Source organism: Lynx rufus, unplaced genomic scaffold, assembly GCF_022079265.1.
Source record: "Lynx rufus isolate CCGP_SWC_20201006 ecotype Redwood Valley unplaced genomic scaffold, mLynRuf1.p SCAF_29, whole genome shotgun sequence".
Lineage (NCBI taxonomy): Eukaryota > Metazoa > Chordata > Mammalia > Carnivora > Felidae > Lynx > Lynx rufus.
Window position 1 is genome coordinate 6,630,987 of NW_025814844.1, and position 1,153,433 is coordinate 7,784,419.

Sequence of the window (1,153,433 nt, forward strand, 5' to 3'; positions counted from 1 at the left end):
GACGATTAAATCAGCAGATGTGAGAAACGCTGTGCAAACTGTAAAGTGCTTTTCAAATATCCTTGAGTCCCGTTTTTGTCCCAGGCGTTGGGTATTGACTGCTACTCAAAGGAGTAAGGCCCAACCCGTTGTCTAGACTTGGCTTTGCCAGGAGGCAAAGGAATAGTCAAGAATTACAAGTTGCTGTGGAGAGCATTTGCCCCCACCCCTTCCACCCGAACCCTGCCTGGGAAGATTGGAGTTTTCCCACAAGGATGGGCTGTCGTTGGGTGGGTGCCGGGGATTTGCAGAGCAGGGGCTGTAGGTGAGCTATCACTGGAGGGCTGGTGGGACCATATACCCTGTGGATAATATCCTAAAGGCTGGGGCAGCCTTTGGAGGATGGTGAATATCGCTGATCTTATTTGCCTGGAAAGATCCCAGCGATGGCAGCAGGGAGGAGACGGAGAGCCGTGAGCGGGAACAGTCAGTGGCTGTGGCAACAAACACAGTAGTGGTAGGGGTAGAGAAACGGGGATAGACTTATGAGGATACAAGGAAAACTAGGCTCCAAAGTCTACGATCTTAACCACAAATTACCCTACTTAGCCGCCTCCTTCAAAAAAGGCAGGAGAAAGTGCTTTTTTAAAAAATCACGGTAAGTCAGGAGAGTCATACGCCCAGAAGACAGCCCGTCGGCTTCTCCTTAGGTGCCGGCAGTGATGCTGGGCCACGTTCTGTGGCCGAGCTCTGAGGGCACCGAAATGCTGACCTCTCTGCTGCTGTTCATGTTTTTTGAGCCATTTACCTGGCAAGTCCTCTGAATGTGTGACAGCACACACAGAGTATAATCTGTACTGAATCTCCTTTGACGCAATGTCTGCTAAGACCACAGCCGTATTTCATGGAGTATTTGAAGAAAAAAAGAGACTGCAGAAAGCCTCGGGAGGTGCCCAGGCCCGGCACCCAGGGATAGCCAGCTCTCCCCTAGAGGGCGCTCCAACTCTCCCCTTCGGGTGACTGGCCGTTCATCAGAAACTGGCTGTCAGTCCGGGAGCACAACCTACTGTGTAATTCAGGGGCCAGGACCTTCACTTAGAACTTCCTCCAGAGACCCAGAAGTCTCCAATACCCTACATTTCCGAAGAATTGTGCCCGGGACTCCTAGCCCAAGCTCCTCATACCGTATGTAATCACGCAAAAGGCCACCGTAAAATGTTCCAGTAAGTTAGTGTTCCAAAAGTTTTAGCCAGATGACCGTACTATTCGTACCAGCTTCCCTTTGCCTCAGATAAGAAGTCAAGCAAAATTCATACCCTGAATTATTAGCCTGGCAATTGTTTCTGCTGGCCCTTGGCAAGAAGGCATTCAATAATGCTTTCTTTTGCCAATATTCAGTACGTTACAGGTATAAAAAAGATATCCTCTTGCATGAATAGATGTTTTTAAAGTCATGTGATTTAAAAAGAAAATTTTTTTGTTCCATCAAGTAAGTCTAAAGGTGTTAGGGGGTTACTATTTAAAGAAGCCATAGGTGCTGTATTCTGGAAAACAACAACAAAATCCCACGTGGGGATGTCTGTTTGGATCCGTCAGCTCTCAGACCCAGTCCTGGCCTTTCCCTGCCTGCTCTGTACAGGGGAGGGAACAACTGATGAGGCTGGTTTTCCAGGTTCCTGGGGTGGCCGACTGGGCGAGGCCCGCAGAGACTGGAGTGTAACAGCAAGGGAGAAACCAGGGTTATCGCCTTCTCTCTCTGCCTCCAGTGGCTTCTTCAGAGTGGCCTGGTCTCCTTCGTGCCCTGGCTGACTGGGTTTCTCTCAGCTTTCACTGGATGCCCCATGGCTTCTGGTAACTTCGCCACCGCCTGTTGCCTCTCAGTCAAGGGTGCTGGTGGTTTCCTGTGGTTGCAGATCTCTGGGTTCCTTCACTGTTCCCGGTTGGGCTCTCGACTCCTCCCCCTTTCTGTAATCAGTTCCCTGCATTATAAACCCTGTGTTATAAATACTTGCACTCTCTAGATACTTGCACTCTCTACCAAGGTTCTGATTTTCTCATTCTTTTGCAGAGGCCTACTGCATGCAGCATCGTTGGTGTGGTACGTAATTTGGTATGACTGTATCCATTGTCAAGGAGCAGTGTGGGATAGTGACAAGAGCTGAAGCTTCCACACCAGGGAAATCTGGGTCCAGATGCTGCCTAAGGCATTAGCACTCTCTGTGCCCTTGGGTAAGGAAGGTATTATTATCACTCTCATCATCACCATTATCATTTAATACCAGTGGAATAATCAATACTCTTTAAAATGTGAGCAAACCAAACTTGGAGCAAAACTTAGAAAATCTAGTATCGCCACAGTTATATAAAGAGATACGAATATTTTTAAACCTTGTTTGACTCATAGTGGGAATAATATGACGTGGGACTACGCTTCCTTTACTGCTCTGGATGCACAGGCAGAATTATATGCAGAATTTCTGTACCCTCAAAACCTTGTCCAAACCTAGGGACATCCTTTTCCAGTGTTTTCCCTTATTTTAATACAAAAGTGCATTTAGAATACGAAATCATTCTTTGCTTAAATCATCAGAAACAATCCTCTTTGAAAACAGTGGAAAAGCCGACTCTTGATTTCAGCTCAGGTCATGATCTCGCGCTTTGTGAATTCGAGCCCTATGTCAGCCTCTGACAGCACAGACACAGCTTGGGATTCTCTCTCTCCCTCACTCTCTCTCTCTCTGCCCCTCTCTCACTCATGTGTGAGCTCTCTCTCTCTCTCTCTCTTAAAATAAATAAATAGACATTTTTAAAAATGCAGATTCTATGGCCACATGCTCCGGAGATGTGATTTCAAAGGTGTGGAGTGGAGCCCTGGAATCTGTATGTTTAACAAATACATTTGATGCAGGTAACTGTCTGACCACATCCTAGAAACCCTGTGTTGGTATTTCTACCACAGCTCTGGGTGTCATATGCTCATCATTTGCATTTCCTCCTGTTCCTTTTTGAAACTCCTTCCAATGCTGAGTGTGAAGTTCCAGATGACAGACGTGGAAAGACCAAGATAGAGGTGTACTCTAAATCTGAACTGGAGACAACGTCCCACCAAAGTGCTGTCCAGGGGCCAGTCTTGTGGGGAAGGAGGCAAATCTCCCTCTCCTCTGAGAGCTAGAGGAAGGACATACATGAGGTTAGAAGGGAGGGCCTTTTGCCTTTGACCAGTGGTTCTCAATGAGTGTAGAAGCACCTTTAGGGGCATTCTGGCGTACTTTTTCTTATCTTGACAGTTGGGTTGCGGGGCACTTGTGGAATTTAGGGGAGGGGTCAGGGATGCTGAATGTCACAGTATGCCCTTGAGAAGAATTGTTCCACATACTGTCCAACTTCCAAAAGCCCTTTTGAAACATTCACATCGGTTAAAAAAACAAAAAACAAACCTGTCACTATCTGAGCCTAGAATGTGACTGTCCTGGTCCATTTGGGCAGCTATCACAGAATACCATTGATTGGGTGGCTTGTAAACAACAGAAATTTATTTCTCACAGTCCTGGAGGCTGGAAGACTGAGCTCAGGGTGCCTGTGTGGCCAAGTTCGGGTGAAAGCTGTCCCTGACTGCAGACGGCCATCTTCTCGTGTCCTCACATGGGGTCATGTGTCTGGTGTTCTCACAAGGCCAACCCGTCTGGGGTCTCTTTTGTAATAGTACTAATTCCATTCATGAAGCCTCTACCGAACCGAGCTAATCACTTCCTGAATGTCCCACCTCCTGAGACCTTCACATGAATTTGGGGCTGAGAGAGACACAAACATTGGACGATAGCACAGTTTTACACATAAATGCAACGCTTCTACATATAAAGCAGAATTTTTAGCATTCCCATATGTACTGGATTTTTTTTAAAAATTTTAAATGTTTATTATTTATTTTTGAGAGAGAGACAGAGCACAAGCAGGGGAGGGTTAGAGAAAGAGAGGGAGACACAGAATCAGAAGCAGGCTCCAGGCTCCAAGCTCTCAGCACAGAGCCCAACACAAGGCTTGAACTCACAAACTGGGAGATTGTGACCTGAGCCAAAGTCGGATGCCCAACCAACTGAGCCACCCAGGCACCCCTATACTGGATTTTTCAAAAAGGAATGAAGCTACAATAGAAGTCATGACTGACTTAACTTTTAGATTTACAATGACTTCTTCGTCTTCAGTCATTCTGTCATTGATGGTAGCACCAATCAAAGTACATGAGTCATCACCATAACCCACCTGTATTTGTGTTTTAGCAAATTGCTTCTACGTGTAGAATCTAACTACCTCATTATATGTATTTTCTAGTATTTGTACCTAAGCCTTATATATGTTGAAATACCTATTATTTTGTGGAGCCTGCTTGGAGTTCTGTCTCCCTCTCTCTGCCTCTCTCTCTCTCTCTCTCTCTCAAAAACAAATAAACATTTAAAATTAAAATATGTTTAGTGGAGTGATACGCATATAATGATTCTCATTGGGGGGGGTTGTGCACTGACAGAGTTGAGATCCCCTGTTCCTGTACGGAAACAGGTAAGATGTGTTGGGGGGTGCCCCCTAGTGGTCGATGTTGTGACGGCATCCCTCCCCCAGCAAGGAGAAAATGAGAGTCTGGAAACGTTGGTAATTCTAAGACTTCCTTTCATTAAATGAGGCAGTGTTCCCTTATAAAAGCTTTTGACATGTTTGCTAACCTTACAATTAGAAATTTGGGCTTCCTTTTTCTGGCAACATAACTGCTAAAATATTTTTTTAAAAATTTTTAATGCTTATTTATTTTTGAGAGAGAGAGAGAGAGAGAGAGAGAGAGATGCTGGTGGGGGTGGGGCAGAGAGAGACAGAGACACAGAATCCGAAGCAGGCTCCAGGCTCTGAGCTGTCAACACAGAGCCTGACGCGGGACTCGAACTCACAAGCAGTGAGATCATGACCTGAGCCAAAGTGGGATGCTCAACCGACTGAGCCACCCAGACGCCCCCAAAATATTTTTAATTATTGTTTAAAATTATTTTGAGATTCTAAGCTTCACGCACATGGAAAATACACTGTTAAATAAGGGAAACTAATCAAAATTCTCTACCTCTCCTCATTAGCAGCATGTATACTCTGAAAAAATCAGGGAAATTAATATGTTATGTTTGTCTCCCTTGATTTAGAACATTCCAGATTTCACTATGCAGCTTCTGAAATGTACAGCATGTGTGTGTTTGCTTTTATAGTAATTCACTATTATTTACATCTCTACTTACACAGTTACTACCTTTCAAAACAGAAATGGGGATGTGAAATAGAAGATGCCAGAAGCCACTTTATCTTACTGATTGGCTTTCCCAACCACAGTGCTCTTCTTTCCATATAAAATAAGAGTTGTTTACATGGAAAGCAAAAATAGCACAATGGATTTATAGAGGGCTCCACAGCACATCGTACTTAGAAGTTTCCTGATTAATTCAGGAAATACAACACTACGAAAGTTCACACGTATGAATACATTTTGATTACTATTTCTATGTAAACTTACTGTCAAGAGAATTTTACCCATGAGGCGATATAACAATGTAAGCTCTGTACCTGATCACAATGATTTGTTCTTTTATCTTGGACAAAATAGTTCAGTCTTCCTGGACCTTTGAGGCCTTATCTGTAAAATTAGAGAGTTGAACTTAAATAAGCTTTAATGAATGTCCCAGCTTCATGAATCTGGAGGTTGAGGTGAATTTGCCCATGCTATTTTAATTATCAACATGGGATTACCTATAGCAAATTGTAGGCCACCTCTGTTCATTCTCAGACAAAATGTACCACCCAATATAAACCAATTTTAATAGGAGAACAGTATAATGAAAAAGGTTCATATGATGGAATAAATATGACAAATGTTAGTCATGCATATTCTTGATTACCCTATCGGGGCAGACTATTGAGAGTTAATCATGTTTTTTAAGTGGCCTTCGGTATTGCTTAGAGTAAGTCCGTTTCACATTTGCCTCTTTAAATACTGCCCACGGGATCTGGGAATTTGAAAAGCAGGTAAGAGGCATTGGAGAGAATCGTCATCCTGTCCTTTTGTTAGTCCCTAGTTAGGAACCCCCAGGACAGGGACCACTGGTTGTTATTCTAAAGCAGTCTTCCAGTCCATAATTAGGAAGATCGTAATCAAACCATAGAATATTTGAGAATGAAGGGACACCGTTAATAATTACATGAGACAACAAGCATGCACTGGACCTGAACAGGCGGCTCAGGCCATAAGGTCACTCTATGACTAATGCACATTCCTCAAGGTAAGACTGTCTCCTGATTGGAGCAGACTGACTCATTCATGTCCACCTACGCTAAGAAGACATGAACTCTTTTTGTTTTGTTTAACTCTTTTAAATATAATCTGCTAGAAGACTGTTGAAGAATCTCCATAGCCTGCTCATACACTCAGTCATTTATACACACATCCATTCAAAGATTATTCATTGAACACCTTCGAAAATGCCAGGCTATATATAGGTATTGGGAATAGCAGTGATGAAAAGAATGGCATCTGCCATGATGGGGCTCATAATCTCATATGGAGATTATTATAAGAGAAAAGCTGACATCTGGACCTGGCCTCCACTATCACCCAGGCCTCCCTGTTCCCTGGGATCTGGCCCAGATCTCAAAACCAGGCCATGGTATTCTCCCATTAAACATAAACAGTGTCACAGAGGCTCAGCATCAGACAAGGCCACTCTGGGATCGTGATGGGTCAAGACCAAAACAAGAGCACTCCCCCAGTAGTCCCGTGTGAACAAAGACAAAACACGACCACTTTCTAAACCACTCAAATGCTCAAATATCCCTCTCTGATCCCTAATTTGAATGACTGCTGCTTCTTACTAATTATAGCTTCAGCCTTGCTCCATCGTCCCTCCTTCTATAAGATTCATTAAGATACCCATTCAGAAATAGCCCACTTCCTGACATCATCCAATCAACAGCAAAGTCCCACTTCACTACACCCTCCCCCAAATCACCCGAGACCAAATCTGGGTTTTCTTTCACACCCTCCTACTGAAGGCTCCTGGGTTGTCCTTTCTCCCTCACTGCCATGAGCAATAAACCGGACTTAGCCACAGGGTGTTGCCCCTGGTGAACGGATAATTATGACGGCCAGCATAAGGCAAAGAATCAAGCTGAAATGGTATATGGTATTCACTCTGTGTTTCACAAATCTATGACTATGTGAAACATAACCTTCGTGCTTTAATGTGTCTTGTTTGTCCTTGAAAAGGACTATATAAATATTGAAAAATCATTAACTATTTAAAGACGACAAGTCTCTGAGCACCTCAACCTCCTTAATAGCTGCCCAGATCAAAACCTACGGTGGAGATGATGCTGAATAGACAATCTTTAACTCCAAAAATTGCCTTTGTTCTTTTTTTTTTAATGTGTATTTATTTTGAGAGAGACAGAGTGCAAGCAGAGGAGGGGCAGAGAGAGAGGGAGACACACAGTCTGAAGCAGGATTCAGGCTCTGAACTGTCAGCACAGAGCCTGATGCGGGGCTCAAACCCACATGCCATCATATCATGACCTGGGCTGAAGCTGGATGCTTAACCAACTGAACCACCCAGGGAACCCCCCCTTTTTTTTTGAAAGAGAGAGAGGATGCAAGTGAGCAAGGGGCAGAGACAGAGACAGAGAGAGAGAAAGAAGCAGGGCTTACCAGAAACGGGGCTCGAGCTCACCTGATGTGGGACTCAAATTCACAAACTGTGAGATCATGACCTGAGCCAAAGTCAGAGGCTTAACAACTGAGCCACCCAGGCACCCAAATTGCTTTTGTTCTACAGTGACATGAGTATCTTAATTTTTCCACCAACATAATGCCATTTCATAATCTACGATGCAGCATTCAGTGATTTCATGAACCCGCAATTCTTTTCTGCCATGCAGCTTAATTTGTTTACTTATTTCTGTTTTCTCTGTGGGGTGCTTCTCAAGTATAATCAAGGAGTTTGGAAATTTACCAAGTAATGAAAAATGAAATAATCATAGAAGCATAGAATGAGGAGATAAATAAAATAAAAATTCATTGCCTAGTCAGTATTTCAAAGGAATGAAACACAGTATTTGAAGGTTTTCATTGTCTTCGTCCTGAAAAAGATAAGCGAGATAGAATGGAATGGGCTATCTTTAAAAGTACAACGGCAAGTTCTCTGGGAGAGCGTTGCCTATGCTGAAGGCCGTGTATCCAAAAATGCCACAGAACAGATTCTGGTCTGGGCAAAGGGTTCTCTTTCAGCTCTATAGATGTATTCTTGGCTGTCGTCCACGGAGTGTAACCTTCTCAAGTACAGAGCCATAGGGCAATACAGAAATCCACACACAGTGGGTATGTAGTGTATCTCTGCCTATTACCTAACTAATAGAACTCACCACTGGAGCAAGTAGGTGTCAAGAAGGAAGACAGCAGGGGCGCCTGGGTGGCGCAGTCGGTTAAGCGTCCGACTTCAGCCAGGTCATGATCTCGCGGTCCGTGGGTTCGAGCCCCGCGTCGGGCTCTGGGCTGATGGCTCAGAGCCTGGAGCCTGTTTCCGATTCTGTGTCTCCCTCTCTCTCTGCCCCTCGCCCGTTCATGCTCTGTCTCTCTCTGTCCCAAAAATAAATAAACGTTGAAAAAAAAAATTTAAAAAAAAAAAAAAAAAAGAAGGAAGACAGCTAAGAACTTACAGAACTGGAGAAGTGCAGGAGCTCCCATCATTACTATGGCTTTCCTTCTGGTCTTTATTCTTCAAGAAGACAAAAATAGCATCTTTGTTGTTGTCTGGTATCATGAATATTCCACATGCTGAGAAACATTCTGCACGGGTCATGATTTTATTTAATCATAAAAGTTGCCTTTCTTTTTCTTTCCTTGCTCCCACTCTTCAAAGGCTCTACAGATGCATCATCAAGGTCAAGGGAGTTGCCACTTGTAATTTAGAACAACATAGCATTGTCGTCTGTTTAAATCCCTCTTCAGGGATGATACCCTCCCATCTATTCATTCTGCAAGATTCTAGAATCTTAGACAACATTCTATCAAGTAGAACCTTCTGGATTTCATTTTGGCCTTATTCACTGAAAATTATGGAGTCCAAAGCTTTCGTTTATACTGCTTCTATATATACCTCCAGGGCAAGAAAATGGATGAGAAGAATGGTTATCTTATAGCTTTTCAAACAGAAACTCATTACAATCTCAGTTAATGAAGCATGGAAAATCAAAATCAAAGCATCAGCATTTACTACCTCCTAGATGCCTGGAACTTTTCAAAGTGAATTACAGAGCAGATTCACACCCTTTAAAGATTTGTAAATTCAGAAACGGCTGGGAGCAGGTGAGTATTTCTGCAAAATTTGAGAGGTGTGGATCTATGACCAAGGAAGCAAGGACTGTGGCATCCCCAGAAGCTTTCCTTTTGAATCAGGAGCTGCTTTGACCAGGACTTGCGTGGTATAGTGTTCGCAGAAGCACGGATGGCCAAGGACCTCTATCCTATTATTTACCCTTATTACTTCCTGGTGTTGGCACTTCCGCAGAAAATGTTGACGCGTGACATCAAACGCAAAGAGGAGATCCGCAATCCCTAGTTCCTTCCCTGCTCCTCCTAAACTGAGGGAAGCGAGCGTGGGGAAAACGTGCAAATATCAAGGAACAAAATCAAAACAGCCAAGTTCATTTGGGGTGGCGTACGTGATTCAAAGCGCGGTGAACATCCGCGGCGACGTCTTGCCGAATCACTTCTATGAGAAGGCACGATGCAGTAGCTGGGAGCTGGGGCTCTGGTGCTAGACCCCAGCGTGGCCAACTTGTATCCTTGGGTAAGTTACCCGTTCTCTCCATGCCCCTGTTTTCTTATAAAATGGTGGTAATAATGGTGCCTAACTCATAGGGCTGTTGGGAGGATTACAACCAGTAACAAAACAAGTAGTACTGCGAGTATTAAATACTGTTAATACATACAGACAGAATCATATTATTCAGCACCCCGCAAGACCTGAATCAAAATTAGCTATTGCTGGGGCGGGGCGGGGGGGGGGGGGGATGAAGGTTTGAAGCAATGTATCATGAATTCAAGATACCAGCACCTCTGAGTGCATGCCCTCCAACCAGCTTTGTGTTGGTAATTTGGCTTCCTGTATAAATCCGCTAAGAATGTGCTTGAAAAATATAAACAGGTATTCCAGTTTGCAAATTAAAAAAAAAAAAATATATATATATATATACACACACACACACACACACACACACACACACACAAGAAAGAAAACATGCAGAGGGAAGTAATTACGTCCGGCAAGGCTTGATGGTGGAGGTAGAAAATGAGGCTTCTCGCATGGATCAATGGGCCCTAGGTATGCGTGTTCTCTCGGTTTTACAGATGGAGAAACCGAGCAGCAAGGGAAAGGGGTACTTCAGCAAATGCCACCACACTGTTTAGGGGCAGAGGCAGGCTTTGCACTCAGAAGTGCTCTGTCAGGGCACAGCCACGGCCACGCCTTGAGCTCCCTCGCAGCATAAACAGCTGCCTTCCCTGCAGGTGGGGTGACCCAGGCGTGTCAGGCACCCATCGGAGCTGCTGTGGACCTTTCCGAGGGGTGACAGGGAGCTGACTTTGCAAGATGCACAGAGGACAGATCTGCTAGAGAGACAACTGGAAGGGAAGAACTAAGGGTCGTCAGGCCGATGATACGATATCGCGTCTGCTTTCTGGGTTTAGAAAGCCAGGAGCATTTCTGGAATTTCCATTCATGAGTGAGATGATGGTGGAGGGAGAGTTTTATATGTAGCAGGAATCAGAGGCCTTTGGGAGCGCGTGAAGTGCATACAGGAGAGATGAGTTCTGCTCAAATGAATTCTATAGAAGTTAGAAATTGAAAAGGTGGGGAAACAGCCTGTCCCTGTATGGTGATCTAAGGAAGGGCTGACCTTAAGAACCTGAAAAAAAATTGGCTCTTTTTCTTCTTTTATGTTGATTTACTTTTGAGACACAGAGAGGGAGAGAGAGAGAGGGAGCGGGGGAGGAGCAGAGAGAGAGGGAGACACAGAATCCGAAGCAGGCTGCAGGCTCCAGGCTCTGAGCTATCAGCAAAGAGCCCAATGTGGGGCTTGAACCCACGAACCACAAGATCATGACCTGAGCCGAGGTTGGACGCTTAACCGACTGAGCCAACGAGGCGCCCCCCACCCCCAAATTGGCTGTCTTTAGGTCCCTTCAGAAACTTAAATGTGGCCCCGTGAGAATGTCATTTGAGAGGAGCAAAGGAAGAAGCAATTAGATTCTTTGAGACTTGGGAAAACAGAGCCCATTAAGGCACAAGGGAAACGACTTGTGATTTTCCAGTATCCATTTGACAACACTGCTGGGTTTGGAGTTGTTTCCCGTCGTGCTACGTGGTGAAAGAAACAACGGAGAGGCACCAGCCCACCAAGAATGCTCTTGGGTTGCATGTGCTTGCTATAGGATGAATAAGAAGCATGCATTTGGTCCATGCCTTCAAAACCTGTAAATATCTCAGTCTCAAACGTTTATTTGAGCACAGAGACAATGTGGTCAGATCCAATCCTGACTTAACAAAATGCCTTGCGAGAGCCCTTAATACTAGTAATAGCATCCGAGATGTGAAAATCACATCTTCAGGGTGCATGAGGTTTTCGATGATTTTCCATGCGTGTGTGGAATTGACTTAGCTTCTTGGGTCACAGATTTGGATATTTTTAGCTCCTTGTCTCCCATAGCATTTTTCCTACATTAATGAGTAGGGAGACAGTTGCCACAATCCCATCCCCCTGTTTGTCTGCTTTGGAGGACATTGATTTTCACTGGAAAATAAAATGAATGAAAAAGAATGGCCAGGAGCGTGTCCCTGAAACTCTGCTTGGAAGGCACCTTCAGAGGACAGAGGAGCGAGCAGATGCTTGCAAGAGGAGAAGCCCCTCGTCCGTGCCGCTTTCCTGATCCTTTAAACTGGTTCTGGGCTCCAGAATGTTTGTTGTCTTCTTCTCTTTCTGCTTCCCCAAAGATCCATAAGCCAATCAATTCAGAGTATGTGCTCCTTGAACAAGTTCAATATGCCAGGCACAGCCGCCACCCATCTCCTTCATGGTGCCACTAGTTCAGCCCTGACCTCCACCCTGCACACTGTCCAAGCTGTCTGAGGTCCTCTAGGTCATGACGATCCCCATTTCCTGTCATTGCAGGCTCGGCCGGCTTCAGGACACAGCACAGGAGCGGAATGCTGAACCAGGGCTTATGGCCTATGAATTGCAACATTTCCATATTTTTCCTACACAAACAGCCGGGACCAGATTGTATACACATTTCAGGGTAAGTCTGAGAGATGCCCTGCTAATCACTAAGAAATTTCTTGAATAAAGGAGGAATGATAATCCATTCATTCATTCATTCATTCATCCAATACTTTTGCTGTACTAAAGTATAAGTACTCCTCTCCAAATATGTAAACGTGAATGTTTCCTTTTTTGATTTTGGAAAAGTAAGGACGGAGAATATCCCACATCGATTGCTGCTAGATACGCTGCAAATCTCCCATGGGGGGGGGGGGAACATGGAAAAGAAAATCGTAAAAATTTTTGCTCCTGATTCACAATGTTAATAAAAGCTTTGTTGCTATTTAGACAGCCTGGGAATGGAATGAAATATAAAAATCTTGATAAGAGTGAATTTGGTTGGGAACTAAATAGAAGACTTTATCTATCTATCTATCTATCTATCTATTTATTTATTTATTCATTTATTCAGTAGGCTAAACACCCAATGCTGGGCTTGAACTTACAACCCTCAGATTAAGAGTCACATGTACCAGTGACTGAGCCAGCCAGGCGCCCTGAAGGCTAATTTAAATTGTAGAGAACTTAACAGTTATTTTTACTGAAAGAATCGGGACACCCAACCTTGCTCTGCCCCTGGTAAGCAAAGAATGACCTGCAAATGTCCCGCTTTGGGACCAGACTGACCTCGGGGCTGAGATCTCAGCAGACCACAGGGGATCTTGCTAGCTGAGCGAATCCGGGCAAATTGTGACTGAACTTCTCTCTATGTAGTTTCCATTGTCCGCCAACAGCAGGACAATCATAGCGATAAAATACTCCCCCAAGGGCTGTTGGGAGGGTTAAATGAGATATCGTACGCCAAACCTTTTGTACATTCCAAACACACAGACAAGTTCCAATTAATTAGCCGTGTGACCTTCTGGGAAGTCACTTAACCTCGCCGGTTTCAGTTCTCTCCAATCCTAAATTCTCTTTCCAAACAGCCTCCTTGGATTGTAGAGAATTGTAATTAGCATATCCGGCACCCGCCTAATTTGTGCCAGCTCCCGCTATCACTGCAATTATACAGTTTATATGTAAATGGCACCTCAAGTCCCTGAATGGTGCCAGTGCACTTAGCTAAGAAAACAGTGTCTAATCTTATTGACACGCCTCCTTTCCTTAGCAAATCTTTGTTCGCTGGGAACTCAAAGGTACACTTCTGAGCAGCCCCAAGGAACTGACAAGGTTGAAAAAACTGCAGTATGAATTCTCAAGATTTTTCTTTGGTTGAGTGTTGGGAACAGAAATGACCCTACACATGCATAGTACCCACCTTCCTTTAAAAGTGTTATCTCGACGCTAATTCTGTTTGGATGGACTGTTGCAATTAGCTCTGACTGCCACTTGAGGCATTTTTTTTTTTAATTTTTTAAATTTTTTTTAAAATTTCTTTTGAAGCATTTTTAAACTGAGAGGAAATTTTAACTGCCCGAAATCACATCAAGATGTGTGTTTATGTGTGTGTGGGGTGGGGCGGGGGGGTAGGATGGAGAACACGAGCATGCGTCCAACAGAAATCTGTATAGTCGGAAGGTTTGACTGAATGAGTCTTAGAATCTGCTGGTTGACTCCATTTCCCACCCAAACATCTGAGTCAGCCCTAGTTAAGGCTCATTCATTTAGCACATAAATTTTGCCAAACACAGAGAACACAAAAATGACTAATCATTGCTTTGGGCCTCAAAGAGTCTCATTAAGGAGCCAATATACAAGCAAGGATGATGTATTAGGATGTGTTAGAGAAGATGGGTGCTGCCATGGGGCGCAAAGGAAAGAATAAACAACTTCCCACTGATGAAGGTGGGAGGGGGCTGGTGAGGAATAGTCTAGAGAGGAGGCGACCATTTTTGTCTTTTCCAACTTTGTGTTCCCCCAATTATTAAGGTTTCTTCTCTGCTCCTCATTCTAGCTCTTGCCATCTGTCAAGTCTAAGGCCTCCTGTTTGGGGACATGACATTGTCCCCAAACTAAATGTGTCAGTGGGAGAGCCACATGGCTAATAACTACAAGCAAAGCAGAGTTTTGCTGACTTGTTTGGGCATGTTCCCTGGAAGGGGAGACTCAGCAGGGCCTATTTGTCAACCTCCTCCTGAGTGGGGAAGCCAGGGCTCACCAGCAGCTTGGGGTTCCTATGGGTCATATTCCCGAAGGCCCCCCCCCCCGCCCAGTTTATGGTATAAACAGTGGGTGGACTTTTCACAGGGTCCACCCAGTAAAATTTCAAAGCCCTTGTCTTTAGGATAATTTATTCATTGGAATGAGGCCACTGTGTGCCAAGAAGAATATGGAAAGGTGGTTTCTGCTTAGAGTCTCTCCACTCCCATACAACCCAACCCAGAGGTGGTTCTTGAAAGTATCCAACAACCATCTTTATGAGCTTCAGAGTCCCCGGGGCAGTCGTTCTTCAATTTCCCATGTGTCAGCATCACCTGGCCCCCACCCCCAAGAGTTTCCTATTCAGTAGGTCTGGGTTGAACTTGAGAACTTGAATTTCTAGCAAGTTCCCAGGTGAGACCACATTTTGACCACCACTGCCTCAGAACAATGATTGACTGCTTCCTGCTAAAGCAAGCTTTTCAGACAATTTAAGTATAAGATTTAGTGCAATCTTGCATGGTTAGATGATTAGACCAGATGTCATAAGAAAAGGGTGTTTGTTGAGGCGCCTGGGTGGCTCAGTCAGTTGAGCATTTGACTTCGGCTCAGGTCATGATCTCACAGTTTGTGGGTTTGAGCCCCGCATCAGGCTCTGTGCTGACAGCTCAGAGCCTGGAGCCTGCTTTGGATTCTGTGTCCCCCTCTCTCTTTGCCTTTCCCCTGCTTACGTTCTGTCTCACTCCCAAAAATAAACATTTTTAAAGATTCAAAAAAAAAGAAAAAGATGTTTGATTAAAGATCACCTTTGTCTTGGGGCGTCTGGGTGGCCCAGTCAGTTAAGCAACCGTCTTTGGTTCTGGTCATGAGCTCGTGGTTCGTGAGTTCAAACCCGGAATCAGGCTCTGCTCTGACAGTGTAGAGCCTGCTTGGGCTTCTCTGTCTGCCTCTCCCCTTCTCTCTCTCTCTCTCTCTCTCAAAATAAATAACTAAACTTAAAAAAAAGAAAAAAGATCACCTTTGTCTCACTTGGCTGAGTGGGTGGGTGACAGGTTTCCCAGAAGCATTCTTCATTAAAGTTTATCATGAAATTGTTTTATTTTTTTAAATGTTTATTTATTTATTTTGAGAGAAAGAGTGCACAAGCAGGGAAGGGACAGAGAGAGAGGGAGAGAGAGAATCCCAAGTAGGCTCCATGCTGTCGGCACAGAGCCAATGTAGGGCTTGATCCCCTGGACCATGAGATCATGACCTTAGCCTAAATCAAGGGTCGGATGCTTAACCAGCTAAACCACCCAGGGGCCCTTAATTTTTTTTTTTTAATCAAGAATGCTAATTTCTTTCCAGAAGAAGATTGGGAATTATATCATACAGACTTAGATTCCCAGACTGGGTTAAGCCCATATATTCTTTTATACCAGGAACACAAGGCAAAACCTCCTCACATAAATAGAAGGTAGCTTTACTGAGGATTCAATCTCCTCCCTCAGGTCTCTAAGAAAGGAAATGGCATCACACCACATTGCACTAGAAAATCAGAGTTCCTGCCATCTACACAGCAGTAGAGTTCCTTGTCTGCCCTTCTCTCTGCAAGCCATCTGTCTTGGCTCACTTGTAGTTTTCTCTGCGTCTGGCTTTAGTCTGTCATAGCTTGAACTACGACCACATATGGCATTGCAGCTCTGTTCCCATAGCTAACCGACTCCTTTTGCTCCTCCTTGTGTTCCAGAACTCCCCTGAGAGAAAGAACTGAGTAACCCAGCTTGAGCCAGGGATCTGACCAGACCCAGTGGGGGTTGGGGAAATGCTGCCAGCTCCAGGGCCAATGGCCCAGCGTCCTTGACGGGAAGGGGAGTCTGGGTAGGGAGGCAACGATGGGTGCGTGCAAGTGAGCCATATACATCCTACCTCGAAGCTTTGCATACGTGGCACTCCACGCATAAAGCATCCGGCTAGACACTCAGTAAAGATTAGTTTCTTTTCTACCTCATTGTTCTTCTGGAAAATTCATCAGGAATTCAGGGAATGAGGTAGAAGATTCTGGTTAGCTGTACCATGTCTAGCAGGAAAGCATAGGGGGGATGGTCTTCTGAACCCTTGCTCCCACCACCCCCCCCCCCTTACTGGCTGCACAACTAGTCTTATCTCAGGGCTCAGTCATGTTCTCAGTCCCGAGGCTCCACAGGAGAGGCAAAATCTTCAGGTCTGCTAGCTCAGGACACCAGGGAATAGTCACACACCTCTCTTTCTTCACACTTCAGGAAAGTGTGACCATTTGTCAGAGGCTTTCTTTTCGCAGCAAAGGTGACAGAAAAATTATGGGCGTTGCTAAAAAACAAAATTCAACTGAGTAAATGTGAGGATATAGTTTGCTTTATTCGATGACTCACGAATCGGCAGCATCCCATCTTCGCAAGTAGGAAGGAGTGCTGAGGAGTTAAACAAAATGGAGCCTTTTAGAGGCAGGAGGGGGCAGGGACAAGCAAGTCATAAGCAAAAGAAAAGATTGTTTCAGGCCAGGTCTCCTTCCTTTAAGGTCTATCGGGCAGATGACCTCACTAGTACTGGTCAGGTAATTCCAGGCTTATTGGTTTAAATTCCACTCCCGGGAGAGGCTGAAAATGCAATTAGGATAGGTGTTATGTCTGGCTTCACTGGCATGGGGCTCAGCACAAGTGACTCCATTTTGGACCTCTTGTTTCTTTTCTTTTTTTTTTTTTTTTTTTAATTTTTTTTTTCAATGTTTATTTATTTTTGACAGAGAGAGACAGAGCATGAACGGGGGAGGGGCAGAGAGAGAGGGAGACACAGAATCGGAAACAGGCTCCAGCCTCTGAGCCATCAGCCCAGAGCCCGACGCGGGGCTCGAACTCACGGACCGCGAGATCGTGACCTGGCTGAAGTCGGACGCTTAACCGACTGCGCCACCCAGGCGCCCCTCTTGTTTCTTTTCTTAACAATGTGTGAGATTGTACCTTAATCTGAAGTGTCTAAACCATATGCTTAACTACAATCCAAAGGTTTGAATAAATATGTGGATTTAATAGCACGTATATTATTTTTGCCAATTTATGGGGTGGGGGGGAAACCCTTTCATAATCCCAACAGAGACCATGGCTCTTAATATTAGCATTAAGGGTTTATAAAAAATGTAACATTTAATTCAAGTCCCTGTTTGGGCATGTTCAATTCAAGGAGATTTCCTACCTTTTCTCTAGTCCCCTCCGCTCCTTCTTTCTTTTGTTATTTATTTATTTATTTAGTATTTGAGAGAGAGAAAGAGTGAGACAGCACAAGTGGGGGGAGAGGGCAGAGAGAGAGAGAGAGAAAGAGAGAATCCCAAATAGGCTTCATGCTCAATGAGGAACCTGACACGGGGCTTGATCCCATGACCCTGGGATCATGACTTGAGCTGAAATCAAGAGTCGGACAGTCAACTGAGTCACCCAGGCTCCCCTTTTGTTTTATTTTAAATTTAAATTTTACCAGTATTTCTAAGACTTCCTGTCGGTAGAAGCCGTGTTTTTACTGGTAGAGTTTTGACCCGTCACGACCTTAACACCAAAAGGCAAGATGGCAATCCAGTGCCACAGTAAAAGGTCCCTCGGGACATTCTTGTCCCACTGTGGTGCTTGCAGCCCTCACTGCCATAAGACAGCGGCCAGGGGCACGGACAGCACCCTGGGAGCTCCTGTGTTCACAGTGCACCTCTGGTCTATTCACCAAGGCAGGGGGCAGGCTCTGTGGGAAGAGTCACTTAGGTCTATTTTAATGTCAAAGTAGTTGCATTTCTTTCTGTACTGCAGTAAACTGTATATCAGTTTAGCAAGGATCATTTCCCGAAGGTACAAAAAATTCTTTTTTCTCAGATTGTGTCACTTACAAGCAAACTACTCTTCCTTGCCACATGTCAAATCGACCATTGACTAACTAGGCACCATAAGAACATATTGACATTATTTCCTTTGGGAATTCTGTCGTTTTTAATCCTTTTCATGTTGGTGGGAAAGAAAATATTGAAAGCATATTTCATTGTATTTACCCTTATTAGAGGGCTTCCCATATTCACAACCAGTAATTCCTCAAAGAACTTAGACACAGAAACCACCAAATGAAAAGTTCAAAATAAAAAAGTAGCCCTTTCTTCTTCAGGTTGGCTATAATTTTTCAGATTGCTCAGCCAAATTATGGAAAATCATATTTTATCCAGTAGTTATAATGAACCTCTGTGCTCCCGCAGCAACCTCTCCATTTATCTTCTCATATGTTTTAGGAAGAAAAGCTTTTATCCAGCATTCTTCCCTTCCGTGTTTTGTTTGGTTTTCCTGCTTTGAACTGGATCTGAAAACGTCTTCTTAATTTGAAAATAATCTTTTCTTTGGAACTACATAGCCGAGGTTCTCAAAGCTTAATGTGCATCAGAATCACCCAGAGGGCTTGGGGGCACCTGGGTGGCTCAGTCAGTAGAGTATCCGACTTGGACTCAGGTCATGATCTTGCAGTCTGTGAGTTCGAGCCCTGTGTCAGGCTCTGTGCTGACAGCTCAGAGCCTGGAGCCTGCTTCAGATTCTATGTCTCCTTCTCTCTCTGCCCCTCCCCCACTCATGCTCTGTCTCTCTCTATAAAAAAACGAATAAACATAAAAAAAAATTTAAATAATAAAAATTAGGGAAATCAATATTATATTCAAAATCTTTGTCACTTTTTTTCCACAGATCAACAAGAGTGTTTGTAGACTATTGAAAGGTGGATTTATATATAAGACTTATTTCCCATTGAAGACATCAGATTGGAGTCTTCTGATGAAGACATCAGATTCGCACTGACAGCGCAGAGCCCGACACAGGGCTCGAACTCACAGACTGCAAGATCATGACCTGAGCTGAAACCGAGAGTCAGACGCTTCACCAAATGAGCCACCTAGGCACCCCCACCCCCCCACTTACTTATAAATACAAGTTCAGCCTCCAGGTAAGGAGTCCTCTTTTCCAAACATAGAAATTCCTGAAGAAAAGGGGAAGAATTAGCTTCTGTGTCCCACTGACTTTGCCATTTAGGGCCATGTAACTCTGGGTGCAAATGTCAAGGGATAATGAAAACTATAGCTTTGGCCTCCAGAATTGAAATACTTTTTGTAATTGAAATACTTTTGTACTGGGAAAATGGCAATTGTACAAATGAAGGATAAACAAAATCTCCTAAGTGAAATATTTTCTTCACCAAATGAAGTTTAGTCAACTACTAATTTAAGGCAACATTTCACATCTTCTTGTATATCAGCTAGAAAAACTGATAGCACCCATAATTTTCATTTATAAGTGCAAAAATGCAGCCCTGTTTTCTCAAACTTATTAAAGTTGATAACTTTATCACTAACACCTTCTGGATTAAAACTGTAACCATCCAGGGGCACCTGGATGGCTCAGTAGGTTGAGCGTCCGACTTCGGCTCAGGTCATGATCTCATAGCTCGTGAGTTCGAGACCCGCGTCGGGCTCTGTGCTGACAGCTCAGAGCCTGGAGCCTGCTTCAGATTCTGTGTCTGCCTCTCTCTCTCTGCCCCTAACCCCCTCGCATTCTGTCTCTGTCTCTCTCAAAAATAAATAAACATTAAAAAAAAAAAAAACTGTAACCATCCAAACACAGGACAATTAAGTAACCAGAGAATATTTAGACCAGAAATAGGAGACAACACTGTGAACGAGGTAATCTTTTTCTACCATGAATTACAAACATACAGAATGAAAGTTGAAGAATATGTAAGGAAAATGGCTTTATTTAGTTTGATTAGACAAAAAAAAAATCTTAATCTGTTTTTAAATTAAAAACGGAGAACACCAATTCTCCAGAGATTTGATTCCATTTCAGCATAACAAAGAAAACGTCTCTTTCTCTAGAGGGAAGAATGGCCGTTTGCCAACAGCTACTGACACTGGGGTCCAGCTAAGGTCGCGGTTCCTCAGCTGTGATGTGGGTGCCCTATGTGTTCTGCATTCTGGACCCCCACCTGTAGCCCTCATGGGACTTGGGGGGTGAGGGAACCAATTCCAACAAGAAGCTCCCTCTGTATGCTGGGTCTGGAGAAATACACTAAGTCCACGAAATGGGTGCCGTCTTTTTGGCCAAGACGACGGAAGGGTGACAAGTCCCCACACCCCTTCTGTGCCACTGTTTAGGAACTGTATGCCTGCTCAAGACTCCATTGTGAAGCCCCTTTTGATTTATTTCGCCAACTTTCTATATTTTATGTTTGTAGCAATTCTTTATACACTATGAATACAAGACCTCTGCCATTTAAATGTGATGCCATATGGTCGTGTTTGGAGATACACAAGCAGAAATATTGTTTTAGAGTATGGTATTTAGAGACGAAAGGACACAGATCATAAGTGTACATCTTTTTTTTAAGTTTATTTATTTTCAGAGAGAGAGAGAGAGAGAGAGAGAGAATCCCAAGCAGGCTCCCTGCTGCTGGCACAGAGCCCATTGTGAGGCTTGAACCCACAAACTGTGAGATCATGACCTGAGCCAAAATCAAGAGTTGGACCCTTAACCAACTGAGCCACCCAAACACCCCCTTAAGTGTACATCTTGACAAATATCACAAAGTGAATATGTGCAAGTACTGTCCAAGAAATAGACCATTAGTAGCGCCTCAGAGGCCTGCTCAAGACCCTACAACCTACAGGCGGCCCCTCTCCTGACTCTTAATGCCACAGGTTAGGTGGACCTGTTTTGAACTTTATATACTTGGAGCCATTCAGTGTGTTTCCTTTTGTACCTCGTTCATTTTGTTCATGTTATTTTTTGTAAGTTTCCTATAACACACTGTTCTATGTGTTCTATTTCATTCACTCTCATTGCTACATGGAATTCCATTGTAGGACTGCCACCACTTAATTATTTATTCCACTGTTTGTGGTCACTTCCATTGTTTACATTTGGGACTATAAAGAACAACACTGCCGTGAACGTTCTTTGATGCACATGTTACATGCAGTTCTGTTGGCTGTAATTTTAGGAGATAATGCAGAATAGGTTCTACAATGGCTGTACCAGATTATATTCCTACCAGAGCATATGAGTGTTTCTGTCCCTCCCACACACGGCACGGTTCTTCCATTTCAACTTTAAAACCAGCCTAAGTTCCAACAATCACACACAGGTCCACGTAGAATACACGCATCATTTAAACTTTGCATGGAACTTGCTGCTCTCTGTCTCCATCTCTGTAGGATCAGTGTAATCAGTATTTGTTTTAAAATACTTAAACTCTGGGGCACCTGGGTGGCTCAGTTGATTGAGCTTCTGACTTCGATTCAGGTCATGATTTCTCAGTTCACGGGTTTGAGCCCCACAACCGGCTCTGTGCTGACAGCTCGCAGCCAGGAGCCTGCTTCAGAGAGCCTCGCTCTCGTTCTGCCTCTCCCCCATTTGTGCTCTGTCTCTGTCTCTCAAAAGTAAATAAACGTCTAAAAATATTTAAATTCCTAGGTTTGGAAGGATAGATGTCATTGACATGTCCCATTCTATAGGGTCATTGTTTCAAATTATTAGGTCGTGGACTCCTTTGAGAATAAGCCTTAAGTCCTTCTCCTCTCTAAAATGTATTTATGCACAAATGCCCAGAAACTTCTACCTGAACTTCTGAAAAGACTCACACCCTCAGAAGCCCTTCAGTTCCTGACCTCCAGATCAAGGATTCCCTTATAAAGCACTGACATTAGCCGAGTAACTGCTCTCAAGAGATCTTCTGCTTCTTACTTCCTGCCTTTTCATTTCCCTCCTTTTCTTCCAGTGGAGCAAAGTTCCAACTTCCTACTTTGAAGGCGTCACACCTCATTTCAAAGAGACCAGGGACCACCTCATGCATGCTCACTGGCCTGGGGAGTGGGAAGGCCTCTTGCCAACAATCTCTTTATTATTCTCTCCTCTTCACCAACCTGCTGCCTGTGGCTCCCTCGGGTGGCGTCAACTCACACACATCCACCGTGCCCCAGTCCGACTCCACACCCTGCTGCTGGCTGTCTCTCCTTCTCATCTCCAGTCTCCAAGAAGGAAACATTCTTCCCCAATTTCCACATTTCCGGGGGGAAAATAGATCCAATCTGTCAAATGGTGCCAAGCCCCATGCATCCCTGATCATTAGAACCACCCGGAACTCTGATGCCTGGCCCCATCCCAGTCAAGTTATATCAAGGTCTTGGGACAGAGGCCAGGCATCAGTGTATCTTCCAGGTTTCTTTGGGTAATCCTGATGTTCAGAGAAGGTTGAGAACCAGTTGTAGAGGCTAAGGGCTGTGGACAGACATACGATATAAGAAACGTTTCATCCAAATGTATAGAAGAACCATGTTGATGTGCAAAGTATGAGGGAATGAAAATGCTCCTGAGAAACCTAGAGAAGATTTGTCTGCAGCAGTCCATTAAATTCAGAATACTTGGAGCGGTGAGCTCTCCACATGCTGTTCAGGCTCCCCTTTAGCCAAGAACAGAGACAAAAACTGAGGTCTTCACCCTCCCACTGGCTTACTGGTTTTTTTTTTTTAATTATTATTTTTTTAATGTTTATCTTTGAGAGAGACAGACAGACAGACAGAGCACCAGCAGGGGCGGGGCAGAGAGAGAGCAAGACACAGAGTCCAAAGCAGGCTCCAGGCTCTGAGCTGTCAGCACAGAGCCCGCTGTGGGGCTCGAACTCACAAACTGCGAGATCATGACCTGAACTGAAGTTGGACACTTAGGCACCCTTATTGTTTTGTCTTTTCAAAAATTAAATTCTTAGCGTTAACGTTTTTGTTGTTAAAATAACGCATACTCAACAAAGAGCAACTTTTTGAGTACGCATTACTCACATAATTTAAAATAGGGGGGTGCCCAGGGCAGCTCAGTCAGTTGAGCCACGGACTCTTGATCTCAGCTTAGGTCTTCGTCTCGGGGTCTTGAATTCAAGCCCCATATTGGAGTGAAGCCTACTTAAATAAATTGATAATAACAAATTAAAAGAGTTGCTGAAAGAAATGCTATTGTTAAATGTAGTCCCTTCGACTTTTTCTCTGTTCATGTGATTCCTGCATTTTTGGTCAAGTGTCGTCATTATTACACTATATTAACTGAATTTTCTGCCTTTTTCCTTAAATTCTAACGTAAGTGGCTTTTCTGGCTATTATATAATGTAACTTGAAAATATATAATCTCGCATTAATTTTTTAGCATTATTTAAAAATATTCTTTCAAAAAACCCAAAATTAAAAAGAAACCCATACAATAAAATGAAACAAATTTTTTTTTTAATTTTTCAACATTTATTCATGTTTGAGAGACAGAGAGAGACAGAACACAAGCAGGGGAGGGGCAGAGAGAGAGGGAGACAGAGATCTGAAGCAGGCTCCAGGCTCCGAGCTGTCAGCACAGAGCCCGACATGGGGCTCGAACCCACCAAAACATTCTTTCTTTACTAGGAATCCACAGAGGAGACCCTTCCATGTATGAAGTCTCTGTTCGGAACCACAGATAGCAAGACTATGGGGTTGATTTGACTCTGAAAAGCTTTTGCTCTCTTACTTTCTCAGTATCTCACTTTTTTATTTTCTTTCTTTTCCCCCATTTTCTTAAGTTACAGGACTGGGCTGCAGTAGGACACCTGCTTCTCGTTGGCTTGTGCCTTTGGACAACGTACTAACCCTGTCGGTGCCATCATACCCGGGGCACCCGGGTGGCTCAGTCAGTTACGTGACTCTTGATCGTGGCTCAGGTCACGATCGCACAGTCCGTGAATTCGAGCCCTGTTTTGGGCTCTGCACTGACAGCTCGGAGCCTACTTGGAATTCTCCCTCTCTCCCTCTTTCTCTGCTCCTACCCCACGCATGCTCTCTCTCTCTCAAAATAAATAAATAAACTTAACAAAGTAAATGAGGATAACAGCGGTACTTACCTCTTTGCCATTTATGTGTTTCTTTGCTTTAACAAGCAAGTATTTCGCAGCAGGATAAGCCAGATACTGTTGTAGACACTTTACAAATACTAACACATTAAATAACAGGGTTGTGAAGATTATACGAATAAAGTCACAGCGTAGCACATGCAGCTAAGAGCATCAGTATCCTCTGCTCATCTATTTCTTTCCTCTGGATTTCTGTTCATTTTAGAAGTATCACTGCAAGAGGGGCGGCTGGGTGGCTCAGTCGGTTAAGCGTCCGACTTCGGCTCAGGTCATGATCTCATGGCTCGTGAGTTCGAGCCCCGCATCGGGCTCTGTGCTGACAGCTCAGGGCCTAGAGCCTGCTTCGGATTCTGTGTCTCCCTCCCCTCGGCTCCTCCCTTGCTCACACTCTGTCTCTCTTTCAAAATAAATAAAGATTTAAAAAAAAAAAAAAGAAAGAAGAAGTATCCCTGCTAGGGGAAAGCAGAGGGAGACCAGCCAGCCTCCTGGTTGAGCAGAAGTTTTGAAGGATGTGGAGGAGTTTTCCATCTAAGGGAACAGGAAGAGAAGGCAGGATTGCAGGAGGCAGCATGGCCCCAAGTTTCAGGAGTGGTGAGGAAGCCAGTGTGATGGAGAGTCCAGGAGATGAGATCAGAGATGAGCGTACTTGCGGGAATGGGAAAGTTTACAGAGACTGGAAGCTGGCCTCGGATGGCCAAGGAGAATCTCGGGTTCCAATCAAGCTTCCTTTCTCTAGGACATTTCTTTTTAAAAGCAAAAAACAGGGGCGCCTGGGTGGCTCAGTCGGTTAAGCGGCCGACTTCGGCTCAGGTCACAATCTCGCAGTCTGTGAGTTTGAGCCCCGCGTTGGGCTCTGTGCTGACAGGTCAGAGCCTGGAGCCTGTTTTGGATTCTGTGTCTCCCTCTCTCTGACCCTCCCCCGTTCATGCTCTGTCTCCCTCTGTCTCAAAAATAAATAAACGGTAAAAAATAAAAAAAATAAAAAACAAAAAACAAAAACAAAAGAGCTTTGTAGAAATATAACCCACATGCGAAGAATTCAGCCATCTAAAGTATATCATTTAGCGTCTTCAAGCACATTACAGAGTTGTGCACCCAATGCCACAACCTTACACTGAGAACACTTTCATCACCCCCAAAGGGAGCCTCATACTATCCGCACTATTTCCCTAGTCTCCACCCTCCCTCCCAGCCTCCGGGAGCCACTAATCTACCTTCTGTCTCTACGGATTTGTCTACTGTGGACGCTTCCTATGAAAGGGATCACACAGCATATAGGTCTTTTGTGGCTGGCTTCTTTCTTCTTTCACTTGGTGGAATGTTTTCAAGGCTTTATCCATGGATACTGCCTGTATTTCTTTTATGGCCGAATAATATTCCTTTGTAAGAGTAGATAATATTTTGTTTATCTGTTCCTCAGTTGATGGACATTTGTGTTGTTTCCGGTTGGGGGCTGTTATGAATAACGCTGCTGTGAACATCCATGTACAGTTTTTATGTGGACGTGTTTTCATTTCTCTTGGGTATATATCCAAGAGAGTAGAATCGCTGGGTCAAAGGGTAACTCTGTGTTTAACCCTTTGAGGAGCTGCCCAACTTTTTTCCAAGCCACAGCACCATTTAACTACCATTGAACTCACAGCTACTATCCTTTTGTGAGGGTTCCAATCTCTCCACATCCTTGTTAACACTTGGGTATTGTGTGTCTTTTTGATAACAGCCATCCATATCGGTGTGAAGTGGCTTTTCATTGTGGCTTTCATTTGCATTTCCTTCATGACTAATGATGCTGAGCACTTTTTCATCTGTTTGTTGGTCATTTGTATGTTTTCTTTGGATAAATGTCTATTCAACTCCTCCGCCCATTATAAATTGGGCTATTTGTCTTTTCATTGTTGAATTCTAAGGGTTCTTTACATGTACTGGATATAAGTATTTTTTCAGATATGATTTGCAAATATTTTGATACAGATAGACTTCATTTTATGGATTTTTTCACTTCCCTGATGGCATAGTTTTTTTTATATTAATACAATTTATTGTCAGATTGGTTTCCATACAACACCTAGTGCTCATCCCAACAGGTACCCTCCTCAATGCCTTGATGGCATTGTTTATAGCACAATTTCTTAAATTTTGATGATGTCTAAAATTACCTATTTTTTTTTTATCTTGTTGTTTATGCTTTTGGTGTCACATCTGAAGCCATTACTAAAGGTCATGAAAATTTTACTCCTAAGTCCTATCCTAAGAGTTTGTGGTTTTAGCTCTTAGATTTAGGTCTGTGGTCCATTCTGAGTTAATTTTTGTGCCTGGTGTAAGGTAGGGGGTCCGGAAAATTCTGGATATCCCATCAAAAATCAAGGACTTGAGTATTTATTGCTAAATGAAAAATGCTGGGGCGCCTGGGTGGCTCAGTCAGTTAAGCATCTGACTTTGGCTCAGGTCATGAACTCACGAGTCATGATTTCACGGTTTGTGAGTTTGAGCCCCACATCGGGTTCTGGGCTGACAACTCAGAGTCTGGAACCTGCTTCAGACTCTGTGTCTTCCCCTCTCTCTGCTCCTCCCCTGCTCATGCTCTCTCTCTCTCAAAAGTAAAATTAAAAAAAAATTTTTAATGAAAAATGCTGTAGATTTTTGACCACTGTACTTAGATTTCAGTGCGAGAACTCGGGTTCATTATCTTTGAGACAGGTAATAAAAAATAAATTACTGCTGTTCATAGGAAAAACAAAATAAAACCCTCATCGCTCCATTTACTAATTATTTTCTATTTTTCCATCTTTAGTTCTCTCTTTCTCTCTCCAAATCCTTTCCTTTTCTTTTTCCCCTTTCTTTCCCACTCCTTTATTGTGTTGTAATATTATAAGCACGTTCAAATATTAAGGAACACACACACACACACATCCTTTGTATAAAAGGGAGAACTGCATAAGATCCATCACATAGATAAGAATGATTTTATAAGTTCAGTGCAGATTCAAATATTGTACTCTCCAAATCACTCATGTTTGCTTTATTCCCCTCAGCAATGCCTAGCCCTTGAGGAAGAGTTGATCTCAATGACCTCATAGTGGCACCCACTGAAGCAGCAAGAGTGAGACACCTCCTTCACTTTGCCCTCACTGTTTTTCCTATGCCCAACCACCTTGGCTTTTCCTCATGCTTCTTGGTACCTCTTGGGTTTGCTCTCGCTTTCGGAAGCCCAGCCCACGAGGCATGGACCCCCGGCTGCCTCCACAGAGCACCACCCACATCGGAGCTCAGTTGGGCACTGGGCTCTTGCAATCCCTTAAATTTTCTTTTTTTTTTTTTTTTAACGTTTATTTATTTTTGGGACAGAGAGAGACAGAGCATGAACGGGGGAGGGGCAGAGAGAGAGGGAGACACAGAATCTGAAACAGGCTCCAGGCTCTGAGCCATCAGCCCAGAGCCTGACGCGGGGCTCGAACTCCCAGACCGCGAGATCGTGACCTGGCTGAAGTCGGACGCTTAACCGACTGCGCCACCCAGGCGCCCCATTGCAATCCTTAACTCGTTAGTTGTTGTCCTGGGTATGAGACATACATATATTAGCCTCCCTTTGGACCAGTATGAAACATCTTCTCCCTTGGATTCTAACTGTCCCACAGAGAGCACTGTGCATTCGTGCTGCCCTTGGCCTTGAAACCAGGCTGTGCTCAGGAGGGGACATTCAGAGGTGGAAGGGGGTAGCAGTTGTGCCTCCAGGGGACAGAGCGGGAACTGGTGTTGGGTAAGGGCCAGACTGACAGACCAAGCCTGGAATCCAGCACCTGCCGTCCAGAGTTTTGTGCCTCGCACGCCCCCAGTGTTCTGGGCAGAACCTCTCACACCGGCTGCAAGTGCATGGAGTCTGGTGGCAGGGCGCTGAGGGTCTTGGAGCCAGGCCCCACCCTCGCCCAGTAACCACTGGCTCTGGGGCCAAACAAACCACAAGACCTGTGTGTCTGTGGGTCCCCATGTCTAAAATCAGAATACAAAAAAAAAAAAAGTGCCCGTCTCTCAGGCTGTTGCAAGAATTAAGTCATTTCATACACAGGATGTGCTTAGCATAGCACCTAGTAGCTAAAGGTGTTAGTTAGCTGTTGTTATCACACAAAGCCAAGCGGGAGGAAGGCTGGGCGGAGAACTAGGAGTAGAGAGAGAATGCGTGCAGCTTCCCTGCTCTGCTGCGCCCACCCTGGGACCCCGCACTTTGCATACAGCTGGCGCACAGACTCTCTCCACAGAAGCCCCGGAGCCAACTGGCACACAACAGGGCAGAGAAAGGAGCCGCTGTTGCCAAAGCCACAGAATAAAGACTTAGCCTGCTGTCAAGTGCCGAGGGATTCCTTTTGTCCAGGCACACTCTCCCCCGCCCCCTTTCAAATGAACATGAATAAACGGGGTATCCGAGGCCTTTGTCCTCCTCTCAATCCCTCCCGAGCTCAATGCTAACCTGCAGGCTCTTGGGGACCTTGGTGCAAAGAAAGGTGGTCGAAGTTAGAAACCACCGGGCCCTGCATGGTTACAATTCAGAGCACATTATTATTACTTTTAAATCATTTTCAAAACAAAAACGCTTTACCTTTTTTTTTTTTTTTTAAAGAAATGGGCACGTGTTTACACAGCTTAACCAGGCTCCCCACAGAGGCAGCAGGGGCAGATCTGTCGGCTCCCGTGGGCTCCGTGGGCTCTGTGGGCTCCATCCTAGGGATGTCAGGTGGGCGGTACAGGGCCCCAGCATCTCCTTGTTCACCCCCATTGGATTAACTCTCTGTCCCCAGGGGCGTGGTCACCCGGAGCCCAGCTGAAAATGCAAATGTGTAATGAGAAAGGGTGCAGTCTTCAGTCTCCATCAGCCCGTGTGTGCCAGTTTCCTAGGTGACAGGCGCTGCTGTTTTCCAGGGTAAGTTCTCAGGGAGGGGAAGGAAGTAAAAATTGGTAAAAATGAACTTGACCAAGGAATTAACCCTTTTAACTAAGAAAGCCTGACCTCCAGCAATCACTAGGAATTGTGGACCCTATTTTAACACTTTCTACCTCCCCTGATCCTTCTTCCAGTCAATATCATCCATTGCAGTGATGGTTGTTCACCGATTTATTATTCGCTTTGTATTAATAGGTAAAAAAAAAAAAAAAAAGCACGACTGCAATTTGTGTTTTCACAAATGAGTTACATTCGCTTTCTGTGTAGTGATTAATGCTAAACGGTCAAGTTACAATAGGACGATGAGGCTGGTATGAGCGTCAAGACTTCTCTTTCTCTGTCTCAGAATTATAAAGAAGTAACGATTCTTCCATAGCCCTGGAAGGTTCTGGCTTAAATGCATCTATGTATCCATCCGTGCACCTACACAGAAATACCACAGCCAAATACAATTATATGGCTTGCCTGCTTTCCTTCCTTCCTCCCTTCCTTCTTTCCTCCTTCCTACCTGCCTTCCTTCCTTCTTTCCCTTTCTTCCTCCTCTTTCCCACTTTCCCTGTCTCTCTTTCTTGCCAGATATATTTATCATGTCCCCTGTGCATCAGACACGCATTTTGCAAAGAGTAGATGTGCCCTGCCCTCAAGTACTCAACAGTCCAGCTGGGGACACAGGCACCAGAAGTCATTCTGACCCATGTCAAGCAGCTTTCACCAGCCTGTGGAGTCAAGAAAATCACAATTCCCAATTCCTGTTCTTGCCCCCACCTCCACCCAGAGCCCAGCTGGGGCTCCCCACGGTGTTTCCTCCCCTCCGCTCCCGTGTGGCTGACAGCTGAAGCAGGCTAAAGGAACAAATAAACGAATGAATGAAAACATAAATAAATATGGTCCAGCCGCATAGGTCTTGCTATAAGTGTGAAGGTGCTCCTGAAAACTCGCTCGATTCATTTGAGATCACATGTTTTAAAATCCAGAGAGGGAGCTTACTATTTAAAGCAATCTGATAGTGAACCATTTTGCAAAGCAAGGAAATTACCATCATTTTGTAATGACTCCGATTAACCAACTTTATTTCGTTCGGATTTTCACATACGCCTTTTTCTTCGAGTACACCGTTCGCATGGTACCCACCAGAATCCTCCAGGAAGCCATGTAGAATCTGAGCCAGGCAAGAGCCAAGGTCAGAGAGCCCCACTTGGGTGTGCCACAGATCCCTGTCAAGGCTCCTCTTTCCAGAAGCTGGTCCAGCCTGGGCAGCACAGGGGGTAGGAGGGACGCTTAGGAGTATTCACAGCCCAGCTCGGGGCTCTTGTTCCAGCCCCGGCAAAATCACTGTTATTCCTCTTTTCATGCTTTACAGTCATCTTTGAAGAGCCTCCAAATGGCCAATAATAAATCCTTGGAAGCCAAGGGCCTACCCCGGGCTCCTGTGAGGAGAGGCCGCTGGGCCTGCAAGGTGGTGGGGGGGGGGCAGATGCAGAGGAAGGTGAGGGGGAGCCAAGGAGGATTTGTGAGGGCAGCGGGACGGCAAGAACGGATCCAGCCTGTTCTGCAGGCTTGGCTGCCTCTCAGGGCACCGGCCCTTCCCTGTGGCACCAAATGGGGGAAGTGTGAACAGTCCCAGCCAGGATTCATCTCAGGACCTCTACACAGACGCTTTACCCTCCTCACAGTCTTACAGATGGGAGGAGATAGAGGCTGCAGGAAGCCCACTGACTTTTCCAGATTCATGGTTAGTCAGGCTGCCGATTAAAGCTTAAAGCTAAAATCAAAATCTGTTCGAGTTCAGGCAAGGCCTTTTCTTAGTTACAGTCAGTAGACGTTGTGAGCTGAGCTGGCTTTTTGGTCCCCAGACAGGCAAGCTACGTCACCGGCCATCCTGTCTCCAGCCGCTACTTGTTTCATTTACAGCCTGTGAGGAAACGGCATCTCTGTTTAAGCATGGTTATTAATATCGGCATCATTCGTAGCTAAGTCACAGGAGGCGAAGAATAAGCCCTTTTTTGCTTCGCGATCTGTAAGTGCCCAGACAACCCGTCGGATCAATAGGGATTTTTATCTTAAGGTCAGACTGGCGGCTGCTGGCGGCTGAGGCCACACAGGACCAGCCCAGTGTGGCTGCCTCCTCCCCCAGCTCCCTGTCCCTGGGCGTTGTCGGCCCTGGTGATATTGACATCTTTTGTTACAAAGTGGTTTATAAATGATTGTGGATCGTCCCTGCTGTGTTCCAGCTAGTTTACAAAGAAGCATTTGAGAGACCACGGGGCTGCTAGGAACCCTTCCCTATGTCTACAGTGTCAGGGCGGCAAGATGTTGAACACGCAGTAAAAACTGTCTCTGCAAATGAGACAACATCTGTCCAGATTTCACCCCTCCAGTGTCTCAGAGTGCTTCTCCTCTCCCTGCCCCCTTGCAACCCCCAACCACCCACCTGCCTGCCAAATCCCGTAAGAAGACACCAAGGCCAAGTGGACACCGTCATTTCAGATTCTGTTCCGGACTTTTGATTGTATCTACTCTGAGGACAGAGCGAAGGCTGGTTTCCCTGCGGGGGAAATGCCTAGAACGTTCGGGGAGGTGGGGGGGCTCACCCGGGCAGGAGCTTCACCCTCACAAGTAACCGCCAGGACAAGCGAGCACAGAGAGCGGGCAGGATCCTGCCGGGACTTGTAGGGACCGAATGGGGTTGTTTCCCTGTAGTGCTGAGCGAGGGTCTGCTGGCTGGGCCTGCGCGCACTGCCTCGGCGGAGCGCACCCCGAATTAGCTGACTCGGCAGGTTGCTAGTTGCCATGGCAACCCGACAGCCTCCCGGAGACCGGCAGGGTGGGGTTCTGCCCGGCAGCTGCTAAGCTCACGCAGGGCGGGGTGGGGGTGGCGCCCTGGGCTCCGCCGTTCCAGAAAGAGCTTCAAGTGTATGTGGGACTGACGGCATGTTTTCCCCCTCATGAACAGAAAAAATCATAAAACGGTGGCGAAGGAGATCCTACAAATGGCAGAGAGAAGCACCAGGACACCTGTAAGGGGCCAGCTGCTGGGCATTAAAAGCGAAGGCGTGGAAGAGTGAGAAAACAGTATCAGGGTGGAGATTAAAATCCTACCCAAGGAGAATAGGCCAAGAAAAAAAGCAACAATCTGCATCTTTTGAACCAAGGGAGAAAGTACAGGAAAGAGGCTGAGGCAGCTCCCTCAGCCCGCGGCCTGGGGCAGTGAGTGACAGGGAGGGGCTGGGAGCGACCTTGGCAATGACAAAGCACGGCTTGTGTTAGAGACCGAATAGCGGCCACCGCCCTCAGCCGGGAGCACACCGAGAGTTTTATATCAGCGCCGGCAGATGGCTAGAGATTTTGCACTGCCTTGAATTTTAAAGTATTTCTTCGTATGAAATCAGACCTCCCTTGTAATGCGAAAATGGATTTAATTTAAGTGGCAGTTTCAAGCAGTCATCACAAATTATACCAGGCACAAAATGCAAAAAGAGTGTCAGGATGGTTTTGAGCAGGAACGCTCTATTGTTAGGTTAGCCAAACCAGCAGATGCTCATGGCTTTTGTCAAATCTGATCTCCCGGTGACCACTCTTATCCACTGGCGAGACCTAAACTATTCCGGGACAGGGGGTGGGGGGCAGTGGGGGTGAGTAGTTGGCTCTCAGTGTTGAAGTAAGAGGACTCAAAGAACACCCTGCCAGGAGTTGCAGACATGGGATTAAAGCCTGAATCGCGGTCACCCCTGAGATAGTCTTCCTGACTATCTCAACAGGCTAACCTGGAAAAGTCCTAACTCTTGATCAACAATGGCCAGTATTTGCTTTATAAATTCGTCTGGGGCGCCTGGGTGTCTCAGTCCGTTAAGCATCTGACTTCGGCTCAGGTCATGATCTCGAGGTTCATAAGTTTGAGCCCCACGTTAGGCTCTGTGCTGGTGGTGTGGAGCCTGTTTGGGATTCTACCCCGCGCCGCCCCCCCCCCCATGCCCCTTCCTCACTTGTGGTCTCTCTCAAAATAAATAAACTTAAACATATTAAAAAATATAAATTCATCTGAATGAACCTAAGTGTTATTGTTTCCAAAACAGTGAAACAATGCTAAGACTCTATTTAGTACAGGTTGGGCTCACTTATTTTTTTTTAAGTTTATTTATTTATTTTTGAGAGAGAGAGAGAGAGGTAGAAGGAGGGAGATGGAGAATCCCAAGCAGGCTCTGAGTTGTCAGCGTAGAGCCTGACACGGGGCTCAAACTCATGAGCCGTGAGATCATGACCTGAGCTGAAATCGAGAGTCAGACACTTAACTGACTGAGCCATCCAAGCGCCTGGACAATCCCCCAACTTCTAAGAGGCCAAGAGAGAACTACCTTTCTCTCCTCACCTCCTGTTTCCTCTTTCTCTTGTTTACCTCGCAATGGCCTCGCCAAGCACTGTCTCTGCCTGACCCCAATTGCCAAGAAAAAAACCAGAGGAGAGTTACTATCCTCACATCCTAAACCTAATTACTACCTAGCGCCATCACATAGCAAGAGAAATCATGCTGTATTTCCAAATGGCCTAAGTTAGAGCATATCTCTCCAAGGTATTCTTGCCAAGGTTACACACTCAAAATCTCCCTCTTTTTTTTCTTCTTCTCGGAAAAGTTTATATACTTCCAGCCCCTTCGTTACTCATGCTGTACCTGACATTGTTGTGTCCTCTTTCAAATCCTTTCCCCGTCTGCAGGGGCTATGCCACCTTGTGGAAACCGGCCCCTTGGCTATCCCTTGCATGCTTCTTGAATTCCTTACCCATCACCCCCTTGCTGTAACCCTCCCTTTTCCTCCACTGCTCCTGCAATATATGCCCACAGCCAAGAGTCACAGTCTGAGTGTGGTCCGGGGCCACAATTTACAAAGCAAACGCCAAGTCAGTTTGGAGGATAAAATCGTGGTTTTTTTGTTTTGTCTTCCTTAAATGACCTAGATAAAAAGAATACAAGAAAGTTTACCGAAAGAATTATCTTTAAAACTATATTACACATAATCTCTAACACCTCTTTATGCATAAAAATGTTCAGCTTTGGATTTAGGAAAATTCCCCTGAATTCAAATTGAATTCATTAGGTCTGTTCAAATTACTGTTAAAATGTAGGGCATAATTTTAAAGATATACTTTCCCTTTCTAAATTATTCCATATATTCACATTATGCCTTTTATATATGGTAGAAAGCATCAAAGTAACAAAGACTCTAATTTAGAAATAATGGTACTATTTGGAAATGTTAACCAGCAGGGTGGTTTTTTTTGTTTTGTTTTGTTTTTTATCATTAGTCCTCTGGCTCCTCCTAATGGACAGTTTTCATTATTGCAGAAGCACTTTAGAGATTATCCAGGACCCCTAAGATATTTCATTGTTTTATAGTCCAAGTAGTTTCCCTAGGGGTTTGAGGTGGCTTAATTAATTGCACACTATAATACAGTAAAAACAAAAAAGAAATTCTGGCTTACAATGTATTCAACAACATCCCTTCACTAAAGGTAATAATGGATTCCACATGAGATTTCCTAACGTTCCGACGTTAGTTGAAGACATGACTCAAGTACAAGGAAGATAGTTCTGGGAGTCAAGACAATGGGTTTCTCTACGCAGCTCTCCTATGAGCTGTTTTGACCTGGGGAGTAATACGAAAAAAAAGGAATAGAGAGGGTGACTTTAGAACTATGTGTCACAGATTTTTGATAAAGTTGAGCAGCAGATATTTGAGGCTTGTGTTCAATTTCAGCAGCTTGGAGTGTGGGTAATTTGTGGAGCTGGTTAAGAGCAATCCATATGTTTTAAAAGCACCAACAGATGGTAGGGCTGCCTTCATTTTTTGGTGCAAAATAAAAAGCCTAATGAAAACGCTAGACTGAATGGATGGCCATCCAACATCATTCTTGGTATTCGATTTATGCGCAATCACTAAATACTTCTGTTGACTTTTCTGAATAGGCCTTGGTAAGGTATTTTCGGATCAGTCATGGGGGAGATGGGGAAGGAAGTGACTTTTCCTCTTCTGTTTTCTTCTAGAATATTTGTAGTTTCAAATGTCACATTTAGGGCTGTGATCTATTTTGAGTTAATTTTTGTATAGGGTGAGAGGAATAGATTGAGGTTCATGTTTTGCATGTGGATATCTAATTGTTCTAGCACCATTAGTTAAAAACGCCCTAGCCTTTCCATTGAATTGTCTCTACATTTGTTGAGAATCAGTTCACCGTATATGTGGGTCTATTTCTTGACTTAATTCTGTTCCATTCATCTCTATGCCTATCCTTTCTTCTCGGCCGTGTCTTGATTACTGTAAATGTATAGTTAAGTCTTGAAATCAGAGTGTGAGTTTTCTAACTTTGTTTTTCTCCAAAATCACTTTGATTAGTCCAGTTCATTTGATTTTACCTATGAAGTTTAGAATTAGCTTGTTGATTTCTAAAAACAAAACAAAACAAAAAACTCCTGTAAGGATTTTAATTAGATTGGTGTCCAATCTATAGAAAGTCTGGGGAGAGTGGACATCTTAACAGTATTGAGACTTCTAATCCATAAAAACAGTAATGTCCCCATTTAGATCTTTTTTCTTCAGTCAAGATTTTGCAGTTTTCAGTTTACAGATCTTGTACATATTTTGTTAGAATTGTGCCTAAGAATTTCTCGGCTTTTTTTCAGGAGGGGTGCTCTGTAAGTGGTATTATAAAATTCAATCTCAAAATGTTTATTGCTAGCATATAAAAATACAGGTGATTTTTATATACTGACCTTGTATCTTGTGACCTAGCTAAAGTCTATTATTAGTTCTAAAAACGTTGTTGTAGATTCTCTCTGCATTTTTATGTAAACAACCATGCCGTCTGTGACTAGAGACAATTTTATTTCCTTTTGTTACTTTTTCTTGCTTTATTGCAGGCTAGTACCTCGAATATGATACTCATTAAACAACAAACATCCTTGCCTTGTCCCTAATTTTAGAGGAAAAGCAGTCAATGCTTCACCGTGAAGTATGATGAAAAAAACCAAACTCTGTTGGTTTTTTATACGTGACCTTTAGCAAGTTGAGAAAGTTCCCTATTTCTTCTGAATGAGATTTGGCAGTTTGTGTTTTCAAGAGATTTGTTCATTTTATTTGTTACATTTATAGGCATAGAATAGTTTATGGTGTTTCATTATTCTTCTTTTAATGACTTTAGTGTCTGTAATGATGTCTCCTTTTTCAGTATGGATAACTTGTTTCTTCTCTCTGTATTTCTTGATGAGTTTAGCTGGAGGTTTATCAATTTTGTTGATCTTTTCAAAGATAGGTTCCCCCCTCCCATTTCTTTAAAGTTTTTACCATGATAAAATATATATAAATTTACCTTTTTAACCACTTTTAAGTGTACAGTTCAGTGGCCTCAAGTACATTCACATTGCTCGGCAGTCATAACCACCATCCAATTCCGGAACATTTTCATCCTCCCCAACTGAAACCCTGTACCCATTAAACACTAACTCTCCCCTTACCCCAGAACCTGATAGCTGTCATTCTAATTTCTGTCTCTATGAATTTGACTACTCTAGGTACTTCCTATAAATGGAATCATATAATATTTGTCCCTTGTTACTAGCTTATTTCACTTGGCACAACGTTTTCAAAGTTCATCTATGTTGTAACACATGTCAGAATTTCCTTCCTTTTTAAGGTTGAATTAACATTCCATTTTATATATGTACTACAGACCATGTTTTGATTATTCATTCCTCCATCAGTGGGCGCTGGGTGGGTTACTTCTATCTTTTGACTATTTTCTATAATACTGCTAGAAACATGGATGTGCAAATATCTGCTTTCGCCTCTTTGGGCATAAATCCAGAAATAGAATTGTTGGATCGTATGGTAATTCCATATTTCACATTTTGAGGAATCACCATACCACTTCCCAGAGGCTGCACCAATTTACATTCTCACTAGCAGTGTGTAAAACTGGCAGTTTCTCCACATCCTTGCCAACATTTGTTATTTGGGTTTTTTGATGATCGCCATTTTAGTGGGTGGAAGTGATACCTGATTGTGGGTTTGTGTTGCATTTGCCTAGTAACTTTTTTTGGGTCCATTTTTAACTTGGATTGTTTATTTTTTGTTGTTGAGTTGTATGGATACAGTTTTTGGTTGATTGACCTTTTTCCTATTATTTTTATGATTGTGATTTCATTGATTTATGCTTCATCTTTATTATTTGCTTCTTCTTGCCTTAAGTTTAATTTGCTTTCCCCCTCACTCCTAGTTTCTTAAAAACTTAGGGGCGCCTGGGTGGCGCAGTCGGTTAAGTGTCCGACTTCAGCCAGGTCACGATCTCGCGGTCTGTGAGTTCGAGCCCCGCGTCAGGCTCTGGGCTGATGGCTCAGAGCCTGGAGCCTGTTTCCGATTCTGTGTCTCCCTCTCTCTCTGCCCCTCCCCCGTTCATGCTCTGTCTCTCTCTGTCCCAAAAATAAACGTTGGAAAAAAAAAAAAACCACTTAGATCAGCTATCCACGACCTTTTCTTTTCTAATATAAGCCCTTAATGATTTAAATTTTCTTCTGTGTACTACCTTAGCTACCTTCTGCGAATTTTGATATGTTGTATTTGCATTTTCGTTCAATTTAAAATGTTTTTAAACTTCCCTTTTGACTCCTTTGTGACACGTGAGTTGTTTAAAAGTGTATTGTTCTAACTAGAGATTTTACAGATATTTTCTGTTATTGTTCTAGTTTAATTCAGTTATGGTCAGAGAACATATTGTATATGATTTCCTTTATTTTATTTTTTTAATGTTTTTTTAAAAATTTATTCTTGAGAGAGAGACAGGAGACAGAACATGAGCAGGGGTGGGACAGAGCAAGAAAGGGACACAGAATCCAAAGCAGGCTCCAGGCTCTGAGCTGTCAGCACAGAGCCCGACGCGGGGCTCGAACTCACAAACATGAGATCATGACCTGAGCCAAAGTTGGACACTTCACTGAGTGAGACATCCAGGAGCCCCAGTATATGATTTCCTTTAAAAAGCATTTTTTAAGTTTATTTATTCGATTATTTAAGTAATCTCTACACCCAATGTGGGGCTTGAACTCACGACCTCAAGAAATCAGGAGTTGCATTCTCTTCTGACAGCCAGCCAGGCATCCCTGATTTCCTTTCTTTTAAACTTGCTAAAGTTTGTTTTATTTGAATGATGTGTATTTGAAAAGAATATATACTCTGTTCTTGGATGGAGTTCAAGTAGGTCAAGTTGTTGTTGAGGTCTTTGGTAGCCTCCCTGATTTTCTGTCTGCTTGTTCTGTTGATTACAGAGAAAGGAGCATTGACATCTCCAACTACAGTTGTGGATCTGTTTTTGTTTTGTTTTGTTTTCTCCTTTCAGTTTCCAATTTTCCACTTTCTCTCCAGCTGCTTTTGGGGAGGGGTGCCTTTCCTGTATTCTCCCCCCACCCCCATCCTCTCTCCACACGCAAAAGCGGCTCCCTGCCCTCCATGGCTTCTCTCTCCCCAGGTTCACCTCTCCACGCCAGGTACCTGCTGAATTCTGTGGTTCAGGCTGTGTAGATTGTTGTGCTAATCCTCAGATCAGTTTTCTAGGTGTGCAGGATGGTTTAGTGTTGGTCTGGCTGTATGTCATGGACACAAGACACACAAAAAACTTCCATGCTGTTCCGCCATCTTGGCTCCTCCCCCCTTTCTCCTTTCGGTTTGATCAATTTTGGGGTCATGTATTTTGAAGCTCTGTTGTTGGGTGCATACAGATTGAAGGTTGTTGTCTTCTGGTGAATTAATTCCTTTATCATTACATAATGCTCCTCTTTTTTCCGGGTGATATTTCTTGTTCTGAAATCTACTTTTTCTGATATTAATATAACCAATCCAGCTTTCTTTTGATTAGTGTTTTCATGACGTACCTTTTTTTTTTCTTACCATCTTGACTTCTGAATTATTTAAAGTGGATTTGCTGTAGAAAGCATATAGTTAGATCTTGCTTTTTTATATAACAATTTTTATCTTTTAGTGTGTAGGTTTAAACCGTTTGTAGTTAATGCAACTATGAATATGGTTGGAATAAATTCACAATCTTGCTAGTTGTGTTCTGTTTATGTTTGCTTTTTAAAATTTTTATTTATTTATTTTGGGGGGGAGGGGCAGAAAGCGAGGGAGACAGAATCCTAAGCAGACTCTGAGCCACCAGCACAGAGCCAGACGTGGAGCTCAAACGCAAAAACCATGAGATCATGACCTGAGCCAAAATCAAGAGTTGGAAGCTTAACCAATTGAGCCACACAGGTGCCCCTATGTTTGCTTTTAAAAGATATTTAGGGGTGCCTGGATGGCTCAGTCGGTTGAGCGTCCAACTTTGGCTCAGGTCATGATCTCAAGGTTTATGAGCTTGAGCCCCGCATTGGGCTCTGTGTTGACAGCTCAGAGCCTGGAGCCTGCTTCAGATTCTGTGTCTCCCTCTCTCTCTGCCCGTCCCCTGCTCGTTCTCTTCTCTGTTTCTTAAAACTAAATAAATGTTAAAACAAGTTTTTATAAAATAAAAAATTAAAAGATATTTAAAAGCCGTGCTTGTGATGTAATCACACTAGTGATTTTTAGGAAACTATGACTATAAGAACACAAGTTTTTTGGGCCATCTTCCCCTTGGAAGGAAGTCAATTGCTCATTGAATAGTTAATACAAATAGATAAGGAACATGTTACTATATATTTAACCCAAAGGGTTACTAAATCTTTTCAAAGACTGTGAGAGAACACAGCAAGGACTCTAAAGACTTAGGGCTTGGTCTCAGCTCTACCCCCTTGTTAGTTGTGCAGGTCTGGACAAGTTCCTCATCTCCTCGATGCTCAAATGGATGAAATAATATTACCAGTGATCAGAGCTTTCTCTGAATCCTGGGTAGAGTTGGGAAAAACAAATCTCTCTACTTGGGAAAAATACTCAGATGGGATTTCTGAATGTGTTTGGATGATGAAAGGGAATTTAATAAATAATCGTAGTCAAGTTGAGAATATGTTTAAGACCGAGAATAATTAGAATATACACACAAATCAGTGACTGTTATAGGAATGCAAATGAGAAACTATGAGGCTTCAAATAATGCAGGCTGGAGAGAAGAGTCAGTTCAATGGGACTTGAATATCAATTGGATACAGAGGATGGAAAAGGGAGAGGTCTAGGGTCACTTTCAAGTTTCAGATTCGAGAAATTCGGGAGACAGTGGTTCTTTCACTGAGATACAGAATACAGGAGGACAGGTTAGAGGTGCTGGCTCGCAAATAGAGGTGATACCAGTTTTAAATTAACGTCAGTTGAATCCGAGGGGTCTGTGGCAGACCAGGGTGGAGATATCAGTAGGTAGCCTGGTTCACGCATCTGCGGCTGGTCTAGCCCAGACCTACAGACTTGGAAGCCATCAGCATCCACGTGGGGGTTGGAGCCATTGGCACGGGTGAGCGTATACACTGAAAAGCGGGCTGAGGACGGAACCCTGGGATATTTGTGTGGATGCTTTCAGCTGTTAGTAAAATCCCAACTCAAAGTGGTATAAACCGCTATCATCTTACATGGCAAGATGACACAGTTAACTCAGTGGCTCTAAAACATGGATTCTCGGGGCGCCTGGGTGGCTCAGTCGGTTAAGCGTCGGACTTCGGCTCAGGTCATGATCTCGCTGTCCGTGAGTTCGAGCCCCGCGTTGGGCTCTGTACTGACCGCTCGGAGCCTGGAGCCTGTTTCAGATTCTGTGTCTCCCTCTCTCTCTGACCCCCCCCCCCGTTCATGCTCTGTCTCTCTCTGTCTCAAAAATAAATAAACATTAAAAAATATATATATATATGTATATATATATATGTATATATATACATATATATATATATAAAAAAAATAAAAAATCATGGATTCTTTCCATTTGTCTCATCTGCCTTCTTTCTCCAATATCTTGACTGGCCTTTAGGGAGAATTTCGTTACGGGTCCAAGATGGCCGCCACCAGTTCCCAGCATCCCTGAGGACGACCAATTGCAGAGGCACCAGAAAATCGGTGTATGGGTCTCTTTTTTAAGAATAAAAGCCATTCTAGACTTGAACTTCATGGATTTGAACTCGTTTGTTGGCCGTAGTCCCATGCCCATCCCACTCACTAGGCAAAGGGATGGAGTTACGGTGGGTGTGCACCAGTTAAGATTCACCCCCATGGCTGCCCTGGAAGCACGTGGTCATTTGATGCCTGGACAAAATGAAAGAAGTGAAGAAATGACTGTTGGATAGAGGCCCCAAACCTGCCACTCCCTGGGAGTAGAACACCTTAGGCGAGGAGTATGCTCAGAAGTATTCTGAGGACACTGATGTTAAGGGCCACAGAAGCCAAGAAAGAAGAGATTCTGGAAAGGTAACAGGATAATAATAATGATAATTAAAAATTAACCGGTTAAATTGGAATATGATGTGTAGTTTAGTTAATGGTGTCGTGCTAATGTCAAAGTCCCGGTTTTGATAATTGTGCTATAGTTACAGAAGATGCTATCATCAGGGGAAACCAGGGAAAGGGTACATAATGACTCAGTGCTATTTTCGCAATTTTCTGTCAGTCTAAAATTATTAAAAAATAAAGGCTTTATTTTTAATTTTTTTAAAGTTTATCGATTTATTTTGAGACAGGCAGAGACAGTGTGAGTGGGGGCAGGACAGAGAGAGAGCGAGACAGAGAATCCCAAGCAGAGAATTCCCAGAGAATCCCAAGAGTTCGATGCCAGCCTCGAACTCACGAAACTGTGAGCTCATGACCTGAGCCAAAACTAAGAGTCTGACGCTCAACCCACTGAGTCACCCAGGTGGCCCCAAAATAAAAGGTGTTAAAAAGCTACAACAGGGGTTCGGATTCTGTGTCTCCCTCTCTCTCTGCCCCTCCCCCGCTCATGCTCGGTCTCTCTTGCTCTCAAAAATAAATAAAACATTAAAAAAAATTTTTTTTTTTTTAAATAAAGCTACCACAGGGGTGCCTGGGTGGCTCAGTCTTGTTAAGTACCCTACGCTTGGTTTTGGCTCAGGTCATGATCTCACAGTTTTGTGAGTTCGAGCCTTGTGTCAGGATTCTCTGTCTCCCTCTCTCTCCGCCCTATCCCCACTAGCACTGTCTCTGCCTCTCTCAAAATAAATAAACTAAAAAAAAAAAAAAAAAAAAAGTTACAACAGTAATACTAGTTGCAGGGCCAGGATTATTATAGGAAATTTACGGATACGCACTCACGTACTCCTCATAACAACCCTCTGAGGTCGCTAGTACCTCATAAATCCCCATTTCCCAGATGAGGAAACTGAGGCACACAGAAGCTAAGCGATCTGCTAAAAGATTGCCAGCTGGCAGGCAGTCTGGCCAAAATTCAAACCCACACAGCCCAGTTTTGGAGACACGTTCCTCACCACCATGCCACACTGTTGCTTGGGAGGTGGTCCCACTGTCAGAGCGACCTAGAAACTGTGTTACGTCACGGGGTCCCAACCCAAGAGGCTCTCAGTGCTCAGCGCTGTAGAGACATCCGCCATGTTGAGGGCTGTCCACCGGGTTTAGTACAAGCGGGTTGTTGGTGACGTTTGGTGGAGAGCCGTGTGGTAGTGACCTGTGAGGTGGACCCGAGACGTCAGAGCAGAGAGAGCGAAGGTGACGGGGTCCCACAAGAGGAGCTGGAGAGGTGAGGGCTCTGGCTGGGGACAGGGGAGCGCTGTCCCAACAGGGAGATCTGAACTGACTTAGGTCCAGGGGACACACTAGTCGCAAGGGAAGGCTGGAACCCACAGGAAAAGAGGACACTGGGTGGTGGACGGGACTCGCCTTCTGTGCACACCCGGGAAACACATCTCCCTAGAGCCTGGGGTTCTGTGTGGAAGGAGGAAGCCCTCCGAGGGGGAGGGCTGCGCGAGGTGGCCGAGAGGCACCTCTGTCGCAGCCTGGCTGAAGTCAGACAGCCCAGTGCCAACTGGGCCCGGGTTGTCTCTGCTCTCGTTTTCTTTCTAAACCTTTTCCGGCCTTACTTTCACGACGCCCCTCCAGATACCCAAGTGCCTTCCGCTCGCAGCTTAGTTCAAGGCAAGATCTAATACCCAGTTCTTTGTACTTGTCGAAGGACAGACTACACGAGTTTGGATGGAAATCCAAACTAGCAAGGTTCATGTATTAAAACTGTGCTTTGAATTATGGAATGAACAGCTGTTTCTCAGAGTTAAAGGGCATCCCAACAATTTAGGGTAGAGATCCTTAATGGGTTGAGGGCCCCTGACCTAACAGTGGGCTTAACGAGCTGACCGGAAGGGGAAAACTGAGGAGGCTGGAGGGCTGAGACGCACGGAGACCAGTCTTCCCAGGGGAGCTTCAGAACAAGCATCCTTATCGGTCTTCAAAAACCAAAACCAAAACCAAAACCCACATTCTCCTCTGATACAATGAAGTGTACTCGAGTCATAAGCATTTATTGAACTGTATTTGGACCAGCATCAGAAAGATGTGATTTTTTTTTTTTTTTTTTTTTTTTTTTCTTAAAGAAATCTGGTCAGGGGCGCCTGGGTGGCTCAGTCGGTTAAGCGTCCAACGTCAGCTCAGGTCACGATCTCACGGTCCGTGAGTTCGAGCCCTGCGTCGGGCTCTGGGCTGATGGCTCAGAGCCTGGAGCCTGCTTCCGGTTCTGTGTCTCCCTCTCTCTCTGCCCCTCCCCCGTTCATGCTCTGTCTCTCTCTGTCTCAAAAATAAATAAACGTTAAAAAAAAAAAAAATCTTTAAAAAAAAAAAAAAGAAATCTGGTCAAATCTAGGGATTCTACTGCTAACTCTTGCCCACTAAGATTTAAACACCCAGGCCCTGCACTCCGTCAGGGGCGGGATGCAGCTCTCACGGCTTTTGGGAGCACCTGCTGTCTTTGCTGGGTGTGCACCGTGAGGAATCTTCCACCCCCCTGGACATGGGCGTTGAGTGGTTTTCGCCAATGGCAGATGAACCGGGGCGTCTACCCTCTCGGTTTGTCCAACGGTTGATTTAAGCCAAAGGAACAGAGCTGGCTGCTCTACAAATGGATCCGAGTCATCAGCTTACCCTTGCTAAAAACACGAAGGCAGCTTTTCAGAACTCTTGTCAGTAGCAATTGTAAACTTACTGGAATGAGATATGCTTTATATGCGTGCAGACAGTTCAACTACATTTCCAGTAATTACCTTCTATCATGAGAACAGGCTTGATCAAACATTTACAAGGAGCGGCCAAGGAGCTATTGGAATCGCCAGCAGGGCTATGTCGTCTTTTTCCAGAGCTTCCCCTGGGTTTCTGAATATACTGCCTGGCCACCAGGCCACAGTCGGCTCATTCTCGAGGGCCGGGGAGGAATATGCCCTTACCTCCCCACACCTTCCTCCACACTGACCCCGGCTTCTCTCTCCTCTGCTTCCCTAGGAGTCTGTTTGTTGTTTAACGGTGGAGGCTCTGCCCTCAACTCCAGCTAGTCGTCTGTCTCTTGTACTTGAACTCAAGGGTGAGGACTGTCCCATCCTCCAGACCACCCAAGCACAGGGCCACACATGTTGCAACCACGCAATGCATTTCAACTCTGCTGGTGACACCATTGCAACTAACAGGCCACGTATCATATCCTGACCACCCTGCACTGCAATTTGTGGGTCCAGTTACAACACTCAGATGATAAATAATCCATTCAAGTACGTTTGCTTTCTCTCTCCCCCATAATGCAAGTCACTCTTGGGGATAAAAAACCCGAACAAACTAACGTGAGGTATTCTGTTTTATAGCTAGAGGCAAGCTGGGCTAGCTCTTGTTAAGTCATCAACTAATACTACCCCTCAATTTTAATATTCAAATTTAAACCATTAAACAAAACCCACCTGCCACTGTGAAAGCACAACAAGGGAGGAGGCAGAAAAAAGGAAGTGATGAGGATTTTCACACACAGAATAACCGCGTCGTTCCCCTGCTGCATTCGAAGGAATTCACTCGCTGTCAATTCTCCACGAAGCAGGCAAAATCTGACCCTGTTTAATACCTAGTCCGCAGACTAGAAGCAGGATTTCGTGGCCTTACCAAAATCTACAGATCTTGGGGCTGTAGGTGATTTTTATTTGGCCTTTTGTGACTTTATTCTTTTCCGTCTACATGGACCACTGAAAATTCATTTTACACCAGTCTCTCTATTCATCTCGGGTTCTGAGACTCGAAGGAGCGCTCACCCAGGACAATGAGCTATAAAAACATAATGCATTATTTATAGATGTCTTTTAAAAGGAAAGTTCCCTTTAAAAATCACGAAAGGGGTGCCTGGGTGGCTCAGTCGGTTAAGCGTCTGACTTTGGCTGAGGTCATGATCTCGCGGTTCGTGGGTTCGAGCCCCATGTCAGGCTCTGTGCTGACAGCTCAGAGCCTGGAGCCTGCTTCATATTCTGTGTCTCCCTCCCTCTCTGCCCCTCTCCCACTCACGCTCTGTCTCTCTCTCAAAAATAAATAAACATTAAAAAAAATTTTTAAAACATCGAGAGATATGGAGTTTCAGTTTCTCACATGATGGACCATCATGTGGGCAAGACTGGCCCCTAGTTAACAGATCTGCTCACAAAATTGACATTGAATAACCAACCCTTAAAAAATTGTGGAGCATTATAGTATAGGACACTTCTAGAAGTCCTAGTCTAAAATCCTACTTATTAGAGAAAAGCCTTAAAAGCATACTGAAAAACGAGAGAAAATTTAATGAAAGGCAAGAGCTACCAACCACACTGAGACACCTTGCGAAGTCCTGCCTTTAACCTCCAAACTATCTTAGTGAACAAGAAGGGTGCTTTTGTGGATATGTAACAGCGGACAGGCACGGACGCGGGAGCTAAGATTTAGTTGTAAACATAATAGGCCACAGATCACTGAAGAAGCCACAAATGCCCGTGGCAAACACATTTTTTTTCTCTTAAACTCATCTTTGAGCACGTTTCCTGAGACCCCTCCCAAGTACTGTGTCCTCCTCGAGTGGCCAGGAAAACATGGGAACCAGGCATTTTTAAACCGAGGGATTCAATACAGGGAACTGGCCACGTGGTTGTTAAGATGCTAATTCAGCTCTCCGGTAACCCCGTGACACACAACTGAAGGAAGCAGCCACTGCTGCCAGGGATGGGGGCTGCGGGAAGGAAGAGGGGATGTCGCTTCAACTTTGAAGGTCAGAGGAAGGGTCCCCACAAGCCTGGCCTGAGCTTCTGAGGAGGGCGCTGCCTGCCCGGCAGGTGCGGACACAGAACTGGGGCAGGACCCGCTGGCCAGACATCTGAGGAGGGAGTGAGCAGGTGCTGGGATGGTCGGGACTGGGGCTCCGCAGACAAGATGCCAGAAAGCTGCCGTGTGGTACAGGGAGCAGGGCAGCCAGAAGGCGCAGCGTGGGCTATTCTAGCCGGGGGCTGACGGGATGGGAAAATGGCAAGCAAATCCCTCTTTTCTGCTCCCCAGTCCCCTCAGGTCTCTCCCATCAGCCGGTGGGACACAGGAGAGCTTTCCCAATGGGGAGATCTGAGCTAATTTAGGTCCAGGGGACACACTAGTCGCAAGGGACAGTTGGAACTCACAGGAGAGGGGACACTGGAGGAAGAGGAGGGTCTGGCGAACGGTCCTTTAGAGCCCCAGCCCCACATCACAGAGCAGAGACACAGGGAAGGCAGTGCAGTAACAGGTAACTAATCTGCACAATCCAGGACTGACCGTTGGATGGTAAAAGGTACAAACGTTAACAAGAGTATTTTCTTGAGGGAAGTATATAATATACATATACATAAGTATATACATATACATATACATATATGTAATATAATACATATAATATATACGTATATATACATATACATACATATATGCATATACATATATCATATATACATATAATATACATATATAAGTATATACATATATGTATATATACATGTATATACATATATACACACACACATATATACATATATATACATATATATATGTTTTAAAGGGTACAGTTCAATGGCATTAAGCACATTCATATTGTATATAACCACTACCACTATCACCAGAAACTTTTCATCTTCCCAAACTAAAACCGTCCCCATTAAACACTACTCCTCATTCCCCCCCCTCCCCCAGCAGCAACCATTCTACTTTATTGAGGGGCAGAGGGAGAAAGAATCTCAAGCGGGCTTCACGGTCAGCACGGAGCCCAACGTGGGGCTCTATCCCACGACCCTGGGATCATGACCTGAGCCAAAATCCAGAGTCAGACGCTCAGCCAATTGAGACACCCAGGCCCTACCATTCTACCTTCTCTATGAATAGGACTACTCTAGGTTTCTCGTATAGATGGAATCTAGTCCTTTTGTGCCTGGCTTATTGCACTTGGCAGAATGTCAAGGTTCGCCCATATTGGGGGTCAGAATTTCCTTAGTTTTTAAGACTGAATAATATTCCGTTCTACATACAGACGACTTAGGTTTATCCATTCATCTGTTGATGGACGCCTGGTGAACAGTGATCCCCCCGCTTTGGCTACTATGAATAATATTATGAACACTGGTGTTTAAGTATCTGTTTGGGTCCCTGCTTTCAATTGTTATTTTGGCATGCACCTAGAGGTAGGGTCAAACTGTAGATCTATGTCTTAACTTTTTGAGAAGCTGCCTAGCCATTTTCCACAGCAGAGGGTCCCATATTTTTCTCATCTAAAACCCTCAAAAGATTAAGATGTGGAGTTTTTTAAAAACACTGTCAGATGCACAATTTGTAATTACACCAATAAATGTGGCAACTCACCTCTCATTCATAAATACAAAATTTTATTTGCACTTCATTAGTGTAGAAAGACCACAATGCTTTTCATATCACAACACTCAAGACACGCCAAGTTATTCAAATACATAATTACTTATTTACCTTGACTAAACAAAACAGTGCAGTTTAATAAAAGATATACCAAAGGTAGAGTTCACAAATCCATTATCAGACCAAAAAAAAAAGGAAAAAAGAAAAAAGAAACACAGTCTAGGCTTAATGGGAATAAGCTTCACCATAAAGGGGAGAAGTTTTACCATTACAAAGGTATAGAATGTTCAGGTAAATACATGTATGTTCTTTGATATAGTAAAATGTATCTCTTTAAAATTCCTTTAAACAGGATTTGTTTAGGACAGCAGCGTTGTTTTAAAATCTTCTTCTATAGTTTCAAAAACACTTCTTTCTTTATTGAATCTTTGTAGTTCTTAAAAGCACAGGGTATGTCCGTTAGGATACCATGAGAGGGATTCTGCGGCTGCAGGACCAAGTCGACCCCTACCCTCTAACCAGCGACACTCTACCGTGACATAACATCAATAAATAACCCTCGATGACGGCTAGGAACGCAACTTTGCCTGCGGCAGAAATACTCCCATACTTCAGAGATGCTACGGCTGGGGGGAAAGGTCTTGTGCATAAAGAAAAAGCACTTATGATAGCTTTTTTTTTTTTCCCAAAAAGTCTTTAGTTTTACAAATTTTCTTTAAAACAGTAAGCGAAGCACCACTTTCTTTCTTCTTATCAGAATATCTTCTGTCCTCCTAATATAATTAATGAGGACAATTATATTATTTATTTCAAGAAACATTATACCTTTCATTTCTCCCATTCTTCATATTAGAAGTACTATGCTTCCCAGTATATGTACACTAGAGGCTGGGATAATGGATGAAATGTAATAATTTGGAGGGAAATGTGGAATCGATAACCAAAACTTACCCAGGATTGCATATTTGCATATTTACAAGTTAGTGTGTAGCTCTGACTTGGATTACAAAGTGCGAAAGGAAATTGTCAAGATGATTGTAGTGCAGAAGAGAACATTTTCCCCTTTCCAGGAATCACTTCCACTTTGTCTCCAAAGTAGCAAATCAACAGCATCGAACGTGTGGTCGAGGTGGAGGCAGTTCTGGTGGAATCTCGGGTTCTGGTTGTAATGAGAGGATACTATTGGACAACTCGTTCCTTAAAATATCCAGAGGCATCTTAAGGATAAAGAAAAAAGACAAATGTATTTAACCATGCAGTGTGTATGTAAGTGCTCTGCAAATTATATAAGAAAACAAAGTATTTTTGTTTGTATTTTTTTAAAGTTTATGTATTTTGAGAGAGAGAGAGAGAGAGAGAGAGAGAGAGCGCGCGCGTACAAATGAGCTGGGAATGGGCAGAGCCTGATGTGGGGCTCGATCTCTGGAACTGTGAGATCATGACCTGAGCCAAAATCAAGAAGCAGATGCTCAACCGACCGAGCCATCCAGGCTCCCCAGAACAAAGTATTTTTATATAAAGATCTCCAATCATCAAAGTTTAATTAGATGTTCAAATATAAAGGCAAAAAGTGAAAACCAGGTTCAGGATACTTCGTGTCACGGCACTAACACTCCCCAGCTTACATCATACCCTGTGGTAAAAGAAACCAGATGGATCTCATAAACATATTTTCCCAGAACCTAGTAATAATGGAAACTTAATGCATTAATACAGAAAAAAAAATGGTTCTGCATTTGACTATGGTTTCTTTCACTAAAGAAAAAACTTCTCTTGGCAATTATATAAACAATGATTTTATTTATTTAATTAATTAAAATGGTTATATTTATTTTTGAGACGGAGAGAGACAGAGCATGAGCGGGGGATGGGCAGAGAGAGAGAGAGAGAGAGAGAGAGAGAGAGAGAGAGACACAGAATCCGAAGTAGGCTCCAGGTTCTGAGGTGTCAGCACAGAGCCCGACGCGGAGCCCAATCGTCAACTGCAAGATCGTGACCTGAGCCAAAGTCGGATGCTCAACCAACTGAGCCACCTAGGCGCCCCTAAACAATCATTTTATTAGAAGCTTCTGAATTATGCTTGAACTAGTAGATTATATGTAGTAATAGCATATACACTTAATACTAAACAAATCTTTGACTGTAAGCCTACAAATGCTTGAAGAAATTGGTGTTCAATGAAGCTATCTAGCAATTTTTCTGCAACTGAGCATCACGGAAGGCCTGAGTAATGGAATCATTATGCTGGGGAGCATAGCACTGAGGGGGAGGCAGGGCCCAGGGCTTTCTCCTCCCCGAGACACCCACAAGCTCCAGGAGGTCCCCACTGTCTTTATCTAATTCTTGTGGGAAAATGGGAAAAAAAGGAAAGCAAATGTCACATAAACATGGCACACCGTTACACCTGCTCCAGTCACTTCACCAAACCACGTTTAGGGTTCAGCCAACCTGGGCACCACACTGGACACGGAGAGGCCCTGGGCAGAACACGGTTGTCACCACAGCTGGATGCCTCCAGCCGAGTTAACCACCTCACCTGGTTCTCCAGCCCCCGAATAACTACCCTAACTGCCCTCTCTAAAACATCACAGAGGGAACAAAGAATTTCAGATGAAATATTTTCTGGATATTTTACCTTTTTCAGAATGTCATCAACCAGCTTCAGAAATATTTCGTCCACGTTGAAGTTGTCCTTGGCACTTGCTTCACAGAACCGCATCCCAGTTATCTGCTGTGCGAACTAAGAATACAGATTCATTTTTTCCTGTGTGGGGTGCAGTGTGGTCTCGTGTGTGGCCAGGTGGCCTGGGACTGGGGGAATCACAGCTTTTTGGGCTCCCTCTTTCAGGGAGGGGCGGACCAGAAGGTTTGTGAAGCCCCGTTTTAGCTCAGAGTCCACTGTGCCCCAAACCCCTACATGATAAGTTAACAACACGAAACAAAATCCCTGACGTGATGACGTGATGACGTGATGCTGGGACCTTCAAGTCGAATTACTTGCCCAAGTTTCTAAAACTGCAATGCATCTGACATTCAAAATGTGAGTATCACCGATTCCCTAAGGAAGGTTATATAATACATGAGAGTAAATCATGAAAGCAATTTTACGGCTTAGGAAACGTTTCTCTGTAGCAAATGTCAGAACAGATAATAATGCAGTGTATACTGATGCGGACAATCCTCTCCCCACTTCGAAATGCTTTCTAAAGCCTCCTGCTCCTTCCAATCCAAACAACTGAGAAGAATGTGACTGTGTTGTTTCATAATTTAAAGAAATTATTTAAAGACAAAAAGTCTATCCACTGCTAAATGCAGTGTGGACAGTGATGTCCCTTCTGCTCCCCACATCTCTCACCTTCTCTCCCTGCTGCCTGGTGATTTCTCGGTCAGTTTCACAGTCCAGCTTATTTCCAACTAGGAGAAGTTCTGCATCCTCTGAGGCATACTGTGGAATTTTAAAAGAAGCTCCATTTCAACGATGGGCAGCCATACACGGACAGGAAACGTAAGCCAACCTGCTCTGTTGCCACCATTACCTGTTCATCCCCTCCCCAAATCTCTGAGCAGCTACCCTGTCCTAGGCAGGACTGGTTCAGGTGGGGTCTAAGACGTCCTCACAGGGCTCAGGGCTTTAGAAAGCGATGGGGTAACAGGCATTAGGAACCACAACCTTCTGAGCCTTTGACCAGTAATTTCTAAGAATCTCTTCTAAGGAAATGGCTCACAAAACAGGCACAGCTCTATGCTTAAGATGGTCATCAACTGAAGAGAATCCGACAAAACAGATGGGGAATGAAATAAGTCAAGGTACATAAAAAGAATGCAGCCATTAAAAAAACAAAACAAAACAAAACTACCCATGCTTCAGAAGAACATTAATAGGACAGGAAGGCTGGCCTGACAGAATATTCAGGGAAATAAGCAGGCTGTAAAACTACATGGAATATGGATTCAATTTGGTTTTTCAGAATGGTGAAACTTTTTTTTTTTTTTTTTTTTTTTTAAGAGAGAGGGAGTAAGCAGGGGAGAGGAGCAGAGGGGGAGAGAGAACCTTAAGCAGGCTCCACGCTCAGTGTGGAGCCCAACGTGGGGCTCATGACCTGGGATCACGGCCTGAGCCGAAATCAAGAGCCAGATGCTCAACTGACTGAGCCACCCAGGCGCCCCCAAACTATACATTTTTAAATTTACTTTCATGTTTGATTCCCCGAATTTTCTATTGTGACAGGTATCATTAATCCCACAATCAGGAAAAAAAAAAGTTAAGCTACAGTTCTAAGTTTTCAAAAAATACAGGTACGGTAGGACCTCTCTTCAAAAAAGACTAAAGTCTCTTGAACAACTCATTTAATTTTGCATATTCTACACAATTACTTGACACAGGTTTGCAGCAAAGGCACCTGAATGGTGTGACGTTGGCCTAGTTACTCCAGGGTCTCCGTCTCCTTATCAGACAGTGATGTATGGGTAGCGGGACAGTGCCCACCTGACGAGGCTGGTGCGGAGCGAGCGTGGGAAATACTCAAGAAACAACAGCACTTAAAGAGGTACGCGGCAAGAGTCAAGTATGAAAGAGGGGAGAGCATTAGATCTCAAGACCCCAGCAGATTCACAAACTGAGTACCTAATGGGGCCCTGAGGCTTGAGGTCATTGCCTTTCAGTCTACGGGGTTCACCTAGGTTCTCAGAGGAAAACAAAACACCTACCTTATCGATCATCTTCATCCATTTTGGCAAATCGTCAAAAGTCTCCTTCTTAGTGATATCATATACTAGTATGATCCCCTTGGCACTTCTGTAATAAGCTGAGGTAATGCTGTTGAATCTCTCCTGCCCTGCTGTGTCCCTAAGAAACAGCAAAAATCAGCTCCCAAACAATAACCAGAGGGAGCAACTGCACCTTCCAAAGCAAAAGGGAGGCTCTTCCCCACCCCTCTGCAGGCTGACTCTAGTCCCATCCATGCACATGCATCATTATTAGTGGTGAGGAGAGGAAGTTTTTCTGAGTTAGTTACATTCAGACAAAAACAGAAGTCCCAACTTGTCTCAAACCGAGGTTTTAAAAATAAGAAAAACAATGTGTAAAATGACAGAAAGAGCTACATCCTCTTCAAACCCTCTTGCTTTTTAAAAGTGATCTCTGTGCCCTGTGTGGGGCTCGAACTCACAACCCTAAGATCAAGAGTGGCGTGCTTTACCAACTGAGCCAACCAGGTGCCCCTGCAAACTCTTCTAACCGGCATCAATGGTTGTATCTGATTTTGTAGAGAAGCTGACCGAGAGTCCATCACTAGTGAAAAATATCATAAACTCAGGGTAGTTATTTTCTTAATCCTTCTAAAACAGAACAAGGGGTCAAAGGGGAAGGCAGGAGACATCAAATAGGTTTGTAATACAATAAAGCTCGTTATTGCCTGCTACTAAAGCTAAAAGTTGTATTTATTCTCCAGGCTGAAGTCGATCATTTCAACATAAAGGATGATGTAAGCTTACTAATAGCGTATAGCAGCTGGCTGAGACATATTTTCTCCATCTAATAAGCCAAGAAACTGCTAAAAACCATCATGTATTTATGAATGAGCCCGACACAGCAGGGCTTCTGATGGGGAGACGAATGTCTTTAAAGACAATCCATAATTTAGCTTTTCCCAAAGAACCTGAACTCACAGCATACTCCTGGGGGTCACGTGAGACAGGCGGGTCATGGTGTACCAAGACGGGGGCAATGCAGCGAACAAACAAGGTTCTTCACTGCAGGGCCATTCAAGGCCTCCACGTGAGTTTGAGAGGTGGTGAGAACGTGCAGATTTTCCCAAATGCAACTGATCAAAGACTACTTCCCTTCAGGTGCGCTTTGTGGGGCTGTATCCCTAAAATACTCTTTGGCAACGGGGTTGTAATTTATGGCTTTGTTCAGACTGGCTTTGCCACCAAATTAGTTCCCATTAGCAATGGCGTTATCATGCCAAATAAACAAAAGAGCTTGTTGGCAAATTCATTTTCGCATGAAGCAAAGCCGTGTGCTTTGTTCCAGAGGATATAAGAATCCCCTGCTGCTTCTGACTGGAAGGCCCAAGAGGGCCAAGGCTGGTCTGTTTCTGTCCAGCAGGGTCCGGCAGAATGCCTGGTCCACAGCGGGCCATCAGTAAGCCTATGCTGAACAAAAGGTTACCGATTTAAAGTGTCGACGCTGACGCCACTTCAAGGCAAAATAAACTTTATTTTTTGACCGAGAAATGCCAAACAAAACTGGAAAATTGAATAGGATAGATGGGGACTGAATTCTTCAAGATTCCTAAGAAACCCTGAAGACCACACTAATAGGCACTGCACCTTGAAGGGAAGTGAGAAGGAACGGGTTCAGATACCATTTCATTTACATGAGGAATCAATGAATACAATTCTTTCTGGAATCCTACATATATAGGGGTATAATTAATACTTATGAATCAACAAAGAGTTCAGTCTTTCACGGCATGGTTTTCCCAGTCTATCACAGTTATGACTTGATCAAATTAGGCCTTTTTGTCTTTTAAAAAACACATTTTTCTACTGTGAAAAGTAGAATTGTTAAACCAATATAGCTACACCACAAATTTAAGCAATTAGATTTAAGACCTTCAAGGAACATTTTGGGAATTATGTAGTTTAATAAGCCTTTACTCTAAGCAACTTTAATCTGGCTATTGAGTGTAACTCAGCTGACATTAATTTCTATAGACATTCAATGAATTAGAGTCTAGACAGTGGGGGCTCAAAACCAGTGAAATTAGAGATAACAGACAACAATAAAAAATTACTTTTATTTAAGGTGGTAAGAAGACTTGGCATGAAATCTACTCTCTTTAAATTTAAAGAGTTTTGGGTATAAAATATAGTATTGTTATCTACAGGCACAATGTTGTACAGAAGTTTCTAGAGGTTTTAATAAAAAAACTAACAGTTGAAGAATAGGAAGAGTAAAGGGCATTTTTGTTTTTCACCTTTTGAGAGAGAGAGAGAAAGAGAGACAGAGGGAGGGAGAGAGTGAGGAAGAGAGAAGATGCACACATGTGGGGGAGAGGGAGGAAGAGGGAGGGAAGGAGAGGGAGGGGAAGCAAGAATCCTAAGCAGACTCCAAGCCCAGTGTGGGCCCAACATGGGGCTCCATCTCACAATGGTGAGATCATGACCTGAGATGAAACTAAGAGTTGGACGCTTAACCAACCGAGCCACTTGGCCGCCCCTAAAGGGCATTTTTCATAGTTAAAAACACCTGTTGCCTGAGCACAGTTAGCAATGTTCAAAACATTAAGAAATTAGCAGTCTCTGCTGGCTTTAAGTCAGACACAAAAAAGAGGGCAGACCTCAAAATGCAAAATCTGAGGCAATCATTCCAACACAAGTAAACGAACCAGTAAGTTCATTTACAAAAACCCCAATGAGGAAACATTCATCAGTTCACCACTCCCATTTAATGTCATTCCTTAAATTCCATCTTTTGCCTAGCTCTGAATGCTTGAGGTAGAAAAGCACCTTCCTTTGAGAGACTGTTCCGTATTTCCAAAATATGTGGCTTGTACAAATTTGTTTTCTTTTCCTCTCAAGCTCCTTTGCTTATTTTCCCTGCTAAATTGTCTGTACCACATATGGTCACAGAATAGGGAAATAAAATGCCAACGCAGTTCAACAAGAACTTATTACATACCCACTCTGTACCAGTACCATAAAAATCCCACACAAGTTCCTGCTTCTCAAAACCGCACATGCTAATAAGACACCAATGCACTGATCGTGCTTTTATCTTTCTGTGAAGATGCAGAATCCTACTATTTCCCCTCTTTATCTCCATAAACCCGAGTTTTCATTACAATGATAAAGAGCAGATTTCTCGACATTTACAGTGTATTATTGCAGGGAAAATTGTCACCTGCTGCAGCAGGAATATGAGGTGATCATTTCCCTCTCTGCTTTTGGTGCAAACTGAAAGATTCCTGCAATTCTGTTTCCCCAGTTTCGTAATACAACTGTGCTTTGAAAATTCAAAGATTCTTACTTGTTGTATTTAATATATCCACTTAAAGATGTAATTAGGAATTTGCAGGGCAAGGTCCTGCAATGTGCATGAAATGTCCCATCTCTTCCAAGCAGAGGATGAAAAACGAGCCTGATGTTGACATAAGAATGCTGGCAAGATAGACAGGGATGATTCATTTTAATTCTGCTTGCCTAAAGGTAGGAGACAAACGTCATAGTTCCAAAGTCCATTTCGACACAAGAACTCTAAGTCCCTGTGTATGATCTTCAGGATGGCATTCGGCATTCGAATGTAAATTCATGAACCTATATTCTAGTCGACACATTTTATTTTAGCTACACTTATGTAAAGGTCTTTTACACACACATGAAGAAACATTTTAGATGCAGAGATGAGAAAATGGTCCTTTTTCTGACCACGGATAATCAAGGAACTGAAAAACGTGGCCATGACATAAAAACGTGGCATGAAAGTGTGACGATGTCATCCGTAGATTTTGGTAACTTACACTTTTAGGAACCTACGGTTAATATTTTCTCAGATGGAAATCGTCACGAAAAAATGCACTTCTTCCAATCAGACCTCTATGAAAATCGACTGGGAATGTCCATGGACTGACATTCTAGAAAATCAGAGCACAGCTATTATTAGCAGAGCACAGGCTACTGAGGCTCTTTGAAGAGCCCTCTCCAACTACACTGGCTCCTCCTGGGCCCTCAACTGTGACAGTAAAGTGGTGACAGCATGCCCGCGACAAAGCAGACATGACAGCAAGAGTACAAGCACCGCTTCTAACTCTGAAGTAACTCGTGTTATTACTTTAAATCGTGAAACACGACTCCAATACTTCCTTTCTATCTACTGCCTAACAACGAAGAAAATGTTTAATCCTTTATGTAAAAAGCTTCAGAAGACAACAATCTTACTTAGAGTGTTGTGTGATTTGTGGATACGTTATTCACTGTTGAAAACCCCTTTGGGAAAAGAGAAGTCCTTCCTTCCTCACGGACTCATTGGGATATTCCCTGTGTGAAACCTGTAATCAACCTTTAAATACACTCACTGAACCTCATTTTCCTCCCTCAGTTAATAATCTTCGAAAGAGTCAAGGAGAAGCAGAGGAGTGGCTCTGGGAAACGTGGTCACATCCAAAAGAAACGTGGTTCCTGGGTGTCCTGTACATTTCCCGAACTGCACCCTCTCGCTTTTCCCCGCAGGGTGGGGCGAGTAAGGTGAAGCCCTCTCAGATCAGATTCAAAGGCGCCGTGGTGAAATTCCAGAAGTACCCAATGTCAGCAAGCACAGAGTCTTAGTGGGCTGAGTTCCAGGGAGGCACAGGACATCTGGACATACTTTTCACAGGTCAGATTACTACTGCCTGAGATGAAAACTGAAATATTAATACAGTAATTAAGGTATGTCTTTTTACATAGGCCCTGAGTTCATCCCTTAAGACACTGCTGTCATTCAGTAAGCAAGCTTCAGACATTCTAATATTAGCCACATAAGCCTTTATTCAGGATAAAGTATCCTTCAAAAAGTATCTCCCCCACACGTGCTAGGTACAGAGGTAAACATACTCTGGATGATTTTTTTGTTTTTTTTAAACTAGGCTTCATGCCCAGCACCGGCTTGAACTCACCACCCTGAGATCAAGACCTGAACTGAAGATTCGGAGCTTAACCGACTTAGCCACCCAGGCACCCCCTGGATGATCCTTTTAATAACAGTCTTTTACCTTGAGAAACTTAACAGAAGACCATGGGGGACGGGAAGGAAAAAAAGTTAGAGAGGGAGAGAGCCAAACCATAAGAGACTCTTAACAACTGAAAATAAACTGAGGTTGATGGGGGGTGGGAGGGAGAGGAGGGCAGGTGATGGGCATTGAGGAGGGCACCTGTTGGGATGAGCACTGGGTGCTGTATGGAAACCAATTTGACAATAAATTTCGTATTAAAAAAAATAGGGATTGCAAAAAAAAACCCCAAAAAAACAAAAAAAAAATGGTCTTTACCTTAGAGAGCTTACAATCAGAAACAACAGCACGTGTGAAAGATCCTCTGTTAGCTCCAGAGTTCAAAAAATGGGCAGCAACGTACAAAGTTTGTGGACTTTCCAATCAAGGGCTAATAAAATATATCCACGTTTTTTGTCATCAAGTATTTAGACAAGACTGTTCATGTTTCGAAATCAAGCCAATAACCCCCAAACCCAAACCGGCCTTGAAGTGGGGGAGAGTCGCAGGAGACCAAACGAAGACATTACCTGGGACGCCTCCAGGAGGCGGCAGTGCGCTCGGCTGCAGCCGGGCCCCACCCAGGGCACGGGTGAAGGATGAAGGCATGGCACTAACACTCAAGCATTAGGTGACCGATGATGCCACAGATGAGGCAGCAAGTAACGCGGATGAAAAGCAAACACACACATGGTGGACAAACACTCAGAGCTGAGCGGACCTGCAGAGGAGTTAGTAGGCTGAGTACACAGCAGCTGTGATGTTAAACACAAGAGGGCGGTCTCGAACCCCTCAGCGGTGCCACGTTTAAACCGCCACCAGATCCGCGCTGCACCCCGCAGGTCGGTCTCCCGGGGGAAGGGGGGGGGGGGGCGGACAGCTCCCGGCGCCGCACAGCTGCGACACGGCTGGCTCGGTCGCCCAGGCGTGGTGCCGCGACAAAGGGGCTTCTCTCCAGAAAGTGGCCGCGGATTCACACCCAGCTGGCACCAGTGGGGCTTACGTCACGTGCCGCCAGCCACGCGTCCAGGGGGAGCATGCGTGTAGCACGGCGGTGCTCATGCTCTGCCCGCCCTGGGCAGCCCCCCAACCGTCTACGGGGGATCTGCCTTGAAATTGCGCGCACCCGGTTAGGGGCGTGCTGGACTTTCCTTGCGGGCGATCAAATAGTAACTGGAAAAATGTGAAAACGCGCATTTGAGCAATCATCTAAGCGATGACAGTTTTGCTATTATGTCAAATGCTTTGAAAAGAGGCATCGAGGCTCAAATCATTAAAGTTAACAGTGTTCTTTCACCGCTCCCCATGTGCAAATGAAATATGAAATGGGCAGACATTTCTAAATTTCCTCATTGTTCATTTTATTTAAAGATGAGCAAAGGAGAGGAAAAGTAGGAGAGGCAAGCCAGCTTGAACAGTTAATTGTATTAGACAGGCGAACAGACTGTGAACACACATGGTGTTACTGGGTGCACATCCCCACTTACCAGATCTGTAATCTGATTTTCTTTCCTCTTAGCTCTACGGTTTTGATTTTAAAGTCAACACCTGTAAATAGAAAGAAAGAAAGAAAGAAAGAAAGAAAGAAAGAAAGAAAGAAAGAAAGAAAGAAAGAATAAAATGCAGTTTGCCATAAAAAAGAATCCTATGTGTATATTTTGTATCATTATCAGTAAGACAAAAAACCTGGTGTTACTAAATCCCAAAAGGAAAAGCAGAAGTCCACCAAAATCTATGATGCTCAGTCTATATTTCCACATACAAGTGTACAAAGTCAACTTGTGTTTTACAACGAAGTACCTACATAGCATTTGCTGATCGTAATATGATTTATTGCTATCACAGTTTAGCATAAAAGCCATTTAGAAATTAGCAATTACGTTAACAACTGAATGGCTTTAAAGAATGATATATTGGGGAGAATTCTTACAGGAAGTGCTGGAAACTTAATCTTGATTTCGAATAGCCTTAGTCTGGATTTAGAAATCACTGCATTGAACTCTGTAGCATTCACAAAGAAGTCAGTTAATATGTAAACATTACTTCTTTATCACATTGTGAATAGCATGGAACAGGAATTATTTTTAAAAAACTTACTCATAAAGTTTAACATTCTCAATTGTAATTTTGATTCATTTTAATTCTGAGCAAACCCTCATGTATCACTCACTATCCTTTCCTAATTCAGCCCTTAAAGCTTCAGCTGATTTTTTTAAACCAAATTTTCATTTGTATATGTAACCTTATACAGGTCTCAGTTATAGAAAACTTGTACATTTCCAAACAATATTTTTTTTTACACACTTTTTTAACTGAAAAAACAAATCAAAGGGACGCTCACTAAATTGGAGAGTCAGAATTACTCCCTACGGGAACCACTTCCTGCCTGTCTCAGGATCCGGCATCACAGTGCTGTCAGGCCTCTAATGGGCAGGGGCCCATGTCCTCCAGTGAGTGCTACAGGACAGCATGGGGGTAAGGACCCTACTCCCAGGCTCTCCAGCTCAGGGATTTGATGCAACACTGCAAAGTCAGATGATGTTCTCAAGGTGAAGTGAAAGACATGTGACTGCGTTTTATAATTAGCAACACACTGCAGACACCAGTGCAATACGAAAGACATGTTTACAACCTGGGGAGGGGGGCGGGGCACCAGCCCTTGGTCTGTACAACAAAGAGAAGTTGCAGGAATATAAACAGTCACAAGAGAACAAAGCTAGAGAAATACTCTGCATTTCAATTCTTAATCTCTTATACCAGACATAATTTCAAATGTCACTGAGAAAAAGCTGGTTAATTCAATTTCACTTTCAGTTCTGGAACCGATTTGCTCTTCAAAGTCAAATGACACTCTAAACCAGCCTAGAAACAGAAAGCATGTTTGTGCATTACCAGTATCTTCGGAGTTCCTGAATGACGCAACCACAGGGAAGAATGTAACTTAAAGTGATACTCTACAAGGCACAAAAAACAGCCTGGAGATATTTGCTAATAAATTCTGATTTTAAACAGGCACAGCTTAAAGACAAAACACTGGTCCTCCTGATATTAGCTAAAGTTAGGGCCTCCCCACGTTGCTCTGTGATGGCAAACTACAAGTCAAATTCATATTTTTGTCATGACTAGTATTCTACTTTACTTGTTTCCAGTTTGAGGTTTTGTTGTTGTTTTTTTTAAAGTTTCAGCTAAGGGGACTGTAACTTTTGTAAAACGTGTCACAGTGGCTGCTACTTTATTAAAAAGAATTGGCAGATGAAACTTCTTTTGTGAGCTCTGCTTCACATCAACTAAAAGAATCCCTTGAAACAGCCAGAGTCAATAATTTTTGTTTTGATTAGGCTGTTTTTGCTTAAGGATTATTCTGAACCCGAACATGTCAGACCCTTTCTACCTACTTGAACGATTTATACAACTTTCACAATCCTACACCAGGACTCTTTTGTAACTACCAAGTCTAATGAATAAGAGTAAAAGCTAAGGCTGTTAGTGTTCAAAATCAGGAAATAAGTGGTAATGTTATCATCATGTGATTATAAACAGGTTACTAATTTTAATAGGACAACAAAACAAAGATGAACCCACAGCGAACAGGATTAAGAGTCTGTTGAGCCAAGAAGACATCTATCTAGTTTCGGGCACATGGGTGGATTGGCTGGTTGAGCGTCCAACTTCCGTTCAGCTCATGATCTCATGGTTAGTGGGTGCCAGCCCTGTGTCAGGCTCTGTGCTGACAGCTCGGAGCCTGGAGCCTGCTTCGGATTCTGTGTCTCCCTCCCTCTCTGCCCCTCCCTTGCTCATGCTCTGTCTCTCAAAAATAAAAATAATGTAAAAAACAAACACACAAAAAAAGACTATCTAGTTCTAGTGAGTTGCTTAATGACAACTTCACTAACAACAGAAAAATAGTCTAAATCTAAAATCCCATTAAAATAGCCCCCTCTCTTAAATGCAATATCCTTTACCACATTTAACAGCCACTCAGTAGCTTGTAACAACTGGAAACTTACTCTAACTTATGGCTTGGAAACACATACTTGTATCAGAGTGTACAACCATTTCTAAGAACATTACATCAAGTCAAAAATCTCTTAAGGTTGTCTATCTTAAAAATTTGCATGCCACAGAAATTATAATGATCCTTAATGGAAGATATTAGGTCATCCGTAGCCTCAGATATTCAGTGATTCATTTTAGGAAAAATCAGCACAGAGCTGGCCTTGAGAAAGAGCTCCAGGGACCGAGGTTTATGAACAGGTAAGGGACAAAAAGAATGGCACGCCCATTTCCAGCCCTTGCTGAAAACCCAGTTTCCTACAGGTAACTTGACTACCAGGGGAAGCAATCAGCCCTACCTTGGTTGATGGGGACAGTCTCTGCCCTCAAAGGGCTTAGTCATACTGGCCTAAATCGACACCCCATGTGGTTGGCAAAGAAGTGCCTTTCTCTGCTGTTCTCTCTTCTTAGAGAACCTCCTTGTCTGCCCAGAAACCTCTGACAGCCCAGTTGATTCCCAATCTGAACCCGGCTGCCTGCCCCACAGTCCCATCTGTGTACGGTGTTCTTGGACCTGAACTTTCTCCTGGCCCTTATCACAACATTCCTTCTTTGCTGTTTGGTGTCTCCCTGAGGGCACAGTCATGCCTGACTACCTACAGCCTAGGACACTGCCTGGCACACAACAGCAACTGGGTAAATCTGATGAATGAAAGCCACCCTCTCTTCTCCATCAAATACTAGATACATAAGAAGAAATGCTGACTATTTTTGGGAAAAATTAAGGAAATTTATGACTGTTTAGCAAAAACAAAACAATAAAACTCACACAAAACACTTTAGAAGGAGAGGCAGATGTTCTGAGTGTCTGGTGCCCAGTACCCATAGGTCATTCCAGAAACAGAGTATTTCGTTTCTCCTACAATTCTTATTGTTGACAGTAAATCCTTAAAAGATGGGGCAGTCTTTTTAAAAAAAAAAAAATTTTTTTTTAACATTTATTCATTTTTGAGAGACAGAGACAGAGCATGAGTGGGGAAGGGGCAGAGAGAGAAGGAGACAGAGAATTGGAAGCAGGCTCCAGGCTCCGAGTTGTGAGCACAGAGCCCAACATGGGGCTCGAACTCACAAACCCCGAGATCATGACCTGAGCGGAAGTCAGACGCTCAACTGACTGAGCCACCCAGGCGCCCCGGGGCAGTCTTAATATGCTTATAACTTCTCCCTCCATACACCCACCCCAGGGGATTATTATGGTAATACTGGATTCAGTCACTTAGACAGGAAGTGGTCCACTAAGTGAATTACTCTAGCAAAAGCAGCTTACTTTTCTTGACGCTTGCTAATGCTATGAGAGTCTTTCAAAAAATATTTTAATCAGGGTGCCTGGGTGGCTCAGTTGGTGAAGCATCCGACTTTGGCTCAGGTCATGATCTCGAAGTTCATGGGTTCAAGTCCCGTGTCGGGCTCTGTGCTGACAGCCCAGTGCTGGGAGCCTGCTTCGGATTCTGGGTCTCCCTCTCTCTCTCTGCCCTGCCCCTGCTCATGCTCTGTCTCTCTCGCTCTCAAAAATAAACATTTAAAAAAAAATTTTTTTTAGTTTTTTAATCATAAAGAACACAGGTTATAGGGGTTATAATTCCTATAACAATGGGCACAGATGGCTCCATTTGAGTCACCACGTCTCCTTGATCTTGTTTTCTTTTTTAAATTTTTTTTAACGTTTATTTTTGAGAGAGAGAGAGAGAGAGAGCGCGCACGCAAGTAGGGGAGGGAGAGAAAGAGGGGAACCGAATCTGAAGCAGGCTCCAGGCTCTGAGCTATCTGCACAGATCCCCATGCGGGGCTTGAACTCACGAGCCACAAGATCATGACCTGAGCTGAAGTCGTATGCTCAACTGGCTGAGCCACCCAGACGCCCCTTGAGTCTTGTTTTCCTTTAATAACAATGATAGTGGACGTCTGTCAAATGCTCTGTGCTGACATGGGATCGATCCTACAGCAGCCCAGTGAAGTGAGCACTAGTGTCCTCCTTTTACCGAAGGAGACACCAGAGTGGAGACAGGATAAGGTATTTGGCTGTTAAGGTCATATCCCGTGCTAGCTAGCCGAGTGGCAGACCTTAGATTCAAATTTGTAACACTGCCCGCAATGAAAAGTTGTTATACTAAGAGTCAGATGCATGAAAACAAAAGGAAAGGTGTGAAATGTTCTGTGAATGACCCAGAACCACACTGATGGAGATGTTTAAAGAACAAAGCCTAACTTTACACTTGGTCTTCTCTGCATTTGTTTCCCATAGATCTTAGCAAATAGCATAAAGGACTGGCATAGGTACTGCTGATACGAATTCTAAGATCCCCTTAAGGCAAAACACTTCTAAAACATGACCGTATTTCTTCCTGCTGGGCCACAAGAGGTTACAAAAGTGAAAATGGCAAAAATAAACAGAAGCTTCTTTCTTCACATTCCTTTCCAGAAAAAAGCTAAATAAATAAAAGCAAAAATAACACCGTGGTCCACACCTGTGATTACAGCCGAATGGACTGCTCTTTTTCTTCTCTGCCCTGCTTCCCTCCCCCTCCTCAAAGATCTGATTTTTCTTTACCTAACACTTTTAGGACGTTGAAAGATTTCACAGACTTTGGAATTAAGTCTCAATTCAAACGGTGGCTGTCATGTTACGGACACTTCATAATAACTATCTTAAGTTCACACAGTGGCGTTTCTTCCAAGGACATAGATTCTATACAGGGTCATCCAATTTGGGACATGGTCTTTCTACTAAGGGGGAGGATTTTCAGTGTTTTCATGGCGCTGAGTGAGAAAGTAAATTAAGAAAGGAGTCAAAGTCACACAGAGGGAGGTACATTTAACGCTGGAAAACAAGTCACTTGAATGCATGTGGGGCCAGTCTTCTGCCTAAACACCACCGGCCAGGGAAGAGTACAACCTAAGTCCCCACAGGAAAGCACCACATAAAGAAAAGGATTCAGTAACATAGAGACTGAGTGCTATGACTATAAAACACTCTGATCGGCTCAGCAGTAGGGACTGTTAGGAAAACAGGAAAGTGATGGTAGGACATTAAAAAAATGTTTATCAGGCCTGAGGACATCAAGCATCCATCCTAAGAGTAAGATCTGCTTCTTCCTCCCACAAAGAAAGAGCACACTGCATCTCGCCATCCCTGACACACGCAGCATGAAGAGATGGCACTTGGCTGGACACCTGCACCACGAACTCCACGAGGCAGGGAGGAGTCCGAGGCGATCGCTTCAAAGGAGAGGCGGGGAGGGAACAGAGCGTGTGCCCCACAGAGCCCGTCAGAACCGGCAGGCGGCTGCATTTTCACGAAGTATATACATTTAGGAAAGCACTTCACAGAAAGGGTCTGTTCCCTTCGTAATAAAAAGATGAAGAACCCTTCTATGCTGCTTCCTACGCCTCAGGTACTATTCTAAGGGCTTTATGTCCATTAATTCACTGCAGTGTTTGCACTTGCCAGTTTTATGAGGCAGATATTATTGTCCCCATTCTACAGATGAAAACACTGAAGTCAGAGGGGCTAGGAGCTGCCCAGGGCCACTGAGCAGATGAGTATTAGAGCACCGATTTGAACCCTGCGGGTGGCTCCAGGCTACACTCTTACCTCACCGGGGCAGCCTCATCTGATAAGAAAAGGAGGGAAAGGCTGCAAGATATAAAGCTATCTTTCATGGTAAAAAAGTTCTGCATTGCTAAGGAAATATTTTTAAAAACTAAGTGAGGTCTGCTGGTGGCCTTGGACATGCTGTTCCTGCACCAGGAAGCCTTCCTGTGCTCCCTGGTTACAGACACACATGCCCCTCTCTCAAAAGGTGGGGACAACGTGCCTTGAGTCACGACAGGAAGAGAATACTGAGGGAGGGGAGGAGAATCTGAAAACAAACAAACAAACAAACAAAAAACAACCAAAACCTTAGACGATGAAAAGTGGATCAGTAGTATTTTCTTCATATGCAAAAAAACATTAACTTGACTACTATTCAGATTGGGTCCATAAAAATGCAGACACTGTCAGATGCATTTTGCCCTTTAGCCAGGTCATGTGTTTACATTTTGATTTTCATATTCACCTGTATACATTTCGGTATGTATCTCTAAAGGATAAAGATTCTTTCTTGGGACTGTTTCATCTATGAGACACTTTTTTTTGCATCTATGGTATAGATTAGGAGGAGATGGGAACATAATTGACATTTATAATTGTCCCTTCCAAGCCAGGTACCTAAGATATTTCATCTCCATTTATTCCCGCACGTGAGACGAGAAAAGCGTGTAAGTCCTTCTTATTTCTTTTCATGAGTGCGGAGACGGAGATTCAGTAGCTCACTAAAGACACACAGACAGCTTGTGGTAGAGGCAGGACTCACATCCGGGACCCTGTATCCACCTTTGAAATCACACCATTGGGGTGGGAGGCAGAGAACATTGTCTAGAAGGAGGAGTGGCCAAGGAGAAGGTGGAGTGCTTTCCTTTAGAAGTGAAAATTAAAAGTGAAAATTTGATTGTAGGTGTGATGGGTTAGCAGTCAGCCAGGAGGGGGGCTCTGGGTGCGGCATGCCTCAAGAGGGAGAGGAAGCACGTGAATGACAGAGCTCCTGGTTTACAGAGGCCTGTTCCATCACCGGGTCTCCGCTTAGAGGGTCCTGGATCCTAAATTAAGGTGGGCAAACCAGGAGAATTTGATTCATCAGTTACTTCCGCCAGAAGCCCGCTTGAGGTGGAAATAGAATCTGTTTGGTTTTAAAACGAAGAAGGCATTACATAAGCACCACAAACCAAACATTGGAGGCTGTCAGATTTGGAGGGGAAAAGGTTTTCAATGGAATCGAGTGTTCTATTCAGCTGGTGTGTTTTCTGGTTTTAAAGGATAAGGGGTTTTTGACAAACATAATCACATTCAATTAAGGGCACTATCTGAGGTCCGTAGTTTGGTTTTCCAAATGTCAAAGATGTGCGATAAAAGGACAAAAGGAGCATAATCAATTTCTTCCTCTGTTGAAGTACAACAGCATATAGCACTTTACCTCTTTTCTGAGGTTTTATTGTGGCTCTTTCCATGACTCACCTGCCCTTCTGAAAAAGGACAAGCCAGGTAAGGAGGTGTTAGCTTTGTGCCTTTAGAATAGCTAGCAGAATGGTGTCTTACAGAAAAACAAACAGCCTCCTGGATAACACCTACTGAGTGACTAGGCTATACGAAGCTACATTTTCTTTATAAATTCCAACAAATGCTTCATTAGAACAATGTATCTGGCACCCAAGGCTGGAGAATAATTTGGACTTAGCAGTTCTCAAAGGAACCTACTCTGCCTTCTGAAGCCAGTTCTAAGATCTGCTAACAGATTGCTCCTGGCAGATTCCACGCGGCTGGAGGGAGCGAGGCAATCTCTAAGAATCTGGATCTCTATCATGCATAATAAAACCTTTCTTCTTCAGTGCAGAACAGTGAAAGAAAGGCTGAACGCACTTAAGCCAGGTCTCTAAATAAATTTTTATTCAACCTGAACAACCAGACAACAACTAAATTTCCATATTTTCTTTGAAAGCTAACTATTCCACAAAAAGGGACGTACGTGCTCTGCACAAAGCCTATCCGTTTGCACTGAGTTCATTAAATAAATCAAGCTAATGACAATGCATAGCATCTGCTGGTATAAAAACGAAATGTTAACCATTCGCATCTGTTCCTTTCACACTGACATCTCCCTGAGTCATCGTGTTACATCATTTTGGCAGAGGAGTGAGACAGCACTGGAGAGGCTCGGTGTTGGGCTCTTGGGGTGGGAATTCTGGACAACTCTCCTAATTCTCTTCTAAGTGAAGCAATTAGGCAGATCAGCCATGGCATGGAAGACTGCATATGAGCACACAAGAGCAAAATAAAATACACCATTTGGAATTTTAATCCAGTATTAGATGCTCATTCTGGGATTTCCAGCAAAATGTCTGACCTGTTTCCAGAATGAAGTACAAGCAGCTTCCAAGCAATGGAAGCAGCCGTTCCATTGCTTCCAGGTAAAGCCGACCAGACCCCTGTGGGCTGCATTTGCTCCATCATGTCCCCTAACATTCAAGGCCAGACCCACAAGAGCCGCTTCTGCAGGGGACTTATGCCCACCTGTTTCCTGATAAAACGCAGCCACCTACCTGTACCACTAAGCTTCCCTGCCCATGGAACAAGCATCCTCAGTGCACCTTCATCTTAACTCTGGACAAAAGGGAGGAGTCTGGCAAAGAGAACACAGGGACCATGGCCAGTAACTGAGGGAAAACAGGCTTCAGTAAAGCACCATCATCTATGACCAGTCACTCTCAGGGGCCAGCCTGTGAAGTCTGATGTGTTGATGCGCAATGAGAAAAATGAAGAGTGGTGAGGTTCTCGGAACTAAATTCAAAGAACTTTTTAATCCTGATAGTCTGTCTTTCCTTCTTTCTTTTCTTTCTTTCTTCCTTCCTTCCTTCCCTTTCTACTGAAAAGCTGCTGACAGCAATTTAAAAAAATGTCTTTACCTGGCAAAGTAAAAGAACTGGCAATCCTAGGTTGGCTTCCAGCACTCTAGGGGAAATTTTACTGCCCAGGAAAATCAGAATTCTGTTCTAGACTGCCTTACTCCTACTTCTCCTCCTATATTCATATGTATGAATATATTTGGATATATATGAATATATTTTATACATATATATACGTATAAAATGTTGGAACATTTTAATAGATATGCAAAAGGCTGAAGATGCTCGAATGATCGAATATTTAGGTAAGAAATACAATTCTTAGAGCATACGTTAAAATCCAGAAGGCAAGTGACAAGTGATGATAGTGGCATAGTTTCAGAAAAGTCAATTTCATTGATACCATAGATCAATGACAGCACTATCTTCACAGGCCTGTAGGGGGCCTCGATTAAGTTGTGAAGGACTTCATGGTGTTTGATTTGGAGTCACAGAATTTTCACAAAGCAAAGTAACTTTAAATTTCCAAATAAGCTAAGGAACGGTTAGAAAGAACTCACTTGTAGTAGCAACCCTGGCCCTGATCACTTGCTGACCAGCTGTGACATGTGGGTAAGTTGCTTACCTCTCTGGGCCTTTGCCTCCTTATCTGTAAAATGGGGATACATTTCAGGATTGCTGTGAGGATTAGACAGTGTCCCTTTTGCTGGCACATAGTAAGTGCTCAACAAATAGTAGCTACTAGTAATAGAATGTTACATTTTATAAGCACAGACAACTAAATTACTTATCCAAAGTCACAAGCTGGTTACTGACACCTAACTCAAAAGCCCAGGTTCCTCATTCATATGCCAGTGTTTTCTCTAGAATCCACTGTTGCCGGTGTGGGGGTGAAGGTGGGTGAAATCATTTCAATTCAAAGTTAACAGTTTCCAACAGTTACATAGAAATAAAACAAGTGCTGAGATATATAAAATTTAATTGATTTGTTTCCTATATGTCAGATAGTTATAAATTTCTATAGCAGAACTTGTTTCTATTTCCTTAAACGTCAAAAAAACTCTACTGCACTTTTTAAAGGACCTGTCAGATTATGCTAGTTATATCAGATTAATTCAATTCCATGAGTACAAAATCCCACTTGAAAATAATACTCCAGGGGCGCCTGGGTGGCTCAGTCAGTTAAGCGGCCGACTTCGGCTCAGGTCATGATCTCACAATCTGTGAGTTCGAGCCCTGCATCAGGCTCTGTGCTGACGGCTCAGAGCCTGGAGCCTGTTTCAGATTCTGTGTCTCCCTCTCTCTGTGACCCTCCCCCGTTCATGCTCTGTCTCTCTCTGTCTCAAAAATAAAATAAACGTTAAAAAAAAAAAAAAGAAAATAATACTCCATCCTAGACAATTTGCATTAAATAAGTCAATTAGTAAATAGTCTTTCTAGCTTTTTATACCCTGGTGAACTTTGTGTTTTTGTTTTTTTTTTTTTAATTTTTTTTCAACGTTTATTTATTTTTGGGACAGAGAGAGACAGAGCATGAACGGGGGAGGGGCAGAGAGAGAGGGAGACACAGAATCGGAAACAGGCTCCAGGCTCTGAGCCATCAGCCCAGAGCCCGACGCGGGGCTCGAACTCACGGACCGCGAGATCGTGACCTGGCTGGCTGAAGTCGGACGCTTAACCGACTGCGCCACCCAGGCGCCCCAAACTTTGTGTTTTTTAAACCAGAAGAAAAAAAATCAACATTTGCTCATTTATAATTTTATGAAATCCCTTGGGATTTCAGCTACAATCTTATTTATTTCTTTAAAATTTTTTTCTTTATTTTAGAGAGAGAGAGAGAGAGAGAGAGGAGGGGCAGAGGGAGAGAGAGAATCTTGAGCTCACAGCCCGACACAAGGTTTGATCCCACGACTTCAGCGTCATGACATGAGCTGAAAGCAAGAGTTGGATGCTCAACCAACTGAGCCACACAGGCACCCCTCCACTACAATCTTTTATAAAAAGTTCAAGTGAACCTAATTCTCTGTAAAAAGGCACGCACGGAGCCACTCCTGTAGATTCTGAATTACATGAGTCCTTCACTTTAGTGACCCACCTGGGCTGGTGCATGCTCAGAGACTCTTCCCTGCCATGCTGTGGGGTACGGAGTCATGAGGAGCACACATCTGCAAGCCCAGACAGGGTAAGGGAAAGTCCTCGGTGGAAGAGGCTCTTTCTCTACGTGGATCCAATGTTACTACTGAAACTTGGAAAACTGGCCTCAGAAGCACAATTAGCTATGAGCTCACCGCTCAGACGTAGGCCTTCAGGTCAGGTGACCACAATTCCACACCACACCCAACACGACATTTAAACATCACTTTTCTTTGTGTGTGTTTCTGTTTTAAGTTTATTTATTTACTTGGGGAGAGAAAGAGACAGAGAGAGAAAGTGAGAGTGAGAGAGAGAGAGAGAGAGAGAGAGACAGCGCACTAGTGGAGGAGGGGGCAGAGAGAGAATCCCAAGCAGGCTCCTTTGTGTCAGTGCAGAGCCCGATGTGGGGCTCGACCCCACTAACTATGAGATCATGACCTGAACCAAATTCCCGAGCCAGATGCTTAATGGACTGAGCCACCCAGGAACCCCAAAATACCATTTTTCTAAGGCAACTTGCAGAATGAAGCATTCCGATTAGGAGGAAGCCTCCCAGACACAGCCCTCTTCTTAGGTTCCCCCACTGGAGGGGCTTCCACTGTGCTCCTTGAGTATTTCATACACATTTCCACCACTGCTCTTACTAACAGGGGCATCTTGCTCCCCACAGGCTCTGAGCCACTTCTGGACAGAGACGGTGTCCTGCTTACCACTGGGTAGCACAGTACCTCACACCCAGTAGGAGCTCAGTAAATGATCTGATAGCTGGAAGGAAAAAAAAACACAGGCAGGGATTGCAGGGGCAGGGGGCAGCTAGTTAGCATTCTTCAGCTGTCTTCATACTCTGGATCAGACCATAGGTTATCAACTTTCTGTGAACTTCCCACAATTATTAAAAACTTACCGAGTCAAGTACTATAGGCTATGTTTGGAAGAAACAAAAACCCAACTGCACAAGGAACCCTGTGGTGGTGGCAGCGTGGGAGACATGTGAAGTGTGTATATTTGTTTGTTAAGGGGACAGAGAACCAAACTGCCTGGTTTCCTTGCCTCCTGTTTCTTCATCATTCCCCAATAAATATCCTATGTAATCCTGCCAAATTAGTTTCGCTGTCTCCATGCCAATGCTGTATTCAGAGGCCTTTCCAGCTCTAGTTGCTATGGGATAAGGCCCATGCTCTTTAGCATGGCAGGCAAGGTCTGGAAGCTTCAAGCATTATTCCCAGGGTCCACTAATGAGTCTTTTCCAGAATGTGTCTGTGAGATGATGATTTATACTAAGAAATATATATTTGGTCTTTGTCCCCATTCCAGTCACAGAGCTCCTAGAACCCTTGGGCTTTTCTATGGAGAAAATTATAAAAGTATCTTTTGGTATGTTAATGAGGTGACTTCTAGACCGCTCCCAGAGGTGACTTTTAGAATGCTCCTCACCAAAAGATGGCGGCTGGTCAACAGAAGAACTAAGTGATTAGAAGGTTGGAACTTTTGTCCCCCACCCCAAGGAGGGAAAAGGGGATGGAGACTGAGCCCAATCACCACTGGCCAATGATTTAACCATGCCTGCATAATGAAGTCTCCATAAAACCCAAAAGCGCAGGTTCCAGCTTGGAGCTGGTGAACACGTGGATATTTGGGGAGAGTGTCATGCTCCGAGACCACATAAACACCGGGCCCCTTTCTGAATCACGTACTTTTATGACTCACTGGTAATCTAGTACACAGGAAGTTTCTCTGAGTTCTGTGAGCTGCTCTAGCAAATTAATCAAACCTAAGAAGGTGGTTGTGGGAGTCTCTGATCTATAGCTGGTCAGTCAGAAACACAAGTGAAAACCTGCACTTGTGATTGACCGTGAAGAAGGGGGCAGTTCTGCACAACTTATCTCTTAACCTGTGGGAGTGGGGGTGATGTTCCACTGTGGCCCCTGCTTAGAAAACCCTTCTTCACCCCTCCTCTTTCCCACTCTAAAGTACACTTTTGTCCATTTCCTAAACACCCCCTCCACCCACGCAAGCCCTCATCTAACCACCTATAATGCCTGTGCTGATTTCTCTTTATCACACGGTACAACCCTATCATCCCTCATTTTTATATAGTTTGAAGTGTGCAGCCATAAAACACTGATACTTCTGAATTGCTTTTAACTCTATTGACATCAGATACTAAAATAACCATGTGAAACCTCATTTGATTGTTCAGTTCTTCTACATGATCCAAGACTGGATATTTAAAACGGGTATAGTTATGTTACTGAATTTTAATATCATGGTCCCAAGGGCGTCATTTTAAAAACAAAGGGTACAGAGAGCACAAATATTTCTCAAATAATCTATTCCAAAAAAGCAGTAAGGGAAACACTTCTCAAAGGCAGAACAAAAAAGACAACATGAAATTTGGGGGGGCTAATTGTCCAATAAGACACTGAAAATGTAGTAATGTCTTGTTATAGGACATTTAAAAAATCAATTCATCCCCAAATTCTACTGTGGTGGGTACCACTAGTTACAAAGCTAAATATATGTATAAGTATGTGGGAAGATACTTTTAATTCTGTATTTCACATTTTAACACCTGCCAATGTTTCTTGGCCCTCTGGACCTCCTTGGGGAAATCCTGTATTGCCTATCACTGAAGATGACTGCCCTTTACTTTGAAGAATTACCTCATCTATGGGGTTCCCTAGCTTTGACTGCTTTAAGGGGTTTGCCACAGGAACAACTTCTACCCACACCAACCTGACCAACCTCAAGGCCAACTCCTGTAAATCCAACTTCGTTTAAAAAAAAAAAGAAAACAAAAGAAACAAAAAACTCCCCTGCAGTTTCGATTTTAGATCCTGAGGACAAAATACTTTCTGACCTGGAGAGTTACTGTATTTACATCACCGTTGTACTTCACCCACCGGGAGGACCCTGGCACACTTCTCCCCATTTCTTCAAGACCTAGGGTTACACGAGGTCATGAACAAGTACAGCTGAAGTCCCTCTGTCCCGCATTCACAGTTACTACAAGAAATTCAGTGTAGTTTTAGTCTTAATATTCTCCCCAGATCCTCCACAGGGAATTTCAAGCTTCATTATTTCAGCGCATCAGAAAATGGGAGTTCAAAATTAGAAAATAAGCCCTGGTTCTCACAAGGCACTGCTAAGGCACCAGAATTGGCTATAGATGACCCACTTTGGCTATCTGGCCAGAAGCACAGCTTCTGCACTGCCTGCCTGCTTCCCACATCGCATTACCTTTTTTCTTGGGTGAGTAATGTAAGGGGCAGGAGTTTCCGTGGAGAGATTCTCACAGTCCCTGAGAGCGGAACAGGACCAATGTATCACCCTGGTCTCATGACCGGCTCTTGGGGGGTGCGAGAGGGGACGCTGGTTCAATAACCAGCTCGGATCAGGGACGTGGGAGGGGCGTGAGGGGTCTGTGCCGGGCGAGGATGGAGGGCCTCGAGGCCCCAAGGGCAAGTGTGCGTGGAGACTACATGAAAATCTCGGCCTGGCTTTGGGAACAGGATGGAGGGGCTTCCACTGGGACCGCCCCTCCCCCTAGATTTCACCGAGAAGCCCATCCTCCAAATGCAAGGCCACCCAGCTGGAGAGGGAAAGGCTCACGGACGCGAAGAGAAATGAGGCCGGCAGGGCGCAGGGCACTAGCCCTGGGGACCGCGGGAGGGCAGAGTCTGCGGCGGAGGGGCCCAGCTGGGGTCTGGCCCAGCCCCGGCGCCCTTACCCACGGTGGACTTGCAGGCTTCGCAGAAGGTGTCGTCGGTGAAGCGCTCCATCAGGCTGGTCTTGCCCACGCCACGGGAGCCGATGATGATGACCTGCAGCTTGAAGTCGGCCGGCCTGGGGGGCTGCTTCCTCCGGCGAGCCTGGCCGCCCGACAGCGCCGGGGAGCCCGCGCCCAGGCCGCCGCCGCCCCCGGCCCGCCTCTGCAGCGCGGCGGCCGGATCCATGCACGCATACGGCTCCCGCTCGGCCCGCCGCCCGCCGCCGCCCGCTCCCGGGCCGCGCGCCCCGGGCCCCGGCGCCCCCTCGGCCTCCGCCGCGCGCCGGGAGTCGGCCCCGGGCTCGACGTCCGCCCGCTCTAGCGGCCCCGACAGCCCGCGGATTCCGCGCTGCAGCTGTGCCTCCGGCCGGTCCCCTGCGCCCGCGTCCAAGCCGCCGCCGCTGCCGCCGCCGCTGCCGCCGCCGGGAGAGGAGGAAGGGAAGCAGCTACTCCGCAGCAGCGGCAGCAGCATCCCGGACGAGGAGGGGCAGGAAGCGCAGGCGCGGGGCGGGGCGGGGCGGGGCGGGGCGTGGGGCCTGCGAGGGGCGGGCGGTCCGGCGCTAGCTCGCCTCCTGTCGGCGGGAGGACCGCGCGCCCTGCGAGCCGGGTCTGCCGTTGCCGGTTTCTCCTTGTATGCAACTGTCTTTGCTGTCTTGTATCCCTGCTGTTCTGTTTTCACTGCTCTCCCCCCCTCTTTTTTTCTGTCGACTCTGTTTTCTTCTCTTACTTCTTCGTCCTCCCTTCTTTCCCTTTATCACTCCTCCTTTTTCTTCTTTCACTAAATCCAGTCCCCAAACACCATGGCTGTTTATTAGCCATCTCTCCCCCAAACCTGTTACATTCTCAGTATAACGTCTCCCAAATTACTGCTGCAAACTCAAATGTTGCCGGGACTCTCGCAAGTCCCCCGAGTCAGGCCTTGTCCGTCACACCTTGCCACCTGGAGGCTCCTGGGCCTGGGCCCAATCACAAGCCAACCCCCCTTTCTCCCCATGGTAGGTAAACTTCTTCGTCTTTCCTTGTCATGTCTGTCTTTCATAGGAAGAAATGTCGTGTCTTTGCCATAGAAGACACACGAAATCAGGTATTTTTAGCCCAGCTTTGCTGCCTCACTCAGAGTCCGGAAGTTTTTATTCCATTTAACTTTTGATATAAATAAATGGCATGCTTCTTTGGGGGAGAGAGTGAGACCTCAAACAGTAGTCAGAAACTCCAAGATTGACACTACAAAACTTCAGGAATTATGGACTCAGGCAGGGTGTTTTGCCATTTCTATTTGAAAGGATTTAAGGATCCAGAAAATCGCTGCGAGGGATCCCTTGCCAGGGATTTGTTTAGTAAATTCCTCAGCGTGAACTTGAGCGCCTCAGAACACAGGGTTCTAAATATGATAGGACCTGGCGCATTTGCGGAGAATGATCAGGTAACCCACCGAATTTCAGCTTTATTTAGAACTGGGTTTGGTAATGCGTAGTACGTGTGGATGTTACCCTACAAACCTGATTTGTAAAAATCTTACATTGCCCACAAATTAATTGGAAGTTTACATTTATACAAGAGTCCTTAGCTTTCCAAAAGCAATCACTATTTTTTCTTTTCTTTTTTTTTTTTTTTTACTAGTTCTTAGGACACTTAAAATATGATTGTATCTCTATAATTTTATTTTATTTTTTATTCTTTAAAAACTTTATTTATTTAAAAAAATTTTTTTTCAACATTTATTTACTTTTGAGAGACGGAGAGAGACAGAGCATGAGCGGGGGGAGGGTCAGAGAGAGGGAGACAGAATCTGAAGCAGGCTCCAGGCTCTGAGCTGTCAGCACAGAGCCTGACGTGGGGCTCGAACCCACAAACTGTGAGATCATGACCTGAGCTGAAGTCAGACACTTAACTGACTGAGCTACCCAAGCACCCCTATTTTCTATTTATTTTTGAGAGAGAGAGAGAGAGAGAGAGAGAGTCGGGAGGGACAGAGAGAGAGAGAGAGAGGGGATCTGAAGCAGACTCAGTGCTGACAGCAACGAGCCCAACGTGGGCTCAAACTCATGAACCATGAGATCATAACCTGAGCCGAAACTGGATGCTTAACCAACTGAGCCACCCAAGGGCCCCACATCTCTATAATTCTAAACACAGCTCCATCATTCACGGTCAAGTGACCACTTTGAACTGTGGACTTCTCTCCTCTGTTTTAGGAATGAGAGTAGTTAACCCCCCCCCCCCCCCACTTTACCATTTAGCAGTGTTGAGAAGCAAGTGCATCCCTCTTGGCAAATGCAAGGTGTCGTCAGTCTTGACATCCATACCATACATTGGTGGGAGTCCGTCCTGTTCTTTAGTATGTCCTGACAGGCATGTTGTTGGTCACTGATTCCGATGCACAGCTGGCATCTTTGTAGTGATCTGTGGGCTCAAGAGCTAGCTGGGAACTTTGTGCTCTATGCGATTACTCACAGTTAATATACTGTGGCAAGGGAATTTTGAACTGTTGGGGAAATGGTGTCATTTAACTAAATTGTGGTAACTGGAATTTCTGCTTATCAGAGCCTGCAAAGAGAGTACCGTCTATACCAGAAAGCATTCATTATAAAGAGGGTGGGAATCAGATTGCGTTATTCTTCTCTGCTAGCAGAGCTCTGCGTTTTGTCCAGACACTCACACTGCTCTGTGAAATCATGGGCTTCAGGTAAAGCTTGCCCAAGCATCAGGAACAGGGGGAGAATGTTGTTTTATCTCAGTCAATCACTCATATTCAACCCTCCTTGCCAGTAAGTGGCTCGGGAAAGGGCATATGACCAAAGGCTGGTCAATGAGAAATTCACAGAAATCTTTGGGAGGAAAGGGCTTCTGAAAGGTTTGTAGCTCTTCAAAAAAAGACCCAAGGAAGGGATCATTCCTCTTCTGCCTTAGACCCTTTGTGCGAAGGCTATAATCCTTACAGGAGTTTCTGCCATCTTGCTGTCTTGAAGACAGCTGGCTGACAGGTTGTAGATGGCCGAGTGGAGCGATGTGGTTGGGAAGGCACCGAATTAACCAACCACGGAGACAACCTGCCCCCACCCCATCTAGGAACATCTTACCCCACGATGCAATGAATCCCGTTGCTGTTTAAGACTTTTGAGTTAGGTTTTTTCATATTTGGGAGCTGAAGGAATCTTAACAAATATAGGAATGCATGCTTACAAATATGACATTATAGAGGTAAGCTTGAATCAGCCCCAATCTTTTTAAAAGAACGTACTTTATCCATAACAAATTACCTGTAATGTGCCTGGCAACTGCTCATGACATACAAGTATTTCATGTTCCTGATGTTCAGAATTGGGCTGTGTGAGGGAAGCTATGAAGGGAAGGCAATGGGCAGACTAGCTAGAGAAGATTACCAAATGCAATATATTTCCCCAAATTGGGAGCCAAAGTAACATTCTGTCGGACATGGAGACTGATACAAAACAAGCATCATCTAAAAACTGAGAGTAGACCCAGGTTTTGTGGGGCTTGACAATTTTAGGGTCCCTTTTTAAGTTTTATGGATGCTGGCAGAAGACAGGAGGTTCATGGGTCAAAGTCATGGACACATAGAGAAGCAAGCAGGTCTCAGTCTTGTTCCTGCCAAGATACAGTTTTTCCCCCTCCATTTCTGTTGAGATATAATTGATATACAACCTTGCTTTAGTCCAAGGTGCGAAACATAATGCTTGGCTACTTGTATGTATTGTGAAATGATCACAACAAATTTACTTAACATCTATCACCTCACATGGTTATAATATTTTTTCTTGTGATAGTTTTTTAACTCTTCTAGCAACTTTCAAATATACAACGCATTATTGTTTTATTTTTTTTTATTTATATCCAAATTAGTTAGCATATAGTGCAACAATGATTTCAGGAGTAGATTCCTTAGGGCCCCTTACCCATTTAGCCTGTCCCCCCTCCCACAACCCCTCCAGGAACCCTCTGTTTGTTCTCCAGATTTAAGAGTCTCTTATGTACAACACAGTATTGTTAACTACAATCTCCATGCTGTACATTACATCCCATGACTTACTTGTTTTATAATTGGAACTTTGTACCCTTTGACCCCCTTCACCTATTTCACCTTAAGCCCCACCTCTGGCAACCACCAATCTGTTTTTTGTGTCTTTGACTTTTGTTTTTTTAGATTCCACATATAAATGAGGTCATGCAGTATTTATCTTTCTCTGACTTATTTCACTTAGCCTGACACCCTCAAGGTCCATCTTTGTTATTGCAAATGTCAGGATTTCCTTCTTTTTAAAGGCTGAATTATATTCCATTGTGTATGGAAAATGTAGCACATTTTCTTATCCATTCATCTGTCCATAAACACGGGGCTTGTTTCCATGTCTTGGCTATTATAAACAATTTTGAGGAACTTCCATACTGTTTTCCATAGTGGCTGAACCCATTTATATTCCCACCAACCGCGGAATGCATTTTATTAGTTTCCCTTATCACTTTATTATTCCCAGCACAGTGGGCAGCATGAATGTCGTATTCACATCAGTTTCTTCTGTCCCCAAGCCCCACAGGTGCTGTGGGGCTGGGTCCAGGTGGATGCTGTGCCGAATCGGGTTTGCACCACAGCGGGAATCCCAGACGTTAATGGGGCTGCGAGCAAGCCTGCCAGGAGGGAGTCGTTGTGTCGATTACACTGGTCAGCAGACAGGTCCTCCTTCTGTCCTGAAGGGAGCCAGGATCTCATTCTTCCAAGGTCATCTGCTCTACAAACATCCCTGAAAAGATGGTCAGGAACAAAAGTCAGTGCCTCTGCTTCCAAGATCTGCAGAAGCACAAGAGACCCATGGAAAATGACCTTCCAACAAAAATTAGGTAAAAAGTAAACGTTTTTTTCTGGATGATAAAATAAATGATAATTCACAAATTTAAAAGAGCTGACAAATGCTCTGAACAAAATTTCAAAACTTGGTATTTTCATTCATTAATTGCCTGAATCACGTCTGTAATTTTTTTACATTTATTGACTGCATACATCTGATTATATTATAATACTTTTGTAATATCACTTACAGAGAGAATTGAAAGGCAGTCTTTCCTCTGGTATGGTTGATTGGAATTTTTAAATTTTTGTTATTGGTAGCTGGAATGCGTAAAAAACATGTGACTTCATATCCAGAAATATTCTCTTTGTGATTCTGCTATAGGCTTATGTCCTGCAAACCCAGGAATCCTAATCGACACCAGTTTCATTAAAAAAGGAAACAAAATGTATCGTGTGTTTATAACTGTCTACACTTCACTATTAAGTGCATCCCTTACTGGAGAGGATTCCACGTTGCTTGGGCACTGAGGAGGACTGAATTTTCTCCTTATGGTTTTGTGTTTCTGATTAGTGGAAGAATGCTCCTCAGGCGAGCTTCTGACTGCACCTGTCACTTCCCCTCCATTGTCTTATATATTGTTTTTTTTAAAAATGTTTTTATTTATTTTTGAGAGAGCGTGAGCAGGGGAGGGGCAGAGACACAGGAGAGAGGGCACAGAGGATCTGAAGCTCTGTGCTGTCAGCTCAGAACCCAATGTGAGGCTTGAACTCACAAACCCATGAGGTCATGACATGACTGAAATGGCTGAGCTACCCAGGCACCCCTGTCCACATATTTTTGGTGCCAGCTTGTAGGACATGTTCTCATTGCAATATGACTGACACATGGGGAAGTGTGATGGAAGCAGAGAAGGCATAGGAAGAGGCAACAGCCTTAACCAATTACAGTAAAGTTATTCTCCTCCAAACATTATAGACGCTTGCTTATGAGAACACAGTGCTGGGATCCTTCCCAGGCCTCTGCAAATGAAGGGTCCTGAAGCTTAAGCTTCATTACTTAACGATAAGTCTGCAGCTGCATAAATCCCAACTCCACACTTATATACTAACCCAAGTCGAAATAATCTTTTCCTTGTCATCACTCAATTAAGATGAATAAATGTCTCAAATATGAACGTGTAAAATGTATTTACACTTAAAAAAGGAACCTGTTTCATATCTGAGGATTCTGTATAAGAGTTTGTTGACAAGAAAGAGGTTGAAATTTACTGAAGGAATAATCAATAGAGCCAAACCCTGGAAGAAATGGGAGACTGAGCCCTGTTCCTTTCCTCAGGGAAGTGGGGTAATGGGTGATGATCAACGCGTTTACAAGGAAGAGAGAAGAAAAGCATCTCAAGGATGCCCAGGACCTCTTAACCATCACTATGGTTAAATCCAAGTCCAGATCAAGACCTTTGGAAGCCGTAAGCTCTGGAGAGTATGCCGTCTTCCAGTGCCTTCTCTGTATGTAACGCAAAAGACAAAGCAGAGGAAATTGAATACAAATTTAAGAAAGGTGTTAGGGGTTGAAATGTGTGTTCCAAAAAGTTATGTTGAAATTCTAACCCCTGCACCTCAGAATGTGACCTCATTTGAAAATAGGGTCGTTGCAGATGTAATTAGTTAAATTAAGATGAGGTCATACTGGAGTCGGGTGGGCTCAGATCCAGCATGACTTCATGTGAAGAAGAGAAGAGGCACAGACACATGAAGGGGAAGGTCGTGTGATGACAGAGGCGGAGATTGATGTGCTAAAGCTGTAAGTCAAGGGAAAGAAAAGATTGCTGGCAGGACACCTGCTGGAAGAGTCAGGGAAGGGTTCACCCCTGCAGGTTTCAGAGCCAGCATGGCCCTGCCTGATTTCCCACTTCTGACCGCCAGAACTGGAGAGAGAATCAATTTCTGTTGTTCTAAACCGCCCAGCCCAGGGTCCTTTGCTGCAGGTGCCCTAGCAAACTATAGTTGATCCTTGAACAGTGTGGGGGTTAGAGGTGCTGATGCTCCCCCCTTCCCACACAGTTGAAAATCTGTGTATGACTTTTGACCCCCCCAAATCTTAGCTACAAATAGCCCACTGTTGACTGGAAGCCTTACTGATAACATGAACAGCCAACTAACACATATCTTGCATGTTATATGTATCTACGGCATTCTTACAATAAAATAGGCTGGAGAAAAGAAAACGTTAAAAGAAAATCATAAGGAAGAGAAAATATATTTATAGTACTGTACTGTCTTTATTGGAAAAAAACCCCCATGTTATACATGTATATATATGTATATGTATATGTATACGTATATGTATATATACATATATATACATGCACACACACACCTGCTCAGTTCAAACCTATGTTGTTCAAGGATCAACTGTGATGTGAAGGACCAAGGGATTCTGATTTTTTGTCATGATTAATTATTTCAATGCTTTTTTTGTTTCTTTCAGAAGATATGAAATTCTTCCCTAAAACTCTGCTCCTTGTCCATCTTTTTGGGTGCCTCTGATTTCCTGATGCTCTAGGTACAACCTTGGTATGCCCTTGTATTTGTCAGAACTGAAGTTCTTTTCTCTCTGATCCCATAAGATTTTCAGTGATGGACTGTTGTCACCAAGACACTAGTCCATGTTCTACCTTTAGGACTCAGTTCTGGGGTAAAGCCAGTTACTGCCTTGGAGTCCCAAGAACCAATCTGGCTGAACCCGTGTTGCCGCTAGATGATAGAAGTGCCCTCAACACCAGGAAGCCTTCACTGCTGGACATAGTAGGTCCGGGGAAAGTGACCAACAATAGAGCTAAAGGCACGGTCAAGGTGACTTGTGAGGATCGGTGTCTACCCCACCCCATACTCTATTGCCTATCACCTCTGTACAGTTTTGACAAATAGTTATTTGACATTTTCTCAATGTTATGTCAAGTGCTGTGCAAAAGCAGCTGAGAGACAAGTCCTCTAGTGGCCTCTTCTAATTCATGGCCTTTCCATGTCAAAATCCTGCATTTCCTCTAGAAAGAACTTTTAGAATTTCGGAAGATCGTCTGTCCAGAATGAGGTCACATGCTTTGAAACCAATTGCCAGCAAAGGAAATAGGTCCATCATCAAAGGTTACCTCTTGTCCTGGGTATATCGTCAGTCGCCATGAATTACTGGGGGAGAGCTGGACACCCGAGTGAAATCAGGGCTTGGGTAGCAAGGAAGAAGGTGGGAATGGATGTTGGGTAGGCATCCAACAGTTCCTACTGTCAGTGCTGGCCTCAAACATGGCAGCATGTTGGCTGCTCTCCTTCTATGCTTGTGAACCCACCTGTCTGTGACTTCACCCCAGCCATCCGGTCCTAGCAAGAAGGTCCTGCCTGCATGACTGTCCTGTCTTCCTTCTGTTCTGGCATCCACTCTCCCAGTCCTAGGTTTCTGGCTGACACAGCCCTACCTGTAAGGTAAGGAAAGGCAAACAACAGCCTGAGCTGGATACTAGGACCCAGACAAAGATAGAGAGATAACAAATGCTTACCACATGTTTTGGGACCAGTAGGGGTCAGGAATTTTGGAAGAAGAGACACACAACCAGAGAAGATTAAATAACTCATTTATTCAACATGCTTAAATCGATCACCTCTTAAGTGCTTGGGCCTGGGGGCATAATCCTGGACAAGAGGACGCAGTCTCTGTGAGGGACATTCCCAGGGTCACTCTCCAACCTTTCCCAGTCTGTTCTGAGCCCAGGAGGTGACCTGTCCGGGATGCCAGGACAGGCCTGTCACCCTCCGGCTTCCAGGTGGGGTTTGGCCCATTTGAGGCAACAGGAGGAGATCAGAAGTGGGGAGAGAGCGAGGGTGAGTTCTTATTCTTCAAGTTCCAACCCTGTTGGATTACTACGGGTCACCTACGTGTCTCTTAATGACATGCCATCTGCTCCTTTTATTTTGCTTTATCACTATGTTAGTTTTTCCCACACGAAAATATTTCCAGTTGAAATTTTTAGATACTGCCTTTCATTTGACCTGAATATTTTTACCTGCTTGAAATGGCTCAACTGGAATAATATGCTTGTCTCCATTTTATTATTTAATAACATAACATACTATTGCAGTTTATGCTGCCTAATAAAGTGATCCTTAGAATATGTGTGTGGGGGGGTATGGTGTCAAAAATGGGGAATCTGAACATTCTGGTAGTTACATACAATGGAGTCTACATTAACATCTTGCACTCTGGATTGTGAAAGAAAGTTACACACACACATATACACGGTGCTTCAAAAAACGCAAGTGGGTACTTTCAAAGGCAACCACCTTTTGGTCAAGATGTTTTATTATTTATTTGTTTGTTTGTTTGTTTTAAGTAGGCTTCACACCCAGTGTGGAGCCCAGGTAGGGGCTTGAACCAGCAACCATGAGATCAAGATCTGAGCTGAGCTCAAGAGTCTAACACTTAACCAACTGAGTCACCCAGGTCCCCATCAAGATATTTTATTTTATTTTATTTTATTTTATTTTATTTTATTTTATTTTATTTTTTAAGCTTATTTATTTATTTTGAGAGAGAGTGCAGAGAAGGGGAGAGAAGGGGGGGGAGAGAGAGAGAGAGAGAGAGGGAGAGAGAGAGAGAATCCCAAGCAGGCTCCTCACTGTCAGCGCAGAGCCCGATGAGAGTCTCCATCTCACAAACCCTGAGATCATGACCTGAGCCGAAATGAAGAGGCAGATGCTTAACCGACTGAGCCACCCAGGTGCCCTGTCAAGATGTTTTAGATGTGAGTTTTTTTCTTCAAAGGAAACAAATACGGATGATATGCTCATTCTCCCTAGAGAGTTTACTGAATCGGAATCATTCCATTATTTTATGTTTTTTAATTTGTTATTTTACCACAATTCTTATATTTTTAATGTTTTTATTATTTATTTTTGAGAGAGACAGAGTATAAGTGGAGGAGGGGCAGAGAGAGAGGGAGGCACAGAATCCGAAGCAGGCTTCAGGCTCTGAGCTGTCAGCACACAGCCTGACGCGGGACTCGAACTGACAAACTGCGAGATCATGACCGGAACTGAAGTCGGAGGCTTAACCAACTGAGCCACCTGGGCACCCCTGAATCGTTCCATTATTAATCAGAAGTTCTGCAACAGTCTATTGTTTCCCATCAATTAGTGGCTTTTCTTTTTGACAGAATGAGATGCATGTGATGGACCCTTCTTTTCTTTCTTCTTTCCAACCTCTCCTGCCTCCTCGTATGTAAATGAACTGAAGGTGGCCTTGGTACTATGGTCCCTCGGTGGTTTATGTGTTCACATCAGCAGAGACCCATTAGCTCAAAAGCCTGAAGGTGCCAAATAAACTTTTCTATATCCAGCTGTTTTAACCATAGCCTCAATGAGTAGATTTTTAGCCATTTAGATCCTGCTTGCTTTGTATAGCCCAAGAAAATGTGCCTAATTTCTGCTAGCCATGGCTCAGGTAAACCAGGACTATGAAGACCCCAAGCTGCTCTTTGGAGCTCTCTGATCCAGGGACTCTGTCCAGAGACTCTGTCTAGCCATGGAAGACCCCTTTCTGATCCTCTTATTGCCCAGGAGCTCCCTTGCTGAGCTGGGGTCTCTGGACAGTCTCCTGCCATCAGACACTTCCTCACATGCAATGCAAAAGCCCGATGACGCTTGCATGTGCTACTGTCACCTGGTGGTCATGTCTTTTTCCTTGATCACCTCTGAAATTCCTTGAATCCCCTACACTTCTATCCAAAAACGGTCCTCTGTTTTTTCTTGAGAATGTCAAGTATCTAATCAGGACAGTACACCTAACATCACAAAACTCAGAAAGTGGGAACTACAGGGTGGCTCCCAAATGTCTGTGTAGATGGCTTTAGTGATGGCAGGAAAGCTAATGACTGCATTTTGATCTTGGCATAATATGTGGAAGCCTGAATGTAGATTTCAATTGGAAGAAGAAGAAGAAACTGAAAAAAGGCTGAGCTCAGATGAAAACCTGAACAGTTACCTAGAAATTGTTTCTTGTTTAAAATTCATGCATAGGGACATCTGGATGGCTTAGTTGGTTGGGTGTTCCACCCTAGGTTTCAGCTCGGATCACAATCTCCTGGTTCATGGGACCAAGCCCCACGTCGGCCTCTGGGCTGACAGCGTGGAACATGCTTGGGATTCTCTCTCTGCCCCTTTCCTGTTCATGTTCTCTCTCTCTCTCTCTCTCTCTCTCAAAATAAATAAATAAACATTAAAAAATTCCTACATAAAGGCAGTAGAAATATTTCTGGCCCTCACAATCTGGAAAATCACAGAGCAAGTTTTGCTTTAGAAGAGTAATTACCTTTGTCAGGAATTATTTGATGTAGAAATCTACTCAAATTATCACAAGTCAAAAGTAGAATTTGTTGTCTTATACCCCAAAATGGGAGGTACAAACAGGCCCCATGATGAGATACATTTAGGAATTGGAAAGTCAGAAACAGAGTGTCATGGGCTGATTTGTGTCCCTCTCTAGATCCCCCCAATACAGAGGTTGAAGTCCTGCCCCCCAGTATCTCAGAATGTGACTATGTTTGGAGATGAGGCCTTTAAGGAGGTGATTAAGGTAAAATAGGGTTATATGGGTAGGCTCTAATTCAATATGACTGCTGTCCTCATCAGAAGAGGTTAGGACACAGACACACAGAGGTAAGACCATGTAAGGACACGGGGAAGAGGCAGCCATCTACATTATAGGCCAGGGAGAGAGGTCTCAGGAGGAATCAACCCCACCAGCACCTTGCTCTTGAACTTGTAGCCTCCAGAGTGGTGAGAAATATATTTCTGTTGTTTAAGCACCACCCCCCGCCCCCCCCCCCAGTCCCTGGGACTTTGCTATGGCAACCCTAGCAAACTCACATACACAGGTCACTAGATTATGAGTCCCACATCTGTGGTATCCATAACCTCTCTTATATGCTCACCTCAGTTCCGTTGCCCCATTTATCTGCATCTACAGACATCTTTCTTGGACGTAGTGCAAATACGACAAAGATGGTCTTGCCACCCTTGGTTCCAGATGATTAGTCTCAACTCCAGCCTCAAACCATTTTCAGTCTCCCAAAGAGAGAACCTGACTAACTCCGTTGGGTCAAATGTCCATCCAGGTATGACAAGAGCTATGGCTGTTGGGGTAGAAGGGTGGAAACCTGGCCGTCCCAATATGCTTGAGATGTCCGCAATGAGTAACCCTCAGGTACAGGGGCTGGGCTGAGGCAGGTGTCCCAAGGAGTGAGCTACTGTAGTTGTTCTAAGCAAATCTTAGAGATGAAAGTGTAATCGTCAGACAAAGCCAGCACAATATGGTCCATTGGAGTGGCCCAAACTTCTTTTAAAAAAAAAAAATTTTTTTTAATGTTTATTTATTTTTGAGAGAGACAGAGACAGAATGCTAGTGGGTTGGGGCAGAGAGAGAGGGAGGCACCGAATCTGAAGCAGGCTCCAGGCTCCGAGCTGTCAGCACAGAGTCCAACACGGGGCTCAAACTCACGAGCTGTGAGATCATGACCTGAGCCGAAGTCGGACGCTCAACCGACTGAGCCACCCAGGCGGCCCTGGCCCAAACTTCTTATATCCTCTTCGTCTAAACTGGTATATGGACAATGGAACGTAATGGTGGGAAGACATGACTCCAGCAGCTTATTCCAAAAAGCCTGGATGCCATTGGACATATAAGTCTGTGAGGACTTTAATCATGAGCAGGGAAAGAGCAGGACTGAGCTTCTCTCTCTCGTTCACACACACACACACACACGCACGCACCTACATCCGCATACACACGCACACGCACACAGTCCTCAGCTGTCATTTTGCGATGTTTCTCTGCTTTAATACTGTCCTTGCGTTTCAAACACAGTCAAATGCACACACACGGGGGCAGAATGGAAAGGAAACATCCAGTGTGCTTTTGTGTGTGTCTTGTAAGGGTAGATGAAGATCCTACCTCTAAATAAGGATGGTCTCATGTCCCTGGAACATTTTACCTAAGCAAGTATACATGCTTTTTCTCAAAAAAAAAAACAAAAAAAAAAAAAAAAGGAAATTTAGAAAATGTAAAGATACCAATTGATGTATTCGGTTTCAGGTTCCAGAAATTGAACAGGGACAAGCTTTAGCAAGAAAGGGAAGTTGAGTTTTAGGCTCTGGGCACGGCTCATGGGAACCACAGAGTAACACAAGTGGAGCCCGGGACTGAACGGGCGCCAGACTCCAACACCATCAGGATTTTCTCTCACCTCCTATCCAGTGCCTCCGTCGGGTGTCAGTTCCACGGGATCTCTCTTGTTACCTGTCTCTGCTTCCCAGTTCCGAGAAGAGGAAAAGGCTATCTGCAGCTCCCAGAAAGAAAACATATAAACTCTCATCTCTTTTTCCATTTCCAAAGTCACAGGGAAAGCCTCTGGTGGTCCTGGCTTGGGTCTGTGCTCCACCTTTAGACCAGCAAAGAGCAGCAAAGAAGGCAGCCCTACCTAAGAACAGGACAGCTTGATGTAAACAGATCCATGGGCAGGGGAGGCCAATTCCAGAAAAGTGCAGAGGGATGGTGGAGATGATGTGGTCTGTGAGCTGGGGAGACAAAATTACAGCCGTCTGCTTCCACAAACAGGCAGAAATGGGGAGAAGACTTATAATCATACCATGTAGAGATAACAGTTGGAAGATTTGAATACTTTTTTCTTCTTTTCACTGAGAAAGGACATTTTCTATCCACACTTTAAGATAGAAACAGTGGTAGGATCGTGTGGGTGTTTCTAAGTTTTCTTTTCTTTTTTTTAAATTTTTAATGTTTATTTATTTTTGAGACAGAGCATGAGCAGGGGAGGGGCAGAGAGAGAGGGGGACACAGAATCCGAAACAGGCTCCAGGCTCTGAGTTGTCAGCACAGAGCCTGATGCGGGGCTCAAACCCACGAACCGCGAGATCATGACCTGAGCTGAAGTCGGACGCTCAACCGACTGAGCCACCCAGGCGCCCCTCTAGGTTTTCTTTTAATATTTTTGTGTATTTTCTAAGTTCTCATGTGAGTCCACTTTTATCATTTGTCAAAAATCACTATATTTAAAAAGTAATAAGAGGAGTATTTCAGGAGACATCACATTTTTTGAAGTTTTATTTCTGTCTTCTGAACACTTTATCACCTGTGCACTGAACAGACTTGATTCATGGGGTGCCATCATGAAATAATTTTATCTTATCTGTCCCTGTGCTTTAAAATTTGTTCAGTGGGACTAGTTTTTCTCCATCTCTGGATAAAAACGCAGGCAGCCTGATGGCTTTGGGTTCACTCCTAAGTAATACAAATTGTCTCAGTACAGAAATGAGGATTTCCAGTCGCTGGCAGTTTTCGTAACTCAAACTTGATTCGACTGAGGTGTCTGTCCCTTACCAGGTAGGAAGCCTATGGCTGAGAGACCTCCAATGTTCTGTTCTATTTTTTTTTCCAAACCTCGTCCCTTTGCTAGCCATGGCTTCTGACACCTGCAGGATTGGGGGTTACCTGGGGATAATGGGGAGACAAGAGAAGAAATGGTCTGTATTAAGCTGATACTGTCATGAGCTGGCTTCTTGCTCTCTGGTGCTGGCAGATTCCGTCTCATGAGCCGTTGTATGAGTACCTCAGGAGTCTTCCTTCAGCCACCCACCCAAGGGGGCACCTCCCGTTTGCAGTTCCCTAGTTGGGGGTGATGATTTTCTTCTGGTTCATTGTTTGTGTTTTGCCCAGAGCTATACCTGCCACTCTTTGCCCCTGCGGGGGGCTCTCTTGGACAAGACCTGACCAGCAATGGCTTTCTCATAGGTAGGAGGCGTTCATGCCCATTTGTAGCACCCCCCCACCCCCAAACAGCCACTGTCCCTCCCCTGGGCCATTGGTGGAGCACAGCATCCCTCATTCTTCTATATTTCTACAAGTGGCAACCAGACACCGGTCTCCGGGGTCGCCACTGCACGGGACACAAACTAGGCTCTCCCGTAATGCCTTTCTCAGCAATTGAGTTGAGGTCAAGTGTCCCCTACCACTCCCCCAGGGGCTGGGACTTAAAGCACATCAACAGCTCTCTCTAAAAGTCCTCTGGACAAATCCCCCCAATCTCCCCACATTCTGATCTTCAGTGTAGGCCAGGATTACAGTTTCTCACCACTTACCTTAAAAGCAGGCATCTTTATCTGGAAGCTTAGTTTGGCCTATGATCTTCCTGATGTCAGGGTCTCAGCTCAAACTTGCATGTTTATATCCTCCAATACACTACAGAATGCCCCCTCCTCTTTAATTTTAAGGGAATGGATGGATAAATGAATGGGTGAATAAATAAATAAATATTGCTTTATCCTTGAAAGCCTTTTTTTTTTTTTTGAAAATTTTAAAATGCAACAATGCTTTGCTCGCCTGGCATCCATTCTTAAACATCACACATCTGAGGGGTTATGCGGTACTCTGCTTTAGAATTAACACTGGAAATGATAATACCTTTCATTTATGTAGCACTTTCGAGCTGGAAAAAAAAGAGTGCTTCCAAATTGCTTGTTTCTGTACTCAACTTCTCAGAATTAGGAGACATAAAAGAACCATCAGAAAAAAGACAGAGAGGGGCGCCTGGGTGGCACAGTCGGTTAAGCCTCCGACTTCAGCCAGGTCACGATCTCGCGGTCCGTGAGTTCGAGCCCCGCGTCGGGCTCTGGGCTGATGGCTCAGAGCCTGGAGCCTGTTTCCGATTCTGTGTCTCCCTCTCTCTCTGCCCCTCCCCCGTTCATGCTCTGTCTCTCTCTGTCCCAAAAATAAATAAACGTTGAAAAAAAAAATTAAAAAAAAAAAAAAAAAAAAGACAGAGCCGTGAATAATGTGTCCCTTTGTGTCTACCTCAAGCCTGTAAGTAAGCAAGAAAGTGCACGAAGGATTTTAAAACTTTGGAAGATTTGCACCTCAATCGAGATTACAGTTTTTGTTTTCCTTTCTTTTCTTTTCTTTTCTTTTCTTTTCTTTTCTTTTCTTTTCTTTTTTTTTTGAGAGAGAGAAAGAGCGCGTGAGCTGGGGGAGAGGGGCAGAGGAAGAGGGAGAGAGAGAGAATCCCAAGCAAGCTCCATGCCCAACACAAAGCCCCACTCGGGGCTCAGTTTCATAACTGTGAGATTAAGACCTGAGCTGAAATCAAGAGTAGGACGTTCAGTTGAGTGAGCCACCTGGGCGCCCCTACAGAGTTTTATTTTTAAGCAATTTCTACAATTAGCGTGGGGCTTGAACTCACAACCTCAAGATCAAGAGTTGCACACTCTAGGGGCGCCTGGGTGGCTCAGTCAGTTGAACACCTGACTTCCGTTCAGGTCATGATCTCACAGTTTGCAAGTTCGAGCCCTGCATCAGGCTCTGTGCTGACAGTTCAGAGCCTGGAGCCTGCTTTGGATTCTGTGTCTCCCTCTTTCTCTGCCCTTCCCCCACTCACACTCTGTCTCTCTCTTCTCTCAAAAATAAATAAACATAAAAAAAAAAAAAAAGAAGAAGAGTTGCACCCTCCACAGACTAAGCCAGCCAGGTGCCCTGAGATTACAGTTTTTTGTATGGTTCAGAAATTCTTCCAGATTTACTCATTGATGATGATACTATTAAAAAAAAACTAGATCTTTCTTGTTTTTCCCTGAAAGGAGGCATTCCAATTTGAAGATTAATCTCAATGATGCTGTATTTTAATAACCAAACACATTCGAAGGTATTAATGGCGTGTCATAAGACTGCTCTCCGGGCGACGCAGTCTCTCAAGGAGTGTTTTCATACATGTGGACATGAGACCAAGTGAGGCTGTCCTATGCAGGGTGTTTGTGAGGAGGTCAGGGGCCAGGCCACTCCGTTTCACAGACAATACATGTTTCTTTCACTGCCACCTTAATTGTACTTCCAAAGTCTGAAGTCACTGCTCCTTACTGGGACTAATCATTTTATTTGGAATAATGTCTTCTTAATTTAATGGTGGAGCTGTGGCTTTCTGCCTCAAAAAAAAAAGTGCGAATTAAAAAAAAAAAAATCTCACCTTCTTCTCTTTTTCCCTTTCTTCCTCCCCCTCTTCCCTCTCCTTCCCCCTGTCTATTTTGTTCTCTGCATAAACCACCCACTCCAACTTTAGTCCAACTGAAGATGTGCATCTTAGCATTTGCTTGGTGACTGAGCCTCTATTTTTCCCCCGCTGGGGAGAGAGGGGCCTAAAAGCACTGGCGGTCAGAAATTAAGGTCTGCCTCTTCTTCCTATATGGTCTTTCCTCCTGGTGCCTGGACGGGAGGCACAGAAAATCCCCTGCAGCCCCACCCACACGTCCAGCCGTGGTCTTCACCGCAGAAAGCCACCCGGCCTCTTTGAGGAAGTGGGCTAACCTTGGTCTTTTTCTTCTGATGACTTCTTCAATTTCATATCTCTGACTACATAGCTAAGAAATACACTGAGAGAATATGGGTTTTTCTAGCAGTAATATGGCGCCTATAAAAACTCTTAGTCCTGGAGTCAAGGGTCAGGGGGCTGCGCTGTATTCTTTTTTTTTTTTTTTTAAACGTTTTATTTATTTTTGAGACAGAGAGAGACAGAGCATGAACGGGGGAGGGGCAGAGAGAGAGGGAGACACAGAATCGGAAACAGGCTCCAGGCTCTGAGCCATCAGCCCAGAGCCTGACGCGGGGCTCGAATTCACGGACCGCGAGATGGTGACCTGAGCTGAAGTCGGACACTTAACCGACTGAGCCACCCAGGCGCCCCTGTATTCTTTAGCTCACGTCAGGACGGATGCCGCATTGCTATGACCTCCCAGAATCCGCACCCAGGCACGATCCAGCCGGCCGGACATTATGGCAACGTTTTTTCCTTTCAGGGCTGCTGCACCTTTGAATGTGACCTGGGTCTTCCCATGCAATGTTGCTTTATCATCTAATGAATGTATCAGTTTATGCAACAAACAAATGTTACTGAGTAAGTCTACCAGACACTCCTGTGTTAGCTGATTAAAGGAGGTTTAGAAAAGGATCCCCGCCTTTTGAGAATTCACAGTTCAGGAGAAAACACGGGTCTCCTCTGTATCTGCCTACCACTCCCAGCACCCAGTGTATTGAATGTATTGAGTATAAATGGGAAAAATTCTAGCTGCCTTTGTAAAATACGGGTGTCTCTGATTAGAGATGCATGCCGTGAAGGGGCAAGAATCTGCCGCTTTGGTAAAGATTTTAGGGATCTAATGGTTTGGGGAAAGAAGGGAAGTCCCGTCTAAGGAAAAGGGGAAGTGGTTGCCCCTTGCATCCTCTACCAGTTAAAAGAACCCACCAGAAAACCCCCGAAAGGCAGGGCCCGCGGTGAGACTTTCTGGATTTTGGATACAGCACATGCCGCACTGCTCTGACCTGTTTATTAGAAGGCTACCAGGTTTTTAAGTTTACCTATCTATTTTGAGAGAGAGAAAGTGAGAGTGGGGGAGGGGCAGAGAGAGAGGAAAGAGTGAGAATCCCAAGCAGGCTCCGCACTGTGGAGCGGGACGCAGAGCTCGAACTCACAAACCGTGAGATCATGACCCGAGCCGTAGTCAGACGCTTAAACGACTGAGCCACTCAGGCGTCCCACAAGGCTACCAGTTTTAAGTGGGGCTCAGAGCAGGAGAGAGTTCTGGAGAAGGCCCAGGCCAGCCTTCTCCCAGGCCATTTCACCCAGCAGAACTGATGGTATTAGCGGTATCCGTGGCGGATAAGGAGGCTGGATGGCAAGTTCCCCCACTTCTGAAGTAATGCCATTCCACCTGCCATTTGGAAAACAGCTCCTGGTGCGCTCTCGGGTTCTCGTGGAGACTGACTTGCTCGCTAACCAGAGATATACCCAGTGCCTGTGTGACCGGAGCTGACCATCATGAGCTGGTATGTCAGACCCACCATGTCACAAGCTTAGCAGGCAACGCTACATTCGAGATCGGTCCTGGCGGGCTCAGAAGACGCAAGTATTACCTAAACAGGTGGCCCAGAATCTCAAAATAACAGCCTTGCGACGATAATGCCTGCGCCCCAACTGAAACCTGGGGCTTAACAGGGGAGGGGGTAGGAAGAAGGCTTCCCCTCGCTAGCTGGCAGAGGAAGCAAAGATTCAGGTGTGGCTTATAGATGCGTTATCATGATATTTTGGAACTGGGCATGTCGCTACACAACAGCTCTGTTCACGAGGGGCCTTAAGGATAGTGCTGAAAGAAAATCCGGCCGGGGGCAGAGCTGCAAGTGACATTCTTCTTTGTTCCCTTGTGTGGAGATGCCGTCGGAGGGATGGGTAAACATGGATTTCTGGGCAGTGGCACAGGACTCGTTGACTGGGGGCCAGGGAGGAGCAAGACTCGAACTTCAGGTGAACTAGCAAAATGCAAGGACTTCAAGGTGTACAGATGGGCTGAAATACAGTAGAAACGCTATTCTCGCATGAACAGGGTGTAAGAACTAGAAGGTCTATGACTTATCCACTTAGAGATGAGACCCAGAGCGTGATGCGTAAATAGTCCTGTGTCATAACCTCCCGTTAGCAGGAAAAGCAGTTGCCTAAAACCTACTATCAGGGTAACAGTTTCAGACGGCTGAAAAATTGTTGCATCTGCCTTGAGGGTGGAAATTGACTTGGGATTTCGTAGAACTTATAGAAGAGGTTTCAAAGCATGAACGGGGGAGGGGCAGAGAGAGAGAGGGAGACACAGAATCTGAAACAGGCTCCAGGCTCTGAGCGGTCAGCACAGAGCCCGATGCAGGGCTCAAACTCACGGACCGCGAGATCATGACCTGAGCCGAAGTCGGACGCTTAACCGACCAAGCCACCTAGGCGCCCCACTTTGTGCCTTCTTACGAAGAAGTATTTGTTTATTCGATATTTGCATGTGTTTATCTATATGTCTCTTTTGAGACATGCTTTCATTATACTCTAGCGGCAATGTTGCGGGTGACCTTCACCCGCCTCAACCATTTTGGTGGCTGCCACCATTTACTAACAAGCAGCCGAGGGCCCTGTGTGATCGCATTAGCTTAGGAAGTTTCCCACACAAGTAACTGGCAAGGATTAGGGTCCTGGGCTTGAAACGGCCAAAGAGAGAAATGGTGGGGCTGCCAGAGAAACCTGATGAATCCAAAGTAGCCAGTAAAACTGGGGTTCGTTAAAAGTAGTCAACATCTATACAAATACCCAATTTGTTGTTATAAAATAGGAGTAATGAAAACAGTATAGTGCTGGTATAGGGATAGACAAACAACGAGGACAGAACAAAGATCCTGGAAACACGCGTATGGATATTTGATTTATGACACAGGTGCACCATAGGACAGTGTGTTTTCCCACCCCAGACCTAGGACAGTCGGGCATCCACATGGCCACGGAATGAAATTAGACCCTACCTCACACGATCCTTCAAAACAAATTCCAGGTAGATCAGGGACTTAAATGGTAAGACAAAACTATATGTGGCTTTATAAGTTCACTTGGGAGCAAATCTGCATGACCTTAGAGAGGAGAGATTTCTTGTGCAAAACACAAAGAGCTCTATGCATACAGAAAAAAATTGATACTTTGCATTTGAAAGGAAGGATTTCTGCACATTTGGAGTACCTAAAGAACCATTGTAGGTAAGAAAAAGATGGACTGCCCAACAGAAAAAATGGGTAAAATATTTAAACATTTTACAAAGAGGTACTGCAAATGTCAATGACCTTTAAAACCCCCCCTTTTTTTTTAATGTTTATTTATGTTTGAGAGAGAATGAGCACAGGCAGGGCAGGGGCAGAGAGAGCGGGACAGAGGATCCAAAGCAGGTTCTGCACTACAGCAGCGAGCCTGATGTGAGGCTTGAACTCGCAAACTGCGAGATCATAACCTGAGCCAAAGTCGGACGCTTAACCGACTGAGCCACCCAGGTGCCCTGCAGATGTCACCGATCTTGTGCAAAGATGTTCGACCCTTTTAACAATTGGTGAAATGCAAATTCAAACCACCCAGCAACCAGATGGGCAAAAGTGAACTTGTACCGCAATACTCTGTCAAATTCTCTTTTTCTGGAGACTATCCTATTCCAGGGACCCTCCGTTTTACCTGCGCAGAGAATAAATCTGTCTTCTGTCAGATGGGAGAGGGAGGTTTCCACTGCATAGAATTACAAAAGAGGCTGGGCCTTTTGTTTTTTAATTAAACATACAGCCGATTGTCCTCACCTATGCTTTAATTCCTGAGTCCTTTGGAGGGATCATCGCCGTGTATCATGTTTCTTCTCAGCTTTCCCCGCTGCTGGCTTAAGATCCAATTTCCCTGGGTTTACTGAGTAATTTATCACTCTTTCATCTGCTTCTAGAGACTAAATTTTGTTGTCTCTTTTTCGTCCTTGAGGGATTATTACTTAAAAAAAAAACAACAAAGAAAAACCTAAACCTTTCTCGTCATTTTAGTGGGATCTTGGGAGGAAAAGAATGTCTACAATTGGATATAAATTAATTCCCTGTCTCTGAATCAATGTTTTAGACAGTTGTTTGTAAAATAAGTTAGGAAAGGGGTGCCTGGGTAGCTCAGTCGATTAAGTGGCTGACTCTTGACTTTGGTTCAGGTCATGATCTCGAGGTCCGTGGGATCGAGCCTGCTTGGAGCTCTTCAACTGACAGCATGGAGCCTGCCTGGGATTCGCTCCCTCCCTCCCTCTCTCTCTCTCTCTCTCTCTGCCTCTCCCCCTCTCAAAATAAATAAATAAACTTAAAAAAGTTAAAGAAATAAAATAAGTTAAGAAAGAATCAAAATACGGTACCTCTGACCCAGTTGCTCATGGTCAACAGAATAATAAAGCGCTGCACACGAACAAATGATTTTATCCATTTGTAATCAAATTTTCTGTCATTACTCTTTTCTTACTTTCTCATTTCAGCCCTCACATGGAGGAAAGCTTTAATGAGGGCCTTGAGCTGCGTGCCAGAAAAACCGCACCAGAATCAGCCAGATCTGAAGTAATGCCATTTCACCTGTCGTTTGGAAAACAACTCCTGGTGTTCAGGGTGGGCTCTGGTCAGTCTCAGGAGGACCCTCCCTCTGGAGTGATTCAGAGGAAGGGAAGTTTCTCTTTTTTTTGGAAGTACAGAGAGGTCACACACTTGTTTGAACTATAATTTGGATGTTTATAATAAAAATATAGTTTATTTTTACTGATCTGGCCTTCCCGCATAGGGGACGCAGCCAAAACTTTATTCAATTTGGCCCAGTCCACTTTGGAAATGTTTGACTGTTTTTTGTACTATGCGCGGTCTCCGCGGACCTCCCCAGCCCCTGCTTCCTTTCCTTCTTCTCCGGTGTTTGGGTTAGCGGAAGGGCTTACGGGGGCTTCTTCACAGAACAGGGCCTTGGGGCTCCTGAGGTCTCTGAGGCAGAAATTCATGGCAAAGAACTCTGGCCCATTGACTCTTTTGGCTTGGGTGATTCTTCCAGGAAGCATCAACTACCTCCTTTTGGCTGGCCAGGCCCTATCCTGCCTCTCACTGGTTAATGAAACCTGGTTAATGAAACTCCCAGATCAAAGACAAGGTTAATGAAACTCCCAGATCAAAGACAATGTTCAGGCAGCTTTCTGAGTCCAGGCCATGCTAACCCACTTGCCCATGGAAAAGATAACCTTTTCCTCAAGGAAAATCTTACTATTTTACATACTTCTCATAAAAATACAACAAGCAAGGTGCCTGGGTGGCTCAGTTGGTTGGGTGTCTGACTCTTGATTCAGCTCGTGTCATGATCCCAGGGTTGTGGGACTGAGCCTTGTGAATAGCTCCTTGCTGAACGTGGAGGCTGCTTACGATTCTCTCGCTCTCTCTCTCTCTCTCTCTCTCTGCTTCTCTCCCCCACTCACGCTCTCTCTCTCTCAAATAAAATTTTTTTAATTTAAAAAATACAACAGGCAATGATTTCAAAATCACACAAGTCAAATAAAGGAACACAAGGCACAAAAAATTTAAATGATCTATAACAATAATTAGAAACATCAAATCATTAGGCTATAATGAAGATTTTCATGGATATGAAAATCCCTGTATGAAATTCCAATGCATAATTGTTCCAAGATACTGTTTTCCAGAAATGACCATTAGATTTTCTAGTGACACTGTAGATGCCGAGTAATTTTTTTTTAGAGATTAATTTTGAGAATCTATATTCCCCACAGGCAACTGAAAATGGCAAAGTTAGATATATGTTAGGAGCTTCAGAAATACTCAAATGTGTCTGGTAAATTGATGTTGCAAATACATTGCAATTCTTCAAGAGGGTCACATTAAATATTAGAAAACCATCCAAGTTCTTTAGCTCCTCATGTCAATATCCCATTAATTTAACATTCCTTACCATCTTCCTCAGCCAATTTCAACTGTAAACTGAACATAGTTATAAGAATGCATGTTTATTGTATTCTTCAAATTATATATGCCTTCCAAACAATGAAAGGTTATGATATATTTTCTATATTATAAAACTTTCTTTTGAGGCTATTGTTGTATCTAATATGGGAAAGAGAAAAATTAATTTTGAAAATGAGTTTGGGGTCTTAAATGATGGGGTCTGTAGTCTAAATGAGTATTCTTTTTTCTAGAATATTCCATATTTGAGAAGTTGATTTCATGTCAGAAGACTGCAATTTGTTCCGCCTAAATAACATTAAAAGAAGTAAATATTACTGCATTTTTCTTCAAAGAATTTCCTAATCCCTCTGATGCTTTCATGGGCATGAGTGTATTACATTTTTGTTACTGCATCACTTTGCTTATAATGCCAATTTCACTTTAACTATGATTTCAAAGGAATACGGGGTAAATACAGTTGAAAATAGCCATTTAAAATATCATAACTCAGGCTTGCATTCTAAAATGTGTACCTTTCTTTATGTTTTCAACAATTTCTAAGTGGGTTAATCTGAAGCCTGATGGCATCCACCCGCCTTCTCACTGAAGATTTAATGGTTTCAAATTTATGCTTGGCAAATGTGTTCTTAATACATCCAATATTTACTGAAGCAGCAAAGAAGTTGTACAGTTCTCAGATATTAACAAGAATTCAGTGTTGTCAAAAGTTTTTGCTGCAACGTTCACTGACATATTTGAAAATGTGCAAAACAAGGAATATCGAATGCCCTAGAATTTTTGTGTATGACTCTGCTGTTGCCTCCCATTCTATTTTCTAGGCATATTTATGGCCTGCAAATATTTCTCTCTAAATTTGAATTTGGTATTAGAATATGCATAAATCCTCATCAGCCATATCATCTGTTGGGTAAAAGCCCACAAAATCTCTGCACACATAATATTTGCATCTTGGAAATCCAGAAATCAATAATTATCTGTTCTCCATATGGGCTTTTATCTAAAACAACTGGGTAATATTTTGCATTTCTTACCTTATTCAAAATGATTTTACTCACCACACCTGTTGTACTCCTATGGGGTTCTGTGTTTTAGTCCCTAAATAATGTGTAATATTTTGCATTGATCCTTGTATTCTGGGTAAATGTTCTGTTATAATGTTTCAATTTTAGTCATGGTTTTTGCCAAATGGAGAAAATTCCCCCATCACATAGATAAATGTTCTTAGATCACCCTTTGAACATTAAAAGAGCTGTATCATATATATTATTCATTCAGTGTGCCCATAATTTTTTCCATTTTCATATAGTTTCCATCCTGTTGCGTGGACACAGGTACATTTTTTTCCAAACGAGTTTTTATTTTTAAATACTTACTGTGGAAGATGTTGTTGAAGATGTGCATTTCACTTATTTCATGTTTGGCAATTGCTGACACTGCAAAACGTGACAATTGCTGACCACGTTTGCAACCATTATCATTCTTCAGTTGATTGTTTTCATCCCTAAAGAGTTAGCAATATAGACAATATACTGAATTTTTGCGATAGAAAAAGTAACGAGGATACAGTGATTTCTTTCCTCCATTTGGGAAGAATTTGCATGTAATGGGTTTCTAATCTTGCTTCTTGAACTAATTTTAGTTGGGTAAACTCTCTTGAGGTGGGTAATTTTCAACAAGAAGTTCTGGTGTGTAAAGTTCAAATCCTGCGAGCATGTACTTGGATAGGTGGAAAATATATTCGGTTTAGTGCATTTTCTAAAAAAAACAAAAACAAAAACAAAAAAAACCTCTTGCAGTTTTTCTTGAAATGCGTCAGTAATGGTTAATATGGAATTAATGTATTTGACCACACCCTGCCTATCAGTGACACAGCTGTGTTATAATTTCCTTTGGAGTTGCTTTATTTTATTCGCACATTTTTTACTTACTTTCTTAAAGATTTACTTAACAATCAAAATAATTTAATGATTTATGTTTTTGTTTAGTGGTCCTAATGATGAATAAAAATTTTTCCTGCCATCTCAGAAGGAAACAACATAATAGTTTAGCATTTTATCTTAGAAGTTTTAACTTTTAAGAATAACGTGTATTTAACAAGAGTCTCAATTTTAACAGCAATTAATTTTTTACTGACAAAATTTTTGTAATAGCAAATTACACAATTGCAATATTAAAACAGATCATTTGTGGATGATTAATGGTAAATAAAAATTTTTTCCTTAGACATATACATCTTAATGGAAGTATTGTAGATTTAAATTGAGAACTCAGTCCTACCATTTTGGAATAGTAAACAATCACCAGATGATTGAAATTGCAACATAAAATGCAAAATTTAGTCACGGCACTATTACCAATACAGAATTTTAAAATATTTTGAAAGATCCTCCCAGATTAGCACATCAGACTGGAAAAAAGCTCCTTTTTTAAAAGCACAGGTTTGTTTAGATGGGCTAGATGATCAGGTCTTTGATTATTGACTCATTTCCTCTGTAGAAGTTAATGAAGAATCATATATATTCTACAGTCTACAAGCCACTTTTCTTCTATCAAAAATGATGACCATATACTGATTTTGTTAAAACAAGACACATTACTGCCATCTCCTGGAAAATTGTCATAATAATTATACAAATTGCCCATCTTTGAAGTGTACAAGGTATAATACAGACATAAACAATCCACGATAATAAAGATGTTTCTCATGTGAACAGTTCCTTCTTGAACGTGGTGTCCTGTGTAGTGCACAGCTTGAACAACTGTCCATCTTGTTCTTAGTTACCTTCTGGGTCCAGTCACATGGGTTTTTCTGAACGCCTTCTTTGTTAAAAGTGTGACTCTGAGGAAGAAAGTCGGAGTCTCAGGAAGAAATGTGAGTAGGCAGGACACTGCTGACTCTTCTCATTGGAAATGCATCTGTTCATCTGACCTGTCCCCAGCCTCATCCTGGGCTGTTCTACATGTATATTGACTTGTTCAATTTCTGCTGTGGCTTCACAGGTTAATGTCCTTAGTTTTCAAGCCCTTTAGCACTGAGTCCCTACCTACTGCTCAAGCTTCATCTTTCTTCCTTGTACTCTTGCTCCCGAGTCTTCGCACATGCTGACCCCTTTGCTTGGAAAATTCTTTCCCTTTCCCCCTTGCCCCGCAACTTCAAGGCCTTTAATTTTTAAAGCACAGACATAAGCTGTCCTAAATCCCTAAATGTTTTTAGTCCTATTATTAGAAGTAAGATAAATATATTCTTATCTTATAAATTGTGAACAAACAATTCTCGCATCCAACAATTTCTGTAGTGAATGGGTATTGGCAACCCAAAAACATTTTGGAAATCCAACGAAGGAAACTTTTGGCAGCATGCATGGCAATTCTGAAATAGAGAAAAATCTATTGAAATTTGTACTGGGGGGCACTAAGCCACTCAGTTAAGTGTCTCTTGATTTCAGCTCAGGTCACGATCCCAGGGTCATTGGATCGAGCCCTGCATTGGGCTCTGCACTGAGTGTGCAGTCTGCTTAAGATTCTGTCTCTCTGTCCCCTCTGCCCCTCTCTCCTATTTGTGTGCTCTCTCTCTGTCTCAAGAATAATTTGTTTTAATTAAAAAAAAAAATCTGTATTGAGGGGACAGAATTTCAAAACACGAAACGGCATATAGCAGGACAGATTGAAACACTCTGACATCAAAAGGCCCGAATACAGCCGTGATTACCAGAGGGCAGTGGGCTCCAGGCCCAGAGGAAATTAGGCCAGAGGAAGCCGCGCTCTGGGAAAGTAAAAACAATGATTACAATCCAATTATGAACTCCCTCCTGAACCAGAATTCGGGCATTAACTACGCCCCTCCTTTTTGGCTGAAGCCCACGCCGTTCCCCAACCCTTCACCAAGGTCACCGTGGCGCTGACCTGGACAGTGCCCCTGAAAACTTTGCAGCTTACTGACAGTGTGATCTGAAGGTTTTATTTTTTAGATTGATTTATAGGCCAGGATGAACTGCTGAGATCTCTAATATTTTCAGAATTGATGCCAGATTCTAAGAGCAATTCTATTTAAAAGAAGATCAGGAGGTTTGTGCTGGTTGATTGAAATCTATCAGTGTCCCGCCCTTTGAGGCGGTCTAACTCTTTGGGGGAGGGAGCCTCATGGTACCTTGGACGCCAGTGCAAGGCCCTTCTGGGTGGGAAGGTCGGAGGTCCTTCATAAATACACGGCTGGCTGGACAACTGTGCTCCTGACCTACACACGTTTACGGACACGTGATTTCAAGACGTGTGGACACAGACCACCCGCAGAGCTGGTGCAGCTCCAAGACTGGAAAGAATGAAATCTCACGAAGACTGGGACCCTGCAGGTCACATAGCAGCCAAAGAGATCCCAGCACCCGGCTTCGGCCAAAGAGTGCCCAGTAAATCAGAAGCAAAGAGGTAAAAGGGAAAGACACACACTTCCTCTAAGGAGCACATTTTCAGGCTACATCAACAAGCAAACAAATAGAAAAACGAACCAGCAGCGCCTTTGAAGAGGGGAGGTAAATTTGTTGCACGAATGGCCTCAGGATCAAAGCTGGTCCCCCAGGTCTCGAGGTCTCAGGAAGCTTCATGTGTATGTCAGGCTCTACAGGTGAATGGTTTCCACTCTCCGTTTCTCCCTTCATTTCCTTTCTCACTTAGGTAGCTTTTATTATTTTTAATCAACGTAACATACAGTCATTGTAGTAAATACAATATATTTTTTATTATTCCCCATTAATGGAACAAATATTCAAAGTGACAAATAGAAAGGTAGAAGTGGAGGCAGGGAAGGGGAGGTAAGAGGGGGAGAGAGAGAGAGAAATTTATTATTTAGTGTTTCTGGATTTATCTGCCATAGACACGATCTATTAACTGTCAGTCATGGAAACAAGGTTTAGTGTTCAAACACTCTCCCTGCTTTCCTTTCTCTCTCATTATCCTATACCTTCTTGGGTTAAATTATACTAATCATAGCCAAATTTGGTTAAATTATCCTACCGTTTTCGGTATCCCTGCCTCCCCTGGTCCTGTCTTTTCCTTGGTCAGCCCTCAAGTCTTGAAGCCCTCTGATCAAGCCCTCAAGTCTTCGAACTCTTCACGGTTGGGAGTCTTTTTGTATTTATCTTACTAATATTCAGTGGACATTCTGGGAATTATTTCTTCATGTACTGTGACACTATTTCGATGGGTAATTTTTATTTTATTTATTATTACTTTTAAAACAGTTTATGTATTCCTTCTTGAAAGAAAGGGAGTGTGAGTGGGAGAGGGAGACAGAGAATCTGAAGGAGGCTCCGTGCTCTCCGTGCAGAGCCTGACGCAGGACTCGAACTCACCAACCATGAGATCATGACCTGAGCTGAAGTTAGATGCTTAAGTGACTGAGCCACTCGGGTACCCCTGGATGGGGTTTTTAAATCCACACAGGCATAAACCTTCAATTATTTCTCCTGCAATCAAAGAACAATGTTATATATCAGCATATCGACATGGTCTCTGACCAAGTATATAAAGATACTAAACTTTAATCTTAACCTTCTTTTTTACCCTCCACATTAGAAATTGTACTATCCAGCTCTAAAGTGGAAAGTTCAGACTGTTTAAGCTTCAGTCTATATTGCTGAGTTGTATCACCTGAGTAAATTGCTTGAAATCACACACCTGGCCTTGTCGGTATTATCAGTTCATGAAGAAAAATTTTTATTTATTTTTATTGTTTACTTATTTTTGAGACAGAAAGAGACAGAGCATGAACGGGGGAGGGGCAGAGAGAGGGAGACACAGAATCTGAAACAGGCTCCAGGCTCTGAGCGGTCAGCACACAGCCCGACGCGGGGCTCGAACTCACGGACTGCGAGATCATGACCTGAGCTGAAGTCGGCCGCTTAACTGACTGAGCCACCCAGGTGCCCCAAAGAAAAATGTTTAAATACCTCATTCCTTTTGTTCAACAGCCAGGCAACTCAAGGGCATAACATTTGTCATTAACTTTAGCGCTATTTTTCCCCCAGTCTTCTCAGGAATCCCATGGTTCACACCTGCTTTTGCTATGGGGAATGCAACTTTTTTGGTTTTGTTTTTGTTTTAATCTTTTTTTGTGCTAGAGAAACAACAACAACAAAAAATTTTTTTTAACCGGAAATCATTATGTTAAGCTTTTTCCAAGAGAACTCATTAAGTTCTACCAAAGGGATCACAGTCTTAAAAATGATGTGACAGCTTCAGGGGTTGCATAGTTTTCTTTGGCAAAGTTGATACCAGATGCCCCACTACCCATTGGATGGTCTTGCTAGGACTTAGTGACTCCATCTGTATGTGACAAACCGTATGTATGTTCATCCTTCCTGACTCCTCTTAGGGATTTTATGTTTGCACTTCTCTGCCATGGTTATTTATGGTGCTGACTAGGCTCGTAAGTGGAGGGCAACTATCAACAGGGCAGAAGAGAAAAGATACACATACGATCTGGAAGGCGATGGAAAGTGGGAGGTGGGGCAGAGACACAGAGAATTGAAGAGTCAGCATGGGCTGGAATTCTGGCTGTAAGATAGAAACAAGGTTCTGAAATTTGCCTTGAAGTTTGGGACTTGGGATCTTTGGATGGGTAAGGAATTCTAGAACATGTTGCTGCTGGGTGTTTTGCAATTTCATTTTCCTCTTTGGAAGTGGGACTCACGTTTCTCATAGATGTAACATTGTGCTGAAACAGGAAGCATGGCAGTTTGTAAACATTGCCCCAAATTCTTCCCATTTATGTTAAAACCAGTTTACTGCATAATTTTGCAAACACGTTTGTAGGCACAGCCCCCATTGCATGGAGCGGGGACCAGCTGTCCCAGCTGAGCTTACCTCAAAATGTTAAGCCTCAGAATTGTGAACAAATTAATGATGGTGGTTTTAAGCTACTAAGTTTTGGAATGATTTGTTATGCAGCAGAAGCTAACTGATACAGGCAAGAACAAGAAGGTTCAGCACTTTGTAAGGATGTTTTGAGATGGTGATGTCTGCCTGGTGCATAGATGTGCTTACCAGCTAGTAGCCTGTAATAGGAATAGCAGGGATAGTCAATTAAAGGGAGAAAACACTGGAGAATTTTAGCAATGTTAGTGCCCCTAGAGCTATCTACTCCAACCTGCCTCTGCCACCAGGCCCAGCTGGTCCTGTTCTGCCTGTTGGCTCCCCATGGCAGAGATCCCCAGCTCTATTGTAGCCCATTACATTTAGAGAGCTCTGATTAGTGACATGCCCTCTCTTATGTTTAGCTAAAAGCAACAATGGTGAAAATGAGGAACTTATTTTATTTTTAGAGTAATCCTGAGTCCAGAGAAAATGTAAAGTGAAGGAGGGAGGCCCACATTCCTTTGAACTACCTCTTCCTTGTCCTCTGCCCCGAGAACATCTGCTTGGTTCCTGAACTGTGAAAGCATCTTTCCTTGGGACGGCTCAGTTAGCTGGTCTGCAGTGATTCAGCTAGCACCTCACCAAGGGTGGAAAGTCTGGGTGGAAAGTCTGGGAATCTGGGCTGTGTATACAAGATGAGACAAATATGGCATATCGTATATGGTGTGATATGGTATATGGCATGATATGGGGTATGGTATATAGTATGTTATGGTATATATGTGGGCAGAGGAGGGGCCCTCATACTCAGCAAGTCTGTGATATGACATGATTTTCTGTGCTCAGAGGACATATTGTACAAGGTTTATGGCTATAGGAAGTTAGTTGACCTGGGGTGGAATCAAGTACCGTCCTCAAAATCAAACAGTGGAATGAATGGGCTTTTTATTCATTCATTCATTCATTCATTCAGCAAACATTTACTGAATTCCAGGTTCTGGGGATTCAGTGACCAAAATATGAGAACTATCTGAACTCTTGGAGCTTCTATTCTGGAAGGGACCATAGCCGATGAAAAAGTTACTATGCAACATGATTTGGGGGCATAAAGCAGAATGAGGAGCTGGAGAGTGTTTGTGATACCTCTTTAGATAAGGTGGGCAGGAAAGGTCTCTCTGAGGAAGTGAAGTTTGAACAGGATCCTGAGTGGAGTTTCCACCCGCAGGGACTTCTGGAGGAGCACTCAGGCCGAGATTGAGGTGCATTGGCCTCAAGAGGGCGCCGTGGGCAGGGCTGAAGGGTGGATTGCAGGGATAGGGATGGTCTTGGGCGGGGGCCTGGGGTGGAAGCCAGGCGCCTGTGTAATCACATACAGGGCCTCCTAGCCAGGGAGAGAACTTTGCATTTGATTTAGGGCCAGTAGGATGGGAAAACTCGGCAGATTGAGGGCAGGGGAATTACTCGATCTGATTTACATCCTTATGGAATCCCCCTGAATGTCGTATGGGAAACAGAAGATTTGGGGGAGCCTTAGAAAGGCAGAGCTGGATCTGGGAACTAGAACAGTGGTGGCTCTACAATTGGATGACCTTGACATGTAGCTTAACCCCTCTGAGTCCTGGAGTTGTATCCCTAATTGGTGCCGATAATGGTACCATTCACCTCATAGCGCTGTTCTTAACAACTACTTTTTGAGCAGCTGCTCTGTGCCAGCCACACTGTGAGGTGCTGAGCTGTAATGAGGGCTGGATAAGGGATGCACGTGAGAGTCCAGCATGCTCCTAACGCAGCAGAGTTCAAGAAATGGTGTCCGTGGCTATTATCTTAATGATTATTCAGTTAGCGTCCCGGTCCGATGGAGGAAGCAGCTCTGGGTCTCATATCAAGGGCAACAAAGACACGTGCTCCTGGACAGGAATCCCTCGGGGTGTCTCTCATTCCTGGAGACTCAGGCCAGGTGCTATGGAAACATTGGCAACATCCCTGCACCCGGTTTCTCCCCTGCCCCTGGCACCCCGCCATTGCACTTTTACAATTCTAAGACTTGCAAAGTGACTTGCATTAATTTGCCTTGTTTTGGTGCATCTTATCCTTTGAACCATTAATCTTTTAGCATGTGATCTTGACTTTTTGTTGTCGCTCTTATATTACTCACTTCATTGAGTCAAAATCGGCTTTTCTGTAGCTTCCAATGTGCAGAAATATAGAAATAGCAGTTGGTTGGCCTTGGTATCCTCAATCTAAGGGTTACGACAACATATTGTGTTGCGTTATTGTTTATTGGATGTATTATTAACACGGCCTTAGATGAAATCATATTAAGAGGCGCTAGTTTAGAAGGAATATATCTTTTTAGACTTTATTTTTAATTGTGATGAAATGCACACAACATAAAAATTATCTGAACTGGGGCGCCTGGGTGGCTCGGTCGGTTAAGCATCCGACTTCAGCTCAGGTCATGATCTCACAGTCTGTGGGTTGGAGCCCCGCGTTGGGCTCTGTGCTGACATCTCAGAGCCTGGAGCCTGTTTCAGATTCTGTGTCTCCCTCTCTCTGTGACCCTCCCCCGTTCATGCTCTGTCTCTCTCTGTCTCAAAAATAAATAAACGTTAAAAAAAAAATTATCTGGGGCGCCTGGGTGGCTCAGTCGGTTAAGCATCCGACTTCAGCTCAGGTCACGATCTAACGGTCCGTGAGTTCGAGCCCCGCGTCAGGCTCTGGGCTGATGGCTCGGAGCCTGGAGCCTGCTTCCGATTCTGTGTCTCCCTCTCTCTCTGCCCCTTCCCCGTTCATGCTCTGTCTCTCTCTGTCCCAAAAATAAATAAACGTTAAAAAAAAATTAAAAAAAAATTATCTGAACTACTTACTATACTATATATACTACTTAATATAGTATATATACTACATATATTTACTCTATACGCTACAACCATACTTGATTGTATAGTTCAGTGGCATTAAACACATTTGCACTGCTGTGCAGCCACAGCCACCGTCCATCTCCAGAACTCTTTCATGTTGCAAAACTGAAACCCTGTCCCCATTAAACAACAACTCCCCATTCCCTCCTCCCCCAGCCCCTGGCATCAGCACTCTACTTTGTTTCTCTATGACTATGACCAACTCTAGGCCCCTCATATCATTGGAACCATACAGTGTTTGTCCTTTTGCGACTCGCTTATTTCACATAGCAGAATGGACTTCAGGTTCATCCGTGTGGTGGCCTGTGTCAGAATGACTTTCCTTTCCATTTTTAATTTTTTAAGACTTTATTGAGGTATCATTGGCAAATAAAATTGTAAGATCTTTCAAGTGTACAATGGGATGATTTGATAAATGTAGACATTACGAAAAGAGTCCGGTCATTGAGTTAGTGGACACGTCCATCACCTCACATATTTACTTTTTTTTTTTTTTAGGTGAGAACTCTTAAGTTCTACTCTTTTATTAGCAAATCTTATATAATACAGTTTTATCATGTATAGTCATCACGTTATGCACTAGATTCTCAGAGCTTATTCATCTTACAACTGAAAGTTTGTACCTTTTACTACCTCTCCCTATTTCCCCACCTCCTCAGCTCCTGGAAGCCACCATTCTAGTTTTTTTCTAGAGTTTGACTTTTTTTTTTTTTTTTAAGAGTCCCATATAAGGGATATCACCTAGTATTTGTCTTTCTCTTTCTGGCTGATTTCATTCAGCATGATGCCCTCCAGATTCATCCATGTTGTCACAAATGACAGGATTTCCTCCATTTTTTAAGGGAAATAAAAATTTCCTTCTTTTTAAAAAATGTTTATTTTTGAGAGAGAGACAGAGAGAGAGAGAGAGATCATGAGCAAGGGAGAGGTAGGGGTGGGGTAGAAGGAAACAGAGGATCCAAAGCGGGCTCCACACTGACAGCAGAAGCCTGATGTGGGGCTTTAACTCAGGAACCGTAAGCTCATGACAAGCTGAAGTCAGATGCTTAATTGACTGAGCCACCCAGGCGCCCCCTCCGCCCAAATTTCCTTCTCTTTAAATGGAATAATATTCCATTGTATATATACTATATATTTTTTTTATTCATTCATCCATTGATGGACACATTGGTTGTTTCCATACTTTGGCTATTGTGAATAATGCTTCAGTGAACACAGGGATACAGATATCTCTTTGAGATAATGATTTCATTTCCTTTGGATACATACCCAGAAGTGGAATGGCTGGGTCATATGGTAGTTCTGTTTTTAATTACTTGAGGAAACTCCATACTGTCCCCATAATGGCTGCACCGATTTACTTTCCCATCAACAGCGTACAAGATACTCTGTTGTTGAGAATTCTGCCTTTTCCCCATTAAATGGTCTTGGTATCGTTGTCAAAAATCATTTGATCCTATGTGTGACAGTTTATTTCTGGGCTCTCTGTGGTATTCCTTTGGTCTACATATCCACTTTATTCTAGTACCACACCCTTTTGATTGTTGTAGCTTTGTATTAAGTTTTGAGATCAGAGAGCTTGGGACCTCAGCTTTGTTCTTCCCTTTTTAAAAGATAGTTCTTGGCTATTTGGGATCCTTTGGGACTCCATATGAATTTCAGGATGAATTTTTCTGTGTCTGCCAAGAACATCACTGGGATTTTGATAGGATCGTGGTATAGGTCACTTTGCGTAGTATCATCATCCTAACAATATCAAGTCTTCCAACGCATGAGCACAGGCTGTCTTTCCATTTATTTATGTCTTATTCAATTTCCTTCAGAAATGTTTTGTAGTTTTGAGTGTACAAGTCTTTCGCTTCCTTGGTTAAATTAATTCCGAAGTAGTACATTATTATTTGATTCTGTTGTAAATGGACTTGTTTTTTAATTTCCTTTTCAGATTGCTCATAGTGTGTAGAGACACAACTGATTTTTGCATGTTGATTTCATATCGTGCAACTTTGATGAATTTAATAGTTCTAACAGAGTGTGTTTGTGTGTGTGTGCGTGTGTGTGTGTGTAAAGAATGTAACTTCTTGAATGATTTTAAAACCATCTTCTCCCTATCTATTAAAAGGCTGTGCATGAATGCTCTCACATCTAACAAAGACTGAATGCGGATGTGTAGAGAATCCTGACCACTCCATGCCGGTGTCATAGAAAAAGCATATCACACGATTGCCAAGTGTGCTTTGAATCTGTCAGTTACACAAAACCAAGTGTAAATGGCTGGTATTCCAGGTTGAAAATGTTGACAGAAGAGCGGAATATTCCAGAGGTCTTTTTAGATGTTTTCAATTTGCTTAGCGTTAAAACGTGATCTCTGAATAAATTTCAATTGTGCTTATCCCAACATGTCAGTAATTTCACAGAAAAGGGTAAATAATGTTTAGCAGAAAATTGCTTTGCTTTGTGGGATCTCCTGCCACACCATAAATGAGGTGTAAATAGTTTTCTAGTTTGGGAAAAACAGTGAAAAGACTTTCCTCCTTGGGAATGGAAGTTTTACCTACTTTCGAAGTAATTGGAACGCCTGCCTGAAAACATGATAATCTGAGAACGCCGAGTTCAGAGAATTTCTGCGGTGTCAAATTAGAGCTGCAAATGGAGGCTGTGTGTACTGGGCGATACATATAGCTGAAAGGAAAAGGATATGATTTAAAGAGGGAAATAGCTTGCAGCTGCTTCCACCGTTTAGGGGGATGGGGCCAACTCCTCTCTGTTGGGCCAGCCCTTAGGGTGGCGGAAAGGAGGGGAACAAGGTAAGCAACGGTTGCCTGTGTTGCTCTGGACCCAGAACGACCTCATCTAGGCCCCAGGAGTGTGCACTTTGGTGTTATCCCGAACTAAGCTTCCCTTGAGATGGTAAGGCCAGGGATTAGAAACGGGGTCGGGGGTGGGGGTGGGGGGGTGCGCGGCGGACATATGCATTATACCCTGTAACTCATCAGAGGCTGCAGAAAGCAGATCAGCAGAACCAGTGGCCTCTCAAGCACACAGTTGCAGTAAATCAAAACCCTCCCCCTTCTTCCTTGAACTAAGGGACAAATTACCACTGAGCTCTTTCCCAGACATCCCCCATGCCCTGCTCGTGGAGCAACCAGACCCCGCGTGGGCCTGCCTGTAATTATTGTTTACTTCCATTTCTTTGGCTCTGTCTCCTTTCAGTCCATTAACATAATGAGAGGGTCCCGTAGCCAGGCAACTGGGGATGGAACAGGTTCAGTTTAGACTCTGACTCACTGTGTTTCATTGGCTCAAACTCCAGTTATGTCTGCCCTTGGTTTACCTCTCTTCTGTAGACTGCAAACCAGTCCCCAGTTCTGCCAGGTGACTCTCCCTGCCTTTGCTCCCGCCTTCACCACTTTATCCCCCAAACCCAAACTCAGGTGGATCTGTGTAATCTTCCCTGAGTATACAGACGACCCTTTTGTTTCTGCTCATCACTGCTGAGGGCTTTTCCTTTCTCTGTGCAGTAGATTGTCCCTCTGATCAATATTGCCCATTAACATCGACTCCACTTCGTATGTCTTTCTAGATAGTTTTACCCCTATAAAAAGCAACAGACTTTTAACTTTTCCCTTGTCTGTTCATCTTGTTTCACTTCTTTTGTATAATTGTTTGACTTCCCCTTGTATTATTCCATAGCATAAAAAAAATATGATACCAACTATTATAATTCCCCGTTTGAAACGATGTAAAATATTAACTGTCCTGATCCCTTTTTCCAAAAGGAGACACCCTTTCAACCATGCTAAGCATGCATGCATGATGCATCTGGAAAGATTATCTTTTGACCATCATCGATAACTTTAACCAGCTTTTTTATCCCGTGGTTCTAAAGGGGGCCAGATTCTTATTTTTCCTAAAATATTTCTTCTATATTTTTAAAAATTTAAAACAATTTCAAACTTAGGGGAAAGTTGTAAGTACAGAACAGAACTATTTTTTCCTAAACCATTTGAGAATACTTTGCCCCTATGATGGCCCATCTCACCCAGATGTATTTGCTATAACCAGTATATCTCCTATGTAACTATGGCCATTCAAATCAGGAAATTAATGTGATGCATCATTACCATCTAATCCTCAAGCCTTCTTTACATTTTGCCAGTTATCCTAATAATGTTCTATAAAGCAAAAGGATCCAATCTAAGTCTTGCATTATAGGCAGTTCTTTATCTCTTCAGTTTCCTTCAATCTCGCATAATTTTGGTCTTTCCTTGATTTTATGACCTTGAGGAGTATAGGTGAGTTATTTAGTAGAATGTCCTTCAATTTGGATTGGTCTGACGTTCTCTCATGATTAAAATCAGATTGTGCATCTTTGCAGGAATATCATAGAGGTGATGCTCTGGTCTCATTACATCCTTCCATGTGGCTCATTTCAGTTTCTCTCATTACTGGTGGTGTTTACTTGGATCACTTACTGTGGTGGTATTTGTCAGTTTCCCGCTCTAAAGTTACTCTTTGTTTCTCGTAGTAAATACCAAGTATTTTGGAGGAAAGTTCTCTGATTCTATGTAAATATCCTATTCCTCATGAAATTTTCAAGTTACTTATTTTGTTATTTATATTGACATGGACCTGTGGATCCCACTTTTACTCAATGGTTTATAATCTGTCATTATTATTATTACTATTTGTATGCTCAGAAATGTGCCAGATCTGGTCAGTGGAAACCCCTTGAGGCTGGCATCTGTGTCCATTTGATAGTTCTTCTCATTCTTTGAGTACCGCCATACTTTCTGGCACAAGAAAAGATTTCAGGGTCATCTTGGACTTTTCCTGCTGCAGTGTCAGAATCAGCCACGTCTCCAAGGTGGCCTCGTTCTTTTGAGTGGAAAATGGTATTCAGAAACCAAGATGTGGGCACTAAATGTGCTCGTTGCTGTTGGGATATTTGGTGTTCCCAGCCCTGTCTGTGCACAGGGCTAAGGCATGTATGTGTGTATGTGCACGTGCACCTGCACAAACCCACATGTACACTTACATCTATATTTATTTTGGTACATATCTTTATGTCTTGAAAACCTCTAACTCCAATCAAGAAACAATGCTCCCGCTGGGCTTCTCCCTTTTCACTTCTCCAATGGCAAGAAATCTTGTTCCCATTATCCTCAGCACAGCTGCTTATTTGGTCAGTTTCCCAAGCTGTGCCCAACTTTGCGTTGCTGCTGCCTCTCCCACCTGCATGCCCGTGCAGATACCCTTCTCACCCTACACCAGGCTGGCCCCCCCAAGCACAGGGCCTTCTCATTCTACTCCGCTTTGATACCCTGAGCCAGGTCAGCCTCTGTGGGAGACATGTTCGCCCTTCTCGGGACTCTGGCTCTGAGGGAAACACATTTTAGGCACTCCCCCTACCTCGGGCAGACACCCACTTTGCTTGGTTCAACCTAACGTGCTTTGGACTTTACTGTTCAGAGAGAGAAAGAAGAGAAGAGAAAGAGCCCCTGCGTGTATTTAGTTGTAGCGTCCACCTGCACAAAATGCCAACTTTCTTGACTCTTGGTCACACGGTCTGACGGACAAATTCCATGGCTTTTACATTATATACACTTTTGCATTATATACACTCTGGAGGATTAAGGGTAAAATTCTGACCCATTAAAATGGCCTCCGTCACCTGGAAGAAACAGAAGCCACTTGTGGCTCAAAGTATTGTAAATAATTGACTCCTCTTGTTACAACTTTGTCCTGGCAACATTTGTCAGCACTGCCCTCAGCTTCAGGCAATAGGGCTCCTTCCCTTCCCTGGAGCTTCAGCGTCTCACCCTCACCTCCTCCTAGCCATCACCTCCATCTCCCTCTGCTGCCACACGGGGTGGGGTCGTGGGGCCAAAGGCAAGTGCCCACTTGGGGCCCATGCTTCCTTCTCCTCAGCTCTGTTCTGAGTACCTGGGACCCTGGATTTTCCCACCCACTTAGCCTGCTTGTGGGGCCTGTACCGGCTTCTTTTCCAGGCCAAAGTGAATAGCATCTGAACCGCATGCACCCAGGAGTTAGACAGTAGCCAAGGGGTGGCTGTTTGGAAAGGGGGGATAGAAGCTGGGTGTGTGGGCTGAGATCTCTAGACTGGGCATCCACGAGGCCCCTTTTGGTGCAGAGTGAAGCTGAGGGTAGAAAGAGGAAGGACGGAGCATGTGTGGCCATGTTTCAGGGCAAAGTTCTGAGAAGCCCGCACACTCTAAATGTGAAACTGGCCTTCCACGTGTTTAGGACGGAATATTTGTCAAGGTAAGGGGATAGGATGTATTTTATTTTCCAGCTATTAGGTTTATTTGTAACATTGGCATATTTAGACCATATGGCACATGCGTCTACATTGTTATTCCTGCTCAAGGTCCATCAAATATTACAGATAGTCCTGGCCCTTGCATGGGGTAGGCGCCCGTGTGCACATGGGTGCGTGCGCGCGTGTGCGTGTGTGTATGCGTTTCTTATGTAACCTCCCTGGTACTCCTTCCATCAGGGGCCATTCTAACATGTTCCCAGGCGTCTGCTCTGATGACCTGTTGTCAGATCTGTCAGGGAGACACCTGTTGTTAGGGTCGCTACTCCAATACCGAGAAGCACTCTAAGAGGGTCGTCTCTTTCCTCGAAGGGGCTCCGGTTAAGTGGCAATAACTGATAATAGCACTCAGACCCGGCTGCACTTTGTCGCCTCCACTTCTGTGGGGTTCGAAGCGACCTGCTTGCAACCAGATCCTCTATGCACCGTATCAGGGAGGGCTCCCAAAGTGCGGCTATTTGGGTGGCCAAAATATAAGAAGCTATAGTAGCTTATTTATTAGCATGAGTCACTAAGGTTTGCTTAGAGGAAACCCACATTTCTCAGGGCCCTCTCGTTTGTGCCAGACAGGTCATAGCAGCGCTGGTCGTGGGGAGATGGGCCCATTGACAGCAGGCTGCTTTTCGCACGTGTGTGCGTCTTGCATGGGAGAGGATAGGAGAGTTAAGGGAAACTTCGATTACCCAGCACAATTCAGAACGAGAACATTTCAATTTCCTCCTGGCAGGTGGAGTTTGGGGACCCTGGTATGCGGGGAGAGAAATGAGGAAGGGTCAGGAGAGAGGAAGGGTGGTACTGGGTAAACGTAAGGAAATCAACCAATAGAATTTAAAGACAAGGATGTTCATCAAATAACAACAACCCTTTTAATACCTATATGGTGTAGGTGACGAGTACAAATTATCAGAATCATCTTTAGAATATCTCCCTTTCGGGGTGTCTGGGTGGCTCAGTCAACTGAGTGTCTGACCTCGGTTTAGGTCATGACCTCACAGTTCATGGGTTCAGGTCCCGTGTCGGGCTCTGTGCTGACAGCTTGGAACCTGGAGCCTGTTTTGGATTCTGTGTCTCCCTCTCCCTCTGCCTTTTCCCTGCTTGTGCTCTGTCTCTCTTTCAAAAATAGATAAACATTAAAAAATTAAAAATATTAAAAAATGAAATAAAATATTTGCCTTTCTGCATTCATGAATGTATTATATGCCATTATTACTTAAAAATTCTTATCTCCTGGCTCTTTTTTTTTTAAAAGTTGTGATAACAGGGTGGCTCAATTTATTAAGCATCCGACTTTGGCTCAGGTCATGATCTCGTGGTTCGGCGTTTGGGCGCTGAGTTGGGCTCTGTGATGACAGCTCAGAGCCTGGAGCCTGCTTCACATTCTGTCTCTCCCTCTCTCTCTGCCCTCCCCTGCTCACACTCTGTCTCTCCCTCTCAAAAATAAACATTAAAAAAAATTTTTTTTAAGTTGTGATAACAGCTTGCACTTAGATCTTTATGAAGAGTCTATACGTTTAGCATGCATGGAAAGTCGAATTTCTATATTACCTTTTAAAGTTAAACAACCAATCATTTCTTATTTCACTTGCAAAATAATTTTTGGGGTGTTGGAGGGACCACGCATTATATATATCCAGAGTTGAAGACAATGTGCACAATCACTGATGCTTGTATTAATCATAACAAAATCTGTCGCCTACAGGGTGGCTCTAAGGGTACTAAGCATACTCGACTTAATGTAAGCAAAAGCTCGCAACAAACATAGTTTCCTATAACAAATGCCTATAATCTCAAGGTCATATGTCAATATACCTTGTAACTTTCTTTCACAAATCTTTCAATGAAACAGGAATGCTCTTTGCTCTTTTAGGTAAACTCAACTCTGTGATGAGAAGATACAAAATCCATATAGACTTCGTTTAGACTTGATGGTAACTTGCATGTGAATCCTTCCTAACCCTCTCCTCTGTCTTTCAAAATGAGAGACAATGGGTAATGTGGGGCTTTGCCTTCTCAGAATCGCTTGTATCTACAGCTTAAAGTTCCTGCTTTAAACAAAGAAAAAACAAAAAAGCAGACAAAAACTTGGGACCTCTTGGGTCAGCTACCTTTTTAATCCAGATTGAATAAAAAACATTTGGAGGATCTGTTTCGAGTTTCTCCAAGTATCTCAGGTGATACCCACAACAGGGCTGTGTGGCACATGTCAGGGACATACTCTACAAAGATAAAGTCGGGTTTAGTTTCTTTTGGAAAGTGATGAGCCTGAAGATGGGTGGGCACCCATTACAATGAGTGCTGGAATCAGGAACCCAGCTTTAGCTAAAGCCACTGTATTGTGCACTAACCCGGACTTCCAATTTGATAAGTATGACCATAAACCAGTTACATACATCCTCAATGGACTGCCACTTTATTTTCATTATATGTCGAAAAATTTCTTCAAAAATTTACTTTTATATTAAACTTAACATCTATAGAACTTTTTAAAAATGTTTATTTATTTTTGAGAGGGAGGGAGGGAAGGAGGGGCAGAGGGAGAGGGAGACACAGAATCCGAAGCAGGCTCCAGGCTCTGAGCTGTCAGCACACAGCCCGATGAAGGGCTTGAACTCACGAACTGAGAGATCATGACCTAAACCAAAGTGGGACACTTAACCGACTGAGCCACCCACGCGCCACTTGTATTTCTTTTTTTAATGTTTATTTACTTAATTTGAGAGAGACAGAGACAGAGACAGAGACAGAGAGAGATTGCAAACAGGAGAGAGACTGAGAGAGAGGGGGTAAGAGAGAATCCCAAGCAGCTGAGAATCTTCCCACTGAGAGAGCAGAGCCAGAGGCAGGGCTCGATATCACCAACCATGAGGTCATGACCTGTATATTCATCATATTTCTAACAATATTGTTTAGATATTCATTGCTTTTAAAAGACTTCAGGGCTCAAATAATGATCTACAAGCAGATGGAATGAGTTCTAGAAATAAGTTACACATATTAATGCAAAATTCTGCCAGAGAAGTAAACAAAAAAGTAGAAAAATAGATGTTTTTTCTGAACATATAAAATATTTGTCCTCTTCTTTTGAAAAAGACATCTTAATTTATGTCAGCAAATTGTATGATAGTGTTGGGAAGCAGGAGGGTGTGGTGATTCGTGTGGGTTTGCACCACCTTTGACCTTGGCCCTCTCTTGGAGATAGATTACCCTGCCCTGTGCAAAGGAAGAGAATTGATCTCAAGGAAGAAGCTACAAATTAGACAGCATGGTGCTCCCACAGCAAGATACGAAGGGCAGTGGATGTTAATTCCATTTAGGAACTGATGCAAATAAACAGTACCTCCAAGACATTTCAGCTGCCTCCAACAGCCACAGAAGCATGGTTAATTGTTTTTGTTATAATAAGCCTTTACTCTGGTATCAGGTGCATCATTTCTTGACATGTTACATTCGAAACACAATATTACAATTCTGCTTAGATTGACACAGCTGGATCAACTTCATTTTTCCATTTCATTCAAATAGCCACAAAATGTCATGATTGACCAGAGGATTAAATTAGCCTAATGGACAAGAACAGAAGAGGCATTTCCCTCTTTTATTTCTTTCTCTAATAGAGTTATATCTAATAAAGGCATTAAATACGAATTTTCAAAAACCACCATCCTGGAATGACACATCGACATAACTTCGCAAACAAGCGTCTGTCTTTGAGGGTGATTTCTGTGATTATTCAGTAGAGAATTTGGCCACTTTTATTTCATAGGACTCATTTTGTAAATTTCAAGGTTATGTATATGGTACCTAACAGCTGGTTGATTGAGCTAATTCAGAAAAAAGAATAAGCCAATTACCTTAGGGACAAATTAAATTTCTTTCACCTTAACCCATTGTTTAAAAATAGGACATTAGAGTCTGTGTTCTGGTCCTAAAATAGCACAGCCTAGAAAATTAGGCAGGAAAAGGGGTTCACATGCATCACTGTTTTTACTCATGTGACAGACATTTCCTTCTTCCCTGGTCTTTTTAAATTGGAACCTGTCCCTAAATTTGCCTATGACCATCCCTGCATGTCCTGTTTGCTCCCCATGTGGACTCCTGGTGACTGAGAGGAGGAGATTATAAGGCTCAATATCTTAAAAAAATGATTTTAAACTTAATGATGTTTCAGGTTTGGGTTCCCACAAGCAGTCACTGAGATGAGAATTTCTAGCTGTGCGATTTACTGAGGATGTGCTCCGAGGAGACACTGGGACAGGGGTAAAATGGGCAGAAGCGTGGTGGAAACCAAGCAGGGGTATGATTGCAGCAAGTCTCACAGGAAAGCTTTGGCTATGTGTGCAGGGCAAGGGAGCCGGGCGTATGTGCCCTGGGACTTCAGTTATTGGCTAGGAGCCGCCCAGCAGGATGTGAAGTCCCAACACCTCCAACTTGAGTAGTGAGGGGAAGTCCTCTAAGGAAGAGTCATAGGCTTGGGCAATCCTGAAGCCAGTGAAGGGGGGCTCTGAGGAGACATGTCCTGAGGACAGTGCCCACCACAGTCCACCCCTTGTGCTGCCAGGATCCACCTTGTCTCACATTATGTCCTCTGACTTCTCCTGGTTTCTTCATTCTGGTGCTTGGTCATAGTTTCCATAGCTTGGAGCAGAGTATATCCTGCTGCTGCAGGGGTCACAAGAGCATATATCTATGACCATCACCCCTTCCAGCACTTCTGTTAGTTTAGGTGATTATTTGTGGGTCACTGACAATGTTCCCTGCAAATGGAGTTAAAGAAACTGGTCACATATTGTTAGATATAAGGCATCGGGAACACTTGGCTATTACCTGAACATTAGAGTCAAGATGATGGCATCCAGAGGGAAGAAAACAAGCTATAGGATAGGTATCCCTTGTACCACTTAACAAAGCCCATTTCTTTCCCATCTGCCACGACTTATAACAGGCAAATGTTCCAGAGTTTTTGAAATAGTTCAGCTTTAAACCCCACTTCTGAAATGCCAACATTTGAGCTTCTAACTGTTATATTTTAGTTGCCTCTCACTCACACACCACAAAAATCCTCCCTTTGACTGTTGCAGGTCATTGCTACCAATTGTGGCCAAGCAAAGTGGCCATGTGACAGAGCAGCAGCCACAGGAAGCAGGAGCAGAGCAGGTGGGCAGTGTTCGGAGAGCTGAAAACCGGCAGAGTTTGCGGAAGTGAGCATAGCAACATCAGCACCAGTCAGGAAGACACTTGCCCGATGCCAGACAGGGTTTCATGGGAGCCATGGCAGGGCCCGATGTCATCAGAAGACTGGGGAGGAGAAAGGAAGTGTAGGGGGCGCTCGCGTGTTCTAATTTTTTTTAACGTTGACAGAGAGAGGGACAGTGTGGGCAGGGGAGGGCAGAGAGAGAGGGAGACACAGGATCCGAAGCAGGCTCCAAGCTCCGAGCTGTCAGCACTGAGCCCCATGCTGGGCTCGAACTCACAAACCGTGAGATCATGACCTGAACCGATCAGACACTCAACTGAGCCACCCAGGCACCCCAAGGGCACACACATCTTCTAAAGACAAAAGCAGACAAGTTCATGGAGCACTGGGAACTCAGATGTTCTCTGAGGGAGACTCCTTTGCAAACCAGTTGCTGGTACATAGCTCTTGCCTCCTGCCCCCACCAGGCCAGGCTTTCCGCTTTGATAGAACTATGATTCAGCACGTCGTCCTGTCTTCATAGGCTGGAACAAGTCACACTCTTCATCTGTGTTACTTGCACTGGCTTTGTATTAACGACACATCTTGTGTCACACCCTGGACTATGAGTCAGTCACAGGGTCTTCTTGGCCTCGCTCTCCTCCATTCACTGAGGTTGGGACCATTTGCCGGCCCATCTGAGGAGGAGGTGTGAAGCAAATTACCGTAAACCATTAAAAAAATATAAAGGGCCAGCACATGAAGCATTACACACTGTGAATTATGAACAACAATGACTATGTCGGGCCAAGTAAATTGTGTCCTATTACAGGGAATCATTTCAGACAGATGATTTGTTCCTACTTGAAAAATAGGCTGAATATTTTTTTAGAAGCAAAAATCTGCATTATGAGCATCTTGAAGTATCTAGAGATGTGTGAGGTTCAAGGGTTTCTTTTATATTTATCAGGTCACATTAGTATTTCAGTTAACCAATTTTGTTGAGTACTTCCTATGTGCTGGGGATATGGTAACCTGATGCCATCTCCCAGTAGCGCTACAGAAAGTACCAGAACACAGGCAACGTAAATAATGGCTTCAGGGAGCTGATGGGGAAGCTGTGCACCTCCCCCACTATTTTTTTTTAAGTTTACTTATTTATTTTAAGAGAGAGAGAGAGAGAGAGAGAGAGAACACAAGCAGGGGAGGGGCAGAGAGAAGGAGAGAAAGAATCCCAAGCAGGGCACAGAGCTTGATGAGGGGCTCAACCTCACAAACTGTGAGATCATGACCTGAACTGAGATTGAGTCGGATACTTAACTGATGGAGTCACCCGGGCACCCCCCCCAACTCTTTTTTTAAACTTTATTTTGAGAGAGAGAGAGAGAGAGAGAGAGAGAGAGAGAACACAAGGAGGGGAGGGACACAGAGAGGATCCCAAGCAGGCTCCACGATGTCAGCGCAGAACCTGATATGGGGCTTGATCTCATGAACTGTGAGATCATGACCTGAGCTGAAATCAAGAATTCCAACCAATGGAATCACCCAGGCTCCCCTGAACATCCTCTCTTAACTTTAAGTCTTCCATCATATGCTGAAAAATGCCCTCTCCCCTTTCCCCAATTGCTCTAAGATATCTTTGCCCCAATCCCTAGAACCCGTGAGTTGAACATTACCTTATTTGGAACAGCCTTTGCAGGTGTGATGAAATTAAAGCCCTCGAGATGGGAGATTATCCTGGATTATCCAGGTGGGCCCTAAATGCAGTCACACGTATCCTTATATGAGTGAGGCAGAGGGAGATTTGTTGCTCCCAAAAGACAAGAGCAAGTGAAGACGGGGAAGGGTTGGAGCAACATGGCCACAGACCAAGGACCTGCCCGTAGAAGCTGGATTCCACCAGCAGGTGAAAGAGGCAAGAACCAGATTCTCTCCTAGAGCCCGGAATATCTCCCTTTGATACCCAGAGTATCCTGGATCCTGAAGAAGCAAGCCTAGAAAAGCCAATAAGAGGGGACATTTCAGATCTTTAAGGACCTGTAGGGACTGTCCAGGTGGAAAAGTCATGGCGAGGCTGTTTAGGCAGGGGGCCCAGTATGGAAAAGTCAAGCAAATGATCACAAGGGCCGTTGCCTCTTCTGGGGAGGCCCTCTGTGTCCCCTCTGCCCACCTCACCCCTCCTTTCTGGCTCAGTGGATCTCAAATGGGGCTGATTTTTGCTCTTTCCTCCAAGGGACGTGTGACAGTCTCTAGAGATGTTTTAGCCATCATGACCTGGGGGCTCCTACTGGTATCTAGCCGGCAGAGGCTGGGGATGCTGCTAAGTATCCCGCAATGCACAAGACAGCCCCATTACAAGCCAAAACATAGATTGTGTTGCAGCGGACACACTCACCCTAGCTAATCGCACCTATTGCGAGGTTGCGTCTCACTTCTTGCAGCCCTGACGAGGTCAGAGCTCTCGCAGTAGCCTATACTCCTCCTTTACTTGCTCCCTCGCAAGAACAGTGAACTGTGCAGACCAGAAGCTCCTGAAAATAGGGCCTGGGATTACGGAGCTCAGGAATTATCCACTGAGTGGTGGTGAACAAGCAGGGCATTTTGGAGACAGCCAGGAGCCCAGTGAGGGAGGCTAATAAGTTGGGAAGGAGGGAAGGAGTTCCTGAGATGAGACAGCATGGAAGGGTCGGAGGGCCATGGGATGGGCTTACTCGCTAGTTTCCTTCCATGCCCTCAGAGACTCCTGGTGCAATGAGGCTAGATCTCCTCTGTCTTAGAATGGTGGTGTTTGTGGCCCTTGTTAGGGTGCTCTTGCAGGGGTCTAGGTGAGAAATGGTGGGGAGCGTCAGGCACAGGCAGAAATGACGGAGCAGATGTGAGGAATGTGTTGGTGGGAGAGTAGGTAGGACAATAGAGGATCCAGTAGTCATCCCCTGGATTTCAGAGAAGAGAGGGAGGAAGAGAGAGGGAGGACATCTCTGAGTGTCTGCAAAGGGGGATGGTATTTGGAGCAGTCTGGTGGGAGAAGGTGGAAGAGGATGGTGACGTTATCTGCCTACTTCTCTTCTACTTCTGTTTCCAACAGATCAAGATACACTCCATGGGGAGCTGCTTCCCTGAGTTCAGGAGGCATCATCTGCTCCTCACTGCTGATGCAGGACATTAGATCCTTATGGTGTGGCATTTTATTAAAGCCTAGAAGAGGAAAAGGAAGTGAGCTGGGGGGAGGGGCATGTGGGTCATGTGGACCGAGAAGAGAAAGAAGCTGGGAAGGTACACAGGGTGCACGTCCCATATGGCAGGCAGGCCAGTCCTGGCTTCGCTAAGAACCAGTCTTGTGACCGTGGCCAAGTCACCTGGCATCTCCATTAGGATCCTCAACCACAAGGGATAGGCGGGGTTAGATCGTCTCATGGGTCCCTTCAGCTGGGATTGTCTGCCTCTGCAGAAATGAGCCTTGTTCTGACTGCCGTGTTTCTGGGGGCGCTTAGAAATGATACTGGAAACCCAGGCTTTCAGCAATCAAGCTGCTGGCAGGGAAAGAATTCTTTTGGTTTAAGCAGAGATTTTGAAAAAGGGATGGAGGGAGCATTCATTGCCTTTGTACCCAAGGGGAAGTATTACTTTCACCCGGAAGGAGAGGAAGGGGAACCGGCTTCAATGATTTCTTTGTCCTCTGAGAAATTTGCTACTCACACCCATGCAGCAGCAGTCAGCAGTCACCGTTGGAATGAATCTGAACAAAAGTTACAAAATAAATAATTACAACCGGCTGCAGAAGGAATCTAATATTGTTAAAAATCTCTCAAGCGAAAACACCGTCATGTATTTGGATCTAATTGCCAACAACAGATAAGCATTAATTCATGTGGGCATCTGAAACAATGGTGACTTGGGGTGGAGGAGGGGGAGAATGTGGTACTGGGAGGTTACTGGGGGGTACTGGATGATTATGGCTCCCTGGGGTGGCTCTTCTTCAAGTCAGATCAGGAGAAAAATATTGAAGCATCTGAACTGCACACAAGGTCTGGAATCACCCCCAGCAATACTGGTGCCTGGAGAACAGATGCAGTCTGCTTTACAGCGAGGGCCAGTGATTTCCTGGCCACGAGTTGCCTTCACCAGCAGGACTGCCTGTAGCAATTCCACTTCCTGTGCTGGGCCCAGGGTGCTACATCGCACGACCCAGGGGACGCGGTAAAAATTAGATTCCACGCAGGAATGTGTGTTTGAAAGGGGCTCTTGTTTTCCTTTTCTGTGTGTGCTCATCCCATCATGTTAAATATTTGACAGATTATTAAAGTGCATATACTTCGTCACTTTCAATTAGGATTACCATATTTAGCAAATATAAATTCAGATTGCCCGGTTGAGTGTGAATTTCAGATGAACAGTAAATAATTGTTTGTCTCAGATGTTGCATGGACATAAAAAATATCCATCGTTTATTTGAAATCAAAATTTAACTAGGCATCCTGTGATTTTAAATCAGAAAACCCTGTTTCAACTATAGTATTTTTTTTTGCATGTACAAACATTTGTGTGTGTGCAGATATAAATATATTTTTCCACATAAATGGTAGCATATTGCACATTATTCTGTCTTGATTTTATTCTTTAATAATGTATCTAATAGATTACTATTTATCAGTACACATATACCTACCTCATTCTTTTTCATAGCTACTGAATAGATTACCATAGACACTTAGCCATCGATAGATATTTATGTACAACTTACAAATTTTTTAAGTCACATGGGGCTCGACCTCATGACCCCAAAACTGAGAGTTACGTGCTCTACTGACTAAGCCAATCAGATGCCCCCCAACTTAGAATTTTATGGTTACCAAATAATGTAAAGCCTTTTTATTTGTGCTACCTTCTCTAGGAAAGATCTAGAGAGGTCTAGGGAAGACAACTATGGCCTTTGTTTTGCTATCCAGTTGCTGATGGAAATGCATCATTCAGTAAACAGTTAGCAGCAGTCATAATCGTCCCCTTAGAGGCCTGCACAGTCCTGCTTTAACATGGACTGGTTGCTTTCCATAAATATACACAGCATATTCTGGGTTTTGTCTTCACTGCTGTCATAGGTTGGATCCATTGTTTCTTGGGTCCGATGTCTTCATCTTTCTCATTTTTTTAGGAGAGCATTCTCTAGGAGTTTTCTTACAAAAACAGCTTATGGAGTAATATTCTAGGTTTTTGCATGTTCGAAAAGATTCGATTTTGTTCTCATATGTTGTTGATAGTTTGGCTTGATATAGAACTGTAATTTGCAAATATTTTTCTTTCAGAATTTTAAAGAAAATATTCTGCTATCTTCTAAATTCTGTGTTATTATTAAGAGGCCTGAAGCCATTCTGATTTTTTTTTTTAATATATCTTGTTTTTTTCTCTTTCTTCTTTGGAAGCATATAGCATTGTTTCTTTCTGGTGATGAGAAATTTCTTGAAGATGTGCCTTAGTGTTGGTCTTTTTTATTAATGGTGCATGCCTGTTGATAGACCCAATAATTCTAGAGACTTCAATTAAAGTTCATATTTTTTTGTATTTCCTGGGTAGATTAGTCCCAATAATTTTCCCTGTTCTCTTATTTTAGGACACGTCTTATTAGGATATTTGACTTTTGGGAGATGAATCTCTAATGTTCTTATCTTGTCTATTTTCCATATTCTTGTCTCTTATACTTCCCAGGAGATTTTCTTGATTTTCTCTCTCAAACATTTTAATGAATTTTTAAAATGTTGAATGTTTGTGCTCACTTCGGCAGCACATATACTAAAATGTTGAATGTTTAAAGTGTTGAATATTTTATCAGTCGGGATAGGCTAGCATATCTCAGTGACATCAAATGACAAAGGTTTCTTTCTAGTTCAAGCTACACATCCCTTGAGGGTCAGCATCGCTCTGCTCTGCATTATTGTCCCACTGAGACACAAGCTGATGGCAGGATTCACACCTGGAACATGGCTCGTCTCCTAGCAGAGAGAAAAAAAAGGAGCATATGCAAATCACACATTAACTCGTAAAGCTCTTTCCTGGACAGACACCGCTGCTTATGTTTCAGTGACCAAAGCATGTCCCATGACTAAATCTGCCATGCATAGGGTAGGGAATTATAGTCCTCCTTCAGGAGGGGAAGTGAATATTGTGGATAATAACACATTCAATCACACATGATGTTTTTAAAATAGCAAGATTGCATTCTTGTTTTCTGATTCATCCATTACTTGATTTATGGATTTAATATCATCTCAAAGCTCTCTGAGGACATTATTTACATTTTAATTTATATTTTAAAGTTTTTGCCTGAAAAATTATTTCCCCTGGTTCTCTTCTTTTTTCCATTTGTTTGTTTGTTTTTGCCTCCATACAGTGGGCTTTCCTTGGATGTATCGTGATCCTTGGTTGCCAAATCAGATTTAAGAGTAAGTCACTCGAAAGAAGATTGGAAGTTGACCAAGAGGCTTCTCTTTTGAGTGGGTAGCAGATATCTTGTCGGGGCCAACAGTTAGTCTATGGAGGTTGTACCAGTCCCATCAGGAAATAGGCGGCACTTAAGAAAGGGACTGGGAGAGAATTTAACAATAGAGTTACGGAAAACAATGGATGGTGAAGCACTTGGTGTTTAGGGAGCCATTGTCATTTGACACCTGAAGAGACCAGGGAGATTAGAAGTTTCTGAAATCTGATAAAGCTTAAAGCTGTGGGAGAGGGGTTTCTCAACAGGAACTGTTACTGTTATGCCCAAAATTCGCGATCCCCAAAGACCGCCAGGGAGCCGAGTCCGATGTAAAAGCAGAAGAGCCTTTATTCGAGCTAGCTCGAGCTCAATCCCCAACCTGCACCGACGCAGCGGTGAGATACCGGGGAGAGAGATCGAGTTTCAAAAGGACAAAGGTTTTATTGGGGCCTGGGGCAGTTGGTGAGGTAATGGCTGTGGCCTCAGCCGATTGGCTGGGGAAGGGTCCGAGTCCTGTTAGGCAGGTGAGCGGGAGGTTACTCAAGGGGAGGAGGCGTGGTCAAGGTGAAGGACACAGAACAAGGTGGAGTCCGCAGGCGTAGGCCCGCCCTTTCATTACTATAGGTGGGGGAATGCAGCATGCCAACTCTAGCCTGGCACGAAGGGAGATAATAAATACTCCAACCATTTCTCCTTTTCAGTGTTCCATGCTCATGCCAGTGCACCCCTAACCCAGCAGGACCCACCCAGAAGCCAGCAGAAGAGAGAGCCCACATGACACAGTGGGTCGGGGTTTTCCTCCTGAAACAGAACATAGAAGAGGGAGGAAGAGGACAGATCTGAAGGACCAAGTGGAGAACATCTGGCACAGAGATCTTTTCTCTAGGGGACAACTCAATGTCTCCAGCAGGGAGTCCTCCGGAAGCCTTCTCAGGGTGAGCACCTGGCTTCCAGGCATTTCTGCAAAAAGGGTGAGATGGGGAGGCTGGGAGGCTGGGAGACCAGTTATTCTGTATGAAGACTCTCCTCTAATCCCGTCCTCTCTTCTCCATGCCTCAGCCCAGCACTCCACTGCATCTTCTGCCCCAGGTAATAGGCTGCTCAGGGGATGAGCCAGTTCCTTTTCTGTTGTGTAAATCCTTAGGATGGGGCTTCCTCCCCTCTGCTGGATCAGCTACCACTTCTCTTCCAGGCTGTTGTTGAAATTCCTTGGTTCTGCTTACATTTCCTTTTTGATTTCTCTATTTTACTGGGAAATAATACTACTTGACATTTTTATATTTATTTTAACATAAGGACATTCTTTGACATTGTCTATAATGTGCTGTACAAAAAATAAGTAATTAGAGTAACAAATATAATATGCTGACGTATTACGCTGACAATAGATACTGATGTACCCCACTCTCAGTGGAATATATTCTAAGGATGAGGTAGAGAAAGAGAGAGAGAAAGCAAAGAAATTATAACCTTGATATTGTATGGGTTCTTTATAAGGGTATTGGCATTTTAAACCCAAAACTCTTTGGGTGTGAATTATAGACCGGAACACATGAGGAAACATATCCATGTTTTAGGAACCTTTCAGTTGAAGAAGTAGAAGGGGGAAGGTGTGGAAGAACACCGTGTTGGTCGATCTGATACTATGGCTTTAGACACCAACAGTATCTGTGTTCCTGTTGTGAAGTAGTGAGAAGTTCATAAATTCACCAAGCAGGATTCTTGCCAGGGATGTTTGACCTAAATGTCATCACAAGGAAAGAGACAAACACAGAGTGTAGGACGTTTTGCAGGGACTCTTCAGAGGACGCGCCATCATGAAGAACAGAGAGTGGTGAGGCGATTGTTCTATATTAGGGGAGAATAACAAGACATAATACCCAATGCAAGCGTGTGAACCTTGACTACATTCTGAGTTGAAAGAGAACACAAAGGAAGGACGCCATTGGGACAGCTGGGGAGGTGGTGTTAGATTATTTAGTTGAATTACATTGTTTTTTTAGGGGTGGGAGCAGGGTTGTGGTTGAAACCAATTACACTGTTTTTTTAGGGGTGGGAGCAAGGTTGTAGGTAGCCCACACCCTACTTTCCAATGGTTTGGCAAGAGGAAGGCGAGCGTGCAGAGGGAGAAGTGAAGTGGGCTTGACAACGTGTCAGCAGGTGATGGATTTTAGGTGTGTTCACTGTATCACTATTTTGAAAGTTCAAAATAAAAAGTGAATGAATTGTAAAAACGTGCTAAAAAAAACTTCTAACTTTAATATTCCAAACAACTGTAGCAAGAGCATAGTTGTCTATCCCGCCCCCCCCCCCCACTCTCTAGTAACCCAAGTGAGCTTTGCTTTGTGAAATCAATAATACGTGACTGAGGCACACTGAAGGAAGAGAGGAAAGGTAGGGAGAATGTCCTAGAGCAATAGCTCTGGTCGAGAAATGCAACTCGCTCTCCCGCTGAGAGAGTTTGTTCAAAAAGATGGCTTCTTGCAGCTTCACCTTACTGCTCCTAGATGCCAAACACCAAAACCCAAGCCACCTTCCAGTCCCCTAGAAAAGGGATTGCCATACACTTCTCTGTGAGAAGAGGCAGGAAGCCCAGGGACACAAGCATCCCTTCCTGGCACAGGCCAGTCAGAGCTCTCAGTCAGAGGATGCTGACCCAGGATTCAAAACCAGAAACTCTTCCTATGTGTCTGGAAAAAGGGAGAAGCGAAAAATCTTCCTTGACATGGGGCACCTGGGTGGCTCAGTCAGTTGAGCATCTGGCCTTGGTTTCAGCTCAGGTCATGATCTCAAGGTCATGAGATCAGGCCCTGCATTGGGCTCCACACACAGCGTGGAGCCTGCTTAAGGTTCTCTCTCTCTCTCTCTCTCTCTCTCTCTCTCTCTCTCTCTCTCCCCCCCTCTGTCTCTTTGCCCCTCCTCGACTGGTGCGCATGCTCTCTCACGCTCTCTTTCTCTCTCTCTGTCTCAAAATAAATAAATAAATAAAAATCTAGACATGGTTTCAACTTCTGCTTATCACTGAGCGGTGGCAAACAGCAAGGCACAAGATCCCTATCTTCATATTCATTTTGTCAGGCTCCCCGAGGGATGGGAAACAAACGTAAGAAAGGATAAGAACAATGGGTGGTTGGGATATCTAGCTGCTGGAGCAGAAAGTGCCGTCTGCCCTCCTGAACTTGTTCCAGCCATTGGGTTTTCTTCCACCTGCCTGTGAGCCTCTCTCATAAGTGGGCGCTCCAACACCTGGAGGTACTAACACCCGACACACACCCTCTAAAGAGCTTACAGCACTGGGTGAAGTCACTGCCTTTACCGAGGGCTCTAGAACACCCAGTGGCAGCTGACCAAGATCACTTCCACTTCTGAATAGATCGTGCATACGAAATCACATTTGCCACAGATAGGACGGCACTGTGCACATATACGTGTTAATTACCAAGCATGCATATACTTTGGCACATTACAACGGGAAAGAAAGGGTTTGGAGTGGTTAATATTGATCAGTCCCCATCCCTGATCTCTCTGGAGTTATGCTTGTAGCTTGTAGACCCGGCCACTTGTTTTTTTTTAGAAGTGGTTGTGACAGGGCTGGTATAGACACATATGCCAATTTGCAGATACAGATATGATTAAAACGGGCCTATAGACAGGCTATAGACAGACATACAGGTGCAGGTGCACATATGTGTGTCGTTTAGAATAGTAAAGAAAAATGGAAGTTAGCTCCTGGGTATTTGTCTTTTCCCAGTGTATCTGACTCAGTGCTTCCTCTTAGTGAGGGCAACAGTCTTGAAAAACTATCCTGCACAGAGGTTAGAGAGGAAGGAAAGGAAATGGGGACTGATAACCTCTGTCACCCTAAGTGTTCTTCCGGGTGAACTCCCAGGGTGGAATGGTTGGGTTAAAAGGGTGGCTCATTTTAATTGTAGAACTGCCAAATTATCCTCCGACAATGTCATAAAGATTTTCATTCCCACCAGCAATGATGAGAATATTCTCTCTCCACACCTTCACCAACCATTAATACTTTTAAAATAACAACAACAAAATAATAATTTCTTTACAATGTGCGAGAATTGTATTTCATTTTTTAAAGTTTTCATTTCCTTGATTCCTGATGAAGGGATTAAATAGATATTTAATATATCTATTGGCCATTTATACTTCATTTTCTCTGGTTTTTCTTTTTCTTTCCTTGTTCATTTTCCTTCCTACTAGACTGTCTTTTTTTGATTGACTAGAGGGAATTCCTTACATAGTTGCAAGATTAATATTTGTCTGTCATAACCGTTACAAATATTTCATCCCATTTGTCACTCGTCTTCAATTTTGTTTTGGTATATATTTTTTAGTCACAGAAGTTTTAATTTTTGTTTTTTAACGTTTATTTATTTTTGAGACAGAGAGAGACAGAGCATGAACAGGGGAGGGTCAGAGAGAGGGAGACACAGAATCCGAAACAGGATCCAGGCTCTGAGCTGTCAGCACAGAGCCCGACGCGGGGCTCGAACCCACAGACTGCGAGATCGTGACCCGAGCCGAAGTCGGCCGCTCAAACGACTGAGCCACCCAGGCGCCCCGTCACAGAAGTTTTAAAAATGCTTTAAGTGTTAATCTAGGAAAAGCAAATGTTGCTTCTAACCTTTTTGTTCTATAAAACTAGAAAATTCAAATATGATTGACTGAAAAGAGTCATATCTTCCAGTATAAGCACTGGGAACCTAGAAAGCCAGCATATAACTCATGGCACCATCTTGCAAATCTCAAGCGCATCTGACACTTTCATGTTGTCTACATAAGGCTCTTGTCATCAGTTAGCTAATGAGTGACAGGGGCATGCTTGGCTCCTTGGAAACCCGAGGCTTGTAGTCAAGAGCAGAGGGCTTCCTACGAGAGTGTGGTAGGGATGCCAAGGCACTCACAAACACATGGAGAACCATTCAGGTGGTCAAAATCTGCTGTACCATAGGTCACTGAGGTATGCAAGTTCCACTGTTAGAGCCTACTTTGAACAGAATTAGAGAAGCGTTGTTTTACTCCGTCTTGGCTTAAACAACAGGCATTTATTTCTCACAGCTTTGGAGGCTTGGAAATCTTTTTCTGTTTGTTTGGTTATTTATTTTTGAGAAAGAAAGAGAGAGTGCAAGGGGGGAAGGGGCAAAGAGAGAGAGGGGACAGAGGATCCCAACTGGGCTCAGTGCTGGCAGCACAGACCCTGAAGGGGGGCTTGAACTCATGAACCTGAGCTGAAGTCGGATGCTTAACTGACCGAGCCACCCAGGTGCCTCCTGGAGGCTTGGAAATCTTAAATCAAGGTACCAGGCAATTCAGTTTCTTGCGAGGGTTCTCTTCCTGGCTTGCAGATGGCTGCCTTCATGCTGTGTCCTCACATGGTCTTTCATTGGTGTGAGCATGTGGAGAGAGAGCGCTGGTCTCTCTTCCTCTTCATATAAGGGCCTACTTCCTACTGGATCAGGGCCCCGCCCTTATGATCTCATTTAACAATTACTTCCCTAAAGGTCCTACCTCCAAATACAGTCACGCTGGTAGTTAGAGCTTCCACATATGCATCTGGGGCAAAGGGAGAGACACAATTCAGTCCACAGTAAGAGTGGATCTCCTAAGCAGCCTCGCTGAAGACCGCCTATTCATGATCCCTGAATCAGAGGGAGAGGAGGTTGGGAGATCAAATATTTTCCACCACTTCCAACATGGCCATAGAGAAGGGGCACCCAATCCACTCTGATACCTCCTTCAGAGAAGAGGTACACAATCCACTTTGCTTCTTTCTAGAGAGTCTTGACCTTAAAGCACACAAAGGCTTGCACCTGCCCAGAAAATTTTCCTTTCTGTCTCTTTTGTTCACTTTTTCTTGCTCTATTGGATTGTTTCTCTTTTTCTGATTGGCCGAACTCCTGCCTCACTCCCCAAGTCCAAAGTATAATGTTCATGTGTCACCTAAGACACACTACAGAGTTGTCAAGTTGGCTAACATGTGGTGTATACAGTGTGCTCTTGGCTTTGGGGTAGATTCCTGTGATTCATCGCTTACATACAACACCCAGTTCTCATCCCAGCAAGTGCCCTCCAAGGCAGGGCAGTCTTAAGAGTGGCCCCAAGATGCTAGCCTCTCTGAGGCTGCCATTCTCATATTTTCTCGCTTGTGCTAAGCTCGCTACTGAGCCTACTGCTTGGGCAGCCCCCCAGCCTCATCTTGTTACCGGCATGGGATGCAAGAACATGCTCATCAAAACAGTGCACCAGTTCTCCTCTTCCCTCTGTAGAGAAATTCTAGACATTAATAAGACATTTTATTTACAGATCAATTGTCTTAGGCTATTTATTCCTCCCCATGTCTTCAAATGAGTCTGACTCCTCTGTGCATCATGATTGATGCCCAGTAAAAATGGGCCTTGAGGATTCCAGCCCCATTTGGCGAAGTTGCCCCTGCAGCAGAAGCTGTCTGTGCCCTTGGCACCCAACTGTTTTCCAAACATGCAACAGCTTCTTACTGAGTCCTTGTGACTCTGCCTGAGAGTTTTCTCAGTCCAGGGATAGGCTAGACCTGCCAGGGAGTTAAAAGCTGTGGGAACAGCTCTCAAGCAATGACAAAGAGGAGCTCCTTGCCCTTTGGACGGGACAGTGCTGAAGCACAGTCTATATCAGGGTTGGCAAACTTTTCCTGTAAAGTCAGGTAATAAGTACTTCAGTCTTTGGGGGCTAAATGGTCTTTTTTTGCAAAGAATCTCCTCTGTTATAGGGTAACAGGCAGCCATAGATGCTCTGTAAATAAAAGGGCATGACTGTATGTCAAGAAAACTTTATTTATGACCACTGAAATTTGAATTTCAGTAACGTTCACATCTCATAAAACAGTATTTGTCTTTTCATTATCTTTCCTTTTTTTCAGTAGGTTAGAAGTGTTTTATTTATTTATTGTTATTTAAATTCAAGTTAGTTAACATACAGTGTAGTCTTGGTTTCAGGAGTAGAACCCAGTGATTCATCTCTTTCATATGACATCCAGTGCTCATCCCTAAAAGTGTCCTCCTCATTATCTTTCAACCATTTAAAAACGTCAAGACCATTCTTAGCTCATGGGCCATACAAAAGCAGTTAAGCTTTAGTGGGCTGGATTCAGCCATAGTTTCTGACCCTAGGTCTAAAGGATCTTCCTGGGGGCTCCAGTGAGATAGAGCCCATTTGCTTCTATTGGCTTCTATTTGCTTCCTTTCCTTCCCTGCGTCTCTGTGCCTAATCCACTGGAATCACCTTTCAAATAAGCAACTTGTGCTCAAATCCCTCTCAGGGTCTGGCCCTGTTCTTAGATCTTGGATTTTCTCCTCTTTCCCCCTCCCCCAAAGTTACAGACCATAGAACTGCAGAGAAGGGCAACTGTAGCTCCCAAACGCTGTCCCTCCCTGCCTGCCTTCCCCACACTCTTTTTTTTCTTTTTTCTTTTAGAGAGAGAGAGACAGAGAGCGAGAGAGACAGAGAGAGAGAGAGAGAGACAGACAGACAGACAGAGAGACAGAGTAAGCATGAATGGGGGAGAGGGGCAAAGGGAGAGAGAGAATCTTAAGCAGTCTACGTGCATAGTGAAGAGCCCAATGCAGGGCTCAATCCCATGACCCAAGGATCATGACCTGAGTAAAAATCAAGAGTCTGATGCTCAACCAACTGAGCCACCCAGATACACCCTGCTCCCCTTTCTAGGTCACCTTGTGCTTGTCCTGCTCATCCATCTGGCCAGCTGCCACACTTCTTTGCTCTGTATTCCATTTCCCCAAGCATACTTTAGTGAATAGGATTAAGATGGTCCTTCTCTGATACCACAGTGCTTTCATTCTGCTGGGGACGGGAGAAGAGCAAATCTACAATTATAACCAGTGAGATCACCAGGATGGGTGGCAGGGCACAGGAGTCAGGGAGGATTTATGAGACCTTTCTTAAGCCTCGTTTCCTCACCTGAAGTGGGGATGATAACAGCTCATCCTTTATGAGGCTCTCAGAGAATAAAATTGATATCAAAAGTCAATCATGCATTATAGTGCAGGGCACACAGCAGGCACTCAGGAAGTAACTGCTGTCATTAATAGACAAATAATGTTCTAGGAACTCACAATGGAAGGCTCACAAGTGAAGGTCAGCATAGTCATGGGAGAGGTAGAGGTGAGTGGGGCAGGACTGAGGAATGAGCAGTGTTTGGGTTGATGGGATTGGGAAGAGAAGCACTTCACAGTCGGCGTATAGTGTGAACAAAGAGATGAGCCACAAATGCCCAACAGAGGAAGCCCCAATAACTAATCTAGCCCTCATTCCTGGAAACACAGACCAAAGGAGAAAGTGGATCAAGCAGCTGGGACACACTTGTTGAACATGCACTTAACAAGTCTCTACTTCTATCACAGGCAGTATCCTAAGTGCTTACTAGATAATCTCATTTGATTCTTACAACAATAATTAGACCAGGATTAATACCACCCTATTCTACAGGGAGGAAACGTGAGGTTGCAGAGAGGTTAAGTGGCCAGTTTGTCTAGCTGCAGCAACTCTATTGCCAACTGCCATGCTATGATGATTCTGTGGTATTCAGGAGAGAGGCTAAGCTAGACTGGGAGCTCATAGATGGCATTCTGAAGGAAGTGATGTCTATGCTGATGTCTGAAGAAGGAGTGGAAGTTATCTCTGGAAAGGAGACAGACAACACTCAAGGCCATATCGTATCCTATGATTCAAAGGCACGTTGGAGGCAGCAGAAATAGTTTTGTCTGGCTGGAGCAGAATACTGGAAAAACATACTGGGGATGAGAGAGGAAATCACAGGCTAGAGATTGGCTCATGAAAAACCCTAGAAACTCGGTTAAGGGATCTGGACTTTATCCTATGAAAATAGAGAGATTTTGAAGGCTTTCGAAGAATAAAGATTTCTTTCAGTTTCGTTTATCAGACTTGCTCTTGGTGTGCATGGAGAGTAGACTGGAAAGGGACAGGACTGGAGGTAGGGGTGTTAGTTAGGAGACTGTTGTGGCTTTCCAGGCAGGGGAAGATGGTGCTGTGAACACGGGGAATGACAGTAGGGACTGAGAAAGAATGAATGGGGTGAGAAAAAAATACCGAATTGGTAGGACATGGTGATCGATTGGAAGTGGTGAGGGAAACAGAGTTGAGAGTGATACTTCGATTTCTTCCCTGCAGCTGTGGACAATGGTGTCTTTCCCACTAAAGGAAGAGTCGGGAGCAAGTAGGAAGACGGGAAACACTAACATAGGTGCTAGCAAACCAAAGCGTGCATTCTTCCATTCATCCGATAAACGTTTATTGAGTGGTTACTGCATGCCACTTACTGTTTAGAGTTAAGGCAGGCAGCTGAAGAAGTGTGGTTTCGAACCTGGGGAAATATGGGCTGAAGAATTGTGTGTGGTGACCCAAGAGTCTAGAACAAATAAATCCTTCTGCTTAATAAATGTGATTTCGCTTTAAGTGAAAGGAGAGTACTGTGGCTATGTTGAAAACATTACTGCGTCACTGCTTTGCAAGCATATCAAGGACAAAGCAAAACACCTATCGCATCATGATCACCTTTGGCAAATGTACAACAGTGAAGAAAATGATAAGTGATTTTAAACACCTCTGATTTTGAGCAAGGACTGCAGCAGCTGTGGGAAACCTGCTGATGGAGGCAAAGGCTCCAGCAAGGCCAACAAGAACAACCATTCGTGAGGTGGGTGTCAAAGGTCAGGTTCAATGTGCAGATGCTATTCCTTAGAGAAAAGGCATGGCTAATGGTCACATTTTCCACTTTAAGACTAACTTCTGGGCTTTGGAGTGTGACTGTTTGCAGTGACAGAGGACAATCATGTGATCACTAAGAGTCAGGGATTCAGCCTTAGTTATATCTTCTGTGCTCTGAAAAGTCAGGCTGGGTGTATTCCCGAAGCCTCTCATGCAGAAGCAAGCATTCTTCAACCACTAGCTGGGCTTATCTATTCAATGGGGGATTTCAAATGCATCTTCTGACAAGTCTGAGCATATGTCTTCCGAAAAATCTGAGGACATGCCTTCTGAGAAAGCTATGTCTTTAGCTATAAGGCAATGCTCAATGATGATATTTTCAGCTCTCAGAGCCTCAATTCCACAGAGAGTGTCTTTGGCCATAAAAGGATCTGGATGCATCACTCTGATATGGCAGAAGACAGTTGCGACTTCTCACAGATCCTGCAGTTTCCCTGCTCCGACGTTATCAACGTTCAAGGAAGTCTCCTTCTGCACACAGGGAAAGTTTGACTTTAGCTTTGTTGGCAACATTCTGGCATTTTAGGGCCTCAACTCTGTGTAGCTCACCTTGAATTTCAGCAGAAACCATAACCTTTATCAGCGTGAGGAAGTGCTCCTTGGCAATGAATGATGCAGATGGCTTTGTGTGGTTAGGCGTAATCTCTGGAGGAGCTGTCCACTTTGCACAGCCACAGCTACATCAAAAACTGAGTTCGAGTCCTGGTCTTTCCTAAGGGACATGCCCTGAAAGGAACATGGGATAAGGAAATGCCACCTTTTCTTTGCTGGGGAGATCTCTGTGATCAAGAACTTGTTACCTCCTCAGTCCTGAGGATTGTTAAGAGTTGCCCACACTTAAGTGGGAGGGGCTTGCTTGTGACTACTTTGTTCTTTGGAAGTACCACGGTCTTTATTTTAATTCTCTATGGGAATTTACTTTTTTCCATACTGTATACTTGTCTCTTTGTCATGGTTTTAAGAGGCTCACTTCCCATGGCTGTGATGTCAGTGAGGTGCATGTCCAAATCAGAATTTGGTAATCTACGTGTTACCTAGGGAAGCAAGAGGGGGGATAATTAGTATGAAGTCTTCAGAAATGGAGTCAACTTGAAAAGAAGAAGCACTGATAAATAAATTAACATTTAATTCATATATTACAGCAAGTAGAAGATAATCGGGAACTGTAAACTATAAGAAAACTTCATGAGACTTCAAAATTTTTAAATAACTTATCAACAGGATTATTTAATCCCTCCTTTGATGTCTCTTCTTTTTAGTGAGTACTGAAAGGTAAAATAAGAGATACTGGGAACAGCATTCTTTCTAAAGGACGTGGGGTTCCAGAATACGCATTCTAGACAGAGCAAATGTGCTCAGTTGGACAATAATAATTCCCTTACACTGTAAAGCTAGAACCCATTACAGCTAATACAACTTTCCCATCTACAGTCTTCAGTGATTCTCCATTACCTCTTGAGGCCATTAGGGGAACTATTACCATCCCCATCTATAGATAGGAAAATCAAGGATCAGGGAGCTCCTGGAGGAATCATAAAACACACTCAAAATGGGTAATTTGAAGAAAGTTTAATAAAAGGACTGTTTTTCAATGCATGGACAGTGTAGGGGAACAGCAACATCTGGGAGCTGCTACCCTCCCTTCCTCTGAAGATGCAAAGGAAAGCAGTTGACAGAACCCAGAGCATGTAGCTCTGGGAGAGGGCTGTCCAACTGGAGCTTTAGGTAGAAGAACTCAGCCAGCCACAGCAATTTGTTCAGGAATACATATTCTGTTCTCCCTCTCTTTGGCCTCTGACCTATGGTGACCTCTCCCACGTCCCCTCCACTTTCTTGGCTGACACTAATTAGAAGCCAGACAATAGCAGAGCCTGGTTGATGCTGACCTCCCAGGTCAGCCTCCGGGGCACAGAGCAGGGTAAAGAAGATGTGAGTGGGGCTGCAGACAGTGGAAGATATCCTGCAGAGATGGTTCAGTGATTTGCTTGAGGCTAAGACAAGAAGGTGCAGACTCATAGTAAAAACTTAGTTCTTTTTTTTTTTTTAATTTTTTCTTGAGTGAGAGAGAGAGAGGAGACAAAACATGATTGGGGGAGGGGTAGAACACGAGAGGGACACAGAATCTGAAGCAGGCTCCAGGCTCTGAGTTGTCAGCACAGAGCTCAATGCAGGGCTTGAACTCACAAGCCATGAGATCATGACCTGAGCTGAAATAGAACGCTTAACCAACTGAGCCACCCAGGTGCCCTGGTAAAAACTTAGTTCTTAACACTCAGACGCTCTTTCTATTGCATCTTCTGGAGGAGTAAAGGAGAGTTAATCAGAGTGTGAATGTGGCAGCAGAGATTTCTCTTGCTTAAATTTTCTATGAAGATGAAAATTACAATGCATTGCTAAGCCTACGGTTTTAGGAGTATCTCGACATGGTCATTTAAGCCTCAAGAATTCTAAATGGAAAATGGCTTTAGGCAAGTGATAAAGAGAATGAACATAAGCAGCACAATGAGCAGCTGGTCCATCATCTTTCACTCTTTCCTTTTCGGTTTCCATTAAAAAATTAAAATTTGAGAATTATTAGCAGGGAGTATAACCATATGTGTCATTTTTATGGCCAATGGAGGCAATAGCACTCTCTTAGCTGGTTCACCTGAAGAATATAGACTGACCCACACTCTTACATCTTCCAGAGCACATAAGGCTGTAACGAGATCAAGTCAGTTGCTGTAATTCAAAGTAGAAGGTTTGGAATCTTACTAAAATTCGATTGATTCCTGAAAATCAAAGTTGAAGCCCATTCCTTTTTAAGGGTTTCCTGTCTAAATATTCATGTACTACAGATGACTTTTGGTGCAATTGTTATACCCAGATCAAGACTTCTCACTGCCTCAGATTTTAGGAGTATCTTAGCATGGTCATTTAAATTGCTAGAGAAAGCAGGAAGTTGAGAAGTGAGAATTACTTTAATAAAACTCGGAGTGTTAGCTTAGATATAAAATTCACTTGAAAAACATATGAGAAACCATGTAATGGATATGGGCTATTTCAGACTGGATGCATTATTTTTGGGAGATGGTTGAGCCACTCGAAGAAACAAACACACAAATAAATAAACATCAGATTGAAGGGATACAATGGGGAATGAAGACCAATTTGGAGAGACCAAAATCTCTAAGATGAGAAAGTGTAGCCCATGAGTTCCAAGGATCAGACCTGCCACTTTGTAGCTGTGAAGCCTCCAGAAAGTCATTTAACTAATGAAGGCATTGTTCTTACCTGTTAAATGAGAATAATCACATTTTGGTCTATCTCACTAGCAGTTATTAAGATCAAATGAATTCAGGGATGTGAGAGTATTATGCAAATTATTTTAAGCTTAAAAAACTAAGATATTATTTATGCTCAACTCAAAGCAGTTTCCCCAGAAGGTATAGAAATATACGCTTCAAATCTGGAATCCCTAAATACCCAAGTGTTTACTAGCATGAGTGAAGTTTCAGGGTGCCCTCTAATAAAAGGTTTCCTGTAATCATACATGGCTGAGGAATGTGTTTTTGGTGTGTAATACAGACTTATTCTTAAATCTAAAATAAGCAGAGGCACATTTTCTATTAATGATCAGTATTTGGGTGCCATATTGGGAGCTAGGACAGACACTCAGACTCCAGTTCCAAATAAGAAAGGACTGAGGAACCACAGTATCCTCAGAGAGGTTGTTTGCACTGAGAAGAGGTAAGGTCTAGACCTTTGGAAAGAACTGTAGAGCCATCCAGTTGGGGCCAGAGTGAGGATTTGGATGAAGGATGTGGCAGCCTCCACAGTGGATGTGGCCAAGCTGGTTGAGCCCTAGGCCTGGCCCTAGTCTGATGGATCTTGGATACTTGGTCTTTCAGCTGCTTTCCCAGCATCAGTCCTGCTTCCTAGACAAATCCTAGCCCGTTGGTTGCTATATGCCCTGTCAGAGCCCAACTGGAGACTGAGAGACACATTGATCCCTCCCTTACTAGACAGAGTCTTTGCCTGAAGTCCATATGTTCTCTAGCCTACCTTGATCTTGGCCACCGACAGGGAACCCTTCTCCATTTGTTCTTTCAGCCTCATCTTTAATTTGAGGAAGAGCAACTCTCTCACATAGGAGATGTCCCTGAGATCAGCCCGTGGAAAGGCTCAGTTCCAAACTCTTCCCATCCTTTCTTATATTCTGTCCCCATTTTATTTCCTTATCCAAATCCTCTTAAGCTCCCAGATGCTGACTGGCTCATGCTGCTGATCGATATTTTTTGCTTTGCTTTCACACTCAGAAAACTAAGCGGAAATTGAAGGTTTGAGTTTTTGGAGGGAGTTGGGAGGGGGCTCTGGGGAGGGGAGGGGTAGGCTTTGCAAGCTGCCTCCTCCGTTTCTTCAGGAATGAGATAATATCAGCAACCCCAAAAGGGGAAACAGGATAGGAGGGCTGTCTTTGATGGGAGGAGGTTCAGGTGACACACGGCAAACACACTCTGTCCTGTAAAGGTAGTTTTATAGATTTTAAGGTTTTAGGTGTGCCTTATTGCCCTGTCTCACACCAATCATCCAACCCAAGATGGTTCAAATACACTGGTATGCTTTATCTGTCAATGTCACTAATCTAGCCTCCTATTTTTAATATATAAATGGAATTCATCTTTCTTAGTACAAATTATTGCAGCCCATAGGATGGAAGTATCTGAAGCTGGAGAACAAAAGGAAGATGAATCTGTTCAGCAAGATTATATTAGAAAGAAGAGATGACATTCAATTTGAGATCACGTCCCTGTTCAGAGAGATGTTTCTATAGTCGTCAATGGTGCATATAAAGCAGCTGTCTATAGCCGGTATAGACACTCCTCACCCTGAGGTCTCCTTGCAGCTGGGGGGCCATTGGTGAATCCCTTCTACTACATGCATCACTGTTGGCATCATTCCTCAAAAGATGGAGCAGAACAAGCATGGGGAATGGACAAGAGCTATCGAAGCTTGATAGACGGAGTATTAGGGGGTACTTGGTATCATAGTTAGTATGAATACAGCCAATAAACAAAATCGTAGCAAATCGAAGCAAGGCTTCCACTGGAAATTCAATGATTGGGAATACTAACACTCTTGTCCTGCCATGAAGCTGAATTAGTCTTTTACAAACGTTGCCTCCTGGAAGAGATCTTCCAGCAAACTAAATGTTTAAGCCTGCTATAAATTTATGCCTAATAGAATATAACATTTCTTTTCTGCAAAGGAGAACAAAATGATCCAGTCCATGAGCAGATAGAAAAGTGAATTGGAGTTTGGCGTTCATGTGAAGTACAAATAAAGTCATAAAATTAATGTGTGGTGAGAGACTGGCCTTTATGACAGTGTATAAGAAAATCCACCAATAATAAATCTGCTCAAAGGATAAACTATTTTTTTTCTGCCTGAAGCCCATCAGTCTGTCACCTTGAAATGAATATTTATTAAGGGAATAAAATAAAAGCTTTTTAAATCCACTAAAGGAATGTGTCTAAATACACATGATGACAAAAATACAATAATAAATGATGAGGTGGATTGGAATTTTATTTTTTTATTTTTATTTTTTAAGTTTATTTCTTCTGAGAGAGAGAGAGAGAGTGCCAGCAGTGGAGAGGCAGAGAGAGGGGGAGAGAGAAAATCCCAAGCAGGATCTCCCTGCTTTGAGTGCAGAGCCTGATGTGGGGCCTGATCCTATGAACCATGAGATCATGACCTGAGCCAAAATCAAGAGTCAGACGCCTAACTGACTGAACCACCCTGGTTCCCCTGGATTGGATTTTTAAAATAACTGAATAAATCATATTCTTTAGGACAAATGTGTTAGGAATATGTTTTTAGCATCTAATGCACAATTTTTAAATCAAGATATGAAGCCAGAGAAGAAAGAGATGACCAGTTTTTGGAAATGGGATCTCTGCAGCTACTTCTGAAGAACCTTAACCCGTCAAGGAGCAAGATGCTGAGGCTGGTGCCCCAGCTGTATGGTGTGTTAGAGGTTCCTCATGCAGACACCTCTGCACACCTGCTACAGGGCAGCATCCTCTCTCACACTGTCCATGGTATTGCTCCGAGACCCTCACCTGGCAAAAGTGCCATCACTGAAAAATAGGGGTGCAAAATGAGATGGTCACTGAAGTGTTTTGGAAAAAGGGAGCTAAGACTCAATAGGCAATGCTCTGCTGCCACCCTGGTCTTGGCCTTCCTTCTTGCAAGTGGCTTGCACCTCCTGATGGTGTCCATGGCATAGAACTGGTCATCCTGGCATGCCCAGAACTGGCCCCAGCTGTCCATGGGTGGGAGCAGACCCAGTGAGACCTTCTTCCTCATAGCTTAGGAGTCTCTTAGCTTAGGACCTCATAGCTTAGGAGTCTCTTCCCATGACTCCCTAAAAGCCAATTCAGGACAATTTTTCTCTTTCCCTGTGCACCATGGGTAACTCTGCTGTGGAGATGGGAACCAATTTCTGGAAGCAAGAAGGGCTTTTATAGATCGTGTGGCCTTGAGCAACTTGGACAGAAAGAACCATGTTGGCCATGATTTCAAATGGAACAGGATCTATAATAAGTTGGAACTTCCCTGCAGAGAAACCACTAGAAAAAAATGTTCAGTTGGAGCCATTTATGAGTATGTGCTTGTTAGTTTTACTTTTATTCGGCTCTCTCTTTTAGCTGCTAAATTCCAAGCACCTTGGTTTTCCTTCAGAATCATCTCTTCTCCATTCCTTACCCTCTGCCCTTAATTCAGGCCTCAGCCTCTCTCCCCTTTGCGGCAAAGTGGTCAACATGCCTTCAGGTCTCTTTCTGTTTCTGAAAATCATGTGCCATAGATCACATGTCCAAAACTCCTATGGAGGTTTCTGTTGCCCACTTCCATCAGGCCCTGGACACTTTGGTCACACTGCCCCACTGCCCTCTGGCCTTCTCCCCCCGAGCTCTCCCAGCACGTGCCTTGCACTAATGCACACCCAGCAGTTCCCTCCTGTACGTGCCTTCCTTCCCTTTCTCCTCTGCCAAGAACGCGCTCTGTCCCCTCCTCCTGTCCCTTCTGGGAAGACTCTTCTCTACCCAACAATCACACGTCTCAGGCTTGCACATTTGTTTTCTCACCTTCCACTTAGCTCATGTCCATGAAACTCTCTAGAACTTTTGAAAATCAGTTTCTGAACCCAAGCCTGTGGTCTGAAGAGGACAGTGTTGTGGTTGCTGTCCTGGAGAGTCTGAGGGATGTCTGTGTCCACAACTCTGGCCACACCTGGGTTTATCTGAGAGCTCTGGAGGGCAGGATGACCACACCTGGTCCCACAGTCATGACACACTAGCTGCCCATGAAAAGTTGGCTGTGTTAAGCTTTCAAGGGGCACAAACCAATTAGTGGGTATCTGCAGGCGCAAGACGACATTTTTAAGGACTGAAAACTTTGGCCAACCTCGTAATTAGCCCCAAGTGGCACTTTGTTAGTCAACACTGACCTGGTCATTCACTTTTATCCTCTATTACCCTTCTACAATACTTTCATCTCGAATAATCAAATTAATTGTTCCTGTATAGACACTGGTTTGCCGCTGGAACACTTCCCCTCCCTTCCTGACAAGAATATCAAGGTTTTGTTGATTTTGTTTTGCTTTGGTATTTTAAAACTATCCTTTCCTTCGCTCTCAGCCACGTGGTTTGGATGGGACTGACCCCACCTTCAGGTCCAGGGGGTCAATTAGCATATTCTTGTCTTCTAGCTAGTGACTGGGGATGTAGTTCAGGGAGAGACCCAGTAGTTCCCTTTGATGACAGTGACTCATCCAGGAGTGGGTCCATGATCTCAGCTTGTCTGTTCACAGAGAACCTCAAGCCCACTTCCGGGAATCATGGTACCTACATGCTCTATTCCGAGGCTCAATAGTGTGAGGATGGGAGGCTTGGAGCTGCTGTGCCATAAGGGGAGTGCCAGGAACTGTACTAGGGGTTCACTGAAAACCGGAGAATTTGTCTAACGAGTGGATGTGGCGCTCAGAGATGGTTATTGCAAACATTGTTTGAGTCCTAGATCAAGCTCTGCCTGAAACCAGTTTATCCCTGGATTCTTCAGTTACATGAATTGAATGCTGCCTTCTTTGGACCAAGTCAGTTAGACCAAAGTAGTTTCCCATTACTTGCAACTACAAGTAACCCGAGGTTCTTCTAATAATCACATTTGTTACTGTTTCTCTCAATTTTCTTGCTCTCTGAAAGATTAGTCACCAATACTCAGTTTTCTGCCTTAGTTTCTCACTCTAGTGTACTGTGCTCATTCAGCTATATTGCTTACGGGTGCATTTCTCATGCCTGTAAAGAGCTTCTCCATGTACTTGGAACTTTCTTGGATCAAAGGATACTTCCCACATTTATAAAGCCATAATGTTCCCACTCATATTTGCAAAATTCTACAATTCTACTAATTGAGAAAAATTGGGAGAGGTCACTAAAAGGAAACAAGGCAAATAGTAAGTAAATACTTGCATGATATCTGTCTGGCAGGTGTGCTCCAGTGTCTCTGTGTGGATTTCTTGCAGGGATCCCTCCTTTCAGAAATCTTCCATCTACCAGCCCTTAAGCCCCACAGGTTTGGGTATGTGACCCACGCTAGCCAATCAGAATCCACTTACCTGGGCATGCTTGGATCTGAGACGGACACATGATCCAAAGAGGCCCTTTCAGTGTATTTACTGGGATTTAATATTCAGTTACTGGGATTGTACACTAAGACAATATATGCTAGCGTTGCTCATTACCTTCCCCAAGATGCATAAAGGAAGTTATTTACAGCAGGAGGGAAAGAGGTCAGTGGGAAAAGGAAGCTGAAAAGCAGAGCCAAGAAATTGAGAGAGGCAATGGAATGAGAGGGAGGGAGGGAAATGAGATATAGCCTCTGGATTTAGTTAAAACCATTATACTTGTCAACATTTTGTTTACATGCAGTGAATTCCTCCTTTTGCCTTTTCTCATTCTTTCATTCTGTAGTTTGTCCTTTCTTTTCTTTTCCTTTCTCCTCTTCCTCCTCCACCTCCTCCTCCTCCTCATTCTCCTGCCAGTTCTGTTCATTTGCCTGGAAGGGAAAAGTGGCTTAAAAAACATATTTTCCTCACTTCCTACTTTTAAAATTTCGTGAATGGTGTCATTAAAGCATTAAGGAAACCGAATGGATACTCATCAGGCAGTTCTCCCAGTACAAGGGGAGAGGTAATTTAAATGCATAAGTACTTTTTAAAAAAACAAACATCCATTTACTCACCATTCAGATGAACACATGCATTAACATTTTGTCATGTTCTCTTCAGATCATTATTTTATTCAAGATATGAAATATTATAAAGTCTTTCTTCAGAAGGAATTTCTTCTGGTGAATTCCCCTTTCTACTGAAACCATTTTAAACTGGTTTTCTGTCACTTAAACTGGAAAGAGTTTTTACTAATAAATATACCTCTTGTCCCATGTAAGACAAACAGCTCCAGAGCTGCCATCTGTTTGTATCTCCTGCTGTGATTGTATCTGACAAATTGTTGGTGCATAACAGATATTCAGTAATGGTGGCAAATGTTGTTTAACTACATACCAAGTCACATGGTTGAAACAACTACATTTTGAGGAGTTCTTACTATTTTTACGGGGAAAATAAGAATGCTTTTTATGATAACAGGAAATTTTTTGTTGTTGTTTGTTTGAATTTCACAGGTGGGCTTTTTTTCTGTTTGAATTTTAAAAAGCAAAAAGCAATGTTTCTCCCACCAAAAGCACAGGTAGCAAAAGAAAAAATAGATAAATTGGACCTCATCAAAATTAGCATTCTGTGAATTAAAGGATGCCATCAAGAGAATGAAAAGGCAAACCATAATATGAGAGAAAATATTTACAAATCATATATCTGACAAGGGATTAGTATCCAGAATATATAAAGAACTCCTACAACTCAACAGCAACAACAAAAGAACCCAATTCAAAAATGGGCAAAGGACTTGAGTAGACATTTCTGCCAAGAAGACATCCAGATGTCCAACAAGTACATGAAAAGATGCTCAACATCACTAAACTTTAGAGAAATGCAAATCAAAACCACAATGAGATATCACTTCACACCCGTTAGTATGGTTATTATAAAAAACAAATCCAGCCATGATAAAAAACCCAGACAGAAAATAGCAAGTGTTGGCAAGGGTGTGGAGAAATTGAAAGCCCTGTGTGTTGCCGGTGGGAATGTGAAATGGTGAAGCTGCTGTGGAAAACAGTATAGTGAGTCGTCAGAAGTTTAAAACTAGAATAAACATATGATCTAGCAATGCTACTTCTAGGTATACAGTCAAAAGAATTGAACGCAGGAACTTGAACACATACATACACCAATGCTTATAGCAGCATTTACAATAGCTAAGAGGTGAAAGAAGCCCAAGTCCATCAATAGATGAATGGATAAGCAAAATGTGGTCTATACATACACTGGAATACTATTCAGCCTTAAATGAAAAGGGAAATTCTAACACATGCTACAACATGGGTCAACCTTGAAGACATTATGCTAAGGGAATAAGCCAGACACAGAAGGACAGATACTGTATGATTCACTTATATGAGGGACCTGGACTGGCAGGGTTCATAGCAAAGGAAAGTAGAATGGTGGTCACCAGGGGCTGGAGGAGGGGGAAATGGGGAGTTAGTGTTTAATGGGTACAGAGTTGCTGACTGGGAAGATGAAAAATTCTAGAGATGGATGGTGATGATGGTTACACAACGTTGTGAATGTACTTACTGCCACTGAATTGTACACTTCAAAATGGTAAATATTGTTATGTATATTTTACTACAGTAAAAAATAAAGCAATGAGAGGCACCTGGGTGGCTCAGTCGGTTGAGCAACTGACTCTTGATTTCAGCTCATGTCATGATTCCAGGGTCGTGGGATGGAGCCCCATACTGAGCTGCTGGAGTCTGCTTAAGAGTCTCTCTATCTCTCTCCCTCTGACTCTCTGTCCTGCATGCACACACTCTCTCTCTCAAGAAAAAAAAAAAAAAACAATAATTCTCAAAGCAAAATGATAGAGACAGTTGGTAGATTAGTTGTTGCCTGGGCAACAACTGGGGGGTGGGAATGGGGATTAACAGTCAAAGGGCACTAAGATGTCATTGAGGGTGATGGAAAAGTTCTAAAGATGGAAAAGTTCTAAAACGGATGATGATTATACAACTTGGAAAATTTCCTGGAAATCATTGAATTGTACACTTGAAATGAGTAAATTATAAGTATGTAAGACATATATGTAAGATATGCTTTATAAGGCTGTGAAAAACCAACACTGTTTCTAGAAATCGCTCACAGAAGAATCCTAGTTCTAGAAAACTAGGTCTTCCAAAAAGGTCACCCATGTTTGGGAATCACTGTAGGTATTTCCCCTTGAGAGGCTTACAAGGCACCTGAGAAAACAGAGGTCTGAGAAGCGGTGTGGCAAAAAGACCCACTCAGCCTATCCTCTCTCAGAATGTCCTAGATGTGTTTCTCAGAGACCCCTCTTCCTCCCTCCAGAGCTCTCCTTTACATCCCTCTGTCTAACCATCTTTGGAAGGTACTTCAGTAAAAGCTAATCGACATTAAGTAGAAATCTCTTCGGTTGGCAGGCAGTTGCTTAAAGTCATTGTAATTGTTCTGAGTCCCTGAAATTACTTTCTCTGCATTGCCGTCTATGTAACCAGAGGGGGATTATTCAGCTCAGCAAGTGCGAAGAACGGAGATTGCCTGAATGCTTCATCAGATTGCGTCTCTCTGTGCCACCAAAGCCAGTAGTTCCCAGACAGATGTGAGGCACCCCACCCCTGCTACGGGGAGGAGACAGGAAGAGGGGAAGGCACTCCCTCAGCCCGGCTTCCTCTAGGCACTGGGCTGCCCCCACTTATTTCTCTTGTAGTACTGCCCCAGCTCTCATCAGGAAAATAGACTTTTCTTGAGAGGCTGATGGATCACAGCCCAAGGTAAAATCTTAGGTAGAAACTTCTAGAAACTTCTAGAGGGTCTTGTAAAGCTAGCTAAAGTAAAGAGAATTTATTACACACCCACTGTATGTCAGGTGCCATACTAGGAGTGTCCCTATGTCTCATTTAATCCTCTTGGAGCTCCTGTGGCAGGTAGTATTCCACTATTTGGCAGGTGGGGACCTGAGGTGTGGGGGTTAAGTGATTCTCTTCTCATGTCGGGTCACACAACCAGGCTTGTGTTCTTCCCATGACGCCACATATTGAAACTCTGGCCAAATGCAGCTCAAGAAAGTTACAGAGAATGGAAAACAAGGTAAAAAGATGGTATTTACAGCACATTTTTGGCAGAAGCTCCTGGGTAATGATATATGAAAAACACACACACGCACACACACCATTACACAGTTAAGGTTGTGATCAGGTGAGTGGCCTGGGGCACAAAGAGGCAGGAGAAGGGTGGCTGTCCTGAGAGGTCTTCAAGGTGGGGAGTGGGCCACTGGAGCACTTCTGAGTCAGGCAAGACCCCACAATGAATTCGCACAGAGGCAGGAAGAGCTAGTGACAACCACAGGCCCTTATCTCTAGGGCTCGGAAACTCACAGGAAAAATGAGAATTCCAGAACAGAAAGCAGCACAGGGTGACATCAGCATGTAAACAGGCCAGCAGTGCCTTCAGCCAAGCCAGGGAAAGGGTGGGGTTTCCTGCTCTGTCCCCTGGCCAGTCTGGCGACCCTGCTGCCTTGTTGAGGCAGGAGGTCAGGCACTGTCTGCCCTCACTCGAGGAGACTGCATGCAATGTGCTAAGATCAAGGCCAAACGGAGCTTCTTGGTTCCTGGCAGGATGAGATTACTGGGCTTGGTACCAAAGGTTCCAAGGTTACTGGAGCTGGCAAGCCCCTGCACAATCACTGACCTGTGGTTAGAGCTGGGTCCCTGGGAATCACCACCATCTTGTAATAATGAGTAATAAAGCCGTGAGCACATCACATAAACTGCCTCATCTAACGCAAGCACTGAGACATCTCTGAGGTAGGTATCGTTGCTCCATTTTCTGGAAGCAGAAACTGAGAGCATACAGAGGTTAAGTAACGTGTCTGAGTCTCAGAGACAATAGGTAGTAGTAGTGAGCCCAAGTGTCCGTGTGTAAAAGCTATGCTCTCAACAGCTCACGGATGGGGCCAAAGTTCTGTGCTTCATTTCCTCACGATGTGAATAGAAGTACTGAGATCCTAAAGCAATCCTTGTCCCTGTTTTGAGAACTGCCATCTGGCCTTCTGGCTCCTGAAGGACCCCTGCCCAGGACATTGGCTCTCCCACACATCAATGAACAATTCTGAGGGTCTTTTAAAAATATATATATAACTTCGATTGCTGTCTTTTCCCTACTGGAAAAGTAATTATAATGTTCCTAAACAAAAGAAAAAGGAAAAAAGGAAAAAAGAAAAAGGTAAGCACTAAGAAGAAAATGTGGATCACCTTCAATACCTACAACTCAGCAATAATGAAAGCTTATCTTTGCTTTAGACTCGGAAGTGATTTTGTCTCCTAAGTACGTGTATATATTTACAACAATGGATTCACATTATGTTTTGTAATCTTTTTTTTTAACCTATCTACGTAGGGAACATTTTCTATAATATGCAGTGTTCTACAGCATAAATTTTAAGGCCAGTCTGTATTTTGCCATTATAAGTAATCTCTTATTTGGGGATGGTCAGGTTGCTTTTAACTTTTTCACTATTATGGAAAATTATTTAATGAAGATTCTGTAGTGAGATCTATATGCATATTCATGAATATTTTCAGATGATAAATTACCAGATATGGAATTCTGGGTTTGAAAGTGTTTTTAAAAATATGGTTTAAAAAACTTTATATGAAAGCAGCATACTCTCATTGCATATAATGTAGAGAATACAGAAAAGTTGAAAAAAAGATAAAAGTCAGAATTTCCATAGTTACGTTTCTGTCTCCCAAACAACCATTAATAATATTTTATTTTCTCTAGAGTTTTTCTATGCATTAAAAACATTATAATCAATTTCTTTACATAATTTTGCATTCAGTTTTCATTTTATGTGTATAGTATTGTATTATAATGATAGTATATATTATAATTATAGTATAGTATTATGCAGTATAATTAATGTGTACTCAAAACTTTTCCCCATTCTTTGTGTGTTTCACTCCTCAGTCTCAAGGATTTTCCAAAGGAAAAATGAGAAGCTTCTTGAACGTTATGGATATTCATAATAAACAAACCTCCCAGGACCATTTGAGGGGCTTCCTCTGAGCAAGCCTTTGAGTTTGAGTAGGAATATGGCATGCTTATTAAAAGATCATTCTGGAGGCTTTGGCAGGGCAGACGGAGGAAGAAAGTAACCAGGGGCGCCAGTCAGGTGAAAGTGGTCCAGGCAGGTGAAGGTGATGGTTCCCATGGGGATGTAGACAAGCTGGGTTGGCTTTGGAAAATCAAACTTGCTAATAACCATAGCCATGATAGATGTGTGGTGTTGGAAGGGAGACACAGGCAGCAAGGAGTGTAGCTTGAGTTTAGATTTAAATAGCTATATGGGTAAGCTGTCATTTAGTGAGATAGGAAAAGCTGGGAAAGGAATAATGTTTGGGATATTAGTTTTCTATTAGTCTGGGAAGATGGAGGCTTGCTTTGGATTTAATTTCACTTTAGAACATAAGGAAATGGGTAAGTCTGACCCACCCTCAAAGTCAGCTATGTTTTCTCTCTCTCCCCCCTCCTGTCTCCCCTTGTACTTTGGGGCAAATTTATCACATTCTAACTTCTACTGCTATTATTTTAGGACATGCCTATATTATCCCTACTGGAGTTTTAAATTTGTTAGTACAGGTGTGCTTTTAATTTCCCTTACAGTTCTGTATTCCTTTCACTGCATGATACAAAAGTTAAGTGGCTGATTTGATATTTCTTTTTGGTTTTTACTATAAGCATTTATAGCTATAAATTTCCTCTTAGCACTGCTTTTGCTGTGTCCCGTAGTGTTAGCATGTGGTGTTTTCATTTTTATTTGTCCCTAAGTATTTCATAATTTCTCCTGTGATTTCTTCTTTGATCAATGGATCAAATGGATCAATGGATCATGGTTAAAAGCATATGTTTGATTTCTACAACTTTGTGAATTTTCCAGTTTTCCTTAGGTTATTGTTTTCTAACTTCATCATGTTGTGGTTGGAGAGGATACTTTGATATCTATCTTTAAAGAAATCTATTGAGACCTAATTTGTGGCTTAACATATGGTCTATCCTGGAAAATATTTCATGTGCACCTGAAAAGAATGTATATGTTGTTGCTGTTGGGTGGTTTTCTGTATCTGATTTGATTTAGTTGATTAAAGAGTTTAAGTCCTCTGTTTCCTCACTTATCTTCTATCTGATTGTTCTATCTATTTTTGTGAGTGGGGATACTGAAGTCTCCATTTGTTATTCTAAAACTGTCTTTTTCTCCCTTCAATTCTGTCAGATTCTTTGATTTATATATTTTGATGCCCTGTCGTTAGGTGTGTAAATGTTTATAATTTTTATATCTTTTTGTTGTACTGAACCTTTTATTAATATGTAATGTATTTCTTTGTCTCTTATAAACATTTTTTTTACATGTAAAATTATTTTGTCTGATATTGATATAGCCACCCTTGATCTCTTTTGGTTACTATTTGCATGGAATATCTTTTTCCAAACTTTTACTTTCAATCTGTGTTTTTGTGATCTAAAGCGAGTCTCCTCTAAACAGCGTATGGTTGGATCAGGTGTTTTTATTCATTCTGCCTATCTCTTTCGATTAGAGAGTTTAATCCATTTACATTTAAAGTAATTGCTGATAAAGAGGGACTTACTGTTGTCATTTTGCTATTTGTTTCCTGTATGCCTTATAGTTTTTTTGTCCTTCATTGGTTGCATTACTATCTTCTTTTGTGTCTAGTTGAGTTTTGTAATGAAATGTTTAAATTCCATTCTTATTTCCTTTTGTATATATACTATAGCTATTTTCCTTGTATTTACCATGGGGATTACATTCAACATCCTAAAGTTAAAACACTCTAATTTGAATTTATAGCAGCTTGACTTCTTAACATAAAAAACTCTGCTTCTTTATAGCTCCAGCCCCACCCCTTTGGTTGTTAATGTCACAAATTATATCTTTACACACTCTGTGCCCCAAACCATAAACAAATGATTCTTTTAAACGCATTACTTTCATATTATGTGGAAAACAAGATTTAGAATTACAAAGTAAAGTTACAATAACACAAGCTTTTAGACTAATAATTTTTTCTTCAAATGTATTAATCATATAGAAAACAAAAAGTACCACTACAAATCATTGTTGCAATAATACTAGCTTTTATATTTGGCCATGTATTTACCTTTACTGAGATCTTTAATTCTTTATCTGGATTTGAGCTACTGTCTAGTGTCCTTTCATTTCACTTTGAAGAACTCATTTTGGCATTTCTTGCAAGGCACCTCTAGTGGGAATGAACTCTTTTAGCTTTTGTTTATGTCAGAGTGTCTTAATTTCTACCTCACTTTTGAAAAGTTTATTTATTTTGAGAGAGAGAGAACATGTGAGCAGGGGAGAGGCAGAGAGAGAGGGAGAGAGGAACCCAAAGCAGGTTCTGTGCTGTCAATGCAGAGCCCAATGCAGGGCTTGAACCTATGAACCATGAGATCATGACCTGAGCTGAAATCAAGAGCCAGACACTTAACCATTGAACCACTCAGGCACCCCTATGCCTCACTTTTAAGGACAGTTTTGCCTAATGTAGGATTGTATGTTGACAGGGGTTTGTTTGTTTGTTTGTTTAACACTTTGAATACTGCCACTGCCTTCTGGCTTCCAAAGCTTCTGATAAGAAGTCTGCTGATAATCTTATTGAGGCTTCCTTATATGCAATGATTTGATTCTCTCTTGCTGTTTTCAAGATCTCTCCTTGCCTTTGGCCTTTGAATGATTATAATGTGTCTTAGTGTAAATCTCTTTAAGTTCATTTTAGCTGAAGTCAGTTGAGCTTCTTGGATGATTATATGTATATCTTTCATCAAATTTGGAAAGTTTTTAGCTATTATTTCTTCAAATATTCTTATAGCTTCATTGTCTCTCTTCTTCTGGGATGCCCACAATGAGTATGTTGATCTTCTAGATGATGTCCCACAGGTCTCCTCTGTTAACTTTTATTCAATCATTTTCTTTCTCTTCCTCAAACTCAATAATAATTTCCATTGTTCTATTTTTAAGTTTACTGAATCTTTCTCTGCCTGCTTATATTTGCGTTTGAATCCCTTTGTGATTTTTTTCTTTTCATTTCAGTTATTGTATTTTCAGCTCCAGAATTTCTTTCTAGTTTCTTTTTAGGGTTTCCATCTCTTTCTTGATATTCCATTTTGTATATTCATCGTTTTCTTGACTTTATATTTTTTTTTTAGTTTTTTTGAGCATCTTTATGACAATTGTTTTAAAGTCTTTGCCTAGTATATCCTCCATCAGGCCTTTTTCAGAGACAGTTTCTCTTGATTTTTTTTCCATTGAATGGGACATACATTCCTGTTTATTCATATTCCTTGTGATTTTTTTGTTGTTGTTGAAAAGTGGACATTTGAACCTGAAATAATGTTATTACTCTGGAAATTGCATTCTCTCCTTTCCTCAGGGTTTGCAAGTTTTTTAAACAATCATTCTTACATTTGTTTTTTTATTATTGTAGGCTGCCTCTCTGCTAAGGGTAAGCCTGAGCTGTAAACACAAGGTCCTCCCAGGTCTTTTCTGTACTTTTCCCTGAGTGTGTGTGGCCACTTTCTTTTTTCCTATACATGCAGTTGTTTTTGAGTGTTTTAATCTTTAATGTCTGTTTCCCAAAAGGAGAAAAAGAGATAAATAAAGGCGGATAAAGGCTGCCAACCTTTTAAATCCCCTGGAAGTCACTTCAGCTAGAGGGAGAGAACCTTGCAACAGAAGTGGGTATTGAAACAACAATGGCTGCCCATTTCTTTGTCTGTACCTCTGTGACCGGAAGCAGCAATCAGCAGTCAGAGCACAAATCCTTGATATCTACGAGATAGTTTTCCTTTTTGCCCATGCTTACTCTCACACATTGGGTGCAAACTGTCCCAGGGACATGTGCACAGCTGTTTGCCACATGGCTGGGGGTGGGGAAAAGAGCAGCTACTACTGTGCCAAAAGTTGAAATTAACCAAAACCGACCACAATTTACCATCTAAATCTTGTGCTGGAAGTTGCAAACTTTCAACAGACTCCAGAATTCCAAAATAGTTCTACCACACATATTCCACTAGTAAAATTGTTGTCTAGGTGGAGAAATAGATTCCTGGTACTTCCTAGTCTGCCATCTTTCCATACCTTACTCTTCTTGACAGATATACATGTTTCCACCCCATGGATGTACCATGAATATGTATGATCAATCTCATTGCTTTTTAGATTTCATAGTAGGCAATGATGGTTGCCTTCCTAACATCGCTTTCTCCCTTTTTCCATCCTAACATAATCCCAGATCCCTTCAGTTACTTATCCCCTTCACTGCTCTGAAAGGAGATACTGATCAACCTAAGCCCATTGGAACTTGGCTCTATCCTGGTAACAGTTTTTGGTCCAGGAACATACATATAACCTAAACTTATCACCCAGATTGAAGATTAGGGCTTAGAGACCATTCTTAGGGGAGAAGGGCCACTCTCTGCCCTGTGTTCTTTCTCTCTCTTGTGAGTAGGTATGAGGGAGCATGTGGCCATCTTGCAAACATGAGAAGAATCAGCTAACCCAAGAAATGGCAGTCCTCAGTGAGGAAAGACCCTGATTCTTGATGACATTTTTGAGTTTCTCCTCATACCATATCAGGGCTTTTCACCTATGGACTTGGAATTATGTGAGAGATGAACTTTCCTATTTTCTTAAGTTGATGGAGTTACAGTTTCTGAAACTTGTGTATTCTAACTGATACAGCATTGTTAGGAGGATTGAATCTGTTCATATTTGTAAAATGCTTAGAATGGTGCTTAGCACATGGCAAGTGCTATATTAGTGTCTGTTGAATAAATAAATAAAATACAAGTTTTCCCACTGTCTTCAATGATAAATAATGATACCACAAACCTCTTTAACATGCATGTATCTTGAAGATTTGGGAGGAAGTAAAACTACCCGTTAGGATCCTATAAAAGTGGATACATGTCATTATACATTTGTCCAAACTCACTGACTGTACAGCACCAAGAATAAACTCTAATGTGAACTATGGACTTTGGGTGATAATAACGTATCATTGTAGGTTCATAATTTGGAACAAATGTACCACTCTGGTGCCAGGATATTGATAATGGGGAGGGTGGTGCATGTATGGGGACAGGAGGAATATGGGGAATCTCTGTACCTTCCTCTCAATTTGCTGTGACTCTAAACCTGCCCTAAAAATATTCTTTTAATAAAAAAAAATTGTTTGTCATGTGTATAACATGTTCTCTGATACTATCATTCTGCTTCCAGAAATTTATTCTAAGAAAGTCATCAGAGACGTAAATAATACTTTACATGTACAGATATTCATTGCACCTTTCAATAATATACACCCAGCGTTCAATAATCCGGGACTGCTAAGTAAATGTTGGTATAACTATGTGATGGGATACTATGCAGACATTAAAAATCATGAGCTGACTATTAAATCACAAAGGAAGTTGGTCATGATATACTAAGGAAAAAAAGATCACAAGGCAGTGTTGACAATGTGATCTCAATTTCATGTATATGGCAAGGAGTGTGTCTACGGTGTGGATTGCAAAAGCACCTGTAGAGAAAAAGATTGGAAGTAGGCACGGGAAATGTTGGCCATAGCTATCTCTAGGTTATACAGTTGCCATGGCCTGTATTTCCTTTCCTACTTTCCTGTATGGTTTACATTTTGTTTTAGAACGAGCATGTAAAACATCCTTTCCCACAAATAGTAAACACAGTCAAATTATTCTCTATTATATTAGCAATTTTTATAGAACTTAGGATATTCTAGTTCGCAACAAGCCAAAAGGAGTCTAGAAAAATGCTGTGCTACAGAAGTTGGATATTCATTTGATTTATTTATTTATTTATTTGTTATTTTTCATTTTAGACACACAGAGAGAACGTGAGGTGGGGAGAGGGGCAGAGGGAGAGAGACATATTAAGAGAGAATCTTAAGCAGGCTCCACACTCAGCATGGAGTCCCACATGGGGCTTGATCCCACGACCCTGGCATCATGACCTGCGCCGAAATCAAGAGTCGTATGTTCAACTGACTAAGCCACTCGGGTGCCCCTGGATATTAGTGTTTAAAAAAGACATCCCAATTCTTTGCATTAGAAGTATACTATACGTTGGCTTCTGATACGGTGGCGGGTCTGATAATCCTCATTTTGGAGAGATAAACTATGCACTATTCTCATGGACCTAACACAGCTGAAGTTATTTTTGACTTAAGAAGAGCAGCAACACTGAGTAGAGTCTGGACACACACACACAAAAAAACCCACAAATCTCAATTTTAAAGTTTTATTTTTCACAGTCATAAATGATCATTGACACTCGTAGTGAGAGGATTTTCGTGAGCTGGAAGCCACTGGACTGTTTTTTAGAAACATGTAATTTGAAAATTAAAATGATCTTGTTCATTTTGGTTTAGGTGGCAGTTTGGAAATTAAATGGTTTAAGATGAAAGTGTGTGCATAAGCACCATGTCTTCCTTTTAATCCTATTGTAGTTTCTAAATTTACTTCTAATATACAAAGGAGCTGGGAATTAGCCTGATACTCAATGGAGCAGAAAACTTACTTATCTTGATGAGAAAAAGAAAGATGCTGGGGAAGCTGCCCAATTTTACATTAAAAAAACGACAGCAAATTGCCTTGTGGATGAATTACATACATTTGGACCTGTGCTCACTGTTGTTTGGGTTGACTGTTTTTATTGATGGTTTCCACGTCTCCCTGTATGTGGGCAAACCCTTGTCGTTAGCCTATGTTTGTCACCCTCTGAAGAATTATTGAAGCCCAAACAACCTTCTGTAATTCCCTCTTTCAGAAGCAATTATGTCTTCTATCATCACCTGTTTCCTTGTGCATCACGAACACATTCCACCATGGAACCAACTGCCAAACCGTTTTAAGTCATATCTTCAGTTTCCAGTGGTTTTAACAAAAAGGGTCTTTCCCTAAAAACCCCTTTCCTTGGGGGTTGGAGACTCTCTAGACCTAACTGGGTCACCACCCTCACAGATAAAGCAACTTCATGGTTGCATTTATGGTTTTAGGTAATAGTCACCGTCTTTGTCTCTACTTTGCAACTACAGGGAAAATGTGTGCCATTTTAAGTTTTAACGGAATTTCTATTGCTTGCCTACTTTCTTACAGAAATGCTGAAAAACCTGAAGTGATCTCCCTGACCACTTAAGGTGGGATTCCTCAGGGCTCAGGCAGACCCAGGCACTTCCCAAACCTTTGGGAAGGTTTCTTCCCAACCCTTCTTCCCAGATGATCACAGACGTTCCCTGGACTGTAAGGACAATCTTTATGTCACCGGGTCCCAAATGCATGTCTTTCCCCTAGACTTCTCCTCTGAGATAGAAACTGACAAGTTCCACTGCCAGCTTCCACAGACGGGTACCCTCCTAGACTGCAGTGTTGGAATGAAGGCTGTTTGGAGGTCAGGGGAAGCAATGGAGATCGTATTTACTCTTTTCAGTTCACAGGGGACGAACCTGAGACCCAAAAGGATTCAGGATTATGCACAACTGTCCGAAACACTGCAACATTAACATGTCTTCGAAATCTCTAATTTCCCCTCCAAAACCAACTCCTCACTCCCCAACTTTTCCTAAGACAGTAAATGGCACCAAGATTCCCCCAATTATTTGAGCTGGAATCTAAGAATCAGGCTGGATTCCTCACTTTCATTACTAACCCATCTGCCAGTCCTCTTGGGTGTCCTGGAAAAGCAACTTGCATTTGTCCACTTCTCTCTCTGGCCGCCGTGTCTACCTTGTCCAGCCCACCATCTGCCTGGACCACCACGGAAGCGTCCTTTCACTTTTGCTTTGATTCCAACCCGTTCACCAAAAAGCGACAAAAGTAACCATGTTAAAATGCAACTTGGAACCAAAGGGGGCCTGAGAGAATGATATCTCAAAGGCTCCGAGCACAAAGGTGATGGTGACTCAGAAGACCTGAGGGGCCCCAGGGAGCTGGTGGGTGGACTGTAGTTGCTGATGGGGCACCGGGTTGCAGCTGGGGGAGTGGGGCAAGTGTGCGGGATTTTGCCATCTTTCCTATGCCTGAAGCTGTGTGTTGCCAGAGAATACTCGGGCAGTAAGTATCACCTGTCTGCTGGGGGCGCCAATGCCAGGCATTGTTAGTCATCATGCCTCTCTAGGTTCCAGTCACCATGGTGTCACTCATTACATGCAGGAACCTAGACATAGCCCTGGGCCCCTGAGCCTGGCGATGAAAGGGCTGGATGAAAGATCACTGTGGTTCCTTCCAGCTCTGTCTGTCAGTCTGTGATGCAGGTGGGGCTAGGGCTGGGGCTCACACTGTACTCTACTCCCAGAGCCTTTCCTGGCAGCCAGAACATTTGTGAATTAATGTCTTTCAATTGTATTGGCTGGCCTACTGCATCCTTTTAAAGTAACAGTTTTTCTTTGACACTCTCATCTTCCTTCTTTACTGTTCTTTTTCTTCCTGGCAGCCTCTATCCTCAGTGATCCTTGGGTGTTCAGGCTGCTACTTGGCCATCAAGGACTTCCCTGATTTCTGACAGTGTTCCCTGTGCCCTGCATGGGCAAAAACGAATGCCGTAAACTTCTCCTCTCCCCCTGATTCCATTAAAACGCTGACTCTTGGGGCATCTGGGTGGCTTAGTTAGTTAAGCATCCAACTCTTGGTTTCAGCTCGGGTCATGATCTCATGGTTCTCGAGATCCAGCCCCACGATGGGAGCTGGGCTGATAGCACAGAACCTGCTTGAGGCTCTCCCTCTCTCTCTGCTCCTCTGGTGTGCATATGCTCTATCTCTCAAAATAAATAAACTTAAAAAAAAAACCCTAATTGTTAAAAAAAAATCCGCTTTGACTCTCTGTCATGAAAAGACTCCCATTTTATGTAAAGAGTACAAACAAACAAGAACAGCTCCCTGCCCACACTCTCCCTTTCCACCCCCAGCAAAAATCCACAAGGGAAAGAAAGTCAGGATTGCTGGTGACAAAGCTTTAGAAGGTGGAGAATAGAAGGAAAAGTGCTAACTGACTTAGCAGTCTGGAGAAAGGAGAAAACTGTACCCAGACTCGGGGATATGCAGAAGCAGTCTGATTCAGAAAATGAAACAAAACAAAAACAAAATAAGGAAAGTCTCAGGAATTATAAGTGCCAGGGACCTGGGAAAATAGAGGTACAGGTGGAGGTACAGTGGGGCTGTTTGAAAATTTGCTTGGGAAACCATGAGCCCCCACATGGCCTCCCTGCTCCATGCAGCTGAGGGACTACCTCTCCCCAGCCATGACAGAAGGACCAGAGTATGACTTGAAGAGAATTTGGACCAGAGGATGTCTGGAGTTGGGGATACCAGGCGTGGCTGAACTCAGGGCTACAGCGCTGAGAAGAGGTTGGTTAGATAAAAGAATATATGCCAACAGATGAAAGCCTTAGCTTCCTTCCCCATGTGGCTCCAGGGATGTTCACAGCCAGACTCACATCTCCCAGGGTTCCTCCTAGGAGAACCTAATCGCACCAAGAGAAAAGACCAAGAGATGCTGGCAACTGGTGGGGGTGGGGAGGTGCTCAAATGCAGTGACCAACCCAACACATTGCACAGTGAAGCCCAGGGGTCAGTAAATAATACCCCACCCCACCCCAGGGAGCTTCCAATGAATTTTTGACTGTCTTGCCCTCAAATAAGGCAGCCAAAGATCACCAGACAGCAACATGAAAGACAGAAATCAAAACAAAGAAAGGAAGGAAAGTCAGAGGATAGTGACAGCAAGGAGAACAGAGTAAAAATTTTTCAAAATTATAACTCATATATTCATAGCTTCACAAAGCAAGAACAGTGGGTCCATCCCTCATCAGGAAATATTAAAACTCTGATAGCAGACATGAAAAATTAAAAAGAGGAATTGGTGATAAAATGATGATAAATCTCCTATAATGTAGAGCAACAACAAAAGATATAATATAGGAGGAAAATAATGAGAAACTTGAGTGACCATTTCAGGAGGTACAACAAACAAATAATAGGCATTCCAGAAATGTAGAATAGAGAAAAGGAGGAAGAAAATGATCACACAAGGGATTCAAGATTTATCAGAATTGAGAGATAAGTAATGGTGTCCAGTCTGAAAAAGCTCATTGAATATTAAACACAATGTAGAGGAAAAGGTCATATGTAAAGGTACAGTAGCATAAGCTTTCAGAAAAAGCTTTTAGGAAAAAGAATTGAGTCTTAAACTTTCCAAATTAAAAAACAGGTGGCAGAAAAAGGATCAAGAATTGGGATGGCAAGAGACTTCCCAATAGCAACATTGGATGTTAGAAAACCCGTGGAACAATGCTTTTAAAATTCACAGGGAAAATAAATCCTAACTTCAAATTCTATTATCTAGTCAGATTATTAATCAAGAATAAGGGTAAAGGACGGGTGTCTGGGTGGCTCAGTCGGTTAAGCGTCCGACTTCAGCTCAGGTCATGACTTCTCAGTTTGTGTGTTCGAGCCCTGCACTGGGCTCTGTGCTGATGGCTCAGAGCCTGGAGCCTGCTTGGGATTCTGTGTTTCCTCCTCTCTCTGCCCCTCTCATGCTCATGCTCTCTCTCTGTCTTTCTCAAAAATAAGTTAACATTAAAAAAAAAAAGAATAAGGGTAAGGGAGAGAGACTTAAGATGTGAAAGTCTCCAATTTTATTGTGTATGTATTCTTTCTCAGAAAGCTACTAAATGTCCTTCACCAAAATAAGGGAGTGAGCTCAGAAAAGGAAGCCATGGGGCACATGCAGGCAGTCTGTTCCAGGAAAGGCAGTTGACAGGGAGACACCCAGTTTATAATAAGACAGGATGGTGATCCAAGAAGGAAGTCATATTAAAAAATTAAATTGGGAAGACTATTTGATGTGTTTGAATATACTGAGAGGAGATTATATAAATGACAGAGAATTTGAGGATAAATTAACAAAGGAAACTCAGACAAAAACCACAACAAAACAAGTTGTAAAAGAAGAGAAATGTAACTAGTGAATGCATATGACTCAGTTGTGAATAATACTTAATTGTCATAAGAATGTGAGCCTTAGCTAGTGCCCCTGGGCTCCTTCGAGATTGTGTGTGTGTGTGTGTGTGTGTGTGTGTGTGTTTATGTGGGTTGGGGTAAAAAAAAGTTGTAGTTTAATCTTCTATAACAGAAATCAATAAGTACTATCTAAAAGTTGAAAGAAAAATCGAGAAATCTCTGTACTCACAGTTTATTTAGAAATATGGAAACAAGTTGGGGGGGTCTCCTGGATGGCTCAGTAGGTTAAGCGTCCGACTTCAGCTCAGGTCATGATCTCACAGTTTGTGGGTTTGAGCCCCACGTTGGGCTCTGTGCCTTCAGATTTTGTGTCTCCCTCTCTCTCTGCCCCGCCCTCACTTGCTCTCTGTCTCTCTCTCTCAAAAGTAAATAAACATTAAAAAAATTTAAGCAAAAAAAAAAAAGAAAGAAAATATGGAAACAAGAACCAAAGATAAAGCTTAAGAGGTTGCTTTATATGGAGTCAGAGAAGACTGGAGAAGGGGACTTCTCTGTTTTTGTTACAAAATTATTTGACGTTTTAGAGTGCTTATATACATAAAACTTTGCTCAGCGGGGATGGAGAAAAGAAAGGAGGGATGAGAGAACAACCTGATAAATTAGTTCATATCAAGATAATTATGATCCATAACAGTTTAATGCATTACTGTTATCAAGAGCAGGTGCATTTTAAAGGTGAAAAAAATTCATTTACACTTTAAGCCAAGGAAATGAATTAAGCCCCATAACGGGTAAGTGGGGGATACATGTGGGTGCCACGTAATCTGAGATTACTCTATGCCTTGCAAATCACAAGTGGGAATGGGTGGAGCTTGGATAGCTGGAAAAAAGAAGGGAACTTACTCCAGAAGGTGAGTGAACCACAAATTAAGCACTGCCCTGTTCATCTCCTAATCTTGAGAGCTTGCCCAGCAAAGCTCCTATGGCACTGATAGATTCGTATCATTGGAATCAGGTAACTTCTTCAAAGATATCCCAAGATTCTAAGTCCCTTCTAATACATTTAGCTTTCATTTCTAAACACCTATTGAATTTTGAAAAGTTAATAAAAAAATTCAATCATCATAATATCTTTCTATCTACAGAAGTTACTATACTCTTCTTTTTAAATGATTTGATAAAGATTTTTATTAGATTTTCTCCAGGCTCGGTAGCGGTTGTAATTAACAAACCCAGCTGTCATTCAAACCAGAATACATCAAATCCAAAGGCCACAGAGCGTGTTCACAGGCAGTGCTGTGCATGTCTCCCTGAGAGTCAGATAATGCCAGGCAAGAGGGAGGCCTATACATATCGCATTCCAGAGCACTGACATTGACCTACACTGTTTGACAGAAACATTAAAACACCCAGACATCTGACACATTCTGCTGAAATTTCTTTTCCCAAAGGTAGGCAGGCTTCGGGGCTTGAGAACTGTTGAAAATTCTGAAATGTCTCCTATCTGTTGTTACTGTTTTCTTGTCACCCAGGAAAGGCTACATGGCTTTTCCTCCTGGCCTCGCCAGTAAACTGGTTGTGCGGGAACATGGATAGATGGGCATGTGATTCCTAAAGCTTGAGAGATTTCCCAGACGTCAAGCTTTCGTCCTCCTCCTTGCCTGCTCTTTCCATATTGTTCACATCTCCCTACTCAGAAGGGTCCTACAAACACTTACATAGTGAATTTCACTGATCACCAACAAGGATTTGTCCGGCTGCCTCTTAGCAGTGCTGATGTACTGAGAAACACTCCCCGTGATGCATTTCCTTGTAACAAATGCCACGCAGAACCACAAGATGGCTCTGTAGCTACAGCAAAGGATTTGCTAAATCTCTGCACCCCCCCCCCCCAAAAGGTGCCTACTAGGGAATCTTTAGCTGGAAGCAAGTACTTGCCAGGCCTGAGCGTGGTGCTGTAGATAGTGATGACAGGTATGCTCCATCCTCAGTAAGTTCTAGAGAGGTAGTGCTTTTTTTGTTCTTTAATGGTTTTTTAATTTACTAGGAACTTTAATGTGTCAAATAGGTTACCAACCCCATATAAAAGCACATCTGTATCCAGATATTTTGTACAGGACTGTTCCAGGAGCCACCATTTTTTTTCTTAAAAACATTGTTTAAAGTGGGGGGGGGGAGCATCAGCTGTACTTAAAACAATCTTTGAACAAAGCTGTACTTTCAACAATCTTTGTCCTAGAAATCCCCCCTCACTGCAGTTTTCAAAATGGGTTGGTTTCTGATATAAATAGGCAAGAAACACACCGTTCTTATGGCCTGACTCAACTGGAAAGCACTTAATTCAAGGTCTCAAGAGCGAAGGCAGTTTCTGGAGGCTCAGGTAGCTCTTCATTTTCACTATGGAAAACAGAGTTTTCCTGAAAAAACTAAGTGCAGTGCTGTAGTGACCTAAGAGTCATGTCTGTGTGGGTTGTTTTTGGCAAAGCTACCTTCTCCCTCAGTGGCCATAATGACGTCTATAACACACGTTTACTCGGGCCAGGAGAGTTAGCCGAGCGTGAAGCGTGAACCCAGGGGTTTCCAGACTGAGCAGGTGGGTGGTCGTCTCTTCAAGTGGGTGTGACATGAGAGGTTCTGCCAGCTTGGCCCCAGAAACCTGTCAACATTCGCCCGCTCCCTAGGCCATTTTTAAGGAATTATACACACGCCCGATTCAAAAAAGCTCTGCTCACAGTAACTGTCATTTAATGTTTTCATCTGCTTACGCCCCTTGTGTACCGAGGCTCCTATACTCTCTATCAAAAGCCCCACCTCACCTTAGCGAGCTCGCTGTCCCACAACAGTCCGGCTCCCGAGCGTCCCTATGTCCCTAAAGTCAGTGATCTGAGTCTTGATTCCAGGTCAGCCAGCCACATCCTGGACCTTTCTAATTCCCAGGTGACTCCAATTCCAAAGATCTTAAACTCTACTCTTCCTATTAAGGTCCTCTAAGCCAGTGGCTTGCAAACTTTAGGGTACATCACACTCTCCCAGAGGAAGACTTGAAACCCAGCTGGCTGGGCCCCATCTGCGAAGGTTCTGATTCAGCTGCTTTGGGGTGGAGCCCATAAATTTGCATTTCTGGGAAATAGCCAGGGAATGCTAATTGTCCTGATGTGGGGCCACACTTGAGAATCACCACTCTGAGAGTTCTCAGCCCTGACTGCATATTCGAATCACCCAGGGAGCTTTATAAGCCAGCTATGCCCAGGGACCACCTTGGCTAATTAAACCAGAATCTTGAGAGATGGGCATTCCTATGTTTTTTAAAGCTCCCCAGCTGATTTGGAGGCGGAGTCAGGATGGAGATTTACCGCTCTAAGCATCTCGACTCCACGTCTGCTTCCTCAGTGTTCGCCTTGCCCAGCAAAATTGCAGTCCTAGATCAGTCCAACATTCTGCTGTTTCCACTTCTAAACTTGGGCTGCTGAGCACATGTAATCACGCGGATTCGGACCATTACAAGTGTAGAGTTTCCAGTCTCCATTGGGTACTCAACGCTGCTCAGCCAGTCCTCTGATGGGTCCCCTGTCAGCTCTCTCTCCCAGGCTCCACGACAGCACTTTCTTCTCCAGCCTCCTCAAGCCATCTGGCTCAGTCACTGGCGTCCGCCAGGCAATAGAACCTCTGAGCCTCAGTTGTCCTATCTGTCAACAGGCAGTAATAACTGCCTGGTGGAGGATGTCCTCGGGATTAGAGACAGTGGCACAGTGCCAGGTGTATGAGGAACTCACCAACAGTATAGTTATTGTCGAGTCATGGTGGTTGTTGCTTACTGTCCGAAGATGGTCCCATCACCAACTGCATAAATGGCCACGGACCCTTCAAACCTTTCTTGTTTGCCTACTGCCAAATTTTTATTATCTCAAAGTCATTATCGTCTCTTGTCCTTCCTGCTTAGGTCCATTAAATTAGGAATTTTAGCTTTCTGGAAAGATTCAGAAGTTGGGAAGAGGCTCTCTGCCTTTGTCTCCACCTCCTCACTCAGTCCCACCAGGGGGTGAGTTTGGGAGAAGGCATGAGTCCAGGGGTCATGTCCATTTTTCTCTCTCTCTCTCTGGAATGGCTATTCCTGGGAAGCCGGGTATCTCCTCCTTGGTAAGCAGCTTTCTCTGACACGGGATGCTGTGATCTACAGCTTGTCCTGTACCCTGATGGAGGATGACATAGGTCCTCTTGAGTGTGTGCTGGGTGAGGTGGAGAGCACAGTGAGAGGAAAGGCTGAGTCCCAAAATAAACCAAGCTCTCTTATCATAATAAATCAGATGTGAGTTTCTGGTGTCTCTTGTTCAACCGGTTACAAATAGGGAGGCAAGGAGCATGGGAGCATGATTATCTTCCCCAAACCCTGGTAGAAGTCACATTTTCCCGTACCCCTCCAAGGCTAATTTGTCCATTTGTGCCCCGAATCCTGCACCCTCTCACTTCCTCAGGGACAAAATTCTATCAATCATCCCTTCTCCCAAATGCTTCTTTATCCTCTTCCTTTTTGTAGATTCTTTCTCTACAGCATTTCTATATATTTAGATTGATTTATATTATTGATTTATATTAGTTATTTTATCGATTTATAAAATATAAATTAAAACCGATTTGCTTATAATTGGTGAGTCGATTTACTTCCTCTTCTGGTTTTCCTTTTGAGAACTGTTTGACCACTCTTTCTCCGACCCTTTTGAAGCCTCCCTTCCCTCTTGCCTCTCTGTCAACGCTGGTGTCCCCTCCTTCTCCCAGCCCGCACTCTTACCTTCCTGGAGCACAGCGTCTCCCATGGCCTGAAACCACCAACAGAACCCTCTCATCTCTCCCTCCCAGAGGGTACTCTGGAGCCCCAGGGCCACACACCCTGCTGCTGTGGCCTGGGTGTCCCACAGGCATCTCAATCCAAGTCCCAAACTGACCTTGCTGTCTTTGGCCCTCACCTTCCCTGAAGTCCCACCATTAATCCCAACAAGGGAGGAAATGCTTCAGTGCTGCCCACCCCTCCAAGTCAGTGTAGGATGGAACCCGAGGGGCTTCATGACCTTCCATCTCACTACCTGTGACCTCTTCTCTAGCCACCCCGACTTGAGCCTACATACCCCAGGAAATAGGGCCCTCATGGTTCACCCAGAGGCCAAGCTGTTTGCACCTGCCCTGCTTTGCTCCTGTGGTTGACCCTGCCCAGCCTGGCCTTTTGCATGTAGTCTGAAGACTCAGTTTGCCATCATTTCCTCTCTGAAGGCTCCCAGCCTGGCTGGGCTGGGTGCTCCCTTACGTATTCCCCTGACACCAGGTGTGGGGGTCTAGCATATTGCTTAAAGCATTGTGTTGTATGTTTCTTCCCCTCTCCCTCTCTCTCATACTCCCCAACCCCCATAGAAGCTGGGAGCCCTTTGAGCTCCTTGGGGATTCTGCATCTCCAGTGCCCAATACAGAGCTTAGTACCGGTAAGTGCTCAACAAATGTTTGGTCTCACAGATGTTCAGGCTCCACTCAAGGGGTCTGAAGGCCAGATGGGAGGATTACATAACCCCAGCTCTGCAACTTAGCAGTTGGGTGACTTTGGTTTTCATTTCTGTATCCATAAAACGAGGTGGGGATTTTAGCTGAGTTAGTGTTTGTCCCATGATTAACCAGTGGCTGGCACCCAGTAAGCATTGTTACTGATGGGGATGTAACCAAGATTCCGTGAAGATCTGTTTACCAGGCCATTAAGGAGAAGGGGGGAAATGGCTTTGCTGCAGGTCAGAGTAAGGAGAGAAGAGGAGGGAGAGGAAGGGACAGGGAGATGGCAGTATAAGGGGAAGTCTGGGAAAGTGGGTGAATAACATACCTTTTTTCGTCAAGAAAAGCAAAAGCTTCCATTTCTTTTTCCCAATGCCTTATTGGGGCACATGTATGTGTAAGTGTATGTGTATGTGTGCATGCAGGTGTGTGCTCCTGTGTGTGTGTGTATGTGTGTGTGTGTGTGTGTGTAAATGGCACAGTGTGCTTTTTGATATTGGGAGTTTGAGCATGAGTCTGTAAGAAGATATGTCTTATTATTAAACTACTTCAAATCCTAATCCCTCACTTATTAATCAGGGAATATAATGCTTCCTTTATAGAGATATCACAAGAATTAAGTTGTGCTTTTAAAGGTTTTTTTTTTTCAACCTCTTTTTGAAGGGTTTTGCATAAGAATAGAGCATTCTAGTGATACCACGAGTCAGGCCTGTAGGCCTCAAACTATGCATCTTGTTGAATTTTTAATATACATTTTTCATTCTTGTCCCCACTGGCTATCACAGATAGAAAAATATACAATAAGCAATCATAAAGACATATGGAAACTGAGTCAAAAACTGAAGCAAATAATAAGAGGTGATATCATATGGCTCTATTATAAAATAGATCAGATATCAGTGAATGTGGAAGTTATTTTGCTTCATACAGTCATAACTTTGTGAATTATTTTTTCAGATTAAAAGCATTCTCAGTCCAACAAGAACAAAAAAGTCAGCACCGTTTTCTCTTTTAGATTTGCTAGACTACCTTTCAAAATAACCTGGCTGTTAGAGTTGGGGCATGGAGTACTGAAATTACTGAAGAGGCACGGACTCCCTTCGATTTCCTTAATAGGACAATTATAGTGACACATCAGGTTCTGCTACCTTCTGCATGAGGCCAGACCACAGATTGGGGTATCCCCAACCTTCAAGGATGATAGCTTGTCTTATCTCACCTAGACAGGTAGGATTTAAGAAGCCACATGCCTCACTTGACCAGTAACCACCTCGGAAGATTTCATAGACGAGGCCAAGTCTTAGAGTCTGTTGGCTTCTCTTTTCAATCGCCAGTACTCAATAAAAAAGTAACACACTCTTTCTAACTCCTTAGCATCAGGTGGACATTGGTGATTATCTTGGCTTCCCTCTCTGGTCATGAGTGCTGTCCTGGCCGATAAGGAAAGGAAGATGGCAAGTGGATGTGTATGGAGAAGAGTGACTTAAGTGAATTGCACAAGATGTAAGAAATGGGAGGGCTTTAGCCATCATTAACAATGTTCATCAACGATAAACTTACTATCTAGGCTTATGGGTCCACCCAGAGAGGCATTCACTATTCATCTATTTATTCATTATTTTGCCAACATTCCTGAGTACCACACCATAGGAATTATCTAGCAAAAACATCAAATCGAATCAGATCAAATCACATCTAAACTCTGGCTGTTTTGGATAAATCCAGATATATTCTTCTTTCCCAGGGCCTTTGGTGTTTTCCCCTGCTGTTATGGCTCTTGCCATCCAAAGGCTCAACCTGGTTTTCCAAGATGATGACAATGGGGTTGGAGATGCAAAAATTCAAAACTAGGTTACCCTAGCTGACTAACTTGCATATTGGAAGATACAATATCACCACCTCCAGTTCCTGATTAGCTTAATGAATCTGGTCTTCTGATGGCTCTGAAGGAAAACGTATTCCTGAGTACAAAGGGTGGTCAGGTTTTCATTATCTCCTGGAAACTGGGTGCCCAATGAGGAAGGCTTCATCCAACTGAAGAATTCACCAGTGAAGAAAAGAGGTTTAAAGGTTTAAATAGCCTGATACCATGTTTTGTCATCAAAGGTGCTAGAAAAAAAATTCAGTACATAGCCTCATCCTCAAAATATGTGCCCCCAAATTTACCAGCTCATTCCTGCCCCCTCTTAGAAAGGCCCCTGAATGGCAAAGTAACTGGCACTAGACTTTTTCTCTCCTACATATTCTACCGCTGAAATAGACCTATTGGGATGTATTTGAGCAAACTCAAAGTACAAATATCCTTTATCCTAGAATGAAAGCCAATTTCCTAATTTTCTATAGACAACTGTGTGAATTTTGTATTTGTAAAAAAAAAAAAGTAAATTTTATTTTATTTTTAGTATTTTTTTCTTTTTTAATGTTTATTTTTGAGAGAGAGAGAGAGAGAGAGAGACGGAGAGAGACAGAGTGTGAGCTGGGGAGGGGCGGAGAGAGAGGGAGACACAGAATCCAAAGCAGGCTCCCAGCTGCCAGCACAGAGCCCGGTGTGGGGCTCGAACTCACAAATCGTGAGATCGTGACCTGAGCCGAAGTCGGACGCTTAACCGACTGCGCCACCCAGGTGGCCCCCAAAAGTAAATTTTTTTTTATTTTTTTTATTTTTTATTTTTAATTTTTAAAAAAAAAATTTTTTTTTCAACGTTTATTTATTTTTGGGACAGAGAGAGACAGAGCATGAACGGGGGAGGGGCAGAGAGAGAGGGAGACACAGAATCGCAAACAGGCTCCAGGCTCTGAGCCATCAGCCCAGAGCTTGACGCGGGGCTCGAACTCACGGACCGCGAGATCGTGACTGGGCTGAAGTCAGACGCTTAACCGACTGCGCCACCCAGGCGCCCCCCAAAAGTAAATTTTAATGTAAAACACTGAATAAAATATTTCCTGATATACCGAAGCACACCAGACACACTACTTCGATAAGGAACATAAGTGTCCCCTCCAAGAGTCTTAAAATTAGCTCACACTTTTGGTTAACTAGCAGCACCTGAGAGAACAGTGGTGGTTTATGTGCCGGGGAAGCTGCATCGGAGCAGCTGGCCGCTGGAGGCAAGGGGAGGAGAGGGGCATGTACCCATCATGTCTGAGGAGGGTATCAGCTGAGCAGAGACCAACCCAAGTTTTATAAAAGGGCACATTATAGGTTTGTCCTGTTGATCAGTCAGAGACTCAGTAGTGGCTGAGCTTCCTAAGACTTCAAAGCGTGCAGTGACTCATTTGATCCCTCGGTTCTGCTGGTGGGAACTCTCGAGCTGCCCGTCCTCGTCCTGGGAATTATCCATGCGGTCTGTTCAGAGATGGAAAGACTTCCCAAGCGTGGCAAGTCCCAGAAGATGGCACAGATCCACTAGAATAGTGGTATTTTTCCTTCTGGGGGAGAACAGGGTGTTTGGCAATCACTATGGTCTGAAGCAGTCTTTAGACTATGGGAAAGGGCGGGTCCCACCATGTACATAGACTAACGGGCTACCATTTAATGTGACCTGCCCCTGTGCCGGCCACTGTAGTACACGCTTGATGTGTGTTTTCTCACTTAACCCTCCCAGCAAACCTGAGAAACCAGTGTCATTATCTAGATTAACACACGAGGAAACGGGCTTTGAAAAGCTAAGTGGCTGAACCGGTGATGTGCTCGTACACGGACACACAAAAATACGCAATAAGATAAGATGACCCTGGTGTGCAGCGTTTGTGGGTTTCCGTGGTACCGTGTACCAACGGTTCACCCGTGGCTCACAAAACTCATGCATACTTAACTATCAGCTCCCCAACCTGGGAGATGCCGGCTCCAGCATCACTCTGGCTGCTGTGTGAAGGCACTTCTGAATAATCCCTAGACCCCGCCACACTTTATAAAAGTAAGCATGTGTTTGCTGAGGGCAAGGCCAGTATTTGGAGCAGTTCCCGGCTGGATGTAGGAGTGAAGGATTAACGATTCACTAATTCATACAACAAATATTTATTGGTTCTGCAGGTTCACCTGATAACCAAGGCTAACAGGATTTTATTTCCTGCAAAAGGATTTTGCCTCATGTAAGAGTGATAGGTTTCATTGCTTCCTGGAGGGCACCCCATAGCCAGCTATAATGTTGCGGTTGGCTGCTAAGCACAGGAACACAGGGGAGACCCACTAAGAAGCCATCGCTCCATGCTCTTGTCATCCATGTGTTAATTTCTATGTCACCCTGTCAGTGTCATCCTCCAGTGTCAATGGCTTAGCCCTGTACCTGATCCTTAGTGCCTCGGCAGGACTCAGAGAATCAACCCACTGAGTACCCAACTCAGCATCTTGCACAAAGTACGGGCCCATCAAACTAACGGTTAGGGACCCATCAAACTAAGTATACTCATTTCAAAAAGTGTGCGTCTAGTTTTGATGGTGCCCCAGACAGGTTTTGTGTGGGTCTCAATTTTGCAGCTCAGAAGCGTCATGCACAGAAAAACCCATCTCCGTTGTGATTACAGGGCAGATCGCAGTGTGCTGAGATAATAATGGCCATGAGAGAGCTTGGGGTGAGGTGACCTTACCAGTGTTTGCAAGTCCCATGTCCAGCCTGGCTCCCAGAACTCAGATGTCCTTCCCAGGGAACTACCCAGCAGAGCAACAGTCAGTCCACAGATCAAAGTACAGTTGTCCCCCTTTATCTGCAGGGGATGTTCCAAGACCCCCAGTGGGTGCCTGGAGCTGCAGAATGTACAGAACCCTCTATATACTATGTTTTTCCCATACATACACACCTATGAAAAAGTTTAATTTATAAATTAGGCACAGTAAGAGATGAACAACAATAAGATCAGCACAATTATAACAATACATTACAATAAAAGTGATGTGAATGCGGTCCCTCTTTCAAAATATCTTATTGTGCTGTATTCACCCTTCTTCTCTGATGATATGAGATGCGAAAATGCTTACATGATGAGACGAAGTGAGGTGAGTGCTATTGACCTTCTGACAATCTGTCAGAAGGAGCATCATCTGCTTCTGGGTGGAGGTTGACCGTGCGTAACTGAAACCACAGAAAGCAAAACCACGGATAAAGGGGGGACCCCTTTATGAGGGGTACCCCTCATCAGCAGTGGAGAGCAGCATTCTGGAACTTGGAAGAAGGCTGGTACAATGAGGACTCCAAAGCTAGGCAGAGAGCAGAGCTCCCCAGATCCTCTGCCAAACGCTAGATCTAATGAGCGTAGCGTCAAGGTGGGCGCCCCCTTTTAAAAACCACAAGTGCCGGCAGCTGGTCTCCGTAGAGATCATGGCAGGAGTTCTGCTCTCGGTTCGGAGGACAGCCCGGGGAAAAGCCCTGTTGTCGCTCAGTTTCTGCACTGGATTCTATATTGTGGGGTTGATTTCTTTTGTATCTGGCCACAGAATATCACATTCCTTCTTCTTCCCAGATGACAAGGCTGAACCCACTTTTTTTCTGGTGACAGCTTCCAGAGTGGTGGCCAAAAGTGCAGAGCTGAGCATATGGAAACCAAAGGCTGTCTCGGGGAGACGCTGTGTGCTTTGGGGAGAGTCGGTTGGTATGTGGGCTCCATTGCCAGGTAAAAGTGACAAGAGCTTTGGGATGGCAGCTGGCCACAGATGTGGAAGTGGTTCCTCTTTCCCCAGGTATTTTATTCAGCTCATAACCCAGCAGACAGGAATGTGAGAAGGATAAGTATTAGGTTTGCATTCACACTGAGCATCCTGGGATTCAGCAAATAGGGTGGAGAAAGTGGTTTTGGTGGCTCTTTTTTTTTTTCCCAGAAAGATTCAGGGCAGAGCAGAGCATTTTTCTCCCCCTCCTATTTGCTTGATTTAATGTTAGCCCTGATCCCAACAGACAACTAGGTTGGATAAGAAGACATGTCAAATCTGGTAACAAGGAAAACATGGCTGTGATTCCGTCATATATCAAGATTGGGACCCACTATCAGGGTCGATATCCTGCCTGCCTCTTTCAGGGACAGCCAGGTGGAGATGTGCTTCTAGAAGCTTCTAATCTTTTCTGGAGACCCTGCACGTTGTCTGTCCAGGCTCTTGTTATCCCTTCTTTTCTTTTGACAGTGTTTGGACCTCAGGAAGAGACAAATCACCAGTGTCCCGTTTCCAGTTTATTTGATCCCCTCCCCTTCGAATTAGAAAGAACAAGTTCAGAGGAGAACTTGTCACCAGCTCCTCCCACAATCTGGACTCACCTTAAGAACACTAACAAGCATGCAACCAGCGGCCACGAGGCGAATCGTTTCTAAGAATAAAACGTAACTCTGCTCCCTGACACAGGTTTCCAAGCCTAAAGCTTTGCTTCCGGTGCCTGCGAGCGGAAAGCTGCATCCCAGACCAGTGACTGTCACTCTCCCCGCCTGGTTTCATGGCACCGTGTTCCTAATGTGCAGTCTGGGCAGATAACTGCCTTGTTATTGAGAAGAGGCTATTCTAGCGATAATGCTAATATCGAGTGTGCTGGGAGGAACCATTTAGTTGTTTCCCCGCAGGGCCTCCGTTCACCTGCTGCTCTATTTTACAGTCCACTTCCATCGTATTGCAATCGATAGACACATCAGCATGTTCTGCTGCAACCAGGCACATCGGCAATCCGGGAGGTGGGCTCCCAGAGGTCCCTGCCATGGCGCGTTAGGCAGTGGGCCAGTAGGTTCACATCCGAGGAAGCTCTCCATCTCATTAGCTTCTCCCTGTACAGCGAAAAGCATGGTCATCTAGGTTATAGCAATCAGGGCAGAATTGCTTGCAATTGTGATGGCCGATGCACCAGATTGCAGAGACTTTAGACAATGCTGTTCTGTGAACGGTCGAGTTTTAGAGCAGAGCTAACACAGGGATGGGGAGGGGATTTATCTGGCACAGAGGTTTTGGTTCTTGTTACCATGTTCTGAAGGGGAAGCAGAGAAACACTTCCAGGTGTCAGCACTAGACCATCAACAATCCCGAGGAAGCTCTTGGCTTAACAGCAAAACGTGACATGTTCCAAGAAAAAACAAAACAAAACACAGAAAAATGTATTTTGCTCTGCTAGGAATCCTGGTAGGGGCTTTAAAAGTCAAATAGGATCTGAGAGCCAAGAAATCCTTCTATCTGTACGGTTAATAAAGTGACCCTGAAGCTAAGGCCGAAAGGCCTGTGGTGTCTGGGCATATGTGGATGGACAAAGGATAAATTGTTTCGCAAGGCGATTATCGATCCTGCCGTTGATCTAATTTTCAGTGGATCATTCATATTCTTAACTGAAAGAAAGCCGGGGAACCAAATGAGTAGGTGACAGGCTTGACATTCATGAACACAGGATTTGCTTTCTATGGATACAGTTCAGTTCAACACACTGAGAATCTGCTCAATTTCAGCCACGGTGCTTTGCCAGAGATTGGTCCTCGAAACCTCCCGGTTGGCGAGAAGGGTAGACAGACACTGAGACACGATTTCAATATAATGGGAAGCATGACGGCAGTATGCACAGAGGGCTCCATCAGCCCTCATCCCATTCTGGGGACTAGAGGCAGCATCCTGGGTGGGCGATATCCTCAACTGAAGCTTAGTCTTTACCCACAAAGATTCCCGGCCATGGGCTGGGAACGTTGTTTTCTGGGTGGGCTTGGTTCAGCTGGTCCAGTGACATCCCCTGCTGGTGGCAGAGACTCATCACCACTACGTGTTTATAGCAGTGGGTGGAGCGGGGGGGGGGGGGGGGGGGAGGCTTCTGGGATTGGACTTTTACCAGCTGTGAGATCTAGGGCCTGGGGGCTGGGTGAGAGATTTCTGGAGAAATCTGCAGGGGAAAAGTCAACACATCTGGACGAGATACCCACTAGGCTACAAGGAGCCCGTGTTCTTCCTGACAGGAGCTTCCAACCTTGGGGCTACGAGTGAACCAACTACAGCCCGAAGGGCCCCATGCGAAACTTTAGAGGCAGTTTCCCTTTGAGCTTTTGTAAAACATGCAGGGATTCCCAGGACTCCCTCTTTTGCCTTCCCGGCCTCAGGAAGGGGTAGGTTCTGAGCACCCTCTGTGTGAACTGGTTGGCAGGGGAGACACAGTTCCTCAGTTGTCCTGGTCCAGGTTTGCCTTCCTTCTGTCCCTGTCTTCTCTCTGGATGGGTTTCCTGCAGAGACAGCTTCTGGGATGTAAACCTCGCCCCCGGAGGCCTAAGGAAAGGGCCAGGGCGAGGGCTGGCAATGCCTAAGTCAGGACCTGACTCACTGCACAGCTGAATTGTTGGAGGGTAGCCAGAACCCCACAGGCCCGCTTTCCAACTGATAGCTTATGTCCTCCATTCTTCTCTGCACCACTTCTCTGTCTGGGGGTGCCATGCTGGTGCCCATTTGCTCTTCTCAGAGTGCCCGGTTCTGTTTAGGTTTCCGCCCTGACACCGGACAGGCCCCAAACTTCAGGGAAAGCCCCCTAGATGACCAAGGGGCGGGCCAGGAACCCGGACACTGGCATTGGTTCAGGAATGGCCACAGGACTCCCCACAGGGAAAGTTTTGGGGGGCCCCTGAGGGGGAGGATTTTCCTTGCTCTAAAGAGTGAGCCACGGGGCGCCTGGGTGGCTCAGTCGGTTGAGCGTCCGACTTCAGCTCAGGTCACAATCTCGCAGTCCCTGAGTTTGAGCCCCGCATCAGGCTCTGGGCTGATGGCTCAGAGCCTGGAGCCTGCTTCCGATTCTGTGTCTCCCTCTCTCTCTGCCCCTCCCCCGTTCATGCTCTGTCTCTCTCTGTCTCAAAAATAAATAAATGTTAAAAAAAAAAAATTAAAAAAAAAAAAGAGTGAGCCACTGCAGGGATGTTCATTCCCCCTGGGGATGGGGCAGAGTGGCTGAGGCCCGAACCGGCTATAGCATCGACATCCCAGCTGCTTAGGTACTGGTGAGGCAGAGGCTGCAGGAGGGCAGACCAGGAGGACCCCACAGGTAGAAAGAAGCCAGAGCCTCCATTAGCCCCACTTTCCCTGATGTGGGCCAATCAATCGATCGCAGCTGTTGTTTCTGCTGATTCCAGCGAGCTTTTGTTTTTTGTTTTTTGTTTTTTTTCCCCATAGCATTCCAATGGAAGTCATCTTTTTCTCACTGAGCCTTCCAGAGCTTCATTTAAGGTGTCACCATCCTAACTTACCTGAACCAGCCTGGCCTCCCCGGTGCACCCTCCACACATGGCCAGAGGGAGGCGCCAACATGCACGACTGTCCTAGCCCTCTCCTTCTCCCAGTCTCCAGCCATTGTCCACCCCTGAGAGCATGGGCCATCTAGGTTTGTCTCACCTCCTACACCACCTGCCGCTGACCAGCTCCCCCCCAGCTCTCCCCGTGCGGGAAGACTTTGGGATGAACTGCACATTCATCCACTGCTTTTCCTGGAATGCCCTCATCACTCCACCATTTGCGGGGTGACCAGCCCTCCCTGCTTTCCCTGGTTTGAGTGAGGGACTCAAAGTGCTAACGCTGAGAAAGCCCAGGCTCATCGGGATGAGTTGGTTGCCCTATCTTCCTGCCCTGTGGAGTCCTACTGCAAAGTCGACCTGGATGTCCCCTGTTCCATGTAACTAGACAGTGGCCCACCAAACACTCCAACACTCCTCATTCTGATGTCGAAAGCCTTGCTCTTTCTACTCTGTTATGTGGCTCCCTAATGACTGCTTGGCCCAGCTGTGAGAACAAAAAAGAATAAAACAGGGTGCTAGAAATAAATACATGTTTAGAAAGTCCCATCCATCGGAAGGTATTCGAAACTCCCCATCGCGAAGTTGTCTTGCTTAAAATGTGAATATGATTTTCACCACATTGGCAAACTTAATCCATTTTCTGTCGGGCTAAGGAAAAAAGTGCTGCTACACATTAAAACTAGCAGAGACCAGGGTGGGTGCTTCTGCAATTTACACGCAGGTATTTCCGTGGGGGGATTGGGAACCATGGTCTGTCCGTAGTTCCTATACCCCCAACGAGCATAATGGTCACGTCATATTAGCCAGTCTCCTTTGGCACATGCCCCAGTCTGGTGCTGATGTGGATGACTGATGTCTCGGATACAGGTCTATTAAAAAATGCCTAAGCTCTTGGCCAAGAGAATATAAGAACATAAATCACATGTTGCTTTACACAGAAATTGCATGTTAAAAATTTAATAACCACACGGCCCTCCTTCTCCCATTACCTTTTGAGGAGAACGTTCCCACCTACCAACCCTGGGAGGGACTGGAGATTGTTTGTCCGGGTCCCCCAAAGTGATATAAAAATAGTAAAGGCCATCAATAGTGATTGATTGATTTCAATAACATAAATAATGGTTGTAATTGCAATTGAAAGAGAAATGCTTTCCTCTTTGATTAATCTGACCCTCGGGGCCACCATTAACACAAGCACATTAGAATGCTAATCAGGACATAAACCCAGGGAAACAGCTGCAACTCCTCAGGAGTGGACCTCCGCTGGTCTTCCCCACCGCTGCCCCTGCTCTCTGTCCCAACCCTTACGTCTCAGGCACTGTCACCCGGAACACCCCTCAGCCAATCAGGAAACACCACACTTCATCTTCAAAGCTGGCTCCTCTTTCACTAGAGAAACATCCTGGTTGGTTCTTTAAATAACTCTTTTGTTTTAAAGGTTTATTTATTTATTTTGAGAGAGAGCGAGAGAGAAGGAGGGAGAGAGAACCCCAAGCAGGCTCTGCACTGCCAGTACAGGGCCCCATGAGGGGCCCCATCTCAGGAACTGTGACACCATGACCTGAGCCGAAATCCAGAGTTCAGCACTCAATCAGCTGAGCCATCTGGCACGGCCTGCTTGGTACTTCGAACGTTGCCCTTGGCGATTTTAAAGCTCTGTGCGGCCATCAGTGGCTGGGTGGGTCGGCTATGTGGCTGAATCATAATCCCCATTTTACAGATTCCTGGGTAGAGATGCTGAGGGGGGAGGCAATAACAGAAGCAAATGTGTTCCCCCACACCCTACATTCCAGCTGTGTCTCCCCTCCTGGACTGCTTGCCCTGTTGAGGGACCCTACTATTCCTTCTCCCCCTGTCATCCTCAGGGGGGGATCCTCATTGCCTTCTTTTGCCATCGTCCCAGTGGGACCTAGCATGCCCAAGACTGCAGAGTCGCTGCTTTGGATGAACCATTTGGGTCTCTGCAAGTTCCTTTTCCCTTCTTTCTCTCTCTCTCTCTTTTTTTTTTTTAGAGAGAAAGGGAGAGAGAGAGAGATCACGAGCGATTGAGTGCAAAGGCTGACATAGGGCTGGATCCCACAACCTGAGTTGAAACCAAGAGTCAGATGCTCAACTGACTGAGTCATGTGGGTGCCCCTGCAAGTTCCTTTTTCTACAGCAGTAGGCGGGCCTTAAAGTCGGGAACTGAATCAAGGGGACTGACCAAGGAGGCCAGCCAGTTTTCATTGCTTGCGGTCCCGCTCAAAAACATAGTCACTCTGTCCCTGCTCTTCGAGAAAGCTGGGCCCAAGTGCAGAGTCACGTTAGAGAGGGGAAACAGGCAAAACGCATGTAGGGGAGACCTGTGAGCTGGGTGCCCTCCCAGGTCCTCTCCCAGCTCCCTCACATGTCTGTTCTCAGAGAGTTCCCTCCCATGTGGCTGACGGTGGGACTCTACTCCTGGTTGGCTGCAATTTGAAACGAGAGGTCTGGGGTGCCTGGGTGGCCCAGTTGGTCAAGCATCTGACTTCAGCTTAGGTCATGATCTCACAGTCTGTGAGTTCGAGCCCCGCATCAGGCTCTGTATTGACAGCTCAGAGCCTGGAGCCTGGTTCAGATTCTGTGTCTCCCTCTCTTTCTGCCTCTCCCCAATTCATGCTCTCTCTCTCAAAAATAAATAAAACTTGAAAAAAAATTTTTTTAATGAGAGGTCTAAGTGGTCTAAGTTGAAGGAAGACATCTCTCCATGAGAACATTCTGGATCTTAAAGGGGAAAGGGCATCCAGAGGGGAAAAGCCAGGGGTTCTATTTTGAACATGGAGGAGTGGACTGGCCACTGTGAGCTGGTCAGCATGCAGGACCAGGGGAATGTCAGCTCCAGGAACATTTGGGAGCCTATGGCCTTCCAGGCACCCCAGAAATCACATACCCAATGGATCCCGGTCCTCAAAATGCTTTCACAGGATCTAAAAGCACTCTTTGCATAGGTAAACTATTAAAACTCCTTCCTGAGGGAATCCATGCTTGAACTGTCTTCACTTGAGTCCTACGCACGTTTGTGCACGTGTGGTTTCTTAATCTGTTTACAGAAACTGGAGGCTCCAGATCCTTCTGGAAAAAGAAGGTGAAGGCCACTTGAAAGGAGGAAAGATCTTCCTTTTATCTAATTTTCTTTATACCTACGTACTAGTGCTGTGTCAGTGTCGAAGCTCTCTTTTTATCCCCATGCAGTGAGTAATGACTTCTTTTTGATAATTTGTTCAAAATTTAGCAGCTTATACATTCTGGCACCAACCGTCTTGCCCCTGACGGAGACCCTAACTGGGTTCCAGAGGGTCGGAGAAAGCTGGTGGTGCCAGCTTTCCTGCCGTGATGGAGAGAGAAGACTGTCACATCTGTGTTTTCACTGTCAGGACCGAGTGAAACCAGTTTTTGTTTATTTTTGTGGGCAGTAAATTCTGGCAACCCCACTTTTGTGTGCGTCCATCTTCTTCTTTCTGGGTCCCGGTCCGAGTGTTTCTCCGCATCTGTGTTTACTCCGTTTTTGTTTGTGCTCCTCTCCTGATTTCTCCCTCTCACGACTGTCCTGTTACTTTTCCCTGATCACAGTATGGAGAGGAAACGCATGAAAACTTTTTGCTTCATTTATCTCACGTATTTTTCTGAAATTACAAAAGTTGAATGGACTGTTTCTACTCCTCTTTCTGTCTCAGAAAACGAAACCCAACAACTCGATAATGCCCCATCATCATACACATGGCCCCCGACCGGCTCTCTACTCACAACCCAGCAGCTTTCTGGAGACTGTTTCTTCCATTGCTTAGGGACACTTGCTAAGTTCATCTAACAGGAAGTGGAAAGGCTTGAGATTTTCTCAGACATTATTTCCAAACGGAATGGAGTCGATAATACGGCAAAGAACAGAAGAGCAGTTCGTGAGATGTTTTCATTCTGATGCTTGAGGGTTGCCAGGAGTTTAGAGCACTGTTCAAGGAGCCAAGACAGGATTCAGCTGTCTGCTTTTCGGGCCCGCGTCACAGGAACATACTCATTCAGTACTTCCTTTCTCGCCAAGCCAGGCTCCAACCGGCACTGTGGGGAGCTTACTTTCCCAAGAACTGGCTCTGTGCAGGAAAACTGGACAAAAATTTATCTCTTTTGGTCTGATTTATTTCATTTAGTGTAATACTTCCTAAGTCCACCCATGGTGTCAGAAACGGCAGCAGCTTGTCCTTTGTCATGGCACGCAATATCCCAGGGTGTGTGTGTGTGTGTGTGTGTGTGTGTGTGTGTGTATACCCCATCTTCCTTCTCCGTTTGTCTATCAGTGGACACTCAGGCTGCCATATGTGGAATCTAAACAACAAAACAAACGAATCAACGAACAAAAAGCAGAATCAGACCTATAAATATCGAGAACAAACTAATGGTGGCCAGAGGGGAGTCCGTGGGGGGATGGGCAAAATGGGTGAAGGGGAGGGGGAGACCCAGGGGTCCAGTTATGGAATGAATAAGTCACAGGAATAAAAGGCACAGCATAGGAAACATGGGCAATGATATTGTAATCATGTTTTACTGTGACACACGGTAGATATGCTTCTGGTGAGCACAGCACAACCTATAAGAGGAGTTGAATCACTATGTTGTACACCTGAAACTAATGCAACATTGTGTGTCAACTAAACTCAAATAAAAAAAATTAAAAATAAAATAACACCAAATTTCTTAGCGATAGGAAAAAAAAAACTAGATAGAAACACCCCTTCTCACCACACCCACACGCATAACTACAATCTCATCAAAGTTCTGCAAGTCTAAAAGGGGATGTTGTGTCCTTTACCTTCAGATCCAGGATGCAGAGAGACCATCCTCAAAGTTGGTTCCTCATCATTCACTTCAGCTCTGAGGTCCAGGGGTGCAGGATCAAAAATCATTATTATGTCACCTCTGGAGAATGCCAGTGTATACAGTGACCCTGAACATCAGTAATTTGCATGGGAGAGTTATCAAAGGCAGAAGTTACATTCAGAGATTTGTACTTAGTATTTCCTTAAAAATTTTTTTAAATTGTTTATTTATTTTTGAAGGAGAGAGAGAGACAGAGCGTGAGCTGGGGAGGGGCAGAGAGAGAGAGAGACACACACAGAATCCGAAGCAGGCTCCAGGCTCTGAGTTGTCAGCACAGAGCCCAACACGGGGCTTGAACCCCCGAACCGTGAGATCATGACCTGAGCTGAAGTCAGATGTTTAACCGACGGAGCCACTCAGGCGCCCCTGTACTTAGTATGTCCATTGGTAAGTGAAAACTTAAATACACACACACACACACACACACACACACACACACACACATATATAGTTATTCAAATGTGTTCAGTATTACATGGAGGACAAATGGATTCTTCTTGAAAATAAAACCAGAAAAAGAACACTAATTGGGTAATTCGATATCTTTCATAAAAAGGCAGAATTTTAAGTATGTCAGACCGTGTAATTCATCTTCAGATTTGAAGTCATTTGAAATAATTTTCTTTCGAGAAGTGATAACCATGATCTGCCTTACCCGACAGGCAGGTTGGCCACCCCCATCATTTCTAGCAGTCAGCCCCACTTTCCTGTTGTAACAGTGTGGAGAAAGTGGTGTAAGGTTTTCTGCTTCACAGGATGCATTTTCACTAAACCATGGGGAAATACTTCCAGCATCGACATGACTATTTTTTGTTACCATCAAGCCAACAAAAGACAATTTTTCAAGATCACACTTATCTATGCCTTAGATTTCATGTGTCAAATTGCAGTAATTTCTTAGCAGAGTGAAAAATATTCACTGCTCAAAAATAACATTAGAGTATTTTGTTGTGGGTTGTTTTTTTTTTTTTTTTTCCTTTCTGGGCAATCACTAAACTTCAAATAGCCACTGGTGAATAGCTTCCCTCCCTATCCTCCTGTCAGATTAAAAATAAAACAAAAAACAGAAAAACACCTTCAACTAGTAGGAAATATGACAACATACACTGCATTTAAATTCAAGCCAAGAGAAAATCTTATTCTGCTCAGGGCTAAGGAAAATACCTTAGTAAATAAATGTCTCCTGTAAGTGAAACATTTTTTTCTTTCTTTTCCAATAGTCTACCTTCTTGAGAAAGGGGATTTCCGCCCCCCCTCCTAAATTTGGGGTACAGTAAAAAGAAATCAGGCCAGGATATTTTCCAGGAAAATCATTCCGGTGAAATGATTTCACAATTCTTTATAGCACAGCATGGCTTTGAAGTTCCCCAAACAAGAGAACTGCCTCTCTCACTCTTAGTCCTGAAGTCCCACAACCAAGAATCTCAAGCAGTCTTACATTCCTTCCAGCAACTGATAAGTTAAGTTTCTAGCTGCTCCCAGAATTCCTTGTTGCATTCATGCACTGTCTCCCTTACCTGAAAAATCTTTTCCACTGGTCACTTCCACTTATCTGGGTAAGGAGTTCTGATTTAAGGGAATGAGGTAAGGATTCCATGGCAACTGAGATGTTTTTCTTCTGAAGGACACGGTCAGCACCACTCAAGGCAATGAGCTGAGGGCCGAAGCTGTCCCTTGTGGGCGGGTCATCAGCCATGTGACCATGATAAGGAGAACAGGGAGCAGCTCAGCTTGTCCTGGAGGAATGCCTCGTTCACCGAGAGCGTGGATGGCTGGGAGGCGCAGGCCCCCAACTGATCATTTGGAAAATGCTCTCACTCAACTCTGAGACTCCCCTCCGGATCAGTGTCCCAAACTCCAAGGTGCATAAAATCACCCAGGGTCTTGTGAAAATGCAGACTATAGTTCGGTAGGTCTGGTTATTCGCGGTTCTGGCAGGCTTCCGAGCGCTGCTGCTCCTGATTCTTGGACACTTTTTGAGGAGCAAGGTGCCTGAGAACGGAGGGTTGGGGGTGCTCCCTGAGACGTGGACCACAGCATCAACGGGAGCTTGTCAGAAATGCAGATTACTCAGCCCTGCCCAGACCTAGATAGAAGGTTGGAATGTTGGTGTGGGCCCAGCTGTCTGTGTCTAACAAACTGCCTGGGGGCGTCCCATGTGGGCTGAAGTTTGAGAAACTGCTTTAGAGCCATGCCACTCGGAGGAGGTCCTCAGATGGGCAGTGTCTCTGTCACCTAGAAGCTTGACAGAAAAGGAAGTATCTCAGGCTCCCGTCCAGACATTCCCGAGCAAAGTCTGCATTTGCTCAGGATCCTCTATGATCAGTCTTTCAGATAAGTTGTGACGAGCCTGAGCATTTAAGGTAGGGACACAGTTGGAATCTGAGGTTTGGCTGTCATCCAACGTGTCTTGGCTCATCTAAAGCCTTGACCCCCATGTCAGCTGCCTGCAGTCATGACCCTGTGCCAGCCAGGATAGGCTTCTGCCAGCGGCCACAATGCTCAGACCTAAGCCTCTCTGTCAGGCATAACTGGGTCCAAAGAGTCACATGCATGCCTGGCCACATGCCTTACACACCACAGCCCCATCAGCACTGGCATCCAGCTAACCAGGCCACCAGGCCATCGGTCAGCAGCCCATGGAGCTTTTCACTCTGAAATTTTTTCTTCTTTCTTTCATTAGAAGAATACACGTCCAGGCATGTGGCTGGCTTAGTCGGTGAAGTCGGTTAAGCTGGCTCAGTCGGTTAACTCAGTCATGACTTTGACTCAGGTCATGATCTTGTGGTTCATGGGCTCGAGCCTCGTGTTAGGCTCTGTGCCAACTGCTCAGAGCCTGGAGCCTGTTTCAGATTCTGTGTCTCCCTGTCTCTCTGTCTCTCCTCACCTCACACTCTGTCTCTCAAAAATATATAAATGTTAAAAAAAAAAGAAGAATATCTATTGTGGGAAATATGATGAAGTATAAAGGAAGGAAAGTCCCCCCAAAATCCCATCACCCAGAGAGAACCATCATTTACATTTTGCTATATTTTCTTCTGGTCTTTTTGTCCATTTATTGTTAGAACTCCACCTTTTTTCACTTAATATGGTTTTAGGCCTTAAAAGTGTTTTATAAACATAATTTTAATGCCTATAAATACTCAACTGGAATTACAGAAATTAATTTTTCTGTACTAATGTTAGGCATTTGGGTCATTAAAAAATTTTCTTTCTATACATGCAAGGATCTCACTTCTCCTTCACAAGCTTTGAATACTACTGTTTCTGGAATATTTGTTAATGTGATGAAAACCAGTATATCGTTCTGTCTTCGTGCTTCTCCACGTGGGGATGAATGCTTGTCCGTTACTGCAGCCTGCTGCTGTGGGATAGAACTTGTTGGAACCATACCTGCTAAGGTAACTTTACTTTCTTCCCTTGTGTGCCCTTAGAAAGCTCCCCCAGGTTCTGGGTATCCAGTGGCCACATCCAGCCTTTTTCTTTGGGATCTCCTCAACCCTCCAGAGCACACCATTGCCTGAGCCAGGTTCACTATTTGACCTGGACCTGGTCATGGGCAAATAGCTCCTAGCCTATCTCTTCCTGTAGGACTTTAGTCCCAGGTGAGTATAAATGTGAGTATGCGTGTGTGCATGGGTGTGGCAATTGAGAAGAGGTCTTACCTCCTGGAAGATGCAACTCCTATAGCAGGGTGTGCAAGGCGTGGTGAGGGGACAGGTCTTGATTGTAACTCCCGCTTACCTGTTGACCAGGTGTTTTGGTACAGGTCAACCCACACGAGCATATAAGGCAGCCCTGAACTTAAGCTCTCTAGGGGTTCTTCATGAAAACTAGATGTGAGAGAAGAAAGTACCTCCTGTCTCCCCCCAATGTCTCTTTCCAGGAAACCTTTTTTCTAATCTTTACATTACAACAACTCTTGCTGCATGTGTACTGAGCTAAGGACAGCATGCGTATAGAATTTCTCCCATCTTCTTTTGGAATGAGGAAGTCCCTGAGACCGACACTCATTTTCACTTCCTGTCCCAAATGTTTATCATCTATTTGCCTTTTTCATTCTAAAGCCAGATCTTCCTGGGGCGCCTGGGTGGCTCAGTCAGTTGAGCGTCCGACTTCGGCTCAGGTCATGATCTCACGGTCTGTGAGTTTGAGCTCCGCGTCAGGCTCTGTGCTGACAGCTCAGAGCCTGGAGCCTGTTTCAGATTCTGTGTCTCCCTCTCTCTCTGCCCCTCCCCCGTTCATGCTGTCTCTCCCTGTCTCAAAAAGAAATAAACGTTAAAAAAATTAAAAAAAAATTAAGCTAGATCTTCCTGTTGACACTGTCTCTGAATGCCCTCCTCCTCCTCCTCCCTCCTCTCAGCTGTTGCTTGTGGCCTTGGAGCTGGACCAACCCACATCTCTCTCGGAAAGGGCACAGCTGCCATAGTATGACATGTGGAGGTCTTTACTTTGAACCCAGAAGAAGGATGAGGAGAATGAGGTCGGAGTTCTGGCTTAAGGAGAAGAACCACAGGTGAAGAGACTCTACCTTCCTTGGAAGAACAAAGGGAAAAAGGGAGAAGTCATGAACCACCAGGTCTAAATGACAGTCATCTAGGGGAGAAACTCAGTAGCAGTTTCTTCCTGGCATTAAAGACCATAAGCAATAAACAGAAATGACAGTCAGTGTTCCAAACCCTGCTGCTGTCATATCTCAATGTGAGAGGGGCAGCTCTGAGACCCTGACAAGGATCTAACAGTAGTGATGGCTATTTTACTACCGCTGGTAGCTAAAAACAGTACAGAGGATTGTGAGGATTATGCTTTTGTTCCATAATTTAGTTTCTAAGTGACTCTCCATGCTGTTTATCACCATCACTAAAAGTAATGCCTTTTCAGTATCAAACTCATCGGTCTTCTGTATACATCTGGGGTAGGGTTGGGGTCTGCAGGACCCCACTATGAGGAGTGGGGAAGAGCAGCTTCTGGGGGAACAGAACACTCTTCTTCTCTGAGCCACTTTGTGTGCTTTGTTCTAGTTTTCTCTCCCAATGGCACAGGCTTATATGTTGATGATCATATCAGAAAGCTGGGGGGGGCGGGGGTTGGGGTGGGAAATCTCCCTGTAAACTTCCTTAACACCAAACATACCAGCTCACTCAAGCATCCATGAGCATCAAACACAGGCTCAAGTCCACAGAAGATGCCCAGGGCCATTGATGGGCAGGGTCCAAAAATAAAACAAAACAAACTCTTTTTTTTTTTTTAACATTTATTTATTTTTGAGACAGAGAGAGAGCATGAACAGGGGAGGGTCAGAGAAAGAGGGAGACACAGAATCTGAAACAGGCTCCAGGCTCTGAGCTGTCAGCACAGAGCCTGACGTGGGGCTCAAACCCACGGGCCGCGAGATCATGACCTAAGCCGAAGTCGGATGCTTAACCGACTGAGCCACCCAGGCGCCCCAACAAACGCTTAATCTGAAGTAGTTCAAGTGACTGGATGGGCTTGATTATTTTGGCCAAAGACAAATGTCTTTCTTTAAGGAGGCAACCTTCAAAGATAAAACCGATGGGGCGCCTGGGTGGCTCAGAGGGTTAAGCAGTTAAGCGTCATGATCTCGGCTTGATTTCGGCTCAGGTCATGATCTCAGGGTTTGTGAGTTCGAGCCACATACAGGCCTCCATGCTGACAGTGTGGAGCCTGCTTGGGATTCTCTCTCTCTCCTTCTTTCTCTCTCAAAATAAATAAATGAACTTTAGGGGAAAAGAAAAAAGAAAAAACAGTTGAACAAACTGATTAAAAGGAAACTTCAAGCCCTCTTAGTGGCTGAATCATACTTCAATAGGATTTCTGTAGGTGTGAAATTCCTCCACAAACTACCATCCAGTGTTCAGAACACAATACTATGAGTGACAATCATTTTCTCCTAAAGGAGTTTTCCTTGCAGTTATGTTGCTTTTTTTTTTCTCCAAAATTCTCAACACAGTCTAGGGAGGTGTGTTTTATTTATGTTTCCTATATCGTCAGGTTTATGCTTGACAATTATAATTCTTTTGAATCATTGTATAATTCTTCCTCACCAAAAAGTAACACTGGGTGTAACACAGAATTATATTCAAGCATAGTGATACAAGCAAACATAAAAGATTTGTAGATCATCCAGTCACTGAAACCGCCATCACTGAAGAGTGTTGATGAGGTATCGCACAGAGGTGTTGGGTGGCCTCTTATGAAAAGCAGAGACCCATGGACGGGAGGTCAGGCTGAGTACTACCCTCCTCCTGAGAGGCGAGCCCAAATCCATCCACACCGGGGTAAGTCTGGTGACTTCTGTTCTGCGGAAACCCATGCTGAATGGATTTAGACAAACAAAAGGGGGGATGAACCCTTACAGCACAGCAGCCTGTGATGACAGGAGCTGCATTTCTGCCTGTAATCAGTGGGGGCAGATTTTACAAGGTTCTCCTATAATTGGGGCGCCTGAGTGGCTCAGTCAGCTAAGCATTGGACCCTTGAGTTTGGCTCAGGTCACGATCTCACAGTTCGTGAGTTCGAGCTCCACGTCAGGCTCTGTGCTGACCGTGTAGAGCCTGCTTGAGATTCTCTCTCCCTCTCTCTTTGCCCTCCCAGGCGACTTCCCCCTCTCTCTCACTCTCTCTCTCTCTCAAAATATATAAATAAACACTAAAAAAAAATCAGGGTGCCTAGGTGGCTCAGTCGCTTAAGTGTCCGACTTGGGCTCAGGTCATGATTTCACTGCTGGTAAGTTTGAGCCCCACATCGGGCTCTGTGCTGACAGCTTGCAGCTCGGAGCCTGGAGCTTGCTTTGGATTCTGTCTCTGTCTCTCTGCCCCTACCTCCCTCAAGCGTGCATGCTCTCTCTCTCTCAAATATAAATAAACATTAACAAATTAAAAAAAAAATCCCAAAGTTCCCCTATGATTGAAAAGACCAAGATTTCAGCCCAACTTGTCATTTGACATGTGGCCAGACTTCACCTGTGCAATACAGAAGTTCCCGCTGCCCAAAGACCAAAGGAAGTGGGTGACAAGACATTGCAGGTAAGCGACCACCTCAGGTGTGATGTGCGTTTCCATTTTGGCCAAATTTCTTTTCAAGTGCCCGGGGCTTTACACACAATGACTGAATTGTTCAGACACTCAAAGAAGGTCTGAAGCCTCATGTCTCTCTGGAACCCTGGAGTAGGGAAGGGTATCTTTCTCCCCTCTAAGCCAACATCATCCCCAAGGAGGAAATTGCTGCTCTGGGGTTGTCATGTGGACTCTAATGGATTTCTTTCTGTGGTCAGATATTCTATTGTAAGTAACTCTGGATGTCACTGTTCTCTTTCTCTTTTTGACTTAGATTGTTGCTTTTTTTGAAAGATTCTATTCCTTGGCCCTGCAAAATATATGCCTACTTCGTCTTCTTTTCAACTGTTTTCGGAATCTTTGAGGATAACCATAATGTTTAAATATTTGCATGTTCAAGCTTAACATATGGAGATTTCTCAACTTTCCTTCCGTGGCATAGGTTCTGCTATGTGCATTGCAATCAGACAGTCCTGACTTTGAAGACCTTGGGAAAATTACCAATTCTTCTTGAGCCCAAGTCTTCTGTTCTGTAAACTGGGGATAGCAATGCTGTAAATTGATTATTGATTGTTTTCTAATGTTTATTTATTTTTGAAAGAGAGAGAGAAAGAGACAGAGCACAAGCAGGGGAGGGGCAGAGAAAGAGGGAGATAACAGAATCCAAAGCAGGCTCCAGGCTCTGAGCTGTCAGCACAGAGCCCGACGCGGGATCATGACCTGAGCCAAAGTCAGACGCTTAACCGACTGAGCTACTCAGGTGCCTTTATTATTGATTGTTTTTTAATGTCATGGGTAAAAAACCATTTATTTAGGCTCACAATGTTGATGGATGGGTCTTCTGGTTTAGGTTGAATTGGCTAATCTCAGCTGGGCTTGTACATGTGTGTAAGGTCAGCTGACAGGTTGTCTGTATGCTGGTTGGCCCAGGATGGCCTCATTCATGTGTGGTGGCCAAATGTGACAGAGGTGACTGGGCTACATGCCTCTCAGACTGGTCAGGGTTTGTTTACATGGGCATAATGTTCTAAGAAGCCTGAGTGTGCCTCCCCGCTTTTGAAGCCTCTGCTTATATCCCCTTTACTAACATTCCATTTGCCAACGTGAGTAACATGGCTGACCAGATTCAAGGGATGGGGAACTGGACTCTGCTTCTTTACAGGAAGGGTGGAGAATTGTGGGGGGGTTTACAACCTATCCCGTATGTCAACCCCATAGGGATGACACAGGATTAAGTGACAGACAAAATGCAAAGGGCTGAGTGCAGAGCCTGGCACGTAGCAGGCATGCAAAGTTGGTTTTCCTCCTCCATGACACTTCATCACCTGGTGAGGGGGGAGGGCCCTACAGACCCGGTCTCTACAGAATTTACCTGTCAGGGATGATGATAGGATTAATTAGATCTGAAAATTGCCTGGTAAAGCTCCATTAGTTCTATGGAGATACGCAGGATGTAAATTTAAGGTGTTATTACATTATTATGGCTTTCTCATCCTGGCTGGGGCTGCAAAATCAAGACTATCAAATATTATAGGCCCTTCGTTCTATTTTTACTATCAGAGTACTGGCTAATAAATTTAAATGGGAGAGACGGAAAAGTAGGATGACCTCTTTTCTACCAATTGCATCCATTGAGAATTCTGGTCTAAACTTTGAGAACTCTGTCTTTTTCTATGGGGAGGAAATGACTTGGTAGTTCAGATTCACGTGTAAGGGTTTCTGCAAAGGTGGTAAAAATAGTCTGTCTATGGAGCTGATTTCTCCTTGGGAAATTTTATTGAAGGAAATTTAATGGCGACCAATCTGAGCTGGACTAGATTTTTTTTTTTCCCTGTCTCTTTCCGTTGTGTCTAAGTACATACATCCCTTTCTTTTTCTCTTCTATTTCAAAACATGATTTTAAAATATTGAAGTAATATTTCTCTTTCCGTTTAAAATGCTTGTTCCAAGCCAACAACTTAAGCCTTCTTTTTTTTTTTTTCTCTCAGCATTTAATCTGTAATTTTGTAGGTTACACTCATTTGCAGATTTTAGAAAGTGCCTTTTATTCTTCTCTAAGTGTTAGAGCAATTTAGATTAATGGGCCTCGGACTCTTTGATACCCATTTTTAAGACATTTCAAAATGTGTAGAAGACGATACCCTTTCATATGTGATAAGTAGAAATCTTGGCAGACAGAAGACTTTTTTTTTGTACAAAAGAGATCTTTGGAACTGCAGAAAAATTGCAGAAAAGAGAGAAAAGATCTTCCATATTGTAATTTCCTTCTTTTTCCCGTGCTTGGGGAACCCCGCCCTTTGCAGCTTATAGGAAATGGGAAAGGATATAGCATGAGGTCAGGTCCACAGAGAGGGGACAAGGGGGGGCCAGCCTGCTGCTCATCGCGAACCACCCCCACACTCTGTCCCTAATGGTCGCCACTTGTTCCCAATGTTTACAGAGTTTAATTTCCACCTCATACTCCCTTTATCAGTGCAGGATGGCTCTGTGAGGACCAATGTTCTCTTATAAAGAGAGTGGCCCTGGCCCCTGGAGGGTATGTTGGCTGATAGAAGCCCTGAGTGGTCCTGAGGGCCTGACCTTTGTGCAGCTCCGTGAGCAGGAGCTCAGCTCTGTGGGACACAGAAGCGGCACTGACAACTGCCAGTCACTTCCTTTGATGAGGACTGTCAGATCTCAGGTCTCCACTGCCCTTGAGGGGGACTGAAGGGAGAGCCGGCCACACTGCTGGCACAGCTGGAGCTCAGCAAACCTCTGGGTCTGTGTGTCTTTGTGCATGCACTTCTGTCCATTTGTCTGTCTGGTAGACAAATGTTGCTCTGTTAGTGGTGAGGAGAAAAAGTGGCAAAGACGTCGCATATTTGTTTGCTGCACTTGGTCACAGACTCAGCGTCTTTCTTTCGTTCATTGGGACAAATGCCAGGATGTCGGTGAATTATAATTTGGTGCCTATGTGAACAGGAACACCCCAGACAGACACCCGGAGAGGGCTGTAAACAGCGGAGACTGGGGGCTCCATGCTGGGTGGGGGAGGCCTCCTGAGGGACCATATTTATTCGCCTTGTTAGCTCCGGTGACACCTTCCGTCAGTTTCACTGTGGTGTGATCAGAACGATGGCATTTCAGAGCCAGGAGGGGTCACCCCAGAAGTTCCTGACAATAATACCACCGGGGACACATGGTTTTTCCCTCCAAGGACGTCACTTTTTTTTTTTAAATCATCAATTCCTCTATTTTATTCATTTATTTATTTATTTTTAAGTTTTTTTTTTTTTTAATTCATGTTCGTTAACATACCGTGTAATATAAGTTTCAGGTGTACAATATAGCGATTCAACACTTCCATACATCACCCGGTGCTCATCACAGCAAGTGCCCTCCTTAACCCCCATCACCTGTTTCACCCATCTCCCCACACCCCTCTGGAACCAACAAATCATGTCCATTCTCTACAGTTAAGAATTGTTTCTTGGTTTGTCTCTTTCTCCCCCCTTTGCTTGTCCACTTTGTTTCTTAAATTCCACATAGGAGTGAATTAACATATTTGTCTTTCTCTGATTGACTTATGTCACTAAGCATTATGCTCTCTAGCTCCATCCATGTCATTGCAAATGGGAATTTTATTCTTTTAAAAACATTTTTAAAATTTTTGATTTCAGAGAGAGAGAGAGAGAGAGAGCATGTGCAAGTGGGGGAGGGGCAGAGAGGGAGAGAGTGAATTCCAAGCAGGCTCCAAACTCAGCACAGAGCCCAACATGGGGCTCAATCCCATGCCCCTGGGATCATGAACTGAGGCGAAATCAAGAGTCAGATGCTGAACTGACTGAGCCACCCAGGCGCCCAATATTTTCTTCTTTTTTATGGCTGAGAAATATTTATATATATATAAAAAATATATATGTGTGTATATAATATATTATATACATATATAATATATAGTATATGTGTGTATATAATATATATACAATATATATGTATATATATTGTATATATATATACATATATATGTATATAATATATATATAATATATATATATACTACAACTTCTTTATCCATTCATCAGTCGCTGGACACTTGGACTGTTTCTGTAATTTGGCTATTATAGATAATTCTGCTATAAACATTAGAGTGCATGTATCCCTTTGGATTACTTTTTTATATTCTTTGGGTAAATATGTAGCAGTGTGATTGCTGGATTGTAGGGTACTTCTATTTTTAACTCGTTGAGGAACCTCCACACTGTTTTCCAGAGGGACCGCACCAGTTTGCATTCTTAACAACAGTGCACGCAGGTTCCCCTTTCTCCAGACAAAGATATCACATTTTGAGAGATTTTATTAAATCTGCATAGTTATGTTGGAACTGAAGACAACCCAGAGCCTCCAAAAAGTTGAAAATCATAGTGCATCTCATTTTGCTGATAGGCTTTTAAACTAAAAAAAATCAAGTAAATTTTTTTCTTTAATGTTAACTAAAAATATATCAAAGATTCTGGGTGGCTGAAGTAATGGCAGTTGCATAAATCTGAATCTCCCAACATATCCTCCAAAAGTCAATGGAGAGCAGCCTTCAGAAGAGCAATGCAGGCCAGCTCTCAGCAGAACAGGAGCACAGAGAATTCTAGAACCCGTGAGCAGAAAAGTAAATGTCCAACCTTAGCTACTTTTCATGCTCCCACCTCAAGACAGTGGGAGACAAGAGTACTCTAGGAAAAACAGAATGGAAGAGGGAAGAGGGAACCTAGGGGTAGAATTAAAATTGACCTAAATTTCCCAAAAAGAGTCCTTCTGAAGAGCAGGAATGCCCAGTGAGCAAACATGACCGGAAGGGACAGTCTTCAAAAAAGCATTGCTTTGGGGGCTGGGGTGGGGGGAAGCTATAAAGGAAGGGAGATGTACCCTTTGGAGAGTGGGTGGTATGGAGGAAAGAAGTCAGAGGAAGAAAAGGTTTTAGGGCTCCAGGCAAGAGGGGAGCAAAGAAACCATCACACAATCCCTCCCCTATTCCCCTTCCAAAAGAGCCATCCATCCACGAAACCATACTGTGGCATAGCGACACAAGAGGTGCCATCCAGCGAGGAGTCTCGTAAGTCGCGCAGCAGAGTGAACTTGGAAAACAGACTGACTATGTGTCACACGACTTGAAGCCAAAGAACCCTTTAGCTGAGAAAAATCTACTTCCCCCAAATGATTACAAAACAGAACATAAAGGTATAACAAAGCCCCTGAAACTGAATTAAATTTCATCAAGCAAGTATTTTAGAATACAAGGTCCCGCCTTGAAGCAGAAATTCAAACGCTAAACCCAGAAGCAGAGAAAAATAAGAAAGGAAAAGAGAGATGATTGATCTCAGGGAAGAAAACGAAAAAAAGACAAAATGACCTCAGAAATGAAAAAGAAGCTGTAAGGTATGTAAGGGAGAATAGGCTCAAATGAAAATTTAATAAACAGCGTTGAAGAAAGGGAGGAAAGTGGCTGAGTGAATGATAATGGTATACAGAAAAAGGCAAAAAATGCTCAGAGAGAAAGCAACCAGAGTGCAAGAGAGGCCAACGAAAAACAACATACGTGATGGGAAACCATGAAGAAGAAAAACAAACAAACAAACAAACAATGGAACAAAGCTAACATTTAAAATTATAATGCAAGAAAACTTTCCAGAAATAAAGGGAACCTTGAATCTACATATTAAAAGGACCCACTTAGTACCTGGGGAAAATGGCCAAGAGTAACCAACCCTGAGACAGTGTCTTAGGGAAATTATTCAAATGTAAGATTTAAAAAAAAAAAAAATCAAGGCTTCTAAGAAAAAGATAGCATAATTTACACAAGCAGGAGAAGAAGACTTGCATCAGAGTTCCCAAAAATGACAAACAAGTAAGGCAACAAGTAAGCAGTATTTAAAAAAAAATACTGGAAATACATGTATTATACATGGAAAATATGAATCAAAGATCTATCAAGCCAACCCATTCTTCAAGTATGAAGGACATGGAAAACGTTTTAAACAAACAAGAACGTAGGGGATGCTCCATCTGTGAGGCCTTCTGGAAGAATCCATGAGTCGAGGAGCACCATCCGGTCAAGAACTGGGTGGTGACCATGGGAGGTATGGGGAGAGTGGCACCCTCAGAGAGCACACCAGCTCTGCCCCATCCCCATCCTTGCTCCCAGCACCTCTGCCCTCTGGCTGTTCTGGAGTTACTTCCTTTTACAATAAACTGGGAGTCTAGTCTCTGTTTGGATCCAGCAAGTGGCCAAGTTCCCTGCTTCCTGCTAGGAAATTACCATGTGAAAACGTCCAATCCCAAAGAACATCGCAGGACTCTGGCTTCCTTCATGAGCACCAGCCGGACCTCCGAAACCACTACTGCGTGCAACTGCACTGGAAATTCGTCACACTCCCCTATGGGCCCGAGGCAGCCTTGGAAAATGTCCATGCAAAAACTACAAGACTCGTGGCACAGGGTGGTGCCTTTGAAGAAGTGACTAGAGTCTTAGGGACAACCCAGAAGGATGTCCAAGGGGCCTGCAGCACCCTCGGAGAATTTGCCTCCCCCTTGCAGTCTCCCCATGTCTGAATGTGCAGCAGCCAGGACTGTATGCGCCAAATGTAAAACAAGGAATATTCCAGGAGTGAGGGAAGGAGAGAAGTGAGGTGGAATTCGAGAGAGAAGGGATCTTCCTCCTGTGGCATCTTGGGGACAGTGAGGCTTGGGGATTTGCTTCTCGCAAGACTTGCTCAGGATGTCAACAGCTGCGGCTTGCGTATTTATGCCAGCTGTACTTTTAAATCAGGGCTGGACGGACAAAAATAACCTCAGGGTGTTTCCATCCGTTGAAATTGGAACCTGTGAAATGCTTTCCTTGTTTACAAGTTGGCCAGGTTGCAGTTTGTCTTTGTTTTTAGTTTAGTTTCGTGTTTTGATGCCTGTGCGGTGTTCCTGATGGTCGCTTTGCAGAGCGGTGGGTCTCGGGTGACATTGCCTGCCAGCTCCCTTCCTGTCCGTATCAGCAGCTAACCTGGCCTTGGCTTTGCTGAGTTCCTTTTCTTCTATTTGCAGGTGCTTTAAAGGTTCTTATTGGCAAAGCTTCAAGTTAAAGCAGCACCACTACCCCACCGACCCTCCACCCCTGGCAAAAAAGGAACTGAAGGGAAAAACTTGAACAAAAGGACTTACAGTGAGCACCTCATTTGTATAATTGTAGGTCCATGACTCCAGTAAGTCAGAATGAGGGCCGGAGAATAGTATTTCCTATGCTATAGGTTATATGTTATGTGTTATACATATCCTATCAAAAGTGGAGGAGAAGGGAGCAGAAAGGAAGAAAGCAAAATAATTTCACTGATTGTCGAATAGGCAATTAGTAGGAGACAAAACAAAATCAAATAACTGGAGACTAGTGGCAGTTAAAAAGGTGTGGATGCAAAAGGCAGCCACTAGTGTAAATGTTAAGGCTTCCTAAATACCAAAAGAAAATTAAAAGCTAAAAGAACAAAGAAAAGAACATCACACAGGAAAAGAAGCAGAGCCCTTTCAACATAATGTGGTGATTTTAACATAAAAATAATATGAAAGAGTTGAGATCAAACACAGGCTTCTGCCTCCAGAACAAATATTAAGATAACCCTTGTTCTGGGCTTGGACAACTCAGCAATATAAAGCTGTCAGTTCTATTTTAATTTATAAATTTAATACAATCCCAATAAAATACCAACAAGCTTTTCAAACCCAGCCAATTTGGGGGCGCCTGGGTGGCTCAGTCGGTTAAGCATCTGACTTCTGCTCAAGTCATGATCTCACGGTCCGTGAGTTCGAGCCCCGCATTGGGCTCTGTGCTGACAGCTTAGAGCCTGGAGCCTGCTTCAGATTTGGTGTCTCCCTCTGTCTCTGCCCCTCCCCAGCTTGCACTCTGTCTCTCCTTCTCTCTCAAAAAAGAAAATAAAACATTAAAAAAGTTAAAAATAAAATAAAAAACAAAATCCAGCCAAGTTGACACTAAAGCTTATATGAAAAAATAAACACGCGGGGACAGCCAGAATGTTAAAAAAAGAAATGTATGAAGAGAACCAACCCTATCAGACATTAAAACATTCTATAAAACCTTTATAATTCAAATGATTACACTGGTGCATGAGTAGACAAAAAAAAGCTGTGGAATAGATCAGAAAGACCAGAAATAGACCCAACTATGTGTGAAAAATCTTGTATGTGGTAAGGGTGGCATCTTAAATCACTGGGACAAAGGTGAACTTACTGGTAAATGATGCTGGGACAACTGGTTAACATTTGGAAAAAGATTAAAAAAATGAGATCCATATTTCACACCATCCACAAAAAGAAATGGGGTTAGGGGTCCAAATATCAGCAGTGAAATCACACAATAACCAGAGGAAGACATGGACGAATTCCTCTATAACCTACAACCCGGGTAAAGGGAAAAGCTGTCTATCACTCAAAAGCAAAGCGAACTAAAAGAAAAGATTGGTAAGTTCAACCACATAAAAATAAAAACCTTTGCATATCCACAGAAAATAAAAATCTGGGAGAAAATATTTTCAACATATATCACAGATGAAGAATTGCTTCTCCATATACATATGATAGAAAAAATGAGCAAAGACATGAATAGTCACAAAAATATGTAATGATGTTCCTTAAATACATGTAAGACAGTTTAACATAGCTCTTAATAACAGGAGGGCAAATTAAAATGAATTAAAATATACTATTTCCCGGGGCACCTGGGTGGCTTTGTCATTTGAGCATCTCACTTCGGCTCAGGTCACGATCTCAAAGTTTACGAGGTCGAGCTCCATATCAGGCTCACTGCTGTAAGCACAGAGCCTGCCTTGGATCCTCTGTCCCCACCCCCCCTCTCTGCGCCTCCCCCACTCACGCTTTCTCTCTCAAAAATAAATAAACATTAATATATATATTAATATATACTGTATATATATATAGTATATATATACATATACTATTTCTCACCTATATATATATATATATATACTATTTCTCACCTATCAGATTGACAAAGTTAAAGTGTGTACTCTGATTCAAAATTCATATATTAAAACCAACTGCCAGGGTGATGGTCTCAGGAGGTGGGGCTTCTGGGGGATGATTAGCTCATGATGGTGGAACCCTCATGGATGGGGTTAGTGCCCTCATATAAGAGACCCCAGAGAGCTCCCTCTCCCGCCCCTGCTGTGAGCACACAACAGGAAGTCTACGACCTGGACAGGGCTCTCTCCTGAGCACACAGGTATCTACTCTTGGACTTTCAGCCTCCAGAACTTGGAGAAATAAATTGTTATTTATAAGTCACCCAGCCTGTGGTATTTTGTTACAGCTGCCTGAACAGACTAGGAAAGTGTATAGACAAATTCTGTTGGCCAGACCGTGGGACTGAAGGATCCACTTCCAAGTTCATGAATGTTTGCAGGCTTCTGTTTCTCCTGGTTTCTCATGGTTCATGAGATCAAGCCCTGATTTGGGCTCTGTGCTGACAACATGGAGCCTGCTTGGGATTCTCTGTCTCCCTCTTTCTGTCCCTCCCCTGCTTATGCACTCTCTCTCTCTGTCTCAAAATAAATAAATAAACTTAAAAATAGCTCTATATCGGTTATAAAGGGGCCAGCTAAAATGTGATTATTATATTTAAGAAATTTTTAAGGGGCACCTGGGTGGCTCAGTCAGTTGAGCGGCAACTTCGGCTCAGGTCACGATCTCACCGTTCGTGAGTTTGAGCCCTGTGTCGGGCTCTGTGCTGACAGCTCAGAGCCTGGAGCCTGCTTCGGATTCTGTGTCCCCCTCTCTCTCTGCCTCTCCCCTGCTCGTGCTCTGTCTCTGCCTCTCAAAAGTGAACAAACATTAACAACAACAACAAAAAAAAGAAATAAAATTTTAAACCTATTTTTTGATTTTTATTTATTTTGCAGTTGGGTCAATGGGACTATGCCCTGTAGGGTTGCAGGGGGGGGAGGGGTGCACATGTTTTATGATTGTTCGAAGGTCTCTTTCACGGTCATTGTTTGGGGTCTCCCACAACCACTCTGAGAAATGCCAGACCACCCCCTCCTCATGTGAGCTCTGCAGGACTGCAGTTGGATTTCTCTCAAATTCCTTCAGATTTTTAGGCTTCAGTTTCCTCATCTGTAAAATGGGTAAGGGAGGGGTGAAATTAAAAAGTCTGAGGCCTTTAAAAATCTGTGATGTCTACATCTGGGCAAAGTGTCAGGATCCTGCCCTCTTCGTCATAACCGGGCGCCGGGTCTGTCTCTGGGCACAGCCAGAGGGTACACCCTCTCCTACAACCTCACTCCCTCCTTGTCCTTCCATCCATTTATAAGATCTTCCTTGCTCCTCCTTTGTGAGCAAACAGGTAAACATTTTTGTGGCCTGTGGCAAGATTCCGGCCACATATCTGGAGGGGCTGACTGTGGCTCTCCAGGGTGACGTCCAGCTCTCATGTTCATGGCCCATTCACTCTGGCTCTGAGCTGCCCACTGCCTGTGTCAAACATATGTTTCAGGGAGATTGAGGCCTCAGGACAGATTGAATGTTGAGTTTAATCCTTAAACTTGGTTGTACAGAGCCCGTCTGTAAATGTGTTTTCAGTGTATCCCTTTTCCTATTTGGATTATATAAACACACGTCCTGTACATGCACTTGTGACAGGGTTCATCTGTATCATGCTTGCCTGGGGTGGGTGTGCAGGCTTTTGTCCTAACTGTCACATTGTGTCACATTAGTCTGGGGCAGCACAGCACCCAGGCAGGATTTTGTCCCAGCAGTTCAGCTGGGTTGGTTAAGCCTGCAGCTCTTCAGGGCTTTAGAGAGGCCAGACACCCGAGGCCCTTGGCTTCGGAACTCAGCAACTCCCATAAAGACAGTCAGTCAGGATCCAGCCAGGGGACAGGAAAGACACAGAGATTTGAAGGCTGAATGGAAAGAATCATTAACTACTACAGGGGACTGAAGTAATGGGAGAGTGGCTGGGAAGAAGCAAAGAGAACTTCAAAGATCACAGACACAGGAGGCAGCCACACCCCAAGGGCTGAGAAAGAACACCTGTGGAGGAGGCCCTCACCCTGCGAGGAGTTGAGATTCAGCCCTGGTTGGGGGTAGAGGGCATGGTGGCAGCTCACAGGTGGCTGGAGATGTGACTGAGGTGCTTCCCCAGCAGATGGAAATCTGCCTTCTGAGATACTGGGGAAGCTGTCCCCAACGAGGGGCTGCATCTCACAACTTGCATCAAGGTTGCTCTCCAGCATCCTGAGGATGGCTGCTCTTGCTGGCCTTTGGACTGGCAGAGGCCTGTCCTGGAGAAGCTGCCTGCTGCAGCGGCCTCGCGCCCGGGGCACACACAACCGGAGAGAAAACGCCTTCTTTAGCCCCCTTCCCTCCAGCGCCCTCTACGGACAAAGAGTAGCATTGCACCCGCTGACCCTGGAAATATTTTGCAGGTCCCACCTCCATTTTTTGCAGAGTAGGGCAATACATTTCGAATTTGGAACTGAGAGGCAGTAAGTTGATAACTGGTATACAACTAAGTTACTTGAATTCACACAAGAGGAGTGAGATATGGGAAAGGCAGAGGCACTTTTCCTCTTCCCATCCAGGAGGAGGTCAAGATCAGCATAGTGGGATCAGGGCTGCTGTGTAGGGCCATCCAGCTTAAGTACCTCATAACCCCAGGGAATCCGTTCACAAAGACCTCACCGGGAATGGCCCCTTGATGTTGCACCTCTTGGAGAAGTCCTAATTTGGAGAAGTAGGCCGTGTTGCCAGACGAGGACCAACGATTCCCAGGGAAGGGACGGAATCAGTGGCAGAGTAAAGACTATTGATCTGGGTTGAACAACACCAGGCCACAGTCATGATGACATAGGGTAGCCTCACTTCACCTTGCTGAGACCGACGAGCTGTCTGTTCTTGGGAAAGTTACTTCCTCTGGGCTTCAGTTTCTACAACCGTAGACAAAGGAGCTGGGTCTAGGTACTTTTTTAGGTGCTGTGGGCCCGGCAAGTATACACCTTTGCACTTCATTTATTCATTCACCTACTCATTTATTGATTGACTCAGCAGCAGATTCACTGTAAAGCTATTGACGTCAAAGCCTCAGGGTTTCTGGCCTGCATGGGCCCCTTCCAAAGCCCTTTTTTGTACCTGTAAGTTTCATTCTTTTTCTTCAAGCGAACCCCCCACATTGTATAAGCTTCATGTCGCCAAAAACCTGGATCTGCTCATGCCCTTCAAACCTTTACTGAGCACCCCTTCCACGGTTAGATACTGCACCAGCCCCAGCGATGCCTGCATTAGCTCCTGCCTCTGTCACATAACAGCCGCATTGCCTGGAGCAAGTGCTCGTGTACAAAGCCCAGGTTCTTGTGAGGGAACATGTTGCAAGGGCACTGGGCACTGAGCAGGTCCTCTAGCAACAGCAGCTCTGTCCCTACCTGTTGGAGGAAGGGGACACTCTGAGAAGTTTGGGCAGGAGTCTCAGAGCTGAGATGTATGCCATAGCACACAGGGATGAAATGGAACCCCTGAGGCACAAGTTGCAGAATCAGTTCCTGGGTAATATGTCAAAGGACCTTTGAATTAGAGAACAAGGGTGAGGACATATGGGCAACCGGACACCCCTCACTGAGGGAAGCTTTCTGTGGAGGCTAAGATTTGTTCCTGGGAGAGTACAAATCCCCCCTGGGGGGGGGGAACCTGGATGTCACTAAGGTGGACAGTAGTGCTGCGGTGCAATCTCATTGACGATGAATGAGAACCACATGCCTGGTAGGAGAGGGGACTCAGGGAGGTGGCTGCTAGGACCAAGAGCAGAGGCCAGGCCAGCAGCCGTCTTTCCCAGAAATAACCACCCCTTGGATGGGAGGGTCCTGGGAAAATGTTTTTTATGGGGTCTCTGTCTATACAAATAATTCTACTTAAAACATATTAAAAACTCAAGCCCATGTGAGGTTTAGTGACTGACTGTTGGACATTTGGATTAATGGGTGGGAGGAAATACTTCCTCATTCGCTATCTAGTGTTAGGATTCTTTGTGGTGTCCAGGTACTATCTCTTCACATTCTTTCTTGTCAAGTCTCCATTCCCGGCGCATGTCATAGCCCATTTTGAGCAAAAGCAGCCATGCACCCGCAAGTCACAATGCCATGGTTCTGGGCACCTGTTTGCTGGCACAATGGAGACCTCCTTGCCCTTGTGGCCCCCTAAGATCATTCCTGTGATGCTGCTGCACCGTCCCTCGGAGCCATGTCCCTCCACCACCCATGTGCTATGGGCTGGATTGCATCCCCCCGCAAATTTGTATGTGGAAGCCCTCACCCCAGCACCTCCGGATACAACTTTATTTGGAGATGTGGTATTTACCAAGTTAAAGTGAAGCTACCGTGGCAGGCTGTACCACAACTTGACTGGTGTCCTTAGGAAAAAGGCGGAATTTGGTGACAGATTTGCATACAAAGAGAATGCCACATGAACTTGAAGACAGCCCTCGATGAGCGAACCAAGGAGAGCGGCCTGGAACAGGTTTTCCCCTCGAAACCCTCAGAGGGAGTACCTTGGTCTTGTACTTCCAGTCTCAAGAATTGTGAGATAATACACTTCTGTTGTTTGAGCCCTTAGACAGTGGCACTTTGTCACGGCAGCTCAAGCTGACTCCTGTACCGAGAATACCGCCTTCCAACCATGTCTCTCTTGACCTATTCAGGCAGAAATGCCGAATCCCTAGAACGGGATCCCTGTCAATGTTGACTGCTATCTTAGTTCTTAGGCCTTCTGGGGAGCTGCTATAACAAAGTGCCGCAGGCAGTGTGGCTCATAAAAGGCAGACATTTATTCTCACAGTTTGGGAGGCAGGAAATCCGAGAGCAGAGCACCAGTGTGGCCCGGTTCTGGTGAGGGCTCTTTTCTGGGTTGCAGATGTTGACTTCTCCTTGTGTCCTCAAGTGGCGGCAAGAGGGTGGGAGAGCTCTGGGCTCTCCTTCTTAAGAACACTAATCCCATTCACGAGGGCTCCACCCTCCTGACCTAATCACCTCCCAAAGGCTCCACCTCCTAACACCCCCTCGGGGGGAGGGGGGAGGATTGAAATATATGGATTTAGGGGGAAAACACACAGTCTGTAACAACCGCACCAGGGATGTTAGCCAGGGACCCCCCCCCCCCCACCCCCCAGAGCGAGAAGATCAGTCCCATCCTGCGAGGAACACTTGTCCCTCATGTGGCACACACAGCACAAGACCAAGCAGGAGGGCAAGATGTCACTACATTGACGGGGGCAGGAGAGGACGCAGATCAGATGGGCGCACTGGTTGCAGAGTGGCAGTCTCTGAAGTGCTGGGGAGAGGGTGTGGGCACCCAGGGGGCCCCTGCGGCAGTGGGGGGGGCACCTGGGTGCCAGCGGTGGGGGTAGACGGTATGGTGAAAGATGCTTGCAGTTGCCCCTGCCCCTTTGGCTGCTGTAGTCCAGAAGTGGCAGTGCACAGGAAAACAGTTCAAGGTGAAGTTCAGGCCCAAGGATGGGTGGTAGACTGTCACTGTCCTAGAATTGGAACTCTTCCTGCACCCCATGTGAGAGAGTCGCTCAGAACTAGCTGGCAGCCCGTTCGCACAATCCCACACAAAAATACCATGCAGGCCAGCAGGAGTGATCTCCATTGTTGGCCCAGGCGTCTGGCCCAAAGGCATGGGGGAACCCTGCAGGCTCCAGTTCTAGAACTCCTTGGGGCACCTGGCGAACCCCCGCATAGGATAGAGGGTCAGAGCGTACCCAGAAAGGGAAGTGGAGATGGGGTCCCAGGGGGCTTGGGCATCCTGCCTGGACGGTCCTGCTGCCCTGACTGGTCCCAGGCACCAGATGGAGACTTAGACGTTTTCCAGGAAGGTGTAGCTACGTGGTCCCTTGTGGAATCTGTTCAGGGTGCACCTGTCCCCCCACACGGCGTGGATGGCCTCCGCTGGCCGCACCCCCCAGAGGAGGCTTAGACAGTTTCTAAGTAGGTACTTTTGGCTGCTGGGACTCAGGTAGGACCCACCAAATCCAGGCTTAGGGAGCTCTGCCCGGACCACACCATCGGCTTTGGTCAGTCCCAGGCACCAGAGAGAGATGGAAACTCTTTTTTTTCAGCTTCTAATTTCAACTGCTTCTTTTATTCCTTCCAGCTTGATTGAGGTATGATTGACAAAAATTGTACATATTCATAGTGCATGACGTGATGCTCTGCTATATGTACACATCATGAAACGATTACCACAATCAAGCTAATTAACATTTCTATCACCTCACATAGTTACCTTTGCGTGTGCATGGTGGGACCCTTTAGGATTAGTCTGTTAGCAAATTTCAAGTAGTAGTATAGTATTATCAGAGACAGAATTTTTAGAAAGTCACTCTAAAGGATGGGAGGGAGGGGGTAGACAAACCCCCCACAGCACAGACCTGGGGAAGGGTTTCAGCTTGCCTAGGTGTACAAGAGGTACAGGCAGGTCTGTCTGGTGACCAGGATGTTCTAGGAAGCTCTTGAATCAGAAATGTAGTGGTCGACAGCACGGTCTTGACATTCAGACATGCCTGGGTGGGGACCTGACATTTCTACGTAGCTCTGTGACTTCGGGTAAGTTACTCAGTCTCTCTGAACTTCAGTTTCCCAATGTGTTAACCCAAGGGGGCAGAAATCATCCCATTGGCTACTGGGGGCTAAGTGTGCATGGTATGGCCTTGACTGCCTGAAACCGAACTCTGGCTCTGTTGTCATTGGCAACCCGTGCTCCCTGGGCACATTCCTTAGACTTCCTATGCTCAGTTTCCTCACCTATGAAGTGAGGATAATAAAAGGACCTATGTAATGTGGTTTGTGAAGATTCAATAGTTAGTACAGTAAAGAACTCAGACACACAGCACACAGCAGGCCTCGCACCAGTGTCAGCCATTGTTACTGTTACCTGGGTAGGCTTGCAGGATTCCAGGCCTTCTTGTCTCAAGGCAGCTTACGCCATGCCTGGCACAGAGCACACACTCAAAGGTCAGCTTCTAAAGGTCTCTCTGCCCATCCCCCAGTCCAACCCAGTCCATCTCCATGGTGGGTGGAGGGATCCCGGGCTGGAGAAGGAGCTGGGTCGTCCTCCCAGCCAGGCCGTGTGGGAGATAGGGTTGACCACATGGGACCTTGCTCCCCTCGTGGCCCACCGGGGGCCCTGAGGTCTTCTCAGCCCAACAGTCTCTGCTTTCATTCTACAACCCCCCCCCCCGGGAGTGCCCACGCCAGACCACGTTAGACAACTCCTCCAGAAGTAAAGCTCTGGGAGTGAGCTGCCCAGGAAGGTCATCAGAAAAGCCAGAAGAGCGAAGAACACAGAACTGAAGGTCAGAAATGACAGCAAGGAAAGAAAAGCACATACAATGATGTGTTCTCAGAAGAGGAGAGGAGATAAAGAACAGAGAGCCGGGACAGGAGTGCCGGGGAAGGAAGATCCAGAACAAAACGACTGACGGAAGCCCTGGGGACCACACTAAGCTGGCATTCTCTGTCCTGCTGGGGAGCATCCACGAGGCCCATTTCTGGCCGCCCAAGGCTGAGGGGAGAGGCCAAGTGTGGTCTCTTGTTCCTCGCTCCCAGTCAGCTGCGGGCGCTTCAGAGAGCACTCGTAGCTGGTCGTGGGCCCCGCACCTTCCGGATGTGTGTCCGAACCTGCACTTGGGGAAACCCAGGGTCTGCTTCTCAGGAGTCACACTAGGGAGCAGAAGGCTGGAAACAGATGCTGGCATTCCTAACACCTGATACAGGACAAAGTATTTTCCTTGCTTCCTTCTTCCTTTAGTGTCATTTAAAATATAATAATCAGATGGGGCGCCTGGGTGGCTCAGTTAGTCGAGCACCTGACTTCAGTTCAGGTCAGGATCTCACAGTTCGTGTGGTGGAGCCCCATGTCCCACCCCCGCCCCGTCCCCTCCCCTGCTTATACCGTCTCTCTCAAAAATAAAATAAACATTAAAAATTTTTTTAAAAAATACAATATAACAGTAAGAGCAAATGCATAATGCCAGGCAGAGTTCTTTTACTTTTTATTTTATTTTTTTTCAATATATGAAATTTATTGTCAAACTGGTTTCCATACAACACCCAGTGCTCACCCCAAAAGGTGCCCTCCTCAATGCCCATCACCCACCCTCCCCACCCTCCCACTCCCCATCAACCCTCAGTTTATTCTCAGTTTTTAAGAGTCTCTTATGCTTTGGCTCTCTCCCACTCTAACCTCTTTTTTTTTTTCCTTCCCCTCCCCCATGGGTTTCTGTTAAGTTTCTCAGGATCCACATAAGAGTGAACACATACGGTATCTGTCTTTCTCTGTATGGCTTATTTCACTTAGCATCACACTCTCCAGTTCCATCCACGTTGCTACAAAAGGCCATATTTCATTCTTTCTCATTGCCACGTAGTACTCCATTGTGTATATAAACCACAATTTCTTTATCCATTCATCAGTTGATGGACATTTAGGCTCTTTCCATAATTTGGCTATTGTTGAGAGTGCTGCTATAAACATTGGGGTACAAGTGCCTCTATGCGTCAGTACTCCTGTATCCCTTGGGTAAATTCCTAGCAGTGCTATTGCTGGGTCATAGGGTAGGTCTATTTTTAATTTTCTGAGGAACCTCCACACTGTTTTCCAGAGCGGCTGCACCAATTTGCATTCCCATCAACAGTGTAAGAGGGTTCCCATTTCTCCACATCCTCTCCAGTATCTATAGTCTCCTGATTTGTTCATTTTGGCCACTCTGACTGGCGTGAGGTGATATCTGAGTGTGGTTTTGATTTGTATTTCCCTGATAAGGAGTGACATTGAGCATCTTTTCATGTGCCTATTGGCCATCTGGATGTCTTCTTTAGAGAAGTGTCTATTCATGCTTTCTGCCCATTTCTTCACTGGATTATTTGTTTTTCGGGTGTGGAGTTTGGTGAGCTCTTTATAGATTTTGGATACTAGCCCTTTGTCTGATATGTCATTTGCAAATATCTTTTCCCATTCCGTTGGTTGCCTTTAGTTGTTTCCTTTGCTGTGCAGAAGCTTGCCAGGAAGAGATCTAAATACACGTATTCATTTCACTGAATCCTTTGCACGACCCTGTAAGTTGCATGATGATTATCCCCCGCTCCGCAGAGGGAGAAACAGAGTTGCAGGGAGGTGATCATTCAGGAAGCAGCGGAGGTAGAATTCCCAGCGGAGGTAGAATTCAAACCCGGCGCTGCCCCCAGGCCCTCAGCCATGGCAGCACTCCATACGTAAATGCAGGACAACCTAGGCTTTGTTATTGTTCTTTTTAAATTGTATTGGCAGTTCATTTCCTTTGCACCACAGTAAACTGCTGCTGTGTGATGAGAAGGGCAGCGGAATTTCTGCGCCTCTGTAGTTGGAGACGTTTACTGGTTTGATTGCGATTTAATGAGTAGAAATAAAAAAAAAATACTTTCAGTGTATATACATTATCAGGTAATATATATTCAAAACAGGACATTCGAGAATTAAACATCTGCTAAGATGCATTAATTTGTGTGGGAAAGTTATTGCCTCATTCTGATATAAATTTCCTGACAAAATCCATCACTCTGTATTTACAAATCGGCTTTCCGCTCTGGGCGGGAGGAGTCTCCCTCTGGATGGATGAAGCGTGTTATGTGGCATCAGTAGGGCTAAAATGCCATTAACCGCGAGGAAGATAGGAATCAGAGCAGAGCCCTGGGTACAGTGATAAAGTTATGAGCACGTTTCGTGCCTGTTGATGGAAGAGTTGATCCTTGCAGCCTGTCCTTGGTTCTGCTCTTGCCGGGGCATCCCTTCCCCCCCCCCCCCCCCCAGCTCGCTCTCCCCACCCTGAGGAACTGGATTGCAAATCACACCAGTGGTGTTGTGACAACTGGGTGACGCGGACTGTGTTGCTGTAATTAGTCTATCCGAGCAGGCAAGTTTGTGACCGAGGAGGGGGCCGCTCATGTGTCACCCCCAGGATGGCAGGCTGGGCCAGGAGGCACTGGCTGCTGCTACGGGGATGTCCTGGTGCTTGATGTCTGTTTAGGGGCACAGATGTCTGCCTCTGCCACTCGGCTCGGCCTCCTCGTGGGGAGCACGAGGGCCGAGTAGAGGAAGGAAAAGGGGAAGAAAAGAGGAAGTTTGTGGGAGGTTCTCTCTTTCTAAGGACGACAGACCCCAGGCCAGACAAGGATCACTCCAGAAGTAGGTCTGGAGGCCACACTTCTCCAAGAAGACAACACCTTCCTTTACTGGGACATAAAAGCCCAGGCTTCTGCTTGTCCAGCCCAAGGACGGCTCGAGGTGTCCAGTTCAGAGTCTGTGGGGCTTCATGGAAGAACAGAGGCTTCCTATTTCTTGTGCTCAGTTTAAGGGATAAATGAGGTTTGGAGCCAGTGTTTTATATTACTATAGAAATATACATAATCATATAAATAGATCTATAGCTACAGGTAGTAGTTCTTCATCTAATATATCTATATATCTAATATGGAGAGTGATATAAAGAGGTTCATTTATTTTTTTTTAATTTTTTTTTAACGTTTATTTATTTTTGAGACAGAGAGAGACAGAGCATGAACGGGGGAGGGTCAGAGAGAGGGAGACACAGAATCTGAAACAGGCTCCAAGCTCTGAACTGTCAGCACAGAGCCCGACGCGGGGCTCGAACTCACGGACCATGAGATCATGACCTGAGCTGAAGTCGGCCGCTTAACCGACTGAGCCACCCAGGCGCCCCAAGAGGTTCATTTAATGAGACTCACAATCAATTATCCAAAAGACACCAGGTGCTGGTTATGTGCTAAACATCCTACTAGGCTCTTCAGGAAATTAAAAATGAGGTCAGCACGCCCCCAACTTTAAGGAGTCCCCACAAAGCACCTACATATGGACACCGTGGCAGCAATGCCAGTGATGTGCGAGCAGCACACGGGCGGATGTGGAAACACCTGCCTGATGGCAAGTGCTCTGAGTTGAGAGGAGTCAGAGGTGATGGCCTGAGTGGGCTCGAGGACCCCCTGGAAGAGGTGGGACACATGATGGCCTTGGGTGGCGGGCAGGATTTGTATGGGGACTGGACCCTGCATATGACCTTTCTTCCCTGACCCCAGCCTCATAGGAAGAGGATGTGCCCTGAGTCACTGACTTCCAGTGTGGAGCCCAGGAGCATTCTGGTTGGCAGAGCAGAGGCTACGGGCCATGTGGTGATGATTTACGGGCAAAATCCTGGAGCAGGCACAGAGGCTCAGCTGCTGTTAGGGAAAGAAGGTTCACTTTGAGTAACAGATATATTGCTGCAGAAAAGTTAGAAGAGAGGACAAGGGGGGGGGGAAGGAGTCGGGGAGACTCACCCTCATTCACAGGATCTGTTTTAAACTCTGAGTTGAGGGGCACCTGCGTGGCTCAGTCAGTTAAGCGTCTGATGTCAGCTCAGGTCATGATTTCAGTGGGTTCGTGAGTTCTAGCCCCACATCGGGCTCTGCATTGTCAGCACAGAGCCCACTTTGGATCCTCTGTCTCTCCTCTCTCTCTCTCTCTCTCTCTCTCTCTCAATCTCTGCTCCTGCCCTGCTTGCTCTGTCTCTCTCAAAATAAATAAACTTAAAAAAAACCCACAAAACTCTGAGTTGATAACAATAGCTACCATTGATCAAGTACTCTTTAGGTACGTTTCATACCTAAATCTGAATGTTTTTGGTTGCAAATTCATACCTGAATCTGAATGTTTTTGGTTGCAAATGACAGAAAACACACTTGAAATTTGTTTAAAATTTTTTTTCATTTTTCGTTTTTATTTTTTTAATTTTATTTTTTATTTTTTTAAATTTACATCCAAATTAGTTAGCATATAGTGAAACGATTTCAGGAGTAGATACCTTAATGCCCCTTACCCATTTCGCCCATCCCCCCTCCCACACCCCCTCCAGCAACCCTCTGTTTGTTCTCCATATTTATGAGTCTCTTCTGTTTTGTCCTCCTCCCTGTTTTTTATATTATTTTTGTTTCCCTTCCCTTATGTTCATCTGTTTTGTCTCTTAAAGTCTTCATATGAGTGAAGTCATAAGATTTTTGTCTTTCTCTGACTAATTTAGCATAATACCCTCAAGTTCCATCCACGTAGCTGCAAACAGCAAGATTTCATTCTTTTGGATTGTCAAGTAATACTCCATTGTATATGTATATGTATATATATAGATATATATATATATATCACATCTTCTTTATCCATTCATCCACCGATGGACATTTGGGCCCTTTCCATACTTTGGCTATTGTTGATAGTGCTGCTATAAACATGGGGGTGCATGTGTCCCTTCGAAACAGCACACCTGTATCCCTCAGATAAATGCCTAGTAGTGCAATTGCTGGGTCATAGGGTAGTTCTATTTTTAGGTTTTTGGGGAACCTCCATACTGTTTTCCAGAGTGGCTGCACCAGCTTGCATTCCCACCAACAATGCAAAAGAGATCCTCTTTCTCCACATCCTCACCAACATCTGTTGTTGCCTGAGTTGTTAATGTGAGCCATTCTGACAGGTGTAAGGTTGTATCTCATTGGGGTTTTGATTTGTATTTCCCGGATGATGAGTGATGTGGAGCATTTTTTTCATGTGTCGGTCGGCCATCTGGATGTCTTCCTTAGAGAAGTGTCTATTCATGTCTTTTGCCCATTTCTTCACTGGATTATTTATTTTTTGGGTGTTGAGTTTGATAAGTTCTGTATAGATTTTTAATATTAAGCCTCTATCTGATATGTCATTTGCAAATATCTTCTCCCGTTCTGTCGGTTGCCTTTTAGTTTTGCTGATTATTTCCTTCGCTGTGCAGGAGTTTTTATTTTGATGAGGGCCCAGTAGTTCATTTTTGCTTTTGTTTCCCTTGCCTCAGGAGACGTGTTGAGTAAGAAGTTGTTGCGGCCAAGGTCAAAGAGGTTTTTGCCTGCTTTCTCCTCGAGGATTTTGATGGCTTTCTGTCTTACATTGAGGTCTTTCATCCATTTTGAGTTTATTTTTGTGTATGGTGTAAGGAAGTGGTCCAGGTTCATTCTTCTGCATGTCGCTGTCTAGTTTTCCCAGCACCACTTGCTGAAGAGACTGTCTTTATTCCATTGGATATTCTTTCCTGCTTTGTCAAAGATTAGTTGGCCGTGTGTTTGTGGGTCCATTTCTGGGTTCTCCATTCTGTTCCCTTGATCTGAGTGTCTTTTCTTGTGCCAGTACCGTACCGTCTTGATGATTACAGCTTTGTAGATTAGCTTGAAGTCTGGGATTGTGATGTCTCCTGCTTTGGTTTTCTTTTTCAAGATTGCTTTGGCTATTCAGGGTCTTTTCTCGTTCCATACAAATTTTAGGATTATTTGTTCTAGCTCTGTGAAGAATGCTGGTGATATTTTGATAGGGATTGCATTGAATATGTAGATTGTTTTGGGTAGTATCAACATTTTAACAATATTTGTTCTTCCTATCCAGGAGTATGGAATCTTTTCCCATTTTTTTTTTGTGTGTGTGTGTGTGTGTGTGTCTTCTTCAATTTCTTTTATAAGCTTTCTATCGTTTTCAGTGTATAGATTTTTCACCTCTTTGGTTACATTTATTCCTAGGTATTTTATGTTTTTTTGTGCAACTGTAAATGGGATCGATTCCTTGATTTCTCTTTCTGTCGCTTCATTGTTGGTGTATAGGAATGCAACTGATCTGTGTGCGTTGATTTTATATCCTGCAACTTTGCTGAATTCATGTATTAATTCTAGCAGTTTTTTGGTGGAATCTTTTGGGTTTTCCATATAGAGTATCATGTCATCTGCGAAGAGTGAAAGTTTGACCTCATCCTGGCTGATTTGGATGCCTTTTATTCCTTTGTGTTGTCTGATTGCAGAGGCTAAGACTTCCAATACTATGTTGAATAACATTGGCCAGAGTGGACATCCCTGTCTTGTTCCTGACCTCAGGGGGAAAGCTCTCAGTTTTTCCCCCATGAGGATGATATTAACCTTGGGTCGTTCATACATGGCTTTTATGATCTTTTTTTTTTTTTTTTCAACGTTTATTTTATTTTTGGGACAGAGAGAGACAGAGCATGAACAGGGGAGGGGCAGAGAGAGAGGGAGACACAGAATCAGAAACAGGCTCCAGGCTCTGAGCCATCAGCCCAGAGCCTGACGCGGGGCTTGAACTCGTGGACCGCGAGATCGTGACCTGGCTGAAGTCGGACGCTTAACCGACTGCGCCACCCAGGCGCCCCCATGGCTTTTATGATCTTGAAGTATGATCCTTCTATCCCTACTTTCTTGAGGGTTTTTATCAAGAAAGGATGCTGTATTTTGTCTAATGCTTTCTCTGCATCTATTGAGAGGATCATATGGTTCTTGTCCTTTCTTTTATTGATATGATGAATCATGTTAATTGTTTTGCAGATATTGAACTAGCCCTGCATTCCAGGTATAAACCCCTCTTGGTCGTGGTGAATATATTTTTTTAATGTATTGTTGGATCCAGTTGGCTAATATCTTGTTGAGGATTTTTGCATCCATGTTCATCAGGGAGATTGGTCTATAGTTCTCCTTTTTAGTGGGGTCTCTGGTTTGGGAATCAAGGTAATGCTGGCTTCATAGAAAGAGTTTGGAAGTTTTTCTCCATTTCTAGTTTTTGGAACAGGTTCAAGGTGTTAACTCTTCCTTAAATGTTTGGTAGAATTTCCCTGGAAAGCCATCTGGCCCTGGACTCTTGTTTTTTGACAGATTTTGATTACTAATTTGATTTCCTTACTGGTTATGGGTCTGTTCAAATTTTCTATTTCTTCCTGTTTCACTTTTGGTAGTGTGTATGTTTCTAGGAATTTGTCCATTTCTTCCAGATTGCCCATTTTATTGGCATATAATTGCTCATAATATTCTCTTAGTATTGTTTTTATTTCTGTTGTGTTGGTTGTGATCTCTCCTCTTTCATTCTTGATTTTATTTATTTGGGTCCTTTCCTTTTTCTTTTTGATCACACTGGCTAGTGGTTTATCAATTTTGTTAATTCTTTCAAAGAACCAGCTTCTGGTTTCATTGATCTGTTCTACTGTTTTTTTGTTTTGTTTTGTTTTTAGTTTTTGTTTCAATAGCACTAATTTCTGCTCTAATCTTTAGTATTTCCTGTCCTCTGCTGGTTTGGGGTTTTATTTGCTCTTCTTTTTCTAGCTCCTTAAGGCATAAGGTTAGGTTGTGTATCTGAGACCTTTCTTTCTTCTTTAGGAAGGCCTGGATTGCTATGTACTTTCCTCTTATGACTGCCTTTGCTGCATCCCAGAGGTTTTGGGTTGTGGTGTTATCATTTTCACACGCTTCCATATACTGTTTAATTTCCTCTTTCACTTCTTGGTTAGCCCATTCATTCTTTAGTAGGATATTCTTCAGTCTCCAAGTATTTGTTACCTTTCCAAATTTTTCCTTGTGGTTGATTTAGAGTTTCATAGTGTTGTGGTCTGAAAATATGCACAGTATGATCTCAATCTTTTTGTACTTACTTAGGGCTGATTTGTGTCCCAGTATATGGTCTATTATGGAGAACATTCCATGTGCACTGGAGAAGAATGTATATTCTGTTGCTTTAGGATAAAATGTTCTGAATATATCTGTTAAGTCCATCTGGTCCAGTGTGTCATTCAAAGCCATGTTTCCTTGTTGATTTTTTTGATTAGATGATCTGCCCATTGCTGTGAGTGGGGTGTTGAAGTCTCCTACTATTATGGTATTACTATCGATGAGTTTCTTTATGTTTGTGATTAATTGATTTATATATTTGGGTGCTTTCACATTTGGTGCATAAATGTTTACAATTGTTAGGTCTTCTTGGTGGATAGACCCCTTTATTATGATATAATGCCCTTCTGCATCTCTTGATACAGTCTCTATTTTAAAGTCTAGATTGTCTGATATAAGTATGGCTACTCTGGCTTTCTTTTGTTGACCATTAGCATGACAGATGGTTCTCCATCCCCTTACTTTCAATCTGAAGGTGTCTTTAGGTCTAAAGTGGGTCTCTTGTAAACAGCATATAGATGGATTTTGTTTTCTTATCCATTCTGTTACCCTATGTCTTTTGATTGGAGCATTGAGTCCATTGATGTTTAGAGTGAGTACTGAAAGATATGAATTTATTGTCATTATGTGTCTTGTAGAGTTGGAGTTTCTGGTGGTGTTCTCTGGTCCTTCCTAGTCTTTGTTGCTTTTGGTCTTTATTTATTTGTTTTGTTTTGTTTTTTCATCTTTTCTCCCCTCAGAGAGTCTCCCTCAAAATTTCTTGCAGGGCTGGGTTAGTGGTCACAAACTCCTTTAATTTTTGTTTGTCTGAGAAACTTTTTATCTCTCCGTCTATTTTGAATGACAGCCTTGCTGGATAAAGAAGTCTTGGCTGCATATTTTTCTGATTCAGTACACTGAATATATCCTGCCACTCCTTCCTGGCCTGCCAAGTTTCTGTGGAAAGGTCTGCTGCAAACCTAATCTGTCTTCCCTTGTAGGTTAGGGAATTTTCCCCCCTGCTGCTTTCATGATTCTTTCCTTGCCTGAGTATTTTCTGAATTTGACTGTGATATGCCTTGTTGATGGTCGGTTTTTGTTGAATCTAATGGGGTCCTCTGTGCTTCCTTGATTTTGATGTCTGTGTCTTTCCCCAGGTTAGGAAAATTTTCTGCTATGATTTGCTCACGTAACCCTTGTACCCCTATTTCTCTCTCTTCCTCTTCTGGGACCCCTATGATTCTGATGTTGTTCCTTTTTAATGATTTACTGAGTTCTGTAATTCTTAAATCATGCTCTTTTGCCTTAATCTCCCTCTTTTTGTCTGCTTCATTATTCTCTGTAAGTTTGTCCTCTATATTGCTGATTCTCTGTTCTGTCTTGTCCATCCTTGCCGCCACTGCATCCATGATTGCAGCTCAGTTACAGCATTTTTAATTTCATTCTGGCTATTTTTTACTTCTTTTATCTCTGCAGAAAGGAATTCTAATCTATTTTGGACTCCAGCTATTATTCTTATTATCGTCATTCTAAATTCTGGTTCAGACGTCTTGCTTGTGTGTGTGTTGGTTAAATCCCTGGCTGTCGTTTCTTTGTGCTCTTTCTGTTGGGGTGGATTCCTTCATTTTGTCATTTTGAAGGGAGAAAAGGAATTAATGAGGTAGAAAAATTGAAATTAAAAAAAACTAAAATTAAAAATTAAACACCCACACACAAAAATCGAATAGATGATGCTAGATCCTAGGTGTGTTTTGGTCTGAGTGTTGAAAGTGGTTTGACAGATTAGAGAAAAAAAGGGGGGGGCGGAGAAAAAGAAAAAAAAGGAAATCGTTTGAGAATTTGAAAAAATGAATACACTGAAATAGACTAAAATGAAATGATGGGGGTAAAATAGAATTTGAAAAAATATACACCAAAGTAAAGAATATAGTAGAAAAAAACTAAAGAAAAATATTTTTAATAAAAATTAAAAATGAATATGAATTTTTTCATTTTCTGTATTTAAGAAAAAGGCAAAGAGAGAAAAAGAGAAAAAAAGAAAAAAATAAATCATTTGAAAATTTGAAAAAGTGAATACACTGAAGTAGACTAAAAATGGAAGTAAAGCAGAATTTGAAAAAATTACACAAAAGTAAAAAATATAGCAATAAAAATTAAAGAAAGATATTTTTAATAAAAATTGAAAATAATAATGAATGTTTTCTGTGTTCAAGAAAAAGAAAAGAATTGTAAAAGCAAAAAAGGAAAAGGAAAAGGGAGGAAAGAAAATGGAATAGATGAACCTGTTAACAGATTGAAGTAGGACCTAAATTATTTCGTTTTCCCCTAAAAGTCAGTCTATGTAGCTCTTTATAGTCCATAAATTAAACCAGCAGTGAGACTTGTGTTCTTAAAGAGCAAAGTTGGCCCAGTTGGGTGGGGCTCAGTGTAACATCTCCACTCTCCACCAGATGGCGCTGCTAGCCTATTGGGGTGGATTGTTGCGGAGCTCGTAGGTGCGTATGCGCATGCGTGGGATTGGTGAAAATGGCGCCAGTCAGCTACCCAGTCTGTTCTGGATCGGCAATCGTGCACCCGTCCTCCGACTTCAGCTTTCGTCCACTCCCCGCTTTTTCACTCTCCATGACCAGGCCCCAGGCAGTACCTCTCTCCCGAGTTTTGTCTCAGATGTGGCTGTTTTCCCCGGCCCCTTACTTCTGAAGGACTGTGGCTTTGACCCATTCCGCGCCTCTGTGGAAGGGTCTCACCGAGCAATGGCCGAATGCCGGCTGCACCCAGGAACGCCTGCTGGACCCTGCTGCTGCCGGTGCCCCGAGACTGCAGCCAGGTACCAGCCCGCCCCAGAAAAAGTTTGTGAGACAGTGTACCAGCCGCATTTCATGGATTATGGAAAATCACAACACACATCTGTCACCTGGCTTCACCCTTAACGACCTTGCCCCAGCACCAGCGAATGTGGCCACCTTCCGGGGTCTGCTGGGACCAGGTGGCTTCAACAGTCTCTACCAAATGTTCTTCCAGCAGTGGAACTGCTTTTCCCCGTGTGGCCTGAGAACCTCCCAGACCACACTCTGTTCCTGGGGATTCGCCCTTCCCACCAGAGCACCGCCAGGTAGGGAGCTGCAGAGTTGCAGCCTTTGCGCTCCCCTTGTTTACAGTCTTAATGGAATTTAAACCCTCTCCTTTCTCCTTTCTCCCTTTTTAGTTTACTCCCTGCGGCTGTTTCCAATTTTCCACTTTCTCTCCAGCTGCTTTTGCGGAGGGGTGCTTTTCCCGTATTCTCCCCCCTCCCCAGTCTCCTTCCTCTCTCCGCCCGCAAAAGCGGTTGCCTACCTTCTGCAGCTTCTCGCTCCTCTCTGCGCCATGTACCTGCTGAATTCTGTGGTTCAGGTGGTGCAGATTGTTGTGTTAATCCTCCAATCAGTTTTCTAGGTGTGTAGGATGGTTTAGTGTTGGTCTGGCTGTATTTCATGGACGTGAGACACACAAAAAACTTCCATGCTCTTCCGCCTTCTTGGCTCCTCCCCTCTGTTTAAAAATTTTTTAGTGTTTATTTTTGAGAGAGAGACAGCAGGGGAGGGGCAGATAGAGAGGGAGGCACAGAATCCAAAGCAGGCTCCAGGCTCTGAGCTGTCAGCACAGAGCCCAGTGAGGGGCTTGAACTCACAAACTGTGAGATCATGACCTGAGCCAAAGTCAGACACTTCGCCGACAGAGCCACCCAGGCACCCTGAAATTTGTTTGAGTAAAAGGAACTTCATGGCTCACATAACTAAAATAGTGTAGGGATCAGATGTGCCTGTAATGGGCTCTTTCCCTACCCTGCCCCCTTCCACGATCAGCCTCTTCTTCAGGAAGGCTTCCTTGGTAGCCAATGGCTCTCAGGGTTACAGGACTCAGAACCTATACCCTCAGAACAAAAGAACATTTCTCTTCCCCAAACCATCCAAGTCCTGAGCTTCACTCTGATTGGACTAATCTAGGTCACCTGTCCTAGGTCCCATGATTGGGATTAAGGCAATCAAGTCCTGACCTGGTCAATCACACCCAGCACCATGGTTGCCACATTTAGAAAAGATGCCGGGGAGCAAGTGTCCTGAAGGGGGGGGGGGGGGAGTCTGCAATGGACATGTGATCTCATTTAATCCCCCGGTCAGCACCATGGCGTGGTGATTAGTTTTCTTCTCTTACAGATGAAGGCAGTCTGGCTGACAGGCAAAGTGAAGTACCACGTGTAAGATCACCGATTTTTAGGGAAGAGCTTGGATTGAATCCATGCTTTCAATCACCATATCTTACTGTCCCTCATTTTGGAGACAGGTGCATGGCTGTGTGGTGGGAATAGGCTGGAATGACTCAGAAAGAGACACTTTAAGAAAGAAGCAGCAGGAGGGGTGCCTGGGTGGCTTAGTTGGTTGGGCCTCAATTCTTGGGTTCACACCTCAGGTCATGATCTCAAGGTTTTGTGGGTTCGAGCCCCACTTTGGGCTCTGTGCCAGTGGCATGGGTCCTGCTTGGGGGTTCTCTCTCCCTGCCCCCCCCCTCCCCCCGTGGTCGGGGCGAGGTGAGATGTACCTGAGAGCAGGAATCGGCTACAGAGAAGATCTCTGAGACCTGACAAGCTTGGGGAGTGCAGAGGAGAGCCACAGTACTGGAGTCCAGATGGCCGTGCAAATGGCAGGTCAAACCTGAGGGAATTTGTACCTGCTAGTAAAATATCCCATTTCATAAAAACGAAGAAACCATTGATTCTAAGATACACCCATTTTGTGGATCTCTGAGTAAGAAAAACTGCCAATAACAGACACTTGGCTTTTTTAGCACTGCAAATTTTTCTTTATACTTATTCTAAGAGCTCATTTGGACTTCATAGACGTAGATTTTTTTTTTTTATCATATGTCACTCTTGTGCTTAAAATTAGGCAAATCAGTGAAATACATTGGTTAGAGTATTTTTAAATTATTTTTAATGTTTATTTATTTTTGAGAGAAAGAGAAAGACAGAGTGCAAGCAGGGGAGGGGTGGGGTGGGGTGGACAGAATCCGAAGCAGGTTCCAGGCTCCAAGCTGTCAGCACAGAGCCCGATGTGAGGGTCAAGCTCATGGACCTTGAAATCATGACCTGAACCAAAGTTGGACACTTAACTGACTGAGCCACCCAGATGGCCCTGGTTAGAGTGTTTCTAAAACTTCTCCGCATTCAGCATCAACATTCAACATTCAACGACATGGAATCCCTTTTGGGTTCAGCGCATAGGCTGTGTTTCCCATGGCGACTAGGCCTTAAAGGGCAGGAGAGAATAACATTTCTTATAAAGGCATTTCTAGGGTTTGGTGATCTCCTGGCCTCCAGCTACATTTTTAATGGGGATCAGCAGTTTGTTCTCACGGATCACCCTTTGAGAGTGCCTTCCTTTGTTAAGTCACTTGGCCATTGCCTTGCAAGAAAACATGAAATTGCAATGTGAAATATTTGCTTCACTAACATCAAATTCACGCCCCACTGCTCTGTGCCCATGCTCATCACGTACACGGTATTTTCTCATTTCAAGGCCAAATCACAGCATAATATTTTTGAGAATATTTTTAAATAGCAATTAAACTCACTGGGTGTAGTACCAATAACGCCAATAACTCAAAGTGACGACCACGGGATGAAGGTTGTCATACCTGTCACTTGCCTGACAGTGTTGTGAGAAACGTCCCTATCTGAATCCTATAATGTGCATTATCGAATTGGCTCGGTATGACAGTCATATAAGCGTGCATTACCAAAGTCAGGAGAGCTCATGGAAATAAAAGTGGAAAGGCTGTCAATGGGTCTAGCCTCCACATTAGAGTCACCTGGGGACTTGAAAAATGACCTATGCCCAGGCCACATCCCCAGAGATTCTTTTATGTATATATGTAATAGTTCTGGAATGGGGCTCCCTGCATCAGAATGGTTTAGAAGCTCCCCCGAGGTGACTTTGATGTGCCATTAGGGTTCTGTGTTAGTTGACCAAGAGGTTCTAAGGTTTTGGGGAAGGGAGGAGAATGGCTCCTATCACGTCTGCCCCTGCTGCCCAGGTGGGTCCCCCAAGAGCTGGTTTCACCTCTGCCCCAGTATGGTGGCCATTTTCTACCAAAGCACAAATCCTTGAAGGGCACATGAGGATATAGCCCTCAGGATTCCCTGGCCAAGGAAAAAAGCAGATTGTCCTGGTCACTTGCTCTGTGGAGCATCTAGGAAGAGTGCCACAAGTGTTCCAGGACAAGAGGTCTTTAGGTTTTGTTTTGTAGCCCTGCCCTCCATGGGGACCAGACACAAAACATCGTGTGGTCCTCTTTCCACTTCACCCCCCAACACACACACACACACACACACACACACACACACACACACACACACCTGGCTCTGTCCCAGATATGCACACCTGAGGACCCATTTCTCATGTGCCAATCACCTTCCATAAAGATGCCCGGAAAACAGGGCACAAATCCTCCAGCACGTGTTGGCATTGGTATTGGCTCAGCCACCAGCTCGGTGTTAAATCCAGTAGGACCTTGGACTTCCCGTTCAGACGGCCGATTTTTAGGAGACACCCCCTCCTCAGATCAGATACTGGCTGACTAAGCTGGGAAGTACCTGCAGCCATGGTCTGTTCAGCTGGCTCTGCCCTTAGGGGCACGGTGTTCCATGCCCGCTGAAGCCCCTTCTGGGGGCATGGAAACTGGGAGAGCAGTTGAATTGGAAACCAAGGGCTCCGACTCCCTGCCTGATTCCTTGGGAAAGTGGGAAAATGCTTGTGCCTATGTGGGGGGTCAGCATGGGGCCCTGTGGCCAACGCTGCCGGTGACCAGAAGGGGAGGGGCAGGCATGGGGCAAGACTCCAGTCAGAATGCATGAGGGGTAAGCTTTCCTCCCCCGCCCTTCTTTCTCCGTGCCTGCTGTCCCTGACCTCTTCTGTGTCTGGGACGGGAACGTGTGTTCTGCATTCAACCTCCCAGGTCTTGGAGATGAGTTGTAAATCCCCAAGGTCATCTTTCTGCTGTGGTGTTCCATGTTTGGAAAGTTCCAAATACAGACGTTCAGCTTTATATATAATTGTCAAGCCAGAAGTGATTATTTGCTTTACTCAGCATTTCAACCATATAAATCTTTGATGTATAACTTTTGGGGGAAGAAATTAATTATCTGTAGCAGAAATAAACCTGTGGTCTAAGGATGGGCCTCAGGGTGTCCATGGACATGAAAAATGTAATGTTTGTGGGAGTGTGTGTGTGTGTTTTGAATGAGAAAGTGTTTAAACTTTTTAGATTCTCAAATGGGTTGGTGACCCTCCAAATGGTTAAAAACTCATTTGTATATAGGAAGGCTCATTTGATCTTGTTATCTTCTCTCTGACATTGATGCCAGAACTCTGTGGCTTTGGCAGGTTAACAGAATTTACTGAGGGGCCATGATAGAGTCCACCGTTAGTCACAGGGAAGCATAAACTTCACATGAGGAAGAAAAAGGAAAACATAGGGCTGTAGCATAAAACTAAGACCCACTAGGCCAATCCCAGCATTATTTACCACAGCTAAAAGGTGGAAACAGCCCAATGTCCATCAACAGAGGGATGGATGAACAAAATGTGGTCTGTACCTACACGAGGACATTATTCAGCCTTTGAAAGGAGATGGTGACACAGACTCCAACGTGGATGGACCTTGAGGACATTTGCTAAGTGGGATAAGCCAGTCGTGAAAGGACACATTCTGTATGATTCTGCTTACATGTAGGACCTAGAGTAGCCAAATCCACAGAGACAGAAAGTAGAGCGGTGGGTGTCAGGGGCTGAGGGGAGGGAAATAAGGGGAGTCGGTGTCCAATGGGTGCAGAGTTTTGATATGGGCTGAAAAAATGGATCTGAAGGTGGATAATGGTGATGGTTGCACATAATGTGAATATACTTAGTGCCACCGAAGTGAACTTAAAATGCTGAAAATGATCAACTTTACATTATGTATATTTTACCACAACAAAAAAAAATGAAATAAGAAGGCTCTCGAGGCCAATGTCAAAATGCCAGCATCCTGTATGTGTGTACGTGTTACAAATCGGACTCCAAGCTTTTCAGCAGCTACGTATCAAGCATCTTTCCTTGGAGAGTGAGGGGCTTGCCTGACTTATGAAGCAAAACACTTTGTTATAATGGCCACTTAAGTACTGACAATTAAAACCAATACCTATTACACGGTCATTTAAACGTGTGACAATTTGCTAATGCTTTTAGAAGCTAATGGGATTGGAAAGAGAAGGTGAGTTATGTTTAAATGGATATGTATAATTTAAAATGAGGGTAATATCCAATAAATTGGTGTTTTATGAAATAGATGGAGGGCTGCATCCAGAAGATGGGGAGACTTGGGCGAGGGGACACCCACCCTCGTTAAAGCCAGCAGGTGAGCGGGACCCCAGCATTCTGTCTCCGGTTAGGGAGGAAGAACCAGCACTTGGGTTGCAAAAACCCTGATCTAATAGGTTTCCAGCACCAGGAGAACCTCTCTTCAGCCCGCCAACCAGCCAGGGGCTATTAGGTCTCAGGATCTGGGATCTGGTGACCCAGATGCAGAAGCCCTCACATGGCCCGCAAGTTGCACACTCCCTTGCCAGGCTGCAGCCGGCCCTCAGGAACTCACAGCCGCCCTTGCTGGCCTGGCTCTGGGACAGAGGTACCTGCGGGGTGGAATCCTACCTGGGGTGCTGGGTCTTCTGGCCTTACCTCCTGAGGGAGGACTAGGCTGATCTCTCAGGTTGTCAGCTCATACTCTCTGGGGGTGCCGAGTGGGCCCCAAACGCCATCCTGAAGCAGCAGTAGCCTGCTCACCCAGGGATGCCAGGGTGCTCCCTCATGCTAGCTGCACTCTGGGACTGAACTCTCAGAAAAGGACCCCTTGCATGTCCACCTAGAGATGGCTCCCCCAACCCCCACCTCTAGACTGGGCCCACCGTCCTCATTCAGTGCATGCATGGGGACCACTTTCTCAAAAGAGCCATTCTCAGGTGCCATGGCCAAGACCAGGGCAGGGATTCCTTGCCTCCTAGGAGCTGCGCTCTTTTGGCCTGTGGGGACGGGGAAGAGGAGGGACCGCCCTCAGCCTCCCCACTGGAGGAGCCTCCGTCCCAGTGCTCCCACAGGACCCCACACTTCCATCCTTTGCCAGGTCCAGGGAGGAACGAGGAGTGGGTGCCGGGCAAGGTGGGTGTGGTGGGAAACCAGGGCACATCAGGCGCAGAAGGTGAAACTGCCAATCAGTCTTTCAAATCCAAGAGGGCCCCTCTGTGCTGCCGGGCTGTGATCTGAGAGGGCAAAGCTGAGCGTCAGAGTGAAGCCTGTTTCTAAGCTCTTTCCAGGTGGCCAGAGAACTCTGGGTAGATCAGAGGCTCAGGAGCGTGTGGGCACACCTCCGCCTATTGTATGTGCCAGGGTCTGAGCTGGCCCAGAGCGGGCTTTGACTCCGCTCCCACTCAGGGCGCTTCCATCCTTGCATGACTGGGCATGGCCCGGGGAGCCAGGGCTCCCAGGAAGCTTGCAGTCTGGTCTGCTCTCCAAGGCCACTGTCTGACTCAGGCTGCAGTGAAAGCTCTTTCCCTGGCACTCCTCATGTGTTTACAGGCTCGCTGCTCTTAGCTGCCTTTTTCTTCATCCTGTGAATTAGCTGCAAATCCACTGTGTCCCACGTGGGAGCAGGTGAAAGGAGACACCTCTGTGGAAATGCCCTGGGGTAAGACTGCCAAGGCTAGGCTAGTCGTAAGACAGCAGTTCGTGTTCAATGACGGGGGGAAAGAAGGGAAGGAAAGAGCCCACGTAGCTTCTCAAAACATACCAGTTTCCAGGAAGCATCTGATTGAGTTGTCTGGATGCAGAAATTAAGACAGAGAGATCTGCCCAAGATCAAACAGCCAAAGAGCCGAGTGGCCATGGCTTGAACCTAGAAAGCTGGCTCCAGAGCCCCAGACCCTCCAGGGAGGGCCCGGGGGACACATGCATGCAGCTGACCTGAGTTCAAGTCCTGCTATGGCCCCTTGGCGATGGTGCAGCCTCAGGGAAGCCACACCCCTTCCCCACGATCAGTTTCTGCACCTGCAAAACCGGGCTGGTAAAACCAGCTTCCTGGGGGCATTTTGGGGGAATAAAGGTGCTGTCCACCACAGATCTGGTGCAGACAAAGGGCCCCAAATCCGGTCTTTTGTACATCAGGAGCAAGGGGGCAACTTTCAGGGATGTTCTTAATTAAGTTGCTATGGTAATTACATTTTCATTCTATTATTTATATGAACAAAGAGGGATAAAGGGGCATCTTAATGTTGCTTTAATGAACCAAGAGAAAGCCTCTACAGACGCCAAGCAGTGCATCTGTGGCTCCGTTGTGGTGTTATCTCTGTTTACGGGCCCAGCCGGCTGCTCTCTGAGCTCTCAGGCCTGGGGGGCCCATCTCATTCGTGGGAACAGTTGGAAGAGCCCAGAGTCCATGCTGGATGGCTGTCCAGATGCCGCAATATGTCCGCCCACTGTAGTTAGTTCTGTTAACGAAAATTTTGTTTACCGCAACTTTTACTTCTTTCTGTGTGAAAATCTTTCTGTAGATCCTTATGTCTGATAACCTTATCAGCTGCGGTTTACATTCACGTGGCTCTTTTTTTTAATGCTTTATTTTTTGTTTATTTATTTGAGAGAGAGTGTGTGCGCAACGCACGCTCAAGCATGAGAGGGGCAGAGAGAAAGTCTTAAGCAGGCTCCACACCCAGCCTGGAGCCCGATGAGGGGCTCGATCTCACAACTGTGAGATCATGACCTCTGCCACTTTGCAGACTGAGCCACCTAGGCGCCGCTAGGTGCCTCTTTTAATGTTTACCAAGCCTTCCTATTTCATTTTGTTCCATACCACATCCTTGTGGGAAAAATGGGAAGGACCCTGCCTCCCCGCATGTGGGGGAATGCAGGCCAGGAAGTGGCCAGCCAGGCAGCCCCCAGTGGACGGTGGCAAGTTTAGTTTCATTTTGATCAGACAGGGGGCATGGGGGGCTGTGTAATAGAGTCTCTGCTCTCCTAGGAGAAGAGTAAGTGGTGTGAAAGGCTGTCTTGTTCTTTTTATTATTTATTTATTTATTTGGAGATCAAACCAATTGTTTTTATTTTATTTTATTTTTTTATTTTTAGACTTACATCCAAATTAGTTAGGATATGGTGAAATAATGATTTCAGGAGTAGATTCCTTAGTGCCCCTTACTCATTTAGCCCATCCACCCCTCCCACGACCCCTCCAGCAACCCTCAGTTAGTTCTCCATATTTAAGCCTCTTATGTTTTATCCCCCTCCCTGTTTTTATATTATTTTTGTTTCCCTTCCCTTCTGTTCATCTGTTTTGTCTCTTAAAGTCCTCATATGAGTGAAGTCATATGATTTGTGTCTTTCTCTGACTAATTTCATTTAGCATAATACCCTCCAGTTCCATCCACATAGTTGCAAATGGCAAGATTTCATTCTTTTGGATTGCCAAGTAATACTCCATTGTATATAGATACCACATCTTCTTTATCCATTCATCCACCGATGGACATTTGGACTCTTTCCATACTTTAGCTATTGTTGATAGTGCTGCTATAAACATGGGGGTGCATGTGTCCCTTCGAAACAGCACACCTGTATCCCTTGGATAAATGCCTAGTAGTGCAATTGCTGGGTCATAGGGTAGTTCTATTTTTAGGTTTTTGGGGAACCTCCATACTGTTTTCCAGAGTCACTGCACCAGAGAACGGCTCCGTTCTCCACTAGATGGTGCTGCTAGCCTACTGGGGTGGAGTGTTGTGGCGCTCTAGGTCCGTATGCGTGGGAGCAGTGAAAATGGCGTTGCCCCCCTACCTAATCTCTAGTATTTGAACTCTGTTCTCCCTGATCAGCAATAGTGCACTCATCGTCTGTCTTCAGCTTTGGTCCACTCCCCACTTTTTCACTCTCTGTGACCAGGCCCCAGGCCATACCTCTCTCCTGAGTTTTGTCTCAGATGCAGCTGTTTTCTCCGGCGCCTTACTTCTGAAGGACTGCGGCTTTGACCCATTCCGCCCCTCTGCGGGAGGGTCTTACTGAGCAATTGCTGAATGTTGGCTGCACCGAGGAATGGTTGTGGGACCCTGCTGCTGGTGCCCCAAGACTGTGGCCAGGCGCCAGCCCACCTCAGAAAAAGTTCAGGAGATAGTGTAGCAGCAGCGTTTCAGGGATTATGGAAAATCACAACACACATCTGGCACCAGGCACCCTTAACGACCTTGTTCCAGCACCAGCGAATGTGGCCATTTTCTGGGGTCTGCTGGGACCAGGTGGCTTCAACAGTCTCTACCAAATGTACTTCCACCAGTGGAACCACTTTTCCCCATGTGTCCTGAGAACTTCCAGGACCCCACTCTGCTCCTGGGGATTCGCCCTTCCCACCAGAGCACCGCCAGGTATCAAGCTGCAGAGTTGCAGCCTTTGCGCTCCCCTTGTTTACGGTCTTAATGGAATTTAAACCCTCTCCTTTCTCCTTTTTTTAGTTTAGTCCCTGCGACTGTTTCTAATTTTCCACTTTCTCTCCAGCTGCTTTTGGGGAGGGGCGCTTTTCCCGTATTCTTCCCACCCCCCCCCCCGCCATCTCCATCCTCTCTCCACCTGCAAAAGCACCTCCCTGCTCGCCACGGCTTCTCGCTCCCCTAGTTCAGCTCTCTGCGCCACGTACCTGCTGAATTCTGAGGTTCAGGCTGTGTAGATTGTTGTGTTAATCCTCAGATCAGTTTTCTAGGTATGCAGGATGGCTGAGTGTTGGTCTGGCTGTATTTCATGGATGTGAGACACAGAAAATTTCCATGTCGTTCCGCCATCTTGGCTCCTCCTGTCTTGTTCTTTTTATAAATACACTCAGCAAACATCCAATGACATTGGGTTTCTAGGATGACTCATGACGTAAATGGTGCATCAGATTCTTACAACTCAATAGCATTGAGGTGGCCACACCATTTCTCTTAAAGGAAAAGGTGAGGGGGTTCAATGGTTCAGTGTTCCCCGCCCCACAGCACATGATTACCCAATCATATTGAAAGGGCTCTGTTAAGCTACATCTATGATTTAGTGGGTTCCAGCTCAGCACTAGCACAGTAGCAAGAGCTGGAGGTTCAAGGCAGGGTCAGAGACAGGCATCTCGTAAAGAGAAGATACGTGGAAGAGAAGTCCCGGCAGATGGGGAGTATTTGTCATAAGAGCTACTATCTAGCCTCTCTTGGGCTGACATTTCCATATGCTGCCTGACATGGATGTTTCCTGAAGGATGAGATCCCACTGAGACACTCAGTGAGGGCCCCAGGGGTGCTGCAGGCTGCGTTGAGCTGGAAGGATCTGGAACTGGTCACGAGGGTCTGGAGGTTTCCACATGCACGTGTCCCAGCCAGGTTCTTACCAGTCATTTGCATTTGTCACTTCATGCTGCTATGAAAAATATAAACACTCTGATTCCTACTTGAAATCCTACAAAGGCAAACCTAAAAACCAATGGGGGCTCCATGCAGAGAGGAAATTCAAGCCCACAGAACCCTCGAGGACCTGCAGAGGCAAAGGCTGTGATTGGCACTGGGACCGAGGGGGCAGTGTGGTGGAGAGGCCAAGAGGGATGGTTCAGTGTAAGCAAGAGGCAGAGTGTGAGCCCAGCAGGCTCCCCAGCCTGGGGGACTTCTGTACCTGGAGGCTTTACCTGGAAAGGAAAGAGGAAGAAAAAAAATTTTTGGTATTATTGTGTAAAACTATACCAGACAAAATGTATCATTTTAACCATTTTCTGTTTGTTTGGGTTTTTTTTAAAGTTTATTTATTTTGAGAGAGAGAAAGCACACAGGGGAGGGGCAGAGAGAGAGGGAGAGAGAGAGTCTCAAGCAGGTGCTGTCAGCATGGAGCCCTACACAGGCTCCAACCCATGAACTGGAAGATCATGACCTGAGCTGAAACCAAGAGTCAGATGCTTAACCGACTGAGCCACCCAGGTGTCCCAGTTGGGTTTTTTTTTTTTAACTTCTGTAAATTCAGATAATTTTTTCCTATTGTGCTAAAATTGAAATATAACATTGTATTAGTTGCAGGTGTATCACATAATGATGTATATATTGCAAAATGATCACCATAATAAGTTTAGTTAACGTCCATCACTACGTATAGTTATTATTTTTTTCTTATGATGCATACTTGTAAGATCTACTCTCTTAGCAACTTTCAATAGTACAATATAGTACTGTTCACTACAGTCACTGTGCTGTACGTTACATCCCCATGACTTACTTAGCTTATCAGCAGAAATTTGTTCTTTTTGACCTCCCTCACCCATTTCGACCATCCCTCATCCAGGGTGGTGATGGTTGCACAGCAGTGTAAATGTACTTAATGCCACTAATCTGTACACTTAAAAATGGTTAAGGGGCCCCTGGGTAACTCATTCGGTTAAGTGTCTGACTCTTGATTTTGGCTCAGGTCACGATCTCACGGTTTGTGGGTTCGAGCCCTGTGTAGGGATCGTGCTGACAGCACCTGCTTGGGATTCTCTCTCTGCCCCTCCCCTGCTCTCTCTCTCTCTTTTCTCTCTCTCTCTCTCTCTCTCTCTCTCTCTCTCTCTCACACACACACACACACACACACTCAAAATAAATAAACTTTAAAAAATATTTAAAAGGGTAAAGTTGAGGTTACATATATGCACCAACAAAAAGAAAAGATAAACAATATGTATAAGGAACCAAACCTTGATTTGGGCACAGAGTAGGCAGTTGTACAAATGGTAAAAGAAACAAAAGCAGAGCTGTTGCGGGTCATGCTGTTCACCTTTCTGTACAGGGGCCCAAGATTACTCCCTGGAACAAAATTGGAAAACGGAATTAGCCCAATCTCCTCAATTTACTTACAGTTTAAGAAACTTTAAGTCATCAATAAGATCATTCTCCTTTCTTCCAAACTACCTCTCCACTGCCAACTTTAATTCTGATCAACCAACCACCCTTCTGGTTAAGATTGTGCACTGTTGACCATAAGGAGCAAGTTTGAGGTCTGTTTGGTGAGCCCTGGGCCCACATGGGGCCATGTGCCCTCTATATTTGGGGCACCACTGTCTCCAGCCTCTAAGTCCTAGCCTCTGCTCTTGGTCACCTTGAGTGAAAGGCCAGGCTAGAATGTTCCTCAGGAGATATCTGAGCTATGCTTCCAGCTAGGCCTTTTGCTATGGGTTGACCTGTGTCCCTTGAATGATATGTTGAAGTCATAACCCCTAGGACCTGTGAATGTGACCTTACTTGGAAATAGGGGCCACTGAAGATGTAATGGGTTAAGATGAAGTCATACTGGTATAAGATCGAGCCTTACTCTAATATGAGTAGTATCTTTATAAGAAGAGAGAGGCACACAGACACGCTAGAGAAGATGGCCATGTGGTGTCAGACACCGATCTTGGAATGCTAGCATTGCAAGCCAAGGAGGCAGGGAAGATCCTTCCTTACAGGTTTCATAGGAAGTGTGGCCCTGCCAATACCTTGATTTTTGTACTTCTAGCTCACAGAACTGAGACAATACACATTTCTGTTGTTTGAGAGCTCCTGATCTGTGATGCTTCTCTAGGGCAGGCGCACAAGCCTAATCCACCGTGCTGGGGTGGGGAACTCACACACGGACAGACCAGTGGACAACTTCAGAGCTTCACTCATTCACAATCGACACTCAGGGTGTTTGTCTCATCCCAGTGATATTATTTACAATGTATTTTTTTTAACTGCCTCAGTTTTTAATGTTGAATATATTTTAAAAGGAAGCTGTATAACCCTGTAGTACATCAATCTTGGGGACAAAGTCTTTTTTTTTTTTTAAGTTTATTTATTTATTTTGAGAGACAGAGACGGCATGAGTGGGGGAAGGAGAGGGAGAGAAAGAATTCCAAGCAGGCTTTGTGGAGCCTGTACCCACGAACCCGTGAGATCCTGACCTAAGCTGAAGCTGAGTTGGACACTTAACCGACTGAGCCACCCGGGTGCCCCACAGTCTCGGTGACTGATGGAATCATATGTTATTAGACAGATCAAGTAACATGACAAAACACTAAATTTGGAATCATCATGTGAATGCATGGATTTAAGAAATATCATAGGCAGTTATTTTGGGGAAAATGTCCCAACCACATCAACAGAAACAGCATTTCTTCCAACATTGGCAGGCTCCTGCACACTCGTGGGGCCCAGATTTTGGTTTCTAACACCTTTCTCCAATGAAAAGAAAATGATTAAATTGAGGGTGGCATGCATGTTTTGGAGCAAGGATAAAAAGCATTAGGATAGGTAACATACAGTGTGAAAAAATGGAGTTATTTCAAGAAAGGGTGTGTTTAATAGGGAAAGTGTTACCTGTGGTCTCTGTGGATATCCTGTTTTGTTGGGGAGCCTGTGTTTATTTGTCAGATATAGATGTGGACCAGCAGGAAGGAGTGACTTGAAACTGGTGAGTCACTACAATAAGCCCAGTGTAAAAAGGAATCGTGCCATGGACAAGAGAGCAAGTGGAAGGTGAAGTAGCCATAGGCCAGCTTTAGTGATCCCATGTAGCAACCAATTAAAGAATATCCAAACATGCATTCCCAGATAACAAATTAGCCAAATGTCCTTAAAAGAAGAAAAAGCGAACCCCAGACTTACTCCCTTTTTTCCCAAGGAATGAAGCCTCTGGATAACTCCGTTAATTATAACGAGATACTAATAAGATATATGTCCCTGAGCTTCCAATTAGGGGTGAGCCCAGACTAACAAATCTTAATTATTGCACAATAAGTAGATGCCACATACAAAACCTAGAGACCAGTTCATCACTGGAAAAGACTTCGAGTCTCAGAGTCAACATTGTCAGGGAAGATAGGAAGCGAAACGTCCCATGATAGAATATGTACAGCTACCTTGCATTAAAAAGAAACTCACTCTGATGACCAGTGGCTCAGGTTTGAATGAACTTGGCCCGTATGACCGTGCATTGACCAACAATCAATGGGTTGCCAGCACAATGTCTGCCATCTCCCAGTGGCATCAAAGCCATATTCTCTTACTGTGGGGTCTGGCACATTTTAGAATCCTAGAAAGGTGTAAAATACCAGTTATTGATCTGATAGAGTTATCAGAATCCTAGGACAACGTAAAGCATGTGACGCTGGGAATGTGTAAGGATAAGAGTAAGCATCAACAAAGAAAACAAATTAAAGCCACAGTATCAATATCATTGTCATAACCTCATTTGCTGTAAGGGCATTTGTCAGTTGTGTAGTTTTACATTTCTTGTGTGACGATTTGCATTTAAAGAATCTTTGAGGGGCCCCTGGGTGGCTCAGTTGGTTAAGCGACCGACTTCGGCTCAGGTCATGATCTCTCAGTTTGTGAGTTTGAGGTCCACGTTGGGCTCTGTGCTGATAGCTTGGAGCCTGGAGCCTGCTTTTGATTCTGTGTTTCCCTCCCTCTCTTCCCTTCCCCAGCCCATGCTCTCTCTCTCTCTCTCTCTCTCTCTCTCAAAAATAAATCAACGTTAAAAAATTAAAAAAAAAAGTCTTCAAATATTAAAGGGAATTAATATGTTAGATTCAAGATTTTAATTAACTGTCTGAAAGTGCTGGGTTAAGTTTGTAATCTAGGTTTTTAATTGATTAGGAACATTCATTTTGTTAAATCCATAATTTTTTATTTGTTAGTAGTAAGTAATTGTAAATATTTAGGGCAATGTTGGTTGTTTAATATCTAAAAGAATGCTAATTGTCTAATAAATTCCTAAGATTAATAGTTGGGCCACTGCCTAAGTTACAATTAGTAGTGGGTATTCCTTTCTGTGCATGATGCCCCTCAGACACTAAGAAATCCATCAGCAATGAAAATGAAAAATCAGTACTTTACTAATACATAGTAAATTCAGAAACATAAAAATAAATGTATATCTTTACACCAGCTACAATCACCTCATGAACCAGCTATGGTTTCTGTGCCACACTTTGGGATACAACACCTGGGTAGAAGGTTCCAGAACCCAGAGGATAATTAAGAGCATTGACCTAGGTATAGGTCTAACCTACATTTCTAGGTTAGACATTTTTCTGGAAGCTTCTATTAGGCACCCAAATTGGAACCTACATCAGAGGTACTGAATTATCCTTAAAAACCTAAGCTAAAAATAACAAATACTTATTATCTTACACAGTTTCTGAGGGTCAGGGATCTGGGGGAGGCTTAGGTGACCGTTTCCAGCTCAGTGTCTCCCATGAGGTATAGGCTGGGGTGCAGTCATCTGAAGCCTTATTTGGGGCTGGAAAATCCTTTTTCCACTTAATCTGGAAATTGTTGGCTGAGGACGCAGTCCCTCACTGCTGTTGGTTGAAGGCCTCTGCTCCTTACCTGCTAGGCTCTCCAAATAGGTGTTCCTTGGGGCAGCTGGCTTCCCTCAAGATGAGTGGTCAGGGAGGGGGTGAGGACCTTGTAGTGCCTTTTCAGGACCTCACCTCAGAAGTCACACTTTCCCTTCCACTTTCTGCCGTTCGTAAGAAACAGTCTCAAGATGAGGGGAATTCGATGCCACCTTTTGCGGGGAGGCTATCAGAGAATCTGATATTTACCTATTTGTAAAGCCACCACAGGGCCCTCTCATCACGACAGCGGGGGACGAAGCTAAGGTTGTTATCTTGGACGTGGAACACGACAGCCTGTGCAGATGTCCCCGCACGCTCAGATTTCCTCGCAGAGCGTGTGACACGGGGCTGAAACATGCTGAATCACCATCGTCATTTACATGCCATTAGCTGGAACTGAAACAGAGTGAAAACAGACACATTGTCTGCTAATTGCCTGAGTTTTAACTTCTCTACTTCAGAACATGCACACTTCTCTCTGCTTTCCCTTTTCCCCCTTCTGTCAGGACCAAGCTCAATACCAATGCCTTTCCTTCTAGCGCAGGCAAGCCGGGCTTTCTAGCAGTTTCTCCAGTAAGGGCAAATATTTGTGGGGTTTTGTTTTTGGTTTTGGTTGTTTTTTTTTTTTAATGTTTCAGAGTTTGTCAAGTCCCAAAACATTGTCTCCAAGTATACAGGACTTGCCTGTGTATTCCAAAGGGCGGAGCGACTCCTTTATCTACTACTAATCCTACCAGTCTCATCAAGCATGACGTGGCTTGCCCTGGAGCTCCTGTCTGGTGTGCAATGCACACATCGAATGGGTAGAGAGGGTCACAGAAGGTTACCAAGGAGATGGCAGAGTCCTGAGAGATGGAGCAATCTAGTCTGCAGGGCCAGGGCAGGGCTTTCTGGAATGAGGCAGGATATCTTTTGAATTGGGGTTTCCTTCCTGTTGGAGTTCTGGTTTCTTTCTCTTTCCCCATGGAAGCAGGGACTGAGGTGCTCCAACCCTGGCCACGGGGTATCCTTGTGGGTGGGAGTAGAGTAAAAGTTGCCTGTGAGACCCTCCCAATTGAAGGGATTTGTTCTGGGTGTCCTGAGGGTGGGATGGGGGGTGCAGAGGAACTGGGAGAACCAGCACCCAGAGGAACGATGTCTCAAGACTGGGTGGGGAGAGAGAGCTGGGGATTCTTGGAGATTCGGTGCAGGAGGCTATGCAGCCATCCGTGGTTGCAAACCAAGGTGGTGGCAAGACCCCAGAAGGGCTGGCTGTGTGATACTCCTGGAGATGTGACCCTTGACGTCTGGCTGCCCACTGTGTCCTATGGTTCAGAGAGGTTGACATGGCCTGATGATCACATGGATTGGATGAGGTCTTCCTGGTTGTCATCTGGGCAAATTGTGGGGGGATCTTGACTACTAAGACTGGGGATTCTGTACAATTTGGGGGGTGGGTAGAATAAAAGCCTCAAGAAAGATTGAGATCTAATTTCTATCTGGTCTGGCATGATGGGGGCTAGAGTCAGATATAAGTTGATTTGAAAACTAGGATGAAGCTTCTTGAATCCCTCGAATTTGTAGTCTGAGCCCTCCGGCTCCATGGAGGGAGAAACATTTAAAACAAAGCTGAAGCTGAAGGTTGGGCCCAGGAGAGGAGTCACAGGAGGGAGTGGCTTTCAAGGCTGAGGGAAGAGCATGTGCGAGCGTTTTGACCTGAGATGTAGGAGGTTGTGAAAGAAGACGGTGGCCCAGAGGACCAGAAAGGCTGCAGGGGATGAGGTGACTAGGTCGCGTGAGGTGGATTGAAGAGCCACAGCTTTACCTCGAATATAATGCAGTGGGTGGGCAGGGAAGTTAAGCAGAGGTGGTGGGGGTGATAGGATCACTTTGGCTTTCTAGAAGATGCTCTGGATGAAGCTTAGGGAGTGGATTGGAAGGGCCATGATCAAACACCAGAGAGGAATTTTTAGGCCATCATAGAGGCCAGAGAAGAGGTGCTTAGAAGGGTGTTGTGTTCGTTTTGGTGGTGGTGGGCAGGGGGATGATGGATATGAGAGCTACTTAGGAGATAGTCTGACAAGCTCATGTTTCCTAATGAAGCACCTGGGGGAATAGGATGTCAGACATGGAGGCAATGAGAAGGAGCGCCCAGGAACGGAGAGGAAGCAAACCCACCATCCATCCGCTGTCCTGAGCCCTCAGAACCTATCTCTTGAAGGATTATTTCTCTGAATTTGGTAAAAAGGAAGCAAGGATGGATGTAGAGATAAATACACTTATGGCTGTGAGGCGACCCATTTATTTTTCCTGTGAATTAGATTATAAAGGCATTGTTGCCCCACAGGTGGCTTGAGTGCAGAAAGTCTCAAACTATCTGCCATGGAGAGTTAGAAGGAAAAGACGGATCCTGAGAATTTACAACAGCAATAATACGCCCATTTGTGTAATTTTTTTTCTGCAGCTTTAGCAGCTTGTGTGTATTACAGAAAGCAGATGGATAGGTTTCTTTGTTTATGTTCAAAGTGGGTTTCTTGTAGGCGGTATATAGTTGGGTCTTGCTTTCTTATCCAGTCTGTGACAATCTCTGACTTTTAATTGGGGCATTTAGCCCATTTACATTTTAATGTGATTATTGATATAGTGTAGTTTAAATCTACCATCTTGCTCTTTGTTTTCTATTTGTCCCATCTGTTCTTTGTTTCAGTTTTTTTGGTCTTGTTCTGCCTTCTTTTGGATTGAGTCTTTTTTATGATTCAATTTTTATCTCCTTCGTTGGTTTAGTAGCCATAACTCTTGTTGTGTGATGTTGGTGGTTGCTGCAGGGTTTATAGTAACTTTACTAAAGCATCTTTAACTTACTTATCACTGTTTACCTTTAAGATTCTTGAAGGTAGATATTCTACCACTTTGGGTATTCTAGAAGAATCTTACAGCAGTATACCTCCATTTCTCCCCTCTCTGCCTTTATGTGATTGTTGTCATACCTTAATTTTCTACCCGTTATAAATCACACATTACCTTATTATTAAACAAATGTAAACAGTCCATTATCTTTTAAAGATATTTAAATAATAACAAAAAGAGCCTTTTGCGTTTAGCCATTATTCTTTCCAATGTTCTTCATTTCTTTCCATAGATGCAGATTTCCACCTGAGACATTTGCTTCATTTCTTATATTCATGAGTCTTCTGATATGAATATTTTCAGCTTTTGTATGTCAAAAAGTGTCTTTATTTTACCTTTGTTTTGGTAAATAGTCTTGCTGGGTATAGAATTCTAGGTTGACAGTTTTTAAATCCGTTCAGTACTTTAAATTATTGCTCTACTATTTTCTGGCTTTTGTTGTGTCCAAAAAGAAGTCTGCTGAAATTCATAACTTTCTCTGCTTGCAGTGTATTTTGTCACTGGTTACTTTTAAGATTTTCTCTCTATCATTAGTTTTTAGCAATTTGATTTTGATGTACCGTGGTGTAATTTTCTTTATGTTTCTACTGCTTGAAGTTTATTGAAGTTTATTCTACTGCTAGAATCTGTGCCTTTATAATTTCCATCAAATTTGGAAAATTTTGGTCCTTATTTCTTCAAATATTTTTTATGTCCCTCTTTTCCCCCACTCTGGGGAGACTCCAATAGTTCATTGATGCACTTTCATTTTTGTTCAATTTTTTCTTTCTTATTTTATTTTGAACGGTTTCTATTGATGTCTTCAAGTTCACTAATTTCTTCTTCTACATTCTAATCTGATATTAACCCCACTAATCTATTTTTTTTATCCCAGGCTTTGTAGTTTTCATCTCTTGAAGTTCTGTTTGTATCTTTTTTACATCTTTCATGTTTTTGCTTAAATATGCTAAATATTTTCTCTAGCTTTGTGATAACCTGGAATAATATAAAATAATGGCTTTAATGTACTGGTCTACTAATTCCATCATCTGTTATTTTTGGGTCAGTTTCAACTGATTGATTTTTCCCTCTTTTTGTGTGTGTGTGTGTGTCATGTTTTCCTTCTCTGTCTTCCTAGTAATTTTGGATTGCATGCCAGATACTGTTAATTCTATTTCCTTGGGTGCTGGATATTTTCGTATTCTAGTAACTATTGTCGAGCTTTGTTCTGTGATGCAGTTAAGTTACTTAGAAAAAGTTTGATCCTTTCAGTTTTTTCTTTGCTAGGCAGGATTACAGCTGTGTTTAGTCTAAAGATAATTTTGCCCCATTTACCGAGGCAAAATCTTTCTGGGTTCTCTATCCAGCGGGAACAGGAGCTAATCTGGCCTTACGTGAACTCTGACTATTGTTACCTCTAATGATTATGGTAGTTCTTTCTTTGGCCTCAGATAATTTCCTTACATGCTTCTCCTGATTAGTACTTAGTGGAAGACTTGATGAGGGAAATCTGCAGATGTTCAGAACTCTATACATCTCTCTCATCTCTGCTGCCCTGCCCTGCCAACTCCAACCACCTTTGATTTTTTTCAAACTCTCAGCTCAAATTAGAGAACTCTTTTTCAAAGGAAAACCACTGGGCTACACTGGATTCCCTTGCCCTGCACCATTGTCTCGAAATTCTCTTCAGGCTGTAAATTGGTACAATTCTAGGGTTCACTTAATTTATATTCTGTTTCCTTTACTACTTGATGTCCAGTGTCTTGAGAAACATTAAATTTTTTTAAATGTTTATTTATTTATTTATTTATTTATTTATTTATTTTTCAATATATGAAGTTTATTGTCAAATTGGTTTCCATACAACACCCAGTGCTCACCCCAAAAGGTGCCCTCCTCAAGACCCATCACCCACCCTCCCCTCCCTCCCACCCCCCATCAACCCTCAGTTTGCTCTCAGTTTTTAAGAGTCTCTTATGCTTTGGCTCTCTCCCACTCTAACCTCTTTTTTTTTTTTCCTTCCCCTCCCCCATGGGTTTCTGTTAAGTTTCTCAGGATCCACAGAAGAGTGAAAACATATGGTATCTGTCTTTCTCTGTCTGGCTTATTTCACTTAGCATCACACTCTCCAGTTCCATCCATGTTGCTACCAAGGGCCATATTTCATTCTTTCTCATTGCCATGTAGTACTCCATTGTGTATATAAGCCACAATTTCTTTATCCATTCATCAGTTGATGGACATGTATGCTCTTTCCATAATTTGGCTATTGTTGAGAGTGCTGCTATAAACATTGGGGTACAAGTGCCCCTATGCATCAGTACTCCTGTATCCCTTGGGTAAATTCCTAGCAGTGCTATTGCTGGGTCATAGGGTAGGTCTATTTTTAATTTTTTGAGGAACCTCCACACTGTTTTCCAGAGTGGCTGCACCAATTTGCATTCCCACCAACAGTGTAAGAGGGTTCCCATTTCCCCACATCCTCTCCAGCATCTATAGTCTCCTGATTTGTTCATTTTGGCCACTCTGACTGGCGTGAGGTGATATCTGAGTGTGGTTTTGATTTGTATTTCCCTGATGAGGAGCAACGTTGAGCATCTTTTCATGTGCCTGTTGGCCATCTGGATGTCTTCTTTAGAGAAGTGTCTTTTCATGTTTTCTGCCCATTTCTTCACTGGGTTATTTGTGTTTCGGGTGTGGAGTTTGGTGAGCTCTTTATAGATTTTGGATACTAGCCCTTTGTCTGATATGTCATTTGCAAATATCTTTTCCCATTCCGTTGGTCGCCTTTTAGTTTTGTTGGTTGTTTCCTTTGCTGTGCAGAAGTTTTTATCTTCATAAGGTCCCAGTAGTTCATTTTTGCTTTTAATTCCCTTGCCTTTGGGGATGTGTCAAGTAAGAAATTACTACAGCTGAGGTCAGAGAGGTCTTTTCCTGCTTTCTCCTCTAAGGTTTTGATGGTTTCCTGTCTCACATTCAGGTCCTTTATCCATTTTGAGTTTATTTTTGTGAATGGTGTGAGAAAGTGGTCTAGTTTCAACCTTCTGCATGTTGCTGTCCAGTTCTCCCAGCACCATTTGTTAAAGAGACTGTCTTTTTTAAATTGGATATTCTTTCCTGCTTTGTCAAAGATGAGTTGGCCATACGTTTGTGCGTCTAGTTCTGGGGTTTCTATTCTATCCCATTGGTGTATGTGTCTGTTTTTGTGCCAATACCATGCTGTTTTGATGATTACAGCTTTGTAGTAGAGGCTAAAGTCTGGGATTGTGATGCCTCCTGCTTTGGTCTTCTTCAAAATTACTTTGGCTATTCAGGGCCTTTGGTGGTTCCATATGAATTTTAGGATTGCTTGTTCTAGTTTTGAGAAGAATGCTGGTGCAATTTTGATTGGGATTGCATTGAATGCGTAGATAGTTTTGGGTAGTATTGACATTTTGACAATGTTTATTCTTCCAATCCATGAGCATGGAATGTTTTTCCATTTCTTTTTATCTTCTTCAATTTCCTTCATAAGCTTTCTATAGTTTTCAGCATACAGATCTTTTACATCTTTGGTTAGATTTACTCCTAGGTATTTTATGCTTCTTGGTGCAATTGTGAATGGGATCAGTTTCTTTATTTGTCTTTCTGTTGCTTCATTGTTAGTGTATAAGAATGCAACTGATTTCTGTGCATTGATTTTGTATCCTGCAACTTTGCTAAATTCATGTATCAGTTCTAGCAGACTTCTGGTGAAGTCTATCGGATTTTCCATGTATAATATCATGTCATCTGCAAAAAGTGAAAGCTTAACTTCATCTTTGCCATTTTTGATGCCTTTGATTTCCTTTTGTTGTCTGATTGCTGATGCTAGAACTTCCAACACTATGTTAGACAACAGCGGTGAGAGTGGACATCCGTGTCATGTTCCTGATCTCAGGGAAAAAAACTCTCAGTTTTTCCCCATTGAGGATGATGTTAGCTGTGGGCTTTTCATAAATGGCTTTTATGATCTTTAAGTATGTTCCTTCTATCCCGACTTTCTCGAGGGTTTTTATTAAGAAATGTTGCTGAATTTTGTCAAAGGCCTTTTCTGCATCGATTGACAGGATCATATGGTTCTTATCTTTTCTTTTATTAATGTGATGTATCACGTTGATTGATTTGAGAATGTTGAACCAGCCCTGCATCCCAGGAATGAATCCCACTTGATCATGGTAAATAATTCTTTTTATATGCTGTTGAATTCGATTTGCTAGTATCTTATTGAGAATTTTTGCATCCATATTCATCAGGGATATTGGCCTGTAGTTCTCTTTTTTTACTGGGTCTCTGTCTGGTTTAGGAATCAAAGTAATGCTGGCTTCATAGAATGAGTCTGGAAGTTTTCCTTCCCTTTCTATTTTTTGGAATAGCTTGAGAAGGATAGGTATTATCTCTGCTTTAAACGTCTGGTAGAACTCCCCTGGGAAGCCATCTGGTCCTGGGCTCTTATTTGTTGGGAAATTTTTGATGACTGATTCAATTTCTTCGCTGGTTATGGGTCTGTTCAAGCTTTCTATTTCCTCCTGATTGAGTTATGGAAGAGTGTGGGTGTTTAGGAATTTGTCCATTTCTTCCAGGTTGTCCAGTTTGTTGGCATATAATTTTTCATAGTATTCCCTGATAATTGCTTGTATCTCTGAGGGATTGGTTGTAATAATTCCATTTTCATTCGTGATTTTATCTATTTGGGTCATCTCCCTTTTCTTTTTGAGAAGCCTGGCTAGAGGTTTATCAATTTTGATTATTTTTTCAAAAAACCAACTCTTGGTTTCGTTGATCTGCTCTACAGTTTTTTTAGATTCTATATTGTTTATTTCTGCTCTGATCTTTATTATTTCTCTTCTTCTGCTGGAGTTAGGCTGTCTTTGCTGTTCTGCTTCTATTTCCTTTAGGTGTGCTGTTAGATTTTGTATTTGGGATTTTTCTTGTTTCTTGAGATAGGCCTGGATTGCAATGTATTTTCCTCTCAGGACTGCCTTCGCTGCATCCCAAAGCATTTGGATTGTTGTATTTTCATCTTTGTTTGTTTCCATATATTTTTAAATTTTTTCTCTAATTGCCTGGTTGACCCACTCATTCTTTAGTAGGGTGTTCTTTAACCTCCATGCTTTTGGAGGTTTTCCAGACTTTTTCCTGTGGTTGATTTCAAGCTTCATAGCATTGTGGTCTGAAAGTATGCATGGTACGATTTCAATTCTTGTATACTTATCAAGGGCTGCTTTGTGACCCAGTATGTGATCTATCTTGGAGAATGTTCCATGTGCCTCGAGAAGAAAGTATATTCTGTTGCTTTGGGATGCAGAGTTCTAAATATATGTCAAGTCCATCTTGTCCAATGTATCATTCAGGGCCCTTGTTTCTTTATTGACCGTGTGTCTAGATGATCTATCCATTTCTGTAAGGGGAGTGTTAAAGTCCCCTGCAATTACCACATTCTTATCAATAAGGTTGCTTATGTTTGTGAGTAATTGTTGTATATATTTGGGGGCTCCGGTATTCGGTGCATAGACATTTATAATTGTTAGCTCTTCCTGATGGATAGACCCTGTGATTATTATATAATGCCCTTCGTCTCTTGTTACAGCCTTTAAAGTCTAGTTTGTCTGATATAAGTATGGCTACTCCAGCTTTCTTTTGACTTCCAGTGGCATGATAAATAGTTCTCCATCCCCTCACTCTCAATCTGAAGGTGTCCTCAGGTCTAAAATGAGTCTCTTGTAGACAGCAAACAGATGGGTCTTGTTTTTTTTATCCATTCTGATACCCTATGTCTTTTGGTTGGCACATTTAGTCCATTTACACTCAGTGTTATTATAGAAAGATATGGGTTTAGAGTCATTGTGATGTCTGTATGTTTTATGCTTGTAGTGATGTCTCTGGTACTTTGTCTCACAGGGTCCCCCTTAGGATCTCTTGTAGGGCTGGTTTAGTGGTGATGAATTCCTTCAGTTTTTGTTTGTTTGGGAAGACCTTTATTTCTCCTTCTATTCTAAGTGACAGACTTGCTGGATAAAGGATTCTTGGCTGCATATTTTTTCTGTTCATCACATGGAAGATCTCCTGCCATTCCTTTCTGGCCTGCCAAGTTTCAGTAGAGAGATCGGTCACGAGTCTTATAGGTCTCCCTTTATATGTTACAGCACGTTTATCTCTAGCTGCTTTCAGAATTTTCTCTTTATCCTTGTATTTTGCCAGTTTCACTATGCAGAAGATCGTGCAGAAGATTGATTCAAGTTCCGTCTGAAGGGAGTTCTCTGTACCTCTTGGATTTCAATGCCTTTTTCCTTCCCCAGATCCGGGAAGTTTTCAGCTATTATTTCTTCAAGTACACCTTCAGCACCTTTCCCTCTCTCTTCCTCCTCTGGAATACCAATTATGCGTATATTATTTCTCTTTAGTGCATCACTTAGTTCTCTAATTTTCCCCTCATACTCCTGGATTTTTTTTATCTCTCTTTTTCTCAGCTTCTTCTTTTTCCATAATTTTATCTTCTAGTTCACCTATTCTCTCCTCTGCCTCTTCAATCCGAGCCGTAGTTGTCTCCATTTTATTTTGCAGTTCATTTTTAGCATTTTTTAGCTCCTCCTGGCTGTTCCTTAGTCCCTTGATCTCTGTAGCAAGAGATTCTCTGCTGTCCTTTATACTGTTTTCAAGCCCAGTGATTAACTTTATGACTGTTATTCTAAATTCACTTTCTGTTATATTGTTTAAATCATTTTGATCAGTTCATTAGCTGTTATTTCCTGGATGTTCTTCTGAGGGGAATTCTTCCGTTTGGTCATTTTGGATAGTCCCTGGAGTGGTGCGGGACTGCGGGGCACTTCCCCTGTGCTGTCTTGAATAACTTGTGTTGGTGGGCAGGGCCGCAGTCAGACCTGATGTCTGCCCCCAGCCCACCACTGGGGCCACAGTCGGACTGGTGTGTGCCTTCTCTTCCCCACTCCTAGCGGCAGGATTCACTGTGGGGTGGTGTGGCCCGTCTGGGCTACTTGCATACTGCCAGGCTTGTGGTGCTGGGGATCTGGAGTATTAGCTGGGGCGGATCGGCAAGGTGCACAGGGGCGGGAGGGGCAGGCTCAGCTCGCTTTTCCTTCTGAGATCCGCTTCAGGAGGGGCTCTGTGGCACTGGGAGGGAGTCAGACCCGCCGGAGGGATGGATCCACAGAAGCACAGCTTGGGTGTTTGTGTGATGCAAGCAAGTTCCCTGGCAGGAACTGGTTCCCTTTGGGATTTTGGCTGGGGGATGGGCGAGGGAGATGGCACTGGCGAGCACCTTTGTTCCCCGCCAAACTGAGCTCTGTGGTCCCGGGGCTCAGCAACTCTACCTCTCTTTGTCCTCCAGCCTTCCCGCTTTCCAGCAGAGCTGTTAACTTATGACCTCCCAGATGCTAAGTCCCGCTTGCTGTCGGACCACACTCCATCAGGCCCCTCTGCTTTTGCAAGCCAGACTCGGGGGTTCTGCTTGGCCGGCAGGCTGCCCCTCTGCCCCGGCTCCCTCCCGCCAATCCGTGGAGCATGCACCGCCTCTCCGCCCTTCCTACCCTCTTCTGTGGGCCTCTCGTCTGCGCTTGGCTCCGGAGACTCCGTTCTGCTAGTCTTCTGGCGGTTTTCTGGGTTATTTAGGCAGGTGTAGGTGGAATCTAAGTGATCAGCAGGACGCGGTGAGCCCAGCGTCCTCCTACGCCGCCATCCTATTTTTGAGAGAGAGAGAGAGCAAGCAGGGGAGGGGCAGAGAGAAAGGGAGACACAGGATCTGAAGCAGGATCTGGGTTCTGAGCTGTCAGCATAGAGCCTGTTGCGGGGCTCAGACCCATGAACCATGAGATCATGACCCGAAGTCAGACGCTTAACTGACTGAGCCACCCAGGTTCCCCAAAAAACAATAAAAATAAGTATATTTTCCCCAGTATCAGTTGTTTAGGAGGGCAGTGCAGTAATCTTTGTTACTTTAGCTTGTCTGGGATTGAAGGTCCTGGATGAGTTTCTCTAAAACTGACCTTTTGTAGGATAGAAATGATGGAACTATAACGAGTCAAGAGTATTGAGGGTGTTGGCAAAACTGGATGAGGCTTAAGTTGTATTGGGAAAGAAGGTAAGAAGGGGACAGGTCATACTCAGAAAATGGACTGGAGGGCTTCAAAAATTCAAAGCACAAGGATGGTAGGAATAAGGCAAAGAGAACCTAGCAGTTGAAGATGTTGGGATCAGAATTTGGCACGTTTATTTAAGATTTCAGAGGGGTAGTTCAAAGTGATAAACCACAGGATGTGGTTATCATTTGGCTCAAGTCAAGTTTGAAGGGCAATTAGAGAAACTGACCATGTATTTGAAATGTGGAAGAATGGCTTACCTCTTCTTGGGAGAGTTTCAGATGGGGCTATTTCCTTGGGAGTGGAGGAAAGAGAGCCTTATGTTAATCCAGGCCATGGGGGGTGTTTACTGACCCTTGAATAAAGGTTCCTTAGAGCAGTGAAAATGACTAGAGGTTATATCAATAGTAGAAGCTGGTGGGACAAAAATGTATAGCTGCTTGGAGAGGACAGCATAGGAGAGTAGTGAGCTTGGTTGGCAGGCTAGGCATTCCAGGGATAAGATTTTCTATGTTGCAGCTAACCAGCCTGCATAAGTAGAGGTGCCAGAGGATGTGGGAGGTCTGAAGCAGGCTGGCAGGTGGTGGCCAACCTCTCAGATGGCCCCCAAGGATTCTCACATCCTGGGATTTATGCCCTTGTATATCCCCTTCCTGAGGCTTCCTGCCAGCAACCAGCACCAACTTGCTAGGTGCATGAGTGAGCCATCTTGGAAGTGGGTCCTCTACTCCCCCTGCTTCCAGGATACAAGACTAGGGATGGCAAGGATAGGGAAGGATACTTCCCCTTGTATCTGGGAAGTATCTGCAGCCCTGACTCAACATTTGGACAGTCACTTCATGAGTGACCTTAGAGCCAGAATCATCCAGCTAAGCCACTCCTGAATTTCTGCCCCATAGAAACTGCATGAGATAGTAAGTAGCTATTGGTATTTCTAGCAATGTGTTTGTTCAGCAGTAGATAACTAATGTTGATTTTGGCACCTGGAACTGGGATGTCTTCACAAAACCTAAATATAGGTATGAGTTTGGATCCAAACCATGAGCAAAAGCTAGAAGGACAGCAGGGGGTGTGCTGGTGGGCAGCTCATCCACACTGTCACTTACCTGCTGCTTCACCTTCTTGGCACATGGCAGCAGCTGCTTCTGAGTGTAAAAGCCATACAGCTGCTGCCTCGTTTCTGCCTTCTGCCTCTTGCACAAAATGACCCCCGAGGCTCGGCTAACTGCGAGTGCATAGAGAATGGCAATCCAGGAAACACAGCACAGTGAAGCCAAGTGAACATAGTGCAAAGCCACCATAACATGCACATGGAAGGCTGTTAAGATGTAGTCCCTGAACGGGACCATGTCAGAAGTCCCAGCTGTCACAAGCATTGACGGGTCTGAGAGGCTGAGGATGACTCTGTGGAGGAGGACCCAGAATACTGAGAGAAGAAAGAGAAGGGATGCTTGGCCGGGGGGTTAGCTTCTCTTGTTGGCCAGGGGCAGAGAATTAACTCTGTGTACTGAAAGAAACGACTCTCAGCCATGCTGCAAGGTCTCATGGGAAATCAGAAAAAGCCACAAAATGTCCCTTTTCTTCTATCACTATTTCTGCTAAGAGGTGAAACCAAGGGAAAGATAAAATCCAAGAGATTCAGAAGTCTAGAGGAAACTATTGGCTTCAATAGGAGATCAAGTTTGATGATACAGGGATTGACGAGGAAATGGGTTTTGCATTGTGAGACTCACAAATCTCAGGCCAGTTCAGTGCCATGTTGAACATCTCTTCTCACCCCACCTAAGCGGATGAAGACCCAAGCCATGACTTTGTAGAAGAGAACTGAGGGTGCCACGCTTCCCCTCCTGTCACAGGCCAGCTGGCACACAACGGGGACACCTTTTCATATGTATTCATCCCTAGTCTTGCATCCTGGAGAAGACATGTTGAAGAGGTACACAAAGAGCAGTTTTTAACATTTTGGGAGCATATCAGACACAAGTGCACAGGGATGCTGAGAGCACATGGTCTGGGAGAAGCCCAGCAGTGAGGCGTTTGGTCTGGATCCCTAGCTCCACGCGGACCTGCTGGTCCTGCACATGTGTGGGGTCCACCCCCTTCAGGGGCGCTGGGAAATCCCTCCCGTCGGGACAGTATGGATCGTGTACTTGCAACACAGCAAAGCAGTGCAGGTGTCAAACTCAGTCCTCTTGGTGGACAACCTCTGCTCTTGTCCTTAGTCACGATGGTCCCCCGAGCGGGCAGGAATTACCACGCTCAAGTCTCCCCACTTTCTGGAGTGGGCGATGGCTCCCATCTCCTGGTCTCAGCAGGAGGGGCATTTCCTACGCTGTGCACTGTAACAAGGGTATCTGTGCTCCTGCTGCTGCCCTCTGCTTCCCCCAGGCCCTGGAGGCACCTGGCACTGGCCAGCTGGGGTGACAGTGGACAAATTATTTAATCTGTTCCGACCTTAGTCTCTCTAGCTATAAGATGGCTCCATTACTCTCTCGGGGAACACCTGCTGCTCTTGGGAAGGCGCCCTGCACGGTTTTCAGATGTGTAATTGGGTGTTTGGTAAAAGTTCATCCTCATCATCTGTTGGAAATCATTTAACATGGCCTGCAACTCGGTTGGAACTCCTACTGTAAGTGCACAGCATAGCCTCCTCCTTCAGGGGTCAGGCAGCGCCCTCGAGGAGCGAGGAGCAGGCTGTCCTGTGTGATCTTTCCCTCTGGCAGGAACTGTCTTGTTGAGCTTTGTATCTTGCTTAACTGCGCTCTGATCCCTTCAGCCTTCAAAAAGTGTTCTCTCAGCAAGTTTCAGGTTTAAATGAGGCCTGGAGAGGGCAGAAGTTGCCCCTGCTGAGGTGAAACAGAAAAAGGAAGAGGTTGCCCTGGTCATCAAGTCACAGCCCTAGCATCCACCCAGCACACTCTTCAGCAATATGCCCAGCAGGTTAGGGGTCGGGCTGCCCTGTGGCTTGTGTTTCCTAAGCCCCAGGGAGGACCCCAGGATGGGCTAGGATATCTCATTGCCAGAATTTCTCTCTCAAAAATCCCAACTCTACCTGCTCCAGGCCAGCAGACCCCATCTCTGTGCCAGGGGTCTGGGGTGACGGGAGCTGCCCCCACCACTGGGGCGCTGGGACACCAGGAATACAGCAAGACTGGTCACGGGTCTTTATTTATTGAGAAAGAATTCACACAAGGTCACATCATACAGTCAATCCATTCCTGCGCTTCATAAAAATGATTGTCACTCACTGTGCTTCACAAAAATTTCTTTTAATGAATAAATAATTTGATGAAATCAAAAATATTTACAATATAAACAAAGGGAAAAGCTTTGGATCCATGAATCTGATCGTCGAGCTTTGCATTTTTGAATTGACTTCCTCCCAAGCTTTTCCCTTGGAAACAATACAAATCTGATAGAAACAACAACTCATACAACATATCTTTGTTCATTATACGTTTATCTGTTAGTCTTGGAAAGGTACATAAGCTTATATTATGCAACATGTTAAAATACAAATATTAACTAAAATAATATATTATCATAATGCCAGGTAGCATTCTCCACAAAACAAAAATGTACACTCAGCTGTAACAATAACAAAGGGTTCACGGGCCACAAAATAATACCCCAAAGGTACAAATTTCCTTCATAAGAATATAATTGTGCTCTTCGATTTACCAGATGTCTACGCTGCTCTAACAAGCCGATGCCTAAGACAGTATTTGACGACTCTGCTGTGTGTGTGTGTTTCTGTCAGGCAGCAGCATTGCTGGGAATTGGGCAGTGCAAAGCAGTTTTATAAACGCTTTCTTGGGCTCTTAAAAAGAGCCAATTATGCAAAGCAAAATAAGCATAGTGAGAAGTCTTCATCTCATCTACACAAATACCATGGAACGTCTTGGCTTTGTGGGATGAAAGGGTTGGTTTGCAGAACTGTTTATGCCGTCAGCCAGAATTCAAGTATTCCAGGGCCACCTCGTAGCAGAACTTGTACTGATCCTGGAAAGCAGAAGTGAGAAGATGTCAGCTCCGCGATTCCCAAATGCTGGGTCCATTAAAGCAATTCTACCAGATTAGGGTTTTAATGGAAAGAAAGCAAACTGGGAAGGATTTGAATCAGACATGAATCAGAAAGTCACGGCTGTGAGCTGCAAACATATCCATTGTCTGGGGATGTTCTGCACAAGCCCTGATGCAAGGTATTTTGACATCTACGTTCACTAGAATTCCTGGAAAGTTCTAGGCAACTGGAACACACATACAGGTTTGTCCCCATATAAACGTTTACAAAGTATGGGAAAATCAAGAGGTAGAAGGAAAAACAAATGAGGTCTGGGAGAAGAAACATCTTTGTGATTTGCTCATACCAGGGGTCTCAACAAATAAATGTGTCTTCACTCCTGGCCCAACTATACCTTCAACTTTCAGTCAGCAGGATGTCTTTCATAGAGAATTTATCAAGCACCTCTTAAGTCCCAAGCACCTTGACCTGGTCCCTGACTTTGAGAAGTCTATGGTCCAATGAAGAGGTTGAGACTGGTACCCAAGGACAACACATGGCATGGAGCTGAGCAGGGCCTGTGAATGGTACCCCAGCATGGGTGCAGTGGAGGAGGGAGCAGAACTTCCCAGGGGAGATCTTCCAAGAGGTAGCAGGTAACTAACTGCAAATACCCAATGGGGGGTTAAAACAGGCATACCAGGTAGAAGAACAGGATAAGGAAAGACCCAGGGGGCAAGTGTTTGATAGCCTCTGGGAACCACATAGCAGTTGTTAATCAGGCAGTGAAGTCCTTTTTCTGGAGCACAGCTTTCTCACATCATGGACCTTGGCCTGAGGAAGGCCCGCGTGAGGTCCTGGCCCAGGGAGGGTCTCAGGCGGAGGATGCGGCATTCTGCACCTGTGGTTGTATGATGGACACTCACCCGGGTGTGGCCTCTGAGCCAAGCAGAGGGACACAGGGGTTGAGCACGCTTCCACCTGCCATCCCGCAGCAGTGCAGTGTCTGGGACAGAGAGGCTCAGCAACTAGAAGGCTCTCTTCCCACCTCAGTAAGGAGATTCACTTTCACAAGTTGTAAGAGGGCACACCACTGTCTCACTGCCTGACACAACGGCCGCAACCAAAGAAATGGATCTCTTATTTTTGGGTTTGCCAAATTAATTCAAACTAAGTCTCCATTTTTTGGATATATGTCTAATTAATTAGTCATGGAAGCTTTGTCTTCACCTGCATTTTGTTCTCTAAAGGTCCCACTCGTCCAACCTATCTGAAGACCAGAGCCATACTTTGTCCCCTTGTGTGTAACACACGAGTCCTTAGCACAGAACCTGACACACAGCTGGGGGTGTCAAATGTTGGCTGTATGTGTAAATGACGACACAATATGGGCTTTAGCAGCACAGTGCACCCCGAAGGCTAGAGACTAGGGATTTTAAGATGTAGCTTCCGTCCTTCAGGAGTTTACAGTCTGAAGGGGAAGACAGGAAGCAAACAGACCATGTCAATATACTGATGGTGCCCCAAGCTTAATACGTCAATCGCAGTAACACCCACCCGGATGGCTACGATTAAAAGAGACGGACAAGAACAAGCATCGGTGAGGATGGAGACACTGGCATGCTGGTGGGAATGTGAGGTGGTGCAGCCCCTTTGGAAAACCATCCAGTAGGTCATCAAAAGGTTCAACAGAAGAGTTCCCCTCTGACCCGGCGGTTCCACTCCTAGGTAGATGCCCAAGAGAGCTGGAAATATGGCTGCACCAAAGCTGATTCATATTCCAGGATCTGACACTTTAATTTTCAAAAGAGTTGAAAGAAATCATTCGCGTTTCAAAACTCTAAAAGGCCAGGTGGTCAGATCACTGAGCCGACATGAGTGCTCAGTCCTGTTCTCCTGTCTCCTTCACAGAGACCATGTTTTTCATGGAAATCTGAGAGATCCAATTACTTATTGCATAAACATGGTTTTGCATAAACCTGGTTGTGCAATTTTAGTGCCCACTAGAAACCATCCTTTTAACATACAAACATGCATTTAGAGGGTAAGGTAGCTCCCGGCCTTACCTTTCGGGTTTTGGGCTTCATCACTAAGGGGCTGCTTTGTTGGAAGCCCTGTCCTAGGCATGACTATAATTTTCAAAATGAATTTGCTATCATCTATCTTGTCCCTCCTAAGCACACTGTCAATCCCAAGAGATTCTGTGATGACTGGTTTCTGAATCAGAAAAATAAGGGGGGCTGAGAAGAAAGACCATAAATTGTTGCATGCCCTCCCCCAAACACCTCAGGAAATGCCTGAAATCCTCCTGTGTTGGAAACTGATTACCCTTGATCGCCAGGTACAGGCCTGTCTTCTGCCGTTTCTTCTCTCAGCTCACTTGCTTCTGAACGGTATAATTAAGCCGCACGAGCTACCCCTGTGCCTCAGGGGGGAAAAAAAAGAACATTTCTGCCTTGGTCCCAAGTTCTCCTGATTTGAGTGACATTAACTGGCTTTGGGCATGAGGAAGTGACAGGAGCAGGGGTTATCCTCGTGCAGGACCGTAACCTGGGCGGCCAGCTATTCCCTTCCAAAGCCCTTGACCCCACTTTTGTTGCAGACCTACCGTCCTGTTCTCATGCAGAGGGAGAAAGTGAAATCTAAAGGAGCACCTAAGAGTGAGGTTATGTTTTAAAAGCCCCCCATGTCCCCGCTCTGCTCATTCACTGAGGGCGTCATGAGACCATGAGGCCTGCCAAGTGGCTTTGGGCGGGGGGGCTCCCTGAAGGGCTCGAGCTGTAGCCGCGTCAGGGCTTGCTGCCCTGTGTTGTGTCTGAGGAACTAGGGGCCCTGTGGTCCCTCCGGGAACCTCCAGTGCCCCACGCTGCCTGCCTGAGAAGATTCAGAGAGCAGTCTGCACGCAGGCTCACCTGGGGTAACCCTTCCCCCTCTGATACACTTGCTTTTTGAACCTAAAACAAATTTCACCGTTTCATCTGGGTCCCGTGCTAATAGGTCCTACGGTCTGCAAAAACCCTTTTACCCATGTTCCCGCTTGGAGGGTCAGTTGGTCCCCAGGGTGCCAACAGTCATGGGTGGAGCCGTCTGCTTCAATGTTTCCGGGAGGTTCCCAGCCAAGGAGACCCCTTGAGGAGACAGGGGTGTGTCTGACAACAGGCAGAATGGGTCATTCCTCTCATTTATGCCTTTAAAAATGTAGGGAGAACGTTCTTCCCTCAAAGAACGTTCTTCCCACGCATGGTGGTTTGTGCCTGGTTTGCTGTTGAGACTCATGAGTGGGTAGCCATGGCCTCCCCAGGTTCTAAGAGCAGCGAGGGGAGCTCAGGAGGGGGGAGCGTCCAGGTGCAGGGAAGAAACATGCTGTCACTCAGCTCTGTCCTGGGCCCCTCCAGGAGTTCTGCTGGTACTGAGGGGGCAGCCAGCCCCTGACTCAAGGAGGTCAGAGTCTACGGCAGGGGTGGGGACACGGAGATTACTTTCTTGAGACTGCAGGAAGACTTGCCATGGGAGGACTCAGGCAGAGTGGCTGCTTCTCCAGGGGCTGTGTGGCTGGGCCAGGGAAAGTGGAATGCCTCCCAGTGTCTCCAGAGATGGGCCTTGTGCCTCTCTGACTCCCCATCTGGGGCCTACATCCTCCACTCTGACACTGACACCCCCAGCCACACCCACAGACACATATACTGACATATACCCACCCCCACACCCCTATACATGCATATACACCTACACCTACACACACCCCCACGCCCCCCCACATGCACACGCACACCCCCCCACATATACATATACCCACATGTATATACCATCATCCTCTTACATATGCACAAACATCTACCCCCTCACACCCCTACACATGCATACAGATCCACACCTCCACACCCCCCACATCCACCCCTACACATGCACACCCACACCTCCACACATGCACACACACCCACATATACATAAATATATCTACCCACCCATATATACACCCCCTTACACATCCACACACATCCACCCTACACATGCATATGCACATGCACACACCCCACACACCTCTACACATGTGCATACATCCACGCCTACACCCCCTACATGCACACACACCCCTATACATGCACACGCACTCACATATACATACACCCACAGATACATAGCCACCCACACACCTGTACCTGCGACACCCCCCCACACACACACATATACCTATACACATACCCCTCTCCCCCACTCCCCACACATCCTCCCCCCACCCCTTCAAATAGCCTGTATGTTTCACAGTTCACAGGTAGACCTCTGGAGGCAGTGTATATGCAGAAGTTATTAGACTCACTGTGTCCTCTGCATGAGAGGGAGAGCTGCAGGCCCTAACCGCATGCCATCTTGCAGGGAGTGCCTTATACCGAATATTATTTTAGCACACAGAAGGGGCAGGTGGGGCTGAGTCTGGTAGCCAGCTCTAAATTACGGATGTTGGGAGATGCTAGCAGAGGACTGGGTCTGAGCAGGAGGGCCGGAGGGCTGGAGGTAGGTTTGGAGCTGCCCAGCAGCCGGCATGAGGAAAGGGATGGCCTGTTCACCCTGCTGAGCCCTGGTCTCCCCTGCAGCCCATCGAGCTCACTCGCCTTGGGCTCCATCTGCCATAATTGGTCTGGGGCATGGCCTGGGCCTTGGCATTTGTGACAGCACCTCAGGCGATTCCAGTGTGCAGTCCTGGCTGAGAGCCATCCTAGACTGGGCACTAAGTTTCTTAACCTTACTACACATTAAAGTTACCTGGGACGCTTTTAACATCCTGCTGCCACAGCCAGACCCCAGATCAACTGAATCATGGTCTCTGGGGTGGGCCCAGGGCTCAGAATTCTTTAAAGCTCTCATTAAAGAAAGTCAAATTTCACTCATATGAGGGTTTTAAGATACAAAACAGATGGACATAAGGGAAAGGAAGCAAAAATAATGTAAAAACAGGGAGGGGAACAAAATCATAAGAGACTCTTAAATATGGAGAACAAACAGAGGGTTACTGGAGGGGGTTAGGGGAGGGGGGAATGGGCTAAATGGGTAAGGGGCATTAAGGAATCTACTCCTGAAATCATTGTTGCACTATATGCTAACTTAGATGTCAATTAAAAAATAAAAATTAAAAAAAAAAAGTCAATTCATAGAAACAGAATGGTGACTGCCAGGAGCTGGGGGTGGGGGAATGAGGTGATGTTGGCCAGGGGTACAAATTTTCAGTTATAAGTTCTGAGAATCTAGTGTGTAGCACCATGACTATACTTAATGATACGGTATTGTATATTTGGAAGTTGCTGAGAATAGATGTTAAGGATTCTCACTAAAGACACACACAAGTCAAGTATGTTACCTTAGTGGAGCGATGGATGTGTTAATTACGTTGATCTTGGTAACCATTCTACAATGCATATGTATGTCAGATCTCATCACATTGGCCAAAGTTCCCACCACCTCCCAGGGGAGAATATGTTTCTTTAGGAAAGATCTGTTCCCTAAAGGCTGTTTCTCTGTTAAAACAGAGCCCTGGAAACTTCCAAAGCTGAGTGAGGACACAGGTGAGAGAGGAGATGTTTGTTGAAGCAGCCTGAATTTTCCTGAAATTTCAAAGGAGCTCAGGGGTTGGGGATTCCATCTGAATCTAACTAGGCAAGTAGAAGGTAGGAGGAAGCCCTTTCCCCCATCCCCCCACCTCACCAACTGAGCACATCCAGTGGGGCCCAGACCAGGGCCCTCCGCAACCCTATCCCCTCTGCCTCCCCAGCCAGGACAGAAGTGCACCCCAGGAGTTTTGGAACCCACTTCATCATTCTAAGAAAAGGCAGCCAGGAAGACTCAGTACTCTTGGGATTTTCAGCTGCTGGTATAACATTATGTGTTTAGGAGAAACTCAGGTCTCAGATGGTCTTTTATGCCCAATGAAATTATATTGGGTTTAATCTCTCCGACCTGAATTAATTAGCCAACATACACATATGAGTAACAAACTAATAGAAATTGTACTTATAAGCAAAAACAAACAAGTGACAGGAGTCCTTTAATTCAGGAAACTTCAAGCCTACTGAAAAGAGCACGGTGACATTTTTTTCTCCGGTCACCAGACAGTATCTATTTTTTTGCTAACAGTCACTGTGACAAATTTATCAGACATTCTTCCAGGAAATTGAAAACTCTCCTTATATTTCTCAGCCACTGACCTTATCCTCAAACTGTGACTGACCCTCAGAAGTTTGGGCATCTGAAGATCCTATTTTCTCTATTAGAGTAACACATCATCACAGAGACACCTAAATTATTATAGAAGAGAGGGCTCCCTGCTGGTCCAACCACCTAGATGTCCATTCAGTTCACAGAGAATCACCTCCATCGTTTAGTCTGCACCACTGATTTGGAAAAAGCCACATTGTTTCTGCACATAAAAATTCGTGAGTGATGAAAGCTGCAGCCAGGGCCATTAGCGGAAAGGCCTGGAAGGGTCTATTACTAATGACCTGCTTAATTCAGGCTGTAGTGAGAGGGAAATGATATATATTTTTTTCATCAAGGTCAGCTTTGCCCAAGTTCCAACAAAAGTCTAGAAGCTACAAGTCTGTCCCTCAGTCTGGGCGGTTAAGTGCCAATGAGGTGGCACTATTTTAATTTAGGCGTTGGCTTCCATTTTCTGCCAACCTTCTTATCCATCCCAAACTCAGGCCTCCTCTGACTGCCCAACTGCCCTATCTCAGTGGCCCCCAGCCCGGAAGATTGAGAATTCCATGGTGGTACAACTCTTTAAAATTCCCATGGGTGGTGCCAGGGAGTGAGATAGTTCTCTGCCTCTGGGAGGGGCTGTTTCTAGTGAAGCCTGCAAGGGGACAGGCCAGCCAGTCTGTCAGCCCATCCACATGAAATCTGTGCCTCCGTATAAGGCACCGAGCATGGGGTCTGGCACATATTAAGCACCATGTGAATGCCAGCTGCTCACTGCCCCCTCCCCTCCTCTCCCAATGCTAATACATGCCTGCTGGCTGCGGGATGCCCTGTGGACACCTGCACTCTTGAGAACCACTGTCTCACCTTTGCAGTTTTTGCAGTTTTCCAAAAACACTTTCATATATGTTGGCTCACAGGATCACCTCCATAAGCCAACCTTATCCCTGGTTTCCATAACTTGGGCTCAGGGAAGTTAAGTGACCTGCCCGAGGGGACCTAAATTGCCAAGTTAATTTGTCTGAGGTCCCTTGACTTGAATTAGTAGCAGAGCTGAGATTCGAATTTGGGTGTTCATGGGTCTCCAGGAGGAGAGGAGAGGGCAGCAGTTTGTGGGACGCAGTCCTTTCTCCACAGAAGCCAAGGTGCTAACTGCTGATGGTTTGGGAGTCTGCACTTGGCCAAACAGGCGCCCCTCTACCAAATTCCTCAGGCAACAAGTGCTTCTTGGACGCGGAACAGCCCATCAAGCAGGACACACGTACCTGCAGGAAGCAGATGCCTCTGCAGAGTGACCTGTGGGAGTCGGACGTGTCCTAGGAGTCAGTCAGCATCAGTCGCTATCATTACCCAGCCTGGGGCACTGCTGTGATGACCAGGAACCATGGCTACTTCCTCAACGCTACCGATCTATCTAGTTTTTAGTGTTCGTTTTTTGATATAGAGTGAGACAGAGTGTGAGCAGGGGAGGAGCAGTGAGACAGGGAGACCCAGAATCTGAAGCAGGCTCCAGGCTCTGAGCTGTCAGCACAGAACCCAACGCGGGGCTCGAACCCACAAACTGCGGGATCATGACCTGAGCCAAAGTCGGACGCTTAACCGACTGGGCCACCCAGGTGCCCCTACTTCTTCACCTTTACCTTGAATCTCGACTAGCTCTTCGGTGCCTTTATTATATTTTAAAGTTGAAGCCCACTGCTGCAGTATTGTGGGCCGGGAAACGCGGGCTTCCCAGGCATGGCGGCACCAGCCATCCCTTCTTCCCTCTCTGCACCCCAGGCCACTCTCCAACTCTGGGATCAGTCCTACTGTTTCGTTCAGCTCCTCCTTCCACTGACAGAGGTACAAATGACTAATCTAAAAGCTTCTTCCTTGACGTTATTCTACTGTTCTCCAGTCTCGGTGGTTGGCATTTCAATAGCTGCACACAAGAAAGAGATTTCCTGAAATACTCTAAGAAAATAGCTGCACATAGTCCTTTGTTTCTCAGCTCCTTAATCCTCTTCTCAGATATGGCCACCAAAATTAACTGCAACATTCTGGGTGCCAAACTGAAATTCACAGCTTTGACCAATGTTAGGTGATGAAGCTATTTATAAAATATATAATTTGAAAATCTGGCATTTCGTGTAGTAGGATTCTTCTCCATGAAGACGAAGTGCTTAGGCACGTGGAAGGCACTGCCAGGAACGGGAACTAATAAGGATGTTCGCTTGTGAGTTTCAACGACTTCCCCATTTCCAGTGTGTGGAGATGAAGCCTTCCCGTGAAAAGCCCAGGGAGAGAGGAAGAGGGGAGAAAAGCCCTCGCCAGCCCAGAGATCACATTATGTTTCTGAAAACGAGCATCCTCCCCGCCCCGTGAATCAGTGTCAGCGCAAACTCGGAGGGGGAGAGCTGTCTTGCGCTAGCCAACCAGGAAAATACCCCATTCTGCGGGACAGAGGAAGGGTCCTACCAGGAGGTCCACCATGTTGGGCTTGTTGTTCCTCAGCGTCTTCACGGCGTGGAAGACGTCGACCGTCCTCTGGTGCCGGAGCATCTCACAGACAATGCTGATGGCGCAGAACGTCCCGCTGCGGCCTCCCCCGTTCCTGCCGGAAGAGAAATCAGATGGTCTAAGAGAAGGTCTGAGAGCATTTGCTCTCACGCTGCATCCTCACCTGCCTCCTGAACCCTGGAGAGCAGGCAGTGGTGAAAGCCTCAGAGGCCAGGCGATCACTCCACCAGGGCCAATTATTTTAATTAAAGCAAATGGAGTTAATGAGTCTTAGCACTGGGCCCATGGGTCACCTCACTGGAGGTGATGAGAAACTGGCACATTCTGCTCTCCTAGCTTCACCTCAGATCTCAGTTATACAATCTCATAAAAACTTACCAGTTTTTACTGAAAGGGCCCACTGCAGGAAATTTCCAGCGAACAAACACCTTATCTGCTATCTGCCAGGAAAGTTGGTGATGAGTGTTCAAAGATGGACTTGGCCTTACAGAAGTCCACTATTATTTCATTATTAATCTCTAAAACACAGGAGCTCTTTCTGAATGAAACTTTTCATTTTGAACTAATTTTAAATGTGCAGAATCATCGTAAAAACAGCACGGAGGGGTCCCTGGCATACCCACCTCCCCTGATGCGAACATCTTACAAAATCATAGTATGGGATCAGAACCAGGAAGTTACCACTGGTGCAATACTATTACCTCAACTATAGGCCTTAGTCAAATGTCACCAATGACCTTTTTCTAGTCCAGGGTCCAATCCCAGACCCCACCTTGCATTGACTTGTCCTGGCTCCTTAGTCTCTGCTACCTGTCCATCAGGTTCTCAATCATTCCTTTTTTTTTCTTGACCTCGACACTTTTGAAGAGTACTGGTCAGTTTTTTTGTAGAATAAAAAAAAAATTAGAATGTAGATGTAGAAAGTGGCCATGGTGCCCAGCTACAATTTGAGAAGTCATTACAAAATACAAATTGTAGAATGTGGAAATGTAGAACTATGTCCCCTTCTCATGATTGGGAATGAAGTTATGCATTTTGGCCAGAGAACCACAGAGGGGCTGTTCATCCTTCCAGGGATTCAGGATGCTGAATGGCTTATTTTGCTGGTGATGTTGACCTTCATCACTTTTTAAGACGGTGCCTGAGAAATGTTTTCCTATGTAGTCGTTATCTTTCTCTTAGTAGTTAATATCTTGGGAGATACTTTGGGATTCTGCAAATACCTCAGTTCTCCTCAAAGTTTCACCCACTGGTTGAGGATCCATTGGTGGATCCTGTCTGCAACAACGATCATTGTGGTTTTGATTTTCTACTTCCCTGTCTCCTTCAATATTCTACTGTGAGAGAGTGCTGTCTCTTCTCCACTATTTGACTAATTTATTTGCTTATATCTTTTATCTTTTTTATCTATGTCACTTTATTTTTTCCTTAATTTTTTTTAATGTTTATTTACTTTTGAGAGAGAGAGAGAGAAAGAGAGAGAGAGAGAGAGAGAGAGAGAAAGCAAGTGGAGGAAGGCAGAGAGAGGGAGACACAGAATCTGAAGCAGGCTCTAGGCACTGAGCTGTCAGCACAGAGCCCAACACCGGGCTTGAACTCATGAACTGTAAGATCATGACCTGAGCCAAAGTCGGATGCTTAACTGACTGAGCCACCCAGGTGCCCCTATTTACGTCACTTTAGACTTACACATGTTAATTTTGTTCAATGAGCTAAAATCCAATAGTATCAATATTTATTTTTGTTGAAATTGTTCTGGTTTTGGCCATTAGGAGCTCCATCAGGCCTCCGTTATTTTTTGAGTACTTTCTTACTCTCTGGGACCACAAGGTGTTCCAAACTCATCTTACATCTTCCCTGCACCAGCTCTGAGATCAACCACTTCTCCAAGGAGCTAATGGATTGAAAGAAAAATAAACACAGTATCATTATTACACCTAAGATAATATTACTGTGTCAATAGATAATTGAATTTCTAATTATTGTTCCAATTTCCCAGATTGTTTCACAAATTTTCTTCCAGTTGATTTCTTCAAATACACATCCAAGCAAAGTAATTGGTTGATATAGCTTGAGAGTTCATTTTAATCTATAGGTCCCTTTTTGCTCTTTTTTTCTGTGGAGGAAATGGGTCATCTTTCCTATAGAGAGCCCCATATTCTCAGTTGTTCTCATTCATTGCATCTCTGTGAATCATTTAACATGTTTCTTTCTAATCCTTATATTCTATAAATTAGCAGTTAGGTCCACAGCTTCCTAAGAATTAATTTTTTTTAAGACAGGATACCTTATAAGCATACTTTTTAAGGAAGCAGGCACAAGATATCACGTTGTTCTTTGTTTTGTGATTTTAAGATGGATCATTGTGTTAGAATGTCAGTTTGGTACATTAAGTTCAAAATCAGTTTTTTTTTTAAATTAAGTATAACAGACCTACAATTAACAGTAGTTAATGATATGTACCACACATGGTGGTACATATCTTAGTTAATTTCCAAATTCATGTTCCATGTAACCACCACTCAGATCAAGACACAGACCGGGATCAGCGCCCCCCCCCTCCCCCCCAGACCTCCTTCAGACTCCCTCGTCATCAATACCATCAATTCCCAAAAGATGATCTCTGTTCTCACTCCTGGCATTATAAATGTCTTCTGTCTGTTTTCAAATTTTGTATAAAGGGAATATACAGTATACACTCTTTTGAGTCTGGCTTATTTCACTTAATACTATCTCTGTGAGAATCATCCATGTTGCACCACTGGCTTCTTCTTTTATATTGCTGAGAACAATTCCACTGAATGGATCTACTACTGTATAATTTTAATCACCTAACAGCTGAGGAATATTTGGGCTGTTGCTAATTTTCAACATTATGAGTCCATCTGCTCTAAAAATGTCTCATGGTGCATAAATGACTCATTTCTGTAGTCGTGTACTTGGGAGGGGAAGAGCTCAGAGAATGTATTTATCTTTAGCATTTGGTATTGCCGTCAAACAGATCCCAATCTCCATGCCATCTGTCCTTCCTGCCAGCGGTGTAGGGGGTGCTCCATTTGCTCTGCATCGTCACCAACACTTGGTATGATCATTTACTTGTTTGTCTTTTATTTTTTATTTTATTATTTTTTCAATTTATCTTAATGTTTATTTTTGAGAGAGAGAGACAGCATGAACAGGGGAGAGGGCAGAGACAGAGAGAGAGAGGGAGACCCAAAATCGGAAGCAGGCTCCAGGCTCTGAGCTGTCAGCACAGAGCCCAACGCGGGGCTCAAACCCACAAACTGTGAGATCATGACCTGAGCTGAAGTCGGACGCTCAACCGACTGAGCCACCCAGGCGCCCTTGTTTGTCTTTTAAATGTCACCCATTCTGCTGAGTGTGCAGGGGGCGTCTGGTCCTGGTTTTAATATGTATTATCCTGGAAATGAATGATGCTGAGTACCTTTTCTATGTTTATTGGCTATGTGCATATTCTTTGTTTAAAAAAATGAAGCTCTTGTCAAGTCTTTTGCTCAAACAACTGGGTCTATCTTTGCTTCTTTGCTTGCAGTTCTTAGGCATTCTGGCTCCGAGTCCTTTGTCAGATGCATGTATCACAAAACTCTTTGCCCATGCTGTCTTGCTTTTTCAGTCTCCTTGGTGTCTTTTGATGAACCGAAGTGCTTAACTTTAATGAAGTCCAATTTTTCAATATTCTCTTTTATGGCTTATGTTCTGTCTTGGGTATCATCATCTTTGGTTACCTCATGGTCATGAAGATTTTCTCCTGGAAGCTTCATTGCTTTCCTTTTCACATGTTGGTCCATGATCCATCTGGAAATGATTTCTGTATGAAGCATGAGGAGGGAGACCAGGTATGCAGGCTGTTCCCCCCCACCTCCCATAGTACTGTGGGGTCTTAGTTGTAAATCAGGTGACCCTGAGGTGTGGCTCCATTCCTGGATTTTCTCTTCTGCTCCATTAGCCTACTTTCTGTCTTCGCACTGTTAGCCACACTGCTTTTCCCCCACCAGCTTTTCACCTGATGCTTTCAATAGTTCTTGATGACCATTGTCTACACCCGTATTTTCATGAAGGGTTACAAAATGGTGATATCTTAATTCTATCCATTTTTTCTGGCTTTATGAGCTGGAAGACGTATGAAGAAAAAACAACAACCGTTTGCTCAGTGTGAGTATATGCGTGGCTCAAGGAACCATTCCACTTGTAGCATGTGGAGGTCTGTTTCGGGCAGGGACTGCTCTGCCCACAGCCATTAGGAAGCACTACATTATGCTGAATACAACATTCTTACCTCAGAAATGAAGAGAGAGCTTTTGTGGTTCAAAGCATTCTTTCCTAGACTATGTTGGAAGATACGACTTCAACTGAACTTTGTTTCTCACAACTAAAACAATCTTCATTTAGATTTATAAATCGAAACAATACACATTCTTACCAGGCATGGGTCTCATGCCCACCCTGATGCCAAGAGAGCCAGAGGCAGCCCCATGAGAACCAAGGGGACTTCAGGACTGGGAAGAATGTTTCCCAAGGAAAGATCAAGGTTCTTTGGGCTGGCAAGAGGGCAGAAACAATGGGATGCCTGCCGCCATGCACTATAAGGAACAGCCCGCTGTAGACATCATGGAGAAGGGCAATGCAATTGCTTAGTTTTGGGGTCACAGCTGGGCCAAGGGAGAGTATAGTGGGTGGCTGTCTATGAGGTGCAGTGATTTAAGGGGTCTTTGTATCTTCCCCTCAGGCCTGTCCTGGTGCCTCAACTTCCCCCGGTGTGACTTAGCCCTTTGGGTTACAGCACTGGCCCCTGTTAGAAAGCTACTAATCAAAGCGGGTGCCATGTACGCATTATACTCCTAGTTCCAGATACTGGCTGACTCCAGACACAGAAATGGGTGTCTGCAGACTGTTTTGAGTTTTTCCAAAAACCTAATGGATATAATACAAACCCTAACTAAAATGTCAGTTTTCCCTGCTGGGACTGTATCAACTCACACTGGTGACCCTCTGATCATATTCTGATCAGAAGCTCTATCTGCATTTAGAAGAAATAGATTGGGGGATGTCAGCTGTGACTCAATCCTCCTTGGCATTTTGTTGGTAGAGATGTTTTTGAATGAGCTGGACCCAGGAGAGGAAGGGAAAAGTAAGCAGGCAGGACAAAGGATTGGAGGCTCTGGTCGAGGGTAAGTGTGAACAGGCTCATAAGACTCTTTCCAAGGGCATATCAGTTTCTGTAGGATGAAACTCTGCCACTTTCTGACTCCTGGGAAGCAGGGCAGAGTTCTGGGGTGTCATGGACCCTCCTGGGCCCCTGGGGGGAGTGGCACGGCATGAGATACAGGCCTTGAGGGGAGAGTAACCGGGGTCCTTAGGCAAGCTTGTCATTTTAACGAGGGTTGCTCTTCCCAGAGTTAAACCTTATTTCCCCTTCCGTTTGGGAGAGATCTCACTGTGGGCTTGTAATGATACGCCCCTGAAAAGAGACATAAGCTTATAAGTTTCCACAAATTCTCTAAATACCTTCCCTAACTGCCATGACTTTCTAATTGCCTGCTCCATTAAGCCAATCCCAGCTGGCTGATTAGCTACATATCATCACCAATGAGAAAATGCAGGTGATGGTGCTCTGAAAAGCAAGGCAGTCTCTTTTCAGTGGCTCTCAACCTTGGCCACACACTGAAATAATCTGGCAGTCTGAAAAAACACAGCTGTCTGGGGCCCATCCTTAGGGATTTTGATGTGATTGCTTTGGGTATGGCCTGGGCATGGTTTTTTGCTTGTTTTTGTTTTTCATTGATTAAAAATTTTTTTTACATTTATTTATTTTTGACAGAGAGACAGAGCATGAGTGGGGAAGGGGCAGAGAGAGAGGGACACACAGAATTCAAAGCAGGCTCCAGGCTCTGAGCTGTCAGCACAGAGACCGATGCGGGGCTCGAATTCATGAACCCTGAGATCATGACCTAAGCCAGAGTCGGATGCTTAACCGACTGAGCCACCCAGACGTCCCTGTTTTTGTGTTATAAAAATCTCCCCAAATGATCCTCAATGTGCAGTCACAAATGGGATTCAATGCTCTGTAGCAGAGGTCTTCCCATTTGAGCACCCCCTAGAACTGCTGGTCTAGAGACCACACTTTGGAGATACGGGCTCTAGCCAAATCTTCCCTGTATACACACACACACACACACACACACACACATATATTTATATTCTCAGGCAAAAACCAAGACATAAACAAAATTCTCTTCAAAGACAATTCCTTTGAAAGACAGTTCCTTCGAAGCCTCTGGCATGATTTCCTATAGAATTACCAGCTAGTGTGCTGATACACCTGCTGTTTGCCACCACCAGTTTTGCCGAATCGGGGCGGGGTGTGGGGGGGCCTGATCTGTAACATCTGCTGACGTCAGTGTCCTAGATACTTCCACTGGGGTTGATTGCAAGTTACCAACAGTTTAACTACCAGCTCAGAAAACTCCCTAAACTTACCAATGGACTCTCAGGAGCTGGTAGGACCCCAGGGAATCCACCCAGGTGTTTCTTTTTAAGAGGGGGGGGCGGATGACCACAAGGTCAGGGCTTATTTTTATAGCAGTGACACCCTATCCCAATGCAAAATGTGCATATTTTGTTTTCTGGAAAGCAAACCGAATTCTTAACGAGGAGGCAGATCATCTCCATTCATCCAGGCCTGCTTATTTCTTCTCCGTTTATAGAGAGGCAAGGGATGGTGAACCATGGGGGGGACAGCGGAACGCTGGCCTGGCCCTTCTTAGGTGCAGAGCCCTCCTTAGCACTTACAAGCAGTGCACAACCGTGCGGCCTTCGCCCCCGTTGTATTCCTCCTGCCACTTGTCCACCTGGCGAATGAGCTTCAAGAAGGAGCGCTTGGACACCGGCGTGTCCCTGTACATGGGCCAGCCCAGGAACTGGAATTGCTGCACCATCCGGTATCCATCTTGGGGCTGCGGGGAATCAGGCAACAGTCAAGGAGGTGAAAGGACACAGGCATCATTTACTGGTGGGATTCCAGCAGGCTGAGTCCACCTGCTTGGACTTCTCAGCAAAGCAGGCCATTACTAAGGGACAGGCCGGCCTATAAATAACGAAGGAAGCTTCCACTGGCCTGAAGCGTTAGGCGTTGTAACCCCGAGCCGTTATAAAAAAACAGGTGTTTTAAATGACAGGCCAGACAAATAAAAGTGAAGCAGAATGCTTACAGTTTTGCAAAAGCCAAGTGACAAATAACGTACAACGTGAACACTGACCTCACTGGGCAGTAAGGGGTAACATGGGTTTACTTTAATTGCAGGTAATTGGAGGGGAGAGAATAATTTATAATCTGGAGATGTGTGTGAGCTCAGGGTGATAGAGGTTACATGGCGTTTCTTGCAAACACAACATGGTTTTGTGTATTGGTGTGAGTCTTGCTAAGATATCAATAGTCAATTAATCTTTAGTCATAATTAAAATGGAACTGGAGTATTCAAAGAAAGTGTTAGAGAAGTGGCAGCGGTTTTAATCTGGCTGTGGTTAAATCACTTGGATCACATCTCCTGCAGCCTTTAGCACCTCTGACACGGGTGACTGGTCTTGCTCGCTGACACTTTCTTCACCCAGCTGGCCTTTCTCCACTCTCTGCCCTCTGTCTCAGTCTCCCTTCCTCCCAGACCTCTTGCTGATGGAAACACCAGGCTCAGTCCTTGGGCCCCCTGTCTTCTCTCCCTCTCACCTGATGAGTTTATGCAGTCTTTCAAAACTCCAGTGAGTTGTCAAAGTCATCAACATCTCTGGGTTGGGCCTCTTCTAAATGTCCCCCCTCATAGATCTGGGCCTATTTGACACTTCCTCTTAGGTACCCGATAGTCATCTCAAACCTGGCATGTTTCCGGACCTTCTCTCTAATGCGTGTCCCCCTACCCCAAACAGTCGCATTATCCCCATAGCCTTCCCCAGCTTGGTTAACGTCAGTTCCAGTGGTCCATTTCTCAGGACTCAAATCTTGAGATCCACTCCTTATTCCCTGGGATTCAGCCTATTCCCAAATCCTGTTGGCTCTGCTGTCGGGATATATCGGCATCTCTCTGTCTCGGGTACCTCCAGTGACTGCCTTCATCTTGTTGTCACTTCTTACTTGGATTATGATAATGGCTTCCTGATGGGTCTGTTCTCAACACAGAAGGTACAGTGCTCTTTTTAAAGGTAAATTATATCATGGGATTCTTCTCTACTCAAAACCCTGTAACGGCTCCTTATTTCCTTTAGAGCAAAAGCCCAAATCCTAGAAGTGGCCTGTGAGGCCCTACGTAGTCTCTGTCTCTCGCCGCCCCCCCCCCCCCCCCCACCAAACACTTGGCTACTTTCCTTCAAGGTGGATAACTCCATCAGCTACTCTCACCTTGGCTTACTGTGCTTCAGCCATACCAGCCTCCTCACTGTTGCTGGACCCCACCAGACAAGGCCCTACCCCAGGGCCTTTGCACTGACCATCGCTTCTGCCTATAAAGCAGTCTCCAAAGAGATCCGCATGGCTACTCCCTCACTTTGGTTGGGTCTTTGCTCACACAGCACCTCTATTTAAAGACAGAGACTTGCTCTCCCTCCTGGCCCAAGTGCTTTCTACCTCTCCATTTTTTCCCTATAGCACTTATTGCTTCTAACATACTGTATTATAATATCTGTTATATCTATTATTTATTGTCTGTTTTCTCTCATTAGAATGTAAGCTCCATAACGTCAGGGAACTTTGTTTTGTTCACAAACACCTAGAATGTATTCCAAACTCCTAAATGGTGACTGACCAAGTGGGCACTCTAAATGTTTGGTGAATGAGAAAATAATGAAACCAGAACATAAGTGAGGTTGGCTGCGATTCTTACTCTGGCTGCATTATAAATACGGAATATCCTGCTGATGATGTCTTCTTCTAAGTCAGCAGAAACAAATTCCACTTGGATGGGGCCATGTCTGTGAACTCCGTTCTCTGGCCAGTACTGCGGACACAACTGAATTCAAAACACAGAAACACGAGGTTAATTATAGGAATAAACTGACTCCTAACAGTTCGGATGAAGTCACTACTGACATTCGCTAATTCTTAACACTTCTTTGATGCACTTTATTTTCTTTCCTTTCTCTCTTTTCCTCCCAGGAAGTAGACTTGAGGACTTTCTTGTTGGCTGATTCCTCAGCTCCACCTGTCCTCCTAGTACTTCCTTCTTCATTTTCTCAGAAAGTATCTTTAAGCCACGAACCATTCTGCTTTCCAAGGAGGCCACATGGATGCTGTTCAACGCATCCCGTTGTAAGATCTCTTCTGCATTCGTAAAGGAACTTTTGTCAGGCCCTAGGGAGATGCCACTGGCTGCCACTACAAGAGCTAAGATACTTGAGAAGGTGCACACACCTGTTAACACCCATATCTCCATCCTCCCCCATGTGGGCTTGCTTTGTAACTTGTAATCACTTTTGCGAATAGGGCCATTCAGTGACAAGATACTGATAACAGTGTTGGGTTGCATTTTCATGCTCTGGTCCAACCCCTCCCAGCTCAGATCTAGAAAACCTGATATAAGAAGAGTCAATGCTTTGCTGTTTTATCTAGAGGTGGTTTTAGTTAAAATCACAAATTTCCTAGAGTCTCAGGGGCCAGGTATTGGTGACACCAGGTAACTAGAACTTTGTGTGAATGTGGCACACAAGTTAGCATGGAAGGAGGGATGCTGGGAAGGGGAGCTTATGAAAGAGGCACCTTCGTTTGCTATGACCCCACAGAAGTATTAAGCTTGCAGATAGGTGGGGAGACCACCTCCCGTGACGTTTCCCTCTCACAGACCTTTCCTAAAGCCTTGAGACGCTACTAGGCCTTTAAAGTCTGGAATTAAACTTCTTTTGGGACTTGGTATCCAGTGATGTTTCGGGGAGCCGAGTTAAACTTTTATCTTTTGGATTTACATGAAGGACAAATGGCTTGTGGGGAGCCCAGAGGCAATTACTTCAATATTTTACAAGTGGTTTCTACTGGGCCAAGCACAGATGAAAAACGTATCTCATTTTAAGCAGAATGATGTACCACAAAAGGAGAATCCACTCATTGAATTTCCTTGTTTGGATGACTTTTATTTTCCAAAGTATCTAAAAGCTCATCGTCAAAGGTTGCTAAAGTTGATGAACGCCCAAGACCGCAAGATAGTTTTCAGTTCACAGTGGGGCAATGGCGCGCAGTCTCTGTTACAAATAAGGTGAAGGCTTGAACTTTATGATGGAGAGTGAGCGTCGGTTACCTAAGCGTACTTCCTACCTTAGCTGCGTCTGCAGTATTTTAAAAATCACATTTACTTATTTTAAACTAAGTCTTCTGTAAAATGCTCCCTTCCTCCCCAGCACTTGCTGGTGACAAATTCTAAAACTGCCGTGTCAAATGATAGCATGCTGATGCTTAGTTTCTCTTTGTACCCAAGGGTAACCACTGCGAAAATTAACGAGTATCGTGATGGGAAGCCGAGATGGTAGTAAAAGTCCTAACATGCACATTTGAACTGTTCTGACCATTTCTTCCTTCGGACTGAGTTAGCTTTACTTTCTGCTTGCTCTCTTGGTTCAAGCCCTGATCAGAGCTCATCACTCACACCAGAGAAACATGAATGGCCCAGGCCGGCGCGTGGTTCTTGGCACAATACATTCTGCACTCAGCCCAAGTAAACCGTGTAGAAAATGGCTTAAATGGTGCATAACACGTCCATGAACCGGACCTATAAATACTTAAAATAGTTGAGTGCTATTCTCGTACAACTGCAAAGACTTTAAGTTCAAATGCTCAGTTTAGTGTTCTCTAAATGACTATGTCCCAGGAGCCCCTTCTTCTCACTCTGAAAATCAGCTCTGTCTGCCGAGCGGAACTGGACTCTTTGTCTCCCCTACCAGGGTCGGCCGAGGCTTGGTTTGAATCCAGACAGTTCGAGCTTAGCATGCAGCTTCAGAATTCCAATACAGTCGTTCAAGAAGAACTTGTGGAAATCACTCATGTCTGGTTCACTAATAGAACCCCCCCCCCCCCAGTTTATCACCACATGTCAGGATTCACATTAGGGGGAAAAGAATGATTCTGAAGAGGGAATAGTCCCTTGTCCTGTAACACTCTTTCACTGAATCTTGAATTAGTGAAATTTAAGCCGTGGCATTGTGAGTTAGAAGATCAGGATCCCTGGTGCTATTTTGAGTTGGGTCTTTGAAGTTTCCTGAACTGTGGTCTGCTTGTCTTTAAAAAGTGGCTGCATTCTCTCTTTGGGAGGGGATCACTGTGGAAGACTTCTGAAATATTTAAGCTTCTTAAGCAAAAAGGACTAGATAAGGACAAGGATGATCGTTATTATTTCATCCACTAGCTCTCAGGCGAGAACCCTAACAATATAGTGTAGGGCCTCACACACAATTAAAAACATTACAGAATCGAAATGAGTGTCCGTGGAATTTATGGCCGATTGATGACAATAAAATGGATTTTAGGAAGGAAAATTCTTGTCCAGTTTGGATGCCAAAATACTTCTGACCTCTTTTTTTTCTTTTTTAAGCTGGTCTCTACCAGATAGAAAATTAATTCCGTTTCAGAACACGTTTATTCTTAAAACACGAGAAGTCCACAGGTCCCATAATGCCCTCTGTCACGGTGGTTAAGTGGGAGACTGGTGTCGCTGTACCCGAACAGGATAAATTCAGCTCCTAAAGGGACACTGTGCCAATGCTCGCCTGACAAGTCCCTTTAAGGGAATGTTTCTGACCCCATTACTAGTACCCAGTCGTTACTGTCCTGTTCTTTCTCTTTTGGTGTGTAAGGAAAATAGCTATGGGAAAGCCCCATGTATCATTCTGAGCTTCTCTTATGTTCGAGTCCCGGTTTTGTTTCTTTTTAATATCTTTACCCAAGTGTTGACAAAAGTCATTTTCGTCCCTTAAAATCACCGTCACCCTACCATGACGATCTCTACCTGCAGGCTCCAGGTGAGCCTTGCCAGGAAGTACACGGATCCTCCCGGGGCTAAGAGCTGGGCTCGTGCTGCTGTGCTCCCTGCTCTGCTGCCTCCGCTTGGTTGCAGGTGTTACGATATCCCCACCCCCAGCTGCTCTGACTCCACCCATTACCTGTATCTCTCTCTACTTGGAATTTCCATCCTCGGGGAACAGCGAATTTCTGACCCTGTCTTTCCCTGTCACTTCCACCATCTATGATCTCTATCTGGTTTTTCAGTTTCCGACAACTTCTGGCCCCGTCCCTAATTCCGTCTGCTTTTGACGTTTGTGTTTCAGCTCCCGCTCCCAACCCTCACCTGGCGTTTGCGAGCTGGCACGGGGGCCTGTGCTTCGCAGTGTGCAAGCAGAACGAACAGAAATTTGACCCTGGGCTTGAGTCTCACCTGGGCAGGATCCACATCATTTAGCATAACCACAGACGTGCAGTGATAATCCAGGACCAGTCTCCAGAAGTCTTTCACCGTGTTTGGCAAAGGATGCTGGGTGACTATAAAAGCCGAAGGCTGTTTATAGCTCTGCAAACGCAAACAAGAAAGATCCAGATATACCCAGGAAAGTGTGAAGGGAGGAAGCTTCCGTTATCTTGTGCACGTGGAGGCTTGTGACACAGGACACCGGACACATTTAACAGCTGCTGAATCCTAGCATCACTGTCAACACCAAAACAGACTAAATATAAACTTATCTGTGGAATGATAATGACAACATATTCTCACTTTGATACCCAGAAAACATAATAAGTATCTCTTATAATTTTTTTGCTGTATCTGCTAGAAAGGCAATATCGGCCCTATCCGTGATTATTTTAATGCAGAACGTTTACTTTACAAAATATGCACAATTAAAATACTTCTACTTTTCCTAAAATCTGTTCGAGTGTCATTTATACATGTGACGGTGTTACTTATTCCTGCCACAGAAGGGTCCACATGGCTTTTACAGCTCTGGAGAGTTTCAAGTGAGTTTAAGTACCTTTTTACTGCTATCACGCCCGTGGAATTAGAGTTTCCGCAAATATCCATTTACTTTTCCCATCAGTTGAATCGCAAATGTTCATTCAGTTAGAAGTAAACAGACTGACAGGAAGTAATGAGTTGTGTGCTATCTATCCCGACAGACCATTTTTTCCCCATGTTAATTACTGCCTAAATTAGGAGGAAAGGGAATGAAAATAATGCTGCAAACCGTATTATCCCACTTCACTGCCTTAGAGACTTAATAGCTGTCTCTTGCTCTCCGGCCAGCGGGTTAAAAATTTAAGTGCTCAGAGAGTACCTGGGGCATGTTTCATTTGTCAGTACTTCCCGGCTGGTGGTCTCCGAGAGACCGAGAATGTCGCCCCCGACGCAGAAACATACGTGGAATCTGAAATGTGCTGTTGGGAAAACAGCGTGTGTCTTATAAGCAAGCAAACGAGGGCCAACGAGTCGAAGGAGAAGACCCAGGCCCCGCTCGGCCATGCTCCCCTTGAGGAACGGCTTCCCGTTTCCTTCGGGGCAGGGCAGGCAGGCTTACGTCCATGAGGGCCGCGTTGATGTAGTTGCTACTCTCCCCGTCGATGGTGATGAGGAAAGGCAGGCAGCGGTCCGGGGGCAGGATGTCCATGCAGCGGTTCTTCTCATGGTTCCGGGGCAGAAGCGCGATGCTGCAGTCTTCCACCCGCAGTGTGGGCGTCACCATGTTCAGGGTCTACACGACAGCACACAGGCACATGGGGAAGCGAACGCTGGACGGCACACCATCTCACCTTCAGACTTCAAGTTTCCTGCAGCTGACTACCACACAGACGCTCCCTGCCCCCTATTCAGACAGTTTGATGTTTACTTCTCTTCTCTCCCCTTGGATCTGGTCCACAGACAGCACCCATCAGATATAAGGGCCACCATGGATCTGCTGGAGTACGTGCCGTCTGGTCTGACTAGGGTCGGACATCTGGGTGCTTGGGAGTAAGAGGTTGGATACGGTTTGACTTAGAGTCAGGTACACGTGGACTGGACGTGGATATGAGGATGGCCACAAAGAACTCTTGCCCAGCAAGTGCCGCGAGCGCATCTTGCCTGGTTTGGCTGCACCCACGTTACCCTGTAGGACCGCCTGGCAAAGGGGAGAGATCGCTAGACCAGGGGTTCTCAACCGGCTCACTTTGCTCCCAGGGGCCACTAGCAATGTCTGCACACGTTTCTGGTTGTCACGACTGGTGTGGTGGAAGTCTCCTGGCATCCAGTGGGTAGAAGCCACGGGTTCTGCTAAACATCCTATAGGACAGCACCCGCAACAAGGAATTACCCGGCCCCAAATGTCCATAATGCTGAGGGTGAGAAGCTCTGTGTTGGCTCAAGGGTCCCAGACTTGACTTTGAGATACTTCTGAAGGAGCAAAGTCATAGGCATCTGCCTCTCCCTTTCGCATGACTTACCCGGAACTCCTCTTTAATCTGGCTGGAGTTAGTCTGTGGATCCAATTTGTTCATGTCATAATACAGAGACCTAACTTGGGAAGCAGGGACGGAGGTGTCTCCACAAAGACAGGCTTCCAGGATGGCATCATGGATAAACACATACTGCTCCTGGAGAAGCAGAGGGGACTAGTTAGGAATGGAGAAACCAAGGTAGGTCAGGAGAACTAGAGAGGAAGGGAGGATAGCCCCCCACGGACAAGATAATGTGACAGCGGTCCATTGTGGACAATGCATTCCTGGCACAGGGACACCAGGTGTAAGGAACTGACTGCTCCGTGACCGGGGTTGGGGGGGGGGGTCCCGGGACCAGCAGTGCTGATGCCCACGTGGGATGGCCAACATGTTACTGACTGGCCATCTGTGGAGCGTCACAGGAAGAAGAGACACAAGGGCTCAACACAGAAGCATGAAACAGACTAATCAGAGCCGCTCAGACACTGATAAATACCGGAGTAAGCACGATCATGCCAGAGTAGCTGTGGCTTAACTACCTCTGTAATTCTGATTCCACGAGTTTAGAACTCAGTATTTCAGGTGAGCAAATGAGCAGAATCTTACCTGTATATAATGAAAGGAGGAATTTGCTAACCAAATCAACAGTGCAAAGAAGGTCCAGGATGACTTGGTAGCACTATTGAAAAGTAAATAGTTCCGAGCACTTAAAACTACTTGTTTTGAAACATTAATGTGATAATGACAAAAGTCTTTGTGTGTCCCGAGAAGAGTTTTTGATGTATGTACAAGTCCACAGCTTACAAACTCTAATTCTGAATGGGCACTGACTTTCCCTATAATAAATCAGCAAAGTTTTACAATATTTATTATTCATCTTTAATTACGTGAGATGTGAAAAGAGTTTCATTATTTTTTACTTTAATTTCTAGCAAGAACTAGGACTCTTTTTTATGTTTATTTCTGAGAGAGAGGGGAGAGAGAGAGAGAGAGAGAGAGAGAGAGCAAGCACACACGCTGGGAAGGGGCAGAGAGAGAGGGAGACACAGAATCTGAAGCAGCCTCCAGGCTCTGAGCTGTCAGTACAGAGCCCAATGTGGGGCTCGAACCCATGAACCATGAGATCATGACCTGAGCTGAAGTCTGACATTCAACTGACTGAGCCACCTAGGCGCCCCAATAACTAGGACTCTTAATTCTCAAAAACAACACCTCAGAAACGGATCAAGAGAGACAGGGGATGTGGCAACATTTAATCAGTTGTAAAATCCATTAAAAAATACGTTATTATCTCTAAAGCTAGGAATCCCTCTACTAAAGAAAAAAAAGACCATGAAAGCATTTAGAGTTTTTGCTATTTTTATTTAGGCTATTTGAAAAAGGAATTAGGTTTTTGTAAACTTTAAACGGGTGGCTTTTGTAAACTTTAATGCAATATCTAAATGGAAGGGAATCTTATTTATTCTTCATTCTGCCGGTCTACTGTGGGTGTAATGCCTACTTAAAACAAGCAAATATCAACTATGAATTCTTTTTCTCAAACACTTAAATTCCTGACACACCTTGAATTCTAATTTATTGAAGTCCCAGTCAGTATAGAGTATTTCTACAAAACACGCAAACTCCCATGATGCCAAGCCACTGGGCAGAATTTTTAGGGACAGGAGGAGAGGACTGAAATGTACAGAGATTACCCTTAAGCCATTTGGCAAATGCCTGGCTATTCTCAGGAGTGGTCTTGCTCTGGTTACCAGCTAGTTTAAAAGACATAATAAAAAGAAATAGTACTGAATCCCTGAAGCTTAATGTAGAGACTCTACTGGGGCCCTTGATACAGAAGTGGGGGCTAATTTAGGCTTCTGGCTGCAGATTCTCTTCCCCGGGAGAAGCCCTGGCCTTTTTTGTTTATGAAAGGAGAAGAAAAAGAAGGAAGGGAGGGAGGAAAGAGAGCGCCAGGTGTATGACTTTTTCTTACGGGGACTTTTGGAGACAGAATTGCCGGAGTTTCTTCCCCCCTCGGCTCTGGGAAGTGGGGTGCAGGAGGCACGGGGGACCAGACCCCGAGGATGGGCGGGGCGCAGCCGTACCTCTGTCTGTACCATGTTCACTCTCCGTGACCGCAGCTCCCGGACGCAGTTATAGATGTCTACCACGCCTTCCCTTTCCGCCATGTCCAACATGATATCGATGACGATGAAGCAGCCAGTCCTCCCCGCACCAGCACTGAGTGAAAAGAGGGCTCTGTCAGCTGAGGAAAAGGAATCCCTGTGCTTCTCCTTCTTTTACATCTTTACTATGGTGGAAGTCACATAACATGAAATGAACCACGGGAAGGAGTACAGTTCCGTGGCATTTAGCACCCTCACAATGTATCACCTCTATTCAGTTCCGACCATCGCTTCTCGGCCTTTTGGCTAAGATCAAGTGTAGTTCCGACCACCACCTCTATCGAGTTCCAAAAACGTTGTCATCACCCCAAAGGAGAGCCCACGGGCTGCCCACTGCACTCCCCCGGAGAGGCTCCGGGCGCTCGGCTTACCTGCAGTGCACCACCAACGGGCCTGCGTTGGGCGGGCTCTTGGATTTGACCTGCCGGACGAACCCCAGAAGCCCTGTGGCATGATAGGGGACCCCGTGATCTGGCCAGCCAGTGAAGTGAAACTGTCTGATCTCTCGGATTTCATGAACACCTCTCTGCCATCAGTCGGTCAGCACAGCAAGGAAGAGAACAAAGGAAAACAAATGGTGAGCGACTGGGAGCGTCCGGTACCCTTAAACAGTCAGTAGGCCTAGGGCCAGGAAGCTGTGCCTTGTGGGGAAGAAGGTCATTCTTAGCTGTAACACACACCTGGAAAGCCTTATTGTAGGCAGGGGGATGCTCGCGGGGGCGAAAGGGAGGTGATGTTTGGGGAAGGCGCTAATTTACAGGTGCAACCACAGCAGATGGATGCATCTCTGGTTCCTTGAAATTCCTTTCTACAAAGTAGGCTCTGTTCACAGTTTGTGTCACTACGGTGTGAAGTGCAAGTCCACAGGGATAGAGAGGCACAGAGCAGGGACCTGAAGGACACCAAAGGTACTTGTGCGCTCAAGACCAGCTCCTGAATGCAGGAGGTTTGTTTAGCTCTTCCGTGTGCTGGTATGTCTTTGTACCGGGTGCCCGCCGCTGTGGGTGCACAGAGAACGTCACTGGAAGAATGAGCGAGGACCACTTTCCAACTGGATAGGCCAGAGAACTCTTTCCATTTGCACCTCAAGTTTGTGAGGTTTCTAACTGGGGCAAACATTTAATCCACGCATCCAATCACCAACAATCTGAGTGAATGAAATGCTTCAGGCATGACTCAAGATGCTGGGGTCACAGAGATGTGAAGACAGCGCCTCCTGCCTTCGAGTGGCCATGACAGTTGGCTTGTGGGAAAAAGGGAGGGTGTCTGGAAATCAAGAGGCATTTTGGCTGCAATTCTATGTTAGATCAGTAAACTGAAAAAGGTGGGTTGACTCCAAGTGAACTGAAGGGAGACAGAAAGAAAAAGACTCTAAGTGTCTTTTTTTTTTGAAAATTTACTCTTGTTTTGAAAATAATAAAGTTGATTTATATGCATCAATTTTTTTCTAACTATGAACCTACGTATTAAGGTTCTGTTGTAAAACAAAAATCTGTTTTTTGTGTTTTTTTTTAATGTTTATTTATTTTTGAGAGAGACAGAGACAGAATGCGAGTAGGTTAGGGGCAGAGAGAGAGGGAGACACAGAATCAGAAGCAGGCTCCAGGCTCTGAGCTGTCAGGACAGAACCCGACGCAGGGCTCGAACTCACGAACAGTGAGATCATGACCTGAGCAGAAGTCGGACGCTCAACCTACGGAGCCACCCAGGCGCCCCAACAAAAATCTGTTTTGAAAACAAAAATTGCTTCCAGAATCAAGGCTGGATTGTAAATCCGGGATCAAATAAGAGACGAGGTCTCTTGATGACCTCGTCTCTTAGTTGATGACCACTTACTGAATACCATCTCTGTGTTGGGCCCTGAGTTTCGTTTTCTTGTATCTTAACGTTAAATACCCACTAACCTTGTCACATTCACCATCGGTCATTGTTCATACATACTTAGCAAGCAGAGAAGAAATTCAGAATTTCTAATGTGTTCGGAAAGACTAGAAGAGGCAAGCAATTACAGGTTTTAAAAGAAGACTTGTATGCTGTCAAGGTGTTCCCATGTCTCAGTTTAATAACCCACAAATGCTGAAGCTTTACTTCTCTTTGAAAATTATGCTATTCTTTAATGGAGTTTAAGCATTAAGGAATTAATTAAACCATCAGGGGTTCAGAAATGAAAATCAACAATGTCATCTACTGAATATGCCCTGTGACGTGGAGCGCCTGGGTGGCTCAGTCGGTTGAGCGTCCGACTTCGGCTCAGGTCGTGATCTCGCAGTTCGTGAGTTCGAGCCTTGCGTCGGGCTCTGTGCTGTCAGAGCCTGGATCCTGCTGCAGATTCTGTGTCTCCCTCTCTCTGCCCCTTCCCTGCTCATGTTCTGTCTCTGTCTCTCAAAAATGAATAAACGTTAAAAAAAAAAAAATCTAAAAATGCCCTGTGGCTCCAGAGTAGTATCACTTGGTGGTTGGGAGCCTACATCTCTTATTACTGAAACCATGTAATCTGCACCAGTCCCCAAATCTCTACCAGAAGACAAATGGTTGAGCCTGTATTACCCACCAAACCCCTTAGAAAGCCCCCTTGGGCTTTACATGTGACGACTGGGGCAGGGGTGGTCCCATGAAATGGGAAAGCCTATAATATACATGTATTTATTCCAAAGAGGACAAGAGGGCCTTTATTTCTCCCATACACGGTTTATTTTTAGTTTTTGAGATCTTCTCTTCCTAACTTTGCTAATTTTCAGCTCCAGCATCCTCCAAGTCTGGAACCCCAGCCATCAGGAGATGGGCCCCCCACTGATCTATGACTCATTTTCTGAGCCAGGCAAATGCCAGTTTCTTGGATGCAGAAAACATTTTCCTTAAATAAACCTCTACCCTCTAATATGTTTACTATTGACAAGATTAGCAAAGGTGATTGCTTCTGAGCCAGCTCTCATTCTTGTTGATCGACGTGGCAATTTCTCCATTTGCTGCTTTGTAATATATTTTGGGGGGAAAAATTACCAAAGGTGATCACTGATGGCAGCCTCAATATCCCAACTTTGTATCAGTAATATTTTTTGTTTACTTTTCGTTATAACAAGGATTAATGTTACATAAAATATAAATGATATTTACTTCCTTTTCCATGTAAATACAATAGGAAGGAAGAACCCAAGACGTAATAGTGCCTAGCCCAAAGGGGGTGCTTAAGAAATATTTGTGGAATGAATGAATCACCAACTACATGTTCTGCCTGTAGCAGGTCAAACAGCAGGGCAGTATTCCTACTGCCTTCTCTGAGTTCCAGGCATCTCCCGGGTAGAGAGACTTTGGTGGCCATTGTCAACCTCCTTTCTGCCAGGATGGTCAGGGCAGGGCATAGATTCACCCGGTAGCCTAGATCCACGAGACTTTTGAGCTGTCTTCCTCCTGACAGAATGGCAACTTTGTTATTTAAAATCTATTTAGCTTTGAGTCATCAGCTGCAGGAGAAAGGAAAGATGACAATCCCATGCATAACGAGAACTCTTCAGTTTCAAATTGCAATTGTCTGCTAGTTTTGCAGAGTAGAGCCCAGATCCATTTTTCACCTTAGGTCCCTTGATGCAAAATACTCTCAAAATAGAATCAGAACTGCAGGCCTCTCAAAGTACATGCTTGACTGTTTTTTTTTTTTCCTTCTTCTTCTTCTTTCTCTTCTAATGAGAAAGTTTAAAATCTACAAGAAATGATCCACAGAAGTACTAATGATTTGTTTTCCTTAATGATTTCAATTGCCCAGTTAGAAAATCACTAACATGTCATTTTGATTTCTCCCAAATCCTTAATAAGCTCCTCATCCTTCCCTTCCTTCCACTGATTCTCTGCTGGTTGTCTGATGACGAAAATAACTGGGTATTTCAGAAACATTTCTGTGCAGCTGGGAATGTAGGGGAGTACAATAAGAGGTTAAAAAAAGAGCAAAGAAACAAACAAACCCTTCCTTTAGCAACAGAGATGCATTTTCAGCTTATTAGAGAGCCCACTATTGTTCAAAGAGCTCCATGTTTAAGTGATGGCTTTGGATGATTTTTTTTTAAAGAAAAAAATATCGAGGGTCTTTTATCACTATCTGTTTTAATGCAGTTATTCATGAGTGCTCTTGCCAAGAGCCATACAAAAATCCTCCATGTTTTTTTTTTCCGATCCTGCCTAAGACGGAAAAAAAAAAAAACCCCGACATCAAAGCGTGAGGTTCAGAACTTGAAGAACTGAGTCAACCAGAACTCCACATTCTTTGAAGTCTCCAAGCCTCCTGCCTGCTTATTAAAAAAGACAGGCTAAGGAAAAGAAAATGCTAAATAGTATGAGAAACAGATTAAAATAAACTAAAGTCTTTTCAGCCTTGTGATTCTATGACAAATACGGATTTGAAAACCGGGATGGGTAGTTCAAAACATCAGGGTAAATTAGCCAAAAAGCAGATGTGGCAATTTCCTTGATTTTCCAAAAAGGGTCTCGTTAATCTAAAAAGTGCACTTAGATGCGACGAAAATTAGAGTAAGGAGGAAGGCCAAGGGCCAACTGCCCAGCGGTGTACTTTTAGCCCGGGTCCTCCAAGGCCACCTGCTGTTATTAAATCAGAACAAACTTTCACTGAACAAATCCGCGACAAAACTGTTACTTCCGGCGCAGGGCTCGGTTAGGGACAACCAGCTCTTGATGGAGAAGTCTGCGGACCTCTGAGACAAAACTGTGTGTCCCCTTCACCAAAGGCAAGATGAGGACTGGAAGGCAGAATGTTTCTCAGCCACATCACCTCCACTCTCCCCACAGCCTACCTGTGCCACTTCTGTGGATGGACTGCAGTTTGCTTCACTTCCGGCCCCTCCCTATGTCAGCAGAAAGAGGGGGAATAAGGAAATTCCCTGTTATGCCCTACAGTGCTTCCCAGAGAAGAGGCCCCATCCATGCACATGGGATGAGGCAGAGTAGAGCCATAGCACAGCATTCACGACCCAACACCAGCAAGTACAAAGGCTAAAACCAGTATGACAGTGAGGATGAATGAAGGGGCTGGTTCATGCAACACGTCCCACGTCTACTTATATTTCCAGGTAGGTCACTTCCGCTTGGAAGATCCAACAGTCCACATGGAACTGTAGGCTTGAAAAGCCTCAAGGAAGCAGGGGGGCAGGGCAGCAGGGGGGGGTGGTTCCAGGAGGGGTTAGGACCTGTGTCTCAGCACTGATACTAACTCACTACTGGGAAACCCATATGGACGTACGACATGAAGGACATTTATCAAACTGTGAACAAAGAAAGAGCGATGGGCCGAACAATATCAACCAGGTTAAATGGAAGAGGGAGATAGATCGGCGTTATCTTTTGATTTGGTAGCAAAACATAGATTCTTATGAAATGGGCATGATTCGCTTCAAAGATGGAACTGAGCTATCATAGAATCCAAAGGCAAGATGCAATCTTGAGAAATCACTAGATAGAGCCTACCTGCATTCAGGTGTGACCAGGTATAAATTATCCTAGAGAAGTTAATGAGGCTAGCACCACTAACATCTGATCATAGCTTTTCAAAGTAGTGTGAAAACTTACCTTTTCAACAGCAAACGTTCTTATCACATATTCTGCCAGTAGTTCTGTTTCTATTAGGGTCACTTTAATGTCTTTATATATCTCTGTGTCATCTGGCCAGTATTTGCAGCATTTGACCTTTAGAAAACACAAAGGAAATGAAGGCTTTAGGGTTGTCTTCCCTTTTTTTTTTTTTTTTTTTTTTCTGTTTTGTTTTCTTTTTTGGAGTTCCCCAAATGATGGGCCACAGTATGACGTACGGGATAAAATTTACACAGGAAAACAAAAGTTAAGTTGTCCACCTAAGAACAAGGTTTATTTTTTTTTTAGATCACCTGTGCTTCTTTTCTTACCCCAGAAGAAAACGAAGTTTGAGTTCTAAGAGTAGTAAAGCCTAGGAAGATCATCTAAAGTTAACAAGTTATATTTATACTGCAAATATCCCAGGTACTGTGACCATTCATTTCCTGTTTATCTCTATTCAGGGAAGCGCCTGGAAAAATAAACGGTAAAAGGTAGTTTACAACATTTTTTAGCTCCTCTGAATTTAAAATTCCTTCTAGGTCAGAAGTTGCCTGAACATTTTTGAGGAGGCGTGCGCAGGAAAGAGCCGACTGTAAAGATTAGAGATTTTTCTTTTTCCTGAAGAAGAAAGTCACTATGTGGTTTTCCCAAGTTAAAATTACACATTCATTTTAATCTAAGTAAATTCTATATACAAAACTTGGTAAAATATGAGCCGTCTTTCCATATTACCAGAAGCCTGTAATCTAAAGATATTTCAGGTGGAAGAAATTTGTTGGACCTGGCCCCTTCTAGAAATTGACTTTTCATCCTGTAGCTCTCCCAGAGCTCATGGAAGCCTGGAAGAAGAGCAGGAGGCTGGGCCAGGCCAAGGGGGCTGTCCCTGGAGCTCTGTCCTTAGCCTTTTGCAATTCTGTCCTGAATTCCCGACAGCTTTTATCCATTCCTGTCGCTGTTCCTTCGTGGATGACTTCTGTACCTCTGGCCCTGTTTCTCCAAGTACTGAATTCAATTTCAAACTTGTTTTGTGGGCATTTCCCATGGAGGTCCTGCCAGCACCGCCACAAAGGCAATGTGTCCAAAAGAGGATCCCTGGTCCCCCATCAGCTGTCCTCCACTGACTCCCCAGGTCAACGACACTATGATTTCTGTAGTTACCCAGGCACAAAACCTGCCTATTCCTTCTCCAAAACCAACGGCCAAGTCTAAGAGGATTTTTGAATTCTCTCTCCAATATGTTTTCTGACTTTTTGTTCCCTCTGTCACAATGTTAGTTCAGGCTCTGGTACTTCCTACGTGGACACTCTCCCCATACCAACCCAGAAGAACCTTTCCAAAGTGTAATCCCAGTGGCATTCACTCGCTCTGCTCAAGAAGCTTCTATTTCCAATGACTGCCCGTGAAATTAAACAGAAATGAAATTTAGCCCCGTATGTAAGGACCTTTTATTTATTTGGCCACAATGAACATTTTCTGCTATATCTTTTACTACTGTCCTTTTTACCACCATATATTTGATGTCTAAAGACAAATGGTTTGCCCAGATCCCAGCTACTCATCCCATTCCTTCTGCTTGGACTATTCTCCCATTCGTACCCTCCCAGCTGAAGATTCTATCCATTCTTCAGAGTACATCTCAAATGTCACACCCCTTCAAAGTGTTTCCTCTAAAGATGTGAGCTCCCGGACCTCTCTCTCTTCTTGATCCTCTGATAAAGCATGCCTGTTCTGTTAGTAGGACCCCCTTCTTACACTGCCTGGTCCTGCTTATTACTGGTCAGCATGCAAAGGGTGTTCAATTGCTTATTTTTGCAAGTCCTGCAAAATCTGCCATTGTATCCCCTACGTGCTAAACTAGATCCATGTAGAATTGATCTCATGGAGCAAATCATAGGATCAGCGTAGGAAGGAAAATCCCAGATTGGGAGAGTTTACAAACAGAAGTGTGGGCTGAGATGGCCTTTTCCAGAAGGCCAAGCACCTTGGTATACTCATGTTTCAAGTGTGGGACAGGAGTGGTCATTATCTTAGCTGCTTCCTCAGGAAACTTTCTGGCAGCTGATTCAGTTCAGTTCTACGTAAGCTTTATTAGCTTTACTTGGCAAGATGTAAGCCAGACATGTTCAGGGCTGGGGACACAGTGCAGTGTTAAGGCAAAGACAGTCCCTGTCCTCATTAAATTTTTAGTCTTCTTTGGGAGTCTTTTTTTTTTTCCTCCTGGAAACATTATCTGTGACTTTATAAACTATAGATGTAAGTATTATGGCTTATATATAATATGCCAAAGATTTACATTATGATGCCTTTGCTGCATTTAAAATACTCCAGAATAACAGGGATAATTTCTCCAGTTCCTCTCTTACACGTAAAGTGAATCTGGGCAGACCATACATATTTGCGGTGATGTCTAATTTGACGGCAACCTAATTTCGCATACAGAACACACAATTACTTCACAGTGCTTCACAGTGCTAATGAACAAAGACACTTATAAGGTACGTACGGGGGGGGGTCCCTTCTATATTGGGAGACTTGTTTTACCCTTTTGTGATTCCACTTACGCAAGCCGAACGCAGTGGATAGCTACAAATGGAGTATGTATGTGCACTTCTAAAATTAAAGTTTTCGATGTTATGAACGTATAATTAAAAAAAAATACCTACGTATTTCTCTGAAAATTACAAGAGAATAAAAACACTCACACCTGCATCCTATGTGTACTGGTGTATCTTATCTAATAAAGACGACTTGTTTGAATGCAATCGATGTAGGACATATCGCAAGGTCATCTTGTATTTTAGTCCCTTATCCTCCCCATCTAAAGATTTTCAACAGATACGGGTGCCAGGGGCTTCAACACCTTGGAGGTGGGGACACCAAAAGCCCCTGCAATGTACTGAAGGCTTAGCGTTTCTTTTTGGGACCGTTCTTCCGATTCCCTCGGGCGAGCTGGGGTTTTACAGGGAATGTCACCCCTATGCGCCCTCTGTGGCGGGCTCTGCCTGCTCTCCCCTCCACATCCCCTGTGCCTCCCATCCCCCCCCCCCCGCCCTCACCAGTCAGATGCAGCCGGGGCGCCCCACGCGTCTGCGGCGGGAAGCGGTCCTGGGGTCCAGGAGGTGGCCCTGGGGCTCTGGCTACAGCGGCGCCCCCCAGGGACAAGTGCTGCTGCCTTCCAGGTGACCCGCGAGAGACCCTGGCAGCTCTGAGTGCTCCCCACGCTAACTCCGCACCGCATGCATCACACCACCCGTGACTAGCAGAAAGGAAGCCTTGGGGTTGCTTCCTTCCAGAAGGCATTACGGGCAGAGCTTTGTCCTGTGCAGAGCCACCTGGCTGGGCGGGCCCAGAAGAGGCCTACGAGCCATTTCGAATCCCGCCCTCTCCATCTCATCTCCCGCAATATCCTGAAATGGCTTGCCACATCTGTTTTTAGCCTACTAAAAACCTTTCTAAATTGGGTTCCTTTTAGTGTCTTTTTCACTGCTTGGACTGGTGTCAAGTTATTATTTTGCTACCAAAAAAAAAAAAAGGTAAGAGGAAGGTATGCTTTTCTAGATGCAGCCTTTCCATGCCTGGGGAAATCTGGGGCCTGAGTCACCTCCTGGCCTCTAGGGTCTGCATACAGAGATGTTAGGCCCAATGGTTTGAGGGGCACCTGTTGGAGCCCAGGGATCGCAGAACCAGATGCTTCTTTCCTCTGATCTCTCTCCAGGCTTGGCTGCCTTTTGCAGCGGGCGCTACCTGCCCAGCTTCTAGGACAGGCTGTGCCTCCCATGCACTCCGATTATGGAAGGCAACAGTCTCCATCCTGGAAAGCAAGGCTCTGATCAGGCTCGTCTAATTACCTGGGCGCCCCAGGGCTGGTTCCACCGGGTTATCAACCAGGCATCAGCCTCTGGGCGCTGCTGCCCGCCCATCACCAGGGAGAGCTGCGGGGGTGCAGGAGGAAATCTCTGCCTCCAAGATGATGTGGGCATGTCTTTGTTGGCTTTAAAATTCACAAACATGAAACAGGACAGAAAGCAGAATAGTTCCGGCATTTCTAACTGCCTAAAATAAAGAAAAAAAATCTTCGAAGCTGATCATTTTCAACCAGCAGCCCAGATGATCCCATATACAGTCAAGTCAAAGGACCCCTAGGGGTTTTATGCTCCTTAGGCTGGCAGCGCATTACCATTACCGAGGGGGCATCCTGACATCTCTTGAGCAGGTTCTCAAACTTCAGCAGGCAATGGAATGCCCTGGAGGGCTTGTTAAAACAAGCAGGGCGCCACCCCAGTTTCCGATTCAGTGTGGGGCCCCAGAATTTGCATTTCAGACCAGCTCCCAGGTGGTGCTGCCGGCCTGTGGACCACACACCGAGTAGCGTAGCCGGATTCGGACAACAGGCAAGTTGACTGCCGAGTCTGGCTCTCATTAAGGCTGATATGGGGCTGGGTAAGGACTCAAGTTTGCTCCACCTTCGGCTCTTCGTCTGTAAAGAGGGGATGATTTCAGTTCCTATGTCAGTCATTAGAAGATTAAGGGAGGGAATGCCAAATTTGCCTGCACATTAGAATCACTTTAGAGGATGGTTATTAAATTCCAGAGCCCAGGACGTGCTCTGTGCCAATTAAATTATTATTTCTGGGGTGAGACAGAGGCATTAGTTCCTTGTAGCTTCCCAGGCGACTCCCAAGTGCAGAGAAGTTTGGCAACCACTGTATTAAGGGATATAATGTAGTTAAAACATCTGTTCCAGTGATGTTTCATTCAAATAATGGATATTCTTCTTTTCTTCTTCTTCTTCTTTTAAAGTTTATTTATTTATTTTGGAGAGAGAGAGAAAGAGAGAGAGAGAGAGAGAGGCGGAGAGAGAGGAGAGACAGAGGATCCCAAGCAGGCTCTGCACGGTCAGCACAGAGCCCAACGTAGGGCTTGAACTCACGAACCGTGAGCCGAAATCAAGAGTTGGACACTCAACTGACTGAGCCACCCAGGCAGCCCTTTTCATTATTAAGTGATAATTTTGTGATCTGGACTACAGGTGGTCACGGGACTTCAGAGGCCAAAAAGTCCACAAAAAGTCTAGAGAGGTGAAGTGGGTTCTCTGGAGAAGGAAGAAGGAAAACGCTTTGACATGTGTGCCTGGTTTCTGAGGGGAAAACAAAACCAGTAGAGTTTCCAGTGCTTCCTTTACTGTTCTTTCCCTGCAAACAATATTCTGGGGACCAGGAGGATTGGGGAGCAGTCCAGTCTTCCACGAGGGTGATTTGATGAACTCTCAACAGAATTTAGGAAATGGTGTCTGTGATTTGCAGGGAGGAGACTCCTATCCAATAGAGCTGGGAGGAGTCCCAGAGAGAGCCAGCTTCCAAACACTCATTTTCAAGACCATTACAGCTGCCGCACAGAAGGCTTTCATGCTTGGATTTCAGCACTGGAAATCACTGCGTTCTCCTGATTGCGGCTGCACAGAGTGGCTCAGGGAGGGCAAGCGACTGGCCAGAGAGAGAGAGCCAGCACGGGTCAGGGCCGGCCTTCCTCCTGTCCTCTTCATTCCTTCCATTTCTCCTGTCCGAAAATAAAGAAACAGAAGAAAGGCAGGCACAGGGAGGGCTAGGGACTTGCTCCAGGAAATGAGCTAAATGGGCGGCGGGCGAGGGAGAGGCTGCAGACCCAGGCGCTGGCCCCAGGTTCAAGGCTCTCTGCGCAGAGGGAACTCAAAGCGGATAATAATTTCTGCCAGGTCTGGCTTCAGGAACCGATACCAAGTGGAAAGCAATAATTTTAGCTACCTTGCCTCATCAGGAGCAAGAGAGGGTATGCTGGGCGGGTGCTGGGGGCTGGAGGGAAGAACAGAAACCATTGCTCATTTTTATCCAGGATCACAAACTGCTGTGTTTCTGCTGGTGCCTTCTGTATCACCAACCCTAGCAGCTGGCAGGAAGGAGCTTAGGGCAGAATGGGAAGGTCTATTTACGTGCACTGTGCATGGGTCCCAGGACTCGTTTTGCTAAGAAACTCATGAGTAAGAAGGCTTATGGAATTACTTGTGAGCTCTTAAACTGGGGGCACCATAGTGTGATCTAATAAACACATCTGTAAAGGGGTAGAAGAGAAGAAAAAGAAGAAGAAAAAGTTACTGTTTAAAGTTTTCATTTGTCAAGAGGTTTTCAACAGCCTTTTTTTTAAAAAAAAAAAAAAACAAACAAACAAACAAGAGCCATCCAAAGACAGAACGACCACAGTCCTATGTTCAGGGCCAGCTGAGTACAGGTCTGATAGAGATCTGGGATAGCAAGAGCTAGAACACTGCTACAAGCACAGTTACCAAAAAGAGCCCTAGCCAAGAACAGCTGGCAGCCAAGATCCCAAGAGAACAGATTTATTATGACCCCTCCCCCAATTTTATATAGTGCTCTCGCAATAAAAACATTCATTCATTTAAATACCCTGAAAATACAGATTGCTTAGGTCTCAGTGTGATGGAGTCATATAGACATATAGACAAGCTTTATTTTTCTTGCCAGTGAGCTTGTGGTGTCGTAGCCAGTGACTTACGCTCTGGGAGCCCCAGTTGTCTCCCGCGGAAAAGAAGACAATAGCACTGATTTCTTAGGGAGGTTGGGAATATCACCTGAGATAATACATATCAATACTTTGCACAAGTACCTGGTTCATAAGAGGGTCCCTAGTTCCTAGTTCCTAGTTCCAGACCTGCTTCCTATGGCCCTGGGGCTTCCCTTGGGCAACATCCTTGAAAACCGTTTGGAAACTGGCACTAGATCGTGAACTTCTGGAGGTCGGGAAAGTTTGAATTTGAGAAAAGCACTTCACAGCCTGAGTAAATCCCCCTTTCACGCCTTCAAGCTCCTGTTGAACTCCCCTCCCCACCCGCAAAGCTTCTGGCTTTCTATCTGGTTTGCCAACCACACCGATTAATTAATGTTACATACACTGCCTATAATGACACACAAGGCCACACCCATGTCCGTAACGTTTGTTTTCACCAACTGCAAAGAAACGCATGGGCTGATGTGACTCTTGTGGGATTTTAAATGTCCACCTGTGGACCACCTGAGGAATCTGTCTTGTCCCTTTTCTCTCTACTTCATGTGGATGAATAGCGTCCTAGATCTAGAGTCCAGCTAGACCAGTAAGCATCAGCTCTACATATATCCAGACGGCTTGTCCTCATCTTAATTCAGTAGATCTGGCTTTGACTTTTAGCTATTCCCCAAATGTAAGTCCTCCCGCCATAGGAGGGACATTCCCCACTGCTAAGGACAACAGAAAGAGCGGGTCACATACTCTAAAGATCATTCTGAAAGATGAGTTTCAGAAACCTTTTAAGCAATGATAACATCACGTGCGTATCTATATCTACATCTGCATCTATGTTTATATCTATGTATCTCCCGAGGCGATATTTCTTAGAGTGAAATCTGATATATTTTTTGAGAAAAAGAATCCATATTTTTGTCTCTCATTGGGAGTCTTCATTTGTACCAGGGTAACAATTTAGATCTACACGGGACTTCTCAGTTCATAAAGTTTTCTAACTGTTGACTTGGTGCGAGTCGCAAACAGAGCTCTGGCTAGACCATACGGAGGTTACCATCATTCTAAGTTCTAGAATGATCTGATTGCATGCCACCTTGCACTAATTTTGTGGGGCCATAGCATTATCTCTATTTTATGAATGCATAATCTGAAGCTTGGAGATATGAAAAGATGGACTTGGAAATTTAGGTGGTCGACACTGTGCCTTTGATGTAGCCAAGCCTGTGTCTGAGCTCACGACAGTGGCATCTAGGCTGTCCTGCCAATCATCCAGACAGCCTCAAAAGCCCATGATGAGCAGAACCCAAACCAGGCATCGCTGGGGTAAAGAGAGGAACGAGCTATGATTCTAATGCTTGTGAAGAGACAGGTATGTAAATTACAAATCTGACTCTGACTCACAGCAGAATGAGAGGCAAGCTTAGTAGTCATGGATACATTCCCCAGAGCCAACTGTTTGGGTTCAAAGCTTGGCCTCTTTTTTTCGGCTGTGTGACCGTTGGCATGTTACCAAACCTCTCTGTGGCTCCGTTTCTCCCTTTGTAAAATGGGGATAATAATAAAGTTTTATCAAGATTAACTAGATTCTTGTTTGTAAAGCTCTGAGAACATGCTTGGCACAAGTGAGTGTTTGTGAAAATTAACAAATAAAAACTGCTATTGGAAGTCAGAGGAAAGAATATTAATTCTAAAGGAAGAGATTCAAACCTGTACAAGGGAGACTACATCACAGATGAGAACAGAAAGATGAAGTTCAGTTTCCATGGGTGGACGGACTAGGGAAGGCGTTCTAAGTGGTGAAAGTTGGCAGAGGCATCTCCAGGAAGCCTGAGTGGTCCGGAGTCCCTGTCGGGCTGGCGGGAGGGGGTGGTGGTGCCCGGAAGGATGGGATTCTCCCAACAGCAGTAAGAACAGTTCCCGTTTCATGGTCTCCAGTTGTTCTGACACTGTCCTGGCTAACTTTGGTGCGATGATTTAAAATAACAGAAATGGTGTAGGGATAGAAGGTGTGTATTCGAGCAGCGGAGGAGAATGCAGAAAATGGATTTCTGCAGGACCCACATTTTTAAAGGGTACTTAGTCCCTTTGTGTGAGCGTGCATAATCACTGGAACCACCTCGGGGCTCTGTGCAGCTGAGCCAGCTGCCGTGCAGGGTGGACTGCTAAGCGCAGAGTGCAAGCCGGACGTTGGGATGCATGTATGAGTGGGTTGGGTACAGGGGAGCTAGGGACAGGTGATTGCCCAGGTTCACGTGTCAGGCATCTCTGTCACCAGCCGCTGGGTAGACAGCGGACAGCGGCCTGCAAAAGCCAGATGGGGTGATCACCATAACGGATGCACCTCAGGGTTCCTAGAGCGGGTGAGCTCAGGGACTTGGCCAGATGCCTCTCCTAGGCTCCCAGGATGTGACCTCTTGGGATTAGTTACAGACCAGAAATGTTCTTGAAAACACACCCATACACACATTCTGTTAGGTAGAGGTATCTAACATTTTATTTTTAAGGACCACTGATAAAAAAGGCTTTTCTAACCTCTCTTGAAAAATATATTTAATGATGACACAGCATAGTGTAATGGCAAGAGGCCCGGTTGGCATGCAGGAGGGCTTGGGGCTAATTCTAGCTGTATTACAATCTAGCTGTGTGACCCTGTGAAAGTCACAGGAACATCCTGGTCCTCGGTTTCCTTATTTGCGGAAGAAGGTAAGTAGATTACACGACTGTTAAAATGATCTCAATTTTGAGAATGATCCAATTACATGACTCTAGAATGAGTTTCTTTGGAAGCCACATTGCATTAGTGGTCAAGAGTGTGGTTCTGGAGTTCCAGTCGTGAACTGACAGTTACCAGCTGTGGAACTTTGGGCCAGTTTCTTAACATCTGAAGTCTTTAGTTTATTATCTGGGAAATGGGGACAGCACAATGCCTGTATCACAGAGCCATGGTGAGGGTCTAGAGACCCACCACATTGGTTAGCCTGTGAGGAATTTCCACTAGCTCTTAGTGGGGGTTGGCATTGTGCCCTCTTACCATTGTGTCAATACCTCTATTACTAAAAAGGGAATAGCTCATAGTCTAATACACTGGGTGCTCTATTGATAACAACAGCTCACACTCTCTAGTCTATGCCAGGATAAGGAAGACAATGAGTTTTAATTTCAGAAGCATGGATCTGGGGTAAATTCCTCTGAGATACTCTGGGATATACTCTTGTTCCAATGAATCTCTTTGGGAAGGTAAATAGCTCTAAGGGTGAAGGAAGCACGAAAGAGGATCTTCTATGAGTCACCGGCCTCCCTGGGGGCCTCAATATCTTCATTTGTTCCTTTGCACTCTTCCTTAGCTCATCACAGGAATTGCTAAACACAGCAAGAGACTTTGAAGAATTTAGGCACCTGCCTAATTCTTGACTGTACATTATATAAGTGTATTGTAAGTTTGGGAAATAGGTGATTCAACCAGTTGAAAGGATTGAAACGTCTACAAACTCACTCTTGTTTTTGGACTCTCTACCCTGTAACATCAGAAATGAATCTATCATTGGTAAGATCATGAACGTACCATGCTTTTCTAGAAGAAAAATTCTCTGTCCTTCTATAATTTTAAGTGATAAGGGTTCTGTTTCTATTTCAAGGTAGAGAGTCTGAAGCTAAGAGAGGTAAACCCCCAAAGAATGAAGTTGTGCATAGTCACAAAACCATTCACTGAACTATTTCGCGTCTTTGGCCCTCTTCTCTGGGAGGCCCCCAACATTTACTCACATATTTACTTGGCCAGATAACCCCAAGCCTTAAAAGGCAGAGCAAGGCCTCAGAAGATGAAGTTAGCAGGTCGAAAAAGTAGACGTGGGAAAAACTTTTTGCATTCCAGATAGGACACCATTTACTGTGGGTTTCAACAAATTATTCAAGAATAGGATATACCTGCAGTGTGCAAAGTAGGGGAAAAACCAATTTCCGAGTGCTCATGTGAGCAGAACAAAGGTGGAGGCCTACTGCAGCCTTGAGATCATCCCATATTTCATGCAATTACACTGCCAACAAACTACAGCTGTATGCTGCCTGTGCAGGTACAAATGTGACCGGGGCTGCACTATAAAAGCCTCAAACTAGGATGCTCTTGTCCCAGGTGCACTGTCCATCTGCTACACACTCGGGGCCTCCACACTCTTAAGCATTTTATAGACGCTAGGGCAGGTGACCACCTCCATGCACCCCGGAGACAACTGCAGATAAAGTTCGTAAGGGAGTGAGACGAGAGAGGGTCTAAGGCCAGCCTGGTAAAACAGGGAATATGGTGGAAGGACCGACACAGATGAACATGAGGATTTTCCAGGACCTGCCAGTTCAGCAAGCGACAGGGCTTGACAGTAATGACCATAAAAGCCAGCACTCCGACAAAGTCATCTCCATGGGTTTGGCCACACTGAAAGAGCTGAACTGCACGCAGCTGGCAGTTACCCAGGGAGCCAGGAGAGTGTATTTGGAGAAACACTTGTTCTTCAGACCTGCAAATTTGCTTTCATCCTATAATATCCTGCCGCTGTGGCAATATTGGAGATGGCTGATAGGAACGCATCAGATAACTTAGAGCGGGTAAAGCATTGGCTCCAAAGCCTGATTTATAACTCATCATCAGCTGGGTAAAAAAATCACTTCGCCTTTTTTTTTTATTGAAAGGGACATAATGGATTAGGACGAACTGTTAAGAACTTAATGCAAAAGGGTTCATTAGGTGGGCTGAATGTAGATTTACTTCTGTCATAACCAACAGAGCTGCAGTGAACTTCATTCACGTCCATAATGAGCGTGTTGTACGCACATGTGTGACTTAAGATTTCAGCCTGTTCTCCCAACATGGAAGAAATCAAGGGAAGGAGATCAATAAAGAGAAATCTCCCTTGTACCAAATAGGTTATTTTGCATTAGCTTATATTCTTTTGTAACTATTCTTCCACTTCTTCAAAAACATTTACTGACTATTTTCTAGTACTTTCTATGTGTCTGGCCTTTTGGGACTCACAGATGAGATAGGCTAGTCTTTGCTCACAGAGGCCTGGGGTCTGGTGGGGGAGGGCAAAATGGTACCCAAAGGTGTGCTGTTCTCTCTTGTGTGCAACTGTGTGATTTGCCTTTAATATTGGATTGTAAATGTCTTTTTTTTAAACCTTTAAAAATTTTTTTTTATTTTTATTTTTAAGAAAGAGAGAGAAAGAGAGAGTGCTAGCGGGAAAGGGACAGAAAGAGGAGACACAGAATCCAAAGCAGGATCCAGGCTCTGAGCTCTCCGCCCAGGGCCGCCCATGCAGGGCTTGAACTCACAAACCGTGAGATCATGACCTGAGCTAAAGTTGGACACTTAACCAGCTGAGCCACCCAGCCGCCCCTGGATTGTAAATGTCTTAAAGGCGGGGATCTTCCCTTCTGTTTTTCTGGCCCTCACCTACAGCAGGTTGAGAGGTCATCTGATACCTGCACGTTAAGGAACTGTCCCAGAAGAGTCACAGGAGAGATGGACAAAGACTCCAAGGGGTTAAGATTTCTGCCGTGGATACCATCAGAGAAACAGGAGGTGTGTGAAAAAGATAGGAGCCTGATCCTGTCTTCCCCACAGGAAATTCATTAATTCGCTGCGACAATGCATACAGAATCCAGAAGACACAATGGTCGGCACTTAGAACGAATGACAGCTGGTTGTTCCCAATAAGGCAGAGAGCATTTCTGAAACTGAGGTAAGGATGTGCAAGTAAGGGAAGGAGGGAGGCGGGGGGGGGGGGGAGGTAGAAGGAAAGAGAGAGATACGAATATATTTGGGAAGAAACTTGGATCAGGTACAGGGATTGCGGCAGTTCTGAAAGAGGTCTAGTCTAGTTACCCAAGTGAGCAAATGTGGAGGAGGGCAATAGCTAGTCTTAAAAAAAAATGTAGGTATTACACACACACACACACACACACACACACACACACGCTCATATAAACACACATATTTATTTACAGGCACGCTATTAGAAATTTTCTGGAAGTTGGGGTTAGCATTAGAGGTATCATATTTTACATAAAAAACTTCATTACTTTAAGCCCTAAAATGCAGTACTTAGAATTTAATTTAAAACATGGGGTGCCTGGGTGGCTCAGTTGGTTAAGTGTCCGACTTTGGCTCAGGTCATGATCTCAACAGTTTGTGACTTCGAGCCCTGCATTGGTCTCTGTGCTGACAGTTCAGAGCCCAGAGCCTGCTTCAGATTCTGTGTCTCCCTCTCTCTCCCCCTCTGCCACTCATGCGTCCTCTTTCTCTTGCTCTCAAAAATAAATTAACATTAAAAAAATATTTTAAAAAGGACATAATAAACCTTCACTAAGATTGAAGAATAAAGTTACGTGGTTTTCTCCTTGCTTTATTCTGAGAGTATCTGTTTCCTTTAGTCTCACATTTTTCAAAATTGTCACTCAATTTAGTAGTCGATGAAGTGTCTCCTAGTGAAATGAATTTATTTTACAACTGTATCCATTTTTGCATGTCCTTTATACCACAGTTTACCTTTCAATTAAATAAATTGGCTATCCAAACTGGGTTGATGGGCCTTAAGTAACAATCAGGGTTCTCTAACGGATCTGGGGAGAGTAAGATAACTATTTGCATGCATAAGGAGATAGTTTTCCAGATGCAAAAGTCATACTTGCAGCTACACAGAACATGATGGGGTGTACATAGATATCTCTATTAGATGACTGCAAGAGTTCTCCAAAGGAGCCACATTCTCCCCAAACCCCCTTCCTGCGGCATGCAAGGAGACAGATGTGGTGCTGCTGGTCAGAAATGTGTGTGGAAGGGAAGAGTGCTTGATTGTGCCAGTTGCTAACCCAAGGCATCATTATAGACATTTTTGAGAACTTTCGAAAAGAGTACCTTCTCTCAAAATCCTAATTTACTGTAGTCAGATTAGATCATTTTGAAAAGAAAGTTTATAAATTATAAACCGAGCATCTTTACGGTCTGCACAAATTAAATATACATAGAACACCGACAGAATTCGTCCCGTTGGTACTTAATCACCCACTGCAGTATTCTGCTCCAGACCTACAAAATTCATGTATACTAGTGCGGAATAAATAGGAGTGGACAGCTCTGTCCTGAGGAAGCGACCCTCCTGTCCTTCTACTGAATTCATTCCCTTTTGAGAATCCAGACTCCACACTTTCCTCCCCGCTGCTGGTGTTCAGAGAGGAGGCAGTGAGTGCCAGGGAGGTCCGGAGGCCACGGGCATTAAAACAGATCTGAGCTGCAGATGCCATCTGTTATTCAAATGGGTCTCCAGCCAGAACGTAAACAAGAAACATACATTCCTCATATAAACACGGAATTTTAGAGGTCACTGGGCCCATTTCTGTTCATTGCGAGGATGCGTAAACTAAGGCTGGGCGGTGAGAACCTGCTTGTTTTAGTCCCTGAGAGATGCCCCCAAGGCCCTAGTGTTCCCCTCTGTCAGTTCTGCGAGGCCTCTGGCTCCCGGCCGCCCCAGATTCCCGTGCAGCTTGGTCCTGCTGCCACCGACCTCATCTTGCTGACACCCTCCCCGATTCGTACCTTCTTCCTAAGACAGGAACATGCCAGCTCCTACTCCAGGCTGCCCCCCTTCCCCGGCGTTCCTGGGCCTCCCTAAAATAGTGATTTGTCCAACTTCCTTAAGTCTCTCAGCCCAGGGCCTTGCTCCTATCATCACCGGGGAAAACGGACACCATCAGGAGAGGGTGCTGGTTCAAGTTTTCTCTTTATGTTTTGGTTCCGTTTATTTAAATGCACCCTCATCTGTCTCTGTTCTCCTGGCTCAGAGGAAACGCTGTCACCTCTCATAAGGATGAACTGAAGACCAGCACTCTGGATGCCCTGCTTCCTGCCCCCTCGGGGAGAAAACTCCCTTGGCTGTCCACGTGCTGATGTTCAGTTTCTCTCCCTCTCCCGATTCTTTCCTCAACCCATAATACTTTCAAAGGCCTTCCACCTTTAAAATAGCCTTTGATTGTTCAACGGTCCTCTGTGTGCTGCCATATTTCTCTCTCTCCCCTTCTCAGCTAAGCCTCTGATGAGCTCCCACTCCGTCTGTGTGTTCTCGTTTTCTGCCGTGGCCTTGACTCTGCAGACTGCCTTCCGTCCTCCCTGTCTGTTGTGCCTACAGGTCATTAGGTCACTCAACCTCCGTTTCACCCACTCATGCTCTCTAATGTGTTCTTGACTTCCTTCTGGGGAACTTCTTCCTCCCTACGGGGTGGCTTGCCATTTAGGGGCCCTGGCCAGCGAGGGATGAGCATATGAACCAACCTGGAGGAGTCAGATGCTCTGGTCCCTGTAATGTGAATCCTGAGCACAGTGAAAACGGGCCAGAAGTTGTTGGCACGCATCCTCTCTGTGCTGGCACCTTGACCAGACTGGCCATGAGGCCCCTCCACTCACTGGCCCTCTGGAGTTGGTGCCTTGTTTCCTGTCTGTTTGCAAGCCGTATTCTTCACATGAACGTGCTGAGCTCCTAATGTTCTTCCAGTAAATTTCCCTTTGGCTTAAATGAGCCTGAGTTGATTTCTGTTGCATATAATTGAAGGGCTCTGATGGGTCTTCCCTCTGAAGCTACTCAGGCAGAAGGTTACCAAAGACTTTTCCTTGTTACATCCAATGGCTATCTTTTTCTGCCTTACATACTCTCCTTCTGCAGAACCTCCACTATGTCCCCTTTTCCATGTCATTCTGTCACTCAATCCTTCAGGGGCTGGCTCTCTGCTTCCCACTCCTCAAGTGCACACCCAGCTCTCTGTGATAAAGCGTCCATTCTTGCCATGTTCATTTTGAACACATCTCCGCAGTCTCCCCTGGGGAAACTAAGGGAAACTATGTCTCTGCCTAGAGCACCCTTTCTTCCCTTCCTTTCTTCCCTTGCTGATTAAACCCTAGTTGCTGCCCCACACTCAGCTCCATACACCACATTCCTCCGGGAAGCATTTATTAGCAAACCCCTCCAACGTCACCTTCCAGTCTGATGGGAGGTGACTCTTGTATGAACTACCCGAGCATTCTGAAACCTCTGTCATAGAATTGGGTCCCCATGTTTGCCTCCTCATTCCTGTGGACATGCTTAACGTATCTTTGTAGCTCTGGCCTCTTGTGTCTACATACATTGACAGGTATCCTGCACTGGCTTGTTCCCTGAAGGAACCCTCCCCCCTCCACCTTGTCAGTGATTTTCCTCTGTCTCCTTGCCCCTTTCTTTACCTGTACCTTTCATCTTTGCTTCCAATTACATCTTCTTTTCAGACTTCCAACTCTGCTCATGTCCACCGCATCACCACCACCACTGCCTGCCCACATGGGTGCTGTCCCCATTATAGTCACATCCTGACCTTTGCTCACCTCTAGGTGCTGTTCCATCTCCTTTCTTTGATTTACGTCTCCAAGAACAAGCTATGTACCAAAGACAGGGAGCGGGGGCCTTGTGGAATTGTGGAGAGAGCATGGCCTTTGGAGTGAGACATTCTAGACATTCCAGCTCTGTGGCCTTAGCCAAATTATTTAACCTCACTGAGCCTTAGTTTGCTAACTTTGAAAATAGAAATCTTTGTATGTATCTCATAGGGTGGCCATGATAATTCAAAGAAATAAGGCTTGTTCAGTCATTTAGCAGAATGCTTGGCACAGAATAGGTCCTCAATATATTTTGCTGACCTACCTTTCCCTAGAGGTACCTGGCCTCTCTGCAGCTTTTGTCAACACTGCTTACCTTCTCCTTCTCATTGAAACTGTATCGTCTCTTAGTCACGATTGTGGAGTCTCTTGGTTCTTACCTTATTTCTCTCATACGTCATTTTCAGTCTCCATTCTGAGTCCCTCTTTCCCTGTCTGCCCCGAGATACAGATATTCACTGGTACTCTGTCTTTAGTCCTTCTCTTCTCCCTGTTTTTTTGCCCACAAATGCCATGCTTCTGTTACAGTGGTTATCACCTTGCATTATAACTTTTTGTTTACCGGTCTTTCTAGCTGTTAGATCATGTCATGTCTTTCCATCTTGTTATCCTTTGTCTAGTCCAAAGCCTAGCACACAGTAGATACTCTGTAAACGAAGGGAGAATCACACATTTAATAGTCTCTATGTCTTCAGCACATGTATCCCTCTAGAACTTTCTGGAAAGCCCCACACTGTTCATTCAGCATCTCAAAGTCAGCATGTCCAATATGAATCATGCTAGTTTCTTCCTAAACTTGCTTTTCTTTTGGGGGGGCTGAGGCAGAGAGAAGGGATACATACTCATTCTTGGTCAATATTCTTTATAGCATTCCAAGTCACAATGGTAGAAACCTTGTTGCATAATTCAGTTCTTTTCCCTTATTAGCATCCCCAAATAACACCCAAATTGTGTGTCTCCCATAAATTCCCAATGCCACGGCCACAACTCAAGTGCACATCATCTCTCACTGAGAGTCTGAAAGTCTTGCTCCAACCTGACTTTGTCTCCATGCCTTCGGTCACCTTTCTGCAGTGGCTGCTAGAACTGCCTTTCAAAAGCACTAATTAGAACACACGATTCACCAGCTCAGTGCCTTCCATTACAACAAACACAGCACTCACTTCCTGCGTCTACCTTTGCCTCTGCCTTGGAAGGCCGCAACTAGCCCTCCAGACTCAGCTGTACTTCCCCATCAGATCTCACAGCTGTGTCAGACTACTCGCTCCTTCCCATCTTGCCATCTACTCCCTTTCTCTGTGTTTTCCTTTTTTTTTTTTTATTTTAAATTTTTTTTTTTTCAACGTTTATTTATTTTTGGGACAGAGAGAGACAGAGCATGAACGGGGGAGGGGCAGAGAGAGAGGGAGACACAGAATCGGAAACAGGCTCCAGGCTCCGAGCCATCAGCCCAGAGCCCGACGCGGGGCTCGAACTCCCGGACCGTGAGATCGTGACCCGGCTGAAGTCGGACGCCCAACCGACTGCGCCACCCAGGCGCCCCCTGTGTTTTCCTTTTTTAAAAATTCTTTTTAAATGTTTATTTATTTTTGAGAGACAGAGTGCACGCAGGGGAGGGGCAGAGAGAGAGGGAGACACAGAATCCAAAGCAGGCTCCAGGCTCTGAGCTGTCAGCACAGATCCCGACATAGGGCTCGAACTCACAGACCGCGAGATCATGACCTGAGCCGAAGTCGAACACTTAACCGACTGAGCCACCCAGGCGCCCCTCTGTGTTTTCTCTACAGTGGTTGCCTGTTCCTTGAGGACAAGGGCATCATAAACATCTTTGCATTTCTTAAAGCCATAGATATGGTAAATATATCATTAAATGTTGGAGACGCTGGGCTGAAAAGGGAGTAGAAAGCCAACCTTTGGGTTTAATTTGTGAACAAGACAAACTGGGCTCTTTCATGAATTTTCTAACTTTTAAAGAGGGGAACTGAGAAAATCTTTGGGCAGAGAAAACCTCAAAGGCTCAGTGGGGCAGCTAGGGAAGCATCCTTCCTGGAGGAGCTGGCTGGCATGGAGGGGTCTATAGAGGGTCCCTCTCCTCCTGCTGATAGCTCAGTCCTTTGTCTCCTGGGTGATATGCTGGGGGTAGGTGATGTGAAGTGTGGCAGTGCCTGGGTGGGAATCATCACATACTATAGTGCCAACTACCTCTTTTCCCCCTAGTTTTTGTTAAAGTTACAGAGGGAGGTAAGGCTTGAATCAGCTACATTAATACGATCTTTGACATGGTTGATGGTAAATCGAAATGGAGAGGAAGGTTTGTTGAACGAGTATAAATAAATCAAAGGCTAGTACTATAATTATCCAGGTCATAAAATATCATCTTAAATATCCAGTTCATTAAAAAGATCTATAAAAGGCAATGGTGAGAGTTCAAGACAGAAAAATTTTAGTTATGTCTATAAAAAGAACTTGTCTCTTCCCTTTCAGGTATGAGTTTGATGTCTTGGAAGAACTCCAGAGATTTTATACAAATATTGTTGGTATTTTGTACCTTTAGGCATTACCTATGTTATTCTTACTAGTAAGCAATATTTCCACATTTTATAAAGGGGCAACCTTGCCTCTCTCTTGCTTCGTTCGTTGATCCTAAATCTGGTGACTTGTGGAGAGAAGCAGATGTTCTTTGTTGTACATGACCGGGGGCACTTGGAATCTTAATATACCTTCCTTGCATGTGAATTAGAAAGTTAATTCTGACATGAAGCGCTCATCTTACACTTCTTTCTTTTGTTATTCTTTTAGTGACAAATGTTACGAAAGAAATCAGAGGTCAGCGTCTTTGGTTTGATAATAATCTTTAAAGCATCCATTTAGGTGGTTCTGTGCATCCTCTATATTGAGAGAGGCTAACACCTCTGGCCTTCACTTCCCTTAGTCCCAAAACCCTTTATCACCTGTTATCAGAACTATTCAGAGCAACTCAAAAATAATTTTCCTATATGACTATCAGACCTCATTTGGATTTTTAATAAACAGTCACATTTTAATGAGGTCTTCATAAAACTGACTAAATATGTTTAGAAATCATTAGCTTAAATTACCAGCGCAAAAATCTCCTTTGGGAGTCCCGCAGATTTGGTTATAAGACTTTTGGCAGATGGATTAGCCCAACAGCACAACAGAGTTTCCGAATCTCCACACAAACGATGTAAATGGGAATGCCTGGGAAACAGGCGACTGGATAAAAAGCGAAATGTCCCTCAGGTGGGTTCATTAAAGAGGGAAAACAATCACAGCACATTCCAGAGCAATTGAAATGCCAGGTGTGCAGCCGTCGGCAGGTGCCAGGCAAACTGACAAGGGTCCCTCCCCAGAACACACTGGCTGAAAGGGGATGCATGGCGGTGACAAGGAAGTCTCAGATAATGACAGGTCCTGGCAGATGTATCGGGGACCCCGCTGGAGGGAAGTGCAGCGTAAGTGTCTTCTGCACCAGGTGTGGCAACCGGGAGGGCTTCCCAGAGGCTCCAGCACCGGCAATTACAGCCGCCTAATGCAGAGCGCTTCAGGGCAAAAATCAGGGGAAAGCGGGTTCCCAGCTCTGACTTAATGAATCAGCAGCAAGTCTGTGTAAACAAACAGGCATCCGCTTAGCTCATGCCTAATTCATGAAGGACACACCATGTGCGGTAAACATGTTAAGTAGGTAGTGGTGGCCCTTAAAAACCGTGTCATTTTGATTTCTTCGGTGGTTTGTTGTTGCTGTTTTTAAGCATGGAGAATGGGGAAGTAATCTCTAAACAAATGTGCAGGATTGACAACGGGAAGTGGCTTGGAATAAAGGGCAGTGCCTTTTCCCGGAGGGAATGTGACCTCTTGTCAAAACCCCCCCAAATCACACCTGACATTTCAAGGGCAGATGCCACTAAATTCATTACTAACTGAAGACAGACCGATCCACCGGGCTGATGGTAACAAGGTGAGGATTCTTCAGGGCTAACCGCATCCCTACAAACCTGGTAAGGATGTGGAAGGATTTAAAAAAAAAAAAAAAAAAACTTACCAGACCTAAAATGATGGGTTTCTTTACTCATGTGGGCTTCCATTTATGGGTTAATCTGAAACCCAGTCACCCTTCCCCCTTTTAGCTGCATACTTTTAGCTGGAATTTCCATGGTTACTTGTCCGAAGGAATTGTTTCCAGCAAGAAAACCAACAGTGACTGCCCTGAATGGGATGGGTCCAAGTGCCTGATGGAAGGAACAGACCATCACCTCAGGGCCTTTATTTTTTATTTTTCCAAAGCCAGGTAACTCAGAATGAAAACTAGCTCCCTTGCAACATGGGCCATGTCCATGAGACAGTGGGCTTTAGTGTGTGAGCGGTTTTGTTTTGCCTTTTGTCATTGTAGTAATTTCACAGCACGGTCTTCTTTTGACCTTTCTGCCAAAGAACTATACTGTCCTCATCCCTCCTTAAAGTAAAAGGGTTATATGAAACTAGCTCACTTCTTCAGTCACTGTGTCCAGAGGAGAGTAACCTTGGGAATTTCAATTAGGCGAGAAAAGACCATGTATGCCTTTATTTATCATTTTCTTAAAACCCGTAGTACTTGTTATTTTAAAATGATCTACTTTTCAGACTAATTTACCTCAGGATTATTTTCAGTGGGCTCTGATGCAAATATGTAGACTCTGAGGGGGTGAATAACTTTCAAGGCTGTGACAGCAGTCTGCAGATCTTTTCTTATCAGGCACAGGCAGTCAGCAAATATTTGTGAAATGAAGGATTCCGAATCCATCATACATTTCAGGGAAAGAAACCCAAGTTCATGAAAACAGGAAATCTGTAGGTTGGCCGTTTCACATTAACCTAGCGTAGGCTAACTGCTCTCTGACACTAAGGTAGAAGAAACCTCCCTCATTCATTTCTTTGGGCAGTTACTGAGTGCCAGAAGGCAGAGACCAAAAATTCTGGTGGCGTTGAACTTTTTTTTTTTTTTTTTTTGGAGTCATTACTGCTTTCATAGCAAAAGAATGAGACAAAAAAGGTAAATATAGACATCACTGTAGGTCTTAGGTTTGTTGGTGGAAAGGTAAGGGTGTCACGAATACCTATATTTATGAAGTCCTTAAAATGGGGCGGGAAGTTCTCTAACCACCTGACATGTCGAAACTCACTTAATCTTTACAAGAACCCTAGGAAGCAGGTGCTGTGATATCCCCACTGCCCAGGTGAAAGGTGGGTGGCAGAGACATGGGGTGGCCCCTTTTAGGCCAGGTACATGGTGAGCACCAGTCTCTAAGCCAGCTCCCCTGCTCTGTCTCCCAGCAGAGGGAACTGAGACAATAAACAGTTTTTGTATTTTCAGTACATAAAATACTGCTTTGTATGTTTTTATACTTTACATAATGGTCTCAGAGCGTCTACCCAGTGTCTTGTCACTTTATATCCTTTACGTAGAGAAAGTTTTACATTTTTATACGGTCAAATTTCCCCATTCTCTTCTTAACACGTTGAGCTTTAGGTATCGTTGAAACATTCTTTTAAAAAAAGGTCATAAATATTTTCTTTCATATTTTCTTCTACAAGGTTTAAAGCTTAATTTAAAGCTACATTTTGGGTTTAAAAAATTTTTTTTTAATATTATTTATTTTTGAGAGAGAGAGAGATGGAGCATGAGCGGGGACGGGCAGAGAGAGAGAGAGACGCACACAGAATCCGAAGCAGGCTCCAGGCTCCGAGCTGTCAGCACAGAGCCCGACGCGGGGCTCGAACTCACAGACCGCGAGATCATGACCTGAGACGAAGTCAGACGCTCAACCGACTGAGCCACCCAGGTGCCCCTACATTTTGTTTTTTATTTGGCATTTGTTTTTGGTGTTTTATGATTTTTTTCTTTTGTCCACACCGATAAGCAAATTTCCTAGCTCAGTGTATTGAAAAGCTCGTGCTTTCCCCACTATTTACACATTTTCCTACATATGGCTATAGTCAACATCTGGGCTTTTTGATCTGTTGGTCTATTTCTCTCTTCCCAATCTGTGGTACCTATAATTTTCTATTTTCCTATGTCCTCATCTGGTTTTGATATCAAGGTTATACAAGTCTCTTAAAGTGGGGGAGAAGTCTTCCTTTTCTCTTCCCTTCGAATAATTTTCGTAAGATTTGAATTATCTATTCCTTGAATATTTAGTAGAACACACCTGTTAATACTTTGGGGACTGGTGCTTTTCCCTGAGTCAATTTTTAACCATTGTTTACTTTTTAATTAATGTCTACTCAGACTTTTTAAGAAAAAATTTTTAACGTTCATTTATTTTTGAGAGAGACAGAGAGACAGAGATGAATGGGGGAGGGGCAGAGAGAGAGAGGGAGACACAGAATTGTAAACAGGCTCCAGGCTTGGAGCTGTTACCTTGGAGCCCGACACAGGGCTTGAACTCACAAGCCATGAGATGATGACCTGAGCCGAAGTTGGACGCTTAACTGACTGAGCCACCCAGGTGCCCTGTAATTTTTGTCCCATTTTGAATCAGTTTTGGAGAATCATACTTGTTAAGAAAATTACCCAACTTCTCTAATTTTTCAAGTTTGTTAGCTATTCATATTATCTATTATGATAAAAGAATCTTTTTCCTATTTCAAATATTGAGAGTTTTTGGCTTTTTTTCTTGTACTTCAGATTGCCAGATGTTTGTCTATTTTGTGAATCTTTTCACAAAACCCTTTTGATTCTGTTGATTTTCATGATTGTTTCTTTGCTTTTAATTTAATAATTTTCTGTTCTATTATTTCCTTTTTTCTTTAGTTGTATTCTGTTCTTCACATATCTTTTTTAATTTTTTTTTACATTTATATTTATTTTTGAGAAACAGAGTGAGACAAAGTGTGAGTGGGGAAGGGGCAGAGAGAGAAGGAGACACAGAATCCAAAGCAGGCTCCAGGCTCCAAGCCATCAGCACAGAGCCTGACACGGGGCTCGAACTCACGAACCATGAGATCGTGGGCCGAAGTCAGATGCTTAACCGAATGAGCCACCCAGGTGCCCCAACACACATCTTTTTGATTTAGATGCTTGGTCTTTCTTCTTTTCTAATGACACTTAAAAACATATACACCCTTTTAGGTACCATTTTATCTGCATCCTACAAGTTTACTCTATGATACTATGATTCACAGTTCTCAGTGAGTTCTGATTCATATTAGGGCATTTTGCTTTGACCCATGAGTTGGGGGAAATGCTTTCTCATCTAGATCCTCAGTGAAGACTGATTTGTCTCTTTCTCACTTCCCTGTTCCGGTGCCCAGCTGGCTTCCCTCTTCCACCTCCCTCTGCATCCCCCTCTACTGTCCCTTCTCTGAGTGCCTACCTTTTGTGAGCTTAGGTGTCAGGTGGCAATCTCGAGTTCAAATTCCTCGTATTGCACAGGCCTAACACGTTATCTCCTGTTTTTGGGTGGGTGTAAAACCCAAGGTCCGAAATCATGAAGTCTGAGGTCCCCCACCCTCCCTCCAAGACTGACGCACCCCACCTGCCCAGCCTCCAAAGAACAGTGGCAGTGTCCGCTCTCCGTCTGGCCTCTAGCTGTCACTCTTCTGGTTTCTAGTAGTTTCCTTTCTTGAAAGCTAAGCCAAATATTTTTAACATACATATTTACATATGATTTACATATACTATACAAAGTTATTAAAATATATATTTATATTTTATCTAGAATTTCTAGATGTTTGTAGGAGGAGGGTTTTCAGGTTATTTAGTTTGCTATTTTTGCTAAAATTGAAAGTACCTCCCACTTCTGAATGTCTCTCTTCTTGATTTGCACCTCCTGATACTTCTGAAAATCCTTTTTTTTTTTTTTTTTGGAAACAGCTTTACTGAAGTATAACTGATATATGATTACAATATACAATGTTTATTTTTTAAAAATTATTTTTATTTTTGGGCACCTGGGTGGCGCGGTTGGTTGAACCTCCGACTTCAGCTCAGGTCATGATCTCACAGCTCATGAGTTCGAGCCCTGCGTCGGGCTCTGTGCTGACAGCTCAGAGCCTGGAGCCTGCTTCGGATTCTGTGTCTCTCTCTGCCCCTCTCCCACTCGCGCGCTCTCTCTCTCTCTCTCAGAAATAAATAAAAACATTAAAAAAATAATTATTTTTATTTTTTAAAATGTATTTATTTTTTTGAGAAAGAGTATGAGCAGGGAAGAGAGAGAGAGAGAAAGAGAGAGAGAATCTCACGCAGTGTAGAGCCTGATGACACGAGGCTTGATCCCACAACCCAGGGATCATGACCTCATCTGAAATCCAGAGTGGAATGGTCAACCTACTGAGCCACCCAGGTGCCCCCAATATACAATGTTTATGTGCACAACTTGATGAGTTTCAACATATGCATACACGTGGTATCATCACTATTTCCAAGATAACAGACATATCCAATGCCTCTCCAAGTTTCCTGTGTCCCTTTTTCTTTGTTTTTGTAGGAAGAACACTTAATGTAAGATCTACCATCTGAACAAATTAAGTGCACAAAACTGTATTGTTAACTGTGTAAGCACTATTTTGCACAGCAGACCTCCAGAACTTATTTATCTAGCGTAACCAAAACTTTGTACCCATTGAACATCAACTCCCCATTTCTCCCTCTTCCCAGCCCTTGGCAACCACTATGGTATTTCTCTGCTTATATGAATTTGACTATTTTGGATAATTCATAGAAGTAGAATCATGTATTCTGTGACTGGCTTATATGATGTTCTCCAGGTTCATCCATGTTGTAAATGGCAGGGTTTCCTTCTTTTTTAAGCCTGACCAAGAATCTTAAGCAACAACCCCTTTATGGTTTCTGCCCCAGTATTTCACTTCTAGGCTAATCTCCAGGCTACCTTTGCTGCTGAGGGTCAGTCTCACAATGTCAACCTTTTCTATGAAGTAATGGGTTGGCTGAGTGGATTAAGCATCTGTCTCTTTCACCTTGGGTTGTGATTCCAGGGTCATGGGATCGAGCCCTGTGTCAGGCTCTGTGCTGGTAGTGTGGAACCTGCTTGGGATTCTCTCTCTCCCTCTCTTTCTGCCCCTCCCCACCCCCTCTCTCAAAATAAATTGAAGGGGCACATGCACCACGATGTTTATAGCAGCACTAGCAACAACAGCCAAGTTATGGAGAGAGCCTAAATGTCCATCCACTGATGAATGGATAAAGAAGATGTGGTTTATATATACAATGGAATACTACTCAGGGATCAAAAAGAATGAAACCTTGCCATTTGCAACAATGTGCATGGAACTAGAGTGTATTATGCTAAGCGAAATAAGTCAGAGGAAGACAAATATAATATGACTTCACTTATGTGGAATTTGAGAAACACAACAGATGAACATAGGGGAAGGGAAGGAAAACTAAGATAAAAACAGAGAGGGTGGCAAACCATAAGACACTCTTGAGTACAGAGAACAAACTGAGGGTTGCTGGAGGGGAGGTGGGTGGGGGGATGGGCTAAATGGGTGATGGCCATTAAGGAGAACACTTGGGATGAGCTCTGGGTGTTACATGTAAGTGACACATCACTGGGTTCTACTGAAACCAATACTATACTGTATGTTAACTAACTTGAATTTAAATAAATAAATTTAAAAAAACCTAGGAAGTTATACCAACTTACTTCACAACGTTAAAGTGACAATTAATGAGATGACACATGCAAATCAAAGTACATAATAAATTATAAACTTTTACTTAAAAAAAAAAAGAACTAACGGATTCTTGAGTTGAGCAGAGCCATGGAATTGACCCTCTTATAAAACAAAGCAATTGCACCCTGTGTATTTCTCCTTTATAAATTTCACTTTGGAAATAATCCTATAGCGTACCACTACCTAGGTTATAACTGCTTAAGTATTTCCCTCTTTAATAAAAACAGCTCTCGTGACCAGTTCCTACAGATAAAGTCATACAAGACTTCAGGGGGACGACGACGATCTCTATTTGGCAGGTTCAGAAACAGAGAGGCAGGAAAGTAAAATCTAAGCAGGAGGAGATGCTGGAATGCCAAGCTCAGGACTGCATCCAGTGGCTTACTCTGTTTTCAGAGTCAATGTTCCGGAGCTAGGGAATGCAGTCGCGTCTAATGCAGCACCCATTGTGTTTTGACACCCAGCAACAAGTGTTCTCGCGCTTAGAGGTGTTTTCATGTGCTCAATATAGCCAGATAACAACTGCTTTTAAATCCTGAGTGCCTTGCCTGTCTGTTGCTATCGCAACAAATGAAAGCAATTCAGTCTATGTTTACTGATAATTTATAAGCAAGTGCAGCAAGCGACAGGAGGAGGTGTCGTAGTTAACGTTTGCTAAAGTACACACAATACTTCAAAAGCCTATTCTGGCCTTACTCCACGTTACCAACTGAGCAAGGAACATGTGGCCGTGGAGGCGGACAGCCGACTTACCCTTCCCACTTCCACGAGGTTGGTCACCATTATGATGCTTGCGGTGTTTTCGTGCCACACCATCCTCCAGAAGTCATAGATGGTCTCCTGCATTGGTCCTGCAGCAAAACAGAACACAGACTTTTTTTTTTCTCTTTGTAAGTTTGCAACTGGCCAATTTCTGGGGCTTGCGAATAAACCTATCAAGGCTCGCATGCAGTCCCTTCACTTTTATAGATGGACTTAGCTCTCCTTTCTAGTACCGATGCTAGTGTTGATGGGTGCCCTTGCTCAAACAGCACCTCCAGAGATACTGAATTTTTCATGCATGGTTGAATTTTTGCATGTCATCAAACGTCTCTGCATTTGAGCTCTTTTTACCTCTCTTAAACGACTGCTGTGAAAGAAAGTTATTTCTCCATCATTTAGCTATTTATCTCCATAATACTCAAGAGTGAAATTTTAAAAAATGGATAACATCACTCTTCCTGCTAACAATTGGCAGATATCCCAGGGAAATGGTATATAGAATGAAATGAGCCTCTGTAGGAAAAATGGCCTCTTCTTGTTTCTAATATTTTTCTTATTCTGTGCCATCTGTCAAATTAATCCTTTTTTTTTTTTCACCTGACTTCCAAAAATGAGAGAGAAATTAGACTTTTAAGCAGATGTACTTCCTGTCACTGAACATGATCAGTACCTCCTTGCTCAACTCCCGGGATCTGAGTATTCCAAAGCTCTTTCTTATGGACCCGGGAAAAAGGGGGGGGGGGGAGGCAGGCATTACAAAATGCCAGTTCTATAGAAGCAGGTACAGGAAATTGGAATATAACATTTCTTCGAAACCAGATTTGTAAAAACCCTAATCTCTACTTGATGCTCATGCATGTCTGAGGGTGTAAGCATAACAGTACAAATCTTTAAAGAACAAGGAGAAATGCAAGGAAAGGAGAGGAGCACAACCTCAAAGGCACAAGAGCCACATGATACGTGGGGAATCATACAAATGGTCAGGCACATGCTGGGACCAGGACCCGGTTGTACTATAGGATCTTGACAATGCAGATTACTGGATCTGGAACTCAAATATCTGACTTTGAGATCTGCCTCTACCTTTTCACTGGCTGTGTGATTTTGGACAAGTTAGCCACTGTAAGCTTCAGTGTTTTCATCTTTCTTGATCTACATACTGATTTCAATGACACATCTCAGGGTTATTTTGAGGAGTCGTGGAGTTAATGCATACCTAGGCATTTTATAAATAGCAAAGCATGAACACGAAGACAAGGTGTGTTCAAAGATATTTATAAGTGGTCCTTCCTTGGCTAAGGCTTGGACACTGAGTAATGGTGGCACACCCGGGGCCCCCCTTCAGGTACCTCCCATTCATCTTGACCAATTATCAGCTGGTTCTTGGGTAATTTTTCTTCTCCAGTTTCACCATCAAAACCTCCTTGCCTTCTGTCTACAACACAAGCTTCTATCACTCCTCCTTGCTGCTCTGACTACACCTCACCCTTCCCGTGAAAACTGACTCCACCTCCTGATGTCTCTGTGTCTTGTCCCCTGATGGGTCCAGGCCCGCCACCTCTCATGAAGCTGTGCCCGCCATTGCAGCCCACGCACGTGCCATTCTCCTGAGGTATGGGCTGAGGATTTCAACGACTTCAATCCAAGGTTACAGAGGGGACACGTAAACACTGGATCCCATCCATCACTACGTTTGTAGCCTGTGGACAGGAGCATTCGTTGTGTCCTGAACCGCTTGTCGCTCATTCACAAGAACAAATATACCCTGAGTCTATCTTTGTATACACAGATAGCCTTCCCAACATGACTCCCCTCCCCCTCCGCAAAGAGGCGGCCCAGGCACTTTCTGCTTCCTTCACTAGATACACGGGCCTGAGCCACCTAGTCTGCAAGTTGCAGAAAGAGTTCTGATGACCATGGCTGTGGTGGATGAATCAGATGTTCCAGCATTGTGGATGGCATGTGCTTGCAGAAGAAAAGCCACGTCTCCCTTCCGTGCCCAACAGGAGTCACTCCAGGGATATTCCAGGCTGTGGGCCAGTTCCCAAGTGCAGCTCACTTCCCCTTTCTGAGCTTTAGACTCCCTTGTGATTATTTAAGATGCCCCTGGAGGGAAACATGGCTGTGGCTGTGGTTTTACTACAATTTCCTTAGTGCCTTATGGAACACCTGGGACATAGCAGGAGCTCAGTGAATAAGTGAATCAAGAAGTGAGCCTATATGCTTATGTATAAATTGTTTTACTATTAAACATACTAAAACATATCTCAGGATTAAGGAATATTAATAGATCATATTTACATGATTTCCTTCCTCGACTTCTATTTTGGAGACTATCTCTAGAAGCTGGAAAGCACATCGGCTTCACTCCTTTCCAGTTCATTGAAAGGGGGCATCTTCTGCAAGGGGCTCTTCGGAATGTGTGAGAGCAGTGATCAGGCAGGCCTCAGAGTGCTGTGACTGGACTACTGCTCCCAACCACCAACCAAGTCCCTCCTCTGTTTCCCAGACTCAAGGCTTTGCCTCTCAACTTAGTCCATTTCCCTAGGTAACCAGAGTGCCGTCCTGGCCTCCAGTAACTGTTCCCTACTGAGGGCAGTGGTTCTCAACTCTAGCTGCAGGTTACGATTATTGTGTAGCTTTTAAAAAATTCTGAGATCCGAGGTGCCTGGGTGACTCAGTCGGCTGGGCGTCCGACTCTTGGTTATTGGCTCAGGTCATAATCTCACGGTTTGTAAGTTTGAGTCCCGTGTTCCCTCTGCACTGACAGCACAGAGCCTGCTTGGGATTCTCTCTCACTTCCTCTCTCTCTGCCCCTCCCCTGTGCTCTCTCTCAAAATATTTAAATGTTTAAATTTAATGTTTAAAAATCTGTTTTTATGTTAAAAAACATGTTTAAAAATATGTTAAGAAAACATTATGTTTAATGTTAAAAAAATTTTTTTACTGTTTAAAAATGTTTAAGAAATGTTTAAAAATTTCTGAGCTCTGGGAAGCTTGGGTGGCTCAGTGGGTAAACGTCCGACTTCAGCTCAGGTCACGATCTCACAGCTCGTGGGTTCGAGCCCCGCGTCGGGCTCTGTGCTGACAGCTCAGAGCCTGGAGCCTGATTCAATTCTGTGTCTCCCTCTCTCTTTGCCTCTCCCCCACTCATTCTCTGTCTCCCTCTAGCTCAAAAATAAATAAACATTAAAAAAAATTCAAAAAAAAATCTGAGATCCTAACCCGAAAGACTGATTTAATTGGTCTGGGGTGAGGTTAGGTCTGGGTGTATTTTCAAATCTCTCCTGGTGGAGAACCACGGATCTAGAGCATCAGGAACATTCGGCTCTACCTTCTGACCTATCAGGTGGTCTCATATGGAGGAGGTGAATTGTGGAACACCGAAGATTTGTTTTGAATCTACTAATTAGTCTAACTCTGTGTACCAGCAATTTGAATGGAGGAATCCCATTTCTCTCTGATTTAGAAGGAACTTCGTACATAAAATGTCATCTAGGAACATGGCTGTATCACTTCACCAAGGGGACTCAGAGGCTATTAAGGTGATAGGGGTTTTTAATGTTTACATAACTACACATGGGTTAACTTTAAAATCAAGGGCATTTATAAGCATTAGTGGTTCGCTTGGGTGATTATATAAATGGTATTCTTGATGATTTTCTTCCTTGCTGCCTTAAAAAAAAAGATTGGGATAGACTAAAAAAAAAAAACAATTAGGATAGAAAAATTAGACTAAAAAAAAGACTGGGCTAGAAAAATGAAATAGGTGATGTTCTTTTCAATGCTAAAATTAGAATCAGTATCCAGAGGAACTGTAACAGTTTGGGCTAGTATCTGAAAATGAATTTGAAAACAAAGGTTATTCTGAGTTGATCCCAGGAAGAAAAAAACATGCAAGGAGAGGGTCCCCATCTCCCCTGGTGTAGTTTTGACTTGGTTTCCTGGTCTCTTCTCCCCTTCACGTGTGTGCCACTGTGCTGTCATTTGAGAGCAGCCCCCTTTCTGACACACCACATGACCTCCCCGATCTGGTGACCATGGCGGTTCACCAACAAAACTGTTCGGGGGTGGGCACTGGAGAGTTTTGTCCTCTTGACTAATGATGCAAGATATTTTCGTGAATGTTCATTCAAATCTTGGTTTGTGTTTTCATGCTTTTTTTGGAGGGGAAGGGGACTAAAGGAAGAAGGAAGGCACCTGAATTTAAGGTTTTTAAAAAAAAAATTTTTTTAACGTTTACTTATTTTTGAGACAGAGACAGAGCATGAATGGGGGAGGGTCAGAGAGAGAGAGAGAGAGGGAGACACAGAATCTGAAGCAGTCTCCAGGCTCTGAGCTGTCAGCACACAGCCTGATGAGGGGCTCGAACTCACGGACTGTGAGATCATGACCTGGGCCTAAATTGGACGCTTAACCGACTGAGCCACCCAGGCGCCCCGGAATTTAAGGTTTTTAATGCAAAATTGATCAGTCCTGTTTTTCTTTTCTTTTTGAAATTATTCCAATTATACTGAATAATGTATTTCAAATTATTTCCCGAGACACGAATAAATTATGACTCAGAGATACATGTCTTCTAACAAAAATCAAAAAGCATGCCAGAGGCCAGCACAGGACAGGCTTTACTGATACCAAGATCCACTCCCTTTGATTTTGGTAGCTCCTGGTGGGGTCTGAGTGACCCTGGTCACCATGAGCCTCCAGATAAATGCCCGGGATACAAGGCGGTTATCCCTGGCACCTGTGCCCTGACAGAGCTGAGATTTAGGGCGGAACACCAGGGGAGAGTCAGTATTCCTCTGCCTTTGTTGTCTGTCTCCCAGAAGCTGGTGTGGCACATGCCCTTACCACGAGGACAAATATAGAGAGGTCACTGGGGATCGCTTCCAGGGTGGACAATCAACTAAACTCCTAAGACAAGGAATCTACAGAGGTAGGCAAAGGACTCCGGAAAACCTCCCTCACTCGAGGGACGAACGGCTGTGACTGACAGCCCCAGGATCTGATTTCTGCAGTTTGTGTCTGGGTGGGAGCCTCTGAGATTGCTGTGGCTGCATTTTACAGATGTTTGCACAATAGGCAAGAAAGTTCTTCCCAGCAGTTGTCCCCCTAGGGACTCAAGCGTGCAAGGGAAGGTATCAAAATTTCAAGAATATCAGGCCGATAATACATTGTTTCCCTCACAATGGTGGACTCACGTGGACCTCTGCCGAGAAGAAAATGTGTGCAGGGGCCATTCCTACCACCACTGAGCCCGGAAGGAACAACAACAACAACAACAACAATAAAAAGGTCAGGAGGGACTAGAGCACAATAAAAAAAAAAAAAATTAAAAGCAATGACAAGCATCAATGAAAGACATTCAAGGATGGGCTCTATTGAGTAAGGTGAGTTCTTCAGTTCATGGAAAGTGAGCGATATTAAAAAAATCGTAATTTCAAATCTTGAGAGAAGACTTGTATCCCTTTTCTTCATGTTCTAATTTCTATATGGTGTGTTTTCTGTGCTCACCAGAACCGCCAAGAAATCAAGGTCCTTAAGCTCACAGTGGCATATTGGAGTTTTTTGAAGGGAAGAACGATAGTGCAAATTCAAAATGTGATCCCGTCATGAACAGACTAATACTTAACCTCTTTTGGGCACCTGCTGTTTCTCAGGTCCCGTTTGAAGTAGTTTAACGTGTAGTAACTCATTAAAAAGTAACTCATTAAAAAGACTGCATTCCAGTGTAACAGGTGCATGTTACTGGAAGGAGAGGAGCCCCGGGGAAGTCAGGCAGATTGTCTGAGGGCACATGGCTCGTGGGTTGCAGAGCTGACATGTGAGGCCTTACCCCACTGTGTGATGCTGCCTCCGTGGCAATGTCAAAAGCGACTCAGAAGGGTTCTAACCGACAGGGGCGTGCGCGCAGTCATCATGATCCCGGCAGGAGGATCACAGAAGAAAACCCACGTCGACCACCTGAAAATACCTCTTCAAACAGGCATAATTGTAATCAGGGTGATTCCTGCCTTCCAGCCTCCCATGGGTCCCCCTGCCACAGAATCAAATCCAACTTCTTGAGTATGGCCAGCCGCAGTCCCCTTCTCCACTGCCCCTACTTCTCCTAGGTCCTGAGCTGCCAGCAGTCGGGAGCATTTGCAGTGCAGAAGCCCTCCTCCGATTGCTATCCGTCTCCGCTTGGCCCACTGAAGGTTACCTCGTCAGGCAAGTGTTCCGAGACCCAAACCATGGCTCCCTGTTTCTTCAAACATTTACAGTCAGTAGTGATGCCAGTCTGTTCTTAATGTACGTCTTCCTTAGAGGTCTGTGAACGCGGACCTGCCCATTCGGGTCACAGTTTCTCTGTGCCCAATGGTCTCATACCTAGCTTGCTTCCCTCATTCACACCCCCTTGCTGGCCCCTGGTGGGAATGTGAGCGTGCAGCCTGTATCTATAGGTGAGCACCCAGCCTGCTCTGTGCCAGGCACTCTTTGAGGTGTAGAAGGGGTGCCAAGGTGAATTACAGAAGAATAGCCCCTACTTTCAAGAAGCTTGTAGTTGTAGAAGGTAGAGAAAAGTCAAGGACATATTACATTCTCATTTAAAGGGAAGTAAAGTAAGAATCCTAAGATACTTGCATTTCAAACTGAGCTATGCACACTTCTGGAGACACATGGAGATTTTCCATGGGGTACATGATTAGTTTTAGAAGGATTCATTTCTAGATACTTAAGTCTATACGGACGCCATCAACACTGATCTCCCCGAGAAGGAGCCTCCATGTACAACGGGGCTTTCTTGCACTTGACAAAACTCTTACCCATCTCAAAGACTACTGTGGGGCACTGCTCAGGTCTGAAACAAAGCAACTGACTGAAATACTGACTCTGAAAAATCACAGGGCTTCCTGCCTCCTTTGTCTGAAACAAATTTCCATTATGGGTAAAACTTGATGTTAGAAATGGAGTATTTTTTTTAAATAAAGAGAAAACTTTATTTGTTAAACAATGCCATTGAAACCTGTATTTGATCATAGTAGAAGTCGGGGTGGGGCGCCTGGGTGGCCTAGTCGGTTAAGCGTCTGACTTCAGCTCAGGTCACGATCTCATGATTCGTGAAGTCTGAGCCACGTGCTAGGCTCTCTGCTGACAGTTCAGAGCCTGGGGCCTGCTTCAGATTCTGTGCCTCCTTCTCTCCCTCTGTCCCTCCCCCACTCTCGCTCGCTCTCTCTCTCTCTCTCAAAAATAAACATTTAAAAAATGAAAAAAAAATTGGAGTAATTTGGTACATGTTGGGATGCTCTGAATTCAGAACACTTGAAAGCAGTAGAGGCTGGTAACACTTATTCTTTTAAACGGAAGTGGAATGGGGCGCCTGGGTGGCTCAGTCGGTTGAGCGCCGATTTCGGCTCAGGTCACGATCTCGCGGTCTGTGAGTTCGAGCCCCGCGTCGGGCTCTGTGCTGACAGCTTGGAGCCTGGAGCCTGTTTCGGATTCTGTGTCTCCCTCTCTCTGCCCCTCCCCCGTTCATGCTCTGTCTCTCTCTGTCTCAAAAATAAATAAACGTTAAAAAATAAAAATAAAAAAAAAATAAATGGAAGTGGAATGTCTGGCTTGAGTGCCATATTTTTCTGGATGAAACCCATGGTTGGAGGTTTCATGTGTTTTCTTTCGGGTTAGATATGCTTAAGTCTATAAAGCAGTCAAAATATATTTATCACATATCATAAAATGTTTATTCTAATTACATCAGTCCTCATTTCATCTTAGAAAACATTTAATACTATCTCCTTTTAACAAGTAGGGAGTCCAGCTACCAGAAGGTCAAGTCCAGAGGGAGCCGCTCAGCTCTCCCGCAGCAGGCAGACAGATGTGTGCCCATTGTGGAGGGACCTGTTTTATTTACTGAACAAAAACTCTCAAGAAACACGACTATGTCGAATCTGAACAGCAAACAAAGAGTAAATAGAGAGATAACGCAACGAGTAATGAGAAAGGCACATTTTAAATATCTTAGTCTAGGTGTATCAAAAAATGTTGAACTGTCCCAAGGATGGCTCCCTGGACATGTCGGTGGCTGGCAGAGACCAGCAGTGGAAATGTCCAGGCAGTGTGGAAATGTCTGGAATCCCAAAGACAGTGGTGGCATGGCTCCACATGGTGATTCCTCCGCAGCGTGTGGCGTATGGGGGTAGGGAGGTCAGAACAGTGGTGGGCAGGGTGACCGGCCTCCGGATGGCCTTGCGCAGCTGGCACACTCAAGGTGACCTAGTGCAGAGACGGGGATCCCATCTGAATCAGACCGGGGAGACGGGCTGCCCTTGGAGGGCGGTTGTGGACAACACTGAGCTGGATTCTTGCTGTCCCCGGTGCAAAGGAGCTGAGGGCCTTGGGCTGGAAAGTAAAGGGGACTTGGGAAGCAGGATGACAAAGATAGTGAACAATTAAATGAGAGGTAGTGATGAGCCCCTCGGGCCAGGTGTGTCTTATGTGTACTGTCTCGTTTATGCATCTTTGCAACTGTGTACTTTTCTATTTTAAGATGAGAACCAGGCTTAAGAGAATAAGTGCCTATTTGTTTGTTTTTAGGTATTTTTGAGAGAGAGAGAGAGAGACAGAGCATGATAAGGGGGTCGTGGAGAGAGGGAGACACAGAATTGGAAGCAGGCTCCAGGCTCTGAGCTGTCAGCACAAAGCACGACCGGGGCTTGAACTCACGAACCACAAGATCATGACCTGAGCAGAAGTCGGATGCTAACCGACTGAGCCACCTGGGCGCCTTTGAAGCTGGGATTCCAACTCAGGTCAATACAATTGCACTTAAAAAAAAAAAACTTTATTTATTTTTGACAGAGAGGGAGACAGGGCGTGAGTGGGGGAGGGACAGAGAGAGAGAGAGAGACAGAGAGGGGGAGAGAGAGAACCCCAAGCATGCTCCACACTGTCAGCACAGAGCCCAATGTGAGGCTCCAGCCCATGAACCGTGAGACCATGACCTGAGCTAAAATCAAGTACTGGATGCTTAACTGACTGAGCCACCCGGGCGCCCTGCATTTTTTAAATTTCAGAATGACCTCAACAGACCGGGGTGGAAGGCTCATTGTGAACATCAGTTCTCCACCTATGTGACATGACTGGTCCTGGGCGTGGGAGGGGGGCTGTGTCTGGTGTGGGGTACACACCGAATGGTGGAAGTACAGAGGGAGAGGGCAGGGAACCTAAGGGCAAAGTGGCTGCAGAAAACCGAGGAGCCCTTGCTTTGGGCACTGGCCTGGCTTGGGCTCGGTCAAGTCCTTCAGCATCCAGTTCATTCCATTAGGACAGACGGCCACTGAAGGTGGAATACGAATGTGGAAAAAGACAAGCCTAGGATTTATGCATTTATTTTAAAGCTCTTGCTCATAAATAAAAGTGGTCCTAAATTTTTGATCCATTATTGTTACTGTTGCTGCTGGCAATAATCTAGAATAAGTATTATGGAGTCAGTTATTCAACATTCAGAGCATTAGATGTCCCTTCAGTGGTTTCTGAATAAGTTTTTATTAGAAAACTTTATGTGATTTTTCAGTATGATAGTTCTGTAATACATCTATAATTTTACATTGAGTAGCTTTTCATTTGTAGCCGTAGTGAAATGTAAAAGGTAAAATATGCCACCATGTCTTACGGACTGAATCTGCCTCGTGTATCACAAAAACGATAATGGTGACACAGAAAACAGTCAGCTTCTGCATTAATAATCCTTAACAATACTTACTTGATAGGTGCATTTGCTCTCCCCTGAGGCTACTTATGTTAAAATCATGGAATTTTTATGAATAATTTTTGGTTTCAGCTGCAGAAAGTGGAAACCGAAGTTGAGACGGCTGGGTGCATGAGATGTGATTTGCTCATTTTCCTGAATTGCTAAGAATATCGCCCCCTCCCAGATATTACCGTTTTAAAGCAACAACAGAAATCAATGAAGAAATTAGGAGCAAACACTGAGGACTGTTGTGTGATGGGGAAAACTTGGGAATACTTTCTTTAACTAAATTCAAAAATATAACTGGTAGCAATGATAAAATAGGATTTCCAAGAATAGCTCTTACGGGAAGCATTCTCTACGCCCAGAATTACAGGGTTCGGAATGTTCACCAGCCTACTGGAATTTTCACTTAGTGACAGCAAAAGAGAAAATTGGCATAAAGTACACCTTTTTAGTAGTGTCAAAAGCGATGACTTAAAGCACGCTGTTAAATAGCGTGCGCAGCTACTGATTTCGGTGGTTCTCGCACAAAGATAGATCCCTTCTTACCCTGGAGGAGGCTTCCCCACTGTGGGTCTTTCCCCTTTGCCTGGCCCACTCAGGTTAGCAGCTGCTTGCCAATTACCCTGTTTCTTCTAGATTGGCTCACAGGTGCGTGCTCCTCTTACAACCCAAAATGAGGCACACGCTTCCTGCCATATCCATGAGCAACCATCCCATTCCCTAAAATTGGCCTTTCAGGCTGAAATCAGAGAGTGTGCCAACATTAACTGTGCAAATATTCGGGGCTTTCCCTAGATGATAAGCGTCGTGGAATGTGGGCTTCCAGGTGCATTACTAGAACATATGCCATCCTGACTGGACCCCAAAAGGTCACGTCGGGTTTAACTAAGAGAAAATTGGTACAAACCAAACCCTAATGGACAGGCCGCACGCAGATTCTAAAACAGCCCGGGAAGCCTCTGTCTGTGGGTCATAAACCTTCCACCATCATCTCTTTATTTTTGGTTAGTAATGTGTCTTTTGTCTTACTCACTTACTCGGTTTAAAGAGTTATGAAATATTTAACGACAAAAAGTATAACGAATGATACAGTAGATACTTTTTGCTATGTCTTAACAAAGAGATACATTTAATCGGTCCCAATTTTCTTCCTAAGAAATACAAGGCACTTGGTATTTTGAAATTCTAATCTCTACCTTCCCATTTTTCATATTCGTATTGTCTAGTATTCTCAGTTCCAGTATGAGTCCATCCTACCTTCTTTGGTCATTATTACAGTTCCCTTCTTTTCTGTTGTAAATTTTTACATACCTTCACAGTTTTTATTGTGGTTTTCCTTAATTTATCCCTGCTAGGATACAATTCCTGCATTTCCACACCAGTCTTAATTATGTCACAAGTCACAGCAAAAATAAAGAAGCACTTTTTTTTCAAAAAAAGGAAACTGAAAACAAAATGAGTCAGGTATTCTGAGTGCTTTCTTCCTTTTCCCCTACCAGGAATTTTAAGACCTGGAAACAAGGAAATAAATGAAAATAGTGGCTTTGTCACCTAAGTTTGTCATAATATTTTTAGAAGTTTTCTTTCCTTAATAAAAGCCACACGTGTTAAAATTAACCTAAATAAAGCATTTCGAAAAAAAATCTATACGATCACCCTTGGGAGTCTTCAAATAAGTTATTTTCGACACACAAGCATGTACACACTTTTAGCCATTTAGATAAATTTGTGGAATGCTAAAATCCCAAATCAAGTTTAAAGAATAACTTTGGCTTCTCTCATACCACATACGCCATATGATGACTTAAATTACAATCTTGGGTTTTGCTAAAGAAAAAAACACCAACATATTTTTCTCTATAAAAATGCTGGCACACAAACTCAAAACTAAAAAGGTTTCGAAAGTGATCGAAGTGTTCTAAATGTGAAGCAAGCGTAGAAAAAAAATCTGTCTATAGGTCAAACCTAAGTGGAATAAGGTTGGTCTGTGTTGCTAGGAATTTCGTTTTGGAAACGTGTTAATAAATTATTGGTGAAAATATTTAATATCCTGTTTGCTTTCCCCTGGGTAAGTAGTGAGGCTTTGGGTGTGGGTCAGGGTAGAAGTCACCTTTACTTGAAGCCATGGGAAGGATTATTTGCGAGTGTAGTGTTTATGGTTTCTTGTCTGCATATAAATATTTCACTGGGTATCTCCATATATTTTAAAGAACATAACCATGGGGTGCCTGAGGCTCAGTCGGTTAAGCGTCCTGACTCTTGGTTTTGGCTCAGCTCATGATCTCACGGTTTCATGAGTTCGAGGCCCCCATCAGGCTCTGTGCTGACAGGTTGTACGTTGCTTGGTATTCTCTCTCTCCCTCTCTCTCTGCCCCTCCCCTGCTTACGCAGTCTCTGTCTCTCTCACAAATAAATAAACTTAAAAAATATTAAAGAGCATAACAATGATACTGTTATGTAATTTAAAAAGAACAGTAATTCTTTAAACTCATCGTACACCCATTAACTATGGACTCCTCAGTCCTTTTCCTAAGCTGACACACAGTGCTTGGGGACACCTGCATTTCCTGGGAATTTGCTGTGTGAAATGGATCTCAGAAGTGGTCTGCAGGAATTCCTTTTGCTTCAGCTCCACACTGCTCCTGGCTCTTCGGTGCAGATTGTAACTGACCACTTTTAGGCATCCGGTTAACCCCTAGCCAAGCAGAAGGTGGTACCCATCTAACCAGCCCCACCCAACGCACAGGTTGAAGGAGGCCAAGAGCACCCATCTTTCCCTTTATTTCCCCCCTCTGCTCCTCTGTCATTGTTATTCTCTCTTCCACGAGATCATTTCTCAGCCCCATTGTTCTCCAGGAGTTTCTCAGCCTTACAAAACTCCTCTCTAAAATATCCTTCTGTATTCTTATCTCAGAAAGTAGTCTGGACAAAGCCTGTTGTGAAGAAACCTGTCTGGCCTTTGCAATATGGCTGTTTTCACTGATTACAATCTGACCCTCTGTGTGCTTCAGGGAAGCCTTCAGAACACCAAGGCTGGTGTCCTTTGCTGCTATTGGAGCTGCTCAATTTCTGCAAGACTTCAACAATGGAAGGAAAATAGATTTCTCCAAGCTTGTGATACAGCTTATTGTCTTTCCAACCCATGTCTGTCTTTTGTTTAAAGATGATGATACTCTTTGCACTTTGGGGAGGATGCAGGATATTGGTGAAAATATAAGTGGTTCCCTTTGAGACATCCTTCTGGAAGGAAGCATTAATTCATGTAGAATTATTCATTTTTACAAAAACTATATGGGTACACACTATTCCTGGGTTAAACCTGAACTGCCTATGTGTTACTGAAAATGTGTCTCTTGGAATTCATGTAATGATAATGATAAGATAAGAATCATAGCTCATATTTATTGAATGGTTGCTCGCAAAGCTGGCATCTGAGCCTAGCCAGCCTAACTCTGGTATCCACGCTCGTTAGCCTCTCTTTTCCACTGCCTCTTGGACGGGAGAAGTCTTGTCCTAGTTACTGACATAAAAAGTGTTTGTTAGTATATGGAAGGAATTTTAGGACCCCAGTTTCAAAGATCTGATTGTGGCCATACTGCATAAGCAAAGGAATATGTGTGAATAAAACCAGCAAGGGGGTGACTCTTAGCGTGACTTGTACCTAAAACTAAAATGTTCCAAAGCATTTCTGGAAACTCCATTTACCTAGATGGAACCATTATATGGATTTTGTTCTTTTGGGATGACAGCCAGCCCTCCTGTAAGAACCATGCCTTCCTAGCAGGTGCATAAACATTTTCGGCTCCCGGTGGTACCACTGTGAATGGGAAGGCAAAGGCTGCTATCATTCCTGACAGGGAAAGCTGAACGCTAAAGGCAGACAAATCAGATCTGAGTGACAGGGGTAAAGATTAGGCCTCCAAAGAGAAACTCTTATATAGAAAAGAATGAAAGGATTGGTAGGCAGCGTGTGGCAATAATGCGCTCTACACTGCAGAGATAGAGGCCCCACTACCGGAGGGACCTTCGGTCCTTGATCCCTGGGAGGGCTTGTATGGCAATATTGCCTGAAGAGCTGGGAAGAGGCGCATGAGAAAGTGTTTGTAGCCTCAGAAGGGAGGAACATGACAGATGTTCACACCACAAGAGCCTCTTGCTGGCTGAGTCACAGAGCATTCATCAGGCCTGTCTCCAAAGAGAACCCTCATAAACTCATCTTGAGTACTTGTTCATTCTGTGAAGAGGGGAACAGAGAGAAGGCAATCAAGGAGAAAAAAGAAGAATGGCGGCCCTCAGAATGGAGGGGTTTGGTGACCCACAGGATCTGGCTGCCTTCTGTCAAGGAGACATAAAGCAAAGGGAAAAACCTATGTTCATATGCTTCAGGGGCCACTGGCAGAGAAATAAAAGCTTTCATTAGTCTCTAAATCCTTTAATTAAGCTTTTCTCAGTATACAAGTGGGATCTGCTTTTATTTAAGAAAAAAGAGAGTAACTCTAATAAATGAATAAAATAGAGAGAAGTTGATTCCCTAGACATAGCTCAGTGTAGGCAATCTCAAATTTTCAATGGCAGCATGGGGCACTGCATGAAGAAATTTCCAGAAGCATCCTTTTGAGTAAGAAGGCAAGAAACAAAAGCAACTTGCGATGGCCAGAAACTTCCTAAATTGTCTGCTGCACACTTCTTCAAAACTGTGTCGCTGTGTGGTACAGGAACCTGATCGTGACAGGAAAGTGGTTCCACTTCTGCACTGGGTCTCACTTTTTCACCTGCTATGGAGGATGGGTGAGGGAGAGAAATAGCCTAAAGTCGTTCCCAAACCTGGTGTTCTTACAAAATCACAGAGTAGCGACGGTTGTTTATTTATACACCAGCACTATGTAATTCCTGAGGTCACTGCTGTATTCCCAACACGGTTGTGAGGCAGACACTTGGTAGGTTCACAGAAATATTTGTACAATTTTGGATAAATTAGGTCTGAGAGCAATGTCTTTGCTTTGAAAGGGTCCATGATGTTGCAGGCCCAGGAAGGCAGCACCAGGGCCTGCAGCCCTGGGTATTCAGCCAGAGCTCTATATTTTCAAAGGGCTGATCCTGGAAGAGAGATGTGACCTCCTATTGTTTCTTCGCTATTGAACAAAAAGGCCCTCAGGAGATCAGAAACACATTAGGTTTCTCCCATGTTGGACACTGCATGTAAATGTATGTCATCTGCATGTAAATCCGCATGTAAATCTATGTAAATATGAACGTCAATCCACACAGTTTGCAAATACTTTTGTATACATGACTCATTGGGACAATATGGATGAAAGCGACTTACATCAAGTTTTGCTTTAAGGTCTGTTTCAATGACAAAACAGGGGAGCTGGGTTTCAAGACTTTTAGAGTTTCTATCAGCTTGATAAGATTCTAGAATTTTCTACCTCAAATGAACACCTGTAAATTATTCTTACAGATTTAAAAGGCATTTGAAACAATCCAAAACTGAGGGCTTGCTTGACAGCAGCATCATTTTTCTTCAAATTATTCTGTGTTAATTTATGTTCCATTACTCGAGGGACCTGTTTGCAATAAGGCATCTATAACAATAGGGTGGATGTCACCTACTGCAATCTATTTTTGGTTTTATCTTTTAATTTGCAACCTGTCTTTAAACGTTCTCACTACTAATGAGCGAGTTTATTAAGAGCATAGGGTGAGAAATGTCTATGGTCTGACCTTTTGGCTAATTGGCCAGTCTCTGTTGAAATTAATCTGGTGAAGAAAAATTATAGTTTCAAAGGAAGTTTGTAGATAGGCTGTTAATTGCAATTGTTCATTTTCCCTTGGAAAACTATGCATGGAGAGTAACATGCAGTGGACCCTGCATGGAGAATTTGGCACTGGGAATATGGAATATGTAGACCTCATGAGGGGTCACTGTTTGCCCAGGTATAAATGACACATCCTCAAAGCCTCCCTATTTCAAGCTGACAACTAGAGAATCCTCCATTTTACCAGGCAATACTTTTAAATCAACCTCAAAGAGGATATAGTAAGTCTACAACTCATTGGCAATATGGGAACAGCTTAGCTGGGCAGAACAATGTCAGGTAATGTACACACTGGTATTTGAAAGAATAAAAACAGAAGTTGCTTACTGAAGGCTTAGCTTTTGATTAAAACATTTTTTTTTCCTCTTTCAATGGTACTGCGAAATCATTTCAAGGGTTCATCTCCATCTGGAGGCCAGAATGCAGGAGACAAGAGCTTATTCACAGAGTGTGTAGAACTTGCATCAACACTGGGAAGTCTCTGCCCCAAGTATGAGTTGCCAAGGAGAGTTAAGTATACCTATTCTAAGCACCATTACTGACTGCTTCAGAGGCTGGAGGGAGAATTTGGAATTGGGAAAACAGAAACCATATTTATCTTTCTGAGAATCCTTATTTAAAATGTTCAGACCACATGGAGTATGCGGCAGAAATGTAGAAGAAAAACAGATCAACGGCAAACAGAAGGAAGTCACTAGAGCAAAGCTTCAATTGTAGTGCGGTAGTTGAAGATTGGGTGCTGTTTCTGCTATAAACCTTCGTTCTCCACATTTTGGTTATTTTCATGTAGAAGTTTGCTCCTAGCTCAGTCTCTGAAGGACATTATTTTTAGGCTTCTCTTTTTCTTTTTTTTTTTTTAATTTTTTTTTTCAACGTTTATTTATTTTTGGGACAGAGAGAGACAGAGCATGAACGGGGGAGGGGCAGAGAGAGAGGGAGACACAGAATCGGAAACAGGCTCCAGGCTCTGAGCCATCAGCACAGAGCCGGACGCGGGGCTCGAACTCACGGACCGCGAGATCGTGACCTGGCTGAAGTTGGACGCTTAACCGACTGCGCCACCCAGGCGCCCAAGGCTTCTCTTTTTCAAATTATCAGTAAATAATAATCATGGACAAATAAAATGGATTATATAAAGTGCTTATGGAAGGTGGGATATGCAGAAGTAGGGTCAAGGCAGAGAGAAGCTAAGTTGTTTAACAGAATGGACTATCTCCAGAAACACTGCCTTGATTGGCTGGCACATCGGAAGAAAAAGTGTTCATGAGAACTGGAGTTGACCAGCTGTAACTCTGGAAAGAAAGAGTCGCGGACGTTGGAGATCATGGTCCCTGAATCCACCCAGGTCAGTAGAAGCTGTGCCAGGCTGACATGAGATGTCCTTCTTGCCTGGTTGGAATGTTCTACTGCCTAACTGGTGTCTGGCCCAGTGACTCCCAATTCATTCGTTCATTCATTCCTTCCCTCACTCACTTATTCTTGTATTCTCACTGGGCATCTGCTTGGTGCCAGCTCTCCAGGCAGTGGGTGTGTGCCTGTTGAATCAACAAATGAACTCTGTGGCCCTTCTTCTGATGCCAGGACACGAGGTAACCTTCTGCCAAGGCATCTTCCTCTTTAGCTGGCCTGCGACACAGTTCTGTCTGATGGACAGTGGTAGCTCTCATGGTAAATAACTATCCGGTAACTGGTTTTCTGTATCAGTTCTTGTGGTCTATGCCAGTGTGACTGGCATCCTGAAATATGACACTGAGCATCCAGAGTCTCTGTGAACAAAAGATGTGCTAACTTCAGGTTGTTAAAATCCATGCATTTTACTCTTCTTGAGTATAGGTGCCTTGACCCCCAGTTTATCATTTATTTTGTCTGGGATTGTGCTAATTTGACAGGCTTGGCTACCCCACTGGAGCTCGGATCTCAGCCTTGATCTTGCTGCCACGTAGAGTCTCTTTCTCTCACCATCAGTGTTAGCTCCTGGGCTAGTGGGTCTTCAAACAGGTGCCCAGAGGCCTGCTGGGGAACAGGGAGACTCTGGACTCTCAGTGTCCTATTTCAGGACATCGAAGAAGACAGTTTTAATGAAGAGATATTTTCAGATATGACTGTATCATAGGAAATTTACTTTTTTGGGGGAGGGGGAGCATCATAACTTAGAAGGAAGGTTCTCGATTATGAGGGGTGAGCTTCAGTACGTGAGAAAGAGCACAAGCCCTGAGCCTCTTCTTGAGGGCAAGAATCACACGGTATTATGCAGCTCGAAAAGAAGGAAAAACAGCCAGGACCCTTGTGGGCTCACTGCAGGCACTCAACTACATGTGAGTTCTGTTTTCAACCCCTGCTTCTCCCCAGGGCCCTCTTTCCTCTATTTGTGAAATGAGACGAGTAATACCTAAATTAGAGGATAGAAAATTAGTTATACCACAAAGCCTATACTTAATAGGCACTTAATATTTATTGAATGAAAGGACAAATGAAAATGCTGAGTTTCTAACTGTATTATATGAAGCAAAACTACTGATATGTATTTATCACTTTTTATTAAATGAGAAGGAACACACTTAAAAGTCAACAGTTTTGACACTACAATATATTTGATATTAGAAAAGATGTTTTAGTTGTATGCAACTTAGATTGTTGACTAAAATAAAAGCTACAATTGCAACACGGCCCTTATTGTTGTCTGAGTCATTTGTTTCTACCCCTAACTGTTCCCTTCGTTTCCAGTTTTCTCTGCAGGCTAATTCCATACTAACTAATCTTAAAGCACTGCTTTCACCCCCACGTGGCTCAGAAACATCCTTCCTTTCCTTTCTCTGCCCTTCATTTCATTAAATAATACTCCTCATTCACAGCCTTTTAACCAATGTCCTCACCTTACTTGTCATTCTTTCTCACGCTTGTAACTCAGGGCTTTTTTATCTCGGGCGTACGGATTTTTTTCAGGCTGGATTTAATGGTTTGTGAACACCTGCATGTCTATGTAAAATTGTGTGTATGTGGGAGTTCTTCCTGAGAGAAGACCCATTTCAAGCAGCGACCACGAAGACCCAAGATGCCATGGAGGTGAAGACCCTTTCTATCCACGGTCAGGTCTCCCTCGTGCCCTCTGCCAGGGCTCCATGCTCCTCCCTGACCTTGGTAGCCTACCTGCTCATCCTGTCCTCTTCCTCTGACAAAGGAAACTTCTTCAAGTATGACTGAAGACCTGCCTCCCCCACTCACCCCACTGATGCCCTTTCTCCTTTCTCTGGCTCCCAGAAATCCCAGCCAAGTGCTAGTGCACCACCACATGACTAGGAGGTGCTCCCCAGATTTCACGATGCCTGTCGGCTCCCCTGAAGAATTACAGGTAGGTTCTTCTGGCAGGATCCTCTGATATTTGGGTACACCTCCAGCCCACAGAAGAGCCGGGTAGTGAGGAAGAGGGACAGGCCATATCCATCACAGACTGACAGCATTTCCTTCCCCAACTACCTGACACCATCTTTCCTGAGTTTCTAAAGCAAGAGTCTTGAAGTCAGTTTTAAAAATAAAACCAGGGGTCCCTGGGTGGCTCAACTGGTTAAGCGTCTGACTTCGGCTCAGGTCATGATCTCATGGTTTGTGAGTTCGAGCCCCGTGTCAGGCTCTGTGCTGACAGCCCAGAGCCTGAAGCCTGCTTCAGATTCCGTGTCTGCGTCTCTGTCTGCCTCTCCCTTGATTGCGTGCACTCTCTTTCTCTCTCAAAAATGAATAAACATGAAAAAAAATTTTAAAAATAAAACCAAACAATAATAAAAAGATACTTCTCCAGGCCTCCCTCATTTGCATACCACATAGCTGGCAGGTGTTCTCCTGAATCATTTTGCAGGAGCAATTCTCAATGTGTAAAGCTTCCTCCAGCTCATGGCCCACACTGTGGTCTCCATGGGGTATCCTTTGATAGTGAAATATGATCAGTTCTGGGTAATCCTACCCACCCGTGTGCTCATCTGCCCCTCACTGACAACCCTGCTTTTGAAATCCCAACTCTGTCTTGGCCTTGAGTACAGACATACAGTAACAGACATGACTTACTCTTCTGATTCCTGGTATGCCAAACCATAGATCCTGAATGTTACAATTATATTAATGGATTGTCAGGCAGATCTGATGAAGTCAATACTGGGTCATTAATATATTAGTCGCAGATGGAAAACAATTAAACGGAGTGGGGACAGGAAGAACATACTGAAAAAAGCCACAGCTCTGGCTTTTTTGTGGTCCCTTCACTTTGCAGAAACAATACCGTTATCATCAAAGGTCAAAGTCAGTTACTGGTACAAAAATCAATAAAGTGGAAGCAGGGGAAGAAGAGATCGAAGAGATAAATTCATGACATGTCTTCTAGATTGAAGGGACTTGGTGAAAATCTACATATTTTAAACTCATGGGAACAAAATTGGTTGTCGCTAAATTGGAACATTCATGTAGTTTCATGGGTTCCTGCTATGAACAGGTTTTAAAGAATTATATCAGCACACAATAGGAAAAAAAGAACAAGGAGAGTTTTTAAAATTGCATCTGCTTGTTAGACTTTATCATCCATTTTGCTGGATTCTTAGAATCAGACGCTTGTGGGCCTTTCTTTCTTTCTTTCTTTCTTTCTTTCTTTCTTTTCTTTCTTTCTTTTTTTATGAAGGTGATCCATAGGCATATTCTAACTGTCCTTGCCAATTACTGCAGAGGATCAGAAATCTTTATTACTGGCAATCCGAGGCTATCAGTTACATTATGTTTGTATAATATACTAGAAGAAAGCCTCTAACTTTCTAACCTAAACATCATGGTCTGAATACATTACTCTTAATATGATGCGTACTGTCTTGATTGAATGTTAGACTAAAAACATTTGCTCATTTCTGCCCCTCGCCCTGAGCCAACAGCAGTGATGTAAGTATTGCCAGTTTTCAAAGTGCAATCTGTAGATCACCCCGCACTGGCAAAGGTGCCATGCTCTGGTAAACAGGGCATCATATAGCATCCTTCTCCATTAAGGGCACTTGGGTGGTCTACTGCAAAGCGATTACATTTGCCATTTCTTAGCCGCCAGCAAATATATTTACTCATTAACACTTGATGGGTTGAATGCTCCTGAAGAGGGCTACTGAGCAATTAAGTATGATGCCAACTAATTCTGAAGGTACCAGAAAGTGGCTTCTCTAATGGTAGTTTTCTGCAAGAATGATCTCCCTCAGAGAGAGAGAGGGGCAGAGAGGAAGAGCAAAGGAATGCCAGGTGAGGGGCCACATGTAGGACTTTGGGGGTTTCAATCTCTACTTTGGCTAGCTGTTGAGTAACATTAATGTAGAGGTCCTTGACTTTGAAAATTCAAATAAGATTTAACTTTACATTCACGTTATTTATAGAAACGTGGGCTGAGAATCAAGAACTCAGTAGTATTTTGTATATTTTATGACCAAATTTTTGCATATATTTATAAACACTGTTAGTTCCAAATTATCAGCATGTTTACTAGATCAGATCTGTTACGATCCTTACTTTGGAATATTCTGGAATCCATTAGTAGGGATTTAAGGAACTAACAAAGGGTTCCTCTAAAAGCATCAATGGACTCAGCTTAAAAGCAGCAGGGTATAGGAGAAGGCAACCAGGACTAGACTCAGAGCCCCTGGACACACGTTCTTGTTCTGTCCCATCAGGTGGGAGTTTGTGCTAGGTATTGCAACTCCTTAGCAATTCCTATGTAAAGGTCTGTCTCCTGCCAGTTCAAGCTGGCCACTCCCCATGTGACCTTTCTTCTGACTAGCCAAGTGACCTTGGAAGGAGCCATTACTGACTTCATTTCAGGGAAGGAAACATATTGAAGGTTAAGTAGGTCACCTAGACCCAGGCATAGAATCGAAAATGGTGACATGAGACTGCGGGCTCTATGTATGGTGCCACCCAGGTACTGGCCAAGGCTGTCGGGATTAGGACAAGGTCCCACAGTGGCTCCATTTCAGCCATACTTGGAGCTTTTCTAAACCAGATCCCTGCCGTCCAAAACAGCCAGTAGGGAATAGCCAAATGAAGCCATTTAAATCCATATTAAAATCTAAAATTCGGTTCTTCATTCATAGTAGATACTTTTTGAGTATGTATTAGTGGCTACCATATTGACCAGTGCAGATACAGATATCCAGCAGTAGATAATTTTAGAGTGTCTATTAGCTGCTACCATATAGACCAGCACAAATACAGAAGGTTTCCACCATTACAGAAAGTTATACTGGATAGTGTTGCCCTAAGTGTTGGAATTCTGCTCACTGGCTACAACCTATGACTCATTAACTGAACCTGACCTCAGTCTTTAGCTACTTCTCTCTCCTCATGGTCCATCAGACACCTCCAACTCTCCTGCCTCCAAACCTAGACTTTCCACAATGTTCTTGCCATCCTTTATTCTCTTGATCCTTGATATTCTGTTGGGCACCACCTGCCAATCCCTGACCATTGGCAAGTCATATCCTTGTGATTTCCCGGCTCCTGTTTCTGGGATATGATGCAATACTGGAAACAATGATAAAATAACAAAATGAAGAGAATGCATGCTCTCAACCCTAACTGGGTCTTTCCTGATTCTTGGCATTTCTTCAGTTCATTCAACAGATGCAATAACTCATCCCTTACGATGCCTCGTTCCCAACAACCTCAGCCCTCTCACAATCCTCATTCTCCATAGTCAATGTCCTGGAAAGACATCACAAAAGCTCTTGCCATGAGCTTCTCCAACATTTTCCTCTAGGTTTCTTCTTGTTTCCTTTAGCCAAAGTGATCCACCCAGTGCTTTTCACCTGGGAATACTGATTTCCTACTTTCAGATCTTTGCTCATGATGTCTCAGCCATTTAGAAGTTTTCCTCCCAAACTCACCTTTACCACAAAGCAGTTTATGGATCATCCCATCTGAAAGTAACTTCTTTCTTCTCCAAGTTTCCCTAACATTTTCTCTGCACCTCTCGCATAAATTTCTAACTGGTGTTGCTTGTCATAATGTACAGGTCACCCCGTACCTTCCCCATCAAACCACAACTGATGTGAGAGACAGTAATTGATGAATTCAGCTTGCACTCCCGGCAGCAATTGGCACAGGTCTTTGTATAGACTGTACTCAGCACAGATTTATTTAGTGATTATCTATATGCCTAGTTATGAAGATGTCAGATTCACTCTGAAGGCAGACAGATTCATCCAATAATGAATTGATGAATACACTTCTAAAGATCACAACATCAGGTTCTAACTAAATGATCACATTCTGATGGGAAAACAAGGGTGTATGTGTTGATGACTAGAACTGCAATAAATGGGGCTAGAGCAGTGGGGAATATCATTCTGGAGGATGACATAGGGACGAAATGACAGAGAGTAGACAAACAACCAAAGAAAGGCATCGAGGCTCTAGCAGACTTACCTTGGGTAGCGATATAATGATTGGGTCGATGATAACCCTAAAAATAAATGAGAAAGAATATTTGACAACCTTAAAACGGTAAGCAGCACAGAAGTCACCCACTAAGTTTGCCAAAATGAATGCACATACAAATACCAACAACCGCACCGGTTGAAAGTGAAATGGCCAGACCCAGTACCGCTTAGTGACTCGTAAAAAGCAAAGGGGGATCAAAGCTAACAGTTCTGTGGCTCACACATGGGGTGGGAGTAACGAAATCATACGCCAGCTATGAGACGATGGGTGAGCAATCAACACTAACAACTTATGGATTCTCTGAAATAACACGACCACGACTCTTATTAGATTGCAAACAGGCTGGGAATGTGCAATAGGATTTCATGTGTGTTCGGGATGCTATTGGCAACGTGCCAAGGCTTTAACACACATCCTGTTCTACCGGTATAGGCAGCTACATCAATAGTCATACTGAACATCATTCTTAAACACTGCTAATGCCATGACACGTTGCCGTGGCAAGGGCCAGAAATGCAATGAGGCAGAAATTCTGCAAGGCCCCTTCCTTTTATCGTGACCCTGTGAGGAGGGGAAAAGATGAAAACTGAGACCAAATACAGAAGGGAACAAAGAACGTCACAGGATCAATATCTGGGGAAGATAAAACCAATTTAGAGAAAATTACACACAGGTAACGTAATATCGCCACGGACCTTAATATTTTCCATTTCTGTTCCCCGAGATTACCTAATATAGTGTGCCTGAAGCCAGATGGGAAACAGGAGAAACTTGGAGAGGAAATACAGATTTCTCAGACCATTTCAATGTGTATCTGGTAGATTTTTTTTTTTTTTTTTGCTTTTAAAACAAGTCATTGATAATGAATAGCAAAAGCAAACACATTCTTTTATACAACTGACCTGCTGTGGGTATAGACTCTTGACAGATATTAAATAGGATTATGAAGATAATCACTCATGTCTTGCCAGCTGATAAGTTTCACAAAGCAAGACCCTGTCTGATGTGCGGCTCCATATGTCAGTTCTAGCAAGGCGCTAGGAGATAGGAGGAGCTCATCTATGAAACGGAAATAATCCACACAGTCCACAAATGATCTATGTTGCTAAACACAGTGGTCATTTCTCAGTCCATTGTTTTTGTTTGTGGTCTGAATCACACACAGTTAACACTCTAATACGTACAACAGCAACTGACATATAATACAACACGTGGCTCAATAAAATCTTATTGACTAAGTGAATAAAAGGGCCCTGAATATTGACTCTTTTCTCTATTAAAATTAAAACTAATTAATCTGGTATTTTCATTACTTTTATGTCTTCCCTCCTCTGTAGCTCTACCTGCCCATTCTTTAAAGCTAAGTTAAAATCACTTCTGCCACAAAACCTAATCTGATTACATTTACTCCTTCAGGCAGTGATTCATCAAACACTTATTAAGTGCTTACAGATTTCAGGCCTGTGCCAGGTGCAGGGGGTACAAGATGCACAGGATACAGCCCCTGTGCTCAAGAGCCCCCAGGGGCTCTAGGAGCTGGGACTGGAGCATGAACAGGATTCCCTTGGAATCTCCCAAGGGAAGGAGTGTTATAGAGAAGACATTTCTTACGTCAGCTTCTAAACTCTGAAGTCTTGGGGAGAAGGCAACAGGTCGTGGCCACCTCTGAATTCTCCCACAAGGGACTCACTAAACATCTACCGGATAAAGGAATAAGTGCAATGTATTTTAGGAAGGAACTTGGCTTTAACAGAAAAAGATATCTAACTTGGGCCGTGTGTGTTCTGGACCATCATCCAACATGGCAGCGTAGGGGGCTTCATTCGAGGAATGGGATACGAATTACTCTTCAGACAGTCCTCCTGTAGGCCCTACCCTCAGATCCATCACCAAAGTTTCACAACCTTTCCAAGCAGTACTATAAATAACATCCTTATGTTTATTTTTTAGGTAACTCTTAGAGATTGTGATGCTAGTACTTTTAGTAGCATCTGAATTATACTCAAGTAAGAAGACGAAAGAACTCACGTGTATGGGTAAAGCCTGTCCGTGGAAGTACTAATGGACTAGAAGGCAGTGTGATGGCCAAGGCAAGCACGGCGTGCCCTGGGAACTGCAAGGGAGCAAAGGTCTGTTTCACGTGAACCTGAGCCTTGAAAGTAACAGTGACTTTCCCTTCATTTTCAGGCTACTTTTGAGTTCATTCATTCTTTCAACTGAAAACATGCTGTCTCCTCAGGAATTTATTCTAATGTAAGACATTAAGTTAACATGATGCAGGATGAACAAAGAAGCAGTCTTCAATAATTAAACAGCCTACATATTTAATGACATGTCTTGTGTGCATTCGATGTCCTGGTTAAACAGCTGCAGACTACTTTGAAGGCAACTTAAAAGTGAAGTAATGACGAGAGATCGCAAATCATCGAATTAGGAATTAAGAGAGTTTTATCTTATTAATATGTAAACAGATTTCTTTTAAAGTGTCAAATAATCTAAGTTGTTGACAAAAACATGGAAACGCTATCCTTGGTCCACAGCAGCACGGAAGACACGGAATGTCACAGAGGAGTTCAGCAGCCAGTAGGCCGACTTGAGAACAGGAGTGGCCATGTCTCCACCGTAAAGTTCTGCAGGCTGTGAAGTAACGTTAACGTGTTTGCTTCTGGATTTGGAGCAGTGAGTGCCCACCAGTACCATAGCAGACACACGATGTGGAATGTGGCAGAACAGTTGGGTTTACTGACGGTTTCAAAATACATACATCGATATAATTTCCATTGATGTAGTCGGAGTTGGTATCTCCTTCTATGGTCTGTAGTCTCACCCGCGAATGATCATCTGCAAAGGGAAAATAAAACGATGATTTTTTTAAACTTTTTAATGAAAAAAAAAACCTCCCTGCATGAGCAGGGGAGGGGCAGACAGAGAGGGAGACACAGGATCCTTAGCCGGCAGGCTTGAACGCACGAACTGTGAGATCATGACCTGAGCCAAAGTTGGATGCTTAACCGACTGAGCCACCCAGGTGCCCCAAGCAAACAATGAATTAAAAGCAATCTGTTGGGCTGCTTAGAGCCCCAGAATGCAAGCACATTACATAGAGATCATTCACATCCATGCTGCTTTACCGATAAACAAAGAATTAAACACTACACACCTATTACACTTCCTATTTTGCTCTTGAAGCTGGGAAGGATTTAGAATTATTTGCATTTTGCAGCAAATATCGTGAAGTTATTCTTTGACCATTTACAGACGCGCTGCGTGGGTAGAGGTTTGAAACTTCTACATGGAGTCCTATGAATCACAACAGAATTATTTCTTGGACTGAATGTAGAGCAAGTTCACTAAATCACAAACTAACCCTGAGATTTTGAAGGCTTCCTATGGCACCCGCCTTGACAAATGATGGCTATAAACCACGGCCCCGCCCTCTGGAGGTGCGAACATGGACCTAACCTCAGTTGTCGTCCCTGAATTCCCTACACCGCTCTCTGCACCATGTGTGTGAGGTCCAGAGTCAGGCATGTGGGTCAGAATCTCCACACTTGTGATTTGGGACAAGTTACTAGCTCTCCCTGTGGTTTAGTTTTCTCATCTGTAGAATGGGGATTAACAGTGCCTGCCTCACGGGATCATTGTGACCATTAAAACAGAAAAGAAGATTAGAAAACCACCTGGTATATAGTAAGTGATGGATAAATGTCAGTTGTTGCCTTTGTCATGTGCTGTGGAACAGACATGCAGACGGTTCTCACGTTCTGTACCGCTGATGCCCACACAGATGGTAACAACCCAGAAATGGACCCACATGCAGGCCAAGTTTCCCTCATGGTGACCTGCACTAAGATCCAATTTCTCAGAGCACACTTTGCTTAAACCAGAGGTCCCCTATCCATATTTTTGCAGGTGGCAATGGGGGAGGCGAGTCATTGGGGTGCTGGGTATGTGTGGATTGTCCCGGCTTTTGCATTAGGAGAGCCAGTGCTCACACACAGCTACAGCAGGGCTGTAAGTAATTCAGGCAGTAAAGCCATTTGAGCCTCCCGAATGAAAGATGCTCCAATAGACCTGAATCATGGCTGTTCTACACACATCAGGCTTTAAGTCAGCTCCTCTGAAGGGAGATTAGGTCTGCCTCCCTGTACTGCTTGACTTTCCCTGGGCAGTTTTTTTAAAAAGGCAGGCATCACATTAGAGCCTCCCAATCTTCAGAAGCAGCACTGTCTTAGGATCTATTGTATCTCCTTGTCAGAATCGCCCCTCTTTCACACTTTATTTCTCTTAGAATCTCAGGATGAATGCCGCCCATTCCCTGTGATTTATCACCCCTGGGCCTCTCAAATTGTTCTGGAATGTTCTACATGGGGACTTCAATCTCTGATAAGACTGCACTCTCATCTCCCATAAACAGAGCCTTTGAAATAAAGAGTTTCCCCATCATCTCCTACTGTTCGCTTGGTTACCTCCCTCCCTCCCTCCCTCACTCTTATTTTATATTTTATTTTATTTTATTTTATTTATTTTATTTATTTTATTTATTTTATTTTATTTTATTTTATTTATTTTATTTTATTTTTAACTTGGCAGCTATTTCTCTAGATTTAATCGCTTTACTCTCCTCCTGATGGGGAAACCCACCAGACATATGTACAGCGTATTTCCTAGGCAGACTGAGATTGTTTTTATTTCTCTTTATGTGCATGGTAGTATCCTTTCTTCATTCAAAAGTTGATTCTACTAGGTTATGACCTTTTGGGGTCAGAGACCTCATGGTATTCATTCCGAATAACCCTATGAGCACCTTTCCCCAAGGCCACAGTGCCGAGCCCCGGGGCCTCTCTTCACAGCACTGTCTGCAATGCACAACCACATGCAGTGGCCCTAACACACAGCAGGTGAGCATAACGCATGGAACTCTTCACCTCACTAATGAATACCGTGTCTTGATGGTCACTGCCTCAGTGGAAGAAGGGGCAAGTTGTGGTCAGGCGAGGTTCACGGGGGCTGTCTGGAGTACTAGAATGGTCCTGAATGTTTGCTTTACAACCACCTATTAAACTGTATTTGGATGCTGTATGCCCTGTTCTGTACCTATATTTCACTATTTAAAACTAAAAGAGTCCAGGGGCACCTGGGTAGCTCAGTCGGTTACGTGTCCGACTTCGGCTCAGGTCATGGTCTCACAATTTGTGAGTTTGAGCCCCGCATCGGGCTCTGTGCTGGAGCCTGCTTCGGATTCTGTGTCTCCCTCTCTCTCTGCCCCTCCCCTGCTTGCATTCTGTCTGTCTCTCTCTCTCAAAAATAAATAAAAATTAAAAATAAAATAAAATAAAATAAAATAGTCCACCTTGAGGGTATTATGCTATGTGAAATACGCCCAACACAAAAGGGTAAATACTACATGATTCCACTTATATTAGATATTTAACATAGTCAAATTCATAGAGAAAGAAATAACGGTGATTGCCAGGGGGCGCAGGGAGGTGGGGAGTACGGAGTTAGTGTTGAGTAGGTATAGACTTGCAGTTTGGGAAGATGAAAAAGTTCTGGCAATGGGTGGTGACGGTTGCATAACAATGTGAATGAACTCAATGCCACTGAACTGGACACTTACAAATCGTTAATATGGTAAATTTCATGTCATGTGTATTTTACCATATTTTTTAAAAAAGGGGGAGTCCACCTTCTCCACCCCTCCCTTGTAGAATATGTCTCCAAGTTCCACTCTAAGCCCGGATGTCCTGAGAAACAGCACCTCCCAAGGTGGGACTTATAGTCTTGAGCCCTTGGGAGTTTCCCTGCTTCTTCCTTTTCCCTGATGAAATAAAGGCGGTGGTGGCCGTGCCTCGAGAGCTTGCCGCTAGAGGACAACTGTCAGACATTATTAATGTGTACTCAGGAGATGGTTTAAGAATTACTGAAATGAGGTTTAGGAGGTATTTTTTCTTTCAGTGATAAAATGTGCAAGTATGGATAAGTCAGTGTATCTTAAGGCAGGGAGAGAGATGTTTTAGCAGAGGGAATGGGCTTAATATCTCAGACGAAGGAGTTGGCTGTGGAGAAGAACAAAAGAACATGAATTCTGCCCAGCCAGATTAGGCTGGGCATGGCATGATTACCCTCTTGGCTATACTGGGTCAGCCCTTATCAAAGTAATCCTTTGCCTTCTGGCATGCCAATGAGAAAATCACCTTCCCTCAACAGCAGCAATAAAATGAGAAGAAAGGTCTCACTATCACTCATACTGAGTCAGTGAAAGTGAAGGCAAAAGAAGAAAGTTGATACGTCCCTCCAGTCAGGAGAGCCTTCCCTAAACTCCTGCTGGATATCTGAAAATGCCTCCGTGAAAGAGACGGTGATTCTCAGGTATCCTCTTTTAGATCAAGCTCTCAGTTGGCTAGGAAAGCAATAAATATAGACTGTTGAGAGGCAAACAAGTCAGTACATGGAGGTTCACTCCCATCTTTTCTTGAAATCTCATTCACCTTAAATCACAAGCCAATTAAGAAGGCTATCATATAGAAAACATTCTTTTAGGAAAACTCAATTCCTTCTCCTAGGGCACTCCTGAGGTGAAATAGTATCAAATGACAATGAGGAAATGCCTACAGGACATTTCCAGCATGTGACAAATATGGGAGGCTCTTAGACAAGGGATCCACAGAGATAACCACTGCCCACTGGTTGAGCTCCTATCCCTACTTTGTTTTGGAGGCTGACCAGCTGGGAGAGGGCCTTTCTCAGTACCAGAAACTACCATTTGGGTTGAAAGGAAGACGTTTGGAGAGTTCACCTGTTTGGGTATAAAAGTTCGAAAAATCCAATGGGATTTGTGGCTGACAAAAGGTCAACTATTCATGAAGGCCAAGGAGTCAAGACTATAAGGACTTGGTATTTCAGGAGACAGAGTCTAGTAAGGTAGAAAAGACCTGAGCTTTAGAGTTATAAATTACCATCCTTGTTTCTCTCCTGGTATGGGTGTTTTTTCCTTGGTTATTCCGAAGCCATTTCATGTTGACATTGTGTAGTGTTTAGCTTAGGTGGCCCAGAGACCTTGATATGAATACTGGATGTACTACTCCCCTGAAGCATGAACTTAGATAAATTCTGAACCTCACTGCACTTCATCTGTAAGAAGAGGTTGACGATGGGCTACCTTCACAGGATTGTTAGGAAGACCAAGTGAGAAGTACGTGTCCAAGTGCACGGACCATAGGACAGTTCCCATCAAAAAGGAATTATCCCTCTCATGTGAATAAAAGTGACATCGTTATTGCTTAGCAATTCGAACCACAAAGAGCCCAGGATGCTTGTTTGGAGGTCAGCAGAGCAGGGGAAAACTGCGCACTGAAAGCAGCCAATCTTCGGGAAAGATGAGCTTGAACTAGTTTTAAAGAGGAAATAGGAAAAAAGGTTTGGAAACAGGACAGATATGCCTAAACAGCTCCTACAACTTAGTCCCCTGGCATCTAGTCAGCAACTTATCTTTTTATTTAAAAAATATTTTCCTAAATCAAGGTATGATTGACTTATACTAGTTTCAGGTGTACAACAGAATCATTTGATATTTGTATATGTTGTAAGACAACCACCACAATAAGTCCAGTTAACATCTGGCACCATACAAAGTTAAACATTTTTTTTTTTTTTTATCGTGATAAAGACTTTAGGATTCACTCTTTTGGCAACTATCATGTATATACGACAATACTGCTGACTGTAATCATCGTGCTTACATTATTACATCCCCAGGACTTGCTTACTTAATAGTTGGAAGTTTGTATCACTTGACCTTCTTCCTCCATTTCACCTACCTCCAACCCCCCTCCTTCTAGCAACCCCAATATTGTACTAGCTTCAGGTGTACAATATAGTGATTTGATATTTATATACATTACAACATTCTCGCCATAGTAACTCAAGCTACCATCTCTCATCATAATATTATTGCTTATAGTCCTTAGGCTGTACCTTTTATTCCCAAGTCTTAATTTATTTTATAACTTGAAGACTATATGCCTCATTAATCTCCTTCACCTATTTTGTCTTTCCCCCCTCCTCCTCCCCTCTGGTAATTCAGAGTTTGCTCTCTGTATGGGTCAATTTTTGCTTTGTTTTGCTTTGTTTGCTTGTTTTTTAGATTCCAGATATAAGTGAAATCATCATCTGTCTTTCTCTGTATAACTCATTTCACTTGGAATAATATCCTTTAATTCCACCCATGTTTTCACAAATGGCAAGATTTCATTCTTTTTTATGGCTGAATAGTATTCCATTATCTATCTATCTATCCTCTATCTAATCTATTTCACATCATCATATCTATTCATCCATGATGGAAACTTAGGTTGTTTTCATATCTTAACCATTGTAAATAATGCTGCAAGGACATAGGAGGGCATATGTTTTCAAATTAGCATTTTTTAAAAAATGTTTATTTATTTTTGAGAGCGAGAGATAAAGAGCATGAGCAGGGGAGGGGCAGAGAGAGGGAGACACAGAATCCGAAGCAGGCTCCAGGCTCTGAGCTGTCAGCACAGAGCCCAATGCGGGGCTCGAACCCATGAACTGTGAGATCACGACTTGAGCAGAAGTCAGATGCTCAACTGACTGAGCCACCCAGGCGCCCCTAATTTTTTTGTAATGTTTATTTATTATTGAGAGACAGAAAGAGACAGAGCGTGAGCAGGGGAGGGGCAGAGAGAGAGGGAGGCACAGAATCTGAAGCAGGTTCCGGGCTCTGAGCTGTCAGCACAGAGCCTGATGCGGGGCTCGAACTCATGGACTGAGATCATGACCTGAGCCAAAGTTGTACACTTAACCGACTGAGCCACCCACGTGCCCCTAGTGTTTTTTTTTTTTTTCTTTAGATAAATATCCAGTAATGGGATTGCTAGATCATATGGTAGTTCTACTTTTACTTTCTTGAGGAGGCAGGCTCCATAATGTTTCCATAGTGGCTGCTAACTTACATTCCTACCAACAGGACACAAGGGGCCCCCTTTCTCATAGCTTGCCAACACTTGCTATTTCCTGTCTTTTTGATAACAGCCATTCTCACAGGTGTGGGGTGATATCTTATTGTGGTTTTGATTTGCATTTCTCTGATGACTAGTGATGTTGAACATTTTTCATGTGCTTGCTGGCCATCTGTATGTCTTCTTTAGAAGAAATATTTATTCACATCTGCTGCCCATTTTTAAATTGGATTGTTTTATCTGCTGTTGGGTTATGTGAGTTATTTGTATGTTTTGGATATTAACCCCTTATCCGATATATGATTTGCTCATAGTTTCTCTCATTCAATAGGTTGCCTTTTCATCTTGTTGATGGTTTCCTTTGCCGTGCAGAAGATTTTTATTCTGAGAGTAGTCCCATTTGCTTACTTTTATGCTTTTGTTGGCTTGGCTTTTAGAGTCAGATCCAAAAAATCATCACCAAGACCAATGTCAAGGAGCTTAGCACCTACGTTTTCTTCTAGGAGTTTAATGGTTTCAGGTATTACATTCAGGTCTTCAGTTCATTTGGAGTTAACTTTTGTATCTTGTGTAACATAGTGGCCTATTTTCATTCTTTGGCATATGGTTGCCAAGTTAATAAATATAAACACCATTTATTGAAGAGACTCTTCTTTTCCCATTGTATATTCTTGCCTCTTTTGTTGTAAATTAATTGACCATATACATGTGGGCTTATTTCTGGGATCCCTATTCTGTTTCATTGATCTATATGTCTGTTTTTATGCCAATACCATACTGTTTTGATTACTATCACTTTGTAATGTAGTTTGAAATCACGGAGTGTGATGCCTCTAGCTTTTTCTTTCTCAAGACTGCTTTAGCTATTCAAGGTCTTTTGTAGTCTCATACAAATTTTAGAATTGTTTGTTCTATTTTTGTAAAGAAATGCCATTGGAATTTTGATAGGAATTGCACTGAATCTATAGGTTGCTTTGGGTAGTATGGACGTTTTAACAATAATAATTCTTCTAATCCATGAGCATGGACTATCTTTCCATTTATGTGTGTCTTCAATTTCTTTCATCAGTGTATTAGAGTATAGGTGTTTTTCCTCCTTGGTTACATTTATTCCTAGATATTTTAATCTTTTTAATGTAATTATAAATCTGATTGTTCTCTTAATTTCTCTTTCTGAGAGTTTGTTGTTAGTGTATAGAAATGCAAGGGGCAGGTGGGTGGCTCAATTGGTTAGGCATCCGACTTTGGCTCAGGTCACGATCTCACAGCTTATGGGTTTGAGCTCTAGGTTCAGCTCTGTGCTGACAGCTCAGAGCCTGGAGTCTGTTTCAGATTCTGTGTCTCCCTCTGTCTTTGCAACCCCCCTCACTTGTTCATTTTCTCTCTCAAAATAAATAAACATTAAAAAAAAAGAAGTGCTAAAGATTTTTGTATTTTGATTTTGTACCCTGAAAATTGTATTCATTTATTCTAATGTGTTTTTTGGTGGAATCTTTAGGGTTTTCTATACATGAAATCATGTTATCCACAAACAGTGAGAATTTTACTCTTTCCTTTCCAATTCGGATGCCTTTTATTTTTATTTCTTTTTCTTGTTAACTGCTGTGGCTTAAACTGTTAATATTTTGTTGAATAAAAGTGGCAAGAGTGGGTGGGCATCTTTGTCTTTTTCCTGATCTTAGAAGAAAATTTTTCAGTTTTTCACCATGGAGTGGGCTTTTCACCATTATGTTAGCTGTGGGCTTGTCATATCCGGACTTTATTATGTTGTGGTATGTTCCCTCTATACCCACTTTGTTGAGAGTTTTTATCATAAAAGGACACTGAATATTGTCAAATGCTTTTTCTGTATGTTTTGAGATGATTACATTATTTTCATCCTTCATTTTGTTAATGGGGGGTGTCACACTGATTGATTTGTAGATATGGAGCCATCTTTGCATTCTTGGAATAAACCTCACTTGAGTATGATATATTTATCCTTCTACTATATTGCTGACTTTGATTTGTTAATATTTTTTGAGGATTTTTGCATCTAAGTTCATCAGGGATAGTAACTTTTGTTTTCCATCCTTGTTTCTGCGCAGTGTAGCATGGGGGGTAGGATCATAGGCTTTGGAGTCAGAATCCCTGGGTTTGAATCCCAATTCTGGCACTTTCTAGTTGTGTGACTTCGGACAAGTTATTTAACCTCTCTGTGTCTTAGTTCCTTTAATTGTAAAATGGAAATAAAAGTAGTGCCTACCATGTAGAGTTTTTGTGAGAACTGAGTTAATATCAGTAATGCATTGATAAGTGTTTGGCACATAGTAAGAACTAAGTAAAAGCGAGCTGTCACTTGTATCATTATTGCTGATAATTTAATTCAAGACTTGATAATATTTTACCTGCAATATTTCACTTTTGCCTCCAGACTTTCCTTCTCTAGTGAATTCATGCTGTGAGCTGCTTTTCTAAAACACAATTCATTCTGTCTTCACCTAGTTGAAACCATTCAGGGATATCAACAGGGAACTGATCAACAGTGGTCTCTGTTGGGAAAGATCACTGAAAAGATGTGATCAGTGGATGACCCATGAGTTGGACCTGGGCACTTGAAGTTCCTCACCCATCTCCCCCTCGGAATGTGGGTTCTGCTTGTCTTTCCTGCTCCCAGAGGCTACTCCAAGGACATAGCTTTGAGACAGTGATATGGTGCTGAGAACATTTGCTCAGTATATGCGACTAGTAAGGCCTCTTCATAAACCTTTCAGATTTGGCAGAGGGATGCAAGGATCCACTTGCCTTGCTGCCGTCCAAGAGGAGCCTTGGAGGTAAGTTCCCTTTACTTGTTAAAACTCCCAGCTACCATACTAGAGTGTCCTTCCTCTTCTGTGGTCGCTCCCTGCCCTCTGTGTATGGGAGTGGTTTCAGATTAACCCAGGAAGCTCCCAAAGGGTTGTGAAGCAACAGTCTTCTAAAACAATGGAATGTGATACAATCATTAAAAAGTATTACTATAGCTTTAATTTCCTTACCTGGAAAGATCTCTGTGACAGACTGCGGAGTGAAGTAGAGTGGGTTACAAAGCAACGTGTCTTGTAAGAGTCTGTTTATATAAAATAATTGCATATGTGTGCAGAAACGCTTGGTGGGATAAGTGAAGGGTGGGTGGGATTTCTGCAGGGTGGGAAAATTTGGAGTGATATTTATTTTCATCTTGATGATTTTGTGTACCCCTTTGTGTACACAGTTTATACTGTCTTTTTATTAGTTTTTTTATGTCTGTTTATTTTTGAGAGAGAGAGACAGAGAGAGAGAGAGAGCGTGTGTGACCAGGGGAGGAGCAGAGAGAGAGGGAGACACAGAATATGAAGCAGGCTCCAGGCTCTGAGCTGTCAGCACAGAGACTGACGTGGGGCTCGAACCCACAAGGGTGGGATCATGACCTGAGCAGAAGTTGGACGCTTAACTGACTGAGCCACCCAGGCGCCCCTATACTGTCTTTATAATCAGCAATGAAACAATAAACTTATTTTTCTTTAAAAAATAAAGCCAACGAATTCAAGGCAGAGAACAGAAAGAGATGAAGGAAACAAAATAAAAATAGTAGGGTTTGAACTTAGTGGGTGAGGTTCTGAGCAATTTTCCCAACTTTTTGTTACTGGGTAATTTTTCTTCAATGTGTATGAATTGCCTTTCTAATTGGGGAAAAAAAGTACCTATTTAGCCATGGATGACTGGAATATGATCAAAACCCAACTAATGTTTATATTATAATCACAACTCAATGTTAGCCCATCACAAAAGGGAACAAACTGACATTCTGAGAAAGTCTGCATAAAGGCCTTGTTAATTCCTCTCATTCCTTTCAAAAAAGCCTTTACCGTAAGAAATAGGGCAAAAATAATTTTTTTTGGGTAAGAAATAGGCACATAAAGACCTGGTATAAAACATAACAAACCACTGCTCATTACTGAAAAATTATAATCTGCTGGTGCTTTTCCCCATGTACATACGCGTATGTATACATGTGTGTGTTTACGGATGTGTGTACGCATGCATTTATGTATGTGTGCATTCATACATTAGAGGTGGGGTAATTGACATTTAAAGCAGGTCTCCATGCTTTATTCTAAGCCCCTAAAAGCGGTTAATTATGCCCTTTTGTCACATCGCATTATATTTAAAACACTTCTAAGTAGCTTCAAATATTTTAACATTTTCATTTTAAACACAATGGATATGGGTAATAGCCTTGCAGTTGTAACTCGTATGTAATGAGATATCACTATAGCAGCGGAAGTGGAGTGTGTCATTGATAATATTTCACCTCCAACCACTTCTCTCTTTCTGCTAAATCTTGATGACATATTTAAGGTAAATCAGAATCACAATGATTTAAGTAACATTTGTCCTCTGAGAGGAGACTCAAAATTAATTTTAATTACAACTGATGGCTGCAAATAATGGCTTTGCTCCTCCTGTGGTTACACTCTTGCCAAGGACCGCTGCTGCATTGGTTTCAAGGTGCAAGATGCAGGAGGGACCAGTGACGGATGGGAAGGGCTCAGCGCCCTACCCCTGCATGACCTATACGCCAGACTGGTGTCCCTACTTGTGCCCACCACCTGGACGTTCAGGCCACGCCAGCTCTGAGCACCAAACAAATAAGGAACCTTCGAGTTTAGTGGTAGGTGACTCAATGTGCATCTTTGCTCTTGCTGTTGGTTTTATGTGTTACTTAGTCTTGCCCGTGTCCTGTTTTCACCTAGACCCTCTATCAGACACGCTCAGTCTTTAATCTTCAGCATCCTGGTAGGACCCCCCTGACTCTTCTTTTGCCCAATTCTTCTAGATTTTTCTCTCTGCTTTCCTAAACATGGTGTGTCAATTTGTTTCACCCTGATTCTCATCCATCTAAATGTTAATGTCAAAGGCTCTCCATGCCGGCCCATCTTATCCAACTAACCCCTTGTTCCCACCATCCTCCTTCACCTGCCTTTATTCCTAAACTGGATCATGACAGGAGTGGATTCATCAGAAGTGACTGTGGGAGAGGCTCATCTGGCAGAAAGAAGCACATTACTGTGGAACAAAACCCCGGAAGAGTGGTCTTCAGCATGAGCATCAAGATTGGGTTACTTGTTGAAAGAATTGGGTGGAATAGATGGGGTCACACGTTTCACTCTTCTCTCAGATACCCCACTCTGAGCCGGGAAAATGGGGCAAGAGGGCACGGGGAACACAGTGAGGATGAGAACCAAAGCTCAGAAGGGACCCCCTTCATGGAGTTGTTGCCCCTCCTGTCATGTCCTCAACTCATTGCCTCCTCACCCCCTGCCCACTCCATTCAAAGCACTGTTTGCTAATTTCATGAGTAATTCTCATGTTGCTACATCAGTCTTCACTGCACTGGAGTCTTCAACAGGACGCTCCTGATACCCTCATTGTCTCTAAAGGAGACAATGCTCCTTTCGACACGTTAGGCAGCCTTGCCTCAGCCTCACTATTTCCCATTATTGAAGCTCCTCCAGGCTGGGTCCTAGGCTCTCCATGTCCTCCCTGCTTGCTCCACAGATAATCTTATCATGCCAGTGGTTTCAGCCACCATTCTATGCTCCAAGATTCACTAGTTTATATTTGGGCCCAGACCCGTCTCCTTTGGGTTCCAGAGCAGTCCATACAACTGGCTACTGGACATCTCATTTGAATGTTTTGCAGGCATCTCAGTGTATCCCCAGATCCCCAGATTCAATTCATACACTTTCCTTGCTACTGCCAACATCATGCCTATCCCTGAGCTCCCCGCCAAATGTGCTTCTCTTTCAGTGTAACCCACTGGAGTAAATGGCCCATCTTTCCACTTGTCCATCTGTCCGTCCATCCATCCATCCATCCATCTGTCCATCCAACCATCCATCCATCCTCCTGTGAGTCAGAAACAGAAACATCTCTGACTCCTCTGTCTCCCTCACCCCACATCCTGTCCATTCCATTTGATCAATTACTTCTCTGGAGTCCCTCGATTTCTCTTCTTTCTAGTCCACATTATCATTGCTTCTCACCTGGGCTACTGAGAAAATCTCTTAACCAGGGTCCCCTTCAAATTCATTTTTTACTTTGCAGTCAGATTAAATTTCTCAAATGCAAATTTGATGAACAATCCTCACCCCTCTCCTCAAAACACCCTTTGATGAGGTTTCCCTTTGCTTTTATAACAAACATTAAAATCCTGAATCTTCCCTAGAAGGCCCTGCAGGTCTGGCTTCCATCTCCCTCTACCCCTCACTGGCCTGACCCCCACTCTCAACCTGCCCACCTCCGGCCACCTGCCCTTCCTTCAGGGCCTCAGACTCAAGGGGTCCCCTCGTGTGGAAGATCTGTTCATGTGATGCACCCCCTGTCTGCAACATCCCCTTGCTCTAACCCTTCATTCAGTGGTTCTCCATTTCACATCCTCCGGGAAGCATTTCCCCACTGCCTCAACAAGTTAATCCTCACACGACAGAGTCTCATGGTACCTTGTCCCTCTCCTTCGTGGCCCTTAACTTTATTTCATTAATTTGTATAATCGTTTAATTCCTTTGTATAATCACTTAAGTCTCTCCTCCCCTGCCTTCCCTGGAAAATGCCAGTTCTTCACATTTCTACCTTTCCCCTGGCTCCCCCTGCCCCTGCTCCAGTGACACTGGCCTCCTTGCCATTCCCAGCACCGCACCGCACCACACTGAGGTAGGCCTGCCCCTTCAGGGCCTCTGCCTGCACCTGGCTCCCCTCCTTACCTGTCTCAGGCCCTGGCTTCCATCTTATCGTCTCAGAGAGGTCTTTCTTGACCACAAGGTAAAAACTACAACCTCTGCCCTAACGCGTCTCCTTCCCCTGCCCTACTTCCTCTGTTACACACGTCGCTTTCTATTATTCATATTATACAGTTTACTTAGTGACTTTTTCTGTTGCCCCCATAAGAATGTCAGGTGCTGTACAAGCAAGGAATTTTGTTCTGTTCCCTGCTCTGTCTCTGACACCTAGGATAGTGCCTGGCATGTAACAAGCACTCAATAATATCTGTTGAAAGAGTTCCTTTAGCTTGGCACAGAGCCTGGCCCATGGCAGACCAATATGTCTTTGTTGAAAGGACCACAGAAAGGGAGGAGGGAGCCTCAGAAGGGCCTGCAGATTCTGGCTCCTTATCTTCAACTGCCAGTCCCCAGAAAAGAGGACCCCAGGCTCCAAGGGGCCCCCTTAGCCTGGAGATTTGGTGTGTATCTTAAGCTCAGAGTTAATTATAAGTAGGAACCGTGGAGAAAATTGCCACAGGCTGTTTTTGTGGTATGGTGAAAGGGGTATTTGTTTACATTTGAAAAGGACTAGCCCAGCAAATTTACAGTGTAAATAAGGAAAAAGTTTAACTTAAGAGCAAAAGCCAATCAACAGTTTTTAAGCACCATTAAAACCATTTTATATGCAAACAATGTTACAAAACAATGAATGTGATCATTAAGAACACTTCTTATGTTCTCTGAAAAGCACTAACGAGAATTTCTAAGATACGTTGACGTTGACGGAACCCTCAGTTCCTCATCATAGTCAGTGGTCATTCCCAGGGCCTGGGTGCTAGGAAGCAGACTTCTTTATCCGTAAAACCAACTTTTCAACAATTATATCATTCCTTAGGGTGCAGGGTGGGTAGTAATACTCTTCCCCAAGCCTATAGTGAAACTACTGATATGAGTGCCTATGTAAGCAGGATTTGGGTAAGTACTGATTTTATAGGAGACTATAAATTTTTCTTTCAATAATGTTGGGAGGCAGGTTAGGCCATGCTTATCCTTTGTTCTGTTTCCCTTCCCACCCCATATTCCAATGTGCTGGCCAGTGCCCTCCGGCGAGCGGTCCCCTAGACCAGGCAGGATGCGGACAGCCATGTCAGCTACTGCCTTCCTCACACTTGGCCTGTTATTAAATGTCCTCTGACATCCTGTTCCCCTCAGAGCTCATTCAGAGCTAGGTGACAACTAATGAGAATAGACAGACAATGGATACACCCATTAGACCCTGTCCCCACTATCCTTCTTAGACAACAGACATGAAAGCATCAAAAAAGAGCTTCTCAGAAGACCCTCAACAGTGGCAGCTCTGGAATTTGTCTAAAGGGGTCTGCAGGGGTCAGCCTGGGGGCTGGAGGAACAGCTTGAAACTTTGGACGGCAGGTACCCAGCTTTTACTTAGTTGGTATATTTATTTGGGGTGGCCTGGGGAGACCGGGGAGAGGGCCTAAAGCCTCCTGAAGCTGCCTCTTGTCACCCACACTGGCCCTTTGCAGACCATGACGCTAATGGAGAAAACTTCAAAACGGTAGGAAGCCAGAGAGGACCAACCATCTAACCATGCACCGGACAGTGGTTATAAGAGATGCTCCTGGATTGGAATCCTGCCTCCACGTGTTATTAACCTAACCTTTCACTCAACTGCCTCATCTGTAAAACGGATACAGTCACATTACCCGTTTCATGGTATCGTCACAGGAAGTGAGTTCACATGAGTTAACACGTGGGAAGTGCTTAGAGCCGTGTCTAGCACGTAGGAAGTGCTCAATAAGTGTTCGCGTTTATTCTTTTTTTTCATTGATCATTCAAAACTATTCCTCGAATGCCCACCAAGTGCAGGTATTAAGCTCTGCCTCAGGAAGGAGCAGGTTCAAAGTTATACTGGACAGCGGCCAGCTGAGCACCCCTATACTCACACTCACTGACACAGCCTTCTGGATGCACAGCGGGAGGCCCACATCTGGGATATTGTGGGGACGGCAGGACATAGGCTCACTGACACCCCCTTCCACCTGGCATGGAGGGAGGCCCAGAGCATGCTATGAACTCCCTATTTGATCTTGTGACTCCTCCTTGGAGCTTGTTGTAGAGCTGAAAGAATTCCTGGAGAGAACCCCGAGAGCCATTATGAGAAATCTGCATTCTTTGAACAGTACAAAGCTTTAGCGGCTCCCTGAGAATATGAAGGAACTTGGAAGGATCTATAATGTTCAAGCGATTCTTCCCATGGCAAGAAATAATGTTTTTCTTCCCTGAGCCTTGACATCACCACACCCACGGCTCCGGCACATTGCCGTGTCACTGCAGGGTACTGGTGTCACAGGGCTCTTGTTACCTGCCTGGTCTACCCTGTCCTGCGGGCGGGGACATCATCCCTGTCACCTGGGAATCCTCACTGTGGGTCCGGTGTCTGGTGCTCCCTAAGTGTTGACTGAATCCCCTGAAGGGCAATGAAGCCTTGGGTCTATCGGAAACATCTTCTCCCTAAAAAGGACTCTGACAGGACCACTGGAAGCACGGAGTAAATGAACAGACAGAACGCTCGAAGCTAGCACGTGTCACCCGCAAAACCGGTGGTTGGGACTTATGAGTGGCCAGAGGGAGAACAGAGCCAGCTCATGCGCACTCAGGATGCTTCGTTCCTATTATGTGTAAACCCCACCCCCTCCTTTCTCACAATAAAACACACACACCGTTGCTCTGCACTGTCCGATATGGGGGCCGCCAGTCTCGTGTACCATTTAAATTCAAGATGATTAAAGTTAAATACAATTTAAATCTCAGTTCCTCAGTGGCCCCCGCCACATTTCAAGTGCTCATGTGGCGTGTGGCTACTGGTTCATAGAGCGTAGACACAGAAGACTTCTACAGTCACAGAAACTTCTACTGGGCGGTCTCTCCTGTCCTTCCAAGAAACGTTAACTTAGACGCATACAATGTCGCTGTACTTTCACAATCAATAAAGCTAATGCATTGTTCCCTGGACTGTGCAAATGTTTCCAGTTGGTCCTTTCGGTAGCAGCAAGGCACGCGCTACACACTCTCCACTTCTATTTTCACATCGTTTGTTTGTTTGAATTTACGTATCTTCAGAAATAGCGTTAATTCTGTTAGTACTTGTCAGTACGTTGAGGCGGTCCTGTGTGACTTGGAGCAGTTTAATGCAGGGGATGGATGGCTCCAGCCCTGGGAGAAGGAAACTCATCAATCCACCACACGTCTCAGCATCGTTACGGCACATTAATGAGGCTGGGCTCCATTTAAACACTGTCCGAGGCATTATGGATTGGCAACATTCGGCTTCACAGGAACTGGGAATTTCTGAGACAGAATCCTCACTCTTTTGCTAATGAGTGTTGCGATATGGGGACTATCATTTAACTTGTGAGTTTCGGTTTCCTGTCCTTAAAACGGGGCTATTACTGACCTACCTAACCCAAGTGTCTGGAGGATTAATGAGTTAATGCTTGCTGAGAACTCTGAGCCCCGTGCATTAAGGCTTGTTGCACATCATTATTTCCATTCATCCTCATGTAGCAGCTGGGAAACATTAGACTATTATGCTTACTCCTAAAATGCATTTTCTTCCTCAGCATTTTCACATTACCTACATCACCCAAACCTTAAATCTGAAAGTAAAACTAGCCCCACAGCAAGACACATTGACGGAGTGGGGGTATTTAGGTAGTTTTCCCTTTCTTGAATACAAGCATTACACCGGCTTTTCCAGAAGGATGAAGGCGGTAATTGCACTGTAAATTCTCACTGCGTGAGGCTGGTGGTCAATCTTAGCAGATGCGAAAAGAAAGTTATACCACAGCACAATCACGCTGTCAACACTTACATGCAATGATATTCCCATATCTGTTCTTCATTCTGTTCTCATCTTTCTTAGCGGAGTCCCATGGTGCAGACTGCCCTTCAAAGAAGCTCTGGAAGAAAGAGAAAAGTGACACGGAGAATTACAATTTGGTGCAGTAAACACAGGATCTTAATGATGGAGGATGTTCTTAAAAAATGTACAGCAAGGGTCAAGAAGGGAAAAGGATGTTCACAGGAAAGAGAATGGATTAAATACATTAACTTTTTGTTTTCCTTTACTTGCTACATTACAAACATGGATGGGGGCTGAAGTGTGAATTCACAGTTTATTGCACAAGCCATTAAAATGGTCGAGTTCACCCTATCCGACTTTAATCAATTTAATACAGAAAAAGAATGAACATGTCCCTCAATGTCTTAATTATATTACCATTTCTCATTATTCTCTTCAGAGATGCAAAGATGTCGTTTTTCTTCCCAATCGCTAACTGAAAGAAGGTGGTTTTTGGTTAAAACTGTCAAGGTGGGTAAGCTATGACTTCATGCCTTCAAGGCTAAAATCCTGTAATAAATCCTGCCAGAGTTTTCTCTTCCTTTTCAATGGAGCTTAGATGTCCATTTATTTAAGGATTTGGCATTATTATGACCAGGGTCTTTAATCTTCATGTTATTAGTCAGATATATATTTTTCCTGTTCAAATGATAACGAATATATCCTTTGGTATCAGTTGACAAAGTGAAAAAAAGTCTGAGACTTGTATTTCCACTTCAGTTCACCTTCCCTTTTATCCTTGTGTAGCCAAGTGTATAGAGAGGGAAGGGGAAGAAGGATGGAAGTAAGAAGTGGTTAGTCAAACTGATTTCTTCTCTTTGCCACAGCTACTCTTCCACTTCCTTCTTGGTACCCACTGGGAAAGAAGAGGAGAGGAGGAGGGAGAAGATAGAAAGGTAGAGCGGATGGATGAGAGCACCATTCTGAGATGCTTCAGGGCCAGAGGATGTGGTTTCAGGAACTCACACCCTCAAACATGCCCAGGGTGGCTTTTCAAGTTCTCTCTTTAGAACTGAAACTCCTCATCTGTCCTCCTTACAGTGTTTGGCCATCTTGTCCATTTCCGACCATTACCAATATTTAGTGATCAGTCTGTGGTTCAATGGGACCTACTTAGTATCACTTTCTATGGGTCCAGTTCTGGCTCATTAGTAAAACTGCATTAGTATTGCTGCAGGGGGTAAGACCCACCTGCTCAGAGGCCCCATGAGGGAACCTCACCTCCTGGCGTGTTGCACAGACATGACCACGAAGTGGATGGTGTGCAGCTCATCCTACTGTATCTGCCGCCAGACTATAAACTCCCTGAGGGCAGGGACTGCGTGGTTTCGTTGCTGTCTGTGCACAACCTCTGCCTCATGGCAGGAATCCAATAATTGGCTATTAAGTGAATGAGCGATCACAGTGTTTGGTGATGGATGAAGCTTTACTTGTGTAGCTTAAGTGTGCGAGGGGCTCAAATACCTGAGAAACCTGCCTATGTACCGTGTGTGAAGTCCACGCCTTTTTCTGATGTGTATTGATCCTGCTGTTAACCAAATAGCTCATTGACCACCGGGGACTGGCTGGAAAAGAGCCCTATCCCAGCACTGAACCACTGGTATCAGTCCCTCCATACAACAAAGAAGCAGGGACACTCCATTTTGTAACACGCAACAGTGAAAAAATAACACTGCGAACATAAGCATTACAGTTTTAAATTGCCTGTCTTAATTTAAGGTACCTTAGTCACGATCATCCTTGACACCTTATTACCGTAATAGTTCTTACATTCTATTTATCATTTTGAAACAACATGGCGGCAGACGAGGATCAGACGTCCTATTACCTATAGTTCTATTAACAGAGTCACAGCATACATTGTTAATTGAAGGGTGAATACCACATGATGTAGGACAAATTACAAGGAAAAACATTTTCAGGTTATTAATAAATTAAGTCAATAGAAATACTAGCAATGAAAATCACTAGTTAATTCCCTCAGGAACAAGGCTATCATATGATAAAGGATTTATTCAGACATGTAACTTCTATTCTGCTATGAAATACGCATTTAAAAATAGCTTCAGGGCTTTTAGAGTCAGACTCTTTTTCTGAATAGTGTCTTTGTTACCCTATGAATGACAATTATTTTACAGTTGAGTAATAACTATTATCTGACTGCCCTCATAACAGTTTAATTCTACTTTGAGTTTGTCATGATGTAAATGCCAATTTCAATCCCCTTTGCCTTTTCCGCCCATCTAAAAGTTTTCAGGTTTTGTTTTTTTGTAGGAAGATGAAGAAGGGAAAAGTCTTCCAGGAGAGTCTATGGCCTCTGGTGAACACTATCCTAGGGCATGTGTGCATGTATGTGTGTGTGTGTGTGCGTGTGTGTGTTGGGCACACCCGCGTGCACACACACACACACACACAAAGAGAGAGAGAGGCAGAAAGAGAGAGAGAGAGAGAGGAGTATCAGCAGTGTACGAGGGGGACAGGTACTTGTACAACTAGTAAAAATAATGCTCCTAGGTCACCTGAGGCAAAGCCACATGAATCCCTTCCCTTTCTAACAAGAAGATGTTCTCCTGTGGGGAAGGCGGGCACATCACAGCTATTTCTTTAGCATCTGTGACAATCACAGGCCTTCCGATAGCCCTTGTTTTTAAAAAGTTATTTTAACCTCATGTTTTCAGGTAACTGGTGGCCAGGAAGCAGACAGAAACAAACAATGAAACGATAACGTATCCCCTTATATTTGATCATGGCATGTAGCTCACGGCATGTTTTCCTAAGGTGGTGCCCAAGTCCAAGCCCACTTGGGGCCCACTTCCAAGCACTTACTATTGTGTACTTATTAAGTGCTTGCAGAATGAACGAGTCCACTGTCTCAACTAAAGCTCAGGAGAGCGGTCAGGCACGGAGGGATGTTTCCCTGCTCTCAAGTTGAGGGACGTGAGATGTAGAAAGAACACAACCAGCTCATAACACACAGGCCTGGGTCAGGGCTCAATGGTTTTTGACTCTTAATCCACAGATTTTTTCTGTTCCACACCCCCCCTGACAAGGACTTGAAACCCTCTTTCAATATCTGTGGCCAATGATTGCTTTCTACATCTTGATCACATCTCCTTGTCTCTAAATGAAGGTTTACAACAAGAGAATAGAAGAGATGTCAAGGAAACTTCATTCCCTCTTACAAAAACAGAAATTTTCTGATCTTGTAGGATAATGTGATCATGGCAGGGAAGCAGCAGCAGGTGAGAAGAAATGGGAGGGCATTCTTGCAATAAGCCTCTTCACCTTCCTATCCAGGAATTATGTGAATTACTTTTAAGCAGACAAGTGTATTATTTTCTTGAAGGTGAAACAAAACACAACAAAAAGTGCTGCTCCATGAAAAAGATGAGGTGACTAGTGTTATCCACTGCGTCCTGACTCCTTATGGACATTGTGACCAGTCTTGCGTTTTCTGGAAGAGTTCGGATTCCATTTATATAGCCAATCTCCCCCTGAATACATCTGCAATTATTAGAACCACAGGTCCTTGTCTTTGGCTTAGAAAGTAAGAAATATACCTATGGGGAGTACAGAGAGAGGAAAAAAGGGCTTTCTGGATTGACTAACTTGGCTTCTGTTTCCTTTTGTCAATGGTGATGATGATTTTTTATTTCCTAAGATGGACCCAGTTTTAAATGCTATGGCTTTTTGTTAGCATACATCACCTGTTTCAATTTCTAGTTAGAAAATAAAACTTTATCTATAGCTCTAGGGCCATTGGGCGTTCCAAGAAACTGTGACATGATATATAGGTCTTCCACACTGTGAGCCCCTGCTTTCCTGGTTTGGGAATTCTAAGCAAGAATCATAATCAAAGCAGGAATGCAGTTCATCAAGGCTCTAGAATATTGCATCCCATCTGGTCCATAGCGAGGCCTGACACAGACTCCTCATTCTCCCAAGAGCCTGAGCCTTTTTGACCACTGAGACGCACCCCTTTTTTTTTCAGACCATGAGATGGACCAATAGTCCCCAATAAACCTACCAGTGAAATACACCCGAGGAAAATGAAGTAATTTTGTGATGCAATCATTCTATCAAGTCCTATTTCACTTAACTTTTGACTTTTAAATACATTTTCTCCAGTTTTACTGAGATGCACTTGACATACAGCACTGTGTAAGTTTAAGGAGTACAGCATAATGGTGTGAGGTACAAATCTTGTGAAGTGATTCCTGCTGTAAGTTTAGTTAGCGTCCACGAACTCAGAGAGGTACTTAAATATCTTCTAATAAATTAAGCAAATCAACCCACATTTCTTTCATATGATTTTCTTCTGTGGATTTTTTTTTTAATCTGGGCAAGGTTCTTCAGCTATCCTTTTTCTTTTTTTCTCATCTTCAGGAAGGTCAAAAGTTATGTGTCCCTTTAAAATTACATAAATTGACTGCTTTGAGAAGACCTCTACTCTGAACCAAGTATCTTTCGGGAGGTGAGTATAGTCACCATGTATTTTACGTGGTATCTACTAAGGGCTGCTCCTATCAGATTTATTGAAAGTAAAGCCAACGAGGTTTTGAACCCTCCTGGTGCTGAGAAAATAGAACTCTGTTCCTTGAAGGAATCAGAGGATTCCTGAGCACATGCCAATGTCTGGCATCTGTTTGGGGGCGGGGGAGGGGGTTCTCTGCTTACCGCCCCTTATGTTTCCCTGTATCCGAGACCAACTGTTATGTTCAAGTTCAAGTACAAACTCCAGCTCCTTGATCTCTCGTATCATACTATTTGCTTGACAGTTACGAGCAGGTTCATTAAAATCAAATTTAACCAAGGCGCAGGTGTGCTTTTGAAAAAGCGGTCCGGTGAGAGACAGTGGGACAGCCACATAAGGACAAGCTTGGGAGACCGACGATGACGGTCCACATTCCCAGGACACTTTTTTATAGGAGGAATTTAAAATACAGTATGGACATTTAGGCAATATTTAGTGTTTAGCACAGATTTTTAATATGCACTTACAATTTAACACGCCAACAATGGACTTTTTATTACGAAAAAACATTTTATGTATTTTGGGGATTTAAGTTAATGGTCTCACTGCACCTTCTGTTAGAATTTTCATAAATATACTTATGCTTTGGCTCTACTTAAAATGTAATTAAAGTGTTTCCTCTGACTACCTTAGCTCATATATACTGAGAAAAAGGCAGCAAACCTGGGAACCACTCTGAAAGAGTAATAAGTCTCAGAAACAATAAAAATGAAACCAGGCAAGCTCCAGCGAATACCAATGACTTCTCCACTCTAAGATGCTGTGCTCTCCATGGGCAGAGAGCAGAAGGAAATTGAACATCCCGCATACAGTCATTTTTTTCTGAATGGGGAACATGTCTTTGTGATTCAATAACCTCCTCCCCCACCCCACATACCACTATCATTTTCCATGAGATATAATTATACATCTCAGTTGCCCACCTCAAGAGAACGTTACTCCAAAATGATGCAGTCTGTTACAAATGCCACAGCTCCCAGATATTAAAAAAGGAGAAAAAAAAATCCTATTCAACTGAAAAGCTGCCAGGAAGAAAGGGATGCAGGTCAAGGCTGTGCATAACGTACAGTATGTTTTCAGGCAGTGCGGGGTCAAGATTTTTTCAGAAAGCTTCTGAAATGGAATTTTTCCTCCCTTTCTCATATGAATAAAACTGGGCACATAAAATGACTAAAGCCGTCACCCTGAAAGAAGGAAGATGGACTTGCTGGGGCATGCAAAGTCTCTGAACTTTCTTTGTTTTCTGCACATACTTCTTCTGCTTCTTCCAGGCACTGCATTTTATTAGGGCCATGTAAACCATTTATTGCTATCATACAAAAGCAGCTGAAGACACCTAAAATTGCCTGATGGCTCAGAGTGGAGTGGTGATGGGAAGGTGGCCCCAAGATGTGCTCCCGTGTGGTCTGCAGTCACAGCCATTCTCCTGTGTCCTGGACAGAGGCAGCCAGAGGGAGCATGTGATGCATTATGGGCAAATGAGGTTGGGGCAGGGTAAAAGCCCAAATCTAGACACACAAACTGTGTTATGGCTAAACCACCTGAAATTTAAATGTGAACACCGCTTGGCATTTTTAAGGAAGCGGCTAATCACTCTCAGTGCTTCAAATGGCCATGTTTCACTGAAACAGAGTCCAATTCCCAATTTTGCAGAATTTTTCTATTTTGCAAGAGGATCCAGGCATGCGATGATCTTGGCAATAGTCATACTGCCTTTCTTTACCTAACGTCTCTGTCTCTTTTGACAACGGAATTGAGGTTTGCAGCCTGAAAATATTATATGATGTTTCCATGCCCAGAAACAGTCAGCAAGCAGAAGCTAGGACCTGGACCCCAGCTTTGAACCCTGTGATGCCCCTCGCTGGCCACAAAGCTGGCAAGAACACGTGGTTTTGTGCCCACTGCATTGCACTGTGCACGCAGCAGTTTGAAGTCACTCTGGTCGTGGGTCATAAGCCACCAAGCATTTCTAGTTTCCGTTCTTTGTGGAATAAGCCTCTTCGATTACACACAGCTCTGCACCATCCGCGCAGCAATTTCCTCAGGGGATGTGAAGCCATGTGCACTCTGGAGGGATCCTCAGTCTACCTGCTTTTCTTGAAATGGGCCTAATGCCAAAGACTCCTTTCTTTCCACCTTCAGAATCACTGCGGTAGTAAGCTCCTGCTAATGATGTGACATATCCCTCAAGTGTATGGAAGCAGAAAACAATCTGAACACCACTGATCAGAGAGAAGTACCACTCTTGAATTGAGTGACGGAGGAAAAGTGGGGACAATGTTAGCTGCACAGCAGTGGCTCTTGCTGAACCTTCAGTGGGTGGGGACAACAGCCCATGGAATTACAGAGACTGAGGCAGGTAACACAGGTTAAAAATTTCTTTTTGAATGTTTATTTATTTTTGAGACAGAGAGAGAGAGACAGAGACAGAGAGAGACAGAGAGAGAGAGAGAGAGAGAGAGACAGAGACAGAGAGAGACAGATAGAGAGAGAGGGAGAGAGAGAGAGAGAGAGTGAGCCAGGGGTGGGGGCAGAGAGAGAGAGACACACACAGAATCTGAAGCAGGCTCCAGGCTCTGAGCTGTCAGCACAGAGACCGATGAGGGGCCCAAACCCATGAAGCCATGAGATCATGACCTGAGATGAAGTGTGATGCTTAACTGACTGAGCCACCTAGGCGCCCCATCGTGGCTTTAAAAGGGGGGCTACTTTGATGTATCTAGAGTGAGTTGCTTTTGAGCATTAATTTTAAGAGGCAGAGTGTAGCTGTTTGGGGATGCTCAGCCCTTTTGTCCCGCATCCTTCTTCTCTTTGAACTCTGGAGGAGTGCTTAATGATGAAGTTCTACCTTCTTAGCAGTGCCCAGCGACCCCTCCGGTGTGGGATGGCTTCTCTGGGATGGACGCCTGTCCTCCCGCACACATGACAAAGCTCACACCCACTGATGATGCAGAGGCCACTTAGAGTTTTGGGGAGTCCCTGATTCCCGGGCACTTGCCCTCAAAACGGCTCTCAAGGGTCAACCACGAGGATGACCTTTCTCAGTTTGAAAACTCCAGGGCTGCTTTTGCACGTAGATTTTTCTAGATGGTCCTGATGGGTGCTCTGCTGCTTACACGCAGGGAGGACAGGCATGGCACACAGATTTTATAGCACTGTTTAATTCAGTATATACAAGTTGGCCAAAGTCTACGTCTTTGACTTCGGCATTGCCTATCTCTTGGTCATGGGGGACATCATAAGATCAATTAATTTTGCAAAGATTCTGGAACTGGGACCTGGCCCTGTCCTCACTGTATTACCCACGCAAGTCCAAGGACGCCACGGTAATTGGATGGAGTGTCAAAACAGTGATGCCAGTGAGTGCCCTGTCACAGCAGCACCAACAAGAGGACTGCTTTATTTTAAAAGCCGGTGAAAGCACCGGGTTCAACTGTTTTTTTTTTTTTAATTTTTTTTTTTTTAGCGTTTATTTATTTTTGAGACAGAGAGAGACAGAGCATGAACGGGGGAGGGGCAGAGAGAGAGGGAGACACAGAATCAGAAGCAGGCTCCAGGCTCTGAGCCATCAGCCCAGAGCCCTACGCGCGGCTCGAACTCACGGACCGCGAGATCGTGACCTGAGCTGAAGTCGGACGCTTAACCGACTGCGCCACCCAGGCGCCCCGGGTTCAACTGTTTTGTAGTTTCTCTAAATCACTCTGGGCCGGAGTCCTTCCTCCAGGATTGCCACCCACAGTTCAGAGAGAGAGCAATTTTCATTTCCTCTCAGATGCAGATCTTGCCAGGGTTTGAGGTGTTAATACCTCTCCAGAACTGTAATTTCCTCTACCTCCGCACCTGCCTTTGTGGTTTGTCAGGAAATCAGAAAGGGTGTCAGAAAGAGTGATTTGTCAGGAAGCCTGGGCTAAAGGTACCCAGATCTTCAGAGATGAGTAAGGGCCCCTTTTGGGAAAAAGGAATTTCTAAGACACTGAGAGAACAAATAGTTGCTTCTGGAGAAGTCTAGCTGGCTCCTTTCCTTCTGAGACAGTCAGAAAAGTTGAGTTCGACTTATCTCTTGCCTGCATGATTACAGAAGGAGCTTCTTGCTTGGCTGCTTTTGCGGCCCACCAGTTTATACACTTCCTCCAGAGTGAGTTTTTAAAACACACTTGGGCACGTGGCACTTTCTTGTTTGAAACCCCAGCCATGTCTCCCTACTGACAACATGGCAGTCATAAGGACTGACAGACTCCACATGTGCAACACGCTTAATGCACAGTGAACGCTCAGTCAGGGTGCTGGCAATTACCGCTCATGTTCTTATATGAAAGCTTCAGGCTTTGATGGCAACAAATCCTTAAACTGACTCTGCTGCTATTTTTGTTACTGTCTCTCTGACAATAATCCTTCCCATTTTTTTTTCCCTCCGGGGGTCTGTATTTTTCCTCCATGGATTCTACGAAGTACGCAGAAGTGGGGGGATTACTGTTTTGTTCTTGCCCCCTCTTAAGAAAAAATTGAACGTCCTTTCCATGGTGTTTCTTGGAGAGCTGTAAGTTTAAAAACGTCCTCACCTCAGAAATCACGGCACGTAAACTCCATCAAATGTGACTGAAAGTCTAAGGATACATTTTTAGATATGACAGATTTGGAAATGAATAAGCGTAGCAGGAAAAGAAACTTTAATGAGAGGTTTGTGGCTCTTTTTGACATCTATTAATTTACAAAATCTATCAGAACAATTCCCAGGCTCTTCCTGCAGTACCTAAGTCATAGGCGATTAAAGATAAAAAATTTAGAAGGGAGAATTACTTTAGAAATTTGGAAATCAAGATTAGAAATACCTTTTCAAGTAGTTTAGTGGATAATAATTGCATTTTAATTTACGCTGTCAAAAGTTCAATTTCTACTTTTTTTTTTTTTTAATTTTTTTTTCAACGGTTTTTATTTATTTTTTTGGGACAGAGAGAGACAGAGCATGAACGGGGGAGGGGCAGAGAGAGAGGGAGACACAGAATTGGAAACAGGCTCCAGGCTCTGAGCCATCAGCCCAGAGCCCGACGCGGGGCTCGAACTCACGGACCGCGAGATCGTGACCTGGCTGAAGTCGGACGCTTAACCGACTGCGCCACCCAGGCGCCCCCAATTTCTACTCTTAAAAGCAAACATTTTTATTGAAAATTATAACCCATGATGAAATTAGAGTCCTAGCTGTTTTCCTTTACTGGCTGATGTTTTATCAAACATCATTTCTTATCAAAGATTGGGGACACTATCACTTTAGAGGTCCGCAGACTACTGCTGGTGAGGAAAGTCTTAGCTTTCAGCCCTAGTCGATGGGCGTGAGGAGGAGATTCCAAACAGAGTCAAAACAATGAGCCTGCACCAGGCACAGAACAGAGATCCTGGCATGGTAGAAATTTCCAGGAGTTGCTGACCACCACCCCTCACTCTCTTGCCCTGAGAGACGGAGCCACTCACAGCCTCCATGGGGAATCCTCAAATAGCTACTTCATCTTTCAGAACAGATCAAACGTTATTGGTTACAATCATCCTACCATAGACCTTGGGTAGAATTCTTTGTTCATCTGACTGTATTCCCTACAAACTGTTGTCATTTCATCAAGATACTTCGGGATTGGGAAGTTGCAAGTAGGTGAACACAAAGATGAAACAAGAATCTTGGGGTTGCCTGGGTGGCTCAGTTGGTTAAGCATCTGGCTCTTAATCTCGGCTCAGGTCATGATCTCACGGCTCGTGAGTTCGAGCCCATGTCGGGCTCCACACTGACAGCGGGGAGCCGGCTTAGGATTCTCTCTCTCTCCCTCTTGCTCTGCACCTCCCCCACTCTCTCATGCTCTCTCTCAAAAATAAATAAATAAACATTTATTAAAAAAAAAAAAGAAACAAGAATCTGGAAGGCAAAGGATGCTGGCTAGCCGCAATCCACAAGTTCTTAGGAATTTGAGTCACTGTGTACCACCTCCACGATTTCCCTCGCCCCGACCACTTTCCTCTAATTTATTTAGGGATTTAAATTTAACCCATATATGTAAAGACAGTACACTTATTTGGAAATGAAATTTCATATCATTACAGTAAATGGAAAGCCAAGATACTCACTGCAGGTAAAGATAATAGAAAAAGGAAACAGAATAAAAACCAAACAGTGGGGTTTATTTCAGCCTGGCAATACTGCTTGGATGTCTTCTGATTCTTTGTTGGGTTGAGAGAGATGGAGCAGACACTCTAGCTCTAAATCAAAGCTCACTGATAATTCAGGACTGAAGAACTACCTGGACAGGAAATCATTTTCTCACCTTGTAATTCAGTGCTGTGAGTAGACCTCCTAGAAAGGCACCTTGTACACCATTCGTTGCTTGCATCTCATGCCTGGGGAGAAATCTGAACTCACCGTCGATCTTGGCTCACAACACAGGGTGTAGAAGAGGAAAGAGTATAGGATCCAAGACTAGAAGACTTGGGTTGAAGTCCCAGCTCTGACTGATTCCTAATGTGATCACAGGTCAGGTACTGAATGTGATTTTCAGTTTATATAGTAGGAATACTATAACAATTTAAATTACTTAACAGGATGGCTTTTAATATTAAAACCAATGAATTTCAAGAAAAAGAACATGTAAGGAGCTTGTACACATGAAGTGCCATACAACTGTCACGTTGCCAGTATAATGTATGTAACATGTAGAGCTTTAACAGAAAAGCACAGAGCACAGGTCTCTAACCTGACCATGAGCCTCACAGGGGAGGACTGAGCCTCTGCATATCTTCAGCACTGAGCATGTCCCTCCCCCATAGGAGCAGCTACATAAGCACTAATGAATCAAGAGGTGACAATTACAAATCAGAAGATTCCTACGTCATAAATTTGAATTTAATATTTTTGAGGCCTGCTTCTTAAAAACGTTTACAAAATTATATGCTCCTATCTAGTTTTAAATAAATTACCATCATGACTGAGAAAGCAATACTGAAAAGGCACAGTTCAGATGGAGGGGGCACTGTACGAATTTTCAAAATCCCTCTAAAGTCCTATAGTATATATAGCTTTTTGTTGTTGTTGTTTTTTAGAATTACAATCTGCTGAAAGGACAACAATTAGCTTAAGTGAATCAAGGTCAGATGCTAAAAGGAAGTTGCCGAAAGTTGTATTTAGAATCTGCTGATGCTTTAAAAAATGAAGTCTTGGCCCATATTCAGGGAACCAGATATTAGATTAAAACCTTGGGGGCACATGGTTCAATTTTTTTTTTTTTTATTTAAGCCTACAAAGTTTGGGATTGAACTAAAAATAAGATGTTTCATGTCATTAGAAGTACTGCCTTAAAGTATTTTAGAGAAGGCAAGAGACTTGAAAGCAAATTAAAGTAAATTTGAGGGTCAGTTTCAAAATGCAAACAACAAAGATCTAATGCCCTCAGAAGACCTGTTACCATCCCCATCATAAAACAGAATGAACTTTCACACAATATCCAGAGACTGTTGTTGCAGCAAAGAAAATTCCTGAAAGGGAATCTGAATATTTGCCAAGACGTGTGACAAGGAAGAAACTTTGGCTTAGAAGATTTTGATTACATAAGTATTCTTCTAGTGAAATCACAATAAACTATCCATTCAGTAGTATTAATAAGAACAACGGATAATGGTAAGAACAGAATAGATGACATTAATAATAGCACAAGATAGTGCAGCACACTTGCTATGTTCCAAATACTATTGTAGGTTCTTTACCCATAACATCTCAGACGTACTATTGTCCACAAGAATACCGATGTTATTTAAGACATTGTTGATTCTCGGTTTATGGCTCAGCCAAGCTCCCTGAACAACCCAAAGGGATTCCAAACCTACTGCCCAGTTCCCAGTCACCCTAACCACACCAAGAGTGCTCAATGGCACAAATGGCTAGTGGCCACGGTACTGGATAGTTCAGATTGCTTACAGAAAGTGTCACGCTCAATCGATTTGGCAGTCATGAAGGTAATCTCTGCAGCATGCATTCTACTGTGGGTGAGGCAGACAGAGCGGTTCCGGGGACAGACAGCAGAATGGAGGATATCATTGTGGACCTGCCAGGATGTGCCAGAGCCCAAGTTTGTACTAATGAATGACAGGAAAGGCTGAGAGAGAAACAAGAGAAGCTAAGAAGCTAAGCTAAAAAGGAGGAAACCAAAGCAACGTTAATGCAGGTCCAAGAAGAGGGCACCATAACAGCTGTCGTCAGTGTCTTCCCATGTCCCAATTCTGTGGGATATGATGCTGCTCTAGGAGGGGGTCCTTCCTTTCCTTGTCTTGCCTTGAAAAGTTGATCTGTTGTAACTCAGCTCAAACCCACCTCTTCCATGAGTTTTCTTCTCTGGTTCCCAATGATTTTTTTTTCCCTTCCAAAATTCTATTGTAGTTATGAGTATGTGCTACTTAACTTTTCTTTACTGATCTGATATATAACCTTTTATTGTTTTATCACCACAATCAGATTATGTGTTGCCTGAAGAGAGGGTCCGTGTCTCCACTTTTAACCTACTTAGCACAGAGCTGGGTACAGAGCAGGTGGCTGTAGGCTGCAGGGTTTCCTTAATGACTACCAAAGCTAGTGAGCAAGGTGCTACCAGATGTAGAAGATCATGGTGGTCCCATGATGATGGAAATATTCTACATCCGTGCTATCCAATACAATGGTCACCAGCCACTTGTGGTTATTGAGCACTTGCAACAAGGTCAGGGTGACTGAGGAATTGAATTTTGAATTTTAATTTAAAATAATTTAGATTTAAATAGCCACGTGTGGATAGTAGCCACCATATTGGAGAGCTCAAGTTAGGATTTATAGGGACAAACCAATGGGGCTGATGGGCAGGAGTTGCTGGAGGATTCCTTGGAGGAAACTCTCAAGGGAATCCCCTTGGTTGGATCTCAAATTTCAAGATCTCTCAGACTTCCTGAATAAGACATGTGATCCTATCAGTGTCATGAGCTGAACTGTGCACCCCTCACCCCCAAGCAATTCACATCTTGAAGCTCTAATCCCCAGCACTTCAGAATGTGACTATATTTGGAGGCAGGGCCATTAAAGGAGCAGTTACTTTAAAATGAGGTCATACGGGCGGGCCATAATTCAAGATGACTGGTGTCCTTATAAGAAGAGGGCATTTTTACAGAGGGATGACCATATGAAGAGGCATCAAGAGGGTGGCTATTTGCAAGCCAAGATGGGGGGCCTCAGAGGAAAACAAGTCTTCTGGCACCTTGACTTTGGACTTCCAGCCTCCAGAGCTGCGAGAAAATAAATACCTGTTGTTTAAGCCAGTGGTATTTTGTGGTGGCAGCCTTAGCATTCTAAAATTCCTGGCACGCTTCGATATGAATTGTTTCCAGTTATGGAGGCAAAGATATCAAAATGAAGTGATTCTGATGTGTAACCCAGAATTCCAATGTACTAGTTTAAGATGGGGATATTCTCTTTCCACGTGTCGGTTCCAGCCACGGTGCCATGTGTAACGACACTGCCTGGAAAACCACTTGTTACGCTCAGGCTAGCTCGGTGCACACCGGGTTGGAGTAAAGCAAGTGGAATGCTTTGGGAAGATAAGTCACCTCAGCGTAGGAAACTGAGAAAATCTGGTTCCGGCAGACAGTTCTTCTGTGGGCTGATGCTGAGTGCTGGACGCGCCCATGCAATTTCTGCTTCTCTGAACATCTTTCCCGGAATGAGCATGCATAGTCTTAATTTTTTGGAGGTCTGTTGTCCCTGATTTCTTAGTCAAGCCATAGGGCATGCAAGCAGGGAGACGTCCTGTTCCCAATACCACAATCCTGTGATGTGTTGATTAAAACAGACCTACTCACAGAGGCAGACACACCCCACTGCCACAACCTTCAAAACACAGCATCAAGTGAAAGGCAATGTGGTCCGCTTATCATGGCTATTAGCCCACTCGTCAGGTGAGGCTTATTTTGTCACGATGGGCAACTCCGGCAGCTAGACTTAATTAAGAACTATACGGGGATGCCAAAGGGTCCTGGCAGTTAATTAAGCGAGTCAGAAAATGGTCTTCTTGCTTTCTCCAGATCTGCCTGTTACGTCGGGTCTCAAAGCTATGAAGTCTTGCGTGTGTCAACTTTTCCATTTCGTATTCCTAGTGGCAGAAGATGACCCACGAGAGGTCATTACTGCATGGCCATCCTTACAAAATGCTCACATTTAGATCATCCTTGACAGATGAGAACATTTTCCAGGATATATCTTCTTTGAAAAAGGCGATTTCACAACCTTCCTAAAGAGTGTGCCTATGTAGACACGTTTTCAAACGAGGCAGCTGCAAAACCCTTTGAAAAGAGGAGTACGCAGTGTATATCATCTGCATAAATTCGTCTCCGGGTAGAAAACCAGGTCAAGAAAAGGAGTGAACATCTCAACAGATAGAGTTTGGGACCGATCAAGATAGACAGCTTTGAGCAGGTGTGTCAACAGTAAGCCTGTGCCTTATGTCCCGTACTCGTGTGTGAGGGTTGTATTCAGAGTTCGGCAGGATGTGGTGCGGCATGGCCCTTTTCTTATTTTCAGCGGCTTTTCTGCACGTACCCGAGAACTTCAAACGAACTTCTAAGCAATTACATTTCCACTGAAACGTACAACGTGATCAGGTCTTTCATTTATTTATTTTTTCATTTTGCCTCTGCTCTCACGACAGCAGCAATCCCTCGATCAGAAGTGAAGGTGGAGGTTTAATGACTTTATGTATAATTTAGTTTTCTGCAATATGCCTCTTCACTTTCTGTTTTGCATAAGCTGAGGGAAATATGGCAGTTTATCAGATCTGCAAGGGCATTGAAGATACGCATTTCAGCTCTTCCTTTTTATCCTACAACGTCCTTCATTAGAACTGTGCAGTCAAGTGAAATTAGCTGCTGTAAAATATGACAAAAGTTCAGCCCAGGAGATAGCAGGTGTTTTTGGTTTTGCATTGCTTCCCAAATAAAAATTTTTAGGAAGCTTTGGCTGCTATATAAATATTATCTTTACAAAGACGCCAGGCCTTTCTAACATTAGGTCCACTGGACATTGATTTAGGTGGTTTCTCAGACTGCAGATGGAGTGTGTACTAAGCATATATAAGAGGATGGCCGAAAAAGAGATAATGGGGTCCAACCCATTCAGAATGCCAAAACCAAGTACTTTATATTAAGAAACCAAAATCCCACTGTGCAGACATCTTCACGTTTTTCCATAGTTTTTAATTTGTTTTTAAAGTTTATTTATTTATTTTGAGAGAGAGGGAGAGCATGTGCAGGGGAGAGACAGAAAGAGAAGAGGAGGGAATCCCAAGCAGGCTCGGTCTCGAACCTCAGTCTCGAGGGGCTCGATCTCAGGAACCATGAGATCATGACCTGAGCTGAAATCAAGAGTCAGACACTTAACAACTAAGCCACCCGGGCGCCCCAGTTTTTTCTTTTCATATCCTACTTTTCTTCCTACTCGTGTGAAGTTACAGGCACACAAAATATATTGGCTTTTCCACTTGAATCATTGTTATATGAATACTTTAAAAGCAATTACGGTGCTAGAAACAGAAAAGATTTTAAAAGCTGTAGTTCTTCTAGTAGCATACCTGTGATAATCAGTGGAACACTTTTCAGGTCACCATGCCAAGAGAACTTTAAAAATACAAAAACACGTATGTGTGTGCACGCACACACATATACACACACACACAGGTAAAACAGCAAGCTGTTAAAAATCTTGATCAATGAAAGCTTTGCATTTACCCTGGAGAATTTTAATTAGTTAGATTCTGAAAGTTTGTATAATTGGCAGATGGGCTTTTGAAATGTGTTTCTATACTGAACATTGACAAATAATTTCCATGTCTACTTTCCACCATTCCTTTACTTGATCACACATACTGTCTTTACTGGAAAAAGCATTACAGCATTTTGAGTGGGACACGCATCCACTGGCGGCCAGCACCAAAGGATGAACCTGCTTCCCTGTCTTTACCTTTTCCTACATTGCCTCTTCGGTGTTGACTGGGCCAAGTCTACACTCAAGTCTGACTTGCAACACTTTCAAATAAAGTGCAAAGTGTCTACACATAACAAATAAAACAAGATCAGTTTGCAAGATAAAAATTCTTAAATCAATACCCTGCAGTCATGCAGTCAGTAAACTTAATTTCTAACATTTCTTCCCTTTTGCTTATATTTTAGGAAATCGCGACCTGCCACTCACAATTGAAAGAAGGTTGCCAAGCGGTGCTTGGATGGCCCAGTCAGTTAAGCGTCTGATTTTCGATTTTGGCTCAGGTTGTGAGCTCACAATTTGTAAGTTTGAGCCCCCAGTGGGCTCTCTGCTGTCAGCACAGAGCCCACTTCAGATCCTCTGTCCCCCTCTCTCACTCTCCGCTCCCCTGTGCTCTCTCAAAAATAAAGACACATTTAAAAAATATTTAAAAAAAATAAAAGAAGGTTGCCAAGTATTCTGCGTATCTGATGCACACAGAATCCCTTTTCTAACTATCTCCTTTTCTCCACCCCTTCAGGTTTTACAGGCCCAGAGTATGTGGGAGATGGTGAAGGAGATTCTACTTCCTTCCTGTACTCAGAAGCTGGCATGGGCCCTAGGGCAAGCAGTGCTGGCTTCAGATTCCACACTTCCCATGAGTGCTGCAACACCGGTAAGAGATGGAACTCTCTAGGCCTTGGGTTCCCCATGTCCATAGTGAGGAGGGTGTGGGGAGCTCTAAGTAAGATAATACATGGAAATGCCTGGTCCATTGCCTGGCCCATGGCTGATGCTCAACTAACTTTAGTTGCTATTATGATAAAAGTGTTGATTAGTTTTACCACCACCATGAAGATGCCCACTACCTGGTTCTAATGATTTCTAAAACCATGAAATTATATTGATTAGGTTGTTAAAGTTCAGCATCATGGGCCTGTGTTGACAAAAGACGATCGTATGATCGTGAAGAGTTCCTTGCCCTGAACAGTCAACCACTGTGGCTACCAAGTGCTATGGAGAGTGCTGGACACTGCAGACACACACCAAAAAGGAGGAGGCCTCATCCTTGAGGAAGATACAGGTCAGGTGTTAACACTCATGAAACAGAACAAACAGGGCAGAGCAGAAAACAGAGGCTAAATTACAGGGCCCAGACTCTCACTTGTGGTAAAGGTTTGGAGAAAGGAGAGATCTGTGAGGTCTTGATGGGTGGGTGGGGGAAGGCGTCACAGAGATGGGACTCCAGCTGGTCCTCAGAGAACCAACCAGAAGAATCTGGGAAGGGAGAGGGGAGACAGAAGTGGGCTTTAAGCAGAGGCAAGTGATGCCAGCTACGAAGACAGAGCTGCAGCAATGTGGGAAAGGGAGGAGGTGATCTGACCCGAGTGGAAGATTTTTACTACAGAACAAAGGCTACTAGGAGAGGTGGGGCAAAGCTCACTGATGGGGGGTCAGAACCACCTAGCGTCTCAGACACTGGAGGTTGCTAAGCATGAGGGAGTGAATAATATCTCAGCGGGTGACATATTATTCAAGACAGCAAAGACTTGTCAACTAACTCAATTAGGGATGGTGACCAGGTGGTTCTGGCGGTGACCCAAGAATGGAGGGACCCAGTTTTGGAACACAGTGAAAAAAAATCTATTTATGCTTTCACAGAAATGTGTATACCAAGCACCATTCTCATGACAGCTCTATGATGGAGACATCAATTCCCTTTGTAAATGAGGAGTTGGAGGGTTTGAGGGGTGTGCCAGAAGGACAAACATCGCAGCGCCCTCATGCAAAAGGCAGCACCAGAGAATGCCGGGAGATGAGAGGTCTTAAGACATTCTGCCCTCATTTAAGCCTCACCTAAACATCAGAACCATTTCTCTACTTACCTGCTTTCATATTTGCTTTCCTGCAAAGGTCTGAACACATGAGAAACTCTTGGAACCATTAGAGTCTTATTATAAACCTCCTCATAAATCAAGTGGACGTATCTGAAAGAGGATGCTTTGATTTTTATTAGCCACTTAATCACAGTTTTAAAATCTACTACTAATTTTTTAAGCAGTCACTTTCTTCCAGCGTCTACTGGTTGCAGATTGCAGAAGAAACATGCTTTCCACAATGACTGTGGGCTGAAGGATGATCACGTATGTCCCATAAATTAAGGGGAGACCCTGCAAGTGAGCCTTCAACACGTGATGCTGGAATGGCATCTGATGTCAATCAAAATCCCAATGAATTCTTCCTTGATTAATAATGTATGCAAGCTCTTGCAAGAGTATTTCCTGAGGACAGAGAACTTCTAGACCATTATTTACCCTTGCCTTAAGTTTTCTAACTTTGCTTAACAGGGTGTTCTGGCACTTATAATGGTGCATAAGTTCTGTCCCCAAGGTTCTGAATGTCTAATGGTATTTGCGAGGGTCCTTGTGGGAAAAGTGTTTATAGGTCTAATTATTTACCAAATGCATAGAGGAATGTCACAGTGAAAAATGGCCTTCCGAGAGCAATGCCAGCACAGCTCAAGCACTGATTAGATTGTTTTGACATAATTGCCAGTTCACAAGAATCATGACAGCCACTACTCAAACAATTTTGGAGGGAAACCTATTGGAAAGAATCAAATGGGGAAAGCACTGGAAAAGCAATTATAGAGAATCATTTGTTTATTTTATGGGAAGACTGATGTCAAATATTGGCACTGAAAAAAAAAAGCATTAAAATTATCTGACCAATGCAGTCATCATGGCTGAACTCAAATACATAAATTTAAAATTTTTATTTAGTGCAAAATAGATCAAATTACATGTTCTCCAACCCACCCTATGCTCTCTAAAATGTTGAAGAGGTCAATAATATTAATAAGATCTGTGCCAAGCTATAAACAAAAATTTGGACAAGCAATCGGACATCGAGACGCTGAACAAAGCATAAACCACGGAAGGCTCCATGAAAGATTTACTCCCAAACGAAGCACGGAGCTGCCTGACAGTGAGCAATGGCAGCCAGCTCCACCTGCCAGTGACACTGGTTACAGGCACACTGGGAGTGGGTCAGTCGCCGTGCCGTGCAAGTGCTGGGTGATGAAATGAAACATTACCGGACCTAATGCCAGCAGTCAAAACTAACGTCCGGAGGAATTTCCGAAGGGCGAAGGAAAATGGGCAAACTATATGGGGCTCTTCAGCAAAGTACTTTTCCATTCAGTTTAAATAGTTTATCCAGCTCCATTTTTTCCTCCTAGCTGCTCATCAGACTTAGGGTGCAGGCTGCATTCCGTTTAAATACAGGCAGCCGTGGGGCGCCTGGGGGGCTCAGTCGGTTAAGTGCCGACTTCGGCTTGGGTCATGATCTCATGGTTTGTGACTTCGAGTCCCGCGTCCAGCTCAGAGCCTGGAGCTTGCTTCAGATTCTGTGTCTACCTCTCTCTCTGGCCGTCCCCCACTCATGCTCTATTTCTCTCTCTCTCTCAAAAAGAAAAAAGAAATAAAAAAAAAGAAAGAACCGTGAGTGCAGCTTTGTTTAAACACAGGCAGTCACGAGTCGCAAACATAAAGAGTGACAGACCCACATACACCTGCTATTACTATTGCAGCTGCTGATTCCCTCCAGCCTCTGACCATAAAGATGTTCCCACTAGGACGATTTTGTTAGAAAATGAGAGCTTGTAGACAAGGATCTGAGCAGTGGAAGGAAGAGGTGGAGGGATGGCAGTTGCAGTGGGGGACTGTGGCCCAGGCTGCGGTCCTGGCTGGGGGCAGTGACGAGAGAGAGGAAGATGAATGGTGCGCCTCAGGGAGGCATAAGGGAAAGGGTAACTGAGCACATGGGGTGGAACATATAATCCCTTTTTTCAAAACCCTTGCAACCACAGAGGGAAACTGTGCTGGCAAGGTGCTCACACAAATGATCAAGACAGGAGCGATCCATGCGATAAAGGAAAATGAGGACCGTTCACTTCGTTTCACACGCATGTCCTACGTGGAAAGGCGAGGAACAAAACCAGCGGGCACAGAGGTCAGGAATCTGCTCTCGGATGAGAGAAATGCCGTATGAGGCTCCTGCAGAAAGCACCTCTGATAATGGAAAAAAATATATGATGGCGGCCAAGTGTGACAGTTGTCATCAGTACCTAACAGCAAAGGCTAGCAGAGGCCTAGGACGTAAGGGAGGCACGGCCAATATTGCTATGTGCAATTGTCTCGTGCCACCTTGCAACCTGCAGCCATTGGAACTATGTGACAACCAGGCTGAAAACATGGTTGTAGGATATAAGGAAGATGTGTAGTCCAGGGTAGGTGCCTGGGTACTCCTAGAGGGAAAAACAAAAAGGGACTGTCTTAAGTACAGAAACCCAGATGTATTCATCTCTTTCACCCTCGGGGCTAGCTTTGAGGGTCCTTAGTAAACACCTGCTGGGGGCATGAATGCACAAATTAAAGAAATACTACCTGGAGATGCTCCAAATCCCAGGTAATCTTGGTTGTCAGGAATTTCCTTACCATGAGATATTTAGAGGAGAAGAAAGAGATCGATGAGGATAAGGTTAAACGATTACATGCAACCTAGATTTTGAAACTTAAATATGCATGCTCAAATTTCTATAGTGACTAATAAAACGAGAAGACAGTATGTAATTTTCAAACTAGCAGAGTAAAAATAGAATGAGACAAATAAAATTGCAGTGAATTAAAGCTAGGCAAAGAAAGCTGATGGGGGGGAAGATGTGTAAGACGAAGTACAACAAACGTAACTCACAAAACAAGGTGATGGAAAGGAATTCGCATATAGATCAGGGTGCACAACAAATTACCAGTACTAAGTGGTAAACTGGTTGAGTGTAAAGGTAAAAGCGTAAGGCTGGGTTGACATAATAAAATACAGCTCTATGCTATTTAAATAGAAAGGTTGAAGATATATACAGGAAAATGCTAATTAGAAGGAAGCTGGCATACTTCTATTGAAATCAGACAAAATAAACTGTAAGGACAAATGTATTATGAAAGACAGTATCATCACAGACTAATGATGAAATGTTCAATTCACTTGGAAGAGACTACAGTTCTAAACTTGTATTTATGAGAGAGCTTAGCTGCAAAATACATGCCTTCTTTTACCATGCCTCTTTCAGTAGCTAATAGATTGCACAGGCGAAAAGCTAGTAAGTATACAGAAAATGTGAACAAAATTTCTAAAAGGCTTGACCTGAAGACAGTATGGAGCACTGCACTCAATGCTGTTGTTAAAATACATAAAATAGTTAAGAAAATCAACCACGTGTAACGTTCTAAATAGTGTCCACAAATTTCGATGAATTTCCTCCGACCATAGCGCAACTAAGTTATGAATCATTAATAAAAAGACAACAAAAAAGATTTCCTGTGCACTGATAAATAAAACACATACTCATGCACCCACATGCTCTAAATAACTTATGGGTCGAAGAAGAAATGGTAATGAAAATTAAAAAAAATTAAAGGGATAATACTCGATGATCACAGTACTCAACTCTTCAGGAAAAAATGATAGCCTTAAATAAATGCTTACATTAGAAAAAAGATAGAAAATTTATGTGTTTCACACTCTGTTTAAGAATAAAAGCAAAATAAACTCAAAGAAAGTAGAAGGAAATTAATAAAGAGCAGGAACAGAGGAAATCCTTAAAAATGCAATATCCAAAATCAACAAAGCCAAAAGTTAGTTCTTTGAAAAGGCTAATAATAAAACTAACAAATCTCTGGCAAGAATATTCAAGAAACAAGAAAAACAGAAGGTGCAAATAAACATTAATAATGAAAAAAGGAAAAAAGGAACAAGAGTACAAATTAAAAAGATCATAAAATATTAACAGATACATGCCTCTACATAACAAAGTTAGACAAAATGCACAAATTCCTATGAATGTATTAACTATAACTATTGAAAAATTAATTAAAATTTTACCAAGAGGAAAATGCCAAATCTAGTCACTACTACAGGGTACTTCTAAAGATAATTTGGGCACGCCTAGGTGGCTCAGTGGATTAAGCATCCAACTCGTGATTTTGGCTCAGGTCACGATCTCCCGGTGTATGAGTTTGAACCCTATGTTGGGCTCTGTGCGGACAGTGTAGAGCATGCTTGGGATTCTCTCTCTCCCTGTCTCTCTGCCCCTCCCCTGTTCACATTCTCTCTCAAAATAAATAAACTTAAAAAAATAATTTAAAGATAATTTGAATCTTTCAAAAAAAATACGGAGTGCTAGCCCATTCATTTAAAAAAGTAGCTATACTCTTCATTCTAAAATGTAAAAACGGAAATTGAAGAAGGATAAATAAGGGGTTAGTCTTATTTGTGAACACAGACGCAAAAAATCCCCAGCGAACAGTGTTTAGCAATGTTTCATACGTATCATGGCCAAGTTAGGTTTATTCCATGAATGAAGAGTTGGTTCAATATTAGGATATTAATTATATTAACGAACTCATCACACTGACATATTAAAGAAATCAAGTAATTATTTTAGATCTCAATAAATGCTGAAAGACATTCTATCAAATTCAATATTTATCTATGGTAAATAATAACGAATCAGGGATGGAAGGCAACATCCTTAACCTAATCACAACTAATTATTAATCATCACAAGAATTTCCTCTTAAAATCAGGACCGAGACAATGATGCTTACCAACCTAAGCTTTATTCAGTGTTGTACTGAATATGCTAGTCAGCTTTATAAACAAGAAAAAAAATAGATAAGATGTATAAGGACTAAAAAGAAACATGGTTATTAATGAGAGTTGGCATGATTTCCGCACAGAAAATTCTGCAATAATCTACAGACAAATGATTGAAATAAAGATAGTTGAAAAATCACAGAAGCAATATACAAAAGGCAATAGCGTGCGCGTGTGTGTGTGTTTGGGTGTGTGTTTGTGTGTGTGTGTTTGTATACATAAACATATATACACACCCACATACACCTCTATATATTTATGCATATACTCTATATACTTGCAATTAAAAGAAAATGTAACTTTAAAAGATACTATACTACTGCCATAACAAAAAAGTACAGACAACTAATAGATGTAAAAGATTTTATGGAGAACTTTTTGAAACTTTACTAAAAAATATAAAAGACCCAAATAAACAGAGATACAAACCATATTAACAAATAGGAAAATCTAGTATTGCCAAGAGTTCAATTCTCCCAAGATCGACAAATAGATCCCATGCAATTCCAAACAAAATTACACAGAGTTCTTCATGAAGCCAACTGTATAAACATCCACATTTTTCATGGACAAGGTGATTTGCAGATTATTGAAGCACAAAGCCTAAGGACTGCCAACACATTTGTAAAGAAGAACAAGGTAGGCCATAGTAGAGCTCCTACAAGTCAGTAACTAAGACTTGAACACGGTGGTGAAAAAAAGAGGCAAAAGGATATGAACAATTCACAAAAGAAAATTCTCAAATGGCCAGTAAACATATGAAGACATATTTAGTTTCAAATGGAACAATAATGAGATACTCTTTTTTCACTTGTCAAACTGGCAAGGATTAAAAATAAAAACTGACTGGGGTGCCTGGGTGGCTCAGTCAGTTAGGTGTCTGCCTTCGGCTCAGGTCATGATCTCGTGGTTCATGGGTTTGAGCCCTGCGTCAAGCCTCCCTGACAGCTCAGAGCCTGGAGACTGCTTCAGATTCTGTCTGTCTGTCTCTCTCTCTCTGCCCCTCCCCTGCTCATGCTCTGTCTCTGAATAATGAATAAATATTAAAAAAATTTTGTTTTAAATAAAAACTGATTGGGATGCCTGGGTGGCTCAGTCAGTTAAGCGTCTGATTCTTGATTTCAGCTCAGGTCATGATCTCATGGTTTATGAGTTTGAGCCCCCCACGTCAGGCTCGATAAAATAAAAATAAAATAAAATGAAACTGACTATTGCTCATTGTAGTGCAGGTAGGTTGAAGTAAGCATTCTTCAAGCATTCTTGAAGGAGACTATTGATGATTAATGTGATTTGGTACAAACCTTTCTGGAAAGCAAGTTGTCAATATGTATTAAGAACCTTAAGCACCTTATACACGTTTAAAAAAAATTTAATGTTTATTTATTTTTGAGAGAGAGACAGAGTGTGAGTGGGGGAGGGACAGAGAGAGAGACACACACACACAGAAAGTGAAGCAGGCTCCAGGCTCTGAGCTGTCAGCACACAGACGGACGCAGGGCTCGAACTAACAAACTGTGAGATCATGACCTAAGCTAAAGTCAGAAACTCAACCAACTGAGCCACCCAGGTGCCCCACACCTTATACACTTTTTTTTTAAGTTTATTTTGAGAGAGAGACAGAGACAGAGACAGAGTGAGAGACAGAGAGACTGAGAGAGGGCGCGCGCGCACTTGGGGGAGGGGCAGAGAGAGAAAGAGAAAGAGAATCCCGAGTAGGCTCTTTCATACCCAGCAAGGAGCCTGGTGCAGAGCTTGATCTCATGAACTGTGAGATCATGACCTGAGCCAAAATCAAGATTCAGATGCTTAACCAAGGGAGCCACCTAGGTGCCCGGCACCTTATACACTTTGAACCAGTAATTCCATTTATGGGAATCTATCTATAGAAAACAATGGCAGTAAATGCATAGAATAACTCAGAGCAGTGTTCAAGACAAAGACATAGGAAACATCTGTAATACAATATTAAGTGGGAAAACATGGTATGAAACTATATAATGATTTTAATGCATTAAAATATTGGATGAAAATGTACTGAAAATTAATAGTGGGTTTATGGGTGATTTTTATTATTTTTTTTTTTTACATTTCCAAATTTCTTTCAAAAATTATGTGTTGCTTTTAAAGGAAACCAACAATAACAATAAAATCGGGACCTGGAAACCTTTAAAAGCATATTTTGTTCGTGTGTCTCCTCCAAATGTTTTTCATCATTAAAATGGAGAAAAAAATAAAAGCAAGTGTACTCTTTAGGCAGATAAATTACGTTAATTGGATTTATAGTCTATTCTCTTCATGTTTCAAGAAGTAAGCTTAAAATACATGTAGTGATCAGCCAAGTGAAATACTTTGGCCTTAGAACTGGAAAACACATCATTACCCAAAGCACATAAATACAATACATATAAAAACATATACTGCATATTTATAATTAACACTGACTACATTATAATTGTTCAGTATCTCTTGTATAATTTCCCAAAAGTAAACAGATAAAAGGTTTTCCATGTATCCCTAAAGGGAAACAATAAAAGATAAAAGGAGTGAGAAGTTTTTTAAATGCATAAGATACTGAGTAATATGGGCGAATTTCAATATGGATGTAGAACTTCTTTTATTTCAAAAGATTCAAAAGAAGAAACCAGAGAAGTTAGCACTTTTACTTTCTTTTTAGTGATACGGCAGGTCAAAAAGATTATGGGCTCTCATTCAACATTATATTTTGGTCTGAATAATACATGTAGCAATAAAGTGAGTTTATACCACATGAAATGTGGAATAAATTAAGTAATTCAAAACATTTACTCTGTAGATTTCCTTATTATTCATGATCCTTAAACACTGGGACACTGGGGATTAAAGATAGATTGGAATTACGATTGTAAACACATTTCAGACATTGTGACGGCTTCATACAAAAATAGTGTACTGATATTATTAGCATACCCTCTCATGTCAGAGTTCTTAGTGTTTTGGAGATGGGATGGGGTTTAGAAGTGAGACTGGGAAGGGGTTGAGTTGGAGGAATGGAGGGGAGGAAAAGATAGAAAGTTCGTATGGGGAAGGAAACCACCCCATTCGGAAATACTGAATAAATTCACCGTTGGCAAGGGAGAGCCAGAGAACGACCTGTGGATCCTGAGTGCTGGCACTCTACATAGCAGTGACCGCCAGGCTGTGGCTCTCAGTGTGCCCGCTGGAAAAAATCCCATCCGTGAAAACATGTCAACCAAGCGGGAAGTCTGGCATCCCTGAGGGGATCACTAATATCACATTAGTGAGCACTTGGTGTTCACAACTGACTGGACTCCTTCAGGGAAGTTGAGTGATTTGCTCAAGGGTCCAGCATTAGGGCCTGTCTCAGTAGACTCTTCAGCGACATGACAGGTTGAAGACTGGGGACCCAAGTCTTCTGCTTGCCAATCTATTGTCCTTTCTACTACACAGCAGTACTGTTTGGAAAAAATGATTGATTTTCCAGCTAGTTATTTTTTGTATCATTCAGTCAAAGCTTAAAGGTGTTGGTTCCGCCTGAAGGTCAGAAATCCAGTTAACAACACTGTCATCCTTGTGTTGTATCATCTCATTGAAAAGAAATTTAACACCTTTCAGAAGGGATCTTTTAGAAGACCCTGGGCTTTCACACAAAGCTCAAGTTCACACATTCATTTTCTCCCTCCCTTCTTCCCTCTACTGGGTTGGTTGGCAGTAATAATTGAGGGAAGCAGCATATAGAATCCATGCTCTCCAAGGCTGTAGCTTGATTTTAGCTTATAACTGGTCCTGGTGAATTTCCAATGAGCCAGGCTGGCTGGTATCTACAGGATGAGTCTCCTGTATTTTCCTGACAACAAAAAACTAGAGCAGGAGAAGAGCAATGTTGGAGTGACCTCACTCTCAGATCTGGGCACTGAGCGAGATTAATGGGTAGCATCTGCTGCTGCCGAAATGCTGAAACGTATCAGCGTTGGCACTGACAAAGGGACCCCAGGGCTGGATGGGTCCTTTGCCAAAGGACAGAACACTTCAAAGCAAACAAAACCACAGAGAGGAAAAATAACACTCCTGCCATGAAATCACAAGTCATAGCAATAAAACACAAGGTTAATTTCCATAGGTCTGTAGCTCTGTGGTGTTGCAGGAGGAAGGGATTGGCACAATGGAAAGAACACAGGCTTTAAAGTCAACAGACATGGGATAAATTCTACCATTCAATAGCAGCATGGCCTTTTGAAATCATTTCCTCATCTGTACAATGGGTAGAATAATGTAATAGCTTTGTGGTTAGAAATATCCCTGTGCATGTGCGCGTGTATGTGTGTGTGCACGTGAATCTCCGTACAGTACTGAACACATTAGGTATTAGAGGGAGGTACCATCAACATCATCATCAAAACGCTAAGAGCAAGTAAGACTTTATGAAAAGTCTACCCCTCAAAACCTTGCTCCCAGATGAAATATGTCCATGGAAACACAAATTGCTTTTATGAGCTCTGAAACTTTGTATGATGATATACAGTATCTCTCCTGGAATAGTAATGTTAAAGTCTCACCTAAATAATCCTACATTGTTTCTATTTATTTACTTTTAATTATTTTTTAATCTTTATTTATTTTTGAGAGAGAGAGAGACAGAGTGCGAGCGGAGAAGGAACAGAGAGAGGGAGACACAGAATCGCAAGCCGGCTTCAGGCTCTGAGCTGTCAGCACAGAGCCCGACGCGGGGCTCGAACCCACAAACTGTGAGATCATGACTTGAGCTGAAGTCGGACGCTTAACCGACTGAGCCACCCAGGCACCCCAACATTATTTCTATTTAAATTAAATAAGAAATTTAAAGCAAACAAGGGTCACAAATATTCATTCTAAAATTTTTAAACACATGGTTGACATTCGGTGAGTGAAATGAACAGGTGGAACCATGTCCATTGGTACTAGTTTTAAATAATTGGTTACTGGTACAGTTCTACTTGGTCAGCACAATTTTTTTCTGGTTGGCTGTTGCTAATTCGCTCAATCCTATATGATGATTTAAATCACTGTGAGCATATATGTTGTCATCATTCTTTTTTTTTTTTTTGAGTTTGTTTATTTGGAGAGAGAGAAAGAGGGAGGGAGAGAGAGAGAGCATGAGTGAGAGAGGGGCAGAGAGAGAGAGAGAATCCCAAGCAAGCTCCATACTGTCAGCCCAGAGCCCGACATGGGGCTTGAACTCACAAACCATGAGATCATGACCTGAGTCGGATGCTTAACCGACTGAGACAACCAGACGCCCCTATTTTGTCATAATTTTATCCACCCTTAATTTAATCTTCCCTTCTAAGGGTGTATGTGTTTAAACACACAGAAATCAATTTAGCAAATATAATGTAACTTCCATTTAGCAGTATTCGTCAACTATCTATTGAATAAGTCAATTAATATATAGCCTGCCACATTATCAGTTAATATATTGCCCACTGTATTATCAATTAGTATGTTACCTACTATGTTACTTGAGCTCAGAGATAGGAGACTATGGAGGGTCTGGTTGTTTCTGATTGGGAGATCCAGGAAAGTGCCAGGAGGAGGTAATATCTGAATTGGGTCTGAGGGCATCAGGTACATGAAGAAGGAGCTGGAAGTCACTCTAAGCAGGGGCCACAAGGTGAAGCACCACCCAGAGACATGAAAGTACTTGGGAGTGTGAAAAATGATCATAAGGCACATGGTGGAAAGTGCCTGCAGGTAAAATTAAAGCCTGAAATGCAGGCTGACGTCATGTCGTGGAGGTCCTACTAGTACGCTGAGGAGTTTCTAATTTATGGAAGGAACCCACAGCACAGTTTTGAGTATCAAATGTGATAACACATGTGTTTTACAAAGAAGATTGACCGCAGAGGAGAGAAGAAGAGAGACAAGTTAGGGGACTCTTGTGATGGCTCACACAAGACATGAGGACCAGGCAGTGGGGTTGGAGAAGAAGGGCTGGATGTCAGAATGGTGGGGAGGGTAAGCATTCAGGACTTGTAACCTGCTGATGTGGACGTGAGGGTGAGGGAGTGGGCAGTGATGACCGAGCTAGACCGAGTTAGTGGGTGGTGACTCCATCCAACTGATTCTGACACCCATGAGGTCAGTGAGAGCTAGGACACATGCACATTTACAGCCCCTTCTGGGACGGGTCCTGTACCTAATGGCATCTGACACTAAAAGCATGTTAACAAGTGGGAAAGGTACTCAACTTCTCCCAGGGTAGAAAAGAAAATTCTAACAACGAGCTTCCAAATGGGAAACCAGACAGTTGACCAGAGGCGCTTCTAACAAAACTGGCAAATGTCTACCACCATCAACATTCATGGGGGAGCGGTGAGGCAGAATCACAGGAAATAACAATTTTTAGTCAAATTTTCTGAGGTTTGAGCTTGTACATGATATTATCAGGGGTACGGGAAAAAGGCAACTGAATTAAAAAAACCAGCTTACACATACGAGGTCCTGAAAGCAAATGTGGCAACATGAAGCACGTGACAAATAGAACAGACCCTTTTCGAGTCACGGTTTAGAAGAAAATAAACCAAGTACTCCCACTAAAATCAACCCTCTGTATTGCATTATTTAGAAGTACGCAGAAACTTTTATCTATTAAGACAGGATCTATAAACACATGCAGTCCTCTTGTCCCAAATAGCTTGAAGCAGCTTCAGAATTTCAGATAGAAGTTTTTTATCATTTTCTTGTGGACCGGCTGAGCATCGCCGTAATAAAGGAAAAAAACATGTCAAAACTCACTTGGCTGCTACAGCCATCGGAGGCACAGCTGTTGTGATTCTTAATGCATTTACAGTGTTTGCCAATGCTTCCCCCGACTCCCCATCCTTAAGCTTTCAATGGTTTTGCTTTGTTTGTTTTGTATCCTGTGGAACAGAAAATAACCTGCACTGATTGTGGCAATTGATTGACTCAGCTGGTGCCTCCGAATATGAAATGGGAACTGAAAAGCACATCTGAAAAGTGCGTGGGCTGGAGGTGAGCGGGGAGGGGGTGCCTCCACCCTGGACTGTGCACAGAAGCACGGACCAGCCGTGCCAGGCAACGGTTCTATCAGCTAAGTAACACACAGTAGCTTTTATTCCACCTGCCCCTGCCTCTGTTTTCAAAACCCAACAAAGACGCTGATGCGCACTGGTCTTAAAACTTTTCTAGAAGTATGTACGATTCTCCCTATGCCAACCAACCTCCAGCAGGGGAGAGACAGGCACCACCAGGGAGGGCTGTTCTCCCCCACTCTTTGGTCGTCCCCTCAAAGGATCCACATCTGTCTTCCCAGCCAAGGGCGCCTCCAATCTAAGGGACATCTAAACCTGATCAAGGGATTATAACTGCAATGTCCACAGACTGTGGGTGGTTTTCACGGGGTGGTTTTCTTTTAGGTTTCTTTGGCTTCCCTGAGGTAGGAGGCAAGTTAGCAAAAAACGGACTTTGAAGGGCAACTGAGATGTTTAATGAGACTTCCTTCTGAACTTGGCCACAACTTGGAACAAAAGCATCAAATGTTAACGTTGTGCTTCCACGTAACAAAATCAGCTATTTTAGTTAGAAAAAAGGGGGTGGGGGAAGGATGAGAGGGGAAAATATCCAATCCATACATTTCGTTTTAAAGCGTTATAAGGAGATAAATGCATAGGCTGTACTTCAGCCTGTAGATTTTAGCATAACATCTTCAATTTCCCAGTTTCAATTGAGCTGAAAAACATTTTCCATGTTCAATTATAAAATTAAAAACCAGTGCTCGTACACTTGAGAAATATATAGGAGAGAGGTAGGTGGGGTGAGAGTAATAGTTTTCTAAACAGATTTAGATATATATGTACACACTGATTTTCATTTCCAGAGCAGGCTGCAAAGAGTTACTTAGGTTTATAAGTTTTAGCTCCAGTAATTGGAAAATAAATTTTGGTGCCCCAGAGCAATATTGATTATTAGCTAACGAAACAGTACCATCTGTGTTTTTCAGGACGCCCTATCTGGGAGTAGTTTTAAATTGCTGTCCTTCCTTTATCTTAATTTTATAATGATAGCAAAATGTGCTCTTTCAGAATTAAATGACTGTGGTCCTCCATAAGGTTAATGTCCTTCCTGCTTGGATCCCCAAAGGGATAGAAATTCGCTCTCCAACCCCACGGGGTCCCCAGGGAGGCTCTCTGTGGCAGTAAGGAGCATGCTGCTAGCTCAGTAAGTGACAGGGCCCAGGAAAGCCATGTCTAGGATGGGGCCTGTAGGTTCAGGGAGGAACAGCAGAGTCACCTTGACTCCAGCTGCTAAAGCCCCACGTCTGCAGGGGCAGGATGGCTCAGTCCTACCTCGTGATCCTTGTGCACAGCTATCTCCTTTCTCCTATTTTTGGCACAGAAAACCCACAGATTTTCCCCCGAGGGGTGAGCGCAGACGGCTCTTTGCTTGCTGGGAAAAAGAACAGTTCCTCTTCGGCAGCAATGTAAACAAACTTGCCCTTTCTGCTCGGTCTTTCTCCCGAGATCCCTGATCCGCTCTGTGATGACAACCTGCCATTTTCTGTCCAATTCAGCATGTTTACTTTTTTATTGGGATTCATGTCTGAGTTTCTTTTGAATCAAATTACTGCATTTCCCTGGTGAGATACACCATATGACGATCTTGTTAGAACAAAATCAAATATAAAATTTGCGCTCAGTGCTGCTCGGTCTCATCCCCCACCACATGTTTTCCCTGTTGTTTGGACACACTTCTGTCAGCTACTTGAACAGTAATGAATCCTCCTCATGTTTAGGACGATTTTCAGACATTGCTGTCTTGGAAAAGATAAAGGCGAATTGGTTGAAACAGTGTCAACAGAGAGCAGGTCACTATTTCAAAACTATTTTACAATGTACATCGCTGGTCTTCCCCAATATACATGGGTTGAAGAAAACCAGAAAGACAAACGGATTCATTTTGTGGAGTCAAAGCCGCAATTGAACACTTTCTTGACATTTTATCCCCAGAGAGGTATCGTCATTCATTGCTTCAGTGAGTCCTGAAGCCAAGCATTCCATAGCATCTTTTTGAATGGGAACGGGGCGTTGTAGTTCACGTTACATTTTCTGTAAATAGTTTCCCTCTCTCCTTTACTTTTCCTGGTACTGATTATTATCTTTCAAGCAATTCCTGTGTGCCTTGTACAAATAAGGTTTACAAACTAGGTTGTGCTAAATAGTGCAGAAACGAGTCTCCATCCAAACACCGGAGAGACTCATGTTACCTGTTTCTTCGCTTCTCACGGCTTTCAGAGTGACGTTCAAGCTTCTTGGTGGGACGCTTTGTGATCAGACCCCTAGCCCTTCCCGGGATTCGGGTTCACAGCACTAACTGCCATTTCTGAGTATGCCACTGTGTCTTGCTTTTGTGTCCGCCTGGAGTCTCCCTCTTCCACTTTTTCTTAGTTAACTCTCACTTCTTCCTTCCTTCCTTCCTTCCTTCTACCCTCCCTCCCTCCCTCCCTCCCTTCCTTCCTTTTAAATTTATTTACTGTCAAGTTAGCTCACACATAGTGTAACCCTGACTTCAGGGGTAGATTCCCGTGATGTATCACTTATATACAACACCCAATATTCATCCCAACAAATGCCCTCCTCAGTGCCCATCACCCATTTCTCCCTCCCCCCCACCCCTCTCCTCCATCAACCCTCAGTGTGTTCTCTGTATTTAAGATTCCCTTATGGTTTGCCTCCATCTCTGTTTGTATCTTATTTTTCCTTCCCTTCCCCTATGGTCTTCTATTAAGTTTCTCAAATTCCACATATGGATGAAATCATGATATGTCTTTCTCTGACTTATTTTACTTAGCATAATACTCTCCAGTTCCACCCATGTTGTTGCAGATGGTAAGATTTCATGGTTTTTCATCACCAAGTAGTATGCCATTGTGTATATATATACACATCTTCTTTATCCATTCATCAGTTGATGGACATTTGGGCTCTTTCCATAATTTTGCTATTGTTGAGAGTGCTGCTATAAACATTGAACTCCCACTTACTTTTTGAAGAAAGAGTCATTCTAGCCCAGCCTGGTACCCCTAGGCTCAGCAGCGTGCCCCCAGTGTCAATGAAAGAACTGTTGCAAATCTATTTTGTGGGGTTTAACCTGATGGCCGCGCCACGGTCCCTGCATGGCTACTTCCTCCAGCGCAGTGAGCTTCCCATTGGCAGGGCAGAAAGTTTTCCACATCCCCAGCACCCAGCAGCAGCAGATTCACAGCACTGGCTTAGTACATGCTGGTGAATTAATGAGTGCAGCAACTTGTTGAATTAACCGCCCCTCCTCCATCTTTGGCTGCCAAAGATACCACCAGAAACTTTTTTTAAAAATAAAGAGCATTTTGTGGTCTGTAGTCACACCATTCCCTAGGACTTTCCTAATTTTGATATGAAAATACTCTTTAAGCAACAAAAGGTGACAGCATATATTTTGAAATACTTATTTTCTCCAAGTCTTTGTCCATAGAATCAAACCTACCTACTTCCTTAAGTTACTTTTTAATGGGAACTTTTTTTAAAGTTTATTTATTTGATCGCTTCTCGGCCTTTTGGCTAAGATCAAGTGTAAAGTTTATTTATTTGAGAGAGACAGAGACAGTGTGAGCAGGGAAGGGGCAGAGAGAGAGGGAAAGAGAGAATCCCAAGCAGGCTCTGCGCTGTCAGCACAGAGCCCATTGTGGGGATTGAACTCAAGAAACCGTGAGATCATGATCTGAGCCGAAACCAGGAGTCGGACACTTAACTGACTGAGCCATCCAAGTGCCCCCATTTAATGGGAACTTTTGATGATACCTCAAACATGATAAGGAATCCACCTAGTGCTATAGGTGAAGCGAAAATGTACTGTGCCATAAAGTGATTGGCTCATTCTATCCTCAGAGTGCTGACCACAAGAAATGACAGAGATGGACCGAAGCCACAAAAATGACACAGTCTCCCTGTAAAGCTCATTGTGTGAAGTCTTCTCTTGGATCTTACTATAAGTTAGTATGTTTCTCTTTTACTAGTTAAACCTTCAACTAAGTGCCGGATTCAATTCTAGTACTTATGATGCTAAATGAGTTAATCCCCACAACAAGCTTATGGGGTTGACACTATAGTTATTCCATTTTATGGATGAGGAAACTAAAGCCCCAGAGAGGTTACGTAGCTTGCCCGAGGTCACACAGCCCAAAAGAAGCAGAGCTGGGCTGGAATACAGGCAGTCCGGCACCAGAGCCTGTGTCCCAAACCATAGCCTCTCAGGACTCGATCTGTGAGAGTTGACACCACACCAGGCAGACAGGGCACTCCTGACTTTCGGAGTCGATAAAACGAAAGAATGCATACTTGACCACGTGGTTCACAGAGGTGTGTTGCATTAGAGTTCTAAAAGCCAAATAAACTCAGAAAAATACACGCTTAAGGGTTTTCCAGGTTCACGCTAGAGTAAATGTCCCCTGAGGATTGAGAAAGTAAAGCAAGGTAACTGTAACCGGGACCTTGCCCTGCCCTGTTGATTCCTGTCTGTTCAGTTGTGCCTCTAAAAACATGAGGGCACGGGATTCAGCGATGCACCAGGAAGGGTGGCCAGGGCAGGACTTCAGGTGGGATGCCCGGGGGGTGACTCTTGTCCCTGCAGCACCCCGCAAATGGGTGCCCCTGCACAAGTGTCACATGCCTTGTGCGTGTCCTGCCACGGCCCCCTCTCCTATGTCAGCGCCCCACCCCCACCCCACGCCACCCCATGGTGGCAGTGGGAGGTGGGGAGACTTAACCTGAAAGTTACAGAGTGCTAGGATTATCCCCAAGAGAACTCTCCATTTTGCAACTCTCTCCATAATACCTTCCTGTTTGTTCCTGTTTCTCTCACTAGTGTAGGTTCTTTTAAATTTTTTTCCCTTTCTTCTTCTTTCCTTCTTTAAAAGAACCCAACCAACTGGTAATGGTTTGGGTGTTTAAAAGTATTTGAAAGCATCTCTACCCCCAGTTTATTGAGATATAGTTGACATGTAACATTGTGTAAGTTTAAGGTGTGCAGTGGGATGATCTGGTATACATAGACGTTACTTTTCAGCAGTCTTCTCTGATCCACGGAATGTAGAGAAAAAAAAAGTTCTTTGAAATGTAATTAATTAATACAACATTTTATTTCAGAGTGTAGCAATCCTTAATAAATCATCAATTATAATAGGTTTAAAATGAGTATCTGCTGTTTTAGTTTGCACTTATAAATCTTATTTCTTCAGGAAATATGAGTGGGAAATGATTTTTTTGTGCACTTTCAAATAGGCATCATCTACAGTGTGTTACAGGAAGTCTCGAGGTATTTTGATACAGTTCATGAAAAACTGGACTCAGGTTATTTTATGAATTGTTATTTGAGCCTATAACTAATCTCTTTGACTTTAACATCTTTAATAAACATTTGAGCAATGTATGCATTCAGAATATTGGAGAGAACGGAGACATTATCTCTGTTTGTTACGCTTCTATTTTCTCCCTAACCTAATTTTGTCTTTCATAAGATATTAATGCTTTTGGAAGCCTTCTTCTTAATCCTATTAATTCCTAAGCTAGCCTTTAAAAGTGCATGAGGAAATATGCAAAGGCGGTCAGTTTCACCGAGTTAGAAGTTAAATTGCTAAAGGTAGATGTAAGAATTTCAGGGTTGCTAAAATGCAGAACTTCATCTGAAACTACCACCTGGACTGAAATCCAACCCTCAAGGCCTGGTTTGCATTAGTCTCTGTAGCTCAGCAGCCTTCTGAGCCGAGGTCACTGGGAACACACGAGGATGCCCTTGTCAGTAGAGTGGAGCGTGTGTGTCTGTCCATTTGTCCGCATTGGCCTAAAGAGCCAGTCTTTTTTTTTTTTTTCAACGTTTATTCATTTTTGGGACAGAGAGAGACAGAGCATGAACGGGGGAGGGGCAGAGAGAGAGGGAGACACAGAATCGGAAACAGGCTCCAGGCTCCGAGCCATCAGCCCAGAGCCTGACGCGGGGCTCGAACTCACGGACCACCGCGAGATCGTGACCTGGCTGAAGTCGGACGCTCAACCGACTGCGCCACCCAGGCGCCCCAAGAGCCAGTCTTAAAGAAGGAGAGCAGTGGGGCAGCTCTGGCAGCTGTAATGAAATCTTTGGCAACTCAGCTGAGAAACGGAGCTAAACTCAAGACAACGCAGCATCTGGGGCATGAAATGAAGTATCATGAGGTCCCTGAGAGGAGAAAGAAGCAGAGTTTGAAACTCGTAGGGTAAGAGGCGGGAGGAAGTGATTTTTAAAATACTCTTTTTATTTTTATCTTAGAGAGAGAGAGTGCAAGAGTGAGGGAGAGCGGCAGAGGGGGAAAGAAAGCATCTTAAGCAGGCTCTGTGCTGAACTCCAATGCGGGGCTTGGTCCCATGACTCTGGGATCATGACCTGAGCCAAAATCAAGAGACAGACGCTCAACCCACTGAGCCACCCAGGTGCCCCTAAAATACTCTTAATTCCAGACAAAATGTTTTGCAGCTTTGAGGTGGTTAGGTAAGGGCAGTACTGGAAACACATTCTAAAACGTAAAAAGCTACGATGTATATATAACCTTGTTTTTATTGTATGTATGCTGCTACTTTTTCTTCACCAATGAGTGTGAACTAATTTTACTCATTAAGGTACACAGAGAAGTCCTTCCCCTCACCAGCCACCACCACCCCCCCCACCCCCCCCCGCCCTGCCCAACACACACTCCAGTGATGGTACGCCTCTTTGAAACAGATTTCTTCAGATCAGTTAATTGCCTCCGGTTCCTGAATGACTTGCCAATGGAAGGAATTAGCTAACGACGGAGGTGGTAAAGAGAGCCCTGCGTTTCAGGTAAGGTAGGAGGACGTCACCATGCCTGGAGATGCTCCCGAAAGCTGCCTGCCCTAGATCCTGCTACAGCCACATGCTCTCTGGGCTGGAGGGACAACAGCTGTCACAGCCGTGACATGAGCCAGTCCCTTCACTGTGGTCTCGTCTCCAGCACATGACATCACTGGTTGGCCTGTAATTGTGTTAAGGGGACAGTTTCTTCCCGGACAGCCACCACAACAGCATTAGGACTTCACATCATTCTTAATCACACAAAAAGCCAAGAAGGATAATCACGAATGGGGGGAGAGACCCTGGCAGGCCTCTGTTCTTGCTGCACTTCTGGGGAATAAGGGAAAGGGATCCTCCCTCCTCTCTGCATTTTACGTACGTTACCTTCCCAGCAGTAAGTCTCATCGCCAGGTCGAAACGGGTGTCTGGATGAAATACAGGGTCCCGTCGCCCCGCTGCAGCAGTGGGGAGCACAGTGCCTGGCAGCAGGCCCGGGGGGCCAAGAAGGAGCCCCGCGCGGAGCTGGCTCTCACCTCGTATTCCTCCTTGAAGCCGTAACCCTCGGCACACTTCATCTGCGTGATGTGTTGGAGCAGGTCTGCCACGCGGATGGCGGGGTGAAGCTGCCCGGTCTGGTAGGGCACGTCGGCCGGCTCGCGCTTCTTGTAAGTATGGGACTGCACCAGGCTGCTGGTGTCGCTGGCCATCGTGTGGCTTTCGTCTGGGAAGAGAAGGCCATGAAGGGCGTGAGGGAGGCCCAGCGGGGCCCCCGAGAACGCGAAGAAGCTGCCGGCGCCATCCCTTCCACCTACAGCCACCACAGTCCCTACGGTGGTGGCCCAGCGAAAGTTAAATGTTTAGAAACCTGAATGGGATTGGCGATACTGATAGGCATGAGGCAGAGATCTCCGTTTTTACAAAGCAGTCCAAACGATATATCGCTTTCACAAAGCTAGTTGGGAGGAACCCTTCAGCCTTTGGGTGCTGAGGTTTATGGAAGTTTCAGCCTGAAACTTCACCAAGGCCTGGCGCAAAGCCAGCCTTGTATTTATTCTTCCAAAGATCCGTTGACCAGTTTGTATGATGAAGTAATAAACAAACTCCGTACAAATGTTCCGTGAGCAAAATAAAAGTGCACAGAATGGGTTGGCTTATAAAGCTAGCGATGAAAACATGAACTTGACACATGAAATCCAAGGAAAGCGGAAATCGAAAAAGGAACTGGGTCTGATGGGTCCCTTGCATGCGCCAGTGACGGAAAGCTTGACAGAAGACTGTGGACCAGCACATCACACATGGAATGTTCTACAAGAGCTAACATGCAGGCCGGCACGCAGCAGAACCAGCTGGCTTTGTCCGAATCTACAGATAAGACACACACTCCCGATCCCTCCACACCTTTTCCGTGGGTGAATGGGGGAACTTACCATTTATTGGCACTTTTAAGAAGGTACATATCAGGAGAAAAGAGGAGGAGAAAAAGGAAACAGGGCATAAGCAATAGTACTGTGTGAATAATTACAGGTCGTTTTAATTCTGTGCTTTACTTTTATAGTTAAGTTTTCTCTTCGTAGGTGATCAGAGGTCAAAGCCTCAAGTCTCCCATCACGTTAGGATGGGGGTGTCTTATTTAAACACTCAATAACAAAAAGGAGGCTAAAATAGTATCATAATCGCTTTTTTATCCCCCATGAACTAAGTAACGACTAGATAAAAGTCTTATTTGTACTTGACACATTTTCTCATTTAAATTCCTCGAACAGGTCAAACCAAATGGTACGACAAAACTAATGTCAAAATTTGGTCAAATAAGCCTAAAGAGGCTATATTTTAACGGAAGACTCCTAGCAAATTAGATTAATGAACTGCAGAAATTGTAGCTTTGGAAAAAAAAAACGTCTTACGCAGGAAGGTGCTATTAGATTAAGAGTTGGACGTGCTACAGGTTAGCTCATTATAGTGCTGAATCCCTTTAGCCGTTTTGTGACTGAGGATGTGTCTCACAAAATACAATGCTCCCTTCACTTAAAACGAGAATGTTAAATCAAAATTGAGTTCAGGTATAAAGAATTAAAACATCCATAAAAAACGGGTATGTTCATTTTTTTAAAAAATTACCAGATTGTTTATCCATATAGGGAATTCAGCCATGGGTATTCTTTCTTTCTTTCTTTCTTTCCTTTTTTATTTTTTTTAACTGAGAGATTCAGCTCCAAAGGAAATTTAGCTCAAGGACACTCGGTTAGCTGGGCCTGGTTTTCAAACCTCAGTACTATCTGCATCGCAAAGCACCTGGGGATGCATGGTATGAAAGGTGGGACACAAGTGTAGTTATGTTGCTGTTGCTGAAATGGCACCTGGGTCACTACAAGGTGGCTAAAGACACAAAGACAAAATAAAAAAGGGTGGTAAGTTGATTTTATGAGTTGGTCTCTCATTTGGATTTGCTTTGAAATGTAGCCACTCGGATGTTCCCATTTTATTAGGACAGCCGCGAGTAAGCCGGGATGTTTTCACATCACATTTGCTTGCTGGCGACTGCCAAGCTCATCAAGGGGGTGCAGGGTCCCTGCTGAAGTACTGAGCCCGTGGAGCTTTTAGCCACTCCAGCAGGAAGTCCTGTTCTTTATACTAAAATAAATGGAACATTAATTAGTTTCCCCCCTGTGCATCTCTCCTTCTCTCAGTTCTGTACCTTTTGGGAGGAACATAATTAAATGGCCTCCATTGTGGACTGACCTTCTAAACTTCCCACACAACTCTGGTCCTAGGGCCAGGCATTCTTGGAAGGTTTAATTCCCAGAGCGACAACCACTGTTACCATTATGCTCGTCACCACCCCGCCCCCACCCCCGCTGCCTTATGATCTCGGCCTCGTAACTAGCGTGCGGACCCATCTTTATGCATTTAAACGCTACCGAGGCCATCTAAGAAATGAGTGCTATTATCGAGTACATAGATATCGAGGGGGGAATAGAAGGTTTCTCGTGCCATATGTGTTACGAAACTGGGTCACCTACCCTATTAGAAATTTTTGATTCCACCAAAATTAGTGATTCGTGATTAAAATTAGCGATTTAATTAGTGATTTTTAAAAAGAATGATCACTGATAACATATATACCATTTGTCACTGATTTCCTGTGTTTGCCTAAAAATTATCCACTAACAATGTTTTTCAGTTACAAACTTTGCCTAAGAGGAAATCAGGAACACAGCTTCTCACTAACAGTTCTGATGGTTTTTGAAGAACTGGGAATTAATTCTACCTATATCCTTTAATAGATTATCTTGAATTCTCAACAAACCAGCTGAAAGAACTAGAATTGAAATGAGTGCTATGTTTCTGAGTGCTATTATATCTACTTATCCTGATATCAGTATCTATTAGCATTTATTTACCGAGAAAGATCTGTATCTATCAATCGTTATCTATCTATCTATCTATCTATCTATCTATCTACCTACCTATCAATCTCTCTCCCTCTCTCTCCCTTACTCTCTCTCTGTCTCTCTTTTTGTCTTGGCAAGACAATGATGTAAAGGCGTACTAAAACTCTGTGCGTTAAGCTGGGCACCTCAGCACATAAGAATAAAAGGTGGAGATAACAGAGGATCTTAGGGTGCCAAGCTCCAAGTCACAAAAATTTTGTGAGCATTTGCTCGTCTTAATTGTAAATTGCAATAGCGTTGTTCCCCAAATGTGCCAGAGTAGATGTACAGCTTATCTTCTTCCCATGGTATCAAGGCATAACCTCATTAATGCTTACTATGGGATATACAGACTCACATTTGCACCAAACTCGTGGGGGGAGCAGTTCGCAAACACTGCCGTGTGCTGCGTTGGTACATACGTAAGCCAGACGTGATCACACTTACTTGTCAGTCTGGCTGACTTACTTTTCACAAACGTACATCATGTTTGCTACTTGAATTGTCTGTTCGAGTGATTCCCTTTTGGTAGAGAAGCCTAACCAAGTTTAAAAGATGTCATTAGTGTTTGTAATAACAAAGCAGCGACTTTAAAAAATGATATTTGTTTAATAAGCTTATCTTAATCCTGCTGTGCAATCTGAACGTTTTCTTCCCTCTGACGGTGCACAGCTCAGCCCTCCCTACTCCAGCTCCCCCAAGGTCAGAACGTCTACTGGAGGAGCTGCAGGATGAATGCCACGGCACACAAAGAAATCGCAAATCTTCGCTTCTCGAAAGATTCTGCAAATGTCATCTGCATGTAGATTACATTGTTCGGGTGCCTAAAATTAGCTTGTGCCCCTTACGTATGAAAAGAATAAAAATGCAGCCTTCTCCCCATATAGCTGGCACTCTAAGGGGGGGGAAGGGGGGTTGGTGAGCTCTGTTTGTTAGCCCTCAAAATGATGCAAATTCAAAAATTTGGGTTTACGTCCGTTCTCAAACTTCTGTCTGAGTTCCTATGGAACTCAGGCCACAAACTTGCTTAAGCCCAGAAAACACCGTAAGGAAAACAAATGACCCTCTATGCGAAAATCGTAACAACTCAGAGAAAAGAGAAGCACAGGGGGAAAAACTGTGTTGCAAAGATATCAACCCTTGTAAAGAGAATTAGGAAGCAGAAAGTCGAACAGCTGTGGATGAAAGTCTTGCTACGGTGAATTGGTATATACCTTGAAGTCGTTTGTGTTGTGCTCCTTTTCGGTAAGGTTAGTAGTAGAAAGAGAACACAGCTGTGATACACTTGGGTTATTTATGCATCTCAAATGCAATAGCAGCTCATGTTGGTTTGGTTATAGCCAGGTAATGCCATTTCTCCAAAACCCTCTTACATGGGACAAACGGGATTTTTTTTTTTTTTTTGCAGCTCCTGGCTGGGAACAGCTCATATTTTCACTGCATTCTGCCCCACTGGGCTAACATTTTATTTCATTTCTCGTGACATCTGACACATAATACACCATGTGATTATAAAGTGCCATCTTGTCACTTTGCTGCTAAGAACATCAGCTCCTTTGAAATTCCAGCATGTGACAGACACTTTGGAATGCTGGGGCGGGGGCCGTGAGTGGCGTGGAGGAGGGGTAGGGGGCCAAAACTCGACTGTGATCATTTTTCTGCATAACATTTGGCATAATCAGAAAAAATGCTATTTTTGAAATTGAAGTTTTTAGTGCTTAGTGATAAGTGAAAATAAGAAGTGATTTTTACTTTTACGACCTCACATTACAGAATTCAGCTCTTAGAAATACACAGCTGAGTGATGACATACTGTGTTTTTCCTTGGGATCAAATCTGACTTGAAGTTCTGAACACAGAAAGGGAAAATACTAGAGCTGGGATCGTTCATTTGAGTCTTTTGGTATCATTTCCAACATAACATGAGGCTAACCCTTCTTATCAATGGAGACTGTTTGGAGAAAGTCTTTTTATTATCTCTGCCCTCCCCCCAGGCCACCCGCCACCCCCTTGTCCTGCTTACAATCACTGCATCATATAGACTAGAACTCCAGGCTCCTACAGAGTGGCCACTGACTTTGTAAATTACTCCTGCAATAAACTGTGATAAAGGGAAATGTTCTCACCTAAAATTGCAGTTGGCACAAATGGGTCTGTCATACACCATAAGCAGGTCAATGCAGAGAAAGTAAAAAGAGAGAGAACAGTAAATGACTGATGAAAGGCCCCCCATTTTTCCCGCAGAAAGCCATAGAAAGCATCGGGTTACAACACATCACACATATTAAGCTCCTAAAGCATCATGGACAGCAAAGTGAGAGCGTGGACTGATACTGATTGCTAAGGGCTTATGCACGGATGCAACAGTGGAAGAATCTGTTACCTGGGTAGTAGGAATTGGGCACCGATGTGCTCAGTGTATTCGTTTTCATTGTGAAGGATGATGGTGAAGACACAGCTGTAAAGGAGAGAAGAACTAGTCAGCAGTTGCAGGAGGCAAAGCCTGAAAACACAGCCCTCCAAGGTCACTCAGAAGGACACCATACTGGTAGAGACTTGACTGAAGAAACGCCAGACATCTACTGAAGCCTATGTGGTCAATCTTATCATTCCCTGCTGTCTCCAGGGAATCACTTGTATTTTAGAGGCAGGTACCCTTTTATCGCTTAAAAGGTTTTCTTACCCCACAAATGAGGAAAAACCCCCATAACCTCTGCCGCCATTTTGAATCGAGAAATTCATTAGACTTTTATTTTGACTTCTAGCCTTTGCTTGTAGAATTCTAGCATCACACCAAGTTGTTTTTTTTTTCTTTTTTTAAACTAAGGGTTTGAGAAGGTGTCTACACGTGGCTTTTGAAGAATTTTAATGTCAATTTTTGCAGTTTGCTGACTCCTCTCCTTCCTCCTATTTTGGATATTCTGAGAACTTTCCACAAAGTTATGACCTGGTTTATGAAAAACAAAGGTGATGTTTCATGTGCACTATATTTAAGACGAAAGCTGCATGCCTGTATATTGCGCTATTAGTCTTTTAAATCTTTATAAAAAATGCTTATTTTTCTTTGAAACTTTCCTCCAAAAGATTGAGGATTTAACTCTTAGACCTCTTCTCTCTCCCTGTTATGGAGAGGGGAAGTCAATCCCATCCAATTTATCTGATTTCATTTAAAGTGGATATTTCCTTTTCTAAAAGTAGTTTGTGAACTCTCTTCAACGTCTTAATTGATTAGTGCTTTACAATCACTTTAGTTTCATTAAAGTGTAAAGATAAATGATTTGACTGTGCTCAAGTGTTTAAGCTGGTTAAACGTAAATCTAAATCTTAACTTTCTGATGTAGTTATATGATTTATTTGATGCTAAAGTTTTGGATCAGGACACTAATACCCAATTACATCATTTTATTATGGGAAGAAGTACTAAAAACCTGTGTTTAGGTACTAAACACAGTACTAAATACAGTACTAAACACAGTACTAAATACAGTACTAAAAACCTGTGTGTTATCTTTATTCTGCTGACACGTTAATATATTTTAGCTCTCCTAAAGCAGTTCCTTCATGATGGTGTTTTTAAACTTCTGTTTATATTTTTAAAATGTAGAATTAATAAATGACAGACCAAGAACCAGAATCCAGACTGCCTGTCATTTATAAGATATTTTTCTAAATTAAAGAGGTATCATATTTATAATGCATGTTTATGGTAAACTGCCAGGAAAAAAGAGAGCAACTGATGAAAATAAGAACAAAAAACCTGAGTACTTATAAAATGTGCTAGGGTCAGCGAGGAGAAGAACGCCTATTACCTGCAGACATTTTTATGTCATTGGTAAACATGCGCAAAGCAGATACAAAATAGCCGTGTTTATTTTCACTTTTAAAAAAAATGTATTTTAAATACTCTTGTCTTTTGTAAAAATTAAGCCCAATCCCACCATACACATTTATTTTCCCCCTGGTATAACATATTAAAAGAAGATGGTACAGGGGCACCTGGGTGACTCAGTTGGTTGAGTGTTCAACTTCAGCTCAGGTCATGATCTCACGGTTTGTGAGTTCAAGCCTGGTGTGGGGCTCTGTGCTGACAGCTCAGAGCCTGGGGCCAGCTTCGGATTCTGTCTCCCTCTCTCTCTCTACCCCTCCCCTGCTCACACTCTGTTTCCCTCGCTCTCTGCCCCTCCCCCACTCACACTGTACCTGTCTCTCAAGAATAAATAAACACTAAAAAAAAATTTAAAAGACGATGGTACAACTCCCATTTGCTTTGGTGGACAGATCCCCCGTTCTCATAAATATTCTTGTGCTTATTTTTAAATTTTCCAATTGCATTTTTTTTTCAGTGTCTCATTTCTAAAAGCTACTTGCCTCATGACCCTAAAAGATGTCAGACGTACCCAGACTTGCAATTGGTTTGGGGCTGGACGCCTAGGGGTCTAATGAACCCCTCTCCTGCACATTTCCTCCCTCAGCAGCTCGCCTTTTATTTTGAAGGCACTAAGACAGCACTACGATAAAGTCTGCTGTCAGGGTCACTCCTGATGGTTGGGGATTCGATGGCACCTTGTCATTGCTCAAAGAGTGGGGGACAAATGGAACGCCTACTGCTGTGTTTCCTCCTCCACTGGCTTTATTGACAGGAGGCACAAGATAATGGCTCATGGCAGATGAGCCATGGAAGCTGATGCTGGTTTCTGCAGCAACCTCTTTGCCTGAGCATTTCTGGATTTCTACAGATACTCTCACTTTTTGAAAAGTAACTGCCAAATTAAATTTCCTGTCCAGAGGCAAATATCCCCTGTTGTTCAAACTTCAAAAGCCTAGAAACTACTCATGTAGGTTTCCACTCTGGGCACGTAATTCCTAGTAAATTTATGCGTGAGGAGTTTCACCATGAAATAGGAAATTTGGAACATTAATGGGTTATCCTAGAAAGTGAGAACACCTTTCTGTGTGGCCTCTTTCATAATGACATTGAAGAAATGATCACTACTACCAGGATTCTGACCCTGTTGGTGGTAGGCGGGACTCTTCCCATCCCAGCCCACAAGAGTGCATCGCAAATTGTTTTTATTTGGTCACTGAATGCAATATACATATATATACATACATATATGTATGTATATATATGTATGTATATATATATATGTATGTATATATGTATGTATATATATATATAAACTATTTGATACAAAAAAAGAGAAGATTCTATGAAAAAAGGGGGTGTAGTTTGTGGGATACTGGAGTACTATAGATTATGTCACCTGCACTGAAAATGACACCAAAGGGCAAAGAGCAATGACCGAGGGTGAGGAGAGCCACCCTCCCCACTGGGGTGACAGCTGACAGACATGCCTGCTGAACCCTTGGTCCACTGGGCAAGGTGTGCATGTAGAAGAATAAATGTAGTGCCTCTAAGTAGGAAGAGGTAGGCAACTACAGCCACCATAAACAGAAAGCAGTCAGCGGCAGAACTCTCTGGAGCCTCACTGAATGTAGGAGAAAGGCAAAGTGTGGGAGAGGTGGACACTGACCGCACAGTGACTGGAGAAGGGGCTGGGAGATGGGGGGAGACGCCTGAGAGCTGCAGAAAAGAACAGGCCAAGTGGGTGGTCAGGACGCGGCATACATTGTCCACGCTGGTATAAGGCCTCTCCCTGCTCCCCAGCCCCTGAGACCCCAATTCTGTGCTTCCCAGTCACGGTTCCAGCCTTTCTGCACGGTGATAGCTGCATTTTTGTTCCATCCTCTTGCTGAATTTTGCAGCCAGCATCAGCAGCAGTCTGTGGGCATGGATTTCATACAGGAAAGAAACCTCTGACCTTGAACCCAGCATGGCCATGCACTACAGAATCAGGCATCCAACGTGGGACTTACTTCTGGTCTCTGAGAAGATCACCAGGGACACAACAACTGCTCCTTTTTGTTCTTCATGTACTCAATCTGATTGGTAACTTTCTAAAATAATGCCTTGTACCTGGATCACAGGTGGTAGTACGGGAAGGTATTAGCTGAAACTCGGTTTACCCACCTGGTGTGAGATGGAAGACTTGTGAAGCGCAAATACAGTTTAACTTATTAATTGCCGCTAATAGCCCTATAATAAAGGCAGAACCTGTCAGCTAAACAAATAAACAACTAACTTGTTACTCAATTTAGCGAACTGTTTTAGAACAGGCTTCACTGTGCAATTCCACACCTGGCTAGCTTACGAACAGGAACTCAACAACAAAAAGGTTGATGAGAAGCAGGTGCCTTCTCCTTCAAGAAAAAAAAAAGCCTTCTCATTAACGCTCTCTAAGGCTTTATAGAAACTTAATTGTGGCTACCTGTGCTCCCTGCTCTGGTCCTACCATCTTCGCAGTATCATCCGTTCCTAGGCAATCCAGCGCTCCCAGAGAAGTTTTCGGAATCACTTAAGGGGATGGTGAAACCAACAGGGCATAACGATTCTTCAGGGAGTTTTATTATTTTGTTTGTTTTTTTAATTGCCCAGGACTATCCAGCATCCTGAAGAACCACAGAAATGTATTAGAAGCTAAGAAATGTAGGTACTTACATCTCCCGTTCAGATTGTGTGTGTCCATGAATGAGAACGCCTCGTCGCAGTTGGTGCCTTGCTCGGCATAGCTCTTGTCCATTGAGTTCACCATCACGGTCATCTCCTGCCGGGTGCTGCTCATTGTCTCCTTCCGCTTCTTGGCTAGTTTCCTTAGGACAAAGAGTTCATTATATAGACATGCAATGTGAATGGAAGATGGGGTCTTGACATGTGTATTGAGTGCAGGAATAACTTCTATGGAGTTATCGGTATTCATTCAAAACATCTATTTATGGTGGCTTTTAGATGTCAGGGTCTCTGCCAACTGCACGGACACAGAGATGAAAAACATCCTCTGCCCGTCCTCAAAAAACCCACAGCGACATCAGGAATATACAGCTTAAAATATTACTTTCTGTGTTCCTGCTATACGCTAAATTAAAATGACCAATGGCCCTAGCACAATACAATCATAATCCATTAAACTGAGAAGCTTCTAGAGTTACTTTATACTATATTTTTTTCTACATTCAGTGTCAAAGAGTAGATCTCCTAGTAAATATCTGCCAAACAAAACTGAAATAATCCAGGGATGGATCTAGGAGGCGTATTGTAGAACTAAAAAACAAAAGTAGGCAAGGAATGAAGAGAGGAGTGCAACTGGGTGATGTGCAGAAAGGGAGAAGGCATGACACACAGCCTACCCAGGGCAGGGGAGCTCAGGCCTCGGGTGCATCGGATGGCATATCCTGACTTCTCAGATGGCTGTGACATGACTAAATTCCCCATGACTCCAGACTAGTTCCTCACCCAGGCAGGTCAACAGAGCAAAGGGTAATGAAATTTCAAGGTGTTGGCGTCCCGTGGAGAGTTTAGCAAAAGAGTAAGTCCCTATGTCCCCTCCCTCCATGGAAGAGAATACAAAAAGGTCACGGAAGTTAGAGAGATTTCCCATTATTTTAGAGACACGGTTTAATTCTGGCCTCTGCATCCTGCTCAGTGACCGTCAAAAACTCATAATCTCAAGTTACAGATACCTGGACAAAGCCATAAAAACGTAAGGGAAGTGACACACAAATAAAAAGATGAAGCAAATTTTTACGGTTCTTACTACCGGAGGTTGTTTTATGTACTGGGACAGCCAAGAATAGAATGAGAGATGCTTAAGAGAAAGGTATAAAGTGAGAAGGTTTAAGACTATCGCCCCATAATGCCAAAGATATTACGTCCTAAAATATTCTAATTCCGCCAAAGCACTCAGCAGCATTTACAAAAGAAAATGGCAGCTATTTCTAGTAAATCATCTTGACTCTGATTGACCTAGGACACAGCAGAATTTAAAATGAGTCACATAATCAAAATCACGCCCATATTAGGTGATTGCTAATGCAATGTAAGACATTGACAACATTAGACCATATGGATAATCTTTATTGTCATTTCCAAATGCCACATAATCCAAATGCTTTCTTGCCTGTAGTTATAATAATCTTTTAATTTCATACTTTGAAGGCAGAAGGGTTGCATTAATAAGTTGCCCTTTTTATGACTAAAAGTTGTGGGAGAAAAAGATCCATTTTAAACAGAAAAATGAAAATCATCTATAACTTCTATGACAGCGTTAAAGTTGTAAAGATTTTAAAAAGCAACCCGGAGTGGCTTCTCTGGGAGCTGGCATTCTTCTCTTGCCAGCGTGCAGACCGTGATGGCCTTCTCTGAAGCCCACCCTACCCCCCACCCCCCCGCCTTATTTTCTAGCCTGCCATGCTAGTCTGAGCTTGGTTGTTCTCAACAGGTGTTCTGGACAGAGGCAGCAACCGGGCTCAGGTTCCGCAGCTGCGGGTACAATAACACATTTTCTCTGCACTTCTGAATCTGGCAGCTCATTGGGAAAGCATTCTTAAGCCAGGTCCCCCCAGGAACACTGAAGTGGAGGACTGAGATAATTAGCTCCATAATTCAGGCAAAACATCCCCTTTACAAAACATCCCCTTTATGCCGGAATGTCTTTGATTTGTTTTGGACTGATTTATGCAGATACCTGCCTCAATAGTCTTGTTTCGTTCTGCCTATGAAGAAGGGCATTGCCAAGTTCACCAACCTTCCCTCTTTGTCTTTTCTTATTTGTGTTCTAACCTAATCCTTATAGGTTAGAAATGACAGCGAATGTGCTGCTGGTGGTGAAGGGGGTTGGGGGATGTGTGCACCAATAAAAGCTAAGCTTTGGACTGGAAAAGATCTATCTCCTTGCTAATCCTCCATCTGTGTGGATGAATGTCAGTAACGTCAAGCTACGTACTTCATTGCTGATCATCTTTAAGCACAAAAGAAACCCATTAAGGACCCATGAGAGCCAGCTCGAATCAGAGGTCCTGTCAGAGACCCACAGCTTTAAGTTTATATTAAGCACATACTCTGTTCATGAACCTTTTTCAAAACCCAGCTCACAATGCCCTTAAGCTCTAGCAGGTGGATCCTCCATGGAGGTCCCAGACACTGTAAATTTCAGGAAAAAACAGAAATCCAGGTTTTATGTGGACTCCTTTAATTTTTTAAATGTTGTCAAATCATTCAAATTCGAAAATTAAAGCACAATGTGGCCCCAACAAAAGAATACTTCTGCTCTCCATTAATGTAGGAGCACTTATATACGTATTAGAATGGAAGGGAGTGGAACTAACATATAATGCCCAATAGAAAGTGTGTGACAGTACTTTACAAGTGTTATCTCATCTGATCCTAGTAATCCTGTAAGAGCTCTTACTTCCTAATTTACACATGAAGGAGAGGGGCCTCAGAGAAGTAAGGTGACTTATCCAAATGTCACAGATGGCACCCCAGATCCCTTGACCCCAAAGACACCCATTCCAGAACAATATGTTATTTCTAGTGAAGGATTTCATTACATTTCCTTACAAGTTACATTAAAATTAATACCAACTTGTATGAATACTCTATCTTCTCATAAGTAAATATAATGCTTTGGAAAAGTAAGATTAACTTACCGGCACCTAGCCAATTACACAAAGAGATGGTGTTCAATATGCTTGTTAATGGAATTAATCATTATCGTACCACAGTATTATTTTCTACAACCTACGTATCAAAAGTAGCTTGCTTGGTTATGGAGGTTTTGAGTTATTGCTTGGAATTTTCATTTTTTCTTATACATAGACAGCTAAATGCTGTGGTCCATAATTACAGATTGCTGAGGAAGGTTGGATTTAGAACTGAGGCTTGGAAATGACTGTGGATAAATGGAAGTTTTTTTTCTCTTTTTTCTATTTCTCTTTTAAGCTTTGTGTTTCAGATCTGGATTTTTTTTAAGTGAAAACTTCTAAAACTGTCAGAAAAACTTTGTGAACATAATGAAATAAAGTGTTTTGTGCAGGGAAACCCCTAAAGTGAAAGGACTTTTCTCTGCAATCTTATTTAAAGACACAAGGAAATTTATTTCCCATTTTGATTCTTAACAGATTGTTGCCTAAAATATTTTTAATCTCCAATCTCCAAATGTAGTTCCATTAATCTCAAAGGCCCATAATAATAATAACAAATTTCTAACAACATCTAAAAATGGATCATAAAAAATTAGAGAGAAGACTTGTTTACAGTCCAACATGTAAAGAGCTTGGAAGTCATCAGTCTGTTCTAACAAGTAAAAAGCTGAACAAACTGAAAATCAACAACTCTTCTTAGCTTTTTGTCAGATAATTGAGGTTACAGGACAAACTGTGGCTCCCAAAACCACAGAGACAAACAGGTGAATACAAAGAAACCTAACCCACCAGAACAGAAACTGATGAGCAGAGAGCTCTGTGAGAACCAGCACCAGAGTAGGAAAGCTTAAGCTATAATTAATGAATTAATGAGGCTCAGGTGGACAAGTCTGAGACTTAAAAACTCTAGAGGGGTGTCTAGTCTTAGGTACCCACACTTTTGTGAGTTGTATCCTTAAGAGCCCTACCAGATCATCAAGGTAAAGATTGGAGGAAAAAACCCCTAAGCTTCCAGCAGAAGGAGACGGAAAGCAGCCACTTTGAAATACACCCAGAGCAGAGCATTTCTGTGCTTCTTGAAAAAGATCGCCCTCGAGAGGAAGAATTACTAGAGCCTAACCTGTTGGGGTTTTATCAAAGCCTAACCTATCTGGGGGAAAAGAAATCTCCAACTCCAGCTCCCTACAGCCATCCTGTCCCACCCAGTGGTGGGTTACTGAGAAGCACTAGAGAAGGTCACAGCCTAGAAGCACAAATTCACTAAAAGACTAAGACCTAATCATAGATCTATAGAATGCCTTCCCTCCCCCAGTACCCACTATTACATTACTAAAGATCTATTTACAGCAGTTCCTTTTATCCAGTACATCAAGTCTGGATGTCAGTAAAAAATTACAAGGCATATTAAAAGGCAAAAAACACAGAAGAGACAGACCAAGCATTGGACTAAGACTCAGATGGCAGGGATGTTGGAATGATCAGATAAATTATTTACGATAACTACGATTAATATGCCAAGGCATGCCAGAACAGATGGATAACACAAGCAGAGATGGGAATTCTAAGTAAAAATATAAAAATAAATGCTAGAGATAAAAAAAAAATCTGTAACAAATGCAAACAATGCATTTGATGGGATCATTAAGAGAGCAGACATGGCTGAGGAAAGAATCTCTGAGATGAAAGATAGGACACTAGAAATTTCTAAAACTGAACAGTAAAGGAAAAAAAGACTGAAAAAAGATAGGATACCCCCAAACTATGGAACAACTACAAAAGGTGTAATATACATGTAGTGAGAAACCAGAATAAGAAGAAAGGAATGGAAACAATATTTGAAGCAACAGTGATGGAGAATTCCCCCAAATTATGTTAGACACTGGAATAAATCGGAGAAGCTCAGAGTATACCAAAAAGGATAAATACCAACAAATCTACACCGAGGCATATCATATTCAAACTGAAAATACTTCAAAGATAGAGAAAAAAAATCTTGGAAGAAGACACAGGGGAGAAAACAGCTTACTTACACAGGAGCAAAAATAAGAATTGTATCTGAATTCTCCTCAGAAACCATGAGCCAAGAAGATAGAAAAGTGACATATTTAAAATAGTGAGAGAAAAAAAAAAAACAACAACCTAGAATTCTGTCTGTACCCTGTGAAATTATCCTTTCAAAGTGAAGGAAAAACAAAGATTTTCTCAGACAAAAATTCAGGGAATTTGTTGTCAGTAGATCTGCCTTGCAAGAATTTTTAAATGGAGTTCTTCAGAAAGAAGGAAAATGGTATAGATCAGAAATTCAGATCAACATGAAAAAGGAAGAAGCCTAGAGAAAGAATAAATGAAAGTAAAATAAAAACTGTTATTTTCTTATTCTTAATTGATCCAGTAAATAACAGTTTCTTCAACATAATAATGGCAACAATATAATTGATGATAGTTTAAGTAAAATGAACTATCTAAAATTACGCTATCTAAAATTACGCTATCTGTGATGCAGAATAATGTCATGTGAAGGTAGAGTTGGATTAGTAGTAAATGTATATTGTTAAGTATAGGGTAACACTAAAAAAGTAAAAAAAAACACAGAAAGGAAAGAAAATGGAACAATATAAAATGCTCAATTAAAACCACAAAGTCAGAAAAAAGACTGAAAACCAAAAACAGGAAGAAGGGCAATGGATAGAAAGCATAACAAACATGGTAGAAAATAATTCAACAATATCAATGATCGTTTTATGTATTAATGGTCCCAACACCAATTAAAAGACAGAAACCATCAGAATGGTCACAAAACAAGACCAAAATAATATGTTGTCTACAAGAAACTGACTTTAAAAATAAAGATACGTACAAATTAAAAGTAAACGGATGGAGAAAAATATACAATATTAATATCAATCGAAAGAAAGCAGGGATAGCTACATTAATTTCAGACAGAGCAATGTCAGAGCAAAGAAAGTTATCGGAAGTAAAGAAGGGCATTACACAATGATAAAGAAGTCACTCATCCAAGAAGACCTAATCCTTAATGTGCCTAACAACAGAGCGTCAACCCACGTGATGCAAAAACTGACAGACTGGCAAAGAGAAATAGATGAATCCACTATCACAGTTGGAGACTTCAACACCCCTCTATCAGAAATGGACAGATCCAGAAGGCAGAAAATCAGTAAGGACATAGTTGAACTCAATAGCATCATCAATCAACTTGATATAACTGACAGCTATTGAATACTTCAGTTGACAATGTTAGAATACACATTCTTCTCAAGTTCACAGAGAACATTCACAAAGATAGAACATATTCTGGGTCATAAAACACACCATGATAAATTCAAAAGAATAGAAATTATGCAGTGTTTACTCTGAGACCACAGTGGACCTAAATTAAGAATCAGTAAGAGAAGTTAGCTGGACAGTCCCACAATGAATAGAAATGAAACAACACTCTTTTCAACACATGGCTCAAAGAAGAAATCTCAGGAGACATTAAAAAAAATATTTACCCAAGGGATACAGGAGTGCTGATGCCTAGGGGCACTTGTACCCCAATGTTTATAGCAGCACTCTCAACAATAGCCAAATTATGGAAAGAGCCTAAATGTCCATCAACTAATGAATGGATAAAGAAATTGTGGTTTATATACACAATGGAATACTACGTGGCAATGAGAAAGAATGAAATATGGCCTTTTGTAGCATCGTGGATGGAACTGGAGAGTGTTATGGTAAGTGAAATAAGTCATACAGAGAAATACAGATACCATATGTTTTCACTCTTATGTGGATCCTGAGAAACTTAACAGAAGACCATGGGGGAGGGGAAGGAAAAAAAAAAAGTTAGAGAGGGAGGGAGCCAAACCATAATAGACTCTTGAAAACAGAACAAACTGAGGGTTGATGGGGGGTGGGAGGGAGGGGAGGGTGGGTGATGGGTTTTGAGGAGGGCACCTGTTGGGATGAGCACTGGGTGTTGTATGGAAACCAATTTGGCAATAAATTTCATATTAAAAATAAATAAATAAATAAAAATAAAAAATAAAAAATATTTTAAAGTACATGAAAATGTAAACACAACTTATCAATATTTGTTGGATGTAGCAAAAGCAGTGATTAGAGGGAAATTTCTGGCATTGAATGCAAATATTAGAAAGGAATAAAGATCTAAATCTAAATATACAAAGAACCCTTAGAAGGCAACAAGAAAACAATCTGATTAAAAAATCCTTAAAAGACCTTAACAGCTGCCTCACCAAAGAAGACTAACAGATGGCAAATAAGCATATGGAAAGATGCTCTAGGGGTGGCTGGGTGGGGTTGAGCTTTCAGCTCAGGTCATGATCTCAGGGCCCATGAGTTCAAGTCCCACACTGGGCCCGGTGCTGACAGCAAAGAGCCCGCATCAAATCTTCTGCCCACCCCGTCCCTCCCCCACTCGTGTGCTCTGTCTCAAAAATAAGTAAAAAACATTAAAAGAAAAAGAAAAGATGCTCCACATCATACGTCATCAGGGAGTTGCAAATTAAAGTAACAAGATATGATTATGAACCTATTTGAATGGTCAAAACCCAGAACGCTGACAACACCAAACGCTGACAGGGATGTAGAGCCACAGGAACTCTCACACATGGCTGGTGGGAGTGCAAATTGGTACAGCCACTTTGGAAGGTAGTTTGGCAGTTTCTAACAAAACTGAACATACTCTTATCATATGAGCCAGCGATCACACCCAAAAGAGTTGAAAACTTACGTACACACAAAAATCTGCACAAAGATGTTTATAGCAGCTTTACTCATAAATGCCAAAACTTGGCAGTGACCACAATGACTCTCAGTACGCGAATGGATAAATACATGCTGTGCCACATCCAGACAATGGAATGTTATTCGGCACCAAAAAGACATGAGCTATCGAGCTATAAAAAGACAAGGAGGAAACAAATGAACGTTATGAAGTGAAAGAATTGTCAATCTGGAAAGGCCACATATTGGCCTTTGTCAATGTAGGTTTATCAGTTGTCTGAAGGGTGCCAACATAGTGCAGGGTGTTGGGAGTGAGGAAGGGTTGTGTATATGGGGCAGAGGGTATAAAGGAACTCTGCACTTACTGCCCAATTTTGCTGTAAACCTAGAAGTGCACTAAAAATAAAAAATTACAATAATGCCTACAATAAAATCAGAGGGGGGAAAACGTTATAGCCCTAAATTTCCAAACTTGAATAAAGGTGGGGAAGGAAAGAAGTGCTGAGATGAACTCATATTAAATGTGTGGTACTTCATGTTCATTACATTCCATGATTTCTCTTATATTTCTTGGTGTAAAAAAAACATGGGATGGGGGTGAAAGAAATGGGAGAAAACTTCTTGGCAAGTTATTAACTTTGTGATGGTATGAATCAGAACTGGTAAAGAAGCATGGTGAAGAATGAACTCTTTAGCGTTGGTGTCTTACACAATGGCTGCCAATCAGGACCCAAGTGCAGGATGGTGGGAAAGGAAGCAGGGGCACCTGGGTGGCTCAGTGGGTTAAGTGTCTGATTTCCGTTCAGGCCACAATCTCATGGTTCATGGGTTCGAGCCCCACACTGGGCTCTGGGCTAACAGTTAAGAGCCTGGAGACTGCTTCAGATTCTATGTCTGCCTCTCTCTCTGCCCCTCCCTTGCTTGTGCTCTCTCAAAAATAAATAAACGTTAAAAAAATTAAAAAAAACAAACGAAAGGAAGCAGAAAGAACTCTTCCTCCCCTCTCCTCTCTGAAACTGAACAGAGTGGAAATTGTGAGAGGATCGGGTTAGAAGGACATATTGTCATGAGTACCAAGCAAATTCAAGGGAAAGGAATCCAAGGCTCAACCTCCATAGGGATTCTAGTCATTCTGTTTATCGAGACTCAGGGTGATAGGATGTGGTTCACCAAAGAGCATGGCTGCTGCCTCCTCACCCCTGTTAGGGATCCTGCCATGTTGGGTTATATCAACAAAGATAGTGATTGAGAAATGACCTAGTAGCACTGACCTGAAGATCAGTGGTTGGCTATAGAAAAGGTGTCTTCACTTTAAAATTATTTGTCAGTTAGAAGTCTACTGCGATGGCAAAACTTGAGGATTTTCAAACTGTATATAGACATAAGAATGAAGAGGCAAATGGCTTTCTGGTCCTGGCTTCTACAATTAACTGTGTGCTCTGACTTAATTAAGGACTGGGGCGGAGGCTGGAACCGAGAAGAAGTATTTAATTTTTCTCACAGTAGGGTTGAAATAGATATTGGCTGAGTCAAAGAATGCATACATTATACCAAATTGCTAAGATTCAGCTGAATAAACCTAAGTGAAAAAGGGGCTGTCTCCTTAAAGATGGATCTGAGAGAATTACCAGATAATGTTGTTTTTAAAGGTAAAATTTTAAGGGAAAAAACAACAGTGGTCTGACATTTAATTATTTCAATTCAAAAGAACTAGCACTACAAAGACTAATAGAAAAACAATGACAATAATTATAAAAACTCATGTAGAACTTCAGATACACCAGGAACTTTACGTTCATTAACTTCTGTTTGTGCCTACAACAGCCCAGTGAGGAAATTACTATTATCACTCCTATCTCAGAGAGATGGAAACTGAGGCACAGTGGGATGAAGTTTCCCAAGGTCACATGGCTAGAGAACTCCAGACACCTGTCATTGTTTTCCCATGTTGAGATAAAATCATCTCCATGAGAGTGTCATTGGCATCACTGACGAAAATTTATCAGATGCTTAAATCTGGATGCCAAAAACAATGGCTATTGACCCTGCCGGTTGGGACTTTAATAGTTATTGACTGAGGTTAAGAGTGTTCTTTTATCATCACTGCTAACTGTATCATCATTTTAGAAATGCACTCGTTCTGTCTCTTACAGACACATTACTGTAAAACACACTATCTGCCCGGCTGCCTCCTAGTTTTCACTGACCAGTAAATACTGACTAGTAAACATTGTGTGTGTTTATCACAAAGAATACAGTTTCATGGTAAGACAAGTCAAGATTTCGTTGGGTCTCTTTCAGAGTTTACCGCTTGACTGTGTGATGAGATGAAATGATAGGCTGGTGTGGCAAAAGGAAGACAGAGGAGGGCTGAGATGCTTGTCTTCCTACCCTGCAACTGAGAAGTGGGGACAAATTGTACTAACACATCCCTTTAGGCCACAGCTTTATTTCAGGTGACCTAGTGATGAAGATGTCCTAGAATGCCTCACTGGCAAGTCAGGGCATCTGCAAAGGAACACGCACTAGCAAGAGAAGTGAAAAACAATGGCAGTCTTGTAGGCAAGTAGCTGCCAGAATCTCTCTTTGTACACACACACACACACACACACACACACACACACACGCATAACCCTGTGTATTTCATGTTGAAGAGGCTCAAAGAACAGAGTTCTAGTATACAAATTTAATAAAAAAAATTAGTCTTTCTCTTCCAAATTTAGACATTGAATAGGAAGTATTCGGAAAAAAATGACTTTCCTCTAAACTAACTTGAAATTACATGAATTACAATCTCGGATCACTTCAAAATCATGACATACATCTTTTGTATGACTGTGATGACAGTCATTAGCGTGAGTTATAACAAATAAAGGAATTGGAATTCTAATGTTATTTATTACAATGAAAGACATTAAAACATGTGGGAACAAAACCAATTTCAATATTCTCACATATTCAACACTATTTTGGGGATTAACAAAGTTATGAATAGAAGAAGCTGCTATTTTCTTTTTTTTTTTTTTAATTTTTTTTTTCAACGTTTATCTATTTTTGGGACAGAGAGAGACAGAGCATGAACGGGGGAGGGGCAGAGAGAGAGGGAGACACAGAATCGGAAACAGGCTCCAGGCTCTGAGCCATCAGCCCAGAGCCCGACGCGGGGCTCGAACTCACGGACTGCGAGATCGTGACCTGGCTGAAGTCGGACGCTTAACTGACTGCACCACCCAGGCGCCCCGAAGCTGCTATTTTCTGAATTGGGTCTGAGTACCTAAAGCTTCTGAACAGTAGAGGTTCAGCTGATGAAAAGTAAAGTTTCCCCCACCCTTGAATTTCAAAGGAACATCTGATGAGAAAGCATCACCCATATATGGTTTGGGAACCATTGTTTTCATAACTCAGCCAACAGGTATTTTACTATGTTACTTGGCCAATGTTAGTGTCAGCTGCATGAGAACAGGGCTTTGCTCTGTATTTCCTGTCCTAGAACTGTCTCTGACATGGGGTAGGCACTCAACAAATATTTCTACTTGTTCCTAAAATTCTGAGTATCTGATTAATCATGATACCTTATTTCCTGATCATACAAAATACAGGAAGACCATAGTGTGTGTGTGTGTGTGTGTGTGTGTGTGTGTGTGTGTGTGTGGTGTGAGAATGATAGAGAGAGAGAGAGAGAAACTCTGACACACACGTAAGACTTTGAAGGTACCTTGGTTAGAGCTTGCAGATGACATGTATTTCTCATGGCTTGAAATACACAGCCAGTTCATGTTGCTGCAAATGGCATGATTTCATTCTTTCTCATTGCCAAGTAGTATTCCATTGTATATATAAACCACATCTCTTTTTTCCCCTCTCTTATCAGCTTTTTTAAGAATTAACTTACATGCACTAAACTGCATCCATTTAAAGTGTATGATTCAGTGAGGTTTGGCAGCATATTTGCCCTTGAAACCATCCCTCCCAGAAGATGCCTAGTATCCTTCGTCCATAGCCCCAGGCAACCACTGCTCTATATTGGTAATTGCTTACATGGTCACCAACCAGTAGGTTACATTTGATATAAATGGAACCATGCAGATTGTACTCTATAGTGTCTGACTTATACTCTACATAATTTTGAGATTCATCCAGATTGGGTTTATCAGCAGTTAACAGCAGCAGTAAAGTGCTGCTATAAACAACTAGAAGGTATTATGCTCAGTGAAGTCAGGCAGTCAGAGAAAGACAGATATCATGTTTTCACTCATATGTAGATCTTGAGAAACTTAACAGAAGACCATGGGGTAAGGGAATGGGAAAAAATAGTTACAAACAGAAAGGGAAGGAGGAAACCATAAGAGACTCTTAAATACAGAGAACAAACTGAGGGTTGATGGGAGGGGGGGTAGGAGAAAGGGAAAAATGGGTGATGGGCATTGAGGAGCACAATTGTTGGGATGAGCATTGGGTATTGTATGTAAGTGATGAACCATGGGAATCTACTCCAAAAACCTAGAGCACACTTTACACACTGTATGTTAGCCAATCTGACAATAAATTATATTAAAAAAAATAAGAAATACACAGCTAGTTTGTGGGTGTAGATGTTTTTTACCTTTTTCTAAGTGGTGACAAGGAATTAAAAAAACACAACGTTCCAAAAATAATTTGAATTTAACATTATTCCTATACCCACCTGGGAGGAAAAGGGTCAATCCTGAAATGCACTTTATTATCACTCTCCTCCATTTTCATCTATGTGCTCAGGCACCTTTCCCCCTTCCCTAGGTTTTCTTTCCCACCAAAGAGAAATTCCTTGGGAGCCTCTCAGGCCCCCATGTGCCCCTCATTCTATATTTGGCTCTTGTGCCTGGACAGTGAGAGCTCCTGTCTTGTAATCATTTGACTCATGATTTAAGCTGAATTGCTCTGACCACATGCTGTAGCAAGGACCAGCGCGCGCACACACACACACACACACACACACACACACACACACATTCTTCTTTCCAAAATCCACCTGCAGACAGTGCCCTCTTGACAAACATATCCTCCTCTTGGGAGTAACTCACAGCTCATATGAGCACCTAAGGTAATTTCCCAAACCAGCCCAAGATTTTTAAACACTAAAAAAAGTCAGTAGTAAAAATAATGGATGCAGTATCTGTCATCCTTAGTAATATTTTGTTTAGTTTTATTCCTCATATCAGGGCAATATGGATCCAGAGGGACTGGAACCAGCCATGACACAGAAAATATGAGACGGGTACAATCCACAATAGAGCAAACTGGGAATAAAGTGACATTAGTGATGGCGGGTCCCTACTCCGAGGCAGCTTATGTTGCCAAATTCCATGTGTGCACATTAACTTGAAATTCAATGGTTTCAAAAATGTCACTCTGCAGCGAGACTAAATTGGTGTCCTGTTGATCCTCTATCAGACTGTAAGTACAAGTGAGAAAGGAATTTTTAATGCATGTCACATTGGAATGATACCTCCAGTTTCTTCTTGATGAAATTTGTTAAGCTCACTAAGAAATTGGAGTGCCTGTGTCTAACAAAAACAGAGCAAGTTGTTGCTGTCCACACATAGGGAGACTGGAGACCAATGAAAAAGAAAACTGCATGTTCTGTATTCTAATTTAAGTAGTGATAATACCATAAAATCCAGATGACCCCTTGGATATGCAGAACTAAGTATCCAAGAAGCTCATAAACAAATAGGATGAAAGTTCTGAACAAAATCATTCTATTTCAAGTTTAAAATATAGCTGCTGGTTAATTTATCTTGGAACAAATACAACCTCTTTCTTTAGGGGCTCTAGCAATCATCATGGAACAGAGCAACTAAAAGAGATTATTCTAGAAGCACTAGCTTTCACCCACAAAGGGATGTCCCCTTGTGCTTGGATCCAGAGGTCATTCACTAGGCAGAATATGGCCCCTTGAAGATTAATCTCTTAATCTCGAGACCTATGAATATGTGTTACACTACATGGCAAAAGAGAATTAAGGTTGCAGATGAAATTGAGGTTGCTAATCAGCTAATTGTAAGATAAAGATATTATCCTAAATTATCTAGGTGGCCTGATGTAATCATGGGGCTTCTTAAGTGGCAGAATAATAGGTCAAAGATGTGGTATGAAAAAGACTCAACCCACCTTTGCTGGCTTTGAAGGAAGGCGTCACAAGCCAAATAATTGAGTGGTTTCTAGAAGTTGAAAAAAGCAAAGAAAGAGATCCTCCCTTAGAGTCTCCAGAGGGAATGCAGTCATGCTAACACCTTGGTTTGAGGCCAAGGAAATCTGTCAGACTTCTAACTTACAGAACTAGAGATAATAAATTGTGTTGTTTTAGTCACCAAGCTCGTAGCGATGTGTTATAGCACCAATAGGAGGCTAATATAGCTGCAGTTAATCGGTGCTCAGAATTTTAATATTATAAATATTATTAAATTATTAAATATTTAATATTTAATATTTTACAGGCATTTATGTGGACATTTGACTGACCGTTTGGCTTTTCTAAAACATATTTATCAATCATTCTTCCCAACCCACGCCTACAGTTTCTCATGAACATATCCGAAATGATCACTTTGTGGTCAAAAATATTCCTTCCTTCATGAAAAAAATATAAAAATCACACTTAAAAATTTTTACTTGTGATTGTGAATTTGTAAGTTTCTCTTTCTTATAGATAAAGGCAAAACAAAATAGATTTCTTATAGTATTTTGGTATGCTGGTAGTGCAAAGTTCTTACTCGTTAATAAAAATATGAAAAGCAAATAATCTGGCCTTCACATGCTGTGTGTGTATATGTGGAGTGTGTGTGTGTGTGTGTGTGTGTGTGTGTGTGTGTGTGTGTGTGTAGGGGGGATAATGGGAAACAAAGGGAATTTTTTTCAAAATTAAAATGAAATCTTAAAAGTATCACCAAAGTTGTTCTGAGTCAGTATTTTTAACAAATTGTGTTTTCTAACATACTTACAAAAGTGTTTGCTAATCTGATGGGTATACAAATGGTATCTCATATTGTGTTGATTTCCATATACTTGATTGTGTGGGAGGCTGATTATCTTTCAAATATTACTTAGCTATACATTGCTATCTATAAAATGCCTATGTGTATTTTATATCCATTTTTCTATTTGGGTTGTCTTTTCTTATTGATGTCCAGATGTTTTTTATATTTAGGCCACTAGTACATACTTTGATATATAAATATTAACATTTTTTCCAAATCTATAGCTTATTTTTCAATTTTATTTATGGTGTTTTTGGTTTACAGCAGTTTATAATTCTGATATATTCTTTTTTTTTTTTTTTTTAATTTTTTTTTTCAACGTTTTTTTATTTTTGGGACAGAGAGAGACAGAGCATGAACGGGGGAGGGGCAGAGAGAGAGGGAGACACAGAATCGGAAACAGGCTCCAAGCTCTGAGCCATCAGCCCAGAGCCCAACGCAGGGCTCGAACTCACGGACCGCGAGATCGTGACCTGGCTGAAGTCGGACGCTTAACCGACTGCGCCACCCAGGCGCCCCTAATTCTGATATATTCAAGTGTATCAATTATGTCTATTACAGTTTTGAAGTGTTCCCTACCTGAGGTCATAGAGGAGAATATCTATATTTTATTACATACTAAGGACCTTTTTCTTCCTAGTGACAAAGACAAAGGGGATGGGTTAGATGCTGGCTTGTCGCATATGGCAGAAAGATAAGCTGACAACAGGGTAGAAGATGCTGGTGAAAGTAGTTGCTGTAGGTCCAGAAGCATGGCTGTCTTGCTTCAGTGATCACCCTTTGCAGCCAGATTGTGGTCTCTAACTGCCATTCCTTACTAAAAGAAACCAGAGTTTCTGGAAGCAGTGGCTGGTTCCAGTCATGGGGAAGACAATGCACAAGAAGCACTGAGAACCTTCAGTCATGCCAGGAAATAGGGAAGCTCTCAAAGATTTCTGGAGTAATGTCAAAAGAACACAAGGACAACCTGAAGGGGCTCCTACTGACCAAAGATTAGATACTTTGAACACCCAAACACGCATTACTGTAAACTATTCCCAAATATCAAACATGTTAACATCTCTGAGCCCATCGTGATATTGTTGGCCAATGTATAAAGTTGTTATGGCACCAATTCATTCTGAAATTGGAAAATAAAGGGAAGAAACAAAACATTTATCTCAAGTTCCTGTATGAACTGTATTTTAAGGTAAGCAAATAGTTAAGTAGAGAATGGTACTTAATAAATACAGATGGAATGAAAGAATTAGGGTGTCACCATTTTGAAATCCCTAATAAAATAATAGATCTAGGCAATCATCATCAGTAGCTTAAAAAACCATTAAGTGACAGGCTGATGTGGAACTTTATAATGGATGGATCCGGTTGACAAAACCACCACCCACTAATCAATCTGAGTATTATGCACTTCCTGATGCAAGGTACTAGGAAGTACAAAGCATCACCTATGAACAACTCTTACCAAAATAAGAAATCTGAATCTAATGAAGAGTCTAGCTCTTGCCCCAGTTAATAGAAAATACAGATAATAAAAGGACATGTTAAACGACACTACAAGAATGCATCAGCCAAGTTCACAATGTGAGAAATTCTATAGGATGAATGGTTTACTCAACAAACAAATAAGGTAGAGTACAAAATATTATTCTATGTTCTGAATGAAGAATCATGTATGAGAAGTTAAGTGACCAGGACAAAATCCAGGCCTCCATTACTTTACTTCATTGTTTCTAACACATTTTGACCAAGACCTCTAGCTTGACAAGCTCATAATCAGAATGAACTTTCATACAGGCGTTTTGATTTTTCCATGTTTTAATGGAAATTCATAGAAATAAGAACTGAGATGCACATGCCATATGAAGTCAGTGAATGGACTGTTCCCAACGCAGAGTTCAAAAAGTAACATAAGCCTGATTTTTGAAATAAGAAAACTAAATTTCCTTTTAATTGAGCATTTTGTCTTGAAAGGGAGTTCTCCTTCTCACTGACTATCTTTCCCCTTTTCCTGTGATTGAAGAGTCACAGGACTTAAGTAAAAAGAGAGAAACTGAACCCTAATCAGGTGAAAGCTGTGTGATTCTTTGGAGCAAATAACACAGACATGAAAGACATTTCCTGCAATGTGTAACAGACTTTCAAATTATCTTTCTCTAACTAATTAGCATTTTAGAAAAATTGGGTTTAATCATTAAAGAAGACATCTGTTTATCTGGGAGCTGTCTTGTGGACAGTGTTGGCAACTTTCAGGGGATATGTACCCAGCAGGTACTGCATTTTCTTTTGATTTCTGATGCAAAGAGAAAAACTCTACCATCCCCCTCTGAACCCCCAACTAATTCAAACATAATGACTTGTCTGTGTCATGCGATGGTGGTCTTCACTCACATCAAAAGAGTTAAAGGGGTACAGGCACTGGGTAGAAGGTATTTGAAAACTTCTCTTGCACATACTATATATACAGAGAAGAGATTGGTGACTTTGTTTCATTTCTTTTTTTTTTTTTTTTTTAATTTTTTTTTCAACGTTTATTTATTTTTGGGACAGAGAGAGACAGAGCATGAACGGGGGAGGGGCAGAGAGAGAGGGAGACACAGAATCGGAAACAGGCTCCAGGCTCCGAGCCATCAGCCCAAAGCCCGACGCGGGGCTCGAACTCACGGACCGCGAGATCGTGACCTGGCTGAAGTCGGACGCTTAACCGACTGCGCCACCCAGGCGCCCCTTGTTTCATTTCTAAAACCACTGTTTGTTCCCCTCCATATTAAATGGCATGACAGCAGACGTGCATTGACGTTTGACATAATTCCCAATCGTATGAGGCGTTGTCTTGAGCAATTTGATCGTTAAGGCTCCTGGGGGTGGGGGAAACAGCAAAGATGGGGCCCGTCACATGCAGATTTCTTTTTTTTAGTCACGTAAGTTTGGATTGCTTGGGAGTTGTGCCAGGCCGTGTTCTTCTGTGAAGGGTCTCCTCACTGAGGCAAGGAGGATCTTCACTATGTCACTTGCCAATGATGTTTTAGAACTACAAAATGTGTGCAAAAAGGATCTGTAGTATTTGACACTCACATATTAAGATTAATAGGGTTAAAAACCTTTTGCTAAACTATCCACTGGAAAGACTGGTTGAATTTCTATCCATCAACTCTAGGCCACTGATACGAAGCCCTGTTGACATTTCATTCTGACAAGATACAATAATCAATTCTCACAATTGCTGCATCTGGCTATGCATGTCAGAGCTTATTCATAATTAGCCAAACGACTTTCAGAAAAAAGATACACAAGGTATGAGCTGCCTATGGTGCAGTCCTGGTGTCACTCTGTGGAAGGCTTTGGAGGTGAAGCTGAGAAGTTGAACAAATAATTCTGAGACAAGAAGAGTTATGCTGAGCAGGAAATAATATATTAGGGATTATATTTTAGGAAAATGAACTTTCCATTTTCTCTTATCACCTCATACCTCCATTACCTCTGCCTCTCCTGTCAGATGAATACTTCTTTTTAAAAAGACTTTTCTTAAGCATTTATTTATTTTTGAGAGACAGGGAGAGACAGAGTGCAAGCAGGGGAGAGGCAGAGAGAAAGAGAGACACAGAATCAGAAGCAGGTCCAGGCTCTGAATGGTCAGCACAGAGCCCAACGTGGGGCTTGAACCCACAAACCGTGAGATCGTGACCTGAGCTGAAGTCGGGTGCTTAACCAACTGAGCTACCCAGGTGCCCCCAGATGAATACTTCGTATTTCACTGAGCAAAGAGCAGCAACCAGAGAAAAGCCCCCTCCTCCCCTCCTGCACATACTTGGCCAGAGGCTTTCTGTATGAAAAACATAGAAACATTGTCTGGATCTCCCCATATACAATGGAAAGAGCATACCACCTACTTTCCAGGGTGATTAGGGGGGTTAAGTGAGAACACACGTAAAGCACCCTTGGTAATACTTGCTAAAAACTCGATAGATAGGAAGGGAAATGAGACCACATCCTTTTCTAACAGCTGAATGCTATTTATACAACACTCCTGTTTCTTCTCGGGTATCTGGGTATCCATAAGAGATGTCTTTCTCTCTTTCCCAGTATTCATTCATTCAGCATTTTATGGGCAACCTCTGTGAGAGGTGCTAGCAGCTTAGGGTACGTATGGGGTGAAGATGACAGTCCTTGCTTTGGAGAAACTCGCAGCTGCTAGGATAGATGGGCACGTGGGAAAAGCCGAGGCAACAGCCAATAAAGCGTGTTTAATATAGCCTCCAAAAAGTATCAGGGCACACAGGAAAATGAGGGAATACACTCTGGATTATCATTTGGATAAAGCTTTTCTTTGTGTCTATTCCTATCCTACTCTGCTATGACAAATTCTCCTGATAGCAGTTTACACAATAAACATCCTCTCAAATCAGCAATAGCTAAGGGGAGAAAAAAAAAAAAACAGAGGAAAAAGAGTTCAAGTTCATGGTAAGCAAAATGCCTCAATTTTCCAAGGGCCATCACTTGACTATTACTTCACCTGATTATTCTCGCTTTGTACTATCCTAAGGGTTTGGTGCAGTATTTGATGAGTAAACTTTCATTCTGATGGTTCTCATTAATGACTATAAAGGTGATGTAGTGTTTAATAACATCCATCAGCACATAAATGCTTACATTTGATCCAAAATAAAATTAGGTACTAAAAACATTAATGATCTTTGGATAGGTAACTCAAGGGATGATCAAGAAAACACTCCTATTATAAAGTGAACCAGTAATTATGGTCACAGGTGTCAAAAGAGATATCCACGAGCTAGATTAAGTCTTAGCTCTTTTCCCCAAATGCGTCTTATTCAGGACAAACTACAGCTTTCCTAACTCAAAAAAATGATGTGGATTTAGTGGACCCATTTACTATACTTTGTGTTTTTTTTCCTGATTCTCTGTTGACAGTTACTTCTAATGGGACAGGTCTCCATGGGGAATGTTGCAACGTGGCCAAGGGGAACATTTGGTGTAAATTTCTTAGCTTTTTCAAGAGAAAGTGAAAAATGGATCCCTTTGTGTGCGTGCGTGAGTGCGCGTGTGTGCATGCGTGCGTGCGTGTGTGTGTGTAATGAAAACAGGAGTATTTTATGACTGCCCTGTGCTAGATAAAAGGATTCTGATAAATGGCTTGCATTATGTAATGTCTGAATGGCCAAAAAAGGAAGTTGGTATGCATATTTGAAGGACATGGGTTCAGAAACAGCAGAACCACTTTAAAGTTTCTGAATTCATTACTTTCCCACGCTTTCTTGGTCTTGTTCTTCCCTCCCTCTGCCTTTAATCCACACTGTTTCTTTAATAATTTCATGTTAAGTTTCGCAGTTCTTCTTGATAGCAATCTAATGATCGTACCGTGTAATGCTTCCACAAGGATTGTGAGCTGGTAATGCTCACAAGCTGAGCATCAGAAAATTGGAGTGTGTGTAAAACTGAAATGAGAATGCGTGTGCCTTCACTGGAAGCAAGGTTGACTTCAAACATCCTGTGAGGCTCCATATTGCTGTGATAAGGGAAGGAGCCCCACTGCTCAGCACTCTCCTTCCATACTCCTCAGCACGAGAAAGGAAACCCTGGCTTTGATCATTTATGGACAGTTTTTCCTCTTCCTGTATTCTAAGAGCCATGAGTCATTCCTCTTTTCCCAAGGACAGGTTCACAGCGGCCTGAATTTCTATATATTCTTTGGAGGGCATTATGCCACTGTTGCACGCGAGAACAGCCAAGAGAAGTACCGGGGTGTGTGTTGCTCCTTGATTGCTCCTGTTCTGCTCCTCAACCCTTTTCCTTTAAGCCCACAGAAGGCTCTGACAGCCACTACCGCCGCTTCACGTACAAAATCACGAACACGGAAGACGGAGAAAAAGAAGAATCGGAAAATCTTTCTTTGCATTGAGCACCATACTGCCCCTTTGCCATGGCTCCCCAAGTCCCCCGTAAAAGTGCAGCACTTAATCTGTTTATTCGCAACCACCCAGAGAAGTTTAATAGACAGTTATGGACTAATTGAGTGCGTCTGTGGTGCTGTCTCCTCATTCATCTTGCTTATTCAATTTAACTCCCTTAGTCTTCCATAAGGCACAGTGTCCCTGCTGCTCAAAACAGTCGCTTGCTGCAAGAAAAGCCCTGGAACAACAGGAAGCTAATAGTTTAACTGTTCCTCTAAATTTGTTTGACAAAACTGACATTTAGTGCATTATGTCACGTTGTCGGTAATCCGCAATTTACCCCTGGGCGTGCAGTGGATGCTCATTTTATTTACCTCTCATAGTTAAAAGCGTAATTAATATTCCACTCTGTAACAAAGATTAGAGATTTGACAAACATTGTAATTTAAATTCTCCATTATAGCAAACATTAAAATCAAACATCTTCCACACGCCCCATTGCATAAAGGACACGTGTAGCTGTAATTTAACTTTTTAGTTTTTAATACCACAAACTAATTTCTGCTGTCAGTTTAATGAGCTGGAAAACACAAATCTTGCTCTCCGTGTGGGCATGGGCTGTGAGAGATGAACCGAAGGCACACCAATTTCTTTCAAAGCATATTTCTAAAAGCACCAAGCAAATTGTGTATGTGTAATCTAGTAAATGCAACGTGATACTATGGATTCCTGAAACCATTTGGTAGCTTTAAGAAAAGAGCCACAAAAATAAAGCATTTCAAGAGAGAAACAGAGAAATTACTCTGATATTTTCTAAAGTAAAGGTGTGTGTGTGTAAAGGATATATGGAAATATATGCAGATACTGACCACATACGAAACCAAACAACAACAAAGCCACCCTTGTGCCTCAGGAGACTCAGGAATGAGCAAGGTGGTCGCTATGATGTCCCTCACCAACAAAGAGCCCTTTCCAGAACACCAAAGGTAGAACAAGGTGGCCAGCCTGCCGAAGGAGTTCTCGGAGAAACACTATTCTAATTCATGCTAATTTTCCCTGGGATCTCAGCTTCATAAATTTTATGTGACTGATTAAAATTATTGTATGTAGAATACCTTCAGGCAGCTAAAATGGCTCATTAAACAAGGAAGCTAGCTGGGAATTATCAGTAATGTAACAAATTTGTATACTATGAATTTGATGTCTTTAGAAAGAATGTAGGAGGAATATTTAAGCCCCCCTCCCCCCATCATAGCCCAGCTCAGAGGGAAAGGAAGAAATGCCTGGATCTCCAAGAGGCTCAGGCTTCTCCCGCTCTTCCTCCCTGATATGCGGAAACCCACTGGCTTGCCAACTTCTGCACAAGACTTCATTAGTCACTGCCAACTTCAATCTGCTTCAGTTATTTTACATTCAGATCCCAGGAGGAAGCGTACTCTCTGGTGCAATTTCAGGCTAAACCAAAGATAAACTGATTCACTTTAGAAAACGACAAGCCAGCATGTCCCAACTTATACTAACATCTCACAACACAGAGTAAAGTATGTGTAAATATTATTAACCTTGCCAAAGTATTAAATGAAAGAGATACATATATTGCCAAGGAAGAAGGTTTCCAAATGGCCTAAGAGTCAAACAGTCCACACAAGGCCGTTTCCATAAACAACTCAGCTCTAGAGCGAAGCACTTCCATTTCCTTTCTCCCAGGGTGTACGTACGCAAGGGCCCTTCTAATCGATTTTCCAGAGAGAAGTCGGTTATTCTCCAAAACATCCCATCTTCGCTGTATTGAAAGAGTTACTTGATAACTCCTGATGAATATCAACAGCATATTAGTTTATGCATTTAAAATAAAAATCTTTGCCAGCTCTTTGTAAAAAGAGAGAGAGAGAGAGAGAGAGAGAGAGAGAGCGAGCAGCCATTTCTATGAAGTGCCTGTAATTTCTTTCAAAGTGCTTAGGCATGCCTGTGGAAATAATATGTCACCTTATGACTCAGGCACAGTTTGTAAACCAGTTGGGCAAAAAATTAAAACATGCTTTGTATCTAAAAACAAAATTTTGAAAGAGAGAAACCAAATGAGAGATTTGGTCTTTCAGGAAAAAATACAACACAAAACAACCTCCCTCACACACAAAAAAACCATGAAAAATGAGTGAAAACAAACTAAAACAGGTAGACTATCAACACAATCACACTGAATCAGAGAAAGAGTAGCAGAAAAAAAGGAATCAGCAGGATGTTTTCTTCACTGTCCAGGATATTGTGAGGTTTTATAGATCTGAACTGTTATTGCTGTTATGTGTAGATATGACCCGTGGTTCTAGAAATAACTTATTTATTTATTGAAATGAATTAAGTGATCACCTTTCAACCACAAATTCTCTTTATGCAAAATTTTAGTTCACCTAAAATGTCTATCTCCAAATACCTGAGGTCATTGGGAGAATGTACGATACAGTGGATATGAAGAGCCAGACAATCCTATTGGGATAAGTTTTAAAAAAAGAGAGAGAGAGAGAGAGAGAGAGATTTAGGGTCGGAAATAGAAAACCAAGGTAAGGTAAAAATGGAGCAGAAATAGAGGTTTTTGCAATAAAACCAATCAACATGAAGGAAAATGAGGAAGAAAGCAGGGCCACAGAACTGCGCTCTCTGTGAGGGGGCACCCTGGCATGTGTTTTAGCAGAGGAGGTCATGGGAACTACGTTGTAGGCTACATAAAGGTTATTCCAAGCTTTTTTCATTCAAAGCAGCCAAGTTACCCTGCATCTCAGGGAACCAGATAACAAGTGGGAGGTAAGGATAGAGGAAAGAATTAAAATGAGGGAATAATTGAGTCTTAAAATCAGAAGGGCTTTGAACAATTGTGTGTAATGCCCAACAATGGGACAATGGCTCTTACTATGCATATTCTCAGGAATTAGGGAAAATACTTTTACAAGCATCTTCATGAAATTTTGGGAGTGGCAGATCCTGAAAAGTTCCTGCCAAAAAAGACATGGTAAATGACAATTATTGCCTAATACTGGTTATTACTATTTAAAAATATTTGTGCAATTCATGGCCTGTTCGTGTGGGGCTTCAATCTTTATTGTGTTACAGAATAGAGATATAACTCTTAAGGATCATAGGTCACCTGTTCCTACTGCTTCTCAATCTTGTTCCTTAACCATAAAGGTATACTTTTAAAGAGCATTAAGTTTCAAATTTCATTCTAGTTGCTAGGGTTAATGAAGTGGTCAAATGGTACCAGTCAAAGAGTATCAAGTTTGATCCTACACATGTATCTATTTAAGTCATTAACAAAGATGGTCTGAATTTTGTAGGAAAAGTACAAATAAACCATTGAAGACTCAATTGGAGTCTGGATTTAAAAGATCAAAAATACAGTCACTGAAGATTTAAAAAAAGGATCAACTTAAAGAAAAAGAAAGCACAGAGTGCTAAAAAATACAAAATTATCACTTAATGCAGTCTGTATTTTTTTTAATTTATATCCAAATTAGTTAGCATATGGTGCAACAGTGATTTCAGGAGTAGATTCCTTAATGCCCCTTACCCATTTAGCCTGTCCCCCCTCCCACAACCCCTCCAGCAACCCTCTGTTTGTTCTCCATATTTAAGAGTCTCTTATCTTCTGTCCCCCTCCCTGTTTTTATATTATTTTTGCTTCCTTCCCTTACGTTCATCTGTTTTGTCTCTTAAAGTCCTCATACGAATGAAGTCATATGATATTTGTCTTTCTCTAATTTCGCTTAGCATAATACCCTCCAGTTCCATCCACATAGTTGCAAATGAGAAGATCTCATTCTTTTTGATAGCCGAGTGATACTCCGTTGTATATATATATACCACATCTTCTTTATCCATTCATTCAGCGATGGACATTTGGGCTCTTTCCATACGTTGGATATTGTTGGTAGTGCTGCTATAAACATTGGGGTGCATATGTCTCTTCGAAACAGCACACGTATATATCCTTGGATAAACACCTAGTAATGCAATTGCTGGGTCGTAGGGTAGTTCTATTTTTAGTTTTTTGAGGAACCTCCATACTGTTTTCCAGAGTGGCTGCACCAGCTTCCACTGCCACCAACAATGCAAAAGAGAGCCTTTCTCCGCATCCTCACCAACATCTGTCGTTGCCTGAGTTGTTAATGTTAGCCATTGTGACAGGTGTAAGGTGGTATCTCATTGTGGTTTTGATTTGTATTTCCCTGATGATGAGTGATGAGCATTTTTTCATGTGTCGGTTGGCCATATGGATGTCTTCTTTGGAGAAGTATCTATTCATGTCTCTTGCCCATTTCTTCATTGGATTATTTGTTTTTTGGGTGTTGAGTTTGGTAAGTTCTTTAAGGCAATCCTGTACTTTTGTTGTCATAAAGTTTGGGTAATAACCAAATCTTTTAACCACAGTTTAATAAACAAAATTGGAAACAACTATCACTCCAACTTTCAAAGCTGTGGTTCTGCTACCTAATGTTATTGCTGATTCATGGTGTCACTGTATCCTTACAAATGCACCACCAAACAGAAGTAGACCTCTTCTGGGGCACGTGGGTGGCTCAGTCGGTTAAGAGTCCAGCTTCGGCTCAGGTCATGATCTTGTGGTTTGTGAGTTCGAGCCCCGCGTTGGGCTCTGTGCTGACAGCTCGGAGCCTGGAGCCTGCTTCTGATTCTGTCTCCCTATCTCTCTGCTCCACCCCTGTTCACGCTCTGTCTCTGTCTCTCTCAAAAATAAATAAACATAAAAAAAGCAGACCCTTTCTTATAGGACTTCAGGGGTTGTAATATCATTCAGTGATCACAGGAAGACCAACTTTCTGAATTACTAAGGGTTTTTGTATGCCTTTCATGAAAGGCTGGGCTCATAGGATCCTGGCTCCTGACGGAGAAAGTGCCACCACCACAAACACTCTCTGGGGAGGGGCTGGTATTTTAAATGGGGGAGAATCCCAGTGGCTTTGGGAATTCTTTCGGTCTCCACCATCATCTGGTCCTCGATTTAGAGTGTTACATGACTACTCTCCATTTCAAAGTTTAACCCGGTCAAGAGTAGTACAAATAGCTGAATCCCAGGACTCTTGTTGATGACCTGTCATTTGTGAACTATCAAAAGCATGCTGACCAGGAATCCATTTTATGAAATCTCTTGTCAAAGTCCTGGCCACAGAATGCTAGGTGAGTGTGATTCCTGGAGAGCGAAGAAAGTCATTTCTAGGTGTGTTAATGAATGCATTACCTGCAGTCCACACAATCATTGTAATCCTGGGGATCACATTTGCACGTGACGTTCTCTCCTTGTACCTGCTCATTCCTTACCCATCCATCTGTCACATTTCCATTCCTTGTTTATAATTTCCTTTCTGAAGTTGCTCCTGGTCTCCCTCCCCTTGGCAGAGGTGACCTTTCCTCTGCTGAGAATGTTCCCATTGCCTCTTCCATGGTCCTCTTTCATAGCACCAATTGTCTTGTTCTTAAGACTCTTTTCTTTACTGGACTGTGATTTGTTTGAGATGACAGTTTCTTTTTTTCTTTAAAAAAAATTCTCCACCCGTTCATTCAACAAGGTCTTCCTATCTTCTCATGTCCTCACTTCTCTTCTGACCCAGGTCATATCCCACGGTCAGTCATGACAATGGCTCCCTCATGCACTCAGCCACTAGGCCCCCCACCTCCTCCATCACATCAAAAAACTCAGTACTGGATTGCCACACCACTCCGGTCTCTGCCTCTGTTTTCCCAGAGCCTCCTCCCTGTGTCTGTCCACCTTGTCTTTCCACTATATGTGTCTGTGCCCATAGTTCCCCTTTTTATACAGACGCCAGTCATACTAGATTAGGGCCCACCCCAATGGCCTCATTTTAATTTGATCACCTACACAAGGATCCTACTTCCATGTAAGGTCACATTCTGAGGTATGGGGAGTAAATACTTAGGAGTAAACCTAACAAAGACAGTGAAAGACTTTTATACTGGGAACTACAAAACACTGATGAAAGAAAGGAAAGCAGAGACAAATAAATGGAAAGACATTCCATGTTCATAGACTGGAAGAATTAACATTGTTAAAGTGTCCACACCATCATGGTCTATTCATAACATAGCAGCCACATTTAGCTTTTTAAAAGAAACTGAAGACATATCTAGAAAGTGCTTCTGTTTTCAAACAAAAATGGAGTATCACTCCTTTTTTCAAAATTAATAAAAGCTAAGGTCTTTACAACACCTGCTACGCCCTTCATGATTCCATCAGCTTGTGCATTGGCTCTCAGATCTTGTCCCCAAAAATTCTTCCTCTTGCCCCTTCTGTTGCAGCCTCACTGGCCTTCCAGTTCCTTCCTCTGCCTGAACTCTCTTTCCCCTGACATCTGGGCTCACCTACTCTCCCTCTTCAGTCATGTGCTCAAAATGGAGGCCTTCTCTGGCCACTCTCTATCTATGTCTAATCTCTTCCAACTTATCTCCTCTCCCCTCCCCATCTACCTTCCCAGCTTTATGTTCTTGAGAATACAGGTAAGTTACTTATTTTCTTTATGGTCTATCGTCTCTCATCAGAAAGCAAGCTCTACAAGAGAAGGAATTGGTTAGTTCTGTTCTGCAGAGCTTAGAACACTTCCTGGCTCGTTCTAGCTGCTCACTTGCTATTTGTTAAATGAGTAAAGAACACATAATTCAGCATCTACACATGTACTTGCCAACATGAGTGTGTTTACTGTAGGATTAAAATGACTCACTTGCATCCCAAATGTATTGTATACTGAGTGGCATAGCTGCACGTGTACATGGGCATGCATGAGGTCAGGAAGGGCATGAGTTTGAAAAGACCCCAGGTCTGTGATTGTGACTGCTGACAGTGTCTAACATTTGTTGTACCTTTGGTTTCTAACTCCTTGCTCACTTCCTCTGAACCTGGCATTTCCTGTTTTTCCTCCCACGGACACTTAAAGACTTTAGACATAATATCTAACTTAAAAATATTTGTTGACCAAATGCATACCTTTCAAATTGCTAAACTTTTTTGTTTTTTGTTTTTTTTACAAAAATTCCACATATGAGTGAAATCATGATATCTGTCCTTCTCTGACTTACTTTGCTTAGCTTGGTATATTCTAGTTCCATCCACGTTGTTGCAAATGGCAAGATTTCATTCTTTTTGATTGCTGAGTAGTATTCCATTGCACACCACATCTTTTTTATCCATTTGCCAGGTGATGGACATTTGGGCTCTTTCCATAATTTAGCTATTGTTGATAGTGCTGCTATAAACACTGGGGGAGGAATGTTCCCCTTTGAATTAGCATTTTTGTATCATTTGGATAAATACCCAGGAGTGCAACTGTCATAGGGTAGTTCTATTTTTAATTTTTTTGAGGAACCTCCATACTGTTTTCCAGAGTGGCTGCAGTAAGTGGTAGAATTTCAACCAAAAGAGCCCCCAAAGGGATTTTCACTTATGTGTCATCTAGGATTTTGCTGATATTTGATGGTAAGTATTTAGAAGCAACCATTGTATCTGAAATATAGGCCTGAATCACTTCACCAGTCACCGATGCTGTCAAACTGATGAGATATGATGGTGACATGTTGACATATTGGCAGCTCAGGCCAAGTGTGGGGGGGCCAAAAAATGACTCTGAAAAGGGCATTTAGTTCTTGGGAGTTACAAAGTCATTTGAAAATAATTGTGTATAAATACATGACTGCAAGTTTCTTAGAATAATTTCTCCCCTTACTATACAAGATGGGTGCCATTATAGCTCTCTGTTCTCTATAAAGTTTTCATTATTTTAAACAATGCTGTTTCTTGATAATTGTGTGCATTGATTCTTATGCTATTCCAACCCCCATTCACATTTTTGGCCCTGGGTATGTCAACTCCCTTCTAAGTGCCTCTTTAGCCCCCAGACTGTGGACAATACCCAGACCTTCCTCAACACAGGCTCCATCTGAACACTGTTCTTCACATCAGCGCGTGCACACACACACACACACACACACACACACACACACACACGCTTTTTATTCAGCAACTTCATTTCATTAGCTGGTCCAGGGATAACACTGGCATTTACTGATTTATAAAATCATCTCTTTGGGACTTTGCCCTAACTATATTATTTGTTCTGTTTCAATAAATTGCTAAAATAGATGAAAGTTTACTATACTTTTTCTAAAGATAATTTTCATTAAACCGGATACAGAAAGTAGAAGATTAAAGAAAATACAAATCACTCATAATTTTACCACTCAGTATAATAACCGCTAACAGTTTGTGATATTTTAATTCAGTATTTTTTAACATATCTTATGTTATTTTTTTAAGTTATTTACTTATTCTGAGAGAGAGAGAGAGAGTAAAAGGGAACAAGTGGGGGAGGGGCAGAAAGAGATGGGTTTAGAGGATCCAAAGCAGGCTCTGTACAGATAACAGAGAGCCTGATGTGGGGCTCAAACTCAAGAACTGTGAGATCATGAGCTGAGCTGAAGTTGGACACTTAACTGACTGACCCACCCAGGCGCCCCTTAGCATATTTATTAAAAAATGTGTTTTTTTAATGTTTATTCATTTTTGAGAGAGAGGGGAAGAGAGAGAGGGAGGGAGGGAGGAAGGGAGAGAGAAAGTGAGAGGAGTGAGTGAGAGAGAGAGAAAGAGAGAAGAGAGAGACCCAGCATGAATAGGGGAGGGGCAGAGAGAGAGAGACACACACAGAACTCGAAGCAGGCTCCAGGCTTCTCACTATCAACACAGAGCCTGATGCAGGACTCGAACCCACGGACTACGAGATCATGATCTGAGCTGAAGTTGGATGTTTAGCCAACTGAGCCAGCCAGGCACCCCTTTTTAAAATAAAATTTGCATATTACTGTTCCAGTTATTTCTATGACTTCCACATGTCACTAAAATTATTTTGAAAGCATAGGTTTTAATGACTTAATGATATTTAATAAAATAACATTCATTCATGCTGTGATTAGAAATTTAAGTAGCTTCCAAATTGTTCACGGTCATATGTAATCCTGTGATGAGCATCTTTATCTCTAACTCTAAAAATTCCCTTGGAAGAAATTCCAAGCAGCATTGGATTAATTGGAATTCCCATTTAAAATAGTACTGATGCAAACTATAAATTACTTTAAAAGACTTTTGTACCAATTTCTACTCTTGCCAGAAAATGAATGAGGATGCTCTTTGCATTATACCCTATTGGATTTTAAAAGTAGCTGTTGGGGCTCTTGGCTGGCTCAGTTGGCTGAGTGTCCAACTCCTGATATTGGCTCAGGTCATGATCTCGTGATTGCTGAGGTGGAGCCTCACATCGGGCTCTGTGCTGATGGTGTGGAACATGCTTGGGATTCCCTCTCTCTCTCTCTCTGTCCCTCCCCCTCTTGCACACCTATGCTCCCGCCCTCTCCCTCTCTCAAAATAAATGAATAAACAGTAAAAAAAAATTTCAAGCAGTTGTCAATTTTATATGAAAAATACAGAGGGGCGCCTGGGTGGCTCAGTCGGTTGAGCGTCCGACTTCGGCTCAGGTCATGATCTCACGGTTCGTGGGTTCGAGTCCTGTATCAGGCTCTGTGCTGACAGCTCAGAGCCTGGAGCCTGCTTTGGATTCTGTGTCTCCCTTTCTCTCTGCCCTCCCCTACTCACACTCTGTCTCTCTCTGTCTCTCAAAAGTGAATAAACATAAAAATACTAAAAAAAAATAGAGTATGTTACTTTCTACATTTGTATATCCTTGCTTATTAATGAAGTTGAACAGCTTTTAGTACATATACTAATCACTTGCATTTCCTTTCTATACATCAGTTTCCTATTGAAGTCTAAGTGTGTCACTCATGGATGTGAATGGATTGCAGTAAGGATACCAGCCATTTGTTGCTCACAAAATATTCAGCTTGGAAAGGAGTCTTTGTGGCCTCCACTGCCCTCCCTCCATTCATCTCTTGGAGCATTTGCACTCTACCCCCATAACACCTAATCTCTCCCATCCTTCAAGGCTCAGTGCCCTGCCCGACACATCTAATCTTTTGGTCCCTGGTGACCTCATTTATCTCTGACCTCCAAAGCGACCAGCATCCTCGCCTCATCCTATCTTATTTAATTAATTACCTTTCAATATATAGGATGTCTTCTGAGATTCTTACACTGCACTGATTTCAGCACATTGACACTCAACAACAGTGAGCCTAATCTCTGGACACTCAAACATAATGTCATGCCAAAAAAAAAAAAATAGCACTGATTTAAAAAATGTTGTAATTTTCCTCTCACTGAAATATAGTTTCCCCAAGAAGGAAAATATCATCAAATAGAAACAACTCTTGGATAATAGAAATTTGTTATGCATCTAGATGAGATTATTTTATGTTACACAGTACAAGCTGACATTATGTCCTGAGATGAACAAGTAAGTAATTATGTATGAAAGCTAGCAATGTGTAAATGGCAATATTTTTGGCAGACATAATATCCACTGAACAGAGTGGATGTGTCAAATTATTTTTATAACTCAGGCATAACATATCATTCCAAATAGAACTATGTATGGATCACAGAAATATAGCATATTGCTGTATTCTAAAATGCCAAAATATTTCAAGTTATAAAGTACATAACTAATTAAACATATAATAAAGAAATCAAATCCAAAGAACTTAGTGTAGTTTATTCCTAGTAATGGAAACCATATGCGTGTTTGGTAAACATTTCTAAGACCGAAATATAAACATAACCTAAGGCCATTCATGCATGTAGGAAAAACAGGATGTTTAGAGAAAAAAAAAAGGTGACCTAATGGAATTTGTATTTAGTATCAAATAGCCAAGCTTGATATATTTTCCTTCATGGACAAGAATGGAATTGGTAGCATTGAGAAATGATGGTTTCTTTGCAGACTAAGTGCATAGTTCTTAAAGCTTTCCACTAAGTCGTTTAATATTTCAGCTTTGAACTTTTGATCGCATTCTTAATTTTTTTTATGATGAACATACAGCTTGTTCCCAAGGCTAGAATGTTGTCTAACTATCAAGCAAATTCAATGAACTCCAATCATTTAGCCATACAATATTTTGGCTGATAACAATGTAAGAGCAGCGCTACAAAAAAAAAAAAAAAATCTAAACACTTAACCGCAACGTACACAGAATATCACTTTATGTTCGCAAATGCCTATGAGACAAATAGAATGCGGACAGAATGCGGTACGTGCCGATAACTGAAATTCTTTCCACACTCTGGGCAGAAGAGTCACAAAACCGGACACATGAGAGAGAAAACAAGAGGACGTAAAATCTAAAAAAAAAAAAAATCTAGTTTCATGATGGGAAGTGTTACTTTTTTTAAAGTTACCACATAAGGATTACTTATGAAGAAGAGCTCTCAATCTAGTCATTTTCTGTATGAAGTCCAAATGCAGCTTTGGACAACTCTTAAGTGAAGCAGAGTACAGGCAAATGGCCCTCCTGCCACATGCCCTTCACCCTGGCCCATTAGTGCTGCCCTGCACGGAGGCAGTTAGCAGGCTGTGGGCCATTTCCCCGAATTTCCTCCCTAAAGCTGTAACTGACACCAAGACATAAGCTTCAGTTTTCTTCTCTCCCTTTTTTTTTCTTTTGGTGTTTTCTAAGATGGCATTATGCTTCCCAAACGAATCTTCCTTTTGTTTATATACCAGTGAAAAAAATCCCACCGAATTACTTTACTAAACAATTAGGGGAATTTACAAAGAAAACAAGCCAGTTTAATTTCAAAATGTGAAGAGCCCATTCACCTTCCCACACAATAAAACACACACGGAGAAGGGCAGGCTACACCCAAAAGTATGAAGAGTGATGACAGAGTGTCCCGTTTGGGGGGCTGCTCTTCTGAAAGTCCGAGAAAGTAAGGGGCGAACAATAGTGCAGCTCACCCATCCCCCCTCCTTTCCACTTAAAGCAAGAGCACGACATGGCAAAAGTTGGCAACTCTTTTTGGAGGATGGCATCAAGTGATTTCAATTTCTTGGGTTCATTTTGTTAAGAAATAGAGAAGAACCTCTTACAGTTAGCTGGCAGTTTGGTTTAAGTCTGCACGCACGCAGGGGAGCCTGGGTGGCTCAGTGGGTTAAGTGCCCAACTGTTGATTTCAGCTCAGGTCATGATCTCAAGGTTTGCGGGTTTGAGCCCCACATCGGGCACTGCGCTGACAGCACAGAGCCCACTTGGGATTCTCTCTCCCTCTCTCTGCCTCTCCCCCACTCATGCTCTCTTGCGTGCGTGCTCTCTCTCAAAAATAAATAAATAAACTTAAAAAAAAAAAGTCTGCAGGGGTGGAATGATCCACAGTATGGAGGATGCAGGAGAAGGCCAATAGGATGGGTTTTCCACCCACTCCTTGAAAGGGAAGGTCTCAGATATGCTCGCCTCCCCCACTGCCCATACCCTTTATTCCATACAAAAAAAAAATTCTCGTATTTATCATCAGGAAAGTTCACTTAGAAACCTATCTTTCCTTCATTTAAAAAAAATAAAGAATGACAAAAATGTCTGTGTAAGAACATATGTATAAGCATATATGTACACATGTAGGTACATATATACACTTATTTTGCTGAACCATTTGTAAATTGGTTGAAGACATTAGGACAACATACCCTAATACTTCAGCATGTACCACCTAAGAACAAGGAATTTTACAAAACTATAGTATCATCACTCTGAAGAGTCTAACAATGATACAAAAATATTATATAATACATATGCATATTCAAATCTTCCAAATCATCCCACCAACATCCTTTATAGTCGTATTTTTTTGTTTTTGTTTTTTTGCTTAGAATCAATCAAGAATCATGCACCACATTTACTGTCATGTTTCTTTAGTCTCTTTAATCTAGAACAGTCCCTTGAATTTTTTCCTTTCACCACGCTGACCTTTTTGAAGAATACAAATATTTTTTTCTTTAGAACAATTTTTTTCATGTTTATTTATTTTTTGAGAGGGAGAGAGAAAGAGTGTAAGCGGCAGAGGGGCAGAGAGAGGGTGACACAGAATCCGAAGCAGGCTCCAGGCTCTGAGCTGTCAGCACAGAGCCCAATGCGGGGCTCGAACCATTGAACCGTGAGATCATGACCTGAGCCGAAGTCGGACGCATACCCGACCGAGCCACCCAGATGTCCCCAAATCAGTTTGTTTTATAAAAACTTCCTGGAATCTGTTTTTTTTTGAACATGACATATATTGAGGAATTCACTCCATAGAAGTTTGTACCACACTTTTCTTAGTTCCAGTTATTGTAAAGAGCAAAGGAACATTATGAATTGAATATATACAGTACCAGTTACATCATGTGGCCTTCAAGATCTAAGAACAGTGTTATACTAGGCACTGCACCACATAACTGCATCGGATGGGAGTCCCTCTCTGCCTTTCCCTAAAATAATCCAAACTCACGGTAATTACACAGATATGCATTCAGTTTAATTCACTGTAAACAAATACATATATTTCCTATTTGCAAATGAAGTAAGTGCAAACTCATTTTTGGGGGTGATGAATGGGAAAGTAATCACAGCTGCGTGCGGACAGAGGTGAGCGGGTCCCTCAGGCAGGCGGAGGAGCGCGTGCGGGGACCGGTGTACAGGAAGGGAGACAAGTGGCGAGCGAGACGGGGAGGTTTTTCAGGTATAAATAGGAAGGCCTCCTGGAATTAGGTGCAGCTTTAGTTCTATTTTATTAAGATAAGGTGATTGCCTAGGAGAAGGGGAACAACAGCACAGCAAAGACAGTGTAAAGGAGAAAAATACTTAAAATAATAGAATGATGCTCTTGAATCCCTGAAGAAATAAAAGGCTGTTAGGAGACAGGGATCTGATACGGTGGACAGGTGACATAAATTACCAGCAGCTTGCTAAACGTAGCGAGTTCAGGAAGAAGTCTGCCGATTTCTTATCATTTCCGAAAAAAATAAGAGGAGAATAAATGAAGGCGTGAAGGAAGAATTCTACGTTTGACTAAAATGAAACAAGCATTTTAAAGGGCAGGGCTATTCAAGATAGAGACACGCCTGTGGTTTATGGTGTGTGTGTGTGTGTGTGTGTGTGTGTGTTTGCATACAGATTCCTGGATATGAGCTAAAAGGTAGGCAAAAGAGTAGACGTGCTTAATTACTGAATGGACATTATTCAGTCTTCTTTGGGCTCATATTGGATCCAGAATAAACAGAATATGGTAAACATAACACAGCACAGAGAGGCATCTCCTCTTTTGAACACGGCTTCAAAATATTTATTGTAAAACACACTTGTATAATATTTAAAATTGTGACCAGTAGGTACTGCATGGGAGGGTTGGAAAAGTGGGATTATCATCATTATTATATAGAAAATAATCAAGAGAGTACGCAGCTGGGGGAGGGAGAGGGTAAGATGGCTGGAACTGGAGCAGGTCCGATCAAACCTCTCTTTCCAATGCTGCCTGACCTCTGGGGGCAGAGGTAGGGCTAGCTTCCTGTTCCTCCAGGCAGGTTCTGACACAGGCACCTCAGATCCTCTTTTGCTTATCATCCCTACACAACCCAATAACAATTGGCAAGTTTGGACAAGTCAGTCCAGCCACCCTGGGTAAATACATCAACTTAATGCTGTGTTTATAATTGATTCTGGAATCTGGCATTTTCAGAGGCTGTCAGTATTTCAGCCCACGTAACTGGGCAGGCAGTGTTGTATTCAACAGAGATGATGAGGAAGCAGGCTGTCAAGGTGGTGACAGCCGCAAAGCCAAGGCAGAAAGCACTTGCTTCCTTATCCAGAAGACATAACCCCTCCGGCTACTTTATGTATAGACTGTTGGTCTCACCACTGTTGAACCAGCACTAACACAGTTCCAAGCCCAAGTAGGTGCTCAGGAAACATCTGCTGAACGAATGATTATTGCAGCTGGTTTATTTTGTTATAAGTTGGGGGAATGTCTTTAATTAAGAAGACACAACTTCAGTTTAAAATTAAGATCCAATTTCTAACCATCGGTGGCAAAATTTTCCGTTAGTGGAACGAAAGCTCATATCTCCCTAATTTGCAGTCTAACCAAAGGACCTGATCTTCCAGTGGATATCCAGTGACTGAAAATTCCAGAAGCAGAGTACACGTAGAAAAATGGGGGCAAAGAGCAGGGCTGACCTGTTTCCACCCAACGGACTTGGAACGTTCTCGTTCTACCAGGCTTCTTAGGGAATCCCTTAGAGGCTGGAATTGCTGGAATGAGCTTCCAGCAACTGGTGAAGTCCTGCGTGAAGTTTCAATGAGAATGTGTTTGGCAGCCAACCACCTTGGCCCTATTTTCCTGTCCTACAGTTAGAGAACATTATCTTGTTCACCAACCATAACAGAAAAGCTAAACTTCATCTTTAATTATGTCTGAACATTTGCCTGTTAGGACTGCTTACATACTGCTCTGTAAGGCTTTTTGTGTGTGGTGTGAAAGAGAAAATGCTGATATAACTCAGAACTATATTAGTGAAACCACAGGACAGCATGTGGCCTGATTAATCTTATGAACTCAGCATTAACATATTGCTGGAACATAATGCAGATTATAAATTTATGAATGTTCAGTACCAGCTCCCAACAAACAGAAAAGCTTACTCCTAAGCAACTTCCTAATTCTGCTTCTCTTCACCTTGTCCTATGAACAACACTAAAGTGCCAGAGTAGGGGCTCATGAAATTCCACAAAGTGATAGAAAGCAACAGTTTTTTTTTAGTTCTCCCATCCTTTCATTGTAAATACCTCCTTCCAGCAATTTAAGTGTTGCTGACCACATTACAAGTTATATGAACAGTCAGCTGAGTGATTATCAGTTATACTCCATAGATGCCTAGCTTAATGACACAGCATCTGTGGAACACCCTATCTTCCATTGAAACATATGCTGGGTAGGTAGGAGTATTATTATTAAAACAATACATAAGAACCTTGAAGGATTTGCTAACAAAGACCATGAACGCAACGTTATCTACTGCCTTGATATTCACTCGAAGAGTCAACACAGAGGGTTTTTTTTTAATGTTTATTTATTTTTGAGACAGAGGGGAGGGGCAGACAGAGAGAGGGAGAGAGAGGATCTGAAGCGGGCTCTGTGCTGACAGCAGCGAGTTCGACGCAGGGCTCGAACTCACAAACTGCGATATCGTGACCTGGGCCGAAGTCAGATGCTTAACTGACTGACCATCCCGGTGCCCCGGTCAACTAATAGTTTTGAGCGCTTGCTGTGGGTACAAACTATTCTAATCTCTCAAAACAAACCAGAATCAAATACTGTCCTTACCTCAAAGCACTTGGCATGGGCATGGGTATTTATTTGCCTCTCTACCTACCATGCTTCCAATCAACTACTTAAAGGCAATCGAAATTTAGAGTTATTAATGGCCCTCCTGTTTGCCTGTTTGCATACACTCAGGTCAGATTGTTGTCCAAGGTGTGAGACAGGTTTTGTCCCACCACGTGCCTCATGCAATTCTGAATCTCTGAGGGCCCGTGGCGGTCCCTGAGTGTTCTCTGAGTGATGTCATGGTTCAGAAGGACAGTGGCTTCTAACCCGAGTTCATGGAAACATGGCAACATCATACACCATTTACAAATATCAGTGCTGGAGTCCCTCCAATGGACAAGTTTCCCCAAACTGCTTTCTGACATAACCTCATGGTCTTTCTCACCATAATTGCTGTCAAAGATGAACAACAGTATGAAAGCCAACTACAGTGAGGATTTTCCTGTCAACCCTCATACTGGGCACGCATCCTAGATAGCTGAACATTCTAGGCAAACGTCACGTGCAAACTGGACTCTTTCTGAGCACTGCAGAAACCAGTGTGCTGAGGTGTCGTCCCCCCGTGTGACTGACATTCCCTTGTATCGACCGAGCACTTTTCTCCCAGGAGATAAGCACTGCTCATTTCACTTCCTCCTACCGGCACCTGGGCACAGTCAGAGCATTCCAGAACAGAGGGGTGAAGCTTTACCTGAAAAAAGAGATGGGACCTGACGGCTTTGGCTACATTTGTGGTAAAGACCTTTGACTGAGCCGAGTACTCGAAGGCAGGCTTCCCTACACACCGTTGGAAGGACTCACATGGAAGGCCTCGTCCCAGAGTTCTTAGGAGGTGCTGGTGCAAGGTGATCCCACAAGCCTCCCCGACCACCAGTGCCATCCACCCGAACAACAGAGTGGACTCTGGAGGACAGCTAACTCGATGCAAACAGAGGAGTTTGTAATTCTACGTCCTGAAGTCTTTCCCCCTCGTCTGCCACGGACAAAGTACTTAACTGGAAAGGAACACGAGCAAGTAACACGAAATCGCTCAAGCTTAGGTAAAGACTCAAATGTGCCCTTTTCACTTTTTCTCCTGCGATGTCAAGACGGATTTTACATTTTTCCCCTACCATCGCACGGCCCATTCAGAACAGATAGCTGGTGAGGTGCTGGTAGAGCCTCTCTGTGGCACAACAGCTGCTGAGCCCTGCTCCAGGGCAGTCATCCCTCACTAACTTTACACCGATTTCACGTGTGAGGGAGTCACAAAGCAAAATAGACACTTGTGCCAGAGACCAGAGTCCTGTCCCAGGGCAGCCGGAATCTCAGTTGCCAGAAAGGCGGTCCTCCCAGGAGATCTCTGTCTCCTGAGAAGAAGGATTTGTATGCCTGACCCTCCCTGTGATAAAAAGGGCCCTTGCAGCTCAGATCGGATGAAACCAAGAAACACAGCCCAAGTCTTGGTTTGACCGACACTATTTCATCCTGAGCACGTGGCATTTCCAGACAGGACTGCATTGAACAACACGGTATTTCAAAAGCAAGAAAAATAAAAAAGCAGCACAAAAATGTCATTGAGCAGTGGATTTCTACATTTGCTTTGAACAGACAGGATATGTCAGATGAAGGCAGCCGTGGCTGTACTATTTCCTGCTCACATCATTTCCAGAGGCCTACATCATAAATCATGCCGCTACTCCTGCAATCACAACAATAAATACGGCCTAATGAAGGAACACCCATTGCTACCACAGACGGATCAGGACGTTCCTACTGGTAAAGGGCTGGTCTGTTTCCACGCTGGAGCCATCGTGCTCCGCTGTTGCTCATATAGGGCCCTGGTTTCTTTACGAATGAACTTCCACAGACAGAACTTTCTGGAGACAGATAGAACGTTGCTATTTAAATTTTTCTTGTTTTCCGCATGTTATCTCTTTGTTCTGAACAATCTTCTCACACTTCCTCCACCGATGACAAAACACTGTTGGCAAACAGGGTAAGTCTATCACGTTGGTCACCATCGCTTATTACGTTGGTCACCATCGCTTATTACGTTGGCTGTCTGACTGTTACAGATGCATGCTGCCTCGAAAACAGACAGAAAGTGCCAGAGGAGGTTTGGGGACAAGGCCAGAAAGATGAGGGAAAGGAGAGGACACAGGAGTTTTAGTGCTGAATCGAATATTCTAAACCTATTTTCAACTGTGGTGTTTAGATGTGTAAAATAAGGGGGAGAGGTTAGGAGGTGGAATAGCTGGAAATAAAAGTTGTTGCTTGGTTTCACAAATGTCCTTGTGTAACAGAGAGGACCTTTGTAGGGCTGTGACATTACAGAGTGTCCCAAAGAGAAGATTATTCAGCCTCGGTGCGAACCAGATGTACCAGATCAGTATGGCCTGGTGCCTTTTCTTAATATGGCACCCACGAGAATTCAAAATTTAAGACGTGGTATGTCTGAAACAATTTAAAAACCAGCACTTTTGTAAGACAGGCCAAGACGCAGAGAGTGGCCACAGGCTGAGGGCCCTGCCCCCACAGCCAATGAGCTTGGAATGGAGTCAGTGCAGGAGCCTCCCTCTACACCTTGGCACGCAGCCCTGGTTTCTAACCCAGGAAGCCCTCTGTCCGTCCCTGCCATCCTGCATCTTAATCAAAGCAGAAGGCTGCGCACTGCTGGTCTCCATTCCCTGCTCCCCACACGCCGGGCCCCATGACAAAAGCACCCGAGTCTGCACAAGAGGACACGCTGGGGAGGGCAGCTGGCCACGGGCCCCAGGGCGGGGGTGGCGTGGGGGTGGGGTGCTGCTTATGCTCATTGCAGCTCCCCATAATTCACCTGGAGAAGGAAACCCTTGTCCTGTCATCTGGTCATATTTTTTTAAAGGGGTTTGGGAGGTACACACCTTTTGTTGACTTGACTTTTAGACAGGAAAAGCATAAAACCGGAAAGAATACAAATAATACAAGATCAACTTCTAAGCAACGGGAAGGAAAAATGCAGCTGTATGAATGTACTACTTACGGCCTTCTTCCCCCAAAACTTTTTACCTTGAAAATTCTCAAGTCTACAGTAAAGGCAAAAGAATAGTACAATATACATCTGAATATCCTTCACCCAGATTCAATAGTTCTGAACATTTGCTTTCTCTTTTTCAATATCTGTGATCATCTATATATCTTATATGGTTTTTTTTTCCCAGAAGCATTTGATAGTTAGTTTTGGATATTACTTAAATCTCTAAGTACCACTCCAGCATGCATCTCCTATATTAATTACCACAATCCCACTATCACAACTGAGAAAAATACTGATTCTATAATGTCATTTAATATGCAGTCTGTATCATTTCAATATCCCCAACTGTCCCCCAAATGCCTTTTTAGGAAAACTCTGTATCCAGGCTCAAACACAGCTTTTGGTTTTATCTCTTTAGCCTCCTTTAATCTGGAACAGTCTACCTGATGTTTTTTATTTCCCCTTTTAAAAAAACACAGTTTTTGAAGCATCCAGGCTAGTTGTATTGCACAATGTCTCTCCTTCTAGAGAGATATTTCTGATTGTTTCCGGATTAAACGTTTATACCATAACTGCTACACAGGTGATTCTGAGCCCTTCTAATCTCATCACGTTAGGAAGCACTTAATGTTAAATGGTGCCACTACTGTCTTTGCTAAATCTGATGAGTGGGCCATTGACCACCAGATCTTTCCATTGTAGAGGCTCAGTTCCCCCTCATAAGATAATCTACAGGGTGACAATTTAAGATCGTGTGGCTATTCTGACTCCCAGAGTCTCTCTCCTCCAGTCTTTTTAACAAGCACTGATGACTCTCATCTCACTCAATTATCACATTGGGTTTTGTAGAATGGTGATCTTGTAACTCCTCTCACATCCACATTTATTCACAGGTATTACTCTGTAAAGAAAAACTTCCCTTGTCCCTTTCTCTCTACTCCTTTGTAATTTTTTTTTATTTTTAAAAGTGTACTAAAGATACATGAATTTTAAAAACTGTGACATAGGGGCGCCTGGGTGGCTCAGTCGGCTGGGCATCCGACTTCGGCTCAGGTCATGACCTCGCGGTTTGTGAGTTCGAGCCCCGCATCGGGCTCTGTGCTCACAGCTCAGAGCCTAGAGCCTGCTTCATATTCTGTGTCTCTGTCTCTCTCTGCCCCATCCCCACTCATGCTCTGTCTCTCTGTCTTAAAAGTAAATAAAACATTAAAAAAAATAAAAACTGTGACATGTTATCATCAATTACTGCCATTATTCTTTCGGATGTTCAGACTGTCCCGAACTTGGCCTATGCCAGGCCTTTCAAACTGGCGCCAGTGTCCTTCTGACATTATCCCATTACTTGTTGAATAGAACCTTGCTTCCTGGCAGAAGATGCTACAGGCTCACCTGGTTTTTCCTTGACCTAGACCTGGAAATAGTCACTTCTCTGAGAAGCCCTAGTTTTTGGGGGGGAACAGAAGTTAGAAATTAAGATCTCGGTGTTAAGGATGGCCATTGCAACTGGAGTTTCATGGTGACTAGCTCACTTGAGCAAATGGAACGCGTGATATGTTGTATGCATTATAGATCGTATATATTTAAATTATGACATCATACTAATATGACATCATACTAATATTTCCAACTCAAATTCACAGAGCTTTTCCTGTTGTTTTTTTTTTTTTTAAGTATTTGCTTCTTTTGTCTTGCAGGGAAAACTTTGGTCCTAATCATATTCATACATTGGCTTCTTTGCTTTATCCTCCTATATATAAAAATTTGTAAAATAACAATAGCAGTATTACTATGAAAAATAAATCTACTAAAAAAGCGTAAGATTTCATTTCAGATCTTTTTGTCCTCAGAATATATCTAAGAATATATAGCCACAGTTGCCTTCAAAGTTACTTGAATTCATTTTTTTCTCTGGATGGTAGAATTATCGATTTGATATATGCTTAGCTCATCTGTTTCCATCTACATTCAATCTCAGGACTAGTCTGTTTCATATTTTTAATTAATTAAGTTTTTTGGACTATGCAAAACAGTTACATGAGTCAAAAGTAAAGACTATATAAAAATTATATTCAGAAAAGTTTCTTGCTCATTATCTTTCATACCCTTTGCGGCATTCCAATTCACCTATCCACACAGGTAACCATTTTCAGGTGTTTTGGGCTTATACTATGTAACAATGATGTGTGCGTGCGTGTGCATGTACACACGGTGTGTGTGCTGTGCGCTGTGCTAATACAAACACACACATATATTTACTTACTCCCCTTTCTTTCTTACTCAGAATGTATCACTCCATACATAATCACTTGAGCCTCCTATTTCACTGACCTTTTCAAAAAGGTGGCATTCTAATCCTATCGTCCCTTCTTCACTTATTAGCTGGAATCCTTCTATAGATTTTCCTTTGTCTCCTTCTCTGGCTGTCACCCCATGGTACTTCTGTTCGGAGCAGTGTTTTTCCATTGCTTTTATAGATGTGTACTACTGTAGTGGGTGGTTCCATAGTTTCTCAAAGCTTTTCAAGAAGATGGGCCATTCAGATGGTTCTAGGGAGTTTCATCATGAGCGTCTTTGCTGTAAGCAGTTTCTGTTGCATAACTAATTGGCCTTAAAGCAATTTTGCCATAAAAGATAAAAAAACATAACTGGCTGGCAGTTTGCCTTGACTGTTGGTTTCATCAGCCGGTTGACCATTTGCTTTTATTTCACTGTTGATGCAGCACTCCCATTTTTCCATTACATAAACAGCTATCGTAATGGTCTACACAGTGGCGCAGACGTCTGAACCCACGTTTTCCACAGAGCTTGGGGAATGTCTATGAACGGACATGTGACAATACGCCAAGAACAAACAATAGCGAAGAAAGCTTTCGCAGTGCAGTGCAAAGCCCAGTTACAAATATGTATCGTAGCATCTGGAAACTGGTATCTCATGTAACAAAGGAAGAAATTTCAGTGAAAACAGAAGTGCAATGATGAATGAGAAGATGGACCAGCAAACCAAAAAAACCAAACAAACTGTATAACACCATGAAGGAAAGACTTTGAGGACAAGTCTAAGGTACATTGCTAAGGTACATTACTAAGGTACAATCCACAAAATAAAATCAGGTATTTGCACAGGATTGCCATGAATCTGTATACATTTCAAACACAAACAGTATTCAAATGTTGTGTATTTTGCCACAGTCTTTTTGGTTTTGTCGTTCATTTTTCTAATTTCATTTAATGAAATGTCCCTCTTTTATTTTTCATGATTTTATCTTATCCTATTTATTTATTTATTTATTTATTTACTTATTTGTTTATTTATTAGATGTTCATTTTTCAGAGAGAGAGAGAGAGAGAGAGAGAGAGAGAGAGAGAGAGAGTGCGTGAGCTGGGGAGGGGCCAGAGGACCTGAAGGGGCTCTCTGCTGATAGCACAGAGCCTGATGCAGAGCCTGAACTTAAGAACAGCGAGATCATGACCTGAGTCAAAGTCGGATGCTTCAACTGACTGAACCACCCAGGCGCCCTGATATTATCTTTTACAGCAAAAATGTCTGATGGCCAATCAGTTAGGTGACGAAAATCCTGGCAGCAAAAATGCTTGCAGCAAAGATGTTTACGGTGAAAACACTGGATATGCATTCGGACATCCTCCTGTGTTCTACCTGCCTTAACCTTAAACTCAACCTCCAGGCACACTGGTTCAGTATCAAGTGGCACAGCCTACTCTAAGAGCTATCAACCCAAAGAGCATCCTACCAAAGCCAGGGAGGCAGGTGAACTCGGTGACCACCGTAGCTGGCTGGCAGAGCTGGAAACAGTCTCAGTCTCACTGCAGCCTCCCTGGTAAGTCCTTCCATGGCAAATGCACACCTCTCCAGAGGCCAGCTTGCTTTCCTAATCCTGTTTTTAGTTGGTGTCCACTTAAGAAGACATTAGTCTTTAAAAAAAATTAAATAAAAAAAAATAGAAAAAAAATAGGGGCGCCTGGGTGGCTCAGTCAGTTGAGCATCCAACTTCATGATCTCACGGTCTGTGAGTTCGAGCCCCGCATCGGGCTGTGTGCTGACAGCTCAGAGCCTGGATCCTGCTTCAGATTCTGTGTCTCCCTCTTTCTCTGCCCCTCCCCTGCTCATACTCTGTCTCTCTTTCTCTGTCAAAAATAAACATTTAAAAAATTAAAAAAAAAAAGAAGGCATTAGTCTTTTCTATGCCAGCCTATAGCAGTTAAGGTATGACTTATTCCATGTGACATTTTCACGACCGCACACAATTTTTTTTTCATGAAAAGGAAATTAAGTCTGGTTGTTAGGAAAAAAATCTGCCATGACTAAGTAGTTTTCCACATTTTTCCATATATATTCACTGGAAGTAAAACTATCTGCCCTCAATAAAGCCATCATTTTGTATGTTACCTTTGATATCTACATATTTGAAATCTAATATACCTGTACATTAACTGCATTTTATATGAAATTACTACCTATAAGCAGAACTTGGATTTATTATTTCCAAACAGACTAAAATATAAGACATTCAAATATATTTTAGTTACTGATTCTTTCTTTTAATGTTTGTTTATTTATTTATTTTGAGAGACAGAGAGAATCTTAAGCAGGCTCCAAGCTTCCAGCACAGAGCCCAACACCGGGCTTGATCTCATGCTTTGTGAAATCATGACCTGAGCTGAAATCAAGAGTTGGTGGCTCAACCAACTGGTTCAATTGACTGAGCCACCCAGGCGCCCCTTAGTTACTGATTCTTAAATATACTGTATTATCTTTGTGTTTTTGAAATGCAAAGAAGTCTAGAGCAAAGATTAGAAAAAGCATGTTAGTGGCTGGAACTGTGCTATCACTTGAAAAAAATGAGATAAGGCAAACCTAGTCTAACACGGTATTATGTGTTTCAAATGTGGTATTATTAATTTTAATTTTTAAGTAAATAATTAAAAGTAAAAAAGCAGCTATAAAAGAGGGACATACTCATAACAATTTATAATACAGCCAACTTATATGCCAATAAATTAAGTTTACTAATAATATCTCATTGTGGGGCACCTGGGTGATGGTTAAGCCTTGGTTAAGTGTCCGACTCTGGCTCAGGTCATGATCTCACAGTTTGGGAGTTCGAGCCCCGCGCTGGGCTCTGTGCAGACAGCTCAGAACCTGGAGCCTGCTTCGGACTCTGTGTCTCCCTCTCTCTCTGCCCCTCCCCTGCTTGTGCTCTCTCAAAAATAAAAACACTGTAAGAAATTTTAAAAAGTAGTATCTCATTGTGTCTTAAAAGATGATTCTTTACACTGTCTTGGTGGGGCGCCCGGGTGGCTCAGTTGGTTAAGCATCTGACTTTCGATTTCGGCTCAGGTCAGGATCTCACGGCTCTTACCTTTGAACGCTGCATCAGGGTCTGTGTTGACAGCATGGAGCCTGCTTGGGGTTCTTTCTCCCTCCCTCTCTGTCACTCCCTCCACTCTCTCCCTCTCTCAAAATAAATAAATAAAGATTACGAAAAGTTAAAGTGTCTGGGTGATGAGCCACCCTGTGATCTCTCTGGGGTCAGGGCAGCTGAAGAGGTGACCCACGGGCAGTGACCACCTCCGCACGTCTCATGCAGTGGGTTACATTCCCTCTACTCCACTTCAAGGAAGGAATAAAATGAAGGTTTCACATCTCGGCTCTGAAGAATGCCAATCCCAGGCACAGATACATAGTTCTCAAAAATTTCTTTGTCATTGTCTCACTTTGGGCTGAAGGTCCAATAAGAAAACTGGCTGACTTAGCAGAAATAGTTTAGCTTTTCAAGATACTGTCCACACTGATGTGCTGCAGAGTTAGTATGTCCTTGTCTTTACCACTTAGAAATACCAGTAACCACCCCTGATATGAGCTGATCGCTCTAAAAAACAAGAGATGCTTTCTCCATTTCCCTTTGAATCCCTAGGTCTTTGAATGAATAAAACCAAAATGATATAGACCCAGTAATCTTTAGAAAGGCATTTTCTGAAAAATTAGTTGACTGTGGCCATGACTACTTTTATTAATCCAATGGCTTTTAACTGGGAGAGGTGTCACTTTTTTTTTTACGTTATAAACGTTCAAACACGTTTGTGCATCACCCCAGAAGATTCTTAGTAGGTCTGGGGTGGAGTCTGAATCTTTGGATCGAAGACAAGAAGTTCTCCGGGTGTCTCTGATGCACACTCCCTCATTTTTTTTTAAATTTTTTTTTTAACGTTTATTTATTTTTGAGACAGAGAGAGAGACAGAGCATGAACAGGGGAGGGTCAGAGAGAGGGAGACACAGCATCTGAAACAGGCTCCAGGCTCTGAGCTGTCAGCACAGAGCCCGGCGTGGGGCTCGAACTCACGGACCGCGAGATCATGACCCGAGCAGAAGTCGGCCGCTTAACCGACTGAGCCACCCAGGCGCCCCACACTCCCTCATTTTTAAGAAAATTACATGTTGTCCGTTAAACTGGCTGTAGTGTAACCAAGAGAAATTGCGCAGTAAAGACCATCTACTTAATGGTCTTTCCTGTGAAATCATTTGTGCTTGCCAAATTTCAACAAATAGAGCATTCCTCGGTCACTGTCTTTCAAGAGCTCAACGCAAACACTATATATGCAAACCGTGACAACCTGGGACAGATCCTGAAGACGGACATTTTCTTTAACATTATGGTAATGCGCTGACTGTTATACAGAGGAAGCATTAGGCACCCTCTTTATTATAGAACAGCATTATTCACTTAAATATCTCCTACAGAGTTTGCTTCAAAATTATGAGTTGGTTCAGTGTTATAGCGGGCAGGAAAATGTTGGCTCCTGTTATAATAAAGGACTGTAAAAATTCCAGCTGTGTGCATCCTTTGTATAAAGCGCAGAAGGAGCCATCCTCTGACTACACAGTATTCAAATTTTATGCACAACCATGGCTAGCTTTATGCTGTAACTGTGTGCCTTCTGGATTTGTTTTGTTCTACCTTTTTAAAAATGAGACACTGTGCTGAACATTTCCTTTCCACCTCTCCGTCAATATCTGAGAAATAATTAATGTTAGCAAGTTTAATTTATTTTTGGATTTAGGAACCTACACTTTCTGACACTGTTTCTTCTGTTTACGGAACGAAATCTATTTTTAGGCTCATGGGATGGAAAGCTTGTATACTTTCAAGAATGGCTGGAAAGACACAGAAAGAAATATAATATTAGATATAAGCATCTGAAATTGCCATCTGCATACAAATCTCCAAGAGGCAAATGGAATGAAGCATGATGTACTGTTCAATGCCCACAGGAGAGCTGCTCTTCAAGGGTAAAACAGCTCATAAAGAAATGTGTGTGATTCTCATGACAACCGACCCGAAGTCCACATGCTCTCCAGGTGGGTGCAGATGCCACACCTGGTGTTTGGCTTCAAGTTCAAGCTGCCGTATTCTGGCCAGCTTGGTGCACAGCACTGCCATTCTTTCTGCGAATGCCTCCCCCTAGCTGCCTTCTATCCAACTCCTGTTAATTTCACCTCTTAAGCCTGTCCACTCTTCTCCCTCTCCTCATTGCCAACTGGTCTAGGCTTCCGTTTTCTTTTGCAACTGCTTCCCTACACTTCTCTTGAAGCCAGCCTGGCCCCACTCCAGTCTGCTCTCCACACTGTCACCAGAGAGCTTTGAAAATACAAACCTGTTCACATCATGCTCTGACTTCAAACACAATAGCAGCTTCTGTTCCTTCTGTTCCTCCCAAACTCTACCCCCTGACCTAGAAGACATCCTGTGGTCTAGTTCCAGCGTGCCTCCCCAGCCTCCTTGCCTGACAAGCTCTGCCTCCCTCCCTGAGAAGCCTTCTCTCCCTGACCTCTTCCTGGTTACTCGGACTTGGCATGTTCCCTCTTGACCCAGGGTCCATGGCAGATGTTTCCACCGCTTAGAATGCTCTACCTTTAACTTCATCTAATTAACTCCTTTCAACCTGTAGATTTCACGGGTGTCTCTTCCTGAGAGAAGCCTTCTCTGACCATGCTAAGTCACTGCCCCTGTTAAGAGGTTATATAGACAGAATACCCTGTGCCTCACCTTCTGGTATACCAGTCATAGAGCATTTTCACATTTACTCTGTGAATATTTTATTAATACCTGGTCTTTTCAACTACAGTGTGAGGCCCAGGAAGGTAGGCTTGAGGCTGCCTTAGGTTACCACTGTACTTCACCTTGCATTGTGCCTGGCCCACTGAGTGCAATATGGTGGTGAAACAAACATTCTGGAGTTGGCTGGCTTCAGTTCAAATGCTATGGCCATCATTGGTCAACCGTATGACTTTGCACATGTACCTACGTTTCCTCAGCTGTAAAATGGGGTAAAGAGAGAGTTTGAGGGGACTAAACATGTTAATTACATAACCACCTTAGAACGGTGCCCAGCAGGGGCGCCTGGGTGGCTCAGTTGGTTAAGCGGCCGACTTCGGCTCAGGTCATGATCTCGTGGTCCGTGAGTTCGAGCCCGGCGTCGGGTTCTGTGCTGACAGCTCAGAGCCTGGAGCCTGTTTTAGATTCTGTGTCTCCCTCTCTTTGACCCTCCCCCGTTCATGCTCTGCCTCTCTCTTTCTCTCTCAAAAATAAACATTAAAAAAATGAAAAAAAAAGTGATAAATGTGATTCTTTAATATATTCAGCAACTATAAATACATCCGCACCCCCATTCAATTCTGTTCTGCAGTGAACAATCTGAGGGACTTCCTTTCATGATGTAATCACGGCACAGGAAACATAATTAAATTAGAATAAGAACTGAAAATATCAAAGGCAGCTGGTAAGGTGAGCCAGAGACCCATTATAATTAAAGCCCCCAAACTAGTGCTGCTCCTTTTCATTCTAAAACCGAATCAAAACATTTTAAAAGAACAAGCTCCCTTTGATTTGCAGTTTTTTTCTTTTTTAAGAAGTATTAACACGCTGAACTACTTTTAGGATGCCCGGCAACAAGAGCTACGTTTGCAACGTTGGCGGCTCTGACGAAGGAGAAGTGGGTCCTGAACTAGTAACCTGGGGAAAAGCCGAGGCGGGTTCACCTTCCCTCAGGGGCCCTGGGTTTGTCTGAGTCAGCCAAAGGTCATGGGGAGTAGCCAATGGAGATATTTCCTAATGCAATTTTACTTTTCTAAGATGCACGAGCAGCAGAAAATAACTAACTCAGGCAGAATCGCAGCTGCCCAAGGCAGTCACCTTTCTTGCACTAGGTCATTTGCCTTCTCCACTTAGTCCGGTTCAGCCTCATTGCCTTTCAGTGCATCAGCCCCGGCTTTCGTGCACTTGGGAAGGACAAAGCGCTCGCTCTGATCCTCTGCGAGGCCCCCACATCTTCTAGTAGGCACGGCTCCGCTCTGGTCGGTCGTGCTGCTCCTACCTACATCCCTTTCACAGAGGTCTCTGCCTTCTTGTGACAGGCTCAGCAGGGAGCAGCCCTGCCAGAGGACGCCTGCTCCTCCTGTTCCCCCTCTTGGTCCCTGTGTTCCTTCCCAGTCCTCAAGAAGCTCTAATGCGTCTTCATCTTGGTCACTGCCATGGGTTGGTCTTAGCAGACTGTGATCACTTAACCAACAGCATCCAAAATGAAGAAGATTGGGGTACAGATGGAGAAAGACAAAAGCACTCTTAACTCGTACGCTTTCCTCCCCCAATAACTTGCTCATTATTGCAAAATTCCTGATGCAATTTTTGAATCGCCAGAGAGGTCAAGATTTCCATTTATTTTGCTCACTGCTATATTCCCAATGTCTAGAACAGTGTCCGGCATGCAATGGACTCTCAATTTGTTGAATGAATACATAAATCAAGAGGCATGGAAAACTTTGTAAAGAAATACTAAAGAAACCGCTTATTTTGTTGAGTGGATGATGGGCTGAGAAGGCAAATACTGTGAGTCTAAGAAAGCTTTTCATGCATTTATTAATTTTTATCTTTTTAAGTAGGCTCCATGCCCGGTGTGAAACCCCGATATGGAGCTTGAACTCATGACCTTGAGATCAAGACCCGAGCGGAGATTAAGAGTCAGATGCTTAATTGACTGAGCCACCCAGGCACCCTGCTTTTCATACTTTTAAAAAGGTAAAAAATACCCCAAAACTTATAATAATTTTGCTTGTTCCCAAAGCCTATAGGTACTTGAATGAGTAAAAAGAAAACACAACTCCTCAGAAAGGTGGGAGAATATGGAGTTGGAAGAAAAAACACAAAAAGAAGTAAAAAAAATAATGAAGAAATCACCATATGTACAAAGAAAGGACAGACAGGAGAAAGGGTAAGAAGAAAAGATGGGAAAGAAACAGATGTATTTCTGTTCAATCTGATCCACAAATAATTAGAACTAAAGCCGTCAACAAGGCTTTACAGCTATAGTGCAGGATATTCTGAATCAATTCTGTGTGGGTTTGCAGTCCTTAGAGATGACAGCAGCTCTTGTTCCTTACTGGGGCTGACTTCCCTTTCGGAAGGTTACTGGCCTTGATCTTTTTTCCCCTGACTGGCCATTGGTATTTTGCTAATCAGAGCAAAATCCTTCTTGAGTAACAATGGGGTATGTCTGAAGCTAATCTTCGCATGACCTTTCTCTCAGCCCTTCATGCAATAGTCATTTGGAAGTTCAAAAGACATCACAAATTACCATCCTGTTGGTGATGATGTGCACTTTGGTTCCCTTTATTATTATTGGTGTTAAGCTTAATAATTGACAGCAACATTCTATAATGGGAGTACTCATTTTGAGATTTTTTTTTTCACACCGTGACAGCCAGAACAAAGAAAATCATGTTGTCTGTATTTATATTTGCAAGAAGAATTATGGGAATTACAAAATGGAAGGGCCTTAAGAAGTCTCCAGATCTAACTCCCTGCCTCCAGGCACATCACTCTGAAATCTCTCAAGATAGATGGTTATCCAACCTATTTTTAGAGACTGCACTGGATAGAGATTACACAGCCTCCCTTGTTAGCTTGTTTCCAAAAAGAACTTCTAGATTATGTCTAACTGTACTCTTTCTCTCTATTATACTGCCATACAAGAAGCAATTCATTAATTGCTCAAAATACGGGATGAATTTGCCCTTAGGAAACTATTAACAATATAAGCTCATAAATTTTTAAATTTCCCAATTTGACCCTGGATGGACTAAATCTTTAATTTTTAAAACGCTGTGAATATTGCCTCTCTTAATTAACATGCAGAGCTCCAAACTCTTAAAAATGCTGCTTCCCCCTTTCTCATAGAAATAACACATGCTTGTCTTTTTGGTCTTTGGCATTACAGAAACGAGAAGCAAGTAAGAAAACACGTAGCAGCAAGGGCAGACAGCTCACAAATAAATCTGCTTTACATTTTCAGTGAGAAAATGTAATTCTCTGCCTGTGAAACAATCCACACTAAAATATGCAACGTTTCAAAGTGGAAATCCCTGCAATTCTAATTCTAAACTATGTGCAGCCAAAAAAAAAATTACCTTCAGATACCTGTTTCATTCAGCATGCTAAACCAGGCCACCTTGCTTAAGGCTATTAGTTCCTTCACGGAAGCTGAATATAACCAGTCACAGTTCGCTGGCTTTCAACATTTGGCCCAATGTATTAATAGGTCAAGACCTTAAAACAAGAAAATTATACACTAATTAAACTCCCAATTGCAAATGTCACAAGTTGGTGTGGCATGTGGGTATTTACAGATTGCTAGTGTGATTATACTATTATATTGGCATAGTAAAAAACAGCATCTTCCAAAAGCAACACAAAAATAAAGACAGAGTGATTATACATTGAAGTTTTTATAGGAATTCTGGAGGCTTTCTTTTAGGGGGGGTAAAATTTCAAATATATAACTTTTATTTCTAATTTCTCATGGGACAAATATTTATTAACTCCAGTTGTAGAAATCCTGCTTGAGCACAAAACATCACTTCATTACTTCAGATTTTAGGTCACTGAAAAGCCAGAGAATAATATTACAAATTAATTTTTCTTGACGATGGTGTAACAACCGTAATTAGCAGCAAATCCTTTTGCCCTATTTGCATGTGCTGAATTTGCCTTAATTACTCTGCAGTCTAATTATGAAGCTCAATCCAGAGAGGAACGCACAAAAGCCAGTGATGCAGAGAGCCGAAGACTGCTTATTCCACCTCATGGATTTACTGCTTTGGAACCCTACTGCAAACCAGTTGGAACAGACTCTATTTGGGAGGGCATTAACATGTAAACAGTGTCAGGGACAAGATGCATGGCGCAGAGCGGCCATGCTAATGGAAAGTGATATTGAGTTTACTAATTCAGATAAAGGCACCCAGATTGCGTTCTCTCCAAAGCACAGGGCCTGTCAGAGAAACAAATGCGTGGCCCATGTTGCAATTAATTTGATTCTTGTTCTTTTAAGGCTCTCCTTGTAGATTTAATTAAAGCTTTCACACACTGGGCACATTCAAGAAGTATGTGAGTTTAATGGCTTCTTTTGAATGAAAGCAGCAGTTGGAAGTTATGATTCAAACAGTAACAGGCAATCATAAGGACAAACCTATTTTTAATAAGAAAGCACGCTCATTCTTACTCATGTAGCAATTCATTTTTTTTATTTTAAAGAGGGACGGCAAATTGTACTTTCTCCTTAGGTATTTTTCCCCTCTTCTTACTGCCTTACTATTTCTGAACTAAAAGAGTTCTCTACACTCTGTTGGGATCACACTTCTGATAGGTCGATAGCTTCTTCTATCAAGTTAACTGTAGTACCCATTCTTATGTTGCACAATCCCAAACCCACTTGGCTTTGCTTTGATCTTTAAGTTCACTTCCCAAATCACACTCATTTTGCTTGCTTGGTAAATGGATTGACGTCCCCTGATGGAAAGCAATTCTCTTATGACCTGACTTGTTTTGATCACTCTGCACACATACAACATGAAGGAGCAAACTAGGCACTCTGTTACAGCAAGTGCTATGAAACATTATGAAAATGATAATTATTATTATCATTTGCAAGAGAGAGAGAGACAGAGAGAGAGAGAGCATGAGTGAGCAAGCATGAACGGGGGAGGGGCAGAGACAGAGGGAAAGAGAAATCCAAGCAGGCTCCGCACTGTCAGCACAGAGCCCAACGCGGGGCTTGGACTCATGACCCTGAGATCATGATCTGAGCAGAAATCAAGAGTCGGACGCTTAATTGACTGAGCCACCCAGGTGCCCCGAAAATGATATTAATAATGATAATACTCCAACACGTACTGTTTTACATTTTGTAAATCTGAAAATTTCAACCTAATTGCCACTTCCTCCTAAAGTTTTCATAATTCCTGCACCTGAAAGGAAATTCTCCTTCTGAACTTGCAGAGACTTTATGTATATATCCTATGGCGTTTTAACATTTTCAGTCTAATATTATCTTTATGTATGTGGCTTCTGTTTCCTATCAGATATAACGTTCTTGAGATTCTTGGGTTAGTCTGATATGTGTTGTTCCCACGACGCCTAGCTTAGTGCCTTGAATAAGCACACACTCAAGTATTCACTGAATGAATCCGTGTGTCACCTGACCTCTCTTAAACCCTGAACTGAGCACAATTCCTTAGTAAGAATGATAAAACAAGTATAACATAAACTGAGAAAAAAGTCTGCGTGCTTATGTGTCCACATACACACATAGCTTTGTTTTCTGTACCATCACACTGAGATACAATTAATGATAGTGTCTGGTGAGTCCATCCGGGCCCCATTCAAGACCAGCAGAGGACGGTCACACAGTACCAGGAAAATCAGAGCCACAGAATAAGGTTCCCTTGAGATTTCCCTTCTGCTCCCATTGGCTATCCTGAGGCTAAGCACCTTGTTCTTGTGGGGTTTAAGCCAACACTCTGACAGAACTTTCCCCATAATTCTTTCACATACAAGGAATATTGGAAGCTGGCCCAACCCTCTAGGGCAGTAAGGATTTCCGTATCACCTGAAAACATGTTATACACTTTCCCTCCACCCTCTATTCTGATCCAGTATGTCTGAGGTTATGACCCAGAAGTATTCACTCTCATAATCTCCAAGGTGAGTCTGAGGCAAAGGTGTCCTCCGGCCACACATTAAGGAACACAGTTCTGTGCCCTGAAACAGCTCTGATCTGTATAATGCCGAGTTTCCCAATGTGCCAAAGAGCCAGCTACCAATTGGCTATGAATGGCAGTAAGACCATAAAACAGACTGGATGATCTATATCTTCCATGTGTTGCAGGAAATGGGTTAACATGAGGTAAGAACGGGTCTAAACTTGAAATGCTACGCAGGAGTAGTTGGGTTTGTTTACACTACTTGCCATTATTCATCATGTAAATGAGTGACGTGAGGGAAAATATCTGAAAATGTATTTGTCAATCTTTGTTTATTATTTTATGTTTTCCCTTAAGCCAATGACATGACGTGCGTGAGGCTAGAACACTGATGAGTCCTTATTTCTCTAAAAGGAGTAGCTGAGGGCAAGAGCTAGTGCATGGGGAGTATATTCAAGAAGTTCCAAACTTTATTTGTAGCCAAAATGGGGACTTTATAGAACAGGAAACAAGTTTCCCTATTCATTTGTGGCTACAGATCTGACAGACTGGAGTGAGAGTCATGGAAATGAACACAATTGGACTAGAGTTCTCATAGGAGCTATTTGTGTCTTAGTTTGTTTAATCTATTTCTTTGTTGTGAAGATCAGAGCTGCTAATGTTCTCCAATCAGTTATCAGTCGTGCTAAGGAACCAGAAGCATTATCTGCAGTTCTTGACCAGATCCAACAGAGAGCAAAAGAGGTCCTACAATTTGCCAGAGGTCACGGTGACTTAGTGGCCCTGCTGAGACTAAAATCCAGTCCCCTGGACACACATGAATGCCTGTTCGTCCAAACCAGGGTGAGCTTAATCATTTTCAGAAGCACCTTAACATTTTTTATCCAGTAGGATTCCCTTGAATGATCCGGAAAGACAACTCCTGTCCTATAATGGGTACAAATAAATCTATGCAGTCTGTGGTTTTAACATGACAAGAAATACCTTCTTTCCCTTAGCTTTCAACCTCTTTTCTAGGATCAACTACTAAGGATTGTCCCGGGACTAGAAAGGATTACATAAACGAGATTTCCCCACGACGTCATCAACTCCTATCCAAAAAAAGTATTTAGAGGAAGCTGATGACTTTTAATTTCATTTTGTTAAAAGTTAACCTAGGTTACACGGAACCTTTAGTTATTTAGACAGAGAATGTCCCCATGGACATGAATCTTTGTGGGCTTGACTATCCATCTTTACACACACAAATTTTGTTTTAATTGGCACGTACATTTGCAAACTTAACACAGAACTATTCTAGGACCCTTCTTATCGCATGTGGCTCTCTGCGGAGTGCTCTTAGGCGCTGGTTAGGATAGGCAATGCAGAAACAGAAAAGCTCTGTAAAAAAGGACAACTAGAAGGTTGTCTTATTAGGAAAAGGGATACAGAGGTCCAAACCTTCAGTTGTAAAATAAACAAGCCAAGGGGATAAAAAGCACAGCACAGGGAACATAGTCAATAACATCGTAATAACTTTGGTGACAGATGGTAACTAAATTTACCATGGTGAGCATTTTGTAATGTATATAAATGTCGAATCATTATGCTGTACACCTGAAACATATTTTTTTCTAGAAAAAGAAAAGAAATGAAAAAATAAAATAGGACCACTTCTTAAGTGAAAAAAACTGGATGATGCTCAAAAAAGTGTTTAAAGTTGAAGTAATTACTTATAGAGAAAAAATCTCTCTAATAATTGTCTTTTCTAAAGAGAAAGATAAACATTTGAACTCACAAGTTGAAGATTTCTTTTTCTTCTTTTAATTTTTTTTAACGTTCATTCACTTTTTGACAAGGGAGGGAGGGGCAGAGAGAGAGGGAGATACAGAATCTGAAGGAGACTCCAGGCTCTGAGCTGTGAGCACAGAGCCCAACGCAGGGCTTGAACCCACGAACTGTGAGATCATGACCTGAGCTGAAGTCGGACGCTCAACCGACTGAGCCACCCAGGCGCCCCAAAGATTTTGTTTTTCTTTGAGAAACAATCTCTTGCTCTGACATTGGTTAAAAAAAAGAAAAAAAAGGTAGGAGTCCTAAAGCATTAAGAAGGAATCTAATTGTCAGGGCCCTCAAAATGACACATAAGAATTTCATTCTAAGGAGACTGTTTCCTTTGCAACACTCTGCTAGTTCAATCCTGATGTCCATTATCTGATAATACTATTGAAAATAGGAATCCAGCAAAAACATATCCAGCAGAATTATAGGGCTATTCAGAGGATTAACACTGGACAACAATAATGACCCAGAAAAACTTCAGCCCCTATTCCCCACCTCCAGATTCAGACAATTTTTCTGGAAAATCCAAAGGGCCCTGGGCTAGACACAGCCTCCTATTATTCTAAACGAGCACAGGACATGGGTGCAGACACATTTATACGAAACCTGCCATGTCTTCTCTTGCCTGCGATTCGCTTTCACTGAGGCCCCAACATATTCCCCCCCCCCTCACAGAGGACTGAGCTGTTTACCAAGCAACATTTCCTCATTTCTCATAGTCTCACATCCATGGCAGACCAGTGGCATCTGGTTCAATATTTCATTAAATCCTCCTGAAAACTAACAGTTCAATCTATTAGAAGACTACAGTCCCTAAGCAACATAAATTACCTAGCAGGCTGGGGTTGCAGCACACCGCACAGCCCGTTTGCTGCAGAGACATTTATAGCTGTAGACTTTCTGCACATTCTAGATGCAGGAAGCATAGCCTTCATAAGCCTCTCTCAGACAGTAAACACTGAAACTTAAAAAAAAAAAAGTTTTTAGCAAGAAAAGGTTATTTAGGTCTGGAATGAACAGTTTTTGTTTCGCCTTAATTGTCCAGGAATTTCATGTCGAAAGTTTTCTTGGGAAGGTGAGTGTTTTGGCCCTACTGTAGCCCCAGGACCTTCCACTTCTTTCTTAGCCCTGAGCAAAGTGACTGAGTGACTCAGAAGTCAGAATGGATGAGCAGGTTCATTCTGGACCAGTCTTGGCAATCAGCGGCCTGTCCACACCACCTTCAATTGTAGTTGGCCCTTGAAAAGTCTAGAAGTGTGGATGCCTTTGATGGCTGTCGGGAGGGATGGAAAGGCTTTCTACCCCAGTTATAATAGAAATGCCAGGATGGACACAATTGAAGTGCCCAGACCGGCCCAGAGATTAATTTGTCAGGAATCTTCCTGTAATCGTCTGCTTCCATGAGCTTCTCCCCCTTACCCTGGGCCACGAGTCTCAACTTTGATTTGTGATCATGAATGAAAAGGTAGGCAAATCATTGTGTATCACTTTTAAGGGCCCCAAACAAACTAGCGTTAGCCCCAAGACTGCCAGTAGGTACTTTTGAGGGTGGCTACTTTTTTCGTGAGTTTAATGTTAAATGTTTGTCGCACAGAGGAAACGGTCAACCGAAGCTTTGAGAACAACGGATGCTCAGCCCGCGTACGAATATACTGCGTGGTAGTTTGAGGGAGCCGACACTGTAACTGACTGTAATTGTGTGGCTGGCACAGCCATCAATCACCGCTCGAGCTTTTCTGGGCTGAGCACTTTCTCCAGGCATCTGGGGCCTGTCACAGATTAAGACTTCCTGCTTAGTGGAGCTCACCTAGCTGCACTAGAAAAATACAGACGTTTTCAAATTAATCTTGTGGCCCCTGCATTGTCAGTGACATGTCATGAAATTAGCATAGCTGACATCATTCAGTGAAGCAGTCCCCAGAAAAGCCACATTAAAGCAATCTGCAGAAATTGCAAATTGGGATTCACAGCTGTGGATTTCCCTTCCCCCCTACCCACCAAAGCATTTAACTTATCTGAGCTTCTGTTTTTTCATCTATAAAATGAGAGGTTAGGAAGGGATGAGCTCCAAGGCTCCTTGTGGCTCTGGAAATTCTATGCATCATTTAGTTTGAACAATCTTGTGTATTAAATGCATTCCAACTGATAGTAATGTAAAGCGAATACTTGCATACTAAATCATGTTTCCAAATTACTTACACTGTTGTTTCAGGAATAAGCACTTACAGAAAACAAAGAATGGATTCAACAACAAAAAATTCACATTTCAGGGAATTAGTATCCATTCAGCCTATGTGAATATATAAGTTTTGCTGGAAAAAAAAGGCACATTCGCAATCAATCCATATCATTCTGTAAGACTAAATAAAAGTACATGCATGTGCCACACTAAATTCCTGCCCTGGGTGAAATTCTTACCAATCCTGTAAATTATATGGAATCTCATGATAGCTATAGGTTAGGCAGTTAAGATATGTTTCTTCTTCGTTGTTGCTAATGTTGTTTCTAGGTCTACATTTCTGCTATGTGGGAAAATTACATGGAGATACACTTTATAAGAGAATGCACTCAGCAGCAGGGAGGTAGTTCTAAATAAATCCATTATGTTTACCCTTCCCTCACCCCCTCAACACACGAAAAGTTTTTGTCTTATTAATTTGATAAGCGATAATGGCCTTCTTCAACATGGTTATTTTTGCAGATGTGACTTTTGGGGCGGCCACTGCTAACATGTGTCTGTCATATACCACAGCAGGACTTTCTAAATTAATTTTTCTGGGGAAGGGAGAAAAAATAATGAACAGAAAATGGTAGGGGAAAATGGGACACTTGTCTCCTGTGTTTCTCACTGTGATAGGTCAATGACATTTATCCTTCTTAGGCTTCATTCTCCTTCCACATGCTGACAATATTTCTTAAAGGAAACTATCTCTAAGGGGGTTGATGCGATATTTATAGAGAAATTTAATTCCAAAGTCAAACAGGAATGCAATATATTTTATTTAACTTCTTCCATGGAGACTAGGTAGAGCTTACATGTATGATATTGAAGTGAATCTGGATTATGGGTAAGCAAATGTCCCTGTCTATAAACTACCTGTGGTGACAGGGGATCTGTATGACAGTGAGGTGGGAGGTACAACATCAGGCTCTACTTGGGGGGGGGGGTTCCAACGCAATGAGATTTGTCATTATGTAGATCGGTGTTACTATGAGAGGGGTAAGTGGCCCACAAATCAGCTTTGTTCTGTCCAATTCAGCACTTTCCCCTTATATAAACAATTTATGATTATCTATTGTTTTATCTGGATCTTTTCCCTCCTCCATTAACACAAATAATTGAGTGTTGATTCTACTTGTAAAGGGGACTTTAGAAAATAGTTATTTTAAGAAAAATGACTATGGAGCTAACTTATTTTTCTCACTAATGAAGAAGAAACAGTCTGCAAATTACCAAATTCAGCGAATTTGCAAGTGAGAGGGAAAAAAAATTAAAACTAAGAGTACCGCATGCACTAAACGTAGCCTACACATTTGTTTTTGCTAGGTTTAATTTAAAAGAGTTATGATATTTCAAAGTACATTTTGTAAGGATTACAAAACATGTTATGAAGACCTTACCATAGTTTCCTATTACTTAGTCTTGGCCATAAGGCAGTCTGGGGCTGCCAGGTTTAATGTGAAAACCAAACAGTTTAGGGGCGCCTGGGTGGCTCAGTCGGTTAAGCATCCAACTTCAACTCAGGTCATGATCTCATGGTTCATGAGTTCGAGCCCTGCGTCGGGCTCTGTACTGACGGCTCAGATCCTGGAGACTGCTTTGGATTCTGTGTCTCCCTCTCTCCCCCCCCGCCCCTCCCCTGCTCATGCTCTGTCTCTCTCTCAAAATAAACAAACATTAAAAAAAAAAAACCAGTTTGGCATAAAATGGAGATTTAGACGTGATCAAAGATGAAAATATCCCCTCATCAAATTCATTTAAAAATAGTTAATAGCGCTCAGGAAATACCTTTCAGACGAAGATAAATACTGTAATACAATGTTGAAATAGATGAGAAAAAAAAAAAAAAACAACAGCATAGAGATGCCAGTAAATATTTTTAACTGAGTGCTAGAAACATACCCTGCGCTGTCTGGCACTGGGAACCTGAGACCATTTCCTGCCCGGCAGAAGAGAATGCAGATGGGAATAGTTACAGCTGGGAACCAGCAAGGAAGGGCAGGAGGGCTGGTAGGAAAAGCAGGTTAGAGCCCAGTGCCGCACAAGGGGCAAGGTGTAAGTCACTTCAAAGGCTTAACGTCCCATTTCCCTACATCATTGGAAGGTAACATTTATCTCGGCGTCAGATGCCACATTAGGTCAGCAAAGACAAAAAAATAAAAATAAAGAGCTGCTGGAGCACCTGTTTCTGAAGGAAGCGTCCGCTGGCCTGCGCTGAGAGCCTGTATCTGTCTTGCTGCAGTTCAAACCTCACGCTGCATGGGCACCTTTTCGGCCAGGACACTGAACTTGAGGTCACGGGTGCCTCCGCGAACACTGAACCTGAGGTCACAGATGCCTCCGCTAACTCAAGCAAGTGAGTCCTCCTCAAGAGGAGGCCCAGCAGAGACGAAACAAAGAAGCCAGAGTATGTTCCGTCCACAGCCCGGCAGCCTTGCCTTCTCCTCTCAAAATCTAACACGTCCACATGTGAGAAAAGGCAAGGGGACTGCTGGAAGTTTCAAGTTCCAGGCTTTTCTGTGGGTTGGAAATGGTACAGTTATGGACTTTGGAGTCCTAATGGTGAGCCAGCTGATCAGGGCAAGGCTGAGAAGCAGCGAGCCTGGCTCTCTGGGGCAATGTGGTGTATACACGGCAAAAAACAAGCCTTGTTCGTCATGAGTCATGGACTTAACGTCGTATGTATGGGCTGGAGGTGGGTGAATTGTCAGGATTTCCATACCAAGTAGTCCCTGCATTTGGGTGAGACAGACTGCCAAATCACCTTGCATTCACAACGTGGGTACCATGGGACTTGGAAATTAGTTGTGCATGAAGAGGGCCATTCTTTGGCTGTGCATTTCAAGGCTGCGGAGATGCCTGATGCATCGAAGGCTTCTGAAGGAGCCCCAGGGGCACGGGTGCCCTCTCTGCTTCCCGACAGGACCTCATGTCCAGGGGCAGCTTCAAGACTGCCCACCTGGCTCTGCAGGGTTCCTCTTTCACATGCGGTGCAATTTTCTTCTGTTGCAAAATGTGTGAGGTGAGAAATACGGGAATACTGGCCAATATAGGTCATGGGATTCTCTTGTGGCTTCTTTCCAGCTCTATGGGTAGGTACAGGGTCCATCTTTTCCTATCTCTATTCCATTTCGATGAAAGAGCCATCATGGTTCAGAATGACAGCTCTGGAGACAGGTGGCCTGACTTCGCCTCTTGGTTCTGTGGCTTACTGACCTTGCTACTTTAAACAACTTACTTTTCTCTGTGTCAGCTTCCTGGACTGTAAAAACAGGGTCCCGGTCCATATGTCACAGAGCTGTTACAGGCCTAACGGTGCCAATGCTCATAAATAACTTATCACACGTTGGTTAATAATCATTGCTATCATCACCGTTGTTGTCATTATTATTATGTAAGTAACAATATAGATGGAATAACTATTTAGAAGGGTTAAGCTACGTTCACTCATGGGTGTGTTACTAGTAATTTACATATTTGAAGGTAAATTGCTTTTATCTTTCTTGGGGTCATTATCATCTCTTTTGGTTAATAAACTTGTTTCCAGGGAAGATGGGCTGTGTACAAAGTTTCTCACAGATGTCGCATATCATATATACAAACATATAGTGTCTCAAAATAAGATGGTTGAGAAAAATCCCATGGGTAGGGCTCTGTCTTCTTCATGGTGACTCCAGTTACTAAAAGGGGTTCAGGCTAAGGAGTTTTGCAGGAAGAAGAGAGTGGAAAGCAAGAATAGGCTTTGCTCCTTCCCTGAGCAATGACAGGAAGTGAGTGTAGAGTCCGCCATGGCTCTTTTAGAGGCTGTGCGGATGGGCCATACGGGTGGGAAGAGGACAAGGGGGCTCACGTATGGTAGGACCTGCTGTTACTCACTTTTTCAATGACCCACAAACGGTTCTGTAGGCTGGGTTACAGGAGATAATTAAACCATAGTTCCTGCCCTCAGAGAATCTCCAGTCAACTCAGGGCCACCGGTCTGCTCCATATAAAAAGGCTCTTACAAATAGTCAAACCAGAGGATAACACAGGATCCACGAATTGAGGCTTCTTTCAATCGAGGGGAACCCTAGTCGTAAGTTTTAGGCAGCATATACTGAATTGATTTTGTTTTATTTTTTTAAACCAAATCCATGAGACTGAAATTATACAAAGTCTGAGGCCTGCATGTGGGGTGCAATGTGGGTTTCATGTGAAGCACTGCTAGCTTCTAGAATGCTGGACACAGTCACATTCTGTTTGTAGACGATTTCTGCCATAGCCACCGTCACCCATAAAGAAAAGGAAACAACTGCCAGTCGTGTAAGCCACTGACCTAGCACTACCTGTATTTCATTCTTTGGTGTCTAAAGATAATACAGAGGGACAGACTGTTTTCTTCACTTGGGACTATATTCAGTGCATCAGCAGTGATCTGGGCACACGTGTCCTGGCTGGTTCCAGGTTGATGGCCAGCCTGCCTTGCTTCACGGGTATGCTGGTACCAATTCAGGAGGTGGTTTTCAGAGGCACCTATGGTTTTCTCACTGTCACCACTGTTAGTAAAACTTCTGGGATACTTCAGGCTGCACTCTTTGAATATGGCTTGATGTCTTCCTGCGGTCCTCCTAGACTCAGATAGCCATGCACCAGCAGCATCAGTATTCGCTTGGCATGAGCTGCACAAAGAAACGGTCCTGGACAGCCCAGGCCTGACAGCCCACAAGGCCGACAGTCCATTACAAGCCCCGTCTGCAATACTGTAGGCTGGGCTAGTGCTCTGAGGCTGAGCGTTGATTGATGAGGGCAGAGCTGAGTGCAAGACCTGCCTAAACATCATTCTGTCCACCACTGAACAGTAAAACATTTTGTACTGTGGTCAAACATCTATAACACAAAATTTTCTAACTGAACCATTTTCTTTTTTTTTTTTTTTTTTAAATTTTTTTTTTTCAACGTTTATTTATTTTTGGGACAGAGAGAGACAGAGCATGAACGGGGGAGGGGCAGAGAGAGATGGAGACACAGAATCGGAAACAGGCTCCAGGCTCCGAGCCATCAGCCCAGAGCCCGACGCGGGGCTCGAACTCACGGACCACGAGATCGTGACCTGGCTGAAGTCGGACGCTTAACCGACTGCGCCACCCAGGCGCCCCAAACTGAACCATTTTCAAGTGCACAGTACAGCGGTGTCATGTGCCCTTGTATCACTGCGGAACCATCAGCCCCATCCATCTCCAGAACTTTTTCATCATCCCAAACTTAACTTTGCACCCTTTAAACAGTGACCCCCTTTCCTCCTCCCCTCAGCCCCTGGCAACCACTGTACTTTCTGTCTCTAGGAATGTGACCACCCTAGATACCTCATATAACTGGAATCAGACAGTATTTGTCCTTCTGTGACTGGTGAATTTCACTTAGCAAAATGGCGTCAAGGTTCATCCATTAGCAAAATGGCGTCAAGGTTCATCCCTGTTTTAGCCTGGATCAGAATTTCCTTCCTTTTTAAGGCTGAATAATATCCCACTGTATGTATATACCACTGTTTGTTTATCCATTTATCCACTGGTGGACATTTGGGTTGTTTCCACCTATTTGGGTATTGTGAATAATGCTGCTATGAACCATATGGGTGTAAAAATATCTGTTCGATTTCAATTCTTTCAATTCTTTTGAGTATATACTAGGAAGATGTTTTTATAAATAAATACAATAAATAAAAGTGCTGCTGCATTTCTGGATCCCAGTGTAGTACATTTTCCATTTCATGCACAACTCAAAAAGGGATTGCAGGTTGCTAGAGAAATCAGTTCAACAGATTGTGTTTGCCAAGTCACAAAATTACCTCAGGAAGAGACTTCTTCGAGTGGGCTCAAGTTATCATAGTAAAAAACATTTCAGAATTCACAAATTTTGTTTTCTAAATTCTTAGTTTCTCTCTCTTTTTAAAAAAATATTTAAAAAATACTTTTATTTGAGAGACAGAGCAAGTAGGGGAAGGGCAGAGGGAGAGAGAGAGAGAATCCCAAGCAGGCTCCACACTCAGTGTGGAGCTGGACGTGAGGCTTGATCCCACACCCTGGAATCATGACCCGAGCCAAAATCAAGAATCGGAGGCTCAATCGACTGAGCCACCCAGGGACCCCTTCTTAGTTTCTCTCTTACTTTATGGGTCTTCATTATGGCTATTTCATTTACCTTAGTTTAACTTGATTTGTTACTTGTTCAGAACTCCAATTTCATTGTTGTGGGTTCTTTACATATTATCGGTAACATTAGCAACGAAAGTTCTGAAAGAGAAATGATTGCTGAGTGCCCTCAATTTAAACTGAAAATCCTAGAGCTAATGCTCTGGTCAGGACACTAATTAAAAGATATTTGAGAATTCAAAACTTCGTAAGTCATAGAACACATGGTATTAAAGTAATTGTTGATAATGTCCTTTAGCTCTGTTAGCAAAAGGACCTGAACATCAATAAAGAGTGTCACATTGCACATAATCAGATCTATAATTTTGACCTTTGAAACTGAACTTGTTAATGATGTTCATTAATCAGTCACATTCTTCCTCTAATCGGCTTCTCCCTTCACATAATGATTTATCATTTCACTTAGCAACTTACAACTTCAGTTAAATTTTGTTTCCCTGTTGTTCTTCCCAGCAGTGGTGATCAAAAAAGTAAAAGGGTACACAGAATAAGAATGAATCATTTAGGTTGCATTTCTTTGTTAAAACGTTGTCCGGGCCTCTGTGCTTGGCACACTTTCCTTGGGAGTTATCGCTAACAATCTGGTATCAGCTGTGGACAGCAGAGGGGCGCTTCAGACTGACGGTGGAGTGACAGAGCCTCGACCTCACCACTGCAATACTGGTAACTATGTCGCGACTTGAGGGGACACTCAATAAGCTAGACTTGCCGAAGTTCCACGTTAAAAAAAAAATCAGTTTCAGAATTAAGGGAGAAGTTTGGGGATAAGAGTTAGAAACTGTCTGGAGACCCAAAGGGATGTATCATCTGAGTCCATGAACCAGCACAGCAATTAGGGTGTAGAAAATTAAATTGTTCTTGAAGCGAAGCCGGTGGAGTTCAGGTACCTGAGCAATTTCCTGCCAAGGAATGAAAGTGGGTTGGTCCGGCCTGACGAATGAGCCGCATCATGGTCGTGACTTGACTCGTAGGCTGCTGTGGGCTCTTCAGGAGGTGCTAGCTGCTGGCTGAGGATGGGGTGGCAGGGCTGTGGGGCACGTCTGTTAGATGTGCCCCGAGGGCTCTGGAATTTGCCACAGATAAAAGCAGCAGACCATTTTCATAACTGTAGCCTGCTGTCAAGACGAAGCGGGGTCACCATACTGTGGATTGGACACACGGGCAGCTCAAAGCTGCAGGGCACTGGAAACTGTTTAAATTTGGATTCTCTTTCTTAAAGACAGGTTATAAAGGTGTGTGTGTGTGTGTGCGCGTGCGCACGCATGCTGGGGTGGGGAGAAAGGAAATATAGAGAGATATACTCTTTCTATTCTCAGATTACTACAGATTGGTAAATATTAGTCCTCAAGCTCAGCATAAGGAAATCAATAGCCATAGTGTTATAGGGCCACAGATCCCCTGTTCTCACGTGATCTCCAATTTTTGCTGGCTTTGTCACCCAGGCTAGACTAAGCAGCAGAAGAACCCAAGCACCCAGGGCACAGTCCATCAGGAAGTCACCTTAGGAAGGAAGGCCTTGCTGGTGTGGGCTGGCTTCCCTCCCAAGAGCCCATCCACAAAGATGAGCATTGCTGAGCGTAGCCTAGTCCCCTCTTCTACACTGGGGAATTTTTTTTTAATGTTTATTTATTTTTGAGAGAGAGAGACAGAGACAGAGCATGAGCTGGACAGGGCAGAGAGAAAGGGAGACACAGAATCCAAAGCAGGCCCCAGGATCTGAGCTGTCAGCACAGAGCCCGATGCGGGGCTTGAACCCACAGACTGTGAGATCATGCCCTGAGCTGAAGTCAGACACTCAACCGACTGAGCCACCCAGACACCCCTGGGGGAATTGTTTTAAAGGAGCAGAAAGATGATTAAGGTGACATCTTATCAGGTGAAAACGCTAGAATAGAGATTACTACCGGAAGTTCATCTACAGTCCAAAGATCTCAACCCTGGACTAGAAAGAGAGACAGGAGTCAACAGTATCTCTAAGTGAAGAAAGCGGGGACATGCCCCAGTTATAAACTGGAGGCACACTTAATCCAAGCCACCTGGCAACATCACCCACAAGCTAAGTGAAGCTCAAGTTGTTGTGTGTTTCCGAGTATGAACCACCAATTTACAAAATGCTTTGCAGGCCAGTTTTGCTATATGAGGGCATCACAGGTATTAATGAGAAGCTGGGCAGAGAAGAGGCATGGGTGAGGAGTCTATTGTCCTTGTTTGGTATAAGACAAAACCTATAGCCAGAAACATAGGTGATGGAAAATTGTAAAATGTGGTCCTGTAACTGTGTCTTGCTTGGTTTATCTTAAAATAGAATTAGGAATCACAGATTGGTGACTAGAGACCCATTTTATTTGGCCAAAATTTAAATTTAAAAATTGACTGATGGCCAATAATAAAAAACATTACAAGATTTAATAAAACCAATTGAGATTTCTTGCTTCCCTGAGTGGAGGGGACAGGAAGATCTGTGACAGCATAGTGTACCTGACCGAAACTGAATGGCAGAGGCCTTCTTGAGATACGCCCTCCACCGGGGCCTCACCTTTACTCACCTGGGTCTTTTTTTTTTTTTTTTTTTTAAGTTTATTTACCTATTTTGAGAGAAAGAGAAAGCACGAGTTGGGGAGGGGCAGAGCAAGAGGAGAGAGAGAGAATCCCATGCAGACTCTGCACTACCAGCATGGAGCCAGACGAGGGGCTTAATCTCATGAACCCTGAGATCATGACCTGAGCCGAAGTCAGACACTCAATCCAGTGAGCCATCCAGGCGCCCCTCACCTGGGTCACCTTTACAGGCCCCACAGGCAGATCTGATTTGACCCTTAAACTGTACCTACTGCCACTTTTAAGACCAGAATTCTGAGTCAACTCTAGCTTGACAAATCATAAAAGAACAATCTCAAGTATTCTAGCTGCACAACTATACAACCAACAGATGCAAGTTCAATTAAGCAATTCTCAACAAAGACACCCTCATGAATTTCCAAGTGTCCCCTAAGGGAGTAATACTACTCCCACATGATAGTCACTGAGCAAAGAATTTCAGTTAATACTATGTCAGCACTTCATTTTCAAAATCTTAATATATTTATGGGTCGTCTGGGTGGCTCAGTCGATTAAGGGTTTAACTTCAGCTCAGGTCATGATCTCACGGTTTGAGAGTTCAAGCCCCACACTGGGCTCACTGCTGTCAGCGCAGAGCCGACTTTGGATCCTCTCTCTCTCTCTCTCTCTCTCTCAAAAATAAATAAACATTTAAAAACGCATCTTAAATATTTCTGAGATTGCTCTCTCTTCCTTTTAAGTAAAGGTTAAGGCTGTACCCAAGAATTAGGCACTGATAACTGACCTATTCTCTTAGGAGTGGCTGATTTCTTCAATGACTGAGCTCAGACTCTGGATCCATGACCCAGGCTTTTAGGCAAATCAGGAAAAAAAAAATACAGGCCATTTTGATAGTTCCTAGTAACTATATCCTTACACTGAGCTGTTGGGTAAATGGCTTTTTCCTGATTTTGTTTCTGTTAATGTTTTCTTTCTGACATGAGGACAGTGAACCAATGTTTATCATACACTCCAATCAGCACACACTCAAAGGAACAATTTCCTTTGGTGGAAAGAGCTATTAGTGGCCAAAGGGCTGGAAATGAGAAAACCCGAATGAATTTCAGAAAGCCCAGGCGTAACTACTGAAGACAGGAGTCTGAACATTTCCATCATAAACCCACTGAAAGGAAGACCTGACAAACTGGATGTTTTAATTTATTTAGGGCCTATGCTCACGTGTAAAAAAAAAAAAAACTCATCCTGAGGCTGTTTATTCATTTTTTGAATATGATGATTTTTATCTAAATTGATGTTGGTTGTGAAAACTATCCAAAGGAGTACACACTTTATAAGAAATACTTCAGAGGTGGTTTAAACATAAATAATAATTTAAGTAAATCATAGTTATGAACCCGTTTTTCTTTTAATTGAGCTGTCTCTCAATTTAAATCTATTCCTATTCATTGAAACTGTTTCAATATATTAAATTAACAATGTAAATACAGTAAAACCTTGGTTTGCGAGTGTAATTCGTTCTAGAAACACGTTTGTAATCCAAGGCGTTCCTATATCAAAGCGAATTTCAAGAACTATTGGCTTAGTTGTGATCATGTGATGTTTCGCATCATGTACTACTCGTGTTGCAAGACATCACTCATTTATCAAGTTAAAATTTATTAGAAATATTTGCTCACCTTGCAGAACACTCGCAGAACAAGGGACTCATAATCCAAGGTTTTACTGTAATTGTTACACAAACTTTAAAAAATCACGCTATTCAAAATAGGGAATCTGTCCACCAGAAAACTTAAAAAATATCTTTTTAAAAGAATGTTTTATTTATTTATTTTGAGAAAGAGAGACAGACAAACAGACAGACAGACAGACAGACACGGAGGGGCAAAAAGAGAGGATCCCAGGCAGGCTCTCAGCTGTTAGCATTGAAGCCCAAGGATGCAGGGCTTGATCCCATGAACTGTGAGACCATGACCTGAGCCTGGTCTTAACCAACTGAGCTACTCAGGTGCCCCGCAAAATATCTTATGCTATTATAAAACATACATCTCCCAAATAAATAAGAAGCCAAAGCAATTCAAAGTCCAGTGTTGCAGTGAAGGGCTTGCATTAAAGAAGAGTTTTTGTCTGTAATTGCTAAATAACCTACATGCCTACTACCTGCAAAACACCCTGAAGGGCATGAGAGCAGAGTGCCAGAAATGGTTAGAAAAAAAATCACATCACAGCTTTTAATATGCTGTAATCTAACAGAAAAGAGAGAGGAGACCCAGGTAACTCAAGAGTCTGCATGCAAGGAGAATGTATGTGAGTGCTGTAATGAGGGGGTGAGTAACGAGAGCACCAAATCCTAGCGTCCAAATTGGAATTCTGGTGTTCAGGCAGGTGCTGCTTCAAGTCGCCTGGGGAACATAATTAACGTCCAGGAGTTGTGTTCATGCCTGCTCTTACGCCTGAGTGATAAAATGGGCCATTCTTAGACACGATAACCAGGGCTACATTTTTGCCAATTTTATGCTTTGTGTTGTTTTCACAAACAAATAGAAGTATGTTGAATTTAATAAATAAGTCAAGTTTTGCTTGTTGCAGTAAAAGCCATAAAAATAGCTTCACTTCAGTTCTACCACAGCAGTGTCGATGGGGAAACAGCGTATATGAAAAAACAACAACAACTACTACTTCCAATGGATCTAGTGAAGCCCTGGGCACCTTAAAGGCAAGGGCATTGGGCAAAACCATGCCTTTCCTATTCACCTCAATACACTGTTTAATAGACTATTGCATCTGGAATGCTGAGATCTGCTAAGAGAGAGAGAGTGAGAGAGAGTGAGAGAGAGAGAGAGAAGGATGGAGGGAGGGAGGGAGGGACAGAGGGAGGGAGAAAGCATTCTTCTCCTCATTAGTATAGTGGTCCCTCTCTATCCTCTTTAAAATTTAACTATATGTAATTTTCTACAAATGAACATAAGTCAAAGATTTCAGATATAACTCTTTTCCTTGTTAAAAAGAAATTTAGATCTATGTTAGAAGAAGAGGGATCACAAATGTTGCCTAAAGAAGCAGGTTAGACAACGGCCAATTTTAAACATATATACACGTATATATTTACATGTATATACATATTTCTCCTATACTCTTTTTCATTACTGTTTCAGTCACCAATATAAAACAAAAACAGAAAGAATTGATTATTTATTTATTTATCTATTTATTTATTTGTAAGAGAGAGAGAATGAGAGGAAGAGGGGCAGAGGGAGTGAGAGAGAGAGAATCTAGAATCTTAAGCAGGCTCCACACTCAGTGGGGGAGACCAATGCGGGGCTTGATCCCACGATCCTGGGATCATGACCTGAACTGAAATCAAGAGTCGGACGCTCAACCAACTGAGCTACCCAGGCGCCCTGAAGAAATGATCATATCAAGTTTGAATTCTTGGATTCACTAACCAAGATGACAGATTTAAAGTCATCCTCAGCTTTCACACCCTGGGCATTTCCCACTCTACAAACTGGAAAGTGAAGTCATGTCCACATAAATGGAGACATACACTCTTTACGAAACAGGGAGAGCCTGGGTGGGACTGAGCTGGAAATATCAATGCATACAACGCACATCATCTGGGGAGATCGCCTGTGGAGAATGGTCAATTTTGGTGGTAAATATCACCTCCCTCTTAACACCCTCTTAGGTACTGTTAGACTTAAGCTTTAGAGGTAAGACAGACCAAAAGAACAAGTTTTAAGAAGCTATGCTAATGAGTATAGGATAAAAATGAGCTGTGTTAGAAAGTTACAGGCACTAACAACACAAATCAGCAGGACAACTGTACCCTGAGATGGCTGCTAAGAACCCCGCTCAATGTGTGCAGGTGGGGAGCTGGTGCCGAGTAACAAGGCATGAGGGTCCACACTCCAGATAGTTCCAGAGGTTGATCCTGACCTGTGGTAGTTGGCTGAGCAGGATCTAAGGCAGGTGCAGGGACTCCAAATAGATGTGTGACATTGCTGAGCACACCAGAGAGAGAAATGCTGCCCTTTTGTTCTGACCCCGGAGGAGGACTGCTCGGCCCCTTATTAGATCTGGGTCTCATAGGTCTGGATACACAAAGTATTTGTGCTGACTGCCAAGACCATGACCGCTCTGGAGAATTTGGGGCTTAGAGGGAATTCCCCAAGAGCAGTCATATCGATGCCCCAGGACTCTGGCTTACTTCCTTCCCTGTAAGCCATAGTTCATCCCTCCCCTTGAGTGAGCAGTGGCCTGTGCAGAAAGCACACTGCTGGGTGAGTTTGGCCCAAGAGTGGTTTTCCCTCGTGCTTGCAGCTGTAGCACCTGCCCCAAAGCCTGGCCTCCAACTACAGGAACCGTGAGCTGCCTTCCTTGTAATAGCTGTGTTCCTTGCTATCCTCACAGTTAAAGACCCATGTTCTCCATGGGCAAAGGAGAGGTGGATTCCCTCTACAGGACAGACAGCCTTTTGTCCTGCCTCGTCTCTTGAGTATGGAAACAAAAACTTTGAGGCATGCGTGCAATGCACATTGAACCTAGGGTCAGCTACGGCTCATATACTGAGGTAGCAGATTATGTATATTGTCAACGTAGGTAATATTTATTGGGGCCGGCACTTTGACAGTAGAAACTCATTTTCTTCTCCTAACACTCCTACGAAGTAAGTACTCTTATTTTGCCCTTGGTATACCTGGGGAGACCGAGGGACACAAAGCCAAGCGGCTTGCCCACGGTCACACAGCTTGGAAGCCACAGGGTCAAGGTGTGATATAGGTAGGTGGCTGTGCCTAGGGATGGCTGGTAACTCCACTCTGCTCCCAGACTCTAGAGTTGGTCTCTGATGAGGAAGGCCTGGAGTGAAACACTCCCTTCCTTCACGGCTTACTATGAAACTTAACAAAGTTCTCTCAGTCACTAAACCAGACGAGGATACAGCACCCTCAACTATTGTGAGTTACCCGAAGGAAACCTACTGTTCCAAAAAGGACACAAAATACACACACTTGAAAGGATTTAAAAAACACTTCTATAAAGGAGGAAGTGGAAAAAGCTTTTAGTTAGCTGTTTTCCAAAGCATGCTGGCAGATTTCAAATCTTTGCAGACTTAGAGTGATGGTTAACTGTGGTAAGCTGATGACTACACTGTGTTTCCAACTAATGGATCCGGACAGTACCTGAGTTTGAACAGAGCAGGAGGCATCTCTGAGTTTAATGCTGTGGCCATAAGCAGTGGAGCAGAGTGGTTAACAACCAGATACTTTTGATTTATGCCAGGCTCTGCCCTGTATTACCTGCATCACCTTGAACAATCTCCCAACCTTCTAGGCCCCTATGCTATTATTTATCCAGCACCAGCTATGTATATGAATTATCTTATTTAATCTTCATGCTCCCCTGTGAAGTACACAGTAGCCTCATCACCACATTTCCCATTGCAAAAGTTCAGAGATGGTAAGTAACTCATCCGCATTTACACTGCTAACCAAGTAGGAGCTGGGATTCAAACCAGATCTGTTAAGGTTCCAAAGCCCAGTGGCTGCCCCTTACCATTCTGACACTTTTCTCCTATAAAATAAAAATAAAATAAAAAATGAGTGCCTATATTCCCCACCCTCCTGTTTAAAATAAAATCTTCCGTATAAAGAGCTGCCAAAGAACCCTTGATGGAAGGTAATAGAACATAGTCAAACCATTCAGTTGAGTCCAGAAATAGTGTCTAATACAGGAGCTATTAGAATAATCACATAAAGTCCAGGTTAGAGGAGGCCTTGAGAAAGGTCAGTTTGTTTAACTTACCTCTGTACCACAAGCCCATCCAGTTATCATCTAGAAAACTGAAGGACATTAGCTGATTGACAGATTAGGATGACATACGCATCCTTCTTTGTGTACCCAGATATCCTGTCTCATGCGTGCCAAAGCTTGTGCTGGAGCAGAAAGTCCCAGCATCTGGTTATTTATACAGCTGCATATCAAGTACACATATTCTAAATAATAATCACAAAGAAACCTTCTCAATGTAGTTTCAGAAAGTGTGATTTTGAAACAATAGAGCATCCAGACTTAAGACATTTTCCACATACGACTCACACTGAGCTATAGAGGGAAAGAATTCCTATCTCATATGTAAACAAGTATAGCAGAAGAGCTATAGATAATGTCAACTTGCCTCCAGCCTCATGCTGCAGGCATCCCTTTGAAAATAGAGCTTTCATCAAATTTTCTCTCTTATCTTTTTTGTTTCATGGTGTCTTCAGAAATACTTCCTATTTTTTATTGAGATTTCTTTCTCAGTATCAGTATTGTTTAAATATAATAGAATGGGCTCTAAATATTTAATGGCATGTGCTGCATTTGCAAAATGTACACTTGTTAAAATATGTTCTGGAAAGAGATAGAGGTAGAGTGCTTCAGGATTAAAACAGTTACATTTACCTAAAACAGGTGTTGTTGTAGTTGAATAGCTAACATTTGCTACTTTGACTAAGAGTGCATATTTCCTTAATTATTTTCATAGAGCCACAACTTCTGTAATTTCTACTTACCTCAATAGCTGAGACAGGAATATTACCGTAATTAATATAAATGTTCTCAAATTTCTAAAAGATCTATATCAACTTTAGAAACAATAGTAAATATAATTAAGCAGGGTAAAAATGGATGGTGTTTGTATGCTAAATTCTGTCAAACATGTTATTGAGATAAATTATTCCCTATGAAAAATGTTGAAAATGCAGGTATTTTCATTTATAGAAATATATTTAATTATACATGGATGAAAAATGATAAATACTAAGTATCTCCTACTCAACTTATTTCATATTAATTTCGAAAATACAACTGACCTTTGAACAACACAGGGTTGAGTTGTGTGGGTCCACATGGATTGTTTTTTTCAGTAGTGTCGTGTAAATGTATATTCTCTTCCTCATGATTTACCAAATAACATTCTTTTCTCGAGCTTACTTTATTGTAAGAATATAGTATATAGAACATATGACATAAAAAATATGTGTTGATTGACTATGTTGTCAACTGACAGTAGGCTAGCAGTAGTTAAGTTTTGAGGGAGCCCAAATTTATATGAGTTTTTGACAGCGGGGGGGGGGGGGGAAGGGGAGGGGCGGCCAGTGCCCTAAACCCCAGTGTTGCTCAAGGGTCACCTCTACATTGTCATATGACTCTGTATGAAACTTTAATTTCATATCCATCTTCTACCCTTTATCAACATTTGCTGCAACAAAACACTGCACCCCCCGAAGAACACATATTTTTGCGAAAGAGAAAATAAGAAATTGCTTTGCTTATAGGATAAAATAAAAAATAAACGTAAAGGTTTTGCTAACAGCTTTCAAGGCAAAGGTGGTTTCATAGTACATTAGTCCAGGTAAGGTTCCAATAAATTAATATTCATAAACAAGTGAACAATTAGTCATTCATTTGTGGTAAGTTTGTAAAATTATAGCCAAATAAAACTGATGGTTATCTCAGTTTTCAGTCACTATTGCCTCGATGTGAAAGAATTCCATGAGTTAGCATGAATCAAATGGATTTTATGTATTAGGGGCCTACCTTCAGCAACTACTTTTTTTTTTTTTAATTTTTTTTTTCAACATTTATTTATTTTTGGGACAGAGAGAGACAGAGCATGAACGGGGGAGGGGCAGAGAGAGAGGGAGACACAGAATCGGAAACAGGCTCCAGGCTCTGAGCCATCAGCCCAGAGCCCGACGCGGGGCTCGAACTCCCGGACCGCGAGATCGTGACCTGGCTGAAGTCGGACGCTTCACCGACTGCGCCACCCAGGCGCCCCAACAACTACTTTTTTTTAAGTTTGTTTATTATTTTGAAAGAGAGGGAGAGAGAGAGAGAGAGAGAAAGAGAGAATTGCAAGCAGGCTCTGTGCTGTTAGCGCAGAGCTGGAGGCGGGGTTTGAACTCAGAAACCGTGAGATCATGACCTGGGCTGAAACCAAGAGTTGGAGGCTTAACCAACTGAGCCACCCTGGCGCCCCAGCAACCACTTTTTATAAAAGGCCTACCCTTCAGAAAGCAATATGATCTGAGCTAAGCTTATAATTGGCAATGCCTCCTAATTAAATTTGCTGTCCCCCACCTCCCAGGGGCTCAGGCCCATCTGGCCTGGAGTGCTGATAAACACAGACAGTAACTACTGACTTTTCCTTAGCAGGACAGACTTCCAATTGTATTTCCAGAAATATTGATGAGTTTGTTTCAGCACCCTTTCTCCTGGGCCCAGTCTGTCTTTATGACCAATGGCACATATTTGCGTGGGTTGTGGCCGGGGGCTGAGGGCAGAAGCAACGTGGACTAACTCGCCCATGCAGGCAGGACTCCGACTCCGATTAGCATCAGGCTTTAACTGCACCTGAGGCAGTTCTTTTCCTTCCCTCTCTCTCCTTCCCCGTTTTCATTCCCCTCCCTGCTCCTTCCTTTTAATTGCCTGCTGTGTGACAGCAGGACACGGGGCTAAGAGATAAGCTCTTCACCAAGTAACACTTCTAGACTTGAGCCAACTGAACAAAGACAGTCTTTGGAAGAACTATGGAGTATGTTTAAATAATGAAATATGGCAATAAGCCACCCACTGTATTTCCAGAATAGCAAACGTACAGTGTCACCATAGGCCACTACCTATGGAACACCTGACCAATTGACTGGAAGTGGGAGGAACTACAGAGATCATCCCATGTTATGCTCTCAATTCACAAATGAGGACTCCAAGGCCCAGAGAAGCTCAGAATCACAAACTTAAAATAAAGACCTAGGGATTGCAAGTCTAAATTCGGTGTTCTGCGTGTGGTGGGAGGTGAGCAGAGTGGGTGAAGGGGGTCAAAAGGTACACATTTCCAGCTGTAGAATAAGTAAGTCGGGGGAAGTAATGTCCAGCCCTAGTTAATAATACTGTAGCATATATTTCAAAGTTGCTGAGAGGAGACCTTGAAAGTCCTTACCACAAGAAAATAAATTTTGTAACAATGTGAGAGGGGCATTAACTAAATTCATTGTGCTGATCAGTTCACAGTATATACAAATGTTGAATCATGATGTTATACACCTGAAACTAATACAATGTCATATGGCAGACCTCTATAAAAACAAACAAACAATTCAGGGTTCTTCTAACCAAAGAGTGTGGCTTATTCCCTATCAATGATACATCTGCAACTTATCCATCGTTAACACGTTGTTTTAGGGGCACCTGGGTGGCTCGGTTGGTTAAATGTCTGATGTTTGATTTCGGCTCAAGCCATGACCTTGTTGCAGTTTATGAGATTAAGCCACGCATTGGGCTCATGCTGATAGAGTAGAGCCTGCTTGGGATTCTCTCTCTCTGTCCCTCCCCTGCTCACATGTGTGCTCTCTCTCCCTAGATAGGTAGATAAAATATCATGTTTTAACTATTTAAAAATACAACTTAAAATTTAGACTAAAATTTTGGAGAAAAACCCTGAACACTCAGAATTTGTCAGAATTCCTATTAAATATGATATGACTATTCAGGTCTAAATCTTGTAAGTTTTATATTTATAGGAATGATATATTGGTAAATTTACCCCACAGAGAGCATATTCTGTATTTCAGAAAAAACAAATACAAAAGTGGCACATGATATGAAAACAACCCTTTTAAGATCATTACCTAGTAAATAATCATGTAAATTTGATATGAGTTATTGGTATTTAGTCTAATGTTGTATCAAGACCATATGTTACCGGAGGCAATCTCTTCAAATGCATAATTTATAACATAACCTCCATGACTACCTGAGAGACCTAGGTAGAATAATGAATTAATCCAGCAGAAATAGACCCTTGGAGGATGAAATGACATTTAGCTAAGGTCACAAGGGCAACTGGATTAGTAGTTTCAGGCTATTCCTCATAGAGAGCTTGCCAGATGACACAGAAATGCAACATATTCCCTCAACTAAAAATAAATCCCTTCAGAATGTTTAGTTTGAATATCCAGGCATGGAAAGGCCTAGCATTACTTTGATTTTATAGTGAATAATATTTTAAAAAAAACAGGATTAACCATTGGTAGCAAAGAGAAGTCTTCTGAATGAACACTGAGGTGGGGGGGCAATGCAAAACATCTGGGAGAAAAATGCATAAGAGGTGATGGAGAAGTAAGAGAAGAAGAAATAAAAAAAGAGAAAATGGACAAGAGAAAGAAATAAAGAGATAAATAGCTAGAGAAGAAGAAGGATAAAGAGAAGGAAGTTACAGGGAAGTGAAATGAAAAGAAAAAAGAAAGAATTAAAAATGAGGAGACTTCCATTATAAACTAATAAGTCATGGGACATAATGTACAACATGGCGACCATAGTTAATAATCCCAGGTTGCATATTTTAAAGTTCCTAAGAGAGTAGCTCTTAAAAGTTCTCATCACAAGACAAAAAAATGGGAAGAAAAATAAGAGGAGAAATTAAATGACGGGTGGAAAAAGAGAGAAAGAAATTGAGGATGTAAAGCAAGTGGGAAAGAAGTGGCAAACTATGGGGACTCATTAGTAACGTGCAGCTGAGACAGAGCGATGGTTTGTCCTGAGGCCTATGTAGAACAGTAAACATAAGACAAAGGACAGAGCAAGAAAAGATGCATATGTGTGTGTGTGTACAGATAGATAGATAGATAGAGGGGCGCCTGGGTGGCTCAGTCGGTTAAGTGTCCGACTTCGGCTAAGGCCACGATCTCACGGTTCGTGGGTTCTAGTCCCACATCGGGTTCTGTGCTGAACACTTGCTCAGAGCCTGGAGCCTGCTTCGGAGTTTGTGTCTCCTTCTCTCTCTACCCCTCCCCCACGCATGCTCTGTCTCACTCTGGCTCTCAAAAATAAATAAATGTAATAAAAAATTTTTAAAAGATAGATAGATAGATAGATAGATAGATAAGAACTCACCCCTTAGATACTGCGTTACCCAAGGTTTACCCTTCATCCTTAACTTCCTTCTCACTCTACAATGACACTGAGTGATCTCATCCAAATCCAGGACTTCAGCCCGGCATAGGGTGCTGACCTGACTATGGAAATTGTTATTCCAAGTCCACACCAGCACAACCAACTGTCCCGCGGACATTTCCACTAACCTTAATAGGAACAGTGAACTGAAAAAGTGACATGCCTACCTCTCCAAACTTTGTGCCCTGCCTATGTCTACTTCCCATACTCCGCATTTTCTGAGTTGGGAACATCTTCCCTAAGTTGTCTAAGTCAGTAACGAGGCTCTTTGTATAATTGCTCCTTTTCTCTGGGCTTCTGCCTTCAAACTACAACTTACCACCTAATAATGCTACAACTTACCACCTAATAATTCTAAGGCTGCCCCCTCCTCATCCAACTGGTCTTCCTAACTTGAGCTCTTTTCCTTCCTCATGGTTCTCAACCCTAACATCAAAGTGATCTTTCTAAGACAAAAATTACATCACGTTACCACCTGCTTAAAGGCCACCAGTGGATCTCAGGACCAAGACCAGCCTCCTTAGATGACAGACAAGATTTTCAAGACCTTGCTTTGCTGACCTCTCCATCCTCACCTCCTACTATCCATGACTTACTTCCAGTCTATAATTGTTTTTAAACTACAGAGAAAAGGATTAAGACCTAGTAGTATCTCTGGAGGGGAAAATTTACGCTACTGCTTACCACATATTTTTATGTTGATAATTTTTGCATAAGTTGAACATTGTATCGTTAAGTTTTTACTCATTTCTATATACAATAGACACAGTATATTTTTTAAGTGTGGGAGGTGAGGATTGCTTATTATAGCCACAACGGCTATAAACACATTTTCTCCTCCCCCACACGACCCCCCAGCTAAACAGAGCCATTCGACAACATTTAATGAGTTTTTCTTGTTTTCAGTCACACCATGGCCTGGGCTCCTATCAGGCTGTTTTCTAAGAGTCCCTTTGTCATGGGGTGTTGTGCTGATTAAGCCCCTACCATGGTGCCTACACGAAACATGGGCTTGATAAATTCACCATTATCTTCATTATAATGAGAAGCAAATCTCTTCTTTCTCATGTCCTTGAGACCATCCACTACATTAGTACGTCAGTAATCGGTAATAAAAATTCCCTGACGGATAGATGTTTTTAAAGATTTTGTAGAGCTTTACGTACCAACGTGTGGGAAGACACAGTCTTAGGTTACCTTGGCATGATATACTTTGCATATTCATACAACTCCACAGCCATTACTCTAAATTTTGCCTCGTAACCTTCCACGCTATATGATGAAAAATACCAACAGAGTCACAGATGTGTCTTAGCCATGAAAACCACCCACACACGCAAAGCAAACTGGCAGATGACGGGGTAGAACCACATCTCTGGCAACAGCTGGGAGCTCACCTTTTCTTCATTACCAACACAACTCCAAGGAATATAATGACGAACAGCAAGATGCCGGCAATGACTCCAGCAATTTTGACCGTGTGGTCTGTTTCCTTCTCGGGTTCTGGAACTGGCTTCGGGGTGGCAGCTCCTAAAGATGAAAAGGAAATGAAAAAGGACAGACGGTGGGTAAGAGAATAAAGATGTTATGTTTTAAAAACAAAACAAAAAAAAAATCGCTGCATTTAACAGGGTAATAAGACTTATCAGAGCCAGCAGACAGACAAGCTTTTGATTTTTTTTCAACAGCTTTCATATGCACTGAAAGGAGGGTAATTGTTCATATTGTTCTTCAATATTTTACTAAGCCATAACAGAAGTTGGGTAGCACCCCCAGCGCTGACCCTTTTAGAAGAGACTCTTCTCAAACAGTTTTTTATATTTTTATTATCTCTATTGGCTCCCTGCCCTTTCTGCCGTTTTAAAACTTGCTAACAACACAATAGCTATCCTAAGCCTTTATCCAAATTTGATTTGCTGGAACATTTTCCTCAATTATTTTTCATAAGTGAAGCAGTAATTCTATAACATATTAGCCCAAACACCTGGAAAAGTGAGATAAGCTCATTTTCCATGCATTTTACCAGCAATTGTTTTTTTAACACAATAGAGATTTTTCCCCTGCCTTTGGAATTCTAAATCTAGGTCACATCTGGTAGGCAAAAGACTCCTTCTAAGCAATTTATGCACAAAGTGGGAAGCAGCTGATGATCACACTACTGGCACTCACATTTAATATCTGTTTAAATGAGATAACCAGAGCCTTCCAGTGACTACTGTCTTAGCTCGCCTGCTTTCCCATTTCCCAAACGTTTGTCCTGTTTATGGCATAATGCGATGGAATGTCAAATCCACGTCTGATGAAATATCCATTTCCTCAGCTAAACGAGTTCAGGACGAGAAAATACTAGGAATGTAATGTTCAACTCACTACGCAGAATCCATTTTTTTTTTTAAGGGCTTCTACTCTCTTAATCAGAATGTGACAGTGCTGAGCATCTTAGCCATCAAGCCACTGTCCCCACCACGTGGTCAGGACAGATCATTCTGAAAGCAGGAATTTTATGGCCAAGTCTCTCACCTTAGAATTTTCTTCTTGTGTTCCTTGGTTTAAAAAAAAAAAACATGTAATTGAAACTGAATATTGATATCGCCCCTCTCTACCCTTTCACTGGGTTTCCCGTTCACACTTCACCTGATTCTTGGAAAAACTTAGCCCTCCCTGTGTCTGGTGCATTGCAGGCTGGGCTTATTCCAAGATGAGTCGACACAGGGAAACAGGGAGTGTCTAGCTAGAGCTTTCCATCTGTTTCCACTGGAAACATATAAACTATGTTTCTTTCAAAAGGTATTCATATTAAGATTTTATAAGAGATTCTGCATCTTGAACCCAGCTGTGGCCATCAGACAGATGAAGCTAGTCAAGACTGGGGACAGACACAAGGCAGAAGATAAGTTTCCATCCACGCATGCTTTGCGATCAAAGTGACAATTGTAATGAGAGCAGGCGTGATGTAAAAATCACTCCTTATCAGATACAAACCCTTCTGCATAGCCTGTTTCAGGTCATTTTTCTTTCTGACAACTTCAGGGGCATGTCCTGCTCTCTTGTTTGAATGGATATCCCTCAAACTAGTTATCCAGATAAACCTTAAAACTAATAATGCTTACTACTTTTTAGTGTAATTACATCTTAAGTATACCCCTCCAATATGTCACTGGAACATACAGCCAAGCAGTGGGTTTGCAGGATATTGTAATATTAAATAAATTGCCAGGAAAGATTTAAAGATAAAATATGTACGTTATAAAAAGATGAAAATTTTTAAAAATCCGTGTAAAAATAAATAACACATAAAATTCACAAGAGGGAAAAAGGGTGCCATGCTTTTGAATTTTGGCTTTTTTGTTCAATTAAAAAAACTTAACTTTAAAACAATAAAATGAAATTGGTTTATTCTACCAAATGTTGGCATATTGGGAGCCATTCTATTTATCTCAGTAGTTAATAGATTTCAAATGCTCCAAATATATTTTCTAAATAACTGACTGGCTGAGTTTCTTTATAACTAAATTATGCCAGTAAATACAGCACTTGGGAAAGAGATTTAGAAAAACTTTATTTAGCCTAAAATACTGAAGTATAAAAAACAACACGGATACAACCCATACATTGTAAACAGTAAGGGAAGAGTTTGTCTTGTCAATGGTCATGTTTGTTTCTGTTAATTAAACAACTGGTTGTATTTGACTTTAGCCAACACTTTGGCCTGCTCCATGAGAACTGGTGAATACTCTACACATCTTTAGGACAGGAAAAGAGTCTCCCTCGCTGCCTTTCATTCCCTTTGGAAAGCAGACAAGCCCATTGCTATGCAGCTAGCATAAGCTCCATATTATCATTCTTTAGCACCTACTTTTAACTCATTTCACATTGCAGGTCAAGAAAATGAAATGTTCCATCTCCGCAGGACACAGTTGCAATGAGATTATGGCGGCAATCACGCAAAATGGGAGAGCAACTCAGAAAAGGAGAGGAGGGCTGCCCCGAGCTGTCTGGGAGCGACCCTCCCTTTGCCCGCAACAGGGCACGGCCACCAGATCATTGTGACAGTGCCAGAGTGAAGGGGATGATTGGAATGTCTGGGTTGGGGACTGATCCGGGAAGCATCAACGTGCATACAAGTTGGGATGACACAAGTCACCAGGCTGAGGTAATCTCACAGAGGTGTGCATCGTGAATCTCAAGTTCACGCTGGGTGTCTGCCATTCCTGCCTTTGGCTGCCTGCCCTGCCCTTTCGGTCTTTCCTGAAATGGAGATCTTTACGATCCCTTTCCACAGGATGCTCTTTTCTCCACTTTTGTTTTTTTGGAACCATGTGGTTGTGAGCTGTCAGCCTGGGACAGAGAATAATTTGTGACAGAGAATAATTTGTGACAGAATGTGGTTGCAACGGATAGCTTCTTCCCCCCCCCCCCCCTCAAATCTATGAATTTAACAGTATAATTTACAAACTGCTTGGCAAAAGAGTTGTTTTCATAATATTTTCCCCTCTGTCTTGTTATTTTCTTGCCAAGATTCTAATGGTATGAACTTTCATTCTTTTTTTTTTTTTTCAGTATCAACTCTAATTCTTCGTGGAAAAGCATTTTTTTCTCTTCCACTGTGTGTTCCCTTTAGTTTACTGCATGTTTAGATCCTTTTGAGGGGAATAAATTCTAATGTATGCATTTAACGGGGGGCATTATCTAGGCTTGAACGTATTCATTAAAATGATGAATAAGCTAAATATTTCAGAGATTGAAGGTGACAGGCTGCTAAAATCGTAGAGCATAATCTTCACAGATGCCCACTCTACTGACTCCTCGTGATAGCTCTGGGTTTTCCGTGTTTTGTTTAATGGCCAAGAAAATGATAAAGGGTGGTATTCCAGTAGACGTGCATTGTTTAAGGTTTAGATAAAACACTTAATGGGAGAAATCTTGTAAGAAAGGGGATTATTTTATCCCATGCAGTATTTGGTTGGTTTTCAACTTAGCCGAAAACAGTGAGTCTTGGCCCAGTGTCCAATGTTAAAAAACAGCAGCACGCCAGGCTGAGAACACGATGTACTCAGCCACTGGTTTGAGGTTTGGGCCCAATTTGGACTACCGAACTGGCTGCAGAAATTTTTCCAGAAGACCCAAGGATGCCAGCCCAGAAGGCCATGAAAGCCACCACTGCTGCCTGGAGTTACTGATCGCGTGGCCCACAGCACTGGGACTGCCTCACCTTGAGAAAACAGGAAGCCTTCCTCATAGCAAGAGTGAAGAATAGGAATAGCCCAGGGCCAGCTTAGCTCCCCGCAATATCTGCATCATGGGGACTAGTGCTAGGCTGTCCTTCAATGTGGGAGAAAATCAGCAATATCCTTCATTTATTCACTAAGTATTTATTGAGTACCTCAACGGTGCCATGCGCTGTTTTAGGGATGTAACAGTGAACAAATGGGTATAATCAAAGCCTCTGTCCTCGTGGAAGTTATACTCTTGTGGGGAAGGGCAGACCCGGATGGAAACAAATACTGTCTGCAGGATGTTAATCGGGGCCAGTCTCCAGAGAAGCATGCTCTTTGGGGTGGGGACTGTGAGGGTCGGGCAGGTGCTACTCGGCTCCGACCGAGACAGGAAATCGGAGAAAGAATGACTGAGAAAACAACATTTGAGCAGAGACTTGAAAGAGGGAAGGGAGTGAGCTCTACTGACAAGCAGGGAGGAGGAGCATTCTAGGCAGGAAGAAAAAGTTAAAAGGTACAAGATGAGACTGTGAAATACCGATGTGGGTCTGCAGTGGACACACTGGCAGAGTTGGGGGCACCTCCACAGATCCCCGAGGGGACTTGGCTTTTTCTCCGCATGAGATAGGAGCTATGGGAGGATTGTGAGTGCTGGGGTGATGTGACCTGGCTTGTTTTAACAGGATAATGCTGGGAGAGGGGTTTACAATAGAGCACAGGGGTCAATGGTGGGCACAGGAAGATCAGTTACGAGGCTATTGCAATGATCCACGCAAGAGATTAGGATGGTTTGGAATAAGACTGTAGCAGTGGAGGTGGTAAGACACGGTCAACCTTGAGGTATATGTTGACAGTGGAGTCTTCAGTGTTTGCCCATGAACGCGAAGTAGACTGTGCTGGTAAGACATCCAGGTTTCTGACCCGAGTAAGATGGAGTTGCCCTTGACTGAAATGTAGGAGACTGAGAGGAGCAGTTTGGAGAGGTAGGTGGGGAAATGAGGGATTTGGTTTGGGGCTAGTTTCGAGGCATCAGCCATCCAAAAGAGACATCACGTAGTCAGCTGGCAACAAAGGGGAGAGAGAGATCCAGGTAGATAAGGGCATAAATGTTGGAGTTGTCAACAAAAAGATGGCATGTAAAGCCGTAAGGCTGAATGAGGGCACTTAGGAGGGGAATTGGGGGGACAGGTCACAAGGAGGAACCAGTAATGGAGACGACAAGGAGCAGCCAATTGACGAGGGATGGAAACCAGCAAGGAAGAGGTCACTGAGAATTCACACAGAGGGAGCACCAGTGTGGACAAGCCAGAGAAGAATGTAGTTTTTTTTTTTTAATTTTTAATGTTTATTTTTGAGAGAGAGAGAGAGGGGGAGAGAGAATGAGCAGGAGAGGGGCAGAAAGAGAGGAAGACACAGAATCTGAAGCAGGCTCCAGGCTCTGAGCTATCAGCACAGAGCCCAAAGTGGGGCTCGAACCCACAAACTGTGAGATCATGACCTGAGCCGAAGTCAGACGCTCAACCGACTGAGCCACCCAGGCACCCCTGTTTGTTTTTTAAGATGGGAAAATGTACTGGCTTCAGCCACCGGGCAGATGCTTCACCCAGACAAACAGGAAGAATGGCAAGCACGGGCACAGAGGTCTGGGGGTGAGCAGATGTGGATGGTCCAGGGGCAGGACATTTGAATGGCCTCTTCTGATTGCTTTGTTTTCCCAGCAGCAGAAGCAAGATGGTCAGGTGTGGCTGCGGATGAGGGAGGAGGTATAGGTAAAGTGGGGAGAGAGCATACGTTTTGAAATAGTTGCCGGTAGCAGTGGTAAGGAGAACGGATGAGGCTACAGATGTATGGGACTGGCCGGTGACTAACCTTGAGTCCCAGAGCACACTGAAGGGTTCTGAAAACAGAGAGAGGAAAGAGGCAGGGATGCACTGAGTGGTATGGGGGTGAAGGTCTAGGGGAAGAAGGGAGAGCTAGATACCTGGGCTTGCTGAGAAAGAGGCATCATGAGATGAACCCTGAGGGTCTCAAGGCAGAGGGTGATGGGGAGATGTAAGGCTTGGGGTAGAGGCTGTGGGTTTATCCAGGAGCACAGAGCTCTAGGGCTCCCTCCTCACTCCTCATAACTAGAATGAAGAAGAGGAAGAGGAAGAGAAAAACGCAGAGGATGACACTACTCGGAATTATATCCCAAAGGTGGGGAGGGGCAGGACAAGTGGTCAGAAATTCATGCTGGAAACATTCCTGGAATGGACACTTGCTGGAGCAATCTAACTCCTGTGATAAAGCTAAACTTGGTTTTCATAATCTGCAAATTAACAACTCCTTCCTGACTACCTTTTATGTTCAAAGTACCATGACTAGGATCTGCAGGGGAATTCAAGGTGAGTAAGAAGGCTGGTACCTCATTCTTCAGCATACAATACCAGAAGCCTCGTGAAGTGCCATGAGTGAGAGTGGATAGGAAGGCTTGGAAAGGCTCCTTGCCAGAGGTTGTAATATGAATGGGCTCAAAGGACGGGTTGGATTCCAAAGAAAGAGGCCTTGTAAACCAAGACAGAGAGGTGGAGGGCACAAAGATATCTCTGTGATCAGATACGCACTTGGCTGGGCTAAAGCCCGGTTGCAGGTTGGGGAGTAGTGGAGGACAGGCTTGAGAAACTGAGGCTTTATGGTTTGCTTACTGGCTTTGCTTACTGTCTAGAACAGCCTGTACTGAATTTAAGAAACAAGAAGCCGCAGAACATAACAGAGCTGTGCCTTGAGAAGAGGAAGTGGGCAGTTCTACGCAGGCTCATGGAAGAAAGGAAAGGTCGGGCTTTCAGGGACCATTGGAAAGGCTACTGCCTCACACGTCTGAGGTAAAGGGGCGAGTGGAACTGACAGGGCACAAGGGACTCACAGAAGGCACCCTGCTGGCCGCACACTGGTGCGCTCAGGTCTCAGACGCCCAGCACGGGGTGGATGCTGGTGCCATTTATGGAAAATATGCGGTCGGCTTCCTGCCAGGGAAAACGTGTGTGTGGGTTCAATGTTTAAATGGAATCTAAGCCACCAAATGCTCCATTCCCACCACATGTGAATGGTTTCGGTGGCAAACCAAATACCAAATTACCACTCTTGGCATTTGGAGGGAAAGGGGAGAAAAAATTTGGGGGCAGCAACTATAGGAACCGTTGGCAAGAGAAACCGAGGAGGTGGGGCCGCCTTTCAAGAGGAGACAGGAGGCAAAACAAAAGTAGAAAATAAAATGGCAGCTGTGGAAACATGAGAGATGACTGTCCCCCCAAGCGTGCTTCAGAGCACTTGGGTCCCCAAAGATACTCTAAAATGTCAACTGAGGAAGCCACAGCCACTCTGTGCTGGCACTTTTAGGACTTCACGGACTTCCGAAGCTATTTTAGTTACTTTTCATAGGGGTTTGGTTTTCACCTTTTGTGGAGGTAGATTTCTTTTCTTTTTCTTAAAAATAGCAACATCCCGGCTTTAAACATGACTGCGAGGCAGTTCATTCACGTCTTGTTGCTCAGAGAATTAGAATTCCTTGCAGTCTGTTTTTCATTTTTCTCAGCTGTACCTTAACGTTATACATAATCGCGAAGCATCTCCAAGATTTTTCATTTAAATTACATATCGTTGTTTTTCTTCCTGGGAATATAGAGTCAATCACTACTCTGGAATAATCTCCCTTCACACTTTATGTATTATTTGTAACCTGATTATGCTTTTGAATTTATAACTCTTCCTTTGTCCCTAATTTCCACCGTAGGGCATGCAGAACATGCATGGCTTACGAGTAATACTCAGAAATATAATTTCTCATATAAAACTGAGCTACGGGATTGTTTGATATATACTGTCTCTAAAAAATTAATCTACTTTTTTATTTTTGTTCTAATTTCATGACAGTTACTGCTTTCATTTATTGATGTGGCCAACACCCTGTGGGTAAGATGATCTATCAAAGCCTTATCACTTACTATCTGGGCACTAAAAGTTTCAAGAGAATTATTAGTGCTGTTCCTATTCTGATGAAATAGCTTTATTTTTTCCATTTGCATTTCTCAAACCATGGTCAAGTAATAAAATGAGGACACAACTTGTCAATTATAAGGTATCAACTGTGTTCACTTTTCAGACAAAGCGGATAATCCATAAAGGGAACGTGAGTGGGTGTTTTTGAGGATGCACCTGTTAAGAGCCCGCTTTGGTTGAAACCAAACTTTAAAGGCATTAAAATAAAAATGTGCTGTCCCTCAAATTTTCCTCCAGACGATGTGTCTAGGGTCATGATCTAGCTTATGTTTTTAGCTCTTAAAAATCATTCCTGTGGGAGAAAGAATCCTCATAGCTTCCTGCACAAAGTAGTAGCTGTTTAGCCAAACCCTTTGTAGCTTTTGCTGCTGCCTAAAATTGGTCATTCACTATTTTATCAAAAAAATAAGTATACTTAATAAATCCTATGTGGTTGCTAGAAGAAATCATTATTTCTGAGATTCAAAAAATGTACAGAGTCTAGCGCACTGCACGCAGAAACGTGAGGGGCTTTGCACATGGCCAGTAAGCTACCTGCACCAAAGGTGACCCTCAGAAACATAATGAGGATCCTTGGGCTCTTAGGAGAGATTCGGGTCACATAATCTGCCCCCCCCCATATACTCATTTAGTAAGCATACAACTTTTCCTTAAACAATGAAGTTCTTTAATAAAGTTCTTTAATAAGTTCTATTAATTGTGCCATTCTGTTCAATATTTTCTAGAACAGAAGTTCTCCATGTATAGAGAGTTTAAGAACATTTGGAAGTGTTTCTGAAACATGCAGATGGCTGGATTCTCCAGGGACTCAGGATCAAAGGTCTGGGGTAGGACCTAGGAATCTATATGTACCACCCTAGGTGATTCCCTATACAACATGAAGAAAAATTCCACTTGAGAGCCTCATCGGTCCTAAATATTTGGTGAGGAAGGTATTCACAGACAATGGCAAAAAGGGAAAAATATTTAATTGGGTTTTGATTTTAAAAACACCTCCCAATATATTCATGTCTCACTTTGTCAGCAACTTTCAGTGCGCTATTTTATTTTTTAAAAATTTTTAATGTTTATTTATTCTTGAGGTGAGGGAGGGGCAAAGAGAGGAAGACAAAGAATCTGAAGCAGGCTCCAGGCCGAGCTGTCAGCACAGAGCCCGATGTGGGGCTCGAACTCACCCTGAGCCATGAGATCATGACCTGAGCCAAAGTCAGAATCTTAACCACCTGAGCCACCAGGCGCCCCAGTGCACTATTTTAAATGATCCTTTGACACAATTAAAAGGCAAACTTATGGAGGCATCTGGGTGGCTCAGTCGGTTAAGGGTCTGACTCTTGATTTGGGCTCAGATCATGATCTCATGATTCGTGAGATCGGGCCCCATGTTGGGCCTTATGCTGACAGCATGGAGCCTGCTTGGGATTCTGTCTCTCTCTCTCTGTCCCTCCCCTGCTTGCTCTCTCTCTTTCTCAAAATAAATAAGCATTAAAAAAAAAAAAAGACAAACTCATGGAATCAAACACTAGTCTTAGGAGTAGCCATAGGAAGTAGAGATTGAATGCTAATTGTAAAGGAATTTAAGGTATGCCAACTGATTGCCCAAGTGCTACGGCTGACCTTTTTGAAGTCCTACTTTATATAAGATATACCAGGTATCTTATATAACTTTATTTAATATTATATCATGAGGTGTAATCAATACCATTTTAAACATGAAGAAACTAAGGCAGCAGGAGCGATCAGGAGAAGTAGCTTGTCCTCAGACAGTGAGAAGTGAGGGGCACTGGGTCCAGGCAAGTCTGTGAGACTATGCCTGCTTCACTGCATCGCAACTTTTCCCAGTAACATGGAAAACTTGGGCGACTCCTGCTAACACTCTGAATGATAACACTCAAGTTGAAAATTATCTTGATCAGCTGTAAAGAGGAGAACCTCAGAAAAGAATGAAAACATACTACCGAAGTGCAGAACAATGCAATAAGGAAATTAAAATCCTGCAAGAAGAGGAAGATAAATATATGAGGACATGGGCGTCCTGGGCCTAAGTGCAGAAAAGAAAGGCGTGGTAATACAGTCCGTGTGATTTTGAAAATGCCCCAGAGAAGTGACAAGTACATGACCCTGCCAGAACACAATGCACTGTTCAAGGTAGAGACGCTAAAAAGGAATCGAAGAAAAGAAGCACGAGTGATCAACAGGGTAGAAAAGAAGGACGATGCAAAAAGAGACAGGGAATTAAGATCATTTATCTAACCAAGGAGGAGACCAGCAGGTGCCCTGATGCAGTCTTCCACTGGAGCTTTTCAAGAGTAAAGGAGTATTTCTTACCCACCTTTGACTTCCGGCGATTAGCACAATGCTTTTAACACAGTGGTCACTTAGTAAGTCTTTACTGAATGAATGTCTTAAAACCTACAGCCGGTATTTATAAAGAGAGTAGTGACCACATGGGACCTATGTCTGTATGCAGGATATTTTTGAACATGTAGGTTTAAACAAGCATGGGAGCTCTCGTTTTTACAGAGAAAAGCTGCGTCTTTTCTTCTCTATGTTCTTAGTGCCTAGAATGTAGCATGTACTCAATAAAAGTCAGAGCCAGTTAAATGACTTTTGGTTGTCCATAAAAGGGCATCTGGAGCCTCAGCACATAAAAATGAAGTGTATTACAAAGGAGCGTTTATTCATTCTTATCCTTGGGTTGAAGAATAGTTACCTGACATGAGACAGGTCAGTTCTCACCCCCCAACCCAATCTATAAAAAGTAAAAAAAAAAAAGAAAAAAAAAAGTTATACTCTCTTTATCTCTTCTTCATTCCTGTCACCACGAACATGGCTTATTTCCCTTCTGGACTTTTGTACTTGACTCCCAGGTAGACATCCCTTCCAGTCTCTTTTACACACTGCAGCTATATTGGTCTTCCCAAAGAACTGCTCTAATCAGGTCACTCTTTCATTTAAAAACACAACAAGAAACCCAAGAGTTTCCTAATGCTTCTTTCAAAAGGCAATCAAGGCCTTCCATGAGCTAGCTCCAACCCCTTTTCCTAACTATATATCCTTCTTCTTTTCACTTTCCTTTATCTATGTTCCAACCCAATGGACATGTTCAGTTTTCTCCATACATCCAACATTTCCCCTTCTCAGGGCTCCTGCTGCTCCTTCTCCATGGAAACATCCCCCTATTCACTTTTGATAGGTTCCAACTGTGCCCATTTTTCAAAGGCCACCCAGCCCAAATATTGTTCTCGATTGCTTTGTAGGAAGTACTCCTCATCCCGCGGTACCGCTATAGAACCTTGCTTTACATAGAACTTATTTTTACCCTCAGTTCAGTCATTTTGGCAAATTCCTTCTATCATCTGCTAACATCAGGGCCTTGAGACAAAGCTTTTTTGGCTTTTTGGCCCTCATCTGACCTGGCCCAATATCTTATTATGTATCCACAATACATGTGAGAATACACGTGCTGAATGGAAGATCTGTCGTGATTAATCGCATTCTGAAATTGTGCTCTTTTCATAATCTACCTATTCTTTTCCCATTTATGTTCTTAGGTAGCACGATGGATATAAAAAGAAAGAAACAAGAGACAAAAATGGAAGTATAATTAAGTAAAGATGACAACAGGCCTAATTTTGTGGTCCTTCCTCTACTGATCTCCAGCATGTAGCAGGGCGATTAGGAAGATAAAACGCATCTGTAGCGATCTTCAGATAACCTTACACGGGCATCCAGACAATATCCAGAGAAAGAAGGAACATGTCTGAATGCTGGTTCCACTGAGCACACCAAGAAACAGCCAGTACACGGAAGAAGCCAGTAAATTTACTGGCCAAACTTTCATCAATGATAAAATGCGATTAATAGAATAAAAAGAGCATGGAAATAAATACTAGTGACAAAATGTTATATTTTCAGTGCCAAAGCAGTGAAATATATATCCATCAATGACGAGAAAGTTAACTGGGTACGTATCAGAGAGACAGGAAATGAGTATCTGTCAAGAATAAAGTGTTATGAACTCAATATTCGTAATGATTAAGTAGCTATAGACCATTTTTCACCATCATATATGGAATTTGTTTTAGAAGTCTTTCAACTGGCCAAAATTTCTGCTGGAGAATAATGACAATGGTCTGGGCCTTTTTAGAAAGAAAAAAAAAAAGAGAAGCTTATAATAAGATCATGCTAACATGATTTAAACTGTTAAGAATAATTTGATTTAATAAAATGGTTATGTCATTTCTATGACCATGCTCTGGGAGTATTTTTTAACTTCCTTGTTAAAAAAAAACCAAGGAAGAAACAAGGTAGAAATCTGAAAATTCTCTTTATTAATCCCCTAAACTGTCTAAAAGACACATGTAACCCACTTTGATGAGGTCTCTATACATGTGTGCATGCACGTATTTGTACATAAATATACATCAGTATCTAAAGAAATTATTAAAAGACATAAAAGGAGAATCCACTAGATTAGTAATATCAAAGGTAATTTTGTTTATCATGTTTACTGTGAAGTCATATATAATCTTGGGTAGAAATGTAAAATTAAACCCTGAAAAGACAGGCGAAATCCCAAGTAATAACTGATATGCCAGTATATGTTCTGACCAAGAGCACCAACCGAGGAAGCTGTTATAATTAATAATAAACCACAATTAATAATTGCATCATTAGCAACACCAATAAGTAAATTAGACTGAACATCAATTACATTGCTGAAGTGATGTACTGCTTGAATATTTACTAGGAGTAAATGGAAAAACTCATCAGAGATACTGATAGATGTGCTGAACAGGTGCCATTTATTAACTCTGAGACAAGCGCCAGGCTTACTTACAAAGATTGTTTCTCAGGGATAGTTATTTATTCTCCTAAAGGAAAACAACATGTGGAAGAAAACTCGCATTGCTTCTCATTCCCTTATGAACTACTGTGTATTCTTCCAACTTCATATTCAATGTCTAAAAAAGTTATTCAATGAGATAATCTAGAAGCCTTCTTAATGGAGTGCTATTAAAGTGCATCCTCTCGTGCTCCCTTGAGAACTGATGTAACTGAAGGGCAAATCACATATACACCAAGGACAGTGAGGAACAAAGGAACTCCAAATGGCCAGGATGACAAAGGGAGCCTGGCATTTTATTCTATGGCACAGGGAAGAGCAGAATAGGTTATACACTGCTTTGGGCTATTCCTGCTTCAAATAAAGTAGTTGTCTTTGAAAATGTGGTAACGTTTTCATCATTATCATCATCACCATTATTGCCAGTAGCAAGATAATAGCCTGGGTCATGCTGATGCAGTTTATATCCCAAAGATAGGCAAATGGAGAATATCATCTGTGGGGGACTCATTACAAGCCTTGACATATGATAGAATAATAACGTTCCTCTCACGCTCCAGTGCTCCTGGAGACCACAGTATGTGCATGGTGCTCATGTAAATAACACCCTCCGCAGCATCAAGAAATCCATTCATTTTCCCATAAGTTCACATTTGCACCTTTCAGAAGGGCTGCAGCCCTCAAATTTGGGAGTGGCGGTGGCCCAGGTTAATGACCTAGTTCTCTTGAAAGATCAGAGAGCCATAAAACAATCTTCTATTGGGATAAGAGCAAAGCTACCATAGAAGTTGCTAGCAATGGCCAATTCCTCCTCTTTACCCTGAGCCAGCTTTGTGCAGGTCCTTTCTATCTGTCATTGTATTCATTCTCCCAAAACCTACCAAGAAGCTAAGAAAAGTAATCTCTCTGTTATGCAGATAGGGAAGCTGAGATTTAGAGTTTAAGAGATTTGTCCAGGAAACCTGGACTTTGGATTCATTAACTTCTATCTAAAGTAAGTGTAACAGACAAATAAGCAGAAAATAAAACAAATTTTTTCTAAATTATGTGCATTGAGAGCCAGAGTTCCTGGGTGAACCACTCTACTAAAATCCGATACAGAGACTCGTTAGGCCCAGATTCCTGTCGGATATGTTTGAAAACTGCCCTAGGAAATCGTGTGATTTTGAAAATGATCTTGGAATCTAAACCTGAGGGCCCTCAACTCACTGTTCCCCATGAGCTGGTCAAAGGGACGCGTAATTCTTACACCTTTCTCTCACTTGTACTCACTGGGCAGAGGAGAGAGGACAAGGACCACTGCAAACCGGAGGTTTATCCTAAGCAGCCCTACTACTGGCATGAAATTTCTTTGGAGTCTGTTGTTCAATCTTTTCAAAAAATAAAGATAAAAAAGCATGCAAATGTTGCATTTTACTTCATGACATGTTGATTTTTAACAAAAATATTGTTTTGCATGATTTATCAAGTAAAGTGAGACTCCCTTGGCCCTATATCTTCATGATGTCATAGATTCACATTCGACAAGCACATGAGATGGGAAAGCGGCCAAATACAATTCTGTAAAGGAGAGCAACCTCTCTTCCCCCTGTCCTGAGGACAGCTTTCCTGGAGAGAGAATGGCCACATGGTTAAGAATATATGATGGTTACACTAAAGGAGGCTGACCAGGCATGAAAACCAAATGACATAACTGACCTACCTAGACTAGATCCTATAGTGGAGGAGGGAAATGTACAAAGGGCATGTTAGGTTAACTGACAAATGGGAATAAGAACAGTAAAGTACTGAATTAATGTGAATTCATCAAGTTTATCACTGTACTATGATTACATAATAGAATATGCCTATCCTTAGGAAATATGCACTGAGATATTTAGGAGGTGAAGGGTCATGACATATGTCAGTTGTCCTTGAATCCTTCAGAAAAAAAAAAAAAACAACTGATGTATGCGCGTGTGTGCAGGCACACACGCATGCAGAGAGAGAGAGCAAATGATACAGCCAATAGGGTAAAATGTTTATAAGAGGGAAATCTGATAAAGGATATACCAGTATTCTCTGTGATATTTTTATTTTTGCAACTTAAAGTTTGACATCATTTCCAAATAAAAAGTAAATGTGTTCTGTGTTTAAAAAAAAAAAAAGTAAAAGAAAAGAAAAAAGAATATATGGTGGCTAAGCTAGAAATGCCATGTTTGAGTACGAATCAGATTATTACCCAAGATCCTTTCACCTTGGTAATGAAGATGACAATTCTAAAAGTAGCGTGAGTGTTGGGGTGAGGTGGGGGGGCGGATTTTAACATGTTGGAATTTTAAGAAGCCTCCCTCTCAGGGGTGCCTGCATAGCTCAGTTGATTAGGTCTCTGATTTCGTCTCAGGTCATGATCTTGGTTCAGGTCATGATCTCAGGGTTCGTGGGTTCGAGCCCCACGTTGGGGTCTGTGCTGACAGCTCAGAGCCTGGAGCCTGCTTTGGATTCTGTATCTCCCTCCCTCTCTGCCCTTCCCCTGCTCGTGCTCTGTCTCTCAAAAATAAATAAACATTTAAAAAAATGAAAAAAAAAAATAAAAAGAGGCCTCCCTCTCAGTCCACTAGAGTCGCTGAGGACCCTGTCTGGCATTGACTGATACTGTCAAGAGGGCAGATGAAATGAGGCAATCTCGTTGAAGGGACTGTGCTTTTTCTCTTTTCACTTGCCCATCCTGACTGTCCCCTGACTCATTTACAAGGTCAGTAAAGCAAGTGAAATAAGAATTCTTTCTCTAAAAGGGGAAATTTGTTTATTCTAGATCTATCCTTGATATTTTCTTGATCTGTTGATTCTTCTACATCCTGCTGGGTCACAGTCATGAAGGAATTGCTGACTCCTTCCCATCCTGATTACGTATATGGGATCATACCCATAAATAGTTAAAAAAAAAAAAAAAGAAAAGAAAGTCTCTCACAAATACTAAGTATTTCACAGGATTCTAAAAATACTCATTTATGAAGGAGACTAGTCTAAAGCCAACCAAAACAGCAGAGCATGGCCCTTTGCCTACAAATTTTTGAATGAAATTGAAGGAGTTCTTAGACATAAAACTGTCACAATTAATCTTGATGCCTTATATTCTAAATTGTAGTGACTTTTTTCTTTTTTTTTAATTTTTAAAAATGTTTTTCATTTATTTTGGGGGGGGGAGGGGCAGAGAGAGAGGACGACACAAAATCTGAAACAGGCTCCAGGCTCTGAGCTGTCAGCAGAGCCTGACGTGGGTCTCGAACTCATGAACCATGAGATTATGACCGGAGCTGAAGCTGGATGCTTAACCGACTGAGTCACCCAGGCGCCCCTGTAGTGACATTTTTTTTTTAAAGCAAGGGATGAAAATCAGCATGTCATGAAGGAAGGTATCTACCAACAAGTAGATACCTCTGAATAGCTACTACGTATCCAGTTCCATGCTGGGCACTAGGGTGAAGAGAATGACCTAGAGAAGCAGATAGTGCCATTCAATTTTGATAAATATTTTTAAAATATCCAGGTCCTTTCCACATTTACTACTATCAAGGATGAACTAACTTAATTTTACTATAAAATTTAAATAACATCTTCCCATACTTAAAAAGGTAAGAATAATTTAATGGATAAACATAATATCTTTCACGCAAAAATCTTATTTTTCCCCCACTATGCTGAATCTTTTCCCAAAAACTTGGTTTCTTTTGAGCTTGAAACTTCACTTGCAGCATCCATGTTGGCCATGTACAATGCACCAGATTAATAGTGAAATTAAAAGGTAGATTTCCTAAAATATAACATTTTTCAATTTGTGCTTTTCAGGCCAGAAAGCTCTATGCCTTAAGCAAATAAAAGTTAAATACATTGTTTTATTTTCCTTTATCATCCTGCTGATAGAAGGGAAAATGCAAAAGGATATTTAAAACTGAAGTTCTTTTATACTGAAAACCGTTACACAGAAATTCTTAAGTTTATGTAGCAAAAATGGAAAACAATACTGTTTTGGTGCAATATACATCTTTTAAAATGTATTATTTCTGAAATTAAATGCTTGACATTTGACTCAGTATTTCCTTCCCCAAAATGACAAGGAAAAAGGAACAGACTGTCCCATGGCAGTCCTGTATCCCCTCACCATTTTCTTGTAACTATACTGTTTTATAGATGAAACTGCCATAGCAAAATGACAAATATAACACATAAAAGAACAAAAAGGGGTAATAAATCACCAGTGACACTACAGCCCATTAAAATGCATTCAGCTGGTGTTGCAGAGAGAATAAAAATTTCCCCTCACTTTACATCCTTTGTAGCTGAAAGGGAAATTTTTAGAATCCTCAAGCAACCCTTTTAAGAGATGCCGAAATTCCAACCAAATTCTCCTCTCGCTAACTTTCTCTGTTGGCCTCCATGGCCAAAATATATAGCGCTGATGCGTACTTCATTGTTTAAGAAAAATTGCCTAACATGAGGCAGCCTGTGAATTACTAATCACCCATATTGATATGATAATGCGCCTGAAAAATCAGGATATGTAATTAATTGGAAAATGTTTGTTCTAATTCAGCCACTGTTTCCTATAAATAGATTATCAGCTTAAATGAAGAGGTTGGCTATTTTTATTTACGAGGAAGCCTAATGGAGGCATTATCTTCCCTTTATTTTTACCCCAAATTCTCTCAAGATATTTATTCAAAGCTCCAGACACTGAGAAGGACTCTGGTATCATATAGATAGTATGTTTTTAGAGCACAACTGAATACATGCTAACTTACTTCATTACGCATTTATCATTGTTACAAATGGTTCAAGAAACTGGTGGATTTTGTTGACGCAGAATATTTAGTCAACTGTTGATGTTGGTTTTAACAAAGATCCTTTGTTGAGAGCAAAGAGTATACATAACACTTCTCTGAATTCTCTGCATCTCTTAACACAGAGGTAATTACACAGCAAGCTTCCCGAGGGACAAAGGAGATCTTCATGTAAGGGATGAATGGGTGACACTTCTCTTCTAAAGTATGGACAGTGAACATGTTTGGAGCAGTGCAGAGCCTATGTCCCTAAAGCTGAATATTTCAATGATGGCAAAGCTGTAACAGTTCCATTGGGATGGACCTGCATGTCTGAACACAGAACGTCTATGTGACCCTGGTCTATGACCATGAACGTCTATGTGACCCTGGTCTATGACCACGAACGTCTACGTGACCACGGGACGTCTATGCGACACGGTCTAGCCCACATCTCCCTGAGTCACAGTTGGGAGCTCCTCTGTGATGCAAATACTATTTTTCTTAAAAAAAAGGGGGTGTGGAAATCAGTTCACGCCTTTAAGGGAATTTTATCTTCTACAAATGAATTCATTCCATCTGACATTTATAGCTGGTCTCTGAGGGTCTTTCAGGTGCCCAGCACTGAGTGGCAGGTTGTGGAAGATACCAAGATAAATGAAATACAGCCCCTGTAGTAGTAGATAAAAACATTTCTGGACATATTTCCTAGTAGACAAAATGAACTCTCTCCAAGACAACACTTTATGAATCTAATGACTGAACTCTTAAAAGGGCAAAATATAACTGTCTGCAGCTAACAGTGGTGAGATTTTATCCGAGTGACCATATATTCAAACAGCATTGCTGAGTTTTATTACCCTTTATGTTCTTTGTCAGTTTTAATTCATACGAATACCCTGGTAAATAGCTCTCAAAATGAATAAAGTGGATAACTCAGGCAAGAGGCTGAATGAAAGCATTCCATCTCTAAGGTACTTAAAGTGTTCCTCTGATATGTTTGAACCTGTCCCTTAAATTCCCTACAGTGCACTCTTTGATGCTGATCGAGGATCATCAGGACCCCAGAGCTGGCACTTAGGCTGCACCAATTTTCTGGCATTTAGCTCTTCTATTCATGCTCAATCCATTTCTACTCACTATCCTTTTTTCTCTAGGCTGGCAGACATTCCTCCATTTCTTAGAGTTTTACTCCAGTCTTTTGGCCTAATTTCATCTGCCCTCCAACGTTTCTAGTGTGCCTAGCCAGAGGAGCGTGGCCTCTGATTGTCTGTACGACCTGACCGCTCACCACACATTCGTTTCACTCTCTGCTCTCCCGCCATGATGGCCTTTTTGGCAATGTTTCAATTTTGGTCATGCTACCTCTCACCACAGGACCTTTGCACTCACTGTTTCTGCCCCAGATTAAGCTCAAGTTCAGTAAACAAACACACCATCTTCAAGCTGCATCCGGTCCTCTGTGCTACTCAGTGCGGCTGAAATGTGATTTTAGTTATGTCTTCATTTTATAAATAGAGAACCTGGGTCCACAGAAGGGCAGATGATGTCTACTTGCACTGAGGCCTGTCCCAGCTTATTGCTCCTAAAGATTACCCAAGACCTACTGGCTGGGTCTGACAGGCAGAGGTAGAAAAGTGGTCAGATGAGGTCTGGGGAGCTGGAAGAAACAGATGATGCTGGTGCGAGTGAGTAGGCCACTCTCGAAAACAATAAAATGAACATTAAAACTTTCTTATGGTTCTTGCTAAAATAAATGGTTGGTTAAAATTGTGCTTTTTCAAAATGGGTTGAGGGGCACCTGCGTGGCTCAGTAAGTTAAGCATCTCTGACTTCAGCTCAAGTCATGATCTGATGTTTGTGGGTTCAAGCTCTGTGCTGTTAGCGGAGAGCCTGCTTGGGATTCTCTCTCTCTCTCTCTCTCTCTCTCTCTCTCTCTCTCTCTCTCTCTCTCTCTCTCCTCCTTCCCCATACACACACATGGCCTTGCTCACTCTCTCTCTCTCAAAATAAATAAACATGAAAAAAAAACAAAAATAAAAATGGGTTGAAAAACTATGGGTTTGTTTTATTTGCAGTATAATGGTCTATAGACTCAAATATATACACATATATATGTGTATATATTCTAAAGAAGACATGAATTTTGCAACTAACATAAAATCAGTCAAGAGTAGGCAAAATAAAAAGATTCTAAAAATTCGTATCCTCATCAAAATTTTTCAAAATTTACTAATGATATAATGAAAGCTACAGAACGCCTGGGAATAAGTTTAACAAGAAAGGTCACCAACTGTTCAGTCATCTGGTAAATACAGTGGACCACCTGCTAGGTGCCTGTGTGGCTACATTGGGAACAAGACAGAGAGACGAAGCCCTGCCTGCCTGGGCTCCAGGAGGAGACACACAGTCATCAGGGCACTTCAAAAAGAAGCAGAGGGGCGCCTGAGTGGCTCAGTCGATTGGGTCTCCGACTTCGGCTCAGGTCATGATCTTGCCGTCTGTGGGTTTGAGCCCCACATCAGGCTCTGTGCTGACAGCTCAGAACCTGGAGCCTGCTTCGGATTCTGTGTCTCCCTCTCTCTCTGCCCGTCCCCTGCTCACACTCTGTCTGCCTCTCTCTCAAAAATAAACACTAAAAAATTAAAAATAAAGCCGAGTGATGAGTGGGACAGTGGTCTGGGGGCCAACAAGGCACTGACTTCAAGACGCTGGTCTAGGGAGACTTTTGGGGGGAAAATATGTCTACACTGAATCCTGAATGTTGCGAAGAAGCTGAAAATACGAAGACTAGGGGAAGAGTTTCAGCAGAGGGTGGAGGGAGTGCAAACTACCAGAGCAGGATCTGGCATGCTGCTTTGAAGAGAAAGGAGACCAGCACTGAGCATGGGAAGCAACAGAAGATGAGGGCCAGGTGTGAGAGGGGCCAGACCACGCGGGACCCTTTGCTGGGCGACAACTTCTGACGTTGATGCTAGTGCAGTAGGAAGCTATCCAAGGGCATTAAGAAGAGAAGTGATGGAAAGGGACTTCAATTTCCAAAAGTCAGTCCGGCTGCCATGTGGCAAATGAGTCAACAGGGAGCCATGAGAGTAGTTAAGACACGTTTGCACTGGTCCCGGCTGGTGTGGTGGCCACGAGAAGGTGAGACATCATCGAACCTAGAATACATTTTAGAGGGAGACCTGACAAGGCTGCCCCTTACAGAAAACTCCAAATTTGTATTACCAGTCTTATAACAAGATTTGAAATTGATGGAGAAATCGATCATATTCCTAAAGTTGTGGTAACACATAGATTTGATAAGATTCCAATGAGAAGTTCAGTGGCATTTTTGGAACCCAACTGCCTGGGGTGCACTGGATTATAAATCAGAACACGGCAGATGAAGATGTCTGCCCTTAGGGGGCTTATATTGTAGGAGGGGGAGGAAGACAGAGCATGTAAAGTGAGAAGTGCTGGAAAAAGGAAGAAAGCAAGCAGCCTAAGGGGGGGAAGATTGTATGGAAAGGATGGGGAAAGGTCTCATGGAAGGCTGCAGCATGAAGACGGTTAAGTATTCATGGCAGACCTTGTGGAGAACGTAGATTTGAGCCAGGACTACAGGAGGTAGGGTCAAGTGGATATGTGGGGAAGAATATTCCCAAGCAAGGGGAAACTGGGAGCAAAAGGTCAAGGAAAGGAGCATGGCTGATGTGGCCAAAGAACCACAGGGAGGTCAGGGTAGCTGGTGTGGAATAAGGCAGAGGAAAGAAGGTAGAGAGTGAATCAGAGGAGTGGGGCCATCATTTAAGGCTGTAAGGACTCCAGGCCATTGGAAGGACTGATAAGCAGACAAGGAGGGATGTGAGGGATTCTTGACAAAGAAGATGGAGAGAATGTCAGTTTTATCACATAAGAAACTATCTTAAAAAACCAGTATAATAAAAAAAAGTTATGCTAATAATGTAGGAAGACCCAAAGAGGACCATCACATAGTGCATATACATGTATCGTAATATATGACAATACGGCATTTCACTTCTGTGAGGAAATAATTGTTTATTTAATAATAAGAGCCGGTCTAGCTGTTGTCTATCTGGAAAAGCTAGCCCTCTCCATTGGCAATACACCACACCATATCGGTGGTAGTTTCTAGACAGATTCAAGAACTAAAATTCAGGTGAATGGCTGAATAATCAGAGATGGGAATACCTTCTCCAGCAAAACAAAAACCTTGGAGAAATAGAGGAAAACGGGAACATATTCATTATCTGAAAATGAGAATTTCTTTATGCCAAAAGACACAGTAAAGTCAAAAGAACAGTGATTGCAGGGCGCCTGGGTGGCTCTGCCCAGGCGAAGCGTCGGTTAAGCGTCTGACTTCAGCTCAGGCCATAACCTCACGATGTGTGAGTTCGAGCCCCGCGTCAGGCTCTGTGCGGACAGCTCAGAGCCTGGAGCCTGCTTCAGAGTCTGTGTCCCCCTTTCCACCCAACTCCCCTGCTTGCACTCTGTCTCTCTCCCTCTCAAAAATAAATAAACATTAAAAATATTAAAAAAAAAAAGAACGGTGATTGACAGGAATAAGCATGAACAGATGCAGAAGAAGTGCACATGGCCAGTAAACACAGGCGAAGATAACCAGCTTCAGGAAACGTCAGGAGACGTTAGCGCACCATACAGGAAACATGGCGTGGTAGACATCCAGTGCAGGGGGAGCACTTAGCAGGCACTTAGCGGGAGAATGGGGGAATGAATTGCTACAATTGGGAAGGAAAGGAATATGGCCCTACATATAAAACAAACTTGCCCTTTGACCCATATTTGAGAATCATTATGAAATAAAGTTACAGGGGCCCCCCGGGTGGCTCAGCCAGTTAAGTGTCTGATTTCGGCTCAGGTGGCGATCTCACGGTTTGTGAGTTTGAGCCCTGCGTCGGGCTCTGCGCTGACGGCGTGGAGCTTGCTTGGGATTCTCTCTCCCTCTCTCCCCACCCCTCCTCAGCTCTCTCTCTCTCTCTCAAAATAAATAAATACACATTAAAAAAAGCAATAAAGTGACAATGGAAAGAACATGTACAGAGGTTATGTATTCCAGTTTCTGGTGGTTGTTGCTGTGAGTAGGAAAAAATCTAAAAGTGGTGAAAATCTGAAGGCCCATTAACAAGGGACTGGGTGAACAGATCTTCACCTATCCCTACAGAGGAACAACTAGGTAACAGAATGTCCTAGATTGATATATATTGGCCTGAAGGAGAAGCCTAATAAGTGTACTTTACTTAGTAAGTGCAAAATGCAAGTGACAGAGTTAAGTAAATACACGGTAGTGGGGAAAAAAAATCTGTATATATTTGTATATATTTACATAGAGAGAAAGACGGCTATCATAGGGGCTGGGGATGAGGTCAGTCTAGACTTAGAGTAAACGTTTTCAGTATATCTGAGTTTTTATATGCTTTGTTCACTGACATATCTCAAGAGCCTCACTCAGTGCCTGACATATAGCAGTTACTCAGGAAATACGTGCTCGGTGCGTCAGTGAAGGAATAAAAGGGTGTTCATCATTCCCATACTTTAAAACAACGTGTTAAGGTAGAGAAACGATAATAGCTAACATTTACGGAGTGTGTACTAAGCACTTTACTTGTGGACGTAATTCTGACAACTTTACTGTGGGTAAAGCTGTGGCTCCCACTTTACAGATGAGCAAACTGAGGTACAGAGATTCAAAGTAACTTGCCTAAGGTCAATCTGCTGGTAGGCGACACAGCTGAGATGTGAACCCGAGCAGTTTAATTCTTCACTTGCCCAACAGTTATGCTACCCATAATGGTTTAAGAAAAAAAATTTTTTTTTTACATTTTTATTTATTTTTGAGTGACAGAGCACACGTTGGGGAGGGGCAGAGAGAGAATGAGACGCAGAATCCAAAGCAGGCTCCAGGCTCTGAGCTGTCAGCACAGAGCCCGATGCAGGGCTCGAACTCACAAACTGTGAGATCATGACCCGAGCCAAAGTCGGACGCTTAACTGACTGAGCCACCCAGTCGCCCCTATGCATAACGGTTTTTAAATAAGTTGCTGCCCAGCCCAGAGGCCTGCGTGTGAAGTAGCTCCCTGAGGCTTTCCCGTGGAACCCCACAGAGCACTGTTTGAGAACCACTTGACCAGATAATTTATAAGGTTTCCACCCCTGATGGTCTCCGGCAACCAATTAATGAGCATTTGTGGAACGGGGGATTTGAGATTGTCACCTTTTTTTTCCATTGTACCTCCCCCCCCGACAGTCACCACCAAACTTAGGTCCTCACTTAGGCTTCCATCTGAGTCAGCCCTTGACTCGAGCTCAAAACCCATAGGCTGAGACACACAGAATTTAGCACCCTCCTTCATTCTTTGTAAAGATGGGGGGACACACTTGTGTTCTGCAAAGATGGTATTTGCCATAGGCCCGCTCCTCAGCGAGAGTCTGAGAAATTTCCTTGGGCTGTTGCTGGTGAACCTCACTTTTGGTTTCTGTTCCTAAGGAAAAGGTGTCCTTCTCTGTGACCCAATGGCTAGGACCCCCAGGGGTAAAGGGCAGGCCTAAAGTGCCATGGTTGGCAAAGAGCTGCCCGCCCAGGAGAGTGGGCACAGCGATGGGAGGGGAGGCCTGACCAAGCCAGCTTAGGGCTCAGGCTGAGGGAACCGCTGGGTGGGAGCGCTACCATTGCGTGTGCAGGGGACATTCACTGATCAGCAGAACATATCAAGGCGGGATTCAACATACCTCTAGTTGAATTAACCTCTGCTGGTTGTCAAATAACACCCGGAAGTATGAAACCAGGAGCCAAGAAAGAAGGCAATGAGATTTTCTCAGGCTGGGGTTAGTGTGATGTGTGGTGGGGACAAGGGAGCAAGGGGCCAGGAGGGCCCAGGTGTCAGTGAGAACCCAACTTAAAGGGCTGCATGGGGTGTCAGGGCTGGGGGTGGGGGAGCAGGTGAGGCCTAAAGGGCTTAGGAGGGGAGAGAGGAGAACACGGGGCAAAAAGGGAGAAGTTCAAACAGACACTGAGGTCAGAGGAGCCCAGGGCTCAAGTCACAAAGGCTGGGATCAGAGTTCTGTCCCTGACTTCCCTGCGTATCAGTGCTCTGAGGCCTGTGTACTTGAATCTAATGCCTTTGAACTTCCTTTTCTCAACTGAAAAGTGTGATGATGTTCTCTCAGGTGGCCATTGTGAGGACTTAGCGAAATAATGCCTGTGGAGGTTTCTAGCACAGGGTCCAAACCACAGGAGCTTCTCTGAATATGCTCAGTTGCTTGACTTCCTCAGCGGGGATCTAGTTCAGTGACTTCCATGTTTTATATTTTACACTAAAAAAAAAAAAACAACTCTATTTGCTTTAATTTTTTTTATGTTGTATATATTTTTGAGACAGAAAGAGACAAAGCATGAGCAGGGAAAGGTCCAAGAGAGAGGGAGACACAGAATCCAAAGCAGTCTCCAGGCTCTGAGCAAGCTGTCAGCACAGAGCCCAACGCAGGGCTCGAACCCACAAACTGTGAGATCATGACCTGAGCCAAAGTTGGCCGCTTAACTGACTGAGCCACCCAGGCACCCCTAAAACTCTTGCTTTAAGAGCCACATTAGGGAGAAAAAGAAATTCCTTGGGATTTATTTCATGATCGCTTTGCAAAGATTCTCTCTGTGACCAAATTGGCAAAGATGACATTGGCAAAGATTCTCTCTCTGACCAAATGCCAGCCAGGCTCCTCTGAGCCCTTCCTCCCCTAGGCCTCACTTTGGCCTGTAAGACTTGAGCAAACACTGATGGTTTTCTAACTGCTCAAGGCTGCATACCTAGGTGACCCATGTCCCTTAAAGTGCCTGCCTGAGAAAACTGAAGGCTGCCCGAAGAAATGATGGTTTGTTCCAGTGACACCTGAACACAGGGCTCCTGTGTCCCAGCCCTGGGGGTGGAGGAGAGGGAAGCAGCTTGACATTGATAAGTGCCAGTTGGCCAACCAGATGGGTAGCTCCTGGACCAATACACCCTTCCTGCTTTTTATAATTTTTCACTACACTGACTCTACTGAGCCCCTGCTCACATCCCCCCTTCATTCTCCCTTTAAAATGCCAGCCCCTCAGGGAGCCTGGGTGGCTCAGTTGGTTAAGCGTCCGACTCTTGATTTCCACTCAGGTCATGATCTCATGGTTCATAAGTTTGAGCCCCACTTCAGCTCTGCACTGACAGAACGGAGCCTGTTTGGCATTCTCTCTCCCTCTCTCTCTCTCTGCCTCTCTTCTGCTTGCTCCCCCCTCGACTCTCTCTCTCTCTCTCTCAAAATAAATAAACTTAAAAAAAAAAGTCAGTCCACTCTGCACAAATCAAAATGGAGCCCACCTCTATCCCCTATAGTCAGGAGTTACTGAATAAAATCTGTTTTTACAGCTTTAATGTCCAGCTGTATTTATCTTTGACAATACAGATATGCTACATATATCTTTTTTAAAACTTGGAACTTTGTGGGAATAGTCTTTGGCTAGTTCTCTATTTTTTTTTTAGTACTAATTATATCTAGCAAGTAATTCTACATGCTCTGATATATCTGATTTGTACTTGAATCCCAGAAGCCACTTTGTTTATAAATATTCTAGGATACAGATCTTATCATATTAGATGTATGGGTTAACCAAATGGGATGATAAAAAATTTGTTTAAGGAAAACATTCTCCACAGCATTTCAGAGCTAGCTGGGTTATTAAATCATAAACAGAAATATCTTAATATAAAATAAACAGCCTAGAGATATTTATAAAATTAACTAAAAAATCTTAAAGAGAAATTTCTAGCATGTACAGCTTTTAATTTTCTTCCTAAAGCACTTCTATTATTACAGACAATTAATCACATAGTAAAGGGAATAAAGTAGAAACCAGAACCATTTCCAATTTCTAGAACTTTTTCTATGTGCACTCTTTAGAGTGCTTTTGAGGTAGATGGGACCTTTATTCCAGTTATATATCATTTCCTTTCATAATCTCCTATATCCAGTGGTTTAATAAAGCATTTTTTAAAATCTGTGGGTTGCAACCCAATAGTGGGACATGAAATCAGTTTAGTAGGTAGTGACTGGAATTTTTTAAAGAATGAAATAGAATGAAATGGAACAGAATGGAACGAATCAGAGAGCGTCTTATTCAGCATGTAGTCTTGGCAGTGAGGTTTCCAATGCTTTCTCTTCAGTTAAACTTCTGTGTATGTGTATGTGTGTACATTGGATAATGATGTAGTTCACCGTTGACTGAAGACAAAAAATTTCAGAAACACTCCCCAGTGCAATGACAGGCCTGCCCATCAGACACACCAGCATTCTGCAGCCTGATCTGCCTTCGTTCGGTGAGTCAGATCAGCTAGTATTCACGAGCATTTTGCTGTGTCCGGAAGTCCTGGCATGGACACCAGGTCACCAGGATGCTTGTTTACTTTGGTGTTAGACGAGCGAGTGAGGTCCCATCTGGGCCAAGGAAAGCCCAAGCGGCATGTGCCACATTCTGGGACGGAGGACAATCTCATCAGAGCTTCCTAGTGTAAGTACAGCCTTGAACAGCACTTGTAGGAGTAGGAGGTCAGCACAATTAAAACAAAATGAACAAAAACACTGCTGACGGCACTTCACAATGTATCCCTCATGCATCTCCTGTTGGCTTCTGGAAGGCACCATATTGATCTAATAAACAAAACCACAACTGGCCAATCGGTCACAGATGTGCAATGTTCAGAATCGTCCCACTGACCATTTCCTAAGCTGCTGCACACGATGAGAAAGGTTTTGAAATACATGTCCTGTCTGCCCATTAGTTACCAAACTATTGTCCTTTCCTAACTGCTAAATGACCAGCATGATAGTGATTTTTCATTCCTAAGAACATGTGGGTACGTAGGTTTTGATGTGACTGATGCAAAATGCCTGATGCCAAGAGCCTGGGCAACCACACAAAGTAAAACTCTTTATAAGACTTAGTAGATCTATATCTTGGCACACAGAGGGTGCTCAATAAATGTCAGCTAAGTGATTGAATGCATTAAGTCTCAAGCTTGCAGTATGACTCATGAATAAATCTATTAAAAAAGACAGTGTTACTGCTATCACAGTTGATGGCTGATGCAAATGGAAAATGCAAAAGAAATATTACTTGATTTTGAATTTATCTGGGTAAGATTACCCATCATTAAAACAAGCAGTAAATACTAAAAAAAGATCAGGAGTAGTTTTTTGGGTTTTTTTTTTTTTTTGAGGCTTATTCTAACACTCCATCATTTTAATCCCTAATAAACCAAAGTAAATGATGGAGATCGCCTGCAGCCCTTAAAAGAATGGCGGCCATACACTCGAGCAATGTATGTGTCCTTCACAGACTAGTTCCCAAATAACAAGATACCCGGGATCTGAAAGCACCGTGAAGGAGGCTGATTTATGAGCTATCTTCTTACTTATGCAAGTTTTGGAGAGAAATCTATGTTCAGAAGTTTCACTTACTTCACTGCCTAGTAAACAGCATGCTTCATATGAAGGTTGTAGATACAGCTAAAGCCTTAGAAGGGGGCTATTGAACTACATTGCCCATAAGCACTTGTTTTCAGATAGTGGGGCCATTTTTATTGGTTTGCTACAACCATAGGGCCAGTTCAGACTCAGCTGGTAGTCAGACTTGAAGGTTACTTTCAAGATGGACACCTAACCCGACCATGGGCCATGGGCCAGTCCTTAAATACGAAGGTTTTAAAACAGAGGACTTAAGAAATATGCTACACTACTCCGTAAGTACTTCTACTGTTGGGAAGAGAACTTCAGAAGTTCAGGATAAGAAAGGGTCTGTAACAAGCAGAACTTCAACCCGTAAAAGAAATATGCTTAGAAGAACCTTGAAAACAAAGAGAAGCAGAACTATCAATAATAACCTTATAGCTTTTAGGCCCCGAAACAGAGGACTGAAAATATGTGTGGAATTCCAGTAGGGAAAGAAGTAGAATTAGCCTCCATTTCATTACCTTCCAAAAATCAGTCTGTAAATTTGCTGAGTCTCAGTTGCTTTTATTTTTCCAAAATAACAAGCTCACAGGACAACATAAACATTTGTGAATTCTTACCATGAGTTGAGCTATACTTTTTTATTTTCTTAAATGTTAGAGTATATTCCCTTGTTTCATACACTCAAAACAATTGCTGGAGTGGAAATTCTATGGAAAACAGCTGAGTTTTAACCATGCCTATACTACATGCCATAAACTACAATGTTGATGATGTCTCTGAAACCAGAATTTGAATCCTGCCCACGCAATTATGTTAGAAATCTTGACAATGGTTTGCTTTTACTGCAGGACAAAAATTTGTCTCCTGGGGTTCTCTGACCACTCACCTTCCATCTGGAGTCATTTACTGGACTCTTTTCCTATAGGAGTTTATGCTGATGTCCATATACCTTTAGAGAGAGTACGGAACGGACAAGCTAATTTCTCTTGGCTACGCTCTCTTTCTGTGTGCTGCTTCTTCTATATAGAAGCACACAGTTTAACTCCATGACTCTAAGCCATTCGATTTTCTAAAAACTTCCCTAAATTATTCAATGCATTTGACTGGCAGATGTACCACTGCTCTATATAAACACTTCGAAACAAGGCTCTATAAGGAATGTAGACAGCTCTGCTCCAGTTGTACGTACACGCAAAGCTGTTTGAACAGCGTCACCCCAAACGGCTCTGGGTGGCTTCATCTCAGGACTGTGTGTGGCTCCGTGCGTGTGCACACGAGACCCTACGAGGTGGGAAGTAAAGCTCGCTCACCCTGACACCACAGGGCCTTTCTAGGTGAATCTGCATAACTGGGCATACATCTTTATGTACTCTGATGGAAATCCTGTTTGATGGCATTGCTATCGCAAGTCCAGCAAATTTCATTCTGTACAACATTAGGCTGGAAAGGAACACACCGACAGACAAACACACAATGAGAACATGCAGTGGCGTTGTGCTTAATGCATGGGTATCAATGTGCACACACAGAAGAGGCCAAGCACATCACTTCATTTAATGCGGGCACAGGTCTGTACCAAGAGCCTGACACATTGTAAACAAGCCTTAAGCAGAGGAGGAAATGTAGAGGGGAAACAAAGCTGAGAAAAATGAGCAGGAAATGGGCAAGATGACTCATCTATACTTGAACATCTGACCTGTCAGCTGGTCGTCGCCTGCGGCAGGGGCGATGCGAATGTAAGGTGTTGTAAGCTGAGTCACGATTATCGCAGCTATGGCAAAGGAAGATTCCCAGGTCAGCATGCATGAGGGAAGAAAAAGCCAGACTGAAGCTAGGCTAGCAAGGAGAATCTCGATCAGTATATCACATTGTCTCAACTTTGTTCCAACAACAACAAAAAGAGAAGAAAAGAAAAAAGAAAAAAAAAAACATAGCAAAGTGTTGAATTTTCTGGATTCTTTTCCCTTAAACAAGTTTTTGTCAGGCAGTTAGATTTCTAACTATGACACAGTTGCAAGCTTTGGCTGATATTTTGGGTAGGTCAACCGAAGATGTGGGGTGGGGGGGGGCGGGAAGTAAAAACAAAACATACGTTCTAAATAAGGCTCTAGACTGAACAGTGTTTCCAAGTGCTGTTGAGTGTGGTGTATAAGTGATTCGCTGCTAATTCTGATGATCCAAACTTTAGGCTTTTAAAATTTATTAGGTTACTTGAAATTCTGCTGCTGAAGTCACAATATTTTCTCTTCTTGCTAAAATCACCTTTGTGGAGAACATGATCTTCTTTCATTAGAGACATTTTTCTACAGAGGGATTTCTCTGATAACTAAATTTCGCGGAGAATGTTTCCATTTAGGAACCTTATTTTGTCACATTAAGGGACTGGGGAAAAATGCACCTCAAAGCATTGGTCGGTTCAAAAACCAAAAACTAGTAACTGCCTTTGCTGTAGTCGTCATGGTTAACATGTGACCACAGACACGATTAAGATTCTGGAGGCAGACCAGTCGAGCTTCTTGGTTTGGCTGCACAGCTCAGCAGTTGTGTTTAAATGGTTAACATTCATGACACACAGATATCGGGGAAAAAAATAGAAAATTAAAACGTCAGTTCTAACATGATACAGCTGGAAAATGATGCAAAGAAAAAATATTGGAAAATTAAGGACAGGCTTACATGAAAGATTACTAATTTACATGGAACAGCCTGGGTGCTATTAGAAATGTGGCAGCGAGTAAGGAAAATAGATCATCTACCATCTGCAGACAATTAAACCCAAAACTGCTGCTGCATAATATTTTGAAATATCCCTCTGCACCATTCAAACGGTGCTGCTTCTTGTAACTAGACAATTGTAGCAACTGGGTTCAAGAGTGGGATAATCGTCTTTCACACGTTATTAATGAAAACTTTCTAGTCTTGCTAAGTGAGATGAATAAACTACCAGTTGGGTCAGAAAGTGGAGAAACCCCAGGGTACTACGGAGATAATTTTCTCGATAGGATAGAGTATGCAGTTTTGCATACTGAGATGGCACACTGTAAACAGTAAAATGTTATTTCTAAGCCTTGTTACAGGGTCGGTACCAAGTTTATACATAAAACATTTGCTGGGTCACAGACTGTTGTTCAACCAAAGTTCCTGTGTGGTGTTCTGCTACTCACAGGAGAATGTGACCTACTCTGCTTTTTGAGAAAAAACTATATTGTCTTATCAGAAACAGAGCACCTATCCAATACTGAAAAAGGTAAACAACATGGATGCAAAGTTACTTGAAAATGGCGAGGTTGGGCAGCCATGTCTTCACAACTAAATGAAGGGCAAATTGCAGTCAGAGGCTCAAAGCCCCCATAGAAAAAGTACATGATAGGTATCAGGAGGGATTTTTATATGATCTCTAGGTTCTGCATGGTAAAGTGTCCATTTGTGACTATTATTTTTAGTTACAAGGACAAAACTTGAGTCTGTTACAAATTTCCTTAAAATAGGAGTCAGCCAGCCCACCGCCTACTTTTGCAAATAAAGTTTTATTGGAACACAGTCAGACTTAATTGTGCACACATCACCCACGGCTGCTCTTGCACAGCAATGGTAGAGCTGAGTAGTTGTGGCAGAAATCACATGGCTCACAGAGCCTAACATATTTACCATCTTCCCTTTACATAAAAATTTGCCACCCTCTGTCTTAAAAGGTCAATTACATTGTATTATGAAAGACAATATTGAGAAATTTGGTAAAATAAAGTCAGATATTCCAATCCTATGCTATGAAGACAGTATCTAATAGTTGATAAATTCAGGGTCTCTTTTGGGTCCAAAAGTATGTATGGAAGAGTAAAAAGTACATCAGACTTACAAAGTACCATTTCAGTTGCATGCAGTGGGGTCTTGTGGAATCTGATGAACCAGTATTTACCAAACTCTTTTGCGTGACTTTCGTGTTCCTTGGAAAATTGAGTTTGGGTCAAATATTTGGGAAACATAGTGTTGAACAAAGTTAAACAGGTTTCTTTTCCTTGGTAACTTCTCAGGGGCCTGGCTATATTCATGATGTATATTAGGAAGACCATTTCAGATCAAGCAAAGAAAATACTTTCTCTCTAAAATGTTGAATGACAAATGTAGATCATATCTATATTTCTATTTCTAAATCCATAGCTAAATGATAGCAGATTTGCATAGATGAGTGGTCTTACTATATAATTTGTTTTCTCGTGTATTGAATATGAACAATTAAAAGGAATCTTAATTAGCTGTGCATGTCAACATTCTTTTCAGCTTTTTTATCGGTGTGCTTTCGTTCTGTGAGCATTGTGGCCTAGAAACGATGGTATTTCTTTGAACAAAACCGTGAACAGGAAAACAGTGTAGAGAAACTTCTCAAAGAGCCTAGTGATTAAAAAAAGAAACATTCAAATTTCTGAGTCTAGTTAGAAACTGTATTGGGACAATGGAAGTCCTTCAAAGTTTTCTGAAGGTCTTCCAGCAAAGTATATGCCCATTGGAGTACAAATGTAAGTTAAATAAATTACTGAGCTTAAAAACAGTGAAGCGTATTTTGCACAAAAAATTCACCTTAAAATATGACACTAGAATAATAGTTTGTATTCTTTCTGTTTAAGACTTACAGTGTAACTCCTATAATGCTTTTGGAAAGAATTTAGCATGTGTTTTCATGAGGTTTTTGTTTTGATTTCTAGTTACCCTACCGTCAGCCAAATCATAGCAAAGAAAGGAATAAGTACACACATCTGACTCCAGCCCCCATGCACTAAAAACAAACAAACAACAACAACAACAAAAAAACCCCAAACGTTTACGAACTCAAAATCCTCAAAAACTTAAAAGTGATATATTTATGTACCTAAGAAGTCTCACAGATTATACTATGCCTAACTTTTAGTAGGAGCTCACAAATGTTTTAAAATGAATGTGTAACAAGGAAGATGCCAAATGACTACACTGTCTAGGAGAAAGATTACTGGCATCGTGTTATGGAAATATTATTGTATGGAAGATCGATGCAAAATATGCCATTTAAATTGATTATTGTATCAATTAGAAAGAATGTGCCTCATTTAATATGAGAAATCTAATTTACTAACAAGAAAGGTTTTGATATTTTAGTGTATCCTGTCCATTTAGAATTGATAATCAACAAGGCCTTCCAGAACTAGCATAAAAGGAGTTTTAGCCCTTCTACTGACCGCGAGGCAGCCGTTAGGTATGCAAAAGTCAAAGAAAACCCATATACTAACTGCTAAGACACAGTCGGACCAGGTGGTCTTGAAAAGAATCCAACTATAAAAATGTGAATGTGATTAAAAATCAAAATAAAACTAAGAGGATCTAAAAACAGTTAAAAGCTATTCTGTTAACTCCACCACACAGGTTGAGGGTAACATCCAAACATTATGCATATCCTATAGCTGTATGGTGTCTTTATCTTTTAACTGAAGAGACAGAATATTCTGTGATGAGTTTGCCTATAGCCAACAATCAAAATACAGTCACATATACCTATGAGGAATCTAGATATATAAATGAAAGGATACAGGAAAATACAGGCAATCCCCCACACATTTGGAGATAGGTAAGAACATACCTTAGGTTTTCCCCCCATGTCTAATTTTTATAAAGCTTTATATTAGTGTCAAAATATACCCTTGGAATAGGATTAAAATAATCACAACATTAAATTTATAAAGAGTATGAAATATATCTTTAAGAGACATACCCATACTTGAAATTACAAACTAGCTTCCTGTGAAAACAAATCCACCTCCATACTTTCTCTATAAAGATACTTGTCAACAGTTGTTTCATGAGAACATCAACATCTCTGTAAATTCAAAACGCTGCTTAGGAGTGTGGCTTCGTGCCTGAAAATGCAATTAAGCCACCACACTGTCAGCAATATGTGGCCAAAACACAGAAAGTTTGAACTTTTTTCAATTGCAAGCATCCTTCCTGCAGGGTACCAATAAAGTTATCAGAACTGCCTATTTCTCTGTTTTGACTACGTAGTCAAGATAGAATGGCTTCCTGCACCACTGAAAGAGCTTTTAGCATGAATAAAGAAAAATTATCTGACTGTAGCAGTGGTGAAACATTAGACTGCGCTATAAAGGAAGTTCACTGAATCTGTACACGTAGAACATAATAGAATAAAATAAGACCAGACAGTGCAGATTTAACCTGCAAGGAGAATATCTCCCAAGGTTACCTCCTATACTATGCTTTTACGAATGGAAGGACAATGTTACATAATGACTATTAACACTGGTTTCCCTCTTTCCCCAATAGAGTTTATTTGGATAGAGTTTGTGGCTAAATGAACGTTTGCAAATGACTTAGAAAATATGAGTGGGGAATATTCAGTCAATCAGGTCATCCGATTGCCTAATCATCCTTTGGTGAATTGAAAAACAAATTACAATATTGATTAAATCTAGCTGATGGAAGAAAATGATCCAAATCACCATCTAATTCAATCTATTGTGAAAACAGCCAACGTCAGATTTCCATATCTACGAGGGTGTTATTTATATAATTATTTAGCTATGTAAATGAACGTGATGACAAATTTCATTGCTTTCAGAGTGAATTAGGCAGGGACTCAATTTTAATAAAGGGGAGAGCAGATACTTATACAATGCAATACTATAGTTGGTCTGAGGATCTGCTGGGTGAAAAGCCGTGAAATACAGAGGAAACACTGTGGGTAGGAGTTCAAAGGTTCGGGATTAAGCCTTGACCCACAGATTATCAGCTGAGTGACCCTGGTAAGTCAATTCACCTCTAAAAATATGCATTTTCTTCATTTAAGAAATAAAAGCAGAAATACCTGCCTCCTTTCTCACAGTAATGTTGAAGAACTAGGTGAGACAGGTATGAAAGTGCTTTCAAACATTTTAGCTGTGATTTCAGTGGAAGGCATTATAAATTAGGCACTGCGGAAGCGGATTTACTCTTTCAGACCTTGAGGGTAAGGCGAATTCAGTACAACAACTGGAGCACGGGTGGTGGTCTGGATGGAGGCCTAAGAGCATTGATACCTCATTCAAGGGCTTCATAATCCTTAGTAATTAATAGCTAAGATCGTATTACAGTTTATGAAATACACCAATCTCTGTAATTTCATTTATTGTTAATTTATCCCTAGAAATAAAGGCACTTAATCAAGACAAATATGATACTACAAAACCAAATGTTTCAAAATCAAGACAAATAGATTCTTAGAACTAGAACATGAGCCCATGAGCACCTGGCAGTGTTTGGCACAGACCATGAAACCAAGAAATATTTGTGGAGCTAACGGAATAAAAAGGTCCTGGATCTTCATGAAATTAGAATTCAATGTGAATTTTCAACATGCAGATGGATGTCCATGATATATCAAACTATACTCCCTGTAAGGGAAACAATGAAATAACAAGGTATTTCTACCCAAAAGAACTCAGGTGACTGTCTCTGGCCTGACTACATCTAGTGTGACAGACCCAAGGATGCCTTCGTGCCGTCATTTCTAAATTGAGTCACACATGATAAATTCATGGTCATGGGTCACTTGTGATGGTCTGAGAGGGTATACTTAACTACAGGTGTTAATTTATAATGCCTCATTTTAATGTGGGATTTTACATGTCTCAAAGCATTGTCTCATACATTTCCCATGCCCTGGTTAAGATCACACTCCAAGGTGAACAAGATGACATCACAGCTCGTGATACATACATACATACAACCATACTTGGTTCTTTAGGAGGCTGTGTGTGGTGAGCTTATGATGGTTCAACCCCAGCCACTTCTACATCTTGTCCTTGATCACATTTTCCCAGGATTTTAACCAGGCCTGGGAAACAGAAATTCCACTAAAATCACCCAGTTACTGGGTTTAATTGCCCCGTGTTCCGTGAAAAAAGCCCATGCAGACTCCATTTGGGAGAGCTCTTATCACTAGGTACTTGCTTAAAAACAGCAGGCAGTATTTTCCTACTTTGCATACGAAGATTCATTAGTCACAGGACTACTGCATATGCTACTATGGTTTAAAAAACATGTACTGAAAGCACATAAACATTAATTTTATTTTAAAGAATTTTGAAAAGGCTAAACACTGAAAACTCCTTGGAACGCAGTAACATGACTCCTTATTTAAAAAAAGTATTGGCATGAAATAGTATTAACTGCTAAGACTCTAATACATGCACCCACAGATAGACACGCTTATTTCAACGAAGTTAACCTTACAAGAAGTTCTGAAATACCATCTAAAAATTTAAAGGACATAAACTGGGAGAGCATCCCACAATTTCAACCTACCTTTTGTGGCCACTCGGACACAGTCTATTTTGGTTTCCTGTGTCAAATAAAGAGGGGGGAAAATTACTATTTGTGCTTTATTTAAAACACAATAAAAATAAGTTCTGTAGTTCTATTTAAATGCTGATAAGAAAAGAGCTCATTGTTCCGAGTGTGGTGTTAATCACACAATGATGAATTGCACTTAGATACATGCTCACACGATGATTACTCCTTGTACCATGCTCAGATACATTTTCTGGCTCTGGAGCTGGTGGCCATGGGCATTTCTGAAGCGGGTGACAAACGAGGGGCTACACACACAATGTCTCTGCCTGGGGGCCCTGTCTTCTCCAGACCCTTGCTCACTCTGTGCAGATACTACTGGAGAAGAACTCTGGGTCCTGGATTTCCCCCCTTTTCACTGGCAAAAGTCAAGTCAATGATACTTAGACCCATGCTGTGAAGGAGGGAAACCATCATGGTGTCCAGAAAACTCCCATTTCTTTCTAAGGAGATTTTAATATCTTACCAGAGTTCTGGGTCGGTCTGAACAGAAAGGGGGAAAGAATTCAGGAACGACTCCATAGTTTTTATTTTGCTTTCATCTAATCTTTCTAAAGCTGCTTTCTCTCTCTCTCTCTCTCTCTGTCTCAAAAAAAAAAAAAAAAAGATACCTAATTTAGTTACAGCTATAGGAAGCATAAACTCTTCTGAAACCAAAGAAATGGGACAGAATATGCTAGAAAGACAGATGTTGTGTATCTCACAAAATTTTAAATGAGCTGAATGTATGTGTTGTAGCTATACTACTTCCCTGTAAAATAGTAAGCGAAGCAGAATTGCTAGCCAACTTTTGGTACCAAGTAAAAACTGAAAATAAAAACCATCATGCTGACAACATATTCTCCCTACCAAAACAAATACCAATTTATTCATTTCTTTCCATAAATTTCTCTAGGTGAAAATAAGTTTACAAAGAAAAAAAACCACGTACATTTGTTCCAAGTAAACACACACACAAAAGCATGACTTTATTTCTTACCACTATCGTCCTTAATCTATGTTCACATTAATAACCCTAAATAGCCTAGGTAAACAGCCAGCTATAAAACTTACCCCATTGGCTCTACTAGCAGCTTGGAAATAAATTCTGTAGCTTTTATGGGGGAGAAGGGGAGTGTTCCAGTATCCGTTGTATGTCTTATTATCACCAATAGTAAAAGGCTGAGCAGCTTGGAGACTGTTTGCTGGGAATTCTGCAGCAAAGTAATACTGTGAATTCAGAATTGATGCATTCTGGAAGTGAATTGGCACGGGGTAACACTTTAAGATTTCGGTTGTCTTTTTAGTTCTTCGAGGTCGTTCTTCCTCAACAACTACTTGATAGACACTAGGGAGGAAAAAAAGTATTGTCAGTGATATTTTATGATGATTGAGCTGATTCCCTTTGATTTCAACTGCATGGACCCGCAGGATATCCAAAATAAAGAATGCACTGGATTTAGTCAGTAAGAAGTACTAAGTACATAACAGATCCTCCCTTAACACTTGCTCAATGAAAGAGAAGGAAGGGGCTTAATATTCTCCCACAGAACTCTCTCACCCCAGGGGCGCCTGGATGGCTCGGTCAGTTGAGCGTCTGACTCTTGATTTCAGCTCAGGTCAAGATCCCAGGGTGGTGGGATTGAGCCCCACATTGGGCTCCGCGCTGGGTGTAGAGCCTGCTTAAGATTCTCTCTCTCTGTCTCTCTCTCTCTGTCTCTCTCTCTCTGTCTCTCTCCCTCTACCCCTCCCCTGCTTGTGAGCATGCTTTCTCTCTCAAAAATAAAAAAGTTAAAAATCTTAAAAAAAATAGCTCTCTCACCCCCAATAATACAATGTGGTTGAGGGGAAACAAAGTTCACCAAAACTACAATTTATACACATGTATAACAATCTCTGCTATTTATGTGAGGCAGACACTAAAATAATGTTTTTCTCACATGTAACTGAAGATGAATTTATAGAAAATTAACTCAGTTTACCTAACAAATGAAATTATATTAACTGTAAGTTTATTTTTAAAAAGGCAATGTAGGGGCACCTGGGTGGCTCAGTCGGTTGAGCATCTGACTTCAGCTCAGGTTATGATCTCATGCTTCGTGAGTTCGAGCCACATGCAGGGCTCTGTGCTGATAGCTCAGAGCCTGCTTCGGATTCTGTGTCTCCCTCTCCCTCTGCCCCTCCCCTGCTCTAGCTCGTTTTTGCGCGCTCTCTCTCTCTCTCAAAACCAAGTAAACATTAAAAAATTAAAAAAAAAATTAAAAAGGCAACGTATTATTTTCTTCAATGACATCTGAAGGAATGCATGTGACATTTTAACAAGTCACAAAACACAGTATATAACGATTCACGTTAAGCAAGGTTTAATGACCCATATTCTCCTACATTCTTTTGCCCCTCACCATATCAGATCAGTGGAAAGAGAGGACATAAGAAGATCTGAGAAAACAGACTGGAATTTTAGATGCCAAGGCCTTGCATCCTGAACTGGGTTATTTGAATTACATATAAAGATTAGATGGGGATGGCATCCTCTGTAGATGCCTGTATGGACAGGAGTTCCAGCACCTACCCGCCTTCCTCCCTGCCCCCTACCAATGTCTGAATTTCGAAGTAACCACAGGAGAATGAGACCAACTTTGAAGAGACGGGTGTTTCTGTGAAGATATATATTTTAAGGGCATGATGAACATTTGTGTAGTCTGGGTGGGGAAAAAGAGTTTCTGATACTGAGAAAAACTAACTCTTGCCAGCAGCTTTCAAGAACTGAATCCAGAATAGATTGGCAAGGAAATGCATCTTTTTCTCACTGTACCAGAAAAGCACCGGGACTCTCTCTGGAACGATGTTGCAATCCTAGAGTTGCTCACACTGGGACTCCTTAATGCTGAAGAAGAACCGGTGAGAGGAGCCTACCATCCCCAGCGGCCTGGGACCCTCTTTGGGTCTCGCCCTTGTGTCCTCTGAATGTGCATTCAGTGAAATCACCTATTTCTGGGAGTACAACCACTTAGCACATTCTACTACAGGAATGCAATCCAGCAGCTGCTGTTCGGTTTGTAATCTTGCCCAAAGAAAAATCAATTGTTGTAGAACATCAGAATGATTGCTCAGTAGACAGGTGGTACAGTAGGTTCACAGTGTAATGATAATGCAAATTCTGAGTGTGGTGTAAACATAAATAAATAAAAACAAGAAATATGACTCTTGCTTCCTAACCTCCTAACATCAGAGACTTTCTATTGGTTATGTTAAGTTGCTCCACCAAATCTGATGTAATTCTCAGTGCATAATGGGTCTGACATGAAAGGACGCACGTAGGAAGCATCTTCCTCTAGGGAAGACAAGAACACATATGGAGATAAAGTGGACTTGGATTTCTTGCCCCCTTCTCCCTGACTTCTTATGTGTATAGTTAGATGTGGCGAATTTAAAATATATCTGCAAATTCTGACACTTCTCCCATCTAGAATGAAATCATGCCATTTGCAGCAACATGGATGGAACTGGAAGGTATTATTCTGAGTGAAATAAGTCAGTCAGAGAACGACAGGTATCATGTTTTCACACACATGTGGAACTTGAGAAACTTAACAGAAGACCATGGGGGAAGGGAAGGGGAAAAAATAGTTACAGAGAGGGAAGGCGACAAACCGTAAGAGACTCTTAAATACAGAGAACAAACTGAGGGTGGATGGGGGGTGGGGGGGGAGGGGAAAATGGGTGATGGGCATTGAGGATGAGCACTGCTGGGATGAGCACTGGGTGTTGTATGTAAGTGTAAGTGATGAACCATGGGAAACTACCCCAGAACCATGGGAAACTACCCCAGAATCCATGAGCATACTTTACACATTGTATGTTAGCCAAGTGGACAATAAATTATATTAAAAAATAAAAATAAAAAAATAAAGTGCTTAGGTGTCCAACGACAACAACAACAAAAGAATGGGCTTGGCCAACCTTAATGACTACATACAACGAAAAGAATGTAACAAAGGGGTCATTGGTAACTCTCAAGGTGCTGGTCAGAGAAGGCTATGCATCTTCAGCCAGGTTCCCCAGGAGAGCTAGCTTTCTGGGAGAAGAAGCCAGCCACCACATAAATGGTCCAATGACCCTGAACCTGCCACACCGGAGAGGCCACCTGCAGGCACTCTGCCCTGCAGTCCCAAAGAACTCCCAGGCAACAACTGGCATCACTGACAGCCATGTGCGTGGACCATCTTGGAAGGCTCTGAAGGCGGAGCCTTCAGATGATGGCCATCCTGAGACGCCAAGCAGGAACTGCCCAGCCAACCCTCTGCTGGCCCACACAATCGCTGCAAAATAGAAATGTTCTTCTAAGCTGCTGAGTTTTGGAGTAGTTGGATATGAGGCAAATATTAAAGCAGAATATCAGGTCATACAATAGCAAGAGTAAGGGGTCAAGGTCAAAGCAAAAGATAGCACAATGCAGACAACAGCTGATTCATGAAGAAGTTTAACCTAGTCTGCCACTAAATACATACAGCACTGAGAAAATGTGACTGTTCTCTTGAAACGCCTTTTGTAGGGCTGGGGGGAGAGTGGCATGTGCATTGATCTATGCTCTTATCTGAATTCTGCTAACAACTGGGGTTTTAAATTAACTCCTTTGGGTCTTAATTTGTTTTTTTTTTTTCCCAATGAAATGAAAGAGTTAGATGGATCTATAAGGTGCATTTTATACTTTTATTCAGCATTTTAGTCAGCATGCAAGAGCTACTCTCAAAAAAATGGATAAAGCAAAGGAATAATTAACTGCTTTCCAAAGGGACTCTCCATTAAATAAAATGATGTTTAACACTGGCTCCCTTTTATCAGCTTTTCCGAATTGTTTGCTACATGACACTATTTTCAAAATTTCACCTTAGAAACAACTCTGGAAAACCTGTATACCAGACAAAGTGGAAATGCGAAGATACACATGAAGAAAAAAAAAGTTGCAGAAACTATTCCATACAGGAAGTGCTAGGCGGGGAGTCTGGCACACGCAGGTTTTGTTTTCCCCTTTTGATGATGTAAGAACTGAGGTTCGGAGGTGAAGCGCCCATTCCATCCGGGGCTCACAGCTGATGAGGTAGCAGACGTGGTCTCATGACCATCAGACAAGGCAGTAGTAGTAGCACGACCTGTTACAAGTCCTGGTTAAGGTGCTCACTTGAACCGTCTGTGCCACAGGCATCTTGCCCCGCTTTTGCGGTTACAACCGACATACAAACTGGTTCCCACCTACTTCCCATCAACAATTTCAGTACTGTTAGAGAGATTCTTTCTCTTTTATCACATCAATGGGGCTACAGATGGAAATTACACCTTTGACCTCAATTCATTCTCCCATCTCTCTCCGAGTCATTAATAACTTCCAGGGAGGACATCCCTGGACTTTGCAGGGAGGCCAGCACCTGACCCGTGTCCTGTTCAGCTCTCGATCCCAACCAGGAACCTCGGTGCCATCGGTGACAGTGATCACTCATTTTTCATGTCTAACTCCTCTGAAAGACTAGCACCGTCGCTTCCAGACTGTCCAAGTCCCACCATGTTGAATTCTATCACAAACACCTTGTCCTCTATTCCTTTGCCCTGGCCTGGACCCATGTTTGTTACTGAAATGGTGTTCTCCCCAACACCCTGAAATACTCTGCTGCTCTCAGCAGATGACCCTAATTCATAAAAGGACTGACCCTACCTCATAAAAAGAGTGAGTCCCTCTCATGAACCCTCTGTCGGGGGCTCATGATCTGCTCCCCGATTGTGATGTACTCTTGCTCTGCTCCACACTCACAAAAACATACTTCTTGTAAAGACTAATAATCATTTGTGTCTATTTATCAACACTTCCAAAAACCTCAAGTTCCTGGAGGAAAAGGTCTACAGTTTAGTCATCTCTGTGTCTCAGCACACTTGGAATGAAGTGGGCCATGAGATACATATTTTTGGAGCATAATATAATCCAGAAGTAATTTCTAGTTTATATGCATTATATATAGTAGTAGGGAAGAAATACACCGGTAATCACAAATATGCTCTGTTTTACTAAAATTTAATACTAAGTTTACTTTGCATTCATTTCTTGAATACCCAAGAGCTAACAGAAGAAGAAATGATCAAGAAACAGGTTTTACGATGAGAGAATGCAGGGTAGATTGTAAGTTTATTCAGGATAACTCAGAATTGAATAATGAGCCCTGAGAGAATCAAAAGCTGCCTCTCTGTTTTCCTACCCTCTTCTCAAACCTTCACCTCTCACTTCCCATCCATCTTTTCCCCAACTCTGCTGTGCGTGTGTTGTGTTGTGAGTGTTGTGTGTGCATTTACTCATTTATTAACTCAAGGAATGTTCTTGAGCACCTACTATGTGCCTGGCAGTACTTTAACTTGAACAATTCAATGTTTCACGTTCCCTAAGGAGAGAAAATTTTGTTTTGTAATTTAAATACCCTCTAAGTGAATACGGGCAAAAAAAAAAATAGTGATTTTTCCAAGCAGGAATTTTATGAGGGTTAGATGAAAACTTGAGAATTAAATGATTATTTAGTGGACCCCCATTTTTTTTTAATATATGAAATTTATTGTCAAATTGGTTTCCATACAACACCCAGTGCTCATCCCAAAAGGTGCCCTCCTCAATACCCATCACCCACCCTCCCCTCCCTCCCACCCCCCATCAACCCTCAGTTTGTTCTCAGTTTTTAACAGTCTCTTATGCTTTGGCTCTCTCCCACTCAAACCTCTTTTTTTTTTTTCCTTCCCCTCCCCCATGGGTTTCTGTTAAGTTTCTCAGGATCCACATAAGAGTGAAACCATATGGTATCTGTCTTTCTCTGTATGGCTTATTTCACTTAGCATCACACTCTTCAGTTACTGGACCCCCATTTTAGCCAATAGCCAATAGATCTGTTATGTTATATACTCTACTCCACTCATATTACTTTTTAAATGGTTACCATCTAGTCATCTTCAGATATATTAAAGGAAGAACTAAGTTGACTAGAGCAATTTCAAACCCAAAATGTCTTTTCATCCTGGCTCCACAAGAGAAATTAGATTTGCAAGCATCCAGACCTCAAATCTATTTGCTCTTTAATAATTTAAGCACTGAAAGGTCAAGCAGCTCTTTTCTATTCCCCTTTATCAACGTCCAAGCGCTAATGAAAAATAGCTAAATCCTATCTGCTGCCCAATATCCACACATTGCTGTCTCGCTGATGGAAATTAACACATTATTGGCACCTAGGTCAATGGCACCTCAACAGAACTCTCTGGCTGATAGGCTTTTCATCGGTGCCAATACCATCATTTCACTAGTGAATTTCATAAAATCTGTGCAACCCCAATTGTAATCTCAAAGAGTAGCTTTGAAAATCTTACTCTTTGAATGGTTTTTCTAAAAAGATTTAACAAAGCAAGTTCTCAAGGATCGAAAACCAAGCAGAAGTTTCTAGCTTAGTGGGCTGACTTAAAATTCTATTATCCTTTTAATGTATTACTCATGCTCCTTTTGTTTATTAAAGTCACACCATGCCTATCCTTATCCCACTCTTCTGGAATTTAAAGTTACATAAAATCTTCCTATCGCTTTTGCAATCTGAAGGCATGATCCACAGTGAAGATGATTCTGCCAAAAATGTGGCATCACTAGATCATAACTTTCTTCTGGAATGAAATTTAATTTAAAGTTTCATTTATGCGAGGCTTTTCTACAACACTCTAAGGCTTTTATAAGGAGAATAAGGAATCTGCATTTATATAGACTGGCACACGACGACGTATAACCTAGAAAAGAATATCAGAACATCTTTCGTGTATTCTGTTAAACCTGAAAGTTCAAATGTGATGAGATACGTTTGGTGTTTTCTAACTTTGAAGACGTTGAGGAGAAGCCTGCTGTAGAGTTGAAATTGACTTTAAAATTTGGGTCTTAATTCATTTCAAGATTAAACCCTTAGCTGTAAGTCCATTTTTCTTATCCACTTATTCTATTTCTTATCAGCATAAAATATTGGAGGGTTATACAACTGGATAACAGAACAGAGGGTGAGGGAAAGGGGAGAGAGGGAGAGAAGTTAACGATCCATTTCATTGTTGCTTTTGCTAATCTTTTAAAGTCTGCACTTCTGATCATTTCAGACTTAGACTTCGAATATTGTTCATTTCATGGTACCTCATAGTGCCTTTTAGTTTAATTTGCAATTTTTGGTAAAACCGTCTCTTCTGTATGTACAAAAAAGAGAATACAGACTAGCAATACTATCTTCCTGAAGATTATTTTTTTTGAGGGTGGGAGGGCGATGGAAAAGGAAAATATAAATTCTATGCAAAGCAGGTAATATAAATGTGTGATTAAAGTTTATTGCCATGCAAGAACACAGAATTTATTTTCTCCCCGTTCTTGGTTTGGTCCTTCTCTTTTTGTAAACCTGTCGGCACTTAACTGGAATGACACCCTAATCATTCAAACAGCCTAGTACAACTAAACGAAGTTTTAAAAATAGTGTCATCAGTTAAAAGTTAGGGGGAAAAAAGGTCAGTTCACTATGTCCCATGTGTTGATCATCATGACTAGGATTCTTCAGAGACCTTCACATAACACTCGTAATGCAAGTAGCTGACCTAACACGGCGCTGTTCACTAAATCAGAAATGCCAACTGGCACCTAGTTGTACACAGACAGTGGGCACTGTGCAACATGCCTCGCAGCCTCAATAGATCTGGGGGTTGAATATTCTACGTTAGCGACTTTAATTTCTCTTTGTCCTGCTCTCTTCTAGGTAAGATTGGCCATAAATTGCTTTGGAATATTTGCGGGCACCACAAATATATTTTATGTTCTCAGCCAAGATTCATCATAAGGAGCGAGCCTCGCATCCACAAGTTACCGTCGTTCTGTGGGTGCGTGTGCGCGTGTGTGCATGCGTGTATCGTGCGTGTGCAAGTGTGCCCGAGCATGCATCCAGGACCCTGCTGCTCTGCCAGTCAGTGATAAAATCTGATACAATAAAATATTAATTACAGCTGAAAGGTTGGGTGAGAAATATGAAGTCGATTACAGTTCCATATCGTGCACAAAGGACAGGAAGAAAAAATCGTTTAGTTATGGAGGTTTGGGATAATAAAGTAAAAACTAAAACATTAGACTCAGGCTGAGCAGCTCTGTAAAAGGCCACCTGTTATTAATCTTCACAACAGGCACCACATTTCAAGTAAATGAGTCCTAGATGGAACCTCTTTAAGACGGAATTCTCCCCGTTTTAACAAATGAAGCCGTTTTCCTTTGCAGATTTTATTTCCCCTAAGCTAATCATAATCGAATCATCGCAATTTCATAACAAACATATGATTATAAAAATTATAATTCAAGGTCAGCTACTACTATTAAAGTGTGTTTTCTTAAAGAGCACTAGTGATTTGAATAAAAATGGAAACTGAATGCCACCAAAGCCACACTAAATGTTTTCATTACTGCATGTTTGTATTATACTCAATTCGGAATATTTCAGTCCCTCGAAGTCCTAAGACTGCAGGCTAGGTAAGCTGGAACAGAAATGCCACCATCAACGAGGCAGGTGAACCAAAGGGGGTACCCTTGAGAGAACAATGAACTGAGAGTCTCCATACCACAGGCAACTGGGTCCAGCTTTGCCACTAAATCATCGACTGACCAGGAAGGTCCTTTCAAGTTCTGACATCTTACGACCCCTGACACAAGATCAGGCGACTCTCCACATCAATACATGAGAAGAAAATTATTTCATTTCCATGTCCTCCACCCTCCATTTTCACAATATTTATCATGTGTCAAGCACTGTGCCAGGCACAGGGGAAGAAAAAAAGGAGGAATTGATCACTCACTGCCCTTGTCCTTGAAGACCAGCCTAAGGGCATCAGAAATAGGTCGCTCCAACAAAGAACTGCTGTGACAGGCACCTGACATGGGTTTGTACGTAACACACACACACATAGCACGTACACAAACCCTAGCGTAACGGGACACAGGGAAGGAGTGACAATGTTTATGCCCAGCTCTTAGAGCATCTGCTTCATGGAGGACATCTGGGCTGGACCTAGCACCCAAACACTCCCACCGCTAACACCCAAATACGGCGGTACTGCCTAGGGCCACCAGCTGTCTCCCAAATTAAACATAAAGGGATGGGAACAGAAAAGCTAATGTCTTTAGATTCCCTACACAGTCCCCATTCTCTCCAACCACTTGTGCAAACAAAGTTCCAACAAGCTTTTCCAGCACACTCACTAATGACTGCCTGCAACAGCTTCCAAGAGCCCACAAGGACTCTACATCCAGAGTACAAAAGACTGCAGGGAGTGGGCTATGCCCAGCCCCGATACCTCCTGAAGTCCTGGCCGGTGTGCCCCAAGGGTTCCCCAAGTTACCTCAAGAGCAACCCCCAGAGTGACAGGGCTTTCCTTACAATTTCAGTACTGCCCAGCTCCTGGCAAAAGTGCACCTTAGGGTGTGACGACGAGCAGCGTTCCTCGTCTTGACTCCCACAGCCTCCAGTGATGCCTGAGGTGAGGGCCAAGCACCTAGCGGTCTCTGCTCTCTGGGGGCGGGAGGGTGAAGACGCCCAAGGGCACACAGTCCTGCGCTCTGTTCCATTCTACCTCTCTCCAAATCAGTCAGGCAAATTTGCAAGTACTCTTCCTGCCCTGTATAATCACTCCTCAGGTCACAAGATGCACAATGTCTTAAATTTAGGACTGCAATTGATATCCATTTTCATCACGCAGGTCAAATCAAAGTAACTCCAGGTGGGCGTTGCTGTGCTTTGGCGGGGGGCGCGGCTGCAGAGTTTGGGCCTGAGAACCATCTCGGGCTGTCCCTGTCCACAGGCTGCCTCTCTCTGCAGAAGGCCTAGCTGAGCACGGGGGCGGGGCTCGCTGGTGCACCTGCCCTGGAGGCCCAGGTAATAAGACTGGCGCTCTGATCTAATACACAGAATCCTTCAGAGGAGATTATGCTGAAGAGAAGAACATTTGAAAAATAGGGGGAGGAAAGCTGCGCACTGTATTTTCATGCACAAAAGCAAGTTTGAAATGGAGTTTGAGGGAAAGTTAAATTAAGTTTCATTGTATAAACGCTCAAATTCATCTACTCTATTATTATTATCTTCCCCTGCCATTTTTAAAGCTTCTTTTCAAGGGTTCTTGAAGAACAAACTTAGTTTCCAAAATGAATTTTCAAAGAGATGACTGACATTGTCATCCTAGAAGCAACATTAATAAAAATGATCTTTGTTTCCCGGCAGTAAAGGAATCCAGAGTATTATTTTTTAATACAATAAAATTCACCTAAAATCATGTGGGGGAAGGATGGTAGCGGTGGTAATAAGAGATTTAGCACCTTTTGTTAACACACAGTTGCAACTCAGCTATAATAAGTAATAAAAAAAAACCCAAGCCAATATAGTAATAAAAAATTGAAGTTTTACCAGTGAATGACATTTTGGTCTTTGTGACTATGGGTATCCCGATGAAAAAAGAAAAAACAAATTAGGTAGGAAGTCAGATATTTAGAACTCTTTTTCTAAAACAATTTTAGCGCCAGATAGAGTCTTTCAAAAAGTTCAAACACTGGCAAAAGAACATTTAGCCCAGAGGGTTTATGATGGTCCTGCAGTTCTCATTTCTTCAATAAATAAAAGGGAACAATTAAAAAGCCACTAATAAGCATTTTAAAAGAAATGGTATATTTTTTCTTGATTCTCTGGAGACTATTAAGAATGGGGAACTGAAGGAGAACATGCACATCAACAAAAAAAGACTGATTAATTTGATTACAATGATCCAATACACTAAAGCAAATTTGTTTAATCCATGCCCTTCGAGTGTTTGAAACTGTACCGTTAAACACTGAGTAAATCAAGGGCGCCTGGGTGGCTCAGCTGGTTAAGCCTCCGACTTCAGCTCAAGTCACAATCTCACAACTTGTGAGTTCGAGCCCCGCATGGGGCTCTTTGCTGACGGCTCAGAGCCTGGAGCCTGCTTCAGATTCTGTGTCTCCCTCTCACTCGCTGCCCCTCCCTCACTCATGCTCTGTCTCTGTCTCTCTCTCAAGAATGAATAAACATTAAAAAAAAATTAAACACTGACTAAATTGTAATGGCGTTGGGCTTCACCAAAAGAAGAAGAAGAAGAAGAAGAAGAAGAAGAAGAAGAAGAAGAAGAAGAAAACAATAAGAAAAAAGACCCTCCTAAAATTAAGTAACAGGGATAAACCCCAAAGATTCTGATGATCATAATTTAAAGTTAAAGGTGTAATTAATATGTTTCTTAACGCTAGAAGAGACAATGAAGACAGGATATTAATTTGTGGAGTGGTTCATCCATGCAAAGGAAGGTGTAACCAGTCTGGTTCCAGAAAGAATCTGCAGGGAAGATGTCTGAGGGCTGACGAGGGGACGGGGGGCGGCGGGGGGGACCCCTGGGAGGAAGCAGGTGCCTGAAGTTCACATGGCTTCGCTGGTCATGTGATGCTGTGCAGAGGAGAGTGCTGGCTGTTCACCTCCACAGACCTCACTTCCTCCCGTGCACAAGGATGCTGGCATCTGACAAAAAGTCTGCTCTTGACGATTAGGAATCACCTCATAAAGGACCAAGCATCGGCCTGATGCATTAGAGCTACTCATCCCAAGTCTCAATGATTATTCGTTTTTTATTATCATAATTATTCTTCCTGTAGGACATACTGCTCAGATCATAACTGAGGTTCAGGAATATCATAGTAGGACCTGGCAAATTTCCCAAGATGTGGGCAGAAGAAAAGGGGCCACCAGGTTATCTAGTTATTGTTATCGCCATCAGTAGAGGCCAGAATCACATCAATAATAAATAAGTAAAGCTTTCCTATGTTGAGCAGATAACATCTGTGCTGATACCACCCTGAGTGCTTTTGCTGACTGTCATTAATTCTCTCATGTCCTCTGAGGTAGGTTCTTACTCACATCTAATTGATGAGGAAGGAGCATGAGACTCAAAAAAGTTACATCAACTTGTCTAAGGTTACGGCACAAATAAGCACCGGGATGTAAACCCAGGACCATCAAACTGCACACTGTGGTTGGCGGCATTGTTTACGATTCTGAACACCTTTGTGCCCTCCTTCCCAGGAAAGAGCTATTATTTGTAACTACTCTAACCAATAGTGGTTGATGGAACCAAGGGTCTTCTGAAACTTCCATGCTTTTACAGAATGAATGTGTATTATTAATACCACACACACAGTTCTTACAGCTTCCATAAAATTACTGTCAGAATATGGGTTACCTTTAGAACATAGATCCTATTCAAGTGATAATCACAGTATATGGGCATAAAGTTAAAGGGAAGTGATGCTTAGAAATTTGAAGTTTACGGGGCGCCTGGGTGCCTCAGTCAGTTGAGTGTCTGACTGTTGATTTCAACTCAGGTCATAATCCCAGGGTCATGGGATCGAGCCCCATGTTGGGCTCTGAGCTGAGAATGGAGCCTGCTTAAGATTCTCCCTTTCTGTCCCTCTGCCCCTCTCCCGCACTTGTGTGCATGCTCTCTCAAAAATATAAGCACATGCATACATAGATTTGAAATTTTATTACTAAAAGCATGATATAAAGGAAACAAGACTAAATAGCAATCTAGCCAACATGCTTTGTTAAGCAAATACTGATATCATAGCTTTTACCCCTTTATTTTATTTTTTTAAATTTATTTTTGAGAGAGAGACAGACCATGAGCGGGGGAGGGGCAGAGGGAGAGAGGGACACAGAATCGGAAGCAGGTTCCAGGCTCTGAGCTGTCAGCAGAGTCTGACGTGGGGCTCGAACGCACAAGCCGTGACATCATGACCTGAGCCAAAGTCGGACACTTTACTGACTGAGCCACCCAGGCACTCCAGCTTTACCCATTTAAAACAAAATTTTTTTAATGTTAGTTTTGAGAGAGAGAGAGAGAGACAGAGAGAGAGCAAGCACACATACACCAGTAGGGGAGGGGCAGAGAGAGGGAAACAGAGGCTATGAAGTGGGCTTTGCACTGACAGCAGACAGCCCCATGTGGGGCCCAAACTCACAAACTGAGAGGTCATCACCTGAGCTGAAGTCAGGTACTTAACTGAATGAGCCACCAAGGTGCCCCCATAGTTTTACCCTTTTTGAGCACTTAAGTTTACAAAGAGCTGTTGCCTGTATCAGTCTTCATGACAATGCTGTGAGACAGGCGGAGCATGTGATGGACTCCAATGTTAGAAACGAAGAAAGATTCAAAAGTTCACAGGATGCCCCAAGCTCACAAACCCAAGGCTTCTGGTCCATGCTGAGTGTTCTTTTAATTAAAAAAGAAAACATTTCTTAACATTTATTTTTGAGAGAAAGACATAGTGCAAGCAGGGGAGGGGCAGAGAAAGAGAGGGAGACACAGAATCGGAAACAGGCTCCAGGCTCTGAGCTGTCAGCGCACAGCCCGATGTAGGGCTCGAACCCACAAACCGCGAAATCATGACTGAGCCGAGGTTGGACGCTTAACCAACGGAGCCACCCGGGTACCCCTGAGTGTTCTTTTAATTAGATGAAGTCCTATGAATGATTTACATTTAGAAACACCAGATTCCACTCAAAGTAAAACTTCGGTCATTTGCAGAAAACTGCGCGTGTAGGCACCTGCCAGCCTCCTTCCACCCAATAACCTCTGTGTTTGGTGGGAGTCATGGCACCGAAACACCCACCCGGGTGACCTGGTAACTTTCTGCTAGGATGCCTCATGGGCCAATTTTCCTTCCTCTGTGGCCAAATGTGCAAATGCAATCATATCTCTGCCCCATTAAAAATCCTACAGTCCCGTGATTTATGTGTGTTGAGGGTGGCAGGTGGGCAGAAGAGGGAAGAAGGAAGAAAATTCTACGCTAAAAATACATCAAAGCTACCTGGCATATTCTCAGTGCTGAGTGTATATTTACATCTTTTCAGCCGGAGGATGGCCTGAAGGGGAGGCTGACCCAGGAAGGGACTGGATGATAGACACCTTCCACATTAAACAAAGTCTGGAACTATCCTGAGGGCAGTGGCGAAACCCTGATGGATTTTGAAGCCAAAGAGCCAAAGACCCCTGCAGCCACCCTGTGCAGTGGGAACTGGAGAGCCGAGAAAGGCAAAAGTATGAGCTGAGGCAGTGATGAGTAAAAGAGAAAAGGGGGTGTCAGTGACCTTGAGAAGTGAGAAGCAGGATAGCGTCCAAAGGAGTCAGTGCAGATGTGCAAGATTATAGGGACCGTCCTGATGGAATGTGAATTTGGAGTAATGGCTTATTTGAAAGTGGCTTTTCTGAATTTCTCTTCTAGTTAAAAAAAAAACCAACAACGAATTGATTCAAGGGTAAAGATAGGGTATTCTTTCATGCTTCTGTGCTATACGGATGGGACATGGTATTTAACTTTTATTTAGGGATGAAAATATAAATTTAAAATCCTTCTCCTTCCTGATACGTCCAACCAGTTAAAAGGAGATTTCAGTCCTTTGGCTTCTTATCTATGAAAGTTTCAGTGATAATTACTTTTGCTCAACAAGAAGAAGATGAGGTTCAATTCAATAAACATTTATTGCACACTTAATTAGGTTTGAGGTACTGAATGATATTCAGGAACTAAATTATGAAAATCATTTTGTGATCATTTTGCATTTTCTATTACATTTACATATATTTTACATAATGATTACCCTAGGAAAATGCTCACTTTCAGCATTAAATGCATAAATCTAATTAATACTCCTGAGTGCTGGTCAAACCTCATTCTTCTATATGTGTGTGTTTTTAATTGTGTTTACTAAGATGACCACTGTTTACATCTCTTTACTTTCTCATGTTCCAGGCTTTTCTACAGGTTGTTCCTCTTCTGGGTGGACCTACACCTGTATCTAACCCCCCACTGGCCACCTCCTACTTCTCTTTTGCGTTTCAGCTTAAAGAGCATATCCTGATCCCCTGTTGAGATTTTGTCCTCTGTTTGACGCTCTTTGAGTACTCTGGACTTTTCTATCCGGCTTGATCAGTAGATATTCGGTGAAAGAAGGAAGAATGAACAAATAATGGCCAAAGGTCAACTGTGAGATTTCCTGTAACACTTTGCAAGGCTAAAACTGGCAAGAATTTTAACTCGAGACGAATAATTGCAGAGAACACTTATCATTTCTCATTGAGCAGAAAGCACAGCATTGACACTGGTCAGGAAAACACTTTCAGGGCAAAGCAGAGAAGCTGAATGCCTGGGACACAGAACAACACAAAAGGGATGTGGTGATACGGGAAAACTCACATTGCTCCCTATCATTCTGCTACCAAATAGGTTGAGGAACTGAGTGGTAATTAAGTAGCTGAAAACCAAATACAGGTGACCTTCAGGCACCATATAATAATACACTTAATAAAATCATTTTTGATGCAACAGAAGGCATGTCAATATTTTTGTGTGCTTTGATGTTCTCATCATACACAATTATAGTGAAGGTATTTATAAGTGCTGGTTGATGAAATGTTTCTGCTGAAGAGGATGACGCAAGACATTGTTCCTTATATGGCTATGCTCCCAAAATAGGAAGTGCTGTCACATGAGGAAAGTGGTCAGATCGTCTCTGGGTCCCTCCTCAGCTCTGAAAGCAAGTGGCTATAAGCAGCACTCCCAGTTGGCTTTCTCTCTCTGCCCCATACGTGACTCGATCAGCCTCTTCGAGAACCTGGGATCTTCTCTCTCAACTATATGTGATTTTAGCACCTTCAAAAAGCAAAAGGGAGGCATCTATATTCAAATCAATTAGTCTTTGTCAGAGTTTCCAAGATCCTCACTCCCCAAGGCTATCAGTCTTAGCTCGCAACACCTGTAGAAATTCATCCCTTAAATTCCCTGGAATCAATAACTGTGATTAGGAAGACCAACAGCTCCTGAGAGCAAATGGCATGGCAGCTTTGTGATTCATAACTAAGGGGATGCAGTGTTCCGTTCAAGGCATTTGCAACCTTTTGGTGTTCTGCGTATGCAACTAAGACTACTTGTCAATGATTTCACTGTTAACATTTAGATGGACCAGATAGATGGGGGAAAGACACATCATGTCCCTTTCTCAACGGTCAGTGGAAGATGAGATCAACCTGTATGCCTGCCTCTGTCACCCTGATGGATGGTTTCCGGGCGGGTGGTCAGTCTGGAGCGGGGAATGTGCTCAACTACTTCCTCTCACCTTTGGGAGACAGCATGAATAGCTTTTGGCCACTACTGTACGTGACATTCAAAGGCTTTCATGTAATCTGTAGTTCCGATCTCAGGCACCTATCTTTTGAGAGACAAGCATGGGTTCCTTTGGGCATAGCAGAAACGAGTTATCACATGATCAAACATTCGGGTCTTCCCTGTTCCCAGCTGAGAACTAGCCACGGCCACGCACTAAGAAAGATCCAGAAGCTTCTCAGCAACTGGGATTAATAATGCCACATTCTACTGCCTATGAAAATCGATATTTAAAAAGATTCATACAATTAGCAATTTCCAGGAAGTTACTAGATAGTCACTGCCAAGATTGGCTTTAAATTTCTAGTATTCTAGTGTCTACTTTAACAATACTCTAAACAGTTCATATCACCAATTGCTTTGGTTAGTTAATAACGCTTTTTCCTCTAAAAAGGACTAAATGTTTTTGATTCCTTTAAATCCTGTCTCTAATAAAAATTGGCATGTGGAACTTACCAGACCCCTTCCCTTCATGCCTAAAGGTGAGCTATGTCTTAACTGGGCCCAGTCAAAGGAACAGCGGGAGGCCTCAGCACATCCACCAGCTGCACTTGCTGGGAAGCTCTCCTATGTTCCTTCCCTGGCTAATCCCATCCCCCATTGCAGGGCTGATCTTCCTTACATTTTTCTCCCTTGCCACTCACTGCCTGAAGGCTACATCTCTACTCCTGGGCGTGGAGCATAAGGGTGCCCAATCTAGCCCCGATCTCTCTTGTGGCTCCCCAACCTCCCCATCCTCCACTGTAGCTATAACACCCTTCCCATTCCCAGATGAGGCCAACTTGCTCAGTCCTCCCTGGCCTTGTGGAATTCATCTGTCTTGCCCCTTATTTATTCCCTGCCATACACTTATCCCGCCCTGCAAATACCTCCCCATGACATACATACATGACCAACCTTGGGCAATATCCAGCTGCAAGATTCAGCTGCTGGGCTCCAGAGCTCGCTCCTCTGAAGCCTTACCTGACCCTCCTGTGTACAACCCCTCCCCTTGGGCTCACTGTGCCAGTACTTATCCCTGCAGTAGGGGGAGAGAGGACACGCTGGTCGCATCTAGATTGCTAACTCCTGAAGAAAAGAGCCCCTAACAGGCTCCTCTGTGTTCCCAGTACTCAGTAAAGTGCCTGGAACCTAGTGAGCGCTTAATAACTATAATCCTAACAACTCCCTGAGATAAGGTGATATTACTTTGCTCTGCAATGATGAGAGACCCAAGGCTCACAGATGTTAAGAAATGTAGTCACATAGTCATAGTCACGTAGTCACATAGTCACACAGGTAGTTGTTAAGAGAGCTGGGATTTGAAATTACGTTTATTTAACTTCAGAGTATGTCCTTTCCCTATATCCTGCGGCTCATTTTAAAAGTTAGGTCCACGATTTATGTGACACATAAAACAGAGTAATTACTTGAATATTACTCTTTCTTTTTTAGAATATGCCAGAGGAGGAAAGAGTGATTCTGCCTGCCTAACAGGCATGACACCTGAAAGTATCTTATGTTTTCGTCCACAATGATCTTGATCAATTATTGATAGATTCAGTAGTTTCTAATTAATGTAGGGCAAAGCGTTGTTTAGATATGGAAATTATACATGGATTTATAATAGGCTAATTTAATATGAAGCTACTTTTAAATTTATATTACAGAAGCTTTGGAACTTAAGGTAAACTGCATTGTGAGGTTTTACATTATAGTTTTTCCTTTCTCAAAATAATAGTCATTCCAACAAGAAAAGGGATACAATTTGGGGGAATAAATAATTAAAAAAATATATCTGCAAATCACTATTTAACTGGTTCCTCTGACCCAAGATCAAATTCTTGGACAACTCTATTCTGAATAAAAAGATAAGTTTTAGAATCTAGGGAATAAATTCTAACATATTCTAACATAATCCTAATGATTGTACCATAAAATGGTACTTGAATCACAAGTATTTTTTTCTTTTTTTAAGGAAGGGGAAGAAGAATCAGATTCTTCAAAGGTGAACAGAACATTAGACACCATTGGGCCAAGCAAGTTCCATGTCTCAATGACTCTCCATTAGTGCCATATTGTGAATTTCACTTTCAGGATGGTTATAAATAGAAGACCCATTTCCTTTTGTTCTATAGTTAACTTTATTCAGTAGAGCTGGCCATAACCATAATTAGGTAATGATTCAGGGGCCAACAGGGAAACATATAACCTTTTTAAAGACTTGTACGACAGAACTGGAGCAGGGAAGAGTTCATTACCTATTTATAATATCAATTCCCAAAGACTTGCAAATGCATACATAAATAGGTAGCCAGATATAACCAAAATTTAACATGTAGTAGAGATACCAGAATTTATTGTAATGCTATTATTTATGACTTTATTGATAGAGACAATTGTTAAATCCTTAATTTATTTTTCATGTAAAATTAAGATATTAGATTTGAAAAAAAATGACACAAACAAAGGAAAAGCTAGCGAACCAGAGTTTGTCCTATGTGGGTATGTGGGGGGGGGGGGTGGGGAACACACCACAAACCATCTACTGACACAGTTTGGAAGTATTGCAGTAGAAAAACACTTGTATGGCATTAGTATGTGTGAAATACAGTTTGGAGTGTTGTTTTTTTTAAACACTACTTCCATTAATCCTCACAAGAACATCATCATGTTGATTTGCTCAAAGGCTCCTTGCATGAAGCAGAAGAAAACGAGATGCCCAAGCAGTTGGTGTTCATAGAGTAAAAATGTCTTTCCTTGGACTTACTGATGGCAGACAATCAAATGGATTGTTGCTGTCTTAAAAAAAGTCTTTTTTTTTTTTAATTGGTCTTTGGTCCTTACATCCTAATATAAAACTTTCTAAACTATAAGTAATTGTATGCCAACAACTATAATTTCTAATATAGGAAACATCTTTTTTTTTTTTAAGTTTATTTATTTATTTTGAGTGAGAGAGAGAGAGAAAGTGCATGAGAGCTGGGGAGGGCAGACAGAGAGAAAATCCCAAGCAGGATCTGTTCTGTCAGCATGGAGCCTGACACGGGGCTCAAACTCACGAGCCGTGTGATCATGACCTGAGCCGCAATCAAGAGCTCGACACTTAACTGACTAAGCCACCCAGGTGCCGCTCTAACATAAGAAACTTCTTAAAACAAAATGCATGATTATCTCCTATCATTCATTAGTCATAATGATCTCTTTCCCTGCTTTTACTGTCAAAAGATCCGTGTCTGTGTCCATCTGAGGTGGCAGTTTTCACAGTCTATTGCCGAATCCCTTTAAGAAAAACTTCTATGTGACAACCAGCTGGGAACATGAGTGCAAGCTGATGGCCACAAAGAAGAATAAATCTCATTTTCCATACAGCTCGAGGATCAAATCAGACATTTCTAGGAAGTGTAACAAATTTTCTTAAAACCCATACAATTGCTTTACTGACTATTTATCCTCAATGGAATGAAAACCTGTCCTTCACCTTGTTCTAAGAACACAGCACAGAGTTTTCAAGGAAAAAAAGCTCAGTTATGAGAAAAAATAGCATCCTTTAATACATTTTTAATTATCTGTCTGATTTGTTTCAAAAGAATATTTGATGAATAGTTTGGGTAAATCAAGCAATACTAGAAGTTAACAATGAAGCACTAAGATCCGTGCACGTTTTGCTGGCTAACTACCTAAGGCAAAGCAGCATCAGGAAAAAATGACAGGAGATAAATGAAAACATCACATATTGGTAAAGTCTCCCAGGGTAATGAATTCAAGGTGAAATCTAGTTAATGAAAATCTGGCCACATTATACAAAAGTAAATAAATTCTCAATTTATATATGAAGCTGAAGTTTTCATATGGTACGGTTTTTTTTTTTCAAAAAAAAATCACAAGTATTGTGGATGAATAAAACATGTATGCCTGTCTTCTACTAGCAGAAACTATTTCCTATCTCATTTGAATCTTACTTGCCAGGACCCATGCTTTAAAAAAATAAGGCAAAATATTTCTTTCATTCCTTCCTTATGCCCTCATCTCTTCCCCATTCATAATGCAGTGAAGTTCCTATTTGCTTTAAGATTGTGGCCCTGATTCTCAGCAATGGGAACTCGTCACAAATTGCTTTTTGTTTTTATTTATTTTTATTTATTATTTGTTATTTTTTTTACAAATTGCTTTTTAGCTATAACTGTCGAGGAAGCGTTCATTGCAAAGACCACCATAGTATAAGAAGTTACCAATGATAAGAAAATTACAGCATTAAAATAATTAGGACTAGCTTTGTTAGAAGAACAAGGTGTGTATTCGCATGTTTCAGCCATCAGTTTTAATGTTTTGGTTGTTGCTGCGATGACTGCCCACCTCCCATCCCCATGGACAGACAACTGTAATAGATGTTTTCCCCACTTGGTAGTTTCTCCTGAATGAATGAATCAAAGAATGAGTACTTAAAATGGCAATTTTCTAACATTTTACTGAAATGAATATCCGAACGTTTAATTAACATATTCAAGCGCTGAGTTTTAATTAAGAAGACATATAGCTCCCACACATTTATGAATAAATTGAAGCAACAATGCCTAAAGAACAAAAATGAGAGTCATTTGAAAACACCATCACCCAAGGCTCAACCATGTGATGGAGTCTCATGCTGTAGAGCATTAGAACGTATAAAACATCATTAATGAGGGATATTGCACATAGCAGATATATATCACAAGAGTAAAATCACAGAGAGCATATTTGTTAGTGCAAGAAAAGCACACAGTTTGTGTAAAACTCATCCTTTATTTAGGGCTGCTATTTTGCTGGCAAATTACGAGGATTTTCTCTGTTGGATTGTGTCTGCATGTAATGAACGGTGGAGAGAAGAGAGAGAAATGAGGTGATTCTAAATGAGTCAAAGAAAATTAAGCTTTTCCTTGTCTTATTAAAGAAAAAAAAAATTGAATCCACGAACAGACATTAAAATTCTGTCCCAGGTGCTAGTTTACTAGTTGGAATGATGGAATTTGTGCTCTTCCTGGCCATCTCGGGATTTAGATAATTTTATGTGACAGAGTTGATGTGTTGATCAATAAAAAGACAACAATCGTTTACATGGAGAGTTTAGAGCAATTTTAAGAATCTGCATTAAGCAAAACGAGTGCTTGTAGTGGAATTAATGCAGAACCATCTTACTTAGTGAAGTGCATAAATGAAGTAGGACTGAATTTTTAACACCAATGATTATGGATTAAAGAAAACTCAAATCAATTGAAAGAATTGGTTTTGGAAATCGCACAATGACAGTATTTTTGAGCACATAATACTGTGCAAAATCCAGGAAAGCAAACAGATGTTCACTTTCATTTCCCTCCTTCTTCTAGTATTTATCTTATCATTTGGGAAAAGCTTTCTTGTATTGCAGTTTGATTACATGTGCATTTTGCAAATTTCCAGATGTGTTCAAATGTTTTAATCTACATTATGGCTTTATATTTTAGGTCCCTATGATTCCCTAATCAGAGTTCTTATTTCTCTAAGCATTAAATGAAATTGAAAATTTTCATATACCCCATTTAGTTTGAGAGTATTATGGATATTTTTTCCAAACTAGTCTTTCTAGATATTGGTCTTGCATCGACTCAATAGATAATCAGTCCCATTATGTTGTACTATAATACCAAATCCCTTGGAGAGAATATTCACTTTTCTGCAACAAAACAAAACAAAACAAACAACTTTTTGACAGGTGAGGTCGAGATAATTTCCCTTCTCAAATTTGTGCCAATCAGATTTACCCATTTAAGATAAGAGAAGCATCCTTTCACTTAAGGTCGTATCTGTAGTGGGTTTGCCTGTAATGTTTACTTAATAGTATCCCATAAGAACTGATTCTGAATCTAGCATAGATTTAGATGATGAACATAGACAGTACATTTATTAATTTCAAGATGCTAACGTTGTGGAAGAAGATATAATAGAGACAGAAAGAAAAGTGACCCTGGCAAATTCAAGGAATGTTTAGCCAATAACAAGATGATGTCTAATCAATGATGAGCTTGGAAATAGAGCATCAAGACAGCTGTGGAGGAGGGTGTGCTAACATAAACTGAAATCTCAGCCGAGTCAGAGACTGGCCCTCATGAAATGATATGAAACTGTGGTGAAGCCAGATATTTTGGACACTTGGATAAGCATTTGAATGTGCATTTTTATAACATAATAAAAAAGAGCCTGAGGATATCTCCAATTAACTATTTAGGGCTCCAGAGTCTCCAAAAACAACTAGAAAGGTGTGAACGAAAACAACAAGGCATATGACAGAAAACACGAATAGTAGTTTGGAATGCAAGAAGCACTTTAAAAAAAAATAAGGAAAGGAGAATTGGGGAGGGGGCTGATATGGATTGCCCAAAGGAATATTATTTGAAAACTCAGAAAGATCAACACAGAGACGTGGATGAAAATCTGACTGAAAGGGTTTGAAGGAAAGAGGTGAGAAGAATAGAAAATGAAAAGGAGTTTATGTGAGAATAAAGTAGAATCGGAAATAACTAGCTGTTTTGGAGAAATGGTTAGGATTTCAGATTCCTTCCATTTGGAGGCATTGAAAGTGAGTGGCCTCTACCCTTTCATTTTATCATGATGTTTCTGGAGAACATTGACCCCTGACCTAAAAGCCCACAGTACTGAGTCTGGGCCCCTGTTAAATTGGTCACAAGAAAATGACGCTCTCAAGGCCATGGCCAGAGCATCAATTTATCATTTAATAACACTTCAGCTTTCCGGAGTGAAACCAAGTCTGACTCACAGACATAGGTACACCTGGATCTCAGCCAACCATCTAATGAGCGTGTGGCTTGGGTCATTCAGAATAGGGAACGCAACAACACTGCACTCAAGTCAACCCAAAGGGCCAAGGTAGTGTCGGTGGCTATACTTTTCTAGCAGTAATAGTATCTTAAATTCGTAAGAAAGCATTCACTTACTTCAAGGTGTTCTCACAAACTGCACTTAGGAGTGGTAGTCCTAAATCCCTTATGTGAACTACTACTATGTTGAGTAACTCAACAACAGAATAGACTAAAATTATGTAGATTTTTCAAATGCAAATTTCTGTGGTTCTACACTAATCTGACTTTACCATCAATTAACGCTATTCTGTTTTTAATCTTGACTCCATGAATTGAAACTTGCACATATCTGATCAGGTAGAAAGAAGTCCAACTGACTGTTCTCTGATATTGTAGTGAAAACGTGATCCAAAAGAGCTGGGTTTCAAAAGGTTAATGGACTAAAACTCTACAAAAAGATTATGGCAAATAATCCCTACATGGCCTTAAATGGGAATGTAAATGTTTCCTTGGAGTATGTTCTTCAAAATAATAGGTTATTTTGAAGGGGATCTATTCTGATAGTACAGAATATCTAAATCCCTCCGAAACAAGTAGAAATTTCTTTTATATAGATTAATGAGCTTATGACAAGTTCATACTCAAGAGTTATTCAGGCATTCCTTTGCTCCCTCCTAGGAAGAATAAATTTATTGTATTCATTCACTGTACAAGTTACACTTGGTAATATCTCAGCTGTATAAATCATCATGGAATGAGAAATGGGGCCTACCTGTTGGTAATAAATATGTTCAAATAAAGACTTCACAATGCTCTTTCCAATCATCTGCTTCTTTTAAAAAACAACTATATACCACTTATCCAATGGACAAATTAGCCCATTTACCATAAGTTAAGTGACTTAAAACCCCAAGTAAACAAACAAACAAGCAGAAAACCCACAAACATCCATTTAAGGAGTAGAGCTCAGGATAAAAATGTCATCTGCCCTTGGGTAACTAAATTTCAGCAAGCAATTACTTTTTAGAAGTACAGCCACCTCTCCACAGACTAAGGCTTTTGTTCCTTATCTTCAAAGAACAATGCACTTGCATCTGAATCAAACTCCATATACAATACTTGGTCACCCCAGTTCAAAGCACTTTCCCTTTCTAATCTAATTAGAGCTAATAAAGATACTGGCTTTACAAGCTGACTGATGTTTGTAGCAAAACCCCAGAAAACACGTTCAAGAAATTAATCAATTTGATTTTAGTTCCTATCTCTCTAGAGCCAGCCCACCCCTCCTCTGCTCAGTACCTGACAGGTGCGCCCCGGCTGTGTGCAGGTTTCAGCATGACTGTCACTGTGTTGTCCGTTTGATTCAAAGGGGTCTCCAGTTCATAAGCCGGCATAGAGGGTGCTGGGGGAAGAATGTGTGAGATGGGAGACTCATTATATTTCTGGTTGATTTTTTCAGTTTCCTTCCTAGTTCCATTTCCAAAGAACACGAAGAGCACAGTGCACTTAAATTGCAGCTACGAACCAACAACGGGCAGCCTTTACATACATGCCCTACACAGAATACGAGGAAGCACTTCTAGAACCAATATATGTTGACTTCTTTCATCTTGAGTTTAAGTTGGGTGGGAGTGTGAGGGGGCTCGGGCGGTGTTAGTTAATATTATGTCTTGATTTGCATTCTCGCTGAATGGATGTAGTCAGCGAGCTGTGGGCTTAGAATCTGTGTACTTGTTGGTAGGAATGCTTTTCTTTAAAAATGACTTTAAATGCAAATTTAAGAAACAATCACTAGGATCATAAGACTGAACATTATAGCTCTCCCATCTGAGTCAAGGTGGAAGGCTGTGTGGGCCAGAGATCCATCTAGGGATCTGCAGAGGACTACAGGAGCCACGGAGGCTTGCTGAAATCAATGACCACTAGTGGGCTCTCAGGGAGAGCAGCAGGTGGAGAAGACAAGGGAACTGAAGTAAGAGAGGCCTTGGTTGGACTTTTTGCTGTTTTATTTTAATCAGCACAAGAGCTGAGGCACATCAATTATCTCTGGAGCTTCAGTTTACTCTTCTTTCAAAACAGGAGAAATTACCCTCTAGGGTTATCATGGGAATTCAAAGAGATAATAAAGAGAGCCAGGCAAATATAATTCTACAAATGTTAGTTCTTTTTCTCCACTCCACGTGAATCCTATTTCCATTTCCTGGCATTCTTTGTTTTCTAGATTGTTCAGTCTTATTATGAGAAGATAACGACAGAGCTCTTCAGTAATTTTGTCATCGCCATGAACAAGAGAAATCATTTCATGAAGCCTGTGATGTGGGAGGGCACACAGTCTTTTTAAGACCCACAGGTGTAGGTACCTGATGAGAACGCTAGAGATCAATTTTTTTTAAATACAGTTTTAAAAATCTCTTACATATAAAAAGCTTTTATGTAAAAGACATGGGTTATATCTCATTTCCATTTATTGGATTTTCTCAGCATTAAAAATTAACTCCAATTCTATTAAAAATTAACTCCGATTCATAACACAGAATTACATTTTGTATAGAGAATAGTTCTCTATTTGAGGTCCACGAAAGTAGAAAATTGGGGCCCATAAACTGTAATTTTCTTTGAACTATAAAAATCAAATAGTTATTCTTGATGAGTCTGCAGGCTAACTAAAATGTCAACTGTCTTTGTTTCTGGATAGAACTGTATGAACTTGCTGGGCTAACAGCGGTCAGACTCGTATCAACCAGAATTTTTATATAACAAAAGTAGCAAAAAATGAATGATTTTTTCTAAAAGAACATCCTCTTTAAGATAATGATCTTTAAGGGGTGCCTGGGTGACTCAGTTGGTTAAGTGTCCAACTTTGGCTCAGGTCATGATGTCACAATTTTTGGGTTCAAGCCCCACGTCAGGCTCTGTACTGACAGCTCAGAGCCTGGAGCCTGCTTCAGATTCTGTGTCTCCCTCTCTGCCTCTCCCCTCCTCACACTCTGTCTCTCTGTCTCTCTCTCTCTCAAAAAATAAACATTAAAAAAAAGTTAATAATCTTTGAAATACAGTTTCCATAGGGGAAAATTACCAAAAAGGGGGGGGACAGGGGCCTGGAGATACATATATTTACACACATTCTCAACTTATTCTCCATCATAAATTCAAGCAGCAGTGATATCATCTTAATTACATCCAAGTATCAATGCACTTAATCAAGATCAGAGAAGGAGCACATGGAAAATTACAACCAGAAACCATATTTTCTGATTCCAAATCTAGTGGTTTCTCTACTTGCTCAGCTCTATACACTATGCCATTTTCCTAACCTCCCAAAGACTTCTTCCTCTTCTTCCAAATCCCCATATTGTTATCACCTGATGCTTTCTATGAACTATCAACATATATTAAACTTCAAGTCAAGTTTGTGCTTAGAAATAAAATCTTACACGATCAAAAATTTCCCCATAAGTTATAGCTGCTTAAAACCAATGTCCAAACCTAATAATGCTTATAGTACTCGAGCTGTAAGCAATTCCCTGTCTCCGATTCTAAGCAAAAAACTTTCCAAGAACTAGAAATGAGGGACAGTATATGTGAAAATCAGGCTAAATATTATTTAGCTAACACTGACTGACTGAAAGAGTTACTTCCCTCACCTGCCCCCTGCTCATCTACCCCCAACCAAAACAGGCAAAGCCAAAACTCAAATACTTCCCCCACTCATACCCAAAGGGGAAAAGAATGGAAAAAGGGAATGTCCGTGGAATTGTGTTTATTGCTGTTACAAATCCCAGAGCAGATGGCAACTCCATTTCCTCTAGTCTGAAGCACAAAGACATTTTCTGCACAGTTGCACATGCCCAGAAATTCTTCTCAAATTATGTCTTTGGTTGGATGGCGTAATTGAGTCTCTACCAGCAAAAAGCTGGAGGCTGTAAGTGCCTGGTGCCACCCCTCTGTCGTTGCAAAGGATGGGCAACTACTAATGGTGAAGGTCCCAAGGAAGGTCCCTTCTGGAAGCAGACTCCATATAATGCTGTCTATCTGCTGAGCGCTCAGTCGTTCACAGCTCATTGCAGAGATCTTTCCACCACTGCTGCTCTGGTAACTTGTACTGTGAAGGGGGTAGGAGCATACAGACCAGAACCATCGCCCATGCTCCCGTTCTCTGATGCAAACTGATAAAACATGGCTGCTTCCTAATGCAGGAGGATCTTAAGCTCCCAAATTATAAGTATTTGCAGTATTTCATTCAATTCCAGGAATCTGATTTTCATACGTACCAAAGTGGGAATCTGAATACAATGTGTAAGATGGTATCAGCTTTGTGTCCTTGACAATGGGAATGAAAAAGTACAAAAATGCTACTTCCGATAAAAGACATAACTCATGGGGCGCCTGGGTGGCACAGTCGGTTAAGCGTCCGACTTCAGCCAGGTCACGATCTCGCGGTCCGTGAGTTCAAGCCCCGCGTCAGGCTCTGGGCTGATGGCTCAGAGCCTGGAGCCTGTTTCCGATTCTGTGTCTCCCTCTCTCTCTGCCCCTCCCCCGTTCATGCTCTGTCTCTCTCTGTCCCAAAAATAAATAAACGTTGAAAAAAAAAAAGACATAACTCATGAATGTATATATAATACCTGATATTTTGGTGGTAAACTGATTTGTTGCTGGAGGTCCAAATCCCTTAGCTGTGCTAGCTCGGATAGTAAAGGAGTACGTGGTCCCCGGATACAGTCCAAAGAATAGAAAATGGGTTTCATTTCCCAGTTTCGAAACTCTTCCACTTTGATTGGATAAGTCTATTTCTGGGTCAAAGGAACTGACAGCTTTGTAGGTGATCTGCAAGAGAATAAGAATGTGATAACATATCTGGAGCAGATGGACCGGGATCACATCTTTATCCAGTAAACCCTTGTGATGTATGCACTGTCAGATGCTTTATGATAAGCTCTTCTACTCACTCAGACTCTTCAAATCCTGGATCCGGTGAAGGGGCGCAGGAATTCAGCCAAAACTGTTATGAGTTATTACTTTTATAGACAGAGGAACTGAATGCCAGTAGATTAGAACATAAAGGATGAGTTCAGGTTTAAGCTAATACCTTGAAGTTGTTTGCTTTCAAAATGTCACTTTGGAAAACTACATTACAGTTGGCTTCAAACAACATCACAAAATGTACAACTAGCTCAAACAGATGAGGACCTTACAAGGGGAAGGCCTCCTCTCTCAGCCAGTGGCCAGTTTGATTTAGCACTGAATAGGATTATTGTCTACTGGAAACTAAGGGCACTTTTAAATGTGTTCATCAATGTGGGCAAAGATATCTGCTCTCAAAATAAATCCCAGACACATGTCAGCAGCTCTTGATGGTATGACTGTGGTGCCCGTGACGGGTCCTATTTACTTCTTTTCTTTAGAGCAACCCTGTCCAAGAGAACTTTCTGCATGATAGGGAAGTTCTACTCTGCACTATTCAGGACAGTAGCCACCGGTCACAGGTGGCTTGAAATGTGGCTAGTGAGACTGAGGACCTGAAAATTTGATCTTATTTAATCTTAATTAACTAAAATTTAAATTTAAATCACCATGCACGACTAGGAGCTGCCATTTCAGGCTGAGCCACTCTAAAAGCTTTCATATCTATGCCATGTAACTAACAGCTGTTCAAAGCACATTGGATGAGTCTGGAATGCATGAAAATAAATATAACATAGGTGTCTTTAAATCTGTCCTTTCAAGTGATTTTTAAAAGAATTTCACTATAAGTAGTTCATCACCTATTCACGAACACGCATTTTAGTGGTGATTACTAACTCCTACTGGTTATAATGACATAATTTTTAAATGTGGCATATTCAAAAGTTTTAAATTGCAAAACCGAGCACTTTTCCTTGCTTTTAAATAGGTAAACTTACTTATAATTTATGTGCATGAACACTAACACTGTTATTATACGAAGTGATAATTGACATTCTTTCTTCTTATATTTATACCATGTCATTATAATTAAGGAGACCTCTCTGGAAGAATATTTAGATTGAATCATCTCAGCTTTGGCAAGAAAATGTTTGCTGTATATATTAATCACCGCGGTGCATGCCAGTCTCAGAGTCAGGTGGCATATCTGTTGTTAACCCTTTAGCAGACTTCCCTTATAAGAGACAAGACCCTGTCTACCACCAGCTGCTGTGGGAGGGACTTTAGCGCTGTCACCCCTGTGTGCTTAGTTGCTTACTTGGTCTTCGTTCTGACACTTCTTGAGAAAAAGGTAGTTCAGAGAGGGCAGCTCTAAGCTCTGATGGCATATTCACTCCCCAAAGTTCATTCATTCATTCACCCATTCAAAACCTATTCATTGTATATGTCTGGTGCACCAAGCCCTGTACTCTGAGCTGGGATCTCACTTGGTGATTGGGACACGGTACCTGACCCGGGGGAGGGAACAGTCTGGTAGACAAGTAGAGAAGCAATTTAACAATTAAGATACAGTATAATTAAAACGAGGACTAGCACCACCCGTCAGGGCTAGGTACATCTCCTTGTTCATTTCATTGCCTTACCAAAAAGTTTAGTGGTACACAATCATATATGGGACAAAGTCCAAACTCCCTACCTTTGGGTTTAAGACCCACCGACATCTTCTTCTTCAAACTTATTTCTGCATACTCGACACCATGATATTATATTACCTTCTGTCCTGGTCGGGGGATAAAGATTTACTGTACCACAAACACTGGGCTTTTCTGACGCTGTTTTTCCTCATAAACTTTCACCTGCCTGGAATGTGACAGGGCTATCTGTGACCCGTTTTCTCTACCTACTCTGATTCACTCATTCCATTCCAATATTGATGGATAGCACTGACATCGCGAGCACCACGGTCAGCAGGTGGACACAGGTCCTGCCCTCAGGTGGTTAAGAAACTGGACTTCAGTGGGTGGAGCTGGGAGAGATGCAGTATGTAAATTCATAATTAAAAAAAAACCTGCAATTCAGTAGATGAGACAAACACGGTGTTAAGATAAAGAATATTGGGGGCAGGGAGGGATACATGCACAGCCACCAAGAACCACTGGGGAAGGGGCCACTGAGGGGATGACAGTTAATCTGAGGAGACTTGAACTTGTGAGACAGCCAGCTGTGCCAAGAGTTTGGGAAAGAATAGCATGAACTAAGGCCATGAAGTAGGAGCATTCTGTGCACAGTCAATGGACAGAAAGAAGGTCCGTGTGGCTGTGGCCCAGCAGGTGAGGTGAGCGTGGTCCCTCAATCAGTGGCTGGAGGAGTGGGCAGGTGCCATAACATGCAGCGCTCTGTACCCTAAGATAAGAAGGATGGATGCACACACGGGGGAGCCTTTGAACATTTTTAAGTGTGCAAACTAAATGATCTGACTGCCCCTAGGAGAAGACCGTGCTAGCGGCCAAGGGGAGAAGTGGTCTGCTGGAAGGAAGCAGTAATGGTAGTAGGGAGGCCACTGGGAGCTTCCGCAGAGACCGCGAGGGAAACCTCTAGTTCCTGTGCTAGTGCAGTGGCTGGGACTAGGGTGAGCACCGTGAAGAGCACAGAGAATGAAGAGAACTGGGATACTGGAGAGTGAAAATGGGCAGAACTCCGTGACAGACTGGATGCGGACACTATGAAGGATAGTGTCAAGGACAGGGTCCACATTTTGGGCTTAAGCAAAAGATGGCCCCGCCTTTACTGAAATGGGATGGAATGAATGAGGGGAAACGAACTGCTGGCTTGTGGCCATACCATGCATTGTATAAGCTGGGATTTGAGATGTTTGGCCTGGAAATAGAGATGTGGGGGTGATCAGCATTGAAATAGTATTATTTAGGAAGGGATGAGGTCGTTGGGGAAAGGATTTTAGGGAGAACACCGATATTTAATGTAATCAATGGTGGAGGAGGAGAAACCAACAAATGAGCCAGAAAGGCCAACAGAGAGAGCTGTTACTGAAATCAAAAGGAAAAAAAAGGGGGGGGGGAAGGGGTCTTAAGAAAGAAATGCTTTCAAAGACACTGGGAGTTCAGGCGAGATTGGAGCAAAACATGTCTGCCCGCCCATGGTTAAAGTTAAAGTTCCCATTTTACTTCTCTGGAAAGCCTTCCAAAATCTGGCCTAACAATCATTGGACCAGCTGAATGCCTGATGTTGTCACTGCATTCATAAGTTCATTTGGCCATACATCATGGAGCACTGTCACAGCTCTTCTGTAGTATTAAATCATGATTTAAATATGCCAACGGAATTGGAACTTTTCATGTAATTGTATCTTCTTTCTGAGGAGTGATTGATGTCTTCTTCTTCTTTCTGAGCCTACGGTGATGAGTAAATATTTGGCACTCAGTAGATATTTTCCCAAGAAGACTCCTGGGGAGAAGAGGTGTGTGCATGCACTCACATAAATGCTCACACGACCGCGAGTAGGATGTGGCTGCCCCCACAATGACTACAGCGCAGAAAGTAAATGCTTTATCAAAGGACCCATCGTTCCACTGTACTCACCTATGGCCATGGTCAACAGGATAAGCTAGATGGGGCTTAGTAACAGTCTTTCAGGCACAGCCGTTTGAGAAATTGCTAATACTCATAGATCCTCTCTCCCCCACCCATGCACACTAACTCATGCACTCCTAAAAATTATGGATCCTCTCCCTAACAAGTAAGTATGTTGTATATATGCGGACACAAAATGCCAGAAAGGTCATCGATCCCCCTTAAAGCCATCCAGAGCTCTGGGAGTTTGAATACCAGGAATAAAAAACCGGCTCTTCAGGAACAGGAGCAGTCAACTCTAGAATCCACTCCTACCATAGTGGATGCTCCATATACATTTATCCAAGCAATTACTTTAACGGACGCCAAAAAAACAACTCTACACTCACACCCAAACGTATCATACCATGTCCTTTTGGCATGTGTTTTTTTTCGTTTGTTTATTGTTTATTCAACTCATGTTTATGAAGTTCTATTAACTAGCAGGCTGTAGTAAAGCAGCAGGAAACTCCCAGAAGGGATGCCTGGGATTGCTTCCACACTTGCACTGTGGCTGAGGGATAAGGCAATTTTCGTGCAGCCTCTATGAAAAACACCGATGTTCCATGTTGGGTCTGGGCAATTTTATACAATTCCCCCAAGTCAAAAGGGAATGCAATTAACACACGTGGGGGGTTAGAGTTAGGTGAGATGGGGGTCAACGGCAGCTTGTATTGGATGATTTCCGATTTGTATGTAGGTGCCTGAAATATTCCCAAATTGTCTTCCCCTCCTCTACTTGTGGTCTCAGGTCCTAAACTACAAGATTCATAGAAAAACAAAATGGAATAACATGCCATCTTTGACCAGGAGGGGATTCAAAATCTTCTAGGAAGGGTGAGTTGATTGGAATTTCAGCCAGGGTTAAATACAGTCTTTTAATGGAGAGACAAGCAATCGGAAGAAGGAATAATTAAATCTGATTGGGGGGGGGGGGAGAAAAAAACCTAGAATATTTCAGGGAAAAGTATAATATTTGAATGAAAAACTGAAATATAAGCAGAAGTCCCAGAGGAGGAGAGAAGAGGGGACAGTATCAGGAAGACAGAAGGAAATGATAGAAAGAAGGTGTGATGGATTAAAATTCCATATACATAGCTCATTAAATTCCAGAAATTCCAGGAAAAAAATAATGGGAGATACGGTAATAAATGTAAATTGGAATTAGATCATGGAAGGCCTTGAATATTAAAACCAAACTTCTTAACAGGGCCCTTAAATTCTACTTCTTTCTATTCTATTACCTATCTTAGTAGTGATTAGTTGAGCCCAGTTATCCAGGCTAGGGATTTGGACATGTCTTCAACTCTTGATTCGTCAATACTTCAATCATTTGACAAGCCCAGACCATTCTACTTTGTTTGCTACATACCCATACAACACTGCACTTTATACTCTTCACACATTAGATTGGTTTATGGCCTCAGGTTCTAAATACACATACACACACATGCATGCGTGTGTATTGGAATTAAGTTTTTATGTTAATTCTAGTTAGTTACTAAACAGTGTAATATTACTTTCAGGTGTAGAATTTAGTGATTCATAATTCCATACATCACCCTGTGCTCATCACAAGTGCCTTCCTTAATCCCCATCAGCTATTTCACCCATCCCCCTTCCCATGTCCCCTGTGGTAACCATCTGCTTGTTCTCTACAGCTAAGAGTCCTTTTCTTGGTTCACCTCTCTCTATGGAAAGAGAGGGAGAAAGAGAGAGAAGTGTGTGTGTGTGTGTGTGTGTGTGTGTGTGTGTGTGTGTGTGTGTGAAAAAGAAAATATCCAGGACAAATACAATATGTCAATGATATATATATATATATATATAGAGAGAGAGAGAGAGAGAGAGAGAGAGCGAGCAAGCTGTGTATCTCCAGAGAGATAGAAAGATATGTCTGTGTGTGTGTGTGTATGTATATGTATGTGTGTGTGTGTGTGTGTGTGTGTGTGTGTATTTCAAAGTTTGTAGATGCGTTACTCTCATGACCAGGAGTCTGGCGTTTACTCACTAGGCAATTGAGAGCCATTTAAAGAAAATGCTTGGACATGTATATATCCCCGAGTACTGTGTACTTGGGAGTACTACTGGCTGAAAGTTCTAGAAATAGACTTGATATGCAATGTTTACATTTTGAAAGGTTCTCCCAAATTATCTACATAAGAGATGCATGTTCCCGCCAACAGTCTAAACACATATGCATTTCCCCACATCACTGTTTAACCCTTGATATTATACAGACTTAAACTTTTTGTAGCACTTATTTCATTTCTGAATCATTAGTAAGATTGGGTAGGTACCTTTTCACATGCTTACATGCTACTTGGATTTTTTTTTTCCTATGAGTTGTCTCCTCTTATTCTTTGTCCAGTTTTTCTAATGGAATGCTTTGTCTATTTCTTATCAATCTGTATCAAGTCTATACATTGCAGCCAACAGCCCATCGACTGTTATAAATGTTGAAAATAATTTCCTCAAGTCTTCTGTCTGTATTTAGACTTTCCGAGTGGTATCTTTTGTCATTTACAAGTTTAAATATTTATATAGGTAAATCTGTCAATCTTTTAAAATAGAACTTTCTGGTTTTATTGTCAAGCACAGTAATATATATTATAGAAATATCGTCCTTATTTTTCCTAACGTGTTCTGGTAGTTTAACTTTTGTGTTTAGAACATGACTCCATTTGGTAGGAGTTTTTTTTGTATGGTGTGAGGTAGATGTCTTATATGGCATATTATTCTTGTAAAAAATGCTGGATTTGTGAATATTTATCAAATTTTATTGATCTCTATTCATAAGTGAATTTGCACTATAATTTCTACCTCATAGCATTTTGGAAGGACATGACCTAGTTGTTAACAGTTGTTACCTCTGTAAAGTGCAAGGAAGAAGCAAGGATACTATTTTGAATACTTCTGTACTGAAAATATTCCTTCAGAGAGTGATATTACATTTCTAATTTAATAAAATAAAAATTTTGATTGCTGTTGAGGAAGGCTGTAAATGTCAGTCTAGGTCTCGGGCAGATGACTGATAAAAATAAAGGGCTGATCAAAAAGTAAGGGATGTGAAGGGCTAAAGCCTAAACAAAGGTGGGGAGAAGAGAGAGGAAAGGCTAGTTCGAGAACACTGAAGATGGACCTTAGGGGAATAAAACGGAGAGGCAAAGAGTAAGATCAGAAGAGTGTTTTCATGCTGTCAATTGCCAAAACGTCTGGCAGAAAACGATGATGTTGACATTTTCTGATCATTAATGGTTTGGTGCATCTTTCATGAGAGGTAAGGAGAGAACCTGAAAATAACCTGAACCCACAGCATATTCATGTACAACATCTACTGCATTCAACCTGTTTTCTCTTCTTTTCTGCAAAAAGGATCCAAGCATACTCCCTGCCCTAAGGAAACATCTGTATCATTTGTTACTAAGTTTTTTCCAATGAGGATAATTTACCTTGCCTTCTGGTTTTTACCTATAGTCAAATGTGCTTCTATGACAGAACTTACTGTTCCTAAGATCGCTGGGTTTTTTTGTTTGTTTGTTTTTGTTTTTGTTTTTCTGGACAACTGTTCCATTTCCTTAGCATGATGTCAGTCCCCAGGGCCTCTGGTCCTCCGAGGAACATTCAACAACAGTCCTTAGCTCCAGGAGGAAGCCGTGCCTATCACTGACTCTGGCACAGGCAGTACATCTTGACTAAAGAAGAGCTTCCTCATGAGACACCATGTAAGCCCTATTTTGAGAACAGAAACCCCCTTTCCTACTTCTGGAAAGCATGGGGGAAAGACAGAGAAAGATTTGGTGGTCAGAAAACGTACACATTTGACATTTTCCCTTTGGTACCTAGAAAAATGAACCAGCCTGTGCTACTTAACTATATCTGATGTTTAAAACCCTGATTTATGACACATTCACGTATCCCCATTATAACAGCATTTAGATCCGTGTTCAGCTGGGAGACCCTGGCTGCTGAATTCAGAGAGATTAATAGCTTCTTCTTTTGAATTATTTTTCCTATTGTTTTCATGTTAAAGTTACTTTTTACACAAAGATGTATGCTCAGTGGGATCAGAAAGAAAGGTTCTGGCTATTATTTTCTGTTTGTCTAGATAGGAACATGTGACTTCTGGGACAGATAGACTTATTTCTTGGAACTTAACATTGATTCAAAGGCTGTTATCTTTTCTCATAAAATATTCTGTTACTCTTAGGTAGGAATTTCCAAAACTGAGGCCAGAAAATGGTCCTGGGGCCAAAAAATATTAACTGAAAGATTCTGATCATTGAGAAAAAAAAATATGAACTTGTTTGATTTGATTATAAAACTTAGCTCTCAAAAGGCTGAGCCATCGATGTTCCTAACGCTGAATTCTTTCACAACGAAGCAACCAATGAACAGCATCAATAACTTAACATGAAAATCAACTTTTCCTTTTCTCTTACTTTGTTTAGCTTTCAATTAAAAACATTATTATTGTTATTAATTTTTGCATTTCAATACCAATTTCCAAAAGGTATAAGGCAACATAAATGTGAGGCTTGTTGGGTCAGGGAGGGGTTTACCAGCGATTACTGTCTGACAGCTAATCTGCTCAGGCTTTTGTCAGGAGTTCTGAAAGGTATTCAAGCAGAGGCTCCACCAGAGGAACAGTCGCGATTTTTAGAAACCTAACAACATATAATTTTGTTACATTTGCATTCAAATACATGCTAGCTTAAAAAAAATGCACCTGCTTGTTTCTATGACAATAGGCACAGCGAAATGATGCTCGTACAGATGTGATGATGACTGTCACCCCGTCACTGCTGTTATTTTTTTCTTGAACAATTCATCAAATTCTTCTCTGCTCTCTACCATTCAACCATTTGATATGCCTCAGTAGACAAAACTATGCCACGGAAGCCGAAAGGATGTTTTGCTAATACTAAGAACCAAAAGACATTATTCAATTGTTATCCCTGAGACAATGTCTATTGACTTTGCTAATTGGATAATCACCGTTCTTCTATAATTCAGTAGTAAAATATTTTATAGCTAGCAAGATGGGGTTGCCTCCTAATCAATGCTCGTTACAAAATACTTATTGTTTTTACTACAGGTTATTTTTTAAAAATATTATGTTGTGTCTTTACATATAATAGCATATAGTCCAGAAACAACCAAAGCATTATAAATATACACCCTGAAATGATACATTATTTGAAAAAAATCAGTGTTTTTTTTTGCTTCTATGCAGTAACAATTATAACTATCAAAGACAATAAACTTCTTAACAGACATGATGCCATTATGCGTTTTTAAAAATACTAGACAGTCTAGCTACATGGAAATTATAATAAAAATTAAATTACTAATGAATGTGTATACTACCTCATATAATGTGATGACACCATATGTTTGAATCGGTTCCCGCCACTGAAGAAATATCTTCTCTTCAAAAGTACTTCCTTGGATGGATTCAGTGGGAACAGCGCCTGGCACTAGAAGGGGGGGGAAATCAATAAAAGTTTGAGTGACCCCCCTCAAAATTAGATTTTTCTAGATATATTAGATTTTTAACTCTCAATTGAGACATAAGATTTAATAGGCCACAGATACATTCAGTTTTCTTTTAAAAATACGAAATTTAAAACCATTTAAATGGTTTTAGCACTGTCTTTATAAAGAAAATAATTCCATCATTTTTTTTTCTTTAAAACATGAATCAATTACACAAAGATCAGTAATTACCTTTGAAATGAACTTTTGTATTCTTCAGAAATAAGGAAAAATACAGAGCAATAATAATTCCCACACACTGCTTGTGAGAGTGGAAATTGGTACAGCCACTTTGGAAAACAATTTGGTAATGGTAGTACTTAGTAAAGTTAAAGAGGCATGTATCATGTGACCCACTTCTAGGTATATTTCTGAGTAATATTCTTGCACATATACACCAGGAGACATACAGTTATTGTCAATACAGCATTTTTTAAATGTTTATTTTATTTCTTTTGAGAGAGAGGGGGAGAGAGGGAGAGAGAGAAAGAGAAAGAGAAAGAGAGAGTGAGAGCGAGAGCGAGAGCGCTCATGCATGCAGAGCAGGAAAGAAGGCAGAGAGAGGAGAGATAGAATCCCAAGCAGGCTCCGCCTTGTCAGCACAGAGTCCAACTCAGGGCTCAATCTCACGAATCCTGAGATCATGACCTGAGCCAAAATCAAGAGTCAGGAGCTTAACCGACTGAGCCACCCTGGTGTCCAACAGAGCATTTTTTAATAAAAATAATAAATTGGAGACAAACCAAAGGGTAGGAAAGAAAGTTTTAGTCATACAATATGATACAAAAAAAGACTGAAAATAAATGGCAGCTATATACATTATCATGGATGGATTTTATATTTATAATTTTAGATTTTTATATATTTTATATTATTGAGGAACAAAAGCATGTGAAAGAAAAATAGATATGAACTGTTGCACTGATCTTTAATGTGTTACATATGCACAAAATACATGTTTTAAAACGATGTGATATAGATGAAATAATATGCAATAAATATTTTTAAAAAAATATTTTATGTATTAATGATTACAAAAACTGGGAATTTTGATGCCATTGTAAAAAATGTTTATTTATTTTGAGAGAGAGAGAGAGAGAGAGAGAGAGAGAGAGAGGAGAAGGGACAGAGAGAGAGGGGGAGAATCCCAAGCAGGCTCCACACTGCCAGCACAGAGCCCAACATGAGGTTCAATATCACAAACTGTGAGATGATGACCGAGTTGAAATCAAGAGCAGGACACTTAACCAACTAAGCCATCCAGGTGCCCCTTTGGTGTGACTTTTTTAAAAACCTGAACTAACTAGTTTTCAAAAAAAAAAAAATCTAATGGGCATAAGGGAAGGTGGAAATTTACCTGCCAATTTTCTATAAAATAACATTTAATATTGCTTAAAAATATTATTTATCTCATCTTCATTTAAATTCCTTTTTTGCACATATGCTTTATATTATATATAATTTAGTGTATTGGTGTGTCTATCCTATTTAAAAAGTAGTATACCTGTAGTATTTCTACATATATTTGAAGGTGCATGATCAAATTTTTTGGTGACAGTGTGAGTAATCAAAGAGTGGTTGGAGAGGCCTCACACTTCTCAAAACTTATTACAAAGCTATTATATCACGACAGTGTGGTATTGACATAAAGATAAGCATACAGATTAGTGGAAGAGAATTGAGAATACAACAACAAATCTCTACATTTGCAGTCAGGTGGTATTCATGAAGGGTGCCAGGAAAATTTAATTGGGACATAATAACCTTTTCAACAAATGGTGCTGGGACAACTGGATATCCGTATGCAAAAAAATGAAGTTGGATTCTTACCTCACACCATATATAAAGTTTACATCAAAATAGATTAAAGAGCTAAATGTATGAGCTAAAACTACAAAACCCTTAGAATGAAACACAGGTGTCAATATTCATGACCTTGGATTAGGCCACAGTTTCTTGGACATGACACCAAAGGCACACATACACAAAAAAAGTAGATAAAGTACATCATCAGAATGAAAGGCTTTGTGCTTCAAGTGGCATTACCAAGAAAGTGAAAAGGCAACACACAGAATAGGAGAAAATTTTTGCAAATCATTTATCTGGCAAGAGACTTGTATCTTAAATACATAAAGAACTATTAAAACCCAGTAAGAAAACAAATAATCCAATTAAAAATGGGCAAAAGGTCTGTATAAACACTTTGCCAAAAAAGATACACAACTGGCCAATAAGCACATGAAAATATCAGTAGCCAGCCAGAAAATGCAAATCAAAACCACAATGACATAGTATTTCACACTGTTAAAATGGGATAATCCAAAGGCAAATAATAAACATTGCTGAGAATGTGAAGAAACTGAAACCCTCATGTTGAAGGGAATATAAAATCATACAGCTCCTTTGAAAACAACCTAGCAGCTCTTCAAACAGATACACACAGATAAATGTACCGTGTGAATTCCACTCCTAGGTACATGCTCAAGAGAACTGAAAACATATATTACTCAAAAAATTATATATGAATATTAAAATAAAATCATGAATATTAATATATAAATATTAATAGCATTTTCATAATAGCTCAAGTGGAAACAACCCAAATGTTCATCAACTCATGAACAGATAAACACATCTCAACACAGTTTAAAAAGGGGGTTAGAGAATGTTTTAGATTGTGGGAGGATATGAATAGACCTTTAAGGGTTGGTAAGATGTCCGAGGTTGGAAAGGCTGCCTAGAATTTCAAAAGGACTCATAGGTAGTACACATTTTTTTAGTTGAGGGGCTACTGAGGTAGATGTAAGATTTTATAGTTATTTTAAACACAGCTAAGTATAGCTTCGCAGAAAAAAAAAAGGTACAGATTCAGATTCAGACGTGAGGACTGGGTTATGATTTAAGACTTTTCAGTAATTATTTATTTATGTATTATTTTTGAGGGGGGAGGGGCAGAGGAAGAGGGAGAGAGAGAATCTCAAGCAGATTCCACATCCAGCACAGAGCCCAATGTGGGACTCAATCTCATAACTCTGGGATCCCGACCTGAGCCAAAATCAAAAGTCAGACACTTAACCGACTGAGCCACTCAGGCACCCCAAGACTTTTCAGTAATTAAAGTGTACAATTTTGGACAATTCACTGAACCTCTTTGGGCCTCAGTTTCCTCATGTCTAAAATGAGGAAGTTGGACTAAGTTCACCTCTACCATCCAAACTCTAAATAATACATAAATATGAAAATAATTGTTTATCTCAGGTTGAAGGAACTGATGTGAAACTATGCAGAAATAAAGAAAACCAACACATTTAAGAAGTTATAACACTGATAGGTTCTAAGAAAATTCAGAGTCCAGAATTTAAGATGGTAATATTCATCAATCAGAAGCTGAAGTAAAATGGGCCATGCCAGAGAAAACTCTACTTAGTCTCTTCCTCTTGACCTTGAAAGTGTTTATTATGACATCATCATCAGTCTTCTCGTGGTATCAAGGCAAATATGAGTGGCTCTATTATTCTGAGATGATATTTCCTAATTGAGAATACTTACTAATCTATGTATGTGCAGATGTAAAGAGGTGAAGACTTAGAAAAAAATATATCTTTGGTTTCATTCAGTTAGTTTAAATCATAGTAAAATAAAATGGGAAAGTCAAAATTATGCTGAAGAGAGGACAACTTAAAGGGGTAAACTTATTAAAATCCTGTACTTGATGGCACTGTGGACATGTTAACAAGAAAACCTGAGATTCGTACATATATCATATATATGGATATTATATAAATATACATGTACACTATATTTATAGATAATTATATATATAATATATGTACATATACATGCATATATAATATATAAATGAATATATATAAATGATTAAATAATAATAATTAAATAATATATAAATGAATGTATATACACAATATACATATATATTTTTAAGGTCAGGAGCAGACAAAGTAAACTAAAATAAACTACCGGAAGAGTTGAATAAATTAGGAATAACAGTGTCTCACAGGAACTTAGGTCTACTACCTGTTTTCAGAAGTTCTTAGAAATTCAGGATTTGGGATAAATAAGCTTTAGTTTCTAAGTTTGTGGAACTGAGCTCTATTCTTGTGATACCTTTAACAGTATAAAGAGGTAATTTTTTCCATGTACTTTCTCATGAAATAAATACTCAATAAACATATTTTACCAGAGTAAAATTCATAATGTTCAATGAACTGTAGCCTTTTATAATGGTAGACACATAAAGTGACCACCCCATTTTTTTCAAACTCAGGAATGACAATTATTCTATTTTTGTCTTTTTTCTCCGTTTTCGAAGTCTTTGTTGTTAGGAAATAAAATTTGAAATAAAAGCTTTTCTAATTAACTGCATGCCTGTGTGCTACGGACACAGTAGAATTTTTTTTGGAAGTCATGCATGCCCCAACTTCTGGGACTAGCAAGGTAATTTACACAAAAAGGTAAGTTATTCTTACCTCATGTTCTGATGGAACTTAACAGAACTCCCATCTCCTGTTCTTTCTCAATTCGAAACCCAAAAGTAGTGACTGGGTTCGCTCATGTGGCTTTGAGCAAGACACACCTGCTTGTCTCTAGAAAGGACTACATATCATCTTCCCTCTCCTTGGTTAAAACATTACTGTTGATGAAAACCTCAATGAGGTGATGATCAGCAAACTTTACTGTTTCATCTAAAGACGAATAGAACACTTCTGAGTGTTTTATTTCGCAATCTGTATCATGCCTATTGTTACAGAAGAAGAATAGAAGGCTTCTTCTCTCCAGTTTGTAGTTAAGAGACGAAAAGATTAAATATAACAAAAAGAGCAAGGAAAGGTCACAAGGAGTTGCTTTGAATCACTGCAACAACAATAATGATCGCTCATTAAAGGCCTCTCTCTGTCAGCTACAAATGGCTCTCTATGTAAATTTCCTCTAACTCTAATATGCTTGACAACTCTTATTATTCTCACTTTTCAGATGAGGGAATTAAAGCCCATAGATTAAAAGATTCTTATCAGGTGCAAAGGAGGTCAGAGGGGTGAGAGTGCTACAGGCTGGAGGAGTTGGAGGCAGCTTTGTGAAGGACCTGAAGCCTGAGGAGCCCTTTGGAGGGCAGCAGAGGAAACGGAAGCGAGATGCAGCCAGGTGGACGGCAGGCGGCGCTGGAGAGCAGACCTGGAGGAAGAGTGTGGAATGGAAAGGACATGGCCTACCAGACCTGCTGCCTGGGTGACATTCTGGGCAGAATGATCTGCACTGGAGGAAAAGTCACTAGTTCTAGAGTATGAGCCAGGAAACAGAAGACCTTGGAAGTCAAGATTTAAACAAAGTCAATGACAGCTCTGTGGAGAGAGTGCCACGATACAAATGTACTTTCATATTGTGATTAAAACTTTTTTATTTCAAGTATAATTAGCATACAGTGTTATATTAGTGTTAGGTGTACCATACGATTCCATGATTCTATACATTTCTCAAGTGCTCATCAGCGTAAGTGTACTTCTAATCCCTTTTATCTATTCCACCCATCCCCCCCCCACCTACCTCTCCTCTGGCAACTACCAGTTTGTCCTCTGTATTTAAGTCTGTTTTTTGGTGTCTCTCTTTTTTTCCCCCTTTGTTCATTTGTTTTGTTTCTTAAATTCCACATATGAGTGATTTGATATGGTGTTTGTCCTTCTCTAACTTATTTCACTTTGCATTATACTCTCTAGGGTCCATCCATTCCATGTGGCATGATTTCATTCTTTTTTACAGCTGAGTAATGTTCCATATATTGTCCATCTATATGCGGACACCTGGGTTGCTTCTATATCTTGATTATTGTAAATAATGTCACAATAAAAATAGGGGTGCACATACCTTTTTTAATTAGTGTTTTCAATTTTTTGGATTAATACTCAGTAGTAGATTTACTGGATCATATGTTAATTCTATTTTTAATTTCTTGAGGAAACCCCATAATGTTTTCCACAGTGGCTGTACCAGTATACGTTCCCACCAACAGCGCACAGAGTTCCTTTTTCTCCACATCCCTACCAACACTTGTTATTTCTTGTGTTTTTGATTTTAGTCATTTTGACAGGTATAAGGTGACATCTCATTGTGGTTTTAACTTGCATTTCTCCGATGATGAGTGATGTTGAGCATCTCTTCATGTGTCTATTGGCCATCTGTGTGTCTTCTTTGGAAAAATGTCTCTTCAGGTCTTTTGCCTGTTTTTATATTGAATTATTTGTTTTCTTGGCACTGAATTGTATATGTTCTTTGTATATGTTTGATATTAACCTCTGTCAGCTATATCATCTGCAAATATCTTCTCCCATTCAGTAGGTTGCCTTTTTGATGTTTTGATTATTTCCTTTGCTACGCAAAAGCTGTTTATTTTGATGCAGTCCCAACAGTTCAATTTTCCTTTTCTTTTACCTTGCCAGAGGAGACATACCTAGAAAAATGTCTCCATAGCTGATGTCAAAGAGAGAGGACTCAACTAAATAAAATCAGAAATGAAGGAGGAGAAATAACAGAGATGCAGGAGTATTTTAAACATGTTTTGTGGCTGAGTAGGCAACATTAGAATGGGCAAAAGCTGGAACCACCCAGGAAGGTTAGAAATTTCAGCATGTAGGGGTGCCTGGGTGGCTCAGTCTGTTAAGCCTCCGACTTCAGCTCAGGTCATGATCTCACAGTCCATGAGTTCAAGCCCCACGTCAGGCTCTGTGCTGACAGCTCAGAGCCTGGAACCTGCTTTAGATTCTGTGCCTCCCTCTCTCTCTGCCCCTCCCCTGCTCACGCTCTGTCTCTCTCTGTCTCTCAATAATAAGTAAACATTAAAAAAAAAATTAGGGGCCCCTGGGTGGCTCAGTCAGTTAAGTGTCTAACTTCTGCTCAGGTCATGATCTCACAGCTCGTGGGTTCGAGCCCCGTACTGGGTTCTGTGCTGACAGCTCAGAGCCTGGAGCCTGCTTCGGAATCTGGGTCTCCCTCTCTCTCTGCCCCTCCCCTGATCATGCTCTGTCTCTCTCTGTCTCAAAAATAAAACAAAAACATTAAAAAAAATTAAAAAAGAAAAGAAATTTCAGCATGCAATAATGAGGATCCGGATATAGGTAGTGGAAATTGAAAGAAAAGAACAAGTTAGTATTTTGGAAGTAGAAACAACAGGAGTTAGAACCAAATTAAGCATAGAAATATGGAGGTGGGGGTCAGAGGTGGCCAACTGATAATGTTGACATCTTATTCCACTTTTCTGGAAGATGGACAAGAACTCGGAGAAACAGAGACGGGGCCCCAAGTCTCAGCCCTGATTGGGTGACCTGAAGGAAGCTAATATTCCTGACAAAAATAACTGCAGTGAGACAACTATTTGAAAGCAACCAGCACAGGCAGGGCTTGATAGAGCTACAGAAAAGAAAAGAGAAATCTGTGGGATGAGCTCATCATTTACTCTGGCTGGTTCCCATAATCGGTGATCAAGGATCACTGCATAATCAGTTGCATGAAGAAAAAGGAAAAAAGTGAAATATCTTTTGCCCAGGAATAAGTAAGCGTATTCACTTAATGGGCTTCTCAAGTTCCTTGCCATCTTATTCTGATGCCTGGCAAAGAAATTTTAGGCCAAATATATGATATGCTACCACCATATTTTATGTGCCATATGTACATGTTATTGTGCACGAGGGTCCCCTGTATAATCAATGTAAAAGCTCATTTGTGTCCATGCTCTGGGATTCAATGGATAATTTTACTATGTTAAATTATTTTAGAGGTTTACTGCAACTCTGTATTTGCTTTCTTTGATGAGTTGCTAGTGACATGCACTGCCTATTTGTTAAATCCTTGTTTATTGAGGTAATATCCAATTATAATATCGGTCCTATGAGAAAGTATCATCTATTCCATGGTCAGCAACCTAATGAGGTAATTTCTCAGCACTGTGCTGAAAAGCAAGGGCAGCCTCTATTTTGTGTTGAATTTTTATCTGAACTATGAAATATGTTTCAGAATGCCATGTAAATATATTTAAATAAGCATTTCATATAATCTCCTACCCAAACAACAACTCTTAGGTCTAGCATGATAATAAAATTTGAATGAAGAACTATTTAGAGCAATATAAAATAATTACATATAGAAAGGCAACTGTATGACGCATAAAGAATTAAAATAAACTTCTGTATCTTTACTCCTTTACCCTTTTACATCAGTGCTTAAATTCAGAGGCACAGATACACATTTATATTTTTCAACACAGTAACTCATTCCTTCACTTTCATTACAGAGATCTCAACCTAAAAGAAGTAACGGGCTGTTTCTTTGAAAGAATATGTATTTCATGTAAACATATCATTTAAAAGTACTTACAGTCTTCATCTGTCTGTACTATGAGTTCTTGACTTTCTTTCCGTCCCTCGGGATTCATGAGGATGAGTTTCACGCTGACGTTGGTGTATGGTGAGAGGTTAGTGATCGTATGTTGAGGGTGTGAATTATCTGTGTCCCAGCTTACTTCTTCTCGCACTTGTTCCTGCCCTCCCACTTGGTAACAGTAGTGGACCGTGAGATTATAGCTATGGCAGCGAGTTACATTATATCCGAATGGCTCCCAGCGGATGGTGATTTGTCGAGACTTGACTTCCACCACTTCCAGTTTTCTTGGGCCACGCATGGGATCTAATACAGAAAAGAAAAGGAGGAACAAGAAAACAGAAGAGAAATGAATTGTAAGAGGTCGGTGAAGCCCAGATGTCACAGATAGTCTTAGTTGTCCCGAATATCTGGTCTCTTCCATGATAACGAAATCCCTAAATCGTAACTGGGCATAAAGCCACCCAGAATAAAGAGCAGAATCTTCAGTGGCTTCTGATGCGAGGTGTGGCTCTGTGTCTAAATTCTGGTGATTGGCATACAAGATGAGATCAAGAACGGTTTCTGGGAGGCGTCCTTAAAAGGAGCTCACCATCTTTTCTCCTTCTTCCTTCCTGTTTGCTGGATTGAGGATATGATGTTTTTCGCTCATGCCAACAGGATGGGCCATGAGGCATATAAACATTAACCATTCAAAGCAATGATGAAGGACCCAGAGTTTCTAATAATCACTAAGTTACCATTCTATCCCTGAACTGACAACTTCCAAAATTTTCATTAGAGGGAAATACAGTGCTTTTCTTTAAGGCTCTTCTCCTCTGAGGCTCTGACACATGAAACCAATCTCAATGTGAATTGACAAATATGTTTTATCTTTTAAAATTAATTTACAATTATGTAATTGGAAAACATAAGAGAAAAAGCTTGAGAATTCAGCATGAAATAACCTAACGATTAGAGAGCATAAACCTCTGAACAGGACTCCAGGCCTTTTCTGCGTTTTGATTTGCATAGAATTTCATGCAATTACTCTACAAGTAGTTCTTTCCTATCCCTGACAATGTCTTCATATTACTGCTGAGCCCAAGCTCCAGATACAGAGTTTCAAACTTAGAAATCTAAATGATTTGCAGGGACTATATAAGTATTTTAAAAGTTTTAAAAGAAAGAATATATACAGAGAAAGCTTTAACTTGTTCATGAGATGATGATGAAAACCACAGTACTAAATACATAATATTTGGGGTGCCTGGGTGGCTCAGATGGTTAAACATCTAACTCTTGATTTCTTACGGTTCGAGAGATCAAGCCCCGTGTCAGGCTCCTTGCTGTTAGCTTGGGATTCTCTCTCTCCCTCCCTCTCTGCCCCTCCCCTGCTCATGCTCTCTCTCTCTCTGTCTCTCTCTCTCAAAAAAACAAACTTTAAAAATAAACATGGGGTCCCTGGGTGGCTCATTCCATTAAGCATCCGACTTTGGCTCAGGTCATGAGCTCATGGTTTGTAGGTTCAAGCCCTGTGTTGGGCTCTGTGCTGGCAGCTCAGAACCTGGAGCCTGCTTCAGATTCTGTGTCTCCCTCTCTCTCTCTCTGCCCCTCCCTCCCCTGCTTGTGTTCTCCCTCTGTCTCTCAATAAAATGAATACATGTAAAAAAGATACATAACATTTATTGAGCACTTACTATTTGCTATACACTTTTCTAAGCAGTTTACCTTTCGTGGATTTGCTCATCTAAAATGCTCTGTTTTGGACTATCCATAAATATACTTACTCCATATATTCTGACTTTTTGTTTTCCTGAATTGTGGTCATCACACATGAATGTAAAGAGATCCATGATTGGTAAGGGAAAATCAGCATGAAAACTTGAGAAATAATAGCTATTTACTGTATATGCACTTATTCTGTGTGACTTGCTTTCTATACAGTCTCTATTCCTCAAAGCAATCCTGTGAATCAAGTGCTATTCTTCCCAATATACAGATGAAAAAAATTGCAGCCAAGGTGGGTCCAAGAACTTGGTTCAAGGTTTCACTATGGCTCTTGAATTCATATATGTCTGACAACGAACCGTGTTGCTTTAACTCTCTACTGCAGAGTATCTACCAAAATAAAGCAATTATTAGATTTAAATTAGAATGTTCAAGATATCCCCAAACCCACCTAAAACATGACCACAGACTGTAAAATATAATAAAGATCGCATGCATTTAATCTTTGAACAAAAGTGCTTGTGAAGATTCTTTCCTCTTCTCTTTCTAATTCCATAGAAGAGGGGTCTACACCATGTTCCCCATTTCAGCTTTGCCAGAAAACTCTATCTATACTTTGTGGATATTGGAGATTTGTCTGGACTAACATTGAAGTTCATTTCTTGATTTCCGTTTGTGCATAAATTCCTTGTTTTCTCCATCACTTAGGACGTAGGGAGAACCTAGAACTACTAACTACTTCCTTTCCGGTGACCTCCAACAAATGAAAACACTTCAACAGAAATAATACCTTGGTTTTATATGTGCAAGATGGGATTTATCAGCCAGATATCTGCTCAAACCATAAAATGAGGTTAATAATGATCATCATGCTACTCTGTCCTATAGTAATTCTAGGAACCAAGGACGAGTGAGATAAAAACTCCCCCAGAGAATCCTGAGTGGCATCCTCATGGAATGCACCTTACTACTAAATCAATGTCTTATATTTAAATTGCTAGTATTAGGGGAAATATCATAAATAAGTTATTTGTAAATAACATTGACAGTTTTTTCCAGTCTCATGACGTTTTGCAATGTAAAGGAAATGTCTAATTTTATATAATGCTTTGTTAGTTGAATGTTTACAAAACTTTTAATATGCTCCAGATCCCTTATACATAAACAGATTAACAAACATCTCTTTGCCCCTTTCCTTATTAATCACAGGTATCCAAGAGAACTGTTCTAAAGCATTTTCCCAAGGTTTTCATCAATTCTACTTACTAATAAAATGACTAAATGTTTCAGATATTAGTTTAAACAATGCAGTTCTAACTTAATTTCCATAAAAAAAACCTACTTTCTATTACATAAACAGGCCTGCATCATTTCTTAGTCAAGAAAATACACACATGGACCAAGTTCTTAGTCAAGAAAATACAGGCGTGGGCTAAGTTCCAGGAATAAAAAAGCCAAGGGTTCAGTCTATTTACTGGTCAAGTTTTCTTGAAATGCATGCTGGCTTCCCCTCTGTTAATACCTCTAAAAATTCCATCATGGTAAAATCATGTCTCAAACTTCCCATAAATTTGTCAAAGAAAACAGCTAAGCCTAGCACAAAACAACCACATCTGTGGCCAAGGTTCCAGAGTTGCTACTGTCAAAAGGGGTAACTAGCAGACTAGAGACAGAGGCTGTTTGAGGTCTAAACCTTAGATGCAAAGAGGCGCGTGCTCATTGGCTTGAATCTTCAAGATTCTGGTTCACCACCAGAACAACACTATCCTACAGAAGCTGTTACAAACAAGATATCACCATTTATGTTCTCTTGGGCCTTTGCCTCGAGTATAATGCTGTTGTGTCTCCTAATATGTCCACGCCAAAATGGCAGGGGCACATCATATCAACAGGGGGCAGGGATGAATGTCACTTTATTGCTCCATTCCAGCCATCCCCTGACTTCTCCACTAGTGGAAAACTTAAGAGAGAAATTGAATCAATACCATGATGCAGAGGCTCCTGGGTAGCTCAGTCAGTTGAGTGCCCAACTCTTGATGTTGGCTCAGGTCATGATCTCGTGGTTTGTGGGATCAAAATCTCCTGCACTGATGGTGTGGAGCCTGACTGGGATGTCCCCTCTCTCTCTCTCTCTGCCTCCTGCCCACCCTGCTCACACACACACTCTCTCTCTCAAAATAAATAAGTAAACTTAGAAAAAAATACCACAACGCAGGCAACGAGGTCCACCTTAGATGGAGAGCTGTCATTTCTCTCACCAGGGCCAGAAGGTAAGAATTAGTTAAGTGAGATGGGAAAATGGGAACTGGTAACATAAACTGAACGCTGTGAGTTGCCAACTACCTGTGATGACATTCTTTTTTGAGGGTAACGTTGACAGGATAAGTACAAGGACTAAGGGAATCTGACAATCCTTTCAAGTCATGCTAAGCAAATGGCCTGATTTTATTGCTTTTTTTCGTTTCTTCTGCCATTCTGAAAATCAAGCTCTGATCCAGAAATGGTGTATAATGGTTACATCTTAAGTTAGTGTTTTATAGAACCTTTATCTTCAATGCCTCTGCTGGAACCATTTCGATTAGCGCGCTGCTAAGTGTGAATGAGGCATTCCATGGGGACATTTACTCCAGTGAGTTATACTGATGATCGCTGCAGACTTTGAAGGGCATTGTTGTAGAAATATATCACACCGTAGGCAGTAAATGGCAACTTCATAACCAGAAATGTGTAATTTCAGTCGGCTAATTACAACTCATACTGCATTTCTAGGAGCAGAATGTGAGCACTGCCAAAAACACTTGGAATATATTACTACCATTATATGTGCACAAAATAAATCTCTTAGGGTTAGATAACAGGGTAATTAATTATATTCACAGGACCACTAGGCAGATATTTGCTTCTGTTTCCTCATGATCCTGGAGGTGCTACTGGGGATGCGAGTCGCTTCCAAGGCCATTCTTCTTCACACTCACACCCTTGGCCCACACTGGAATGGGTCTCATGACAGGCCCCACTGGCATGAATCATGAGGCCAGGCGGCCCAACCTGGGCCCAGTGACTCACGATAAGAGACTAGAACAGCCTCCCTGAGGAGAGCAATGGCTGTCATGCCTGAAGCTTAGTCAGGGAGTTCTTACCGCTTCCCAGGCTGGCGGCAGCATTTTTCATTCTGTTCTCTTTCTGCCAGTTCCAGCCAGGTTTCATGCAGAGAAGTCTGACAGTCACGGTCCTGACCTGGGGGACCAGCAAGCCCAGTACTAGCCTCCGGCACTTTAGCATCCTATTTAATCAGTGATCCTGGCTCCTTCTACACTCAGTCCTGTTTTCCTACGAATAAGGGCAGAAACTGACTGGGAGGATCAATTTCCACTGCAGGTTCAATTCACAGCTCATTTCTCTGGAACTCTGCTCTTTACTTCTATTACAACTACGGTGCTTTTTCAGAAACTCAATTTCAGAACCTGTGAGAGATATTTGGGTGTAATTTTAGGATCCTGTCATTGACAATCAAATACATAGATTACAACCAATGCTCCCGCTAACAGGTTTCTCTTTTCTTCCTCTTCATGAACTATCCAGAGGTCTATTACAATAAAAGCAGTAACAACCAGAATGGCATGGTAGATCCCCTTTGGCACCTTCAGCTACTGTGTTTCTGCCTTGTCAGTCACACAAAGGGAGACAAAATAATAATGCAACAGCTTTCTTTACTAGCCAGTTAAATCAGAGCAAATACCTGTTTAATTAATATTATATTGGCTTACCCAAGCACTCGATATTCCTCAGAAGCAAAGATTCCAGGCACACGGCACTGTTTTCAAGTGACATAAACATAGTCTTTGAGTCAGTCAATGTTTTCCAGAGTTTAAAAAGTGTCCCTTGTCAGTGAAGTTGAAAATTTAATTCATAAAATTTATTAAATTTAATTTATGCTACCTTACAGGCATCTATATATCTGGGATGTAATTGTAGAAGTTAAAAGTCACCATATGAATAGTCTTTTCCCCCATAAAACTTTTCACAGGTATCATGTGAATTGTTTTTGGATTGTATCATAATTAAAATCAAGAAATGTACTTGAAAATTGTCTACTTTTCTGAAATATTTCACACAATGCTACATAGAAAGAATAGTTTCTTGCCAAACACAAAAAAACCCTAAATTTCAAACATCATACTGATTTAAGAGATGAAAAAACAGGCTCACTGAACAAATGAATGGAAGTATAGCAGTGCTAAGGCTCGCACATAATCAAACATTCTCCTTCCTTCCTTGGTCGAGGACGGACATATTCTTCACAATGTCCCATGTGCTTTCCAAGTGTGGGTTTGAACTTGGCCTAAATGATAAAGGTATGTAATCGACTGGCCCATGTTGCTGGAAAATGTACTATCCACCTACCACTTTTATTGATAGTTTTCATTTCCCTCCCAGGAGAAAGCCGAAATTCCTATTCACATTGTAAGGAAAATGTGAAGGATTCTTGCATGACAAAGTGACTACTCGAAGGTGAGACCCTCAGGAAGGAGCCTGAGGCTGCATACACACACTCTAACTAGGAGCAACCACTTACAGCCTGGGGGAGAATTCTCTAGTGGTGTCAGGCGATACTTCAAAGAGCAGAGTGGGAAGATGCTTTGCTTAGTGTTTGGTTTGCACACTAAAAAAAAAAAAAAAAATCTATCTACCTATCATCTATCTATCTCAGGTGTTTGGTTAATCACCCAACGTGCATGCTTTGAGGATAATTTCACCAAATCTTTCAGGGTAATATTTTTTAAACAATTTTTTTTTTAGTGTAACGTTCTTAAGCAAAGTTTGTTGAAAGGCAGGTGGAAAAAAGAGGCAGTGAACAATTTACTGTTGACAACTTCTGAAGAAAAGAAATTTATGCATTGACAAGGCACTCAATAGCAATAGCCTTTGTCATATTTTATTCTGCCTGCATTGATTAACTGCACAGAATAAGGCCAGAAGTCCCACAATGCTTGAAAGACGTTATTCTGTTAAGCATGAGTATTCTTTTCATTGGCGTTAATTTAAGGTCGTTGAAATTTAAAGTAATAAAACCTTGGAAAAGCATTGAAAAGTCCTAAGTAAAACAATCACCTGTGCACCTACTAATATCAAATGTGTTTTTGTGTTTTGCCTCAGATCAGTTTTTACGAAAGAAAGAAAATACTACTGATATAAATTCTTGCCACTTTCCCGCAAGCAATCCCAAGGTTATAATGTTTCATTCCCAGACATGTTTTTATACTTTCCTTACATATATCTGGGATGATTACAACTTTACATAAATGCTACCATTCTTTGCAGCTTGAAAATTCATTCAATGTTAGCCAAGTTTAAAAATATAAATCTAGTTATAATTTTAACTGGTGTATAGAAAATTCTATTAAACAAGCCATAGCTTACTTATAGGTCCCTCCATTGAGAACAGATAGGGTGAGTCTACTTTTTCTCTGTCACAAGCACCGTACAAGGAACATCCTCGCACACATGTTCCTTAGCCACCATTTCCCTTCAGTAAACATAAAATGTGGGACTCTTGGCCTGTAGAGTTTGTACATCTTCAAGTGTACTAGATAATGCCGAATTGCTCTCCAAAAGGAAAACAACATTCAGATGTTCCTTTCCCCTCAGCGAGATTCTATTTCAAGGCTAAAAAGCTAAAGCCCCTTCCTGAGGCGAGATCTTGAATTATTGGTATTGGTTCCAGTAAAATGTAAATAAGCAAAGTCTACTATGGGACCATTTTAGGAGCTGTCTCATTTATATGATATAATCTTTGAAATGGAAATGTATTATGTACAGAACTATCTTCCTTCAGCGATAGCAACTCTGCATGGCACGTGTTTATGTTAAGAGTCTCTCCCAATAACCATTCATCACATCATATTATGTGGATCTGCCCAAAGCAAAATAAAAAATTCAAACTCACCACATAGAGAACTAGATAAATTAATGAACTGATGGATAATACATCCATAAAATAATTGTTAATTTTTCTGATGACAACAAAATGGCACATCATTTACTATGAAGGACTCTTTCACTTCCACACAACTAGATCCAGCATATATATTTTTTTAATTGCACAGAATGTAATATATCTCCAGTGGCACCTCACACCGTGTTCCCTGTCAACAATAAAATAACATGATAGCTGCCTACCTCCTCTCTGCAATCTAAAGAATAACCCTTGGGCCAGGGGCAGCATAGGGAAGCTAAACCTGAGGGCTCCAGGTTAATCTCAGATACTTGGAAGTAGCTCAAGTCAACAGTAGTAGTCGATAGTCAGTACTACCACTTGGATTCCAGGAGACAAAAACACAAATGTTCTCGGAAACAAAATCATTCCTAAATACGGTTTTCAAAGATAAAGACCAGCCAAATATGAGCTCATTAGTGGAGATCACCAAAATTCCCCAGAAAACTGCCACAGTGAGTCAGCAGAAACAGGAAACAACAGATGTCGATGTAGACGAAGAGTATAAAATGGGAGTACCACTTCCAAATTTAAAAATGTAATCACAAAAATAAGCATGCCACCATGAAAAACAACCAGCTGGATTGTGAAAACAACTAAATATAACTTTTAGAAATAAAAGATTAAAATACAACAAAAACTCAAAGGATGAATAAAACAACAAGATTGGACACAGCTTAAGAGAAAATTAATGAACTAGAAGATATATCAGAGAAGAATATCCAGAGTGCAGCACAGAGAACCAGAAACAGGAAACAGTAGAAAACAGGAAAGAGAGATGCAGAACAGAATATGAGAGGCTGACTCATTTCTAATCTCGCCAGGAGGAGAACAGAGAGAATAGAAGGAGAGGCACACTACCTGAAGATATAATGTCAGAAATTTCCAGAACTGACAGAAGACATCAATGAAAATATAAAGAAAGTATAACATGCACAAATTAAGTACACACTTAGACATCATGTAGTTTAACTACAGACACCAAAATCAAAGAGAAGATCTTAAAAATATCTGGAGAGAAAAGACATATCACTTACAAAGTAATAGCAATTAGGTTGACAGGAGGTTTCTCAACACATCCATGGAAGGCAGAAAATGGGAACAATATGTTCAAAGTGCTGAGAGAAAACATGCCAACTTACAACTGTATATCTAACAAAATTGTCTTTCAATAAGTAAAGGCCAAAGGATGATTTCAAAGAATCAAAACTGAGTAAGTTTACTACAAATAACCTACATTCAAGGATAAACTTCAGGAAGAAAAAAAAATGATGTTTGAAGGAAAGTCTGAGAGGCTAGGAGAAATGAGATGAGGAAAAATATCTAAATTTGTATTTGTAAACTAAAAATAATGTCTAATGTGAGAGGTTTTAAAAATAGCATGGAATTAAACTACTAACAATAAGAGTAGTGTAGACAGAGAAGGCAATGCTCAGCGTCGGAATAGTACAAGATCCTTACATCACTGGGAATGTGGGGGTTTAAGTTATTAATTATAGGCTTTTTTAAAGTATGCAGGATGAATTTTCTACAGTAAACCACAACAAAAATAGCAGTAGGTGACCTTTTGCAACTATAAAGAATAATAATTTTTAAAAACCTCATACATTCATAGGAAAAACAAATAAGTCAAATACCTATATGAGCAATTCTACTTGTTGGTAGAAACATGTCCAGATACATCACAAATCACAGTAAATGTAAATGGAAACTTGTCAATTAAAACATCCAAAGAGTTACACTCAATGTAAAATCAATACCTCGCTACATGTTGTTTAGAAGGAATAAATCGAAGACACTTGTACATGGAAATCTGAAAGTAAAATCCTATTAAAAAAAAAAGGTGATTGGCAAATACTGACCATAAGAATCACAGAATAGGTGCAGTAAGGGACACAGAGAATCATTATATAATGACAAAAGTTTTAATTCATCAAAAGAAGAAAACATTCATCAAAAAGATAAAAAGAACTGTAAATTCTTACGCAGCCATAAGATAGATAGCCTTAGAGTGTATGAAGCATTTGATATCTTAATACAAAACCAAACAAGGATAATGTGTATGAGCAACATATTTCATTCATGCATCGATGAGTAAATTATGGACAAAATATTCAAATCCACCGTATACGTAAAAATGATAATACTGCATGACCAAGTTAGATTAATTAGGATGGTTTAACATAAAATGTCTATAAATGTAATTCATCACATTAACAAATTAAGGAAGAAAGACCATACGATAGTTTTAACAAACGCAGAGAAGTGTATTCGTCAAAATGTCCACTCACTAGAAGGAAAATTAGCAAATTAAGAACAGAATGAAATTTCACATGCCTGCATCAGCAAGTATTGTTCTGAATGGTAACACACAAAGGAACCACACAAAGATGCAAGCTATCGCCAAGTCTCCTGAATATTTTCCTGAAGGTTCTAGCCAATGTAGTAAGAAATAAAAGGTATAGGGGCGTCTGGGTTGCTCAGTCAGTTGAGTGTCCGACTTTGGCTCAGGTCATGATCTCATGGTCTGTGGGTTCGAGCCCCGCGTCGGGTTCTGTGCTGACAGCTCAGAGCCTGGAGCCTGCTTCCGATCCTGTGTCTCCCTCTCTCTCTGCCCCTCCCCTACTCTCACTTTGTCTCACTCTGTCTCTTAAAAATAAATAAATGTAAAAAAAAAATTTTTTTAAAAAGAAATAAAAGGTATAAAATTTGAAAGGGAGCGTGCCTGGGTGGTTCAGTCAGTTGAATATCTGGCTCCTGATTTCAGCTCAGGTCATGATTCGGGGGTCGTGGGATTGAGCCCTGCATCAACGGCATCAAACCCTGCGCTCTGCACAGCGTGGAGCCTGCTTAAGATTCTCTCTCTCTTTTAATAATAAAAATAAAATAGAATTTGAAAAGGAAGAAAACAAAACTCAAGTTATACACAACGTAAATGTCAGCACACACATAAGATCTACAAATTATAAGAAACAGCAAATGTTTAGCAAGGTGTCTAAATATACAATTAGAGTTAAAATCCTTCATAGGGGCACCTGCATGGCTCAGTTGCTTGAGTGTGCGACTTCGGCTCAGGTCATGATCTGGAGGTTCATGAGTTCGAGCCCCACATTGGGCTCGCTGCTGGCAACCTCTCAGGGCAGAGTCCACCTCAGATCCTCTGTCTCCCTCTCTCTGTTCCTTCCCCACTTGCGCTCTCCCCAAAAATAAGTAAATATTAAAAAATCCTTTGTATTTCTACATATTAATAACAAACTGAATCACCAATTTTACAAAAGACAATATTCACAAAAGGACCAAAATATATAGGTGACTCAGGAACAAATCTTGCAAAAGAACAATAATAAAAATCCAAAATTCTGTTGAAAAGCATTCATGGGACTCAACATAACTGCAGAGCTAGATCATGTTCATGAACAGGCAGACTCGACATTGTAAAAGTATCAGCTCTCCCTGACGTACTCACTGGAATCCGTGCAATTCCGATCAAAACCTAATTAGGGTTTTGAGAAACTTGATGAGTTGATTCAAAACCAAATACACAGCCAAGGCCCCCAAAGAGCCACAACACTCCTGACCAAGAACGGAGTAGAGAAACTTGTCCAATTAGATGGCAAGAGTTATTTAAGCAGAGTGGTATTGCCGAAAGAACAGGCAATATTCTGCATTCTGCCTAGAAGGCAGCTGATAGGACAGAGGTAGAAAAAGTTGTTTAATGTTTGTTTATTCTGAAAAAGAGGAGAGAGAGAGAGAGAGAGAGAGAGAGAGAGAGAGAGTGGGATAGGGGCAGGGCAGGTGGGGGGGATCCCAAGCAGGCTCTGTGTTGTCAGCACAGATCCCGACATGGGGCTCGAACCCACAAACCGTGAGATTGCGCTGAAATCAAGAGTTGGAAGCTCAACTGGCTTAGCCACCCAGGTGTCTCGATAGAGGTGGAAATCCTTATTCTGACCCCTGGAATAAGGACAGTTAGTGCTGGGGAACCTGTGTATCCACATCAGAAAAAAAAATAATGAAAGGAGATTCCTATTCTTCACCCCACACCACACAAAAATCAATTCTTCCTGAAATTAAAAGCTTAAAGATGAAAAACCGAATGTAAAATGTATGCTAAAGTATGTGGGTGGTTATCCTTCTGATCTCAGGGTGAGGAGACGTTTTTAAAATAAGAAACAAGAAAGCACCAAGTGTCAATGAAAAGCTTAATTGTTTATACCACATTAAAATCAAGAACGTATGTTTATTAAGCTGTACCATAAAAAAGCTAAGACATCATCTTATTCTTGTAAAAAAAAAAAAAAGAAAGAAAGAAAACCAACCAAATAGACCAAGGACAAAAGATATAAATAGGCATTTCATAGAAAAGTGAAAAGGTACGCCACTGGGCAGAAGATCTTGGCAACCATTTGACAAAGGACATATATCCAGGATACAGACAGAATGTCCAGAGATCATAAGAAAAGGTGGTAACTCAAAAGAAAAATGGGTGGAAACTAAGAACACGAGTTTCACAGAAGAGGAAAAAATAGACCATTAACATAAAAATATGTTCAAGCTTCAGGGGTGCCTGGGTGGCTCAGTGGGTTAAGCATTGGACTCTTGGTTTCGGCTCAGGTCATGATCTCACAGTTTCACGAGTTCGAGCCCCCCACGCAGGTCTCTGGGCTGACAGCATGAACCCTGCTGGGGATCCTATGTCTCCCTTTCTCTCTCTGCCCTCCCCTGACTCGTGCTGTGTTCTCTCTCAAAATAAACAAACTTGAAATAAAATGTTTAAAATATGTTCAAGCTTCATATTTACCTGAGAAAAGCAAATTATTGAAGGTTGTAGCAAGGTTCCATTTTATACCAAGCAGATTAGCAGAAATTGAGAAGTCTAGTCATACTAACCGTTGGCAAGATATAGGTTTACACACATACCACTAATGAGAATGTGACACGGGACAGCTACAGAATGCCTGGTATCATCTCATAAGATAGATATTTGAATGCCCTGCAACCTAGCAGTTACAGATTCAGGTATACGTCCCAGAGTAACACTTTAAAACTTCTCTGATAATAAGAACATTCTGGAACACTTTTAAAATATCAGGCTTCTTAGGTCTTTCCTCAGAGATTCTGATTTGGTGATCTTGTATTGAACCTACACAATCCGCATCTTGATGAAGCAGCCCAGGTGAGTCTTATCCCCAGAGAAGTCTGGGAAACAGGCCTAGAACCCTGCTACCTAAAGTATGGTTCTCACACCAGCAAACAGGGCCACAACATGGAGGCTCATTAGAAACGCAGATGTCCAGGCCCACCTCTCACCTCCCAGAGTGGAATCTGCCTTTGCATGATACAGCTTAAGAAGCTCTTATTCAGATTATTTTTCAGAGTGAAGGCTGGGTCCCTAGGTCTTAAACTCACATTTGTTTTAAAGAAAGAGAATAGGGAAGAAAACCAAAGAACGAATTTCAGGTCCAAAGGTGAGGGCTGTATTGTGCAAATTTTTTGTTGCAAATTCACAGGAGTCTGTGTAACTGCAATACAATGTAAAATCCATTTGACATTGTAGCAAAAGAGTTTGAAAGACACATCCCTGGAGTCATTGTTCCCTATGGGCACCAGGAAACGCCTACAGAAAAGGGTTTTTTAGCAGCACTGTTGACAAAGGAATAAGAAAGGAAAGTGTGGAAACCCAATTATCTACTGACCAGAAAACAGTCAAATACTCATACAATGGAAAATTACATGGTGGGGCACCTCAGTGGCTCAGTCGGTTAAGCGTCAGACTTTCAGCCCAGGTCATGATCTCACGGTTCATGAGTTTGAGCCCCGCATCGGGCTCTGTGCTGACAGCTCAGAGCCTGGAGCCTGCTTCAGATTCTGTGTCTCCCTCTCTCTCTGCCTCTCCCCTGCTCATGCTCTGTCTCTCTCTGTCTCAAAAATAAATTAAAAAAAAAAAAACAAAAACGTTAAAACAATTAAAAAGAAAAAAAGAAAGTTACATGGTAGAGAAAATGAAAAAAAGCAAAAATGAACCTTAGAAGTACAGAACTGGTACAAAACTCAAGTCACAGAAGACCACTGGGATATAGTTTTATAAAACTGAAAAAAAAAGCAAAATACAATTGTTTAAGCATACATACAGATGTGATAAAACAACCAAGTAAGACAGGAGCAAAGGAAGACTTGACATGAAAACTCAGGACACCAGTCACCTCTGACTTGGAGGCAGATGGATGCAATGGGAAGAAGCATGCAGTTAGATTAGATGCAGTTTCTAGGGATGTTCTGCTTTTAAGCTGAGGTGTCCATTGTTCTTATGCCACACAATTTATGCAGGTTGCATATATTCTTTGGTTTCTATCAAATATTATATTATAGCTTCAAAAAAGATTACTATAGAGAAGCCATGAATATTCTGGAAACGTTGTTGGCTCTCTGAAATTTCTTTTCTGGAGAATAGTGGATCTTTGGTTCTCATGGGTGGAAGACTATGGTTATTACTAAGCAGACGTGAGAGAGGCAAGATAATATCTCATTAAAGGTTTAGCCATTCTGGGGGTGCATGGGCAGCTCATTTGGTTGAGCATCTGACTCTTGATTTTGGCTCAGGTCATGGTCTCACAGTTGGTTAGTTCGAGCCCCACATCAGGCTCTGTGCCAACAGCATGAAGCCTGCTTGGGATTCTCTGCCTCTCTCTCTGCTCCTGCCTCTCTCTCTCTCCTCTCTCTCTCTCTCTCTCTCTCTCTCAAAATTACTAAATAAACCTGAAAAAATATTTAACCATCCTGGATAGACACCCTGGCACCCTGGATGGGGACCTCTGACTTGAGAAGCATCACAAAGCCTTCTTCCCACAAAGTGTCATCAGCTTCACAGCAGAAGGCCTTCATCCCTGAAACCTGACCTTTGGGTCCTGCAAGCTGTGTCTCAATCCTGTGCTCACCGCACTCTGACACTCATGGTTCAGGTGTTACATTCATTCCCCCTGCCCAAACTTCTGAACCTCACTCTCTTTCATTCTCGGATACTCACAGGGAGGTTTAAAACTGAATTTGGGACTGCCACAGTAAGGGAGAACACCGGGGAAGGTAACTGCCCAAGGCCATGGCTAGCCCATGTGGTATCTTTGTGAAAATTAGAGAGAGCGCCTCTTCCTCAAAGCACTTTTTGTCATCAGCCGGAAAGCTGCCACAAAAAAATACGCACATTTATGCAGCTTATGCTATGAATAGGCACTGTGTGTTTACACAATTCAGGACTTGCACAACTGTATGCTGTGGCCTTGTTTGAATCAGTGTGTGTGTGTGTGTGTGTGTGTGTGCGCGCGCGTGGTAGTCAAAATGTGCAAGTTACATGATCAAAAAGATATGCTTTCTACCTGATATTTATCTATATACATATACATATCAGATGCTACACATATTAAAAGTTCTTAGAGAAGACATTTTAGTGAGAAATTTCAAAACTTATGATACACCAGGTCTACAGAAATAAATGTGCCGTGAGGTAGCATATTGACAGAGGTATGTGGATTTTTTTTCAGCCAATTAATACCACTGACGCCTTTATCAGACTTCAATATTCATATATGCACGTAAAGCACTACAATTGCATTTTCACAAAGGTACGATTCTAGTTATTTCTCCCTAATCTTATCTGCTCCTCATGCACTGCCAGGATGCCTTTCATATGTGACAGTTCATCTGAATCAGTCAGAGGACTTCTAATTGCTGCTCTCTTCTCATATGAGCCAAAATCAAAATGTTTTCATTAGTCACTCACAACTATCAGATTCCCACTTTCTGGGGCACCTAGGTGGCTCAGTCAGTCAAGCATCCAACTCTTGATTTTGGCTCAGGTCATGATCTCATGGTTCACGAGTTCAAGCCCCGCATCAGGCTCCATACTGACAGTGCAGAGCCTGCTTGGGATTCTCTCTCTACCTGTCTGCCTTTCTGTAAAAAAACAAACAAATAAACTTAAAAGAATCATTCCTGCTTTATGCACCATTCAGGCAAATCTATATGCTGTAATCCAAATAGGTTCTCCCTCCAAAATTAAATATCTCTGTCCTCAGTAATAGTCACCTTTTTATCTGCCAAAAAGTATCCTTCCAAACTTAATTCTTTTCAAATGTGTTGAAAATCAATCCCTTTTACCCTTTTACGACTATTTCTTCTTAGTTAAAATAAAAACTCACAGACATTCATAGACCCACACGGTCAAAACTCTACCATTCATATGTTGATTATGTTTTATTGTGTTCCATAACAACCAAGTTTGTTCAATACTGCTCTCACGTCTAGTAAGAATGCTTTATCCTTATAAGACGCCTATTTGCTAATCAACACATTTGATAAAAGGATACTAACACAGAATTGTAAATGACAGGCATCCAGCTCAGTTACTTTGTTTTCCTAAGTCAATCCAGGGAACACCTCCCTCCCTTAAGTATTTACTGATGTTCTACAAAAAAGCCCTTCCAAGTTCTGTGTGTTGACTTGCATCTCTGTTTCACTTTATTGCTTTAAAGAAGTCATGCCATAAATATGACTTCCACTAATCCCTGACCTTGTCAATATTTTGGCCTGAGCTCCCTGGTGACATTTCCAAAGTGTCAAGTTCATCCCGATAGAAGAAACATTATCGCTCTACAGCAAAATTAGAATCTTCAACTGTTTTGATGCAGCTGGAATGAACAAACTACAATTCATCCTATAGATGAACTTTACAAGAACACTCTTGTATGAAATAAAAATGAATCTGCAGTAAAAGACTTCCTTGGTATTTATTTCAGACTACATAAAATAGGAGGAGGCAAAATTATTTCCACAGAGTTTTACAGAACTGTCAAAAATTGGTTTGGAATGGGTTTTGACCTCTTCTGACCCTTATCAATCTGTGAGACCCACAAAAAGCTTTGGGAGTTTAGATGTGCTGTTTTACCCAGAGCAAAAGGGTACCCCAACCATTCACTCTTGGTTACAGAAATAACGTGACTTGTGTTGGAAAAAAGTCAATCATATACAATTTTAGTTCCATCAATAGGAACCATCCTCTCTAGTTACTACTAAGCAGACACATATTATTTAAAACATTTTTACCTGTTCTGAGACTCCTATTTGGTGTTTCTGATTGTTTATGATTGCATAGTTTTCTGTTTGAGGTTGTTTATGAGTCTGGGCAAATGGTTCCACAAAAGACCACTCAATCATGCTAGATTGATCACTATCCTAGGATTCGTCTTAGCTTTTACCAAAAACTTGTTTGGGGAAAAAAAAGCTTTCTCCAATTTAGAGTCACATATGATTGATAAGGTTGTAATTAAAAATCTGTTTTCTACGGACACCTGGAATAACGAGAAGGTAGAACACACAGTTCTAGAAGGACTGCAGGTTGCCAACATCCTACTCGGGATTATAATTGCAGGGCAGGCAGAGGAACTACCATGAAAAGAAATGAACCAGTTTCTTTTATTTTAAAGAGGTAAGAAGAAAGAAACCAAATAACCTAATTGGAAATGATTTCTGTTCCCTTAAACAACAAAAAACTTAAAAAAAGTGTTCTTTTTATAAAATGTAGTTTACTTTTCTGCTGAAATCTCTCCAGATTTTGCTCTCTTATTAGTACCACTTTAGCTACCCTAGAAGTTTTTGTGTGGGGTTATGCCATTTTCCCACCTTTATGACTTTGCATTGCTATGTTTCTAAACTTTTCACATAGTAAGGATCAGGTAATATGAGAAAGCTCAATTTTCTGATTTAAAAAATGGAAAGGCATCATCCATGTCATTGCAAATGGCAAGATTTCATTCTTTTTTATGGCTGAGTACTATTTCATAACACACACACACACACACACACACACACACACACCCCACATCTTCTTTATCCATTCATCAGTCAATGGGCACTTGGGTAGTTTGGCTATTATAGATAATGCTGCTATAAACATAGGGATGCATGTACCCCTTTGAATTAGTATGTTTTGTATTCTTTGAGTAAATATCTAGTCATGTAATTTCTGCATCATAGGGTAGTTCTATTTTTAACTTTTTGAGGAACCTCCATACTGTTTTCCAGAGTGGCTATATGTTAACTGGAATTTAAATAAGTAAGAATAAAAGATGTGTTGTGTGTGTGTGTGTGTGTGTGTGTGTGTGCGCGCGTGTGTGTGTGTGTATGTATACATGTTTATACACCTTTTTATTTTACCTTTTTCTTACAGCAATGAAGAAGTATCTCATATGGTTTTGGTTCTCATTTTTCTATTGGCTAATGATGTTAAGCACTTTTTCTTGTGCTTACTGGTCATCTGTATATCCTCTTTAGAGAAATGTCTGTGCAAATCTTTGGGCCATTTTTAAGTGGCTTGTCTTCTTATTGAGTGCTAAGAGTTCCTTATATATTCTAGATGCCAGTCTTTTATCAGACATGATTTACAAAAAGTTTCGCCCTTTCTGCACATTGACTTTTCATTTTCTTGATGGTGCCCTTTAAAACACAAACATTTTAAATTTCATGATGTCCAGTACATTTTTTCTTTCATCACTTGTGCTTTCACTGTCATATCAAAAAAACCTCACTGACAACATGAGCCCTACTTGGGATTCTCTCTCTCCCTCTCTCTCTCTGTCCCTCCCCTGCTCGTGTGCTTGCTCTCTCTCTCTCTCAATAATAAATAAATAGACCTAAAAAAATGAAGTATTAAAAAAAGAAAATAAACTATAAATAAATATAAATAAATTTATAAATAAACTATAAATAAACTATAAATGTAACAACAGTTTATCTAAACTCTCAATTCCATCACAATGATCTGTCTTTCCTTATGCCAATGCCACACTGTCTTGATTACTGCAGTTGTGTACCGAACCCATTCTTTTTTTTTTTTCATTGAAGTACAATTAACAGAGTGTGATATTAGTTTCAGATGTGCATTATAATGATTCAACAATTCTATACAATTCTCAGTGTTCATCAAGATAAATGTACTCTTGATCCCCTTTATCTATTTCATCCATCCCACCAACCGTCTCCCCTCTGGCAACCACCGGTTTGTTCTCTGTAGTTAGGAGTCTGCTTTGTGAATTAAATTCACACATCCCCCTTCCATCCCTGGGAGATCCAAACACTCTTAACCCCAACCTAGGGGAGGTCAGTTCATCGGTGGTTGTAGAAAAGAATATCTGTGTCCTCAGGACCACATCCAGAAGAAGTTGACCAAATATTCTCACTTCCTTTTGCAAAAGTCCTCATTCTGAGTCACCTCTTCTCACATGTGAAGGAGTGAGAGGGACAAAGATTTTGTGACCAAACTCCAGCCAGGCTCCCCTGAGCTCTTCCTCCCCTAGGCCTCACCTTGGCCTGTAAAGACTTGAACAAACACTCAAGGCTGCATCCCTACATGACCTGTCTCCCTTAAAGTGCCTGCCTGAGAAGACTCAAGGCTGCCCAAAGAACTGATGGTTGTTCCAGTGACACCTGAAGACAGGACTCCTGTGTCCCAACCTCTGGGGGAGGGGACCAACCTAACCTGGATAAGTACCAGTTGGCAAACTGTATGGCTGTCATATGGACCAACATACCCTTCCAGATTTTTGTAAATGTTTGCTTCCCTGACTCAACTAAACCCCTGCTCAACCCCTTCCATTCTCCCTTTAAAGGCACAAGTATCTCGAAGCAAATCCCAGTTGAGTTTAATTCATGCTGGATTCTTTTCCCTATTGCAATAGTACATGTATGATTAAAATCGGTCTTTACCACTTTAGTGTCTGGATTTATCTTTGTTAAAAGGAAGGACAGGCAAGGGCCAGCGACCAAGTCCTTTCCCCTCTATGGAAGCATCAGGAGTAGAGAATAGCCATTCCCCAAACATAGATAATGTAAAATAAATAAATAAATAAATAAATAAACAAACAAACAAACAAACAAAATATATAACATAACTAAAAAAAAAAGGGAAAAAAGAAAATCAACATACTATACACAGAGCTTATTTCTAATGTAAAACACAATAGCAAGCATATTTTATCAAGACATTAGTATAGGACCAAATAATAGAAAGCAGAGATAATCCAGGTAGAGTGGACCACAGATAAATGAAGACACAATGTCAGGTGATCACATGCCATGTCTATATTGCAGACTAAAACAGAAGTGTCAAGTTAACATTAGGAAATTCTATCATTGACTAGCAAAGTCCTGGGTACAGAATGGGATCCAGGAAAATATGAGGCATATTAATAAGAGGGTCAGGCACTGCAGTAAGACAGGCATCCAGTTGCTTGACATGAAGTGTAAGTTGAGATCCAATCTGCTCACTTATCACTAGGGTAGAGCAAGTTGATAAAGCAGCCTGAACAAAGTGACGAGGTGATGAGCTGCATGTCCTAGCCATGAGGTCAGTCAAGGTCCTGGAGACGGTGAAGAATAAGGGGACCTGCTACAGGGAGTGGAGCTCTGATGAGCCTGTGAAGCAGACATGGGTGACCAGCCTGTGGCCAGCGGAGGATGGACTGGAGGGGGAAGGGTGCAAGGTCAGAGGTCCCACAGGCGGACTTTATTGGCAATGGTAAGCTCAGCCTGTACCAGGAGAATGGCCACCTGAGAAACACGTCTTGGAAACACAAACCATGAAATGTAGTTGATTAGATGGTCAGGGATGGGAAAGAAGGATGGGACAAGAGACAGGAAATACACAAATAAGAAAATCACTCAAACCAAAGGCAGTCTTTCCAGGACAGTGACAAAGGGGGAAGGGCTTGGGTCGTGATGCATCTGTTTTCTGCCTGTACAGTGTCCACAGAAGTCCACAGTGTCCACAGCATGGCACTTAGGGTAAACCTGAAGTTCAAGGTCAAGGTTAAAGAGCAGGAGGTTATGTGACTGTTCAAGCCAGTAACATAGATGGCGGTTCCAAGGAAAAGCATTTACAAGGACGAGAGAAATAAAGGAAAAGACCCCATTAGCTGAACTTCATTTTGTTTTGATTTTAGGTTTTCCTTTGAAGATACCTCAAGGCATTTACACTCCCATATGAAACCCACAGTAATAAGATATTAAGAGTTACAATTTTTAAACCATTCATTCTTTGATACGTGTCCTTTTCAATATATTAGTTTACAATAGGTTTTACTTGAGTTTTAAAAGAAGGTAAGTTTTTAATCGAGCGAAGAATTTTCAGCTCTGAACTAGAGTCAACTGGTATTTGGATTTTTGTATTTGGTACATACTTAATAGTTACACATTTTAGAGAATGCCTCATTTAAATTCTAATGTATTTTAATAAGGAATGAAAGGAAATATCACCCAGTATATTTTTTTCTTAAATTACCCCTAGTGCTTGATTACTCCTCCACAATCAAAATCATGTCTTAAATATGAATGATACAAAACAAGACTACATACAGCCTGAATGTCTAACAGAGGGATTTTAGCTGCTTGTTTAAAATGACATACCTAGCTATTCAGTAATCACTTTATAATAACCCCTTTCATTTCCAAATCTACTTAGCCATCAGGCAGTAGTGAGCGAAAAGCTGGCAGCAGTTTTTACAACTGCACATTAGTTTTACATTTCATGACAAGCTAATTCTAGAGAGTTCTAAAGAGAGACAAGCATGGGTTCTTGTGATTTTCTTTCCTTTGCATGAAGGAAACATGTGTCTAGCTGCTAAACGAAAGATAAAAGACTACAGACATATACTTTTCACTTCACCCTTATGTCAGAGACAACTTGCCTCAATTATACCCCAGGTACTGTGGTACATATCTCAGTCAACAAAAAGTAACGAGGCTGACAATTACCCTTCGACTCAAGCCAGAGACTTGCAGGGGTGCAGAATACCAGCCAAAACTGAACTTAATAATGGCATAATGACAGGGTCTTCATAAGAGGTCCTGGGCTTAAGGGGCCCCTGGGTGGCTCAGTCAGTTAAGTGTCTGACCTCGACTCAGGTCATGATCTCACGTTCGTGGGTTCAAGCCCCATGTCAGGCTCTGCACTGACAGCTCGGAGCCTGGAGCCTACTTTCGGTTGGGTGTCTCCCTCTCTCTCTGCCCCTCCCCTGCTCACACTCTGTCTCTCAAAAATAAACATTAAAAAAAAAGAGGTCCTGGGCTTAAGAGGTGCATAAACATAATGAAGAACTTCAACCTATACATTTCAGAAGGCAAAAAACATAACCACACTGTATTAAAAATGATATATATGCCGGGCCACTTTTAAGTTGGTCACAACAAAGGCATTTCAACGTAGGCTATTTAACTTAAGGTCATACCCTAAGATGCCCCTAATTAAATTCAAAGACCCATCTAGTGTCATATGTGTGTTCGTATCGCCCCAAATGGCTGAAAGAGTAAACTGATTTCCAAGGCATTAGTTAAGCCAATCCATGAGCCACACCTGAGCAATACTTTAAGCTCCTGGTTTAAGCTTTGAAGGTTGCCATGAAAATCACCTGGTAAGATGATAAACCACCGTATAAATCTTCTCAGGTTTCAGCTGCTCCAGCCTTGCCAGGAGAGCAGAGGCACAGATGTGGTTTATAATGTTGTACACAAATAAATGGGATATGCTATTTCATACATCAGTCTGAAGAAGATGTAGCAGGACAGTCAGTTTCCAGCCGCTAACACAACTGCATTAATTCAAAGTCATTATCCCCAGCAATGTTAGCTAAGTCGAGAAGACAAGATTGCACTGAACCAAAGTGACAAGACTACAAGGCCATATAAATCTATGCTAAAGAAATGTTATCGATTAATGGTTCATGGCCGCCTAGTGGAGTTAATGTTTTTCTAAATGGATATATTCTGATATGTAGAATCAAGCTGAGCCAAGGGATGTAGAATGAAATCAGCAATGGCAAATTAACTCTCAGATGCAGGAATTGATAAATGAACGATATTCGTCAGATCAACTGGTGAAAGAAACTTTGAACTGCTCATTGCATTCAGGCCCAGAATGAACAGAAATAGCTCTCTCACCACACAATTGTGGTTCACTGTTTTAAACATCTGGCAACAGGGCAGAGCAGAGCACAGCGGTGAAAACTGAAAAACTTAAGATTAAAAGGTAACACATGAAAAGAAATTCGCTTTTACTTTTTGACTGACTCTTAACTCTTTTCCTGCCTCCCCCTATGAAAACCTGTATCACTCAAAACAACCTGTGGTTCTTTTCCGGTGGGGGGATGGGTGAAAAAGGGAATGGGGATTAAGGAGGGCACTTGTGATGAGCACTGGGTGTTGTATATGTGTGGAATCACTATATTGTACACCTGAAATTAAAACTACACTGTATGTTAACTGGAATTTAAATAAAAACTTAAAAGAAAAAAAAAAGACCTGTGGTTCTTTTCTTTTAAACTCTATCACTACCAATGACCATGATGTATATCCTGTCAACTCCAAGTCAGCTCTTGGTTGACTTCCTAAATCATTTTAATGGTAGCACAGACTGCTAGCCTGAGGCAACCTTATACCTATTTGTACCCAATCATAGTACAGGAAATAGGAGTGGCTGGCTCTCCCTTTGGGGAATCACCCAACTACCAAAAAATAATTACGAATGCAAACACTATCTGGCCGAAAACGAGGCGAGCAAGTTCACGCCTGGCTGCCACACATCCAAACACATGGTACACATTCAGAGAAAGTATGCCAGACAGCATACTTCTCATGGGCGAATATGCACCCTCCTAGAGGTCCTGCTGCAGTTCTGAAGCTTGGGATGGGTTACCCATGAGGCCAAAGCTAAAAGAAGGGATTGCAGTGGGTAGGAATGATACTACCACCTCGCTCCCTAGGGTGCTAAGGACAAGAGGAAGCTGCCCTGAGTTGGAGAGGTGGGAGGCATGTCAGAGCCCAGGGAAGCTGTACATGGGAAAGAAATGGTCAGTGAGGGAGAGGCACCCACACTCTATGCACCCAACCCTCAACTTATGGGGAAATTATCCACTAAAGCTTTCAATTTTTGCCATCTCATGAAAATTCTTACTTCTTCGGTAAAGCTATGAATGAAAAAAGATTCAATCATTAACCCTAACTTCTTCTATCCCCTTGTAATATGTCCAGTTGACAATATATCCAAAATATTTTTCTTCTTCTATTGGGGCCTTCATTTTGCTTTGTTTTTTTCAAATGTTCATTTATTTTTTTGAAGGAAAGAGAGAGACAGAGTGTGAGTAGGGGAGGGGCAGAGAGAGAGGGAGACAGAGAATCTGAAGCAGACTCCAGGCTCTGAGCTGTCAGCACACAGCCCCACGCGGGGCTAGAACTCACAAGCTGTGAGATCATGACCCGAGCTGAAGTCAGACGCTTAACCGACTGAGTCACCCAGGTGCCCCTGTTTTTTTTTTATTTTTTGACCAGAGTATGCGTATCCACAACTCTAGGAAATCTCAAGGCCTCTTCTAGATTTTATTTATTTTTTTAAAAAATTAATTTACTTACTTTGGGAGAGAGGGAGAAGCAGAGAGAGAAAGAAAGAGAGGGAATCTTGAGCAAGCTCCGTGTTGTCAGTATGGAGCCCGATGTGGGGCTCGAACTCATGAACCTTGAGATTATGACCTGAGCCAAGATCAAGAGTTGGGACTCTCAACCAACGGAGCCACCCAGGCACCCCTTCTTTTATTTCTTAAGTTTATTTATTTATTTTGAGAGAGAGAGAGAGCGAGAGAGAGAGAGATAGTGCAAGTGTGGGAGGGGCAGAGAGAGAGGGAGAAAGAGAAAATCCCAAGCAGGCTCTGCACTGTCAGTGCAGAGTCCCTTGTGGAGCTTAAACTCATGAACCTTGATGTCATAACCTGAGCTGAAATCAAGAGTCAGATGCTTAACCAACTGAGCCACCCAGGCTCAGCTCTTCTAGCTTTTTCTAAACTGCACACTACCTCTGAATATCTACCGTGGAAAACAATATAGATCTAACCATGTTTAAATATGTGCCAAGTACCACAGTTTAAATAACAGTGTTAAAGAGAATATCAACCTTTTTTGAATATTTATGTTCTAAGCAGTATTCCAAGCAGTTATACATATATCTATATCTATATCTATATCTATCTATATATATATATATAAGCAAAACTATTAATTAAATATTAAAGGAGTAATTCTAAAATTGTACTTGAAACTTTGTGGAAATAAAAGATTAAGATCAACCCTCCTTTAACGTAAATAGGGAAGCAGAATTGGACAAGGATCAAATTGTTGAGGAGAGAAATACAGTAATCTTTAAAAGTTCCCGGAATTTCTGATGAAGCTTCATTTCCTCATGAATGGTTTATATGCATACAAAATAATATACAAGATTTAACGGGTATTTGCAACACTGACAACTGCATTTTATTAACTTCAAAGGTTGGCTTCTAGACAATAAATCCAGTATGTTCTAATAATACAGGTATTAAAAATCTGCTACTCACAGAATTATGAATTTGGTAATTACTTCTGAGTTGCATGAAATCATAAAATGTATCCGGTTTTCTCTAACATAATTCTGGTAAAAAAATAAACTAAGGAAGGTAGTTGCAGCTCTTTATTAATATTAAGACCTTTTCAAGGTGTTACAAGGACGTGTTTTACCACCGATTACATTGTTAGAACTAACTCTAGCAAATACCCTAATTCTGGCTATGTGTATAACTGTAATCACTTTCCAGTTTCACAGAATTAAAAGGGGGGAAACAGGGAGACTCTCCTGATAAAAAAAAAAAAAAGACTTGGTTGAGTAAATGAACACTGGAAAACCTACTAATACTGTGACAATATTATGATTAGAAATATGGTTACCTGCTAAAAATTCGAGAAGCTAACTGCAGAAGGGGGAAAATCCCAGAAAGCCCGTATATATTTTTAAAACTGTAGGCTTCCCGCATTCGTCAACCCATGCAGCTGTTTCCCTCCTCCTCAAACCAATGAGAATTTGATTAACGTGACAACAAACCTCATTCTAAATTACAGAGATGTTATTAGAGTCAGGGGGAAGGCAGAGGTAGCTACACCTCTCATTCTATCTGAAGATTCACAAGCAGCATTTGGGGGGAAATCTTCAGTCATTCAATGAACGGCATATGAGCATATGTGTCATGAATCATAAGGAGCTCAGAGTCCATTACATCAGTCATACATAAATAGTTTCAGTACAGAGTAAGAATCTCAAAAGTACAAATTCTTTTCATGTTCTTTCAATGGCAACACATGAGAGGGGGAAGAAAAGTGCAAAAGTATTAAGAGTAAACATCAGTGACCCAGAGCTAACATAAAACAATGCAGCTCTAACTCAGGACTGTTCCAGATAACCTTTTGGGTATGTGGGCTTTTCTAGCAGGTGCAGTCGCTCTTCCAGAACTCCTCTCGCTTAGATTGGAAGTGCACTGCTACCATAGTTCACACTCAGCTTTTAAAAAGCACTGCAGGGGGCGCCTGGGTCACTCAGTCAGTTGAGCATCCATCTTCGCTCAGGTCATGATCTCACAGTCTGTGAGTTCAAGCTCCGCGTCGGGCTCTGTGCTGGCAGCTCAGCCTGGAGCCTGCTTTGGATTCTGTGTCTCCCGCCCTCTCTGCCCCTCCCCTGCTTATGCTCTCTCTTTGTCTCAAAAATAAATAAAAACATTAAAAAATTAAAAAAAAAATAAAAAGCACCGTGGACTTAACCGAAGAAAATATCGTTCATTTAAAAGTTTTGCCACTCTGAATTGGGTTGAGAAAAAAAGTCATCAGAGAATTAGAACCTAGAAAGATTTGCAATACTATTATAGGGGGCACACTGACCGTCCCTGACTTAAGGATGGTTTGACCTAAGATGTTTCAACTTTACCATGCGGGAAAGCTATACACAATCAGTAAAAACCTTACTTTGAACTTGGAATTTTAATTTCTTCCTAAGCTCGGGATATGCAGTAGATACTCTCCCGTGATGTTGGGCAGTGGCGTCAGCTCCCAGTCAGCCATGAGATCACCAGGGTTAAACAATGATAGACTTACGGCCCTTCTGTTTGTCACTTTCAGTGCAGTATTCAATCAATTACATGAGCTATTCAACACTTGATTGTAAAAATAGGCTTTGTGTCAGAGGACTCTGCCCAGCTGTAGGCTAGTGTAAGCATTCTGAGCACGTTTAAGGTAGGCGAGGCTAAACTGTGATATTCAGTAGCTTAGGCGTATTAAATGTATTTTCTATTTATGGTATTTTCAAACTATGACAGGTTTATCTGGACATGACTCCCATCGTAAGTTGAGGAAGATCTATGTCTATAAGAGTGGAGAATTCAGACTGCTTTATTTACATATACACTTAACTCATTTCTCAAAATGAGAAATGTAGTAAATCAAGTGAAATGGGTATTTTTTTAAATTTTTTACATCTATTTATTTTTGAGAGACAGAGCACAAGTGGGGGAGGGGCAGAGATAGATGGAGACACAGAATCTGAAGCAGGCTCCAGGCTCTGAACTGTCAGCACAGAGCCTGATGTGGGGCTCGAACTCAACGAACTGTGAGATCATGACCTGAGCCAAAGTCGGATGCTTAACCGACTGAGCCACCCAGATGCCCCTGAAATGGGTATTTTTTAATAACTTTGATTGACTAAACATAGTCTCACACTTGAGATGTTCAATCAGCAACAGAAAAATGATGGGATGCTGCCTCAGTAATAAACATCAAAATTGTATCTGAAAAGAAGAAATCCTCAAACATCTTGAAGAAGCCATTATCTGAGGCACAAAAGATTTTTCCTCATAAGTACATTCTGAGAGCCTGCAAAATTAGTAAAGATTTAAGAAATTTATTTAGGTTTGAAATGCTACTTTCATAAATTTAATATGTTTGTACTTCCTAGTTTTTGTCCCACTGAAATGTAATTATTTTTATTACAATACCTATATAACATGTTTTAATATGTGTGGGTCATATCACTCTCTCATGAATGCTTCTGTTTCAAAATTTTTTGGATGTGTTTCTTTATGTCTATAATCCTCCAGATAAACTTTAAAAGTATTTTGCAAGTCCCTACAAGCTATTGGGATTTTAGCTGAAATTATATTAAATTTAAAAGTTACTTTTGGGAGAACTGACATCTTTAAAATATGAAGATTTCCTCCATTTATTACAGCATTTCTTGTTAGCTTTTGTCCTAGGCATTCCATACTTTTTAGTAGGGCTGTAAATGGCATCTTCTTTATTACATTTTATTCCAAGATTATGGGAAAGCTGGGAATCGCAGTGAAAACGACAGTAAAAGCAAACATTTATATTGTACTAACCATGTGGCAGGCACTGTTCCAAGGCTTTAAATATAATAATGTATTCACAGATGAGGAAACTGAAGTGTGAATATTAAGTGACTTGTCCAAGATTATATAACCAACAGATAAACATCAGAGCCATGATTTGAATTCAGGCAATGTAGCTCCAGAGTTCGTGATTTTTATAGATTTTATTTTGTAACTATGTATTTTACTGGTCTCTCATAATAATTTTAATTAATTTTAGTTATTTATTATTTTTAATATTTTTTAATGTTTATTTTTCAGAGGGAGAGCGAGCGACCGCACAAGTGGGGGAGGGGCAGAGGGAGAGACGGAGACACAGAATCCAAAGCAGGCTCCAGGCTCTGAGCTGTCAGCACTGAGCTGGACATGGTCTCGAACTCTCGGACCATGAGATCATGACCTGAGCCACATCGGACACTTAACCGACTGAGCCACCAGGCGCCCCAGTTTTAATTATTTTTCAAGGGCGGCTTCTACATTTTCCAATAAGAGAATACTATGAAGAAAAGTAATAGACAATTTTATTCTTTTAAAAATATTAAAAATTTCCCCTTCATTTATCAAACTGATAAACAGTTCCCTAAAACTGAATAGCTGAATCTTTCTTTTTTTCTTTTTTTTTCTTTTTACTGCAGGACATCAATGATTATGTACCTGGTGTGTTTCGTACGTAATAAACATGTTATCAGTCATTTCTCTCTTGCTCCTTCTACCTTCTTGGCTAACTCAGGCCCTCATCATTTCCAGAATGAGACCAAGACTGGTTAGCCTAGAAAAGACTAGAAAAGAAAAAGACCTGCAACTCCTGAATTCAACCACGGCACTCTGTTAACTTCACTGACCACATCTCCACACATCTGCCAGATGCTTGTTACAGTCCCTTTGATGGTAAGGCCCACCTCTTCCTCCTCTGCCTAATTTTCCTCTTTGTACCAGAGCCTGCAGTACCGCAAACGTGCCTCCCCTGTAACTCTCCTACATCGTCTTTCTAGAATGTGGTCACTACGGATGCAAGAGGAAGACTTTTTTTTTGCCCTGACTTTTTGCAGAACTGGCTTGCTGTCCAGACTGCTTTGTTTCTGGCATTTTCATTAATTCCACGCATATTGTATCTGACAGAATTACTGCTGTGTTTGTTGACAGGACCCTCTGGCCTCCAAACATCAAATGCATGATGTTCCTATCAAACTTGACACCTGTTTTTCATTCCCAGGCATTGATTTTCTAACCACTAGCCAACATATTTCATAGGAAAAACTGTTAGCACTATCTGCAAAGTATTGATTGCAGCAACACTGAAATCCCTACCTGAAAATTTACAGCCTTAATTTCCAGTAGGTTATATCAGTTATCTCCAAGTGGGTGAGGATTTAAGAGTGTGGTCAGCATGTGCTAACTAGAATGTTGACTACTGAACACCCTACACTGCTTGAAACTCACTAAAAAATTGGGAAGACAGAAATACATGCTAAGCAATTGTTTAAGTTCCTCAAAGATCTGATGAAATGGCCGCTGTTATCCAAGGAAAGAATGAAAATACGTACAAAGCATAAACTCTTTCAAAAGAAAAGAAAGGAAAAGAACCCAAAGATAGGAAATGCAAGTTTCCTTATTGCAATATAGGAACGAAAGACTGGGTAGTTTGCAGGTAACCTATTCCAACGTTAGAAGTAGAAAGTCTGTGTTTTGAAAAAGGGTGACACAGAATTTATTACGTTGTATATAAAACATACACAGATTTACCAAGATTTAATCATTTCATTCACCATTCAACAATTATATTGAGGACCTACTATGTGTTGTTATTAGATTAAGAATTTTCTCTGAATCACCTCATCTTGTCCTCATCTTATTCATAAGGCTGAAACTATTTTTCATACTTTTGGGGAAGGGACACCTCACTTAGGAATTCCCTCTGTGTTCTATCGAGAGGAGACAGAAGAGGTTTTCAATAATGGAATTAAAAGGACCTACTTTTTCTTTTTTTTTTTCAATATATGAAATTTATTGTCAAATTGGTTTCCATACAACACCCAGTGCTCATCCCAAAAGGGGCCCTCCTCAATACCCATCACCCACCCTCCCCTCCCTCCCACCCCCATCAACCCTCAGTTTGTTCTCAGTTTTTAAGAGTCTCTTATGCTTTGGCTCTCTCCCACTCTAACCTCTTTTTTTTTTTTTCTTCCCCTCCCCCATGGGTTTCTGTTAAGTTTCTCAGGATCCACATAAGAGTGAAAACATACGGTATCTGTCTTTCTCTGTATGGCTTATTTCACTTAGCATCACACTCTCCAGTTCCATCCACGTTGCTACAAAGGGCCATGTTTCATTCTTTCTCATTGCCATGTAGTACTCCATTGTGTATATAAACCACAATTTCTTTATCCATTCATCAGTTGATGGACATTTAGGCTCTTTCCATAATTTGGCTATTGTTGAGAGTGCTGCTATAAACATTGGGGTACAAGTGCCCCTATGCATCAGTACTCCTGTATCCCTTGGGTAAATTCCTAGCAGTGCTATTGCTGGGTCAGAGGGTAGGTCTATTTTTAATTTTCTGAGGAACCTCCACACTGTTTTCCAGAGTGGCTGCACCAATTTGCATTCCCACCAACAGTGCAAGAGGGTTCCCGTTTCTCCCCATCCTCTCCAGCATCTATAGTCTCCTGATTTGTTCATTTTGGCCACTCTGACTGGCATGAGGTGATATCTGAGTGTGTTTTGATTTGTATTTCCCTGATAAGGAGCAACGTTGAGCATCTTTTCATGTGCCTGTTGGCCATCCGGATGTCTTCTTTAGAGAAGTGTCTATTCATGTTTTCTGCCCATTTCTTCACTGGGTTATTTGTTTTTCGGGTGTGGAGTTTGGTGAGCTCTTTATAGATTTTGGATACTAGCCCTTTGTCTGATATGTCATTTGCAAATATCTTTTCCCATTCTGTTGGTTGCCTTTTAGTTTTGTTGGTTGTTTCCTTTGCTGTGCAGAAGCTTTTAATCTTCATAAGGTCCCAGTAATTCATTTTTGCTTTTAATCCCCTTGCCTTTGGGGATGTGTCAAGTAAGAGATTGCTACGGCTGAGGTCAGAGAGGTCTTTTCCTGCTTTCTCCTCTAGGGTTTTGATGGTTTCCTGTCTCACATTCAAGGGACCTACTTTTTCAAAATTTATTATTTTAAAATAGACACATGACCTTTAAGAGAACCCCAGGGTCAGCATGCTAACCTATTACTATAGGTATGTGTGGTACAGAAACACCATGGACACTCATATACAGGATTCTGTACATGAGGTTTTGAGTAAATTCTCACTTTAAGGAAACGTGGCAAGGGGAGAATTATTAAACAGTTACTTAGAAGTGACTTTGGGTAGTCAATGGATCAGGTTCTAGGCCCGCAAATCACTTTCCATTCTATTCTACATACAGCAAGAATTACTGAATACCTAACCATTAGACCCACCACTGTGTTCAGTGCTGCTAGGAATATAAAACTTTGTGTGTTTTTGTGGTCGGTATGAATCTAATATACATGGAACACGTGGCTGAAGATGGTACATAATGTCCACATTGTGCTATTCTAAGAAGACAGACATAATACAGGCTGGAACTGGCTTTACAGCTTACAAAGATGATTGGTATCTTGGCTCTCACTTAAAGGAAGAGATGGTCTGAACTGGTTATTCGAAGAAAGAAGGCATTCTGGGTAAGGACAACATCACTGGCAAAAGCTTGATGTGAGATTAGCGTGTCTGGGTCAAGGACCAGGACCAGGTATACAGATTGCCTCAATCACGGGGAAGATCAGATTACCCAGGGCTGCACTCAAACTTGAACTTCATCCCTTGGATATCAGGAACCCACGGGAGGAAAACATTTAATTCAAGAACTATTTACTGAGGCTTTACTGTGTGTCAGGCACTATGTGGATGCTCGAGACACAAAATGGAGTAAGACATAATCCCTATTTTCAAGGAGCTCACATTCCGTGGTGGAAAGGGACATTTAAACCTGTAAGAGTTACAAAACAACATATCAGGGCGATGACAAGTATATTCAAGGTACGAAAGAGTGCAGAGAAGGATGAATTCTGAAATGGGACATGAGGGAAGAGTGGTAGGGGGTCAATGCAAGGAAGGCTTCCCAAAGAAGGTCACATGGGAGCCAAGAGTAGAACAATAGACAGATGGTGGCCAAGCAAGCAAAGCTGGGAGGGACACTCCGAGCCTGACAAAAACATCAAGGAGGTCAAGGTGGACTTGAGGTGAAGGAAACTAAAAAACTGAAATCAGAGAGGAAGGTACTGCAGACTCCATTTAGGAAACACATGCACAATCCTTTGTATAAGGAAGCCCAGCCCAGAGCTTCGGAGGAAAAGAGAATACAGAATCTGCAATTTCATTTTTCTGGAGCGTTTAGGTGGATCACAATGTTCTAGAACTAAAAATCAATGGGCCTGAATTGAAATGTTTCACCACTGGAGATGTTACTGACAAATTATTAAAAGGCCTAATGAAGGGGGCTCATTTTCAAGACTGAACTCATAATCTTTGCACACTTTGTCTCCCTCCATTATATACTCTTGGTAAAAACTATTGGCATTCAATTAGTTGAATATGCTAGAAATAAAGAAGTCAACTTTCATACCTCACTTATTCCCTCTCCCTTCCCCATGTATGCAATTCAAGTTCTGTGTTTTCTTTCCTAAGAAAGAAATGTCCATTCCATGGATGGACGTCTAATCCAACATCACAAAGCTACCATCTTTTACCTAGACTATTACAATGAGTAACTCCAGTGTCTGATACAGTAGGTACTATATAAATACTAGTTTAATTAATGAATAATTTATTGAATAAAGGAACTGCTAAGTAGGGGTCTAGGAGGCAGCACAGATAATAGTGTATATATGGTTTTAATGGACAAGTTGATCATGCCCATAAATTAAAAACATGTTGAAGGAACTATCTATAAATATAAAAATGCACATGTTGTATCTATATTCATGAATACATTTTTCTATAGTGATACTAAGTGCCAAATATTATGCTAGGATCTACTGGGTACTCTCCAAAAACCAAACCAAAACAAAACAAAAAGACAAGATTATCAGATTAGGGATTTCTCCATCTAAGAATGATAATCAGAAGAGATAATCAGATTGGAATCTGTTTAGAAAGAAAGAAAAAATGGCCTTATCAAGCAGGATGAAGACAACCAAGCAGTGGGCAGTGGTACAAGGTAACATAGAAGGATGAGGGGGTCGCCTGGGGGGCTCCGTCAGTTAACTGTCCAACTGCGACTCAGGTCATGATCTCATGGTTCGTGAGTTCGAGCTCTGCATCGGGCTCTGTGCTGACAGCTCAGAGCCTAGAGCCTGCTTCAGATACTGTGTCTCCTTCTCTGTCCCTCACCCCCCTCTCTTTCTCGCTCTCCCTCAAAAATAAATAAATATTTTAAAAAATTAAAAAAAAAAACAAAACAGAGAAGGAAGAGGAAGGAATGGGGGTTGGGAAAGAGAGAGAGGGGACAGATGGGACTGGAAGAAGAGCAAGTGGTGGAGAGATGGAAAGAAACCCTAATATTTCCTAAGATTTTTTTTTAAGAGAGAAAGAGCACAGGGGGGAAGGGGAAGAGAGAGAGAGAGAGAGAGAGAGAGAGAGAGAGAGAGAGAGAATCTTAAGCAGGCTCCATGCTCAGCACAGAGCAGGATGTAGGGCTTGATCCCATGACCCTGGGAACATAACTTGAGCTGAAATCCAGAGTTGGACACTCAACCAAATGAGCCACCCAGGTGCTCGAAAGCCCGAAGATTTTTTTATTAACAATGTTTCCAAATAGAAGAACTTTCTTTGTGTCTAATCAACTGTCCTCCTAAAACTATAGTAAACCTATCACTTTACCCTTGGTTCCATTTGTCAAGTTTTCCATACTAATTCAGAAATTAATTCCTCTTTTAAATCCAAATTTTTAAAACTTAAGCTCCTTCCATTTTTTTAAGATTCAATTTTAAAGTAATCTCCACACCTGATGTGGGCTTCAAATTTACAACCCCCAAATCAAGAGTCTCACGCTCCACTGACTGAGCCAGCCAGGCGCCCCAATCTCCTTCCAGTTTTACGTTGATTTGTGTTTTTGTTTTTCTATTTTGATATTATTATTTATTTTGCTATGTGGCAAGTCTCTTTAATGTCTAATAAACAGATATTTTTATACATGTATATATTTGGCTATGAAATATGTTAGCAGAAATGAGCAGAATCTGAATAAATAGAAATTTATTTGACTCACAAAATGACTCACAAAGGTTATTACCTCACAAATGTACACATTTCCATACAAAATATATTCCAGAGGAATATAAAATCCTAATAACTCTCATATGCCAAAGATGTAGTGACCTCCATTTTCTGAAGGGATAAATTTCTTATTTTAGATTATAAGATAATTATCAAGCCACCTCTCTACATAAAAACTAAATATAACCAGGAACACAAAATAAGTCCGTCCAATATTAAGATCATAAAACAGATTAAATTCTATGTCACTCAAATTCTAAAAGACTAATCCATAAATGGATAGATCAAGACTTGATCAACTTTAACAATATTGTACAACGTTTTGTTAGAAGAGAATTTTGTTTTTTGTTTTTTGTTTTTTTTTTAATTTTTTTTCAACGTTTATTTATTTTTGGGACAGAGAGAGACAGAGCATGAACGGGGGAGGGGCAGAGAGAGAGGGAGACACAGAATCAGAAACAGGCTCCAGGCTCTGAGCCATCAGCCCAGAGCCTGACGCGGGGCTCGAACTCACGGACCGCGAGATCGTGACCTGGCTGAAGTCGGAGGCTTAACCGACTGCGCCACCCAGGCACCCCGAGAATTTTGTTTTTTGATGAAGAAACTGAGTATTATCAAACTCAGACAAAGGCCTTCTATTTCATAATCATAATACAAAAGATGGGAAGTTAGTACCAATGAAAATTTGTGTACCATTAAATATCAATAATTTGGGGGATTTGGCATCCATATTTTTAGAAGATTATTATTTTTAAAATATTTATTATTTATTCTTGAGACAGAGAGAGAGAGAGAGAGAGCACAAGTAGGGAAGGCGCAGAGAGAGGGAGGCACAGAATCTGACGCAGGCTCCAGGCTCTGAGCCATCAGCACAAAGCCTGATGTGGGGCTCGAACCCACAGACTGCGAGATCATGACCTGAGCTGAAGTCGGATGCTTAACCGACTGAGCCACCCAGGTGCCCCTTAAAAGATTATTTGGGGGCGCCTGGGTGGCGCAGTCGGTTAAGCATCCGACTTCAGCCAGGTCATGATCTTGCGGTCCGTGAGTTCGAGCCCCGCGTCGGGCTCTGGGCTGATGGCTCGGAGCCTGGAGCCTGTTTCCGATTCTGTGTCTCCCTCTCTCTCTGCCCCTCCCCCGTTCATTCTCTGTCTCTCTCTGTCCCAAAAATAAATAAAAAACGTTGAAAAAAAAAATTAAAAAAAAAAAAAAGATTATTTGATGGGGAAATAGTTTGTTTCTAAATATATCACCAGGTAGCTTGTAATACAAGCTCTTTATTCGGCAAAGACCACATAAGTCATATTTTAAATGACATGCTTTCATTTATTTTAAGCATACCAAAATTTGCAAATATTAGAACTAAAATAATACACTAAGAAGCTATAATGAAATTAAGCAAACATAACTACTGTTATTGTTCATTTTACTTTTCTTGAGACTCTTAATAATGTGTGTGATCTTGGATCCTAAGTTTTTTGTACTTAGCATATTCTTATTTCACTACGCAGTACTCCCAAGTATTGTTTTAATTCCTCTATACCATACAACTTAGAGTTCTAACACACATCAGGTATTGGGAAAAGACTCAAAGACTTGGCTATGTCTAAGCAAAGGGAAAAAGAAGCTGATGTTTGATACCATCGGCTTTCTCTTCCCTAAATCTCCCCGTCTCTTGGCTATACCATTCCCAGAATGTACCTACCGTACAAGGAAGCAAAAATAATGTTACAAACTTGTAACCCGGAGGTGTGCCGAGAGACCCTGCCTCTGCAATACCAAAGAAATGTTCTTCAACACAGTACTCTAGTCTAAGGGGGCCCTGTGTCTATTGTTAGCAATTTCTCTAAAGATTCTTGAGTAGGTAGGAATATATTTTCTCTTCGTTTTGGCTCTGAGCTCTTGGTAAATTCCTTCTGTCAATGAATCTTGTGATTGTTTCCAAGGGCACTGGTGCTGACAGATACTCACTAAACAAACACCTTTTCTCCTGTGCTCTCTGCTGAAAATCTTTTTCACACAGGCATTTACATGGATAACAGGTCTTGTGGAAGTTCTCGGGGGAATAAAAAGGAACGATTTTATAAAAGACCCATGTAGTAGAGAAATAAATATTAATAAGGATACATCCTTTGGTTCTTTATTATCCTGAAGCTCATCCCTGTCTCTCCTCCCTCCTCCCATCTCAAATCCCTGTTTTTACTTGGAATGGGTTAGCTATCATTTCCTTGGCACCTGAAAACCCACGGCCTTGGGTTCCATGCCCAACCAGGCAGTTTACCAAGGTGTTTTCCCCAACGAAGTCCCTTCCCTAGTCTGGGGCCAGCTGTTGGAATAATTAATTTCTTATGTTTATGCAGTTGTAAAATACTTTACATCATATGATACCCAGACACAGCAAATACGTACACAAAAGTATTTGTTGAAAGAATCAACGAATACCTTCTCTGAGTGTTTCCTTTTGCAGAAACTTAAAGAAAATGGCAATGATTAACTCAAAAGAGGAAACTTCTTGTTGCGTATTAGGCAGAGTTTCAAGAGAGAGTTTCAAGAAGTGGTCTTCCCATCCCTCCAGTTACAACCTTTATGTCCCTAGTAGAGGTTAAAGGAGATCCAGGAGATCCTAGTAGAGGTTAAAGGAGGTGGTCTTCCCATCCCTCCAGTTACAACCTTTATGGCCCTAGTAGAGGTTAAAGGAGATCCAGAAGTGTCCAGATGTTTTCAGAACAGTTTTTCTCATCTTCAAAATTTGAGATCACTTAAGTCAGTTCTTTTCAAACATTTAGACAAAAGTACTGCTCACAAAGGAAGAAAGAACAGAGAGATCTGAGGAGGCTGGAAGAACCAACTTGTCGCAAACAAGGTGCTTCCCTGGACTCAAAATTTTATCTTAAAAATATGCAGACTTGGGATTCTATTCCATAAAAAAATATATTTAAAGTTTATTTATTTGGATACAGACAGAAACAGCACAAGTGGAGGAGGGGCAGAGAGAGAGGGAGAGAGAGACAATCCCAAGCAGGCGGTGCACTCCCAGCAGAGAGCTGGACACAGGGCTCGAACTCACAAAACCCCGTGAGATCATGAGCTGAGCTGAAATCAAGAGTCAGATGCTTAACTGAGCCACACCGTCTCCCCTCCATAAAAGTATTTTGAATATAAGATAGAATTATTACTTATCATTGGTTAAAATCACTATGTTAGCAAGGTGCCACTTGTACCCCATAGTTTTGCATGTGAAGTAGGACACAGGTCTCCAAGTTTGTCCAGTGCAGTCTTAAGTACAAAAGTGATTTGCTGAAACATAGTTACCTGTTAAGTAGAGCGCCCATATGTCCTGGTTTACAATGGATGGTCCCAGGTTTGAGCCTGTTATTCTGGAGTAATTATTAGTAGCCACACATATCTGAGTCTGGATTACAAAGTCAATGGTTACCTTGTCTATCAGTGAGGAAACTGCCACCATATTCTAGTCTGATAGCTGTCTTTGGCAGAATGACCATACGCCATGGGACAACGAGAATGACAGCCAAGAATGACAGTAAGGCTGCCAGGAATTTGACATCTGAATATTTAATTGAAATAGTCACCTAAAATGAAAGGGAAAATCAACTAATAAAGTTCAAATCAATGGATAGGGTCACTAATACTAAAAAAAGCTGGAAATTAACAATGAGGAAAAAAGATAAAAACAGAGCTTATCTCATAGCAGATATGTAAAATCACTTCTGCCCTCATAATCCACAGATGAGACTTCCTAATGCACATACAGCAGCTTCTACTATTTTTTTTTATATGAACCCATAGGGCCAATATAAAGGCATGCATCTAGGCCACTGATCAATAAACACATGATAAGTTGAAGCAGTCATATTGATTACTGACTTTGCTCTCATTCTATTGATTAAAATAATAGAAAAATGCCTTCACCAAAGAGGATAAACCCAAAGTCAGAAAACTTCACTTGTAGCAGATTCACACCTGTGTGCATATGTATGTATGCATGTATGTATGCTGATAATTTACCATTATAAACTGGCAAATAATTAATTACCCATTTTTCACTTTGCACATTATCCACTACAATTTTTAAAATGTCCAACTCCAGGGGCTCCGGGGTGGCTCAGTTGGTTAAGCATCCGACTCTTGATTTAGGCTCAGGTCACAATCTCATGGTTTGTGAAATCGAGCCCTGCGTGGGGCTCTGCGCTGACAGTGTGGAGCCTGCTTGGAATTCTCTCCCTCCCTCTCTCTCTCTGCCTCTCCCCTACTTGCATGGGCACTCACCTTCTCTCTCTCTCCTTCTCTCAAAAATAAATAAGCATTAAAAACTGTTCAATTTCAGCCGTTCTTAATAAACTTAAAGCCTTCTTCTTTGAGGATAACAAAACTTGCCTAACACTGAACTTTTTTCCACCTTTATTGTTGATACAATTGACATATAACGCTGTGTAAATTGAAGGAGTACTGTGTGATGATGTGATAGAAATATATATTGCTAAGTGATTACTTTAATAAAATTAGTCAACACATCCATCACCTCACGCGGTTACTACTTTAGGGTGTGTGGTGAGAACTTTTACGTTTACTCTCTTAGCAACTTTCCAGTACACAGGACAGCACTGTTAACTATAGTCACTATGCTGTACATTAAATCTCCAGAACTAAATCATGTTTGAATCAGAAGTTTGTACGCTTTGACCACCTTCAACTATCCCCCACCTCCAAACTTCCCCTGTTTCCCCTGCACCTAGTAACCGACAATCTACTATTTCTATGAGTTTTTTTTTTTTTTTTTTTAGATTTCACATATAAGTAACATGATGCATTGTTTGTCTTTCTTTCTCGGTCTGACCTATTTCACTTAGCTTAACAGCCTCGGGGTTCATCCATGTTGTTGCAAATAACAGGATTTCCTTCATTTTAATGGGAGAATAATATTCCATCATATATATATATATATATATATATATATATATATATATATATGCGCCATGGCTTCTTTATCTATTCATCCACAGGTGGACATTTAGGTTGTATCTGGGTCTTGGTTAGTGCAAATTATGCTGCAATGCACACGAGAATGTAGGTATCTCTTCGAGATCCTGATTTAATTTCCTTCAAATATATACCCAGCAGTGGGACTGGTGGATCATATGGTTGTTCTTTTTAAAAATTTGGTGGAACCTTTCTACTGTTTTCCACAGTGGCTGTACCAATTTACAACCCCACCAACAGTGCACGAGAGTTCCCTTTTCTCCACTGTGCTGCCAGCAAGTGATAGCTCTTGTCTTTTTGATAACAGCCATTCTAACAGGTAAGAAGTGATATTTCATGATGGTTTTGATTTACATTTCCCTGATGACTAGCGTTGTGGATCATCTTTTCCTGTATGTGTTGACCATTTGTATATCTTCTTTGAAAAAATGTCTTTTCAGGTCTTTTGCCCATTTTTTATTTATTTTACTTTTTTTCTAATTTTTTTTAACGTTTCCTTATCCATTTTGGGAGAGAGAGAGCACATACTGGCAGGGAAGGAACAGAGAGAGAGGCAGAGAGAGAATCCCAAGCAGGCTCCATGCTGCCAGCATGAAGTCCCATGCAGGGCTCCGTCCCAGCAAACTGTGAGATCATGACCTGAGCAAAATCAAGAATCAGACCTTTTACCAACTGAGCCCCCCAGGCACCCCTGCCCATTTTTAAATAATATTATTTGTATTTTTGCTATTACGTGGTGAGTTTCTTACATATTTTGGATATTAATCCCTTATCAGATACTTGCAAATATTTGCTCATATTCCATAGGGTTGTCTTTTCATTTTATCGATGGCTCTTTTTTCTGTGCAGAAGCTTTTTAGTTTGATGTAGTTCTACTTGTTTGTTTTCATTGCTTTTGCCTTTGGTGTCATTCCAAAAAATAAAACAAAACAAAACAAAAACATTTTGAAACCAAAGTCAAGGAGCTTTTGCAATATGCTTTTTCCTAGGAATTTTATGGTTCCGGTGTTACTTAAGTCTTTAATCCATTTCTAGTTAATTTTTGTAGTGGCATAAGAAAGGAGCCCAATTTCATTCTTTTGCATGTGAACTCTAGCTCTTCCAACACCATTTATTAAAAGACACAACCTTTAATCCATTGAGTACTCTTGGCTCTCTTGTCAAACATTAACTGACCACATTTGTGGTGGTTTATTTCTGGGCTCTTGATTCTGCTCTATTGGTCTACGTGTCTATTTTTATGCCAGTACCATGCTGTTTTGATTACTGTAGTTTTTAAAAATTTTTTTTTTCAACGTTTATTTATTTTTGGGACAGAGAGAGACAGAGCATGAACGGGGGAGGGGCAGAGAGAGAGGGAGACACAGAATCGGAAACAGGCTCCAGGCTCCGAGCCATCAGCCCAGAGCCCGACGCGGGGCTCGAACTCACGGACCGCGAGATCGTGACCTGGCTGAAGTCGGACGCCCAACCGACTGCGCCACCCAGGCGCCCCTGATTACTGTAGTTTTTTAAACATAGTATGAAATCAGGAAATGTGAGGCCTTCAGTTTTGTTCTTCTTTCTCAAGATTGCTTTGGCTGCTCACAGTCGTTCGTAGTTCTATATGAATTTTAGGATTGCTTTTCCTATGTCTGTAAAAGATGCCATTGACAGCAGTTGAACTGAATCTACAGATGGCTCTGGGTATAGTATGGATATCATATCAATATTATTTCTTCTAATTCACAAAAACAGTATATATTTCTATTTACTTATGTCTTCTTCAAGTTCTTCCATTAATATCGTATAGTTTTGGGGACACCTGGGTGGCTCAATTGGTTAAGTGCCCAACTCTTGACTTTAGCTCCGGTCATGATCTCACACTCGTGAGATGGAGTCCTGCATCAGGCTTTGTGCTGGGTATGCAGCCTGCTCTTCAAGATTCTGTCCCTCTCCCTCTGCTCCTCCCCTGTTGCACACACGCTCTGTTTCTCTTTCTCTCCCCCCCCAAAAAAAAACCCCACAAAACTTTGTATGTTTTCACAAATTTATCCATTACTTCTAGACTGTCCAATATGCTGGCATATTATTGTTCACAGTGGTCTCCGGTGAACCTTTGTATTTCTGTCATATTGTTTGTTATGTCTACTCTTTCATTTCTGAATTCACTTATTTGACTCTTTATTTTTTCTTGTTTAGTCAAGCTAAAGGTTTGTCAGTTTTGCTTATCTTTTCAAAAAAATCAAACCTCAATTTTGTTAATCTTTTCTTATTTTTTTACTATTCTCTGTCTCATTTATTCCTGCTCTCATCTATTTTTTTCCTTCCTTCTCATAATTTTGGGCTTAGTTTGTTCTTCTTTTTCTAGTCCCTTGGGGCATAATGTTAGGTTATTCATTTGACATCTTTCTTTTTTCTTGATGTATGAGTTTTTAACTATAGACTTTCCTCTTAGAACTGCTTTTGCTGTCCCATAAGTTTTGCCATGTTGTGTTTTTGTCTCAAAATATTATTTTCTTACCTTTGATTTCTTCCTCTTTCATCCACTGGTTGTTCTGGAATGTGTTGTTGAATTTCTACATACTGGTGAATTTTCTATCATTCCTTCAATTATTGATTTCCAGTATCATACCACTGTGGCTGGAAAAGATACTTTATATAATTTCTATCTTCTTGCATTTGTTGACTCTTGTTTTCTGGGCTAAAATATGATTGGAGAAAGAGTTCTGTGTGCACATGAGAAGAAAGGGTATTATGCTTTTAGATGGAAGGTTCTGTATGTGTCTGTTGGGTCCATTGTTTATAGTGTTGTGCAAATCTGTTTTTTCCTTATTGAATCTCTATATGATCCACTCATTATTGAGAGTAGGGTACTGACAATTTCAACTATTATTGTATTGGCATTCATTTTTCCTATTAATTCTGTTAGTATTTGCTTTACATATTTAGGTTTTCCAATGCTGGGTGTGTTGATACTTACCATAAATATCTTCTTGATATATTAATTACTTTATCATTATATAATGATATTGTCTCTTGTGATCATTTTTAGTATAAAGTCTAAATATAGCTATTTTTGCTTTCTTTTGGTTACCATTTGCTTGGAATGTCTTTGTCCATCACTTCTTTCTCAGTCCATATATTCCTTAAAGCCTAACTCGTGTAGGCAATATGTCTTTGGATCTTGTTTTTTTTTTAATCCATTTAGCCATTCTGTCTTGTGTTTCAAGAATTTAATTCATTTATGTTTAAAGTGATTATTGACAGGAAAGTACTTGCTATTACCATTTTATTAACTGTTTTCTGAATATTTTGTAGATCTTTGGCTCCTCACTTCCTGCCTTTGTCTTCCTCTGTGATTTGAGGACTTTTATGACATTATGCTTTGACTCCTTATTCATAATCTGTTATATGGTTCACAGATGTCCATTTCTTTAGAGTCCGTTATCGCAGCATTATTAGTTTCTTTTGGAGACATCATATTTACCTGACGGCGATCCTTGTTTCCTTGCTTTGGTATCTGCCCATTTTTGGGAGTGGTTTTCTTTTCTAGACTTCACAGGTTCACGTCAACAAAGAAAGACCTTCACAGGTCAGCTGAGCTTGGGGTACTAGAAGGACCAGCTGGTATCATCCATAAGTAGGAAGGCTTGTGATTGATATCTTTAGTTGAATGAGGCCATTGTCCATGCTCCAAGGTCATGGGGTGATTGTGTCACTGGCAGGGCTCTGTGGTTGGATGGGTCTGCTGGTTCTGCTCCACATTCAAGTGGGGCTGCTGAGTTGCCTCTTGCTGTGGGTGGGGCTCCCATGGGTCAGGTGGGGCTGCTAGCTGGACTCTGAAATCACTTCTGTTTGGGCAGGTTTACAGGCTGTGTTCCCTGGCGGGACAATGCCTCTAGATGGACTCCATGATGGGGCAGGACTGTGGGCCGTACTTCATAATTGCTTGTGGGCATATGGGGCCTCAGGCTGTGATTTCCAACCAAATGGTGCCAGTGGCTAGAATTTGTGTTCATGTAGAACTGCAAGCCAGGTTTTGAAGTCAGACAGTAACTCAGGCTGTGGTCTATAATAAGGCCATGCTGAGGTCGGGTGGGGTTGCAGGCTGGACTTTGTGATTGGGTAGGCCACTGGCTGTGCTCCGTTGTTGGGTGAGGTCACTAGCTGTGCTCTCTTTTCAAGAGCGGCCTTTTGTATTCCCTGTAGTTGGGTGAGTCTAGAGACTGTGGTCTGCAGTCAGTTGGGGTCCCTGTCCAGGTTGTCTGGTTGGGCTGGGCCACAGGTTATGCTCCATGTTTGTGTGGGGTCACTGGCTGGGATCCTGCCTGTGTGAGGTTCCAGGCTATATTCAGCAATCGGGGGGAGCCCCAGGATGGGCTCTGGTACTGGGTGGTGTTGTGGGCTGTGCTCCATGGCTGGGTAGTACTATAGGCTAGGCTAGTACTATAGTACTACTGTACTGCGGTCGGTAAGAAGGCAGGGCCATAGGCTGTGCCTATACTATCCTACTGTAGGCTGTGGTCCACATTTCCTGTGGCCATGCTTCGCAGAGAGAATACCAAGCTCAACTGTAAGTTTACTTCTCTACCTTGGAACACAGGATGGGCTCCACAGCCAGTATGGCCCATTGGCTGGGGATCCAAACCAGGCAGCACTTCTAAGTGGGTCCCTTGGCCAGACAGGGCCACCAGCTCAATTCTATAGATGGCTGTAGCCACTGGCTGGGATTTCTGCATGGGTGCTGCTGCAAGCAGGGATGCGGTCCGCCAAGAACTGAGTGCTGGTTGCTGTAAGCTCCATCTGATCCCCAGCGGATGAGCTCTGCAAATACACTCAGTGATCCCTGATATCCAAATTGGCCTACCAGGGAGCATCTCATAATGCTGGGAAAGCCACATGTCCATCTTGGTTCTCTTTTTTCCACTGGAGAAACCATATGCCCAGGGAGGCCCTCTTGGTGAGGGTCTGTGCTGGCCTGGGACAGGGGTATTTGGTCAGACTATCATCTTTCTTCCATGTGATCCTTCTCAGTATTGTGGTCTGCGGGGGTGGGGGGGGGTGCTTCAGTTTCACACCCAGGTTCTAAGATTTTCAAAATGGTGTCTTGTCTATGAATAGTTGATAGCTGGTCTTCTCATGAGGGGGACTGAAGTCATGAATGGCTTATGTCCCCATCTTGATGATGTCACACTGCTGAAGTTTTTCATTTAATTTTCTAAGACTCTTCACATCATTTAGTTTAATTCTGAGGAAAAACAGCAGACAGCTCTAAAACTGTTCGTTTATATACCAATTTACTGCAATGAACTATAAAAACAAATTTAGTGGGTTCTTAGAATAAAATCCTTTGTGTCAAATTGTGAATGCAAACTCACATATACCAACCGTACTTAAAATAAAAACTATACCTATTATTATCTTAAGTTAAATATAGATAATATGATAAGTGTGGTCTGTTTTAAAATCGATCAGATGATACTACAGATCTTTTACATTAGTATATGATTTCAGCAATCCATGTTCCTAGGAACACATAAGTACATTTTTGTTACCTGGAATTAACATATCCTCCAAATTCGACCTTGGATAGAATGAATCTTCAGTTTCTTCTGTTTGTCCATTTCTCTCAGGCTCTTCGCCCCTTTCCTTCCTTCCTTTTTCTTCTTTCCCTTCTAGATGGGGGGGGTGGGGTGGGGTGGGGGTCTGTTCATCCCATGAATGACTGTCATTGTGGTTTTTTTTTTGTTTTGTTTTTTTTTTTTTCAACGTTTATTTATTTTTGGGACAGAGAGAGACAGAGCATGAACGGGGGAGGGGCAGAGAGAGAGGGAGACACAGAATCGGAAACAGGCTCCAGGCTCCGAGCCATCAGCCCAGAGCCTGACGCGGGGCTCGAACTCACGGACCGCGAGATCGTGACCTGGCTGAAGTCGGACGCTCAACCGACTGCGCCACGCAGGCGCCCCAGACTGTCATTGTTAACTCACAACCCCTTGACCCTTGTCTTCTCATTACCTTCAGACAGCAGGCCCTGGTTCCTGTGTCAGCCTCCTATCTTCTGACTTCTCATTCCTGTGTTGCAGACTTTGTAAACTGCTGGGTAGCTCTAAATAATGATGATACCCTATCATCCTGGGGCTGAGACCGCATTCAGAAGCTTCTACTTCTCTTCTATCTTCTCCCATTCCCTCAGGAGCTTGCCCAGTTTCTAAGTTAAACGTTCGCCAAGCATTTCATATCCATAGCACTTACACGATGCCCAGGAAAGGTTAGGCACTTAAACATCTTTAGATGAATGGCAGCGGGATTTCTTACATATTAAGGAATTGGGAGATCATTCCTATGGCTGAAGGATACAACTGATTTTACATTGTTCCACATGGAGAATGTGAACCTTGGGAGGAAGCTATAGAGAGACAGACTTGGGATCGAGAGGAGGGCAGCTCAGAGCCACCTGCTACTAACGTAAGGTGCAAACGTCTCACCCATTTGTGTACTTTAGTAACGGTGGATGGACTCCGTCGTGGTTTCTGTACAGAAGGCTGTGGCTGAGGTGAGAGGAGGATGTCTAAAAATCCCTCCAAGATTCAGATTCAAGAGAGATGTGCCATGAGCCGTAAAATGAGAGGAACTACGTGCGGAGTATAATGAGCAAAACTCAGGCCTCACAGAAATTTTTTTAAAAAATGCTTCCCAAGATTCCTTTTTTTCCCTTTGCATGGCATACCCCAGATAGCTCAGTACCACACTCTTGCCAATGTATAATGATAGAAAGAGAAATGCTAGGAACAACATATCAGCATATGCGGATGGCTTTAGGGGTTTTTGCCAAGTTCACGATTAGTCTTTCTAACAGGTCCTCTCTGCCACAGAGGTAAGTCGCAGACTTAACTTTATTGAAAGCACCCTTGTCCCTGGGGGTACAATTTGGGAGCTGTGGACAGTCTCTTAATCTTCTATAAGACCTCCAGGAAAGGAGACAATGGCCCTCAGAGAGAAGAAAAATGAAGACAGGAAGCAGAGATGCATGACAGAGGGAGAGAGTATTAATTTACATTCCACACAGGTTACGGGTCCTGGATCAGTCTTCCCTGTGGGGCATGTCTGTATTCTTACCATCTATGTCTCTTCTCTGCTTAAGCACTTATCACTTGGGTTTTGTAACTCAGAGCCAAAGTAGCTTAACTAGTATTCCACAGCTCCTGTAAGACTATGTGAAGCAGCCACCTCAAACGAACCAAGGCCTAGATCAAGGACTGTCACCATGGACAGAAAGTTTTTTTTTTTTTTTTTTTTTTAACATTTATTTACTTTTGAGAGACAGAGCTTGAGCAGGAGAGGGGCAGAGAGGGAGACACAGAATCCGAAGCAGGCTCCAGGCCCTGAGCTGTCAGCACAGAGCCTGACGCGAGGCTTAAACCCACGAACTGTGACATCATGACCGGAGCCAAAGTCAGATGCTTAACCGACTGAGCCATCCAGGGGCCCCAGAAAATAAATATTTCTTATTGCCCAGTGCAGTTTTTCAACACAGCATGGAGCAGGATGGACATGAGGTATTGCTACTTAGAAGACTGCCATAACATAACAACTTTTCTCTAAACCCTCCTGACAGGTGTTTCTGGCCAGGATAGCCACATATTTATTAGCAGAATTTACTTAGTTATTACCAAGTCCCATTACTGCAATGGAAACGAAAGCTCAGAGAACACCACTGGAATGATGCCCAGGAAGCTTCGGTGATCACAAGTACCAGAGCTTTAAAAAAATCATAGTCCTGTACAGAACTAGTCCAAATAATACTTTGCTGAGCACATTCGGATTCTGTGCTCATCTACTACACAGAAACAATATGCAAAATCGGTGTTTACCGCGTTGGATGATTGTCATCTTTTTCTTTTAATACCACCAATGAACAAATCTGTCCAACAAAAGTGGAAGAAAAAATTCTGGAAGAATAGCTTGCAGCAATATAAATATACCATAATTGGGCTAGAAATGCACTAAGAGACCAAGAAGTGGTTCAGCTGATTAAGAAAGATACCCACAATCCTATGTAGCACAGAGAATGCTTCGTGTTCCATAATGGTCCTTAAAATTCTCAGGGGATCTAGAAATATTTTCAAAAGTATTTTCACCTTGCTTAAATGTCATTAAAAAAAAAACAACCAATAATATGGAGCATTGCTTAACTCTTCCAGTTTTTCCCCCCTCAAAGTTTGAATATTCACAGGACCAGAAAAATTCTTTTTGATCACATGCATTATCCTTCAGACATAGTTCATAGTAATGCTAAAAAGACTGTGCCTTGGCTCTCTCTTTCTCTCTTCCCTCAAGCCACAAAGCCACGTGAACCCACACACAATGAGAATCCTACTAATGTGATTCAAATTAAATGAACGGTTACTTGGACAGAGGACTGGGACGACTTTGGCATAGGCACATAAAAAAGATGGGTAGGATGTGGCTTAGTGATGTGGAGAGTAATGAACACAGATACTTCAGACATTTTTTTCCAGAAAGACTTCAATGAAAAAAGCTAACAGGGGCGCCTGGGTGGCTCAATCTGTTAAGCATCCGATTTCAGCTCAAGTCATGATCTCACAGTTCGTGGGTTCGAGCCCCGCGTCAGGCTCTGTCCTGAGAGCTCAGAGCCTGGAGCCTGCTTCTGACTCTGTTCTCCCTCTCTCTCTGCCCCTCCCCCTGCTTACCCTCTCTCTCTGCCTCTCAAAAATGAATGTTAAAATTTTTTTTTAAAAACTAATGAGGGTTAGTATCAACAGTTAATTATAAATTATTCCTATATATTAAAACTCATCTTTAAGGCTTCTCCTTGGTAAGATTTTTACAGCATTAATTCTCATTACCCTAGATTATTGGAAAAAAGTAATAGTGTTCCCTTATTAAATAATAATCAAGTCTCTTGAGAGAATCTTTTCTTCAGTGACTTTGAGTCACAGGGATTTAAGTCACAAGAACAATCTCAACAGCTCAATGTTTAGATATATAATAAACTTCAAGTCGGCCTTCCAAAAGTAAAACATGATCTCTAATCCTCCTTATTTAATTCCACGACAGTCAACAAGGGATAAGAAAAAGCAGAGGGGATAAAATGTGTTTTCTTTTCCACTGCTGCATAGCTTAAAAATATTGAATAAGGTACAGAGGGATGGAGAAACCACAGACAAAAAGGGCCAAATTCAAGTACAACCAAACCACACTATGGTCTACCATTTTGTTAACTGTGAAGGATAATATCTTTTATGTGTTTTCCCATGTGGGTCCAAACTGAAGAGAGAAATTTAGGTAGAGTTTTCTGATTGGGAGTGATACTAAATGTAACAAATTAATTAACCTCATTTACTTCTTCTAAGTCTGAGTGATGCATGTTATCTCTAGTCATAGAGGATGAAAACAGGCGCCACCAAATTAAGTCACTTGTCCCAAGTCATGCAAAGAACGAGTCACAAATTCACTCCAAAGGCAAACCTTTGCCTTCTACCGCACTTCCTTCCCTCATTCATTTTTACAGAGGGAATTTATACTGTACAGTCAAGAGTAAATGTGCTTCTCCTATAAAGAATGAAGAGGACTGATGATATGCTCTCCGGAAGGCTTTTTTCTGTTGTGTTTTTATTCAGTACTTTTCTACAAAGTTTAAAGCCTGTCACGGACGTTACTTTATTAATCTTCACCATTTATCTGGGTACGCTAGTTTTGGATGTTGTAACCATTGTTATTACGAGCGAGAAAATTAAAATGAGCAGTGGTGAGCAGAATGTCAGCGTGTGAGTGGCGGTTTGGATGGGAAGTCTTGCCACCTAATACATAATCCAGAGCCCTAGCCACTAAATCTGGCTTTTTGTGATACGCATACAAGGCCAAGCGACTATTAATCTTTAATGAAACCAAATGTCAACTATACCATTCTGAATCATCAGTTTCCAGCATAATATTCAGTATATATTCAATCTGATGACCACACACTCATACATTACGGTTGAAAGAAAATCCAATTTCCTCCTATAATTACATAAATTATTTTTAACATGTCACAACAATTTTACATGAGAAAGGAAAATAAATTTATCCAGCAATTGACCCTCAAATATTTTGTCCCTCTTTAAGGAGTCGATCCCCTGATATGGTAGTTAATTATTTTTCCTTTCCTTAAAGAATTCTTACGAAGAATGAAGTTATGTTGATAAATGTCTCCTTTCCTGTTTATCAGGAGCAGATGTCTGTGTCTGCCTGGAGGATAAGTCTAATGCTCTGTGACAGTGAGAGAAGCACAGCAAATGACCACAAAACAACCTGTGTCTCTGCTCAAACTGGGTTCACGATATCGTTTCCTCTTTTTACAAATGCATGGAAAACAAAAAACTGCCATTCAGAAAAGTTCCTATAGATTCCCCAATGACTCTTAGCATCAGTGACAAATCAGGCTCCTATTTTAGTTGGATTTTGATCAAGAAACCAATCTTTAAGGTGGGCCTTTAGTAAAAATAACAATTATTTAAGAAAAACACACACGTCAAGGTCAGGCTGTAAGCTCTCAACATATGACACATCCATTTCGCTTAATGGATTCACCTCGATACTTCAAAACAAAAATAAAGCGTACGTTAACCCCTCTATGCCTCTGTGAAGGTCATTTCTTCAGGCTGGAATACGCACCCACTTTTCTTATTTATCAAGAACACCATCTTAATCATACTTTAAGGCTTGGCAGAAAGACATCCTTCCTCCTCAGGTCAGTCTTTGCTGCCACACTATGGGCTTGGGCATTTGCTCCGCTTGGGTCATGTCATGTTTTAGTAGTTCCTCTATTTTTTTTTTTATTTTTTTTAACGTTTATTTATTTTTGAGACAGAGAGAGACAGAGCATGAATGGGGGAGGGTCAGAGAGAGGGAGACACAGAATCCAAAACAGGCTCCAGGCTCCGAGCTGCCAGCACAGAGCCCGACGCAGGACTCGAATTCATAGACCGTGACATCATGACGTGAGCCGAAGTCGGCCACCCAACCAACATGTCTATCCTTCCTAAGGTTGTAAACCCCTTGAGAGGTGGGACCAGGCATATTTTATCTCGGTACACACACACCCTCCCCCAGCACACTTCCCTCTTTGTTTCTCAGATAGGTTAGCTACAGATGCATGGCAAATGCAGTACAGTGAACCCTTGAGCTGCAAGACTGTTGGGTCTAGTCAGGGCTCCAATGGCCACGTACAGGTGTTATATGCACCTCAGGCATGTCACCGTAAAATGGGCCAATGATACTGGTTTCTGGTAAACTGTTTTCCTGACGCCAGAGCATAACTGAAAATACACTTTGAAAATTATGTTTTGCTATATTAGTATAAAGAATCCTACGTGTGTGTGTGTGTGTGTGTGTGTGTGTGTGTGTGTGTGTTTTGGAAGATGAAATGTTGTATACTGTGTGAAACACTAGAAATGATAAGTACATGGTCTGTATAATCACTTATTTGTTCCACTTTAATTACAAACATGCTTGAAGAGAATACTCTCAGAAATCAGCAGGAAACAGGGGCACCTGGGTGGCTCAGTCGGTTAAACGTCCAACTTCAGCTCAGGTCATGATCTCACAGGTCATGAGTTTAAGCCCCGAGTCAGGCTCTGTGCTGATGGCTCAGAGTTTGGGGCCTTCTTCCAGTTATGTGTCTCCCTCTCTCTCTGCCGCTTCCCCACTCATACTCTGTCTTTCTCCCTCTCTCTCTCTCTCTCTCAAAAATAAGCATTCCAAAAAAAATTTTTTTTTAATTAAAAAAATAATAATAATCAGCAGGAAACAGAATGTACCCAACTGGTGTCTAATTTATAGATGAACAGAGTAGGAAAAAAATTCATTAGAGATGAATGTATCCATTCACAAAAGTAACATACAAAATCTTCATGGTGACTATGGTAGCAACCGTGTAACCATGAGTAGCAGGGAAGTAACCATATCTACTTATGCATGAATACTGGCCAGCGACATAGATGGAGGAAAGTTAAGAGAAGCAGGATCCCAACCTAAAACCCTCACTTGCACTCTTGGTTTAAAATGTGTGATTGGCGGGGCACCTGGGTGGCTCAGTTGGTTAAGCCTGACTCTTGGTTTCGGCTCAGGTCACGATCTCACTATTCACTGTGTTCGAGTCCCACATCTTGGGATTCTGTCTCCTTGGGATTCTGTCTCCCTCTCTCTCTGCCCCTCTCCTGACTGCTGTCTCTCAAAATAAATACAACTTAAAAAAAAAAAAGTAAATGTGTGATTGGGGCACCTGGGTGGCTCAGTCGTTAAATATCTAACACGTGATTTAGGCTCAGGTCATGATCTCAGGGTCCTAAGATCCAGCCCCATGGTGAGCTCCACATCTCAGCATCTCTGCATCAGCCTCCATGTGGAGCATGGAGCCTACTTAAGATTCTCTCTCCCTCTCCCTCTGCCTCTCCAGCCCCACTCTCTCAAAAAAAAAAAAAAAAAAAGAAACAAACAAACAAACAAAAGAAATGTGTCATTGTTTTCAGATTATTTATATGGACAAAAATGTTGTTTTATTTTAATTTTATTTATTTTTAAAGTTTCTTTATGTTGACAGAAAGAAAGAGAGACAGAGAGAGAGAAGAGAGGATCCCAAGCAGGCTCTGTGTTGTGAGTGTGGAGCCCAATACGGGGCTCGAACTCACAAACTGTGAGATAATGACCTGAGTTGAAATCAAGAGTTGAACAGATACTTAACTCCCAGGAGCCCCAGAAATGTTCTTTTAAAAATAAGTGTCCCTTTCTAGTGATGAAATGGTATCAACAGCTGCATTAATTATATGCTGTTGTCAACTCTCCTCTCGTCAGAAATCATTACCTTTTGAATGCACCAGAAAGAATCTGCTTATAGAGGGAACTGATAATGCTCTAACACTTTCCTTAAAGTGTTTTTTTTTAATTGAGGAAAATTAGGGTGTTTACGTCAAACACTCAAGGGCAAAAACCCAACCGTCTCTCTACTTTAATCAATCAGCAGAATTCTAGTTCTCTCCTCTTTCCCTATCCAACCATCTAGCCCCTCCACCGATGAGTTCTTCTCATAGTAACAGTACTTCAGGACCACCTCAGATTTGCTCTGATATTTCATTTCAGTGTTCACACACACACACACACACACACACACACACACACACACAGGATCCTAGTTAATAGGCTATTCTTTTTTTTTTTTTTCCTAATTGTAGAGAAAGAGAAAGGGAGAGCATGTGCATGTGTGAGCAGCAGGGAGTTGAGGGAGAGAGAGGGAGAATCTTAAGCAGGCTCCACACTCAGTGCAGAGCCCAATGTGGGGCTCGATCCCTGGAATCGTGACCTGAGCCGAAATCAAGAGTCTTTTTGGACTTTCAACCGACTGAGCCATCCAGGCAACCCCAGGCTACACATCTTAGAAGATATTTTACGCACTATCTTTTGTTAATTGATTATACTTATCTACCTTAGGAGATTTTACAACTAGCTTTAGTATTCATTGCAAGGCTGGTTGTGGTAAATTCAAATTCTTCCTATCTCGAGGCACCTAAAAAGTTATGGGGATTTTGGAAAAATGGGGTTGGCATTTTCAACTATAATTCCAATTTAAAAGGCTTTAAAATGATGCATGTTCAAGTATATATTATCTTGAAAATAATTAGTAATAATCTTCTTTCAAAGCTTAGGAGCATCTACATAAAGATCATTTCCTTTTCTGCCACTTAAGTATTTAAACATTCTTGTCACAAATCCCATGGAAGGGATTTGCTCTAAATCACTTTTAGAACTATCATACTAAGTCAAGTACAGATCCTCCTTTTCCATGATTTTGCTTTTTGTGGTTTCAGTTCCCCGTGGTCAGCCGAGGTCCAGAAGATGATCCTCCTTTTGACGTATTGCCAGGTCAGTGTTAGCCTAATGCTGTGTTACATGCTTATGTCATTTGCCTCACTTTATCACAATCACGTAGGCATTTAATCATCTCACAACATCATAAGAAGGATGAGTACAATACAGTGAGTTATTTAGAAAGAGAAACCATATGACATAACTTTTATGACAGTATATTATTGTAATTGTTCTATTACTGCTGTTATTAACTTCTTAGTGTGCTTAATTTATAAATTAAACTTACTCATAAATATGTACGTATAGAAAAAAAACAGCATACACTGGGTTTCAGACATTCACTGGAGGACTTGGAACACATTCCCTGTGGATAAAGGGGGCTACCATGAACTCGATCAAAGTAAGCTAGGTTGTCAATTACAGTGATTAGGTTGCCAGAGATTCAAGTCCTAATGAGTTATTCAAAGCATTAGGGACATTTTTCTTTGTTGAATTTGAAGCTATGTTTCACATTTTGAATTAAGTATTAAACATTAAAAAAATGAGAAAATCCCATTTAATACAAAAACAAAAAACAAAAAGCAAAAAACAAAAAACAACCAGGGCTTGGAAAGCATATTTATTCTGTCAGCTTTAAAATAAAATAAAATAAATTACAGAAATACTGTGAGCAGCAATTTTTCATTTTGTCTTATACCTGTTCTTTGGAGAGGACCTTTGTGTTAGGCAAGAAATTGGGGTCAATGTTGAATGATCGGTACCCGCCCCTGTATTTGTCATCATGTAGAAGTGTCGTGCCCTTTCTTACTTTGGCTGAGTCAGCAGTAGGCTCACTGAACTACATGCACGAGTGTGGATTCACTAATTTCTGAAATTCAGTGAGCTTGTTAAGAATAAGTTCTGCTGATGAACACAGACAACACTCCCAGACATCAAAAGTGAGGGGCTGAGATGAGCAGAGCCCTTTTCTCTGAGGCACCAGTTAAGTAGTGGAGCTTGAAAAATAAATTCTGTAATTGACAAACTCCTCTGGATTCACAGCAATGCATTATTGGAAAGCAGTGGAAAGGACACTGCATACTGGCACTAACAGTCCCCCCCATGGATCTTGGGACAGAATTAAGGACTGAGAATTTCCACCCAAAAAGCTGAGAATTGCAGACTGAAAAGCCAATCAGATCAGGAACTCAACTCAAAGGGAGGAGAGCTCAGAACCTACAGGGAACTTACTATGACCCATTACAAAGGATTGCTAAAAAGGAGATGGTGGGCCCAAAACGGAGTCACTTACACTAAACCCCACCAAGACTTAACCTAACTGCAGCTTTAGTTTCTCCCAGAAATGTGACCTTTAACCTGCCCACCTGGAGTTTCCTGGTTAGACCCCCTTTTGTTTCCCTTAGGAAGATGGCCTTGCCCAAAACAATTCATCTTTTGCTAATAATTTCCTTGTTTCCATTCCTTCTTTGTCTTTAAAAATCTCTTTCTTTCTGTAGCCCTCTGGAGCTCCTTCCTATTTGCTAGAGGGGGTGGCTGCTGTCGGATTTATGAATCATTCAATAGTGCCAATCAGATCTTTAAAATATACTCAGCGATGGGCGCCTGGGTGGCGCAGTCGGTTAAGCGTCCGACTTCAGCCAGGTCACGATCTCGCGGTCCGTGAGTTCGAGCCCCGCGTCAGGCTCTGGGCTGATGGCTCGGAGCCTGGAGCCTGTTTCCGATTCTGTGTCTCCCTCTCTCTCTGCCCCTCCCCGTTCATGTTCTGTCTCTCTCTGTCCCAAAATAAATAAAAAAACATTGAAAAAAAAAATTAAAAAAAAAAATAAATAAAAAAAAAATATACTCAGCTAAATTGTTGATATTTAACAGATTTGGTGGCAGTGATGGGACCAAAGGAGACTTCCAACAGCTTTAAAGACAACGAGAAACACTGGTGTGGGGAGTTCACTGTCTTCCTCACTGTTCTCTAGGGTCCTGGTAAGTTCCCTCTAGGTTCTGAGCTCTGCTCCCTTTGAGTTGAGCTCCTGATCTAACTGGCTTTTCAGTCTGCAATTCCCGGCTTTTTGGGTGGAAATCCTCAGTCCTTAATTCCGTCCCAAGATCCACCGGGAGACCGTTAGTGGCAGTGTGCAGTTCCCCATCCATGTGACCACTCCCCACCCCCTCACCCCCCAGCTCTAGCTGTAGTCCCAGTTTGTTCAGGTCTGCTGGCTCAACCCTTTCCACAGTCCAAGATTCCGTGGGGATCGCTGGTGGTGAGTACACAGCCGACCACTGGCCATTCTGCAGTTAAGTCCTAAATCCCACGCCTTGGTTCTGTCCTCAGATTCCAGGCTTTGAACTGCTGCTGGCAGCTGCAGTTCTCCATGTATGTGGAATAAGTCCATGTGCTATGATGTCTGCTGGTTCAATCCCTTCCCCAGCCCTTAGCTGGTGTCCCCAGTTTTCTTTCCTCAGTTACTGCTGGTTGTAATCATCATGCACATGGCTCTAGGCTGATTGCTAATGGAAACCTCAGAGGCTTTGCCACAGAAATCGATGGGCACGGGCTGAGTGTTTAAGAGCTGCTGGAGTACTTGCCACCTAACCTAAGACTCTGTCCGGTGTTAGGATAAGTTGGTCATGGGATGGTTAGATGGACACAAGGTCACCCACCAGCCTTAAAAAAAAATTTCTATACAGTGAGGTACACCATGAATAAATAAAATAAAATAAGATAAAATAAAATAGATCTTTAATTTCTAAAGAGTCAAGCACACCACCTTCTGGCACATCTGCTTATTTTATGTCTAAGAACTACAGTCCAGGAAGCCGTAAATATCTATTAAAATGGTAAAATCTTACAGTGTCCTGAAAGCCTGGCTTGGGAACCATCAGGTTGTGGGCCCCCACACACGGCAGAACAAAATATGGGCTAACTCCGGCTAAGGGTCCTACTAAACTGCTGCCAACCCTCAGGGAAATGACAACGGCTGTTATGAGGAATGTTCCAATTACATGAGATCATTTAAAAAGTGCGCTTAAAAAGTCAGGGTTCCCAAATTAAACAGAATGGGATACCTGTTTTCATTGGTATGCAGAAACTTCTAAAAGGGTTTCAAATTTTCAAAATAGCTTCATTGGAAGATTTGTCATAAAGGGCTAATGACAAATTAAAGACAAGAGGACTCCATAACAAGAGACTCTAAGACTGAAGCTGTTCCAACCACTTCCTCCGGCCTTTATCTGAGCACTCATTCTAGTTATCTTCAGTTGAATCTTTATGTAACTGTGCACAGAAGTCAGCCAAGGTAATGGCCTCGCAGACACCCCCGTATCTGCCTTCAAAGGAGGATGTTTGAGCCCCTCTCAGATATGATGAGATTCTAAGGAAATTTCTGGTAACTGCTATGTTAGTCTCTTAAACAGCCAGGGGGAAGACTGAAGTTTAAAAAACAAACAAATAAAAACTTTGCCAAATCCTAGTAAATATCAGAGGTATGGTCTCCCCTTCAAACCCTCCTCAGGACCTTCCAATGGGGTCCTGAAAAAAACTGATGGAAGCCAAAGAAAGGCCAACTAAAGGCCTTCTCTGCTAAGTTAAATGCACCTGAGGAAAAGAAAAACATTCCAATATAGTAAGTCCTTAGATACCCACACTATATCCTAATGCTTTGAGAAATTAAAAGCAACTGCCCTTATCTTACAAATCATGGCAAAACCAGAGATGCAGTTCTAGAGGTAATTCAAAGTTCACGCATTCATTCTACCAACCCCAAAACCTCCCCTCTTTATCTCTAATCCCTTGTTAATTACTGGCCGTAAGAAACCAAAATCCTTCTTGGGGGAACTTGCTTTCTTTCCCAGTGCCTTTGAGATGAAAATATTAGAAGTACAAACCTCAGGGAGGTAACTGTTATCTAAAATAGAACTATAGGGTGAAAGTTTATTTGAAATTTACACAAATGAAAAATCATGTGTCTTCTCCACGCACATTAGTAGAAAATACTTTAGTCATCTGAGCAGGTAACCTTAACTTGTTCCATCTGCCAGAAAAACAGTATGGACCTAACTGTTCCTTAATAAATGGGTGAATTTTACATTATCATACCCATCTTATGGCTAAAAACTTTAAAACAAAAGCTATAAGGTCTGTATTCCTATGTTTATGCATGTATATATCGATTATACATGTGTGGCATTTTCTACCTCTGAATGGTATTGCTAAAATTAATTTGTTATAAGCACCATTTAATTTACTTAAACAATAAGCACATGATAAATTAAGCATTTCTCAATCTCAGAAATATAACAGACATTAACCAAAATGCTATTCAGATTCAGATGATCTGGGAGGATATTCAGTATTACAGCTAAATTAGGCTTGTTGATTTAGTAAAAACAGGTATATCTTTACAGTTTCCCCCTACCTGGGCTTACTAATCAAATAAATTCATGCTATCTCTGTTACAAAAGGTCAACAAAATAATAGCTTGGGATTATTTGGCTGATTTCATCTCATGAAGCTTTTGTGGGTAATCTAAAAATAATTAAGAACAAACAAAATGAACAAAGAAAAAAAGAAAAAAGAACAAATACACTGAATAGATGTAAGCAGGATAAAAATTTTTAGGCAAACTTTTTAAATAGTTTTCCCAAATCTTTTTGGTAACCTGGAACCGAAAAGTTTTGCTAAGTGATGAGTTACGTTAAATTTACTGATCAGATAATTTCCAAATATGATAAAATACTGAAACATTAATTACTGAACATGGATTTATGCATCTTTGGCTTCCTTTTACAGAGGAACTAAAGACATGTAAGTCTATCAGTAAACAAGTTTTATGTCACACTGAGAAATTTTCTATGAACACATTTTTAGAGGTCATATTTATAAGTCTGCCAATTCACACAGCGGTACTATAAAAGGCAGTTCTCAATTGTTTACTTGTTAGTTTCTAAGGGCTATGAATTCTAATCAACATACGTGATTAAAGCTACTAGACATAATAAGGAAAACATCTCCATATGCAAGAAGAGGTGTGTGCTTCTTTAAAAAAAATTTTTTTTTAATGTTCATTTGTTTTTGAGAGAGAGAAAGTGTGAATGGGAAAGGGGCAGAGAGAGATGGGGACAGAGGATCGGAAGCTGACTCTGCACTGACAGCACAGAACCCAATGTTGGGCTCGAACTCACAAACCATTTGATCACAACCTGAGCCAAAGTCAGACATTCAACCAACTGAGCCACGCAGGTGCCCCAGTGTTTTTGGTAGAAGGCAGGAGAAATGAAATGCGAGGATGATTATTTTGAGGGAAAGCATAAAACAAAATCTGAATGTAAAAAAAAAAAAAAAAAAGAAAGGTAGGAGATTTTGAGGGAAAGCATAAAACAAAATCTGAATGTAAAAAAAAAAGAAAAAAGAAACGTAGGAGAAATGAAATGTAAGGATGATTATTTTGAGGCAAAGCATAAAACAAAATCTGAATGTAAAAAAAAATGTAAAAACAAAAGAATGTAAAAAAAGAAACCTTTGTAGAAGGTTTGGTTTGTGAAAAAGGAATCATTGAAAAGGATTTCTGATGTGTGGTTAAACTGGCTAAGATTAAAATGAATTTATTTAAGAATGAGATTTATTATCTAAAGTATACTGGTGCAAAACTAGAATTTTTTTTTCTTTCTTAAAAGTACAAAGTTTTATTGGATTACTGGTCTGCTCTTAATAAGAAACTGTAAGAAAGGGTTTTTCCTTACCTTTAATGTTATCTGCCTAGAAACACAAAAATTCTATGTTTTGTCTTTATTAGGCTTTGATTACTTTAAAGAAAAAAACACAGTCTTTTCAATGTTAAAAAAAGCTAAGGGTTTTTACAACTATTTCACTTTCTGTATTTGCTGCAAAGTCTTAATGTCACTTTGGTTAAATGGAAAACTAAGCATTTTTTTCACAATGACCTGTGATCCAATCTGATCAAGTGTCCACACCTTTTGATATTTTTGACAAACTTCCCCCAAATCAAATTCTAAATGAAGTCTTTTTGACCTTGAACTAACATTGAAATTTCCTGAAAGGACCCTGTAATATCTCAAAGGATTTGTTCTCTCTCTTTATAAAAAGGGAGATGTGAAACTGATCAGGGGCATTAGGTATGTTAAATTACATGACAGACACTGTTGAAAAGTAATGCTAAGCTTTCTTTATGTTGTATAGATGTGTGTTCTAAGTGTTCCAGAAATTATGCGAAATTCCTGGAAATCTGATATGTCCTGGTATAATGTTAAATCAGTTAAGGTTCCAGTTACTATCTTACAATGCTGTATGTTATGGAAATAACCAAATTTCCTTGTCAATTCTATTATAATGAACTCTTATCAGAACTCTAATGATAAACATTGTTTACAAAAGTGTCTGCAAAAATTACTTCATCTTCAGGGAGATTCATGGACAAGACTTTTGACAAATGCAGGTTTCTGGTTACCTTAAGATAATAAAAGTGAACTGGGTGAGAATTTCTGGAGCCAGTGGAAAAAGTGGACTCAAGCAGAACACAAATAACATGGGACTGAATAAACTGAGGAGGACAATTATAATTTTTATGACTTCTTGTTTGAACTCTGGTTTTCTAACGTCTGCCTTTCCAGATTTAAGGAGGCCTTTTTTCTTAAGCTATCTATAACTTACGGCAATTTGGTAAAATATACCATTGTAAACAAAGATGAAACATTTACTTTTTTTCCCTACCTATCCCTCCAAAATTTAGAAACTCTTGCGTATTCTTTTCATGGCAACACACTTAGCTATTTGCATAAGTTTAGGGAGAATCTATTCTCCTTGTAACAGGACACAATTAGAGATACAAGTTATATTACCAATGTTTTAGCTGGATTGTCATAGCTGAGCGAGACGTACATAGACTCAGATATGATCACACAGCTTTAAAACTGCTTAGAAAAAACTAGCCTGATAATTTGTTTACAAGTCTTGAAAAGAGTTTATATGGTCAATCACTATTCTTGCCAGTTTTGTAAATAATCAGCCAAGTTTAATACAAATGAATTAGTTTTACTGTGACTATCTTTAGTAAAAAATGGAGATGATGTGTAGAGACAAAAATTGTGTTTGCACCTTTGTCTACATAAGATTCCGATCCTGTTAATTGCCTCTTTGAGGTTTTGTTATATACCTGTAAACTGGACTGAGTCCTGAATTCTTCTTGTTTCCTCAAGTATGCAACTACAACTCTCCCAACTAACATTTCCAATTTTCTCCTACCCTTCTGATTTGGAATCACTAAGAACAAAGGCTACAATTAAATCTCCTTAAAAGGGACTGTCCCAGGTCATCATCTTCATGACCCAGATAGCAGCCAAACTTCAAGGACTTGAACCTTGGATGCATATCTCACAGCTAAAAGAGGTCCCACCTGACATCTGGTCTTACACAATTGCTAGACACTTCCATATCAAATTGACAAGGGAGAGAAGTAGCTGATATCAAGATAGACTGCTTGCTCTTAAGACACTGGATTAACATTCCACACTCCAGCATGAAACCCTTTCTTCTTCCTTTTCCTACCTTTGTTCTGGCACTGGCTTACAAATGTAACATCATTATTCATATATTACAGGCCATTACTAATGGGGATAACCTCTGGACTTTAAAACAACTTTTTATTTCAGGCTCAGAGTAAACCTAACTGATCCCTGGCTTGAGTGGGAAAATGCAACAATTCCTGAGAATGAATCCACCCACAGGGCCACCTTAATAGGAAGAGGTCTGTGCCTTCACAGGGCTTGTCTGTCTGATGGGTTTCACTCTCCTGGGGCCTATACATGCCTGGAGAGTTGTTGCCCCGCTGGGCAATGCTGAGGTTACCCACCTGTGCCCCTGATACTGCACAAGCAAAATCACACATCTCACTGGTTGGCTCCCCTGGATTTACAGGACACGGTCACATGACTCAGGATTTGCTTTCTTAGGCAGGGCCATACTTCCAAGATATTACAAATTCCACAGGTAAGACAGTAGCTGCCCTACAAAGATTCTTAGACTCTTGCCAAAGTTGTTGTTGATGACTGACTAGCCCTTGATTACCTTTTAGCCGAGCAAGGTGTCTGTGCTGTGGCCAACACCACCTGCCGTACTTGGATCAACACTTCCGGGGAGTATGAAACTCAGTTCCATAAGATCACTGAGCATGCCTCTTGGCTTAAAAAAGGAGACTCCTCCACTGGCGTCTTTACCACCAAGCATGCAATCCACCACGCGAATAATCTCCCTCTTTAGAGAAGAACATCAGAAAAGGAACAAAGACAATGAATGACCTGGAGAGTGTGAACCTGAAGCCGTGGTCTGTGAAGCTCACAGCGATTGAAGAAAAAAAAGACATGACCTAGGAATACCACACAAAGGATCAACAACATTTCACAAAAAGTTACAGGTACTGCAGAGCAGTAGCTGAGAGCGACGATAAGGTCTTACGTTTTGATCACACTTCTCAGGGTGAGAGTCTGATCACAATGGGAGAGTTGTTAAAAAGGAGACAGCAGCCAGCACCCCAGTGGCTGAGTCAGTTAGGCATCTGACTCTGGATTTCTGCTCAGGTCATGATGTTACAGTTCATGAGATCGAGCCCCACGTCGGTCTCAGCTATGACAACAAGTGGAGCCTGCTTGGGATTCTCTCTCTCCCTCTCCTCCACTCTACCCCTTCCCCCCTTGTGCTAAATCCCACCAAAAACTTAATACCTGACCTGCCCTGGCTATGACTTCAGCTTCTCCCAGAAATGTGACCTTTAACACGGGAATGTGGAGTTTCCTGGTCAGCACTAAGGGTTACCAGCTGATAATCACCTTTCCCCTCAGAAGGGGGACTTTGCCCAAAACGACGTGTCTCTGTTTCTCTTCCCTCTCAGCCTTTGAAAACCTTTCCCTTTCTGTAACCCTTTGGAGCTCCTCTCTATCTGCTAGAGTCTCTGGATGTTGCCTGATTCATGAGCCATTCAATAATGCCAATCAGATCTTTAAAATATACTCAATTGAAGTTTTGTTACTTAACAAAGTAACACATGTGTTATTTTGTTTTCTACCACTAAGTTTTGACACTAAGTATAGACTTGTTTCAGTGTATTTGCTGAATGCATATAAGTGCATGTGTGTTTTATATATATATATATATATATATATATATATATATATATATGTATATATATATATATATTCTGTTATACATATTCTTATATATATATATATTCTTAATATATATTAATATAACATATATATTCTTAATTCTTAATTTAGACCTGTCTACAAATTTTCAAACAAAACACAATGTCTTTTGTATTTAGATGTATTCTGTGCATTATTCTTTAGTCTAGTACCCACTTTAACATTTCATTTAGCAGTAAACAACTGAAGCATAATGTGTCCATAAAAAGCAATTATCCTAACAGTTCTAATTATGTTGTAACACTTGCTCTTTTTTCCTTAAGTGTGTGTGTATACAAATGTTTGCTTTCTTCAAGAAACCAGCTAAAAAAAAAAATGTAGACAGAAAATATGTTTTTAAAGAATTCACTCATTCAGGAGAATGTCAATTTTTCAAAACAAAACAAAAAATCTTTGGAATCACAAATAATAAAAAATAAAATTTCCAGTCAAGAGATAGCTTAATTATTAAAATAAGTGAATCCTTGGCTTTCTTAATTAAAAATTATATACATATATAATTTATCTATCACCAGGAATTTACATAATCAAGCTTTAAAAATATCATGTAATAGTATATATATAATATATATTATATATACATACACATATATAATATATATATATATTACATATACATATATACATATATGTACATGGTCCCTTGTTAATTTCTTATATTCTAACAGGTAAAAAGTTACTGAATCTCCTCAAAATCCAATTAAATAATCTACACCAAAATAAAATATCATCCTTCTTATATTGCCTATGTTAAAGAAGAGGAAAACTAGAACTGATACTAAAACCTTTGTTTTTTTCTTTTTAATTTTAAATTGAATTTGTTGTTTATGACAAAACCTTGAATTTCGAGATGGCATGTGTAAACATAATTTTCACTAATGGGTGTAAAAGAACTCTGTGCCTATAACATATTTGTACCTTTCTCTAAAAAGACCGACATTCTTTTTTTTTTTTTTAATTTTCTTTTTCAACGTTTTTTATTTATTTTTGGGACAGAGAGAGACAGAGCATGAACGGGGGAGGGGCAGAGAGAGGGAGACACAGAATCGGAAACAGGCTCCAGGCTCCGAGCCATCAGCCCAGAGCCCGACGCGGGGCTTGAACTCACGGACCGCGAGATCGTGACCTGGCTGAAGTCGGACGCTTAACCGACTGCGCCACCCAGGCGCCCCAAGACCGACATTCTTAATGCTAAGAAGTATTATCTCTATAAGCAAAGTGATATAACTCCTACAGTTTGATATTTTTGAAACTGTAGAAAAACCTTGTAGAAGCCCAAATAGATTTTCTTCCCTAAAAGGACATGTGGGCATTGAACTAGTGGCTGGAACAAATGGCATTCCTCTGTCAGGGACGTAAACAAAGGGAGGTGCATAAGGGGCAGGTGTTTTCTTTCTTTCTTTTTTTTTTTTATTATATTTTTTTTAATGTTTATTCATTTTTGAGAGAGAGAGAGACCTAGCATGAGTGGGGGAGGGGCAGAAAAAGGGGGAGACACAGAATCTGAAACAGGCTCCAGGCTCCGAGCTGTCAGCACAGAGCCCAACACGGGGCTCAAACCAATGAACCGCGAGATCATGACCTGAGCTGAAATCAGATGCTTAATGGACTGAGCCACCCAGGGGCAGGTATTTTCTAAACTAAGGAGACTAAAATCTAGAATTTTGGTTGCTACAAATTAAAAAAAAAAAAACCAGCTGTTATTTAATATTATTTTCATACTGCTTTCTGAAAGTTTTCATGCTGTTGAAAACTGAACCAGTCCTTCTAAACATGGATGTACTAAGAATAGTGCTTATATCAAGGTATGCATCAAGGTATGCCCTGCAGGGAAGGGCTATGACTGGTGAATGCTTCCACTCTTAGTCCTTCACCCGCCCCACCCCCAAAGAGCAGGCTGGAGCCTTCCACCAATCGCCCTTGAGTGGTCTAGCTCTTTCCCTGCATTTCCCACTCATCCATACTCTGGGTGAAACAAAAACACAATTCCTATTTGAGAGCCACAATATTCAATGAAGTGTGATTCCCTTTGTCAACAGAGAGTATTTCCAAATACAACAGAGGTGTTCATGCAAAGAACACAAATGATATCATTGGAAGACTGTGGAATGCCAGAGGACATCTTGGTAGAAGCAAAGTAACCATTCTCAAGAAATTCTCCACAACTCGTCAATTTATCACAGAAACATATCCTTTAGAGCTTCAAGAAACAAACAAAAAGATTTCTATAATAACCCTTAAGTTTGAAATAAAAACAGATGTACTATTTCCCAGAGTTGTATGGAATCAATAAAGAAAACTTTGTGTCTAAAACAATAAACTACCAGAGGTCTAATTACCATTTTGAAAGAGATGAGAACTTGCTATCGTGCTGCGAGTTTCACAGATTAACGTTACCTTACGGTCATATCTCTTCACTCAAGGCAACTGTGATCCCACAGACTGATCCACTAGAGAGTAGCCAGAAATAGAAAAGAAAATACAGCAACAACAAATACTGATTTTCTTCTCTAAGAGAGGGAAGGTGAAATATGAGAAAGAAAAAAAATGTACAAGAATATCTTTCATTTCATACTTATTCTTGTAACTATAATTTGGTCATTTTACTAGAAATGATTTTAAGATGAGTTACTCATAAATGTAAATTTCTTGTTTTAATGGTGAAGGAGGTATGTCTGCAGAGACCAATAGTTAAACATTAAATTGTTGTTAGTTGTATTACAAACGTTAATACTTTATTTTTATTTTTTTTAATTATTTTTTTAAAGTTTATTTGTTTTGGAGAGAGAGAGGGCACCAGTTGGGGAGAGTCAGAGAGAGGGGGAGAAAGAATCCCAAGCAAGCTCCACACTGTCAGCATGGAGCCCAATGTAAGGTTCGAACTCACAAACTGTGAGATCATGACCCGAAATCAAGAGTCAGATGCTTAAACGATTGAGCTACCCAGTGGTCCCATAAACATAATAGTTTATACTTTGTTCTTGGTATTCCCGTTTAGTTCATTAGCCACCACAAGTCCTGCATATCACCTGAAACAATTTCCTGAAGCAATTATTTACTAATGGTTAAGCAGGCCTTCGCATTTGAAAGTTAAGGTAGAAGGAGCACATAAGGGGATTGTTGAAACAGGTTTCATAATTCTGCAAAAGTCCCTCCAGGTTACAATAGTTGGCTTTGGGCAAAGAGTGACTCAGACCAAAGCATTAGAAGCACAACTCACTGGAAATTATTGGATCTTTCATTGAGTCTAAAAATGGGTTAAAAGAAACTTACTGGTATGAAGTGAAACCATGCAAGAGTTGTTTTTGTTTTTTGTTTTTATTTTTTTTATTTAAAATTTTTTTTTCAACGTTTATTTATTTTGGGGACAGAGAGAGACAGAGCATGAACGGGGGAGGGGCCAGAGAGAGAGGGAGACACAGAATCGGAAACAGGCTCCAGGCTCTGAGCCATCAGCCCAGAGCCTGACGCGGGGCTGGAACTCACGGACCACGAGATGGTGACCTGGCTGAAGTCGGACGCTTAACCGACTGCACCACCCAGGCACCCCGTTTTTTTTTTTTTTTTTTTTTTTTTTTACTGGGGCTAAAAGCTGCAGACGGTTGGCCGTGAAGAACTGATCATCAGAAAATGTGTCCCAGACAGTCTCTCCCGTATAAGGAAAGACTTGCCTGCTTCCCAGTGGCCTGCCAGCAGGCAAGCCCAAGTCCAGGGGTTTGGATCATCGATGTTCCTGCTGTGGTTTTCCGCTGCCAACATTTGTCTATCTCCCTTCCAGCCTGAAGTGGACATGATCTGCTCTTTTCCATCTTTCCTCGTATAGCTTCAACCCGATGAAGCCCTACACTGCTCTGCAAGCCCCAATATTCCCCTATTTTGCTCAATATTCTAGTCCTTTCTGGAAAACCTGTTTCTTTGGAAGCAGGCACTCCCTTTATTCTAATTTGGATTTTCCTAAATCAAAATACTTTCCTCTTCCTAAGTATGCTGCATTATGGGAAAGGATCCTAGGTTGGGCACTATAGGGCCTCTCTCTTCTGGATTTTTCTTTTTTTAATACCAGTTTTGTCACATTGAAGATAATGTTGACAAATTACTCCCATGGCATCAAACATCTTCCCAGTGGAGTCTCACCTCCAGCTCACAGCTTTCCCCTGCCCTTCATCTCCTCCAGCCTATAATCTCTGTATGCGTATGAGCCACATGAAAGGTTAATCTGGCTCAGAGATCCCCAATCCCCTCCCTCTCTCTATTTTTTGATCTTTGATTCCAGAGACATCTTTAGCCTCAAATTATGCTCCACCCAACATCTTTAGTTTATTTTTTTCATTTATTTTTTCAATAGATTTTATTGTCAAATTGGTTTCCATACAACACCCAGTGCTCATCCCAACAAGTGCCCTCCTCAATGCCCATCACCCACTTCCCCCTCTCCCCTACCCCCCCATCAACCCTCAGTTTGTTCTCGGTATTTAAGAGTCTCTTATGGTTTGCCTCCCTCCCTCTCTGTAAATTGTCTTTCCTCCTTCCCTTCCCCCATGGTCTTCTGTTAAGTTTCTCAAGATCCACATGAGTGAAAACATATGGTATCTTTCTCTGCCTGACTTATTTCACTTAGGATGACACCCTCCAGTTCCATCCATGTTGCTGCAAATGGCCAGATTTCATTCTTTCACCAAACTCCACACCCAAAACACAAATAATCCAACATCTTTAGTTTAGATCCTATCCTCCCCAATCCCAACCTCTCTCCATCTCCAATGAGTCTACAATTTCTTTGACCCTCTGTGTTTGCCTGCCCCTTCTGCCTACTGTCATATACCCTAGGGAGAAGCAGAATATGAACATTTCAATATTTCCTTCTCCACTCCTGCTCTTTTCAACATGGTGAATCCTCTTTCTGGAGCTGAGTCTTTTGTGATGCAAAGAGTCTGGCTAGGCTGGGAGCCTGCTGCCAACAAAGCCAGAATGGTATGAAAAATCAGAACATATTTGAGGTCTGTGTGTTAATGATGCTGGTAGGAACAGAAATTCCATAAAGGAAAATAGTTAAGAGATAACACTTAAAAGAAGGTGAACCCAGATAAGAAAGCCCATTACTTTGTACTTAACCTGTGACACAAAAGTTACTGAAGACTTTCGAGCAGGGAACTGACTTGACCAAAGAGATTTTAGGAAAACAAATTTGGTAATAGCACCAAAAAAAGGGAAGAGAACAGGAATCATCTTAAGAACAATAAAACCCTATAAAGTCACTTAGTCTAGAATGTCCTCTAGTCTCTGCATTACATGCTATTACGGGCGTCACATCTGCCATAAAACATTCCTCAGAATAGACAGTCTCTGATTTTCCACTTTTGTGGGTTTCAGGATACAACAGATATTTATGTGTAAGAAATGCCCAACAAACACTCATCCGTATACCTGTTCTTGAAATTTCATTCCCAAATAATTTAGTGCTTTACTATTAGTAGGAGTGCAAAGTGAGTTTACATTCAAATAGGTATTACAGTTTAAGTGAAAGATAGAAGTCAGGAAACTGGCCACATAGTTTAACTCTCCTGTCCCCAGTCCCAGTTTCCCTCATTCGTTACAGCAAAGTGAATTGCTCTGTTTCAAAGTGGAAGGTGCAGTGATGTCATTCAGTCCAAATGACATGCTTTCCATAGCAGAAAAGTAAAGCTTAAAGCCAGGGGGATTGATCTGGTTTCTTAGCTATTTGTTGGCAAACCGGGATTCTAACTAGAGCAGGTAAGGGACCCTACTACTTAGTGACCCTAGGTTCCAGGGATGATGATGATGATGGTGATGATGATGATAAACAATAAAAGTTACAGAAGCCGAAGAAATATAGCTGCTTCATTTATGGTCTCATGATGCCTCATCTTCTAACCAGAATCTTTCAAAATGACAGTTAATACTCACTGAGCACCTTACGTGCCAGATATCATTCTCTATGCTTTACATACTTTGCCATGAAAACCCACCTAGGACACAAGATCCATTTATAAATGAGGAAGGCTGTTGTAGATGTTGCCTTGTGTGGAAAGGTCCTTGCTCTCTCCACCCCCCCCCCATTTATCGGATACCTCTCCACATACCGCCTGCCTTTCCAAGCTCAAAGCCTTCTCCTGGGACCACTGCTAACCCAAACATCGCCCCTGCGGGGCTAGAGTGCAAACCCGTGGGACCTATGGGTAGTACACTACCATTCATCCCTGGCTTGAAGCCTCCTGACATTCTTATTAAGCATTTAATTTTTAGCCTTTGCTTTTCCCTCCAGACTTTAAACTCTGAGTGGGTAGGATTTAACTCTGCTACCTTTTTGTATTCCCAGTGCCTGCTGAATAACACATACACAAAAACTAAGGCAGAAGAAGGGAGTGACAGCAGCATGGATCTCTAAGCACTTGCTGGTTTCCATGGAGTTGAGCATGAACAAGTCGGGGCATTTGGCAACAATGCTTTTGTTTTAGCAAGCCTCCAAAACTTCAGGGGAAAGCAAAAAAAAAAAAAAAAATCACGTCCAAAGCTACATGAAATCAAAGAGAACAATCTGTTATTTTTTTTTCTGTCAACCAACCACATTATTAAACCCTAAATCACCCCCAATACAAAGAAATAACATTACCAGTTATTTAAGTTTTGAACCAAGGCATTCAAGTGCTAGGATAGGCAACGCTTTCTTCTCTTATTCTCTAATTATCTATCCCTAAAAACAATAAGTAAAGACATTTTAGTTAAAATTCTAAATCAAAAAGGGGGCTTTTCTCTTAAGATTTTTAAGCTGAAAGATCTAACCTTTCACCAACCTTCTTCGTCAGCCTGTAATTTTTCCATAGTTAGTCCTGTCAGCAGCTGTTTATCGATTTTGCCGAAATTTATTCTGTATAGCAGAGCACTGAACTGCCGACCTCCCACTGCACACGTACTCTGCAATTTCAGGGTGAGGAGGAGGAGGAGGGCCTGAGATTGCCTAGAAGCACAGTAACCACATTATCATGTGATTAAGCAGGCACTGTCTCTAATACAAAGCCACTTCAGTTGATTTTCCATTCTTCAGACAAAGCCACCTGCTAATCCCTCATATGTAGTGCAGCGATAATTCCCACAGACACGTTTCTTAGATATTACATAGACCCTAATAAAGAAGCAAAGATGTGCTGTCACTTTAAAAGTGAGGACATCCACACATGGGGGAAGGCACCCAGCAGCTTAGGCATCAGAAGGCTATTACTGAGGGGGATTCAAATTAATAAAAAGAACCAGGATCGATTCCTCTTCTAACAAATCCCTAACAATCTAACACCAGAAACAATCACACTGTATGAAATCACGTTATCTACAGCTTTCCACTCAGTGGTAACTTTCAGTGGTTACAACTAACATTCCTGGTGGTCAGTGAATCTCACGTTGAATCTCAAACACTGGGGCCCACACCACTATTCTATACTGTTAGCTCTCTTCATGCTCCACAAAGCAGGACCTCAACCACGGCATCTCAAACATTTGACTAATTCCAGTTTTTCCTTATCTATTAAATCAGAATGAGCATCGGTCACGAAGGCCCTCTTGGTTCCATTCTCACCTGATGGCTTCCAGGGGACCCTGAGGTAAGTCACTTGACTTTGCTGTGTTTTCATTTTGCCTGAAAAAGAGATCAGCTATTTACCTGACTCACTCAAGGATGTTCCGGTAATAGAGACAGAATTCTGCATCAAGTGCTTTTCAGCATAAGTTAGTAGGGAAAATGAAAGATAGTATTTGTGTAATAAGTATTTGTCCATGAAATTAGTCCCATGGTCCAAACTTGCCCGGTCATAAGAATTACTCTCTGTTGTGAAAATGCAGAATCCTAGGTCCTGCCCCTGAGATTTGGAGTCAGCACATTGGTTGTGGTCAAGGGTAATCGTGCAGAGGACAGAAGGGCAAATACATTTTTGTTCAGTGTCCTGGTTCTTATGGAATTTAATACACAGTCATCTGGTTAGAGTGACATTATTTAATTTTTGGAGGGAAGGGTTGGGATCCAGTTTTTCCACTGGGGTAAAGTTCACAAATACCCTGCAAAGAACTGAAATAGAAATTAAACTCATAAAGTGTTTCGAGAACAAAATAATGTAAGTTATCTAACTGGGATCAGTTTCCTGAAATAAGGCTTCAGACCCTCTGGACTGGAGAAGAGAGTCCAGGGGCACCTGGGTGGCTCAGTGGGTTAAGCACCTGACATTGGCGCAGGTCGTGATCTCATGGTTCATGGGTTCGAGCCCCACATCGGGCTCTGTGCTGACAGCTCAGAGCCTGAAGCCTGCTTCAGATTCTGTCTCCCTCTCTCTGTGCCCTCCTCTGCTCACAGTCTGTCTGTCTCTCTCTCTCAAAATTAAATAAACATTAAAAACATTTTTAAAAGTAATTTAAAGGAATACAAGTTCTTACTAGATTTAGCTCTCATCTTTTGAAAACAGGGCCAGGAACATACCAGTTTCCACTATCAGAAAAACCAACAGATAAGAGAAACAGGACAGGAACTTGCCTTCACCACATGTACTTTTGCCCTCCCTACCACGATCTTTTTGATGCAAGGACTTTCTAATATATTTGTGATTAATCAAGAATAGGAAGGCCAGACAGGGAGCCTCATAATGTAATATGCCAATGTTTTCTGCTAAACATTCATTGTGCCGACAGGACCACGGCAACTCACGAGGGCATCACTCACAAAAACACCGATCAGGGCTATGAGCTCTCCCCACACAACACGCACAGTTATTATAGAGTTTATATTCTTTGTAAAATAAAGTTTCGTAAAGAAGTTGAAATTTCTCTGGCATCTCTTCAAAGTGTTTATAAATGTTTACACGGCACAGAGGGCATGGGCTAGGAATTCACACAGTGGTAGTGATTAGCCTCGCAAAAACAGAGTTTTCTAATTGATAATCAAACCACACGTAAACCTGTGCCAGTTGGCAGCAGGCCAGCAGGAGCTGCTTCGCAAGGTCTCAAGTTCATCCTTCCAACAAACCCTCATTCGGGCCTTCAACGGCCACAGGCAAGCATCAGAAGAGGAAGAGATCACAATCCTTCGTATGTTTTGCACACTTAAGTCACCTTAAAACCAAGTAAACTCGGTTCCCACTTACAGGTAGAGCTCCACAGATCCAGTGGAGGGAGGGACACTCAGAAAGATATCCCCATCTCCAGTAGAGGTTTGCCCGTTGGAGCTCCTGAAATCACTTTGGTAAGGAAAAAAAGCCACTTGTCTCAAAATTAGAAATTAAAGGGGCGCCTGGGTGGCTCAGTCGGTCGGGCGTCTGACTTTGGCTCAGATCACGATCTCAAGGTTTGTGAGTTCGAGCCCCGCAGAGGGCTCTGTGCGGACAGCTTGGAGCCTGGAGCCTGCTCCAGATTCTGTGTCTCATTCTCTCTCTCTGCCCCTCCCCCACTTGTGCTCTGTCTTCCTCTGTCTCTCAAAAATAAATACATGTAAAAAAAAAATTAAAAAGGCTGGGGCACCTGAGTGGCTCAGTCGGTTAAGCGTCTGACTTGAGCTCAGGTCATAATCTCGTGGTTCATGAGTTTGAGCTGTGTATCAGGCTCTCTGCTGTCAGCGCAGAGCCTGAAGCCTACTCTGGATCCTCTCTCCCACTCCCTCTCTCTCTAAAATAAACATTAAAAAATTAAAAAGAGAAATTAAAAGGCTTATAATATAAAAGATGGATTGAGGCAGTGCTTAAGTATAAATGAGTTCCAGCTGCACAACAATTATAATACAATAATGTCAATACAACTTGATAACTGTAATCAGGGGGTGCAAAAAAGCAGGCACCCCGGGAACTACTAGGCTTCTAAAACAGGCGAGGCTAGACCTGATGTAACAAAAAGTCACTTTTCTACGATGACAAATACCATTGACAGTGGTGGTAGGAATTCTGGATGCAAATCTATGTCCCCCATTCATTAGTAAAATTCAGGGGTAGTCTTCAATTTGCGGAACCACACTTTATCCATCTATACAATGGGAATTATACCAACCACGACCATTTCTCCGGGAACTGGATGGAATGACTTCTGTAAAAGCATCTGAAATGTATACAGCCATGTATCAAGGTAAAGCAGTATTTGTGCGTGAGGAGGCTAGAGCCAGAGAGGAAAAACCTCCCAGATATGACTTTGTCCAAAGTGAGCCTGTTTGCTTTAACAAGATAAAGATTCAGTACAGGAAGCTCTTTTAGTTATGCAGCTATTAAATTGGTAGCTCCTCCTGAGAGGATTTTGTTTATTTGTAACATAGTTGATACGGCTATCAAAGGGGATTCCTTAATTGAGGTGTACCTGTTCCACAGCTTTGTTACCCTGCCTTTAGGTATATTGTCCCGCAACTCACCAGCCATACCCAATAGACCATCCTTTTAAAAAGCTCTGAAATAAATTTAACGTTCAGCTATACAAGTCGCAAACATGATTTCGGAAAATACAATACAGTGTATGCTCATCATTTACATAACCAGACAGCTGGAGTCTACCGAAATGCAAATTTTGCCATTATTTAAATGCACTGCGAAAATATTCTTCACTGAAAAGCAAGGCTAAGGGGGAACCAGTTAAGGGAAAAGCATCATCAACGCGTACAATCATTGAGTAAACAAAAACAAATTCATGCTTCCTGTAAAAGTAGGCTGAGTTTTTTCATATGATTCTGGGTTTATTCTGACTTATGCCATGAGTCATGACCTTTCCTCACTGTTCCTTCTGGATTTGTGAAATCTATGGCAATTAGTGGTTAAGGTGTCTCGTCTTGCCCTGGTGCTGTAAGTTTCTCTTCCCCTCATTCTGACTTTCTTCTGTCATGTTGGAAGTCAGCCATCTTCTAAACTGAATTACTGGGGGTTGGAAAGGATACTAACTCCGACTCACACCCACCCCATCTTTGTAGTACTCAGTTCCAAGCCTGTGAAGACATCTTTTACTGACTTACTGTGTTTTTTAAGTCCACTAGCTACGCAGGCAAACAGCCAGTCAAAATATGCTAACTAGTGCCAAATGTTATCAATATGAATTGCCTGAGCAATTTTTCTATCCAATTCCCTACAAGATAGACACTACTCCCATGCAGACACACACACACACACACACACACACACACACACACACACACACACAATTTACATAAAAACAGGGAAAATCCACGAACTACAAAATTACAGTGATTCTATGCATCTCCTTCATTATTTTAAAACAAGGGGCTTATATAACATGCAACCTCTCAACCCTCACTCTAAATGACAGGCTGTTTCCAATTTAAAGCTCAAATCACTTTTAGCCTTCAAAACAATTCTCAATTCACCGTCAAATCGGAGAAACTGATTTGGATTAGAGAAATTCAATGCACTGTCACTCGCTCTTCAGGCAACATGGGGCTCATGGAGGTTAACAGGTCAGTCCCTGAAGAAAGAATTTCCATTTTTCCAGAGGTATGCAACTTCTATACAGGCAACACCTGGCCATCAGAAAAGTTAAAGGAAGTGCTTTTCAAGTCTGGAAGAATTCACTCAGCTCCCATTTGCCAAGAACTATTATTGTAGTCTGGGAGCTTCTGGCAGGAAATGAGTGGCTGAACTTGGTGTTCCCATGGGGAAGAAAAGGAAAGTGAATATTTCTTTTTTTTTTCGCCATAAGTTTCCTTAAATAGAATGGTCACAGGCAAAAGGCCAAGAGGCAGCACAAGGAGAACATAATCAAGGTCACCTTGTATGTCATAGGTCCTCAAATGTGTACTGAATAAAGCTGTGGAACTAATGGTACACTTACACAGATGTAAAGAAAGACACTCTCTTAAAAATCTATAATGCTCCTAACTAGTTAACTCCCAGAGATTTAGTTTAGACCTCTGAGCCACAGCTCTGACAGTCTAGCGGAAGTTTACCTCTCGCTTCGCCTCTGTAATCTTCAAGATGGCAGGAGGGAAGGGTCTGGTCTGTCCCTCATTGAGCAGATGTAAGAAGCTCAGAGGAGACCTTCTGCAAGTGTAGAAACCATGTGCAAGTGAGAAGCACTCTGAATAATCAATGCTCCAAAGCAAATGTCAGACTATTTTGTACATTTTTTTTTAGGTTTGAAAGAAAATTTTAGGGGCGCCTGGGTGGCTCAGTCGGTTAAGCGTCCGACTTTGGCTCAGGTCATGATCTCATGGTTCGTGGGTTCGAGCCCCGCACCGGGCTCTGTGCTGGCAGCTCAGAGCCTGGAGCCTGTTTCAGATTCTGTGTCTCCCTCTCTCTCTGCCCCTCCCCCACTTGTGCTCTGTCTCTGTCTCAAAAAGAAATATTAAAAAAAATTTTTTTTAATTAATGTTTATTTATTTTTGAGAGAGTGGCAGAGTGTCAGTGGGGGAGGGGCAGAGAGAGGGGGAGACACAAAATCTGAATCAGGCTCCAGGCTCCCAGCTGTCAGCAGAGAGCCCGATGCGGGGCTCGAACTCATGCACCGCGAGATCATGACCTGAGCCGAAGTCGGATGCTCCACCGACTGAGCCACCCAGGGGCCCCAATTTCATTTTACTTTTTGATCCCAGTAGACAACTTTTAGAGGATAGTCCTTCGTATTTTGGTTTTTAATAGAAGAGGAAAATTTGGAATTAAAACACACTCCCCAAACCCAACAGTCTCCGGAGTTGCTGGTAGTGTTGGCGAGCAGGGAGGCATGAACATTTTTTACCCCTCACAGCAGCCTGAGGATTGCGATCATGGAAAGATGAAATTCACTTCATCTCACCTGTTTTGGGAAGTGCTTACTTACTGGGTCTCAAACTTTAGAACATCTCAGAATCACGGTAAGGACTTGCTAGTACAAGACTGGTGGGCCCAATCGCCCAGAGTTTCTGAGTCAATGCCTCTGTGCCGGGGGCCTGAGAATATGCATTTCTAGTAAGTTCTCACATTATGCTACAGCTGCTGGTCATGGGACCACACTTTGAGAACCCCTACATAGTATTCTAGGGCTGGTCCTCACAAGAACAGAGAAACCTACACCCAGCGCCTCCCAGCCACATCTCTTTCTTACCAGCACTTTTTATCCCGCATCACGCATCCGATGACCTAATGTTGTGTCATTTCTGCCACTGGCTCCAATTCCTACCAATCAACAGCAGGTGCTGGTGGGTGCTAAGGAGGCAGTCTATGTTTAGGTCAAGGTCATACCTGCTAAGGAACTGCCTGCTCTGCTCCCTGAATGTATCACTCTGAAGGCAGGATATTCATTCCCTTCTCAATGCTTGCTTTTCAGTGTTCCCAAGGTTTTTAGAAACCAAGCTCACATAAGAAAAGAAGACAGAGGGGCGCCTGTGTGGCTTGGTCGGTTAAGTGTCCGACTTCGGCTCAGGTCATGTTCTCACGGTCCGTGGGTTCGAGCCCCGCGTCGGGCTCTGTGCAGACAGCTCAGAGCCTGGAGCCGGTTTCAGATTCTGTGTCTCCCTCTCTCTGTGACCCTCCCCCGTTCATGCTCTGTCTCTCTCTGTCTCAAAAATAAATAAACGTTAAAAAAAATTTTAAAAAGAAAAGAAGACAGAAACTATATGTGTATATGTGTACCCAGCACTCAGACACCTAAATATCTATTAGCCACACATCCTAGGTGTGTGGTTTTATTGCCTTGGGGTAGGGCCTCATAAATCTAAATAGAGCTTGAATCTGAGTGGACAGATGACCTGAAATTTTCCTATTATCCATCCCATGTGGTCCATTGATGGCCAAAGTAATCAAGAGTAGTTTTCAACATTTAACAATAACTCTTTTTAAATTCTGAACCTTGATGACATTAGCTGAGACAGCAGTGCTCGAGGAAAGGAAAACGTCAATTATAATGCACAACAGGCACTGACAGTGACCTCTGAGCTAGAGACGGAAATGTATGTGTTAACATTAGTAGATACTATTTGTTCAGGAAGGCCATCCTTAAAGCCTTCTGCCTACAGGTTTTCCACATGTCTGACAGTCACCTGACATCAGCGACCTCATCAGGCCAACTTGCCGCTGGGGTTCAGGCAGGGACCCTGCCTGGCTTTTCACTGAGAAAAGGTCCGTGTGGAGAAAGGGGTGTGTGGCTCTTGAGCAATGCAGACTTGACTATGGGATTCTTGGAATAGTGTCTTAATGATTTCTAATTCTGGAATATATATCTGAGGATAGCTCTCTGAAGTCACAAGTCAGTGTGTGTGAAGACTGGTAGAGAGGCAAATCAAAAACCACATCTTTCATCCAGACTTCTGTCAGCACAGGAAGTATTGCCTGAGTCGAGTCTCTCAGGTGATTATTGTTCATTTCCAGTAGAACTTCCAGAAAACCGTTCAGGTCAGGCACATACACGCTCACACACACTCCGCGATCGCTATGGTTCTGGTCAAAGTCGAGGAGGTCGTTTGGCAGCAATGCAACCGGCACCCCCAGGCGGAACCAGAGCTCCAGCCTGGAGTTCCTGGGAGGCTTACAACTTTGTCCCCTCAGAGAGGACGTGGGAATGAAAATCGCCAGCCCTACTCAGCAGACAGTTGTGATGGCTCATTCCGGCGCCAACACCATCACGAGAAGTCGGGACGGATGCAGCTATAGGGCTGTTGAGCTCAGGGCACGTGCTGAATCAAGTATAGCATGCGGCTCTCTAAAGCTTCCATCGCTCACTCTTCTGCCTCAGATCGGACACTTTCAGCTTGCTTTGAAATGTCAGTTTTCACTGAAGAGCTTGGAAAAGGTGTTCCGTTTCTGTGGGGCCCACCACGTGGCTCTCCAATGTATTCCAGCCACCATTCTTCAGGTGTCTTGAAGCCATTTGCTGCGTCCTGACTCGAGACGTTGATTCAAGTGCCTGCCACCCCTGAAGAAGGTGAGTAAGTCTTCGGAAAAGCAACGCGAAATGTTAGCTGTCGTGAAAGCCGACTGCTCTGTTGACGTCATATACTGGAACATGTAGCGTATGCTGCCATCCAGAATGGATTGTTTTCTTCTCTCTTCCTATGGCTCCATGATGTATAGTTTGCAATGAGTGAGACAACCTTTGTAAGGTACAACTCTATGTTTCTCTCAAACTTGGTCTTAAAAGGCAGGTCAAAGATCCTTAGACGAATGCCCATAAACATAAACATTTATTTGTAAGCATCCTATTTCCAGCTGAGTTATAGAGGGTGATTATATCTTTGCCTAACTAAGGCTCTGTCCCAGACTGATGATTATTATTGCATAAAAATGTGAATTGGGGCTCTCATAAGAAATAGGAATCCTGTTATTCAAATATACTTGTAAAAATCCAAACACATTTTTTAATCGATGCATAGTAAGGCTATAACAAATCAGAGAGAGTGGCACAAACAAATGGATTTGATTAATAACATACATATGTCACTTTAATAAATATATTTACTCATACAGATTTTTGCCTAAAATCTGCACAATTTTCAACTATTTACAAATTGAATGTGTGTTTCTGGCATTCATGATTGTGATGGTAATTTCACGTGTCAAACTTGACCGGACCGCAGGATGCCCAGACATTTGGCCAAACATACTTCTAAAGAGTTTGTTCATCTTAAGAACCTGAAACATCACCTATATATCTGGTGGGTTTCCTACATAATTTCTGTTAATTTATGGGCTTCCTACACACGAGCCTTTATAACATTCACTGCTCATGTTTTCCTGGGAGTCAGGAACCACGTGGATCATCAGCAAAAAACATTAGTGTCAAATAGTTATTAATGGAAACAAGATCTCCTGAGTTAGGCATCTAACATCTCATTAGTTTACAACAGAACCAAACCAAAGACAGTCTATGTGAAGTTGCTAGAATTGGTTGCCACTGAGAAATAGAAATCCACGTGGGGCAGCTAGTTCCTTTCCTTAAGGAAAAGTCTTTGCCACAAGGATGTTAATGAAAGCAAGACCCTGGGTTTGATTATGTGCTACTGCCTTGCAAATAATTATTTGTTTCACTTTACAGTTACTTCTGAAGACTGCCTTAGATTTGTTTTTGTCCCCTCCCTCCCTTCCATTCTTCCTTCGGTCCTTCCTTTCTTTTCTTCCCTCCCCAATCATGAGCTATTTTCCAGTCACAAACAACAGCAATTGCATTAACATTACCGCCAAAGTCACCACAGTCCTCAAGCACTTTAAAAGCACAGCATCGCTGGAATAAAGTCTACAGCCTCTATGTGCTTTACTTGTCAATTAAAGAATGGTGACGAACAGACTTTTAAAGAGGGTAGGGTGAGGGTCGCCTGGGTGGCTCAGTCAGTTCAGCGTCCGACTTTAGCTCAGGTCATGATCTCACAGCTCGTGAGTTTGAGCCCCGCGTTGGGCTCTGTGCTGACAGCTCAGAGCCTGGAGCCTGCTTCGGATCCTGCGTCACCCTCTCTCTCTGCCCCTAACCCACTTGCATTCTGTCTCCGTCTCTCTCAAAAATAAATAAACATAAAAAAAAAAAAAAAGAGGGCAGGGTGAGAAGGGTTTGTAAAGAGAATTTTTTTCACTATCCCCAATTCTTTCATAATACTTCCCTAGAAGTCAGGGCATATGTAGAAAAGCAAATTAGGAACACCATTCATGGTTTTTTTCATTCTCAATTTCAGTACATTATATTAACTGTAAGAATATAAATTCACCGATTCCACTGAAGTACACTCAATTATACTGGGTCCGTAAGCTTCAAGCAGACTATGAGCTTTATCTGAATCATTTCCATGAGGTCTCCATTAGCTGCAACAATCATTCATGCAAGAAACCATTAAAAACACCGTCACCTGTAAAACCTGGCACACCGAGACAAGCTTCCTGCAGTCCACCCATACCCCTGCACCAAGGCCCCTCCATCATTTATTTATACACATGGAAATGGGCTGACATGAACATAGAGCATATTCTTGAGAGGAAAAAGACAACTTATAAAAAAGTGTGTGTAGGAGAAAGGTACCCCTCTGTCTAGATGATCACTGTAGACTGCCTACACGTGAGCCTCCTATGTTAGACTATAATCTCAGATAAACTGGCTAGAGTGAAACACCTAGACAACCAAACACGGTACATACTTAGCCCACACACAACCACACACCTAATTTCAACTTATGCAAACCCAATAAATATCAATTGGATATATATGAATGCAGTAGGCAAGGCATATATAAACATCTAGAAAAGGTACCATGTTCTCTAACCTTCACGTGTTCGCAATAGTTATTTACTCTGTGGTTGAACTTCCCCATGCCTCCACTGAACTCAGCCTAAAATTTCATGGGGCCTAAAGCCAACGCGTCTCAAAACTCCTTAGAATCTGAACAGACTCTTGTACATGAATGTTCAGGGCAGTGTTGCAAAGAACCCAAATGCCCATCAACAGGTGAACAGATAAACAACAGAATGTTGAATACAACGGAATACCAATGAATTATGAATACAATGAATACAATGAACTATGAATACAACGGAATATTATTTAACCATAAAATGAGTAAAATTTTGATATATGTCACAACACAGACGGACCTTTCAAACACTATGCTGAAATAAGTCAGACATGAAGGAATAAGTACTGTATGATCCCACTTATATGAAGGATCGAACAGGCACAATCAAAGGGTCAGAAAATAGAATGGAGGTTACCAGTGGCTGTGAGAAGAGAGAAGTAGAAATTAGCTGGGGATGATGAAAATGTTTTGGAGATGATGGAAATGTGTTGGGGATGATAGCAGTATTGTAGGTATAGACAGTGGTGACAATTAGGCAATATTGTGAATGTACTTAATGCCACTGAGTTGTAAACTTGAGGATAGTTAAAATGGTAAATATTATGTTATGTGTATATTACCACAATAAAAAAAAATTAATAGCCCTTACTAGGGATTCCTAGGACTTTTAATCAAATCTAGAAAAATTTTATTCAGTCTATTCAAACTACAAATTTATAAAAGGATTACATCTATTTCACTAAAATTTTTAGGTTATTGGAAGGATCTCTAAATAATTTTACTTTCAAATATGTATTTGCTTTTGAGGACATCAAAGGAGAGTAAAAGGTTTTTTTTTTTTTTTTTACTTAAAACTTCAAAAATAATAAGCATTGTGAACGAAAATAAATGAATCATAATAAAACACTTTAATCTTTAATGATATGTTTTAAAAATTAGCATGATATTAACAAGAGCATTAAATGCAACCACTTTTCATGGGTTTTTCTTTTTTTCTTCTTAAATGTTTACTTACTTATCTTGAGAGAGACACAGAGTGCAAGCAGGGGAGGGGCAGAGAGACAGGGAGACAGAGAATCCCAAGCAGGCTCCGCACCATCAGCGCAGAGCCCGATGTGGGGCTTAACCTCACAAACCATAAGATCACTAGCTGAGCTGAAATCAAGAGTTGGACACTTAACCTACTAAGCCACCCAGGTGCCCCTTTGTGGGTTTTTCTAGACCAGGTACAATAGAAATCAAAACATCACCCAGGTCCATTTCGACATCAGCCCTCACTCTGTCCTGGAGACCGGGAGTCCCCACCCCCTGCCCGTGTGTCCAGAATCACGGACAGCCGCTGGCCGCAGGTCTGCGCTCTGCTCACTGCAAATTGGTTACACAGTGGAATGACAAGAACACTGCCAAGAAACACTCAGGACTGTTCTTCCCCATCACTGATTTTCACGTCTGTTATGTATTAAGTATTTTGAAGTGACAGCTTATGCTATTAAAAATTTAAGAACAATTAGACATAGTAAATATTTCTCCCCTCGTTTCTTTACCAGTGGCTTAGACAGCTTCACCCGGCTCATATAATCACAAGGGAGTCACCCTTCTTCTAATTATAATGTAAGAATAATCCTTATAAACCCGTCTTCAAACACAACCTAACAAGGGCTTACATAAACTTTTACACACATTTCTCCAGAGGCACACTGTGGCAAGTAGGGAAATATAGATTTGGGGCTGTAGTTACAGCTTGAAAGTTGTGTTTAACTGACTGAACGTTGGAGTTATCTACCATATCAGTTTCCTAGGGCTATCATAGCCAATTCCCCCAGACTGGGTGGTCTGAACAACAGGAATTGATTTTCTCACAGTCCTGGAGCCTGGAAACCGGAAATGCCCGCTAAGATCAGGGTATTAACAGAATTGGTTTCTTCTGAAGGCTCTGTCTCTGGCTTGCAGACGGCCGTCTCCCACACCCTGCATGTTTGTGTCCTAATGGCCTCTTCTTATAAGGACACCAGTCATATTGGATTAGGACCCAACCTAATGACCTCACTTTAACTTAATTACTTCTTTAAAATCCGCACCTCCCAAAACAGTCACATTCTGAAAACGAGAAGATAGGACTTCAATATATGAATGTATGGGGAAGGCGATTCAGCCCCAAACACCTATTCAGAACAACACTAGTAATTACTGTGTATGAAGGTATTATCCAAGTTCAGAAACGTTTGCTCAATTTTGACCGTCCCACTCCACACTTAACCCCCTTTGCTTACTGACGCAGGGTTAACTCTAACCCCCGCCCGGTTGCTGAATCTCTAACAAACCACAGCTCCTTCACGCAGGGGGCCTTGGCTGGAGATGTGCGTCCCCTGCTCCCAGTGGTGGGTTTGAGCTTCCAATCTGCACTGAGACAATACCGGCTCTTTCTGGCACACAGAAGAATTGGGAAACACTGCCAGGTGATGGCTGGCAATGACAGATTTGAATAAGTGCCATTGTGTTTCTCTGTTGCTCTAAGAATGGGCCAGAACCACTGAATAGAAAATATTCCTAGGCAACCAGGTGCAAAAAAGTCAGGAATCTGCTTTTCTCTTTCCAGAGAGAATGAAAACGCATTTCAAAAACCCTACAAAAGGCTTTGATTCTGTGTGTGTCAGACTGAGCTAAGCTGCTTTAAACCCTGTTACACAGTACTGAGGACTTGAACTATAGGGGATCTGTTATCACCTTCATTTCAAATTCTGATAAGCTCTCCAGAATTTTTTTAAATGTTTGTAGCCCCTCTATTTGAGCATTGGGCCTCAGACAGCTCTCCTTTTATCTTCCAACTTCAAAGAATAATTTTGAAATAAAGGTTTACTTTCCTGTGAATTCTGAAAGTTTCAGACCATCAGGGACAATGGAATGACGTTTCTAGAAATGTATCCCCGACTCTGAAAGAACTCACATCTGTATTCCAATTCCTTTTCCCTGCATGGTGGTTAGGACAACAACTATTCCAGAGTTCACCTAGTCCGAACACTATGTCAAGTTACTCTTCGCGATGGTAGATTTTCTACATATTTTCTAAATTTGTTTCAATCTGGGGGCGCCTGGGTGGCTCAGTCGGTTAAGCATCTGACTTCAGCTCAGGCCATGATCTCAGCGTGAGTTCAAGCCCCCGCGTCAGGCTCTGTGCTGACAGATCGGAGCCTGGAGCCAGCTTCTGATTCTGTGTCTCCCTCTCTCTCTCTCTCTGCCCCTCCACTGCTCACGCTCTGTGTGTGTGTGTCTCTCTCTCTCAAAGAAAAAAAAAAACATTAAAAAAAATTAAATTTGTTTCAATCTGAAAATTTTAGTTCCCTAGCAGTGAAGTAGCTATGCCCTAACAGATAAGAACCCTCTTTGGAGCCAGACACATAGGGAACTGTATCCAAGTTTTGTGTGGCCTCTGAATATCACTTAACCTCTTGAGACATCAGCTTCCTGATTTGAAAAATAAGGACACTGTTACTACCTCACAGTCATTTGGGGGATCAGGCAAAAAAATGGATGTACCGTGCCTTATAAATTATAATGCACTAGTGAGGGGTACTGAGGGGGTGGCATTTTTCTTGATTCTTCCATGACTGTGATTGCAGTCCTCACTGCCCTTTAAAACCACGACGTGGCCTCATGGCATGGAGCTTCTTCATACCTGGCTTTATTTGGAGACTATTCCATAAGGACTGCTGAAACACACTGCTTGCTAGGCCACGCTATAACAATTTACATTTTTATTCGTCAAGTTAACAGTATTTCAAGGCAAATTGATCACCTACCAACCTTGATAATGCCGATTTACTATTATGGGTGGATATCTCAAATGTCTCTTGCTCTTTAGCATTAAATATTGAGTGGAAGTGGAGCTTTTATTGACAGCTTTATTACTTTATTTTACTACCACACGTTTTTATGTGACAGTAAAGCAGCTAAACACACATTAAATACGTGCTGATAGAACTTGATAATGACCTTCCACAGATTATTTTCTCCAAAAAGGCTGGTGGCAAGGAAGGCAGGAAAATGTGTGAAAAGGAGAAAGTGGCCTGACCTAGACAGAATTAAATGTCCTGCATGTTCTTGAGCACCTTGTGCGTGCCGGGGAACTGAGACGATATGGAGACAAGAGATGGAGACACGTAAGCCTATGTTTTTGTCTTCTTTATCCTACAGACTAATGAAGGAGCCAGGGACAGGAAACATATCTGGAGTACAGGAGACTCAAGCGCCCTAATAAAGATAGGTTCAAAGGATGACACAGGACAGGGGCAGGGTGCTGGTTTGTGTGGTAGAAATGACAAGGCCTCATAGTCTCTTTATACAAAGGATATGCTAAGTGTTCGGCAAGCAGAGGAGAAAGGAATTTCTGGAAAAGGGAATGGCACGTGAAATGGTGTGGAGATGTGACAGAGAACCACTGTGCTCTGGGAAGCGGTAAAGGTCCAATGTGACTGACACAGAAGCTGTCGGGGAGGGGCTGGTCAGGTGCCTGGAGCCCTGAGTGCGAAGTCCCTCACAGGACTTGCTAAAGCTCCCGGCTCCAACCACCTCTGGAGAAAATTCCATACATGCAACACCCCTTTGGGCACAGGTGCTATATCACGTGGCAACCACCCCTCAGGAGGCAGCCTGGGGGTCACAGGCATCAGCTGGGAGATCAGTTCAGGCAGAGAAAGGTTGGTGGGGACCTGGGTATTGGCCCGCCTGCCCTCCACTTTGACGGATGTAAGTGGCTCCTTTGAGGAAAAAAAACTCATCACTCACCACTCGTTAGATGCTAATCCAGACTCTAAATGACACGGATTCATTCACTAAGTATTTGCTGAACGTGCACACTGGGCAGGTGCTGCGTGTACATCAGTGAATACGACAGATACTGTTCTTGAAACCTGGAGGCTTCTCGTGTAGCAGAGAGATTGGAGGTTTGAAAACTGGCTGTGGGGGAATGCATGTCTCCCTCGCCCAGAGAGAGCTTAGGGAAAGCCCCCCTGAGGAAGGGATCCGTGAACAGAGGTCTGACGGGCAGATACACAGGGGCAACAGTGGGGGAGCCTGGCGGTGGGGGCACCACCTTCACGGCGCTTCTCAGGCAGGAAAGAGCAGCTTGAATGGAGAGAAGGAAGTACTATAAATGGGAAGGGGAGACGGCAGAGGGGCCACTGGGGAGGGCTGAGGGCCAGGGAAGGCCAGAGCCGGATGGCGGGGGGACCTAGGCCAGCTGTTCACTCCCGTTCCTCACATGCCTTCGATGCCCCAAGCACTGCAAGATGATAAAAAAAAAAAAAAAAAAAAAAAGACCTGGCCTCCCCGTGCTTACACTCTGGTGGACAGAGACAGACCAACACACGAAGCCAGCACCCAGTGTGTTGGCCTGTGAGGACAGGAATGGAGACTAAAGCACTGGAGGAGACAGGAGGGCTCAGGGCCGCAGCATGGTGAGGAGCCTGTACTTACTTCCCTGTCTTTCTGTGTAGACCTGGTATCGTTACATTTGCAGCTTTATTTTTATTTTTAAAGTTGACTTATTTATTTTGAGATAAATGGGGGAGGGGGCAGAGAGAAAGGGAGAGACAGAGAATCCCAACCAGGCTCCGCACTGTCAGCGCAGAGCCCCACGCAGGGCTTGAACTCACAAACTGTGAGATCATGACCTGAGCGGAAACCAAGAGTCGGACACTTAACCGACTGAGCCACCCAGGCACCCCTACATTTGCAGTTTTAAAGAGCTCTGATTACAGGAGAGAGAAACTCCCGGAGGGGAACAAAAGGAGCTTGTGATGCTGAAGTGGAGGGAAACACTGTGAGCCAGGGGTGTAGCTGAGGCCGCGCAGTGGCATTGCAGATAAACTGCGTGAACACCCACATTTTTAGGAAAAAGAATGGGGGTGGGGGGATTTGGCGATTGATTCCACATAGGAGGCAGAGCAGTGGAAAGAGTCAAGGGTGAGTCATACTTTTCTGGCCAGAACGAGTGGGTATGCAGGATTACTACTGAGCCGAGAGACACTGGCAGTAAAATATTTGCCTGGGAGGAGAAGGCTGCCGGGCAAGAGGGAGATGCTTGGTTGCACTTCGGGGATGAGGAGTTGCAGGTACGCAGGTAATGCAAGCGGGGTGTCCAGCACCCGTGGAGGCAGCAGCGTGTCCAGCAGGCAGCGTCTGGAGCCGCTCCGGGCTGGGCTGAGGACAAGGCGGGGGACCTGCACGCACCCTGGGACTGACCGAACCCACATGTGGATGAGCTGGCCCTGCCCTGAAGTCCATCTCAGCCGGGAAGAGGAAATGGGTCCAAAGCCACTTCAACTGACATGCCAGCGCAACCCATCCCACACCCTCCTGAGAACCCCTCCCAGCCTCCCCTGTGTACCCTCTCTGTGTGCTGCCGGCCGACTTCGCCATGACAAGGGACCAGGAGTCACAGCACCAAGACGCCGGAGCCTGTGCCTTCCCATCCTCATTTTTTACTTCATACTTCATTTCTGCTATTAATTATTCAAAGCAATACCACTTTCTGAGCATAAACTGCTGGAAAAAAGAGAAGTAACACACATGTATTAAGGGCTCTATGTTCTCTTTGGGAGAAGAAGGTTTCATCTAAACCGTTTTTCATTTGGACTAATAAATACTTTATGTAACATGTTAACTATTCATCTCAAATGGAACACCTCGATTCATAATCTTTCCAAAAGAGTAACTCAGGTATACTTTTCCAAAACTATTACTAAAATGCTTCCAAGGTGCCCAACTGATGACCTTATCAGAAGGAATTATAAATTGCTAACTGCTGGATATTTCTGCTTCCCAATCTCCAATAATTTTGTATACAGAGTAATCTATGTTGCTGATTTATTTTAAAGTCATTCTGAGAAACTGCAGGATGCTATCCTAGAATAGAACATATGTATGTTTTATATGCTTAGGCGGGTTAGACAAAGGTGGTCAGGAAAGAAAACTACAACAGAGGGTCAATGATTTCTTCTGATGGCTGGACACAGATCATCTGCAGAAATCACTGCTCTGCCCTCACTTCTGTTTTCACCTTGGCTACATTGAGAGCTTCGATAGTCACAATGAAATTAAAGACCCAGCTTACAGATAGGTCACCCAGGTAACATTCAATTTTCTTTGCCACAGGCCTATGGCTCAGTGAAAACACAGGGGTAGTACCTACAGCCATGTTCTGTCAGCCTCACATAGTGAAGCATTGCTTTTTAAAAGGTGCTATAGCCCATTTGGAGAGAAGGATGTGCCTTTGTTTTTAAAAAATTATGAAGCAGTATTGGAATTGATATGAAAGATTCCTCTGTCCCCTGCTTACAGACCCTTCATGATAGTTAATATCTCAACCTTACCCTTATGATATAAACCTTTTAAATAATTAAAGCTGAGATTTGATCAGGATGTTCTACAGGTAAGATATAATATTGATGAGATATAGAACAAGAGTTATGATTTCATAGTGCTATAAAGAAATTCTTTTTAAAACACAAAAGATACATACTGATATTTCAAAACAATCCCCCCCCAAAAAGAAGTATTACCAATGTACACCTAATAAATGAGCAGGTCAAGTTTGCTAATGTGAGGATGCGACATTTAATGTGATCACCTATAGATCCTTTAGGCTAGAAGACATGTGTAATACCTGATGGTCAGAGTTCCACTTTACAAATTAAAACAAACTGACACCCGGCCTCAGATTTGCAGCAACAAGCAAACACACAAATTGAGAAGTAATAGAGAAGGTTGCCTAATCTTGCATTGTAGTTCTTAGATTTACAGCTCAATGACCCTGGCAGATAATTATCTTTTATTCCTTCAAGTAGCTCTTAGTGCTGAATAATCCTGTCAGTTTCTATCTGTATGCTATATACAACTAACTACCCCACACAGTTTATGTCAATTTCATCTGCTTCTATCTTGAAATGAGAGATTTTTATGTCCTATCACATCTTTAAATCAACTCTGAACCAGGGCTGTAGGCTTGACTCTGGAGCCGGGTTTTGTAGTGAGGCAAAAGGCAGAGTGCACCTCAAGCCACAAGTTTGCTTCTGCAGCCACAGATTTGCTGTGCACTTGCACAAACGGGCTCGCTGTGCACTTGTGTAAATAGACTTGCTGTGCACTTATTAAATAGACTTGCTTTGCACTTGAGCAAACAGACCCACTGTGCGCTTGTGCAAAAAGACTCGCACGTATGCAAGGAGACTCACTGCACTTGTGCAAACAGGCTCTCTGTGTACTTTTGTAAATAGAATCAGTGTGCACTTATGTAAACAGACTCATTGCAGTTGTGAAACAGACTCACTGTGCGCTTGTGCAAATAGACTGATGTGTACCTGTGCAAACAGACTCGCTTCACTTGTGCAAACAGGCTCACTGTGCACTTTTGTGAACAGAATCCATGTGCACTTGTGCAAGCAGACTCGTGGTGCACGTGTGCAAGTTGCTTCAGATATCCAGGTTTCAACTTCCCACTCAACAAAATGTAGGAGTCAAATGAGTTACTAAGAATTCAATCTTTTTTTCTTCTTAGGTATATTCTGTCAGGAACTGCAAAGGGGCTGAGATTTTACCCAACTTCCAAATTAACAAGTTACCTGTCCCAGTTCTACAGACAGAAGATGTGAGATTCCTAGGTCAGAGACAAAGGACTTTATTACGAATGGCACAGGAAGTGACATGAGCTTCTGGCTCCTGTGGGCTCCCCATGCCCCCAAAGTCCCAGGGTCCAAGTCATGCTACACTTGCAATAGGTTTTTGTTACATCTGAAGAACCATGGTGTAGGGAATCCAAATCTTTTATTACATGTGTAAGGAAATGTGTCTGCCCTTTGCTCCAGAGAGAGATATTATCTTTATTATACTGAACAGTAATATAGTGTGTTCTCTGCTCCAGCGGGAGGCACTAATTCTGTCTTTCAAGGCTGTTCCCTGTCCAAACATCCTTGAAAATACAGCCCAGGACAAAGGGCACTGGTGCCTCTGCTGGGAAGATATGTAGAAGCATGAGAGGCCCAGGGCAAATTGCATCCCAACATCTTCTAAAACAATTCAGGTAATATAAATTTCTCCCATTATAACTGACCTCAAGGTTAGATCCACACTGAGTATAAAGAATGGATTTCCAATTAATCCCTATAGTAAACTTTTCTAGCATCCCTAGTAAAATCAAGGTGTTTTTTAAAATTAAAAGCAAGGTTCTCTGCAGATATCAATTCTGATTCACAGATCGTACTTAATATTTATTCAAGATAAGAAATAAACCTTGCCGAATTTCTCAATAGTAATTTGACTATAAATACCGCATTCAATTCATCAACTTGCATAAAGTACCCTGTTGGTTCTTATCCAGTATTTATTCTCCTTCATCCTTCCCACTAGCTCCCCAAATCTCTAATTTCATTCAGCTTTTGTTCTCCATGCCCTGTGGCTCAGGGATAGCTCGTCCCATCTCCAGACCCAAGAATATACCTTTTTTATTTTTAAACCAGTTTTAGGTTTATAGCCAAAACTGAGCAGATTTCCCATATACGCCTGCCTCCCCACACATGTGCAGTTTCCCCCAATATCTCCTTCCCCCACCACAGTGGTATGTTTGTCACAACTGGTGATCCTACGTTGACACATCATTATCAGCCAGAGTCCACAGTATACATCAGGGTTCACTCTCTGTGTGGTACATTCTCTGGGTTTGGAAAAACGTATAGTAACATGTAGTCACCATTACAGAATCATGCAGAGTATTTTCACTGCCCTAAAAATCCTCTGCGCCCCACCTATTCATCCGTCCCTCCCCTTTAAACCTTGGCAACCACTGAACTTTTCGCCATCTCACAATTTTGCCTCTTCCAGAATGTCATATACTTGGAAGTATACACACGTAGCCTTTACAATTGGACTTTTCACTTAGTAGTATGCGTTTACATTTCCTCCATGTCTTTTCATGGCTTGATAGCTCATTTCTTTTTAGCAACGAATAATATTCCATTGTCTTGATGTGCCAGTTTGTTTAGTGTCTTCCTGAAGAACATCTTGGTAGCCTCCAAGTTTTGGCAATTATAAACAAAGCTACTGTAAACATCCAGGTGAGGGTTTGGGGGCGGTTATAAGTTTTCAACTCCTCTGAGTAAATACCAAGAAGACCTATTGCTAGATTGCACGACAGGAGCGTATTTCATTTTGTAAGAAGTTGCCAAGCTGTCTTGCAAAGTGGCTGTACTGTTCTGCATTCCCACTGGCAACGACTGAGAGTTGCTCTTGCTCTACATCCGCACCAGCGAGAGGTTTTGTCAGTGTCCTGAGTTTTAACAGGTGTGTGATACAAGGGTATATCTGCATTCCTCCAAATCAGCAATTCTCAACTGGCAACATTAGCACCCTCTGGGAATCTGTTAGAAATATACATTGCTGAGCCTGACCCCAAACCTATTGAATCATAAACTCTGGGATGGGACCTGGAGATCTGCCTTTTAACAAGGCTTCCAGGTGATTCTGATATACATTAACATCACTAAACTACATTAAAGTTTGAGAATAAGGACACTAAGCCAACTATTTCACAAAAATCTCCTGGCAATTATTATTAGTCCTTACTGGCCTAATAGATTGAAAGAAAGGAACAATATTCTAAATTTGAAGAAATGTTTCTCTTCCCCTTCTGACAGATTTGAATAAAGCATATTTTCCTAGTTGCTTCTAAAGGCCTTCTTATGACCATGAAGAAGACCAGCCTTGGGGTGAAACCAATGCAAGGGAGATTTGGAAAGAACTCATGTCCCGGGTAATACTACTGAGAAATCAAATCAACAACCTGTAAAGTGTGACTGATTTATCTATGGATTTCCTGTTACTACAAGTTCAGAAGTTTCCTTATTAATTTATATGAACTGGCTTTATGTTACTTGCAGCACAAAGCACCCCAATAAAAATGATTTATTTGTAAAGTCTGCCCTAATGTTTATGGTTACTGTCAGAACCTCCTCCCTACACTGTTTGGGTAATCTATGCAAGCCTTGCTTCACTTAAATATGTGCATGCATTGAAAACCAATGGCAGATTTTATTTTTATTTTTAAATGCTTATTTACTTTTGAGAAAGAGAGAGAGAGAGAGAGAGAGAGACAGAGAGACAGAGCATGAGCAGGGAAGGGACAGAGAGAGACGGAGACACAGAATCCAAAGCAGACTCCAGGCTCTGAGCTGTCAGCACAGATCCCAACGAGGGTCTCAAACTCAAGAACCATGAGATCATGACCTGAGCTGAAGTTGGACGCTCAACTGACTGAGCCACCCAGGCGCCCCAAAAAACCAATGGAAGACTTTCTGAATTAGAAAGTTACATCCATGAGGGCAATGTATTCATTTGTTTTTCTCACCATTTTGGGCTTCTCCCAAAGCCTAGAGGATACCTGTCAAATCATGGAGTCTTAATAAGTATTTGTCAAATAAATTAATAAATGAATAAATAAATGAAACAAACTAAAATGAGGGATGGAGAGTATTTTGATTATATCTACTCAGCTTTCCTACTCAGTATCCTTTCAGCTGATTTCCTGGTGGTCAATTGATACCTGCTGCATTCCTGGATGCCACATCATATAGCATCCCATAGCAAAGGTGAGAGAAGATCATTTTTGCTTGTACATAATTAAAGAGCAAAGGAACCCTTCACAGAAGACTCCCCAGTCCTGTAGTCTTCCCCGCAAGACTTTCTGACCAGAATTTCACAGACTGAAGATCTAAGTGTAAAAACTCTTTAAAATATTCAAAGACAATGTGGGAAAATAACTTCTAAAACAAGACTGGAAAGTGAGTAGCCACAGGGAAAAATAAGAGTTTAATTAGCAAATGTTACTTCATATCTGGCTATCTACTGATAATAAATTCACTTCCATTTGGATTGATTTAAATTCTAATGACAGTTTTATCATATATTAAAGTATATGGATAGCCCTGGAGGGTAAGACTGATAGATTTAACTACATAAATTTAAACATTTCTCTTTAATAAAATATACCATGAATAAAGTCAAAAGGCAAATAGTAGAATGAGGGAAAATATTCAAAAAACGTAGGACAAATGGTTAACAATCCTTCTATATAAAACACTCCTACCAAATGAAAAGGGAACAATTGGAAAAGTATCCTAAGGATAGAAATAGGTAAGTTCATGATGAAGTAATATAAAAAGTCAATTAGAAACACGAGAAAAAGTGAAATGCAAATTAAAATAGTGATGTGCCATATGTGAGCTAATAAAAACAAAATTTAAGAGATTAATATTCACTGCTCAAAAGTACATTCAGAAATCAACTGTCATACATTGCTGATGCTAGAACCTTCTGGAGAGTAATCTGACAACATCTCCTAAAATCTTCAATGCATCTATCTTTGTCCCACCAGTCCTACCTTAAAACTGTAACCAACAGAAATACAAATATTTTAATATAAGGAAATATATGTACAAATATTTATTGAAATATTCATTTTAATAGAAAACAATGACCTCCCTACCCATCAAAAAAAGGAGAGCTGAGGGGTGTCTGGCTGGATCAGTGGGTAGAGCATGCAATTCTTGATCTTGTGATCGTGAGTTCAAGTGGGCGTAGAGCTCACATAAAAAAAGAAAAGGGAGGAGAGCTGAGTAATTAAAGTACCCATATTCCAGAAAAATAAATAGCTACTCCTCAGAATTAGTTAAATTAGTTAATTATATATATATATTAGTTAAATTAGTTAAATTATATATATATAGTACTATATATATAAAATAGTTAAATTATATATATATATAATATATATATTTTATATATTATATATATAAATTATATATATATTATATATTATATATATAATTTAACTATTATAATATTAGTTATATAATATATATAAATATAATATATATATAATATATATAATATATAAATATATAATATATAAATATAATAATATATATTAATAATTAACTATATATATTATATATTATATATAATTTAACTATAATATATTTTATATATTATATATATAAATTATATATATATTATATATTATATATATAATTTAACTATTATATATATATATATACATATATATATAGTACTAGACTCTAGCAACCGGAGAGATGTTTAGTAACTATCGACAAATGTGAAATAAAATTGCAGAATACCATGTACAATATGATCTCATTCTGATAGAATGAGCAGTAAGGAACAGATCTGGGACATATACTGATATTTATATGCCTATACGGGCATAAAGAGAGATGTGCAAGGAAAACACTTAAGTATTATCCCCAGGAAAGAAACTGAAAGAAAGATGTGAGCATCTATTAACTTCTGTATTGTTTGCCGCCTTATATGGCACTTATTACTTCAGTAATTAAAATAGACAAAAAGATACAGACATTAACAAATAAAATGTTACTTTTGATGATTCATGATCCAACTTAAAAGCAATATAGTCTATCTCACGAGTAGTGAAGTAGCAATATATAATATTTAGCAGAAATATATATTAACATCTGTATCTTTTCTATTGCTAATTTAAGCTAGAGAGGGTTTTCAATGCCCACTGGAAATCTGTGTCTACAGTCACTTTTCTAGATCTATATAGAAGAAGAGCTGCTATTTGGTCAATAGAAATATTTTATCTGAATAGTTCTATTACTTATATTATTCCTTCTACAAGTGTAATAACATGGTTGGAAGATCAGCAATTTTGATATCAAACAGTTCCATTATCATTCTTATTTTAAGAAAAGGTGTAACCATACTTCCTAATAAAATTTCTTGTATTTGTGGTTTTAATCTAGTTGATATGCATTATTCACTTTTAAAGTCATCTATTCCCTCGCAATTTATTCTAATATGTGATGTAATTCCCAGTTCTTTATATTCTTAAAATTCATTTATAAAAAATATTTATAAAAAAACAAGCGAAGGAGCATGGTTGACCCTCGTAAACTAAAATCTTGACATATCATCAAGGTTTCATAATTGTTGTTATGACTGTGCAGGTCTTAGTTCTCATGTATTTTACTTATTAACTTAGTTTTTAACCACACGAACAGCCTTATCCTTACAGAACAGAGCAGGCAAGTTCTAATTGGAGGCCAAATGCTATAGAATGTACTCTGATGAGTTATCTGTCCACATCAACGGGGACAAATATGCTGACAGCTGGTTCGATAAGAGGGGAATGAATCTGGGCATGCCTAGGGAAGGATGGGTAGAGGCACACAGGAGTATGAGGTCAAAGATGAAATCCGTCTACTGTATTTCCCAACGCCTGACCTTGGTTTTGGACATGCTGCATCTGAGGGCTCAGGTACAAACACGTGGTATACCTGGGAAGTTAAGAATGAGTGAACTTTTCCTAGGATGTTCTGAAGATAAAAGCCATTCTGAGACTAGATCTTTCTGCTCTTGGGTCAGGGGCATAGAACACAGGTTAGCCTGTCTCAGAAAGTCTTCACAGTGGAAGATTTTTCCTGTGTACCTGAGTTCCTTCCATCCAGAGCATCAGAACCCTCATCTCCGATCTCATTCAATAAGGATCCCCAAACTACCTGAGGTCTGTGGCTCAAAGGCAAAAGGAAAGACGTCCCCCCAAAACACTCATACTCCACAGGCTGCCTTGTTGCTCTAATCAAACTGTGGTTGTCAACCTTGGCATGTTCTGGGCCAACTTAGAGGTGACAGGGTCGGGGGCAGTACTCTTCAAAGGTTTAAAGTGTCAGAACATTCCTCAAGTCACGACTAATAATAGCAACACACCGACTATCACAGAATAACGATGTCTCGCACGTGAAGTTCAAAGTTACCCTGTTTTCTTTGCTACCCTCCAGTGACTCTGGGCCGTACGCGGTTTTCTACCCTGATGACACTTGAAAGAGTCCAAATGCAACATTCTCCCAGATTCCAGTGAACGTGTAATCATTTTTTGACATTAGCTTGAGGACATACATGCATGTTTTGTGTTACTTACAACAAACTGCAACTTGATGTAGGTGTGCCAAATAAAACCCAACCTGCTCGGCTTAACAGTCCTACTGGAGGGTTCTGCCATGGTAGTACTATCCTCAGGTGGTGACAAGTTTATGAATTTTATAAACTGATCAGAATCCACTAGCAAGCCTACTTCGAATTCAGGGCGTGCCATGTGACCAAAGTATTCGGCTAGTCGTTTTTCATACATTAGCCCATTTCGTTCTCCTGGCAGTGCTATGAAGAAGAAGGTGCCAGGGACTAGAATGACCTGGAAGGTTAGGTCCAGAACAGAGAAGTAATTTGTTGAGCTGTTTTTAGCTATTAGTATCAGAACTACCCGAGTCAGTCAGACTTTAAGGTGAAAGAGGGGTGCCTGGGTGGCGATGCCACATGCCCATGGGTTCACACACAGGGGAAGTGCTGACCCAGTCTTTAAAGGCAGCAGGATCTGAGGTGGATGTTACTATGCAGCCTCTGGGCATAAAGACCTGTACACACCTGCTGATTATATTATAATAATAAAAAAAAAAGAAGATGCAGCATTGCCACGATGAGTCTGTCCTCTGCCCAAATGCAAGGATGCTACTTAATGCAATGTATTTATATCTAGAGCCTCATAGGGAAACTACTTCATATGCCCTTTTAATGTTTATAATTAAAAAAGGTTCTTAATGGTTTCATGTGTTGGAAATGCATTAAAAACATGATGCCCTTTGGCAGAGCTGTTTCAGAAGTAGAACTAGAACACTACTTTTTCCCCTAGTAAATAAATTTAAATTAAAAATAAATTATGTTCCATTCAGTGAGGTCTCTGGCCTGTATTTCCCATGAATAGCAGCCATTGTTAGATCTTAGAGAGGCTCCCTCCTGCTCATGAGGGCCCATGGGTCAACCGTGTAAGTCCAAATTCATATTTTGACAGTTTTGTACGGAAAAGACAAATTAGGCTATCCTTGATAGAGGAAGAAAACAAATCAGGTTTTGGCAGGGGTATTATTATTATTATTGAGAGAGAGAGAGCACAAGCAGAGGAGGGGCAGAGAGAAAATCTCAAGCAGGCTCCACACTAGCCCATTGTGGAGCTCGAACTCATGAGCCGTGAGGTGAGATCAGGACCTGAGCTGAAATCAAGTGTCAACGCTTAACCAACCGAGCCACCCAGGCAACCCTTGGCAGGGTATAATTTCAGATCAGCCCCACTGCAACCAGAATGATTCTTTTTCTCCCACAAGTAGAACTAAGACACAGAGATGCTGGCCTTCAGTGGAATGCAAGTATCACACAGTCTGGGCATCATGTAAGGCCCCCTTGCTGAGAAGCTATCACTCCTCTTTTCCCATATGTGATTCTCATTCAGGTGTATTTAAAACCAGTCTTGGGGTGCCTGGTGGCTCAGTTAAGCGTCTGACTCTTGATTTTGGTTAGGTCATCTCATGGTTTATGAGTTCAAGCCCTGCATCGGGCTCTGCACTGACAGTATGGAGCCTGCTTGAGATTCTCTCTCCCTCTCTCTCTGACCCTCCCCTGCTCTCACTCTCTCAAAATAAATAAACTTTGAAAAAATTAAAAATGAATAAAAATAAAACCACTCTCTCCAGTGTCACATTTAGCAAACCCGGGGATTAACATTTCAAAACCAATATTAACCAAAATCTCGTGAGATTTAGACAAGAGCAGGTAGGACAGAAGGTACTACTGTAAAAGTACACTAAGAGACGTCCTCAGGGTGTGTGTTGAAAGACAACATGAAACTCCAGCCCTGTAGTTCCACAGAGCATTTCCATGGTCAGGGCCTCTGAGCCCTTGCTCACGTATACATGTGTTCATCAAAGCCCATGGCAAGGACACACGAGAACAAATATACGCAAATATATTTGTTCTCATGCAACAGAACAACTGCTGTCACAAAGAACAGGAGATACATGAAAATATTCCACAATGGGTTGGGCACAAACTCAATCTGTCCCAGACCATAGAGTATCTGAAGGGGTAGGGACCCAAAAGCACATGGGAAACATGGCCCACGTCTCGTGTCACTGAAGGTAAGAGGGCTTTAATTACATGTTATGGAAGTAACTGAGCAGACCAAAAAGAAATTTTAATGTAACATATGTTTGGAGTTTCTTTTTTTTTTTTTTTATGTTTATTTATTTTTGAGAGAGAGAGAGCAAGCAAGCGGGGGAGAGGCAGAGAGAGAGAGAGAGAGGAAGACAGAAGATCCCAAGTGGGCTCCATGCTGACAGTGGAGAGCCCAATTCAGGGCTCGAACTCACGAACTGTGAGATCATTACCTGAGCCGAAGTGGGACACTCAACAGACTGAGCCACCCAGGCACTCTGAAGTTTCTATTACAATGATGTAAAGGTTCCAATGAGGTATACATAGAATAAATATACACCTCTATGCAAATAGGCATAAAATGTACCCACCTTTGCTAGTTTAAAAGAATGGTACATTGTAAAAAACAATCTAAAATTTCTTGTATCACCCTATTCTTGACAAACAGAAGGTCAACGGCTGACAGGACGGCTGTACCACCTGCAACAGTACTTCTAGAGTACTTATTTGTACTTTGACTCTCTGGAAGCACAACAGTACTACCTGCTTTAGTAGGCAAGGCTTCCATGAGTCATAAAGATGAAGTGTTTTTTAATACATTGAGCACTCAGGTCATGATCTTGCAGTTCATGGGTTCGAGCCCCACGATGGGCTCTGTGCTGACAGCTCAGAGCCTGGAGCCTGCTTCATGTGTGTCTCTCCCCCTCTCTCTCTCTGTCCTTCCCCCACTCATGCTTGGTCTCTCTCTCAAAAAAACAAACATTAAAAAATTAATACACTGAGCATTACGAATTTCATTAAAAGCCCAAGTTGGTGCTTAAAGTCTCAAAATAGTTTACAAAAAGTCACATAAACTAAGTATAAACAATACAATTATCAGATTAATTAAAAAGGTCCAATCACACATGCTATAATATGAATGAACCTTAAGGACATAACGCCAATGGAATAAGCCAGTAACAAAAGGGCAAATTTTACACGATTCCACTTATAAGAGGCACCTAGTAGTTACATTCATGGAGGTAGGAAGTAGAGTGGTAGTTGGTGGGGCCTGGCGAGGGGGGTTGGGGAATTTGTATGGCTACAGAGTTCCAGTTTTGCAAAAGGAATCAGTTCTAGAGATTGAATGTACTCAGCATTATTGAACCATACACTTAGAGATGGTTAAGATGGCAAATTTTATGGAATGTGATTTTACCACAATTAAAAATAAAAGATACTCCAATAAAAAAATCTCCTGCTTCCCTCCATTCTCTAGCTCCTCTTTCTGTGCAGCATTTACGATAGTATATATGTATGTATATATATATTTGTTTATTGACTGCACATTTCCTCCCTCACATACCCCAAAGATATCAGCTCGGAGGGTAGACCTTGTCCAGTTGCTCTACCCTCAGAGCCTTGTAAATCTGGGTGTTCAATAAATATTTCACGAATACATTTTTTTTAAGGCGCAATCATTCTTTTTTCCTGCTTCGTTACGTTAATTCTAAAGAACATATTTCGGTTCAGCTTGTTTTTGCTTTTGCTTTTTTCCCCACTCTTACCGATCTTAATTGTTAGGTCATTAGTTTACCACCATCCTTCTTTAACTCCTGGGGCCAGCTATTAGGAAGTCACTCAGCCACAGTTAAACAATAAGCAGGATACATAAAATCAAGATCCCAAAATAAAACATAAAAAGTCCACTGTGAAAATTAATCTAACAGCATCTCCCATTTCTCTTTTTCAAGGAGCTACCAATTAATGGCTTGTGGGATCTAGCTGTACATAATTATAAGAATACAAGATATAGTAGAAAACACAAACTAAATTATATTTTGCTTAACTGGATATACTGAAGTAATTTCAATTCTCCGAGGTTACCCAACTATAGCTGAACAGCAAAATTGGAAGATACGTGGGTATGTGTATAAATCTTGCAACTTGCTCCTTATCGTAATCATTTTTTAAAAAATACCCTACACTGCATAAGCAGAATATATTTATCATTTGTAAAATACCTTTACAGATAAGATCTAACCTGATTTTCATAAACACCTCTGATACAGTCAGAGCAGGTGTCATGGCCCTTATTTAAAGATAAGGAGACAGAACCAGAGAAGCTAAGTGATTTGATCGAGGTCACACGCACAGAGCCTGTGCATATATTTGAAAATAATTCTGAGAAACACAAGGAGCAAGAGCTCTAGAAGTGTGCTACAATTCTTGAAAGAAATCTGACCAGGTAATGAGATTGTGTCTACTAGCCGCACATGAAAATCAATTCCATTGCCCAGAGAAGGACAATAAATACTGATTTTGCCGTTTTAATGCAAGAAGTCAAATACATTTTCATGGGTGTCACCAAAACACGACAGGACAGGTCTCAGTGGTGTGGCACAGAAATGAAAACCGAAAACTTGTCCAAAAGAAACAGATCTCATAGAAGAAATGAGAGAAATGACGTTTGTCATGAATGCAGTGCTCTAAGGCTGAGAATTCTATGAGCCGTTATATAAAACGGGTCCTCAGATTTTCAATTTACCAGGTAAGTAATTATTTGTAAAACACCCAGGGCAACAAAATCAGGTTGTTAACATCTAATTATTTTGACTGGAAATGTTTAAAGACTTTTATTTTAAATGGCAGTTGACTTTTATTGACCATTTGCTATATGTAAGCTTCTACTCTAGACACCTTAGACACATTAGCTCGTGAAGGCTTCATGGCCATACTACAAGATATATATTTAAAATTTTTTTTTAATGTTTATGTATTTTTTGAGAGAGAGAGACTGAGCGTGAGCAGGGGAGGGGCAGAGAGACAGGGATACACAGAATCAGAAGCTGTCAGCACAGAACCTGATGCGGTGCTCGAACTTACAGGCTGTGAGATCATGACCTGAGCTGAAGTCGGACGCTTAACCGACTGAGCCACCCAGGCACCCCCAAGATATATATTTTTATTATCATCCCCATTTGATGGATAAGGAAGTGAAAGTCCACAGAAGGTAAGCAGTTTTCCCACGGTCACGTGTATAGCTCCGGGCAGAGCCAGAACTCAAACCCTGGCAGCCTGGTCCCAGAGCCTCCATTTTCGACTGCTAACTATGGCTTGAGTAACTTCCAGCATTATCATTTCATAAAAAGGATATTTTAACACAAAAACCAGGTGCTGTATCTCAAAATAAGAGTCATCTCTTCAAATTTAATTTACTTAGCAGTGCTAAAAATGCAGTATTTTCCCCCTTTGAGCTTAGATTTTTGTAAATGTCATCACAGACCTCCACTAGTCTGCAGAACAGGACTTGACAAGCACGAGAAGGGAATATCTGGACATAGATAAAATAAAAGTGAAAGTCAAAGACTTTCAGGGTAAAAACATACGATGGGCCATCTCATTAGAAAGAGAACAATGCAAGAATCACAGAATCTTCATGTTGAAGAGATCTGCAGGGTCAACCAGTTCAATCCTTTTCTGAATACAGAAATCACCTTCTACAATGTCAGGTTCTGCTTGAAGGGATCAGCCGTTGCAAACTCACCATTCATGATTCAGTTCTTGTCAAATTTGCACAGGCCCTCTGTTCTTCTCCACCACCTTTCTAAATTCTTTCCATCATTCCTCATTGGTAGAGCAAGGTTCCAGAAACTTTCCTAACCTGGGTGCTATCCCTGGAGTACAGTCCATTTTGTGCTCTCTTGCTTAAAACTCAGGGATCAGAAATAAGTGTGATAATTACAGTGAGGCAACCTAGCACCGGTACGTTAAGATTATCACCTCCTTCAACATGAGTGTTTGGCTTTGTTAACGCAACCTAAAATTATAGTAGGTTTTGTTTTGTTTTGTTTTTGGTGAGGGATAGGGCTGAGGAAATAGCATTATAGAGTGGTATGGGTCATATTATGGATTCCCACACATTTAAGCCAAATCCTCAATCTCTTTTTTGTATATTCTGCTGCTAAATTTTATTACTCTAATTCTACAGTAGTACTGTTGGGATTTAAACCATACAGGATGAAATGTGCAACTATTCCTACCACACATCACCCTATCAGATTCATTCGGTGTTCATGTTCAAGCCCGGCCACGGACATTTTCCATCTACTTGGCGGCACGCTTAGAGCCTCCCCACCCCACCCCCGCTTATAAGCTCCATGACTCGTTTCTTGTGAGCCCCAAACGCCCACAAACCATCCGAGTGACAGTCTGGGACCATACCACACTTTTCAGTCTATAGTCTGCAGCACCTGTATCCTGCCTTGTAACTCATTCCTGCCTTCCACGACGTCCCACTGCTTATCAGCCACGGCCACCAGCCTTTTCTTCCCATTTTCTCAAAAGCCTCAGGTCAAGAAAGGGTGAACCTGTATTTCTTCATACAGTAAAGAGAAATTGGACTTCACTTTCCTCGCCCACCTATCATGCCTCCCCCTCTCATTTCTAGCTTTGACTCTCTGACCTAACATACTTCTATTTCCCAAGACCGACTTGTCCAACTGCAGGTCTTTCAACCATGTTCAACACCAGCACATGACATTGACAGAGTAGTTCAACCTGAGGTTGCAAACAGTAAGATGAAAAAGCATGCTTTATCATCAGGCTTCCTTGCTTAAGTGAGGTTTAAAACCTTTTAAGGCAGAGTGTTGGCATGCACATATCAATTCAAAATTGGTTTTAATCTCTTCAAAAGGACTGACAAGGTGTTCTAAAAGGCACGCCGTCTCTTTGAGAGTTATACATGTACACATCAGGCAGCAGTAAAAAAAAAAAAAATACAAGCATTATATTCAGGGGAAATGTACAGAACAATTGTGTCAATAGCTGAAACAGGCAGAGAACCAAGAGAAAAGACAAAATCTGGAAGGAAGAACAGGACTGGAAACATTACGTAGGCGGGGTTGTCAGTGACGAGAATGGAACAGATGGTATCATCTCTCTGGTCTAGACAATGGAATTCTACCCTTTTTTTGGACAGAGAGGGAGACTATATATTGCCATGCTCAAAATAGGATTCCTTAAAATCACACTGAGGTGAAATCATACTAAACGTACTGCGAACAGAGCATGCTTGGAGGGGAGCGGGTCCTTGTGGGCTCCCATTTCCCCACCCGTAAAAGGGGGTGACAGTATCTGCCCTGGAGACTTTACAAGGCAGTTATCAAATCAATAACAGATTTGAGAGCAATGCCTCTACTGCGAAATGATATAGACAGTGTTATACATGGCCACTGGTTGCCCTGCAACAGATGATAAGACAATACAAGAAATTGTTTCACAAAAAAAAGAAGGGCAGTTTTATTCAACTAAAAAGAGGAGACGCCATCATTTGGAGAAGTGAGGAAGAGAATGGGTTTTCAAACTCGTTTCTCCTTGGAGCCATCAGCCAGGGCTGTGTGAAGGGCCCGTCCAGAACTGCTGTTTACTCCAGAGACCCTGCATGGCAGGTGGCTTGAGCACCCAGTGGGGGACACCCAGTTGGCTAGAACAGGCCCATCAGGTATCCCCGGGGAGGAGGGGGGAGTAGCTGTTCCCTTTTCTAATGAAATTTTTAAAAAACACAACAACAACACAAATACAGAATTCTTCCATAAAGTTTTGAACTTGTGGAAACAGTACCCACTCCACAGTATAAAGGAAAAATACTGAAACATCTACACCTGTTCAGATTTAATCATTTCTCCTACCAGCCAGGGTCAGACTGTGCTCTGAGTACCTTCCAAAGTTAAAAAAAGAAACGAAACATACTGATGTGTCTACTTAAAGAATGTTATCTGAGGACTCAATTAATTCCATAAAAATTTATTGCATTTCCTCACCACAACCCACAGTTCAATATAGGGATTCTTCATCTAAATGAGGAAAGAACACTTGAGTCTCCCCATGTATTATTTCTCTCCCCTTCCCTGGCAGAAAGTAGCCACACAGAAAGCACTACACCTTCTCACGGGAGCTTTCTTCGGGTTTTGATTTTTCTAAGACTCTACATCTCTCCCTCCATCAACCCCACTTTAGTTAAGCTGCAGAATGGGCTCGGCACAGTCAATTAGAACTTTATAATCTAAACTTGAAGAGTGCACGCAGCCCACAAATCACCCTTGCTTATTTTACAAATGGGCCCCACGTCATTGGCAAGCAGCCCCTCCATTAAATATCCATCAATAAAAACACAGCTTTAAAGCTATCACTAAGACAGAATCTATTATTCCAGTGCCCCTCCAGGCTAAAAGCGCATTAACTGTAAACATAAAACAAGGGGACCAGGGTGAGAGGATGTGACCTATGAGCAGACATCATCAAAGCAGACAGTTTACATCAACCTTAGGGAGAATTCCTATACAAACTAGATGATACTCACAGGAAGGTGTAAATAAAAAAAAAATAGGGAAAAGGAAAGAAAGGAGGTGAAGGCTGCCTGGAAATACCAAGCCTTGAGGTCCCAAAGTCCTGTTGGGTTACTGTTCCCGGGCAAAGGGAATTATTTGTTCCTGCGGAGGATGCTGACAGAGCTGGGGAGCAGGTTAATACCTGATAAACACCGTGCTGTAGGTCAACGCCAGAAAGGCAGTAACAAGGAGTCCCAGGTCTCCCTTACTCACCGGCACACTTTGTTCTTGTCCGGAGAGCTGGCCCAGGAGACCCAGTGCCGCCCTCCCCGGGTCTGGTGAGCAGCACGCTGATCTCATACTCGGTATCCGGGTCCAGGTGCCCGATTTTGTAACTCGTGGAATCCACTGGCTGCCGGTCGTTCCAGCTCCCGCTTGCCGTGCAGTATTCCACCTCTCGGGCAACAATGGGCCCGTCCCCATTGATGGAGTTGGCATTGAGTTGGATCCACAGGTAGGTTGCCCCCACGGAGGCAAGCTGGGGAGGAGCGATGGGAACAGGTGGTTCTGAAAGGCAAACCACAGAGCTATCTTTCAGACACTTGGCTCTTCAGTTTTAAAAGAGCTAAATGTGTGCGGCGCCTGGCCGGCTCAGTCGCTTGAGCCCGTGACTCTTGGTTTCGGCTCAGATCATGACCTCACCCTTTGTAAGATGCAGCCCCCCATCGAGCTCTGCGCTGACAGCATGGAACCTGCTTGGGATTCTCTCTCCCCCTGTCCTCTGTCCCTCCCCCGCTTGCTCTTTCTCTCACTCAAAATAAATAAGCTTAAAAAAACTTTAAATAGCTAAACGTGCATCAAGTATTAACGTACAGAAGCCATGAATACTTCGGGAGTGAACTGATGAGAATAGTTTGGTTTAGGTTATTTTTAAGAAGTGTACTGGTGCAGCTTTTCATAATGTTCAAATTTGTGAAGTAAACCATCTTTAAAACCTAAGATCGCTCAAGGAGGTATACCCCCAGGTCGTTTTAGGACACAACTCATTTTTCTCACACACCTACAAAGGTGCCAAAGGATTTTTTCCCCACTAAAAGTAACTTGCTAGAAAGCTCTCTCAGTGGTAGTACTTAAGCTCCATGAGGCACTCTACTGCCAACTTCCTCACTGAGAATGTCTTTGAAATCATCAAAGGTGCCAGTTATCTAGAATATTAAATTCAGTTTCCCTATATTTATATCCCAAAGATATCATCAGTTTGAAAACACGGCCGAAATTATAGTTTATCTCGGCATAAATGCATTTCCAGGGCGACCTGTTTCCCAAAAATCCATCACAATGGACTCATTCAGCCACTGGAGGAGTAAGAAGTCTGGGCAGTAAAGCCTGCCTGCCACTGCTGCTGTTCAAGGAACCTTCAGGAATGAGTCTGATTCAAGCAGAGAGTAGAAAGAAAAGCTCTAAGGCAAAGTGCAAGCTGTGCTCAATTTGGTAAAATTCTAGGCAATCAATAGTTAATACTCTTTGAAGCCAAAAAAAAATCTCGTTCATTCTTTAAAATCTGAGATGGACTCTTTCTAGATCATTGTCTGAAAAGGGAGAAGTAGGTAATTTTTTTTTTTAATAGCATTCTGAGTTTATTAGTGAGGTGCTGGTTGAGTGGCTTGCCAGGCACCAAATGAAGGCATCCTGTGTGCCCAATGTCACTAGAAGTGGTGCCACACATGATACTGAGAAAGGAGGTAAGGTACAAAATAATGTATTTCTATCTTAGTGAATCTCTATCCAAGAAGAAATGTAAGATCTAATTTTGTTTTCAAGAATGTTTCCACAGGTGGTTTGTGCCTGTGTGTATGTGTGTGTGTGTGAGTGTGTGTATTTCAACTCCTCATTTAGCTCATGAGTGCACAAAAAATAAAGTCTGCTATATTCCACTACTGGCTTATGCTAGCTTGCATGATGCAAATTCTGTCATCTCCAACAGCAGACACAGCCAATTGACCATGATCATATTTCCTGCTGAAAGGGATCTCAGGGCAGCCAGGACCACCTGACCTTGGCCCTTGAGATGACACCTGGTAGATGCCTAAACTAATTTAATATAAACAGCAACATCAGTTCTCTTTGGTGGATGGAGTGTGATGAGTCATATCGGCTTTCTAAAATACCTGGGAAATCTCATTACACCGAGTCAAAATAGACACTAAAGGATGAATCGTATTTGGAGGACTATAAAATTCATGTAAACTTACTAAACTATGTTCCTATTGTTCATAAACTACAACTTTGTGCTAGCTCTTCATTTCTTTAAACAGTTCTTACTCAACTCATCGTGATTTAACATCAATTTATATCATTAGGCGATTCCTTGAACCGAGACATGAAATGGGCCTTTTATAGTATATCCTAAGGCAGTGATGTAGCCAGGCTGAAAGAGCAGTTAATTACTTTGAAGTCACAAATGCTAGCAAGGGTTGCTGAGCTGCCATTCAAACTACAACTCAGGGGCAAGGCCACGAAGGTTAGTTGAGCACACCCATTCATTTAGGATATTGTTAATAGTGTCCTAAAATAGACAAAACTTTAGTCCTTGTTTGACCTGAGAATATTTTCTCTATTAATTCCCCATGAAGAAAAGTACCAAATATGTGAAATCAAATGAAAGATTCAACTAGAACCTGCAAACAATTGCAACAGACATCCCAAAATACTTGTGGGTTTGCTGGAAGAATCAGTCCCAGAATAAGTCAATATATAAATTTTGAATACATTTTCCCAAAGGGAAGGAAGGAAGGAAAGGAGAAAGGGAGGGAGGGAGGAAGGAATTCAATCTATACCAAGTGATAAAAAGCAATTTAAAATACGTGACCAATTGACAGTGAAAATTATGATCAAAAGAGTTGAGCCTTGACGAACACAGTGTGAACTGCATAAGCCCACTTATATGCGGATTTTTTCCAGTCCTGTAAATGTATTTTCTCTTCCTTGTGATTTTCTTAATAACATTTTCTTTTCTCTAGGTTACTTTATTGTAAGAATACAGATATAATACATATACGAAATGTGTGTTAATTGACTGTTTATGTTATGGGTAAGGCTTCCAGTCAACAACAGGCTATTGGTTAAGTTTCTGGGAAGTCAAAAGTTATATGCAGATTTTCAACTATGCAGGGGTCCGTGCCTCTAACTCTTGATTGTTCAAGGGTCAACTGTAATTCCGAACCAAGCCAGCAATGAAAGAATTTATGCACATACAGATACATAAACATACAGCTAATAGATATGCATGTGAATCCCTAATATATCTCTCACATAATTAAATAATATTGATATAGATGCATACACACAAATTATGGAGACTCTATTAAATATTTCTTTTTCATGTTCCAGATTTCAAAAGCAGTGGCAGGCATGAATAAGATAGGAAAGAAGATAAAAAATGACTTGGGTTTCATTTCGGGGGTTGGTGCCAAATCAGCGCATGATCTCAAGAAAGTTACAAACTCAAAAAAAATTAAGAGAGAGAAAGAGAGACAGAGAGAGAGAGAGAGAGAAGAGAAAGAAAGAAAGAAAGAAAGAAAGAAAGAAAGAAAGAAAGAAAGAAAGAAAGAAAGAAACGAACTCTATGGACTTTAGTTTTTCCCATTTTTAGGAAATCACTACTCCAAATATTGCATGCATATAAAAAAGTTAAATTATATACTGGTGGCCTAAAAATGTCATTGCATTATTTCAAAGTAATTATCTCAAGTGAATACTTTATTAAGTGTAACATGCTAGTAAAATTCAGCATGTTCTCTCATTAAAAAATAAAATATATGAAAAATATGGCTGTAAAATTATAAATGGAGGGGCAACTAGGTGGCTCAGTTGGGTAAGCGTCCAGCTCTTGATTAGTCTTGATTTCAGCTCAGGTCATGATCTCATGGTTCATGGGACTGAGCCCTGTGTTGGGCTCTGTGCTGACAGTGCAGAGGCTGCCTAGGATTCTCTCTCTCCCTCTCTCTCTGCCCCTACCCCACTCATGTGCGCTCTCTCTCTCTCTCTCTCTCCCTCTCTCAAAATAGAAAAATAAACATTTAAAAAATTACAAATGGAGGAAAAGTCAATTTCAGATTTGAGCCACAACTGCAAACCAATAATCCCTGGCTTTGACTGTGTGCAGAGATAGAAAGAGGTGTCTGGACATTTTTATCACAATGAGCCAAGCTACCGCTCCTCGTCCTGACAGGAAAATGTGCTGCATCAATATGAATAAGAACCCATTCATTTTTTGTGTTCATGTGTGCTATGGAAGACTAGAAATTTATGATTTACTTATGCCACCAAACAAATGAACTTTTCCACGGGGGCAATTTTTAGTGAGGTTACTAGATTTATGTAATACTGTTGATAAAGCAGATGCCTCAAGAACATGGCTGGTCATAGTGAAATGCTGCAGCAACTGTCAATAAGAAAACGGAACATAGTCACGAAGAGCTAAGCCCAGATGAACATTAAGTAATAATAATGATGATAAAGGGCTCAGCCATGGAACACTGAGGCTGCTGCTTTACTGGATTTGTTGGTAAATGGTGTCCATTTCTACATTGTGACTCCTCGCTTCTCAAAGAGCCTTCTACAAAGTAGGGTGTGCATTACTCTGAAGAATTTGTTTTCTTACAGCTATTAAGCCTAAACTCAGGGTCGCCTGGGTGACTAGGTTGGTTAAATGTCTGACTTTGGCTCAGGTCACGATCTCATGGTTTGTGACTTCAAGCCCCGCATCGGGCTCTCTGTTGTCAGAGGAGAGCCTGGAGCCTGCTTTGGGTCCGGTCTTCCTCTCTCTCTGCCCTTCCCCCACTCGTGCTGTCTCTCTCTCTCTCCCCAAAATAAATAGACATTCAAATAAATAAATAAACATACAAACAAATAAATAAATAAAATAAACTTAAACTCAAATACTAGCCAGATCAGCCAAAGTTTCACCATAAACCAAAATTCGTAAGAATCTGACATGGCAAAATATATTAGTGGAGTAGATATTTCGATGTGCAGAACATTAGTCGTTGCTGCAGATTAATACTGCCTGGGGGGAGCCTCACCAATAAACATTTCTCTCATAAGCCAGGAGTGACTAATATTGGCAGCAGTGATTTTACAACGGAAGCATATGCCAAAATCACGCACAGATTTTATAACAGAGGCTATGTCCCCAGAGATTTTCATTCAATATGGGTGTGGTGGGGCGGGGGGAGAATAGCTGGGCAGACATTTATATGTTTTAAAATTCATAAAGGTGGTAATGACAAGCATCTCTAAACATGCATCACTGACATACAGGAGCAGAGGGTAAGAATCACCTTGCCCTCCTCCTCCTCCCCGTCAAGGCCCTAACAGGTGCTGGCTTCTCACTATGTACCTGTTCTAAGTGCCATTCATATGCTTTTTGCACTTGACCTTCCTAATCGCCATATGATGCAGGTGACATTATTGATGTCTATTTTATACATGAGGCAACAGAAACACAGAGAGGGTAAGCCACTGGCCCATGCCCGCATAGCTAGTTCTGGGGTTTGAACCCCATAGTCTTTAAAACCGCTTGCACAGAGAAATTTGCTGATAAAAAGTACTAACCCATCCAAAAGAGATCAGTTTTATGTTTCATATTTAACAAATGCAGGGGAAAAAATGTCAAAAGCAGGCATCATTCTGTTCTCCTAGGACAAAACAGCAATGGCCAGCCAGAAATTATCTAAAAATGCCTTGTAGTACCTCTAGAACTCCAAATTATTGTCTGAGACCAAGAACAGCCCCAGCAACTTTAATTATCATAAACTCCCCAGCCCACGAAAAAAACATTAGACCAGCAGAAGAAACTTATTTCCCCTCTTTTCCCCCCCTCAGACTGCCCTTTCCTGAATATAATGACTCAATTTTTCAGTCACGCAAAATATAGTAATGGAACATAACTGCAACATTATGAATGTTAACTCAGTATTATCAATATGGCTTGTGTGATATGACTGAGCATTTTTATACTGGCATTGCTTCATTTTATTAACCACCCTGCTATCATAAACACGCTGGCTGGTGAATATTTGCATTTTAAGTGATTTTCTATCAGTAAAAAAAATTTCATTCCTTAAAAAAAAAATTTATAGGTTGTAATCTCTGTATACAGAGTCGGCAGAAGAACTTGCCAAGAGCACAGTCGCTGCTTTGTATGCAACTAAACCAACATAAATAAAATGCATTTTTCAAAAATATTGTGCACGTGCAAAATTTGTACTTAAAATGCAATCCATCAATGTAACCTGTCACCAAGCTACTGTTTGGAAACAGACAAGGAAAAGTTTGAGCTTTAAACAAATAATGAACTCACAACCATCTGACATGTCTATTTTAATAGACTATTCAGGGATATAAAAAGACGTTAAATACCTTTAACTACCAATTCTGCGTAGTTTGATATTCCAACACCTCCTTCGGTGCGAATCATGCAGCGATACTTTCCAGCGTCCCGTTTTGTTGTATTCACGACATTAAATGAAGCTATGAATCGCCGGGAACTAGTCACCTTTATTTCCTTGAGAGGAGCATCTCGTACATCGATGCCCTGTATAATTGGGGGAGGGGGGACAAAAAGAAACAATATCAGCTGTCATATGGAAACACGAAGACACCTGATAGCATATTATCCATGTTATTTCCATGTGGATCTTGGTTTAGTTGTTTATTACCCATGGGCCCTAGTTCCAGGAAAACAGCTGGCCAGGAAACTGAAATTCTGCCATGGTCAACACTTTTGAGATTGAGGGATGCAAAATGAAGTGTGCAGAGATGTCTTACATTTGCCCCTTCAAGATATTAATTATGTTGAATGAAGTCACCAGGAGGAGAAAAAAATGCATATGGAAAAATTCTTTGTTTCACTCCCAAACGATCACCACTTGGACTTTGCATAACACTTTATCCTATGTTTTTATGCTTGGCTAGAAAATGAAATTAATTCACACACCACCCTATTGCTGACCTCATTTTATACACGAACAAATAAACAATTTATTAAGAAGGACATTAAAAACATAAGTAGGTATTAGCATATTGCTTACCGAACAGGTCTGATGGACTATTCTAAGCTTTATTATGTTCTTCAAGGACATACAAAAACCAAATACATGCTTAATATTACCTGAGTGCCACAAGACAAGCTTCTCCCTTTATCCCATAGTCTCAAAACCACATAAAGCATGTTCCCTTAGTGCACCAACCTTGTCTTACACCATCCCCAGCACATTAAGCACATCTTTAGTTACGCACCTTTGGAAATCCATTCTACGCTTCCTATAGTTTAAAGCTTCAAAAGAAGGCTACAGTATTTCAGTTCTTTTTTTTTTTAATGTTTTTATTTATTTTTGAAAGAGACTGAGAGCATGAGCTAGGGAGGTGCAGAGAAAGAGACAGAAGATCCAAAGCAGGTTCTAACAGCTGATAGCCCAACGTGGGGCCTGAACTCATGAACCATGAGATCATGAACTGAACTGAAGTCGGATGTGTAACTGACTGAGCCACCCAGGCACCCCAAGCATTTCAGTTCTATAACAGTGAGTTACAATTATCAGGAAAGAGGCTATCTCGAATATGTTATTTCCAAAGATTGAGTAAAAAACAGTGGGCACAGACGTCACAGCTAAAGCATGATGCCAAGCACTCTGTCCATCTGTTTACCAGAACTCATTTTGGGTGCCAACCAGGTGCTATCAACTATGTGAAGACACTAGGCTCACAGTGGTGAGTGACAGAAGAGTGGTTGGTGATGCCCACAGCAGTTTAGTTAGAGGGAAGTAGAAGAGACTGGAAATGAATACAGAATCACGAATGATGGCCAGTGGTGGGTAAGGGACAGATCAGATGACTGGCAGAAATCACCATCTTTAGATATGGTAGTTGTGGGAGGCCAGTCTGAAGAAGTGAGCTGAGATGTGAAGGGAAAGGAGGAGCTAACCAGGCAAAGAGGGATGGTGGGAGAGAGAAAGCATTTTAGTCAGAGGAAACTATGCAGGAAGCCCGAGATGGTTAGAAAGAAATGAAAGCTTTGGATGAGGTTAAGGCAGCCAGTGGAACAGGGGAGGGAAGGAAACCCCCGTGCATTCAGGGACTTGCAGGCTATATTAAAGTGTTTTTATGTAGGAGTATGAAAATGCTAGGCTACACATAATAAAACTCATCTATATTACTCTGTGATTTATATTATGCAAAGTCTTTTAAAGGCTTTTAGCTATGATTTTTTTCTTTGGCAGTATGCCCTAATGGATATGAATTTGGAAGTTAGACTGACCAGGGTGCCCTGGCTACCTTTAAAGTGATTTACCTTCTCAGAGCTTCCCTTCCCTCATCTGCAACAAGATGATACAACTCACTTGCAGGGCAGTTGTGAGACTCCAAAGATATATACAAGGACACTGGCTTCATGACTGGCATCACACATCCCCACCCGAATTCTGTACTAATTGAGTGATGAGTTCAAGGAGGAAGGTGGACAGGCTGTCAAAATACCACTTTTATTACTAATGAACCTGGTATTGCAGAATATGGCTGATGTGCAGTTAACAATGGGCTTGCTAATAGTGAAGCACAGAATTAAACAGACTCACTCACCCAGCCACAGGCCACCTTAGAAAACCACAAGGCTTCCCGTATGTTGGGTGCTGCTGTAAAACTCACAGGATGGAAGAACAGGGCTCCTACAGGGGGTTAGCTCCCAAAGAAGGGGCTGGGCTCTGCATGCTCACAGCTTCCTTCCCAGGCAGCTCTTGCTTGGGCAGGGAAAAGGCATCAGAGTGCTGCACTGGTACAGTTCCTGCCATTGGGAAGGAAACATCAGGAGTGGGGAAGAAGAGTTCCACCAACCTCACCTTTCGTATTACCTGTCAAAACAGCTTTGTTAATAGCTTAAAAAGTTATAAATCAGAATATGAAGTTCCATATATATGTTACATGTCTTATGCATGTCCTGGTTTTTACTAATCCCCTGAATTTGGTCTGATGGAGGGCACCAAGAAGTTAGGAAAACAAAACACAATAAAATCGATCTAGCATTATTAATTAATATAACGGGGGAAGGCATTCCTCTCTGTATTCTATACAGCCTCCCATCCTTCCTCACAAAGAAATAATCACATTCTACCACTAGGATTACCCTTATATCTACTAACTCTATAAAATTCAGTTTTGTCTTTTTCCAAACTAAAACCCAAACCAAACAAAATCTAATCTCCAGTTAAAAAAAAAAAATTAAGCCCTAAAGAAAGGCAGAGTTCCTATCTGTATTTATTAATAACAGCAACAAAAAGGGCTATCTACTTATTTATTTCCTCACTTGTGGCATGAATCTTGTCAGAATATACTTCAACAGTAATCCTGGAGTACTTTTCCTACTAGAATAAGCCTCTTTCAAAAGAAGGTTCATTCAAAAGAATTTTAAAGTATATACTTATTGATCACTCACAGCTATTCAAGGCTATACTGAGAGCGCTCAAGTTTAGGAAAACCTCCTTTTTGGATTTATACATATGTCGAGAAGAGTTTTACTTCCTAGTTGTCTTCATGCCACAGATTTATTCTTTAATATAAACAGCTTCAAACGAACAACCTTACAACTCTAATACATGAATTCTCAGGACGGCAGCTTTCTTTTTGAATCCCACATCCTGAAATCATACAGAAACAGATTTAGTTTCTTCAAGAGAAATAGTACATAGCAAGGAGAAACCAAGTGCTAACTAGTAATCATTTTAGCTTAGGATCCGTATCAAATCATCTCTCTTGCTCAAATCTGCAGGTCATCTTGTATTAAATACTTCAAATGTATATGGATCCAAGCACCCATTCAACCAACACTTAGTAAAACTCTTTTATGAGGCAGGCACTGTATCATATAGGGGGAGCATGGAGTTAAAAGAAGAGTCCTTTACCTAACTGAATTTACAGTCTGGCTAGAAAAACAGACAAGCAAGGCAATGATTCTAGTAAAGAGCAATGAACAGCAAAACACAGCAAACTCAGAAAAAGGGAACCACACTGGTGAAGGTTGTGAAGGTTGGGTCAGCATTCTAGAAAGCACTACCAGAGGCCAGGCTAGAGTATGCACAGGAGTTTCTCAGGAAGGAAAGGAGGAGAAATGGAGCCCAGTGAGTGAGAAGAGCTTTGCAAAAGTCAACAGCCAAGAGAGCAGGGCATAACAGAGGAAGTACAACTGATCCCATGCAGCTAGAAAAAATGCAGCTGGAATGACAGGTGATGAAGCCAGAAAGATGAGCACAACACAGGCCATACCAAAGAATTGAGGATTTAGTTCATCCTGATGCCAGAAATGGAAAGATTTTAGGTAAAGGGGTGACATGAACACATCTATGGGTACAGTAACAGACTGAAGGAAAGAATGTGGGACCCCAACTGATGTCAAGGGAAATTGGTAATTTTGTTTAGAAATCACAGTAACAAATGACAAAAAGAGGGATGAGAGAGAGGATGGAAGGATTCTAAAGACATTTAGGAAATCAAATCGACAAACAGTGTGTTGTTATACTTTAGTAACATCTTCCTCTTCTAGCAGAATATAATGTCCTCAAGGTCAAGAAACAGATCTCATTCATTTGGTGTACATGAGCACACGAGAAATACAACTCAATAAATATTTGCTGACTCTAAAAATCATAACCCCAGTGGAAAAAAATGTTCCATAGGCAGAATAGAAATATGAGGTTGCTAAACTAACAGATTTATATCCCAGATCCTAAAACTGGACAACTAGTCTTTATTTACAAGGGAGACCAATACGGAAAATAAAGATATTTTAGAGATTCTATGTGTCCCTCAGTCAGCAACACTGACCATTCATCATGACTGTGGTAGGCAGAGTAATTGTCCCCAAAGAGGTCTACTGCCTAGTTCTCAGAATGTGTGAATATGCTCTCTACACATCACAAAAGGAAGTTTGCAGATGTAATTAAAATAAGAATCTGGAGATGGGACTATTATACTAAATTATCCAGATGGGCCCAATGGAATTACAAGGCAGGAGGAAGGTAGGGCCGAATGCAGAAGAAGGAAATGTGACCACAGAAACAAAGGCTGGAGTGATGGGCTTTGAAGATGTAGGAAGGGATCATGAGCCAAAACCTGAAAGCTACACAAGAAAGGGAACAGAATCTCCACCCTCCAGGAGAAACCAGTCTTGCCGTCACTTTATATTAGGACTTTTGACCTCCAGAACTGTAAGATAAATACAGCCATTACATCTGTGGTAATTTGTTAGAGAAGCAATAGGGCATGAATACAGTGACCATCAGGATAATGAAAAAAAAAAAACCTGTGGCTTTTCGAAGATGTACAATAGTCATGCATCCTGATTTCTCAGAGCTATAAGCAAATCCTTTAGATAGGCTTAGGTCTTAGGGGCTAGCAAAAGCTCCATTCACAAGTCATTACCATAGACAAAACAAAATAAGTTAAAAGACTCACACTTCTCAACTTCAAAACTTAGGACAAAGCTACAATAATCAAAAGCATAGTGTGGCGCTGGCATAAGGACAGACACAGACCAATGAAATAGAGAGCCCAGAAACAAACCCATACACATACAGTCAGTGGATTTTCAACAAGGGTGCCAAGACCACTCAAAGGGGAAACAATAGTTTTCTTAATAATTGGTGTTAGGAAAACTGGGTATCCACAAGACAAAAGACTAAGGCTGGACTGGTATCTTTCCCTGCATAAAAAAATTAAATAGATCAAATACTTAAAATTAAGATCTAAAACTGTAAGTATCTTATTAGAAAACATGGGGGGGGGAAGCTTCATGATGTTAGATTCAGAATAGATTTCTTAAATATAATACCGAAATCACAGGCAACAAAAGGAAAAATGAACTAGACTGTATCAAAATTAAAAACAAAAAACTTTTGTACGTCAAAGGACACTATTAAGAGATTAAAACAATATGGAATGGGAGAAAATATTTACAAATCATACATAAGATAGGGATTAAGATCTTGAATATGTAAAGAAGTGCTTTAACTCAACAGCAACAACAAGAAACAAACAATCCGATTAAAAAAGGGCAGGGCATTTGCAATAGCATGGACAGACCTAGAGGGTATTATGCTAGGTGAAATAAGTCAGATAGAGAAAGACAAATATCATATGATTTCACTCATGTGGGATCTAAAAATTATATTCTTAAAGATGATAAAAAGAGAAATGAATTTTTAAAATCTAATATTTGTAACTATTTTGGGGGGAAAGGGGATAATGGGTGATGGGCACTGAGGAGGGCACTTGTTGGGTGTGGTATGTAAGCCACTTTGACAATAAATATTAAAAAAAAAATTAAAGATAGCTTTAAAAAAATAAAAATAAAACCTAATGCTTACTACAGAAACTTTTTTAAATACAAAAAATTAAAAAAAAAAAACAGACATTTAAAAACTATAGATAATCTAATCACTTAAAGATAAATATTGTACATATTTCAGGGTATTTTAGTTTACTTTTTCTGACACATTATTTTAATTTAAATAAAATATGAAATGGTGGTCATGTGTGTGTGGTTTATCTCTGTGATATCTACAGAATTTTTTACACCCTTAGACGGCTTCAAAAACATGCCTTTTAATGTTTCCCACTTTATGGGTATAGCTATTATTTATTTATATATTTCTTTATCACTATACATTTAAATTATTCACATATTTCACTATTATAAATGATGTTTAGGCAATCTCTATTCCCAAAATTGTAGGTTTAAAGAGAATGAAAAATTTAAAGCTTTTTTTTTTTTTATAAATAACACGAAAGGCTTTACAGAGAGTTAATATCTATTTACAAGAATTGTTTTTTAATGAGAGTGAGTTCAAATGGTTCCTAAAATCAAGTTATTTTCTATCTCCTTTCAGATATTACAAACAGATCAAACAGGACAGAAAACTGGCCTGAATCCCTGATCTTTGCTTACAATATTTCCAAAATAGTATAAAGTAGGGGGGAAAAAAACCTCTCCGCTTATCTTGGGTAAAAGATCAAATATTCAGAAAAAAATCACATTTATTTTTGTGGTACTGCAGGCCTTCCACAGTACAAATTCAGTTACTCTCTTCCTAGATAGCATTGTAAAATTAAAATGAATCCCATTTTTAATATTTTCAAGAATGATAAATTCTCTGCAATATTCTGAGGTGCAGTGTATACTGACCTCTTTCCACAAGGCAACGATATTCCTTGAAATTCACATCTTCAATATCCACAAGTGGATATTTCTAAAAATGGAACAAATAAACCAGACTAAATAAGATTAAGTGTGCTTAAGATAATTTAACTGAAGAGCATGTAGAACTACTAAAATGTATGCTTAGAATTAGGGATGCATGGCAATATTTAAATATCTTTAAGATTAATCACTCAGATTGATGCATCTCATTTAAATTTGTGGCATCATCAGTAATTTCACACAAGCAGAAAATTCCACTGCGAAAATGTCTGGAACAGCTGCCTGAAGTCTGGCAAATATCCAGGCATCACGTAACGTGAACCAAATGAGCAGAAAACAGACCACAAAAGCCTAAATGAGGCAGGGGAGCAATAGGAGAACAAAGGTGTGAAGATGGAAACAATACGAGTAAAAAAGAAGGAAAAGTGAGATGTACAAGGGAGAGAAGCGGGGGGGGGGGGGGTGGGAATCAGTCTTCCCCCCTCATCTCCAGGGGCTGTGTTCCAAGAACCCAGCACAGGCTGGAAACCTGGGTAGGTGCTGAACCCTGTAAAACTACCTTTCCCCTACACATACATACACACCCATAATAAAGTCTGGCTTATAAATTAGGCACAGTACGAGATTAACAACGACTAATAACAGAACAATTATAGCAATATACTGGAGTAAAAACATGAATACGGTCTAATGTTGTGCCGTACTCACCCTTCTTGTGAGGCTGTGAGGTGACAAAATGCCCACGTGATGGGATGAGGGGAGGGGAGTGACAGGGGCATGTGACACAGCATTAGGCTGCTACTGACCTCAGTGTATGTCAGGAGGAGGAGCATCTGTTTCTGGACCACGGTTGACTACAGGTAACTGAAACTGTGAATAAGGGGAGTGGGGGGTGCTGTAGTGTAAACACAGACAGTCAAAAAGAGTAGAGAGGGGTGCCTGGGTAGCTCAGTCGGTTAAGTGTCCAACTCTGGATTTCGGCTCAGGTCATGAGATCTCGGTCACAGCTCATGAGATCGGGCCCCACGGCAGGCTCTGCATTGACGGCCCAGAGCCCGCTTGAGATTCTCTCTCTCCCTCTCTCTCTGCACCTCCTCTGCTCCCTCTCTCTCTCTCTCTCAAAATAAATAAACATTTAAAAATAAAGGAGTGTTGGGGCACCTGGGTGGCTCAGTCGGTTAACTGTCCAGCTTCAGCTCAGGTCATGATCTCACAGTCCGTGAGTTCGAGCCCCGCGTCGGGCTCTGTGCTGACAGCTCAGAGCCTGGAGCCCGCTTCGGATTCTATGTCTCCCTCTCTCTCTGCCCCTCCCCTGCTCATGCTCTGTCTCTCTGTGTCTCAAAAATAAATAAAAACATTAAAAAATTAAAAATAAATAAAAATAAAAATAAAGGAGTGGAGAGAAGCTGGGTGAGGTGACAGAAGAAAGAGGGCACATAGCAGAAGAAAGGATCAAAGATGGCGGGGATAGAGGCAGCAGAGGCACAGAAAGGAGAGCAGACCAAATGCCCACACTGGAGAAAGAGTTGTAACTCACACAGGAAGGAAAGACCCACTTCTTGGACGATATTTATTTGTCTCCTTTGAAATTCTGACACTTACATTTTAATAACAGTCTCCTTGTTTCCTGAAGCTGAAAAAACTCTGTCAGGTCCCACCATAACTTTAGGTACTATATTAGCTCAATGATTGATAACATGCATGAAGAAGCAATTCACAGCTGGGTTGATGGAGGAGGCATGAGAGAATGTCCTGAGATATCGGGGATGGGGGGAGGACGAGACAGTGCTCACCCTTCACTTTGTTAGTGTCAAATCCTATTTCTTAGGTTGTTAGAAAGGAGGAAGACAGAGTGTTTACAGCTGTTGGCAAGGCACCAGGCAGCATCGCCTGTGACATCTCTGTAGACAAGAGGAGAGCGATGTGGGACAGATGCCAAGAGGGCTGGATGGACTAGAAGCCTGTGAATGGCCGGAGTCTTTGGCTGCTTGTCAGCATGGGTGCTGAAGCATGTTTCTGGAGCCTTGGCACAGGTTACATCCTTGACTCCTCCTCCAACACGTCTATTAATGTCGTTGACAGAGTCACAGGTATCTTTGTCACATGCACAGGTGACAACTAACCAGCGCGTGAATGAATAAAATGGGATAAAGGAAAAAGATATCTACAAAGCCTAGCAATGAATTTAAATTAACAAGATAAATATCAATCAAAATAAATGTAAGCCAATCTTGTACATCCTTGACTTTACAAGTGGGTAATTAGAGACGTGATTTTGGACCACCTTTATCACTGTACGATGTATATGAAGACTGTGAAGTAGATTTTTGTCAAACTTAATTCCGCTCTCAGTCGTATTAATAGAAATAAAGCGTCTGGAGAGGCGGTGCCAGGAGACACCCCCAGGAGACAGCATTCTGGGCACCCCGTTTTCTGGAGCATACGAGAAGTAGGCTTACGCAGAGGAAGGTACAGCACTTATCTCCACAGGTAAGGAGCTGGTGAGCACCTGGAAACAGAGGACCCAAGAGGAAGAGGACAGCCGCCTTCCAAAATTGAAAGCCCGGACGTGCAACGCAGGCACTGCCTTGGAATGTCACGGCCATGGGGCTCTATGACCTATCTGAAACTCTTTGGGTAAAATGTGGTCCAGAATTCAGGTTTTTCATTTGTTTCATTTTTTAATGTTTATTTCTTTTTGAGAGAGACAGAGGGCGAGTGGGGGAGGGGCAGAGAGAGGAGGAGACACAGAATCCAAAGCAGACTCCAGGCTCTGAGCTGTCAGCACAGAGCCCAATGCGGATCTCGAACCCACAAACTGTGAGATCATGACCTGAGCTGAAGTCTGGAGCTCAACTGACTGAGCCACCCAGGCACCCCATATTTATTTTTAATTTTAAAAAGGTTTCTATACTGTATATTATGTGATGCCCAGAAGAGTCGTATGTGATGCTGCAGGGACATTGATATTTCTTCATCAAACATGTGACTATAAGGACCAAAAACAAACCATTAAAAAGTTTCAGGTCAGGGGCGCCTGGGTGGCTGAGACGGTTAAGCGTCTGACTTCGGCTCAGGTCATGATCTCGCGGTCCGTGAGTTCAAGCCCCGCGTCAGGCTCTGTGCTGACCGCTCAGAGCCTGGAGACTGTTTCGGATTCTGTGTCTCCCTCTCTCTCTGAACCTCCCCCATTCATGCTCTGTCTCTCTCGGTCTCAAAAATAAATAAATGTTAAAAAAATTTTTTTTTAAGTTTCAGGTCAGGTTTTATCAGCAAGCAAATTACAAAACTGGGCAAGTTTTGCTACTAAATTAGATATGGAGAACTTTCCATTTTAGATTTTGGAATAACAGTGACCTCCAAGAATGTACACAACCAGTCCTACCCACCCCCCCACACACACTCTGATACCACTCTGCCGTGACTCCCCACAAGTCTGCTGGATACCTGGGCTCCAGCCACACCGGGCTCCGTGCTCTTGCCCACCCAGGCGCACTCCTCCCCTGAGGTCTCTCTGCCTTGGTCCTCCTGAAGGCCCTCCCCAACTTACCCCCTTAGCCCACACCTTCATCTCCTTCTAGTCCTGCTCAAGTACATTTCCAAGGAGGCCTACCTGGGCCCCAGATTTAAAACTGAAACCTCTCCTGCATGGCACGGCTGATGCCCTGTGTCCTGCCTAGCTGCTTCTATTAATGCTACTGAGCACTTTCCTACATACTACATAGCTTACTTATCACGGTCATTGTCTATCTCTCCCTACTAGAATACAAGTCCCATGGTGGCAGGGATCATTGTCTCCCCCTACCCCCACCAGAATATAAGTCCTACAGAGGCAGAGATCACTATCTTCATCCCCTACTAGAATACAAGTCCCACAGAGGCAGAGATCATTGTTTTCACCCCCTACTACAATACAAGTCCCACAGAGGCAGAGATCTTAATTCTATAATATCTCTAGCACAAAAACCATGCCTGGTGCATCCAAGGGAAGGTTGATGGCTATATCAAAGGGACTTAGGCATTGAATGGGTGACTGAAAAAGTTGATTTTTAAGATGCTTTTTGATCCTCAGATACGCTTCCTCAGGTCAGAAATAAACAGGGAAGAATGGGGAATAACGGCCTCTTTTCTCTGATATAGAGTGACAGAAAAAGGCATGGGATTCCTTTTCCCATGTGTCTTTCTCCGTGACAGGAATGGCCAGATAGGACAATGTGTTCACAACCTCCGGTAATCCTAAGCATCTCAGAGCCTATGGGAAACTTTCTGCTATCCTGGCAGACTGAAATGATGAAAATGTACACTAGGTAGAGACAGAAAATTTGCCAGAAGTTTTCTCTGAATTCTCCCCGAGTTAGGAAGAGGCTGCCCTACCAAGGACTGGCCCTCCATGTTCTCAAAAGCATTACAGCAGGACAATGTGGCATCACCAAGATGGGAATCCAGATTGCTCTGTAGAATATTAGAGCTCGTAGCGAAAGAGAACCTTGGACATGATTGTCAGGAACAAAGGCCCATACCTAATGCACAGCCTGGCACCTACACGTCCAGGGTTATTAAGGAAATTGCCGACCCATGTTTTGTTACCTTAATGAAACAACCATAATGGCCATGTCTGAGAGGAAATGATCTTAGGGGGTTAAATCCAGCTTTGTATAAAAGCAAGAGTATCTTTAAACTTGCGTGTATTTCAATTTGAGCATGCTACAGAAAAAAAAGTACTGACAGTCCTTTAAATTAGGCTTACAACCTTCTTTATGCAAGGGACTCACTGTAGGACTTCTAAATGAGCAGTAATTTACCATCAAAAAGATACATATTAAGTCTCTTGGAAATAGTTTTGCCATAATCAGAGCAATGATTGAAAGAAATTGAGGTCTGGGACGTTAGCAGCATTTGGATCAGATTATTCAATCCCAGGCATTCTGAAGGCGTTCTGAGTGCACAAGCCTGGAAGAGATACTGGCCAGTCACCCTTCCTTAGCCGTACATGTGGGGATGAAATGCACCTTCATTTATCCAACAGGGAAAATTGTATTATCCCACTTGCAAATGTGCTCATTTGTATGATACTGACTGAAATTCTTACCACTGGGTTCATAATACTATCAGCAGGGCCCGGGATAATTGTGTTGAAAACATTTTATGTAATCTAAATCCAATAATAATTGAGTAACTCAAAAATTCTACCTTCTGGAGCCCATTTTTTTTAATTTTAATAACTAAGGTACTGTTAACCTTTGATTTCTAGGCCATAACCAAGCTAACCCAAATATTTACCAATTTGGAATAGGAGAACCATAAGTTCTTACTTTTATTACCATATACTATGAATATACATCGACAAGTATACTTAAATTGGCTAAAAAAATATACGGATAGCCAAAGTAACATGGAGATATCCAAAGCTGCATATTCTTCGAACATGTGATTACGGAAATTTATAATCTCATTCTGATAGATGTAGTCCATTTCATTATATATTTGTAATAGTTCAATAATGTTACTTAAATTTTATAGAGAAGTTCATCCAAATAATATAGGATATATACAGTAACTGCAGTAGTTAGAAACCAATGAAATTACAAGTCTTAAAGTCAAATATCCAGCTGTTGCCTGGATTAACCCAGCCACAGGAAACTAAGAGGCGTGACACTGACTGACATTTCCTGTTAGTTTCAAGGTTTGGGTTTGCAAGGCATGGGATTGACTTTTAATTCTAAAGCTGTAATAATGGCTCTGTAATATGAGGAAGACGGCAGGGCCTGCATCATCATTCATGATCTAAAAGACGGGGCTAGTCCTCAACATGGATGGCTAAGAACATTACTTTTCCCAATCAATATGCCGTACAGTACACAACTCTTTCTGAAAACATAGCTGAAAGAAGCTAAAGATGCAAGATAAAGGAGGCTAAAAGCCTCATGGTTTGGAATTTCAATTGAAATTGTCAATACGATCTCAGGACATGTTCTTAAGTGTATGTATGTGTGCATATGTATATACCCAAGCGGAGCCCAATGCGAAGATCCAGAAACAGAAGAGTGTGATAATGAGTACCTCTTATGCTCAGATTGTAATTTCTAATGATCAGTTCCCAGTAAACAAGAACCAAGGATCCCTGGAGAAATAGCTAATTCTAGGTCATCGAGGTGGAAAATGTAAAATACAGGCCTAGAATATATTGTCAGAAAGTAAGAAAGCCATCTGACATGGCCCACAACAGGGGTCACCTACCCTGAGTAAGCCCTACTTCTTTGAGCAGCAATAAAGATAATACATAAGATAGATCAGAACACATCGAATATGTTTAAATCCATAAGTTCAGGACAATGACAGTGACGACAATGGTGGTGATGACAATGCCCATGATGTTGGTGACAGCAACAATATTACTAATAACCCCCTTGGTCACTTTTTGGTGATGCCAGTGAACTGCATCATTATTTTTGAAAGCTTGCTGGAAAAAGACAAAATATCAAGCATTTATACCATCTTCCCTTTATCATTTACATAGTAGGGTAACCAAATATTTGATATGGGAGAGCTTTTCTTTTTAGAAGTGTTCTAGCTACTGAACCAAGAAGGGAGGATATCACAGAACCAGTCTGCAACCCTTGATGAATTAATGAATGTAGAAATGGTCATCATTGGCTGATAACATCACAAAAAGGGACCTAATTTGCAAGAAACGCAACTGAAGAACACATTAGCTGTCACTCCCAGAGGGCAGCAAGCAAAACCCAAAATATGGGAAACTGTATAGGACAAACACAGTTTCAGCAACAACCACTACCATCACAAACAGGGAAATGGATGGAGAACCTAAAGATAAAATGGACTTAAGAGACTCATCATGCCGTTGTAAAGTGTCAACTATACTGCTATCACGATGCAAACAGATTGCTAAAAGAAATAAGGTTATAAGACAGTCAAGGAAATCTGAACACTGGCTGTTTTTCCAGGGCACACTCGGTGTCTATCATTATTATTTTAAGGGCTCTTATCTTTAAGAGCAGGGGTCTGAGGCTAAATCCAGCCTGTTACCTGTTTTGTACAGCTTAAAAGCTAAGAATGGTTTGTACATTTTTTAATGATTAAAAACACAAAAGCAAGAATAATATTTTCTGACAACGAAAATCACACGAAATGCAAATTCCAATGTCTGCACAGAGAGCTGCACTGAAAACAGCCACCCTCGTTCATGGACGTGTTGTCTGTGGTTGCCTTCCTGCTACAAGAGCAGAGCTGAGCAGCTGTACCAAAGACTGGCTGGCTGGCTGGCAAAATTTGCTATCTGGCCCTTTACAGAAAATGTTTGCCAGCCCCTGTTTTAGAGAAACATTTACAAGTTAAATGATACAATGACTGGAATTGCTTCAAAACAATCAGAAGGGGAGCAGGTGGAAACAGAAAGTCAGCAATTGGCCACCTATTGTTAGGTGGTGAAGCTGGACGCTGAGTGTATTAAGTTTCCTACCTTATCTCTCTACCTCTATACATATTCACAATATCTACAATAAAAGTAAAAATAAACTTTTCTTCAAAGAAGCAATTAGAAAATAATCTCTCTGTATTTCTGAACGACTAGTTTAACCATGATTATTTCCCCAGGAAAACAGATGATTTTGCTGCCGGCTTATAAATATTCCAGTGCTGTAGAACTATTTTGTCTAGATGCCATCCACCTCCTGCAAATGCATCAAGCCATTTATACGATCAAGGTACCACCAACAGTAGAAGAGAAAATGCACTTTGACAAAGGGGAGCCATAACCCAGGTCAGGCTGGCCTATTTGCATAACTAATGAGCATATGCCCAGCACAATGAAAGTGTGTAATATACATTTCTTGAGGGAAAGTAATCATGGGTTTCCAAATCTTAAGAATAAACAGAAACTCCATTAATTAGTCACTTGTCCTTTGTGTTTAGTGGACACCACTTCTTATAACAGAGACAAACAATTTTATTACGCTTGGACAATAGCCAATCTCTTTTCTTTTGAATGAAGGGAAGGAAGGATGGCAGTTTTATAAGTAGGAGAGAGACAGAAGAGAGTAACAATCTGCGCTACGATTTCAAAGTTCACCCTCTGTAGGAACTGCCTGGCTGCCACTGTGCCGGTCAGAGATGTCGTGGTCTTGTCTCACACTGAGTCACAACTAGACTAAATGCAGCATGCTCTGTTCTGTTTCCCTTCTACAGTCCGAAAGAAGTTTTTCAAATCAAAGCCCACCCAAAGTTGCCAAATTTTCTTTCCATCTCAAGGAAGGAGTTAAGGAAACTTCTTTCTTTCCTCTGTACATGATTCCAGATTACAAGACTGGAATCTTCTAGGACTTTCCAGAAGGCCACCTAAGGCAGATGTATAAACCTCCTACGTAAAACATTTCCATGTTTCCCACTCCTTCCAAAAGAGACAGAATAGGAAAAAACTAGAGATCCTAATAGTGTCCAAACTCTCCAGGACCCTCAGTCCAAGGCCTGGATCAATAAAACGAGATAGAAAGGCAGGACATTAGTATTCTCAGCCCTCAATCACAGAAATTCCGGAGCACAGCCATTCCTGTCTTCTCTTCTCATGACAGAGCTGTGGATTCTTAGAAGCAAGAGAAACAAATGACCCATTTGATGAATATGAGAAAAGCAACAGAAAATTGCTTTCATGGGATTTATGGCTCTTGAGTCCAAAGTAAGCAATCCTTAAGGGGACCAGCTGATGCCTTTCTCTTCTGCCCTCCAAACTGAACCATCCTGACCTGCAGTTTTCAAAGCACAACTTCCCATCCTGGCCCGGAGACCTTTGGATTGCAGTGGAAGACAAAGCTCTCCAACTGCTTTTTCTGGGGCATCCTTCTCGAGGCAACAGCAGTTTACATCTCTTTTCATTGAGTTGGGTAACATCACAAAATAAAATGTATTAATTAATGCCTCCTGGAATCGATCTAGGTAAGTCATACTGTTTTAATGTAAAATAAGCCTTTACCTTTAAATTCAGCTAATCCCAAATCACACTAAATTAAAACATAGGGCATATGCTTTGAAGGTTTTTGGTGGTCTCAGGCTGAATGTTCTGTATTGTACTATATATATATATATATATATATATATATATATATATATGGATATTCAACTGACTAAAACAATAATGGATATAATTTCAACCACTCAAAGTTTTAAGGAGCAAATGGTTCCTATAGCAACTGAAGATAGTCATCTTTGTGCATTCCTGTTATTTTCTATGATGGTAAGTGATGTGAAATTTATGCTTTAATATATATGGTATAAAATAGCCAAGTTAAGCTTGCCAAGGGAACCATAATTTTACTTCTTTTCAAATCATTTTATGGCTTTTATATATAACAGCAAAATTGGTCTGATACACAGTTCTGATTTTTTCCCTCACAATTTATAAAGGAAACTAAAAGCCACCAAGAAAGGTTGACCAAACATACACATTCCCTAACACAAAAGCGAAGGTCACATCCACACACATGAATACAATTTTAATTGTAAATTCTGATAAAAGCCATCACTTGAATTACCACATGATGTTTATGAATCCACAAGGAAATGTTTGGGTCTTTGTACTATGCAAGAGACATTATAGTTAAAGACGTATATTCTGGAATTAGATGGTCTGTTTCAAATCCTAGCTCTTGTTACTACCAATGTGCTACTGGAAAAATTACTAAAACTTCCCAATCCTGTTTCTTCTTCTATGAGCATGTAAGAGAGCGCTCCCAGGGAACAGTTCAGAGAAAAAAAGTACATGTACATAGCCTAGCAGAGTACTTGCACACAGCAATGTTCACTCAGTAAATGGAGTTGTAATTCCTTTATTTCAAACACATCCATTGAGGGGCTCTGGGTGGCTCATGCAGTTAAGTGTCTGACTTTGGCTCAGGTCATGATCTTGCAGTCTGTGAGTTCAATCCCTGCGTCAGGCTCTGTGCTGACAGCTCAGAGCCTGTAGTCTGCTTCGGATTCTGTGTCTCCCTTTCTCTCTGCCCCTTCCCTGCTTGCAGTCTCTCTCTCTCTCTTTCTCTCTCAAAAATAAATAAACATTAAAAACAATCAAACACATCTGTTGAAGTAATATAAATGCTAGTAATATAGTTTATAATTTATTCATTATCAAATCAAATTCTGTAGTAGGTCAGAGGACGTATCCTCTTGAAAACCATTTTAAATTACAAAAATCTAGATTTTCTCTTTTTTCTCAAAACAAAATAACAAAAACAAACAAACAAAACCCAAAGGTCTAACAATCTAGCTGAGCAAAATGTGACAAATTTATTAAGCTGGTGAAAAGTACTATTTTCACAATTGGGTAACTCATACCCAGTTAAGTGGAATTATGTATCAAACTCTCAAAAGAAAAAAAAATCTCTAGGCCAACAACTAAAAAAGTTTTAATCCTAAGTGAACATTATTTTTAGAAATTAAGTCTTCCCAAATTTAGAGCTCACACTGAATTACATTCCACACCAAAAAAAGAAAAAAGAAGGAAACAAAGAAAGAAAAGAGGGCGGTGGGTTCATCCATCAATTTCTATGACACAGCTCTATTGTCACAGTGAGGGCTCAAACACATTATCCTTGAGAGGTATATTTCTATTACCTTTAACTAAGGTCTTGGGACAAGGATTTTTTTTCCTAAGGGGTGAATCAGAAAACAAAATTTTACAACAGAATAAAAAAACACCTAGGGGAAACGTATAAGAAATGAAGGTTTAGGAAAGATGATATATTAACCACATTTGTTTCCAAAATTACTCTAACGCTGCATGATAATTGAAGCATACTCTGAAAAATCAGCAAAAGGGACACCACTAGGTTCTATATGTCCCTTCTCTTTTCAAAACCATCCCTTGGAGATGAATCATTCCCATATAACAAGCATCTCAGAACGATTTTGCGCCTGTTTTTTGTGCCTGTTTTGCTGGTCCAACGACGGATCTCTTAGACTCACCTGGAGGAGACACATGATTTGCTCAGGCAGTCAGTAAGCCAAGTGCCATGAGCAGGTTTCTACTGAGCATTTGTTACATGATAGGTACAATTCTAGGTGCTACCTTGCAACCGATGTTTTTAATATAGTACATCATAGTAACACCATCCAATTTCCTTTTATATTTCTACGAACAGATGTGTGTTTTTTTAAAACTCGTATCTTTGTGTTTTTTTAAATGTTTACTTATTTTGAGAGAGAGAGGGGGAGAAGTGGAAGGGGCAGAGAGAGAGAGGGAGACAGAGAGTCCCAAGCAGGTCCGCATTGTCAGCACAGAGCCTGACGCAGGGCTTGATCCCACAAACTGTGACATCATGACCTGAGCCAAAATCAAGGGTTGGATGCTTAACCAACTGACCCACCTATGCACCCCCGAACAGATGTTATTTTATGAAATCATTTAAAAATGTTATTCTGGTGCCTTACTTCTAACAAACACTAAGTTCTATGTGCTAAAAAAGTAAAACTCAATTATGTTGCACTATGATGGTCCCGAAGTTAACACAGATATTTTTCACAGTTAACCTGAACATATTTGGTTAAAACAAAACAAAGCAAAACACTATTATTAGAAAGACAAGTACTCAATGAAGAAAAATGTCCACATGATGAAACTTACTAATTTGTAAATATTTTTAGGTTTATAATTGACCTTTACCAGCAAGTGAAATTGTATTTAATACACATCATAATAAATACCTAATATATGATAGTGGTAAAGTTTCCTACCTTTTCTGAGTTTTCATTTTCTCATTTATAAAATAAGGAATTTAATTTGAAGACTGTTCCACATTCTGATGTTAACGTAATTCTGTGATTCTAAAAAGTAAGCTCCTGAAAAAGGATAGGGGCCCCTAAGATCTGTTGACAGAAAATTATTATTTTCCAGGTTTCCTTTGCCAGGGACTATTCACCTAACGTGTACATGTCAGTTCCTGGCTTGATCAGAGCTGCCATATTATCTACTGTTAAGAAGACATCTACACTGCCTCCCTGATTTCTGCCATTTGTCCTAGAGGCTGAACTGCTTTCATTTCCCACCCACTTCTGAATTTGATGTGGGAGCCAAAGGCTACAGACCAAACATTTGTGTCTCTCCAAAATTCATACGCTGAAACCTAATCACCAATGTGATGCTATTGAGGTGGGGTCTCGGGGAAGTGATTAGGTTTGGATGAGGTCATCAGAGTGAAGTCTCCATGATGGAAGTGGTGTCCAGAAAAGGGGATGCTGAGAGCTTTCTCTCCACATGTGAGGATGTAGTAAGAAGGATGTCTGTAAACCAGGGAGCCAGCCCTCACTGAAACTTTACCATGATGGTCCCCTAATCTTGGACTTCTAGTCTCTAGACGTGGGAGAAATGTTTGTTGGTTAAACCACCCAGCCGGTGGTAGTTTGTTACAACAGCCCAAACCAACGAAGACACTGAGTAAGAAGGGGAAGGAATTTGGAGGAGCCTCCATAATGTATCAAAAATGAATTAAATAACAAAAATTACAAAAATGCCCAAACTACAGAGATTCAGGGGAAGAGGGCAAGGTGGTCTGTGTTCCCTAGAAAAGAAGGTACACAAGCCATCTTCACATTTGTGACCATCAGTATTAGCCTTGGTGATCATCTTTATCTATTTATTGAAAATTTAAAAAAGGTTATAAACACTAATCTCAGGAGAAACAGTATTATGTAGGAAAATAAAAATTTAAATATCTAAGGGGCACCTGGGTGGCTCAGTCAGTTAATCAGACCCCTGATTTCGGCTCAGGTTATGATCTCACAGTTCCTGAGACTGAGACCCATGCTGGGCTCATGCTGACAGAGCACAGCCTGCTTGGGATTCTCTCTCTCTCTCTCTCTCTGTCCCTCCCCCATGCCACTCTCTTTTCTCTCTCAAAATAAATAAAGAAAATAAAGAAAAATCAATTAAAATAAAATACTTAAGAAAGAACAACAGTAATCTTAATACAATCATACAATCATAAGGGTTTTTTTAGGACTACATAAAAAACACGTATGTCAGAAATTGCCTGTCAGCATAACATGTTAAGTAAAACAGAAGAACATCTAGGGGCACCTGGGTGGCTCATTTGGTTGAGCAGCAAGCTCTTGATTTCAGCTCAGGTCATGATCTCACGGCTCAAGTTGGGCTCCCTGCTGTCAGACCCTGCTTGCTATTCTCTGTCCCCCTCTTTCTCTGCCCCTCCCCTGCTTGTGCACGCGTGCTCTCGCTCTCTCTAAATAAATAAATAAACTTAAAAAAAGAACATATAAAATCCCATTTTCTCTTCTCTGTATTCTATATCTACATATACTCCACGATATGTTCAAATGGTAGGCTCCGCAGTGATCAGAATGTTGATAGTAACGGGCAATACTGTCGTGTTTGGGTGCTTGAATGATTTTACACATACATTTCATCTGAGTATCTCCCACAGTTACAGTCCCTGCTGTATGCATAGATTGCTGTATCTGATAGCATATAGCAAGCATCTTCGACAAATGCACTGCACATCACTTTTGAACTACAAAAAAAAAAAAAAACAGTTTTGTAGATGCGGTCTTCCTACTGTTCATTGTCTGGAAAGTAGGAAGTCTTTTGCTTCTATACTAATTGATGCTTGTGAACTGTGCTTTACTTTGCTATTCTGTATTCTAGAACACCCAATTCTATGATGACAATAACCTGTAGCCCACAGTTGAGATGGGAGAAAATGTAAGCAGATGGGACACATCTGTTAATCATAAACATTTCTTCATTAGTGTCATCATCAGATTTATGTGTACCGTGTTTTTGTGAAAGGCTCTGACAGTGATCATATTTAATCTGTATTTTAAACAATCAAGCCACTGGCCATTTTTCATAGAGGTGGATCGATATGGACATGTAATACATATGCATTTTGGGTGGGGGGGAGGTCACGGTGGCTCCCTGATGTTAATCATGCAAGGTCAGTCACATCCAAATTCTTCCAACAGGGTGCTAAGTACATATTACCTATTCACCTAGCACTGGGATATGGGAAGATGGCATAGGATGGTGGAATCAAGCAGTGGTGAGGTAAAAGAAACAGAGGTACTAGCCCCAGCCATGCCACTTACTTTGGTGACCCTGCACAATCCTGTACCCCAAACCCATCTATAAAAGAAGTCGAAGACCATGGGATACAGGGATGAAATTCTATGCAAATGCCTGTGGTAGAACTCAAAATATGGTAATACAAGTAAACCAAATTATTACAAATGACTATACTCCAAAATATCAATGTTCCCCAGTGAAAAATGTATTATTCAGTTCAAAACCTTGACTTACCATTGAGAAGATTCAAATTACAGGAAAAAAGAGGTAAAAATATTTTTCTCATTCATTTTTCTGCCTGGATCTCAGCGTTTCTTTGAGGATGTGAGTGACTTTGTATGCAGACAAGCATTTTTGAAACTGTTATAGCAATGGGGTAACGAAGACATGCCCATATTCGTACCTTTAGACTAGAAAGACCTGGTCCATGATTCCAGGTTTGCTTCTCCCCACGATTTCTACTGAATGACCCGAGGCAAAGGCCAGGGCATGGGCAATAGGAGGGCAGGAGGGCTCCGTGAAACCATCACATGCTGTAAATCCTCCTTACCGCTGGAAGCCACGCTACACAAATACGGTTTAATAGAAACCATTCTTGCAAGTGAAGGACACTGGTCTTATTTCCTCAGTTATTAATAAAGTAAACACCTCCCTACAAGATGCCTATGCAACCAGAGGAAATAAATCATTCAGCAGTAAAATTATTCTCACATCACAAAGATTCACAAACCAAATAGCATGCCGTGTCCAGGAGAGACTAAGATTCACTGAGAATTTCAAAGTCACAACACCTCTGTGTGCATCATGCCCTTTAGGGCATGACCATGTGGAAAGCCGCAGGGCAACAGGTGGTCACCGATGCCAAGAAGGGCAAGGAAAGACTGGGTAACAGATGATGGAAGGCATTAGTGGATGGATTGTAAAAACAATTTATCAACACTAATGATCAAATTTAATAGAACAAAAACAAGAGTCTGGGGACATGGGAAATTCAACATGACAGTCAGATCGAGGCGACTGAATACAGATACCAGTTATACAACATTAGGTTTTGGCTTTTTCTTTCCTGATTTGGAACATGTGTTGCGCTTTGCTTCAGACTGGTGATCGTCAACCCCGGGCACACACTGGAATCACCTGGGGAGCCCCAAATGCAGGGCCCTACCGCAGACCAATTAAATCAGAATCCTGATGTAGATCAGGAAGTTTTTAAAAACTCCCCATGTGACTCTCATGGAGTGAGGGCTCAGACGCTGCATTTAGACCTGTTTTTCAAAACAACAGCTAGCTCTCTCCCTATTATGTGACAGATTCTCTTTTAAAAAGTCTCCCACTCTGTAGAAGAAAGTAGTTACAGATCCCCAATGCCCAAGGCAATGCTGAAGTTGAACCAAGGGCATCCCAAACCCAGGACATTTGCAAAAACAAAAAAAGTAAATTGTATCCTCAATGTGCCTGTAAATTCTTAGGAATATCTAAGACTCTGTTGAGGCCAAAGCTTAGATTTTATATTGTGTTCTCTGAAGTAACATTAACACAAATATCAGGAGCCCCAAACTATTTTCCATGAAAAATTAAGATTTCTAGAGATTAATCAAAGATGACAGGATAGTGTCATTTTTAGGAGGCAGCTAATGCATTGTGGAAAATGCCAATTAAAAATGTCTGTCTCATCAATTACCATACACAGACCATCTTGATGGAGTTAAATACCAAACAACTGCTAACTAAGAAAAATAATTTGCAGTCTCTCACATCAAGATTCTAAAAGAACTGGGAAGTGGGATATAAAGGAAGAAGCAAAGTCAAATACTGACGATCAGGGTTCAGCACAGTTCTCATGGGCTGCAACATCTCTTACAGTAGCGAGTACAAACTTTTAGAGAGAAGAAAATGGTAAAGATGAATTTGGTGCATGCAATCTCAGTCCTCTGCTTACATTCCTCCTTCCTGGCCAGGGATGTTCTCGCAGGGAGAGTAGCAGATGAGAAAACAATGACATCAAGGTAGAAGGGTGAGGAATCATGCAGAGGGTCCAAGACTATTGAAGAATCCTCCAGAACGTATTCCCCAGTTGTCACCATGTTGTTGAATACGGGGAGAGGACATTTGGCCATCTTCCATTTTCCCCAGAAGTAGAGGAATAAAAACGACCATTTATTTCACTTGTGATGACAAAAAGGTAAGAGGGATTTCAAAGTTATAGAGTGTCATGCAAATGTGACATGGCACAGTCACTGTGACACTGACGAAGAGGGAAGAGAGGAGGAGAGGTCATACACACAGAGGAAAGGTCGGCATGCGTGAAGTGGAAGCCATGATGGAATGGAACAGATACACAAAGGGGTTAAATCATGAAGTTAGCTCAGCAGCAAACTAAAATAAGTATATAATTAATCAAACCAAAGCAAAGTCAACTACAGGATCCATAAGGAAAGAGGGGTGGGCGGGAATCAACACTAGTCCCGGTAAAGAGTGAGCATCCTGCAGATCAGTGCATAAAAGGAAGAAACAAGAATGAAATTGGAGAATGCCACAGGTTAAGGGAATCAAACTCAGAGCCTAAAGAAGCGGGTGGCATTCTGGTTAGAGGGGACAAGTCACTTAATCCCACGCATTCTCTCAGAATTCCCATGACCGTGGACAAATCCATGAAACTATCTGCCACGCAAAATATGTATGGGGGAATTTGAAGGATTGGAAAACAAGACACACAAGTTATGACTACGCTAAAAACGTATGCTTAAACACTTAAAAGTAGAAGATATGTTGTTAATTTCTAAGCTGAGGCTTTTCCCCTTGTGGAAATTCAAATTATAAAAAGGCCTACAAGCGTGTGTGTGCACTCGCACATGTAAGCGATGCTCTGGGTATCTCTCCAGAGGAAGGGTAGGGAAGAGCTCTATATCTGGTACTTTAATATCCTGCTCTGAAAGTACTTTGACAACCAGATCTTCAAAGCAAGATGGCTAAGCAGAAGCGAAGGGAAAAAATACAGAAAAATGTTTTAAAGGTCTGCAAAGAACAGTTCTGTTATCTAGAATTCTTAGTAATCTGATAACTTATTAATAAAGAAGGAAAGGAACAGAGACAACTCAGGGCATCAACCTTCTATCAGCAACGTGACACTGACCCGGACCCCCGGGCCCCTTCCCAGGGGGCGTGTACTCCTGCCTCTGGAGAAGACAGAGAGTTACCATACCTGCAACCAGAGCCTGTCGCCTGCCACAGTCCGGCCGATGGCACTGCACTGGAAGGTGGCAAACTGGCCGGCATTGACTTCCACGTTCTGAATCCGCAGGAAGTGGGGAGTTCGGGCTACATGAACAGAGAGAATTAAAGGCATTAAAAGAGGACATTTGTAACTTATCTGTGACTTTTTGAATCTATTTGCAATTTTGGGCCTTCCCATTTTGTTTACCTTTGAAAACACACGGCTTTTGCTTATAAGAATGCTTCTGAGATTTCATTATGATTGTAAAGGGTATCATGGAAGGTTTTGGTGTGCTCTGAAAGAACAGAGAAGCCAAGCATTCTGGGATAGAACCAAGAAGACAGAGGATATTTTATTGTTCCTGCTGTGCAAATTATCATAACTCAGCAGTCTTCTTGTAATAACAAATCTGTATTAATAAAGATTACACTGAAGCCTAGTTGATGTTTTGAACAAAAACATATTAGATATTTATACTAGCAACATGAAAAGAACAGTAAGAAGTTAAATGATGTTGTCAAGGAAACTTTTTGAGCCGAGTACAAAGCTGTGCGTAATATATATTTTAATACAACTAATTGGTATGCAGTATTCCCTATGTAATACTTCCCAACTACCAAAAATACTATCCCCATAGACGGACTCTGTGGAATTAGGTTGGAACTGCCACAGCACGGCAGTTTCTGCTGATTCTTACTCCCAATTCAAGAGAAAAGAATGATTCCAAATGCTAAACAACGTCAAGTCTCATACAGTGTCCATGGGGGACAGCCCTCTGAATAAAGGATAATTCTATTTGATCTGAGAAGCCCAGACCAAATTTCTGCAACACACTGAACGCGTGTGTTAAGGAACTGCAATGACAGGCCAGGAATTGCATTTTATGGTATCTTCTATTTTTGTTAGGAAAAAGTCTCTTATCACAGCAATGACAGTATAAAAGCAAGGGTCTGGGAAGGGGGAGGTTAGGGGGTAGAAAAGGAAGAGAACAGGATGCTGGTATTTCTGGGAGGGATGGATAAATATTCTGGACAATAACCAGAATAAACTTATTATGCCAGCTTTTCCCCATGGTCAATGTGTCTTTAGGCCATGTCTAGACACATTCAAAGAGTCGTGCCCCACTACTGAGAGCCCAAACGTGATAAATTAGCACTAATATTAGCCTGTGCAGAACAAAATTAAGAATGGAAGTGGGTTACTACTCAAGAACAAAGAGAAATGCATTTTAATATCAATAACGCACAAGGAAAAAGCCCATTTTACTAATGTGGAGGCCACCAGTAATTCGAAAACTGCATTCATGCTGCTTAGCATGCAAAATGTCCTAAATAACTTCTAAAAGAGCAGTATAACCATGGGTCATTGTTTCTAATACAAATACATTAATTTAACGTCCTCTGACCTATTTTTCACTACCTTAAATTATCCTTGGCCAAGAATAACACGATGCCATGGTTTTTAAAGACCTCTGTAAAAAGTCCCTAAGACAAATTTCTCTTCTAGTCTCTGTTCCCAAAAAGCTGAAAGAACTTTGGTTTTAGCAAATGGAAAAAGGTAACATGTTTTGAGCATCACGGACCAGAATATTTCCCACGGAATATGCACAAGCGTTCCGTGAGTTAGGTGTTCTTTTCCATTTTGCAGATGGGAGATCTCATGCGTATTTGCCTACCGAGTGTCAGAACCAGAGCGCGAACAGTTCCAAAGCCCACGCACAGCCCACTATGGCACTGCCTCTGCGAGCCTCCCACCTGCGTCTGCGTCCCCCATGCTCTCCCACTGAGAGTGACTCCCTGCCTCACTGTTGACACGTTGGCTTCTTTCATATTATTTAAATTGAGTTTGTATTATTCAGTGAAACTGAATTTACATTCTTTAAAATTGTTTACGTGCGGGGCGCCAGGGTGGCTCAGTCAGTTAAGCGTGCAACTCTGTCACGATCAGCTCAGTCACGATCTCACAGTTCATGAATTTGAGCCCCGTGTCAGGCACGGCGCTGACAGCGTGGAACCTGTTAGGGGTTCTCTCTCCCTTCCTCTCTGCCCCTCCCCTATTTTCTCTCTCTCTTTCTCTCAAAATAAATAAACTTTAAAACATAAAAACATAAAATAAAATTATTTACTTGCGATTTCAACTTCTGTAGAATTCCTCTCTCCCAACCTCACCTCTGACACAAACGAACAAACTTTGCTACACAAAATTGTAACAATTATTTTCGATTTACCTACATTAGCGGTTCCCAATATTAACAGGGATCATTAAGAATTTGAGATCTGACTAAATTAATAGGACTACATTGAAAGCCAGAAAGCTCTTTGCTTGTCAAGAAATCACATAAGCAAATGGAATATTCTACTTCGAAGCCAACACAACGCATCCATTATGGTACATCTGTCATCACCTGGAAACTTTTTGAACTGTTTTTCGCCTGTAAAATAATTCTAAGCACATTGCCCCTAGCTACATGGACATCAGACTACACCACGTACAAAGCATTCGAAAAAAAGAAGAAAAATATGGAAGTAGTAACTCTTCTGTTCGCTGGTGTGTGTGTAGAGCAGATTTTAGCTACTTCACAGGGTTTCGAAGGTAGCTCATCGGAAAGGGTTATGCTTTGCAGCCTTTAATCACACACACACACACACACACACACACACACACACACACACACACACACAACTGCCCTGCCCTGCTGGCTCCTGAGGGAGCTGTTAGATCCATTTCCTGTCAACCTTCCCGAGACGTTGGTGGAGCCCTTTGTTCAAGGGGTCTGCCAGTCACACAGCCTCGGCCTGTCTATAGAAACTGCTCTCCTCAGTTTATCAGCAGGCCCCTAAGAGGCCCAACAGCCTTCTTTCCTTCCTCTTCCTGACTCATCTCCCAAGGGAAAATGCTTTCAGCCACAGTGATTTTTTTCCAAAACTTCCTCAAAAAACTTTCAAAATTCTACTTTCAAAACCCTTTTCCTTCAGCTTTTTCCTTTGTTCATTCTTCTTTGGGCTCTACTCTAAATGTCGATTTGTCTCAGATTTAGAACTCTGTTCACTCCCCTTTTCCGAGCGTATGTACTGGTAGGTGCCGCCTGCTCCGACGGAGTTAACGTGAGGCTTTTCAAAACGAGGAACCTGTGACCAGATCACTGAGCTACACTCCTGTTAGCCACAAAGAAAAGTTCTCCATTTTGGGGAGCCTGGGAGCCACTCCAGTTAATTGGGTGCCCCCACAAGGGCAGGCAGGCCCCTCCAGAGTCAAACCTGACCACACCCCAGACGGAGGGCATCCACACCAAGGAAAACAACAACAGCCACGTACTCCCCCTCAGTCAGCTGAGTGTTGGAGCCAGATCCACTGATGGGGTCACACCAACATGAAAACTCACAAGCCACGTGTGCACAGAGGCTAAGAAATACTACAGGGAACTATTGTCCTAGGAACAGATTGTGTGTGTGTGTGTGTGTGTGTGTGTGTGTTTTAAATCAGAACCTTCAGTCCAGTGACTGAAAAACTGGGTCACAGGAGAAGTAGGGGCAATTGAGAATGACAGCTGACTTCCGATTTTATGAGATGGACCCAGTATGCAGAAACTCCGGACAGCCATGCTCCCTAAGAGTAAAGAAGAGTTTTCTAACACTGAGACTGACAGAACATGGTATGAGCTGGCTAGTGTGGGAGCCATATGTGGAGACAGAGTTTGCAGTTGGCTGGGCAGAGAGGTAGGTAGACTGGGCACCCCGTTTGCGACTGGCGTCTTACAGTCGCCATTGTAACCTCTTCCCCCATTGCCCTAGTAGCGCTTCACCTGCAACAACGGGGACCTTGCTTTCTTTGTCCTTGGATATTTTGGGTATGAGGGCTGCATCTTCGGCGCCCTCTTTGGAGACAACAACTCTTGCGTCCATGGATAAACTGTAAAAAGGCTTATGGTTTGAATCATATTTAGAATGAGTATACTCCCTGAATCTGGGTTAGAATCCCAGGGTTCCTTGTTTGGAAGGTGCCTCTTGGGCTGGAAGTTCTTCTGTCCCGTTTTGGTTTTGGCCTCTCTCCTCTTCCTATTTGATCCCTCCTCTCACTGGAATTGCTCAGTCAGCTGACATGCCCCTTTTCAAATCTCTGATGCCTACATGCCCCACCAGTGTGGGGCTCACTCTGTCTGCTTCCTTTCTTGTGGGCATGCCTTTATGAAGGATAATTTAGAACTGTGATGGCTCCTTTGAGAAAATCTTCCAAGCTGGCTCCCACATACACGGAGCACCCCCACTTTCATATTCCTATGGATTGTTAAAGACAGATTATGTTGCACATTCGGACAGCAGGACGTCTCACTAATATTGCCCTCTCCTGTCCCTCTCATGGTCTCCTACTCTGCTCACCTTTTGCTGCAGGCCACTGTGGTAAGTTGGGTCCCTAAGACAAGGTTTTTGAGTGTGTCGCCATCTGTCACGATAACTTGCATTAAAGGGATACTACACCTGAACTGCTCTTCTGTAGTTTTACCCCCCACCCCCTTGGTTAAGCCTAGGATCAGTTTCAAGCCTGTCCTGAAAGTCTGCGAAGTATTTTGAGTACCATCGCTGGTATATCCTTGCATGGGTAAGCTACTAAAAATTAAACATTTAAAATGTCCATTGCAAAACCTCCACGTGTTACTCATATATGTCCTAGACCTTGGATTCTCACCCTGCACCCTACCTATGACTCCTTCCTCTCTCCTTTTTGTCCCTCCCCACTCCCCAATGCCTCCAAATTTCTCCAAATCTCTCTGGTTTTTCTCATGCACTACAAGTGAGTGCACTACAATTTCTCAACCAGAAGGGCCAGTCAAGGTGTGTGGGACCAACAGAGCCCACTGCCCACTTTTTTAAAAAAATTTTTTCTTGTTATTATTTATTTTTGAGCGAGAAAGAGAGATAGACAGCAAGCAGGGGAGAGGCAGAAAGAGAGGGAGACGGAATCTGAAGCAGGCTCCAGGCTCTGAGCCATCTGCACAGAACCTGATGCGGGGCTAGAACTAACAAGCCATGAGATTATGACCTAAGCTGAAGTCAGACGCTTAACCGACTGAGCTACCCAGGCACCCCACCACCACCCACTTTTCCTCCTACAGATGTAGAAATGCAAGGAAGAGTCTCTTTCACATAGTAACATTTCTCTTCCTGCTATAATCATTACAGATTTTCAGCCCTTCAAAGGCTTCTATACCTTCTGAGTGGTGCAAGGGGAAAGATAAAATACACTCAGTTTGAATATACATTTAGTTTGAAGAGTAGGTTTCCCATGAACTAAAATAATTTTCAGAGAATGAATTTCAAATCTTGAAATTTTGAATTTTATTCCTTATTTAGCATGGCAGGAGAGTTCTTTTGGAACACCAAGGGTGGGATATCATACAGTTTTCTTTTTCCTTTTTTAAACACATAATATGTTTCCAAACTGCCTGAGAAATAATAGAACTCAATCTTCCCCAAATCTGAATGGCCTCCAAAAACACCTAACCTGGACCAACTTAATTTACATATTCTGCCTCCTAATATGGCTAATATATTTAAAGAATGTCCAATATATTGGCAATCAATTCAATTTCTTCCTAGGATTTGTGATTTAAATAACTTATTTTTCACTTTTAGGAAATATTTTGGACAATAAATATTAAAAATAAAGAAGTATTTAATTTTTTAATCATACATAAATTTATCTCTAAGAAGCAACTTTTAAAATATGCATGCATTTCTGCACACTAGTGTTTTGTTTTTGTTTTTGTTTTTTTAATGTAACGTGTCCAGTAACTTGTTGAGGAGACATATAGCATGTTGACCCAAAGCCTGGGCAATCTGAGGAAGGCTGGAAACTGACCTTTGATTGACCCAGGCTAAGAGTGAATTCAGGAAGGTTCATAAAGATTATTTATTGCACTGGGGAAAAAGACAAATTAAAAGCCAAATCATGAGAACGGTTAAAAATGGGGTAGGAGTGGGGCGCCTGGGTGGCTCAGTTGGTTAAGCGGCCGACTTCGGCTCAGGTCATGATCTTGCGGTCCGTGAGTTCGAGCCCCGTATCGGGCTCTGTGCTGACCGCTCAGAGCCTGGAGCCTGTTTCAGATTCTGTGTCTCCCTCTCTCTCTGACCCTCCCCCATTCATGCTCTGTCTCTGTCTCAAAAATAAATAAACGTTAAAAAAAAAAAGTTTAAAAAAAATTTTTAAAAAATGGGGTAGGAGTGGTGAGGGGGTTAAATGAAAGTTAAAAAAAAAATTCCATTGGAACCAAAAAGGAAGCTTCTAGCACCTGACAGAATCCTGGGAGCATATTATGAGCAGCTATGTTATTCATGGGTTGCTCTGAGGTCTCTGGTGGGAACTTTGGCTTTGCATTTCACTATCAGAACAACCCCTTGCCATTATGAAAACTGAACTCTATCTAATATGGTCTATTGGTCTCTTTCTCCCCTTTTGAAGTAACCATACACTTAAAAAATTAACAAAATGTCATCAGCATTTTCCCTTGTTAAATATTCATCTAAAACTATTTGAAATTCTGCCTGATATACATCAATCATTCTCAACTGGGGCAATGCCCACCCCCCACCCGCCAGGGAACATCTGATAATGTCCAGAGACATTCTGTTTGTCACAACAGAGATCAAGATGGTAGGGGTACTACAGGTATCTAGTGAAAAGAGGCCATGGATGGTGTTAAATATCCTGTAATGCACAAAACAACCCCCACAAAAAAGGTCAATATTGACCACAAGGTCAATATGGTCAAGGCTGATAAGTCCTGATGCATACGGCCCAGACAGACAAAAGCTTACTGGATCATCCTGTACTGTTGAACATTTTGGTTTCCTATACATAATGCCAAGATAAAACTTTTCATAATTAAATCATCATATATACTTTCTGTTTCTCCCTTAGCATAAATTTTTAGAACCTGAATTTAATAAGGCAAAAGAAATGCAGTTTAAAAAGGCTTTTGACACAAATTGCCAAACCGCTTTCCTTAAAGCATGTAACAATTTGCATCTCTACCAGAAGGGTACACAAAAGTGCTCTTTTCGCCGCCCCCTCAAAAATACTAAGTGTTAGTTTCTGTAATCTGTCTTGAGAAACTTATGAACTACATGTACTCTGCTCTATCAGTTAACTTCATAACAATAATCGGAATATCACAATTGTCACTAGTTCTGCCATTGATCTGTTCATCCACTGGAAGTCCACACTTGGAAACCTACTTTCCTAAGGGTCCTGTTTCCAGCAATGGCTAACTGCACCAAAAACAAAAACACAGAAAAACTCATTTATCAATACAATCTGCTAATACTTACTGCCTCCAGTGGGCTGTTTGTTAGGATATAACTTACATTTTTAATTTGGGGGCCAAAGATATGATCTTTGGATCAAAGGTTATCACTTTTCCTTTAGAATTGTTTTGGTCTTCAAAACAGCTTTCTGAAAGACTGCCAGTGCGTATTACTCACATGGTAAGGTTAAAAGTCCAAGGAATTTATGCCTCTGTCCAAACTGTATTTTGGGAGGGCCCTTCTCTGGAATGGGTTGACTGTCCTTAGTTTGGGAAAGAGCATTGCTTGGTTGAGAAAAGGACTGCCAGAAAAAATAATCTGGCTAAGATAATAAAAGCCACAACTCAAATGGAAACCAGATGAACACATGCAAACTCATTAAGCATAAACACTTTTATAAGAAACTTATCCTTCTCAGATTAAACATAATTAATTGACCTAAGTGGAAGATAGTAACTCATCCAACAGGGTGCACAAGACAAAGGAACTGTGGAATTCTATTTTCCAGATCAGTTCTTCCAAGAACATGAAAGTCAAAATTTCTAATAATGGCATTTTTAATTTTTTCAATAAATGTTAAAGGCCTATATAATATTTCCAAAGTTTTAAGATGTCTGGATTCTCCCTGTCCAGTGATAGGAATTCTAGAACTGTTTTCGATTGGGAAGGCCAATCTTTCTTAAGATTTGGATTTATGCCATGTGTGTTCAAGCATTCAAGCATCATTATTTTAGCCCCTTATTACCTCTGAACAGAAGCAAAAGTTCCTCAACCCAAGCCTTAATGGGCACACACACACACACACACACACACACACACATATATACATACATACGTATATATATATATAATTTTAAAAACAGGGATTTTATTTTTAAAAAGTACCTATTACATAAGGTTGGGGAAAAGATTAAACAAGATGATGCCAGGAAGGTATTCTGTGTGCCTGGTACCCTCAAAAATGTTCATTACTATTTAAAATAACTAATCTACCACTGGAAACTGGAAAAGATCCCAAGAAAAAAAGTCTCTGCAGCCAGAGAAGTTTTGCTCCCATGCTGAGCTGTATGCTCTGAATCCTGCCAAACTATCTTAATTGTAACACCAGGTATAGCACCATTAGAGTAGAAATTTTCAATGTATCCCATATTCAAAAAGAAAAATTCTCTCTCTCTCTCTCCAAATTTATAGGCCCATTCGTCTCCCGGATACCCTTTCAAAATGCTATGCCAGCTTTCTTCTAAAATCTGCAGGATTTCTAGAAACGAAATATCTTCCATGAATATCAAACAGGAGTTTTACTACAACTCTCCTATTTTCTCATCTCTGCCATATTCTGTTGCTTATTATTAAGAAAGCAGTTTTTAAAAGAACAGAGGTTTTCATGTATTAATTGACCTCAAATCAGCCTTTGATCTCAAAGCCAGAAATTATTGACCAAGATGCAACTCTTTTTGTAGATGTTTCATATTATTGATCCTTCAAAGTCTGCACCAAAATGCTAACAACAAAATCAAAGAACGATAATTTGCGAGATCAAAGTGCAAACTGAAGTGGGGCAAAAGAGGACTGGGTCCTAACCCTTTTTTATTTTCATTTGCATTTTAATGTAATGACATAGGTTGAAATGAACTGGAGGCATTCCCAAAATGCCAGACAAAGTAGTCAGCTCCTTTCTCTGTGTACTTGTCCTCAAACAAGGAAGCTAGTGCTAAGAACAGAATGGTACTGCCCACACTGAAAAACAGTACATTCTGCAAACATTTTTCTTCTTTTAGTTTTAAGACAGACATTGATAAATTGTAAGAAATCAATGATTTTAGCATTTAATCTGCAGCTAACGTATTCTAGTGGGCCCATCAGGATGCAGTGCCTAAAAACAGGAACGATAATAACAGCTAACTTTCATTGGTCTCTTAGAATGTGCAGCACTGTCCTAGGTTCATTATGTTCACTTCATGTAATACATGGCAGGTGGGTTTTTGTTTTCAATCTTTTTCATTATATTATTATGTTTTTGAATTGGAAGAAAAATAATGGAGCACGATTCTGTGTAATTTTTAGAATTTAGAATTCAAGGTATCATATATGCAAATCACTTTGCACTTAATGTGTTATATGACAACATATAAAAAAGACCATACACCATAACCAAGTGAGATTTATCCTAGGAATTCTAGGTTGATATAACATCCAAAAATCAATCAGTATAAGGCACCCTACCAACCAAATAAAAGACAAAACCACATGATAATCTAATGGATGACAAAGTTCATGAAATGGCATATTAATATTTTAAGATGAAAAAGTATATGAAAATGGCAGTAGTAAAGAGATCACTCTGATCTTCCCACACCCTTTGTCCCTGAAATAGGCCATAAAATTCCACTGTGATAGGTACCCTCCCTATACCAGAGGACAGGAGCTTCCTTATAAAGTAGATTCTACCATACATTAGAAATAAGTGACCTATAGAATAGGACATTGAAATTACACAATTAGAGGGGGGAAAAAAGAGTGAAGAAAGCTACAGGGCTTATAGGGCACAATGAAAAAAACAATATTCATATCATGGGAATTTTAGAAGGGAAAGAAAAGGGAAAGAGACAGAAAGTGTATTTAAAGCAGTAATGGCTGTCAACTTCCCAAACCCGGGATAAGAAAAAAACATTTAGATGCATGAAGTCCAAGAGATACCAAATAGGGTGAACTCAAATAGGCTACACCAAGACCTATTAAAACTTACTGTAAAAATTAAAAAACAATTAAAAACATTAAGAACAGCAAGAGAAAAGTCAGAAGTCACATACAAGGAAACCCCCATAAGACTAGTGGATGATTTCTCAACATGAACTTTTGAGGCCAAAAGAGCATGATTGATATACTCAAAATATTGAAAGAAAATAACCGCCAATCCAGAATTCTATGCCTGGTGAAGCTGTCCTTCAGAAATGAAGGAGGGATAAAAGACTTCCCTGAACAACAAAAAGCTGGGAGAGTTCGTTATCACCAGAACTACCTCACAATAATACCAAATGGACCACATCAAACTAAAAAACTTTTGTACAGCAAAGGAGACCACCAACAGAACTAAAAATTAACCTACTAAATGAAAGAAGATATTTGAAAACGTTATATCGAATAAGGGTTGTATTCAAAATATGTAAGAAAGTCATACAACTCAACACCAAAACAAAACAAAACAAAACAAAAAAAACTAATAATCTGATTGAAAAATAGGCAGAGGACCTGAATAGGCATTTTTCATAGAAGACATACAGATGGCCAACAAACACATGAAAAGATGTTCAACATAACTCATCATCGGAAACACAAATCAAAACCACAGTGAGATACTATCTCACATCAGTCAGAATGGCTAGTATCAATAAGACAAAAAATAACAAGGGTTGGCAAAGATGTGGAGGAAAGGCAACCCTTGTGCATTATTGTTGGGAATGTTAATTGGTGGAGACATTATGGGAAGAAGTATGGAGTTTCCTCAAAAATTAAAAGAGAAATACCATAAAATCCAGTAATGTCACCGTTGGGTATTGACCTAAAGAAAACAAAAACATAAATCTGTAAAGGTAGAGGCACCTTATGTTTACTGTACCATTATTTACAATAGCCAAGATATGGAAGCAAAATAAGTGTCTATAGGTAGATGAATGGATAAAGAAAATGTTCTATTCCATAATGGAACAGAATATTACTCAGCCATAAAAAAATGAAATATTGCCATCTGTGACAATACACATTGGTACATAGAGTATTATGCTAAGTGAAATAAGTCAGACAAAAAAAAGACAAATTCCATATGATTTCACATATTATGTGGAATCAAAAAAAACCAAAACAAATAAATAAACATACAAAATAGAAACAGGCTCATAAATACAGAAAACAAACTGGTGGTTGCTAAAGGAGAGTGGGGGAATGGGTGAAATAGATTAAGAGGTACAAACTTGCAGTTATAAAATAAAATCATAGCAATGAAAAAATAAAGTCATAGGAATGAAAAGTACAGCATTAGGAATATCATCAATAATATTTTTAAATAATTTTGTATGGCTACAGATGGTAACTACGCCTTACTGTGAGCACTACATAATGTACAGAATTATCAAATCACTATGTTGTACACCTGAAACTAACAGACCATTGTATGTCAACTATACTATAATAAAAAAAGAAAAGAAAAGAAAAAGAAATGCAAAAGGGTGTTCTTTGAATGGAAGTAAAAAAAGGCTAATTAACATCATAAAAACATAAATGGTAGAGTAAATCTCACTGATAATGGGTTCATGAAAGAACAAGATAAAGAAGTCAAAATATACTGAAACCAAAAACATCAAAACACACACAAACACACAAGACACCAAAATCAGAAAAAAAAGAACAATGGATCTACAACCAGAAAGACATTAACAAAAAGGAAATAGTGAGTCCTTTCCTATCCATAGTTGCTTTATATGTAAATGGCTCAAAAGACATAGAACATCCGAAGAAAGAAAGAAAGAAAGAAAGAAAGAAAGAAAGAAAGAAAGAAAGAAAGAAAGAAAAAGAAAGAAAGAAAGAAAGAAAGAAAGAAAGAAAGAAAGAAAGGAAGAAAGAAAGAAAGAAAGAACCAACAATGTGCTGCCTCCAAGAGATGCACCTTAGCCTTAAAGACACACATAGGCTGAGAGTGAGGGGATGGAAAAAGACATTTCAACGAAATGGCAACCACAAAAACAAAACAAAAATGCAGCAGAGGTGGCTATACTTAGACAAAATAGACTTTAAACTAAAAATGGTAAAAAGAGACAAAGAAAGTCATTATGTAATGACAAAGGGGTCTAACACATCAAGAAGATACAATTTACATACATAGTGGTGAAGCACCCAACGGCAGACTTGAACGACACTCTAGACCAAATGGACCTAACGAACACATATAAAAAACTCTAGCCAACAACAGCAGAATGCACATTCTTCCCAAGCACACACGGAATACTTTCTAGGAGAGACCATATAGTTGGCCACAAAACAAGTCTTAGCAAATTGAAGAAGACTGAAATGGTGCCAAAAATCTTTCTGACCACAAAAACATGAAATTAGAGATCAATAACAAGAGGAAACCTGGAAAATTTATGAACACGTGAAAATTAAACAACTCTCTCCTAAATAACAAATGGACCAAAGAAGACATTAAAGAAGAAAAAAAAAGTTTCTTTAGACAAAAAGTAAACACAAAATACCAGAACTTGTGGGATGCGGCAAAAGTCATTCTAAGAGGAAAGTTCACAACAATAAATACCTACATTAAGACGCAATAAAGATCCTAAATATACAACCTAACTCTACATCTTAAAGAACTAAAAAAGAACAAACTGAGCCCAAAGTTAGGAGAAAAACGGAAATAACAAAGATTAGAGTAGAAGTAAAGGACAGAAAACATTAGAAAAGATTAGCTAAACTAAGAGCAGCTTCTTTCAAAATATAAAATTGACAAACCCTTAGGTAGACTAACCAAGGGGGGGGGCGGGGAAAGACCCAAATCAACAAATTATAAATGAAATAGGAGACCTTACAACTGATATGGTAGAAATTCAAAGGGTCTTAGGAGGCTACTAAGAGCAACTACCTGCCAACAAACCAAATAACTTTTAAGAAACTGAAAAATTCTTAGACAGCTTATCAAGAGAAAGTCAGGAAGAAATAGAAAATCTGAATAGACCAATTATGAGTAAGGAGATGAATCAGTAATCAAAAAATCCCCCAACTCAGTAACAGGGACAAATGACTTCACCAGTGAATTTTGCCAAACATTTAAAGAAGAATTAGCATCAATCCTTCTCAAACTCTTCCACAAAATTGAAGAGGAAGAAATACTCCCAAACTCATTTTATTAGTCCAGCATTATTCTGATACTGAAACTAGAAAATAACACTACTAACAAACAAACAAACAACCAAACAAAACAAAGTAGGCCCATATTCCTGATGAATATAGATGTAAAAATCCTCAATAAAATACTAGCAAACCAATTCAGCAGCACATTAAAAGGATCATGCATCATGATCAAGTAGAATTTATTCCTGGGATGCAAGGATGGTTCAACATAGGTAAATCAATGATTGTACCACATTAATGTATCACATTAATAGAATGAAAAGAAAGAATCATATAACCATCTCAAGAGATGCAGATAAAGCACTGCACAAAATCCAGTATCCATCCATGATAAAAACTATGAACAAATTATACACAGAAGGAACATAGCACAGTAAAAGTCACAAATGACAAATCCACACATACTACCACACTGAATAGTAAAATGTTGAAAGCTTTTCCTCTAAAATCAGAACAAGACAAGGTTGCCACTTTTGCCACTCCTATTCAACATAGTTCTAGAAGTCCTAGCTAGGGCAGTCAGACAAGAAAAATAAATAGAAGTTATCAGAACTGGAAAGAAAGAAACAAAATTACCTCTATTTGCAGGTAACATAATTTTATATAGAAAAAAATCTAAAGACTCAACCAGAAAACTATTATATCTAATCAAAGAATTCTGTAAAGTCCCAGATTACAAAATAAACATATAAAGATGAGCAGAACTTCCATGTACTGACAGCAAATTTCTAAAAAATAAATAAAGCGATCAATCTCATTTATGACAGCATCAATACTTGGGAATAAATTTAGCTAGGGAGGTAAAAGATCTATGTGCTGAAAACAAAACATTGATTTAAAAAAAACTTAAAAGACACAAATAGAGGTGCCTGGGTGGCTCAGTCTGACTTCGGCTCAGGTCATGATCTCACAGCTCATGAGTTCGAGTCCCGCGTCGAGCTCTGTGCTGACAGCTCAGAGCCTGGAGCCTGCTTCAGATTCTGTGTCTCCCTCTGTCTCTGCCCCTAACCCATTCTCATTCTGTCTCTGTCTCTCTCAAAAATAAATAAACATTAAAAAAAAGACACAAATAAATGGAAATTTCATGTACATGGATTGAAAGAATTAATATTTTTAAAATGCCAATACTACCAACAGTCATCTATAGATTCAATGCAATCCCTACTGAGATTCCAATGGCATCTTTTACAGGAGTAGAAAAAACACTCCTAAAACGTTTATGGAATCACAAAGGACCCTGAATATCCAAAGAAATCCTAAGAAAGAAGAACAAAGCAAGAGGCACCACGTTTCCTGATTTCAAGCTAAACTATGAACCATAGTCATCAAAACAGCATGATACTGGCATAGAAATGGACAAACAGACCAATGGAACAGAATCAAGAGCGCAGAAAAATACCCCAGCATACACAGTCAACTAATTTTTACAAAGGAAGTCAAGCATACTCAATGGAAAAAAAGACAGTCTTTTCAACTCAATGAAGAAAAGACAGTCTTTTCAACAAATGGAGCTGGGATAAGTGGATATTCATATGCAAAAGAATGAAATTGGACCCATATCTTACACCAGTCACAAAAATTAACTTGAAATGGGTTAAAGACTGAAATGTGAGATGAAACCATGAAACTCCTGGAAGGAAACAAAGGAATACAGCTCCTCAGCACGGGTCTTGGTAATAATTTCTCAAATATGACTCCCGAAGTACAGGTAAAAGAATAAAAAGTTAACAAGTGGGTCTATATCAAACTAAAATCTTCCGCATAGCAAAATAAACTATCAACAAAGTGAAATGAGAAACTTGTAGAATGGGAAATATGTGTGTAAACCACCTATCTGACAAGGGTTTAATATCCTAAATATATAAAAAATTCATATAACTTAAGAGCAAAAAAACAAAAAACAAAAAACAAAAACAAAAACAAAAAAAACAAAAAAAAACCCACCTAATTAAAAAATGGGCTAAGGACCTGAATAGACATTTCTCCAAAAAAGACACATTGAAGGTCAACAGGTACATGAAAAGATGCTCATCATCATTAGCCATTGGGGAAATGCAAATTAAAACCATAATGAGGTATCACCTCACACCTGTTAGAATGACCATCATCAAAAAGGTAAAAGATAACAAATACTGGGGAGGATCTGGGGAAAAGGAAACCCTTGTGCACTGCTGATGGGACTGTGAACTGGAGCAGCCACTGTGGAAAACAGTATGGAAGATCCTCAAAAAATTAAAAATAGAACTCTCACATGATCCAGAATCTCACTTCTACCAGTTTATCCAAAGGTACTGAAAACACTAATGGAAAAGGTATCTGCACCTCCACGTTCAGAGCAGTTTTCTTTACAACAGCCATGACATGGAAACAACTTGAGTATTTATCAATTGAAGGTGTAGAATATATGTGCAATAGAATGCTATTCAGCCATTAAACAAAAAAAAAAACAAAAACAAAAAAAAAACAAAAAAAAAAACAAGGAAATTCCTCATTTGCAACAACACAGATGGACCCCAAGGGCATTATGCTAAGTGAAACAGGTCAGACAGAGAAAGACAAATACCATGTGATTTCACTTACATGCGGAATCTAAAACAAAACAAACAAGAAAACAAACTCATGGGAAAGGAGATCAGAGGGAAATGGAGCAAGGTGTTCAAAAGGCACAGACTTCCAGTTATAGGTAAGTACTTGGAATGTAATGGACAACAGGAATACACACTGTGTGAGACAGCAAAGTTGTTAAAAGAGTAGATCCTGAGAGTTCTCATCACAAGGAGGAAATATTGGGGTTTTTTTTCTTTCTTCTTTTTGTATTTATATGAAATGATGGATGTTAACCAAACTTATTATGGTAATCATGTGATGATATATGTAAACCAAACCACCATGCTGATACCTTAAACTTTTATAGTAATGTATCTCCATTATTTCTCAATAAAATAAGAAAAAAGATAAATAAGTCAATTAGAAATGGCAAAGAATCTAAGTTGTCATTTCTTTAAAAAGGTATGTAAGTGGCCAATAAACTCCCAAAAAGATGCTTAACAAGATTAGCCATTAAAGAATCAAAACCATAAAGAATTATCACCCCAAAGTCACCAGGGTGAAAAATAAAACACAAATAACAGATATTGGCAAGAATTCACTGCTCCTCGGACTGTAAAATGGTGCAGCCAATTTGATAAACAATTTCACTGTTATCCACAATGCTAACCATAGAGTTATTACATGACCCAGTAATCCTCGTCTTAAATATATAGCCAAAAGAATTGAAAAGCCTGTAACAGAAATGTTTGCCACGGTATTATTCCCAATAGCCCAAAATTAGAAAGTCGAATGTGCCTCCGTTGGGGAATAGGTACAGAACATACGGTATGTCATACAATGGAAAGTTTCTCAGCTTTAAGAAGGAGAAGTACTGAAATGTTCTGTAACACACAGGCACCATGAAATGTTGTGCTAAGTGAAAGAAGCCAGACAAAAAAGACCATGCATTGTATGATTCCACTTAAATGAAATACGGGAAAGCAAGCAAATCTATAGAGACAGAAAGTAGATTAGTAACTGCCTAAGGCTGGGGGTAGAGGCCAAGGAAAATGGAGACTGACTTAACAGTGGGTGCAGGGTTTCTTTCTGGATGACGAAAATACCCTAAAATTGATTGTGGTGATGGTTACACAACTCTGTGGATTTACTAAAAACACTGAACATACACTTTAAGCAGATGAATTGTAGGACAGGTGAAATATATCTCAATAAACCTGTTAAAACGCAGCATGGCTCGTAAAGGCGTAAAGATATATACGGGCACTACAAGGTAATAACAGAAATACCCAGGCATGCAGAGCTTATAACTTACTTAAAAACAGGAGACAACATTATGAAGCTGATAGGTGCTCCTACTAGGATTATTGAACCAAATTCGAAATATATTTTTAGCGTGAATACCAAATACAAAAATTATCTGTGTTCATTAGAAGTGGTCTTAAGCCATCGAGCTGCTGATTCTGCACAGCCATATCCACATTTCATGCTGAGCCTGCATTTTATTGTCACTACATTAAAATCAATTTTATGAGCAAGTGTATACTCTTAACAGAACAAGTACTTTTAAAAAATGTTGAAATGCCTACTCATAAACCTATATGAATCCAAACAGGAGCCTTTAGAGTGAAGTAAATAAATAAAGTTCAGCAGTTTTGCATCTCTTTGGAAAGCATAATTTTGGATATGAAATATTTATGTTCCTTTGTGATTTAAATCTAATGACCACCACGATTTCAAAAAATTGATTATTATTTAGAAATCTTGATAGGAAAGCCCTTAAAATATTATCTGCAAAGCTTTACATTTTAAGACCAAACTATTGCCTTCTTTAAAATCTTTATTTGCATGTTTTCCCCATAAACCTAGAGATTCAGGAAAAAATAACTACAGAAGGGCCATCATCAAAACCATTTAAAGCTTACAGTTCAAAATGCTGTTGTACCATACATCACCTTGGTACAGAGCCCGTTTTGCAATTCTGTGTCTCTTAAGAGCAGTTTGCAAAGCCAATTAGGTATTAGCACCAGTGTTCTCCAAAGGCGAGACCATAAACACCATTTCTACGACTACAGGCACCTGGGCTCGGAAGGAACGAACAAAACTGCGGGAAACACATTTGGAGAAGGTTCTGATAGAAGGACAAGCATTGAGACTTTCTATCTTACTGAAGACAGTGAGTGATTCATTTTCTGCAGAATGGGAGCTTTTTGCTGGCCAATGGCCAGATATAGAACAAACCCCAAGATACAGAACAAGACAGACCCCTGCAAACTTGGCCTCATCCACTGCACCTGCAACAGGGCAGCAATAACATCTGCCTTGGGGTGAAGTTTGCCCTGAGTGACAGGGAGTGCTCAGCACATAGTAGGTGTGCAACATTACTGTATCTATTTTCTTTAACCTCCTGGTAAGAGGTGAATCTGACACAGGATCAATTGTGCACATTAGAAGATCCCATGGCATTTTTCTAAGCCCAAGGCTATTACTCCATGGATCTGGCTAAGTTCCAACTCAGGTAATTATATTCCACTTCCTAAATTTTCCCTGCTGTTCCAATCAGGTACAGCATCATTCGTTTTCCTGCCTTATCAGAAAAAAAAAGGGGCGGGTGGGGAAATTCTTCTTGAATTCACCAATCTTGCTAACAGAAGAAAGGCAAATGCAATGTGTCACAAAAGTAATGTCTGCTTCAGTAAGGAACGACGTGACTGCAGTGTTTGAACTCTGGTGTTGTGGCATGCTCTGAGCACCAGGATAAAGATCTCAGAGAGAGCAAATCCCTCTGGATGAAATCAGATGACTGTGTTCCGATACCCTCATCAGATAACAACCATGAAGGGCTCTCTGTAACTACTACAGGGAATGATCTCATGATCTCTTCAATCCACGCAATAAAAGCAGAGACACTCCTGCAAGTGTTTATATCTTTAATGTCATTGTAGATATAACCATTTTCTCATGAGTTTGGGTAAGGACCATCAGCAGAAATCCAGGAATGTATGAACCAGCCAGTCTCTCTTTAATGCTGGGGAGACCCTAAAAATAAAGCAGGCTGCCATCCCTCACATAGCCAAAAGATTTAAAGTCTGACAAGATCAATTTTGGGCAAGGACAGAGGGAAAATAAAACTCCCATGCACTGCTGGTGGGAATACAAACTGGTGCAGACTTTTCATAGCAATTTGGCAGCATCGAGTAAAACTAAAAGTGTTTCTATTCTACATTCCAGGAATTCTGCTTCTAAGAATGTATCCTACCAAGGGTCTTGCACATTGTACCCAGAGGCACATACATGGATCTTCACTGCAGCCATGTTTGTTGGAGAAAAAAAACGGGAGCAAAGAAACTAAATGTTCATGGAAAAACAGAAAAACAGAGCGCAGTATATTCATCTGATAGAATATCACAGGTTGACCTAAAGAACATAATGCTAAGTGGGGAAAAAATACAGAGTAATTTATATGGTTGGATATGATTCATTAGAATTTACAAAAGGGAAAACATTACTTTCTTACTTTTTATGAACTACACACTGACTGTGGGAAAAAGCACACCCACATGCATGCACACACACAGAGGTTATCAGCATTTTGGATCCTCAGCTCTGAAACCACTCATCTGGGGGTGGAAAAGTCTCCATTGTAGGTTTCTTCATAGGAGTCTTGGCCTGACCCCCAGGATAGAAGGTGAAAAAGCCACAGTGTGCTTTCCTAGATGACCCTTATTTTCCAGCAAGGGAATGAGCACATGATCTAGCTGGCCAACTTTGACAGTCCCACTCAGGGTTTTGAGACCAAGGCTGAGGGGAGAAAGGCATAGAGACAGTGACAAATATTGAGGCAGGTGGCAACAGTCAGAGAGCAGGTTGCAGCACCCTTACCCCCATGGATGGCCCCTCAGACATAGGTGCCAGCATGGCTCTGGCTACAGAGCCTCCCTTTGAATCTCTACCCACTCCTGGAGCCTAGATCCATGTTCCCCGTGATTCTATTTGCCACCAATTCCCTTTCTATGCAAAGCTTTTCTGCTTTAATCAGCTACATCTGTTTCTGCTGCTGGTGGAATATGAACCTTAGAGATGGAGGGGGCAGCAGCTCGTCCCTGTGACACCCCCCTCCCCCCAAGGAGAGACAAGGGAGAAACGGGACTGGCTATGTGCCATATTTTATTGATTTAAGGACAACAGTTCAGACATAAATATGACAGCCTGTTAATAGCTGTTCATACTGAGCGGTAAAAGGAAAAGTGTGTGTTTGTCACCCATGGGACTTTTTTAAAGTATTAATTTTTAAAAGATGAGGACCAGACTATTTCTGGGGTCCCCAAATGGTTTAGGTAGATTTCTTGCATTTGACGGGTCCCAGGCCTTTTTGGAGCCATATTGTTTAAAAGTATACGAGTAATGCACTAGACATAGAAACAAAATGCACAGATTCTCAATGTTTAACCTTGTGCTACCGTTTAAAAGGGAAATCTAAAAATCTTTGCAAGGATGTCTGAGTCGACCAAAGTGGCCCATTAGCCTCCAGTCCTGATCGTCATTTCAGAGGCGCTTAGATACAATGAATGACACACAAAATCGATGTTTTTGGACTTCTGGGCTGGCAAAGCAATGCCTAAAGACTTGTCGGGGAACACGTTTCTCATCACGTCTCCTCAGGTTTTAGTGTCTTCTCTTAATCTGGAGCATAAAAGTGCCCCCAACATTGAACCCAAATGTGCAAGAGTTGAGGCAACTTACTACATGGATGTCCTAACACCTTCACTTCATCAATAGCGAGGTAGCCTTGATGTCCAGAAGTTATCACTTCAAAAATCACCTGGAAAATTAAGGAAGATTTATATTATTCACACATTTGGTCAGAGTTTTACCAAGTGTGCTGACACATAAGACACATAGTCTGTCTGTCTGTCTTTCTTTCTTTCTTTCTTTCTTTCTTTCTTTTTCTTTCTTTTCCTTCTTCCGTTCTTTCTCTCTTTATTTCCTTTCTTTTCCTTCCTTCCTTCCTTCCTTCCTTCCTTCCTTCCATCCATCCATCCATCCATTCATCTATCCATCCACCCATGCTTCCAACAAATATTAGTGGAGCACCTAATATCTGCCAGTCAACATTACAGGTTCTAAGATGAAAAAGATAAATAAGACACAAATCCAGTTTTCAGGGGGGTTATTGAGAAGGGATGGGACAGACAGCATCCCACATCAAGGATTCACCTCGTAAGGGAGGTAATACCACAGTTAAGAGCCAATGTTTAGAAGACAGAGGCTTAAAATTATTTACCAGAGACAATGTTAAGATTTAAATTGCTTTGGGGTGCCTGGGTGGCTCAGTTGGTTAAGCGTCCGACTTCGGCTCAGGTCATGATCTCGCGGTCTGTGAGTTCAAGCCCCACGTCGGGCTCTGGGCTGACAGCTCAGAGACTGGAGCCTGTTTCGGATTCTGTGTCTCCCCTTCTCTCTGACCCTCCCTCGTTCATGCTCTCTCTCTGTCTCAGAAATAAACATTAAAAAAAATTTTTTTAAAGATTTAAATTGCTTTAAGATAACACATTTTCTGGTCAACTCCTTTGAGGGGATTCTATGACTACACTGAACCGTGTGGGGCCCTAGGTTTTATACATCTAAAATGAAAAAACCACTGTAAGTGCTGTGAAAAAAAAAAAGTACAGGGTATTAGAGTAACATGTACCAAGAGGACCTCCCATGAGGAGGTAGCACTTCAGCTAAGATCTGAATATGAGTGAAGAAAGACAGTAAGGCTTCTTCCAGGGTATGTGCAAAGGCCCTGAGCTGGACATGACCAGAACCATGAAGAGGAGCATTGGGACCTATAGCTATAAAGATGAGCTGTGACTGGGTTACAGAAGCTCCACTCACAGAGCAGAGATTCAAAAGAAGACACTATATTAATAATATAAAGATGCTTGGGCCCCTGGGTGGCTCAGTCAGTTAAGCATCCATTTCAGCTCAGGTGATGATCTCACAGTCCGTGGGATCGGGCCCCGCATCAGGCTCTGCACTGACAGCACAGAACCTGCTTGGGATTCTTTTCCCCTCTCTCTCTGTCCTCCTCCCTCCCCCCTCTCAAAAATAAATAAATAAGCATCAAAAATAACACCATTAAGAGGTTACACCCACTGAAATTCAGATGGCAGAGGTATGAATTAAGAGGACAATGATATAAAAATCTCTATAGTAGTCAGACCAAGAGGTCTTTGGCAACTTTTTGATTGTGGGAAAGGTGAGGCAAGAAAAGAAGGGCAACATGCTCTTAAGTTTTCAGAACGAATGACATTTTTGAGATGGTAGAACCACTTCAGAGAAATTGAGGCTAAAGAAGAAAGAAAGAACTGGTAAGAAGCTATCGATGTTCTTACTACGATTGTTTAAAGTTGTCTGTTGTCAGCCTCTGATTAAAAAGGTCGCATGACATCACTTAAACCTCCATTTACACATACCTGCATCAGCAAAGAAACTGTGGCTCATGCAAGGTACATATGCTAAGTCTTAAAACATCCCAGTAACTGCACTTCTTGGAAAAATTAAAATTTTTATTCTCATAAAAACCAATACAAAATGAGAAGCTTTATTCATAGTAACCAAAAACTGGACACAGCCCAGATGCAGTCAAATGGTACGTGATAAAACAGACTGTGGTACATCCGCAGCATGGAATACTACTCAACAATAACAAGGAAATAACTACTGATGCACCCAAAACTTGGATGAATCTAATAATGCTGATGAGCCCATGTATGTAACATTGTGTAAGGTAACAGTTTTTGAAGGGAGGGCAGATTAGTGGTTGCCAGGGCTGAGGGATGGTGGGAGAAGGGATGGGAGAGTCGTCACAAAAGGACAATGTGAGTAATCCCTGTGATGCTGTGACCTTTAAGGTCTTCACTGTGGTGGCAGATGCAGAAACCTACTTAGGCAATAAAACTGTATATAGTTCAGGGGCGCCTGTGTCCAACTTCAGCTCGGGTCATGATCTCACAGCTCATGAGTTTGAGCCCTACATCAGGCTCTGTGCTGTCAGTGCAGAGCCTGCTTCGGATCCTCTGTCTCCCTCCCTCCCTCCATCCCTCCCTCCCTCTCTCTCTCTCTCTCTCTCTCCCCCCACGCTCCCTCTCTGCCCCTCCCCCACTCAAACGTGTGCTCTTTCTCTCTCAAAAATAAACATTATAAATAACTGTACAGCTTATAGCAGCTTCATTTCCAATAGCTAAAACATGGAAGCCACCAAGTATCCATTGACAGATGAATGGATAAGCAAAACGGGGTAAATACATACAATGGAGTATTAATCCTACAAATGAAGGAAATTCCTGTACATGTTATGACATGGAGAAACCTGGAGAACATTATGCGAGGTGAAATGAGTCGGCCGCAGAAGGACAGATACCGTAAGATCCCACGTACGAGTTACCTGGAAGTAGACAGGAAGTAGAATGGTAGTTGTCAGGGCTGGGAGAGAGGGATGGGAAGTGACTGTTTCGTGGGTGCACAAGCAGAAAAGAGTTCTGGAGATGGATGGTGGTGTTGGCTGCACAACATCAAGAAGGTATTTAATACCCCTGACCTATACACTTCAACATGATTAAAATGATAAATTTTGTTACTTGCATTTTACTAAAACAGTGAAAAAATGTACAGAACTACACACACATGCATGTCCAAGTCCATGTAAAAGAAGAAATCTGGAAAAGCTCTGTAGATTTCCTGTTTGTGGATCCTGTAGATCCTGGTTGTGATGTCATACTTTTGGTTTGCAAAATGTTACCATTGGAGGAAACTGGGTACTACGTATACAGGAATCTGTATCATTTCTTGTTTTTTTTTTCATAAAAATTTGTAATGTTTATTATTTATTTTTGAGAGAGAGAGACAGACACAGCATGAGCAGGGGAGGGGCAGAGATGGAGGGAGACACAGAATCCGAAGCAGGATCCACGCTCCGAACTGTCAGCATCGAGCCCAGCACGGGGCTCAAACTCACGGACCACGAGATCACGATCCGAGCTGAAGTCGGACGCTTAACTAACTGACTGAGCCATCCAGGAGCCCCATGTATTATTTCTTGTTATCGCATCTGATTCCACAATGATCTCCACAAAAATTTCAACTTAAATGAAGTAACTGTAAATTACACAGGATGTGTTACATACACTGAATAGCTACCACTCCGTTCTCTTATTTGTTAGTTCGTGTGAAAATTCTTTAAGGAAGAACTAAGAGATTCAGATAAAAGATAATTGTTAAAAACTCAGTCTTTCTGATTCCGGACATCATGTATCATGCTGTTTTTGCTACTACACATTGCCTGAACAAACACTTCCACCCTAAGACTGCATTATTTATGTGTGTGCGATGGATGTGAAAATGGAGAAAGCCATCAGCAGAGCCCAAAATGGAAAGGCTCGAGGGGCTCCCTAGACAAGAAGTCATCCCAGAAACACCCGCAAGACTAGACGACACTGGGCTACAATGCCAACGCACTGAAATACAAAACACACGGGAGAGGAGAGGCCCAAAGTAGAACAGAAATGAAATAAAACGTTGTCCTGTTCGTAAGTGTATCTTTTTTCCACTGATGACCCGGAGAGAGGCAGAGATGCATGCACATTATTACAATGGGATCTGGCCTACTTCTCTCTGTGCTAAAGTCTAGACGACAGTCGAGGGAACAAAAAGCAGATGAACACTGAGAGCATGTAGGGGAGAAAGCCCTCCGGACGCCCTCAAAGCTGGGCCCCTGCGAAATGGTCCTATCCTGCCTGGCAGGAGGCAGCAACAGCAGGCAGTACTGAAGCAGCCAGCTGCTCTGCTCAGAACGGCCACTGCACAGACCAATGTCCCTGACCGTCAGCTACCCAAGAACTCCATGGCTCTGGTCACGAAAAGGGTATTTTGAAAGCCCAAAGCAGAAATGTTCATCCACGGGCACCTGGGTGGCTCATTTGGTTGACTGACTTTGGCTCAGGTCATGAACCCACAGCTCGTGGGTTCAAGACCCACACAGGGCTCTGTGCTGACAGCTCGGAGCCTGGAGCCTGCTTCCGATTCCACGTCTCCCTCTCTCTCTGCCCCTCCCCGGCTCACACTCTGTGTCTTTCCCTCAAAAACAAATAAAAAATTTTTAAAAACTAAAAAAAAAGAACTGCTCATCCAGCCTTCCCTTCTCCCAGCTAATCCCCCTTCCCTCTTCCCTCCCTCCCTCTCACTCATTCATTCACTCACTCATTCAAGTCTCCACTGAGTGTCCTTTTTACTCCAGGCACTGGCATAAGTACTGTGATAAGCACCATGAACAGAACAGATGCAAAATTGTCCTTCTTACCAAAAATTGTATTTTCACATTATCAACTATAAGAGTTGAAGCTTCTTATAAAAAGAGAATGACCTGTATTTTTAAAGGGATATGTTAACTCTCAGAATAGAATGTACATGTAAAATATGCTCATGTGGATCTATTTTTGAAGTTTATGTGCTAAAATTTAATGCACAATATTTCATTTAAACCAATACAGCACCATGGCCCTAAGAAAAGAAGGAGGAGAAGAAATTAGACATCTCGATAAGTCACCCTAAAACCTCTGAATCTGGTTTCTCACCCATCACTTCAATAGAATTTATGATGACCCTCAAAAGTTTTACACTCAATGATTCGGAATCTTACTGTCCAACTATTAATAGGATATTTACTGTAAGCTCTGAGAGGGATCCAAAAAAAAAAACACCAAACTAGACAATTTTATGGAATTCAAGCTTTAGTTCCACAAAAAATACGGAAAACAGACAAGAACAAGACAGGAGCCAACTAACAGGTGGGAACAATAAGGAGCTATTAGGACTGTGATCTTTCTCCACCATAGAACTGTCACCTCCTCATTACCAAACCAACCAGGATGCCTCGGATCCAGCCAAGGCAACCTTCCACCCAATTTTTCAGCCTGCTCGTTAAACTCACAGCTGCCCCAGAAAGGACTTACAAGTGTCTCTGCTAGACCCGAGGCGGTGAGTGAGTGTTCAGCAGCAAGCGAGATTCCCGGCAAGACGACTTGCCAGGGGAGGCCACAACAAAAGAATCTTCGGCTTATTTCTGAAAGTTTATTTGCCCCCCTTGGTCTTCTAGCTGGAGTACCACAAAGCATCCAAGTGCAAATATACCAAGAGAACAATGGACTTCTCCTTTCAGTTAATTAGAAATTCTGGAAGGTAAACTTCTGAAACTTGGCAGGTTCCCACACTGACTTAATAGTGTCTCTAGGGGCGCCTGGGTGGCGCAGTCGGTTAAGCGTCCGACTTCAGCCAGGTCACGATCTCGCGGTCCGTGAGTTCGAGCCCCGCGTCAGGCTCTGGGCTGATGGCTCGGAGCCTGGAGCCTGTTTCCGATTCTGTGTCTCCCTCTCTCTCTGCCCCTCCCCCGTTCATGCTCTGTCTCTCTCTGTCCCAAAAATAAATAAACGTTGAAAAAAAAAATTAAAAAAAAAAAAATAGTGTCTCTAAAAATAACCTTCATAGGGGGCGCCTGGGTGGCTCAGTTGGTTAAGACTCTGACTTCGGCTCAGGTTATGATCACCAGAACACCATTCCCAAGTTTGAGCCCCACTTTGGGCTGTGTGCTGACAGCTCAGAGCCTGGAGCCTGCTTTGGATTCTGTGTCTCCCTCTGTCTCTGCCCTCCCTGCTCACACTCTGTCTCTCTCTCTCTCTCTCTCTCTCTAAAAAATAAACATTAAAAAAATTAAAAAAGGAAAAAAAAACAGATTCACTCTGTGGTTTCTGACAAACAAGAGAGTTCAAACACACAGCTAAACACCCAAGGCCTCTTTTAAATAGGTTTCTTAAAAACAGACTTTAGAATCTCATGAAAAGGTTTCCTTGTCTTGAAGTCTTGCTACCTGGCAAGTTTTCCATTTTGTACTTTTTTTCTAACCAGTGCCCTTACCAAGAAACCTTCAAAAGCAAAAATATTTTTGTCTGTTTTTCTTAAATAAGGAAGCATGCTATTGAAAGTACAGGTATAGCTCTAGTGAAGTATAACAAGTGTAGGCAGAACCCAGAAGGAGTCCCTGGGATGTCTGAAGATGCCAGCACACTGGGCCAAAAAGACTGAGGTCCGAGGAAGGAAGCGACATGAGAAGGCCAATGGTGCCACTGGAAAAGGAAGTAAGAGAGGCGGGTACAGCTGTGCCCACGCTTACTTTTATCAAACACAACAAACTACCTTGACAATCTCTATTATAAGTGAGGTTTGGGTCTCTTTAAGAAACACACAAAGCCTTTTCTTTTTGAAAAAATTAAAAAAAAAAACTTTATATACTGTGCATGTCTATGTCCCAAGTATCTTCTGTGCATATTATATAATTTTCCCCAGTCACCCATACAAGGTAAGTTAAGTACATTCCCTTTTAGAGATGGGGAGGCTGACTCAGAAAGTAATTAAGTAATTTTTCTGAGGTTACAAAATTAGTATATTGCAGAGTCAGGGTGTAATTCTAGGTCTATTTTACTTTGCAGTCTGGACACTTCCTGTTACTGAATGCCTTAACTAGCAGGCATGGGAGACTACATATATGTAGAATGTACACACATATACATATGCCTAACCTATACATACATACATACATGCCTCTCTCTACACACACACACACACACGCACACACACACTACATAATCATGCATTCACACACACATAAATATATACATCTTTAATGTGTGTGTGTGTGTGTGTGTGTTCTAAAATTTTTACTTCCAGATTTAAGTAAGGAATCTTGTAATCATCTATTTGACCTAGAAATGTAGATGCAAGGAATGGTTATAAGACATAGCTTTAACAACATAAATCTTTTTTTTTTTTTTTTAAAGATTTTTTTCAACGTTTATTTGAGACAGAGAGAGACAGAACATGAATGGCGGAGGGTCAGAGAGAGGGAGACACAGAATCCGAAACAGGCTCCAGGCTCTGAGCTGCCAGCACAGAGCCCGACGCGGGACTCGAACTCAGAGACCTCGAGATCATGACCTGAGCCGAAGTCGGCCGCTCAACCGACTGAGCCACCCAGGCGCCCCAACAACATAAATCTTAAGACAGAGGTCAGCAAACTATAGTCAACAGGCCAAATCAGCCCAACCTAGTAAGGATGGTTTTTATAGTGTTCAACTGTGGGTGAAAGTCAAAAGAAGAATAATATTTAGCAATACATGAGAATTATGTGAAATAGAAATTTCTGTGTCCACAAATAAAGTTTTACCGTAACACAGTCATGCTCATTCAATTGTGTATCGTCTATGGCAACTTCACACAAAAACAGCAGAGTTGAGTAGATGCCACAGAGACCATCTGGCCCACAAGGCCTGAAATATTTACAACTACCCAACTTCCGGATTTAAGAGAAAACTTTCCCGCTTGGCTCCCCAATAACTGCCATTACCCTGGATAACAAGAAAACATGCATCAATGCATGCTTGTCATGGACTGCAACACAATGCATAGCTTGTCACAGCCCAACACAACGTGCCCTGCACTTTGTGTGGGAGCAATGCATTCCAGCTGTGTGGCAAGGGAGAAACCCTCTCCTGGCTTGACTTGCTTCAACTGTATTACATGGGTATTGATTTCAATGCCCACTCAAGCTGATAGTACCATTTCAATTATTTATTTATTCATCATTTATCTATTTATTTTTAACAGGGGCTGGGAACACGAGTGGGGGAGAGAGGGAGAGCGGGATAAAGAGAGTGAGAGAGGGAGAGAGAATCTTAAGCAGTCTCCCCTCTCAGCACAGAGCCTGACCCGGGGCTCAATCCCAAGATCCTGGGATCATGATCTGAGCTGAAACCAAGAGTTGGACGTTCAACTGACTGAGCCACCCAGGCGTACTCATTACCAATTTTTTTTTTTAAAAAGCGTAATTGCAATATACCAAAACAAGACCACAGACACTGATTAAGGGGCACCTGGGTGGCTCAGGTGGTTGGGCATCCGACTTTGGCTCAGGTCATGATCCCACAGCTCATGAGTTCGAGCCCCGTGTCGGGCCCTTTGCTGACAGCTCAGAGCCTGGAGTCTGCTTCAGATTCTACGTCCCTCTCTCTCTCTGTCCCTCCTCTGGTCATGCGCACGTGCTCTCTTGCTCTTTCTTTCTCTCTCTCTCTCAAGAATAAACATTAATGGGGCGCCTGGGTGGCTCAGTCGGTTGAGCGTCTAACTTCGGCTCAGGTCACAATCTCATAGTTTGTGAGTTCAAGCCCCATGTCGGGCTCTGTGCTGACAGCTTAGAGCCTGGAGCCTGCTTCGGATTCTGTGTCTCCCTCTCTCTCTGCCCCTAACCCACTCGCATTCTGTCTCTGTCTCTCAAAAATACATAAACATTAAGAAAAAAATTTTTAAAAAAAGAATAAACATTAAACAAATTTTTAAAAATTGATTACTTTATAGACCTCAAAACACTGAATAAAAAATTAAATCAAACTAAAAATAAAATAAAACCCAACTATTTTAGCAGTCAAATCTTCTACAAAGCAACTGAACTACTGAGAATGTAGAACACTTTCGTATTAAAACCTGACCCTCAGCATTCTATACAATGTTCTTTGGCATGAGCTATATTTTGGTGAAATGTCTTTGTATTTACTGAGATACATACAATTTTAGGAAAAATGTCTTTTCCATCTAAACTGTGATCATTTGAAAAGCTGAAAGCTAAAGTGGTTGATCACAAAGTCATCCTAGCTTATTCTGGAAGAATTTTACCGCACACAGTATTTAATCTTATATCTCTGTCCTCCTCTTTTTTGGATTTGGTTGGACAAAAAATATAATTAATCCCCTTTATTTGCAGATTCTGTACTTGTGAATTTGCCTACTCATGAATTTATTTAAAACCCCCAAATCAATACTTGCAAAGCTTTCTTGGTCATTTGTGGATATGCACACAGTGACAAAAATTTGAATAGCTCAAGCCCCACATCCCAGCTGAGGTCAGTCAAGGCAATGCTCTGCTTTTTGATTCGGTTCTCACACCATAAACAAGTGTCCTTGTCCCAATCTACTTAGTGCCACTTTTTTCATATTTTTGTGCCTTTTATTGGTGATGTTGCTATTTATAACGGTGCCCAAGCGCAGTGCTGAGGGGTCGTCTAGCATTCCTATGCACACAAGGCTTAAGCTGACTTACCGTGAAAATACATGTGTTAGGGAACTTTCATCTGGGCATAAGTCATCATTTTGGCTGTTCAGTGTTAAAAACCAACAATGAGGGGCACCTGGGTGGCTCAGTTGGTTAAGCGTCCGACTTCGGCTCAGGTCATGATCTCACGGTTTGTGAGTTCGAGCCCCACGTCATGCTTTGTGCTGACAGCTCAGAGCCCGGAGCTTGCTTTGGATTCTGTGTCTCCCTCTCTCTCTGCCCCTTCCCTGCTCATGCTCTGCCTCTGTCTCAAAAATAAATAAAACATTAAAAATTTTTTTTTTAAAAACCCAACAATGTACGTTAAGTAAGGGGTCTTTAACAGAAAGACTCCTAAAACAAGGTTATGTGTTGATCAGTTGATGCAAATGCTGTGACCAGAGGGTCTCAGGACTAATCCCTTATTTCCCATGGAAGCAACCAAGAGTTCAGTGTTCACTAATTCAGTACTCACTCACTGTGACTTCACAGAACATAACAACCATGAATGGAAATCAACTGCATTAGCGTGCCTGGATTCACATTGTGCCCTCATTTCTATTAACATACTCGGGCACAGGAAGGACAAAATGCTCATTTTTACCGATGCTTCCCAAATGGTAAAGAAATGTAGATGTAAGAAATGGGATGTAAAGAAATGTAGAATAAAGAGAATCCATATCCGTTCAATACCTCAACAAATAACCTCTCAGGAGACATGGTGTTGGATCCCCATTGTTTTTGGAGCCTTTGGGAAAAGCCATTTGCTCTCAGGTAGGAAACTGTCAGTTAAACCACTAACTAAGGCTCTTTCACTGGCTCATGAAAAGCCATCCTGGAGGGTGGCCTGCGAGGGGCTTGACATGAGGCTATCCTTCAGATGCCTTCCAAACAAGAGACGAAAGCAGTTTAACACCGCAGCCTCCCCTATCCTCCCTGCTTCAGTGAAGGGCAAAATTAGATTTCCATGCTGCCACTTTTCCTTGCTATGTGTGAGCAAAGAAAAGGGGTTTGCTTACCAACACAAACACTCACCACAGAAAATGTGTTGGTGCAAGCCATTTGTCAATTCCCCAGGACAAAAGGGATGAAACACTGTACGTCTGTCCTCCCACCCAAAACCTGGGAGATCCTTTCTGTCTTCGATTTAAATAAAAAGCAAAGGTGGACCATACTCATTCACTAAAACATACATAATAAAACTCTCCATAACGACAAAGAGCCAAAGCCAAACTGCAACGTATGTGACCTTAAAAAATCAGGAACAAAATAGTGAAATACTTGTTTATATGGACATATTATCAGAGTAAAGTAAAAGCCCACTTTCCCAAAGTTAAAGGTATTCAAAGGACAGCAGGGGTCTCACTGGAGTGAATTATTGGGGGCTTTGTCATGCTAATTTAAGGCATTCTTACATGACTTCATCTGCTTTTCAACCAATAAACATGGCTTTCCTCACTTTTTGTTTTCCCTTTCACATTTCAAAAGAACTAGTGTTCTTTTCAAATCTTTTCTAATCATAGCTCAAGTACTCATTCTATAAAACAAGATGTGGAAGAAAACTAAGGTTGAGGGGGAAAAATAGGAAAGTTATAAGGAAAAGGGCAAGATGAACAAGAAGCAACAGACCACAAAGAAGTTTGAGATGGGGACCCAGAACAAGTACCTATCCTTGATCATCAAATCATAAGTACAAGTTGAGAATGAAACAGAGATATGGTAAGTTTTGAACACACGTGAATTGATACACTTCTCAAATGCAGCTCTAGGTCCCTACTAAAGTGACAGCCAAGTGTGCTCCCACTGATTTCTTGTAACACACTGTTCATCTTTAAGCAAAAAATGCAGAGGACAGGGACCTCCAATAAAGGCAGCAGAGTAGGAGGACCATAAGGTCACTTTGTCCCACAGATACAACTAGATAACACCCTCATCAGTATAAATATCCCAGAAAACAGAAGACTGGCAGAACAGACATTCCACAGCTACATATAAAGAAGAGGACACACAAGAGGTAGGAAGGATGGAGGGGGGTGTTGCTAAACACACCATCATCATGCTCTCTACGTGCAAGGTGCAATGTATCCACCCCTGTAAAACCCTCCATATCCACCTTGCTGGGGAGAAGTGGATTGTTAATGCCTGAGCCTGCTACCACCCCAGCTGCCAGCACCCTAGGGTTTTCCAAACTCTTCTCTCCTGAACTATCTGCTCCTCTTGCGGCCAGTTTACCTGAGTTTGTTCGGGAACAATGTGGGCGCACCCAGCTAGGAGCTGTGCTTCCAGCTGTTCAATTTCCTGGGGATTCCTCCGGTGGGGTGGGAGGAGTTGGCCAGGGCGGCCACGAGGGCTCACCCATTCTTTCCTGAGTTAGGGGCTGTGACAGGTGGATAACAGTTTTTGGCAAGCCAGCCAGGAAGGGCATGCAGCTTCAGCGCGTGATTGTCTTCACAGACTCCTGACCAGGCAGGTGCCTCGGCCCCTGCCGCTGCTTAGACTGCCTTGGAGGGGTAGAAAAGGTAAAGTCCCAGCAGCTGTTGGGGCCACTTGCAGGGAAAGGTCCCTATCCTACCCTTGCTGACCGGTATTCTGCTTCATGTGCGGTTCGAAAAGAGAAATAAGTTTGGGAAGCACTGAGCTTCAGTATTCTGGGTAAGTTGCAGTAGTACTGATCAGTTTCCCATTTCTATTTGGGAGCGAAACTGTCTAACACTTGGTACCCAGTGGTGCAAAAACGTGGTTATAAGTCTAGGAGTCCCAACTTCATCTCACCAAGGAATTTGGCTCCCCTATGCAGGAACACGGAAGAGTACTCTGTTTGGTTCGGTTTCTTTCACTTCCCATTCCTTCCTTTCTTCTCTTTTGGGGGTGGGAAATGCTACTTCCATCCCCCCTGACAGTCCCTTGTGGTGCGCTTTGGCGGCACGGTCCACATATGGCTATAAGCCGATGAGTAGGAAGATGATTTTCTTACTGCATCACTGCATGGCTCACGTACGTACATACTAGAATCAGAAAAAAGATTGGCCTTTGAGTGGGTCTGAAAATTACCATACTATCCTCCAATTAGAATTATTTTGTCAAAGATCTGGGAAATGAAATGACATTCTTATATGTTCAGGCTTTTATGCTGGTAGGTAACAGAGATTCAGCACATAAAGCTCATGATGCAAAGAAAGACAGGTTAAAGTGTGTGAGGACAGCAGGTCAAATGAGGAAAAAGAGAATGAGGAACACACCTTGTTACAATCTTTGGACCCCTGCCCTGGAATTCTACCTACCCCAAATGTGGATGGAGCCCCCTCTGCCCTAGTTTCTCCTCCTCCTACTTATACCCTCAAGGGGCAAGAATGGCCCTCCCTTTTAAGACCTGCTAAGACACCAAATGTGGTCAGGAGACCCCCCAATATGAAACAGGACGTTTCCTTTGCAGCCTTATCCCGTAGGGATGAATCCCCAGAGACAGTCTGCCAGATATTATTGGACATACAGTCCTTTCTCTACTTCAGACCTTTTAAATTAGAAAAATTCAAACCATACTTGTAGAGAGGATCCTCAGAAAACGTCTGAAATCGTTAGCCACTATTTTTGTCATTGATAAGCCTCCTTAGGCAGATATGCAGACCTTCTTTAAAAATTTATTTATTTTGAGAGAGAGAGAGAGTGAGTGAGCATGAGTTGGGAGGGGCAGAGAGAGAGGGAGACACAGAATCCCCAAGCAGACTCCGCATTATCAGTGCAGAGCCCGACGCGGGGCTCGAACTCACGGCCGTGAGATCATGACCTGAGCTGATATCAAGACTTGGACGCTTAACTGACTGAACCACCCAGGTACCCCAGATACGCAGACTCTTAAGTATTCTATAGACAATGAGCAACCCACAGTGACTGATTAATAAAGCCCATGAGGAGGCTCAGCATCTGACTCATGAAAATCCAGGTATTACCCCCTTACCAGCAGGGGCAATCCTGGTGGCCAAACCTGGCTGGGACCCGAATGTTGCTGAAGGAATGGTTCTTCTGAACCACTACTAAGATATATGTTTACGGAACTAAAGTGAAGGGTCCCAAAGCAAAAATGTCTTAATAAAGTCAAGGAAATTCAACAGAAATTAAATGCTGATCCATCTGAGTTTCTGGAGAGGATTTATCAAGCCTATCAAAAATATTCCCAGTGAGGATCCTGGGGCTTTTGAAAATCTGAAAATGGTTAATTTGACCTTTATGGGACGAAGTGCCCCTAACATAGGAAAGAAGCTGCAAAAGGTCGAGGGAGCGGTAGGTGTGAACTCTTCTTAGCTGGTGCACATTGCTTTTAAGGTGTTTAGCTTTAGGGAGGAAAAGCATATGAAACAAGGAAGTCCATTTCTCACAGCCCATAGTCAATGGGAAAAAATGGAGAAAATGAACCATACTTTGAAAAGGACCATCACAAAGCTGTGTCAAGAAACTCATTTAACATGAGATAGGGTACTGCCGCTTGCCTTCTCTGCATGAGGGCACCTCAAGGTGGGCTTGGATTGAGCGCCTATGAAATTGGATACGGGAGACCATTCCTGGCCTCTTGAGTTTCTCCCCCTCTACCCAGAAGGGGGCCAAAGAAAAATTAAACAAAATTTAACGCTTGAACCAAATATTAACCATGATTCATTAGTTTACTTCCACTAGGACGGCCTTCTTGCTGCAAGAACCACTGCACCCGTCTCAACCTGAGGATAAGATCTTATTAAAGACTTGGAATGAACATGGACCTGACCAAGAATTAACTGAAAAACGGACTAGACCTTATGATGTCCTACTTGTCCCCCATTCCCCTTGAAATGGGACAAAGTGAAGCTATGGATACATCACACTAGAGTTAAATGGTGCCCGTACAATGATAAGAAGTGGAACCTGGATGGCTCAGTCGGTTAAGCGTCCAGCTTCGGCTCAGATCATGACATCACGGTTCATGAGTTCAAGCCCCGCATCAGGCTCTGGGCTGACAGTTCAGAGCCTGGAACCTGCTTCAGATTCCGTGTCTCCCTCTCTCTCTGCCCCTGCCCTGCTCAAGTTCGTTCTCTCTCTCTCTCTCTCTCTCTCTCTCTCTCTCTCTCTCTCAAAAATAAATAAACATTAGGGAAAAAAAAGAAAAGGAGAAGACAGAAGAGATCACCAAGCTGTTCCACTGGGAAAGTCACCCTATTCAAGACTTAAAATATCTCTTTAGAGGAAAGAACCCATAACAACATGTTTCTTCTGTGCTCTGTATGAACCATGTCATCTTTCTCCCTAGGTTGGAAAAATAATGGACTAGTTGGGGTAACCCAGGCTTTGGCCTCAACTACATGTGCTGTCAATTGTTGGATGTGTCTAAAAGCCCAATCAGTATTGGACCATGGAGACCCGTTGGTCCCCCCTGTTTACAATACCTCAGGAGTCCATGAAGGCAACTGGTTTCCAATCGTTAAGGCCTGGACAATAATGTATAGGGTTAGAATAGTTAGATTTTTCTCAAGATGATCAAAAGGTACCCCCATGTCTTACAGTCCCTCTAATTAATGTACTAAAGGAAGTAATTTTCAAAGGACAAAACCGGGAGTATACTTCCCAATTAGATACCACATGAAGGACCAACTCCCTATGTGTAAACAACGCTGTGTTTCTTTTCCAGCTATGGATGACATTCACAGCCAGGGTCGGCTGGGCAGAGGCTGGATGGGACAAGTTGCCCTTTGGGTGAGCCGATTCTCCCACCTTTTGTCATCGTGCTCTGGCTGGATTTGTTTTTATTTGAAAATTAAATGGAGTCCCCTGGGCCATAGACTGTGTTACAAATTCTTCTACCATTATACATTATCTTCTGGCCACCTTGGTGACTGCCTTCTCCTTTCATCCTGCTCAAGAAACTTAAGCATTGGGCCAGTTCCCCACAGGTATTTACCAGACTAGATCATGACCTCCCAGGCAACATCCCTGATGGAGATGAATACTTCCTTGGCTATACATTGTTGCCATGGTGGCGGGGGGGGGGGGGGAAGGTTGCTGTGCATCATCATGTGCTTTACGACTTGTCCCAGATTCTAACCACCATGGCTAATGATCATAAATCATCAGATTCCCGTACTAAAGTCATCCTGGATAACTGTATATCCTAGCTGAGCAAGGGGGAATTTATGTCATTGTTCATCCATCGTGCTGTGCCTATATTAATGCTTCATCAGAGGTGGAAACAAGCATCAAGAAAATTAGACAGCAAGGTACATGGTTACAATAACCATGGGCCAGCACACCCTTTCCTTGGATGGAATAGGGGAAAGAATCAGAGATTGTTTTTCACGTTGATTTTCATGGATACTGACAGGTGTAGAATCTGTCCTCAAAGAAATAATCAAAATGGGCTTGACCACTGTACTCTCAAGTAGCAGGGTTCTATTTGGGATTCAGACTTCCTGTGATGTGTACCTATTGCTACATTCTTTCAATTCACACTCTTTAACGAGTCAGAAACAATTAACACAGAAACAGGTACATTTCTTCCACTGAAACAAAAACAAAACCAAAACCAAAAACACTTCATCTCCCCTATCCGGCAGGAAGTAGCCAGTTGGAGAATGGCGGTCATACTCCCATAAAAATGGAAGCAAATATTGACGGTGGAGATCTGTTAGCAAGCCCTCTTGCTTAACTTTAGATCCCAACAGTTAAACCCAGAAACAGACCTCCTGACTCATGCTCTAACTGAATCCCACTGTTCTTATTTTTTTAATTTATATTATTTTTTGATTCCAGTATAATTAACATACATTGTTATATTAGTTTCAGGTGTACATTATAGTGAGTGATTCAAAAATCTGATATATTACTCATGTTAAGTGTACCTCTTCATTCCCCTCACCTATTGCACCCATCCCTACACTGACTCCTCCTTTGGCAACCACCAGTTTGTTCTCTATAGTTAAGAGTCTGCTTTTTTAATTAAATGAATACCAATTCAACATATTAATGAAATCATATGGTATTTGTCTTTCTCTGACTTACTTTACTTTGCTTAGCGTTATACCCTCTTGATTCACCCATGTTGTTGCAAATGGCAAGATTTCATTCTTTTTGAAGGATAAGTAATATTCCAGCATGTATGTGTGTGTGTGTGTGTGTGCGTGCGTGTGTATATATACACATATACATATACATATACATATAAATATACATATATTTCCCACATTTAGCGCAGAGCCTAATGCAGGGCTCAAACCCACAAGTGAGATCATGACCTGAGCTGAAACCAAGAGTCAGATGCTTAACTGAGTCACCCAAGTGCCCCTTCTGTTTATTTTTTAATTAGATTATTTGTTTTTTGTGTGTGTTGGGTTGTATACTTTTTTTTTAAATAGGTTTTGGATATTAACCTCTTATTGGATATATATATGTATATATTTTTATATATGCATGCCACATCTTCTTTATCCATTCATCAATGGATGGACACTTGGGTTGCTTCTGTATCTTGGCTATTGTAACTAATGCTGCAATAAACATAGAGGTGCATATATCTTTATGAATTAGTTTTTTGTTTGTTTCTTTTGTGTAAATACCTGGCAGTGTAATTACTGGACTGTATGGTCATTCTATTTTTAATTTTTTAAGGAAACTACATACTGTTCTCTACAGTGACTATATCATTCTATATTTCCACCAACAGTGCACAAGGGTTCCTTTTTCTCCACATCATCGCCAACACTCGTTGTTTCTTGTGTTTTTGATCTTAGCCATTGTGACAGGTGGGTCTGATTTGCATTTCCCTGATGGATGGTGGTGATGTTGAGCATCTTTTCATATGTCTTTTGGCTATCTGAATATCTTCTTTGGAGGAACGTCTCTTCATGTCTCCTGCTCATTTTTTTAAAAAGTTTATTTATTTTGAGAGAGAGAGAGAGAGGGAGCAGGGTAGGGGAAGGACAGAGAGAGAATCCCAAGCAGACTCCACACTTAGCACAGAGCCTAATGTAGGGCTCAAACCCATGAGTGAGATCGTGACCTGACCTGAAACCAAGAGTCAGATGCTTAACTGACTGAGCCACCCAGGTGCCCCATGTTTATTTTTTTAATTAGATTATTTGGTGTGTGTGTGTGTGTGTGAGAGAGAGAGAGAGAGAGATAGAGAGAGAGAGAGTTGTGTCAGTTTTTAATATATTTCTGATATTAACCTCTTATTGGATATATCACTTGCAATTATCTTCTCCCAATTCAGTAGATTGTCTTTGGGTTTATTTTTGTTGTTGTTGTTTCTTTCCTTTGCTGTGCGAGATTTTATTTATTTTTGCTTTTGTTTCCTTTGCCTTGGGAGACAGATCTAAAAAAATGTTTTTATGGCCAATGTAAGGGAAATCATTGTGCTCTCTTCTATGACTTTTATGGTTTTAGGTCTCACATTTAGGTCCTTAATCCATTTTGAATTTATTTTTGTGACTGGTGTAAGAAAGTGATCTCAGGTTTATTTTTTTGCATGTAGCTGTCCAGTTTTCCCAACACCATTTGTTGAAGAGACTTTTTTTCCTATTGCATATTCTTGCCTCCTTTGTCAAAGATTAACTGACCATATAATCATGGTTTTTTGTTTTTTTTTTCTGGGATTTCTATTCTTTTCTATTGATCGATGTGTCTATTTTTGTGCCAGTACCATACTGTTTTGATTACTACAGCTTTGTAGCATAACTTGAAAATCTGGGATTATGATAACTCCAGCTTTGGTTTTCTTTTTCAAGATTGCTTTGGCTGTTTGGGGTCTTTTGTAGTTCCACACAAATTTTATGATTGTTTGTTCTAGTTCTGAAAAATGCTGTTGCCATTTTGATAGGGACTGCATTAAATCTGTAGATTGCTGAGGGCAATATGGACATTTTAACAATATTAATTCTTCCAATCCAAGAGCACAGAATCCTAGTCTCATTTTTTATCTATTTTCTTTCTCCTGTTCAGTTTGATTGCCTTCCATTCCAGCTCACTGATGTGTTCTTCTGCTTCCTCTAGTCTACCATTTATTCCTTCTACATATTTTTAATTTCAGTTATTGATTTCTTCAGCTCTGATTGGTTCTTTTTTATATTTTCTATCCCCTTGTTGAGGGTCTTACTGAATTTCACCACTCCTTTCTCAAAGAGAGAGTATACCCAGTGAGTATCTTTAAGATCATTACTTGAAATTTTCTCTATCAGGCATACCACTTATCTCCATTTCATTTAGCTGTCTTGCAATTTTGTCCTGTTCTTTCATTTGGGAGATGTTTCTCTGACTCCTCATTTTGTCCAACTCTGTGTCTGTTTTCAGAAAGTCAGCTATGTCTCCTGTTCTTGAAAATAGTGGCTTTATAAAAAAGAAGCCCTGTAGTGCTCTTTAGTGCAATATCCCCTGTTCACCAGAACCTGGCACATTAGGAACGTCTCCTATTTGTGTTGCGTGTGCCCTACTGCTGCGACTGAGCTGCGTTTGTTTTCAGTCCAGACATCTGCAATGGCTTTCTTTGCCTGCTGTGGGCAGGGTTTGGTGTCTGCTTTGTTAAGGGGCCAGTCTGGGGCCTCCTCGGACTTGAGTCGGGTCAGACCAGACGTTTGCCAGAGCTACAGTTGTACCAAATGCCAAGGTGTTCTCCCCTGCACTGTCCCCTGAAAGGATTTCATTGGTGGGCAGGACCTGCAGTCAAACCACGTCTGCCCTTGGCCCACTGCTGGGGCCACGGCTGAATTGGTGTGTGTCTGGTTATCTTCCCCTCTCCCCAGGTCAGGAATCACTTTGGAGTGGCATGAGCCCCTGCCAGGGCTACCTGCACAATGCCATGCTTATGGCATTGCTTAGGATGGACTCCTGCCAAGGGCAGGTTAGAGGGAGAATGCAAGAGTCCACAGGAGAACGCAAGGGTGGGGCACACGGTGCTACCAAGGTTTGTGCAAGGGTGCTTTTGGGAGACCGGAGCCAATTTGGAGAACTCTGTTTTTGATGTGCTCTTCTCCACAGTTAGCTATGGAGAGCCTGTTCTGCCAGTTGTCAAGTCATTTTCTGGGTTATTTACACTAATTTAGGTTTTATTCAGCTGTACCCATACGACATGGTGAGCTTAGAATCCTCCTACTCCACCATCTTCCCCAGAATCGACTTCTTTTGGTCTACCCTACTCTTCTCATTTCTTATCAAACTTTTTTGAGGCACTGACGAAAACATTTTGCAATGACTGGAATATTCCAACTGCCAGACCAGAAAAACCTTGATAGTAGCAGAATGCTAGAAAACCACATCCCACCTGTCCCCTTCCTTGGCCACGATCACACACTGAACACATACCGACCCCCACCCGTGATCACATGCTCTTTCCCTGCTCTCTTGCATGTAGCCCCAGATTTCCTCCCTGTAAAACTCTAGGTGTCCGTCTTGTGAGCAGATAGGTGCGTTGTTAAGGTTTGAGCCTGCCACTTCCCCAGGATGCCAGCCCCTGAACTAAATTTCTCCCTTTCTCTTTTCCAAGTCTTTGTCTCTTGAGTTATTGGCTTCTCTTGTAAGGAGTTTATCCAAGTTTGTCGGGCAACAGCGCTGGCAAACCCAGCCAAGGGACTATGCTCTCAATTTGTCCAGCCCCTTCGGGGTTTCCTGGGATAGAGCAGCTGGCCACAGCAGTGCTCCAGCGCTCACCCATTCATTTCCTGAGTTAGTGTCTGTGACAGATCGATGAGTAACATGTGCAATAAACGTAGATAGAGCCGATGCTACTCAGAGTTGCTTTCTGCGACTTTCTAGCAAAATAAGTGGGCTGAAGGCAAACACAGCAAATAATCCAAGGCAGCTGGGTAGGAAACAGAGGTTGGAGTTCAGTGTGAAAAAGATGAAATGATCCAGTCATTCCTACTCCCTCAGCTCCTCATTTACCAGGAAAGATGTCTGACTGGTAAAGGGCCAATCTTGGATTAGCCTCTCCCAAAGTGCAAGATACTTTGTGTCCTCACTGCACAGAGAATTTAGAGCTGGTCTTAGATGGAATCCATGCATCATCTTCTCCCAGGACCCTTCAGTATATCTCAGAATTTGTTTTAACTGGGAGGCTCTAGACAAACAGTAGGACTGTCATCATTCTGACTTGGTCCCCACATTACCTCTTGTCACCACCCACCTGCCCCCACCCCAACCCCTTTATTGAGAGGCATGGAGAAGGGGACTTCAAAGCCATCTATGCTTTGTTTTTTTTTCTCTTCAAAGCAACCATTTGTCTTAAAGATCACTGCTTTCGTTGCCTCTGACTGGATTCATTATCACTGTATTCTAAAAGTAGGGAGAAGGTGGTGAGTAGGTGATTCCCCAGGCATCTCTGGGTGCAGGCAGGGGTTAGGAACCCCGAGAAATCAATACATAGCCTCCAGAAATTTGAAGGGTGGGAAAGAGAAGACAGAAGAGAAAGATACAGAATCAAAGGGAAATCCTTCCCCACCCCCTTCTCTCTCTCTCTCTCTCTCTGTTTTTTTCATTAGCACAATAAAGCAAGAGGGTGCTTGTGAGAGGAAAATACTATTCTTAACATGGCAGGAAGTCAATGTCTAAATCAAAGGAAATGGTCCTCCAGCCCAGGTGCCCTCATGAAAGCAGGTAGCCGGCAGTCCTTACCTGCTGCCACCCAACACAGGAGCACGTTGCAAGTAGCAGCAATGAGGACAAACAGTAATTAAGAAATTAAATATGTGTTAATCACCAAATACTTGACAATTCATGTTTTCATGAACAGCAATTAACCTACAATTAGCTGTATTCCATGCAGCTTACCATTGTGATCTATACCTGTAGAATACTACTCTCCTATAAATAGGAAAAGGCACATGGAATGAGCGCTATGGTGAGAATATTTTGCTAGGAAACATTTTGAAACTCTATAAACACCTAGTAAAGATAATGTTAGGGGAAAGACTAGGAAAGCAAGGGATGCCCATGGAAATTTACTGTTTAGCAAAAGGAAAAAGGGCAGCTGTGTCTAGTTTTAGAGAAAACCTCCCCAAAACTCAGACTCTGACCAAGTTGAGAAATGACTAGTACCGAGTGGCCAAAGCCCAGTGAGAAATGGGCATTCTTGACAACAAGGAGAGTAAAGGACAGGACAGAGGGAAGGAGCCCAGTGGAGCAGTTCCCAAGATGGTCATCTGGAGCATGGGACAGATTCCAGAGCAGGCTGATACCAGGAACACTCAGGAAGCCTCACCTTGCATTTTTGTATGACAGCAAGTTCTGGAATGTTCTGGGGGAAAGAAACCTGGTTCATTTTATTTCACCTAGTTTCATGGAAGGATTTGTTCCTGTAACACTTCTTCTTTGAGTACCTTCTGCCATTCCACTTAACACATGTAAGGAGTGACTTAGCAGGAGAAAGCACTCAAATATTAGCTGTTTCCGTTTTTCTGTCTACCACAATTCTTAATCTCAACAAACTACCACCATTTATGGAAAGGCTAGCACATCCTCAATGTGCTCTTCCATTCATCTTCACTCCCTGCACAGTCTTTATATTGAGTCTCATCATTAGTGAGGTTCTAAAAGTTTAAGTCACTTGCCCAAACTTACAAGTAAACAGGGCTGATATTCAAATGCAGTTCTGTTTGACCTAAAGCATACGTTCTTTTACTACACTCTATGATGCTGCCCATTCCTAAGCACTATGAAATTCCTTTAAAAGTTAATTCATCGATCTTAACTCCTTATATCAAAACTACTTAATACTATGAAATTCCTTTAAAAGTTAATTCATCAATCTTAACTCATTATATCAAAACTACTTAATACAGTGGGAAAAAAGCAACTTTTAGAAATAAAGTGCTGTAGGAATATAAAATATTTTAATATGCTAACATTTCAAGTATATGTTCACTTTATACTAACGTTTTAGATCTCTGTAACGTATTCCTGCAGCCTAAATTCTCTAACATAGAAGTGATGTCTGGGGAAAGCTGAGTCCCTGTGCACTGAGAGAGGGTCTCTCAGGGGGTACCCCTTTCTTCAGAAAAGATAGGGTACTATCTTGTCCTCAGCTTTTGGGCCCAGAAATGGCCTATCTGTACCCTAAGAATGCATTATTTGGATACTGACTCTTACAAACCATGTACATAAGCAAACTGTCAGACACATGCATGTACACGACATCAGAAAAATATTTCTCATACTTTGCGATTAAAAACATAATACAGTTGACTCTTGAACAACACAGGTATGACCTGTGTGAGTCTGCTTACACCTGCATTTTTTTCAATAACTATGAAACAGCACTACAAACATACTTCCTTTCTAAAGTGAAATCCTGCACTCTGAAAACTAGAAGACACTGATGAAAAAAATTGAAGATGCCCCAAACAAATGGAAAGATATCCCATGCTCATGGATTGTTGGAATTAATATTGTTAAAATGTCCTTATTACCCAAAGCAGTCTACAGATCAATGCAGTCCTTATCAAAGGACTTATGCAGTCCTTATCAAAGTACCAGCAGCATTTTTCACAAAACTAATACAAATAATACTAAAATTCGTATGGGACCACAAAAGACCCCACAAAGCAATCTTGAGAAAGATCAAAGCTGGAGGTACCACAGTCCCAGATTTCAAGCTGTATTACAAAGCTATAGTAACAAAAACAGTATGGTACTGGCACAAAAACAGAGACAGAGATCAATGGAATGGGATAGAAAGTCCAGAAATAAACCATGCCTATATGGTCAATTAATCTACAACAAAGTAGGGAGGAATATATAATGGTGAAAGTCTTGTTAACGAATGGTGCCAGGAAAGCTGGAAAGCTACATGCAAAAATAAATAAGTAAAACTGGTCCACTTTCTAATACCATATACCAGAAAACCCCTCAAAATGGATTAAAGACCTAAATGTGAGATCTGAAATCTTTATTATTTTCTTAATAACATTTTCTCTAGCTTATTGTATTGTAAGAATAGAGCTTATAATACATATAACATGCAAAATATGTGCCAATCAACTGTTTACATTATTGGTAAGGCTTCTGATCAAGAATTGGTTATTAGAGAAGTTTTGAAGGAGTCAAAAGTTATACATGAATTTTCCAGTGCATGGGAGGTTGGCGTCCCTAACCTCCATGTCATTCAAGGGTCAACTATAGTCCCACAGAGCATACTCACATCTTCAGACCAGCACAGAACTTCTTATAGATAAATATATCTGGGAAATTAGTCCAAAAGCAGATGGGCTGATGCATGATTCCCATTTTTAAGAGCATCAGGGTATGACAGCCATCTCCTCAATGAATGTGTGCTGTCCAGTGGACTGGGGGCCATAAGGTGCCAGGAAGCTCCTCCTCTGGGCAATGCTGCCAGCACAGACAGCTTCTTTCTCTAGTTTTTTTCTGATCGTCTCCAGTTAAGCTGACACCTTGGGCCACCAGGGGTGGAAAAAGGATTTGGTAGGTGTTTTCCTTCTTATTCACCTTTGTTACACAGTTTGTCTTTCTCGTCTCAACTGGGAAGCATCATTCAGGTCTCACAGGGTGATTGTAAGGCCTAATGCTCTGTGTTTGGAAAGTTTCCTGCTGATATCTCTCTTGGATCACCTACAGAGTACCACTTACCTGATAGCTTGTGTTGCTATCAGAGTAATGATTCCAGTGTGTTTACTGCCCAGCAGATAAAGGAGAAATATGAAGGAAGTACTACTTTCACTATGCCTTTAAAACTTTAAAAACTAATGCTTGGTTGGAGTGCTTAGAAATTAAATCAACAAGTGTACTTTCAGTGGCTCTAAACCCTTTACAGATGTTGATCACCTGATTCTTAAAAAGTTAGCAATGCTGTATTAAAGAACCTTTACAGGGGCACCTGGATGGCTCAGTCGGTTGAGCATCTGACTTCAGCTCAGGTCATGATCTCCTGGTTCATGAGTTGGAGCCCCGCATCAGGCTCTGTGTTGACAGCTCAGAGACTAGAGCCTGCTTGGGATTCTGTGTCTCCCTCTCTCTCTGCCCCTCCCCCACTAGTGCTCTGTCTCTCTCTCTGTCTCTCAAAAATAAACATTAAAAAAAAATCTTTACAAATCCACTTTTAAATGTATTTTATTTTTTTTAATTTTAGAGAGCAAGCAGAGGAGAGGGGCAGATGGAGAGGAAGAGAAAATCTTAAGCAAGCTCCATGCTCAGTGCAGAGCCTGATGCAGGGCTTGATCCCATGGCTCTGGGATCATGACCTAAGTCAAAATCGAGAGTCAGATGCTCAACTGATGGAGCCACCTGGGCGCCACTACCAGTCCACTTTTAAATCCAAACCAGAAAGCTATTCCTGATGAATCAACCAGTGAACCAAAGAGCTAGAGTGAGAATTAGGTTCTGATTGGATTTGGTATGTTAGGTACTGCTCAGTAATGTAAGAGAGGTGACAGTGGAAAGTAGATAGACTTGGGGGGTGGGGTCAGAGGTTCACAATTGGGGAGGTGACGTATTTTACTTAAAAGAACTCAAGAAAGGAAGAACCCATTGAAAATCACAATGGCCTGATATATATAGGACCACCTCACTTTCACTATAGTTCCATAATCCTTTTTTAAAGGCTGATCTTCTAAGACCATTACACTCAATAATTCCTTTAATTCCAACTGTCTGAGCTAGGTACACCAAGGCTGTTATGGACTGAATGTTGTGTCTACCCCCTGCCCCATCATTTCATATGTTGAAGCCCTGATCCCAACATGATGGCATTTGGACATGGAGCTTTAGAGAGGTAATTAGGTTTAGATGAGGTCATGAAGGTGGAGCCCCAATAATTAGTGTCCTAACAAGAATAAGGGAGACAAGAGCTCTTTCTCTCCAGATGCACACACAGAGGAAAGGCCACTGAGCACACCATGAGAAGACAAGAAGGCACCACCTATAAGGCAGGAAAAGGGCCCTCTCCAGGAACTGAATCCATGAGAATCCTACAGGACTTCCAGGCCCCGCAACTCTGAGAAAAGAATGTCTATCATTGGCGGCACCCAGTCTATATTTGTCATAGATGCCCAAGCTTAGATAAAGACAAAATAAAACTTTAATATATGCATTGCAGCCCATGTCAAAACTATAGCAATGCATTAGATTCTGGAGGCTGTCAGGGGCCCAAGAGAGTTCACTCCTAGAGATTCTGGGTGGCAGTGCTGACATGAAAGAGAAGAAGACCAGAGCACAGATGAGCAGAATACCTTCTGGTCTTGCCTGGAAGATTGTCTTCTGGCCCCAGTCCAGCAAATGCCTGGAGACTAAGTCAGAAACTAGTGCAGGTTCCAGGGAGGCAGTGGGAACATCACAGACCTATACCTTCTCTACTTTGGGAAGGTCTCCTACAAAAGAAATTTCTAACAACATGTAGCCTCTTAGCCTAGTCCATTATATAAAAAGTCTTTTGAAGCCTAGCTTAGCCAAACCCACTTCCCCTGCTTCCATTTTATGTATTTATTTTTTAATAATTTTTTAAATGTTTATGTATTCATCTTTGAGAGAGAAAGAGAGAGCACAAGTAGGGGAGGGGCAGAGAAAGAGGGAGACAGAATCTGAAGCAAGCTCTAGACCCTAAGCAGTCAGTGCAGAGCCCGACATGGGGCTTGAACTCATGAACTATGAGATTATGACCTGAGCCAAACTTGGATGCTTAACGGACTGAGCCCCCCCACTCTGTTTCGATTTTAATACTATGCAAGAAGAAACTTTGTCCCAGAGGCCATATTTTGTTAATTATATGACTGACTGCTAATATATTTATAAACTAAATTTTATTTGTTAAATAGGATATTTTCCCTATGGAAGAAAAACTATATTTTATTCTTTGGGGTTTTATAAATAAAGGCAGTAAAATATACATTGAAGAAAATTTAGAATATGACAGATGGTAGAAAGAAAAAAAGTTCAAATCACCTGTTACCCTACTAGCCAAGGAGATACCACTTTTTAATATATTTATTTCAGCATATACTTTAGTCTTTATTTTATATATGTATAATTATATATATGTATTTATATAAACATATATGTAAGTATTATATAGAATATATAAATAAGTATATAACATATAAACATATATATTTTATTATGTATTTTTAAAATTAAAAAATATATAATATATAAAATTTAAAGTGTGAAATTTACTGCTTTATACCACTTTTCCCACTTAACAACATAGGCTTAAATAGGTCACTATATGGTTTTCCATAACATTATTCTTAATTGTTGCAAAATGCATTTTAGTATTGAGGCAACATAAATTAACTAACCATCTAATGTTGGAAATAATACTGTTTCTGATTTTTCATTATTATAAATAAACTGCCATGAGTATTCTTGTAATTAATAATTTGCAACCATTCTCTGTTATTTCCTTCGGATGAACTCCTAACAGTAGATTGCCAAATTTAGATCTTTCTAAATTGTGTTTTAATTTTTTTTTAATGTTTATTTTTGAGAGCAAGAAAGAGAGAGAGAGACAGAGTGCGAGTGGGGGAGGGGCAGAGAGAGAGGGAGACCTAGAATCTGAAGCAGATTCCAGGCTCTGAACTGTCAGCGCAGAGCCCGACATGGGGCTCGAACTCACGAACCATGAGATCATGACCTGAGCCAAAGTCAGATGCTTAACTGATTGAGCTACCCAGATGCCCCAGATCTAAATTTTTAACTTCTATAATGTATTGCTTAAGTATCCTTTTGAAAGATTTTTAACAATTTACCTGTGTACTATTTAACAATTTACATGCATACTACTCAAAACACATTTATTTATCATTCATTAAATTCTAGAAATTATTGTAGGTAAAGGGTACAGAGACACATTAGGTACAACATTGAAAGCCATTTGGAAGACAAGCAGACCTGTAGAGGACTCAGTTTTCCCTTCCCTGAGTCTAGCCAAGCACCTCAATTAAATATGAGAGAGGACCTTGGATACATGTTCCAGCTGGCTCTTGAGCAAGCCAAAGGAATTAAGAAAGAGAAAAGCAAAATATCTCAATCCACTTAATGAATCTTCTTAGCGTGAAATTTAGTGTTCTCAATATCAAGTTATTTTTTAAAAATTTGTTAATGTTTATTCACTTTTGAGAGACAGAGTACAAGCAGGGGAGGGGCAGAGAGAGAGGGAGACACAGAATCTGAAGCAGGCTCTAGGCTCGCGGAGCTCAAACCCACGAACTGCAAGATCATGACCTGAGCCCAATTCGGATGCTCAACTGATTGAGCTGCCCAGGGACCCCAAGTTATTTTTTGAAGGTGCTATGGACAAAAGGGGGGAAAAAAAAGGAGCACCAATGTCCTTGTCACTAATTTCCCACCTTTAATCCTGAGTCAGGATGCTCTTGTGACACAAGTCACTCTCTGACAGCAGGGACATGACATCAGGTCCACTTTGGTACCACTTTTTAACTGTCTCTGCCTCCACCATGTACTTACTTTAACTGAGAATTCCAAGTGGGTCATGTGGGTCTTAACAGAACATCCCAAATAACAGGACAGCAGCTGCTCCATGACAGGACTGAGCCTACACAAGTTATCTTCTTCCCGTTGCTTACAGGGATGGGAACAGGAAGCTGCCCCTTGCTAGCTGGCCCATGAGGCTCACTTCTCAATGACTCCTTTGCTCCTGCCAGTAACTCATGAGCAATAGGGCTTACTCTTCTAGAATCAAGTGCTATGTCTCCATGGGTCAGATATGGCTAACTTAATATAGTGCTTGCAGATACTGCTTCCTGCCCTGCTGCAGGCTACTAAAAACAACTTTTTTGCCTTGATTTTGCTTTTAATTTCTTAAAATATCTGCATAAACAAAGTTGAAAGGTGTTTTTTTACTCATTTCTCAAGGTAATGTACAAAGACTGAATACACTCCCTTATCAAATAGCACAAGCTTTCCTAACATTGGTATAAAAAATACCTACACTTCTTATACATTCTTTGTTTATACGAATATTAACAACAACAAAAAAAACTATTTCAGAAGATGCATCAAAACAGGAAATGCAAACAAAGAGCATACCTGATAAAAATTCGGCCAGAAAGTACTAATGGCCAGTTCTGCCCTGTTCCATGTGCGGGTAGGGTCTCCAGATATATTCCAGATAGGATTCCCCAAAGCTCCGTTGTTGACCTTCACGTAGACATTGAGTAACCCAGGAGCAGCATTACTCTTGCTGGATACAAAATAGTGAAAATCAATACAGTGGGTGTCATTTTCTTTGAGCTGAGGTAAGAGAAGGTGGGCCCTCTGCCCCTCAGGTCTCCCAGATGTGTTCACCAACATGAAAGAACCTGCAAAAAGAAAATCAAAGGAGAGTTACAACCTGAAATACTACTTTCTGGCCATTTCTCCAAGCCACTGTCATTTACATGGGTTGACACTGCGATGCCATGTGTGTTACTTACGCTTTGAGAGTCCCATCCCTTTCGTATCTTTTCACCCTAAAGCAGTCTCAAGATCTGTGAATGGCGGTGGGTGGGGCACCTGGGTGGCTCCGTAGGTTAAGCAGCAGACTTCAGCTCAGGTCATGATCACATAATTTGTGAGTTCAAGCCCCACATCAGGCTTCATGCTAACAGCTCCGAGCCTGGAGCCTGCTTCAGATTCTGTGTTTCCCTCCCTCAGAAGCCCCTCCCCTGCTCGCGCTCTGTCTCTCCCTGTCTCTCCCTCTCAAAAATAAACATTTAAAACAAACAACAACAAAAAAATGATGAGTGAATGGGAAGTTTCCTTGAAGTTACTGCAGTTAGCCTTCTAAGTAACAAAACTAGGCATTAATTCGCTGACCTGCACTGATCATCTGGTAGTCACTAGCACAGATGGCTATTTACATTAAAATTAACTTAAATTCCATAATATTAAAAGCTTAGATCCTTGGCCACACTAGCCACGTTTCAAGTGCTGAATAGGCACATCTGGCTGGTTGGGAAGCATAGATACTTCCCACGTTGGGAAGCATAGATACTGAGCTTTTCCACCATCTCAGAAGGTGCTACGGGACAATGCTATTCTAGAATGATGCCACCATTTGGTGATTGCAGCCACTTTAATATTCTCGTGCAACCTACAGAAGCAGATTGGTCTGATTTGCGGAATCTTAGAAAACTTTACTGGCCCTGTGACACTCCTTGCCATCAATGTAACTCTCTTCCAGTTCAGCACCACCACCCCTGCCCCGTTGCTGTAACAGCTGACTCCTTGATGGGGGCGGTGTTTTCATGACTAGTATGACTCAGCATACGGATGTAATCATCATTGCAATCGGAGGATGGTCATTCTCAGACAACTCCACGAGCAATTTGTACCTTTATATATACAGCACTAGCCTGCCCATGACTGCTGAAGAGTTTCCGCATGGATTCAAGCTATTCAGATACCCTGGCATCAACTGTGTCACTTGGCCCGCCCCATGTCTAAGGTCAACAAAAATGGCAATTAAAATAATTATATGAATATTATATAGTACATAAAGAAAAATAAAAGCAAAATGTTCTAGGATAAAAGGGAAAACATGGCATTATAAAGCCTTTCGGGCAGGGAGGAAAACTGTATTGAAACTCTGAGGGGAAAGAACACCTAAATCTGGAGCATAAGGATGAAAAAAGAAATACTAGTCACATGTGACTGGACTCATGATTTCTACTGAGTAAGGAGACTATTCCCACCCTCCCCACCCCACCCCCCGTTGAGTATACCTTTTAAGAACTTCCCTCACTGTGAATCATAATTTTCAAGAAGATGTGTGTTTGTATGTTTGTGTGGGTTTACTTTAATATATACCCAGCAGATATCTATAAACATACATCCACTACTAGAGAAAGTGTGAAATTTTTATCTTGTCTACAAGCTGTGATTTCCTAAACAGCAAATGGAGAAGACCACCTTTCCAAGAGAATTATTTTAAGGACTGAATAAAAAACATACATGTAGATATATCCTTTATAAATTAATAGGCTAGTTAAGGGATCAATATTGGACAATGGTTGCTGATGGCTGTTACCCTAACCTCGCCACCCCATAAAGGGAGTTAGGTAGGGTTAATGGTATTAATGATAAACAGAAACTGAGTGACAGAGAGATTAGGAAGTAGTTTTATCCAGGTTTCAGGATGAGTTAGTGGCCAAACCAAAACTTTGAGCCTCTGAGTTTCCAACCCATTATTCACCCTGTTACACTCCAATTAAGCCCATGTTTCTTCATGTGCCGTTTGAGCATATATGAAGAAAACAAACCCCTTCACGACAGTGAAGGAAAATTATAGTCGCTCTTTGAAAACAGAGCAATTTTTCAGGAGATGAATGTTACGCACCTGGAAATATGAAAGCCAGGCCACAAGGGAAGGGTTATCTATGGAACATACATTCCAGTATTAAGGAAGAGCTGCAAATGTGATTTAAGAATGAGTTGGGGGTGCAGAAAATGAACAAGTGGCAAGAGAATATCATTGAAATGATCTGGGTTAGCTATATTCTACAAAATGTACAAAAAAAAATCTTCAAAATACTCAGGGCTGACCAACCCCATCACAAATCTAAAGCTGGCTGTTGGGGTTTATAACATAAGTTAAAAATCGTACTTTTCTCCTCTAATAAATAGAAGCAGATTGATTCCATATTTTATCACGCCGGGCTCTGTTGCCTGCAACACAGTTGCTGTGTATATTTCTACTGACAGGGCTGACTGTGACCTGGCCTTAAGGCCAATGCTGAATCACTCAAACCTTTAGTACTGCCACACCGCCAAGAAAATTGTTGCTTGCAGAGTTACCATCAGTGAAATTTGGGTGGCCACGGGTGGTAAACATGGCAACAGGCAAAGAATGCCAAAAGTGTGTGTGCCTCCGTATCCTGCAACATCTAGTTTGTATGCCTGGATGAAGCTGAAACAGAGAAGTCTCTTCTTTACACGTTGGTATAAACTGGATAATTTTCTACCATTAGCGTTCAGGGACTCACCTGGAATCCCCCAAATACTATCTTCCTCGCTGTGCAGCCCATCTCCCATCATACTCCATTCCAGCACAAAATGTTCCGTCAGCTTTTGGAGCTGTCTAATGTATATAGAACTTTTTAACTTGAGGTCAAGGTGAAATTCAGGTGTTTTAAGTTACAAATACTCAAATGATCCTAACTTTTATATCCCTTTCTTCTTTTTAATCTTTCTGAGCCAGAAAATAGTGTGTTTTGTTACACAGTGTGCTTCTGTAGTGCAGATGAGCTCAAACAGGATTAGCAAATAAAGGAATGACATCCATGTAACACAGAAGTCCTTTGGATTCCTGTGTGACTTTCTGCAGGATATTAAGGTTTTAGAGGGATCTAAATAAAGGCCTCCATGATGACCTTTAAACAGAGCTACAACCCCACACAAGTGCCTTCACTCAGGGGAAGAAATGGCAAGAAGTTCAGTGGTTTCAAGAGCCATTCTCCACTCTGTGAAGCTTTTGATAAATCTGCAAAGAGCAAAAGAAGAAACTGTGAAGCTTCTGCTCCCATCTTGAGTTTGAAAAGGAAATAACACTGACTGATGAAGAAGACAATCGGACCACAAAAAGAAATAAGAGGCATCCAAATCAGCAAAGAAGAAGTCAACTTTCACTCTTCACAGATGACATGATACTCTATGCGGGAAACCCGGAAGACTCCACCAAAAAACTGCTAGAACTGATACATAAATACACCGAAATCGCAGGACATAAAATCAACGTACAGAAATCGGTTGCATTTCTATACACCAATAATGAAACAGCATAAAGCGAAATCAATCCCATTTACAACTGCACCCAAAACCATCAGATTCCTAGGAATAAACCTAATCAAAGAGGTAAGATTAGAAATCTTCTGCAAGAAATTAAAGAAGACACAAAGAAATGGAGAAACATTCCATGCTCACGGATGGAAAGAACAAATATTGTTAAAATGTCTATACCACCCAAAGCAAATTACACATTCTATGCAATCCCTATCAAAATAACACCAGCATTCTTCACAGAGCTAGAACAAACAATCCTGAAATTTGTGTGGACCCACAAAAGACCCCAAAGAGCCAAAGTGAAGTTGGAAAAGAAAACCAAAGCTGGAGGCACCACAGTTCCAGACTTCAAGCTGTATTACAAAGCTGTAATCATCAAGCAGTATAGTACTGGCACAAGAACAGACACACAGACCAATGGAACAGAATACAGAACCCCAAAATGGACCCACAAATGTATGGCAAACTAATCTTCGACAAAGCAGGAAAGAGTATCCAATGGAAAAAAGTCTCTTCAGCAAATGTCACTGGGAAAACTGGACAGCGACATGCAGAAGAGTGAAACTGGACCACTTTCTTACACCATATACAAAAATAAACTCAAAATGGATGAAACACCTAAATATTAGACCCAAAACCATCAAAATCCCAGAGGAGAACACAGGCAGCAACCTCTTTGACCTTGGCCACAGCAACTTCTTACTAGACAGGTCTCCAGAGGCAAGGGAAACAAAAGCAAAAATGAACTAATGGGACCTCATCAAGATAAAAAGCTTCTTCTGCACAGGAAAGGAAACAATCAGCAAAACTAAAAGGCAACCAACGGAATGGGAGAAGATATTTGCAAATGATGTATCAGATAAAGGGTCAGCATCCAAAATCTATAAAGAACTTATCAAACTCAATACCCATAAAACATAATCCACTGAAGAAATGGGTAAAAGACATGAATAGATACTTTTCCGAAGAAGACATACGGATGGCTAACAGACACATGAAAGGATGCTCAACATCACTCATCATCAGGGAAATACAAATCAAAACCACAGTAAGATACTATCTCATACCTGTCAGAATGGCTAAAATCAACAACTCAGGAAACAACAGATGCCAGCGAGGATGCAGAGAAAGGGGAACACTTTTGCACTGGTGGTGGGAATGCAAACTGGTGCAGCCACTCTGGAAAACAGTGTGGAAGTTTCTCAAAAAAATTAAAAATAGAGCTACCCTAAGACCCAGCAATTGCACTACTAGGTATCTATCCAAAGAACACAAAATTGCTGATGCAAAGGGACACATGTACCCCGATGTTTATAGCAGCGTTATCAACAATAGCTCAATTATGGAAAGAGCCCAAATGTCCACAGACTGATGAGTAGATAAAAAAGATGTGGTGTGGGGCGCCTGGGTGGCGCAGTCGGTTAAGCGTCCGACTTCAGCCAGGTCACGATCTCGCGGTCCGTGAGTTCGAGCCCCGCGTCAGGCTCTGGGCTGATGGCTCAGAGCCTGGAGCCTGTTTCCGATTCTGTGTCTCCCTCTCTCTCTGCCCCTCCCCCGTTCATGCTCTGTCTCTCTCTGTCCCAAAAATAAATAAACGTTGAAAAAAAAATTAAAAAAAAAAAAAGATGTGGTGTAATTGTACAATAGAATATTACTCAGTGATCAAAAACAATGAAGTAGAGAAGATAACATTTTAGCAACACAAGCATTTCCTGACAGTGCTGCCCTATTGTCTTCTGAATTTACTGAAGAAAGTACCAACACTCAGGTTTAGCACAATCTGGAAAACCCAGAATCCAAGGGGTAAATTCACACTTGTACATACAGAAAATGGCAGGCGGGAGGGATGAGATGCCTTTTAAGTGTTGGAATTTATCACCTATCATATATGAAAGTCAAGTCAACTCGCCCACGTTTAAAGGATCCAGAGCATTTATATTCAATTTTAGGCTATTAAGCCTGTTTCGAAAAATATCCCTCTATGGCTGAATGTTTAATTTTCACCTCCTGCTTCAATGTTTTGACTGTGAGGAAATGCATTTTCAAAGACTAATTGGGTCTCCCTCTGTAGGTACTTTCTTACCTCATTTTTTCCCCTACAAAAAACACTCCAACTGGGCAAATAAATAAAAGAAATCAGAATTCAAATTAGCATAGGAGTTCTGTTTGTGTTCAAATAACAAAACACCCTTAAGTCACAAGTGTGGAAGCAGAGAATATAACATCGCCTGCAAATGGAAAGAGTTCCACATAAGGGAGCCAGCTTCAAAAGGGGCAGTTTTTAAAGCACGCTTTGAAAGTCTTTAAGAGTAAGGATTTTGGTTTCTCTGAAAAGGAAAACTCTGTTATGAGAACATACAATATTCTTGAATCCTTGGGTGAATTAAATTTAGCTTAATCACGACCACCGGCAAATGCTTTTGATTGGACTATCTTCCATCATTGTTTGCGACAGCAGCAAAAGCTACATATAATTAGTTATTCCTTTCTACCCCATCATTAAAATTTGCATTGGTGTGGTAGAGGCTCTAGAGTTTTAAAGGCTGAGGAAGCCGCGTGAATTCTCTTACGTTTCAGAAACTTTGTGCGTCAACAAAAAAGGGAGCGGTTTCCGTCGTCCAGCAGGAAGAGCATTACGTGTGTTATTAAATACTTTGGCTGGCAGAGAAGCAGTGTTTTATGAACCTGATAGGGAGCAGATTTTCCCCCTTAAAATGTGTCTCTTTGGCATGGGGATTATTTTGAGCTGGTTCTTCTTAAGAAACAGCACACACGGGGGAAGCTCTCAAAACTGAGTAGGAGTTACCCTGGTGCAAAAGACACTTACAAGGGGAAGGTCCATTTGTAACAGTGTGTCCCTTTCTGTATCAAGAAGAGGGGGGTGACAAAATTTCTAGAAACTCTTGTCAATGAAGAAGGCAAAGACTTAACATTTTACATAACAACCTTACCCTTGTTGACTATGCTTTTCCTTCCCAGACTTGCCACCTCCAACATCCTCGGACTTTAGCTGAAGATAGTATTTAAGACGATGGCTTCAGCCATTTCCTTTCCAGGGTCTCTCCCATGTACAAAGGAAGTAAGTATACATGACATTAAAGTTCTGTTGTTTTTCTCCTGTTAATCTGTTTTATATTAATCTAATTATTAGACCAGCCAAAGAACCTAGAAGGTTCTGTGGAGGAGCAAAACTTGCCACCAGAAAGTGTGTCCCTATGACATATGGATTATTTTTGGCTGATTATTTTTAAGAAATGGAAGGCTCAGGAAGAGACTCTGACCTTCCCTCTAATTGCCTAAAAGAATTTAGATAGATGAGCTTCTCCAGTAAGGGAGCCATCACCACAGATGGTTATACTATAATATGAAGTAGGTGTGGTAGAAAGGGAAGCCCTTAGAAAAGTCCATTTCTTAAAATTCCTCGCTATGTCTCATTGTTTCTGCATGACCCCGCAAACATTCATCTTCCTGTGAATTGTCTTTCTTCCCTTTGACTTCTCACATGCCTACCCCTTTCTCCTCAGCTCTGGAGAGCATATAAGCCTCAGTTTCCTGACTGCCTGTGACCCTCAAATTCATATGGAACCCCCGTGCACATGTAATTAAGTTTTATTTTCTCCTGCTAATCTGTCTCATGTCAATTTAGTTCTTAGGCCAGCCAAAAAAACACTTGAAGGGCAGGAGAAAAATCTTTCTTCCCCAATGAAGGCAAGAAAGAAAAACTGTCCGCTCTTGCAAACTTAAAAGCCATTATAAGATTCACTTCTTAAACCTCTTAATTTTAGTAAAAGGACACAGACCATTGGCCTCTCTCTTCCTCTGGCTGTTTTGTCTTCATTTTTTTTTTCTCTATGATATCTTCAAATTTATAGGCTTAAAATCCAAAAGCTAAATAGAAAGTTTACAAGTTCCACCTTTGCTAGTACACATACTGACTCTAGTTTACAAGGCCATTATCTCATTATCTTCTTCCGACCTATTATACATACCAGTTGTAACAATTCAGTTATCTAGAGCAGTGCTTCTCAACCCATGACGAAGGGTCATTTTTTTAAAAATACCTGATGCACCTCAGATCAAATTTATCTAAAATGCAATAAATATGGTTTTCTAAAAAAGAAGAAATAAAAAACATGCAAAATGCAAACCCAAATTTGTTGCTGAGTTAAATAAATGTGAAATCACTCTGTCAAATTCCTATAAAATTTTCTAAAGACTTACTCTCAATTTCCATATTGGTCATGGGCAGGAACACTACATGGCCTACCTCTGATGTGTAGACCCACCAAGTGGCATAGGCTTAAGGTTTGAACGGTATAACATTCTGGGTACCCAAGTACCAAAGTGTACATTTTATTCTCAACAGGGAAGAAAAAGACTGAGAACAGACAACCTGAGAGAATGGAAGAAAAAGAAAATTTTCTGGTCTCTTAACTCAAAGATAAAGGCGATCAAGCCCAGCCCTTTGGCTATGAAAGACATTGGTAGAAGAAAACACAAAGGGAGAAGGAGAAGCAAGTGGAGAAGCGAACAAACAGGATCATGGGAAATGGAAAGACACCCTAAGGCTGAATTGAGAAAAGAGCCAGCTTTGAGGCAAGGAGGAGAGGAAGAGAACGCCTCCAAGAACATATTTTGGCGGTTCTTAAGGAGAACGGGAGAATGCAAGGACATAAAATGTGCCACCCAGTGCCTAGGCCAGGTGCTACGTCTATTCCACCGCATTAAATCCTCACAACAGTAAACACCCGCAGCAACACAGAGAATAGTGAACTTGCCAAAGGGTCCGCCAACAGCATCTGATTGAGCTAAAGGGCATCTGAATTTTTTACATTCAAGCGCTAAATGCAATGCTCTAAAGCCAATATTCTTCAAGCATATTGACTCATCATAGTACCAAATACACTGCATCTGATGCTACGTGTGCCTACATACGTTTACCTACATACACACACACACACGCACACACACACACACACACACACACACAAAACTTCCACGAAGAAATGTGTGTCACTGTCTTTCTTATCGTGTGTGTGTATTATACTCATCTTTCCTGTCCTCCTCTGCTTCATTCTGCAATGTACATGAGTAAATGAATGCTGGGTGCAGCCCACAGCTGACTTCACGGCATGCGGACGCTTCAAGGTCACACCGCACACAACTCTTCTCCCAATAACCAAAACCAACAAGATCTCAACTGTGCTCCGCCTCCTTCGTAAGGCAGCTTTTCAGTTTTCATTTGCGATTTTAAATTTGACCTCGTCCTTCAAATATCAAAATACCAGCTGACATCCCCCTCCTGCTCCCTCAGCCAGTACTAACAATGGTCGTAAAGAATATATCTTTTCCGGTGAGAAACCTCGTGAAATAAGGAAGTTGAAAGCCTGTGGAGAAGTAAATGAACTCAGGGAGCAAAGCTCAAAGGGAACAAAGCCTCTGTGGGGAGGTGCCACCGTCTCTTGAAAAATACTTATTAGCACCCATTTCGGCCTGAAGAAACCACAGCCGCAGCCACATCCATAGTCTATGGACCGGATGCCAAGCAGCGTTCTTCAGCTCCTGCCTCTTCTGTGTCCCTTTCAAAGACTCCATCCTGGTACAAATGTGAAATACTTATCTCGCAACTACTGGAGAATAAGCTTTTAATTGAAAAATAATTGTCTTTTCACCAAATGTCATAGCTGCCTTTCTATTTTGCCCTCTCTCGCCTTGCCTTTCTCTTGGATTCTCAAGTATTACAAATGGCAAACCATTTGTTAGCTGCACGAATTTTTGCCACGGACCGCATGGGCTGGTGAAAATACGGAAAGATGGTAAGGAAGTAACACCCAATGACAGGGAAGTCCCAGCAAACCAGCGGACCGACTGCCCTACTTGGTGCTCTCGCTGGGAGAGGAGGTGACAGGCTCGTGTGGCAGGGGCCTTCTTAAGAGTCAGACCGGCTAGCACACGGCCCTCTCTATCCCCCCCCCAAGGGAATCCCACATCAATCTAGGTGCTATAAAGTTAACAATAAGCATAGCTAAAGCATAGCATACTCTTGCATAATAAGCAGAATTATAAGCATAGCATATAGTGAAAATGCGCATAGAACACTTGCTTCAAGATATTTATTTTAAATTTTTTAATTATTCTTTTAATGTTTTATTTTAGTTTTGAGAGAGATAGAGTGTGAGTGGGGGAGGGGCAGAGAGGGAGGGAGACGCAAAATCCGAAATGGGCTGCAGGCTCCCAGCTGTCAGCACAGAGCCCAACCTGGGCTTGAACTCACGAACCACAAGACCATGACCTGAGCTGAAGTCGGACGCTTAACCGACTGAGCCACCCAGGCCGCCCTTCAAGATATTTATTTTAAATATCCAAACGATATACAATTGTCAGTTAAGCGATTCACAGCATAATGAATGGGTATTATTATGATTGATTATTCATAAAAATACTGATCTGACCAAAATAAATTCATTTGCCTTACCTGGTCACTTTCAGCCATAGTGGGATACACATGAGCACCCACTATAGACTGGGCATTTTGAGGACTATGAACAATAACAATAACAATTCCTCCAGCAAGAACCTCACAGCTTAGCTGTAATCTAAAATATTTTAGATATTCTGTAGTTAGCACAAAAATCCCACAGAATTAACAAATCTGATCCATTAAACTTACCAATATCTACATAACCATAACCCAAGGGTCTGTAAGATTCGTGGACTTAGAACTGTCAAACAAGAATTTTGAGACACAGTTACCATACGAGGCAAAGCAGGGAGGAAGAGGCTCATGGGAAATGGAAGAAACCCTGGGGGTTCCATCCAGAGGAGGAATGTGGTCTCTTTTCGTAAGAAGAGTGAAGTTTTATTGAGAACTAATTCATGTTACAGTATGTCATCCAAACGGCTTCAGCGACTTAGCTGGAAAATACTATGTGAGTGCTTTATAATTTGTAAGTAAAAAACAAACAGAGTAAAGCAAACACAACCTTTTTACCAGCTGCCGACGCTAATGACTGTATCTTAGAAAATGAGCCACAAGTACAATGGAGAAGTGACAGGTATACTTACCGTTGAGAACTTTCTTGAGAGACTGCTTAATTCCCCATTCGTCACGTTTTTTATTGATTGACATCTTTAGAAACCAGTTCATTTTTGTTCTAAATCTCAGAATGACACAAATCATCACAATGTAAGCTTCTGCTTGTTTTTTGCCCCTAAATTACTGTTGATTTTGAGACAACTTTTTCTTCACATGTGTATCTGGTGACAGGCTAGCAGCTAAATGGTCTTGCTTTAAGAAGAAATGCTACAGTTAGCTTCTCTATTAAATATGAACCAAACTTAACTGTTTTAAAAATTCATCACCTTTGACATTTTTGATTTAACAGAAACCTGCTAGGGGTGCTCAGAAGTTAGCTAAACCATTGTTTGCCGTAGAAAATTATTTCTGCAAAACGCTCCAAGGGTTCTGTTAGCATTGATGATTGAGAATTCCCCATAATCCGGAAGAAGAAACCAAAGATTTTGCGCAAGATGTTTCTGGTCAGAAGCCAGAGCCAAGCAGTGACACGCACTGCCTGATCAGAGGGCAGAGAGAAGGAGTTATCAAAATTGGACAAGGTTAGTCAGTAGAGGAAATGAAATTGACCTCCACATTAAACGGCTGATAGAATATCAAATTTATAAATGATCTAAATAGAAGCCTGGAATTTAAGGAATCTGTAGGATCAATTAATCAGACACAACATCAAGATACCAATAAATAAATAGCAAACGATATGAAAAGACAATTTGCATTAGCAAAAATATAATTAGTGAAGAGATGTCTTGGGAAAACAGTCATCCTCACGATTAAATCAAGAAACTTAAATTGAAGCAAATGTCGGACATAATTTTAAACGTAGGCGTCTTGGACATATAAAACTTTCAAAACCAAACGTTTGTAAGGTTCAGGTGAAGCCCCTGCAGGTGTTCAGAAAGGAAACACTGTCATTTATTATAAAATTCCAACAGGAAAGACCGCAAAGAGAGTCGTGCTCTTTGCCCCTCTAAGATAAGGCTAGAAGAGAAATCTCACCTACACATCTTACTTAGCCTTACGTGACCTTATGGAAAGTACTCTAAACCTGAGATTACTCATGCATAATGTAAAAAAGGAAGACGTTCTGAGGGCCAGGTGGGCCAGTGTGGGTGAAGTGCTCATATCGTGCAGGACAGCACACAGGGGCTCCCTGAGCTCGGTGGGAAGAACTGAGCTCTGCAGCCACAAAGCCTACACTTGGATCTTGACTCAGCCATGTCCTCGATGCCACGGAGCAAGTTAGCTAACTCTACTATGCCTCAGTTTCGTAGTCTAGGAAGTAAGGATAAAACTGTACCCATTTCAAAGAAGCTGTTCAGTGATTCAATGAGATAATTCACATAGAATCCTTCTGAGCAGAGCACCTGGCGCATAGCAGGCATGTGCCAAAATCTGGCCTTGCCTCCAGTTTTCATCCCAATGTATCTGGCCTTAGCTTAGGAAGATGAGACAGCTGAAGGCCTACTTCAAGGTAATTGCTGGCACCCCTGTAGTTACACGTATCAACAACCGCGTGATTGCACAGTCCTCCACCATCCATATCTGTTCAACATAACAAGGTCAGCAATACAAACCCACTATGGCATTCGGATTTATTTTCAATATCTAAACATTAATTTTCAAATATACATAGTCATTCCAGATTTAACTCAAGGTGAAAAATCTAATGTGATTAAATGTTAACGTTTCAAGGTGAAAAATCTAATGTGATTAAATGTTAACGTTTTACCAAGTCCACTGAGTTATAAATGTACGTTTTTTTATTACAAGAGTAAAATGCCACCTACAATAATTAGCGGTGATTGCAGAAGTGGTCGATCACATTTACGAAATTAATTATTAAAAACTTTCAAATAGTTACGTGGGTATATATATTGGCTATTAATAGGAGTAATAAGAGCTAATATACATATACTATTTACTATGTACCAGGCATTCTCCTAAGTGCTGTACATACATTAACTCTGAAGATAAGATAGCTGAGGTGTACAGAGGTTAATTAACTTGTTCAAGGTCATGCAGCTAGTTAAATGGTAGATGTGAGATGTGACCCAAAGCAAAGTGACTCAAACTCTGTGCTCTTGAGCATGGTACCATGTTGCCGCTCAGTTTATGAATCAGTACCTTAGTTATTTTTTTTATTTATTTTATCTTTTTTTTTTATTTTAAGTTAGATAATTTTAGGAAGAACATTATATCCCCTTGAGTCAATGCATCTATATATCATATGTAGTATATATATAGTATGTGCATATATATTGTGTGTGTATATACGTGTGTGTGTGTGTGTGTGTGTGTGTGTGTGTGTGTGTGTGTGTTTGTGTGTGTATAAAGAAGTAAAGTCCTGGGGCGCCTGGGTGGCGCAGTCGGTTAAGCGTCCGACTTCAGCCAGGTCACGATCTCGCGGTCCGTGAGTTCGAGCCCCGCGTGGGGCTCTGGGCTGATGGCTCGGAGCCTGGAGCCTGTTTCCGATTCTGTGTCTCCCTCTCTCTCTGCCCCTCCCCCGTTCATGCTCTGTCTCTCTCTGTCCCAAAAATAAATAAACGTTGAAAAAAAAAATTTAAAAAAAAAAAGAAGTAAAGTCCAATTCTGAGAAACTTAAGGATCTAAGGGAAAAGGAAAACTTGCTCACTACCAGGTGAACAAGTCCCGGCAAGCCTGCTGGAGGAGAGGGACCCTGGAAGCAGACATACGTTTTCCCACCCAGGTCCCAGTTAACCTTACAGCTTACTGCTGTTGCATAAAGGAGCCCAGCCAAGAACAGCCACGCACAGCCCCCAGATCAGCAGAACCACTCAACCGCGCCAAGCCCAAATTGTTGACCCACAGAATTGTCAGCTACGGGTATTATTTTAAGATACCAAGTTTGGAGACAGTGTATTATGCAGCAAAAGCTAACAAAGCTGGTTGAATCTAGGTGAGGACTACACAGAAATATGATTTCTGCCCTGTGTATTATGAACATTTTCATCTTTAAAGTTTTAAAACGATAAAAAAAGTTTAAAAGAAAAAGCTCACAATATCTTAAATGGCCACACACTTATCCCACTAAGGCAATGGTGTATTTCCTTCAAAACTCTATTTTATACATACAAATGTATATTTACATACCAGAGGCGAGTATTTTCTTTAGCCTTTTCCTATGTTTTTCAAAGACAGTAACCTGACATGTTCCCCTGCAGTTGGCTTTGTCCTTTAGTCAATAATATAACACGGGCCGCTCTTTAGGCCAAATATGGACCCAGTGCTACAAAGTATACTCCAATAGCTATCCATATGAATCCATATGAATTAATTTCTGTAGAATAGGATCCTGCTGGCCCAAGTTGCTGGCCAAATGGAATTATACTTTTTAAAATTTTTTAAAAAAAATTTTAAATGTTTATTTATTTTTGAGAGAGAAAGAGTGTGTGTGGGGAAGGGGCAGAAAGAGACAGAGACACAGAATCCTGAGCAGTCTCCAGGCTCTGAGCTGTCAGCGTGGAGCCCAATGCGGGACTCGAACCCACGAACCACGAGATCATGACCTGAGCCAAAATTGGACACTTAACCGACTAGGCCACCCAGGCACCCCTAATTTTCCAATGTTTTGATTTATTGGATATAAATACTAAACAATTGTTCCAGACGTGACAATAGGAATGTTTTATTTATTAATAATAATGGTCAGTGGTTTACATAAAGTGGCCCTGTTACTTCAGACTAACAGTAGACTGGCTAATGGCACAGAGGGTTTGAGCCCAGAGGAAGCGGTCTCCTGGCCTTCTCTGTTCTAAGTGAGACAGCAATCCTGACTTCGTCTTCCCATTAGAACCGCTGTTGTCTCTGAATCTCTACCGCATGTGTGCTATGTGTCACTCACTCTACTAAGTTCTCCATACCTGTTCTTTTATTTGATTCCCTCAACAACGCATTGAGGAGAGTATTATCATTATTTTACATTCAGAAGGGCTAAAATCTTCCCCAGGCCGCACAGAAAAATCAGGATTTTAATCCAATCAGTCTGATTCTAGGGCTGATGTTTTTAACCCAACATGTAATCAAGATTTCATAGCACGTTGCAAAGTCAGGTAACCAAATATCTGTGGTGCCTGCTCTCTGGAGAAAATTACAAATAGAGGAACAACAACTTCAAAATACACTAGAAGCTACTAGGGTTAGCTTCAGCTTCGAATTGTAACTTTTAAAACATAAAATGAGTTGACTCTCAAACCACAGGAGCTATTCTCTTACTTAAGAACAGAAATTAAAACCTACCATGCTTAAGATGACAGTTTGGAGCCAAAACTAGTTCTGTTATTTTTTTCTCAAGTAACCAAAGAGGTAAGCACCAAATGCAAAATAAGGAGATAAGAATAAAATCTATTTCTTTGAAAACTACCAAGGTTTACTGGAAAATATGAATTTTAAATAAGACATTTAATATAGTATAAACAATTAGATCAACCCCTGGAGCTCTTCAGAAACCCAGAGGATACTGTTTATTCTTGTTGCTTCCTAATGCAATAAAAGGATACAATAACACTCACGTGGCTTTACTTAAAAGTGTGATTTAAGGTCAAATCATTCGAAACAGATGTCCACTTTCCTTCTTTTACACAACCCTAGAGAAGGCAAACATCATCTGCTAAGTGCGGAAAGAGTCTGGGGGGTCAGAATCCTAAAGGTACTTGATGGTCCTAAGTACACTCCATCGTCTTCTTCAACAAAGAGTCCCCCATTCACATGTTATGTCAAAAGTCACCATGAGAATCATTCCCAGCATTTATCACTGTACAAGTCATACATTCACGGGGTGCTGCTAATGACATGGAAAGAAATGTTGATTATCTTAGGTATTTGTATTCAAGACCAAGGTCTCTTTCACTTAACCAATATTTTTGTGAATAACTCACACAGGCATTGCTCTTAATCCAGATGAAGAAACAGACCACGCAGACATAAACACACTGAATAGAATTACAAAGTGAAATGAATGTAAGTGCACAATACTATAACTTTTTTATGTTAACATATAGGTGAAATATTAGGAGTAGGAGACCAATGATATTGGAGAAGGGGAAGGATAAAAGGGACATTTCAAGTTACAACCAAAGATTGTTTATGTGTGAGTGGATACCGAGAGGCTAAGAAGCTGAGGGTTTCCAGTATGATTCTCAGCCCAAATGAGGTAGATGAACAGATTCCATATTATGCCGACAACTGAATTCTACCTGACAAAAAGGAAAATAGCACATTTTATACTTCTATATCCCCAACCTTGCATATTACCTGGTATAAGGAATGCACTCTGTTAGCTGCTGAATTAACTTCTGGAATACATTAGAAACAAAAATTCAATGGATTTATTTTAATTTCTTTTTTAATGTTTTATTTATTATTGAGAAAGAGACAGAGTGTGAGTGGGGGAGGGGCAGAGAAAGAGGGCGACACAGAATCCGAAGCAGGATCCGGGCTCTCAGCGGTCAGCACAGCGGGCCTCGAACCCACGAACCGTGAGATCATGACCTGAGCTGAAGTCAGACGCTTAACCAACTGAGCCACCCAGGCGCCCTGAAATGGATGTATTTTAAAATCAATCCCTGTATCTTACCAGTAGGAATATTTTTTTCTTTAATTTTTCCTGTTTATCATGTATATAATTAACATGCTAGGAAGAAACACCACACTTTCAGCATTTTGCAAGTACCTCAATTCTCTTCTGAATTTCTGAGGAAGGCGTTCAAGGTCTTACCAGTCTATAATTACAAGCTTATCTTCTTTCACTTCTGAAATCTATAAACATGTCCTGAGTAACTACTACGTGCGAGGCACTGTAGTAGGCATCATGGAATTCCAAGTTGAGTAATGACTGAAGCCCCATTCTTAAGTCCAGCAGGGTGGGCCAAGAATTAGATCTTGCAATGGTGTCAGCAGTGATGGAGCTATTCCAACAATCATTCGGGGCACAGAGAAAAGGGGTGTAAAGTGAACTCAGAGAGGTGGGTATTATTGATGGCTCTCACGAGCGAGCTGAGTCTCCCTGGATGTACAGTTAGCCAGAGCACTGGAGGAAAGAAAATGGTATAGGGGCTCTGCGTTAGTTCATTCAACAAACATTTGTGAGGCCCCTACAGATAACTGGCACTGATACTGAGTATGAGGAAGACATGTCCATGGCCCTTTGGAAGCGTCAAGTCTAAAAGAGTAGGCAGCCACATAAGCAAATAATCCGAATGCAAAGTCACAAGTGTATGTCAGAGATACACTCCAAGTACTAAGCAGTAGAAAAGTCGCTACAGAAAAGAATGGCTAATGTAACCTGAGCATTACTGTCAGGGTCGTTTAAGAACTAAACTGGACCGTCACCGGGAAATTTTAAAGCACCACAAAAACAGAAATAACAGTCTTCCTTATCTTGAAAGATGGAAGGATCCTTGCAATTCACTTTCTTGGCTGTGCAGACTGTGCAAGGATTAACCAGCATTCAACAACTGAAATCAAGATGCGATTTTTGACCCCACGAGGAGCAGCATTTCTGCAGTGGTTTTAGAAATCACAGTGTGTCTTTCCAGGACAGCAACTGAGCTCTTCCAGAAGTAATAGTGGCTCACATTAAACGCTTTGTTCTTTACACCTTGGTGCTTTGCTTTTATAAAACTTCTTTCAAGAGCTGCATTGCTGCCTTAAGTGGTCTTCCAGGGAGTTGAACTCCCACCTGGCACACAAACAGGTCAGATACTTTCAAACTAAACATCACTGTGAGGGGTTTGAAAGGTACTTTACCCCCGTGAGAGTTAACTGCCAGAGAGGCAGTTCTTTCGGAGAGCATTTGAGAGAGCATCTTTAAACCTTTTCATTAGGCAGAATGACTTCCCACACCCAGAGGAGAAAACTGAACTAAAGGAAGGAATACTTAAAAATGCTTCAGGAAAAAAAAAAAAAAAAAAAAAAAAAAAACCCCAACTTAAATGGTTTTATAATACATTCAAATAAAAATCACTCTGTTGGTTTTATATTTAAAATGATCTATCTGACTTTATGGCAGTGAAATGAAAAGCACCAAGTTATTTATCAGCAACGCAAAAAATTAAGTCCTAGGGAGTGAGGATACCAAAACAGAAACCCTGAATGGATAAACAAATGCCCTCCAGGCCACTCACTGATTCTATCAGGTATCTGTGAGATTTGAACTAAAAGAGATTCTAGATCTGTAACCATGAAATTTTACCCGTGGTAGGATAACCAAACTGTTGGCTGCACTTAAACCACAGAAAGCATCCAATAAATGTTTGCATTAGAACATGCTCAGAGAAATCAGCACTCCTAAAAAAGCCTTTGGTTTAATACCTGCCACTTACGGGCTACTTTAGGACCAACAAGATCATTTCTTTCCTAAGGAAGCTTAAAATCTAAAACATGTAAATCCTCATCATTTATCTACCCACATGAAGCCACCAAACTGAGGTCAATTAAATCAAACCTGTAATTTATATTACCTTTTTATACCTAAAAAAAAAAAAAAAGGCAAGCACTGAAGTGAAAGGGTGGTGAGATTCTGATGACTAATGCTATCGCTAAATTTTTCCCATCCAAACCTAATGGCAGAAAGATAAGTATGACTATGGGAAGCTCTATAGAGTTTCTATAGAAATTTCCCTCCCTCCTCCATAGAAATGAACAGGTATGTACATGTTGCATTTTTTTCTGGCCAAAGTTTCTCCGGTGATTTCTGAAACCTAATTGACTTAAGAGAGGTCATAGGGTCTGCCTCTCTAATCCCCAGGTAATTTACCCCAGCAGGCTGCACAGGGAGACCTGCTGATGGGGATAACATGATTCTGTATCAATGAAAGGGGGGTGGTTTCCTCTTAAATGCAAATGAAGGTGCAATGATCCAGAGACTTGGTCCCATTACTGAGGAACTGCACTTAGCTTCTTCAAGAGCACAGGGATATCATTGATAGTCTTAGCACAACGAAGCCCAACAGAAGTGTCAAGTTCACCTTCCTCACCCCATTTTACATCTCCTACCCTCCACCTCCATGTCCCTCCATTCATTTACTTAAGAATTTCTTCAACTAGGGGCACCTGGGCGACTCAGTCGGTTAAGTGTCCGACTTTGGCTCAGGTCAAGATCTCACTATTTGTGAATTCGAACCCTTCATTGGGCTCTGCGCTGACAGTGTGTAGCCTGCTTGGGACTCTCTCTCTCTCCTTTCTCTCTGCCCCTCCCCCATGTTCTCTTTCTCTCTCTCTCTCTCTCAAAATAAATAAACTTAAAAAAATTTCTTCAACTAAAATCAGAGTCATCCTTGGGAGGAGCCTATGGCTAAAATTCAGAGGGTCCTTGCACTTGCATGAGAACAAAATTACATTTTAATATTTAATACCTTCTGATTTTGGCATTTCCTTTAAACATAGTACAGGCAATAAACCATAATCATATTAGCAGCACTGTGACTTTATCATCAGATAGAAAAGCATGGAGATTTCTCCTATCATATGACCAAAGTAGTTATACTAACTACTTTGAAATTACCAGAGTTGATAGGTGTATTCAGATCAGTGCAATGATATATATAAAGACATTCTTATTATACCACAGGATGTTTTTAAGGATTTGGATTCGTTCATTTCAATTTAATTGGTTCCATTGTAACCATACAGATTTATTTGATGCATTCGGAACTGTGAGAAGGGGCTCACCAGCTGCTGAGGCTGTCCACAGCATAGAAGCAATTACAAACTCATGTTCTAAGCATTCACCTCTTTGTGATTCCCCTTCCCTTAAGACCATCTGCACTTTAAAGATGTTTTCCAAAAACATAGCATTTCAGGCCCCTAAACATAATATAAACCTGGAGGAGAGTTTTTTCTCCCCAATATTCAATCAGACATATAGCCTACAAATTCCTGTCTGCTTTGTTTTTTGGTTTGTTTTTTCCTGGTAGGTACTGCTGTCTCCAACAACACTTGAGCTTCCTGGATATATGAAGGTTCCCTCTCTCTCACTAACACAGATACAGATACACACACACACACACACACACACACACACACACACACACAAACTAGATCTGTATGCCCAGCTGAGTCTTGACCTCCCAAAACAGACCACATCCTCAGAAGGAGAATCCACTATTCCCTCCACACAGGAGTTAAACAGAAGCCTTCAACGTGTGACGATTTTTAGAGTCGCTCTGCGTATATTTTGTAGTTTTAAGCTCATTTCAATTTTTCCAAAATAAGCTGTGGAAAATGCTTATTAGGTGCAAGTATAAATATTTTAAAATATTACACTGTCACTTGCGAAAGCCTGCTGCAATAAGCCAGACTGCATTCAAATATTAAAGACATGAAAATCCTCAGTGAAAAATGGTTAGCCTCACTTAGTTTTCACATTACTATAAATACTGAGTGTGTTTCGTTTTAATCATGATTCTGTTTACTTAGAAACTTAAAAGCACAAAGCAGAAAAAATTTTAGGGCATTTACTGAACTTCCAACTTCCAGTTAAAAAAAGAAAACCTTGCAGGGAAGGCTGAGAGGCCGAGAAATCATATATTCAGCCACTCTGAATGCATTTACTAATGGTCTAGACATTGAGCGAGGAGCCAGATTCACTGCAGACTGGGATGAGAACCTGGGTCTCAGGGAGCCCTGTGTCATCCTGTAGCAAAATGCAGACGTGTTTGAGGCATACTAGGAATATGGCATGCATGTAGGATGTTCAGGGTAAGCACAAAGGGGTAGGACAAAGATACAGGGTAAGTAGGAGGGATGGGGTAGGTAGGAGGTCAGATCAGAAATGGCTTCTTTCTCAGAGGTGGACTTGTTTTTTAAGTTTATTTTATTCATTTTGAGAGAGAGAGAGAAAGAGAGAGAGAGAGAGAGAGAGAGAGAGAATATGAATCCCAAGCAGGCTCCACACTGTAAGCACAGAAACCCCACACAGGGCTCAAACCCATGCGAGATCATGATCCAAGCTGAAATCAGGAGTTGGATGCTGAACCGACTGAGCCACCCAGGCACCTCTCAGAGGAAGACTTTTTTTTTTTAAATAATTTATTGTCACGTTACCTAACATACAATGTATACCATGTAGTCTTGGCTTCAAGAGTAGATTCCTGTGATTCATCGCTTACCTACCACACCCAGTGCTCATCCCAACAAGTGCCCTCCTCAATGCCCATCTCCCATTTTCTCTGCCCCACAACTCCCCACCCCTATCAACCCTCAGTTTGTTCTCTGTATTTTAGTTTGCCTCCATCTCTGTTTAAAAGTTGTGTTTGCCATCTGACCTAGAGAATCACAAGAATAAGGAATCCAGTGGGAGGCAACTGAGAGCACTGATTGGTATACCTCCTTGGAAATGGCAGGGGCAGTAACCAAAGGGCAGGAACCAGAGGGCAGGTGATGGCCTATAAAATAAAGACTGACAAGTTGAGATCCAGTCAACAGTAGGCTTACTGTGCTGAAGGGCATCACAATCCTGGGGTAAATTTGGTGCAAATCCTTACATGTGAAATAAAATTATTCCTCTTTAACATATATCTCAAATAATTTCCCTGCAAGGTAAGTAAACCTTGTTTCTGCTACACACGAGTATTCTAGAAGGACAACACAGACAAGCCAAAACAGTGAGGGGAGAGGCTGAGCAGGTGATTCTCATGTGGCAAAGCCAGGCATTCTCTGATTTTAGCAGCAGGGTTTCCCAAATCGTATGCACCGGGTCTTTGCCTAGAATCCATGGCTGAAGGAGACAGACCTGACCACATAAACCTGTCTGTTTATCTGAATCTGTTTTATCCCTCCCAAATTAAAAGAGGAAAAATGAAGAAATCTGGTAGAAATACAGTTCAGCAAAGATGAGAAAATTCTCCACAAGCTTTCTCAAATATGAACCCCCAACCCACTGGTCCTCCACCTCTACTTCAGCCTGAGGTCCCCAAACACAGGGCCTTAGAAGGCTGCTGGCTTGTATGGGAAGGCAGTGAGGAAGGCAGGAGTGAGAGGGAAAGGCAGGGGGGAGAGCAAGAGAAGGGAGCTGGCTGGTCACGGGCCTAGACAGTTTGCACGCGCTCCACAGGCCCAATAGCTGTAAAAACCCCTGAATCTGCAGAAGACAGCCTGTCATGGGGAGAGAATTTCCTCCCTAGCTCTGGTCTCCTCCAATGGTCAATGTCTGCCTGATGGGCACCAACCCCCCATATTTCGAATTGGTCCCCTGCTCCTCTTGTGGCTGATGCCCACTGCAGAAGTGGCATCTACTATGAGACTCAGGGGTGCAGGGAGCATCAGTGGGTCACAGGGAACATTGAACCTTAGAGGCACAGGCAAGCCCAGATGCGTGAGGTGAAAATGGTGGCTCGTGATCACGAGTGACATCGGACAGGCATGGTAGCAGGCCAGGCTGGCCCAGGGAGGCACCATGATGGCATGGCTGCCACTATGAAGCATCAGATAGAATCTGTCCTCTGTGTCTAGAGAATGCAGCAGATACCAGGCAATCTCCCTGGAGGGATACCAGTGAAGTGTATCAGAAAAGCGGGACCAGGAGGTGCCTGGAAGATGGCAAAACCCGGGTCCAGCACAATGTGTACATTAACATACATATCAAATACCTGTACATAGATGCATATCTAATGTAGACATTAAATATTTGGCTTCAGGGGTGCTTGGGTGGCTCAGTCAGCATCTGACTTCGGCTCAGGTCATGATCTCATGGTTCGTGGGTTCGAGCCCCATGTCGGGCTCTGTGCTGATAGCTCAGAGTCTGAAGGCTGCTTCAGATTCTCTCTCTCTCTCTCTCTCTCTCTCTCTCTCTCTCTCTCTCTTTCTCTCTCGCCCTCCCCCACTCATGTGTATGCTTGCTCTCTCTCTCTCTCTCAAATATAAATTAAAAAAACATAAAAAAATAAACATGTGGCTTCAGCTTCAGTTTTTATTAAATACCCATACATGAACCACTTAGAATTTGCACTGCAGCAGCTTACACAGGACATGGAACCTCAGTGGAGGTGTTCTCCCTTGATTAGTGCTATTCCAGTTGTGAGTTAGGTGAAACTGTTCAAATCTCACCTGGAAGCCCTGATTTCACATTTCCTGCACTTTGGAGAGGGCTTCAGCAATTATATACTCCAGGGACTCCCTTCTGTAATCAAATGATGCGGTATTTTGAAGTAGTCACATGATTAGCACAAGTAAATTAAATCCCAAATTGTTCCTCTCTTGATTGAAGATTGATTGGCCACTTGTCCACTGGAATGTCAGCTCCAGGAGGACTTGTTCAGAGGTATCCTCCGCATCTCAACACACCATCTAGCACCCGCAGGTGCCTAGCTAACCATGTCACAAGCTTTTTCTAGTGTGTGGAATGCATGAAGCTAGCCTACAAGGATTGCGTGATTCCCCATTATAATAACTATAGTTCCTTTTCTTACACCACGATTTCCCTCTAAAACATTTCTAGGCATTGTGCTAAGTATTTTACATATATCAACACTTTTATTAAAATAAACTAGATCAGGGGTACCTGGGTGGTTCAGTCAGTTAAGCACCCGACTTTGGCTCAGGTCATGATCTTGAGGTCCATGAGTTCGAGCCCTCCGTCAGGCTCTGTGCTGACAGCTCAGAGCCTAGAGCCTGCTTTGGATTCTCTGTGTGTGTGTGTATGTGTATATGTGTGTGTGTGTGTGTGTGTGTGTGTGTGTGTCTGCACCCTACCCCCCCACCTCAAAAATAAATAAAGTTAAAAAAATTATAAATAAATAAATAGATAGATAAGATCATGTTATATTGGTAACTCCCACCACCATAATAAAAACAGGCCACCACAAGGTCTTAATTTTGCAGTTGCTAAGTGTCACAGGTCAAACTGGCATTGGTGACATAATCTGTACTGTGACCTTCTCTTGTACCTCATCTTTATTTACCATATTTGATAAGAAAAGTAAAGCCGACATCAAATTCATAATAAACTCTAAGATGAACTAAGCCTAATGGGATTTGATTTAATATTTGGAGTACTAAGAACCAAGGAGAAGAAGCCCTATAACGTGAAAAGTCAGAAAGAGTCAAATGGAAGATTCACCCTCTCTTTCTCTTCTAGAAGCAGTTTTACAAAAGAGAGAGAGAGAGAGAGAGAGAGATTAAAATAAGTAAGCCCCTTCTCTCTGCTCCATGTTTGTGAGGATCCTGTCATCTGCTTCTCTATTTCTGTCTGCAGCTTTAAAGAATGCACAGTATGATGTAATCTTAGCTTGACTCCTGCCCACACCTCCAATGTCTGTGTTCAAGGGCATTGTTTTAGTGCTATATTGACGCACACAAGTCAACTGTGGAAGCAGCTATATGCAAGCCAAAGAGTAGGCCTACTATTTGAAAGGTAATGTGACGGAGTCCCAGGAGGAGGATGAACAGCCCAGAGGAGAGCGGGCAGTGAGGTCACCTGCCTGAAGACCAAATGGGGGAGACGGAGCTTTCCTGCCAAAGGCCCATGTTTCCAGCCACAGGTACCCCAAAGTGAAATGCAAACACACACAGAACCTCATTCCTCTTTCAGCAAATTAATTGTGCATTTGTTGTAATACTTCTTTTTTTATATAATGTTTATTTATTTTGAGAGACAGTGTGAGAGCAGGGAGAGGGGGAGGGAGGGAGGAAGGGGGGAGAGAGAGAGAGAGAGAGAGAGAGAGAGAGAGAGAGAGAGAAAATATCCCAAGCAGGCTCCACGCTGTCAGCAGAGTCTGACGTGGGCCTCGAGCCCACAAACTATGAGACCATGACCTGAGCCAAAATCAAGAGTCGGACACTTTACCAACTGAGCCACCCGGGTGCCCCCTGTAATAATTCTTTCCTATAATTTTCAGCCCTTGCATGAACATTTTCCTACATGCAGATTCCCTGAAGTTGCTGTCCCAGCTGTATAGCAAGACTACCTATTAGCACACCTATTAGATCACAGTGCCAATGTCTCCTGGGCTGCTTATTTTAACACAATTTTTAAACACTGCACCTGGTTACTTTATTGCAAGGCTTAAAAACCTGGTCTCCCAGCTGCTTGTGAGATAAAGCCCAACATCTTTATCGTGGCACAAAGGACCCTTCAAACCGGGCCCAGCCTACCTGTTAAGAACTGCCATCTGTCAACCTGCCTGCCATGTGCCTCTACTCACTCACCACGGAGGCCTCCCATGGTTCTCTCAGAGCACAGAGAAGCCATAAACTCGTTCTCTCTGCAGAAGTCAAGAAGGGTTTCCTAAAAGAGAGGGCATCTGAGCTTGAAAAGTGAAAAGGAAAGAAAGAGGAGAGAACTGTGAAAGTATCCGGACCCACAGGTTTTCCAAAAAGTGGCCTTAGGAGCAAAGGCAAGGGGAGGTCTGCTGGAGATAATGCTCCTCTTTGTGAGTTACTTACATATCAGACCTGTTTGAGATAAGTGTTGCCTATGCAGGAATAGATATTGCCCTTGCTCCCCTGAAAATGTAACAGCTGGCTGCAGTTTGGACAGATAAATGACACTTGAATGATTTTCTAAATTGGTCCAATACTTAATGGACATTACTTAACAGACTTATTAATTTCCACTTTTAGACTCATTACTACCACTGTATCACATACCTCTGAGTGTGTATGTATAACATATGACGATGTTTTCTTGGTAAACCTTTGTTATCAGGACAAATATATTGTTTTCAAGACCAGCATGATATAAACAGACACAAATAAGAACAGAGCAGGGACCAGGAAACTTTTCCATTCCTGTGGAAAGTAAAAGGGAATCCAGAATATTGGATTATATTAACTTCGCTAATCATGTATCCACTATGACTCATATTTGAAAGGGGATGAGGATGTGTAGCACCTGTAGGGCTTTATACACATTGAACGATTTAATAATTAAACCAAGCCAATGAGCGGTATTACACCCCTTTTGCAGAAGCTGAGAACTGGTGAATAACTTACTCTGGTTCACCAAGGCCAGAAGTACCCACATCCAGGTATATCGGATTCCCAAGTCTGTGACTGTTCCATTGCGCCCTACTCACTGTGAGGATGACGCTTTCAGCCACATTCCCAGGCAACGTTAAACATCTGAATTATGCCATTAATTCTTACTCTGATTCTGTGTTTTCTAGATTACCCAAATGTCCCTCCAGGTAGTTAGTGTGCCAGCCAGAGGATGGTTATCTTTTTTTTCATTGCAAAATAATAAATTGGAATTCAACTTGATACAAGTCTTTTGGGAGCTCAGTTACTAAGAAGCTGATCCATTCTTGTTTACAGACCAAAAAACCTCACATAGTCAGAAGACGCTGCAAGGTGAGTTTGGTATTATTTCCATTTCACAAATGATATTATAAGATTTAGTGAGAAGAAGAACATTGCCCCAAATTATTCAGCCACAAAGGGGTAGAGATGGGATCCAAGGGCAAGTCGGTTTTTGAGTCTTTGTGTCTATTGTATCATGGCTGGTCACCTTCCATCTTTATGTGGGTCCCATGCCCTAAGCATGGAAGGGATGAAAGAAAAGGGGCAGGGAGAAGCTTGGTAGGTGGGAAGGAATCCCCTAAGACAGAGGCGTGCTAAGTACAGACGTGAATCAGGCAATGTTTCCGAAGCCACAAAACCTCAGTCCCATGTCGACAACACTGTATGACACCATGTCTCATTAATCACTGTTTGCTACACACATCACATAATGTCTGGGACGCTGCTCAGTACAGCTGAACTATTTTTTCCCTTGTGATGAGAACTTTAATATTCACTCTCTTACCAACTTTCCCATACATCACACAACAGTGTTAGCTACAGTCATCATTCTGTATATTTCATCCCTACTATTTGTCTCACACCCCAAGTTTGTATCTTTCAACCACCTTTCTCCATTTCCTCTTCCCCCTACCCTCTGCCTCAGGTAACCACAAGTTTGATCTCTTTTTCTTGAGTTTGTTTTTAGTGGGTTTTTTTTTTTTCAGATTCCACACAGAAGTGAGATCATACAGTATTTGTCTGCATCTGACTTTTTTCACTTAGCAAAATGCCTTCACTTCAAGTTCCATCCATGCTGTTGCAAATGGTATAATTTCCCTGTTTTGTTTTTTTTTTATTGCTGAGTAATATTCCATTGTACCACAACCTCTTTATCCATTCATCCATTGATGGACACTTAGGTCACTTTCATATCTTGGCTATTGTAGATAATGCTGCTATGAACATGGGAGTGCATATACCTTTTCAAGTTCATGTTTTTGTTTCCATCTGGAATTCTAATATTGCAAATATTATTCCTCTGCATTGTGTCCTGAAATTCCTATAGGCTTTCTTCATTCTTTTGTTTCTTTTTTCTTTTTGCTCCTCATATTTGTAATTTAAAATGTCGTGTCCTCCAGTCACTGGTTCTCTCTTCTGCAAGGTGAAGTCTACTTTTGAAATTCTCCATTGAATTCCCCAGTTCAGTTATTGTTTTTCTTTTTAACTGTAAGATTTTTGTTTGTTATTCATGGTTGCTATCTGCTGATCAAACTTCTTATTTTCTTCATGTGTTTTTCCCCTAATTTAATTTCATTGTCTGTGTCTGTTTTCTTGTAGTTCACTAAACTTCCTCAAGGGGATTATTCTGAAGTCTTTGTCTGACAGTTCATAGATCTCCATTTCTTTCAGGTCAGTTATTGGAGCTTTATTAGTTTCCTTTAGTGATACTGTTTTTACCTAATTTTTTTGTGATCTTTGATTCTTTACATTGGTATCTGTGCTTTGGGTAACCAGGCTCATCTTCCAGACTTTATAGTTTTTCTTTGGCAGAGACAGTTCTTCACCAGTCAGCTCAGCCTGGGTTTCTGAGTGTGTCTGCTGGTAAAGTCCTTGGGCAGGTGAGACCTGTTATTTTATGGTCTAGTTTTGGGTGAGGCAACTGTCTGAGCTCTAAGGATGGGAATAGGGGGATGTGCTGCAGGCTGAGAACAGCTGGACAGGACTACTGGCTTAGTGCCTTTCCCAAGTGAGGCTACAATGCCCAGAGTTTCTGGCCAGGCTTACTAGTTGGATGGGACTCGGTACTCCATTTAGTAATAGATGGAGCCAGGAATTAGCTTCCCTGCCCTGGCAGAGTGGCAGACCAGGCCCCAGGGGCTGTATAGTTCAGTGGAGACCTGAATCAGACCAGAGTATATGAATTTGCTGGCCAGGTGAGGCCACTGGTTTTGCTCTGTGGATGGGGCAAGCCACAAACTATGCTGCCTGTTCAAGTGTCAGTGCACATTGTAGGGCTCTTGAACAGGCTACACAGCTTCTCCTGTACTCTGGTTAGGTTTCCTGGTGAGACTGGCTATATGCAGAGAGGAACAGGTATACAAATTAGATTCCCTGCCCAAGTGCAGCAGGAAAAGCAACTCTAAAGCTACTGAACCTCTTTGTGTCTGTCTTAAGTCAAACAGACCACCAGCCTAAGTTCTCCAACCAAACAGGGCCACAGCTTTGCCCCACGAACTACTGGCTGTGCCCAAGCTTCTCTCTGCCCAAATGCCACAGGCTGCATAGGGTTTTCAATAGCCCTTCCAGTCAGGTGGGCCTGGGACCCACAGCAGGTGGTGCTCTGTCTCAGCCCCCCTGCCTGGGCCAGAAGGAGAGGGGTCTGCCCTGAACTACTCTCAATTTCCCAATTCTCGATTTCCTGTTGGGAAGGACTAGGAGCTACCCTAAGCCTTGGCTACCCCTTCCTTTGCATTGTAGGCTAAGCCTCCACACCCAGCACAATCTTTGTTCTGGAGATCAGCTCTGCCTTCCTGCCTATTGGCTCAAGCACCACTGGGCCAGGCCACACAGTTTCTAGAAGTTGTCACCAGCCCCTTCACAGGGGGTGGGGCTATGATTCAGCCCTTGGCATGTGCATGGGCAACCAAGCTCTAGGGCCGGCAAAACTCATCACTGGAGATCCAAATAAGACAGATCTATACCCCAACAAGTTCCCTGGTCGCAACGCACTCCTGATTTGCTTCTGCTAGGTGAACAAATTTGTTGGTTAGAACTACCACTGGGGCCCTACAGGTATGAACTTGGTGTGCCATGATCTGTATGCTGGTGGTAGCACAGCGCCCCCCCCCCACTTCTTTATCACAGTCAGATACCAGTGGTTGAGCCCCCCAGGTTCCCCTGCAATTCCTGTGGGGCCAGATCAGAGTAAATGCTTCTACAATGCTGGCAGGGGGCTGATTATCTCGCTGAGTTCTTTCTTCTCACTAGAGAAGCCTCAGGCTCAGGGGAGACTTCTGTGCGTGGTGCTCATTGTCCTGGGGAAGGAGCAATACGATGAATGTGTAGCCGCTGCTCTTATTCTTCTAATGCAGCCTGTCTTGGTCTCTGTGGTGCAAGGTGCTCCAGTCTCACCCGTGTTCTCGGATTCTCTCATTGGTGCCTTGTCCTTGAACAGTTGTTAGTTGCTCTTCTTATGGGGGAGGGAGGGGGAGTCAGGAATGAGCTATTTTGCCTTCTTGGTGACATCACTCCTTATGCTTATATTTTAATTGCAATCAGAGATTTCAGGAGAAAAGAGGCAGTACAGCTGAACTTTAAGCGAAGACCCTGATATACGGCATTTTAACAACTTAAGAGGCCATGTACATAGAGGCTAATAATTTTCTCCACTGGGGAGAGAGAAAGGAAATGAACATTGTAGCATGAGTCTGTTAAAATATATGTATATGTGTGTGTGTATACATATATATACATATACATTAAATGTATATATATGTAAGATATACATATATATAAGCAAGATATACATATATATGTAAGATATGTATATATATATATGTAAGAATATCCTCATAGCAAATAAAGCCATGAATTTTCCCCTGGCAACTTTTCAACATAAAGTCGTCATCTGTCTACAAGGTTGGGGGGTGGGCTAATGCCTGAAGACGGGATATTACTACCTACCCTCCAGGTATATGTATGTAAAATGGTTCCCTAGTGAAACTTATTTCCCAGGAAACAAATCTGTCCAATAAAGATCAAAATCTGGTCTTCTGAACAAAGTAAAAGAAAATGAAGCTTCTCTTCCACACTCCTTACATAATGTTTATACCAAAAATGTCTCAGTCATTAAGAATCCAATCTTTTTTTTTTTAATTTATTTATTTTGAGAGAAACAGTGCACACACAGGAGGGGCAGAGAGAGAGGGAGAGACAGAATCCCAAGCAGGCTCCGCACTGCCACCATGGAGCTCGACATGGGGCTCAAACCCATGAACAGGGCGACCATGACCTGAGCTGAAACCAAGAGTCAGACGCTTACAGAACAGACAAACACAAGGGAAGGGAAGCAAAAATAATATAAAAACAGGGAAGGGGACAAAACATAAGAGACTCTTAAATATGGAGAACAGAGAGTTACTGGAGGGGTTGTGGGAGTGGAGGTGAGCTAACTGGGTAAGGGGCATTAAAGAATTTACCCCTGAAGTCATTGTTGGACTATAAGCTAACTGACTTGGGATGTAAGTTAAATTAAAAAAAAAAAGAGTCAGATGCTTAACCAACTGAGCCACCCAAGAGCCCCAAAAACCCCTTCTTAAAAATAACACATCAGGGTACAAAATTCTAACACTTCTAAAGTGTAAAAAGCAAAACTAAAATGTCTTTCACTCTCTTAAACCTTTAATTCCATGCCTCAGACATGACCAAATGCTAAGAAACTCGTATGTGTACTCCTAGATATTAGATTCATCTTTAAGTAGTATTTTAAGTTTGGGAGGCAAGCAAAAGAACAGTTCTGGTGTGGTACCTGAATTTTCAAGTAGTGGCCAGTGTCTCATACCACAAATTTTCCTTCCGTAATGGAGTTTCAAGTAAAATGAAATTAGGCTCCATTACATTTTCCACACTACATTTTTTGGACAAGACCTGTCAAAATTTTACATAGAAAATTCACTTGATTCCTACATAAGTTAAGAGGGACCTTTGCAGAAATGTAAAGGAGTAACATACCGGATCCTCATTATTTCTGCTTTAGCCGAGATTGGATAAAAAGAGGTACGAGACCAGAACTGGAAGTTCATAGAATTCTTTCCCTAATATGCTCTTATTTCTCCTATATTTCAGCAATAAGAAAACCAGAGGTCACATGGTAAAAAAAAAGAATGACATTTACTGGAAAATGGTAGACGATTTCTTTAAAAAGCAACTACATCTATCATCTCCTTTAGCTAAAGGAATTATTTTCTTTCATTCCCTTATGGTATATAAAAACTAATATTGCTTCAAATTTCTGTTCTGTAGAACTTCAGGGGGAAATCCTGAAATGCATCTCAACAAATAGCCAATTCAGCAGTCTAGGTCCAACAGATAGAGAAAGATAATTTTATGGCTCATTTTCTCTCCAACACCTGCTCTCATTAGCCAGGCTTCTTTGAACGAAGAGACAACCAGACTGAAAACGTAATCCCACTGACTGACAATTTAGAAAATCAGTTTTCATTGAAGTTCAAAGCTGTAAACCTGATTAGAAAAAACTGCTCCCTGATTGAAGCTGTTTATCTTGGTGGACAACAGCAGTTCTAATGAGAATCAGCTTGGTAAAGAATATTATTTTAAGCTCTTTCAAGAATACTTTTTTTTTTCAATTTCTATATTTCCCTTCCAAAGGCACACACATGCCTCCATCATTTCTAGTCAATGAGGATGCTTTCTTTAGGCAATGATCAACAGGAATATGGGAAACAAAATGAAGAAGAGATTCAAAAACCTACTGTGATTTTCTTTACATTCACATTTCTGATGCACTGTGAAACACCAAATAATAGGGAAGGTGGGCTTCTCACTCCTCCTGGATTCTTTCATTTTACCCAGCTACTTCTGGAGCCGATGTACGTCTAGTAAGATCTCCACTAACGCACAAAAGCAAACAGTCATACTACCAATTCTGGACGTTACCTGGCACTCCCGGGTGTGGTCCGTGGAGCACCAAGTTCAACCCCTGGGAGAAGCGGGCCAAGTCTGTTCTCCCTCACCTTACATCAAGCCCTATGTCCCATTTCCTCAGCTACACACCTGAGGTGACAGACAACTAGCCCTAGGTGTCCAAGTCCAATGACACGGACTTAAAGCTTCATAAAGATGGAGTCAGTGTCAGTATTTCCCAATGCCCAGCCAGCTATCTGCTCTGCCTTGGACAAATCCTATTCTTTACAGTCAAGCTGCCAGAAGACTAGGTAATACGCTTTCATAAATTTTGAAGTTGAGCTACTAGGCAGATAACATTTAAAAGGGTTCTATTTTCTGGTTACGTTCAATCTTCCATCACCGTGGAATTTCCTATTGCTACTAATGCCTCTTGCCTTTTAAGTCAACTTGTTTTCTGATTTCAGGTTAGTACGTCAGCTTTTCTTTGGTTTAGAGGATGCACATTTATTTTCGCCCTTTCTTTACCTTTTTATGTAACATATGGCATTTGTAAGTGGCAAATAGGCTTCTTCTTACCCCTGTCCTTTTTATCCAAGCTGACAAACTTTGCCTTGACAGAGAACTACTTTGTGCATATTAATATGATTTGAACTGTTTGGGGGCTTGAACTTTCATTGAGCCATGTGTTCTTTGTTCCTTTTTCTCCCTTTCATTTCCCCTTTCTGGATTTAGGGTTTTTATTATTGGAGTGTCCAGTCTGGTAGCTTTTATTTACATATTTTTTTTCTCTATGCTTTTCATGATTACCCCAGAGATTACAATATGGCGCCCTGAACTACTGAGGCTCAACATCAATTTGTACTGACACCACTTCCCAAAAATGCCAGAAGTTTAAAATACTTCTAATTCCATTGTATTTTTCCTGACTTATATGCTGTAGCCGCCATGCATTTTAAATCTCTAGGTGAGACCCAGAAAGGTACAATTATTTTTGTTTTTCACATCCGTTTTTATTCAGATTTAAGCTCAGATTTACCCTTGCCATGATTCCTCATTGCTTTGTGCACCTTCCTGCTTCACCTAGGATCATTTTTCTTTTGCCTAAAGAACCCTCCTCCCCCTTAGCATACCTTTAGTGCCATTGTGCTGGTAACTAATTTCCTCAGCCTTCCATTCTATGCTTTGTATAAAAATAACTTGGTTTCACCTTCCTTAGAAGGAGAATTTCATGTTTGTAGATATTTTCTCAGTACCTTACAGGTGCCGTTTCACGGACTTTTAGCTCTTCTTATTTCTGTTGGGAGGCAGCTGTCAGTTCTACTACTGCTCTTTTGAAGAGGACACATCTTTCTTCTCTGGCTGCTTTAAAGACCTTCTCTTGTCTTTGGTTTTTAGCAGTTTGACTAACATGTGCTTAAATTTTCTTAGCATTTCTCATGCTAGGTTTGTAATTCTACATTTGTGGCTTGATGTTGTTTGTCAGTCTTGGAAAAACTTCTGTTGTTACCTACTTAAATATTATTTTTGCCCCTGTTTGTGTCCGTCCTTTCTGGGATCCAATGATGCATACTAGACCTTCTATTTGCCATGTCTTGTGTTTCCTTCCTTTTTTTCTTCTCTGAACTCCAGGCTAAATATTTTCTCTGTCTAAATTCTGGGTCATTGGTTCTTTCGGCTATGAACAATCTTCTGTTAAATCAGCCCACTGGGTTTTTATTATGAATTTTGTAAATTTATTTACAAAATTAAATTTTATTTATAAAATTTATAAAATTATTTATAAACTTGTAAGATTAAATTTTATCTATAAAATTTATACAATTATTTATAAATTTATAAAATGTATTATAAAATTATTTATCAATTTTCAGGGTAGAATCCCCATGTGATGGGCTTTTTATAGAATCAGTTCTCTGACATTTTTCCATATTGCCATTCAAGTCCCTCAATAATTTAATCAGTATTATTTTAAAGTCCTTTGATTAATGCCATATTTAAGTTAAATAACCCTAATATCTAGGTTACCCAATGGTTTCTACCTCTATGATTCCTGCCTTATTGATTTCTAGTTGAATCCTACGTTTTGGGGTACCTGGCTATTTTTAATTGAATAGCACTGTAAACGACAGATTACAGAGAAAATTTGAGAGTCCAGTGGATGGTCCCTTTCTCCAGAGAGCATTTACTTTTGCTTCTGGCAGATGGATGGGTTAGGAACAGATTATATCATTCCAAGACTGCAGTCACCCTGAAAACTAGCCTTCTTCAGGTTCATCCCTATTCTCTCAGTGAAACCTGTTGGGACCCGAACTCAAAGCCGGGCTGTTTATCAGGCAAGACCTGAATTCCAAAGCTTCTTAGTTTTCCACAGGCTCCAATCTACTCCTCAGCCTCCAGATGACATTTTTAATTCCACAAATGCCTGAATGAGGAAAGTGGCACCAAATACTAGGCTCACCTTTTGGGGGCACCTTCCCTGGAATGTCAGCCCACAAATCCTTGCTGTCTTACAAATCTCAACGCTTTTGTGGCGCCTGGGTGGCTCAATCGGTTAAGCGGCCAACTTTGGCTCAGGTCATGATCTCATGCTCTGTGAGTTCAAGCCCTGTGTTGGGCCCTGTACTGACAGCTCAGAGCCTGGAGCCTGCTTCTGTTTCTGTTTCTGTGTCTCCCTCTCTCTATGCCCCTCCCCCACCGGTGCTCTGTCTCTCTCTGCCTTTCAAAAATGAATAAGTGTTTAAATTTTTTTTTTTTTTTTTTTTTTTTTTTTTTTTACAAATCTCAATGCTTTCAAATGAATATCCTTCATCCCTTCTAGAGTGTCCAGCTGTTCTAGATGAAGAACGGGCCAAACAAGCTGACTGCCACTGCTGGAAATAGAATTCCTACACTGTCACTTAAAGCTCAAGAACAAAGCCCAGAATCTTAAGTTCTCACTTCATTTTCTCCCAAACTGCGTATCTTTTAAAATACACCTTGTGACAAACTGTTGTAAAGAGGCATATATAATGCAAGACCTTATTCCAGATGATGCAAGGGTATGTGGACTACTCACATCTGCAGATTGCCTGGGATCAAACCTCAGGCCCTGGAGAAGTTACTGAAAGTGTATATCCATTTCACTATTTGCCAAATAGGGATGATTTTACTCCCTGGAACATAGGTAGCTGTGATATAAAGAAAGCACTTGGAAATATTTAAGAAAGTACATTCCATCATATGTAGTAAAAACTGAAGTGACATCAGCAAACTTACAATTATTATTATTAAAACAAATATTAACAGGGGCGCCTGGGTGGCGCAGTCGGTTAAGCGTCTGACTTCAGCCAGGTCACGATCTCGCGGTCCGTGAGTTCGAGCCCCGTGTCAGGCTCTGGGCTGATGGCTCAGAGCCTGGAGCCTGTTTCCGATTCTGTGTCTCCCTCTCTCTCTGCCCCTCCCCCGTTCATGCTCTGTCTCTCTCTGTCCCAAAAATAAATAAACGTTGAAAAAAAAAATTAAAAAAAAAACAAATATTAACATAAGTAGCATCTTTCTTTCATACGATGCATTTGTAAAGGCAGTTCCTTGGTTTTTACTGGAAGTTTCTCTCTTAAGTTGGCTACTTCTGAAGGCTCCCTTTTGCTTCCATATTTGGCTCCCAACGTTTGCTGAGTAAAGTCACATTGCATTGCAATTTTTGCAGCCTGGCCACTCTGTTCTTTTAAGTTATTCCCCCACAGTTTCCACCTGTACTTCACTATTTTAAGGTGTTTTCAAAAAGTCTACATTTCTTAGCCACAAAGGAACATATTAACAGCCCAATTCCATTCATTTCATTTAAACTGAGATATAGACTAAAAGCTCGAAACCCACCTTGTAGTTGGTGACCCACCTTGTAGTTGGTGACAGGCGGCCCAGAGGAATGCATCAGTCAGCATCTTCCCTCATTTCCTACTCAAGAATTGGAGCTAGATTTTTACATTTTTAGAGATTTACCAGATCTGAATATTTCAACTGCACTTTTCATGTCTACAACTCTAAAACAGACAAATCTAGGATTCCTTCTCTTTGCTTAATAAAGATGGCAAGGGCAGGAATGAGCATGGGGTGCATGAGGGAGGCACAGGGAGAACGTCATTAAAACACACATCAGACTTTTTCTGAGAGGAGCACTTTTTTGATAACCTGAAACACTTTGGATCCCCACTGAAATCGACGAGACTTTCTGCCCACAATCACAGACATATGGATTTCACCCAAAGTGAAATGAGCAAAACATCACAGTCGGCCACTGGAGGAAAATCTATTTCCCAGTAAGAGGGAAAGTCAGAATCATTCTGGGTGCAATATATTCTACAAAGAATGTATATATACATATTAATGAGGCAGATGCCACCTAAGAACCAGCCAAATCAGCCATATGCTCCCCTGTGACACTGGAGAGGAAAAGAACTGAGAACTTTCAAATTCCTAAACCAGAACTGAGGCTGAAATATACTTGAGAGTTTATTTGTAAGGAAATTTGCCACATTTACAATGAAAGCGATATAACTTCCAGAAGTTAATGTGCTACTTCATATAATAAATTATCACCGTTTTAAACGAAAACGAAAATATTTCATTTCAGAAGCAGTGGGTTTATCCTCTTTATTTTTTGTTTTTAAGCAACTCCTTGTAATTCAGAACTTAGTGAAAACAAAGGCATTCAATAACAGTAAACTGCATCTTTTTTCCATGCGAAATATGGAGGTTTGCCTGTTACTGAAGAAGAAAAGGTTATCAGCATCATGACAACCCGCATGATGAAACTACATCAAGCATTTTTCTCAATGGTTCATCTGACCACAGAAACATACAATCTCTCAGAGCTGCCAGGCCAGTCTGACTCTGAAAGAGTCTACTTATTTAAGTACGGATGCAAATTAAAACTTGATCCCCAGTCCAGTGTATCCAGCAGATGACTATGTGGTACCTCCTACAGGTGGGGCACGGTGCCAAGTGGGGAGGGGATGCAAGGAGTAGACAAACTCCTGTAAAAAGAGGTAAATGTAAAAATACAAGCGAAGGAAACCCATGGCTACAATTTTTGAAAAGTAATGTATTTGAAATCCTGATTCATTAAGTCATCAACGTGAGGGACTTGTGATATGAAACGCTTGTCTATTTTCACTTCATCCATTTCTTGCTTGAAAGAACTCTATGTGAGTAGCCACTCTCCCTCTTTGGTGACAGATGACACATGTGTTTGCCCATCATGCCCTCCTTGGAGAAGACTCTCCAAATGCACATAGTCTGTGTCAGTCTGTCCATCAAGATGACCAGATGCCTCAGGCTGGCAAATAAGAATTCTCCATTGCCTAGTAACACTGAGGGCATTGTTTGGATTTGGGTATGTGATCCTCTCCATGAAATGTGTAATATGAACGCCGAGAGGAAGAAAGGTGGCCCCTTTCGTTTTTCAATCTTGAGTTTTACAGAGATAAGCTTGAGGTCATCATTAGTTGTCTCTCATACCACAGAGAGAAACTCTGCCAGAGAATAAAACCACAGCATCGGGGGAGTTGAACTGAGCTACAGAAAAGGAGAGAGAGCTTGGCTGGCATTGTTTGAGCTCCTGAATCCAACTGTGCCTGAGGCCATTCTCTACCTCCCCCCACTCTCAACTATATAAGCCAATAAATTCCCCTTTAGGATTAAGCTAGATTTGAGATTGGGAAACTACAATCAAGCAAGGAGACTGGAACACCCTTCTACATCCAACACTAAATACCACTCTGCCAGTCAAGAAGCAACAACTAGATAAATAGCTACAAATTAAATCCTTCTGAGACTCATCGACCTGCTTGGTGTTCTGTCCATGAAAATAAAGTGAGACTCTGAAATTGGTAGAGAGATTGCACAGAGAAGGCAGATTAATTCCAGATATATTAGAGAGCAGCTGAAATAGAGTTGAAATAAGGGAAAAGGCAAGTGTTCAGAAGAGGAACCAACATCAGCTACAGGCCCAGAAACCCCTGTAAGATTGGGGATTAGAATTAGGAGCAGACAGCAACTACTCAGAATGGCTGAGTGGAGTTTCAAAGGCAAGATGGAAAGTGAGACAATGCCTTATGGCAGCTACAGCATGCAGGACTCAGTCAGGAAGCATTTGTGAGTGCCTTCGAGTGCTGGGCACCTGGCTAGGCAGATGAGACAAGATTAATAAAACATGGCCCAAGTCTTCCAATCCACTGTGGGACAAGGACACAGAAACCAGGAATAGCAACGTTGTAACTAAGCATTATAATCACGTTACACACCAGTTATTGCTATGTATGTAGACGCGTGGCGTGGGGGGGCTCCCGTGGTCCCAGATAAGGAAGAGGGCACAGCATAGACTGTTTGTTGCTATAATGATACCCTAACATCCTAGAGAAAACAGTTTTTACTAGTTGTAGGAATGATGGGAGACCATCAAAGGTGCTTCCCGTCACCTATAATTCCTGTGGAAAGTAAGTCATTGTTTTCTTTGCTGCACAATGATGTAAGAATAATTCTTGATTTAGTAATAAAACCAAACAAATCAACATTGAACAGATCATGTGTTCTATCTCATGAGAGATCTACGACTACCAAATACAAATAATTCATCTGGCCTTCCCCCACCTCATTCTGTTTCAAGTGTGTATAGTAGGCACGGATAGGCTGCCCAGATCCCTCCTCACCCCTAGGACTGAATACTGAACACTGCTGGCCATTAGCTGTTGGTCTCTAATACTGCCTTGGATGGAGAAGAGTTACCTTGTCCAAGGTGACCCACATCCAATGACTGGTCAACACTAGGGTATAAAGATTCAGCCTCTTTGCCCCCAATTCAGGACCACTCTGAAAGGCCATGAGAGCTTCAGGGGTCAAAGATGGGTTTGGCTGAGGCTTCAGAGCTTCAGACGGGGTCCGCTGAGACCTCTGCTGAGAATGCATTGCAGGACTGGGCAGGGAGAGAAGTAAAGCTGCTTTTTCCTTTCCCTTCCCCAGACTCTGATCCCAACAGCACCTCTTAAGGGATATCTGGCACGCTAATATGGATCCCAAGGAGCCCAGTCTGCAACACTAGGCCGTGTCTGCAGACACTGGGAACACCACAGGGATTCTAGAAAGAAGGAGAAGAAACTTTTGTTTCTAAATTTCCACTATTGAAAGATGAGGGGCAGATATAAAAAGGTCCAGCCAAATTTCCAGGAAAAGAGAGTTTTGCTTACAACTGTAAAAAAGAGAAATCAAGAGCAATAGAAAGATATTGCTAATCAGGCTATTTCATTTATCCCATAGATATTTAGGTTATAGGGTACTGAAAATTTTTCACAAAAGAAAAGCATTGATAAGAAAATCCTGCAGGACCCGTGTGGTCATGAGAAGATGAGATGCTTTACACATGAGTGAGAATACAAGTCAAAGTCCATCATTTCATAAAAAAGTGATGGAATACACCACCTAACGTAGGTGAAAGCATCCAGGTCTGGACATTTGTCATGTTTTCATAAAGTTCACAGAAGTACTGCACATTCATCTGAGACGTACACAGTGCAAGGTCCTACAACAATTCTGAACATGGCTGGTCACATTCTAATTGCAGTTTCAAGAAAGAGCAATTTCCGAAGCTCACACTTTTCTAGGATAATGCTCTTCTAGGATGGACGATAATGAATTCCACCCAGCAAACAACTTTCAGTAATGAAGCCAAGGGTGCACCTGTCCTTAAATAGAAGCTCAGAGAGAGTAATCCAGGGCCGCAGAGAACTGTGCCATTCTACAAGAGGCTAAGGCTCTTAATGGCATGCCTCACGGATCCTGTCCATTTCAGAGTGCCATCCGTCTCTAAATGTCTGGAGGGTGACATTCCTCATCAGAAGTTCGAGGGCTTATCTCAAAATGATGGGTGTGTTTTTTCCTCCAAATAAGTGAACCTTTATTAAATTCAGGGGAAACCCACCAGGTTTTTTTTAAGAAAATAGGACTGACAGAAACGCTGACAGCTCAGATTAAAATAGAGACAGTTCTAATGAAAAAGAGACCACTGAATACTCCATCTACTCCAAGCAGATATCAGGTTGGGAAACATACTCCAAAAAGTTGGCCACTTCTTATGGAAGAGGAAGAATGACTGAGACAGAAGCCAAAAGTCACGGAGAATCATTTCTAGATGGTAGGACTGAGTCCTAATCAAGGAGCTGCATGGCACGCCAGGCTGTGTTTCTGAATTTCTGTGAATTGGCAACTCCTGTGTGTTTTTCCTTCCAGCCCTTTTTCAACAGAAGGCCCTCTATGGCAGTTCCCCCATGGCTGCCCACTGTTGCATGTTGAGGGTTAGGAGGGGATGCAGATAATTTGTCTTCTTAGTTCACAGATCTTCAGTCTGAGGAGATCTGGATTTGAGGAGGTATACGAAACCTCACCAGAGGTGGTTCCTCTGCACCTGAGCCTGATTTAGAGGGTGAGATCTTGGACTTGGAGCCTATGCTTTTATGAAATGAGATTTTAGTTCCTGGCAGTGGAGGTGAGTGTACTTTGCATGTGGGAGGTACGTGATAGGGATGGTTATGGTCAGAGGATGCTGGGCAGACTGCATTTTCCAACGACGGCTACACCAGTATATATCCTGTTTCACGCACTCTTCCTAAAAGGTGATGTTGACATGCCTCTGCTGAAAGGTGGGGTCTATGTTCCCTCCATTTCAACTTGGAAGGCCTTTGCAGCTGTGGTGGAAGTGATTCTGTGTGACGTGATAAAGCGCAATGCAGTCCCCACCTTTCCCCCCAAAAGATGCTCGCCTGTCCAACCTGGTCACCATGTGGTGAGGAATCCCAGGTCATGTGAGGAGGCCATATGTGGGTGCCCTAGCCAGCAGCCACAGCAAGGTCCCCAGCTGACCACCATCGACTGCTAGACACGTGAGTGAGCAAACCTACAGCTGATTCCAGGCCCTGGCCTTTGAGACCTCCCACTGAAGCCCCAGACATTGCGGAGCAGAGATCAGCCATTCCTACTGTGCCCTGCCTGAATTCCTGACACACAGAACTTCTGAAAGATAATGACGATTGTTGTTTTGAGCCACGCATATTCCTGTGACTCAAACTATGAATGTTGATTGTAAATTCCATATGAAAATGTGCCTCTCAATGTAATATAAAAATAAAAGTTTCAGTATTTTTTATGCCTAGCATGGTATTAATTTCAGAGAGCTCCTCATTCTCACAGGCTTAAAAAATGCCAGCCTATGTCTGAATTAGCACAAATTAATGATGACAGGGACAATCTATTGACAGGTGTGGAGGAAGCCTTCTGCTCAAACACTTATCATAAATTCAAAAAATGCACAGGGATATTCTTTCATAGGCCCAGACCAAACTTTGCAGGACAGCAACTGAAGAAGGCATAGTCTAGACCAGAAGTACCAGTGCCCAAGGGTCATACCAATACAAAACTATCACCAAGGCTTGGATTGATAAGAGGCAACAGGGCTTAATGGTAAAGAGCTTGAGCCCTGGAATCCAAAAACCTAGATTCAAAATCTCATCTTTTCCATTTATGAGCTGTGCGACTTGCCTCTCGATAAGTTAATTAACCTCCCCGTGCCTTTGTTTCACCTGTAAATCAGGATTGCAGGAGTCAGGGTTCTCTAGAGAAACGAAACCAATACTACATATTGGTTATATGATAGAGTATGTCAGAGAGACAGAGATTTTAAGGAATTGTCTCAGGCAATTGCTAAGGACAGCAAGTCCAAATTCCACATGGCAGCAGGCTGGAAACTCAGGCAAGGTTTCTAGGTTACAGTCTTGAAGTAAATTCCTTCTTCAAGAAACTCCAGTCTTTTATTACTGTTTAATTTTAATGTTTGTTTATTTTTGAGAGAGAGAGAGAGTGAGTGAGCACGCACGTGCGCCTGAGTATGAGCTGGGGAGAGGCAGAGAGAGAGGGAGAGAGAGCATCCGAAGCAGGCTCTGTACTGACAGCAGACAGCCCGAAGCTAGGCTCAACCTCATGAACCCAGAGATCATGACCTGAGCTGAAGTCATAAGCTCACTGGACTAAGCCACACGGGGCCCTAAAACTCAGTCTTTTAAAACCTTCAATTGATGGGATGACGCCCACCCATCTTATGAAAGGTTATCTGCTTTACTCAAATTCCACTGATTTAACTGCTAATCCTTATTGGAAGTCCTCTGATTTAAACGTGAACCACATCTAAAAATACCTTCAGAGCAACATCTAGGCCTGAGTTCAACCAAACAACTGGGTACCCGGGTCTAGCCAAGTTGGCATACCACATTAACCATCACAGAGATAAAATATAGTACCTACCTGATTGGGTTTCTCACTGGGGTTCAGTGAGATAATACCCATAGGTCCCTAGCACAATGCTGGGCAGATCACAAAGGCTCAATGCAAGCTAATTAGTACTGGGATAACCATGGCATGGCCTGGTCAGCCCTGGTTTATACCCATTGTTCTTACATAATTATAAAGAGCACCCCTGTGTCCCTTGGTTATTACAAATTACTCTTGCAAACCAGGGGATCAGTAGCCTCATGCTTCACCCCATCTTTATGTGAAAGTGTCTCTAAAGGAAAAAAGAAAGGGACGTTTCTGCTGGACGTTTCTGAGGAAGCAGGACCAGATCATCATCCTCTTCAGCCCTGGGTGCCCTCATCTGCTCGGAAACTAGACCCTACATTCACGCTTGTCACAGCAACTCACTCTCTGAATTAGGACTCAGCAAGAAAAGCCAATTTATGTTTATCATAACTCCATTTTGAAAATTAGGAGAGTACACCATTCATTTGAGGGAAAAGCGGGGGGGGGTCTTAAAATAAAGGTAAGCCCAAAGTGTTGGCACTTAAATGTGTCAAATACTTATTATGGTGACTCTTCCTCGGGTTCTACAAAGATTAAATAGTACATACTCCGGTAACATCAGAAATAGTTTAAATTGACCTAGAGTAGTAAAGAGAGATAAAAACAAAAACAATGCAGTGCAAATATCCTTCTATGCCCACAGGATAGGAATTTCAAAGTGTAAGTTAAATAGTTTTATTTTTCTAACCCCATCTCTCACTCCCAAGCCAAGGGGCTCATTTTTCAAACTTTCTGAATCTAAGGTTCAATTTGGCATCCTTAGAATTTTCAAATCACCCAGCAAAGGCCATTCACGGCATCAACAGCATTAAGTCACTTTCTTTTCATGATTATATTCCTGTCAGAGTATTTCAACCAACTCTGGTGCCAGATAATCTGCAAATTGCTCTCTCAATAATCAAGTGCTGACCAGGCCTCTCATTAAGCAATGACTTGAGCCCAAGTATCCTAATCTGACTGACCTAAAGTTGAAAATACAACTATTCTGTTCTTGTAAAGAAGCATTAAGCAGAAGAGAGGCTCCAGAATAATCCCTAGGTCTTTCTGAATTACACAGTCTGAGTTATATTATGATCACTTACAATTCAACCTGAGCTTCAGCATTGATAGAAATCCCTTCTATATGATCGGCTTTTTCACTCAAGAAACTTAAACTAATGCCATGTGACTATAAAATAACAAGCCTGATTTCTGCATGTAGCTTCTCCAATTACTTTGCTTGTACTTTACAAACTGGATCTTATCCTTTCACCTCAGATCAACATGAAATTAAAAACAAAGAAGTGAAGCCTGTCTTACACAGCAGACGTCCCAATAAAATTTATATGAAGTTTAATGCAACGAACACATTGACCAAAGCATCTTGAATTTTCAAGGGCATGTCAAAGCCAAACAGTAGCAGCTTCTGGAATTACAACAAAACAAACAAATTCTGCAGCCAACTGTTGTACCATATGTTTCTAATGGCTTTTACTCTACATAAAGCCAATTCATCGTTTGAACAAAACACATCACAGAGGCTCGTCACTGAAGGCATATTTCTGACCATTTGTCAATTTCTTGCTGCAGCAAGCTCTGAAGTCTGAATGGAAAGCTGAATCATGCCTGGAAAGAATGGACACATTGCCAATGGCTTTTCCAGCCTAGACTCTGCCAGAACAGTGAAAAATGCGGATTATTTTCCCTGTTGACTTTTGGAGGTAGACCTACGAAGTGATTCTCCTAGACCCCAGATGTCTTTCCCAAAAGCTTCAAGATACACCTTCAAAGGAAGGATTTGCTTGATGACTATATATGCACATGCCCTCTAACAAGTAATATAACTTATTTCTTGACTAATCACATGTAAATTTCTTTTTTCCTTGTAAATTGTACAGGACAAAATTCAAAACTCAGGAAGCCTTCTTCTGCCAATCAGCAATCCTGCCTGGAATGTTAATTGGTATGTTCAGAAAATAAATACACTTTTGTGTTGGTATAAGACCGGCACGAGAAGGAGGGCAGAGTTGCTCCCCAAGGGTTTTATTATAAAGTAAAATATAAATAACCTTTGGCAATATTTAAGACCACAGCCCCACTTCCTAGAACAGATAATCAATAGTTGACCACTGCAATCCAGCCCTTGTTGAAAATGAAAGGGATATGTATTTTCCTCAAAAGTAAGTGCAGTAAGATTGAAGATTGTTATTTTCTAGAACCTTCAAGAAACTTAAACTCTCCCCCACCTCATCCCACAATTTTGCCTAAACACTATTCTGGAACAATCAAGTCAATCCCTTACAAATCCTATCGCTGTCGTTGAAATTTTTAAGTAGGGAGCTGAAAGATTCAGGATATACTCCACATCTTACCTGAAAAACAAACAAAATGCAGTGTCTACTCTGCTCAGGAGTGACAGAACCCAAATCAATACATAGGTTCATGTAACTAACAGATGCAAGGATAAAAATGCTCCCAGATGCTGGGTGAAAAGGACTCAAACACTTCAAATGACGCCTCCGGCTGAAATCTCTGTTCTAGTCTCAGTCAGAACGACTGGCAAGCACAATGGGCCTATATCTTACCTACTCAAGGATTCCACTGGTTCCACTTCCAGTTTTCCCACAATTATGTGGGACAGCCTGTCTTCCAACAACTATGACATAAGTCTCATGATTCACTCTAACCGAATGAACTCTGTCTCTAAATAAGTGGTAGTTGTCGAGATGCGATTACATTGACTTGCAATACTGAAGTTGGATTCCCACGTCTCAAGCGACCTTTATGGCTGGGGGAAACTGAGGCTGTGGCCAGCCCTGTGTGACATGTCCCACTACTGCAGCTGGAGCGGAGCCCCACTAGAAGTACACAGTCAGCAGTAAGACAGTTGGGGGCCAAAGGACATGTGGGTTGTGTTACCGAAAAGAAGGGAAATGGATACAGGGAAGCAAAACACATCATTTGCTACATTCTGTACTATTACACTTATCAGATCCATAAAGCAGATCAACTATGTTACGAGATTTAACTCACAACATTTGAAAAAAAATGGAGGCATCCCATTTAGGTCCAGAATAACCAGAACATCCATTCTACAAGGTACAAGACAGTATTTGTTAAATGATTATTTAATTACCACCTGAACATAAATAATAAAGATAATCAATACTCAAAATGTCCCACACCAAAATGAAGACAGAAGAGATAAATACAAAGATAAATAAACAGAAAGAAGATCAATATGAATTCTCAAGGGGGAAAGAATGATGGCTGGGTAATTCTCTCCCAAGAAGGAGCAATCTAGTTCCACTAAAAATTTTTAAAAAAAGAATTTCTAAGTACCACATGGAAGTCTCTACTCTTCCTCTCTATGACCCACTGAAAGCAATGTCCGTGTCATAAGACCCGCAATTACATATACTCAAGGGTCTTGCAAATGCTCTTGTAGATCCTTTATGAGTTTGAGATTTACGTGTCACACTGACATGTCTTTAAGAGTGATCTCACAGCCAACATTTTAACATTTCAATAACATAAACAAACATGTGTTTTGGCTACTTATACATATAATTTTTCAATTGCTATTCTATGTATCTACACACCTACACTATAAAAATGCCACTTTACATTAGAAATCTAGTTTTGGCCACCCACCTCTGGAATACAAATACCTTCATTAGCTAAGGTGGAATATACTAGCATTTTCCTCGAAATAAAATATGCATCTATTGTTATCTTGAATGTGAAGAGAGTGTCATCTTGAATTCTAAGGCAGGCAAATATATAATTATTATGTACTCATGTTTTCAGGTGTCCTGAAAATATTATTCACAAAGCTGTCTAACATTTATATATATTATTTTGTTTGTTCCTCTCCACACAGAAGAGCTTTGAACCATACACATCATTGCAAAGATATCACTATTATTATCATCACCTATATTCAGGTTTTCATTATTTATAATAAAAATGGTACAGATAATCCAAATGCAGATAATATGAAAGTTATTTCAGTTTGATTTCAAAATACAGTTTGGTCTTGACAGTCCATGCACGTCTTTGGTATCGTGGGACTGCGCAGCACTGAATGAGGATTGCTGGAATTTACTGGAGCCAGACAGAAAAGAGAAGAAAAGTGCTTCCTTATTGCAGTACTCCTAGAATTCCATCATTCATTTACGTAATTGTTGTTCCTTTTACAAATATTCTTCGTGCCTGTTACTTCATTTATCTTTTCAAAACACGAACTACAAGGAGCACGTATTAGATCAACTATAGTACCAGAACGGCCGGTTCCTAGATGGCTTCCACAGCACTATTTCTCCATTGCACTGGAATAATCTTTTCACTCCCATCATCCTGCTTATTTCTTATTTCAGCCTACAACAACATAGCATCTTCCCCACCACATGTAGGGCACGATACACTTCTATCACCCTCAACCCAGCTCCAAAGAACTCATGAATGAAGTGCCTTCCCAGCTACGGGAGGGGATCCAGGCCAGATGCTACACATATGAGTAAACATCTGACACGGCCCTGCTCTAAGGGCTTTACAGTTTTGTTGCAGGTTTGTTTCAGGTTTCAATTTCCCCGTCACAAAATTTTCTTGGTGTTAAGGATTCTAACTCAGGTCCCTAAACCTTGTTGCTCATTACAACCACGAGAGAAGCTTTAAAATTCCAGATCCCTGCAGCTATTTGATTTGAGTAAGCATGAAGTGGGATCAAGTGTAAATGTTATAGACACATACACATACTTCCACAAGCACAATTTTCTTAAGACTTCCCAAATGATTCAGATCATCTGCCAGGATGTGCCAGCCATTGTCACACTGCTCTGGATTATAAATGGCCTGTGGTCATAGAATCTATCTGGCTCCTCTCTATAACCCTGATGCATCTGGAAAAGCACCCTGTATAACACAAGTGGATTATGTCTATTGATCTGTTGGCAGGTGACTGATCCGCAATCAGTATCCACAATCAGAAGGAAACCATGTTTCCTGATAATCTCAGGACACGTGTGTCCATTATGGATAAGCATGCGCTGCCATGGACACATGTACAACCATGCAGATGGGCCCTGATAAGAAGGCATGCAGATTCCCTGGAGGTTCAGTGAGGGGTTGGTTCCCCTTTGGTTTCTGTCATAAAAGTTTACGTGATCCTTCGTATTCAGTGATTGTGCCCAATCAAGACCACTGATGCCCTAGGGCAAGGCTCTAGCAGAAAGGAGATGCGTACATTTATTGTTCAACACTTACCACTTTCCAAGGGTAAAGAGATGGGAAAAGCCATAGTCCCTAAACTCAAATAATTCGCTCTAGAGGACAGAGATTTGTAAGCCAGAGCACAGCTATAGGAAGTATTATAGCAAAGGGGTAAAGACACGACACGTTTTCTTTTGCCTCTGACATTAGGTGAATTTCAATGAAAATTTGAGAAGGGCTATAAGCCATAGCTATCTTTAATGAAATCACGTTCATGGCTGTGAGGAAAAAAGGAGGGGGGTGTGTGGTTGAGGAGAAGTATTGGGTTTGTTTGTTTTTAAGATTGGGTCTGTTTGTTTTAATAATTTGCATTTCTTTATATCTATATTAATGGGGAACACATGCTTATGCACCCAAATGCAACCATGATGCCCTGCATACAGTCAATGCGCAATAAGCTTGTATTAAAGGAAGCATATCATGGCTGAGAAAAAAAAAAGGTAAAAGAAAATATGCCAAAAGTAATGTTTGGATGTTTTCTTTGGATGACATGGTTGGAGTTACTCCTATTTTGCCATAAAACTTTCTGTATTTTCAAAGAGGAGCAAGTCACATTTTCATTATGGGACAGAGAACAACAGCCTGAGCTTTGTTTGTTTCATGGAAATCTCATTTGATGTCACCATCAACTCTCCAACCTCCTTAACTTCTTAGTTTCTGCTGACTTCCGCTTTTCAAGGGAACAACTGACTGAGCGCAGCAACATATGGAAAGAAACCATTGTAGAACGTCCAGTTTATGTTTCTGGAGTCACGGCGCTGGACTTCACCAGGTAACAACTGACAAGTAAGACACTCATCGTTCTGATCAGAAGTAGAAGCTTGGGTAGAAGTTTGGACATGGGTTTTACGTCCACCCCAGAATGCTGTGTTTAGAGTAAGCCCTAGAAAGGCACATGAACAGGGGACGTGCCCACGAAGAGGCTTAATATTTTGCTAATGCAGCTTCCATTAAGTGTGAACTGTAAGTGTCACACGTGCAGAGGAGGATACACTCAGAATGTTTTCGGGCCAGTGTAAAGTGTATAGTTTGCTGTAAGGCAATACCGAGCATCCCACGGTGATACATGTGAACAGGTTGATGGACCAGGTTTCATTCTGGTTCTCGATGCTGTTGTTTAGCCTGACTGCCACCAAGTTAGTGACGATGGAGTCCAATGAGGAAGAGGGGCAAAGCGGTCTGAGAGTCACCCTTACGCCACCCACGTGTAAATGGCAACAGTAATTACACTTTTGAAACGAGTTTTGTGAGGATTAAATGAGTTAATGTACGCAAATCTTTTAGAACAATGCCTGGCTCATGGTAAGCACCAATAACATCCTATTAAATATTATCCCGGAAAAATGTAAGCTTCAAGACATCAGGGATTCCCATCTGTTCCGCGCTTACTGTTATCGCCCCACATAGGTAGTAGCTAATAAATACTTAGTGAGTGAACAAATGTTGGGCTAAGAATAAAGAGGTGAAGTGCTTGGTCTGAGGGGTTTAGGGTAGCAGTGACCAGCAGGGACAGAAGTATCAGGTCTCAGACACAGCAGACAGAGCGTAAAGAGGCTCCAGTCCAGACCACTATACCTATCAGTGGTCACCAGCTAACCAGAAAGCCTTTTAAATTAGAGTCATTTTGACCCAATTACTCAACTTCCAAATCTGCATTTTCTCCTCTTCCCTCATCCTCCTTCCGATCACTCTGCCATCCCTCTCAACACCCGGCTCTAAAGGGCCTCGGGGCCTCCATGGTTCCCAAGATTTCTCAGTTTGTGGTGCTCTTGGTATTTCCATGATTTCCTTTTCATGGTACCCTTTGGCCAAAAGAACTACCTTGTTTGCATGGTGTCCAACTGATCTTATTGTGCTTCTCTTGACAACGTAAACATCCCACCATACCCCTTTATATTTGTTGCAGTGCTCCACGATGCCTTGGCACACAGTTTGGGAACCAGGGCTTTAGCGATCAGTTCCTATTCTGTTCGGGATAAACTGCAACGAAATTAGAAAAGAAAAGCCATTTATTTCAGTATCTGTCTCTCTGCCACCCCCTCCTAGCCAATTTCCTCTTTTAATAGCTGGGCAGAGACCCCTGCTCCCAGCAGTACTGCTAACCACTGCATGTGAAATGGCACTAAGCCTTATATCAACTGAAGCAAGAGAGGATCAATATCTCTGTATCTTTCAAACAGACAGACAGACACGTTTAAGCATTTGGCAATACTCCATGAAGAAAAACTCAAGTCTGGAAAGCACAGTAGCGATCTGTTTCACCCGGGAGCCCCAGCAGGCAACCAGAGCCTGCTTCAGTAGCATAGTCCTCCCCAAAAGCTCCTGGGCCAGGGTCCGTTCACCTGAAAGCAGGTACCTAACATGTCCTCAGCCAGTTTGGGCAAAACATGCTGATAGAATGAGGTCTTTCTCCTTTCACCACCTCCCAAGAGACAGGGAGATCCACATCTGAGGTTATGTTTTGTTTTATAATAAATAGCAAGGCAAAGCTGTTAACTTTAGTTAAGGAAAATATAACGTACAAGTGAATTTTAAAATGTACCTTGAGGGGCGCCTGGGTGGCTCAGTCGGTTACGCATCCGACTTCAGCTCAGGTCATGATCGTGCGGTTTGTGAGTTCGAGCCCCGCGTCGGGCTCTGTGCTGACAGCTCGGAGCCTGCAGCCTGCTTCGGATTCTATGTCTCCCTCTCTCTCTGTTCCTCCTCCGCTCGCACCCTGTCTCTGTCTCTGTCTCGGTCTCTCTCAAAAATAAGATTAAAAAAACAAAAAACAAAAAAAACTGTACCTTGCTAACAGGACTAGTCTTACTAGTTACTGAAAGGAAAGGGGAAAAAAGGAAATGAGAAGAAACCCTGAAAATTATGCAGAAAAAACAAATGATAAAGTAAACTTTTTTTTAAAAAAATACTAAAGAATCTCTTCTCTGAAATAAAGAGAATGCTATTGGGCAAAAATCAAAACAAAATAATCACCACCAGAAAACTGCAACAGCTTCCAACTGCTGTTGGACTGGTTAGGAAGGACCATCAGACCACCATGTTGTTCATATGTTTCCACCGTGACTGGTGAGCAGTCCTCCAGACTGGCAATGCCTTACACATCAGTGAGAAATCATACTTCCTCTAGAGAGCTTATTCTGTAAACTGACATTGTGCACGTAAGTGCTGCACAGGAAAGTGGGGCCAACCCACAGCAGGGTCTAGGTCATGCTCATAGGAGAATAGCTATGGCCTGACCTCAGGGAAGCAGAATGGGGAACCATTGTGACACGTACACGAAGACAGGAATTTGTCTGATGGGTGACATGGAAGTGGTCACGAGTGTGGATGGCAGATGTCATAGAGGGAGGGCTCGGGGACATTTACTGCTGAGACTCTCCTGCAGACCAGTGTGTGAAGCCAATACAAAATGATCAGCCAGCAGGCCTGACTGGGGGTCTGGGCTCAGGGCCCCTTTGCTCCAAGCTTGAATTTACAATAGCCTGCTGGGGGCCACCCCCATGGACATCTGTCTTAGTCAGCTCAGGCTGCTGTCACAAAAATACCATAGACTGGGTGACTTAAACAACAGGCATTTATTTCTTATAGTTCTGAAGGCTGGGAAGTCCAAGATCAAGGTGCTGGCCAATTTAGTTCCTGGTGAGGTCTTCTTCCTAGTTTGCAGAGGGACACTTTCCTCCTATATTCTCACATGGCAGTAGGGGGGTGTGGTGATTTCTGCTCCCTTCATCTCCTTATAAGTGCACTAATCCCATCACGGGGGCTCTACCTTCATGACCTCATCTAAACCTAATTACCTCCCAAAGCCCCATCTCCAAATACCATCACTGTGGATTATAGTAGCAGCATATGAGTCTGGGGGTAGGAGGGACACAGACTTTCCATAGCAGCACCCTTCTGTCCATGGAACTGAACATGTGTGAAACACAGTCATTGTCCTTCTTCTGCTCCTACAGGAGATCCTTCTGTTTTCTTAGTCTGTATTCATGAAGTTTCCATACTGTCTTCAAGTGGGTAAACACTACCCTGTAATCTTCCTCCATTCTATGTCTTTGCAGAGAAGGGAGGCAAGCGTGGTTCTGTGCAGGGGGAGCTTTGGGTGCTCCCGTCAAAATATCAAAGCCTGAATAAGGTATCAAAAATGGAATGGATACTACACTACAAACGTGAGAGACAGAGGACAGTGGGCCGTTTTATCACCCAGTGGACATTGGACACAGTCTACAGAATTTCTTGATTACCTTGGGGGTTATGCATCTGCATGCATCTGGTGGGTAGAAGCCAGAGATGCAGCTAGACAATCTACGTTGCAACAGGACGGCGCAGAGACGCACGCACACAACTGTCTCTGTCAAGTCAAGTCTGGACCACAGCACAGAACTGCTGCAGGAAAGAGTGTGAGAGGTGGTGTGAAAACAACCTAGGATACAAGTTCTGGAAAATTCTTTTTTATTTATTTTTATTTTTTTTAATGTTTATTTTTGAGAGAGAGAGGGAAAGAGAGAGAGAGAGAGAGAGAGATACAGAGGAGCAGAGCGATAGGGAAACACAGAATCAGAAGCAGGCTCCAGGCTCCAAACTGTCAGAACAGAGCCTGATGCAGGGCTCGAACTCACAAACCGCGAGATCATGACCTGAGCCTAAACTGGACGCTGAACCGACTGAGCCACCCAGGAGCCCCACGAGTTCTGGAAACTTCTATGTGCTGAGGGCAGGTGAGGGAAAAGGAGCCTGAAGAGACTTGAGAAGGATGCCAAAACACAAGCTCAAGAGTGCAATGTCAGGGAAGCCTCAGGAGGCCGAGCATTTCAGCAGGCGGGGCCTGAAAATTAAGAGACGGAGTTGGATTTGGCCATTTTATTTATTTACATCCTTCTTCAGTGCAAAAGGGATTTGAAGCCGTTACAATTGACAGTTTGAGGTTCATAGCCTTGAGAGACTTAGATGTAAGGGTAATGACAAAAGGCATCCCATGAAGACTTTGTTCATTTTTTTAAAACATGACAATAAAGGATAAGCTGGAGGTGACGATTCTCTCTCGCCCATAGACCACATCAAATCATCAGCTTCAGCTACTTACCCTCACCTAGAAATACTTACTTGTGTATGCCTTTATGTCACAGGCAACATTCTTCGGCTAACCTATCTATTGGCAAAATTATAGATATAGTTCTGTAAGTACATAGCATATAAAGTAGCATTCAGAACGGAAACTGTTAAGTCAAACACAATTACTAATGTTGCTTTTTTTGGTCACTATAAATCAAAGTGTTAGGGTTTGTTTTTTTTTTTTAATTTTTCTAATTTTTATTCTTTACTTTTGAGAGAGACAGAGCACGAGCGGGGGAGGGAAAGAGAGAGAGAGGGAGACACAGAACCTGAAGCAGGCTCCAGGCTCCGAGCTGTCAGCACAGAGTTCAATGTGGGTATCGAACCCATGAACCATGAGATCACGACCTGAGCCAAAGTCAGATGCTTAACTGACTGAGCCACCCAAGCGTACCTAGAAGTCAAAATGTTATAGCTAGAGATTATTATGACTCAAACCCATCTCAATGAAAGAAGAGAATACTTCCGTATTATAGCCCAGGACAGGCATTCTGAAGCACTCTTTTTTGTTTGTTTGTCTATTTGCCTCAATAGCTCTAGATATATATGCCTACAATGAAACTGGATGGGGATAAAAAAAATTATATTAAAATTCATAGAGAAAATATAGTTTAAATATGATCATATGGATAGGGTGTTACCATTAAATATAAGTGAAACAAATTACTTGATGAAGAAAGGAAATACAAGTAGAATCACATCTCAAACAGATACATTTATGAAATGCTAACACTCCATCTCATCTCTATCCATCTGTCCCATAAATAAGGAAAGGACTGCTTTACACAGCCACCTCACATAGGCTGCTTTAACACATTAACCCACTGAATAACAAGAAGGTCTTCTTTGTATGTCATATGGCATTTTTCCTAAATTCTAAGTGATACAGTATGAAAAAGAAAAGTCCAACTTGTAGCTAGACTGTTGTATATTTCACATATACTGTGAATACTGCGTTCCATACTGTGTTGTTGAACTCCAAAGAATCTAGACTGTAGGTAGTTTGTCCATAGCTGAGTTATCATGGAATTGCCCTGCTGGGGCCACAAAGTCAGACCACGGTCCCAGGGGAGAAGGCGGTTACTACTGCATGGGTTTTCTGCCCATCGCATAGACTGAGATCAGTCCTAGCAGGAAATGTAGAGATAGAAGACCTTCTCTTTTCTAGAGTCAATAATCCCCTCAGTCGGGACCGGGAGGAGGTAAGCTGATTCGTGGAGGGCTCGCGGTTGTGGGAGGGAAGCTGGCCACTGTCACTAAAGGCAGGCTAGAGCCAGCAGGAGCCCGCCACGAGTAGGTCTTGACCTGCTGCATGCCCCCCATGCTGCACATCCCTCCACTGAAGCAGAACCTCCGGCAAAGTCACGTTGTAAATGGCAGCCTGGTCTCCGTGCCACCAAGAAACAACAGGAAGGGCAAACCAATACCCAAGACAGAGGAGCCAAGGGGAAAGCATTTGCCCTTCCCCCCAGGCCGCAGGGAACCTGCAGCAAGAACCACAGATGGAAGAGGCTATGCACAGCGGATCAGCAGCCTGGCAGCATGAGAAGACTGGAGTCTTTGACGGGAATGTTTCTCTGCTCAGTGGGGCTTCCCAGGGCAAGAGTTCTGGGGGATGCCTTGCAGGGGCCAGTTTCTAGCAGGAGACCTGGGGGCTCTGTCATCATAATTTCCTCTACATTCAAGATCAGTATCTGTTGCAGACAGACTCTAAGTATTCTTCCCCCAGGAATCGCACAAAAATAAAAGCGAAGCACGTTTAACTGTATAGTGAGCAGCTTTGGGGGTTCCTGTCTGAATTCTAAGGCCGCATTCTAACATGACTACTTTGGGTTTGGCTGGTGACACCAACTGACAGGAGTGAACTGAAGTAGCTAGAATCCAGACACAACATTTCATTTTTTCCTGGAGCAGATCCTGCACAGTCAGGGCTCAGGAAACACAGCAGGGAGCTCATCCGGGTGGATGTGGCTAATGTGGGGGGAAAGGGTAGTGGACATACCAAAAGAGATCCACCCACTTTTTCTCCAGGAAGATCCTGTACTGCTAGTTTAAGGTGCAACAGCAAGTATAAATCAGCAATATATTTCACCAACAGAGTTGGGGGCTCATCTGGTATTAATTTTTCATAAATTAATATCTGACCATGAACTACCACACTTCATAAAACTCTTCTGTGGCTCCTGGCTGCCTTTTGTGGAGGGGCTTGCTTCCCTCTTTCCTCCCCTCTCCCCTTTCCTTTTTTTTTTTTTAAGTTTTTTTATTTATTTTGTGGGACACAGAGAGAGAAAGGATGAGTTGGGGTGGGGCAGAGAGAGAGAGGGGGGAGAGAGAGAATGCCAAGTAGGCTCCACACTGTCAGTGCAGAGCCCGACACGTGGCTCAAACTCACGAACTGTGACCTGAGCTGAAGTCAGGACACTTAACCGACTGAGCCACCCAGGTGCGCCCCATCTCCCCTTTCCAATGTCACCCCCCTAAATCGCTAAACCACTTGAAATCCCTCAAGCTTATGATCTCTGCTCTGCCTCACTGACCGTCTAGAAAACTTTGATATTCTTTCCTCAGATCACTGCCCAGGGCTGATCTCTCCAGAGAAACTTTCTTAACCCTAACCTTAAAAAGAAATAAGCCTTTTGCTCCTCAGTCTTCCTGGGCTCCTAATAAAACCCTTCCACCAGCTGTGATTCCCCCACGAGTTGCACGTGTCACTCTCCTGGACTGTGAATTCCCCATGGCAGGAGCCGGCTCACTCTCTGCGTACCTGGCACAGAAGTCAGGACCGTAGTCGCGTGCACTCCCGCCCTCAACACCATCCCTAACACTAAGGACGGCAGTTCATGTTAAGGGCATTCACAGGCACACACACGGAGTAAGTGCTTCTTGGACATTTCATTTTGACCACAACTCTTGTGTGCAGAGTTTATGATTATTATTTCCATTGTGAGGTGGAGAAACCTGCTCCAGAGAGGTAGGTAACTGCCCCCAAGGTATCACACCTACAAAGTGCAAGCAAGGATTCAGAGGTGCTTAGGGCCTCTTCATTTATTCACTCCCAGAATCCACTATGTGCCGAGCTCTATGGTAGATGCAAAGATAAATAAAACCCCAGAGTCCCCAAGATACATTACAGTTCAATTAAGTGTCCTAGGCACTAAGATGTCAGTCTGTGCCTGGGAAGATGAGGCACAAAGAAGGGAGGGGTGAATTTTACCTTAGGAAGGAGTCAAAATCGCTCTCGAAGGATGGAATGAAGAAAGTGAATGCGGTTAGATAAACTTTAAAGCTCTCATTGAGAAGCAATATCTGAACTACTTTTCACCCCGAGTCTCTTAAAAAAAAAAACAAACCCAAGTTAGTTTAGGAGAAACAGTGCTGTTGTACAGAATCCTATGCCCCCAGAAATTAAGTTACATCTTTCCCTGACAACATTAGATGAAAACTTCCTCCCAAGAGGGTGTTGGCCAAGATAAAAGTAAACTAATTTCATCCTGTGGGAAGGGGGAAAGAACTTGTAAAATTCCTAGGCCAATCTGACCTGCCAGTATGAGGTTAAGAACAGACACCATTTTCCACCTGTAACATCTGCTCGGTAGACCATTCCTTTCCAGCTTGAAGCCTTTTTCATCCTTAAGCGTTCAGATAGAGAGGTCAGTAGCCTCAGTCTCTGCCGGCTTCCCTGCAACTCATTCCAAGTGAACACCAGCAGGGAGATTAACGCCGCTCAGAGAAGCGCGTGACAGGTTGCCCTGGACCCGTGCTCGAATTCCATGACTTCTAAGAATCACATGGTGCAAAGACAAGTCCAATTTTACAGTGTGACCCCAATCATCCTACCAGAGATGGTTCTATCCATCATACTGTTACAGGACAACAGAACAGCCAAAGTGCATCCCTACAGAGGTATGCATTATATCACAGAGTAGATATGAAAAACAGCAGAGAAATCATTTTGTAAATTGAGTCATTTAAAATCCTTCACAAAGCTAGGAATCCTTTTGTTGCAATAAAAGCCATAGCTTACATTTTAGCTATTGTGTGAGTTTTAGGTGCATATAGTGGTCAAACTGTCAATTACTACCAAAGAGCAATACAAAAGTAGCCCAACATGGTACCAACTGCCACTGTATACCCACCCCCCCATGCAAAAATTACAGTTGCCTCCGAAATTTACAAAACTTCAAATGCATGATGTATGGAAGTGATATGTCATTATATTTATACCCACTTATTTCATACAATATGTAAATATTTCAGGAGTTACCACTGCATGTGTCTGTAATGTTAAATTTACCTTGGATTATCAATACGATCTATTGGCCTGGTTGTATTCCATCAATAAGCAATTATTGTCCAGGTAAATAAACTAGAAAAAATAAAAGACCCTCTCTTCTCAAAGAGATGATGCATGTCAAATAAAATTTCAGTCATTATGCTGAAATGTTATTTATCAGTCCTTTATATATTTATGTTGTTTGGATCAATTGTGTGCTACAGATCATTGTAATGACAACTGAATCCGGAAGAATTGGGTTTTAAAACATAGAACTTGAATGTCATGAGAAATTATTTTACAACGTTAATTTAATTTTTATGTTTATTTTAGATACAAATAAAGGAGAATGATCCATAAATGTGTTACAGAAGCAAACACACATAATTTAAAACAAATTCGGTGGGGAAAGTGGAATAAAAATATGATGGCAACAAGAAAGAAGACTGATGTAACATTTTTGGTGTTAAAAGAGAACTTCATGATTTAAAATGAAAATAATGGGTTTAAAATTACTATGGTATTTAGATTCCAGGTGATATATCTAAAAGAATAATTAAAGCATTTTATCTGAACATCAATTTTATAATTTATTGGAATTACATCCATTACCCATATTGCAACTTATGATGAGAAACTTTGCATGCCAATTTATAAATGCACAAAGGGAGTACATTATTGTTTAAAAACCTTTCTCTAGTTTGAAGACAACTAGACTGGAGAATCTTTATGTCAACTCTTTATGCTAACACTGAGACTCCAGCTTCTAAGGATTACTACTCCAGAGAAATATTGCTTACTTAACAGGAAATAACCTTCTCTCTTATTACAGTGGCATTTTCTAAAGGCAATGCTAGTCCAATTAAAGACTCTTTGGAAAAAGGGTTCCATGTTCAAAATCTGAAACACACTACAAACGGAAGGAACTCCGCTTGCCACAGAGATGAAGTAATGGGGTCCAAATTAACCATCTCATGTGAAACAAATAAAATGTATACAAAATATACAAAACAACAGCTTATAAGACATAAGACTCCAGGGAATCAAGGACAACTATGCTTGAAAGATGGGAAGCAAATGAGATGAAGTCTAAAATTACCCCAATTTATTCCCTTGAGAGAGACTCCAGGATGTACGCAGGTAGAAGGAATTCAGGCAGAGCCTAGCAGATTCCCTGGACTGAAGGGATTAAGAAGAGAGAGTTCAGAGAGGTCAAGGTGGCTAGAGTTCGTAAGACAAAATATCAGAGAAAAGAGCTGCACAGAAAGAGAGTAAGCTCTGGGAATCCACATTCTCTTCGAGTATTTTAGTTGAGCACTTGTCAACACAAACCCATAAGGAAACAACCCAAGTATGGAAAATGAATTATCCAAAAGGATTAGAGCTGACGATGTCCATACTGGTCCAGGAATAGTGCATGTTCCCCCTGGCCATTCTGAAAAACCTCTTAATTCACAGAGTATTGTCCAGACTCAGGAGGTTCTTGCCTTACTAATATAGAATAATTAACCCTAGACAGCACACTGCTCCAGTTCTGCCTAACAAGTCTTAAGGGCAAGATTTTAAAAAATCAAATTGTTGGGGCACCTGGGTGGCTCAGTCGGTTAAGGATCCAACTTCAGCTCAGGTCACGATCTCATGGTTCATGAGTTCAAGTCCCATGTCGGGCTCTGTGCTAACAGCTCAAAGCCTGGAGCCTGCTCCAGATTCTGTGTCTCCCTCTCTCTCTCTCTGCCCCTCCCTCAACTCGTGCTCTGTCTCTCTCTCTCTCTTTCTCAAAAATAAACACTAAAAACATCATTTAAAAAATCAAATTGTTGCCAAATAACTTAACATATCCCATAACAAAGCAGAGCAATATTTATAGGAATACAAATATATCTAGTACCTAACAATGTAAGGTTCACGGTGTCTGGCATTCAATCAAGTTATCAAGTATCCAAAGAACAGGAAAATAGGACCCATCATGAGGTGATAAATTAATCAACTCATATGAACCCAAAACTTAGATATTAGAACTAGTACACAAGGACATTAAAATACTTATTATAACTATATTCTATGTGTTTAAAAAGTTAAGTAGAGACATGGAAGACATTAAAAAAAAGAAGAAATTCTAGAGATGAAACTCACAATGTATGAGATGGAAACTACACTGGGTTGGAATAACTATGAATTAGACATTTCAGAATAAAAGATGAGTGAACTTGAAGACATGGCAACAGAACACAAAAGGCATAATAAATATATAATTGGTATTCCCAAGAAAAAGAGAAAGAAGAGCAGAGAGAAAAAGTATTTCAAGGAATAATAGAAAAAGTTTCCAAGTCTGATGAAACTGTAAACGCACAGATCCAACAAGCTCATGAAGCTCAAGCACAAGAAATCTGACAAAAATAATCATAAACTATGTCAAGGTACATCATCAACAAATTGCAACAAAATAGTGATAAACATAAAAATCTTAAAAGCAGCCAGAGGAGAAAAAAAGATATAATATTTACAGTAGAGAACCAAAGGTCAAGATGAAAGCTGATTTCCCATCAAACATGGCACAAGAGAAAGAAAGTGCAGCAGCATCTTTAAAATATTGAGAGTAAAACTGTCAAACTAGAATTCTATATCCAGCAAAAACATCTTTAAAAAATAATGAAGGTAAAATAAAGACATTTTCAGACATATGAAAGCTGAAATAACTCATTACCCATGAATACACACTGTAATAAGTGAATACAGTACTCTAGGCAGAAAGAAAAGATACCAGATGGGAATATGGTTCTATACACAGAAATGAAGAACACCAGAAATGATAATTACATGGATAAATACATAACATTTTTTACTTATCATTTTAAATCTCTTCAAAATAAAAGATTATATAAAGTAAGAAACTGTATAAAGTTAAAGGTAAAACAAGGCATTTGTGGGGTTTATAAAATATGTAAAAGAAAATGTACGATGATGACAGTATAAAGACTCGGTGTCAAGAAATGGAAATTCACTATTGAAGGCTCTTACACTATACTTAAGGTGGTATAAGGTCACTTGAAGGCAGCCTGTGATGTTAAATTCATATACTATATGAGTACTATTATAGTTATGGCTAAGAAGCTTCAAAGAAGATAAAATAGAATTGTAAAAAATAATATAAAAGAAGGCAGAACAAGACAGGAAAATCGACAAAAACAAATATGATAAACATAATACAAATAACAAGATCACAGATTTAAGCCTAGCCATATCAATAATTACATTACATGTAAATGGTCTAAATATGCCGATTAAAAGACTGTATACTATATGGTGCCAACTCTATGGTGCCTACAAGAAAGGCACTTCGAATACAAAGATACAGGTAGGCTAAAAGTAAAATGGTGGAAAACACATGCACCCATGGAATGGCCACAAGATAGATTTCAAAATATGAAATATCACTAAGGATAAAGAAAGTCATTTCACAATTATAAAATGACCAACTCATCGAGAGAATATAAAAATTCGAAACATTTGTGCACACCATAATAGAACTTCCACATATATAAAGAAAAAAATGACAGAACTACAAGAAGAAATAAACAAATCCACAATTATAATCAGGGATTTCAATATCTCTTGCTCAGTAATTAACAGAACAGGTAGACAGAAAATCAGTAAAGATAAGATTCGAAAACCATTATTAACCAACTTGACCTAATTGCCATTTATAGAACATTATATCCAAACAGCAAAACACATATTCTTTCCAAATGCATTTTCCAAGGCAGTACATATTCTGGACTAGAAATAAACTTTAATACACGTAAAAAGGACTCAAATAATACTGACAATTTTTTGTGACCACAGTGGAGTTAAATTTTTAATTAATAACATAAAAATATAAGGAAAATCTCCAAATACTTGTATGTTTCTATCACACTAACACACTTCAAAAATAACCCATGGTTCGGGGCGCTTGGGTGGCTCAGTCGGTTAAGCGTCCGACTTTGGCTCAGGTCATGATCTCACGGTCCGTGATTTTCAGCCCCACATTGGGCTCTGTGCTGACAGCTCAGAGCCTGGAGCCTGCTTTGGATTCTGTGTCTCCCTCTCTCTCTGACCCTCCCCCATTCATGCTCTGTCTCTCTCTGTCTCAAAAATAAATAAACATTAAAAAAATTTTTAAAAAATAAACCATGGTTAAAGAAGAAACCAAAAAGGAAAGTATACATATCACTCACTTGGCACTCTGTTCTATACTTGTCAGCATTAGTGATAATGTCCAGTATGAATTTTGAAAGAAGAAAACATAGAAAGTAACAGAAAAGACCAACGAAATAATAGAAGAAAAACGTGCAGAGTTGAAGGCACATGTCCTCAGTCAAGAGGGCTCATGAAATTCCAAACAGGATTAAGGGAACAATGGCTCATTTCTGGATAAGAAGCTCCCTGGAGCCAGGTCCTCTGTCTTAAACACCTAAATATTTGATGTGTGGCTACCAAATATGTTGTATTTAAACTACAGCATGGAAGGAGAGCCCAGAAATGAACGACTGATTCTATCTTTGAGAAATGGTCTTACTGGCTACTGAATCCAAGCTTTTTACCTTTGTCAATCTCTGTAAAGTTTCTGCTGCAATATTCCACTTTGAAGTCATCACATGCTAACGTGTTTCTACTGTATTCTAATTCACATTCCTCTCATTTTCTCTCTCTCCTCTCTCTGTTGCCTCGTCCTCACTGGTCCTTACTCTCTCCTACTTTCATTCTCAAGCAAAACTATAGGAATGGAGTCTTGGCATATGTTTATCTTAACAGGAAATTCTCTAAAAGGCCCTCTTGAAGGGAAACCTCACCAAAATGAACATAATTTGCAGTCATATATAAGTCACAGGGGTTAATTCATCAGCACAATGTCTAACAGGAGAGGTGGCTAAAGCAGTGTTAGTTGCACTCTACAGAAACAGTGTAAACAAGCGACAACAGAGCAATGCCCTTCTCTCTGCTCTAGTCCCACCTCAGACTGACAAGTTTTACTACACATCCCTGTGCTCCTGCCACTCCTTATCATTTCACACCCCCTTTACACACCATGTAGTGGTACTTAGGGCTCACTCTCCAAAGGGCTAGACCATCGACACCCAACTCCTCCTTCATAAGCAGATGTACTTTGAATAAGTATCAATGTAAATGAAAAAAAAAAATCTTTTCCAAGTCCTGGTTTTCTACATTCAGGGGTAAAGTTGGCAGCTGGAACTTTTAAATTCTGGACTGCGTACACAGCTCTCCAACACTACTTTGTAGAGTCTTATTTTCATACAGTGCTGTGACAGTCCATCATATTCCGTCCCCTAAGGAAAGAGTACACCTTTTTATAAATAGTTGCAGGAGATGCCTGGGGCAGATTATGCCCCTCCTGAACTAAACCCATGGAGCTTAAGATTTAAGAGTCTCACTTCCCACTGTGAATGAGCGTTCTTCTCTTTCAGTCCCACATACACTAATGGGGCTGTTTCTAGGTACCTGGGCTGGAAAAAGAAAAGCAGCTTATAAGAAATACTCCTGCTTATGGAAGGGGAAAGATAAAAAAAAAAAAAAAAAAGCAGGGGCCAATAACAGCACAAAATAGACCCAATAGAACCTACAGCCTTATTGACATAATTTAAAAACTGTTCAAAGTCACCTGAAAAGCTCAAATAAGGGAAAAAGCAAGCCTTAAAGAAAGTGAGTGATGGCCACAGAGGAGCTGGGGACTGGAGGAGTAAGTGACAGTCACTCAACAATATCTCATTTTTCTAATAATGGCATCACAGAGCTAGGTTTAGTAATGAAAATACATTAAACTGCAACTGGATTCGATTTACTTTTTCTTGATTAGGAATCAGTGGGGCAAGGGCCTTGACGGACATGAACTATCATACAAAAGGTTACAGAACCAGGGTTCACATTCAGCCCAAAGACATAAGCTGGATATAAATTTTGCAAAAAGGAATCCATGAGATGAAGCTATCTGGGACCTCTCTACCACAGATGTGCAAAATCACCCTGCTTACATAAACTCTTTCAAGTGTTCAGGATACAGATCCTGACTGACCCACTGTACCTCCCACATGAAGCTCCCAGATGCTTGTCTGGCTGGTATAACATCATCGTAGAGAAGCCAGACCCTGTGCCCCTCCCTTCGGTGCCCCGCTCATACAATGCAGCCCCAACCTGGTTGCAACCATCATGCAGACATTGATTTTTGAGTCTTCCCAGCATCCTGTGCAAAGCCAATGCACAGGATTCTGCTTTGGATTCTGTCTCCCTCTCTCTCTCTGTACCTCCTCGGCTCGCGCTCCATCTGTCTGTCTCTCTCTCTCAAAAATAAATAAACATTAAAAAAATATATATATATAAAGAAGACAGGGCCTAGTAACCGTGGGAGAGCAGTGGCCACAACAAAGACAGAGGAGCTGCAGGTACAGGGTTACCCCTCTATGTGCACCCTGCCCCAACCCAGGAAGGGCAACAATGAGGCTGAGAGCAGGTGTGCACAGAGCAGGGCCAGCAGCTGTCCACAGAAGGGAGTGGGAAGGAAGAGAAAGGGCAAACTTGCCGAGTGCTTCATCAGTGCCCACAGAACACCTGCCAGTTCCGCGGGCTGACACCAGCTTTCGCGCCTCTTCTTAAGTCTAGGGTCCCTAACTGTCCAACATGGGCAATGATTACTAAGAGTTTACTGCACATGAAAACTTAGCACCACAGCAGACTTAGAGCAGGGGACTCTAATTGGTCACTATTATAATTATATTATATACATACCTTTATTATTTAAGTCTGGGATTCTCTGTATTGCTTCTATTCCTTCCAATCAGGAAAAATACTACAAATTAGAGGTGAATATCTTCCTTCTCAGTCTATTCCCTTTTAATTTATAGTACATTAGAGATTTACATTTTGGAGGAAATTCAGGAGACAGTTATAATGGAATACTGGAAAGAAGCTAACCAAATGTTATTCAAAAAATTCTTCATTTCTCATATTCAGAGCTTAATTGTACATCCAAAAACTTTCTTCAAGGGTAGCTGAAATCTTCCAATACTGCCCATGCAATTTCAACAATTCAATCTTGGTCCTTCCTCAAACAGTAAGACTGAGCACAGCAGGAAAAAGTCTAAAGGACGTCACCAAATTCAGGTTCACTTTCTACCTGACTCCAGTGAAGAATTTAAAACTTAGCACAACTCTTTGCTGTAAACCTCATAAAGGTAGAACTGCCTTAAAAGATGCAGGCTAAGCTTTTGTATGTGGTTTGCTTCATCCATTTCAACGAAGTAAGACACAGACTTTGTCCAGGAACCATCGCCCAGAGAACCATCGCCCAGAGAACCATCGCCCAGAGTCTCCTGAGGAGTAAAATCTGTCCCCCACCCCACCAACCCCGTCACGCAACTGCGTCTCTGTGGTCAAGGACAGGGGTCCACCAAGGCCGGCACCCCCACCCCCACTGCCCCTCTCTGCCTTCGGCTGACAGCTTTTCAGCCACTTTATCACACTTCTCTGTTTCTTCAAAAGAGTGTGTGAAGTCATAAGGAGGGGAAATTAAATTCTACTCTGTCAATTTTGTTTCTAGATCACAGATTTGATGAAACAGAGAGAAAGAAAGAAATACTGTCACATGTGAGGTTTGGGAAATGCCTTCAGTATGTTCACAGAAGCTCCTCCCAACCCACAATTGACAGACAGACGGCAGAATTTTATTAACATGCCTAAGACAATGGGACACAGGAAAACGTGTCTTTTCCTGGGATAACTGCAAAGATTTACTACTTTATTTTCAAGCTTGGAAAACAATGTTAAGAATCTGAGAGCAAAAATAAGTAAATAAAAGGCTACATCTGTGCCTCCAGAGTAATCATGTGAGGCATACCCTACACCCATGTAATAAATGGTAAAATTGCATAGACTCTACCCACAGAATCAAGTATAAAAATAAAGTAAAACATTACATATATTCATATATACCTATTTCCTCAAACACATAAAACCACCAAAAATCAATGATCGGTCCTAGCAGATTACGCTATATTTTTTCATTTATCAACATGGTGGTGCACTCATTTGTACAGGAAGCTTCTTGGGTTTTAAATATGACAAAAGTAAGATTACAATGGCAAAGAAGAAATGCAAGCAACCACTTTGCAGGCACAGATAACTTTATTTTTCAGGTGCCTTTCTGATGTTTGAGTCATAATTTAATTAGACATCAAAAAATCCTTGATGGTGCAATACATAACACAGGAGGGGAGAACAGACACATGGATATGTGGATGGGTAGCAAACAAGCTTTTTAAAAACCTATAGTTATCAGGTGTTGTTGTTGATGCTTTTAAGGTGACAATGAAAGAGTCATATGACCTCCTAATATCATGTATTAACATTAGGTTAACTTTAGTCAAGTAAACTTATAAAAAGTTTAATTTTTCTGTTTCCCATTTCTTTTTGTAAAATTTTTTTAATGTTTATTTATTTATTTATTTATTTTTTTTTTAATTTTTTAAGTTTATTTTTGAGACAGAGAGAGACAGAGCATGAACGGGGGAGGGTCAGAGAGAGAGGGAGACACAGAATCGGAAGCAGGCTCCAGGCTCTGAGCCATCAGCCCAGAGCCTGACGCGGGGCTCGAACTCACGGACCGCGAGATCGTGACCTGGCTGAAGTCGGACGCTTAACCGACTGCGCCACCCAGGCGCCCCTAATGTTTATTTATTTTTGAGAGAGACATAGAGACAGAGCATGAGCAGGGAAGGGGGAGGAGTAGAGAAAGAGACACACACAGAATCTGAAACAGGCTCCAGGCTCTGAGCTGTGAGCACGGAGCCCAACGCGGGGCTGGAACCCACAAACCATGAGATCATGACCTGAGCTGAAGTCGGACGCCTAACCGACGGAGCTCTCCAGGCGCCCCAAGTGTTCTGTTTCCCATTTCTGCTACCAACATTCCATAGTCAGGATAAAAGGAAATCATATTTCCTAAAGAAGACATTTCAGCAGGTTTTTAAAAAAAATCTACTCTATGTCAGCACCACAAGAAAAATAATGACATCACTCACAATTTTGACTCTGAAAACTGGAATCTGTGGGAAAAAATATGAATACTTGGAAGCAGGTTTATCAGGAGAAAAAGCTGGGAATACAGAAAGAAAATTGCTTATCTCGTGATGCGCATGCCTCCCAAAGCAAGACCTCCCAGAAGAAGAAGCACTGCCCAGGTATCCACGGTGGGTTACATTCTACTTGCAGCTATCTCAAGCGGGGTGGTGGGGGGGGCGGTCGTGAGGACAATAAATACCTGGCAGAGAACACTGCAGCTGGGGAAAAGGAGAAAAGAAGAAGAAAGAAGTGTTCCATCCTCCAGAAGGCAACCCTGTTCACGTAGGTGCTCTCCCCTCAATCACTGGAACAATTTTACGTACCATATCGTCTTACCAACGTGGTAGCCCCATTCCTCATGAACAAGGGTTACCACTTCCACCTCCACAGACACAAGTAAACAAACATAAGATCACCTTAATTTAAAGGAAAGAGGGCAAAAAAAGCAATGAAGCATGGAGTTCTGGACCTGTGACCCCATGCCCACTGAAAAGGGGGCAAATGAGTGAAGAATGAGTAACCCTGAGCAGCGCCATCTATGGATTGAGAAGCCACAGTGTCTGGTCACAGCCCAGCTCTACACAAATCAACAGTGACGGGGCCTCAGACCCATCTCCAGTATGCTAATCCTCTCCTTGCTGTGTTTGGCCCATATTCTTGAACCAATATATTGACGATTTTTAAAATCTAATGGCTCTATTTTTATTTCTAGATTATCCTTCCCCAAAGTAGCCTGTGATTTCTGTTTAAACACTTTCATTGTGCCTCACAGATTGTATTCCTTTAGTGTTTATTATCTGTAATTGATTAGGTTTTTTTACTATGAAATTTATTGTCAAATTGGTTTCCATACAACACCCAGTGCTCATCCCAACAGGTGCCCTCAATACCCATCACCCACCCACCCCTGCCTCCCACCCCCCATCAACCTTCAGTTTGTTCTCAGTTTCTAGGAGTCTCTTATGTTTTGGCTCCCTCCCTCTCTAACCATTTTTTTCTTCCCCTCCCCCATGGTCTTCTGTTAAGTTTCTCAGGATCTACACAGGAGTGAAAACCTATGCAGTCTGTCCTTCTTGTATGACTTATTTCACTTAGCATAACACTCTCCAGTTCCATCCATGTTGCTACAAAAGGCCACATTTCATTCTTTCTCATTGTCACGTAGTATCCCATTGTGTATATAAACCACAGTTTCTTTATCCATTCATCAGTTGATGGACATTTAGGCTCTTTCCATAATTTGGCTATTGTTGAGAGTGCTGCTATAAACGTTGGGGTACAAGTGCCCCTCTGCATCAGTATTCCTGTATCCCTTGGATAAATTCCTAGCAGTGCTATTGCTGGGTCATAGGGTAGGTCTATTTTTAATTTTCTGAGGAACCTCCACACTGCTTTCCAGAGCGGCTGCACCAATTTGCATTCCCACCAACAGTGCAAGAGGGTTCCCGTTTCTCCACATCCTCTCCAGCATCTATAGTCTCCTGTTTTGTTCATTTTAGCCACTCTGACCGGTGTGAGGTGATATCTGAGTGTGGTTTTGATTTGTATTTCCCTAATGAGGAGCGACGTTGACCATCTTTTCATGTGCCTGCTGGCCATCTGGATGTCTTCTTTAGAGAAGTGCCTATTCATGTTTTCTGCCCATTTCTTCACTGGATTATTTGTGTTTCGGGTATGGAGTTTGGTGAGCTCTTTATATAATTGATTAGTTTGATCTTATTTGTTGTACCTGCTGGCTATACCTCATGACAGTGGATTTTCAGATATGTTTATGATATTCACCTGTGAGCTTGTAATAATTAAGAATTTGTTTTCCCCATGGAGGTCCCATGGAGTTCTTAGGTTATAGAGGTATCCCTGCTGGGGTTCTACAGGTTCACTGATTTGCAGACCAAATTTCACGTTCGTTCCTGAGCTTGGAGTTTCCATATGATAAAAACTTTGCTCACCAAACATGAAAGGACAATGTGGGGGTCCAATTTCCAGCATGGATTGAGTTAAGGGTTTATCTACTGGGACTTCCCTGCCCACATCTAAGCCCATTTCCTAAATTGGAAGCTTCCACCGAAAATTCTAGACCCTAAAGCACACATCTGCTCAAGTCCTCCCTTGCAGTTCAATGCTGTGGCCCTTCTCTTCATTCACAGCACCTAAGATACCCCTTTTCCAAGACTAACCTTGAGAATGTATTTTTAAAATCTTTTGAATATGAAAAATTTCATGTATTTCTAGAACTTCCTTTGCTTTAGGAGTGGAGAAGGCTACTCCCATCAACTGGTTCTGCCATCTTGAAGAAAGACAAGTCTCTCAACTAACCTCAAAACTCTCTTTTATTTTTTTCATTTTTATTTTTTGGTGTTTATTTAGTTTTGATAGAAAGAGAGAAGACAGACAGACAGACACGGGGGAGAGGCAGAGAGAGAGAGAGACAGACAGAATCTGAAGCAGGCTTCAGGTTCCACACTGTCAGCACAGAGCCCTGCGTGGGGCTCAAACTCACAAGTCATGAGATCATGACCTGAGCCGAAGTCGGACACTTCACCAACTGAGCCACCCAGGCACCCCATCAAAACTCTCTTTTATAATCTTATTATGAAATTTACTGAGCATCAACCTTTTACAAAGATCAGTACTTGGTTCTGTACATACATTACACCACAAAGCATTAACTATGTCTTCTGCCCTCTGAGAACTTACAGTCCACACTGAAAGATAAGACAGCCAGCCGCACATAGAACAAATAAGTATCAAACAAACAACTCAATCCCCAAGGGTTAGGAAGGTAAGAAAAATTGCTTCTAAACCTGCTGGCAAAAGCGCCTTTCAATTCTCAAAACTCCTTGAACTTTAACAGTTTTTAAGAAAGTTTTTATCTCAATCGTACCAAGATTGAAGTGAAAGAAACAGAGACGGAAGTAGTTCACATTACTGAGGAGGTTCAGAAGTCTTATGAGAAACTGAATAGGTCGGTAACATTCATTCTGGAAAGAAACGAACAGAAACTGAAGGAAAAAACGGCGAGCCTTGGGAATTTCGACAGAGCGAGTTCGACAGCGAAATCGGAGAGAAGGAGGTCAGTTTTAGAGATGTTACATTTATACAAGAGTGGTACCCACAGATAAATGTTAAAAACAAAGCTGGATATGGAGGATGGTGTCGGATTTGGAGATATGTTTTTCTAAGTCATCTTCATAGAAACGTTGGTGAAGACTGAGTCGGGAATGGCAGTGCCTGAGAACAGAAGATAATAAAGACGGAGAGCGATTTCAAGTGTTTCTGTCACTTTTAACATAAAGAAAACCAATCAGAGAAATAACCACACTCTAATATATTTCCCATTTGCTCAATATAAAATTGCGCCCTTAACAAAGTAGAGATAGCCCATTTACAAATGTTAAAGCACAAATGACAGAAATGCTGGGAGCTGGATGTCATTACATGCTCGACGTATAAAGAACATGGGAATTATCCTAAAGAACATCTGTATTTAAATGAAGATAATGTGACTGAAAAGGATTTACTGGAAGTGAGATTAAATCTGCTGACAGAGACTGAAAGAGACAGTCAGTTGCTTAAGGGAAGAAAGTGATCTAAAATAAAAGCATGGTTTTATTTCATTTTTGTATGAGGTTTAATTAAATATTTCCATTTTCAAAGTCAGGCAAATGATGTCAATTACCAAACGCCGTTGTGCTGATTTTAAATCATAATTCTGCAGAACACAGACATGTACATCTTTCTTAAAATCTCAAATCCAGGTCCAGCTATACAGAGCAATCAGACACTAGCAAAAATATAATAGATTTCGAAGCCATACTGATAACATGTGACAAAGACATTTAGACGAGGCGCCCATCTGAGCAGTTTTAATCGAAATTTGGTTACAAAGCTCAGCACAACTCTCAAAACGTATTGTTACTTTCAGAAGCAAACTGTCTAAATACCATTGCCTAAATATCAGAGAAGACAACTGTTTACCTGGTCTGCTCAGTTCATATTTCACATCTTCCAGGCCAGAGTGATTAGTTCAGGAATGAGCACAGAACTCGAAGTGGTCCAATGAGACTCAATTCTAGAACTTTCACCTGAATCCTTGGCCAACCCTTAGTGTTGTGGTGACTGATCCAGTGGCGTTACAGCCTGGAGCTCTCATTAGACTTCTTGTCTCCACAAGGCAAGAGCCTAGTCTGATGGATGAGGAAGCCAACACAGAGGGGAGCAGGAATGGTGTTATTTGAGCTCCTGGACCCAGCTATGCCTGAAGAAGTATCCTTGGAAATTTCACTTACTTAACTCAGTAATCTTCCTGTGTACTTTGGGTCCACCTGTGTTGAATATTCACTAGATGAAAAAGTCCTGATCCGAATACTGATCAGTGTTTTGAAGAGACTGTCATCTTGCCTTTTCAGAACTGTGGTTTCAGTGTTCTGATAATATACATTTTTTCTACTATTTCAGATTTCAGATTAAGCTTTGATAATTTTTTTTTCAACGTTTATTTATTTTTGGGACAGAGAGAGACAGAGCATGAACGGGGGAGGGGCAGAGAGAGAGGGAGACACAGAATCGGAAACAGGCTCCAGGCTCTGAGCCATCAGCCCAGAGCCCGACACGGGGCTCGAACTCCCGGACCGCGAGATCGTGACCTGGCTGAAGTCGGACGCTTAACCGACTGTGCCACCCAGGCGCCCCAAGCTTTGATAATTTTAAATTAATTAGTTTCAATTTATAGTCCATGAAGTAGGCATGTGTTATGTATGAGTTAAGAGGCTCCGCGTGTAGACAGATAAAGTTTTCAACCACTCAAATCTGATTATGTCACTCTTTAATGGTTCCTCATTTTCCTTAGGGTGAAATTCAATCATGTTTCATGACTTTCTTCTCCAGTCCTTTCTCTTGTTATTTGCTCCCTCACAGAGGTAAGTAAGCTTTTAGTCATTCTGACTTTTGACTCTTCAAATATGCCATGTTCTTTTCTTTCCTATAATAGAATAACACCTTCCCCTCACCTCCAATAATGTCCATGCCCTAATCCCCAGATCCCCTAGTCCCCTAACCCCCAGACTGTGGGAATATTTAAATTACATGGAAAATGGGAACTGAGGTTGCAGATGGAATTAAGGTTGCTAATCAACTGGCCTAGATATAGGGAGGTGATCCTGGATGATCAGAAAGGCCCAAGGTAATCACAGGAGTCCTTTCTTACAAGTGGCAGGGAAGACAGGAAGTCAGAGTTAGGTATGCAAAAATGCTAGGCTGCTAACTTTGAAGACAGAAGAAGACCCACAAGCCCCCCCCACACCCCTCCTCCCCCCCAAAAAAGCAGGCAGCCTTGAGAAGCTAGAAAAAGCGAGGAAACAGATTCTCCTCTAGAACCTCCAAGAAGAAATGCAGATCTGCTGACCCTTGATTTTATCCCAGTGAGATCCATTCCTGGACTTCCGGCCTCCAGAACTAGAAGATAATTTTTCCTTTTTTAATTTACAGAATTTGCGGTAATTTGTTATAGCAACAACGGGAAACTAACTTATCTGTCTAGAACATTCTGCCTCCCCACACTCTCTCACTGTAAATCTTTACCACCCTTCCAGTCTCAAATTAGACACCCCTTCCTTTCTGAAGCACTGTATAAACAACCCACTATTAGGTATCCTTCTTCTGTGCCTCCGTAACACCTGGTATTCCTGGCACTGGTTTTCCATAATTCTAACTGCCAGTAAACAACTGGAATTACCTCCGTACTTGTCTATACCCCTCAATAAATTGTGATTCCCTTGAGCATTTGTTTACTCTTGAATATACACTGCCTAGTAGAGTGCCTAATACATGATAGCTTTTCAATAATTATCTGAGCAAATGATGTAATCAAGGAATGAATCAATGAAGAGATGTAGTATTTTCTCTAGAATTCAAACAGACCAGCTTTCTGATTACTGACAAATGCAATGTACCGGGAGGTTGGTTTCAAAAGTGACATCAGTGGTCACCAAGTGCTCAGATTAGTCCACAAATCTTTTCAAATTGCGATATATATTAAATGCTGTACATCTGTGATAATAGCAGTGGGCTGTTATATACAAATGTCAGAAAACCAGGCAGAAATGATGAACTCTGATGCTGCTGCTAAAGAATATACGGGGTCTCTCTTGGACCGAGTTTGCCCCTTCATCCCTATCATCTCAGTGGTAATCCTCACTGGCCAATGCTATGTCCAACCTTTGTAGCTTCAATGATTCACCCAGGTGATGGGATCTCATCTCCACCGTCCCCATGCCCTTTGAAAATTCTGAAATACTTTACTGGGTGAATAACACAATTCCCTAATCCAGTGGCCCTAAGGAGAGAGACAGCACACTTAACCCCTTTTGCAGATAATACCATGAGGAAGCAGCAGGATCCCAAATAAGCAGAGTAAGAAAAAGAAACGCGTGACCAGGACATGCTACCCACTGCAAGGATCCTCAGGAAACGAGGCCAAAAAAGGAGGCTTAAAAGCTGCCTAAAGCTGGAGAAGGTAAAAGAAAGTCTCAGAAAGATGAGAGCGGGAGAAATAAGAAGTTTTTTCTGGCCAAAAGCTGCCAAATTTAAGAGAAGAAAAACAGTATTTCTAAATGTGTGTTATCTTCTGCACAGTCCCATAGTTACCATTAGCTACATCTGTCTATCTAAATTTAAATTTTAATTAATGAAAAAACCAATCAGTTCTCCAGTTGCACTAGCCAAGTTTCAAGTGCTCAGCAGCCATATGTGGCCAGTGGCTAGACATAAAACAATTCCACCAACACAGAAAGTTCTACTGGACAATGCCATATAAATGTGGTTTATGATCTTGGGTTCACCTGTTTACAGAAAGTAACTGCTAGCATTTGCGGGGGGAGGGATATTTAATGCTTTCAATTTGGGATTTAAATAGCTTATCATCATAGTAATAGGATGCACAATTAATTTTAAGGATTTGGGATAACTGGGATGAATTTATCAGTTTGGGATTAGGTTAGACTCATATTTGTAAAAAGCACAAGTCCAAATACCCCATACTCCTTAAGAGATTTGGGGCAGGGTAGCATCATCCCACATTCACAGCTACTTCCATGGAATGTTCCCCAATCACAAATGAGGACAGCACTAGGGGAGTCTCCACAAACACCACTGATTTAATCATGGATTAATAAAGATACATTGCAATCCTTCCTTTTTAAGATCAGGAATGTGATAAGGATGCTATGTATATAGAAAATCCAAAAGAATATACAGAAAAACTTCTAGAATTAATAAGTGAATTTAACAAAGGAGATAGACACCAGGTCAACATATGGAAAAGAAATATATTTCTATGTGCCAGCAACAGTTAAAAAGTAAAAATTTTAAATATAACATTTATAACAGCATCAAAAAAAATATCAGGTACCAAGAACAACTCTAACCAAAGACAAAGTAGGACTTAGTCTAGCAGATATGAAAACACAGCACACAATCATAGGAGTCAAGCCTATAGTCGTTGGTACAGGAATGGACAAGCTGACCAGTGGAACAGAATAGAAAGCCTGGATACACAACTACTGATATGTGGATAGTTACACTCTGATGTTAATTTACGACAAAGGTAGCAGTGCAGAACAGAGAAGAAAGAATGGTCTTTTAAATAATGGTGTTGGAGAAAGTGGGTTTCTCCAGCAGGAAGGAAAGAAGAGAAAGAGAGAGGAAGGGAGGAAACAATAGAATTTGACCCTTACCTCAAATCATGCACAAAAATAAAGTCTATGTAGATTAAACAACAAAAGAACAAAATAAATACATGTTTTTAAACATAATATAGAAGAATATCCTATAGACCTTGTTATACCGAAGGATTTCTTAAATAGTACACAAAACCTAGTTTTCCTTATGAAAGAAAGAATGAGTAAATTTGACTAAGGAAAGACTTCTATTCACTAAAGGACACCATGAAGAGAGTGAAAAGCCATAGAATGAGAGGAGATGGCTAACACACAACTAACAGAGGATTTACACAGAATATTTAGGAAAATAGTATAAACCAGTGAGAAAAGAGATTCACAAAAGAGGAACTCCAAATGGCTGCAAGTATAAAATTGTGAATGTAACTGGTAATAAGGGAAATACAAATTTTAACCACAGTAAAATTCTGTTGCATACCTATCATCTTGGTCATTAAAGCTGACAATTTAAATGGACAATATCCACCATTAGAAAGATGTGGCCCAAGAGGAACTCTCATAGGTTGTTACTGAGAGGGTGTATTCATACAGTCATGCTGAAAAAAAGTGTGTCAGTCATGAAAATAAAGAAAAAGTCACATATCCTGTATACTTAATTTCAGTCTCCATGTGATTTTGTTCATTAGGACATATACACAAGAATATTCATGGCAGCACTGTTTCATGGCAGCCTGAAAACAGAAAAAAAACCCAAAGGTCCAGGAGGAGTAAAACAGACAAGCAGAATGAGGTACAGTCACACACTATGCAATGTAAGGGAATTAACGCAGTTACACACAACAATCATGAATTTTGAACAATACTGAGAAAAAGAATGAAGATGCAAGCTAATACAGAGAGTATGATTCCATTTTGACCAAGTTCAAAAGCCGGTGAAACTAAAAATTGGGTATGGCATATGAGTAAGTGTTAAAATTATTTTTATAAAAGCAATGAAGTTATTAATATAAAACAAAAGGTATTGGTTACATCTGGGGGGAGGAAAGCACTACGGTGGGGAAGGGGTAATTGGGGGCTTCTTTTTAATTTTCTTTTTAATTTCTAAACACTTATTTTTAAGAGACAGAGACAAAGTATGAGTACGGGAAGGGCAGAGAGAGGGAGACACAGAATCCCAAGCAGGTGCCAGGCTCTGAGCTGTCAGCACAGAGTCCGAGGTGGGGCTCAAACTCACGAACCCCGAGATCACGACCTGATCCAAAGTTGGATGCTTAACCGACTGAGTCACCCAAGTGCTCAGGACCAAATTCTTAAACTTTTACCAGAATCGAGCATTAAAGGCAATAAAACATCCTTTTGGAAGGCTAATGGAAAAGCTCCATCCCAGAGACTCAATGTGAGTGAAACCAAGTAACTCTAATCTGACATAGCAGGTAATAGAAGTGCAATTATTCAATCAAAGGAGGAAAAGCAAGTAAGGATAAGTGGAAAGCGAGGAGAGGACTACTTCCTGCCCAAAGCACCTCCCAAGACCCAAGAATCAGAACAATTTCCTAACACTTCCAGAAGACACTAGAAATCTGAAGGGCTCAGATGACCCTTCCAGATGAAGACAAATCTGGCCTTGCCCAGGTTTGTAAAGACAGTGGCAAAACCAAACTTAAAAATCAGTGCCCTGCCTCCCACTCCAGCACTCTCTACCCTGTGCCAAGATGCTTTTATTCCATGAAGGACCACCATTCCAGACCTGAGAAAGTCCATGTCTCTTGCGTTCCTGGATCTCCCCAGTGCCCTGCTTATAACAAAGTCTGGGGAGTGACCACAGAAAGCACAAGTATAGGCCTTGGATGTACAAAGGTAACTGTTCCTACACTCAAATTACATCCAATGGAGTAAGAATTGTAAGGAAGGTGCCAAGGGTGCTCACAGGAAAAGCTTTAAGTTCTGCCTGGAGAAGCCCAGAAAGACCAGCAGATCTGAACTGAGGAAGCACGAATACAAATTGCTGCAGTGGCCACCCCACAAATGCCGATGCACCATTTCCCCACCCCATGCCGCCCTGAAGTGGTGATGAGAATGGTCCTCGCAGAACGTGTGGCAGGTGCTCAACCAACACTGAAGTACATCCTTCTCTACCTTCAATTTCTGACTTTGTAAGGCACGCCCTAAGCGCCCAGTACTTGCAACGTGCCAGACCTAGCAAACAACTAGGTTCAGGGACCACCCAACACAGGGCTGTTTTTTCTGATCCCGTCCCCGAATCCCCACTACAACCCTACGCAATCCGGAAGACAGTTAATCCTATTTCCCAAACAAGGAAACGAACAGTTTAGGTGCCCGGCCTGCAACTGCTCAAGAAGCTGGTGGGGTAGAGAGAAGCCACATCAGACTAGAGTCCCCGGTCCTTCCCAAACATGCTGTTCAGCCCCTTAAACGGAAGGGTGGTGGTAATGTGGAGCGAGGGCCTTCAGGGCTATAGCCACACTCACCCCCGCTTCATAAGCTCCTCCTTGAGGCAAGACCGCCGCCTTCTAAGCCCTGGCGTGAACCTGAGTCTGGGGTCTGCCGGCCGCGCCCCCTCACCTGGCATCTGACTCAGCTTCTGCCGAAACATCCCAGTCCCGCGCCCCCAACCCCAATGGGTCTCCCTGCCTCAGGATGCCATTTGATTGAACCCTGGGGGCTTCTTTGATATGGACAGTGTTCTGCTTCTTGACCTGGGTAATGGTTAAGCAGATGTCAGCATCAAAACTATTTAATTGTACACTCATATTTTACTCACTTTCTGGTATGTATGTTATAGTTCACAATAGAAATGCTTTACAAAAACCAAAACTTCAACGAAGCACATAAATATGGAAGATCCTACACCCAGTCATATCAAATACTGCGTACTTTTCCTTGAATTTCCTTAGAAATTGGAAGTGGTTAAAATACACATAATATAACCATGAATGATCATCATGTATCATGGGAAACACATGGTCAAAAACTGTCTGAAGTGCAGGTGTTTAGAAAGGCAAACCAGAGGCACAGAATGTGAAGCTATGAAAAGCCTGAAATATGTCCGATATTATTAATGATTGCCAAGTATTATACAATGAAAACGATTCACATTAGAACATGGCAATTTAAACTAGTCTAAGACACGGTTATAATTTCTTCTATACCCTGATGTGTAGAGGATCTGAGAACATCTATCATAAGCTTAAAGACAAATAATGGACATGAGCAGTTCTAGACTAAAACTGATGATTTCATCTTAAATATGTCTCTGAAAAGATGTTGCATTCTCCATCACAATAACATAAAGGGATCATTTAATAGGCTAGTCTTTCTTTTAATTCAATCATTTTGCCAGGTTTATGACTACTGCACAAGGCATATATTTAGATGCTCTTTTTTTACAGCTACAAGAACGGGTAACATGAGCACTAAAATCACTATACCACATAACTGCAAGATGAAAGGGCTTTGAAATATCTTGTCTAACTCCTTTATTTTACCGCTTGGTTGAGTTGTCTGCCCTTTTCTGGGAATTACATTAGTTGAGCTAATCTATAGAGCTCTCTTAAAAACGTTTTTAAAAATTCAAACACTGATTTTGCCACAACTGCATTCTGTGATGATAGGCTAAAGGATCCAATACTAATGCACTTGCAATATTTTCATTTTCAAAATTGTATGGGCAATGAATTTGTGTCTAGTGTAATTGATTAAAAGAACATTAACACGCTTTGGTTAGATTTTTAAAATACTAAGAAGTCTTACACTCATCATTTTAGTGCTGATTAAGGTAACAGATAAGCCATTATTTCTCATTTAAGTCAATGTTCACACAAATCAAAAAATAAGGACCTATGGAAAGGTCATAAAGAAAACTCAAACTACTTCAGCTATCATTGTCAATACCCTTGTTATATCCTTCCAGATGCTGTCTTTGGTCCTGTCATTTTATAGAATGCAATCACACCACATAATTTTGTAATCTGATTTTTCCCTTAGTTCATATTATATGCAGTTTTAATGTCAGTAAGTAGATATCTATAGCCTCCTTTAATGGCTTTAGAGTCTTCTAACATAGGAATGCCTCCTACAGAGTATAGCCAACCCAAGGCTGCTAGACATTAAGATTTTTTAAAAATATCATTGGGGCTCCGTCAGTTAAACATCAACTCTTGGTTTCGGCTCAGGTCATGATCTCACGGTTTCATAGGTTTGAGCCCCGCATCAGAAGCCATGCTGACAGTGAAGAGCCTGTCCGGGATTCTCTGTCTCCCTCTCTCTCTGCCCCTCCCCCATTTGTGCTATCTCTGTCTCTCTCAAAATAAATAAACTTAACAAAAAAAAGATTTTTTTTAAATATCACAATCACATAACACACACACACACACAAAATAGAGAACTGGTTTAACTATGTTAAGACTAATTTAAATTTTGTTTCAAAAGTAATATTATCTATTTGTGTGAAATGGCCAGAATAGGCAAATCGTTAGTGACAAAAAGGAAATAAGTGGTTTCCAGGGGCAGGGGTTGGTGGGGGTTTGGGGAGGAGGATGCAAAGTGACAATAAACAGTGTTTCCATCTGGGGTATTGAGAATGTTCTGGAACTATAAAGTTGTGATGGTTGTGCAACACTGTGAATATATTTTAACACAGTAAAAATTTTTAAAAAAATACTAGAACTTAAGCAAAAGCAAGGAAGTTCTTTAAACATGCCTATTGGGGCGCCTGGGTGGCGCAGTCGGTTAAGCATCCGACTTCAGCCAGGTCACGATCTCGCGGTCCACGAGTTCGAGCCCCGCGTCAGGCTCTGGGCTGATGGCTCAGAGACTGGAGCCTGTTTCCGATTCTGTGTCTCCCTCTCTCTCTGCCCCTCCCCTGTTCATGCTCTGTCTCTCTCTGTCCCAAAAATAAATAAACGTTGAAAAAAAAAAATTTAAACATGCCTATTAAAACAAAATATTGCCAAATGCTCTATGGTTCACTCACATTCCACTAATTTTATAAATCCAACTCCAAAATGGGTACTTGAAATATTCACTTTTAACACTTTGTTTTCTTGAGCAGGAGGTGTTTTCGGTAAATTTACTAGAGACTGGCAAAATCAAGCCATAAACATAAATGCAATATTGAACATCCTGAGTCTGAAGTATCTGTCTAGTAGGCTACTAAAAATAGAAGTCTGATTGCAAAGAAAAATATACCCTAAATATTTATAACTAGAGGCCAAAAGCTTACTGATGATAAAAGAACAATATTTATGAAATACTGTATTATTTCATAAATTCTTACTAACAAAAAATATCAAAATTATTATGAGCAAATGGTAGAAAAATTGAACTGTTAAAATGCATATTGGTTGCCTGGGCTTAGAGAAGCAGATTTTAGCCTACTGAGAAGATTAATAAATATGTTTCTGGATTCTAATTCATCCCTAATCACTGAAAGCCTGGAAAAGACTTTGAGATGATTTTTTTACATAATTAAGATTTTTAATTGTGATAAATTATACATACATGAAATTTACCATCTTAGCCATTTTTAAGTATACAGTTCAGTGGTGTTAAATACATCCACATTGTTGTGCAATCATCTCTGATTTTTTTTTAAACTATCAATCTTCGTGGGTATTTTATTTGCCCTCTTATGCTAAGACAGCACATCACAAACTCATGCACTTCTGTCACTCAAGGGAGTTCTAAGCCTAGGCTAACTATAACCAGCAGACAATAGGACGAGTCTAATTCGAGTCTTAAATTGAATGGGAGATCCTCCTCTGCTTTAATAAAAGGAGCATAGGACATCTGAAGGCAAATCAAGACCAAAATCAAATCCCAGAGGCAGAGCTAAGATTCCTCAGTGTGAAGGAGGGGTCAGCGGCAGGGGCAGCTATAGTGACAGCAGCAATACACCTTGAACTTTAGATTAGCCCCTTCCAAGACTGTGGCTAAAGAACCCTCTGGACTGCCCAGACCACCGCTGAAGCCACCAGGCCCTTGCCAGGAAAAAGGCAGGCTTCTGGGGCCAGGAAAAAGCTTGCTTCTGGGGGCTTAGTTCCCAGGGTTTCTGCTGCTCCTGGGATCACATGCGCTCTCCTTGATGGTGTTCCCACAGATGGGGAGACTAGAGAAAAGTGAGGGTTATGCTCAATTAAGTACTTTCCAAGGCACCAGACAATAGCCTAAAAACCTACAATAGTTCACATGCATCTAAGTAGCTGTTAAGCCACAGCGCACAATCTGCATAATTAATTCTTCTCAAAGCTGTCATCTTCAATTACAGAGGGCCACTGCACATTAAACAAACAAACCTAAAGGCCAAAGATGGGACTGCTCTCAGTGGGGGCACACCCTGGGTCTTAGGGAGAGAGCACTACACACTAGCGAAAGAGGAGCAGTACCCCAGAAATTTCAGCAGGAAGCAGCAGAAGCACACAGCACAGGGAGCAAACACCAGAGGGACATCGGGGAGGAGCGTGTCTTGAGCAGCAAAGGTACTGGAGACAAGCAAGGCCAGGCACCAGCAAGTGGTTCAGGACAGCAAGGAGGGCGGAGGCCACCTGCACTGATTTTCAAGCCCACACCCAACACTCTACTAGAATAGAAGGCATTTCCATCTTCTTTTTAGAGACCTAGAAGCCTAGTGACTCCGCGGAAAAGAGAGATGAGTGGTGGCAACTGTCTCCTTCACAGTCAGCCTCATAAAACATTTAACTCTATCTGGTGATCTCCAGTGGGTGGTCCACCAAAGGGGTCCCCGGGCAATATGGCAATTGCAGAGGAAAGGGGGCTGAAGCCATTTTATTTACACACATTCCACAGATTTGAAATAGAAGAATAAGGATGTTGTTCACAGTCATCCTGTTAGGATACTTATCACTGTCTGGCTCCTAAAAGTTATATACGCACTATACAGGTGTACCCAGCGGGGGAGCACAAGAACATTCCCCTTGAGGGTGGTATTCTCAGGCTCTGTAACAAAGACCCCTGGAGATGGTCACCAGGTGGAAACCTGTAATCACAGGTTATGGTGATAATAGAAGTTTAGCTTTGGATACTTTGACTTGACAGGAGGTTGACGACAGCACCAGAGACGCCTAGGCTCTGCTGAAATAAGAGTAACTAACTACACCCATTAGCCCCATGAGAGGCAATGGCCTTTGGTCTGACCCTCTCTCCTAGGAATGATCCAGTGTATCAGAAACACTCCATTTGGTCGGTGACCCTCCCCACTGTCCTTGCTGAGACCTCCAGGGGTAAGTGAAGTGAGCTCTGACTTCCCTTCACCTAGATTAGTCAGCTCCCATCTGCCTTTCCTGAGCCATGTAGTCAAGGTACACGCAGGCATAGAAGCCTTTTTGCTAAATCTAAAAGGTTATGCATGTGTATGTTCCTCTTCCCTCTCAACTCAGAGGGACCTGATCCACAGCCTGTGACTTGAATGATGATTACATGCACCTGTCACCCACAAGCACTAAGCTGGCTCATCTCTGCCAAGTTCAGCGAGGTTCGCAGGTCACGGTGGTTGATGTGCATTTATACCATTGTCTTGCTACTAATTGCACCTGTTAAGTCTAACATCTTTCTTACTACTGGGTGGTGCTTTAGCTCAAATTTGCAATCAAAAATTCAGTTTTCAAAAGTGGTTTATTAAAATGAAAATTAATGACAAAGGTAGTAGCAAATTTGACAGTTCAAAATAATAATATCTTGGTGGGAAAAAAAAAACAAAATGCGGGGCGCCTGGGTGGCTCAGTCGGTTAAGCATCCGACTTCAGCTCAAGTCATGATCTTACAGTTTGTGAGTTTGAGCCCCACATCGGGCTCTGTGCTGACAGCTCAGAGCCTGGAACCTACTTCAGATTCTGTCTGTCTCACTCTCTCTTAAAAATAATTAAACATTAAAAAAATAAAAATAAAAACCCACAATGCAAATATACAACACAAGTTAGTATGTACTGGTACCAGAGCACCTAAAAGAGTGATGGTATCATACAGTTTGCCAATATAGATCAAGTGCAAATAGGGGGAAAGATGGGAAGTATGTCAACGTAGACTCAACTGGTCCTGTGTGCAATGCATTTGCCCCAGTTCTCAGTAAACGGACCATCCCAAAACTTTCATAAACAGTGCTCAACAAAAAGTTGGCAACATTTTCAAAGTGGCAACTCTGGGTAATCCAATAGGGATTTTCCAAAACAAGCACATTAATTCCCTCTACAAACCTAAAGAATGTTGTCATGAAAGAAAGGGAAGACCCTCAATTACAGAGGCACCATTCAAAACTGTTCTCAAAGGGAACAAAAAATACATGTACAAATCACACTTTGAGAGCCTCCTGAAGCCAGCTGCAAGGTTGATGAACCATATTATGTGCAGAGAGAAAGCAGAAGAGTCTCCTGGCAGAATTCCTGCATCAAATGACACTGCTGGCCACCAATCTAATAACAAAATACAATGGCAACAGAAAATCAAAGTCATACAATAGAAAATGACAATTGCTTTCCACAGCATCTCCCAGGAGAGAACCATTGAATGTAGTCTGTGAATCAGCTCGTAGAACATGTGGGGCTAGAAGGGAGAACTGCCCTACATTTTTGGTGTTTTGACAGGAGTAGAGCGTTTCGCTTCTTGTTTGAAAGGCATGATGGAGACTTAGAAAAGTGCTCTGAGGTCACCCTACTGGAGCTCTAGCCAGGCTTCCATCAGAGGAGCTCAGAGCCGCACCTGGCTACCACCCCACACCCTGATTTATTCCTGGGCAACAGTTGGCACAGGGCAACTGGGGGTCAAGGAGTCTCATGCCAATGCTATTTTTGAAATCGCTGGCACATTAAAAATGCAGAGATGCCAACATACAACTTTAAAGGGTGTTGTTTTAAATATTTAACATAGGAACACTTTAAAGACTCAAAATATTATAATGCAATAGAGTTACACTATTCATCATACAATAAAATAGATCAAAAATACTAACTTCTGGTACATCATACGCAGTGTGATCCAGCAGTGAGACACAGACTTGGCCATATGATCAACACATTCTACTTTCCACCTTGTGTCTCTGTGCCTGAAAGCTTATCCTTTTTTGAGGATAATGTTGAGAGTCTAAGTGTGAGGCTTGGGCCGATGGCCCTCCTGTCCTGCCTATCCCTCCACCCTCACCCCATGACACTTACCACACTCAGGTGGACTCAAATCATAAGCCTCCTGATATTGATTCACTATTGAATAAAAGAAACAAATGGGGAAATGACCACACTTTAGCTAAATTTCCAGCACACTATGCATGGAGAAAGAGAAAGAGAATCGCTTGCTGCAATGAAATGTCTGAGATGGTCACAGACAATGTCAAGAAAGGTAGTCTGTGAGTTCATATGGCCAACTCAAGTTGTGTATTTCAGCAACACATTCAATATTTTGAACAGCTTCTCACTCTACAACTGGGAGATAAAAATAAACCCACATAGGTACCAAGATAATTCGATGAAGAAAGAATGGTATATTAGTTTGCTGCCATAAAAAAAAACAAACAACAACAACAACAACAACAAACATAGCTTCCACAAAAAAAATACCACAGCAAAAATGTACTTTCTCATTGTTCCAGGATTTGGATGTCTAACATGAAGGTGCAGCAGGGTGCTTTATTCTGAGTCCTCTCCCTGGCTTGCAAATAGCTCTCTTCTCACTGTATCTTCTCACATATCTTCATATGGCCTTTCCTCTGTGTACTCACATCGCCGGTATATTTTCCTCTTCTTTCCAGACCACCAGTCACATTGGACTAAAGCTCACCCTAACGGGCCTCATATTAACCTAATCACCTCTTTAAAGACCTAATCTCCAAGTACAGTTACATTTGGGGGTTAGGCCTTCAACACATGGATTTGGGGGAACAACTAAATTTATAACAGATGGTCTTTTCAACAAATGGGACTGGGACTTTTGGATTTACATGTGCAAATAATCATAATCATAATCCACATAGACCCTTACCTCACACCATTATTACCCTGCATACATACTAAACTTAAGTGTAAGATATTTAGGAGGAAAGTAAGTCTAAAACTTTTAAAAGAAAACATAAAAGGAAATCTGCCTGATCCTGAGACACAGCAACAAAAGCATCCTCCATGAAAGAAGAAAATGAGTAATTGAACTCTGCACTAGACATTGTTCTAAGCTCTGTACATATTCTCTCACATTTCTTTTTTAAATTTTTTTAATGTTTTATTTTTATTTTTTGAGAGACAAGAGCATGAGCAGGGGAGGGACAGAGACAGAGAGGGAGACACAGAATCCAAAGCAGCTCCAGGCTCTGAGATGTCAGCACAGGGCCCAACATGGGTCTCGAACCCATGAACGTGAGATCATGACCTGAGCCGAAATCGGATGCTCAACTGACAGAGCCACCCAGGCACCCCTCTCACATTTAATTCTTACAACAACATTATGACATGAGTTTTCATTTCTACATTTTACAGATGAAAAAACTGAGGTTCACAGAGGCCAAGTAATTTCAACAAGGTCACACAGTTAGAAGGTGCTAAAGTCAGAAAGCTTGAAGTAATAAGCTAACAGTAATTTTCCTATTGGGCATATAATAGAACAGAATGAAAACCCAAGCCTAATATTTCAGTAAAGTAAAACAAATATTTTCTAAAGCTTAATACAGCCAAATTGTGGTGTGGGAGCCTATTTATTATCTTCTCCAAGTTAAAATATCCAAATTTCCATCTTTTAGTTGTGGATGTTCCTTTAACGTCGTCCTTGTATAGCCTGCAGGGTGAAATCTCAAGGTCCAGCAATGTAGATATCTTGAAAATAATGTTAAAAAATTCTCTCTTGGGAAAGAAACTGTTTTTATTTTTCTCAATTTAAAATACGACCTTTCAAAATTTATTTTAAAATTTGCAATTGATCTTTCTTTAAAAATATGTATTATGTGTCAGCCATATAATCAGTAGGCACCAGAAGTTTGAGAAATACATGTTTCATATAATGAGAGGTATGAACCCCAGAAAGATGAGCATGGATGTCAGAGGGACAGTAGGAGAAGCCAAACCACACAGCACTGAACAGAACAAAACAGAATGGAAGACAGTGTAAGTGCTGTGTGCTCTTCACCCTCTAGAGTTTTCCTACCTAGAAAGAGAAGCCAGAGTGCTCTTCACATGCCTCTACAATAAACCACTTCTCCCAGGCCCAAGGTTAAAACTGAGTTTAATATATTGCATCAGACCACCATGAAGAATAATCTATACAAATTATGATGATGTCATCTGTAAATACCTATTGGTATCAATAGCTTTAAATTACGGGTTGGCATTCTGGTTTATTAGGAAGCTCCTTAAGATGTATTAAAAATCTGTTTACCCTTAGTATTGATTTTTTGATAAATATATTATCCAGAGAGGTTATATGCAGTGATTTCCCTGGAAAAGCTGACATTTATTCAATGATATTTACTTTACTGAATTAAGTAGCAATATATGCTCATATATCTTGGCTATATCTGGAAAATTATCTTCTCAGAGTTAAGGTAAAAGAATATCTGTTTTATAGAAATATTAGGGCATGGTTTAGTGACAGAAAGCTTAGGAAAGGCTCTAGGTGTACAATATCTACAAGTTACAGATTAATTCTTCCCTGGCTTTTATATCAGCACACTACAAATTAAAGTGAATTCTCAAAACTTATTTTGGTCAATTAACTGGATTTTTAAAGATGGCTTTCATGTTAAAGAAAAAAATCATCATTATTTTCAATTTCAAGTAATTTTCTCTTGTAATAATTCACCAGGACTTTGGGCTTTTGTTAAATAAAATCCTCTAAGGACAAGAATGGCAGAGGCCGCGAGCCAGTCACTAAATGTTCTTTTCTTCTTCCTCCGGGGCATCCAACCAAACTCTACTCCCTGCAACCTGCACATGACTTTGTTCTCTCTACTTCTGAATCTGGTCCACGGCAGCCTCCCACATCAATCCTCCACAGACTTTCTCCTTTGTCACCAAGATGTGCACTTGAGGGTAATCCTGGAGAACACATGCTAAAGATGGCAGCGTCCTTTGCAACACGGACGTCTGTGAGGAAGGGCATTCCCAACCCGGAGACTTCCGACCTGGAACCACCCTAGACTGCTACACGAATGGAAAATCAGGGTCTACAGTGTTAAGGCACCGAAATTTGGGGATTTATTTGTCCCAATGTCTAGTACATTTTTTGTCCTCAATGAATTCTTAGCCAAAAACAAAGAGCTTCATTTTCTTTAGAAAGCTCTTTAATCTCAAAACAAGGATCTAGATCACAGGACCTATTGAATTTGGATGTATCCTATTCTCAGAATTCATTCAATAAGTCAATAGACATTTGTGGAATAATCATTTCATTTGCTCTTACAAAGACTTACAAAGTAAGTGAAAATGTCTTCCATGAATGTAATTAATTACTTAGCTTGGAAAACAACCTATTTATAAACTGCATCTTCAAATTACAGAGAAAGCCTAATATTACAAAAATATGATAAATTACTAGCTCCTTAAAGAACAATGCTTTTGGTCACAATTGGGTTTTGTTGGGTTTTTTTTAATTATCATTCGGGTGGTTAGTGAGTTGTTTTCTGTGTTTATTTTTTGGGAACCAATTTTCATTGCCATTTCTTAAGGGTGAGCAGCTATCCTATGAATTCCCTCAGGGTGTTACCTTTCTTTTTTGTTAATGAATTGGAAGAATGTTCATCAAGTTAGAAAGTACCAGTCTTAGAACTTGAAACACAGTAATTTCCCCCATTATTAGTAGAAATAGCAAGAAAGGCAGGAAATGCAACAAATGGAGACTCTAAAGGGCTTCAAGATAATTAACATATTTTTGAAAGGTTTTGCTGAATTTGTCAAGAATGAAGTCTTAGAGATCTCTTCTTTGACCCACCTGAACTAAATGGGTAAGTTAATTAAGGAAGAAAGAGGAAAAAAAATCACTTAAATCAGAAGATCCCTTGAAACTAACACTGTTTCAAAATTCCTCTCTTTGGGCGAGTGGGTATGTAGAGGCAAATGAGGACAGCCTCTCTCTACCCTCTACACTGCCCTCAGAAAATCTGGAACCAAAGTTTACCCTGCTGCCTGAAAAAAGATCTGACCCCTGGGATTTACTCTGAATCAAAACACGGGGTAGGCTGTGGTGTGAAAGGATCACAGAGGATTTAAATCTGCTCCCCTGAAGCTCTGGGGGCTCTCTGCTCTTTGCTTTGCCATGGACATGTCATTAAAGGCCACTGGGGAAGGTCAGTAATGATAAAGATCTTATGAAATGCAAAATAAGAACTCTTAACCAGGCCAAAGGAGGGGAGGAAGAGAAGTGCAGAGGGCGTATTCATTAGCTCATTTGCAAAATCTGACCCCGCATCTTAAGTAGAGAAGTGGAGCAATGTCAGCTGGGGCAAGAGCAGCCCATCCAATTAAAAAAGCAAAGAATTACACGTCTCCATCTGCTGGAGGACATAAGGAATTACCCAAATTAGATATGTGACTTGACTTGAAAATGCTTACTGAAAATCTTATCAGACAAATTAAATAAGAAAAGAAAATACTATCCTGTGGCAGGCGCAAGAATGTGTGACTGGTCACACCAATCACAACTATATACTTCTGTTACTTAAAGGTTGAATTGAAACAACACGCCGTTTCTCTTTTCAGTGGCAGGGAAAACATGGCACGAGCCAAATGCACGCATTTAATAAAGACATTCTCTCTGTGAAGGGCTCAGTGAAGGCAGCCCCTCCCTTCATACAATTCTACTGAAGGAAGAAGCCTGCATCTTCAACCTAATGGGGGCGGCTACGGATGCCAGCTACAACAAGTGGGCAGATGGCCACTTCCGGCTCTTGATTACATCTATCAAATCTTCTCAGGAAGCCTTGTCGAAGTGTTCCCAGACTGTGGGGGACTCCAAAGAATAGGGACTTTCTAGAGTCCCAGGCTTCAGAAGGCACGATAACGGGTAGGCAATTAGTAGATGAAATTAATCCTTAGTGAGTCTTTGCCACTTCATAAATTTAATTTTCTTTTCTTCTGGTCAATGCTTTATTGTTTTAATACTTGGGTCTTTCAAGTAAACCATCGCCTCCTTGATCTCTTTTGCACTGCTGGTGGGAATGCAAACTGGTTCAGCCACTCTGGAAAACAGTCTGGAGGTTCCTCAAAAAATTAAAAATAGAACTACCCTATGAGCCAGCAATTGCACTACTAGGCATTTATCCAAGGGATACAGGTGTGCTGTTTTGAAGGGGCACATGCACCCCCATGTTTATCAACAATAGCCAAAGTATGGAAAGAGCACAAATGTCCATCGATGGATGAATGGATAAAGAAGATGTGGTATATATATGCAATGGAGTATTACTCGGCAATCAAAAAGAATGAAATCTTGCCATTTGCAACTATGTGGATGGAACTAGAGGGTATTATGCTAAGCGAAAGTAGTCAGAGAAAGACAAATAGCATATGACTTCACTCATATGAGGACTTTAAGGCACAGAACATATGAACACAAGGGAAGGGAAGCAAAAAGAATATAAAAACAGGGAGGGGGACAAAACATATGAGACTCTTAAATATAGAGAACAAACAGAGGGTTACTGGAGGGGTTGTGGGAGGGGGAATGGGCTAAATGGGTAAGGGGCATTAAGGAATCTACCCTGAAATCATTGTTGCACTATATGCTAACTAACTTGGATGTAAATTTTAAAAAATAAAAAATAAAAAAGAACATCGCCTCCTTGCTCTTAGGTCATCCATGATGGTCTTGATCTTCTAGGATACAAAAACAGTGCCTGCCCACAGCAGGTGCTTCACGAGTATTTACTCGAACAAGAAAAGGTCCTAGGGCTAGAAAGAGCCAGTAAGGTCATCTGTTTCTGTCTTCTTCCTAAAGCTTAAGTATTAACTATCTATAATAGATGAACAAATCTATAAAGATCACCGAATTCCCCTGATAACTATTCCCATGGCTATGTTAACACTCAACTCAGAAAATGTTTATCTATCATGCCTTTTAAATGTTAGCAAATGCTGTGAGAATTCATATCTTTGGAAATAAATGTGTTATCTTACATAAATGTGGGTACTGATATCAGGGAGATATATGACTGGTAGGTTCACCTGCAGGATTTGTTATCAGTTCATATGTAGTTTCTATCAAGCACTATTTCCAAGTATCCCTGAATAACGTTCAGCCATCTTGATATCACTTTGTCACTGCACATTTCATAATAAAAGGAGTTGAAATTATTTTATCATGACAATAAATATGACAGTTCCACAGTTACAAATCTCAGAAGTAGCATTACCAATGATTTTATATAACTTCCCTACATACAATTAAGTTTAAATAATTCACTTTATCCAACCTTCTGTGGTCCAGAATGCCTCCACCCAAACAATTTCAAATATATGAATATTAATCCTACTTTCAAATTTTTCTAGAGCATGACATTTCAGAAACTAGACCTTCAGAGAACTTGTAAGACTCACAGTTACGTGGCTTTGTACAATGCGATTGGGGGGGGGGAGTATTTTATTTTAAATGCGTATTTTTTGGTATAACGAATAAATGCCTTGCAGTAATAAGGATGAAGTATTTATACTGTCTTTATTCAAAAAGAAAAAGTGAGTTTTAACACTCAGAGATATCTTTTTGGCAATATTTCCACAATCATTTTCCCTTCTTGTTTTCCTCCCAGAGTCCTCTGAGCCTTTAATTCTAAATTGCCAAGGTAGGCATTTCACTTAAGATGGTCTAGGCCAATGATTCTCAAAGTGTCTTCCAGGGACCCTGAAATCCCTGAGATCCTCCCAAGGAATCCACAAGGTCAAAGCAGCTTTCACAATAATAATATGACATTATTTGACTTCATTATCCTCATTTCGTTCTCAATTACTAACACATGTCCATCACTGCTCCGATGGCTAACGGAATGTATGCTTATGCACTGCTGTCAAAATTTCTAATCCAGCTTTAATCTCTAATCCAGAAAATATAAACAGAAAATACCCACATGAACAAAAGCTCTTTAAATATTTCAAAAAAATATTATGTAAGAATGTCAAGGGTCCCTAAGACCAGAGAGGTTGAGAACCACTCAACACACAACTCCAAAATCTCAGTGGCAGAACACAAAGAAGTTTCTGTCTCCCTCAGGCACATGCCCCCTGGAGTCAGCTGAGTGAGTGTGTGCGTGCACGTATATGTGGGGAGGAGAAGTCACTGCTACATTTCCTCCCTCAGGCACCCAGGCTAAAAGCATCCCAATGCTTCCACAATTAGCAAGGCAGGATAAAGGAAAGAGAACATGGGGAATCTCATACTGGCTGCTGAAGCTCTGCCTGAAAGTGACACATGTCACTTCTACTCACATTTCACCAGCCAAATCAGGTGTAGCCACATCTAAATCAAAGGGGACAGAAACACACAACCCTCCCATGTATCTAGAGGGTGAAAGCCGAAAGCAGTTATTCAACAACACTACCACAAGGCTATCTCTTCGGGCAGCTAATACCTTCCCAGCATCTTTTTCCGAAATTATTCAGCCTCACGACTATGTACCGATGGGGCCTCATGAAACACGTTTCAGGAAACACATGGAGAAAGAGTACTTAAATATGACACATATGAGTTCACATACTTAAGATTTTCTTTCAAGACAACCAAGAAACATCAAATCCAAACAAAACATATTATGGTATATTTGCCTAAGCTGGTATACGATGCCATTGCGTAAAACAGGCTTTCCAAAAGTCTTTGACTGATGTGTAAAACCAATTATTTTTAAGAATTCGTGCCACTAACAAATGCCCAACACTGTTTCATAAGAGCAAGACCAAGATCAATTCAAATAAATTAACATTCCTGTCTGAACTGACTCACCCAGCCCAAGTAACAAATCCACATGTCAATGGTGGGCTGACCCAATGACCCATCTCCTGAAAAATACAAACTGTATCATTTTGTTTTCCAAATAACAAGCATTGATTGCAGTGTTAGAAAGGTCACTTGTCATCAGCTCAGTCGCTGACCTGCTGGCAAATTGCAGCCTGTCACTCCACAGTGAGCCAGGACCATCAGGAGGAACTAAGGCACGTTGTGTTTATAAAGCACAACTGGGGAGGTGACTCCATTTCCATTTCCACAAGATGTGTGTTTAACAGGATGAGCATCACAGTCAACAGAGATGGAAGGAGAAAACAGCATGAAAAAGAATGGCTATAAGAGGTATTTCATAATTTCCCAGAATGGCTACCAGAAACGTCACTGGTGTCTATCTGCTTTAAAATGCACTGAATCGAACCCCGTCTATGTCTCCAAGTCTGATGCCAAGGATTCCAATATTTTGTACGTTGTCTATGGGTAATGGAGTAAATACAAAAGATGTCTCTTTCAAGTTCCCTAAAAGGAACGAGGGAAAATAAAATTAAGAAACAAACCCATATCAGACAACCTAAAGCATACGAATAAGGACGGGCCATTTGAAAGACTCATTTCCAGTGATGTCTATTTAAGACTACTGCTATAGTCGTGTGCTACCCCACATAGCCGATTCAGACATTATCAGTTGTCTCAATCTGTCCACCCACCAGAGAGAGGTATCATGATTGTCCAGCAGACAATGAATTAAATAGCCATATTTATTTCTCTGTCAACCATTAAGCTTTTAAATATCACTTTAAGATATAATTTATCACAATCTCCAGAATAAAGTATCAGCCAACTATGCATTAAAGGCCACTTATTTAAAATAATGATCTGCACAATCATTTCATGGAATTTGCCAAGAAAATGCTGTATGATTTTTTCTGTATTCAGCCCTATATTATGGACAGGATACAAATGAATGCAGGCATGTATCCAAAAATAAAATTAATAATTCCTTGTGCATCTTCTTGCAAAGTTTCAGCTAGCCACCAAAATATCTACCAATAGGATAAAGATCTTTATACTTAGTACACTCACTGAGGCATAAGACCACAGCGTAGAGCGTGTGTCCTATTTTAGAGAGTCCTAAAATTACATCCCTGAAGTTAGTCACTCTCAATCAGTGCATCGGCTCCTCTAAACCTCTCCAATAGAGACCAAGGAATCATCCTGATAAGCTCCGAAAGGGAAGACATGGGTCAACTTAGTTTTCTAAAATACAAATATAAATATCTTCAATGTGATTTGACAGGACAGCATTCTGCCTAAATTGCATCTGTACAATGATGGCTTTGGCATGGCACCGAGTTGGGGTACTTCACGCCGATGCCCCTTGTGTCCCCACATATACAGCAATCTTTCCTTAGAAAACTGCAGAACGGTTGAAAAAGTAGTACAGTAAATACTTACATACACTGGACACAGACTTAACGACTGTTAACATGTTCCCACATTTGCACACTCTACCAACACACACACATGTGCACACGCACATTCAACAATCAACAAACTGCCTCTCTGCTTCGCATCTTCACCAGCTCGGGACAGCCTTTGAGTGCCTTTCTCCCTCCAGGCTATGATGTAGGTTGTTCCCTGATGCTCTGAAGCTTCCTGAGCAGCCTCCTGAGTGCATTTGCTGCCCAAACTCCACTTACTGCCTCAGCACAGGATGTTCCTTCCGCCCAGCATGCCCACCTGCTCTGGCCTCACACCTCATGCTCTCATGGCCCCTCTCGGAGCACCTCCTCCTGGGGGCCTTCTGCTCACCCTCACCCACCAGGCTGTGTCTGGGCAGCAGCCCGGCCCCACCAGAGCACTGGCCACGCCACTTCGACGCCTCCTGGAGCACTGGGCATTGTTCATGGCTGTACCCTCAGGGCCCAGAACATACAGCTCAGGGCCTCAGACACAGCTGTGGCTCCAAAAGAGGCCTTCCATTTCTTCCTGGTCTTCAGGTAAAAGGAATAATTCAGGCTCAACCATTTCTTATTTAAATGTATTCATCTCTTCGGGGCACCTGGCTGGCTCAGTCTGTTAAGCTTCTGACTCTGGTTTCGGCTCAGGTCACGATCTCATGAACTGTGAACTGCACTGGGCCCTGTGTTGACAGAGCGGAGATTGCTTGGGATTCTCTCTCCCCCTTTCTCTCTTCCCCTTCCCACCTCTCTCTCAAAATACATAAATACACTTTAAAAAAAATGAGAATTTATTCCTCTATTTGATTCCTTCAATCATGGAAGGTCTCGGAGGCACTTCACGGGAGCCTGTGTCTGTGACTCCATAAGCAAGAGGAGACTGGGGGGAACCAGGGCGGTTGGGCCACACAGAATTTCCAAGCCTCTCGCTCCCCCCCCCCCCCACACCGTGCTGCACAAGAGCAACCTTAACCTACCAGTGGCTATGCAAGCTAGTATATCAGTGGCCCACACCCAACCCATATGACCCAAAGTTCCCTCCCTCCGTAAAGCAGAGCGGCTGCTTGACAGCCCCAGACCCAGTGGCCAGTCTCCCTCAGGCCTCAGGCTCTCTGGTCTCTAGAGAAACAGTTTTCAAATCAGCCCAGCCCTACCCCACCACCCCCTGCAGGCCAGTGAGGAATGTGTGCTCCAAAGACCTACAGGGTCCCAGAGTCTCACATCAAAGCCCCCTGGCCCGCCTTTTGGCTCTTCTGCCAGAGCGAACTCTTTTCCAACAATTCGGCCATGCCCAGCTCCAGGGGGCCTTGCACACAGAACACATGATGCGTGACAGATGACCACCTCCTCGCTATGACTTTCTCAGGCTGGCTGTAGTAACTGCCCCATCGCGCTACTGCCCCATGTGAACCTCACTTCTTGAATCCCTCCTCTACTCAGATTCTCAGAGATTTTTTTTTCATTTTTTTGTAAATGTTTATTTACTTTTGAGAGACAGAGCATGAGCAGGGGAGGGGCAGAGAGAGAGGGAGACACAGAATCCGAAGCAGGCTCCAGGCTCCGAGCTGTCAGCACGGAGCCCGAGGCGGGGCTGGAACTCACCGTGAGACCATGACCTGAGCCAAAGTCAGTCGCTTAACCGAATGAGCCGCCCAGGCGCCCCCAGATTCTGAGAGATTTACAATGCCTCTCATGACTGGCCTGCCTATTCATTCCATTACTCAGCTTCACATAACTCTTATGATGTCATCTTGTACAATTTTATGGGAAATCAGGCAAGAAGTAAACGTATTTTGAAAACACATATTTATAAATACAGGTTCCTTTGTATCTTTTTCAGCAAATACTAAAAAAAAAAAAAAAATAGCTAGCCACTGTTCTTGTTTTTGTAGCAGTTTCCAATCAGCCAAGACAAGAATTTAGAACAAATTTAAAGGAGAACATTTGTTGAACACTGAATATAAGTGATTGAAATTAGCGATCATACATAATACAATGGCCCCTGGCCCTCATGAAACGCTCATTAAAAATCAAGACACTTAAGGGCGCCTGGGTGGCTCAGTCGGTTGGGCATCTGACTTCGGCTCAGGTCATGATATCGCAGTCCATGGGTTCGAACCCTGCATCGGGCTCTGTGCTCAGAGCCTGGAGCCTGTTTCGGATTCTGTGTCTCCCTCTCTCTCTGACCCTCCCCTGTTCATGCTCTGTCTCTCTCTGTCTCAAAAATAAATAAACGTAAAAAAAAAAATAAAATAAAAATAAAAAATCAAGACACTTAAAAAAGAAGAAGAAGAAAAAAAAAAGACCGCCCTGAACTTGAAAGTCTTTGCGTATAAAAACAGAATCACTGAAAACAGTACATCAAGCAACGTAAGCCAAGACACAAAAGGACAAATACTATATGATTCCAATTATACGAGGGACCCAAAGTAGTCAAATTCAGAGACAGGAAGTGGTAGCCAGGGCCTGGGCAGAGGAGGGAATGGGGAGGGAGTGTTTAATGGGTGCAGAGTCTTGGTTTGGGAAGATGAAAAAAAAAAAAAAGGTTCTGGCGATGGAGGGAGGAGATAGTTGTACAACAAGGTGAGTGTACTTAATGCCAAGGAACCCTTAAAAATGGTTGACATGGTAAATTTTATGTTGTTTGCACCCATGTTAAAGTGAGGCTACCCAGAGCCCCATCCTGTTTAACTAAGAACTCTCCATTCAGATCACTGATCTGAAAGGGGTATTTTTTTATTACATTCTAAAGTCATTTTTTCTAAATTTTATAATTTAGAAACTACTGCGAGAATACAAGTCCAGTCCAATTTCTCTCACTGTGTCTCATCATTTACTGTTTAAAAGCTAACTGGGTGCCTTGGGTGGCTCACTCGGTTGAAGTGTCTGACTTCAGCCCAGGTCATGATCTTGTAGTCTGTGAGTTCGAGCGCCATATTGGTCTCTGTGCTGATGGCTCTGAGCCTGGAGCCTGCTTCAGGTTGTGTGTCTCCCCCTCTCTCTGCCCCTCCCCCACTCATGTTCTGTTTCTCTGTCTCTCAAAAATAAATAAACATTAAGAAAACTTAAAAAAAAAAAAAAAAGCTCACCGGAAACCCATCCCAAGCTTCACCAAGGCAATCTGAGTAAAATGTAGGAAGGAGTGTCCATCATTGACTATCTTACATCTGGATGGCAGGCAGGCACCTCTCTATGGGGCATTTGAATCAGGTTCCCAAGGACAGCAAAACTGTTTTTCTTTTCTGAGTTCTGTGACTGGAAATATTCAGAATCAACTCAAAGGATGCCAATTCAATGACCACCCCTAAAAAAAATTAGAAACGTAAGGCAATTACCCCCACCCTCCCATCCTGAAATAAATACTGACAATATTTTAATGGATTTCTTTCAGCTTGCTTTTTTAATTCAGTCAAAAATTATATGGGGGCAGGGGGCAGGGTGGCTCAGTTGCTTAAGCATCTGACTCTTGATTTCAGCTCAGGTCATGATCTCATGGTTATGAGATCAAGCCCGGTGTCAGGCTCTGTGCCGGCTGTGGAGCCTGCTTAAGATTCATTCTCTCTCTCTCTCTCTCTCTCTCTCTCTCTCTCTCTCTCTCTCTCTCAAAAAAAAAAAAAAGATTATATGAAGGTGTATATCTACTGCTTCTTATTCGATACCACTTAGAAGAGAAAATAAAAACTTGGTCTGATTGCCCACTTTGCTCAGAAATCCAAATTAAGCTACGGGATGAATTCATACCAAATTACTACTGAAGAATTACTTAACAATCATAAAACAAGGAAATTTCTTACATGTCGTGCTAGGCCAGATATGAGACTAAGTTCGTAAAGTGAGTCATCTTGTCTCACCTGGTCAACAACCCTACGAAGCAGGTTCTAAACACCTTTCCACAGCCTTCGGGATCCTGTAAGACTGACCACCCTGCTCCATCCAGCAGAGCTCACCTCTGCCCCCAGTCATGGCTCCTGCTCTTCTCTCTGCCCAGATCACTCAGCCTCCATGTTCTCCTTGTCCTCAAAAGGATCCCAGTTTCTGCTTCCAGATCAGCCCCCCGCAGAGAGGCTGGTCCTGTCAGCTGCTCCCATCAATTGGAAGACCCTGATCCTGGAGTAGCTTTTCTCTCCAGCCCTTAGCACATGCCCACATCAGTGTGTGTCTCTATTTATTAGCTCCTGCCTTCCTCCTCCACAGGATGCAATCAGTAAGGGGACAGCTGTCCTGCAGCTCCAGCTCAGACAGCCAGGCCCGTGGCAGTCACTCTACAAACACATATTACTACGAGTTTACAAATGAGGAGGCTGGGAAATTGAGAGCTTAAGAACGTGCCCAAGGTCAGGAACTACAAAGTGACAGAAGTGACATCTGACCCGGTGCGGCTGGCAGCCCTCACACTGGATAAGCCTTCATGTCCATTTTCAGAAGATCCAGAAAGTTTCCATCTGGGATGAAGACCATCTATCCCCTCACTAGATGCATGTGCTCATGTGGGAAGACTGCTCCATGGTGCGCGGGAGAGCAAAACGGGGGGCTGGCTCTCTGATCTGTAAGCCTGCAGCAGGTTTAACTTCTCTGAACTTCAGGGGTGCCCGGAGGGCTCAGTCTGTTAAGTGTCCGAATTCAGCTTGGGTCATGATCCCACAGTTTGTGGGTCCGAGCCCCGCAATGGGCTGTGTTGACAGTGTGGAGACTGCTTGGGATTCTCTCTCCCCCTCTCTCTCTCAACTTGGGCTTTCTCTCTCTCAAAAATAAATAAACTTTAAAAAACAAAAACAAATAAGCAAAAATGCCTTCTCTGAACTGCAGTCTCCTAAGGTATAAAATAGAGATAAATGCTTCTGGATCTTCCAAGGTCATCGTGAGGATCAAAGACAGACAGCAAGGAAGCAAACTTTGTCAACTGCTGAGTCATTCACAGGTACGCGATTTCTTTGTTTGATAAAGGAGAATGATCAGAGGGTACTGCCTGCCCCTTGCCTCCAATACAGATTTCTTTTTTGCTTTTGTTTTTATTTTTTCTAAGGGACAAAGTATACAAGAAAGCTAAATTTGATGCTATATAGTGTGCCGAGTCTGACGAACTAAATTCTGTATTACCTTTTAAGTATTCAATTCCAGAAAGTCATCAGTAAATGAGGGAAAACATGGTCTTATAGGATATAATCTTTGAGCAATCCAAGAAGGATCTTACCAGACTGAGGCTGAAAGGGACACCAGGGAGGGGTCTTTACTTGGCTTGCTGAGTGATGAATCCCGACGTGATGAATAACAATGCCTAGCACATCGCAGGTGTTAAGTAAATATTTGTTGAATGTTGACAGATTCAAAGAATGAATGAGATAATTAGACAACTGTCTGAATATTCTGTGCCAAAAATACTACTCACTAGATACACACTGAAATTTAAGGAGGAAAAATGCCTTTTCAACCCCACAGTCTCCTCTTCATCACTCACTAAACCTTGCATAAGCCCTGAAGTGTGAATACGTGCGGAAGTCTTCCCTAGCAAGAGGTAAATATGCCTGACGAATGCACCCAAAGAGGAAACTTCACTTCCTTTGTCTGTCAATCCGTCATCTTTCCCAAATGTGAAACTGACTCCACATAAACAGATGTAGTCATTTTTTCTATTTTCTGGGTCATCACACTAGAAGTGCATACTGCCCCTCTGTCCGGCACTTCCGTCTCTCTGCCTTTCACAGGGGCATCCGCAGGAATGATGCAATCCTTAGTCACAGCATCTCCACGAAGATCAGAAACACCACCATTCCCAGTGTGCAATATATAAACTAAGTGTGGAAGGCTATATGAGCTTCCCCTGGTCACGTGCTACACCACCTGGAAAATGTGTCAAGTTTTCCTGGCACTGGAAACCAAATTCACTTAATTACAGCCCTGGTAGAGTTATGGTTTTTCTTAAGTTTATTTATTTATTTTGATAGAGACGGAGACAATGAGAGCAGGGGCGGGGCAGAGAGAGAGGGAGAGAGAGAGGGAGAGAGAGAGAATCCCAAGCAGGCTACGCACTGTCAGCACAGAGCCCGATGCAGGGCTTGAACCCGCAAAGCCAGGACATCATGACCTGAGCAGAAACCAAGAGTCAGATACTTAACCGAATTAGCCACCCAGGCGCCCCTAGAGTTATGATTTCTTAAAGGGACCAAGTCAGGTATAAATAAACATCAATATTATTAGTATCAAATGGCCATGTTTACAAGCTACGATTACATTTTTAATATTATGGATAGATTGGTTGTTTTAATGCTTTATATGAAATAAAGTTGCATTTTCTTAGACATCAGATATAGAACTTGTTAAATATCCATTTTATAGAACTGGAGCATGAAGGTGCAACTATTATCCTTTAATAAAATATAAACACATCAAATACTGTCAAACTGTGCAGGCATTTTTATATGAAAAAAACACTTCTTAATCAATACGTCTTAATCTACTCTGATAATACAATGTGCCACAGTACAGAGAGTGACAGAATACAACAGGGTTAACAAAATGTACCAGGTTATTATTTGGTTACTGAATCAAAGGCTCTTGCACTCAAAGCAGTAATCCTTATGATAAAGTTGAAGAAAGTTGCCCATTGCCAGTGGAGACCAATCCATAGGAAATGAACCTCACACTCACCAGTAAAGAGAACCTATGAGTGGCATAGTTTCACCATCAAACAAATTGGCTCAGAGCTAGCTGCAAAAGTATAATCTGTAACATAAACATTAGCTTCAAATATAAAAAGTTAAATGGCATTTGGTATTTATTTGCCCTAAATATGTATTTCCAGGACCAATGTCACAGCCTTAGAGTAGTTATCAAGTCAGCTTACATAAAGCTCCAGACTGTATTTAAATTTTTTTTAATATGGCTAAAAATAACCTCACATGTGAAGATTCTGAGAAACAAACCCTACATACACTGAAGTATCAACGTCAAAAAAAGACCCAGAAAAAGTAAAACTTTAACTAGAGCAAATTTAAAGTACAAATTGTAGCCTTTTGTGGTCATAATTTTAAAAATCAGCTTGATGGATTATTTGCTTATTAGAATCACAATAGGCCCACAAGGATGATGAGATTAAACAATAAAGAAAATCTCAACGGTTTTTAAACAGAAAGCAAATCTACGAGAAAGATAGAGAAAACCCCTCATCATGATAGGTTTTCTTCGGACTGATTCTAATGGCTCAATATTTGGAAACTATATCATCTGAAAGTAAAAGAAAATGTGAAATAGTACTTGGTTGTGAATAATTATAACAGGAACACAGAAAACAGTAACAATATAAACTGAGTCCAAAGCAACAATTACAGGCTGATGTCAAAATGGTCTGAGACAGGGGTCAGCAAAATTCTTCCATAATGGACCAGACAGACAGTAAACAGCTAGGCTTTGTGAGCCCTACAGTCAGTGTCTGTTGCAGTGTCCGTTCTGGGCTCTGCCACTGTCGCTTGAAACCAGTCACACGCTATATGTAACAAGTAGGCAAGGCTGTGTGCCAGTAAAACTTTGTTTATGGATGCGGAAATTTGAATTTCACATGTCACAAAATATTATTATTATCTTGATCTTTTTTCAACCATTGAAAAAAATAAAAACCATTCTCAGCCTTCGAGCCATGCAAAAATTGGCAGGAGGCTGGATCCGGCCTGTGGGACATAGTATGGCCAACCTCCAGTCTAAGGCATCGCAGAACCAGGCTATGCACGAGGGAACACACGCAAATACACATGTGAGAAAAAACCCAATAATATTTTTTTTAATCTTTTTTTTTGAAAGTTTATTTTTATTTGTTTTGAGACAGAAATAGAGAGCAAGTAGGAGGGGGTAAAGGCAGAGAGAGAGGGAGAGAGAATCTCAAGCAGGCTCCGCACTGTCAGTGCAGAGCCCGACATGGAGCTTGAACTCAGGAACTGTGAGATCGTGACCTGGGCTGAAAGCAAGTCAGATGCTTAACCGACCGAGCCACCCAGGTGCCCCCAGCCCAATAATATTTTGAGTCAAAGGTTTAAAGAAATTAACCCTCAGGAAGCTTTGGTTGTATCTGATTTTGCCACCCACTTACACTGACAAATTCATAAAACTAATTTTGTTTTAGTGTAAGAGAGCCAGCCTTGGAATTTGTTTTTGAAATAGATAAGTCATGTTATACACATTAAAGCAAAAGGAGGAGAAGAAAACCCTTGCAACTTAAATAGCATTTAAAGCAGGTCATGGGGGGCGCCTGGGTGGCGCAGTCGGTTAAGCGTCCGACTTCAGCCAGGTCACGATCTCGCGGTGCGTGAGTTCGAGCCCCGCGTCAGGCTCTGGGCTGATGGCTCAGAGCCTGGAGCCTGTTTCCTACTCTGTGTCTCCCTCTCTCTCTGCCCCTCCCCCGTTCATGCTCTGTCTCTCTCTGTCCCAAAAATAAATAAACGTTGAAAAAAAAAATTAAAAAAAAAAAAATAAAGCAGGTCATGGCTGTAAGGTCTAAACACATGGGAAACTCTGTTTTAAAATCCATACCTTAGGACACTATATGCAAAGTCTGTAAGATGATGTTTCCTAATTTTTAACGATAAAATTTCATTAAGAATTTAACTTCTCACCTTAGGCAGATAGGTCAGCGGAGCACCAGTCCATAAGGGCTTGCTGCTCTTAAAACGCTGCGAGTCTATACAACACTCAATTATATAAAAATACAATTAGATTGTTCCCTAATTGTATTTTTGTAACTCTCTTTCCCAACCACCTAAGTTCCTAGAGAGAAAGACTCATTTCTTATAATCTCTCATCCCCCACAGTAATCAGCATCATGATTAGCATATACTCAAAGTGCTCAAAGGAATTTTTTTTTAATGGCTAAAGTTCATTTAATGAATAGGAGGGAAAAAATACCATCCTATGTTATAGCAAAAATTTAGTTAGCCTGACGGAACAACTACCAATGTTCAAAAATCTCATCTGGACCCATGCCCACTGACTGACATTGTCAGAGGCCCGAACCACCCAAGTATCGCCACAGTGACCTGCACTCTGTTTGGGGATGGCCGTTGAGGGCACACATTTGTAACTATCAAAAATCAGATGGAACTGACAAACAAGTTGGAAGGCATAACCTTCAGAGATCTCAAGTGACAAAGGACTAAGTATTCCATTAGTCAGTGCAAGCAGAATAAATTCAAGCAGAATGTATAAATGCCCCCACTTCATTCTTCCAAAGGCAGAAGAGCTTTCAAAAGCCAGAAGTTTGCAAAGTTGCTTCCTCTTTGTTCTTTCATTTATCCAACCAATTGTTCCAGGATACAACTGGTCTTTGATCTTTATTACCATTTTTATCATGGCCTATGCTAGGAACCCATCCTTTCTACATTTAGAACTTGGACATCTTGGCCTGAGATTCTACTGTGGGAAATCAGAAAGAAGTGAAGGACAAGATGGTGGCAAGAAATGATACCTCTCCCTCCCTTTATAGAAGGGTGTAGGTCATCATGTGACAAAAACAGAACCAGTGAAGACTGAAAGAGATACTGCAATATTGGGGCTCCTTTGTAAAAGTCAATTTTTCCAAGACCATCTTCAAACTAAAGGACCACAACAACTACCTCTACTGCCTAATGTGAAAAATTACAACTTTTTTTAAAAACCATATTAGAAGATAATGAGAAAAGCCCGAGTCACTCTTGTGGAGAACTCTCCCAGGACTAAATCTGAGCACCTCTCATGGCCTCAGCCATCCCCCAACTCTCTGGACACAGGCTAGATCCTCGGGAGAGAACAGGCAATGCCCAAAAGGCCTTCTGGGGTGAAAAGCCTGTTTAGGGAAGGCCATCCCTGCACAAGAAGTGCTGTCTCCCCACTCACTGGCCAGCATGAGAGCAAAAGCTGAAATTTGTAAAAACAAATCAAGTACCACTGTTTCAAACACAAGTCATATTCAAAAGCATACACACGTACAAGAGAAAAAGAGACACAGGAAAGGAGAATGTCAGCGGAGGGGACATAACCAAGAGCTAGAATCGTTTGAAGTCCAGCAAAGCCGTAGAGCTGAGGAGCTCAGTGTCCCCTTCTTTGAAGTTATAAGAAGTTAAACGTGCGAAGGAGAGAGCAAGAACATGGTGGGCATCCTAACTGTTAATGCGTAATGAAGAACAACATGAAACTCTACTTCCTGTTGAAAAGCTACCTTTATAAGATGACCTACTCAATGCAATTATTGCTACACCGGGGTGTATTACTGAAGAACTTTACAGTTACCAAGAGTTCAAAAATGTGTTTTATCTAAAATCCAAATCAGAACAATGTTTTGCATTTTGAATCCTGAATACAGCATACTCATCACCCCTTTGTAACATAAATCAGCAAATGTAACCTTTTAGAAGGATGTCCAATACACCACCTGAAAAGGGTGGTCATTAAAATGATCAAGTTCAATGTGATTAACATTCACTCGTCACCAACTCCCTACTCTTCCTTCAAAACAGGAAGTTGAATTCTTGTTGGTGTTCCATGGAACAAATGTCTTTCACTCATGGGAAAATTTATTAAGCACTTCTTCCAGAGAAAAAGTATCCACATGTGTGCATCACCATTTCATCTTTGGTGCCAAGTGAGCCCCTGAGGCGACAAGATTTAAGTTATTCCCCAAGGTCTCCCATTTGTGAAGGAGACTTTGTTGTTTGGATTTCCCAGCTAGAGTTCCATCCACTAGACACATTTGCCAGAAGAGGCATCCATCTATTTCCCATATCTACTTCTTGGAAAAGGATCAACTGGGGAATTCCCATTAATCTAGCTCAGGTGCACCCAAAGATAAAGGAAGTAAACTTTAATTAAACTTGAAAGGAAGAGATACCAAGGTAAACTCTTTGTACATCATCACTGGTCCTCTTAATTGGACTATGGTACAATGGGAATGTACCAGTTAATCACCTTGAAGTGCCACACTCAAAGACCATCATCCCCACTCATTCCACCAATACCCAAGGAATATTTACTGTGATTAAGACTCCTGTGAAGCTTTGATTTTAAAAAGAAAATTTAATTTCTCAGTTTTAAAAAAGAAAATTTAAAACTGCATGCAAACCTGAGGGCATCCACGGATCAGAAGTTGGTTTGGTCAAGGTGTTCACCTGCTCCCAGTTGAAGTCATCATCTTCAGCCTGACTATATCCACACGCGCTATGTGGCTCATCAAAGAGGCAACCACCTAAAATGTAAAAGAATGAAAAGCGATGTGAGCACCAAACAGACCTCTGGAACAAGCTATGATGATTGCAGGTCACTGTAAACCTACTTGATACTGAACCAAATTTGATTTGACCTTTGTGCTCAGGTACATTGGAACTTGACCCTACTGTGCCCTAAGTGCTGAGTGTTAATCGAGAATATTAACCATGCCTTGCCAGTACTGCTACACTATACTGTTCCCCCTCCAAAGAATCCAGTGTTCATATAATCCAATTGAAAGTTTAGACCTGAGCAAATTTATAATTCATATTTTCCAGATTTGCAGGAATTTGGAATAATTGATCTTATGTTCAAAACTTTAATAGGGTTGCCCTAGGCATTCAATGTGTTTTCAATAAAAACACATCATGATGTGTCCAAAAAAAATGAAAAGAGAAAGGCTTTCACCGCAATACTGGCACAATGTCAGAGGGAAAAAATACAGTAGAGACCATGAACATAGCTTCAAAACATACTCTCTAAGGATTATTCTAAACCTAAGGTAAAAAGAGGTTTCACTTTAACACTTTGGAGATTTGAGGCCTCAAAAGTAAAACAGATTATAAATTTGCTTACAGTCCACATGCTTTTTAACGGCAAGAATAAGTTCAAAACTAACCATGCGGTAAACATCTGCTTACTTCTGGTGCTAGAAATGAAGCTACTTAAAGAAAGAAAGAATAAAAGCAAATGCAATTTTACAAAGCAGTTCAGTTCTTTCAGCATCGTGGGGCACACTGATGATTTTCAGTCCCGCCCACATCCTCTTCAGTGTCTCCTGTTACTTTGAATTGGTACGGTATCAAATCTTTTCACCAATGTTTCACGTTGCAAAAGGGAGTGATTTTACTGGTCATATTAATTACTATAAAAATTCTAATGTCCGTTATATAACGCTATTAGTTATACTCATTAAAAGTATTACTTACAATTACTTGCCAATGAGGAGAATTAGGGCTCTGGTCAAGACAACACAAAAATAAGAACATTATTGCACTATGTCTGCAGTGCAATAATACTATGTCTGGCAGCAAGACGATAAATAAAATAGCAATTGTACAAACTCAGAGGTAAAGACAGATGTTAGAGGTCACCTGGGGCCAACTTCCATCCAAATGCTTATGTCAAGTCTACAAGCTTCTAGACAGATCGACAGCTTTGAACCGGTGAGGCACTCAGGAAATTTAGAAAAGCATCCCTACCTTGTAGACAACCCCCCCCCTTAAAAGGGCCCAAACTCCGCTTCTTCAAATGTATACTCATTTGATCTTAGCTGTACCCTGTGAAGAAATAGGGAAAAAAGTCTCCGCTCTCACACAGGAAAGCTGATTATTTGAAAAGAGCTGTCATGTTCTAAGTCTTCACTTCTCCAGGCAAAACATGTTTTGCTCCCCTCAGTTCCTCCTACCAGAAGGCTTTCAGATTTTCACTGCCCTGGCCGGTGTTCTCTGGCTAGTCCCAGGGTTATCAGCACTCATCCAGAACAATGACTCCCAGTACTGGAGCCAGAATTCAACTGGCTGCTTCCCTGGACCTCATGCTCTTTCAACAGTCAAGGCAGAGTGGCGGTCCATTCCGAGCTTCTGCAAGCCTGAAGTCCGTATGTTTTTTTTCATACCACTGCTGTTGAGCTATTTCCCCTCTCTTGCAATAAGACTTCCCGAATTTGAACTCAGGGCTGTACATGGATCCTTACTAAATCCCATCTCATTGTTTTCCATGCCTCACTCCAGCCTGTTAAGAGCTTTTAGAATCCTGATTTTACCATTCGGGTATTAGTCATCCTACCTAGACTGGGATTATCTGCAAACTTGATAAGCACACGTTCTATGTCTGCCTCCAAATCACTGATTAAAAAATGTTAAACAGGGCAGAGTCAAGGGACCTCAGACTGTTTTAGGTCTCTCCCAGCTTTCTAGCTTTGTCTTAGTTGTTAGCTTCAGGCATGACAGTGAAATTAGTGACCCTGGAAACTGTCTTCTGTGAAACTTTCACAGAACTGGTCAATTAAACATTCCACTGAAAACAGAAACTCATTACAAAGATACAGCACTAACTTAATATTTCACCTTGACAACAACTGGTAATTTATACTTCCCTCCTACTCAGCTTTAACAAGTTCAGAAACAAAGTGGATTTGGTTAAAAGCACATAATACTAACAACTTTCCAATTTGGGGTAAGAAATGTTAGAAGACCATGCAAACATCTAGGAGAAATATTTTCCCTTGGTTGCAAACCCTAATTCTGATGTAGAAAATAGCTTCGGTACCGTAGGAATAAGCTCACACAGCAGTAACACTGATAATATTCAGACAGAAAGAAACCACCATGAATTTTGACAGAAACAGGGTCCCCCCATGGAAACACAGATAGCACTTTGATGAAAGTCCTGCAGTGCAATCTTGAACAGTGAAACATAGCTATCGGCATCCACAAAACAACTCGAAGCTGGTTAAAGACCTGGTTTACAAAACCACCATTGGCACTGAAGATATAACCAAATATAAAGGCAAAAGCATGCATGGCTGATAGCAAACCCCAAAGGCTGATACAAAAACCTGGTGCAAAGATATACTTTCCCATTACATAAAGCTGTTTTTATCACTTGAAAGGAAACATAAAATGTATGATATGGTTCTTTCTAGACCCATGTACGATTATCAAACCATTGGAAAATGGGATACAGTATGAATTTCCTATTGCCCCAAGATATATCCCCCCGCACACCAATTTTCAGAGCCACCACTGGCCTCATCCAATAGATTTGAGACCCTAAAAATAGCAAAGGTAGTTTATTGAGCTAAAATGAGATGAGATTAAGGTGTTTACATCTGAATTAAACTAATCAATTAAGGAGACAACAATTAAATCTTGGTTTTCAAGGCAGCTCTGTGCAGTGGGGAAGCAAACGGGGTCAAACATCTGGCCCATCCCTCTTCTTACACTACTAGATTTGTGACTGTAGACAAATCACTTAGAGAAATCTCTGAATCCTGGTTTCTCCACCTATAAAATGCAGATGACACATCTTTCACATGGCATTTCTGGTGATTCAATAAGAGAGCAAATGTGTATCATGCGGTCAGGCATGTTCAACCAGTACCTGTTTATCATTAGTTCTGAAGTCCTTCTTATAACAATGACCCTCATGGGTTCATTTCATTGCAAATAACTGGAATATTTAATTGGAAATTAAGAAGTGTGTGTCCTTGGAAGGTGAAGAGCCGTGAGCATTCATGCAGGCACACTCCTGTGGGCTCCTCCGTGAAGCCATGTAAGAGCAAAGAAGAGAGAGCTGATAGATTTTTCAAGTAAGTGCTCTGGGTCCAATGAAGAATGTGATAAGGAAGCAACGTCTCCCAAAATGCAATGAAATGAAGCTCTTCCAAAAATAAATATCCTCGATTTTCAGAAAAACACGGTTTCTGTACAGGAACGTAGGAGGATGTGGCCAGCAAGGGACTTGCCAAGGTCTCCCGGGAACTGTCTTTACTTGGACTAATGCCCAAAAGCTCATGGCTAGACCATATTCCTCTATCAGATCAAATTAAATCATTTTCCTTTTGCAGAGGGAAATCAGTACTAAACCAAAAGTCATGTGCAAGATGGAGGAAAGGTGATGCAAGCCAGGTGGGATGCTGGTTGTCATCATTCACACTCTGTCTCTCTCTCCATCTCCCTCTTCCTCTCTCCCTCTCCCTTCCCCTCTCTGTCCCTTCCCCCCTCTCTGTTCCCTCCTCTTCTTCTCAACCTCTCCCAGATCTTTCCCTCCTTCTCTCTCTCTCTCTCTCTCTCTCTCTCTCTCTCTCTCTCTAAAAGAAAGGTGCATGAAAGCCTATAGGCAGTAGGAATTCTGCTGAAAAGTAATTTTGGTTGTAACTCTTAGTCATCTTGGTAATCTCTGGAACTGGCACATGGTAGGCACCCAATAAATGCTTTTTAGAAAAATGGGTAATGAATTCCCCAAAATTCTATGCAGAATTTGGCTGCAACAATTTTGGCTGGACACATTTAAAAGAAGCACAAGGTAATATCCACTTAATCAATGAAAACAATCTCAATATAGCCCCCACAAAGCACCCAGCCCCATCCTGGTGTATTCCAAGATGAATAAGCTACAAATATGACTAAATCAGTGAACATGTTCGTTTTTTATTATGGCTGAAAACTGTAAGTTGGTTAAATGTTAATTAAGTCTCCACAAATTATGGTTTTTGCTTTAGAAAAGTCGAACTCTTTTGGGGGCAATAATTAGATAGCAAGACTAGTTGTCTATAAAGGTCATTCTTGATCTATGAAAATACAATATTGTGTTTGCATATTGAAGGGAATTTATCTTTCTTCTTTCCTTTGGAGTAATAAAGAATTACTTAGTAGATCCAAGAATAGTATGATATCATTAAGAGATAAGCTATAAAGGAGAGGATGGTCCACTTTTTCCCCAAAGGAAACCTCAAAAGATCTCTCATATGACCACCTATGTCCTACAAAAGTGCCAGGCCTGGAGAGCAGACAAAAGAAAATAAACTGACAAGAGTTAGTGCCCATCGTTTAGAGCAGTATTTTATAATTGAAGTATAGTTAGCATACAGTATTATATTAGTTTCACATGTACAATATAATGATTCCACAATTCTATACACAGTGACCCACATGGGTCATGACATGTTGACCCAGCACACATACATGTACATTTTGCAAACCAAATTTATCTCTGAGGTACACTGATACATATAATCTCTGTTCTATCTGGTTTTGTAAAAGGCTGGTCCAGATCTACTAACCTGACTTCAAGGTCTTCAAAGGTTGCTACCTGGCATCTTTAAGGTTTGGGAAGGAGAACCATTACCTAGGACTATTTATTTTGCTTGAAGTTACTAATCAAACACCACCACGTGAGAACCCAACTAAGGCAGAGTACAACCTGTGATCTACAAAGTTCTCTGGTATTAACAGCTACCATTTTGTGGACATCTGCCATGCCAGTCAGATTCTGCATAAGGCAATACACAGTCATTATCTCATTTGCTCTGCACAATCACTAGGAGACATTTGTCTCAATTCAAAGAAACTGTTACGTAACAAAACCATGCATATGTTTACATGTATTACTTAATCTTAAAACCCCTAAAGGCAAGCATTGATATCCTTTATGCCAGCTATCAATCTAATACCTCTCAGTTCTAAATTCACTTCTCATCTCTTGCTCTGCAGAACTATATCCAACCTCTCTAACTACATTCCTATCCCTGTGGGTAAGACAGAGAGCTTTAACAGTAGAGGGTTCTGAAGAGGCACTCTGAGAGGAAGGCGGGGCAGCGGGGGGGGGGGGGTGGGGGGGGGGCTTGCAGGGCTCCAGGGAAGGCCCCTCAGCACACAAGGTTTCTCCAGCACCAGGCCCACGATGCAGGAGGCTTCCCAGTGTCCAGCTCGACTGGTGCACGGTGGTAGGCAGTACCCTGCAGATAGGAACTTACCCCAGCACCCTGCTGCAGTTCTGAGGGGAGTGCCCCCCCAGAAGAATGCCCCCATGAACGGCTTCCCCTGCTACTCTAGAGGACCCATTTTTTCCAGGTTTCATCCGTGTGGCCCCACAGCAACTTCCCTACCATCCACTGAGCCCTGGATATCAGCTCTAGAAGGATCTCCTCCTTGACTCCTCTCTTACTTCCCTGGACCAGTGCCTGCCTCTCGTATCTACTCTTCCTTTATTCTTAAGGCTCACTTTACTTCGTACTAGCCAATCTCCTATATTCCAATCCACTGTTATAGTTAACTATTCTTTTTTTTTAAAGCTTATTTATATTTTGAGAGAGAGAGAGAGCATAGGCAGGAGAGAAGCAGAGAGAGAGGAGGAGAGAGAAAGAATCCCAAGCAGGCTCCATACTGTCCACTCAGAGCCCTATTCAATAGGGCTGGATCTCATGAACCGTGAGATCATGACCTGAATGGAAATCAAGAGTCTGGCACTCAACCAACTGAGCCACCCAGGTGCCCCTACTTAATTATTCTTTATATGAGACTCTTCCTGTTCAAATTACTGTGTGGTTTCTGTCTCCTGCCTGGAAATTCATTGATACATCCCAGTTTTTACAAATGGGAGTTTGGAGTGGTCAATTATCTTGCCCAAAGTCACACAGAGTTCAATGTAAGACCAGCAGTTCACCCAATGTCTGAGTCCAAAGGTCATATTCTTTCCAATCTGCACATTTTTACTCTGAATGCACCTCAATAAGTAAACAATGTGTAATATTTATATAATGATTGTTGCATGAACTGCATTGCAAATAAGCTCCTCTAAGAAGCCAGTAGAGGACAATCAAATGTTAATTTCATAAACTTACTTCTAAGATATACACACATTTTGAATTGTTCTGCCTTTAACAGGTTAAATTGACTCATATATTCTAGCAATCAAGTTCTTGTATAATTACAGTCCATTTAAAGTTATTTTGTGAAAAGATGGCAATACTCCTTGAGGAGATTTCTGGAACATTTTTCTCATTTGTTCTAAATACAGAATGACCCCATTTAAGGCAGCCTTTACCAAATGCATAAAGTATTAAATGGGTCTCTCTACAGAGCGGGCGAATCGAAAACTAGTGCTAATGCACCCCACAAAGAAAATTAATGTTACATGTTCTATTTTCCTAAAATACGTGTAATCTCAGGTGGTCCTATCCACTTATTTCAAATTTAAAGCTGTCAGGTAAATGGCTAGAAATTAATACACTTCAAACGATAAACAGAAAGTGAGCTGTAATATACATAATTGTTTTAAGAGTTAAAGAAACAAACCTGCAGCAACATAGTGAAGCCACTGCTTTCTTCTTATAAATCAATCCCAGTGACATCTACATTTAATTGCCTGCCAAACAATACAAGTATATAAAGCCTCTTAAACTTTGAGTGCCCCGGTGACGGTTAGTGAATCAGACACTAAGCATTATAGAAATGCTCTTCTACATAATTTAATCCAGCAAGTAGTTTTTACACATTGCACAGGCATTTAAATGGCTAATGCTAAGCTCTATTGTAAAAAGTGCTATTTGCCAATGGATATATTTTATATAATTCAAAGGAAATGAGCTGTCTTGTTCTTAAAGTGTCTATGGCTTATTATACTTACTGTATACTTCATTTCATATCCATCTATTGATTCCTAATTTTTAAAAAGGCCTGATCGCAACAAACAACCAAGCATTTTTCTTATTGATCTTAAAATCTTTTTTTTTACCCCAATGGGTACCAGTATCATTTCTATTCCCAAATATTGTATAGACGCACCCAAATCATTAGGGATCTGTCTCAGTTTCCCACTTATCAATGAATAACTTTATAGAGTTGCTACAGGATTTAATTAAACCACTCCCTATGAATCCAAGTTTACCTGAATCTAACACTGGTCCTCTTACTGTCCACACCAATATTGAAAACTATAGTGTGAAAAACAGCTATCTGCCTCTATCATAGCAACAGCAGTAAGAGGGAAGGAAGGAAGGAAGGAAGGAAGGAAGGAAGGAAGGGAGGGAGGGAGGGAGGGAGGGAGGGAGGGAGGAAGGAAGGAAGGAAGGAAGGAAGGAAGGAAGGAAGGAAGGAAGGAAGAAATGATAGGGTATCTGCAGGAACCATCTAGGGGAGAAGACGGTCAAATCTAGACCACTATTTATCACTTCATCTTTGGAGTTGCATGGGTCCTGAGTCCCACACTGGAGCAATGGTTCTCAGAGTGGCCCCTGGACCAGCAGTACCACCCGGGATCCTGTTAGAAATGCAGATTCTTAGGCCCTGCCCCCAACCTACTAAATGAGAAACTTTGGGGTGGAGTCCTGTGATTTTTTGTTTTTAAGTGTATTTATTTATTTCGAAAGAGACAGCATGAGTGTGGGAGGGGAAGAGAGAGAGGGAGGGAGAGAGAGGGAGAGGAAGGAGAGGGAGAGGAAGAAGGAGAGGGAGAGGAAGAAGGAGAGGGAGGGAGAGAGGGAGAGAGACAGAAAATCCCAAGCAGGCTCCACACTGCCAGCACAGAGCTCTGGGGCTTGAACCCATGAAACCACGAGTTCCTGACCTGAGCTGAAACCAAGAGTCTGATGCTTAACCAACTGAGCCACCCAGGTGCCCCTGGAGTCTTGTGTTTTAACAAGCCAGACCTCCAGGTGATTCTGGTGCCTACTAATGTCTGATAACCACTGTTCCAGACCGACCTATTTAACCAGACTCTTCTGGGAGCAGCCCTGGGAATCGGCACTTTTAAAAAAATTCCCAGAATAATCTAATCATTGGCCCATTTTTAGAAAACTGCTTCAGATCAGTGGCTTCAAACATTTTTAAGAAGGTATTATCAGTTTTTTAAAAAGGCACAACCATCCTATGTTTTCCTATTTATAAATTATATAATGTAGATTATTATGGACACACACATAACTGACCTTTTCAAGTGCAAACTACAAAGTAAATATAAATTGAAGTTCAAATATTTTCTTCCATGCACCAAGGGATTGTACTATACACCTCAAAGGGTGGAGAGAAAGCCTTTTGGAGATCACTGCTCTAAATAACTCCTTTTAGTCATAAATATCTCTCAGGTGAATAAGGGCAGCAGAATAACACTGCTTGATCAAAGTGCTGAATTCCATGCTCTAATTTCATGCTAAGAAACCCCCGATCTGTAATTTTTCTCCTAAGTGTAACTGCTCAACAGAAGCAGATATCCTAAGTAGAAAATGATCCTGGTTGTTGGTCAGAGAAACCCAGGAAATTAATAAAAAAACAGCGTTTCATTTTATGCCCAGTAGCGCTCCTGCCAGTTTAGTATGATTTATAAATCCATCTCTTGATGATTTTATTAGCACAAAATCATTATCTGGGAAAGCCGATAAAATAAATTCCTGAATTCACCCAAATGCACTACAGCCAAGCCATGTTATTCAGCTTAAAACAGGCAACCAATTGTTTATTTTCACTGGATGCTGATTAACCTAAACTCAACTAAACGTATTTCCCTCAATGAACATTTTTTTCTACATATCATGCTCATTGGGTAGAATCAAATTATAAGGAAAAAGTAAATATAATTTCCTATATCCTCTTGGCAAAACATTCATCCCAATTTCCTATCATTAGGAGTAATTATTCTAAAACAAAAATTGGTAACTTGTAAGACTGACTCTATTTAATTGGAATCTGAGACCCAGGATACGTTAAGCCCTGGATCTGTCAACTACTTGTTCTAGCTTCAGACAAGTCACAGACTGTGTGTCATACTCTATGTATGAAAAAGCGAGATGCAAATCTCACATCGTGGGAGCAATTAATGTGTATGATTTCAATGATGAAAATGGGGGGATTTAAATAGAGAAGTTTTCTATTTAGTTCAAGGGCCTAACACTCATATGCCAAAGAGTGTGAAGAAAGAACTAGGAACTGGCACCCCCCACCCCACCTGCCAGCCACTGTTCCTTCATTCCTCATGTCTTTCTTAGAGGGCATATCACAATGGGTTTGGCATAATTCTCCTGTCCAAAGGTTTGCATTTTTTGATACAACAGGAGTCCAAATGCCAAGTCTCCTCCAATTTGGTGCTCAAGTGAGGAAACAGCATCTATTCCCGTGGCAAAGGTTGGAGACTGGCTCTGTTAGGCTTACTGAGAAAGAGTACAACAGTCTTCAACTCAGAAGTTCCCTATAGGATTTTCCAGGGTAAATTCTGACCTTAGGCAACTCCCTGAGGATTTATGTCCTACAGAAGATATGACTCTTTTGAACAATTTATTACTTATCTCCTAGGGAAACTGGTGCAGGTTGAACTCAGTGGGACACTTGAAAGCGTAGTCACTGTTAAAAGATGATGAACCTCAAAAAAAGCCATGGCCAAGTTTGGTATGTGCTGGCTGAAACAGGAAATTAAGGTGCCAGACATCTTTTTGTGGATACTGCCTATGGGGGCTGATGTCACCACAAATCAGAGGTTCAAGCCAAGAATGTGACTCAACCACCTCTCTGCCCAATACCTTACCCCCCCCCCAAACACCTTCTCAGATCTTTTTCTTGCCAATTCCGCTACTCCCATCACACTGCAACCTTAGTTTCAGCTCCTTTCCTCACTGACCTTGACTCATCCCCTCACATTTAGACTCTAACCTGTCCCGGTATATCCCACACATGACCAGCAAGCTAACCTTTTATAAAACACACAGCCAAAAAATGGTCTCTCCCTACTTAAAATTATTCATGGGCCCCTGACTGCCCATGGGATACTATTCAAATGTTATCAGGTGACATATGAGATTTCCTGGATTTGAACTGTGTGTGTGTATACTTCTTTATCTTCATTTTTTGCCACCATTTCCCTGTAATAGTATGCTCCAGTAATTCCTGACCATCTGTAGATTCACTCTAAGGACCGTGTTGCCCACATGTCACATGTCTGGGACACCATCTCTGCACCTATTCCAGAGTCTGGCTGGCACACTCCTCTTCACTTTTCAAATGCCAGCTCAGATGCTACCTCTCCCGGATACCTGTTTTGGATTCCTTTTCACAGATAAAATCAAGCACTCCTTCCAATGTACCACGACTGCAAAATATGTAAGTCTTCTAGGTATCTTTATTACCCCACATGGCAACATGACTGTGGGCAAGTTTGTTGTCTGCTGCGTTCTGAGGTCCGTGGGTCTGGGCAACGTTCTCTTCACCTCTGTATCCTCAGTCCTAGACAGATGCCTGATACTCATTAAATACCTGCTAGATTTAACGGAATTTTTGTGGAGTTTTCTATAACAAAGGTAAGCACAAAAACCATTTACTGCTATATTTTTATTGGAAAGGAACACTGAAGAACAAAAATACTAATGGATTCTATTCACTCAACATTCTCACTGCACCAGGGGAAGAAGAAATTCTGATTCTAGAGCTCTTTCTTGACTTTTTGATCTTACTCATGGCATCTCCTTCTCTCCCTGCTCCCTCCCTCCCTGTCAGCCCAATTCCTTTCAACAGACGACTCATGTGCCAGGCAGAGGAAGAGAGGAAGGGAGAGGGTGTTAAAAACAAGTACAAAGCGGATGAAAAAGAAGCTCTTGTCCTCAGGGAAGGCAACTTGGGGGACAGGAAGTTGTTAAAAAGGAGAAATATGAAAAATGCTACAGGAGCCAAGAGAAAGACCAAAAACTCATCCTGAAGGCCTCCTGTCCCTAAATGGTCCAGATAAAAAGAAAACCAGAGAGTCAGCAACTAGATGTGAGAATCTAAAATATCCATGGCCTGTTATTCTGAGAATCTGCATAATAAGGCTGTTATTTGGCAGACCTCAGCATAAGTCAACAAAAAGCATACGGATTTTCTGTGTATCATACTGGAACTCTGGTTTAATGCCTCAGTCGGTTGTTTTTGATTTTATGTTTCAAACATAAAAAGAATGCTAATGATTACATGCCATATATCTTTCACACTTATGAAATGTAACAGTAGTGAATAAGGACTCAATATCAAACTTCAATTCGCAGGCCATGATGAAAGTAAACTTTGAAGAATAGTTCATTGTATCATTTTTTAAACTAGGAAGCTGCATTCTCAAAGCTAAGAGCAACACTTATATAATGCAAAAATGGCTATGAATCAGCTTTCCTTCCAGTCATTTTACGTGACCAATTAGTTGCTAAAATATAGGGAACTAAGAATATTAACCCTTCTGAAGGACAAAACAATTAAAGCGCCTTTCATTCTATCATTTTTTATTTACTCAGTATTCTATTTCCCTTTTTAGCAGGTATTATTTTGCCACTACTAAAGACAACAAGTGGTCTGAGGAAATAACCCTGGACCAGGAAGCAGAATGTCTGGGTCCCAGTCCTGCCCTGGCCTGTGTGTGGTTTTGAGCGAGGCAACCAGCTGGCAATGTGGAGATACAATGGGCAGAATGTAGATTAACCACCAAAAAGACCTGAGGTAAGTAACAACCCTATCCGTTTAGAAGCTTTCCTCCTCGGTTCATATGTAAAACCATCTACTTTCTGGAATATTATAAGAATTAAGCTTTGTATATATGTGCGTGTTTATACATATACACATCTATACCATCTATTTGCCTACCTACCAACCTATCCAGTTACGTATCCTCCTTATTATCTGTCCAGTAAATCAGTAAATATTGGCTCTCTTTCCTTTCTGGTCCTCACTTCTGATCTATATAAAATAGCACAGATAAACCAGATCATTGGTTCTTCAGTGTGCCTCTCAGAACCCTTAGACTGCCTTAGATTGCAAAGGTGAGTCTACAGCCGGCCTTCCTAAAACCCTGCTTCAACCTGATATATTCAACATTCCTTTACTTTAAATGTTGGTGTTCCATGGGCAATAAGAGAACTGTACCATAAAAAGTTAATATTTAACAGTATTTGACAACTTCAGATTTAGATGATCTCTAGGGTAAGATTTTCAAATTCTAAGATTATACATTCTATTATTTTTTTCTCTCTTCTCCTAAATCTAATACTTCTTTATCAGGAACATGATGGAGGTTAAAATCTGTTGGTGTGTATCTAGGTATGTGGTTGGGAAGGGGTCTGATTATAATATAAAACCTAAGAAAAATAATGTTACACAATATAGGCAAAAAGGATAGCAGAGCTCAACTTCAAAGAGAGAAGAGAAGGTTCAAGGTAGAGGTGGTGAAGAAGTAAAAAGGTAGGAACATCTGCATGATGACTGGCCAGGTTCCTGGCCTAGGAAAAGCAGAGAACACAAATTCACAGGACCAGGCACCTGCTCTTCTCAAATCTGTGTGAGCTGGAACTGATGTGGGGGGGGATCGCTGACATCCGAATCAACCCCAAAAAGATCTACATCCCATCTGTCAGGTGGATATTAGAATATCTAACAGAAGTTCTTCTCAACCTGCCCCACTCCTCAGCAGCTGCTTACTCATGTCTAAAAGTATCTGAATCAAGGGGCATCTGGGTGGCTCAGGTCATGATCTCGCGGCTCTTGAGTTCGAGCCCCACGTAAGGCTCTGTGCTGACAGCTCCGAGCCTAGAGTCTGCTTCGGATTCTGTGTCTCCCTCTCTCTCTGCCCCTCCCCCACTCACACTCTGTCTCTCTCCCTCAAGAATAAATAAACATTAAAAAAATATTTTTTAAAGTATCTGAATCAGTTTATGTTTTTTTCAAAGTCTATAAGAAAGAGGCTCAGAATCTAAAACTCAAACAAAAGCTATACGGGAATGGATTCACACCACCAGCCCTGTAACCACATCTACTCCAATAAAACTATTTATTTAGACCATGTTCGGGCCCATGCAAACAATCCACACATACAAATAACTAGATGTTAAATATTTCCAATTTGGTAGAGATCACTTAAGGGCATTAAACACAGGAAAAGTCAAAGGGGAACAGGTTCAAAAAAAGCTAGTATCAAATTCAGTGACTCCATAATATGGAGAAACTATTCATTGGCCTAACTGTAATATAAAGCCAAGAAACTAGAGAACTCTGCTTCTCAGGAAGATTTTTTTTTAATTTTTTTAGTGTTTATTTATTTTTGAGACAGAGCACAAGCGGGGAAAGGAACAGAGAGAAGGCGGGACACAGAATATCAAGCAGGCTCCAGGCTCTGAGCTGTCAGCACAGAGCCCGATGCAGGGCTTGAACTCACAGACCGTGAGATCATGACCAGAGCTGAAGTCACTCAACCAACTGAGCCACCCAGGTGCCCCTCAGGAAGGTCTTTTTAATTTATTATTATTTTTTATAAGACGTTTTATAAGAAGCCATGGTTGCTGGGATTAATCAAAGTGTCAGTATATAGTTGGTTTTAAGCATCTGAGTGTGTAATTTTACACTTGGTTAAACCTAGCCTGGATCTTTCTTAGGGGACTCTCCTTCAGTAAGCTTATTGTTGTTGGCCTTTGGCCATATTGGACACATACATTTAACAACATCTAACCTAGCACTGGGTACCCCGTAAATTGAGAAAAAAACTTTGTGGATCAATATAATATTGACTAGGCTTAAGAATTAGTAACCCTTCATAGCGGCAGAAATTTGCCTAGAGGAAAGTTCACAGTTTATCTCTTCCAACTTTATCTCTGTAATATTTAAGCCAATGATCAAATGTGGGCTCTGGGACCCAAACCACACTGCTAAGAATAAGCTGTAGTTACCAGTGCCTTGCCCAGCCTCAGCCCTCACTGGGAAGCATATCTCTGATCAGAGCCCCCCGCCAGAGTCATTGCGTCCCTTTGCAGTACTGATCTTGGCAGGATAAACAATATTCCCAACTCACCACTGGTTTAGGAGGAAATGAGGGAGAGGGCAACATTTTTAGCAGCACGCTTACTGACACAAAGCTTGGGTGAACAGTAAAATCCAAGTGCATCAGTATCCATTTTTTCTCATATGCTCCATAAATTTCAAAAAGATGTTTATCTTAGAAATGCAGATAGGACTTTAACCACAGGAGAGCAAAGTTGGCACCATTACTAATAATTCTCAATAAAGACCTTCATTATACTGAACTTTATATACTGCTAACTTCAAAATTAAAAAATAAAACCCAGGGGAAACCAGAAGATTTAATTAGGTCAGAAAAAAAAAGTCTTTTGAAAAAAAACCCTATTACAGATAAACTGTTAAATCTCTCGATCGACCAAACACTATCTTCTTGAGACACTGAGATATTAATCCAAACATAAGTCCCAATTTGCAAATTGGGCAAGTCTGCACTTTTCCCCATGTGTTTACAGTAGGGCTCCTGAAAATACCAACTATCCCTGTATCACAAAACATTTTTTTAAGGGGTACCAATCTCTAGTATCTCTGCCATAGCATTGTTCTCATTTTGTACCAGGTTAAGAAAAGCACATAAGCTTTCCTCCTAGCTCGGTGGTGATTCTTAAACGTTTGGGAGTTTATGGATACTTTTGAGAATCTGAACAAAGCTATTCATGATCTGTCCTCCAGAACAAGTGTGTGTGTGTGTGTGTGTGTGTGTGTGTGTGTGTGCGCGCGCGCGCATGCAAATTTTATAATTCCTTGAGTTTACAAAGTTCTTAACAATTCATTTACTCGAAAGGCAGTTCGATGACTACCTATATCAGAATCACCAGATTATTTCTTAAAACACAGGTCTTGAGCCCTGCCCTAGACCTATGGAAGCAATTGCTGAGGGAGAGGCTGGGGCTCTATTTAGGTGCTTCCCGGTGATTCTGTTGCTGGTTGAAGGCAAGTCCCATCTTCTACTCTGGTCACTTCCCTCTCCTCTCATGTTATCAACTGGTTCTGAAACAGATCCTCCCCAGTACTCGCTTACCTGTCTCCTGAGGAGCCCAGCCTCTGTCATCTCCCCCTGACCAAAGGGCATCTCCACCAGCATCTACACCCTCTCTGCACACTCTGCTCACAGCCACCCCCGCTTCCATGCACACCAGGCTCTTGGGCTCTTGTGTACATCTGCAATCCACTTCCTGGCCAACTGCCCAGAAAAGTCTTGTTCACCTGTCCATAAGACCCATTGCCGCAGAATGGACTAGGTGTCCTCTCTGTTCCTGTGTTATCAGCTCATAATTCTCCCATGAATGAGATCGTCCCTCTTCTCACTCAGTATGGGGTTCAGTGGTCTCACAGACTACATGGTGAGCACCCTGGGCTTAATGCAAGAAGCGATGCCTGGCCATCCAGGGTGGCTGCTCCTTAGCTACTTGTAGTATGTGACTTACACCGCTATACCTGAGCCATGTCCAAGGGCAATGCCGAAAAGAAACTGGAGATCCTCCAAAGCGTTATGCAAGGAGGAGAATGAGGCAGACAGTGGTGGGGGCTGCCTGATTTATCAAAAGCACTCCAGTCACCATCCAGTAAGTCAGGACCCATACACTGTTCAGTGTAGTAACAGATGGATGAAAGAAAAGAAGAAAAGAAGGAAGGAAGGAAGGAAGGAAGGAAGGAAGGAAGGAAGGAAGGAAGGAAAGAAAAGAAAAAGAAAAGGAAAGAAAAGAAAAGAAAAGAAAAGAAAAGAAAAGAAAAGAAAAGAAAAGAAAAGAAAAAAGAAACAAGAAGAAGGAACAGAGGGTCCCAATCCTCAATTTTAGCATACTTAGCAACACATATGTAACCAACTCTAGTTCAGCCCTGTGATGAGGACACATGGTACCAGAGATTACTAAAAGACCATTTCAGATTAGGAAGAAAAAGGGTGAATTCACAGGGGAGAAGGCGTTTCAGGTGTGGCTGGGAGGACTGGTCAAGTTTTGAGGGGGCAGACAGAGATTCAAGAGAGCATCACCACAAAGGGGAGAAGGGGAGAAACATACACCATAAGAAGGCATGGAATCAAGGCTCATTTCAGCATGAATAATATGAAGAAGGGCTGAATTAGGCTGCAAAGGCAAACCAGAGCAGGATAGTGCCGGGAATGAGATTATCACATTGCGACATTCACGCTCCGATATGGTCACCCACAGCAGCCTGGTGACGAAGGAGGGCAAAAAAGGCATCCCATGTTACAGACAAGGGAAGAGGTCAGAATACTGATCTGACTTGCTTACAGTGAAGAAGTGGATAATGGCAAGACGCAGGCTTTCCTTACAGTAAAATTGTTGTACACAATTACAGTAAAGTGACTATTCCATGGATGCTCCTTCCGCATTTACTACATAAGTAAATTGCATCTTTACTACAACGGACACGTTGGATGTCATCCTTGAATTTTATCCCCAAACAGCATTGACATATTAACACCACCGAAGATCCTTTACATACCTATTAAATAAAGATTTGATGGCAACAATATGGAGTTAATGAAGGGAAGGCAAAAGAGAAGTGAGATTTATTTCCTCAAGTAGATACCAGAGAAAATTCATTCCCACCATCAACTACCAATAATTCTGCCGAACAAATCGATCCTTTACAAACTGAAGCATGTTAAGCAGGAGCGCTTAGAGAAGCAATACACTGAGGTAGGCATGTTTACGGCAAAATACAGGGGCATGCAAAATTAACTGCTTGTTTGCTTTTCCATTTACATCAGAAACCTGCCCTTACAAGTAAAGCAGCCACAATGAACCATCACTAAAGCGTAGACACTGAAGCAGGGTGCTGAGAGATCAAATCTCCCTTCAAAATTGAAAAGAAATGCTAATGTACTCCAGCTCAGAAGTACCATACCAGAAAGGAAATTAATACTGAAACTGGAACAGCATCTACTGTTCCACCCAGCAGGAAGAAAACAATGGTGTTTGGTCAAGAAGTTCAAGGAAACATAGGGATCTGATAGGAACAGAGGAAATGAAGATGGACCTTACGAAGAATCCAAACTGGAACAAAGTTGTCCAAATGAAACTCCAGAGGGAGGGCAAGGCTTGTGTTGAAAAGGCTATGATCAGAGCAAAACTCCATGTTCTTGAAACTCCTACCTTGCCTCTTACTCTTGCCTCCCACATAGAGAGCAGCCGACAATTGAAAAGGGACCACAAAATAAAAAAATAAATATGTAGAAGAGCACAAACATAATTAATTGTATCGCATCACTTTTTGAAGGCAGAACTTTCTATATAAAAGGTCCGGTCACACGCTGGACCAACAGTATTTAAGAAAACGAAGAAATGAGGGCAGACTGTTCTCATCTCATTTTATTTCGCCTCAGTTTAAAAGCCAAGGGACATACAGGGCACAAAACTCTTGCACTGTCTTCACATCCTATTTTTGCTTTGGACCCAAATTCAATCAGCTACTAAGCATTCCAATTACTCCTCCGTGTGGACCAGACACGTTCCCCTTGCTGCAGGGGGCAGACGATCCTTGTCCGTGCCCTAAAAGGGTGTGTTGCCATTTCTTTATTCCTCTCATTTCTGGTCCTTCTTCTCACTATGAAAAGAACCATGTGGAGGGAACAGACTACAACATCCAGCTCCTCGAAGGACCTAGGAGATGAAAACCATACTTGTTTGTTTCTTTGCTAAGTTCTCTGATGTTCAGCCACAACTTTCCATTCTCACTACTAATAGATCCACCTTGGCTCCTTCTGGCTGGTCCTTTTATTGTCAGTCCAATTTTCACTGATCATTCTTCTTTTGTTGTTTTTAATGTTTGTTTGCTTATTTAGTTAGTTTTGAGAGAGAGAGAGAGAGAGAGAGAGAGAGAGAGAGAGAACGAACACAAGCAGGGGCAGACAGGGGCAGAGAGAGAAGGAGACACAGAATCTGAAGTAGGCTCCAGGCTTTGAGCTGTCAGTGCAGAGCCCGACGCAGGGCTCAAATTGACGAACCGTAAGATCACGACCTCAGCCGAAGTCAGACGCTCAATGGACTGAGCCACCCAGATGACCCTGATCATTCTACCCCTTCCTGTAGTGGGGACATGTCCCTCTACTATACTAGTTGTTTGATTTGTCTGATGATTATGTTCAGATTCTTGGCTCCAAATATCATGAAGCCTGGGTAATCTAAATAGAAGCGCAATTCATCAGAAGGGTAAATAATAAATGGTAGATTAGAGAAACATGCTTTGCAGGGATCTAGGGAGGAGAGAGAGAGAGACAGAGAGAGAGAGACAGAGAGAGAGAGACAGAGAGAAAGAGACAGAGAGAGAGAGACAGAGAGAGAGTCAGTCTGCTTAGGAATACTGGACTCTCATGTTACTCTGCTCTGCAAAAGCCACACAGTGAATCATCACTCACTGGTCCCACTGGTCATTGCCTTAAAGTTCACATTTCCTGCATTTAAGCTCCTCGTTGGCTGCATGTGGTCACTGAACCACATTCCAGCTACTAGAGAGAAGACAGAGGGACTCCCCATCTCCCTTTGGCCCCTTCACAGGGAGGTGGGTCCTGTATCCGACTTGTCCGGAGATCCCCCCAACCCTTGCTATCTACCCCCTGCTGCTTATCTCTCAAGAGAACAGATCATGAAGAGAATAAAGCAGCAGTGCTAGAAAGATGCCATCACAAGCAGTGCAACTGCCAGTCCAATTAAAGGACCTGTTACCTCATTTCCAAGTGGCACAACTGCCTAGCAATTATTCGAGGTGATGTGGAAGGGAGCCTGACATCTCAACAGTGAGAGAAAATGAAGACACTAAAGGCAGGTAACGTCTTGGGAGCCAGAAGTCTGGTCTACAGTAAATGATGCTCGTATCTACTTGTTTACTGTTTACACATACCTTCATTCAAATATTTGCTTGGACTACGCGTCCATGTTTGTTTTAGATTCAAGCACCTCAAAGATGACAATTCGTATTCTCTGAAATTCTTCATAAAATAAGAACACACGGAATGGAGGGTGACTGTACAGGGTCTCTTTACACTTGCTCCATGCAAGATCCAGCACAGGGCTACAAACTCGAGGATTCTCAATAATCCTTTGTTGATGACAGAAACTAGGAGGTACATGACGAAAAGGGCAGAGAAGAAACAGAAAACTAAAACCCAACTCTACAACAGTGGTTAACATTTAAAATGTCAACTAATCTATATTCAACAAGAAGTTCTAGAGCATTTTCACACACTTGAAATACAAGCTTGTCATTTTGAAAAACAAAAAAGAATAAAAAGGAATACTGCACCATTAAAGATGTGTTGGGCAGAATTACAGCATACGCGTGAACGGTTATGTCAGCGATGCCAAAATGAAATAGGAGGAGATGGGCCAAAGAGGAGAAAGGGGGAAAAAGGTGAGTGAAGCCAAAAATCCAACAGTGTAATGGGTCCCGAAATGAAATAGTATGCATACAGCCAAAAAGAAAATAGAGTTATAAATTAAGCCAACAGAAAATGGTATGATTCCACCAAAAACATTAGCAAAGAGGGCCAAAACCAAATGATAGGAACAAGAATAAAAAATGGCATTTTAAAAAGAAGCAAATTTAACCATTTGAAACTTCTCAAAGGTAGTATGGCAAAGCTACTCTGCAGTCATTTGTGAAATGGCTCATTTTGTTGATTCAAACCCTGGGTACATTACATATACGGAATGACAAGAAAATATGATACTTAACTGATCACCTACTATGTAGCCCTTACTTATCATACCATACTTAGTATTCATACTCAACAACCTTACCAGGAATTATTGTGCTCATGTAACTGATGAGCAAACTACAGCTCGCAGAGATAAGCTTCTTGAGATTAGATAAGCAAGTTAACAGTAACTAGCATCAAAACAAGATGTGCCTGCCTTCAAAATTTAACCACCTCAAATTTTTTTTCCCCTCACAAATACAGGATGGGATACAGAGATCACTGGTTACCTCTCAAGAGATGTTTTACAAAATTACTGATTTTTCCGAACGGTTTCAATCAAATTTATATGGCTAGAAAAATATCTGTATCCCCTTTCAAACTGGCTTAGGTACTCTACTCACCCAAAGATTTGTAATCTATTCTTCTATGTCTTGGTCATTTACTTATTTATGGAGAGAGAGAGAGAGAGAGAACACAAGCAGGGCAGAGGGTATAGGGAGAGCAAGAGCGAGAGAAAGAGAGAGAGAGAGAGAGACCCAAGCAGGCTCCGCACTCAGTGTGGAGCCCAACGTAGGGCTCGATCCCAGTCCCTGGGATCATGACCGGAGCCAAAATCAAGAGTCAGACACTCAACTGACTGAGCCACCCAAGTGCCCCATGGCTTTTTCCTTTAAATAGGAGTTAGAAATTTAAGAATATTTACTCCCCCGCCCCCACAAAAAAATAATAAGCAAAATAGATTTTAAGCCAAGAGCATCCATCAAAGTAACTAATGAACTGAGAAAACACATTCTTTGCCAAGTGGCCACAACTAAGAAACCAAAAGAAATCTGAGCTGAGAAGGTAGTTTTCTAGAGTGCTGTTTCCATGGCTCATAAGTTCACGTCCAACATTAATAAATCCTAAAATCAACCATTACCTTCATGTTTCCCACTTGTAGAAATCACAGAAATATTTTTTCTAAAGAAGTATTCATGGCCTATCATATGTACTTTCCTAGAATGTCTCATAGTCCAAGCATAAGTGGCGTCAAAGTCACACCACAAATCTTACAAGATCCAAAAAATACAAAAATGCATTCAGCAGAATTCAACTGCGTTTACTAACTTAGGCAGGAAACTGGCTAATCCTTACAAGATGAGATTTTCAATAGGAGTCGACACCAAAAACATTAAATTCATTTGAGTGTGTGTGAGTGTGTGTGTGTGTGTGTGTGTGTGTGTGTGTGTGTGTGTGTGTGTCGGAGGGGGAACTGGAGGGAGGAAAACAATCCAAAAAAAGATGCTATTAGGCTTGGTAAATACCAGATGGAAAAGTCATTCATTCTACAAATATGCACAGGCCCCTGGTATGTGCTGGGCTGTGTACTCTGCGATATGGTGGTAAACACAATGGAAGCAGTATCTGCCCTCATGGAGCTCAATGGTTAATAGCGAGAACCTACCGCCTAGTGAACAAGACTTGCCTTTTCTTTAAAGGTCTCTGTTTGAGAGATTCATGATCCTGTGAAGAAACAAAATAAAACAGAGGTGATGCTCTGGGCAAAGGATAATCCACACCAAAGGAGTTCAAAGAAGGGAGAGAACACCACCTCCCTCCTGATTCTTCCCCTCTGGAGGCAGCCATAGTGGCTATGATGGTTTATCTTGTGTCAACTTGTCTGGATCACGAGGCACCCAGATATTTGGCTACACATTCCATCTGGGTACATCTGTGATGGTGTTTCCAGTAGAAACTAGCATTTGAATCAGTCGACTGAGTAATGCAGACGGCTTTCCCCAGAATGGATGGGCATCATCCAATCCATTGAGGGCCTGAATAGAACAAGAAGGTGGAAAAATGGAAAACTTGCTCTCTCTGGCTCACTGCATGAGCTGAAATATCAGCCTTCTCCTGCCCTTGGACTGAGACTTACATCATTAGCCTCTGGTACTCAGGACTACACCACCAATTCTCCTGTGTCTCCAGCTTATTGGTGACAAATCATGGGATGTGTCAGCCTCCATAATCATGTGAGCCAATTCCATATAATAAATTGCCATATAGTCAGAGTTCTCCAGAGAAACAGAACCAATAGGATACATACATACAGGCTCAGTAGGTTAGCTGGGGACAGACTGATATTGGTCTTGACCGTAGGGCACCCGGTCTTCCTCACGTCACAGCACATACAGAAAACAAATATGTATACATCTCACTCTCTGTCCTTCTGCAGGGAAAGTTACACCCCGAACCCATTTGGGGTACACAGGCTGGCAAACTCTGCTCCACCCTAAGAACCAAGAAGAAACTATCTTTGTTTCTATCCCAAAGGGACTTGCTTCTATCTTGATCACTTCTGGCTGTGCATGCTCAACCCTGGACACCGAAAGGCTCAGTTATGCTGGGAGTTCAGCTGGAGTTCAGCTTTATTGAGAGCAGAGACTGTGAAGGAGGTAATTCTAGGTGGACATGTACTTGTCCAAAAATGAAGAAATCGGATTGAAATAAACTGGTCATGGCACACATTTTATCCGGATTTGTGGAGAAAAGAACTGTTCCAGAAGTGACCAAGAGGTGGGTAGGATAAAATGAGGGTGTGGCACAGTTGAGGTAAGAATGTCAGGTGTTAGGGTACTAGGGGGGGTCCTACATGTCAAACAGAAAAGTTGTATTTACTGTAATGGCCAGGGACAAGCCATTTTGGACACCTGAGCAGAGACTGATGTGACAAATAGTACTCCATCAGGAGCTGCACAGTATGAACCAGAACAAAAGAGGGAGGAGCCATCACCAATGAGCACACGGGCAGCTTCAAAATGAAGAAATGCTTAAATCCACCAAATGTTTTGGAGTTAGATTTGGCATGTAAAAGATGGTCTGTTAAAAAATAGACTGTAACAAGTTCATTTCACTAAGAGGCTTAGAAATCATTTGAATTTTTTTTAAAAAAAGTTGGGGGGCAAAACAACAGGGGCACCTGGGTGGTCCAGTCAGTTAAGGGTCCAACTCTGGATTTCAAGTCAGGTCATGATCTCACGGCTCCTGAGTTCGAGCCCTGCATCGGTACAGAGCCTGCTTGGGATTCTCTCTCTCTCTCAGTCTCTCTCAAAATAAAAAATAAACATTTTTAAAAAATTAAAAAAATAAAACAACAGAATTTAAAAGCAAACAAAAGATATAAATTTAAATTTAGCCTATCAGAACTAAACGCATCCCCATGGTATTTCCTTTTACAGTTATTAAAATGATAACAGAGAAAAAATATCCTTTGGTCACAAAACTATCCTGTAATTCCAATTTTCTTGGCAAAACCTTGAAAGAGATTACGTATTGGGGGATTTATGTGGAAACCCTTATCAAGTCGAATACCAGGTCTTAAAAGCTAAAGGGAACACGAACCTTGCTTAAGAAGTCAAAAAAGCAGCAGTTAACCGACATTAATTGATATTATAACACTAGATACCAGCCTTCTTAAGCCATCTGCAAACAGAGGCTCTTATCCGACTTGCTTTAAATGAAATTTTTCAGTGCTTGACCAAGCACAGACAGATCTGGCCTCACCAGACAAACAGCTTCACTTAAAAACAGGATCGTTTAACCATAGGGATTTCTGCAAAGGTTTTCATGGTTGTTGTTGTTGATGTTGTTGTTGTTGTTGTTGTCGTCATCACTGTTGTTAATATCCCTAACATGGAGACTGAGACTATATATCTATGCTTTATAAACCACAAAGCACGAGCTTCAGGTAAATCATCGTTAAAGTAAGTGACTCCCAGCAAGCCCCATCTTCCTGCCTGTGACCCTGTAAGCACAAACCATATGCCAGCCCATTACGAGAGCTCAAGCTATTAGGAGCAAATGGGGTCAGACTGTAATTACACTTAAATAGGGCTCAAAGTCCTACCGCAGGCAAGACATGCATTTCCCACGTGGTCCCAAGGAATTTTCTTCAAACACACCCAGAATCTCAGTTAAAATAAAATTATTATTGGCTTACATCTCTGGATATGCCAAAGTATACAAAGAGACCAGGCAGGTTGTGGATTGTAGGGGGAAATGCAATTAATGAGCAATTACTATTTAAAGACCGAATCCCTGTCAAAACAGCTTGACAAAAAAAATGGTGGTTTTTAGCACACACAGCTTGCAGTAGTGCTGTCAACAAAAACAGTGGGTGGTGATCCTGCCAGCTAAAATGGTGCTTTAATGGGGGTAAGGGAGAAAAGAACCGTTCTGCCCCCTCCCGTGGACCCCCTTCAAACAGTGGTTCACTTGGCCATATCCCAGTCCTGTTCCTGAAGAGCTCCCTGGTTCTTAACAAGGCCATCTGGGCAAGGTAACCCCAAAGGCAAACCTTACAGCAGCTAGTAGACCTTCAAAGCATGTCACACGAAGTAAGATTGCTCCTCAGATGCAAGCGGTCTCACCCTGAGCAAACTTAGACCACTTAGACTATAATCAGGAAATATCAACGGAGGAATTCTAAAACTATCCTAGAGTGAAACACGGGCAAATTGCTTTAAACTTTTCACTGAACAGAAGTTTCCAAGATGTCTCATCAATGTTGGAGGTTAATTCTGACAGGGGAGGGAAGAAAGGGACATCCTTAATGGCACCCTCTCCAATCATGGGAACAGAAGGCTAGGGGTCTTGAGGTCAAGAACTCTGCCTCCTGTTTGGAAGGGGGTTCATTTTAATGGTGACAGCAAGGATTTCGGGTGGCATAAAATATTAAGCTATCACCATCACTAATGAGGCTGGGAAGCTATACTTGGCTTTTGCCTCCTTGTATCAATTAGGATTTGATTCATCAAAAAGGGCAGGAAATCCAAATGGCAGTGGGTTAAACAAGACCCCAGAATATTTCCTTCCCAAACAGATGAAGTCTGTGTGAGTAGTCTAGGGTTGATATGGGAACTGTGCTCTATAATGTCCCCAGAGACGCTGAATTCCCTCCAGCCTGTGATTTCACAGTCTGAAGGGATAGTCTAGATCTGCACTGTTGGGACGGGGCCTCACCCAGCACATTCACAGTCCATGAAGGAGGATGGAGGGGAGATAGGGCACTTCCCTCCCCTAAAGACAACTAAGGGGAATTTGTGCACAGCATTTCCACACATAGCCACTGTGTGGAGTGGGGCCATTCAATTCAGAACTACTAGCCACATGTGACTATTTCAATTGAGGGTTCATGCCTGTAAGAGACCCTGGAGTCACAGAGGTTTTCATGATCTTCTCTCTGTCCCTTGAAGACGCATATACAGCCCCTAATGCCTTTCCACCCCCCCTTCTCACTCCCTTGCTAGAACAAGCTCTCCATGGAAATAGTCATTAGACATTCACCAGAAATGTGGGGAGGGAGCCTTGCCCTACTGTCAAGGCTATAATGGGGTGAAAAGGCAGAGGGAAGAGGTGTTCTAGGTATCCCAAGTTGGAACTCGGCACACTGTTTTACGCAAAGACCACAGTATGTGGTGGTGAGATTCTATGATTTAAAATACTGCTCTGTGGACCCATTTTAGGGTCTAAAGAATGTAGTGAGCTGATAAAAATTTATGTCTGAAAATATCTGAATTATGCCCTCGCTTTTGAAGCCTGTCATCACTGAATACAGAACTCTAGATTGGCAGAATTATTTCAGGATTTCAAAAATATCATGTCACCGTCTTCTGGATGCCACTGTTTCTGTTGAGAAATCAACTCAAATTCTTATTGTTGCTTCTTTGAAGATCTTATGTCTTTCTTCCTCTGGCTGCTTCTAGCATTTTCTCTTTGTCTTTGATTTTCAGCAATTTGACCTTGATGCCCCTAGATATAGTGTCCCTTGTGTTTACCTTGTTGAGGTAATTTCCCCCAATCTTTATGAGATATCTTTTACCAATTTGGGAAATTCCCAAGCATCATCTCTTCAGATGTTGCTTCTATTCTACTCTTCTTTCCGCTTTTTCTGGGCCTCTAGTTCCATCTAAGTCATATGTATCCACCACGTCCATATATCTCTTAGGTTCTTTTCTGTATCTTTTATCTTTTGTCTCTCTTTTCATCAGTCTGGCTATTTTATTCTGTCTTTTAACTACTTTTTCATTCATGTATTTAATCTACTGGGTTTTTAATTTTAGCTATTACCCTTTTCAACTTTAGAATCTTGTGTAACTGATGTCAGTTCTGAAACTTGTCTTTTAATTCTTCTAACATATAAAATCATAGTTCTTTTAAAACACATATACCTCAACTCCTATTTTGATTTGAGATACCCTGTAGATCTGTTTCTACTGTCTTTATTTGCTCGTGGTTTTCGGTCATCGGTTTGCCATCTCTTCATATGCCTGCTTATCTCTGATGGGCTTCTGACGGAAGATAGGTTTGGGGTACTAGCCATTCCAGACCACCTGGATTAAGATTAAGATGACTTGAGCTGGGGCGCCTGGGTGGCTCAGTCGGTTAAGTGTCTGACTTTGGCTCACGTCACAATCTTGCGGTTTGTGAGTTTGAGCCCTGCGTCCAGCACTGTGCTGACAGCTCAGAGCCTGGAGCCCGCTTCAGATTCTGGGTCTCCCTCTCTCTCTGCCCGTCCTCAGCTCGCACTCTTCCTCAAAAATAAATAAGCATTAAAAAACATTTAAAACAAAAAGGTTTTGAGCTGGTCTACTTCCTACTCACCCTAACACCTAGGATGTAGCTTTTGGGATCTCAAAGCCTGGTGTATTTACCTTTTCTTTGGCAGGCCCTAAGTTTCAATCTAGTTGCCCTATCCCAACTGTCAGTCTCCTGTAAGCTATACTCTTTAATATCTATTGTCAATTACGAAAGCACAGTCTGAGAGTCTGTGACACTCAGTCTTGAGGAGAAAAGTGGCCCTAAATGCTGGGCTCACAGATCTAGGCCTCCTGAATCATACAACTACTCTTTAGCAGACCTTTGCTAATGCCAAAAAGATAGCTGTATATATACATATAGTCCAGTTCTCTAATTGTTCTTAGCAAAAGGGTTGGCCTAAAACAATTTAGTTCTATTGCCACTAACTTATGGGGTGATAAACTTTTATTTCCATCCTTACAACAACTATAGAAAGTACTACTTATTACTGGCATTTTCTATCAGAGAAGATGAATGTTTAAATTTGATAATTTACCCAGGCTCATCAGCTACCAAAAGACTAAGTCAGGATTTGAGAACAGTTTAGTAGAACTTTAGAGCTAAGTCTCTCTCTCTTTTTTTTTTATGAGTTTATTTATGAACTTATAAATAAACAGAGACCGCGCACGAACAAGGAAGGGGCAGAAAGAGAGACACAGAATCTGAAGCAGGCTCCAGGCTCTGAGCTTTCAGCACAGAGCCTGACACCGGGATTGAACCCACCAACTGTGAGATCAGAACCAAAGCCAAAGCTGGATGCTCAACTGACTGAGCCACCCAGCTGCCCCATAGAGCTGAGTCTCTTAACCACTACTGACTTATTGTACTTTCTCTGATTTGATCCTTAATATGACTTAAGCAATAAAGAAACTCAGAAAATGGCATGGTGGGGTTCTGAGCTAGTCTTCTGACTTCAAAATCCCACCCTCCTGATGCTCTTTCTACTGGAGTTCAGAATCTAAATACATTGGGTTTTGTTGTTTTCCTATGGCAAAGTAAATTCGAACTTCAAACAAATGACATTTTGAGATACCATCACATTTCAGTTGAAACTAAGGTACTGTCTATGATCAGAGCTATCCTCATAGTTTCTCTGGGAAAATGTCTGGAGGTGGCCAATATTGTTCTCATTTTTTAGACAGATAAACTGAGGACTGTGAAGATAAAGACCCTAGTGATTGGTTCATTTATCCATTCAAAAAATATTGAATTAGGGGCGCCTGGGTGGCTCAGTCTGTTAAGCAGCCGACTTCAGCTCAGGTCCTGATCTAATGCTCCGTGAGTTCGAGCCCTGCACTGGGCTCTGTGCTGACAGCTCAGAGCCTGGAGCCTGCTTCGGATTCTGTGTCTCCTTCTCTCTCTGCCTGTCCCCCACTTACACTGTCTCTCTCTCTCTCTCTCTCTCTCTCTCAAAAATGAATAAAGATTAAAAAAAATTAGAAATTAAGTTGCACAGATTTATATAGGAGAAGATGTGCTTACTACCTGGATACCAGTCACAATGCTATATGTGATTTTTCTGATATAATTCTGATGACAATGCGGTGAAACCACTGATCATATTCCCATTTGACTGATGAGAAAAGAGAGGGGCAAAAATGTTAACCGACATGTTCCTTAACTGTAATCATTAAAATCTAGGTTGGAATGATTAGAGTCCAGGGCTTAGTTCTTAAGTGGTTCAGAGTAGAAAGGAAAAGAGTACAAATATCCAATTCAGTATTACCTCCTGTGTGACCACGAATTGTCACTTAAGTATTCCTTGCCTAATTTTTATCACCGACAACAATGGGAATTGTAATACCTGTCTTATCAAACATACTACACCATTGTGAAGATATCATGGAATAATGCATGTAAAAAATGGTTTGGTGCAATGCATCATACTACATAAATTACTGTAAATATTCTTATATTTAGCTCCATTGCATTTTTATTTATCTATTTTTTATTATTTTATTTTAGAGAAAGCGAGCAAGTTGGGGGAGAGGGACAGGAAGAGAGCGAGAGTGAGAGTGACACAGGACTCAGTCCCACGACCCTGGGATCATGACCTGAGCCAAAATCAAGAGTCAGAAGCTCAACTGACTGAGCCACCCAGGTGCCCCTCCACTGCATTTTTAAATGGAATCTTTGACATCAGTCTAAGAAATTCTTCTGTCCTAACTAATGTCATCGAGTTGTCAATTTGTTCCTAAATATTTACTGAGTGATCGCTGTGAGTACCAGAGTGGTAGAAATAGAGACAATAACATGATGAATTCTGAATAATATTATATTCATAAAATAAAAAGGGAAAGGCTGGCTAAAATCCAGTATTTAAACGAACTAGACAAACAGAACTCCTGCCTTATTTAGGAGGTGGACAGGGCTTTCCCTCTATAGGATTAAATGTGCAGCTGGCTAATGTCAGTGAATTTTCCCTTAAATATTTTGGACATCAAACAAAAAGGGAATTTATACGTACTATAAATTATTACATACATTTTGGTTTGTAAACTCGTTTATATACAAATGTAGGTTCCTCTTTTAAGTTGTAGATTAAGAATATCCATAGAAGCTATCAAAATTAATATACTTTTGTTTACATAAAAGCAGGAATACATTATTCAATAGCTCTTATTCTGGGCTTAGTGTGTTCTTATCTGAGAGGCTTCGTGGGTATTCTGAAATAACTGTAAAATTCATCAAACAAATGGCAATGATTACCATGAAATCAGGCTTCTGACTTAGATTTTTCTGCAATTAGGGAGAAAGCATCACACTTGGATTTATGTTATTTAGACTGACTGGGGAAATCCTTTTCAAAGCCTAAGCTAGACTATATATTTTCAAGAATTACTCAGTAGAGCTTCTTTAAAAGGCTTTGTTTAAAAAAATAAGTTAAATCAGGTTTGAAAAATCGGACCATATTTCTCTGCAGCTTTTGGGCTCATAAAGGCCACAGTGTGGAGGATACCGGATTCTGTTGCAAAGGAATAATTAGTCTATTTGTTTTCCTGTACATTGTAATCCTGAGTGCTGAGGTTTTTGTTTGAAGCATTTAAAGGTGTCAGGAAACTGAATTTGCGGGTGAAAAAAAGGCTCAATTAGTCTGTAAAGCATGTCCTTATGATGAATAGAGGGGGAGTGAGGTGGAGTAATTATCAACTGTACTTTGGATAGTCTTACGTAAAAGTGAAGTCCTGTAGTCTGCTCCCTATTTCTCGTCCTGTTCCCTCAGTCCTTTCACACAGGTCTGTTTCCTCCCATAGAACTTAGATCTACATAGTTGGCTTATTTGTAATGTTTATGTTTCTACTTTGTTTCCCCTATTAAAATATATCCCAAAGGCCTAGAACATTGCCTAGTATGTAGTAGGTAATAATTCAATATTTTTAAATGTTTTTTTAATTTATTATTGAGAGAGACAAGAGATAGAGCATGAGCATGGGAGGGGCAAAGAGAGGGAGAGACACCGAACCTGAAGCAGGCTCCAGGCTCTGAGCTGTCAGCACAGAGCCCGACGCAGGGCTTGAACTCATGAACCGTGAGATCATGACCTGAGCCGAGTCAGACACCTAACTGACTTGAGTCACCCAGGCACCCCATATACAAATTACTTTCTAATTTTCAGGTTAAATTTGTACTTTCAGCAGAAATTATTAACAGTTTTATAATTTTAAGCTTACCATCATCTATCTCTATCTATTTTTTACACTCCCATCTGATAGAATTCTACTTGGCAATGAGAAAGAATAAAATCATGCCATTTGCAGCAACATGGATGGAACTGGAGGGTATTGTGCTAAGTGAAATAAGTCAGTCAGAGAAAGATATCATATGTTTTCACTCATATGTGGATCTTGAGAAACTTAACAGAAGACCGTGGGGGAAGCGAAAGGAAAAAAAAAATAGTTACAAATAGAGAGGGAGGGAGGCAAACCACAAGAGATTCTTAAATACAGAGAACAAACTGAGGGTTGATGGGGGTGGGGGAGAGGGGAAAGTGGGTGATGGGCATTGAGGAGGGCACCTGTTGGGATGAGCACTGCGTGTTGTATATAGGCCAATTTGACAATAAATTATATTTTAAAAAAATTCAATTATGCCTCAGAGGCTTGTTCAGTGCTTAAACTCAGATCTGCTACACAGAATCCTAGGGTCTCCTTCAAACCAAACCAGCTCTTTATTTTTTTAATAGTTGTTTTTTAATTCAAGTATAATTAACATGCAGTGTTATATTAGTTTCAGGTGTACAATAAAAGGATTCAACAATTCTATACATCACTCGGTGCTCATCATGATACATGTACTCTTTTTTTTTTTTAATCTTTATTTATTTTTGAGAGAAAGACAGAGTGTGAGCAGGGAAGGGGCAGAGAGAGGGAGACACAGAATCCAAAGCAGGCTCCAGGCCCTTGAGCTGTTAGCACAGAGCCCTATGCGGGGCTCGAACTCAGGAACCATGAGATCATGACCTGAGCTGAAGGCAGATGCTCAACAGACTGAGCCACCCAGGCGCCCCGACACATGTATTCTTCTTAATCCCCATCCTACCCCCTCCCCTCCGGTAACCATCTGTTTGTTCTCTATATTTGAGTCTGTTTTCCAAAGCAGTTCTTTAAAAAAGATCAAACTTTGTTTCCCAAATATGCATCTTTTTACCCATCTAATCTCCTAATACAGTATCTTAAACACAAATGATGAGCAGAGAGCTGGGTGAATGGATGTGAAAGAGGTCTTCCAGTACCTCCATCTGGACCTCAGTCTGTACTTTCTAACTGATAAAGTTCTGTCCAGATTATCTCTTAACTCAGCAAAAGACCCTGCGGGCAAACATCCCCTGAAGGGAACCTATACTAACCCCTCCTGTAATAGGGGCTGCTGAGCCAGCAGACCACGTGTAATTGATCTTAAGACAAGGACCGATTTGACAGACCTTCACTCCCTACCTGCCTGTGCCCACCCACCTCTGTCCACATTTCACTTATATAAATCTGGAAGTACTTTCGGCATTTTGGAGACAGCCTTTGAGACGCTAGTCTGCTGCCTTCCTGATGTTGGCCTCACTGAAATAAATTCCTTTCTTGTTCTACCACCACTCATTTCTCTGCCTTTGGATTTTGTCAGCAGCGAGTAGCTGAACTTGGTCTGTTTGGAACCCCACAGTCAGGTGCTCTTGCACCCCTGTGCCCCGGCTACAGATGACCGATGAATGGAAAGACCCATCACTGGACACGAAAAATCCAGGCACTCAACCATTTTACACAATCAGTGGGAAAATCCCAGGACCTTAGGCACCACATAAGAACATAAATTCAAAGCCCATTTTTACATCCATTTACCCACAATTCTGATGATTTTTTGAAGTTGTTAGAAATATCCAACTTATTTCTCACTCACTGCAACTTACATTCTGCCATTTTAAATGCACATGATGCTTTAAAAATGGACAGATGAAAACTGTATGTAGGATTCACACTGTACTATCACGTATCACCTTCTTCCAGAAACTTCCAAGTTGATCACCTTTAGTTTTAGATATTGGAAAATATCCTTCCATCGCTTCCCACACACCCATATCTGGTCTTCCTTCAAACTCTAGGAAGCTACAGCGGGGAATAATGTGTTAATGACATAAGTCATCAGGCTGTAAAGGATGTCATGTTTTTTTTTATAGAGCGGGGAAGAATAGAATGTGGCACATCAGAATAACAATAGCTCTTGACAAATGGGGGCACAGCCATTCCAGTAAACAGGAACTTCCCTGCAGGAAAACTTCCTCCCCTGGGATCTGTAATTTGGCTGTTGCCTTTGAGAACTGATGAAAGCAATTACAGGACTGAGAGGCTGATTTCCCCTGCATCTGTTCAGGGGAAGCCAGGGATAAGGTTTCATTTATACTAAAGGAATTCACGGTTTCTTTCAAAGTAGAGCCCTGAAAGATGAAACCAATCTCATCAGAGGCACAGGCACCTTGGTGAGATGAAAACCCCTTAAGATTTAGTTTCCCAGGCCTCAAAGGTCAAGCCACTTATTAAGAGTTATAACATTCTGGTCAAAAATGACCACCTTGAGCGCTTCACAGAAGCCATACAGGAAACACAGAGCCATTTTTGTGTGTTTTCATTAACTGAAAGTATTAGTGACCGACAAATACAATATTTTATTAAAAAGCACAAAGGAAATGGTGCACGGCAGAATTAATTTCTTGCTGTCAGTGTTTTAAAATGCTCTGGTCTGGGAGACCTGGTTCTGTGGCAGTGACAAACGTTCGCTTTGGAGTAAGGCAGGCACAGCAGCAGGTAGAACGGGGTCTCCCCATCTTCAGTAAAACTGATGCCACCCCTCGGCTGCAGAGCAGATGGCTGCCCACCTTGCTGCTGCTTGAGCATGGCCAAAATGGGGAGGTATGAGCTCTTGGGAGTCATGCCCACTGAACACGTCCTGTATGCAAAAAACATTCACAGAACACCTACTATATGGCCACCGCTAGGCTAAGAGCTTTTCATGAAGCATCTCATTTTGTATTCAAGACAACACAACGCATTCTATGTATTATGAGTATTTTCATTTACCAATGAAGAAAGTGAGGCTACAAGAGGTTAGCACCTCGCTTCAGTTCACAAAGCCAGGTAGTTCAACACCAGTCTACACACTTACCAATACCCCACACTGCTTCCCCTGCAACCCCAGTAAAAACAGGGATGGCTGCAGACATGATACTTCATGGCTGGAGCTGCGGGTGGGGTGGAGAAAACCAGACAAAGCTCTCAAAGAGTTGAGAGCGGCCTTGTTTCTATCGAAACTTCTCTGAAGATGAAAGTGTTCCAAACTGTCCCAACACTGGATTCACCAGCCACATGTGGCTAGGGAGCACTTGAAATGTGGCTAGTGTCACTGAGGAAGTGAATTTTTAATTTTACTTTTTACTCATTTAAATTTGAATACCAAATGTAGCAGCTAACATATTAGACAGGGCAGCCTTAGAATTTAGGAAAGACCAAAGACTTTCTCCTAAGTGTCAATACAGGACAGGCAATATAGAGTAATAAATTCTCTGAGACATTCAGATGAACCCTCTTCCTTTAAAAATTCAAGGAAGAAGACATTACTTCATAGTTGTAGAAAATCAAAGCAGAACTGACTACACCAGCAGAGGTGGTAGAAGCAAGAAGAACATTCTAAGCAGAAGTGTGCATTCCCCACATTATCGTAAGGTTGAGGAGACAGCAAAAGGAAAATGGTCTACGAATCAAGAGAAAAGCATCAATATAAAGGGATGAAAAACAGAAATATGTGTCCAAGGAAGAAGATTATTCTAAATGAAAGGCAAAATACACTGAGAAAGCTTTTTATGAGAACTCTGAATTCTTGATGAGCATGGTCACTGGGGAAGCCACAGCGCCCACAACAGGCCACAAAGGGCTACACTGGGGTATGCCAACAGCCATCACCTAGGGCTGGGGAAGCAAAGGGCCTATTGGGCACCAGGTATCTGCTTTTCAGTGCATCTAATCATCAACCCACTGGAAATGCCACATCCCCCCACCTGGGTCTACATTGGCCTAAAGGGTACACTGGATGGGGGCGAGGGAAGAGAAATTATCCGGGACAGGCTGGACCCACAAGGGGCTGGTACAGGACCCCATGTCAATCACACACAAAGCTCCCCAGGAGCATCAGGTTGCAGCTCCTTATCAACAAATCCACAGATATGGTACCATTTTAGACATTAGCTGTGTATTGGCTGAATATGAGGTCTGGAGTCTTATCTAATCTGGGGGGTCAAATTAAACTTTCCACCACAGGACAGCGAAAAAGCAAACGGGTGGCCTAAAGGCCACATTCAGGTCTGACTTTGCCCACAACGTGTTGAATACCCAGTGCTCTTTATTACATTTCATTTGAATTACTTGTCAGCACAGAGAGATCAGGAAATTTCAGTTTAAAAATGCCACACGTGGGGCTTTTATGAAAACTCAGAAGATCTGGCAAACCTAGACCTATGTACCCACCTGGAGCTGAGCAGGGGTGGCCCCTCTTACATCTGGCCTGCTTCACTCACTAATGTCACTTGTCTCTTGCCTGAGGAGTCATCTGGGTTTGTGGCCCTTGCCATGGAACATGAGCTGTCCGTGCTATAAAGTGGCAATACAGCTAAGACAGGAGCTCAAGCTGAAGCAAAAATAAATACCCAGAGGAAGACAGGTAATCTTATGTTCTAATGAGTTTGGAACCATCAGTCTTCAGAGAATTAAGGTGTTTTTTTTTTCCCCAGTATGCCAATGGGGCGACCATAGACTATTTTTAATTGAACTTGAGCAATGTCACAATACCTCCTAAAACACTGATACCAGCAAGTCTTTTTCAAGCAGTAGGAGAATTCCATCCCATTTTCTCCCCTTTTCTAATTCACAGATACAGCGCATCTGGAGTCTGTTTTAATTCTTAAGAAAAAAAGTACAACTATGATAAATTTCAAGTATCAACTCTACTAGAATCCAGATTTGTGTGCCCTTGACCCCCAAATTTTTATCTGTTTACAGAAATACACGATACTCCTGATTTAGTAGAACGCTATTAGCAACTTAACTATAAAATTAAACTCTTAAGTATACATAAAATCACAATTATATAAACATATTCCAGATTTATGAGATAAGCCAAATCCTAATTTAAAGCGAATGGGTGAATGGGATGTATTTCTACTGCAAACTCATTTAATTTGTACAGAAACAATGTACTACCTTGTTTCTTCTTTTCCTATTAACTCCTTTCCCAATACCTCCCCAAACCATGCTGCCCCGATACATGCCAATTTGGGGCACACACGTTGTGTCCTTGTCCATGGTGCCTGACATCAATACTAATCATTTCTCCTCTGAGCCCATCAGCTGGACTGTGCTTCATTTGGGTTTGGATAGAAGTGTGGAACATAGGATTGGGAATTTCAAGCATTTCATAGGTATCAATGTTTACTGTGGATAGCATTTTTCTTTTGGGGGAGGAGGTTTATGTCTAATGCCTTTGTTGTAGCGCAAAGGTCCCTAAACACACAGCAGGAAGCTGGCTGCCTAAGGAGCCCTGGAAAAGCTTTGGAAACTAACCTACAAGCTTTATACCCGGAGATTCTGATTCAGTGGTTCAGATATGGGACCCAAGAGTACACACTGTGTATATGTTCCCCACGAGTTTCTGTAGATGAGGCAGATTAAAGAAGCAATTGTCCCCTACTGGTTTGAGCTGCTCTGAACCTCCTCTCTCAAGGATATAGCAAGGTTAAGCCTATGGGGGAGGCTGGAGAAGGCATTCAGAAGGTGGTGCATGAGTCCAGAGAAAGAAGAACCAAGGGTCTAGCTGGGGAGAAAAGAAGTCTGCAAATATACTTTACAACAAATCAAAGCTTCAAAGAGACTCTTCCTCTGTGTCGACAGCCCTGTACCTTGTATGCATATAGGTCTATTAGTGATGGGCTGTTACTACTGGGAGGGCATGAACATAGAAATCCTTCCCAGGGTCTGACTTTTCATTGAGTTGTACTACTCATTTCAAGTAAGAGACAATCAAAGACAACTGAAAAGTAAATATATGTGTTCCCCAAAAAGAGCCTTGATAGAAGGTTCTTGGGCATTTACAAAGTACTTTTCATTTTTTAGGCTCATGAAACAAAGATGGACTGGCCAAGGGATAATGAACTGCCTCTGAACATGGACTCTATAGACAGAATGTGAGATGGAGAACTTTAAATGGCACCACTGGACACCAATGGCAAAGTCTCCACATGGCACTCTAAATCTAGGCCAATAAAAAAAAAAAAAATGGCAGACCAAACTGCCAAATTCAAATACTGTAATTTACCAAAACCGAGTACAGTAACGCAATCCTGATGGAGCCGGACGTCTTGCCACCTAGAATTTTCCAAAACCAGTCTAAATTTTCCGGTCCTCCTCGCAGGAGAATGTATTCTTATATCGGTTCTGACTAATGAAAATGAATATAAGTGGAAGTATTATGTGGCTGCTCCCAGAAATCAACTTATAACCTGCCTCACATTGGCCCTTTCCTGCTCTCCCTGCTTCTCTTCCTCATGACCTACTCCTTCATGCTACCTAAAATTTGCATGTGATGACTGGACCCTGAGCAGTCATCTTGAGCCCTGAGTTGCCATGTTAGGCTCGTAGAGGGAAGAGAACGGAGGAGGCTGCCATACCAGGCACAGTCTACTTATTTCTGCATTCCTTCCACTTAAAAGATAAAATATAGTTGTATTTGCTCACATCATGCTTATTCTGTGTTTTCCATCACCTTGAGTTAGATCCAATCCTAACTAAAACAATGTTTTCTACCAATAATTTCCATCAAGATGTTAGAAAATGTTTTCTTATTGGATTTGCTTGTTCTTTAAAAGGAACACTTAAGTATTTGGTCTTTGCCTCTGCAAATGTAGAAATCCTCCAAGAGGCCAACACACAACTCCATTAGCAAAGTCCATAAATTTTTCATCGGCTCACAAGTGTTAATTAGATAAGCTGGACAGAATCAAGAACAAGGAGTTTTCTCCCTTCCCTTTCTTTACCCCACATCTTTCCTCTTTAACTCAACGTTCATGGCACCAAGTTTTTAGTCAGTTACATTACTTCTCACCACGATCCTCCTTCCGCTCGCCCTTAAATCCCCAAGGATACCGATAAGACTTGAGGTTCACAGAATCCATGTAGACTCAATCAATGAAGATGTATGGGGGGTGGGGGATGAAAAGAAAATCTATCCCTGGAAACTGGAAAATCTGCATCCATATCCCAGCACTATTGCAGATGATCTAGACAAGCCTGTGACACTATTTACCTCCCAGTCTTCTTAACTGTGAACTAAAGGCACTGGATGAGATCGTTAGGTGCTCTTTAAACTCTAGTTCTCTGTGGTCCTGAAATGATACCTCTTAAAGTTTCTTTAAGGGCTCCAAATTAATACTTGCAATACCAACCAAGCTTATTCCAATTCAGAGCAATGCTATTTAAGAATAAGTGACTATTTTTATACCATTGTAGCCTAAGAATGCATTCTGATCGCTGTTCTACTAAATTGATACTCTGTTAAAAACAGAATTGGGGGGAAAATTGAGGGCCATAAAGACTTTGAAAAGAATTTACTAGATTTTGAATGTTTTGGAACAAATTTCAAACTCTCCCAGTGATAAAACAGAAAGCAAAACCATGATGAAGAAGTGTTAGTCCCTTTCAGAGTGCGTAAATCCTGTAAGATAAAAGTTGTTAAATACAATTTAATCCACTCTGGAGTACAGTTAAATAGATATGATGGATGGCAAGTTGTCTTGATCTTTTCCATTTGTTAAATTATGATAGATGAGTGATGTTCGCAGCTGAATCTCCAGGCAGAGCCTATGTTTGAACTCCCTGTCTTCATCAAGAGCTTCCAATCAACAACTGTTCTGAATCTATCTCCATCAGACCAATGTGACACAACACAATTATGATAAAGGGGAAGGCCAGAAACCTTACAGAATCAGTCCCTCGGTATTTTGTGTGATGTGAAGTGCAATCAAGATGTCAGTGAAGCGAAACTGTCTCAACACATTGGCAGGATTTTGAACTTCTAAGTAAGCTTTCCAAGCAACCCTAGCCCTGCCCCCAAGGGCAAAAAAAAAAAAAATGTTTCTCATTCCATGATTATTCACCTTTAGGGAAAGAATTTACTATGAGGTACGGGTACAGAAATTTTGCACTTTATGTTTCCTGAGTAATACAACAATAACAGATAAATGACTTTTAATTACCTGGTCTAAATTTAAAGGAAGGAGACTATAGAACTAAATAGTATATAATCCAAAAAATAATCATTTGGACTTTCAGTAACAATACAGGTGTTTATTTAGTTGGTAGGTACTAAGCACATTTACATTTCAAATTTGCATGGTGTAAGGGAATACAGACACTTCTCTGCCATATAAAAACATGAATTTATAATGTGGGAAGGTAATGTAGGAACTAATATAGAAATGACTGGCAGTTTAATACTCAAACAGCTCAAGAAAATAATTTATGTACCAAATTTCTCAAAAAAATTTGTTTTCAATGCTCAACAGAGGGGGCACCTAGGTGACTCAGTCAGTTAAGCATCCGATTCTTGGTTTCTGTTCAGGTCATGATCTCACAGTTTGTGAGATAGAGCCCCACACTGGGCTCTGTGCTGACACAATGGAGTCTGCTTAGGATTCTCTCTCTCCCTCCCTCTCTCTCTGCCCTTCCCCCCACTCTCTCAATCTCAAAATAAGTACACATTAAAAAAAATTTTAAATAAATGCTCAACAGAAGAAATGTGACCATGACATGGTTAATTTCTAGCATCGATCATCCCATGGTGACATACTCTCAAAAACCTGGGAATAATCCTTAAAGTTATGTGTTCCAGCATAATACTGAGTCGACTTTTTTGGTCCTTACAAAACAGATCTTACTACATAAATGCCAAATATTTATAATAATGGGACCCTCCACAACTATGTATGTATGTATGTATGTATGTATGTGTACACACACACACACACACACACACACACACACACACACACACACTTTAACCTAATGTTATAGTGAGGTTTTAGGCATAGTAAAGATTTACAGTCAAAGCAGAATATTCTTCCATAAATGTTTGACACTTGACAGGCATTTCATATAAGCATTAAAGTATGTTTAGAGTATCTATTTTTCATTAAGTACACAAGAGATAACTTCAAGGTCCAAAGCTTGATTTTAGTTCACTATTTTATCATTAAGATAAAAAAGAGACTAGGATATAAAATCAGATGAGCTTTATATGACTCTTTATGATTAGAGGTTTTAAAAACCTGCAAAGTTACAGGTTATCTAAAAAAATCAAAGCAGCTGCTTGGGATAATAATTTAAATAACAAATTCAAATGTGTGCTTTGGGACAATAAGGAGAAAACACCTAGAACAGTTTTACAACAAACAGTAGGGAAAGTAAAACTAAGAGTCCCAAGGTCATTTTTAATTGCTTTACTTCAATGTATGGTACAACTTGCTTCTGGCGGGAACTGCACCTTGACCATATTCTTTTGAAACTTTTTTACTGTTTGCTTTTCCTTCAGACTTACTACAAAATAGATGTTCTTTTCAAGTACAACAGAAGTTCTGCTTATAGCAGAAAATTAAGGAATAATTGTAATTACAGATAACAGTACACCCAGGGCCTAGCCTCGAGCACAATTCTGTGTTGATCATCTACTTCTTAGAATCAGGGACACCCAAGCATCCTTGCAAAGTCCTCTGAGGAAAAGTTAAGCCATATTAAGTTCCTCCATTTCTCTGCTGTACAACAAAGGTTAAGGCATCCCATTCAAGAATACCCCATATAGAAACCTGAAGGGAAATTATCTTTCAAAAACAATCAATAGGTAGTTTCTTGATGATCCTTTGGTTTTTTTTTAACCTATGAATATACATTTAAATTGAGGTGGCATTCAGAAGCAGTTCAGGGTACAGAAAAATTATTCCTGTTTCCATCAACTGAAATAGAGAAATGCTGCTATTCCGGATGCTAAATAGTCATGAAAAAAAAACCAGAATAATTAAACCCACTGAAATACTGTAATATAATTCAGAAGTAATATTTTTAAATATCAAAATATCTGAATGTTAAAGATCACCTCCTATTATGAACTGAAACTGGAAGAATGTGGAGGAGTCTCAAAACAAAAGACACCGGTCTTTGGATTCTAATCCCCAATAGTTAGTTACTCATGCTTACTGATACTGTGACCTTGACCAAACTACCCTAACCTGATGCCCTTGATTTAAGCGCCCATAACCGAAATGATTCTAATGCCTACAGTGCTATTTCAGGGATTACATTTGTAAAAGACAGCATTTGTAAAACACTTGGCACACAGTAGATGAACTTAAGTAATAGATATTTTTCAACCACTTAACATAATTCTTTGGGGTTAAATTTCTCACATTTGGGTTTGCTGCAGAATTGCAAATGTTTAACAGCACACAGGAAAACCTATTTACCCATTCTCAAGTTATTCTAGAAATAAAAGCCAAACACATACTCACTTTCCCACATCCAAATTGGGGAGAAATGGTAATTTGGCTGTTTATTTGGACTTCTGTGCCTGCAAAACAGCTTTCCAACATAAATTCAAATTTGACATGCTATTGGCTTGCTACAAAAAAAATCAGCTACTTGGCTGTCTCTCAAAAGACTATACTAAATACAGCTGTGAAACTTAACAAAAAAAAAGTAAGAATACCCAACTAAGCAAAATTTATCTGAGTATACACGTAAATTCATTAAGGATTAGTACCAAAGACAGAATATCTTCCTTATAAGCCTAAAGATTTTAGAAGGAAAATAAAAGCAATTTTTTGAGGCTAAAAGTGTCCGATGAAAAAATAAATTGAAAATACAATCTCAGAATTCACACAAACACAAAACAAATTGAACTTTCTCATAAGTATCTTTGATGTGTAACAGAATTAGAGGAGAAAGAGGCTTGTCTTAAAAGTTACTAAGTTCATCGTCCCTTCTGTTCAAGAGTCCATTCTATCATATCCCTGGTCAATGTGTATCCAGCCTCTGCTCACATACTGTCAACAACAGCGAACTCTGTATTTTTCAAATAACTCATTCCATTTTTTGATAGCTCTAGCTGATATGAAGCTCTTCATTAAAAATAAAACCAACATCAATAAACTTCATATATAAAAAAAAATAAAAATAAAATAAAAATCTATGCCAAATCTAAAAAAAATAAAATAAAATAAAACCAACAACAACAAAACAAAATAAAACCAAAGCAAAGCTTTGTCCTACCAATAGATTATAGCTAATGGGTTAACTGAAAAACCCAGGTCTTGTCATATGAAATGCAACCAAGGCTGATGCCCTCTGTTCGTTACTCATATACTGATTCTTCTTAACCTAAAGGCATAGCTTTGCATCGTGTAGATCTGCTATTTCAAGGTAGACTATTACAGCTCATTTATTTGCAATAATAATAATAATAGTAATAATAACAGAGTTGCATTAAAAAGTAGAAAATAGAAAACAGAAATAGAAAAGTGGTGTCATCTTCAAAGGAGGTGATGGTCCCAGTGTACCTTCACCAGTGACGCTGCATTAGAAATCTGGTTCAGATAGGACACCTGGGTGGCTCAGTCAGTTAAGCATCTGACTTCGCTGAGGTCATGATCTCACAGTTCAGGAGGTCAAGCCCCACATGAGGCTCTGTGCTAACAGCTTAGAGCCTGGAACCCGCTTCAGATTCATATTCTCTCTCTCTCTCTCTCTCTGTCCCTCCCCAGATTGCTCTCTGTCTCTCTCTCAAAAAATAAAAGAACAATTAAAAAAACAATAAAAAAAATTAGAAATCTGGTTCAGAGCATCACTCTTCAGTCAGGGACAAGGACAAATTAGCAGACTTCCAGAGAACGGCTATCCCCATGCTTCGTGAGAGATGGCAGGATTCTGAGACTCAACTGAGGAAATGAAGTACATTTAGTGTAGTGAGAGGGCTGACAAGAGAAGTGAAGATACATGATTTACTCATAAACCTCAGCTGAAACCTTTTAGGTGTCAGCACTGTGCAAGTCACAGATTAGTAATCTTTAAGTATTTGAAGGGCTATGAGGGCTAAAAAATTAAAAACAAAATGGTACTCTCAACAGCCCACAGAATGGGAGAAAATATTTTCAAATCATGTATCTAATAAGAGACTGATATCCAGAATACATAAAGAACTCTTAAAACTCAAGAAGAAATAAACAACCCAAGTAAAAATGGGCAAAAGATCTGAAGAGACAATTCTCAAAAGATATACAGGGGTGCCTGGGTGGCTCAGTCGGTTAAGCATTCAACTTCAGCTCAGGTCATGATCTCACGGTTCCTGAGTTCAAGCCCCACATTGGGCTCTTTGCTGTCAGTGCATAGCCCACTTCATGTCCTCTGTCTCCCTCTCTCTCTGCCCCTCCCCTGCTTGTAAGCACACTTCCCCATTCTTTTGCAAAATAAACGGATGTTTTAAAAAAAGATATACAAATGGCTAACAAGTACATGAAAAGACACTCAACATTATTAGCTGTGGGAAATGCAACTCAAATGCACAGTGAGTACCACTTCTCACCCATTAGGATAGCAAAAATCAAAAAGATGGACAATAACGAGCACTGGAGAAGATGTGGAGAAAATGGAGCCCTCATGCCCTGAAGGTGGGAGTGAAAATGGTGCAGTTTCTTTGGAAAAGTTGGGCAGTTTTTTAAAAATATAAACACAGAGTTATCATAGGACCAAGAAATTCTGCTTCTAGGCAAATAACTGAGAGAAATGAAAACATACATGCATACAAAATCTTATATGCCAGTATTCATAGCAATATTATTCATGAAGAGCCAAAAAGAGAGAATAACCCAGAAGTCTATCAATTGATAAATGGATATGTAAAATGTGGCATATTCACACAAGGAATTTTTAAGCCATAAAAAGGAATAAAATACTGATATATACTACAATATGGATGAAACTAGAAAACATTATACTAAGTAAAAGAAAGGAGTCACAAAAGACTGTGTATTATAGGATTCCATTTACATGAAATGTCCGAAATAAGCAAAGTACATTAGTAATTGCCAAGGACTGAGGTTGAGGGGTGGAAATGGGGTTTCACTGCTAATGGGTGATGAAAATGCTCTAAAATAAGATCATAGTGATGGTTTTACAAGTCTTTCTATATACAAAAACCAATGAATTGTATACTTTAAAATCAGTAAATTGTATAGTGTGTGAATTATATGTCAATAAAGCTGTTTTAAAAAAAAAAGAAAGAAAAGAAAGAAATGACACTCTGTATCATTTCAGAAAGCAGACCTAAACATCAATGCTCAGAAGAATGAGACAGAATGAAGTATGACAGTCCATCATTTAGATGTAGTCAATAATCAGAACGGTCTATCTCACTGCTAAAGACAGCAAGTTCAGAGAGGAGCTGAGTAAACTTCCAAAGTAGCTACCACAGAATGCCCACAACTGAGAAAAATCATCTGGATCTGTTTAAATCTAGAGTGAAACGCAACTCTAAAATACTACCAGTCAATGTAATGAATAAGAACCGAATATTTTAATTCAACACTTACTCTTCAATAACACTACAATAGCAGTAAGTAGTTTAAAATAAGAGCTAGAGTCCCATTACCCTAAAAATTTTTAAGTTTACTTCAAATATATGTATATACCAGGAACAGCCAACAAACATTTAATACCACTTTCTTTATTTTTGCTAGTCTCTCTGTCTTCACATTAAACAGCTGCCTTCACTCTTACTGTTAACTTGACCTCAGTGTATGTGCTCTGGCCATGCGGGATTGTATAAATACTGTGTACCCATAATGGAGTTCAAATATAATAAAAGCGCACAGCTGGATTCTGAAAAATTGTTACAGTCAAGATCAAGTCATTGATCAAAATCAATATCAGAAAAACCTGTGACAGGGATAATGCAATGTACCAGCATCAACAGGTATAATGATGACGTAAGTGAATCCAACTCCCTTTCACAACAGTCACGACATGCAGAGGGGCAGGTTTCTTGTCGGCTTGGTCTAATTTAAATTCGGCTTTACTGGGTCAGTATTTCCACTATTTTTTTTTATTTTAAAATTTAAGTGGGAAAAAAAGTTAAAGCCACACTTCTCCAACAATAGAAACTATCATGATTGTCATTTTATCTGTAATTCCTAACATAATAGCTCCTTAACAACAACAAATATATACACACGTATGTGTATATGTATATATGTACATGTATATATACACATACACATACATACACACACACACACACACACATGGATATATCCATTCAACAGATATGTACTGAGGAACAGCTATGTGCAAGGAACAATACCTGACTCTAAAGGGTCACACTTTTCATAAACTCCAGGAGTTTATAAAAAAAAATACATATATTTTGTACACATATGTACAAAAAAATGCATATTTTTTAAAAGAGGACATTACTAGAGTACATCAATACCACTAAGGAGAGTTCAAGATCTCTGCAGTTAGGTGGTTTTTCCTGTAGAGAAATATAGCATTTGGATCCCAAAGTTAAATAATTTTCACTTTCAAATTCACCTTTTGTGTGTTTATGTCATCATCAGGTTCATTTGTCTGATCTTAATTTTCTGGTTCACTCTTATTATTCCTTTGAACTTAACTTTGAATTTGAATATTTAAAACATTACATCTTTCCAAAATCAAAACTACATAAACACTCCTATACCCTTCCATAATTTGTTCTGGAAAGAGTTTCTTGCATTAATGATTTGTGTTAAATGTGTCTAAAATGGACCTCAGTCTAGGTTTAATGTTTCCCCACTTCTGAGTCCAGAAGGTTTCTCTGTCTGGTTAAGGAGGACAAGCACTGCTCCCGGCGCTGTGTGGGCACCTAGGCACTGTTCCTACCAATCCTTCCTGATGGTTCCTTTACCAGACTGGACAAGTTTCCTCACCTGCACGCACTGGGCTGATGCACAGTGGAAGGGCACACTGTGTATCTTCAGGGTGCCCTCTCTGGGTGGCTCTCTCCTGTCCAATGCTCTGTGCTATGAACACCAGCCACCTTGGTCTCTGCAGACTCATATCCCTGTCTCCTCAAGGACTCCACCAGGTTCCAGACTGCCCTTTCCTGCACTGTGGTCTGGAAATTCTCCCCATAAGTCAGGAGAGATCAGGAGAAGGCTTGCCTCCAGTGTTCAGTCCTGTCAGGGATCACTGTCCTTTGTTGCCTCATGCCCATGTCTTGAGAAACATTGTTCCACTTTTTTTATTTGTACTTCTTCTACAAAAGTCAGCAAATACACGTCTTTCTTGCATAAAAGGTAGCATAATCTACATATTCTCTTTACTTTTTCTTTCCCCTCATCTATATTTCCTGAAAACCACTCCATAGCAGTCCAGAGAGACCTTCAGCTTTACTTCTAATGACTCCAGAATATTCCATTTCATATATGTACCGTGGTTCATTCAGTCAGACTTCCAGGGTTGGGCATTTAATTTGTTAATACAAATAATGCCATAGTGAGTAATCTTGAGTGTATGTTGTTTCACTTTGAGGAGATTCATTTTCAGGGTGAACTCTAAGGCCTGGGATTGCTGGGTCCAAGGGCAGCTGCACGTACGTAATACAGTCTTTCTTTGGGTTCTTCAGAAGCAGACCTTGTGACCAGGAAACAAATGCAGGCAAGCAGGGATGCTCTGTTGAGCCTGCTGTCCTAGCAGAGACAGGTGCTTAATCCTGAAGGGAAACGCTAGGAAATGGTGCATAGAACAGGCTGCAAAATAATCTCACCTGAGGAATTACATCAGTGCTCGGGACACACTGGTTGACAGCCTGTCCCAGAGAATATTAATTCCCAGGCTTTTCCATCCAGCCTGCCATGACAGTAGGCAGAGGAAACCACCAAAGTCCAAGGGTGGGGGGAGGGGGAATTCCACAGTATATTGTAACATAAGTGGGCAGGAGGGAAGGGGCAAGGACAGAGCCAGGAATGCGATTCTCTTAGACTTTAGCAAATATCTCTCCGCAAAGTGGGCACCATCTTGCACTCACACCAGAGCCTGTTTTAGCTGAGCTCCGCTGATAGAATTTGTTCAAGATTTTGAATTTTCGCCAGTCTATTGGATAAGAAATGGTATTTCAGTGTAAATGTTGCTTTAATTTGCACTTCTCTTTTTCTGAGTGAACTTGAACATCTTCACATAGGCACAAGCCATTTCCATAACCATTTACATGAACTGTCTGTTCATGTCTTTTATCCATTTATCTCCTGAGTTTTGGTCTCTTCTTTGACTTTTAAAAAAAATTCTTTAATATGATGGAGACTGTTCCTTTATTTCTGACATGTTGCAGGTATTTCTTTCCCAGTGTGTCATTTCTCTTTTGATTTTGCTTATAGTGGTTTTTATCATGCAAATTTTTCTTTAATTTTTTTATGTTGTTATAAATTTATCAATCTTTTCTTTTACTCCATCTGGCTGCTGAGTCATAGAAAGGCTTTCCTTATATACAATTTATAAATGAATTCACCCATATTTCATCTTAGTATTTGTCCGGCTTCATTTTTTCCCCTTGATTTTTCTTTCTTTTTCCTTTTTTAAATTTTTCCTACAATTAGATCCCTGATCCAACTGAAATGTATTCTGCTGTATGCTGTGTAATATGAACCCTATTCTATGTATTCTAGATGATTATCCATTTGTCACAACACCACTTATTAAAACTCTATCTTTTCCAATAAAAAGAAATGAACTATCAAACCACCAAAAGACGTGGAAGAACTTCAAATGCATACACTGCTAAATGAAACAAGCCAATTTGAAGAGGCTATATGCTAGATGATTCCAACTATACGACATTCTAAAAATGGAAAAACCATGGAGATGACAAAAATGAGTGATTGCCAGTGGGGAGGCAAGGAAGGGAGGGATTAATAGGTAGAGCACAGGAGATTTTTAGGGCAGATAAACCATTATTCTATAGGCTACTACTATGCAGGACCCACGTCATTGTACATTTGTCACAACCTATAAAATGTACAACACAAAGTGTGGATCTTAATGTGAACAATGGACTTAAGTTAATAGTAATCTATCATATTGGCTCATCAATTACAACAAATGTACCACACTGATATAAAATGTGAAAAACAGGGGAAACTAGGGGGAGAGAAGATATATGGGCACTCTCTGTACTTTTTGTTCAATTATTTCTATAAACCTAAACTACACAAAAAAATAAGGTCTATACAACAATGGAATAGAATAAACAGCCCAGAAATCAACTTTCACATATAGAATCAAATGATTTTTGACAAGAGGGACAAGAGTGACTGTTGCTTAAAACAATATGATGGGTCCTCAAAAAAATAAAAATAGAATTACTATATGATCCTTCAATTCCACTTCTAGGTATACACCCCCAAAAAACTGAAGTCAGGGTCTCAAATAAATGTTTTGCACCCATGTTCATTGCAGCATTATTCACAATAGCCAAAAGGTGGAAGCAACCCAAGGGTCCAAAGATGGATGTATAAACAAAATGTGGTCTATACATACAATAAAATACCATTCATCTTTAAAAAGAAAGGAAATTCTCATACATGCTATAACATGGATGAAGCTTGAGGCCATTATGCTAAGTGAAGTAAGCCAGTTATGAAAGGACAAATACTGAATGATTCCACTTATATAAGGTACCCAGAGTAGTCAAATTCATAGAGATAAAAAAGAAAAATGGTGGTTACAGGGGCTGGGGTTGGGGGGACGAGGAGATATTGCTTAACAGGTATAGAGTTTCAATTTTGCAAGATGACAGGAGTTCTAGAGATTGATTGCACAACAATGTGAATATATTTTACATTAGTGAATTGTATATATAAAAATGGCTAAGATGGTAAATTGTATATATATTTTACCACTATTAAAAATGAAAACAGTTAATAAAATCTATTTTTTTATACTCTATCTTTTCCCACTGGTTGGAGAATCTACTTTCATTGTACTGGATTTCTGTATGCCCTTGGGTCTATTTCTGGATTTTTTTCCCCCTAATGGCCACCTGATCCGTTAGCATGGCACTATTTCCTTCCTGAGGATATGCGAATAGCAGAAAAAGCAACCCCTCCCCCGTGATTCTTCTTTCATGTTTTTCTAAATATTCTCGCATGTTTACTTTCTGTATGAACATGAGAATCAAATTGTTAAGCTCAAAGTAAAAATCCATCACTTTTACTGATTGCATTAAATTGATTAACCTAAAGATAAATGACATCTTTATCACGTTGAGTAATCAAATCCAAGAACACAGTTATGACTACCTATTTGTTGCTCAAGTCCACTTTAAACCTTCCAAGACAGTTTTGCAGTTTTCCTTATATAGATTTGTGTATACACACACACACACACACACACACACACACACACATATATACTTAATTTTACTACCAAGTATTTTATTTCCTTGTTATTGTTGTTGCTGTCATAAATAGGATATTCTCTATCATTTTACCTTCTGGTCAGTTAATGTTTGATTTTCGTAAGCTAATCTTATATCCTGGTACCTTCCTGAATTCTTTATTGTTTGTGTTAGTTTCCTGCCTGATTCTTTTGGATTTTCCGGGTATCACCTGCAAAGAAATAGTCTTCATTCCTTCTTGTACAATTCTTATGCCTCTAATTATCTTTCCTGTCTGATTTCATTGACTAATCCCCCCAATATAAAGTTAAACAGAGTGAATGATGCTGTAATCCTCGTCTTGTTTGGGGGCTACTGGGAATGATTCTCACATTTCAATTTTAATAAAGATGCTGATCTAAATATTTTAGCTAATGTTTAACTAACATTATAGAATGGTCTACCACTTCCTCTTTTATTGAGTTGTGGGTGTTTTTTTTTCTTAATGTTTTTGTAAAGTTAGGAACAGGTGCTGAATTTTGTTAAAAACCCTCAGCATCTATAAAAATAATAAAAATAAACGTCTTGACCAAAATCCCAAAGTCTCTGTGAAGGCAGAAATCTTGGCTGCATTTTTAACACTCTATTTACAGGATGTTCACCCACAAAGTTTAGTATTATTTTTGATAAATGCATAAATGAGCAATTTTAAGCTCCTGTTCCTTCCATATACCAATTATTACATTGTTTTCTGCTGTTTATAATACACAATGAGTAAATTATAATTGTCAGAGTATTCATATTTGCTCATCTAATAAGTGAACTCAAATAAACAGAAAGCAACAATGAGAAGCTACAGGCTTCATCTGTACAATTTAAGCTTTAAAGCATTTGACAACAATTCCATCTCTGTACTAAAGGACTTGTTTCTTTTCTTTCTGGGTAGGTCAAGAGCAGCAATAGAGAGCTAATCTAAGGCTATTTTAAATAATCTATGCCAGTTTCAACATTCATTATGCTCTCATTGTAAAAATGTTCAGGTGAGAAGCTCAGGGCATCTAGCAGCAGGTTGAAAGCTTTAATTCAGTGGGAGTAGGGGACACCATAAGCCAATAATAGAAAAGCCTTCTTAACAAAAGATGTTATTTTCTTAAAGTAGTAATCTATAGCAAATTACACAGAAAGAACTTGATTATAGTTTTCAGTCTTTTAGAAAAGGATAATTTAATATGAGTTAAAAGCTGATTCATTTTTGCAAGGGTTTTACCAGCTGTCAATTATACTCTTTATGAATCGTCCAGTGAGTTGATGTATAGTTAAACACAGACTGGAAAACATTATTTGGTTACAATTAAGGCTTTCAATATGATATTGTAAAAGTCAGATATACTACCAAAAATATATATTCTTAATCCCCTGTTTAATGTATATTTCTATAGTCCGATATTCATTTTCTTTAAAAACGTTTCTGTATGCTTTCTGAAAGCCAAATCACGAGCTGAATAAAGCAGTTGAGTATAAATAATCAAAAACACTTTTAAATAGCAGATTCTGCAATATTCTAGTGCTAAAGTAATTCTTGCTAGAATGCTGGAAAAGTCAACAGATAGAGTATCAACTTTTGGAATCATTGTGTCTGAACACACAAATAGAATACTGTAGTAGCAAGGACTTTGAAGATCACCTGCTAATACATTCAACCCTCTCACATAATAGACAGAAAAATTGAACTCAAGGAGATTAAATTATTTTCTAAGCCACACATCCAGTTATTGGTAGAGCCAGAAATAGTTTTGGCTTTCCCAATCAAGTTTGAACTCCACTTGGGGCACCTGGGTGGCTCAGTGGGTTAAGCGTCCGACTTCGGCTCAGGCCATGATCTCACGGTTCGTGGGTTCGCACCCCGTGTCAGGCTCTGTGTTGTCAGCTCAGAGCCTAGAGCCTGCATCGGATTCTGGGTGTCCCATTCATGCTCTGTCTCTCTCTCTCAAAAATAAATAAACGTTAAAAAAAAAATTTTTTTTAAAGTATGAACTCCACCTGTTCTGTTCTCTCTCTAAACCACAGCTAACACAAGAGAATGTGGGACACATCTTGTAAAGAATTACACAATATATTTTTAGGTAGCTGGCACTGGATGTTCATTTACATTTTGCTTAAAGACCCAGGGGAAAAGTTCCCTTAAGTCATTTAAAAAGAGCCTGCAGGTGATTAATAAAATATTTTTTTCTTTCCTTCATGATTTTAAGTTGCATAATACAAAGTTAAAAGGAAAGGGCCTCAAGTAACTAATAATGCTTTATATTCTTCTATAATGAGCTTACAAATGCTGTCTCAGATACGAGGTACGTTTTTTTTTTTTTAATTTTTTTTTCAACGTTTATTTATTTTTGGGACAGAGAGACACAGAGCATGAACGGGGGAGGGGCAGAGAGAGAGGGAGACACAGAATCGGAAGCAGGCTCCAGGCTCCGAGCCATCAGCCCAGAGCCTGACGCGGGGCTCGAACTCACAGACCGCGAGATCGTGACCTGGCTGAAGTCGGACGCTTAACCGACTGCGCCACCCAGGCGCCCTGATACGAGGTACGTTTTTAAAACTGACTCCACAATTATCTCCAAAAGGAATTCAGGCATCAAGAGTCACCAAATATCAATGATTTAAAACTCGCTGCTGTAAAGGTCAAATTTTTTGTCTTTGTTCAACTCCCTTCCTCCCCCACTCCCAAATCTTGAAGGATTTTTACATGGCTAGCCTCAAAAATTTCCTAGGAAAAGTTTAAAAGCTAGATGGCTAATAATTCATATAATTTTTTTCTGTTTCCACTCATGTCTCATCCCCGGTAGTCTCAAAATTCTCAGTATGTGCAGTATCTATTTTCAGGATAATCTCTTTTACATAGGTGGAAGCAACTTTCCTTTTGGCAAGAACAAGGGTATAGTTTGCATTGTGTTCCACTGGGACAGTCTGTTCTTCCATATCAGAATCTTGGCTTCCAATCCTTTTAAAGTTATCTTCTATTTGAAAAGGCACCTCTCTTAAGCTATTTTTAAATCTCAATGAAAAAGTTTTGGCACACAAAAACCCTCATTATTGCCTTATTCTTGACATCTCTCACACCCTCTTGCCTGTAACAGATGATCACTATGTGTCATTCGCAGATGATCTGAGCCCAAAGTAATGTCCCTTGGCTATCTAGACAGAAAAAGAAAATGTATAAAAACAATTACAGGAGTAGAGAATCGTGAAGAGAACTACTGAACAAAATAAGAAAAATAATATTCATACACTCTCTGTATGTTAAATAATACGGTGTCCCTTTAACCTTTGAGTTTTTAAAGAAATTTTAATGTAAAAAATTATTCAATCTTTATTTATCTTTGAGAGAGAGACAGAGTGTGAACAGGGGAGGAGCAGAGAGAGAGGGAGACACAGAAGCTGAAGCAGGTTTCAGGCTCTGAGCTGTCAGCACAGAGCCCGACACAGGACTCGAACCCACGAACCATGAGATCATGACCTGAGCTGAAGTCAGACATTCAACTGACTGAGCCACCCAGGCACCCCAAAGAAATTTTAATTTAAGAAATTAAAATTATTTACTGGAATTTAAAATGCAGAAATAACTTCATCTTAATCCTTATAATCAATGAAAAAACTATGAACTGGCCACAGCTCATTGGACTCTGATGATCACCAGTTCTATGAAGCTGCTGTGTATGTTAAGTATTACATTATAATGCTCACGATGTTTTTTGTGTGTTTCCTCCAAAGTGAAATTTCTTTCTTCTTTTCCTTCTACAAAATAATATAACTCTGAAAAATTATTAAAACAGAGACAAATGAACATGTTTTAAAACTACACAATACAGGGGCGCCTGGGTGGCGCAGTCGGTTAAGCGTCCGACTTCAGCCAGGTCACGATCTCGCAGTCCGTGAGTTTGAGCCCCGCGTCAGGCTCTGGGCTGATGGCTCAGAGCCTGGAGCCTGTTTCCGATTCTGTGTCTCCCTCTCTCTCTGCCCCTCCCCCGTTCATGCTCTGTCTCTCTCTGTCCCAAAAATAAATAAACGTTAAAAAAAAAAGTTTAAAAAATAAAAAATAAAAAATAAAAAAAATAAAAAAAAACTACACAATATTAAAAACCAAAGTACAACCACTGTTAAAACTTTGAGTGATAAGGCACCTGGGTGGCTCAGTCGGTTAAGTGTCCGATGTCGGCTCAGGTCATGATGTCACAGGTTGGTGAGTTTGTGTCCCACGTCAGGCTCTATGCTGACAGCTCAGAGGATTGGATTCTGTGTCTCCCTCTCCCTCTACCCCTCCCCCACTCGTGCTTTCTCTCTCTCTCTCTCTCTCTCTCTCTGTCTCTCTCAAAAATAAAAAATAAATGTTAAAAAAAACTTTTGAGCTACATATAGAAGTAAATATACATGTTGATATATTGATGTATCTTCAAATATTTTAGGTGTAAATTATATGCACTTATAAAAAGAGATCATGCTATTAACATTTTATAGTTTTTTCATTTAGTGTATTTATTTTAATGTATTTTTATATCAGTTGCCATATCACTGAAATGTTGTTTTTAGTGATTATACAGTATTCTGTTATTACAGATTTAATAATCATCCCATGTTGGACATTTATTTTCAACCCTGAACTCTTAAGAACACTGGTATGAAAACTATGTAGCTAAATAAATATGATTTAAATGACTTCCTTAGAATATATTCCTAAAGTAAAACTGCAGGTTAAAAGACCTTGTACAATTTAAGGTCTTTGCTGTCTTGTTCTCTAAAAAAATGTAGCAATGTAAACTTATCAGTGAAGTGTGAGGCAGTTAAATGTCCCTAGAGCCTTGTCAACATGATTCTTCTCTACCTCAGTTTGATGGAGTAGGTAAAAAATTGTTATTTTAATATTTATCTCTGTAATTATGAGTAACATTAATTATTTGTTTTCATTCCCTATTTGTATTTTTTTAATTATCTTGTATTCCTGTTCAAGTCAAAAATGTATTAATTTCATCCTTAAGTCTGAGTGATAATTTAGCTGGGTATAAAATTATAGGTTAACACATTTTCTCTTAGCACTTTCAATTCCAATGTCTGGTATAATCTATTATTATTCAATCTATACTCACTCTTCTATTCCTTTGCCAATAATCTGCCCATTCTCTTTGAAAGCCCTTAACATTCTCCACTTCTACCTGAAAACTTTGTATAGTTTTACCATCTTAATTACAAATTATTTTCTTTTACAGTCCTGAGAAGCATTCCTGTGGAATGATCCCATGGTCACTTTTACCTCAGCTCAATGTCACAAAAGAGTACTTAGTTAGATTTCATATGGGTTTCTTAATTCAGGGCTTCCCCAAAGTCATTAGAAGAATTCCGTTTCAAATGCATGTATTGCACAATCTAGAATATCTAATCCCCATAACTTGTCTTGTTTACATCTGTTGTCTTGAGACTTCAGTTTCTATGCCTCATCCTTTAGCCAGCAGGTAGAATTTTGCCATCCTTTCCAGGCTGTTCAGTTTATGCAGGAAGCCTAATTCTATCTCATATTCACTTGGTTCTGTCAGACATTTAAACTCGAACACATAGGGGTGCCTGAGTGGCTCAGTCGGTTCAGCGTCCACCTTCAGATCAGGTCATGATATCATAGTTCTTGGGTTCAAGTCCCACATTACGTTCTGTGCTGACAGCTCGGAGCCTGGAGCCTGCTTCGGACTCTGGGTCTCCCTCTCTCTCTCTGCCCCTCCCCCACTTGTGCGCACGCGCGCGCGCGCACGCTCTCTCTCTCTCTCTCTCAAAAATAAACAAACAGTTAAAAACAAAAAAGCCTCCAGCATATAAAGGGTTTATCTGGTCTAGTTATCTTTATCAGTCATGTGGATTATTTTCACCACCAAGATTCCTTACTTTATTTTTGGCACCTACAGATTGTCTTTCCTTATTTTCAATCTCAGACAAATATTTATCTTTATAAAATATTTTTATTTTTTTCTATTACAAGGAAATATAAGGGACCTTCCACATCAACTCCCTCTGATGGCATATCGTAACATACAGATTTTCATAAACAAACTTGTGAAAGGTACAAAATTCTACAAGTCCTTATAGTATTCCACAATGAAAGCAACACAATAGAGTGATTTATCACAATGACACTTCAGTGCAATGGGGAAAAGGATTGTCTTGTTTCAATAAATGGTGCTGTGTCAACTGGATGTGGAAGAAAGGTAGATTGACTTTCCCTCACTCAATTCACAAAAATCAATTCTATAAGAACTAAAATATAAATGTGAAAGATAAGAACATATTTAAAGGAAAACATAGGAGAATATCTTAGTGACTTTTGTACAGGCAAGAAAAATTTTAAATAGGCCACTGAAAATGTTAACTATTAAAGAAACAACTTTAATCATTAGACTCTTAAAATCAAAAGTTTCTGTTTATCAAAAGACATCATTAAGAGAGTAAGGATGAAACACAGCAAATGAAAAAATATATTTTCATTAAATATATCCAATACAGCATAGAGAATTTAGAAAAACTACTACAAAGTAGTATTTAGAAGACAGGATATCCAAAGGAAATATGGGCAGAAGACTTGAACAGACCCTTCATATAAAGATATTCAAATGGCTAAAATGGCTAATTACACATTAAAAGGTGATAAACTTCCTCAGTCATCAAGGAATTGTAAGCCAGCACCACAACATGACAATACCCCACAGTCACCAGAATGTGTAAAATAAAAATGACAGACCAAGTATTGGTGAGCATGTGGAAAAACCAAAATACTCTAACACTCTTGAAGGACTGGAAATTGACACATTAACATTGGAAAACTATTTTATTGTGTCTACTGAAGCTTAGCACATGCATACTGTATGACTCATTAATCCTACTCCTGGATATATACCTACCAGAAAATAATGATGGTATTAAGATGTTCGTAGTCTGATATAGGTAATATATTTTCAGCAATATTCCCATAAAATAGTTAAATTGTAAAATTTTGTATTTAATAAGTTTCAATCATCCAAGAAAATTTTACTTATGTTATAATATCTTTCCTTCTATCATCATGCTGGATGGATAAGGTATTTGTATGATTTATAAGATTTACTGCATGGAACTAGGTAAAACAGGAAAATCCTGGGATTAGGATAATGAGTAATTTGAGCCAGAATGTATGTCTCTGGAAAGCGATTACAGAAAAAAGCAATGCAAAACCAAACCAACACAAAACAAAATAAAACACCAAGTAAACAAAATGTCACCTCCAGGGCCATTTAAGAGGAAGGGTGGACTCATGCTATTAATATTCAGTAGAAACAGAAAAAACAGAATATAGAGATATTTTCCACCTCAGCTCTGAAGTTGACTTCTAAACATCAACAAAGCAGGATGCTCAGAAATTCAAAGATCCCTATTTTATTCTCAACTCTCCCCAGCAACATCTTGCTCCAGCCATCCCATGTACCTAGCTACTTACAGATACAAGGGATACGCCAAGTAAATAGTTCTTTGTCAGGAATCCTAATGCTTTTTCTGTTAGTAAAACGAAAGCAGACACACAGAAAAATGGGCAAATGGTATTAAAAAGAAGGAATACAAATGAACAATAAATGTTCAGCTGATGTTCAAATTCACTATTAAACCCAAAACTACAAATAAACTCCCTTCCACCCACCTACCTCAAGAACAAAAATTCAGTGGTAGACACGGTCTTGAGTCAGTGCTCTGGACACATTTGTACATTCCACAATTTTGAGCCTCAATAAGTGAGCCTCCTAAAGTCCTCCTGCACATAGGATTGTGTCATAGCATCATTTCTGGCCTGACTTGTCTGCTTACCAGGAGTCTTCTCAACTAGGAGCTCACCAGGAAGCAATAAACAGTATGTGCGTGTTGGAGGGGGTGGGGAAGTCACTAGCAAGGACAAGCAAAGGCAAGAGCAGAGGAAGAGAAAAGGTGGGAAAGGAAGCAGCAGAAAGCAAGAAAAGAAGACAGAAAAGATGGCCAGTATTAGGAATGGCGAAATGCCCACAACAACTGCAGACACTCGCATTACCAGAGGCTGTAATTCCCAAGTTGGTACCTCTTCAATTGTGCATATTTACCAATGGTGTACCTGTCTTCAGGGTGACATATGGGATCAGAGGACCTTAGCAACCTTCTCCAGCTACAGATGTATGTTGTGCATATGTGTGTTGTGCATGTGGGCGTGCACATGTGCACACACATGGGAGCCACTAAAGCATTTGTGATTGGTGCCTTCTAAAGCTGCAAAATCAGGGGCGCCTGGGTGGCGCAGTCGGTTAAGCGTCCGACTTCAGCCAGGTCACGATCTCGCGGTCCGTGAGTTTGAGCCCCGCGTCAGGCTCTGGGCTGATGGCTCGGAGCCTGGAGCCTGCTTCCGATTCTGTGTCTCTCTCTCTCTCTGCCCCTCCCCCGTTCATGCTCTGTGTCTCTCTGTCCCAAAAATAAATAAACGTTGAAAAAAAAAATTTAAAAAAAAAATAAAGCTGCAAAATCACAATTCAGAAATAAGAATGACTGGAAATCAAATAAGCCAAATATCTTAGAAATGGGTTAAAAGCTTCACATCAACACTGCTATGTAACTGATTATTTAAAACCGCACACATTTAAGACATAGACTTGTAATGTCACAGAAACACAACGGTGGCAAATGCCCCATCTCTCCCTGCAGGCTTCATGCAGGCCTTTCAATATCCCTCCAGGATGTCTATGCTGCTAAAACACATTTTTAAAAGTGAGGTATCTGCCTGAGTTTGTCTAATAGTGAATGCATATTAATTCGTATTCCTCACTGACAAATTTTACTCCTTCAAGGGCACGTTCAATTAGCACCTCAGTCAGGTTTACTCCAAAACACCGGTTGTACACCTACAGTGTGTGAGGCCCTGGGAATGCACAGCTGACTAAGACAAATCCCTACCCTCGAGCAGTTCACAGAATACGGAGGAAACAGAAAGTTGAAATGCTATGGGAGATGTGCATCCCTGGGGTATCGAAGGGGCACCAGACCCTGAAGGAGGAAGCTCCATCACTTAGAAGCGAAAATGTGAAGGCCTGACCTTCCTTTTGAAGGCTGACAAGGAATCCACAGGACAAAGGGGGAAGAGCCTTTGGGTAGAATAAAAGGCAGAGTGAAAGCCTCAGAAGAGTGAACATCACAGCCTGCTGTGAGAATGTGGGAAGAATGGAAGAAGGCCATGGGGGTCTTCCCAAGAAGTCTGGTGTTTATGGAAGGGATGACATACGCACTGCATGAATGACAGCAAGATGGCAGATGGCATGAGGCAAAGGGAGACCGATAGCAAAAGACCAGTTAGAGCCGACTTCAAAGTCCCAGCTAGGAAGGGGGCTGCCCTGGGGCTGCAGCCATAGGGTTCTAGAGAAGAGAGACCCAGACGGGGGAGGGTGGGGAGGTGAGAGCATCAGCAGGACTTCTGTGGGGAGAAGAACTCCTATTCAATGCAAACTGTAAAGAGTAGCTGCACAGGGTGAGGGAATGACAGACCACATGGGCGGTTTGGGAGGGCGTTTGCTGTGCTTGTTTCAAGGAGAGGTGATGAGATTTTGCAAGAGACTAAGTTTGTCCAACGAGCACATTAAACCACTCATCTCTCCCACAGTGCTCCCTCCATACTTGCGAGCACCTCCACCATACAACTCATGAACTATCTGCACATCTTATTTACTAACACAATCACCCCGATTACGATGGAACCAAAAGATGGCGATGTTCTCGCTCACTTCTCTTCCGGTCTTCGGCAGCACCTAGCAATGACTGGAACAAAGGGGAAACCCTTTCTGGTGAACAACGTTTTCTCCATTCTAAGAAAAACTATCCAAATACGATTCTTGAAGATCTGCGTCATCTCCCTCCATTCCCACGGACAGAATGTAGATGGCCTTAATACCCTCTACTAGGCCTAATGAGGATATTACCACGCCAGATTAGGGTAGCCTCCCTAGATTATTATTTAAATAAAACTGACTTGCCAGATTATTACAAGTATAGTATTCACAAGAACTGAACCTTTTATAGTTTGATAAGGACCAACCCACTGACTTAATACCCTCTATTCAGCTACAGAGCTACGCGATAATGAAAAAAGTGAAGAGGAAGTCAGTATGACTCCAAGAAATTTGGCAACGGCACCACAGTGCTCTTCCTTGACCCCCCTGGACAAGGTCCCTATTAAACTCCTTCAGTGTGTGTACCAAGCTTCCAATAAGACTGAACATGTAGTAGGTCCTCAATATCTGCTAATTTTATGTATTTGTAAATGATAATCTTTCATTCTTTTTAGAATTTGGAGGACATTTATAGAACAAGAACTCAGCAGGAGTTCAATGAAGGGGTACATTTTAATTCTGGAAAGATCAAGTAACCAAGTACTTGCATGTTTAGAACCCCTCCAGATGGGTGATGGTCAGGATCTTAAAAATCTCTGGCAAACTGCTCTGACGAGCTAAACCAAAATCGGCTCTGGAAAGATAATGTGTTAGTAGTGATACTTTGCTGGATTGAATTCGTTTTCCCTTCATACTAACACACCCCAACGTTCAATAGTGATGAAATGGCACATATGGATAGTGCTATTTGGTATATGCTAACAATCTTGGCAGGTTTCCCTTTAATAAACCACTCCAGATGTTAGTCACAGTCATTATGCCTGCCATCATTCAGCTTTAGGAATGAAATACTGCTGTTACAATTCCTTGTTTGTGTTTCTATGGATCATCTGCAAGTATAAAGCCTGCGCAGTAAAGACAGCCCCATGAATGGGCTCTGCATAGAAACGTGCATAAACAAAGACCCAGCGATAGGATGACCAGTGTGAACTGGTAACTATGAAAACACACATGCCATTAGAAGTTTTTGATGATTCTTTTTTTTTTTAACGTTTATTTATTTTTGAGACAAAGAGAGACAGAGCATGAACAGGGGAGGGGCAGAGAGAGAGGGAGACACAGAATCTGAAACAGGTTCCAGGCTCTGAGCTGTCCGCACAGAGCCCGACGCGGGGCTCGAACTCACGACTGCGAGATCATGACCTGAGCCGAAGTCGGTCGCCCAACCGACTGAGCCACCCAGGCGCCCCTTGATGATTCTTACATAGCACACTTGAACATCTATAATAATGAAACATTTACACATTCCTATGAATTAGTACATCAAAATATGTCAGCAAAGTGATAAACCTGATTCCAACAATTATCTGTGGCACAGGTAAAACAGGCTATTGTACATGAAAAGATATCTACTTTGCAAACCTGTTCCTAGGAAAACTTAAATTGAGATACTGTGTGCTAAACTTTTAAGAGTACTGCTAGAATCGGGGGGGAAAAACATGAGATTGTTTTCATTTTCTGACGGCTTAATTTGCAAAAAAAAAAAAAAAAGCCTTTTTGTGATCCTATTAAGAAATGAAGTAAGTCAAAATAGATCTATAACTCAGTGTCAGAACAATAAATTAGAAGGATTTAAAGAAAAATCCCTGAAAAGGTATGTCTGATGTTGTAAGTAATGTGATTTTCTTGACTTTAAAATGAATCTACTTGGTGAGGAATAATAAACCCAATCTTTTGGGACATTTAAATGATCACGCTAAAAAGCCAACATTAACCATTAAAATGATTAAATTGATATTAAATGGCTGCTGACATTAGAATATTGAAAAGTATTAATAAGGCTGTCAGTGTCACTGAGGCACAGAGAAAGGAACTTTTATAACGAACTAATTTTACATTAAGGAGTTTAAGCAAAAATTTTATCTACTTATCCTCAAACCATCATGGGGGGAATGTCAACACTCCTGTCAAAGCCCATTAGCTTCACTGAAGATAGTATAAAGAGAAAACTGCATTCAGATGGGAGGTTGGCCACAAATTGTGAGCCACACCAGCCACACCACCTGAACTACCTTACTAAGCAGCATGGCATCAGACACTTCTGTCTAGGTATGTCAAAGACAGACAAGGACATTTTTAAAGCTTAAAACTTACACGATGGTGTGCAGAAACCTCAAGTAAACTGTCCTAAACCTCCTGAGTAGCATGGACTGCTGATTGCACTCAAAACTTTCAGAGGCGACTGCAAGGCAGGGTACCCGCCCACCAGCCCTCGCACAGCCCCTGTAAGCATTAAGTGCCATCGACTGGTGCATGGTGGCGTAGCACAAAAGACTGTGTGGAAGCCTATCGGGAACCATGTCCAGTGCATCACTGCACTTATGTAAACATGGCCAACGACAGTAAGGGGCAAAGTGTTATCAAAATCAATCTGACATTTAAAAATTACCTTTTTTGGGGGGTGGTGCCTGGGTGGCTCAGACTTAAGGGGAAGCATCTGACTTCAGGTCATGATCTCACCGTTTGCGAGCTGGAGTGCCACACCGGGCTCTGTGCTGACAGCTCAGAGCCTGGAGCCTGCTTCGGATTCTGGGTCTCCCTCTCTCTCTGCCCCTCCCACACTCATGGTCTGTCTGTCTGTCTGTCTGTCTCTCTCTCCAAAATACATAAACATTTAAAAATATTACCTTTGTCTTTCAGTTTATTTATTCATTTTGAGAGAGACAAAGAGAGCAAGTGAGAGAGGTGCAGAGAGAGACAGGGAGAGAGAGAATCCCAAGCAGGCTTTGCACTGACAACACGGAACCCAATGCAGGGCTCGAACTCATGAACCGTGAGATCATGACCTGAGCCGAAACCAAGAGTCAGACACTTAACCAACTGAGCCATCCAGGCACCCCTAAAAATTACCTTTTTATACCAGGAATAACTCAAGGACCTGGGACTCATTTTTGGTTCGTATGCTTTGCTAGAGGATTTTACCGCTGTGATGAGCAGCTCTGACTGTCCATCTATAGGGAAGGTTAGCTAGAGAACAGCAGCTTCTGGAGGAAGGTTACCTTGGGTTCAAGCCCCATTGCTGCCACGTGTTAGCACTTCCAGCACATTGGTCAAGTCAACCAAACTCTAAGCTTCTGTTTTCTCATCTGCAAAATGGGGATAACGACAGCCCTTCCAGCTCAGGGCTACTGTCAGAATTGCATGAGACAAAGCCTGAGAAAAACTCAGCACAGGGCTACTCTCCATAGGCCTTCAATAAAGCTTTGCAGAGATTTCTTTTTTCTTTAAGCTATTTTTTAAAGTTATGTACGTATGCATATATGTATGCATGTATTTTGAGAGAGACAGAGAGACCAGAAGCGGCTGAGGGTCAGAGAGAAGGAGAGACAGAATCCCAAGCAGGTCCACATCATCAGCGCAGAGCCGGATGCGGGGCTTGAACCCAAAAACCATGAGATCATGACCCAAGCCGAGATCGAGAATCAGTTGCTCAACCACTTGAGCCACCCAGGCACCCCTCTTTAATTTTTTTTTTTCCACGTTTATTTTATTTTTGGGACAGAGAGAGACAGAGCATGAACGGGGGAGGGGCAGAGAGAGAGGGAGACACAGAATCGGAAACAGGCTCCAGGCTCTGAGCCATCAGCCCAGAGCCCGACGCGGGGCTCGAACTCACGGACCGTGAGATCGTGACCTGGCTGAAGTCGGACGCTTAACCGACTGCGCCACCCAGGCGCCCCCAGGCACCCCTCTTTAAAGCTGTTCTTTAACCTCAGTTTTTAAAATACTGTCTTAAATGTATACATTCTGACCTTTAAAACTTACCACATCCATGTAACATTTCATGAACACGTTCTTATATCCTGTTCCTTCTCCTTATATTTAATACTGTTATGGAAAGGAGTTTCCCATGTTTGCCACTATTAACTGTCCACACCTAATCAAAATCAAAGTTAAGTGTCTCCCAAAGCAGTCTCCATCATGAGGAACAACTGTCATTAACGACCATCCTTTTCTCGTATTTCACAGAATGGAAAATGACTACAGAAACATGCGACACATGGAATTATTAAGACTAGAACACACATCCTTCCTATGTTCTGGGGCTGGGGAGTCCTCAAATTTAAGGGAAGTTGACAACAGAAAGGGAAAATGATATAAACAGAGGGGTCATTACAAGCCCCGGGAATACCGGACCCCCCAGAAGCAAGCTATCAGGCTTCCGGGATCACTTGGGCTACTCTCGATCACGAGACCAGCACAGCGGGGACCAGCCACGCCTAAAACAAATCAACGCCAAGGCTTTCTGTGATACTGCGCTGCCTCTGAACACCACCCTGAGGTCCTGCGGCTTTCTAAGACCGGTACCACCAAATCTCTCTCTACAATGCATTACACTTCAAGCTACACTTCCCACTTCTGAAAATACCAGTCCCATCTCTCCCTTCCCTGTATTTATTCATACTTGTCCCACCTTCTGTAGGCCCACCCTGCACCCCACAGCCCTAGGCTGCATCTGTGACAGCCCACCTGGCCTTCCAGAATCCAGTGCAAATTCCACTTCCTCCACAACACCTTTCTGGATTCTCCATAAGCACAATTACTCTCTCATTATAGCCTTTAAAAAGCATGTATTTTCCACTTTGAATTAGAGTTCTTTAGTGATTTTCTAGATTGCCTCTATTATACCCTACTCCCTCCCTGAACAAAGAGCCTGTGGGGGATTCGTCTTCATGTTTTCCACACAACATCACACATGGTGGAGAGTCAATACGTTTTTTGGGGAGAAGGAGTGGATTAAGTTAAATGTTACAGATATAGTGCTGGCTACCAAATGTGCCGTGTGTGTTTCTGTTTATTTCTGTTCATTAGCCTTTTAACAGTCCTAAAACAGGAGGTCATGAGAAAACAGTAGGACGGTTTAGTCTCTGGGATCTGACTGCCTAGTTTCCAATCTTAGTTCTGCCACATATTGGCTGTGGGACTGTAGACGAGTTACTCCCAACAACTGAGGTGTATGTCAAAGTGGAAGATGAAGCTCCTGCCTTCAAAGGATGAGCAGGAATTGGAACAGATTGTGCAGATGGGGTGCTCAGCAAGTAGTAACCCCTCCAGTGTTAGCTATTAAAACGGTTATGGAAACACATTCATAAAACAACAACAAAAACCCCGCATTCATGTAAGTCACGTGTAAATTCATGTAAGTTTCCCTCACAGCAGAATACAAGAAGCAAGGTCAAGGCAAGCTGGTCTGCAGCCCATGTCAGCCCGCCACACAGTCATCTTCAGAGTGAGCCCCGACAGTATTTGTACTTGTTCTGGGCAATGCATACTTGATAAGACACTGGTGTGAACTCAAGGCCCCAGAAAAACTACTCCCCGAGTGTAAGCAAACCAATTCCAGGAAATCATTATTCTTCATATTCCTCTGTAACATTCATGATTTTGTTCTCCAACTCTCTTTCTTGCTGAAAAGTTAACGGAGGAAGGAAAAATCTACCTTCTCCCACCCCATTCTCTCATGCATATATACTATGCAATAATGTCACTTCTAGAGGATCATGGCATTTTTCCTCAATTACCAGGTAATTCATGTCTTCAGGTGGACACAGGGATAGCATGCTCCCAGCATGATTAGAAAACCGAAGATAATTTGGTTTTCACCAGCAATACTAGAGAAAGCTAGGACTTTATGACTAGTGGCACTCATCCATGAAATCCAAGGATAATCATGGCTGGCTTCCCAATCACTTAAAAGTTTCTAATTACCCAATTGTTTCCACATAATGATTCAAAATGAATATGCTGGTGGTCCTTAATAATGCCATTATAGAAATACATTTTCTGCTCCGATTAAAACATTCTGCTATCCACACTCTGACTTTTTAAAGCTATATAATACTTCTTAGGCTTAATCAAAGGTAGTATCAGAGATTTTGATATAACGTTGGAACTGCATGAAGTATAGTTTCCCAGAGAGAGAAGGCAAAATAATACTTAATGTATAGTTTAAAACAAGCCTGAGTCAGTTTTTCATAATTTGTTCATTCTACAAACATCAAATTATGTTATTACAAACATCCTATTATGTGCCTGGCTCTGTGAAAGTCATTTTGGATAAAAAGAAAACTTAAGACAGGATCTCTCCTCCAGGGGCTTGCAGTCAGAAAGGGGTCCAGTCCAATAGAGACTTAAATTTCAAAATATAAGCATATAACCCAATTCAAGTTCTTATTTAAGGCACTGTTCAAAAACTTCCATATTGTTCCCATATGTTCAACACAAAATTTGTTTAAATTTTTGCTTCCAATATTTCCAAATATAAAAGCACCCTGATTTTCGTATTTTCCCAAATATGGCCAAAGTAATTAAAGGTCTTAAAATACAAAAATGTACAATCAAAACATCTATACTAAACAATTATCTTTTAAAATTACTTAATTCAGATGGCATCTAGGAAATACCCATCCCAAAGTGAAAAAAAGGTAAGTATTTTTCTGGGTCATAGGGCCAGGCTTTTGAGATCTATCGTAAATAGCATTATTCACATTCCATTAAAATTCCAGAAAACAAAGAACCCAACATATAATCATAACTTAATTTCCCTTTGGATTAGAAAAGAATTACAGATTTAAACAAAGCCTGTCCTAAAGCTCAGTACTAACCCTTCATTTCTGATCACAGTGCAGCTGAAGAAATGTTAGGCCTCTCCTGAAGGGTTTATCAAGGCAGTCAGAATTAATGAAGCTTAGGTAACAACGGTAATTTTAAAATACTGAACTATATTGCTTGCAGATAATCTCAATTCACCTATTCCAGGAGTACTGTGTGGCTTCCAGACTTGAATTCTGAATAGATTTCTCTCTTGAAAACATTTATACATGTAGTTCACTAGAACTTACAAAATGCCAGACTTGCAATCAGTACCAAAAAAAAAAAAATCATAATGAATCATATGTGTCAGGAATAGGCCTGAGCACTTTCTGAGACAAACTGTCCCTGCTCATAGGGAACTCTGAGCCCTGTAAGCAATACAGACAAAGAAAAGCAGGTATAAAATAATGCACCAAATGTCATAATATAAATAATATATAATATTAGATAATATATAAATAATACTAATATGGAAGAATACACAGTCGTTAAATATGAGCTCTGGAGCTGCCCTCGGAACCCAACCATGGTTTAAAGTAAAATTTTTCGGGGCACCTGGGTGGCTCAGTCGGTTGAGTGTCCAACTTCAGCTCAGGTCATGATCTCACGGTCTGTGAGTTCGAGCCCCGCGTCAGGCTCTGTGCTGACAGCTCGGAGCCTGGAGCCTGCTTCACATTCTGTGTGTCTCCCCATCTTTAGGCCCCTCCCCTGCTCATGCTCTCTCTGTCTCTCAATAATAAATAAACGTTAAAAAAAATTTTTAAGTACAATTTTTCTACAGAAACCACTCCAAACAACAAGTTAATTATAGAAATGCAGCTTTCTGCTCCATGCTGGGAGCCACCTGTGACCTGAAGGCTACTGTGAATCTGTATCTACTTCCATGTGCTTTCCAGATAGGAATCATAACAGAGATGTCTGACTTCTGGGAGCTTATGTCATAGAGAGTTCACCTATCACAGTTCAGGATTTGCTACTGAATGACATTAATTTCTAAAGCTATTAATAAAAGAGATCTAGATTGTACCCAAGTGGCATATGGATCCTTCTCTGATTTCTGCTCATCCATGACCATCAAACGAAGTATCAATACAATTATCTCTTCATACAGTACATATGCCTAAGTTAAGATACCTGAATGTGAAAGATAGCTAAGTAGAGCTATTTGACAATGATTTAATTGGGCTCGTTGTGGTGCAATGATAAAAGATAATACATTTATCAGCTTCAAGGTAAATAAGCCCCCCTTTTTTAATAAGCCCTTTTTAGGAATGTACATTATTCAGTAAATGCACTGAGTATAAAGCACTGATATGAACTATGAAAATTATTTTTAAAAAAATTAAAATAGACTTACTACTAATTACAACTTTAATGAGTGAAATACATAAGAATCAAGCCAGGGGGTGCCTGGGTGGCTCAGTCGGTTGACTGTCTGACTTTGGCTCGAGTCATGATCTCACGGTTCGTGAGTTCGAGCCCCGCATCGGGCTCTGTGCTGACAGCTCAGAGCCTGGGAGCCTGCTTCGGATTCTGTGTCTCCCTCTCTCTCTGCCCCTCCCCTGCTCGCATTCTGTCTGTCTGTCACTCTCGCTCTCAAAACTAACTAAACATTAAAAAAATTAAAAAAAAAAAAGAATAAAGCCAGGAACGTCAACTGACAAAGAAAGTAAATTCATGCAGCAGGTCTCGCTGGTTGCTTCTTTTCTGACATTTGCCTATGAAGTTTTCAGCAGATCATTGTTAAATGTCAAGTTCATGTGTGTATTGCTCACTCAACTCGCTCAGGTACGGACACCACACAACACGGCTGCTGGTCTGTGCCAGTCCCCTTCGCTCCTCACCACTACACGGAAACAACACACAGCAGTGTGTGGTCACGGAGCGTGGGGTGAAGCACCACGCTGTACTGGAATTGTTGGCTGCACTGTGGGAGGGCTAGGTGAGGCGCTGACACCTTTTAACCCAGGACAAATTGTTTCCTTATCTCTACAATATGGACTGTTGTGAAGCTTAGGTGAGCACATAAGTCATTTGCTTAGCACAAAGTCTGGTGCTTAGAAATGCAATGAAAGCGTGCTTGTATTTCAGTGCTCCTGCTCCGTAAGTTCTCTGTCATGACCTCTCAGGTTCTGCACTCTGTTCAAAAAACTGCCACCTCATCACTTACCGTGAACCCTCAGGCATGTCACGATCTCTCACAGTAGCTGTGTCAACTCTCAACTAAGCTCAGTAGCATCACCTGCCCCAGAGGTAGGTTGTTGGAAGAATCAAAGGGGATAAGTTATGAGAAAAGGCTTTGCAGTCTGCAAAGGACAGTCATACCACTGGTGGCGGCATCCCTTTGCTGTCAGGTAGCCTAAACATAAGTTAGTTAACATAAATGTTCTCCACGCCGTCCAGCCGGGTGGCACATAGTTACAAACCAGGAAATCACAAAGTCCCAAGGGACTGACCAATAACTCCAGAAGACCTGCCCAGAGAAATAATCCACAAAATGGAAGAGATCTGCCTGGTTATTTTCAGATCTAAGATCAAGTCAATGAAAAAGGGTGTGGGAGGTCATAAGGAGAGCCAGAGGAGGGAGGATTTGGATTTTCTAAGTGTTTGTGGAGTATTTCCCATGTAGGAGGAGACTAGCAGTTTTCCTGGGTGGGGAAAAAAATCCAAAAAGCTGCCTCAAAGAGAAGGATAAGCGGAGTGGGAGAAGGTTGCTGCCGTAGGTCGGAGGGCCAGGTGGATCTGTGGCACTGCAGCAGCGGTGGGGGGGGGGGGGGGAGGGGGGGCTGGGCACAGGCACTCCATATGGTTGGGCGTGAGACCTCTTTCCAGCAGCGGGACTCCAATCTTTCATGGTCAGAGGTCATTCTGCCCAGAGCTCAGGTACACATGCCACTCAGCTCCCTCTTGTTTAACTTCTCCTCAATGCACCAATTCCATGGTCCAATCTGTTTTCAGATTGATCTTACTCAGATTGAGTCACTGCTTAAAAGCTTCCAGTAGCTCCTCATTGCCTTTAATGTCTAAATTCCTTACTACGGTTATTTCCCCCTTCTTTCTTCCAAAATGTGACCCTAAGCAACTTTTCTGAATACCTGTTCAGGCCTTCTTTAGGCATTTCCTACCCCAAGCATACTTAACAACTTTCTTGTCCTCTGCGTTCCTCCCATCCCAGCTATCTTGCCCACGTAATTGGCTACTGCAATCCGTGCACCGTGGAATTTGGCACCTTTCCTTTCCTTTCCTACACTCCCTACGCAGGCGCTGAGGGATGAGCTCGCCTAAGGTCACCCATCATGTCTCATTTTCTCAAAACCTTTTATATAGCCTTTTATATGATTACTGTATGTCTAGTACAGTGCTTACACCTAATAAATTCTCATTAGGTGTGTTCAGTGAGCGAATGTATCTTTAACTCTTTTCTGGAATTTATTACTTTAAATTATAAAATCTTACTACTTAATCTATCTCACATGCTAGGTGTAAGCTACAAAAGAACAGAATATCAGTCCAATTCATTCTTTATCCCTCATGGTACCTAACAAAATAGGCTGCCAATTATAAGCACTGAGGAAATAGCTGTTTAGTCAGTGTTGAATGCGGACTAGACTGAGAAACTAATTTCAGCTTCATACACAAAAAGTTTGGTTACTTTAGATCAAACCTCTTACAGTGTTAATTTGTTGAATATTATATGCTTATTAAATTTATATCAAAGTATAACAGAAAAACAAAATTATCTTCAAAGATTTAAAATCAATTTAAGTTATACAGCATTTGTAATTTTTGAAAATGTATATTTTAAATCTAGAAATAGAATAGAATGAAAATTCAACACTAAAGAAAACATTCACTTGTTAGCAAGTAAACTTAAAAATCGCGGGATATTATTAATTTGTGGTTTCAGTTGCAAAATATCTCAGGATATTATCAACTTATACCTTCGATTGTCTCGTTTTAGGGTTATGTCATTTCATAACTGGTGCTTATGAATTATTCAAGTAAGACTATAATAAGAATAAAAAGTGGAAACTGGTCAGTGTCTGATGAGCAAGAACAGAGAGAGCTGAATGTAAGCACTTTCTGATTCCCACTGAAAGTCTGAGTGAACTCAGTCATGCTGGGTCCATCACTGGAATGAATTGGAGAAACGATTTTTCTCCCTCTAAAAATTATACCGATTCTCTTTCAATTTGCCATTCTCTTTTAAAAATCTATTATTTTTCAATGATTAGTTCTCCCAGAAGCTTACCATACACACACACACACACACACACACACGTTAATTTAATAACATATTGGCTCATTTAAGCCTGATTCTAGCAAACATACTTAGGTGAAAATCTACACCACATTTATTACTTACCTATGATTAGGAAAGTTACTATTATCATGATATTTTATTCATACTATCTGAGAATTATAAAGCAGTGTTTTATACTTAAAGAAGAGGACAGCATGATAGTTCACATCATACTCCACGGTAAAACTCAAAGCCTTTTCTCTAAGATCAGGAACAAGATAAGGATGCCCACTTTTACCATTTTTATTAAATATAGTCCTGTAAGTCCTAGCCACAGCAATTAAGCAAGAAAAATAAATAAGAGGCACCCAGATTGGAAAGGAAGAAGTAAAACTCTCACTATTTGCATATGACATGATACTACATATAGAAAATCCTAAATATTCTACCAAACAGCTATTAAAGCTAATAAATAAATTCACTAAAGTCACAGGATACAACATTAACATAGAGAAATTGCTCGTTTCCATACCATAATAATGAGCTATCAGCTACAGAAATTTTAAAACTCCCATTCTAACTGCATCAAAAGGCATAAAATATCCAGGAATAAATTCAACCAAGGAGGTACAAGACCTGTACTCTGAAAACTATATAATATTCTTGAAAGAAACTGGAGACAACACAAGTAAGTTGAAAGATATTCCATGATCATGGACTGGAAGAATTAATGCTGTCAAAATCTCCATACTTCCCAAAGCAACCTATATATTCATTGCAATCCCCATCAAAATACCAATGGCATTTTTCAGAGAAATAAAACAAAGAATCCTAAAATGTATGGGACCACAAAAGACCCCAAATAACCAAACCAATCTTGAGGAAAAAATAACAAAGTTGAAGACATCATGCTCCCTGATTTCAATCTACACTATAAATCTATAGTAATCAAAACAGTATGGCAATGGCACAAAAACAGACACATAGATCAATGGAATAGAACAGAGAGCCCAGAAGTAAACCCATACATATTTGGTCAATTAATCTTTGACAAAGGAGGCAAAAATATATGATGGGGGAGATAGTCTCTTGAATAAATGATGTTGAGAAAACTGAACAGCTACATGCAAAAGAACGGGACCACTACCTTATAGCATATACAAATGTAAATATTCAAAATGGATTAAAGACCTGAATATAAGACTTGAAACCATAATATTAGAAGAAAACACAAGCAGTAAATTCTTTGACATCAATCTTAGCAGTATCTTTTTGGACCAGTTTCCTCATGCAAGGGCAACAAACACTAAAATAAACAAAGGGGATTATATCAAACAGCTTTTTTCCTATCACAGCTTTTGTACAGTGATGGAAACTACCAACAAAACAAAAAGGCAACCTGATGAACAGAAGAAGATATCTGTAAATCATGCATCAGATAAGGGGTTAATATCAAGGTATATAAAAATATATATATAATTAAATAACAAAGAAACAAGCAATTAGATTTAAAAATGGGCCAAAGACTTGAATAGACATTTTTCCAAAGAAGACATACAGGTGGCCAAAAGACACATGAAAAGATGCTCAATATCACTCGTTAACAGGAAAATGTAAATCAAAACCACAATGAGAAATCACCACCTCACACCTATTAGATTGGCTATTATCAAAACAACATGAAAAAAACAAGTGTTAGTAAGGATGTGGAAAAAATAGAACCCTTGTTTACTGTTGGTGAATGTCAACTGATACAGCCACTATGAAAAGTAGTGTGCAGTTTCCTCAAAAAAAATTTAAAATATAACTACCATATGATCCAGCAACTCCAATTCTGGGTATTTATCTAAAGAAGATGAAAACATCAATTTGAAGAAATATTATGTGCCCCTATGTTAACTGAAGCATTATTTACAATAGCTAAGACATGGAAGCAACCTAAGTGTGATAAATGGATAAAGAAGATGTATATAAATATATACATAGTGGAATATTAGTCATAAGAAAATAATGAAATCTTGCCATCTTGCCTCTAGGATGGACATAGAGGGTATCGTGCTAAGTGAAATGAATAAGAAAAAAACAGGTTCATATGACTTTACTTTATATGAGCAATCTAAAAAACAAGACAAAAATAAATTAATTAAACTATACAGGCTCATAGATGCAGGCTCACAGAAACAGGCTCATAGATGCAGGCTCATAGATGCAGGACACAAACTATTCGTTACCAAGGTGGGTAGGGAGTTTGGGGATGGGCAAAATAGGTGAAGGGGATTAAGAGATACAAAATTCCAGTCACGAAATAAATAAGTCACAGGAATGTAATTTACAGCATGGGAAATATAGTCAATAATATTATAATAATCTTGTATGGTGATAGATGGTAACAAGACTTACAGTGGGGATCATTTCACAGTGTATAAAACATTAAATCACTATGATATACACCTGAAACTAACAGGATATTGATGTCAATTATATTTCAAAAAAATACAACAGCATGAACAATTTAAAAAGGGAGTTTCAGTGTTTTATATTTTTCTCCAGAAACTTTTTCCCCCATTCACCATCTGCAATATATGAATTAGATGATTATGACCTTCAGTGCACTTAATATGTGATCTCTACTCACCTGGACCTCCCAAGGGAAGTAAAATGAGATCAAGATAATATATGACTCCCTCACTGGGTGTTTACAATTATCAAGAAAATTCTGATACAAGTGGACTATAAGGAAAGTATTAAAAGTACAAACACTATTACTGCACTTGCTTTGACTTAAGATGAAAGTCAAAATAACCTCCAAGGAAACCACATCAGCCTCACTTTGATAAAACACACACACTCAAACAAACACACACACACACCTGTGTTTAAACAATTATTTAACAACTTATCCAACATGTATGGCACAAGTTTGTGCCCTTTAATCTATTTTACATCTCTCTGCAGCAAAGGAAGAGGACTCATAGATCTCAGATGTTGAACACACTCTACTTTTACCTACAATTACCCAAATTAATGCAATGCAAGAATTCATCTTCAGATTACCACGATTTAAGAAGCTGAACAGCATATGCATTTTACTTTAAAATTTCTCTACTTAGCTTCAATATCAGATTTAGCACACAAATTATATTTGAGTTAAATTAAAAGCATATTTTATAACATTTTCTTTTTAGGATAAAGATAACATATGGTCCCCATCTTCTGTAATAGTCTTTACTCCTAAAACAGTAACTATATTTATTAGCATATGGTATTAGTATTTTTGATTCAATCCACATGCAGTACAAGACTTTCCTGCATAATTCCTCACTAGCTTTGTTACCTTTGTAACATATTTTAAGGGTCATATTTTTATTATCGCATATTTAAAAGACACATAAAATTTTATTATTCAGGAGTTATTCTGCATGACAAAAATGTTCTCCTGGAACTTTAATACCATTCTATCATGTCCTGAGTTGTTTTCTTATAATAGCTAAATAATTTTCCTAAGAACGTTTCTCCCTTGCGCTATGTTGGGCACACTTGCTATCTTGTTTCTCAAATTAAAAATGCTTCTCTAGAGCACCTGTGAAATTTGAAGTAATCCAGAATATTCTGAGCAATATATGAAAATGCTGAGTTAGCAATATGCCCATGAATACTAGAGGCAAGAAATACTCTACAGATGAACAAGATACAAAGCAAACAATCAGGGTCACCACACAAAAAGAGGAGAGGTAGGTAGCATCATCTTGAGCCCCAGATATGGGGTTTATATCTATCTCCCCCTCAAAGGCTTCAGTTCTCCACTCAAAACTTCATGTTATGGTCCTAGTTTGTTTACAAAATTCCTTTTCATTTATAAAGCCTCCGATGGCACAAATTCTAGTAACTTCCTATCTTTTAAAAATATAATGCCCATAAGAGATCTTAAATACAGAGAACAAAATGAGGGTGGAAGGGAGTGGGAAAGTGGATGATGGTCATTGAGGAAGGCCCTTGTTGGGATGAGCACTGGGTATTGTACGTAAGTGATGAATCGCGGGAATCTACTCCCGAAGCCAAGAGCACACTGTATACACTGTATGTTAGCTAACTTGAAAATAAGTTATTTAAAATATATATGTATACATATATATATGTATACATATATATGTATATGCATGTATATGAATATATATGTATACATACGTATATGTGTGTGTATATATATATGTGTATATATATGTGTATATATATATATATATGATTATATATATATATATATATATATATATATATATATATATGATGCCAGAAAAGGAAGATGAAAAGTTATCATGGTTCAGTGTCTCCATGGTTAGGTAAGTAACCACTCCTCTTCTCTACAGAGAGGAGTATCGACAGACTTCTACCCCTGTGTTTAGATTCTGTGTTTTCAGTATCCTTACACCTCTGGAAGTGCTTTGGAGTGTCAAGAAAAATACCATATGATGAATTCCTCTGTTTACCCACGCACATGCAGAAGAATGAGAAACAAGACTGAGGTTTTATAAACTAAATATTATCTGTAAACTTCATGTATAATTCATCATGCTTTAAACTATTCATCATAACATGGAATAGTAGGTAAATTTGCACACTTCCCACTTTTACATACAGTCTGTGCTCCATATTCTCCACTGTCTACTAAACCTACCCCCCACCTTTTCTACCCTTCTACTGTGCTCAGGGGGCAACCTACGTGGGCTCTGCCTTTGGTTGGGTTCCATCAACATGGGTTGGCACCACTTGAATACATGTATGAAAGTCACAGTTCTTGCGAGCAGTTCCCTCCAATGATTATTGCCTGCCCTGTTGCTCCAATACAAGTAGAAAGCACAGGGAAAGATGCCCAAGGGGCAACTGTTATCACCCTACAACAAATCCTCATGGCTTGAAAGTGTTTGGACTGCTGTCTTAAGTCTGGAAGCATCTGCTTCAGTTGATACCTCAGGCATAAAGTCTTCTCAACCTTCCTCTACAACTCACATTGCTTCATCACACATGAACACTGGGATTCTCCTGAATGCCATCATCTGGGACTTATTTTTCCCCAACACCCTGCAATCAACATTTGCAGGAACTAAGCTAGAAGTGTCAGGCCTTCAATGATTGGCAGAAGACACTCAGCAGCCTCAGAAGCTTGAGGGAAAGCATCCCCAGAGATCTTCTGGAAGGAGTATCTCTGTATTTCCATCACCATTTTTCCTTTGGAGAGTCTCCATCATTCCCTCACCTTCCTTCTAGTGATGGTACATTCAAAGATTTCTCTAGCACTTCCTTCTAGTGATGGTACATTCAAAGATTTCTCTAGCACTTCCTCTCTGTGGAATAAAGCACCCTGCGGGGGAGCCATTGTTATGGGCCAGAGAGGGTAGCATCTCTCAGGTGTGGGGCACAGATTTGGAAACATGGCATCATGGCTTCTCAGAAAGAACCAGACACAGGTCTTCAAAAGTGCTACCAGGCTGGGGAAGTAGCTTTAGCTGGAGTATATGCAAGGGCTGATAAAATATGATGTCATAATATGAGAGTGCCTCCACGAACACCCTTCTAGGGAATTTCTTTTAATGTTTTAAAATCTTATAGTTCCTTTGTTATGCTACATACAAACGTAGAAGTTACATGTAATAAAAAGTAGTTTTAGTCCACCTCCATTACCATAAAATATGAAGCATAGTATTGCTTGCTGTCCTTAATGGAAATTATCATTCTACATGAACATAAACATCTTCTGTTGCCAATACATACTTTATCGTGTTTAGATGTGCATTTTAAATGGAAAGTTAAATTATTCTAGGGAATAAAATTATCATTAGGAAGGTTTCCTAAAGCAATTAAGGTAGCAGCGGATTTTTAAATTATCATCTAACAGGCTGCTGATATCAGATAAATTAGAGTAAATCAAAATAAAATTAAATGTGTAAATAATGTGCGGCTTCAATTACACGATAGGTATAAGTCATTACATGGAAAGGCTTTTATTTAAAATACAGAACATTCACCAAAGTGATTTTTTTTTAATTTACATTGGTAGTTTTTTGCCATTATTTTATTTCCTCGTCAGAACACAATTAAATCTTGGGTTTTATCTAACTCACCAATGAACCCTCTCTTGCCTATTTATCCATTTAGAAATTTCATACTTCAAGTATAAAAATTCTGTGCTATCAAAAGTAATGATTTGCTCTTGTCAAAATTACATTATCAATATTTAAAAGTTTTTGCAATATAATAGTAAAACTGGTCAGTTTGTGCATTCCCAATGCACACATTAAAATTTTACTTTAAAACATTTATCACAAGATTAGTTGAGGCTATAAACTAGAAAAAATCATTTTGAATAAGTCAGAAGCAATAACCTTATTTTTACACCATTTCTGCCTATAGCAGCTTATATTTGTTTCATAAAACAGTCAAAATCTTTGAAACTATTACTTCTTTCAGGAGCTTTCTCTTTGATGTCATTAACTTTGGCCTCTTTTTTTATCTTCAATCTTAAATTAATTCCCTAGGAAGCATGTAGCTTGTTGGCTGGTTGGAGGGATTAAATATAAGGGTTTATAAAGAAAAGCAGCTTTTGATACAATGCTATTACAACATGATCACTTACCCATAAATTGTCAGACACAGAGGGTTTTTTATGTTAGACACAAATGTTGTTCATTTTAAAAGCTATTATCAGGCAACAAATAGAACGGGGATTATTTTTGTAGTTTGTATTCATTTTACAAATAAATAATCAGTTAACATGACTCGAGGACAACAAACACTGATTTTTTGCTTCTGTGTTATTTGCTTGCAGATTTTGTGGGGTTTTTTGCCACAGGTTTTCATTGTCATATGCTAAATGGTCCTTTCTTATCTACCTAGTCAAAGGATTTCATTGATATTATGCAAATAAAGGAATTTGCCTGAAATATTCTAATTTAACATTAGCTTTTGGGGGCTTTTGGGTTTCCATGATTTAAGACAGCAATTGTGTAGCAATAAAAGGCTGTCTTGTTTAAGGCAGAAGTGTGTGTTTTTTAATCACTACTCAAAAATTTTTTTAGAATAGTTTTTGAGAAGGCATTTTAAGAAAAAAGATTTGAGTAAAAGGTCTGCTTTTTGTTTTAGGATTTTTCCCCAGCATCTCCTCCCTTCATGCCTCGTAACTGCACCCTGAGTCCCTTTAAGGTATGCCTCCCTCCATCAGTGGGAGCAGACTTGGAGTCCCTGCCTTTCTGGAGAAAGGTCCATGGAACATTCTCTTCAGTGCTTTGAGTCTTGATTACTGTGGTGCCTAGAGAGAGAAAAGGACTCCATCTTGTTGTCTGCAGCAATGCCCTGAAAAGACAGGGCAGTAGTTAGGTAGTAAATCTTGCTCCCTAAAACTACTCTGGATTGCTCCTGACAGCCATCATCTTGAGCCCAGCTTTTTGGCCTGACACTGGATTCTGTGAGCTTCCCCATGTCCTTACAATAAATTCCTTTTCTGCTTTAAATTAACTGTGGTCCAAGTTTATTGCTTGCAACCAAAGAATTCTGATACAGGTGCTCTTTTGTGAGATTATCTCTATGATAAAGTAATGGATGCTGACTCGATTTTAGCCATCAGGTGCCCCTCCAAGAGATGAATTATTGCCTGACCTTGCTCGGTGGCCCTGAGGAGGCCTTAGGAGGTAAATTTAAAAAAATCAATAGCCTTAGGAGAACTGCTTCTAAGGGCTTTGCTGTTGCCAAGTTGCCTCAGGACTTGGTAACTGATCAACACAGTAATGCTACATTTGCCCGTTTATATAATGGGCCTTCCAACTTATGACCTATTATTATCTCAATTATATTGGTAAAAACCACAAGTGACCTAGTTCCGCAGACTCATTCGCACAATAAAGCGAGCAGTGAACTGACCTATAATACATCTCTGTCTCACCTATAAAACACATTAAGAGTCTGGATATAAACAGTTTGGAAAGACTTGAACAATACTCTCTCTTCTTCTAATACCTTCACAATCATTGTTAGGGATCTCTAATGCCCTTTGAGGCATCAAGATAACGATCATACTTTAGCTGAAAATTCTGCCCACAAACCCCTTAAAGTCAAATGAAATTAGCCAGTCCTACTGATAGAAGATGCTTGCTGGGCCACACAGGCTTGTTCCAGCAGGGTTCAGACAGAGCTAGGAGCACTTGGAGGCATTCTGAGATACCCCTTATGGTGGGTGGATTTCTAAAAATGCACCCCTAGATTCCATACCTTGTAGAACTTGTGAAAATGGCATACCACTCCTGATTTCTTCATTATTATGCTTAGCATTATGTGCATACTTATAATTATGGTGATGTGTTTATGCCGTATTATTATATGGCATAGTGTACCTTAAGAGTGAGACATGCTCACCTCCAGGGCTGATCTAATCTTGAGCTCTCAAAAGTGGGAGCTGTCTCAGGCTGGTAGCCAAAGGGGGAACTCAGAAAGATTTGACTGGATGCACCCTTGCTGGCCCTAAAGATGGAGGGGCCATGAGAAGGATGCAAATAGCTTTAGACAAGCTGAGAACAACCTCCTGCTGAACACCAGCAAGGATATGGGGTCCTCAGACCATAGCCACAAGCAACTGGGCTCCACCAGCAATGAACATAGAAGTGAATTCTTCCCCACAGCCTCCAGATAAGCACTCAGCCAGGGACACCTTGATTTTGGCCTTGTGGTGCCCCAAGTATACAAAGCCAGCCCAGCCTTCTGACTTCTAGAAATGTGAGCTACTCAGTACATGTTGTCTTAATCTGCTACATCTATGGCCACTTGTCATGCAACAATAGAAAGTGAATAGATCTCTCAATCAGGAAACTCTTGGTCAGCTGAAATTACTTCTCGTACCAGGGCTTCTGGTGTTTTCCCAGAGAAAATAAAGTGTCTTTGGGCAATTATCCTCCAAGTTCCTTTGCCAACCTCCCATGCCCAATAAGATCCTCTACCAACCTCCCATGCCCAATAAGTCACCAAAGGGGAAGATGGAAGGGAAAGGACAGCCACAATTAATGAGTGACAATTCAGTGCAGGGGATGTCACAAGGGGTCTTCAATGAATTTGCAGGATAGTCCTAATGGCAGAGGGTGCATCCTCATTTCACAGAAAAAGAAAGTTGGCCCCACAAATATTAGGTTGCATAGAAGTTCAAAGCTATAGAACAGGAGGTGAAAGCACACAAGAAACAAAGTGTTCTCCAAACTGGATTTTGAAGGTTAAATGCATCCCAAATTATGCTCACCCAAAAACTACTGCAGGAAACTAAATCACAAGGACACTAAAGAAACCCAAGAGGAGGCTTCGGTCCCAGGGCCCCCTGGCCAACAACACTCACACCTCACAAACCCTGAGACAGAAGGAAAAGATATCTTCACAAAGGTACTACTTAAAATTAAAACTCCTAAACAATCCCCCAACTAATCCCCTGAGCAAATTATTTGTGAAAAAAAGTATTTGTGATTTCTTAAAAATAATGTTTGATTTGTAAGATGCATTTGAGAAGTAACTTGAAGAGGTCATATAGCTCATCAACCCTACAATTACACCACCATGGGTGTTTTATGGTTTTGTCTTTTGGCACCTTACAAACAGAGCTGGTTAAATACTTCCTACTGTCACATGCAAGCCAAAAAGATAGTGTACTAGTCATATAACAATTGTCCCATATCCTGAGAAAGCTGGGATAAATCAAGTCCAGCCTAATAAAAGTCAGGGAACAAAACTGAGTAAAATTTAAGATGCTACAAGCTTTTCTTTATTCCTGTTTTTTCAGGAAACTTTGTAATGTTGATGACATACACCCCCACAGCTCAATGATTCTAAATAAAATTGCCACTTAGGGGCACCTAGGTGGCTCAGTTGGTTAAACATCTGACTTCAGCTCAGATCATGATCTCACAGCTTTTGAGTTCAAGCCCCACATCGGGCTCTGTGCTGACAATGCAGAGCCTGCTTGGGATTCTCTATCTCCCTCACTCTCTTATGCACTCTTGTGCTCTTTCTCTCAAAATAAATAAATAAACTTTTTAAAAAACTGCCAGTTAGTATGCTTTTAATGCCACTTTATAAAGGTATTTCATGTATCTTCTTAGGTATTCCCTTGATATAGCTCTATCTGAGATACTCTCCAGCCAGAATATTTAAATACATGTGAACCAGGATAAGGCTAAAATCCAACCTATGAGTTATGAACTGGAACTCATGAATCTGACCAACTGCATTGGAATCCCAGCCCTTCCTAGTTGAGTGGTCTTGAGAATGGTATATAATTTCTGGAAAATGGGGATCACAGTACCACTCATAAGATGGTAGAGGTGAAATAAATTAACACTCACAAAGCACTTACATAGCGCTCACTAGGTGTCAGGCACAATTATAAATACCAGTTCTGATGAGCGTTTTGCTCTGTTATTTTTACACACTCCCCTCTACGGCCATTGCCAGTGCATGATGAACAACAAGAAGAGACTTCTAGGGTCTTCTCTTCTAGGGTCCTCCATCCGTACATATGCCCACGTAAACCAGAAATATACTCACCTCCAGCCATACGTATGAGAGGACCACGTTTTTAGTACCTAATTAAAAATGTAAAATTACTGTTAAATGAATGTAAAAACTTCAGAGTTGTTATTAAAAGAAAAGTTACCAACAATCAAGCAGGTAACGTGGCTAGTGAAGTGGTTCCAGTCATCTGGAAGGCAATGAAAATTAACAATATTTAGTAGGTAAACCAGTAGTGCGTTTGGGAGCACTTCTGGATGTGAATAAGATTTCTTTTTAAGAATGTAACACTATTTTAATTTCCAAACACAGTAGGTGAGAGAGTTACTGAGCAGAGAGAGAGGCATCAAATTGATGCTAAAAACAAAATTATAAGGAGAAAACTTGATGGCACATGCCAATAGGCTCCACTTGCCCATTAACCAATAATTGCAAACTTGCTCATTAAGAAAAAATGCTTTCCGCAAAGTCCTATAAAATGGGGGCTTTGTAGGCAGGCAGACCCTCTACTTTCTAGTGGTGATTAACTGTGGCAAGCTACTTTCATTTCTTATTGAAGTATAATTGATATACAATATCCTATTAGTTTTAGGTGTATATCATAGTGATTTGATATTTTTACCCATTACAAAATGATCCCCATGATAAGTGTGGTTGCCATCTGTCACTATACAAAATTATTACAATATTATTGACTGCATTCCCTATGCTGTACTACATCCTCATGACTTATTTATTTTATAACTGGAAGTTCATACCTCTTAATCCCTTCCACCAATTATACCAACCCCTACCCCTCCAAAGCCATCTGTATGTTTTCTATGGAAATAATCCAAGTCCGGTGCTGATGTTTTAATTGAGTTGTTTGGGGTTTTTTATATTAAGTTGTACAGGTTATTAAAATACTTTGGGTATTAATCCCTATCAGATATCCAATTTGCAAATATCTTCTCCTATTCAGTAGGTTGCCTTTTTGTTTTGTTGATAGTTTCCTTTACTGTGCAAAAGCTTTTTATTTGATGTAAACCCATTTGTTTATTTTAGCTTCTGTTGCCCATGGCTGAGCCTGAGGAAACTGGTCCAAAGAATAAAATATATATATACATACATATATATATATTTGTATATGTATACACACACACATACCCACACACACATAAATATAAATACACACACCACCGATGTCAAAGAGCTCACTGCCTATAAGTTCTTTATCCATTTTGAATTTATTTCTTTTTATGGTGTAAAGCAGTTGTGTAAGTATTATAGGATTTTGGTTTGTGGTTACCCTGAAGTTACTGTCTATCTAGATAGATAGACAGACAGACAGACAGCAGTCTATTTTAAGCTGATAGTCACTTAACTTCAAATATATTCTAAAAACATTACATTTCTATTCCCTTGTCTTGTTTTGTTTGTGATGTCATACATTACACCTCCTTTTGAGAGAGAAACAGAGCATGAGTGGGGGAGGGGCAAAGAGAGAGGAAGAGAAAGAGAGACAGAGAGAGAGAAAGAGAGAGACAGAAGCCCAAGCAGGCTCCACATTGTCAGTGCAGAGCCTGATGTGGGGCTTGAACTCGCAAAGCATGAGATCATGACCTCAGCCAAAACCAACAGTAGGACACTTAACCAACTGAGCTATGCAGGCACCCTATATCTTTTTATTTTGTGTACCCCTTACCTACTTTTAGGTAAGTTATAGTTGATTTCACTATTTTTGTCTTTTAACCTTCGTATTAGCTTTTTAAGTGGCTAATCACTGCCTTACTATATATTTTCCTTTACCAGTGAGATTTTCTTCTTTCATATATTTTCTTATTTCTAGTAATGGCCCTTGTTTTTCTGCTTAAAGAAGACAATTTAACATTTTTGTTTATTTTGTGTTTTCTGTAAGGCTAATCTAGTGATGAATTCCTTCTAGTTTTGCTTGTCTGGCAAACTCTTTATCTCTCCTCCAAATGTGAATGATAATCTTGCTGGGTAGAGTATTCTTGGTTCTAAGTTTTTCCTCTTCAGTGCTATAAATATCCTGCCAGTCCCTTCTGGCCTGGAAAGTTTCTTCTTAAAAATCAGCTGATAGTCTTACAGTGTTTCCCATGTATGTGACTATTTTTCTCTTTCTGCTTTTAAGGTTCTCTCTTTCTCTTTAATTTATGTCATTTTAATTATAATATGTCTTGGTGTGGATTTCTTAGGGTTAATCTTGTTTGGGGCTCTCTGCAATTCCTTCCCCAGGTTAGGGAAGTTTTCAGCCATTATTTCTTCAAATAAATGTTCTGCCCCCTTTCTCTCTTCTCTTTCTGGGATCCCAATAATGTGAATGTTAGTACACCTGATGTTCTAGAGGTACCTTAAACTACCCTCATGTTTTTAATTTCTTTTTTATTTTTGCTGTTCTGGATTGGATCATTTCTGTTATTCTGTCATGAAGGTTGCTGATCCATTCTTCTGTATTATCTAATCTACTGCTGATTCCCTCTAGTGTATTTTTCATTCTAGTTATTGTATACTTCATCTCTTAAGTCTCGCTCTTATATTTTCTCTTTAAGTTCTCACTGTGTTTTTTTTCATTTTCCTCCATTTTTCTCCCAAGTTTGGTGAGGATCTTTATGACCATGGCTTTGAACTCTTTATCAGATAGATTACTTATCTCCATTTCATTAGGGGTTTTTTGGCCTGGGGTTTTTTTCTTGTTCTTTCATTTGGAATATATTCCTGTTTCTTCACTTTGTTTGACTTTCTGTGTTTGTTGCTATGAATAAGCTACCTCTCCCAGTCTTGAAGTTGGGGCCTTATACAGGAGCATCCCTTGTATACACTGCATGTTCCTGGTGGTTTTGGCAGTCCAACTGGAATGGTATTGGACACAAGCCATGCAGGTGACAGTGAGGGGTAAGGTCTCAGAACCTGCCGCCTGAGGCTGCCTCAGGATGGCTGGAACTGGAGCAGACAGAGCCTGGGGTCCTTGGGTGCACTGGCGTTGTCCTAACAGGCCAGCTAGAACACCTGGACCCTGTTCCCGTTGGCGCTATCAAGGTGGAGAGGGAACATAAAAAATGGCACTCACCAGAGCCTTTAACCCCAGAGACAGTTCCAGCAGTTACTCTCCAATTTGGCAAATACTGTAGAGTTACTGGATTTCCTTCACTTAAATTCTAGTTGCCCTTTACGCCACTGTTTTTTCTCTATGCCCCAGGCTGGGCAAGTCTGCAGTGAGCCCTTCAGTGATATTCCTCCTTACCAAAGGTTGCTGTGTCAGGGGTAGGGTTCCCATCATTATCATTATTAACATTTCTCCATCTTTCCTACTCTTCTCTATGTGGTCCCTCTGTCATTTGTTATGCAGAAGCTATTCAATTAGCCCTTGGTTCTTCTTCAGGAGGAGCTGCTATATATGTAGATGTAGATTCTGTGTCTAGGGGAAGAAGTGAGTTCAGAGTCTCCCCATGCCACCATCTTGGACTGCCCTACTGGTGAGATACTTTAAACACTCCTAAATCTCAATTTCTTCAACAACAAAAAGGATAACCTGAGAACCTTCTCAGAATTATCTCAGGATTAAATGAGATAATGCATAACAGTTGATAAGAAGGACTCATTAAGGTTATCCATCATTATTGAGCCAATTCTGAGATGCACATTTTAAGAAGAACTACATTACAAAAAGGGGGAAAAACCTCAAGACAAATTACTGCTTTTCTATGCATGTTAACCTTAATAAAGTTAAAGATTTCCTAAGCACAGTGTCCTCTTTTCTCTGAGCTGAAAGATGACCTCTGCATTCAGTTCACTCGTATTTCCCCTTGACCCAAACATTCCATGTTGGAATCCAAGATTCAAGTATGTCTGCAACCACTTGAGAACAGGGGAAATGATTACCTCCCAGGGCCTGGGAGGGTTCACTATGGATTGAGCCAAATGTTGAACCAGCCACCCAGAGCAGACATGGAATTCTGCGGGGGTAAAAGAAGGGAGAGTGACACCTTGCACGGCACATAGTCAGGTGAGGTCATGGCTAGCACAAGTTATGAGGACCAAAAAGAAGGATACAATCCATTATTTTCAAGGAGTACTTATACCATAAAGCTGTAAGACAATAGATATTTGTTCATTTTTCTCTACGCGAGCAAAAAATGCCCAGTTTCCCAGGTAACACCGTAAAGAAGCATTTCCCAATGTATTAGTCCCTTGTCTATCTGCATTTGGACAGAGGAAGTATACAACAGTTCTAACATGTAGGAATATTTTTCCTATGTCTCCTCGAAAATGTCATCCCTCACAAGCATGATGTGCAGTAACACAATTCCCTTCATCACTACCAGACAACAATATATTATATTTGTTGTGCGGCAACAATTCAAGTGTCAATCGATGAAGTTTTCACAATACAACAAGGCCCTTGGAGACAGAAACCCGCCACCTTGAATATAGCACGCTGCTGTAAGCAAGCTGCTATTTACATAGTTGCCTTTGGTTTAAGGGATAGAAATTCCACCATAGCGTGGCTCATTAACCTCTTCCTCTTCATCACATTTGATTCCTTTACATTTGAAATATTTAGAATGCATAGCTTCCACTAAATTACACGTCGATAATGGGTAAATAAAGCCCATTGCCAGAGTTAACTATTAAGTTAAAAATTACATGACAAATTAATGGATCACAGTTCTCCATGTGTTTTTAATCAAAGATTTTATTTTTTTAGAGCAATTTTAGGTTTACAGCAAAATTGAGAGGAAGGTATAAAAATCTCCCATATATTTCCTGATGCCCCACATATGCATATTATTAACATCCCCTGCCAGAGTGCTACATATTTTCTCCAGGATGAACCCACACTGACAAATCATAATCACCCAAAGTCTATAGGTTACATTACAATTCACTCTCGGGTGTTGTAAATTCTATGGGTTTGGGCAAAGTATAATAATATGTGTCCATCATTGTAATATCATGAAGAATATTTTCACTGACCTAAAAATCCTCTGTGTTCTGCCTATTCATCTCTCCCTCCACCCTCCAACTCTGGGAAATACTATGATCCCTCCATAGTTTTGCCTTTAGCAGAATGTCATATAGTTGGAACCATATAGTAATATAGCCTTTTTAGATTGGCTTCTTTCATTTAGTAATATATATTTAAGTTACCCACCTGTCACTTCATGGCTTGATAGTTGATTTCTTTTTAGCTCTGAATAATAATCCACTGTCTGGATGCACCATAGTTTATTTATGCACTCATCTACTGAATGACATCTTGGTTACTTCTAAGTTTTGGCAATTATGAATAAAGCTGCTATAAACATCCAAGCACAGGTTTTTATGTGGACCTAAGTTTTCAAATCCTTTCACAAGGGGTGTGATTGCTAGATGGTACGGTAAGAGTATATTTAGTTTTGTAAGAAACCACCAAATTGTCTTCCAAAGTACCAGTACCATTTTGCTTTCCCATGTGCACTGAATGGGAGTTCCTGTTACTCTACATTCTCACCAGCATTTGATGCTGTTAGACTTTTGGATTTTGACCATTTTAATAGGTATACAGTGGCATCTCATTGTTATTTTCATTTACATTTCCCTGATGACATATGATGTTAAGCATCTTTTCAGATGTTTATTTCCCATCTGTGTATCTTCTTTGGTGAAATGTCTGTTATGATATGTGACCACATAATTTCCGGCTCATAAAGTCTAATGCAGTCATCTTGGAGATACAGAAAGCAACACTTGACTATATGATAAAATACATACTCAAAAATAAAGAGCAAAAGTAAAGATAATCTTAGTTTTTACCTGAAGGATTAGAAAAAATAAAAAAATGTGAGCATCTACTGCTGGCAAAAGTAGGAAAAAACAGGTATGACCCCTATTGCTACTGGGAGGATGAATTATACATCCTTTGGGGAAGTACCCGGTGATGGCAGTTAAAATTTAAAATGCACATACCCTCTGACTCAGCAATCCTGCTCTCAGGAGTCTAGTCCATAGAAATAAAAGCATCAGCATTTAAGGACAGATACAGATAGGTATCTTTTGTTTAAAAAGTATTCATAACAGCAAACAAAGAAATAGCTTGAAAGTACATCACAGGGACATGATTGAATCAATGATGATATATCCATATATAGAATATTAAGCTACAATTAAAAAAGAATGGAGGAGATCGATATGTATTGACCTGCAAAGATGTTTTGAAATGTTAAGTGAAAAAGACTTTGATAAGTATTGGGTGTGACATAATTCCATATCTTTGAAATAAAACAGAGAAGTGTTCTTTATATATGTACATTTTCATATACTTTTGCCTAAGCACAGAAAATATGTAAAGAGATATAAGCCCAAGTGTTCACATTGAAAACCTCAAAAAACTGAGTTTTAAAGAGAAAGATGATTTAACTGTTTTAATAGCAAGTCTAAATTATTTTGTAATAAAAATCAGAAGAGTTGAAAGGTTTAGGATAAAGTTTAGATTGATACACTGCATACACTATATGTGGACATATACAAATATAATGTTTTAGTTAAATATTAACTGCTACCTACAAAAGTGTCACCCATGTGATATTCTTTTTAAATAACTTCCTGGTATCGACTGTTCACCAAACTCAGGATGTACCCCTAATCATACTGTTAGTTTCTTCATTTAATGGCACAATCTTCCTATCAGCAGGCTACCACCACCACCAAATTATTCCAGTCTCCTAGAGGTAAAAGCTGGCCAGGGTGGGGGCTTTCAGGATGGCAGGGGGCGGGGGAGTGAGAGGGTTGGGGGTGGTTGGCTTGCATGGACCACGTGGACAGCTAGAATCAACTCAGATCACTACTGTTCTTGAGTCACTGCTGACTCGACTTCTACAGGACCTCACAGACAACGTGATAGCATTTGCTGGTCCAGAACTGCACAGGCTCAGTGGTTCTTTGAAGGAAAACCTTGTCACTCCCCCAGGGCCTTCTTCAGTCAAGGATGAAACCTGCTTGTGTCCCCAGTGTTGCTTCTCTTACTGCTTCCCACTTTTGTGTTTTCATCTACAGAACCGCATCCCTGAATGCAATCAAATCTCTCAAGTAAGATGACCCATATAGATCTTCCTTGATCTACGATGTGCTAACATCCCAATAAACCCATCTTAAGTTGTTAATAGCATACGTAAAAAAAAAAAAAAAAAAAATGCATGTAAAACACATAACCTACTGAACATCACAGATCAGCCTAGCCCACCTTAAATGTGCTCAGAACACCTACATTAGCCTTTAGTTGGGCACAATCATCTGGCACAAAGTCTATTTTATAATAAAGCATTGAACATCCCCTGTAATTAACTGAACACTGAACTGAAAGTGACAAACAGAATGGATGTATGGGTACAGAATAGTGGTAGGTGTATCGGTTGTTTATCCTCACAATAGCATGGCTAACTGGGAGCCGAGGTTCCCTGCCACTGCCCAACACACGAAAATGTCATCCTGCATACAGATAGCCTGGGGAAAGATCAAAATTCCAAATTCAAGGTACAGTTTCTACAGAATATGTATCACTTTCACACCATCATAAAGTCAAAAAAAAATCGTAAGTGGAACCATCGTAAGTCAGGGAACATCTGTGTATCTTATAATCCAACAAGGAAAACTTCTGAGGATGAAAAAGGGTGCTATGAAATATTAAGCTAGAAAATAGGTGTAGGCCAAGATTCTCCCAAGAAAAAAGATGTACAGTCACCTTGCCCATGACCATTGAACCATGACTGGCTAACCACCCCTTTTCCTCAAGAGGACCCCTCTTCAGGGATGGGAATCTTCCTCCACCCAGCACAATCACCACCTGCTTTCTAAGGGACAATGTCTGAAGTCCTTCCCCACTGATGTGCCATAAGCACCACTTCCTCCTCACTCAGTTGTTCATTCCCCAAATCCACACTGAGAACCTCGACTCCCTCATTCTCTCCTTCAGCTAATAACCAAGTACACATGGACCCTATCTGTTTGGAGGTCACGTTCTGCTTGGGCTGGACGCACAATAAAGAGACAGATACGTAATAGGTTGAGTGATAAGCCCCCTCAGAGAAAAATAAGTCAGAGTAGGGCACAGGGAACGTCGATTGATGGGAGAAGGAGCTGCTTTGTTTTATATGGGAGGTGGGGCTGTCCTCTCTGAAAAGGTAGCATTTGAGCAGAGATCTAAGGAAGAGGGAGCAGAGCATTTCAGGCAGGAGAAATGGCAGCAGAGGACTCCCAAAAGAAGACCATGGTGCTCAAAGAGTAGGCATGAAGCAGGCAGTGGGCCTGCTCATGCAGCAGAGGACTTTGCGTTTTACTCCAAGAAATGAGCCAAGTCACATGTCCCAGGAACTCTGCCACATGGTGATCAGAAACAGAGCAGCCTCTGTCTTAATGGAATTAGTGTCGGGTGGGGGGGCGGGGGGTGGAGAGAGATATTAATCAACCAGAGAGAGAGAAAGGCCTTCTAAAAAAGGCACGCCTCTCATCAACTCCCTTTTCAACTGGGGTCCATCTGCTTGTCTTGCTCAAGGTAAGTTCTGGTGGGTCCCATCCCTACACGTAGATCTTAAAACTTACTGTTTTGCTATACCTGCCTAAACACACAGCTCTTAAGCCAGTAACCACTAGTCATTTTTGGTTGCAAGCGTCCAACATTCCTGCTGAAAAAGTAAAGTAGTTCCCTTGCACAAGGGAACTTATTAGCTTCCAAACAATTCCAAAAGCCTGTCTTGGGGGAAGAATCCGGTGGGGTTTTACAAACTGTAAGGAATGTGTAATCATTGGCTGCCTTGGGGCAATTCTAGAAACAACATGGGGGTTTTACACAACTGGTTTATCAAACTGGAAAGAGAAAGATCATAGTAAAAGAGGACAGTATTTGGGATGAATAGGATATTAAATGTAGTCTGTCTAGAAAAGTATCAGCTTTTTAAGAGAAAATGCCAGTCATTAAATTCCAAATTAAATTCCCGAATCATTTCTACAGTTGTCCCTACACTTGACTTATCAGTGAATGCACAGGCAAAACTGTGCAAAGCCCAAAAATAATAATAACAACAATAATCAGTTCAAGGACCTTTAAGTGCCTGTCAAAGAACTAAAAAAAGCACTTTTTTTTTTTTTCAACGTTTATTTATTTCTGGGACAGAGAGAGACAGAGCATGAACGGGGGAGGGGCAGAGAGAGAGGGAGACACAGAATCAGAAACAGGCTCCAGGCTCCGAGCCATCAGCCCAGAGCCTGACGCGGGGCTCGAACTCACGGACCGCGAGATCGTGACCTGGCTGAAGTCGGACGCTTAACCGACTGCGCCACCCAGGCGCCCCAAAAAAGCACTTTTTAAAAAATATTTTCATATTCTCAGGACTTAACAAAAATCATCTCATTCATATTGTTTTAAATAATTGGCCACATTCAAGTCTGTAAAACACTTGTCAGTAAGAATTACGCAGTTAAATCTTTAGATTTGGGGGGATCCTCTTAACATTCTAGCCCTACACACATACACACACACACACATATATATGTGTATATATATATATATATATATATATATATATATATATATACACACACACAAGGCTAGAATCACCGTCCAGCTGATGGAAAACTTGCCCAGATGGGACATCAACTATTTTGAGACATAAAATTTTCATGAGGGGTGGGAAGATGACACTCTAGATATGAAAGCCAGTAATGCTGATTTCGGCTACATATTAATCCTTTATAGCTGACATTTGCAAACTAGATACAGTGTAAGTCTGGGCTAAAGCACAAGGATGAGATATGAAGTTCAAATTCACCAAAACACAGGACACAGGGAAGACTATGGCCCCACAGATGGAACTGTGAGCAGGCACCAAACTTCTATTTTCTTTTTTTTTTTTTTAATTTTTTATTTATTTTTGAGAGAGAGAGAGAGAGAGAGAGAGAGAGCGAGCGCATAAGCAGGGGAGGAGCAGAGAGAGAGGGAGACAGAATCTGAAGCAGGCTCTGTGTTGACAGTAGGGAGCCCAACAAGAGGCTCAAACTCAACAGACTGCAAGATCATGACCTGAGCCAAAGTAGGACATTCAACCAACTGAGCCATCCAGGAGCCCCCAAACTTTTATTTTCTTAATGCCAGGGTTCTGAGGTAACTAAGAGGTTATCTGTCTACTAAGCTGTCACTAAAGAAGATAATCAGGAGACACGAGAATTTTTCCAACAATCCCAGCAATAAATGATTTCGGTTTTCTAACAGCCAAGAATGCTATGGAAACACTGAAAAAGTAAGCCAAAGAAAATGTCCCTGCTTCCCTGGGCTTCTAGAAGCTTACACTAAACTTCTTGAGAACATGAGCCAAGTCTGAATTATGTCTTCCTCCCTTGATGCCTCACGTCGATAGCAATTTCACAATTTAAAAAAATCTAGTGAATGTAAGAGTAAACAAAAGTTTTTTTCCATCACCCGCCGAGTTTCGTGTAATCCTGGGTATCTGCAAAAGTTAGCATGTGGAGAAGGGTCAGACGCAGGGTAAACAGTAACTGTATTCTTCACCAAGTGATAAGAGGATCAGGAAACTGTTCTGCAAACATGTCCAAGCAGTCAATGTTCATTCTGTCCTCAACAGTGGAATGAAAAGAAGCTGTGACATCAGTAAACTTCCAGAGATGTTTTAGACTGTATGCTCTGGATTTAATTTTTATGTACACTTTTATTTTCTTCATAATGCATGGGGCTCTCCATGGGCTCTTCATGACCGTCAGCCCCAGTGTTCTTTCAGTATGCTCTGTGGATGAGGGCACTCACACATCCAGTGTTTTTCAGTTTTCCTTTAAAATGTCACAATGTCCTCAGCATTGAGGACAACTTCTAGCAAGTTGTGTGAGATGATTTAAAATGCAAACTACCTGCACAACTGAAATAGTGTTTTAAAACACTAAAAGAATGAAGGCCTTAAGGTAAAATAAAAATCTGTACTCTAAGGACCCCGCCAGCAACACCTAACAAGAACACATTTCAATTTGCAGTATTTACAAAGCAAGATGGTTTTATTAAAACTGATTTAGTTTATGTCTTCTGCCAAGTTCACTAAAAGCGAATTTCTAGATACAGCTTGAGTGTGCACATTGTTTCAACACTTAATTACTATAGTTCCAACACGCTCTCTACTGCAAACCACACACTAGGCTCTAGAATGAAAGTGTCACTCTAGGGAGAGGGTAAGGACCTTCAGCACTTCCTAGTTGTGTTTCTGAACCACTAGAATGAAAAGTCATTTCTTTCCACTTAACTGATCAAAATGATGTTTTCCTTCGTTTCTGTGGTATCCACAGAAACAGAATGAAAAGCCTCCTGAAGGGCATTTAGACGGAATTTAATCTAATGCATTGTTTTTCTTTATTTATTTTACTTCCACCGGTATCTGATGCTCTATGTTAGGCAGAAAATTAGAAAACCTCCCAAGTAACTAACTTCTCTACTCTTTGCTAGAAAACTTACTGCTCCATCATCTGTGTTCTGCCTTACGTGTGCCTAGGAAAGAGAAGGAAGTGCCTGTGTAAGTCTATGACCTCGAACTTCAGCCTCTCAACACTGTTGGCCAAGGGCTTGGGTGCCCCGCCCCCCCCACCGTGTTCTCTCCTGCTCTCCATAACACTGCTGCACATTTGCTCCTCCCCTCAGAACCTTCCCATCTTCCTCCCAGCATGCTTCCCCACCTTCTGCCCCTTCACAGAGAAAACAGAAGCCAGAGCTGAAATCCCATTAGCTCCCATCTGACTGAAAGGGCTTCCACCACCATTTCCTGCAGCCACAATAGAAGAGGAAATTCGACTCTTATTTGGGGATAATTCCTCTACCAAGCTTAGGATCAATTTCCCTCCCATCTTCTTGGGACGCTGTTTCAACTTTCATGAGAATAGTTTTCAAATTCACCTACTCCTTAGAATCACCTGGGCAGCTTTTAAAAATCTCAACATCAGGGGCGCCTGGGTGGCTCAGCTGGTTAAGTGTCAGACTTCTTTCTGCTCACGTCATGAGTTTGAGCCCCATGTCGGGCTCTGCACGGCCAGCTCAGAGCCTGCCTCAGATCTTCTGTCTCCCTTTCTCTTTGCCCTTCCCTGGCTCTTGCTCGCTGGCTCTCTCTCTGTCAAAAATAAATAAACATTTTTTTTTAACCCCAAGGTCAGCCATGCCCCATACCAATCACAGGGGAACCTCTGTGGGTGTGACCCAACATCAGTATTTTTTGGAAGATTCCACATGCCTCCCGTGTGCAAAGCTGAAAACCGCTTTCCTCTGTCCTCTAAGAGTATTTAAATATTTGCAAGCCTCTCCCATCTTAAAAACACCCTCCCTCAATCCCACGTCCCTTGTAGGTACATTCATATTCCCTTTTCCTTCATGACGAATTTCTTAAAAGATGGGCCTATGTTCTTCTCTGCTTCCTCACCTTCAGCTCCCTACTCCCCCCAGCTTATTCCAGCTTCTGCCAAACTGTCCTCCTGGTACCTGGTACCACTTTCACCACAGCCCTCAGTGATGCCAATGCCAGCAGTCTCCCCAGTCCCACTCTCCATAATGTCCTTGAACCACTCAGAGGTACGTTTCTTCTCACCCATGTTTCCTAGGTTTTTTCCTGGGAAACAGCGTGCCCTTCTGGCTTCCACATACAATCTTTCTTTTTTACCAGTGACATCTTCTCTTATTATGCCTTTGAATATTTTTTGTTCCCATTTTATTCACCTTTGAAAAATAAGCAAATATGTGAATATGTGATCATCTTTTGTCTTTCAGTGTTTTATCTTCAGGGAAATCATTTTTATCTCAGCTTTTTCCTTTACATTTTGTGTTTTGTTTTTTTGTTTTGTTTTTTCGTAAGAGGCTCTCAAGTCTGACCAGTATATCCCTTGATTTTACTGGTGTTTATTATGTTTTGTAGTTTCTGATGTGACTTTCATCTTTCAAATGGTTTAATTTTTCTCTCTCATTTCTTTACCAAGGCTGACCAGCTCAGTTTGTCTCCTTTCTTTCATTCTAGGTATCTTTTCCTTAAATGTTTTGTTTGTTTTGTAGAAAACCCAGTTATTATTCTTCCTTGAGACCAAGAAGGACTAGAAGTCAGAATGTGTCTTCTGTTTGCGAGATAATTTGCCTTCTGATATATACTCTTCCTCTGCCTTTGTCTGTGGTCCTTTCTTCCACAAGTCTGTACTCTCTTGCCAACGTGTGGTACTAACCAGAAAGCATCTGTGCTGAGATGAAGACAACCAGCTTGCCAAACAGTAACAGAAAAGAGGAGCAAGCTTCAAATCCAGAATGGACTTCCAACAATCTCTCCCCCTCTGCTAACAACATCTTTGTACCCTGGGAGTACTTCACACTCAAGCTTTCGACGTGACTCTCTTCAGCTTAGGCAAGAGAGTCATTGTAAATTAGAGAGAAGCCCCTCACATCACAAGCTCTCTGTGTGGTGATGTCATGACCACCACTACCTGACCCCTCTTCCAGCCTCACACTGAGCAGTCCCCCACTTTTAGGATACTACACATTAAGATGACACATGGCCACGATGGTGACCAAAGTAGGCACACAGTTTGGGCACTCACCCCAGTGGACTCGGTTCACCTAGACTTTGATGTTAATGGAGTCCCTAGAATTGTTCAGTGTACAACGTGCCTAATGCTACCTATTGGCTCTTCTCCTCAATCAGCTTCAACAAAGCTGCTACCTCAAGAGTCCCACCTCTCCTATCTTATCATTTTAGTGAAGCCATTTAATTGTATAGGCCTGAGTCTTTGAGAAATCTGTATCCTGCCCAAAATTTGAGGATTATGTAAGCTCACACCAGCTTCTCTTCTTTGGTCCAAATTTTGCTACATTTGGCAGATATTCCTTATAGGTTGTGACTGGGGGTTGTAGCTATTTAGCAGGAGACAGTATTTTCTTATTTGTTTTTCCATTCTCTTTGTTCCTTTTGGGAGCTTCACACAGAAAAATGGAATAAAAATGCCTCTGCTCCACCATCTTTAACTAAGTCTTTGTTTCATTTTTAAACAGTTTAAACTAAGGCCAAATAAACATTTTTTAGTAAAGCCAACCAAATCCTAACTATCCCAAAAGTCTTATTAAGTTGATCAAATCATGAAAAAAAAAAATGCTTAGCCTTCAATTCTGAATATTCAGAATATTTCCAAAGCCTGAACTCATTTCTAAAAGACAAATTATTTTTGCTATATTTTACTATGTTACCTTATATGCAAGTCATAAATATACATTTTGCTTTCTACTTAATAACAATCCCCATGAGAAAAGGCTCCCCCCATTTCAGTGACCACAGATTCCAATACTTATTGAACCTGAACTTCATTTTAAAAAATGGATTCTTGAAAGATATGCTTGGAAAATTATGATCCTTACCAATGCCATGGATTAACTTTCATTTAACTTAATCCTGAATAAATTCAGGCTGAGTGCTTTAAGGAGGGTAGGTTCTTCCCTGAGAAATTACATCTAAAACTTAACAGTGATGATTACAGATGACGACCTTCCTCTCTTCACCTTGCCAGGTACGAATGAAGCTTTTACAATCTCCGCTATTTGTGTACTTTGGAATACCAGCCAATATAAAATTCTAAGCTTGTCTCCATTTATGTTGTAAGTTTTTTATTTATTTGTTCCTTTTTTTAAAATCAGAACAAAATTAAACTACAGCAATCATAAGGACTTTCAAATGTCTAGCTTTATCTTCCACTCAGCTAGTACAACCTCAAATGTAAAACCATGATCTAGCACAATGGCCAACCACATAGCATTCACTTAGAAATGGTCACTGAGTTTCTCTAAACCCATTACTTTCTTTTGGGAGAATACTTTAGAAATAATTGCTATATATTCCATATTATGATATACCTCATTTACACAACAGTGAAACATTCCTCTATTTCATAATGTAAACATTTACTTTGTACAAAGACAGTTGTCTAGGTATAAAAAGATTCAGATAGGCTATCATATATTTTTTTCTAATTGAGAGTGACAAAATGAAGAGCTGCTAAATTATGACCCCTCAGAAGCCAGAGTTACATAGTCAGAAGGAAGGGGCAAGGTGGTGGCGGGGGAGGTCTGGGCAAAGCAGCTCTCTCAGGACCAAAGCACATGTCCTGCTAATGGAGGCAAGGCAGGAAATGCAACCTGACAAGTGTTCAGAGACTGAAGCAATATTCCATCAAGTGGTTTTAAATTCAGTTCCACGCAAGTCAACTCAGTTTTTCCCGGAGATTCTACCAGACATTTAGCTAGTGTGTATATAATTACCTGTCTCTCTGAATTGGGGGTGGGGAGAGGCAAACAGCACAAGTAGGGGCAAAGTGATTACAGAAGAGAACCAACTAGAGGACCTGACGTAATAGGGAGCTAAGACCCAGAGATCCACTCCAACATTGAAGATTTTCTATTGCATTTTAACATCTTCGAGCAACAGATGTTTTGTTTTAAATCTAAAGGGCATCCCCTTTGGTTTTCTCAGAAGATTGAGAGCAAATATGTAACGCCCTTATTCCTGATGGAAGATTTCCCTTCTTCATCGTCTTTCTCAAGATCACCGTAGGATTCTCAGTGTGTATTACAATAACCAATCAAGTTATTCGTCATACCACGACGCATCCTTAGAATACAATCTTCAGAATTCATTTAGGGTGCTTAATAGCTAAAATTCCTTGGAAGAGGTCCAAGATAGAACTATTCTATACAAGCTTCAGCTCAGTCTTGAAATGATAACGATATTGCCATATGCAAAGAATAGCACATGATTTCTTCAGCCAGACTTCTATAAAGTCTCATGTACCCAAACAGAAACACAGACCAGACTGCTACATGAATGTTACACGAATGCTTTTATAGATCACAGTTCTTGCTTTCTCTGCTTCTACTGGATATATCTTTGCTGCTTGATTCACCAATCAATTAAGGTGAAAGACAATTGCTAATAACTATGTTCATGATCAGCCACAGAGAAATACACATTTTCTGTGTTCCACAGTTTGACTTCATAACATCAAGCATGCTACAACATAATTCTTTTCACAGGCTGAAAATATACTTTGAGCAAAGTTTTTAAAGAGAGAAAGTGGGTGAGAGAAAAATCTATACATAGTAAGCTATTTATCTTATCGCAAACTTTTTTTTAAATTATTTTTTAATGTTTATTTATTTTTGAGAGAGACAGAAACAGAGCATGAGTAGGAGAGGGGCAGAGAGAGAGGGAGACAAAGAATCTGAAGCAGGCTCCAGGCTCCAAGCCGTTGGCACAGAGCCCGACACGGGGCTGGAACCCACAAGCCATGAGATTACGACCTGAGCCGAAGTCAGATGCCCAAGTGACTGAGCCATCCAGGCGCCCCTTATCACAAACTCTTTACGGGTACACCATCCAATATAATAGCCTCCAGCCACACATGTCTCTTGATACCTGAAGGGTGGCTAGTCCACACTGAGATATAAATATAAAATACACACCACATTTTGAAAGCTTAGTTAACATTAATCAATTTTATAATGATGACAGGTTCAAATTATCATATTTTGGACATTCAGGTTAAATAAAACATTAAAATATAGGATTAAACCATAGTAAAGCTTTTAACTTTTTTAAATGTGACTACTAGAAAATGTTACCTTTTAATTGTGGTCCACATTATATTTCTACTGGACAGTGTGGGTTTTATAGACTAATGTTGAAGTAGTCAATGAGACAATTCAACCATCTATTAGATTAAAAGAAGGTATAAGATAACGTGCATGGTCTCCCTAACTCTCCTGTGGGTGTTGCAGCGGGAAGAAACAGCACAGCTGTCCATCAGGAAGGTTTTACTGGAACAAAAGATTCAGCTCCTCTCCTTCAGCCTCATTTCTGACATTTAACTCTTGCAAAAATGTCCTCCACTTTGCTGCTTCCTGCTGGGAAACTTTCTAGGCAAACAGTGATCCAGTGTTCTGGGAAGCAAGCACAGACTTCATAGATCAGGGGAGCTATGGCAATCACCACTGCTCTACAAACGCTGGGATCCAAACAGGTATGGGAATGGCAGACACCTGAGGAATTCATGAAATTCTCTCAGGTTGAATGCAAACAGGACATTGGCACAAATCAGGCCACCCACGCAACACCCAAGCTACACGTGTGGTTCTCATCCTACATGACTGTGGCCAAACAGAGGCCTTCTTTCCATGGGATTAGTCACCACAAAGGGGTGGGGAAATGGGCTATGCTAAATTCTAGCACTAAGCCTACTCAAGCTGTCCACTGCTTCCATTGCTTCCCATCTTCCTGCCCTGACTTCCCGAGATTTCTACAACTAGAAACTCCTGTAGGTCATAGGGCACTCACAACATGGCGCTTGGGCACTCTCCAAAATACATTGGGGGCAGCAGATGTGGCATTTTCATGGAAGAGTTTCAGGATACACATACATTCATTCATCCAACAAATACTTAAAGAGCAGAGCTCCTAATGTGTGCCAGGCATTGTTCTAAGACATCTGGCACAAACAATCAAACGAGAGAGACGGAGATCCTCTGTTTAAGCAGGTAGACAGATAATAAACAAGGAATGTAACAAGAGTTAATTATGTAGACTTCTAGAAGCTAATGAATGCTAAGCAGAAAAGACGCAGAGTGGGTTAAAGATCAGGAAGGCTTGGGACTGAGGGTGCAGTAGCTATACTGAGAGGCTCAGAAGGTGGGGTTTACACAAAGCCCTCTAAACATAAGGAAGCGAGTGGAGGGCGCATACGCGGGGGCGGGGCGGGGGGGGGGGTGCTTAGAGACAGCCATGTGGGGAAGTGCGGCTGACATGTCCACATACAGAAAGGAGGCCAGTGTGGCAGCTGTCAGCTGGGTGGGAGGCTGAGTGACAGGGCACAGAGGGAACAGGGACAGACCAGGCAGGATTTGGGAGCCACTGGGAGGACTTCAGTTTTCATTCTGAGAGGCGAATCTGCCGGAAGAGTTTAAGCAAAAGAATGATTTGCTCTGAGTCCTCTCTGAACCAACCACCCTGTCTATTATTCTGGCTGTTGTAGGGGTCAAGGGTAGTAGAAGCAGAGACTATTCAACTAAAATGTGTTAAGTACTGTGGCAATTAGAAGCCAAATACCAGCAACTAAGACAACGAAAAATAAGAATCCTGCTTTCTGATCTGGTCTGAGGGAGGAGAGCCATAGAGTGGGAGCCGTGGTTTCGGGAAAGCCCATCTTGCCCAGGACAGAAAATGGTGTCGTTCTGACTCACAGTTGGTGAGTGTGAGCCCCGCGTCAGGCTCTGTGCTGACAGCTCAGGGCTGGGAGCCTGCTTCGGATTCCAGTCTCCCTCTCTCTCTAGCCCTCTCCAAGTCATGCTCTCTCTCTCTTTCTCCCTCTCTCTTAAAAATACACAAACATTAAAAAAAAAAAAAAAGGATGCTTTTAAGGACAGTTTTATTTTCCCTTTTTTAGGAAACAAAAATTTTCTCTAAAGGCAAACAAATGATAACAACAATAGAAATAGAAAAAGATGAACACAAATGACCCTGGGAATTCCAACCAGATTTAACATTTTGTGTGGATTGCCTTTAGATTACCTCTAGCAGGAAAATGTGACCATGTAAAGAAAAAAAAATTATCTGTATAAATAAACATTAATACAGAACTAATTTTCTTAGTTCTCATTTCACTGAATAATTATACCTTTGGGCTAACATGAATAATTTATTAAGTAGCATGCAGTTTATATGTAGCCCTGCAACTTTTTGCCCTCATTATACAATCATTCGAAATCATTCTAGGGTAAACTATGGCTGAAAAGTGACTTCCATGCAAATGTCCTTTTCCTATTAGTCTAGGGATAGTTAACTAAGTGTCTCTTTAGGTTAACAAGAGATATTCAAAAAGCTATTTAAAATTGTCTGAAATATGTTCGAGAATTCATTAAGGTTCTAAAATACCAAATTTCCTCCTTTTGGTTAGATTATGCACACTAATCCTTAGCTCAATTAAGCTTATCAGGAGGTGAAACCATATATGTGCTTCCTGGTTTCTCTACAGCTATCAAAAGTAACCTACTAAAACCATTGTTACAATAATGTCCTCCTAAAACAATTCAGTCTTGGCGCTTGGGATGAAAGGACCTCAGAGAGTTCCACTTCCCATTAAAATTGTCTCCATTTTTAGCTGTGACAATAAGCCCAGGTGGAATGAAACACCAATACATTAATCCTCAGAGGTGACCTGTTTTTAGGTAAGTTTCCCATAGCGAAGAATACTGAGTGGTCCCTCTCTTTTCTCCTTCACATACTGTTACATTACAGCGCATCACAAAATGGTAATCTAATTACGACAACTATTAATTATGCTCGTGATTAATTTGAAATACCTGACACCAAATGTAAATGGTACGGTGAGAGACAACACATAGTCTTAATGAAATTCTAACACCTGAAAATGCTCGGCATCATTATCAGTCAAGTGGCTGCTAAATTCCCTCTCAGCTGAGCATATTAATAGAGTTGGCCCCTGGTATTGTTTACTAAAAATGTGCTTCAATAACAAAACAATTAGTGTGTACCTGAACTGTGGCCTGGAACGGCGGACTCATTTCCCCTAGGAGTCTCTCAGGCCACCCCTAAAATAAAATAATTAGTCCCTGGCTTTTGACTTGCTCTGAATACCTTCTCACCTACCCCCCCCAACACCCACCCACTCCCTCAAAAAGTCTACCAATTGCCTTGGAATCTCCAAATACAATAAGGTTTAGCAGCCTTTAGAAAACCACCATGCAAATTGTTTATATTGGTTATAGTGGTGTGTGTGGGGGGGGGGAGTTGGTTGAGGAAGATAAATAAAAACAAGAAGACTTAGCCCAAAAACAAGAAGACTTAGCCCTGGTCTGAAGACCATATTCCCAAGATAAAAGATGGATGAGTGCAGGACCAGAGAAAAACCATCTGCTGGGTATCCAGAAGATTCAGCCTAGAACTACAGAGGATGGAATTAAATCTGTATGACAATCCTGAGAGCTAGGACAAAGTGTTCTGAAGATTATGTGGGCACAGGAACCTCTCCCTTAATTAAACTAAAATAGAATTATTGACCAAAGCGCAAGGCTGCCCCAGTGTTTATCCTAGCAAGAACACATCCAGAACACACCCTGGTAACCCTAGCCTGTTCGGGTAGTTACAGGGGAAGGCACAGGCAATACAGATAGAAGCAGTATTATTGGTCTCGCTTGGGTTTTCCCTCCCACCTACTTTTCCATTTCCCCCATGCAAGCAAGAATCCAGTTTTTGTTCTGGGAAGAGAAGGGACCAGAAGGTAAAGAAAGGGAAAAGAAACAAGAAATCAAAGGGGAGGAAGGGAATATATATACTCAGGGGCAAAGGGTGAAAGAGAGACAAAAGGAATGTTGAATCCAGGAATAAGCATTTTTTAACCAAACTTTCATTAGTAGCTTTGCCTCTTCAGGTGTTTTAAATCAAAACACTCTTGATTTAATGAAATGTATCTTAATGATATATATTTGAAATATCTTATGGCATGTCTTTCTCCTAAGATCAAAACACAGTTTCCATCAATTAACCTCATTGTTTGAATCTAATAGAATATTTGCCACCTATGTTCACAGATTATTAGCAAAAGTTAAATAAATCTGCTCTATAAAACCCTGATTCGAGTATGGGAAGGCTAAGCATACGCATCCAAGGAAAAACTACAAAGATCCTAATTTAAATGCACTTTTAAATTATGATACCTTCAAAAAGAAGCACATTGCTGGAAGACAGCAGGAGGGATAATTTGGTCTCCCAACTTTGAAACACTATTAAGGCAGAAGCCAAGTTCTACATAGTATGTCTGATCAAATGTACAAGTTAGTAAATAAAATGCAAACAAATAACTATTAAAATGAAACTCTAAACATCTTAAAAATCTAGATCAGCTAAAATAAATTCATAAATGTCCAATATCTCAAAGGAAAGCTCATTGGTTGAGATTCTGAGAATGTAATACATATACATACATACATGGGAACACCAACCATTAGTTGGAAAATTAGTTGGGAAAATTAGCTGGCTGACTGAAAGTCTTTTCTATCTATCCAAACATAGAGGTTGAGGAAAGGTGATAATAGCACCTACTTACTCATCAGTCTAAAGGTAAAAAGAGGGAACCCTGGGTGGCTCAGTCGGTTGGGCGTCCGACTTCAGCTCAGGTCATGATCTCGCAGTCCATGAGTTTGAGGTCCATGAGTTCAAGCCCCGCGTCAGGCTCTGTGCTGACAGCTCAGAGCCTGGAGCCTGCTTCGGATTCTGTGTCTCCCTCTCTCTGGCCCTTCCCCTCTCACATTCTGTCTCACTCTCTCTCTCAAAAATAAACATTAAAAAAAAATTTAAAGGTAAAAAGAAAATCCACCTTCAATGGCAAAGTAGCTACATGCATGAGGAGACTCCTCCCAGGAAATACATTCACTCTCTTATTCACTCTCTTATTGCTATCTTGGTGAAGCTACAAAATTTTTATCTCCAACTTAGACCTCTCTCACAGACACCAGCCTATAGGTCTAACTGCATACTCAGTGTCTCCACTTAAATACCTGTTTGACCTGTCAAATTTAAAATGCCCAAGCCGGGGCGCCTGGGTGGCGCAGTCGGTTAAGCGTCCGACTTCAGCCAGGTCACGATCTCGCGGTCCGTGAGTTCGAGCCCCGCGTCGGGCTCTGGGCTGATGGCTCAGAGCCTGGAGCCTGTTTCCGATTCTGTGTCTCCCTCTCTCTCTGCCCCTCCCCCGTTCATGCTCTGTCTCTCTCTGTCCCAAAAATAAATTAAAAAACGTTGAAAAAAAAATTAAAAAAAAAATAAAATAAAATGCCCAAGCCAAACTCTTAATATTCCCCATCACACATCATCTCCCAAACCTGTTCTTCCCATGGTCTCCCACAGCTCAGTTAATGGCAACAACATCAGTCTACCTGCTCACGCCAGACAATGGAGTCACTCTTGACCTCGTCTACTCCTAAGTGAAATCAGCAATCTGTCACCAAGTTCTACTGTTTCTACCTTTAAATATATATCCAGAGATTGATCACTCCTTTTTACCTCCATTGTTACCAGCTAATTCAAGCAACTATCAACTCTTGCATTGAACATTTCAATAGTTTCCTAATGGGTCACTCTGTTTCCACCTTTGTCCTGGTACAGTCTAGTCTATAAAAAGCAGCCAGACTGACAGAGTGGTTCTTTTAAAAGGTAAGTCAGACCATATGACACCATGGCTCAAAACTCTTCAATGGCTTCCCATGTGCAAGTAAAAGCCATACAATGTCCTACAAGACTGGAAATGATTTGTCCCTGTTCCATTTCTGAACCCCCCTCCTGCTACTCTCCTCCACCCTCACTTTGATTCTGCCTCTCTGCTTTCATAATTCACCCTAGCCAGGCTCTCTCCTCTGTCTGGCATATTCTTTCCCCAGACAATCTGCATGGATCCATCTCTAACTTTGTTCAAAGGTCAGGGAGGCCTTACCTGACCACACTATTTACTGGTACAAACCACCCACCCCCACCAATGCTCCTTTGCTGCCTTTCTCTGCCTTACTATTTTTTTTCCCACAGCATTTCTCCCCATCTCACATACAATCTTACTGTGGCAGGTTGTCTTTTAAAAATAGAGCTCCAACAATACATCCAGACCCACATGTTCCTGTAGAACCCTACCATTCCCCTATCAAGAGGTGGAGTCTATATGCTCTCCCTTGAACCTGGGTGGGCCTTTGCGATGGCCTCCACTAACACAGTGTGGTAGAAGCGGCTCTCTGTGATTTCCAAAACTAGACCATAAAATGCAATGTAGCTTCCGCCCAGCTCTCTTGGGAGACTTGTTCTTGGATTCCAGCCACCATGCTGCAAAGAAGGCCAAGCCACATGAAGAAGGCTCATATGGAGAAAGTCCAGCTGAGAGCCAGCACCAACTCGTCCACCAGGAGTGAGTCACCTGAAAGCACCTACTGGGGCCCAAGCCTGTGGATGTGGTGCCCACACAGTCACACAGGGACCTGCGCTCACCAGGGCTTGCACTTGGGGTTTAACGCTCTGGGCTCAGTCTTGAACTTCCTAACAATTTTACTTTTGAATCTGTATTCTGCATGTGAAACCTGATGGGACAATGTAACATGAGCTGGGGACCTGGAGCCTTGACCCCTTTGGGGTCCTTCATCTGTGGGACAGGTTCACGGTTGCCCGTTTCCCCAACCACTGGCTCACCTGCCCACCCCCACCCAGTGACCGCTGCCTCCTGTGCCCCAGGCAGGGCCCTGGGTGCAAACACAGGGAGGGCATCCTATGATGTTTCAAGGTACAGCATGGCAGAAGCCATGCCCACCCTGAGCTGGCGGCCATGGTGCCTATGACAAGTGACTTGATGCGGACAAGCCCTCTTCCACCCTCGATCCAGGGACCAAGCACATCCTGCATGGAGGCTAAACTCCCCTCAGCACCACCAGTGCACCACAGGTTGCGATCGGTGGGCCCAAGAGAAGGGGGAAAGCCTGTCTTGACTTCCCCACCCTGGGCTGGGACATGAGGCACCCATCCCAGAGCTGGAAGCTGGTGGGCTGCATGTGCTGAGTGACAAGGCAAGGCCCCCAGCTGCTGGTGAGGGTTTGCACTGCTCAGCAAGTATTCCCAAGTCCGAGGGAACTCATCATCACAAGGCAAATAGAGAACACCATGACATGTTCAGAAAGAGTCCAGAGAAAGGAGGAAAAAACGTTCTGTATTTTAATACCTTTAACAGCCCTTTTTTCTGTTCTTCCAACAAGGGGCTCCTGGTTTTCATTATGCCTTGGGCCTGCTGCAGCCTTCATGTGAACTGCCCCAACAGATGCCCCCTGAAGCCGAGATGAGCCTTCCCCAAGGGCCCCCGCCCAAACTGCAGATTCCAGAGCAAGAGAAATGGCTGTTAGGCTTTTTAGTTGCTGAGTCTGAGGGTGACAGTTGTGCAGCAAAAGCTAACTGGAACACTCTCGTTTGGCTGTCTACCTCCTGACTCCTGCCCCTGCCACAGGCATGCACACACATGCTCTGTGAAGGAAGTGATTTTGAGAGTGTATTCCTCACGGCTGTGTCCCCAGTACCTAGAGCAGTGCCTCACACCTAGCAGTTGGCCGGTAAATACTTGCTTGCTCAATGAACTGAGATCCCATTCTGAGCAAATTTTATCTTTAGATGGGCCATACATAAGCAGGTGACCAGTACAGGAAAACTTTACTAGCTTAAAACACTGAGGGAGGAGTAGTTGGAAGGTGTGCAGTGCATGCCTACTGATGGCCAGTGTGCCTGGGAAGGCTGTGGTCCTTCCCCATGGCCATTAGTGGCGTGGTGGTTCTGGGAAGAGGGCACCAGGTCAGCACCCCGCAGACCACACTGCCTTTCCTCACACTCACCATTCACTTACCCCCCCAGAATACAGCGTTCTGGCCTGTGATCACCCTGCCCGTTGCACAGTCCCGCAGGGAGGAGCAGAGGACATAATGCATTTATTTTGCAAACACGGACAACGCGTCTACCAAATGCAAAGTATTCCTGGCCATTAAAGGAAGTGAAAACATGAATAAAACATGGTCCTTAGCATTAACCTTTTATTAAGATTATATACGTTAACATGCTTGACAAAGTATATATTGCCACTTGATAACAAAACCATTAACGACAGTAATGAGCATTATTCACGTGTTTTCCATGACGCCACATTGCCCCTCATCCTCAGACGCCACTCAGTATTTATCCAACTAGAACAAAGAAGGTATACAGCAGGAGTTTACCAGGAGTACCAGATGCTGGCAGTGTAAGTGGTTTTCCATGTAGCAGGAGCTACAAATCTGCAGTAGGAACACGCTCACCTTTCCACAGGATTATGGGATCTTTCTGGACCACCCAGCTCAATTCTATCCATGACTTCATTCTCATGAATGGTTGGGTGAAAGACATTCTTCTGACCAAGTATGGGTTATGTTTCCATTTACTAGCCTGGAAACTGGCGAGAGACACATTTCTCCCTCTTCTTGGCACATTCGTTGTCACTGCCTTTCCAAGGACTCTTCCCGACCTTTCCCTATTGAGAACTCAGTCCGGGCCAAGATCTTTAGAGCAGCAAACTCGTTGGCAAGAATCCCACATGAGCGTCATGAATGGCCCACAGATGTAGCTGATGCAAGAGACAGAACCAACTGCCAATCTCGGGTCTTCTTTTCTCTTGGAGGAATTCAGAAACTGAACCACATCTGTAATGAGAGCTTCGAAAAGCCACATTGGTGCCACATCTTTTCATTTCTCATGAAAAGAAAAACAGCTTTTTAAAAATAAAACCATTGCAAAAGCATCAATCGTTTCTGAAACAGATCTCTCCCTTTGCCTCCTCGTGCCTCTGCCCTGTGCAAAGACCGTCTGTTTTCCTGTACAGATTTTCTCCTGTTGCCCCAGTGATTCATCCCACCATGAAGCTGACTTGGGCATGTTAGAAAATGACTCTTCTGTGGTCTCAGCAAAGCCAGCGGGCTCTCCTCAAGGGTAGGACAGAACTCAGGCTCTCCTTGAGCTGTGTCCCTGGCAAGGTTAGGTTTCCAGGTGTTTGGATAAATCTAACATTGGGCTTAAGAATTCTGCCTGAACTGGGGCACCTGGGTGGCTGAGTCGGTTAAGCATCTGACTTCAGCTCAGGTCATGATCTTGCAGTTCATGAGTTCGAGCCCTGCGTTGGGCTCTATGCTGACATCCCAGAGCCTGGAACCTGCTTCAGATTCTCTGTCTACCTCTCTCTCTGCCCCTCCCCTACTCACACTCTGTCTCTCTCTCCCTCAAAAATAAACAGTAAAAAGAAAAGGAAAAAAAAAAAAAAGAATTCTGCCTGTCCCTGGACATCCCTGCGAAAGCTCTGGGGCTTCTCCTTATAAGCCTCCCTTCTATGGGCTCTCTGTTATCTGCTCTCTTGCGTCCAAGTGCAGCACCTTCTGGGGTCTACTGGCACCCTCTAGAAAGCTGGGTGGAGAAAAAACTCTTCCAGCCACGCTGTCTAAAGACCCCTCTGAACCCCACAAAATGAGGAAACATGACAGACTTTAAAATGAGGCAAAAAAGTCAAAATCATTGACCTTCTGGAACAATCTAAGGCTTCTTCCTGAGAATAAGCCACTCTGCAAAGACTGAGTCATTTTCTTTGGTACAGGGCGTCTCCACTCGCCTATCCACACCTGGGTTTTCACTGTCCAAAGAGTACCACAAGGTCAGACAAAAATCCACGCGTCCCAAGTGTGAAAAAGATTATTCCACGAGGCTGCTCTGTGAAGAACAGACGTGAAAGTGCCACACGAGGAAGATGGGAGAACAGGAAGAATAACCGATCGGTGACCTGCCTGCCATTTACTGAGTAGCTACTGACTGCCAAGCACTACTGTAGGTTCTGGAATGTCAGCTAAGTAACCAAGGCCCTTCCTCACTTGGAAATTTCTCTCCACTTAGAGGAAGGAGAGACAGGTGACAGGTAAGGAAACAAACGAACAAGACAACTTCAGGTCGTAGGCAGAAAACGAATGGAAGTAAGGGAAATGATGCTGTAGACAGGGCGGTCAGGGAGGGCCACCATGTATTCACTCAGTCAATAAATATTTATTAGTTTCCTCAGTGCCAAGCATTGTTCTAGACCCTGAGAATTCAGAAGTCAGTTTGGAGAAGGGAAAGAGCAGAGATGCCTGAATTCGTGGACTCACATTCTACCAAGAGACAAACAAAATAAAGAAAATATTTAATACGTAAGATGGAAAAGAGGCTGTGGAAAAAGTAAAGCAAAGGAGGGGATAGGGAGTATGTATGTGTGTACTTGCAATTTTAAATAAGGTCACCTTTAAATAAGGTCACCTCATTAGCAACCAAGTGCCATTTGAATGGAAATTTGTGTATAGAAACACTGGCCATCTGAAGAGCTATAGGCAAAGCTCCAAGCAGAAAGACAGGAAGTACAAAGGCCCTGAGGCAGACACAAAATTAGAGGGTTAAAGACTAGAAATGTCATCATGGTAACCGAAGCACAGAGAATAAGAAGGGAAGGAGACAAAGCCAGAGAGGTAACCAATGCAAAAACTCCTGGAAACCAAAGTAAGGTAGCCAAAAGAGAGAGAAGATACAACTTCTGCGGATATTTGCTGTTCCATCTATTTAGAGGAAAACTTCACATGAGATAAACAGCACATTCTCATGCCTTCAGCTCTTCGTTAAGTGAATCAAATAAGAAACTGAGGACCCACAATGAGTAAGACACTGTGTGCTCCACTTTCCCTGTAAGTCTTCTCATACTTCAGGTCCAACCTCCCATCCTACCAATACAAAGTCTTTACAAGGGAGGAGAAAACAAGCACTCGAGACAACAGTAAGTGTGCAAACCTACTAAAACTGGTGATGGGGATGTCAGAAATAAGGAAGTAGATTGGGGTGCCTGGGTGGCTCAGTTGGTTAAGCGTCTGACTCTTGATCTCGGCTCCGGTCATGATCTCACAGTTTGTGGATTTGAGCCCCACTCAGGCTCCATACTGACATCCTGGAGCCTGCCTGGGATTCTCTCCCTCCCTCTCTCTCTGCCCCTTCCCTGTTGGCTCTCTTCCTCTCTCTCTCAAAATAAATAAACATTAAAAAATTTTTTAAAGAAATAGGGAAGTAGAGAGGCCCACTGATTCAATCCAAGTCTGAAACATAAATCCCTGAAAAACATCTGCCTAAATCACTGAGCATTTCTGCCATCCTCTGCACTAAGCTGATGTACTTTTTAAGTGTATATGTTTAAGAAAGAAAGCTACCTTTTTTAGAAGGTCTCAAACTTTTAAATAGACACTCAGGCCTCCTAGGAATCGTTCTGGAGATAAAGAGGCAAATCCTGTGTAGCTACATTTGAGTCACCCCGCAGCTCAGTACAGCATTCAAGGATAAACAGCAGCCATCAGGGTCCTCTTCCCAAAGGAATACTACTAAAAATCGTCATTGTTCTTTCCTGGGAAAGAGGCTTCCTGATAAACACGCAAGCCCAAGCTGGCGTGAACGAAACACAAATGCAACACCTTTTTGTTTCATGGCTGCTTTTTTGAGCAGGACTGCTTCATGAAAATTTCAGTCCATCGTGAAGGATACCCTGCACAAGGCCAGCATATAATTAAAACTGTAATGCTCCTGTCACGGCCAAGCTCATGTAAAACCCACTGTGTAATCTGACCAGAACCTAGCATATGAAATGAGTAATGGAGCTCATATGTGTATTCTGTCATTCTGTATTACTGCTGTGTAAAGAAAAGAAGATGCAAACAGTTAGTGATGAGCGGGGTGAAAGAGGGAAATGAAAATGTCAAGAGCAGGAAGAAACTGTTAAATGGCACCAAATGCCCAGGCGGGGTGTTTGTCTGCCCATGTGCTGCCTGTCTCCCTCAATCCATCACCAGAAAGGACAAGCCACCTCAGGAGGAATGAATGTCCTAAGTCGGAAGGATGGAGAGGGCTGCCTTCTCTGACTGCCTACGGCAACAGCATGCCTGCCCTAAACTGTCAGTTTATGGGTTTCACTATCATCTGGATGCTGTCAATGGGAGATCCAGAAATAGCGCACAAGGACCCTGGCCTTCAAACCGAGCCGACAATTTGGGAGACGCTCAGAGGGTAAGAAGGGTAATTTTCAGCATCTTTTAATGGAACGGTAAATGGACAGGGACGCAACTATCTCCTAGAAATCTTTTGTTCGATTAAGAATCCTAATGTTAAGAATTCATGAGTTAACTAGTCAGCTCTTGTTTTAAAACAACAACAAAAACCTCTCTGTTATATGATTTACATGAAACAAGAGGAATGGAAATTGAAGGCTTCCAGAATCATCCATAAAATCTATGTTTCAAAAATAAACAAAATTTACAACAATAAGGTGGTTTTTTTTTTTAAAAAAAATTTTTTTTTTTCCAACGTTTATTTATTTTTGGGACAGAGAGAGACAGAGCATGAACAGGGGAGGGGCAGAGAGAGAGGGAGACACAGAATCGGAAACAGACTCCAGGCTCCGAGCCATCAGCCCAGAGCCTGATGCGGGGCTCGAACTCACGGACCGCGAGCTCGTGACCTGGCTGAAGTCGGACGCTTAACCGACTGCGCCACCCAGGCGCCCCAACAATAAGGTGGTTTTAAAAAAAAGGTTAAAAATCAAACTTTTGGCAGAAAGGGCCACCCCGTAAGGGCATCTGGGTAACTCAGTCAGTTAAGCATCCTACTTCGGCTCAGGTCATGATCTCACGGTTCGTGGGTTCAAGCCCCGCATCGGGCTCTGTGTTGACAGCTCAGGGCCTGGAGCCTGCTTCACGTTCTGTGTCTCCCTCTCTGTCTGCCCCTGTCCTGCTCATTGTCTCTCTCTCTCTCTCTCTCTCTCAAAAATAAACATTAAAAATTTTAAGAAAAGAAAAGAAAAGAAAAGAAAAGAAAAGAAAAGAAAAGAAAAGAAAAGAAAAGAAAAGAAAAGAAAGAAGGAAGGAAGGAAGGAAGGAAGGAAGGAAGGAAGGAAGGAAGGAAGGAAGGGCAGGCCACCCTGTGACAGAAAAAGTCGGGCCAGTAAGAAGCAGAAAGATTCCCAATGGAAATGGAAGGAACACGGAGTTAGGACAGTCCACATTCTCTGGGGAGTAGTCAAAGCCCGGGGCAAGACCACAAGATGCCCCACAAGATAAAGCTGTTGCTACCACAATCAGACTACTCCCCTCAAAAAGAGAAAAAGTGCTGGAGAGAAGAGAAAACTTCTTTCACAAGGGAATCCCCTCCCTGACTAAGGAAACAGGAAAAAACCAAAACCTTTTCCTCCTTCTCTCAGAGAAAAAGGAATACAGAAGAACCCAATCATCTGGGGGTAGGGGGGTGGGCAGGGAGAAGGCAGATGACCAAATGGCCAGAGAACAGAATGAGTACACCTCCAAAAAGGTTCTTAATGTATGTTAAGGTATTTTCATCAATCATGTTCCTGATTAGCACTTCTGCTAACAAAACAAAGAATTTGTTCTCTTTCCACTGTAGCACTGAATTCTTCAATGTGGTAATGGGGCTGGTGGGGAAGGGAAACGAGAAGGGAGTATATTTAATAATACCCCATATTAATGATTCAATTATCTCAGGTAGCTGGTTTTACTCAGATTACTTCCAGTATGTGAGTTATTTCAAAAACTAGCCTAATTGTACTATTTTGTTCTTTAGGCCCACGTGATTTTTTTTCAGTGTGTTTATTGCTGTTTTAATTAATAGACTTTACTTTTTACAGCAGGTTTAGGGTTACAGGTTGAGCAGAAAATACAGAGAATATGTATCTGTTTCCTCTCCCGTCCTCCACCCTGAGTTTCCCCCCATTATTACACCTTGCACTGGTGTGGTACATTTATTACAACTGAGGAACTAATACTGATACACTATTATTAACTGAGTCCATAGTTAACCCTAGCATTCACTTTGTGTTACACAGGTCTGTGGGTTTTGTCACATGCATAATGTCATACATCCACCATTAGGACAGTCTCACTGCCCTAAAAATCCCCAGTCATCTCTCCCCCCATTCCCAACCCCTAGTAACCACTGATCTTTTCTTGTCTTTGTTTAAATTATGATCAAATATACATAATATAACCCCAGAATTCTTTTCACTTTACAAAACTGAGACTCTACACCCATTAAGCAATAGCTTCCCATTCCTTCCCTTCTCCCCCTAGGCCTGGCAACTACTATTCTATTTTTTTTTTTTGAGAGAGAGAGAGAGAGAGAGAGAGAGAGCAAGCGGGGGGAGGGGGGCAGGGAGAGGGAAAGACAGAATCACAAGCAGGCTCCACGCCCAACATGGCGTGACCTCATGAAAGGCTTGACCTCATGACCCTGGGATCATGACCTGAGCTGAAATCCAAGTCAGATGCTTAACCAAGCCACTCAGGAGCCTCACTATTCTACCTTTTGTCTCTATGAATCTGACTACTCTACGTCTCTCATATAGGTGGAATTATATAGTATTTTTCTTTTTGTGTCTGGTTTATTTCACCTAGTATAATGCTTTCAAGGTCTATCCATGTTGTAGCATGTGTTAGAATTTCCTTCCTTTTTTAAAACTGAATATTTCATTTTATGTATATACCATTCTGTTTACCCATTCATCTATCAACGGTCACTTGAGTTGCTTCTACCTTTTTATGTATTTTGAATAATGCTGCTATGAACAATAGTGTACAAATATCTCTTCAACACCCTAATCAACTCTTTTAGGTATATACCCAGAAGTGGGATTCCTGCATCATATAGTAATGCTACTTTTAGCTTTTTGAGGAACCTCCATACTGTTTTTCATAGTAGTCACACCATTTTATATCCACACCAATAGTGCACAAGGGCTCCAATTTCTTCACATCCTTACCAACACTTGCTATTTTATTTTGATTTGTTTTTATTTTTTTTGGATAGTCATTGTCTTAATGGACATAAGGTAATATTAATTGTTTTACTGCCTCTATAAGGTTGCCTCTTCCAGAATGTCAAATAATTGGAATTATATGGAACATAGAGTAATATGCACTTAAGGAACATGCATTTATTGCTGAATAGTATTATGTATATAAATCACAACAGTTTCTTTATCCATTCATCTACTGAAGGATACCTTGGTTGTTTCCAATTTCCATAATTCAGCAATTATGAATAATAAAGCTGGTATGAACAGTCATGCATGAGTTTGTACGGCCGTAAGTTGCCAACTCACGCCGAGGGGCACAACAGCGGAGTCATTTGATACGACTGTTCAGCTTTGTAAGGAACTGCCAGACTGGTTTCCACAGTGGTTGCACCATTTTGCATTCCTGCCAGCAACGTAGGAGATTTCCTGTTGTTCCACAACCCTGATAGCCTTTGGCGTTATTTTGTACCTGAGCCATTCCGATAGGCGTGTGATGGTACCTCTGCTGTCTTAATTTGCAATCCCCTAGTGACATATTATACTGTCCAAGCATCTTTTCAAATACTCATTTTCCATCTTAGTATCTTCCATGGTCAGGTGCCAATTCAGATCTTTTCCCACTTTTCCACTGGATTGTTTGTTTTCTTATGGTTGAGTTTTTAGAGTTCTTTGTATACTTTGGATGCTAGTCCTTTATCAGATACGTGTTTTGCAAATACCTGCCCCTAGCCTGTAGCATGTCTTTTCATTCTCTTAAAAGAATGTTGTTCTGCAGAACAGAAGTTTTTAATTTGAAAAGAAGACCAACTTATCAACCTTTCATTTCGTGGATCGTTCTTCTGTTATTGTATCTAAAAAGGTATCAACAAATCCAAGGTCACCTACATTTTCTCCAATGGGATCTTCTAGGAGTTTTATAGTTTTGCACTTTACATTTAGGTCTATGACCCACAGTGAGTTCATTACTATGAAAGGTATAAAGTCAGTGTCTAGATTCGTTTTTTGGCATGTGGATGTCTGATTTTTTCAGTACCACTTACTGAAAAGACCCAAGTGTTGTTTATAAAGTTCCTTCAACTTTTTATGGTTCAAATGTTGAATGAATAAATGGGATGTTGTCAGGTGTTTCAGTCTTGTCTGGATCATGGATCTCTTTATCACTGTAGTACTATACACAAAGAGCTTCTGTTTGGTAATGAGCGTATATGGGTCAGTCACAGACAAGGGTAAAGAAAAATATCATTGCCCATTTCAGATAAACTGTTAAAGATCTTTAATCCAAAAATTAAAGGTTTTTAAACTAAGACCTGTAAGCTTCCTATTAATTTTTAAGTTTTCCTGCCAAAAACCACAATAAATTACAGTTTGGGGAAAATCTGTAATTTCTATGCCATTTCAGCAAGGGACCAAATACACAATCAAGATGTTGTTTGTTTTTATTTTTTTTTCATTAAGAATTTCAGCAAACAAAATACTCACTGCCTTCAGACACAGTGAATGATATGTTTTAAACATTTTTATCCCTTTATTTATAGAAAAAAATGTATAGGGCTAATTTAAGGAGATTGAAATCCACCTTTTATTCCAAGAGTATCATCGAATTAGCTTACAAAACATTCAGACATACCTATCTATACCAATGGTTCTCTAAGTGTGGGCCAGAGACAACCACCACCACCTGAGAAGCTGTTAGAAATGTAAATTATTAAGTCCTACCCTAATAGGGGGTAGGCCCAGGAATCTGTGGCCCCCTAATGGGGGTTTAGGGGTAGGCCCAGGAATCTGTGTTTTAACAAGTCCTCCTAGTAATTGTGGTGCACTCTGAAGTTTGAAAACACCTGATCTATTCTATATGACTACCTCTATCACCACACTTTGACTTCAAAGTCAAAGAAGCCAGTGTCCTTAATCACCACTTGCCAGATTCCAATGTAATAAGAGACAGGCTCCAAGAGGCTTCCTCAAGAAATGAACATTGCAACTACCCTACAGTCTAGTAACTGCATTATTATTTATCCAAAAAGTATAAAAACACTACCTCATTATTTAAAATAGCCAAACTATGGAAGCAGCCCAAGTGTCTATCGACTAATGAATGGATAAAGAAGATGTGCCATATATATATCTATATATGTATGTATATGTATATATAGATATATATATGGGATATTATTCAGCCATAAAAAAGAATGAAATCTTGCCACTTGCAATCTTGCTAGAGAGTATAACGCTAAACGAAATAAGTCAGTCAGAAAAGGACAAATACCATATGACTTCACTCATATGTGGAATTTAAGAAACAAAAGAGATGAACATAGAAGGAAAAAACAAAACAAAAAAACCAGAGAGGCAAACCAGAAAACAGACTCTTAACTATAGAGAACTGATGGTTCCCAGAAATGGGGGGGGGGGGGGGGGGAATAGGGGATGAGGATTAACGAGTAAACTTATTACGATGAAAAACATAAAATTAAAAAAAAAAAAAGAAACAGGGGCGCCTGGGTGGCTCAGTCGGTTGAGCGGCCGACTTCGGCTCAGGTCACGATCTCGTGGTCTGTGAGTTCAAGCCCCGTGTCGGGCTCTGTGCTGACAGCTCGGAGCCTGGAGCCTGTTTCGGATTCTGTGTCTCCCTCTCTCTGACCCTCCCCCGTTCATGCTCTGTCTCTCTCTGTCTCAAAAATAAATAAACGTTAAAAAAAAAAAAAAGAAAAAATAAGGATCTTACAGGGAGGCTGAAGACAGCAGTGCCACCTCCCTCATCAGAACAGGGAGACACTTCTCAGAACCACGATAGAGCTGCTGAAACCTGCCTCCCGCTTCAGATTCCCACTCACAGCCAAGTTCTATGCAGAGGAGATCCGAGTGTGAAAAAACAATGACCGTGTCACTGACAACTGTGGCCACCAACATCACTGAATGGGATCCCCTCTAATGAAAGTGACAGCAGAAGGAAGACGGCAGTCCTCACTCGGGCACAGGGGACAGCCATGGAGGAAGTGGGGGCACCCAGCAGGCAGTGAGGCAGGGCCAGGGTCACCCAGGTGGACAGTGGATGCTGGCTCTGAAGCCCCCTGGCTCCCCCTTCCTGAACTCACCTCACTCGCAGCACTGTCCTTCTCCACTTTCCTTGGAGCTCCCTCTCTCCCCAACTCAGGGCCTCTGTACACAGGGTTTCTCTCCCTCCTGTGCTCTTTGCCCTTCATGCCATGCGAGTAAGCCCTCATTTCTTTCTGGTCTCAGATGGCTGTCAGGTCCTCAAGGCCCCCAGACATGGTTTGATCCCTGCATCTCACACGCTCACTGTCTCGGAATGTATTCAAGATGGCTTCCCCCAGACGGCAAGCTCTGTAAGGAAAGGACTCGGGCCTGCACAGCTTATCAGCAAGTGTAGGATGCAGGAGGGGACAAGAATGCATAACTGTCAACGTTAATTTGACCCCAGTTTAAAAGCTGGGCGTATGTTTACAAAAGAAACCTAAGCCTTCCAGTACGTTCCATTCCCTGCTTCCAGGCCCACCGAGAACAGTGTGATTTAAAGGGTTCCCCACAGAGCTCACCAACAAAGAAAGGCTGTCCTGGTTAAAGGCTGTGAGTGCCCAGTTCTTTATAAATAATAAAATACCAGTATGACTCTAGTTTGGGTAAGACTCAATCCTGGTGAAATGAGAAAACCTGGCATCTGCTTCTCCAAAGACCAAAGGCCAGGCTCTGGATCTTAGCAAATTCACAAAAGAGACACTGCCCTCTCAGGCTTATCTGGGCAGCTAAACAGTCTATTCCTCTACGATGTCGCTCACTAAACGGACTTTTTCTTTTAATTTCCGCAGGCGTTATAAATCCAGAACAGAACAGCACTGTGGGATGGTCTTTATCTATGTTGTATATTGAATTATTATTGTACTGACAGCCAAAATGAGCAGGATTCCTTAGCGGCACAGAAGAAATCTCATGCATTTATTGCATTTGAGACTATACAGCTGGTATTAGCATTTGTGCTTTTAAAGCTTTATAACAACCAAAATGTATTTCAGCATTCTACCACTAACATGCCTTTAACTTTTACTTCATAGGCCCTCTCAAAGTATCTTTTATTTTTTAATGACTAGACATGATCCAATCAAACGAAAAGCAAAGCTTAACCACTTTGATAAAATAGGTGGGTCATGGGTCAATTTCATTTCTCAACACTAAGGATTCTCCTTGAATTGTGGACATGGTTACACAATTAGAACTGAAACACAATTGAATCATAGGCATGCAAGTGCACGTGACACTGAACTACTCCCTAACAAATAGTGGCAAATGAGGCTGCTGACTTAACATTAGATTTTACAGAATTAGATTAAAAACTGGCTTTCATTTTAATTAAATACTTTCTGGGTTTCACTTAAAAACAGAACCTTTCTGCAAAACTACTCCAAAGTTTAATCATGTAAGTATTTGAAGAGTTTTAGGGAGTAACAAAATCTTTTTTCTACTTAACCACCGTAATGTGACAGAAGATACACACCAGTTTAAAAGAGCTGACAAAAGTTTTATGTGGACACATTAACTGAAAGAAAGCAAATGTATACTGGATATTTAATAGACAATCATTAGTGTGGAAAGCCTCTTGTTCAACCCAAAGGAATGATTAGTTCTTTTAGTTAATTGGAAAGCAGTTTCAAAACGAGATTTAAAAAAATTATAAATTAATTAAACAATGTATTTCAAACTTGAATGCTATAAATGCATATAATTCTCTAATCTCGTGTATGGCCAGTATTTTCTCAGAGTATGGATCTGCTGATCAGAGTTCCCCACTCCTCTCTCTTGCACTGACCTCAACCATGAATGCTCCTTCTCAGATTTCCAGTTTAGATTTCCGCCAATCCTTTTTCTAATTTTTTTTCAGCTGACTTGCTTACCTTAGTGCAATAGCATTTTTTTTTCTTTTTCTAAAGCAGCTTGCCTTTAGTGTTTCCCAAAAAATCCATCTAAATGTTTGTAGGTCAACTCTCTCTCCATCCCCGACTCAACTTTCATCAACTTCTTTGACAGGGTAATTTTGCCAATTAATTAAATTGCAAACACAATTGGCATAAACAGGATTGAGAACATATACAGCTGATTCTTCTAGATATACAATGCTATGTACATGGCCCAGAGTGGACATTATTTAGGAAGTTTTACTGAAGTAAGAGAGAGTATAAGTTGGTCAACTGTGTTATTTTTAAATGTTTTCATAGTAAATAAAGACTTTCTGATTTGGAAATAAAATGAATACAAGGGTACTTCACTCTAAGAAAGGATAATCTAGTATATAACTATCGAAATCTATAAACACAAGTAACAGGGTTATTTATTTTTAAAGCTCATTCATTACTTTGCAAAAGAAGTGATCTCAGAGCATCTTTAGTAAGTAAAAACCCCAAAGTGTCACAAAATATTCTATTTATGGCATTTCAATTATATGAAACTTATAAGAGAAAAACATTATTATTATAATAAGTTATACTTGTGTGCAGGAAATTTGTCTAAAAACAAATTCTTATGCAATTATTACATTTAAATCGGTGCTGCATATTTATGGTTACTACAAGCTTTCTTGGCTTTTAACTTTTTTTTAACTTGATCTTATCAATATTAAATTGTTTTCATAATAGAATGATATTTTGAAACTAATCCATAGATTATCCATTCATGAATTTTGCTTAGATATACAGATGCAATGGCAGACAAAGAGATAATCTGACGAAAAATGTAAAACTTTTCTTTGAGCTGCCAAAAAAAATGCTCAGATTATTTTAACATTGCATATTTGCTTTACTATTTAAAGAAACTGTAATTTGGATTTCACAGTTCGTTGAAATAACCTGAAAAATATGGATTCACACTAAAAATAAAGAAATGTAGCTTTGAATCATGTAAAGAAGCAGAGGTTTTCCAATAATGCCTTTTACCTCGTGCCATGCCAATATATAAAGTTTCATTTTACAAAGTATTATACGAAAGGGGAAAAAAAGCACGAGTAATGGAAAGGGAACACCCTGCCAATATCCCGTGAGAGGACATGAGTTTTCGTGTCATGATCACCCCCATCTCATGGTTTCAAAAAGGAATCTGACTTTGCTCTTACAACAAAGCCTAAAGAATATCTATTTTAAGAGAAGCCTCTATTTAAATTTTATAGGATACTATATTAAATATATTCCAAAATATTGTGAAAGAGTAAGTTTTATCAAATCAGCAAGTGAAGTTCATTCCCCACATGTTGTCATCCCAGATATGGAAAAAAATCAGTATCTCAATAACAGAAGATAAATAATACAAAGATGGAAGGTTTTTTGTTGTTGTTGTTGTTGTTAAGTAATAAAACAGTGGAATGAGAGGCTATGCCTGAAGTCTCAAGTCCCTTTTGCTTTCAAATGTTGGCAAGATGATGTGGCCACAGGTAATTAAGCCAGAAGGGCAAAAATCACCCAGTTTTCATAATAAATGTTCACATTAGCACATACAGTGACCACATACCAGGGACTCTCACAAATAAAGTCAACATTTAAACACTCTGTTATCCAGACTTGATGCTGCTATGAACAAAAACGTACAAACTGGAAAAAGAAGGAAAAAAAAAAAAAAACAGAAGCTCATTGCTGTCTTTTATTTCCCACTCTGTGGAATAACTTTTTCCATTCCCAAGATGATTTAAGTTGACAAATTGGTTCTTCTGGTTGCTTAGCTTCCTGACCTCGAAAAGTCCATTTTCCAACTTCTGTCTCATCCAGCTGTTGACAGGCTAATGCCACCAACCACTGTAATAAAAGCTCTAAGGGGTTTAGGACTAGGATAGGGAATTGTAACAACAGTAGAATAATTAGATGTGAAGTCTGCCCAACTTTTAAGACCTGATCTTGTCTCTAAAAGGGAACAAATAAGTTCTCTGGAAGGAGGTTAATGTATATTCCATTCCTCCCAGGGCACAACACTGTGGAGCATTTCTCGGGGAAAAACAAAAACAAAAACAAAAAAATGGGTGCTTCTCCCTGCCTAAAACACTTCTTGAAAGTCAATACAATTTAAAGGCACTCTCTACTTTGGTACAATTTTTCTCCGAAACAAATGTCCAATTTTCTTTTTTTCGCAGAACCATAAGTCAATAAGCCTCATACAGCTACTTGCTTTTAAGTTCTAGGATATTTGGGGAAATGTCTGCCATGGACATTCTTCTGCAGGCAGAAGAACGAACGGGTGGCTGGGAAGTCAGACGTCTGCCCTTCCATATGCATCTCATGTAGACAGTGCTCCAGCGTGTATCCTCCACACCCCATGGTACCCAAGGGCATGTGGTCAGACCTGGACCCGCCTTAGATGATTTACTGACCTATCAAAGCCCTAGTTTCCTCATCTCTAAAGTGGAGTATTATCTGTAATAGTACTCACTTCATGGACAGAAGGGAAGATGAATCAGAATCCATATAAGGCACAGTACTGGACCCACAGTCAGTATTCAATAAAATTTTCACCTATTTTTTACTGCCTTATTCTCGGATTCTAATCGAAGCCTATAAATAAAAGTCTTCCATTCTACAGTTACCTTTGATTAATCATTATGTTCTCAGTATCATAACAAATCCTGTAAGAAAGAGTAGTGATTACAGTTATCCATCTAATACAGAAATACAGGGTTGCGTAATTACCCTCTTCTTAGGATTCATGCTATCCCTCTGGTTTTACATATGGGGTATAATTAAAGGATATACATTTTTTGTCATTAATATCTGGAAGATATGAACATAGTATCAAGTGAGAAACATTCTGTTATGTGACAGCAATCATATCTTGATATCTTATGCAGTTTTGAATGAAATAAATCTTTTCTGGTCTTTTCCTTTCTTTCCTGACACTATGGAACATTTATGATCATATTTATAAAAACTCACCAAGGATAATTAGGAAGAATCAAATGTAAAACTTCAATACATACACATAATAAGCATGTACCTACTTACTATTTAATATAAAAAGACAAAATCTACTGGCTGAGAGGAAACTTACCTATCTATTATACTTAGGCAACCTCTCTCCCATGCAATTCTTATTTCTCTGTGGGTTAATAGCATAGGAACTTTTATATGACTAAGGAAATGAAGAACTAGTTAAATATAATTAAGCCTGGCATAGGCCCTTGAATGTAAAAGATGCTTCCAACAACAAATCAAATCAAAAATGCAACAAATATTCACGAACCTCCTACTTCATACTCAGCACTATCCTTGGGAAAACAGGAACACAGAAAACCTCAAGATGGGCCCCGCTCTCAAGGCACTTAAAATCTGGCAAGGGAAAAAAGAGCATCTACTGAAATGAACAGAAAGTGGTCCAGACAATGAAAACAGGCCCCCAGAAAAGGAAGGCATGTGTTGGCCGGAGCAAGTAAGGATGTGTTCCGTGAAAGGGCCAGGACCACAGCCCCAGGTGGGACACACAGAGCCACGGTCAGGTTTGCTCTGAGACGAGGAGGGAGAGGCTAAAAAAAACTTCATGTGGAACAGATCATGATTTACATGCTGTCAGAAGTTATTTCATTCTCATTAGAACACACACACACATATAACTTCTAACTGTTTAATAGATTTATGCTTTAATCTGGTCTACACTTATCCCATTATTGACAATGAATTTCTTTTAATTTTTTAATGTTTATTTTTGAGAGAGAGAGAGCGCGCGCGCAAGCAGGGGAGGGGCAGAGAGAGAGGGAGACACAGAATCGGAAACGGGCTCCAGGCTCTGAGCTATCAGCACAGAGCCCGACGCAGGGCTCGAACCCACGACCCGTGAGATCATGACCTGAGCTGAAGTCGGACGCTTACCCGACTGAGCCACCCAGGTGCCCCGACAACGAATTTGTTTTATAAATGCCCTGACCTCCAAAAGTCTGTAGCTATACACTTCTATTGGCTTAAAGTCAAGGCTTTGGAACCCACACTTCTGGGTGAGAAAAAGTAGACAATCTTCTCAACTAAGGGTTAGGTATCCTTCTAATCCATCCATCCACCCTAGATCAACATATTAAGGTTTTGATGGAAATGATGTTAGCTTGGAAGTCCAAAGGCCAGACTCCACCAGCAACTGTACGATTATTCTAGGTCACCTGATTCCTTTTCCAGAGACCTGCTTGTCCCCTTCCATGTGGTTCCAGTGGAGCTGTCACCACATGTCCCCCCCTCCCCATCACATCCTCAGGCATGGGGCCATGACCTTGAAGTGTGATACCGAACACTCAGCCACAGCAATGGGCTAGGAGAGCTGCACATGACCCAAGGCAGGAAAATCAGGTTGTTTCCTTCTATTTTAAATACAGCCACAATATTAGGAGAAAACTGCACTCCTTTCTTATTGGGATGGCTAATCTGAACAGGCTCCATTGCCACTCTTAACAAAATTCACAACTGGCTCAGGGACCTGGTGTAGGAAACACAAAGAAGATGCACAATTGTGTACTAGTTTGTAATGTCCTTTTGTCATTGAGGGGATTGAGCAAATGCCTGCATGAATGGAAGCATGCATCCTGGCAATGCTGCTTAGGCCCCAAACCCACTTCTCGGCTTCTCAGTCACATAAATCAATAAATCCTTTTTATTTTAAAGTTTGCTTAAGCTAGTTTCAACTGGAGATTCTGTCCTTGCAACTGAAAGCATCCTAATACATGACAATCTGTGTAATTAAGCTTTCTTGAACCTCTACTTTTCTTCATCCTCCCAATGAGATCATCTCTAAAGCTCCTTTCATGTAATTATTTGTTTCAAATTATGTAATTATCTGATACTTTGGACTAGTATAGATATTTGTAATTATTAGTCCTTCAGGTGGACAGGGGGAAAAGTTGCTATCTGTAGCAAGTTCTGGTTTTCAAACTGCCTGCCTGTGCTGATGCAGAAGATAGACCCCAAGTGCTACTTGTCGATACAATAAAGTGTATGACATTTTTTTTGACCTTCTAAAATAAAGGAAACTTCTTTTAAGTATCATTCTCCTTTTCTTAGGGCAATATCTGTCCCGGCCAATTATTACTCCATTCTATCATCCATCCTTCACTACAGACCACCTCTGTCACCACTATTCACACCAAATAAATTACCCGGAAAAGACTAGTTATTCACTTCCTTTGAATGACTTAGTAGCTTGTATTTGGTTACAAGTAAAATAAAGCTTAGTAACAAGGCTGTTTCCCTACTCTGCCTGTTAAGGTGTAGCAGCCTTCTCGGGGTAAGTTGGCAAGCACAGATATATTCTTGCTGGACAAGAAAACTTATGTAAAGCCATTCTATTTGTTCACAGGAAATGAGTCGATGGAAATAGCAAGAAACAGCATGTTCCAAAACATAAGGACAGTATATCTGCTTGCTCAACATACGTAAGAACAAAAAGCATTTAGAATAGTAAAAGTCGATCAAATCAGAAAAGCATGCTTTGAAAGTGGAAATAAGGGGCACCTGGATGGCTAAGTCGGTTGAGCGTCTGACTTCAACTCAGGCCATGGTCTCGCAGTTCATGAGTTCGAGCCCTGCATCTGGCTCTGTGCTAACAAACAGCTCAGAGCCTGGAGCCTGCTTCAAATTCTGTGTGTCTCTCTCTCTCTCTCCCCATCCTCTGCTCACGCTCTGCCCCTCTGTGTCTCTCAAAAAAAAAATAAATAAATAAATGCTAAAAAAAAAAAGGTATTAAAAAGTGGAAATGAGATACCTAGTTTAAATGCATCACCTGGAAACCAAGAAAACTTAATACAAGGTAAAATACTACAGTTTTAGAGAAACAAACATGGTTAACTTTATTTAAGAAGATCAACTTTTCTGCTGTGAGAAAAGAGTTTATAACGATCATTGCCTGTAGAAAAGTTTCATATTTAATTAACTATAGAAGTGTTATTAATGAAATATGTCTTGTACCAAGTGATTAAATCTAAAGAAAAACATTTTCTAAAAGACTATGAGAAATGCATATGCATTTTGGACTACACAAATTATTGCTGAATCAAGAAAAAAATTAATAATTGGCAGACACAAGCATATCTGTTAATAAATCTAAAATTAACATAAGAATCAACCTAATAATACTCACATAACAAATGGATTAAAACTACAATTCTAATTTAAATAACTTAATACTGTAATGTAGCACTTCCTGATTTTGCCTCCAAGGACAATAAATAAAATGTCAACCAATAAAAATGAACTTAAAATCATTAAAAGACTGGAATAGACACAAAAGGTGGATGCTGGCAAACACATATCATTGGAACAATGTTTAGGAAATCATAACGCCTCTGAGAACTTTATACAACACAGGGCAGGCAGAAACATAGATAGTTATCTTTAACAGACTTTGAAACTGTTAATTGTACTCACACACAGTCTTTCTCCAATTCCAAGAAGCTCAAGCCCTAGCCCAAACTATTAAGCATAAATTTTTAAATGAAGCGATTAGATTAATCACATAAAGCCAAAATTATTAACCTGCAACTTCTGTCTTCCAAAAGAGTTTCCGCTTATAGATATAATGCTCTTCACGAGACATTTTACTCTGGACCTTGTTTGACTAATCCGGCTTTGCTGGGTCTCTGCAGTGAATGTGATTACCTGGGTGTTTAGGGGTAGAGTAGAAGGAACACATATCCTGTGAGGTTTTAACTAATCAATATTTAGTTTTCTGTTTGGTTGACTGACTTGTTTTCCACTTATCTTCAAATCAGAGAAGAGCTAAAATGGGGTAAAGACATTTTAGCATTAACAAATGTGTAAAGAACTTTAAATATCTGTTCTCTTGGTTAAAAACAAAAAAACCACCACCAACAACAAAAAAGTCCTTCATGGTTAAATAACTACCAAAACCCCATTCGATGGTGAGGCTGGGTCAAAACACAAAACTGTATTTTTGAACACTGCTCTGCTTCACTTATGGACTCATGTGCTAAATTAATGCAAAGCAAAAGCAGTGAATGCATTCCCTTCTAGCAAAGCTCTATGGAACACAGTACTTACTATTTGCACTCCAGTCCCAAAACTGTAATGGCATTTTCAACAAGTCCATCTGGTTCATCAATGTCCTAATTCCCTTCTGAGACTTCTCAATATGCACTTATTTGATGATTATTAAGAATCTACTATACTCCCCAAGGAAAGGTTAATGGAGTAGAATAAAGAAAAAGAATATAAAACGTAATATAAGGCAGGCAAGCTCTAGATAGTGCCTGACACATAACAGGTGCTTAATAAATATTTGATGAATGAATAAGTGAATGAGGACAAGAGGTGGTGCGTACTCATAAACAGTAAATTTCAACTTCCTCACCTCTATCAGGGACGTTGCCCAACATAACATTTGTCCAACATAGCACAACAGGAGATTATGTTTCCTTTTTTATTTTGATTACCAACAACCCCAACACTTAAAAACAAATAAAATAGTAAAAGTACAAAAAAAAACTAAACAAAATTTTCATTCTGAAATATGTCCTATATCAAAAGAAGATAAAAGGGGGAGAATCAAATTTATCTTCAATTTGACAAAGCACATCGTTTCCTTCCATACATACACATAAGCAAATACATGAAATCTTTAATCCCATAACTTCATAGACATGATCACACAGTTACTAATTACTATGCCTGCGACTATCTCTCACCGCAATGCCCTTTCCATAAATCTCCGACCTCATCCATTTCTTTACATCCAAAGTCTCCTTCAAAGCCTTGTTCAAAACGCAAGTTCTCTGAAGTTCTTCGGATTTCTTCAGCTGTACATCATGCCTCCCTCCTCCTAAGGCCCTCAGCAGGTAGCAGGCCTTCTGTCCCATCGGGACGCCGATGTGAGCAGCCCTCATCTCCTCCGAGGCTGTAAGCATCTCAAGAAAATGCATCTCATGTAGGTTAGTCCCACCACTGCCCAGAACAATGACCTCCAACTCTCTGAGACACACACAGTTTTAGCATCATTGAGGGAATAAATAAAATGAATATAATCATGACAAGGAAGACTTGTTTTGTTTGAAAGTAAATGGTATCATACAATGATGATGTAATGATCAATTCCATTCATTGATCTGAAAATGATTTAGCCTTCTGGCAAAACACAGAGCCTTGGGAGATCCAAATGAGGCTTAAAATTGAGCCATCTCCAAAGTGTGGGACAACTTCCTCCACCTGTCACCCAGCCATCCAAATATTCCTTGAATGCCTATTCTATTCCAAGTCCTACCATATTCCAAGTCCTACTATATTCCAAGTCCTGCAGACTTTACCACAAAGCAGAACCTGTCACAAGCAAGGTCCCAGCTCTTAAAGACCAACTGCTCTCATCCTAAATGCGAGGCACCAGGCAAAAGCTTTTGAAAGGCCCTCTTTCTCGTGTGACTACACAGTCAGAAAATAGAAGCACTTGTCTGCTGTGCACAGTCCCCAACATTCTCTCCATTGCCTTTCCTACCTCTCTCTAACAAATGGAAACCAAATGAGTCATTAACCATAAATAAACTGAGTAACTAATCTTAACCAAATGGGTAACTCTATCAAATTTAGTTGAAGTGGGCATTCTATGGGTTTTACGGTGCCTTAGAGGTCTCTGAACACTGTAATATATCCCCTGTTAATTTAGTAGAACTGCCTCAGCAAGGAAGCCATAGACAGGCAAATGTGACTTCTGGTTAGTCCCCAGGGGCTCCTTCTGTCTCCAGTGGCTTTTCTGGGATCATTTAGGAATTAACTTGTCTGTGCTGTAGCATTTCCACCATGTTTGGGCTCAATGTTATGGAACATCAAACAATCAAAGCTACTTACATTTTAAAAGAATGTTCACAAGTTCATTATTTATTCAGTGGATAAATAATTTATCAATCCCTTACAATGTACAAAATTCTCTACAATCTTAAAATACAGTTAGCTAGAAAAGACATATAAAAATAAGTATGACATAAGGCAATGTATGATGAATGACAAGTCAAGAAGGTGTCCGAAAAGGGAAGGTCAGTTCTTTATGAATAATAAAAGCTAACTTTTCTTAAGTGTTTACTATGTATTAAGCATAGAGTACCATGCTAAGCCCTTTACACAAAATATTAGTGCATTAAATCATGAAGTACTACTTATCTGGAGCATGGGGTGTGGGGGGAAACAACAGACAGGAAGAAAATGAGATTTGAGCCCTGTACTGTCAAATTGCCTTAGACATTAAAGTCAGAATAACGTTAACTATTGGAACATAAATAAATGTTGATCTTAAGATAAACAGAAGTCCATTTTATATTTCTACAATTTGTAAAACATATTTAAAACTCTAACATGTATATAACATTCACTCCAATATTCTTTCTTAAAAATTTTTTAATGTTTTATTTATCTTTGAGACAGAGAGAGAGAGACAGAGACAGAGGGCAATTGCGGGAGGGGCAGAGAGTGAGGGAGACACAGAATCTGAAACAGGCTCCAGGCTCCGAGCTGTCAGCACAGAGCCCAATGTGGGGCTTGACCCACAAACTGTGAGATCCTGACCTGAGATGAAGTTGGACGCTTAACCGACTGAGCCAGCCAGGGGCCCCACTCCAATATTCGTTAGGAGCATACGTTTCAAATACATACATGGCAAAATTTTAGAGGGCTCAATGCAATGTAAAGTTTTTTTCTTTTTAATTACTGATTCTGTTTTAATTAAAAATACTCATTTTCCCTGAAATCCTAAAAACACCCTAATAGGACCCTATTAAGACCAATTTAGCTTTTTTTTTTTTTACATTTTAAAAACAAAAAAATAGAATAAGACATATGCCTGTGTGCACATTAATAATTCATTGTTTATTATCTTAGAGGCATTTAGTATGAAAATAACACATTCCAATTTATTATATGCATGTTATTTCTTGTTCAAGTAAATAATTCATACAATTCCCACACTAATTGAGATCATTTGAAATATGAACTTGGAGCTGTTTGAGTAAGTAAGCTGGATAAACACAGTGTATAAGGTGATAAGCAGGAATACAACAATCAAAAAGGAAATGAAAATAAATCCATCATCAAGGAGTTTTCAAGGATAATGAGGAGAAAGGTTCAAAACAGCTTATGCAAGGCCCAATGTGATCTATGCTATGTAAGTGGCAGCCAAATTCAGAGGAGCGAGAGAGAGACATTTTTATCGGGAAGAATCTAAGACATTTTTCAATGGGTGGCAAGTGAGTTCAGCCTTAAAGATAAGGGATAAGCCATTCACAGGTAAAAATGAGGAGAGAACTTTCCTGCATCTGCTGTCCTCACTCAAAGCAAAGGCAGACAAGCAAACCTGGGGGCAGGTGAACCTTCAGGTATAATGAGGGTTCCTGTGGATGTCCTAACAGTAATGGCCTGAATTAAATAGGGAACCAGGCCCTGTGGAGAAGACTGAATGCCACCATAAGGAGTTGGAACTCTGTTTTACTGGTCTGCATCTCTCAAACTGGAGAGGGGACACACGGGGAGGGGGACAGTAGAGACAGATGTAGCAGCAAACAAAATGGGAATAAAATGCTGTTCTTTATGGCACAAACATTCTCATGGAAGACAGACATCTAAAAAATAAATAACAACACAGTAATTTGATGTATAAGGGTAGTATTTTAATATGGGTTGACATTTGGCCAGCAGGAATTGGGGAAAGTGGAGGATGTGGATTCCAGGCAGGGAACAGCAAGAACAGGCTCGAAGGACGAAGTGAGTGAGGGTGTGCAAGGTAGTAGGACCATGTGACAGAGAAGGGATTGAGGGCTAAGCCTCAGAGATGAAATCAGGGAAGTGCTGGGAGCAGGTCATATGGCTCCTATGGGGCCTTGACAAGGACTCTGTAATTTGCCAAGTGAAATGGGAAGTCATCGAAGGTTCCATAAATGGATTCACGTTTCGAAAGTATCTAAGACCCTCATGGGGGCAACATGGAAACCAGAAGGTCAGTGAGTAATGTAATAATCCAGGAGAAGAATCACACCAAGAAGACCCACCTAACGGCAGGGGAGGTGGTTGGGAACATTCCAAAGGTACAGTCAACTGGATTTGCTAACAGGTTGAAGGTGGGTATGAGAGAAACAAAGGAAACAAGGATGACTGCAACCTGCTTATTTAGCCTGCGAACCAGACGAAGGGCATCGTCATTTACTGAGATGAGAGAGAAACAGGACAACCATCTAGAAAGAAAGATGGGAGAATCCAGAGTTCCACGTGTGTGGCGTCTGCTCACTCTGCCAGCACAATATACAGCAGGTCAGATTTGTCAAACTCCAATGCCCACACGCTCTACTCAGCTTTGATGGAGGCTGAGACGCAGGAACAAACAGGGCACGATACGAGCAGTTCTGAGCAGAGCGAAGGGAGGCGGGGGAGAGTTGACAAGAAAAGGAAAGTCAAGTAGAAGGTAAAGCGCCATGCCAGGAACAAGGGTGGGGACTCAAGAAACCAGAAAAGAGGTAGAATATTTGCCGAGTTATTCTCATACACAGTCCACCAAAAAGGGATGAAAGTAAGAACGAGAACGTGGACGATGCCGCTAAAATAGAACATGTTCATGAAATACGTGACGGAAAGCCCGTGTCAGCAAGTAATAGTGGCACCATCTGAACCGCTCTGCATTTAGCAGCAACACTGCTCTTTCCAGGAGGCACTTGGAATGTCTTGTTTTTACAAGAATGTCTCATGAAGACAACAAGAAGCCCACTCACCTGCACAGAGTGTAAGAGTTCACCATACAGACTACTGCTTAGTCATCGCCATGTTATGTCGCACTCAGAACTGAATGAAGAAAAGGAACGTGCTGCTGCTTTCAGAGAATTACTGCCTCCCCCATTTTTCTGCTTCCAAGTGCTGTCTCAACACCACCGCTGTAATGACACACTGTAGTGTGATGCATCGGTGGCTAATCCTGAGGATTCTCTATTATCTCCTGCTTTGGGATGTGCAGCATCAGAAATCTGATGGATTAATGAAAGACTGTTAATGCTAATTGCTGACATAAGACTATTTAGGGCACCAAGGCAATTGCTGAATTTTTTTAGATGTTTTCACAGCTTTTCAGAGCACTGTACTAATCAGTCACGCTAATTCCAACAGTAAACAGCACATAGCTGTGGTGAGAGACGATTAAAACTCTCTTTCATCTCTACAACTGCTTCCCAAATACCATCCTTAAATCCGGATAATTTGCCCAAGACCATTTATCTGCTGTATTCACCCCATCCAGACTTCAGACAGAGTTGATGGCTAGATTTCACACGTCCCTAATTAGAACAGATGTGGCCACCCCGTCTTAGAAATGCCTCAGCAAAGTGAACCAGATGCTTTGGTCACGAAAAGGCCATCCAGCGCTGACACATGGGTGTTGCTTAGATTTGTGCCACTTAAGACCTAAGGGCCACCCAAATGTTAACGGTATGAGCACAGTGAGTAGAAACACAGCCACTGGAATTAAACAGGAGATCCAGTTATAATTATGACCACTGTTATCGTCAAAAAAATTTTTTTTGAGAGAGACAGAGTGTGTGAGTGAGGCAGAGACAGAGAGAGGATCTTAAGCAGACTCCATGCGCAGTGCACAGCCCAACGTGGGGCTCGATCTCATGACCATGAGATCATGACCTGAGCCGAAATCAAGAGTCAGACACATAACGGACTAAGCCACCCAGGTGCTCCATCAGTGCAACTTTTAAGCCAATTAGACAACCTCCCTGAGCTTCACTTGCTCTTCTATAAAATAAGGCTATCACTTCACGCCTTTGCATATAAAATGTCTAGTGGAGCACTGCTAGAAAAACAGAACAGCCATGGATTCAGAAAACACCACGGTCTGGTTCCTGCCATAAGTGCGTCACTACAGTGGAAACAGATACGCTAGTCAAATAGTTTGATGACAACTGCCCATTGACATTATGCCTCCATGTTATACACAACCAACCTTCTGACTTAGCTTCCCCTTAGGTTGTTTAGATCTGGGTACGATGTGCCTTTCAGAGAATGCTGTATACCGCATTCTTGTCGTAAACTGATAGATTCGCATTTGACATTTGGGTTTTTACCAAATGCACCTTGTGACTTTGTGTAACTGGAGTGAGCACAATCAGCACAGGATATATTGACAATCAAATTTCATTAACATCCAGAACCTGGAGGACATTATCCTGAGTGAAATAAGCCAGACACGGAAAGACAAAAGACTGCATGATCTCACTTATATATGCAATCTGAAAAAGGCAAACTCACAGAGGCAGAGAGGACAATGGTGGTTGCCAAAAGCTGGAGGGGGGGGGTGGAAATGGAGACGTATGAGTCAAAGGGTACAAAATTTCAGTTAGGAAAGATGCGTAAGTTACAGACATCTAACGCACAGCATGATGACTACAATTCATAATACTGCATGGCACACTTGGACTTCGTTGAGAATAGATTTTAAACATTCTCACCACACAAAAAAATAAATAGGAACTATGTGAGGTGATAGATGTATTATAATTAGCTTGATTGTGCTAATCATTTCACGATGAACATGTATATCGAATGCGCATATATATGTATGCTCTAAGTATACGCAATGCTTATTTGTCAATTACACCTTAATAAAATTGGGAAAAATGTCATTAAGATCCACAGCTACTATTACTACCTCACCCCTGATGGCTATGCAGAACCAGAACAATCCCCAGGAAAAGTCCAGGGAAAGGTGTCAGGGAAATCACCCATCGGCTTAGGAAATGGTTCCATATCTCTGGACCATTATCTAACTCCCAAACTGGACTCGATAATCCTCCAAAGCACCCCAACGAATCCCCTGGTGTATTATGAAATTTAAAAGTCAGCTTTGTGTTAGTTAATTCCCTGTCCATTTGAATACAAATGTGCAATTACAGCCAAGTTAGTAGGAAGAAATATATCGTATCACAGTTACTAAAGTTGAGAATCACTGCTGTAGAAAATCAAGTTTATTGATTATTTAAGAAAGGGTAAAAACAAAGAAGGAAATTAGCACAGGTTCTGATGAGACTGGGTTATATTTTCTCGGTGGGATTCAGTTTCAATTTAAAGCTGAAAGGCCTCTGAGCTTAAAGATATTGGGTGATTTGGTTAAAATTCCAGAGGATTGGATTCAAGATTACTTTGTAATCTCATGACTTTAAAACCTTCTTAATTAAAGACTTACATTTGTTTTAAATGAAACGGGACATGGACTTGTAGATCAGAAATGCAAATCGGTATGAGGGAAAATGGTTCTGAATGGTGGTCCCTGAGGCTCCCAAATTTAATGTGATACCCAATTAAAGAGGAAAATCAGGTCCTGGATGTGGGCTCCCACCTCCACGCAGCACGTAAAGTGGGCTGACCTCGGGCCCCGGCACAAAACCACTGGCTCATATTAGTGCTGCAGCATACATCTGGAACCATCCTTCCCTTCCTAGATAAAACAAAATGTGGCATTAACAGTGTTTTTATCTTATCTCAAGGAGAGAAAAACAAAGCCTCAGTCTCGAAAAAGTCCCTCCACAAGGGTCACTTGTGTTAAGAGACTGGCCATGGAAATCCATCATCCTCTCAAGGATTTCTCCAGAGTTCACGATAGAAAGCATTTTTAAAATAACAAAGACGAAACTTGAAAAGCATCACTCCAAATTTTTTTCTCTCATCCCCTCACATGCAATTCTAAAATAAATCAGCCAACAAGTTACAAGTCTGTTCCACTTTTTTAAATGTCTCAAAACTCCCTTCCACATTTCCTCCGAGCAACTGTCCTACTTCTCCGCTGCTCCTTGCAACCCCACCTCTCAGGAGAATCATCTGCCATTGCTGTGGGTCCCTCGCCCCTGCAGCTGACTACAGCCTCCAGCACAGCAAAATTCCTGGCCGCTCCAGGCCAGTTGCCAAAGGCTGTTCTCAAGCCCCGTCTTCCCTCCTGACTGGACCACCTCGCCATCTTGGAACATCCTCTCTTCCCTGGACTTCCTGTATTTCCTCTTCCTCCACCAGGCGTCCAACGTCAGGAGGGTCTATACCTCTCCCTGGATCCTCTCCTACCACTCTCCTTGCTCCTTAGACATTTCATCCACCCCTGGCTTCAGTCACCTGGACTCCCCTCCTGAGTTCCCAGTGGCCATCTCAGATTGGCTGTCTCCCACACCTCGACTTCCATGCATTCAAAACATTCCCACGGCCCTGGTCTTCCTCTGGCGTTCCCTCAGTGAGTACATGGCATCTCCCTCCACCCTGAATTCTCCCCTTTCCCTCACCGATGTTATCCAATCTATCACCAAACCCTGCTGATTTTAGCTCCATTGTCACTCACCTAGAATACTGACATCGCCCATGAACCTATCTACCACAGTCCACCGTTGCCCTCTCCACCACACTTCTAAATCCATTCTCTTCACAGCCTGAGTGACCTTTAAAAACATTGTGTATTTGTGTGTGTGAATGTTCACATTCTCACACACACACACACACACGTATAATCTTGTTAGCCTATGTTGCTCTTGGCGCAAGTGGTTTCCGATTACGCCTGAGATATTTCACATGGCTCAGCAGACTCCCCCACTTCTGGGCTCCCCCCTACATCTCCACAATTTCTGATACAGCTCACCCTATTCTCTCTGTGTTACAGACAGGCTGGCCTTTTAGTTTCTAAAATATTCCATACACTCTCCCCAAAAAAGGGCTCTCATACATCAGTGCCCTTTGCTACAGCACCACCACCACCACCACTCCTTACCCCGCAAATGGAACATCTGTTACGTTGATTAAGAATACGGATGATCAGGGGGCACCTGGGTGGCTCAGCTGGTTAAGCGTCCAACTCTTGATTTCAGCTCAGGTCATGATCTCACGGTTCATGGGTTCAAGCCCCGCATCAGGCTTTGTGCTGTCTCCCTCCTTCTCTCACTGCCCTTCCCCTGTTTCTGCACTCTCCTCCCGCCCATGAAAATAAACATTAAAAAAAACTTCAGATGATCGGGCCCTACCCTAAGCCTAAGGAACCCAAACATCTCAGAGTAGCCAGAATACAAGTTTTCAACAACAGCCATGTGATTCTATTGAGCAGGTACAGGGACCTGATATGAACAATTATCCCTGGAACCACTTGACTCCTCCTGACCACATCCATGGGGCCAAGATCACCATTAATGAGGCAAGCCACTCTTCCTATGGACAGGTTAGACAGCTCTTCCTTATGTTGGCCAGAAACCTGCCTCCTTGAACCTTCTACCCATTGGTCTAGTTCAATAATTCCTTAAAATCTCCTCCTAGGACATGCTAGCATTCCACCATCTTGATGGTTTCCTTGTGAAGCTGCTTCCATGCAGCTACTATTTTTTTAAAGACTTTAAATTGTTAGAGCACTTTTAGTTTCATAGCAAAATTGCAGGGAAGTTTCAGAGATTTCCCATGTACCCCCTCTGCCTCCATACATAGATAACCTCTCCCATATCAACATCCCCCACCAGAGTGGTACACTGGATCCAACTGATGAACTCATTGGTACATTACAGCCCAGAGTCCGTAGTCTACTCCCATTTTTATTTTTTTAATGTCTATTCATTTTTGTTAGAGAGACGCAAAGTGCGAGCGGGGGAGGGGCAGAGAGAGAAGGAGACACAGAATCAGAAGCAGGCTCCAGGCTCTGAACTGTCAGCACAAAGCCTGATGCAGGGCTCGAACCCACAGGACCGTGAGATCATGGCCTGAGCCGACGTTGGACACTTAACTGACTGAGCCACCCAGGTGCCCCTACCCCCATTTTTAAGTATAGTTCCTAAAGCCAAATTAAAATGGTTCCAGGTCATCTTCCCATGGAAGCTAACTCAGAGGTTCAAAAGGTCTCTCTCAACTAGACATTGGTCATGAAACCAGCAGTGGGGAAAACGGACACATGCTAGAAACCTAGCCCGTCACTTATGAGGCTCAAGATTGCAAACCGCACCAAGTCTCAGCTTCCTCATATGTTAAATTGAAATGGCAGCAGTGCCTTCCTCTTTGGGTCAATATAAAGATTAAAATAGCTCATGCAAGGAAAGCACCAAGCCCGCTGCCTGTCACACAGAAACGTACATAAATAGAATGTGAGCTCCCTGAAGACAGGGCTCATGTCAATTTTGTTTAGCACTGCTAGCTTTCAGAACTGCACCTGACATAGAGTGGGCATTCAATTGTTTCTTGAATGACTGAATCATTAACAGTCGTGGGCAAAAGCAGAATTTAAAAGAAGAAAATATGTAATTTTGAAGATAGCTGAAAAAAACAATAGACGGAAGATGGAAAAGCATTCTAAGGTAGTGTCCTTTTAGTTTAAATTAAAGTATATTGTTTAAGTGATGCTTAAAATGGCAACTAATGGTTTTGACGTATCATACAGTGATTCAAATGTCTCATGTGTTTAAATAAAATAGAATAAGAAATATATGATTTAGAATCAAGATTCTGTACCTTATTTGCAATGCTCAGAAAGCTATATTATCTTTTTCAAATCTCATTTCCAAGACAGTATCCACCATGCAGCAATGGGACACTAGGGAATAGCGGAAATACATTAAATCGGTTGCATTAATTTTAAATCAAATCATTAAACTACTTAACATTTTTTGTTTCTGAATTATCTCCATGTTTTAATACTAAGGTGAAAAACAGCAACTGCCTCAGTCGCTTAAGAAAATCCAATTTGGTATACAGAAACCTAATAGTGGCTCATAGAATATGTATCCCAACATATATATTTTTTATATCACTACTGAAATATATACTAAGTATATTTAGTACATTTATCATATGGCCATTTGAAAATTCTCCAAACTATTTTAGGAAAAATAAGATGGCTTTTTTGTTTTCAAAAGGAGAACTACCCAGACTAGGATTTCCATTTCCACAGGGCCCCTTATTAGGAATAAACAGAACTCTGCTCAAGCATGGCCACAAACAACCTGCTTCCTAACTAATCTGTTCTGTTGGTCACCTTGCTGGTCCTTTCAGAGGGAAAATAACTGGGCTCACGTTCAGTTCTACTCCATACCACAAAAACTTCCCACCTGAACTATTTAGAATAGCATTTAAGGTAAGCATGGCCCAAGTACCTGGACTCTGGTGCCCCTGGTATACACCAGAGGCCCCATCTTCATATTACCTTAGGATCTAGCATGGGGCTGGGCAGGGAGCGTGTACTTCCTAGATACTTGCTGGAGTGGACTGAACATCACCACAGGCCCCTTGGGTTATCTGTCTCCTGAAGGTGTCCACGGAAGCATGATACCCCAAAGCCCATAGTACAGCCCTAAAACACTAGGACAAAGACCATCACCCAACAGATGGCTGTGCGGTGGAAGAGGCCATTGCTCTAGGCAGACAGAATCTCCCTCCAGGGGCTAGGAGGCCAAAGACAGGATGGCCTAGGACAGGACACCCGGCCCACATTAGCAAAATGTAAGCAACTATCCTGCTCAGCTTCTTGGCTTAACCAAGTCTTCCAGGGAGGGAGCCATGACCCTGACGAGGGAGGGTCAAGAGAACCCTCTGAGGCCCAAGAGAACCGTGATGTTTGGTGTTCAAAACCTGAAAAGAGAACACATCCTGCCCAAAGTGAGGACGGAGTGACTCACCAATCAGTGAGTGGGGTCAGGAGGTGGGCACAAACAGCATCAGATGGAGACAACAGCTTCCAAAAGGAATCCTAATTCCACCACCATTTTATTGTGCATCATCTTGGAGCCACCAGAATAGGTGAAGACCATGGAATTTCCTCTGTAGACAAGAAGGACACTAAGCCACCAACACAGAGTTATGAGGCCTACCCCAAGTAAGGGGTAGCCTTCCTAATGGGAGATATAATCAGACTGAGATAAGAGCTTGTCCAAAACCTCACAAGTATAACCCACGTGTGAAAGCTGCAGTAACACAGGTAAGGCTTAGACCCTGGGCGAGCATGCCACAACTTCATGACTAGCGGGCCTCTTCTGTTCATGAAGTCACCAGCTTCATTACAGGGATGGGGGTCCTGTGGGGGTTGTGCTAGTAGAAGTTACCTCTATGCTTGCTCCCATTCTCTGAGCAAATTCTGGCCCCAACATGTGCTTCTGGCCATCCACACAGATTGACAGGTGAACTCACCGAAGACAATTCTGATAGTGGTTTTTAGGTCGCTATGTACAAGACAGTGAAACATACTTTTCTCTCCACCTGAAGTCTCTATGTCAGGCCTGTATGGACCCTGCCAGAGTCCAAAGATTAAACCTTTTAAATGGAGGCGGGAACAAAGATCTTTCCCAAAGAGGAGAGCTTGTCCCACAGAGGGCATGCCATTTCCTATGTAATAGCACCTGATCAGCCAGTATCAGAAAATAATCTATTTTTAAAAACAAATCTAGGACACAGTCCTGATAAGAATTAAGCTGTCGGGGCGCCTGGGTGGCGCAGTCGGTTAAGCGTCCGACTTCAGCCAGGTCACGATCTCGCGGTCTGGGAGTTCGAGCCCCGCGTCGGGCTCTGGGCTGATGGCTCAGAGCCTGGAGCCTGCTTCCGATTCTGTGTCTCCCTCTCTCTCTGCCCCTCCCCTGTTCGTGCTCTGTCTCTCTCTGTCCCAAAAAATAAATAAACGTTGAAAAAAAAAAAAAAAAGAATTAAGCTGGATCTACGTGCAGCCTTTCCTTTGGCTACCCCTAGTGAACATTATCAGAGTAAAAGGGTGTGAAATCAGGGGAGCCTCTGCATTACGCTATCTCACAAATATTAACCCGTTCAATCTTTGCAGTACGAAGTATTTTCTCTGTTACGGGAAAAAAAAATGAGAGAAGAAAAGAAAAGAAAGACAAGATGAAGCTGGGAGGCATGGAGGTGACCTGTCCCAGGTCCGTCAGCTGCACACTTGTGGATATGGGTTTCAAACCCAGGCCTGTGACTGCCAGTGACCTTCACACTGACCATCGTGGCCTCACCATAACCTCTCCAGTGACTGACAAGGACAGACTAAGTGCATCTTGATGATTGTGGAACCTCTGTTACTTCCCAATGTTTTCATTCAAGAAGGCACAGAAAGTTATAACGGAAGCTGGATTTTCTATTCTCTTACCTCACAATATAATTTCACCACAGGGCAAGTATTAGGCCCTATTCCTTCTTCATTTTTAAGACAAAAATAGCAACACTGATTTAAGTAGTGTGGGACTTTTAAAAACATCTATTTGGGGGCACCTGGGTGGCTCAGTCAGTTAAGCGCCTGACTTCAGCTCAGGTCATGATCTCACAGTTCATGAGTTCGAGCCCCGCATCAGGCTCTGTGCTGACAGCTCAGAGCCTGGAGCCTGCTTTGAGTTTTATCTCCCTCTCTCTTTGCTCCTCCCCCACTCCTGCTCACCTTCCTTCTGGCTCTCACTCTCTCAAAAATAAATAAACATTAAAAAAAAATTTTTAAAAAAGAAAAGAAAATCTTAGCCAAAGGAGGTTATGGCACAGGCATCATCATGGCTGGTTCCTCAGACAGCAGCCGTTCACCTGCACACAGTGCTCACTGGGCACCGGCCAGTTCTAGGAGCCCTGCATACGCTCTCTAGTGTCATCGTCAAAACAACCCTGTGTAGTAGATACTATTCTTGTCTCCACTTTACAGAAGAGGAAATGGAGGCACAGAGAAGTCAGTAACTTGCCCAAGCCACACAGCTGGGAAATGTCAGAGCTGGGATTCCACCCTAGCAGGTCAACAGTACTGCTACCCTTGTACTTCAATAGATACTGGCTGCTTTCAAACCGGGAACATGGGCAAAAGTCCCTTGCAAGATGCAATCTGACCTCCTCATGAATAGACAATTAGGACTCCTAGCTCGTCATTCTTTAGGGCCCAGAGAGTCTCGGGCAGTGCAAGGGAAGAATGTGGGAGACCAACAGGAGAGGGTATGGTCCTGCTCGCACCTATAAATACTTGTGTGGTCTCAGAAAAATCACAAGGCCTTGTTTTTTTAATCTGAAATGCCAGAAGCTGGGGAAGGAGGGTTGGTAGGATACTTTCCAGTACATTCATGTCTGAGCCGGTTTCAGATCTTCCAACATTGGCAGGTTTTTGTTTAATCATGACATTTCCCATAAAATCCTCATCACTCTTCTCTCACCTCTCGGTCCCCCTGTTCCCCAGGCATGCCCAAGCGGGGACAGAGGAGCACTGAAGAGTTGGGGCTTCACCTGGGAAGTCCTGGGTGCATGTCTGTGGCCTACCATCTGTGGGCACTGGATTGGTCTGTGTCTTTGGGAGAAACAATGCCATTCACTTCGTATCGTTGTCCCTGAGGCCCATAAGGGGTCTAGTGCATGTTGGCTGTGAGGAACTTACGAATAGGAGCTATTTTTATTACTCTAGGCCTTAATTGTCTCTTACCTAAACTCTTAAGCCTCACAAAAACATGGAAACAAAGACCCTCGATGTAGCACTGTTGATAGTGAAATACTGCTAACAACCCAAACGCCCAATACTAAAAGAAGGGAGAATACATAAGCTGCAGAATATTATTAAAGTCACATGCAGCTATTAAACATCGTATTTTCAGGGCGCCCGGGTGGCTCAGTCTGTTGAGCGTCTGACTCCTGATTTCAGCTCAGGTCATGATCTCACGATTTGTGAGACTGAGAACACTGACAGCACAGAGCCTGCTTGGGATTCTCTCTCTCCCTCTTCTGCCCCACCTTCCCCCTACCTCTGTCTCTAATATAAATAAAGAAACCTTAAAAAATTTAATAATATTTTCCAGAATGATTTCTCAGCATGGAAAAGTAGTGATGACTTCACCTCTGAAAAAAATAAGCTGCAAAAATCGCATCCATAACATATTCACTATTGTGCACGGGAGCACACATGGATGGACACACACACACACACACACACGCACACACAAATCCAGAAAAAATACAACAAACTGTTAATCCTGCTTCTTTGAGTCATTCGATTATGTTTTATTTTATTGTTGATACTTTCTGGCATCTTCTAGTTTTTCCTAGACCAACAATACAGGATTCATACAGTCAGGAAAAAGGTTAAAAATACAAAATATACATTTTTCCAAAAAAGTTAAGATTTACACTAAAAGCAAAACCATCTTAAAGTCCCTAAATTGTAAAATAACACCCCAATAAAATATCCCCTTACATCAAAAAGAAAAATGGAAAAACAATAATTTCCAGAAATTCAAATAGCATTAAAAATAAGCAAGCCTAACATACTGAGGATTTAAAAAAAAAATGTTAAAGGTATAAAAATTTTATACAAGCGACTGCCCAGAATCACAGAAAAATCAGAAATGGAAAGTTTTACAAAATGATTTTTCCTCTTATGCCTGGAAAAAATATCTTGGAGGGATTTGGGGTTCAGAGAAGAAGTTGGCCGAACTTAGGCTTGTTTCAACAACCCTTTTGTTTTTTTTTTTGCTCTCTTTTTCTCTCTCTCAACACACACAGACACACACAAAGCCAGGCCTCGTCAAGCATTTAACTCTTGACTCGCTCAGGGTAAAGCGTCCAGCTTTCGCTAAGGGCCTCACCCACCACTGGGAGCGCGCCCTCCTACTCAATACTGAGGTGGGGGGCCTGCTCTCTCTCTTGCCCCCGGCTCGTGGGCTGCCAGCCCCTCTTGGGCTTGCCTCTCTGTAACCACCCTATTTATCTGGGGCGCAGCCGCAGTGCAGCCCCCAGGGGACACGTCAGCCAGGCCTATCTCGGCAATCTGTGCCCCATCAGATTCCACCAGACAGCACATCACAGACTGACAAAGCTCAAGCACAGTCCCATGAGAGTTCACTGGGGGTCTTCTCCTCCAACTGGTAGAGGGAAGAAGAAGAACAAGATCGTTGGAGGTGACCCATGACAGGGGGAAAAAAAAGAAACTAAAGAGAAAGGCCAATTCCCCCCATGGAAGCTGTTCTTGTGCAGGAAGCAAGGTTTGTCTGTTCCTCACTTACCACTCAACATGTCAGCACGGGCCTTGCTTTACTCACTGCCATTGAAATACTAACGGGCCCTTGAGCCCCGTCTCGTCCTCAAGAAGAATCTAGTACCTTGTGGTGTATGTTAGTCAGGGTAGGCTGAGTTCCAGTGCAGTAACAATCACAAAATACCAGGGGTCACTTCTCGTCCATACTCCATGCTCACTGCAGGTCGGCTGGGGGCTCTTTCCAAGTCACCCTCACCCTAGAGCCAATGTAGGGTAAGATGCCATAGCAGCGGGCACAGGGAATGGTGAAACGCACACTGGCTCTTAGTGCTTCTGCCCAGAAGTTGACATTGAATTGGCCAGTCAGTCACATGGCCACATATGGTCAAATGGACAGAAAATACAGTCTTCCAGGCCAAGAGAGAGCGTCAGAATATCTGTGAACATCCATGCTTCCAGGAGGTCCCCAAGACCTGCTTTCTACCTGTTCAGTAGAAAATATATTCGAGAAACGTCGCCACCATGGTCCCTGGCTGGGGAACAGAATGACTAGAGAGTGCGAGGCAGAAGCTTTGACTGGCTACCACTAGACAAACGGTGACTCTCTCCCACCTCTTCAACAACTGTTTTCTGAAAGCTAACCCTTAAATAGCACAGAGCTTAAACAGTTACTTAAGACTCCAAGTAATCGTCGCTATCTTGTATTTTAAACACACACACATGCATACAAACACAAGCAGTAACTGCCAACCATCTGTACTGAAAATAAAATATTCTTTTTTTATGAATAACACTTTTCCAGGATTGGAGTCCCCAGTGAAATGTTTCTTTACAAAGCTCAGTCAATCCCAAGTGAAAATTCTTTCTTTCTTAGAAAATGTCATCGTCTGTAAATGTTCCCTGGGGCCAAGCTCAAGTAGGCGCTGAGCTTCTCCCAGAACTAAACCTTCCGTGAATCAAGCTTTTAGATACTCTCAACACTTTTGGCATCCAGACATTCATGCAACCCTGAATTATTTATTCACCAATTTTGCACAACTTCCTAAACACCAATGGAGACCAGGATGGTTGCCGCTATTTGATGTTACATCTTCTCAAGTGGCTAAAGACGCTATAAAGCACCCCATTGCTTAAGCCTGCCATCTCAGTTCCATTAGCGGTAAAGACCTCTCTATTCAAACTGCTAAGTAAATCCTCCGAGAGCCGAGGGACTGTTTCATGCTTGAAAGCAACTGTTAAGAATTTGACAACAACCAAACTGTTCCTATTTAATCCTTCTCCCAAGGTAAAAAGAATTATAGGTAAACATATGCCTTCATTATTTGCTTTGCTGCATTTCAATACCCAATCCCACACAAAATTGCCAGCCAAGGATTTAATGCAATCACTTCTGTATTGCAGAGCTATTGCCTCTGCAGAACGGAAAAGGCTTAACAAGGTCTATGGAGCTGGTTAGCCAGCTACCGTATTTTGGGGAGCATCCATTTTAATGGCACAGGGGTGACATCTGATCACAATGATGCCTTACACGAGCTTTTTTGAAGGGATTCAAAATGAACAGTTCCAGGTCCGTTTGTTTTAGCTGGCACCAAACATTTAGTTTGAATGTAAATCAAAGGTTACACTAAACTATGAAAAGAAAAATGAAAAGAGATGTTGTAGGACTGACATCCTTACTGTCTGATTTTGAGACATCATTGATGTGGAGTATAAAGGTTTGGGATTGATTTTTGGATTGGTTTTTTCACGTTGTTTTGTTTTCAGCCTTTGGTAATTTATGTGCTTGTAAAACTTCTCAGAACCAACCTACCTACTTCAGTAGAGAGCTATTTGGAAAACCGGTACATTTGCTCTATAATGTCCAATGCTTTCTTCACCATGATCATGACCCACCAACACACGTGTGCACACATCAAGATAACAGTTCCTTCATGGAAAACCTTGGAACAAGATTATCAACTGAACCACCAATGATGAATCTCCCAAGTTATGTTCCTACATTTTGGGACCCGCTAACCAAGCTCTTCTCTACTGGAGACGTTACCTTGGTACCACTCCCCACAAAATCAGTTTGTTTTGTCAGTCATTTGGAGGAATAGCTTCCATATTTCTTCTGTTGTGAAGTAAAACATAGTTGGTACTTCCTGGGCTCTTGACTTAAAAAAAAAAAAAACAGTAATGACACATTGTCTATTTAATAATGGTTCCTTCTGTGCAAACCTCCGTATACCTCTTATGACACCGGGACACTATTTTCTCTAAACGTACTTCCGTTATTCTTTTTATTTTAATGCCTATTTTTGAGAGAGAGAGAGAGAGAGAGCGCGAGAGTGTGCGCATGTGTGTGGGGAAGGGGCAGAGAGGGAAACAGAACCCCAAGCAGTCTCCGCACCGTCAGCGCAGAGCCCAATGCCGGGCTTGAACTCGAGCCCAGCAACTGCGAGATCATGACCTGAGCCAAAATCAAGAGTCAGACGCTCAACTGGCTGGGCCACCTAGGCGTCTCCATTCTCTATTCTTGACTGGTGCTTTAAAGATGGCTTATGTTAGGACACACCTGTTGCCCGGCCAACAACTGGAAAGCACCCTTCAGAAGTCCATACATATTAGTGTGAAAAAGAGAGCATTTTCAAATCATGTTAGAGCAAGTACTTTTGTGTTTTTTACTTCCAGGTATTCTGTAGGTCAACAATCAAATACACATCATAACTTCCTTTTTCTTTTACAGCCTTTTATATTGGGTTTGCTTCTAACAGTTTAGCATTTTACTACAGAAGGGCACCTTCTAGCTTTGCTATTAAGGGCAATGAAAATATGAAGTGAGTGCTTATTATTCCTGACCAAAAGATTCAGAAGCACCCTAATAAAAACCTGAGACTTTGTCAATAATATCCTAACTACAGAGACTTCCTATTTGATAAGGTCACCTCATTATTCAAGATATATTTTTAATCCTAATCTGGTTTTTCCTACTGATTTACCACATTTGGGGACTCTTCTCCCCTTAATCTATTTTAATGTGGCAAACTAATTCGGACATTAGGCCAAACTAAACTAACTGAGAAGGTAAATGAGCTTCTGAAGTTAAAGAGCTACGATTGTCATTATTTAAACTGTATTATCCTTGTCGCTGAGAATTGATCTTTCTGCTAGGAAATACGCCTTCTCCAAGCTAGCCGATCCTCTCCTGTTGACTCTTTGCTATCCAACATGCTGTACAGAAGCGAAGGGGTGAAGGTCCATGCGTGGGCACAGTGCACTTGACAGGTGCCAGCAAAGAGGATATGTTTTCAGGTAAAAGAACCTGAGAAGGATAATCAAAAGCAAAAACACCAATGCCCCAGGCACACTCCCTAGCCAACTTGATCACTCAATCTAGGTGTTACAGCCCAGATTTAGGACACCTACTAAAGCTAATTTTATTAATATGTTAAACAGAGGTTCTAAAAATGTGTTAAATCAGAGTGAAGGTGGGGGGGATACCCTAAACATGCATTATTCAAGTAGCATGAATACTCAATAAATCAGGAAAAGAGAAGGGGCAGTAATGGGAAAAGGGAAGGGAAAGACAGAGGCATGAAAACATACTTGATGGCAATACCCTTCTATATTTAAACTTGTTAGCCCGCCTCTCTTCCCTCAGGGAAAGAAAGATAACATTTTCTTTACCGTAGTGTTTTGCTCAACTGTCTATGAAATGTGAACTATTAAGTAATCACTTCCAGAAAGCTCTTGTGGGTTGTTTTTGTTTTGTTTTGTTCTGTGGCAGGGGGAGGGGGAGCAGGGGGAGGTTGTGATTTGTTTTAGGATTTGGGGCTACATTATTAGCAAGCTGCATGTGAAAATAAAACATTTTTATTAGCAGTGGAAGAATATTTCCAGTGCAGGGCTGTCAGCAACCAGTCAGACTCAAGGCAACATCTTGGAACACAGATTCCAGTCCACTGACTTCTCGTGATCCCTGAAACTCATAATTCCTGCAGCTACTTCTAACATTCCTCCTCCTCCGAGCCAATTCACACAGAACCAAAAGTCCAGGGCGGCGTTCCAGATCTTGCAGACCAAGAGTAGGTAAACCAAATTGAAACCAGAAATGTTCACAATTTATTCAACGAGGCAGCATTCCTGAACCTCCCACTTCCCAGACATTCCGCCACACTAACTCATGTGGTTAACAATTATTGTCTTCTCACGAAAGGCTTATAGTGAAATACGTATTATGTATTTCTGTCTATTCCCAGTGCTCAAGCTTGATGCAAACCCTCTTTAAAATTAGTTTTCTGATTAAGGCCTCTCTTTTTGCATGTAAGCAAACAACTTCTAAATTTACTCAGGAAAACTACATCTTTTTCCGCAAAACAGAAAGAGAAATACTATCTGATAGATTTTGATTCCATTCAATAAATCTTTGTTGAGTGTCTAATTTTTCTCCAGGGAAACAGAACGGAAAAAGGGAAGTTATGCCTTCGAAGAGCTTACAGACTCATGGAGGAGAAAGTCCTTTAAACAAAAGCAGTAAGTTCTGCAGTGCGCGGTGGTCATATAATTTGGGGCACTGGAAAATCATCCAGCAAAGCAATATTCGTTCAAGTCAGGAAGAATCCAGGGAGGCTTCAGGGAAGAGGTGACATTTAAGCAAGGACTTGAAGGTAGAGGATTTTAATTTTTCAACCTACAAATAAAAATATGTGTCCCATCACTTCAAGGTTCCCACATTTCCTTTTCCAAACTCACCTGAAAACTGTAACATCCCCCTTTGAAGACCTGTGCCAGGAACCATAACCTCCACACGCCCACCGACACGGCTGGGTGCCTTTCAAACCAGCCCCACCTGATGTGGGACAGAGTCCTCCTTACACTGGAGAGAGGCCCCATTCAGCTGTGAACTATTTCTAAAGCATCTACTCAAATACATTAAGTTCCCATCTGCTTTTTGTGAATACCGAACCTCCCTCTCTGCACTTCTTTTGATCAAGAAGGTGCCGATGGTGAGAACAAAGTCAGACAGCCCAGGACAGCCCAGCCACTCACATGTGGAAACACTAAGAAATCCTCATCTTGGGCACCGGCCAGGAAAGCAGGCCAGACAAACAAGAGACACCGGGAACAACTTGGCCATGTGAGTGGTGAGAACGGGCGGGTCGCCTTGGGCCTCCCGTAAGTCCTCTCTCTCCCCAGAAGCCACCAGCAGCTCTGCTGTCCTGGGACGGCAGCAGGCAGGAGGGGACAGCGGGAGGAGACCAAGCACAAACTGGCCGCTGGCTCTAGAGCACGTCCAGGAGGCCAGCCCCGGGACCGGAGAAAAGAGGAAAGGGGGCCCGAGATGGGAGGGACCCGCCACCCACGCACTGCTCAGGCTGGCACGCAGGGAGGGGACCCGAAGCTCTGCAGAGCCTCACGGGGCCTTCCTGAGAACCAGAATCGAAGGTGGTTCTTCAGCTGAACTCAGCCAGAGTCTAGATAATCAAAAGACATCAGCAAACAATCCCCGAGGTTCTGGGGCTGTTAGCGTGGGTCAGGCCTGTGGATATGTACCGTGCGAGGAAGGGTGTTACTAGGCAGGCCTGTAGCAGAAGCCACAGCCCTACACAGGAATCCCCAGAGGGTTTCACGAAGTCCCTTCCTGCCAGGGACTTGTAAGGGAAAGCTTCCTGCAAAGAAGAGAGAACTGGCCCCGCTCCTTCATCCTCTGGCTGCGCCGGACAAGACGGCAGGCGCGGGCCTTCTGCTCTCTTCCTTGTCCCCTCAGATGTGAGACACGGCTCTTCGGGTCCAGCACGGAGGCTCTACTTCCGCCAAGCCTCACTGCATTGAGATGGCAAGATGCAAATGGTGACACGGTTTGGGCCTCGGTCCAAAACCCTGCTTCATTCTGTTACATAAAGTCTTCCTTTGGCTCCCTGTTTCATCAAAGCACACGCCTGGCTTTAAGAAAAGGCTCCAGGGGGGCGCCTGTGTGGCTCAGTCGGTCAAACGTCCGACCGACTTCGGCTCAGGTCATGATCTCACAGTCCTTGAGTTCGAGCCCGGTGTCGGGCTCTGTGCTGCTGGCTCAGGGCTCAGAGCCCAGAGCCCGCTTCGGATTCTGGGTCTCCTCTCTGCCCCTCCCCCACTTGTGCTCTGTCTCTATCAAAAGTAAGTAACAAAAAAAAATTTTTTTTTAAAGAAAAGGCTCCAGGGCTCACCCCCTCCATGCACACAACAAGAGGGCCCACGAGGCTTGCCCGTGGACGGCAACTGGCAGCAGGCACCTATCCATCTGTCACTCCGGCACACTCTGAAGTGTGTCCCAAGGGACACCAGGGCTCCATGGGGGAGTGTGTTTGGGATATTCTGTAAACCATCACAATCTTAGAGGGTCAAGGTACACATCCGGCACCCAGGACTTCAATAAAGCAACCTTTTCAGGCCTGTTTCAAACACGTCTCTCACGACAACAATCAACTTTTTTCTCATGTAAAACCTGTTACCACATCCCACATAACGGATAAGAGAAACCAGCCCATTCCACCGATGGAATGCACTGCAAGAAAATTCCTTGCTGCTTTGGACACAGGCCTGCCCCTTCATCACCTTCCCCCAGGGAACACTGCTGTCCCTCCTGCAGCCACACACATCAGAGACTCCTCTTTAAAATGCCCACCTGGGGCGCCTGGGTGGCGCAGTCGGTTGAGCGTCCGACTTCAGCCAGGTCACGATCTCGCGGTCTATGAGTTCGAGCCCCGCGTCAGGCTCTGGGCTGATGGCTCAGAGCCTGGAGCCTGTTTCCGATTCTGTGTCTCCCTCTTTCTCTGCCCCTCCCCCGTTCATGCTCTGTCTCTCTCTGTCCCAAAAATAAATAAACGTTGGAAAAAAAAAAAAAATGCCCACCTGGAGGGGCACCTGGGTGGCTCAGTCGGTTGGGCGTCCGACTTCAGCTCAGGTCACGATCTCACACTCTGTGGGTTCGAGCCCTGCGTCGGGCTCTGTGCTGACAGCTCAGAGCCTGGAGCCTGCTTCGGATTCTGTGTCTCCCTCTCTCTCTGCCCCTCCCCTGCTCATGCTCTGTCTCTGTGTCTCAAAAATAAATTTAAAAAACATTAAAATAAAAAAAATAAAATGCCCACCTGGAAAACTCTGAGTGTCCTCTTACTTTTTACTGTGGCGGTGCTGTTGGTGGATTTTAATTTGTGCTGTAAGCAATTTCACTGACTAGAAGCTTCTTAAGGACAGAGACTTTTCTAGTACATTTAACGGCAGGTCTTCAATGAACTGCAGTTTTCCAATGCTAGCTGAAATAAAGGGACGAGGCTTGAAGAATAAAGGCTGATTCTAAAAGGATCAGCTCGTCTCAAACTACTTCCTGCTCCACAAATAAGCAACCTGTGGAGAGTTTTGTTTATCAGAGGAGCGCAGAGATCCTTCAAAGGAAGGTCCCTCTGCTTCGCAGGAAGGGGAGCAGTCAAAGCCTTTCTGAAAGATACTCTGAGCTGGACAAGGGAATCCGTTTCAGATGAGCCCTTCCTAATGCTGGCCTATCTCCGCCACATCTGCCCATGGTCTGCACTCCCCCACCCCCTTCCCCCCACCCTGCTCGTACCTTCTCTCACCGCAACCCAACTGCTCCCCAAAACAGGCTCTCCTGCACCCTCAACTTACAGCGGTGCCTGTCTCCTCATCACCGCCCCCCCCATGCCACCTGTGGGATGTCACTGGCGCGCAAAGGAAAGAGAACATCAGAGACGGAGGGGGCAGAATGTGCTCACAGAGTCCCCAGACTCATTTTCTATTTCAGAATCAGAATGCACACCTGAGAGCGTGGACAGAGGCATCTGTGATGTGAAAAAAAACAAAGTCAGAACTTCTCCGAAGAAAGCGAAGTCATATTTGGCTGACCTGGTTTGACGGTGAGGCCTGGCTATGCCAATTAGGTTTTACAGCTGCAAGGTTTTCACAGAAAACATACACATGGAAAATATCAATACATAGGTGGCATTTTAGGCATACATTGAAATGGTTACAAGTCAAGATTACTTGATGCAAACAAATCTCCCAAGAGCACCGCCACAGGAAACAGAATCCTTCAGAGCACCCTTCACGCAGTGACGATGCCTTGGGGGAGGGCCACCTGTTCCCCAGTGGTCTTACATTTTTGGCCCCTCACCCTTGCACATTAGAAGGGCTGGCCTCTCTCCCCCTGTACCAGCTCCTGACCCTCAAAGCCAAGATAGTCACTCTGTACGTGAAGGGACAGTCACAGACAACCAGCAGGGCCAGGGTCACCTCTCTGCATTTGACTTCCACTCGCTAAGTGTTGAACAGGCACATGAAGAACAAATAAAAGGGAAGAACGGAGTATGCGAAAGAAACTGTGCTCCCCCCCCAAAAAAAAAAAAAAACCAGAACGAAAATAACTCACGATCGCTGCACTTCTATTAGTGATAAGAGCATGGGTGAATCTTTCCCCCTTCGAGTTCCCAAATTATTTCTACTGTTGCAATGAAATGATAATTAGGTGTATTTAAAATGAGGAGGTTGTTTTTTTCTTTAAAGTGACATCAAACCAATTGCCCACACTGAAAAATTATTAGAGTTAAGCAACGAGGAATTTTGAAGATAACATTCCCTAAAATACTCAGTGTTAACCTCCTGGAACATCAACCTGAAATTTTAAAATGGAGAAATAGGCCATTTGTTAATTTTATTATAATGCTGTGTGTTGGCAAGGGCGGGTGGACAAGTAGTGTTTGAGTTAAAGCCTCAACTCGCCTCATCACAAAGTGCAAAACAGTGAAAAACTGATCAACCCTCTTAAATATTTGAATGAACTTCTAAAAACAGTTGTTAAAATGAGTTTATCTATGTGTTCCCATGCATGCAGACGCCACATTACAGGCTAAACGCGACTGATGCAATATTGATCCTGTGTCAAGCTCATTATCTGTTTGTCAACAGCAGCTGACAATTTCTAAATGAAAAATGAGAGGTATACTGAACTAGTCTTTCACACTAGGCAGGGGAAGGCAGGAAAAATTCATCCAGATGATTTGGTTGGGTCTGATAAAATTCAGATTATTAACCGGATCAATTGCCAATAAGTGATCCAATTTTCTCTAAACAGGAAGGAAGACAACCCTTCAGAGTAACAACAAGCTATTTTGTTCTTTTTAGGATCACTTACCATGCGCTCCCTGCTTCTAAGCTTACAAGAAGCCCTAATCACCTCAAACGCGAACATCCCGGGTTCTTTAATATTCTTTCAGTTCCTTAGCTTTGAAATGATCTTTGATCACACAGAATCAAACTTCTAGCATCTTTTTCTGTTTCTGAAACCAGCATTCCAGATGTGTTTTAACTATCGCCTTGCATATCCCACAGGCTCATTACCCTGTGTGTACTTTATTACTATGGCAACGCCAGTTTTGCCTCATGTTTGTGCTGTTTTACGCTGAGTCGGCAGTTTACGTAAATTTCCGCAATAACCCTTAAATCATTTGCACAATTAGGAGGTTTGATTTGGATCTACTGAACACACATTCTCTGGTTCTGCATCTTACCCTAAACTTTTCTAGGATGGGTAGAGGTTTTTCTCCACTGCTGCTTTCACCGCTGGAGAGCTGGGTCCAGCAGACTCCCACGAAAGCACACATGTGTTGCCTTCTTTTTTCCAACAACCATGCAGCAATCCAAATAAAGCTATCGATGTTACCAGGGAAAATTCAGATTTCCACTCCACAGGGCCTGTTCCACCTAAGCAACACTACAATTTATCTACCTGCTTCAAGTGAAAAATTATGGGTCAGCCCTGTGGGAGCTGACAATGGTAATCGTCCATCCCAGGAGATTAATCAAATAGGGTCACCTCTTTGTTACACTGAAAGCAACCAAGCATTTATTTCCTAATCAATAACTGCACGGGCAACATGGTCCCAGCTCTCGGGGGAGATTCAACCTCCTGGAAGACACAAGGTGGCTAGGTCAGCATCAGCTGCAAGCATTGTTTATTGAGTGCCTCCTGAATGAAACAGAAGTGAGTAGGACAATATATAATTGAGGGTTAAACTGCGTCTAACCCTTAAGAGTTTATCTGAATTTATAGATTACATATAGACCCAATATTGATACACTTAATTACTTAATTTATAGATTTTTATATAGAGATCCAATATATACATTAGATATAGATTATCTTATAGACCCAACTTTGAGACTCCTTAATTGTCCCTTGAGGCCATAAGTAAAGTTACTTTCTTACGTATTTGGGATGACAGCTCCCCTAAAGAGCATAAATATTATAGTGGCCACCACTAGCAAAAAAGGTAACGTCACAGAGAGGACGCCGGTTTCCTTAGCCAGATGGGAAAGCAATGTCTGTCACCATCCAGGGCCTGCTCTCTTGAGGACAGATATGGCGGCAGGGCGGGAGTCTGAGAGGCAAACACACTTGAAGGGAACCTCCCAGTTGAGCTGAGTAAATTCTAATTTGTTAACCCAATTAACTAGTTGCATGTTATTTTATTAAGCATTTTTGAGGTGGTCCAGCCTCGTCCATACCACACTGGAAGAATTAAAGCACCCCCGAGGTCACAATGGAAGGGACAATGGAAATGAGTGAGGGCCACAAGAAGGGTCGCATGAGCATCTCCTCCTCACGTATCCAATTCTGCAGGACCTGGCATGAACGTGATGATTACATCATAGCCTCTCTCCCACTCATCACAGAGCTACGGGTTGGTACAAACGTCAAGGTATGGTCGGGATTTGGATGGAAGAGGAGACATTTTAAATGAGGGGTTTGATAGGAACCAAGGTTCCAAGGTAGACAGAATCAAGGTGGTTTTGTGGGACAGGCCTGACAGGCACGGTTTAGAGAAGCTGGGAAATAGTGGAAAGTGCAATGGACCGGAAAGATTAAAGGCCAGAACCCAGACATAAATTATCCAATGCAGTGCAAAGGGAGTCAGTGAGGACTTTCCAAGCAGCATAAGGATCGCCTGTCCTTAAGGTCCCTGCAATCTGACCAGCACTTCAACTATAGATTCCATATATGTTTTGGACATTTCCTCAGAACAAAAAGCAAAAGTAAATTGTAGCACAGAGTAGACCATTCTGTGACTGAGACACACACACACACACACAGAGTGCACATTAGTTCCCTTTACTTTCTGTCTCCTGAAAAAAAGAGAGAAAGAAAGAAAGAAAGAAAGAAAGAGAGAGAGAGAGAAAGAAAGAAAGAAAGAAAGAAAGAAAGAAAGAAAGAAAGAAGCAAGCAATTCCAAACAGATATGAGAGAAATCCACGTAATCTGTGGCATCAGTTACCTCAATATCCCTCAAAGTCAGTGCTTCTGAAATTTGAATAAGGTTTAGAAACCTTCTGAAGATATCAAGGACCCAAAAAATGTCCTACTAAAGGGTTCTTGGGAACCCTGACTTGAGAAACACTGACCTAAAAAACTAGAAAGACTTCAAGACTTTACCACTGATAAAATACACTTTTAGAGCATCAATATAAAATTTACAAATCATGTTGAACTTTCACAGAGACCTATCACAGGAACTCAAGCTTGGGAACCCCATTTAGAACGACTGTGCAAAGCCCCATAATTTCTATCAAACTTGTCAGTTTGCCCTAATTTCTAGGTTAGTATAAGAAATTCTTCAGTTCAAGGAGTCTTTATGAGACACTCCCTAAAATGACCATCTACCTTATCAAGGTTTCCAACTGTCCTACAGAATGTGTCTCACGCCTTCCACGTCCCTCTATGTCCCTCTAAGGGGTCTCCCTGTTGATGTCTGTAATCATCACTTGCATGAAAATGTGTCCCAACCCCCAATACTAACAAAGAAGTGTAAGCCATTTGTGTAGGGCCTCCCCAGAGAAACAAAGTCGTCATCATTCTCCCACAAGCACCACGGGAAGTATCCTGCTAACAGTCATTCTTAGTAAAATTCTCACCATCTGGTGAGGCCAGTTTCCCCCAAACCACTAGAAATGCCCCGGAACTACTTTTCTACTTGTGAGGAAGTATTTTCCCTAATTGAAGGCTAATGGCCACATCTGGGTGATAATTAGAAATCCCAGAAATCCCCCGGGGTTGGGGCGGGAGGGAGCGGGGACCTCTGATTCCAAAAGATCAAAAATTGGGTTTTCCTTCAACCGGAGGTAGGGCCTGAGGGACCACGATAAGAACTGAGGGAAGGTGACACAGAAGGACTACTAGTTCCATGTACACACATTTTTCTAAACTGAGCTTCCATATAAAACTGAAGACAGCACATCCTCCACTATTGAAGGGGGAGGGCAGTTTTTTGGCCTGCACTGCTATTCCGCCATCATTCTACCAGAGTATGCTGAGTCTCCGCAAGGGGAGACAGTGGCCCAAGGTAACCGGCAGCCAATGGCAGCAGTAGGAGGCAACGCATCACCCAGGACCTACCTGGGCACCGGTCCCCACACAGGTTGTGGCTTCTTCGTGAGCTGAGAAGTCCATTTCATCATCAAGAATCTCTCATCATTTACACCAAGTGGAAAAAAGAACGTGAGGTCAACATTCACTACATTTCTGGAAGACCAAAATCTTAGAAGAGAGTGGGGCAGAAAAATCTCAGGAACTCTAAGGACTACAGACTTATTTTTAGCTTTCAACGGCATTAGCCAGAAAATATACACTAAGAAGGAATGAACAAGTATGTGTGTAATCATTTAATAATAGCATAAACATACCCTGGGGGAGAGAACAGGAATGACAAAGGGCATCCCAGACAGCTAACCTTGACATCTGTCTCCACTGCTTCTGATAGGCCGACTTTCCAGGGTGCATGGGGACGAGTCTGCACTTCAGCATTTTCCAGATGTTACTGGAGTTGCTCTCTTTCTTTACATCTTACATCTGTTCTAACTGGGAGAGGCTCCTCTTTAATCAGACCACCCCCACTCCCACACCCCTACCCTGGTTCCCAAGGGAGTTCATCTAAAAGTTTTCAAAGCTGTTTCAGAGCAGATAACATTACTGCAATTTTTCACCTCCTCCAAGATAGTTGAAAGCAGCTGAATGCAACTGCTTCAGTTCATCCGCAAACCTGCAATGGCTCAAGAACGGGCCACAAAAATGGGAACAGCCCCACAGGGGAAAATTTAGTGCTTTGTTCCCAAAGCTTAAGGGGTTACGTGGAAAATCCAAAGGAAATTTGGACTCCAGATAACCACACACCAACTTCAGTCACCTAATCGGGGATGACGAAGAGCCAGGTCCTTCCCACTCTCATTTTAGAAACCTCAAAAGCTCATTGACATTAATTCCAGAGATCACTGTGGAGCTTCAATGGGGGGAAAAAAAAATCAGATAACCAGCACAGCAGTTTCTTAATGTAATCTCACAAATCAACAAGGGCGCCTTTTGCCTAGAACTCTAAAATTTTTCATAAAAATGGAATGTAAAAAAAAAAATAGTAGAAACCTTTCTTATCTGAAACAAGCTGTATTTAAATGGGTATGATGTCGGGAGTGTGCAGAAGCATGCCAGCCTGAAATAAAACTTGAATCAGGAAAAATGATTCTTCGTCTCTCCGGACTATCCCTGCCTCTCACTTCCACTTTATCTCAATATTCTCACGGTCCTCCTACCCTGCCGTCTCTAAAACATACTACTCAGAAGCAAAGGGGATGCTCATTCCTTTGATGTGAGTATCAGCTGATGTGATGCCTGTCTCAGGAGCTCTGTGTAAGGCTTGATGGTTTCATTCATTACTGGAACAGGTGGGAGAGAGATCCTGCAGAGCAAGAGGGTCCAATGTCCCTAAAAGGCCAGCATATGGGCAGCCGGTAAGGCTAGCAGGGAAATAAGCCAGTTACTAAGCTGCTTTCCACCCCTCTACCCTCAGGCCATTCGGGATTAAATATCAGACTGCGGGCAGAAGAAAATCACGTTTGAGGTTGTGGCGGGGGTGGGTGGGGGCGCTGCTGTGGCATCTTCAGGACTCTGCTGTATGTAGAGGGGATGACCAGTTCTCTGAGGACAGCAGGGAGAGGAACAGGCAGCTTACCTATGGCATCTGGGATTCCTATTTTAGGAAAGTGACCTCTTAGCATTCAGCAGGCAGTCAGCAATTTGAAACTTCACAGCCCAGAGGCGATCACAGAGAAGGCCCCACAACCCTATCCTCTACCAGATCAAGCCGGTACATGCAGAAGGGATGTTTGCTCACTTTCTGGTAGGAGACTATTAGGATAGTATTCAAATGCTTCATTTATTTAAGCACTATCCCTAATTGTGAGGCACAGAGAGGTTGGACAATTTGCATGACACCACACAACAATTCGGGGGACCAGAAATCTGGCTCCAGAGAGTAAGCTGTGGCCTACGCCCCACCACAGGCTGCCTCCCCCAGCTGCAAGATGCACCCAGAGGAGACAGCTCGGCACACTGGAGCCCATCACTCTCACCACGATTTATCCCCAGGCTCTTCCACGTGCAATGAGCAAAGAAAGGAAGCATCAACTGGTTGCAGCGAGAATTTCTGTAGGAAATACGAGTAAGGGATCCGCATTCCTTGTAGCTCCAAACCTCAGTTTCTGCAGCAGTGGTGGGAACGGCAGCGTCTCCCCTCAGGAGCTGGTGTGAACAGTGAATGCAACGGCACCTGTGCGACACTGCACCGAGGGCTGGTACACACTCAGCCCCCTCTCCACCTGCCAGAGGCCCCTGGTGAAGTCCACATGGAAGACTCCAGGTGTGGGTTAGGAACCCCCAAGGGAAGCCACCTGAGTGTCTGCGAGCAGCAGAAAGGGAGGTCAGGGACAGAGTTGAAGTTAAACTCAGAGAGCCACTGGATGAGCTGACAGATTAGGGGACCTCCAGCAGAGAAGTTTTAATCAAAAGGGGGTGAAGGGAGAATGCAGAGACACCAAGGCCAAGGTCAGAAAAATCTGCTTCTGAGGGAATCCAGAGATCAGAAACTAACAAGGGAGCTTCCTCCAGCATCCCTGGGCAGACTGAAAACCTTAAAAACAAAACAGGGGCACCTGGGTGGCTCAGTGGGTTAAGCATCCAACTCTTCACTTCAGCTCAGATCACGGTCTTGTGGTTTGTGAGTTCGAGCCCCATGTCAGGCCCTGCGTTGACAACGCAGAGCCTGCTTGGGATTCTCTGTCTCCTCTCTCTCTCCTCTCTCCTCTCTCTCTCTCAAAATAAATACATAAGCTTTAAAAAAAATAAAAACAAAACACCCATCCCTCAACTAAAGCCAGGGTCTGGGTCTAGAGAAAAAGCTTAGGAACTAGAAAGATATGGAAGGGGAGGAGCATCCAAATAGCCAATTCATGCTCTAAACCAATACAAACTTGCCCGTGTCCACAAAGTAGGTACTGTAAAATATTACCACACTCTGCTAGTGTGTGGTATGCATGACTGTGTGCCTGAAGGATGCATAGGAATTGTAACCCTTGGGTGAACTCAACAATTCAAAACAGGGGAAAAAGAAAAAAAGAGCGGGGCTGATCTGTGTCCTTCAAGGAAGGTAGGTGATGGACCCCGAGGCAACCACGGAGAGAGGGCCTCTTCTTTCTGAAGCTGTGTGGACCCAAAAGGCCCCCTAAATCAACTGTGTGCAGGAACCAGGGATGGCAACCACTGAATTCTCCAGCCCCAACACCATTACCCAGAAGAGCCTTCTCCGAAACATCCAGTGCAGGCCACTATATCCTTGAGAATTTTAGGGACAGTCTCAGTCTCAATCTCAGTCCAGAGAGAGGGCAAGTAGCGAGGTAGCAACAAGGCTAGGAAGGTGGCAAGGTAGGTAGCAAGGGCAGGTAGCAGGTAGCAAGGTGGCCACCCTGCAGTCGTGGGAGGCGCTAAGGGCCCGCCCCCTCCCTGCCTTGCTCCATCCAGAGGACAGGTGAAGAGAATGACTGTTCTGGGGGGCTCCAGAAGCACTTCCTGCCTTCCTCACTTCCCGGGCCTTGCTCATCCCCAGGAGCACTCCCCTGGTTCCAAACCCTATCTATTCTGTTCTGCAAAGGCTCGTCCCAGGATGAGAACCGGACCCAACACACCGACTGAGCTCACATGATCCCTCTGTCTGTAGCCAGGTAAGCCCTGGGGAGCTGGGCTGGCAACACAGCGGACCCTTCCCCAAATCACTGCCACAGGCCTCAGAGCTGATACACGATGGCTCGTACGTCACAACCTATGCAAAACTGAAGCTGTCCAGGAGAGAGGACATCAGAATGAGCTATGCAACGTTAACCCCAATACAGTCCACACAACTGACTTCTGCAGAGTAACCGAGGAACCAATCCTTGGAAGAACCACGAAGATTTGGCTCGATCCACGGCAAAGTCTTGAAAAGACAAACCATCACCCTGCCTCCCTTAGGATTCTACTGGAGAAAACAACATTGATGTGCGACGAAGAAAAACATCTCCTCTTTTTCTAAGACTTTTTGCTACGAAGCACACTACCAAAATAAGGCGTGTGGGGGAGGGTGGTATGTGTGACATTTTTGCTGATTTCCAAAAAATAAAAAATAAATGAGAAGGTGATGAATATAGCTAATTTCTGAGACATTACCACTGAAATTTTATATAAGCACAAGCCTTTTGGCTACATAATATTTATTAATATTGTAGTGAGTAAAAAATGACTTAGCTGATCACATTAAAAATTAATCTGTGTTGCACTGGAAGTTTTTCTCAATAGTCCAAATTGCACCAAAGTGTCAGCACCCAAAGAGAAAAGCCAAAACTCTATGTTAGGGGCCTAGGAAAGCTTTAATGTAATGTAAATTGAACACTGAAAATTTACATTCCTGGGTAGTGTGTGTTACTGGGTATTTCCACCGAGAAGTATGAGACTATTAGGACTGTTTTATCATTCCAACCAAAACGAACGTGGAAGAAATATGTGTCTCCCAACTACAGCTGAAGGAAGCTGTGCCTGCTTGCTAAGCTGCCATCCCCCCGCCCCATATTCCCAGGGAAATGTATGTGGCAACAGGTGAACCAGCCGCCGCTTGGGCATCTTACAGGAACCAAACCCTCTACTGCCTCTATCTTCATTTACAGTTACTGCCAGACCACGCATTTCACAGGATGGTGATGTCAAAATAAAATTTTTAAATCCTTTTATTTCCTCCTCCTGAGTGCACACATTCCTTCAATATTCATACATTTGGCATCCCCATCAACACCTCACATCTCCCTAAACAAACACCACTTGCAAATTTCCCCCTGTGGCCCCTAAGGAGCCTACTTCAGAATAATGTGAATTGAAAGGAGTATTTCCAGGTGCTACCTCTAAAGCCGGGCACTCCAAGGGATTTCCCACACCAGAGAATCTTGGTTTTCTAGATTTTAGCACATATGCCACGTGAATCAAGTTGGGGTGGTTTTGTTCGTTCTGTTCTAACAGAGCAGCAGCTATGCCCAGACCCCTTCAGGAACCTCCATCCAGCCTTACCTCTTGGTATCTGGCATGCGGCCAGGCAGCTACCATGTCTCACTCTTAACTCTCCGGATCCTAAATCTGTCTCCTGAGGTCCCAAATTTAGCATGGCGACTTGCTCGGCATGAAAAGAATTGGAACAACTCATTGGCAACCTGGATCATTTTTCGGTTCCCCCCCTCCACCTCCCCAACAGAGAGGCAATTTTAGTAATCTCAAAAAAGAGAAGAAATGGATCGGGCTCAATTCACAGCAACTACACTGATCAATACATCAACTGGAAATCACTTATTGGATGAGGGAAAAAATCAGCGCATCGGATGATGATTTCATAAATGGTTATATTGGCATCGAAAATCTCTACGGCAGCTAGTCACCACATCATAAAGCGTGGGGGTGAAGGGGAAGCAAGCCCCTGGTTTAGCCAGAAACAAAAGCCAACGTGTCAGATCTAAACACCCACTGACGGTACTTTCTGCCCGGAGCTCGCACTGAGCTGCACAAGTGTGCGTGCCGCTCAGCCACGGGGATCAATGCTTCATTGTGAGCCCGCGGGCTCGGCAGAAACTCAACAGGCCACTGTGTGTTTCCCAGCAAGATCCCTTAAAGGATAAAAACCACTGATTCTGAACCAGGGGAGCAGGAGGTTTGTCCATTTTAAAGCCGAAGCTACTAACGGGCAGTAGAAATAAATAGAGCCGGAGGAACAGAGAGAATGGGTAGATTTCATACAGACTGTCCTACAGCCAAGCAGGCAGGGAGAGGGAACTCCGAGGTTCTGCCCTGCTCAGGGCCCGTCCAGCAGACTCTCCAGAGCTCACTGATTCCCATCAAGGCTGGGAGGAAAAGCCAGTGCCAGACAGCCAAAGGCCTGGCAGATGTTAACAGGCAGGAGCCCCCAGCAAAAGTTAGCTCAACAGTCAACCAGACACATCCAGAAAGATGCCAAGCGATTCTCCTATATATTGGAGCAGCGAAAAGGTATTTTCGGAGTTTTGTGGTAGATTGAGACTAAACAAATTCTACAGTTAAGGGAAACTCCAGTTATTTCTTTACCATAAAGTTAAAAGTCAACAAAGATTATAAAAATCATTCCAAAGAAATCGTTCTTAAATATTCTCCTAATACCTTATCATTTTCTCCTCATATGTTTAATGTCAAATATTGACGTATATATTTAAACTCACTGAAGCGTTAACAAGCATTTTTTTATTCCAACAAGTTCATTTGAAGGTGCCAAGGTCACAGTACAAGGGGAAATGGGGCTAACTGAATAACAGTATCATTTAACATTTATACAGTGCCTAATAGTTTATACAGTGCTTTTTGCAGAAGCTTTGTCACAAATTTCCCAGATAACCCAAACATCTAATGTTCAGCTCAACCTAAGCCAATAAAGCCTTTCTCCAAAGCCTCTCACTGGCTTTCTTTTGATTTTTTCCCCCTTTATTAGTTGCCTCTTCAAAGTCCTTTTACTGGGGAAGACTGAAAATCAAGTTCCTAAAGGTAGAGTAACTTGCTCGTGGTCCTATCGCCATATTAATGGTGGAAACTAGGACATGAAGCCTCTCTCCCCAGCCCTGACGTGCAGCCACCTCTCTGCAGCTCCGACAGTCTTTGAAAGCAAACTCTGAAGGTGGCCACCAGGAGTATACTGCTGTCTCTGCTACCAACTAGAAAAGCAGACGTTAGCAAGTTACTGAACCAACCCACATGTCTGTCACCTCATCAGGGAAAACAGGGATACTGGTAGAACCTTTCTCCCAGGGCAGTGTAAGCTGGTGCATATCACAGTACTTGGCACAACACGGCAAGGGCTCAAAAACTCTTCTGTTTCTGTAATTGTTATTATTCTCTCTCCCTCAACTGTGAAAATTTCAGGGCAGCAACCAGATTACCAAAATTACAAATAGCTTAGGAAATTGGTATAATGCAACAACACGTGATCATGTCAACACTTATCACCCGGTATGTTCCAGGCTGATTAATGGCCACCCAAAGATAGCAAATCCTAAACCCCGGACCTTGTAAATATTGCCTTGCTTGAAAAAAAGAGTCTTTTCTGCTATAATTAAAGATCTTGAGATGGAAACGTAACTAGATTGTTCAGGTGGGCCCTATATCCAATAATGAGGGTCCTTAAGAGCGATTCGCAGGGGAGAAGAAACACAGAAGAGGAGGCCGGGTGAAGAGGCGGGCAGGGACAGGAGCGATGCCAAGCCAAGGACTGTCACAGCACAGAGCGAGGGGACAGGCCTGGATGAAACAGACCATCCTCCAGGGCCTCTAGAAGGAGCGTGACCCTGTTGAATTGAGGCAGCCACCTCGAACTCAGACCTCTGGCCTCCAGAACCAAGAGAATAAGTTTCTGTTGTCTCAAATCACCAAATTTGTGGGAATTTGTCACAAGAGCCTCGGGAAACTAACACACCCAAGAATACACAGTGATTTGTTTAGCAAGAAGTAAAAGGGGGGAAGAGAAATTTCCACAATGAGAATTATACTTCTTGCAGAAAATGCCAAGGGGGAGGAAGAGCTGATTGCAATATGGGCCCAAGGTCTGTGAAACCATGTACAACCTCTACAGTCCTGGAAAATGATCATTTGGCCACTTTGGGCGGTTTTTTCAAAGAGGGAGGAATGTGACATCTGTTCCCTTGCAAGGCAGAGCCACATAACTCAGGAGTAAAGGCTCTGTCAATGCAGAGGGGCTCTTCATGGCTCCCCTCCTGTGGACGACTACTGCCTTTTCCAGATGTGCAATTAGGCTCTGGTTCCTGGGATGAGCTCATTCCTAGGCAAGCCGTGCTCACTGCAGATGGAGGTACAGTTTTCTCTGAGGCAGCACCAGGAGGCCCCAGGAGAGTCAAGTGCAGCCTGTGGAAGCTGCAGGCACCTGTCAGGGGAGCAGGAGGAGCGTTCTGAGTGTAGACACAGTGTACCTGGCCGGCAGCTGCCACAGGTGCTCAGCCCTGCAGCTTATGAGGACCCAGAGGAAGGGCAGGGCTTGGCACGGAGACTGCTTTAGGAACAAGGGAATTAATGTCCTTTAGAGAGGCTCCAAGGGGGTCCTGAAGACATGTGTTCTACAGCCACAGGCTGCTAAGGTCTGACCACGGTCAAGCCAGGAACGGTATTTGCATTTGAAATAACATTAGAGACCATCAGGAAGACAATGCGTGACCTTTGCTGCATGCTTCTTACTTAACAGTCCATGTCCTAAGTCCTACATACTCATTATTTCATTTGATCCTCGCCATGGACAGTGAGGTGGCCACTATTCTCCCACAATGCATGGGAGGCGTCTAAGGGCCAGAGAGGTTAAGTAACTTACCCTTCATCAAACAGCTAGAAGGGAGGAACCAGGTTTTAAACCCAGGCACTAAAGCCCCGAAGTCCTGCTTTTAGCCACTGCGACAAATGTCAAAGGGGACAGGAGATGTGGCTAAAGCACAACGTGAACACAGATGAGAGGGTGGCTGATGTCACACCCAGGTATGGTGTATCTTGGGAGAAAAGTAAAGTACAGAGAAGCAGTGACATGAAATTAGACTGTGGATGGGGAGGTGATGGCCAGGAGGGAGGTGGGGTGGACCTCACACCAGAACTTGGGTGAGAGAACAGGCTGAGAGGTGGAAGCCAAAGGCACATCAGGAACAGCACAGCCATCTTTCCGAGTGGCCTGTGAAATTCACCAAAGGTGATGGGAAAGGAGGCCAAACCAACCTTGGATCACAAAAAGGCCTTTGCTTTCTCTTAAGAGGGCTTTAAGAGCACCTGAAATGCTTTTTCTTTTTAATTGCAGATTTCTAGGTCCCATTCCAGCATCCTGAATCAAAACTGTTCAGCATGGCCCAGCTCTCTGTGCTTCAGCTATCCCCACCCCCACCAGAGGATACTGTGAACCCTAAGGTTGGAGAAACTCAACTGTGGCAAATGGGACCACTGTAGCCATGGTCCAGACACAGGATAGAAGGGCCCTTATTAAACAGTGGAATTTCCATATTGCACTGCTTATTAAACTTGCAGTTGTACAAACTGCAGAATCATTTGAGACTAAGTAGGCTTGCATTAATTCTCCTAGTACAATCTACGCTCTATAACACGTCAGCTCTTAATTACACATTCGATCTGCCTAGGAGTAGAGCCATTTTTTTTTTATTTCAAGTTTGAACACTGCCCTGTGGCAATTAAAAATATGTATCTTGGTACTGGCACAAGAACAGACACTCAGATCAATGGAACAGAATAGAGAACCCAGAAATGGGCCCACAAACATATGGTCAACTAATCTTTGATGAAGCAGGAAAGAATATCCAATGGAATAAAGACAGTCTCTTCAGCAAGTGATGCTGGGAAAAAATGGATGGGGACATGCAGAAAAATGAACCTGGACCACTTTCTTACACCATACACAAAAATAAACTCAAAGTGGATGAAAGACCTCAATGTAAGACAGGAAGCCATCAAAATCCTCAAGGAGAAAGCAGGCAAAAACCTCTTTGATCTTGCCCGCAGCAATTTCTTACTCAACATGTCTCCGGAGGCAAGCGAAACAAAAGCAAAAATGAACTACTGGGACCTCATCAAAATAAAAAGCTTCTGCACAGCAAAGGAAACAATCAGCAAAACTAAAAGGCAACTGACAGATTGGGAGAAGATATTTGCCAATGACATATCAGATAAGAGGTTAGTATCTAAAATCTATAAAGAACTTATCAAACTCAACACCCAAAAAATAAATAATCCAGTGAAGAAATGGGCAAAAGACATGAATAGACACTTCCCCAAAGATGACATCCAGATGGCCAACCGACACATGAAAAAATGCTCCACTTCACTCATCATCAGGGAAATACAAATCAAAACCACAATGAAGATACCACCTCACACCTGTCAGAATGGCTAACATTAACAACTCAGGCAACAACAGATGTTAGCGAGGATGCGGAGAAAGAGGATCTCTTTTGCACTGCTGGTGGGAATGCAAGCTGGTGCAGCCACTCTGGAAAACAGTCTGGAGGTTCCTCAAAAAATTAAAAATAGAACTACCCTATGACCCAGCAACTGCACTACTAGGCATTTATCCAAGGGATATGGGTGTGCTGTTTCGAAGGGACACATGCACCCCAATGTTTATAGCAGCACTATCAACAATAGCCAAAGCATGGAAAGAGCCCAAATGTCCATCGATGGATGAATGGATAAAGAAGATGTGGTATGTATATACAATGGAGTATTACTCGGCAATCAAAAAGAATGAAATCTTGGCATTTGCAACTACGTGGATGGAACTGGAGGGTATTATGCTAAGTGAAATTAGTCAGAGAAAGACAAAAATCATATGACTTCACTCATACGAGGACTTTAAGAGACAAAACAGATGAACATAAGGGAAGGGAAACAAAAAGTAATATAAAAACGGGGTGGGGGACAAAACAGAAGAGACTCATAAATATGGAGACCAAACTGGAGGAGCTGTGGAAGGGGGGATGCACTAAATGGGTAAGGGACATCAAGGAATCTACTTCTGAAATCATTGTTGCACTATATGCTAACTAATTTAGATGTAAATTTTAAAAAATGGAAAATTAAATTAAAAAATAAAAATAAAATAATATAAAAACATCGAGGGGGACAAAACATAAGAGACTCTTAAATATGGAGAACAAACACAGGGTTGCTGGAGAGGGTATGGAAGGGTGGATGGGCTAAATGGGTAAGGGGCACTAAGGAATCTACTCCTGAAATCATTGTTGCACTATATGCTAACTAATTTGGATGTAAATTTAAAAAAATAAAAAATAAGACAAGTTAATACATAAATAAATAAATAAATATATATATATATATATATATATATGTATGTATCTTAGATCTCAAAACAAAACACAATGAGTACATCTAATTTGCTAATTAAGGCATCAAAGTTCTTTTTTTCCTCAACAGCTCTTAACAAAACTTAATAGCAGCAGAAGAATGACCTCCCTCAACAATAGCTGAGTTAAACTCCTCAGGTTGCAACCAAGAAACTCTAAACACTTGATTAAACTACACAAGGTATGGAAGGCCACTGCATTTTGGAATGGCAAAAATTAGAACGAGCAGAATATTTTTATTTGGTCTAAAATTTGGGAACACTTTAACATGTACAGAGTTCCAACAAATCAAGTGTCCCTACAAGGAATATAAGGTTTATATCCTTAAGGAATAAGACTTTACTGCTAAGTAAGTATGTATAAATCACATTAAATTAGCTACTGTGCCAAGGGACACATGGTTGCTTATTTACTCTTCTATGCTGCTTTAAAACAAAACAAAACAAAACAAAACAAAACAAAACAAAACCAAAGAAAGAAAGAAGAAAGAAAACATTCAAAATTGGATTTTCAGGCCAAAAAGCCATTCATCATCATCATCATCAACAACAACAACAAAACCACTAAGATAACACAATGTTTAGCAGAAAAAAATCTAACACGAGGCAAAGGTTGAATAAGCAAAAAACACTTCTCCCAAGAAAGTGCTGACATCAACAATGCTATTAATACAGCAAAACTCAACAATGGCTGGGAACCCTGTTATAAAAGGACACAAGATTAGCACTATTTTATATCCGCTTAAAAGATAATGTTACTTAATTCTGGAAAATTCTGAGTACCTAATTTCTTCCCGCCTCACCCCAAAGAACTAAGCAACTGAATTGAGCATATAGTGGATGATCCATAAACACACGTAGACATGATCAGTAGAGATAATCTAATGAATACCACACACATTTATCTTAACTTCAGAATTATGCTTTGTGTTCATTCCTATGAAAGTATGTGTAAGTTCAAATACAATCACAAGCACTTAACTCAGACTTCAGTTAGTTAAACATAAGATCATAATTTGGAACTACACTGTTTACCAGAAGATATTACTTAGCTGTCAATAATAAACATTTTGAATTTTGGGAAACCAAAGATTTTTCTGGGTAATTCTGGGCTCAAACACAAGAAATGCCAACCAATCTATATATTCTGATTAAGTTCAAAAGGATTTAATTTTGTTTTAGTTTTATATAAGTAGAATTTTTAAAAAGAGGAGCCTTTGTCTCATTGAAGAGTCTAATCTAATGTTATCTAAAGTTTCTTGTTAATTTCAAAAGGGCTCCTTGTATAAAGGCCATCTTCAAAATGTAAAATACCCCATTTTGAGAAATGCAATGCATGGTTCCAGGTTTTAAGCATTTCGATATGCATTAATACTGGTATGTGTTTATTATAAATACTCTTGACACATAATCCTAAAGTAGCCATATCTGGACAGTTTTAGGGAAGAAACTTTTCTCCCATCATCACCTTTTTATTCTTTGCAAATCTGCATTCTTTTTTAAATAGTGTGGTTTCTGAAATCTTTGCAGAAAATCTAGTGCTTATGTACATCTAAACCAGCATTTTATAAAACATCTGTAATACAGGCTAATACTAGAAACTTGAATTATGCATCATCTAGGCCCACCGGACACACTGTAATCCACTGATGGTCCTCCCCTTCCTGTCTGGCCACTGCAGTGTAGCGGAGAAAGGACAGGGAGAGGAAGCCGGAAACGTGAGCACAAAAAAATAACTAACCCTCTAAGAAACTTCAGATGACCTCTGGGTTATGACAGCAGCCAGTGCCCTGCGTCTAATTTCATCCTACCTGCATTGTCCCACCAAAAAAGCCTAACAACCGACTAGAGTAACTCATTAGTCTGCCCATTTTCGACAAAAATTACCTCCAATTACAATAATCATAGGAGGGATGAAGAAATGATTAGCATCCACATCTGAGACAGAGGAAATGGCCAAGAAAGGAAAGACAGCTTCCTGCCAGCCCACTTCACGCCTCTCCATCAGTGACCTCAGGCCTCTGCTACTGACCACAAAGCAGTTCTTCACCCTCCCTTGACCACACATGCACACAGTTCAGTTTCTCTGTGTTAAGAAAAGCTATGAATCCAGGGCACCTGGGTGGCTCAGTCAGTTAAGCATCCGGCTCCTGGTTTTAGCTCAGGGCATCGTCTCACAGTTTCATGAGTTTGAGCCCCATGTTGGGCTCCGTGCTGGAGCCTGCTTGGGATTCTCTTTCTCTCCCTACCCCTCTGCCCCTCCCCAACTCTCAAGTCTCTCTCTCTCTCAAAACAAATAAAACTTAAAAAAAGAAAGAAAAGAAAATGCTATGAATTAAAAGATAAATGAAAAAAACAGGGGAAAATACAGTTGACTCTAACAACAGGAGACGTGGGGTGCTGACACCCTCCCAGGCAGTCGAGAATCATGTATAACTTTCAACATCCCAACAACTTAACTACAAGCCTTGCTAATAGCGTAAACAAGTTGAGTAACAGATATTGTGTGTATTACATGTATTATATACTATATTCTTACAACAAAAGAGGATAGAGAAAAATTGTTAATAAGGAAATCATAAGCAAAAGAAAATACATTTACAGTACTGAACTGTATTCATCAAAAACTGTGTATAAGTAACCCCACACAGTTCGAACCCAAGTTGTTCAAGGGCCAAATGTACTTTGTAGAGAAAGGTAAGTGACATTCCAGAAAGAATTTTAACAAAACAATAAGATGATGACACCAGTAGAAAAAAAACCAAAGGACAAGTCAATAAATAAACACAAGTGGCCAATAAAACTTACCAATATTTTTTTGAAATACATTTCCAAAGAATGCCGTCTTTTGGCAAACATTTGGCAAAGACTAAAATACTTCTGGGGTGTTTCGGGGCTGTGAAGAGAAGGGGACACAACCTTTCTGGAGGACAGTTTGTCAAGAAATCTATGAATACATTAATGGTCACTATCCCATGTAAAAAATAAGGCACGTGCAAAGAGTAGACATGTGTACAAAAATGTTTACCACAGCACAAGTTACCATTATACGTAATATGTGTAGCTTGGAAACAATATTCAGCTCACAAAAAAACTGTGTCACAAGCATGTTCTTCTCTAGCAAGGAGGATTAGTCAGCCAAGGAAATATGCTCTCAATTGTCTTCTTACATTTTATGGATGAAGGAAAATACAGTTTAAGATTATTTACGGTTAATTTAATTTAAGGTAACAATTTAAGACTAAGTTTAAGAAAGAAAAAGATGGAATTCTATATACAGGACTTACAGTTTTTTAAACACGCATGAATTGCAAATAAACAGGAAATAGACTGAAGTATAGTAATGATGAGTGGCAGCATGATAAACTTACTTTTCTTCCTTATATTGTTACTGTTCTCCAAACTGTCTCCATGAAAAAAAAAAAATAACATTTTTTTAAAAAATGAGCTTAAGGAAGAAACTATACAATAAATAAAAAGTAAAAAATAAACTGTAAAGAAGTGTTTCTAGGGGCGCCTGGGTGGCGCAGTCGGTTAAGCGTCCGATGTCAGCCAGGTCACGATCTCGCGGTCCGGGAGTTCAAGCCCCGCGTCAGGCTCTGGGCTGATGGCTCAGAGCCTGGAGCCTGTTTCCGATTCTGTGTCTCCCTCTCTCTCTGCCCCTCCCCCGTTCATGCTCTGTCTCTCTCTGTCCCAAAAATAAATAAACGTTGAAAAAAAAAATTTTTTTAAATAAAAAAAAAAAAAAAGTGTTTCTACTAAAATCTTCCTAGAAGATTTGAATTCAAAATATATGCCCAAATTCATTTAAAAGGTTATCTGTACAAGGCATTTCTGCTAAAGAGGTTTTAGGATAAAAAGTAAGCTACACAATGCTGTAACTTATGAAACTCACTTATCAGAGAAATGAGTGTCTGACAGGCCCCATATCCATTGGGGACACAGAATGACCAAGTTTAACTTAAAACAACTAAATTATAAACTAGGCACCTGAATGGCAAGAACCTTCACTGGACTGATTAAGGAACACCCTCCTACTTAATTGGCGAGAGGACATAACACCTTGAAAAAAGTTTATGGATAGAAAAAAACATAGTAATCTAGCAGTTACCTCCAAAATAAATTAGGTCATTGTCTAAAAATGGCAAATGAGATTTTAACTGAGCAACATTTACCAGTTTTGTTTTTTGTTTTTTGTTTTTTAACAAACTCACCCACATTAATCAAGTTTATATATTTAGTCCCAATTTGGGGCTAAATATTCACTGAAAATGCATTCAATAACGAGAAACCTAGAAAGAACATATAATATATATATTTTTTTTTTAAGTAACTCTAAAACTAATTTATTACATTTCAATTTGCCTTGTTCACTTTTGGGTCTCCATTTCAATATCTTTAATCCTTTTAAAAGTAAAAAAAGTTGATTTTGGCATTTTACCATGTATTTATTCTCCTAGTCTCTATCAAACAGACAACTGGGGGAAATTTTTCTGTGATATTTTCTTTGATGCATTCTCATTATGGCAATAAGAATAATCATCCCAAAAGTCACTTTTTCAATGAAGCCTTCCCTGATTAGCTCAAGCCTTTCCCATTTTATAAGCTCCCAGTTTCCTGTGTGATGTTCTTTGTAGCAATCATCTTGCTATAGCATTTGACCTACACTTGTGTGCCCCCCTCCACTGGCCAGGCCTGTCTGCTCACCCTTTAATCCCCAATACTTAGCAAGTATTAGCATTCATGGACTAAAAGGAAAGGTAAGTAAAAGCCATGGAGTTCTGGGTATGAGAAGACAGATTGCTCATTAAAACATAAGGATAATTAAGTCTCAATTTTCTCACGAGTTAGATTAGCTTCATTCAAAGAAACATACTACTCTCTTGCTCAGACCACCTCCAAAACAGGCATGAAGAATCACATACTCCAGGACACCTGAGGGCCGAGTCGGTTGAGCGTTCGGCTCTTGATTTCGGCTCAGGTCACGATCCCAGGGTTGTGGGATCGAGCCACGCCTTGGGCTCTGTGCCGAGCGTGAAGCCTGCTTAAGATTCATTCATTCATTTATTCATTCATTCATTCATTCATTCATTCATTCATTCATTCATTCATTTTCTCTCTCTCCCTCCCTATCCCTCTCCCCCAGCTCACACTCTCTAAAATACAAACAATTGGGTTTGTTGTTGTTGTTTTTAAATGAATCACATACTCCTATTCCAGATGGGTGCCCCTGTGGAGCCATGGGAAGAAGACTGAGTGTGGACCCTAAAAGCCAGTGTTCACATCCTGGCATATGCTAGTTACTAGCCACGCCAGGCCTAACCATATTTCCCTATTTCTAAAATGTGAGCGCTATTACCAATCTCGTGGGATTAATTTTTTAGGACAGAATTAATTTTGGGGGGGGAAAGAAAAAAACAAAAACTGCAAAACTTCAGAAATGTTTTATTCTTATATTGATGTGAAGACTATACTGTGCTTCAGCCTCAAGGGGCCTCGGGACAGAAGACGTATACCAAATCCAAATTTTCACAGATGAACGGCAGAGCAAGACAAAGACCTGAATACGGACCAGAAGGAGTCATAAAATAATCCAGGAAAAGATCTCCATCTGCTACTGACAGTATACATATTAAAAAGGGGGACAGAGCCACATTGTTACTTAAGTGTCTGTGCTACCAGCACATTCTTCTATTAATGTAACCACCTGAGACTGTATAAAATGTATCTGACGTGCCAAGCCTCCCTTGCAAGGCTGCATTTTCCCAAGATGAGGCTATCATGAACTGATGTTCCTTCCCTTAATTACTGTCCCCCCAAAAGCGGATGAACATTAACTAGACCAGAACAGAAATCACGGCTTGACAGACACTTAAGTACCCAATAAAAATGCCATTCCATACTCAGGTCAATCTGTTTCACTCCTAAAGGGGCTCTTGGCAGCCAATTTCCTCCTCAGAGGCGCATCAGGAAGGCACCAATGTTGCTTAGGTTTCAACACTTGATGGGCATCTTCCTGAGGTTTTCCTATAGCCATGGTGACTGCCAGGGCACCACCTGCTCCAAAATCCTCCAGGCAAAAACCATCTCTGCCATCATCACCCATGGGGAGCTCTGGGATCACAACCAAGTCCTGGCTGCGCCTGAAGAGAACCCTGGCTCCCGCCCACGTCCAGCCTGGCTGATGTCCTTGAACAAGCCATTCAGACAGTGGAAAGACCCTAGAACTCCAAGGCACCGTGACAGGACTGCTGTGCCCGGGACTGTCAAAATTCGGTTCAGAGAAGTGGGCTTCAAGGATGACAATGTGAGAAACAAGCACTTTTTTTCCCCCTGCTAGGTGTGGACACTGATTTCTGTCCTTAAATCAAAGTAGCTATATAGCATCTTCACTCCCATAGAGTTGCCTTCACTGAGCTGTTTCAGTTTGGAGGTTTTCTTTCAATTTGGAGGTCAGATGGAAAAAAAACAAAACAGCTGCATGTACTTTGCGGCTACAAAGACACCAAAACTGTTCATGGGCAGAACATCCGCCATCACATCATTCAACCTGCTGACATAGAGCCTTCGGAGGAAACCTAGGAGCGGCAAATAGGAATTCTTTTTCCCTCTTCCCGGAACTGACAGGTAGCTTAAAACCGGGATCTAATGGTATATACACCTTTCTTTTATACTCTTGTTTTAGTATTTCTCTTACCCTTTTATGCCTCACTTCAAGTAATTTAAATGAAACTGGGTTTACTCTTTCTTCTATACATTTGATTTTTTTTTTCTTTTGCCAATCAAAAATGTCTACTGGATCTCTTTGCACTGCTGGTGGGAATGTAAACTGGTGCAGCCACTCTGGAAAACAGTATCTCCATACTCAAAAAATTAAAAATAGAACTACCCTATGACCCAGCAATTGCACTACTAGGTATTTATCCAAGGGATACAGGTGTGCTGTTTTGAAGGGGCACATGCACCCCCCAATGTTTACAGCAGCACTATCAACAATAGCCAAAGTATGGAAAGAGGCCAAATTTTCATCGATGGATGAATGAATAAAAATGTGATACACACACACACACACACACAAATGGAGTATTACTCGGCAATCAAAAAGAATGAAATCTTGCCATTTGCAAATACATGGATGGAACTGGAGGGTATCATGCTAAGTGAAATTAGTCAGAGAAGACAAAAATCATATGACTTCACTCATAGGGGGACTTTAAGAGACAAAACAGATAAACATAAGGGAAGGGAAACAAAAAGGATATAAAAACAGGGAGGGGGACAAAAGATAAAAGACTCTTAAATATGGAGAACAAACAGAGGGTTACTGGAGGGGTTGTGGGAGGGGGGACAGGCTAAATGGGTAAGGGGCATTAAGGAATCTAGTCCTGAAACCACTGTGGTACTACATGCTAACTTGGATGTAAATTACAAAAATAAATTAAGTTAAAAAATTAAAATGTCTACTGATTCCCTAACATCCACCTAAAATAAAAAACTGAGGAAAAGGTGGGAGGGGGTGTTACAGAGAGACGAAGTTAATGGGGCACCTGGGTAGCTCAGCTGGTTAAGGGGCTGACTTTGGCTCAGGTCATGATCTCACAGTTTGTGAGTTCGAGCCCTGCGTCGAACTGTGCTGATGACCTCAAGCCTGCTTCAGATTCTGTGTCTCCCTCTCTCTCTGCCCTGACCTCCCACTCACGTTCTATCTCTGTCTCTCAAAAATAAGTAAACGTTTAAACAAAAACTTTAAGGCTTGCCCTAAAAAAAAAAAAAAAGAGAGAGAGACAAAGTTAAGACTTAATGCTATCCTCAAGGAGCTCTGGAAAAAGGAAAAAGATTAGTACGCCCGACTGAAGAAGGTCTGTGTTCAAATCCCAGCTCCACTCTCACTTACCACGAATCCCTAGATAAGCTACATAGGTACCTAGGTAGGTTTTCTGAATCTTGATCTCCAAGATTTGTGAGTATATGGCCTTCCTCACCAAGCTGTTAAGACTCACAACCAGTAGAACAGGCACAAGCAAGTTATTATGTGTAAAGCACTATATCTGAGTAAGCTCTTTATGTCATTAATACAAAGGTTCAAGGTGAAAGGCTTGCAAAGTAAAATTCCTGCAATGTGGTTTCCTCCAGCAGGGAACGAGTGGGTAGAAAGTGGACTTAAGTGATTGCTAATGCATTAATGACTGACATGTGGCAGCAACAATGAGACACACAGATGCAATTTGACATTAATGGAGAGATTTGCCTGTGGTCATGTACATGGCGGTGGGGGGTGGGGAGACCCTCTGCCTCTTGCCTTCAACTTGGGCATGAAATCTAACGTCAGCCAAGATCAATTAGAAGCCTGGAGTTTCATTCTCCGCTGTTGATAGGAAAAGTACATTTCTATAATGTGAGGAAACGTTTACGTGGGACGCAAATCTGGCTGACATTGAGGGAAGGGCTGCTTCGCTGTGAATGCTGCCTGTGTGGTGCCTGTCAGGGCAATTAGTTTCTGCTCAAGTGGCTTGCTTTTTAACATTTTATTATCTTAACAACAAAAAACTCTGGAAGCAATAATTATTTATTATGTTAATTCCTTAGCTTTCTTCCTGAAATTTCTGTAAGACCATTAAAAACTAGCTGTGCCCTTGAAATAAACCATGAGTTTATTAATACTCAACCAATTAAGGGGAGAAAAGCAAAGTAACAGAACACTCCACGCCAGCAATTATTAACTAAGCAGTCAGGTGCCACTTTCCTTGCCACAGATTTTATTCCAGGAAGCATCCTATCTACTTAACTGGCTGAAAAATTATATGAAATGTGTTTACATCATTACAAGGACCTAGAAAACCTGCACAGAGAAGGAACCTGCTGCATCTGTCTAGAAAATGGTCAAGTCCGGGTGGTATAGAAGCCATATTCCTCTCTCACCTCTCACAAATATGGAGAGCCATCTAGAAGGTTCCAAAGCAAAGGGCAATTTTATCTCACTTCAATTCCCTTTGCCCCCCACACACACACACACATTTTACCACCTTTTACTTATTAACTAAACCCCTGTTTTATACCACGTACTCTAATCTTTAGACTCCCCCATTCTAGGCCCCCATTGACTATAAAGGTCAGGCCAATTCACCAACAGCCCCAGTGAAGGGGCCTGTGATGTGTCTGACCCAGTGAAGGCCCCTGTGAGCCAGGAACTGGGTGTGGGGCTCCCCACCTCAGGGGGGCAGCAGCCTGCCAGCTCGGGAGCAGGAAACACCACAACAGGTAAGACATTACAAGAAGAGAGGAGCAGGGTCAGGCTACCACACTGGTCTGTGCCTGTGGCAATAAGGGGCAGGGCCACCCACACAGCATTCAAGGCAGCAAAAACAGCAGACCCTGCTCAGAAGAGGACAGGAAAGTTGGGGGACACCCTTGGGATACCTCCACAAATTGCCCGATGGGGCATGTGGAATCCATGATGAAGTGAAGCTCTCCGAGAGTAGAGAAGGCAATTATCACCTACTCCGCTCTTTCCCTCCAATCTTACTGACCCTTCAGGCCCACGTTGCTTGCACAAACACAATTGTGTAAAAGCTCAAAAATTAATTACAGCCTTTATTTTTCTATTTCCCAGGTGCCTCTTAAAACCCATGGAACTGTATGATCTAAAACAATGACAACAAAAAAGACAATCTTAGCGAGGTATAGCAGAACTATTAAGAAAGTAAAAATTCTGAGTGCTTCAGGGCTTGAATAGTTTTTTATCCTTAATGGTCTATCAGTAGTTCTTACTCCAGAAGTGCTAACATACACAATACAAGGAATCAGTAACTTTAATTTTTTTTAATGTTTATTTTTGACAGAGAAAGAAACAGAGTGTGAGCAGGGGAGGAGCAGAGAGAGAGGGAGACACAGAATCCGAAGCAGGCTCCAGGCTCTGAGCTGTCAGCACAGAGCCTGATTTGAGACTGGAGCTCATGAACCGTGAGACCATGACCTGAGCTGAAGTTGGACACTCAAGAACCATGAGATCATGACCTGAGCCAAAGTCAGATGCTTCAACGAATGAGCCACCCAGACACCCTAGGAATCAGTAACTTTGAATCAAACAACAGGCTGCTAAAATTCTTCATTTCCAGTTCCATTATGGTTGCAATAATGCTGAGTAATAAACTGTAAACATTTCTGGGAAAGAAACACCCGTAAGTACATATAAGCAATGGGACACACAGAGCCCCCAGAGGTCAGTGTTAATGCTTCCTCATCCACTCTCCATCCTCACTGCTGGAAGGTACGGTAAGCACTCGTGGGCGGGGGCGGCAGGGCTGAATTCATGCACCCTACTTTCAGAAGAAAGCAGCAGCCAGCAGTGGTTTTTAAAACTCAGTACGTTTCAGGCTATTATCTTTAGTTTTCAAAACAGACATGGTACAACTATATTTTCTGACATTGTTTCTCTCTCTAAGCACAAATACCTGTGGCCCGGTGTCTAAATATAAACACAGGCCACCAGAATTTAAATCTAGCTCCCTTGAGATTTTTGTTAATTCTTGATCATTTCTTTTCCCCCAGATAAAGTACATCCTAACAGATCTAAATGAAAACAAGTTGGCTCTCCCTTTCTCAGTGTCTATTTCTCTCTCTCTCTGTCATTAATGGTGTTTAAACATACAGCAAGAAAGCTGTTTTATGTGCTTTAGAATACTTCTGAACTTTCAGCAGTGAGGTTTTCAATCTGTGTTATTTTATTTTTTAGGGGGGTGCTCAGAGCACAGATACACTTGTTAGCCTCCCTCACCCCTCCCTCCTTCCCTCCCTTCCCTCAACCACTGGCACGCTGCTTCCCTAAGCTCTCTGATCTAATTCTGCACAAATGCTTAATAAGGTTGTAGAGATTTAATACAATTAGGAGTGTTGCTCACAAATTAACCAATCCATTAACACTCTAGCAAAGAAACAATTCCAGAGGAAGAGCCAGCCAAATGAGGATTAGAAGACAACTGGCTGAGGGTACAAGCTGTTTTTAAAAAATCACACTGTGGCACAAGCGTTTTCACATCTACATTTATGTGTTTTGTGTTTTATACCTCTCAGAGCAAAGACGAATGGAGGTAAATTGTGCCAACCTGAGAACTTTCCTCTTTTCCTGTTCGGTTTCTAGAAGTGGGGGATGATCATCACTCTCACAAAATCATCACAGTGCTTTACTGAGTTAAATACCCATGGACTCAACTCTTACACAACAACTATTGTAAGTCACTTTCTCTCATCATACATAAGATTGGATATACGAACACACAGAAGGAAATCTGGCAAATGTAGAAAAATTAAAATAAAGCAAAAATATCAATAAATCTGCTATCCAAAAATAACTACTATTAATATTTTGGCTTGTATTTTACACATTTCCATAGATTTTTTTAATAAACATTTAAAAATCATTAAATAAATTGGCATCCTCCTATACACGTGATTTTTGTCACTCGTTTTTCTCCCATGTCACCATATTGTGATCATCTGACGTCCTTAAATACTCTTTGTCATCATTCTTGGTGGCTGTATGGCATTCTATTACATGAAGACACCATGACTTACTCCTCTCACTCTTGTTGGATAGTCAGGTTTTTCCCATTTTTCGCTACTGTAGATAATATAGATATCTCTGCATGCAGGGGATTCTCTGCATGCCCACTTTTATTTCCTTAGTATGGATTTATCATATTTTTAAAAGGCTCCATGTTTTCTGCATCCCAAGGCATCATCTTTCCACACTCCAGGTGTGCACGCTCTACTACAGATGACCCATCACTCTGGACACAACTGCAGGCCAGTGGGTTGACCTTGGATAACCCACCATCTTGCCATCTTTTTCAGTCCCACTCAAAGCACATTCTAAATATCCTTATGTATGACAATTGCTCAAATGCTCACAAGGTGCTAGTGTTGTACTGTCTGAAAGAAATTTAAGGGAGAAATGTCACTGAATATTAGTAAAGGGATAATAATGTGCTTCATCATTTTCCTAAGTAGTACATTACAAAAGATTGCCTCGCTTTAGAACTCACAGGGGAACCTGAGCTCTGGCTTTCTCTGGGGCCTGAAGAAACCATTTAACCTGTGCTTCAAGATCCATGTAATAAGATAATTGTCACCCACTTCCCATTAAAGAAACCATCAGAAAGACCACACCGAGTATACAGAAAATCTCAAATAATAAAGTGCCTTGGAGACCATTTTAAGCATCTCTACAACTCTCTGTGCTGCTTGTTTCCTCAGATTCTGCTTCCTGAAACAAGGTAAGAATTCAGCTGGAAAGTACCGATCGTCTGGAAGACTTAGTTACATAACGGGAAACAAATTTTCTTGTTTTCTTGTGTTTTGTTTTTGTTGTTGTTTTGGGTTTTGTTTTTTTTTTTTGTTTTGTTTTTTTGCAAGATTCTTTCAGGTCACATTGATTCCTTCAGGGCAAATGAGTTTATTCCATTGCCTGGTTTTCATAGGATTATTTTTTTTATTTTTTTATTGTTTATTTATTTTTGAGAGTGCGAGAGACAGAGTGTGAGCGGGAGAGGGGCAAAAAGAGAGGGAGACACAGAATCTGAAGCAGGCTCCAGGCTCTAAGCTGTCAGCACAGAGCCGGATGCAGGGCTCAAACCTACGGACTGTGAGATCATGACCTGAGCCAAAGTGGGATGCTTAACCAACTGAGCCACCCAGGCACCCCAGTTTTCATATCACTATTAATGATTCCTAACATCTAAATTATTTTTAAGTCCTAATGACCTGTTTCGATTTCAGAAGGGGTAGTTGAGGCAGAGAGACATAAGATATTTGTCAAAGTCACAGACTGATTCAAAACCAGAACTGAGTTATTATAAAGCAGAGTTTACCAGCTTGCTTTCTGCCTTTTCGTGTTGGGGGAGAAGGGAGAGTTAAACAGGCTGAGCACAGAGGATTTTTAGGGCAGTAAAAACACTCTGCATGACACTCTAATGGTGGATAGATGTCATTATACATTTGTCCAACCCACAGAATGTACAACACTAAGAGGGAACTCTAATATACACTATGGACCTTGAGTGATAATAAACTGTCAGTACAGGTTCATCGATTGTAACAAATGTACCAAGTGGTGGGGGATGTTGATTATGAGAGAGGCTATGCATGCGTGGGGGTAGGGGCGTATGGAAAATCTCTGGTACCTTCCTCTTCATAATTTGGCCGGGAACCTAAAAATGCTCTAAAAAATTAACTTTTTTTCTTTTTTCATGTAGGTCTCTATCTGGAAAGAAAAAGGCTACAGACCCCTGGCCATAGGGGTCCACTCAGTTCCACGGTCAGTGTAAAAGTCCCAACAGAGCCACACAGGAGCCACAGGAAGGGAAAAAGGCACCAATTTCCATCCTAGCTTCAGATAGGTTCTCTTTTCCTGTCTGCCCTTTCCCAACAGACCTCACACCTTACAAAAGGAAGGCGTGCCCCGAGAGTATAAAAAACATCCATGGCATCAAAGATACAACGTGAGCTATTGCTCTCAAGGAAGCATTCTTTAATGATTAATCAAACACCAGACACTCACTGTGGGGCTTCGTGCCTTTCCCTGTCATATCCATATTTCATTTAAGGGCGAAACAATGTACTAGAGATAGAATATTTTAGCCCTTGTGGAATGTTATAAAATCAGATATATTACACAAGTTAACAACCACACATCTTCCTTCCCTTGACCGTAAAGAACTCATTTCACAGCTGAAGAATTGGTGAAATTATAAGAAGGATGACATTGGTAAATATTAAATGCCCCAAAATTACTTTTAAATGTACCTAAATGTAATGATTCTTTTTTTTAGCATATACACTCACACTCAAACATGACATCAGCTGGAAATAAAAGAAGCATCCAACAACTGAAAATATGGATGTACTGACACGGATTCTTCTAAAAAGAATGGCACTGCTTTCCAAAATGTTCACATTCTACAGGACGAAATTCACAACTAAAAATATGTGAGGCTTACTTTAGATTCAGTGTGCACTTTACAGTAATATAATTAAAATCCACTTTCTCAAACATTCATTTATGCGGTAATGTGTCCAATGAAAATCAACCTTCATCTTATAAAATATTTAATATTCTCTATCTCATGTTAACAAAAATGTCCTAGGTCAATCTGCTGCTGTGCCCATTTACTTTGAGTAGCATTTCTTTTATTAAAGACAGGAAAAGTTGGATTCTGCACTCTTTAGAAACTGATATAGTTATTTCTGGAAGTATGTCCGTGATTCTTATTTAATTGTTCCCAGAAGTCAAACACGAAGTTCAATACAGACCTTCACACATATTTACCAGAAAACCAGCAGGTGTCTTCATTATAATCCTCACTCTGTAATACCTTATAATTTTAGGTGTCCATGATATTACATTCCTGTAAGTTAATGTGAAACAGAATAGATTTGCCATGGTTCAAGCAACATACCTACTATAAAATATAATTAACTCCATTGAATCTGCATCATTTTAAACTTGACTAAACTGCTTTTAATAACCTGTCATATTTTTTACTGTTTTTTAAATTTTTCCTCAAAATGCAAATTAACACTTATTTGAAATTAAAAACTAAGACCTTTTCTCATAAAAAGTAAAGCTGATGTGACTGACAGCTTTGATGAGGACCGCTGTGCAAACCAAATCATATAATAGATATTTTTCACTTAGTGATTAGCCTAAATCTTCACCTCTAAGGTTTGACAAAAATGTGTGTGTATATATGTATATATGTATATGTGTATTTATATATATATATATATGTCTATGTACATAAGGTATGTAAGTGTATGTATATGTATATTTAAAGCATACATTGGCTAAAATACGTTAAAATTTATATTAATTTTTATTTTCACAACATTTCTGGATAGTTCTGTATTTCTGGGTTAAACAAGGTGGCTTTAGGTTAAAAATAACAGGTATGGGGCACCTGGGTGGCTCAGTCGGCTCAGCGTCCGACTTCGGCTCAGGTCATGATCTCTCGGTCTGTGAGTTCGAGCCCCGCGTCGGGCTCTGTGCTGACAGCTCAGAGCCTGGAGCCTGTTTCAGATTCTGTGTCTCCCTCTCTCTGACCCTCCCCTGTTCATGCTCTGTCTCTGTCTCAAAAATAAATAATTAAATTGTTAAAAAAAAATTTTTTTAAATAAAAATAACAGGTGTAATTAATAGGTAGTGATAAATCTTGGTTTAGGCGGTCTGCTTGGATTACTCACCAGCAAAGGAGAAGGTGCATAACTGGAAAAAAAAATCCCTTACTGAATAGTTGGTTTCCAATTTTTTGCTTTGAATATGGTCAAGAATGAAAGTAATCACACTGGTCATTACAAATAATTTCTAATGCTATAACTCAATGGGGATCTTGGCATATAACTTGAAAAGAACTCAAAGTGGAACAGGTAGAGCAATTCTCTAGTCCTTTCTACCTATTTATATGAAAGAATTCTCAACACAGATTTATAAAAATGAAAACTGAAAATAGAATTTAGGTTTAACCCCATTTAATGGTAAATAATGTCTATCCACAGCTACATTAACTGTTTTTTAAAACCCAGCTGATATCTAAAATACTATTCCAATAAATTTCAACCATGATTCAATTGTATCCAAATAATTTGAGAGTGACAATTCAACTAGATAAAATTTAGCACTTACTGCTTTATGGTCCCATAAAATTAAAGACAGAATTAAAATCTCAATTTATACACATTTTTGTTGCAGAGAAGTTTGATAAGTAATCACTAAAAGACTCTCAAGCTTAAACATGTTGTAATAGGATAAGATTCTATGGGGAAATAAAATGTAAATAGCAGTTAAAGAAGAAAAATTAAGCATGTAAAATGTCTCTCAATTAAATACAAGCTTGTTCATGTATTTTTAAATGGACAATGGAGAGAATCAAATCTCTTTGGTATTCTGATGCTGTTTCTGAAGGATGCTTTAAAAGATTGTTGTTTTATATTAAAATGTCAATATTTACCATAGAGCCTAAATTCCCTCCTTCTCAATTGTATAAATTTATGATGAAAAATTTCAGATGTGAACTTATCAATTTTCAAGGAATTGTCCAATTTCTTTAAGTCACTTGACTGGAGACACAAGCGTGAAGTTAGAAGACTACCCAGGGTCAGTGGCCCACAGATCTTGGAACTTACCAGCATCGGCTCCTGGCTCAAGGAAATCATTTCTCTAGACCAAGATCTCAGTAAGCAGTACCTAGCCCTTCTTTTGTTCCTGACTCTAACAGTTCTGTTGGCTATGTTTTAACATAGTCTCCATAATGAGTAAACCCATCTGTTGACTCTGTTTTGAGTCATCCTCCCACTTGGGGCCAGCCTAAGTGTCCCAAGAGTTGGCATTTTCCTCTGTCCGTTCACTCTGCAATTCAGGGCCTAATGCCCTGTTCATCTGGAGCATCCATCCTTCAACCCTGGGTCATGAAAAGAAGCATTTCAAGTTCATGGTGTGTGCAGAGTGCTTCTGTGTCTGATACAAAGAACTGGCGGTCACTGTGGCTTAGCAGCTTCAGGTTCAGGCTCCAGCTTTGCCCTTGCAGTTTGTCTGAGCTCGGGCACTTTGCTTAGCCTCTGAGTTTATTTCCTGGCTTGTAAAATGGGGGTAATTTAGGTGGTTATCAGCATTAAATTAGGTAATACTTATAAAAAAGTACATAAAATAATGCCTAGACATTTAGTCAATAAGCATTACTTTTCCTTTTGTTCTAATACTTCTACCCTTTAGTACTGCTGTGCTGAGTAGAAATGAAGTACATAGAGCACCAACCAATGCCTGACACAGACATGATAGTGGTTAAACTTTCACTTACCATTTCTTTCTGTCAATAGTCACTGTCCTCCCCACACCCTTCAGAGGAGAAGTAGGATGCCAAGTACCTGTCCTCTGATAATTCCAATACAGTAGGAGTGGTGACGGTGCAGTGGGATATGGATATCTGTTTAGTTCACCACTGTCTCTTAAAACCCACCTACTATACGAGATGAATATGGAGGACGGGAAACAAGAAAAAGAGAAAGACTGGGGCCATGACATCAGGCATGGGAATAACAAGCCAAATTTTCCCCCAACACCCCACACTTTTCCTACTTCTGGCCAAATTCTCATCCTATACAAGCTCATCCTTAAATATAGCAGCAAATAAGACCTACTGCATGGAGACTGAAGGGAAAGATGCCAAGTCACCAACAACATGATCTTCTAATTCAAAGAAAAAACAAAAAACAACAACTATAAAGCCTGTTCCTCTTTCCAATTTCCCAGGCCTCTCCCCTTCTGCATCTCCACTACCTCAAAAACTCATTTGCAGGCAATAACTAGACTTATTATGGTCATCACTGCATAATGTATATAAATGTCAAATCACTATACATTGTACACCTGAAACTAATGAAATATTGTATGTCAATTACACTTCAATTAAAAAAAAAAAAAACACCTGCTTAGGAGGTGTCCCATCTAAGAGAAAAAAAACTTCAAAACGTTTAAAGACAATACTTAGAGGTCACCCCTCTCCCATCCCTCTGAATAGTATCCTCTCCCATCCCTCTGAACAGTACCCTGAATAGTGCCCGCAGGCCTCTGGGGCAGGGCCTGGTTTCCACTGGAAACCTGCAACCCTGGACCGTGTGAGCTGACCACTGGAGAGCTCTTGCTCAAGGTCCTCCCTTCTTTCTGCACGCTCAGCTGTGAGCTCCCTTGCCAGGCCTGCCTTCAACTTGCCTGTGTGCCCCTCGAGCTTTCCTGTAAACTCCTCTGAGCCAACCCTCATCTTGGACATGCTCATATCCTCAGTACCTAGCACATCCCAGGGCCCCAACACGGAGCTCACCCATCAGTCCTCTGGCACAGAAGGCACAGCCACTTGCTATGGTAGGAAGACTTCATCCTGCCTCATTCTCACTCTTAGTCCTAGGTAATTATTTATATATCGTAGTTATTCTTTGGAAAAGAATGCGCCCTGCAAATACCTCCAGTCTTTGAGGATTTTTCACCCCTGTGCTTGATTTTAATCTATAGAACTGAAGCATGAAAGAATAACCTTGGGTCCAGCACAGAAAAAACAATATGCATTCCGAAAGCATCCCAGGAGGAAAAAACAAAAAGCCAACTTAATAGCAATTTCCCATTTATAAAGAGACAGAGAACAATCACCTGGTGGCTGGTAGCTTTTCTGTTTCACCAAAAGTAGGCCTAGCAGGAGGGCCACAGGGGTAGGGGGAGGAACACAGGTCAGCCCCACACAGCGTCCCAACTCCAGCGGAAACTCGGAAACAAAGCCAAACAAGGGTGTGTCTGGCAAAGGCAGCTGGCCGTGGCCAGGACTTCACGGGTGAGAAAGCAGGTTTTTAAATTATTTCATTGGATCCTCGCAATCTCTGTAGGCACTTTAAGCAGTTTTTTTTATTGTTTATTTATTTTTGAGACAGAGAGAGACAGAGCGTGAACGAGGGAGGGTCAGAGAGAGAGGGAGACACAGAATCTGAAACAGGCTCCAGGCTCTGAGTTGTCACCACAGAGCCCAACGCGGGGCTCGAACCCACAAACTGCGAGATCATGACCTGAGCCGAAGTCAGATGCTCAACCGACTGAGCCACCCAGGCACCCCTAAGCAGTTATTTTAATATCCATTTTATTCTACTGTGACTTGAGTCACAATTAGGAGACCAGACCCAAATCACATGCCACACGAGAGCAGGAGCCAACATTAGAGCCCCGAGGTCCGTTCCCAGGATCTCTCTCATCCTTAACAATGACCACACCACCTCGTTTCACCTCCAGCTGCTCAGAGAGTTGCCCAAAGAATAAAATGAAATAAATATGCATCTGTTACAGTCATCATCATTTCACAAATGATTTTGGTGAAAAATCTAAATCCAGAATTGTTTAATATTTTTAGAATTTTTTTAATGTTTATTCATTTATGAGAGAATCAGAAAAGGCCAGAGCATGAGTGGGGGAGGGGCAGAGAGAGCGAGGGAGACACAGAACCTGAAGCAGGCTCCAGGCTCTGAGCTGTCGGCAAAGAGCTGGACGCAGGACTCAAACCCATGAACTGTGAGCCCAAGTTGGATGCTTAACTGACTGAGCCACCCAGGCACCCCAGAACTTTTTTAAATCACTGTGAAGGATTAATATTCTTTTAATATTTAGTCACTCTATTTTGGTGTAATTATCTCTAACAATGTTGAAAAAAAAAGTGATTTAAGCAATGCACATAATCATTGTAAAATATTATATACCAAAGAGTTCTTTCTCATGGTGACTACAGTAAGACCCAACTCATTAGATGCTTTTAAATCTTTCAAATACTGGGGTGCCTGGGTGGTTCAGTCCATTAAGCATCTCACTTCAGCTCAGGTCATGATTTCATGGTTCCTGAGTTTGAGCCCCTCATTGGGCTCTGTGCTGATAGTGCAGAGCCTGCTTGGGATTCTCTCTCTCTCCCCCTCTCTCTCTGCCCCCGCCGCACTCACATTCTGTCTCTCTCAGATTAAAAAAAAAAAGGTCCTTCAAATATGGATCTACTTGCTTCTTTTGTCTTTGTCCAACCTCAAAAGAAAATGCAATTTGTTCCACAGAAGGTAATTAACATCAATCTCCAAAGGCCAGCCTACCTCCACTTGCAGGGAAAGGTCTAAAAATAAATTGTCGCTGACCTTAGTGGCACTTTGCCCCTGAGACTGCTAACACACACAGATGAGAGATTTACAAAGGATTTAACACTCCTCCCCACAAAACACAAAAAATTATAAAAACATAATTCAGAGGATTTGAAACCCCAGAGAAGACAACATACTGCCCTCCTCTGCTGGTGAAAAATATGGATAGTGTCTCTAAATCAATTGGTTTCATTCCAGTTACTTAGGAGCCAAGTACTTTTTCTTCTAATTTACTATTTCAGAGGGCTGAAAAATAGCCACAGTGCACTGCAAGCTAAGCCAACTTCACAATTGTTTTTAAGATCAAAATGAGAAACTGTACCAAACAGGTTAAGCACACTTGGAAATTATGCCACGTGCTTTGGGCCCAGCAGGCGAGAAGAAGAGCACAAGGTTTGGTCTTAAGAGGCACTGGAGGAATGGAGCCCTTTGGGGTCCACAGTGCTGTATCCACCGTCTGGGCTACACCTTAACACATGTTAGGGCCGCAGTTCCGTAAACCGCAACATGACAGTGCCACCATTTGCACCTTAGAGGACTGCTTTGGTAGCAAATAACATGTAAAAAGGACCCACACGTAGGTGGCATGCGATGTTCCTATTTTCTTTGCCCTGGCCCTTGGGAAGCCAGAGGAAATAGCTGCTTTATGAGTTGGATTACAAATGGAAGAAAACCTGGAGCTGGGGGAACCACACCCTTTGGGGTTTGCAGACAGAAAGGAAACACACAAGACAATGACTGAAGGTTATTCTGTGGTCGTAGGGCTCTAAGGACAATGACAACAGCTCTTTACAGACCAGGCACTATGTTTTCCAAAGGATGACCAAGGAGGCAGATGTCATCCCCTCTTTACAGATAAAGAAACTGGCTCCGAGAGGCACTGTGACTTTCACAACTGGTAAATGACACAGCCAGGATGAGAACTCAGGCTTAATCGGTCTATGATCACCTTCAGAATACCCCGAGGTACAACAGTTTGTAAAAGTTTCTTTTTATACAGCCCATTATCATATTTGATCTTAGAGGCAAACCTATGAATCAAAATGCCACTGAATGACCCTAATTACAGACAAGGGACTGAGTTCACTGGGATTAAACAGCTTCCCTTTCAGATGACAGTGTCAGGGTGGACCCTGAATACAGATCTTTCAGTCTCAAATTCCTTTTTTCTCATGCTGCCAGTGATTTCCCAACTATGCTCTACAAAGCAGAGGCATCTCAAAGCACAGGCACCGGGGCCTGGCAGACCCTATGTGGGGCCTAATTCTCCACCTCTCCTTGTATCCACCCTATTTACACTGTGGTCCTGCAGCCCCATACACCAACGACTGAGGTCTATTTCCCGACCCTTGCTCTAGGCTGGCCTGACTTTGACCAGAAGAACAAGGTAAAACGGACAACGTGCCCTTCCCAAGCATAAGCCAAAAGGCCTTGGCACATTTCCACTCTCTTTGGAAACCCTGCGTGCTGGAAAATAAAGGAGGAGAGGGCAGTTGCTTCAGCCAAGGCTACCCTACAGCAGCCTACAGTCAACCAACCCCAAAACAGCAAGAGAGCCCAGCCAAGGTCACCTAAGTAAAGACATTTACATAAAGTATACCAATCCCAGTTTAGTTCACCAGACTTTCCCCCCCATAAAACATAAAAAACAGAAAAAAAAAAAAAAACAGAAAACTTGTTGCTTCAAGCTACCAAGTTTTGGGGAGCTTTGTTACACAGCAATAACCACCCTTTATACCTTGCTTCCCAAGTTGGGGAATCTTTTGTTTTAATCTTCTCATATAAAATTTTGTGTAACCAAAATATTGTTATGCTTTTCCACCTATGTAAAATTTTGCTTAATGGGAATATTCTGGTGCTTTAAAAAATAAGTTGGAGAAGTACTACACTGGGCTATAATAACCACCCCTACCATCTTCCTACCTGTGTTCTTCAGTGAGTGAGCTTTGAATGTATTCTATGGTGTCACTAGGAAATAAAAGAAATGCACACACACCAAAGCTGCATTTGAACTGACCCTGATGTTAAGATTTGGAACTCATTAACTTTGTTACCATCACTTAGTTCCAAAGATTTAGTGCATTTATAATGGCACATAAAATACAGCAAGATACATTAGAATGAAGTAAGAAAAGTGAATAGGAGATTAAGTATCAGGTCAGAAAAAGAAATCGGATACAAGGTTCTATTGCACAGAATGTCACTCTGGGCATTTTACCGCTTTTTGCCCACCCAGCATCCACTCTCTTCAACTGGTCACAGAACCCATTTCTCCATGGAGAAACTTCCATTTCCTCACTCTTGGTCTATGTGGTCCATGTGAGTTGGCCACATGCCTGGTCCAGTGGGCAGGTCAAGCACAGCATGAGGTTAAAGTGGAAACAGGTGATATGAGCTGACTCAGTGAGCCCACTAGCAGAAGTGGTCTGTACTTTGGGGGTACAGAATCTCTCTTCCCACTAGGCTTAGAGCTGGAGGATTCAGCCTATAACCCCTTAGAAACACCACATAAAGAGGAAAGATGTTTACAGAAGAAGGCTCAGAACCCCAATGGCTGTGTTGAGCCTTCACGAGGGCCAACAAATTCCCCGTTTGATGAAGGCCGGCTTTTTTTTTTTTTTAACGTTTATTTACTTTTGAGACAGAGAGAGACAGAGCATGAACAGGGGAGGGGCAGAGAGAGAGGGACACACAGCCTCCAGGCCCCGAGCTGTCAGCACAGAGCCCGACGCGGGGCTCGAACCCACGGACCGTGAGATCATGACCCGAGCCGAAGTCGGACGCTCAACCGACCGAGCCACCCAGGCGCCCCAATGAAGGCCAGCTTTAACTGAGGTTTTCCCATTCAAAAATGTCCTTACCATCACAGAACACACATTTGAATCTGGCTTTCTAACAGCCAACATAAAGAGGAAAACTTGATGGGTTATATACAATTCTAGGTCCACAAGAAGAAACTAAGTGCACAGAAGAGTCACACCTTTTCCTGGAACTAAGACCCAGGAGGAAATCTCCCCAGAAGGCCATTATAAAGATTCCACAGCATGTCCTGAAACATCAGAACATGTTGAAACGACACTCCATCAGAAACACTTTTGCATAGAGCACACCTCGCTACAGATGGATAGCATCAAATCAAAACGTAAATCAGGAAAAGGCCACTCTGCACCTGTGTGTATGGGGAGGGAGGATGTATGGTGCACATACCCTATGCCCAGATGACCCGCTCTGTTAGAAACAGAGACGGCTTTACCTCCCAAAGCTCTCATCCCTGCTCTCAGCCAAGCTTTTATTAGCTACTGTGCAGCAATGGGTTTGGAAATATCATATTCTCTCGACACGGTACCTAGCACATAATTAGTGCTCAATACACGACTATCACTTATTACTATCAATTGCAAGCCCCCGAAATGAGGCTTATATCTGTTGCCACAATTTAAGTAGAAAATCACAGACTTCAGTCTGCTTGCAGCAAAGCCTTTGATGGCACCTATGAATGGCAAATACATTCTCTGCATGGAGGAAAAGAATGAGCTTCATTTGTGCAGAGGCAGCTACAGCAAATGTGGGAAGCATCTAAAATCATTCAGACATTCCTCCAACTTCCTTCTAACAAGCAACTTCATGCTGTATCAGGTACTCTTTTAGATTGGACCCAATGTTCTAGACATTTCTCCCATCCTCATCTACCAAAAATACCCCATTGATCCAGGTCTCACTCTTTTAACACCATGCTATCTGACAAATTAATGTGAACTAAGATGACAATCCTCATAGTCTAAGTGATTGGAGAGACCTTATAGATCCTTGAATCGAATGTCTTCATTTAACGAGTAAGAAATCTGACATCTAAGGATGTCAACTTATCAAGGTGACAGCTAGTTGGGGATGTCATATTAAGATGACTTAATGAGCCACCTCTCCCAGACATGACATTTCAACAAGCACCTTTCTTCCTTGGTCAAAATGATGAGCTGGTAGAAATTTCAAGTGCCTTTAGCAGACTGGTATTCCCATTTTGAGGTTTGTGAGTCTTTTAGGAACTACTACAATCAAAATGCCAAGCTTTTGGCCCCCTTATGGGGCCCCTAAGACCAATTATTCTACAGTGTCCATGTTTCAATGAACATGATATAAAGGAATAAGTGCTGGAAAATATTATTCCCAATGCCATCTTGTCTCATTCTCTTCTATGAGTGAGTCATCTCAAAATGCGGCTCAGAGCTGCAAATCTGAAGATGTAAAGTCACTGTGTTCTGATTACCCTGAAATGTCTTTATTCTTTTATTATATCCTAAAAATTCCAGACTGACAGCACATTTACTAGAGGTCACCAAGTTGAAAGAAGGGTACAAAACAGCCAAGTTTCTATAAAATGCCTTGTTTCATAATTCATGTTTTCTTCTGATACCAGAAAGCCTCTGCTTCATAAAAGAAATACTCTTCAGTCAATTGATAATTTGGTCTAAAAATCCATGTGATGATCTTTAGATGATTTCTTAACACTAACTGGAGAAGATGTGAGAAGTTCTCCCAAGGGCATGGTCTGTGAGCCACTGCTATTTTCTTCCTAGTAGTCTTTCGACTTTTACAAGCATCAAGATTATCTGAGATGTTTCTCCACCAGTTTCTGTGGCCCCGTTCCACAGATTCTGACTCAGTGGGTCTGTGGGGCCAGGAATATGAGTCTAGGAGCCTCATGTGACTTGAACACAGGTGGAGTACCACCTTCCATGCTATTGAGTAGTGTTGGCTTTGCATGGTTCCAATTCGAGGTGATCACTTTGCTACTTTCAGCTTTCTTTTTCCTTTTAAAACACAATATTGGCCACGTATTTATAACATATATATGTGTATAACCACACTGACATACATGTCACTTTTACAGCCTCCAGGTATGACCACTATCAACCCCTTGGACCCAGAAAGGGAACCTATTAGTTTGAACTATATGAAACTGTCAACAGTCGACCGTTTCTGACTTACAAGAACAGTGGGTTCACACGGTTAAACCCACAATGGACATGGACGGTGCAGAACTGACCAATCTCCTCTCTTCCTCATGACTAAACAGACACAACCCTGTCACCTCAAGAGCCCTCCTAATGTCATGGCATTGGTTAGTCTTTATGATAATCCTGTAAGGTACTTTTCCAGAAGGAAAACTAAGACTCAGAAAAATTCAACAGCATACCCAAGGCCACAAGGCAATTCAGAAGCCTTGTTCCAAAATCAGGAACACCTGATCTGCCGGGCCGGGGGAGAGGGAGAACTGCCCTTCTTTCCAAATCCCAAGGAACCCATAGCTGACGTCAAAGCCTCAACATCCTCCAGCTGTCAAAGGCCCTCCACAGCCAGGCAGGCCCCCCACACCCCCCCACTCCAAACCTTCTGAGGGTCAGCAACACAGGACATGCTTGCACAGTGACCCCCTGTTGGAAGACAAGGAGGGGCTCCCTGAAAACCCAGGCAAATAGGACGAAAATGGTAACTGACTGAGAAAATAGGGCAAGAACTCCCATAACACACACACAGGCCATAATGCCAGTGGATAATTGTGGAGATCTCACACCATATTCAGTGGTCTAGATTTCAAAAGTCAAGGAAGCAGAGAACACAGTTTATGAGACTGTTGTCAAGGTGACCTCGTTTTATGAAGTTTCATCACCTGAGTGTATACCATACCGAATGAAAAAGGAACCAGAGCATGCCGACTCTACTGAAGATGAGCTGGATGTTAATGTGCGAAAGTGGGCTCTGTCTAAGTATAATTAATTTCATTCGGTACCGGAAATAAAACCAGCAGAGATAATATACATGACACCCTGTTATGGAACCTTCTTACTGGTGAGACCACGGTTCTTTTAATTTACCAGTGACTAAAATCAAATCCTCCTAGAGTCACGATAAACCTACCATATGATAAATTCCATTTTTAGCAAACTTCTGCTGTAGAACAGTACCTGATTAATACATTTATATTATACATGATAAAATTACAGTTTAACTTTCATATATTCAGGTAACAAAAAATAACACTTTCTCCTCTAAACTTAGCAACTAAATACTATCTACATGCCTATAAATTGCTAAGGGTACCAAACACAAAATCCATAGCCTGGGCCTATTATTAAAGTTATGCCAGATGCTCAAAAAAGCTAAACTTGATAGGAAAAAAAAAAAAAAAACACATAGTAAGTATAAGTCATTTTATATTTTTCTTCCACAAGAGAATTTAATTCATTTCCATATTCATTCCGCAAATATATTAAGTGATTGATACACATTAATACATGCTAAACATTGCTCAGTGATTTGATTTTTATTTTTTTTTTAATTTTTTTTTTTAACGTTTATTTATTTTTGAGACAGAGAGAGACAGAGCATGAACGGGGGGAGGGGCAGAGAGAGAGGGAGACACAGAATCCGAAATAGGCTCCAGGCTCTAAGCCATCAGCCCAGAGCCTGACGCGGGGCTCGAACTCACGGACCGCGAGATCGTGACCTGGCTGAAGTCGGACGCTTAACCGACTGCGCCACCCAGGCGCCCCTGATTTTTATTTTATATATTATCAGTATATTTTAAAGGTAATGCTTTAGGCTACTTTATAATTTTGTATCCAGAGAATGTACAATGAGTTCATCTCAAGCATGTGTTTGGGACATGATTTAAAGTAGCTCAAGACACTCCAACTGAGAAAAGAGATCTAATAGGATCCATGGAACACAGACTGCCAATTGGGTGTGGTCCAATTCCCTGTCACCTGCTGTCAGCAGCCTTCCTGTGAACCTGCTTGGATTCCACAGCTAGAAGCTGGGGAAAAGGAATGGGGTCTCTGCCTTCCACGGTGATGCAAACTAAAACACATTCTCCTCCTTCAGTGCAATAAATCTGCTTTCTGCATATTGACTAGGAAAGAGATCAAAATGAATATTCACCCATCTGAAAACAAACTGATGCTCTATAAGCTTTTATGCTTTGCCGCCCATAAAAAGTAAATGCTTTGCTTCTGCTTAGGCTGTTGCATTTTGAAATAAATCACTCTGTTAAACGGTGGCCTTTTCCTCCAAGGGAGATGCCAAAAACTCATCTGTTCTGACAAGTCCCTGACAACTCTGCTCTCATTCATCTTCTCCCTCACATGCTGCAATCACTGCTCTCTGGCCTTCGAGGTCACGCCCCCCCCCATCAGCCCCAGATATAAAGTGAGTGACCCTGCCTTCCATCACATCCTCCGCCTTCCCCTTGCTTCCAACACTTGAGCTTCATATAAAAAGTGTTTAATGACTCATTAGTCTTCCGTGTTGTAAGCAGGAAAATTAACTGGATCAGATTTCCAGTGCAAACTGTAAGGACTTCCCCAACTATAAACCTAAACCGCAATGCCACAGAAGTAATCTCTCGCAGGCTAAGTAAGCAACAGCCCACAGCCACTTCCCACCGATGAAACACACCTGCCCCTGGCTCTACACCCCACTGCCTCTTTCTGGGCTACTGCTCAAAGGCCTGATGGAGCACAGCCACAGGTGAAGACAAACTCTTACTTGGCAGACATACACTACTTCTTCTAGCCCCGCTGCTATATATAGAATAGCAGCAACATATGATACAGCAAAAGAGAAAAACGAGAAAGAGGATCACAGACCAGTTTAAAGTTGCCTTTGGGTCAGGGCTGCACCACAACAAACTAAAGATTACAACTACTGGAACCAAAACTTCCGTGAAAGAGTTTAAGCTTACAGAAAAGAGTAAGACGCGCGGACAGGCAGAGGAAGGTGCACTAAACAGCATCCTTCCTTCAGCTGTAAGTAAATGAGAGCAGGAAGCCTCAGGTGGGTAAGGCTGGGCCTCTCCCGGCTCAGGCAGGTGGGTCTAAGGATGTAGCTACACCTAGTGATCAGCTCCGGATCACAAGCAGGAGGAGCAGGAAGCAGGAGGCCAGCCTGCCTTGTGGGGAGCACTCAGCACCTTGATTCTCGGAAAGTCTGGTGACAACATTGTCAAGATAAATCTGTTAAGTAACGTGCCGAGCGCTTTTAGTTACCTGGGGTGTTAAATGACAGAGACGGCGATGTCTGTCTTTTGCGGAAAACAGAAATCAGCTCTATTTTCGGATGTGCACTGGCGGTACCCTGAAGAGAAGGGTAATGAAAACCCTTTTTCTATCTGGAAGTTGAGTTCATTTCCAAAGGCACAGTTTCCTTTGATTTCCACATTGAAACTCCAGATTTCACGTACATTAATTTCCAGTGCTCTCCAAAGACAGAACTGTTTCTATTCTATTTCAGTGGGTTTGGAAATTTCTCATAAATGGACAAAGCATTATAACTGTATGTTTCTTATCTTTGCCCACTACCACCCCTCCCAATGCTCCCCTGTCAAGGGGCTTTACAAACAGGAAGTGCTCAATATTTACTTGAACGAAAGGCATTATTTTACAGACACATTGGGCTGTGCACTTATTACAACAAACCAACAAATACCTTCTATACACAATATCCACCCAGAAAAATTTCCAGTGGCTAATCATTACCACAAGTTTTAATTAAAACTTTATGTTGGGGTAAGTAAAATTACAGAAAACTTTTTCATTTAAGTTTTAACAACCGGCTGGCTCCAAGATCTTCCCCAGATAAGACTCATTTGAAATGTCACACTGGCGGTTTCACCTAAGAGGCTGAGAATCATAGCACAGTCACGTCAGCCTGTTCATAATTTTGGCTGTGTTCATCAGGAGGCCAATAAGTGCATGAACGTGACTTCTGTTTTTACCCATGGTTCTCTTTCAACTCTTGTCAAGGTAGGCTGACATTGCAAAAGGAGGATCCTGGCTCTTCGGGAAAAGTAGTTCTTACAAGCATCTGAACGCTCTCAAGGGCTTCCTGCAACACAGACAGCAGCCTGAAACCCTCCTCCAGTTTCAGATTCAGCAGGTCTGGGTGGGGCCAAGAGTCGGGCATGTTTCACAAGTTCCAAAGGGATGCTCTCATGCTGCTGGTCCAAGGACAGCACTTTAAGAACTGCTTTTTTAGATCAACATGTCCCAAAACGTGGCCACAAACCAGGATTACGTGGTGAGATGCTGTGAGACCCTCCATGAACCTTCCACCTTACAATTGCCATAGCTCAGCCCTAGAAATTAACACTGGGAAGGGCCACTGCAGGTGCTCCTGGAGCACACCAAGTTTTAAGAAGTGCAGATTTAAACTCGGCTTGCCATCAACACTTGGCTCACTACCCCCAGGCCCTCCCCAAGGCCACCTAAAGCTGCTGAGGTGCAGGATGTAAGAACGACCTACCTGTCACTCTTTTGACTACCTTTCCTTTCCTTTCCTTTCCACAAGTTCCATCCTTAAGAGCAAGGAGGGTGTAAGGGCAGCGACCCTCCTCTGCTAGGACCTCCAGAACTAATGTCACTGATGCCTGAGCACACAACACTTTTCTTCTCACACCCGTTTTCTTCTTTCATTTGTCTCTTACACACTTCTACTCAATGGCGGGGGCACTACAGACTCCCAAGGTTGGTGACTAACGCTTTCCTGCTCCCCGCCCAACACCAGCCCCTACTTACTTTTCTCTGTTGGGTTTTTCAGAGCCACAGAAGAAGCTCGGGCTTTCTGGCCACTACACTGGAAACCACAGCAAGATTTTAGGAACCCGAGAAGCTGCACCCTCTTATGATGGGAGGCTTCTATTATTTTGGATCTTTTTAAATGTTTCACTACTGAGTCTGAAACACGTTACTAATGAAACCTTTGCTCACTTACAAAATGAGCTTATTAATGTGTTACGTTCGTGGAGATAATAAGCAACTGAGAGACGAAACTGTAAGAAAGTTGGTGGGAAAGCTGGTCTTCAAAGCCAAGAAGCTCAAAATTAAAGTAAAAAGCCTGGGATTGTAGACACCACCCTCAAGAAAAATGTTATACTGCTGAACAAATATGTAACTACTTATCAACGTGCCTGACCCCTCGCTGAAAGCTAAGTCTTAGGAGATTCAGATAATACATGCTCATTCTAGAAAACTTGATAAAACCTGAAATGAAAACTGAAAGGAAACAATACTTAATCCAAAACACAATTCCTCTACCAAAACAGACACATACAGCCTATCGGTTCTTGGAATGTTACTAAAATTGTTATGGAACCATCGTGGAAAAATTTGAATAAGCCATCAACTTTTACAGAATTGCCACAGAAATATTTAAATTCTAAAACCAACTTTTGCCAAAAGTAAAGGCTTTGCTTCTTTCATCCAGTGTTTATGTAATCTGAAGACACAAATTGGATTATTTGTCCATTAAGGAAAGTTCTTTCAGAACTTTCATTATTACTTAAGTTATATACATACTTACCCATACATCATGATATGTAAGTAACTCCACTTCTGAAAAACTGTATAATAACCCGTTGGAAACATGAAAGACTAAAACCTGTAATTTTCCAGATCGGCACAATTTATTACGCTCAAGCAGTAAATACTTCTTTACATACACATAACACTAAAAATGTTATAGTAATTTCCTACGCATATTTCTTTCATGCTCACTGATCTAAATTTGAAGTATTTCCATCGCATGAATTATCAATCTAGTTAAAGCACCATAAAAATATAAAGTGTCATGACTATAGTTACCTGAAAAAGAAAAATAAGTCACAATGCTCAACAAATCTATTCCCACTCTTTATAAAGTGTACCTTAATATTTTTTTGTATTTTAAAATAAGCTTAGACTTACAAGAAAGCTGCAAAAAATAGTACATCTTCCAAGTACAACGCTTCACCTGCCTCTCCTAATGTTTACATCTGACATAACCCTCACCAAAGTCCAAAACTAAGAAATGAAACATTGGTACAGGACTACCAACTAAACTATAGACTTTTTATTCATATGTCGGCTGTTTTTCCCCAAATAGCCTTTAAAGAGTATTTTTAAAATAAACTTTTCCACAAGAGTCCCAAATTCACAAGGATATGGTAAGGTTTAATTTATTCCAAACACTGTGGTAGGAACAAAGGGCCAGATCTGCTCGTATTTCTATCTCTGCAAACCAGAGTTTTAAGAGAACTTAACACACCAGTCCCATTATAATGTAAAACTAAATACTCTGTTGTATTAAATATATTACAATTCAGCTTTTAAGAAATTGGGTCAAAGAAGAATGACCTGCCAGCTATTTGGCTTCTCACATGAAAAAGGAGAATTTCAAACAAAAGTAAAATGACTTAACTTTCTTGAGGCTGACTTGTGTTCCTTTTTACAATAGTTTTTTTTTTTTTTAAGTTTATTTATTTTTGACAGAGACAGAGTGCGAGCATGAGCTGGGAGGTGCAGAGAGAGAGAGAGAGACACAGAATACAAAGCAGGCTCCAGGCTCCAAGCTGTCAGCACAGAGCCTGATGCAGGGCTCGATCTCACAAACTGTGAGATCATGACCCAGGCCGAATGACCAAGGCCGAAGTCGGACGCTTAACCAACTGAGCCACCCAGGCGCCCCAACAAGTTATTTTTAATGACCATTAAAAGCCTAGAAGGCAGGAAAGTGAGCCTCCAACAAGAATATTAGAATTAGAAATTCCAAGAATATTAACAAATTAGAAATTGTAAAGATGGAAAACCATTTTTTAAATGGCATGTTTATAGTACATAAAGCCCACATGAACCACACACTGAATTCTTTTTTTCTTCTAGTAAGTTTAGCATTCTATTTCTGATCTCTGGACTCCAAATTCCCTATAGTCCGCCTCTAGAAATGATTAATTAATAAATATATAAATTCCAGTCCTTCCTGAAGAGGACACGAGATTATGAGCACTGCAGAAAGGGAAGAGCAAAGTCCCGTGTGTATAAATCTTAGTCACACAAAAAACCTGCCACCATTCACACAAAATCTCGTCATTTAAGCCATTGGGTGAGCTAAGGAGAACCCCTTCTGGAAAATACTCATTTCAAAGGCAGAGAAATGTCAGTCAAGTCTAACTTCCTACAATCATTCCTCTCCCTCCCTTCTGTGTCAGTTAATTCAGATACAAAGCGACTGTTTGCAAATGGTCAGCGTTCTTGTTAGTGTTCTAGTCTAAAAATTGTGATTGCCTGTTAGATCTAAGGCTTCATGTTAAGGGTTTTATGGGGAACCAAGAAGGAAAAAAATACGGACTTTGCCTTCAAGGAGCTTACAATCTATCTCCTCTACCTCTAAAACTGATTATCACATAAGGTGTGTCAGGGGAAAAAAGCAGCCAATTATTACAATTTCCAGAAGAATCCTAAAAAGAAATAAGCATCACTGTCGCTCATAACTTTCCCAGCATACACAAAGAAACTCACTTTTCCAAAGCATTAAGTGCCTCATGCCTATACTACCTACAATGCAAAGTGGAGAGAAAAAACCATAATGCATGGCAACATACCTGATCGCCGCACACACAAAGTTTACCAACTTCAAATATTTAGAATTTCAACATTTCCAAGCAGTCTCTCGGATATTGCCCTTCCTTTCCCCTTTAGCCACTAACACACTAGAATAACTCTGGCTTTCCAAACAAAAGGTAAGCACACCCACAAACAGAATATTATTTCCTCTGAAAAAAAAATATGGCTAAATTTTAGTCAAAGTTTCTTGGGGTTTGACAGTTTAAATCAGCCTTAACAAGGACACAGGCCAGTACTATCTAATGCTGAAGTCCTTTTTTAATGATGAATGAGTGAGGCTTGAAATAAGCTACATAAATATTTGTTTCCATCAGCTTGCACACAACTTAAAAATCCACCCAAACGCTATTCGACAGGCTTAACTTTTAACAAATCCCAGGCAGGGACTTATGAATCTTAATAAGGAGAAAACCATCACTAAGGCCCTCATATTTGGCTTCTAACACTAATGAGTTACAAGGCTCTAAAACTGGTGAGTCTAACTCCATAATTCGCTAATAAGGCCAAAATCTGCATCAATTTTATATCAGACAGCAGTGTATCATTTTAAGCCCTCTGGAGCACGTGCAATTACTAGACAGTTAAGGAAATATTAAACTTAGGGAAAGGGTACTTCTTTATTGAAGTTGACAGTTTGGATTTCACAGCACAGAGCAATCTGCCAACCACGATCTCATTCTCATCTCTCCGGCCAACTGTGGTCAAGGGTCCTGTAGCTCAGCAACACACGGGACACAGGCGTCTGTGCCTCTGTGAACCCAGGACTCCAAAAAAAGTAAAACTGTACGTTTCCACAGACTAGACAGCCAAACCTCTCCGATGGTTAGAATACGCGTTTTACTGTCAGTGAAAAGCTCCTTCACCAAAAATTCTTTTAAAAGGTCCAACTTATTCATTCCTCCCTAATAATGATACAAACCTATTATGCAACCCAAGTTTACGCTCAAATAGCGGGGTTTTTATTTAACTAAAAACAAGAAGCCCAGCGCCACCATTGTACGTGGACCTTAATGAAACTAATACACATGAGAAAGTGTGCAAATGTGCACGAGTCTGGCCCATCCACCCACGTGTGTGCTCCAGGTATTGATGGCAACCTAGAGATAAACCCCCTAACACTGCGCGGCGTTGGGCCTCACGCCTGACCACCCCCACACACCCCCCCCACACACACACCTGGAGTCTACAGGTCCTCTCGGCAAGGGGCCCCTCCCGGCTCGGCACGCCCCCGGCCGCGCTAGGAGACCCACGCGCGCGCGCATTCACACACACACTTGCACGCACAGTCCCTTTCCTTCCCACCTGGGACCCTCGGCGGCGCGGCTGGGTTAACAAGTTGCCACTGGCCTCAGCGCTCCGCTGGGGGCCGAAGGCGGGTAGATGGGGCCCTGAGGGCGCAAGGCCGCGTTGGCCCGGGGCCTGGGATCCTGGCCTCTCCCTCCCGGGCTGCCGGGTCCTCCCGCTGGGACCGACGAGGAACGCCCGCCTAGGCTCTCCGGAGCTGCTGCGCAACCGCCTGGATGAGCCAGGGGTCACCGGCCGAGGGGCTTGGGGGACGGCAGCAGGGACCGCAGGGCGCCGGGCGGTCGCCACCACCGGAGCTGCTACCGGGTCTGGACGATCGCCACGGGCGCAGCCGGGGACCGGCAATCAGGCCCGGCCGCTGCTCCGGGTCGTAGGGATCGCGCAGCGCCCACGCCCGGCGGCCCTGGGCTGCAGCGCCGAACTTCAAGCAAAGTTTTCTGCTGTTCTTTTACGAGCCGGCCAGGGACTCGCAGTGGCAGCGGTTCGCCAGAGCACGAGCCCAGGCCCCGGAGGGGTGAGGGCGAGGAGGGGGTCCCCGCTTCGAGGCTAGTGCTCGGGGCACGCTCTCTCCGGCCGTCCGAATCGCCGATGCCTGCGATCCCCGCCGGCCCCTCGCCCAGCGCCGGCTAACGGGCAGCAGCTGTGTCTGCCCACCGCGCCCCCAACCCGGACCCGCCGCCCGCCTCGGGCTCTCCCCGCCGGGAGCTGCCGGCGTCCCGGGCCCCCGCTCCGGCCCGCGCGTCCCCGGCGGCGGCACAAACGGTCCCGCTTACCTGAAAATGTCTCCCCTGCCGCAGTTAGCAAAAGTCCGGCCAAAGTCGCCAGGCAAGTCCCAAGTCTCCTCATGTTGCCGAGTGTGCGCCGGGCCGCTCCCAGGCGGCGCTGGGTGGGCGCGCGAGGGCGGAGGGCGGACGGGAGCTTGGGTTTCCAGGCAGCCAGAAGAGAAAGGTAAACAGCCAAAAACAGAGCCGGAGCCCCGAAGTGCCAACAGTTGCAGAAGTCCGAACTCTAGCGGCTCCGGAGGTCGGGGTCCTGGGTCCTCCTCCGCCGCCGCCTGCCCCACTCGGCGTCCAGCGCGGCTGCGAGAGGGAGCGGAGGGCGCGCCCGCGGAGCCAAAATCCGCCCTCCGTTCCGGCGCCTGCTCCCGCCGCCGCTCCGCTTCCCCTGCTCGGGACCTGAGCCGCCGGCCGCGGCCGTGGCGGTGGGCGCGTGCGTCCTGCCCGCCCCCTCTCCGCCGCCAGCCACGAGCCCAGCGCCGGGGGCGGCGGTGCGCGGATGGCCGAGCCCGCGCCGGCTCCGCGCGGGGCTCTTGCTCCCCGACTGACTGGCGGTGCCCCGCAGGCCGGCTGAAGGGAGCGCCCACGTCACGGCCGCCCGGCGCCGCCGCGGCCCGCTAGAGGGCGTGAGCGCCCAGCCCCGCCGGCCCGCGCCCCTGCGCTCGGCGGCCGCGGCGCCTCCGGGAGGGAGCTCGGCTGGGGGCGGCCGCCGCCGCCGCCGGTGCAGCGTCACCCGCGCGGAGAGGAGCGACGACACTGTTTCCACCCTCTCTCTCTCTCCCTCCTCTCCCCAGCCGCGTCTTGTGCTCTGTGCCTGGCTTCCGGAAGGGTGACCGACTGTGCGAGGGTTGCGCCTCAGCCAGAAGTTTGTCCCGGGTCGTGAGCCGCTAGTAGTTTGTGCGAGCGGCGGGCGGGACTAGCGGCCTGCGGCCCCGCGGGCGCGGCGAGGCAAGCACCGTCCCCGCCGCCCGGTGCCGGACGGCAGCAGTGTCGCCGAGCGGGGTCGGCTGCGCCCCGGCGTCGCAGGGCCCGCGCTCCCGGCCGCCGCGGGGGGGAAGACGAGCGAGCCGGCAGATCCGGGAGGCTCCGAGGGGCCGCGGACGGAGGGAAGTTGACGGGCTCTGGGCGCGGAGCGGGAGCCGCGAGCGCCGCGAGCCTGCCGCGCGCCAGCCAGCCCGGCCCGCCTCGCGGGACACGCGCGCCCGTCCCCGGAGCCCCCGCAGCCGCTAGGCAGCCCCGCGTGGGCCGGAGCGAGCCGCGGGCAATGCACCGAAGGCGGGGGTCTCGCCGAAACGAGGCTTTGGACATAACCCGTGGTTTCTGATGGAGGTGCAGAGTGTTTGGGAACGGGTGAGGAGGAGGCGTGGGTAAATTAATCACACCATGTCTTGGAATATTTCACTCACCATTTTGTGCTTGAGATGACTATTTTATTAATCCCAAAGCTTTCGGTTTTTCAGTCAAGAGGTTCGCTTTGTAACATTACCAAGGGGGGCGGGGGGAATGTGGTTCTTGTATCTCCCTCAGAACAAGTACGCTGAGCCAGCAGCACCAAGCAGCTGGAGACGCCACTCCTTGCTAAGTAAACGCAGTAAAGGGGCTTGGGACGAGGTTGCATTAGAAACCAAAGTAACTAAGGAAAGTAACGCGGTGTTCTAGCAAGGGCAATGACACTGGCAAAAAGGCAAACCCATGAGGCAGGTGCGCCTCGGAGCGCCCCTGCGCTGCTTCCACCTGGTGCGTGTTTATAAAGGCCCCAAAAGTACATCGACCCCATGCAGACCTCCACTTGGCTTCCCATGGACCCCATCGACAGTCAAGGACCTCTTCTGGGCAGATTTAGGGAGGAGAGGACTTTTGCTTTTGGTGTCCCAACCCAAAACTCCCCTTTCTTCAGGAACTCCACTTAGTGGATCCTTATCAGGAGTGCTCTTTAAAAGGCTCTGTGTTAATCATTTACTTCTTAATATGACTTCACATCATCTTGCTACCTCTCACGAATAGGCACTTGTTGAGCCTTATCTTTATTGCAAAATGAACGGTGAAGTATCAAAGAAGGGAGTCGCATACCTCAGAGGATCAGCAAGTGAGGATGGATGGCCCAGTCTGCAACCTGGGCTTTCGGTTTACTGAGGTCATGTGTGCATGTGAGGGAGCCCAAATTTGCCGGTTTTGAATGGTAATGTGCTTTCCAATGGAACTTTTCTGCTAGTAGATACGTGGAGTTTCCAAATAAGGAGGTAAAAGCCAATCTAGTTGCTTTCCTTCTGAGTAACTTCTTTAAAGTGGGTGAAGTTAATATTCGTGTAGGATTTCATTTGCAAACTATGTTAATTATTTCTGCAAATATCTATTAAGGCCATACTGTATGCCAGGCACTCTGGTGCATGCTGGAGGTTGTCCTTCCTTAGGCTGGGCTCCCCCAGAAACAGACCTTGGAGGTAAGGATGTATGTACAAGGGGTACCTACTGGGAAAGTCATCCCAGGAAGCAGTCCAAAAGGGAAAGTGAGACAAGAGGGAAAAATAAAGTAAAATAAGCCAATGCCGGTGTATTAATGAGCAGGGTACTACTGTGGGCAAGTGGGACTCAACCGCCTGGAGACCTCAGGAGGAAAGTGTGGAACAGCCTCAGAGTGGAACACCCCCAAGGGGCAAGAAATGTGGAAGATGGCTTGGTGGTGGATTGGAAGGCAGCTGCACTTACAACTTTTCCTTGTACCAGAAGAGAGAAAACCCTGCAGAGATTCCAGCTGCTTCTACCCTGGTAACCTGAGGACACCCTGTCCCTTCTTCCTGTTCCTTAAAGCTTAGTGGGAGGGTCAGTGAAGTTCCATTATGTCTGTTTCCTAAACATTACAATGATACTCTGATTCTATCCTTATTAGCCTGCAATCCACATGGCAAACAGCTGACAGGGGTTTTATACCAGCCGCTCCTTCCCTTTCCAATTCTTGACAACAGGTTATTTGCTCCCTCTTAGGGATAGGTAACTCGCCAAAGCAACTTTGAGCCCAAATAGAAGGCCTCTGTTGGAAATAAATGGATTAGATTTTCCCCAAGGAAGGGATGCTGTAGGAATCCTCCCAGTGGGACATTTGCTTTCACTTTTTTCAGCAGGAGAGATTTTTTATTTTAGTCACGCCACAGGATACTCACGGCTCTCTGGGGACAGTAGTGACATTTGCAGAATGGCTGGTCTAGAGTTAGGGCTTTCAAGCCAGCCCCTAATATTCCTGGGCTTGGAGCAAAAGTATAAATGGAGACACATCATACTAAATATTGCAAAGCTATTAATCTAGCTAGCACGTAATTATATATATGTCATATCTTCCTATCCTGACAAATTCAACAGTATTGAAAGATAAGAAAATCTATAGTTTTTATATGACAAAAGTCAGCAAAATGATTATCAAAGACATCTAAATATGTCATTGTGTATATCTAGATTTTCTGGTGATTGTATGGATAAGTGGTAAAAGCATAGGTGATTCATACATTATTATATATTTACCTTATAAAATTGACTTTCCCCTTTATTTTAGTAAAATCACTAATATGTTGCTATAATCAAGATTGTCACAGGGGCACTTGGGTGGCTCAGTTGGATAAGTGTCCCACTTGGGCTCAGGTCATGATCTCGCAGCCCGTGAGTTCAAGCCCGGTGTCGGGCTCTGTGCTGACAGCTTGGAGCCTGGAGCCTGCTTCGAATTCCGTGTCTCCCCCTCTCTCTCTGACTCTCCCCTACTTGTACTCTCTCTCTCTCTCTTTAAAAAATAAATAAACATTAAAAAACAAACAAAAGGACTGTCACATAAGTTGTGTTCCAGTGTCAGCAATGATCTGATACTATGCTGTTCTGTATGTAGAACCTAGCCACATCTCAGTTTTGTTCTTCAGTGACACAAGTGCTCAGTGGCCACATATGGCTAGTGGCCACTGAATTGGATAGCACCGATACAGAACATTTTCATTCACAGAAAGGTCTATTAGACAACAATGCTAAAAGATTAGTGTATTTGAATTATACAAAATTTGAGTATATATTTTCATCAAAAGTGTAAATTAAAATTTCCAAATCAGAAAAGTAAAATTAGTGTCGTGTAATTGTTGAAAGTTCTTTTCTTCCAAATGGCTCAAAGTTATGAGAATTAAATACAAACTACAGATTCTGATCAGAATGCTGATATTTAAATAAAAATTTATCAGAAAAAGCTTAAAATTTTTACTTCATATTTAAAAATGCAATTATACCTTATTAAATTTCTTACTAAAATGGAAAACTTGTGGCAATTCTAGCATTCAACATCCCCCATTTGTCAATGTAAAGAATCAGTATCATGTTTCACATATGTTATAACTACATATCTACCATTTTAATAGTGATATTATTTAATTTTGTGACACGTTCCTCAATCACCATGTTCAACTATTTGCAAATACTATGCTAATGTGTGAGTCTTTCCAGAACCGTGGATTAGAACATGAGAAGAAGCAAGAAAATTGATGGTTGGCACTCCCTGGAAATGCTACTCATTATTTTAGACAAATATACTTGCTATCTGAAAGAAAGGACTTGATTTGGAATTAATTTGACTTTTAACTAAATGTCTCCACCACTAGGACTGTCCATCTGCCACGTTAGGGCACACCAAAAACCTTCACAGTGCTGTTTCAAGGCCGTGGGACACAGTTGTGATGTTTTTCTGGGGCCTGAACAGAAGTTCATTTTGAGATTGGATATTTAGGGTTTTGTTTTATGCTCTCTCAGCACCGAGCACCAGATCCTTAGCGACCGAGGTGACCATGTGTCCCTTAATAAATTCATTTGTACACGTTGTGATACTCAGGGCCCTGTGAGGTGCACACCCCGGGGCAGGAGCTCACTTTGCCGGGTCTGCAGGGAGAATGGCCAACCATCCTTATACAGTGATGATGTCTTTAGCAGTGATAACATGAGACGTGTCCAAACCCCACCAAAGTCAAATGTATATTAAAAAAAAGAAAACTTATCTTTTCCCAACTCATGCCTACCTATCTGAAATGTTATGCTGAATTTGGAGGTCAACCACATGCAGAAAGTTCCTAATCCATCCAAAGTGGCCACACTGGCCAAAAAACCTGGACAGAATCATTTAAATACTCCCCAGGGTCACTTAATTGGGGCTATCAGACCTCACAGAAAAGGAGAAGACTGACATTGTTTCTATTACTCATATTCTCATTTGTGGGCTTTACTACAATGATTAATTCCCATTTTTAGAGATGCATTTAGATTATGAAAGTATTTTGAAATAATAGGAAATGTAAATAAGCATGCTTGTATAGGTTTCCACAATGGTGTGCTGTGTTCTCTTGAAAAAAAAAATGAAGGAAAGAGGGAGGGATGGAAGAAGGGAGGGAGGAAGAATGGACGGAGGGAAGGAAGGTGGAAGAGAGGGACTCAGAGAAGGAGAAAGCAGCTCAGAATTTGGAGTCCACTTTCATGGAGGCCCACCTGCATGATTTAAATTAGTTACTTTCTGTCTCCTGGCTCATAGAAATGGTATTACATGTGAAAGCTCTGTGTGAACTCGGAGGCACTGACCCTGATCACTTATTGCATTGATCTCTGGTTAAACAAGGCTTGAAGTGAGCATCACATTACAGAGCCCAGTGCTGCACACACCCTACTTCGTTTCAGACGGGAGAGGAGCAGGCACAACTTTTCACCCGGGACTTCACTTCGCAGGTGTGCTCACTTATGAATGTATATACAGAAGTCCCCCCTTATCCCTGGTTTCTCTCCATCATTCCAGTTGTCGTGGTCAAACCCCCCCACCCCACAGCCCCAGCAGAAGCAGATGATCCTTCTGACATACGGTCAGATGGTCAGTAGCAGCCTAACACTGCACCACATTCCCATGCCCTTTCCTCACTTCATTCCGTCACGCAGGCATTTTCTCATCTCACAGCATCACAAGAAGGGTGGCACCATAAGGCATTTTGAGAGGGGCGCCTAGGTGGCTCAGTCGGTGAAGCGTCCCACTTCGGCTTAGGTCATGATTTCACAGTCTGTGAGTTGGAGCCCCATGTCGGGCTCTGTGCTGACGGCTCAGAGCCTGGAGCCTGCTTCAGATTCTGTGTCTCCCTTTCTCTCTGTCCCTCCCTCACTTGTGCACTCTCTCTTTCTCTCTCTCTCTCTCAAAAATAAACATTAAAAATATTTTTTAAAAAGATACTTTGAGACAGAGACCACATTCACATAACTTTTATGACAGTATATTGTTATAGTTGTTCCCTGCTATTATTGGCTTTTGTTGTTAATCTCTCACTATGCCTAATTTATAAATGGATTTTTAAAATTTTTTGAAGTCTATTTACTTATTCTGAGAGAGACAGTGACAGCATGAGCAAGGCAGGAGCAGAGAGAGAAGGAGAGAATCCAAAGGCTCCATGCTGCCAGTGCACAACCTGATGTGGGGCTTGAACCCACGAAACCGTGAGATCATGACCTGAGCTGAAACCAAGAGTCAGAAGCCCAACTGGCTGAACCACCCAGGCACCCCTATAAATGGAATTTTTAACATAGGTATGTATACATAGGGAAAAAAACATGGTATACGTAGGGTTCAGAACCAACTGTGGCTTCAGGCATGCACTGGGGGTTCTTGGAAGGTATTCCCATTCCCAGAAGATAAGGGGCCGGGGGGGGGGTGCTGCTGTACCCGAAACTGGAGAGAATAGGATGAAAATCATTAGTTTTTCGCAGGGGTCAGAAGAAACCAGGTCATTTAAACTTTCACCAGTGAAGCCCTGTTCTCACCTGAACAGAAGAAAAAAGAACGAGGGCAGGTGCCCTTTTTTGTAGCTGTTTATATCCCACCTGAGGTCAGAACCTGTCACTGACAAAAGGCAAAGCTCATCCAAGCATAGTTCAAAGCCACTTTTGTATAAAGGCTTAAATCACTAGGATGAATTTTTAGATGCCCCAGGAATTCCTTCTCATGGCCTAATTAAAAGGGGAGAAGTAATAGGTTTTCATTCTTTGCTTTGCCCACAATACCCTCGGAATATAAATTAATCTCCTGAAATGTTGATACTAGGGCAGTACATTTGCATATTCTTTTTAAAAATCTTAACCCTCACACTGTTAGTCTGTGTGACATTGAGCAAGTCATTTAACCTCTCTGTGTTTCCGCTTCCTTATTGGTAAAATGAAGGTAATAATTGTGCCCATTACGCAGAGTTATAAGAATTCAATGGTATAATAATGTGAAGTGTTTAATACAGTCCCTGCTGCCTTATTAGTGACGTATAAGATGTTGTTAATAACCACTGACTTTTAAGATCAAATACTAAAGAGAGTCTAGTAGGCAGGGGTTCTATGCTGGGGTTCTGTGCAGGTGGAGATAGGGTAGAAGCATCTAACCAGGCCCAGAGACCAGTTAGCTGGGAAGACCTTCAACAGATACTCCTGTCCCTGCTTATCAGAGTCTTCTTTGAGCTTCCTAGCTGATAGATCCAAGAGCTGACTATGTGCAATAAAACTACTCCGTGTATCATGGCAGGCCCTTCCTGTGTGCTTATCTGCAAAATGAGAACAGTTTCTGTCCTGACTACCCTACTGCACTGTAAGGAAGTGAATGTCAGTGTGCACAAACATCCTTTATAAACGGGGCCCTCCGTGACTGGGCTTCAAGTCTCGTTGGTAGCCCTTCTACTCTGTTTTACCACCTGAGGCCAAAAGTTCACGATTTGCAAATAAGTCATTTTGTTTTTAACCTATTTCTGATTGGAACGTTTACCTTTTCACTATTTTATGTCAAAGAGGTCGACAGGTTGATGTTCTCGACAAACTCCTCCCTCCTTTGTCATGGGGTCCGTAGAGAGGTGGGCCCTCCATGGCCGTCTCAATGTTCTAGAAGATAGCATTTTTTTTTAACGTTTATTTATTTTTGAGACAGAGAGAGACAGAGCATGAACGGGGGAGGGTCAGAGAGAGGGAGACACAGAATCCGAAACAGGCTCCAGGCTCCGAGCTGTCAGCACAGAGCCCGACACCGGGCTTGAACTCACGGACCGTGAGATCATGACCTGAGCCGAAGTCGGCCGCTCAACCGACTGAGCCACCCAGGCGCCCCTAGAAGATAGCATTTTTACAGCCAGGGCCAACCTGGAGGTCCCAGGAATAGCAGATACAGGAAGGGGCCCGCTGGAGAATCCCTGGGACAGTCTGGTCTCTGTGGCCTCTGCGGATTGTTTTGTATACGGTGTGGGACACAGCTCAGGGCGACTTTCCTGCCCTGTGTGGGCAGGACACTAGGGCTACTTTACCCTGAGGCACACTCTGGGGAAACAGGTCATGCGTACCCTTCCGCTCTTGCATCCTGCTTGAGGGGAGACAACTGTCTGCCCACGAAGCACTCCTCTGACCAGAATAGCCTGTCGGCCCTGCCCCTCCCTCCGGGACAAGGGAGCCAGCCACTGGCTTTTTCCTGTCTGGTAGCTGGGCTCTACAGACCGGCGGCACAGACAACATTACAAACACAGTAACCACCCTCCCACCCACACATCAGGGGTGGTTGTCAGGCTGGTTCCTTAGATATGGAAAAAGACAAAGAAGGAAACTGATCTGCAAAGATTTCATCGCAGTCCCCTGGTGGTCACTCGACAGTCACTCTACTTCTTATGTGTAAGTCAACAAGTCCTGGAAGAAAATGCTTTCTGTAATCTCTTCTCGGAGCTGAGAAGTTTCAGAGGTCTGCTAGCTCACTCGGAGAGCGTGAAATGACACTTTGCTGTCTGAATCACGGTCAGTTCAAAGGCACAGGCACCAGCTCACCCGCAGCAGCTACTTTCCACGTGGGGGTTCGTTAAAGGAGAGAGTGACTTTGTGTCCCTCTTTTTTTTCCCCCAGAGGCTTTGAACTAATGTGTTATATTCGTTCTTGTGCCTTTGTATAAAACAACTGTTTTTCTCAGAACACAGTTTGGAGGTTAGTGAGATTTTCCAAAACTTGGGGTGGCAATCATGGTCCTGTGTCCTGTCCCCGTGGATTCTTATTTCCTTTTTATTTCGCTTTCTTTAAAACAAATCCTTTGAAGTCAATAGGTATGTTCCTTAAAGCTCTGCTTGACTAATACTATTAAGAAATGTTACGCTACGTTGTCAGTCCTACCTCAGATTAAATTATTGCAACAATGGAGTCCTAGGCCCTGTGATCTGTAACAAGGCTGAGTTTCCCGTAGAATATGAAAAAAACATTTCACTGCGAACATCAAAGAAAAGATCATCTTTTCTTTCTCTTCATCTTAGATATTTTAAAGTTTCCAAATGTTGCATTTGAATTGAAGATTTCTAGACAGTCATTACTGTCAAGTTGAGACAAGCCTTAGAGGAAAACATTCAAACTTATTTCAGTGTGATTTGGGGGCTAACATTTACTGGAGGCTTACTATGAAAAAAGTATTTTGCCAGGGCATCGAAACTCTGAAACACATGTATGTTTGTTATGCCCGTTGTAGAGATGAGGAAGCTGAGCATTAGAAATGGAATGATTAGGGGTGCCTGGGTGGCTCAGCCAGTTGAGCGTCCAACCTCAGCTCAGGTCATGATCTTGGAGTTCATGACTTTGAGCTCACGACTGGCTCGGTGCTGACAGCTCAGAGCCTGGAGCCTGCTTCAGATTCTCTGTCTCCCTCTCTCTCTGCTCCTCCCCTTCTCACTCTGTCTCTCAAAAATAAATATTTAAAAAAAAATTTTTTTTTAATAGAATGACTTAGGGGCACCTGGGTGGCTCAGTCTGTTAAACATCCATCCAACTTCTGCTCAGGTCATGATCTCGAGGTTCATGAGTTCAAGCCCACATTGGGCTCGGTGCTAAAAATAGCTCAGAGCCTGAAGCTGCTTCAGATTCTGTGTCTCCCTCGCGCTCTACCCTATCCCTGCTGGCACTCGGTCTCCGTCTCTCAAAAATAAATAAAAAATGTTTAAAAAAAATTTTTTTAAACATAGAATGACTTAGATCTCATGCAGATAATACAAGTAGACCATGGTTGTTCAGCTACTAACTAGCAGTGCTGCGATTTGTAGGCAAATATTCTGATTTCCTGAGGTCCTTTTCCTGACCACTCTGTTGCATTTCCATCTTCATCTGTGTCTCTTTTCCTACCATAAATTCATTATCAAAAATAAATAAATAAATAGATAGATAAATGAATTCATCGTCAAACTGTTGTCTAACTTGCCATTCTTTGGCTGCTGTACCCATCTTTGTTTATACGATGATCTAAAAGCTTCCGTCTAAGTGTCATCTCTTCCTCAAAGATAATAGAGTCAGGATTGCAATCATCGGTAGGTAACAGAGAACCCAGCCAACACTGGCATATAGAACAATGGCTAAAGGTAGAGGTTTGAGTAGCACACTGCCTGAGGTCAAGTCCAACTTCTGCACTCACTGAGTATCTTGGGTACATTTTTCAACCTTTCTATGGTTCAGTGTGCTCATCTGAAAGCTGGAATAACAATGCGCTCACTTTTTTAAGCCCTTAAGAGGATTAACTATAAATTCAAGTCAACCTCTTAGAAAATGCTAATAAAATAAGTTGCCATTGTATAGTTTCTCACATGGGGGTAGACAGCTCCGGTGGTACAGCCACATCACCATGCCATCGAGGACCCAGATTCCTCCTGTCTTTACTGCTCATTCTCAGCTTTGCAAAACATAAGTGGCCCCCTCTGCATTCCAGGCAGAAAGAAAGGAAAGGCGCCAGATCAGATGACTTCTTCTTGTGGACTTTTGGATTTTATTTGGGAAGGGCGGGCCCCCTAAATGACTTCCTCCTATAGCCTGTCAGTAAAAATGGTGTTATATGGCCAGCCCTCACTTCCATGGTGGCTGGGAATTTTAGCTTTGAGTTTTCCAGGCTCTCTGGTGGAGGAAGGCAGGGTAGAATGTTTGGGAATGGTTGTTGAGTGGACTGACCCCTAATACCACCCAAAAGTCCCAGTTCATGCCCCACCTGCACATCTATCCTAATTAACAACTTCAAGGACATGACTTATACTATTCCTTTGGAATTATTTTATGGTTCTTTCTGCCTGGGAACCATACTTCTATATGGTTGGTTTTACCTGAGCCTTCAGGTTCCAGTTACCGCCTTCTCTGTGGAAAACAATTCTCTAACCACCCCAATAAATACAGGTCTCTCCTCTTATCTTTTTACGTAGCACGTTGTTTGTTTCCTTCAAAATGCTTCATTCATTTGGCAAGGTTAGAGGGATGATATTCTTTATACTCCCAATAAGCAGAGTTTTCTCCTTGCCTTTTCTCCTTGCCACACCACTACAAACTTTACTAAGAGGGCAGAATGGTGTCACCTCAGAGAGGAGGAAGATATACTGTGAAAATTCATGTCAAAGAGAACAGGAGGTGGAGAGCCAACCCCTTCCTGCCACAGCTCTGCTCTGAGAGCAGAGACGCCCCAAATTTAACATGGCACTAATCTAAGTGGGTCAGCCATAGTCACTGAGTAGCTACCCAGGAAAGTACTTCAATTTTGTTGAGGGAGTGAATGAATGAATGAATGAATTGTTTTGAATAACAAATTTTGACAGGATGTGAATATCCCATATTTTATTGGGTTTGAGAGCTTGAGCTCACTACAGTATAACTATGACATGATGTTTTGTTTCCTCAAAAGATGACGACTCCTTCAGGGCAAAGATTGTGTTTTTCTTCTTTGCATCTTCTTTGGGGCCCCCACCGGGGTACTCCATGGGTCTTTGTTAGTTGATTGAATAAGGGGCTGAAGATAAAAAATAACAGAATTAGAAAGCAACGAAGGATGATAGATTCCAAAGTTACCTGTATTTTTTCCTCAGCAGAAAAGAGAGATCCTAGTTGATGTTGTCTGTTCACTTTAGGTTTCGGTGCTACTTTAATGTAGAAGAATGGTCATGAAGGTACTAAGATTCCCAGAGGACAACTAAGATAAGGAAATCAGTATTTAACCTTAAGAAATAAGGCTTTGTGCGTAGATAACGGCTTATGTCATATGCATCCTCACCAGGGAATCAAATTGGGTGTCTTGAAATCTTGATTAAATTTCCAGGCTTCATTCTGTTTCCCTAACCATTGATTTACCTGGAATTTTTTTTTTTCAACGTTTATTTATTTTTGGGACAGAGAGAGACAGAGCATGAACGGGGGAGGGGCAGGGAGAGAGGGAGACACAGAATCGGAAACAGGCTCCAGGCTCTGAGCCATCAGCCCAGAGCCTGACGCGGGGCTCGAACTCCCGGACCGCGAGATCGTGACCGGGCTGAAGTCGGACGCTCAACCGACTGCGCCACCCAGGCGCCCCTACCTGGAATTTTTTAAACTGTTTGCTTGACAGAAGCTGGGATCTCTTATTCTTGTCAAATACTCTCATTTTTGTCAAATTATGTGGACATTTTCAGTTTCCAGAATAACTCTGGTGCTCCCTTGCTCTCCTTGTCCTCTGTTCATTCAAACAGCTCCGTTAGACCCTGTGGCACACAGAAGCTCTGCATCTAATGCCACCCCTTGCTGGCAGGGTGACCCCTGGGCACGTGCACCTCCACCATCCTAGGTTTCTGGGTTTTTTTTTTTTAATGTTTATTTTTATTTTGAGAGAGAAACAGAGAGAGTGTGAGTAAGGGGAGGGGCAGAGAGGTGGGGGGGGGGGAGAGGGGGAGAGAGAGAGAGAATCCCAAGCAGTCTCCACACAGTCAGCACAGAGCCCAATGTGGGGTTCGATCCCACAAACCACGACGTCATGACCTGAGCCGGAATCAAGCCGAATCAACCGACTGAGCCACCCAGGAGCCCCAATCCTAGGTTTCCATTTAGATAAAAGGACCAACAATATCCGCCTTAACTGACTCATGAAAGTATCAGGCGAATGAAGTGAGATTCACGTGAAAACTTTATATGGTGTAAAGTGGTATACAGATGAAAATTATTGTATCTTATAAATGGTATCATGAGCCTATATCTCACTTCCTTTTTATAGGAAAAGATATTGAGAGCAGAAAGGCCAACAAATTTATCAGTGCTTTGGGTCAAAGCTGTTATGTCAAACTCACACTTTTACTTTTGCCTCTTCCTGAAAGCCCCAAATAATGATAATCATAATAGACATAGGCAAAAGGGAAAGAAAATGGGATTAAGCCACAAAGACAATAAATGGGAGAACAAGCAATGGCAACTAAATTTTGAAAGTGGGGAAGCAGGAAGAAGACCGGCAACTTAGCCAGCAGGACAAGGGAAAATAAATCGTAAGCTGGCATTTGAGAAACCCAAGAACCACCCCAATCTGTACCACTAAAGACCCAATGGCTTCAAGAAGTGGGGTAAAGTGGGCTGCAAACAGAAGGATTGGTTAAGTTGGTTTAAATGGAGCTGACAGCCACCCACCCACGTCATCCTTTCCTCACGTAGCCAGCTGATCTGCTCTGGCTAAAGGCTAGAGGTTAATGCTCTGGCAAAGTCATGACAGTCAGTATCTGCACTGCTTAGGGACATCAGGTACAGCTAAGGGTGGGAATTACCATGTTGAAGACAGAGCTTATGCGGCAGTGTAGGGCATGAATTTTGAAACCCATTTTTCCCATTCAGCTTCCAGAACATGGACAACCAGGCTTTTACTCTCCAGATAGAAGGTGGGAAGATTCTTTGAGGACTCTGACCAGACGAAGAGATAATTCCTGGGGTTATTCTGACTTTGGGGTTCCCACAATGAAACCATACAGTAGCTAACTAAAGGTGACAAGCTTCACCCGCATTCTTGGAACTTCCTGTCAGCTTCATAACCCCCCTTCTTTTTCTTTTGTCAGTTTAGAGCTCTACTGAGGTACAGTTTGCAATCATAAAATAATGCCCCACTTTTATTTATTTATTTTTCCCCCAGGATTTATGCGGTTCATTTCACTGTCAGTCTTACAAGTAAGTCACTGAGGTTGGGCAAAGCCAGGGGATAATAACTTAAATCCCAAGCACTTTCATCCAGTGACAACCCAATTAGCAAGACCCTGTTGCTGAGCGGAGGGCTGTGGAGGCCACCCCAGGACCCACAGCACATGTACTGATGTTAAAAATCCTTTCCCAGAGGCACTAAGGGGGAATCAAATGCCCCACTTTTTTTTTTTTTTTTTTTGGCTGAAAATAACTAAAAGTTATTTAAATATTAAGGTTAAAAAAAAAAAAAAGGTGAGGAAGATTCATGAGATTTAGTTTGGCCAGTCTACGGCCATACCACCCTGAACGCGCCCGATCTCGTCTGATTTCGGAAGCTAAGCCAGGTCGGGCCTGGTTAGTACTTGGATGGGAGATTTAGTTTGGCCAAGTCATCCAGATGGTGCTGCAGAGCCATTTTCGGGTTTCATGATGGAAGGGGGTAGGGGGAAGACTTTCCACCGCGCAACAAAGGAGCACATTTGTTACAAGGCTGAGACTGTCCCCCCACCCCCCACCCCCACTGCAGCTAAAGGCCCACAAAGCAGTGAATCGAATGCCCGCTTTTAAATATGAGCAAAGAACCAGAGACTACCAGAAAGCTGAGGAAAATCTCTAATATGAAACATCATATTAACCGAAAACAATAATAAACAGAAAACACCAACACCAGTTATTGGAGAAAGACTTGAAAACTTAAAAAGAAGCTACTGCTAACATTCTTAGAGCAATGAGATAGAGCCTCTTTCAAACAAGAACAGGATGCTACCGTATAAAAGGAATATCCAGAGGACAAAAATGAATTCCTGGAAATTAAAACTACAATAGCCGAAATTAAAGATTCAATAAGAAGGATGGGAAATAAAGCTGATGAACTCACTTGTGAAAGGAGAACAGATTTAATTCCTATGGAAGAATGACAGAAAGACAAAGAGATGAAATAAAGGAAATGTATTAGGTGAGGAATATTTATCATCTAGAAAATGAAGTTCCAAAGGGAAAGAAAGGAGAAAACTGTGGGAAAGGTATCCTCGGCAAACAAAGCCAGAAAGTTTCTCAGAAATGAAGGACACAGCTCTCCAGATTCAAAGAGCCCTTTGAGTGCCAAGCATAATGGAGGAAAATGGACCTAGACCAAGGCACATGGTGGTGCAATTCCAGAACAGTCAGACAAAGAACAGATACCACAAGCTTCCAGAGAAGGAAAAAAATGGCTTCAGGAAATGGATTGTGAAACAGAATGACTTCAACTTCTCACTAAGCACTCAAAAGGCTAGAAAACAATAGAACAAAGCTGTCAAAATTCTGCAAGGGAATTATTTCCTGTCTGGAATTGCGTTCCTGGCCATACTACAATGAAGTGTGAGGGTGAAATTAAAACTTGTTCAAATATGCAAAGTTTCAGAACAATAAACTCCTTCTAAGGAAACTACTGACAGCAAACCAAGCATCAAAAGGGCATAGCATTTGAGATACACGAGATTCAACGCAAGAAAGAGAATTCTCAGGATTATACTGTAGGGAGATCTCAGGATGACAGCTGTGAGGAAGACCAAGGAAGACTGGATGGAGTCAGCAGGTCCATAAGAGGTGTCTCCAAGAAGATGAAATTAATAGAATACTTTAATGTGTTTAAACATACTGAGAGGAGATTTAGATATTGGTAGGTAGGGTTTGGAATAAACTAGCGATAGAAATTAGATGATCAGAACAATAAACGCTTATCTGACCAAAATGAGGACATAAGTGTGTTGAGAGAATGGGAGCACAGAAGTGTAGTGGTTCCACCGTGTAGGGGTAAAGGGGTGGTGGTTGTGAGAGGTAATGATGACAGAGAGCTGAATGTTTATCTTCCAAGGTGGACAATCAATAGCAAAGTCTAAAATTAGCAGTATGTAAACATGATATTTAGATATGTGAAGATCAATATCAAAAGAAACGGCCAAGAGTTTAACGCAATTGCCCCTAAGAATAGGAAGTGTGTGTGTGTGTGTGTGTATGTTGTCATAATGTGCTCATCATTACAGATTTTGTGCATATGGAACTATAACACAACTATAAACTCAATTCCTTAAAGTCAGCTAAATTGCCAAACTATATTTTTGTTATAGGGGAAAACATTATAGTTTCTCAACCCTAATTTGTTCTTTTTCATTGGAATATACAATTTGCCCCATTTCTAAGCATTTGAGACACTGAATTTACAAATGGGCAGTGGCCAGACCAAATATAAAAACAGAACTCTGACCCACAACCTGCAGCAGCCAGTCTAGGAAACCAACCCATGACCTACAGTAACCAGCCCAGGGAGCCAACCTGCTATAATTCAGCCTTGTAGAAAATCAGACTGTTACCCCATATAACAATTGGCTCCAAATGGCCAGAACTTGGTTAATAACTGACAGCTGTTCTAGTTTTTATTCCTGCTTCCAACTAGGACCAACCCGTGAAAGCCAAATTCGCACTCCTAACCAATCACAAAGGATGCCTCTCTTCTAGTTAGTCTGCTTACAGCTCCCCCATGCCATGATTCTCCAAGCAGGGCAAACCTGAAGCCATGTCTTCTTCCCACCATAAAGCTTTCCCTGTCCTCTACCCGTCTTTGCGTCCTGGGCAAACACAAGTGATGGTACCTGCCACTCTTGCTACAGCAAGATCTTAATAAATACCCTTTATTCTCATTTGGTTGGTCTTCATTTGTTTCCATGCACTATTTTGAGGCACTGCAAATTTTCAAAGATTGAAAAGCATTTCATTTGTCAAGAATTGATGCCAGCTTGACATTGGCCTTAGCAACATGTTTCTGATATGTCTTTTCAGGCAAGGGAAACAAAGACAAAGAGAAACTAGTGGGACTATACCAAAATAAAAAGCACAGCAAAGGAAACCATTAACAAAATAAAAAGGTAACCTACTGAATGGGAGAAGATATTTGTAAATGATGTATCTGATAAGGGGTTAGTATCCAAAATATATAAATAACACCAAAAAACCCACTAATAATCTGGTTGAAAATGGGTAGAGGATCTGAATAGACTTTTTTTTCCCAAAGAAGATATACAAATGCCAAAAGATACATGAAAAGATGCTCAATATCACTAGTCATCAGAGAAATGCAGATCGAAACCACAATGAGATATCACCTTACACCTGTCAGAATGGCTGGAATCAAAAAGACAAGAAATAACAAGTGTTGGAGAGGATGTGGAGAAAAAGGAACCCTCAGGCACCATTGGTGGGAATGTAGATTAATACAGCCACTGTGAAAAAACAGTATGGAGATTCCTCAAAAAATTAAAAACAGAAATACCATATAATCCAGTATTTCCACTATTGGGTGTTTATCCGAAGAAAATGAAAACTCTAACTCAAAAAGGTATAGGGGCGCCTGGGTGGCTAAGTCGGTTGAGCTTCCGACTTCAGCTCAGGTCATGATCTCATGGTCTGTGAGTTCGAGCCCCACGTCGGGCTCTGTGCTGACAGCTCAGAGCCTGGAGCCTGCTTCGGATTCTGTGTCTCCCTCTCTCTCTGCCCCTCCCCTGCTCATGCTCTGTCTCTCTCTGTCTCAAAAATAAATAAAAACATTAAAAAAAAAAAAGATATATACACCCTTATGTTTACTGCAGCATTTTTTAAAATAGCCAAGATATGGAAGCAACACAAGTATCCACTGACAGAAGAGTAGATAAAGAAGATGTGCTGCAGGGCGCCTGGGTGGCGCAGTCGGTTAAGTGTCCGACTTCAGCCAGGTCACGATCTCGCGGTCCATGAGTTCGAGCCCCGCGTCGGGCTCTGGGCTGACAGCTCAGAGCCTGGAGCCCGTTTCCGATTCTGTGTCTCCCTCTCTCTCTGCCCCTCCCCCGTTCATGCTCTGTCTCTCTCTGTCCCAAAAATAAATAAACGTTGAAAAAAAAAATTAAAAAAAAAAAAAAAAGAAGATGTGCTGTATATATATACTATGGAATATTACTCAGCCATAAAAAAAATGAGAGCTTGTCATTTGGGACAACATGAAGAACCTAGAGGGTATTATGCTAAGTGAAATAAGTCAGAGAAGGACAAAGAGCATATGATTTCACTTATATGTGGAATCAAGAGAAACAGACTCATAAATACAGAGAACAAACTGGTGGTTGCCAGAGGGGCAGGCATGGTGGGGGAGGGGATGGGTAAAACAGGGAAAGGGGACTAAGAGACACAAACTTCCAGTAATACAATAAATAAATTGTGGAGATGAAAAGTACAGCCTAGGAAATATAATAAATTGAGGGCGGACGATGGTGACACTTGTGGTGGGCATGGAATGACACGTAGAGTTGTTGGGTCACTGTGTTGTGCACTTGAAGCTAATGTGGCATTGTGTGTCAACTACACGTCAATATTAATTAACCAATTAATGAATAATCCTAGGAAAAACAGTAAATCTCTGCTGTATCCTAAACACCTATAATGAGTATTCAATCAGTACGTATTGAATTAAATAAATTAAAAAATAAAGGGTCATTGTATCAATGAAAAAAAAAGAATGTCAGCTAAACCTACAATCCAAGTTCAAAAAGTCTTAACTTTTTGATAAGTTCTTACATTTATTCACTCATATATTGTACTCTGTCTCCACATGTCAAGAACTGCACTGTGTGTTATGTGTTCTGGAACATACGAATTAGATAAGTTGAGTATGTCCCTTAATTGGATTTAGTAATTTTCGAGTTTCTTAAATTCAGATAAAGTTATCTCAGGTTTGAATAAGTCACTTTAAATTGTATTTATGCTTTTGAGCAAATGAACATAATTTTAAAGAGCAAGTTGCCAAAAACAGAGATCAAGTTAGTCTTACACTGTTATACTTTCTTATTTTACTTTTTTTTTTTTTTCTTAAATGCCCAATGTAAAATTTCTGACTGAACTGTCCTGGCATGTGTCTAAAGTGTGCTTTTTTAATTTTAACCCCCTTGAAGAAATCTTCTCTTATGTTTACTAATATAAATATAAATGTTAAGTGTATTTCATTTACACACATTATCCTCTTTGTGCTTTAGAATTGAATTCCAGATGTCCTATTAAGGGGCACATATATGATTATGGAAAATTATTCTATTGAAAATAACAGTAGTTTTTATAATGATGTAAATCTGAGAAAGCAAAAGAAATTGAGGTTGGAAAACAGATGTAGTCACTAAAAAACTGTGTGCACATGGTAAACTGGTTTTTAGCAAGATTCAAATAATGCAATCAGTGGGAATTTGACTAGTCCGTGGAGTTGTCAAAGGCATGTGGGATGTACGAATAATAGCTAGAAATTTGTTGTGGACACGAGGCTATTAAGCTTGTCTCCTGCTGCATTCAATATGGTAGTAAAAACTATTATTAAATAACTGATTTTATAGCAACTGTTAAAATTATTTGGCCAAAGTATAAATTAAAGTTTATGACGGATGCAAATGTATGTCTTAAGATGTAAAATACTAATTTAGGTTCCTTTCCCATTTTAAAATAACCACTCAGACGAAAGAACAGTGATTACCAAAATAAGAGCAAATTAATAAGGCTGCCAGGAAGCCTTCACAAAAGTCTGAAACAGTAAATGTGACTTTGCTTTTCAAACACAGAATCCCACAATTATCAAGGATCTCTTCCCTAGCCTAGTGCATATAACTCACATCAACAGTAATGGGGTTGACACACGTGAAATCCTGAGGACCAACTAAAGGGCACAAATGATAGATCTGATCCCCCAGACCCTTCTGTGCCACATGCAGATGTGTAGAGGGTCGGTGGACACCCACCACATATGGAAATGTGGAACTGATTTGGGCTGCCTGGGTGGCTCAGTTGGTTGAGCTTCGGCTCAGGTCATGATCTTACAGTTGGTGAGTTCCAGCCCCGCGTTGGGCTCTGTGCTGACAGCTCAGAGCCTGGAGCCTGCTTTGGATTCTGTGTCTCCCCCTCTCCCTCTGCCCCTCCCCCGCTCAAGCTCTCTCTCACTCTCAAAAATAAAATAAACATTTAAAAGAATGAAAAAAAAAAAAAAGAACTGTAACTGATTAACCAAATGGTGTTGGTTAACCTTTTAGCCTTTGTTGATACCTAAGCAGGGCCTGAAATAAAACCTGTCCATTTACAAAAGACAAAGTTCTTTAGCAAATGAAAGGGCTCACTGAATGTGACATTCTATGTATCATTGAAGCTTTCCGGAAATGACAGATTCTCAGGCCCCACCTTGTATTTTCAGTCTCCAGGGCTGCTTGCTGGGTGTGGTATTTTCTAAAGTTCCTCAAGTGAGTAGAGGCTTGGGGGTCCGGGCAGGGTGTGAGAAACTGTAGCAATCCCCTGGAATCTAACTTGGTATTTGGCAAAAAGTAAACACATTATGTATATTTAAGGAGAGATCCATTGTAAGGAATATTTTTAAGTACATGTACAGTTCAGGAAGCGAAAATTCTTAGGAGCATAAAGGAAGTTGGAAGATAGTCCGGAAGTCCTAGAATCTGAGTTTTAATAATTAATCTGTCTGATTGTTGCCTGGGAGAGGTTTGAAAAGATTCGTGAAGGCTCTCACCTCACTACTGAATCCAAATTTCTGAGAACGGGGCCTGGAAACCCATATAGTTTAAAATTTTGAAAACACACTTTAAGATTTGAGAATTCTAATTTTTCTCACTAAACGTCCTTGTTCTTTCAGTACTGCCTCAAGTGGCATGGTTTCCTGCCATTCATCACCAGGTCACTGTTTTTTTGGACCAAACATCGTTTACTTGAGTCTCACTGCAAGTACAGTGACCACTCTGGAGATGAGGTCCAAGGTCGTTCCTGCAGGCCTGGACTCTGCTGATCTGTCCAAGAACCATGATTCAGTTAACTCTCGTGGTAACTTTTTCACATTTTTGGCTCATGTCGATCAAGAAATTAACCAAAATTAAGTTGTTTGTTTGTTTGTTTTTTAAGAAAGTGCTGTTAGTCCATAGTTTCCTCATCTTGGGTTTGTGAAGCTAAATGTTAATCTACAATAGAGGCCACTTCAAATTGGTTTCATTAGATTTAGTTCAAGATCCAGCTTGTTGGTTTCATTTTAGATTCGGTCATTCAATATATAATCTTTGTTTCTCCCAGTTCATGTTGTTAGCATGTCCTTGGAACCACAGTAGAGGGGACGGCCATCTTGCCAGCGCAACCCAATGAAAAGCCCCTAGCAGCGTGCCAGAACGAATTGGAGGTCAACCAATCACCCAGGGACAGCACGACCTGACACGAAAAAGGCCCACCCGGACCTAAACCCGGAACCGCTGCAGCTTAAAAACCCCACCCCACCACACCTGGGGGCGACTTCCCTGACTCCTCTCTCTCTCTCTCTCCCTGACTCAGGGAACCTCGCCCGAGACCTTAGTTCCCAAATAAAGCCTTTGACTGCTAAAATTTTTTAGCCTCTGACTCCTATCTTTACCCTGCCTTACGCCTGACCCTAACACATGTCACACTTGAACTTGACAAATATACCATTCTAGCCTGATTTAAGTTATTAATCAACACATCAAATGAAAAACAGCCTAGCGACCCCCCTCTGGATAAACATTGGTGGTGAGCCCCCTTAATCTAGTTTTCACCTGGTCACAAACCTGCCACACGTCTACCTGCCTAGCCCAGATTCCTCCATCTTGTCAATAGAAATGCTGGAAGAAACTTTTTAAAGGCCATCTTCTAAAAATTAAATCTTGAAAGCTACATTGCTTCACATTATTCCAAATCTCTGTCCCTGCAACATATATTTTACCGTACATGCTCAGAATATTTTATATCACAAATATTCATTGTCAATAGGTAGAACAAATACAAAAGGTAAATTAAGTCGTCAATGAATAATTTTTTAATTTTTTAAAAATTATCTTCTTATCCTATAGAACTTTACCAGTGTGAAATTACTTACGATTCTTTTTTCTAAACTTTCACCAACGTACACGGTCTCCTCTCACGACAAGATTCTAGCTGGTCGAAAGGTTACGGTGTCTGACAGTAATTCACTGAGGTACCACATTTCAATTGCTTCGGCACATTTCAATTAGGAAACCTTTGAAGTGAGAAAGGAAAAGAAATCGAGTGGGAGTCAGGTGACGTGGAAAGAAAAACAGCATGATAGGAGAGAATAAGAAGCATTTCTGAACAATGGAAAAAGTAAAAAAAAAAAAAAAAACAAAACCCGACAGCACTCAGGAACAACTTGATTCTACCTTCGACTCAGAGTCAGTGTTCCTAAAAGGCACGCACATGTATTCCAAAATATTGGGTTTAAGTAGAAATTTCCAATCCCCTGTGATTATGAAATGGGCCTAATGTGAGGTATTTTTCTGGAAGATACACTTTAATAGTGGAGATGTAATTTATGCTAGTCCTTCTCTAGGCAAAATTTTAAAAAATCTGGCTTAAGCAAAAAGGGAATTTACTAGCTCAAATAACTTGATGTCGAGAGGCTGGCCTACCTGAGACCCTGAGAGACACCTGAAAGTATATCGTTAGGTCCCCACTCCTTCTGTATTGGGCTCCACTTTCTCCTTCTGGTCCTTCTCAGGCAGGTATTCCCTTGGTGGCAATATGTCTGCAGGATCATACACTCAGCGCCTGAGTCCAGAATAAAAATGACGTTTCCTTTCATTACTTCTGCCCAGCTGTAGTAGGCTGAACAATGGCCACCCAAAGATAAAAGGTCCTAATTCCTGAGACCAGGAAATACTATTTTATAATGGAAAAAGTCTTTGCAGATATGATTGTTAAAATTTCTTGGGGCGCCTGGGTGGCTCAGTCGGTTGAGTGTCCGACTTCGGCTCAGGTCATGATCTCACAGTTCGTGGGTTCGAGCCCCGCGTCGGGCTCTGTGCTGACCGCTTGCTCAGAGCCTGGAGCCTGCTTCAGATTCTGTGTCTCCTCCTTTCTCTGCCCCTCCCCCGCTCATGCATTGTCTCACTCTGTTTCTCAAAAATAAATAAATGTAAAAAAAAATTTTTTTTTAATAAATAACATTTCTTTTTTTTTTTTTTTTTGAGAGAGAGAGTGCACACACACACACACACACACACACAAGCAAGTGGGGGAGGAGCAGAGAGAGAGGGAAAGAGAGCATCCCAAGAAGGCTCCATGCTCAGTGTGGAGCCTGATGCCAGGCTCAATACCATGACTGTGAGATCATGACCTGAGCTGAAATCAAGACATGGATACTTAGCCAACTGAGCCACCCAGGTGTCCCACGAATCTTGACATGGGAAATTATCCTGAATTTCCCAGGTGCACTTTAAATGCAATCACAAGTGTCCTTATAAGAAGAAGGTAGAGGGAGACTTTGCACACACAGAAGAGGAAAAGTAATGTGACCATGGAGGTAGAAATGGAGGTGATGTGACCACACGTCTAGGAATGTCGGCAGCCGCCAGAAGCTGGAAGAGGCAAGGAGCAGATTCTCCCCTAGAGCCTCCAGAGAGAGCATTGCCCAGCTGACACCTTAATTTTGGCCTTAGTGAGATAGATTTCAGAGGAACTGTGAGTGAGTTTTCTGTTGTTTTCACCAGGTTTGTGGGAATCCTTTAGAGCGGATGCAGGAAACTAATACAACAGGTTCACTTTGATTTGACCATCCTGATTCACACGACAAACGGAGCCAATCACTGAGAATGAACAAGTCAGTCCAGGTCATCCCTTTTGTTCTTAGAACATGGGCAAATGAACTCCAAGTGCAGGAGGAGGGGAAGACTGCTCAAAAGCAAAGCATATCTGCAAATAGACACTGGTTGGGGAAAGGAGGCCAAAAACAGCAGATATCCATTTCAGGTTTGAAAAGAGAAGACAGAAGGAGGTGCAAATTAATATTTATATGAAAGACTATTATAACAGTGCCCTTGAACTTGTTTTGTTGCTGTGATTATGTTGTTAAGCAGCATACAATCACAGATACACTTAGTTGAACAGACATCACTTCCTAAGAGCAGATTTGTTTTTCCTGCCAATCACTGGACCTTCTCCAGCTCCAACGTATCTTTTTTGGAAGAGATGTGCATTACGATCACACATATTATACTCCATATAGAAAAATACTATGATATTAAGATTAAGATTTATTTGCTTTCAAATATTCCTTCAGATTGTGTCTAAAAAACTGTATCAACAGTGTTTGCTAGAGTAGGAGCTTGTTCCAGAGTATGTGGTGTGAAGTCTATGATACTTTCCACACCTCTTTGGGGATTAAAACTGACAGGCCTATGAAGACAGTTCAAGGATGGCTGGGCCTCTTATTAGCTCTCTGACCTTGGCTACATGACTTACACTGTCCTAATCCCAATTTCTTTATATGTAAAATGAGAATACATAATTGTGCAGGATCTATTTTAAGAATTATTTTAAAAATAATGTGTGAAAACATCTAACAGGGTGCACAGCACGAAATAAGATGCTAATAGAGTTCCCTGATAAATCTGTAACCTGAGCAGCACAGTTTAGGTCACTATTCCTATAATTTGTCCTTCCTCACCCAGACTGAAGCTCTCCCAATGACTCATTTCAGCTTCAAAAGATCTACCTCTCATTTCCATTTGGCTTAGCAAGTTGATTCATAGGAGAGCCTGATGTCAAGTGCACCTTTAGACATTTTACCATATTTCCACCTTTTTGAAACTTTGTAAAATTTAAAGTAAGATCAGTTTCAGTGCTGAACCATGCAGAGCTCTGCCAGTTTATTTATTCCTAAACTGTTGTCAACGCTAACGAAATTTCTTTGCTAGGACGGAATATCAGTCTCCCCAACCCGAGATGGCTCATTTGCCTTTCTTTTGAAACAGCCAGATTTTATTTTGAAGGTTTAAATTAACTGAATCTATTAATTTTCCCTTAGCCTTTTCATTATTTACTCTCAAAAACTCTTGTGGACAAGTCAGGCATAATTTCCCTTTGTGTAATTTTGCTGGAGGGCAGAGGAAAACTGGCATTGTTTGATCCATGGGGAAGAGATGTCCTCACTTAGGGCACAGATTAGCCCCTGCGTTCATTTGTTCCTCTGCCTGTGAGCCAGTGTCTCCCCTAGTGAGCAATACTATGGCAACTCTGAATTTGCCCTTGGGCCATTTGGGGAAATTGTGGCCAGCTTGGGCAAGTTTGGGAGTTCGTATTACTACATCTTTGCCCAGGAAATTTTAGGAATTAATTGCCAGGCCCTCATAAGCATTTGATTGCCAACCACTGTTAGCTGATGAATATCTGTTTGTATTCAGAGCCGTCGTCATTTCAAACATAAACCATATCTAAAATGACTACATTTTACTGGGCTTTAGGGACTTAGGGAGACACAGAGGTGGAATACAAAAAGAAGACTTTTATAGACATAATTTAAATGTTTGCTAAAATTCAAATAATGGAAGCTAGAAACTCCTTAATGAGAAATGTTATCTACCTAGTATTTATAATTTGCACCCTGTTGAGTATCACGATGTTTCAACTGTGAATACCATGCATTCTGGAAATAAATAGGCCAGCACCCCAAATTTTACAAGTGATGGGATTGTGAGCAATTTTCTTTTTTTTATGAGCAGTTTTCAATTTCTTCTTTTTCCCTAAGCATAGTGCCTAACATTTTCATATTTAACAAATATATTCACAATATGAAAAACAGGCATACCTCATTTCTTGTGCTTTGCCTTACTATGATTTGCAGATATTGTGTTTTTTACAGACTGAAGGCTTGTGGGAACCCTGCCTCCAGCAAGTCTGTTTGCAGCATTTTTTTGCCAGGATAGCATTTGCTCACTTTGTGTGTCTGTGTCACGTTTTGGTAGTTCTCATACCTCAAACTTTTTCATCATTATTATATTTGTTGTGGGTGATCTGTGAGCAGTGATTATGGCTTACTGAGAGCTCAGATTATGGTTTGCACTTTTAACAATAAAGTATTATAAAGTTTTATATTCATACAATAAATGCAATTGTCCCTTACTTAACTAACATTTGCAGCATTTATTTTTTTGGTGGGAGGGGAGACACTACCTTAGAAATTTATACCCATTTTCCCAATCATCTTTTTTTTTTTTTTTCATCGTTTGGCCATCCTTTTGACTCACTTCCAGTCCTCACCAAAAACTGTTGTATTCTAGTACCCAGATGGAAGGCTTACATCAATGGGAAGCAAGAATGATGTTAACTAAAAGAACACCAATTTACATTTTCACTTGGCTCTTCTAAGAGTCTGACTTTACTGCTAAGAGCCCAGTTGAGACTGAGATGAAAGAGCCCTTTGAATGGTGAGGAATTAATATCATGGACATAGAGACATTCCAACCGTAGCCCAAAGTGTCTGGAATTCACAAGTGAATGTGAGTTTGAGAGGGTAGAATATTCATAAGTATGTTATCTCTAAGGTTAAATAATACAAATATGGTTCAAAGGGGAAAAGGGCAGGGCAAAACTCCCTTAGATAAAAAGGGATTCTGTAAAGCACTGTGAATGATTGTAAAATATGGGAACTTAGGATTTAACAAAGCAATTGCCATGGTTAAGTCCGTTTCCAGTGAATAAGTGATACACTCATACGGTTACCAAGTAAGCAAGCCAAGTAGAAGGACAGTACCATTTCCATAGAGGGATCTTGGGGTTGTTGCCTTTTTAGCTGGGTAGAAAAATTCCAAGCCCTAGAAGAGAAGATATCCAATGTCTTCTGAATGTCAGCCAGTGTCATCTGAGACCATGACGAGAAGGACAAGATTAGCCAGTGGCAAGCACAGATAAGAAACCATCCACAGTAATTAAAGTTAGCAGATAAAATAGGCTTTGTTACTTGAAGGCACAATAGACCAAAATGACAATTTTTTTTCTTTTTATTTATTTAAAAAAAATTTTTTTAAGTTTATTCATTTTTGAGAGAGACAGAGAGACAGAGCCCGAGCAGGGGAGGGGCAGAGAGGGAGGGAGACACAGAATCTGAAGCAGGCTCCAGGCTCTGAGCCGTCAGCACAGAGCCCGATGTGGGGCTCAAACCCACAAACTGTGAGATCACGGACTGAGCTGAAGTCAGATGCTTAACTGACTGAGTCACCTATGTGCCCCCAAAGTGACAATTGTTTATATCCTATTGCTCTAAAGTCTTCCAGTGTATGTAATGACTGAGCAGAATGGAAAACTTTTTTAATTTTTAAGTTTATTTATTTTTGACAGAGACAGAGACAGAGAGAAAGGCAGAGACAGAATCCCAAGCAGGCTCCACACTATCAGGGCAGAGCCCAGTTCGGGGCTTGAACTCACAAACCATGATCATGACCTGAGCTGAAATCAACAGTCAGAAGCTTAACCAACTGAGCCACCCAGGTGCCCTGAAAGGTTCTGAGCAAAAATGGAAACTCAAACTGATTGGAGAGTTTATTTTCTATTTAGTCATGATGAGAAAAATAAATTTCTATTAAATGTATTGATCAAAGTTTGATGATTATAAAATTTACTCTGCCTTGGTGTATTTTTTAATGTTTTCCCACTTTTATTCCAATAAATTAATATAAACAAGTATACATATTTATATCATTATTTTCATAGAGTTACATACATAAAGAAAGATCACAATTGGATACATCATGTACATTATTCTTGCTTATTCTTACCTGTCCACACCTGAAAAATCTTAGTCGGTGATCTTTGTAACCAAAGCCTGACTCCATCATTCACCCAAAGGGAGTCTGGGCCACATATCAGAAATGGAGTGTAGTTAATCTTCCTGGTTTTATCAGTGTGGTCTCTAAGCTAGCAAGCCCCTTAGGAAGGGATCTAAGTAATTCATTCTCTGTGATCTTTTTAATCAGAACTAAAAGACTTAGACTTGAAGAGAACGGCATAGAATTTTTAACCCACTTTGGCCATTTTTTTACATTGTTCTTACATCCTTTATATTCTGACTCAGAATCTATTCCTTTCCATTCGATCGGGCTGCAAACCAGTAGACCTCTAATGTGAAATAAGAGTTCACCGCAGCATGGAGATAAAGCTCCAAGTGTGGCATGGATCCAAAGGGAAACTTCTATTCAGTTTAAATATCAAAAGAGACTAAACTTGGCTTCCACATATACCACATCTATAAAAGACACACTTCCATATTAAGTCATCTTTTGTAATTTTAGGTGAAATTCTTTGTTACCGAAATAGGCTCAGAGTTCTAACACTGGCCTTACAGAGGGCCTTTGTTTCTTCCCAGGAGCTGAGTCTATAACCCATATGGGTGCCCTTGACTGCAGAATGATGCCTCCTTTAGGATGCACACACTGTCAAGGCCTGTTCTAGCCATGGGTAACAGGGAGGGCAACTAATGTACCACCCATAGATCTACTTAATCATGCTTCAGGTTTTTCGTTTTTCCCCTGTCCACACTTCTTTACCTCCTTTTCTTTTCTCCCTTTGTCCAACTGGCTAGGAGTAAGTCTTTACATAGTAGGCATACCTAAATTAGGCCTCATTTCCAGGAATGCTTATAACCAACCCTCTACTACTGAGCGGTCTTCTTACGATATGGTTTCTTCATAGAGACAGAGCTGTTATCTTTTTAAAACTGTAAAAACATTATCATCAAAATAGATAGATAAATAAATAAATAAATAAATAAATAAATAAAATCCGAAGGGTTTCCTCTTACCTTATTATTGAATGTTATCCTTTTTGGAGGTGATTGTGTCCATTTGCTCCTTTCTTTTTCGTTCCTACAATATGTGCAAATACTGGGAAGACACATACAAATAAGAGTAACACAGGTTGAAAAGTGATATGAAAAGGACATGACCAAGCGAAAGGAAGGAGAATTTAAATTAGCAGAGGGAAGACAGAATTGATGAGAAAACCAAAAGGGGTCACTTGAGGTAGGCCTTAACAAATGGATAGGGATATTTAAGTCACCATCTGTCTTTGTATTTTTCTGATGTCAATGTTGGAAACATAAATGGGGTGTGTGTGTGTGTGTGTGTGTGTGTGTGTGTGTGTGTGTGTCAGGGTGTAAACGGTCAGACTTTAAATTCAAAAGCTGAACTGTGTTGTTCTTTCATCTCCCCAACTCCACAATAACCTCAAAAACGAGCTGCCTTATAGGCCCCGGGGGAGGCACACTGGATTTGAAGCCCCTCATAAAGTCCTATTCTCATAGTTTTCTCCCTTTTTGACTTGTCTCTCAGCTTCCTGGAAAAGCCCTATTCACAGGGTGTTGCCATTATTTTACCTGACACAGAACCCCAAGAGCAATTTTCAAAAATAACCATCAGTAATTGTCTAATATCACCTCTACTTGAGGCTGTGATACTTCACAGTTGGGGCAGACAAGAGGTGGCAAAAAAGTGAAAAGGCCGTTCTGGGGAATGAGATGTCTAAAGGGGCTTTGAAACACTTTGTCATGCCCTTGGGGATGTTGAAGGCCACACACAGGGGTAGGGCTGTGAGCATGTCTACTAAAGATCTGAGAGAATGGTAGTCTCTATTCTGTGGTTCTTGAGGCTTTGCATAAGCAGAAGAACAAGGCTAAGGCAGACTGGTGGAGGTGTTCCCAAAACACACACACACACACACACACACACACACACACACACACACACAGAGCCCCTCATGAAAGGGTGGAAAATCTGTTGGTGCAAACCAATTGTTTCAAGCCAATTGGCTGAGAAAGTCTCTGACCAACATCACCTGAGCACCAAACTAATTGAGCAGAGATTTCAGTGGCTGTGCCTCACAAGGAATACAGAATTAGTCCAGGAAAGTCATTAAACAAACAAGTAGAAAAAACAACAATGACAAGTACAACAAAAAACACTTTGTAACAATATGAAATTCTGCTGGGAGTGGGGGGGATAGCTTATTTCCAGAGTTACCAGATTATAGTATATAAAATGTGCAGGTGTTGATAGAAAATTATAAAACAGGAAAAGAAACAGGAAGGTGTGGCTGTACATAGAAAATAAAGCAGTCAACAGGACTGCCCCTGAGAGGGCCTAGATGTTGGCCTTACTAGACAAAGACTTTAAATCAGTTACAGTAAGTATGTTCAAAGAACTAAAGGAAACAAAATCTAAAGAATTAATGTAATGTATGACAACTATATGTCAGTACATAGAGAATAACAATACAAAGAAATTATCAAAAGAACCAAATAGAAACCCTGGAGTTTAAAAATACAACAAATAAAATTAAAAATCCATTAGAGGGTTTCTACAGTAAATTTGAACTGGAAGAAGAATCAGTGAACCTGAAGATATGTCTATTGATATTGTACAGTCTGAGGGACAGAGAGAAAATAGAAGGCAGAAAAGTTAACAGAGCTTGAGAGACCTGTGATACAGCAAAAAATGTACTACAATGCATAATAAGAATCTCAGAAAGAGAAGAAAGAGAAACGGGGCAGAAAGAATATTTGAAGAAATAATTGCTGAAATTTTCCAAAGTTTGATTTAAAAGCCAACCTTCACATCAATAAAGCTCAGTAAATTCAGACTTGATAAATTCAAGGAGCTCTATACATAGATACCTGGTCAAATTGTTGAAAGACAAAGACAAACGTGAGAATCTCGAAAAGAGCCAGAGAAAAATGACTCATAACGTACGACGGATCCTCAATGCGATTAAGGGCTATCTTCTCATCAGAAACTATAGAAACCAGAAAGCCCTTGGAAAATATATTTATGTGCTGATAGAAAAAGATTGTCAATGCAGTCTTATATCCAGCAACACTATGCATCAAAAATGAAGGTGAAATTAACATATCTTCACACAAACAAAAACCGAAAATTTGTTGCTAGTAGACAACTTCCTGCCCTGCGAGAAATAATAAAGGATGCCATACAGGCTGAAGTGGAAAGGCACTCAACATTTATTTGAATCCACACGGAGAAGTAAAGAACGTGAGTAAGTGTAATTGTATAGGTAAATATAAGAGGCAATATAAGTGTATTTTTTGTAACTCTTTTCTTCTATCTGATTCAAAAAACAACTCCATAAACAATATTTACAAAATTGTGTTGCTGGATTTATAATGCATAAAGATGTAATTTATATGCCAATTATAGCACAAAGGAAGGGAAAAGGAATACAGATATATTTGAGCCAGTTTCTCTCAATTTTATTGAAACTGAGTTAGTGTTAAAACTAACTTGATTTAAGTTAACATCGAACTTATGGCATATAGTCAAAACAGTGCTTAAAGAGAAATTTATAGCTGTAAACACCTATATTTGAAACAAAAGAAACACTTCAAATCAATGACCTAAGTTATCACCTTAAGAAACTGGAAAAAGAAGAAAAAACTATACCCAAAACAAATACAAGTAAGAAAATAATAAAGATTAGCACAGAAATGAATGAAATAGAATGTAGAAGAATAATTGTGAAAATCAACAAATCAATAGTTACTTTTTTGAAAAGATCAATAAAATTGACAAACCTTTATCAAGACTGACAAAAAAAAGGAAAGAAGGAAGGAAGGAAGGAAGGAAGGAAGGAAGGAAGGAAGGAAGAAAGAAAGACTTAAACTACCAAAATTAGTAATGAAAAAAGGGACATCACTGCTGTCCTTACAGAATTAAAAAGGGTTATAAGAAGGGGTGCCTGGGTGGCTCAGTTAGTTAAGCATCCAGCTCTTGGTTTCAATTCAGGTCATGATCTTACAGTTTGTGAGTTCAAACCCCACATTTGGCTCCACACTGACAGTGCAGAGCCTGCTTGGGATTCTCTCTCTCCCTCTCTCTCTGCCCGTCACCCACTCATGCTTTCTGTCTCTCTCTCAAAATAAATAAATAAACTTTAATTTTTTGGGAAAAAGAGGTTTTTTTGTGTTTTTTTTTTTAATTCTAGGAACTATGGGGTGGGTGACAGTGGATGACACACATGGAAACAGCGTGGACAGAAAACTGCATGATGATGGGGGGCCCTCCTCTACACACACACATATATACACATTTACGTAGCATAAGGCTCAGAAGCTTCATTCAACATGGGGGTTGCTCCAGACTATTTGAGGTAGAGCCCGTGCTAGATAGGGCTGATGCTTCTATTAGAGTATATGAGAAAATAAAGAATTATATTATTTCTTCCACATTTGAGACCCACACATATTCCATTATTTTAACAAATGCAAATTCCAAACAATAAAGTCAATATCACTCATAATGATAACACCTAGAGTGATAGCTACCATCACTGTTATAGAATATCTACTTCCAGTCTTTGTCTGTTCATGTATTGTGTGTAGAAATCTCAGATATGCAAGAAATGCAATTTATTTTCCATAATTCACCTTAATTTTTATTTCTCATTCTACTGGCAGCAGAAACTAATCTGTCAATTCATGATTTTTCCCTGCCCTAGGATTGCATCTAAAAGTTCCAGGGAGCTTGCATAGAATTATACTCCTACCTGCCAGGTTCTCAATTGTTGGTCCTTGTAGGAATCATGACAACAAAGTCTCTCCCGGTCTGGCTTCTCCCTCAGGAAACTTGGGCAGGTTGCCTGTGATGTTCTGGAGTTTTCAAGACCTGTTACGGTCCAAGGTCTTTCACCACAACTATGTCCCACCAGGGATAAGGGAAATTATGCTTCTTGATTTATACTAGAACTTGGCCCAGATTCACCATGTAGATATTTCTTCTTTTGTTTATTGGGCAAGGAAAAATTTGGGCCCTATCTAGCTCTCCCAGGTTTGGCCTGATTTGGGGACACAGGTTCCCTGTGAAGTCAGATCTCCAAACCTGTCAACGAGTTTTGTCATAAAACATCATTTCATTGTATGGAAGAAGCATAATTTGTAACCACTTTCATATATATTTATATCGTTATTTTTTTTTCAACGTTTTATTTTTATTTTTGGGACAGAGAGAGACAGAGCATGAATGGGGGAGGGGCAGAGAGAGAGGGAGACACAGAATCAGAAACAGGCTCCAGGCTCCGAGCCATCAGCCCAGAGCCCGACGCGGGGCTCGAACTCACGGACCGCGAGATCGTGACCTGGCTGAAGTCGGACGCTCAACCGACTGCGCCACCCAGGCGCCCCTATATCGTTATTTTTTTACTTTACATTCATATGTGTTCATTTGACTATATTTGTAGTGAAAGCTTTATCCATAGCTGCTGTCATTTCTTTTTTTTAAATATATGTTTTTAAGATTTTTTATCTTTTAAGTAATCTCTACACCCAATATGGGGCTTGAACTCAAGACCCCTGAGATCAAGAGTCACACATTCTACTGACTGAGACAGCCAGGTGCCCCTCCATTGTTATTTCTTTCGGAGAAATTCCTGGAATGACAATTTATGTGTTAAAGACTATACATATTTGGGGGCTTTTCTATATGTTGCCAAATCACACTCCAGAAATTTACCTTTCAGTAGCAGTGTATGAGAATCCCCACTTCCCCACAAGGTAGAAGATTTAGCAATAAATTAGTTACACAAGTCATATCCTTATTATATATTTGTGTGCAATTTCTGTCGGCTATTTATGATTCTATAAGCTAAAAAATACACTTTGATAATTTTTTAAATAACCAGTAGAAAACTACTAACATAGTTCAGGGTTGGAAATGAGTTTTGTTTTTTGTTTTGTTTTGTTTTTTTTAATGGCTAAAATGTGAGGTTGTTCATGAAACCTCTGGCTAAGAGGTCACTTCTTGGCAGGGCTTCGACAAGGTTACCGAGCAGCCCTCCTCCTCCATTCATTGAGATAGAATTTATTGAAAATAGAAAAGGTCCATAGCAACAATAATTACTGTTGGCTTTGGTAAGCAGAATGGCCCTCCAGAGAAGTTCACACCCTGGATGTGAATGTGTTACATTCACAGGGACTTTGCAGATATAATGCAGATTATGAACCCTAAGATGGTGTGGACCATTTCCTGAATTATCCTGGTAACAGGAAGTCGGAGAGATTCCAAGTATGAGAAGGATGACTGCCCAGTTGTTGGTTCCTATATGTAGAAGGCCATAAGCAAGGATCAGAGACGGATATCTAGGAGCTAAGGGAAATCTCCAGCTGGCCGTGAGAAAGAAAGTGAAAACCTCACTCTACATCTGTAAGGAATTGGATTCTGGCAACAACCTGAATGGGTTTATAAGTTTACAAGATTCTTTTCTGAGATTCCACATGAGATCCTAGCCAGCTGATACTTTGATTTTCACCTGTACTTCTAACCTACATAATTGTAAGGTACTATATGTTTGTTATATTAAAATACTAAATTTGTGATATTGGTTACTGTCGTGGTAGAAAACTAATACATAGGCTAGATAAATAGATGAAAGAATATACATAAATGTATACAAATGAATGAATGAATAAATGAAACAAATGTTGTGGATTCCCAGATGCATTTTACTTCCAAAGTCCTTTGAATCATTCCTTTCACTCTGCAGATCCATGTCAAAGTTTTGTCCCATCAGTGGCTTCCAAGAGGAGACAATTATTTCTGACCTGTTATGATAAGATTTATTAAAATTTCTAGTGTGTAGTAGGTATTTTGTGCTTGTGATTTCTCATAATTATCATTTGAAGAATGTCAGCATTTCCCATCCAGTACACAAACCATTACTAGTCTCACCCAGTGAATTCAGAATTAAGCACCTGCGTACATTCATTTTTTTTCCCCCAACAGGTATTTACTAGATTCCTGTTCTAAGTATAATTTTCTGCTAGGCTCTGAAGCCATTACAAAAGAAATATAGATAGCTTCCAAATGAAAAAGTGACTTATGTTCTAGAAGTCTATTTCTAAGGACTTTGACACTCAGAACATATTTCCACATAGAAACTATTCTAAAAACATTGATTCTGCACCTAAATCAGCCTACAAAAGCTCATTCAACTCAAAAGTTACTTGAACTAAACCTAAAAGAATTTAGCCAGTATTTATTTTTTCCATGGGGGGAAAAAGTTTCAATTCTTCAATTTGTAACATTAGGAGCCCAACATTCTTCCCAGAAGAACTGACTCTGTCAGCAGTGATATTGTGCATCACAAGTTCTATTGAATAATTCACTTAGAAAAATCTTTGTTACAGGTTTGCACTATCTTATTTTGTTTTGTTTGTTTTAGTTTTCTGTATCTATATAACCAGTTATCCTCATGTTGGATCATCTTGTTCTCTCTTCCATGTCCACTCTCTTCTCTCTAGTTGCTTTTATTACCTCCAGATTCTGTAATTATCATTGTTAATTCTGACTATCTATACATCTGGCACCTTAGATATTTCATTTCCTAGAAATTCTAAATGAGAAATAAATGACAATTAGTGCTACTGAGAGGTCAGTGCTCAGACACAGATTCCAAGTTTCCTTTACTTTTCATGTATTATCATTGGTTAAGGTGGTGATACTCATCAGAAATTATCTGTGATAAGACATCCCAAACATGCCAAGCAATGTTTTCCTACTTGGAGACAAGTCATGTACGTGTACCTGGACATTCCAATAGGTAGGTTGATACATAACCTACAAAATGTGGTATATAGAGAGAGGTGATATGGTATAGACAGAGATATCAGTTACATACTAAACTTGTGGAATGGACAATAAATATTTTAGGAGTTAAGAAAATAACTTTTAGGAGTTAAGAAAATCAAGCTTGCGCTTGATTCAAACACTCAATAATCCCCAAATGTATGGAAAATATCTTTGCCTATAATTTTATCTCTTCCTATAGACTGCTTTTCCCCCATCTTTGCCATCCCTATATATATAAATCTTACCTGCCTTTATGACCCAACATATATGCACACTTTCTAGGAAGCATTCTCTGACAGCCCCATCTTGAGGTATTCCTCTCATTTCCCCTGGCAACTCATCACTACTTTTCTTACCATATAGTAGAATGCAAATGGATAGATGTGTTCAGAAAACTGCAAGGATGGACTGTAAAAACAATTTTTTAAGCAAATTATGAAGCAAGTTGAGATTTCTATAAAAGAAGCAGGGAGAACACTTTAGATGTGATGAAGGTGGTAAGAGAAGATGTTGAACAAAGGCATTGAGGCTGGAAGTCAGAGGGGTGGCTTTCTGGGAACAGAGGATTCCTACTGAAAATGGCAGGAGGTAAAATGTTCAAAAGTAGTTGGGGAGCAGATGGTGTGGGGCCTTTCACAATGCCTCAGGGATGAAGAGCTTGGACTTCATCCTGAAAGCAATAGGAAGTCATCAAGTGCACTGTTAAAGTAGGCATTTAGGAAGATTAATTTGACAGTGGTATGTAAGATAGAGGCAGGGAACTTATTAAAAAGATATTTTAGTAATATGAAAGTAGCAGGTACAAATTCTAAAGGTCTTAGTCAAGTGTGCAACAACAAAAACAAGACCCATAACTGTCTTCATTTTCTATAATTCATTTTAATTTCTGGAGCTCAGCTCCATTTTTCTTGCTGGATAAAATTTACTCGAGTCACTTCCAGGTAAAACAAGTCTTATTCTGTGTGTTTTTTTTTTTTTTTCAGGGTGTTTAACTCCATCATTTCAAGATAGGGTGAAAGGAGTGGGAAGGTAGACAAAAGAGATGTTCCATTTAACTTTCTCCACACTATGGTGAAGCCTGTTCATGATTTCACTCATCTTGTGGTCCTCTACATAGGCATGGGACAGACACTGGGAGCAGAGACTGTCCACACAGAATCTTCCTTCTGAGATGTGCCCTTATTCAGATGGTGAGGACCTTTGCAGGTCCCTGTCTTAGACGATCTCAGTGTTCAGAACTAGAGGGCCATGGGAGATTTCCGATACCATCCACACCACTCCAGCTCATGACACTAGGTAGACTGTCTCTGGCTAGCATCTAAATGCATCCATGTTACCATTTTCACCTGGCAGGTTCTTCTTAATGATGGCAGCATGAGAGGAGGAAGAGGGGAATTTGTCCCCACTCTTACTGTCTGCTATCTCTCAGCCCTACTCCAACAGAACAACTTTCTTTGCATGGGTCCCCAAACATAAATAAGAGGATTGGCAGTGTCCTCTCTCAGGCCTCATCGTGAGGGGGCAGAAGCAGGGCACCACTCTTATACTTGTATTTATTTCTTTTTTTCTGGCAGCCCCTCCCTTGATTGCCCTCTTTTCCAGCTTGGAGATTCTTTCTTTAGACTAGGTGGGAAAGTCACACATGTGGATTGAATCTATCAGTATCACCTTTAAGGTTTTGAAATTAAGAACAATGACTTTCCACTTTTGCTGGTTCTGCGTTAAGTCCACAGTGGCAATGGGTGCCTGTCTAACGCTCATCTGGAGGGGGGGCTCTTAGGGAGTAAATGAGTGACTTAGGTGGAATAGGAGTGGGGCGTGTGTAATCACATCAATTTGTACTTGGAAATACTTTGTCACCACATAATTGTGATATCTTCAAGGCCCAGACTTAGGTGAAAGGAAGAATAAGAAGGAAAAATTAATTGGATGGGATTATTGTTAGCCTATGATGGAGATAATTCAAAGAAAGTTTTTATGATTTCAGGCCTGAGTGGATGGAAAATGAACAAAGTTGAGGGGATTAGGAAAAGAATGACAGACAGACAGACATACTAGTTGTTTATGTCTCATGGCTAATATCCCTGAATCTGAATGAGAGCAACACATGTAGAATGTACATTAATTTTATTAGTGATCTAAGATGAGCAGGCTCTAGAGTCTTAGTGAGTCCCCTAAATCCAACTCACTAAGTGGTTTAGCCATGAGCATATCCATTCATTAATTTACCTTGAGGATAATATCTAACAGGATGACCATTAGTAGTCATTTGTGCCTGACTACTGGGCCAGTTCAATGGGAGTTTGTGCTTGGCCAACAGTTGGATCAGCAAGTTAATTAGTGAACATAGAATAAAGAACAGACTCAGCTGCAATTAGGCGTTATCCAACTACCAAATGAGACAAATTGCTCTCCTCGGTCCTAGGAATATTGCTAAGATATCCCTTACTAGCCTTTAGAATCAGCAAGATTCCTTCCCTAGAGATTGTGAGGACACACTGACAAATTCTACTGTACTATTCATCTTCATACTTTTTATCTGTCATCCAAATCCTCTATCATTTCCTTATGACAGTTTGCGATTTCTTAAATTACTACTAATCTTCTACTAGTTACATTTTAAATTGATGGCTTCCCTTTTAGGGAAGCATGCTAAGACCCCTGGTGATATGTAGAAAACACCCTTGAATTGCTAGCAATACATTTGTGAGTCATCTCTTGGGTGGCTTATTTCCTGCCATGATTCCTGCAGATGGCTAATCGTACCCATTTTGTGTTGATTCCTGTTTGCACTAACCTCTAAGCATGATAATATCTGACTCTGTCCTAATTTTAGGTAAAGCTTTTGGGGTTTTGTTGTTGTTTTTGCTGTTACCCTTAGTCTTCCTTTCTAAATTTCTTATTTCTCGCATTTGCCAGAATTTTAAAAAGAAGGTGGTGGGGATTACTGCTTTCAGTTAAGGGTATATTGAGAATTTGATATGTATTCCATATTGAACTACTTAAAATAAGAATATGCTAATTACAGTCCTGTTTCTGCTCATACCACACTATCCATCAGTTATAAAGTATTGAATGTACTCACTGGTGTTTCTTTTTTCCCTACTAGACTTGGAGCTTCACAAAGACTGTTGTTCATCTCAGTGACTTACTTATCACAGGGACTCAATATATATTGAATAAACAAATATTAATCAATTCTACATTAAACAAAGAATATGTTAATTGTAGAGGCTTAAGGGGTTCAATACATAATGCATTGAACATTTTTCTTTCCTTCCCCAGTTTTGTTTTCTTTCCCTAATGAAGCATTAATACCCAGGAACTGGACAGATAGAGATAAAAATAATAGCTTCATCACTCTGTCCCAAGTGCTCAGAAGAGTTGGAACACATAAGTAGTCAATGAATATTTGGCTAATGAACAAATTCGTAAAAGCTAGGTTGAAGAGGGACGCCTGGGTGGCTCAGTCAGTTAAGTGCCTGACTTCGGCTCAGGTCATGATCTCAGGGTTCATGGGTTTGAGCCCCGCGTCGGGCTCTGTGCTGACAGCTCAGAGCCTGAAGCCTGCTTCTGATTCTGTGTCTCCCTCTCTCTCTGCCCCTCCCCTGCTCACGCTCTGTCTCTCGAAAATAAATAAATGTAACAAAAAAAAATTAAAAGAAAAAAAAAGCTAGGTTGAAGAATGCAGCATAATGGACAATGCAATTGGCTTCCTGATATTTCATTTTAGAATTCAAGTAACCCATCCAGTTCAAGGAAAATCTGGACACCCTGAAACATCTCCTGTAGAGATGGAAAGACTTCCACAGGAGCCTTCTCCAGGCCAGCTGGATCTGAGGGTGAGTGAGAGCTCGCCTAGCAGGGAAAGTCATCTTTCCTCTCAAGGAAAGGAGTGGGTGAGAAAGTGGGGAGAAGTCCCCTCATAGAATAAAAATAACTTAAAAAAAGAATAGAAGTCCCCTCATCAAAGGGGGATGAAGTGTCCTTTGTAACATTTCCAGCTTCTGGTTCCTGTAAGTCACTGAAAGTTAAGTGTATGATGTGTCCAGTCCTGGGGGACATAGGCAAAGAAACTGGAAGGAACTTGTTTTTTCCATTTATTTTACTGTGTTAAAATATATAACATAACATAAACATAACAAAATACATAACATAACACAAAATACACATAACATAAAATTTACCTACCTAAGTGCATTCATTTTGTTGTGTAGCCATTACAATCAGCCATCTCTAGAATCCATTTCATCCTGCAAACCCAAAACCCCATATCCATTAAATAATAGCTTCATATTCGCCCTCAGGCGCAGGCCTTAGCCGCCACCATTCTACTTCTTGTCTCTATGGATTTGACTGTGGCAGGAGATTTAAAAAAATCAGTATTATCACAAATAAATACTGGATTGGAGGGGTTAAGGGGCTATGGGGATGCCACTTAGATGTGTGCCTACAACAGGCTTCTTAACTCTAAATAACCCCAGAATTAAACTCACTCAAGCACCTGCCAAACACAGGTCCCTCCCATGTTCTTGGCCTCCCCCAAAGAAGCAGAGCAGCCTGGGATGTGAAGGTGCAGGTTAACCCATTCAGTGGACAGGCAGACCCTGAAGGGCGTCCAGAGGGGCCTGACCCGAGCATGTCAATCTTTCCCTCGAGCTATCCAGCGAGGTGTGACAAGTCTTCCCATGGAGGTGAAGGTGAGAGAGGCCAGGAGCCCAACTCTGATGGAAGTCTCTCCATGGGTCCATAAGGCCAAAGAATGTCAGGAAATGTGGACAAGAGACCTGGGAACATGATCCTACCCTCACTCTAATCTTTGTCCAACCAGAAAGAGGAAGCCAAAGCCGAAGCTAGGATGAGTTGGGAGGACAATGACAATTAGCTGGAAGTTACATCACACTATGTTCATCCATCTAATGCTATAAATTTAAAAAAACAAAAACAAAAACAAAACTGACCACCTCTGAAGTTTATCACTAACAACTTTCACATATGTTTGTTTCTAAGTTGACTTTTGTTTGTTTTTTTTTTTGGTGTTACAGAAAGAGTGAGTCACAATTCTACAATCACAGACTAAAGAGATTACTATCCTCAAGAGGTCACTTTTTCAACCCAGAGTGAATCAGTGGCCCGTGTCAGCTGCTGTCTAGATAAGCTATGGTAAAGCATTTGCAGAAAACAGCGACAGAGCTGGGAGAGGGAGGGAAGAAGCCAAGCAGACTTTCCTTGTCTATTTTCAGGCCTTCCTTTCCCACCAAGAGTAATGGATACCTGAAACACTCCCTCGCACATCTTCCAAGTTATTCAAGATTGCGGCTGGAAGCTGAAGCCAAGAGAAGACATGCTCGGGAAAGGCATTTTGTATGGGCTCTAATGAAGCAGGCATCTCTTTGTTTTAGAAAAGCTGATTGCTTCTGTTACCAACACACTGAGAACGGATAACCTAGGCCTTTATTTGAGTTTTGCTTAACTTTAACAGGCTGTCACTTTTTTCCGAAAGCTTTTAGGGTCTTAAAGATTTTTTTCACTTGCATTAGTTGGAATTCTCTAAAAGTCTAAGGTTGGGAATCTGACAAGCCAGCAGTGGGAGGACTGACTTTTCTGGGAAAATGCCCAATGACCCTATATCTCTCAGACAATACTTGCACAGGTATTTAATCAGCTCTCCTGAGGTTTTTCTCGCCTCTTCTCAAAAGATTGTATTGCATTTGGCATTCCAAGAATCTCAAAGAGAATAAGTACCTTGTTGAGGCAATGATGTAAAAAAATATTTTGCGTACGAGGAAGGCTGCTCCCACGAAATCCACTTTTGCAGGCCACCCATGGTGTCACAAAAAGATTTTCCTGACTGGTGGCCCTTAAATATAGTTCTTACACTCTTCTATAGAAACAGGATATTTTATCTTTACACAGAAACCAATGCTTTTATACCTTGAACATAACCCTGGGACAATAAGAATTCTTGCCTAAGACCTACTTTAAGCAAAACCAAGTAGAGTTTGCAGCTTCTCTGCTGTTCCATGCAGATTTTCTGTCCTCTTCCTAGAGGATTCAGCTCTGTCAGCCTCTTTGTTCATTTCTCAGGCTGGGGAGGGAGGAGGGAGTATAATCTGATGAAGAAGCCCCTGCTGGATATCCTTCCTCCTATCCCAGAAGTAGTTTCCTGTTGCCCATCACCCGCTTATTTTCCAAGCCTTAGGCCCTGCTTATCGTTCTTTGGGCCCTTCTTAGGAAAACTCTAGAAAGCTGCAAGGATGCTGACCTGGTGGGTCCTGCTGGCAGATGCGTGTTGGCTCGGTAGGCCTGAATTTCAAAACTCTCGGAAGACAAATCTTCTTAGAAAGCATTTTATTCTCTTTAGAAGTACTGATTTTGTACAATTCCCTTATTCCCAATAAGGGATTATTTCACCCTTAGTGGACTTTTGAAGTGATCTGTAATTCAGCTAAATAAATAAGTGGTGATAGAAAGCAGGCTTAACACACATGACTCTAGAATCACATTAGTCATTTGAAAACTGTGGCTTTTAGGAGCGTGGCCTTTGCATTTATGTGGCCTATCAAGCTGAGACCAAAACTCATAAATAAGTAAATAGAGTAAATAAATAAAAAGATGTCACTGATGACATCGTTTTAACTGTATAAGGTGTATTTTTTTTTCTAGGCTTGGATCTATTCTTTCTTTTGCAGGTAATTAAAAGTTGTCATTTAATATGAACATTATGCTCAGAGGGTTGGTATATTTGGGTCTCAGCCACTTTCTACTGACTGTCATGGAGGCAGGTGACTTTTTGCTCTGATGAGCTGGAATAAGCATGGCAATTTCAGTAAAAAGAACGGCTTTGAAATTTTGCCAGTTTACATACTTTCTGTGGATATCAGTTTCCCTATTACTAAAATGAGGAAAGCAGGTTTTTCAAGAGTTAAATGGTATAATACAGGCAAAAGCAGTTACTTCACTTCATAATCAAATCCAGCAAATATCAATTCCAACAGTGAACTGGGAGTCAGTTTTCCTGTTCTACTGGCCTCTCTTCTACTTCCTCACAGTGTGACTTTCAGACTTAAACATATTAAGCCTCTGTTTCCTCACCTGATGAATGGGAACCTAGAAATGAGATACTGTTAGGCACAAATTGTTAGTGTAGGGGCGCCTGCAGGGCTCAGTTGGTTAAGAGTCCGACTTTGGCCCAGGTCACGATCTCACAGTTCGTGTGTTCGAGCCCCGTGTCAGGCTCTGTGCTGACAGCTTGGAGCCTGGAGCCTGCTTCAGATTCTGTGTCTCCCTCTCTCTCTGCCCCTTCCCAGCTCATGTATTCTCTTATCCTTACGCTCTGTCCTCAGCAATCCCTAATCTACTGCCTGTGCCTACAGATCTTCCTGTTCTGGACATTTCTTAAGAATGGAATCACGTAATATGTGGTCTTTTTTGTGTCTCTGTATTCTTTCACTTAGCATAGTTTAATCAAGATGCATCTAAATTACAGCACGTATGGGTACTTTAATCAGGCAAAAGAATATTTCATTGTATGGATATACCACATGTTGTTTAACTGTTCTCCATGTATCCATTCAAATGTTGGGTTGTTTCTACCTCTTGGCTATGATGAGTAACACTACCATAAACACTGTGTAAAAGTTTTTTTGTGGACATATGCTTTATTTCTCTTAGATATATACCTAAGGAGTGGGATGGCTGGGTCATACGCTAACTCTACATTGAATAGTTGAAAAAACTGCCTGACCACTTTCCAAAAAGGTCGTACCGCTTCACATTCTCACTGGCAATATGCAAACGTTCTTAAGGGGTTTGAAACAAGTCGCCCAAGAATGTGCCACTTTGGCATGTGGATTATTTTGAGCAGAAGACAATCAAGGCCCAAAGGGCTCAGGAAGAGCTTTTAACCTCCCTTTTAATTGCCTAAGAGAATTTAGATAGAGGGCTTTGTTCAGGAAGAGAGCTATCACCGCAGGTAACTGAAAAGAGTATATGCTAGGGGTGCCTTGGTATATTAAGCATCTGACTTCAGCTCAGGTCATGATCTCATGGTTTGTGGGTTTGAGCCCCACCTCAGGCTCTGTACTGATAGCTCACAGCCTAGAGCCTGCTTCGGATTCTGTGTCTCCTTCTCTCTGCTTCTCCCCCACTCGTGCTCTGTCTCTCTCTCCTTCTAAAAAATAAATAAACATTAAAAAAAAAAGAGTACCTTAAGCTGGAGGAGCTCCATAGGGCCTGTTTGTTAAATTCCTTTCTGTGTCCCATTGTCTCTGCAGGGCACGGCAAATATTTGCTTGCCAAACATTTGCCCTTCCCATCTTCCTGTGAATTGTCTTCCTTGCCTTTGAAGCCCCAGACCTCTTTACCCTTCTCCTTAGCTCAGGATGGCCTATAAACCTTAATTGCCTCATTGTCTTTGAACCCCTCATGTCTATGTGAGGCTCCCATACTTACAAAATTAAATTTGTTTTTCTCCTCTGTTAATTGGTCTTGTGTCAATTTAATGAATAGGCCAGCCAAAAGAATCTACAAGGGGAGAGAAAAATTTTTCCTCCCCCACAGCTCCAATATCTTCACATCCTTGTCACCACTTGTTATCTGACTTTTGTGGGTTCAGAGGGGTCTCTCATTGTATGTACTCTTAATTTGCATTTCCCTGATGATGATCAATACATCAAATATCTTTCTATGTGCCTATTGGCCATTCTTCTTTGAAGAAATGTCCATTCAGATACTTTGTCCATTTTTAAATAGGGTTATTTGTCTTTTTGTTATTGAATTATAAGGATTAATCATATATCCTGGATATAAGTTCTTTTTCAGATATATACTTTGTAAATATTTTCTTCCATTTTGTTGGTTTTCTTTTCACTTTTTTGATAAAATCCTTTGAAGCACGAAACTTTTTGTATTTGATGAAGCCCAATTGATTTATGTTTTTGTTTGTTGCTCATGCTTTTGGTGTCATATCTAAGAATCGTCTGCCAATCTAAGGTCATGAAGATCTGTCCCTATGTTTTCTTCTGAGAGTTTTATAGTTTTAACTCTTACAATTAGTCTTTTGATCCATTTTGAGTTAATCCCTATATATAGTGTGATGTAAAGGTCCAATTTCATCCTTTTTATATGAGTATCCAGTGTCCCTAGCATCATTTGTAAAAAGACACTTTTCTCCTCATCAGATTATCTTGGCACCCTTGTTGAAAATCAATTGACAACAAATGTATGGGTTTACTTCTAGACTCTCATTTTTACCCCGTTAATCTATGTGTTTACTCCTGTGTTAGTACCATACTAGCTTGATTAATGTTGCCTTGTAGTAAGTTTTGAAATTGGAAAGTGTGAGCCTTCTTAATTTGTTTTTCTTTTTCAAGGTTTTTGTTTGTTTGTTTGTTTGTTTTGCTATTCTGAGACTCTTGCAATTCCATATCAATTTTAGAATCAGCTTGTCAATTTCTACTAAGAAGTCACCTGGGATTCTGATTGGGATTGCACTGAATTTGCAGATCAGTTTGAGGAGAGTTGTCATCTGACAATATTGTCTTCCAATCCATGAACACAGGGTGTTTTTCCAAGTATTTAGATTTTTAATTTCTTTCAACAACATTTTATAGTTTTCAGAATATAACTCTTGCTTTTCTTTTGTTAAATTTATCCCTAAATATTTTTTTATAACGCTGTTATAAGTGGAATTGTTTTCTTCGTTTCATTTCAGATTGGTTAAGTGAACAGAAATACAATCAATGTTTGTATATTGCTCTTGAATCCTGAAACCTTGCAGAACCATTTCACTGTTTTTTTGTTTTATTGTGTTTTTTAGCGGATTTCTTAGGATTTGTTTTTTGTATACAAGATTATGTTGACTCCAAGTAAAGACAGTTTATGTCTTCCTTTTCAATCTAGATTATTTCTTTCTTTCTCTTACCTAATGAGAATTTCAGGTATAATGTTGAATAGAAGTGGCGAGAGCAGACATCTCGTCCTATTACTGACATAGGAGAAAAGATCCAATCTTTCACCATTAAGTATGATGTGGGTTTTTCATATATGGTCTTTATCATGTTGAGAAAATTTCCTTCTATTCCTAGTTTATCAAGTATTTTTATTATAAAATGGTGTTGAATTTCCGTCAAATGCTTTTTCTGCAACTATTGACATGATCATGTGAGTTTTTAATTTTTATTGATACGATGTATCATGTCAACTGATTTTCAGATGTTAAATCAACCTCACATCCTTGGGTTAAATTCCACTTGGTCATGGTGTATAATTCTTTTTATGTGCTGCTGTATTCAGTTTGCTAGGATTTTTTGTGTCCATATTCATAAGACATATAGGTTTTTTGTTTTCCTGTGATTCCTTAGCTTGGTTTTGGTATCAGGTAATATTGGCCTCATAATATGATTTGGGAAGTGTTCTCTACTTTTGAGAAGAGTTTGTTGAGAATTCATAATAATTCTTTAAATGTTTGGTAGAATTCAGCAGTGAGGTTGCTGCTGGGTATGAGCCTTTCTTTGTGGGTAGTATTTAATTATCAATTAAATCCCTTCACTTGCAATAGGTTTATTCAAATTGTCTATCTTTTTTTAAAGTCAGTTTGAGTAGTTTGTATCTTTCAAGGAATTTGTCCAAATTTGTCCAAATTTAGTTGGTTTATCTAATTTGTTGCCATACTATCATTCATAGTATTACTTTATGATCCATTAAAACAATTCTGTAAGGTCAATAGTAGTGTCTTCTCTTTTATTTCTGATTCTAATAATTTGAGTGCTTGCTTTTTTTTTTCTTGGTTAATCTACCTAAATGTTTGTCAATTTTGTTAACCTTTTCAAAGAACCAGCTTTTTGCTTTCATTGATTTTCCCCTTTGATTTTCTATTCTCCATTTTGTTAATTTCTGCTTTAATTTCTATTATTTCCTCTTTGCTTTAGTTTTCTCTTTTTTTTCCCAGTGTCTTTAGGTGAAGGTTAAGGTCATGATTTGAAATCTGTTTTCTTTTTTACTATAAGCATTTACAACTATAAATTTCCCTTTAAACTGTGCTCTAGATGCATTCTGTTAGTTCTGATATGTTGTATCTCCATTTCCATTAATCTCAAAGTGTTTTCTGATTTTCCTTGTGATTTCTTTTTTGGCCCAGTGGTTATTTAGAAGTGTGTTGCTTAATTTCCACATATTTGTGAGTTTCCCTAATATTTTCCTGCTATTACTTTCAATATTATTTCATTGTGATTGGATTGTGATTGGATTGTGATTCTTTGCATTTTATTACATTTATATACTTTGTATTATTTCTATCCTTCAATTTGCCTTGTTTTTACTTCAGAATACTATCTGAGATTGTGAACTGTTGAATCTTATGTCCCAAATGATTACAATACCTGTTTTATAGCCTAGCATATAGTTTATCTTGGAGAATATCTTATGTGCACTTGAGAAGAATGCATATTTTGTTGTTATTGGGTGGGATTATGAAAAATGTCCATTAGGTCTAGTTAGTTTATAGTATTCTATAAAGAAGTCTTGTTCAAGATTTCTTGACATGAACAAGACATGTTCAAGTCTTCTATCTCCTTGTTGATCTTCAGTCTAATTTCCTATCCATTATTGAAAGTAAGATATTAAAATCTCCAACTATTGCTGTTGAATTGTCTCTTTTCAATTATGTCAATTGTTGGTTCATATATTTTGGGTCTCTGTTTTAGGTGCATATATATATATATATATATATATATATATATATATATAATTTATATTTCTTCCTGATTCATACATATCATTATAAAATGTCCACGTTTATCTCTAGCAACATTGTTCTTATTTTAAAGTTAATTGCTCAGTATTGTCACTCCATCTTTCTTGTGATTGTTTTTTGCATGGTATTTCTTTTTCTATCCTTTCACTTCAATTTATTTGTATCTTTGAGTCTAAAATGTACATCCTAGGGGCACCCGGGTGGCTTAGTCAGTCCAACTCTTGATTTTGGCTCAGGTCATGATCTTGCACTTTGTGAGATCAAGCTCCATGTCAGGCTCTGTGCTGACAGTGCAGATCCTGCTTTGGAGTCTCTCTCTCTTCCTCTCTCTGCCCTCCCCTGCTCATGCTCACTCTCTCTCTCTCTCAAAATAACTAAACTAAACTAAAATTTATATCTTATGGTTAACATATAATTTGATCATGCTTTTTAATTTTTTTTTTAAATTTTGTTTTAACATTTGTTTATTTTTGAGAGACAGAGAGAGACAGAGCATGAGCAAGGGAGGGGTAGAGAGAGAGGAAGGTACAGAATCCGAAGTAGGCTCCAGGCTCTGAGCTGTCAGCACAGAGCCCTATACAGGGTTCAAACCCATGAACCGAGACCAAGTCAGGCACTTAACTGACTGAGCCACCCAGGTGCTCCTGATCATACTTTTTAAAATTGAGTCTGGCAATCTCTGACTTTTGATTGGATTCTTTAATCCATTTACATTTAACATTATTATTGATATAAATGGATTCATGTCTGCCATTTTTTTTTTGTTTTTATGTTTTGTGTCTTTTTCTTCCTCTAGCCCTCCTCTACTACTTCCTTTCATTTTGTAGTGTAGCACTTTCATTTGTCACTATATTTCTTGAGTTTCAGGAGTTGCTCCAGGGTTTACCATATACATCTTAATTTATAAAGTGACACTAGAATTGCAGTGGTTTTGATAAGGCTCTATTACCCATTTCCCTGACCACATCCAGTTGTTTACCTTTAGTAATTGCTGATTCATTGCTATCGTGCTTTCAACAATGCCCTATGGCCTAACAATTTTGCTAGTAGTTTGAATCTTCTTTCCAGTGTCTTTTACTACAACTTCCACTGTTCTTGGGAGCAGTTTAGGCTTAAACTTTTCCATCTTTGTTGCAAATGAAGTCAATATATTTAGGAAGAGATTGAGACATATGGGTTTTACAGCCTGCTTTTCTCCCCCCTACGTAAAATCCCTAAAATAGGGTTCTGAAACTTGAAGTGGGGATTACGACAATCTTCTCTCTGATTCTGCTGCTCCAGGAGCTGAGTGCTGGGTGAACTGAGAAGTGTGCAGAGAGGGGCAGCGGCCTGAACTTCTCTTGGCTTGTTTCTTCTTTCATGGAGCCACAAGGTGAAGCAAGAGCTATCAGGGCTCCAGAATTCTCAGTGAGCTGTGACTAAGATACAGCTTCCATCCCATGCGTTAGAGCTGTGAACAGGAAGGGAATCCCTACTTCCTGACCACACTTGTCTAGGATCTAGCCTCAGCAGTAGGCAGTGAGAGGATGGGGAATGAGAAATACTGAGGTTCTGCTCCTCTTGGTAAGAAAACTCTCCTACTGGGAGCTTCCGGGAGAGACAGCCCTGCATTCTTGGCTGCAGCAGACTAGAGTGAAGTCGCCTTGCTAAGCAGGGAGACAGAAGGGAGAAGAGTCTTGGTTCACACAGCACAGACTCTCATCTTTCTTAGCAAAGTTTCATAGATTTTCTTGCATCGATGTTTTGTTCATTTGCTCTTTGCCCTTAGGACCATTTGCAGAAGCTTTAAATGGTTGTCTTTTCATGGTAAGTGTTTAATAAATTATAGTTAGCCTTCCCTTTACCCCTGTTTCCTCACAAAAGACAGAAAGGATCTTGGAAGCCTCTTCTAGCCAACAACTTTTATTTTAGTGTTTTGTAATTATTAACTGCTTTATAAAGACTTTTTTGATCATACCTTATTTTCCTGTGATGCCACTAGGGATCAGCTTCCTCCTTTATACCAGGTAGAATCAAGAACACGGCAACAGATGATGAGGAGAGCTGATTTAATACTATCTTTTTCCTGTGGTCCAGAATCCTCACTATCCTCTTATCCTTTACATTTTACCCAACTCCTGGGGGTATTTTTAAATAAATAATGACTCACTGTTGCTCCTGGGTCCTCTCAAAAGCAATGCTGGTTGGTTATTTATTCATAATGGCAAATTCTCAAGAATCTTTGTGAACCATAATAACACTCCATAAGTGCCTTTTGCTTACTCCAGTGTCACCAGGTTCTTTTTTTCCAACAGTACAATTAATACCACTTCTTTCCCACCATTCAGGTTTCTGCTGATGTTATACCAACATTTAAAGTTTGTACTTTGGTGTATTCGAACTGCTGATACAATTTTCCTACTCTGGCTGGGTGGTTTCAAGTTCTACTCATGCTCTAGTCCTCATATCCACTTTCTGCATAAACGTGGGGTCCCATTATTATGTGAGGAAGCCATAGCTCTGAGCAATGGTACAGCTCATGTAAAATCACATCACTGGCATTCCGTGTTGGGGGTATCTTTGGATTCCTGCAAAACACTTTGAAGTCTATAACAGCTCAAATGGGGCTATTGCAAGTATTCCCTTTCTCACCTCCAGATTTGACAATTTGTCATGTGTTTACTTCAGAATATCATGAAGACTACCTGAAATTATGGACCGTTGAATCTTCTTTCCCAAAGGGCTACAATTCAAGGACCCATTACAATTGAGAATGGGGAGAAACATAGAAAGTAGATTTATACATGGTTGGTAGAGATCCAGTCTCAGAAAACAAGTGTAGTTCAGAGAATAAAAAAAGAAGAAAGGAAGAAAGCTCATGAATAATAGAGAAAGAAAATGTTATATCAGCTGAAAAGCTAAAATTAAAAACAAAAAACCTCTGAAATTTTATAATAATTGTTAAAATATTGCAAAACCAAACCTCCTGTCAGATCAAAATGAAATCCCTTGTAATATATACTGCATGATCACTAATGTTTGTTTATGGTATTTATCTTTATGAATTCATTGAGTTCATAAGGGAGGAAGGCTAAAATAGTATTGGCTTTATCTTACTTCTCTTCATGAAGAAAAATGTCAATGTCATAATAAAGATGAGGTATTTTTTACTGACACTGCTTTTATATTATGAAATTATACATTTTTTAAATATCAGCTAGGTTTTAAAATGTTCTGATTAACAAATGCATAAGGAAAAATACCTTTATTTTTATTGAAAGATAATAGCATGGATATTAAAGATTATTTCTATTTGGGTTTGGAAAATAAATTTTGAATTGCAATATGAAGTTGGATATATTTGTTATTCAGGGAATTCATATCAAATGAAATACTGAGGTCATGTTATGAAGATCTACTCAGGAGGCATTAATATTAAGTCTTCAAGTTTTACTTCCGGTTCTCTGATAGGCTTCAGTCTGCGTTTCCGCATGTGCAAAACGTGCCATCACCTTTCCCTCTTAGGCGAAGCACATTTGCCTTTTAAGCTTGCTTGGCTGTCAAACTCTCAGTTTTCCCTGGGGTTTGAAGAGATAAATAAGTGTTTTTTGTTTTGAAAAGACTTTTCTGGTCGTTGGAACAAGAGCCTGGACGATCATTCGTTCTAGGTTCTGCAGGCTGCATATGTAATCAGGGACAGTGACAAGTTGATAAAAGAGTTCAAAAGAGAATAGGGCTAGTGGGAAAGAGCTTAATGCTTTTCTAGGAACGAATAGTGGATCATTGCTCTCCAAGCTGGTCTGTGACATTTGTTAAGCCGCTCTTATATGTACACTCACATTTCTGGTTATGTGTTCATTTCTTCATTTCGGATAGTTTATGCCTTCTACAGCCATGGATGCTCCTCACAACAATGGGAGAAACAGATAGATACAGACACAGTGACCTGCAAAGAACGGCAGAATCCTTCACCATGAGGCTGCCTTCTAGGGGCATTCTTGCTGAAGAGCTGTTCTGACTTCAGCTAGCTGAATCTCTCACTGCTTATGAATGACCCAAATCAAAGATATTTCCCATTTGGAGTGAGAACTCCAAAGTCATCGTCTCAAGGACAAATTCTAGGATTCTGTGGAAAGCTGAGTATTGTCATGACATCAAAACAACGAAAATACTGTTACTAAGTTTGATTTTCCTACTGATGGGTATCTTGCCATGTTTTTTCCAGGCTATTTCCCGCAAGCATATGCTTTTCATTTGCATCAGAAATTCCCTCATTAAGATGATCGTGTCCAGTGTTCACTCCAGCTGGTGTTGAGCAACAGACCCACTGACTAACTGCATGAATGAGGCTTCACTCAGGGAGAAAGATGAGTTCCTTGTTATTTTCTCTTTGCTTTTGTAACTAAAGGAGGAAAACAGTGATATGCAGCTTATGTTCCTGGTGATTTGAAATTGAAGCACATAACACAGACAGAAGTTGAGTACAAGAACAGAGACAAAGGGTCTATAAAGCATACATGGATCAAAGGAGAATGTCAGCGTGAAATAGATCGAGAGTAAAGAAGAAAAGGGAGAAGTGGGAAGAAGAGGCACCAAAGGAGATCGGCAGCAGCCTGCCTGTGGCTGGGGAGGGCAAAACAGTGGGGGCAGTGAGTATTGCTAGTCGGAGGTACATTGAGACTTGGAGCAATCAGACAGAGGCGTGGGGTAACAGACCATTCCTCCATTTTACTAGCCCATTGAGCGAATAGTTAGTCCATTGACTTAGACTTGCAAAATGAACACCGTGTATCAGATTATAATAAGGACGGAAATGACTGTATTAAAACTAAGACTGGGCCTACGAGACGGAGGGGGAAATACTTAAGATTGTAGAGATCTAGATTAGCTCCGGGAGACGGAGCATGAATCAGTGTTTCCTGACTTTGTCACTTTCAGAACTTGTCCACATGAAGTCAAGATGGGGAACGTTTTGTCTCCTAACAAATGTGGGGAAGTGATTTACCATCTTCAGTTCCTGAGAACAGATGGTTGTAGATCATGCACAGCAGGCATTACGAGGAGATAAAGTGAGTGGTACCTGCATAGTTCAGTTTGAGAAACCTAATGGGTACCCTATTTCAAAATACCAACTTGAAGCCTTTCCATTCTTAAAGCTGCACTACTCTGGTTCGTGATGTATTTTCCTTTGCTGTTCACAGGAAGTGATGGACAGTCTAGTAGAATAAAGCACCAGGTAGTAGGAAAGGACGGGGGTGGGGAGGGGATGGGGAAATGGGGAGAAAGCCACTTAGAAAAGCGTAGGGGACTTCCTAAGACTTAGGAAGGGTTCCAAGTGTCAAACATTTTCCTTCTTTCCTTGACCTCAATTAGGTCACTGCCACTATCCTTTTATAATAAATATTTTACACGAAAACCTGGGAAGTTAATGTTCAAGTATCTCAACCAGGGTCATGCTCTACCTTCCCCCTCCAGCCCCCCGAGGCAATGTCTGAAAACATTTCTGGTTGTCACACTGGGAAGGTAGTGCCAATGGCACCTAGTGAGTAGAGGCCAGAGATGTCGCTAAACATCCAACAACATATAGGACAGCCCTCACCACAGGGAATTATCTGACCGAAGATGTCAAACGTGCCAAGGGTGAAAAATCCTGGTGTACTGACACCATCATATACACGAAAGACAGACAGTTCCAGGCAAATTCATGGGTTCATCCATTCACTCATCAGCAAATATTCAGCGAGTGTGTTCAAGGCAGCAGGCCAGGGGCTAGGGGACAATGATGAGGTGCACACAGTCCTAGCCTTTTGGAATCTGCCACTCTCAACAAGACCATCTTAGAAACATTCAGAGCAAAGAGAGATTCATCCCAGGTGCACCATCAGAGGAGGCTTAGGGACACAGCAGGGTTCACATGGGTGGGTGGTGGACACTCGGGAGGAGGAGGACACACTCTCTGAAGGAAGAAAAGGAGGAAGCATATTGCAGAACAGGAAGCAAACTCATGGGACAATATTGGAGCAAACTGGAGTGGAAAAGGGAAACACAGCGTTGGAAGGCAGGGAGCCAGATTGCATGAAGTCTTGAAAGTCAGGCTGAAGTTTTGTTGCTGTTTGTTTATCTATTTGTTTTTACTGCACCTTGCTGAAAAGAGAATCTACTGAATGGATTCAAGCAGGGGTGTGCCATGATCAGAGACCTGGAGTTGAAACACTCTCCTAGCAGAAGCGCATGAGTGGTGGCCTTTGAAAAGCTCCTTGAATGTCCTCACTGCTCCCTGCGCTCCTGGTCCAGTGAAAGAGCTCAGCAAACGCCCTGTTCTCAGCCTTGGGGCTGGCAGGCCTCCTCTGCCTTTCCCAGACTCTGATCTCAACACGTGTCTCCCATTTCCTTCCTTTCCTCACTGTTAGGATTTCATCTTTATTACTATTTTTTGAGCCATAACTCTAGGTCCTTTTCATAACGGAATTTGTTTCACATCCCCTGTGGTTCTCACATGTCAGCATCAGAACCACGGGGGGATAGTGATGGGGGGGCCGGGGGACAGAAGGGAGGGATTACCAAGGGGTGATGAAGATGTTCATTATTGATTGATCTGGTAATGGTTTGATGACGTGTGCCTATGTCAAAACTTACCAAATTTTATATTTTATTTTTTTAAAAAATTTTTTTTTCAACGTTTTTTATTTATTTTTGGGACAGAGAGAGACAGAGCATGAACAGGGGAGGGGCAGAGAGAGAGGGAGACACAGAATCGGAAACAGGCTCCAGGCTCTGAGCCATCAGCCCAGAGCCCGACGCGGGGCTCGAACTCACGGACCGCGAGATCGTGACCTGGCTGAAGTCAGACGCTTAACCGACTGTGCCACCCAGGCGCCCCCCAAATTTTATATTTTAAATAGGTGCGATTTACTTTATATCAGTTATACTTCCGCAAAGGTATTGAAATAAAAGAATCCCCTGGAGGGCACGAGATTTTGCATTTCTAACACTCTTTGAGAGGCACTATTCTATACTGACCTTGGATAAACCAATTTCCTTCCCCTTTCTGCACGATTTCCAGATCTTCCTGTCATGATTCCTCTTGAAGGGCTGTCTGGCACATGATGACCTTACTCCATCAATTACCATTTATCTTTGATCATGGCAGTCTGGCTTCTGCCTTCTACTACTCTAACAACATTGCTCCTTCAAGGGTCATGGATGATAATGATAATCAGCACGGAGATAGTTGTCACATGCCCGTTTTGTTCTAAATATTTTACATGTATATTAATTCATGTATCCTTGTAACAAGCTAATGAGATAGACACTATTACAGTTTCTACTCTAAAGGGGGAAAATTAAAGTACACGGAGGAGGTTTACCAATGGACCCGGGTCACAGAGCTAGTAAGCGGTGAAGTCCAGACTTGAATCTGGGTAGTCTGGTTCCAGAGCCATGTTCTTAACCACTGCTTGTCTTCCCCTGACATTCTGAAGCTGGCTTGGCACTCATGGCTAGGTCATGTTATCCTCCTATTGGACATAAATGGTCTTAGAGAACAGTAACCTCATACAAGGCCACTCTTAGACCATGGTAAAATGAGCCCCAACAAGGCCACGTCATAATTTTCAGAAGAGACAATAGCAAGGTAACTGTGCCACCACAAAATGCCAACCATCCCCTCTCTCAGCCAAAATGAGTGATGGCTTCTTGACCGATTACAACTTTATCCTCCTTCTAATTCTTCCTCCCTGTAGATAAGACTCTTTGAGATATACGATCATAGAATTGACCCTACTCTCTGACAGCAACCAGTCCACAGTGAGCCCCTGCTTCCTTAGACTCCCCCCACCCCAATCATTCATCCGAAGTCCAGATCCAATATAGCTTCTAACAACATTTTGCTGAGACACCCCATGGTTCCCCATGGTGTGTGCCTTCCCTCCTGCAACAAGTAATACACCCAATTTGTTCGACTACAAGTAGGTTCCTGGCAGACTTTGGATAGAGAGCACTGACACCTCTATGCTATGTATAACTTCCTACTTTTTGAAATCTTCTTCTTGGATTCTGGACACTATGGTCTCCTGGTTCCCTTCTTATTTTTTTATGAGTTCCAGTGATTTCCACCTCTTGGTGTTCATGTCCTTGTGTAATCCTTTCCCTTTGAGGAGAGTTTGGACCTAGTGACTTCCTACTGATGAACAGAACACATCAAAAATAACATGATATCCCTTCTGAGATTAGGTTGCAAAAAGAGAACAAGTCTTACTTGTTCTCTCAGTTTCTCATGCTGATGGAGCCAGCTGCCATATTTTGAGGCACTCTGTGGAGAAACCCACAGAAAGTAGGTATCCCATAGAAAAACCCAGATAGAAGTGTCAAGGAACTAAGGTAGGCCCCCAAGCAATAGCCAGCCAGTGAGGAATTGAGTCCTCCAAACAACCACTTGAGTTACCTTGGAATTGGATCCTCCCCTCGTTGAGCCTTGAGAAGGCTGCCATCCTGGCTGACCCCTTGATTGCAGACTTGGGAGAGACTCTGAAGAGAGGCATTCGGTCAGGCTGGGCTGGATTCCTCACCCACGGAAACTATAAAATAGCAAATTTTTTGTTATGTTCAGTCTCTACATCTTGGAATGATTTGTTAATATGCAACCACAAATAACTATTAGAGACCTCGTTAATACAGAGATTATTCTACAGTATTGACCTAGTTATGTCACTGGCAGGGAATCTGTTATGACTGACCTCTGCCTGTAGGATAAAGGTTCACAGTCTGACCCATGTTGCACATATCCTTTGCTTCAGCCACAGTAAACTGCTCATAGGTCTCAGAACATACCAAGTGACTACATTATCCTGTTTCCCGTTTCCTCTCCCTAGAATATTACACATTCTGTTAGAATTAATTGCTCCTCTCCTAGGTAGGAACAGGCCCAAAGGAACGGGTAGGAATGGGCAGGAAAGATAGAGAAAGCACACAGACATGAGGAAGCAAAGTAAATATAATAACACAGGAGACGGCCACTGTAAGAATGATAACAGAAATTCATTGGCTCCAAAGAGAACAGACCGTGCACTGTAGCACAATGTGGACTTTCCCATGAAGGGGATGGAAGACGTTCCCTGTAAGAGAAATCACTTTGATCCTTGGGTTGGGAGTAACATTTGTAGCTGGGGGGAATGATGGTAGAAACCTAGGTGAAAACTTGCTGTTGCTATTTCTGGTCAATCAACATAAGCAGCCGGAGGCACAGGCAGATGCCTAGGGCCCTGCTCCTATGGGTGCCCATCACGCCATAGCCTCCGGGTACATTTACAAATATGATTTTTAGATGTCATTTTTGGCTCTCAGAACTTGCGGCTCTCAGAGTGACTTCACTCTCTGCCTTTAAATTAGGTTTCCCTGAGGAATGTCAGGCATTCTATGACGAAACCCGATCAACCCGGCTGAAAATTTCTATTAAATCTTTCCAGAATCTTGTTTTTATTTTTCCTGGCTGAGTGGCCCTTTGCTCTGAGCAAGTTTGTAGGGGAGAAACCTTTGCTAAAGGCAGCAAAGCTGAGAAATATTTAACAGTGTGCGAATCCAGCAGACAGCTCCGGGACTGCGAGGGAAGGGAGGGGGCCGTTCTACTCTTATGAAGACGGAAATGTATTAAAATGCAGTCATTAACTGGTGGAATCTTCTAGAATTGGCGGTTCCCTACTGGGAATTTGGGTTAAGTTTCTCGGGGGGTGGGGGGGGGGGCGTGTAACAAAACCGTGCATCCTCATGGGAAGCCAGAAAAGAGGACTCAAAGCAGTAGAGCGTGGTCTTCTCCGCGCAATGGGGCTGACACAGAAGCAATGCCTTCCCCCATCATTATTCGGATGGAAGGTGGGAAAGGTTGCCTGTGGCTGAGACAGGTAGAAGTTGTAGTTAACAGCGGGAAAGCAGTTCTGCCAGGGCTAGCCAGCGGCCATGTGTTACTCATTTATCCTGCAAGAGTTCTGACACAGTTAAGAGTCTGGGTAGGTTTTAAAAGAGCACCCTAATCACTGTCTAGGGCTCCAGGTAGTTGATTAGAGGGATAATAGATTAAAGGAGAGTAAGATACACGTTGTATCTTGCTGTCACTGAGCCATGGATCTTTTAGGTCCTGGAAGAGGTCCTAGCACTGATGATAATAAGATTCCTTACTTTGATTGTCTCAGGTCATAAAGAGACTTTTTAATATGAAATCCATGCCAGCTAGCATTTGATCTGGCTTATGAATTTCTAGAACTAATAGATGTAACCCAGAGTTGTCATTTTAACCTTTATTTATATGGCTTGTTGGTTTGCCTGCCTGCTTTGCTTGCGCGCTCTTTCTCTCTCTCTCTCTCTTTCCCTCTCTCCTTCCTTCCACCCCTTCCTCTGTGTTCCAGGAACACGTTCAGGAATTTGGTAGTGCCTGTGCTGTGCGGGATGACCCCAGATCAGATGCTAGCAAGCCCAGAGCCCAGAGATGTTTACTGCTGCGGGCTCCCATGCATCAGCCGAAGGCAAATCAAGCTTCCAAGGTCTTCAGTGGCTGCAGGCTCCCAGAGCTGCTTCAGCACCTCCATGCATGGGAGGTCCCCAGCCTGGGGTGTGCTGGAGATCCAGCTCATCGCACCTTCTCACCTCCCTGGCTGCCTCAGTCACCATCCGAAGCCCAAGCCTCAAGATCACCATCACTGGCCAGGTTGCCCTAAAATGCCCTCATCTGACCTCATCTTCCACCTTTCTCCCTCCTCCTAAATCATTCCCAAAGGTCCCTTTGAAATTCATAGTCCATTATCAACAAAGTCCTAGTGTACCAGAACATTCCATTCCTCTTCTTGCTCTAACTCAAACATTTCCTGTGTAGGGCCAGGAAGTACCTATTTTAGGCTTTGCGGGCCATACAGTCTTTGTTGAAACTACTTAACTTTGCCATTCTAGTGCAAAAGCAGTCAGAGAAAACACGTCAACAAAGTGTTCAATAAAACTTTATGTACAAAGCCAGGGGCAGGCCAGACTTGGCCCAAGGGTGGTAGCTTTCCAATCCCTGATCTAACAAAAACCTGGCTACCCCCCCACAGGACTCCTGTTTGCCTCAGCTTTCAGGCGAAGGTGGTTTCTCCCTCTTGCGGTCGTCCTAAATCACAGCTATGAATTGCCAATCTCTCTGTTATGTGCCTTATTCTTCAGTGGCTTGAGCACTTAAGTCACTTCTCTCTCAACCCTCTCACCATTCTTGGAGACTTCAGAATTTCAGACACCATCCACCCAACACACTGGTCTCTCAGTTCCTGACTCTTTTGCAGCCACTGATCTCTTATTCCACCTCATCTCAGCCACCCAATCACAAAGCCACGTCCTAGACCTTGTTATTACCCAGCGCATTTCCACCATCTCAGTTTCAAACGCCACCTCTCCAAACATCACCTCCTAGTCTCCTGCATATCTAGTAATCCCAGTCCAGGAATTCCCGGATTTTAATGAAACCTCAAATTACACACCACTTCCTAAATGTCCCTCCTTCCCTCCTATGCTTGATCTTGTCGCGTCACCGCTCCTCAGAAAACACACGGCCTGTCTGCCCTGCTGCCCTTCTGTCTTCTCATCATACGCCAACCCTGGCTAAACCCAGATATGTTCTAAATCTGTACCTGCTGCAGAGTGAGTTAGCGTGGCAGAAAGGAATCACACCGCCACACACACACACTGGGGTGAATATAGCAAAACCACAAAGATCCCAGTCCTTGTGGAGCTATCGTTCTAGGGAGAGAGAAAAAACAGTAAGTAGGATAAAGCACTAAAGTATAGAGTAAGGTATAGCATGGAGTTATAGATGAATTTCAAGGAGAAAACATAAAGTAGGGAAGGAAGTTACGGGATGAGGGAAGGTTGTAAAGTTTTAGATAAGCTGGCCTACTGAGAAGATGGCTTTTATGTGAAAACAAGAAGTGTGTGAGGACAAAGAGCTATGTGTACATCTTAGGGAAGAACATCCCAAGCTGAGGAACACTTCACATGCAAAGGTCTCGTGATGGGCATGTACCTGGCTCGTGCGAGACACAACGAAGAAGCCTAAGTAGCTCAAGCCGAGTGTATGATGGGGACAGTAGGAGGGGATGTGTTCAGAAAAGTAACAGGACTACGTTTGTTACCTGTTGCTGCTAACAAATGACCACAGACTTTGAGGCTCAAAACAACACCCATTTATTAGCTTACAGTTTTCTTGGGCCGGGAGTCCATTCTCAGCCTAACGTCCTCTGCTGAGGTCTCACAAGGCTCTAGTCAAGGTGGCAGTGGGGCCATGTTCTCATCTGGAGACTCAACTAGGGAGGGATCCACTTTCAAGCTCACTCAGGTTGTTGGAATTCATTCCCTTGCAGCTGTAAGACTGAGAGCTGTAGGGGTTTCTCATTGGGCCTCAGCAGAGCCCACTCTCAGTTTTGGAAGCTGCATAGAATTCTCTACCAGATGGCCTACTCTATAGACAGGTCACAACATGGCAGCTTGCTTATTTAAGGCCAGCAGGAGAGTGAGAGAGTCTGCTAGCAGAGGAGTGCTACATGAAGTTACATAAATGTAATCACGGGAGTGACATCTGACACCTTTGCTGTATTCTGTTGGGGGGAAGCCAGTCACAGCTCCCACCAACAGTCAAAGGGAGGGGATCACACAAAGGCATGGACACACAAAGGCATGGGGACCCCTGGGAGTCTGTCTGCCACAGAGACTCAGATCACATAGGGGATACATGGGCCCGTGTAAGGACTTTGACTTTTTCTCTGATTGAGACTGGGAGCCGTTGGAAAGTTTTGAACTGAGGAATGACATAATATGATTGTGTTTTAACAGGGTTGATTGGGTTGAGATGACACGTTGAGAATAGACTTCGTGGGGCTAGAGACAGAAGCAGGAAGACCAGTTAAGGACTATTCCAATAATCCAGATAAAAGTTGACAGAGGTAAATTTGGAGTGGGAGGTAAAAATGGGGAAGGAGAAGCCATATTCTGGATATATTCTGAAAGCTGAGCCAACATGATTTGCTAGCACATCAGCAGTAGAATGTGAGAAAAAGAGAGGAGTCCAGGGTATTCCCAAAGTTTTTAGCCTGAACAACCATAAGGATAGAGTTGCCATAAATTACGACGGGAACATCAAGGAAAAACAGGTTTGAGGGAGAATATCAGGAGCTCTATTTTTGATATGTTTGAATGGCCAGCCACTTGATGGCAAGTAAATTACACTGGACACAGTCCGTTCTGGAAGGAGGAGCGATCTGTCCCTATCGGAACTGACAGCAATCCTGGATATGGGTTTGCACTGCACACCTGTCGCACATCTGTGAGTGCAGTGGTCTGAGTGCTTACAGAGTGTTTCATTTATAGGCATGGGACCCCAGATTAACATTGTCTTGCACCAAAAGACCCATTTTATGGCAAAGGAAGTATGACAAAGGGCACCCATTGTCCCACCCATACAGTGGGTTCTCCCATTACCTGGAAGCAGTTAAGAACGTTGGGATGGCTTATTCAAGGTTTCAAAAAGGCATGAGCTTGGGGATTCTGTCCTTCAGGATGGGACTGCTGGCTGGTGCAGAGTGCTGTGTCTCTAATAGCCGGACTTCATGGGTCCAGGGACGAAGGGATAAAAGTAGGATTGCCCTTCTCACCATCACCATCAGCACCCATCAGTCCTGTGACTCTAAGTTCTAATGGATTGAAAATTCTGGTTCCAGATGATTGCTTTGACCTGAGCACAGTAACGCTTCCATGGAAGCTAAACTGTAGCAAGTTGGCGGCCTGGGCATTTTGGTCTCAAGATGGGAGACTACCAGGCAAGGAAGGAGTTCCCGTACCGGCAGGAGAAATCAGTTCTGATTATCATGAAAAGCTGCTTGTTGCTGCTGCAATGTGACAGGGAGACGCATATCTGGAATTCAGGGAATTCACTGGGGCATCACGTAAGTGCTCCAGGATGGGCGCGTCCGACTCAGTGGGTCCACTGTGGACATGACGAGATCTGACAGCTGCAAGAGATTGGCCAGCAGACATGAGTGGTGCTCGTTATCATACCCCACCTCTTGCCTCCGATTCTCGCCACAGGAGCGGTGGACAGTTCGATCTATGCTGCAGGGTCCTGTCTCAAGCACCTTTTAGAACTCTCTCTACCTCAGAACTCTCTCTGAAGCTGCGCGAGCTCACTCAGGTGGGGACATCGTAGCTGGAAAACTCGAGGGATTTAATGCCTTCAGAAGCCACCCCAGAGTAACAGAAGATAGAACCTAATTGATAATGCCCAGCCTCCTATGTTTGCTTTTCTTCAACTTTTATTGAGATATAAAGGACATGTAACATTATAGTGGTTTTAGATTTACAACATAATGATTTGAGATACAACACAATTATTTGATTTCACATGTAGTGAAATGATTACCACAATAAGTTTAACATCCATCACCGAACATACACTTTTTTTTCTTGTGATAAAAAATTTTTAAGATTGATTCTCTTAGCAACTTTCAAATACGCAATACAGTATTGTTAACTATAGCCACCAGGCTATACGTTACATGCCCAGGACTTATTTATCTTATAATTGGAAGTTTGTACCTTTTTCCCACTTTCATCCATTTCTCTCACCTTCCCCCCAAACCCCTGCCCATATCCGGCCACCACCAATCTGTTTCTATATTTATTTTTTAAGGTTCATGTATTTGTGAGATCATGCCATATTTATCTTTCTCTGACATTTCATTTAGCATAATGCTCTCAAGACCCATCCATGTTGTTGCAAATGACAGAATTTCCTCCTTTTTATGGCTGCATAATATTCCACTGTGTGTGTGTGTGTGTGTGTGTGTGTGTGTATGTGTGTGTGTGACATCTTCATTATTCCTCAGTTGATAGATTCTTAGGTTATTTCCATATCTTGGCTGTCGTAAATAACACTGCAATGAACACAGGGAGTGCAGATATCTCTTTGAGGCTCTGTTTTCATTTCTTTCAGATATATACCCAGAAGTGAACTCCAGCATCATTTGATAGTTCTATTTTTAATTTCTTTGAGAAACCATCATACTGTTTTCCATAGTGGCTGCCTCAGTTTACATCCCCACCAACAGTGCTCCTGGGCTCCATTTTCTCCAACTCTTGTTATCTCTTGTTTTTGGCTGTAGCCAATCTAACAGGTATGAAGTAATACTGTCATTTTGATTTGCATTTCCCCGGTGATTAGTGATGTTGAGCATCTTTTCTTGTGTCTGTTGACCATCTGTATGTCTTCTTTGGAAAACATCTATTCACTTCCTCAGTTGAATTATTTGGGTTTTATTTTGTTTTGTTTTGCTTTTTGGCTATTGAGTTGTATGAGTTCTATATGCATTTTGAATAGTAACCCCTTATCAGATATATGATTTGCAAATATTTTCTCCTATTCAGTAGTTTGCTTTTCATTTTGTTGATAATTAAATTTGCTGTGGAGAAGCTTTTTAGTTTGAAGTAATCCTCTTTTTTTTTTTTTTTTTTTGCTTTTGTTGTTTTGGCTTTTGGTGTCAAATTCTTTTTTTTTTTTTTTTAATTTTTTTTTTCAACGTTTATTTATTTTTGGGACAGAGAGAGACAGAGCATGAACGGGGGAGGGGCAGAGAGAGAGGGAGACACAGAATCGGAAACAGGCTCCAGGCTCTGAGCCATCAGCCCAGAGCCCGACGCGGGGCTCGAACTCACGGACCGCGAGATCGTGACCTGGCTGAAGTCAGACGCTTAACCGACTGCACCACCCAGGCGCCCCTTTTGGTGTCAAATTCTTAAGATCATTTCCAAGATCCATGTCAAGGAGTTTACCCCCTATGTTTTCTTCTGGAAATTTTATGGTTTCAGGTCTTAACGTTCAAGTCTGTAATTCATTTTGAGTTTATTTCTGTGTATGGTGTAAGATGGTCCAGTTTCAGCTTTTTGCATGTGGCCCTTCAGTTTTCCCAGCATCATTTTTTAATGCTTATTTATTTTTTGAGGGACAGAGAGACAGAGCACAAGTGGGGAAGGGGCAGAGAGAGAGAGAAAGACACGGAATCTGAAGCAGGCTCCAGATGAAGCATGGAAGCGTGGGGCTCAAACTCGTGAACTGCGAGATCATGACCTGAGCAGAAGCTGGACGCTCAACCAACTGAGCCACCCAGGCAGTCCTAACTTTTTTTTGACGTTTATTTGGTTTTGAGAGAGAAAGAGAGCATAAGCAGGGGAGGGGAAGGTAGATAGGGGGGCAGAGGATCCAAGGCAGGCTCCGTGCTCCCAACACCATTTATCGAAGAGACTATCATTTCTATTGTGTATTCTTGGCTTCTTTGTCGTAAATGAATAGACCAGCCTCCCATCTTTGGGTGCTATGACTTAGAGTTACTTTCCGCATGGGCCTTCAGGGCATTTCCTACAATAAGGGTGAGCCTTAAAAGTCCAGAGAAGCAATCAATAGCACACACCATAGTGGCTTGCTCCTCCTGTCTTGCCCACTTTTTTCTCCTCACTTCTGCTTCTGAGGGTCACCCCCAGAGTAAACTACTGTGCCCAAATCCAGTCTAAGACACTGAAAGCCTCAGGCTTTCAGCCTCAAGTCTGTGAGTACACACAGGTGAGTTCCCCAGGTGCAAGAGTAGGCCCTCTCTGAGCAAGAGAAGGGGACTCTGTCTTCTCTTTGACTCTAAGAAGAAACTATGGTGACCCTTTTCTCGGGTCACCATTTCGAATCATAGTTTGCTGTTTTAGGTACACAGTCAAGGAAAATTCTGTATTGATTATAAAGAGTTTAAAACTTCTCCCTCTTGACTAGAATTGAAATTGTACCCCCAAGCTCCCCAGTCCTACCCCAGATAGACTGCTATTCATAATCCCTATCTTTAAATCATTTTTGACTTGGAGTTGATGTAAATAAGGCACTGCATATTCATGAATTGGTTTATTGCCTTTATGCCAAAGTTCCTGTTTCATTTACATGATTTCCTCTCAGAATGGGCAGCTCCTCAAAGACAAGAAACAAGATGTGTAAGTCTCTTTGATATGCAGTTAGGTGCTTACCAAATATACAGCTTTTTTGCTAATGGTGAAAATATTTCTTTCCTCACTTGATGACGAATGCCCTTTCTTCTTCTCATTCAGTTATGACGATGGATAAATATATCATGCATGATAAAAGAAATTGTTTAAAATTATATGCATTCTTTCTTATCTAAATCAGTTCAGAACTATCATTAGGACAAATGTCCCAAAGTACTAACGGACCTAATTTTCCAGAGGTCAGAATGTGGCAGAAAGAGGAATGAGCTGGAGGACATTGGGCTAATGGCTGCACAGGCTCGCGTGGGAAAATGGAGGGCCTCGTAGGCAGCGATGACCCAGAGGTGTTTGTCTTCTCACACTCCATCCCCGCTCAGATATCATAAAAGATGCCAACTTTTATTTGATCTCTAATGGATTGTTAGGAGTTCGAGCAAGGGAGTGCCTCTTTTCATGGTCTTTCGTTCAAAGAGTACATTTCTTTTCTTTCTAACTAATTGCCCCACCTTGTAAGAATGAAGTCGAGTCAGTGGTTCACAGAGCAGTGTATCTCCTGACCAAATTAAATCAACAAAGAATCAGAAGATTTCCTTAGGGCATCCCAATAGCCTCTCCAACTAAAATAACTCCTTCTGATAACTGACAATGCTTGTACAATTTTAAGAGCAGAGTCCTCAATTCTAGCTCGGCACGTTTTCTCACGTCTTTGACATATCACGCTGGCTCGCTGGATGTGAGAAGTGAGAATAGTACCAGGCAGCATACCCAGACAGTCCTTTTGTCCACTTAAAAGCACAGATTCTCTGAACTAAGAATGCTGTCCAGCTAACTGAGACGTATTTTTTTTTTTTTATTACGCGACACCCTGATTAGGGTAAAAGAATTGTTAAAGTACTCTTTCTGGGGCCGCCTGGCAGGCTCAGTCAGTAGAGCATGTGACTCTTGATCTTGGGGTTGTAAGTTTAAGCCCCACATTGGGTAGAGAGATTACTTAAAAATAAAATCTTTTTTTTTTAAAAAGATTTTTTTTCCTGTTTCTGTTTCCCCCCCTAATTTAATGCTACAGTTTATTAGTTGGTAGGCATATATGTACTAGGTTAGGCATATAAATACTAGGTTCATTTATGAATCAGTATAAGAATGTGCTATTGGGCTTTTCCTAGTTTTGACTAGGAACATTTAAAAACAACAAAGATTAAGTCAATGAAGAAGGCACTGACTTTTATTATAGGTGACATCAAAGCAAACAGATGAATTGAGTTTCTCTCACTACATAAGTGAGAAAAGTCTTATTAGAGATGAGGGCTCTGTAAGCCTTGCTGAGATTAGGTCAGATTTGCACTGGAGAGAAGCTCTCTTATGTGGAGCCCAGGGCTGGGAAAGCAACAGTAGTTGTTTGAATGGATGGATCAAGGAGGGAAGAATGAATGAAGGAGACTGAGAAATGGGGTGGCATAGTTTTGTGGCAATTTAGCCAGTTCAAGGTCTTTTCTTCTCAGATGAGTTGCCCTGGGAATGGTCGAGAGGGCTCCGTGCTCTGAGGCCATTGGTCGTTAGGAAGATACTACCCAGCAGATGGTTTATTGTCTATTATTGTATTAAAGGGACCTGCACTCAGCATGTTTTCAAAATGAAATCTAAGTAATCATCAAAGGAAACAGACCAATTCAATTTCTTTTTCCAATTTGGAAAATTCAAATAATATGCACAATAACTTTTCCTATTGTATTCCTCGTATTTATAAAAGATAAAATAAAATTCAGAAGAGCAAGAGTTCAGACATTAGCACTAACATTCTCCTAAGCCATCATAGCACACTTGGAAATGTTCAGTGAATGGTCCTGCTATCCTGTTATCATTGGTTCGTGAATTCAAAGTGTCTATTGTTTGGGAATCACATTGGTTTCAAAAATTCAGTGCTTTAAAGATTAGTTCTTGATCTCAAATTCCTATGACTCTTTGCTTATCCTAGGGAAATAAATTTGGCTTAAATTGCATACATCACTCTAATTATTTATTAAATTATTTTTAATTATTCTATTAAAATATGGGGAAAAGATTTGCAACAAATAAATGTGATCAAATGAAATATTTACATAGCAGTTACTGGATTTTCATTTTTAAAAGATGATGTGATGTTTTTTTCTTTTTTATTGAAGTATAATTAACATACAGTGTTATGTTAGTTTTGGGTGTACAATATAGTGATCGAACAATTCTATACGTTACTCAGGGCTTATTACGGTAAGTGTACTCTTAACTCCTTTTACCTACTTTACCCATCCCCCCATCCCCCCACTCCCTCTCTGGTAACTACCACTTTGTTCTCTGTATTTAAGAGTCTGGGTTTTTGCTTGTCTTTGTTTTTTCTGTTTGTTTGTGTCTTTGTTTGTTTTGTATGGAATTTCAGAAAGAAAACAAATGAACAAAACAGATGAGATGAGTTTTTAATTAAACCTTGGTCTCCTCCATGTCCGGTTTTGGTTCCATTTCCTCCAACATTACTAACTAAAACAGCAGGAGTTTAAGGGCGCTAATGAACCTTTTTAGGGGATCTTACATATGTTGAGTTTGAACTACTTGAGGTGGCACATTAGGTATTCAGCATATTACTAGGATTAAAACTTTTATCGAAAAATAGCACTTTGCCATATTAATCATGTTTCAGTCAGGTCTTACTTAGCCTACATTCATTCTGGATCCACAAACCAAGGGCCACTGGCCAAATCTGGCTCACGGTCTCTTTTGGTAGGACATACGGGTTAAGAACGACTTTTACAGTTTTAAATGATTAAAAAGAATCTAAATAACAATATTTTGTGACACATGAAAATTATAGGAAATTCAAATTTCAGTGTCCTCAAAGCAAGTTTTATTGGAACACATCCGCACTCATCCCTTTATACGTTGTTTATGGCTGCTTTCACACTACAAACACAAAGTTGAGTAATTGCCACCAGAGACTGTAGGGCCCATGAAGCTTGGGATCTTTTCTATCCAGACCTTTCCACAAGAAGTTTGACAACTTCTACTGTATTCTGTTAGCTCTTTTCATGCCTATAGCCCTGTCCACCTCCCCTCATTTGGCAGCCCCTAGCATTGGTTACCTTTGAGCCTGAGCTTAGCTCCTAACATTGTGAAGCTTTTGTTCATGTATTAAGTCCACTCTGAGTTTTTCTCCCTTGACACCATAAAAAGCTATCCCCAAACAGATAGGCTGCAGCATGGGACTTCTGGCAGCCAACCCTTAAGATGGTCCCAGCGATCCTGGCCTTCACACCCCCATGTGGTTCTCTTTCCGTTGTACTGGGGTTGGTGTTTGTGACCAGAACAATATGGCGGAAGTGATTGTCTGCCATTTCTGACATTACATTATTAAGACACTACTGTTTCATTTTGATCTCTTTCTTGCCCTCTGACTGGGCATCTGACTCAGATCACCTGGCTTGGGGGAATCCTGTTGTAAGAAACCCCATGGAGAAGCCCAGGTGGAGAGGAAGCCACCTGCCAATGCCATGTGAGTGAGCCTGGAAGCGGATCCTCTGGCCCTGGTCAAGAATTCAGAGAATTCAGAGACTGTAGTCCTAGACAACAGTTTGATTGCAACCTCATGAGAGACCCTGAGCCACAAAATCCAGCTAAGTCATTTCAGCTCCCTGACCCTGAGAAGGCATATGAGAAGATAAGTGTTTGTTGTTTCAAGCAGCTAATTTTAGGGTAATTCGTTATATAGCAATAGATAACCAGTATAGAATGTGAAAAGCCTCATATGGTCCACCATGACACTATCTTTATTCCCACTGATACCCAGTCTATTTCTGATCGTTTTTGAAACGTGACTTTCTCTCTCTTTTATGGCCTCGCCTCCTCTGCGGAACTTGACTTTTGACAAATTTTTCTTGACTTTGAACTTTTGCTTCTCTTCTCAAACTGGAATCCAGTCTGCCCTTTGGTTGTTGTCCTCTCAGTGACTTGTCCTCTCAGACTCCTTGGTTCACTCCGACCCCAGCATAGGAATCATTTCTAGATTGTTGATGTCAAAATCTCTTGATCAATATTTTCAATAGGGAAACAAAGTGAAAATTCCTTAGGGAAAAATACATGCTATGTTTTTATAAATTATTGTTACCAATATCATTATCTTATTTTCAGCCTCTCATTTGAGATAAGTAAAGGACATAAAAGAATTTTAGAAGCAGGGAGAAAATTTAGAAATGGCATCCTATGACTACCTGATTTATTTATACATAATAAAAATTTTTTTAATGTTTCTTTACTTTTTGAGAGAGACAGAGCATAAGTGGGGAAAGGGCAGAGAGAGGGAGAGACATAGAATCTGAAGCAGGCTCCAGGCTCTGACCCCAATGCGGGGCTTGAACTCACAAACTGTGAGATCATGACCTGAGCCGAAGTCAGATGCTTAGCTGACTGAGCCACCCAAGTGTCCCTATTTGTACATAATAAAATGAGGCCCCCGAGGTTAGCTGATGTTCCCAAAGTCACTCAGGAGAGAAACACTATTTAAATGAAGTGAAGGGTAATTGAAGCTAAATCGTGCTTTTTGAGGGGTGGGGGCTAAGGTGGGGTTTTGCTAAGGATATCTACCAAGCTCTTCTGTCTGAGTCCTGGTTCAATTATCAGAGACTGGACACTGAAGACAGTGGACCATTGGTATGACTCAGCAGGTCTGGGTCAAATAACAGCTACTAGATGTGAGTATCCAGCCTCCATGGGAGGACATAAAAACCTTTTATCTACTGATGATGAACTGTATTTTGATTCTATAGATCTGTATTCTACTGTTATACAGACAGAGAAAATAAATCCTGCTTAAGTCTTAGGGGGGAAAAAATCAAAACAGGCTGACAATGTGTAGGAACTGGGTGGAAAGTATAGACAGTAAATGGCTTAGGAAATCAATGTGGTGAGAGGAAGTGTATCTTCTACGGTAAGAATGTATTTGTGTATTTCTTGTGGAATTTTTACAAGGTTTTACAAATTTTTACCAGCAATTTCAGAAATTGGGCTTGGAAGTAGAATTTGTGGTTATGTGTTTACGAGCACACGACTCCAACAGTCGTTCCTGTCAAACAAATAAACACAAGTGGATTACAGGCAAGGAAAAGCCAAAATAGTCCAGAAACTGAGACAAATGCCCAGACAGAAGTAAAAGTCACAGGCAATAGATTCAAATACATTTGATTCCCGCAAGAAATGGGGTGAAGATGTGGCTTAAGAGATTTAAATGAACTGTAATGAAAAGCTTCTTCATGGTAGAGCTATTCAGGACAGGAAGGAAATACAGTAACAGATTATTTGGGCAAAGTAGGAATGTTTTCCCTTGCATATTTTATAAATGGAATTAAAAATCACTTGCTTCTGACTAACTGGGTATAGTTCAGCCTATGGGATGAATTAGTCAACATCTTTATTTGGTTAGTAGAGGAAAAAAATAGTAGCAACTTTGATGATAACAGTCAACATGAAATCATATTATTTACTGATATTTTTAAAAATTTTAAGTAACTCCATGCCACCCGTGGGGCTTGAACTCACAACCCCGAGATCAAGAGTCATAGGCTCCACTGACGGAGCCAGCCAGCCGCCCCTACATTAAATCATTTTAAAGTAAAATAAAGGTGTCTGATAAATCTGTGCATTCTAAATACCTAAGTCTTGGTAAATTAACTCAAATTTCATTTTAATATCTCTGTTAGAGGGGCGCCTGGGTGGCGCAGTCGGTTAAGCGTCCGACGTCAGCCAGGTCACGATCTCGCAGTCCGTGAGTTCGAGCCCCGCCATCAGGCTCTGGGCTGATGGCTCAGAGCCTGGAGCCTGTTTCCCATTCTGTGTCTCCCTCTCTCTCTGCCCCTCCCCCGTTCATGCTCTGTCTCTCTCTGTCCCAAAAATAAATAAATAAACGTTGAAAAAAAAATTTTTTAATAAAAAAAAAAAATCTCTGTTAGATATCTTCACTTTATTTCTCACCTCTGGCTCAAGTTCAGACCTCCAAATCTTATAAATATTTTAAAACATAGCGCTTTTTCCCATTTTCTTCCCCTACAATGGACACATACCGTGTGTAATTAAAAATGTATATAAGAACTACAAGGAAAAAAAAGGCAAATTCCTGGAATACTGGATGCAGTAAAAATCTCACTATTTTGGACTGGTTGGGAGAAAACCCAGAATATTTCATTTGAAACGATGTGAAAGCGTTCAGGTCATTATTATGCATAACATAAACACGGATTAAAAAAATAGTTGTTTATAGTGAACAAATAAGAGTTATCTGACTCCAAAAAATAAGTGAGGCCGGCTTGTTATTATAAATGTTCACAACATTTTATCTTGATTGAGCTATTAAGTTAGAGTAGCTGTAAAAGACGACTGAGTTGTTTGGAAAACCAGCCCCTAGCCACACGTAGTCACGGTCCTCACACAGAATCTGAATTACCCTGGCGGCTTGACTTCCTTGTCTTCCCTCTCTCTGTGAAGTGACAATCTTAGTTTCTGATTTGTCTAATAGAAAGAGGCTGAGTCAAAGAAAGAAAGGCGGGGCAAGCATCTTGTCTAACTTCTACAAAGGAGCTCAGCAAACCACATGCCAACAATGCAATGAGACTAGGCTTCACATATGATAATTATTTGGCACAGCTGATGTGCTTTAAAATTCAACCCTCAAGGAGTATATTTATCACTCCCAAATGCTTCCATCCTGGTCAAGAAAGGACGCGGGGTAAGGGAATCTTGAGTTAGCCCAAATATCACATTAGAATCTTGCTTATTAAAATGACTAAAATAATGGCTATTCTCATTTGAGACATTTTCACCGCCCCCTTCTTTGTATTGTGACTGAGATGTGGTGTAAACTCTCCTGTTTTGTTTGCTTTAGTATCTTTTCAATTAGTAGCTCAGTAGCCATATTAATATTTAAAAATGAACCCCAATTCTATAAATGGTAGAATTTACACATATCCAGACATTTATTTTTATTTTTCATATTGTGATATGTTTTCTGCCAGTTTTTTAAATGAATGAGCATTTATTACTTTTACAATAAGAAAGAAACTCCACTCTAAGGGTTGATAAAAGAACAATGGATTCAGAACTTTGTATCTTTTAGGGGAGGAGGGTTCACTGGCTGTGCCACCCTGAAATCCTGTCTGGAGAGGACGTGGAGGAGATTTGTGGCTAGCAATCTCCCCCAAATCATAAGGGAGGGATGATCTGGGAAGGCCCCAGGCTAGAGCGAGCAGCCACTCCTTTTTAGACTGTGCCTGGGGAAGCCAAAGATCTCTCCTGAATTTCTCAAAGATTCATGAGAAGGAAAAGGAAAGAACTGGTCAGATATAGTAGTCATGCTTAGCTGCAGGGGGTCCATCCCTTGACCTCCAGGAGATGACTGAAACTGCAGATGGTACCAAACCCCATTCAGTTGACCCTTCACCAACATGGGGGATCAGGAGGGCTGACCCCTGCACAGTTGGAAATCTGCATATAACTTTAGACTTCCCAAAAACTTAACTAGGAATAGCCTACTATTGACTGGAAGCCTTGCCAACAACATAAAGGTCTTAACACATGTTGTCTATTTTATACATATTATTTACTGTATTCTTATAACAAAGTAAGCTAGAAAAAAGAAAATGGGATTAAGAAATTCAGAAGGAAGAGAAAATACATTTATATGTACTGGACTGTATTTACTGAAAAAAAAAAAATCTGTGTATAAGTGGACCCACATAGTTCAAGCTGGCATTGTTCAAGGGTTAATTGTACATATCTATGATAAAGTTTAATTTATAGATTAGGCGCAGTAAGAGGTTAACCACAACAATGTAAAACAGAGCAACTGTAACAATATACAACAATAATATGTGAATGTGGTCCTCTCTCTCTTTCAAAATAACTTATTGTCCTGTATTCATCCTTCTTCTTGTGATGATGTGAGATGACAACATGCCTTCATGATGACAGGAAGTGAGGTGAATGATGTGGGCATGTGACACAGCATTAGACTGCTATTGACCTGGTGATATGTCAGAAGGAGGATCATCTGCTTCTGGACTGTGGTTGACCATGGGTAAATGAAACTGCTTCCTCTGCCCTCTCCATGAACAAATGAGTGTGATTAAAAAAAAATTCATTAGGCACAGTGAAGGAAACCATCAACAACAACAAATTTCTGCCTACCAAATGGGAGAAGATATTTGCAAATCATACATCCAATAAAGACTAATATTCAAAATATATAAGGAATTTATACAACTTACTATCAAAAAAAATGAACAACCTGATTAAAATTGTGCAGAAGACTTGAACAGACATTTTGTCAAAGAAGACATCCAGATGGCTAACAGACACATGGAAAGCTGCTCAACATCACTCATCATCAGGGAAAAGCAAATCAAAACCACAATGAGACATCACCTTACACCCATCAGAATGGCTAGAAACAAAAAGATAAGAAATAACAAGGTTGACAAGGATGTAGAGAAAGAAGAACACTTGTGCTCTGGTGGTGGGAATATAAGTCAGCGCAGACACTTTGAAAATAGTGTGGAGGTTCCTCAAAAAATTAAAAATAGAAATGTCATATGATTCAACAATTCCACTTCTGGGTATTTAGCCAAATGAAAATGAAAACACCAGTTTGAAGAGATAGATGTACCTCTATGTTTATTGCAGCATTATTTATAATCGCCAAGACATGGAAGCAATATTATATATTACAATACATACATGACATATATTCTATGTATATAAAGGAAAATTACTCAGCCATAAAAAAAGAATGAAATCTTTCTATTTGCAACAACATTTATGGACCTAGAGGGTGTTCCACTAAGTGAAATAAGTCAGACAGAGAAAGACAAATACCATATGATTTCACTTACATATGGAATTAAAAAAAAACAAAACAAAACAACCAAAACAGAAACAAACTCATAGACCCAGAGAACAAACTGGTGGTTACCAGAAAGGGGGAAAGAGTTGTGGGGCTGGGCAAAATAGGTGAAGGGGCTTGAGAGGTACAAATTTTCAGTTATAAAGTAAGTCATGGGATGAAATTCACAACACAGGGAAAGTAGTTAATAATATTGTAGTAATTTTGTGACAGATGGTGACAGATGGTAACTAGACTTATTGTGAAGACCATTTTGTAATGTATGAAAATATCTAATCACTATGATGTGCACCTGAAACCTGAAGTATGTTAATTATACTTCAATTTTAAAAATCCATTAGGACGGGGCACCTGGGTGGTTCAGTTGGTAGAACAGCTAACTCTTAATTTCAGCTCGGGTCACGATCCCATGGTTTCTGGGATTGAGCTGTGCATAGGGTTTTATGCTGATACATGGAGCCTGCTTAGGATTCTCTCTCTCCCTCTTTCTCTGCCCCTCCCCTGTTCATTCTTTCTCTCTCTCTCTCTTTCAAAATAAATAAATAAACATTAAAAAAATCCATTAGGAAAGTATTAGAAGCAAAAAAGTGTATTCATTCATTCACTCACTTATTCATTTGTTCATATCTGTTCCCTCCAGAGAGGAGAACTGGGTGGTGGCTGGAGATGGAGGGAGACTTACCTTCCAGTGTAGACAGACCCTGTTGTACCTTTTGACTTTTCGACTGTGTGCCTTTAATACCTAGTCAAAAGGTAATTTCCTGAAGAAAATGTGAAAGAAAAAGTACTTCCTAGTTTTTCTTTTTTCCTGAATCACAACACAATGAAACTAAGATAAAGGTATAAGTAAATACATAAAGTACCACAATGAGATGTAATTATTTCTAGGTAAAGGGATTGAAATCTTTTTTTTTTGTCCTTTTTGCTTAGTTGAGATTTACTTCTTTTCTAAAGTGAACGTATTTTGCTTATATTATTAAAATAAAAATAAAATAGAGAAAGCATTACAATGGTAAACACAGAGAACTGTTGTGAACGTTTCCTCTGCACAGGGAGACTTGCTTAATTTTGTGAGGTAGATATTGTTCATAGCAAATAGGAAATTGAAGAAACGAAGTACGTGCCCAAGGTCAGAGTAAGTCCAGTGGACACAGGCAGTCAGGCCCCAGAGTCTGTCCTCTTATCTACTTATCTTATCTAGATAGTATACTATCTCTCAGCAATGTACTATAGTAATTGATAATTGAAAATTATGTAAGAAGAAAAAAAAACGTAATGTGACTTTACAAAATGATTATAAGGGGCTTGTAAAATAGACAAGACCAATATATATATTTTTTGTAAGAGGAGAGAAAACCCAAAGTGTACTGCGCTCAAAGAGAGGGGAAATTTTTCTTTTACTGATTACACTAATTGTGTATAAGTGACACACGATCATTATAAACAACTCAAATAATGTGGGAAAAGTATGAAGGTGAAATGTAAAATGCTATCTTAAGTCCTAAAAGTACTGCTGAATGCCATTCAGTGAACATTGTTGTAGACACCTGTCCGTGCATGTGCTCAGAATGGTGGCCAGTTGGAAAAATGTTTTTAATACAAATAGTACTCTTAATTTTGTTAGGATGTCGCTGGAAGGGGACGGCCCTCTCGCCAGCGCGCAGGAAGAAACATCGCCAGCGTGCGGGAAGAAACTGAAGGGCAACCAATCACCGAGCGCCAGCACAATCCAAAGGGAAGCCCCGAGCGGTTCTCCAGAACGAACTGAAGGTCAACCAATTACCGAGCGACAGCACAACACGGCCCGAGAGAAAGACCCACCCGAGCCTAAACCCGGAACTGCTACAGCTTAAAAACCCTACCCCACCATACCCGGGCACGATTTCTCTGATTCCCTCCTTGAGTCACGGAACCTCGCCCGTTACCTTAGTCCCCAATAAAGCCTTAAACTGCAAAAATTCTTTTTGACTCTAACTCCTGTCTTTACCCCGCACAACGCCTGACACTAACATTTGGTGCTGAAACCCGGGAGGAGGTGGTAGCTCGCCTCCCATGGCTGAACTCCCCCCTCCTCACCAAGCCAGATGCCAACCACCCTACTCTCAAGAGCCTACAGGAGCCGGTAAGTAGGACAGACCCCTCCTTCCCCCCTTCCGGCTACGGCTGACACCCACGAGAGACGTCTCGCAAGTCAGTCTCCTCTCCTCCGCACGCAGCAAGACCCGCACACCGCAAGACCCGCACACCGCAAGGCCCCTTATCGCAAAGCGAGGGACGCCTCGCCTTGCCACACCAATGAGGAGTAACGAGTCTAAACCGCCTCGATCTCTTACTCCCCTCCAATGTCTGTTCAAAAACTTCCGGCTCCTAGGCTTACAAAGCGAACCTCGTCGTAACCGACTCGACGCCTTTGCACTGTAGTCTGGCCTCAGTACAAATTAGATAATGATTCTCAATGGCCACCTGAGGGGTCTTTACAATACCAAATCTTAACCGATCTGGACAATTTCTGCCATCGGCTGGGAAAATGGGGAGAAATACCCTATGTTATGGCCTTTTGGGACCTCAGGTCTCGCCCCCACCTATGTTCCTCCTGCCCCTCTGCATGTGTGCTCCCTGCCCACCCACAACCTCCCGATGACCCCACCTCACCAACTTCCCCGATCTCCCACCCGTTAGAGGATCTAGCCACGCCACCCACCGGCCCTCGCCCCCCTCCATACCCCAAACTTCCAGCCGTCCCGCCCTCGCCTCCCATATCATCCCGAACTGGTGCTTAGGCCCCTCCCAGCGAACAGACCCCAGCGGCCATCTTACCTCTCCGTGAGGTGGCAGGGCCTGAAGGCCTGGTTCGCGTTCACGTCCCTTTCTCCCTCCAAGACTTGTCTGCCATCGAAAAGCGACTACGGTCATTCTCAGCAGACCCCACCCAATACATTAAGGAATTCCAATCCCTCGCCCAAGCCTACAGTCTCACATGGCATGACATTCATGTGATCCTCACCTCTACCCTCACCCCTGAGGAGAGGGAGCGCATCCAGGCCGCAGCCAGAGAGCATGCAGACCAAACCCACGTGACCGACCCCACTACGCCGGTAGGAGCCGATGCTGTCCCAGCGGCCGATCCCAATTGGAACGACCAGCATGCAGGCAATGGTCACCGGCGCCGGGACCAGATGATCCAATGCCTACTAGCAGACATGAGGGCAACCTCAAGCAAATCAGTAAATTTTAACAAACTTTAATAATACAAGACCCCCATGAAAGCCCCGCAGCCTTCCTTAGCCGGCTCACAGAGGCACTTACCCAATATACCAGACTAGACCTTACCACCTCTGCCGGGGCCACGGTATTGGCCACCTATTTTATTTCCCAATCAGCCCCTGATATTCGAAGAAAACTAAAAAGGGCCAAAGACGTCCCTCAAACCCCTATGGCCGACCTGGTAAAGATGGCTTTTAAAGTTTTTAATGGCTGAGAGGAAGCTCAAGAACAACAGCGACAGGCCCGTCTCCAACAAAAGGTACAATTACAAACCCAAGCCTTGGTAGCTGCCCTGAGGCCAGCCGCAGTAAAGCCCTCTGGACCACGGCCCCCTCCGGGGCCTTGTTTTAAATGTGGCCAAGAAGGCCATTGGTCTCGTCAGTGTCCCCATCCCAAAAAGCCTACCAGTCCATGCCCATTGTGCCAACAAATGGGCCACTGGAAATCCGATTGTCCTAACCCAAGGGACGACAGACTCGCAATGCCTCCCACGTGACGAGGCTTCACCCGGATTGGACTCTGCCTTCCAACTGCTGGAGATGGAGGACGACAACTGACGAGGCCCAGACTCAGTAACTCCGGTGACCCACGCTGAGCCCAGGGTAAAACTCCAGGTAGCGGGTAAGTCCATCTCCTTTCTGTTGGGCACGGGGGCTACCTATTCCGTCCTCCACGCCATCCTCCGTTTCGGTCATGGGCATAAATGGCACCCTCTCCGTTCCCCCATGCACACGGGTACTCACCTGCTGCCTGGATGGCCTCCACTTCTCCCACTCCTTCCTAGTCATCCCCTCCTGCCCCATCCCCCTGTTGGGCCAAGACATCCTCAGTAAATTAGGAGCCTCTACACATTTACCAGCTATTTGCTCCTCTCCCTCCCCCACTCATCTCCTACTGGCTGTTATCACGGACGACACAGACCATAGCCTTAACCCACACCCAGACCTCCCAATAGACCCAATCGTATGGGATACATCCACCCCAACAATCACCACCCATCACCAACCTGTCCTCATTAGACTCAAAAATCCATCACAATTCCCGTCTAGACCCCAATACTCAATCTCCCACACCCACCGACTAGGCCTGAAGCCCATCATCGATCGCCTACTCAAGGAGGGCCTCCTAATCCCATGTCATTCCCCCTGCAACACCCCAATCTTGCCTGTAAAAAAGCCAAATGGCTCATATAGACTAGTTCAAGACCTCCGAATAAGCAATGAAGCTGTAATTCCCATCCATCCAGTAGTGCCCAACCCATATACCCTCCTCTCCCAAATCCCCCCATCCACGACCCATTTTACAATGCTTGATCTCAAAGATGCCTTTTTCACCATTCCCTTACATCCTGAATCCCAATTCCTCTTTGCCTTCACATGGCAAGATCCAGTCACTTCTCTGGCCTGCCAACTCACACGGACGGTACTTCCCCAAGGATTTCATGATAGTCCCCATCTCTTTGGGCAGGCCTTGGCCAGGGATCTCCTCAAAGCCCCACTCTCCAGTCACTGTACTCTACTACAGTACGTAGATGACCTTCTATTATGTGGAACCTCTTTTGACCACACCAAACAAGATACAGTCCAAATCCTAAATTTCCTGGCTAACCTGGGGTATCGAGTCTCCCACACAAAGCCCAAATCTGGACTAATGCAGTCACATTCCTGGGAGTCTCACTCATACCTACTACCAAGGCCCTAACCCAAGATCGCCTCCAAGCCCTCCAGACCCTGTCCCCACCTACCAGTGCAGACGAAATCCTCTCCTTCCTGGGTCTAGTAGGCTTCTTCCGACACTGGATCCCTAACTTTGCTATACACGCAGCTCCCCTATACAAAGCAGCCAAAGAAACCTCCCAAGGCCCACTCTCCAGCCTAGGATTGGTTCGCAAGGGCCTTCCAACGGCTGGTCACATCTCTAGTCACTCAATCGGTCCTTTCCCTCCCTTATGTTTCAAAGCCTTTCCTCTTATATACAGATGAGAGGGCTGGAATTGCAACAGGGCTCCTAACCCAACCGTGTGGCCCTAAGTTACAAGCTGTCGTCTACCTTTCTAAACAACTGGACCCTACCATCAGGGGGTGGTAACCCTGCCTCAGAGCACTTGAAGCAGCAGCCACTCTAACCCAAGACACACTCAAACTCACCCTACACTGCCCCCTAATGGTACTTTCATTGCACCGTCTATCTGATCTCCTTACACATAAGGCCCTGGCACACCTCTCCCCATCACGCGTACAATTGTTCCATCTGCTCTTTATTGAAAATCCTGAAATATCTCTCCAACTCTCCCCCAGACTCAATCCTGCGACGCTACTTCCACAAATCAACCCCAAAGACACTTCACAGCCACCCTTCCACTCCTGCACTGAACTTATAGATATTCTCTCCAAACCTCCATCTAACTTACAGGACCTTCCCCTCACTTCCCCTGATCTCACTCTATTTGTAGACGGCAGCTCACTAGTTGACTGCAAGGGCCACCGACGAGCAGCGTACGCTGTAGTTACATTAAACCAAACTCTAGAGACCCAGACACTACCCACAGGAACCACATCCCAGAAGGCTGAACTCACAGCCCTCATTAGGGCTCCCCAATTGTCCAGAAACAAAAGGGTCGCAATATACACAGACTCAAAATACGCTTTCCTTATTGCACACACACACTCCCACTTATGGGAAGAAAGAGGATTCCTCACAACCAAGGGTACCCCCATCATCAACGGGCCACTCATGGCGAAACTCCTTGAGGCCCTCAAACTCTCACAGGAAGTGGCCATTGTCCACTGCAAGGGCCATCAACCCCTAACCACAGAGATAGCTATAGGAAATCACAAGGCTGACAACCCTGCCAGACAAACAGCTCTCTCTCTCGACCCAGTTCCTATGGGCATCCCCATCGAAGATACAACTCCCGATTATTCCCCAGATGAACAAAAACAATACATGGCCCATCCCGATGCCCACACCAACGCAGGCTGGATAATGCTGGACCTCCGACTGGCCCTCCCAAATAGTCTAGTCCCTTCCCTACTAACAAAAATCCACAAAACCCTACACATTGGGCTGGAGGCCACCTTCCGCTTCCTTGAGCCCATTATGTACCACCCCCACCTATGACAGCTGATGGCCAAAACACACGAACAATGCACCACATGCGTCGCAGTCAGTCCCCAAGGGAGAATGAGGTGCCCAGGCCCCACTCATCAGATGCGGGGCCATCTCCCGGGCGAAGACTGGCAACTAGATTTCACTCACATGCCAAAACACAAAAAATTACGGTATCTCCTTACTATAATTGACACCTTTACAGGGTGGATAGAAGCCTTCCCCACCTCATCCGATGGGGCCTCCACAGTGGCTGAGATCCTACTCAAGGACATCATTCCCTGCTTTGGTCTACCGAGAAGGATACAGTCTGACAACGGGCCCGCTTTCATCTCAGCAGTCACCCAACAGGTCTCCAAAGCTTTGGGTATCACTTGGAAACTCCACTTACCACACCACCCCCAGTCCTCGGGTAAGGTTGAAAGGGCCAATGGCCTCATAAAAGACCATCTCACTAAACTCCCCATAGAGACTCGGCTTTCTTGGCCTCAACTCCTACCTATAGCACTCACCCGACTCCGAGCCGCTCCCCGAGGACCCACAGGCCTCAGCCCATTTGAACTCCTATACAGGCGACCCTTCCTGTTACCCCAACCCCTACCAAAAGATCCTCCTCCTTTGGCTGCCCATCTCCCCTACCTCAGCCTGCTCCGACACCTGATTCGCCAGTACGCTGACCTCACTCTACCAGCTCCCATCAGTCTCTCCTCTCCCTCACTACCTGTAAACCCAGGAGACTCAGTGCTCCTTCGAGTAAGACAAAAACCAACCCTTGCCCACCTGGTGGGAGGGTCCCTACACAGTCATACTCACAACCCCCACGGCTGCTAAATTATTGGGCCACACCCCGTGGGTTCACACCTCCGACCTCAAACAGGCCCCCCCTTTACCCCCTATACCAGAAGAGTCGTGGACCTCCCAACCAACCGGCCCCCTCACCCTCTAACCCGACAGGCCCCTTCATGACGGACCCTTCCCCTCGGTTTTCCACCTTCACACTCACAATATTACACGAGCTACAACTCTCCCACTCATCCGACCCCATCACCCTCCCCTTATTTCTCTCCTGGGTCTCCAACTGTTGGCTTCAGGGAACTCTCCAATTTCTCCCCCGTAGAAATCTCCTTTACCTTTTTACTAACCATACTTATATATCATGATGATACTTCCCTTGTTACTCCTTGTTAATATCATCCCCCTTATGCCCTCACAACCCTCCTATAGGTGGGTTTTTTTACATATCCGAAACTTTTAATGGACACACCTCTATCATATCCTCTACCCCTTGCCCCATTATTGGGTGCCTAAGTCAAGTCACCTTTAAATTCCCCTCTTTCAACACCCTCCAAGCCTCTACGTGGATTACTCCCACCATTTGCTTTTTATATGACCGAACCAACAAAATATGCTCCCAAACCTCCCCCAACCAATATGGAGGATGCCCCTTTCACTATTGTAACATACACTGACTCAACCTATACTGCTTCACAGGACCAAGGACAGTCCGCTTCTGCTTAAAAAATGGCAACTTTACCCTTACTGTCCCTGATCCATGGGATACCCGCTGGCAAACCAGAATAAAGGGCAAACTGTATCAGAACGGCCATTTCTCTAACCCCATCTCCTCTTTAACCATCTATCGAACCTATGAGCCCTCTATGTCTCCTTCCCTCTCCAACCTTAAAGATCTTACCCAAGTAATCACGGACCAAGAAGACCAGCTCAACACACAACTACAGACACCCCCTGCACAACATCCCTTCTCATGGCTTACATTAATCAGACAAGGAGCGATCCTGCTTAACCACTCAGGCTTAACCAACCTGTCACACTGCTTTCTTTGTGCATCCCTTCAGCGGGATCCAGTAATAGCTGTCCCATTACCCATTACCCCCTTTCCCAACACCACTAACTCCATCAACCACCCCAGAAGTCAAATCTCTCTACAGATTCCCATCCTCACTGAGACCCCTCAAAGCAGCACGTCTCACCCAATATGCTACTCCTCTCATGCCTCCCCAACTTGCCCCTCCCCCCTGCCTATGCCTAGCCACCACCCTCCCCCAGGGGGATTCTATTGGTGTAATGGCACAGCTTATAAACAAATGCCCAAAAATGCTTTTATCTGTCTCCCAGTCACCATTATCCCCCAACTCACCCTATACGGACAGGAAGAACTCCATCAACTCCTCGAATTCCGTCTCCAAAAACGAGCTGTTTTCCTCCCACTAATGGTCGGACTATCCCTAGCCACGTCCCTATTGGCTGCCGGGGTTGGGACCGGCTCCCTTGCACACTCCATTACCTCCTCCAGGGACCTGTCAGACAGGCTCCAAATCGCAATAGAAGCCTCAGCAACCTCCCTATCCACCTTACAAAGGAAGATCAACTCCCTATCACAGGTCACTCTACAAAACCGACGAGCCCTAGATCTCCTAACAGCAGAAAAAGGGGGAACATGCCTGTTCCTGAGGGAAGAATGTTGCTACTACCTCAATGAATCAGGCTTAGTTGAAACCAATATAGAACACTTAAAGGAAATCCAAAAAACTCTATCCACCCGCCCAGGACCCTCAGACCCCCTAACCTCCTGGTGGCAATCACCCCTCTTAACTTGGCTCCTCCCCATAGTCACCCCACTAGTTGCTATCTGTATAATATGTTCTTACCTTGTTTTCTCCGTTTCGTACGGAAACGAATTCATGAAGTTTCCCAGGTCGCATTTCATCAGATGGTGGTCTGGCCCTATTCCTGCATCCCAACCTCAGACCCCACATACTATGGCCTCGCCCTTACACCGCAGGAAGCAGCCAGATCAGATCCATTGCCCATTATCACCAATAAGAGGTTGGAATGTTAGGATGTCCCTGGAAGGGGGCGGCCCTCTCGCCAGCGCGCCGGAACAAACTGAAGGTCAACCAATCACCGAGCGCCAGCACAATCCAAGGGAAAGCCCCCAGCGGCTCTCCAGAACTAACTGAAGGTCAACCAATTACCGAGCGACAGCACAACATGGCACGAGAGAAAGACCCACCCCGAGCCTAAACCCGGAACTGCTACAGCTTAAAAACCCTATCCCACCATACCCGGGCGTGATTTTCCTGACTCCCTCCTTGAGTCACGGAACCTCGCCCGGAACCTTAGTTCCCAATAAAGCCTTAAACTGCAAAAATTCTTTTTGACTCTAACTCCTATCTTCACCCCGCACAACGCCTGACACTAACAAATTTTACCTGAATATAATAGAACAAAGGAACTGCAGTGAACCCGCAAAGAATTGTTAGCTTTTCTATAAATATGTCCTTGTCTCAACATACATTGTTTTAGAAAATTTTTCTGTGGAATTCAGAAAAGTAATGATGCTAACCATTCAGCATCATTATGCTATTAAAAAACCATGTTTCAGATTTAGGACTTTCCCCTACTATGTATCAGGCTGAGGATTAGCATTGTCCCATGTCCTCCCATGTCTGCTCCACATCTGCCAATTTCATCCCAGCAGGTGTTTTAGTAATTCTTCAGTCAAAAAAAAAAAAAAAAGGAAATTATTTATGATACTGTTTCCTTCTCTCTAGATCTGGAGACATTTGTGAGACTTTTCAGGGATTTGCTGACTTTTCAGTGTGGTTTCGGGTGTATTGGGCAGGATTGCAAGCCTGGTTCCACCTCTCTTCCTTACTCTTCTGGCCAATAGATTTTAAAAGTTTTGCATTAGTGTGTGATTATGCATGCATGTATGCGTGCGTATATGATTATATGTATGAGTATATATGCATATATAAAGTATGTATGCATATATGATTATATGCATAGTGTGATTATGTGTGCATATATGCATACTCATGGTTTACTTACGTGTGTGTGGGTGGGTGGGTGTTTAGTAAGTGGCTACCATTGAACTATTTTCCCATTGATTCCATTTAAAATTGCCAATTGAGGGGCACCTGGGTGGCTCAGTCGGTTAAGCGACCGACTTCAGCTCAGGTCACGATCTCGCGGTCCGTGAGTTCAAGCCCCTCATCAGGCTCTGTACTAAAGCTCAGAGCCTGGAGCCTGTTTCAGATTCTGTGTCTCCCTCTCTCTCTGACCCTCCCCCATTCGTGCTCTGTCTCTCTCAGTCTCAAAAATAAATAAAACGTTTAAATAAATAAATAAATAAATAAATAAATAAATAAATAAAAATAAAATTGCCAATTGATGTTCATTTTATCACAAATGTACAGGTCTTTGCCTTCTTTTTTAATGTTTGTATATTTAATTGCTTTAAATTTTTTTTATTATGCTGGCTAGAGCCTCCAGAACCCCCAGAATATGCTTAAGTAACTATTGTTTTCCAGTCTTTAAAGAAATCTTTTAGTAGTAATGTAAAACATCTGAAGGTTGCAGTGAAAAATTAAGGTTCCCTTAACATCCTCCCATCCTAGAGGTAGCTGTTATCTTCACGGGTCTTTCTTACATATATACATGCACAGATAAACATGCTTCTAGTTACTTTTTACAAAAATGAAAACTCACAAGATATAGTTCTATGATTTGCTTTTCTTATCCAATATTCCATGGAGTTCTATATCCCTCTACAAAAATCATCATTCTTTTTAAAAACTACACAGTATTTTGCATATAGATGTTCTATAAATTACCTGTTTCTATATAGATGGGCATTTCAGTTGTGCTTAATACCTAGCTGCTAAAGGCAATGATGCAATGTGCACCTGTATACAAGAACCTTTGTGTATACCCATAAATATTTGTGTAGGGGAGTGTCCTAGAAATGGAAATTTTGTGTTACAAAATATACATTTGAAGTTCATACACACACATAATTTTGCTATTGCCAAATAGTCCTTGAAACTGGTTGTATCAGTTTACGACTTCTCTGATTTTGCATAAGTAGGCCTGTTTCTTCATCGCTTACCAATACTTCCATATTTTAACCACTGAATAAATAAAAATTAACCAAGTGCTATTAGACATTAACCCTCTCAAGGGGGGAAAAAAAAGAGTTGCTCACAGGTAGTTAAATTGACTTACTCATGATTTACCTGAAGGTTCCTACTGACAATCCAATAACGACGTTAACAGTTAATGAAATCATCAGTGACAAGTTACTCAAATAGTTTGGTGAAGGATAAGAGACAAAGCATGGGTAACAAGCCACTACCACCATTCATAGGAGAGTGTGTCAGGGAACATTAGGACTGTCACTCACCACTTAGGTGCTATCACAGCATATGTCTTTCCTTTATAGCTCTCCCACTGGTCTGATATTTTGTTTGTGTGTATGATTCCTGGATTTGTAAGTCTTTGCATGTAAATGTCTGTGTCTTCCACTGCAGCGTAAGCTCCATGAGAACAGAGACATTCTCATCTTGCTCATTATTTTCCCCCAGCATCCTTCCCAGTGGCTGTCACAGGGAAGATGGATGAAAGAGTTTGGACTTTATTCTGTGTATCAATTAGAACCTTTTATTGTTATTATCATCCCCGTAACAGAGTTAGGCATCACATAGTTTGAGAAAAGGTTAAAGCCTGAACACACGAAGAGCCTTGGGTGTTAAACGTCTTGGACAGAATTGTGATTCCTTTGCCCAGGGTGTTCATCAGCATTGGATAACGAGCTCTCCAAGTTGATTGCCTTCTATTCAAAATCACACACTTTGCTATGTTATGACCCTTTGCCATAATGAGCTATTCTTAGGAGTTACTATGACCGAAAAAACCTATTGCCCTTCACCACTATTCACCTCCCGCCATACTTGTGAATATAGACTTCTAATCTAACAGCCAGTCAAGGAAATAGAGGGTAATGGTCTCCTTGGGTCTGCCTGGAGAAGGCTTCCTCCTTCCCTCTGGCATTCAGCTGTTGGTAAATGACAAAATCTTACTGTATACTTTGAGTCTGTATTTGTTTCTTTATTTCCCTCAGACATAGGTAATAGAAAGTCCAACTCATATGGGCTAAAACAATGAAAATTAATTCTTATAACTGACTTAAATGTTGGCTTGATCCTAGTAACTCAAACGTGTCATCATAGATCTGGTTCCTTCCTACCTCTCTTCGGTCTTTCTCAGCTTTATCTTAAGATTGACTCCCTTTATGGATTCAAGGTGACTTCCAGATGCTTTCTTCCTAAAAGAGAAAGAGAGAGCTAGAAGTAGAATTAGTACTATCAAAACAACATGGTTTCTCCCCAATGGGAAAGAGTTGGAATGAATATCCTATAAGTCGATAACAGCTCGCCTAATATTGCATTCGGTGAGCACCTACCTTTGGTCAGGGAAGTATTACTACCCCCATCTTACAAATGAGGAAATTGGAATATGTCTGAAGTTGTACAACTAAGATTGGAAGAGGCAATGGTAGATAAACTGAGGAGTTTCACAATTAAAACAAAACCATTACATACTGACAGTGACTGAGGTTTTTTAAGGTGGTGTGGTATGTGTAAAGCAATGTTTTGGCTTCCTTGGAAGCGCTCCACTAGACAACTAGATCAATCATCCAATTTCTGTATATCACCAATCAAAGGACGTTGATATCCCTGAAAAGTGTTCTTCACTCTCCCACATCATCTCCCCACCACTATTCTAAAACAGGTATTCTAAAGCATTTAAAATATTAATTTTTTTCATCATAGTTGCCAACAAGAAGCATAGATACAAATTCAGCTTAGTCAAAAATAGAAAGTAGAGATAACATTCAGAGACTCCATTATTAACTCGACACAGGAAACAAATAAAACTGAAATAATCCCTCAAATTATAAGATAAAATTGTCTTCTTTAACACGACCTCCAGTAATTCTCTGGATCCTATTGCCTTCTACCTATTCAAGGAGTTTTCGGCTGTAATTGTTTCTTCTTACTCTTGTGCTGTCAAATTTCCTTCTCTAGTAGATCACGCCTATCAGTATAAAAGAATGCTATCATATTTCTCATTAAATTATCCTGTAAACCCCACATTCCCTCCAAGGAATAGTGTCTGGCTTGTGGGGGGTACTGACTATGTATTTGATGATGAATAAATGAATGAATGAATGAATGAATGAATGACTTGATAGTCACCCTTCTTCTTGCATCTGCTAAGTCACTAATATCTATAGATTCTTCATGATGACTTTCATGTCTTGTCTTGCCTTCTATTTTCATTACCATAACCCCAGGAAACCTTCTCCCAACTTCTAGGTGGGAGTCCAGTCCAGTCCTCACATCTGCCCTGAACGTTAATGTCAGTTTAAGCTCCTAAATTTCACTTACCGTTGAAATAGGAAAAGTATCTAGCTTCTCTCTCTCTCTCACTCTCTCTGTTTTCAGCTTAATATTTGAAAAGCCAAATATTCTCTGTTGCCTTTAATATAAGTACAAAACCCTTAGCTCAGTTTTCAGTGGGCTTCACATTATGATATTAAAATATCTTCAAACATTATTTCCAGTTACTCTTCTAACAGAAGCTCTCTTTCCACTCTCTTTGGACTACTGCAGGTCCTTTTTTTTTTTTTTAATTTTTTTAATGTTTAATTAGTTTTGAGGGAGAGAGAGAGACAGAGTATGAGTGGGGGAGAGGCAGAGAGAGGGAAACACAGAATCTGAAGCAGGCTCCAGGCTCTGAGCTGTCAGCACAGAGCCCAACACGGGGCTCGAGCTCATGAACCATAATATCATGACTTGAGCCGAAGACAGATGCTCAACCTACCGAGCCACTGAGAGGCCCCTGAAGGTCCACGCTTAACTGCAGATCCTTACTCACATTCTTGCTCCAGCCTCTCCAAATTTGGCCTAAATTACAAGGCTTAGCTTAAAGCCCACCTTATTTTATTAATCTTACTCCAGCCCTGCAGCCCAGTGACACCTCTTTTGAACTTGGAGCCCTTACTCACTCACAGTTCACTTAGTCACCTCAAGAATTTTTTCTTCTGTATTATTTAAAATTTATTTATTTTTGAGAGAGAGAGAGAGAGAGAGAGCAAAGGAGGGGCAGAGAGAGAGAGAGAGAGAGAGAGAGAGAGAGAGAGAATCCCAAGCAGGCTCCTTACTGTCAGTGAGGAGTCTCATGCAGGGCTCAAACCCACGAACTGTGAGATCATGACCTGAGTCCAAATCAAGAGTTGGATGCTGAACCAACTGGGCCACTCAGGGCCCCCTCTTCTGTATTTTTTAAAATATTGTCGCTTAACTTTCCAATGCCAGTTATCTTTTAAATTTTGTTTTGTTTCTCCCAAGATGGGATAAATTAGGTTATTTGTTAATTAAGCCATTCAATTTGAATATTAGTCAGTATAGACCAGGTTATGCTGCAATAATCAAATATTCCTCATATCTCGGTGTCTTAACAGAACAGGGGTTTCTTTCTCATCCACCGTCCTTACCCAGTGAGGAGCTTGCCCATCATGGTTTCTCAGAGACCCAGGCTGACAGATGCTCTAATGACTCACAGGTGAGCTCCATACAACAGGTCTTAAGTTCCTTAGATCAGATGTGACTTTCATCACTCCTACTCACAGCCTTTTGACCAGAAAAACTGGTTCCGCCTAATTGCAAGGAACTGGGACATTGGAACAGCACATAGATATTGAAGCAAACTATTTATACCGTGAATAATATGACAGATAGTTACATAAATGGGGACTTTACCTAGTATGGGACCTCACAGAAGATAGTTTTAAGACAGTAGCTGTTGCATGCAGCTGAAAGATGTCCTACAATTTATTTGCATATTGAGAATAGGGACCTTATCGCTATGATTTAATTTAAGATGAAACCTCGATTCAGTGCCAAACCATAACAAGCTTATTTTTATGCCTTGGCATTAAGTATCAACCAGTGGTGATTCTTGTGTACACAAAGCCATTATTTTTAAAACTTCTCTGCAAAGTCTTAAAAGATTTTCATCGATCCCAAGATGACTATGGACGTCATTTCCTTATTGAATATGTGTTTGATGTCTGGTTAGAAAGAAATGTCACTTTTTTAGCATCTCTTACTAGCAACCCATTGTGACACTTGGTATGTCACTCCATCTGTACGGAAGGATTTTCAGGTCAGGAGTGCACGTCTCAGTCTCCTCCCCCCCCCCCCCCCCTGAAGCGACAAGATCTACCATCAGTTAATGAAATGTTTTCATGAATCATGACTAGAGTGTCTCTCTCAGATGTAACTGAAATAGCACAGCCTATTCGGGTTTGAAAAGATAAAGCTGTGTGTGAACTTATTATGCAATAAACAATAGCTTCATGTTCATTATGTTCAAATCAGGGTTGGTAGACTTGCATTTGGACACATCAAAGAGTAACAGCTGGGTTACTTTTTAAGATGTAGATTTGTGGGAAGTTAGGCAGGCTTTTGGTAGGCACTGCTAAAGTCCAAATAGCTGTTCTTTTTATGGGGGAGGGGGGATTTAAATGTAATTTTTATTAATCAAGAAAAAGTGTTTTAATCTGAAAAGTTTGACACTCTCCCAATCTTTATCCATCCATGGTACCTTCTTCTCAGTCAGGCTACATCTTTTACAGCAAATAGCTGTCCCTAATTAGGATTCAAATAATATTCCTGTTGCCTTTTAAAGCCAGAATTGCTAATGGAAACTTTGAAAATACTTTTTCTTGTTCTGTGAAATAAGATTTTAGAAAGAATCTCTGTAATTTGTATGTGTGGCAGATACCTGGAGTATCCAGAACTCTTTCTTCCTTCTTACCTCCTCCTTCTTCCTCTTCTTCTCTTCTTTCCCTTCTTTTTGCTTTTTTTTTTCTTCTTTTTTACCTTGGGCACAGATTGGTGATGCAAACCCTCATTAAGCATTAATGTTCAGGGACATCATTATCATTGGCCCTCAGATGGCTTTTGTCTCATTTGTTGGTGAGCAGGACTTCCATTGATGTGTGGACTTCCATTGATTCTAACTGTCACACAGTAGACCATGGTGCATATCTGCTGTGAATTGCCTTCCCAGCAACGGGAACCAGGTCACCTCCAACACCCTGCCCCCACAAACAATGCTTCAGCGAAGATCCTCATGCATGTCTCCTAATGGCCATGCATCAGAATTCCCGTGGCATTAGTTCTAGAGTAAAAATGTAGGACTTCTCCGTGGCATATTACTCTCTGAAGTTGGTGTCCATCTCTGTATTGCAACCCCCCCTCCCCATCCTTCTGAATGCTGAGGCGGCCATCGTCTTAGCACCACTGGATCTTGTCTCCTGGCCTCGGTTGGTTTGATCAGGAGGCAACATTGACTTCATGATGGGCCAATGAGTTCCATCCCAGGGCATTAAGACTCAGTTAAGGAGGGATTCATCTGAGGGAAGAAGGAATTTCAGTGCAAGTCAGAGCAGCAAGATAAAAGCCCAGCTCTACGGACAGAACACCCTTGTCGAAAATTAGGAAGATGAAGAAATGTGATGAATATGAGGATGCCCTGGGCTCAGTGGATTCCTGGCTTAGAAGCCTGCAGACAGGCCTCCCCCATTTCGAAACCCCCTGTGCCACAGCAGTTGGTACCAGAGCCATGCGGTGAGCAATGATCCAGTTTCAGCAAAACATCATCATCTCTCGCATTAAATTAATGATGTTAATTTGAATGTTATTGCTTTTGTGGTTCTCCTTGTAATTAATTTGTAAATTTGTTTTGGTTTCATAACTGTAAACGAGCCATGATCATAAGGACTTCATACCTAATTTTATGTTTCTTTATATTTGAGTAGCAACGCAATAACAAAACAAAACAAAACAAAAACAACTAAGATCAACCCTGAAGGGGGTCCCTTTGTTTCCTGAAAGTGTATTTTCCAACTCAGGCCAGAGAAGTACTGCTCAAATCTGATCTCAGAGTTGGCTCTTGGGTCCAACGTTAGGGCACATGCATTTATTCCTGTTTGAGATCACCCTTTTAGGTTTCAGTCCCGACGATCTTTTTAATCTTCATTCTGTCATCCAATAGATTGCTTTCCTTCCAGCTTCATGCCTTTGGCAGATTTAAAAAGCATGCTACCAGCCAATGTTCTCAGTTGCGAACAACAAAGTCAACTCTGGCTGAGGTAAGTAGAGAAATGGTTGATTGCCAAGATGGAGGGTGGCTCACAGGTTCACTGGGAAGGCCACAGAACCTGGGGCCATGGCAGAGAAAGAGTAGTCTGAGCACCAGGAAAGATGCCGTCACAAACCAGGGGGCAAAACCCGACTATGGAGGATGTCACTGTTCTTATGCCTGGATGGCCCAGTCTGCCTGGCCCGTGGCCTTGGATCGTGGACACAGGCCCCGTGGTGTGCCAGTGCTGCCCAGAAACCCAGAGGCTGCTGCCACGGCCCATCTCCTACCACCAGAAAGGATTTGCCTCTGTCACTTCTCTGAGTTCCCATGCTCTGGCTCAAAACTAGGGGTGCATTAGCCTGAGTGGCTCGGCCTAACTTACCTACCTGCACCCAAGATGGGAATGCGAGTATCTGGTACTTTCAGGATCTAGTATTGGAGGTGAGCTCTGCCTCCCATCAGGGCTTGTTATGGAAGCAATTCCCCTAACATAAGAAGGGGGTTCAGATGCCAGGCAGGGAAAGCAGGAAATTTACACTCTCCATGCCTATTATATCTTTATCCAGGTAATTGTCAAAAATGGAACATAGGACCAGGGCGAGACAGGACAGCTAGAGTTGGCAAGAGGCCTTCCTCCTGCCACTCTGTCCGTATTGATGACCAGCAGGATGAATCCAGGGGTGGGACCAGGCAGCATCTGATGTTTGCCCGGTGCTATCAGCCTTATGCGCAAATCATAATTTTGGGTTTTCTCCCAAACTCACATTCCCGAAAGGAGGAGTGAGGAGATACGGGGGAGAGCGTGTTAGTTCTTGTTTTGTTTGAGTTCTTTCATCTGGCTAGATGCATTTCCAGTATCATGTAAATCAATGGCTTTTTTCATTACTGCAATAAAATTTGCCTTTGTACCTGACTCCCCAAGGAGTTGGAACATAAGCAGAGCTCCAAAATTCACACTTCACCACACTCGGGCGCAATGTCTTTGTTAAGACTCTGTTTGATCATTTTGCTTTTGATCTGCCTGCTTGGATGGGAAGAACCATCCAAGTCTGCCGAGGGCCCTTCTATAGCAAACTCTCTGAGAGGGTCCTCTTAGGACCCATACAAGTTCCCCCTGGAAGTATTTCTTGTTAACATTGGCTCATCACTCAATCATGCCTTGCTCTATGGCAAAACTGCCAGACTTTGCAAAGCTGGAATGCATGGGAAGTTCAGGGTATGCTTCAGCACACCTGTCTTTGAGCAATGAGGTGTAGGGTGAGGTGGGAGGTAGCTGGTTGATGAGGGGTTTGGGAATTACATCGGCTGGTAGCTGGTAGCTGGTCAGCTAAAGACAACTTCTTCCCCCCTCTGGAGAGCAAGAGAGAGAAGGGAGCCCAGGGAACACTATTTTCCTTCACTTTCACGAGGGAATGCTAAAGTAACAGACGTGAAGGGAGCCCAGCAGATGTTAATCAAATACATGTATCTAAACTAGTTATCTATATATTTACAGACAATAATGGATCACCGAGATTTATAACAGCAAATGTAATCTCAGACCAAAATGCAGGCAATTGCTCGGCTTTCACTTGGAATGAATTATAGAAGCAAAAGTCTAAATATGGTGGGGGAAGATCCCAAGAGAGCTGGATAGTATCATAAACATGCTTGAATTATAGCTCCTCCGGGGCTGCTTACCCGGCGGTCCTGCAGGCCAGCAAGAACCTTTATACGGTAAGAGGCAGCTGCCAGCACTCAGGGCTTGGGCGAGTCCAGCCTGGCATCCTTCCCTCTCGAAGAGGTGGTCCCATCCCCTCGGGCTGCATTGCAGTTTGGGGCAGCCCACAGAGCCCCCTTCAGGCTGAGATGCTCTAGTTCCCAAACACTGAATTAAAAAGGATCTGACCCATCCTCCCCCTACCCCATCCACTTTTTTTCCCCCATATGGATAACCATTTATTGAATTGCCCATTCTTTCTCCGGTGATCTGCAATACTGTCATATATCAGTTTCTATACATTTGAGGCTGTTTCTAGGCACTTTCGTTCTGTCAGTCAATTTTGCTATCCTTAAGAAAATAAAATATGTATGGAAGGGTAAAGTCCCAAGAACAGTAGAGGAACACTAAAAGAGACTGGAGTGGGAGTGGGGGATTGACTTTTCCATTAGATTAGCAAGGACATCTTACAAAACGATGGTAATTAAGATCGTATGATACTGGTACACGGATAGAAAAATTGACTAACACCCCAACCACTTCTACTCAACTTGAAAAGGAAGATGGGTCACCTGAAAATGAACATGCCTGTGTTTATTCTGTGGATAACTGAGGCATCTTCTAAGATGAAGTGGACCACAATCGGTAGAGAGATGTCCAGGCAGTTGCTAGCATTTAATTATTTTTGAATGATAAAAAGTTGCCCCCAAATATGATTTCTTAATTATGTTGTAGAAGCTGCACTTGGATTAGGCCTTTACATGTGGATAGAAGTTTCCCTGGAAAATTTCTTGCCTTTTAAGCTGGAAACAAAAGCGGTTCAGCATTTGTTTGTTGCATTCACCATCAAATACTAAGGTACTTTGATAAGAAATCCTTTTATCCGTCCACGTTTAATAGAATTGGAAGTGGAGAGATAGGAGAACTGAGCCTGCTCAGGGTTGCAACTATCTCGTGTCAGAATACTTGGATAATCAGAATGATTATTATTACATATGCGATAAACAAATTAATCACGTGTAAGGGAAAACACATTTGTTCTCTCTTCAACAGTAGATGATAAGAAGCCAGGTCAGAAATGTTTCTTCTAGTTATTTGGGTAGCCATCTGTCCTGGGTCTTTTTTTTTTTTTTTTTTTTAGTTTTTTAAAATGTTTATTAGTTTTGAGAGAGACAGACAGAGCATGAGTGGGGGAGGGGCAGAGAGAGAGGGAGACACAGAATCCGAAGCAGGCTCCAGGCTCTGAGCTGTCAGCACAGAGCCCGACCCAGGGCACAAACCCATGAACAGAGAGACAATGAACTGAGCTGAAGTCCGACTCTCAACCCACTGAGCCACCCAGGCTCCCCTGTCCTGGGTCTTTGTGTGCGTGCCTTTGGTTCACTCTCATTCATTCTAGGCAGTGGAGAAGGAGCTCAGAAGGGTTTTCTGGGTATAAGGTTGGTGAGAACGGGATCCTCTCTCTGAGATTTTCTCAACTCCACCTTTAACTTGTAGTCAGGTCATTTACACTCTGCTGCCGGCTACATGGAGTCATAGCTAAGCAGTCAGTCTCAGACAGGAGTCCCATCTATTACTGAGGGGCTGTGGACCCAGAGAAGTTAGCCCCCACATTTCATCTATTTATTGTATAATGAGAGCATAAGTGGCACCTTACCCATAGTTCACTAATCTAGAACGCATGGCACATACTAAATTCTCAGTAAACATCCTTCATTATTATTTAATCCTCCATTACTTGGCACAACGATTAAGAAGACACAGATATATTAGCGATCATTCATTTCTGTTATAAATATGAAAAGACTCTCAGATGTTTAATAAAAATAATATTCAGTATTGTTTTTTATGCCTTAATTTAGGAATAAGTAGTGTATTCTTAGATCATGCTTAGTGCAAGAAGGGTGAGAACTCTTTTAATGCAACAGTTTTAGAAGCATTCAAAAACATTTTTTAACCAGAACAACAAAACCCTCTGCTTAAAACCAAAGTGATATATTTTCATTTTTCAGTCTTCAGAACATTGGAGTTTATAAATTCAGGCACGCTAATTTCTTTTAGGTTTTTGCTATATTCCAGAAATATGTATCTATCAAACTTCCAAATCTAAGGTCAAGTCTGCTTACAACACAGTTTTGTAAGGCTATCTTCCCAACAGATGGATTCTCTTAGCATGGACTTCGGGTTATGCCTTTCAAATATACATATTTCAAATATACATATACATATGCTTATGTATTTGAGGGCTTGGAGGTTCTAAACATTTATTTCCCCCACCTAATAAAATAATTTATTCCAATTCCTATTCATTCCCCCAAATATTTTGATGGTTTGAAAAGAGCTTTTATTAGAGATACAACTAGGACAGAGGAATGAATACCATCAAATGCAACCTAACTGCTTATAATGTTACTGCTTTGAGCCTCCTTGCAGTGAAACGAAAAGGAAAATGAGATTAGTTACAATCTTCACATTGTTTTAAAACCTAAATGCCCACTAGCTGTTTACGAGGAGCACATTTTGTCCTGGTCCTGAGGCCGGAGAGAAACTTCCCCATTGGGTCTCATAAAGATAAAATTATGTAATATAATTTTTAAATATTAAAAAATATCCCTGAAATGAATGCAGTATTGAATTTTATATGATTGTCCTTGCATAAGTGGAAGACATGATACAAAACCACAGTTCAATAAAACTAATGCTATAAAAAGCCAATGCAGAAACAAGTGATCTAGGACCCATGTGCCATGTGAGGCTGCCCTTTTTCTATCATGAACCAAAATCTAGTTCCAGAAAGCATTAAGTAAGGAGATGACTTACCCCAATCCACAGCCAGATTGGTGACAGAGTCACAACAGATAGGGCTTTCTTCCATTGAGACCAACCTAGCAGCACTCCTTACCCAAAATCATCAGCTGTAGGACATATAATACTTTCTGTCCACGAGGACTTTCTGCAATGACTGGGATGACCTTCTGCTCTTCTATGATCTTCTGCGTGGAGCTACTTGATACTATTCAATATGGCAGCCACTAGCCCCGTATGACCATAGAGTATGTGAAATAGTTAGACTGAGGAACTGAGTTTTAAGTTTTATCTATATTTAATTACTTTAAACTTGAAAAACCACAGTGGCTAGTGGCTACTTTATCAGACAGTGCAGCTCTAGAGCACCATGAGGTGGCCACCAAACTTAGCTTATTCCTGCTCTGACTCTAGGCCTCTTGTGTTGCAAGGATGATGGGGAATGAGAAATGTTGGGGCACATGAGTGAGATGCCTTAATTGATCCAAACATCTGCACTGGTCATGGGTCATAGGGCCCTCAGAGCCCTTCAAGCCCTCAAAAAGGGCTGCTTCTGCTGTACCCACCCTGATGGCTATGCTTGGAGAGAGGAGATGAGGAGATCAATCTGGGATTGAGGGGCTTGACAAGAGCTGGCTAGGGTCCACAATGGCGGCTCTGAGCTCCAGGCTCAGCTTCCTCCTTGTTTCCCTTTGTCCTTCTCAGGCATGAGACGTGGAGTTCTTCAGCTGAGGAATAATACCTCCTATTTCATTTTTGTTAGGCTGCTTACACTACAATTCATAAGCTTACAATTTTTCAGAAATTTAAAAATAATATTTTAAATAATAGTTTCCAAAATTTTAAGTTAACAAAAAATAATGGTAAGAGGTAATAAGCAAACCTCATTTCATAATACAGTTCCAGTTAAGGGAAGTAAAAATAAACCAAATTCCATAGTGTCTTACTCAACAACAAAATGTGTTTAAAGGGCAACAAATGACAAGTTGCTCCAGAACGTACCAGTAATTTCTGAAATCTTAACTCCCAAAAGGATATTGTTTGGTGATGCAGAAGTAATGAGAGAATATTTGGGAACAGTGGCAAATATTGCATCATTATTTGAAAATATATAAATATAAAATGCTTGTAACATTTTTTTTTCAAAAATATTTTCTGTCATGCAGAAAAATGACTTGCTCAGAAATGGACCAGTGTAATGCAGCTCAGGTAAAAACCTTTTTTATACACTGGCTGAAACCAGGGATTTCCCTAAATATAATTATGTGATTTTTCATAATGATCGTAAATATTAAAGTGAATGAAAAACCATTACTCTCCCTTTTGTACTAATGTATTGTGTTAGCTAAAGACAGGGATGTCAGATTCAAGTCTAATTACTTCTATTTCATTTCTGCTATATTTCTGTTTTCTTTATTGTTTTGTTGTCTGGGCTCCCAACCATTTCCTAAAAGATGCAATATTTCTTTATCAACTAGCAACAGAAATGATGTAAATAAATAATTCCTTATAAATTAAATGAAGTCAGTCATGAGAGGAGAGTGAAAGAAATTATTGCTCTCTTCTAACAGCAAGCACATGGGGTGAGGGAAAAGATGTATTAAATAAGAATATTTAGTACAGGTCTTTCTGACTGCAAAGTCCTCCTGCTGAGAATTTCACACGCATCTGGGAAATAGTCAGTTAGGGCAATAGTTTCCTCAATTTGTCCAAAGAGCTTGCCCCTATATATATTTCCTGCCACTCTCACTTTTTGGGTAAGGGTTATACAGGTTTATCATGGACTGTTGAGTACCGCCCCTCTTTTTTTGTTTTACGTTGAAATAGAATTGACATTTACCAGTGTGTAAGTTTACAGTGCACAACATGTTGATTTGGTAAGATTCCCACCATAGCATTAGTAGCACCTTTATCAGGTCACAGAATTATTTGCTGTTTTGTGTGTGTGTGTGTGTGTGTGTGTGTGTGTGTGTGGTAGGAATACTTAAGATTTAGTCTTTTAGGTACTTTGAAGTTTAAAATATAGTATTCTTGACTATAACTGACTATATCACTGTATCTCATTTGTTCTCAAGTTTTAACGTGCATCAACCTTATCTACGACACTCACAACATTTAAAATTATGCTCATGAGGGGCGCCTGGGTGGCTCAGTCGGTTAAGCGTCCGACTTCAGCTCAGGTCACGATCTCGCGGTCCATGAGTTCGAGCCCCACGTCGGGCTCTGGGCTGATGGCTCAGAGCCTGGAGCCTGCTTCCGATTCTGTGTCTCCCTCTCTCTCTGCCCCTCCCCCATTCATGTTCTGTCTCTCTCTGTCTCAAAAATAAATAAACGTTAAAAAAAAATTAAAATTATGTTCATGAGGTCCTGTGTTCATATTTTCTTTTCTGGATGGAAAGTCCTAATCCTCTCCGTATTATTTCTGGGAAGGGATTCTGCTTTCTTACATTTTCTTGAGCAGTTTGAAATTGAAGAAGTAGATATTTGGAATCTATTTTTGCACGATGGGGGTCTCAGCTTTATGAGGAGGCCAGAAGGTAGTGTCCACCCCAAAGTTTGGTGGGTGCAAGGTTAGTTTTGATAATGCTATGTAGCACTGAATCCTGGTTCTGCTGCTGCATACCCTGGGGGGGATAGCTTCACCCCTCTCTGCTTTGGGTTTCTCATGTATCAAATGGGGCTATCTTTCTCATAAATGAGAGTGTGAGGTTTTCATTGGGTAGGAAGTCCCAGTGAGACGTCCTGACCCATAGCAATCACTCACTCAATAAATGATAGCCCTGGAGTCCCAGGCTAGAGTGATACAACCACTCTAAGGGAACAGAGACATCACCGAGCAAACAATGTGGTCTTTCCTTCCTACGTGCAATTCTCAACAGACTAGTTCAGACAGTGGTGGCTGACAGGCCCAAAACGGTGTCACTGAGACTGACTTCTCAAGCCAGGGCTTAATATATCAGCTAATTGCAGTCTGGACCTCCCCCAGAAATGTGGTCTTAATTGATCGGTCAGGAGTTTTTCAACCAATGCCAATGAGTTTGCCACTTGGGTCCTCTCCATCTGCCCCCCACAAAAGATGAGGTCATCGGCATGATAAGACCCCTTGCCTTTCCCTTAAGAGAAAGCAGCCTTGTCCGAAACAGTCCTTTCCTTTTGCTAATAGCTTCCTTGCCCCACCCTCCTTCTATAAAAACCTTCCATTTTGTAGAAGTCCTTGGAGCACCACTCTACTCGCTAGATGGGATGCTGCCCAATTCATGAATCGTTTAATGAAGCCAATTAGATATGTTTTTTAAAAAGAAAGAAAAGAAAGTGATGGCCAGGCCGTTCCAGTTCCTGTGGGTTCTTGGCTAGTTGAGAGAGTGCACTGCCTTTATACACAAAGAACAACATGGCTTCTTGTACAATACGGGTGCCATGCTCTCTCTGCTTCAGAATGCAGTAGGCATTGCCCACTCTGCTGGCACTGATGGTGGGGGAAAAGCCGATGTTCCTCTTCTCTCCTTCTCCTCCCCCGTAATGTGTTTTCTTCTCCTGCCTGGATCTCCATAGGATTCTTTTTGAAATTGGGGTTCTGTAAATGTGTCTCAGTGTTGTCCATTCTGTATCATTTTTTCCCCCAGGATGCAGGTTTGTTGAATGAATGAATGCATTCATTCAGCAAGTAGATATTAAGCACCTACTGTGTGCTGTGGATATGTCAGTGAACAAAACAGACACACACACACACATCCTTACAGAGATGATATTCTCATGGAGAAAGCTGATCAGTAAACATAATATAAAGAGGGTATAATAGTGTTTTGAAGGGGCATCAGTGCTCTGGAAGAGTGTAAAGGGCCTGCAGGATAGAGGTGGGCTCAATTTTAAATAGGTTGGTTCAGGTAGGCCTGACTGGAAAGCCACATTTGAGCTAAGACTTGAAGGAGATGAAGGTGAGAGCCATGTTGTTATCCTGGAGGATGACAGGCCAAGCAGAGGGAGAGGGAGAGTGAAGGGGAAGCATTAAGGAGGCCTTCCTGATGGCAGTGGCAAAGAGGGGAGGGGAGGAGAGAGAGGGGATGTTAAAGAGTCCTGGAGGCTCTATCCCACAGGACCCCGGGGTTAGTTTGACATGAATGACATGAAAGCCACTGCAGGATTTTGAGTCAAAGAAGAACCTGATCTGCCTTGTGCTGTAAAAGGAACATTCCGGCAGCTGTGTTAAGAATGGACTAGGATACAGGAAGATTCATCTCCTCCTTTTCTTCAGAAACACTTTTGAAAAATTCATTATATCTTTCATTGCTTTTGTTCAATTTATCCTGGCATGTTCTTCAGAAGTAAGAGTTACACATATCTTGGGTCTCTTGGTCAGTACCTCATATCTATCATCTATCACTTCTACAGACCCCTGCTTTCCCAATTTTTTGGTAAGGATTTCTCACATGTCTTCTCTGTTTATTTACTCACTGACAGGTAGTTCTCCAGAGATTTGAGTATGTTAGTCACTGCACTATGATTGAAGGTACAGAGGGGAGCAGATGACAAAGCCCCTGTGGTATAGACGCTCACCTACCAGCGGGGCCGACAGACAACTCACCACGGAGATAAATACACACGGTGATTTCATACTGCAACAGTGCCGTAGAAAACATAAAATGGGAGGAATGTTCTAGAAGGAGATGGCAGAGGAGCTTTAGACCCTTGGGTCAAAGGGGGTCTCCCTGAGGTGATCTCCAAACTGAGACCCAAGTGATAAGAAGAAACCAGCCATGTTCCTTGGCAGGCAGAGATCCATGGAGGCAACCGGAAGTAAAAAGAAGGGAGAAACGGGAATGGGCTTGCCATGTTTGAGGAGCAAAGAGAAGGCAGCAAGGACGGAGCAAGGGAGCAGTGGGGCAGCAACGTCAGAGAAGTAGGCAAGGAGGGAAATTGGACTTCATATTCATGGTGAGGGTGGTCAGTGGGGGATTTTGAGCAGGACATCAATGTGATATGATTTACATTTGGCAAAAGGCCAGGGAAGGGCAGGCTTTCTTAAACAAGACACGAAAAGCAAATCATAACAGAGAAGATGTATAAATCGCACTGCATTAAAATTTTTTAAAAATCCATTATCAAAAAACATAATTTAAAAAATGAGTCTACAACCATAAAACCAACCGGTGATGAGCATGTAGAATATAGAAATATTTTTCCTAAAAATCAACAGGAAGGAAAAAAGTCAATAGAAAAATGGGTTGAAGATACGAAAAGGAAAATAGAAGTTAATAAGCAGGGAAAAGATGCTTCCCTGTGACTGGTACTTAGATTTAAAAAGGTACAAGAAACTACTTCACACTCATTCAACTGTTAAAAATTATTAGACTTACAATATAAAGTGTTGGAAAGGATATAGAGCAATAGGAACTCACACGCTGCTGGGGGATAATAAACTGGTGAAACGTATTTTGGAGAACTGTTTGGTAAGATCAAGAAAAGCTAAAGATTTTGATTCTCTTCAATCCAGAAATTCCACCATAGAAGATGTACCTTAGATAAATTCTCGCATGTGATGCAGGGAAAATCTTAAGTATGTTCACAGCAGGTGCCTCAGGTTTGGCTGACATAAGAAAGCAGGAGAGGATGTTTGGGCCACTGTAACAAAGCATCCTAGACATTGTGGCTTGTAAACAGGTACTTATTTTTCACAGTTCTGGAGGCCGGAAGTTGGAGATCAGGGTGCCTGCCCGGTCAGGTTCTGGTGAGACCTTTTCTGGTTGCAGACACTGACTTCTTGCTGTATCTTTACATGGAAGAAGGGACGGGGAGCTCCCTGGGGTCTTTTTTAAAAGAACATTAATCACATTCATGATGACTCCACCCTTATGACCTAGTCATCTACCAAAGGCCCCACCTCCAAATAACATCACCTTGGGGATTAGCTTTCCACATACGGATATTGGGCGAGACAGTCAGTCAATAGCAATAGATAGGACTGTTTGAAATAATGTAAAAGAAACGAATATCCACAGAAAAATGGATAAATTATCTTATATATTTGGAATGCTATACAGTGGTAAAAAATGAATAAATAAGAGTCATCAGTATCAAAATGTCAAAATGGCTTAATCTCATAAGCATACTGTGGAAAGAAAGAAACTGTAGAAAAATATAGCTAATATGATACTCATAAATAAAGTTTAAATATATACAATTTAAAAAAAAAATTATTTAATGTTTATTTTATTTCTGAGAGAGAGAGAGACAGAGCATGAGTGGGGGAAGGGGAAGAGAGAATGGGAGACACAGATTCCGAAGCAGGCTCCAGGCTCTGAGCTGTCAGCACGGAGCCCGATGCGGGGCTTGAACTCACAAACGGTGAGATCATGACCTGAGCTGAAGTCAGACGCTTAACCGACTGAGCCACCAAGGCATCCCAAAATATACAAAAAAATTATGTTGTTTAGAAAATCAAACACAGGAAGCCTGGGTGGCTCAGTAGTTTTAGGCTCAGGTCATGATCCTGGGGTTGTGGGATCGAGCCCCACAGCACTCAGCATGGAACCTACTTGAGATTCTCCCTCTCTCCCTCTGCCCCTCTCCCCCACTTGCATGCTTTCTCTCTCTCTCTCTAAAAAAAGAAAAAGAAAAGAAAATCAAAAACAAAGATAACAATATATAGAACTACATGTGAATGACAAACACAAAATTCAGCTGAACGCTTACCTTTGATGGTGAGGAAAGGGAGAAAAATGAGGGAGGACTATCCAAAGGCTTTCACTTGTTTGAAATATTCTATCTTTTAAGCTGCTCTGTGGGTATATGGGTATAGATGTGGGGGTTTGGGGGTTGCTGTTGGTTTTACATTACAGAATGTTATTATGAAATATTTAATATCCACAGACAGTCATAAACAAAAATTATTCCTTAATCTGCTTGTGGAGAGTGGCAAGCAAGCAAGAGGGAAAGCAGAGATAACCAGTGGAGGGTTGACTAACGCAATCCAGACAAGAAATGGTGGAGACGGGGAAAAGTTAAGGTGGTGCCAACCAGACTTGCTGATGCATTGGTGGAGTGAGTTGAAGAGAGGAATCAAGTACGACCCCTCGACATGAAGAATGGAATGACATAGGGGCACGTATGAGATCAAGAACACCATGAGATAAAGAGGTTTGGGGGTGCATGCTCTTCCTGAAGTTCAGTTCAAAATACATTAAGTTTGAGATACTTAGTAAACATCCAAGTCAGAATGTCAGGTTGATAGCAGATACGAGTGAAGAGCTCAAGGAAAGACATATGCCTTGGGGAGGCATTAACATGTAGATGGCATGAGAATACTTGGAGATACATGCTAGGTAAAGTAGAAGAAAGCCAGGAATGATGAATGGGCATTCTATTGTTGGCTGAGGGGCTAAGACGGAAGCTTGAAAAAGAATCAAGTAATATCAGAAGTCAAGTGACAGAATGATATCAAGAAGGGAGGGGTTTGGGGAGCCTGGGTGACTCAGTCGGTTAGGCATCCAACTTCAGCTCACGTCATGATCTCGTGTTTCATGAGTTTGAGCCCCGCATTGGGCTCTGTGCTGACAACTCAGAGCCTGGAGCCTGCTTCGGATTCTGTGTCTCCCTCTCTGTCTGCCCCTCCCCTGCTCACACCCTGTCTCTCTCGCTCAAAAATAAATAAACATTTTTTAAAAATGTTTAAAAAGAAGGGAGGAGTCAATCCTGCTGAAGTCAAGTAAAATTCAAACAGAAATGTCAACACAGAAGTGATTGGATATCTTCACAAGAGCTGTTTCAGTGTTGTGGTCAGGGCAAAATATGGATTGAATTGAGCTCAAGAGTAGATGGGAAGAAACAGGGATGGATTAACCCACGTATTAAATACTAAACAGAATACAAATACACCTGAGGGCCTTCATGATACCCTTACCTTTCTCATTTCCCTCCCATCTCAGAGTGAATCACTATTTCAAAGTTGGTGAATATCCTTTCCACCACAGTTTTGTATTCCACTACATAAGCATATTTATATATTTAAAATGCTTTGCGTTTCTAAAGTTTTTACAAATGCTATCATATTTGACATGTTCATGTGCAACGTGACTTTTTCACTCCATAATATAGTCACATAATACCTGCAGATTAGATTAGCTATTTCTTACTGCTTTATGGTATGATACTGTATTAGTGTAAGACAATTTATTCCTTTATTCCTCTATTTATGAATAATTAGTTGGATTTCCATTTTGACACGACTCCTTGGATTTCTTGAATTTCTGAGTTTCTATATTAGAGGTGTCTTAGTCTGCTCAGCCTGTCATAATAAAATACTGCAGACTGGGAGAGGCCCAAACAGTGGAAATTTATTTTCTCGCAGTTCTGGAGACCGGAATTAGGAGATCAGGCCAGCATGGTCACTTTCTGGTCAGAGCTCTCTTCCTGCCTTGCAGATAGCCATCTTCTTGCTGTGTTTTCACATGAGAGAGATCTCTCAGGCTCCCTCTTCTTCTCTTAGAAGGCCATGGTCAGTCACCTCCCGAAGACCCTATCTCCAGCTACAATCAATCACATTAGGGGTTAGAGCCTCAACATATGAATTTGGAAGTGGTTGCAGACACAATTCAGTCCATAGCAAAATGTTATGGGCATTTTCAAATTCACGAAATACCACCAAATTGCTCTCTGGAGTGGTTTACCCATTTCCGCGCTCATAAACAGGCTACGTAGTTACCATTTCAAATAGGAAATCAAAGAAATCAAAATGTTACACTTCCGTAACATTGTGGGGACACAAATTGATACCTGAAATTAGAAACTCATAAGACATGGATGTGACGGGAATCCAGATTCTAGAAACCCTTAAATCATAGACCATAAGGAACCACACCCCTGAAAGTCACCTGAAGTGATGTGCGGGCAATGTCATAATCAGGCCGAGAGACTATACCAACACCACACGACTGATGGGCATACAGCATTTCCCAGACATCTCCACGGAAATGAGTTCAGTTGGAGCACCTATGTCATCTCATGAAGGTACTGTTCTGTGGAATGCAAGCTGGGAATTACTAGACCAGAGCAAAAGCAGACAGCAGTGTGGTGTTTCAGATAGTCACTTTCTCAGCTCCTGGGGCAAATACCACCTCTTACTAATGGCGTAGCGTAAGAAGACCTTGGTCAAGAACTCATGAGGTTCAGAGTGCGTTGAACAGAGGTGTTGATCCTTTTCTGATCTGACATTTTGGTTTCTATGACTGGTTTCTTGCTAAGGTTCCAACTAAATGGTACCTTGTAGCTTTCTTTTCAGTAATTGCGTCCCTTGGGTGCGTATCTGTTACTCCAACCCTCTAGAATGGGGCCTACTTTGATCTTGCCTTCCTTTCATAGGATGGTCCTGCCCATCTAGCTTGATTTTCTGTCAGCTCCCTCATACAGCACGCACACACCTGCCTCAGTTTCCTCCTTTTGCCATCAATGCATTCTGGCTACCCTTGGTCTGACCCACACTGCTGATGAGAAGACTGGGGACAGGGGCCGAAGGACAGACCCAGCACCAGGTGCTACCAAAAAAAAAAAAAAAAAAAAAAAAAAAAAGCATAGATATAGCAGGTTAGCATGCATCCACAGAGTTGCTGTAATATTGGTGGCAACTGAAGGAAATGCAGTGCCCAGTCGAGAGGACTCTGGTTTGAGATGACATACACAACACAGCAAAGGGTCCCAAGAAGCAGAGAAAAACAGTAACGGCGGGACGCAGGGCACATCATCCTCAAGGAGGTGAGGCAGCAAAGTCAACAGCATCGAGCAGGTCTGTATGAGGGATCGGTCTCCACCACCCAGCTGGGGCTCAGGAAAGAGAGATTCAGGCCTTGGAAGGGGAGGTGGGAAAGACAAGGTCCTTTCAGGAGTCAGAGGCAATGAGACAGCTCACCAGGAACCCAGCATCCACGTATAAGAGTGGGAGGTAGGGTAAGAGCCCTGGGACCTGGGCCAAGTCGAACCTCAGTATCAGAACCAGAGCACCCTGGCGGGAGTACGACTACTGTGTAGTCCCCAAAGATGGACTTATGTGTCATTGTAGATTTGGATGGTCCTGGGGAGATGAGGGTGGCCTTCCCTGCAGGGGGAGACCAGTGGGGTCAGCCATGGCTGGGAAGAGATGCCATGGCGGAAATGAGCCAAATGGTATGATGGGAACCAGCTCCACTCGGGGGTCTCACAGACCTCCACCCGGGATCCTCAGTCCTCCCATGAAGGGAGCTACGTTTGCAGTTGAGAGAAGCAGAAGGAGACAGATGTCAGCAAGAAGAGAAAACACATTGATCAACACGCTTAAAAGCAGCTAAATGGAAAATGTTGGAAGCCGAATTGTTTTCAAAAGCAGTTTGCAATGTTTATATACGCTGCCACAGTCTTATGGTTGTTTTCCAAACGTTGTGCCCTGACCAACATAGATCTAAGTAGGAATCATATGTTGTATTTCTTAAACTACAAAAGCAGGGGCATTATGTGGGATCTGTTGACAATTGCACAAATGTAATGAAATACTGACAAGTTCTTTGTTCGTGTCAGCATGCTGGGCTGCCTTGCACGGTCATTTCAAGACTTCAATTGACCTTAGAGTAAACTAAATTGAGAGCACTTAAAAAAAAAAAAAAGCTTACTAAAGAAATACTGTCTTCGGGTTATATCAACCACAAACTTCTATGAGATTCTGGTAGCTTCTTTTATCAGCACCTCTCACAAAGGGTGGAATAGATGTCACATGAAACAGGGGGGTATTTACTGGGGACCATAATAGGGCTTTTGACATATATGAGCCTCTTTGCTCTTTTCTGCAAGTCAGGAGGTTCAGTGACTTTAAATAATAATAGTAATTATCGTCTATGTCTAGACTGCAGCCTTCCCCCTTTGTATGATGAGAGCTGCGAAAGTCTTTTGACTCGCATGCTCACGATTGCTCTGGAAACAAGAGGAAATATTGGTTGCCATGCAGAGGTTCTCGTATCTTTGGGTGGGGGGTGGGGGAGGCAGCACAGCTCCCTGACTCCACAGCTATGTTCGGGTCTGGATGCTCTGTCCCAGGGATACGGGGTGCTGCCCCTGTGCCCAGGCACTACTTTGCATCTACAGATGGGCTGTATTTGATTAAATCGAAGATGCCGCTAATTGTAGAATGTGCCATTATCCTACGTACCACTGATTTTATTTATTTATTTTTTAATATGAAATTTATTGTCAAGTTGGTTTCCATACAACACCCAGTGCTCCTCCCAACAGGTGCCCTCCTCAATGCCCATCATCCACCCCCCCCTCCCACCCCCCATCAACCCTCAGTTTATTCTCAGTTTTTAAGAGTCTCTTATGCTTTGGCTCTCTCCCACTCTAACCTCCTTTTTTTTTTTTTTCCTTCCCCTCCCCCATGGGTTTCTGTTAAGTTTCTCAGGATCCACATAAGAGTGAAACCATATGGTATCTGTCTTTCTCTGTATGACTTATTTCACTTAGCATCACACTCTCCAGTTCCATCCACGTTGCTACAAAAGGCCCGATTTCATTCTTTCTCATTGCCAAGTAGTACTCCATTGTGTATATAAACCACAATTTCTTTATCCATTCATCAGTTGATGGACATTTAGGCTCTTTCCATAATTTGGCTATTGTTGAGAGTGCTGCTATAAACATTGGGGTACAAGTGCCCCTATGCATCAGCACTCCTGTATCCCTTGGGTAAATTCCTAGCAGCGCCATTGCTGGGTCATAGGGTAGATCTATTTTTAATTTTTTGAGGAACCTCCACACTGTTTCCCAGAGTGGCTGCACCAACTTGCATTCCCACCAACAGTGCAAGAGAGTTCCCGTTTCTCCACATCCTCTCCAGCATCTATAGTCTCCTGATTTGTTCATTTTGGCCACTCTGACTGGTGTGAGGTGATATCTGAGTGTGGTTTTGATTTGTATTTCCCCGATGAGGAGCAACGCATACCACTGATTTTAAAAGTTGCCGCCAGTTCGAATTGTGAAACTGCTATCAACCTAGGCACGTCCTGCTTTTGGAGATGTGAATACATGAACATGGGAGGAGGTGGAGAAGTATCTTAGAGTAGACGAGGAAAAGTATTTATGCTATTCTGTGCAGCTTCCCGGAGGAAAATGAGCGGGAAGCTTAGCAGAGCCTTGAACTTTTAAAGGCAAAAATAACATTGCAGGAAAAGCTACCTTTCAGTAAAAGTCTATAGGAGCCTGCAGAAAGGACACGGCAGGTAGGATGAAGGGGTTTCTAGGGATGTGCCCTAGGAAGGCCCCAGGGTCAGTGTCTACCGGGGTCTCTCCGTGATGTGGAGGATGGGCCTGCACGAGGGTGGGTGGGGAGGTGTCTGGGCCCTAGCTTGCAATCAGATGGCAGCAGGCGGTCTGCTCCTGGGAGCAGTGATCTTCAGGCTGGGCTTAGGCTGGGCCCCTGTGGCCCGTCTCATCACCTGCCATCTCTCCAGGAACCTGTTTCCAGTTCTTCCTCCCTACGACCGCTCCAGTCAGAAGCCATCTCTCCTTATAAATTCAGACACTTTTGAAAAACACTTTGCAAAATTCTTTCTCGCTTATTTCTCACGGCATCTGACCCCTTCTCTCCCCGGATGTATTGATGTAAGTCTCTCATGAGCTTCCTCACTCAGGCACCTCTGTTCTTAGCTCTCGCTCTACGCAGGGCAGGGGCTCAGTAAGAGTCTAGTGTGTTGAACTAATGTTTTCTTTGCAACCTTCCTATATCTTTCTTTACAGGACTTGCCATCAGGCTGACCCATCTATGAGTCCAATGAGTAAATAAACCAACGGGACTGACCTTCAAAGGGAAAGAACCAGAAACCTCTCTCCATGTCAAGGACATTATAATCATGGCCTTGGAAATCTTCCTTCTCCATGATTGGAGCTGCTGGTGCTTCCAGTCAAGGCCAGGAAGAGGAATGAATTCGTGGGAAAGGTGAGGCTGTTCCATTCAGGGTACTAATCTCACGCCCAGGGAACTGCCAGCTTGCAGACCCCCTGTTTGTGCTGACTCTCTCCAGAGATAAGTCTCATATTCGGAAAGCCTGTTAGCAGGTGACCTTGTCCATGGTCTTTCTGATACAGGGGCTGTGTGTTCTCATTTAGGGCCGAGGCCTGGCCCGTCTGCTAGCTTTTTTTTTTTAATGTTTATTTATTTTTGAGAGAGATGGCACACTGCTTAGTTCATGCCCCGCATTGGTCAAAACAAACAGAACCAGACAAACACAAAAGCTAGGTTTCTATGTGGAAAAGACAGTCCAGCTCCAAGTGTAATAATTTAGAGCTTCTTCGGGGAGAAAAAAAACCCAGCAACCTAAAACCTAACCCCCAAACAAGAGGCTGCCTGCCCCCAATATGAAAATCGCTGGCCTCTATCTGCAGGAGTTTCCATCAAGTTCTTTCTCAAGGAGAAGGCGCACTGAGTCTGGAAAGCAGCGGTGTGAATACCTGAAAAAGATGAGAAAGGACCCGCAGCCCTCAGGGAGCAAGGCTCCAGGGGTTCAGAGCTCTGGCTTTGGGCTCAGAAAGGATTGGATTCCGTCTAAACTCTGCTGACTACTGCCTGAGCAGTTTTCGGAAGTGCCTTAGTCCCTCTGAACCGCAGTTTCCCCTTCTGTGGTGACTAAATTACTTATTCTGAGAGCAGACTGTGCAAGGCCCTAGGCTGAGTGGACAGGTTTCATCAAAGCCTAGGAGGTAGGTACCATCGTCACCCTCATTTCACAGAGAAGGTGAATAACAGGCCAGGTCATCCTGCCTCAAACGTAGTCAGTCCATGCTTTGGGGGTTATGACCACCACCCCGTTGAGCTGCAGCAAATCGATCTGAAGCACCTGGATCCCACTGGACGCTTGACCAACGGTGGCCGTGACCCACCATCTAACGCTTGTCCCCAGCTCCGCCACTGGCCAGTCCCGTCTTTTGACCGATCGTGGCATTTGAAGAAAATGAGGAGCTATGAATCCGTTAGCACTGATAATCAGAGGAGCTTCCTCTTGATTATCTATAATGAATCAAAGGTGTCACTGATTTATTGCATGCAGTTTAAATTCCATTTAGGCCGCCGAAAATTAAGCATTGTGAAGCCGTTCCCAATCACATTGTCTCTTGTGTGGCTAAGAAGTTATTAATTTCCTAATCCCGTCTGATATTTCAAACACGGGATGTAGCTACTTTGTCCACACAGAGAGCATCTTTGAGAGGCAGGTATTTCCTTCTTCTGATGGAAGATGACACTCTGTTTTGTCTTCAAAAAGGATGTTCCTGGTAAGTAGCTCTTAAGAGTGTATTGTGAAATGAAGCCAAGGTAGCAGGTAGACTGGCAGCCCAGATGTCTGTGGAGAATTAACTTGTCAAAATACAATCCCATTATTAGACACACTGCTTTTGTTTCTCTCCTTTGTCTTTATACCGTTCCAAATTTAGACCAAGTCAGGAAACAAGAAAGGGGGCTGACGGGTGACATGAAGAAGTTGGTAAGTGAAAGTCTATCCTACCGTTGCCGAACATCCTGAAACTCTTCTTTTTAAAATTAAATCATTAGGGGCGCTTCAGTGGCTCAGTCGGTTAAGCGACCGACTTCAGCTCAGGTCATGATCTCACGGTCTGTGAGTTCGAGCCCCGCGTCGGGCTCTGTGCTGACAGCTCAGAGCCTGGAGCCCGTTTCGGATTCTGTGTCTCCCTCTCTCTCTGCCCCTTCCCCGCTCATGCTCTGTCTCTCTTTCTCCTTCAAAAGTAAATAAACATCAAAAACAATTATAAAAAATAAAATTAAAATTAAATCATTAGGGGGCGCCTGGGTGGCTCAGTCAGTTAAGCGTCTGACTTTGGCTCAGGTCCTGATCTCATGGCTCGTGAGTCTGAACCCCACATCGGGCTCTGTGCTGACAGCTCAGAGCCTGGAGCCTGCTTTGGATTCTGTGTCTCTGTCTCTTTCCCACCCACCCCCCCTGCTCTGCCTCTCTCTCTCTCTCTCTCTCAAAAATAAATAAACATTAAAAAAAAAAAAAGCTAGAAAATTACATCATTAGAACAAACTGTATTCTGGGTGTATGTGCTCTGCCCACACCTGTAAGAACACAACAAAATGATACAAACACACAGAAGACATAAGACACTTAACTGTGTAAGTACTGTTTGTTATTCCGGTTGTTTTGACAACACACAAAAGAAGACTTGCTGAATTTTAAAAACTGTAACAAACTACGCTGATACGATTACACCTTCAAATAAACAACTGGATGATTTCAGTTTGATTTCTGTGAGCTTAAGAACTTAAAATTATCCCAGCTTCCAGGTGTTCGTTCTTGTAAGTCAAACATCATTTAGCCTTTACATATTTCTATTCTGTTATCATTCTGTTATCATTTTTCTTATTGAAGTATAATTGGTACATAATTGAAGCTCTTAACTCTTGCTGCAAATTGTACCTTGATGCCCTCTGAGCTTGTCTCCAGGCCCTGATGGGGGCTCCATGTTCAGCCAAGCAAAGCTGCCGTTTAAAACAGCATTTAAACATTTCTTTTTAATGCTTACTTATTTTGAGAGAGACAGAAAGGATGTGAGCAGGGGAGGGGCAGAGAGAGAGAGGGAGAGAGAGAGAGAATCCCAAGCAGGCTCCACGCTGTCAGCATAGAGCTCAACGCCGGGCTTGAACTCACCGCGAGATCATGACCTGAGTTGAAACCAAGCTGGATCCTCAAACGACTGAGCCAGCCAGGCACCCTGAGAATGTTCATTTCCAAGCTCTGAAGAGTCCAACTCACTAACTGGGAATGCTATAATATGCACTAGGCCAGAGAGCTAACTGTGCACAGCGATATGGCCATGAAATGTGAATGGTTACGATTTCCTGGGTTAGAAATAATGCCCTTTACTAAACTGCCTAGAAAAAACCATGTTTATTTAACTACATGCTTTCCATCTGACAACATTCGTACCACTAGTTTCATCCAATTACTTAAATGTTGATCATGTGTTAAATTTGAAAAATTTTAAGTCAATCTTAAAAAGTGACACCATTCTCTAACACATTTATTATTAGTACCGTATAGAGACAAAGAAAACAAGTGAAATATGTTACAATAATGGAGATCATCACAACCACGTAGCTTTAGAAAATATGTGTTTGCGTTTTGTTTCTCTTTTTGTTTTCATATTCAAACCCTTTGTCCAAAATGCAAGTTCCTGCTTTACTTCCTGGAGGCATGGATACATACTTCCTTAGAGCTGTTTCCTTGGGAGTACAGAAACTAGCCAGAGTCCAACCAAAATATAAAATAATAAGGATTTAAGATCAGAAAGGATTTGTGCGCCATCCTGGCTGGGTAGCAAAGATGACAAAGAAGGAAAGAGCCCTGGCCAGCCCCTCCCTTCCAGAGACGCCTGCAAAAAGCCACGTGTCCCAGCCTTTGATGCTCCGTTCCCCAAAAAGCAAATAACAGAAATTATTCTGCACTGCAAGACCGACAGACAAGCGAGCTCCAAAAAAGGAGGCTTCCTCCTGCAATCCAGGTTTTGCTCCCAAACCACAGGACAGGAAGCAACATGTTTCCGCAAACCACTTCCCCAGGAAGAGCTTTCTCCCTCCTTCCTGCTGGGGCTCAGTCCCCCGAATATCACTTGGTTTTATCACAACATGTTTGGATCATATATGTTCCGTTTCCATGTGCATGTCTTTCCACGCACGCTGAAGACAAGCACCGGAGATTTGAGTACACAGATTCTTTCAAAGGAGACAGAGAAACAAGCTTGTATAGATTTGGGAGGTCACCCCCTTTTTGCCCACATGGGAGATTGATTACCTGTTTACAAGTGAGATCTGTGCGGAGCATTCTTCACTGTAGAACAAGCAGTTGACATGATGTTGCTGGTGTTTGCGGAGCCAAAGAGCACGAAGGCAGTAAAGAAAGGGACTGTCACATCAGACAGAAGATGTAATCTGCTCTTACATTTTTCCTCTTGGCGTGAGCGTACACATTTTATAAGCAGGGGGAAATCCTGCTAAAAGCCCTCTCCATGCCGTTTTAAAAACACTGAATAATGGCATGTCTGCGACTTTTTGTACCATTTTCTGTAGTTGAATCCAGTTTGTATTATCTCGCAACCTGTTCTAAACGCGAGTGAAACCTGACTTTGCCAAGCTCGAAATTTCGCTCCCGCAAAGTGTTCTAAAACTTGTGTTTCTTTCTCTTGTTTCTAAAACACGGCTTGAATGTCTTTGCAGGAGCTTTAGTATTTGGGGTCTGGCTGAAGCGGAATGAAACGGCTTCATGCTGGCTGGAGTTCAGCAGTTAACATTTTAGAAACCGTCTAAATGAGGGAGGGAGGAAGCGCAGCTGAAATAGACAGGAATCTACATTCACGTGGCCATCAAAGGAACAGAGAGAGCCGGCTGGCTGCGAGGGCCCCCGTGAGCTGCGGCAGGCCTCAGAAGAAATATCCGCGATCCGCAGGAGCATTGGCAGGGGCGAGGGGAAAGAAAAGCTTTTCTCGGGGCTACTGTTCGAGGATTTTTCACTGATATACAAAGGGACAAGAGAAACCCATCTCTGACAAGGACATTGCTACATCAAACCCAGCTTCAAGAGACTGCTTAAAAACGAGTCTGCTGCTCTGCTGCTCCCGGCGGGGTGGGGGGTGGGGGCGCTGATTTACATGCGGGGGGTGGGAGGGGAGCCACGGGGATGGCTCCAGCCCAGCACCCAGCCCTCATGCCTGGAACGGAGCAAGCAGTAGATGTCTAGGGCCTTCGAGAGGAAAGCCATGCCTATGTGGTCTATGCCAGTGAAATGCCAGGACGGCCTGGCACGTATGTGAGCACCGAGAACGGGCTCGAGGAGTTCTATCAAAGCGCCAAGGTTGCTGCAGGCTGTGAGGTCAGTTCACCTGTTGCCAGTCCATGGAAAGGGCTGGTGCTTGAGCCCCGCAGCTCTGCAAAGGCTAATGAGGAGCAAACTTCCCTGCAGCTGTGCTATTATTGATGTCTCTCCCAGGCCTGGGGCTGTCGCGCTGAGGAAGGGCACAGAGGCCACAGGCCAATTACACAGGAAATTTTCAGTTCCCTCACACACCTGGAGGGACGCAGGTGAGGCCGGAAGAACAGGGGCTGCCCACGATGAGGGCAAAGGTGCCGCCATCTCCCCAGTGGGATGACAGAGAACAGTTGCCTCCCGGACAACAGATTAAGGACATTTTCACCTAAGTGCTCAAGATGAGATTTGACAATTTCCTGGCAAGTAACTAAACCGTAAAGAAAATAGGGGATTTAAATATCAATGGTTTTAATAGGTAAAATTAGCTGACCTCTCAGAAAAGAATTGAAATGAGATGGGAAGATGCCTACCTATTTCGAGAACTTGCTGGAAAAGATTTCAAAGGGTTATTGTTGTGTTTTTGTTTCCAGTAATAACAGCTCTACAAAAGCAATGTAAACTATGAATAGAAATAATAATATGTAGTATAATCCAGTCACAGGGAGAATGCTGAAAGCTCATAGTCCCGTTTCCTTTCGGTCCAATTTTAGATTTTCCTATACAAGAGAAATAACAAAGATTATGGCGAAAATTCTTTTTCTCTCCCTTTTGAAAAAACATTTACTCCATAATTAGAATTTTTGATTCCATATTAATGAAGTGATATGGATGCAGGGATATTTGAAATTCACAGCTAATTCATAAATATTATCTTGCCAAGAATTTCAGCTCCTACCCCAGGAGACCTCTCTATATGGAGCACAAGACTGAAGCAAACGTGCTTTGGGCTTGGCTAGTTTAGCTTTTTTGCACCTAATGGGGGGTGAACTGACACAGAGGTGAATCCAGCCGAGTCATGGCTGTTCTTCCAGAGGAAGGCTCCATTGGGGCCCCTTGTGGGTGTCAGGAGACCTTGGTGGGCATTGCTAGAAGCCAAGCCCTGGTGCCAGTGGCTAGGAAATTTGGGGGCGTGGGGGTATAATCAGGTCTGGAGAGGTAGGCAAAATTCTCATTCAATTCTAGTAAACAACTATTTCCCTATTTCCAAAGGAGGTCGTGATCATATCGCCCCTGCCCTGAGTTACTCCAGGACCAGAAAACTAGAAATCACCCCTGTATAGCCCAGAGCCCGTTGGAATTATTCAAACTCTCCAACTGTAAGTTGACTCAGTCTACCTACCCTGCCTTGCCCATTCCCTTCCTGGAAAACCCCACACAGGCTCTAGGTCACGCTCTCCCCTCTTCATTTCTGTCTCCTGATGGACCTGGTACTTCTCATGTGGCCCTGCCTGGCTCAGTGTGTGTGCTGGCTCCAGGCATCTGGGAGTTGAAACTTTCCTTCATGACAGATCATTTCTGTGTCTTATGTCCAGTTCTACCTGATCGAAACAAATCCCCAGTACTTTTAACCCAACAGGGTGACCGTGTGAGGCTGGGTGGTGGGCTCACGGCCGTCCTGTTCCTGTGCAATGCCTGTGATGGGGGTGGGGCATCCAGGAATCTGCATGTAATTCTGCTGAGGGGAGTCTGAGCATCAGAGCTGCAAACACGGGACGAGGAACACCCAGGCCTGGGAAGCAGGACTGGTAGAATCAGGTCAAGAAGAGAGCCCTCATTTAAAATGTACTTACATGGGGCGCCTGGGTGGCGCAGTCGGTTGAGCGTCCGACTTCAGCCAGGTCACGATCTCACGGTCCGGGAGTTCGAGCCCCGCGTCAGGCTCTGGGCTGATGGCTCAGAGCCTGGAGCCTGTTTCCGATTCTGTGTCTCCCTCTCTCTCTGCCCCTCCCACGTTCATGGTCTGTCTCTCTCTGTCCCAAAAATAAATAAACGTTGAAAAAAAAAAATTAAAATGTACTTACTTTTTCATGCAGCAATTCCCCTTCTGGAAATACATCGTTGGGAAATAACTAGACGTGCGCAAATATCCTTGATAATTTTTTTATATTGCACGCTCTTTGTAATAAAATAAGAAATCAGCCTAAGCAGGCTGTGGTAGGAGATGTGTTAAGGATGTAAGGATACTGTCACATGATGCACAACTTAGCAGTCACCTGGCATCGTGTTTCATGTCATGTGAAAATAATAATAAGATATGTTAATTAAAAATCAGTTAATAAAACAGTATTATGATACAATCCCTTTTCATAAAATAGACATAGGCATATATACAGAGATTGAAAACTGGGGTTATCGCCGGGTCATGCCATTACACTGATTTCGTGTGTGTGTTTATTCCTGCATTTTCCAAATTCTGTATAGTGAACATGTGTTACTAATTTAACTTAATTATCCTCTGGCATACAGGCTGGGCTATCCCTAGAGCAGGACAGCAAAGCACTGAGTACCCAGGAGATTCCTGTAGAAGGAGTATGGACAATGAGATACCCTTCCCCCACAAAGACTGGAGAAGTTCTGCACTGAGGGCTTTGTAAACAGCGAATGTTCAAAAACCCCAGGCAGTGTGGTCTTAGGACAAAGCATGACACAAGTTTATTTTCCAAACCCCACCCGCTAGTGGGGAAGAGGTGCCAATACTGCGGTCCCTGGCTCTGAGATGAGGTCTGGAGGCATCGCTGATGGGAGGCTCCCCTGGCCACAGGGGTGTTATTGAGCCTGGGCAGACAGGTGATGCTGTGGCAACGCTCCAGTTGGTGTAGAGAACTCATAATTAGCAACAGCGGGGTTGCGAAGCAAGGAGCCCAAAAAAGAAAGAAAGGAGGAAACATAACCCGCCAGCCAAGGGCAAGAATAATCCACCCACCAGATCATCAATCCCTTAATAACCAAGGGATGATGATACCTACATTAAATACACTTTAAAAGGAATGAATGCAGTAACCATGATAAGAATACAATAATTTGTGGAAAGGGCAAACCTCAGAGCAGAGGGTAGTTAATCCATCTACAAGGAAAGGAAATCAATATTGATCAATTCATTTCAAGTTAAGATCTCTATTTTCATTAGGAAACCATTCTTTCTTTCTCAAATTTAAGGACGTGGGTAGCAGTGGCTGTCTCTTTTCAATCCCTCCAGGATGCTCAAGGGAACAAACAGACCTGAGAAACTCAGGTGCGTTTGAAATCAATGCTCAGAGAATACTTGCTTGTTGCATGTAATTGAAGTCCTGTGGTATTTTTACAATTGCAAAGAATTGTTATTAAAATGTGGGCACCCCGAATTTTAAGTCTGCTAGATTCATGAGGCAGCCGCTTCCTGACAAATAACCTGTGACAATTTCATAACATCAGGTTCAGAAACCTCATTAGACTACGCACGAGGTGCAGCTGAAGCGCTCACTGGTTTCTGAGGGTTTGTGAAAATGTAATTAGGCAAACCACAGGCGTCTGCAAATGTGGTGCTTTTGCTCCAGACGGGTGGGTCTCAGGGTGCTCCAGAGCTCTCACGGGGACGGTTTACTCTCAGTGTCAGCAACTCGCACACACACCTAAGATGGTCTTTTTGCTCTTGGAGGAGAAAGTACTGCCAAATGGATGGATTAAATGATAGATGGCTGCTCGGTTCCGTTAGAGTCCTGTGTGTGTCATCAGATGCTGGGACGCTTTGGGGGATACAAAATGGATGCACGGTCATGGTCACTGATGCCTGTGCCCTTGCAAGATCTGTCTATCAGATTGGCTATAGGTTCTAAGCAGAAAATGCCATCCGATCCCTGTAGAGCTAATGGCCACTGCTCCTCTGTGTGCATGCAGTCAAGGCCCTTCCCTGGAAGCTGCCTGTTGGCCATGCCTCGGTAGCGAATCTGTTTTAATGGGTGTTACATCTCCATGTTGGTGAAGCAAATGGTAGTGGGACAGGCAGATGAGATGCCAACACACTGTCCAGACCGTGGATGAAAAGTTCCTGGATAAAGGGAACCACTGCAG

At 42.0% G+C, this 1,153,433-nt stretch overlaps 2 protein-coding genes and 1 non-coding gene across 3 annotated transcripts; all 3 read right to left on the reverse strand.

Annotated features, from left to right (window-relative positions):
• Positions 1-48,144: 48,144 nt before the first annotated feature.
• RAB12 (RAB12, member RAS oncogene family) lies at positions 48,145-74,767 on the reverse strand. Its single transcript, XM_047090263.1, has 6 exons — positions 74,257-74,767; positions 59,390-59,450; positions 52,858-52,996; positions 51,506-51,595; positions 50,786-50,890; positions 48,145-49,367 (listed from the first exon to the last, which is right to left on the reverse strand). Exons 1-6 carry the CDS (start codon positions 74,765-74,767, stop codon positions 49,254-49,256), a joined length of 1,020 nt encoding a protein of 339 aa, XP_046946219.1. The 3' UTR covers positions 48,145-49,253.
• A 170,227-nt stretch (positions 74,768-244,994) lies between these two features.
• PTPRM (protein tyrosine phosphatase receptor type M) lies at positions 244,995-840,365 on the reverse strand. The gene is made up of 35 exons (XM_047090212.1): positions 840,320-840,365; positions 839,601-839,723; positions 736,646-736,917; positions 708,208-708,286; positions 687,707-687,822; positions 663,593-663,767; positions 657,443-657,736; positions 554,250-554,558; positions 545,703-545,812; positions 536,429-536,630; positions 533,106-533,208; positions 508,779-509,052; positions 507,681-507,717; positions 501,052-501,126; positions 471,360-471,492; positions 392,160-392,311; positions 387,984-388,058; positions 387,727-387,753; positions 383,597-383,608; positions 382,703-382,890; positions 345,019-345,106; positions 328,146-328,222; positions 325,367-325,403; positions 302,369-302,466; positions 275,923-276,039; positions 275,151-275,201; positions 270,723-270,877; positions 270,271-270,406; positions 268,190-268,339; positions 267,289-267,462; positions 266,157-266,288; positions 262,626-262,751; positions 260,548-260,711; positions 253,696-253,831; positions 244,995-245,048 (listed from the first exon to the last, which is right to left on the reverse strand). The coding sequence occupies exons 1-35, from the start codon at positions 840,363-840,365 to the stop codon at positions 244,995-244,997; spliced, it is 4,497 nt and encodes a 1,498-aa protein (XP_046946168.1).
• Positions 476,634-476,718, reverse strand: TRNAR-UCG (transfer RNA arginine (anticodon UCG)). Its single transcript has one exon. It is a non-coding gene; the product is annotated as a tRNA-Arg (tRNA).
• Positions 840,366-1,153,433: the final 313,068 nt, after the last annotated feature.

Bases quoted from the DNA above. Each gene is read 5' to 3' on its own strand.
- RAB12 (XM_047090263.1), bottom strand. From the start codon at position 74,767: ATGCTGCTGCCGCTGCTGCGGAGTAGCTGCTTCCCTTCCTCCTCTCCC. The intron at 52,997-59,389 runs GTAAGTGGGGAT...GCTGTTTCTTAG, and splicing joins AAAATCAGATTACAGATCTG to GGACACAGCAGGGCAGGAGA. The intron at 51,596-52,857 runs GTAGGTGTTTTG...AAAATTCCACAG, and splicing joins GGATGAAGATGATCGATAAG to TATGCCTCAGAGGATGCAGA.
- PTPRM (XM_047090212.1), bottom strand. From the start codon at position 840,365: ATGGTTAGTTTTGAACTTATTCTTGCCGTTAAAAAGCATGTGGACT. The intron at 471,493-501,051 runs GTCAGATGTTCA...TTTCATCTTTAG, and splicing joins AGGCGACGACCAGCTGACAG to GAGCTGCCACCCCGAAGCCA. The intron at 345,107-382,702 runs GTGAGAGCCAGC...TCTTTCTTCCAG, and splicing joins GCTTCAAGGAGGAATACGAG to AGCTTCTTTGAAGGGCAGTC.